The sequence below is a fragment of the Balaenoptera physalus genome, assembly GCF_965194825.1.
Source record: "Balaenoptera physalus genome assembly, chromosome: 21".
Classification (NCBI taxonomy): domain Eukaryota; kingdom Metazoa; phylum Chordata; class Mammalia; order Artiodactyla; family Balaenopteridae; genus Balaenoptera; species Balaenoptera physalus.
This window is the reverse complement of record NC_138902.1, coordinates 9865629-11019061: the sequence shown is the minus strand read 5'-3', so window position 1 is coordinate 11019061 and position 1153433 is coordinate 9865629. Positions and strand designations below refer to the sequence as shown.

The 1153433-nt window shown below is 41.9% G+C and overlaps 7 protein-coding genes, 7 long non-coding RNA genes and 4 pseudogenes across 49 annotated transcripts; 9 read left to right on the top strand and 9 right to left on the bottom strand.

Annotated features, from left to right (window-relative positions):
* Positions 1-4552: 4552 nt before the first annotated feature.
* Positions 4553-13325, bottom strand: LOC309651774 (THAP domain-containing protein 1-like). Its single transcript, XM_082444736.1, has 3 exons — positions 13009-13325; positions 7407-7602; positions 4553-6856 (listed from the first exon to the last, which is right to left on the bottom strand). The coding sequence occupies exons 1-3, from the start codon at positions 13044-13046 to the stop codon at positions 6482-6484; spliced, it is 609 nt and encodes a 202-aa protein (XP_082300862.1). The 5' UTR covers positions 13047-13325; the 3' UTR covers positions 4553-6481.
* An 86948-nt stretch (positions 13326-100273) lies between these two features.
* LOC309651777 lies at positions 100274-106946 on the bottom strand. Its single transcript, XR_014258382.1, has 2 exons — positions 102740-106946; positions 100274-101570 (listed from the first exon to the last, which is right to left on the bottom strand). It is a non-coding gene; the product is annotated as an uncharacterized lncRNA (long non-coding RNA).
* A 180-nt stretch (positions 106947-107126) lies between these two features.
* Positions 107127-119846, top strand: LOC309651776 (small integral membrane protein 19). Of its 2 annotated transcripts, none has more exons than XM_082444739.1 (4): positions 107127-107266; positions 111215-111352; positions 112875-112999; positions 118369-119846. In XM_082444739.1, the coding sequence occupies exons 2-4, from the start codon at positions 111219-111221 to the stop codon at positions 118431-118433; spliced, it is 324 nt and encodes a 107-aa protein (XP_082300865.1). In that variant the 5' UTR covers positions 107127-107266; positions 111215-111218; the 3' UTR covers positions 118434-119846. The 2 variants fall into 2 exon arrangements, with proteins under 2 accessions (XP_082300865.1, XP_082300864.1); XM_082444738.1 differs by lacking the exon at positions 107127-107266 and adding an exon at positions 107997-109334.
* A 4457-nt stretch (positions 119847-124303) lies between these two features.
* On the bottom strand, positions 124304-132028 carry LOC309651778. Of its 3 annotated transcripts, none has more exons than XR_014258384.1 (3): positions 130454-132028; positions 127932-128042; positions 124304-126638 (listed from the first exon to the last, which is right to left on the bottom strand). It is a non-coding gene; the product is annotated as an uncharacterized lncRNA (long non-coding RNA). The 3 variants fall into 3 exon arrangements; XR_014258385.1 differs by having other exon boundaries at positions 124304-128042; positions 130454-130550; positions 131168-132028; XR_014258383.1 differs by having other exon boundaries at positions 124304-128042.
* A 19444-nt stretch (positions 132029-151472) lies between these two features.
* Positions 151473-166993, top strand: LOC309651559. Of its 8 annotated transcripts, none has more exons than XR_014258234.1 (6): positions 151473-151572; positions 153022-153252; positions 156635-156715; positions 159650-159768; positions 159866-160079; positions 165840-166992. It is a non-coding gene; the product is annotated as an uncharacterized lncRNA (long non-coding RNA). The 8 variants fall into 8 exon arrangements; XR_014258238.1 differs by lacking the exon at positions 151473-151572 and having other exon boundaries at positions 152662-153252; positions 159866-160006; positions 165840-165930; positions 166085-166991; XR_014258239.1 differs by lacking the exon at positions 151473-151572 and having other exon boundaries at positions 152663-153252; positions 165840-165930; positions 166085-166991.
* Positions 166994-171996: 5003 nt separating this feature from the next.
* Positions 171997-173239, top strand: LOC309651558 (sorting nexin-3 pseudogene; annotated as a pseudogene). The gene has a single exon. The product of its transcript is annotated as a sorting nexin-3 pseudogene (transcript).
* A 67050-nt stretch (positions 173240-240289) lies between these two features.
* On the top strand, positions 240290-258328 carry LOC309651612 (neuronal acetylcholine receptor subunit beta-3-like). 5 transcript variants are annotated; one of them, XM_082444439.1, is made up of 6 exons: positions 240290-243169; positions 243600-243788; positions 244487-244531; positions 253409-253518; positions 253756-254638; positions 256826-258328. In XM_082444439.1, exons 3-6 carry the CDS (start codon positions 244505-244507, stop codon positions 256958-256960), a joined length of 1155 nt encoding a protein of 384 aa, XP_082300565.1. In that variant the 5' UTR covers positions 240290-243169; positions 243600-243788; positions 244487-244504; the 3' UTR covers positions 256961-258328. The 5 variants fall into 5 exon arrangements, with proteins under 5 accessions (XP_082300565.1, XP_082300566.1, XP_082300563.1 ...); XM_082444440.1 differs by lacking the exon at positions 243600-243788; XM_082444437.1 differs by lacking the exon at positions 243600-243788 and having other exon boundaries at positions 240290-243496.
* Positions 258329-266165: 7837 nt separating this feature from the next.
* LOC309651681 (neuronal acetylcholine receptor subunit alpha-6-like) lies at positions 266166-282561 on the bottom strand (annotated as a pseudogene). Its single transcript, XR_014268719.1, has 6 exons — positions 282402-282561; positions 280599-280738; positions 273754-273798; positions 272924-273033; positions 271849-272822; positions 266166-269820 (listed from the first exon to the last, which is right to left on the bottom strand). The product of XR_014268719.1 is annotated as a neuronal acetylcholine receptor subunit alpha-6-like (transcript).
* A 34461-nt stretch (positions 282562-317022) lies between these two features.
* On the bottom strand, positions 317023-324009 carry LOC309651479 (THAP domain-containing protein 1-like). The gene is made up of 3 exons (XM_082444295.1): positions 323702-324009; positions 318104-318299; positions 317023-317553 (listed from the first exon to the last, which is right to left on the bottom strand). The coding sequence occupies exons 1-3, from the start codon at positions 323737-323739 to the stop codon at positions 317179-317181; spliced, it is 609 nt and encodes a 202-aa protein (XP_082300421.1). The 5' UTR covers positions 323740-324009; the 3' UTR covers positions 317023-317178.
* A 55100-nt stretch (positions 324010-379109) lies between these two features.
* LOC309651486 lies at positions 379110-484841 on the top strand. 2 transcript variants are annotated; one of them, XR_014258175.1, is made up of 7 exons: positions 379110-381835; positions 384241-384446; positions 460695-460867; positions 462083-462186; positions 464192-464366; positions 477806-477945; positions 483054-484841. It is a non-coding gene; the product is annotated as an uncharacterized lncRNA (long non-coding RNA). The 2 variants fall into 2 exon arrangements; XR_014258176.1 differs by lacking the exons at positions 379110-381835; positions 384241-384446 and adding an exon at positions 459224-459574.
* On the bottom strand, positions 402360-408988 carry LOC309651491. The gene is made up of 4 exons (XR_014258188.1): positions 408974-408988; positions 405030-405103; positions 404283-404701; positions 402360-403112 (listed from the first exon to the last, which is right to left on the bottom strand). It is a non-coding gene; the product is annotated as an uncharacterized lncRNA (long non-coding RNA).
* Positions 409021-417979, top strand: LOC309651484 (small integral membrane protein 19-like). The gene is made up of 4 exons (XM_082444301.1): positions 409021-409136; positions 413082-413219; positions 414751-414875; positions 417875-417979. Exons 2-3 carry the CDS (start codon positions 413086-413088, stop codon positions 414860-414862), a joined length of 246 nt encoding a protein of 81 aa, XP_082300427.1. The 5' UTR covers positions 409021-409136; positions 413082-413085; the 3' UTR covers positions 414863-414875; positions 417875-417979.
* Positions 423071-430804, top strand: LOC309651488. Its single transcript, XR_014258184.1, has 5 exons — positions 423071-423830; positions 424749-424812; positions 426948-426984; positions 427853-428032; positions 430013-430804. It is a non-coding gene; the product is annotated as an uncharacterized lncRNA (long non-coding RNA).
* On the bottom strand, positions 433843-458962 carry LOC309651570 (thimet oligopeptidase-like; the record flags this gene model as incomplete). The annotated part of the gene is given in 12 exon segments (XM_082444417.1): positions 433843-434291; positions 434294-434605; positions 435232-435360; positions 435466-435616; positions 436508-436727; positions 436784-436818; positions 436820-437109; positions 437112-437153; positions 437355-437490; positions 456973-457421; positions 457515-457650; positions 458951-458962. Coding segments are annotated over 12 exon segments (2079 nt in total). The 3' UTR covers positions 433843-434124.
* LOC309651571 (serine/arginine-rich splicing factor 3 pseudogene) lies at positions 439835-440788 on the top strand (annotated as a pseudogene). Its single transcript has one exon. The product of its transcript is annotated as a serine/arginine-rich splicing factor 3 pseudogene (transcript).
* Positions 448571-456870, bottom strand: LOC309651496. Its single transcript, XR_014258193.1, has 2 exons — positions 456107-456870; positions 448571-449705 (listed from the first exon to the last, which is right to left on the bottom strand). It is a non-coding gene; the product is annotated as an uncharacterized lncRNA (long non-coding RNA).
* A 104620-nt stretch (positions 484842-589461) lies between the features above and the next one.
* PSD3 (pleckstrin and Sec7 domain containing 3) lies at positions 589462-1149601 on the bottom strand. 17 transcript variants are annotated; one of them, XM_082444214.1, is made up of 17 exons: positions 1079517-1080677; positions 1078234-1078296; positions 1013996-1014104; positions 963898-965002; positions 960561-960956; positions 891218-891412; positions 891032-891112; positions 888949-889061; positions 886338-886396; positions 856376-856465; positions 746817-746860; positions 696473-696666; positions 669870-669940; positions 639824-639981; positions 636762-636906; positions 617593-617736; positions 589462-597685 (listed from the first exon to the last, which is right to left on the bottom strand). In XM_082444214.1, exons 1-17 carry the CDS (start codon positions 1080102-1080104, stop codon positions 597467-597469), a joined length of 3774 nt encoding a protein of 1257 aa, XP_082300340.1. In that variant the 5' UTR covers positions 1080105-1080677; the 3' UTR covers positions 589462-597466. The 17 variants fall into 17 exon arrangements, with proteins under 17 accessions (XP_082300340.1, XP_082300331.1, XP_082300341.1 ...); XM_082444205.1 differs by lacking the exons at positions 1078234-1078296; positions 1079517-1080677 and adding an exon at positions 1146529-1147434; XM_082444215.1 differs by lacking the exon at positions 1078234-1078296.
* LOC309651475 (protein phosphatase 1F pseudogene) lies at positions 1088719-1095240 on the top strand (annotated as a pseudogene). Its single transcript has one exon. The product of its transcript is annotated as a protein phosphatase 1F pseudogene (transcript).
* Positions 1149602-1153433: the final 3832 nt, after the last annotated feature.

The following is a 1153433-nucleotide window of genomic DNA, read 5'->3' as shown; positions in this document are numbered from 1 at the left end:
CTACAGAGTTTATTTCTGGTTTCTTTAAAGGTTTTTTACCTATTGATATTTCCATTTTGCTCATACTTAGTTTTCTTGACTTTCTCCATATCTTCCTTTCTAGTTCTTGAGCATCTTTAAGACAGTTGTAAAGTCTTTGTCTAGTAGGTTTGCTTTCTTGTCTTTCTCAGGGACAGTTCCGTAGGTTTACTTTTTCCTTTGATTGGGCCATACTTGCCTATTTTTTGGAATGCTTTATGATTTTTTTGTTGAAAACTGGACGTTTGGATCTAATGATGTGGTAACCAGATTCTACCTCCTCCTCAGGGTTTACTGTTTTTTTCTGGGTTTGGGGTTTTTCTGGTTTTGTTTTTTGGTTTGTTTGTTTGTTATATTTTTATTGTTTTAGGCTGTCTCCTAAGGATCTGCCAAGGATCAACATGAAGTGTAAACTTAAGATCATCTCAGGCCTTTCCTGAGCCTGAGCCTTTCCCTGGGTATGCATGGTGACTTTCTGCTTTCCTTGTATGTGCAGTTGCTTTTGAGTGCCCTAGTCTTTAATGCCTGGTTCTGAAGATGGGAGAAAAAAATGAAGTGGGGAGGAGAAGGCGCCAGTTCTTTAAATCCTTTGAAGTCACTCTAGCCAGAGGCAGAGCAGCTTGCAGTAGTGAGGGGCATGCGCCGATGGCTGCCCACCTCTGTGTCTGTACCTTTGTGATCAGAAGGAGCATCAGCAAACAGAACACAGACTTCTGATATTGGAGGAAAGGACCTGATTGCCCACCATGGCTCTCCCAAGCTGTGTGCAAGGTCTCCTGCAATTCCTCCACTGCCTGCATGGGCTGGAGGTGTGAGATGGGTAGTTGTCACTACGCTAAGAGCTGAAATTGACCAAAATTAACCACTGTTTACCATCCAAGCCTTCGCCTGGAAGTTACAAGCCTTTCATAGATTCCAGAGTTCCAACTACTTATATCAGATAGACTCTGCCAGTACTATTGTTGCTTTGGTTGGGAGACAGATTCTTGGTGCTTCCTACTCTACCATCTTCCCAGAAACCTCTTTCTTCACTTTCATTTTTGAAAGATAGTTTTGTAACATTACGTAGTTACATAATTACATTCTTGGTTAACAGGTTTTTTCTTCAGCACTTTGTCATCCCACTGCCTCCTGGCCTTTATTTTTTCTAATGAGAATTTAGCTGTTAATTGTATTGGTGTTCCTTTGTATATAAATAGTCACGTTTCTCTTGCTGCTTTCTAATTTTTTTCTTTATCTTTGCTTTTGATCATTTTTACTATGATGTGTGTGGGTGTGGATCTCTGTGTTTATCCTATTTGGTATTTGTTGAGCTTCCTGTGTGTGTAGATTAGTGTTTTTCCTCAAATTTGGGAAGTTTTCAGCCATTATTTCTTCAAATATTTTTTTCTGTTCCTCTCTCTGTCTCTTTCTCTCTCTCCCTTCCCCACTCCTTCCCTCCCTCCTCAGCTTCTCTCTCTCATCTTCTTCTTCTTCTGGGACTCCCATTATGTATATATTGGTGTGTCTAATGGTATACTATGTTTCTCTGATGCTTTATTCATTTTTCTTCATTCTTTTTTCTCATTATTCAGCTTGCAATGATCTCTACTTACCTTCAAGTTCACTGAGTTTCTTCTGCCAGTTCAAACCACTATCAAGTTTCTCTAGTGAATTTTTCATTTTGGTTATTGTACTTTACAATTCCAGAATATCCACTTGGTTCCTTTTTATTTGTATCTCCTTATCGATATTTTCTTTTCGATGAGATATTGTCATTATATCTTCCGTTACTTCTTTAAGCATGGTTTCCATTGGTTCCTTGAACAGATTTGCAATGGCTGTTTTGAAGTCTTTGTCTGTTAATTCTGACGTCTGGGCTCTCTCACAGACAGTTTCTATTGCCTACTCTGTCTCTTGTGTATGAGTTATGTTTTCCGGTTTCTTTGCATGTCTCATAACATTTTGTTAAAAACTGGGCATTTTATATATTGTGGGATTTCTGAACACTGATTCCAGTTACTCTCCACCCCCATCTCCGACTTGCTGTGATTGTTTTCTTTTTGAATTAATCACTTGGCTGGACTAATTTAGTGAGGTTTATTTTCCCTTCAGTGTGATGTCTCTGGTTTCAGTCCTTCGAAGGTGCAGCCTTGGGCATGCACACAGTCACTTGGGGTGACGGGTTTTAACAGATCTTCCTTTCTTTTCTTACCTGCCTCTTTCCCTAGTTCTCTCTGGTAAATTAGCTTGTTCTCTCTTGTACAATTAACTTGTTGCTCTTGTGGAGCTACCAGCCTCCTCTTAATTGCTAACCACCGGGTTCTCCATTGTTCTTGAGAGCGCCTTAGGCGTGAACTTCCCCTACACACTTGCAAATAAAATAATTTCCTTTGGGGAGAGCTTCAGAGTTCTCTGTCCTTATAGCCTGCCGCACCCCCGAGGAAAAAAACCTCAGACACCTTCTGGAGCTGGCAGTGGGGCCCACGGTCTGCTTCTCTAGCACTGATATGCCTGCATTATGAGCAGAGCTGTTTGTACTGTAGCCTCTGGTCCCCTTGACTTGCCTCTGCGGGCATGGAAACTTCACCCTTTGAGCATATTAGGGAGAAGGTGATCAGGGTCCCAGTATTCTTGGCCTGCTGCACCTGAGGTAGAGCCTCCATCCTATAGTGGGAGCTGAGTGGAGGAAGGGAGTCCTGACCTCTTGGCTGCACTTGCCTGGAGTTTAGCCTTTGCAACGCAAAGGTGGGGGGCCTGAGAAATATTGGCAGCCTCCCCTCCCTGGGAGATACATACTATAGCCCATGATTGGGAACTGGGAGAAGAAACATATATGCCACACAGTCTTAACTTTCTTATGAGATTTACATGTTCCTGAATGTTCATCTGCTGTATGCCCTTAGGACAACATGAACAGATTTTAAATGTTTTTCTTTTTTTTTTCACCACTTACGGTAGTTATGGTGTGGAGGAGTTCAGAGCTTCTCATGCAGCCATTCCAGAAGTTGTTTACTTACTTATTGTTAATACTGTACAGTTTGTCTCACCAGTTTAAAACAATGAAACTTTATTCATATCCCTTATGACGTTTAAAAAATGAAACTTTTATAATCTCTAAACCCAAACTATGAATTTAGAAATGAATAAAAATTCTGAAGATTGAGAGTTAAAAAAAATACATATCGTTCAGAAAAATATCTCAGTAAAACCACATCCAAGGTAAAAAAAAAATGTATCCAGACATGGAATTGTAAGAGAATATTACTTCAAGCAAACTATTGTTATTTTAAGGCTAAACTTATAATTGCTTTTTTGTGTGTAAATCACTGTTTGCTTGGATATTTTTCTTTCACATCAAGGATTGCATTTTAATACACAACTATATAAAACCGCCATGTCCAGAAACAACGGTTACCATCAGCCAAGAGCAATGTTCTTCACTCACTGCTTATCCAATTCACAGGGTCCCCAATATCAGGAAGAGTAATAACCCAACAAGCAAATTTGTTCTCTTTTTCCTTTAAATGCTATTCATAGTTGGCTATCTTTTTAAAATTCTGGAAAATGCTATTCATAGTTGGCTATCTTTTATAAATTCTGGAACACAGCTGGAGTTTTCTTTTATCGATCACATGGACTTTTAGATATGTCACTTATGACTGACTTTATAAAAGCCATAGGTTGTGGGTATGTGTATGTGTGCATAATTTTTTAAATAACTAAAGATGATCAGAGAATATTACTTCAATCTAAAAAAAAAAAAGTATCAAGTGAAACTTTCAACTGCCTTCACCATTATGGTTATATTTCTAAGAAAGGGATTACACAAATTATAATTAAAAGAAAAAAATCTCCTCATGTATTTGAATTTCCAAGCAAAAATTTTTGCTAATAACTTTAGACACCAATGTTTCTTTACTGTAATGACAGAATTATTTTTAGTACACGTAACAGGTACACAACTAATAAACATTTAGATTTTACAAAATTTTGAAACTTCTTTAATTTGGAATTTGATAGTTCAAACTATGCAGTAGTTTAAAGCAAAGTTTATAGTTGCATTATAAACAAGTATTTTAAAAAGTGGCAACAAATTCTACTCTATTCCAGAAACCCATTTTAAAGAATCTGAACAGAATTGCTTAAACATAAATGGCATACAGAGAACAGATGTCCAGTTGTCAGGAGTATTTCACAAAGGGATTCTGCAGGGTTTGGAGGTTAGGCAAGTGTTCAGTGATTTCTAGGTCCATTCTAATTCTAAAATTCTACAGTTTTCCTAGCAGTTCTATTAAGAAACAGTTATTTCTTCTATTATTGCCAAATTATATCATTCATAGATGGAAACTTTAGGATGTCACTATTGGTGCTTAAAATAAATGTCATCTTTCATACTATGGTGAAACTCACAAGGGTCTCCTCCCCACTTGTTCCAGACTGAGACCTTGTCCTTGCTGTTTCAGACTAAGTTTCACTATGATTGAAGAGGACCTATTTTAGCCTAAATGTTCTCCTTCTCTTGGCAATGTCATAAACGATACAATAGACAAAATGAATTTTAACAAAATGAATTTTTAAAACATTTCAACAAATGTTCCTTTCAAATTCAGAAGTAAGCACCTGTACCTCAAACTCCCTGTGTTAAACATAATAAATGATTTAAATGCAAACAGTTGGTATACATGCTGCTTGCTCAGTTCTCTCCAAATAGGGATTTATGTCTCATGAAAAAAAAGTAGCTTCAGGTTAAATCATAACGCTAAGACATTAAGTAATTATGATGATCACTTTTACAATTCAATGTTGGATTCTTGGTTCTGAGGACATGGACACACACACACACACACAGATTTTTTTTACGTAGATGACAATTTAGATTTAAGATATATACTTTGCAAAATATTTACCCACATATTCTCCAGGAATCGCTAGAGAGATGAAATGTAAAAACAAACTACTTTCAGATTTTGTGGCTTCTAAAAACAGTAATGAGACTCACAAATAACTAGAAAAAAATCCTGATTCCTTAGAGTTAGTTCTAAGTGTTATCAGATGATATAATTTCAAGTAATCATAATTTTCTATTTTTGAAATACTGGTTCATAAAAACTTGAATCTCCATGAATCAAAGTACTGGCATGGCAGTGAATTACACTGAAGACCAGGTCTTCAAAAGACACTCTTGGACATCACCGCTGCGTATCTTTAATACAGCCTTCAAAGGTCTGTGCAGCACTTTGAAATATGAAATAATTACAGTTGGAGCAGTTACTCTAAATCTCAGTAGGTAATTCCTACAGCAGTACTTGTTTACTCAGAACGGTTTTCATTTCAAATATATGTAAACTTTCTCACAATGTCACAACACAACTCACAGTTTGAACAGAAACCTCAGTATTTGAGTCTCGGCATTAAGTAAAATAAACATTACCTATTAGGACGCTTTTGAATGCAAATCACTCCTTAAGGTAAATGGGATGTAATTTCTAACTTGTGGTAAAAGTGAAGAAATCGTTTATTATGTGAAGCCTTGACCAAAATCAATTAGTCAAGTGCAAGATTTCCACCTTATGGAACAAGTCAAACTCTACCCACACAACACATCTGGCAGAGATCTGGATGCAGGTACACCTACAGTTGGGGACTGGATGTCCCTTAGCTCGGGGCAGTGAAAGAAAAAGGCAAGCCACGGATCAGCCCCCATTGGTCATTGGTCATTACCTCACTGATAACAATGCCTACTTTGCTTACTGGAGAGTGTATCTTCCAGTGGAGACACACTTCTAATTCTATAATGCCAGACAGTGGGGGGAAAAGAAGGGTCCACTTTTTAAAAATCCATTCTTTAAAGTCTTTTAACCATTTTGAGTAGGTATGGAATGACTCATTTTCTGCTCTAAAGACAACCAACCTTTTTAAAGTATTGACTTGCCAATTTATCTTTGATAAGTGATTAAGAAAGATAAATGAATCTGCTGACTTTACAAATAAGAATATGTGAATAAGATATATATATATATATATATATATATATATATATATATATATATATTCTGAGAAGTTATTGCCCCATGCTTCTGATTTAAAATGTGACTAAGTTCTCTCAATAAACTGTTCATTTAAAATTTTAAACTTTAAACTTAAATCATCCTTACTGCACTGTTATCATTCTCTTTACTTTTTTTCATATCATTTCTATAAATACTCAAATTAAGAAATAAAAATCCCCAATCTTGAAACCAACTTACAATGAAGCTAGTTTATAACTTTAAAAATATTTTGTTAAAATGTAAAAACCCTGAAATTACAAACAAAACATTTACAATTTTACAGTATATATCTAATTTATTCTTTTAAAAAAATATTCTGAATTGTTTTTATACAAGTGACCAAGTGTAATTTTTTTCAAACGAAACTCCCCTACAGGCTAGAAGAGGGCAGGTGGTATTGCCCCATTGAACACCAACACAGATTTCACTCTTCATGCCGGGACTTCAACTATTTCAAAATAGTCATTTGGTAGAATCACATAACCCCGCTCGGAGACGTCGTCTTTCTCCTTCTGGAAGTGCACGACCTCCTTCAGCTTCTCCAGCTGCCGCTCCTGTCTTCTGCACCGCTGCTGTGCCGTCTTGAGCTTCTTTCTGAGCTTCTCTACTTGCTGTTCGAGCTGGTGAATCCTCTTCCTCTGGTGCATGGTGTCCTCCACAGTGCAGTTGTGGTCACAGAACACGGAGAGGTTATCAGGGGTCTGAAGAGGAGGCATGAGTAACCCGATAGCAGCATCGACCTGGGAAACGGGGGGTGTTGAAGGAGGTCGGGGAAGCTGTTCTTGGGGCTCCGGAAGATCTTCCTTCTAAAACAAAGATGCAGAGCACATTTCAGTTTCATGACGAAACGGTTCACAAGAACTCGTCTGTGGAATTTAAGAATACTAGACTCATTTCTGTCTCCTCGGTATAGAAACATTCTAAAACGAGAAAACAGTTCAAGTTTTAATTGTACTTTTCCTTCTGAAGTAGAAATGGGGTGCAAGAAACACAGAATGATTATTAAGAGTTAATTAAATACTAAGCACTTAAAACTGAGGGGAAAAATACTTTGAAACTGAACTATCACTGACAAAGAAAAATCAAAACTTATCAACATGTAAGTAGGACTACAGAGTGATCTCAAAGTAAGTTATGAAGCTAGACTGAGTTTCTTAGCGTGAGGATATTTAACTTTAATAAACTGCACTTTGTATTTTTAAAAAGTATTTCACTGTGAACAGTGGTTATTTACAAGTGATGGGTTCCAGGCAACATTTATTCTCTTAACACTACTCTGGATTTTCTAAATTTTCCACAGTGAACACATTAATTTTATAAACAGAAAACCACCCAATATTTTAAAACACTTATTACCTTGTCATGTGGTTCAGTACAAAGAAATATTGTGGGGACAGCGTCCTCTTTCAGTAACTTGCTGTTGCACTCCCTCTTAAAGCAGTCCGGAGTAAAGTGTTCTGAGCAAATGCTGCTGTACTTGGTGGGCTTCAAGTTTTTCCTTCTAACGGCTGCCTCCCATTTTTTACAAAGACTGGGTCGAGTAAGAGGAAACCTAAGAAGACGACATAATTCAGTTTTCTAACCTTATTCAAAAAAAAGGCACACCCAGACTTTCCTGCTTAGAAAAGAACTAGCTTACATCAGTGTTAACACACCAAGGAGGAATTGGATTAAAACACCAGCCCTGCGAATCTTTTTTTTTTTTTTTTTGACAGTGTTTAGTTGTGTCCTTACTACCTTAGTTTGTTGAGAATGTACTTGTTTTGACATAGAAAACAGACTTGTGGTTGCCAAGGGTGGGAGAGGGGGAGGTATGGAGTGGGAGTTTGGGATTAGCAGATGCGAACTATTACATATAGAGAATGGATAAACAACAAGGTCCTACTGTATAGCACAGGGAACTATATTCACTATCCTGAGATAAACCATAATGGAAAAGAATACGAAAAAGAATGTATACATATGCATAACTGAATCACTTTGCTGTACAGCAGAAACTAACACAACATTGTAAATCAAGTAGACTTGAATCAAGTAAATTTTTTTAAAATGTACTTCTTTTAAAATCCTATATCTAAAGTGACCACCACTAATGTGGAATATAAGTCACCCCTCCCAGCATGGTATCTTTGTTCTTCTTAAAAAGCAATATTTCTTACAGGAATCTGATTGATCACAAAGCACTTATAAGAATGTCACATACAATGACATACACAATCTAAACAGGACAGGCTGATTAAGAATTTACATAATATAAAAATATTCTTATTAAAAGGTAGCCATGTGGATAGATGCACGCAGGTGGCAGAGTTAAGTGATGGGAGGCTGGGGTCAAGGCCCATGTGTAGCGATATTGTAAATAACCTTCACTAACAGATACAGGGATTCCACACACATCTAAACACACAAGGGTAAATCGTATAGGTCCACTATCTGTTTATCTCAGTTTTTAATGCTTAACTTTTATACTGAAGACACTAAAAGTTTCACGTAAAAATACATGCTATAGAGTGAATTTGTATTAATTATTTTTTCACCAGTGATTTTCTGTGTATTGTAAAACAAAATTGCACATTTATAACTATGTACTGAGAAAAAGAAGCTTTTGGTTCTCTTAGAATCAGTCTGACAAATATGAATTAATCAAATTAGTCAAATCATAGTGAGAAAGAAATAAAGAAAAGTATTCATTTCGAATTACCTCTTAATCAACTGAAATATGTCCATTAGACCCAGATAAAGGGAGCTAGGAAGAGCTTAAACTTATTGTGATTTTATTCTTCCAGGTCAAGGATTTAGTGAGCTGGGGGGATTGGAAAGAAGCCAAAAAAGGGTGTTTTGAATCTGTGTCCCACAGTTCCTCTTCTAAGTGAGGTACGCCTGAGCCTGAGTCTGCTGTGGTCAGGAAGCTCTAACCCACCGTGGGGGCAGTCCCTTTTCTTTGCCCAGCATAGCTGTTCCCACTGCCATCAGGTAGAAAGCGAGAAAAGGACTCCTAGAAGGTTCCTGCTGGGAGTGCCTCTAGAAGTACAAACATGGTACAATCACTGGTAAAACTCAGCACTCAGGGCCTCCAGACTCAAGGACTACAATGCAGGTTCTTTCTGAGGTCAAGATCTTTCCCATTTACTTCCCGAAACTGTTCTTTTAGATAAGGGCTGAGAGGCAGGTTAGCCCTTCTTTTGATTAAATTGACTATTTAACAGCCAGCAGAAACTCAGTACTTCTGATGTGTCAATGTCATCCTTAACGAGTCTGCGGTGCCAATGAAGGGTCTTCCCTATGTCTGGATTCCCTCTGCCATATCATTAGAAATGGGGAGGTGGGAACTGAATGCCTTTGATCACATCTCCATCTCCAGACCTACTCCTTCACTTTGGAAGTCCCTAGGGAACTTAATCTTATATAATTTCATTTAAAAAAGGATATATCCTTGCTCTGCTAACATGAATTCCTTGCTAGCATAGTGTAATTATATGGGCCAAATGGAAGACAGATAAAGAAATAAACAGGATCGTAGAGGAAAAATGATATTGCCAAGTAAGAGGACGAGGTGTGTTGGGCGATGTGGTTAATGTCACGTGTGTGTGGGATGGATACTGGATGCTAACCAGGGCAGGCCCACTCGTAGCTAAATTTAATTGTCTCCCAGAAGAACGGTTTGCACGGTGGCACTTGCAGTTGCTGGGGCGTGATTGTCCCACCAGGACTAAGACCCTGTGGTTGCCTGGGCTGAGGTGGCTACCGTAGTGAGCAAGCTACAACAAGCTAGTTCCTCAAACCTGACCCATTGGCCTTGCAAAACAGAAACTGTGTCAAGTGTAGAAGCAGCAATGGGGTTCTTCAGAGCAGCTCAAAACCACTGATGGAAAACGTCTTCATCTTGGCTGGTGTGAGCACATGCTCAGATACTGTGGCAGGACCTTGGGGGACTGTTTTCAACATTCAGGGTTCTTTGGATCTGCCCCCTTCCACCCTAAGTGGTTCGATGTGTGTCTGTGTGTGTTTGCATTTTCACACCTCCTTTCCTTGTTGGCATTAGCCTTGGTCTTGGGAGGCAGTAGAAAGTAATGTCACACACTCTGAGTTAAAACCCCAGTGCTGACGCTTACCACCCATGTGAACTTGGAAAACTACTTAACCTCTCTGAGCTCAGCTCCCTGAAATGAGAAACATAGATAATAACAGTGCACATCTCAGCGGAGGACCAGATGAGATAAGGTAAAGCCTTCAACACATTTCTTGGCAAGCGTGAAGCACTCGAGAAACTTAAGTTCCTAATGTTATGGGTAGTGATGTTAGTAACAGCGGAACAGCTGTGGAAAAAGTGAGCAAGAGAAAATGCCCCGGGCCCTGGTTTCAACTGACGGAGCACCGTGTGGGTTTTTTTCTTCCTCCTAATTAGTTCCTGCATCCTGTCCGTATCCTGCCTGTATCCTGGTCCTGCCGTTCACTGGTTGTGACTTAGAGAAGCGTGTTGCTCAGGATGGGTCCTGAGCTAACCCACCTCTCGGCGGACGTGTAGAAGTTTATTTTTCACTCAGGCAAGCTTGGCTGTAGGTCCGAGGAAGCTGTCCTCCCTGCCGTGGCCAAGGTCACCAGGACCTTCCCATTTCACGCCTCCCAAGGAGGAGTCTGCCCAGTCGCCCGGGCGGAGGGGGCGGGTGGCCCCAGAGCCACCCCGTCTTCTGTGCGTCCAGACAGCGCTGCTCCTGGCGGCCCCCAGGCCAGGTCTGGTCCGGTAGCCTCTCCTGTGCCTCACTTTCCTTATCTACGAAATGGAAAGACTGCCTCCCAGGGCTGTGAGGATTAATAGTAGGTACAGAGGATGCATAGTACCTTTGTCAGGGTCCTGGCAGGAAGCAGCTGGCACACTGACAAGAATTTATTGTTCCCAGAAGACAGTGAGTGATGCCACTTGGTACAGCGTGTGAGCAGGTGTTTGAAATCCGACTCCTTCGAAGCAGGTCAAGCCCAACTCTAGAGCAGACAACAAGGGAGCCCCCGGGCATGTAACAGGGCAGATCTGGGGGTGGAGGCACAGCACGTTGCCAGCACAGCACATAATAAACCTTCGTCAAATCTAAAACGCTCAGCCTGCATCCCCATTCAACTGGGCTTGTAGAGTGTTGCTGGCTCCCTGCCACCCCCAAACATGGGTCTGGCTTATTCTCTGGTCTTTCTCTCCCCCTTCACTAAAGCATCGAGAAGAAAGGGTTGTGACTGCAGACCCCAGGTTGTAGCACAAATCCAGAGAAACATATAACACAGGACCACCCACGTGTGTCCTTGGATGCACTGTGGCCACTGTTCCCCTCGGTATGGATGGAGCTGCTGTATCTCCACCTGGACACGCTTGGCTCCCTGAGGCTCCGCTGAGAAGGACGCGGGGTAACTAGGACCCCGAGGATCCCCTCCCCACGGCTCAAGCCCCCCCCCTCCCTCCTGGACTCTCGCAATGGCTCCCGGTGGGCCTCCCCGCTCTGTGCCGACTCCATCCAGACAGCCTTGCTCCCATTTTAAAAAACATTCGCTACATTTGGGATGTCACAAAAGCAGAAGGGCTGGTAAAACGTTTCGTGGGCTGGTAAATATTTTTCACCTATTTGCATGGTTGACTAATACTATTTACTAAATTTGTTTTTAATGTGATTAGCATCCTTTATGACTCACTCAGCAAAAGCTCTTTTTTCCTCTGAATCCATAACTAATAGCTAATTTCCAAATGTTAATCATTATTTCTGAATTATTTCCAACTTGAAACTGTGAATATAAGGCCATGACCTAATCATGTCTTGAATATCACTGAATAAAATAATTCTTCTATAACCAAAAAAAAAAAAAAAAGCGCTGCTCCCTTTCACAGAGAACTGAGTCCAAACCTCAGCCTGTTACCTGATGCTACTCTCTCTCTCCCCCCTCCTACCACACCCTCCATCCAAGGCCAACTCTAACCACACCCAAGTAGTCAGTTTCCTACTGTTCCCCTCCTCCCAGCTTGGGTCCTGATGGAAAGCCTCTCCCACAGCTACGGCCCTACGCTCCTCTGACTGCCAAGTCTGTGCCAACGTGCTCCATCCTCCCAGGAGGAAAAAGTCCCTTTTTATCTTCCATGGTCTTGTATTACTGTTGTCTGCCTGATGCTGGTGACTTATGTATATGTTTGTCTCCTTTACCAGATTACAAGCATCACCAAAATCATCTTCATTTCTGTATCCTTCTCATGATGCTTGGCATGGTGTTTCACATGCATAGGTGCTCAATAAGTAAATCCATTCTGAGTCTTTTTCAAGAGCAATTCCCGTAAGAGCTGGGGAAGGAGAAGTCTCCATTGGCAGCCCTTAATTTATTTTATTTTTTAAATTGAAGTATAGTTGATTTACTATATATATATATATATATATATATATATATATATATAATATTCTTTATCAGAGTCTTTTCCATTATGGTTTATTACAGGTTATTGAATATAGTTCCCTGTGCTACACAGTAGGACCTTGCTTATTTTATATATAGTAGTTTGTATCTGCTAATACCAATCTCCTAATTTATCCCTCACCTCCTTTCTCCTTTGGTAACTAGAAGTTTGATTTCTATGTCTGTGGGTCTGTTTCTGTTTTATAAATAAGTTCATTTGTATCATATTTTAGATTCCACATATAAGTGATATCATATGACATTTGTCTTTCTCTGACTGACTTCACTTAGTATGATCATCTCTAGGTCCCTCCAAGTTGCTGCAAATGACATTATTTCATTCTTTTTTATGGCTGAGTAATATTCTAGTGTATACATGTACCACATCTTCCTTATCCATTCCTCTGTCGAAGGACACTTAGGTTGCTTCCCTGTCTGGGCTATTGTGAATAGTGCAGCTCTTAATTTAGATACATCTCTCTTTGTTAAAAAAAAAAAACCTCTACCAGTGGAGGGATATGGAGCGCAGGACACATACCTGGCGTTACCTGGCGTGCCCCGCCCCATGAGAACCATTCAAAGCACTGCTTTGGTTGCACTGGAGTCAGGGTTCTGGGAGGGGCCCAAAGGCAACAGAGCCAGCATCTCGTGTGGCTTGTGACCTTCCGCTTCAAGATCACTTCGTCTCGCAAGGAGACGAAGGTCTGGCTGTCCTTAAGGTGCCGGTCGAGATGGACTCAGAGACTCTCGTTAGGACATTTGCACACACAGGACTCCCTGCAGAAGAGCACGCACTGCCAAGACCCCTGCTTCCCTCCTGCAAGCCTTCTAGCCCACGGTCTATTTGCAGACAAGTCTTCACCTTTATCACTGAGCTGCCAGCGAGGGTAGGCTTCCCTCCAATACGGTCTGGAAAATGCGGGCAGCCTCCCTTCCTGGGATGGCTCAGAGCCTCAGCCCCCCACTGCTCTGCTCTCTCCCTGGGAAGTTGCTGGTCACTTCCTGTCCCCTGATCTGGCCCTGCCGCTGGCCCAGAACGTGAGGAGGGCTCCCCTCCCCCAGTACCCCGGCCTCTGCAGCAGCTCAGAAGTCACATCCTGTGTTTGTGTTGTGTATTCCAGCCCCAAGGTCCCAAGCCCTGGACACACAGCTCCTCGTTCCTGTTCCCTCCCTTTGCTCACCGTGTCCTGGCAAGGTTGTGACCAGTCTCACGAAAAGGAAAGGAGGAAAAAGCCTCCACACTGGCTTGGTGGTCTTGGGATGAAACGGATGCAGAAGACAGCTTGTCAAACTGGAAACTTTTATTTTCCTTTTCCTCTTCTTTTTATCTTTCCTATCAGGTCTTCTGTCCACTTCCCACTGCCTTCTTTCAAACAGGAAAGACACTGATTAGCTGCTGGATTTTTTTATTAAAACAACTATTGTTTTAGATTTCTTGTTGTTCGCTGAATGTTATTATTTTTACTGCCAAATGAGCTTCGGTGGTTGATGTAGGGGGTCTCTTGGGAACTTAACTTTTTCAAGTTGAAGTGGAAAAGCTTTTTTGTTTGAATTGGCTTTTAATGGGTGCTTCAAGGTTTGCTCTTAGCTCTTTGATGGGGGACTGAATAGCACTATGTTTCCTTTGAGGTCCCAGTAAATAAAGGATCCCATGTCCTCCTGGGCACTTTATCGGGATTTTGCTGTGTGTGCTCTCTAACAGCCAGATGCAGATTCCAGGAAAATGACATATAAGTGAATATAAATAATCTAATATTTTTAGAATTTGCTTTGGCCATACTCCTGGTCTCATTCTACTTCTTGTAGCAGATGGCTTTAAAGAGCATTAGCTATGCATATATTAAATATAATATACATATACCAATATTAAATATTATATTGGTGTATAAATGTAATATATTACTGTTTATATGAATGTATAACAATTATGTATTATATTAACACGTATTTTTGCATAGCATATATTGTACACAAACTATATGACTAATGCAATGTATTTATATGTTTATTATGTTCACAGTATTAATATATCATGTAATATTGATTATAAAACAATTATATCATAATATAGAAATATATCATTATTATCTGATATAATACATTATATTTAATGTATTCTATATAACACAATACATAATGTATTATTATAAGACAAGTGTATTATAATACTTATATAAAAGTATATATATTTTAATTACACACTACACATACAAGTATGTATAACTATTTATAATTTTATTTACGTAGGAATCTGTTCATAACAATTGATGTAAAAATATGCAATATTTTAAATCAAATGGGCCATAATCTCACTACCTACACATAACTTTTAAAATCTTGAACCCTGTCTAAATCATGCTTACATATCTCTCAACCTGTTTTTCTACACATGCACATATACACACATTTATACACAATATATATGTATACTACCACTTTTCAGTTCAATGTATATACATATATGATATATATAATTATATTCCTGTGTATGTAGACAAATATAAATCAAAGGTATGTGTATAGGTATGTATTTCACATATTTATATAAATACATCATATAAATAACGTATGTGTGTATAAATACATGATTATATACATACATACACAGAAATATACTTATTTAAACAAAAGAGACCTAAATAAACATAGTTCTCGAAGAATAAAACTAGTTATGTCTCACCGTTTCAAGAACAGTTTATAGTTTTCTACTGTATGTGCTTCTGTAATTGTTATGAACAATTCCCATTTGTTGAATGTTAAGTTGTTTTAATTTTTTGCCATTATTAATGAGGCTCTGAAGAATATGGTGGGCAAGATTACTTGAAAAACTCTCCTAAAAGAAAAGAGTTCGGTATGCTAGGTGAAATGGAAACAACTTATTTTTAAGTGCATGTCTGATTTTTGAAGTGTGCAGTAGAAATTTCCAGGACCCCTGAAAGAAGGGGGGTACATGTGTGAGAGTTATAGCTATATTAAGAGTGGACTGAAGATCTTGATAGCTTAGAACAGAAGCTGGCAATCCTGTTTTTATGGAGCGAAATAGCAAATATTTTCGGCTTTGTGGACCAAAGAGGCAAAATTGAGGATATTATTTAGGTACTTAAGTAACCATTTAAAATATTACCAGTTAAAATGTGAACATTATTCATCGCTCATAGGCCATAAAAAATAGGCAGCTGTCTGGATTTGGAATACAGGCCATAGTTTAATGACACACCTGACCTGACACAGAGACTTGTTGTTAAAATGGCCATGACCACATGGGAGGCAGGAGATAAGACTCCATCCCTCCTAGATGGGAAGTTAGAACTAAACCTATCTATCCCTAGGTTCACCTTTAATGAAAGGATGTGCCAGTAAGAAAAATATCTGCTGGCAAAGGGAGACTAAGACCAAATTCTCTTGGCCTCTGCTCTGGGTAGGAAACAGGTAGGAAATCTTGAGAATTCTGAACCCCAGATCTGTGTTCAGTGTTTGGGTTGCAAATTTATTTGCGGTCTTGCAAACAGAAGGGAAGAAATTACCTTAAAATGCTCCCAGATGGGTGGTATTCCAAACACAGAACTAAACACTCTCTGGAGAGGTAGACCTTCAACCCAGGCCTATAGCGTTCCCACAGATAAAGTTTAGCTAAACATGAGCTCATGATCTAAATTTACACAATAATGAAGAAATCAGCTACAATGGGAGAGAATCAGCAAAAACAATCAATACCAGAATTAGATTCCCAAGGCCATCCATTGAATGTTGGAATTATCAGGTGCAAGGCAGAAAATAGACATAAAACTAGAACTGAAACAAGGAACAGGATATTTTAAAAGAGTGGGTAGGCTCTTTAAAAAATTTCTAAAGTACATGTCATTGATAAAGCTAAAAACTCAAAGGTTGTGTAAAACAGCAGATTAATTATGGAGAAGAGTGAAATTATGCTGTTTTTAAAAATACGGCAAATCAGATTTTCTGCCTCATTATATAAGTAGATTTATCTTTAAAAAAATACACATATTTTAAAGACTTATTGGCTGTAAAATAACTAAAGGATATGTCAGAGGGCTTCTCTCCAAAGAAAAGTGAGAAGTAGCAAAACACAGAGAGTCGAGGGGAAAAAATGTCAATATATACATTGCTATAGGGTGCACTAAGGCTTAGGCCAGCAACAATGTGGAGGTGCTGACCCTTAGATACTTACAACTAAGCTGGCATCTTCAAAAAGTGCAACTATTTATAACTAAAAAGATTTATTAAAATTAATAACCAAGTGTTTTAATTGACATCAGAAGAGCAAAACAATAAACCCTGAGAACATAGAAAAAACAGATAATAAAGATATGAGCAGAACTTAATAAAACAGAAAAAAGTATAAAATTGAGGTGATTTAGTAAGTCAAAAGAAAATTCTTTGAAAAGATTTTAAAAACACACTTTGATTAAGCAAAACAAAAACATAAGTAAATAATACACAGAAAGAATCAGGACAATGTTATAGCAGAGAGTACAAACAGAGAATATATGAAATGCCAGTAAATTTGAACATTTATGTAAAATGGACAATTTCCTAGCTCCTAAAGTTTACCAAAACTGACACAAGAGGAAATATATAGCTGGAGTTCTTTCACCAGTAAAGGAATTAAGTCAATAGTTTACAATCTTTCACCAAGAAAATACCAGACCCACCCAGAACGTTTGGGTGGGGAATTCTATCAAACTTCTATTAAACAGATAACATCAGTATTAATAAAGAAAAACTTCTAGAGAGTAGCAAAGGAAGAATGCTCCTTTATTCATTTTAGGAAGTCTATATAATCCTAATACTGAAAATAGATTAGGACTGTAAGGAAAAAGGAATTTACAGGTCAAATTTACTTGTAAATATAAAAGCAAACATTTTAAGCTATGATATTAGCTACTCAGGTTCACTACAGTAAGAAAAAGCATGAGCAAGTTAGGTCATCCAATGAATGAAAAGGTAGTTTAATGTCAAGAATATATATCAATAGATTGAAATCACCACATTTTATTTCTTTCATCTGTCTCTTTAAAAAATTGATAAGTACTTATATTGATCTCTCTTGTACTAGGCACTGTCCTAAGTCATTTACATATTTACTCCTTTAAACCTTCTATTATCCCTGGGTGAAGGTTCTATTTTGCTTCCATTTCTTAGCTAAGACTCTAACCCCCAGGAAAGTAAAGCAACATTTGCAAGTTTCTGTGGATGGTCAGTGATGGGACCAGTACAGGAACATCCAAAGTCTGTGCTTGGAAACAGTGCCCCATGTTGACACTCACATTACAGATGAAAGGAAAGGAACCATGCACTTACCATACAGATGAAATCTCACGTTACAGGTTAAAGGAAAGGAACCATGCACTTACCATACAGATGAAATCTCACGTTAGAGGTTAAAGGAAAGGAACCATGCACTTACATTATAGGTTAATACCCACATAACAGGTTAAAGGAAAAAGAAACATGTGCTTCTCTCAAAAGTTGTAAAGAGAGCATATCTACTTCTAAATATATTTCCCAATTTCTTTTGCTTGTTTTCTGACCTTTGTAGTGCATTTTGCCATGAGGAGAATTTTAATTCTTATATAATTAAATGTATCCTTTTTTCTTTGTATCTTAGAAAGGTGTTCCTTATGAATAATTTATTTCAAGTCTCCCAGGTTTCTGATACCTTTACAGTTTCATGATGTTTTTACTTTTAACTAGTTGCTCTATCTAGAATTTATTAATGATAGCCATATTTTCCCACTTTTTTTGAATAAGTTTGGCTACTGATCCAAAATGTCAATTTTATTTTAATCTCAAATCCCTTATGCTCTTGCATCTAATTTTAAGATGCTTCCTATTCCACTGGTTGTTTTGTCTATCTGAAACAAAATGCTACCTTAATTATAATGTAATTCTAATATAATAAGTGTAATTAGTAAACATAATACCATATATAATAAATGGCATAATATAAAATAACCAAATATAATTTACCATATAACAAGGTCAAAAGAGAACAAAACTATACAATCAGTTGAAATATCCCCCAAAGACATTTTATAAAATTCAATATTCATTTCTAATTTAAAAGAAATAGTAAAATAGGGATTGATGAATGCTTCCACAGTAAGAAGAAATTATATATCTAAAAGAGAAAGAGGTAAATGATAACCTTTAGTAACACTGGCAATAAATACAGGACAAGATGAAGATGGCTGATACAATGTTAAAGAAAAACTATTATGTAACATTGTCTTTGCAGCACTGACGAGTTCAGTGAAAAGAGAATCTCATAGAAAAGAGTATCTCGTTCTTCTTAATGTCTGTACACTTGTCCATTGCATGAACAGAACAGCTTATTTAACCAATATGTTACTGATCTGCATCTGGATTTCTAGGTTTTCATGGAATTTTATTATGCACAATTGTTACAAACTCTAGGACTTCCTCTTATGTTTATATCTTTTGAAAGACACAATATCTCCACAGATGATTTATCTGGGCTGGCTGCTAGCCGACTATGGCTACGTCTCAGTTCTTCCCTTTACATTCCTAGTCAATATGAAAACGGAAGGCAAGAAGGTCTTCTGTTTAGAGACTGTAAAGATAGGTCTTGGTGATAAAGTCTTGGTGGTAAAGGCTAAACATATCAACCCAGAACAAGTGTTTTTCCAGCTGTAACTATGTGTGATTCCCTTGGCTTGATGCTGTAGAGGATGTACGACAGGACTGTAGGATCTGCCCTCAAAGTGCTTCCAGTAAGATGAGCTAAGTCAAGTATGGTGGCATATCTAATTCAAGACAAAATATAATGGCTCCTTTTCTCTCATAGCAAAACTTCGTGGAGTGAATGTACAAGTCACTGTAGGCTCTTAATTAAAGGAACACAATAAATCTTGTATTGGAAGGTGATTATTCTGGTCTCTTTGTAGAGATGAATTGGAAATTGTCTAGAAGCAGGAAAATTAGCTTAACCAAAGTTAAACTCATAAATAATTGAGCATTAATTAAACATCTGTGGCCTATGTTTCTCTTTGATCATAATTTCTCCCAATTTATACACCTCTTTGATACCCAATTAATCATTGTCAAAGATGCAATTGACAATGATTATTACTGTGTATTAGGTTTTGCCTGGGCCCTGAAGAAACCATCCTAAATTACGAGCTATGATTGTCACTTGATTTTCTCACAAAGAACAATCAGAACTCCTGGTCTTAAGTGCCTTGGAATGTGAAACTAATGAGTCTCTTACATATTATTAGAGGACCCTACAGAGCCCATTGGTGAAAGTTTGGAAAACATTGGGCTTCTTAAAATTAATTATTGTAGTGTGTTACGAAAGATGACTGAACCAAAAGGATAACGGTGTTTCTGGTTCTGTTGTTAGCGTTCTCCATGGAAACATCGTGGAAGCTTCTGGACTCAATTTCCTTCCCCATGTGTGAATGTCACTGAAAATATCCAACTCCATTCTATCCCCATAGAACTTCAGAAACTAAGCAAAATGAAGACTCAAAATTCATTTCAAATAATGAAATGAAAATATAATGTAGAATGGAACTGGGAAAATACCTGGTTTAAATTCTGGAAAGTACTAACTATACAACTCTGGGTAAGCTGCTTAATCTTGTTTAGTCGAATTTCATGCGGATCTCACAGGATGTTATGATGATTAATTTAATACCTTTGTATAACGTACAGTGTTATGTAATTTCTTCTTGCTCTTCTTGAGTCAATTCATATCTTTAAGCAACTCACTTTAAAAAAGTTACTTACTTGCTTAAATTACTCTTACCTTCTATTATCAGCTGAATTGTGTCCTGCTCAGGTTAATATGTGGAAGTCTTAACCCCCAATACCTCGTAATATGACTGTATTTGGAGATAAGGCCCTTAAATAGGTAACTGAGGTCAAATGAGGTCAAATGGGTAGGCTCTAGTCCAATATGACTGGGGTCCTTATAAAAAGAAAATATTAGGACACAGACATGCACAGAGAGAACAAAGTGATTATTAGTAACCACGATCATGTCCTGAAAGCATGGAACACGTCACCATTTGCCAACCACCGTGTCAAGTCAGCAGGAACTACAGAAATTGAGAGCTCTCCGCAGAAATTCACACACCCGTGCACCAGGTAACAGACCACAGGCAGACGTTCACTTAGCCTTTCACATGTCCCTCATGGAGCGCACGCTCTCTCCTGGGCGGGGCGAGGACAGACACTACTTTGAAAATGCGTTCAGTCTGGAGCCTGTGCTCCGCAACAAGAGAGGCCAGGACGGTGAGAGGCCCGCGCACCGCGATGAAGAGTGGCCCCCCCATTTGCCGCAACAAGAGAAGGCCCTCACACAGAGACGAAGATCCAACACAGCCAAAAATTAATTAATTAAAAATTAAATTATATAAAATTAAATATAAATATATAAAAAATATATAAATTTATATATAAATATATAACATTAAATTAAATTTTAAAAATTAATTAATTAATTAATAATAAAAATTCAACCACTGCAATTAAATATTTAAAAAAAAAAGCGTTTTTACAACCATGTCTCACTTTTGCTTGGATCAGTCAGCAAACGCTTTTTGGAAACCCCATATTATCCACACCTCCTACCTTTCCGGCTGCCCTGCTCCTCAGGCCGGGTCCCCATGGGAGGCGGGGCTGTGTGCGGACGCACGGCGAGTGCACTGACGTCCTCGAGCCCCGCCCCCACGGGGCCGCCTCCCGGTTGGAACGGCAGCCCCCCCGGCGCGGAGGAGATGAGGCCGGCGCCTAAGTGAGCGCGGCACGGAGGGGCCTGCCTAACTGGGGCCCGCCTAACTGGGGCCCGGGGCCCTGCGTCTTCTGGCTGCGACGCGGGTTCTGCGCACGCTGCGGGGCCGCAGCCGCCGGGCGGTTGGCGCCCGAGGGGCCGGGAGGCGAGCCGGGGCCCCCAGGCGGGTGTGGGCATCGTGTCCACAGCCAGCGTCCCCGAGGCCGCGCTCGGGCCGTGATGACTCGGTGAAGCTGCCCTGCGACAGCGCGGCCGACTTCTTACCGCGCTGTGAGGACCTGTGCGCGCTGCAAGACTCGGTGCCTCTGCCCGCCTAAATAAACTAATTTAGTTTATTTCTCTTATTTTTTCTTAAGGGGGAGAAGTGGGATAGTGTAAAGGCACAGAGCTGAAGCCTGCATTTTTTTTTCATTTTACCTTCATTTATTTCTTCCTTTATACAGTTCTGAGTTTCTGATTTATATCCTTTTTTTTCTTGCTAAAGAACTTCTTTTAATATTTCTTGCAAGGCAGGTCTACTGGCAACAAATTTCCTTAGTTTTTGTTTGAGAAAGTTTTTATTTCTCCTTCATGTTTAACAGATAATTGCACTGAATACAGAATTGTAGTTTGCTGGGGTTATTTCTTGCAACACTTTAAACACTTCACTCTCTTCTTGCTTGCATGGTTTCTGACAAGAGATTTGCTTCAGTTCATATCATTGTTACTCTATAGGCAAGCTACTTCTTAATATCTTCTGGTTCCTTTTAAGATATTCTTTGTCTTTGGTTTTCTGCTGTTTGAGTATGATGTGCCCAGGTGTCTAATTTTTGGTATTTATCCTACTTCATGTTCCCTGAGATTCCTGTATCTGTGGATTCCACCCATTATTCAAATAGACTTCTGCTTCTTTCTTTCTTGTTATTCTGGGTTTCCCATTATGCAAGTGTTAACATCTTTTGTAAGTGTCCCAGATTGGGGGGCGTTTTGTTCTTTTTTTCATTCTTTTATTCTTTGCCCTTCAGCTTCAGGAGTTTCTGTTGACAGGTTTTCAAGGTCACTGATTCTTTCCTCAGTCTTGTCCGGTCTATTAATGAGCCCATCAAAGGCATTCTTTTTTTTTTTTTTTTTTTTCACATCTTTATTGGAGTATAATTGCTTTACAATGGTGTGTTAGTTTCTGCTGTATAACAAACTGAATCAGCTATACATATACATATATCCCCATATCCCCTCCCTCTTGCTCTCGCTCTCTGCTTTCTTGTGGAAGTGGAAATCTTACGGCTTAAATCATAAAAGTATTATTTATGGCTTTTACTCCATGACGGAACATGCCAGATTTTCTGGGGCAGGGTCAATTTCAAAGGAACAGCTAAGGTTAATTTCATCCTTGGGGCTTTGTAAGAATTTCACCTAGACAAAGGAAGGAAATAGAAAACAAATACTTTGCTACACCCCTTGTCCCATTTTTTGACTCCTAATAGAGGGTCACTCTCCTTTTAGCCATGCTGATATTTGGAAAGCCACTATGGAAATGACTTAATTTTTTGAGGTATATGTCTCATAAATAAAATGTGTGTCCCTCATCTTCTCATTTCCTTCCAGCGCTCGGGGGAGTAAGAAGACATGGAGTGAAGAGCTGCCTCATTTTCCACAGAGAATAGGGGCACTGAGAGCTTGGAGGGACGTCGGTAGCTGTCACAGTATTTTGTCCTGAATTTTTACCTCCTGGAATCCAGGATGGGCCCCTTCCCCACCCCGCCAGCTGGATGAGTGATCACAGTGGAATAATGATGCCAGGAGGCTCAGAGGTACGCTCTACGTTTTGAATTGGGTTTTATTAGTCAGCCCACTTATTGAGTGCTACGTGCTGTCACTGGAGTTATAAAGATATACATGATACCGGCTCTGCCCCTACAGAGCTTGCAGTGTGTTTAGGGAAGCCAGGCATATCCCCATGAAGCAGAAGCTCACTGAACAAGGCAGGAAGAACTTTTGCCTCCAAGGATGCAGATGGTGATAAAGATTGCAATTGTCTGAGGCTACGGGGGACGAACTGGAACCATAGCCTGCACTCAGAGACATGCGGATCCCAGAAGGAAAAGGGTGAAAGGCGAGTTCTAACTAATCTGAAATTTGATATTCCATGAGCTTCCTTTAAAAGGCCCTTTTAAAATTCTTTTTCTTCCTCTTAAAAAATTCAGCTATCAAATGATGTCCGCTATCAAATGATGTCCTTTCTATACACTGAAAAATATACACTAAGGAAAGAAAAAGGGCAAGACTCATGCTCTATGATTCCTTGTTGAACAAGGAAAAGCATTTGGACTGTTCTCACCCCGTGATGAGTTCCTTTTCCTCTCCTTCCTTGCTTTGGTTGATGATGTGAGTCTAAACAATTCCCTGAAGCCACGTGGGAACAAGCAAAATTCAGGGTCCAAGCAGAATTACTAGCTTGGGGAATGCCTGTCTCTCTGGACCTCCCTGTGAGGCCAGTGAGGATATCCAGACTTTCGCAGACTTTAAAATCAGCTCTCCTGAGACTGAATGAGGTGCAAAAGGAAACTGTCTTCTCAGGTTGGGTGGACCATGAGGGAAAGAACGGATGGATAAATCCAGGGAAGGTGCATAATCTGTCCTCCCAAACAATCTAAAATGACCTTCACATGCCCTCCAGGGTGGCCCCGGGAAATACATCACTAGATTCCTCCAGCCTTTACCTTGCTCTGCTTCCCAGAGCCTGTGTTACACAGGCAGAAACACCACCGTCATATTTCTCCCTGCCCTCAGGAACATTCACCAGTTGGGGGAAAAATAAGGCCAGAAAATTGTTGCTATGGGCTCTGTTTTGTGGAAGTTAAAATGCTGGTGCAGGAATCTGATTGCTTGATAGCTCCCTCTCTCTCTACATCTCTCTCTCTCTCTCTCCCTTCCTCCCTCTCTCCCTCCCTCTCTCTCGCTCACCCTCCACCCTTTCTCGGCTCTCCCTCTCTCCCACCCCCACTTTTTCTACTCTCCCCTCTTCCCTCCACTGGACTCCCAGGGCCGCTCCCACACCGGGTTGGAGGAGAGCTTTACAGGTTGTCAATGAAACCTGGAATTATTTCCTTTGATGGCTCAGGTAATAGTAGGAGCCAAGGCAATGAGTGAGGTCGTCTGAAACCAATGCAGTCCTGCCCGGGACCCGGGAGCCAATCGCAGGAGCAGAGGGCGGGGCGTCAGCGCCAGCAGACAATTGCTAAGTGCCTCGCTCGCACAGTTGGTCGGAGCCGCCGAAAGGTCTGGTCGCAGAGACGGGGACGCTTAATCCTCAGCGTGCTCCATCCCGACAGCAGCCCTCCACGGCTCGGCAGGGCAGCGAGCCTCTGGGCACCGGCCCCTCTGCTCCACGGAAAAGGTACTCCTGCTGCATCCCGGCGGGGCTGCTCTTGCGTTTCCGTCCTCAGCGGCTTGCAGTTTAGCCTCTGTAGAGGGGTTGCAGAAAGAAAAGTTTAGGGGAGGAAATGTGACAACGGAGGGAAGTCACCGTGTTTTGTTGGGAGGAAAACAAGCTGACGGTTTGGGAAACTTCTGTGCTGTCTAGAACTGGATTGGTTTACTACTCTCTCAATTCGCCGCTCTCAGGTCTGTGGAAATAGGTCTGGTCTTGGGCTAGGGTGCCTGCCTGTTGGGGTGTAGATTTGGATTTGTTGGGTGAAGGGGGTTGAACCCTGGATGTGCTGCTTCCTGGCGGACCCATTGCTGGGAGGCTGATTCTGGGAAGCGTGATGGGTTGGTTGGGTTTTCCACCATAGGGTCTGCCCCCTTGACTTTCTCCTGACCTGCTGTCCCCCAACTCTTGTGACCTTCAGTTTGAGTCCTTCCTCAAACTTCTGTCTCCTTCCTCACCCCTCCCGCTTGCCGACTCTGTCTCCGCTCATTTAATGTGGTGGAAGGAGACATTTCCTGGGGTGTGGGCGACTGTCCTGTTTGACCTGATGGGCGTCTGATGGGCGTCTGCCTGTCACATAACTTTTCCCAGAGGAAAAGCCATCACTCCACTGATTAGCTCCCGAAAACTCTGGAAGACTGTCTGGGCTTGGTGTATACTGAAATAGAGGGGATGGAGTGAAATTGCAGCCCGTGTGAAGGTTACACCCTCACCAGGGGCAGGCCGTAGGGTGCTAAGGAAGCCCGAGGCTCTGGGTGCATGGGCGGCTGAGGGGCTGCTGGCACCACCATCCCTGCTGCCTGTGATGACTGTTCTTCTAGTGAAGGGCTGGCCACGGCAGGAGGCTGGGCCAGGCTTGTAGCATCCTTGTTCATTTCTGAACAGTTAGGACCACAAGGGCCCTGCTTGCTCTGAGTCCCACCTGTGGTCCTGAGGAGAAGTCCTTCTCCCCACGTTCTGCCACCCGGGAGGTATTAGGTCAGTGGGCCTCCTAGGAAGCAGGGTCCCCATGGGAGAAGGTGATGTGCTTGGTCTTAAACTTCCTTCCTGCTTTGGTGCAGGCAGCTCCTATCTGAATGTTCCACAGCACTTGGCCAGGTGTGTCCTCCCACCTGCTGGGTCCTCAGAAGCAGCTGGTCCAGGACTGATCTTCCACATCCCTGAGTCCCTCTGAATTCTAGCCTAGACCGGAAGCTGGGAAGTTCGGTTCCCTGTCCTGGCAGGATGGGGATGTGCTGGGAGGACTCGTCCAGGACACCTGGTCCCCAGGACACCCTTCCCGCCGAGGTGTAGATGCCTCCATTCTCCGGCTCCACAAATCACATTCGCTCTTTAATTCTTGTTTTCTTTAACCTCCACAAGGGCTTCTCCTCCGCCTCCTTTACACAGCTATTTCGGGTGGGAGATGTTATTGCCGAAGCTCTACTCACAATGCTTAAAAAAAAACCGGCTGCCCGACTTTTGTTTTTCTTGGTCAGGATACAGTCAGCTTTCTCCTCTGCACATGTTGCCTGGCAGTCAACAAAACAAGCTTGCAACCCCGCAGAGGAGAATTCCTTTGTGTTTGGGAGGCTGGAGTGGAGGCTGAACTTGTCTTGCCTGTTGGGGCATCTTTGGCCCAAGACCTTCTCCTCTGTGGTCTGTCTGGGGCAGGTGACCCCCAGAGAGCCCACGAGAGAAGACATCCAGCAGGTGGGAGATTTTGAAAAGAGGCACCTTGGTTTTCATGAAGGCAGTGATAACACGGGAACATGCTTTGGAGTTGGAGGGGTATCTAGAACCGGGGACAGGTAGCAAAATCGTGGGTCCCTCTCCACCGATGCTGATCTGCTAGATTTCTATCGTGATAGAGGACGTTCAAAGTAACGCTTTGAAACCGGCTCTATTTTGAAACCGGCTTTATTTTTAACATGGACATTCTTTACTTTGGTCCCTGTGCCCTTTTCTTTAATAATTAAAGCAGATGTACAGTGTAGGTTTGATAGGCCACAAACAGGATGTTTTAGTTATCATAAAATTCAAGTTAACTCCTGTGTAAGCCAGAATGACTTTCCCATACCTCAGTATGTGAAAATTTCTTTTCTCACTACCATCTGGGCACAGGGGAGGGGTCCCCGATCTCTCCTGGCAGGACGGGGCAGGACAGTGTTTCCTGGAGAAAGGGACCCTGAGCTGATTCTTGAAGGGTGGGATGTGGATGATGCCAGTGAAGAAGGGTGGGAAAGGCCTCTCCTGAGTGTGGCCTCGACATGAGTGATGTCTTCAGGGAAACAAAATTCAAAGGTATTTCTAGATGCAAAGTGCTAGCGGGTGGCTGTGTTCGTCTCCTTGGGCTGCTGTAACAAATGACCACACACTGCTTGGCTTACAACAATAGACATTTATTCTCTCACAGTTCTGGAGGCTACAAATCTGAAGTCAAGGTGTAGGCAGGACCTCCCTCTGGAGGCTCTGATTGACAGTCAGGTCCCCGCTTCTCTCCTCGCTGCTGGTGGCTGCTGAGAACGCTTGTTGCTCCCTGGCTTGCAGCTGAGTCACACCAGCCTGCTCGCTTCCCCGTGTGTATCTCTGGGCGTCCTCTCCTCGTCGAAAAAAGACCCCAGTCATCCGATTTAGCACTCATTATAATCCAGTGTGACATCATCGTAATTACATCTGAAAAGACCCTATTTCCAAATAAGGTCACATGTCCGAGGTGGACCTCAATTTGGGGGGACAGTATTCTCCCAGCACAGGGTAGAGACAAAAGTGGGGATTGGATGGTAGACAAAGGTACAGACCCATACTGTGCATAATATTGACGTTTACTTTGTCAACATTTTCCATTTTCTCGACTGGTCTGCTGCCGAATGCGTGGGGAATTCTCAAAGAGGGTTGCATCTACTGAGGATGCTGTGCCTTGGCTTCCAGTTGCACATTTAGAGCTAGAAGCGGGGATTCTGTCCCTGGCTCAGCTGCCTAGTAGTTGTACAGCATTGCTTTGAACTCTCTAAACCTTCACTGCCATGGTTTTATAATCAGGGATTACAATGACTGCGCTGATTGTTTAGAAGCTTCCTGTTTGCGAAGCTGTGTAATAAACGGTAAAGTGTGTGTAAAATGTTCCTTCATGGGATTTAAAAAAATTGTCTATTAGTTCCATTCTTTCATCTCTGCAGTGCAATATACAACTTCTACCTTCCAGTTAGGGGCAGGCCTGCTGTGCACATCCGGAAGACTCGAAGAGCAATTAGGAAATCCATAGGTGTGACTTAATATTTATTTATGTGTCTTAAGCCGGGGTCAGAACATAGCCACCGGCCAAATGCAGCCACTGCTTATTTTGTAAGGTCTGCAAGCGAAGAATGGTTTTTACGTTTTTAAATGTTTGGAAAAAATCAAAAGAAGAATAATACATCGTGACATGAAAATTACATGGAGTTCAAAAATTAAGGCTCATAAATAAAGCCTTATTGGAACACAGCCATACTCAATCCTCTCCATACTGTCTAGAGCTCTCCTCACATCACACAGCAGAATTGAGTAGTTGCAGTGGAGGACTCTTGTCCCACAAAGCCTGCAATGTTTACTCTCTGGCCACCACACAGGAAATGTTTGCCCACCCCTGTGTGAAGTGGATGATTCTGGTGAAGGAGGAGGTGAGTTATCATCCCTCTTGGTGGCTGTCTCCCTACTCATAGGAAAGATCCCTTTGGAACATTCCAGCCTCTAAAGCTGCCTTGTCTTCTGTTCATTTCCAGAGTTTCGTTTTCTTAGGGCCCAGCAGGTTGAAGGTTGTAAGGCATAAGAAGTATCATTCCCAACCCCTGAACAGGAACTTTGTTGCTATTTTGCTTTGTTTCTTTCAATAAGATAGATTGAAATTTACGAACAGTTTATGTTGTAAGAATCAGTTTGAAGTCCGCCACACTGTGGAAACAATGAGGATGCTTTGTTTCTTCTGCCATCTTCCCACCAAACTGAATTTCTGGTAACCAGGACTCCTGAGTTTTCTGAGACAGCCCTGATATAGAATATTTTTTCTTGTCACTACAGATCAATGATATGTCCTGAAAAATCTAGTATTTCCTCTCCAAACTGTACCCAACAGGGGAGTAACACTTTTGTTATACAAACACACAGATGATAATTTAAATGAAAAAACAGATGTGAATGTGTAGTATGGCACTTGAGCTGTATACAACTTCCTAGGCCTGCGACAAGATCTGTAGCTTGGGAGTCTGGTTCTGAAGCTTATTTATACTAAAAAATATATATCATAGTCATTACTTCCATCTAGAATCTGATTCAGAGGAGAGGAAAGAATTCCCCAAAATGACAGCTATGAAAGTAATTTTTTTAAGGTGGAGGTAGTATCATAGGTGTTTGATTACTGTAAGCCTTGTGGCCTCCTCCTGTACTCTGTAGTCCCATTATTATATTGTTATCATTGGATATATCCTCTCCGTAGCAGAAGATTTATTAAGCCCTTTTTATGTGTCAGGCCCTTTACTAAATACTTGGTATTTATTTCATTTGAACTTTACAAGTGCAAGTAGGAATCTTCATTGCCTCCATCTTAAAAAGATGTGAAAGCTGAAGCTTAGGTCAAGTATCTCATCCAAAATCATACACCTTGTAAGTGATACAGCCAAGGTTCAAACACAGTACAGTTTCGCTCTCGAATCTGAGCTCTGAATTACTATATAGTCTTCATTTACTTAATCTTTCATATTAATTGGCTGTCTACCAAGAGTCAGGTGCTGTGTTAATTATGGAGAATTTAATAGCAAATGAAACAGATACAGTTTCTGTTTATAGTGTTTACAGAATAGTGTGGGAAATGGACACTAATTTAAAAGATCATACAAATATCTAAATGAAGGAATGTAATGGAATAGTAGAGAATGGGGAAATCACAAGGTCTTTGGCAACAGGGAAGTCTTCTCTGAGTAAGGATTAGTCAGAGCAGTGAGGGGAGACAGGAGAATCCCAGACAGATGGAACAGCATATGCAAAGCGTCTGCAGTCAGAGAAATCACAGCGTTTAAGGAATAACAAGAAAGCCAGCATGGCTAGAAGCCGTGCGGTGAGGTGCAGAGAATGGACTGATGGAAAGAAGAGTCTCATCTACTTTGAACTGTCAAGTGTCAGACTTTCAGTTGTTTCCTGTGTCGATGAAAATCATCCATAAACAGTCTATAATAGGAGTAGAAAAGAGTTTTATTTGAGCCAAACTGAGGGCTGTAGCCCAGAAGACAGCTTCTTAGATTACTCTGAGAAACTGCTCTGGAGAAGCATGGATTTCAGCACAGTTTTATGTCTTGTCAGAACAAAGAACATCAAACAAGTCAGGGATACATTCCTTTAGGTTTTCATAAAACCAGATCAGCACGCACACAGCGAGTCAGTATGACCTTGGCACCTGGGAAGGGGGTCTTATCATGGAAGGAACACCAGCAGTGGCGTCCCAGGAAGGGGGGGGGCATTTCATCTTTATTTTTAACATGGACATTCTTTACTTCTGGTCAGTGCACCCTTTTCTTTAATAACTAAAGCAGATGTATAAAGTAGGTTTGATAGCCACAAACGGGCTGTTCCAGTCAGCATAAAATTCAAATTAAGCCAGAATGACTGCCCCATACCTCAGTATGTGAACATTTCTTTTATCAACTGAAAGAGTATGGCCTTGGATGAGGGTGACGGCAGTGGAGAAAAATGAGCGATAAATAGATCTGAGGGACAATGAAGTAGGTAAAAATGGATGAAGTGGATAATGGGTGTGAAAGAGAAGGTGGTTTCTGAATGACTTCCAAGCTTCCAAATACAGTATGCTAACACATATATATGGAATCTAAGGGGAAAAAAAGGTCATGAAGAACCTAGTGGCAAGACAGGAATAAAGACACAGACCTACTAGAGAATGGACTTGAGGATATGGGGAGGGGGAGAGGTGAGATGTGACAGGGTGAGAGAGTGGCATGGACATATATACACTACCAAACGTAAAATAGATAGCTAGTGGGAAGCAGCCGCATAGCACAGGGAGATCAGCTCGGTGCTTTGTGACCACCTAGAGGGGTGGGATAGGGAGGGTGGGAGGGAGGGAGATGCAAGAGGGAAGACATATGGGAACATATGTATATGTATAACTGATTCACTTTGTTATAAAGCAGAAACTAACCATTGTAAAGCAATTATACTCCAATAAAGATGTTAAAAAAAAAAACAAAACAAAATGTGTTACCTATTTGGCTTATGCCCATATACTTAAGAGTGTCTGAGGGAAGAACTGTCATGCCTAATAGATTTGAGGAGCCCACTCAGCCTCCCTGCTTTCTTTTGGCTTTGCTTGTAAATATAGTTCCGTTTCATCATCTTAGCAATCTTCTTTAAGCAAACACTGAGGTTGCTGTAGGGCCAGGATCTCAGTAATGCATTTGCTGAACCTTTGAAGGGGGGCCAGGCATATTCTAAAGGTGTGATCACCATTAAATATCACCGTTGTCATGCATTTTCAAAGTTATGAAGCATCATTTGGATTTTTGTAGTGCTTCTTTTAGAGAAAAGGAATGAACAAAGCTATGTCTCTGAGACATACATATCTTGAGATGTTTTAGATTTGGTATCATTTTCAGGCTGTCTCAGTAATGGAAATTTGCTCTTGCTTTCTTCACGTGCTTTCTGCCTGTTTTGCTAGTACTTTTTACCAAAAGGTAGTTAAAGATAAGGAGAGTGAAAAAAGAAATTGCTACTTAAGCTTCTCTTTGGCAGCTCTCTTTTAAGTCTGGTGTAGGAGGAGGGTTGAAATGTATTTTCATCATTCAGTTTAGAGTTACTCTTGGTTTTCACAAATCTTAGTCCCAATTCTCTTATTGTTTCAAATAATTTAGGTTTTGTCACATTGGCTAGAAAAACAACTCCGCTAAATCAGGACATTTGTCTTGTATTCCACTGTGCTACATTCACAACGAAAATGATCATTTATGCTGAGGATGATTTTAAAAAAGAAAATAATATACAATTTCGCTGCATTTCCTATGAGCAGCCTAGAAAAATACCATAGCAAGACTCAAGAAAGCAAATTTGGAATTCTGCATGAAGAGAGGGATTGAAGAAACTTTAAGTCATCCTTCCCTCAGTTTGTGTCCTGTAGGAGGACTCTGTATGGGAGAAAGAGGGAGTCAATTAGGGGAGAAAAGAGATAGTATCAGATATTACCAACACATGCTCTTTTGACACTATAATTTACAGGTATAATTTACATACAATAAAATACAGTTATTCAGTAAGTTTTGACAGATTATACACTTGTGAACACACCCTCCATTAAGATACAGACCAATTCCATCACTCCAGAAAATTCCTCCGGCCCCTCACACTTCTTCCTCGTATCCCACTTAGTTGCAACCACTGATCCGTGTCACTGTCACTTAGTGTTGCCTAGTCTTGAATTTCACATAAATGGAATCGTCAAGTAGGTACTGTTTTGTGCCTAGATTCTTTAGCTCAACATAATGCTCTTGAGATTAGTCTAAATTGTTGCGTGTATGAGTAGTTCATTTCTCTTTGTGTTCTACAGTATGGATGTGTCACACAATGGATATTGGGTTGTTTCCAGTTTGGGAATATTATGAATGAAGATGCTGTGAACATTCATATTCAATTGTTTTGGTCAACCTCTGCTGTAATTTCTCTTGGGACAGTACTTAGGAATGGGATTGCTGGATCTTAAGCCATGTGCATATTTAACTTTATCAGAAGTGTCCAGTTTTCTACACTGGTTGTACCATTTTGCAATATCCCTTTCCCAGTGAATGAGAGTTCCGGCTGTTCTGTATCCTAGCCAATGGTTTGATATGATTAGTCTTTTTAGTAGAGGGGATGTAGTAGTAACTCAGAGTGGTTTTAATTTGCATTTCTCTGATGCCTAATGATGTTGAGCATCGTTGTCTCTGCTTATTGGCCACTCATATCTTCTTTTATGAAGTGTCTGTTCAAGTCTTTCATGCACTTTCTGTTAGTTTGTCTTCTTGTTATTAATTCATAGTTCTTTATGTGCTATGGATATGAGTCTAATATATGTGTTGCAAATATATTCTCCCAGAATGTAGCTTGCCCTTTCAGTTTCTTAAAGGTTGTTGATTGAAGAGCAGAAGTTTTAAATATTGATGAATGCCATTTTATCAATATTTTCTTTTATGGGTAGTGCTTTTTGCATTCTGTCTAAGAAGTCTTTGCCTACCCCGAGGTTATGAACATAATCTCCTACTTTTTTTCTTGGATCTTTAAAGTTTTAACATACATTTAAGTTTGCAATATGTCTTTAGTTAATTTTCATGTATATTATGAGGTATGGGTCAAGATTACTTTTTCTCCATACAAATGTCCACTAAGCACATTTAGTTTAGTGAAAATGTTTCTCTACCCATTTTTAAAAAATATTTATTTATTTATTTTTGGCTGTGTTGGGTCTTCATTGCTGCATGCGTGGGTTCTCTAGTTGCGGCAAGTGGGGTCTGCTCTTTGTTGCGGTGCGTGGGCTTCTCATTGCAGTGGCTTCGCTTGTTGCGGAGCACGGGCTGTAGGTGCGCAGGCTTCAGTAGTTGTGGCACGTGGGCTCAGTAGTTGTGGCTCACCGGCTTAGTTGCTCCGCAGCGTGTGGGATCTTCCTGGACCAGGGCTCGAACCTGTGTCCCCTGCATTGGCAGGTGGATTCTTAACCACTGTGCCACCAGGGAAGTCCCTGATTCTCTACCCAATGAATTGCATTTGTGTCTTTGTAAAAATTCAAATGTCCATGTAAGCAGGAGTCTATTTCTGGATCTCTATTTTGTGGTTTATTTGTGTATGCTTATGCCAATACCACACTCTTAATTAAATCAAGAAATCAAATAGTTTAAGTTCTCCAACCTTGTTGTTCTTTTTCAAGATGTTTTAGCAATTTCAGGTCCTTTAAATCCCCATATAAATTTTAACATCAGTTTATTAGGTTTTCACAAAGCCTGCTGACATTTTGATGGAATCACTTTGATTCTTTAGATAAATTTAGGCAAAATTAATATCTTTACAATACTGAGTTTTCCAACCCATAAATATATCTCTCATTTTATTTAGAGCTAGTTGGTCCTTGTACATTTCTTAGGAATTTCTTTGTATACAATTATATCCTTTGTGAATAAAGACAGTTTTGTTTCTTCTTTGACAATTTTTAATGCCTTTACTTTTTATCTCGGCTAATTGCTCTGGCTAGAACTTCTAATTACAATATTGGATGGAAGTGATGATATCACATATTGTAGTGATTATCAAAACTTTGTCCCAGAGAAAATTCTTGGGCCAGATAACTTCACTAGTTAATTCTCTAAAATTTTAAGAAAGAAAATGATACCAATCTTAATTTCTTTAAGGAAATAACAGGAGGGAACACTTCCCAACTTATTGTATGAAGCTAGTATTACCTGATACCAAGACGTGAAAAGGACAATATAAGAAAATAAAATGAGAAACCAATAACCTTATGAGCATGGGTACAACAATTCTTAATAAAACTTTAGAAAATTGAACCCAACAATATGTATAAAGAATAACATGTCTTTACCAAGGAATGAAAGGTTGGTTTAATATCTGAAAATCAGTCAGTGCAGTCTATCATATTTGACAGAACAGAGGAGAAAGTTAATATTATTACCTCAGGAGATGCTGAAAAACATTTGAAAAAACTGTAATATAGGTTCATGATTAAATCTCTCAGCAAACTTGAAATATAAAGGTAGTTCCTCATTTGATAAAGAGAATCTGTAAAAGAAAATCTATGGCTAACATCATACTTAGTGATGAAATAATAAAATATTTCCCTTTATAAGATCAGGTATTGCTCTTACTTGTATATGCTATTAATAAAAGTAGAACGTTTTGCAAGCATCCTGGAAGCCATTATTATATTATGACCTCATTTTAGTTAGGAAAAATCACTTTCCCGAAACCCAGCATTTTGGCAATGTGGCTTATGTTTTTGTGACCGTTTACCTGTTGCATCCACAAGCTGGATCCACACTAAATTGGGAGCACGCTCTGAGGCACAGCAGCCCTTTGTAGCTGCCCTCACTCCATGCTGAGAAACTTTATTCTAGAAGCAAAATAGAGGGAAAGGAATAGTAGTATGGAAACCTACTAAAGGCTTTTCATATTAACCCAAGTAATTCTGTGTTTAACTTTAATGATTTTTCTACCTTGAGCAATACTCTAGACTTTCTCAAGTTGAGTTTTTTTTCAGTTAACTAAATAATTCAGATAAATTCTTATTTGAAGGGAGGATTACTGGTTATTAAATTACCACTTGTTATCATTTTGTCCCTTGGAGTAGGACATAACATCTCATATGTTCTTACTTCCCTTTGGTGAAAGCATCATACTTTGCTCTAAACAGTCATCTGATACCCAATGGAGCACTTACATCCTACCGGGAAGTTTTATTTCTCGTTTCCATGGACCAAGAAGGACTGTTCCATAAATGTTTTCAAACACTTATTAGATTTGTATCCTAAAGGGAGAAAGTAGCAGGTCTTTCTTTTTATTTCAGGGGCTTGCTCTAAGTTGGACTTCAGATGGAGAAAAGAAAAATTTTCAGTAGCCTTCATAGCAGGCTTTGGCTTGGTTTAGAGAGTCCAGGAACAGAATGTTTGATCAAAGTTAGTTGATTTCTCTTACTAGAACAAACAGTGAATACTTTTTGTTGATTAGTTTGTTAAAATTTGTGGCAAATTGTTTAGGTACCAAGCACCCATTATGAGGAAACCAGAATCCTGTGCTTTTGTACCATGGGAATTTCAGATTTTCTGTGCCTTTTTTTTTTTTTTTTAATGCCCCAGTGTTTTATTTCTGTTCACTTATGCTCTTGGTTTAACAGAAATCATTGAACATTCCCCCACTTTGGATATATCCTATATTCTTCATGTTTGTGCAATTTCATGAAGGTAAGTGGCAATAAAAGAAAGCCTTTAAGGAATCTTTGTAAGTAAGTGGTGTAAGCTGAAATACAAATTATTGTACTTAGAAATTTTCTATATTTGTCCAACGTGGGCCAAATTCCCCAATTCTTATTCAAAAATAATACAACAATAACAACAACTGAAACAAAACAGAGGTCCACCCTTATCTTCCCTATCATATTAAAATATGGCAGGGCTGGAGTGTATCTTCCTGGAATACATTTTTATCACATCAGGTAACCCACTGCATCAGAAATTGAAAGCAACGGAGGAGGCGAAAACAGTTACTTCTTTACCCCATCTGATGTCTTCATCTCAATAAGCTGGTGGGAATTTCCGTGCTTGAAATGAATGCACCTTGTAAAATTACTCACTTTAATAACCACTTTAGGTAGCTGACTTTGCTCATGCATAAGGTATTAATTTAGCTTATTTATAGTCTTGAAAAGAGCATATCTGTGCTTATAGTGAAGCAGACCTGCAGTTAACACACGGTTTAGAATAATTTTGTTTACCAAGCTCTTCAGGTGAATAGAAAAATATCCACCTTATCTTGAGTTGCTATGGTGACCAGCTGAATTACTTTACCGTTTAAGCACTCCGGATGGTGATTGGAGCATTATCCATTAGCATTAACACTGGAGTGTTAGCCCACTGCAGTGGTGACTTGCTGAACATTGTTCACGGGACAAAAGAGTGAATAAATGATCCACTGGTGCTCAGTCCTTAGGGAGCAGTTTAAACTTCTGGAAAATCTGACCCAACACATATTAACCGTAGATTCTCATATTATGCTTTCTTTTTCTTTCTTTTTTTTATCCTGTTATGCTTTCTCATGGGAGTCCTTGAGGGTTAGAATACTCTTCAAGATATTGCATTTTGGGAAACTGAAGTGCAATTTCTCCTTCTTACTTAGAGCCTTGATGATCTAGTCTGGTAATGATAGTGAACTTGTGTTCTTCAGTAGAATTAGCTCCTTTCCTGAGCACAGATAGTATCTCAGTGAAGAGAAAGACGCTGGCATGAGAAGACTCAACATGTATGGAATATCCTGGAATCCACATAGTTATCTATAGACTTTCTGTTTTACTTCCTCTGGACTCCAGCTACCTTCAGTAGCTCCAGACGGAGGACTGTGCTTCAGTGTCTAAGCATGGGATGTGTTCCACAGTTAGACTGATGGAGATCGCTACAATTGTATGAAATTTTTAAACTTCATATTATAAAATATTTCAACTATGCAAAAATTAGAAAAAATTAGTATTCACCATCTTCTTTAACAGTTTTTGGTACTTTGCTAATTTTGTTTCATCTACTCTCTCATTCATAATATTTTTTGTTGAAAAATTTTAAAGTATTCCCAGACGTCATGTCATTTCACCTATGAATATTTAAAGAATTTATATAAGTTTTTAACTACTAGTTGATTCTTTTGAGGGTTTTTTTTTTTAATTAATTAATTTATTTATTTTTGGCTGTCCTGGGTCTTCGTTTCTGCGCGAGGGCTTTCTCCAGTTGCGGCAAGTGGGGGCCACTCTTCATCGCGGCGTGCGGGCCTCTCACTAGCGCGGCCTCTCTTGTTGCGGAGCAGAGGCTCCAGACGCTCAGGCTCAGTAGTTGTGGCTCACGGGCCCAGTTGCTCCGCGGCATGTGGGATCTTCCCAGAGCAGGGCTCGAACCCGTGTCCCCTGCATTGGCAGGCGGATCCTCAACCACTGCACCACCAGGGAAGCCCCCCCCCCACCCCGATAGTTTTAAAACCAGCCTCAGTCATGCTTGCTTCAAGACTTATCCTGGCATCATGGAGCACTGGATACTTTGGCTAGGTGTTAAACTCTCTTGTCCTGTGCCCGAGTCCCATCGTGGTGACTTAGTTGCCATCTAGGGCACTCTTGGCATGAGTCCTAGACATGAATCCAGCTCAATGGCTTGGGCCCTGCTCCCTGCTGGCTGACTGTCCTAATGCCCAGTGCCTCCTTTCTGCTTGGATTTCTGAGGGCCGCAGCCGCAGGACCCTCACTCTGTGTTGCCGTCTCTATTCGATGCCAACTGTATGTCCTTTGCTTGTTGTATGTCCCCTGCCCCAGTACCTCCTACTGGCTTTGACCTTCCTGTTTCAGGTCCTCTTATTGCGACCCTTTGTGTATAAGCCAGATCTGTTTGCCCTTCCTTCAAGGGGAGCTATTTCCCTGGTGTTTCCCTAGATGCTTATGATGAGACCCCTGCCAGAAGTACACCAATCAGACCCTCCATGTACACACTTGGGTCTGAACCCTTTCAGCGAGAGCAGGTTGGAAACCCATATATACATAAATATACAATGTGTACAAATCAAGTATTTTAAAGATTGTAAAGAATTCTTGTGAACGTATTAGGTTAGGGAAGTCAAGCAGGATCATCAGATGATGGCATAATCATGCACAAGTATATACAATTTTCTATTTTTATATGATGCCACTTTAATAGATGTGCCCATCTTTTCAAAGTTCTAATCTGTGGCAGTGGGCAGTAGGGGGACGGGGTGGGTCACAGCAGGAAGAGGCATTCGCTGCCTTAGGCAGTTAAACCATTGCTCTCTCTTCAGAATGGCTCAGCCAGCAGGATTCTGTGGGGTCTACCTCCTGGCACCGTGCTCCAATCGCCGGATTTTGGGTCAGGGGCAACCCAGATCTTTGTGCGACTTTTCCGGAGAGTGCTTTCTCTTGGCAGCACGTCTGGGGACTGGCTTCTCTGCTTCCACCTTTGCTGGCGTGGCCAAAGGAACTGCTGCTGCAAAGAAAATCAGAACTGATCAGTCACTTCTGCTGTACACAGCCTCCTGCCAGAATTTCCCTCTCTCATGTCTCTCCCAGTTTCTGGCTGAAGACCTTTAATCTACTTGACATCCAAAACACAGCCTTGGCCCATCACCTCTATGAGTCCCTAGAGAAGGGACACTGGCTGCAAAAGCAATTCCTAGAGCCTACGGCTGCAGCACATGAGGAAGTCTCTTCACCGTTTCCAGGGAAAACAGTAGAACCCGAAAGTCATTGCAATCATGAGCCACTCCATCTCTCCCTTCCACAACAGAGAAAACATTTCTTGCAGTCTGTCACTTCTGAGGCTTTAATGGAAATGTCTTTCAAGTTTTGGAAAAAACTAATCTAATATAAATTGGTTAAGAACCCCTCCAACCTTGGCAACCACTCTTGGGCCCCATTTATACTGCCTGTTTCAACCACACTGAACTCTAGCCCTCTGATACTTTTATGTAGATTAGAACAAGGCCAAATACTGAGGCAGAGTGATCAGGAGACTGAGAACCGCGTTCTGGGTACCAAGTCTAGGCTCACATCAACCCAGCCTCCTGGGACACCATCTCCTCAGCCCTCCAGTCTCATTAGCCCTTCAACACCCCTCTTGGTTCTTCCGGTCTTCCCACCAATATGGCACCACCCTCTCCCCGAGAAGTAAAAATCATTATAATCCTCTCTCTCTCCACCATGAAAGGATGAGATAAAGGCTCAGCAGCAGCCCCCGTGAAACACATGGTCAACACTGTGAAGAGGTGTTACTAAGGCGATTTGGTCCGACTCAGAGAAGGAAAGAGACAACTCTGCCCTTAGCCTGATCAGGCCCACAGGAAGGAAGCACACTGGGGGCAGCCTTTGAGAGTGTGGCAATGCGAGAGAACCTTCTTTAGGAGGGGACTCCTTGTTGCCGACCTTGAAAAAGCAAGGATGGGACATTCGTTTACTGGGGCTGTTACAGACGGGATGTGCCCAGAGGTTGGGCTACCCTGCTTGAGAATCAAAGCACCTTCTAGTCCGAAATGGCTTGAATGCTCCAATCGCCGGATTTTGGGTCTGGGGCAACCCAGATCTTTGTGCGACATTTCCGGAGAGTGCTTTCTCTTGGGAGCACGTCTGGGGACTGGCTTCTCTGCTTCCACCTTTGCTGGCGTGGCCAAAGGAACATCCCCGTAGGCCCGGTAGCCACCAACCAGGCAGTATGTCTCCCCATGCCAGCCCAACTGCGTTTCTCCACACCCTCGGTACACGACATGGTAGTGACCAGGGGTAGGGGGAGAAACGGGAGCCACTGCTGCTGCAAAGAAAATCAGAACTGATCAGTCACTTCTGCTGTACACAGCCTCCTGCCAGAATTTCCCTCTCTCATGTCTCTCCCAGTTTCTGGCTGAAGACCTTTAATCTACTTGACATCCAAAACACAGCCTTGGCCCATCACCTCTATGAGTCCCTAGAGAAGGGACACTGGCTGCCAAAGCAATTCCTAGAGCCTACGGCTCCAGCACATGAGGAAGTCTCTTCACCCTTTCCAGGGAAAACAGTAGAACCCGAAAGTCATTGCAATCATGAGCCTCTCCATCTCTCCCTTCCACAACAGAGAAAACATTTCTTGCAGTCTGTCACTTCTGAGGCTTTAATGGAAATGTCTTTCAAGTTTTGGAAAAAACTAATCTAATATAAATTGGTTAAGGACCCCTCCCACCTTGACAACCCCTCTTGGGCCCCATTTATACTGCCTGTTTCAACCACACTGAACTCTAGCCCTCTGATACTTTTATGTAGATTAGAACAAGGCCAAATACTGAGGCAGAGTGATCAGGAGACTGAGAACCGCGTTCTGGGTACCAAGTCTAGGCTCACATCAACCCAGCCTCCTGGGACACCATCTCCTCAGCCCTCCAGTCTCATTAGCCCTTCACCACCCCTCTTGGTTCTTCCGGTCTTCCCATCAATATGGCACCACCCTCTCCCCTAGTACTCGGCAGCTGAGGAAGGGATGTGTCTGAGGGCACCGATGTAGATGTCTACATGACAGCACAGAGGTGCCTGGGTTTGAAGGTGTGTTTCAAGAGTGGCCCTCTTCCTCAAACTGCTCCATTTACCATTTGCCAACAAAAATGCACTTGTCTTTTGCTAAGAGGCCAATCAGGAAAGGGTCTGAATGGAAGCATCCTGTAGCCCAAAGGGGAAGCTAGATTTATAAAGATCAGGACCATCCTGCACACTTGTCCAGGGATGACCTTTCACTTGTCCTCAGCAGTGAGCACTGTGGGTCCCTGAAGGTGTCCCAGGTCACTGGTATTACTTACAGCTGGGAACGCGCTCAGGTATCCGTAGTGGGCAAGCCCCACAGGAACATGAGGCAGCCAGGTGAGGTGGTGTGTACACCATGGCTCCTGTAGAGATGCCCGGTCTCGGTGTACCTGCCGCACTGCCCACCCACGGAACAGAGCACAGGTTCGAGTAAAGATAGAGGATCCGGTCACACATTCTCCCTCAGACAGCCAAAGAGGTTGGAGAACTTCTGGTGGAGAACTGTCAGGGAAGTTTCTCTGAGGGCAGCACGTTGGCAGTTACGCTGCCATGGAAACTGTGAGAAGGCCGGTGAGGTCATCACTACCCAGTGAGGTCATAATAAGGAACCTGTGACTTGGGGGTCAGGCCTCAGGAGGAGGGGCAGTTTTGTGGAGGAGAGCAGGGGGAGGGCAGAGGTACTCTGCCTGGCCCCTCACACCTGGGCCTCCCCACCCATGCCCTAGTCTAGCAGACACCCCACGTGGGGCGTGCCGGTGGGCTGGCACAGCCCCAGGGGCCCCAGGAGGGCAAGAGAGACCCACATTCTGAGATTGGCTTGAGAGGCAAGATTAACGTAAGAGAGAGCTAGGTTGTATGGCACTGACCCTAAGAGGCAGAGATTTGTGTGGACTGGGGAATCAGGGAAGGCTCCTTGGCAGTGGGCCTGAAGGACAAGTGAGATTTGGACCCATGGGGAAGAGAGGGAAGACATTCCAGTTTGGAAGAATAAAAGCAAAGACACACTCTCCTCGCCCTTGTCCTGCCCCAAATATAAATTCATAGAACCCTCACATTTTCACAACTGAGGACTGAAGAAAAGCAAGAGGTGAAGGGGCCTACCCAGTGTTACACAGGTAGTGGAGAGGTGTTCTGCTCAATGGTTAGGTTCATGTTGGGGCTCCGGATTTACAGCTGATAGGAATGTGAGGACAAGCTCATGCCATTTCAAACATTTCCAAGTGATACTGAGAGAGATGTTAAAGGTGCAAAATGAGGGTGCTGAATGACCTCACAAAGTGGGAATGGTGGGCCCATTTTCATATGAGATTCCAAACAAGTTCATGACCAAAGGACATAATACAAAATGACAACATAATCATTACACTCCCCTCTCCCCTAGAAGTAAAAATCAGTATAATCCTCCCTCTCTCCACCATGAAAGGATGAGGTAAAGGCTCAGCAGCAGCCCCCGTGAACCACACGGTCACCACTGTGAAGAGGTGTTACTAAGACGATTTGGTCCGACTCAGAGAAGGAAAGAGACAACTCTCCCCTTAGCCTGATCAGGCCCACAGGAAGGAAGCACACTGGGGGCAGCCTTTGAGAGTGTGGCAATGCGAGAGAACCTTCTTGAGGAGGGGACTCCCTGTTGCCGACCTTGAAAAAGCAAGGATGGGACATTCGTTTACTGGGGCTGTTGCAGAGGGGATGTGCCCAGGAGGTAGAGACTGCTTGGACTACTATGTTAGAGGTTGGGCCCCCCTGGTTGAGAACCACAGCACTTTGTATTCCTAAACTGCTTGAATGAGCGGGTGCACGTTAGGACAGACGAAGTCAGGCCTCATTGGAGCCGACTGCCTTTGGGAGTGGTAGAAGGTAAAATGGCAAGGGGAATGCTCTGGAGGAGGTTTGCCATGGCAGGTGGGCCAGCACGAGACCATCCAGATTCTCCAAGGCTCCAGAGATGACTTGGCTGGGAGCATCCCTCTGATGTGGTGCGGGGACTCCTACCTTAACAGGACCTGGCTGGGCATCTGCGGGAGGCAGAATCAATGGTTTATTAACTTAAGAGAGCGAGAGACTCACCTGGGGGGTTCCACAAAACCACTTCAAAAGACTTGTACCTGGATTCTTGAGCCAACCCTCAGAAAACTTATCTAGATCTGGAGTAGGGCTCTGGAAGCTGCACTTTCAATAAGCTTCCTGGGCAGTCCCACCACAGTGGTCCATGGATAGAGTGACCAAAGTATTGTGTATTCTCGGTTGCCTTTGGGAGTCAAAGTGGGCAATGTGCAAAACTGCAGCAGGCATACGTATATACAGGGAATATTCAAGGCAAACAGAGGGGTAGAGTTATTCTATGCATGAATCAGATTTGAGGAAAGCTAGCCTGGTGGTTAAAGAACACAACCCTTGGGAGAGACAGACAGACCAGATTCTGTCCTACTTACTTGTGTGATTTTGACAAAGCTCTTTTATCCTTCTGACTGTTTCTTCATATGGAAAAGAGCTATGGCTGTACATTTAGCACAATATTCTCTTTTGGCAAAGGTTGCTCTGGGTCCATTTGTGTTCTCTGCAACTTCATCCTTTCCGGTGCGCAAGCATTTTTAAGTTGTTTGGTGAAGTGTTACATTTGACTTTCAACTGTTCATTACTTTGGGCAAAGCTTATCTAATGCTGCAGAGACTAGAACCTATGCAGAGATAGTGAGAGGATGTGATAAGCTTTTCTGCCGGTTTATCAAAAAGTTTAACCTTTTCTCCTCTTCCTCCGCCTGCCACCAAGAGATGAGAAAGAAGGCAGAGCCTGGAAATGCACACCAAGCAGTACTTCTGTGTCAGTTTGCCTTTTATTCCTCTGCCAGTACTTCCCAGAGAGATTTCACCAAAAGTGCCTAAGCTTGCCATGGCCATTGTTGTGAAGAACATTTCTCTCTATTGCTAGTCACATCCCCTTTTCCTTCTCCTGGGCGCTTAATGGATGTTTGGGGGCAGGAAATAAAATTTAAACTAAAACATCAAAAAAAAAAAAAAAAAAAAAAGAAAGATGAGCTCAAGTAGGCGTTATTGTGGTCCAGATAAGGTTTGGTTCATTCATTCCCTCGATTCGCATTTATCCCCCTTTGTGCCAGGCATGCGGGGAGAGAGAGAAATGTCTTCAAAGAGTCTGTGGTTGTATGGGGGAGGGAGCTGTGGAAATCTGTCATTTAGAAACAGCATGGAAGTGCTAGGGAAAAATTGTTTTGTTCATTTATCTCTCACTCATCCGTTCACCCATAGCAACTACAAAGGGTTTCACGCGGAGGAACTGGATGCCCTGAACTTGACATTCTCGTGGGGGAAACAACAATGTAAAGCACCAGCAGTGGTAAGTCACCAGTAGTGATTTCAAGCCAGAAGGAACCCCTCACCAATGGAGAGAGGCACAGGGTGAGCAGTGACTTGCAGAAAGGAGGGGTTATTTATTCATTCCAACTGCTGAGTTCAAGTTCATCTGGGTGGTTGTGTGGTTCGTGCTTACTGCATCTGCTTTTGGAACGTGGCTCCACCCTGCAAGAAGGATGAGGATGATCAACCTTCTTTCCTCCTGCTGTGCCCCGGGGACACCCAGCGAGTGTCTGCAGGGATGATCTGCTCTGTACTGGCTTTTCAGTCCCACTCCCGGGAGAAGAGAGACGAAGCTGTGTCTCCACCGCAGCTTGGCCTGATTCAGTCACTGGGTGAAAAGGTGGGAAGAAGGTCAGGTTCATGAGAACTGATGCACTGCAGAGTCATTTAGTCCTGAAGTACCAGTTCTGGTTGCTGGTGAGTTGCTAAATCCAGGGACCTGAATGTAATTCCTCCAGAGCCACTGAGACATCACTTCCAGGCCCATGGCGGGCTGTAGGGGTGCTGGCTTTTCTCAGTGCTAAGGAGCAGCCATCTTCCACTGAGAGAGGACTCTGTGCCAGCAGGAGCAGAACCACACCAGGCACCGAAGGAGGTTCTGCATCCCAGCATCTCCCAACACAGTGATAGATAAACGGGTAGAAGATGCGACAGGGCATTCACCATAGAACAGAAGCTTATCCCCAATAGATATGGAAAGATGTTCAACTTCACTACCTAACAAAGAAACGCAACTTATAAATCTATTTCTTTTTTGCTCATCTAATTGGTAGAAAGTTTTAAGAATGCACAAAATTTGCTGCTAAGGATGTAAGGAAAAGGCCGTTTTCGTCTCTTGCTGCTGATGGGGATGGAAATTGGTGCGAACCTTCCGGAGGGTAATTTGGCAATTTGTGTATCAACAGCCTTAAAATGTTCATACACTTTGAGCCAGTAGTTTTGCTTTTAGCATCTTATCCTAAGGTGAAAGTCAAATTTATGTACAAGACTTATGTTCAAGAATATTCATCTCAGCCAGTAGTGTAATAGAAAAAATATTAGAAGCTACCTAAAAATCCCACAATAGGGGGTTGGTTAAATAACGGATGGCCCAACTTAAGAATGGAAAATAAAGACGCAGACGTAGAAAATGGACTTGAGGACACGGGGAAGGGGAAGGGGAAGCTGGGACGAAGTGAGAGAGTGGCATGGACTTATATATACTACCAAATGTAAAATAGCTAGCTAGTGGGAAGCAGCCGCGTAGCACAGGGAGATCAGCTCGGTGCTTTGTGACCACCTAGAGGGGTGGGATAGGGAGGGTGGGAGGGAGACGCAAGAGGGACTAGATATGGGGATATATGTGTATGTATAGCTGATTCACTTTGTTATAAAGCAGAAACTAACACACCATTGTAAAGCAATTATACTCCAAAAAAGATGTTTTTTTAAAAAAAGGATGGAAAACAGTTCATTCATTAAAAATGATTTTCTCCAAGAATATTTAATGGTGGGCAGATGTAGTGTAAAAGCAGGGTACAAAATACTAGATGGAGTATTTCATTTTGTTAAAATTTAATAATACAAGTGCAGAAAAAGTGATTAAAATAACAGTACTGATTTGACTACGGGACATTTTTTTCTTTAACTTTTTCTGTATTTGGTGTTATAAAGCATCATATATCCTCTCTGAGTCTCAGCTTATGTTCTGTGAAGTGGGACTCATCACATCTACACTGCAGTGCGCTCGGGCAGAGCAGCACAATATTTGAAAGTGCCCTTGACGATGACCAGCCCATTGTAATACTCCAGGAATGGTTATAATATCATTGCCAATGACACACCCATAGTCCGGATATTATCCGTAACGATTACTAAGGTTGTTTATCTCCCTCCACTTTTACTAAGACAAAAAAAGGTTTAATTGAAGACTCTTAAGTCATTTTTACTGAGGTTCTTTGTTTTTTTTTTTTTTTTTTTTCAAAATACTAATTGTAGGGCTTCCCTGGTGGCGCAGTGGTTGAGAATCTGCCTGCTAACGCACGGGACACGGGTTCGAGCCCTGCTCTGGGAAGATCCCACATGCCATGGAGCAACTGGGCCCGTGAGCCACAACTACTGAGCCTGCGCGTCTGGAGCCTGTGCTCCGCAACAAGAGAGGCCGCGATAGTGAGCGGCCCGCGCACCGCAATGAAGAGTGGCCCCCGCTCCCCACAACTGGAGAAAGCCCTCACACAGAAACGAAGACCCAACACAGCTAAAAATAAATAAATCAATAAATAAATTTATTAAAAAGAAAAATACTAATTGTAAAGTCTGCAGTGGGTATATAGGTGTTCAACTTTTTTCCACATTTTACGTTTTTGGTTTTTAAATTTTTTACTTATTATTTATTTATTATTTTTATTTTTGGCTGTGTTGGGTCTTCGTTTCTGCGCGAGGGCTTTCTCCAGTTGCGGCAAGTGGGGGCCACTCTTCATCGCGGCGTGCGGGCCTCTCACTAGCGCGGCCTCTCTTGTTGCGGAGCAGAGGCTCCAGACGCTCAGGCTCAGTAGTTGTGGCTCACGGGCCCAGTTGCTCCGCGGCATGTGGGATCTTCCCAGAGCAGGGCTCGAACCCGTGTCCCCTGCATTGGCAGGCGGATCCTCAACCACTGCACCACCAGGGAAGCCCCCCCCCACCCCGATAGTTTTAAAACCAGCCTCAGTCATGCTTGCTTCAAGACTTATCCTGGCATCATGGAGCACTGGATACTTTGGCTAGGTGTTAAACTCTCTTGTCCTGTGCCCGAGTCCCATCGTGGTGACTTAGTTGCCATCTAGGGCACTCTTGGCATGAGTCCTAGACATGAATCCAGCTCAATGGCTTGGGCCCTGCTCCCTGCTGGCTGACTGTCCTAATGTCCAGTGCCTCCTTTCTGCTTGGACTTCTGAGGGCCGCAGCCGCAGGACCCTCACTCTGTGTTGCCGTCTCTATTCGATGCCAACTGTATGTCCTTTGCTTGTTGTATGTCCCCTGCCCCAGTACCTCCTACTGGCTTTGACCTTCCTGTTTCAGGTCCTCTTATTGCGACCCTTTGTGTATAAGCCAGATCTGTTTGCCCTTCCTTCAAGGGGAGCTATTTCCCTGGTGTTTCCCTAGATGCTTATGATGAGACCCCTGCCAGAAGTACACCAATCAGACCCTCCATGTACACACTTGGGTCTGAACCCTTTCAGCGAGAGCAGGTTGGAAACCCATATATACATAAATATACAATGTGTACAAATCAAGTATTTTAAAGATTGTAAAGAATTCTTGTGAACGTATTAGGTTAGGGAAGTCAAGCAGGATCATCAGATGATGGCATAATCATGCACAAGTATATACAATTTTCTATTTTTATATGATGCCACTTTAATAGATGTGCCCATCTTTTCAAAGTTCTAATCTGTGGCAGTGGGCAGTAGGGGGACGGGGTGGGTCACAGCAGGAAGAGGCATTCGCTGCCTTAGGCAGTTAAACCATTGCTCTCTCTTCAGAATGGCTCAGCCAGCAGGATTCTGTGGGGTCTACCTCCTGGCACCGTGCTCCAATCGCCGGATTTTGGGTCAGGGGCAACCCAGATCTTTGTGCGACTTTTCCGGAGAGTGCTTTCTCTTGGGAGCACGTCTGGGGACTGGCTTCTCTGCTTCCACCTTTGCTGGCGTGGCCAAAGGAACTGCTGCTGCAAAGAAAATCAGAACTGATCAGTCACTTCTGTTGTACACAGCCTACTGCCAGAATTTCCCTCTCTCATGTCTCTCCCAGTTTCTGGCTGAAGACCTTTAATCTACTTGACATCCAAAACACAGCCTTGGCCCATCACCTCTATGAGTCCCTAGAGAAGGGACACTGGCTGCAAAAGCAATTCCTAGAGCCTACGGCTGCAGCACATGAGGAAGTCTCTTCACCGTTTCCAGGGAAAACAGTAGAACCCGAAAGTCATTGCAATCATGAGCCACTCCATCTCTCCCTTCCACAACAGAGAAAACATTTCTTGCAGTCTGTCACTTCTGAGGCTTAAATGGAAATGTCTTTCAAGTTTCGGAAAAAACTAATCTAATATAAATTGGTTAAGAACCCCTCCAACCTTGGCAACCACTCTTGGGCCCCATTTATACTGCCTGTTTCAACCACACTGAACTCTAGCCCTCTGATACTTTTATGTAGATTAGAACAAGGCCAAATACTGAGGCAGAGTGATCAGGAGACTGAGAACCGCGTTCTGGGTACCAAGTCTAGGCTCACATCAACCCAGCCTCCTGGGACACCATCTCCTCAGCCCTCCAGTCTCATTAGCCCTTCAACACCCCTCTTGGTTCTTCCGGTCTTCCCACCAATATGGCACCACCCTCTCCCCGAGAAGTAAAAATCATTATAATCCTCTCTCTCTCCACCATGAAAGGATGAGATAAAGGCTCAGCAGCAGCCCCCGTGAAACACATGGTCAACACTGTGAAGAGGTGTTACTAAGGCGATTTGGTCCGACTCAGAGAAGGAAAGAGACAACTCTGCCCTTAGCCTGATCAGGCCCACAGGAAGGAAGCACACTGGGGGCAGCCTTTGAGAGTGTGGCAATGCGAGAGAACCTTCTTTAGGAGGGGACTCCTTGTTGCCGACCTTGAAAAAGCAAGGATGGGACATTCGTTTACTGGGGCTGTTACAGACGGGATGTGCCCAGAGGTTGGGCTACCCTGCTTGAGAATCAAAGCACCTTCTAGTCCGAAATGGCTTGAATGCTCCAATCGCCGGATTTTGGGTCTGGGGCAACCCAGATCTTTGTGCGACATTTCCGGAGAGTGCTTTCTCTTGGGAGCACGTCTGGGGACTGGCTTCTCTGCTTCCACCTTTGCTGGCGTGGCCAAAGGAACATCCCCGTAGGCCCGGTAGCCACCAACCAGGCAGTATGTCTCCCCATGCCAGCCCAACTGCGTTTCTCCACACCCTCGGTACACGACATGGTAGTGACCAGGGGTAGGGGGAGAAACGGGAGCCACTGCTGCTGCAAAGAAAATCAGAACTGATCAGTCACTTCTGCTGTACACAGCCTCCTGCCAGAATTTCCCTCTCTCATGTCTCTCCCAGTTTCTGGCTGAAGACCTTTAATCTACTTGACATCCAAAACACAGCCTTGGCCCATCACCTCTATGAGTCCCTAGAGAAGGGACACTGGCTGCCAAAGCAATTCCTAGAGCCTACGGCTCCAGCACATGAGGAAGTCTCTTCACCCTTTCCAGGGAAAACAGTAGAACCCGAAAGTCATTGCAATCATGAGCCTCTCCATCTCTCCCTTCCACAACAGAGAAAACATTTCTTGCAGTCTGTCACTTCTGAGGCTTTAATGGAAATGTCTTTCAAGTTTTGGAAAAAACTAATCTAATATAAATTGGTTAAGGACCCCTCCCACCTTGACAACCCCTCTTGGGCCCCATTTATACTGCCTGTTTCAACCACACTGAACTCTAGCTCTCTGATACTTTTATGTAGATTAGAACAAGGCCAAATACTGAGGCAGAGTGATCAGGAGACTGAGAACCGCGTTCTGGGTACCAAGTCTAGGCTCACATCAACCCAGCCTCCTGGGACACCATCTCCTCAGCCCTCCAGTCTCATTAGCCCTTCACCACCCCTCTTGGTTCTTCCGGTCTTCCCATCAATATGGCACCACCCTCTCCCCTAGTACTCGGCAGCTGAGGAAGGGATGTGTCTGAGGGCACCGATGTAGATGTCTACATGACAGCACAGAGGTGCCTGGGTTTGAAGGTGTGTTTCAAGAGTGGCCCTCTTCCTCAAACTGCTCCATTTACCATTTGCCAACAAAAATGCACTTGTCTTTTGCTAAGAGGCCAATCAGGAAAGGGTCTGAATGGAAGCATCCTGTAGCCCAAAGGGGAAGCTAGATTTATAAAGATCAGGACCATCCTGCACACTTGTCCAGGGATGACCTTTCACTTGTCCTCAGCAGTGAGCACTGTGGGTCCCTGAAGGTGTCCCAGGTCACTGGTATTACTTACAGCTGGGAACGCGCTCAGGTATCCGTAGTGGGCAAGCCCCACAGGAACATGAGGCAGCCAGGTGAGGTGGTGTGTACACCATGGCTCCTGTAGAGATGCCCGGTCTCGGTGTACCTGCCGCACTGCCCACCCACGGAACAGAGCACAGGTTCGAGTAAAGATAGAGGATCCGGTCACACATTCTCCCTCAGACAGCCAAAGAGGTTGGAGAACTTCTGGTGGAGAACTGTCAGGGAAGTTTCTCTGAGGGCAGCACGTTGGCAGTTACGCTGCCATGGAAACTGTGAGAAGGCCGGTGAGGTCATCACTACCCAGTGAGGTCATAATAAGGAACCTGTGACTTGGGGGTCAGGCCTCAGGAGGAGGGGCAGTTTTGTGGAGGAGAGCAGGGGGAGGGCAGAGGTACTCTGCCTGGCCCCTCACACCTGGGCCTCCCCACCCATGCCCTAGTCTAGCAGACACCCCACGTGGGGCGTGCCGGTGGGCTGGCACAGCCCCAGGGGCCCCAGGAGGGCAAGAGAGACCCACATTCTGAGATTGGCTTGAGAGGCAAGATTAACGTAAGAGAGAGCTAGGTTGTATGGCACTGACCCTAAGAGGCAGAGATTTGTGTGGACTGGGGAATCAGGGAAGGCTCCTTGGCAGTGGGCCTGAAGGACAAGTGAGATTTGGACCCATGGGGAAGAGAGGGAAGACATTCCAGTTTGGAAGAATAAAAGCAAAGACACACTCTCCTCGCCCTTGTCCTGCCCCAAATATAAATTCATAGAACCCTCACATTTTCACAACTGAGGACTGAAGAAAAGCAAGAGGTGAAGGGGCCTACCCAGTGTTACACAGGTAGTGGAGAGGTGTTCTGCTCAATGGTTAGGTTCATGTTGGGGCTCCGGATTTACAGCTGATAGGAATGTGAGGACAAGCTCATGCCATTTCAAACATTTCCAAGTGATACTGAGAGAGATGTTAAAGGTGCAAAATGAGGGTGCTGAATGACCTCACAAAGTGGGAATGGTGGGCCCATTTTCATATGAGATTCCAAACAAGTTCATGACCAAAGGACATAATACAAAATGACAACATAATCATTACACTCCCCTCTCCCCTAGAAGTAAAAATCAGTATAATCCTCCCTCTCTCCACCATGAAAGGATGAGGTAAAGGCTCAGCAGCAGCCCCCGTGAACCACACGGTCACCACTGTGAAGAGGTGTTACTAAGACGATTTGGTCCGACTCAGAGAAGGAAAGAGACAACTCTCCCCTTAGCCTGATCAGGCCCACAGGAAGGAAGCACATTGGGGGCAGCCTTTGAGAGTGTGGCAATGCGAGAGAACCTTCTTGAGGAGGGGACTCCCTGTTGCCGACCTTGAAAAAGCAAGGATGGGACATTCGTTTACTGGGGCTGTTGCAGAGGGGATGTGCCCAGGAGGTAGAGACTGCTTGGACTACTATGTTAGAGGTTGGGCCCCCCTGGTTGAGAACCACAGCACTTTGTATTCCTAAACTGCTTGAATGAGCGGGTGCACGTTAGGACAGACGAAGTCAGGCCTCATTGGAGCCGACTGCCTTTGGGAGTGGTAGAAGGTAAAATGGCAAGGGGAATGCTCTGGAGGAGGTTTGCCATGGCAGGTGGGCCAGCACGAGACCATCCAGATTCTCCAAGGCTCCAGAGATGACTTGGCTGGGAGCATCCCTCTGATGTGGTGCGGGGACTCCTACCTTAACAGGACCTGGCTGGGCATCTGCGGGAGGCAGAATCAATGGTTTATTAACTTCAGAGAGCGAGAGACTCACCTGGGGGGTTCCACAAAACCACTTCAAAAGACTTGTACCTGGATTCTTGAGCCAACCCTCAGAAAACTTATCTAGATCTGGAGTAGGGCTCTGGAAGCTGCACTTTCAATAAGCTTCCTGGGCAGTCCCACCACAGTGGTCCATGGATAGAGTGACCAAAGTATTGTGTATTCTCGGTTGCCTTTGGGAGTCAAAGTGGGCAATGTGCAAAACTGCAGCAGGCATACGTATATACAGGGAATATTCAAGGCAAACAGAGGGGTAGAGTTATTCTATGCATGAATCAGATTTGAGGAAAGCTAGCCTGGTGGTTAAAGAACACAACCCTTGGGAGAGACAGACAGACCAGATTCTGTCCTACTTACTTGTGTGATTTTGACAAAGCTCTTTTATCCTTCTGACTGTTTCTTCATATGGAAAAGAGCTATGGCTGTACATTTAGCACAATATTCTCTTTTGGCAAAGGTTGCTCTGGGTCCATTTGTGTTCTCTGCAACTTCATCCTTTCCGGTGCGCAAGCATTTTTAAGTTGTTTGGTGAAGTGTTACATTTGACTTTCAACTGTTCATTACTTTGGGCAAAGCTTATCTAATGCTGCAGAGACTAGAACCTATGCAGAGATAGTGAGAGGATGTGATAAGCTTTTCTGCCGGTTTATCAAAAAGTTTAACCTTTTCTCCTCTTCCTCCGCCTGCCACCAAGAGATGAGAAAGAAGGCAGAGCCTGGAAATGCACACCAAGCAGTACTTCTGTGTCAGTTTGCCTTTTATTCCTCTGCCAGTACTTCCCAGAGAGATTTCACCAAAAGTGCCTAAGCTTGCCATGGCCATTGTTGTGAAGAACATTTCTCTCTATTGCTAGTCACATCCCCTTTTCCTTCTCCTGGGCGCTTAATGGATGTTTGGGGGCAGGAAATAAAATTTAAACTAAAACATCAAAAAAAAAAAAAAAAAAAAAAGAAAGATGAGCTCAAGTAGGCGTTATTGTGGTCCAGATAAGGTTTGGTTCATTCATTCCCTCGATTCGCATTTATCCCCCTTTGTGCCAGGCATGCGGGGAGAGAGAGAAATGTCTTCAAAGAGTCTGTGGTTGTATGGGGGAGGGAGCTGTGGAAATCTGTCATTTAGAAACAGCATGGAAGTGCTAGGGAAAAATTGTTTTGTTCATTTATCTCTCACTCATCCGTTCACCCATAGCAACTACAAAGGGTTTCACGCGGAGGAACTGGATGCCCTGAACTTGACATTCTCGTGGGGGAAACAACAATGTAAAGCACCAGCAGTGGTAAGTCACCAGTAGTGATTTCAAGCCAGAAGGAACCCCTCACCAATGGAGAGAGGCACAGGGTGAGCAGTGACTTGCAGAAAGGAGGGGTTATTTATTCATTCCAACTGCTGAGTTCAAGTTCATCTGGGTGGTTGTGTGGTTCGTGCTTACTGCATCTGCTTTTGGAACGTGGCTCCACCCTGCAAGAAGGATGAGGATGATCAACCTTCTTTCCTCCTGCTGTGCCCCGGGGACACCCAGCGAGTGTCTGCAGGGATGATCTGCTCTGTACTGGCTTTTCAGTCCCACTCCCGGGAGAAGAGAGACGAAGCTGTGTCTCCACCGCAGCTTGGCCTGATTCAGTCACTGGGTGAAAAGGTGGGAAGAAGGTCAGGTTCATGAGAACTGATGCACTGCAGAGTCATTTAGTCCTGAAGTACCAGTTCTGGTTGCTGGTGAGTTGCTAAATCCAGGGACCTGAATGTAATTCCTCCAGAGCCACTGAGACATCACTTCCAGGCCCATGGCGGGCTGTAGGGGTGCTGGCTTTTCTCAGTGCTAAGGAGCAGCCATCTTCCACTGAGAGAGGACTCTGTGTCAGCAGGAGCAGAACCACACCAGGCACCGAAGGAGGTTCTGCATCCCAGCATCTCCCAACACAGTGATAGATAAACGGGTAGAAGATGCGACAGGGCATTCACAATAGAACAGAAGCTTGTCCCCAATAGATATGGAAAGATGTTCAACTTCACTACCTAACAAAGAAACGCAACTTATAAATCTATTTCTTTTTTGCTCATCTAATTGGTAGAAAGTTTTAAGAATGCACAAAATTTGCTGCTAAGGATGTAAGGAAAAGGCCGTTTTCGTCTCTTGCTGCTGATGGGGATGGAAATTGGTGCGAACCTTCCGGAGGGTAATTTGGCAATTTGTGTATCAACAGCCTTAAAATGTTCATACACTTTGAGCCAGTAGTTTTGCTTTTAGCATCTTATCCTAAGGTGAAAGTCAAATTTATGTACAAGACTTATGTTCAAGAATATTCATCTCAGCCAGTAGTGTAATAGAAAAAATATTAGAAGCTACCTAAAAATCCCACAATAGGGGGTTGGTTAAATAACGGATGGCCCAACTTAAGAATGGAAAATAAAGACGCAGACGTAGAAAATGGACTTGAGGACACGGGGAAGGGGAAGGGGAAGCTGGGACGAAGTGAGAGAGTGGCATGGACTTATATATACTACCAAATGTAAAATAGCTAGCTAGTGGGAAGCAGCCGCGTAGCACAGGGAGATCAGCTCGGTGCTTTGTGACCACCTAGAGGGGTGGGATAGGGAGGGTGGGAGGGAGACGCAAGAGGGACTAGATATGGGGATATATGTGTATGTATAGCTGATTCACTTTGTTATAAAGCAGAAACTAACACACCATTGTAAAGCAATTATACTCCAAAAAAGATGTTTTTTTAAAAAAAGGATGGAAAACAGTTCATTCATTAAAAATGATTTTCTCCAAGAATATTTAATGGTGGGCAGATGTAGTGTAAAAGCAGGGTACAAAATACTAGATGGAGTATTTCATTTTGTTAAAATTTAATAATACAAGTGCAGAAAAAGTGATTAAAATAACAGTACTGATTTGACTACGGGACATTTTTTTCTTTAACTTTTTCTGTATTTGGTGTTATAAAGCATCATATATCCTCTCTGAGTCTCAGCTTATGTTCTGTGAAGTGGGACTCATCACATCTACACTGCAGTGCGCTCGGGCAGAGCAGCACAATATTTGAAAGTGCCCTTGACGATGACCAGCCCATTGTAATACTCCAGGAATGGTTATAATATCATTGCCAATGACACACCCAGAGTCCGGATATTATCCGTAACGATTACTAAGGTTGTTTATCTCCCTCCACTTTTACTAAGACAAAAAAAGGTTTAATTGAAGACTCTTAAGTCATTTTTACTGAGGTTCTTTGTTTTTTTTTTTTTTTTTTTTTCAAAATACTAATTGTAGGGCTTCCCTGGTGGCGCAGTGGTTGAGAATCTGCCTGCTAACGCACGGGACACGGGTTCGAGCCCTGCTCTGGGAAGATCCCACATGCCATGGAGCAACTGGGCCCGTGAGCCACAACTACTGAGCCTGCGCGTCTGGAGCCTGTGCTCCGCAACAAGAGAGGCCGCGATAGTGAGCGGCCCGCGCACCGCAATGAAGAGTGGCCCCCGCTCCCCACAACTGGAGAAAGCCCTCACACAGAAACGAAGACCCAACACAGCTAAAAATAAATAAATCAATAAATAAATTTATTAAAAAGAAAAATACTAATTGTAAAGTCTGCAGTGGGTATATAGGTGTTCAACTTTTTTCCACATTTTACGTTTTTGGTTTTGTTTTTAAATTTTTTACTTATTATTTATTTATTATTTTTATTTTTGGCTGTGTTGGGTCTTCGTTTCTGCGCGAGGGCTTTCTCCAGTTGCGGCAAGTGGGGGCCACTCTTCATCGCGGCGTGCGGGCCTCTCACTAGCGCGGCCTCTCTTGTTGCGGAGCAGAGGCTCCAGACGCTCAGGCTCAGTAGTTGTGGCTCACGGGCCCAGTTGCTCCGCGGCATGTGGGATCTTCCCAGACCAGGGCTCGAACCCGTGTCCCCTGCATTGGCAGGCGGATCCTCAACCACTGCACCACCAGGGAAGCCCCCCCCACCCCGATAGTTTTAAAACCAGCCTCAGTCATGCTTGCTTCAAGACTTATCCTGGCATCATGGAGCACTGGATACTTTGGCTAGGTGTTAAACTCTCTTGTCCTGTGCCCGAGTCCCATCGTGGTGACTTAGTTGCCATCTAGGGCACTCTTGGCATGAGTCCTAGACATGAATCCAGCTCAATGGCTTGGGCCCTGCTCCCTGCTGGCTGACTGTCCTAATGCCCAGTGCCTCCTTTCTGCTTGGACTTCTGAGGGCCGCAGCCGCAGGACCCTCACTCTGTGTTGCCGTCTCTATTCGATGCCAACTGTATGTCCTTTGCTTGTTGTATGTCCCCTGCCCCAGTACCTCCTACTGGCTTTGACCTTCCTGTTTCAGGTCCTCTTATTGCGACCCTTTGTGTATAAGCCAGATCTGTTTGCCCTTCCTTCAAGGGGAGCTATTTCCCTGGTGTTTCCCTAGATGCTTATGATGAGACCCCTGCCAGAAGTACACCAATCAGACCCTCCATGTACACACTTGGGTCTGAACCCTTTCAGCGAGAGCAGGTTGGAAACCCATATATACATAAATATACAATGTGTACAAATCAAGTATTTTAAAGATTGTAAAGAATTCTTGTGAACGTATTAGGTTAGGGAAGTCAAGCAGGATCATCAGATGATGGCATAATCATGCACAAGTATATACAATTTTCTATTTTTATATGATGCCACTTTAATAGATGTGCCCATCTTTTCAAAGTTCTAATCTGTGGCAGTGGGCAGTAGGGGGACGGGGTGGGTCACAGCAGGAAGAGGCATTCGCTGCCTTAGGCAGTTAAACCATTGCTCTCTCTTCAGAATGGCTCAGCCAGCAGGATTCTGTGGGGTCTACCTCCTGGCACCGTGCTCCAATCGCCGGATTTTGGGTCAGGGGCAACCCAGATCTTTGTGCGACTTTTCCGGAGAGTGCTTTCTCTTGGGAGCACGTCTGGGGACTGGCTTCTCTGCTTCCACCTTTGCTGGCGTGGCCAAAGGAACTGCTGCTGCAAAGAAAATCAGAACTGATCAGTCACTTCTGCTGTACACAGCCTCCTGCCAGAATTTCCCTCTCTCATGTCTCTCCCAGTTTCTGGCTGAAGACCTTTAATCTACTTGACATCCAAAACACAGCCTTGGCCCATCACCTCTATGAGTCCCTAGAGAAGGGACACTGGCTGCAAAAGCAATTCCTAGAGCCTACGGCTGCAGCACATGAGGAAGTCTCTTCACCGTTTCCAGGGAAAACAGTAGAACCCGAAAGTCATTGCAATCATGAGCCACTCCATCTCTCCCTTCCACAACAGAGAAAACATTTCTTGCAGTCTGTCACTTCTGAGGCTTTAATGGAAATGTCTTTCAAGTTTTGGAAAAAACTAATCTAATATAAATTGGTTAAGAACCCCTCCAACCTTGGCAACCACTCTTGGGCCCCATTTATACTGCCTGTTTCAACCACACTGAACTCTAGCCCTCTGATACTTTTATGTAGATTAGAACAAGGCCAAATACTGAGGCAGAGTGATCAGGAGACTGAGAACCGCGTTCTGGGTACCAAGTCTAGGCTCACATCAACCCAGCCTCCTGGGACACCATCTCCTCAGCCCTCCAGTCTCATTAGCCCTTCAACACCCCTCTTGGTTCTTCCGGTCTTCCCACCAATATGGCACCACCCTCTCCCCGAGAAGTAAAAATCATTATAATCCTCTCTCTCTCCACCATGAAAGGATGAGATAAAGGCTCAGCAGCAGCCCCCGTGAAACACATGGTCAACACTGTGAAGAGGTGTTACTAAGGCGATTTGGTCCGACTCAGAGAAGGAAAGAGACAACTCTGCCCTTAGCCTGATCAGGCCCACAGGAAGGAAGCACACTGGGGGCAGCCTTTGAGAGTGTGGCAATGCGAGAGAACCTTCTTTAGGAGGGGACTCCTTGTTGCCGACCTTGAAAAAGCAAGGATGGGACATTCGTTTACTGGGGCTGTTACAGACGGGATGTGCCCAGAGGTTGGGCTACCCTGCTTGAGAATCAAAGCACCTTCTAGTCCGAAATGGCTTGAATGCTCCAATCGCCGGATTTTGGGTCTGGGGCAACCCAGATCTTTGTGCGACATTTCCGGAGAGTGCTTTCTCTTGGGAGCACGTCTGGGGACTGGCTTCTCTGCTTCCACCTTTGCTGGCGTGGCCAAAGGAACATCCCCGTAGGCCCGGTAGCCACCAACCAGGCAGTATGTCTCCCCATGCCAGCCCAACTGCGTTTCTCCACACCCTCGGTACACGACATGGTAGTGACCAGGGGTAGGGGTAGAAACGGGAGCCACTGCTGCTGCAAAGAAAATCAGAACTGATCAGTCACTTCTGCTGTACACAGCCTCCTGCCAGAATTTCCCTCTCTCATGTCTCTCCCAGTTTCTGGCTGAAGACCTTTAATCTACTTGACATCCAGAACACAGCCTTGGCCCATCACCTCTATGAGTCCCTAGAGAAGGGACACTGGCTGCCAAAGCAATTCCTAGAGCCTACGGCTGCAGCACATGAGGAAGTCTCTTCACCCTTTCCAGGGAAAACAGTAGAACCCGAAAGTCATTGCAATCATGAGCCTCTCCATCTCTCCCTTCCACAACAGAGAAAACATTTCTTGCAGTCTGTCACTTCTGAGGCTTTAATGGAAATGTCTTTCAAGTTTTGGAAAAAACTAATCTAATATAAATTGGTTAAGGACCCCTCCCACCTTGACAACCCCTCTTGGGCCCCATTTATACTGCCTGTTTCAACCACACTGAACTCTAGCCCTCTGATACTTTTATGTAGATTAGAACAAGGCCAAATACTGAGGCAGAGTGATCAGGAGACTGAGAACCGCGTTCTGGGTACCAAGTCTAGGCTCACATCAACCCAGCCTCCTGGGACACCATCTCCTCAGCCCTCCAGTCTCATTAGCCCTTCACCACCCCTCTTGGTTCTTCCGGTCTTCCCATCAATATGGCACCACCCTCTCCCCTAGTACTCGGCAGCTGAGGAAGGGATGTGTCTGAGGGCACCGATGTAGATGTCTACATGACAGCACAGAGGTGCCTGGGTTTGAAGGTGTGTTTCAAGAGTGGCCCTCTTCCTCAAACTGCTCCATTTACCATTTGCCAACAAAAATGCACTTGTCTTTTGCTAAGAGGCCAATCAGGAAAGGGTCTGAATGGAAGCATCCTGTAGCCCAAAGGGGAAGCTAGATTTATAAAGATCAGGACCATCCTGCACACTTGTCCAGGGATGACCTTTCACTTGTCCTCAGCAGTGAGCACTGTGGGTCCCTGAAGGTGTCCCAGGTCACTGGTATTACTTACAGCTGGGAACGCGCTCAGGTATCCGTAGTGGGCAAGCCCCACAGGAACATGAGGCAGCCAGGTGAGGTGGTGTGTACACCATGGCTCCTGTAGAGATGCCCGGTCTCGGTGTACCTGCCGCACTGCCCACCCACGGAACAGAGCACAGGTTCGAGTAAAGATAGAGGATCCGGTCACACATTCTCCCTCAGACAGCCAAAGAGGTTGGAGAACTTCTGGTGGAGAACTGTCAGGGAAGTTTCTCTGAGGGCAGCACGTTGGCAGTTACGCTGCCATGGAAACTGTGAGAAGGCCGGTGAGGTCATCACTACCCAGTGAGGTCATAATAAGGAACCTGTGACTTGGGGGTCAGGCCTCAGGAGGAGGGGCAGTTTTGTGGAGGAGAGCAGGGGGAGGGCAGAGGTACTCTGCCTGGCCCCTCACACCTGGGCCTCCCCACCCATGCCCTAGTCTAGCAGACACCCCACGTGGGGCGTGCCGGTGGGCTGGCACAGCCCCAGGGGCCCCAGGAGGGCAAGAGAGACCCACATTCTGAGATTGGCTTGAGAGGCAAGATTAACGTAAGAGAGAGCTAGGTTGTATGGCACTGACCCTAAGAGGCAGAGATTTGTGTGGACTGGGGAATCAGGGAAGGCTCCTTGGCAGTGGGCCTGAAGGACAAGTGAGATTTGGACCCATGGGGAAGAGAGGGAAGACATTCCAGTTTGGAAGAATAAAAGCAAAGACACACTCTCCTCGCCCTTGTCCTGCCCCAAATATAAATTCATAGAACCCTCACATTTTCACAACTGAGGACTGAAGAAAAGCAAGAGGTGAAGGGGCCTACCCAGTGTTACACAGGTAGTGGAGAGGTGTTCTGCTCAATGGTTAGGTTCATGTTGGGGCTCCGGATTTACAGCTGATAGGAATGTGAGGACAAGCTCATGCCATTTCAAACATTTCCAAGTGATACTGAGAGAGATGTTAAAGGTGCAAAATGAGGGTGCTGAATGACCTCACAAAGTGGGAATGGTGGGCCCATTTTCATATGAGATTCCAAACAAGTTCATGACCAAAGGACATAATACAAAATGACAACATAAACATTACACTCCCCTCTCCCCTAGAAGTAAAAATCAGTATAATCCTCCCTCTCTCCACCATGAAAGGATGAGGTAAAGGCTCAGCAGCAGCCCCCGTGAACCACACGGTCACCACTGTGAAGAGGTGTTACTAAGACGATTTGGTCCGACTCAGAGAAGGAAAGAGACAACTCTCCCCTTAGCCTGATCAGGCCCACAGGAAGGAAGCACACTGGGGGCAGCCTTTGAGAGTGTGGCAATGCGAGAGAACCTTCTTGAGGAGGGGACTCCCTGTTGCCGACCTTGAAAAAGCAAGGATGGGACATTCGTTTACTGGGGCTGTTGCAGAGGGGATGTGCCCAGGAGGTAGAGACTGCTTGGACTACTATGTTAGAGGTTGGGCCCCCCTGGTTGAGAACCACAGCACTTTGTATTCCTAAACTGCTTGAATGAGCGGGTGCACGTTAGGACAGACGAAGTCAGGCCTCATTGGAGCCGACTGCCTTTGGGAGTGGTAGAAGGTAAAATGGCAAGGGGAATGCTCTGGAGGAGGTTTGTCATGGCAGGTGGGCCAGCACGAGACCATCCAGATTCTCCAAGGCTCCAGAGATGACTTGGCTGGGAGCATCCCTCTGATGTGGTGCGGGGACTCCTACCTTAACAGGAGCTGGCTGGGCATCTGCGGGAGGCAGAATCAATGGTTTATTAACTTCAGAGAGCGAGAGACTCACCTGGGGGGTTCCACAAAACCACTTCAAAAGACTTGTACCTGGATTCTTGAGCCAACCCTCAGAAAACTTATCTAGATCTGGAGTAGGGCTCTGGAAGCTGCACTTTCAATAAGCTTCCTGGGCAGTCCCACCACAGTGGTCCATGGATAGAGTGACCAAAGTATTGTGTATTCTCGGTTGCCTTTGGGAGTCAAAGTGGGCAATGTGCAAAACTGCAGCAGGCATACGTATATACAGGGAATATTCAAGGCAAACAGAGGGGTAGAGTTATTCTATGCATGAATCAGATTTGAGGAAAGCTAGCCTGGTGGTTAAAGAACACAACCCTTGGGAGAGACAGACAGACCAGATTCTGTCCTACTTACTTGTGTGATTTTGACAAAGCTCTTTTATCCTTCTGACTGTTTCTTCATATGGAAAAGAGCTATGGCTGTACATTTAGCACAATATTCTCTTTTGGCAAAGGTTGCTCTGGGTCCATTTGTGTTCTCTGCAACTTCATCCTTTCCGGTGCGCAAGCATTTTTAAGTTGTTTGGTGAAGTGTTACATTTGACTTTCAACTGTTCATTACTTTGGGCAAAGCTTATCTAATGCTGCAGAGACTAGAACCTATGCAGAGATAGTGAGAGGATGTGATAAGCTTTTCTGCCGGTTTATCAAAAAGTTTAACCTTTTCTCCTCTTCCTCCGCCTGCCACCAAGAGATGAGAAAGAAGGCAGAGCCTGGAAATGCACACCAAGCAATACTTCTGTGTCAGTTTGCCTTTTATTCCTCTGCCAGTACTTCCCAGAGAGATTTCACCAAAAGTGCCTAAGCTTGCCATGGCCATTGTTGTGAAGAACATTTCTCTCTATTGCTAGTCACATCCCCTTTTCCTTCTCCTGGGCGCTTAATGGATGTTTGGGGGCAGGAAATAAAATTTAAACTAAAACATCAAAAAAAAAAAAAAAAAAAAGAAAGATGAGCTCAAGTAGGCGTTATTGTGGTCCAGATAAGGTTTGGTTCATTCATTCCCTCGATTTGCATTTATCCCCCTTTGTGCCAGGCATGGGGGGAGAGAGAGAAATGTCTTTAAAGAGTCTGTGGTTGTATGGGGGAGGGAGCTGTGGAAATCTGTCATTTAGAAACAGCATGGAAGTGCTAGGGAAAAATTGTTTTGTTCATTTATCTCTCACTCATCCGTTCACCCAGAGCAACTACAAAGGGTTTCACGCGGAGGAACTGGATGCCCTGAACTTGACATTCTCGTGGGGGAAACAACAATGTAAAGCACCAGCAGTGGTAAGTCACCAGTAGTGAGTTCAAGCCAGAAGGAACCCCTCACCAATGGAGAGAGGCACAGGGTGAGCAGTGACTTGCAGAAAGGAGGGGTTATTTATTCGTTCCAACTGCTGAGTTCAAGTTCATCTGGGTGGTTGTGTGGTTCGTGCTTACTGCATCTGCTTTTGGAACGTGGCTCCACCCTCCAAGAAGGGTGAGGCTGATCACCCCTCTTTCCTCCTGCTGTGCCCCGGGGTCACCCAGCGAGTGTCTGCAGGGCTGATCTGCTCTGTACTGGCTTTTCAGTCCCACTCCCGGGAGAAGAGAGACGAAGCTGTGTCTCCACCGCAGCTTGGCCTGATTCAGTCACTGGGTGAAAAGGTGGGAAGAAGGTCAGGTTCATGAGAACTGATACACTGCAGAGTCATTTAGTCCTGAAGTACCAGTTCTGGTTGCTGGTGAGTTGCTAAATCCAGGGACCTGAATGTCATTCCTCCAGAGCCACTGAGACATCACTTCCAGGCCCATGGCGGGCTGTAGGGGTGCTGACTTTTCTCAGTGCTAAGGAGCAGCCATCTTCCACTGAGAGAGGACTCTGTGTCAGCAGGAGCAGAACCACACCAGGCACCGAAGGAGGTTCTGCATCCCAGCATCTCCCAACACAGTGATAGATAAACGGGTAGAAGATGCGACAGGGCATTCACAATAGAACAGAAGCTTGTCCCCAATAGATATGGAAAGATGTTCAACTTCACTACCTAACAAAGAAACGCAACTTATAAATCTATTTCTTTTTTGCTCATCTAATTGGTAGAAAGTTTTAAGAATGCACAAAATTTGCTGCTAAGGATGTAAGGAAAAGGCCGTTTTCGTCTCTTGCTGCTGATGGGGATGGAAATTGGTGCGAACCTTCCGGAGGGTAATTTGGCAATTTGTGTATCAACAGCCTTAAAATGTTCATACACTTTGAGCCAGTAGTTTTGCTTTTAGCATCTTATCCTAAGGTGAAAGTCAAATTTATGTACAAGACTTATGTTCAAGAATATTCATCTCAGCCAGTAGTGTAATAGAAAAAATATTAGAAGCTACCTAAAAATCCCACAATAGGGGGTTGGTTAAATAACGGATGGCCCAACTTAAGAATGGAAAATAAAGACGCAGACGTAGAAAATGGACTTGAGGACACGGGGAAGGGGAAGGGGAAGCTGGGACGAAGTGAGAGAGTGGCATGGACTTATATATACTACCAAATGTAAAATAGCTAGCTAGTGGGAAGCAGCCGCGTAGCACAGGGAGATCAGCTCGGTGCTTTGTGACCACCTAGAGGGGTGGGATAGGGAGGGTGGGAGGGAGACGCAAGAGGGACTAGATATGGGGATATATGTGTATGTATAGCTGATTCACTTTGTTATAAAGCAGAAACTAACACACCATTGTAAAGCAATTATACTCCAAAAAAGATGTTTTTTTAAAAAAAGGATGGAAAACAGTTCATTCATTAAAAATGATTTTCTCCAAGAATATTTAATGGTGGGCAGATGTAGTGTAAAAGCAGGGTACAAAATACTAGATGGAGTATTTCATTTTGTTAAAATTTAATAATACAAGTGCAGAAAAAGTGATTAAAATAACAGTACTGATTTGACTACGGGACATTTTTTTCTTTAACTTTTTCTGTATTTGGTGTTATAAAGCATCATATATCCTCTCTGAGTCTCAGCTTATGTTCTGTGAAGTGGGACTCATCACATCTACACTGCAGTGCGCTCGGGCAGAGCAGCACAATATTTGAAAGTGCCCTTGACGATGACCAGCCCATTGTAATACTCCAGGAATGGTTATAATATCATTGCCAATGACACACCCAGAGTCCGGATATTATCCGTAACGATTACTAAGGTTGTTTATCTCCCTCCACTTTTACTAAGACAAAAAAAGGTTTAATTGAAGACTCTTAAGTCATTTTTACTGAGGTTCTTTGTTTTTTTTTTTTTTTTTTTTTCAAAATACTAATTGTAGGGCTTCCCTGGTGGCGCAGTGGTTGAGAATCTGCCTGCTAACGCACGGGACACGGGTTCGAGCCCTGCTCTGGGAAGATCCCACATGCCATGGAGCAACTGGGCCCGTGAGCCACAACTACTGAGCCTGCGCGTCTGGAGCCTGTGCTCCGCAACAAGAGAGGCCGCGATAGTGAGCGGCCCGCGCACCGCAATGAAGAGTGGCCCCCGCTCCCCACAACTGGAGAAAGCCCTCACACAGAAACGAAGACCCAACACAGCTAAAAATAAATAAATCAATAAATAAATTTATTAAAAAGAAAAATACTAATTGTAAAGTCTGCAGTGGGTATATAGGTGTTCAACTTTTTTCCACATTTTACGTTTTTGGTTTTGTTTTTAAATTTTTTACTTATTATTTATTTATTATTTTTATTTTTGGCTGTGTTGGGTCTTCGTTTCTGCGCGAGGGCTTTCTCCAGTTGCGGCAAGTGGGGGCCACTCTTCATCGCGGCGTGCGGGCCTCTCACTAGCGCGGCCTCTCTTGTTGCGGAGCAGAGGCTCCAGACGCTCAGGCTCAGTAGTTGTGGCTCACGGGCCCAGTTGCTCCGCGGCATGTGGGATCTTCCCAGAGCAGGGCTCGAACCCGTGTCCCCTGCATTGGCAGGCGGATCCTCAACCACTGCACCACCAGGGAAGCCCCCCCCCACCCCGATAGTTTTAAAACCAGCCTCAGTCATGCTTGCTTCAAGACTTATCCTGGCATCATGGAGCACTGGATACTTTGGCTAGGTGTTAAACTCTCTTGTCCTGTGCCCGAGTCCCATCGTGGTGACTTAGTTGCCATCTAGGGCACTCTTGGCATGAGTCCTAGACATGAATCCAGCTCAATGGCTTGGGCCCTGCTCCCTGCTGGCTGACTGTCCTAATGCCCAGTGCCTCCTTTCTGCTTGGACTTCTGAGGGCCGCAGCCGCAGGACCCTCACTCTGTGTTGCCGTCTCTATTCGATGCCAACTGTATGTCCTTTGCTTGTTGTATGTCCCCTGCCCCAGTACCTCCTACTGGCTTTGACCTTCCTGTTTCAGGTCCTCTTATTGCGACCCTTTGTGTATAAGCCAGATCTGTTTGCCCTTCCTTCAAGGGGAGCTATTTCCCTGGTGTTTCCCTAGATGCTTATGATGAGACCCCTGCCAGAAGTACACCAATCAGACCCTCCATGTACACACTTGGGTCTGAACCCTTTCAGCGAGAGCAGGTTGGAAACCCATATATACATAAATATACAATGTGTACAAATCAAGTATTTTAAAGATTGTAAAGAATTCTTGTGAACGTATTAGGTTAGGGAAGTCAAGCAGGATCATCAGATGATGGCATAATCATGCACAAGTATATACAATTTTCTATTTTTATATGATGCCACTTTAATAGATGTGCCCATCTTTTCAAAGTTCTAATCTGTGGCAGTGGGCAGTAGGGGGACGGGGTGGGTCACAGCAGGAAGAGGCATTCGCTGCCTTAGGCAGTTAAACCATTGCTCTCTCTTCAGAATGGCTCAGCCAGCAGGATTCTGTGGGGTCTACCTCCTGGCACCGTGCTCCAATCGCCGGATTTTGGGTCAGGGGCAACCCAGATCTTTGTGCGACTTTTCCGGAGAGTGCTTTCTCTTGGGAGCACGTCTGGGGACTGGCTTCTCTGCTTCCACCTTTGCTGGCGTGGCCAAAGGAACTGCTGCTGCAAAGAAAATCAGAACTGATCAGTCACTTCTGTTGTACACAGCCTACTGCCAGAATTTCCCTCTCTCATGTCTCTCCCAGTTTCTGGCTGAAGACCTTTAATCTACTTGACATCCAAAACACAGCCTTGGCCCATCACCTCTATGAGTCCCTAGAGAAGGGACACTGGCTGCAAAAGCAATTCCTAGAGCCTACGGCTGCAGCACATGAGGAAGTCTCTTCACCGTTTCCAGGGAAAACAGTAGAACCCGAAAGTCATTGCAATCATGAGCCACTCCATCTCTCCCTTCCACAACAGAGAAAACATTTCTTGCAGTCTGTCACTTCTGAGGCTTTAATGGAAATGTCTTTCAAGTTTTGGAAAAAACTAATCTAATATAAATTGGTTAAGAACCCCTCCAACCTTGGCAACCACTCTTGGGCCCCATTTATACTGCCTGTTTCAACCACACTGAACTCTAGCCCTCTGATACTTTTATGTAGATTAGAACAAGGCCAAATACTGAGGCAGAGTGATCAGGAGACTGAGAACCGCGTTCTGGGTACCAAGTCTAGGCTCACATCAACCCAGCCTCCTGGGACACCATCTCCTCAGCCCTCCAGTCTCATTAGCCCTTCAACACCCCTCTTGGTTCTTCCGGTCTTCCCACCAATATGGCACCACCCTCTCCCCGAGAAGTAAAAATCATTATAATCCTCTCTCTCTCCACCATGAAAGGATGAGATAAAGGCTCAGCAGCAGCCCCCGTGAAACACATGGTCAACACTGTGAAGAGGTGTTACTAAGGCGATTTGGTCCGACTCAGAGAAGGAAAGAGACAACTCTGCCCTTAGCCTGATCAGGCCCACAGGAAGGAAGCACACTGGGGGCAGCCTTTGAGAGTGTGGCAATGCGAGAGAACCTTCTTTAGGAGGGGACTCCTTGTTGCCGACCTTGAAAAAGCAAGGATGGGACATTCGTTTACTGGGGCTGTTACAGACGGGATGTGCCCAGAGGTTGGGCCACCCTGCTTGAGAATCAAAGCACCTTCTAGTCCGAAATGGCTTGAATGCTCCAATCGCCGGATTTTGGGTCTGGGGCAACCCAGATCTTTGTGCGACTTTTCCGGAGAGTGCTTTCTCTTGGGAGCACGTCTGGGGACTGGCTTCTCTGCTTCCACCTTTGCTGGCGTGGCCAAAGGAACATCCCCGTAGGCCCGGTAGCCACCAACCAGGCAGTATGTCTCCCCATGCCAGCCCAACTGCGTTTCTCCACACCCTCGGTACACGACATGGTAGTGACCAGGGGTAGGGGTAGAAACGGGAGCCACTGCTGCTGCAAAGAAAATCAGAACTGATCAGTCACTTCTGCTGTACACAGCCTCCTGCCAGAATTTCCCTCTCTCATGTCTCTCCCAGTTTCTGGCTGAAGACCTTTAATCTACTTGACATCCAGAACACAGCCTTGGCCCATCACCTCTATGAGTCCCTAGAGAAGGGACACTGGCTGCCAAAGCAATTCCTAGAGCCTACGGCTGCAGCACATGAGGAAGTCTCTTCACCCTTTCCAGGGAAAACAGTAGAACCCGAAAGTCATTGCAATCATGAGCCTCTCCATCTCTCCCTTCCACAACAGAGAAAACATTTCTTGCAGTCTGTCACTTCTGAGGCTTTAATGGAAATGTCTTTCAAGTTTTGGAAAAAACTAATCTAATATAAATTGGTTAAGGACCCCTCCCACCTTGACAACCCCTCTTGGGCCCCATTTATACTGCCTGTTTCAACCACACTGAACTCTAGCCCTCTGATACTTTTATGTAGATTAGAACAAGGCCAAATACTGAGGCAGAGTGATCAGGAGACTGAGAACCGCGTTCTGGGTACCAAGTCTAGGCTCACATCAACCCAGCCTCCTGGGACACCATCTCCTCAGCCCTCCAGTCTCATTAGCCCTTCACCACCCCTCTTGGTTCTTCCGGTCTTCCCATCAATATGGCACCACCCTCTCCCCTAGTACTCGGCAGCTGAGGAAGGGATGTGTCTGAGGGCACCGATGTAGATGTCTACATGACAGCACAGAGGTGCCTGGGTTTGAAGGTGTGTTTCAAGAGTGGCCCTCTTCCTCAAACTGCTCCATTTACCATTTGCCAACAAAAATGCACTTGTCTTTTGCTAAGAGGCCAATCAGGAAAGGGTCTGAATGGAAGCATCCTGTAGCCCAAAGGGGAAGCTAGATTTATAAAGATCAGGACCATCCTGCACACTTGTCCAGGGATGACCTTTCACTTGTCCTCAGCAGTGAGCACTGTGGGTCCCTGAAGGTGTCCCAGGTCACTGGTATTACTTACAGCTGGGAACGCGCTCAGGTATCCGTAGTGGGCAAGCCCCACAGGAACATGAGGCAGCCAGGTGAGGTGGTGTGTACACCATGGCTCCTGTAGAGATGCCCGGTCTCGGTGTACCTGCCGCACTGCCCACCCACGGAACAGAGCACAGGTTCGAGTAAAGATAGAGGATCCGGTCACACATTCTCCCTCAGACAGCCAAAGAGGTTGGAGAACTTCTGGTGGAGAACTGTCAGGGAAGTTTCTCTGAGGGCAGCACGTTGGCAGTTACGCTGCCATGGAAACTGTGAGAAGGCCGGTGAGGTCATCACTACCCAGTGAGGTCATAATAAGGAACCTGTGACTTGGGGGTCAGGCCTCAGGAGGAGGGGCAGTTTTGTGGAGGAGAGCAGGGGGAGGGCAGAGGTACTCTGCCTGGCCCCTCACACCTGGGCCTCCCCACCCATGCCCTAGTCTAGCAGACACCCCACGTGGGGCGTGCCGGTGGGCTGGCACAGCCCCAGGGCCCCAGGAGGGCAAGAGAGACCCACATTCTGAGATTGGCTTGAGAGGCAAGATTAACGTAAGAGAGAGCTAGGTTGTATGGCACTGACCCTAAGAGGCAGAGATTTGTGTGGACTGGGGAATCAGGGAAGGCTCCTTGGCAGTGGGCCTGAAGGACAAGTGAGATTTGGACCCATGGGGAAGAGAGGGAAGACATTCCAGTTTGGAAGAATAAAAGCAAAGACACACTCTCCTCGCCCTTGTCCTGCCCCAAATATAAATTCATAGAACCCTCACATTTTCACAACTGAGGACTGAAGAAAAGCAAGAGGTGAAGGGGCCTACCCAGTGTTACACAGGTAGTGGAGAGGTGTTCTGCTCAATGGTTAGGTTCATGTTGGGGCTCCGGATTTACAGCTGATAGGAATGTGAGGACAAGCTCATGCCATTTCAAACATTTCCAAGTGATACTGAGAGAGATGTTAAAGGTGCAAAATGAGGGTGCTGAATGACCTCACAAAGTGGGAATGGTGGGCCCATTTTCATATGAGATTCCAAACAAGTTCATGACCAAAGGACATAATACAAAATGACAACATAAACATTACACTCCCCTCTCCCCTAGAAGTAAAAATCAGTATAATCCTCCCTCTCTCCACCATGAAAGGATGAGGTAAAGGCTCAGCAGCAGCCCCCGTGAACCACACGGTCACCACTGTGAAGAGGTGTTACTAAGACGATTTGGTCCGACTCAGAGAAGGAAAGAGACAACTCTCCCCTTAGCCTGATCAGGCCCACAGGAAGGAAGCACACTGGGGGCAGCCTTTGAGAGTGTGGCAATGCGAGAGAACCTTCTTGAGGAGGGGACTCCCTGTTGCCGACCTTGAAAAAGCAAGGATGGGACATTCGTTTACTGGGGCTGTTGCAGAGGGGATGTGCCCAGGAGGTAGAGACTGCTTGGACTACTATGTTAGAGGTTGGGCCCCCCTGGTTGAGAACCACAGCACCTTGTATTCCTAAACTGCTTGAATGAGCGGGTGCACGTTAGGACAGACGAAGTCAGGCCTCATTGGAGCCGACTGCCTTTGGGAGTGGTAGAAGGTAAAATGGCAAGGGGAATGCTCTGGAGGAGGTTTGCCATGGCAGGTGGGCCAGCACGAGACCATCCAGATTCTCCAAGGCTCCAGAGATGACTTGGCTGGGAGCATCCCTCTGATGTGGTGTGGGGACTCCTACCTTAACAGGAGCTGGCTGGGCATCTGCGGGAGGCAGAATCAATGGTTTATTAACTTCAGAGAGCGAGAGACTCACCTGGGGGGTTCCACAAAACCACTTCAAAAGACTTGTACCTGGATTCTTGAGCCAACCCTCAGAAAACTTATCTAGATCTGGAGTAGGGCTCTGGAAGCTGCACTTTCAATAAGCTTCCTGGGCAGTCCCACCACAGTGGTCCATGGATAGAGTGACCAAAGTATTGTGTATTCTCGGTTGCCTTTGGGAGTCAAAGTGGGCAATGTGCAAAACTGCAGCAGGCATACGTATATACAGGGAATATTCAAGGCAAACAGAGGGGTAGAGTTATTCTATGCATGAATCAGATTTGAGGAAAGCTAGCCTGGTGGTTAAAGAACACAACCCTTGGGAGAGACAGACAGACCAGATTCTGTCCTACTTACTTGTGTGATTTTGACAAAGCTCTTTTATCCTTCTGACTGTTTCTTCATATGGAAAAGAGCTATGGCTGTACATTTAGCACAATATTCTCTTTTGGCAAAGGTTGCTCTGGGTCCATTTGTGTTCTCTGCAACTTCATCCTTTCCGGTGCGCAAGCATTTTTAAGTTGTTTGGTGAAGTGTTACATTTGACTTTCAACTGTTCATTACTTTGGGCAAAGCTTATCTAATGCTGCAGAGACTAGAACCTATGCAGAGATAGTGAGAGGATGTGATAAGCTTTTCTGCCGGTTTATCAAAAAGTTTAACCTTTTCTCCTCTTCCTCCGCCTGCCACCAAGAGATGAGAAAGAAGGCAGAGCCTGGAAATGCACACCAAGCAATACTTCTGTGTCAGTTTGCCTTTTATTCCTCTGCCAGTACTTCCCAGAGAGATTTCACCAAAAGTGCCTAAGCTTGCCATGGCCATTGTTGTGAAGAACATTTCTCTCTATTGCTAGTCACATCCCCTTTTCCTTCTCCTGGGCGCTTAATGGATGTTTGGGGGCAGGAAATAAAATTTAAACTAAAACATCAAAAGAAAAAAAAAAAAAAAAAAGAAAGATGAGCTCAAGTAGGCGTTATTGTGGTCCAGATAAGGTTTGGTTCATTCATTCCCTCGATTCGCATTTATCCCCCTTTGTGCCAGGCATGCGGGGAGAGAGAGAAATGTCTTCAAAGAGTCTGTGGTTGTATGGGGGAGGGAGCTGTGGAAATCTGTCATTTAGAAACAGCATGGAAGTGCTAGGGAAAAATTGTTTTGTTCATTTATCTCTCACTCATCCGTTCACCCAGAGCAACTACAAAGGGTTTCACGCGGAGGAACTGGATGCCCTGAACTTGACATTCTCGTGGGGGAAACAACAATGTAAAGCACCAGCAGTGGTAAGTCACCAGTAGTGATTTCAAGCCAGAAGGAACCCCTCACCAATGGAGAGAGGCACAGGGTGAGCAGTGACTTGCAGAAAGGAGGGGTTATTTATTCATTCCAACTGCTGAGTTCAAGTTCATCTGGGTGGTTGTGTGGTTCGTGCTTACTGCATCTGCTTTTGGAACGTGGCTCCACCCTGCAAGAAGGATGAGGATGATCAACCTTCTTTCCTCCTGCTGTGCCCCGGGGACACCCAGCGAGTGTCTGCAGGGATGATCTGCTCTGTACTGGCTTTTCAGTCCCACTCCCGGGAGAAGAGAGACGAAGCTGTGTCTCCACCGCAGCTTGGCCTGATTCAGTCACTGGGTGAAAAGGTGGGAAGAAGGTCAGGTTCATGAGAACTGATACACTGCAGAGTCATTTAGTCCTGAAGTACCAGTTCTGGTTGCTGGTGAGTTGCTAAATCCAGGGACCTGAATGTAATTCCTCCAGAGCCACTGAGACATCACTTCCAGGCCCATGGCGGGCTGTAGGGGTGCTGACTTTTCTCAGTGCTAAGGAGCAGCCATCTTCCACTGAGAGAGGACTCTGTGCCAGCAGGAGCAGAACCACACCAGGCACCGAAGGAGGTTCTGCATCCCAGCATCTCCCAACACAGTGATAGATAAACGGGTAGAAGATGCGACAGGGCATTCACCATAGAACAGAAGCTTATCCCCAATAGATATGGAAAGATGTTCAACTTCACTACCTAACAAAGAAACGCAACTTATAAATCTATTTCTTTTTTGCTCATCTAATTGGTAGAAAGTTTTAAGAATGCACAAAATTTGCTGCTAAGGATGTAAGGAAAAGGCCGTTTTCGTCTCTTGCTGCTGATGGGGATGGAAATTGGTGCGAACCTTCCGGAGGGTAATTTGGCAATTTGTGTATCAACAGCCTTAAAATGTTCATACACTTTGAGCCAGTAGTTTTGCTTTTAGCATCTTATCCTAAGGTGAAAGTCAAATTTATGTACAAGACTTATGTTCAAGAATATTCATCTCAGCCAGTAGTGTAATAGAAAAAATATTAGAAGCTACCTAAAAATCCCACAATAGGGGGTTGGTTAAATAACGGATGGCCCAACTTAAGAATGGAAAATAAAGACGCAGACGTAGAAAATGGACTTGAGGACACGGGGAAGGGGAAGGGTAAGCTGGGACGAAGTGAGAGAGTGGCATGGACTTATATATACTACCAAATGTAAAATAGCTAGCTAGTGGGAAGCAGCCGCGTAGCACAGGGAGATCAGCTCGGTGCTTTGTGACCACCTAGAGGGGTGGGATAGGGAGGGTGGGAGGGAGACGCAAGAGGGACTAGATATGGGGATATATGTGTATGTATAGCTGATTCACTTTGTTATAAAGCAGAAACTAACACACCATTGTAAAGCAATTATACTCCAAAAAAGATGTTTTTTTAAAAAAAGGATGGAAAACAGTTCATTCATTAAAAATGATTTTCTCCAAGAATATTTAATGGTGGGCAGATGTAGTGTAAAAGCAGGGTACAAAATACTAGATGGAGTATTTCATTTTGTTAAAATTTAATAATACAAGTGCAGAAAAAGTGATTAAAATAACAGTACTGATTTGACTACGGGACATTTTTTTCTTTAACTTTTTCTGTATTTGGTGTTATAAAGCATCATATATCCTCTCTGAGTCTCAGCTTATGTTCTGTGAAGTGGGACTCATCACATCTACACTGCAGTGCGCTCGGGCAGAGCAGCACAATATTTGAAAGTGCCCTTGACGATGACCAGCCCATTGTAATACTCCAGGAATGGTTATAATATCATTGCCAATGACACACCCAGAGTCCGGATATTATCCGTAACGATTACTAAGGTTGTTTATCTCCCTCCACTTTTACTAAGACAAAAAAAGGTTTAATTGAAGACTCTTAAGTCATTTTTACTGAGGTTCTTTGTTTTTTGTTTTTTTTTTTTTCAAAATACTAATTGTAGGGCTTCCCTGGTGGCGCAGTGGTTGAGAATCTGCCTGCTAACGCACGGGACACGGGTTCGAGCCCTGCTCTGGGAAGATCCCACATGCCATGGAGCAACTGGGCCCGTGAGCCACAACTACTGAGCCTGCGCGTCTGGAGCCTGTGCTCCGCAACAAGAGAGGCCGCGATAGTGAGCGGCCCGCGCACCGCGATGAAGAGTGGCCCCCGCTCCCCACAACTGGAGAAAGCCCTCACACAGAAACGAAGACCCAACACAGCTAAAAATAAATAAATCAATAAATAAATTTATTAAAAAGAAAAATACTAATTGTAAAGTCTGCAGTGGGTATATAGGTGTTCAACTTTTTTCCACATTTTACGTTTTTGGTTTTGTTTTTAAATTTTTTACTTATTATTTATTTATTATTTTTATTTTTGGCTGTGTTGGGTCTTCGTTTCTGCGCGAGGGCTTTCTCCAGTTGCGGCAAGTGGGGGCCACTCTTCATCGCGGCGCGCGGGCCTCTCACTATCGCGGCCTGTCTTGTTGCGGAGCAGAGGCTCCAGACGCTCAGGCTCAGTAGTTGTGGCTCACGGGCCCAGTTGCTCTGCGGCATGTGGGATCTTCCCAGAGCAGGGCTCGAACCCGTGTCCCCTGCATTGGCAGGCGGATCCTCAACCACTGCACCACCAGGGAAGCCCCCCCCCACCCCGATAGTTTTAAAACCAGCCTCAGTCATGCTTGCTTCAAGACTTATCCTGGCATCATGGAGCACTGGATACTTTGGCTAGGTGTTAAACTCTCTTGTCCTGTGCCCGAGTCCCATCGTGGTGACTTAGTTGCCATCTAGGGCACTCTTGGCATGAGTCCTAGACATGAATCCAGCTCAATGGCTTGGGCCCTGCTCCCTGCTGGCTGACTGTCCTAATGCCCAGTGCCTCCTTTCTGCTTGGACTTCTGAGGGCCGCAGCCGCAGGACCCTCACTCTGTGTTGCCGTCTCTATTCGATGCCAACTGTATGTCCTTTGCTTGTTGTATGTCCCCTGCCCCAGTACCTCCTACTGGCTTTGACCTTCCTGTTTCAGGTCCTCTTATTGCGACCCTTTGTGTATAAGCCAGATCTGTTTGCCCTTCCTTCAAGGGGAGCTATTTCCCTGGTGTTTCCCTAGATGCTTATGATGAGACCCCTGCCAGAAGTACACCAATCAGACCCTCCATGTACACACTTGGGTCTGAACCCTTTCAGCGAGAGCAGGTTGGAAACCCATATATACATAAATATACAATGTGTACAAATCAAGTATTTTAAAGATTGTAAAGAATTCTTGTGAACGTATTAGGTTAGGGAAGTCAAGCAGGATCATCAGATGATGGCATAATCATGCACAAGTATATACAATTTTCTATTTTTATATGATGCCACTTTAATAGATGTGCCCATCTTTTCAAAGTTCTAATCTGTGGCAGTGGGCAGTAGGGGGACGGGGTGGGTCACAGCAGGAAGAGGCATTCGCTGCCTTAGGCAGTTAAACCATTGCTCTCTCTTCAGAATGGCTCAGCCAGCAGGATTCTGTGGGGTCTACCTCCTGGCACCGTGCTCCAATCGCCGGATTTTGGGTCAGGGGCAACCCAGATCTTTGTGCGACTTTTCCGGAGAGTGCTTTCTCTTGGGAGCACGTCTGGGGACTGGCTTCTCTGCTTCCACCTTTGCTGGCGTGGCCAAAGGAACTGCTGCTGCAAAGAAAATCAGAACTGATCAGTCACTTCTGTTGTACACAGCCTACTGCCAGAATTTCCCTCTCTCATGTCTCTCCCAGTTTCTGGCTGAAGACCTTTAATCTACTTGACATCCAAAACACAGCCTTGGCCCATCACCTCTATGAGTCCCTAGAGAAGGGACACTGGCTGCAAAAGCAATTCCTAGAGCCTACGGCTGCAGCACATGAGGAAGTCTCTTCACCGTTTCCAGGGAAAACAGTAGAACCCGAAAGTCATTGCAATCATGAGCCACTCCATCTCTCCCTTCCACAACAGAGAAAACATTTCTTGCAGTCTGTCACTTCTGAGGCTTTAATGGAAATGTCTTTCAAGTTTTGGAAAAAACTAATCTAATATAAATTGGTTAAGAACCCCTCCAACCTTGGCAACCACTCTTGGGCCCCATTTATACTGCCTGTTTCAACCACACTGAACTCTAGCCCTCTGATACTTTTATGTAGATTAGAACAAGGCCAAATACTGAGGCAGAGTGATCAGGAGACTGAGAACCGCGTTCTGGGTACCAAGTCTAGGCTCACATCAACCCAGCCTCCTGGGACACCATCTCCTCAGCCCTCCAGTCTCATTAGCCCTTCAACACCCCTCTTGGTTCTTCCGGTCTTCCCACCAATATGGCACCACCCTCTCCCCGAGAAGTAAAAATCATTATAATCCTCTCTCTCTCCACCATGAAAGGATGAGATAAAGGCTCAGCAGCAGCCCCCGTGAAACACATGGTCAACACTGTGAAGAGGTGTTACTAAGGCGATTTGGTCCGACTCAGAGAAGGAAAGAGACAACTCTCCCCTTAGCCTGATCAGGCCCACAGGAAGGAAGCACACTGGAGGCAGCCTTTGAGAGGGTGGCAATGCGAGAGAACCTTCTTTAGGAGGGGACTCCTTGTTGCCGACCTTGAAAAAGCAAGGATGGGACATTCGTTTACTGGGGCTGTTACAGACGGGATGTGCCCAGAGGTTGGGCTACCCTGCTTGAGAATCAAAGCACCTTCTAGTCCGAAATGGCTTGAATGCTCCAATCGCCGGATTTTGGGTCTGGGGCAACCCAGATCTTTGTGCGACTTTTCCAGAGAGTGCTTTCTCTTGGGAGCACGTCTGGGGACTGGCTTCTCTGCTTCCACCTTTGCTGGCGTGGCCAAAGGAACATCCCCGTAGGCCCGGTAGCCACCAACCAGGCAGTATGTCTCCCCATGCCAGCCCAACTGCGTTTCTCCACACCCTCGGTACACGACATGGTAGTTACCAGGGGTAGGGGGAGAAACGGGAGCCACTGCTGCTGCAAAGAAAATCAGAACTGATCAGTCACTTCTGCTGTACACAGCCTCCTGCCAGAATTTCCCTCTCTCATGTCTCTCCCAGTTTCTGGCTGAAGACATTTAATCTACTTGACATCCAGAACACAGCCTTGGCCCATCACCTCTATGAGTCCCTAGAGAAGGGACACTGGCTGCCAAAGCAATTCCTAGAGCCTACGGCTGCAGCACATGAGGAAGTCTCTTCACCGTTTCCAGGGAAAACAGTAGAACCCGAAAGTCATTGCAATCATGAGCCTCTCCATCTCTCCCTTCCACAACAGAGAAAACATTTCTTGCAGTCTGTCACTTCTGAGGCTTTAATGGAAATGTCTTTCAAGTTTTGGAAAAAACTAATCTAATATAAATTGGTTAAGGACCCCTCGCACCTTGACAACCCCTCTTGGGCCCCATTTATACTTCCTGTTTCAACCACACTGAACTCTAGCCCTCTGATACTTTTATGTAGATTAGAACAAGGCCAAATACTGAGGCACAGTGATCAGGAGACTGAGAACCGCGTTCTGGGTACCAAGTCTAGGCTCACATCAACCCAGTCTCCTGGGACACCATCTCCTCAGCCCTCCAGTCTCATTAGCACTTCGACACCCCTCTTGGTTCTTCCGGTCTTCCCATCAATATGGCACCACCCTCTCCCCTAGTACTCGGCAGCTGAGGAAGGGATGTGTCTGAGGGCACCGATGTAGATGTCTACATGACAGCACAGACGTGCCTGGGTTTGAAGGTGTATTTCAAGAGTGGCCCTCTTCCTCAAACTGCTCCATTTACCATTTGCCAACAAAAATGCACTTGTCTTTTGCTAAGAGGCCAATCAGGAAAGGGTCTGAATGGAAGCATCCTGTAGCCCAAAGGGGAAGCTACATTTATAAAGATCAGAACCATCCTGCACACTTGTCCAGGGATGACCTTTCACTTGTCCTCAGCAGTGAGCACTGTGGGTCCCTGAAGGTGTCCCAGGTCACTGGTATTACTTACAGCTGGGAACGCGCTCAGGTATCCGTAGTGGGCAAGCCCCACAGGAACATGAGGCAGCCAGGTGAGGTGGTGTGTACACCATGGCTCCTGTAGAGATGCCCGGTCTCGGTGTACCTGCCGCACTGCCCACCCACGGAACAGAGCACAGGTTCGAGTAAAGATAGAGGATCCGGTCACACATTCTCCCTCAGACAGCCAAAGACTGTGACTAGCGGGACGCTGAGGGTATCTTATTGGCTCCCCTTTGAAAAAAGCTGTCCAGAGCCTTTGTCAAGACCGAGGATAAAAGGCTCAGAGCTCTACCAGCAGACCAACGGGGGTCCTGGTGGGGAGAAACCAAGGGAAATTGGTATTTTGGGAGTTTTTGCAAAGGAAATGAACACCCATCTTCTGGAGAGTAGCTCAGAATAGATGTCCAGGTGATGGGGAGAAACCCTCCAGCAGTCTGAGCATGAGGGGATTCAAGAGTCTTTATTTAAGTCTAAAGAACACTAGACACTTAGTTAACCAAAGCCCACAATTGTTATGTGTAATTCATTTCTATTTACATTTTTTATCTCAGACTTTGAGATAACACAGCTTATTACGGGGACTTCTAATACAGAAAGGGAAGATGACTAGTATACAGTAACCCTTGGAGAATAAGTTTCCCTTGGGAGCTGCCTTTTCTAGACACGTGATGCTCTCCTAAGAGAGAGTACTGACGAACATAATTCCTTAACAATTTGGGGGGATCGCTATACCAGCTCTTTACTTCTGTGGCATTGCAGTGGAAACTGCTGGTTATGTCACAGCAATTGGAAAGGTGTGTAGCCCAAGTCCAGCCTGAAGACATTCTTAGTACCAGCCAATCCCAAACATAGAATGCAGAGGATTGTGCAAAAACACTAATTTGCTTTTTCCATCAGACACCTTTCAGTGCTAACGGTGACCATGTTGGATGAGAGTCCAGGAGTTCCATCCCTCATCTTCCTCTTCAGTTCCAACTCCCCGCAGTTTTTCTGCCCCTGCCTTCCCCCCAGGATCTTCTCTTCATTTCAAAGGAGGCAAATATGCTTGATAGAAAGTTCTCCCTTCAAATACGTCTTCATGACAGACCAGTGTTTCCTTGTTAATGTTTATCACTTTTCCTCGGTAACTTAAATGCATTCTTTGGCTAAAAGAAACCTCTCTGGCCTTACCCAGGCTCCCTTCTTGCTGGAGGAAGAACAAGGGAGTAGAAGGAGGGAAAATCCGGTCCTGATGTCACTGTGATGCTTTCAGCTCTTTGCTTTCCCCTGATGCTGAGTGCGATATGCATTTGGATGGCCAAAGAGGCCGAGATGGGATGCTACACTCTCCCCTGAACGTTTTGAACAGGTCGGGATGACCTTGTGCTAGATGTTACCAGATGTCCATTTCTTCCAGCTGTGAAAGAAGTTGATCTGTCCACGTTGTCATCAACTGTTCATTGTTGGGATTTCTAAGTGTTTGGCCTGCACTGTCCTAACTGCTGTGGGTATCACTGTGGATTTGGGGGTGACATGGGAGTGGTGTTAAGGCTACCAAATAAACATAACATGTAGTAGCAGATATGAAAATGGCCATATGGAAACAATAATGAAAATACAAACAGGAATGTAACTAATTTTAACTTGTGTGGTGCAGGGTAAAATTGAAGCGTCCTGGCAGACAGGAGAAGTGACGGAAGGAGAGATGCGTCTGGACCTTGGAGGATGGCTGTGATCTCACAGGAGAAGGCAGGTGCGAGGGAGACACTGGCGCAGCCACCGGGAGGCCAGGAGGCTGGATTGAGCATGCTCAGAGAGGCTGTGCTGGGATCGTGGTCCGTGAGGATGAGGGTGGAGGAAGTTACACAGGTGGGATGGGGCCAGGTTTCACCTGACTCTGACAGCCAGGCAGAAGGCAGACTAGAAACTTGAGGCTTGTGTTTCTCAAACCCCAGGCTACCCATAAATATGCAGAATCTTCCTGGAAACTCAGTGTTATACAAATATTTGGGGCAACTCATTCTTTAACTCATGTACTAAAACAAACGTTTTGGAGTAGAATACAAAATTGGCGTGACTTTCGTAATAAAATATGCATTTTTGAAGCCATTTTGGTTTATGGCAGGTCCCTTGCATGACACTGTCACACCCCCAGGGACTCTCCTCCGTATGGAGTGTATCACGGGACAGTTTGAGAATTTCCTTAAGCAATAGGAAATGAAACCTCACTGCCCCAGGCTTTGCTCTGTGCCTGGAGCATCCTTTCTGCCCCTGTGAGCATCTTCTGGTCCCACTCCAAGAGCTGACCTGACATCTGGGCTAGTAGAGCAGAGTGACTGTGTGTCCCACGAATATTCGCCAATGCCAAGATGTGGTCCCTCAATATCAAGTGCTAGGACACCTGTACGGTCCTTTGTAGGTCGATTTGCCATCATACTCTCCACAGCCCTAGAAATAATAATATTACCCTGATTTACAAATGAGGGAATGATGTGCGGCAGGTTTTGTAAACAAGTTGGATGGGTACTTTCGAGAAGACTGTATGTCAGGACATGGGTCCTGGCAGGCAGGGGGCCCCATAGTCATATTCACGTGTGCAGCCCTTTAATCTGGAAGGTGCCTTCTGTCGCGGTCATCAGCCAGCTTCGTGGAAGGCAGCCGCCCTTCCTCATTCAGTTCTCCAGCGTCTGTCAACTGGTGCATTGCCAGACAAGAATTCATGACAGCGTTCAGCCCCATGTTTCTTATGAAGTATTTAACTGAAGCAAACAGAATTTAGGCGGGCAATTTAGTCTTGCAGATTGCTGTGTGTCCATCTGTCTGTTTCTGTCTTTTTCTCTCTCTCTTTCAGGTTATTGACAATATCATCATGATTTGAAACCCCCAGAATCACCTGCTTTTATTTAGCAGGGTATTTTAAATAGTAAACTACTGTCTTCAAAGCTCAGGAAGCCCTGTCTATTTTAATACCAACTTTCTGAAGGCTCATTAGTAATTAATGAAATCATTAAGAATGGTTCACAGTGACTGACACCTTCCTGGCAACCACAATCTCCTCTTGTACTTAGAGGAAATGTCACTGGCTCCACAGGTTTGATTTGGGGAGTGGAGTGGGTGGGTGTAGGGGGCAGGAATCAGATTACATAAAGTTTCACAACAGCCATCAGCCAGAACGGAAAGCTGTGCGTGTGTTCCTCCAAGTTTCTCTACTTCGGAAGCTGTGCCTTCATCCATCCAATGCTGGTTTTCAGAAATCTTGCTAATATCATGTTTTCCAAGACAGTACCGTGTGGCTCAACTCAATTAGCAAAGATGTAAGGTTGAAAGTCACCCTCTCTTTTTTCTGTTGTTGTTTTTTCTCCCATTTTCACACATTTCCTTTTTTCTTGGCATTGCCTAGACTTATTCTCCTCTTTTCCCTTTTAGGAACAGAATTTGGCATAAATAAATGATAACTGACAAAATGGTATAAGCAGGAGGGTAAACACAGGGTTTCTCCAGCCTCCGCTGCGGGTCAGGGTAATTTGTTGTAGCAGGTGGTTACCCACAAGGAGGACGGGAGCTCCAACGGCTGCTGTTTAATTTGTATTTTAATAAAGCAACCCACAGCCTTCCCTTAATTGCTGAAAATGGAACGCGAACCCCCTCCAAAGCCTTTCAGATCACTAATGCACTGAAATTGTTGAATCGAAATGGACTGCTTTAGCCAGGGCACTGGCCACAAGATGGAATTCGGTACATTTCATACCTCAGTGCATTTAAATGGTATGGAGCTGATATTTAATACAAATGCAAGCACCAGTGGAATCCGCATACTTCGTCTGCGTTCTCCAACTCTCAGAATTAAGCAGTTGATCTATGGGACACAAAGGGATCATCCTTCTCTCAAAGAGAATGTTTTATGACCAGGCAGTTTATTTGTTTATTTGAATTTTATTTATTTATTTTTTATACAGCTGGTTCTTATTAGTTATCTATTTTATACATACTAGTGTACATATGTCAATCCCAATCTCCCAATTTATCCCACCACCACCAGGCAGTTTAAAAGGCATTGACATAAACAACTGTTTACAGCTCGCTCTCTCTCTCTTTCATCTTCAAAAGGCAAAAAGTACATGTAAGGACTTGCTGTTTGGCAGACAAAGCATTTTAGAAAATCACTTGAAATGTTTCCTTTTCCTTTGAGGATGACTGAACCTTTGATAGGTGCTCAAGAGAGTTCTTATAATTTAGTTTATTTCTCCTATTTTTTCTTAAGGGGGAGAAGTGGGATAGTGTGAAGGCACAGAGCTGAAGCCTGCGTTTTTTTATTTTTTCATTTTACCTTCATTTATTTCTTCCTTTATACAGCTCTGAGTTTCTGATTTATATCCTTTTTTTTCTTGCTAAAGAACTTCTTTTAATATTTCTTGCAAGGCAGGTCTACTGGCAACAAATTTCCTTAGTTTTTGTTTGTCTGAGAAAGTTTTTATTTCTCCTTCATGTTTAACAGATAATTGCACTGAATACAGAATTCTAGTTTGCTGGGGTTATTTCTTGCAACACTTTAAACACTTCACTCTCTTCTTGCTTGCATGGTTTCTGACAAGAGATTTGCTTCAGTTCATATCATTGTTACTCTATAGGCAAGCCGCTTCCAGATATCTTCTGGTTCCTTTTAAGATATTCTTTGTCTTTGGTTTTCTGCTGTTTGAGTATGATGTGCCCAGGTGTCTAATTTTTGGTATTTATCCTGCTTCATGTTCCCTGAGATTCCTGTATGTGTGGATTTCACCCATTATTCAAATAGACTTCTGCTTCTTTCTTTCTTGTTATTCTGGGTTTCCCATTATGCAAGTGTTAACATCTTTTTAATTGTCCCAGATTGGGGGGCGTTTTGTTCTTTTTTTCATTGTGTTATTCTTTGCCCTTCAGCTTCAAGAGTTTCTGTTGACAGGTTTTCAAGGTCACTGATTCTTTCCTCAGTCTTGTCCAGTCTATTAATGAGCCCATCAAAGGCATTCTTTTTTTTTTTAACATCTTTATTGGAGTATAATTGCTTTACAATGGTGTGTTAGTTTCTGCTGTATAACAAACTGAATCAGCTATACATATACATACATCCCCATATCCCCTCCCTCTTGCTCTCGCTCTCTGCTTTCTTGTGGAAGTGGAAATCTTACGGCTTAAATCATAAAAGTATTATTTATGGCTTTTACTCCATGACGGAACATGCCAGATTTTCTGGGACAGGGTCAATTTCAAAGGAACAGGTAAGGTTAATTTCATCCTTGGGGCTTTGTAAGAATTTCCCCTAGACAAAGGAAGGAAATAGAAAACAAATACTTTGCTACACCCCTTGTCCTATTTTTTGACTCCTAATAGAGGGTCACTCTCCTTTTACCCATGCACTGATATTTGGAAAGCCACTATGGAAATGACTTAATTTTTGAGGTATATGTCTCATAAATAAAATGTGTGTCCCTCATCTTCTCATTTCCTTCCAGCGCTCGAGGGAGTAAGAAGACATGGAGTGAAGAGCTGCCTCATTTTCCACAGAGAATAGGGGCACTGAGAGCTTGGAGGGACGTCGGTAGCTGTCACAGTATTTTGTCCTGAATTTTTACCTCCTGGAATCCAGGATGGGCCCTTTCCCCACCCCGCCAGCTGGATGAGTGATCACAGTGGAATAATGATGCCAGGAGGCTCAGAGGTACGCTCTACGTTTTGAATTGGGTTTTATTAGTCAGCCCACTTATTGAGTGCTACGTGCTGTCACTGGAGTTATAAAGATATACATGATACCGGCTCTGCCCCTACAGAGCTTGCAATGTGTTTAGGGAAGCCAGGCATATCCCCATGAAGCAGAAGCTCACTGAACAAGGCAGCAGGAACTTTTGCCTCCAAGGATGCAGATGGTGATAAAGATTGCAATTGTCTGAGGCTACGGGGGACGAACTGGAACCATAGCCTGCGCTCAGAGACATGCGGATCCCAGAAGGAAAAGGGTGAAAGGCGAGTTCTAACTAATCTGAAATTTGATATTCCAAGAGCTTCCTTTAAAAGGCCCTTTTAAAATTCTTTTCCTTCCTCTTAAAAAATTCAGCTATCAAATGTTGTCCGCTATCAAATGATGTCCTTTCCATACAGTGAAAACTCTACACTAAGGAAAGAAAAAGGGCAAGACTCATGCTCTATGATTCCTTGTTGAACAAGGAAAAGCACTTGGACTGTTCTCACCCCGTCATGAGTTCCTTTTCCTCTCCTTCCTTGCTTTGGTTGATGATGTGAGTCTAAGCAATTCCCTGAAGCCACGTGGGAACAAGCAAAATTCAGGGTCCAAGCAGAATTACTAGCTTGGGGAATGCCTGTCTCTCTGGACCTCCCTGTGAGGCCAGTGAGGATATCCAGACTTTCGCAGACTTTAAAATCAGCTCTCCTGAGACTGAATGAGGTGCAAAAGGAAACTGTCTTCTCAGGTTGGGTGGACCATGAGGGAAAGAACGGATGGATAAATCCAGGGAAGGTGCATAATCTGTCCTCCCAAACAATCTAAAATGACCTTCACATGCCCTCCAGGGTGGCCCCGGGAAATACATCACTAGATTCCTCCAGCCTTTACCTTGCTCTGCTTCCCAGAGCCTGTGTTACACAGGCAGAAACACCACCGTCATATTTCTCCCTGCCCTCAGGAACATTCACCAGTTGGGGGAAAAATAAGGCCAGAAAATTGTTGCTATGGGCTCTGTTTTGTGGAAGTTAAAATGCTGGTGCAGGAATCTGATTGCTTGATAGCTCCCTCTCTCTCTCCATCTCTCTCTCTCTCTCTCCCTTCCTCCCTCTCTCCCTCCCTCTCTCTCGCTCACCCTCCACCCTTTCTCGGCTCTCCCTCTCTCCCACCCCCACTTTTTCTACTCTCCCCTCTTCCCTCCACTGGACTCCCAGGGCCGCTCCCACACCGGGTTGGAGGAGAGCTTTACAGGTTGTCAATGAAACCTGGAATTATTTCCTTTGATGGCTCAGGTAATAGTAGGAGCCAAGGCAATGAGTGAGGTCGTCTGAAACCAATGCAGTCCTGCCCGGGACCCGGGAGCCAATCGCAGGAGCAGAGGGCGGGGCGTCAGCGCCAGCAGACAATTGCTAAGTGCCTCGCTCGCACAGTTGGTCGGAGCCGCCGAAAGGTCTGGTCGCAGAGACGGGGACGCTTAATCCTCAGCGTGCTCCATCCCGACAGCAGCCCTCCACGGCTCGGCAGGGCAGCGAGCCTCTGGGCACCGGCCCCTCTGCTCCACGGAAAAGGTACTCCTGCTGCATCCCGGCGGGGCTGCTCTTGCGTTTCCGTCCTCAGCAGCTTGCAGTTTAGCCTCTGTAGAGGGGTTGCAGAAAGAAAAGTTTAGGGGAGGAAATGTGACAACGGAGGGAAGTCACCGTGTTTTGTTGGGAGGAAAACAAGCTGACGGTTTGGGAAACTTCTGTGCTGTCTAGAACTGGATTGGTTTACTACTCTCTCAATTCGCCGCTCTCAGGTCTGTGGAAATAGGTCTGGTCTTGGGCTAGGGTGCCTGCCTGTTGGGGTGTAGATTTGGATTTGTTGGGTGAAGGGGGTTGAACCCTGGATGTGCTGCTTCCTGGCGGACCCATTGCTGGGAGGCTGATTCTGGGAAGCGTGATGGGTTGGTTGGGTTTTCCACCATAGGGTCTGCCCCCTTGACTTTCTCCTGACCTGCTGTCCCCCAACTCTTGTGACCTTCAGTTTGAGTCCTTCCTCAAACTTCTGTCTCCTTCCTCACCCCTCCCGCTTGCCGACTCTGTCTCCGCTCATTTAATGTGGTGGAAGGAGACATTTCCTGGGGTGTGGGCGACTGTCCTGTTTGACCTGATGGGCGTCTGCCTGTCACATAACTTGGTGAGAAAGCAACAAAACGGTTCCCAGAGGAAAAGCCGTCACTCCACTGATTAGCTCCCGAAAACTCTGGAAGACTGTCTGGGCTTGGTGTGTACTGAAATAGAGGGGATGGAGTGAAATTGCAGCCCGTGTGAAGGTTACACCCTCACCAGGGGCAGGCCGTAGGGTGCTAAGGAAGCCCGAGGCTCTGGGTGCATGGGGGGCTGAGGGGCTGCTGGCACCACCATCCCTGCTGCCTGTGATGACTGTTCTTCAAGGGAAGGGCTGGCCACGGCAGGAGGCTGGGCCAGGCTTGTAGCATCCTTGTTCATTTCTGAACAGTTAGGACCACAAGGGCCCTGCTTGCTCTGAGTCCCACCTGTGGTCCTGAGGAGAAGTCCTTCTCCCCACGTTCTGCCACCCGGGAGGTATTAGGTCAGTGGGCCTTCTAGGAAGCAGGGTGCCCATGGGAGAAGGTGATGTGCTTGGTCTTAAACTTCCTTCCTGCTTTGGTGCAGGCAGCTCCTATTTGAATGTTCCACAGCACTTGGCCAGGTGTGTCCTCCCACCTGCTGGGTCCTCAGAAGCAGCTGGTCCAGGACTGATCTTCCACATCCCTGAGTCCCTCTGAATTCTAGCCTAGACCCGAAGCTGGGAAGTTCGGTTCCCAGTCCTGGCAGGATGGGGATGTGCTGGGAGGACTCGTCCAGGACACCTGGTCCCCAGGACACCCTTCCCGCCGAGGTGTAGATGCCTCCATTCTCCGGCTCCACAAATCACATTCGCTCTTTAATTCTTGTTTTCTTTAACCTCCACAAGGGCTTCTCCTCTGCCTCCTTTACACAGCTATTTTGGATGGGAGATGTTATTGCCGAAGCTCTACTCACAATGCTTAAAAAAAACCCGGCTGCCCGACTTTTGTTTTTCTTGGTCAGGATGCAGTCAGCTTTCTCCTCTGCACATGTTGCCTGGCAGTAAAGAAGACAAGCTTGCAACCCCGCAGAGGAGAATGCCTTTGTGTTTGGGAGGCTGGAGTGGAGGCTGAACTTTTCTTGCCTGTTGGGGCATCTTTGGCCCAAGACCTTCTCCTCTGTGGTCTGTCTGAGGCAGGTGACCCCCAGAGAGCCCACGAGAGAAGACATCCAGCAGGTGGGAGATTTTGAAAAGGGGCACCTTGGTTTTCATGAAGGCAGTGATAACATGAGAACATGCTTTGGAGTTGGAGGGGTATCTAGAACCGGGGACAGGTAGCAAAATCGTGGGTCCCTCCCACCGATGCCGATCTGCTAGATTTCTATCGTGATAGAGGACATTCAAAGTAAGGCTTTGAAACCGGCTCCGGAGTGGTGACTCATGCGGAGCTAGAAGGCTGGGTGGGGGCGGGAGCAGAGGGAGCTGCAAAGTGCAAGTGGGACCCGCTGGAGACGCTAGCTTTCCTCCCTCCCTCTCCTCCTCCTCCGGCTTCCTTGTAGCTCCCTATTTGGAACAAAGATCATTAAAATAACAACTTTAGGCTAAAAAAAGCATAATGGGAGCTGAAGAATAATTGAAGAGTCTCAAAACACCATCACTGCAACTTCACCTTGGATGGGGTGTGAAACCCAGGGTCCAACCATTGCGTGATCCAGTTTGGAGAATTTCATTGCTGGCTAGTGTTGGGCTGACTGGTTCCTTGTGAAGCCAGGCATCTGTTTGTGTCTGAAGGGACTGATTAGTGTTGAGGAAATTAAATTTGTCACTTGTCATTTCATCAAACGTGGTAGCTTGAGCCTGGACCCCGGATAAGCACTTCCAGCTGGCCAAACAGGGTCTCCTTTAGCCCCTGTGCTGTGGAGGGGTTGCCTCTTTCTGCTTTCACAAGCCCTGGGTGATTTACCTGGCCAAAGTCACTTCCTTACTTTCCTGCTCCTCTTTCCCATTCTTCCTTTCATCATCAACACATCAGTAAATAATCTGTTTGCCAACCTGCTTTGATCTTGTCATTGTGTGCCAATCACGCTATTAATGAAAACTGTCCCCTGAAGTAGGGTAGAAAACATGTTAAGATTTTGATCAGAGACCAGCCTTTGAGTCTTCTATCTTTAGATTTAGTGTTGCGGTTTGGGGGAAATCAAATCAGCACGTTTATTGTGTTAAGTGTTTTTGTAAATGCCGTTGAAGCATCTTCTTTTTCTCTGGTAGATGTGTGAACTCCCAGTTATCCTGGGGGCTGGGGTGTGTCTGGGGGTCGGAAGTAAGTCTGGAGTGGCCTCTGAAAGGTGGAGCGGTTGGAGTGTGACGCTTCTGTTTATTCAAGATGCGGTGAAGGCTGTTCTGAAATGCGTTCACTCTACTCTGTTATTTTCCCTCTTCGTTCTTTGCTTAGGACCATTTCGTAGCCCAGATTATCAGTAGCTAATTCGCTTGTCTCCCTTTTCCGTACACTCACGTGGTCCCTTCCTCCCTCCTCACTTGGGAGCGATTTCACACTGAAGCTGGGACCTGAACCATCTTACTTCATCCCAATAGATGCCTGTCTTTTCTTCCTTCCCTTCTGGTTCTTCCTTGCCGTCACTTAAGGGCACCCTAGAGGTTGAGATTTAATATTAGACACCATGCTTACCTTACTTGTGAAACAGTGAACTGGGGGTGTCAGGAATTCTGGAATGCACCTGGCGTTGGCCCTGGGGGAGCACTGTCTTCAGTCCTAGACCTCACCGGGCACCGGGGGTGGTGCAGCCGCCCTGTGTGAGGCCGGTGGCCACAGACCTGCTAGATGCACACGGATGCCCACCAGGCACGGGGTCACGCCCCCTCCTCCCACCGGCTGTGCTGAGCCCCACCCTCCCGTAGCCGCCATGCGCAGGACTGACCTTGGAAACCAGCACGCGGTGGCGTTTGTTTGGTCAGTCTCCCATTCTTGGTTTTGTGTTCTCTCCTCACCCCTAAATCTCTCTACCAAGAGTTAGGATCAATTGACTTATTCGTACTAAAGTGTGAATAGTTAACAGTGTTGTCACTTTCGGAGGTGTCTGAGTTCTTAATGGGATTCAAAGTGGAGTTTCATTTGTCTGCTAATGGGATTGGGGAGGTGAGTTTGGATCTGGAGTGTCTGTGCGATTGTGGCTCTTTGCTTTTCCGTTAAGGCTCGTTCTGCTCTTACCCATGGACACGCTGCAGTTACTCAGGGCGTAGTGCTGGCAGGATCTGGGGTCTAGCAGCTGAAGCTTGATTCCTCAGATTTGACCTTGGGTGCTGCATCTATTTTCCTTTTCTGACCTTCATGTAAAGCCCAGGGCTTGGACTGTGTTCTCATCCATCCTTTTCTGCTCTGACCTTCTCTCTGCATTTTGCCACCGGAGTCCTAAATCCAGCTGGGGATGTATCAGCTCCAGAAGGACTCGGGTTTACAGAGCTGCTCTGGCACAGGCCACAGCGCTCAGCGGTGCTTCCAGAGCCGGAATCCCGTGCAGGCAGGTCGGAAGGAATGGTGGATGCTGTACCAGAAGGAAAACGGGCTGAGGGGTGATGTAATAACTGATTTTGGTTTAGGAGGGGATGTTATATGGAGGATGGCAACCAGCTGTTCTCCATCTCCAGTAAGGACTGAACGAGAGAAAATAGACAGAAATTGCAGCAGATGGACTCAGATTAGGTATGAGGAAGAATTTTCCATCAGCAAGAGTTGTTAAAAAGGGAAGGTTCGGAGCCTCCGTGATGATCTTTAGGAAACGGATGAGCAGGAGATTCAGCTGGAGGACGAGGCAGGGGACCGTGGGAGGCGACAGGCGGGGACCGTCTGGTGCAGGGGTCCCGGCCCATTCCTGATGAGGGTCCTTGTTTATTTCTCTGAGACCTCACCTGTGCTCTGGGGCATCAAAGACACCGAGAATCAGTCCGAGGGACGGAGCCGACCAATCCGAGCTGCCCTCCTGCCGCTGCCTGAGGGCCAGACCCTGTCTGTGGCTTGAGGACCTCTCCTCAAGCCTAACCTTTCATTTCCAATGTGGCGAGCGAGGCCCAGAGAGGTGAGAGGCCTGGCGTTGTCACACGGTAACCCGATGGCAGAGCCGGGATCAGAATCAAGGTCCTCCATCCCAAGTCAGTGTTATGTGTTTTGTAGCTCATTTATTTCCTTGTTTCCAAATTGAAGGACCATTTCCTTTTTCTGGGCTGCTGTCTCTATCCATCCAAATGGCAGAGACAGGGAGCCCTGCAGTCTGCAGTGGTCATTGAGTGCCCATTACTGACACCGTGTAACCAACTCCAGCTTCCCTGGTTTACATGGCAGACACTTTGGTCCCTGTCATTGGATGGGAAGGGGCTTCTGCAAGGCCAGGGTTGGCAGGACGCACGTCAGACACTGGGGAGGAAAGGAGGGGATGAGGTGGAACTGCAGGGACCAGGAAGAGAGAGAGGCGAAAAATAAAGGATGACTTAATCTGCAGCTTACGAAGGCAAGAGCCTTTAGATGTCTAGTTCCAACTCCTCATCGGATAAATGAAATAAAAGTGGTCCACAGCATGCGTGGGCTCTGGACAAGACACTTCACCAGTTACCTTTACCCAACAAAACAGAATTTTGAATTTCACTTGGATTCTCATTTCTAAGAGAAGCTTCTACAACGTGGGGCTGAAATTCTACCTTACTTCTGGCCAGACTTGATTCACTTTTGGGCAGACGCACCTCCTGAATGCTCGGAGGCCCAGGACAGTGTGCACACTTCTGCAGAGGGGGGCTGTCTCAGGGCCCAGAGGCTGGCTCCCTGGGGGCCCAGGGACGGGAGTGGAGGGGTGCTGTCTAGCCAGCAGCCTGGGGATGAACACAGAGGCTGGCCCTCTGGAGAGCCAGGCAGAGGCTGGGGACTGCTTTGCCCTGTGGTGCTTTGAGCCATGTAGGCAGCAAGATGAATTGGTGAAATGAGCATCACCAAATGAATACATATTTTATTTGAAAAATAAAGGGATAAAACACTGAGGTTTGTGCTGGGCTAGCTAGGGGTGAGTGCCCGGCGGGCAGGGCACGACCCTTGCATACCCACAGCCCGTGGGTGTGTCTTTGGGCTGATGAAGGCTTCCTGAGCACTGAGGCAGGCACCGGGGGTCAGGGTGGGGTTCTTCCAGGAACAAGGTAGGTGTGATTCTTCCGAGGGAACCTCTGTGGAAGGACCGTCAGCCCCAGAGGCAGCCAAGTGGGATGTCTGTCCAAGGAACGGCCAGGAGAGAAGATGCAGAGAAGCCAAAGCGGGAGAGGACACGGTGAGCACCAGGGGCTGGGCTACCCTGGATGTGAGACAGCCTTGAGGGATGGCGAGAGCTTGGGAAGATGAGGAAGAGAGAGGAGGGGTGGGTAGCCGGGGGAAGACAGGAAACCCAGGGGCTGCGGAGCTCGTCCGCAGAAGGAGAGGGAGCCCCTGGGCCCTGAGACAGCCCCGCTCTGCGGAAGTGTGCAGCCTACCCTGGGCCTCCAAGCACCCAGGAGGTGCGTCTGCCCAGAAGTGAATCAAGTCCGGCCAGAAGGAAGGTAGAATTTCAGCCCCACGTTGTAGAAGCTTCTCTTAGAAATGAGAATCCAAGTGAAATTCAAAATCCTGTTTTGTTGGGTAAAGGTGACTGGTGAAGTGCCTTGTCCAGAGCCCACGCATGCTGTGGACCAGTGCGTGGAACCTGGGTCACCAGTCCCAGCCCAGGGTGTTCTCGTCCAGCCCTGCGTCCACCATGTCCTTTTCATTCAGAAGGACGTTCAGCTGACTTGTCACTTCTGCCCTCAGTGTGGGTGCCGTGCGCTACAGACACAAGGCGGTGTAGTAAGCCTGACAGTGGGGGGGCCCGGATGCAGGCCGCACTGGGTGCCCTTACTTGGCGTGGTCAGAGGAGGCCTCCTGCAGAGAGGATCTCGGGGGGCGGGGTGACCTGAGAAATAAACCGGGTCCCCCAGGTGGCTGGGGGAGACAGGGCAGCCACAGGTCAAGACCCAGAAGCATGAAGCGGCGGGGGGCCAGCGCGCCGTGGGTAACGCTTGGAGTGGCTCCATCTGAGCACACGAGGGATGTTTGGGGGCGTGGGAGGAGGAGACACCGGTGCCCCAGGTGGGGAGGGACCAGCGGGCCAAACTCAGGGGCGGAAGGGCTTGAGGCAGGAAAAGACAGTCACGTTTGCATTTAGGGAAAATGAGGTGGGAATGGAGAGCGGGGGTGAGGTTGGGGAGGGGCAAGCCTGGGATGCAGAGGCCGGTTCCCAAGTCATTTGCTGCTGTTCAGGGGAGAAAGGATGAGGGCCTGGAGGAAGAAGTCTAAGAAGATGAGGGACGGTCAAAGGGTGATTCTCTGGCTTCATGAGTTACACTAGATCAGGCAAAAATGAAGAGGAATTATTCATCCCTGGAGAAGGGGCTGACAGGTGAGAAGGAAAGTTGCACTATTAGATGAAAGAGAGGGGTGCCCCCCACTGAAGACAGGATGAGAGCAAATGGGTTTAAACAACAGGAAAAGGGTATAAGGTAGCATTAGCATTAATGCCTTAATGGAGGGGATTTTTAAACACAGGGGCAGAATCATCAAAGGCGGCTGTGGACTAATTCTCTTCTCCATAGAGTATTAACAAATCAGCCTGTCCCCTGATAGAAAAGTGGGCAGAGGATGTAAAGAGATCATTCACATGCAAAGAAGGAGAAATGTCCAGAAAACTATGCAAAAGTGTCCGACCTCACTAATCACTAGAATACAAAATTAAAAACAAGATATTATTGCCCACCTAGCAGATGAGCAAAAAGGAAAATGGGTATCAGTGCTGTTAAGATTACTGGCAAATGGATGTTTTCAGACTTAGCTTGTGGGAAGATAATTTGCAAACGTAAGCGTCATGTCTTAAAAACATACCCATTGAACCAGTTAGCAATTCCGCTTCTAGGAATTTATCCTAAGGAAATCATCAGAGCTGTGCAAAGTAGTTCTAATCAAGGATATTCCTTTTAGCATTACTCATTATAACAAAACATTGTATGAGGGGGGATTAATTAAATCTCATAGGGCGCATACATAAAAGGGAAATCAAGGAAGCTATTAAAATGACATTCAATAATATATAAGGATATGGGAAAATGCTAACCATATATATTAAGTAAAGAAAAGTTTAAAAACGAATAGGGTATAAATGCAATTTTGTAAAAACAAAAAGATGTGTACAGTCAAGAAAAAATAGAATGGATTACAAATATGTCTCAGTGATAACAGTGGTCCTCTTCGGGTTTTAGGAGGCACCGTTTTTTATTTTGTTCAACTTTTCTTTATTTCCCAAATTTCCCACAGTAAATGTGCTATTTTACAGATTAGAAAAACACGCTAAGTCAGTTCCTCAAACCATGACTGTTCAAGCAGAGACTCCACATGTAGCAATGGATCCGGTCCTCTGTTCTCACTAAAAAGCATCCCACGGGGTGGGGGGGGACCCCCCATCCACTTGGTGAGGTCAGACCAATGTGCACAGGCCACTCAGCGTGTGCTTCCCCGCATCAGTCAGGGCGAGTGTCGAGGGTGCGGCACCTCCGGGCAGGACACGGGGACCCTGGGCGGTGGCATCCTGCTCCTTTCTCCCCACCTCAACCCCAGGCCCCGTCTGTAGGGGTCAGACCCATCCTAGCATTTCAGGTGGTGTGTTGACAGGCATCGTGGATACCTGCTGATTTCCCCAGTCGAGACGTTGAGGCTCAGACAGGCTGAGGCTCGTCCCGGGTCACAAAGCCAGCGAGTGGCAGAGCCGGGTCGCAGGGAACGGGGATGTCAGAGCCTGTCCAGGTGGCCAGTGGCGCAGGGCTTCGGGTGCCGTGGAGTCAGCTGGCAGATTTCCACCAGGAAGGTGTGGCGCTGTCCTCCCCGCCTTCCCAGAAGCCATGCCTTGTGCTTCACTCCCTTATTAATTAAGACTGAGTGCGTGCACTGCAGCTGTTACGCTTAGGGAAGGGACTTCAGGTGCTGAAGGCTCTCCAGAGGCCACCTCCTGCTTCTGTCTCCCGGGGTCTCATTTCGGTTGCTGCCTTTCTGAAACGCCTTCGCTTCCCGCTGTGGTTTCCTTTGTTGCATCCGCTCCGGGCCGCCTGAGCATCCGATCCCGGTGGAAGTCACAGCTGGGCAGCTCCGTGATGTGTGCCCGGCCACGTGGAGGCTCTGGGGTGTCTTCCCTCAGTGGGGCAGGTGGCAGCTCTGATAGGCACATCCTTGGGGCTTCCTCGGGCTTAACTGGAAAAGCGGCTGTGCTGCCAGATGGTCGGGCGGGGTGAGGAGGGGTGTGGGCCGCGTGGCCGATTTGCCGCCCTATTTATTTTAATAGTAACGCGCGCGTGTATGGTGTTCTGTGTTCACAAGCCTCGGAGGTGGGTGGGGAAGAAACTGATACCCGGAAAGGCAAAGCCACTCTCCCCAGGTGGTACGGGCAGCAGGCAGAAGGGTCAGCATGGGAAGAGCCAGATATTCGTCCTGCAAATAAATACCGCCTGACCTCGTAACCAGCAGGGCTCCTTCTGGCCTGTGTGTCCTGGGCCGCAGAGGGGCGGGCAGGGTGTCCTGTGTCCCTGGCGGCCACTGGAGGGTTAGCAGCGGCACAGGGGAGATGACTTCCGGTCCGAGGTGTATTCACCCGAGACCCCACTCAAGGCTGGGCGGAGGTGCTGAGAAAGTGGGTGTCCGTGGGCGTGTGAGTGGTCACAGAGGGCTGGGGAGGTCCTGAATACCGAGCTCTGAAGTGTGAGGATGATTTGGACAGAAGGAGGGACATCCTTGGTGTGAGTGGTGGTCTTGAGCCCAGAGCCAGCGTGGGTGTCAGGGCTGCTGAGAAGCCCGGGGGTTCCAGGCTTTGCTCGGTTCCCAGAAAGCCGTTCTGTTTAATCAGCTGGGGACAGTGTGCTCTGTGAGGAGGGGGGGAGGGGGGAGGGAGGGGAGGGAGGGGGGAGGGGGGAGGGCAGGGGAAATGGGTTGGAGGTTCTCATATGGATTTGCTCCCTTGCACCACCTCTCTCCCTTCTTCTGTCTCCCTCTCTCTCTCCCTCTCTCTCCCTCCTTCTCTCTGTCTCCCTCTCTCTCTCCCTCTCTCTCCCTCCTTCTCTCTGTCTCCCTCTCTCTCTCCCTCTCTCTCTCTCTCTCTCCCTCCCCCCCCACCTCGGTTTTCTTCCTGCTGATGTGAAATTGCCGTGTGGGTTTCCAGGAGGAGAGGGAGGCGGGTTAGGACGGCTCCGATTCTGCCCGGTCTCCCCGCCTGCCTGGACCTCAGGGTTTTCAGAATGTGGGAAGAGGAAGGAAAAGTTGTGAGACAAAAAGACAAAGAAAAAGAAATGGGAGCGGATGGGCAATAGGTGGGAAAGCAAGAGGGATGTTTGGAAATGAGGGAGCAGCTTACAGCACACAGAAAGACCTAAGCACAACCTCTTTTTACACAGTGGACCTTTAAGTGTGATAAACACACAAATAAGAAGTAAACAGAGTCTGAGACCACCCTTTACAGTCGTCCCTTCCACAGGGGATGGGTTCCAGGACCCTCGTGGATACCAAACTTCACAGATGCTCAAGTCCCTGTAGTCTCCCCCCACCACCCCCGTATCCAGGGGTGAGGAACCCGTGGACGCGAAGGGCTGACTGTACTGTCACATTTAGAAGCGTTTGCGCATCGCCTTCCTTTTACAGAGAGGAAAGTGAGACTGGGACTGGTTAAGCCTCGCAAGGTAACACGGCTGGTGACTGGCGGATCCCACGCCTGGTGCATTGTCTGCCATGACCCCCCATCCGGCTCACCCCTTCTGGGTCAGGGTAGCCTGGGGGCCTGCAGGGGGGACGGAGGAGGTGGTGCTGCCCCGTGTGTCTCCAGAGCGGCCTCCTGGCTTCCGGGAGGCTTGCAGAGAGGGATTTGGAAAGCAGCTGGCGGGCAGTCCCCTCGTCCGTGGGGACTGGCTTGTCTCAGTCCGGTCCCTGGGGCAGGTCAGTGAGGGATGCCGCTGGCTCAGGGCTGGGAGAGCTCTGCGCTGTGGTCCTCTCTGACTTCTCCACGACGGAAGCCACCTGCTTCTCTTCCCCATCCTTTTGCTTCCTCAAGAGGGGAGGGGGCGTCTGAAATGTCTGTGTCCACTTGTTCATTGCTCAAAATGCTGAGGATTGACAAGCACAGTTCTCAACGTTGAGAAGACAGAGGGAACAAAACCGATGCAGTGCCTGTCCTCTCAGAGCTTCTGCTCTAGCGGAGGGACAGATGCAAACAAGTGAGAAAGTACGTAGGAAGGTCAGGCAGTGCAGTGGGAAAAAGGAAGCAGAACAAGGGGATGGGGGGTGTGGGGAGGGTGTGCCCGGGGGCCCTCGGTTGTAAAATGACCCTGGAGCAGAGACCCAGTGCAGCGGAGGAGGGTCCATGTGGCTGTCTGGGGGGAAGCCGTCCACCCAGGAGGGGCCCTGAAGCTGGAGACATTTTGAGGTGTCAGGGGTAGCCCTGAGGCCAGGCTGCCCTTCTTCAAACCACTGGAAAGTGTTGAGCAGAGGACTGACATAGTTTCAATGGAAACGGATCACTCTGGCCGCCGTGTGTGCAGCAGTGTTGAGAACACCTCCAGGAGGTCTGCCTGGAGGCAGTGACCCTGGCGAGAGAGGGGGCGCCTTGGATTAGGGCGGGAGCAATGGAGGGGTTAGTGGGCAAATTCTGCACATATTTTGAAGGTGGAACCAGCAGGATTTGCTGATGAGTTGAAAAAGGGTTTGAGAGAAAAAGAGGTTCTAGAATGACTTACAAGGTTTTTAGCGTGAGATGGGAAGGCTTGTGGGGGGAGCAAACTGGGGGAAAACAGGAAGGGAGGCGTTTGTCTGGGGAGATGCCAAGCATCTAAATGCAATCCACCAGTCAGCAGGATGATGGGTCTGGGGTTGAGAGAAGAGTTTTCTATGCTGGAGAAAAATCTTGGGAGTTGTCAGTGTCCTGATAATACTGAAAGTGTGGGACCAGATGGGATCACCTGGAGAGTGAGTGTGGATAGAGAAGCTCTAAAGACTGGGTTCTGGAACTCCCGTATTTAGGGGTCTGGGATAGGAATTGGCCACGTTTTTCTTAAAGGGCCAGATCGTAAATATTTCAGACTTTGCTGCAATGACTCAATTCTGCCCTTGTAGCACAAAAGCAGCCACAGATGACACATGAACGTGTGTGTCTGTGTTCAATAAAACTTTATTTATAACAGCAGACAGCTGCCCGAGGGCCACGTTTGCTGACCCTGGATCTAGGCCATGAAGATGAACCAGCAGGGAGCAGCCCAGGAGAGAAGAGGGGAACCCGGAGGACATGTTTCCCAAGGGGAGCAATTTTCAGGGAGGGAGTGATCAGCGCGGTCAGATGCTGCTGGTGTAAGAGGAGGATGGAGAGTTGACGCTGGCCACGTGGAGGCCATGGGGGAGCTGATGGGAGCACGCTGGATGGGGCAGGTTGGAGGAGAGGCATGGCGGAGGACGGGGGGGAGTGCGGCTTGCTCGGTCTGGTAGCGACTTTGTGGAGGAGTGTGGTTGTAAAGGGTGCAAAGAAGTGAATGGTTAAGTGTAGGGCTGTTTGGTCAAAGTCAGTATTTCTCCCTTAAAATGGGAAAAATATCAGGGTGTCTGTGTGCCGATGGAGATGGTCCAGTGGAGAGAGCACAGAGGTGATGCAGGGAAGGAGGCGAGCACTGCTGGGCGATGGCCTGTGGGGGAGGGGACGGGATGAAGGGATGCAGTGCGCAGGGCCAGGCGTGGCCTTCGCTGGCAGCTGAGGGAGGATGGGTAGCCGTGGTCAGAGGCACTGGCGGGGTGGGGTGGGGGAATCGTCGAGGGCACTCTCTCCTGTAGCTTCATTTCCTCTGTGGCTAGGATCAAGAGCTGTGACAGAGGCAGGGAGGACCTCAGCCCGTGGTCCATGGAGAGAGATGCCCCCGGAGCCCCGAGGGAGGGGACGGGAGACAGTGACAGAGAGAGTTTGAGTCTCTAAATCAAAGTTAAAAGGTTTCTGCCCAAGCTCTCCCTGTAAAAGGGGCCTTGTAAATTCTCAAGAGTTATGACTGAATTAATAAGGCCAAGAGGAGGGTGTGGATTGAGAGTCCTCAAAACTTAGTCTCAGATTCCAACAGGCCTGGAGCTGTCTGCCCAGGTGGCTCTTGTATGACTGTATTCTTCAAAACTCGAGATGTAATTGACATATAAAATTATATGTTTCAGGCATACAACATAATAATTCAGTATTTCTATATATTGTGAAATGACCACCACAATAAGTCTAGATAACATCCATCACCACTCATAGTTACTTTTTTTTTTTTTTGCTACAATTGCATTTTGAAGAAATGGAATGGCTTGCCCGGAGTAATGACAATCCTCAGAAATCAGACAGTTAGGTGAGGCGCCGAGAGCCCCTTGGCCAGAGATGGAGGAGAGCTGGGGGTTGCTCACTGCACTTCCTGCTCTCTCCTCCTAAAGCTTGTTTTTTTTTTTTTTTTTTTGAGACTTCTTGTTTTGTTTTTTTTTTACATCTTCCTATAAGGCAGGAGGGAGGCAGGAATGAGAGGAAGATTCCTCTCTCTAGTTTTTTTTAAGATGTTCTGGGGAAAGAAGGGGGGACCCAGGTCACATGATCTGGACATGGGGTGGGGCTCAGGGTGGGCTGAGCACGCGGTATCTCCCGTTAGGAAAGGAGGCCTTGGGAAGAGTGAAATGCAAATATAAACTGTGAAGACACAGAATATCTTCTTCGTTCTCCTTAGATGTCCGTCGGGAAAGAGACAGGAAAGCAGCCCAGGCAACGGGTGGGATTACACGGTGACCTGGGGCTTTGGCAAAGAGAACAGTCCAAGGTCACAAATCACCAGAAAAGCCGGGCAGATGAACTTGACCCAGGCTGTGCTGAGGGGACCGAGGACGGTCACAGCAGTGGGGGTGGCAGTGTTTGCTCAGGGAGCTTCAGAAGAGGTGCCTTGTGTACTGTCAGTGCAGCCAAGAAGGGGGGTGGCCTCGGACGGGACACGTGACTGGCCCTGGGTCCGTCGGTTTTTCTGAGGGGCCACTCTTCTTGGATGGCAAAGGGTCCAAAACGTCGTGCTCACCTAGGGGACAAAGTCCTTTGTGGGAGCGATAAAGGCAGTAAGGAATTTGTGGTTCAGGGCTGATCCAGGAAGAGGGATCGCCCATCTTTTCTCCAAATCTTGTTCCTGGAGGTTCTGTTTGAGATAAAATAGAGGATCTGGAAGCACAGAGGTGTAGGGACCCCGAGTTTATCTAACGCAAGGCATCTCTGCAGACACAGCTCACATCGTCCCTGTGGCTCTGCTCCAAACCTCAGTTTCCCCAGCTCTGCATGACCTCCTGGTACCCACCTCGGAGGTGTGTTGTAGGGATTAAGTGAGTATTAGCTGTAGAGTGTCCAACACAGCACTGTAATGCAGCGAGGGCTCAATGAGGCCTGGGAAGTTATACAAGGTGATGATGGTAGTAGGGAGGTAGTTTCTCTCTAAGGATGGCTCAGGGAGAGCCAGGGTAGTGGGCTGGGGTCAGGAGAAGCCAGGCGATGGATTCTGTGTGGTTCCACTACCGAGATCCCAGAGTGCTTAATAAAAAGTTTGGAATACCTGTTTTGGGGTTTCAGAGCTCAAGCCCTTTCTCCCAAATATTGCTGGTCAAGGTACCAGAGAAGAACACTGTAGCATTGCCAAATAGTGCAGTGCCTTCAAAAAATAATCCTGGGCAGGAAACTCTGAAAAGCTGCAAGAACCATAATATTGAGAGAGATTTAGCGGAACCAAAAATCCCTGCAATGCTTAGAACAGCAGGAGCATAGATTTCTCATACAAATCAAGTGATGTGTGTGAAAATCCTATCCATCTCCCTAACCTGAGCTGAATCAAGCAAATGATCGCTGTGAATTGCAGAGTGAGCTCTGAGGCAGGCGCAAGGCTGGTTTATGATCCTGCAGAACTTTTCTGCAGCATGAATTCCTGGGTCAGCAGGTGACTTCGAAGGAACGAAGCTCCCCCATCCCGGCTGGCCTCCCTTCCAGCTGCTTTGGTGCAGGGCTCTTTTTTTCGGTGGAGGAATGTCCTCTGACTGCCTAGGGCAGAGCTTCCTGGCTTCCATCCTTTGAGGGGATTCAGCCCATGGAGGGGGACTGGCACACGTTTCCCTGGGCCTCTGAGGAGTGGCCGTGGTGGGCAGGTGCTGGCCTGGCTGTGAACTTGAGCATCACGGGAGCTGTCTGGCCAGGAGATACTCCTACCTCTGTGTGGAGAGACACATTGATATCTCGCCTTGCCTCCGCAAGGAAAGGAATGGATGGTCCAGTAGAATGGGCCCTTGTGAGTGCTGTGCTTTCAAGCTGCTCTATGTTATGTGTCCTGTAGAGTTGATCCTTCTTTGACTGTGAAAGGTATCTCCCACTCGAGGTTAAGTTCCATTCCAGGGCATTCTGACTAACCTCACGAGGGCTCAGGTGAAGCCAGTTTAAATTCTTTTCTTTCTTTCTTTTTTTTTTTTTTAACATCTTTATTGGAGTATAATTGCTTTACAATGGTGTGTTAGTTTCTGCTGTATAACAAAGTGAATCAGCTATACGTATACATATATCCCCATATCCCCTCCCTCTTGCGTCTCCCTCCCACCCCTCTAGGTGGTCACAAAGCAGGAGCTGATCTCCCTGTACTATGCAGCTGCTTCCCACTATCTATTTTACATTTGGTAGTGTATATATGTCCATGCCACTCTCTCACTTCGTCCCAGCTTACCCTTCCCCCTCCCCGTGTCCTCAAGTCCATTTTCTATGTCTGCGTCTTTATTCCTGTCCTGCCCCTAGGTTCTTCATAACCTTCTTTTTTTTAGATTCCATATATATGTGTTAGCATACGGTATTTTTCTCTTTCTGACTTACTTCACTCTGTATGACAGACTTTACGTCCATCCACCTCACTACAAATAACTCAATTTCATTTCTTTTATGGCTGAGTAATATTCCATTGTGTATATGTACCACATCTTCTATATCCATTCATCTGTCGATGGACACTTAGGTTGCTTCCATGTCCTGGCTATTGTAAATAGAGCTGCAATGAACATTGTGGTACATGACTCTTTTTGAATTATGGTTTTCTCAGGGTATATGCCCAGTAGTGAGATTGCTGGGTCATATGGTAGTTCTACTTTTACTTTTTTAAGGAACCTCCATACTGTTCTCCATAGTGGCTGTATCAATTTACATTCCCACCAACAGTGCAAGAGGGTTCCCTTTTCTCCACACCCTCTCCAGCATTTATTGTTCCACAAACTAATTTTCACACTGACACATACACATCAATGACCTTAGTGACCAACTGCTTCATTTACTAATCACAAAAGCTTTCTCTCTCTCTCACTTTTTCTCTCTCTGTGCTTATCAGTATTTGGAGAAATCCCTGCTTCTTACTACTGCCCTAAAAAAGAAAGGGCAGAGTAAGAAGGTGACATTTACATCAATACTGCTTAAAAAAAAAAAAAAAAAAAAGTCTGATGGAAGCTTAACACAAGGTTAAAACAATAACAGTGAAAAGATGCAAATTTCCTATAAATCTCTACGACCCACCTTATTCTGGACTCCTAGATAACTGAAAACAGAACACAGAGATCATCCTTCATTTCCATCTAGAAACAACAGAGAAAACAAAACACTTAACAAGAACATAAAAACAATAAGGAAGAGCCATTCTGAAAAAGAAGGGAAATTATTCTACTCTTAATCCTAGGAAATAACCAAGGGTAGAAGAGCTACCATACCAAAGGTCTATTTATGAAGCTGTAATTCATATAACTCTTTATTTTTAAGCTGAAAAAATACAGTCATCAGATTTTCGGTCCAAAAAACTCTGCAAGAAAAAAAGCAGGCACACACAGAGGCTGAGAGGAAGATAAAGGAAGATGAACCTAAAGCCCCAAAGCTTTGACAATCCCTGAGAAGAAGCAGTTTCTCAACATCCTGTGCCTTGAGGAATTCTTCAGTGAAAGTCAATTTCTGAGGGCCAACATCCTGTTATAAGCTCCCATTTCTCCTATTGTATCTACTATTTCTCTATCCACACAGATTGAAACTCTGATCGTACGCAGATTACCAGCTTTAGCAGCAGGGGAAAATAACTCAAATATTATACACAAAAGCAATGGGTTAACAAAGACAATGTAAGAAACATGTAAAGAAATATGCTAGAGTCTTGTTGCTCATACTTGCAGAACTATCTTCTTTCAGCTGCTCAAACATCCTAAATGGCATTGGGCCGATTCTTGAAATTTGCCTTTTCTTCAGTTTTGTTTTGTTTTTTTAAACCATTCTTCCATGAATACCGCGACGGGGCACTTGGCCATACAGTCCATTCACAGGCATCTGACATGATTATTTACTTCTGGAAACAGCTGCTGAATTCCAAGGCACTGGGACACTTCTTGAATGAACAAACCTGGTTCTCTGGTCTCTACTGAGGACACGGTAAAACTAGGATTCTCTGAACTCAACGATGACACGGAAGCCAAGCTGTGCTGTTTCCAAGGTAAGATGCCTTGAAAAAAAAAAAGCTAAAAATCAATCAGATTTTAAAAACAAAAAGACTCTAATAAAGTAGAGAAAATTCTCACAGTGTTACATTTTCGCTAAGACCGAAAAATAAGTAACTCAGATAAAAAATTTCAATCCTTCACTTCAACTTTAAATATATTTTCAAAAAAATTTTATAGGGCATCACAGGTTATACAATAAAAAATACTGCAAATAATTGACTGTTCCTGAAATTAACAAAAAATATCCATTAAAATTGTAAAGAAATTCTGGTGACTGACGTTTTGATGTTTACCATGGCCAGGATAGAAGATGGGCTTTGAGAAAACGCTATTTCTCTGCGTTCATATCTTATTTGGAAATGGTATGAACAAGCATGATTTACACTGACCTATAAAGTGAGCTACAGAACTGATGACCTGGAAAATTTCTTCTAGCCATAAAATTCTGAAATTGCATACTATCTGGTGATAAAATCTTGACACTACTGAACCAGCTGTAGGCAAGCCATTTGACTTTGCCCTGATTTTCTCATCTATAAAATACAGGGCTGGTTCTTCTTACATGGGGAGATGGGTACTAGGATCACCTGAGGATGGCTTAAAATACAGATGCCTGCCCAGCTCCAGCTCTAAAGAGCTCTAACCTCTGGGATTAGGCTAAGGCATCTGTTCCTGTTACTGTATAACGAACCCTGGGTCATTCTGTCTACACTCATACTTAAAGAACCACCACACTAGGTCACGTTCAGGATGCAGCTCTACAGCCCTAAGAGTCATAAAACAGGGCAGTAGGGATGCCATTACTCCAGCTTGATAGGTTTAAGACAAACGAATCCCTGTGTCACTTTCTCCTTCCCTAAAAATCCCCCGTTCAGAGAAGATGCCAAAACTAAGATTAAGGCTAACGTGCCAATTGGTTAAACACTTCAATGGAGATTATTTTTACCCCAAATTGTCCCAACTATATCCTCGGATACTTAAATAGAACACAACTGCAGGACGATATTCACAGTCATAAGCTGCTGCTCTGACAGGCCATCCCAAAATACGAGCTGACGTTAAAATGACAGCAGCAACATGCCATTTCTTACTCAAATTATAAAGCTGCCCCCAAGACAAAGGGCACACCCCCCGCCCCAGCAGAAGCGACATGTCACGCAGAACACCGTACCTGCAGAGCTGCTACCCGGGGCTGTGGCCCAGGCTTCACCCCAGGGCACCTCCTCCTCTGACTCCTGGACGGCGGGTATGGTGACGTGTGTGCTCCCCTGTCGGCCGAGTCATGTGGATTCAATGGGCTCTGTTGGTGCCCAACACCCCCAAAATAATATTGTCAGCTCCCGACTAAAGGGACACAAAACTGGGCTTTCAGAGTATACCACTTTCCTTCATCTTGCTGGATTTTGTTTGCAGGCCCTCATCCAAGTCCACATGGCTTCAAAGTGACCTCGCTCCAGGTTTGTCACCAAACCAACAGTGCCGTTAAGTTTTTTTCCACCAAAGAAATATTACTTGGTTGGAAGAGGCCTCCGGGCCCCAAGAGTGTGCTCTACTGTCCAAGACAAGCTGAAAAAGTGGGTCAAGATTTCACAAAAGGACAAGGCAAACGGACAGATGGGCACCAGAAGCCTTCAGTAATGCTCCCATCCTGGTAAATTGCATTCACTAGGGGTTTAAAAGTGTTGAAAAAAGAAGAGCTCTTTCACATGAGTTATTTGACACTGAATTAGTACCTTAAGCAGTCACTGCCCTTTGTCCTGGTGAATCACTGCCCTAGAATTCAACACCTACCAAGGGTCCTAGTCCCCCTCAGCTTTGAGGTTCAAAATTTGGTTTTTCTCCTCTTGCCTTCAGTCATTTCAAAATACAGTCCCCTCAACCATTTCATTATCAACCTCTTCTGCCTGGAAAATCCAGCACTGTTTCTGCAGCTCAGAGTCACTGCCACCATGTATGCTACTTTGAAATTTTTAAAGAGCTTCCTTTACAGCTGAGAAACTAGGGTCAACTTTTAGCTCTCTTTTCTGTCTTTGATAAAGTACAACTCCCCAGAGAACCCACACTGATTCAAGAGCCAAGCTGCCTGGGTTCATATCCCACCTCCCTGCTTACTACTCACATTGTGGTCTCGGGCAGGTGACTTAATTACCTCCCTGTGCCTCAGTTTCCTCATGTGAAAAATGGGATTATAACTGTACCTACGTCAAAGGACTGTTGTGAGAGTCGAATACATTTACATGTAAAAGCACATTTTAAGCACTACATCCATGTTAGCTATCATTATTTGCTTTATGTAACTCCAAATTCTCGTATTGTTCCACGTGTGTACACAATGTTTGCCCAACTGAAATACTACCTACGCGAGGACTGGGACCACAGTTTGAATATTTCTGATGTTCCCCCCATGGCACCTAATATTCACTCAATAGGTACAAATAAACCTACTCGGTACAAATTATTATACTGGATGAACAAGGAAGTTCTCAAACACAGACCTGGGTAAACATGTATCCCCTGCCCTCGAGTAGCCTGTATTTTGGGTGGGGAAACAAAACACAGGAAACGCTCATGCAACAATACAAAGCCATAAAAGATTAAATGCCAAAGTATGTGGTTTAGACAGCTACCATTCAAAGGACTCACTGTGAGCTGGGACTCTGGAGAGGGCAAGCCTGCAGTGGCCCTGCCCCTAGAGGGGACTTGGATTTCCACGACAGGTGGGAACAGAGAGAGGATTCCAGGGTATCTGCTCATTCCACAAATATTTACCGCACACCTTCCGTAGGCCGGCCTCTGTCCTTGGCTCTTGGAATACGGCCATGAGGGACCCAGAAACGGCCCCTGCACCCCGGGACCTAAAAGGGCACTCACTCCACGTGAGAGCCAAGTTCTGAAGTAAGGAAGAAGGGCCTGTCCTCCAACCCGATGAAACACAACATCCCTTAAATGTCTCGTGAACAGAAGCCAATGCTGGCATTACAGTCACTCCGGCTTCCAACAATGGCAAACATACAGAAATTAATAACTTTTCATGTACTGTATTCTAAATATCTTCCACTGTTTATGAAGCACATTAAAGAGATATTCTCCATATTTTGGATACAACTAACATATAAGAGATTTACAGATACACACAGTCAGTATTACTGGAACAGTTTTCGTAATAGAGGCTGTGGAGGCCCAGCTGCTCAATTTTGCCCAAATGAAAGCCTATTCATTAAAGCCCTGTGCTTTGTCTCCTCCCGCCCTTTTCCCTTCTTCTTCTACCAGTGGCTGCTCACAGATATCAAATATCTACTAGAAAAGTGCCTGAAGATTCATGTGTTGGCAGCAATCAGTTAGTCACGATGGGTGGAAGTATTAACACATGCATCTTTTTCTTCCTACATCCGTCCACTCATCTCCTCCCAAAAGAGAACGCCTTCAGGGAAAGGAACCCTCTTATAAATACCGACTGGCAAAGTATTCTCACTCCTTTCTTCTCCGATGACGGACCACTATCTGAAGATGCGTTAAGTTCAATACACTCTAATCACAAATATGACACATTTCCAAGCGCTTCACTCATCCTCTGCAGGCCTCTCACCCGATCCTACTCTCCCAAGATGCAAACTGCTGGATCCCACCATCATTCTCATCATTGTTACGCCTACACAAATTATTACATTGTAGCTTTGGAAACACAGAATCAACTTCTTGATTAAGGAAGTCAAAACTACTCAATTAAATCCAGTCAAAAACTTAACTTCTTCATGCACAAAGTACTGGACTCAAATACGTTTAAGACATGTAAAGGCAAACTGAAAAGTAAGGTAGAACCCCTACAATGTAGATTACTTAACATTCTCAACATTTACATACCCATGAAAGTTAGACTCATCAACAAAGTAATAGCCAACCCAGTTTTTTATTTCCTTGGTTTGGTACTGGAAAATCACGTTCCTGTTTGACTGTCATTCGTTAACCCTTAATTAGGAACGTTGCTTAGAAACTATATATGGAAAAAGGGCACCTTTCAGAAGGGACCATTAAGGCTTTCCCAACTTTTACTTTTTTCCAACATCCAAGCATAGCCTGTTCATTGGGTGACAATGACATGTAATGGGAACTCTGATAAAGAAGAGACACAGGGCTTTGGAAACTATTGAATACCCCAATAAAGGGACACCCCAATAAAGGGATACCCCAATAAAGGGACTAATTGCAGTTCTGTGCAAATGTAAAGCCTTCTTCCAACTTGAAAAACACATTAAATTACTCTATGAGTCATTTTATATTGCCCACAGCCTTATTTTACAAAAAACAGAAACAGAAGCAATTAATGTACATGTTCCACATTTGGACACGTTCAAATCAAACTCGTGTACTCGAGTATTTCTAAGCAACCTATGTTTATGCAAAAAGTTATCCGGAAGATTAAATGAGATAAAGCATGTAGACCATTTGGCAAAGGCCTGGCAAGCAATCAGTACTCAACATTGCACATTATTATCGTTCCTAATTTTCCAACTCTGTAATCATACTAAACAGTTATAAAGTTATGCACATGATTATGTATATATAATATATATAAACTAATATGTGTTACTACTAGAAATAAAGCTTTTATGTTATGTACCAAGCAATGCTCTTCATCCAGACAGAGGTGAGTTTAACAGAATGATCCACAAAGAAGCAGAGAAAGCTGGCTAAGGGGTAGGATGTTAAATGTTACCTCGAATCTCTGCTTATCAATTAAGGATACAACCTCTACATGGTCTAGTATGAATTATAATCAGCAGTCAGCTGATCCTAGAGAACTCGCTCAAAATGAATAGTTAAGACCTCAAGCACGCGGACAAGTGGCCATTTATTTGCAAGGCTGCGCCAACCACTGAAATCTGATTACTTCAATACTCATGCTGAAATCCTACATAAATTCATTACCTGTCTCATGCTAGAATTTTACAAGTCCTTACACACAAAAATTTTAAATATCCAAAAGTCACTTAAACTGACAAGACTACAGCATCCTGGGCACATCCAGTTTTTAGAACACTTCAATAGCCTCGGCCACGCATCATTTATTATGACAGGGAAAATGCAAAGCCAGTGAGAGCACGTGCTTTCCTAAGCAAATATTAAAAATAACCCTATGCCCTCATTACGAAAAAGGAAAATCTTCGCGTTTCCAGCTTAATCTCGACCCGGGGCCAATGCACACTCCCACCTCCCACGCCGAGACGGCGCCCGGGCGCGCCGAGGTGGGGCTGGAAGCTGCTCGCGCTCTCCGGACGACCCGTCCCCTCTCCCCGCGCGCTCGGACGCGGCGCGGCCAGACCCACGTGGACTCCAGGAGGGAGCGGCCGGACCCACCGCCAGGGTCGCTGCCCGGGGTCGCGGGGAGGGGCCGGGGGCGGGGCCAGCGCCGCGCCGCGAGGCCGGGGAAGGGAGCCGGGCTGCACTCACGCGCCCGGGGGGCGGCACCGGGGCCGTCGCGGCCTCCCTCCGGTTCCCACACTGAGAGGGGGGCGGGGGGGCGGTGGGGGAAAAGACCTGGCTCCTCGTTCCATCCGGAAGCCGCCGGGCCGGCAGGAAATGACGAAGCAGAGGTCGTCCGGTCCGTGCGGTAACCGGCTCCGCGCGTCCGGCCGCGACTGCGGGGGAAAGAGCGCCGAGCGGAGCAGCCGGGCCGCCTGCCGCCTGCAGAGCGAGCGGCGTGAGTGGCCCCGCCCCGCCCCGCCCCGCCCCTCCATGCGCGGGGAGGGTGAGAGGGAGGGGAGGGAGCCCGAGGGCGCCCCCAGCCCCGCGCCCGGCCGTCCCAGCTCCTCTGCCGCCGCGCCCCAGGCCGGAGGGAACAGTGAGGCCCGCAGCTCCAGAATCGCGGATCGAAAGGCGGAAGCTGCCGCCTGCGCAGCGCAGGGCACCCGGGATGGGAGGATGGGGGGATGGGGGGATGGGGGAGATAGGGGGATGAGGGGGATGGGGGAGATGGGGGGATGAGGGGGATGGGGGGGTGGAGCGGGCGCGCTTCAGGATCGCACCGCGCGCAGCCCGCGGAGGCCGAGCCCTGGCGGCTCCGGCCCCCGCCGCTTGCCGGGGTGGGGGTTACATTGTCTGCCCGCTAGACTGCTCCTCTTTCCGGGACTGGCAGGTCTCACGAGTCTGGGCAGGGCCGGAAGCGCCCACGTTTGGGAGTCCAGCGTGCGACTCGCTAGCCTGGGTGGTTTTGGGCGAGTTGTGTACCCAGCCCCCCACCCCGCGTCGTCTGCCAGGTGGAGCTTTCGTGCCTCCCAGCAGGGTGATGGTGACAATGAAATGCATATGTCGACTGCCCAGCCCAGGCCCCTCAGATGTTAATTGCCTTCGTCTTGCTGGTTGAAGGCCTGTGACCTTGTACCCTCCCGCTTCAGCAACCCAAGCCTTAGCGTTTCAGAGGACTGAGGGAAAACCATATTGATGCGATGGGTTGTGTTGTAAGGAGCTCGTAGACCTGTATGAGTGACTCCAATCTGAACTTGTTTCAAAATAGCAAAGCTCTAAGTGGGAGACGAAATGGATAACATTCAAGACATGATGACAAGTGATCCTCAAAACTGAACCACCTAGACATGGCATCGGGAACCCCAAATAGGGGAAAAATTTTAAAACTTAATGATACAGCCGCTTGATCCCAGGAAGAGTACTCGTTCTCTACTTAAAAGTTTGTCAAACTGAAATCAAGCCCCGGTTGTCACATTTTGCCAACTTTATCTCTGGATAGTTACGTGCAGCTCATCCTAGCAACTCCTTACTGAAATAGTTCAAGCATTAATTTACAGGAAAAATATGTGAAAAAGGTGCAGTTTTCTCAGAAAAGCCCTGAATGACAATTCAAGCACATGATGGTCTTGCTGAAACATCCATTAACTTGCCAGGAAGGAACCACTGTAACGCCCCTGGGTGCTTTAGACTTAGAGGGAGGCTGTGAGGTGTGCAGTAGCCGCTCAGCAGGTGTGCGTGTGTACACTTGGTTAGACTGGCGAGCTGGGAGGGCACGGGTCATAGTTCAGGCCACATGGGAGCCGTGGTCTGTACTGTGGCTTTGTACAGGACCATTCCTTATTCCTGGCAGTCTTACAAAGGCATGCCATTGGTCATGATGGAGGACCAGGCAGGAAAGGCCTACCCTCGGTACAAGTCTTTCACAACTGTACTACTAAAAATAATTCAAGTGCATGTCCCCAGAACGGTAGTGTCATTGCGTACCAATCAAGTTGTATAATTCACAGTAAGATTTCACCATTCTTGGTCAGCAGAATTTCAGAGTCCTTCTCTAAGTATAATGAAAAACTGGCATATTTGTAGGAGGAGGAAGACAGCTCTGTAGGAATACACCATTTATCGAGTGGCACATGAACAGAATTTTGTGGAACACAGAAGCAAGAAATTCACCTGGCTCAGATCCAGTCAGGTGTTAGAAAACAGGTAGGAAACACTTTCATAGTGTGTCAGATAAAGGGCACCTGCAAAATGTTTCAGTAGCCATTGTTAAGTCTGCTCCCCTTTTCTTCTCCAATTTGTTAGTAACTCCCAATCCTGAAACCTGCCACCGTCACTGCATGCATGGCCGTGCCGGCCCTTCCGCAGCACCTCAAATCAGACCTCTGAAGTCATCTCTTATGGCCAAAAACAGTCATCGTTATTTTATGTTTTGGCACCAACGAAAATCTAGAAAAAAATTCTAGATTCCATAAATCGTAAAGACAATTATAGTCTCTGATGTTCCAAAAGTTTCCATTCCTAAGGTAGGCTGATTACTTACTATGAATAATGTTACATCCAGAGAAACTCTGGAGTTCAATTTTAAGGAATAAGAATTGAAACTCTGAATAATGCCAAATCCCCCTGTGCCTCCCACTCTCTTAAAAAAAATCCATAGCCAATCTTTAATATCTAGGAATTGGATATGTTTAATGATTTAATAATATTTAGATCTTGCATCTATAAAGTTTTAAGTTCTGTTTTTATTATTCTCTGGCTAATTTTTAAAAGACCAATCTTAATGCTCATCAGACACCAATAGATGTTTCAGAGGAACGACTCTTGCCCTCAGTGTCTAGAATTTAAGTTAAATGGCCATTCACGATACTCACTTTAATGCAGTCTGTCCGCAAACGTCTGACAGAGACTTCAGGTGTCAGAACGGGACCAACATGCCACCTGGCCTGGGAGCAGACCCCAAGGAAATTTCATTCATTTTATGCAGAGGCAAACTGTAAGAAAGAAAACAGACTCTGCCCTTAATATACACTTATTAACTTACTGAGCCAAATCTACACTAAAGAACATTTTGGGGACTTCCCTGGTGGCACAGTGGATAAGACTCTGTGCTCCCAGAGCAGGGGGCCTGGGTTCGATCCCTGGTCAGAGAACTAGATCCCACATGCATGCTGCAACTAAGAGTTCGCATGCCACAGCTAAGGAGCCAGCGAGCCGCAACTAAGGAGCCCTGGAGAGGCAACTAAGGAGCCCACCTACTGCAAGTAAGACCCAGTGCAACCAAATAAATAAATAAATATTTAACAAAAAAGAGACCATCACTCTCCTTTAAAAAAAAAAAAAAAAAGAACATTTTGGAGGCTCACAGGACAGATTGCAAGATATTTCAGTGGATGAATTTCTGCAATGCCATCACTGTTGTAGGATGTCTAGAAAAAATTGCAAAACAGTTTCATGGACATTCCAGGTACTTTTTTTCTTGGTATTAGAAAATGGCTATCTTAGTAGAAACTACAGTACAGTTATCACCTGTCATTTGTTCAGTTTTTCTCCTTTTGATAGAGTATCTAAAACAACACTTCTGAATTTCTTTCACATATTAGGTCATTTTACTTAGACTTCCCTAGTTTAGATTTAACACAAGAGCAGAACGTTCTCTTTAAGGAAAAATTCAATGAACTTCCCAAATGCAAATAAGAAACCAGTACTCTGTCCCTTGCTACTTGATACACTTGCTGTTACCATTCATTTTCTGTGGGAATGTCCAAAGAAATGTCCAAAGAATGCATTTCCTTGAATAGAAGTCACAGCTGTGTAAATAGCAAAAAGTAACTTTTTATCCCATAGCTTCCACAGTGGGCCAGGAGGCCAAAACTAGATAAAGCTCCAGACATTTTTGTTTTCCAGGTGTGTCAGGGGCCTGTGGAAGAGCGTGGTCCTGGCTGGCGCCAGTTGTGTGGACCTCTGTTTTAAGCATTCAGTTGCTTTCGTCTGGGTGATAGTTACAGTTTGGAAACCGTGCAGTGACATTTCAACCCATATCCTTTTAGAAATATGATTTTTTAATCCCGAGTTTGAACCTTTATGTAGGAGCTGTGGTGTTTCAAAGTCAGAAATAGGCGAAAATGTGTTCCATGCCTTAGTGATCTAGACCAGGGTTGGCCAACATTTTCGTAACGGGCCAGATGGTAAACATTTTAGGCTTTGAGGGCTGTGAGGCAAAAATGGAAGATGCTCCGTTTAAAATGCATCCGTTTAGAAATGTAAAACCACTCTTGGCTCCTGGGCCGCACAAAGACAGGCAGGGGGCTGGAGCTGGCCAGCGGGCCCTCTGTTTGGCAGCCCTTGTCCAGCCGTCACACCATCACTAACTGAAAGAAACCCTGCCCTCTTTGCTGCCTTACAGTCCCATGCCTGGCGGTTACGGAGTGATGGGTGACGAGGGCTCCATCGATTACAGCGTTCACGAGGCCTGGAATGAAGCCACCAACGTGTACCTGGTAGTGATCCTTGTCAGCTTTGGGCTCTTCATGTATGCCAAGAGGTAAAGGCTTTAGATTCTCAGGGTTGATAAGAACCTGGGCATTTATAAGTTTTGCAGGTTTGTTTGTTTGATCTAAGTTAAATGCACAAAAATAATTTCATCAGCATTTTTGTTCCTGCTATGAAATCACTGTCTAGTCGGGTCAGCCCTCACATACTGGACACCAGGATTTGGCTTGGAAAACCCAGTTGCTCTGAGAGATGGGGATTTAAGTGCAGCTCTTGGCACCCAGACCAGCTGCTCTATACTCCTATCATTTCTGGTACAGCTCAGTTTTCTCATTCAGCCAGCTTCACTGTCACCCTTGGATGAGCATGTATTTTGGGCCAATGTCCCTGAAATGCACAAACTCTTAACTCCTATGTGTTCAGCAATTCTGTCTTTGCAAACTTCAAGCCCTCCCTTCTGTTTCTTGTGCATAATATTGGTATGATCCAATTACTTGTCTGTCCATCCCCCAAAACTCAGTCCTCTGAGAACAAGGACTTTTATTTAACCTTTGTGTCCCTGATGTGCCACATGGTGTAAATCCTCAATAAATATTTCTTGCTGTGATTCCAGATGCTGTAGCGTAATTCAGCTGTTCTTTTCCACACTCCCTGGCTCCTTTCCTTCAAGTACAAGTTAAAAAAAATGCACAGTGAGGGGCGTGCTTTGAAGAGGAAAAACAGCAGTAGTTGGATTGAGCTGCTCCTGCCCCTAGCCATGTGCTTCGTGGCGTCCTCTGCCAAGGTCAAAGGCATTAGACGGTTCAGGATAATTAGTCAACCAAGAATAATTGATGCTCGGCCCGGGGAACAGTTCAGACCCACACTTGCCACGGGACCTGCAGGCTCGCCCTTCCCGACCCTGAGACCCCTGAGCCGCTGGCCCACTGGCCGCCTGGACCCTGGGGGGAGCGGGTGGGGCGGGGGGGGAGGCGAGAGGAGGCCTCCACAGAGCACGGGGGAGCCACTGGCAGGTAACAGCCTTCCCCTAAAAATAGCCACCGTCTCCTCCCCACCCCACTGTTTTAAAGGCAGAGACAGGCTGTTGTTAATTTTAGCTAGATGACCCCACTAAGGCCATGCTACTCTATTTAAGAAATCGTTTATTCATTGTTTTTCAAAATTAAGGTCTGCTCACATTCTGTTTATTCTCTGCCCGCAATAACGTAGCTTTATTTGCATGACATGAGAGGGAGGGAAAAAAAAAATCATACTTTTTTTGTCTGAGCATTTTTCCGTACAACAGGGCTCTTTTGCGGGGATTGAGGGGAGACACTTTGTTGTATGAAGTGGGGGTGTTCAGCTACTGCCTTTTCTTTCTTATAACCCTGTGACTGTACACGGACAGCTTCATACTTCTAGTGAAAGAAGGAATACTTGAGCCCAAGAAGCATCTCACGGGGAAAAAATAGAAGATGGACTCATGGCCACTTAATGTCCTTTTAATGCAGCTTCTGGTTACTACGATCGTGTGAATGTTACAGTCCTACAGCTATGAACACAAATCTCTTCTCTGCATTGGTTTTGTGTTTTAGAAATAAAAGGAAAATTATGAGGATATTCAGTGTGCCACCTCCAACAGACACTCTGTCAGAGCCCAACTTTTATGACACAATAAGCAAAATTCGTTTAAGACAGCAACTGGAAATGTACTCCATTTGTAAGTATATTCTGTGCTTAATTACATACATAAGCATATTTAAAATAGACTCTTTGGGGTTGAGTCTCATTGGCAAAGGTTATCAGAAATAGCTGATAATGACACAGGGAACTATATTCAATATCCTGTAATAAACCATAATGGAAAAGAATATGAAAAAGAATATATGTATGTATATCTGAATCACTTTGCTGTACACCAGAAACTAACACAACATTGTAAATCAACTATACTTCAATTAAAAAAAAATTTTTTTTTACTTTAAGAAAGAAATAGCTGGTAATGAAAACATAGGGCCTTTTTAGATGCTCAACACAGTATCAGCAAACCCGGTTTGCATGAAGTTAGTGTTTCAGGACACTTCACTCATTTGGGACCCTTCCAAGACCCTGAGAAGAGCCCTAGCAACATGTTTCACGTTTTGAAAATTTGGCAGAAATTAGATGCCTTAACAATCGGTGAGGCTGTCTCATCCTTCTCTGATTTCCCTCCTTTGCACTTCCCTCGTGTGCAGTGGCGTCGAGGTGGCCAAGAACATTTTGGAGATCTGGCTGAGGGGACGTTGAGTTGAACCTACTTTAGTTTGGGTTTGAAATTTTGTGTTTATAGAGTTTGCAGTCACTTCTATTACAATTAAATTACTATGTGCTGCAGCCATAGCAGTATAGGAACGGCTTCCAGGCCAGAGGTTATTAACATGTCCTGTGGTACTAAACCCTGTGAGTAAGTGGTGGAGAAGAAACAAAGGTTAAAGGGCAAGGAGCCAGGATGAATTGTACATCCAAGCCACAGCCTTTGATGCCACCATTTAAAAAAATGAGGTGTGGTTTCCATGGTGTATCATTAAATGAGAAAAGGCAAGATGTAATTATATATATGCTAGGGTACTGCTCCTTTAAAATCAAATGACCAAAACATCCCTATCTACGTGTAATAAAAATGTTCTATAGAATTTTCTTTTTTACTGAAGTATAGTTGATTTACAATGTTGTATTAGTTTCAGATATACAGCACAGTGATTCAGATATATATATATATATATATATATATATATATATATATATGTTCTTTTTCAGATTCTTTTCCCTATAGGTCACCACAAAATATTGAGTATGGTTCCCCGTGCTATACAGTAGGTCCTCGTTAGTGATCCACTTTATATACAGTAGTACGCATATGTTAATCCCAACCTCCCAATTCATTCCTTCCCAACTCCTTTCCCCTTTGGCAGCCACAAGTCTGTCCTCTATGTCTGTGGGTCTATTTCTGTTTTGTAAGTAAGTTCATTTGTGTCTTTTTTTTTTTAGATTCCACATGTAAGTGATAGCATATGATATTTGTCTTTCTCTTTCTGACTTACTTCACTTAGTACAATGATCTCTAGGTCCATCCATGTTGCTGCAAATGGCATTATTTCATTCTTTCTTATGGCTGAGTAACAGTTCATTGTGTGTATATGTATATATATGTATATATATATATATATATATACACACACACATACCAACAGTGTAGGAGGGTTCCCTTTTCTCCGCACCCTCTCCAGCATTTATTATTTATAGACTTTTTGATGATGGCCATTCTGACCGGTGTGAGGTGATACCTCATTGTAGTTTTGATTTGCATTTCTCTAATAAATAACAATGTTGAGCATCTTTTCACGTGCCTGTATGTCTTCTTTGGAGAAATGTCTATTTAGATCATCTGCCCATCTTTTGATTGGGTTGTTTCTAAAAATGTTCTGTATAATTACACAAGCCTGGAGGAAGGCTTGGAAAGATACACATCAGATTATTAACATTCATTACCTTGATGGGAACACTGTGGGACTCGAGGGAAAAGACTGGATATTTTTAAAAGAAAGATGTCTGTGTGTTTGCGCGCACACATAAAAAGAAGCAAGAAAGAGTGATCAGGGATTCCCTGGTGCCGCAGTCATTGAGAATCTGCCTGCCAACGCAGGGCACATGGGTTCGAGCCCTGGTCTGGGAAGATCCCACATGCTGCGGAGCAACCGGGCCCGTGAGCCACAATTGCTGAGCCTGCGCGTCTGGAGCCTGTTCTCCGCAACAACAGAGGCCGCGATAGTGAGAGGCCCGCGCACCGCGATGAAGAGTGGCCTCCGCTCGCCGCAACTTGAGAAAGCCCTCGCACAGAAACGAAGACCCAACACCGCAAAAATAAATAAATAAATTTAAAAAAAAAAAAAAAAGAGTGATCAGCAAGATGTTACTGGTATATGTCTCGGGTGGAGTGGAATTTCAGGTGAAAAGTAGAGAAACCATATATATATTTTTTACACAAGTAGACCCTCTAGAAACTTCTTCAGCATAAATTTTATCCTGAGAAGTAGTAACAGCAGTTCCTTTGGGGAAAGGAGCTGCAGGACTAATCAGGTGGCAGGAAGGTACACCTTCCCTGTTTCCTCTGTTGTCCCTTTTGCATTCATGTGTTACTAGTTCAGAATAAGAAGTAAAACTGAATGTAACAGAGCAGCATTATTCACAGTAGCCAAAAGATGGAAACAACCCAAGTGTCCTTGACTGATGGATCCACAGAATGTGGTCTATACGTGCATAGGATGTTATTCAGCCTTTAAGAGGAAGGAAATTCTTTTTTTTTTTTTTTTTTTTGGCTGCACTGAGTCTTCTTTGCTGTACACGGGCTTTCTCTAGTTGCAGTGAGTGGGGGCTACTCTTCGTTGCGGTGCATGGGCTTCTCATTGCGGTGGCTTCTCTTGTTGTGGAGCACAGGCTCAGTAGTTGCAGCACGTGGGCTCAGTAGTTGTGGCTCACGGGCTCTAGAGCACAGGCTCAGTAGTTGTGGCGCACGGACTTAGTTGCTCCACGGCATGTGGGATCTTCCCAGACCAGAGCTCGAACCCATGTCCCCTGCATTGGCAGGCGGATTCTTAACCACTGCGCCACCAGGGAAGTCCCAAGAGGAAGGAAATTCTGACACATGCTACAACACGGATGCACCTTGAAGACATTATGCTTCATAATTATTTTTATTGTGAAGTGAAAGAAACCAGTCACAAAAGAACAAATATTGTGTGATTTCTCTTCTGTGTAGCAAATTCACAGAGATAGAAAGCAGAATCGTCACCAGCAGTGGGAGAGGAAGGAGTGGGGAGTTACTGTGTTATGAGGACAGAGGTCAGTGTGGGGTGATCAAAAGAAGGGTGCTGGTGGTGGCAGCACAACAGTGTGAATGCAGTTAATGTCCCTGAACTGTGCACTTAAAAACGGTTAAAATGGCAAGTTTCATGTTGTTGTATTTCACCTCAAAAAAAAATTTCCTTAAGAAAATTTAAGTATTTAAAAAACAAAAACAGGGAACCAGAAGCTCTGTATAGAAAATTGTAAGTAAAGAGTTAGGTTTTCATTGATGCCTAGTCAAAACAGAAGGTTGTGGGAGTTCCCTGGTGGCCTAGTGGTTAGGATTCGGTGTTTTCACTGCAGAGGCCCAGGTTCGATCCCTGGTCAGGGAACTAAGATTCCCACATGCCTGGCGGCACAGCCAAATACAAAAAGCAAACAAACAAAAATCAGAAGTTAGATCCTATCAAAAAATATTCAGTAGTATAGCATATACAATTATAAAGCCAGTGTACAGCTGTTTTTCTTCTTTGATGAGAATGGCATAAAATGAAATTTATCAGAACACGTGTGTTTGTAAGGCATGTTAGTTTCCTGTTGCTGCTGTATTACCACAAATTCAGTGGCTTAACACAGCACAGATCTTACAATTAGAGATTAAAAGTTCTACAGCAGATTCACTGGCTAAAATCAAGGTGTCGGCAGAGTTCTGTTTCTTTCTGGATGCTCTAAAGGAGAAGCTGTTTCTTTGCCTTTTCCAGCTTCTAGAAGCCACCCATGTTGCTTGCTTTGTGGCTTCATTCCCCATCCTCAAAGCCAGTAGCACTGCATCTTTCTGATCATTCTTCCATTTATATAGTTCCTTCTCTCTCTGAACTCTGCCAGGAAAGGTTCTCTGATTTTCAGGGCCCCTGTGATCAGGTTGGGCCAGATAATCCAGGGTAATCCCCCTTCTCAAGGTCCTTACCTTAAACACATCTTTAAAGTCCCTTCTGCCGCAGAAGGTAACATATTCACAGATTATGGGAATTAGGATGTGGACATCTTTGGAAGCCATTGTTCTTGTAAATAGTGAGTATTTGCACATTTAAAGAGTCCCATCGCAGGGACTTCCCTCGTGACACAGTGATTAAGAATCCGCCTGCCAATGCAGGGGACACGGGTTCGAGCCCTGGTCCGGGAAGATCCCACATACCGTGGAGCAACTAAGCCCATGCGCCACAACTACTGAGCCTGCGCTCTAGAGCCCGTGAGCCACAACTACTGAGCCCGCGTGCCATAACTTCTGAAGCTGCGTGCCTAGAGCCCAAGCGCTGCAACAAGAGAAGCCACCGCAGTGAAAAGCCCATGCATCGCAACAAAGAGTAGCCCCCGCTTGCCGCAACTAGAGAAAGCCCGCGCCCAGCAACTAAGACCCAACAACGAAGACCCAATGCAGCCATAAATAAATAAATAAATTTATTTTAAAAATAAAGAGTCCCATCACATTGCATCATTCTTAGTGCTGATGGCATATCTAGTCCTGACTTAGTCTGGAGGTTCAAGAGGAAATAGCAAACAAAATTCTTTTCCTTAAAGAGGACTCCCAAAATTGTAAAGCTTTCGGCCACAATAATCTGGATCCACCCTGCGTATATAAACAAATAGTATTTCTTCCTTGGCTGGTAAAAACTTAATGAAGAGACTGAAAGTTTGAAAGCCAAGCAGTGAATGACATTTGCAAAGACTTTAGCCCTGCACACTCTCTAGTTTCAGGTTAAGACCTTCAATAAATATTTCTCAGAAGCACAAAAAGAACAGAATTGCAAGTCTGTTTTTTCTTCTAGTTTATATTAATGACAATATTCAGTAAATCTCTTAGGCTTGTCATTTAAAATATAGTCAAATTCCTTATGATGTGGACAAAAGCATTCTTATTAACTTACCTTGAGGTGGAGATGAGGAATAAGAAAGAAGGACATTACAAAATGTTAATTTAAGTTTAGTAGCTTAATTAGTGTTTACCCTATATTTCAATGCTCTGAATAATCCTGATGTACAAAACAATAATAATAAACATCCTAAAATGGATATCAGCACTGCTGAGAAATTAGAGGATCATGAAGTATAATAAATTTCCTCTAATGAATAAAAAATTGTTTAATTCTAAGCTAATTCTTTACTGAGAATCATGACTGTGATTTAATGATGTGAGCTCATAATTATTTTGTGATTTTATTAATCGTATCTCCTTTTTTCTTGCTTATTGTTTTGTTTGTTTTTCAATAGCCAGAAAGTATGATTATCAGCAGCCACAGAGCCAAGCTGACAGTGTACAGCTCTCATTGGAATGAAATCTCAGAAAATGAGCAGCAGAAATGATTGTTGTTCAAGAGTGCAGTATCCTCACGCTGCTAAATCACGAGCAGCATTTTTTTAAAACTTCTGTCTCCATAAAATCATTTTATTTGTGACTTTTCCCTAATTTTTTGGTGTGTTTTGTTTCACTTTTTAAAACCTCATCTCCAAATCATTTGTTCCACAAATTAGAAATTCCTCAAAAAGCCTGAACACAGAGAGTCTGCGTGTACCTAGGAAGATAGACGATCACCAGAGACGGTGAGTTTACCTTGTGAAGACTTTGATCCCTTCAGGATACAATCAGGAAATAAAAACACATCTTTGGAAGCAAGAGTCTGGAGCTGATGCCACTTTGGAACTTTTTTGCCAACTTAAAAAATAAAAATCTAATCATTGGAATAACTTCCTCTTCGACTGTGTTCTGGGATAAATATAATATGGATAACGGACTAACGTGTGTTCTTACGGCTGTTGTTACCTCTAACCTAATTAACCGTCTTTGCTACTTCAGAATTTGCACAGTAAACTGTCTTTTCTGCATTGTGAAATTGTGATACGCACCCCCCTGCTAACTGTAGAAGTTTTCTGTGACTGGAGTTTGTTCCCTTTAATTGTATTCCCAGGAGTTTCTTCCACCAGAAGAGTCTTCTTTCGGCCGTGCTGGGGCTACACTGTGGCATACATGGGCACCTCTGACTGGTGTCAGCGGCTTGCTTTTGGGTCATGTGACCATCAGTCTTTAATGTAACTGTATGGTTTCTTAGGCTTTTTTAGCTTAATAAGCTTCCCTGCAGACTCTATCTTGTACCATTTTTGTACTGTACTTTGAAATGTTTTCACCCAATTTTTCATATTTATTTAAATAAAAGCCGGTTGGAGATAGTGGCAGGGAAGTTCAACTGTCCATAAATTCGTTTTTGAATCAAAACTATAATTTTAAGAGTTAGAGTTAATATTTCAAGCATTATTGCCTTTTCCTTTATAATTATGTAGTAAAGAATATAAATCTTAAATGAAAAGGTTTAGACCAAATAAAATCATTTCAGGGAAGTTGCATTTACTTTTAAAATTTAAATCTTTCAAATATATATATTATGTTGTACAAGGTGAATTGTTGACCAAATGGAATAATTCTTTCTTAACTCACAGATGAGTTTGAACGCACCGCCTGTATGTAGAATGAATACTCGGACTGAAGGATTGTAAACAGTTACAATTATGGCCTGGGGATAGCAGAGCAGCAAGGGGACAATCTTCTTAAACTTTGCTTTGCTCTCATGTAATCAGGAGCGGGAACGCTTTACCTGCTGTCCCTGATGTGTGGCACAAATCTGGACGAATTACGAAAACTGGCTATCTCAGCTGATTTGTACAGTGTACCTAAATAAATATCAGTCACAACGAAACGGACTGTGATGGTTTTTTATTTGCATCCACTAGACAGAGACAGTCACGACTAAAACCTGACAGGTCATTTGGTGAGCGTGGAACTCTGGCAAGTGAGAGAGGAAGATTCCTCCTCATTTCCTCTCTAAAGCCCGCCGATGGGAGTCACGCCTCCACCAGCGGGATCAACAGCAAGTCCGCCTTTGAAGTTTCCTCTCTGCTTCCACAGCTGAGCTGGGAAAGCGGGGGATGCCCTGCAGCCACACTTCAAAGGGACACCAGTTGATTGTCCTGCTTCTGCCCCTGAATCCACCAAGGGTTCAATGGAACTATTTTCTTTGGAAGAAAAAAGGCATGACTAATAAACAGGTCAGGAACACTTGTGTTCTCTGCTTCCTCTTTTCTCTCTCTTACTGCGTGAGACGCTCCGCTGTAAGCACGGAGGGGCAGGCTCCCTGGGTGCACAGCTGGGCCCAGCCCACCGCTCCACGGGGCACAGATGCTTGCTAACGACCCCACACCGTTTCAGGTGGAGTTCCTGATAGGATTCATCAGAAAACGAGAGGCAGAGTTTAGGGTGAAATTGCTGTAACGTCGGAAATATATTTAAGTATTGAGTAAAAATAAGAGAGAAAGTGGTAATAAAAATAATTTCAGATATTAAGAATAAATGTATCTTAGTACTATATATAAAATAATCAACAAATTTCATATATCACTTATATGTGGAATCTAAAAAAATGATACAAGTGAACTTATTTACAAAACAAACTTACGGTTACCAAAGGGGAAAGGGGTGGGGGAAGGATAAGTTAGGAGTTTGGAGTTAACATATACACACTATTATATATGAAATAGATAACCAACAAGGACCTAGTGTATCGCACAGGGAACTCTACTCAATATTCTGTAATAACCTATATGGGAAAAGAATCTGAAAAAGAATGGATATATGTATATGTAAAACTGAACCACTTTGCTGTACACCTGAAACGAATACAACATTGTAAATCAACTATACTCCAATATAAAATAAAAACTTTTTAAAAAGAATAAATGTATCTTAGAAAATATAATTAAAGAGCGAAGGGGGCTTCCCTGATGGCACAGTGGTTAAGAATCCACCTGCCAATGCAGGGGACACGGGTTCAAGCCCTGGTCCGGGAAGATCCCACATGCCACGGAGCAACTAAGCCCGTGCGCCACAACTACTGAGCCTGCGCTCTAGAGCCCGCGAGCCACAACTACTGAAGCCCACGCACCTAGAGCCTGTGCTCCACAGCAAGAGAAGCCACCGCAATGAGAAGCCCGTGCACCACAACGAAGAGCCCTGCTCGCCACAACTAGAGAAAGCCCGCGCGCAGCAACAAAGACCCAACACAGCCAATAAATAAATAAATAAATACATTTATTTTTTAATAAAAGAGAGAGAGAAGGGACCAAAGCATATTACAGGGAGCCAGGTGATTCATTCAACACACAGGTATGGAGGACAAACTCTGTGCTAGCCATATGTCATCCTCTAAAGGCTATTTGATTCTAAAGACAGAATCAGAATAGGAATAGGTGCTGGAGAACCGGAAGTAAAAAGGACACCTGGCTTATATCCAACCTGTATGCAAAATAGTGAGGCTCATAGAAGAGGGACTGGAGCTTAGTCTTAAACTATTTCCCACTTGACACCCTAATAAATCCAGAGCCAGACTCACACAAAACTACAAAGCAAGAAACATTTCCCGCCTGTCTTTTTGTCCCTCTTCAGCCTCCTATCAGTCAGTCTCTTTGGGCGAGACAGGTCTTGACAGGATTTAAGAGTGGGGATGAGGAATTAAGCCAAGAACCAAGGAGGTGGAAGAACATGGAAACTTCCAGCAGCAGGTCGTCTTTCTTCTATCCTGGACCTCTCGCCCCAAAATAAACAAGTGACCTTTAGCACTGGAGTCTATGCTGACCTTTATTTTATTTAGATATAGTGAAAAGCTAAAGCCATTTATGCAGCATTCCACACCCGAGGTAGGATGGTGATAAGTCAAAGGGGAAGCCAATCACTGGGGTTATTGGTAGCCGTTCAGCACCAAATTTGATACTGAAGGACCACTGTGCTGTTCACGTCTTTTATTTTTGATGTTTCTAGTTGCAAAGTTTCTTTCTTCTCTTCCAAATCAAGAAATGACAGAGGTCTCACTGTTACGAAAGAGTGGCTCCATCCCAGGGAGTGGTATGAAAAAAATATTTTGACAAATTGCAAGCTAGCTGAAGAAAGTTGGGGCTTTTTAACTGCAACAAATATTGATGTTATTAAACTCAACTGCAAATGCCTTTGGCCTCAGAAATCGTAAAAAAAAATACACCACATAAATGTAAAGTATTTATGACATAACAGGTTAATGTATGTTTATTATATTCATTTTGGGGGGAAGGGATTGCAAGTGTCTCTGAATAACATTTTATCTTGAGGTTTTAAAAAAAGGCCCATTTAAGTTGACTACAAGCTAATATAAATCTTATGTCTGAAATGCTTTCTAGCACCCAGTACTAGAACGGTAACTAGCCCAAAGTAAATACTTGGTAGGTAGTTGCTGAAATAATTAATTTACTGGCAACAATTTACAGAATTGATGTTTATTTTTTATATTTTTAAAAAGTGTTTGTAGGTTCTGTTTCTGGTAATGGAGGAATAATTGTGTCAGACTAACTCTCTTACAGATAATGAGTTCAGAACAAAACATAAAAACAACTATCTGAAGGAAACCATAAGCAGACAAACCAGGAAGAAGATGACGCTTGAAAGAAGGAACGGCACTGGCTGAGATCTGTGTTTATATGGGTTTTTTGCCTGAAGGTATTTCTTAGTCCACCCGTTGAGAATAGCTAGAACTCAAGGAGAAAGCTACAGTGAAATTGGTTTGAGGAACAGGGCAGTGTTCAGAGCTTCTAAGCTGAAAAGTGAGGGGAACATCACAGAAGGAAGTGAACCCCAGAAGGGGGCACCCCAAAATATACATGTAAATTCTGCCAAGTCCTTGGCTGATCCCTGAATTATGAATCTACATGAGAGACCCTAAGGAGACTGGCAGAAAACAAACAGCTGAAAGGCTGAAAGAACTAAGCTGGGTGTTCAGCTGTTGCCTACCACTGGAGATACAATTTGAATCCTGCCAAATTAATTACCTGCTAGAACAAAACTCAACACTTTTCAGAGAAGATAAAAGAATCTAGGGTCTCTAACACTGTATCATCCACAATGCCCAACATACAATCAAAAATTACAGGAATGAGAAGAGCAGGAAAATGTGATCCACAGTCAAGAGAAGAAATGGGACAACGTGGTCCATCAAGAGAAAAAACAGTCAATGTAAAGTGACTCCAAGATGACCCAGATGTTGAATTATCAGACAAGGACTTCAAAGTAGCTGTTACAAATATGTTTAGATAAATGAAATACTTTCAGGTAAATGATAATTGAAAGGCTTTATCATCAGCAGATCTGCTGTAAAAGAAATACTAAAGGAAGTTCTTTGGGGGGGAAAAAAAAAGAGAAGTGATAGCAGCTGGAAACTCAAATCTAAGCCAAGTCTAGGCATAATGAATGACCAGTTGGGGAAAGACAATGATGGAGCAAGTAGGGGCTCTTATCAAGTGGGAATAAAGAGTATATAGGACTTTTTGTACTATTTTAACATTTCTATAAGCTTGAAATTCCTTTTTTAAGTTATAGAAAAAGTATTTGTCCGTCAATTTCTTAGTCAACCAGAATCTATTTTTTGTGTCACACCAATCATTGGCAAAACTGAAAAACAGGCAGTGTGTCTGAAGGTGTCTTGGACAACATTATGCTTCTTTCTTCTCTACTTCTTCACACAGTATCCAATATCCTTCTGTCTATCAAAATCTATTCCAAGAAAGAATCTAAAGCACGGTTCCACAAAAGTATAAATGACTGATAAAACAGGGTGTTTATTCTGCATTTTAACAGAGAGAGCCTTCAGCTGGAAAGGAATGAAGTTTTCAGGCATTACAGAGAAGTTTAATTTTTAGGCATAAGAGAGCCTTTACGGCCTCTGAAATCATTATGTAAGCAATTAACTAAACTCCACCTATTCATTTGGCTACCACATCCAATTCTGCCCTTCTCCATCATCTTAGTTCAAACTCTAGCAATCAGAATGTCACCTCTTCCCCACCAAAATGATTAAATGCATTGGAATCCCTAAATAAAGAGAGTGATTCTACAGTTTTGTATCTGTTAGAACAGTCAACTCTGTCTCATCCCAGTGAGGTAGGAAGAGAGATGAGCTTTTGGTTACCATTTTACAAATGAGGAAAAGAGAACAACGGGATTGACTCTTCCAGTCCTGAACTTCTGCAATACTGAGAAATGTAAAGATTAAATGGGAAGAAATGTCTCCACGGGCAAACAGAGAGAGGTACGAAGGCAGGTATATAAAAAGGCAGTTTCTGACAAACATATAGCTTATATCCACTACAGTGGATACTTTAAAAATTCTAGGTGTTTAATAAATAATCACTTAATTAAATCATCCAAGAAGGCAGCCAGGCCTATGGAATAAAGCTGTCTTAATAGTTTTCTATTTTTTCCCAGTGCAAGATAGTAATAGTGTTTCTACCATCCTTGCAGCCCTTGCTAGAAGTCCTGTATACTTTGTGACAGTGATTAAACTCCAACAACATATAGTAGTTTATTTTATTTTATTTTTTAGTGGCTTACAATAACAAACATTTATTTTATCACAGGTGAAGAATTTGAGAACAGGGTCTCTGGGTGGCTCAGGGTCTCTCGAGGTAGCAGTGAGTGTGTCAGCCTTCAGGTGGGGTCACCTTCAGCTGAAAGCTTCCAAGGTGGCTCCCTCACATGCTGATGGCGGGAGACCTCACTTCTTCACCATGTGAGCTGTATCATGTTAATACCCTCCCAAAAGCAAAAAAAAAAAGGATGGATTTATTTTCCTTAAAATATCCCAGAGCACAGTAAGTATACTATATATTTTTAAGGTGTTACAATTTTAAATATATATATAATTATTCTTCAAAAAACATTGGTAGCTAAATCTCAGTTCATCATACCAATGAAAATGGTCACATGGAAAGTCAAAAAAAGCAAACAGTCCCAAAACATGAACCTTTTGTGTGTGTGGTTACACATTTGCCTTTCCAAATTCGTTTTGCTACACCAGTATTTTAATTGGTTTGTGATTTCTTTAAAACTCATTCACCCTAACAGTAAAGGCCAGCAAATGCAAAGCTCTTTGAATTACAAAGGGAACAAAGCTGGCCTGGGGCTGTGAAGGGATTGCAGGTAATCTACAGGTTCCCCGGTTGGTTTCAGACAATCTTTAGTGGACCAATTCCATCGTTTGAAAGAGTAGTCATGGTGCAGGTTTTTACAAATTAATTTCTCTGTTGTTACATTCAGGTTTAGTAGATTACCACAGCATAACATTTTGAATTTACTTAAGTCACCATCTCCCACAATTTATAATTCTTAAGCAAAATCTAATGGATCTAGAGATTATCATACTAAGTGAAGTAAGTCAGACAAAGACAAATATATGATGTCACTTATATGTGGAATCTAAAAAAATGATACAAATGAACGTATTTGCAAAACAGTAACAGATTCACAAAAATTGAAAACAAACTTATGGTTACCAAAGGGGAAAGGAGGGGGGGATAAATTAGTAGGTTGGGATTAACATATACACACAACAGTGCTATGTATGAAATAGATAATCAACAAGGACCTACTGTATGGCACAGGGTACTCTACTCAATATTCTGTAATATCCTATATGGGAAAAGAATCTGAAAAAAGAATGGATATATGTATATGTATAACTGAATCACTTTGCTGTACACCTGAAAATAGCACACATTGTAAATCAACTCTACTCCAATATAAAATAAACATTTTTAAAAAATCTAATGACATTACTGTCTTATATATCAGCAAAATATCAATCAATAAAGCATTGTTGATTGGAAACCAACTAAGGCTGAGGAAATATGTCAACAGTGCAGAACACAGGAAGGGACATTGGCCTGGCTAATTGCAGACAAACTTCAAGCACCTGTTTTGAGCTATCAAGGCCTTTATCAGCAAATCTTTTTGGGAAAGGGGTCGCTCCCTTTCTTCCTTGAGACTTTTGATCATCCGAGTTAGTTTTCTCTTTTCATCTTCAAGACCCGTGATGTTTTCTGCAGACGACTGGAGATTGGGTTTTAGAAATGCCAGTTCCAAGGGCAGATTTTCATTTATCTACAGATGATGAGTGAATCAAAGTGGTTGGAAAAGTGGTTACTTACTCAAAATTTGCTTATTTAGTTGCATTCTAATTTACTTACGGTTCTGGATGTTTTTGGCTACTTCTTAGGTGCCTTACTTAATAGCCTGTGACCTGTTGCCATGGTGAAATAGAATTAATAACAACTTTTAGTTATGCTAACTTAATATTTGTAAAATATATGCTTTGTTTGTTTATTAAAAGGAAAAAAGATGCCAGAAAATCAAGTATGCTTCAAAAGAGTTACAAAATTTTTAAAAACACTAGTCCTTAATTACTGTTGTGGAGAACTTCGAGCTGAATATATTAACCATACACTTACTGTTCTGCTAGCTGACAGCTTTGACTGAGCTTGACGTTTGCTTTTTCAAGCTATTTGAGGGTAAATTTCGCTTGAAACAGTTCTGAATAGAGGGAAGCCACCTCATGGTCCAAACAATCCATTTCCTTTTGAACTCTATTATAACTTGTGATTTTTGTCCAATCAGAAGGATCTAGTTCATCTTTCTCCTAAGAAGTTAAAATGTAATTTGAATTTGATTTAGTTTGTATCAAGCCACATTTAATACAATCAAAGACACTTCTTCATTTCTGTATGTTTCAGGACAATTTTGAAAGCACCAATAGAGATACAAAATGAACTAGGTAATGGTTTAGTTAATAGAACACAGAATTTGAAACCTGAGTTCCAGCCTATTTCTATCTGTGTGGTATGTATTTGAATTTGAGCGTAGCTCACTAACCTCACCAGGCCTCAATTTGTTCACCTGTTAAATGGAAATAAGACTGCCTTTACTCCAGGGATGTTCACATCCTAAATGTTATACCACCTGATCCCCTGGGAAGGCAATGGAATGATCCTTGGTGATGTTCAGTATTTTTTTACTGTGTAATCAATGTCTATATTTAAGAGCTCTAAAGAGCAGAATCAGACAAGGATGGAGTCCCTAAAGCCTCCTGGCCACTACAGCATGTATTCTTCAGCTTTCTCTGCAGTCCCAGGAAAAGCAGCCAGCTCATGAAAACGTATAAAGTACAGGAATCAAGCATCAAACAAAACTGCCACATGTGAACACACAGCTAGGTATCTCACGACATCTAAACACCTTTGGTCTCTGTGTCATCCTTCAAGTAATGAAAATACCTCCATTTTTTCCAGATGGAAATAGGGGCACAGAGAGGCCCAACGTTAAAAACCAGAATTATGTTGTCTCCTGAGATCCTTGTCACTCTGTGCTTCTTATGATTCTCATAGAAACAGAATGGTTTGGAGGTTCAAGCATTGTTTCCAGTAGAAAATAATGCAGATGTTACTGCTGGGGAATAAATTAGCACACCTAATTTATCAACCTTATTCAAGTCCCTTGGAGATTAAAGAAAAGTCAAGCGAATTGCAGCAAGTTTTCCTTACAGTATTTTTAGAGTATCATTCCCAAATACTCAAATATAGAGGATTCTTTCCTTTTCTTTGTATTCATTTGATTACCCCATAGTTTATAAATCACACGTCTGTTTTGTACACTTTGTACCAGACAAGTCAGGGCATGCAAAGCTTGTAGCCAGTTCACAAAAGCCACTTAACATATTTGTTTGTCATTTAAGTTATGACTTTGAAAACAAAAGAAGACAAGGGCTTTCACAGTGACAGGCAGGTTTACATAAGCTGCTGCACAAACTGAATTCGAAATAACTCTAGTTCATATTGAAAAAGTTATTCTTTCATTGCCGCTCTGTCATAACACTCTTTGATATTTTTTAAAATATCCGTAGTAATTAATAAGTATGACACAAAGCTTTCCCTACCTCTTCTCCTGTGTATCCTTTTTGTAAGTCACAGAAACTGCAGCCACCAAGGCTTTCTACTGACGATTGGATGAAGTCTTGCTTTTCCTCCAAAGCACTTATCCTGACACGCTGTAAATCAGGAAAAGAGCCAAGAGACATAGGCTTAGGAGCACATATAGGATGTGGGGTTGGTTCCTTTGCTTCTTTCTAGTATCTCTTTCTGCTCCAGTTTCAGTTCAGTTACTCAAGAATATGCAAGTAAAAAAAGAAGACTCCTACAGTGCAGGTACCATCAGTGACCCAGTGAGCACAAAGTCAGTAGGTGTGTGTGGCGGACGTGCATCCGAGGGGCTAGCAGTGTGAGCTGTGGCCCGAGAAAGACCTGATTTCCATCCCAGCTCTTTTTCTACTGGCAGCGCTCTGTGTCCTTACCTATAAAATGGAGATAATAACTCGCACCTCAAAGAACTACTTTCAGGGTTAAATGAAATTCCCCATGTTAACTGCTCAGCATAGTGTCTGACAGTATGTGTTCCGTAAGAATTGTTGTTACTCGCTTTGAGCCAGCCTATTTATTTTATGCTAAAAATAAAGTAAAGCGTTGCTAGGATGAATCAAGAAAAAAGACCATTCTCAGGAGTGAAATAGTTGTATGATATAATTTTTAAAGTAATGGAGTTTCTTACTTTCAGTAACATACAGTAACAGAACATGCATAGATATGGCAAACCTGTTTAATGAACAAATAAGAACCACTTAGAATTATCATAGCAGGATATCATGGAAAGGGGGTTAGATCTGCTTGATTTCAATTCTACCTTTATTCCTTGAGCAAATTTCTTTATCCTTGATCTTTAGCTTCATTGTTTGTTAAATAAACTCCTGGAAGGGGTGTAGTGAGGATAAGATATTAAAACAAAATATATGTCTGTCCATCGGTCTAGGATAATATATTAAAGCTATATACATATCTATCCATCTATCTATCTGCCTTTCTATCTATAGAGAGAGAGAGACCACACAATAAACTATATAGAGTAGTGATTATTCCAATATTATGATAAATTTTTTTTACTGCAAGTAAGATTTTTAAATTAAGTGCTAAAAATTAATATGATATATGTAAACATTCTCTCTCTTTGCAAAATTATTTGCATAATTGCCTACCTAATCCTTTTGTCATTTGTATAATTAAAACTTAACCTGAAGGGAGGTGTGACTGTGATGGGCACATGGGGTGGGGGGGAGCGAGTTTCTATTTCTTGACCTGAGTGGTAATAACAAGGGTGTATCCGCCTTATCATTACTAATTAAGCTATACATTTGTTTAGTGTGGGTTTTGGTGTCTGTGTTGTATTATACAATAACATTTTTTTTAAATAAAAAATTCACTCAGTACAATAGCCAAGACATGTAAGCAACCTAAGTGTCCATCAACAGAGGAATAAAGAAGATATATATATGTATATGTGTATATATATATATTTTCATTCCCCCAATGGAATATTACTCAGCCATAAAAAAGAATGAAATAATGCCATTTGCAGCAACATCAACGGACCTAGAGATGATCATACTAAGAGAAGTATAAAGACAAGTGACAGAGAAAGACAAGTATCATATGATATCGCTTATTTGTGGAATCTAAAAAGATGATCCAAATGAATGTATTTACAAAACAGAAACAGACTCACAGACATAGAAAACAATCTTATGTCACCAAAGTGGGCGGGGGCGACAGCTAAATTAGGAGTTGGAGATTAACATATACACACTACTATATATAAAATAGATAGACAACAAGGACTGACTGTATAGCACAGGGAACTAAATTCAATACCTTGTAATAACCTATAATGGAAAAGAATATACATATATACATATATAGCACTTTGCTGTACACCTGAAACTGCAAAACATTGTAAATGGGGCTTCCCTGGTGACGCAGTGGTTAAGAATCTGCCTGCCAGTGCGGGGGGACAGGGGTTCAATCCCTGGTCTGGGAAGATCCCACATGCCGCGGAGCAACAAAGCCCGTGCGCCACAACTACTGAGCCTGCGCTCTAGAGCCTGCGAGCCACAACTGCTGAAGCCCGTGCGCCTAGAGCCCGTGCTCTGCAACAAGAGAAGCCCCCGCTCACCACAACTAGAGAAAGCCCGCGCAGCAACAAAGACCCAGTGCAGCCAAAAATAAATAAAATAAAATAAATACATTTATGAAAAAACAAAAAACATTGTAAATCAACTATATTTCAATTAAAAATTCTTTTTTAAATTCACTCAACCTGGGAAATCCCTGGCGGTCCAATGGTTAAGACTCTGCACTTTCACTTCTGAGGGCGTGGGTTCAATCCCGGGTTGGGGAGCTAAGACCCCACAAGCCACAAGTCGTGGCCAAAAAAAAAAAATTCACCCAACCTAGTTACCGTATGAACTACCACAAACGTGAAATCATAGAAGACTGATCCAGGTTTAATTATGTTTTAAAAACATATAAAATGGAATTAACACACAAATAAATGAGTGCTATTGATTCCTACCTTTTTATTGGGTCCTTCCACCAACACACCAAATTGCTATCGGAGTTTTCCACTTTCATGTGAAAAATTTTGGATGCAATAAGCATGGTATGCCCAACTAAAGAACAAAAAGTGTAGCCAGTTAAAAAGAGATCACTGAGACAAGTTGAATGTGAGTTCACTTCTGTATGGTTATTAAAAGACTAAAAAGATGACTTAGCACTCTCTCACTTCGGGTGGATAGGGAGGGTGGGAGGGAGACGCAAGAGGGAGGAGATATGGGGATACATGTATGCATATAGCTGATTCACTTTGTTATACGGCAGAAACTAACCATTGTAAAGCAATTATACTCCAATAAAGATATTGAAAAAAAAATGCCTTAGCCATAATATTGAATAAGTTACTATTACCGCTAATGAAAATGTGAAAGTTGCAATTATTCTGTTACTAAGTAGAAAACATGTAACTAGGTATCTTTGGGATACTTACTAGAGCTTTCTCAAGGTAAAGGAATAGAGAGGGACCTTATGACCAAAGCTTCATGAGGGATCAGAAGCAGAAAACCTGGCAAGAACCAAGGAAAACCTGATCTCCCTCCCTTGGCCCCTTGGACTTTTGCTCTCTTCTCCCTGCAGATCACCTCTCCTCCTTGAAGAGCAGCACACATGCCCCGAAGGGCTGCCCTGCTTCAAGATCTCTTGGGACCAGCATCTGACGCTGTCTTTTACTCACTCTGTCTGAGTTCCAATTCCAAGTAACTGTAGACAAAAGAGACCATGGGAGCGGAAGGTTCTCTGCTAATGCATTGTAGGGGCGAGAGGAAATGACTTGCTGGAATTCCACATAGATAACGACACGGCCACTACCATGGGTCATTTATTCATTCCACCAACATGGAACTACCATGAGTCAGAATGCACTGGGGATTCAGAGATGAACAACACTCAGTCCTTACCCTTGAGGAGGTCAGACTTCAGAAAGCAAAACAGAACATCACAAGAAATTCCTTAAAGCAGATAAAATAAAGGAAGTATAAATAAAGTCTTTCAAGATCCTAGAGGAGGTGATGACTAATTTCATGGAGCAGATTATAGTAGAATAGTCTTGAAGAATGAGTATTAAAACTCACAAACAGACTCCAGCAAAAGATATGTTAATTTATTTTCATCAAAATTGGGAATATCTCTTCAGTGAAGGACACTATGGATTAAGTCTTGACGGGTCCAAGAGGAGAATTTTTAAAAAAATTGGAGTATATTTGCTTTACAATGTTAGTTTCTGCTGTACAGCAAAGTGAATCAGCCACACGTATACATATATCCCCTCTTCCTTGGATTTCCTTCGCATTTAAGTCACCACAGAGCATTGAGTAACGTTCCCTGTGCTATACAGTCTATTCTCATTAGTTATCTATTTTATACATAGTGTATATATGTCAATCCCTATCTCCCAATCCATCCCACCCCCTCTTCCCCCACTTGGTATCCATACGTTTGTTCTCTATGTCTGTCTCTATTTCTGCTTTGCAAATAGGTTCATCTATACCATTTTTCTAGATTCCACATATATGCATTAATATATTTGTTTTTCTCTTTCTGACTTACACTTCACTCTGTATAACAGTTTCTAGGTCCATCTATGTGTCTGCAAATGGCACAACTTCATTCTTTTATATGGCTGAGTAATATTCCATTGTATATATGTACCACATCTTCTTTATCCATTCATCCGTCGATGGACATTTAGGTTGCTTCCATGTCCTGGTTATTGTAAATAGTGCTGCAATGAACATTGGGGTGCATGTATCTTTTTGAATTATGGTTTTCTCTGGGTATATGCCCAGGAGTGGGATTTCTGGGTCACATGGTAGTTCTATTTTTAGTTTTCTAAGGAGCCTCCATACTGTTCTCCATAGTGGCTGTATCAATTTACATTCCCACCAACAGTGTGGGTTCCCTTTACTCCACACCCTCTCCAGCATGTATTTGTAGACTTTTTGATGATGGCCATTCTGACCGGTGTGAGATGATACCTCACTGTGGTTTTGATTTGCATCTCTCTAATAATTAAGTGATGTTGAGCGTTTTTTCATGTGTTTGTTGGCCATCTGTGTGTCTTCTTTGTATAAACATCTATTTAGGTCTTCTGCCCATTTTTTGATTGGGTTGTTTGTTTTTTTGAGATAGAGCTGCATGAGCTGTTTGGATATTTTGGAGATTAATCCCTTGAGAAGATTTTTGCCATATCTAAAACTGACAAGGATCTAAGGCAACTCAGGAAGAAAATGATGGGTGCTCCAAGTGAAGATGGTAAAGTCTGTAAGCAAGCAATGACCAGAGCAGGAAACCATAAGCATTAAGCATCACTCATCCCTAAACATTTTATACCAGTTAGACCAGCAAAATCAGCAAGCTGGATAGCGCCAGGTGTGGGCAGGGGCTGTGGGCTGTCAGCTCTGGCGTGGGAGTACTAATCAGGGTATCCATCCTGGAGAGAACTCAGCAGTGCTTATCAAGTCTGCATTAATGCTCTGCATCCAGTGCGGGGGGAGGGGGCCAAAGCAGAGAGGCCAGCTCAGAAGGTGTTCTGTGAGCTTGGCTTTGATTTTAAAGACAATGGAGAACCAAGAGAAGATTCTAAGCAGGCCAGGGACATGGCCAGAACAAAGCTGATGGAGTGTGAAGTTAAAAACGGAGGGGGGTGGGGGAATGGCAGCTTAGAAAATGAGTCAGGGGCATGGATACGTAAAATGACACAGTGAGTAAAGCAGAATGCGAAATAGTACTACATAAGAATGCAGAGTACATTTACTAAAAATCAGGAGTGAATCCGGAATAGAGCGTGTCATATTTAACATTCATAGGTTTCTCTTTTCCCATGCAGCAGCTTGTTTATGATTTTTTTAATTGTACAGAATATTGTTTAGAATTCTGTAGTCTAAATTAAAAGCATTACTTTAAAAAAAGTACATAGGGCTTCCCTGGTGGCGCAGTGGTTAAGAATCTGCCTGCCAATGCAGGGGACACGGGTTTGAGACCTGGTCTGGGAAGATCCCACATGCCGTGGAGCGGCTAGGCCCGTGAGCCACAACTACTGAGCCCGCGCATCTGGAGACTGTGCTCCGCAACAAGAGAGGCCACGACAGTGAGAGGCCCGCGCACCGCGATGAAGAGTGGCCCCGCTCGCCACAACTGGAGAAAGCCCTCGCACAGAAATGAAGACCCAACACAGCCAAAAATAAATAAATAAATAAATAAATAAATTTAAAAGTACATAGAGATTTAAGAACAGAGTCATTTCCCTCCAATCCTGTCTGGAAGGTGAGGTCTTGGCAGCCTTGCGGCAGTTTCAGACAGTTACTTTTTATAAGTCTATTATGAAAATTTAGAACCTAGTTGTACATAAATTACTCTTTAAAGAATGTAACTACTCTGAATTTACAGGATTGTGAATTTTTTTCAAAATATGTTTTACATTTTTTACGGTTTCTACAATGAGGTTGTACCTCCTTAATCTACTATTTTTCCAAACTAAATTCTGATTTTTAAGGTAGATGAATGTGGGATTTGTTTTATATAGAGGTGCAGTGGAATCGTAAACCTTGACGCTGAACCTAGTTCCTCTTGGGAAATGAGCTGAGTGGTCCAGCTCGTCACTGATGTCACTGTGGCCTCAGCCAGTGGGCGAAGCAGCCCAGGCCCCAGGGCATGTGGGAAGGTCAGGCCTGGCCACCGGCAGGTTCCCTTCAGTGATGAGACCTACAGAGTCCGTGCCACTCACCAGGGCAACCTGTAGACAGTCAGGAAGGGCTGCTTAGCTTCTCTTTTGTGTGCGCAGAGAGTTAATTGCCTCTACTCTTAGAAACTGTCCATTTTGGCTTCTGCAACCTGAATATTAATTAACATCCTTTTCTCTTTCTGTGCACCTAACCATCTCAGGGCAACGCCAATGTCGAGGATACACAAAGTCTTTTTTCTTCTTTGCGTCTAGTTTTCTGACTTTGCTTTCTCCCTCTGCCTCTCTCCCTGCTTTCTCTCAGCCCCAATCTGCTGTCTTTCCTTTTGTACCCTGTGTCCTAGGCTTGCTGGCTGTTTTCCTCATTAATCCAGAAGGAGGCTGCATTGAGGCCTGGACATGATCTAGACCAGTGGGCCCTCTGGGTAGAACAACTGTGTGGTCTTCTGCAACAGGACTGCACAGAGAGCTGGTTGGAGGATTTATGCCCCTTCCGCAGTGATGTATTCTAAGGCCAAAGAGCCATGTAAACATTGTGTTACCTGCTGGAATGTTTTTTAAAAAGTAAATACTTAGGATGCAGGCAAGCTCTTCATTTTATTGAAAATATCATCCAACTACTAGAAATGGTATTCAGTGGCACCAGGGATTATGATATGTCAGGCCCAATTTCCTTACTGGTTTTAACTTAAACACCTTTAAAGAATTACTTCAGGGTTTCCCTGCTGGCGCAGTGGTAAAGAATCTTCCTGCCAATGCAGGAGACACGGGTTCAGGCCCTGGTCCGGGAAGATCCCACATGCCGTGGAGCGACTAAGCCCGCGCGCCACAACTACTGAGCCTGCACTCTAGAGCCTGCGAGCCACAACTACTGAGCCCGTGTGCCACAACTACTGAAGCCTGCGCGCCTAGAGCCTGTGCACAAGAGAAGCCACTGCAATGAGAAGCCCGCTCACCGCAAGGAAGAGTAGCCCCCGCTCGCCACAACTAGAGAAAGCCCGCGCAGAGCAACGAAGACCCAACGCAGCCAAAAATAAATAAATAAATAAATAAATTTATTAAAAAAAAAAGAATTGCTTCATATTTTTTGGCCTTTGTGGTATGATTTACTATATTAAAGTAATAAATGAATAATAAATAATTGACATTATTTACTTATTATTATCTACTTAATGCAATAGGTGAGCTCCTGAAAAGTAGTATATAAATAAAATTAAGAATAGAAAGAATAGAATTTGAAATGACTGAGCTCTGTGAAGAAATTCTATTGTTAACTGCCAATAATTAAAGAATCTTCTTGCAAATAAGGTGGCAGCATTAGAGTGTGGGAAAATAATAGAATCTGGAGTAATAAAACCTGGGTTTCAGTTCTGATTCTGCAGAGTATGAGCTGTATGATACCCAAATGCTCTCAGCCACAGTCTTCCTCTGTAGAACAGGTAGGGATTATTTCACAATATTGTTGCACTTTGCAAATTGTAAAGGACTATACCGGTGTGAGCTGCTGCTATGATTACCGCAGAGCCTTTTAATATACAGGTTCTCGTGTGATCCTCCTGCATCCGGTGGTGGTGACAGAGCTGATTTTATTATACTTTCCTATACAGATGAGGAAAGTAAGGGTCAGGAAAGTCTAGGGATTGACCCAAGGTAACATCTCACCAAAGGTGGCAGAGGCAAGAACCCAAATCCAACCTTTTTGGCTCCTGAGTCAGTACTTCGCACTATACCACACTGCCTCAGACTTTAGGAGTACGGAGGGGAAGTGGAGGGAAAGGGGAGATGAATTCTTACACATCGATATGCTTTCCCTGCTACAGTGGAGAGTGGGCGGGTACGGGAACCAGTAGTGGCTGAAATTCTAGGTCTACCTCTTATTAGCTGTGTCAACCTGGATATAATACGTAATCTCACTGAGGCTCCCTTTAGTCAACTATAAAATAAAGATAATAATATTTAATTTGTAAGGTGGCTAATATTAAATAAAATGATGTGCGTCTTACACACGGTACATAAAAAGCATTCATCAAGGCACATATTAGTGTCAAATTCAGGCCCACAAAGGTATGGGAGAAAAGAAACCCAGTATGTCTAAAGTAGCATGTGGAAAGGCAGTAGCTCTGCCTGCCCTGCTCTCCTACTGGGCTGCTGGGGGACCAGGAGAAGGGAAACATTCTCACCTTCCATGAATTTCCTCCATGCAGTCATTCTAGCCATTGACATTGCCTGCAATTCAGAACACCCTTCCCACTTCTTCCTGAGAAGCAACAATGGAATTCTTTCTTTCTTTTTTTTTTTGTTTATAGAAGCATAGTTGATTTACAATGTTGTGTTAATTACTGCTGTACAGCAAAGTGATTCAGTTATACACATGTATACATTCTTTTTTTAATATTCTTTTCCATTATGGTTTATCATAGGACATTGAATATAGCTCTCTGTGCTATACAGTAGGACCTTGTTGTTTATCCTTTCTCTCTATTATAGATTACATCTGCTAAGCCCAACCTCCCACTCCATCCCTCCCCCAGCCCCCTCCCCCTTGGCAACCACCAGTCTGTTCTCTATGTCTGTGATTCCGTTTCTGTTTCATAGATAGGTTCATTTGTGTCATCTTTTAGATTCCACATACAAGTGATATCATATGATATTTGCCCATCTCTTTCTGACTTACTTCTCTTAGTGTGATAATCTCTAGTTGCATCCACGTTGCTGCAAGTGGCATTATTTTGTTCTTTTTTATGGCTGAGTAGTATTAACAATGGATTTATTTCTTGATTACTAAAGGAAATGGAAGTTTTCAGTCTCAGATGGCAGACTGAGTACATAAAATTATAAACTCTGCATTAAGATGCTAATAAATAATATCTTTAAAACCTTAACAATAAAGAGGCTAGGAAGGTGTGTCATCAACAAACAAGGGAGTTTAACAAACTTCTGTAAAACAAAAAGTGTGTAGCGAGCTGAGTGATGAAGCAGACCCTCTGGAGCCCAGATTATGGGACTGCGTTGTAGGCACTGGGGTGAGAGTGGACCTATAGACAGCCCTGAAGAGCCTTCAGATCCCATGGTGGGCACGAAGTGAGGGTGAACACAGGGACTGGTTAGAGACTTACACGTGACAATCACTCCTCCCCCATAATTCTCCCCTATTTCTCTATGCATAATGCCTTATAGCCAGGTATTTAAACCCCAAGCAAAGAAAAAACATCTTTTCTAAAGACATCAGAAGAATTCTCCAGGGAGAACTACAGAGACTAGACTGATGGTGACCCAAGTGAAACTCCCCTCGTCTCGGTTCTCTGCAGAGCACGGCCTCCGCCCGCCTGTCTGCCTAAGTCTAAAGCAAAGTGTGTCCAGAGGAAAACTCCCACCTCTGTACCCAGTACTCGCAGTCAGTCTTTGAATTTCCACATTTCCAAATATAAGCAGATACCCAAAGCTAATCAGACATTTGAGTCAGACCTGCAAAGTGGACGAGAAAGAACAAGTACACAAAAAGAAAAACTGTCCCTAGAAGACATAGAACTCATTAATGAAACGGAAGATAACATTTTAAATACTGTAGTTAGTACCAACAGAGATATGAGTAAAAGAATATATTTATGAAACAAGGAAAGGAATCCGTGGAAAAGAAACAGAAAATTAGAAAGAGCTCTTAGAAAGAAAAAAAGAAAAAGAGACAGATTTTTGAAATTACAAATTCAATGGAAGGGTCAGAAGACGAAATCAGAGAAATCCCTCAGAAAGTAAACCAAAATGACATACAGAAAACTTAACCAGAATATAAGAGGCATAGAGCCTTAATCTGGGAGGCCTGACTTATAACTAGTAAGTTTTCCAGAAGCAGAGAACAAAGAAAACAGAAGGAATGAGTTTATCCGAAAAACTATCATAAGTTCCAGAAGTTGTAGGGAAAGAGACTACAGGATGTCCAGAAAGATAAGTGAAAAAAGAGCCATACCTAGAAATCTCACTGTGAAGTTTGAGAACTCCAGAGATTTAAAAAATTCGAAAAGCCTCCAAACAGCAAACAGGAAGGAAGAGGTTTATAAGACACTTGTGCCACCAGAGTGATGGCAGGATAATGGCCCTTTCACATGGGCAAGTCTGTAGAAAATTTACTTCCCACCCACTCCTTTACTGGAAACACTTGGGAAGGTTTTCTGGTAAAACGAGGAGTAGGGTCTAGGCTACGGTGCTTGTGAGCCAGGGGAGTACTGATGGTTGCTGTGTAGTGGGCCCAGAAATCGACCAGGTCCAGATCAGAGCGTGGGGGTACTGGAGGGGAGGACCCAGGGAGAAAGATGGTGCAACCATTTATTTAGACCAAATAGAATGACACACTCAGAAAATATAAACGAAGATATTGGGTTGGCCAAAAGTTCGTTCGGGTTTTTCTGTAACATCTTACGGAAAAACCGAATGAACTTTTTGGCTAACCCAATATAATAAAAGCATTGGATCCAAGAAAGTAACCAGAGACACCAGGAAAAGCAAAAAGCTGTGTGAGAAAACCACAGTCTACACACGAAAAAACTGGAGTTTCAAAAAGAAAAATGGAATAGTTTCCAAGCAATGGATAACATATAAGAACCTGGAAGAGTGGGGATCTGGTCAAGAAGACATCTCATGTTAACGCATCTGTTCCTTCTTACAACAACGAAAGAGTAATTAGAAACTCATGAGAAAAAGTATAAGAAAGACATTTTCCAAATACAAGGCAAACTGCAATGTGGCCTGTTTGAATCCCACGTTAGAACCTTCGTACCTGAGGGACACAGGTGCTTGGGAGAAAGCATTGTGTTTAAAGACACTATTTGACAGTCATGATAATGTCAATGCTGCTAATTATCTTTAACATTTAGAATCGATTTATAGACAAACAGCAGAAAAGAGCATTAGGACTGCAACGCAGGTTATGATTGTAACCACCTTTGATATTTTAAAATAAGGGTTCAGCCCCCAAAGTTGAGATGGAGAGGAAGAGGCTGGTCACTAACATTCATAACACAACATGGGGAGTTGGGGGGAAAGAGTCCATCTCGATGGAGCCAGAAATGGAGGCTGAAGTGTCCTGTGAGAGCTGCAGTGGCGTCAGGGCACCAAATCCTTAACTGTTAGAGCAGGAATTGAATAGATAGCATTTAAAGCTGATGAATCAATAGCGGTACAGATACACAATGGTGTAGATGTGTAATTTACTGATAGGGAGAAAACTCCTAGAATAAATAACAATAGAACGAGGCTAAAAGTGACGGCTGTGGTAGGAGGAGAGGAACTACAGAGGAGTGAGGGCGGGGGACAGTTTGCTTTCCTTGTAGCCCCTTTACAACGTGATTTTTAGTATTTTTTTTTGGCCGCACCGCGGAGCATGTGGGATCTTAGTTCCCCGACCAGGGATCGAACCCGTGCCCCCTGCAGTGGAAGCCCAGAGTCTTAACCACTGGACCGCCAGGGAAGTCCCTACAATATGTTTTTTTAATCTGATAAAAGTTCTAATTTTTTTTTTCAGTTTAATTAAAGTCTAGTACGCATTGCATATTATGTTGACACTTTTTACATACTTCCATTTGGACACACTGATCAAGTAGTACTATTATTATTCCCATTTTACAGAAGGGACACTGAGGCTTAGAGATGCTGTATACATCCCTTGAAGCACAGCTCCTAAGAGCAGCACCCAAATGCCAGCCCAGGTGACAGGAGCTCTTATTCTCTTTTTTTTAAAAAATTTATTTATTTAATTAATTTATTTTTGGCTGCATTGGGTCTTCGTTGCTGCGCGCGGACTTTCTCTAGTTGTGGCGAGCGGGGGCTACTCTTCGTTGCGGTGCGCGGGCTTCTCATTGGGGTGGCTTCTCTTGTTGCGGAGCACGGCCTCTAGGCTCCTGGGCTCAGTAGTTGTGGCACGTGGGCTCAGTAGTTGTGGCTCACGGGCTCTAGAACACAGGCTCAGTAGTTGTGGCGCACGGGCTTAGCTGCTCCGTGGCATGTGGGATCTTCCCGGACCAGGGCTCGAACCCGTGTCCCTGCATTGGCAGGCGGATTCCTAACCACTGCGCCACCAGGGAAGCCTAGGAGCTCCTATTCTTGATGCGATATCATCATTCAGGTGATTCCCAGCCGGATTCTCCAGTGCTCAGATGAAGGGTGCAGACTGACTTAGGAAGAAGCGTGCTACAAGCGTGGAGGCTTTTCCTCCACAGCCCCGCAGGGCACAAGGAGGTTACACATTCCAGCATCAGTAGAGAAGAATCAAGCTGAGTATTTATTTATGGGACTGTTTTAAAGAAGGCAATATCTGTGACGAGATGAATTCCTGAAGACCATTCTCAATGTGTACTTACAGAATTTTAGGGAAATCATCTACACACACCATTGGTTTAGCTCTGAGGTGGTCTCCCCCCCACTCCCAGCACATGCGCCCACGTACACCCAGGCCCACGTAGTAGCTTAAAACCACCAGCTCTTGGGTCTTGGACTTTCCTTTTTGTCACTAAGTCAGTATGGCTTCAGCATAGTTGTCTCACCCCAGCCTCTAATTTTCTTGGAGGAAGCACACAGTATATTGCCCCATTTAATTTTAATAGGGTCTTTTTTATTTGTGAAAAATTTTAATGGATAAAAAAGAGCAAGTCCTAAAAAAAAGCACTTTTTTTTAAAAAAAACGAGGTACCTCTTGTCTTAATTTCAGTTCTTCTACCATCATCCTGCTCCTGGCAACTTCCTCCTGTTTCAGCAGATGGTTTCTTTGACGCGTCAAAGCGTGGTGTGCATTTCTAAGGCTATCTGGAAGTGCATGCCTTTTTTTTCTGGCTGTACTGTGTGGCTTGTGGCATCTTAGTTCCCCCGACCAGGGACCGAGCCTGGGCCCACGGCAGTGGAAGTGCGGAGTCCGAGCCACTGGACCACCAGGGAATTCCCATGAAAGTATCTTACTATCACTGATTTATTTATTTATTTATTTTGGCTGTTTTGGGCCTTTGTTACTGCGCGTGGGCTTTCTCTAGTTGCGGCGAGCGGGAGCTGCTCTTCTTTTGCGGTGCGCAGGCTTCTCATCGCGGTGGCTTCTCTTTGCTGCGGAGCACAGGCTCTAGGTGCGCGGGCTCAGTAATTGTGGCTCACGGGCTTCGTTGCTCCGCGGCATGTGGGATCTTCCCGGACCAGGGCTCGAACCCGTGTCCCCTGCATTGGCAGGCGGATTCTTAACCACTGCGCCACCAGGGAAGACCAATTACCTCTGATTTAAATAAGTGATTTTTCAAATCATATTTGGGATCCGGGTGGTCCAGGTCCTCACTCCTGATGCTGGCCCTGGAGTCCATTCTTAAATCTGAACGGGTTTGAGTTCTGATGGTCTGAACTGTAAAGCAAGCACACAAAGCATTTTCTTCAACAGACATACAGGCAATTTGACAAAGGAACCTGTGGTTTTTATTTCACTTTCTCCTGAATCCTTCAGATTCTTACTCTTTCCGTTTTTCCCGTTCTCTCCATCCTATTATCCACCGACTTCCTGAACGATTAGTCTTCACTTCCTGTCTCTACATTCTTACTTTCCTAGTCCTGCTCAACCTCCTGAAATCCGGCTTCCTGTCCTTTCCCCAGGAGTCCTGTCCTGCTGGGCAGGGTCCTCGTGGGGTCTCTTCCGGTCACGCACCAGAGCTCAGGATGACGTCTGTTACATCACATGGCAGAAATTTTAAAAATACATGTTGTTGGGAAAACTTACGTAGGCCACGGATAATTAAGAGAAGGTTAGACATGGATTTCCTGATCCTTCCGTCATCTCATAGAGAGATATATTGGGGTTGTATCCCAGGTGAGGCACTCTCCCTCCATCTGTCTTTCTTTTGAGGACAAATGAGGGAAAACTGTGTTGCTTAAGGACAGTTTGGGTGCCTGCTGTTTAAGGAGTTATCTGGGAACTCCGGGCGCCCAGCCTGCGGAGACTGGGGTTCATAAAATATCCAGGAAGCTACACATCCGGTGAGAAGCTGAGCTTGGGTTCAGGGATTCGAGCTCTCAGTCCTCACCTGTGCCCTCCTCTCTCCCCATCCCAGGTCATTGTCCAGACAACCCAGAATGAGTTCCCTTTGCCACTTTCAACCAGTTCTGTTCATTTCACAGCAATCACTGGCCCTCTTGAAGCTGTTACAGCTGGAAGTGTAAGTCAACAACTTGATAGCCAAACAGAGTGGACATTACTTGGTCCTCACCTCCTTATCAGCTTTAGGGCCCTTGACACCATTGAGCCCTCTGGTCCTGAAATCCACACTTCTCTTGGCTTTTCTAATATTACTTTCTGGATTCTCCTTCTACTGGTCTGACCTCCAACTCATTCGCTAGCTCCTTTCATCCCATCTAAATGTGGGAGTGGTGAAAAGATAATGCGTAATGTTTAAAACGGAAAACACAATCCAAGATTTTGAATATTTTGTATAATATTTAGAAATATGAGAAATAGATCCATGAAGAAATAATGAAAAGAGTTGAATGTGGTTTCCTCTAGGAAGATTAGGAATTAGTGGCAAGGAGAGCTATTATATTCTGTAATAACCCCTTTGTGCTATTTGACTTTTTTAAATGAAGTTTAACTATTTATTTGATGAAAATTTAAAATCTACTTTAAAAATCTCAGTAGAAAGGCTGAAAGATAAATAAATCTATACATGTACTGATATATGGAAATATCTCTAAGATTTGTTAAGAGACGAAAATCACGAAGGAAAAAAGTGGTTAGTATGTAGCTATGTGTGTGTATAAATATGTGTATACAATGCTCACATATGTATAGAATATCTCTGGAAACACGTAAAATAATTTCACAGGAGTCAGTTCCCTGACTCTGGGAAGGGAAACCAGGTAGTTGGAGGTCTGGGATATGACTAATATGTTTCATGGTATATATACCCTTTTTATTTTTTGAATTTTGTATTATGTGCACTTTTTTTTTTTTGAAAATAAAATTCTACTCATCCAAATCTGGTTTAAAGTAACATTTGACAAGTAGCTCTTGAAAGCATCACCTCCCAAGCTTTTATTAAAATATCCATAAAGGTAAAAGTTCATACCCTCGCCAGAAACTAAGACTGATGGACATCAATGAATAGGATTCTTAGGGGACTTATTCCTAATTAATTATAAGTCAAATGAAGGCGAGTTGAAAACACGTACCCAACTTTCTCACGGCATGCCACTCTTAATTTACAAAACAGACACTGTCTTAAAATGGTGGGAAATGCTTTAAAACCTAAACCCCACTCGCAGCTCAGAGGTTTGGGTCCATTTATTGGTTCATTCTTATGAGAAACATTACAGACTAAGTGCCTAAGTATCGTGTGAGATGCTGTCCTTGTGCTGGGGCTAAACCCAAAGGCAAGACAATCACGGGCGTGGCCATGCTGCAGTTGTAACCTGGCCAGAAAACTGGGAAAGCTGTCTCCATCACGCTGGGACTGTTTTTTTTGGGGGGGGGGTGGTTTGAGACCGCCAGAGCACAGCTGCCACCACCTTGCCCCCCTCCAGCCCACCCACACCCCTTTGTCATCCGTCTACACACATTAAGAGACAGGAACTCTCGGGTGGCAGCTGGAAGGGGTGCAGAATATTCCTCACAAGTACAGAATTGCTGTCAGAGGTAGCTGGGAAGAATCCTGGTAGCTGGGCAGCCCCAGCTGTATTTCCTTTGTTTAGAATATTACAGAACCAGGCAGAGGGAGACTAAGTACACTGGTGAGTACTGGCCTCAAACTTAGATTTGGACTGAGAGCTGGACTCACCACCTCCTCTCCACAGGTGGATCTGTGATGGGGCTTTTTTGTTTGTTTTTGTTTGTTTTGCTCCTACAATTTTTTTTTTGGAATATAGTTGATTTACAGTGTTGTGTTAGTTTCAGGTGTACAGCAAAGTGATTCAGTTATACATACATATATATCTATTCTTTTTCAGATTCTTATCCATTATAGGTTATTACAAGATATTGAATATAATTCCCTGTGCCATACAGTAGGTCCTTGTTATTTATCTATGTTATATATAGTTGTGTGTATATGTTAATTCCAAACTCCTGATTTATCCCTACCCCCTTTCCCCTTTGGTAACTATAAGTTTAATTTCTGTGTCTGTGTGTCTGTTTTTGTTTTGTAAGTAAGTTCATTTGTATCATTTTTTTTTTTTAGATTCCACATATAAGTGATATCATGTGATATTTGTCTTTGTCTGTCTGGCTTACTTCATTTAGAATGATCATCTCTAGGTCCATGTGATGGGATTTTTTTATCATCACTCAAATAGACAGAGTGAGGCCAAAGCAACCCATATACTGTAAATATTGATAAATGTTGTCTTAGAATTCATTCAAAAGATATCAAATGAGGCCTATAAACATATATCACAACAAAGAGAAGGAAGCAGCATACTGAAGACTTCGAGAAGTCCAAAAACCAGAAGAAACTTTCAGAAACTGTGCTGTCCTTAACAGAATATAGGAAGATATGGTCAGTATGAAATACAACAGAAATATCATAAAGAATAAATAGAGGAAGATGAAAAGACATCAGAATGAATTAAAAGGGTCAGGGATGAGATAAAAAGGGAAAACATGGAAACTAAAAACAAAATAGCAAAATATAATCTATAGACCAGAATTGATTGTGTAGAAAATTGAATAGGTAATACGAATGAAGCATATGGTAGACTGATCACGTTAATGACCCTAATTTAGAGTCTCCCTCTGCCTATGCCCTTTACCCTATAACTTTGGAGTTCCTTCCACTTTGACTTTGGGCTCAGCCGCGTGACTTGACAAAGAGACAGCAGCAAACTTGACCCATATAGAAGCTAGAAAAGTGCTTGAGCATTCTGTCTCCTCACCCTCTCCTCTGCCTTCGCCCTGAGTGTGTGCCTAGGCTAGCCTTCTGGAGGATGAGTGACCACATGGGGCAGAACCAAGCCATTCCCGCTAAAGATAGCCTCACCCAATGGCTATCATCCCTCCCACTGACCACAGACACTTGAGCAAACCAAGCTATTAGCTGAATCCAGCTCAGATGGGCAGAACCACCCAGCTGACCTATAGATTCTTGAGAAATAATAATACATGGTTATTGTTTTAAGTCATTTTGTTTTGAGGTGGTTTGTCATATAGCAGTAAATAACACAAGCTTGAGAAAGTATCCCAGAATTTAGGGGAAATAACAAAGAAACAGAGAATGTGGGTTTAGACAATAGAGGACATCCAATACATGGATAACTGGTATTCCTGCAGAAGACATCCGAATAAATCAAACAGAAGGAATTATCAAAAGCAAAGTAAAAAAAAAAAAAAAAATTCCTGGGCTGAAGAAATCCTATGTAGTCAGATTAAAAGTGTTCATCAAGTTTAAGATAAAATTTATTTTTAAAAGCTTATACCAAGACATCATCTAGCACATTCTGAATTACATGAATATTTTCTTCTGTAGTCTATTAATATGATAAATTACATTGATTGATTTTCAAATGTTAAAATACCTTTGCATTCCTGGATAAACCCCATTTGGTTGTGATGTATTACAATTTTTATATATTTCCAGGCTCAATTTGCTAGTATTTTGCCCACAATTTTTGTATTACATGTTCATGAGAGATACGGGTCTGTAGTTTTCTTGTAATATCTTTGCCTAGTTTTGGTATTAGAGTAATGCTGGCCTCATAAAACAAGTTGGGAAGTATTCCTCTTCTGTTTTCTGGAAGAGAATGTGTAGAGTTTGTATTATTTCTTTCTCAAGCATTTGGTAGAATTTGCCAGTGAAATCATTTGGGTCTGAAGTTTTATTTATGAGAAAGTTTTTATTTTATTTTATTTTACTACGAATTCAATGTATTCAATAGATATAGGACTATTTCAGGTCATCTATTTTCTTCTTGAGTGATTTTTCGTTTTTCTCTTTCAAGGAATTGGTTGATTTTATCTAAATTGTCACATATATGAGCATAGAAGTTTTCATAGTGTTTCCTTATTATCCTTTTAATATCTGCAGGTTCTGTAGTGATAATGGTAACTTGTGACTTCTCTTTTTTTTTTCCCCCTTGGTCAGTGTGGCTAAAGGTATTTCAAGTTTTTCCTTTCTCTTTCTTTCTTTCTTTTTTTTTTAATTGTATCAAAGAACCAGCTTTTGGTTTCATTGATTTCTCTATTGTTTTTGTTTCTGATTTTATTGCACTCAGGATTTATCTTTGTTATTCCCATCTTCCTGATTGCTTTGGGTTTAATTTGATCTTCTTTTTCTAGTTTCATAGGGTGGAAGCTTACATTATTGTGTGCCATGGACTGAACATGTCCCTACACCAAATTCGTGTGTTGACACCCTAAGCTCCAGTGTGATGGGATTTGCAGCTAGGGAGTAGGGTTAGATGAGATCATGAGGGTGAGGCCCTTATAAAAAGAAAGGGAGACATGGGATCCCTCTCTGAGAGCCATTGCCAAGAACCTGACCACGCTGGCCCCCTGATCTCAGACTTCCTGCCTCCAGAACTGTGAGAACTAAATGTTGTTGAAGCCATCCAGTCTATGGATATTTGTTATAGGCCAGCTGACTGAGACTGTGGGAAACCTTTTTTTTTCCCACCCTAATATAAGCATTTAGTGCTATAAATTTCCCCCAAGCTGTTTTAGGTGCATTCTACAGATTTTGGTATGTTAACTTTTTATTTTCATGCAGTTCAAAATATTTTCTAATTACCTTTTAGACTTCTTCTTTGACCCATGTTTTATATATGTGTTGTTTAACATTTTGAGATTTTTCAGGTACCTATTATTGACTTTTGTTTTATTTTGTTATGGTCAAGGAACATGTTTAATATGATTTCAAATTTTAAAAATGTGCTAAAATTTGTTTTATGGCCAGAATATGGCATATATTGATAAGGTTGTTTAAGAAAGAATAGGTTACAAAAAATATTTTAAAAATTTAAAAAATTAAAGAAAGAAAGAATAGGTTATTACTTGCAGGCAAAAGCAACGTGGCTGAAATACCATTTCACCCTTAACTGACTAACAGCAAAAACAAGGTGTAAGGAGTGGTCCCAAACAAATTACAACAAGAAATGCATATACTTTAAGCTGTTATTATATTCTTTCTTATAAGTCAAAGATTTCCAGATTGAACAAAAAATAAGGTCAGTCTATATTTTTTAAAATAAAAGACAGCTTCAAACAATGTGACCAAAGAATTTTTCAGATAAAGGATAGGCAAACGTAGCAGGCTAATACAAACAAAAATATAGCAAGGATTACAATAAGTTATTTTTCAAAATAGAATCCAAGCATTTAACGGGACTGAGAAAATATGCTCATCATAAACTTTTACGTGTTGACTAGTAGAGCAGCACAATGTGTAAACTGACGAAAGCTTAGTAGAAGTGTGACTGTTTCATAAACCTCTGAATATTTGACAGACCAAAGAGATGAGAAATACGAAGGGTAGGGAGCAGGGGGTGGCAAACTTTTTCTGTAAAGGGCCACATAATAAATATTTTTAGGTATTGTGGGCCACAAGCTGTCTCTGTCACAGATTCTACTCTTTTTTTTTTTTTAACAACCCTTTAAAAATGTAAAAATCCTTCTTAGTTTGTAGGCTATTCAAAAACAAGCCACAGGCTGGATTTAACTTGTAGACCATAGTGGGCCAACCCCTGAAATGGAAAATTCAAATAATATATTTAATAAGGCAATTTATAATGAATTTTTAAAGTATGCATCAAACTTTGTACCTTCGAGATGCTTTCTATGCTTGTACAACGAGAGCTTTGGTTGCAAGTTTAGAAACTCTCTCGAATTAGCTTAACGTGGTGAAGGAGCCATGATGAGCATCTAAGGAGCCATAATCCACCTGGCTGCAGGCTCCAGCCCTAGTCTGAGTGGCCATGACCAAGGGAACAGGTCTCACCCCCATGATGGAAAAAGGCATTATCCGAGAGGGGATTGCGAGTTGAGCAGATACTCAAAACATATCTGTGACACGACAGCCTTCGGAGAACAAGTGTGTGTCACACACACACGAACACAGGCACACACGTACACAAATGCTCATTCCTCCAAGGATGGCACTTCCTAAGGGGATCCCAGTTTCTCAGGTGTTTTTCAAATTGTGGGTTGTCACCTATTAATGGTAGAAGATTCATTTAGTGTGTTGTTTGGCACTTGCAAAAATGAAATAGAATAACAGAAAATATCAGCATATCTTTACCTGTAAGGTTAGGTGTTGTTTTGAGATTTTCAGCTTCTGTTTTATATAAAAATATATATTTGTCTAAAAAGTTTACAAAACACTAAATTCTTGGTACAACCACAACTGTAGTCAGCCCCCGTCCTGAAGGAGGGAACCAACCCCATGTGGACTAAATTCTCAATTCACCCACCTCCCAGCACACATGCCAAAAAAGGGGGCTGTCTCGAAGTGTGAAACACTCACCCTGGGCTTCATCGTCTAACTGTATGAAGTTGAACATGGTCCCAGTGAATGGGAGATCATTCATCTTTTTCTGTGTTCTCCATGATTTTAAGTAATATTTACGCTATCTACTCCTAGAAAGTTTGAAGAGACTCAGCTGTTGGGCTGGCTGGAATATGTACCTGTTTCACTGACAGTTTTTAAATTTTTACTTGTTTTTTTATTTATTTGGTTGCACTGGGTCTTAGTTGCGGCATGCATGTGGGATCTAGTTCCCTGACCAGAGGTCGAACCTGGGCCCCCTGCGTTGGGAGCATGGAGTCTTATCCACTGTGCCCCCAGGGAAGTCCCTGTCAGTTTTTAAAATAAATTTATTTATTTTACTTTTGACTGTGTTGGGTCTTTGTTGCTACGCGCGGGCTTCCTCTAGTTGCAGCGAGCGGGGGTTACTCTTCGTTGCGGTGCACGAGCTTCTCATTGTGGTGGCTTCTATTGCTGCGGAGCTCTAGGCGCGCGGGCTTCAGTAGTTGTGGCACACGGGCTCAGTAGTTGTGGCTCGCGGGCTCCAGAGCACAGGCTCAGTAGTTGTGGTGCATGGGCTCTGTTGCTCTGTGGCATGTGGGATCTTCCCGGACCAGGGCTCGAACCCATGTCCCCTGCATTGGCAGGCAGATTCTTAATCCCTGGCAGTTTTTTTAAATGACAGTTTCATCTCTTTCAAAGTTACTGCTCTGTTCAGTTCTACTACTCCTTTTTGCATTAATTTTGGTCATTTATGTAAAAATCATTTATTTTCTTCAACTTTTCAAATATATTAATGTTAATTTGTAGAAGGCCTTCTCTTATACTTATCAAATCTCTTCTACATGTCTCCTTTCTAATACTTAATGTTATATGTTTATTTTTCAGAACTGTACTTGCTAGAGGTATGTCTATTTTATTGTTGTTTGTTGTTGTCAGAGAAATGGCTCTTGAATTTAATTCTATCATTTTTGCATTTTTAAATTCATTATTTTAGCTCTTATCTTTCTCAATTTCTTCCTTCTGCTTTCCTCAGATTTAAAAAATACATATTTTTTTTGCTATTTCTTCACTAATTTCTTGAGGAGAATTCTTGATGTATTTATTTTAACTTTTTCCTAATTAATAACGAAGTCATTTCAAGTAATGAATTTTCTTAAATACCGTTTTGGCCTGATTCCATAATTGGAGTGTTTTAAATGATTTTTGACTGTTTTTCACTGAAACTTCCATTTTAATTTTTAACATTATTGTATTGTGACAACAGAAAGTGGCCTATATGATTCTGGCTTTTGAAAATTAATGGAGTTTTCATATGTGGAATTTAATTTTTAAAAAAATAATATAAATGAGGGCTTCCCTGGTGGCGCAGTGGTTAAGAATCCGGTGCCAATGGAGGGGCCACAGGTTCGAGCCCTGGTCCAGGAAGATCCCGCATGTGGGGAGCAACTAAGCCCGTGCACTGCAGCTACTGAGCCTGCACCCTAGAGCCCGCGAGCCACAACTACTGAGCCCCCATGCTACAACTACTGAAGCCCGTGCCCCTAGAGCCCATGCTCCACAGCAAAAGAAGCCGTGGTGATGAGAAGCCCGCGCACCGCAACGAAGAGTAGCCCCTGCTCACCCCAACTAGAGAAAGCCCCCGTGCAGCAATGAAGACCCAACACAGCCAAAAATAGATAAATAAATTTATATTTAAAAAAATATATAAATGAACTTATTTACAAAACAGAAACAGACTCACAGATTTCGGAAACAAACTTATGGTTACCAAAGGGAAAACGTGAGGGGGAGGGATAAATTAGGAGTTTGGGATTGACATATACAAAACTACTATATGTAAAATAGATAACGAACAAGGACCTACTGTATAGCACAGGGAACCCTACTCCATATTCTGTAACAACCTATATGGGAAAATAATCTGAAAAGGACTGAATATATGTATATGCATAACTGAATCACTTTTCTGTACACCTGAAACTAACACACTATTGAAAATCAACTAGGCTCCAATAAAAATTTTTTAAAAATTAAATGGAGTTTTTATTTCTGATTAATACATGATAGATTTCTATAAACATTTCAGTAGACTCCTTCTGGAGCTGTCTGGCCAACTTGAACCCCTTCTTTGAGAATTGTCATCTCCCCCCCAGGGTGGGTTTTCGTAGTATGTGACTTTGCTTTCCACTCCCATGCCACACCTGCTCCCACCTCCCCAAGAGCTAAATGAACACGATCCAAGTTGGTCCAAACAAGTTTTTCCTCCCAGGAACTGGGTATTGAGGCTCAGTGACATATGGAGCTCTGCTCTCTGCTGGTTGCTCCGACTGTGGGGAAACCTATGTCCCACCTTGTGCATGAAAAAGTAAAGTGGGGAGAAAGAGAGGGAAGGAGGGGGGAGAGAGAGGTATGGGGGAAGGGCAAAAGACTGAATCCTTGACTCCTGGCAACTCTCCAGCTTCCTGTTTTATTTTCTTCTTGAAGTGTGACTACATTTCAACCTCTGAGTTCCAAGAGATGCTCCTGTACACTAGAGTAAACTCCTTTTCTTGGCCTAGGGCAGTTTGAGTGGATCTCTATTCCGTGCGTAAGCAGGTATGAAGGATGTTTGGATGGAGAACTGAACTCAGTGTCTCTGTTCCCTTGGAAACGGTTTGTCCCACGAAGAAGTAAACATTCGCTTCCCTTCCAGGCAAGGGAGACCAGAGAATTATGATATCTCAATGCTGAGTCACTCCTCTTTGTCCACGAGGAAGGAAAACTGCTCAATGTTTCTTGACAATCAGGGCTTTTCCTAATCTAGAATCAAGAGCTCTTATGAAAGAAAAGGAGAGACTGGGCTTTCTTGGTGTGGAAAGGAGCTTGGCCTCAACACTGGAGGAGGCTGGGAAAGAAGTGGATGTGCATTCTGAAGATGAGCTGTTTTCCAGGAGGTGCCGGGTGAGTGGGCAAGAGGAGGCCCTCTGTGGAGGCTGGCCTTGGGGTCCCCCAGCTGTGCTGGGCCAGAGTCCTCACTGACCCGCCACCCGGCTTTTTAACCATTGACTGCACAAAGCTTTGTTCTTTTTAAAAAAATATTTTTAAAAATATTCATTTTATTTTTTAATTTTCCTTATTCCTTTGGCTGCGTCGGGTCTTAGTTGCGGCACGCGGGATCTTCGTGGAGGCGCGCGGCATCTTTTTGTTATAACGCACGGTCTCTGTTGCGGTGCTCGGGCTTCTCTATAGTTTCGGCCTTCAGGTTTTCTCTCTCTAGTTGTGGCGTACGGGCTCTCTCATTGAGGCACGCGAGCTCAATAGTTGTGGCGCGCAGGCTTAGTTGCCCCGTGGCATGTGGGGTCTCAATTCCCCGACCAGGGCTGGAACCCAGGTCCCCTGCATTGGCAGGCAGATTCTTTACCACTGGACCACCAGGGAAGCCGCAAGCTTTACTCTTTTATTCACTTTTGCCCCCGTTTTTACTCCCTCTTTCCTAACCTGCATAGGCAAGCATCCTAATGTGTTTGAAATGCTAAGTATTTTTTTTATTTGCTCGTATGAAAACATTTACTGTTGTTTATGTGCATGTGTATTTTGAGATATAATTCACATGTCATATAATTCACCATTTTAGCATGTACAGTTCAGTGGTTTTTAGCATAGTCACTGTGTTGTGTAAGCATTACCACTACTGTGCATGTATAATTAATTTACATAAGAGTATTCTGTATTGTCATTCTGTTTCTTACTATTTTTGTAAGGCATCCACGCTGCTGCATGCACATCTGGTTCATTGCTTCTCACTGCTGCAGAGAAGTCCCTAGTGTAATCTACCACATTTTTCTTATCCACTCCCTCTGCTATGGACACCTAGGTTAACTCCAAATCCCCCCTCCAACCAGTGCTTCAGTGAACATCCTCGTACCTGCCCCCTTGTGGGCGGGCCTGAGAATTGCTCTTCTGGAGGGGACTGGGTACAGGCTGAGCGACCACGGGATTCCACCAAGTACCACCGCATGGTTCTCTAGAATCACTGCAGCAATCCACACTTCCATTGCTGTTCCCATAACCCCACAGGCTCCCAGCATCGTCAGCTTTCTGCTTTCTGCCCTTCTAGCCAGTATAAAGGGACATATTCTTGTTTTGTCTCACTTCTCAGTACCACTGACATTGTATCTTCATATGCTGATTAGCCTTCTGGGTTCTTCTTCTTGAATTGCCTGTTTTTTGTTGTTACTGTTGTTTGGATTTGCTTCTCTCTTTTTTTCCCAATTGGACTTCCTTTTTTTTTCTTTCCCTGTATCCTCTAGATAAGAGACCATGTTTGGTTTATATTCTGCAAATATCTTCTCCCAGTCTGATCCTGCTGTTATTTTTTTCCCCGTGGTCTCTCATTTTCCATGTGGTTAGAAAATTCAAGCCGCCTACACCCAGAGCCAGTGCCAGTGAAGTGAAGTCCACACCAGTTCATACCAGTTCACACCAGTGGAAACCTGACTCTGCCACAGACGCCCTCACCTGCGACCACAGGGGTAGAGGGGCCCGGCCCCTGCCACAGGTGTGCTCTGCTGTCCCCTGGCTCCACTGTGACAGCTTCTGGAATATTCCCTCACCCGCCTCCCAGCAACCGTAAAACCAAAGGTGACTTGGGCACCCTATGAGGCAGTGAGGGTGGGGACCCCTCCCAAGGAGGATGGGGGAGTGGGATGGGGAAGGGGCAGAGGGCTAAGCCCGAGGGGAATTTTAAGGGAGGAACAGTAGGTTTTCTTTTTTTAAGTGCTTTTAAAATTTATTTACATTTATATTTATATTTATATTTATTTTTTGGCCGCACGGCATGCAGTATCTTAGTTCCCCCGACCAGGGATCGAACCTGTGCCCCCTGCAGTGTAAGTTCCGAATCTTAACAACTGGACCACCAGGGAAGTCCTGGAACAGTAGGTTTTCAAATACAAAAAGGCTTTATCAGGGTAGAAATTGGTTTGGAGAGTTGGTCTGTAAGTAAAAGACCCTCAGGGAAAATGTGAAGTTGGGGCTCCTGAGTGTTACCCCATCCCAGGCAGGGAAGCTGGTCATCTACGTAGTCAGGGAAGGAGGCCCTTGGGTCTCAGGCTCCCTGAAGTTAAGGCTTAAATCAGACTCAAAGTCTTGCATAAAATGTACCAGAAAAGTGACAAATTCCAGACCAATGTGGCTTGGCTGGAAACAAAACAAAGAAAGCCAAACGTTTGAAAATACTGAAATCCAGTCTAGTAATCACGCCGAATTGCAACAACTGAGTTCTGTACTTTGCTCTCACCTCTAGTGCTGAGGGTTAAGCCCGTTGAGTTGGAGTCTGGTGATTGCAGTGGGGTGTGTGGGAGGATCCTGAACTGGGAGGAAACCCAAACTCCTGGGCTGCGCTGGGCGCTTCCCTCCAGGCACCGCTGCTGCACCAGGGCGGACAGGTCTCCCTTTGCAGCCATTCTGGATGACAGGCTTGAAATGCAGCATCAGTGGATGCTGATGCCATGGAAACCTCCCCAGTCCATTTTTCCTCTCCATAAGCCGAGACTAAGACGTTTAAAATGAGACAAGAAGGTGTGGTCCAGCTCCAGCTGTTTAGCTAACTGGTAGTTATTCATAGAACTGCCTGGCCCAGCACGACAAGATGCTAACCTCTGTATTGGGTTTTGGCAAGTCAAGCAATTAAAAATAACATTAAAAAAAAAAAAAGGTCATGAAGAACCTAGTGGCAAGATGGGAATAAAAACACAGACCTACTAGAGAATGGACTTGAGGATATGGGGCGGGGGAAGGGTAAGATGTGACAAAGTGAGAGAGTGGCATGGACATATATACACTACCAAATAAAATAGATAGCTAGTGGGAAGCAGCCGCATAGCACAGGGAGATCAGCTCGGTGCTTTGTGACCACCTAGAGGGGTGGGATAGGGAGGGTGGGAGGGAGGGAAATGCAAGAGGGAAGAGATATGGGAACATATGTATATGCGTAACTGATTCACTTTGTTATAAAGCAGAAACTAACACACCATTGTAAAGCAATTATACTCCAATAAAGATGTTAAAATAAATAAATAAATAAATAAAAATTAAAAAAAAAACATTGTCAGGCAGCCTACTAAGGCTCCGTGTAGTTATGTCACCAGGCCAAGAAAAGTGTGTTAAGTGAGGGCCCATGGGTGACTCAGCACCCTGCCTCTGCTCTAGTGCACCCATCTGAAGATGAGAACCACACAGAAAGAAGAAGAGCGGAGGGCCAGAGAGACAAATTAAGACATCATACGTATCCCCAAATTCAACCATGACGGAAGCAACTTCTGTCCATTCTGGTACTTTCATTTCTTGCTTAAGAAAGTTTCAGGAGGATTTCTCTTGTGGGTCACCAAAACATTCTGACTAATACAGGTGGTGTAAATGTAAGAAAGGAGAGAAAAATTTTCACTCGTTACATTAACTACCTGGAAAACCCCAGAGAATCAGCTGAAAACTGATTCAAGCAAATAAGAGTAAGGATGAATTTTTTAATTCAATAAGTGGTGTTGGGATGTTAGATCCCTACTTCACACCAAAATACATTTCAGAAAGAAAAAAAAGATGTAATTAACCCATAAAAGAAATAGAAGAAAATATGGATACATTTTTATCTGATATGGGAATAGAAAAGCCTTTCTTACCATTCAAACCAAAGCAGAAGACGAAAAAGACAAACTTGTAAAAATTAACTCTTCTGTTTTAATAACAATAAAGCACAGAATGAAAAATCAATTAAGATAGGGAATTTGGCAGGAGGATCAGGGTTAGGGCTTCCAGGGGCTGTCTTTGGGGGAGGGGAAGATGATTGATTTGATTTGGGGAGTGTTGGTATTTGTAGGACCCACTCTGTCAAAATGAACTAGAAATAGACACACGCGTCTAAAACTGAGGGTGACCCCAAGGTTAGAGACATGTGTTTGGGACAATTCAGCATACAGATGATAGTTAAATCTACTAGAGTGGCTGGGATTACCCCAGAGTGAGAAAAGAAGTGGTCCCCAGAACCTGGCAGGACACTGACATTTAAAACCCAGGAGGATTCTTAGGTCCTTCAGGGCAGGAGATGCTCCGGGTCTGAGTTATCCTTGTGGCCCGGATATTCCCTAGCACCGTGCCAGGTACATACTGGATATTCTATACACACCCTTTTTTTTCTTTTTTTAAAACATCTTTATTGGAGTACAATTGCTTTGCAATTGTGTGTTAGTTTCTGTTTTATAACAAAGTGAATCAGCTATACATATACATGTATCCCCATATGTATCTATCTCCTCCCACTTGCGTCTCCCTCCCATCCTCCCTATCCCACCCCTCTAGGTGGTCACAAAGCACTGAGCTGATCTCCCTGTGCTATGCGGCTGCTTCCCACTAGCTATCTATTTTACATTTGGTAGTGTATATATGTCCATGCCACTCTCTCACTTCTATACACACCCTTTTGACTGTTTCCGTTTGTTTCTTAAATTTAATTCATTTAAAAATAGGTCAATTCATATGATTCAAAATTCAATGAGTGTGAAAGGATATCTTCTTGGTATCCCTGTCCCTCAGCCACTATTTTTCCTCCCTGGAATCAGTGAAAATCAACACCTTCTTGCATATCATTTCAGAGATAGTTTATGCGTATGCGAGCAAAAAATATATATATATATATGCACACACACACATATGTATATAAACTCTCTGGTCTCAACTCCTGTTTTCAATTGACACAATATTTCAGAGATTGTGTCATGTCAGTAAATCAAGAGTTTTTTCATTCTTTTTATGACTGTACAGTATTTCCATCTCTAGATTACCATAATTTGTTTAACCAGACCCTTTGTGATAGCTATAAACGTTATTTACAATATTTTGCTTTCACTAACAATGCCGGAATAGAGAATTTTGATTGCATGTCATCCGACGGTGGTGGTTTTGAAATGTGTCACCTTGATTAGGCTGAACCGCGGGCTTCACAATTCCCTGTCATGTATGTTTCCTGCAGGGTGGATCACAGAAGACATTTTGGTCACATGAGATTGGAGGACAGATGTAAAGATGCAAATGCTTGTTTTGACCTTGGAAGGTGAGGGCAGGACCACCGTGTGGTTTTGTAGCTCACAAGACTTGTGGCTCATCTGTGGGCTGACCTCCTTGGAGTGAAGAGGTGGGCTGTAGCCACTCTCAGCTTAGAAAAAATTCTGTCATGTTTTCCCATCTGCTTTTACAGCTTGCTTTTCTGTATTTAAATATGTAGCCCCTTTGGAATTTGTCCATTTGTTTACCCAGTAATTCCAAGGCCATTTATTGAATACTCTGTATTTTCCCCATTGATTTTAATGCCATCTTCACCGTATTATACATATTATATTATACTATACATTCCTATATGTATTTGGGTCTGTTTCTAAACTTTCTCATCCTTTCTACTGATTTGTGTATAACAATTTATTTATTGAAATTTACAACATTAAAAAATATCTAATTGGTCCAATCCCCCTTAATTACTTGTTTTTCAAAATGTTAGTGGCAAATCTTGTTTTTTCCTTCCCGTTTTATTGGGATGTAATTGACATGCAGCTGTATATTTATGTACAGCATAACGATTCCACTCATATACATCATGCAATGATGACCACAGTAAGTTTAGTGAGCATCTATCATCTCATATAGATACAAAATAAAAGAAAAAGAAAAAAATTTTTTCCTTGTGATGAGAACTCTTAGGATTTACTTTCCTAATGACTTTCATATATAACATACAGCAGTGCTAATTATATTTATCATGTGTTTCATTACACCCCTAGTACTTATTTATCTTATAACTGGAAGTCTGTACTTTTGACTGCCTTCATCCAATTTCCCCTCCCCCAACTAGTAGCCAGAAATCTGATCTCTTTTTCTCTGAGTCTGTTTGTTTTGATGTGTAATTGACCTATGACACTATGTTAGTTCCTGTTGTACAACATAGTGATTCAATATTTCTATACATTTCAGATGATCACCATGATAAGTCTAGTTACCATCTGTCACCACACAAAGATATCACATAATTGTTGGCTATATTCCCCATACTGTACACTTCATACCCTTCACTCCTTTACTTTGTAACTGAAGTTTGAACCCTCATCGATTTCTTTCCTCCCCCTTCCCCTCTGGCAACCACCTGTTTGTTCTCTGTTATCTATTACTCTGCTTCTGTTTGTTCATTTGTTTTGCTTTTTAGATGCCACATATAGGTGAAATCATAATGGTATTTGTTTTTCTCTGTCTTTTATACAAGGTTTAGACTCAACTTCTCGAATTTAAAAATTCATTTAAAAATTTTATTGGAATTATGTTAAATTTATAGAGACTTGATATCTTTATGATATTGAGTCTTCCCAGCTAAGAACAGTACACTTTTCACTTGGTCAGCTTTTCCTTTGTGTCCAAAAGTAAATTTAAAAATTTTCTTTGTAGAAACTGCACATTTATTGGTAAGTTTATTTCTAGCTATTTTATCTTTTTGTGGGACAATTGAAATGTCTGTCTTTTCTTTCATTATATTTTCCTCCAATGGGCTATAATTTATACATTTTTTTCCCCCAGTTGGGCTCTTAGGCAGGACCCACCTGAAGTGTTCCAGCCTAGTAATCATTGCTTTTTTTTTTTTCTTGGTAAGTTTCCTAGGCAGCCTTGAGAACAGTAAGTTAATACTACAGCTCTCTTGCAAATTTCTCTCTTAGCCACTCAGTTTCAAAATTCCTCAGTAAGGTCACAGATGGTGTCCCTCTTTGCTGGTATTTTAGTCAAATCAAGGTTTTTGTTTATGCTTTTTTTCTTCAAGCCAAATAGTGGAGATATTTTTGGTAAAACTGGAGTTTGATCTCATCAAGTCTGCAGGCCAAGCACTCAGGAAGCAGGCCAGCAGCGCTGTTATCTGTTCCGAGGACCCCACTGGTGTGGATGATTGTATGTCTGTAGAAATTGCTAAGGCCATGTTTTCATGCCCTCTTGTGAACTGATACAACTCTGCAGTGCTGGGAGTATAAAAATCACTATGCTTTCAGCATATTAATTCATTAGAAATGGTTAGAACAGCAAGGGAGTTTTGAGATCAGGCATCTAGTCTAAAGCTTTCATCTTATAGATGAAGAAGGCCAAGGTAGTTGAAAAGTGATGAATTAAAATTGCAGACTTTGGATGCCAGAGTGGGTGCCATCTCTTCCAACTTACACTGTCTTTTCTCCTTGAACTTAAAATGTCTCAACACTTCAGAGGAGCACCTACAATAGTCACTGTTTCCACCATAAGCACCAGAATGAAAACACCTGGTCAACACATCCCACCTTCACTGATATTCAGGCCAGGAGCTGTGTTTGACCCTGTTTGTCCATCTCCAGACCTTTGTGCTAATCCAGCAGTTCTCAGAATGTGGTCTGGGGACCCCTGTGAGATCGCAAGACCCTTTCAGGAAGTTTTCAAGGTTGAAACTATTCTTATAATAATATTACAACATTATTTGCCATTTGCTCAGGAATGTTTTCCAGAATTTTCCAAGAAAGCATACTTAGGATCTAAATATGTGCATTTTCAGACATTAACTAAGTTTGTTCTCAGTACTTTTGCTGAGCTCTTACTACTTCAGTTATACTTGCTATAATGTCTTTAATCTCATTATTGTCAAAACACTTGTTATTTTGAAATCCTGAAGTTTGTCTCCAGCCTACGTGGAAACGAAGTAAGCACATTTTGTTGTCTTGATTTGCAATCATTTTCTTTTTGAGATTTTTAAAAATCGAAGTATAATTAATGTACAATATTACAAAAGTTACAGGTGAACAATGTAGTGATTCATAACTTTTAAAGGTTAGACTCCATTTATAGTTACTGTAAAATATTGGCTATATTGCAATCATATTTTTAAATATTAAAAACTTTTCTAAAATTTTAAACATTTTGTAGAACTATTTTGAAATTTAATAAAATTGTATTCTAAAATAAAATTTATTTATAATATATCTTTCTTATTTTAAAGGTGAATGGTTACTTTCTCAGCCCACAGCTTCACCATCTGCATATAGTCATCTCTCTGCCTCAGAAGGCAGGAACTTTCAAAGAAGAAGGGTGAAATTGTGAATAAGAAATAAAAATATGGTGACTATTACCTTTTCCTTGGTTGTATACATGTTAATAATTTATTATTATTTCTGAAAGTATTACGGTGAGTGACTTCTGGTTTCTGGTCCAGCAGGATCTTAGAAGTGATCACGCCATCCTAACAACAAGAACAAAGCTGAACAAACTGAAAAATCAGCAACTCTTCTTAGATCTGTCGTCAGAGCAGTGAAGTCACAGGGCAAACGGCTGTCCAGAAATTTAAAGAGACAAACAGGTAAATGGAGAGAATCACGATTTACCAGATCTGAAACCCCCTGGCAGAAAACTCCGTGGGAACCAGTGCCCAGGTAGGGAAACCTGAACTGTAATTGATGAATTGCTGGAGACTCCGAGGGGACAGTCTGAGAGTTAAAAACTGCAGGAGGATCCAGTCGTAGGGGGTCCCCACGATTTTGTGAGTTTTACCTCTAGGAGCTCACAGGGAATATCAGAAAAAAATTCCCTTGTGCTTCCACCAGGGGGAAGGGAAAAGTAACCATTTTGAAAAACCCAGAGAATTCTGTTCTTCTTAACATGGGGAGAAACTATTTATCCAGAGCCTAACCTGCTAGGCCCTTGGGAGAAACTATTTATCCAGAGCCTAACCTGCTAGGGCTTTATCAGAGCCTAGCTGACCGTGGGGAAGGGAAATACCCAACTGCAGCCCCCTCTAGCTTTCCACATGGGGAAGAAAAACTTCCAACTCCAGCCCCCTCTACCCATCCTCTCCCACCAAAGACGAGGAGAGGAACTGAGAAGCACCAGGGTTGTTCACAGAGGCTCAAAAGACTGAGACCTAATCATAGGGCTATAGAATGCTACCCCGCCGCCACACTTACCGTTCCTTTACTAAAGCCCTGTTTACCGCGATACCTTTTATTCAGTACATCATGTCCACCTTTCAACAAAAAATTACAATGTGTACTAAAAGGCAAAAAACACAGTTTGAAGGGACCAGAACCAGAGTCAGATATGGGAGGAATGTTGGAATTACCAAGAATTTTCTTAAACTGTGATTAAAATGCTAGGCACTTTAATGGAAAAAGCAGACAACATGCAAGACATGGTGGATAATGTAAAAAGAGAGATGAAAATTCTAAAAAAAAAAAAAAAAGCCCAAGATCAAAACCACTGTAATAGACGTGCAGGATGCCATTGATAGGCTCTTTAATAGACCAGACACGGCTAGGAAAGAATCTCTACACTTGAGGATATTACAACAGAAACTTCCAAAAATGAACAACAAAGAGAAAAAAGACTGAAAAAAACAGAATATCCAAGAACTGTGAGACAACTACAAAAGGCATAACATATGTATGTATCGTGGGAATGCCAGAAGGAGAAGAAAGAGAGAAAGGAACAGAACCAATATTTGAAGTAATAATGACTGAGAATTACTTCAAATTAATGTCAGACACCAAAACACAAATCCAGGAAGCTCAGAGAACACCAAGCGGAATAAATGCCCCCAAACTACACATAGGCATATCATATTCAAACTGCAGAAAACCAAAGATAACGAAAAAATCTTGAAAGAAGGTAGAAGATAAAAAAGCTTACTTATAGAGGAACAAAAATAAGAATTACATCTGGCTTCACCTCAGGAACCATGCAAACAAGAAGAGAGTGGAGTAAAATATTAAAGTGTTGACAGAAAAGAAAACCCACCAACCAAGAATACTGTACCCTGTGAAATTATCCTACAAAAGTAAGAGAGAAATAAAGACTTTCTCAGATAAAAATTGGGGAAATTTGTTTCCAGTAGACCTGCCTTGCAAGAAATGTTAAAAGAAGTTCTTAATGTAGAAGGAAATTGATATAGATGAAAAACTCAGATCTAGATAAAGACGAGCATTGGAGAAGGAATAAGTGAAAGCACAATTAAAACTTTATTTTTCTTAATTGATCTAACAGATGACAGTTTGTTCAAAATAACACTACCAAAATGTATTCAGTTATGTATGCTTATATGCATAATATAACACTCCTTTGTAAGAAATGGACTCCAGTAGGGAGAAAATCACTAAGGATACAGTTGAACTCAGCACCATCAATCAAATGGATATAACTGACATCTATAGACTGCTTCACCCAACAACAGCAAGTTACACATTTTTCTCAAGTTCACATGAAACATTCAGCAAGATAAACCACATTCTGGGCCATAAAACACACCTTAACAAATTTAAAAGAACAGAAATCATACAATGTGTACTCTCAGACCACAGTGGAATTAAGCTAGAAATCAGTAGCAGGAAGATAGATGAAAAAATCCCCAAACTCTTGGAGATTAAACAACACACGGGTCAAAGACGAAATCTCAAGAGAAAATTTTAAATTTTGAACTCAGTAAAAAATAAAACATTAAAATTTTAATATACCGTGAAAGCAGTGCTTAAAGGGAACATTATAGCATTGAACACATATTAGAAAAGAAGAAATGTCTAAAACCAATCATTTAAGCTTCTCTTTTAGGAAACTAGAAAAAGAAGAGCAAATTAAATCCAAGGTAAGCAGAAGAAAAGAAATAATAAAAATTAGAACAGAAATTAATGAAATTCAAAACAGGAAATCAGGGGAGAAAAATCAATAAAACCCAAAGCTGGTTCTTTGGAAAGATCAATAAAGTGGATAAACTTCTTGCCAAGCTAACTAAGAAAAAAAGTGAGGACACAAATTATTAATAACTGAAAGAAAAGAGACATTACTAAAGATTTCATGGACATTAAAAAGAATAATAAAGGAATATTATGAATAAATCTGTGCCTACAAATTTGATAACCTAGATGAAATGGACCAATTCCTTGAAAGACACAATCTGCCAAAACTCATGCAGAAGAAATAGGCCACCTGATAGGCCTATGTCTATTAAGGAAATCAAATCAATAATTAATGATCTTTCAAAACAGAAAGCACCAGGTCCAGATGGGTTCACTGGTGAATTCTACCACACATTTAAGGAATAAATTATACTAATTGCTTACAATCTCTTTCAGAGGACAGAAGCAGAGGAAATATTTCCTAATGTATTCTATGAGGCCAGAATTACCCTAATACCAAAACCATCACATGGCTAAAAAAGAAAAATCACAAGATCATATCAATAAATGCAAAAAGCATTTAACAAAATCCATTCCCATTCATGATAAAAAAAAACTCTCAGTAAACTAGGAATAGAGGGGAACTGCCTTGGCTTGATAAAAGAATATCTACAAAGAACCTACAGCTAACATCATACTTGATGGTGAGAAACTCAAAGCTTTCCCACCAAGATCAGGAATAAGGCAAAGACATCGCCTCTTATCACTGCTTTTTAAACATCATACTGGAAATCCTAGCTAAGCAATAAGACAAGAAATGGAAAATAAAAGGTATGCAGATTGAGAAGGAAGAAATTAAAGTGTCTTTGTTCACATATGACATGATCGTCTACATAAACAATGTGAAAGAATCAACAAAAAACTCCTGGAACTAATAAGTGATTATAGTAAGGTTGCAGGATACAGGGTAACTGTACAAAAGCCAAGTGCTTTCCTACATACCAACAACGAAGAAGTGGAATTTGAAATTAAAGCACATTACCATTTACATTAGCACCCCAAAAATAAAATTTTAGGTATAAATCTAACAAAATATATTCAAGATCTATTTGAGGAAAACTACAAAACTCTGATGAAAGATATCAAAAATGAACTAGAAAAAAACAGAGATATTCTGTGTTCATGGATAGGAAAACTCAATGTTGTCAAGATATCTTCCCAATTTGATCTACAGATTCAGTACAACCCCAATCAAAGTTCCAGCAAGTTATTTTGTGGATATTGACAAACTGATTCTAAAGTTTATATAGAGAGACAAAAGTCCCAGAAGAGCCAACTCAATATTGAAGAAGAACAAGAAAGTCAGACTGACATTACATTATTTTAAGTTTTACTGTAAAGCTTCAGTATTCAAGACCGTGTGATTATTGGTGAAAGAATAAGCAAATAAATCAATAGCATAGAACAGCAGCCCAGAAGTAGACTCGCATAAATATGGTCAACTGGTCTGGTGAAGAAGCAAGGCATTACAATGAAGCAAATATAGTCTCTTCAACAAATGATGCTGGAACAAATGGACACCCACATGCAAAAAAAAAAAAAGAATCTAGATACAGACCTCACACCCTTCACAAAAATTAACTCATAATGGAGCATAGTCCTAAATGTATCATACAAAACTGTAAAACTTGTAGACATACCATAGGAGAAAACCCAATGACCTTGGGTATGGTGATGACTTTTTAGAGACAACACCAAAGACATGATTTATGAAAGAACTAATTGATAAGCTGGACTTCATTAAAGTTTAAATCTGCTCTGTGAAAGACACTGTTAAGAGAATAAGACAGGCCACAAACTAAAAGAAAATATATGCAAATGACACATCTGATAAAGGACTGTTCTCCAAAATATACAAAGAAATCTTAACACTCAACAATAAGAAAACAAACAACCCGATTTAAAAATGGGCAAAAGACCTGAACAGACACCTCCACTAAAGAAGATATACAGATGGCAAGTAAGCACATAAAAAGATGTTCAACATCATATGTTATTAGGGAATTACAAATTAAAACAACAGTGAGTTACCACTATAAACCTGTTATAATGGCCAAAATCCAAAAAAGACAACAAATGCTGGCAAAGACGTTGAGCAACAGGAACTCCCGTTCACTGCTGGTGGAAATGCAACATGGCACAGCCACTTTGGAGGACAGTTTGGCAGTTTCTTATAAAACTAAACATACTCTTACCAAATAATCCAACAGTGGCACCCCTTGGTATTTATCCTAATGGATTGAAAACTTATGTCCACATGAAAACCTTCACATGGATGTTTATAGCAGCTTTATTCATAAGTGCCAAAACTTGGAAGCAACCAAGATGTCCTTCAGTAGAGGACTGGATAAACAAACTGTGGTACACCCAGACAATGGAGTATTATTCAGGGCTAAGAAGAAATGAGCTGTCAAGTCATGAAAAGACATGCAGGAAACTTAAATGCATATTACTAAGTGAAAGAAGCCAATCTGAAAAGTCTACAAACTGTATGATTCCAACTATATGACATTCTGGAAAAGGCAAAACTATGGAGACAGTAAAAAGATCAGTGGTTGCCAGGAGTGAAGGGGAGCAGAGAAATGAATTAGCAGAGCACAGAGGATTTTTAGGACAGAGAAACTATTCTGAATGTTACTACAATGGTGGATGCCTGTCATTTACATTTATCAAGATCCATACGATGTACAGCACCAAGAGTAAACCCTAATGTAAATTATGGACCTTGGGTGATAATGACGTGTCTACATAGGTTCATTGGTTGTAACGCACATCCACTCTAGTTCAAGATGTAGATAGTGGAGGAGGTTGAGTGTGTGTGGATGTGGTGTATATAGGAACTCTCTATAATTTCTGCTCAAGTTTGCTGTGGACCTAAAATCGCTCTAAAAAATAAAGTTTATTAATTAAAGGAAAGAGTATTATGATGCCAATTAAGTTGTAGTATCACTTGGAGACCAGTCACTCAGCATTTACAGAAAAAGGAATTGAACATTTTAAATGTAGGTGTGATGAGCTCTTTAAAAGTGAAAAGTTATTTGTTACAGATTTTCACATTAGAAATGAGAAAACCTCCAAAACAACCTACAGGGTAAGTTATCTTACTATGTTGGCTGAAGAAGTGCACACCATAGCTGAAAGGCTTACAAAAGGTTTACAGTTGACAATGCTGAATGCCTGCAGAATGAAGTCCATAGAGAAATCATGGTAGTGCCACTTTCCAATGACACAGTAACTAGTTATATGAAAGTTTGGGCTACCGATGTGATAAATGAATTCTCATGTGCAGAAATTGTACTTTTGCTTTATCAATGGGACAAATCTATAGATGTGGCTGGGTTTGCTGCTTTGCATGTTTTAATCCATTATCAGCCCCAGCTAATAAACACTGAAGATCTTTCATGAACACGTGGCAACAAACACAAAGAGCTGAAGAACCTTTCTGACAACAAACTTGTTGCTTGGCAGGAAACACGAAACGTTGAATACCTTTTTTGAGGCTCATGGTTTATCCCGGAACAAGTCTGTTGACATTTGCACAGATGACACAAAAGCCAAGGTGAGTAAAACTACTGGCACCTTAGCACGAATTGAGGCAGTGGCATTAAATTGTACTGTCTTTGTATTCTTCACCACGCAGTTAAAAAACAAAACAAAACAGTTTCACTTAGGAAAGTCCTTGATAAACCTGTAAAACTTGTTAATCTCATCAGACCTCAACTCCTTGAATACACATCGTTTTCGTATTTCTCCCCAACAAAATGGGGAGCACTTGTGTTGCAAAGTGAAGTATGACGTTTGTCTCAAAGAAAAGCTCCTGTCAGCTGCTTCATTTGTGATCTGAGCAAGCTACTTTTGTCATGGAACACCATTTTTACTTGAAAGAACAGCAGGAGGACAAATCATGATTATTCAGACTTGGGTATTTGGCTGACATTGTGTTGGAAATAAAGAGTGAGCCCTTTATTTCAAGGAAAACATTGACACTTCTTTTCTTGCCAATGATAAGACTGAACGTTTAGGGGAAAATTAGAATACTGTAAAACTTGAATTCACCACCATATGTTTGACAGCTTCCGGATACTTTCTTTATATGTTATGTGATGACATTAATGAATTATTTTGTATTGTTTGAAGTATGTCAACATTGAGAAGATCTGCATAACTCAGTAAGCCAATATTTTCCAAATGAAAAAAATGTGTGAAGTTACAAAGATATTCATGAGTAAAATATCCATTCAAAGTGTCAAATAGACTGATGGATTTTAATGTAACCATTAAGATGGTATGGTGTGATGAATTGGGAGACTGGGATTGACATATATACACTAATATGTATAAAATGGATAACTAATAAGAACCTGCTGTATAAAAAAATAAAATAAAATTCAGAAATTAAAAAAAAAAGATGGTATAAAAGTTTCATTAGTTTAGTTTCTGATTCCACATTGTAAGTAACCTTTAAATGCTATCACTTGTTGAGTTTTGGTGTAGCATCAAAGAATATCCATAATTATCTGAAAAAACTATTAAAATACTCCTCCCTTTCTTGTTTATCTGTATGAAGCTAGATTTTCTTCATATACTTCAACCAACACAACACAACAGATTGAATTGCAGAAGCAGATATGAGAGCTGTCTTTTATTAACTCAGACATTAAAGAGATTTGTAAAAAATGTAAAACAACTAAATTTTCTTTTGTTTTGGAAAATATAAAGTATAGCTTAAGAAATGTCCTTGTCTTATAATATAATGGGTTTATTATTTTATTAAGGAATAAATACATACCAAACATGGGAGAATTACTGTGCTACTCTATTCCTCTGCACAGCACTTATCACATACCTACCAATCCAATAAAATTGGTTATGAATACTCAAGGCTGTTTGAATTGCCTAAGCTTTCCTCATTTACTCACACTAGTCCTTATTCTGGCTCCACCTCTAGCCGATTCCAAACTTTTGGCCCCATTTTCTACCGCCCAACTCTGGACACACCTGTGGCAGCCACCCCCCACCTCCCTCCATCTAACAGAACCCAGTTTTGTTTCCCCCTCCTCTGAGTGGCCTTGACCTTCAGAGCAGTCCAGGGCCCTCTCCAGCCCCAAGGGGGCACCTTAGTTTCGTCTAACCCAATATGGCTGTCTCATTCCCTTTGCAAAATCATTGGTTTCAGCGTGGCTGTGAGACCATGAGATATGAGAAATCTTCTGAGGACCCTGGGAAGGTTTCCTCAGTCTTAAAATGGGACATAAGACAGGGTTGATTCCCTCCTTCTGCCTGGATATTGTTGATATATGAAGCCCAGAACCACTGCAGCCATTTGGGGCCCATGAGGAGAATCAGCCTAGCAAACAAGCCCGTGTGTGGAGGATGACTGAGCATAAAGATAGAGGCGATTTGGCCCCTGATGACGTTGCTGTTCTATAAACGAGCCCTGCCGCTGCCCAGTCTCGAGAGCTCCAACTAGGAGCTCTTATATTTCCTATTGAGAATTTACCTTTTCTTTAGCTGAAAATATCCAAACCCCTCTGGACATTCATGCAAATTATTTCTCCTTGCCTCTGCCCACTCCCATCAGCTCTCCACTCTCCGGTTTCCTTCGGTGAGAAGACATTCTAGAAGAGCAAAAGACACAAGCTTTAGACCCAGACTGCCCAGGCCCAAAGCTGGCTTGGTCACATCCTAACTGGTGAGAGAAGGCAATTTATTGAATCTGCTGGGCCTTGGTTTCCTCATTTGTGAAAGGTTGGTAATAAGACGGCTATATTCCATGAGTTTAAGCAGGGGGGACTAAAAGAGCTAATACTTTTAAAGCATCTGGAACAGTTTTCACTTTCTTGAAATCCATCAAAGGAGGATTCAAACAAGGTGAACTTTTAGTGAATGGCATGCATTTTTGCTCACAGATTTCATTTAGACCAAAATATTAGGTTGGACCATATGAAGTTACCAGTAACCCACTGTTTCTGACTTACAAAAATGGCAGTTTCACATGGTTCAATCTACTACCCCTGGAAACTATGCTTCAGAGCTGTGAAAGAAAGCTCTCTTCTCTTTTGGAAAAGAAGAGCAGCTCCAGAAGCAGGTCCACAAAGGACAGGACATTGGAGATTAAACTAGGGGCTGCCAGGGAGTTCCCTTCTATTATAAGCAGGCAGCAGAGGCCGAAAATCAAAACAAGTAAATGGATTACGTGTATTTAATTTGAAAACAGTACAGTGCTATCTAAAATTATTATAAAAATATTGTTTATCATATAAGCAATCTTTAGTGCCTCATCCATGAAAAAGATACATTTTAATAGTAATATATTTTACATTTCAGTTTTTCACTTGAAAAGACCAAAATGTAAAGGAATTCATTGGCCGCCCCATAGGCATTGTGACTTTTATTCATCTCATGATCCTGGGCAAGTCACATGGTCTGGAGTAAAATATGGGTTCTTAAGCTTTGGAGAGTCTGAGGCTTCAGGTGTCTTTCTCACTAAACTGGTTTAAATTTTAATTAGAGGATAATTCCATACTAAGAAATGTGGCCTTTTGACACCCTCCCCGGGGGATAATAACATACCAGCTGCCAGCTACAAGGAACTTGATTTTTTTCAAAACACCGGGCATTTGGCAAAGGCAGTGCTGAGCCACTCACCACGGCGCTCCGCGGAGGCCGAGTGCGGGGGCTGCTCTGCCCTATTTCATAAGAGGAAGCGTCACAAATTGGAGCCGGACAAGACGGCCCAGAAAAAGAATGCGGTGGCCCCATGGTCCCTCACAGTCTGTTTCCTCTAAGAAGGAGCAGGCGCCACCAGGTTTCCAGGCAACGCCCCTCCCCTCTGATGCCTGCAGGAGAGACCAGGCTCCCAGGTGCGCCCCCCATCAGGGAGCAAGGTGATGGAGTCAGGGAGGAGCGTCCATGCGGCAGGGGATGGGGGAAGACGTGGGAACGCCCACACAGAAGTGGACACGCTCTGTTCAGAAGGTCACTTTCTGCTCGGGGGATCGCGTCTCTGCTCTGGAATTCTGATGTGGGCCTATTGAGGCCCATGGAAACCACCCCACAGAGACCTGGCGTGGGTCCTGGATGCGAGCTACCCTTGAACCAGGAGCAGAGCCAGCTCGGGAGCTCCCTGGTGGTCCGAGCCCTGACCCAAATCTCCCTTTTGTTCCCCAAATGGCTTGTATCCCAAGCTCTGGGAGACAAACGTAAGCACTGCTAAATGGGAAATGGAAATCCACACTTTGACTCAAGGCCTGGCCTTCAGGACGGACACCCTGAGCCCCGTGTCAAGGTACCTGGGCTCCTTTTGGAGCAGCCTTGGCTGAGTGGGCTGCCAAGAGGCTGCCCAAAGCTTGGCTTCCTCGTTGGCTGTCTGTGTAGGACTCCTGTGCTTACCTTTCTCCTTCTGTCCTCCCTCCCCACCCCTCCCCTGGCCCCATGAGAGTAGTTACCTCTGGGGAGGGCCGGGAACATGACCTGGGAAGGAAAAAAGCCACCTCAACTTTATTTGCCATCTTCCATTTCTTTTATAAAATTAAAGGTCCCTGCAAACTTTTTATGACAAAATATTAACGTGATATTTTAGGGAGTGACTTAATTACTCCATATTTTTCTGAATCTTTAAACTTAATACAGTATTTCAACTGTTAACGGTGGTGAAATGAATAGTGATACCCTTTTTCTCCTTTTATGTATTTCTCACATTTCTTCTAATGAGCATGTTTTTCTTTTCTGATTGAAAAAATCTTTTTTAACTGTGTTGAGCAGTTGTTTACATAGGCGCTGTGAGATTGGTGCTCTGTGGAGAATTACTGGGACATGGGCTTGTGCTTTATTAGGAGATGATGCTGTAGGACACAGCCTTTGTACAGTGTCATCGGGGAGCAGAATAAAGACATTTAACCATAGAACGACACTATAGTGTGTTGGACTCCGACCAGGTCAAAGGTGAGTACATAGGGGGCATGAGGGGAGGGCACTACTTTCAGCTTGCATTTCACTCAGAAAGTTAGTCCATCATCCAAAAGAAGGTTGCAATAGTCCCTCCTCTGGGGAGGAGCAGAGCTATGGTCCTGCACAGAGGGAGGAGCCCTTCCCAGGACAGGCAATCAGGAGCCACATTAGCAGCAGATGGACAGTGTGGGAAGCTGAGAATCAGGTCAAAGTGGAACCAGGGCTCTTTGCTTAAGGACTAAGGCTCTCACCATTCGCTCAGTGAGGAGGCCTGGAAGGTCACAGCAAAGCTTCGTGGCATACTCTTTTTATCTCGTATATGAGAATACCTGAGTGTGTGCAGGGAAATCCACGCGGTGCATTCGATAGCAGAGTGTGTGGAAGTTCACTTTCAGCAATACTTTTGTTACTTTAAGGCAGTTTCAAAGAATCTGGCCAGGTTCTGTTGAAGCTTTGACTTCCCCCGTCAGAATGCAGCTTCTGAAGGGAGGATTCTGGGAAGATGGTGGAGGAGGAAGCACCAGGAATCTGTCTCTCCACCCAGACAACAACTACAATGGCAGAATCAACCTGATGTAGCTATTTTGGAACTCTGGAGTCTATTGAAGGCTTGCAACTTCTGGCAGAAGGCTTGGAGGCAAATTGCAGTCAATTGCAGCCAGCTTCAGCTCCTGACTCATTAGCAGTTACCCATCCCCACTGCCAGACACATGGCAAGAGGCTGTGCAGCTCGCACACAACTTGTGGGAGCTAGAGTGGGCAAAAGCACCCTGTCCCCCAAATACTGGGGACCTGTGCTCTGACTGCTGACGACAGAGGTGCAGACAAAGAGGGTGAAGCCATTGCTGTTGCACCTCCCCTCATTGGTTCATGTCCCTCCCCCTTCAGGTTGAAGTGAATGCCAGAAGATTTAAAGGGCCAGTGCGCTTTCCCCCTCCCATCATTTTTTGCTTTTCCTCTTTTGGGAGCCTGAACTTAAAGACTAGGACATTCAAAAAAGGCTGAATATACAGAGAAAATTTAAAAGTGACTGTGCATGCTCAGGGAAATGCTCAGAAAAGACCTGAGAAGACATTAAGTTTACAACTCAGGCTGATCCTTGGCACAGAGACAGCTTATAACAGTCAAAAAACGACAACAAAAAACATCAAACCCTGGGGGAGGGGGAGAATCTGAGAGTTTCCAGAGTTACCACATCATTAGATTAAAATGTCCAGTGTTTAATACAAAATCACAAGGCCCATTCAAACAAAGGGGAAAAAAATCAACAGAAACTGTCCTTGAAAAAGACCTAATGGCAGATATACTAGACAAAGACTTTAAAACAACCATCTTAAAGATGCTCAAAGAACTAAAGGAAGATGTGGAGAAAGTCAAGAAAATAATGTGTGAACAAAATGAAAACATCAATAAAGAGATAGGAAACACAAAAAGAAACCAAAAAGAAATTCTGGAGCTGAAAAGTACAATAACTGAAGTGAAAAATTCACTAGAGAGGTTCAAAGGCAGATCTGAGCAGGCAGAAGGAAGAATCAGTGAACTTGAAGATAAGACAATGGAAATTATCAAGGCTGAAGAACAGAAAGAAAGAAGATTAAAGAAAAGTGTGACACGACACCATCAAGAGGACCAACATACACATTGCAAGAATCCCAGTAAAAGGAGAGAGGCGAGCCCGGCGTCCCCGCGGCGGGCAGCAGCGGTGGCAGCGGGGTCGGTGGAACGCCGAGGGGGTGGAGGGAGCCTGCGGTGGCGGTGGCGGCGGCTGCAGCAGCGAAATGGCGGAGACCGTGGCGGACACCCGGCGGCTGATCACTAAGCCGCAGAACCTGAATGACGCCTACGGGCCTCCCAGCAACTTCCTCGAGATTGATGTGAGCAACCCGCAGACAGTGGGAGTCGGCCGGGGCCGGTTCACCACCTACGAAATCAGGGTCAAGACAAATCTGCCTATTTTCAAGCTGAAGGAATCTACCGTTAGAAGAAGATACAGTGACTTTGAATGGCTGAGAAGTGAATTAGAAAGAGAGAGCAAGGTTGTAGTTCCCCCACTCCCTGGGAAAGCATTTTTGCGTCAGCTTCCTTTTAGAGGAGATGATGGAATATTTGATGACAATTTTATTGAAGAAAGGAAGCAAGGGCTGGAGCAGTTTATAAACAAGGTCGCTGGTCATCCTCTGGCACAGAATGAACGTTGTCTTCATATGTTTTTACAGGATGAAATTATAGATAAAAGCTATACTCTATCTAAAATAAGACATGCCTGAAATTTGGCAAGAAGGGGCAAGAAAAACTTTCCGTGACTATTAATGATTCATATGCACCAGTGAAGAAGTTCTAACTAACTTTAGCATGCTGCACAAAAACTGGTATAATATGCCTTCAGTATACTAACACTCATAATGCTCAGTTTTGTTCTGTTTTGTTTTGGCAGTTTACAAGAAGTTAATTTGCTTTCGTGAAAAAAATCCCTCATTCCAGCCTTTCTATATAAATAGTTCTTTCTTGCTGTTTTAATGTGGTACATGCTCTAGCTTCACAAACCTGTTACTCTAGGATAACCTGCAGTGTCCTATCTAAAGTTACTCATTTGGTCTTACCTGCAGTTTTTGTGTCATGTTTGCTTCTTGAATCTGATTAATAGAATTTTTCTCTTATCCCCTTTTTAATATGTGGTGTTACTTGACCTAATTTATGTGTGGAAACACTACACATTGGTTTCCAGTACCCTACACGTAAGATATACACACTTGTGTGCAGAAAGTATCTCCCTTCAGGCTTGTAATCCCCTTCACATGGAAGATCAATGAGGGAAATCTTTATATTCTGTATAAAAACAAAATCAAATTTATATACTAAAATCATTTGTCTAAAAATTTAAGTTGTTTTCAAATAAAAATAAAAATGCATTTCTGATATGCAAAAAAAAAAAAAAAGAAGAGAAAGAGAAAGGGGCAGAGAGAATATCTGAAGAAATAATGACTTAAAATTTCCCAAATTTGATAAAAGACATGAATATAAACATCCAAAAAGCTCAATGAATTCCAAGTAAGATGAAGTCAAAGAGACCCGCACAGTCTCATTATAATCAAACTTTCAAAAGACAAAGGGAAAATCTGGAAAGCAGCAAGGTAAGTGAATAGTCACATACAAGGGGATCCTCAATAAGATTATCTGCAGATTTCTCATCAAAAAATTTGGAGGCCAGAAGACTGTGGGAAGATTTATTCAAAGTGCTCAAAGAAAAAAACTGTCAACCAAGAATCTTATATCTGGCAAAACTGTCCTTTAGAGTGAAGAAGAAATCAAGGCATTCCCAGATTAAAAAAAGCTGAAGGAGTTCATGACCACTAGACCTTCCCTACAAGAAATGCTCAAGAGAGTCCTGTGGAGTGAAATGAAAGAATACTAGACAGTAAACTGAAGCCATATGGAGAAATAGAGATCTCATTAAAGGCAACTACATGGGCAATTGTAGAAGCTAGTATCATTGTAACACTGGTTTGTAACTGTACTTTTTGTCTTCTACATGATTTAAGAGACTAATATATTTAAAGAAAACAATTATTCGTGTAATAGCTAGTATTACTGTAACTTTGGTTTGTAACTCCAAATCTTGTTTTCTGCATAATTTAGGAGGCCAGTACATTTAAAAGAATTATTAGTTTATGTTTTTCGGCATACAATGTATACAGATGTAATTTTGTGATAACAATAACCAAAAGGGGTGGGGACAGAGTTGTAAAAGAACAGTTTTTGTATGTTATTGAAATTAAGCTGTAATAAATTCAAATTAGAATGTTATAACTTTAGGATGTTAAATGTAATCTCCATGATAACCACAAATAAAATAGTTTATAGAGTATACACAAAAGGAAATTAAGAAGGAATTTAAACATTTCACTACAAAAAGTCAACAGAACACAGAAGAAGACAGTAATGCAGGAAATGAGGGAAAAAATGGCTATAGGGCATATAGAAAACAAACAGCACAATGACAAAAGTAAGTCCCTTATTATCAACAAAGACAGAGATTGGTAGAATGGATAAAAACACATGACCCAGCTATATGCTGTCTATAAGAGTCTCATCTGAAACCCCAAAACACAAATAGGTTGAAATGGGAAGGATGGAAAAACATATTCCATGCAAATAGTAACCAAAAGAGAACAGGACTGGCTATACTAATATCAGACAAAGTAGACATTAAATCACATAAGGTTACAAAAGACAAAGAAGGACATTATATATTAATATAAGGCTCAGTAGAGCAAGAAGATATAACAATTATAAACATTTGCACACCCAATGACAGACTATCAAAATACATGAAGCAAAAATGGGCAGAATTTGAAGGGAGAAATAGAGAGTTCTACAATAACAGAGACTTCAATGCCTCACTCCCAATAAACCAACTAGATTTAACAAGACTATACAGAACATTCCACCCAATGACAACAGCATATACATTTTTCTCAAGTGCACGTGGAACATTTTCCAGGTAGACCATATGTTAGGACACAAATTAAGTCTCAACAGACTTAAAACATGATATCATACAAAGTTATGACAGATATCTTCTCTGATCACAACAGGATGAAGTTAGAAATTAAAAAAAAACACACAAAGAAAGCTGAAAAATTCACAATACTGTGGAAAATAAACAACACACTTTTAAACAACCAATAGATCAAAGAAGAAATCACAAGGAAAATGAGAAACTACTTAGAGTTGTGTAAAAATGAAAATATAACATACCAAAACTTACATGACACAGCAAACATGATGCGAAGGTGGAAATTTATAGCTATAACAAGAAAGAACTCAAATCAACAACCTAACTCTACAACTTAAGGAATAAGAAAAAGAAGAACAAACTAAACCCAAAGCTAGCAGAAGGAAGAAAATAACAAACATTAGAGTAGAGGTAGATAAAATAGAGAGTAGAAAAACATTAGAGGGGCTCAATTCGGCAGCATATATACTAAAATTGGAACGATACAGAGAAGATTAGCATGGCCCCTGTGTGAGGATGACACGCAAATTCGTGAAGCGTTCCATATTTTTGAAATTAGAACACTTCCTAACACCATACACAAAAATAAACTAAAAATGGATTAAAGACCTAAATGTAAGGCCAGACACTATAAAACTCTTAGAGAAAAACATAGGCAGAACACTCTGACATAAATCACAGCAAGATCCTTTTTGACCCACCTCCTAGAGAAAGGGAAATAAAAACAAACATAAACAAATGGAACCTAATGAAACTTAAAAGCTTTTGCACAGCAAAGGAAACCATAAACAAGACGAAAAGACAACCCTCAGAATGGGAGAAAATATTTGCAAACGAAGCAACTGACAAAGGATTAATCTCCAAAATACACAAGCACCTCATGCAGCTCAATATCAAAAAAAACAAACAACCCAACCCCAAAATGGGCAGAAGACCTAAATAGACATTTCTCCAAAGAAGATATACAGATTGCCAACAAACACATGAAAAGATGCTCAACATGACTAATCATTAGAGAAATGCAAATCAAAACTACAATGAGGTATCACCTCACACTGGTCAGAATGGCCATCATCAAAAAATCCACAAACAATAAATGCTGGAGAGGGTGTGGAGAAAAGAGAACCCTTTTGCACTGTTGAGGGGAATGTAAATTGATACAGCCACTATAGAGAACAGTATGGAGGTTCCTTAAAAAACTAAAAACAGAACTACCATATGACACAGCAATCCCACTACTGGGCATATACCCTGAGAAAACCATAATTCAAAAAGAGTCATGTACCACAATGTTCATTGCAGCTCTATTTACAATAATCAGGACATGGAAGCAACCTAAGCATCCATCGACAGACGAATGGATAAAGAAGATGGGGCACATATATGCAATGGAATATTACTCAGCCATAAAAAGAAATGAAATTGAGTTATTTGTAGTGAGGTGGATGGATCTAGAGTCTGTCATACAGAGTGAAGTCAGAAAGAAAAACAAATACTGTATGCTTACATATATATGGAATAAAAAAAACATGGTTCTGATGAACCCAGGGGTAGGACAGGAGTAAAGATGCAGGTGTAGAGAATGGAGTTGAGGACACGGGGAGGCAGAAGGGTAAACTGGGACAAAGTGAGAGAGTGGTGTGGACATATATACACTACCAAATGTAAAATAGATAGCTAGTGGGAAGCAGCCACATAGCACAGGGAGATCAACTTGGTGCTTTGTGACCACCTAGAGGGGTGGGATAGGGAGGGTGGGAGGAATACGCAAGGCAGGGGGGATATGTGGATATATGTATACATATAGCTGATTCACTTTGTTATACAGCAGAAACTAACACAACATTGTAAAGCAATTATACTCCAATAAAGATGTTTTAAAAAAAAAAAGAAAAACAATAGAGAAAAATCAATGAAACCAAAAGTTGGTTCTTTGAAAAGATCAACAAAATTGACAAACCTTTAGCTAGATGGACTAAGAGAAAAAGAGAGAAGACTCAAAGGACTAAAATAAGAAATGGAAGTGGAGACATTACTACTGATCCCAGAGAAATAAAAAGGACTATAAGAGAGTACTATAAACAATTGTTTGCCAGCACATTTGATAACTTAGATGAAATGAACAAATTTCTAGAAACAGAAAACCTACCAAGACTAAATCTGAGACTAAGAAATAGACAATCTGAGTAGACTTATATTTAGTAATGAGATTGAATCAGTAATAAAAAAAAAAAATCTCCCAACCAAAAAAAGCCCTGGACCTGATGGCTTCACTTGTGAATTCTACCAAAACATTAAAATAAACAACTAATACCAATCCTTCTCAAATTTTTCCAAAAAGTTACATAGGAAGGAATACTTCCTAACTCATGAGGCCAGCATAACCCTCATACCAAAGCCAGACAAAGACAATAGAAGAAAATAAAACTACAGACCAATATCCCTAATGAATATTGATGCAAAAATTCTCAATAAAATACTAGCAAACAAATTTCATCAGCATATTAGGAGTATTATAATCCCATCATGGCCAAGTGGGATTTATTCCTTGAATTTAAGGATCGTTCAACATATGAAAATCAGTCAATGTAATATACTACATCAACAAAACAAGGGAAAAACCCTACATGATCATTCAATTGATGCAGAAAAATCATTTGACAAAACTTAACACCCTTTCATGATAAAAACATTCAAGAAAATAGGAATAGAAAAAACTACCTCCACGTAATAAAAGTCGTATATGAAAAACCCACAGCAAAAATAATGTTCAATGGTGAAAGACTGAAAGCTTTTCCTCTAAGATCAGGAGCAAGGCAAGGATGCCTGATTTCACCACTTCTATTCAACATAGTACTGAGAGTTCTAGCCAGAGCAATTAGGCAAGAAATGAAAATAAATAAAAGGCATTCAAGTTGGAAAGGAAGAAGTAAAATTATCTGTTTGCAGATGATATAATCTTATACATAGAAAATCCTAGACTCTACACACAAAATAAGCTGTTAGAACTAATAAATGAATTCAGCAAAGTAGCAGAATACAAAGTCAGCACACAAAAATTGGTTGCATTTCTATACACAAACAATGAACAATCTGCAAAGTAAATTACAAAATAATTACATTTACAATAGCATTAAAAAGAATAAAATACTTACGAATTAACTAAGAAGGTGAAAAACTTGTACAATGAAAACTACAAAATATTGCTGAAAGAAATTTTTTAAAAACATAAATAAGTGGAAACACATCCCATGTTCATGAACTGAAAGACTTTAAATTGTTAAAACGTCAATATTACCCAAAGTAAGCTACAGATTCACTGCAATCCCTATTGAAATCCTAATGACTTTGTTTTTCAAAAATAGAAAAACACATCCTAAAATTGATATGGACTCTCAAGGAACCTTGAATAGCCAAAATAATCCTGAAAAAGGACAAAACTGAAGGACTCACATTTCCTGATTTCAAACCTTACTACAAAATCAACTTTACTTCAATTAAAAAAAAACCTTACTATGAAGCTACAGTAATCAAAACAGTGTGATATTGGCATAAAGACAGACATATAGACCAGTGGAATAGAATACAGCACAGAAATAAACTCTTGCATCTACAGTCAAATGACGTTTGACAGGGGGGCCAAGATCATTCAATGGGGGAAGGGCAGTCTTTTCAACAAATGGTGCTGGGAAAATTGGATATCCACATGCAAAAGAAGGAAATTGGACCCTTACCTAACACCATATACAAAAATTAACTCAAAATGGATCAAGGACCTAAATATAAGTTCTAAAACAAACTACTGGAATAAAACATAGACAAAAGTTTGGCAACACTGGTAATGATTTCTTGCATGTGACATCAAAAGCGTGGATAACAAATGAAACAATAGACCAATGGGGTTCATGAAAACAAAACAATTTTGTGCATCAAAAGACACTATCCACAGAGTAAAAAAGACAACCCACGGAGTGGGAGAAAATATTTGCGAATCATATATTTGATAAGGGATTAATATCCAGAATATATAGAGAACTACTAAAACTCAACAACAACAACAAGAAAAAACCCGATTCAAAAATGAGCAAAGGACTTAAATAGATATTCTTCAAAGAAGATATACCAATGGCCAATAAACACATGAAAAGATGCTCAAAGTCACTAATCATTAGGAGAATGCAAATCAAAACTTCAATGAGATACCACCTCACACTCATTAGGATGAGTACTATTAAAGTATAGAAAACAACAAGTACTGGTGAGGGAGTGGAGAACTGGAACCCTTGGACATTGTTGGTGGGAGTGTAAAATGGTGCAGCAATTATGGAAAACAGTGTGGAGGTTCCTCAAAAAATTAAAAACAGAATTACCATATGACCCAGCAATTCCACTTCTGGGTGCATACCAAAAAGAATTGAAAGCAGGGTCTTGAAGAGATATTTGTACACCCATGTTCATAGCAGCATTATTCACAGTTGCTAAAATACGGGAGCAACCAGTGTCCATCAACTGATGGGTGGATTACTAAAATGTGGTATATTTATGCAACAGAACATTTTTCAGCTTTAAAAAGGAAGGAAATTCTGATAAATGCCACAGCATGTATGAAACTTGAGGACGTTATGCTAAGTGAAATGTCAGTCACAAAAAAAGACAAATACTATACTATTCCACTTATAGAAGCGTCTTAGACTAGCCAAAATCATAAAGACAAAGTATAGTTATGGTTGCCAGAGGCTGTGGGGAGGGGAGATGGGGAGTTATTTTTTAATAAGTACAAGCTTCAGATTTACAAGATGAAAAGAGTTCTGGGATGGACGGTGGTAATGGTTGCATAAAAAGGTGAATGTATTTTATACCACTAAACCGTACACTTTAAAATAGCTAAGATGGTAAATTTTATGTTATGTTTATTTTAACAAAGTAAAGAAAAGGTATTTTTAAAAATTCAGCTTCTAAGAATGAATAAAACCAGGTCCCACCTTCCTGACTTATAGAATATTACTTCAGTAAAGTTTATTTCTCCCAGCTGTGGTTCCCATTACAAAAAGGTCTTGTATATCTTCTAATTCCATCAGTTAACAGATACAGATAGAACATAAGTTGTGCACAGCAGGCACTGGATTAGACCCTAGAATGCTGTAATAAACAAAACAGGTATAGGTCCTGTCGTCTGGGAGGCATTCCTAAATGGGCATTGCTGTTTTTGCCTTTTATACAGTTGATCCTTGAACAATGCAAGGTTAGGAACTCCCCCACACCCAGTCAGAAACCACAATAATTTTACAGTCGGTCCTCCATATCCGAGGTTCCACGTCCATAGATTCAACCAACTGTGGATCATGCAGTGCTGTAGGAAGCATTTAGTGAAAAAAATCCAAGTGTAAGTGGACCCACAACAGTTCAAACCGATGTTGTCCAAGGGTCAACTGTACATTCTACCTGGCCTGTATCTAAGAGCTCAGAAGAATCTTGACGTTGTTGAGAACAAACTCTTTTCTCCATTATAGTTTATTTCTAGGTGAATCCAGCTGATATGTGTTGTGATGGTTAATTCTGTATGTCAATTTCCCTAGGCCATGGTACCCAAGTATTTGGTCAAACATTATTCTAGATGTTTCTGTGAAGGTGTGTTTTGGATGACTAACATTTAATACTGTTAGAGAAATGCAAATCAAAACTATTGATACAATGTGGTACCACCTCACACCAGTCACAATGGCTATCATTGAAAAGTCTCCAAATAACAAATGCTGGAGAGGGTGTGGAGAAAATGGAACCCTCGTGCACTGTTGGTGGGAATGTAAATTGGTGCAGCTACTATGGAGAGAAGTGTGGAGGTTCCTCAAAAAACTAAAAATAGAGTTGCCATACGATCCACCAATCCCACTCCTGGGCATATCCCCAGAGAAAACGATAATTTGAAAAGACACAGCCAGCCCTATGTTCACAGCAGCACTATTTACAACAGTCAAGACATGGAAGCAACCTAAATGTCCATGGACAGATGAATGGATAAAGAAGATGTGGCACATATATACAATGGAATACTACTCAGCCATAAAAAAGAATGAAATAATGCCATTTGCAGCAATATGGATGGACCTAGAGATTATCATACTAAGCAAAGTAAGTCAGAAAGAGAAAGATAAATACTATATGATATCACCTATATGTGGAATCTAAAATATGATGCAAATCAACATATCTACAAAACAAAAACTTATTTACAGATATAGAGAACAGACTTGTAATTGCCAAGGGAATGGTGGGGGAAAGAAGGATTGGGAGTTTGGGGTTAGCAGAGACAAATTATTATATATAAGATGGATAAACAACAAGGTCCTACTGTATAGCACAGGGAACTATATTCAGCATCCTGTGACAAACCATAATGGAAAAGAACATGAAAAATATATATATCTATATATCTATATATATAGATATATATATCTGAGTCACTTTGCTGTATAGGAGAAATTAACACAACATTTTAAATCAACTATACTTCAATAAAATTAAAAAGAAAACAATTTAATACTGTGAATTTTGAACAAAGTAGATTTTCCCCTGTAATTCGGTTGGGCCTCACGCAAACAGTTGGTGGCCATTATAGAACAAAGACTGAGTTCCCCCGAGCAGGAAGGAATTCTGCCAGCAAACAGTCATCAGACTTCAGCTGCAACATGAGCTCTCCTTGGGTTTCTAGCCTGCTGGTCTACCCTGCAGATTTTGGACATGTACCTTCATAAGCATGTGGGCTGTTAGAATAAATCTCTCTCTCTCTCTTTCTCCTGTGTATATACATATACACATCCATTTTGGTTGTGGGCATGGGAAAGGGTCCAAAGCTACCAATAATTTCCATTGTCAGGGAAAATAAATGGGTTTTGGTTGCTAAAGCTGAAAGGACTCAGAAATAATCTAGACCTGTGGTATCCAAACTCCTTTTGTCCAAATCAAATCTTACGCAGTATTCCACTATACTGAAATGGGGTAAAGGAACCTACTTATTTCAACTGCCTTATTCTTCTCCCCTCTCCTCTCCCCAAGGTACTCTTGGAGGCACAGCTCCTGAACTTGAACCTTCCAGCTCATTATTTACGAACAGGATGAATGTGTATGTGTCCCAGGAACATATTCTTGCATGCTCCCAGTTTTATTTTTACAGTAGTGCTACTCAAGTCTGCACCAACGTTATTATAGATATAAATTCCTTACGCTCGTAGCTCTGGAAGAACTATAATACAACAGGTTTACCAATTCAATAAAAATATTCCAAACCAATACAATTTAACTTAATAACATTCATTTGCCAGACGATGTTGTTTTGCTCAACTGAATTGCTACTGGTGGTGTGAATATGCTAATGACTCTATGGAGAGCATTTTCTTGTGTTTGACAGGTCCACTCCTTTTTTGCGGGGGGACTATGTCTTATTCCTCTTTCTTTTTCTTTTTTTAAAATTTTTATTTTATATTGGAGTATAGTTGATTAACAATGTTGTGTTGGTTTCAGGTGTACAGCAAAGTGATCCAGTTATACATATGCATGTATCTATTCTTCTCACTCCTTTCTTTTAAAATTACTGGACAACCTTCATGTATAGGGGGCTCTATGGTATCATTTGGCCTTTACTCAATGTGGATATGGTTAAGACCTCTTCAGTTCTTTTCTGGGTACCCCCTGGAAATGAGAGCAGTCCTGCCTGATGCCAAAGGGAAGATAAACACGGACAGACACCCAGGCTCGGGGCTGGGCAGCCCTTGGTTAGAAGGGGGCAGTGGAAGGATCCAGGTAAAAACTTACATGAGTTTTCATCAACATGAAAAATTAATAGCAGATCAAAGGCTAATAAATAGTGAGTTGAAGTGAAAGGTGTGTTCTTATCTTATTCTTGTGACTTTTCTGTAGGTTTGCATTTTTTTTTTTTTAAGTTGGGGAAAAAAGAAATTCTCACAGAGAACTCAGAGCTCCCAAGAATATGTCTATATCCCCCAGTGTGAGAAGCACTGATCTCCTTCAACCCTTTTTAGATTGGAAAATTGAGGTTCAGAGAGCAGAAGTAACTTATGGGGGTGCTACCGGGCTAATTAGTGGAGAATTAGAGTTAGAATCTGTCTCCTTATCCAGACCCTTCCCCATACTACTATGAATTGTAGGGCTTAGCACTCTGACATTCTCACACGGTTATATTTTGCTGCAAGAATTTGGTGAGGATTTCACTATACATAGACCTGGGTTTCCAGAACCCTACTAAGCTGACCTTTGAGAAACACCAGCTGGTATACCCCTCATATCACAGGCATAACTGTCCGGCAGGAGGGGCTGTGGAGTGTTTTATTCTTAAGCAGAACAAAAATCTCTTTGTTCTCATACTCCAGTGACTAAATCCTCCTCCAGTGAGTAAGTACCACCTGAGGCCGGGCAGGGCCAAGGGACAGGACCTGGGGCCACGCCCACACCCAGACCCACCTGAAGGCACCTTCGAGGCTCTAAGTCCTGCCTTCAGCTCTGCACTTTAGTTTTTCATCAGTAAAAAGAGAAAATATAAAGCTTAGGAAAGAAGCAAAAATTATTCTATGTAAAAGCACTTTGAAAATAGGAGTATGACAGATGGCCAAGAGGCACATGAAAAGATGCTCAACATCGCTAATGATTAGAGAAATGCAAATCAAACCCACAATGAGGTACCACCTCACACGGGTCAGAATGGCCATCATCAAAAAGTCTACAAATAATAAATGTGGGAGAGGGTGTGGAGAAAAGGGAACCCTCTTACACTGTTGGTGGGAATGTAAATTGATACAACCACTATGGAGAACAGTATGGAGGTTCCTCAAAAAACTAAAAATAGAACTACCATATGATCCAGGAATCCCACTCCTGGGAGTATATCTGGACAAAACTATTCGAGAAGGTACAGTCACCCCTATGTTCATAGCAGCAATATTCACAATAGCCTGGACATGAAAGCCACCTAGATGTCCATGGACAGATGAATGGATAAAGAAGATGTGGTACATATATACAATGGAACACTACTCAGCCATAAAAAAAGAATGAAACAATGCCATTTGCAGCAACATGGATGGACCTAGAGATTATCATACTAAGTGCAGTGAGTCAGAAAGACAAATACCATATGGTATCACTTATATGTGGAATCTAAAATATGAAACAAATGAACTTATCTACAAAACAGAAACAGACTCAAAGATATAGAGAACAGACTTGTGGTTGCCAGGGGGGAGGGGGGTGGGAGAGGGATGGACGGGGAGTTTGGGATTAGCAGATACAAAGTATTATATAGAGAATGGATGAACAACAAGGTCCTACTGTATAGCACAGAGAACTATATTCAATATCCTATGATAAACCATAATGGAAAAGAATATGAAAAAGAATGTATATATGTATAACTGAATCACTTTTCTCTACAGCAGAAATTAACATTGTAAATCATCTATACTTCGATAAAATAAATTTTAAAAAGACATCCAAAAAAAAAAAAGAATATAGGAACATGAAACAAAGCACAAATGTTTTAAGGAAAGCTCATCATTTAAACCATCATCAGGGTTAAATAGCTGAATGACTGAAAGATGTGGTTAGTGCTAAAAGGAGTGAAATGGCTGAGGAGCTGAGAAGAATTTGTGAAGGGTTCCAGCCAGTACTACTGTCTCCATCATACCAAGAGGGCCAAGTTCATGGGAAACAGCCAGGGGGAAACACCAAGTCATGTGTCACGTGAAACACAGACACTATAGGTATTCATCAGAGAAAATTACATGCAGAGAGGGCGATTCAAAGAAAACCTCCTTCCCCCACTGCAAATATACAGAACTGCAAATACATCGCAAAAGGGAACTCTCCTTTGGTTTTCAGTAAACAGTCAACAACTTCTGGAAGCTATAATCTAGTTCTTAAGGGTCTGCACTGACAATTAAGCTGGGGATGAACCCGTTTGACCACAAACCTTAGAAGTTGCACAATGCTTTCCACAAATGTTAGGTTCACAGTCCATTAGAAGGATCCTGGGACCCTGGCCAGCGTGCCAGCCAGCCTTCTGGTGCCTCTTGGAGAGTCTGGCGGTGGGAAATAAAAGTCTGTAAATGGTCTGGGCAACTGAGAAACAAAGTTTATAAGTTGCCTGGGCAAGTCTACTCACTGTTCCTATTTCACAAAGGAAACTAGCATGGCTGGTCCAGCCAGGGGCGGATGACCGTCAGTAGAATGGCTGGACTGGCCAAGAAGGTGGTTTCTGGAGAGAAGTGCTTCCGTTAGATTTGCTGGTGCCTAAAAGTGCCACCCCCCTGCACCCCTTCCTCAGACCCACACGCCCCTGGTGATGTCACCCAATCCCACGGTTGCATCCAGCCTCCACCTGCTCCCAATGCACTTTTACCAACCCGGTTCTCTAAGCCGGATGTGCCCCCCACCCCACATTTGGACGGCTGCACCTGGAGTCCCTCAGGCACTCCGGGGCTCCCATCCCCAGCCCTGCTTCTCCTGTGTTCGCGGTCTCCTTGGACGGCACTCCTAGACACTGAGTGTCGTTCTTGCCCGCCCTGACATCCTCATGTCTATTTCATGAGCCTCCCCTCTTCCTCAGTGGCTGGCTGTGCCATCCGCCCTCCCCACACTGCGGCACCATCCCAGCTTGGTCCTCCTGCCTTGAACTTGTTCTCCTAGACTCTGTCCTCCGTGTCGCCCACAGAAGTAAATTCAAGTTCTTCAGGACAGCGGTGAAGGCCGCCGTTCAGTCTGCCTCCCACCTCTCCCCCCCTCAACTCTCACGTTCCACCAAGGCCAGATCGCTGGTGCTCTCCACACTCACTGCACTGTTTCCAGCCCATGGGCTCCTCCACGCTTCCCCTTTGCCCGAAACACTCTTGTGCAGCCTCACCTCCTGACCGTTAGCTCATCCCCTCCGACTTAGTTCCGGGGTCTGCTCTTCCTGGAAGTGGTCCTTGCCTCCCCGTGGGGTTGGGTGTGGCCCCCCGTGCAGCTCAGCCCCACGAGGTGCTCTGTCATTTCGGGCGAGTCCTAATTTTATAACGATCCCCATGTGTCCCTTATAACTTCATCTGTGAGCTCCAAGACAAGCAGAGACTGTATCCTCAATATGCAACAAAAGTGCTTTGAGGATATTTGCCGGACGAATGAATAAATGATCTGAGTTTACTTTTCTGGGCCTCGAGGAACTATTTCCAACACAAAATCCACAATCTGATAACCCATCCCCAACAAGGGCCTACTGGGGACCCTCGGTGGGGGATGGGCTCCTAGCTCTACTTCTTACCACGTGGTAAACGGCGGCCCTGGGAGGGCTGGCTGCCTGGGTGATCGGCCAAAGATCTGAGTAGCCGTGCAATGAAGGTGTTGGGCTCGTGGACCAGGGTTGTTATCGAGGTCTACCACCCCACGAGCTGAGCTCCCTTCCGGGCCTTAGTCTCTAAAGGAGAGCCTGGACTCAGACCAACTCTAAATTCCCTTCTGGTTTCAAGAAAAACCATCAGCTGAGGCAAAGTGGCTTCGCCCAGGGATTCAGAAGTGATGAATGATGAGAAGGGGACAGCCACGTGGCATCCTCTTCCCTAGAGCCGAGGGGGATGGCTGGCAAGGCTAGAGACACATTTCGTTGTTCTACTGGGGGATGGGGGAGGGCAGGTGCTACGAGCACCTGGGCAGAGGCCAGGGCTGCTGCTAACCATCCTGCAGGGCGAGGGACAGACCCCACAGCAGAGAGGACCTGGCCCCAACGTCAGGGCCGAGGTGGAGAAACCCTGCCCAGAGGTTTAGCCCTTCACCTTTGCGTCCTAATTCACCAATAGGCCCGCGACTCAGGTACAGTGGATCTGTCTTCTATGCACAACAGATAGGCAAGCAGACAAGGAAAGGTCACCGTCACTGGACCTCCAAAGAACTGAAGTTGTGTGTGTTTAAGGCAAAAAGTTTAGGGTACTTACCTGTTCAGGATTCACCCAGGCAAATTTGTCCAGACTGCCACCTTCCAGTCGTAACTAAATCAGGTGGAGGTAGGCAAGGTAGATTCTGGACAAATGTATAATATCCCACCTACTCCCAGTGACCTGTCCATTGCCCTACTGGTTCCCACCCTCCAGTCTAGTGGAAGGTGTGACACTTTAGTGTCTTGGAAACATTTCCTTGAAGATGTCCCAGGATCCTGGGAAGCCCCCTTTGATCTCTTTCTCTTTAATTCCATATTTCCTGGGGTTTCTATTGCACAGCCTATTGCTTTGTTGTATGTGGTTTGGGGTTATCCACTGAAGGAACCTGTAACATAGTCACACCCCTAACTGGATTGCAGGCCCTTCCAAGGGTTTCTGTGGCCCCTCAGTGCCCACCACAGCACTGAGTCTGTAGCAGAAATTCATTAAAAACTTGTTTGATTAATTTCCACCTTCTAAGGAGAAAATTAGCAAATTACAACAACTAACTCCTGCTTATGAGGAGACTCTGCCCCTATCAAGTTTATTCTCATGATTCCTTTTCTCTGCACCTCCCCTTACCCCTTGCGACCCTAGCATATTTTAGTAACTCTGCTAGTAGGAGTTTCAGACGGGGTAGGGAGAGGTTGTGTTGCAAAAAGGGGAGGATGCTTGGGTCAATGGAAGTTGGAAGGTGCCTTTCCTTTGTACCTGGCTAGGGTGGGAAGGTGCCTTTCCTCTGTACCTGGCTAGGGTGGGAAGGTGACACAGGAACACTGTCCTAGACCCCTCTCCCAGTCCCAGGGGAGGTGGCTGGCCTTTTTGCCTCTTTTCCAAACTTCTAGCAGAAGCAGAAGCCAGTAGTGTACATGGACATGGAGAGGTAAGAACCAAGTGTTAGGAAAAGAGTTTGTGGTACTGGTTCCTTCTTTCTGTATCTTTCCATCCTACTCTTACCTTTCCAAGCTCACATCTGCTTAGGCTGAGACTTGGGCCTATAACAACTGGGGATTTTCAGGGTTGTAACGTATGATGCTCCTACATTTGTGATGATACTGGCCACACTTGTTACTGTCAGGTACTCTTGCATCAGCAGAATGGATGACATTTTGAGGACCACTACCCACTTTCCAAGTCTGTGCACACAGAATGGGACATGCTTTCAGAAACCGCCTGGTTAGAGCTTTAGGACCAAACTAGTCAAGATGAGGACGTTAAAGTGACTCTTTTCTATCAACGCTTGGATTAGGTGGTCACTTGTGAACACTGCCTTATCAAAGCAGAGTTAAGGGGGTAGCGGTTAATGCCAGATCCCTGCCTTCAAAGCTTCATTAAATCACCTGTGCTGATTAAGATGCTTCTAATTCTAAGACTCGATGGAATTTCTCCTTGACTAAGAGTCAGGACACCTGCAATCTGTCCCCTGCTTTGCCGCTGACCTTCAGTAACTGACTTCATCTCTCCAGTCCCTTTTGCTAAAATGTGGATAATCACACCTGCTCTACCTGCCTCCCAGGTTTGCTGCGAGGACAAGCGGAATATATGGCAGTGCCCCTGTCCCCACCCTCCACGTTAGAAAGGCCTCTTGGAACCTTCTGGCTCTTTTCATCGTGCCGATAGAGCCCCTCGCATTACCGCTGTCTGTGCTGTTACCGTGTGAACAGCCAGAGGGGGGCCCCGGGGGAAAGGAGGAAGCCAAGGCTGGGCTGCCCCCGGCACTGCTTCCAGCCTGAGTGCCTCCTTCAGCAGCCACGGGTCCCCAGCGTCCCCTGGCGAGCTGGGGACTCAGCCCGTCACAGATGCTGTGAGCAGCCACCGTCCTGTGTTCTCAGGGCAGCAGAGAGAGGAGCGATGCCCCCCTGAGCGTCTCCGCCCAGCACCCCACACCTTCCGAGGCAGCTGGGCACTTCCATTCCCGCCGGGCAGCCAGGCGGCTCGCACGACTCCCGGCTCCCCCAAGGTCAAGTCTCCTCCCCACCGCGGCTCTCCCATAGCATCGCCCGCCAGCCTGGCTGGGATCCTGCACTGTGCTGACGAGCAGGGAACCAAGTGCTGGTGGGAAATACTGTGCAATTCCGAGGGATTACTGTGATGTGGATTCCACCTCCATTTAATCCTAAATAGAGACAGCTAAACACTAGATTATAGGCGTCAGAAGTTGTCGATTGTTTACTAAAATCAGGAGAGCAGTCCAATGGGATTCAATGGTACATATTCATTAAGGGAGAAAAAGGCAGTGCCTTTAAACTTCCCCATTGCGTATAATTTACTCTGATGAATACCCACAGAGTATGTGCTTCATGTCAAATACAAGTTAATTTTCCCTCTGGCTCTTTCCCATGAACTTGCCACGGGGCCATAACTACTTAATCCCACTAGCACTGGAGTTCAGAAATCTCTTACTAAATTATAGTCCTGGGCTCCCTCCCTCTCACGCCATCCCTTACCTCATCTGTCAGCCTCAGATGAATGTACGTTCGGCTCAGTTTTATTTTTATTACGTCTTTCCTGGGGTCCTGACATCCTCAGAATCACCTCTCTGTGCTGTCACCTCCTTAACAAACTTCTTCCTTGGTCTGACCTCCAGAGAACCCATCCTCATGTCTACATCATAACAAAGCAAGAAAACATCACCAGCGATGAACCCACATATATTTGCTTAAATGTTTTAACATACAATTTGGGGGATTACCATCAAACCTTAGTCTTCAACATTTTCCTGTTGCATGGCATCCCTCTGATTCACATCTTAAACAAGAATCACCATCCTTCATCAACTCGGGAAAATTTCTTGCCTCTTCATGTTTGATCATTCTTTTTTTTATGGAATTCCAATTCACTGAGGTTTGAACCTTCTCATTCTGTCCTACATCATGTTTCTTTCTTTCTCTTACATACTTTTCATTTCTTTGTCTCTCTGAGCTGCATTCTGGGGAAGATCTTTGGGTATTTTTCTGTTCATAATTCTTTCTGTCTCATGTTTACAACAAAATTAAGTATCTTAATAAAGCACAGTAAAGTCTTATTTAAAAAGTTTACACACACACACACACACACTCATATCCTTGAGCAGATTTCAGCATTAAACAGTTGCACACATCAAGTTTCAGCTGTTTATTTATTAATAAGGTAAATCCCCAAAGATACAACTGACTTTGCACAGTTAGGGAGAAAATATCATCTCCTCCATAAGCAGAAAAGTGTGCGGATGGCTTCTGAAAACCTTCATTCTCAGTAGCTTTACGAAAGGAAACTTGCATTTAAAAGTCCGAGCCTTCCTTCCTCACTTTGCTGTCACCTACAAGCACTGAGTGGTCAGTGGGGATTCCAGGTTAGGAGTTGTTCTTTCTGACTCTGACGGAAGGACTGAGCATCCCTCTGTCCCACGTGACATCAGGCCACTCTAGGACTCCAGCCCCAAGAGGAGACAGATCAGGTTGGATGCTTATGGCCTGGACCTACACAAAGACAGAAGACTGTATATACATATATAACTGAGTCACTCTGCTGTACAGCAGTAATTTACACATATTGTAATTCAGCTATACTTCAATAACAAATAAATTTCTTAAAAAAGAAGACTGACGTTTCCAGGCCCAGGAAAAGATTATACAGTCTTTTGCAGAAGAATCTTCCAATCCTTCCAGCTATGTCTGAGATACCTTTTAACCTATCCACTGAGTTTTAATTTCCATTATTATCATGATTTTTAAAAGTGCTATGTTTCTTCTTTCAAATCTGTCTGGTCTGTTTGGCAGTATCGTATTTCTTGCGTCTGTTTTTGGTCCCTCTTTTATTTCTTTAAACCCTGTGAAGTGCCCACTTTAGATTCTCTAGGGGATATGCCAGTATCTGATGCCCTGAGCATCTGACCTTTCGTTGCTGGTCCTTCTGATTCTTCCTCAGAGGCTTGTTTCCTCCTATGTTTTGTAACTGGGGCTATGAGCTCATGTCTTACTTACCGAGCTGTATTTGTGGAATCATACGAAGCTTTGGCTGAGCGTGCCGACCTCCAAAAAGGTTTACCTTTAATTCCTCCAGGTGCCCTCAACCCAAGACCACTGAAAGTTAAGTTCTCAGCCCTGAGATTTCTGGACAGCCCAGGTGATTCAAGTTCATTCCTCAAACCCATGTGAGGGAAAGCCGTGGTTATACACTTTCAGGGTACTTTTTTCCCACATCTAGAGTCAAGGTCAAAGCAGATGAGTTTCTCTGTCGTGGCTTTGCTGGTGCAGGGTTGTTCAGGCCACCTTTGTGCTGACGGTGGCATATATATGTAAGGGGTCTTATCTCCAACTTCCCACCCTGCACGGACCCTTACTCCATGAAGCCACTCAAACCCACGGCTCTTGGAAACTGAGACTGGAAAACTCCTTCCTGGGGTCTTTGTACAGAAGCTGCCAGAACCCGCTTACCACTGTGGTTTCCTGGTATCTCTTCAGTTTGACTCCTGAGAATTTCCCCTGCTTTCTTGAAAGTGCAGTCACTTGCAGGATTATTTATAATAGTCAAGACATGGAAACAATCAAAGTGTCTCTTGACAGATGAATGGGTAAAGAAAATGTGGTATTTAAACAATGGAATACTATTCAGCCTTAAAAAAAGGAAATCCTGCCATTTGTGATAACATGGATGGACCTTGAAGGCATGATGCTCAGTGAAATAAGTCAGACAGAAGTATAGATACTGTATGATCTCACCTGTATGTGGGATCTAAAATGAAAACAAAAACAAAGCAAAACTCAGAAAAAGAGATGATTTGCAGTCACCAGAGGCAGGAGGTTGGGGAGAGGGAGTAGAACTGGGGTAAGGGCGTCAGAAGGCACAAACTCCCAGTTATAAGATAAACAAGGACCAGGGATGTCATGTACAACACGGTTAATATAATTAACACTGTTATATGTTATATTTGGAGCTTGTTAAGAGAGTAAATCCTGAGTCCTCATCACAAGAAAAAAAAAAAACAGTTTTTGCTCTTTTTTTTGGTAAATATATGAGGAAATGGATGTTAGCTAAACTTACTTGGTAATTAATATACAACACATATAAATCAAATCATTATGCTGTACACTTTAAACAGTGTTGTATGTCAATTATATCTCAATAAAACTGAAAGAAAAATAGGCAAAAACTTTTTAAAAGAAGGTACATTTATATATTTAAAAGCAAATTTAAAAAATTATTGCATTCAATATTTTTAGTTGTTTTATTTAGTATTGTTTTTAGAGGATACCTACTCCACCACAATGTTGGAAAAGGAAGTTTCCTTCCATATTCAGAATCCCTTTTCCCTTAGAAAAAAACAAAACAAAACCCGTTAGTAGGAAAAGAAATAGTACCAGAGCCAGAGCCTCCCTACCCTACCCCAAAGAAAAGCCTAGAAGTCAGTGTACCTAGATATGTGAATGTTGCTTATATCTTGGATTGGGCTGCCAACCCAGACATGGGGACAGGGGAATGCCTAAATTAGGCTGCACTCTATTTAGGGAACTTAATCTTTTTTTTTTTTTTTAAAGATTTATTTATTATTTACTTATCTATTTTATTTTTATTTTTGGCTGCATCGGGTCTTCGTTGCGGCACACAAGATCTTTGTTGCGGCGCGTGGGCTTCTCTCTAGTTGTGGCGCGCAGGCTCCAGGACGCATGGGATCTGCAATTGTGGCTCGGGGGTTCCAGGGCACGTGGGCTCTGTAGTTTACGGCACTTGAGCTCTCTAGTTGAGGTGCCGGGGCTAAGCTGCCCCGCGGCATGTGGGATCCCAGTTCCCTGACCAGGGATCGAACCCGCGCCCCCTGCATTGTACGGTGGATTCTTTACCACTGAACCACCAGGGGAGTCCCTAGGGAACTTAATCTTATATAATTTCATTTAAAAAAGGATACATCCTTGCTCTGCTAACATGAATTCCTTGCTAGCATAGTGTAATTATATGGGCCAAATGGAAGACAGATAAAGAAATAAACAGGATCGTAGAGGAAAAATGATATTGCCAAGTAAGAGGACGAGGTGTGTTGGGCGATGTGGTTAATGTCACATGCGTGTGGGATGGGTCCCTGGATACTGGATGCGAACCAGGGCAGGCCCACTCGTAGCTAAATTTAATTGTCTCCCAGGAGAATGGTTTGCACGGTGGCACTTGCAATTGCTGGGGCGTGATTGTCCCACCAGGACTAAGACCCTGTGGTTGCCTGGGCTGAGGTGGCTACCGTAGTGAGCAAGCTACAACAAGCTAGTTCCTCAAACCTGACCCATTGGCCCTGCAAAACAGAAACTGTGTCAAGTATAGGAGCAGCAATGGGGTTCTTCAGAGCAGCTCAAAACCACTGATGGAAAACGTCTTCATCTTGGCTGGTGCGAGCACATGCTCAGATATTGTGGCAGGACCTTGGGGGAATGTTTTCAACATTCAGAATTCTTTGGATCTGCTCCCTTCCATCCTAAGTGGTTCCATGTGTGTCTGTGTGTGTTTGCATTTTCACACCTCCTTTCCTTGTTGGCATTGGCCTTGGTCTTGGGAGGCAGTAGAAAGTAATGTCACACACTCTGAGTTAAAACCCCAGTGCTGACGCTTACCACCCATGTGAACTTGGAAAATTACTTAACCTCTCTGAGCTCAGCTTCCTGAAATGAGAAACATAGATAATAACAGTGCACATCTCAGCGGAGGACCAGATGAGATAAGGTAAAGCCTTCAACACATTTCTTGGCAAGCGTGGAGCACTCGAGAAACTTAAGTTCCTAATGTTATGGGTAGTGATGTTAGTAACAGCAGAACAGCTGTGGAAAAAGTGAGCAAGAGAAAATGCCCCGGGCCCTGGTTTCAACTGACGGAGCACCGTGTGGGGTTTTTTCTTCCTCCTAATTAGTTCCTGCATCCTGTCCATATCCTGCCTGTAACCTGGTCCTGCCGTTCACTGGTTAAGTGACTTAGAGAAGCGTGTTGCTCAGGATGGGTCCTGAGCTAACCCACCTCTCGGCGGACGCGTAGAAGTTTATTTTTCACTCAGGCAAGCTTGGCTGTAGGTCCGAGGAAGCTGTCCTCCCTGCCGTGGCCAAGGTCACCAGGACCTTCCCATTTCACGCCTCCCAAGGAGGAGTCTCCCCAGTCGCCCGGGCAGAGGGGGCGGGTGGCGCCAGAGCCACCCCGTCTTCTGTGCGTCCAGACAGCGCTGCTCCTGGCGGCCCCCAGGCCCGGTCTGGTCCGGTAGCCTCTCCTGTGCCTCACTTTCCTTATCTACGAAATGGAAAGACTGCCTCCCAGGGCTGTGAGGATTAATAGTAGGTACAGAGGATGCATAGTACCTTTGTCAGGGTCCTGGCAGGAAACAGCTGGCACACTGACAAGAATTTATTGTTCCCAGAAGACAGTGAGTGATGCCACTTGGTACAGCGTGTGAGCAGGTGTTTGAAGTCTGACTCCTTCGAAGCAGGTCAAGCCCAACTCTAGAGCAGACAACAAGGGAGCCCCCTGGCATGTAACAGGGCAGATCTGGGGGTGGAGGCACAGCACGTTGCCAGCACAGCACATAATAAACCTTCGTCAAATCTAAAACGCTCAGCCTGCATCCCCATTCAACTGGGCTTGTAGAGTGTTGCTGGCTCCGTCACCCCCAAACATGGGTCTGGCTTATTCTCTGGTCTTTCTCTCCCCCTTCACTAAAGCATCGAGAAGAAAGGGTTGTGACTGCAGACCCCAGGTTGTAGCACAAATCCAGAGAAACATATAACACAGGACCACCCACGTGTGTCCTTGGATGCACTGTGGCCACTGTTCCCCTCGGTATGGACGGAGCTGCTGTATCTCCACCTGGACACGCTTGGCTCCCTGAGGCTCCGCTGAGAAGGACGCGGGGTAACTAAGACCCCGAGGATCCCCTCCCCACGGCTCAAGCCCCCCCCCTCCCTCCTGGACTCTCGCAATGGCTCCCGGTGGGCCTCCCCGCTCTGTGCCGACTCCATCCAGACAGCCTTGCTCCCATTTTAAAAAACATTCGCTACATTTGGGATGTCACAAAAGCAGAAGGGCTGGTAAAACGTTTCGTGGGCTGGTAAATATTTTTCATCTATTTGCATGGTTGACTGATACTATTTACTAAATTTGTTTTTAATGTGATTAGCATCCTTTATGACTCAGCAAAAGCTCTTTTTTCCTCTGAATCCATAACTAATGGCTAATTCCAAATGTTAATCATTATTTCTGAATTATTTCCAACTTGAAACTGTGAATATAAGGCCATGACCTAATAATGTCTTGAATATCACTGAATAAAATAATTCTTCTATAACCAAAAAAAAAAAAACAAAATCACTGCTCCTTCTTTCACAGAGAACTGAGTCCAAACCTCAGCCTGTTACCGGACGCTACTCTCTCTCTCTCCCCCCTCCTACCACACCCTCCATCCAAGGCCAACTCTAACCACACCCAAGTAGTCAGTTTCCTACTGTTCCCCTCCTCCCAGCTTGGGTCCTGATGGAAAGCCTCTCCCACAGCTACGGCCCTACGCTCCTCTGACTGCCAAGTCTGTGCCAATGTGCTCCATCCTCCCAGGAGGAAAAAGTCCCTTTTTATCTTCCATGGTCTTGTATGACTGTTGTCTGCCTGATGCTGGTGATTTATGTATATGTTTGTCTCCTTTACCAGATTACAAGCATCACCAAAATCATCTTCATTTCTGTATCCTTCTCATGATGCTTGGCATGGTGTTTCACATGCATAGGTGCTCAATAAGTAAATCCATTCTGAGTCTTTTTCAAGAGCAATTCCCGTAAGAGCTGGGGAAGGAGAAGTCTCCATTGGCAGCCCTTAATTTATTTTATTTTATTTTTTAAATTGAAGTATAGTTGATTTACTATATATATATATATATATATATATATATATATATAAATATTCTTTATCAGAGTCTTTTCCATTATGGTTTATTACAGGTTATTGAATATAGTTCCCTGTGCTATACAGTAGGACCTTGCTTATTTTATATATAGTAGTTTGTATCTGCTAATACCAATCTCCTAATTTATCCCTCACCTCCTTTCTCCTTTGGTAACTAGAAGTTTGATTTCTATGTCTGTGGGTCTGTTTCTGTTTTATAAATAAGTTCATTTGTATCATACTTTAGATTCCACATATAAGTGATATCATAGGACATTTGTCTTTCTCTGACTGACTTCCCTTAGTATGATCATCTCTAGGTCCCTCCAAGTTGCTGCAAATGACATTATTTCATTCTTTTTTATGGCTGAGTAATATTCTAGCGTATACATGTACCACATCTTCCTTATCCATTCCTCTGTCGAAGGACACTTAGGTTGCTTCCATGTCTGGGCTATTGTGAATAGTGCAGCTCTTAATTTAGATACATCTCTCTTTGTTAAAAAAAAAAAAACCTCCCCAAACCCAAACCTCTACCAGTGGAGGGATATGGAGTGCAGGACACATACCTGGCATTACCTGGCGTGCCCCGCCCCATGAGAACCATTCAAAGCACTGCTTTGGTTGCACTGGAGTCAGGGTTCTGGGAGGGGCCCAAAGGTAACAGAGCCGGCATATCGTGTGGCTTGTGACCTTCTGCTTCAAGATCACTTCGTCTCGCAAGGAGACGAAGGTCTGGCTGTCCTTAAGGTGCCGGTCGAGATGGACTCAAGAGACTCTCGTTAGGACATTTGCACACACAGGACTCCGTGCAGAAGAGCACGCACTGCCAAGACCCCTGCTTCCCTCCTGCAAGCCTTCTAGCCCACGGTCTATTTGCAGACAAGTCTTCACCTTTATCACTGAGCTGCCAGCGAGGGTAGGCTTCCCTCCCATACGGTCTGGAAAATGGGGGCAGCCTCCCTTCCCGGGATGGCTCAGAGCCTCAGCCCCCCACTGCTCTGCTCTCTCCCTGGGAAGTTGCTGGTCACTTCCTGTCCCCTGATCTGGCCCTGCCGCTGGCCCAGGACGTGAGGAGGGCTCCCCTCCCCCAGTACCCCGGCCTCTGCAGCAGCTCAGAAGTCACATCCTGTGTTTGTGTTGTGTATTCCAGCCCCGAGGTCCCAAGCCCTGGGCACACAGCTCCTCGTTCCTGTTCCCTCCCTTTGCTCACCGTGTCCTGGCAAGGAAACTGAGGAAAGGGCACAAGTCTTGGTGGAATGGGGAAGTTAGCACTTGGTATATAAAGCAGGAGGTTAAGGATAGGAAGGGTCAGAAAGGTTTGGGAAAGGTCAGAAAGCCCCAACTCCTGGTTTTGGAATAAAATTCACTCTGGCTCTAAATCAAAATTCACTCTGGTTCTAAGTCAAAGTTTTCTTTCTTTGACGTTCCAGCCACCTGGCTGCTTTCCTGGTGACCTTTCACCATCTGGGGGAGGAGTGGGCACGGGGGGCGGGGCAGGCTCACTGTGCTTTGCTGGCCTGATGATGTCACTGAAGACGTGACCTGACTTTGCCTAGAACAGACTCTATTCATCTATGAAGCATTTTATATACTTTAGAATGTTGATCTTTCTGTGAAACTCTGCATTTTCTGGATGAAATACTGGGGTCTCAGAGATGAGCTAGAACCTTGAATCCACAGCTCCTTCCACTGGCCCACAGCTCCATGTTCTGCTGAATTTGATGGGAGTCTGTGTCTCCTTTCTTTTGGATTCTTCCACGGTGCGGAGTGTGGCGTTCGACACATAATAGATCTAAATAAACGTTTGCCGATTACATGGAAAAGCATTTGCACCGCTAGGGGCTCAATGAATATCTTTCGAAACTGATTTGCCCGTGACCCCCTCCCCTCCCCTCGGGCTGTGACCTCTCCATCCAGGCTCCAGGCTTGCGTTCCAGACGCCTTCAACAAGATCGATGGTAGTTCTTACCTTTACCTGGACACAGCAGGTCAAAAACTGAACTGTTCCCCCACTCCCTACCCTCCAGCCCCAGACCCAGCTTCATCTCTTTTGTCTTTTTGCCTCACAAATCCTCCCAGCTGGTACTTTCATGAGAGTTACCTCACCCGGGGCTCGGTGAGCGTCAGAAGCTTGATGGAGTTGCCAAGTTCCCAGCACCTCACGTCCATGGATTTATCAGTATCACAAGATTATAGGATGTCGGAGCTGGAAGCCACCCCGGTCCAACGCCTTCATTACAGATGAAGAAACCATCCCTCAAAGGGATTTGCAGGAACCAGAGGCAGCACCACGAGCCCCATCTTCACACTCAGCCTGGGTCTCTGTCCTCATCAGACTTGACGCGGCCGCTCTCATCTCTCTGTTCTCCCAGGTGGTTACCTGTCAAGTGGCTGCGTGTTTCAGCATCGCTTTGTCTCTGACTCTCAAGAGACAGTTGACAATACAGCTCTTTAGAATGGGCAGCCCGAGCTTAGACAAAGCTTCTGCCTTTCCCAGAGCCAAGCAGTCTGCTCTCCTGCGAAGCTCATCAATTTGCCCCGGCATCTGATGAGACTGGTTTCTCTAGAAACTTCCTAGCAGTTAGCTGGTAGGAACTTTTCGTTACTGACTAAGCAACACACTCAATCTCTCTTCATTTTATCTAACATCCCCTACGAAGCTAAAGATAACTCAGGATACTTGAGGGCTGTGAATAGCTAATCAATTCAAAAAGAGTTATTTAGAGCATGATTAGAAATGACCAAAGTCCGTGGACTACGGTTTGACCCAGACAATAGGCACCTGGGCTAAATCATCTAAAGGCAGAGACGGCCCTCAGAGGGACACTGATTGGGAATTACTCATGGACATCTGGTCTGCGGAGCTGGGCAGGACCACAGAGCTCTTCCGGCCGGCGCCTCTCTCCTGGCAGGGAGCTGGGAGGGAAGTACCACTTTTGAGCACCAGCTATGTGCTTTCCATACACGAGCTCATTGGATTTGATCCCCTCAATAGGCCTGCGGGGTAGCGTCCTCATTTTACAAATAAGAGAACTGACCCATTAAAGGATGTAGTCATTTACTCAGTCTGACGCAGCTAGAAGTAAAGCCAGCCTTCAAGCCCAGCTCTGTCTCTCGATTCAAAGACTAAGCTTTTTCTGTTTCACCTGTGGGTTCCTTCTTTCCCTCCTTCCCTCCCTTCTACCTCTCTCTTCCTTCCTTCCTTTCTTCCTTCCATCTCCCTTCCTTCCTTTCCTCCCTCCAATCTCTCTCTCCTCCCTTTATCTCTCTCTTCCCTCCCTCCCTCCTTCTTTCCTTCCTTCCTTCCTTCCTTCCTTCCTTCCTTCCTTCCTTCCTTCCTTCCTTCCTTCCTTCCTTCCTTCCTTCCTTCCAAATGCTTTTCCAACTGAAACAACACACAAATCCCAATATACAAAACATATCAGAGTAGAGCTGCTTTGCTTTATTCATAATTGACAAAAACTGGAAATACCCCAAGTGACCATCAACAGATGAGCAAATAAGCAAGCTGGGGGACATGCCTACCATGCAATACACTCAGCTACAAAAAGGAAAGAACGCAGCACTGACACACACAGACCGTGGATGAATCTCAGAATAATTTTGCAGAATGAAAGAAGCCAGACACAAGGGTGCATGCGGTATGATTCCATTGACACAGAAATTTAGAAAAGGTGAAGGCAATCCACGGTGAACGCAAATCAGTGTTTGCCTGGGGCAGGCGCCAAGGGCTCACTGCAAAGTGGCTGGAGGGACACCAGTCCATTTTGGGGGTAATGAAAGTGGCTCTGTGTGTGGAGTGTGGGGTGATGTTTCTACTTGTCACAGCTCATTGAACTCCACACTTAAATGGGTACAATTTATGGTGTGTAAATTATACCTCAATAACATTGGTTTGTCTTCGTTTGTTTTTTTGGTTTGTTTTTAAAGCAGAGCTACTTTAATTGAGGAAGGGATGCCTCACTCCCACCTCCTCCCAGATGCCCTGAGTGACCTGCGACCCCCCAAAGGACCCCGGAATGCTCTGTGGAAATTTACATCTTCAGGAGGCCGTCGACCACACCAAGCTGCCCCGTGCAGCTATAATACTGCCCAGGAGTCGAGGCTTTGTAAAGGGCACGAGGGCTGCTCATTTTCAAGTAAACCGCCTCAGCATACTTACTGCGGGCTGCAGAGTTCCACCCAAATCAGGGACAAGCTCTATCATGGGCAGGAAAGAGGCTTCTGGTCCGGTTTTCTTCTCTGTACTGTAAAACGAACGCTAATGCAGAATGGGGAGGTAATAAATGAAACTAAGGAATTTTACGAGCGCACGCGCTTGTGTGTGTGTGTGTGTGTGTGTGTGTGTGTGCGCGCACGCATGCGCGCGTATGTGATGGGCATAACTTTGCTTCACACCGCTTGGGTGCGGGAAACGTTTCATGTTCCTCAGTCAGATCACCTCCAGCTCCAGTCTCCACTGACCAGAGCAATGGGATGAGAAGTGTCTGTTTTCATTGCCTCGGGGCCATGCGAGTCCTGGGGTGTTTATCAGTCCAGAGGATTTCAGGAAGCAGCTTTGTCCTTGAACTTCCTGGTCCCAGCTGGGCGTCCAGTGCCCAAACTCTAGTATGCATTTCAAAGGCAGGGGCTTTGATCCCCGGCTGGGGCGGGGTGGGGGCGGGGGGGGGGGGAGCGGCCTTGTCCCAGGCCCCCAGTGGACACACCTAGTATTCCGCCCCCCATGGAGCCCTGGGCATAGGAGGGCTGGTCACTGAGGCCTCCAGCGGCCCCCGAGCCTCCTCCCTCCCTGGGGCTGAGGGACCTCCCTCCTCTGATTGCCGCCCCCCCAAGCCCCCCCCCCCAGCCAGGCTGCCTTGATCTCCTCCATCCTGGGAGCCTTCTCCAGGACCGTCCACCCTTGTTCCCTAGCAGGTCTGGCGATGGTTGCTGGGCCACTGGAGTGGAAAGCACTCCCCGGCCTTCCTTCCTCTGATAGGAGCAGGCAAAGGAGGGCTTTACTTTTGCTCAGTGAATCCACAGCAGGAAAAGGAAGCCTGGACGGTAATCAGCTTCTTTATTAATATAAGAGTTTATATTTATATTTGTGTAAGATCCATGTGTTAAAGAACAGGTTTATCTCTTTCACAGTTGTAACCCCTGCCCTCAGCTTGAGACAGTCTAGGTGACCAATAAATATTGAATGAATGAATGAATAGGAAATGCCTGGAGGACACACACACACTAGAACTTGTCACCTCTGGGAAGGGGAATTCCGTGGAGGACTAACCCTTACTATTATTTATACTTCCATATTGTTTGCATTGCCGAAAATTGTGTTTAGTGGCTGTGTAGTGTTTATATAGTCTGTATTAAAAAACTTTTCAGACTGTAAGGAAGAAGCACGTGTAAGAGCTTTATTATAATTGTGCTGTACGAGGGAGGTCATCCTGCAGCCACGGTTCCCATTTGGTAGGATTGTATTACTAGATGAGAAAACGTTAAGATAATGGACTTAGGCCAGACTCAGAAAGGTCAGAGTGTTTGGTTAAATATCTCTAGATGTGTGACTGACAGCCGAGTGGGTGACTTGTCTCTCAAACACGACTTACTCATTCTAAATTTAATGAGAAAATTACTGAAGCATTTTTTCAGGAATAACAATATTCCCAGAAGGTGTGAATTATATCCACATGAATTGCACCTCTTCCAGACCAGTTGAGAACAATCGCTCTTTTATGTTTGTGAGGTTTTAGTCACCCTGTGGGAGTTGAGAGGAGAAAGAAAAAGGACATGCAGACTAAAATCCACACAAGTCAAAGGAGCCCCCGGGAGCTGTGGGTGCTTTGGATGGCAGGTCATGACAGTGTCTTATTCCCTTTTAACTCTTTAGACTGTCATTAGAGGAAGGTCTTTGGTTTCTCTGAAACCCCCAGAGAAAAACCTCTGGGGAACCAGAACCGAGATGCAGCTGATCAAACCTAGACCCGAAGACAGCAGCTCTCCCCCCGGCTGGTACTCACGGAGTTTCCCGAGGACCCTCCTCAATGTTCTCAGACTAAAACTCAGAACCAGTGAAATCGGAATCTCTGGTGGGTCCGAGCATCCTGTGTTTTTTTAAGATCAGTGGTTCTCAAACCCTAGCACGAACCAGAGTCACCTGCAGGGTTTTTCAAACACGGACTGCTGGGCCAGCTCCAGGGTGTCTTGGGTCCGGGGCGGGTCCTGAGAACTGGCCTTTCTCACAAGATCCCAGGTGACGCTGATCTAGAAGATTCTAACACTCACATGAAGTCAGGAACTGGCAGAGAGCGGAGGTGTCTTCCTGGGGCAGGCCCACTGGCATCGCCTGGGCGCTTAAGCCCAGAGCCCCTGACTTACAACTAAGATTGAGAGTGGGATGGGATTGAACACTGCACTTGGGGTGTTTGTTGAAAGACAGAGGTGCCGTCAGGCAAGAGTGTGGAGACAGAGGACAAAGTTGGCAGGGGCGGCAGGGGCAGGGGGGTCTGTGGGCCTTAGTCCCCAGGTCCAGCCCCGGGGGAAAGCCAAGGCCTCTGTGAGTCTCCGGGGTGAGCAGAGCTGCCTAGTTGCTGTTACCACTGTTTTGAAAGCAGGACAAGCAACTAGAGATGATCATACTAAGTGAAGTCAGAAAGAGAAAGACAAATACCATATGATATCACTTATATGTGGAATCTAAAATATGACACAAATGAACCTATCTACAAAACAGAGACAGACTCACAGACATAGAGAACACACCTGTGGTTGCCAAGGGGGAGGGGAAGGGGGGAGGGATGGAGTGGGAATTTGGGATTAGCAGATGCGAACTATTACATATAGGATGGATAAACAAAAAGTTCCTACTGCAGAGCACAGGGAACTATATTCAGTATCCTCTGATAAACCATAATGGAAAAGAATATGAAAAAATGTATACATATGTATAACTGATCACTTTGCTGTACAGCAGAAATTAACACAACATTGTACATCAACTAGACTTCAATTAAAAAAAAAAAAAAGCAGGACAAGCAGGGCCAGGACTGCAGGAGACGAGTGAGACGCTCACTGTGGCCCCAAACGGAAGTGAGCGCCAGAAACATTCACTCATTTATACAAGTCATTGTTATCAAAATTTTAATTCTTAAATAATTATAGAGTCACAGGGAGTTGCAACAATGGGATTCCCCCAACGCTGACGGCTTGTATACCCTACTGTACAACATCCAAATCAGGAGGTTGATATCAGAACATTGCTGCTAGCTGCACTCAAGACGGCGTTTGTTAACCTGTATTCACGTGGATGGCTGCGTGCGCTTTAACGCTAAAGCTCGTCTAAAGCTCAAAATTAATGCCAGAAGTCCATGCTGAGCAAAACATCAAAATTTTAAAAAGTCAGGGTCAGTTAAAGCTCTGTTAACCACCACACCAGAGCCTGGGGCAAAAGGGAAAATTAGTAACATTTTGTTCATCATGGATTTTTCCATTAATTTTGATTTTTTAAAAAACTGCATTAAAAGATTACTTATCTCAACAGCTGAGTTTTTGGGGCCCCCCTTAGGTCTTGGGCCTGCAGTGAGTGCCTCGCTCGCCTCACCCCACCCCTGCCCTTGGAGGGAGGGCGCCATGACCATGACCGTGCTCGGTGCACCCCTGCAGGCAGGAGCGGAGGGAAGGGGTCTCTCCCGCTGCTCTTCTCTGCCGACATCTGCTCTGCTTTTGGGGCCAAACAGGCTGGCGCTGGCACTGCGATTCAGCCCTAATTACAAGCTGCAAGCCATGGGGCTTCCTTCTTGTGGCCAGTGGGGTCACAATAGTCAGCAGCTCTGTCCCCTCCCACCAGCCTCTGGCCTCCTCTGCACCCAACCAAGCCATCACTGACCTGACCACGTGAGGACAGAGGCTGTCCCCCTCCTGCAGCCCTCCTCCTCCTCCCTGATGGCACACACCATCCCCTGAGAGCAGGCTGCCCACCTACGTTGGCATGGAGATGGGAGGAGAGGAGGGGAACTTAACTTTGTAGGAAGGCTAAAGCAGTTAATTAGTTCGTTAGGCTGATCATTCTCACTTCTGAGAACCTATCGTGACCACAGGGCTGACTTTCATCTAAGACTAAGCAGAGAAGTCAGGGTCTGCCTGATTTCCATCCAAGGCCAAGAACGGTTGCCTTCAGTGAGTATGTTTAAAAGGACAGGGACTTCCCTGGTGGCGCAGTGGTTAAGACTCCGTGCTCCCAATGCAGGGGGCCAGAGTTCAATCCCTGGTCAGGGAACTAGATCCCACATGCATGCCACAACTAAGGAGCCCTTGAGCCACAACTAAGGAGCCTGCCTGCCGCAACTAAGACCCAGCACAACCAAATAAATAAATAAATATTTTAAAAAAATGGTACAGCCACTCTGGAAAAAAATAAATAAATAAAAGAATGATCTTCAAATAAAAAATTAAAAATTAAAAAAAATAAAAGGACAATGGAAGAGAAAACCAAGTTTGTTTGGAGGACACCCCTTGTGTCAGCAGTTAACAAAATGTTTTTAATGTAACGGCGTTAAGAGCAAAATACCAAAAAGTAAGGGCAATGAAAGTAACTCTTATTCAACCTAAGGCATTTACCGAGTGTTTGCGGTGGGAAAGGCGCTGTCCTGGGACCACAAATACTTATCCCCTGTAGTCTTCGACCCCGTGGTTGGAAACCTGAAGAAGAAAGATCAACACACACAGGGATAACTCTGACCCCGGAGGACAGGGAGGCACGCACCTCTTGAAAGGAAAGAGCTGACAGCAAGTGTGAGCTGTGATCGGGGCCAGCGCAGCCAGGAAGGAGCTTGCCCGTGCTTCCGTCAGCTGTTTCTTGTCGGTCCTGCTACATGCAAGTGCGCTATACTGTGCTCGTGTTTACTTTATCACTTGCTAGCGTTTCAGAAATAGGAGGCCAAGTTGTTATTCTTATAAACGGGCCGTTTGTACGCTCATGAACAAGAAGAAATCAAAAACTTCTAGAGGCTCAGAGTAATTCTGATGAGATCATTGTTAGTTGGCCTCAATATTTTGGGGACACGATTTATTTTTAAATCCAAAGGACGCAGGAGGGGAGGAAAGGAATCAGAGGGGGAAGAATAGACACTCTGGGGTTATCGTTTTCCTACAAGATTTTGGCTGAGTCTCCTGACCACGTGTGTCTAGTGAAGAAAGACGAATGGTCTTGTCCTGATGCCTCCCAGGCCCCCAGACACTCTCTCCGTGGCCCCTTCTCTCCTGAAGGGCATCCATCTATGCTCACACACCACGCGACCAGTACAAGAGGACACGGGCAGGACCCACCAGGATTCTAAGCTAAATAAAGCGGAATCTAAATGTGATCTGTCGAAGTTCCCGTTTGAGAGACTCGGGAGCCAGTCTGCCCTGGGAAGGCGCCGCGGTGGAGGTTTAGTGAGAGCACATCATTTGTATTGAAGAAGGAAAGAGTTAGCGGGAGGGATGAGTCAGCCTGGAGTCCCCACATGGGGTGAGGCCCCAGCTCCGTGCAAGAGGAAGGCGCCGTCACCAGCCAGCAGGAGCGGACCACAGGCTGAGCACCGGGCTGGTCCGCCCGGCCCAGGCAGTAGCACCCTGTGGTTGCCGTGACAACGACTACCACCAGGGGGCTGAACACAGCAGCAATGTATCCTTTCACAGTCCTGGCAGCCAGAAGTCAGGAGCCCAGGTGTCAGCAGGGCCGTGTTCCTCCGAAGCCTCTTGGGGAGGACCCTTCCTGGCCTCTCCCCGTGTCTGGTGGTTCCAGGGGTCCTTGGCTGGTGGTCGCACACACGCTCTCTGCATCCCCCTCATATGGCATCTCCACCACCTGTCTCTCCTCTGACTCTCCGTGTGATCTCTCCTCTTCTCATAAAGACACACATATGGTGGGACTTCCCTGGCGGTCCAGTAGCTAAGACTCTGCACTCCCAATGCAGGGTGCCTGGGTTCGATCCCTGGTCGGAGAACTAGAATCCTGCCTGCTGCCTGGTGCAGCCAGAAAAAAAAAAAGACACCTATGGGATTTAGGGCCCACCCTCATCTGGTGTGACTTCATTTCTTTTTTATTTTTAATATCTATTTATTTGGTTGCGTTGGGTCTTAGTTATGGCAGGAGGGCTCCTTAGTTGTGGCACGCATGTGGGATCTAGTTCCTGGACCAGGGATCGAACCCCGTCCACCTGCATTGGGAACGTGGAGTCTAAACCACTGTGCCACCCGGGAAGTCCCCTGGTGTGACTTCATTTCAACTGACTATTTACATGTGCAGGACTCCATTTCCAAATAAGGTCACATGCTGAGGCTCTGGGCAGACGTGAGTTTGGGAGGACACTATTTACCTGATTCCACATTTGCTGAGCAAGTTCTGATTTTGTTTTGAGCTGGCCACATTGATCTGTCACTTGATGCCTGCGAGTCTTGATACAAACTGAATGCATCCTTGTGGTTTATACAATAGATGTGTTTACTCAGCCTCCACAGTTAGCAGCCCAGGACAGACCCTGGACTTTCTCAGGTGGGAACTTGCCCCTTGCTGTTTCTGATTCCGTTGGCAGCACTAATAAGAGCTTCACGAAGACAAGGATGCCCTGTTGGTTCTGTGCTGATGCTTGTCCTCACCCAGCACAGCGCCTGCTGTACACGAGCAGTTCAATCATTTTGCTGAGGGAGTAAATTATAATAGTTAACATCTTAGTGAGCACTGTGCTTCATGTGTTACATGAGCTATCAGGTTCCACTGTAACAGCAGCCCTTCAAGATAAATTCCAAATCATTTTGAAATTAGGGAAACTGGGGCTTCCCTGGTGGCTCAAGGGTTAAGAATACGCCTGCTAATGCAGGGGACACGGGTTCGAGCCCTGGTCCAGGAAGATCCCACATGCCGTGGAGCAATGAAGCCCGGGCACCACAACTACTGAACCTGCGCTCTAGAGCCCATGAGCCACAACTACTGAGCCCACGTGCCACAACTACTGAAGCCCATGAGCCACAACTACTGAGCCCGTGCACCACAACTACTGAGCCCGTGAGCCGCAACTACTGAAGCCCGTGTGCCTAGAGCCGGTGCTCCACAACAAGAGAAGCCACCGCAATGAGAAGCCCGCGCACCGCAACGAAGAGTAGCCCCCGCTTGCCGCAACTAGAGAAAGCCCGGACGCAGCAACGAAGACTCAACAAAGCCAAAAATAAAGAAATAAGATAAAATAAAGAAATTTATTTAAAAAAAAATAGGGAAACTGAAGCTTAGGAAGATTGAGGGGCTTGTCAAGCTCTGGGAACAGAGCTGGGTCTCAAGTCCAGAGAGTGACTAACTAGGTTAGTGTAAGAAAATCGTTCTCAGTCTAATCAATTCTGGTCACACTGACAACACTGACTTCTAAAACAGAGGGTTGACGTCGCTCCCTTGACCTTGCAGATCCCACGGGGAGGTGCCATCTCTGGGGCCAGCGGAGACTGGACTCTGTTCAGTCTCTCCAAAACTACAGCACCACTTTCTGAGACTGAGTCAGCAGGGAAAATCCTCTGTTCTTCCTTCCTCTCAACATGTCTCTATACGTTCTCTTCTCTTGGCCTTTTTCCCACAAGAAGAATTACCTCCTCCTGTCTGCTTGGATCTCATGGTCCTTCCTAGCACTCCCATATCGCTCCATCAATCTTGCCCTTCTCCTCTGTCTTCGGTTCCTTCTTCCCTTCAGTCCACAAATATGCTCAACACTTCCTACCCTAAAAGAAATTCTCCCCTTGATCCTGCTACTCTCTCAAGATGCCATTACTACTTCCTTTTCCTGACAAGAAGAGTGCCTGTGACTGCTGGAGCAGGGGCAGCCCTGCTCTGCTGTGAGATGTCATCTGTGTGGTGGGAAGATGGTGCCAAAGAGGAAGCACTCAGAGGTCAGGACACTCATTCAACACTACCTTCTGACTCCACCCATACTTGGCTTTGACCTTCACCCCTCTTTATACTCTTCTGAAGTGGGTGGGCTGTCTCCTAGAAGCTAACATCTACCACCCACTCACTCCTTTAGAGTCTGGCTTCTGCCTACACCAGTCTTTCATTAGTGTCATTACTAGTCTCAGAAACGTCAGCGCAGGTTCTTTGGAACCACTACGCCATGTTGCTTCTCCAAGTAATTCATGGTTTGGTAGGAAAACACACTACATCAGTTGGGAGTTCATCTCACTGCAAGTAATAGAGTATCATCAACAGTGTCTTCAATTTATTGCTGACTTAACAGAGGTGAGCTATTTGGGTCTGGTTTAGCAGTTCAGCAACATCATCAAGGACCCAGGCCCTTTCAGACATGCTCAGTATATTGACGTTTTGTCCTCATGCTTGTTGGTTACTAGTCACAAGATGGCTGCAGTTGAGCCAAGTATCATGGCCTCACACTGCATTCAAAAGCAGGAAGCAGCAAGGAAGGAAGTGGGCAGAAAAGGACTTTCCTTTTAGTAGGGAGAAAAACATTTTCACAGAAGCCCCCCAGTAGTTTCATTAGCCAGAACTGAGATGTGGCTGCTGGTCTCAGCTTCCCTTTTTTCTCTGGTCTCCTAAATCAGAGCATTTCTCTGATCTCTTCAGGCAAACTTAAAAGGTCTTCTGTGTACCCACTGTACCTCTTGGGTACCTTGATGACAAAATTTAATGCTTTCATGTCTTTGTTTAAGTGCCTTTCTTCCTCAATGAACCCCACCTTTCATTTTTTCATCCCCAGGTTCTGATACCTTATAAGTACTTTTCACATGCATTTTTGAATGAATGATTGGGTGAAGGAGGGAAGGAAGAGGCCCTATCTCAAGTCCCTGCTTTTTTCTTTTCTGCTCACTCTTTTTCTACTGTTGCTGTCAGCCCTGATACGTCTTCCAGCCTGGAGTCTTGCATTTTCAACTCCTCCTGGAACTAGGAGTCTCAAATTCAACACATGTAAAATGAAACTTATCATCTTCCATCAAAAATAAATCCTCTGGAATGGAGATAATATTTTGGAAATCTGTCAGCTGCTTTTCTCCATTACAACCCCTCATGTGCGGCTTCTGACCACTCATTTGCCCTCTGGAGGGTTTGGCTTGCTGTGGGAGGAATGCAAAGTGGAGGTGGATAATAGGCAGCTTTAGAGATCCTGAGCAGTCTTTCAAAAACAGTCATTTATTATGGAAAATTCTAAACACATGCAAAAGTAGACAGAAGAGGATAGTAAGTCTTGGCATATTCATCACCCAGCTTCAACAGTTATAAGCTCATGATCAGTTGTGTTCATCTATAACCTACCTACTACCATCCTAAAAAAAAAAATCATTAAATATCCAACCAATATTCAAATTTTCCTGACTGTCCTGTAAGGGAGAATAATTAGCCACCTCAAAATGTGTCTCTTGGACTTGAGAATTATTTTTGGGCTAATTGTTTTTAAGAAACAAAAGGCTCAGGAAGAGCTTTTATCTACTCCCCTTAACTGAGGAATTTTGATAAAGGGTCTGTTCCAGGAGGAAGTATCACCATAGAAAACTAAAGTATAATAAGGATGAGGTGTGGTAGCCTGGGGGAAATCAAAGTCCTCTCTGTGTCCCATTGTCTCTGCGTGGCCCACAAACATTTGTTTGCCAAACGTTTGCTCTTCCTCCTATAAACTGCCTTCCTTCCCTTTGAAGTCCCAAGCCCCTACCCCCTTCTCCTTCTCTCAGATGGCACATAAACCTCAATTGCCTATCTTGTCCTGGAGCCCCATTCTTATGGAGCTCCCACACTTATGTAATTAAGTTTATTTTCTCCTGCTAATGTCTCATGTCGATCTAATTCTAAGACCAGCCAGAAGAACCTAGAAGGGTAGAGGAAAAGTATTCCCCCCTGCCCCCCGCCCGTGATCCTTGATTGTTTTACAGTTTGTATGACTTGTGATGCAATTAAGATCCACACATTGCAATTGGTTGATATGTCTCTTATTTAAAAAAATCTATTGGTTCCTTCTCATCACCCTTTTTCCCCCTTACGGTTTCTTTGTTGAAGAAACATGAAGTTTCTGGTTTTTCTGATCATCCCCCTAAGGGGTGGATTGACATATTCCTCTGTCTTCTGCATTTCCTATAAGTTGGAGGTTAAAGCTATGGCTCGTTCAGATTGAGGTGGACTTTTTGGGCAAAGAGACACACTCGTTCAGTGATGTCAGCAACTGTTGGTGATCATTGCATAGAACCGTTAATTATGAGTTGCCAAATTATGACATCCTATCCTTTCTTCTTCATTCATTTGCTAGATTACTTCTTTAAAGAGCTTTCCCTCATCAACTATTTGCTTACGATGAGTTACAATTTGATCAGGAAAGGCCACATGAATGAACTCCCCTCCTGGTTCCGTTTAGCAGGAAATGGTGTTTAGATGCAAAAACCTGGTGCTAGGAGTGCCCACTCTTTGTGGAATGATCATTGTTCCTAGGTCTTTTCAGTGGATAGAATTAAGAAACACATTTTTAAAAGGCAAAATGCATCATGAATTTGTATTTATACTTCTGAATGAAAATCAGGACGACGTTTTTTTTCCCTTAATCTTGTCAATCTTACATCTGTGTCTTCTCTTTCCCATGCCCAAATCCTGATTCTCAATGACACCACTGTAATTACTGGTTTTGAAATCAAGTAGGACCCTGTGGGGCCCTCCCGGGTGCAAATCCTTTCCATGTTCCTCCGTTTCTTGTTTGTAGCAAAGAGGCTTCATTCAGCTTCCTTGACCTTTTCTGAGTTCCAAAGGGCAGATTCAAACAATTGCTAATCAGGGAAGGGAGGGAATGCAGAAACAAAGGAGGAGCAGCCAAGAAACCACTGTGCAGAAGACGGCAGAGTAGGCAGACGCGGAGTTCATGTCTCCTCACAAATAGGGCATCTACCAGGCACTGGTGGGGGACCTTGGACACCTAAGGGGACAAAGGGACCCCCATGTGACCGGGTAGGATGTGGTGGGGGGAGGAGAACTGGAGGCAGGATGGCACTGGCACCCCTGAGGGGCGGCTGGGGGAGGGGAGGGGTTCCCATGCTTGGAGAGGCCCACCCACAGTGAGGGGATCAGCGGGGACCAGGAGAGACCTTCGTGGAATCAGGAGATAGGAGGGGAATGGGGCCAGTGTTTCCCCAGCCCGCTCAGGCCCTGGTGAGCCTGCTGGGGTCCCAGGCCTAAATCTCTGCCCTCCAAAGCCCCCGTCAGCCGTGCTGAGCCTAAGCCCCTACCCGCCATCCTACTAGGATGTTTTCCAGCTGAGTGGGTCTGGAGCCTAGGCCCCAACCCCTGCCTAAGGCCCACCCTGCCTAAGCCCCACCCTCCCTTCACAGCAGAGGCTTTTCCTGGCCCTTATTATTATTTTTGCTGTTGTGGTTCTGTTTTGCCTTGTTGTTGTTGTTTCATTTATATTTTTATTTTTTTCTAATATAATTTTTACCTATCTAATTTTATTTTATTTTTTATTCTTTGTTATTGTTCTGCTCCTTTTTTTTTTTTTTTTTTTTTTGGTCTCACTGTGCAGCTTGCAGAATCTTGGTTCCCAGGCCAGGGCTCAGGCCTGAGCTCCTGTGGTGGGAACGCGGGGTCCAAACCACTGGACTAACAGAACCTCAAACCCCAGGGAATATTAATCAGAGTGAGGTCTCCCAGAGGTCCTCATTTCGGCACCAATACCTGGCTCTACCCAACCACCTGCAAACTCCAGTGCTGGACACCTCAGGCCAAACAACCAGTAAGACAGGAACACAGCCCCACCCATCAAAAAAAATGAGATGACAAAAAAATATGTTACATGCTGCAGACCGGCTGCAGAAAGCTAGAAGTTCCTGGCGGTGAGGGGTAAGGAACTGAAAAGCACCAGGATGGGGTCAGAAGGGCCAAGACAACTGATGGTTGCAAGGCAAGTTTATTCAAAGAGCATGAATGTATATATAGGTTTAGTACGGAACGAATATTAGACAATAAATCAGTAAACCTTGTATTTCCACACAATTCTGTCGACACTATCTATGCGCCACTATCTATGCGCCACTATCTATGCGTCAGCATGCCTTATGGGCCGTTCTTTGGAGATACAGACTTCCCCCTCAGGGCAGCACGTCCTTCTTCTGGGGAACAACCAGGGGCTCTTAGATCCAGAGCAGGCACCTGGAACGAAACTGGCCGCAAGCCATTTTCCTTTTTTACGCTCAATACCACAGCGTCAGGAGTGCATACCAAGAAAGAGACAAGCAGTTCTCCGGAAAGCAGAAAGCTGAATAAGCTTACAGTTTGGGGGCCACCACAGTTACAGATGAAGGAGCAAGGTAAAAACCTATAGGACCAAATAAATGAAGAGGAAATAGACAATCTACTGAAAAAGAATTCAGAATAGTAAAGATGATCCAAAATCTCGGAAACTGAATGGAGGCATGGATCAAGAAAATATAAGAAATGTTTAACAAGGACCTAGAAGAACTAAAGAACAAACAAACAGTGAAGAACAATGCAATAACTGAAATGAAAAATACACTAGAAGCAACCAATAGCAGAATAACAGAAGCAGAAGAACGAGTAAGTGAGCTGGAAGATAGAATGGTGGAATTAACTTCCAAGGAGCAGAATAAAGAAAAAATAATGAAAAGAATTGAGGACAGTCTCAGAGACCCCTGGGACAACATTATATGCACCAACATTCGAATTATAGGGGTCCCAGAAGAAGATGAGAAAGAGAAAGAGTCAGAAAATATTTGAAGAGATTATAGTTGAAAACTTCCCTAACACGGGAAAGGAAATAGCCACCCAAGTCCAGGAAGCTCAGAGGGCCCATACAGGATAACCACAAGGAGAAACACACCAAGACACATATTAATCAAACTAACGAAAATTAAATACAAGGAGAAAATATTAAAAGCAACAAGGGAAAAGCAACGAATAACATACAAGGGAATCTCCAAAAGGTTGTCCGCTGATTTTTCAGCAGAAAATCTGCAGGCCAGGAGGGAGTGGCAGGACATATTTAAAGTGATGAAAGGGAAAATCTTACAACCAAGATTACTCTACCCAGCAAGGATCTCATTCATATTTGACAGAGAAATCAAAAGCTTTACAGACAAGCAAAAGCTAAGAGAATTCAGCACCACCAAAGCAGCTTTAGGACAAATGATAAAGGAACTTCTCTAGCCAGGAAACACAAGAGAAGAAAAAGACCCACAAAAACAAACCCAAAACAATTAAGAAAATGGTAATAGGAACATACATATCGATAATTACCTTGAATGTAAATGGATTAAATGCCCCAACCAAAAGACACAGACTGGCTGAATGCATACAAAAACAAGACCTGTACATATGCTGACTACAAGAGACCCACTTCAGACCTAGGGACGCATACAGACTGAAAGTGAGGGAATGGAAAAAGATATTCCATGCAAATGAAAATCAAAAGAAAGTTGGAGTAACAATACTCATATCAGTTAAAATAGACTTTAAAATAAAGACTGTTACAAGAGATAAGGAAGGAAACTACATAATGATCAAGGGATCAATCCAAGAAGGAGAGAAAACAATTATAAATATTTATTCACCCAACATAGGAGCACCTCAATACATAAGGCAAATGCTAACAGCCATAAAAGGGGAAATCAACAGTAACACAATAATAGTGAGGGACTTTAACACCCCACTTACACCAATGAACAGATCATCCAGACAGAAAATAAGTAAGGAAACACAAGCTTTAAATGACACAATAGACCAGATAGATTTAATTCATATGTATAGGACAATCCACCTGAAAGATTGAATACAGAATACACTTTCTTATTATGTGTACACAGAACATTCTCCAGGATAGATCACATCTTGGGTCACAAATCAAGCCTTGGATAATTTAAAAAAAGTGAAATCGTATCAAGCAGCCTTTCCGACCACAACACTATGAGATTAGAAATCATTCACAGGAAAAAAAACTGTAAAAAACATAAACACATAGAAGCTAAACAGTGCACCACTGAATAACCAATAGATCACTGAATAAATCAAAGAGGAAAAAAAATACCTAGAAACAAATGACAATGAAAACATGATGACCCAAAACCTGTGGGACGCAGCAAAAACAGTTCTAAGAGGGAAGTTTATAGCAATTCAATCTCACCTCAAGAAACAAGAAAAATCTCAAATAAACAATCTAACCTTACACCTAAAGCAACTAGAGAAAGAAGAAGAAGAACAACAACAACAACAAAAACCCGAAGTTAGTAGAAGGAAAGAAATCATAAAGATTAGAGCAGAAATAAATGAAATAGAAATGAAGAAAACAATAGCAAAGATTAATAAAAGTTGGTTCTTTGAGAAGATAAACAAATTTGATAAACCTTTAGCCAGGCTCATCAGGAAAAAAAGGGAGAGGTTGCAAATCAATAAAAAAGGAGAAATGAAAAGGAGAAATTACAACTGACATCACAGAAATACAAAGGAGTATAACAGACCACTACGAACAGCTATATGCCAATAAAATGGACAACCTGGAAGAAATGGACAACTTCTTGGAAAGGTACAACTTTCCAAGACTGAACCAGGAAGAATAAGAAAATATAAACAGACCAATCACAAGTAATGAAATTGAAACTGTAATTTAAAATCTTCCAACAAACAAAAGTCCAGGACCAGATGGCTTCACAGGTGAATTCTATCAAACGTTTAGAGAAGCGCTAACACCTATCCTTCTCAAACTTTTCCAAAAAATTACAAAGGGAGGAACATTCCCAAACTCATTCTATCAGGCCACCATCACCCTTACACTGAAACCAGACAAAGATATCACAAAAAAAGAAACTTACAGATCTATATCACTGATAAACACAGATGCAAAAATCCTCAACAAAATACTAGCAAACAGAATCCAGCAAAACATTAAAAGGATCATACACCATGATCAAGTGGGATTTATCCCAGGGATGCAAGGATTCTTTGATATATGCAAATCAATCAATGTTATACACCATATTAACAAACTGAAGAATAAAAACCATATGATCATCTCAATAGATGCAGAAAAAGCTTTTGACAAAATTCAACAACGATTTATGATAAAAAGTCTCCAGAAAGTGGGCATAGAGGGAACCTACCTCAGCATAATAATAATATATGACAAACACACAGCAAACATCATTCTCAATGGTGAAAAACTGAAAGCATTTTCTCTAAGATCAGGAACAAGACAAGGATGTCCACTCTCACCACTTTTATTCAACATAGTTTTGGAAGTCCTACCCACGGCAATCAGAGAAGAAAAAGAAACAAAAGGAATACAATTTGGAAAAGAAGACGTAAAACTGTCACTGTTTGCGGTTGGCATGATACTATGCATAGAAAATCCTAAAGATGCCACCAGAAAACTGCTAGAGCTAATCAATGAATTTGGTAAAGTTGCAGGATACAAAATTAATGCACAGAAATCTCTTGCATTCCTATACACTAATGATGAAAAATCTGAAAGAGAAATTAAGGAAACACTCCCATTTACCATTGCAACAAAAAGAATAAAATACCTAGGAATAAACCTACCTAGGGAGACAAAAGACCTGTATGCAGAAAACTATAAGACACTGATGAAAGAAATCAAAGATGACCCAAACAGATGGAGAGATATACCATGTTCTTGGACTGGAAGAATCAACATTGTGAAAATGAGTATACTACCCCAAGCAATCTACAGATTCACTGCAATCCCTATCAAACTACCAATGGCATTTTTCATAGAATCAGAACAAAAGATTTTACAATTTGTATGGAAATACAAAAGACACCAAATAGCCAAAACAATCTTGAGAAAGAAATATGAAGTTGGAGGAATCAGGCTCCTTGAACTCAGACTATACTGCAAAGCTACAGTAATCAAGAGAGTATGGTATTGGCACAAAAACAGAAATATAGATCAATGGTACACGATAGAAAGCCCAGAGATAAACCCACACACTTATGGTCACCTAATCTATGACAAAGGAGGCAAGAACATACAGTGGAGAAAAGATAGTCTCTTCGATAAGTGGTGCTGGGAAAACTGGACAGTTACATGTAAAAGAATGAAATAAGAACACTCCCTAACACCATACATAAAAATAAACTCAAAATGGATTAAGAGCTAAATGTAAGACTGGACACTATAAAACTCTTAGAGGAAAACATAGGAAAAACACTCTTTGACATAAATCACAGCAAGATCTTTTTTGACCCACCTCCTAAAGTAATGAAAATAAAAAAAATAAACAAATGGAACCTAATTAAACTTAAAAGCTTTTGCACAGCAAAGGAAACCATAAACAAGACGAAAAGACAACCCTCAGAATGGGAGAAAATATTTGCGAATGAAGCAATGGACAAAGGATTAATCTCCAAAATATACAAACAGCTCATGCAGCTCAATATCAAAAAAATAAACAACCCAATCAAAAAAATGGGTGGAAGACCTAAATAGACATTTGTCCAAAGAAGACATAAAGATGGCCAAGAGGCACATGAAAAGATCCTCAACATCAGTAATTATTAGAGAAATGCAAATGAAAACTACAATGAGGTATCACCTCACACTGGTCAGAATGGCCATTATCAAAAAGTCTACAAACAATAAATGCTGGAGAGGGTGTGGAGAAAAGGGAACCCTCTTGCACTGTTGGTGGGAATGTAAATGGATACAGCCACTACGGAGAACAGTATGGAGGTTCCTTAAAAAACTAAAAATAGAACTACCATATGACCCAGCAATGCCACTACTGGGCACATACCCTGAGAAAACCATAATTCAAAAAGACACCTGTACCCCACTATTCACTGCAGCACTATTTACAATAGCCTGGATATGGAAACAGCCTAAGTGTCCATCGACAGAGGAATGGATAAAGAAGATGTGGTGCATATATACAATGGAATACTACTCAGCCACAAAAAGGAGTCAAACTGGGTCATTTGTAGAGATGTGGATGGACCTAGAGTCTGTCGTACAGAGTGAAGTAAGCCGGAAAGAGAAAAACAAATATTGTATATTAATGCATGTATGTGGAATCTAGAAAAATGGCACAGATTAACTTATGTCCAGGGCAGGAATAGAGTCACAGACGTAGAGAATGGATGTGTGGACACAGTGGGGGAAGGGGAGGGTGGGATGAATTGGGATATTAGGTTTGACATAAATACACTACCATGTGTAAAATAGATAGCTAGTGGAATCCGATGACCTAGATGGGTGGGATGGGGGGGTGGGAAGGAGGTCCAAGAGGGAGGGGATATATGTATACATATAGCTGATTCACTTTGTTGTACAGCAGAAACTAACACAACATTGTAAAGCAATTATACTCCAATTAAAAAAAAAAAAAGAAACAACTGTGCAGTGACAAAGCAGGGTCCTGGTTCCTCCTCAAGGGCTATAACAATATCTTTGAGTTCTTCTGCAGGAACTAATGTCCCCACCCAGGTGGAGGATGGTAACTTCAGACTGAGCACAGGAGTCCTGGAGCGCCGCCCTGTTACCTCACCACCAATCAATCAGAAGAAAGTTTGCACATAGTGCAAGATAACAAAGACTCTGACCCTCTCCTCAAATGTTACTGTGATTAAGTTTCCCTTTCTCCCTTTAAAAACTTTCATGGTAGAGCACAGTCTTCGGAGTTGGTTCTTGGACATGAGTTCAACTTCTTCCTAGGTTGCTGGCCTCCTAAATAAAGCACCTTTCCTTTCCAACCAACTCCTGTCTCTTGAGTATTGGCTTTTGAACAGCAAGCAGCTGAATCTGAGTTCGGTAACAGTTTGCTTCATCTCACAATTCATTGACAACAATCTCAAAATAATAATACCAACACCATTATCAATAATACGATTACTGGACTTCCCTGGTGGCACAGTGGTTGAGAATCCACCTGCCAATGCAGGGGTCATGAGTTTGATCCCTGGTTTGGGAAGATCCCACATGTCATGGAGCAACTAAGCCCGTGGGCCACAACTACTGAGCCCGCGTGCCACAACTACTGAAGCCCATGCACCTAGAGCCCGTGCACCGCAATGAAGAGTAGCCACCACTCACCCTGACTAGAGAAAGCCCACGTGCAGCAACGAAGACCAACGCAGCCAAAAATAAATAAATAAATTTATTTATTTAAAAAAATAATATGATTACACAATACAGGTTTTGGGTGTGGATTTTTTTGGGGAGTACTTCTCTTTGTCATCAGGATCTATCTGACTACAGATGTACAGTCAAATTACTGTGAATTAAAGTCCCTTGAAATATCTCACCTCTGTGCATATGCCACCAACTCACTATACAGTCAGATTCATTTCTTTCAATTTTTAGAATATTTCTCTTTTCCTTTTTAAATTTAATTTTGTTTTATAATTATACAAAATACTTACTTGGTTTCAAAATCAAATCTACCAGATGAGGTATAGTCAGAGAAGTCTAGCTTCCACACCTGTTCTTTCAACCCCATTCTCTTTTTCTCCCTATCAGTAACCTTTTTTCCCTCTCTTTATGGTTTATCTTTCCATTTTTAAAAACACAAGTTTAGATATATTTATAGAAAGAATATGTGTGTGTACATTCACATCCCTCCCCTTTATCATATAAATGATATATTGTTTCTCCACTTATTGATATAATCCAGAAATAACTATGCAGTAGTAGTATATAGAAACATTTCTTTTTCCTTTTTTTCATTTGAATACTTCTTCATTTTGTAAATGTAAGTAATTCAACCAGATCCCTGTTGACAGACAGTTGCTTTGTTGCCAAACTTTTGTTGATCGGTGCTGCATGAAAGTGAATGCATCTTTTCATATTCATGCTACACTATCTTTGGGACAAACACCTAAAAGCAGGAAAGCCAGTTCAGTGAATAAAAGCATATGTAATTTTCATAGATATTTCCAAGTTTCCCTCCATAGGAATTATACATTGCTGGTGGGAATTTTGCATTCCCACCAGCAATGTATCAGAATGCTTGTTTCCCCACAGCTTGGCCAACAGAATACGTGGTCAAACCTTTTGCCTTTTGTCAACCTGCTAGGTGAGAAATAATATCTCAATGAGTTTTAATTTGCATTTTTCTTATTGTAGGCAAGGTTGAGACTCTTTTCACATGGGTAAGGCCCATTTGGATTTTCTTTTCTCTGACTTCTCCATTTCTCTAGTCCGTGTTTCTATAGATTTTTTGGCCTTTTTCTTTTTTAATTTAGAAGCTATTTTTATATCAGGGATAATAACACTTTGTCTATAGTATTTTGTCCTGGTTTGTTATAATTTGCTTATGGTATTTTTTGCCAACTTTTTTTTATGTAATCAGATTTACTAATCTTTTCTTTCATTGCTTTTGGATTTTAAGCTTTAGGAAAGTTTTCTCATTTTTCAAGTTACAGAGGAATTCACCCATGTTTTCTTCCAGTAGCTGTAGGGCTTAATTTTTCACATTTAAATCTCTGATTCATTTGGAACTTATGTCAGTATACCATGTGAAGAAGGGATCTAATTTTATCTTTTTCCACATGGCCATCCAGGTATCCTTAAACCACCTATTGAAACTTCTATTTCTCCCTCATTGACTTGAAAGGGCTCCTTCATTAGAAACTGTCATAGACCAATGGATCTTTTTCTAGATTTTCTAGTCTGTTCCTTGGTCTGTGTGTCTATTTCTGTGCTGATACCACACTGATCCAGTTACAGAGTTTTATAATATTTTCCTGTTTCCCCCATTGTTCTTTTTCAGGGGCTTCCTGGCTATTTTTGCTTTTATGTTTTAGTGAATAAACAAACTATCCATTCTTTTTATAGTTTATATGGTCATAAACTTTATAATCAGTTTAACTTTCATGAGATTATCAAGACTCCGGGCAATGCAGCCAGTTCCAACACCCTGTACCTACATGCCTCTCAGAGGAAAGGCAGCTGGGGACGGGGTGGGGGGGGTGGAGTGGGGGGAAGCTGAGCATTTGCCCCAGAGAGCGAATCATCCAAAGACACTGAGATTCCACCCGGCAAGCTGGAAGTCCAGGTGTCCTTTCCAGAACTTTCCAGAAGGTGAGGTCTCACGATTGGTTATGGAGAAATAAAGAGGATACATTTTGTGTATGTTTCAGCACAGGAGGGCAGGTAAATGTTGGTGCTGTTCCGCTTCCTATTGATTTTCTTGCTTCTCTTAATAGCATAAGCGTCTTCCTCCTCCTCCAGACTGGAACCTCGGGTTGTCTTTGCCCCCCTCCTTCCCATGCCTCATCCCATCAGTCACCCAGGCCTGGAGGTCCCCCCTTCACAGTGTCTTCACGTTTTCCAGGATAACAGATCAGCAGGACCTCAAGGCTCTAACCGCTGGCACCCAGCTGTCATTGTCAAAAGAAACACATGCTTTCCAGAGCCAGCTCCGTGTACACACATACACACGTGCTTCTAACCAATTAATTTTAACCAATTAACTTTAAGGAACAAAGGACACCACTCCCCTTATGGTCTCATCTGTCCACTATGTGACATAAATGTCGATGTTGTTCATTGTCTGATTTTATTTGTTATTGATTTATTTGTTTTTGGCCGGACCATGCTGGCTTGCGGGATCTTAGTTCCCCCACCAGAGATTGAAGCCAGGCCAGCAGTGAAAGCGCTGAGTCCTAACCACTGGACTGCCAGGGAATTCTCCATCCTATGATTTTAGAGCAAAGCAGTGTGCCTTGTCCAGAGTGGGGTCACTCACAATCGAAAATCCATTTTCTGTGGGCTGCAGATGGCTCTCTCTTTAAGAAACACACGTGCTGTATACACATACATATATACATATACAGATATATAAACATCTGTATACATATTCAGAGATGAAAAACTAGTGTGTTTTATCTAGGAACATTTTTAGAATCTAAAAATACTCTCAGACTCTACTCTTATGTATGTGTCAAGAGTAGTGTGCACCAAAACCCATGTGCGTGCCTTCTTAGTCATAGTACCTCAAACTGCAAACAGCCTAAATGCCCATCAGTGAGAGGGTGGATGAATGAATCGGAGTGAGTTCCTTCAGTGGAATTCTATGGGACAGTAAGGAGATCGGACTAGCGATAAACGCATCGATTTGGACGATGGGCAGACGTGAACATGGACCCAAGAAACAGACTGCCCCCTCCCCAGAAAGAAGAGTACATATGCATAGTTCCCTTTTTGTGAAGTTCAAGACAGGTAAAACCATGTATGATGATAAAATCAGAATAATCCTTGTGGGAGGGGGTGTAGTCTGGGAAGCGGCAGTAGGGAACCTCTGGTGGTTGGAGGTGCTCTGCATCTTCACCTGGGTGGAGGTTACCTGAGTGTGTAGCTGTGCAAAGTTTCACTGAGTTGTGTATTTAGTATTTGTATACCCTCCTTGATGTATGTTACCCTTTAACTTAGAAAATCTCAGAGAACCTTCCCTCCTGAATCCTCCAACACAGCAAACTTCTCTAAAACTCCCTGATCCCCAAATATCTGGCACAGGGAAAGCCGTGTTCTTACTCTGCCTTGAGCCCCCCATCTAAGTGTGTTCGATATGATGGCGCCCCCTGGAGCACAAAACAGATCCAGTTGAAAGGGAATTTCTCAGCCTCTTATTTCCCATGTGAGTGAGGGAAATATAGCTCAGTTTATGAATCATAAGTTGGAATGCGACAGAGTGAGATCAGAACTCCCATTAGGAAAACAGAAGTTCTCACGTCAAAGCACGCGGCCCGCTTCACAGGCAGCTCTAAATTCCTTGAGGGTGGGAGTTAATCATCTAAGCCTTGTTTTATCCTTTGTGCCTTCAGCACTGGCTTCCCTGAACAGAGTAGAAAATCAGAATGAATGAATGAATGAATGATGCGTAGTGGACGGAGGGGTGGAGGAAACCTTACAGCCTCAGTAAAACAGCTTAATGATCCTTCCTAAATGTGTGTTTTCTTTGTGGTAGGTCCTCCTCAGGGCTTCATGATTAGAACAAGCCTCTCTCATCCCCTCCCCTCCAATTCTATTGTGTCTTTGATGAAATATAATTATATCTAAGGGGTATTTTTCTCAGTGCTCCTCCTTGTTGGAATACGTCCTGTTCTCATGATTTGTGTCCCATGGTGAAATTTTCCAGTGATAAGAGCTGGCTTATAATCTCACATTTTCTTCTCATGGGAATTGGCAACATGAAGAGTCAAGATAGTTTGAAATACACATACAAAAAATATGGATACCTGGGTTTTTCACCAAAGGCTTAATATAAAAATCAAACTGTCAAGCTTTTCCACCTGAGAAGAGTGAAGTTCTCTTTGAGAGCCAGCCCTGCCAGCCTGGGACCTGGGCAAGTCAAGGTCCCTCCACCCAGGGGAGGGGTGTGGGATGATGGAGAATATCTTCCAGGCTGGTGAAGGCTCAGCCTGGGACTGTGGAAGGGAATTGTTTGGTGCAAGGCTGCTGCTGTGTCTCTAGAGTTTGTTAGAACAGGAGTTGTTGTTTTAAAATTTTATTTTTTTGAAGAATAGCTGATTTACAATGTTGTGTTAATTTATGCTGTACAGCAAAGTGATTCAGTTATACATAAATATATATATATACATTTTTTTCATATTCTTTTCCATTATGGTTTATCACAGGATATTGAATATAGTTCTCTGTTTATCCATTCTATATATAATAGTTTGCATCTGCTAATCCCAAACTCCCACTCCATCTCTCCCCCACCCGCCTCCCCCTTGGCAACCACAAGTCAGAACAGGCAGTGTTTTTGAAGACACGCTTGTCCACTTAAGTACTGCTGATGTCCTTGGGCCACAGGCTGAGGAAGGAAGACCCACGGGTGCCTACTCTTTGCCACTTCCTAGAACATCTAGAACGTTCTTTCACTTTATCTGACACCTGTCCTTAACCCTCCAGAGAACTGGACTCCTACTGCATGTTCGATCAGAACCAGAACTTGCCCTCAGCACACTGGCTTTTGGGGCAGGACAAGGCTTTGTTGTGGGGTTTCCTGCACACTGTAGGGCGTTTTGTAGCATTCCTGGCTTCTACCCGTTGGATGTCCCAGTACGACAACCGAGATGGCCCCCAGTTGAGAAGCATTGGATTAAACTGACCAGATATGAGGGCCTGTACTCAAAACCCAAGAACTGGCTCCCACTTGTCTCTGCCCCAAACTTCCAACACCCCCTACTGCTAAGCCCCTGGGAAGGGGGCAGTAAAACCTGAACCCCATGACTCCATGATAGCCATTGGGGGGGGTAGCGGTAGAGACTGTCAGATAGAAGGTAACAAAATGCAAATTTTATGACAATGTTTGGTGTCCAGGACCTCTTCTGCCTGGAGCCAGGCCACAGAGGACTCACACAGGATTGCAGAGCTGGTGAGATCAAGGAGTGCATTTGACCAAACTTTCTGAATCAAATCTAAGAGCCGTAGCATCTCCTTTGTGGTCACTCTAATGTAGGAGGAATCGAACGTGAAATCTCCCTAATTAAATGCTTTCTGTGATTCAGTTCCTGGATTCAGAGATGACCCTGCATGTCTGCAATGCCTGGGTAGCCCGAGAGCCACAGTGGGTGTGGCAGCATGGGCTGGGAGATGGTCCTCACCTGTGCCGCTGCCCCTTCCACGGCCACGATGGCAGCTCTCACTGCTGCTCTGTGCCCCCATCTCATCTTGCCACAGTGACTGTGGGGACTTGACTCTGTCTGACCCCAAATCCTTTCTCCCTTTTAGAAAGGACCCTGCTAGTTCCTTAGCTACAGAGGGGGCAAAGGACCAGGCCGGATGCATCATAATACCTCACCCCTGGCCACAGTGACCCTCGGCCAAAATCCTTTTTTGACATCTTCAAAGTTGGGAGAGAAGCCTCCTCTCCCCTCTGGTCAGGGACTGTTGAAAGGCACACGTGAGGCTGAGTGTCCCATGCGCTATATTGTCCATCACGCAGAGAAACCTGTCTCCATCGGGAGAACAAAAGCGTCACCTGGGGAGAGGACGTCCTGCTGACTTTGAGCCCCGGTCCTGGCCTCCACGCTGTGCAGTCCTGATCCCAGCCTTCCTGCATATGCAGAGCCTCATCTGACTCCATAAGACCCCCAGGATCACTCCAGTAAGTGCCCCCCGCTTTTATTCTAAGCAGGTGTGAGCTGGAGTCTCGTCCATTGTAACCGAGAAAGTGCTGGTGATTCTAGACTGGAAACGCCATCAAGGACAGGACCCTGTCTCACCATTTTCGTTATCACTCACGGTTTCTATCCCGGATGGATCTCAAAACTGGTTTTCAAGGGACACTTGTTGATTAATTCTGAATGTTCTAGTCTGAACAGTGGCAATTTGTAAACAACAGTCTTCACGTGGCTGAATGAGCCAGAAATTTACCTGCTTTACTATCCCCAAACCAACACGGCTTCGCCTTGCCCGAGAGGAACTGTGCTCGCAGTTAAGGACAGCCTGTCTGTGGCAGGTCACCCTGCTCATCTCCGAGGTGACTCGGCTGACATCCTGGACATGGTGCCCTTCCTCCCTTCATGAGGGTCATTCTGAGGCTGGTTAGTCTAAGAGGACAATCTTTAAAGCATGGAAGGACTGTTGTATCATGGGTATATCTGCCTATATTCCATGGATAGTATTACTTTTTAACACCTATATTAGTATTTAATTAGCAGTTAATACATACCTTATATATACACATAATTATGTCTAGTTAGATGGCACATGGAAATCGAGAACTCATTCCACGACCCTCAAGTTCCAATTATTTGAATGTTTCTCATATCACTCATGGGGGCCAGAAAGCTTGTGTTGGCAGGTGGTCTCTGTGGTCCAGCTTCTTCATCAGTTGAGACCATTTCTCCACTGTTGGGGTTTTTGCCTCCAGCCCTTTAGGGACAGAAGACTCGACATTTCCAGTCCCATCCTTCAGTGGTCAGTTGGGACCTCTGACCACTCCAGAATCCACAACTCACAAAAAAATAAAACACAAAAAAATATCAACCGTGAAGAAGAAGGACAATCTCTGTTTTCTTTTCTATGAGCCGCCATCTTTGTTTTTCTGATATTTATGTCTTAACTTCTTATTTAATGCAAGGGAGAAGCAATTCTACGATCTGTGCCTCTGAACTGCAAGAAATTATAAATTGTTGTCAGCAGTTGCAAAGAAAAAAAGTAATACCTTAGACTCCCATATTATCATGCCTTATTCCTCCTTTTATAAACCAAAGTACAGTTGCTTTGTCATTTTGGAAAAAGATGGGTGTGGTTTAAGAAGCTCCCAAGGACTCAACCAAACTTCAGGTTTAAAACCTGATTAATTTAGTTCGTTCTGGCTCTTGGGTCAAAAAAGATTTGAGTAGTTTTGAGAGGGACATGGCTGCCTTGTGGGTAAGATGATCATCCTATAAGATGGAGGGTTGGATAGAAGCTATTGAATACTAAGGAATGCACAGATATGGGAACAGAATAGAAGAAGAAAAGTAAGTAGGGAGAGTAAAGGCAAAGGGAGTAGATGAAAGAAGTCTCATCAAAACATAGGTCAGAATGTTTCTGTTTCGAGGTACATTTATCGTCTCTCCTGCATTAATTTCCCATTAAGGATTTTTTTAAATGGCAATTTCTCAAATTTCCTTAATCATGTAGCTTAAGCTCTACAGCCCAGCATGGCTACTATCAAAAAAAAACAGAAAATAACAAGTGTTGGTGAGGATGCGGAGAAATTGGAACCTTTGCGCGCTGCAGATGGGAGTGTAAAATGGCGCGGCCACTGTGAAACACAGTATAAAGGGTTCTCAAAAAATTAAAAATAGAAATACCATATGATCCAGCAATTCCACCTCTGGGTATATACTCAAAAGAACTGAAAGCAGAGACTCCAAGAGATATTTGCACACCCACGTTCATAGCAGCATTATTCACAAAAGGCAGAAACAACCCAAGTGTCCATCAATGGATGGATGGATAAGGAAAACGTTGTCTATACAGTCAGTGGAATATTATTCAGCCTTAAAAAGGAAAGAAATTCTGACACATGCTACAACATGGATGGACCTCGAGAGCTCTGTGTTAAGTGAAATAAGCTAGTCACAAAAAGACAAATGCAAATATAAGCTCTATCATTCTGCCTATCTGAGGTACCTAGAATAATCAGATTCAGAGAGAGCAAGTAGAAGGGTGGTTGGCAAGGCTGGGATGGGGAGAATGGGGAGTTACAGTTTAATGGGTACAGTGTTTCAGTTTTGCAAGACGAAAAAAATTCTGGAGATGGAGGTGGGTGGTGGTGATGATTGCACAGCACTGTGAATGTACTTAACACGACCAAACTGTACACTTAAAAATGGTTATGACAGTAAATTTTATGTTGTGTGTATCTCACCACAATTTTTTTAAAAGCCCACAGCTCACGTCCCCCTTCTGGAGTCCAGGGTCCCACCTGCCAGATCTCCACGCATCACCCTGAAATGCAACAGGTAACACCTGGGACCTTGTTGGAAACACAAATAATCGGTCCCACCCCAGACCTCCTGAATCAGAAACTCGAGCCCTGGCATTATAGTTGTAACAAGCTTGCAGGGTGACTCTGATGTCCCTCAAGTCTGGGAACCGCTGCCCAAGGGTGATAGATGTGGGGCAGTCAGAAGGGATATGTTTGAGATTCAGGATATGTCTTGAAGGTGGAGAAAATACACCTGGGTGGTAGGTTAGACACAGAGTAGAGAAGAGGAATCAACAGGCAGAGGCTGAATAGATTTGAGTGAATGAATGTCTTTTAAAATTGTTCTGCTTTTAATTTTTCTTCATTTTACTAGAGTCAGAAAGAAAAAGTAAAAGCCTCCTTTCTCAAAGCATCAGGTTGGAGAACAGGAAACAAGGTAGGATGGTTGGTGTATAATCTTTAGAAATCCATGCGAGGTAGGCCTTATCCAAATGTGTACTTAACTGCACACACGGCAATTATGTAGCAGGTAAGAAGTGGTCGAGTCATACATTTCCTTACTGACAGGCCTGGTGACGTCACACACAAAACCCACACTCACAACACACCCCAGAGAGCTCTGAGCGTGCCTCTCTTCTTTCTTTTTATACCAACGTCGGAGGGGGAGTGATGTAGACCGTGGCCCGAGACTGAGGGGTTTCTGGGACCGGGGACTTTCAGTTTGAAAACTGGGACAGTCCCGGGAAAATCGGGGTGGTTGGTCACCCTACTTATAACCCAGACTCATAGAATTTCAAACCCAAAAGGAGAGTTCTTCTGGTCTGTGGTTCAACACGCTGGCTATAGATTAGAAACACCTGGAGAGCTTAAAAAATGTATGATTCCTAGGCCTCACAGTAGACCAGTTAAAATCAGTATCCCTGGGCACAATAGCAGGCATCAGTATTTGTGAAAAGCTCCCCAAGGGAGCATTGAGAACAGCTAATCTAATCCAACATCTTGACCCAATAGAGGAGGAATCTGACGCCACAAAAAATTATTTGTCCACGATCACACAATTAATTAGGGGCAAACTCAGGGTTCCTGGCGGTAGGCCAGTGTTCTGCGCCCACACACAGCACTTTTGCAGATACTGACTGATGAGTTACCTGCAATTCACCCCGGCCCAGGGCAATTAACTAGGACAACTCACCCCCACACCCCGTCTGGGCCTCAGTAAAGCTGACCCCGCCGAGCGGCCAGCTGTGTGCTCACGGCTGAGATCCAACACTCTCTTCTCTTGCTTCCTTCCAACTTTCCTCCCTCCCAGCTGCTCCTGAAGGATTCAGACCCAGCCCCTACTCCTGGCCCAGGGATGCCCTCTGCCCCTGGTTGCAGATTTGGCCTCCGCGGTTCTGACCCCGGCATTCTCTCCCTTCAGCCTCCGGAGGTCCCTCAGCGCATCTGCTTTGGGCACCTGGGACCACTCACCTGGGTCCAGGGACCACCTGGCGGCACCTCCACCAGCAGGGGCGAAGATGAAGCTCCTTTAGCTACAGAGCTGACTTTGTAGAACAAGCAAAAGCCACAGCAGCCTGTTTCTCATGCCTGGGGGAGCCTGGCGGGCTGACCACTTGCTCCACAGCCCGAAACAAGCCCCGCTGCTGAGGACGCAGAGCCTAGAAGAAACAACATGCCTCTGACCGGTGAGGCGCTAGCCAACCGGACCAGGAAGGGCTCAGCTGTTACCCCGCCCAGGAAAAGGCCCCGGAAAATGACAACAGTGAAGGAAGTTCGTGTCACTCAAGGAGGATGACGTAAACCCTCAGAAAAGAAACAAGCAAACAAAGAAAAGAACAAGTAAAGAATGAAATTGGCAGTGTTGAAGGAGATTTCTAGGTCCAAGATGGAGCCTCTCCTGCCCGGGGTGCCATGGCACGTAGGTAACTTTCGCGTCCCTGTAAAGGCCCACTTGACCTGGATGTTCAGGGTAAAGGCAGTCAGCTGTCCCCACCCACCACGCCAACTCTGGGCTTCTCATCCCAAACCAGGTTGACGCTGGGGCCCCAGACAACCGGATGTTTTCCATTTTTCTCTTCCTTGTTTTTTATTCTTTATCCTATAAAAGCTTCCTGCCTTCTGCCCAGTTTTCCAAAAGGAGACCGTCCACTTCATGAAGTGTCAAGTGTTTGTATCACCTCAACTGTCTTCTTAAGTCATTTTTTTAGCAGAAGAACAATGAGAAGCCCCCCCGCAGCCCGGGGGTTCCTCCCCCTCCCCGTGTCACAGCCGGCTTCCTGAGGACACGGTGCTTCTAGGGCCGCCAGGGCTTTGGGCCCTCACTGCCCCGCCTCCTCGTTTGCGGTGGTTTAATGTGGTTTGTTCCCCTGTCATCAAGTGTTTTCTCCTGGTCCTTGTGGTGCTTTAACTTGGAAGAGGATGCCGGTCGGTGGTCTGTGGTCTGTAAACCACGCGGGCCCCGTTCCAGACCCACCGAACCAGAACTCCCGGGGAAAGCATCCCGGAATTCGTGTTTCTCGAAAGCTCCCGGAATGGCTGGGATGCACAGATATGTTTGGGAAACGCTGGCGTGATCGATGCGTTTAGAGATGGTTTCTTTCTGTTTAACCCCCTCCTCGCCCCCTTCCTGGACAAACGCCAGGGTTCCGACGGTGGGCGCTTCCCGCTCCAGGGCTTGGCTCACTCCACGGGCGGGCGGGGCACCAACTCACCCCCTGAGCGAGTTCTCCGGGCCGAGTCCGGAGCGCCCTTCTTTTAGAGCCGTGCGTGGGTGGGTGGAGCTGTCGCGCCAACACCCCACTGCCTTCGAGTGCTTAGTTTTGGATTCAGGCAGCCTTTAAAATTTTTTATTTTATTTTTAAAGTTAAATTTTAAGGAACAACGTCTAAAGCATACTTCCTTTTAAAAGGGGCCTGTCGGCCTTAGCTTGCAGTCTGATCGACGGTCCAACAGGGGGCGCCCAAGCCCCGCACCGCCCCGTGCGCGCCGCTGGCTCCCCGCTGGCCCTGGTCTCTGGGCTGTGCCACTTGGGGGACCGCAAAGCTTCCCAGGAGCCCTTGGCTTTCATCCTTCGACCTCAGGAAAAAAATTGACACACGTAAAAACCATGATTTTCAAATCGCTACGGATAATGAGAAATGTTACTACTGGGAGGATGTCATACAGGTGCAGAGGAAGAAACAGGGTTGAGGCTTTGCCCCTCCCAGGGTCTTGGATTTAGTAAGTTTTAAACCAAATTAAAGAATTAATTTATGTTAACTTATTAAAGTTAACGTAAATTAGCTTCTTTATAAGTTTTAAGTCAAATTAGGAATTCCCTTTAGGGTGAATTTTTAGCTCTCAAAGGAGAGGTTATTTTGGAGGGCATGAGATTTTCAAGTTCAGGCACTGAGATTCCAGCCCTTCTGACTCCTATGAGCACTAACACCCATCCCTCCCACACAACATCCCCACTGCTGGCGGTGCGCATCGGAAACTCGAGTGGGGCGGCACTGGCTAGACGTGGGCAGACAGGCTGCAGGAATGACCGAGGGTGGAGGGAGGGCCCAGAGAAGAGGGCTGGGACCTCTTTGATGGATGACGGGGCAGGGATGGCACGGATGGGCCTTCAGAAGGCAGGTTGGGTGTCCTCCCCTCTCCCGTTTCTCCATGAGCTGGTACAGTCTGCCTGGGGGCAGCATACATGATTCTGGCCCAATTCTACCCGTGCGACCCGAGACAATGACTCCACCTCCCTGGGCCTCAGTTTTCTCGCCTGTAAAATGGTGTTGGTGCAGAGGGGTTAGCCATCGAGTGTAAACGTATCATAGCAGAAAGCTTCCTAAGACATTTTTTTCTGATCTAAACTCCTTGCCCTTTAATTTTTCTCATAAAACCTCCTTTCTGGGCCCTGGGTCTCCCAGCTCCCCCTGGATGAACATATTTAACTGTCTTAAAACACATTGCCCTAAACAAAGACAGTGTCCCAGATGCCATTCTCACAGGGACCCACAGACTCAGTGCTGTGTAATTGTATTCTTTGTGATAAAGGCAACTCATTAATTGAACACCTCAGTATAATTTAGTGTTTCTAACTCTGTAAGCTTTTTGGTAGAATAAAATCTTAAATAAGAAAGACATGTAACAGAGAAGAACAAACCTGAAATATACATGATGGCCCATTCTCAAGACTCTGACCTTCAAAGGGTCAGAGACCCTTTGAAGACTTTTTATTCACATAGAGGTAAGAAGTTGCAGAACAGAGAATAACATTTGTCTTGTTAGAGGTTTACAGGAACATCGTGACCTGACTCACAGGGACAGCAGCAAGAACAAAGGATTCCAGCACCAAGAAGTTTACAACAACTAGCCGTACCCCCTCCCCTTTCAGTATAAAAGCAGCCTGAATTCTAGCTGGGGTAAGATGGTTCTTTGGGACACTAGTCCGCCGTCTCCTCTGTCTGCTGGCTCTCCGAGTAAAGTCGCTAGTCCTTGTCCCAGCATCTCATCTCTCAATTTACTGGCTTGTCACGTGGTGAGCAGTGTGAGCTTGAACTCAGTAACAGACATATTTTGTCTCAATTTACAGAAATGTGGTCACTTTCAGCTATTCTGCCTTGTTCGTATGGGCCCAACATCCCAGGCTTTAGAGCTTTTTCTGGCTCTTGATTCTACCACTCACAGTGGATGACAAGCTTGTACGGTTTAGTATTGGAAGGCACCTTGGAAATCAAGCTGATCCTCTTATTTTTGTGTTATTTGCAAAACTGATAAGCATATCTTCCATGCCTTGAAGAAAATACTTGAGAGATTTAAACGTGTCAGAGCCATGCTGCCACAGGGGAGACCACCGCTGGAGACCTCCTTCCAGGCTGGCATCATTTATTAACCAACACTCTTGTTTGTGGTTGCTCAACTAGGCTTGAGGTTACTTATTTGTACTATGGAAGCGTCTACAATTCTTTTTGTCTACATAAAAATCAGGAAATACTTTCTCAAAGTTTCTTCTGTTCTCAAAGTCGATATCAAAATATTCTCCTTTTTAATGGTGTCAAGTTTTATATTATAGTCAATAACAGTTCAGCTGAAGCCTAAACCTGTATACAACCTACATAACAACTATGCGATTGTGTGTGCGTGTGTGTGTGTGTGTGTGCACGCGTGCATACCCACAGGGGCACGTGCACTGGAGGGAAATAGACCAACACCTTGACGGTGGTTAGATTAGGAAGATGGATTATAAATCTTCTTAAAATTTACTGTTAAGATTATACTACTTTTACCATTTAAAAAATACTAATCATAACTTTGTAAACCTTCAAGTGAAAGTACATCTGTTTCGCGGCACCTGCAGTTTTGTTTTGCGGCTCTCAGGATGTCCGTCCTGGAAGTGGTCTGGGCGGTGTTCCCGCGTCATCAGAAGGCGCAGGCTCACTCCCCACGGGGAGCGTGTTTGGTCAGTGATGGAGGAGCAGCGGGTTTGCTCAGGCTCCCAGGATGCAAACGTGTCCCCTGTTGACGATGGAGACCTTCTGATTATTCTGCTTTGGTGGACCCACTCCGGCACCCCAGGCAGTCACCCAGCTGACGTTTATCATTGGTTATAGAGCAGGTGAGGGAAAGAGCACACACTGGCTCAGAACAGGATGATCTGGGGGATATGAACTTGTTTTGTTCTCTGGAATTTTCTTTCCCCTACATTTCCCAAGAATGGAGCTAGGGCTCCTTACGTTTGTAGAGACCAAAGGCAGAAGCCCCTTGAAGACAACCTCTCTCCCTATTTGTTTGATGTCCGCTTTCACCAAGAGTTTGAACTCACTGAAGAGATTATTTGAGGTTTCTAGAGCAGGATGGAGACGAGGGGAGTGTCTTTTCAGGGGGAAAGGGGGCTGTAAAGGGAGATAGGCCAGAAATTTCCAGAGACTGGCCGGTCCCTCCAGCAGCGGGGACCAGCCACTGGGGAATCCTGTCACCCAGACTTCCTGACCAGGAAAGGGTAGCAGAACGTGGCCAGCCACTGACCCTCTGCTGTGGTCAAGACGGACTAGAGGCTACAGGCCTGCTTGTGTTTGGGGGGCCACAAAAGCCTTCCCAATTCTTTTGCTACCCTAGGCAAGGGGCTGGAATTCCTGTAATGACACAGACAGAATTTCCTGCCAGCTCAGTGGAATGGCAAGCTCCATTTTATTTGATTTATTGAAAATAAAGAAAGGTGATACTTCCTGCACCTTGGGTTAGTGGCTAATTGATTCCTGAGACAGTTGTAAGTTCACTGCGGGCCTGGAACGCAATCAGATGGATAGGAAATCAATGTCTAATTGTTTCCTTCCTCCTCGTTCTGAAGCATTCACAAGTGATAGGCGCTGGGGATGTCATGGAGAGAGGGTAAGAGGACGCAGCCCGTCCTCCGGAGCCCGTGGTCTGGGGAGGGGACAGCCGCATGGTGTGAGGGGGTCTCTGAGGGAGGAGCGGAGAGGGGGTTGGAGGAGGGGACGCAGTCCTGCCTCCCCCTCCTTGGCCAGGGCTGTTTTAATTCTGTGCTGGTACCTTGCTGAGCGTCACCTTGGAAGTTGCTAATGCACACGGTGGGGACTTGAATGAGATACAGGGAAATTTTAAATTGGATTAAATCAGTGTAGCTCAGGTCAGTGGTCAGTGCCCAGAGTGTGTTGTTCCAGAACTGGAGCCCCATTGCGTGACTCTGCTCCCACCTGGCCCTCTTCTCTTTCCAGCCCTAACTTTCTCTTGCCAGATTTGCATTGCTTGAGGGCCTCTGCGTGTGGACAGCACTGAGCTAGGTGAGAATCGGACCAACTGTGAACAAGATGAATCCAAAGGTGGTGAACAAGATGACACTCCGACTGTCCTTTCTCCTGTGGAGGGTCCGCTGGACCTGCCGCCTCCAGGAAACCACAGAGGATGCTCTGACCTTAAAGCACGTGAGAACCGCTAGATGACGACCCTAAAGGACTTAGTCATTATTCCTTTTTGAAACTGAGGTGCAATTGACATATAACATTATGTTGGTTTCAGGAGCACAACGTAAGGATTCGATATTTGTATACATTGTGAAATGACCACCACAGTAAGTCTAGTTAACACCCATCACCACACATGGTTACAAAATTTGTTTTCTGTGATGAGAACTTTTAAGATCTACTCTTTTAGCAGCTTTCAAATATGCAATACAGTATTGTTAACTCTAGTCACCATGCTGCACATTATATCCCCAGGGCTTGTTTTTATAACTGGGAGTCTGTACCTTTTGACCCCCTCGTGTTCACTATTCTGAAGCTCCAAGTCCAAAATGAAGGATGATGGAGGAACACTGTGTAGGAGAAACTTCCACTAGCTTCCATGTTGCATGTTTTCATATGTGGTTTTTCCCTTTCACACAGCTCTCCAACCATGAGAAAACTAGCTCAGAACATTCAGAAGTTGTCTGGGTTCATCTTCTCTCCATTGCCCTGCATCTCTTTGTGAGAGAGTGAATTAATAAGTCAGGAGTTAGGACCCAGAGATATTTCTCAGACTTAAACGATCTGACAGCCGACTAGAAATCAATGAGGTGTACTTTCAGAGACATCGCGCTGATGTGAGCTGGTTCGACCCTATTTTACCCTCTCCAGGTGTCCACTTTCCCCGGGTTCCGCTCTGAACTTTGAAGCACTGCATTTTCTTGTTCTTTCCGATGGAAATACCCTGTTGTTAAAAAGGAAGGAATTATCTTTCTCCAGCTGACATCACGATGCTGGCAGACTTCATCCCGGTGCTCAGCGCCCTCAGTGTCACCAGTTCAGGTAAGCTCAAGCTAAAATAAATGAAGACTTGATCATCGTTAGTGCTGATAATGTTAGAATTACAAAATGTAATGTGTAGGTATCTTTAGGATAGCCTTTAAAATGTGGCGCCGATGAGTAAGTCTATGAAATCTGTATATTGCTAAAGAAATCATATCTATGAATTCCATAATGTTTATACTTTTGTCATTTATTGTGTTATTCCTTTTGAATCGTTATCAGCTTGGTACGAAGATATAAAAGCAGGGAAAATCTTACCAAATGCACTGAATGGTACTCAGAGAATTGTTAAAATATTTAGCATAGGAATTGACTATATCAACATTTTAATATCCTATCTATGAACAGTCACTATATCTGTGTGCAGATAATTATCCAAAATATCATGTAGACATAGAAATATTTTCATAAATTTGTGTATGTAGGTATATTCAGTATGTATGTACATCAGAATTAAATGAAATATATATCAAACGTCTATGGACCTGTGTGAGTTTTCTGTGACTATTATCCACCAGAAAATAGAGGAATTCCTAATAAAGAATGAGGGCAAATAAAAGGAGAGAGAGAGAGTGAAAAGGAAAGATGGAGAAAATAACTGAAAAGTTTAGGGGAAAATGGTCATTGTCTCCTGCCAGTTTTCTGGGTTTTGGAATCATTTCACTTTTCCTGTAACTTAAGAACAGAAAGCTCTTCCATGACACAAGAAACCATACAGAGCCAGGAGCCAGATGGTGAGAAAACAGTGTTATGCCTTTAGCAATTTGTATTTATTTGTCACTAGTATTTTTGCCACATCTGATTATTGTAATTTTCAGGTAGAGAACCAGAGGCACTGAGATAGATTTGCCCAAGTCCTGAAATAAATCCTGGAATTAAAAGTCATAAGGCTGTGAGGCACACACACCTGAACGTCATTATATCTTCAAAAATGTAGCCTTTGCTACGTACCTGGGGCTCAGAAACACACAGTCATTTCTAAGTGCAGAGAGTGGCAAACCCACTTTCAAATATCACTAAATGTGGTCTCTGCAAAGCCTTAAGTGCAACTTGCCAATCATAAAAATAATAATCAACTTCTGTGTGTTTTAGCATGCAATTAATCATGAAAATAATAATCAGTTTCTGTACAATTAATGTCTGGTGTTTTTCTGCCTTAATTATGAGAGCATCCTATTTCCTATGAAAGAATTGATTCCTACCATTCCGCCCACAGAGAAACCACCCTCTGGTTCACCTCTGCCCCCTCCTCTGTGTGTTGTAAGTTACACAGAAAGTTGGAATCAGAGGAGGGCCTGGTCCCCGTCTTCCTGTGTGGGCTGCAAGAGTTTGGGAATGTAGACTGAGCTGTATACATCCGTCACTGATCTATAACAAATCCATGTAGTAACCGGCAGTAACTCTGGAATTTGTGAGTAGTTCTAGATCCACTGGAGTCTATTGCTATTTTTAGATCTGCACCACCTTTCCTTAAGTTCTTTAACTTGACTACTCATTGTAAAGAAAATAGTTTCTTTTTGTTACACAAGACTACCTTTTTCAAATTACAAGGGACAAGCCCTCATCTCTGCATTTCTGGTTTTGGTGGCAGGATCACTGTCATGGCCACGCTTTGTGTCTGCTCCCAGAAATAGGGACTGTGTCTTCTTCATCTTCCCATCACTCTTACCACCTGATGACGTGTGTTATTCATTCAAAAAAATATTTATTGAAGATCTACCATATTGTAGTCATCGTTCCAGTATGTGGGATGCAAGGAGGAATAAAACAAGGTTGTTTTAAGAAACTCTCATGCTAGCAGGAAGCCATGAAATATTTATTATTTGAGTCCACCCTGAGGGCTAGCTCTGCGTGTCGGCAGAAGAGGCTATTTGTAGTATGATTTTTTTTTGGACGAGGTGATGATAATGAAAGGCAAACCCCAAATATACCAAAAGGTGTCAAACAAAAAATACGCCTCTCCCAACCATACTTGCTGAGGTTTGATATTCTTCAATTACTTCTTTACTCTTCCAGCTGAGGATAAACAATGGTATTATTTTCAATAAAATCGTAAATAATCATGGGAAGTTTCATCCATTAAGTTTTTTTATTGAAGTAGTGTTGCTTTATAATATTATGTAACTTATAGGTGTACAATATAGTGATTCACAATTTTTAAAGGTTATAATCCATTTATAGCTACTATAAAATGTTGGCTATATTCCCCGTGTTGTACAATATATCCTCGTAGCTTATTTTATACCTAATAGTTTGTTCATCTTAATCCCCTACCCCATGATACCCCTCCCCTGTCCCCACTGGTAACCACTAGTTTGTTCTCTATATCTGTGAGTCTGCTTCTTTTTTGTTATATTCACTAGTTTATTGTATTTTTATCATCTATTAAGTTTTATCAATTATTTATACTTTGGTATAAGAGAGTTTGTCAAAATTTTGCTGAAAGCAGTTGTTGATATGGGGGTGAGGAGAGAGCAGAGGGTCTGAGCACCTGAAGAAAGGTAAGGACACAGGAGCACGAAGAATAAAGAGACCAGAAACTCAAGTCGTGGGTTCCAAAGAAAAATTTGTCTCAAGCTGTTTCTGGGCGCCCCATCCAGATCTGTCGTGGTTCCACTCACTGGGGTCGAGAGAGCCCTAAGCTCCTCCCAGGGAGTGTCTAGTCCCGGGGTAGCTTTGGTCACCGTCACCTGGATGCCTTCTCTGCTGCAGCCAGGTGTGAAGGGCTGTTCTCGAATCAAGGGCACATCTCGATCTTGAGCTCTCTGTGTACCTTTGGAACAGCAGATGTTGGCATTAAGAGGTCACGTTCGTGGCTGTCTCATGGACGTAAAGAGCCCAGAAGCGCTGGGCGTGTGAGTGGCTGGACCTTCTCCATCACCGCTCCCTATTTTCACTGGGAGAGGCTAAAGGTCTTGCTTGAGCTCACACAGCCTGGAATCAGGACCAGACCTCTCGTCTCTGGGTCTGAGTCCAGGGCCTCTCAACGTTGAATAAATATTCATTGGACTCTCGTTCTAACGAGTGATGAGTTTGGCAGGAGACTCGGTGTCCGGAGCCAAGAGCAGCGCACCCTCCTGCAGCTCTGCCCCAGCCCGGTTCCACGTGGAGGAAATCACTGGAATCAGGCAGGGCGCTGCATCTCTGTCTGTCCGTCTGTCCATCTGTCCACATGTGCTGTCTGGTTCTCCCTCTTCTTGCCCTCTGCCTGCGGGGCCGCTTGTCTGCCCAAGGGAAAGATTTTGACAAAGAAAAATGAGACAAAGATTAAGTAGGGACGGGACTGCCCTGGTGGTCCAGTGGTTAGGACTCTGCACTCTCACTGCTGAGGGCGCTGGTTCAATCCCTCTTTGGAGATCTAAGATCCCCCAAGCAGCGCAGCACGGAAGCAAAAAAGGATTAAAAACTTAAGTAGGGAGAAGAGAAGAAAGGGGGAGAAAGATGTTTCAGGAAGAAACGAAAATTCCTTTTTTACCAAAAGAGATGGTGAAAAGCATCTCTAACAGGCAGCACACATCCTCTGAAGATGTGCGTTAGACCTAGTGTGTGTTGTGTGTGTGTGTGTGTGTGTGTGTTTTGCGGAGGGGCTGCAGGGAAATGCGGGGAGACCCTTGTCTGGTCTGAAGCAGGGTGGCTCTGCTCTGTGACTGTAAAGCACTGGACGTCCCCCTCCCCAGAGAGCGACCCCAGAGCAGCGCCCGTTCAAGAGTCCCCCCAACCAACCCCGCAGCAAAGCAGCCTGCCAGGTGCCACCTGCAGCAGAGGGAGGTTCCGGGGAGGCGGGGTGGGCGATTACAGAGAACCCTCAGCAGGGCCGAGTGTGTCCCCTTGACCAAACAAGTCCTCCCCGGGACCTGGTTGTAGAGCACCATGCTTCCCCGCGACAGACAGCTTGAAGCAACAGTTTGGAGAATACAGTGCTGACAACACAACAGCAGAAAGAGCAGCAACAACCAGTATGTGCTCATAGACGTGAACTGTGGGAGCGGGTTTCATGTGGCAGTAAGACCACGGTGGAGGGAACAGTCTTTTGCCTCCTCAGTCCTCAGTGAACTTCAAGGGACGGTGGACAGATGGCAGCTTGGGATTCAGAAGGCCAGCCCGCCCCCCCATTCGCTGGGTGACCACTCTCAGGTCCCCTGGGTCTGCACCCGTAAAATGAGGGGCTCGCATCACCATGAAAGTCCCTTCTGGCTCTGTTGTATTCACGTCTTTATCATTTCTCTTTCCTTCCTCTTTAGTTAATGCTGAAATTATTTACAAGTACAAATGTCCTCCCGTCCCTCCCCTAGGAAGCTGACTTTGGGGACTGCAAACCCCCATGGCAGAGGGGGGTGGGAGACTCACTCATCTTCCAAGAGCAGTTTCCTGACTTGTCAATGAATCACTGAGATGTATCTTAGAATAGTGGTCTTGTCTAATTAAGCTGAAATAGAAGTCCATTTGCAAAAATTTGGTTTACACACAACTTTTCAGGAATCCACTTTTTTCTTAATGTATTTTTAAAATTTTACTGAAGTATAGTTGATTTACAATGTTGTGTTAATTTCTGCTGCACAGCAAAGTGATTCAGTTATACATGTATATATTCTTTTTCATGTTCTTTTCCACTATGGTTTATCCCAGCATATTGAATATAGTTCCCTGTGCTACACAGTAGGACCTTGTTGTTTATCCATCCTCTATATCATAGTTTGCATCTGCTAATCCCAAACTCCCACTCCACCCCTCCCCTACCCACCCACCTTGGCAACCACAAGTCTGTTCTCTATGTCTGTGAGTCTGTTTCTGTTTTGTAGATATGTTCATTTGTGTCGTATTTTAGAAGGAATCCATTTATTTCTTAAGAGACCACTTGTCCTGGAAATCCTGAGAACATCTGTGGTTCCACATCCTCTGGAGCCGTGAGCTGGTCTCCCATGCACAGAAAGTGCCGTTATAGCCTTTTGTGCATTTATTCATTCATTCGCTCATTCACTTAAAGTCATCTAATGTTTACTGAGGCCTTAGCCTCAAAGAGTCAACATGGAAGCCCTTGCCCTTCCTCATACCATTCTATTTTACAAGAAGAACAAACCAGAAACAGTTTTGGGCCTGTCTCTACATCTGCTCCAATAACATCAGTGACTTCAGCTTCTATTTTGGGGAAGATACTAGGCAGAAAACATTCAACCTTTGGCCTTTTTCTTTTCTTTTTTGGTAAGGTCTGTTTTGGGCAATGCAGATTTGTACTAGCCAGCTCAGGCCACCATAACAAAATACCACAGACTGGGTGACTTAACAGAAATTTATTTTCTCACAGTTCTGGAGGTTAGAAGTCCATGGTCAAGGTGCCAGCAAACTCGGTTTCTGGTGAGGGCTCTCTTCCTGGCTTGTAAACTGCCGCCTCCTGGCTGTGTCCTCACGTGGCCTTTCCTCTGTGCTTGCCTGGGGAGAAATCTCTGGTTTCTCTTCCTCTTCTTATGAGGACTGCAATCCTTTCGGACTAGGGCCCCACCCTGCTGACCTGATTGAACCTTAATTGCCTCTCTTGAGGCCCTGTCTGCAAATGCAGTCACACTGGGGGTTAGGGCTTCAACGTATGGATTTGAAGGGACACACATCCAGTCCGTAAGAGCCAGTACGGAGCTACGCCTTTGCCTCCTTGACTCAGATGGCAGCTCACCCTCTGACATGGGCAACAGGGTCAAAACAAACACACAGGTCTCTGAGAGCAGATCTGCTCACTTCCCTCTGGACGCTGGTGAAGAGCAGGGTCCAGCTGTCCTCACAGAGGGGGTGGCTTTGGGAGTGGCAGGGGCTGGGGAGGTCAGGTCATAGTCTTAGGAGATCCTTCCCAACGTGCAACTCCCACTGCCTCCAAACTGACAGTAAAGTTATCCTGCCAGGAAGGAAGGTCCGAGGTGCAGTCTTAGGATCCTTCTCACATGTCCAAAATTATGATAATGCAGGGCTGTCCCAGCTAATAAGCCCATGGTGTGGGTGTGTGTGTGTGTGTGTGTGTGTGTGTGTTATGTGTATGGTGTGTGTGTGAGTGTGTGTATGGTGTGTGTGTGTTATGTGTATGGTGTGTGTGTGAGTGTGTGTATGGTGTGTGTGTGTGTATGTGTGTGTAGTGTGTGGTGTGTGTGTGGTGTGTGGGTGTGTTATGTGTATGGTGTGTGTGTGAGTGTGTGTATGGGGTGTGTGTGTATGTGTATGGGGTGTGTGTGTTATGTGTATGGGGTGTGTGTGTGTTATGTGTATGGTGTGTGTGTGAGTGTGTGTGTGGTATGGTGTGTGTTATGTGTATGGTGTGTGTGTGAGTGTGTGTATGGGGTGTGTGTGAGTGTGTGCATGGTGTGTGTGTGTTATGTGTATGGGGTGTGTAGTGTGTGCTGTGTGTGTTGTATGTGGTGTGTGTGGTGTGTGTGTGAGTGTGTGTATGGGGTGTGTGTGTGTTATGTGTATGGGGTGTGTGTGTGTGGTGTGTGGTGTGTGTGTGTGTTATGTGTATGGTGTGTGTGTGAGTGTGTGTATGGTGTGTGTGTGTGTGTGTTATGTGTATGGTGTGTGTGTGAGTGTGTGTATGGGGTGTGTGTGTGTTATGTGTATGGGGTGTGTGTGTGTTATGTGTATGGTGTGTGTGTGTGCTATGTGTATGGGGTGTGTGTGTGTGGTGTGTAGTGTGTGGTGTGTGTGTGGTGTGGTGTGTGTGGTGTGTGTGTGTTATGTGTATGGTGTGTGTGTGAGTGTGTGTATGGTGTGTGTGTGTGTGTTATGTGTATGGGGTGTGTGTGTGGTGTGTTGTATGTGGTGTGTGTGGCGTGTGTGTGCTGGTTCAGACATCGTGCAGTTGTCCTCCGCCTTCCTGGTGTACCTCCACCATCATGAGATGTTGTCCTCAGTGACTTGCTCTCACGGGCGGAGCTGGGACGCAGGGACTGAGGAAGGTCACGGCGTCCTGGCTGGAGGGGAGCCACGAGCGGGGGGTTGAAGCTGGCGCCGCGGCTCCTGAGTGGAGTTAGCACCTGTACAGGGAAGAAGGCCGAGTAGCTGGCGGGCAGGTACTTGCAGGCCCAGCGCGGAGCCCAGCACACAGCGTTTTCCTCCTTAGGGGAGGGGCTGCCTGCACAGGGAGGGGGACGGCGGGCGTGGGGGACAGCCGCGGCCCCCCTGCTCCTCCTTCTCCTGGGGGGTCCAGCTCCGGCCCAAACTCTCCAAGGCTACTCGGCAAACACATGCCAACTAACTGCGCTGGTATCAGCTCGGCAGCCACGGTGCCGGCACTGTCCTGAGAGCTGGCATGCCGTAGGGGAGCCAGGTGACAAGCAGATGGGCACACAGCACCATCAAGAGCTCCGATGCGGGATGAGGTGCCCACATTTAAAGGTACAGGATATGAAGTGCATACGCAGTGTGGGGAGGGATCCTTAGATCGTGTAACCTCAGTGACCTCTTGAGGAGGAGACGTGAGAAAGGCAGGGCACCGTGAGGAGGGGAGGGTGGGCTCCCTAGGACAGGAGCTTCCCGGGCAAGTTCTGAAGAGTGCAGACGGGCTGAGGCCTGGGGACGAGGGGCAAGGCCAGGGTGGGGGAGGGTGGGCACCCTCTAGGGCCTGGGAGGCCACGGTAAGAACTGGGGGTGTTTTTCTAAGTTTGATGGGAAACCATGGGGAGGGTTTGAGCAGGAAACTGACATAATCCTCTTCTGCTTTTAAGCAATGGTCTAGCTGCTGGAAAATGGACTATAAAAGGGGCAAGAGTGAAGCAATTAGGAGGCAGCACACGAATCCAAGAGGGAGATGATGGAGTCTGAGATCAGGGTGGTGCCCCGGGAGGAGCTGGGAAGCCATGAGAGCTGCCGCGCTGCTTAGGAAGCTAAGCCCAGGTGCGGGTAGGGAACTCGGGAAGTTCAGCCTCTTCCCTCAGAGGCTTCGGGGAATTTCAATTCCCTATCCTCCCACTGCCCGCATTTCCAGGAAGGTTTTAGGGCCAGTACAGAGGGCTGTCCTGGCTGCCACCCGCTGACCTGCTTCTTGATGCCTCTCTGCTGGCTAAGAGTAGTTGACGTGTCGAAGTTTGAGAACCGTTAGGCTTTTGCGTCAATAAGCACAGACGTAAGGTTACACCTCTACCACCCCTCAGCATCTTCATCGTCACCAGCTTTCTAGAGCGGAAGAGAAAGGGCGGGGACAGCCACGGCACGCAGCCCCTCGTATCCGCGCCCTGCTCACCCCAGGAGGAGCATTCCGAATTACATTCTGAATCACGACTCCCCAGTAAAGTGAAGGTCTCATGCACATGTGGAGCATGTGTGCGATTTTGCTTTTCTTCCCACTAAGACTCTCGGTGTTTTCACTGGGTAAACGTGCGGGTGTGTCTTGCATGTGACCTTGCCAGCCACATGCGTCTCTCAGTGGGAAGAAGAGGTTTTCTATGGGAAAGCGGATGGTGCAGAATGAGTCATTGTAGGATTTCAGAGGGTGCTGGACAGAGGAAGAAAGGGGCCATATTTAAAACAACAAAGAGTTTTCTGGTTTGAAATTGGATAGCATAGCACTGAAAAGAAACAAAACTTACCTCTAGACCACGTTCCTAAACCATTTCTTCAACTTGAGTGTTAAAGCTTGAAATTAGGGCGTTTCTTGGGCTTTTGTACACTTGGGGCGGAAAAGAGTTGTTGTTAGAACCTGGTTCTTGGCCAGGGAAGCTCTCCGTAAGGGAGGACTTCCCCAGGAGGAAGGGAGGGAACCGGCGGGGCATGCGGTAGGTGTTCTGTGAACATGTACTGAACGTATGGAAAATGGCCTGGCTCTCCCTTCATTGGTGCATTCATTAAGTAGACATCAAATGAGCTCCTGCTGTGGCCGGTCACTGTGCTAGGTGCTGGATGAACATCACGAAACAGCACAGATACTGTGCCTGCCATCGTGAAACCCGAGGGGAGGACAGACAGGGACAGATGCATGACAAATTGTGATGAGGGATGTGAAGGGGCCAGACCAGGCGCAGTGATGGACAGTGCAAGCAGGCAGAGACCGCCTCCGTCAGGAGGGGGTCACGGGGCAAGACGTGGCTGTGAACGATCCTTCTGGGGTCAAGGTGTCGGCCTCTTGATGAGAAAGCCCTGTAAGAAAGCAAAGCTCTGGGTAAGGTATAGAGTCTACTTTTAATTATTTTTTTCTTCCAGTTTTATTGGGGTGTAATTGACATATAGCCCTGTGGAAGTTTAGGAGGCACAGCATAATGATGTGACTTGCATGCGTCATGAAAGGATGACCACAATAAGTTCAGTGACCATCCATCGCCTCATCCAGATACAACATTAAAGAAATAGAATGAGAGTCTACTTTGAGCGGTGCGTTTGGGGAGGGAGCTGGGGTGGGTAAGGAGAATGTTTACAGAGAGCCCTTGTAGCCTCAACCCTGCCTCTGCTGAATCAGGCTGTTTAGAAATACACGATGTCTGGCTGGAGAATGTGGACCCAGCCGTCCCACCTCCCTGGTTAATTCGGGTCCCCTCATGTCTTACAGTGGCCGCAGGATTCAGGTCCATAGCCGAAGAAGAAGATGCGCTGCTCAGACATTTATTCCAAGGTTACCAGAAATGGGTTCGCCCTGTATTACACTCTAATGACACCATAAAAGTATATTTTGGGTTGAAAATATCTCAGCTGGTAGATGTGGTGAGTAATCTTCGGCCCTCAGCTGCAAAGAACATGCATTCCTTCACCCATTCTCGAGGCTAACATTTGATTTTGTTTTCTTTCCCCACGTCTGCCATTTCAGTTTTAAAAATAAAACCTGCCCCAAGAAGCCAGTGAAATGACCCGCGGAAAGAATGAGAATGTCATTTTCATTGCAACACTGTTGGCGGGGCGTGGGTGGCGTGGAGGAGGGACTTTTTCCCCGGGGGAGGTGGGGGGATGTGCCTGCTAGGAGGGCATCGCCCTTGGCAGTTCTGCTGGAGCCACCAAGGTGAGCATCAGGGTGAGGGGCAGGGCTGCAGAGGGGGTGCTGAGCCAGGGCTGGCAGGGGTGCTTGCGGGGAGGGACAGCAGATGGTGACAGCACCAGAGTGAGTGCCTGGGTGACCCCATCCCCTCCCGGATCCCCTCAGGACCCCATACCCTTCCCTGACACGCCACACCTTAACATTCTCTACTAATTTTCCTGTCGGGCTCACATTTCTGCCATGATGTCCCTGGGGAAATCCATGAACTTCAACAACCCCGATTCTGCAGAATCATTCTGCCGTGGCCCCCAAAGTCACAGAATAATCCTCCGCCATTGCCCAAATCCTCCACCCCACCACAAGTGCACACATGCATCCAACCCAGCTGACTCAACGCCCAGGATTCCTTCTAGAAAATCATGCAAAGCCCATCTCCCATTTAGCTAATACTTCATTCTACTTCACACCCTTACCATGCCTTCGGTTATGCAATTTTATATAAATATCACCACAGTGAACTACTACTTGCTCTAATTATTATTATTCATTTTAAGCAAAACATGCATAATACTTTAGGGTCTCAATGCCATTTAACTGTTCTTCAGTTGAGAATCCTTTTCACTTTGGACCCCTCAAAGGTAAGACTCAGGAAGTCTCGGACAAAAAAAAAAAAATCCAATACACGGTTTCACTTAATTTGAATTTAATTTTCATTCTCTTAGGATGAGAAGAATCAGCTGATGACAACAAACGTGTGGCTCAAGCAGGTACCTGTCAGTCCCAGGCCTGTAGCTCCCCCCTAACTGTTCCCGTTCTTTCTACTGAGAAAGGCTCCCGTTGAGAAATAATGATTTTAAAGAGCATATTGAGTTCTCCAGGGAGATATTTGGGAGAGTTTGGGGAAGGGTTTATTCTTTTGTATTCTCTTCTGCACGAGTCAGAGGTCAGTCTGGAAGCCCGTAGGCACACCTTGCTCTGTCTTCTTGCTCCTGGAGTTGGCAGGTAGGAGGGTGACTCTGACACTGGTCCCTGGGCTACTTGGAGAAAGGGGGGAAAGGTTCCAGGGCGCAACTTATCCCCATGTAAGCTACCACAACTGGATAAGAAAATCAGGGATGTTAAAATCTCCCTCCTCCCCCCTGGTCCTCCCTGGGATGACTCTTCCCCTAATGTTGTTCCCTAGAAACAGAAAACAGGGAATGACAGAGGCCACTCACCACCAACTTCAGAGCAAGGTGAAGCCCAAGTCAAAATGATGAATCTCCGTTTTCCTGACATGACTAGAAAAGCATGTGAATGGTTTTCAGCTCTTAGCTTGGCCATAGCCTGTTTCCTGCTCTTTCTGGAGTTGCCAGGAAATAATTACCATCCAAGTTTGCATATGTCATGTAAAGGAGAAAATATTGGCACTTCCTTGATAGGAGGGGAGAAGGTTGATTTAATTGCTTACTTTTTATTTTTGTTAGCAATTATTTGGTTTTTTACAGGATGTTGCCTCATCTCCCAGAGATTTAAAATCTTCCCAGTGGGGATATGTTAATTACCTCACTTAATTTTAATGTACAAACATAATATTTTTCACTTGTTTATGTTGAAATGAATTAGTTATCTATTCAGGCTTAGTAGACTTGTTCAGGTCTTTCTGCTAACGGTTTGTTTATAAGGAACAATGGATAAAAGAGACTGTAAGGAGATTCCCTAGACTTCATCTGGTGTCATCAAATTTCTCCCACCCAAAAACTTTGATCAGAGTTGGATAATCATTATAAATTTTACTAGTTTCTAGTTCTCCGATTCTTTTCTTGGTAGGTATGTTAACATGTTATGAAATGGATCTGCATATTATTTTACTTGCAAATAAAAATGTCCAGGAGAAAATAATAAGCTAGGAATGTAGATATAAAAATACAATTTAAATAAATGTACTTTTCGATATACCTATCTCATTCCTCAGAACTTATCCCACTTTTGCACTTTCTGAAGTGGAATTTGGAAGTATTTCGAGTTCATAAAAATCAGTAAGAAGTCCTGTATTTGAGCTTTCAGGGAAGAGAAGAAAAGCTTTTCTGTTAAAGTGTAAATAGGCTTGGGAATTTGGCAAAAATAAAACAAACGAACAGACTCTCACTGATTCACACACACCTCCTCCAGCTGCTCCTTGAGGTTAAGCTCTTACACTTAAAACAGTGGTCCAGGACCCTTGGCCTTTGAGATAGCAGGGACTTCTCACTTTTCTTGAGATTTTGGAAATAGGGAGTCATTTCAGCCAAAGAGAACAATGTCAGACACGAAGGGAAGAAACCACTGCTCCTTGGTTTCTAGCTGTACTTTAGAAATGACCTCTCACAAACCTATGCCCCAGAATCACGGTGGCCTGGTGAGAGCCTCCAGGAGAAGACAGAACCAACACCTAAAAACCCCCAACACCCAAAACAGAGCAAGAGAAATCTCCAGGGGGAGGTGGGGGCTTGCTAGCTGACACTTAGAAAAGCCAGCTGGGGACTTTGGTTCCCATGTCATAGAAGTAACGAGAGTAACACGGTTTCATTGCATTAATTTGCAATGGGTTGTCATGGCTCTTATCCATTTACATTTCTCAACCTCTCTGAATTAGCAGAGCAGGTATCATTACCCCCGTTACCAGAGACTGAAGAGTCTGCCTCACCTGGCTGGAACCAGCCTTCCCCAGTTAGGGCCTTGTCTGCACATCCAGCTTCGCACAAAACATCAAGGCCTGTTTCTAAATTAGAGGAGGATTCAAAGTGGGAGAAACCACTGAAAATATCAGGAAACTATTCCACTCACACAGATTGGATTTGGAGCGGGAATGTCACAATAGGTATTAGTCAATAAGGGCTATGTTATGGCACAAACAATGTGGCAACAAAAAAGAAAGGAGAATCTATGGCCTAGGTGGCAGGCAGGGAAGGCTGCCTGGAAGAGGAGGCATTGGAGCTCCACCATAATGTTACTTTTATACTTTTTTTAAAGCTTTTTAAAACTAAAAAGGTAAAAGAAAGGACAGAAGAAAAGGGATGATAAAAAGAAGAAAAATTGATGTTTAAAAAAAACTACCATTAGAGTTTTACACAGACATCAGTTTCAGAGTAGCCAACAATAATACTGAGATTTATTGAGCACCTGCCAAGTGCCCAGTCACTCTGCCGCTTGTGTCACGGGAATGAATGCATTCAATTCTCACAGCCACCTCCTAGGACAGGCCTGTTATTATTCCCACCTTGCAGATGAGAAGACTGAGGATTGGAGGACTGGAGTGACTTGCCTCGGGTTACACACTATTAGGTGCAGCCTGGTTTGTATAAAGAAACATATTCTTCTTCAGACTGGAGGCAGCTGACGGGAGACGTCCGGCCCTCCTCTCAGGGCTGTCCCTGTAGAGTCCGATTCCTAATCCTGGCCTTCTAAGGCTTCGATTCCTCAACCTCTGGGACGTCTCATGGAGTTGGTCTAGAAAGACATGTGGGACAGAATGAGGCTAGGGTTCGCTCCATCTTCCATTCATTCCACAGGGTTTATTGAGAGGCTGCTAAGGGCCAGGCACTCTGCTAGATCCTGGATGTACAGAGCACAAAACAGCCCTGCTTCAAGGAGAGGATCTGGTGTTAATTGTGTAAAAAACAACTACTGTAATATGATAAACACCATAAGGAAAGTATATACATAAGGAACTGGGTCATTACAATAATGACAATGAAACAGGGAGTAAATCAGGGAAGGCTTCCAAGGGGAGGAGACATTTAAACTGGCTCTTGCAGGATCAGTAGAAGTTCTACAAGCCATAAAAGTGGAGAAGTTGTGACCCACCTGAATAGGCTTCCCAATAACATGACTTCCCAAAGCTCTCACACCAGAGCAAATCTACAGGAAACTGTTTCCAATCACCCCTGTCTACCTCAGTCAAAATAAAGACAAAAATGACCAAACCTTCCTCTTTTGTCATTGCCCTCTCAGACACTGAAAAATGCTCCCTAGTTTATTTCCACAGAGGGAATAAAATTCTACCTACTTGGACCAAAAGCATGTCTCCTGATAGCATATGCAACTGAGACGCTTGGTTTTTTTGTTTGTTTGTTTGTTTACCCAATTCCTCTGCTGTATCTTCTATTTCCTTCATTCTCGTCTGATATATCTAGACATTTCTATCCTCTCAACCACAGACCTTTACAAGCACAAGTTTAGTGACATCCTGAAAAAGTCCTCTACGTGGAGCTATTTTTATGTTACTGATTTTATTTTGCAAACTCATTTGTCTTCCTCCTTCGTACTTCCAGAGAGTAATCAAGACCATATAAATCATAAATAGATTATTAACTCACTAAAACTCCGTGAGAAATACTCACTGTCCTAGCCGCTCAGATTCTGCTTCGTCGTTGTCAAGGGTAGGAAAACTGCACCGTAGGTACCCAAAAGGGGATGGAAGATGAAAATATCCCTTCTTTAATGACAGGAGGGTTAGCCCTTTGCCTAGATGTTATCGTGTGAATAATCACTCTGACGACAGATGTCAAGTATATTCACTCAACTAGCACTTCCTGAGCACCTACTACATGCCGGGGATGGTGGAGGGCACTGGGCCTGCACCGCTGGAGGCATACTCCAATGAACCAGTAAGATTCACTGTCGCTGAGAGCCGGCTGCTATCCTAGCCCCATGGCGACCCCAGGGGAAACAAATCTTCCTTAATCTCTGCCCAGGCCAACACCTTAGACTGGTGTTGTTTCTCCAACAGCTGATTCCTGTTTTAGATCAACAAAAAGTTCAGAAACATGATGAAGACCTCATTGGATGAATCCCTGCAGCTGGCTTGCAGCAGAAAACCAAGAAGCTGGTTTATTTCATAACAAACCCAAGGAAAGGACGGCCTTGCCATTAAGGTCTGGGCCATGTCCCCAAAGCCTTCCACAACCTGCAATGGCACTTGTACGTCTAGGAATTTACCTCAGACCTCCCTCACCATCTTATTTTCCTTCCTTTTCTACAGCCTCACTCTGACCTTAGCAGAGGAGACCCGTGTGGTCTTCTGATTCACATGGATTCAAGCAGAGTGAGTCAGGAATCCGAAGTCTCACTGTATAAACTTGAGCAGGTCACTTCACCTCTCTGACCCTCAGTCTCTTCATCTAGGAAATAGAGGCAATGCCTAGCTCACAGTGTCGCTGGGAGGTTGAACGGGATTGTGTGCATGAATGTGACTCCTACATGGTCTGGCACGTAGTGGGGACTCAATAAATGTCATTTCCTGGTGCCACCTTTGTAGGCTTTCTCATCCTTAATGACAAAGCCCATTTCTTGGCCTTGAAAACTCATAGATACTATGGGAATATAAGACATATAATATGTCATGTTGCTGTCTTTAAAGTGAATCAACATTAATTCAGTTTTAGGAATTTCACACCTGACTTTGAGATAACTGAAGATCCCAAGGGTGTCCCAGAGGTTGCCAATCACCAGCAAGGAATATTTGTTCCTTACTATCTTTTGGTCTTGGGATTAAGAATTACTAATTGTTATAATAATATATTTTCTAATTATTAAGAATAATTAGGAGAATTTATTTATTATAAAAAAGTCATGACTTATAGTTTTAAAAAGTCTTATGATTTAGGTTTGAATGAAATTTGGTAATATCTCGACACTTATGGGTGATATTTCAGGTAATATATGTAAGAAAAGACAGTTTTAAGGGAATATATATGATATGCATTTGAAGTTGCACTTTTCAGAATTAAGAGAGCTAGACTGGGAGTATGTTTCCATTTTTTTTCTCAGTCAGAGATTAACTTTGGTATTTGGCCCTGGCCTACCCTGCGCTCCCCTGTTTCCTATGATAACAAGCTCTCAAGCCCGGGACTGATGCAAAGTGAAGCTGATGTTTGTACAGGGCTTTGGGAATCTTGGCCAGGACATGCGCCGTGAACACTGGATATTGTTTCTAATCTACTGCTTTAAGAAAGCAGAGATAGGAGATCAATCTCCAAACGCCTCCACGGTTTCAGAGAGAGCAGGGAAGTGATCAGAAAGCCTCACAGCTCCTTAGAGAGCAGGACCGGGGATTTGGGCTCTGCATCCTCACCTTGACCCAGCTGACCCCAAGACGAGCAGTGGCCCTGGGGTGTGGGGCTCAGCCAGCATCATGGTGGACCACAACCTGCTGGGAATTCTGTGAGCCGCTCTGATGGGCACGTCGGGGGGGAGAGCATCTCTGATTCCCCAGGTCTAGCATCAGAAGGACCCCAAGATGGTGAGGAATGTCTCCCTTAACCCCGCAGAGGAGCACAGCTAGTAAAGAACAGTGCGGGGGTGGAACTCTAATTCAGGGCTGCCTCTCTCTTTCTCTCTCTCTCTCGGGTACCCCCAAGTCAGCGGCAATGACCTCAAGTCCCACCTGCCCCTTTTCCTTTACTGGTCAAGAACACACCCTGAATCCACTGGAGCTGTCTTTATATCCTCCTCGAGGACTGAGACGTGTCCCTCATTCATCCATCCACTCACGTCTGCTGTTCATCCTGGAACAGCGGCCACGGCTGACCTGCCCTCCACAGCACCCACTGCCCCTTCCTACCCTCTGCTTCAGCTGCGATGTCGTCAAATCCGAACCTCCTTCCCTGTCCACTCACCGTCCTGCATCTTTACACCCGAACCGCGCCCTTCATGGCAGTGACCACAGGGTGTGGTGATGGTTTGCCGGTTAGTTTACTCGTTCTTGTCTGAGATGGCCCCAGGCTAGGAGGGCAAGGCAGCCCTGCGCAGTGCTGGTATAAGCCTCGCATATTTGTGGAATGAATTAATTCCCCCCAAATTGTGAGCCTCCTGAAGCACTGTCTCTGTGCTGTCTCTGGCCACAGCTGTTCATCTTGCTGTCCGGTGAGCGAGACAAATCTTTCTGACTGAACAGCCTCTCCCTCTGGGGCTTGGCCCACTTCCCTGAGCACAGTCTGTATGGCCAGTGTGCGTTTGCTGGGATGTGCCCCCAGAATGTGAGCTCCCCACCTTCCTCCTTGGCTGTAGAGCCGGGCTTAGGTAAAGAGGGGTAGTGCCTGTAGAAGAGAGAAGACTGAATTCCAGAAGCAGGCAGTTTGATTTCCAGATCTTTAGGTTCCAAGCGGAGGAACTGTGGGTTTGGACTCACTGACTGTGCTCGCTTAACACTGATTTTTAAAGACGGAGCCAGAGTGTAAGAGCCCAGCTCCAGCCAGTCTGCCCGAGTGCACATCTGTCCCGGGGCTCATCGCCTGTGGGCCTGCAGCTCGCTCCCTGCCCGGGATCTATTTTTATATATAGAAATGTACTTTCCATATCTATAAAGAACTAAAAACTCAGTAAGAAGGAAACAGACAACCCATCTGAACAATGTGCAAAAGATTTAACAACCACTTCACCAAATAAAACGTGAGGATGGCAAGTAAGCACAGGAAGAAATGCTCAACATCATTTAGTCATTAGGAAAATGCATAGTAAAAACCATAATGAGATACTACTTTACAACTATTATAATATAGTTAAACATTTAAATGTGACAATACCGAGTACTGGAGATGGTGCCAAACAGCTGGAATGCTCATGCATTGCTAGTGGGAATGCCAAATGATTCAGCCTCTCCGGTATGTATCATATTAAGTTAAACGTACACTTACTCTATGACCCAGCCATCCCCCTCCTAGGTATTTACCCAAGAGAAAAAAAAGAATGGTTTTCACCCAAAAAACTACAGAATGTTTATAGTGGCTTTATTTATAATCATTAAAAACTGAAAAGAATCCAGATATTTTACCTGGTGAATGGATAAAAAGAATTGTGGTATATTCATACAGTGGAATACTTCTCACTAACATAAAAATGAACAAACTACTAATACAACCTAGAAGAGTCCAAAATGTATTCTGATAAGTAAAAGAAGTCAGGATGGAATGGCTACCTATTGTATGATTCCATTATATGACATTCTGGAAAAGACAAAATTATAGGATCAGAAAATAGATCAGTGGTTGCCAGGGACTGGGGATATGGGAGGGGTTGATTACAAAGGGGCAGCCCGAGGAAAATTCGGGGGCAACAGAGCTATTCTGGTATCTTGATGGCATTAGTGATTATCCAACTGTTTGCCTGTAGAACTGTAGAGTGACTTTTATTGTAAGGAAAATTTTAAAATGTAAAAGTGAAAACAGATCAAAAATGCTGCTCTGAGTTCCCTTCAGCATTTCTGGGATTCAGGCTTGCTGCCGGTAGTAGAAATCTCCTTAGCAGGAGACAAATAATTAATAGGAAGGAAATTACATTTGCTTTTCAAAATGGGCAGAGGAAGAGGAAGGAAGAGAGAAGCTTGTGAGTACCAAGTAAGCATGGTAAATGCTTTATTAGTTTGGGCTCTTAAACTGTCAGTCTTCATATGCATGGTTTTCCATAAGTAGTCATGCAATTTTATTTAATCCTTTACAGCGTAGCTTTTTAAAGACCCATATCTTTTTAAATTTGTTTTTCAAGGATTAAGCCTCACAAATATTGCCTAAGAGAGACGGTGTCTCATCTGGTGCGTATAGTTCCATCCTTTTCCAGGCATCATGCATATTTCAGTATTTTACCATCTAGTGAATCATCTATCTGCTGACTCCTGATTTTTTAATGACAAAGTTGGCATCACGGGGCTCCAAGAAGCCTCACACTGGGCATACCCTCCCAACTTCCTGAAATGTCATTTAATCTTCTCCTGTATCATTCCTCAACTGTCCACATGACAGACAGGGGAATAATTAATTTTCAGGTCAGATTTCATAAGATTCTAGATCCTAAATCTTTTTAAGTCCATTTCTGCTGTAACTGGGTCATCCATACATCATCCTTCATAATTCAATCAATTAATGGTCAGTTTTGTTAATCTGGATCCACCAGCCCCTGTAAAACATGCTAAATGATTTCATTCTATTACAAGGAAAAATATGCAAGCATCTGGAGGCTAACAGCATTAGGAATATAATTTAAAACTGGATTTGGTACTCACAAGATAAATTCAGATTAGAACTTAAAAGGAGATTCCTGGGAAATATTTTTTCATTGGGTAAAAGTTATAATGTCCTCAAGAGTAGTCAGCAGATACTGGAAGTTTCCCATTAACATGCTGCATGCATCTTTGCCCAAGACTCTTGATTGATATTCAAAATCATTTGTCTCAATACCATTATCATGAGATTACAATATCACTGGACCAACTCTCCTAGAATAAACTGAGTTAGAGCTATCTTTGCTTTTCTTTTGTTCCTTAGGAGAAAATAGGCTGAAAACATAGGTCATGAATCAGTGGTGTTTGTTGCTGAGCCTCTAAATTGTGAGGTAGTTACGGCAATTTTGGAAATCCCAGACTGGACAGGTGTGAGAGTCTGGGCACCATCAAAGACCAGACTGGCTTGAACTGTATCTTGACCTGCCCTGAGTCACGGATAGGGTCATAAGGTCTGAAGTGGATGAATTTCCCTTTTAAAATAAAACACTGGATTAGTAAATTAACATAAACTTGAAGATTGTTAGATTGCTAGTGGGAATGCAAAATGATTCAGCCTCTCTAGGTATTCAGCCAAACTCTAATACCTTGAATTTTCAGAACAAAATTACAGTATATTAATTTCACACAGGAATGGACAGACCACAAATTACGCTGGAATCCAGATGAATACGGTGGAATTCATTCAATTAAAGTTCCGTCAGAATCTCTCTGGCTTCCTGACATAGTTCTCTTTGAAAAGTAAGTATCACAGTAGAAAAGTGCACTGGTCGGATTAAGAGGAGAAATAGAAAAGCCTGATTGTGCCAAAATAATTAAGAGAAAGGTACAACTTTAATGAGAAAATTATTCCTTTTGGAAATATTGTTTGACCCTGTGGTAGGAAAGTCATAAAATACAAATAGTACGACGGTGGGAAAAACAAAAAAGCAGTTAATATGTGTTCAACTAACCATCAGGTGAACTGTTTTTCGACAGCGCTGACGGACGGTTCGAAGGCTCGCACATGACCAAGGCCATCGTGAAATCCGACGGGACCGTGGTGTGGACGCCTCCCGCCAGCTACAAAAGCTCCTGCACCATGGACGTCACCTTCTTCCCATTCGACAGGCAGAACTGCTCCATGAAGTTCGGATCCTGGACTTACGACGGGACCATGGTTGACCTCGTCCTGATAGACGAGAACGTGGACAGAAAAGACTTCTTCGACAACGGAGAGTGGGAGATCCTCAACGCCAAGGGCACGGCGGGGAGCAGGAGAGACGGCGCGTACCGGTACCCGTTCATCACCTACTCCTTCGTGCTGCGCCGCCTGCCCCTGTTCTACACCCTCTTCCTCATCATCCCCTGCCTGGGGCTGTCCGTTCTGACAGTGCTTGTCTTCTACTTGCCTTCTGACGAGGGGGAGAAGCTCTCCTTATCCACCTCCGTCTTGGTTTCCCTGACAGTGTTTCTCCTGGTGATTGAAGAAATCATCCCGTCCTCCTCCAAGGTCATCCCGCTCATTGGCGAGTACCTCCTGTTCATCATGGTCTTCGTCACCCTGTCCATCATCGTCACCGTGTTTGTCATCAACGTCCACCACAGATCTCCCTCCACTTACCACCCCATGGCCCCCTGGGTTAAGCGGCTGTTTCTGCAAAAACTTCCTAAATTACTTTGCATGAAGGACCACGTGGATGGCTACTCTTTCCCGGATGAAGAGGAGAGTAAACCGGCAGTGAGAGGTGAAGTCCTCGAAAAAAGGAAACAAAAGCAGATTAGCGATGGAGAAAAAGTTCTGGCCGCTTTCCTGGAAAAGGCTGCAGATTCCATCAGATACATTTCCAGCCACGTGAAGAAAGAGCATTTCATCAGTCAGGTGAGGGGACCGCCACAAGCCAGGACTGAGATTTTAACGTCCGTTTACAGCAAATGCGTCCTTGTTTAAAATGTGACCTTATTAGCTCTCTGCTTGACACACATAAAACTTAAAACAAGCCCTGACACAAAATAGAGACTTCAGTATGGATTTTCAGGGAGAAGTTCACAAAAACAGAATGAGCAAAAGAGGAGCGACTATAGATTAAGCACTATTTCTTATAAGTAGCCTTAATTCTATCTAAAATAATTCAATTCTACATTTTAAGTTGGTTATCCTGGTCTCTGGTCATTTATCTCTCACTTTTAGTGGGATGACGTTTATCTCTATTCAGCATATTTGGAAAAAAGAAAACAGAAAGAATCAATTTTTAAATTTATACAAAAACATGATGTAACAACAGATATTTAGTTCACAGATTTAAACAGATTTATTTTTTGAAATGTGACGAGGGTGTGGATTTCAGACTCAAAACGGTCCTGCATGCAGATGCTACCCATGTTCCATATGACTTGAGAAAAGCTACTTAACCTGAACTTCAGTTTTCTGAAACCTCCCTTGAAGGGTTATTGTGAGGAATTAGTGACGTCAAGTATGAAACATGCACTGTGTGCCCAGCGCACGTGGTCTTATGATTATGTAAGCAGTCAGTAAATGTCAATCCTCATCTTTCTTCTCCCCGTCTTCCCTCCCTCCTCTACATGGTCCCTCCCCCGTGGAAGGAAAATATTATTTGACATATAAATACTCAGCACAAAAACAGGTCTGTTGCTTAAAACGAGTTAATACTTACACCAGTTTATAGGGTTCGATTATTTTACTCTAAAATCAGTGAAAATTAGTGCCAAGATCCTGATCTCATAAACAAACTTATGAAAGAATAAGGTTTTTTAGAAATATCCTCTACTTTTCATGTAGACACTGCCTAGTATCTCTCCTCTCTTACAATTTGTCATTTTTTTCATCCACTGAAAAATGTTTTAAACAGCACTAGAAAAAATGCTGCTATAGAAAAAACATTACAGCTATCCTTAAGGGTTTTTTGTTTGTTTCTTTCTTTATATCTTTTAGAAATTCTTTTTTTAATTTTATTTTGATTGAAGTATAGTTGATTCACAATGTTGTGTTAATTTCTGCTGTACAGCAAAGTGACTCAGTTATACATACATATACATTCTTTTTCATATTCTTTTCCATTATGGTTTATCGCAGTATATTGAATATAGTTCCTGGTGCCTTTTAGAAATTCTAATACAAAGATTTAAATAGCTTTTTTAAAAATTATAAAAATAACACATCATCAGTATAGGGAATTTGGAAAATACAAAACATTTAAGATGATTCACATCATTAATAATCCCCCACTTAAGTTTGAAACTTTTAACATTTTCATCTGTCTTCTTCGTGGTTTTCCCCAAGGTTTTATTTCTAAACCTCTATGTGCACAAAATACATTCAAGTTCTGCATCAGCTTCTATGTTCCTTCTAGAACGGCAGGCATCCTGCTTGGTTCTATCTTTACCAAATCCCCACGTAGTGGAAATGGGACACTTATTTTCCCTTGAAAGATTGCTGGCCCCGTCTCTGAGGCTCCCCCCGACCCCCGCCGACCCTGCAGCTTGTCCTGCTCTGACCTTGCCCTCACTGGCCACTGCCCAGTCTCCCCAGCCTCCCTTCCTCCAGAGGGACTTGGTCTCCTCTCTCCCTCACCAGTTCCTGTCATCTCCTCCAGGAGTGTCCATTGCAGCCCCACCCACCTGGGGAGTGGAGGAAAAGAGGGCCTGAGTCAAGTGACCACAAAAATTCTTAGTTTATAAATTTGTGATTTATTTCCTATGTCATATCAGGAAGCATCACAGTAAGAGATGCTGGCTTTTTATTTGGGTAAAAATCAGGCTTTTCCCATTTCAATCAGTGACGTTTACAAACGCATCAATGATTCTGTTCTTTCAATTTTACATCCTCAACGGTGATGAAAGTGTTTTCCCATGAACTTGAAATATGTGCTGTTTTCTTGGGCACCGTCAGTGAGGTCCCAGGAAGCCTATATTGCAGGGGATGTGTCAGGTGCGTTTGGAAAACTGCAGGGCTGTAAATCTGAATAGGACTCTTCCTGAAGTCCCTTGAAATGAATTCAGAACAGCTGCCCAGCATCCTGAATGGGAGGCGTCTTTTTCTCTTTTGCAGGTGGTGCAGGACTGGAAGTTCGCAGCTCAAGTTCTCGACCGGATCTTCCTCTGGCTCTTTCTGATCGCGTCTGTCATCGGCTCAGTTCTGATTTTCACCCCTGCTTTGAAGATGTGGCTACACAGTTACCATTAGGAACAAGCCTCCAGAGCAATCTGAATCACACACATAAAGACAGAATTACACCCTAGAACTGACATCCAGCCCCCACGTGTATACAGCGTCCAGGCGCACATGCTTATCAGGAGGCCCCGAGTGTAGACGGCATCTTGTGTCATCCTCAGGGAGGTTGAACCTTGGTTGCCGTGAGAGTGAGTTGGGTTTACATCAGACAGACCCTCTTCAGACCCCTGCCTTGGCTTCTGCAGACATTCAGGGAGGAATCGTGTGTCCAGGCCTGAGGTCACGAGCCGAGACACACTAGGACTGTGGCAGTGGCCCATGAAGAGTTCCAGGAGGAGGTGTGGGCAGACCCAGCCTTCTCCTAGAAAACTGAAATTCTGAACATGCTCTGATAATGGTTTTTTATGTCCCTTCATCTAATCTAATCCATTTCAGCTGCACTCTCCAGGCTTTCCATTCTGTTCCTTTCCTCTTCCTCCTTCTCCTTCTCCTTATTCTTATTCTTCTCTTCTTCTTTTTCTGAGAACATTTAAGTTCTACGCTCTTAGCAAATTTCAATTACACAAAGCAGTGTTATCAACTGTAGTCACGTTTTACATGAGGTCCTCTGACCTTATTCATGTTATAACCCAAAATGTATACCCTTTTACCAACCTCTCCCTATTTCCCCGCCCCCTAGCTCCTGGCCACCACTTCTCTACTCTCTGTTTCTATGAGTTCAACTTTTTCTTTTCTTTTTTTTTAGATTTCACTTATAAGTGAGATCATGCAGTATTTGTCTTTCTGTGTCTGGCTTATCTCAGTAAGCATCATGTCCTCTGGGTTCATCTATGTTGTCGCAAATGACAGGACATTTGCTGTCCTGTCAGCAAATGGTTGAATTATATTCGGCTGAATTCATTATAGCTGAATTATATTCCATTGCATATATATCACATTTTCTTTATCCATTTATCTATCGACAGACGCTTAAGTTGTTTCCATGTCTTGGGTATTGTAAATAATACTGCAGTGAACATAGGGATACAGATATCTTGTCAAGAGAATTATTTCGTTTCCAGAAGTGGCATTGCTGGATCGTATGGTAGTTCCAGTTTTCATTTCTTGAGGACTCTCTATACTGATTTCCATAGTAGCTGCACCAATTTCCATTCCCACCAGCAGTGCACAAGGGGTCCCTTCCTCCACACCCTCATCAGCACTTGTTATCTCTTGTCTTTTTTATGACAACCATCTTAATAAGCATGAGGTGATACCTCATTGTGGTTTTGATTTGCATTCCCCTGGTGTTGAGCACCTTTTCATCTACCTGCTGGCCATCTGATTGTCTTCCTTGGAAACATATCTATTCAGATCCTTTGCCCATTTTTTAATTGAGTTATTTGGTTTTTGCTACTGAGTTGTATGAGTTCCTTGCATATTTTGAATAGAAACCTCTTAACGAGTATATGGTTTGCAAATATTTTCTCCCATTCTATAGCTTACCTTTTCATGCTGATGGTTTCCTTTGCTGTGCAATCGTTTTTTAGTTTGATGTAGTCCCACTTGTTTATTGTGCTTTTACTGCCTTTGCTTTTGGTGTCAGATCCAAAGAAACCATCACCAAGACTCTTCCCATTCTGTTTGCATGTGTCTCCCTGCCCTCTGGGAGCACCTCATTCCCCCACCCACCCCGACTCCCTCTCTGAGACTTATGGGGAGAGGCTGACAGTCTTCTCTCTCGATGATGCCAAATCCTGGATTTTAGCTTGAAATAATTGTTCTCCTTTCCCAGTTCTAAATCCAAGCCTTCTCTGGATTATTTTGTGCAAGGCATGTTTCGTATAAACTCTTTGCAGCTGGGACTTTTAAAAACCCAATTTAAGTATTTACCCTTTTCACATAAATTGTTACCACCAATATGTTTAGCCTTATTTATGCCATTTTGTTTGTGTTTTCTGTGTAATGTTTTCTTGTTCTTTCTTATTTTGCTCCTTTTCAGCCTTGACTGAATTTGTCTGTTCCTTCTTCTCTAATGATTTGAAAAGTATGCACCCTTTTCTACTAATTTATTAATAAGCACATACAAACTTCTTTTACCAGTGTTGAGAATTAACACCTGTCCCACTACCCTCTAAACAAAACAAGATGCTAAATCAACTTCACTTCCCCTGTTTCTTTATCACCTTTTATATTTTCTCTAAATCATCCAGAATTTAGCTCCAGATTATTAATTTTTATATTATGTGTCTCTTTCTTCTGAATAATGTCTTGACAATACATTTTGTCTACAACCATATTCTAAACAATTAATCGTTTTATTCATTTCTTGGTTTACCAGTTTTTTTAATCCTAAGTTTTCCAATTTTTTTTATCCTGTTTTTCTCTTTTGCCGATGCGTTTCGTTATTTCAGAGGAATCCATCTCTAAGCCATTCTTTTAGAAAGTTTTGAGTGTGGTAACCTTTCTGAATCCCTGCATTTCTGCAATTGTAGTTCATTCTGCCCTCACAGAATAGGTTGGCTGGGCCTGGAATTCTGAGTTCAAAATCATTTTCCCTCAGAACTCTGAAGACATTATTCTACAATATCCCCCATTATAGATGAGAACTATGGTGAGGGATGATTCGTATTCTCATTGCTACAGATTCCTGTTTTTTCCTTAAGCTTCTTAAGCTTAAGCTTCTCTCTTCATCTTTGGACTTTAGAAATGTCACCTGTATGCTGTATGTGTCTAAGTGTAAGACTTACTCCCTCTCTCCTTGTCTTGGCACGTGGTGACTAATGTCTTTCTTCAACTTGTGCAAATTTTCTTGTCTTCTTTCATTATTTCCTGTCTTCCATTCTTCCTCCCCTTTCTTTTTGAAATTTCTAACAGAAGGGTTTTAGTATTCCTAGATGTCTTCCATATTTATTAACTTATTAACTTTTCTCTCATACTTCTTATTTCTTTAACTCTTTCCATTGTCAGTTTGATGTTACAGCTGACTAATTTGCTTTTCAGTTATTGTTTAGTCTTCTATTCAGCCCACCTACCCAGGTGGGGGATTGGTTTGTCTGTGGATAAATCATGTATTTGATTTCCAACAACTCTAATTCTTCTTTTCAGATGTCATACCCTCTGGAATATATATTAGGGGAATAGTTACTTTAAAGTCTTCTTCTAGGGACTTCCCTGGTGGCACAGTGGTTAAGAGTGCGCCTGCCAATGCAGCTGACACGGGTTCGAGCCCTGGTCCAGGAAGATCCCACATGCTGCAGAGCAACTAAGCCCGTGCGCCACAACTACTGAGCCCATGAGCCACAACTACTGAGGCTGAGTGCTGCAACTACTGAAGCCCGCACGCCTAAAACCCGTGCTCTGCAACAAGAGAAGCCACCTCAGTGAGAAGCCCACGCACCACAACAAAGAGTAGCCCCCATCACCGCAACTAGAGAAAGCCCACGTGCAGCAATGAAGACCCAATGCAGCCAAAAATAAATAAATAAATAAAAAAGTCTTAAAAAAATAAAAGGCTTCTTCTACTGTCTGCAATAAAAATTTTTCTGTAGCGGTTAATTTTTCTGCTGATTTTTTTTTTAATTTATTTATTTATTTATTTATTTATTTATTTTATTTTATTTTTTTTTAATTTGTTAACATTCTGATTTTTTTTTTTTTTTTTTTTAGAAATTCACGTTCTTTTATTTATTTATTTATTTATTTATGACTGTGTTGGGTCTTCGTTTCTGTGCGAGGGCTTTCTCTAGTTGTGGCAAGTGGGGACCACTCTTCATCGCGGTGCGCGGGCCTCTCACCATCGTGGCCTCTCTTGTTGTGGAGCACAGGCTCCAGACGCGCAGGCTCAGTAATTGTGGCTCACGGGCCCAGTTGCTCCGTGGCATGTGGGATCTTCCCAGACCAGGGCTCAAACCCGTGTCCCCTGCATTGGCAGGCAGATTCTCAAGCACTGCGCCACCAGGGAAGCCCCTCTGCTGATTTTTGATGCTTTTTGTGGTCATTTTATTCAAATGTTTGGTGAGTTTTGATATTGTTTACTCTCCTGACAGTGAAAACCATTTCCAATTACAGGAAACCTAGCTTCAGTCACTTTCCTTTACTGTCTTGTGTCCAAGCAAGCATTTCTCTAGGGTGTGCGTGTAGTTCATCTTCTACATTTGGGACACCCCTTCCTTCACGGTAGCTGTAAGTGACCGCGGGCACTGCCCTAATTCTCTGATCTGGTGCCCACTCTAGTTCTCCACGTGTCAGAATGACCGCATCAGTGGGGACAGACTGCAGAAGCCACTGTGAGGGTGGAGAACCCCAGCAGCTGCTCCTCCGCCCTTCACTCATCTCCCCATGTAGAATCTTAGGGTTATTGTGGGGGTTGCTAGAAAAAAATACTTTCTTTGGTGGTCCCAACTCTCCTGCATGGTACCACAAATTCCACTGCTCTGTTAGGTTTTTCCATAAATCTGATCTCATCTGTCCTACCTATTTCAGCCATCCCCACCGATCCAGTCTATGAAGATACCTCAGCCAACTTTCCAGTACTCCTATGGATTCGTTTTCATTTCACATTTCTTCTGAAATATCAGTAGGATTTAGAAGACGAAAAAATAATAAGAAGACGAAGGAAACACATCAGCCAGTCATTTATACTAAACCTTTTTTCTAAATGCCAACCCCTATAGACATGTTCAATTGTCGATGGCAAATGGACACTGAAAAATCACCCAGAGTGGGATCACACCATGAGAAGAGTGAGGTCTATTTTAAGGACTGAATGATCTTGACTTTGCAGCCTGGTAGGTGCTGGACATGGGTGGGGACTAGAAAGATGATTCTGTTGGGAATAGAATTGCGAATTTATTGGCCAAAAAAAAGTGAGGCGTGTCTTGAAGGCAATGATCCCATGTGTTGTCAGACATGGCAGGAGGACCACATCCACTCTCGTGGGGCTCTTCACGCCTGGCTGTTTCAGTCTCCTGGACCTTTGCTGAAGTCTCCAAACTGCCCTTCCTTCTTCCAGGCAGATCACCATCCTGTTCACACCAACCAGACCTTCTCCTTCATACCTATCTCTCCTTCCCTGTGCCCTTGAACCCTCCTCCTGGAAATGCTTCCTTTAATTACCCTCCTGTCTTGTGAGGCTTCCTTTCCTACAAAGTACCCAGATCTGCTCTATTCTTAGAACAAAGCACAGAACCATAGTGAACAGAAATGATAGAATGTTTTCAAATAGCCTGGACTGTTTTTTAGACTTATCCCATTCGAATCACCCTCAAAAGAAATTCTAAATTCAAAAAAAAAAAAAAGAAAAAAGAAAAGAAATCATATTCATATATTTTAGGTGTTTAAATAATATTTAATGTGGTCAATGTATTTGTTTTCAATAGATACCAAATTTTGTTGTATAGAATTGTATTTTTCTGTGCTATGTGCTCACATTATGGAACAATGGGGCCCCTCGTATGATACACATAGTCATCACTTTTCTGCATATTTTGCTGAATTTTTAAAGGGAGGCAACATGGCAAAGCAGAAACCAGGGCACTAGGACTCTTGGGTTCTAGACCAGCCATTACCTAGCTGTGTGAACTGTGGGGTCTTCGGTGAGTCACTTGTCCTCTCTGGGTTTTAGTTTTCTGGTCAATAGCAAGAGGTTATTACTTTGAAGACCTCTCCTGCCCCCAAATTCTATACTTTAGAGATTAAATACTGGAACTTTCACAATTTTAAACCACACAACTTGTAATTGTAACTTTGTTCCTTTGGGAAAACATAATCTGCTTTATTGCTGCTTTAGGACAGGATTTGCTGGACTACACTGTGATGAAAATCAAGGATTCCCTGCCTTAAATCCCTGACGGGATTATGGACTCAAAGGGCAAATCACTGTTCTTCTTTTTATTGAGAACACTGTTGACTTAACTCATTACTTAACTTTGTTTAGCTCATTAGTTTGCTGGGTAAATGACAGTACTAATCTTGGAAAGGTGCATTTAGAGTTGAATTCAGTTTTAAATTATGAAAAATGCCACGTGAAACACTTTCCACGCCAAGCCTCTTTCTGACCAGACACAAATACAGAAAAGGTCAAGCATTTCTATGTGTGCACGAAGCTTAAGCCTCGTCCCAGCTAGACTGGGAGGGGATAACGGTCTCAAGTGTGGGAAAGGATAAACATTTATATAGCACGATAACCCTAAGGAGTAACTACAAAACCTAACTTCAAAGCAAAGCAATTTTACATTCAAATGTTTAGCAAGACAAATCTGCGGGCAAAATGTTCCAGCTAACTCCAACCAGTGGATGTTGGAAGACCCATACAACTTTGCATCCCACATGTGAGCGCGCAGGACACACATGCGGGCACACACACAGGTGTGGAACACACACATGTGGGCACACACAGGTGAGGGCACACAGAGAGCTGCCCTCAATTGTTCTCATCCTTCAGTTCCCTGCTCACACCCCTCTCCTCATGAAGTCCTCACAGAACATGCAGCCCACTCGGAGCCTCCGTCTCTGAGAGCCTGTGGTGCTTTCAGTCTCTGATATATATGTAGTTTAGAACATAATTGTTCTCTATTGCTTTGTTCTGTGAATTTTATTTCCTCAGCTATTCTGTAGCATATCCTCCATTACATCCCTAACAGCATCTAAGAGAGTTGAGTACGTGGTCAAGGCTTAAATCATATTTGTTCATTAATTAACCCAGTATCACAAAGTTTGGATTGGGTTATTTGTCTAAAATGAGGACAAATTTGTATTCTTGCTCAGTTCCACCCAATATTTCCAACTCTCTGTGTGCATGTGTAATTTTCAGTATGCCCCTTAAAGAACCATTTTCTTACATTAAAAGAATTCTAAAATACTATGATCACACTTAGAAGAATCAATAATTCCATATTCAAGTTTCCCCAACTATCTCAAGAGTAACCTAAATTAAGAGATAGCTTGTCTAAAGTAGGATTCAATCCATAGTGCTATGCCTCTTAAATCTATTTTAATTTCTTTCTTGTCACTAACTTGTTGAAAGGAGTAGATCAGTTTTCCCCAAGAATGTCTCATTTTTAGGATTTGTCTTGTTACTTGCTTCTGGTGTCATTTAGCTTGTCCCCTGTGTCCTGTATTTCCTGTAAATTGGAAGTTACAACTATAATCTAGTTCAGTATTGTTGGCAGAATACATCGTCGATGATGGTGTGTGGTTTCTATTTACCACACAAGGGGACATGCTATCGGGCTGTCTCGTCGTTAGCGTTAAGACTAATCCCTGGATTAAGGTGATGTGTCCACCTTAATCCACTGGTAATTTTACAAGTATAGCTTGTGGCCATAACACACAGCAAAGTTACAGAGACTCCTACCTGTGACCTTGGTCCTTTTAAAAATGGTCTCTAACTAGCTACATTAGAACACTGTAGTTTCCAAAGAGTAATATCTTTACGCTGGGATGGATTTTTTTGGTTGTGTCATAATTCTTCCTTGGAAGCACCTACTACTATTATGTATTAATGTGAATTTGTTTACTTAATAGCCATGGTGACTACCATTTATGTTTAACCTGACATATACTCCTTCTTTGTATTAAGACTTTCTGTTCAGTATGTCAATAAAATAGCAGTGAAAATGAAAGTAATGTTATTTCTCCGGTTCATAGACAATCGTAGTTTCAGGCAAACTAGCCGAGAGCAGCAGTATATCCGCTGGTGCGCATTGTCACACCCCTCCGGGCAGGCAGAATAGCGGCGGTAGGGCAGAGCAGCCTGGCCTGCTGCAGGATTAGAGGTGCCCCCGAACACTCAGGGGTGATCTCCGCCAGGCCAGAAGAGTGCAGGATCCACAGGGAGGTCAGAAGGAAGAGTACACGTCGTGAAGATTGACTCAGGCGACCTTCCAAGCAGCGCTGTGTGGAAAGCACTATCAACACCCAGGTTTACAGATGCAGGTCCCCTCCACCTGCAGAACGCTGTCCTCAGGGGAGAACACAGTGGGGGAGGAGCCTTACTGTTTCTCCAGGAGGATGGGTGCTTCTGCACCAAGGACCCAGTGAGGGTGCGACGTGTGGGGTGTGTGGTGGGTGGGATACGTGTGGCGTGGGTGGGGGCTTGGTGTATGTGGTGTGTGTGTAATGTGTGTGGTGTATGGTGTGTGTGGTGTGTGTGTAATGAGTGTGGTGTGTGGTGTGTGTGTGGTGTGTGTGTAATGTGTGTGGTGTGTGGTATGTGCAGAGGGTGTGGTGCGTGCTGGGTGTGGTGTGTGGCTGCCTCAACCAGCCCACAGAGTGCGGGTCTTCACAGGCCTGCGCTCCAAACTGACCACCCGTGAGAGGCTCAGACGTTCCTTTGCGAGTTATGGGTATCTTGTTTGGGACAATTCTACACTGACCTGCCCCTCACACTGCAGGAGGCTTACATCCCTAGCCCCAGACCCTAAGTGACAAAGCACCCCAGTCATTCATTGTGACAACCCAAAATACCCTTTTAGACGTTTCCAAACACCAGCTGGAAATTGTGTGTGTGTGTGTGTGTGTGTGTGTGTGTGTGTGTGTGTGTAAGGGGTACAATAGCAGCTCTGGCTGAAAACTGCTGCTGCTAAAGAGTTCAGATGATAGTTCCCAAGTCAAAAGTGGGGATGGGTGAGGGGAGACGCCCCTGTTCTCATCTCGCTGTCCCCTCACTACACCCAAGAGGCACACCCTAGGCCTCGGGGGAGGTTGGGGCCAGTGGGACAGCCCGTGTAGAACTCTCTAGGCCCTCAGATGGAGCTCCGTGGTCCCGGGGTCCACCTCCTCCCCCTCCCACCCCAGCACTTCCCTGCCCCTGACTCTGCCCCTCCTGCCTGACCTTGCCAGACAGAAGGGATCAAGCCCTGGTTTGTTTAGCCAAAAACTGCCAACTCACAGCCCTGCAGGCAGGTTGTTTTGTTTATCTGACACCGAGACTTTATTTTTGCTTCTTAATTTAGTTGCCACGTTTTAAAACTAGGAGATTCTGTATAAAAAGCTGGATTTTCAGTGTATCTTGAAAAATCAGAAGATCAAGCACCCAGGCCCACATTCAGCATGATGGCAAGGGCCCGGGGCCCAGTGGGCGGCAAATCAGCCTCTCTGCAGAGAGCAGACCCTGCATGATGGGCCCCCCTTTGGTCAGTCTCTTTACGCTTCAGCATCTGCTAACGTCCAGCTTTTCTCCTCTGCCCCCGCACTGCTGCCTCAGCCAAGGGAAGCAGGTGTTCCTGCTTGGGGCAGTGAGGGAGAAAAATGCTTCCACTCTGACCTGGGACTTATATTCCCAAGAATGTCTGCAGTTCAACTCAGCAATGACTGATCTCGTTCTGAAGACTCACATATAGCCCACAAAAGTTATTTGTATCCCCTACCCCGGCTAAAATAAACTTTGACACTAATAGTCCTGACTTTCCTAAACTAAGAGAGCATTTGCTGCTTCATCTCTCTAACCTGGTTTACATTTCTAAGCTTTTTTTCTTTCTGATTACTGACAGTGAAAGGTGCTTTCCCTGGCCTTTGGGAGGACATGGGGATGGGAAGGGAGGAGATGGGCCAAATCAGTTGATCTTCTGTCTTTTTCGATTCCCTTCTCATGAGAGAGACTAAATTATCCAGGGGCAGGGAAATGGTTTAAGAGTCAGGAGATGTGGGTTTCAGAGTTGAATTTGTTAGCTACGTGATCACGGGCAAGCCGCTCTGCCTCTTGAGATTAAAAAAAGAGTTGTGCTACATAATCTATGAGTTCCATTCCATCTCTCATAGTCATTGATTCTACAGACCTGATACACAAAGACATCTCCACGCTGTGATGCCCCTTTTATTCAAATGCTTATTTCTTTAAAATATATGTTGCTAGTTTGTCACTGCCCCTGAGGATCACCAAGCAACTTCTGGAAAGCTGGGCTGGGAGGGCTGATGTCCGTTCATGCACAAAAGAATATGCTAAGAAGTCAGGATCCTGGCTTCCCGCCCCTGGCTGGGAGCACTTTCCTCTCAGCTTCCTGTTTTGCAGTTCTTAAAAGTCTTCTTTTTATATCTGATAAGGGGTTAATATCCAGTATATATAGAACGCCTACAACGCAACAACAAGAAAACAAATAACCCAATCTTAAAAAGGGCAAAGGACTTGAATACACATTTCTCCAAAGAAGACATACAAGTGGCCAATAAGTGCATGAAAAGATGCTCACCCTCACTCATCGTTAGGGAAAAGCAAATCAAAACCACAAGATATTACCTTACACCCATTAGGATGGCCACCGTCAAAAAGCTAACACGTGTTGATGAGGGTGTGGAGAAGATGAAACCCTGCTCGTTGTCAGTGAGGATGTAAAATGGTGCAGCTGCGGTGGGGAACAGTGTGACAGTCCCTCAAAAAAATTAAAAAGTTATTGCTTAATGGGTTCAGAGTTTCAGTTTTGCAAGACGAAAAGAGTTCGGGGGATGGATGGTGCTGATGATTGTACAACAATGCGAATGTACTTAATACCACTGAACCGTACACTTAAAAAGGGTTACGATGGTACATTTTGTTATGTTTATTTACCACCATGAAAACTTTTAAACAGTAACTTGAAATAGTGATTTGGCTTAATAGAAAAAAAAAAGTATCAAGAAACAAACAACCCTCTGTAAAGACAGATAAAATAGAGGTGCTACAATCACATGACATGAAGAGAGTAAAAATACTTTAAAACAGAGTGACTTGTGCCTGGGGTACTACAACCGGCCTTAAGCTCCAGGATGAGGTAGACAAGGAAGAATTAGCACATGGTAATGAGACAGGTTGGGATCGGGGACCTGGGACCCTTTGCTGCAGGGCTTGCACCTGGACAAACGTCTCCTTGAGCAAAAAAATACAAAGAAACTATAAGGGACTAAAAATAACTGTGTATATGTGCAGTTGGGGCAAATTATGGACAACAAGATACAAAAAGACCAAAAAAAACCCAGCTGTCACTTCCGATGAGTTGGGAGCAAAAGCAGGGTACTGCGCATGCCCCCCTGCACACAACCCCACCTAAGGGGTGGGCGGACCACCTAAGCCCCCCTCTGGCCTGACCCCTGGACACACCCCTACCCTCACCCCATGTAAGGAACTAGCTTGCCCCCCTCGGTGAGTGAGCAAGGGAAGCTGTTACTTGTTTTCGTTCCTTTCGCTCCTGCCGCCTCAGGAGCCCCAATAAAGCCTTGCCTGAGTTTCTTGTCTGGCCTCTTGTCAATTTCTATTGATTAAGGGAAGGTCAAGAACCTTGGTCAGTATCAGTAATAGAAGTTGTAGGGTATCAACACAATGGAGGTTATGCAACCACAAAAATTATACTTCAAGACTGCGTAACATCTCGGAGAAATGCTGCTGGCATGATATTGAGAAAAGAGCAAAATACAAAACCGAAAGGTAAAACTGAGGTGTCAGATTATGTGTGCATTTAGACAAGGACTAGAATGGAAAAGGCAAAATGAAATTAGTTCCTGTGTTAGGGTAGATTTTTTTTTCTACTTTAAAATGCATCTTTAAAACTGTTATAATAAGTGTATACAAAAAATAAGAAGATAATAAACGAGGGTAGAATAAAACAGAATACCCAAGGTTCTCCCTCTCAGAAAGGGAATTGCTCTAAAAGGTACAAGATCACCATTTCCTACAGAAGAAACACTTTTCTTTTCAGTCTTAGTTACAAAGAGCAAATGGAAACTGCTGATGAGAAGAGACACCTTTTGGACCCACGGCAAAGGTTGCTTCAGGTCTCTCCGGCCAGACCACGCCATGCTTTATTTTCGTTGCTCTGGTTACATTCCCCACGTGATACCTGGTCCTAGAGATCTCTGTGTTTATGACTTATCCTACAAAGCTCCAAGTGCATGGACAGAACCTATTTCTGGGACTGTGGCAATGTCACCACTCAAGCCTCTTGCCAGATGAATGATAATTAAATACGGGGGGTGGGGGACAGAAGGACGGGGAGTTTGGGATCAGCAGATGCAAACTAGTATATATAGGATGGATAAACAACAAGGTCCTACTGTGCGGCACAGGGAACTATATTCAGTATCCTGCGATAAACCAAAATGGAAAGAATATGAAGAAGAATGTATATATATGTATAACTGAGTCACTTGGCTGTACAGCAGAAATTAACACAACATTGTAAATCAACTACACTTCAATAAGATTTTTTAAAAGGGGAGTAAATACAGCCTGTTGGTTAGACTGACTACCTGCTGATACTTTTTTACCAAATAATGTATCAAACAATGCTGCAGTGTGTGCTCTACATCACAGAGCTGTGCAGGAGAAAGCAAGCATACACAAGTTCACAGGTGCTGCAGAGGTCAGCAAGTCCAAGGTCCAGAGTTTCACGTCTGGTAGGTGTCATTATACTGAGAAGCCCATAAACTGGAGAAGCAAAAGAACCTCTTAGCGTGGCTTGACTTTGATCCCACGGTTTGCTGTTCTGTGGGTGGGTCACGGCCCCGGAAGCCAAACGTGTACAGACAAGAGAAGCCTGCAGGCGCTGCCAGCTCTGGGCTCCAGTGTCAGACCCCAGACACTGGGATCATAAAGTGCTCCTCTGTGCCCCAAGGGAGGGCATCCAGGCTCCTGATTGGCAATAAAGTCCTCTTTTCCCATCTAGATGGGGACTTGGTGCGAAGCTTTCTATCCCTTTCCTTGTGGTGGGGGAAACATGGAGCAAACACAGTGTCTTGTAAGTTTCTGAAGCTAAAGGGAAAATCCATCTTACGAATGTCCTGTGTTCCGCAGGAGTGGCTGGAGAAACAGCCCCGCAGTTCCAAACATGCAGACGATCATAAACACCCACAGGAACAGCCTGTCCACCACCATGGCCACATATTTCCAGTCGTCCTGCACCTGAAAGACAAAAGTCAAGCAGCTGTAAAAAAAATCAGAACCGTGGGAGATAAGCTTTGTCTCATAAGTAAGCTACTTCCTTTTCACAGAAGATTTCCTGGCGATTTTAAAGCAAATATCCCTGTGATTCTGGTTAACCCGTGTCTCCTCTGTAGCACACAGAGAACTTCCGTTTGTCTGCAGAGGGTGGGTGCGTGCGCCCCATCAGTCCTGGGACAGCGGGCTGCAGGGTGAGCAGGCTTATGTGGGCGCACAGGACCTCCTCTGACTGCAGGCAGCGCCCCAGAAAGAGCTGCTCGGAGAGCTCCACTTTTGCGTTGACTGAAAAAAAAATGCACAACCTAACAGTTGAGAATTATGTTTTATTCAGTGGATTTTCTGAGGAATTCAAGCCCGGGAGGCAGCCTCTCAGATCGCTCTGAGGGACTGCCCTGAAGAGGTAAGGGAAAAGTCAGGGCATAGAGGGGGTTTTGCAACAAAGACCAGGTAGCCGGAACATCGAAAGATTACTGTTGCAGAGCATTTTGTTGCATTTGACGGCAACAGTAATCCTTTGATGTTCCGACCACCTGGTTTTTGTTGCAAAACCTCCTACATATCGTGGTTCCTCCCTATCCAATCTCCTGAGATAAACCATAATGGAAAAGAATACCAAAAAAAAATGTATATCTGTGTATAACTGAGTCACTTTGCTAGGCAGCAGAAATTAGTACAACACTGTAAATCAAATATACTTCAATTTAAAAAATGTTTAAAAAAAATTACTGTTAATTAAAGAAAACCAGACATCTCAAGTTAAGGAATTTAGTGCTTTTCTATGTATGGGAAGATGCAGGAGTCTGGGTTCATGGAAATCATTCCTTTGATGTGCAACTTAGCTATCTAGGGCCAGCATCCTTCTTTTCTCCACCCTGAATCCGCTCAGGGTGCACAGTTGGGGGTGACTGCAGTGGTTGATGGCTTGGGGGGGTGCAACATCCTTCGTTTACTGATAGGGCAGGTGACACTTCTCATCCACCCTTGTCGTGGGCACCACGGGACATTCTGACTCCTTGGCAAGTCTGGGAAATGGGTTTGAGGCGGGGGGTGTAGGACGTGCGATGTGATGGGCCCCCCATCAGGCATAGGTGGCCCTCTAGAACTCGGGATCACGCTGGTCAGGGAGAGTTCATTACATCTCTCACGTCCTTCCTGTCCCCGACCTCCAAGAGCCCTACCTGGTGGTGATCAAGTCAGCAGCAACTGTCCCCTAGTTTGACGAAGGTGTCACCACAGAGGGGAGTCCTAGGCTCACCTGCCCCTGATGCACCCCTCCCCGGCCTGTGTGACATGCAGCCCGTGTCCGCCTCAGCACCAATGGGTGGACTTCAGGTCTGCCATGTCCCTTCATTAGGAGATAAGGATGATGGCTACTGCCATCAGGTCAGACCCGGACCCCTGGCGGCAGGAGTTTTCAGAGGCCCCCAGCTAGTCATCCTGATGGTATGGAAAATTGGCATAAAGTTCTTGAGCTCTCTCTCTCTGGAGGATGGGGAGGTCCGAGCTGCTATAGTTAGGCTCTGGGCTGCAGAAGCAGACTGTGTTGACGCTAAAAATATCCCTGAGGTTCATTCAATCAGCACCTGGATCCCCGTCAAGTGGAGTAAGTGGGATTGGAGCTGCCAGAGGCTCACGCCACCTTCCTCCCAGGCTCCCAGACTGTGAGCGGCCCTGCAGGCTTTCCTCCTGCCGCTCAGCCGGCTTTTCCCTCTCCCACCCGTCCTTATGCAGGGGCTCTCAGTTTAATAAACCAAGGTTGCCCTGAGTGTTTATTTTAACCAGATTTTACTTGAGTTGACATTTCTGGAGGCAGAGATTTGCTCTGAGGCTACACCGTACCCCACCCCCTCCCCAGAGCAGTTCACCCATAACTGCATCATCACAGGGCTGGCTCTTAGGGCACCACTCCCTGACCGTCTTGCAAACAGAACTCACACTGAAGATCTGACATGTCTATGCAGGGCCCCCAGGCCTGCTGCGGGTGAACAGGCTAGAAGAGGCATACATTTACCTCGTTTCATTTTGGTTCTTCATGTTTTCTGCTATGAATTGAACACTATCAATTACATCTTCGACTTCAGGTGAGGGCTCCAAATTTTCAGTCATCCATTGTAAAGGCTGATGACTTAATCGTCTCTTGCTGGTGGCGATCTCACCGGACTTACGACAGTGGCAGCATTCTTTAAGAAGTTTGGGCTCTCTGCGATGATCGAACTTGACTTTGGCAGGCCTACCAGAGAAGCCTTTGGGGTTTTTGTCGTATCTTGTCCCCTTCCTCTTGTCCAGAGGCCTCCTCATCATCAGGATCTGGGGTAACAGCCAGAGAAAGACTGCCTTCACCCATGTGGGCATGTGTGTGTGGTCGGGGTGCGATAGTGGGTGTTCAACACAAACACCGTCACCACAATGGACAAGGTGGCGAAGATCATGGTGAACAGCAGGTACTTGCCCACCAAGGGGATCACAAGAGACGTGGATGGGATGGTTTCTGTGATCACCAGCAAAAACACTGTCAGGGAAAGCAGAACTGAAATGCAGAGCATCACTTTTTCACCACAGTCAGAAGGAAGGTAGAAAACCAACACAGTTAGGAATGAAATAAAGAGACAGGGGATGATCAGATTAATGGTGTAAAACATCAGCAATCTTCTAATGTAAAAAGAATAGGTTGTGTCTGTGTATATCTCTTCACAACAGTTGTATTATAGGTCATGCTTGTAGCCAGAAACATCGACAATTTCCCATTCACTGTTTTCCCAAAAATCATTCATGTCCACTTTAGAGCCAATGATTATAAGATCAATTTCAGCTTTGTCATAGGTCCAGGAACCAAATTTCAGGGAACAATTTTGATGATCGAAAGGGAAAAAAGTGATATCCATAGGACAGGAACTCTTAAAAATAGCTGGTGGAGTCCAGGTTATCATGCCATCGTATTTAAGAAGAGCTTTTGTCTTGCCTTTGACTTGGAAGTCGCCGACAGCACTGCAAAGTAAATCAGACACCATTAGTGACACCCCCTGTGCTTTGGGTCAGCCTGTACCAAAGGCAACTTTGGAAAGAGACTGGCAGTCAGATGCCCATACTGGTTGTAGAGAACAATGTCAGGCTTCCAGATCTTCTCTGCAGGAACACGAAGAGTCTCAATGCCATCATATTCCACTGGGTCCCACCGCAATTTATAATCATTCCAGATCTAAAGGGAATAGAAGTCAGTTTAAAAAAATTCTTGACTTTCTTCCAATGTTAATTCTATGTTGGTTCAACCACTTTTTGAAAAATTTCTTATTTAAAGAGTTGGTTTCCTACCAAAAGTTGGAAGATTAAATCCATGGGGAACAAGGTAGCTGAGCTGATTTTGGGCAAACATAGATATTAGATAAGTATCTGTTGATTATTAATTAGCTAGCCAAGTTTATAGGCTCAGCTTCCATATTCCATGGACTGTGCTCGATCTCGAGTAGCAATCCATTGCTCATATTAAAAAGAGAATTCAAGTGTATGATGATGGGTTTGTTACAAAATCTGCATAGAAGGTTGAGACAGGAAGCAAGAACAAGATGGTCTGACTGATAAAACCAGACGGTGGGATGTAACCCAGAGCAGGATCAAAGAGTGGGCAAGCATCTGGCTCTGGAGCTTGAGACTCAGACAAAAATAGGAGGCTTGAGAGCAGAAACCACCGAAGGACAGTCAGAGAGAACTCTGTCACTCAGTTCTGCACCGTGAAGCTTGCACCCAGCCAGCCGTTACCAGATTCAACTTTGGGCTTTGGAGCTAGTTAATATTGTATGCTCGATCATAAGCTGGAGATGCAAAGTGGGAATGCTAGTGGATTTTATCCATTGGACGTTGTTAAACTGACACACGAGTGTGACACAATTCCAAGAGAAGAACGTGTGATGTAGACACGTACGTGACGTAGCCACAGATTGGTTTCCATGATCTGGTTTACTTCATCCTGGGAAGAAGAAACAATATTTTTTAGTCTCAAATGTACTTGCTAATAGAAGTGAATCTTAGAGCAAAAATTACAACTAAAAATAGCCAATCTGAGTTATTCATGCTAACGGAGGGAAAAATAGAAGACTGAAAAGGCAACTTATAAAAAGCCAAAAATACAATATTTCCACACTGGTCCCAACCCTGTTGACTTTGAAATGTGGCTTTATGACTGTCTTTCAAATCTGATTGAAGTCCCACTTCTGTGAAGCCTTTCTGACCACTGCAGCCTATAAAGATTTCTGATCCCATAAAAGGAAAGAAGGGAGAGAAGAGAGAGTGGGAGGGAGGGAGGGGAAGTCCTGCAGATGGTGATGGGTATCATTGTTTCTGCCATCTTCTTCCTCAGCTGTGCCCCAGCACCCTCTAGGTTCTGAGTCCTGAGCCCCACTGCCCCTCAAGGTGTCAGCCTCAGCTCACCATGGAGTTTGCCAGCTGGAACCTGCCACTCCCCAGAGCACTGCTCCCACCCAAACCACTGCCGATTGCTTCAGTCATTCATTAACAAGTATTTATTGAGTACCTACTGTGAGCTCTATAAATGCTGGGGCTACAGAAGTAATCAGGATGGAAAATATCCCTACCTACACGTGCCTAAGCTATTAGCTGGGGAGACAGAAAATCAATAATAGATACATGGTATAATGTAAGATAGTGATAAGTCCTATGAAAGAAAATAAAGAGGGATTGAGTGGTGTGTGTGTGTGTGTGTGTGTGTGTCTGCACACACACGCACACACGTCTCTTTTAGACAGGATGATCCAGGAAGGCTTGTCTGAGGAGGTGGTTTAAGCAGGTACCTAAATGACCTGCAAAGAGTCATGGGTCTCTTGAATAAAAGCGTTCCAGGATGACATCCCAAATACAATGTGTTCCTAATCAGCTACTACCTCTCAGTGGAGCAGCTACTGAAGACACATCCAGAACCTTCAGCAGTCTCACAGCGCAACACTTGGAGGCTATTGATGGTCACCCAGTGGCGGCAGTGGGTTCCCAAAACTTACCAACCTTGTTTCCCCAGACACATGAGCACATTCGAGAGTAAACACCTCACACTGGCTGAGGAAGCTGTGGCCAGGGCTGGACACCAGCCCACTCTGGTTTGCTGCTCTGCAGTTCTCCATGGCCCCCAGAAAACGCTACCTGGAAACCTCACCAGCTTCCTCCTTCAAAGGCATTTGTGTCAAGTCCTGATAAGCCCCAGGGTTTTAAAAGGTCAACAAAAGGAGTTACATTCATGGTTTTCTGTTGGTCAGGGCAAGCAAAGAAATGCACTATTACTTATCCATGACTTTACAATTACCCAAGTCTAAGGACAGTGTCTTCTGCTCATACCTTGTGCCCAGCAGATTCAAGCAGGGGCCATGTCAGTAAATCCATTGGCTGTCAGTCAGGAATGGACTAGCTCTAGCAGTCCAGCAATGTCTCGGAGGGAACAGTCATAAGCGTCTTCCAGCGACTGCTTCCTCTCTGTCCACTAATACACTGGTTAGAGAACTAGTGCACACTGTGAACTAGAACGTTGTATTCTGAGAATTAAAATCAGTTGGCAATATCATCCCGACAGTATTCCTGTCTCCCCGTCTATACTTCCGCAGCCTGGTGAAGCTCCATGTGGTGTGGACCTGCTTCATGGTGGACGGACACCCTCAGAGGCGTCAGCCAAGTTTATGGGTCAGGACCGGGTCTGGAAAGTCCCATTCTCCATCCAATGCCAGGCCGCACCTGTGGCCATGGGAACTGTTCTCAGACAGCCCAGCTGAATTAGGCCAGAGGCCCACAGTACCACTCCACATTCCTGGGACCATCACCCTGCGTCTCCTTCTTGGGAAAATAAATTAGTTGACACGTGGTTCAATGAAAGGATTGGAGTTACAATTTCAAATGGACTAGATTCTGGAGCAGCAGCAACAGACTCAGAGACTGAGACCAGAAAGGCCAGGCGGGCTACATTTTGAGAGCCTTCAGGTCTGTCATGTCAGATATGCCAGGCCATCAAAAACGCTGGGCAGGGGCTTTGCCCTGGCCCCATGAGGGGGACAGTGGAAATACACTTACTCTGAAGATCATCCACTCATTAAACTTTGTGGCCAAGTTCATTCTATGCAGCAGCAAACACCCTTCCATGTAGAGCTCTCTGGTGCTCTAAGGCCAAGCCTGAGGCTCAAACAGCAGCAGACGGCCTATAGTCTTCTAGAAGGGAGTTGGTAATTGTGCATCTGGGCTGTACTGCATCACAGTCACTCCCAGGCCTCACCATGGCTCAGTGACAACAATGAATATGGCCCACAGGGACTTCTGGTGCCCCACATGAGGACAAGTAGACTCTAATACACGAATAAGAATTGCTATATTAATACTGGACAAAGTAGATGCAGAGGAAAAAAATTACTAAAGGCAAAGAGGGACATTACATAATGAAAGAAGGATCGATCCACCAGGAAGACACAATGATCCTGACCATATATGCACCAAACAGCAGAGTCTCAAATTACATGGAACAAAAACTGATAGAGCTGAAAGAAGAAACAGACAAATCCCCAATTACAGTTAGAGACTTCAATATCCCTCTCTCAGAAACCAATAGAACTCAGTAAACTCAACAGAAATCAGCAAAAATAGGGAAAATCTGAACAACATAATCAACCAACAGGATTTAATTGACATATATAGATACTCCACTCAAAAACATCAGAATACACATTTTTTCAAGCATGCATATAATATTAACCAACACAGAGCATATCCTTATCATAGGCCATAAAACAAACCTCAACAAATTTAAAAGAATTGGAATCATAGTGTGTTTCTGACCATAATGGAATCAAACTAGAAATCAATAACCAAAAGACAACAGGAAAATCTCTAAACCCATGGAAACTAAACTTCTAAATAATCCATGGGTCAAAGAGAATGTCTCAAGGGAATTCTTTAAAACACATAGAGCTGAATGGGAACAAAAACACAATATATCAAAATATGAGGGACATAGCTAAAAAAAGTGCTGATAAGAAAATTTATAGCTAAATGCTTATATTAGAAATGAGGAAAAGTCTCAAGTCAATAACACAAGTTTCTACCTCAAGAAATTAGAAAAACAAGCACAAAATAAACCCAAAGCAAGTACAAGGAAGGAAAAATATAGATAAAACAGAAATCAATAAAGTTGAAAAGGAAAACAATAAAGAATATCAATGAAACAAAAAGCTGATTCTTTGAGGGGAAAACAATAAAATTGATAAACCTTTAGCAAGACTGACAAAAATAAAAAGAGAGAAGACACAAATCACCAATATCAGGAATGAAACAGGAGCTATCACTACAGAACCTATAGCCATTAAAAAGTTAGATAATACCATGAGCAACTTTAATTTTATCATAAATTTGGCAACTTAAAAGAAATGAGCCCATTCCTCAAAAACCACAAACTAACAAGGACCTACTGTATAGCACAGGGAAATATACTTAATATTTTGTAATAAACAATAAGGGAAAAGAATCTGAAAAGTGATATAAATAGACAGTCTGACTACCCTATAGCCATTTAAGAATTCAGTTTATAATTAAAAAGCTCCTGGAAGAGAAATCTCCAGGCCCAGTAGGTTTCCCTGAAGAATTCTACCAAATATGTAAAGAAAAATCAATACCAACTTTCCACAATCTCTTCCAGAAAATAGAAGAGGAGGAAACAACTCCAAATCCTTTTTGTGAAGCTAATATTAGCAATGGATCATAGTCTTAAACATAAGACATAAATAAAACTTTCAGAAAAACATAGGAGAAAACCTCTAGGATCTGGGATAAGGCAAAGAATTACTAGGCTTGATGCCAAAAGCACGACATATAAAAGGAAAAATTGATAAATTGGACCGCATCAAAATTAAAAACTTCATGTGAAAGCCCATGTGAAGAGGAAGAAAAGATAAGCTACAAACTGGGATAAAATACGTGCAAACCACAAAACTGGCAAAGCACTTGTATCTAGAATATAGCCAGAACTCTCAACACTAAATAGTAAAAACAAACAATCCAATTAGAAAATGGGCTTAAGGACGTGAGCAAACATTTCACCTTAGAGGATATGCAGATTGCAAATAAGCACATGAAAAGAGGTTTTATATCAATAATCATTAGGGAAATGCAAATTAAAACCACAATGAGATATCGTTTCATACCTAATATAACTCAAATAAAAAACAGTGACAATACCAAATACTGGCAAAGCTGTAGATAAACTGGATCACTCACATATTGCTGGTAGGAATGTAAAAGGGTACAGCCATTCTGGAAAGCATTTTGGCAGTTTCTTTTAAAACTAACACACAACTACCACATGACCCAGGAATTGCACCCCTGGGCATTTATCCCAGAGAAATAACGATTAATGTTCACCCAAAAACCTGTACACAAATGTTCATAGCAGCTTTATTTGTAAAAGACCAAAACTGGAATCAGCCCAAATGTTCTTCAACCAGTGAAAGGTCAATCAAAGTGTGCTCCATCAATACCATGGCATACTACTCACAATAAGAAGAAATGACTCACCAAACTTATTGCGGCAACCACTGCATGATGTATGTAAGTCAAATCACTATTCTGCACACCTTACTTATACAGTGTTGTATGTCAAATATATCTCAATAAAACTGGAAGAAAAAAAAGAAGAAATGAACTACTGATATGGTGAGTGGAAAAGCCAGTCCACAAGGTTACATACTGCGTGATTCCATTTACGTATAGCTTTCTTGAAACGACAGAATTTTAGAAATGAAAGACACAGTAGTTGTTGCCATTGGTCAAAAAAGTATACAAGGGCTCTATTATTTCTTACTGCAAGTGAATCTATGATTATTTCAATAAATAAAATCTCAATTAAAAAACTACATTTCTCAAGACTCTCTTGCAGCTAGGGGTGGTCAATGAGCTAGGAAGCAGAAGCTGTCAGTAGGACTTCTAATAAAACTCCTTAAGGAAGTCACAGATGTCTGGTATGTGCCCCTTTCTCTCTTCCTCCTGCTTCTTGCCAAGAATGTGAATATGATGAGTGAAAATCAGCAGTTATCCTGGACCACAAGGCAACACTGAGGGAAGAAATCACATGCTAAGGATGGTGACATAGAAAGATAGAAGGAACCTTGGTCCCTGTCACAGTTTATGCTTTTAGCATCATAGCTCATGTGATTAACATCCTCAGGAGTTGTGCAGTGCACAACCTGGGCAACCAAACACCGTGATGCAACCACTACCACAAAGCCACCTGGTATTAAACTGGGCTGTTAACCTTTAGGTTTCTATTACATAAGAAAGAAATAAACTTGTTTTATATAAGCTGAGAGAGCATGTGTGTGTTTTTCAATCTCTGATAGCAGCCAAATGCAAATACCAAAATCTGTATTCAGCAATCCTCCACCCACCATCTTCAGAACAATGTCCTGAAAGGGTGTATAGATCATGGATTTGAAGGGATGCTGTATCACAAACTTTAGGGGAAACTCAGTCCAGTTCTCCATTCATAACAGCCCAATTCATACCAAGTGTGGCTTCCAGCCTGGTAGGAGACCAGTAACCAGTGCCAAGCTATTTGAGGGGAGAGGGGAGGTGGGATTAGAATAGGTACGAAATAAATGTTTATTAAAGGAAGGAGTGGGCCCATCTAAGTGAGATAAAACATCTGGCTTACTTTTTTTGAAAATCAGTATTTATCAGCATATACACACTTCCAGCTTGGGCCAGAAGCTAGAGGACCAGGTCAGGGTCAGCCCAGTCCGCTGGGAAGCACGGACCGGAGAAGCATGGTGAGCCCGGACTTCATATCCATAACTGACGTCTTCCCCCAGGTGCACCTGGAGCCACCACTGTTTCTCCAGGCAAAGCTGAGAGGAAGGAGGCCCCACCGGCCCCCGTCCAGGGCCTGGGCTGCTCCCTCGGTCTGTGCACCCTTGTCTCAGAGATGCTCCTGACGTCCTTTACCCCTTATGTCCTGAGCCTGCCTATTCCTGGAGTTTGGTCCGAGTCCAGTGCCTCAGGCCAGCCTGCGCCCTGCCATGCCTTGGAGCCCAGAACCCTGACCTCTGTTAGGGTATCAGGTCCCACACCTCCTCTCCCAGCATCTAGGGTGTGAAGATTGTTCAAAAGAAAGAACTCTAGCCCTCCTTGCCCTTAAACAGGGTAGCAATAAATTAAACTAAGACCTCCAAATTCCCATCAGTTTTTCAGGGCTGGATGGAACCCTGTGTGAAACAAGGTGAATTTTCTCTTTCTTCTATAACAAAGGAGACTTAAAGCAATTCTTCTTATACGGAGTCAGAAGAGCATGAGCTTTGGGGTTGAACAGTGCTGATTGAACCCCAGTGCCACCATCCGTAATTGTCTGACGTTGGGAAAGTTTCTTACCTGAGATTTCCTTTCCCCAGCTGTAAAATGCAGATGACAGCCACTAAGTGCAGACACTGGTGCATAATAGGTGCACAACGAAGTTAGTTCCCTTTGTATTCCCCCTTCAAATGCCCCTTCGCCTCTTCGTTTCATAAACTGGTTCTGAGAGCATTTCCAGAAAAACATCGCCTTAAGGGGAATAATGACAGCAACCCTGGGGACAGTGGATCCCTCCCAACGGGCCGGCTTTGAAGGGCAGCACTCTAGATTTTTGTCTGTTTGTGTTGAAAAATCCCTTTATTTACCCAGTGCAGTGAGTGGGAATTGCTTGGACCCCTCAGAGTTGGGGCCTCTGAGGCCTCGTGGTACCCCCCCTGCGCTTACCACGTTGGCCAGCTGCGTGATGGCCACTTCAAAATGCACAGTGACCGGGTCGGAAACGTTTTCCACGGGCCTGATGAACTGGTTATAACGAGCAAACAGTTTGTGAAAGAGCCTCTCCTCGGACGCACAGCCTGCACATCCTGCGGCACCATACAGAGAGAGGGGTTAGAGAAGCAGAAAGGATGCCAGCTGGTGGGGAGGTTCCAGGGGCTTCCATCCCGGGAAGGCGGGTGTGGGACACCAGCTTTCCCCAGCACCACTGCACCTGCCCCTCCTGGCCAGGCTGCTCACCTTCACCACGGAGATGAAAAGAGTAATACCGGTATCTCAGGACTAGTGCACTAGCAAACAAAATGATGTTGGTAAGAGCACTTCTAAAGTCTATGGCAGCACAGTGTAAAGGGATAGATAGACACAGGCTTGACATGTTCAGTTATGTCACTGAACAGAACTCACCGTCTTACTGATCCGGTGATTAAAGAAAAGTCCTGCCCTTTCTTGTCAAAATACTGATCTGACTGGTCTCTTGTTTCTACAACCAGCAGGGTGTGTAGCTGGGGAAACTTCTTCAATCAAACTTAAATAACTAGTAATTTCTTTAAGGTCTTAAACCCTCCTCCTTTTTAAAATCAACTTTGAATTTCAATTCTTGGAGATGTGTGAGAGTGCAAAGTTTCTAAGGAAAATTTACTTAAAATATTTTTTATAGAATCCCCAAAGTTCTTAAACAATAGCACTTTCAGTCATTAAATTTTAGACAATAATGTAATGCATATCTCTTTGTATTTTCCCAAGAATGCATTAAATATAGGTTACTTGCCTTCATTTGACATAATTCATCTCATTAAGGCCCCCTCTATATTTTTCCTTATAGAATTCAAATTTGATACCTGAAATACTATTCTATAAATTTCCCAAAGGGATTTATACCCTGAAAGAAAAAAAATTTAAGGGGCTGAACAACTCATTAGGCAAAAATAAAGGAAAGGATAGCTGTTATATTACTAAATAAAAAGTGTTGTTTGACAGATGCATTTGGAAACACTGAGATTTCAGCAGAAAAGAACAATTTTAGATGTAAAACATCATTGTCTACCATCATAATTAATAAAGATAGAAATATTTCTACATAAAACAGATAATTAAAAAATCCTCCTGTTACCCATTTTCCTCCTTTGAGGTTTTACTTTTCCTTTGAGACATTTCAGATAAACCCTCCTTGAGTCTTGACAAGCAAGTCCCTGCAAAGACGACAGCACGTGGAAATGTGGCTTTGTGGACATGGACAGAGCAGCAGCTGTCCGTTTCTAAGCCTTAACTTTGAAAATGAATGATCTTACTCTTAGGACACATTTCCTAAAATGAAGATGATTACCTACAAAATGGAAGGGTTCATAGACTGAGGAATAGTATCAGCTAATAAACCACAGTTTTGAAAAAATATTAAATACAGGTAAAGAAGTTGAATACATCCATAGCGGAGATGTATAGAAAACTGTGCCATTGTTATTTTTGCCTATTTTTCATTGGGAAAATAAAATAAAACATGGTTTACAATGTTTCCTTGTCCTCCCCACCCCATCCCCCCGAAATCTCATTTTACATGTTAAGCCGACCAACTAAAAATGAATAGATTAATTAGCAGCTATAAGAGGAGTAATTCCTGTGCCGACACTCTACATATTTATCCATAGCATAGCTCATCTCTGCTCAGCCAAGCACAACTAGAAAAGGAGGAAAATAAAACTGGGAAATACATGTAGCTAAAAAGGGAATATGAGAACAGGCAGAAATAAAACCTACCTCTGAAGCAAAGTGTGAATACATACCACCAGAGACACAGCCCAAAGCGAAGGAATCCCTGACCCTCGCGGGGCAGCATGTTTAAAACACACTCTGATTTCTTTTTCTAGTCAAAGGATTGTGGGAAACAAAGAGCTATCAGGCAGCCACTCACACCGGACCCTTAATCACCAGAGTCCACTGCAGTCCAAGTGTCCTCTGTGAAATGAAAACTTTCACAAACATAACATGGTCGTTCCCAATATCAGAGACTGAGGCCAACCAAAAGGGCAAATAAAAAGGACTCAATCTGATGTCAGATGAGTCAGCCCATTTCCTGACACCCTACATCTCTTCTCGTGCAGGAACGGGAGGAGAAGCAGGACGGGGGTGTTGGGTGGACGGCACCGAGAGGGGACAGAAAACTGTGATGTGCTTAGTGCATCTTTGTGGTGCATCTTTTCCCAGCCCCGGTCCTGAGGGGAGCAAACACACGTCTCCTGAGCTCCAGCTGTAGGTAAAGCGCCTGGCAGGTCCCGATCAGTGTATTCTGATTCACCGAGATCTCTAGCTCGTCAGGGCTTAACCTTGTTACCAGAAAACATTCCAGAATAGGAGTCCTGGTAAAGTGTGCCTCACAGAGAACAGGATTAATTTGGTTTTGTCTGACTTCTAGTGCCTCGTCCTTCTGAGTTTAGGAATCACCCTCCAGGACTAGAGATTAGCTGTCTGAGAATGAGAAGAACGAATACTGAACACAGGGTGCTGTCTAGACAGTTCTATGTTTATTTATACATCCTTGTCACCAACTGGTTTTCTTATCATTTGCTCCTTTCCTCTATAAGTTTAGTGTCAACAACATTCTGATGAGTTAGGCCTTCTGGTCAGATTTTGGTGTTGGTTAAAGGGGAGTTAGCAACAAAATGAAAAGGCAACCTACAGAATGGGGGGAAATATTTGCAAACCATGTATCTCGAAAGGGGTTTATATCCAAAAGATGTAAGAAACTCATAAAGCTCAATAGCAAATAAATAAATACATCCCAGTTGAAAAATAGGACCTGCACAGACATTTTTGCAAAGACACAGATGACCAATGGGTATATGCAAAGGAGCTCAACACCGCTAATCATCAGGGAAATGCAAATCAAACCACAATGAGCTATCACCTGACACCTATTAAGATGGTATTATAAGAAGACAAGAGGTAATAAGTGTTGGTGAGGACGTGGAGAAAAGGGAACCCTTGTGCACTGTTTGGAATGTAAATTGGTGCAGCCACTATGGAGAACAGTATAAAGGTTCCTCAAAAAATTAAAAAATATAACGCTCATATGATCTAACAATCCCACTTCTGGGAATATATCCAAAGGAAATGAAATCAATTTCTCAGAGAGATATCTGAATTCCTACGTTCATTGCAGCATTATTCACAAGATATGGAAACAACCTGGTGTCCATCGATGGATGAATGAATAAAGAAGTTGTGATATACATATACATATATGTAATGGAATATTATTCAGCCATGAGAAAGAAGGAAATCCTGCCGTCTGCGACAACATGGATGAACCTGGAAGACATTATGCTGAGTGAAATAAGCCAGAGAAAGACAAATACTGTATGATCTCACTTTTGTGTGGAATCTAAAAAAGTCAAACTCATAGAAGCAGAGCGCAGAACGGTAGTTGCTAGGAGCTGGGGTGCGGGTAACGGGAAGATGTCGGTTGAAGGGTACAAACTTGCAGTCACCAGATGAACAAGTTCTGGTGATCTAATGTACAGTACGGTGGTGACTACAGTTATCGTATTCTTGACATTTGCTACGAAAAGAGACCTCAAGTATTCTTACCACCTCTGCACCACACACACACACACACACGGTAACTGAGTGATGATGTGTTGAGCTGATTGTGGTGATCATTTCGCAATGTAACATATGTTAAATCATCACATTGTACACCTTAAATATACACACTTTTTATTCATCAACTATACTTCAATAAAGCTGGGGGAAAGGAGTCAGAGCCGAAGATGGTCTCTCAGGGACCTCCTATCAAAACATTCCGTGACATCATCACAGAAACTGTACACTTGGCAATCGTGCAGATTTCAGACTAACGGTTTCCCTCAAAATTCTATTGGCCTCACATCTCTTGAGGGAACGAGAAAGGAACGATCATTTATTTAGCACCAAACTTAGACCAGGCACTGGGCTGGGTGCCTCAGATATGTCACTTTAAGATGTTACTCAAATTGTCCTCTTAGCAGATGGGCTTTTTGTCCTTTGCTGAAGTGTCCTGTGGAGTTGGCAGACAGAAGGCGTCAGGACAACACTTTATCATGATGGATAAAAAGCCACCTCACCCCCGCAAATGGGGCAGTGCCTCCCTAGTTTTTAGGGTAAGACCCAAATCAGGTTGGCTGTTTTCAAAGCACCAACACTTTCTATTGCCCAGACTTTGATCGGTTTGTTCTTCACACTTTCTAATGGATACAGCCTTTCAGGAAAACTGTTGTCTCAGGTCTTTTGTTTTATCCAACCATCCTTCTCTATGGCCATCACCTGTCAGCATAAAGAGCCCCTGTAGAGGAGGGGTTCTCTGGGACGGTCCCCCTTTCCTCCAGGAATCTGCAGGCATCTGTCCTTGTTGCCAAGGTGCAGAGTGGGGAAGGGGGGTCACAGAGGAACCTCACCAGAGGGGAAGAAGGCAGAGGAAAGAACGTGGACTCTGGAGTCAGACCCGGATTTGGATCCTGGCCCTGATCCTCACTTGGCGGATGCTGAGCAAGTTACTGAAGCTCCCTCAGCCCTTCCTCATCAGAAAAATGTGATTAAACTCGGTAACATAAACCGTTTAATCTCTCCCTACCCAATTTTTCATGGAATTTTCACTCCCTCTCTTACCAGTACAAATAGGTAACACAACTATGTCACTTTCAGGCCTGAATATACTTTAAATATATTTTTTAAAATATTTTAAAAATATATTCAGGAAGAATATATTTTAACAGCTTGTAAAGAAAATACATTCTCCCATTCAAAGAAAACATTTAAACTATCCCCTCATCATCAGAAAAATGCTTGAGTTTTGTCATTGAATTATGGGTTTATAGCCTGCTTCAAACCGTTTTGGAAAATTGCAGAGAAAGAGGTTAAAACCAAATATACAGGGAAAAAAAATAAGCACACTTCCAAAGAAAAGAATTTTTTTTAATTCAAGTAACGAAAGATTTAAAGACAATTTGTCTCTCCCTGCGGTTGCTGGATACCGTTTCACATTCACGTCTGTAATCAGTTTTTGTTTAGCCTTGTTGAACCAGTTTTGAGCGCTGATCACGGTTTATGGAGGTGGAAAGGCTCCCGGGAGGTGAGAGGTTAACTGACACGGGACGAGCTGGGCGAGCGTTTTTCCTTCCCCCGCATAACCTGCGCCCTCTCACCCCCTCATTCCTCTCAGCCAGTTCCAAAAGGAAAAAGGAAGAAGCCGTGGATCTTAACTTTCTTCAAAACCATAAACATCTGATTAAAAACTGTGGATCCTATGCTCCCCCCGCCCACCTATGTGCATCGAACACCATGTGCATCAAACACCATGTGCCATATAATACCCGTGGCCCCAGACCCGTGGAGGGCAGCCGGGCAGACAGTAACCGTAGCTGGCTTCGTCGTTTCCCAGGATCTCTCCCCAGTCACTCCACATTTTCCCTTTTTAAAATAACATATTCTAAAGAGCTAATGTGTCTGGAAATTGATAGCCTTCAGAGACTAATCTTTAGGTTCCTTTTTGGTTTTTATTCATAGAAGCGAACTTCAAGGAGGTTTTCTGAGGAAAAAAAAGTGATACTGTTTAATAGGAAACTTTTTATTAATATATTTTAAGCTTTTCCTCCCTAGATGCTAAATTAAAGCCATTGCTTCATTCTGCTCTAAAAATAAAGGAGACTATTTGATATGGTTGCATAAAATTTGTTATGTTTTTATTGGAAGTTTCAGGGGTTTGGGGAATAGAAACTGCACAAATGAACAACATATCGTTGACCTTTTTCCACCTGTCTGTTCTCTTTAAACTCCAAACGAGAAGACACTTTAGTTGTCCCTAAAGAAATATAAAGGAAATAACCCTTTAAACATGTATTATTTATAAATCATTGCAGCAAAACATTATCAATAATTTAATGATCCCATCTGCTTGGCTTTGTCTTTTTATATTAAAAAAACCACTGTCATTAAACTCTCACATATTTAATATCCCTAGTCGGTAGTATTTCAAATCCACCCCACTTGACATTTTCCACCCTAGAAAAATAAAATAGCAAAAGGGGAGTATTCAAATTCAATGATCATTTTAGACCACAAAAAAACATTTAATAAATAGGTCATAAGAGAGGCTCAAATGAACTGTACAACCTTTTGTCCACGTACATTTTAAGAAAAAGAGAAAGCCTTAGAACCTGGGCTGGGGTCCAGCTCGCTGAGATGTTCAGACGTTGAATGATAGTGACGACGCTCACTCAGCACTTCTCGTCCAGTCACCAGGCTAAGCCCTGTACCATCTCTCTTTTCATCCTCACAGCACCCCTAAGAGGTGAGACCCAGTTTTGGAAGTGAGGACGTTGGCCCTCAGGCTGGTTAAGTAACTTGCTTACAGGCCCATCAGAGCGGCTGCATGGCTGAGTTAGGATTCCAATCTAGGTCTGTCTGATTCTAAAGGTAATGCGCTCACCTTAAAGCTATACTCAAGTGCTTTTTAGATCCATGAATACTTTATAAGTTCAATATATTTTTTAGAAGGTTGTTACTGAAAGGGGCCACGGTTAGCACTAACTTCATTATCATTCACGGTGCATCTCTCACGTGAGCTGAGGGGGCCATGGCTAATTTGTACAGGGAGTTGAAATGATGAACACAGTACCAGAGACAAGTGAAAGCCCAGGAGATTGCCCTGCTTAGGGCTCAGGCTGACATCAGGCAAGCTCCCTGCTCCGGGAGAATGGGAGTATAGCCACATCCACGCCTGGGGGTGCCGTTGCCAGCTGTGCCGTGCACATCACTAAGTACCACACTTTTCCAGCCAGAGTGATTCCTACACAGGACTTTGGGGATTTTGTAACTTCCCCAGCCTTTTCACTGCACTAAAGGAGCAGCAATTATCTCTGGGCCCAACAAGGCAGAAAGAAATGTGTTTAAATCATAAATCTCCTCAAAGGAAAAATCAATTCAAGGTTACCGTTGTCCTAGGACCCAGCAGTTATAAAATGTATTCCACTATAGTAGACCCAGCTCTATAGCTGTAAATGGGAATAACAATACCAGTCGGTATTAGTTTCCTATGACTGCTCTAACAAATTTCCCCAAACTTGGTGGCTTAATACAACCTCATAGCTCCAGAGGCCAGCAGTCCAAAATCAAGGTGTGGGCAGGGCCATGCTCCCTCTGAAGGCTTTAGGGGAGGATCCCTCCTCACCTCTTCCAGCTTCTGGGGGCTCCAGGTGTTCCTTGGCTTGTGGCAACATCACTCCAGCCTCTGCCTCTGTCTTCACATGGCCTTCCGCTCTCTGCCTGTGCCTTCTCCTCTTTGTCTCTTGTAAGGAAGCCGCTCATTCAATTTAGATCCTACTGGGTAATCCAGGGTAAACTCATCCCAAGATCCTTAACTTAATCACATCTTGCAAAGACTCTTTTTCAAAGATGGTCGCATTGACAGGTACCAGGGGTTAGGAGACAGACATATCTTTTTAGGGGCCACCATTCACCCCACTACAGCATCCCACAGGATTGTGGTGAGGATCTAATCAGAAAATGTACATAATAGCAGCTACTGAAGTACCATAGGGACAACGCACACTGATTTTCTTCTTCCAGAGAGCAACATTTCCACGTGTACAGCAAACCTTGGGGACCAGTGTGGAGGCCCAGAAAGTAAGACTGATTTTACCTGAAATGATACAGATCTTGTTCTTTCAAAGAAGAAAACCTGAAAGTCACTTAGATGATGGTTTCTGGTGAGTAGCTCTCAAATGTCAGTGTGCAGCAGAATCGAGAGTAAGGAGGCATTTTTAAAAGGTCGGATTCCAGCCCCGTCCTCAGAAATTCCGATTCACAGGCCTGGGGTGGGACCCAGAAGCCGCATCTTTAAAAAACTCCCCAGCTGATCCCAATGCAGCTGGTCCTCTGGAGGGCTGCCGGCAGATCCCCACACAGCCCACCCGTGCAGCTCTGATGTTACAGGGTCAGACGTTTCTGGGACACACGCGTCCCAGCAAATGTGCACATCACAAGATAAAAATGTTAGAGATAGTCTGAAGCTACCATACAGGCACCGTGTTGTGTGTAAAAAAGGCTAATTCAACCTGGGTATTGGCTAAGTCCTGCTATGTTCTGGGCACAGTGATAGATACTGAAATATACTTGTAGAAAATACACATTTATTTTTTTCAAGTACTCATGGCATATTTACAAAAACTAACCTCTTCTTAGGAACCAACAAAGTCTCAACAAATATCAAAGAATATATACCATACAGAAGATTCTCTGTCCATAAAAATGCAAAATGGAACATCAATTCCAAGAGAATTCCCCCAACTTCCCTTTTTTGCATGTCTTAAATGTTATCTCGGCCTTTTATTTTTTAGGGTTGGGAGGAGGTAAAGCTAATGATGAACAGAACTCTTAGGGCTCGGGTTTCACCGGCTGGAGCACAGCTGAGATCTTGTTAATCTCTGGTCCTGATCTGCACCAGCCGTGCAGAGAGCTTCGCTCCCCAAGCCTGTCACTCAGGCTGCTGTCAGGGCCCCCGGGGGAGCTTGGCCACCCCAGGCCTTCTCGATTCTTTGCTGAGCTCGGCTGTCTTCCCGAAACCAGGGCCGTCCTGGGTCTGAGGTCGGGGGAGGGGGATGAGGGATGGGGCCAGAAGGGGTCCGGGCAGGGGGTGCCGGAAAGAACCCCCCCTCCACCAATGCCCCCAGCAACGTGCCAGAGCACGGCTGCTCGTGCCCAAGGCCTCACGCAGACTTTCATAAACCTTCCAACAAGGGTGTCAGCCGTGCCGCCGGCCAGGCACAGTCTCCATCTGCAAACCCCAGCGCCCTCTTTAACGGAGCTCCCACGTCGGAACACCTCCCTCTTCCTCGAATCGAAAAGAGATGTTGCCTGGGAACCCCCATGTCCAGACGCAGCGATGCCAGCTCGTAGATTAACTCATAGAGGAGATCAAACCTGTGGGAAAGGAAGTGGACTCTGGCCTAAAAGGAAACGTCAAGGCGGCGTGCTGGAGGCCACCATGGCAGGGTCGAGAGATCTACTGACACCACCACCGGCCCCCTTCACGGGGAGACCCTAATGGAGTCACCTTACCTGTCCAGGCTGCCGTTTCTTCCTTAAGGTGGGGTGACGCGACCAGATGGATGCAAGGCCCTACCCAGCTCTCTCAGCTGTCCTCAATACAGTGACAAGAGCAGATACGCGGTGGTAGCCCAATGCGCCAGTGTTGTCATTTTAAAAATATTAGGAGGTATCAGAGCATTATTACATAAATTCCACTCCCCTTCTCTAAACTTTACCTGGAGAGGGAATGATACTGGAGATGCACGAAGAATTAGTTATGTGAGTTAGTCGTGCAAGAGAGCTGCCAAGTGTCACGTTTAGAATTAGACCTTCCTAAATGTAAACAAACTAAGTGAGCAATATTAAGAGTGTATTACAATTGCGCTTAACTATTCCCAAGGCCCCCACCCTGGCCTAGCAGGGTGATTCAAGAGAGGAAGCCATCCAAGCATGTTCCAAAAATCACAAGAGCACATATTCTATCAGCTGGTAAAACCCAGCTACACAGAAAAGCTACAAGTAAACACACACACACACACACACACACACACACACACACACATAGTGAAATTAATCAACCACCATGGTGTATCCTTGATCTGGCTCCACCTTTTTTATGTCTTAGAGCGGCCACCTTAAACCCTGAATTTTATCATTTAATTCAGACACTCTCTTGAGACTTTTATTAAATCATGGAAAAGTTAATAACATTTCTTGAGAAAATACATAAGTCTTTTGAGGACATAGGAAAGTTCCACGCAGATTGTAGGAACATGCATTTATCACTTTGTGTAGTTTAAAATTTTAGTTTCAAAGGTTGGAAACATATAGAGGTGCTTCTTCTCTAGAAAATTCACCAACTATCTCTCTTTGATTAAATAACACATAGATGGATATTTTCAACAGGGAAAACCGAGCTTCCTCCAAATTCTCATAAGAAGTTAGTGCTGATATTTGGAGGAAGACTATCTCTTTTGCTAAGGAGAAATATTTTTTCCATCAGAGGCCTGCAATTCCAAACTTGCTAACACAGTTGAATATGCTGTTTAAATGCCTGTGTCTAATACTAATACAAAAATGATTTTTAATGTATTCATATATGGCCTGATGGAAGCAACAGATGTTGGACCTATAATGGGAACTTTGTATTTTTTTAAAGTATCTTCACCAACTTGCATTTGTTGAAGAAAACTGTCATCAAGCCTCTAGGTGTGCACATGTTAATTTGCCTGCTATGTGACCCCGAGGCTACTAGAGCCTTAAATCACCCAACCCATGTAAAATAGACAATCAGCAAGAACCTACTATATAGCACAGGGAACTATACTCAATATTCTGTAATACCAAGGGAAAAGAATCTGGAAAAAATAGATATATCAATATGTATAACTAAATCACTTTGGTATAACCTGAAACTAACACAACATTGTGAATCAGCTATACTCCAATATAAAATTAAAGTTAAAAAAACAAAAAACTCCACCCACCCTAGAGTTCCTTGAGAACTGAGTTCACTCCTATGATGACTGGTTGAGAAGAAGAGTTTGCAACCTGCCTGGTGAGTCAACCAGAGGTCTTATTTGGTGTCCATCCTTCTTCCTGTCCTGTGGTTAGCCATTTCAATCTCTGCTCAGGGAGACTCACTGATCTCATTTGTGTTTCATTGCGTTGTGCTGTGTTTTGGTTGAGTGATGTACTTCTCTCTTGCCCAGGAAGCAATACACTCCACTTTGGTTTTCTTCATCTCTGGTGGTATTTTGATCTGACAGATTCAAAGGAAAAGTTTTTGAAAAATAAACTTGATAACCCCTACATATCTACCATAAAATTAAATATGCAGTGTAAGTTGACAACAAAGTGATAGTGTGTAGATTCTATGGGGTTCCAAAATTTTTATCAATTGAGAAGTATTTTCAGTGAAGTCATACGTCAATCCTCTGTTCAGTTCCCCACTCCACCCAAGAGAAATTTTGAAATTTGTGTTTGTAACATAGTTTTTTAGAATGCTTTTATTTTGTATAAGGCACTGTTTTGCAAGGAAAGGAAACTGTAATATCACCAAATAAGTTATCCATCAGACTTAGTTAGAAGGTACAGAGATTTCTCAACCCCAAATTCTAGTTCTCTCTTTAAAACATTCTTATGCACTTTCATCTCCATGCCAGACTGCTAAGAGAGAATTGTGGCATTCTCTTCATTCCTAGGGCTGGTATAACAAGTCACCATAAACTGAGCAGCTTAAAAGAACAGAAATTTATTCTCCCACAGTTCTGGAGGCTACAAGCGTGAAATCAAGGTGTCAGCAGGGTTGGTTCCTTGTGGGGCTCTGACGGAAAACCTGGTCCTTTCCTCTCTTCTAGCTTCTCATGGCTGTCAGCAATCTTTGGTATCTTTGGCTTGTGGGAGCATCACTCCAATCTCTGCCTCTGTCTTCACATGACCTCTTCCCTCTATTGCTGTATGTCCATGGAATTTAGGGCCCACCCTAAATCTTGGATGCCTAATATATGCATAATTAGGCATATGCATAAGAGGAAAAAATACTGTCAACCTAAAATTCTATTCCCAGCAAAAATATGTTTCACAGGCAAAGGTGAAATAAATGTATCTGCAGACACATAAAAGCAGGGAAGCTGTCATCATCAACAAACCTATGCTACAATAAATGTTAAAGAAAGTTATTCAAGAAGAAGGGAAATAATACCAGTTAAAAATCTGGATCTAGACAGACAAAGAAATTAAGAGTTTGGTAAATGGTAAATATGTGGGTAAATATAAAAGTTTTTTTCTTATTTTAAAAATCTCTTTAGAAGATAGTCACCTTTTTGAAGCAAAAGTTAAAAAAAAATGTATTATGGGAGTTGTAACACATGTGAATGTAAATTGTATGACAACCATAGCACAAAGGTCATGAGAGGAAAAATGAAAATATACCGTTGTAATGTCCTTATACTATGTGTGAAATCATGAAGACAGACTGCTATAAGTTAAAGATGTATACTATAAACCTACAGCAACTACTAGAATAGTACAACAAAAAAGACATAGATAACAAGCCAAGAAAAGAGATAAAATGGAATAATAAACATGTTCAATTAATACAAAACAAGGTAGGAAAAGAGGAGAAAGTAAATAAAAGATAGGACAAACAGAAACAAATAATAGAATGGTAGATTTAAGCCCAACCATTTTGATAAATACATTAAATGTAAATGATCTAAATACACATTTAAAAGGCAGAGATTGGAATACTAGATTAAAAAGTAAAAAAGCAAGACTCACATGTATCTGCAAAAAAAAATCCATTTTAATTGATTTTCGATGTTAAATTAATCTGGCATTCCTGGGATAAGTCCCACTTGGTCATAGTGTCTAATCCTCTTTTTTTTTTTTTAAATTTTTATTTATTAATTTATTTTTATTTTTGGCTGTGTTGGGTCTTCGTTTCTGTGCAAGGGCTTTCTCTAGTTGTGGCAAGCGGGGGCCACTCTTCATCACGGTGCGCGGGCCTTTCACTGTCGCAGCCTCTCTTGTTGCGGGGCACAGGCTCCAGACACGCAGGCTCAGTAGTTGTGGCTCACGGGCCTAGTTCCTCCGCAGCATGTGAGATCTTCCCAGACCAGGGCTTGAACCCGTGTCCCCTGCATTGGCAGGCAGATTCTCAACCACTGCGCCACCAGGGAAGCCCTAATCCTCTTTTTAATGTTTCTGGATTCAGTTTGTTAGTATTTTGTTGAGGATTCTGACATCTATATTTATAAGCAATATTGGACTTCAGTTTCCTTGTAATTTGTTGTCTGATGTTGGTATTAGAGTAATACTGATATCAGAAAATAATTGATAAGGGTTCCCTCCTCTTCTATTTTTTGGAAGAATTTATGAAGGATTGATGTTAATTCTTTAACTCTCTGGTAGAATAAACCAGTGATCCTAGTCTTTCCTTCGTTGGAGATTTAAAGAAAAAATTTTATTACTAACAATCTTTTTACTTCTTATTGCTCTATATGTCTTTCTAGGAAGTTGTCATTTCATCCAAGTTACCTAATTCTTGGCATACAGGTGTTCAAAATATTCCCTTATAATTATTTTTATTTCTGTAAAATTAGTAGTAATCATTCCCCTCATTCATCCCTCATTTTAGTAATTTCATTATTCTCTCTTTTTTTCCTGGTCAGTCTAGTTAAAAGTTTGCCAATTTTGTTGGTTTTTTTCAAAGAGCCAACTTTTGGTTTCATTTATTTTTCCCTATTTTTTTATTCTTTACTTCATTAATTCCACTTTAGTTCTTACTTATTATTTCCTTCCTTCTGCTTGTTTTGGGTTTAGTTTGTTCTCCTTTTCCCAGTTTCTAAAATAGAAGATTAGATTATTGGTTTCGGATCTTTCTTTTTTTTTTTTGTATATATTTTTACTGATGTAAATTCCCCTCTGGGCACTGCCTTAGCTGCATCACATAAATTGTGTTATTGTTTTCTTTTATTTCAAAAAAGTTTCTAATTTCCATTGTGAATTCCTCTTTGACCCGCTGGTTAAGAATGTATTATTTGGGAATTCCCTGGTGGTCCAGTGGTCAGGACTTGGCACTTTCACTGTTTGGTCCCTGGTTGGGGAACTAAGATCCTGAAAGCTGTGTGGTGCAGACGAAAAAAAAAAATGTATTATTTAATTTACACATATTTGCTGAATTTTCCAGATTACTTTCTGTTATTAATTTCTAACTTAATTCCATTGTGATCAAAGAATATACATGGTTACATTGTATGAGTTTAATAGTCTCCAACTATTATTGTTGAATTATATCTTTCTACCTTTGTTTCTGTCAGTTTTTGCTTCATATATTTGGTGCTCTGTTATTAGGTGCACCTATATGTTTTTATCTGTTTGATCTTCCTGATGGATTGGCCAGTTTCTCTTTCTAAAATGTCCTTGTTTATCTCTAGTAACATTTTGTTTTAAAGTCTATTTTGTCTGATATAGCCACTCCAGCTGTGTTTTGGTTGTTGTTTGCATAGTATATCTTTTCCATCTTTTGCTTTCAACCCATTTGTATCTTTGAACCTAAAGTGCATCTCCTATAGACAGCACATAGTTGGATCATTCTTTTTTACCCAGTCTGACACTTTCTGCATTTTAATGGATCACTTAATCCATTTACATCTCATGTTATTATTGGTATTACCTCTGTCACTTCGCTTTTTGTCTCTGTCGTGTCCTTTTTGGTCTCTGGTTCTCCTTCACTGTCGTATTTTGTATGAAGTGAATTTTTCTAATGTAACACTTCATTTCTCCTAATAATATTTAAGCTATATTTTAAATTTATTTTCTTAGTGGTTGATTTAGAGCTTACAATATACATTTTAACTTATCATAATCTACTTCAGATCTTTACTAACTTAATTCTAGTGAGATATAGAAACTTTACACCTATATAGGCCCTATCTTCTTGGCTCCAGCCTTCCGAAGTAGACCTTTTGTTAGGCTGAGCTAGGTGAGGAGCAGACACTCCAAAATTGTCCCGTTCTTGCTTCACATACATCCCTCATTTCGTAAGTGTCCAGTGCTTCCAATTCCTGGCCTTTCTGGGACCCTGCAGAGTCCACTGACTAAGAGCTTTCTCCGCGGCAGGCTTAGGTTTCATTAATTCAGTTATCATCCATCTATCTCTCTTCTAGCTTCCAAAATGTTGTCCTTTTCTCCCATCATCTTTGCCCTTATGAACTTATCCTCTTTTTAATCCCTTTTAGCATTTTAATGGAGTTTCAGTTGGATGAGAGGCATTTTTCCAGCCCACCATATCTGACCAGAAGTCTGTCTCCTGTGACTCTCTAAGGAAAGACCCCTGCCGCCAGCAGACTTCCCCTTCATCTCAACGGTCAGAACCAAGTCACCCACCCAATCCTAAATTAATCACAGGCAAGGAGCATGGAACTGACTAGTGACTTAAAGCCTGACCATCGGGATGGAGTTGGTGTTTGAGATCAACCACAGCATTCACCCTCAGGAACCTTAATTAAGGCATGGAAACGCCAACTCCAAACCACTTACCCAAACCAGAAGACAACCTCTTAAAGGCTGTGGTCATGTTTGATAGCTCCATCTTTAGCAGTGAGCGTGGGTGTTTATTTGACTGAGGGAATGATCTAGTACATAAATACAGTGTATGGAGATTATATTTATGCATAAACCAGTGAGATAGTAAAGGCAAGATGATTATAAAGGTGATCCACCCAGACAAGACCTGGAATCACAGAGGGAGGAAAGCTTTAGAGCCTGTGGTTACACTGCCTGAATCCTGCTGGGCTAGCCAGTGACCCTTTCCTTCTGTGTAAAGAGGCATTTTAAATGTCAAGGAGCTACAGGACAGGCTTATGATAGCTCTCAAGCTGAATACTAAGTCAAATTACTTCAAGGACTCCAATCCTAAGGTCATATATATATAACAGTGGCCAAAATAGACTAGATCGAAAAGTTTGGGCTATTTTGTTTACCATGGCATTCATATATATATATATATATATATATATATATATATATATATGGCACTCATTTGAAAACCCCTAGTTCTATTCTTCAAGACATTTAGAGAACCTCTAACAAATTTAATCAAGTGAATTTTTTGTCTGAAATTAAAATTTGTCTTAAACATAAGCTTTTTTAATATGAAATTTTAAGAGAAAGCCAATTTATTAAACAGAGAATAGAAGGCATGGTCATATTGCCTTATAAAATAAACAAGCAAAAAACATGGAAGGGCAGAGATTCTGAATTGCCTGCTACAAAAACCTTGTAGTTTAGGAAAGAATATAAGAGAATAAAGAGGCTCCTTTTTTTTCATAAGAAAAGTGCACAATGGGTTACATTTAAATTGCACACAAATAGTGCAAACACTTTAGTACTTTTTTTCACACATGTCCTTTATCTTGATGCTAAGATGTACTTTCTTGCAACATCACAGTTTTTATGTGCAATGCACTTGTGAAAAAAATAATAAATTTCTAAATATGATGCCCATCTCCAGCAAACTCATGAGTTTATGACCTCCTCATGAGGGAATTGACTCAAAGTTTCACAGAAGAAAAGGATGTTGGAAATCTTCTAGGCTTTTGAAGCTAATGGGTGATCTGAGAAAAGAAGAAAACTATATTACTCATCTCTCTGATTTTAAAAAATATAATAAAGATCTTTTTAAATAAATAAATAAATAAATTTATTTATTTATTTTTGGCTGTGTTGGGTCTTCGTTGCTGCGCATGGGCTTTGTCTATCTGTGGCGAGCGGGCTACTCTTCGTTGCGGTGCGCGGGCTTCTCAATGTGGTGGCTTCTCATGTTGCAGAGCAGGGGCTTTAGGTGCGAGGGCTTCAGTAGTTGTGGCACGTGGGCTCAGTAGTTGTGGCGCACGAGCTTAGTTGCTTGCGGCATGTGGGATCTTCCCAGACCAGGGCTCGAACCCGTGCCCCCTGCATTGGCAGGCAGATTCTTAGCCACTGTGCCACCAGGGAAGTCCCAAGTTCTTTTTTTTTAAGGCAACAAAACTGGAGACGATTGAAAACCCTGATCTGATATTCTTCAGCTGTTCCTACTGTTGCTAATAGAGAGGGAGACAGGGCAGCGTGTACAGAACCCAGCTTCCCACCACCTGCCACATCCCACAGGGTTCATGAGGGAAACGTAGGGCAGTGGGGAGAAAATATTTTAAAAAGCAAGCAAATATTTACTATTTTATTTTATTATTTTTTAATTTAATTTTTATTTTATATTGGAGTAGAGTTGATTTACAATGTTGTGTTAGTTTCAGGTGTACAGCAAAGTGGTTCAGTTATACATATACATATATCCATTCTTTTTCAGATTCTTTTCCCATACAGGTTATTACAGAATTATGAGTATAGTTCCCTGTGCTATACAATAGGTCCTTGTTGATTATCTATTTTATATATAGTAGTGTGTATATGTTAATCCCAAACTCCTAATTTATCCCTCCCCACCCCTCTTCCCCTTTGGTTACCATAAATTTGTTTTCTATGTCTGTGAGTCTGTTTCTGTTTTGTGAATAATTTCATTTGTATCATTTTTTTTAGATTCCACGTATAAGTGATATCATGTGATATTTGCCTTTCTCTGTCTGACTTACTTCACTTAGCAGGACCATCTCTAGGTCCATCCATGTGCTGCAAATGGCATTATTTCATTCTTGTTATGGCTGATTTAAAATATTTACTATTTTAAAATATTCACTATTTTTAAAAGCAAGTAAAAATATTCACTATTTTTAAGCCTGTGGCTCTAGGCAAGGACTGACACTCAAACACCTTTAGAGCCAAATAAGTAACAGCCAAGAGCAAAAGGGCGGGGGGACTTGACCTGTACTTGCCCCTCCAGGCTGCCCGATGCCCTGCTCAGCCCCTGCCCCTTGGGCCACATGGAATGATGTTGCCAGAATTTCTGATTTTTTAAGAGAAATGCAAAATTTCAATTCTACGTGATCACTCTCGATTTTTAATTTGGACAAAGCTATTTTGCTGGTGGCCTCACAAAATATACCTGCTGGCCAGAATCAGACCATAACCCTCAATTTTCTAACTATGCTCTGGGGGAAAACTGTCTGCTAAGGAGAGGATTGCTGTGTCACTCAGGAAAACACAGCTGGATCTCGTTGCTGAGCTAGGCTACACTGCCTAGTTGCTCTACGTAACAAATAAGATAAATGTTTGATTTCTGTGGAATTTCAGGGCCAAAAAAATTTTAAAAGACAGAAGAAACTCTTGAGAGTGAGTAGGAAAGCAGATTTCAGCAATATGGCTGGTGGTCTGCACCTAAGGAGAGGAAGATGGTGAGAAACTCACAGTGATTTATTCTGCGTGAGTATGTATGGTGTGTGTATGTGGTGTGTGTATGTGGTGTGTGTCGTGTGTGTGTGTGTGGTGTGCAAGTGCTGCAATAACCCTCTGTTATCATGAACTTTCTGTGCAAGTCCATTTCAGCAAAGCATTGCAGTAGTTACACTAGGGAAGTAAAAGCCAGAGTTGCCTCCTCAGAAAGTTAAATAAGTTTTGAAAGAAAGTGTTATTATTAGGGACGATGAATACCAGAATGCAAATGTATACAAAAAGGGAAAATAAAGGTTTCAGTTAATTCACTTTAATTTGGAGAGTGACATGTGATCACAGGCGCTTAAAGGAAGCATTATTCTTCTTTCAGACGCTGCAAATGCCAAGCTTTCCCTGCCACCTACTGGCTGTTGGATGCAATTTTTTTAAAAATCTGGGAACTTCCCTAGTGGTCCAGTGGGTAAGACTCCGCACTCCCAATGCAGGGGGCCGGGGTTCGATCCCTGGTCAGGGAACTAGATTCCGCGTGCATGCCCCAACTAAGAAGTCTTCATGCCACAACTAAAAAAAAGATCCCGCATGCTGCAACTAAAGATCATGCATGCTTCAATGAAGTGCCGCAACTAAGACCTGGCGCAGCTTAAATAAATAAATAAATATATTTTTAAAAAAATCTGAATAAGGTAAAGTATAAAGAACACCACCACAAACATTAATATGCCAGCTTTAGCAGCAAAGTATTATCAATAAAGCTTGAAATCTCCTGTCTCCCCTTCCCTGACTGCATCTCCCTCCTCTTCAGAAATACCCATGATCTTGAATTATATTTGTATCACCTAACACACTTCTTTATAATTTTCCTACATATATATGTATCTCTAAGTAATGCTGGTGTTTTGCATATTTTTGAGGTGCACATAAATGATATCATTTTGTATGGTATCTTGTATGAAATCCTCTGCAGTTTGCTTTTTAAACCTGTGTTACGTTTATGAGATTCTTCCTCGTCAACCAGTGAAGTCATTTTCACAGCTGTGCAGACTTCTATTTAATGGACATGTCACAATTTATTTGCCCATACTCCTTCTGGTGGGTCTTTAGATAGCTTCCAATTTTTTACTACGGCAAACATTGCTTCTCTGACCATTCTAGGATATGTCGCCGTGTGTAAATGTTGAGTCCTTAGATAAAGGTATTGTAATTGTCTTGCCGTAGTCCTTACACATCTTGTCTTTCTTGTCATTGCCAAATTGTTCCTCAGAACGATTCTATCAATGTGTGCTCTGACCAGCAGTGCGTAATGGTTCCCACTGCTCCCCACCCTCATCCGCACTTGACATTGTCAGATTTCTGAATGTTTGCAGTTATGATGGGTGTGCAGTGATACATCTAGAGGGCTTCATTTCATTCCCTTGACGGACTTTTGCACTGAATATATGAATCATCTTGGGGAGAACCCTTGCTATTGATTTTTTCTATTGGCAAATAAGTTTTGTTTAGGTCATCTTGAATAGGGGTTTATAATCTTCTCCAGAAAGATCTTGCATTTCTTTTATTAGATTCAAGATATTTCATATTTTTAGAATACTATAAATGTGTAGTTTTGAAATGAGACTCCCTAACTCACCTTTTTCGGTATTAGGATGGGTATATTAATGTAACTCATTTTTTATATTGATTTTATGTCCAGAAATTATTTCGTTAACAGCAAAGACTTTATTTGTAGATTCTTTTGAATTTTCTAAAAAGGCAATCGTATTTTCTAAGAATTTTGATTATTTGTTTTTCTCCTCTCAAATTCTTATTCCTCTTAACAATTTTTCTGCTCCTATTACACTGTCCTGGGATGTAGCACAGCATTGAATGGGAATGGTGAAAACCACCACCTTTGTTACAGCCCTTGATCTTACCGGGAAGTACTCTTCAGTCCTCGTTTTCTAAGAGTCTGCTTTTTTAAAAAAAATCATGTATGTTAAAATTTATCTTTTGGAGACTTCCCTGGTGGCACAGTGGTTAAGAATCCGCCTGCCAATGCAGGGGACACGGGTTCGAGCCCTGGTCCAGGAAGATCCCACATGTCACGGAGCAACTAAGCCCGTGTGCCGCAACTACTGAGCCTGTGCTCTAGAGCCTGCAGCCACAACCACTGAAGCCCATGCGCTTAGAGCCCGTGCTCCGCAACAGGAGAAGCCACCGCCATGAAAAGCCTGTGCACCACAACGAAGAGTAGCCCTCGCTCGCCACAACTAGAGAAAGCCCACGCGCAGCAACGAAGACCCAACACAGCCAAAAACAAATAAATTAAATTAAATAAATAAATTTATTAAAAAATTTATCTTTTTGGCCCTGCACATATTGATAATTCTATTTGGTTTGTCTCTTGTATTCTGTTAATCTAGTGAATTACATTAATAGATTTTTTTTCCCCAGACTTCAACCATTCTTGCATTTGAGGGATAAACATAACTTGAATTTATGTCAGAGTGAGCTCAGCCTGTAATTTTCCTTCTTACACTCTTTTGTCTGCTTCTGTTATAGGGATCACATAAAATGAATTGGGGCATATTCTCACTGTCTGTTCTCTGCCACAAAAACTAAAGACTTAGTAGAAATATTTGTTCCTGAATTCTGAGGGGCAGTGAGAACATTTAAGTAATACTTCATTTCACTTTACAACTGTATAGTATATGAAATTATATATTAGAGGAGCCTATGAAAGAAGAGAAGGGCTTCCTTATATGCCCGTGAGAAAATAGAACCAGTCTGATTTGTCCAAGGATTAACACTGATTACATGAACCTGGTTTCTTATAGAAAATTGCTTCTGAGCTAGCAGTTTCTGTGAGAAGGGTTTTTCTTAAAAAGCTATTAGGTTTAACATATTAGAAGTTTTGTTTCTTTACTTTCTGGGAATTCTGGAAGCACTAGATTTATGAAAGTGCTTAATTAGTCTCTATAAACCAACCAGAATGGAGCTCCTGTTTTGACACTGTCATCTAATTTCTGAATGCCTTCCAGGGATAAGAAAATATTTCATACACATAAAGAAAAGCAAAGCCTTTTCTCAATTACAGCCACACAAACACCCAGAGAACTTACAGCTTCAATTTTACAGCATCAGTCACTCATCAAAAGTAAACAAACAAAAAAAAACCCTCACCAGTTCAAATAAGAAGATATCCTCCTAATTAATTTGGACTCACAAATAGATTAAAAAAATAAACAAAAGCAGATTATCTCTCATCTCTCACCCAACAGAGACTAAACCCCCACCATCTCAACAGAGATCACCAAATATGTGGACCGTAAAATCAGGTTCCCAAGCACTGCCAAACACAGTTCCCAAAATTACTGCCACCAATGGGGAGCAATTTGTTGGCCACAAACACACCATAGTCCCATATATTGGGTTGGCCAAAAAGTTCGTTCAGGTTTTCCATGATACTGAACCCGAATGAACTTTTTGGCCAACCCAACACATCGGGTGTTCTCTCGCCACTCATCGACGCTGACTTAGCAGTCCGTTACATGCCAGTCCTTGGACCCAGTAACAGAAAAAGACAGAGCCCGAGCCAGGAAAGAACTAACAGACGACCAAGAATCAGAAACAAAATCAAAAACATGGAATCAGAAGAAAAAGAAAGAGAAAGAATCAGAAAGTCAATGACAGGAAAGTTCTGTTTCCACTTGGGATTCATTCTGGTAGCCAAGAAAAGATGTGTGTGGGGTTAAACAGCCCATGAGGCCTACTTCTTGGGCAACACAGTTTAGGCTCAGACAGGTGAGTCCACGTGGACATCCTGCTGGGGTCTCCAAATTGTCAAAGTATAATTTTTTTTTAAATTAAAAGCATGACATCATACAAATAGAAAGTAAGCATATGTCAAAGATTTATTTAACTCCACGAGGGAGCCAGCAGAGCCTGTGAAAGACTGGTGTATAGGTACTGACTACAGATGCTGGAATACGGAGGCTGGATTGGATGCAAAACAGGCTCACATTTGGACAGGCAATAAAACTGCAACCTTCGAGGTGACCTCTTCTACCAGACAGAAATCTCATCAGCCCTACAGGTAAGAGTCTTAGTCCTAATTGTTACCGAGACTGGGCTCCAGCTGCTTGCCGCTCTAAAGCCAACACTCGAGAGGCAAGGTTGGTGGAAAGGAATGTTTGCTTTTTTCAGGAGGCGGGCAACCAGGGGAGAGGGCGAACTCATGCCCAAAGGCCAACTCCCCTCCTGCCGATCAGAGGGCAAGAGCTTTGAAAGGGGAGTTTCAGGGGTGTACAGGAGGAGGGAAGGGGCTACGTGTAGAAACAGCACAGTCAACTCTGACAGTCGTCTTGAAATTGGTCCTGCACTGGTTTGATCAGCGTCATCTTGATTAAGTACAATTAATCTTCAGTTCCAGGGTCAGTTTATTCCCACTTCTTTGAGACCAGTTCTCGGAATTTTGCAAGATGGAGTAGCTTATGTCATGGCTACAGCCTGGTCATCGTGCCGTTAACTTGTCCCACCTGCTGGGGGTTTCAGTATCTACAAAACAGCTCACAGGATGCAGCTCAGAATATTGTGTATAGCTCTTGAAGAGGAGCTAAAGGTCCTTAAATTTACTTAATGACTAAACTACTGTTATTTTGTCATGTTTGACCACTTTCCTTTGCTTCTGCATTTTCTCACTTCTCTGATTAAACGTATTCCTTTTTTTTTTTGGCCGTGTGGCATGTGGGATCCTAGTTCCCAGATCAGAGATAGAACACTGGCCCCCTGCATTAGAAGCACAGAGTCTTAACAACTGGACCACCAGGGAAGTCCCTAAACTTACTCTTTGACTAAAGTTTTTCTATAGACAAAAGGCAGGTGGAGGACATAGGAGGGAAGGACCACAGGGTCCTGCTCTGTTTCACAATCAGTAGTAAATAGTAAATCAAACAAAGTTACAGTTCCTTAGAGAATTATATAGTCTTTGGTGGGCCTATTAGATCACGCTCTATTAGGACACTGGAGGGACTTGCAGTCATTCTTTGCCTTATTTCCTTGTTTTGGATATTCTTTCTTTTCTTTAAAATTTTTTTTCCTTCCAGTTTTATTGACATAATTGACATACTGCACTACGTAAGTTTAAGATGTACAGCACAATGGTTTGACTTACATACGTCGTTAAATGATGACCACAATAAGTTTAGTGAACACCCATCATCTTATATAGATACAAAATAAAAGAAAAAGAAAAAAATATTTCTACCTTGTGGTGAGAACACAACTGAATGCCTGTTGTGTGCTGAATACCTACCAGTGGACTGAGGGGAGGGAGTGGACCCTTGCTCTCAAGGACTGTGCAGTCCAGCAGAGAGAGACAGTCATGGTAACAACTAAGTTCACTACTGTATTATAGGTACTATGATAAAAGGTCTCCTGAGTACCAAGGAGGGTGTAGTCAGGTCTACTGGAACCAGAGGCGTTTATTTCCCAGGTGCTGGGGAGGAGAGACCATTCCAGGGAGGAGGAGAGTCATCAAAGGCAAGAAGTTGTTAAGAGCCAGTCATTTGACTTGTCATAACCACTGATTATGGACTTTAATTACATACCGTCCTGAACTGTCACTTAGCTGCTTTGCGCAATAGCAACATTTCGTGCAATAGCCACATTTCATGCAATAGCGACATTTCATGCTTGAAGCGGGTTAATGCCGGGCAGGGAAAGTATAAGACAAAAAAAAAAAAAAGTAAGAGGCAGTGTGGGCAGTGATGGGATTTGTGAAAATCAGGAAAATTGACATTTGGGACCTGGTTTCCAATCCCAGTTCAACCACCTGTTGCTGGGAGACCTTGGGTAAGTTAATAACCCCCCTCTGTGATTCCTTTGTGCAAAAGGGTCCAGAGTCCAGGTGCCCATCACCAGCACCTGGAGGTTGCAGTGTTTCTTTGGAAGCTCACAGGCAGGAAGGCAGCAGAGCCCAAAGTTCCTGCATTTTTGTTATCCTGCAGGTCGGTGGCTGGTTGGGCTGAGACAGCTGGCAGCACTGTGGAAGCACCAACAGGCCTCCAGTCCCATAATTACTCTCCAGCTATGTGTGTGGGAGAAGGGGGTGGGGTCAAAGGGGACACTGAGGTGAAGCCCTAGCTGTGGGAACTTCCTAGAGGAGGGAATGGCCTTTTAGAATGAGGGACCTCCAGAGGCCAGCCTGTCAGACCTGTGTTCTAAAATTACCCCTGCGGGATTTTAATTTATGAAGGTGATCAAGTGCCAGGACAGAGTCAAAACCACTGAAAGAAGGATTTATTACATTTCCCAAGAGAACGGGACACCATGCCATGCAGGGCAACAGGGGGAAACCCGGGTCTGATCAGGTGGCAGCAGACAAGAGGAGGGTTAGGGTTAGGGTCAGGGTTAAGCAGAGGCCACAGCCTTTACTGGGGTGTCCTTGAGAAAGGCAAGACAGGGCAGAGTATTCACTGAGGACTGGCTAGCTTGAATTATTCCAGTGGCGTGGGCTACAGGGGTGGTCTCCAGTCATCCCGTGCCTGGACCTGGGGTGATTCAGGGCAGGGGAAATGTTCTCAGTGTGTATGAGAGCAGAGAAGGGGATGGGTGGGTGGGCCTTGGATCTGCCAGTCTGTGCAGGAAAGACGTGCTCCAGGCCAGCTGTCCCCACCCCCAGGAATCAGCGGGCCCTGGTGCTGGGGGGAGGGTGTTCCTGGGCTGTGCTTAGTCCCCTACGATACTGTAGCGTTAATATGAACCCATCTCACAAGGATATGGTGAGACTTAGGTGGAATAGCAGACACTTCATAATATGACAGCTGTGTGACCTGTTTCACCAGTCTGGGCTTCAATAATCCACATCACTTTCTATGTGATTGTAGTAAAATACACATAACATAAAATGCACCAGCTTAACCATTTTTAAGTGTGCGGATCAGTGGTACTAAGTACATTCCCATCCCCATCCATCACCAGAACTCTTTTTATCTTGTAAATCTGAAACTTTATGCCTATTAAACAACCCCCCATGCTCCTGTCCACACCAGCCCCTGCCAACCACTATTCTACTTTCTGTCTCTATGAATCTGACAACTCTAGTGAAATTATACTGTATTTGTCTTTTTGTGACTGGTTTATTTCACTTACATAATGCTGTCAAGATTCATCCATGTTGTAGCATGTGTCAGAATTTCCTTCCTTTTTAAGGCTGAATAATATTCCATGGTATGTAGAGACCACATCTTGTTTATCCATTCATCCATTGATGGACACTTGGGTTGCTTCCACCTCTTGGCTATTGTGAACAATGCTGCTATAAACATGGGTGTACAAATATCTCTTCAGGACTCTGTTGTGAATTCTTTTCGTTGTATACCCAGAAGTGGAGTTGCTGGATCATTTGGTAGTTGTATTTTTAATTGTTTGAGGAACCATCATACTGTTTTCCACAGCAGCTGCACCATTTGGCATTCCCAACAGTGCACAAGGGTTGCAATTTCTCCACATCCTTGCCAACACTTGTTGTTTTCTGTTTTTTGATAATAGCCATCCTAATGGGTATCTCGCATTTCCCTAACAATTAGTGATGGTGCACACCTTCTCATGTGCTTATTGGATCCTTGTATATCATCTTTGGAGAAAGGTCTATACAAGTCCTTTGACCATTTTTAAATCAGCTGGTTTCAGACTAAGACATTTTAAAAAAATATTTATTTATTTATTTGGCTGCACCGAGTCTTAGTTGCTGCCCGTGGGGTCTTCGTTGTGGCATGCGGGATCTTTAGTTGTGGCATGTGGGATCTAGTTCCCTGACCAGGGATGGAACCCAGGCCCCCTGCATTGGGAGCGCAGTGTCTTAACCACTGGACCACCAGCGAAGTCCCTTTTTTTAAAAAAAAATTATATGGTCACTCCTTGGTATATTTTTTTAAGATTTTTTTTTGATGTGGACAATTTTTAAAGTCTTTTATTGAATTTGTTACAATATTGCTTCTGTTTTCACATTCTTTGGCTGCGAGGCATGTGAGATCTTAGCTCCCCGACTAGAGATTGAACCCACACCCCCTGCACTGGAAGGTGAAGTCTTAACCACTGGACCACCAGGGACGTCCCTGAGATATTTTAATTAATAAGCTGAAACATGAAATCTGGTAGGTAAAATTTTGTACTTGTATTTATAAATGGAAGGAAGATTTTTTTTTTAATGTTACCTAAGAAGAACAGAGCATGATGGAAGACACAGGATCAGAAAGTAGAATTGCTAAATATAGGACACATTTCACACAGGACTTCAGAGACTGACACTAGAATCCAGTTTCCTGAGTCTTGATCTAGCACAATGGCCGCTAAACTCGTTCTCAAACCAGTGTTTTCTCATGACGATGCTCTTTCTTTCAGTCATGGTCTGACACACACACAGACTAGTCCATGCTTATGTAAAATTTCCGCATTTTCTAAGAATTTACTTTCATTTATTTTATTTTGGCTGCCCCGCATGCATGTGAGATCTTATTTCCCTGACCAGGGATTGAACCCGAGCCCCCTGAAGTGGAAGAATGGAGTCTTAACCACAGGACTGTCAGGGAAGTCCTCATTTATTTTATTTTTAAGCAACCACAAACCACTTTTCTTTGGGAATAATGATTATAGAAAAGGAGTTGTGGTACAAAAATGTCTTTTTCTCTGCAAATGAATGAAATTCTTATGGGATATGCAAGAAATTATTTACAGTGATCTCGGGGAGTGTAGAGGGTATGTCAAAAGGTATCATTTGAATTTTGTACCACCTGTACGTACTATTTATTCAAAAGATTTAAATTTTTCTTTTCAATTAAGATAAAAAAACAGAGACCAATATTTAAGCAACTTACAACTTAAAACAAAATTTTAAGGTAGTGTAGATGTTAAAATCTGACTTTGTCATCCATATACCTTGTGTTTTAGCCTCTAACGCATATTTATTGGTGAATGAAGATCACTGACATTTTCTAGAAATAATCTAAAAACGTTGATTAAATCTGGGGACATGGAAGAGAGGGAAGGGCTATTCTTTGTCCCAGGTTTTGTGAGTGTTCATTTGATTAGGAATGAGGCAAACTCACTCATCTTTCATAGCTGTCAGCCTGTTCTCCAGAGACATTACAAGCAAGTTCAACGGCCTACAACTTGCAGTGCAGACCTTGGGAGACCTCCCTGAGGAAACAGTATAGAAGAAAAAGTCCAGTTCTGTGTCCTCAGATGCATGATTCATTCGCTAGCAGTTTTTAGCTGAAAGGGCCTCGACAGAAGCTTTGGTAGAAAATTACACCAAGAAATAATGAGTGTTTGGAGATCAGGTTCATAGATGTTACTTAATTTTGCTCAAATACTCATAAGCTTCCCACAGGTCCTGAAATTTGTGCAAATAAGTACCTGAGGTCATCTCCAATGTGCTTCTAATATTTAAAACATTTCCTCATGGGAGGCTGGAATTCAGCATGTTCAAAATGTGTAACCATTTCATTTTCTTAAGAATCTGGAACCCTAGTCAGGCTCTGATTTTTCAAATTGTTCACTTTTGTAAAGAATATAGTAACCTGTTTAATAGGTCTGGTTTTCTTCACCATATTCTTCTATTATCTAGAGTTAGGACTATTTTTTTACTTCTTAGGGAGGCAGTGTAACATGATGGTTGAGGGTGCAGGTTTTGGGGTCAGGCTGCCAGAGTTCAAATCCTACGTCAGTGGTCCCAGCTACAACAGGAGGATAATAATAGTACCTCTCTGACTCATTGAGGTGTCCTGAGGATCAAATGGCATGAACTGTTTGGCAAGGTTTTAATGTACATTAACCACTAGTAAATCAGCTATTTGTTGTTATTTTTCTCCTTTTGTTTTTGGAACCTCGGGTGTACAACATTAGATTAATCAGAATGTTTGGTTCACAACCCGCTATCTTTATTGGCCTGTGTATGGTACTGTTTTCTTCATTTTATTTAATTTGTGTTAATTTTTGTATATTAACTTGATTTAATACGATAGCAGACACACACTAGCCCACTCAGTTTTAGGACTAGAATATTACTAATAACTTGCATCTAGTTAAAGGCTCTTATCTTGTCCTATTCTTTAGCCTTCTCCCCTCCCAGAGATAACCACAATCTTGAAGCAATATTGTAAGAAATTCAATAAAGACTTTAAAAAAATTCATTAAAAAAATAAGATTTGCACATTAGTTTGCTACAATGATTTATCCATGTTATTTCATGAGCTCTAAATCATTTATTTTCAATGTTGTATAATGTTGTATCATGTGACTAAACCACAATTTATCTATTCTATCAATGGGAATTGGAACTCTTTCCTTTTTTCTTTTTTTCTTTGACCCTGTTTCTATGTACATGTCTCTGGTGCATTTGTGCAAGAATTTCTCTTGTGAATATAAATATAATGGATGTGCTAATTTATATACACCTGAATATTAAACTTTACAAGATAGTACCAAAGTGTTTCCCAAAATGGGTGTACCAATTTACATTCTCACTAGCAATATATAAAATATCACATTGGTCTATATTCTCTCCAACACTTGGTATTGTCAGACTTCTTCATTTTTAATCATCAAATGGGTATGAAATTATATCTCATTATGGTTTCTGTTTCCATTTCTCTAATTATTGATGGCATTGAACATTTCCTTATATGTTTATTAGCTAAATGTGTCTCCACTTCTGTGAAATTCCTGTTCATATCTTTAGCAGGCAGCCAAACTGGCCTTTAATTGTTGTTGATCAGTCTCCTAAAGTCTGTCCATTGTGCTGATTTTTTCATAGAAGCAACTTTTGGTTTCTTTGATTTTCTTTATTGTTTTTCTATTCTCTCATTAATTTCCTCTTTAATGTTTATTATTTCTTTCTTTCTGCATGCTTTAGGTTCATTTTGCTCTTTTGTTTTCCCAGTGTCTTAAAGTTAGGTTACTGATTTGAGCTCTTTCTTCTTTTTTAAAGTACAGACTATAAATTTCCCTCTAAGCACTGTTTTAACTGCATCCCATAAGTTTTGGTATTTTGTGTGTTCATTTTTATCTATCTCAAAGTATTCTCTAATTTCTCTGGTGATTTCTCCTTTGATCCATTGGTTGTTTAAGAGTGTCTCATACTTTTCACATTCTTGTGAGTTTATCAAATTTATTTCCATTATTGATTTTTGATTTAATTCCACTGTGATCAGAGAATACACACTGTACAATTTCAATACTTTAAAACTTCTTTAGACTTTTTAAAGGCCCAGCATATGATCTATCCTGGAAATGGTCTATGTGATTTAAAAAGAATATGTACTCTACTGTAGTTGGGTACAGTGTTTTATAGATGTCTTCTAGGTCTGGTTAGTTTATATTGTTGTTAAAGTCTTCCATATTCTTGTTGATCTTTCTACTTAGTTCTATTAATTATTGAAGGTAGGATATTAAATCTTCAATTATTAGCATTGAATTGATATTTCTCCTTAATTTCTATTACTTTTAACTTCATGTATTTTGGGGCTCTGTTGTTAGATGCATATATGTTTATAATGGTTATATCTTCCTGATGGATTGACCCTTTTATCATTACAAAGTATTCCTCTATATTCAGTAATTTTTTTTTTCTTTTAAAATCTATTTTGTCTGATGTCAGCAATGCCACTTCAGCTCTGTTTTGGTTACTCTTTGCCTGGTATGTCATTTCTATCCTTTTATTTTCAACCTTTTTTATATTTAATGTAAAGTGTGTCTCCTATAGACAGCATATAGCTGGAGCTTATTTTTCTTATCCACTCTGACAATCTCTGCCTTTTGATTGGATTGTTTAATCCATTCACATTAAAGGCTATTATTCATATAGCTGGATTTGTGTCCAGCATTTTGCTTTTTGTTTTCTACATGTCTCATGTCTTATTTCTCTCTTGTCTCCTTCTGGGCCTCCCACCATGCATATGCTGCTCTATAAATTGTTGTTTCAAAGGTCTCTTAGGCCCTGTTCACTTTTCTTTAATCATTTTTCTTTCTCTTCTTCAGATTTGATCATTTCAATTGTCCTAACTTCATGTTTGCTGAATCTTCCTTTTGCCTGCTTAAATCTGCCTTTGAACCCCTCTAGTGAATTTTTCATTTCTCTTATTGTACTTTTCAGCTACAGAGTTTATTTCTGGTTTCTTTAAAGGTTTTTTACCTATTGATATTTCCATTTTGCTCATACTTAGTTTTCTTGACTTTTTCCATATCTTCCTTTCTAGTTCTTGAGCATCTTTAAGACAGTTGTAAAGTCTTTGTCTAGTAGGTTTGCTTTCTTGTCTTTCTCAGGGACAGTTCCGTAGGTTTACTTTTTCCTTTGATTGGGCCATACTTGCCTATTTTTTGGAATGCTTTATGATTTTTTTGTTGAAAACTGGACGTTTGGATCTAATGATGTGGTAACCAGATTCTACCTCCTCCTCAGGGTTTACTGTTTTTTTCTGGGTTTGGGGTTTTTCTGGTTTTGTTTTTTGGTTTGTTTGTTTGTTATATTTTTATTGTTTTAGGCTGTCTCCTAAGGATCTGCCAAAGATCAACATGAAGTGTAAACTTAAGATCATCTCAGGCCTTTCCTGAGCCTGAGCCTTTCCCTGGGTATGCATGGTGACTTTCTGCTTTCCTTGTATGTGCAGTTGCTTTTGAGTGCCCTAGTCTTTAATGCCTGGTTCTGAAGATGGGAGAAAAAAATGAAGTGGGGAGGAGAAGGCGCCAGTTCTTTAAATCCTTTGAAGTCACTCTAGCCAGAGGCGGAGCAGCTTGCAGTAGTGAGGGGCATGCGCCGATGGCTGCCCACCTCTGTGTCTGTACCTTTGTGATCAGAAGGCGCAATCAGCAAACAGAACACAGACTTCTGATATTGGAGGAAAGGACCTGATTGCCCACCATGGCTCTCCCAAGCTGTGTGCAAGGTCTCCTGCAACTCCTCCACTGCCTGCATGGGCTGGAGGTGTGAGATGGGTAGTTGTCACTACGCTAAGAGCTGAAATTGACCAAAATTAACCACTGTTTACCATCCAAGCCTTCGCCTGGAAGTTACAAGCCTTTCATAGATTCCAGAGTTCCAACTACTTATATCAGATAGACTCTGCCAGTACTATTGTTGCTTTGGTTGGGAGACAGATTCTTGGTGCTTCCTACTCTACCATCTTCCCAGAAACCTCTTTCTTCACTTTCATTTTTGAAAGATAGTTTTGTAACATTACGTAGTTACATAATTACATTCTTGGTTAACAGGTTTTTTCTTCAGCACTTTGTCATCCCACTGCCTCCTGGCCTTTATTTTTTCTAATGAGAATTTAGCTGTTAATTGTATTGGTGTTCCTTTGTATATAAATAGTCACTTTTCTCTTGCTGCTTTCTAATTTTTCTCTTTATCTTTGCTTTTGATCATTTTTACTATGATGTGTGTGGGTGTGGATCTCTGTGTTTATCCTATTTGGTATTTGTTGAGCTTCCTGTGTGTGTAGATTAGTGTTTTTCCTCAAATTTGGTAAGTTTTCAGCCATTATTTCTTCAAATATTTTTTTCTGTTCCTCTCTCTGTCTCTTTCTCTCCCTCCCTTCCCCACTCCTTCCCTCCCTCCTCAGCTTCTCTCTCTCATCTTCTTCTTCTTCTGGGACTCCCATTATGTATATATTGGTGTGTCTAATGGTATACTAGTTTTCTCTGATGCTTTATTCATTTTTCTTCATTCTTTTTTCTCATTATTCAGCTTGCAATGATCTCTACTTACCTTCAAGTTCACTGAGTTTCTTCTGCCAGTTCAAACCACTATCAAGTTTCTCTAGTGAATTTTTCATTTTGGTTATTGTACTTTACAATTCCAGAATATCCACTTGGTTCCTTTTTATTTGTATCTCCTTATCGATATTTTCTTTTTGATGAGATATTGTCATTATATCTTCCGTTACTTCTTTAAGCATGGTTTCCATTGGTTCCTTGAACAGATTTGCAATGGCTGTTTTGAAGTCTTTGTCTGTTAATTCTGACGTCTGGGCTCTCTCACAGACAGTTTCTATTGCCTACTCTGTCTCCTGTGTATGAGTTATGTTTTCCGGTTTCTTTGCATGTCTCATAACATTTTGTTAAAAACTGGGCATTTTATATATTGTGGGATTTCTGAACACTGATTCCAGTTACTCTCCACCCCCACCTCCGGCTTGCTGTGATTGTTTTCTTTTTGAATTAATCACTTGGCTGGACTAATTTAGTGAGGTTTATTTTCCCTTCAGTGTGATGTCTCTGGTTTCATTCCTTCAAAGGTGCAGCCTTGGGCATGCACACAGTCACTTGGGGTGACGGGTTTTAACAGATCTTTCTTTCTTTTCTTACCTGCCTCTTTCCCTGGTTCTCTCTGGTAAGTTAGCTTGTTCTCTCTTGTACAATTAACTTGTTGCTCTTGTGGAGCTACCAGCCTCCTCTTAATTGCTAACCACCGGGTTCTCCATTGTTCTTGAGAGCGTCTTAGGCGTGAACTTCCCCTACACACTTGCAAATAAAATAATTTCCTTTGGGGAGAGGTTCAGAGTTCTCTGTCCTTATAGCCTGCCGCACCCCCGAGAAAAAAACCTCAGACACCTTCTGGAGCTGGCAGTGGGGCCCACGGTCTGCTTCTCTAGCACTGATATGCCTGCATTATGAGCAGAGCTGTTTGTACTGTAGCCTCTGGTCCCCTTGACTTGCCTCTGCGGGCATGGAAACTTCACCCTTTGAGCATATTAGGGAGAAGGTGATCAGGGTCCCAGTATTCTTGGCCTGCTGCACCTGAGGTAGAGCCTCCATCCTATAGTGGGAGCTGAGTGGAGGAAGGGAGTCCTGACCTCTTGGCTGCACTTGCCTGGAGTTTAGCCTTTGCAACGCAAAGGTGGGGGGCCTGAGAAATATTGGCAGCCTCCCCTCCCTGGGAGATACATACTATAGCCCATGATTGGGAACTGGGAGGAGAAGAAACATATATGCCACACAGTCTTAACTTTCTTATGAGATTTACATTTTCCTGAATGTTCATCTGCTGTATGCCCTTAGGACAACATGAACAGATTTTAAATGTTTTTCTTTTTTTTTTCACCACTTACGGTAGTTATGGTGTGGAGGAGTTCAGAGCTTCTCATGCAGCCATTCCAGAAGTTGTTTACTTACTTATTGTTAATACTGTACAGTTTGTCTCACCAGTTTAAAACAATGAAACTTTATTCATATCCCTTATGACGTTTAAAAAATGAAACTTTTATAATCTCTAAACCCAAACTATGAATTTAGAAATGAATAAAAATTCTGAAGATTTTGAGAGTTAAAAAAAATACGTATCATTCAGAAAAATATCTCAGTAAAACCACATCCAAGGTAAAAAAAAAATGTATCCAGACATGGAATTGTAAGAGAATATTACTTCAAGCAAACTATTGTTATTTTAAGGCTAAACTTATAATTGCTTTTTTGTGTGTAAATCACTGTTTGCTTGGATATTTTTCTTTCACATCAAGGATTGCATTTTAATACACAACTATATAAAACCGTCATGTCCAGAAACACCGGTTACCATCAGCCAAGAGCAATGTTCTTCACTCACTGCTTATCCAATTCACAGGGTCCCCAGTATCAGGAAGAGTAATAACCCAACAAGCAAATTTGTTCTCTTTTTCCTTTAAATGCTATTCATAGTTGGCTATCTTTTTAAAATTCTGGAAAATGCTATTCATAGTTGGCTATCTTTTTAAAATTCTGGAACACAGCTGGAGTTTTCTTTTATCGATCACATGGACTTTTAGATATGTCACTTATGACTGACTTTATAAAAGCCATAGGTTGTGGGTATGTGTATGTGTGCATAATTTTTTAAATAACTAAAGATGATCAGAGAATATTACTTCAATCTAAAAAAAAAAAAAGTATCAAGTGAAACTTTCAACTGCCTTCACCATTATGGTTATATTTCTAAGAAAGGGATTACACAAATTATAGTTAAAAGAAAAAAATCTCCTCATGTATTTGAATTTCCAAGCAAAAATTTTTGCTAATAACTTTAGACACCAATGTTTCTTTACTGTAATGACAGAATTATTTTTAGTACACGTAACAGGTACACAACTAATAAACATTTAGATTTTACAAAATTTTGAAACTTCTTTAATTTGGAATTTGATAGTTCAAACTATGCAGTAGTTTAAAGCAAAGTTTATAGTTGCATTATAAACAAGTATTTTAAAAAGTGGCAACAAATTCTACTCTATTCCAGAAACCCATTTTAAAGAATCTGAACAGAATTGCTTAAATGTAAATGGCATACAGAGAACAGATGTCCAGTTGTCAGGAGTATTTCACAAAAGGATTCTGCAGGGTTTGGAGGTTAGGCAAGTGTTCAGTGATTTCTAGGTCCATCCTAATTCTAAAATTCTACAGTTTTCCTAGCAGTTCTATTAAGAAACAGTTATTTCTTCTATTATTGCCAAATTATATCATTCATAGATGGAAACTTTAGGATGTCACTATTGGTGCTTAAAATAAATGTCATCTTTCATACTATGGTGAAACTCACAAGGGTCTCCTCCCCACTTGTTCCAGACTGAGACCTTGTCCTTGCTGTTTCAGACTAAGTTTCACTATGATTGAAGAGGACCTATTTTAGCCTAAATGTTCTCCTTCTCTTGGCAATGTCATAAACGATACAATAGACAAAATGAATTTTAACAAAATGAATTTTTAAAACATTTCGACAAATGTTCCTTTCAAATTCAGAAATAAGCGCTTGTACCTCAAACTCCCTGTGTTAAACATAATAAATGATTTAAATGCAAACAGTTGGTATACATGCTGCTTGCTCAGTTCTCTCCAAATAGGGATTTATGTCTCATGAAAAAAAAGTAGCTTCAGGTTAAATCATAACGCTAAGACATTAAGTAATTATGATGATCACTTTTACAATTCAGTGTTGGATTCTTGGTTCTGAGGACATGGACACACACACACACACAGATTTTTTTTACGTAGATGACAATTTAGATTTAAGATATATATTTTGCAAAATATTTACCCACATATTCTCCAGGAATCGCTAGAGAGATGAAATGTAAAAACAAACTACTTACAGATTTTGTGGCTTCTAAAATCAGTGATGAGACTCATGAATAACTAGAAAAAAATCCTGATTCCTTAGAGTTAGTTCTAAGTGTTATCAGATGATATAATTTCAAGTAATCATAATTTTCTATTTTTGAAATACTGGTTCATAAAAACTTGAATCTCCATGAATCAAAGTACTGGCATGGCAGTGAATTACACTGAAGATCAAGTCTTCAAAAGACACTCTTGGACATCACCGCTGCGTATCTTTAATACAGCCTTCAAAGGTCTGTGCAGCACTTTGAAATATGAAATAATTACAGTTGGAGCAGTTACTCTAAATCTCAGTAGGTAATTCCTGCAGCAGTACTTGTTTACTCAGAACGGTTTTCATTTCAAATATATGTAAACTTTCTCACAATGTCACAACACAACTCACAGTTTGAACAGAAACCTCAGTATTTGAGTCTCGGCATTAAGTAAAATAAACATTACCTATTAGGACGCTTTTGAATGCAAATCACTCCTTAAGGTAAATGGGATGTAATTTCTAACTTGTGGTAAAAGTGAAGAAATCGTTTATTATGTGAAGCCTTGACCAAAATCAATTAGTCAAGTGCAAGATTTCCACCTTATGGAACAAGTCAAACTCTACCCACACAACACATCTGGCAGAGATCTGGATGCAGGTACACCTACAGTTGGGGACTGGATGTCCCTTAGCTCGGGGCAGTGATAGAAAAAGGCAAGCCACGGATCAGCCCCCATTGGTCATTGGTCATTACCTCACTGATAACAATGCCTACTTTGCTTACTGGAGAGTGTATCTTCCAGTGGAGACACACTTCTAATTCTATAATGCCAGACAGCGGGGGGAAAAGAAGGGTCCACTTTTTAAAAATCCATTCTTTAAAGTCTTTTAACCATTTTGATTAGGTATGGAATGACTCATTTTCTGCTCTAAAGACAACCAACGTTTTTAAAGTATTGACTTGCCAATTTATCTTTGATAAGTGATTAAGAAAGATAAATGAATCTGCTGACTTTACAAATAAGAATATGTGAATAAGAATATATATATATATATATATATATATATATATATATATATATATATATATATATATATATATATATATATTCTGAGACGTTATTGCCCCATGCTTCTGATTTAAAATGTGACTAAGTTCTCTCAATAAACTGTTCATTTAAAATTTTAAACTTTAAACTTAAATCATCCTTACTGCACTGTTATCATTCTCTTTATTTTTTATTTTCATATCATTTCTATAAATACTCAAATTAAGAAACAAAAATCCCCAATCTTGAAACCAACTTACAATGAAGCTAGTTTATAACTTTTAAAATATTTTGTTAAAATGTAAAAACCCTGAAATTACAAACAAAACATTTACAATTTTACAGTATATATCTAATTTATTCTTTTAAAAAAATATTCTGAATTGTTTTTATACAAGTGACCAAGTGTAATTTTTTTCAAACGAAACTCCTCTACAGGCTAGAAGAGGGCAGGTGGTATTGCCCCATTGAACACCAACACAGATTTCACTCTTCATGCCGGGACTTCAACTATTTCAAAATAGTCATTTGGTAGAATCACATAACCCCGCTCGGAGACGTCGTCTTTCTCCTTCTGGAAGTGCACGACCTCCTTCAGCTTCTCCAGCTGCCGCTCCTGTCTTCTGCACCGCTGCTGTGCCGTCTTGAGCTTCTTTCTGAGCTTCTCTACTTGCTGTTCGAGCTGGTGAATCCTCTTCCTCTGGTGCATGGTGTCCTCCACAGTGCAGTTGTGGTCACAGAACACGGAGAGGTTATCAGGGGTCTGAAGAGGAGGCATGAGTAACCCGATAGCAGCATCGACCTGGGAAACGGGGGGTGTTGAAGGAGGTCGGGGAAGCTGTTCTTGGGGCTCCGGAAGATCTTCCTTCTAAAACAAAGATGCAGAGCACATTTCAGTTTCATGACGAAACGGTTCACAAGAACTCGTCTGTGGAATTTAAGAATACTAGACTCATTTCTGTCTCCTCGGTATAGAAACATTCTAAAACGAGAAAACAGTTCAAGTTTTAATTGTACTTTTCCTTCTGAAGTAGAAATGGGGTGCAAGAAACACAGAATGATTATTAAGAGTTAATTAAATACTAAGCACTTAAAACTGAGGGGAAAAATACTTTGAAACTGAACTATCACTGACAAAGAAAAATCAAAACTTATCAACATGTAAGTAGGACTACAGAGTGATCTCAAAGTAAGTTATGAAGCTAGATTGAGTTTCTTAGCGTGAGGATATTTAACTTTAATAAACTGCACTTTGTATTTTTAAAAAGTATTTCACTGTGAACAGTGGTTATTTACAAGTGATGGGTTCCAGGCAACATTTATTCTCTTAACACTACTCTGGATTTTCTAAATTTTCCACAGTGAACACATTAATTTTATAAACAGAAAACCACCCAATATTTTAAAACACTTATTACCTTGTCATGTGGTTCAGTACAAAGAAATATTGTGGGGACAGCGTCCTCTTTCAGTAACTTGCTGTTGCACTCCCTCTTAAAGCAGTCCGGAGTAAAGTGTTCTGAGCAAATGCTGCTGTACTTGGTGGGCTTCAAGTTTTTCCTTCTAACGGCTGCCTCCCATTTTTTACAAAGACTGGGTCGAGTAAGAGGAAACCTAAGAAGACGACATAATTCAGTTTTCTAACCTTATTCAAAAAAAAGGCACACCCAGACTTTCCTGCTTAGAAAAGAACTAGCTTACATCAGTGTTAACACACCAAGGAGGAATTGGATTAAAACACCAGCCCTGCGAATCTTTTTTTTTTTTTTTTTTGACAGTGTTTAGTTGTGTCCTTACTACCTTAGTTTGTTGAGAATGTACTTGTTTTGACATAGAAAACAGACTTGTGGTTGCCAAGGGTGGGAGAGGGGGAGGTATGGAGTGGGAGTTTGGGATTAGCAGATGCGAACTATTACATATAGAGAATGGATAAACAACAAGGTCCTACTGTATAGCACAGGGAACTATATTCATTATCCTGAGATAAACCATAATGGAAAAGAATACGAAAAAGAATGTATACATATGCATAACTGAATCACTTTGCTGTACAGCAGAAACTAACACAACATTGTAAATCAAGTAGACTTGAATCAAGTAAATTTTTTTAAAATGTACTTCTTTTAAAATCCTATATCTAAAGTGACCACCACTAATGTGGAATATAAGTCACCCCTCCCAGCATGGTATCTTTGTTCTTCTTAAAAAGCAATATTTCTTACAGGAATCTGATTGATCACAAAGCACTTATAAGAATGTCACATACAATGACATACACAATCTAAACAGGACAGGCTGATTAAGAATTTACATAATATAAAAATATTCTTATTAAAAGGTAGCCATGTGGATAGATGCACGCAGGTGGCAGAGTTAAGTGATGGGAGGCTGGGGTCAAGGCCCATGTGTAGCGATATTGTAAATAACCTTCACTAACAGATACAGGGATTCCACACACATCTAAACACACAAGGGTAAATCGTATAGGTCCACTATCTGTTTATCTCAGTTTTTAATGCTTAACTTTTATACTGAAGACACTAAAAGTTTCACGTAAAAATACATGCTATAGAGTGAATTTGTATTAATTATTTTTTCACCAGTGATTTTCTGTGTATTGTAAAACAAAATTGCACATTTATAACTATGTACTGAGAAAAAGAAGCTTTTGGTTCTCTTAGAATCAGTCTGACAAATATGAATTAATCAAATTAGTCAAATCATAGTGAGAAAGAAATAAAGAAAAGTATTCATTTCGAATTACCTCTTAATCAACTGAAATATGTCCATTAGACCCAGATAAAGGGAGCTAGGAAGAGCTTAAACTTATTGTGATTTTATTCTTCCAGGTCAAGGATTTAGTGAGCTGGGGGGATTGGAAAGAAGCCAAAAAAGGGTGTTTTGAATCTGTGTCCCACAGTTCCTCTTCTAAGTGAGGTACGCCTGAGCCTGAGTCTGCTGTGGTCAGGAAGCTCTAACCCACCGTGGGGGCAGTCCCTTTTCTTTGCCCAGCATAGCTGTTCCCACTGCCATCAGGTAGAAAGCGAGAAAAGGACTCCTAGAAGGTTCCTGCTGGGAGTGCCTCTAGAAGTACAAACATGGTACAATCACTGGTAAAACTCAGCACTCAGGGCCTCCAGACTCAAGGACTACAATGCAGGTTCTTTCTGAGGTCAAGATCTTTCCCATTTACTTCCCGAAACTGTTCTTTTAGATAAGGGCTGAGAGGCAGGTTAGCCCTTCTTTTGATTAAATTGACTATTTAACAGCCAGCAGAAACTCAGTACTTCTGATGTGTCAATGTCATCCTTAACGAGTCTGCGGTGCCAATGAAGGGTCTTCCCTATGTCTGGATTCCCTCTGCCATATCATTAGAAATGGGGAGGTGGGAACTGAATGCCTTTGATCACATCTCCATCTCCAGACCTACTCCTTCACTTTGGAAGTCCCTAGGGAACTTAATCTTATATAATTTCATTTAAAAAAGGATATATCCTTGCTCTGCTAACATGAATTCCTTGCTAGCATAGTGTAATTATATGGGCCAAATGGAAGACAGATAAAGAAATAAACAGGATCGTAGAGGAAAAATGATATTGCCAAGTAAGAGGACGAGGTGTGTTGGGCGATGTGGTTAATGTCACGTGTGTGTGGGATGGATACTGGATGCTAACCAGGGCAGGCCCACTCGTAGCTAAATTTAATTGTCTCCCAGAAGAACGGTTTGCACGGTGGCACTTGCAGTTGCTGGGGCGTGATTGTCCCACCAGGACTAAGACCCTGTGGTTGCCTGGGCTGAGGTGGCTACCGTAGTGAGCAAGCTACAACAAGCTAGTTCCTCAAACCTGACCCATTGGCCTTGCAAAACAGAAACTGTGTCAAGTGTAGAAGCAGCAATGGGGTTCTTCAGAGCAGCTCAAAACCACTGATGGAAAACGTCTTCATCTTGGCTGGTGTGAGCACATGCTCAGATACTGTGGCAGGACCTTGGGGGACTGTTTTCAACATTCAGGGTTCTTTGGATCTGCCCCCTTCCACCCTAAGTGGTTCGATGTGTGTCTGTGTGTGTTTGCATTTTCACACCTCCTTTCCTTGTTGGCATTAGCCTTGGTCTTGGGAGGCAGTAGAAAGTAATGTCACACACTCTGAGTTAAAACCCCAGTGCTGACGCTTACCACCCATGTGAACTTGGAAAACTACTTAACCTCTCTGAGCTCAGCTCCCTGAAATGAGAAACATAGATAATAACAGTGCACATCTCAGCGGAGGACCAGATGAGATAAGGTAAAGCCTTCAACACATTTCTTGGCAAGCGTGAAGCACTCGAGAAACTTAAGTTCCTAATGTTATGGGTAGTGATGTTAGTAACAGCGGAACAGCTGTGGAAAAAGTGAGCAAGAGAAAATGCCCCGGGCCCTGGTTTCAACTGACGGAGCACCGTGTGGGTTTTTTTCTTCCTCCTAATTAGTTCCTGCATCCTGTCCGTATCCTGCCTGTATCCTGGTCCTGCCGTTCACTGGTTGTGACTTAGAGAAGCGTGTTGCTCAGGATGGGTCCTGAGCTAACCCACCTCTCGGCGGACGTGTAGAAGTTTATTTTTCACTCAGGCAAGCTTGGCTGTAGGTCCGAGGAAGCTGTCCTCCCTGCCGTGGCCAAGGTCACCAGGACCTTCCCATTTCACGCCTCCCAAGGAGGAGTCTGCCCAGTCGCCCGGGCGGAGGGGGCGGGTGGCCCCAGAGCCACCCCGTCTTCTGTGCGTCCAGACAGCGCTGCTCCTGGCGGCCCCCAGGCCAGGTCTGGTCCGGTAGCCTCTCCTGTGCCTCACTTTCCTTATCTACGAAATGGAAAGACTGCCTCCCAGGGCTGTGAGGATTAATAGTAGGTACAGAGGATGCATAGTACCTTTGTCAGGGTCCTGGCAGGAAGCAGCTGGCACACTGACAAGAATTTATTGTTCCCAGAAGACAGTGAGTGATGCCACTTGGTACAGCGTGTGAGCAGGTGTTTGAAATCCGACTCCTTCGAAGCAGGTCAAGCCCAACTCTAGAGCAGACAACAAGGGAGCCCCCGGGCATGTAACAGGGCAGATCTGGGGGTGGAGGCACAGCACGTTGCCAGCACAGCACATAATAAACCTTCGTCAAATCTAAAACGCTCAGCCTGCATCCCCATTCAACTGGGCTTGTAGAGTGTTGCTGGCTCCCTGCCACCCCCAAACATGGGTCTGGCTTATTCTCTGGTCTTTCTCTCCCCCTTCACTAAAGCATCGAGAAGAAAGGGTTGTGACTGCAGACCCCAGGTTGTAGCACAAATCCAGAGAAACATATAACACAGGACCACCCACGTGTGTCCTTGGATGCACTGTGGCCACTGTTCCCCTCGGTATGGATGGAGCTGCTGTATCTCCACCTGGACACGCTTGGCTCCCTGAGGCTCCGCTGAGAAGGACGCGGGGTAACTAGGACCCCGAGGATCCCCTCCCCACGGCTCAAGCCCCCCCCCTCCCTCCTGGACTCTCGCAATGGCTCCCGGTGGGCCTCCCCGCTCTGTGCCGACTCCATCCAGACAGCCTTGCTCCCATTTTAAAAAACATTCGCTACATTTGGGATGTCACAAAAGCAGAAGGGCTGGTAAAACGTTTCGTGGGCTGGTAAATATTTTTCACCTATTTGCATGGTTGACTAATACTATTTACTAAATTTGTTTTTAATGTGATTAGCATCCTTTATGACTCACTCAGCAAAAGCTCTTTTTTCCTCTGAATCCATAACTAATAGCTAATTTCCAAATGTTAATCATTATTTCTGAATTATTTCCAACTTGAAACTGTGAATATAAGGCCATGACCTAATCATGTCTTGAATATCACTGAATAAAATAATTCTTCTATAACCAAAAAAAAAAAAAAAAGCGCTGCTCCCTTTCACAGAGAACTGAGTCCAAACCTCAGCCTGTTACCTGATGCTACTCTCTCTCTCCCCCCTCCTACCACACCCTCCATCCAAGGCCAACTCTAACCACACCCAAGTAGTCAGTTTCCTACTGTTCCCCTCCTCCCAGCTTGGGTCCTGATGGAAAGCCTCTCCCACAGCTACGGCCCTACGCTCCTCTGACTGCCAAGTCTGTGCCAACGTGCTCCATCCTCCCAGGAGGAAAAAGTCCCTTTTTATCTTCCATGGTCTTGTATTACTGTTGTCTGCCTGATGCTGGTGACTTATGTATATGTTTGTCTCCTTTACCAGATTACAAGCATCACCAAAATCATCTTCATTTCTGTATCCTTCTCATGATGCTTGGCATGGTGTTTCACATGCATAGGTGCTCAATAAGTAAATCCATTCTGAGTCTTTTTCAAGAGCAATTCCCGTAAGAGCTGGGGAAGGAGAAGTCTCCATTGGCAGCCCTTAATTTATTTTATTTTTTAAATTGAAGTATAGTTGATTTACTATATATATATATATATATATATATATATATAAATATTCTTTATCAGAGTCTTTTCCATTATGGTTTATTACAGGTTATTGAATATAGTTCCCTGTGCTACACAGTAGGACCTTGCTTATTTTATATATAGTAGTTTGTATCTGCTAATACCAATCTCCTAATTTATCCCTCACCTCCTTTCTCCTTTGGTAACTAGAAGTTTGATTTCTATGTCTGTGGGTCTGTTTCTGTTTTATAAATAAGTTCATTTGTATCATATTTTAGATTCCACATATAAGTGATATCATATGACATTTGTCTTTCTCTGACTGACTTCACTTAGTATGATCATCTCTAGGTCCCTCCAAGTTGCTGCAAATGACATTATTTCATTCTTTTTTATGGCTGAGTAATATTCTAGTGTATACATGTACCACATCTTCCTTATCCATTCCTCTGTCGAAGGACACTTAGGTTGCTTCCCTGTCTGGGCTATTGTGAATAGTGCAGCTCTTAATTTAGATACATCTCTCTTTGTTAAAAAAAAAAAACCTCTACCAGTGGAGGGATATGGAGCGCAGGACACATACCTGGCGTTACCTGGCGTGCCCCGCCCCATGAGAACCATTCAAAGCACTGCTTTGGTTGCACTGGAGTCAGGGTTCTGGGAGGGGCCCAAAGGCAACAGAGCCAGCATCTCGTGTGGCTTGTGACCTTCCGCTTCAAGATCACTTCGTCTCGCAAGGAGACGAAGGTCTGGCTGTCCTTAAGGTGCCGGTCGAGATGGACTCAGAGACTCTCGTTAGGACATTTGCACACACAGGACTCCCTGCAGAAGAGCACGCACTGCCAAGACCCCTGCTTCCCTCCTGCAAGCCTTCTAGCCCACGGTCTATTTGCAGACAAGTCTTCACCTTTATCACTGAGCTGCCAGCGAGGGTAGGCTTCCCTCCAATACGGTCTGGAAAATGCGGGCAGCCTCCCTTCCTGGGATGGCTCAGAGCCTCAGCCCCCCACTGCTCTGCTCTCTCCCTGGGAAGTTGCTGGTCACTTCCTGTCCCCTGATCTGGCCCTGCCGCTGGCCCAGAACGTGAGGAGGGCTCCCCTCCCCCAGTACCCCGGCCTCTGCAGCAGCTCAGAAGTCACATCCTGTGTTTGTGTTGTGTATTCCAGCCCCAAGGTCCCAAGCCCTGGACACACAGCTCCTCGTTCCTGTTCCCTCCCTTTGCTCACCGTGTCCTGGCAAGGTTGTGACCAGTCTCACGAAAAGGAAAGGAGGAAAAAGCCTCCACACTGGCTTGGTGGTCTTGGGATGAAACGGATGCAGAAGACAGCTTGTCAAACTGGAAACTTTTATTTTCCTTTTCCTCTTCTTTTTATCTTTCCTATCAGGTCTTCTGTCCACTTCCCACTGCCTTCTTTCAAACAGGAAAGACACTGATTAGCTGCTGGATTTTTTTATTAAAACAACTATTGTTTTAGATTTCTTGTTGTTCGCTGAATGTTATTATTTTTACTGCCAAATGAGCTTCGGTGGTTGATGTAGGGGGTCTCTTGGGAACTTAACTTTTTCAAGTTGAAGTGGAAAAGCTTTTTTGTTTGAATTGGCTTTTAATGGGTGCTTCAAGGTTTGCTCTTAGCTCTTTGATGGGGGACTGAATAGCACTATGTTTCCTTTGAGGTCCCAGTAAATAAAGGATCCCATGTCCTCCTGGGCACTTTATCGGGATTTTGCTGTGTGTGCTCTCTAACAGCCAGATGCAGATTCCAGGAAAATGACATATAAGTGAATATAAATAATCTAATATTTTTAGAATTTGCTTTGGCCATACTCCTGGTCTCATTCTACTTCTTGTAGCAGATGGCTTTAAAGAGCATTAGCTATGCATATATTAAATATAATATACATATACCAATATTAAATATTATATTGGTGTATAAATGTAATATATTACTGTTTATATGAATGTATAACAATTATGTATTATATTAACACGTATTTTTGCATAGCATATATTGTACACAAACTATATGACTAATGCAATGTATTTATATGTTTATTATGTTCACAGTATTAATATATCATGTAATATTGATTATAAAACAATTATATCATAATATAGAAATATATCATTATTATCTGATATAATACATTATATTTAATGTATTCTATATAACACAATACATAATGTATTATTATAAGACAAGTGTATTATAATACTTATATAAAAGTATATATATTTTAATTACACACTACACATACAAGTATGTATAACTATTTATAATTTTATTTACGTAGGAATCTGTTCATAACAATTGATGTAAAAATATGCAATATTTTAAATCAAATGGGCCATAATCTCACTACCTACACATAACTTTTAAAATCTTGAACCCTGTCTAAATCATGCTTACATATCTCTCAACCTGTTTTTCTACACATGCACATATACACACATTTATACACAATATATATGTATACTACCACTTTTCAGTTCAATGTATATACATATATGATATATATAATTATATTCCTGTGTATGTAGACAAATATAAATCAAAGGTATGTGTATAGGTATGTATTTCACATATTTATATAAATACATCATATAAATAACGTATGTGTGTATAAATACATGATTATATACATACATACACAGAAATATACTTATTTAAACAAAAGAGACCTAAATAAACATAGTTCTCGAAGAATAAAACTAGTTATGTCTCACCGTTTCAAGAACAGTTTATAGTTTTCTACTGTATGTGCTTCTGTAATTGTTATGAACAATTCCCATTTGTTGAATGTTAAGTTGTTTTAATTTTTTGCCATTATTAATGAGGCTCTGAAGAATATGGTGGGCAAGATTACTTGAAAAACTCTCCTAAAAGAAAAGAGTTCGGTATGCTAGGTGAAATGGAAACAACTTATTTTTAAGTGCATGTCTGATTTTTGAAGTGTGCAGTAGAAATTTCCAGGACCCCTGAAAGAAGGGGGGTACATGTGTGAGAGTTATAGCTATATTAAGAGTGGACTGAAGATCTTGATAGCTTAGAACAGAAGCTGGCAATCCTGTTTTTATGGAGCGAAATAGCAAATATTTTCGGCTTTGTGGACCAAAGAGGCAAAATTGAGGATATTATTTAGGTACTTAAGTAACCATTTAAAATATTACCAGTTAAAATGTGAACATTATTCATCGCTCATAGGCCATAAAAAATAGGCAGCTGTCTGGATTTGGAATACAGGCCATAGTTTAATGACACACCTGACCTGACACAGAGACTTGTTGTTAAAATGGCCATGACCACATGGGAGGCAGGAGATAAGACTCCATCCCTCCTAGATGGGAAGTTAGAACTAAACCTATCTATCCCTAGGTTCACCTTTAATGAAAGGATGTGCCAGTAAGAAAAATATCTGCTGGCAAAGGGAGACTAAGACCAAATTCTCTTGGCCTCTGCTCTGGGTAGGAAACAGGTAGGAAATCTTGAGAATTCTGAACCCCAGATCTGTGTTCAGTGTTTGGGTTGCAAATTTATTTGCGGTCTTGCAAACAGAAGGGAAGAAATTACCTTAAAATGCTCCCAGATGGGTGGTATTCCAAACACAGAACTAAACACTCTCTGGAGAGGTAGACCTTCAACCCAGGCCTATAGCGTTCCCACAGATAAAGTTTAGCTAAACATGAGCTCATGATCTAAATTTACACAATAATGAAGAAATCAGCTACAATGGGAGAGAATCAGCAAAAACAATCAATACCAGAATTAGATTCCCAAGGCCATCCATTGAATGTTGGAATTATCAGGTGCAAGGCAGAAAATAGACATAAAACTAGAACTGAAACAAGGAACAGGATATTTTAAAAGAGTGGGTAGGCTCTTTAAAAAATTTCTAAAGTACATGTCATTGATAAAGCTAAAAACTCAAAGGTTGTGTAAAACAGCAGATTAATTATGGAGAAGAGTGAAATTATGCTGTTTTTAAAAATACGGCAAATCAGATTTTCTGCCTCATTATATAAGTAGATTTATCTTTAAAAAAATACACATATTTTAAAGACTTATTGGCTGTAAAATAACTAAAGGATATGTCAGAGGGCTTCTCTCCAAAGAAAAGTGAGAAGTAGCAAAACACAGAGAGTCAAGGGGAAAAAATGTCAATATATACATTGCTATAGGGTGCACTAAGGCTTAGGCCAGCAACAATGTGGAGGTGCTGACCCTTAGATACTTACAACTAAGCTGGCATCTTCAAAAAGTGCAACTATTTATAACTAAAAAGATTTATTAAAATTAATAACCAAGTGTTTTAATTGACATCAGAAGAGCAAAACAATAAACCCTGAGAACATAGAAAAAACAGATAATAAAGATATGAGCAGAACTTAATAAAACAGAAAAAAGTATAAAATTGAGGTGATTTAGTAAGTCAAAAGAAAATTCTTTGAAAAGATTTTAAAAACACACTTTGATTAAGCAAAACAAAAACATAAGTAAATAATACACAGAAAGAATCAGGACAATGTTATAGCAGAGAGTACAAACAGAGAATATATGAAATGCCAGTAAATTTGAACATTTATGTAAAATGGACAATTTCCTAGCTCCTAAAGTTTACCAAAACTGACACAAGAGGAAATATATAGCTGGAGTTCTTTCACCAGTAAAGGAATTAAGTCAATAGTTTACAATCTTTCACCAAGAAAATACCAGACCCACCCAGAACGTTTGGGTGGGGAATTCTATCAAACTTCTATTAAACAGATAACATCAGTATTAATAAAGAAAAACTTCTAGAGAGTAGCAAAGGAAGAATGCTCCTTTATTCATTTTAGGAAGTCTATATAATCCTAATACTGAAAATAGATTAGGACTGTAAGGAAAAAGGAATTTACAGGTCAAATTTACTTGTAAATATAAAAGCAAACATTTTAAGCTATGATATTAGCTACTCAGGTTCACTACAGTAAGAAAAAGCATGAGCAAGTTAGGTCATCCAATGAATGAAAAGGTAGTTTAATGTCAAGAATATATATCAATAGATTGAAATCACCACATTTTATTTCTTTCATCTGTCTCTTTAAAAAATTGATAAGTACTTATATTGATCTCTCTTGTACTAGGCACTGTCCTAAGTCATTTACATATTTACTCCTTTAAACCTTCTATTATCCCTGGGTGAAGGTTCTATTTTGCTTCCATTTCTTAGCTAAGACTCTAACCCCCAGGAAAGTAAAGCAACATTTGCAAGTTTCTGTGGATGGTCAGTGATGGGACCAGTACAGGAACATCCAAAGTCTGTGCTTGGAAACAGTGCCCCATGTTGACACTCACATTACAGATGAAAGGAAAGGAACCATGCACTTACCATACAGATGAAATCTCACGTTACAGGTTAAAGGAAAGGAACCATGCACTTACCATACAGATGAAATCTCACGTTAGAGGTTAAAGGAAAGGAACCATGCACTTACATTATAGGTTAATACCCACATAACAGGTTAAAGGAAAAAGAAACATGTGCTTCTCTCAAAAGTTGTAAAGAGAGCATATCTACTTCTAAATATATTTCCCAATTTCTTTTGCTTGTTTTCTGACCTTTGTAGTGCATTTTGCCATGAGGAGAATTTTAATTCTTATATAATTAAATGTATCCTTTTTTCTTTGTATCTTAGAAAGGTGTTCCTTATGAATAATTTATTTCAAGTCTCCCAGGTTTCTGATACCTTTACAGTTTCATGATGTTTTTACTTTTAACTAGTTGCTCTATCTAGAATTTATTAATGATAGCCATATTTTCCCACTTTTTTTGAATAAGTTTGGCTACTGATCCAAAATGTCAATTTTATTTTAATCTCAAATCCCTTATGCTCTTGCATCTAATTTTAAGATGCTTCCTATTCCACTGGTTGTTTTGTCTATCTGAAACAAAATGCTACCTTAATTATAATGTAATTCTAATATAATAAGTGTAATTAGTAAACATAATACCATATATAATAAATGGCATAATATAAAATAACCAAATATAATTTACCATATAACAAGGTCAAAAGAGAACAAAACTATACAATCAGTTGAAATATCCCCCAAAGACATTTTATAAAATTCAATATTCATTTCTAATTTAAAAGAAATAGTAAAATAGGGATTGATGAATGCTTCCACAGTAAGAAGAAATTATATATCTAAAAGAGAAAGAGGTAAATGATAACCTTTAGTAACACTGGCAATAAATACAGGACAAGATGAAGATGGCTGATACAATGTTAAAGAAAAACTATTATGTAACATTGTCTTTGCAGCACTGACGAGTTCAGTGAAAAGAGAATCTCATAGAAAAGAGTATCTCGTTCTTCTTAATGTCTGTACACTTGTCCATTGCATGAACAGAACAGCTTATTTAACCAATATGTTACTGATCTGCATCTGGATTTCTAGGTTTTCATGGAATTTTATTATGCACAATTGTTACAAACTCTAGGACTTCCTCTTATGTTTATATCTTTTGAAAGACACAATATCTCCACAGATGATTTATCTGGGCTGGCTGCTAGCCGACTATGGCTACGTCTCAGTTCTTCCCTTTACATTCCTAGTCAATATGAAAACGGAAGGCAAGAAGGTCTTCTGTTTAGAGACTGTAAAGATAGGTCTTGGTGATAAAGTCTTGGTGGTAAAGGCTAAACATATCAACCCAGAACAAGTGTTTTTCCAGCTGTAACTATGTGTGATTCCCTTGGCTTGATGCTGTAGAGGATGTACGACAGGACTGTAGGATCTGCCCTCAAAGTGCTTCCAGTAAGATGAGCTAAGTCAAGTATGGTGGCATATCTAATTCAAGACAAAATATAATGGCTCCTTTTCTCTCATAGCAAAACTTCGTGGAGTGAATGTACAAGTCACTGTAGGCTCTTAATTAAAGGAACACAATAAATCTTGTATTGGAAGGTGATTATTCTGGTCTCTTTGTAGAGATGAATTGGAAATTGTCTAGAAGCAGGAAAATTAGCTTAACCAAAGTTAAACTCATAAATAATTGAGCATTAATTAAACATCTGTGGCCTATGTTTCTCTTTGATCATAATTTCTCCCAATTTATACACCTCTTTGATACCCAATTAATCATTGTCAAAGATGCAATTGACAATGATTATTACTGTGTATTAGGTTTTGCCTGGGCCCTGAAGAAACCATCCTAAATTACGAGCTATGATTGTCACTTGATTTTCTCACAAAGAACAATCAGAACTCCTGGTCTTAAGTGCCTTGGAATGTGAAACTAATGAGTCTCTTACATATTATTAGAGGACCCTACAGAGCCCATTGGTGAAAGTTTGGAAAACATTGGGCTTCTTAAAATTAATTATTGTAGTGTGTTACGAAAGATGACTGAACCAAAAGGATAACGGTGTTTCTGGTTCTGTTGTTAGCGTTCTCCATGGAAACATCGTGGAAGCTTCTGGACTCAATTTCCTTCCCCATGTGTGAATGTCACTGAAAATATCCAACTCCATTCTATCCCCATAGAACTTCAGAAACTAAGCAAAATGAAGACTCAAAATTCATTTCAAATAATGAAATGAAAATATAATGTAGAATGGAACTGGGAAAATACCTGGTTTAAATTCTGGAAAGTACTAACTATACAACTCTGGGTAAGCTGCTTAATCTTGTTTAGTCGAATTTCATGCGGATCTCACAGGATGTTATGATGATTAATTTAATACCTTTGTATAACGTACAGTGTTATGTAATTTCTTCTTGCTCTTCTTGAGTCAATTCATATCTTTAAGCAACTCACTTTAAAAAAGTTACTTACTTGCTTAAATTACTCTTACCTTCTATTATCAGCTGAATTGTGTCCTGCTCAGGTTAATATGTGGAAGTCTTAACCCCCAATACCTCGTAATATGACTGTATTTGGAGATAAGGCCCTTAAATAGGTAACTGAGGTCAAATGAGGTCAAATGGGTAGGCTCTAGTCCAATATGACTGGGGTCCTTATAAAAAGAAAATATTAGGACACAGACATGCACAGAGAGAACAAAGTGATTATTAGTAACCACGATCATGTCCTGAAAGCATGGAACACGTCACCATTTGCCAACCACCGTGTCAAGTCAGCAGGAACTACAGAAATTGAGAGCTCTCCGCAGAAATTCACACACCCGTGCACCAGGTAACAGACCACAGGCAGACGTTCACTTAGCCTTTCACATGTCCCTCATGGAGCGCACGCTCTCTCCTGGGCGGGGCGAGGACAGACACTACTTTGAAAATGCGTTCAGTCTGGAGCCTGTGCTCCGCAACAAGAGAGGCCAGGACGGTGAGAGGCCCGCGCACCGCGATGAAGAGTGGCCCCCCCATTTGCCGCAACAAGAGAAGGCCCTCACACAGAGACGAAGATCCAACACAGCCAAAAATTAATTAATTAAAAATTAAATTATATAAAATTAAATATAAATATATAAAAAAATATATAAATTTATATATAAATATATAACATTAAATTAAATTTTAAAAATTAATTAATTAATTAATAATAAAAATTCAACCACTGCAATTAAATATTTAAAAAAAAAAGCGTTTTTACAACCATGTCTCACTTTTGCTTGGATCAGTCAGCAAACGCTTTTTGGAAACCCCATATTATCCACACCTCCTACCTTTCCGGCTGCCCTGCTCCTCAGGCCGGGTCCCCATGGGAGGCGGGGCTGTGTGCGGACGCACGGCGAGTGCACTGACGTCCTCGAGCCCCGCCCCCACGGGGCCGCCTCCCGGTTGGAACGGCAGCCCCCCGGCGCGGAGGAGATGAGGCCGGCGCCTAAGTGAGCGCGGCACGGAGGGGCCTGCCTAACTGGGGCCCGCCTAACTGGGGCCCGTGGCCCTGCGTGTTTTGGCTGCGACGCGGGTTCTGCGCACGCTGCGGGGCCGCAGCCGCCGGGCGGTTGGCGCCCGAGGGGCCGGGAGGCGAGCCGGGGCCCCCAGGCGGGTGTGGGCATCGTGTCCGCAGCCAGCGTCCCCGAGGCCGCGCTCGGGCCATGATGCCTCGGTGAAGCTGCCCTGCGACAGCGCGGCCGACTTCTTACCGCGCTGTGAGGACCTGTGCGCGCTGCAAGACTCGGTGCCTCTGCCCGCCTAAATAAACTAATTTAGTTTATTTCTCTTATTTTTTCTTAAGGGGGGAGAAGTGGGATAGTGTAAAGGCACAGAGCTGAAGCCTGCATTTTTTTTTCATTTTACCTTCATTTATTTCTTCCTTTATACAGTTCTGAGTTTCTGATTTATATCCTTTTTTTTCTTGCTAAAGAACTTCTTTTAATATTTCTTGCAAGGCAGGTCTACTGGCAACAAATTTCCTTAGTTTTTGTTTGAGAAAGTTTTTATTTCTCCTTCATGTTTAACAGATAATTGCACTGAATACAGAATTCTAGTTTGCTGGGGTTATTTCTTGCAACACTTTAAACACTTCACTCTCTTCTTGCTTGCATGGTTTCTGACAAGAGATTTGCTTCAGTTCATATCATTGTTACTCTATAGGCAAGCTACTTCTTAATATCTTCTGGTTCCTTTTAAGATATTCTTTGTCTTTGGTTTTCTGCTGTTTGAGTATGATGTGCCCAGGTGTCTAATTTTTGGTATTTATCCTGCTTCATGTTCCCTGAGATTCCTGTATCTGTGGATTCCACCCATTATTCAAATAGACTTCTGCTTCTTTCTTTCTTGTTATTCTGGGTTTCCCATTATGCAAGTGTTAACATCTTTTGTAAGTGTCCCAGATTGGGGGGCGTTTTGTTCTTTTTTTCATTCTTTTATTCTTTGCCCTTCAGCTTCAGGAGTTTCTGTTGACAGGTTTTCAAGGTCACTGATTCTTTCCTCAGTCTTGTCCGGTCTATTAATGAGCCCATCAAAGGCATTCTTTTTTTTTTTTTTTTTTTCACATCTTTATTGGAGTATAATTGCTTTACAATGGTGTGTTAGTTTCTGCTGTATAACAAACTGAATCAGCTATACATATACATATATCCCCATATCCCCTCCCTCTTGCTCTCGCTCTCTGCTTTCTTGTGGAAGTGGAAATCTTACGGCTTAAATCATAAAAGTATTATTTATGGCTTTTACTCCATGACGGAACATGCCAGATTTTCTGGGGCAGGGTCAATTTCAAAGGAACAGCTAAGGTTAATTTCATCCTTGGGGCTTTGTAAGAATTTCACCTAGACAAAGGAAGGAAATAGAAAACAAATACTTTGCTACACCCCTTGTCCCATTTTTTGACTCCTAATAGAGGGTCACTCTCCTTTTAGCCATGCTGATATTTGGAAAGCCACTATGGAAATGACTTAATTTTTTGAGGTATATGTCTCATAAATAAAATGTGTGTCCCTCATCTTCTCATTTCCTTCCAGCGCTCGGGGGAGTAAGAAGACATGGAGTGAAGAGCTGCCTCATTTTCCACAGAGAATAGGGGCACTGAGAGCTTGGAGGGACGTCGGTAGCTGTCACAGTATTTTGTCCTGAATTTTTACCTCCTGGAATCCAGGATGGGCCCCTTCCCCACCCCGCCAGCTGGATGAGTGATCACAGTGGAATAATGATGCCAGGAGGCTCAGAGGTACGCTCTACGTTTTGAATTGGGTTTTATTAGTCAGCCCACTTATTGAGTGCTACGTGCTGTCACTGGAGTTATAAAGATATACATGATACCGGCTCTGCCCCTACAGAGCTTGCAGTGTGTTTAGGGAAGCCAGGCATATCCCCATGAAGCAGAAGCTCACTGAACAAGGCAGGAAGAACTTTTGCCTCCAAGGATGCAGATGGTGATAAAGATTGCAATTGTCTGAGGCTACGGGGGACGAACTGGAACCATAGCCTGCACTCAGAGACATGCGGATCCCAGAAGGAAAAGGGTGAAAGGCGAGTTCTAACTAATCTGAAATTTGATATTCCAAGAGCTTCCTTTAAAAGGCCCTTTTAAAATTCTTTTTCTTCCTCTTAAAAAATTCAGCTATCAAATGATGTCCGCTATCAAATGATGTCCTTTCTATACACTGAAAAATATACACTAAGGAAAGAAAAAGGGCAAGACTCATGCTCTATGATTCCTTGTTGAACAAGGAAAAGCATTTGGACTGTTCTCACCCCGTGATGAGTTCCTTTTCCTCTCCTTCCTTGCTTTGGTTGATGATGTGAGTCTAAGCAATTCCCTGAAGCCACGTGGGAACAAGCAAAATTCAGGGTCCAAGCAGAATTACTAGCTTGGGGAATGCCTGTCTCTCTGGACCTCCCTGTGAGGCCAGTGAGGATATCCAGACTTTCGCAGACTTTAAAATCAGCTCTCCTGAGACTGAATGAGGTGCAAAAGGAAACTGTCTTCTCAGGTTGGGTGGACCATGAGGGAAAGAACGGATGGATAAATCCAGGGAAGGTGCATAATCTGTCCTCCCAAACAATCTAAAATGACCTTCACATGCCCTCCAGGGTGGCCCCGGGAAATACATCACTAGATTCCTCCAGCCTTTACCTTGCTCTGCTTCCCAGAGCCTGTGTTACACAGGCAGAAACACCACCGTCATATTTCTCCCTGCCCTCAGGAACATTCACCAGTTGGGGGAAAAATAAGGCCAGAAAATTGTTGCTATGGGCTCTGTTTTGTGGAAGTTAAAATGCTGGTGCAGGAATCTGATTGCTTGATAGCTCCCTCTCTCTCTCCATCTCTCTCTCTCTCTCTCCCTTCCTCCCTCTCTCCCTCCCTCTCTCTCGCTCACCCTCCACCCTTTCTCGGCTCTCCCTCTCTCCCACCCCCACTTTTTCTACTCTCCCCTCTTCCCTCCACTGGACTCCCAGGGCCGCTCCCACACCGGGTTGGAGGAGAGCTTTACAGGTTGTCAATGAAACCTGGAATTATTTCCTTTGATGGCTCAGGTAATAGTAGGAGCCAAGGCAATGAGTGAGGTCGTCTGAAACCAATGCAGTCCTGCCCGGGACCCGGGAGCCAATCGCAGGAGCAGAGGGCGGGGCGTCAGCGCCAGCAGACAATTGCTAAGTGCCTCGCTCGCACAGTTGGTCGGAGCCGCCGAAAGGTCTGGTCGCAGAGACGGGGACGCTTAATCCTCAGCGTGCTCCATCCCGACAGCAGCCCTCCACGGCTCGGCAGGGCAGCGAGCCTCTGGGCACCGGCCCCTCTGCTCCACGGAAAAGGTACTCCTGCTGCATCCCGGCGGGGCTGCTCTTGCGTTTCCGTCCTCAGCGGCTTGCAGTTTAGCCTCTGTAGAGGGGTTGCAGAAAGAAAAGTTTAGGGGAGGAAATGTGACAACGGAGGGAAGTCACCGTGTTTTGTTGGGAGGAAAACAAGCTGACGGTTTGGGAAACTTCTGTGCTGTCTAGAACTGGATTGGTTTACTACTCTCTCAATTCGCCGCTCTCAGGTCTGTGGAAATAGGTCTGGTCTTGGGCTAGGGTGCCTGCCTGTTGGGGTGTAGATTTGGATTTGTTGGGTGAAGGGGGTTGAACCCTGGATGTGCTGCTTCCTGGCGGACCCATTGCTGGGAGGCTGATTCTGGGAAGCGTGATGGGTTGGTTGGGTTTTCCACCATAGGGTCTGCCCCCTTGACTTTCTCCTGACCTGCTGTCCCCCAACTCTTGTGACCTTCAGTTTGAGTCCTTCCTCAAACTTCTGTCTCCTTCCTCACCCCTCCCGCTTGCCGACTCTGTCTCCGCTCATTTAATGTGGTGGAAGGAGACATTTCCTGGGGTGTGGGCGACTGTCCTGTTTGACCTGATGGGCGTCTGATGGGCGTCTGCCTGTCACATAACTTTTCCCAGAGGAAAAGCCATCACTCCACTGATTAGCTCCCGAAAACTCTGGAAGACTGTCTGGGCTTGGTGTATACTGAAATAGAGGGGATGGAGTGAAATTGCAGCCCGTGTGAAGGTTACACCCTCACCAGGGGCAGGCCGTAGGGTGCTAAGGAAGCCCGAGGCTCTGGGTGCATGGGCGGCTGAGGGGCTGCTGGCACCACCATCCCTGCTGCCTGTGATGACTGTTCTTCTAGTGAAGGGCTGGCCACGGCAGGAGGCTGGGCCAGGCTTGTAGCATCCTTGTTCATTTCTGAACAGTTAGGACCACAAGGGCCCTGCTTGCTCTGAGTCCCACCTGTGGTCCTGAGGAGAAGTCCTTCTCCCCACGTTCTGCCACCCGGGAGGTATTAGGTCAGTGGGCCTCCTAGGAAGCAGGGTCCCCATGGGAGAAGGTGATGTGCTTGGTCTTAAACTTCCTTCCTGCTTTGGTGCAGGCAGCTCCTATCTGAATGTTCCACAGCACTTGGCCAGGTGTGTCCTCCCACCTGCTGGGTCCTCAGAAGCAGCTGGTCCAGGACTGATCTTCCACATCCCTGAGTCCCTCTGAATTCTAGCCTAGACCGGAAGCTGGGAAGTTCGGTTCCCTGTCCTGGCAGGATGGGGATGTGCTGGGAGGACTCGTCCAGGACACCTGGTCCCCAGGACACCCTTCCCGCCGAGGTGTAGATGCCTCCATTCTCCGGCTCCACAAATCACATTCGCTCTTTAATTCTTGTTTTCTTTAACCTCCACAAGGGCTTCTCCTCCGCCTCCTTTACACAGCTATTTCGGGTGGGAGATGTTATTGCCGAAGCTCTACTCACAATGCTTAAAAAAAAACCGGCTGCCCGACTTTTGTTTTTCTTGGTCAGGATACAGTCAGCTTTCTCCTCTGCACATGTTGCCTGGCAGTCAACAAAACAAGCTTGCAACCCCGCAGAGGAGAATTCCTTTGTGTTTGGGAGGCTGGAGTGGAGGCTGAACTTGTCTTGCCTGTTGGGGCATCTTTGGCCCAAGACCTTCTCCTCTGTGGTCTGTCTGGGGCAGGTGACCCCCAGAGAGCCCACGAGAGAAGACATCCAGCAGGTGGGAGATTTTGAAAAGAGGCACCTTGGTTTTCATGAAGGCAGTGATAACACGGGAACATGCTTTGGAGTTGGAGGGGTATCTAGAACCGGGGACAGGTAGCAAAATCGTGGGTCCCTCTCCACCGATGCTGATCTGCTAGATTTCTATCGTGATAGAGGACGTTCAAAGTAACGCTTTGAAACCGGCTCTATTTTGAAACCGGCTTTATTTTTAACATGGACATTCTTTACTTTGGTCCCTGTGCCCTTTTCTTTAATAATTAAAGCAGATGTACAGTGTAGGTTTGATAGGCCACAAACAGGATGTTTTAGTTAGCATAAAATTCAAGTTAACTCCTGTGTAAGCCAGAATGACTTTCCCATACCTCAGTATGTGAAAATTTCTTTTCTCACTACCATCTGGGCACAGGGGAGGGGTCCCCGATCTCTCCTGGCAGGACGGGGCAGGACAGTGTTTCCTGGAGAAAGGGACCCTGAGCTGATTCTTGAAGGGTGGGATGTGGATGATGCCAGTGAAGAAGGGTGGGAAAGGCCTCTCCTGAGTGTGGCCTCGACATGAGTGATGTCTTCAGGGAAACAAAATTCAAAGGTATTTCTAGATGCAAAGTGCTAGCGGGTGGCTGTGTTCGTCTCCTTGGGCTGCTGTAACAAATGACCACACACTGCTTGGCTTACAACAATAGACATTTATTCTCTCACAGTTCTGGAGGCTACAAATCTGAAGTCAAGGTGTAGGCAGGACCTCCCTCTGGAGGCTCTGATTGACAGTCAGGTCCCCGCTTCTCTCCTCGCTGCTGGTGGCTGCTGAGAACGCTTGTTGCTCCCTGGCTTGCAGCTGAGTCACACCAGCCTGCTCGCTTCCCCGTGTGTATCTCTGGGCGTCCTCTCCTCGTCGAAAAAAGACCCCAGTCATCCGATTTAGCACTCATTATAATCCAGTGTGACATCATCGTAATTACATCTGAAAAGACCCTATTTCCAAATAAGGTCACATGTCCGAGGTGGACCTCAATTTGGGGGGACAGTATTCTCCCAGCACAGGGTAGAGACAAAAGTGGGGATTGGATGGTAGACAAAGGTACAGACCCATACTGTGCATAATATTGACGTTTACTTTGTCAACATTTTCCATTTTCTCGACTGGTCTGCTGCCGAATGCGTGGGGAATTCTCAAAGAGGGTTGCATCTACTGAGGATGCTGTGCCTTGGCTTCCAGTTGCACATTTAGAGCTAGAAGCGGGGATTCTGTCCCTGGCTCAGCTGCCTAGTAGTTGTACAGCATTGCTTTGAACTCTCTAAACCTTCACTGCCATGGTTTTATAATCAGGGATTACAATGACTGCGCTGATTGTTTAGAAGCTTCCTGTTTGCGAAGCTGTGTAATAAACGGTAAAGTGTGTGTAAAATGTTCCTTCATGGGATTTAAAAAAATTGTCTATTAGTTCCATTCTTTCATCTCTGCAGTGCAATATACAACTTCTACCTTCCAGTTAGGGGCAGGCCTGCTGTGCACATCCGGAAGACTCGAAGAGCAATTAGGAAATCCATAGGTGTGACTTAATATTTATTTATGTGTCTTAAGCCGGGGTCAGAACATAGCCACCGGCCAAATGCAGCCACTGCTTATTTTGTAAGGTCTGCAAGCGAAGAATGGTTTTTACGTTTTTAAATGTTTGGAAAAAATCAAAAGAAGAATAATACATCGTGACATGAAAATTACATGGAGTTCAAAAATTAAGGCTCATAAATAAAGCCTTATTGGAACACAGCCATACTCAATCCTCTCCATACTGTCTAGAGCTCTCCTCACATCACACAGCAGAATTGAGTAGTTGCAGTGGAGGACTCTTGTCCCACAAAGCCTGCAATGTTTACTCTCTGGCCACCACACAGGAAATGTTTGCCCACCCCTGTGTGAAGTGGATGATTCTGGTGAAGGAGGAGGTGAGTTATCATCCCTCTTGGTGGCTGTCTCCCTACTCATAGGAAAGATCCCTTTGGAACATTCCAGCCTCTAAAGCTGCCTTGTCTTCTGTTCATTTCCAGAGTTTCGTTTTCTTAGGGCCCAGCAGGTTGAAGGTTGTAAGGCATAAGAAGTATCATTCCCAACCCCTGAACAGGAACTTTGTTGCTATTTTGCTTTGTTTCTTTCAATAAGATAGATTGAAATTTACGAACAGTTTATGTTGTAAGAATCAGTTTGAAGTCCGCCACACTGTGGAAACAATGAGGATGCTTTGTTTCTTCTGCCATCTTCCCACCAAACTGAATTTCTGGTAACCAGGACTCCTGAGTTTTCTGAGACAGCCCTGATATAGAATATTTTTTCTTGTCACTACAGATCAATGATATGTCCTGAAAAATCTAGTATTTCCTCTCCAAACTGTACCCAACAGGGGAGTAACACTTTTGTTATACAAACACACAGATGATAATTTAAATGAAAAAACAGATGTGAATGTGTAGTATGGCACTTGAGCTGTATACAACTTCCTAGGCCTGCGACAAGATCTGTAGCTTGGGAGTCTGGTTCTGAAGCTTATTTATACTAAAAAATATATATCATAGTCATTACTTCCATCTAGAATCTGATTCAGAGGAGAGGAAAGAATTCCCCAAAATGACAGCTATGAAAGTAATTTTTTTAAGGTGGAGGTAGTATCATAGGTGTTTGATTACTGTAAGCCTTGTGGCCTCCTCCTGTACTCTGTAGTCCCATTATTATATTGTTATCATTGGATATATCCTCTCCGTAGCAGAAGATTTATTAAGCCCTTTTTATGTGTCAGGCCCTTTACTAAATACTTGGTATTTATTTCATTTGAACTTTACAAGTGCAAGTAGGAATCTTCATTGCCTCCATCTTAAAAAGATGTGAAAGCTGAAGCTTAGGTCAAGTATCTCATCCAAAATCATACACCTTGTAAGTGATACAGCCAAGGTTCAAACACAGTACAGTTTCGCTCTCGAATCTGAGCTCTGAATTACTATATAGTCTTCATTTACTTAATCTTTCATATTAATTGGCTGTCTACCAAGAGTCAGGTGCTGTGTTAATTATGGAGAATTTAATAGCAAATGAAACAGATACAGTTTCTGTTTATAGTGTTTACAGAATAGTGTGGGAAATGGACACTAATTTAAAAGATCATACAAATATCTAAATGAAGGAATGTAATGGAATAGTAGAGAATGGGGAAATCACAAGGTCTTTGGCAACAGGGAAGTCTTCTCTGAGTAAGGATTAGTCAGAGCAGTGAGGGGAGACAGGAGAATCCCAGACAGATGGAACAGCATATGCAAAGCGTCTGCAGTCAGAGAAATCACAGCGTTTAAGGAATAACAAGAAAGCCAGCATGGCTAGAAGCCGTGCGGTGAGGTGCAGAGAATGGACTGATGGAAAGAAGAGTCTCATCTACTTTGAACTGTCAAGTGTCAGACTTTCAGTTGTTTCCTGTGTCGATGAAAATCATCCATAAACAGTCTATAATAGGAGTAGAAAAGAGTTTTATTTGAGCCAAACTGAGGGCTGTAGCCCAGAAGACAGCTTCTTAGATTACTCTGAGAAACTGCTCTGGAGAAGCATGGATTTCAGCACAGTTTTATGTCTTGTCAGAACAAAGAACATCAAACAAGTCAGGGATACATTCCTTTAGGTTTTCATAAAACCAGATCAGCACGCACACAGCGAGTCAGTATGACCTTGGCACCTGGGAAGGGGGTCTTATCATGGAAGGAACACCAGCAGTGGCGTCCCAGGAAGGGGGGGGGCATTTCATCTTTATTTTTAACATGGACATTCTTTACTTCTGGTCAGTGCACCCTTTTCTTTAATAACTAAAGCAGATGTATAAAGTAGGTTTGATAGCCACAAACGGGCTGTTCCAGTCAGCATAAAATTCAAATTAAGCCAGAATGACTGCCCCATACCTCAGTATGTGAACATTTCTTTTATCAACTGAAAGAGTATGGCCTTGGATGAGGGTGACGGCAGTGGAGAAAAATGAGCGATAAATAGATCTGAGGGACAATGAAGTAGGTAAAAATGGATGAAGTGGATAATGGGTGTGAAAGAGAAGGTGGTTTCTGAATGACTTCCAAGCTTCCAAATACAGTATGCTAACACATATATATGGAATCTAAGGGGAAAAAAAGGTCATGAAGAACCTAGTGGCAAGACAGGAATAAAGACACAGACCTACTAGAGAATGGACTTGAGGATATGGGGAGGGGGAGAGGTGAGATGTGACAGGGTGAGAGAGTGGCATGGACATATATACACTACCAAACGTAAAATAGATAGCTAGTGGGAAGCAGCCGCATAGCACAGGGAGATCAGCTCGGTGCTTTGTGACCACCTAGAGGGGTGGGATAGGGAGGGTGGGAGGGAGGGAGATGCAAGAGGGAAGACATATGGGAACATATGTATATGTATAACTGATTCACTTTGTTATAAAGCAGAAACTAACCATTGTAAAGCAATTATACTCCAATAAAGATGTTAAAAAAAAAAACAAAACAAAATGTGTTACCTATTTGGCTTATGCCCATATACTTAAGAGTGTCTGAGGGAAGAACTGTCATGCCTAATAGATTTGAGGAGCCCACTCAGCCTCCCTGCTTTCTTTTGGCTTTGCTTGTAAATATAGTTCCGTTTCATCATCTTAGCAATCTTCTTTAAGCAAACACTGAGGTTGCTGTAGGGCCAGGATCTCAGTAATGCATTTGCTGAACCTTTGAAGGGGGGCCAGGCATATTCTAAAGGTGTGATCACCATTAAATATCACCGTTGTCATGCATTTTCAAAGTTATGAAGCATCATTTGGATTTTTGTAGTGCTTCTTTTAGAGAAAAGGAATGAACAAAGCTATGTCTCTGAGACATACATATCTTGAGATGTTTTAGATTTGGTATCATTTTCAGGCTGTCTCAGTAATGGAAATTTGCTCTTGCTTTCTTCACGTGCTTTCTGCCTGTTTTGCTAGTACTTTTTACCAAAAGGTAGTTAAAGATAAGGAGAGTGAAAAAAGAAATTGCTACTTAAGCTTCTCTTTGGCAGCTCTCTTTTAAGTCTGGTGTAGGAGGAGGGTTGAAATGTATTTTCATCATTCAGTTTAGAGTTACTCTTGGTTTTCACAAATCTTAGTCCCAATTCTCTTATTGTTTCAAATAATTTAGGTTTTGTCACATTGGCTAGAAAAACAACTCCGCTAAATCAGGACATTTGTCTTGTATTCCACTGTGCTACATTCACAACGAAAATGATCATTTATGCTGAGGATGATTTTAAAAAAGAAAATAATATACAATTTCGCTGCATTTCCTATGAGCAGCCTAGAAAAATACCATAGCAAGACTCAAGAAAGCAAATTTGGAATTCTGCATGAAGAGAGGGATTGAAGAAACTTTAAGTCATCCTTCCCTCAGTTTGTGTCCTGTAGGAGGACTCTGTATGGGAGAAAGAGGGAGTCAATTAGGGGAGAAAAGAGATAGTATCAGATATTACCAACACATGCTCTTTTGACACTATAATTTACAGGTATAATTTACATACAATAAAATACAGTTATTCAGTAAGTTTTGACAGATTATACACTTGTGAACACACCCTCCATTAAGATACAGACCAATTCCATCACTCCAGAAAATTCCTCCGGCCCCTCACACTTCTTCCTCGTATCCCACTTAGTTGCAACCACTGATCCGTGTCACTGTCACTTAGTGTTGCCTAGTCTTGAATTTCACATAAATGGAATCGTCAAGTAGGTACTGTTTTGTGCCTAGATTCTTTAGCTCAACATAATGCTCTTGAGATTAGTCTAAATTGTTGCGTGTATGAGTAGTTCATTTCTCTTTGTGTTCTACAGTATGGATGTGTCACACAATGGATATTGGGTTGTTTCCAGTTTGGGAATATTATGAATGAAGATGCTGTGAACATTCATATTCAATTGTTTTGGTCAACCTCTGCTGTAATTTCTCTTGGGACAGTACTTAGGAATGGGATTGCTGGATCTTAAGCCATGTGCATATTTAACTTTATCAGAAGTGTCCAGTTTTCTACACTGGTTGTACCATTTTGCAATATCCCTTTCCCAGTGAATGAGAGTTCCGGCTGTTCTGTATCCTAGCCAATGGTTTGATATGATTAGTCTTTTTAGTAGAGGGGATGTAGTAGTAACTCAGAGTGGTTTTAATTTGCATTTCTCTGATGCCTAATGATGTTGAGCATCGTTGTCTCTGCTTATTGGCCACTCATATCTTCTTTTATGAAGTGTCTGTTCAAGTCTTTCATGCACTTTCTGTTAGTTTGTCTTCTTGTTATTAATTCATAGTTCTTTATGTGCTATGGATATGAGTCTAATATATGTGTTGCAAATATATTCTCCCAGAATGTAGCTTGCCCTTTCAGTTTCTTAAAGGTTGTTGATTGAAGAGCAGAAGTTTTAAATATTGATGAATGCCATTTTATCAATATTTTCTTTTATGGGTAGTGCTTTTTGCATTCTGTCTAAGAAGTCTTTGCCTACCCCGAGGTTATGAACATAATCTCCTACTTTTTTTCTTGGATCTTTAAAGTTTTAACATACATTTAAGTTTGCAATATGTCTTTAGTTAATTTTCATGTATATTATGAGGTATGGGTCAAGATTACTTTTTCTCCATACAAATGTCCACTAAGCACATTTAGTTTAGTGAAAATGTTTCTCTACCCATTTTTAAAAAATATTTATTTATTTATTTTTGGCTGTGTTGGGTCTTCATTGCTGCATGCGTGGGTTCTCTAGTTGCGGCAAGTGGGGTCTGCTCTTTGTTGCGGTGCGTGGGCTTCTCATTGCAGTGGCTTCGCTTGTTGCGGAGCACGGGCTGTAGGTGCGCAGGCTTCAGTAGTTGTGGCACGTGGGCTCAGTAGTTGTGGCTCACCGGCTTAGTTGCTCCGCAGCGTGTGGGATCTTCCTGGACCAGGGCTCGAACCTGTGTCCCCTGCATTGGCAGGTGGATTCTTAACCACTGTGCCACCAGGGAAGTCCCTGATTCTCTACCCAATGAATTGCATTTGTGTCTTTGTAAAAATTCAAATGTCCATGTAAGCAGGAGTCTATTTCTGGATCTCTATTTTGTGGTTTATTTGTGTATGCTTATGCCAATACCACACTCTTAATTAAATCAAGAAATCAAATAGTTTAAGTTCTCCAACCTTGTTGTTCTTTTTCAAGATGTTTTAGCAATTTCAGGTCCTTTAAATCCCCATATAAATTTTAACATCAGTTTATTAGGTTTTCACAAAGCCTGCTGACATTTTGATGGAATCACTTTGATTCTTTAGATAAATTTAGGCAAAATTAATATCTTTACAATACTGAGTTTTCCAACCCATAAATATATCTCTCATTTTATTTAGAGCTAGTTGGTCCTTGTACATTTCTTAGGAATTTCTTTGTATACAATTATATCCTTTGTGAATAAAGACAGTTTTGTTTCTTCTTTGACAATTTTTAATGCCTTTACTTTTTATCTCGGCTAATTGCTCTGGCTAGAACTTCTAATTACAATATTGGATGGAAGTGATGATATCACATATTGTAGTGATTATCAAAACTTTGTCCCAGAGAAAATTCTTGGGCCAGATAACTTCACTAGTTAATTCTCTAAAATTTTAAGAAAGAAAATGATACCAATCTTAATTTCTTTAAGGAAATAACAGGAGGGAACACTTCCCAACTTATTGTATGAAGCTAGTATTACCTGATACCAAGACGTGAAAAGGACAATATAAGAAAATAAAATGAGAAACCAATAACCTTATGAGCATGGGTACAACAATTCTTAATAAAACTTTAGAAAATTGAACCCAACAATATGTATAAAGAATAACATGTCTTTACCAAGGAATGAAAGGTTGGTTTAATATCTGAAAATCAGTCAGTGCAGTCTATCATATTTGACAGAACAGAGGAGAAAGTTAATATTATTACCTCAGGAGATGCTGAAAAACATTTGAAAAAACTGTAATATAGGTTCATGATTAAATCTCTCAGCAAACTTGAAATATAAAGGTAGTTCCTCATTTGATAAAGAGAATCTGTAAAAGAAAATCTATGGCTAACATCATACTTAGTGATGAAATAATAAAATATTTCCCTTTATAAGATCAGGTATTGCTCTTACTTGTATATGCTATTAATAAAAGTAGAACGTTTTGCAAGCATCCTGGAAGCCATTATTATATTATGACCTCATTTTAGTTAGGAAAAATCACTTTCCCGAAACCCAGCATTTTGGCAATGTGGCTTATGTTTTTGTGACCGTTTACCTGTTGCATCCACAAGCTGGATCCACACTAAATTGGGAGCACGCTCTGAGGCACAGCAGCCCTTTGTAGCTGCCCTCACTCCATGCTGAGAAACTTTATTCTAGAAGCAAAATAGAGGGAAAGGAATAGTAGTATGGAAACCTACTAAAGGCTTTTCATATTAACCCAAGTAATTCTGTGTTTAACTTTAATGATTTTTCTACCTTGAGCAATACTCTAGACTTTCTCAAGTTGAGTTTTTTTTCAGTTAACTAAATAATTCAGATAAATTCTTATTTGAAGGGAGGATTACTGGTTATTAAATTACCACTTGTTATCATTTTGTCCCTTGGAGTAGGACATAACATCTCATATGTTCTTACTTCCCTTTGGTGAAAGCATCATACTTTGCTCTAAACAGTCATCTGATACCCAATGGAGCACTTACATCCTACCGGGAAGTTTTATTTCTCGTTTCCATGGACCAAGAAGGACTGTTCCATAAATGTTTTCAAACACTTATTAGATTTGTATCCTAAAGGGAGAAAGTAGCAGGTCTTTCTTTTTATTTCAGGGGCTTGCTCTAAGTTGGACTTCAGATGGAGAAAAGAAAAATTTTCAGTAGCCTTCATAGCAGGCTTTGGCTTGGTTTAGAGAGTCCAGGAACAGAATGTTTGATCAAAGTTAGTTGATTTCTCTTACTAGAACAAACAGTGAATACTTTTTGTTGATTAGTTTGTTAAAATTTGTGGCAAATTGTTTAGGTACCAAGCACCCATTATGAGGAAACCAGAATCCTGTGCTTTTGTACCATGGGAATTTCAGATTTTCTGTGCCTTTTTTTTTTTTTTTTAATGCCCCAGTGTTTTATTTCTGTTCACTTATGCTCTTGGTTTAACAGAAATCATTGAACATTCCCCCACTTTGGATATATCCTATATTCTTCATGTTTGTGCAATTTCATGAAGGTAAGTGGCAATAAAAGAAAGCCTTTAAGGAATCTTTGTAAGTAAGTGGTGTAAGCTGAAATACAAATTATTGTACTTAGAAATTTTCTATATTTGTCCAACGTGGGCCAAATTCCCCAATTCTTATTCAAAAATAATACAACAATAACAACAACTGAAACAAAACAGAGGTCCACCCTTATCTTCCCTATCATATTAAAATATGGCAGGGCTGGAGTGTATCTTCCTGGAATACATTTTTATCACATCAGGTAACCCACTGCATCAGAAATTGAAAGCAACGGAGGAGGCGAAAACAGTTACTTCTTTACCCCATCTGATGTCTTCATCTCAATAAGCTGGTGGGAATTTCCGTGCTTGAAATGAATGCACCTTGTAAAATTACTCACTTTAATAACCACTTTAGGTAGCTGACTTTGCTCATGCATAAGGTATTAATTTAGCTTATTTATAGTCTTGAAAAGAGCATATCTGTGCTTATAGTGAAGCAGACCTGCAGTTAACACACGGTTTAGAATAATTTTGTTTACCAAGCTCTTCAGGTGAATAGAAAAATATCCACCTTATCTTGAGTTGCTATGGTGACCAGCTGAATTACTTTACCGTTTAAGCACTCTGGATGGTGATTGGAGCATTATCCATTAGCATTAACACTGGAGTGTTAGCCCACTGCAGTGGTGACTTGCTGAACATTGTTCACGGGACAAAAGAGTGAATAAATGATCCACTGGTGCTCAGTCCTTAGGGAGCAGTTTAAACTTCTGGAAAATCTGACCCAACACATATTAACCGTAGATTCTCATATTATGCTTTCTTTTTCTTTCTTTTTTTTATCCTGTTATGCTTTCTCATGGGAGTCCTTGAGGGTTAGAATACTCTTCAAGATATTGCATTTTGGGAAACTGAAGTGCAATTTCTCCTTCTTACTTAGAGCCTTGATGATCTAGTCTGGTAATGATAGTGAACTTGTGTTCTTCAGTAGAATTAGCTCCTTTCCTGAGCACAGATAGTATCTCAGTGAAGAGAAAGACGCTGGCATGAGAAGACTCAACATGTATGGAATATCCTGGAATCCACATAGTTATCTATAGACTTTCTGTTTTACTTCCTCTGGACTCCAGCTACCTTCAGTAGCTCCAGACGGAGGACTGTGCTTCAGTGTCTAAGCATGGGATGTGTTCCACAGTTAGACTGATGGAGATCGCTACAATTGTATGAAATTTTTAAACTTCATATTATAAAATATTTCAACTATGCAAAAATTAGAAAAAATTAGTATTCACCATCTTCTTTAACAGTTTTTGGTACTTTGCTAATTTTGTTTCATCTACTCTCTCATTCATAATATTTTTTGTTGAAAAATTTTAAAGTATTCCCAGACGTCATGTCATTTCACCTATGAATATTTAAAGAATTTATATAAGTTTTTAACTACTAGTTGATTCTTTTGAGGGTTTTTTTTTTTAATTAATTAATTTATTTATTTTTGGCTGTCCTGGGTCTTCGTTTCTGCGCGAGGGCTTTCTCCAGTTGCGGCAAGTGGGGGCCACTCTTCATCGCGGCGTGCGGGCCTCTCACTAGCGCGGCCTCTCTTGTTGCGGAGCAGAGGCTCCAGACGCTCAGGCTCAGTAGTTGTGGCTCACGGGCCCAGTTGCTCCGCGGCATGTGGGATCTTCCCAGAGCAGGGCTCGAACCCGTGTCCCCTGCATTGGCAGGCGGATCCTCAACCACTGCACCACCAGGGAAGCCCCCCCCCCACCCCGATAGTTTTAAAACCAGCCTCAGTCATGCTTGCTTCAAGACTTATCCTGGCATCATGGAGCACTGGATACTTTGGCTAGGTGTTAAACTCTCTTGTCCTGTGCCCGAGTCCCATCGTGGTGACTTAGTTGCCATCTAGGGCACTCTTGGCATGAGTCCTAGACATGAATCCAGCTCAATGGCTTGGGCCCTGCTCCCTGCTGGCTGACTGTCCTAATGCCCAGTGCCTCCTTTCTGCTTGGATTTCTGAGGGCCGCAGCCGCAGGACCCTCACTCTGTGTTGCCGTCTCTATTCGATGCCAACTGTATGTCCTTTGCTTGTTGTATGTCCCCTGCCCCAGTACCTCCTACTGGCTTTGACCTTCCTGTTTCAGGTCCTCTTATTGCGACCCTTTGTGTATAAGCCAGATCTGTTTGCCCTTCCTTCAAGGGGAGCTATTTCCCTGGTGTTTCCCTAGATGCTTATGATGAGACCCCTGCCAGAAGTACACCAATCAGACCCTCCATGTACACACTTGGGTCTGAACCCTTTCAGCGAGAGCAGGTTGGAAACCCATATATACATAAATATACAATGTGTACAAATCAAGTATTTTAAAGATTGTAAAGAATTCTTGTGAACGTATTAGGTTAGGGAAGTCAAGCAGGATCATCAGATGATGGCATAATCATGCACAAGTATATACAATTTTCTATTTTTATATGATGCCACTTTAATAGATGTGCCCATCTTTTCAAAGTTCTAATCTGTGGCAGTGGGCAGTAGGGGGACGGGGTGGGTCACAGCAGGAAGAGGCATTCGCTGCCTTAGGCAGTTAAACCATTGCTCTCTCTTCAGAATGGCTCAGCCAGCAGGATTCTGTGGGGTCTACCTCCTGGCACCGTGCTCCAATCGCCGGATTTTGGGTCAGGGGCAACCCAGATCTTTGTGCGACTTTTCCGGAGAGTGCTTTCTCTTGGCAGCACGTCTGGGGACTGGCTTCTCTGCTTCCACCTTTGCTGGCGTGGCCAAAGGAACTGCTGCTGCAAAGAAAATCAGAACTGATCAGTCACTTCTGTTGTACACAGCCTACTGCCAGAATTTCCCTCTCTCATGTCTCTCCCAGTTTCTGGCTGAAGACCTTTAATCTACTTGACATCCAAAACACAGCCTTGGCCCATCACCTCTATGAGTCCCTAGAGAAGGGACACTGGCTGCAAAAGCAATTCCTAGAGCCTACGGCTGCAGCACATGAGGAAGTCTCTTCACCGTTTCCAGGGAAAACAGTAGAACCCGAAAGTCATTGCAATCATGAGCCACTCCATCTCTCCCTTCCACAACAGAGAAAACATTTCTTGCAGTCTGTCACTTCTGAGGCTTTAATGGAAATGTCTTTCAAGTTTTGGAAAAAACTAATCTAATATAAATTGGTTAAGAACCCCTCCAACCTTGGCAACCACTCTTGGGCCCCATTTATACTGCCTGTTTCAACCACACTGAACTCTAGCCCTCTGATACTTTTATGTAGATTAGAACAAGGCCAAATACTGAGGCAGAGTGATCAGGAGACTGAGAACCGCGTTCTGGGTACCAAGTCTAGGCTCACATCAACCCAGCCTCCTGGGACACCATCTCCTCAGCCCTCCAGTCTCATTAGCCCTTCAACACCCCTCTTGGTTCTTCCGGTCTTCCCACCAATATGGCACCACCCTCTCCCTGAGAAGTAAAAATCATTATAATCCTCTCTCTCTCCACCATGAAAGGATGAGATAAAGGCTCAGCAGCAGCCCCCGTGAAACACATGGTCAACACTGTGAAGAGGTGTTACTAAGGCGATTTGGTCCGACTCAGAGAAGGAAAGAGACAACTCTGCCCTTAGCCTGATCAGGCCCACAGGAAGGAAGCACACTGGGGGCAGCCTTTGAGAGTGTGGCAATGCGAGAGAACCTTCTTTAGGAGGGGACTCCTTGTTGCCGACCTTGAAAAAGCAAGGATGGGACATTCGTTTACTGGGGCTGTTACAGACGGGATGTGCCCAGAGGTTGGGCTACCCTGCTTGAGAATCAAAGCACCTTCTAGTCCGAAATGGCTTGAATGCTCCAATCGCCGGATTTTGGGTCTGGGGCAACCCAGATCTTTGTGCGACATTTCCGGAGAGTGCTTTCTCTTGGGAGCACGTCTGGGGACTGGCTTCTCTGCTTCCACCTTTGCTGGCGTGGCCAAAGGAACATCCCCGTAGGCCCGGTAGCCACCAACCAGGCAGTATGTCTCCCCATGCCAGCCCAACTGCGTTTCTCCACACCCTCGGTACACGACATGGTAGTGACCAGGGGTAGGGGGAGAAACGGGAGCCACTGCTGCTGCAAAGAAAATCAGAACTGATCAGTCACTTCTGCTGTACACAGCCTCCTGCCAGAATTTCCCTCTCTCATGTCTCTCCCAGTTTCTGGCTGAAGACCTTTAATCTACTTGACATCCAAAACACAGCCTTGGCCCATCACCTCTATGAGTCCCTAGAGAAGGGACACTGGCTGCCAAAGCAATTCCTAGAGCCTACGGCTCCAGCACATGAGGAAGTCTCTTCACCCTTTCCAGGGAAAACAGTAGAACCCGAAAGTCATTGCAATCATGAGCCTCTCCATCTCTCCCTTCCACAACAGAGAAAACATTTCTTGCAGTCTGTCACTTCTGAGGCTTTAATGGAAATGTCTTTCAAGTTTTGGAAAAAACTAATCTAATATAAATTGGTTAAGGACCCCTCCCACCTTGACAACCCCTCTTGGGCCCCATTTATACTGCCTGTTTCAACCACACTGAACTCTAGCTCTCTGATACTTTTATGTAGATTAGAACAAGGCCAAATACTGAGGCAGAGTGATCAGGAGACTGAGAACCGCGTTCTGGGTACCAAGTCTAGGCTCACATCAACCCAGCCTCCTGGGACACCATCTCCTCAGCCCTCCAGTCTCATTAGCCCTTCACCACCCCTCTTGGTTCTTCCGGTCTTCCCATCAATATGGCACCACCCTCTCCCCTAGTACTCGGCAGCTGAGGAAGGGATGTGTCTGAGGGCACCGATGTAGATGTCTACATGACAGCACAGAGGTGCCTGGGTTTGAAGGTGTGTTTCAAGAGTGGCCCTCTTCCTCAAACTGCTCCATTTACCATTTGCCAACAAAAATGCACTTGTCTTTTGCTAAGAGGCCAATCAGGAAAGGGTCTGAATGGAAGCATCCTGTAGCCCAAAGGGGAAGCTAGATTTATAAAGATCAGGACCATCCTGCACACTTGTCCAGGGATGACCTTTCACTTGTCCTCAGCAGTGAGCACTGTGGGTCCCTGAAGGTGTCCCAGGTCACTGGTATTACTTACAGCTGGGAACGCGCTCAGGTATCCGTAGTGGGCAAGCCCCACAGGAACATGAGGCAGCCAGGTGAGGTGGTGTGTACACCATGGCTCCTGTAGAGATGCCCGGTCTCGGTGTACCTGCCGCACTGCCCACCCACGGAACAGAGCACAGGTTCGAGTAAAGATAGAGGATCCGGTCACACATTCTCCCTCAGACAGCCAAAGAGGTTGGAGAACTTCTGGTGGAGAACTGTCAGGGAAGTTTCTCTGAGGGCAGCACGTTGGCAGTTACGCTGCCATGGAAACTGTGAGAAGGCCGGTGAGGTCATCACTACCCAGTGAGGTCATAATAAGGAACCTGTGACTTGGGGGTCAGGCCTCAGGAGGAGGGGCAGTTTTGTGGAGGAGAGCAGGGGGAGGGCAGAGGTACTCTGCCTGGCCCCTCACACCTGGGCCTCCCCACCCATGCCCTAGTCTAGCAGACACCCCACGTGGGGCGTGCCGGTGGGCTGGCACAGCCCCAGGGGCCCCAGGAGGGCAAGAGAGACCCACATTCTGAGATTGGCTTGAGAGGCAAGATTAACGTAAGAGAGAGCTAGGTTGTATGGCACTGACCCTAAGAGGCAGAGATTTGTGTGGACTGGGGAATCAGGGAAGGCTCCTTGGCAGTGGGCCTGAAGGACAAGTGAGATTTGGACCCATGGGGAAGAGAGGGAAGACATTCCAGTTTGGAAGAATAAAAGCAAAGACACACTCTCCTCGCCCTTGTCCTGCCCCAAATATAAATTCATAGAACCCTCACATTTTCACAACTGAGGACTGAAGAAAAGCAAGAGGTGAAGGGGCCTACCCAGTGTTACACAGGTAGTGGAGAGGTGTTCTGCTCAATGGTTAGGTTCATGTTGGGGCTCCGGATTTACAGCTGATAGGAATGTGAGGACAAGCTCATGCCATTTCAAACATTTCCAAGTGATACTGAGAGAGATGTTAAAGGTGCAAAATGAGGGTGCTGAATGACCTCACAAAGTGGGAATGGTGGGCCCATTTTCATATGAGATTCCAAACAAGTTCATGACCAAAGGACATAATACAAAATGACAACATAATCATTACACTCCCCTCTCCCCTAGAAGTAAAAATCAGTATAATCCTCCCTCTCTCCACCATGAAAGGATGAGGTAAAGGCTCAGCAGCAGCCCCCGTGAACCACACGGTCACCACTGTGAAGAGGTGTTACTAAGACGATTTGGTCCGACTCAGAGAAGGAAAGAGACAACTCTCCCCTTAGCCTGATCAGGCCCACAGGAAGGAAGCACATTGGGGGCAGCCTTTGAGAGTGTGGCAATGCGAGAGAACCTTCTTGAGGAGGGGACTCCCTGTTGCCGACCTTGAAAAAGCAAGGATGGGACATTCGTTTACTGGGGCTGTTGCAGAGGGGATGTGCCCAGGAGGTAGAGACTGCTTGGACTACTATGTTAGAGGTTGGGCCCCCCTGGTTGAGAACCACAGCACTTTGTATTCCTAAACTGCTTGAATGAGCGGGTGCACGTTAGGACAGACGAAGTCAGGCCTCATTGGAGCCGACTGCCTTTGGGAGTGGTAGAAGGTAAAATGGCAAGGGGAATGCTCTGGAGGAGGTTTGCCATGGCAGGTGGGCCAGCACGAGACCATCCAGATTCTCCAAGGCTCCAGAGATGACTTGGCTGGGAGCATCCCTCTGATGTGGTGCGGGGACTCCTACCTTAACAGGAGCTGGCTGGGCATCTGCGGGAGGCAGAATCAATGGTTTATTAACTTCAGAGAGCGAGAGACTCACCTGGGGGGTTCCACAAAACCACTTCAAAAGACTTGTACCTGGATTCTTGAGCCAACCCTCAGAAAACTTATCTAGATCTGGAGTAGGGCTCTGGAAGCTGCACTTTCAATAAGCTTCCTGGGCAGTCCCACCACAGTGGTCCATGGATAGAGTGACCAAAGTATTGTGTATTCTCGGTTGCCTTTGGGAGTCAAAGTGGGCAATGTGCAAAACTGCAGCAGGCATACGTATATACAGGGAATATTCAAGGCAAACAGAGGGGTAGAGTTATTCTATGCATGAATCAGATTTGAGGAAAGCTAGCCTGGTGGTTAAAGAACACAACCCTTGGGAGAGACAGACAGACCAGATTCTGTCCTACTTACTTGTGTGATTTTGACAAAGCTCTTTTATCCTTCTGACTGTTTCTTCATATGGAAAAGAGCTATGGCTGTACATTTAGCACAATATTCTCTTTTGGCAAAGGTTGCTCTGGGTCCATTTGTGTTCTCTGCAACTTCATCCTTTCCGGTGCGCAAGCATTTTTAAGTTGTTTGGTGAAGTGTTACATTTGACTTTCAACTGTTCATTACTTTGGGCAAAGCTTATCTAATGCTGCAGAGACTAGAACCTATGCAGAGATAGTGAGAGGATGTGATAAGCTTTTCTGCCGGTTTATCAAAAAGTTTAACCTTTTCTCCTCTTCCTCCGCCTGCCACCAAGAGATGAGAAAGAAGGCAGAGCCTGGAAATGCACACCAAGCAGTACTTCTGTGTCAGTTTGCCTTTTATTCCTCTGCCAGTACTTCCCAGAGAGATTTCACCAAAAGTGCCTAAGCTTGCCATGGCCATTGTTGTGAAGAACATTTCTCTCTATTGCTAGTCACATCCCCTTTTCCTTCTCCTGGGCGCTTAATGGATGTTTGGGGGCAGGAAATAAAATTTAAACTAAAACATCAAAAAAAAAAAAAAAAAAAAAAGAAAGATGAGCTCAAGTAGGCGTTATTGTGGTCCAGATAAGGTTTGGTTCATTCATTCCCTCGATTCGCATTTATCCCCCTTTGTGCCAGGCATGCGGGGAGAGAGAGAAATGTCTTCAAAGAGTCTGTGGTTGTATGGGGGAGGGAGCTGTGGAAATCTGTCATTTAGAAACAGCATGGAAGTGCTAGGGAAAAATTGTTTTGTTCATTTATCTCTCACTCATCCGTTCACCCATAGCAACTACAAAGGGTTTCACGCGGAGGAACTGGATGCCCTGAACTTGACATTCTCGTGGGGGAAACAACAATGTAAAGCACCAGCAGTGGTAAGTCACCAGTAGTGATTTCAAGCCAGAAGGAACCCCTCACCAATGGAGAGAGGCACAGGGTGAGCAGTGACTTGCAGAAAGGAGGGGTTATTTATTCATTCCAACTGCTGAGTTCAAGTTCATCTGGGTGGTTGTGTGGTTCGTGCTTACTGCATCTGCTTTTGGAACGTGGCTCCACCCTGCAAGAAGGATGAGGATGATCAACCTTCTTTCCTCCTGCTGTGCCCCGGGGACACCCAGCGAGTGTCTGCAGGGATGATCTGCTCTGTACTGGCTTTTCAGTCCCACTCCCGGGAGAAGAGAGACGAAGCTGTGTCTCCACCGCAGCTTGGCCTGATTCAGTCACTGGGTGAAAAGGTGGGAAGAAGGTCAGGTTCATGAGAACTGATGCACTGCAGAGTCATTTAGTCCTGAAGTACCAGTTCTGGTTGCTGGTGAGTTGCTAAATCCAGGGACCTGAATGTAATTCCTCCAGAGCCACTGAGACATCACTTCCAGGCCCATGGCGGGCTGTAGGGGTGCTGACTTTTCTCAGTGCTAAGGAGCAGCCATCTTCCACTGAGAGAGGACTCTGTGTCAGCAGGAGCAGAACCACACCAGGCACCGAAGGAGGTTCTGCATCCCAGCATCTCCCAACACAGTGATAGATAAACGGGCAGAAGATGCGACAGGGCAGTCACAATAGAACAGAAGCTTATCCCCAATAGATATGGAAAGATGTTCAACTTCACTACCTAACAAAGAAACGCAACTTATAAATCTATTTCTTTTTTGCTCATCTAATTGGTAGAAAGTTTTAAGAATGCACAAAATTTGCTGCTAAGGATGTAAGGAAAAGGCCGTTTTCGTCTCTTGCTGCTGATGGGGATGGAAATTGGTGCGAACCTTCCGGAGGGTAATTTGGCAATTTGTGTATCAACAGCCTTAAAATGTTCATACACTTTGAGCCAGTAGTTTTGCTTTTAGCATCTTATCCTAAGGTGAAAGTCAAATTTATGTACAAGACTTATGTTCAAGAATATTCATCTCAGCCAGTAGTGTAATAGAAAAAATATTAGAAGCTACCTAAAAATCCCACAATAGGGGGTTGGTTAAATAACGGATGGCCCAACTTAAGAATGGAAAATAAAGACGCAGACGTAGAAAATGGACTTGAGGACACGGGGAAGGGGAAGGGGAAGCTGGGACGAAGTGAGAGAGTGGCATGGACTTATATATACTACCAAATGTAAAATAGCTAGCTAGTGGGAAGCAGCCGCGTAGCACAGGGAGATCAGCTCGGTGCTTTGTGACCACCTAGAGGGGTGGGATAGGGAGGGTGGGAGGGAGACGCAAGAGGGACTAGATATGGGGATATATGTGTATGTATAGCTGATTCACTTTGTTATAAAGCAGAAACTAACACACCATTGTAAAGCAATTATACTCCAAAAAAGATGTTTTTTTAAAAAAAGGATGGAAAACAGTTCATTCATTAAAAATGATTTTCTCCAAGAATATTTAATGGTGGGCAGATGTAGTGTAAAAGCAGGGTACAAAATACTAGATGGAGTATTTCATTTTGTTAAAATTTAATAATACAAGTGCAGAAAAAGTGATTAAAATAACAGTACTGATTTGACTACGGGACATTTTTTTCTTTAACTTTTTCTGTATTTGGTGTTATAAAGCATCATATATCCTCTCTGAGTCTCAGCTTATGTTCTGTGAAGTGGGACTCATCACATCTACACTGCAGTGCGCTCGGGCAGAGCAGCACAATATTTGAAAGTGCCCTTGACGATGACCAGCCCATTGTAATACTCCAGGAATGGTTATAATATCATTGCCAATGACACACCCATAGTCCGGATATTATCCGTAACGATTACTAAGGTTGTTTATCTCCCTCCACTTTTACTAAGACAAAAAAAGGTTTAATTGAAGACTCTTAAGTCATTTTTACTGAGGTTCTTTGTTTTTTTTTTTTTTTTTTTCAAAATACTAATTGTAGGGCTTCCCTGGTGGCGCAGTGGTTGAGAATCTGCCTGCTAACGCACGGGACACGGGTTCGAGCCCTGCTCTGGGAAGATCCCACATGCCATGGAGCAACTGGGCCCGTGAGCCACAACTACTGAGCCTGCGCGTCTGGAGCCTGTGCTCCGCAACAAGAGAGGCCGCGATAGTGAGCGGCCCGCGCACCGCAATGAAGAGTGGCCCCCGCTCCCCACAACTGGAGAAAGCCCTCACACAGAAACGAAGACCCAACACAGCTAAAAATAAATAAATCAATAAATAAATTTATTAAAAAGAAAAATACTAATTGTAAAGTCTGCAGTGGGTATATAGGTGTTCAACTTTTTTCCACATTTTACGTTTTTGGTTTTTAAATTTTTTACTTATTATTTATTTATTATTTTTATTTTTGGCTGTGTTGGGTCTTCGTTTCTGCGCGAGGGCTTTCTCCAGTTGCAGCAAGTGGGGGCCACTCTTCATCGCGGCGTGCGGGCCTCTCACTAGCGCGGCCTCTCTTGTTGCGGAGCAGAGGCTCCAGACGCTCAGGCTCAGTAGTTGTGGCTCACGGGCCCAGTTGCTCCGCGGCATGTGGGATCTTCCCAGAGCAGGGCTCGAACCCGTGTCCCCTGCATTGGCAGGCGGATCCTCAACCACTGCACCACCAGGGAAGCCCCCCCCCACCCCGATAGTTTTAAAACCAGCCTCAGTCATGCTTGCTTCAAGACTTATCCTGGCATCATGGAGCACTGGATACTTTGGCTAGGTGTTAAACTCTCTTGTCCTGTGCCCGAGTCCCATCGTGGTGACTTAGTTGCCATCTAGGGCACTCTTGGCATGAGTCCTAGACATGAATCCAGCTCAATGGCTTGGGCCCTGCTCCCTGCTGGCTGACTGTCCTAATGTCCAGTGCCTCCTTTCTGCTTGGACTTCTGAGGGCCGCAGCCGCAGGACCCTCACTCTGTGTTGCCGTCTCTATTCGATGCCAACTGTATGTCCTTTGCTTGTTGTATGTCCCCTGCCCCAGTACCTCCTACTGGCTTTGACCTTCCTGTTTCAGGTCCTCTTATTGCGACCCTTTGTGTATAAGCCAGATCTGTTTGCCCTTCCTTCAAGGGGAGCTATTTCCCTGGTGTTTCCCTAGATGCTTATGATGAGACCCCTGCCAGAAGTACACCAATCAGACCCTCCATGTACACACTTGGGTCTGAACCCTTTCAGCGAGAGCAGGTTGGAAACCCATATATACATAAATATACAATGTGTACAAATCAAGTATTTTAAAGATTGTAAAGAATTCTTGTGAACGTATTAGGTTAGGGAAGTCAAGCAGGATCATCAGATGATGGCATAATCATGCACAAGTATATACAATTTTCTATTTTTATATGATGCCACTTTAATAGATGTGCCCATCTTTTCAAAGTTCTAATCTGTGGCAGTGGGCAGTAGGGGGACGGGGTGGGTCACAGCAGGAAGAGGCATTCGCTGCCTTAGGCAGTTAAACCATTGCTCTCTCTTCAGAATGGCTCAGCCAGCAGGATTCTGTGGGGTCTACCTCCTGGCACCGTGCTCCAATCGCCGGATTTTGGGTCAGGGGCAACCCAGATCTTTGTGCGACTTTTCCGGAGAGTGCTTTCTCTTGGGAGCACGTCTGGGGACTGGCTTCTCTGCTTCCACCTTTGCTGGCGTGGCCAAAGGAACTGCTGCTGCAAAGAAAATCAGAACTGATCAGTCACTTCTGTTGTACACAGCCTACTGCCAGAATTTCCCTCTCTCATGTCTCTCCCAGTTTCTGGCTGAAGACCTTTAATCTACTTGACATCCAAAACACAGCCTTGGCCCATCACCTCTATGAGTCCCTAGAGAAGGGACACTGGCTGCAAAAGCAATTCCTAGAGCCTACGGCTGCAGCACATGAGGAAGTCTCTTCACCGTTTCCAGGGAAAACAGTAGAACCCGAAAGTCATTGCAATCATGAGCCACTCCATCTCTCCCTTCCACAACAGAGAAAACATTTCTTGCAGTCTGTCACTTCTGAGGCTTTAATGGAAATGTCTTTCAAGTTTTGGAAAAAACTAATCTAATATAAATTGGTTAAGAACCCCTCCAACCTTGGCAACCACTCTTGGGCCCCATTTATACTGCCTGTTTCAACCACACTGAACTCTAGCCCTCTGATACTTTTATGTAGATTAGAACAAGGCCAAATACTGAGGCAGAGTGATCAGGAGACTGAGAACCGCGTTCTGGGTACCAAGTCTAGGCTCACATCAACCCAGCCTCCTGGGACACCATCTCCTCAGCCCTCCAGTCTCATTAGCCCTTCAACACCCCTCTTGGTTCTTCCGGTCTTCCCACCAATATGGCACCACCCTCTCCCTGAGAAGTAAAAATCATTATAATCCTCTCTCTCTCCACCATGAAAGGATGAGATAAAGGCTCAGCAGCAGCCCCCGTGAAACACATGGTCAACACTGTGAAGAGGTGTTACTAAGGCGATTTGGTCCGACTCAGAGAAGGAAAGAGACAGCTCTGCCCTTAGCCTGATCAGGCCCACAGGAAGGAAGCACACTGGGGGCAGCCTTTGAGAGTGTGGCAATGCGAGAGAACCTTCTTTAGGAGGGGACTCCTTGTTGCCGACCTTGAAAAAGCAAGGATGGGACATTCGTTTACTGGGGCTGTTACAGACGGGATGTGCCCAGAGGTTGGGCTACCCTGCTTGAGAATCAAAGCACCTTCTAGTCCGAAATGGCTTGAATGCTCCAATCGCCGGATTTTGGGTCTGGGGCAACCCAGATCTTTGTGCGACATTTCCGGAGAGTGCTTTCTCTTGGGAGCACGTCTGGGGACTGGCTTCTCTGCTTCCACCTTTGCTGGCGTGGCCAAAGGAACATCCCCGTAGGCCCGGTAGCCACCAACCAGGCAGTATGTCTCCCCATGCCAGCCCAACTGCGTTTCTCCACACCCTCGGTACACGACATGGTAGTGACCAGGGGTAGGGGGAGAAACGGGAGCCACTGCTGCTGCAAAGAAAATCAGAACTGATCAGTCACTTCTGCTGTACACAGCCTCCTGCCAGAATTTCCCTCTCTCATGTCTCTCCCAGTTTCTGGCTGAAGACCTTTAATCTACTTGACATCCAAAACACAGCCTTGGCCCATCACCTCTATGAGTCCCTAGAGAAGGGACACTGGCTGCCAAAGCAATTCCTAGAGCCTACGGCTCCAGCACATGAGGAAGTCTCTTCACCCTTTCCAGGGAAAACAGTAGAACCCGAAAGTCATTGCAATCATGAGCCTCTCCATCTCTCCCTTCCACAACAGAGAAAACATTTCTTGCAGTCTGTCACTTCTGAGGCTTTAATGGAAATGTCTTTCAAGTTTTGGAAAAAACTAATCTAATATAAATTGGTTAAGGACCCCTCCCACCTTGACAACCCCTCTTGGGCCCCATTTATACTGCCTGTTTCAACCACACTGAACTCTAGCTCTCTGATACTTTTATGTAGATTAGAACAAGGCCAAATACTGAGGCAGAGTGATCAGGAGACTGAGAACCGCGTTCTGGGTACCAAGTCTAGGCTCACATCAACCCAGCCTCCTGGGACACCATCTCCTCAGCCCTCCAGTCTCATTAGCCCTTCACCACCCCTCTTGGTTCTTCCGGTCTTCCCATCAATATGGCACCACCCTCTCCCCTAGTACTCGGCAGCTGAGGAAGGGATGTGTCTGAGGGCACCGATGTAGATGTCTACATGACAGCACAGAGGTGCCTGGGTTTGAAGGTGTGTTTCAAGAGTGGCCCTCTTCCTCAAACTGCTCCATTTACCATTTGCCAACAAAAATGCACTTGTCTTTTGCTAAGAGGCCAATCAGGAAAGGGTCTGAATGGAAGCATCCTGTAGCCCAAAGGGGAAGCTAGATTTATAAAGATCAGGACCATCCTGCACACTTGTCCAGGGATGACCTTTCACTTGTCCTCAACAGTGAGCACTGTGGGTCCCTGAAGGTGTCCCAGGTCACTGGTATTACTTACAGCTGGGAACGCGCTCAGGTATCCGTAGTGGGCAAGCCCCACAGGAACATGAGGCAGCCAGGTGAGGTGGTGTGTACACCATGGCTCCTGTAGAGATGCCCGGTCTCGGTGTACCTGCCGCACTGCCCACCCACGGAACAGAGCACAGGTTCGAGTAAAGATAGAGGATCCGGTCACACATTCTCCCTCAGACAGCCAAAGAGGTTGGAGAACTTCTGGTGGAGAACTGTCAGGGAAGTTTCTCTGAGGGCAGCACGTTGGCAGTTACGCTGCCATGGAAACTGTGAGAAGGCCGGTGAGGTCATCACTACCCAGTGAGGTCATAATAAGGAACCTGTGACTTGGGGGTCAGGCCTCAGGAGGAGGGGCAGTTTTGTGGAGGAGAGCAGGGGGAGGGCAGAGGTACTCTGCCTGGCCCCTCACACCTGGGCCTCCCCACCCATGCCCTAGTCTAGCAGACACCCCACGTGGGGCGTGCCGGTGGGCTGGCACAGCCCCAGGGGCCCCAGGAGGGCAAGAGAGACCCACATTCTGAGATTGGCTTGAGAGGCAAGATTAACGTAAGAGAGAGCTAGGTTGTATGGCACTGACCCTAAGAGGCAGAGATTTGTGTGGACTGGGGAATCAGGGAAGGCTCCTTGGCAGTGGGCCTGAAGGACAAGTGAGATTTGGACCCATGGGGAAGAGAGGGAAGACATTCCAGTTTGGAAGAATAAAAGCAAAGACACACTCTCCTCGCCCTTGTCCTGCCCCAAATATAAATTCATAGAACCCTCACATTTTCACAACTGAGGACTGAAGAAAAGCAAGAGGTGAAGGGGCCTACCCAGTGTTACACAGGTAGTGGAGAGGTGTTCTGCTCAATGGTTAGGTTCATGTTGGGGCTCCGGATTTACAGCTGATAGGAATGTGAGGACAAGCTCATGCCATTTCAAACATTTCCAAGTGATACTGAGAGAGATGTTAAAGGTGCAAAATGAGGGTGCTGAATGACCTCACAAAGTGGGAATGGTGGGCCCATTTTCATATGAGATTCCAAACAAGTTCATGACCAAAGGACATAATACAAAATGACAACATAATCATTACACTCCCCTCTCCCCTAGAAGTAAAAATCAGTATAATCCTCCCTCTCTCCACCATGAAAGGATGAGGTAAAGGCTCAGCAGCAGCCCCCGTGAACCACACGGTCACCACTGTGAAGAGGTGTTACTAAGACGATTTGGTCCGACTCAGAGAAGGAAAGAGACAACTCTCCCCTTAGCCTGATCAGGCCCACAGGAAGGAAGCACATTGGGGGCAGCCTTTGAGAGTGTGGCAATGCGAGAGAACCTTCTTGAGGAGGGGACTCCCTGTTGCCGACCTTGAAAAAGCAAGGATGGGACATTCGTTTACTGGGGCTGTTGCAGAGGGGATGTGCCCAGGAGGTAGAGACTGCTTGGACTACTATGTTAGAGGTTGGGCCCCCCTGGTTGAGAACCACAGCACTTTGTATTCCTAAACTGCTTGAATGAGCGGGTGCACGTTAGGACAGACGAAGTCAGGCCTCATTGGAGCCGACTGCCTTTGGGAGTGGTAGAAGGTAAAATGGCAAGGGGAATGCTCTGGAGGAGGTTTGCCATGGCAGGTGGGCCAGCACGAGACCATCCAGATTCTCCAAGGCTCCAGAGATGACTTGGCTGGGAGCATCCCTCTGATGTGGTGCGGGGACTCCTACCTTAACAGGAGCTGGCTGGGCATCTGCGGGAGGCAGAATCAATGGTTTATTAACTTAAGAGAGCGAGAGACTCACCTGGGGGGTTGCACAAAACCACTTCAAAAGACTTGTACCTGGATTCTTGAGCCAACCCTCAGAAAACTTATCTAGATCTGGAGTAGGGCTCTGGAAGCTGCACTTTCAATAAGCTTCCTGGGCAGTCCCACCACAGTGGTCCATGGATAGAGTGACCAAAGTATTGTGTATTCTCGGTTGCCTTTGGGAGTCAAAGTGGGCAATGTGCAAAACTGCAGCAGGCATACGTATATACAGGGAATATTCAAGGCAAACAGAGGGGTAGAGTTATTCTATGCATGAATCAGATTTGAGGAAAGCTAGCCTGGTGGTTAAAGAACACAACCCTTGGGAGAGACAGACAGACCAGATTCTGTCCTACTTACTTGTGTGATTTTGACAAAGCTCTTTTATCCTTCTGACTGTTTCTTCATATGGAAAAGAGCTATGGCTGTACATTTAGCACAATATTCTCTTTTGGCAAAGGTTGCTCTGGGTCCATTTGTGTTCTCTGCAACTTCATCCTTTCCGGTGCGCAAGCATTTTTAAGTTGTTTGGTGAAGTGTTACATTTGACTTTCAACTGTTCATTACTTTGGGCAAAGCTTATCTAATGCTGCAGAGACTAGAACCTATGCAGAGATAGTGAGAGGATGTGATAAGCTTTTCTGCCGGTTTATCAAAAAGTTTAACCTTTTCTCCTCTTCCTCCGCCTGCCACCAAGAGATGAGAAAGAAGGCAGAGCCTGGAAATGCACACCAAGCAGTACTTCTGTGTCAGTTTGCCTTTTATTCCTCTGCCAGTACTTCCCAGAGAGATTTCACCAAAAGTGCCTAAGCTTGCCATGGCCATTGTTGTGAAGAACATTTCTCTCTATTGCTAGTCACATCCCCTTTTCCTTCTCCTGGGCGCTTAATGGATGTTTGGGGGCAGGAAATAAAATTTAAACTAAAACATCAAAAAAAAAAAAAAAAAAAAAAGAAAGATGAGCTCAAGTAGGCGTTATTGTGGTCCAGATAAGGTTTGGTTCATTCATTCCCTCGATTCGCATTTATCCCCCTTTGTGCCAGGCATGCGGGGAGAGAGAGAAATGTCTTCAAAGAGTCTGTGGTTGTATGGGGGAGGGAGCTGTGGAAATCTGTCATTTAGAAACAGCATGGAAGTGCTAGGGAAAAATTGTTTTGTTCATTTATCTCTCACTCATCCGTTCACCCATAGCAACTACAAAGGGTTTCACGCGGAGGAACTGGATGCCCTGAACTTGACATTCTCGTGGGGGAAACAACAATGTAAAGCACCAGCAGTGGTAAGTCACCAGTAGTGATTTCAAGCCAGAAGGAACCCCTCACCAATGGAGAGAGGCACAGGGTGAGCAGTGACTTGCAGAAAGGAGGGGTTATTTATTCATTCCAACTGCTGAGTTCAAGTTCATCTGGGTGGTTGTGTGGTTCGTGCTTACTGCATCTGCTTTTGGAACGTGGCTCCACCCTGCAAGAAGGATGAGGATGATCAACCTTCTTTCCTCCTGCTGTGCCCCGGGGACACCCAGCGAGTGTCTGCAGGGATGATCTGCTCTGTACTGGCTTTTCAGTCCCACTCCCGGGAGAAGAGAGACGAAGCTGTGTCTCCACTGCAGCTTGGCCTGATTCAGTCACTGGGTGAAAAGGTGGGAAGAAGGTCAGGTTCATGAGAACTGATGCACTGCAGAGTCATTTAGTCCTGAAGTACCAGTTCTGGTTGCTGGTGAGTTGCTAAATCCAGGGACCTGAATGTAATTCCTCCAGAGCCACTGAGACATCACTTCCAGGCCCATGGCGGGCTGTAGGGGTGCTGACTTTTCTCAGTGCTAAGGAGCAGCCATCTTCCACTGAGAGAGGACTCTGTGTCAGCAGGAGCAGAACCACACCAGGCACCGAAGGAGGTTCTGCATCCCAGCATCTCCCAACACAGTGATAGATAAACGGGCAGAAGATGCGACAGGGCATTCACAATAGAACAGAAGCTTATCCCCAATAGATATGGAAAGATGTTCAACTTCACTACCTAACAAAGAAATTCAAGTTATAAATCTATTTCTTTTTTGCTCATCTAATTGGTAGAAAGTTTTAAGAATGCACAAAATTTGCTGCTAAGGATGTAAGGAAAAGGCCGTTTTCGTCTCTTGCTGCTGATGGGGATGGAAATTGGTGCGAACCTTCCGGAGGGTAATTTGGCAATTTGTGTATCAACAGCCTTAAAATGTTCATACACTTTGAGCCAGTAGTTTTGCTTTTAGCATCTTATCCTAAGGTGAAAGTCAAATTTATGTACAAGACTTATGTTCAAGAATATTCATCTCAGCCAGTAGTGTAATAGAAAAAATATTAGAAGCTACCTAAAAATCCCACAATAGGGGGTTGGTTAAATAACGGATGGCCCAACTTAAGAATGGAAAATAAAGACGCAGACGTAGAAAATGGACTTGAGGACACGGGGAAGGGGAAGGGGAAGCTGGGACGAAGTGAGAGAGTGGCATGGACTTATATATACTACCAAATGTAAAATAGCTAGCTAGTGGGAAGCAGCCGCATAGCACAGGGAGATCAGCTCGGTGCTTTGTGACCACCTAGAGGGGTGGGATAGGGAGGGTGGGAGGGAGACGCAAGAGGGACTAGATATGGGGATATATGTGTATGTATAGCTGATTCACTTTGTTATAAAGCAGAAACTAACACACCATTGTAAAGCAATTATACTCCAAAAAAGATGTTTTTTTAAAAAAAGGATGGAAAACAGTTCATTCATTAAAAATGATTTTCTCCAAGAATATTTAATGGTGGGCAGATGTAGTGTAAAAGCAGGGTACAAAATACTAGATGGAGTATTTCATTTTGTTAAAATTTAATAATACAAGTGCAGAAAAAGTGATTAAAATAACAGTACTGATTTGACTACGGGACATTTTTTTCTTTAACTTTTTCTGTATTTGGTGTTATAAAGCATCATATATCCTCTCTGAGTCTCAGCTTATGTTCTGTGAAGTGGGACTCATCACATCTACACTGCAGTGCGCTCGGGCAGAGCAGCACAATATTTGAAAGTGCCCTTGACGATGACCAGCCCATTGTAATACTCCAGGAATGGTTATAATATCATTGCCAATGACACACCCATAGTCCGGATATTATCCGTAACGATTACTAAGGTTGTTTATCTCCCTCCACTTTTACTAAGACAAAAAAAGGTTTAATTGAAGACTCTTAAGTCATTTTTACTGAGGTTCTTTGTTTTTTTTTTTTTTTTTTTTCAAAATACTAATTGTAGGGCTTCCCTGGTGGCGCAGTGGTTGAGAATCTGCCTGCTAACGCACGGGACACGGGTTCGAGCCCTGCTCTGGGAAGATCCCACATGCCATGGAGCAACTGGGCCCGTGAGCCACAACTACTGAGCCTGCGCGTCTGGAGCCTGTGCTCCGCAACAAGAGAGGCCGCGATAGTGAGCGGCCCGCGCACCGCAATGAAGAGTGGCCCCCGCTCCCCACAACTGGAGAAAGCCCTCACACAGAAACGAAGACCCAACACAGCTAAAAATAAATAAATCAATAAATAAATTTATTAAAAAGAAAAATACTAATTGTAAAGTCTGCAGTGGGTATATAGGTGTTCAACTTTTTTCCACATTTTACGTTTTTGGTTTTTAAATTTTTTACTTATTATTTATTTATTATTTTTATTTTTGGCTGTGTTGGGTCTTCGTTTCTGCGCGAGGGCTTTCTCCAGTTGCGGCAAGTGGGGGCCACTCTTCATCGCGGCGTGCGGGCCTCTCACTAGCGCGGCCTCTCTTGTTGCGGAGCAGAGGCTCCAGACGCTCAGGCTCAGTAGTTGTGGCTCACGGGCCCAGTTGCTCCGCGGCATGTGGGATCTTCCCAGAGCAGGGCTCGAACCCGTGTCCCCTGCATTGGCAGGCGGATCCTCAACCACTGCACCACCAGGGAAGCCCCCCCCCACCCCGATAGTTTTAAAACCAGCCTCAGTCATGCTTGCTTCAAGACTTATCCTGGCATCATGGAGCACTGGATACTTTGGCTAGGTGTTAAACTCTCTTGTCCTGTGCCCGAGTCCCATCGTGGTGACTTAGTTGCCATCTAGGGCACTCTTGGCATGAGTCCTAGACATGAATCCAGCTCAATGGCTTGGGCCCTGCTCCCTGCTGGCTGACTGTCCTAATGTCCAGTGCCTCCTTTCTGCTTGGACTTCTGAGGGCCGCAGCCGCAGGACCCTCACTCTGTGTTGCCGTCTCTATTCGATGCCAACTGTATGTCCTTTGCTTGTTGTATGTCCCCTGCCCCAGTACCTCCTACTGGCTTTGACCTTCCTGTTTCAGGTCCTCTTATTGCGACCCTTTGTGTATAAGCCAGATCTGTTTGCCCTTCCTTCAAGGGGAGCTATTTCCCTGGTGTTTCCCTAGATGCTTATGATGAGACCCCTGCCAGAAGTACACCAATCAGACCCTCCATGTACACACTTGGGTCTGAACCCTTTCAGCGAGAGCAGGTTGGAAACCCATATATACATAAATATACAATGTGTACAAATCAAGTATTTTAAAGATTGTAAAGAATTCTTGTGAACGTATTAGGTTAGGGAAGTCAAGCAGGATCATCAGATGATGGCATAATCATGCACAAGTATATACAATTTTCTATTTTTATATGATGCCACTTTAATAGATGTGCCCATCTTTTCAAAGTTCTAATCTGTGGCAGTGGGCAGTAGGGGGACGGGGTGGGTCACAGCAGGAAGAGGCATTCGCTGCCTTAGGCAGTTAAACCATTGCTCTCTCTTCAGAATGGCTCAGCCAGCAGGATTCTGTGGGGTCTACCTCCTGGCACCGTGCTCCAATCGCCGGATTTTGGGTCAGGGGCAACCCAGATCTTTGTGCGACTTTTCCGGAGAGTGCTTTCTCTTGGGAGCACGTCTGGGGACTGGCTTCTCTGCTTCCACCTTTGCTGGCGTGGCCAAAGGAACTGCTGCTGCAAAGAAAATCAGAACTGATCAGTCACTTCTGTTGTACACAGCCTACTGCCAGAATTTCCCTCTCTCATGTCTCTCCCAGTTTCTGGCTGAAGACCTTTAATCTACTTGACATCCAAAACACAGCCTTGGCCCATCACCTCTATGAGTCCCTAGAGAAGGGACACTGGCTGCAAAAGCAATTCCTAGAGCCTACGGCTGCAGCACATGAGGAAGTCTCTTCACCGTTTCCAGGGAAAACAGTAGAACCCGAAAGTCATTGCAATCATGAGCCACTCCATCTCTCCCTTCCACAACAGAGAAAACATTTCTTGCAGTCTGTCACTTCTGAGGCTTTAATGGAAATGTCTTTCAAGTTTTGGAAAAAACTAATCTAATATAAATTGGTTAAGAACCCCTCCAACCTTGGCAACCACTCTTGGGCCCCATTTATACTGCCTGTTTCAACCACACTGAACTCTAGCCCTCTGATACTTTTATGTAGATTAGAACAAGGCCAAATACTGAGGCAGAGTGATCAGGAGACTGAGAACCGCGTTCTGGGTACCAAGTCTAGGCTCACATCAACCCAGCCTCCTGGGACACCATCTCCTCAGCCCTCCAGTCTCATTAGCCCTTCAACACCCCTCTTGGTTCTTCCGGTCTTCCCACCAATATGGCACCACCCTCTCCCTGAGAAGTAAAAATCATTATAATCCTCTCTCTCTCCACCATGAAAGGATGAGATAAAGGCTCAGCAGCAGCCCCCGTGAAACACATGGTCAACACTGTGAAGAGGTGTTACTAAGGCGATTTGGTCCGACTCAGAGAAGGAAAGAGACAACTCTGCCCTTAGCCTGATCAGGCCCACAGGAAGGAAGCACACTGGGGGCAGCCTTTGAGAGTGTGGCAATGCGAGAGAACCTTCTTTAGGAGGGGACTCCTTGTTGCCGACCTTGAAAAAGCAAGGATGGGACATTCGTTTACTGGGGCTGTTACAGACGGGATGTGCCCAGAGGTTGGGCTACCCTGCTTGAGAATCAAAGCACCTTCTAGTCCGAAATGGCTTGAATGCTCCAATCGCCGGATTTTGGGTCTGGGGCAACCCAGATCTTTGTGCGACATTTCCGGAGAGTGCTTTCTCTTGGGAGCACGTCTGGGGACTGGCTTCTCTGCTTCCACCTTTGCTGGCGTGGCCAAAGGAACATCCCCGTAGGCCCGGTAGCCACCAACCAGGCAGTATGTCTCCCCATGCCAGCCCAACTGCGTTTCTCCACACCCTCGGTACACGACATGGTAGTGACCAGGGGTAGGGGGAGAAACGGGAGCCACTGCTGCTGCAAAGAAAATCAGAACTGATCAGTCACTTCTGCTGTACACAGCCTCCTGCCAGAATTTCCCTCTCTCATGTCTCTCCCAGTTTCTGGCTGAAGACCTTTAATCTACTTGACATCCAAAACACAGCCTTGGCCCATCACCTCTATGAGTCCCTAGAGAAGGGACACTGGCTGCCAAAGCAATTCCTAGAGCCTACGGCTCCAGCACATGAGGAAGTCTCTTCACCCTTTCCAGGGAAAACAGTAGAACCCGAAAGTCATTGCAATCATGAGCCTCTCCATCTCTCCCTTCCACAACAGAGAAAACATTTCTTGCAGTCTGTCACTTCTGAGGCTTTAATGGAAATGTCTTTCAAGTTTTGGAAAAAACTAATCTAATATAAATTGGTTAAGGACCCCTCCCACCTTGACAACCCCTCTTGGGCCCCATTTATACTGCCTGTTTCAACCACACTGAACTCTAGCTCTCTGATACTTTTATGTAGATTAGAACAAGGCCAAATACTGAGGCAGAGTGATCAGGAGACTGAGAACCGCGTTCTGGGTACCAAGTCTAGGCTCACATCAACCCAGCCTCCTGGGACACCATCTCCTCAGCCCTCCAGTCTCATTAGCCCTTCACCACCCCTCTTGGTTCTTCCGGTCTTCCCATCAATATGGCACCACCCTCTCCCCTAGTACTCGGCAGCTGAGGAAGGGATGTGTCTGAGGGCACCGATGTAGATGTCTACATGACAGCACAGAGGTGCCTGGGTTTGAAGGTGTGTTTCAAGAGTGGCCCTCTTCCTCAAACTGCTCCATTTACCATTTGCCAACAAAAATGCACTTGTCTTTTGCTAAGAGGCCAATCAGGAAAGGGTCTGAATGGAAGCATCCTGTAGCCCAAAGGGGAAGCTAGATTTATAAAGATCAGGACCATCCTGCACACTTGTCCAGGGATGACCTTTCACTTGTCCTCAACAGTGAGCACTGTGGGTCCCTGAAGGTGTCCCAGGTCACTGGTATTACTTACAGCTGGGAACGCGCTCAGGTATCCGTAGTGGGCAAGCCCCACAGGAACATGAGGCAGCCAGGTGAGGTGGTGTGTACACCATGGCTCCTGTAGAGATGCCCGGTCTCGGTGTACCTGCCGCACTGCCCACCCACGGAACAGAGCACAGGTTCGAGTAAAGATAGAGGATCCGGTCACACATTCTCCCTCAGACAGCCAAAGAGGTTGGAGAACTTCTGGTGGAGAACTGTCAGGGAAGTTTCTCTGAGGGCAGCACGTTGGCAGTTACGCTGCCATGGAAACTGTGAGAAGGCCGGTGAGGTCATCACTACCCAGTGAGGTCATAATAAGGAACCTGTGACTTGGGGGTCAGGCCTCAGGAGGAGGGGCAGTTTTGTGGAGGAGAGCAGGGGGAGGGCAGAGGTACTCTGCCTGGCCCCTCACACCTGGGCCTCCCCACCCATGCCCTAGTCTAGCAGACACCCCACGTGGGGCGTGCCGGTGGGCTGGCACAGCCCCAGGGGCCCCAGGAGGGCAAGAGAGACCCACATTCTGAGATTGGCTTGAGAGGCAAGATTAACGTAAGAGAGAGCTAGGTTGTATGGCACTGACCCTAAGAGGCAGAGATTTGTGTGGACTGGGGAATCAGGGAAGGCTCCTTGGCAGTGGGCCTGAAGGACAAGTGAGATTTGGACCCATGGGGAAGAGAGGGAAGACATTCCAGTTTGGAAGAATAAAAGCAAAGACACACTCTCCTCGCCCTTGTCCTGCCCCAAATATAAATTCATAGAACCCTCACATTTTCACAACTGAGGACTGAAGAAAAGCAAGAGGTGAAGGGGCCTACCCAGTGTTACACAGGTAGTGGAGAGGTGTTCTGCTCAATGGTTAGGTTCATGTTGGGGCTCCGGATTTACAGCTGATAGGAATGTGAGGACAAGCTCATGCCATTTCAAACATTTCCAAGTGATACTGAGAGAGATGTTAAAGGTGCAAAATGAGGGTGCTGAATGACCTCACAAAGTGGGAATGGTGGGCCCATTTTCATATGAGATTCCAAACAAGTTCATGACCAAAGGACATAATACAAAATGACAACATAATCATTACACTCCCCTCTCCCCTAGAAGTAAAAATCAGTATAATCCTCCCTCTCTCCACCATGAAAGGATGAGGTAAAGGCTCAGCAGCAGCCCCCGTGAACCACACGGTCACCACTGTGAAGAGGTGTTACTAAGACGATTTGGTCCGACTCAGAGAAGGAAAGAGACAACTCTCCCCTTAGCCTGATCAGGCCCACAGGAAGGAAGCACACTGGGGGCAGCCTTTGAGAGTGTGGCAATGCGAGAGAACCTTCTTGAGGAGGGGACTCCCTGTTGCCGACCTTGAAAAAGCAAGGATGGGACATTCGTTTACTGGGGCTGTTGCAGAGGGGATGTGCCCAGGAGGTAGAGACTGCTTGGACTACTATGTTAGAGGTTGGGCCCCCCTGGTTGAGAACCACAGCACTTTGTATTCCTAAACTGCTTGAATGAGCGGGTGCACGTTAGGACAGACGAAGTCAGGCCTCATTGGAGCCGACTGCCTTTGGGAGTGGTAGAAGGTAAAATGGCAAGGGGAATGCTCTGGAGGAGGTTTGTCATGGCAGGTGGGCCAGCACGAGACCATCCAGATTCTCCAAGGCTCCAGAGATGACTTGGCTGGGAGCATCCCTCTGATGTGGTGCGGGGACTCCTACCTTAACAGGAGCTGGCTGGGCATCTGCGGGAGGCAGAATCAATGGTTTATTAACTTAAGAGAGCGAGAGACTCACCTGGGGGGTTCCACAAAACCACTTCAAAAGACTTGTACCTGGATTCTTGAGCCAACCCTCAGAAAACTTATCTAGATCTGGAGTAGGGCTCTGGAAGCTGCACTTTCAATAAGCTTCCTGGGCAGTCCCACCACAGTGGTCCATGGATAGAGTGACCAAAGTATTGTGTATTCTCGGTTGCCTTTGGGAGTCAAAGTGGGCAATGTGCAAAACTGCAGCAGGCATACGTATATACAGGGAATATTCAAGGCAAACAGAGGGGTAGAGTTATTCTATGCATGAATCAGATTTGAGGAAAGCTAGCCTGGTGGTTAAAGAACACAACCCTTGGGAGAGACAGACAGACCAGATTCTGTCCTACTTACTTGTGTGATTTTGACAAAGCTCTTTTATCCTTCTGACTGTTTCTTCATATGGAAAAGAGCTATGGCTGTACATTTAGCACAATATTCTCTTTTGGCAAAGGTTGCTCTGGGTCCATTTGTGTTCTCTGCAACTTCATCCTTTCCGGTGCGCAAGCATTTTTAAGTTGTTTGGTGAAGTGTTACATTTGACTTTCAACTGTTCATTACTTTGGGCAAAGCTTATCTAATGCTGCAGAGACTAGAACCTATGCAGAGATAGTGAGAGGATGTGATAAGCTTTTCTGCCGGTTTATCAAAAAGTTTAACCTTTTCTCCTCTTCCTCCGCCTGCCACCAAGAGATGAGAAAGAAGGCAGAGCCTGGAAATGCACACCAAGCAGTACTTCTGTGTCAGTTTGCCTTTTATTCCTCTGCCAGTACTTCCCAGAGAGATTTCACCAAAAGTGCCTAAGCTTGCCATGGCCATTGTTGTGAAGAACATTTCTCTCTATTGCTAGTCACATCCCCTTTTCCTTCTCCTGGGCGCTTAATGGATGTTTGGGGGCAGGAAATAAAATTTAAACTAAAACATCAAAAAAAAAAAAAAAAAAAAAAGAAAGATGAGCTCAAGTAGGCGTTATTGTGGTCCAGATAAGGTTTGGTTCATTCATTCCCTCGATTCGCATTTATCCCCCTTTGTGCCAGGCATGCGGGGAGAGAGAGAAATGTCTTCAAAGAGTCTGTGGTTGTATGGGGGAGGGAGCTGTGGAAATCTGTCATTTAGAAACAGCATGGAAGTGCTAGGGAAAAATTGTTTTGTTCATTTATCTCTCACTCATCCGTTCACCCATAGCAACTACAAAGGGTTTCACGCGGAGGAACTGGATGCCCTGAACTTGACATTCTCGTGGGGGAAACAACAATGTAAAGCACCAGCAGTGGTAAGTCACCAGTAGTGATTTCAAGCCAGAAGGAACCCCTCACCAATGGAGAGAGGCACAGGGTGAGCAGTGACTTGCAGAAAGGAGGGGTTATTTATTCATTCCAACTGCTGAGTTCAAGTTCATCTGGGTGGTTGTGTGGTTCGTGCTTACTGCATCTGCTTTTGGAACGTGGCTCCACCCTGCAAGAAGGATGAGGATGATCAACCTTCTTTCCTCCTGCTGTGCCCCGGGGACACCCAGCGAGTGTCTGCAGGGATGATCTGCTCTGTACTGGCTTTTCAGTCCCACTCCCGGGAGAAGAGAGACGAAGCTGTGTCTCCACCGCAGCTTGGCCTGATTCAGTCACTGGGTGAAAAGGTGGGAAGAAGGTCAGGTTCATGAGAACTGATGCACTGCAGAGTCATTTAGTCCTGAAGTACCAGTTCTGGTTGCTGGTGAGTTGCTAAATCCAGGGACCTGAATGTAATTCCTCCAGAGCCACTGAGACATCACTTCCAGGCCCATGGCGGGCTGTAGGGGTGCTGACTTTTCTCAGTGCTAAGGAGCAGCCATCTTCCACTGAGAGAGGACTCTGTGTCAGCAGGAGCAGAACCACACCAGGCACCGAAGGAGGTTCTGCATCCCAGCATCTCCCAACACAGTGATAGATAAACGGGTAGAAGATGCGACAGGGCATTCACCATAGAACCGAAGCTTATCCCCAATAGATATGGAAAGATGTTCAACTTCACTACCTAACAAAGAAACGCAACTTATAAATCTATTTCTTTTTTGCTCATCTAATTGGTAGAAAGTTTTAAGAATGCACAAAATTTGCTGCTAAGGATGTAAGGAAAAGGCCGTTTTCGTCTCTTGCTGCTGATGGGGATGGAAATTGGTGCGAACCTTCCGGAGGGTAATTTGGCAATTTGTGTATCAACAGCCTTAAAATGTTCATACACTTTGAGCCAGTAGTTTTGCTTTTAGCATCTTATCCTAAGGTGAAAGTCAAATTTATGTACAAGACTTATGTTCAAGAATATTCATCTCAGCCAGTAGTGTAATAGAAAAAATATTAGAAGCTACCTAAAAATCCCACAATAGGGGGTTGGTTAAATAACGGATGGCCCAACTTAAGAATGGAAAATAAAGACGCAGACGTAGAAAATGGACTTGAGGACACGGGGAAGGGGAAGGGGAAGCTGGGACGAAGTGAGAGAGTGGCATGGACTTATATATACTACCAAATGTAAAATAGCTAGCTAGTGGGAAGCAGCCGCGTAGCACAGGGAGATCAGCTCGGTGCTTTGTGACCACCTAGAGGGGTGGGATAGGGAGGGTGGGAGGGAGACGCAAGAGGGACTAGATATGGGGATATATGTGTATGTATAGCTGATTCACTTTGTTATAAAGCAGAAACTAACACACCATTGTAAAGCAATTATACTCCAAAAAAGATGTTTTTTTAAAAAAAGGATGGAAAACAGTTCATTCATTAAAAATGATTTTCTCCAAGAATATTTAATGGTGGGCAGATGTAGTGTAAAAGCAGGGTACAAAATACTAGATGGAGTATTTCATTTTGTTAAAATTTAATAATACAAGTGCAGAAAAAGTGATTAAAATAACAGTACTGATTTGACTACGGGACATTTTTTTCTTTAACTTTTTCTGTATTTGGTGTTATAAAGCATCATATATCCTCTCTGAGTCTCAGCTTATGTTCTGTGAAGTGGGACTCATCACATCTACACTGCAGTGCGCTCGGGCAGAGCAGCACAATATTTGAAAGTGCCCTTGACGATGACCAGCCCATTGTAATACTCCAGGAATGGTTATAATATCATTGCCAATGACACACCCATAGTCCGGATATTATCCGTAACGATTACTAAGGTTGTTTATCTCCCTCCACTTTTACTAAGACAAAAAAAGGTTTAATTGAAGACTCTTAAGTCATTTTTACTGAGGTTCTTTGTTTTTTGTTTTTTTTTTCAAAATACTGATTGTAGGGCTTCCCTGGTGGCGCAGTGGTTGAGAATCTGCCTGCTAACGCACGGGACACGGGTTCGAGCCCTGCTCTGGGAAGATCCCACATGCCATGGAGCAACTGGGCCCGTGAGCCACAACTACTGAGCCTGCGCGTCTGGAGCCTGTGCTCCGCAACAAGAGAGGCCGCGATAGTGAGCGGCCCGCGCACCGCGATGAAGAGTGGCCCCCGCTCCCCACAACTGGAGAAAGCCCTCACACAGAAACGAAGACCCAACACAGCTAAAAATAAATAAATCAATAAATAAATTTATTAAAAAGAAAAATACTAATTGTAAAGTCTGCAGTGGGTATATAGGTGTTCAACTTTTTTCCACATTTTACGTTTTTGGTTTTGTTTTTAAATTTTTTACTTATTATTTATTTATTATTTTTATTTTTGGCTGTGTTGGGTCTTCGTTTCTGCGCGAGGGCTTTCTCCAGTTGCGGCAAGTGGGGGCCACTCTTCATCGCGGCGTGCGGGCCTCTCACTAGCGCGGCCTCTCTTGTTGCGGAGCAGAGGCTCCAGACGCTCAGGCTCAGTAGTTGTGGCTCACGGGCCCAGTTGCTCCGCGGCATGTGGGATCTTCCCAGAGCAGGGCTCGAACCCGTGTCCCCTGCATTGGCAGGCGGATCCTCAACCACTGCACCACCAGGGAAGCCCCCCCCCCACCCCGATAGTTTTAAAACCAGCCTCAGTCATGCTTGCTTCAAGACTTATCCTGGCATCATGGAGCACTGGATACTTTGGCTAGGTGTTAAACTCTCTTGTCCTGTGCCCGAGTCCCATCGTGGTGACTTAGTTGCCATCTAGGGCACTCTTGGCATGAGTCCTAGACATGAATCCAGCTCAATGGCTTGGGCCCTGCTCCCTGCTGGCTGACTGTCCTAATGCCCAGTGCCTCCTTTCTGCTTGGACTTCTGAGGGCCGCAGCCGCAGGACCCTCACTCTGTGTTGCCGTCTCTATTCGATGCCAACTGTATGTCCTTTGCTTGTTGTATGTCCCCTGCCCCAGTACCTCCTACTGGCTTTGACCTTCCTGTTTCAGGTCCTCTTATTGCGACCCTTTGTGTATAAGCCAGATCTGTTTGCCCTTCCTTCAAGGGGAGCTATTTCCCTGGTGTTTCCCTAGATGCTTATGATGAGACCCCTGCCAGAAGTACACCAATCAGACCCTCCATGTACACACTTGGGTCTGAACCCTTTCAGCGAGAGCAGGTTGGAAACCCATATATACATAAATATACAATGTGTACAAATCAAGTATTTTAAAGATTGTAAAGAATTCTTGTGAACGTATTAGGTTAGGGAAGTCAAGCAGGATCATCAGATGATGGCATAATCATGCACAAGTATATACAATTTTCTATTTTTATATGATGCCACTTTAATAGATGTGCCCATCTTTTCAAAGTTCTAATCTGTGGCAGTGGGCAGTAGGGGGACGGGGTGGGTCACAGCAGGAAGAGGCATTCGCTGCCTTAGGCAGTTAAACCATTGCTCTCTCTTCAGAATGGCTCAGCCAGCAGGATTCTGTGGGGTCTACCTCCTGGCACCGTGCTCCAATCGCCGGATTTTGGGTCAGGGGCAACCCAGATCTTTGTGCGACTTTTCCGGAGAGTGCTTTCTCTTGGGAGCACGTCTGGGGACTGGCTTCTCTGCTTCCACCTTTGCTGGCGTGGCCAAAGGAACTGCTGCTGCAAAGAAAATCAGAACTGATCAGTCACTTCTGTTGTACACAGCCTACTGCCAGAATTTCCCTCTCTCATGTCTCTCCCAGTTTCTGGCTGAAGACCTTTAATCTACTTGACATCCAAAACACAGCCTTGGCCCATCACCTCTATGAGTCCCTAGAGAAGGGACACTGGCTGCAAAAGCAATTCCTAGAGCCTACGGCTGCAGCACATGAGGAAGTCTCTTCACCGTTTCCAGGGAAAACAGTAGAACCCGAAAGTCATTGCAATCATGAGCCACTCCATCTCTCCCTTCCACAACAGAGAAAACATTTCTTGCAGTCTGTCACTTCTGAGGCTTAAATGGAAATGTCTTTCAAGTTTTGGAAAAAAATAATCTAATATAAATTGGTTAAGAACCCCTCCAACCTTGGCAACCACTCTTGGGCCCCATTTATACTGCCTGTTTCAACCACACTGAACTCTAGCCCTCTGATACTTTTATGTAGATTAGAACAAGGCCAAATACTGAGGCAGAGTGATCAGGAGACTGAGAACCGCGTTCTGGGTGCCAAGTCTAGGCTCACATCAACCCAGCCTCCTGGGACACCATCTCCTCAGCCCTCCAGTCTCATTAGCCCTTCAACACCCCTCTTGGTTCTTCCGGTCTTCCCACCAATATGGCACCACCCTCTCCCTGAGAAGTAAAAATCATTATAATCCTCTCTCTCTCCACCATGAAAGGATGAGATAAAGGCTCAGCAGCAGCCCCCGTGAAACACATGGTCAACACTGTGAAGAGGTGTTACTAAGGCGATTTGGTCCGACTCAGAGAAGGAAAGAGACAACTCTGCCCTTAGCCTGATCAGGCCCACAGGAAGGAAGCACACTGGAGGCAGCCTTTGAGAGGGTGGCAATGCGAGAGAACCTTCTTTAGGAGGGGACTCCTTGTTGCCGACCTTGAAAAAGCAAGGATGGGACATTCGTTTACTGGGGCTGTTACAGACGGGATGTGCCCAGAGGTTGGGCTACCCTGCTTGAGAATCAAAGCACCTTCTAGTCCGAAATGGCTTGAATGCTCCAATCGCCGGATTTTGGGTCTGGGGCAACCCAGATCTTTGTGCGACTTTTCCAGAGAGTGCTTTCTCTTGGGAGCACGTCTGGGGACTGGCTTCTCTGCTTCCACCTTTGCTGGCGTGGCCAAAGGAACATCCCCGTAGGCCCGGTAGCCACCAACCAGGCAGTATGTCTCCCCATGCCAGCCCAACTGCGTTTCTCCACACCCTCGGTACACGACATGGTAGTGACCAGGGGTAGGGGGAGAAACGGGAGCCACTGCTGCTGCAAAGAAAATCAGAACTGATCAGTCACTTCTGCTGTACACAGCCTCCTGCCAGAATTTCCCTCTCTCATGTCTCTCCCAGTTTCTGGCTGAAGACATTTAATCTACTTGACATCCAGAACACAGCCTTGGCCCATCACCTCTATGAGTCCCTAGAGAAGGGACACTGGCTGCCAAAGCAATTCCTAGAGCCTACGGCTGCAGCACATGAGGAAGTCTCTTCACCGTTTCCAGGGAAAACAGTAGAACCCGAAAGTCATTGCAATCATGAGCCTCTCCATCTCTCCCTTCCACAACAGAGAAAACATTTCTTGCAGTCTGTCACTTCTGAGGCTTTAATGGAAATGTCTTTCAAGTTTTGGAAAAAACTAATCTAATATAAATTGGTTAAGGACCCCTCGCACCTTGACAACCCCTCTTGGGCCCCATTTATACTGCCTGTTTCAACCACACTGAACTCTAGCCCTCTGATACTTTTATGTAGATTAGAACAAGGCCAAATACTGAGGCAGGGTGATCAGGAGACTGAGAACCGCGTTCTGGGTACCAAGTCTAGGCTCACATCAACCCAGCCTCCTGGGACACCATCTCCTCAGCCCTCCAGTCTCATTAGCACTTCGACACCCCTCTTGGTTCTTCCGGTCTTCCCATCAATATGGCACCACCCTCTCCCCTAGTACTCGGCAGCTGAGGAAGGGATGTGTCTGAGGGCACCGATGTAGATGTCTACATGACAGCACAGACGTGCCTGGGTTTGAAGGTGTATTTCAAGAGTGGCCCTCTTCCTCAAACTGCTCCATTTACCATTTGCCAACAAAAATGCACTTGTCTTTTGCTAAGAGGCCAATCAGGAAAGGGTCTGAATGGAAGCATCCTGTAGCCCAAAGGGGAAGCTAGATTTATAAAGATCAGGACCATCCTGCACACTTGTCCAGGGATGACCTTTCACTTGTCCTCAGCAGTGAGCACTGTGGGTCCCTGAAGGTGTCCCAGGTCACTGGTGTTACTTACAGCTGGGAACGCGCTCAGGTATCCGTAGTGGGCAAGCCCCACAGGAACATGAGGCAGCCAGGTGAGGTGGTGTGTACACCATGGCTCCTGTAGAGATGCCCGGTCTCGGTGTACCTGCCGCACTGCCCACCCACGGAACAGAGCACAGGTTCGAGTAAAGATAGAGGATCCGGTCACACATTCTCCCTCAGACAGCCAAAGACTGTGACTAGCGGGACGCTGAGGGTATCTTATTGGCTCCCCTTTGAAAAAAGCTGTCCAGAGCCTTTGTCAAGACCGAGGATAAAAGGCTCAGAGCTCTACCAGCAGACCAACGGGGGTCCTGGTGGGGAGAAACCAAGGGAAGTTGGTATTTGGGGAGTTTTTACAAAGGAAATGAACACCCATCTTCTGGAGAGTAGCTCAGAATAGATGTCCAGGTGATGGGGAGAAACCCTCCAGCAGTCTGAGCATGAGGGGATTCAAGAGTCTTTATTTAAGTCTAAAGAACACTAGACACTTAGTTAACCAAAGCCCACAATTGTTATGTGTAATTCATTTCTATTTACATTTTTTATCTCAGACTTTGAGATAACACAGCTTATTACGGGGACTTCTAATACAGAAGGGGAAGATGACTAGTATACAGTAACCCTTGGAGAATAAGTTTCCCTTGGGAGCTGCCTTTTCTAGACACGTGATGCTCTCCTAAGAGAGAGTACTGACGAACATAATTCCTTAACAATTTGGGGGGATCGCTATACCAGCTCTTTACTTCTGTGGCATTGCAGTGGAAACTGCTGGTTATGTCACAGCAATTGGAAAGGTGTGTAGCCCAAGTCCAGCCTGAAGACATTCTTAGTACCAGCCAATCCCAAACATAGAATGCAGAGGATTGTGCAAAAACACTAATTTGCTTTTTCCATCAGACACCTTTCAGTGCTAACGGTGACCATGTTGGATGAGAGTCCAGGAGTTCCATCCCTCATCTTCCTCTTCAGTTCCAACTCCCCGCAGTTTTTCTGCCCCTGCCTTCCCCCCAGGATCTTCTCTTCATTTCAAAGGAGGCAAATATGCTTGATAGAAAGTTCTCCCTTCAAATACGTCTTCATGACAGACCAGTGTTTCCTTGTTAATGTTTATCACTTTTCCTCGGTAACTTAAATGCATTCTTTGGCTAAAAGAAACCTCTCTGGCCTTACCCAGGCTCCCTTCTTGCTGGAGGAAGAACAAGGGAGTAGAAGGAGGGAAAATCCGGTCCTGATGTCACTGTGATGCTTTCAGCTCTTTGCTTTCCCCTGATGCTAAGTGCGATATGCATTTGGATGGCCAAAGAGGCCGAGATGGGATGCTACACTCTCCCCTGAACGTTTTGAACAGGTCGGGATGACCTTGTGCTAGATGTTACCAGATGTCCATTTCTTCCAGCTGTGAAAGAAGTTGATCTGTCCACGTTGTCATCAACTGTTCATTGTTGGGATTTCTAAGTGTTTGGCCTGCACTGTCCTAACTGCTGTGGGTATCACTGTGGATTTGGGGGTGACATGGGAGTGGTGTTAAGGCTACCAAATAAACATAACATGTAGTAGCAGATATGAAAATGGCCATATGGAAACAATAATGAAAATACAAACAGGAATGTAACTAATTTTAACTTGTGTGGTGCAGGGTAAAATTGAAGCGTCCTGGCAGACAGGAGAAGTGACGGAAGGAGAGATGCGTCTGGACCTTGGAGGATGGCTGTGATCTCACAGGAGAAGGCAGGTGCGAGGGAGACACTGGCGCAGCCACCGGGAGGCCAGGAGGCTGGATTGAGCATGCTCAGAGAGGCTGTGCTGGGATCGTGGTCCGTGAGGATGAGGGTGGAGGAAGTTACACAGGTGGGATGGGGCCAGGTTTCACCTGACTCTGACAGCCAGGCAGAAGGCAGACTAGAAACTTGAGGCTTGTGTTTCTCAAACCCCAGGCTACCCATAAATATGCAGAATCTTCCTGGAAACTCAGTGTTATACAAATATTTGGGGCAACTCATTCTTTAACTCATGTACTAAAACAAACGTTTTGGAGTAGAATACAAAATTGGCGTGACTTTCGTAATAAAATATGCATTTTTGAAGCCATTTTGGTTTATGGCAGGTCCCTTGCATGACACTGTCACACCCCCAGGGACTCTCCTCCGTATGGAGTGTATCACGGGACAGTTTGAGAATTTCCTTAAGCAATAGGAAATGAAACCTCACTGCCCCAGGCTTTGCTCTGTGCCTGGAGCATCCTTTCTGCCCCTGTGAGCATCTTCTGGTCCCACTCCAAGAGCTGACCTGACATCTGGGCTAGTAGAGCAGAGTGACTGTGTGTCCCACGAATATTCGCCAATGCCAAGATGTGGTCCCTCAATATCAAGTGCTAGGACACCTGTACGGTCCTTTGTAGGTCGATTTGCCATCATACTCTCCACAGCCCTAGAAATAATAATATTACCCTGATTTACAAATGAGGGAATGATGTGCGGCAGGTTTTGTAAACAAGTTGGATGGGTACTTTCGAGAAGACTGTATGTCAGGACATGGGTCCTGGCAGGCAGGGGGCCCCATAGTCATATTCACGTGTGCAGCCCTTTAATCTGGAAGGTGCCTTCTGTCGCGGTCATCAGCCAGCTTCGTGGAAGGCAGCCGCCCTTCCTCATTCAGTTCTCCAGCGTCTGTCAACTGGTGCATTGCCAGACAAGAATTCATGACAGCGTTCAGCCCCATGTTTCTTATGAAGTATTTAACTGAAGCAAACAGAATTTAGGCGGGCAATTTAGTCTTGCAGATTGCTGTGTGTCCATCTGTCTGTTTCTGTCTTTTTCTCTCTCTCTTTCAGGTTATTGACAATATCATCATGATTTGAAACCCCCAGAATCACCTGCTTTTATTTAGCAGGGTATTTTAAATAGTAAACTACTGTCTTCAAAGCTCAGGAAGCCCTGTCTATTTTAATACCAACTTTCTGAAGGCTCATTAGTAATTAATGAAATCATTAAGAATGGTTCACAGTGACTGACACCTTCCTGGCAACCACAATCTCCTCTTGTACTTAGAGGAAATGTCACTGGCTCCACAGGTTTGATTTGGGGAGTGGAGTGGGTGGGTGTAGGGGGCAGGAATCAGATTACATAAAGTTTCACAACAGCCATCAGCCAGAACGGAAAGCTGTGCGTGTGTTCCTCCAAGTTTCTCTACTTCGGAAGCTGTGCCTTCATCCATCCAATGCTGGTTTTCAGAAATCTTGCTAATATCATGTTTTCCAAGACAGTACCGTGTGGCTCAACTCAATTAGCAAAGATGTAAGGTTGAAAGTCACCCTCTCTTTTTTCTGTTGTTGTTTTTTCTCCCATTTTCACACATTTCCTTTTTTCTTGGCATTGCCTAGACTTATTCTCCTCTTTTCCCTTTTAGGAACAGAATTTGGCATAAATAAATGATAACTGACAAAATGGTATAAGCAGGAGGGTAAACACAGGGTTTCTCCAGCCTCCGCTGCGGGTCAGGGTAATTTGTTGTAGCAGGTGGTTACCCACAAGGAGGACGGGAGCTCCAACGGCTGCTGTTTAATTTGTATTTTAATAAAGCAACCCACAGCCTTCCCTTAATTGCTGAAAATGGAACGCGAACCCCCTCCAAAGCCTTTCAGATCACTAATGCACTGAAATTGTTGAATCGAAATGGACTGCTTTAGCCAGGGCACTGGCCACAAGATGGAATTCGGTACATTTCATACCTCAGTGCATTTAAATGGTATGGAGCTGATATTTAATACAAATGCAAGCACCAGTGGAATCCGCATACTTCGTCTGCGTTCTCCAACTCTCAGAATTAAGCAGTTGATCTATGGGACACAAAGGGATCATCCTTCTCTCAAAGAGAATGTTTTATGACCAGGCAGTTTATTTGTTTATTTGAATTTTATTTATTTATTTTTTATACAGCTGGTTCTTATTAGTTATCTATTTTATACATACTAGTGTACATATGTCAATCCCAATCTCCCAATTTATCCCACCACCACCAGGCAGTTTAAAAGGCATTGACATAAACAACTGTTTACAGCTCGCTCTCTCTCTCTTTCATCTTCAAAAGGCAAAAAGTACATGTAAGGACTTGCTGTTTGGCAGACAAAGCATTTTAGAAAATCACTTGAAATGTTTCCTTTTCCTTTGAGGATGACTGAACCTTTGATAGGTGCTCAAGAGAGTTCTTATAATTTAGTTGATTTCTCTTAGTTTTTCTTAAGGGGGAGAAGTGGGATAGTGTGAAGGCACAGAGCTGAAGCCTGTATTTTTTTATTTTTTCATTTTTTCATTTTACCTTCATTTATTTCTTCCTTTATACAGCTCTGAGTTTCTGATTTATATCCTTTTTTTTCTTGCTAAAGAACTTCTTTTAATATTTCTTGCAAGGCAGGTCTACTGGCAACAAATTTCCTTAGTTTTTGTTTGTCTGAGAAAGTTTTTATTTCTCCTTCATGTTTAACAGATAATTGCACTGAATACAGAATTCTAGTTTGCTGGGGTTATTTCTTGCAACACTTTAAACACTTCACTCTCTTCTTGCTTGCATGGTTTCTGACAAGAGATTTGCTTCAGTTCATATCATTGTTACTCTATAGGCAAGCCGCTTCCAGATATCTTCTGGTTCCTTTTAAGATATTCTTTGTCTTTGGTTTTCTGCTGTTTGAGTATGATGTGCCCAGGTGTCTAATTTTTGGTATTTATCCTGCTTCATGTTCCCTGAGATTCCTGTATGTGTGGATTTCACCCATTATTCAAATAGACTTCTGCTTCTTTCTTTCTTGTTATTCTGGGTTTCCCATTATGCAAGTGTTAACATCTTTTTAATTGTCCCAGATTGGGGGGCGTTTTGTTCTTTTTTTCATTGTGTTATTCTTTGCCCTTCAGCTTCAAGAGTTTCTGTTGACAGGTTTTCAAGGTCACTGATTCTTTCCTCAGTCTTGTCCAGTCTATTAATGAGCCCATCAAAGGCATTCTTTTTTTTTTAACATCTTTATTGGAGTATAATTGCTTTACAATGCTGTGTTAGTTTCTGCTGTATAACAAACTGAATCAGCTATACATATACATACATCCCCATATCCCCTCCCTCTTGCTCTCGCTCTCTGCTTTCTTGTGGAAGTGGAAATCTTACGGCTTAAATCATAAAAGTATTATTTATGGCTTTTACTCCATGACGGAACATGCCAGATTTTCTGGGACAGGGTCAATTTCAAAGGAACAGGTAAGGTTAATTTCATCCTTGGGGCTTTGTAAGAATTTCCCCTAGACAAAGGAAGGAAATAGAAAACAAATACTTTGCTACACCCCTTGTCCTATTTTTTGACTCCTAATAGAGGGTCACTCTCCTTTTACCCATGCACTGATATTTGGAAAGCCACTATGGAAATGACTTAATTTTTGAGGTATATGTCTCATAAATAAAATGTGTGTCCCTCATCTTCTCATTTCCTTCCAGCGCTCGAGGGAGTAAGAAGACATGGAGTGAAGAGCTGCCTCATTTTCCACAGAGAATAGGGGCACTGAGAGCTTGGAGGGACGTCGGTAGCTGTCACAGTGTTTTGTCCTGAATTTTTACCTCCTGGAATCCAGGATGGGCCCTTTCCCCACCCCGCCAGCTGGATGAGTGATCACAGTGGAATAATGATGCCAGGAGGCTCAGAGGTACGCTCTACGTTTTGAATTGGGTTTTATTAGTCAGCCCACTTATTGAGTGCTACGTGCTGTCACTGGAGTTATAAAGATATACATGATACCGGCTCTGCCCCTACAGAGCTTGCAATGTGTTTAGGGAAGCCAGGCATATCCCCATGAAGCAGAAGCTCACTGAACAAGGCAGCAGGAACTTTTGCCTCCAAGGATGCAGATGGTGATAAAGATTGCAATTGTCTGAGGCTACGGGGGACGAACTGGAACCATAGCCTGCGCTCAGAGACATGCGGATCCCAGAAGGAAAAGGGTGAAAGGCGAGTTCTAACTAATCTGAAATTTGATATTCCAAGAGCTTCCTTTAAAAGGCCCTTTTAAAATTCTTTTCCTTCCTCTTAAAAAATTCAGCTATCAAATGTTGTCCGCTATCAAATGATGTCCTTTCCATACAGTGAAAACTCTACACTAAGGAAAGAAAAAGGGCAAGACTCATGCTCTATGATTCCTTGTTGAACAAGGAAAAGCACTTGGACTGTTCTCACCCCGTGATGAGTTCCTTTTCCTCTCCTTCCTTGCTTTGGTTGATGATGTGAGTCTAAGCAATTCCCTGAAGCCACGTGGGAACAAGCAAAATTCAGGGTCCAAGCAGAATTACTAGCTTGGGGAATGCCTGTCTCTCTGGACCTCCCTGTGAGGCCAGTGAGGATATCCAGACTTTCGCAGACTTTAAAATCAGCTCTCCTGAGACTGAATGAGGTGCAAAAGGAAACTGTCTTCTCAGGTTGGGTGGACCATGAGGGAAAGAACGGATGGATAAATCCAGGGAAGGTGCATAATCTGTCCTCCCAAACAATCTAAAATGACCTTCACATGCCCTCCAGGGTGGCCCCGGGAAATACATCACTAGATTCCTCCAGCCTTTACCTTGCTCTGCTTCCCAGAGCCTGTGTTACACAGGCAGAAACACCACCGTCATATTTCTCCCTGCCCTCAGGAACATTCACCAGTTGGGGGAAAAATAAGGCCAGAAAATTGTTGCTATGGGCTCTGTTTTGTGGAAGTTAAAATGCTGGTGCAGGAATCTGATTGCTTGATAGCTCCCTCTCTCTCTCCATCTCTCTCTCTCTCTCTCCCTTCCTCCCTCTCTCCCTCCCTCTCTCTCGCTCACCCTCCACCCTTTCTCGGCTCTCCCTCTCTCCCACCCCCACTTTTTCTACTCTCCCCTCTTCCCTCCACTGGACTCCCAGGGCCGCTCCCACACCGGGTTGGAGGAGAGCTTTACAGGTTGTCAATGAAACCTGGAATTATTTCCTTTGATGGCTCAGGTAATAGTAGGAGCCAAGGCAATGAGTGAGGTCGTCTGAAACCAATGCAGTCCTGCCCGGGACCCGGGAGCCAATCGCAGGAGCAGAGGGCGGGGCGTCAGCGCCAGCAGACAATTGCTAAGTGCCTCGCTCGCACAGTTGGTCGGAGCCGCCGAAAGGTCTGGTCGCAGAGACGGGGACGCGTAATCCTCAGCGTGCTCCATCCCGACAGCAGCCCTCCACGGCTCGGCAGGGCAGCGAGCCTCTGGGCACCGGCCCCTCTGCTCCACGGAAAAGGTACTCCTGCTGCATCCCGGCGGGGCTGCTCTTGCGTTTCCGTCCTCAGCGGCTTGCAGTTTAGCCTCTGTAGAGGGGTTGCAGAAAGAAAAGTTTAGGGGAGGAAATGTGACAACGGAGGGAAGTCACCGTGTTTTGTTGGGAGGAAAACAAGCTGACGGTTTGGGAAACTTCTGTGCTGTCTAGAACTGGATTGGTTTACTACTCTCTCAATTCGCCGCTCTCAGGTCTGTGGAAATAGGTCTGGTCTTGGGCTAGGGTGCCTGCCTGTTGGGGTGTAGATTTGGATTTGTTGGGTGAAGGGGGTTGAACCCTGGATGTGCTGCTTCCTGGCGGACCCATTGCTGGGAGGCTGATTCTGGGAAGCGTGATGGGTTGGTTGGGTTTTCCACCATAGGGTCTGCCCCCTTGACTTTCTCCTGACCTGCTGTCCCCCAACTCTTGTGACCTTCAGTTTGAGTCCTTCCTCAAACTTCTGTCTCCTTCCTCACCCCTCCCGCTTGCCGACTCTGTCTGCGCTCATTTAATGTGGTGGAAGGAGACATTTCCTGGGGTGTGGGCGACTGTCCTGTTTGACCTGATGGGCGTCTGCCTGTCACATAACTTGGTGAGAAAGCAACAAAACGGTTCCCAGAGGAAAAGCCGTCACTCCACTGATTAGCTCCCGAAAACTCTGGAAGACTGTCTGGGCTTGGTGTGTACTGAAATAGAGGGGATGGAGTGAAATTGCAGCCCGTGTGAAGGTTACACCCTCACCAGGGGCAGGCCGTAGGGTGCTAAGGAAGCCCGAGGCTCTGGGTGCATGGGGGGCTGAGGGGCTGCTGGCACCACCATCCCTGCTGCCTGTGATGACTGTTCTTCAAGGGAAGGGCTGGCCACGGCAGGAGGCTGGGCCAGGCTTGTAGCATCCTTGTTCATTTCTGAACAGTTAGGACCACAAGGGCCCTGCTTGCTCTGAGTCCCACCTGTGGTCCTGAGGAGAAGTCCTTCTCCCCACGTTCTGCCACCCGGGAGGTATTAGGTCAGTGGGCCTTCTAGGAAGCAGGGTGCCCATGGGAGAAGGTGATGTGCTTGGTCTTAAACTTCCTTCCTGCTTTGGTGCAGGCAGCTCCTATTTGAATGTTCCACAGCACTTGGCCAGGTGTGTCCTCCCACCTGCTGGGTCCTCAGAAGCAGCTGGTCCAGGACTGATCTTCCACATCCCTGAGTCCCTCTGAATTCTAGCCTAGACCCGAAGCTGGGAAGTTCGGTTCCCAGTCCTGGCAGGATGGGGATGTGCTGGGAGGACTCGTCCAGGACACCTGGTCCCCAGGACACCCTTCCCGCCGAGGTGTAGATGCCTCCATTCTCCGGCTCCACAAATCACATTCGCTCTTTAATTCTTGTTTTCTTTAACCTCCACAAGGGCTTCTCCTCCGCCTCCTTTACACAGCTATTTTGGATGGGAGATGTTATTGCCGAAGCTCTACTCACAATGCTTAAAAAAAACCCGGCTGCCCGACTTTTGTTTTTCTTGGTCAGGATGCAGTCAGCTTTCTCCTCTGCACATGTTGCCTGGCAGTAAAGAAAACAAGCTTGCAACCCCGCAGAGGAGAATGCCTTTGTGTTTGGGAGGCTGGAGTGGAGGCTGAACTTTTCTTGCCTGTTGGGGCATCTTTGGCCCAAGACCTTCTCCTCTGTGGTCTGTCTGAGGCAGGTGACCCCCAGAGAGCCCACGAGAGAAGACATCCAGCAGGTGGGAGATTTTGAAAAGGGGCACCTTGGTTTTCATGAAGGCAGTGATAACATGAGAACATGCTTTGGAGTTGGAGGGGTATCTAGAACCGGGGACAGGTAGCAAAATCGTGGGTCCCTCCCACCGATGCCGATCTGCTAGATTTCTATCGTGATAGAGGACATTCAAAGTAAGGCTTTGAAACCGGCTCCGGAGTGGTGACTCATGCGGAGCTAGAAGGCTGGGTGGGGGCGGGAGCAGAGGGAGCTGCAAAGTGCAAGTGGGACCCGCTGGAGACGCTAGCTTTCCTCCCTCCCTCTCCTCCTCCTCCGGCTTCCTTGTAGCTCCCTATTTGGAACAAAGATCATTAAAATAACAACTTTAGGCTAAAAAAAGCATAATGGGAGCTGAAGAATAATTGAAGAGTCTCAAAACACCATCACTGCAACTTCACCTTGGATGGGGTGTGAAACCCAGGGTCCAACCATTGCGTGATCCAGTTTGGAGAATTTCATTGCTGGCTAGTGTTGGGCTGACTGGTTCCTTGTGAAGCCAGGCATCTGTTTGTGTCTGAAGGGACTGATTAGTGTTGAGGAAATTAAATTTGTCACTTGTCATTTCATCAAACGTGGTAGCTTGAGCCTGGACCCCGGATAAGCACTTCCAGCTGGCCAAACAGGGTCTCCTTTAGCCCCTGTGCTGTGGAGGGGTTGCCTCTTTCTGCTTTCACAAGCCCTGGGTGATTTACCTGGCCAAAGTCACTTCCTTACTTTCCTGCTCCTCTTTCCCATTCTTCTTTTCATCATCAACACATCAGTAAATAATCTGTTTGCCAACCTGCTTTGATCTTGTCATTGTGTGCCAATCACGCTATTAATGAAAACTGTCCCCTGAAGTAGGGTAGAAAACATGTTAAGATTTTGATCAGAGACCAGCCTTTGAGTCTTCTATCTTTAGATTTAGTGTTGCGGTTTGGGGGAAATCAAATCAGCACGTTTATTGTGTTAAGTGTTTTTGTAAATGCCGTTGAAGCATCTTCTTTTTCTCTGGTAGATGTGTGAACTCCCAGTTATCCTGGGGGCTGGGGTGTGTCTGGGGGTCGGAAGTAAGTCTGGAGTGGCCTCTGAAAGGTGGAGCGGTTGGAGTGTGACGCTTCTGTTTATTCAAGATGCGGTGAAGGCTGTTCTGAAATGCGTTCACTCTACTCTGTTATTTTCCCTCTTCGTTCTTTGCTTAGGACCATTTCGTAGCCCAGATTATCAGTAGCTAATTCGCTTGTCTCCCTTTTCCGTACACTCACGTGGTCCCTTCCTCCCTCCTCACTTGGGAGCGATTTCACACTGAAGCTGGGACCTGAACCATCTTACTTCATCCCAATAGATGCCTGTCTTTTCTTCCTTCCCTTCTGGTTCTTCCTTGCCGTCACTTAAGGGCACCCTAGAGGTTGAGATTTAATATTAGACACCATGCTTACCTTACTTGTGAAACAGTGAACTGGGGGTGTCAGGAATTCTGGAATGCACCTGGCGTTGGCCCTGGGGGAGCACTGTCTTCAGTCCTAGACCTCACCGGGCACCGGGGGTGGTGCAGCCGCCCTGTGTGAGGCCGGTGGGCACAGACCTGCTAGATGCACACGGATGCCCACCAGGCACGGGGTCACGCCCCCTCCTCCCACCGGCTGTGCTGAGCCCCACCCTCCCGTAGCCGCCATGCGCAGGACTGACCTTGGAAACCAGCACGCGGTGGCGTTTGTTTGGTCAGTCTCCCATTCTTGGTTTTGTGTTCTCTCCTCACCCCTAAATCTCTCTACCAAGAGTTAGGATCAATTGACTTATTCGTACTAAAGTGTGAATAGTTAACAGTGTTGTCACTTTCGGAGGTGTCTGAGTTCTTAATGGGATTCAAAGTGGAGTTTCATTTGTCTGCTAATGGGATTGGGGAGGTGAGTTTGGATCTGGAGTGTCTGTGCGATTGTGGCTCTTTGCTTTTCCGTAAGGCTCGTTCTGCCCTTACCCATGGACACGCTGCAGTTACTCAGGGCGTAGTGCTGGCAGGATTTGGGGTCTAGCAGCTGAAGCTTGATTCCTCAGATTTGACCTTGGGCACTGCATCTATTTTCCTTTTCTGACCTTCATGTAAAGCCCGGGGCTTGGACTGTGTTCTCATCCATCCTTTTCTGCTCTGACCTTCTCTCTGCATTTTGCCACCGGAGTCCTAAATCCAGCTGGGGATGTATCAGCTCCAGAAGGACTCGGGTTTACAGAGCTGCTCTGGCACAGGCCACAGCGCTCAGCGGTGCTTCCAGAGCCGGAATCCCGTGCAGGCAGGTCGGAAGGAATGGTGGATGCTGTACCAGAAGGAAAACGGGCTTAGGGGTGATGTAATAACTGATTTTGGTTTAGGAGGGGATGTTATATGGAGGATGGCAACCAGCTGTTCTCCATCTCCAGTAAGGACTGAGCGAGAGAAAATAGACAGAAATTGCAGCAGATGGACTCAGATTAGGTATGAGGAAGAATTTTCCATCAGCAAGAGTTGTTAAAAAGGGAAGGTTCGGAGCCTCCGTGATGATCTTTAGGAAACGGATGAGCAGGAGATTCAGCTGGAGGACGAGGCAGGGGACCGTGGGAGGCGACAGGCGGGGACCGTCTGGTGCAGGGGTCCCGGCCCATTCCTGGTGAGGGTCCTTGTTTATTTCTCTGAGACCTCACCTGTGCTCTGGGGCATCAAAGACACCGAGAATCAGTCCGAGGGACGGAGCCGACCAATCCGAGCTGCCCTCCTGCCGCTGCCTGAGGGCCAGACCCTGTCTGTGGCTTGAGGACCTCTCCTCAAGCCTAACCTTTCATTTCCAATGTGGCGAGCGAGGCCCAGAGAGGTGAGAGGCCTGACGTTGTCACACGGTAACCCGATGGCAGAGCCGGGATCAGAATCAAGGTCCTCCATCCCAAGTCAGTGTTATGTGTTTTGTAGCTCATTTATTTCCTTGTTTCCAAATTGAAGGACCATTTCCTTTTTCTGGGCTGCTGTCTCTATCCATCCAAATGGCAGAGACAGGGAGCCCTGCAGTCTGCAGTGGTCATTGAGTGCCCATTACTGACACCGTGTAACCAACTCCAGCTTCCCTGGTTTACATGGCAGACACTTTGGTCCCTGTCATTGGATGGGAAGGGGCTTCTGCAAGGCCAGGGTTGGCAGGACGCACGTCAGACACTGGGGAGGAAAGGAGGGGATGAGGTGGAACTGCAGGGACCAGGAAGAGAGAGAGGCGAAAAATAAAGGATGACTTAATCTGCAGCTTACGAAGGCAAGAGCCTTTAGATGTCTAGTTCCAACTCCTCATCGGATAAATGAAATAAAAGTGGTCCACAGCATGCGTGGGCTCTGGACAAGACACTTCACCAGTTACCTTTACCCAACAAAACAGAATTTTGAATTTCACTTGGATTCTCATTTCTAAGAGAAGCTTCTACAACGTGGGGCTGAAATTCTACCTTCCTTCTGGCCAGACTTGATTCACTTTTGGGCAGACGCACCTCCTGAATGCTCGGAGGCCCAGGACAGTGTGCACACTTCTGCAGAGGGGGGCTGTCTCAGGGCCCAGAGGCTGGCTCCCTGGGGGCCCAGGGACGGGAGTGGAGGGGTGCTGTCTAGCCAGCAGCCTGGGGATGAACACAGAGGCTGGCCCTCTGGAGAGCCAGGCAGAGGCTGGGGACTGCTTTGCCCTGTGGTGCTTTGAGCCATGTAGGCAGCAAGATGAATTGGTGAAATGAGCATCACCAAATGAATACATATTTTATTTGAAAAATAAAGGGATAAAACACTGAGGTTTGTGCTGGGCTAGCTAGGGGTGAGTGCCCGGCGGGCAGGGCACGACCCTTGCATACCCACAGCCCGTGGGTGTGTCTTTGGGCTGATGAAGGCTTCCTGAGCACTGAGGCAGGCACCGGGGGTCAGGGTGGGGTTCTTCCAGGAACAAGGTAGGTGTGATTCTTCCGAGGGAACCTCTGTGGAAGGACCGTCAGCCCCAGAGGCAGCCAAGTGGGATGTCTGTCCAAGGAACGGCCAGGAGAGAAGATGCAGAGAAGCCAAAGCGGGAGAGGACACGGTGAGCACCAGGGGCTGGGCTACCCTGGATGTGAGACAGCCTTGAGGGATGGCGAGAGCTTGGGAAGATGAGGAAGAGAGAGGAGGGGTGGGTAGCCGGGGGAAGACAGGAAACCCAGGGGCTGCGGAGCTCGTCCGCAGAAGGAGAGGGAGCCCCTGGGCCCTGAGACAGCCCCGCTCTGCGGAAGTGTGCAGCCTGCCCTGGGCCTCCGAGCACCCAGGAGGTGCGTCTGCCCAGAAGTGAATCAAGTCCGGCCAGAAGGAAGGTAGAATTTCAGCCCCACGTTGTAGAAGCTTCTCTTAGAAATGAGAATCCAAGTGAAATTCAAACTCCTGTTTTGCTGGGTAAAGGTGACTGGTGAAGTGCCTTGTCCAGAGCCCACGCATGCTGTGGACCAGTGCGTGGAACCTGGGTCACCAGTCCCAGCCCAGGGTGTTCTCGTCCAGCCCTGCGTCCACCATGTCCTTTTCATTCAGAAGGACGTTCAGCTGACTTGTCACTTCTGCCCTCAGTGTGGGTGCCGTGCGCTACAGACACAAGGCGGTGTAGTAAGCCTGACAGTGGGGGGGCCCGGACGCAGGCCGCACTGGGTGCCCTTACTTGGCGTGGTCAGAGGAGGCCTCCTGCAGAGAGGATCTCGGGGGGCGGGGGGACCTGAGAAATAAACCGGGTCCCCCCAGGTGGCTGGGGGAGACAGGGCAGCCACAGGTCAAGACCCAGAAGCATGAAGCGGCGGGGGGCCAGCGCGCCGTGGGTAACGCTTGGAGTGGCTCCATCTGAGCACACGAGGGATGTTTGGGGGCGTGGGAGGAGGAGACACCGGTGCCCCAGGTGGGGAGCGACCAGCGGGCCAAACTCAGGGGCGGAAGGGCTTTAGGCAGGAAAAGACAGTCACGTTTGCATTTAGGGAAAATGAGGTGGGAATGGAGAGCGGGGGTGAGGTTGGGGAGGGGCAAGCCTGGGATGCAGAGGCCGGTTCCCAAGTCATTTGCTGCTGTTCAGGGGAGAAAGGATGAGAGCCTGGAGGAAGAAGTCTAAGAAGATGCGGGACGGTCAAAGGGTGATTCTCTGGCTTCATGAGTTACACTAGATCAGGCAAAAATGAAGAGGAATTATTCATCCCTGGAGAAGGGGCTGACAGGTGAGAAGGAAAGTTGCACTATTAGATGAAAGAGAGGGGTGCCCCCCACTGAAGACAGGATGAGAGCAAATGGGTTTAAACAACAGGAAAAGGGTATAAGGTAGCATTAGCATTAATGCCTTAATGGAGGGGATTTTTAAACACAGGGGCAGAATCATCAAAGGCGGCTGTGGACTAATTCTCTTCTCCATAGAGTATTAACAAATCAGCCTGTCCCCTGATAGAAAAGTGGGCAGAGGATGTAAAGAGATCATTCACATGCAAAGAAGGAGAAATGTCCAGAAAACTATGCAAAAGTGTCCGACCTCACTAATCACTAGAATACAAAATTAAAAACAAGATATTATTGCCCACCTAGCAGATGAGCAAAAAGGAAAATGGGTATCAGTGCTGTTAAGATTACTGGCAAATGGATGTTTTCAGACTTAGCTTGTGGGAAGATAATTTGCAAACGTAAGCGTCATGTCTTAAAAACATACCCATTGAACCAGTTAGCAATTCCGCTTCTAGGAATTTATCCTAAGGAAATCATCAGAGCTGTGCAAAGTAGTTCTAATCAAGGATATTCCTTTTAGCATTACTCATTATAACAAAACATTGTATGAGGGGGGATTAATTAAATCTCATAGGGCGCATACATAAAAGGGAAATCAAGGAAGCTATTAAAATGACATTCAATAATATATAAGGATATGGGAAAATGCTAACCATATATATTAAGTAAAGAAAAGTTTAAAAACGAATAGGGTATAAATGCAATTTTGTAAAAACAAAAAGATGTGTACAGTCAAGAAAAAATAGAATGGATTACAAATATGTCTCAGTGATAACAGTGGTCCTCTTCGGGTTTTAGGAGGCACCGTTTTTTATTTTGTTCAACTTTTCTTTATTTCCCAAATTTCCCACAGTAAATGTGCTATTTTACAGATTAGAAAAACACGCTAAGTCAGTTCCTCAAACCATGACTGTTCAAGCAGAGACTCCACATGTAGCAATGGATCCGGTCCTCTGTTCTCACTAAAAAGCATCCCACGGGGTGGGGGGGGACCCCCCCATCCACTTGGTGAGGTCAGACCAATGTGCACAGGCCACTCAGCGTGTGCTTCCCCGCATCAGTCAGGGCGAGTGTCGAGGGTGCGGCACCTCCGGGCAGGACACGGGGACCCTGGGCGGTGGCATCCTGCTCCTTTCTCCCCACCTCAACCCCAGGCCCCGTCTGTAGGGGTCAGACCCATCCTAGCATTTCAGGTGGTGTGTTGACAGGCATCGTGGATACCTGCTGATTTCCCCAGTCGAGACGTTGAGGCTCAGACAGGCTGAGGCTCGTCCCGGGTCACAAAGCCAGCGAGTGGCAGAGCCGGGTCGCAGGGAACGGGGATGTCAGAGCCTGTCCAGGTGGCCAGTGGCGCAGGGCTTCGGGTGCCGTGGAGTCAGCTGGCAGATTTCCACCAGGAAGGTGTGGCGCTGTCCTCCCCGCCTTCCCAGAAGCCATGCCTTGTGCTTCACTCCCTTATTAATTAAGACTGAGTGCGTGCACTGCAGCTGTTACGCTTAGGGAAGGGACTTCAGGTGCTGAAGGCTCTCCAGAGGCCACCTCCTGCTTCTGTCTCCCGGGGTCTCATTTCGGTTGCTGCCTTTCTGAAACGCCTTCGCTTCCCGCTGTGGTTTCCTTTGTTGCATCCGCTCCGGGCCGCCTGAGCATCCGATCCCGGTGGAAGTCACAGCTGGGCAGCTCCGTGATGTGTGCCCGGCCACGTGGAGGCTCTGGGGTGTCTTCCCTCAGTGGGGCAGGTGGCAGCTCTGATAGGCACATCCTTGGGGCTTCCTCGGGCTTAACTGGAAAAGCGGCTGTGCTGCCAGATGGTCGGGCGGGGTGAGGAGGGGTGTGGGCCGCGTGGCCGATTTGCCGCCCTATTTATTTTAATAGTAACGCGCGCGTGTATGGTGTTCTGTGTTCACAAGCCTCGGAGGTGGGTGGGGAAGAAACTGATACCCGGAAAGGCAAAGCCACTCTCCCCAGGTGGTACGGGCAGCAGGCAGAAGGGTCAGCATGGGAAGAGCCAGATATTCGTCCTGCAAATAAATACCGCCTGACCTCGTAACCAGCAGGGCTCCTTCTGGCCTGTGTGTCCTGGGCCGCAGAGGGGCGGGCAGGGTGTCCTGTGTCCCTGGCGGCCACTGGAGGGTTAGCAGCGGTACAGGGGAGATGACTTCCGGTCCGAGGTGTATTCACCCGAGACCCCACTCAAGGCTGGGCGGAGGTGCTGAGAAAGTGGGTGTCCGTGGGCGTGTGAGTGGTCACAGAGGGCTGGGGAGGTCCTGAATACCGAGCTCTGAAGTGTGAGGATGATTTGGACAGAAGGAGGGACATCCTTGGTGTGAGTGGTGGTCTTGAGCCCAGAGCCAGCGTGGGTGTCAGGGCTGCTGAGAAGCCCGGGGGTTCCAGGCTTTGCTCGGTTCCCAGAAAGCCGTTCTGTTTAATCAGCTGGGGACAGTGTGCTCTGTGAGGAGGGGGGGAGGGGGGAGGGAGGGGAGGGAGGGGGGAGGGGGGAGGGCAGGGGAAATGGGTTGGAGGTTCTCATATGGATTTGCTCCCTTGCACCACCTCTCTCCCTTCTTCTGTCTCCCTCTCTCTCTCCCTCTCTCTCCCTCCTTCTCTCTCTCTCCCTCTCTCTCTCCCTCTCTCTCCCTCCTTCTCTCTGTCTCCCTCTCTCTCTCCCTCTCTCTCTCTCTCTCTCTCCCTCCCCCCCCACCTCGGTTTTCTTCCTGCTGATGTGAAATTGCCGTGTGGGTTTCCAGGAGGAGAGGGAGGCGGGTTAGGACGGCTCCGATTCTGCCCGGTCTCCCCGCCTGCCTGGACCTCAGGGTTTTCAGAATGTGGGAAGAGGAAGGAAAAGTTGTGAGACAAAAAGACAAAGAAAAAGAAATGGGAGCGGATGGGCAATAGGTGGGAAAGCAAGAGGGATGTTTGGAAATGAGGGAGCAGCTTACAGCACACAGAAAGACCTAAGCACAACCTCTTTTTACACAGTGGACCTTTAAGTGTGATAAACACACAAATAAGAAGTAAACAGAGTCTGAGACCACCCTTTACAGTCGTCCCTTCCACAGGGGATGGGTTCCAGGACCCTCGTGGATACCAAACTTCACAGATGCTCAAGTCCCTGTAGTCTCCCCCCACCACCCCCGTATCCAGGGGTGAGGAACCCGTGGACGCGAAGGGCTGACTGTACTGTCACATTTAGAAGCGTTTGCGCATCGCCTTCCTTTTACAGAGATGAAAGTGAGACTGGGACTGGTTAAGCCTCGCAAGGTAACACGGCTGGTGACTGGCGGATCCCACGCCTGGTGCATTGTCTGCCATGACCCCCCATCCGGCTCACCCCTTCTGGGTCAGGGTAGCCTGGGGGCCTGCAGGGGGTACGGAGGAGGTGGTGCTGCCCCGTGTGTCTCCAGAGCGGCCTCCTGGCTTCCGGGAGGCTTGCAGAGAGGGATTTGGAAAGCAGCTGGCAGGCAGTCCCCTCGTCCGTGGGGACTGGCTTGTCTCAGTCCGGTCCCTGGGGCAGGTCAGTGAGGGATGCCGCTGGCTCAGGGCTGGGAGAGCTCTGCGCTGTGGTCCTCTCTGACTTCTCCACGACGGAAGCCACGTGCTTCTCTTCCCCATCCTTTTGCTTCCTCAAGAGGGGAGGGGGCGTCTGAAATGTCTGTGTCCACTTGTTCATTGCTCAAAATGCTGAGGATTGACAAGCACAGTTCTCAACGTTGAGAAGACAGAGGGGACAAAACCGATGCAGTGCCTGTCCTCTCAGAGCTTCTGCTCTAGCGGAGGGACAGATGCAAACAAGTGAGAAAGTACGTAGGAAGGTCAGGCAGTGCAGTGGGAAAAAGGAAGCAGAACAAGGGGATGGGGGGTGTGGGGAGGGTGTGCCCGGGGGCCCTCGGTTGTAAAATGACCCTGGAGCAGAGACCCAGTGCAGCGGAGGAGGGTCCATGTGGCTGTCTGGGGGGAAGCCGTCCACCCAGGAGGGGCCCTGAAGCTGGAGACATTTTGAGGTGTCAGGGGTAGCCCTGAGGCCAGGCTGCCCTTCTTCAAACCACTGGAAAGTGTTGAGCAGAGGACTGACATAGTTTCAATGGAAACGGATCACTCTGGCCGCCGTGTGTGCAGCAGTGTTGAGAACACCTCCAGGAGGTCTGCCTGGAGGCAGTGACCCTGGCGAGAGAGGGGGCGCCTTGGATTAGGGCGGGAGCAATGGAGGGGTTAGTGGGCAAATTCTGCACATATTTTGAAGGTGGAACCAGCAGGATTTGCTGATGAGTTGAAAAAGGGTTTGAGAGAAAAAGAGGTTCTAGAATGACTTCCAAGGTTTTTAGCGTGAGATGGGAAGGCTTGTGGGGGGAGCAAACTGGGGGAAAACAGGAAGGGAGGCGTTTGTCTGGGGAGATGCCAAGCATCTAAATGCAGTCCACCAGTCAGCAGGATGATGGGTCTGGGGTTGAGAGAAGAGTTTTCTATGCTGGAGAAAAATCTTGGGAGTTGTCAGTGTCCTGATAATACTGAAAGTGTGGGACCAGATGGGATCACCTGGAGAGTGAGTGTGGATAGAGAAGCTCTAAAGACTGGGTTCTGGAACTCCCGTATTTAGGGGTCTGGGATAGGAATTGGCCACGTTTTTCTTAAAGGGCCAGATCGTAAATATTTCAGACTTTGCTGCAATGACTCAATTCTGCCCTTGTAGCACAAAAGCAGCCACAGATGACACATGAACGTGTGTGTCTGTGTTCAATAAAACTTTATTTATAACAGCAGGCAGCTGCCCGAGGGCCACGTTTGCTGACCCTGGATCTAGGCCATGAAGATGAACCAGCAGGGAGCAGCCCAGGAGAGAAGAGGGGAACCCGGAGGACATGTTTCCCAAGGGGAGCAATTTTCAGGGAGGGAGTGATCAGCGCGGTCAGATGCTGCTGGTGTAAGAGGAGGATGGAGAGTTGACGCTGGCCACGTGGAGGCCATGGGGGAGCTGATGGGAGCACGCTGGATGGGGCAGGTTGGAGGAGAGGCATGGCGGAGGACGGGGGGGAGTGCGGCTTGCTCGGTCTGGTAGCGACTTTGTGGAGGAGCGTGGTTGTAAAGGGTGCAAAGAAGTGAATGGTTAAGTGTAGGGCTGTTTGGTCAAAGTCAGTATTTCTCCCTTAAAATGGGAAAAATATCAGGGTGTCTGTGTGCCGATGGAGATGGTCCAGTGGAGAGAGCACAGAGGTGATGCAGGGAAGGAGGCGAGCACTGCTGGGCGATGGCCTGTGGGGGAGGGGACGGGATGAAGGGATGCAGTGCGCAGGGCCAGGCGTGGCCTTCGCTGGCAGCTGAGGGAGGATGGGTAGCCGTGGTCAGAGGCACTGGCGGGGTGGGGTGGGGGAATCGTCGAGGGCACTCTCTCCTGTAGCTTCATTTCCTCTGTGGCTAGGATCAAGAGCTGTGACAGAGGCAGGGAGGACCTCAGCCCGTGGTCCATGGAGAGAGATGCCCCCGGAGCCCCGAGGGAGGGGACGGGAGACAGTGACAGAGAGAGTTTGAGTCTCTAAATCAAAGTTAAAAGGTTTCTGCCCATGCTCTCCCTGTAAAAGGGGCCTTGTAAATTCTCAAGAGTTATGACTGAATTAATAAGGCCAAGAGGAGGGTGTGGATTGAGAGTCCTCAAAACTTAGTCTCAGATTCCGACAGGCCTGGAGCTGTCTGCCCAGGTGGCTCTTGTATGACTGTATTCTTCAAAACTCGAGATGTAATTGACATATAAAATTATATGTTTCAGGCATACAACATAATAATTCAGTATTTCTATATATTGTGAAATGACCACCACAATAAGTCTAGATAACATCCATCACCACTCATAGTTACTTTTTTTTTTTTTGCTACAATTGCATTTTGAAGAAATGGAATGGCTTGCCCGGAGTAATGACAATCCTCAGAAATCAGACAGTTGGGTGAGGCGCCGAGAGCCCCTTGGCCAGAGATGGAGGAGAGCTGGGGGTTGCTCACTGCACTTCCTGCTCTCTCCTCCTAAAGCTTGTTTTTTTTTTTTTTTACATCTTCCTATAAGGCAGGAGGGAGGCAGGAATGAGAGGAAGATTCCTCTCTCTAGTTTTTTTTAAGATGTTCTGGGGAAAGAAGGGGGGACCCAGGTCACATGATCTGGACATGGGGTGGGGCTCAGGGTGGGCTGAGCACGCGGTATCTCCCATTAGGAAAGGAGGCCTTGGGAAGAGTGAAATGCAAATATAAACTGTGAAGACACAGAATATCTTCTTCGTTCTCCTTAGATGTCCGTCGGGAAAGAGACAGGAAAGCAGCCCAGGCAACGGGTGGGATTACAGGGTGACCTGGGGCTTTGGCAAAGAGAACAGTCCAAGGTCACAAATCAGCAGAAAAGCCGGGCAGATGAACTTGACCCAGGCTGTGCTGAGGGGACCGAGGACGGTCACAGCAGTGGGGGTGGCAGTGTTTGCTCAGGGAGCTTCAGAAGAGGTGCCTTGGGTACTGTCAGTGCAGCCAAGAAGGGGGGTGGCCTCGGACGGGACACGTGGCTGGCCCTGGGTCCGTCGGTTTTTCTGAGGGGCCACTCTTCTTGGATGGCAAAGGGTCCAAAACGTCGTGCTCACCTAGGGGACAAAGTCCTTTGTGGGAGCGATAAAGGCAGTAAGGAATTTGTGGTTCAGGGCTGATCCAGGAAGAGGGATCGCCCATCTTTTCTCCAAATCTTGTTCCTGGAGGTTCTGTTTGAGATAAAATAGAGGATCTGGAAGCACAGAGGTGTAGGGACCCCGAGTTTATCTAACGCAAGGCATCTCTGCAGACACAGCTCACATTGTCCCTGTGGCTCTGCTCCAAACCTCAGTTTCCCCAGCTCTGCATGACCTCCTGGTACCCACCTCGGAGGTGTGTTGTAGGGATTAAGTGAGTATTAGCTGTAGAGTGTCCAACACAGCACTGTAATGCAGCGAGGGCTCAATGAGGCCTGGGAAGTTATACAAGGTGATGATGGTAGTAGGGAGGTAGTTTCTCTCTAAGGATGGCTCAGGGAGAGCCAGGGTAGTGGGCTGGGGTCAGGAGAAGCCAGGCGATGGATTCTGTGTGGTTCCACTACCGAGATCCCAGAGTGCTTAATAAAAAGTTTGGAATACCTGTTTTGGGGTTTCAGAGCTCAAGCCCTTTCTCCCAAATATTGCTGGTCAAGGTACCAGAGAAGAACACTGTAGCATTGCCAAATAGTGCAGTGCCTTCAAAAAATAATCCTGGGCAGGAAACTCTGAAAAGCTGCAAGAACCATAATATTGAGAGAGATTTAGCGGAACCAAAAATCCCTGCAATGCTTAGAACAGCAGGAGCATAGATTTCTCATACAAATCAAGTGATGTGTGTGAAAATCCTATCCATCTCCCTAACCTGAGCTGAATCAAGCAAATGATCGCTGTGAATTGCAGAGTGAGCTCTGAGGCAGGCGCAAGGCTGGTTTATGATCCTGCAGAACTTTTCTGCAGCATGAATTCCTGGGTCAGCAGGTGACTTCGAAGGAACGAAGCTCCCCCATCCTGGCTGGCCTCCCTTCCAGCTGCTTTGGTGCAGGGCTCTTTTTTTCGGTGGAGGAATGTCCTCTGACTGCCTAGGGCAGAGCTTCCTGGCTTCCATCCTTTGAGGGGATTCAGCCCGTGGAGGGGGACTGGCACACGTTTCCCTGGGCCTCTGAGGAGTGGCCGTGGTGGGCAGGTGCTGGCCTGGCTGTGAACTTGAGCATCACAGGAGCTGTCTGGCCAGGAGATACTCCTACCTCTGTGTGGAGAGACACATTGATATCTCGCCTTGCCTCCGCAAGGAAAGGAATGGATGGTCCAGTAGAATGGGCCCTTGTGAGTGCTGTGCTTTCAAGCTGCTCTATGTTATGTGTCCTGTAGAGTTGATCCTTCTTTGACTGTGAAAGGTATCTCCCACTCGAGGTTAAGTTCCATTCCAGGGCATTCTGACTAACCTCACGAGGGCTCAGGTGAAGCCAGTTTAAATTCTTTTCTTTCTTTCTTTTTTTTTTTTTAACATCTTTATTGGAGTATAATTGCTTTACAATGGTGTGTTAGTTTCTGCTGTATAACAAAGTGAATCAGCTATACGTATACATATATCCCCATATCCCCTCCCTCTTGAGTCTCCCTCCCACCCCTCTAGGTGGTCACAAAGCAGGAGCTGATCTCCCTGTGCTATGGCAGCTGCTTCCCACTATTTTACATTTGGTAGTGTATATATGTCCATGCCACTCTCTCACTTCGTCCCAGCTTACCCTTCCCCCTCCCCGTGTCCTCAAGTCCATTTTCTACGTCTGCGTCTTTATTCCTGTCCTGCCCCTAGGTTCTTCATAACCTTCTTTTTTTTAGATTCCATATATATGTGTTAGCATACGGTATTTTTCTCTTTCTGACTTACTTCACTCTGTATGACAGACTTTACGTCCATCCACCTCACTACAAATAACTCAATTTCATTTCTTTTATGGCTGAGTAATATTCCATTGTGTATATGTACCACATCTTCTATATCCATTCATCTGTCGATGGACACTTAGGTTGCTTCCATGTCCTGGCTATTGTAAATAGAGCTGCAATGAACATTGTGGTACATGACTCTTTTTGAATTATGGTTTTCTCAGGGTATATGCCCAGTAGTGAGATTGCTGGGTCATATGGTAGTTCTATTTTTACTTTTTTAAGGAACATCCATACTGTTCTCCATAGTGGCTGTATCAATTTACATTCCCACCAACAGTGCAAGAGGGTTCCCTTTTCTCCACACCCTCTCCAGCATTTATTGTTCCACAAACTAATTTTCACACTGACACATACACATCAATGACCTTAGTGACCAACTGCTTCATTTACTAATCACAAAAGCTTTCTCTCTCTCTCACTTTTTCTCTCTCTGTGCTTATCAGTATTTGGAGAAATCCCTGCTTCTTACTACTGCCCAAAAAAGAAAGGGCAGAGTAAGAAGGTGACATTTACATCAATACTGCTTAAAAAAAAAAAAAAAAAGTCTGATGGAAGCTTAACACAAGGTTAAAACAATAACAGTGAAAAGATGCAAATTTCCTATAAATCTCTACGACCCACCTTATTCTGGACTCCTAGATAACTAAACACAGAACACAGAGATCATCCTTCATTTCCATCTAGAAACAACAGAGAAAACAAAACACTTAACAAGAACATAAAAACAATAAGGAAGAGCCATTCTGAAAAAGAAGGGAAATTATTCTACTCTTAATCCTAGGAAATAACCAAGGGTAGAAAAGCTACCGTACCAAAGGTCTATTTATGAAGCTGTAATTCGTATAACTCTTTATTTTTAAGCTGAAAAAATACAGTCATCAGATTTTCGGTCCAAAAAACTGTGCAAGAAAAAAAGCAGGCACACACAGAGGCTGAGAGGAAGATAAAGGAAGATGAACCTAAAGCCCCAAAGCTTTGACAATCCCTGAGAAGAAGCAGTTTCTCAACATCCTGTGCCTTGAGGAATTCTTCAGTGAAAGTCAATTTCTGAGGGCCAACATCCTGTTATAAGCTCCCATTTCTCCTATTGTATCTACTATTTCTCTATCCACACAGATTGAAACTCTGATCGTACGCAGATTACCAGCTTTAGCAGCAGGGGAAAATAACTCAAATATTATACACAAAAGCAATGGGTTAACAAAGACAATGTAAGAAACATGTAAAGAAATATGCTAGAGTCTTGTTGCTCATACTTGCAGAACTATCTTCTTTCAGCTGCTCAAACATCCTAAATGGCATTGGGCCGATTCTTGAAATTTGCCTTTTCTTCAGTTTTGTTTTGTTTTTTTAAACCATTCTTCCATGAATACTGCGACGGGGCACTTGGCCATACAGTCCATTCACAGGCATCTGACATGATTATTTACTTCTGGAAACAGCTGCTGAATTCCAAGGCACTGGGACACTTCTTGAACGAACAAACCTGGTTCTCTGGTCTCTACTGAGGACACGGTGAAACTAGGATTCTCTGAACTCAACGATGACACGGAAGCCAAGCTGTGCTGTTTCCAAGGTAAGATGCCTTGAAAAAAAAAAAAGCTAAAAATCAATCAGATTTTAAAAACAAAAAGACTCTAATAAAGTAGAGAAAATTCTCACAGTGTTACATTTTCGCTAAGACCGAAAAATAAGTAACTCAGATAAAAAATTTCAATCCTTCACTTCAACTTTAAATATATTTTCAAAAAAATTTTATAGGGCATCACAGGTTATACAATAAAAAATACTGCAAATAATTGACTGTTCCTGAAATTAACAAAAAATATCCATTAAAATTGTAAAGAAATTCTGGTGACTGACGTTTTGATGTTTACCATGGCCAGGATAGAAGATGGGCTTTGAGAAAACGCTATTTCTCTGCGTTCATATCTTATTTGGAAATGGTATGAACAAGCATGATTTACACTGAGCTATAAAGTGAGCTACAGAACTGATGACCTGGAAAATTTCTTCTAGCCATAAAATTCTGAAATTGCATACTATCTGGTGATAAAATCTTGACACTACTGAACCAGCTGTAGGCAAGCCATTTGACTTTGCCCTGATTTTCTCATCTATAAAATACAGGGCTGGTTCTTCTTACATGGGGAGATGGGTACTAGGATCACCTGAGGATGGCTTAAAATACAGATGCCTGCCCAGCTCCAGCTCTAAAGAGCTCTAACCTCTGGGATTAGGCTAAGGCATCTGTTCCTGTTACTGTATAACGAACCCTGGGTCATTCTGTCTACACTCATACTTAAAGAACCACCACACTAGGTCACGTTCAGGATGCAGCTCTACAGCCCTAAGAGTCATAAAACAGGGCAGTAGGGATGCCATTACTCCAGCTTGATAGGTTTAAGACAAACGAATCCCTGTGTCACTTTCTCCTTCCCTAAAAATCCCCCGTTCAGAGAAGATGCCAAAACTAAGATTAAGGCTAACGTGCCAATTGGTTAAACACTTCAATGGAGATTATTTTTACCCCAAATTGTCCCAACTATATCCTCGGATACTTAAATAGAACACAACTGCAGGACGATATTCACAGTCATAAGCTGCTGCTCTGACAGGCCATCCCAAAATACGAGCTGACGTTAAAATGACAGCAGCAACATGCCATTTCTTACTCAAATTATAAAGCTGCCCCCAAGACAAAGGGCACACCCCCCGCCCCAGCAGAAGCGACATGTCACGCAGAACACCGTACCTGCAGAGCTGCTACCCGGGGCTGTGGCCCAGGCTTCACCCCAGGGCACCTCCTCCTCTGACTCCTGGACGGCGGGTATGGTGACGTGTGTGCTCCCCTGTCGGCCGAGTCATGTGGATTCAATGGGCTCTGTTGGTGCCCAACACCCCCAAAATAATATTGTCAGCTCCCGACTAAAGGGACACAAAACTGGGCTTTCAGAGTATACCACTTTCCTTCATCTTGCTGGATTTTGTTTGCAGGCCCTCATCCAAGTCCACATGGCTTCAAAGTGACCTCGCTCCAGGTTTGTCACCAAACCAACAGTGCCGTTGGTTTTTTTCCACCAAAGAAATATTACTTGGTTGGAAGAGGCCTCCGGGCCCCAAGAGTGTGCTCTACTGTCCAAGACAAGCTGAAAAAGTGGGTCAAAGGGCTTCCTTGGTGGCGCAGTGGTTGAGAATCTGCCTGCCAATGCAGGGGACACGGGTTCGGGCCCTGGTCTGGGAAGATCCCACATGCCATGGAGCAACTAGGCCCGTGAGCCACAACTACTGAGCCTGCACGTCTGGAGCCTGTGCTCCGCAACAAGAGAGGCCGCGACAGTGAGAGGCCCGTGCACCGCGATGAAGAGTGGCCCCTGCTCGCCGCAACTAGAGAAAGCCCTCGCACAGAAACGAAGACCCAACACAGCCAAAAATAAATAAATAAATAAATAATTTTAAAAACTTAAAAAAAAAAAAAAAAAAAAGTGGGTCAAGATTTTACAAAAGGACAAGGCAAACGGACAGATGGGCACCAGAAGCCTTCAGTATTGCTCCCATCCTGGTAAATTGCATTCACTAGGGGTTTAAAAGTGTTGAAAACAGAAGAGCTCTTTCACATGAGTTATTTGACACTGAATTAGTACCTTAAGCAGTCACTGCCCTTTGTCCTGGTGAATCACTGCCCTAGAATTCAACACCTACCAAGGGTCCTAGTCCCCCTCAGCTTTGAGGTTCAAAATTTGGTTTTTCTCCTCTTGCCTTCAGTCATTTCAAAATACAGTCCCCTCAACCATTTCATTATCAACCTCTTCTGCCTGGAAAATCCAGCACTGTTTCTGCAGCTCAGAGTCACTGCCACCATGCATGCTACTTTGAAATTTTTAAAGAGCTTCCTTTACAGCTGAGAAACTAGGGTCAACTTTTAGCTCTCTTTTCTGTCTTTGATAAAGTAAGACTCCCCAGAGAACCCACACTGATTCAAGAGCCAGGCTGCCTGGGTTCATATCCCACCTCCCTGCTTACTACTCACATTGTGGTCTCGGGCAGGTGACTTAATTACCTCCCTGTGCCTCAGTTTCCTCATGTGAAAAATGGGATTATAACTGTACCTACGTCAAAGGACTGTTGTGAGAGTCGAATACATTTACATGTAAAAGCACATTTTAAGCACTACATCAATGTTAGCTATCATTATTTGCTTTATGTAACTCCAAATTCTCGTATTGTTCCACGTGTGTACACAATGTTTGCCCAACTGAAATACTACCTACGCGAGGACTGGGACCACAGTTTGAATATTTCTGATGTTCCCCCCATGGCACCTAATATTCACTCAATAGGTACAAATAAACCTACTCGGTACAAATTATTATACTGGATGAACAAGGAAGTTCTCAAACACAGACCTGTGTAAACATGTATTCCCTGCCCTCGAGTAGCCTGTATTTTGGGTGGAGAAACAAAACACAGGAAACGCTCATGCAACAATATAAAGCCATAAAAGATTAAATGCCAAAGTATGTGGTTTAGACAGCTACCATTCAAAGGGCTCACTGTGAGCTAGGACTCTGGAGAGGGCAAGCCTGCAGTGGTCCTGCCCCTAGAGGGGACTTGGATTTCCACGACAGGTGGGAACAGAGAGAGGATTCCAGGGTATCTGCTCATTCCACAAATATTTACCGCACACCTTCCGTAGGCCGGCCTCTGTCCTTGACTCTTGGTATACGGCCATGAGGGACCCAGAAACGGCCCCTGCACCCCGGGACCTAAAAGGGCACTCACTCCACGTGAGAGCCAAGTTCTGAAGTAAGGAAGAAGGGCCTGTCCTCCAACCCGATGAAACTCAACATCCCTTAAATGTCTTGTGAACAGGAGCCAATGCTGGCATTACAGTCACTCCGGCTTCCAACAATGGCAAACATACAGAAATTAATAACTTTTCATGTACTGTATTCTAAATATCTTCCATTGTTTATGAAGCACATTAAAGAGATATTCTCCATATTTCTGGATACAACTAACGTATAAGAGATTTACAGACACACACAGTCAGTATTACTGGAACAGTTTTCGTAATAGAGGCTGTGGAGGCCCAGCTGCTCAATTTTGCCCAAATGAAAGCCTATTCATTAAAGCCCTGTGCTTTGTCTCCTCCCGCCCTTTTCCCTTCTTCTTCTACCAGTGGCTGCCCACAGATATCAAATATCTACTAGAAAAGTGCCTGAAGATGCATGTGTTGGCAGGAATCAGTTAGTCACGATGGGTGGAAGTATGAACACATGCATCTTTTTCTTCCTACATCCGTCCACTCATCTCCTCCCAGAAGAGAACGCCTTCAGGGAAAGGAACCCTCTTATAAATACCGACTGGCAAAGCATTCTCACTCCTTTCTTCTTTGATGACGGACCACTATCTGAAGATGCGTTAAGTTCAATACACTCTAATCACAAATATGACACATTTCCAAGAGCTTCGCTCATCCTCTGCAGGCCTCTCACCCGATCCTACTCTCCCAAGATGCAAACTGCTGGATCCCACCATCATTCTCATCATTGTTACGCCTACACAAATTATTACATTGTAGCTTTGGAAACACAGAATCAACTTCTTGATTAAGGAAGTCAAAACTACTCAATTAAATCCAGTCAAAAACTTAACTTCTTCATGCACAAAGTACTGGACTCAAATACGTTTAAGACATGTAAAGGCAAACTGAAAAGTAAGGTAGAACCCCTACGATGTAGATTACTTAACATTCTCAACATTTACATATCCATGAAAGTTAGACTCATCAACAAAGTAATAGCCAACCCAGTTTTTTATTTCCTTGGTTTGGTACTGGAAAATCACGTTCCTGTTTGACTGTCATTCGTTAACCCTTAATTAGGAACGTTGCTTAGAAACTATATATGGAAAAAGGGCACCTTTCAGAAGGGACCATTAAGGCTTTCCCAACATTTACTTTTTTCCAACATCCAAGCATAGCCTGTTCATTGGGTGACAATGACATGTAATGGGAACTCTGATAAAGAAGAGACACAGGGCTTTGGAAACTATTGAATACCCCAATAAAGGGATACCCCAATAAAGGGATACCCCAATAAAGGGACTAATTGCAGTTCTGTGCAAATGTAAAGCCTTCTTCCAACTTGAAAAACACATTAAATTACTCTATGAGTCATTTTATATTGCCCACAGCCTTATTTTACAAAAAGCAGAAACAGAAGCAATTAATGTACATATTCCACATTTGGACACGTTCAAATCAAACTCGTGTACTCGAGTATTTCTAAGCAACCTATGCTTATGCAAAAAGTTATCCGGAAGATTAAATGAGATAAAGCATGTAGACCATTTGGCAAAGGCCTGGCAAGCAATCAGTACTCAACATTGCACATTATTATCGTTCCTAATTTTCCAACTCTGTAATCATACTAAACAGTTATAAAGTTATGCACATGATTATGTATATATAATATATATAAACTAATATATGTTACTACTAGAAATAAAGCTTTTATGTTATGTACCAAGCAATGCTCTTCATCCAGACAGAGGTGAGTTTAATTTTAACAGAATGATCCACAAAGAAGCAGAGAAAGCTGGCTAAGGGGTAGGATGTTAAATGTTACCTCGAATCTCTGCTTATCAATTAAGGATACAACCTCTACATGGTCTAGTATGAATTATAATCAGCAGTCAGCTGATCCTAGAGAACTCGCTCAAAATGAATAGTTAAGACCTCAAGCACGTGGACAAGTGGCCATTTATTTGCAAGGCTGCGCCAACCACTGAAATCTGATTACTTCAATACTCATGCTGAAATCCTACATAAATTCATTACCTGTCTCATGCTAGAATTTTGCAAGTCCTTACACACAAAAATTTTAAACATCCAAAAGTCACTTAAACTGACAAGACTACAGCATCCTGGGCACATCCAGTTTTCAGAACACTTCAATAGCCTCGGCCACACATCATTTATTATGACAGGGAAAATGCAAAGCCAGTGAGAGCACGTGCTTTCCTAAGCAAATATTAAAAATAATCCTATGCCTTCATTACTTAAAAGGAAAATCTTCGCGTTTCCAGCTTAATCTCTACCCGGGGCCAATGCACACTCCCACCTCCCACGCCGAGACGGCGCCCGGGCGCGCCGAGGTGGGGCTGGAAGCTGCTTGCGCTCTCGGGAGAACCCGTCCCCTCTCCCCGCGCGCTCGGACGCGGCGCAGCCAGACCCACGTGGACTCTAGGCGGGGGACCGCTGGGGTCGCCGCCCGGGGTCGCCGCCCGGGGTCGCGGGGAGGGGCCAGCGCCGCGCCGCGAGGCCGGGGAAGGGAGCCGGGCTGTACTCACGCGCCCGGGGGGCGGCACCGGGGCCGTCGCGGCGTCCCTCCGGTTCGCACACTGAGAGGAGGGCGGGGCGGGGGGGCGGTGGGGGAAGACCTGGCTCCTCGTTCCATCCGGAAGCCGCCGGGCCGGCAGAAAATGACGAAGCAGAGGTCGTCCGGTCCGTGCGGTAACCGGCTCCGCTCGTCCGGCCGCGACTGCGGGGGAAAGAGCGCCGAGCAGAGCAGCCGGGCCGCCTGCCGCCTGCAGAGCGAGCGGCGTGAGTGGCCCCGCCCCGCCCCGCCCCGCCCCTCCCCGCCCCTCCATGCGCGGGGAGGGTGAGAGGGAGGGGAGGGAGCCCGAGGGCGCCCCCAGCCCCGCGCCCGGCCGTCCCAGCTCCTCTGCCGCCGCGCCCCAGGCCGGAGGGAACAGTGAGGCCCGCAGCTCCAGAATCGCGGATCGAAAGGCGGAAGCCGCCGCCTGCGCAGCGCAGGGCACCCGGGATGGGAGGATGGGGGGATGGGGGGGATGGGGGGGATGGGGGGGATGGGGGGGTGGAGCGGGCGCGCTTCAGGATCGCACCGCGCGCAGCCCGCGGAGGCCGAGCCCTGGCGGCTCCGGCCCCCGCCGCCTGCCGGGGTGGGGGTTACATTGTCTGCCCGGTAGACTGCTCCTCTTTCTGGGACTGGCAGGTCTCACGAGTCTGGGCAGGGCCGGAAGCGCCCACGTTTGGGAGTCCAGGGTGCGACTCGCTAGCCTGGGTGGTTTTGGGCGAGTTGTGTACCCAGCCCCCTACCCCGCGTCGTCTGCCAGGTGGAGCTTTCGTGCCTCCCAGCAGGGTGATGGTGACAATGAAATGCATATGTGGACTGCCCAGCCCAGGCCCCTCAGATGTTAATTGCCTTCGTCTTGCTGGTTGAAGGCCTGTGACCTTGTACCCTCCCGCTTCAGCAACCCAAGCCTTTAGCGTTTCAGAGGACTGAGGGAAAACCATATTGATGCGATGGGTTGTGTTGTAAGGAGCTCGTAGACCTGTATGAGTGACTCCAATCTGAACTTGTTTCAAAATAGCAAAGCTCTAAGTGAGAAACGGAATGGATAACATTCAAGACATGATGACAAGTGATCCTCAAAACTGAACCACCTAGACATGGCATCGGGAACCCCAAATACGGGAAAAATTTTAAAACTTAATGATACAGCCGCTTAATCCCAAGAAGAGTACTCGTTCTCTACTTAAAAGTTTGTCAAACTGAAATCAAGCCCCGGTTGTCACATTTTGCCAACTTTATCTCTGGATAGTTACGTTCAGCTCATCCTAGCAACTCCTTACTGAAATAGTTCAAGCACTAATTAACAGGAAAAATATGTGAAAAAGGTGCAGTTTTCTCAGAAAAGCCCTGAATCCAAGCACATGATGGTCTTGCTGAAACATCCATTAACTTGCCAGGAACGAACCACTGTAACGCCCCTGGGTGCTTTAGACTTAGAGGGAGGCTGTGAGGTGTGCAGTAGCCGCTCAGCAGGTGTGCGTGTGTACACTTGGTTAGACTGGCGAGCTGGGAGGGCACGGGTCATAGTTCAGGCCACATGGGAGCCGTGGTCTGTACTGTGGCTTTGTACAGGACCATTCCTTATTCCTGGCAGTCTTACAAAGGCATGCCATTGGTCACGATGGAGGACCAGGCAAGAAAGGCCTACGCTCGGTGCAAGTCTTTCACAACTGTACTACTAAAAATAATTCAAGTGCATGTCCCCAGAACGGTAGTGTCATTGCATACCAATCAAGTTGTATAATTCACAGTAAGATTTCACCATTCTTGGTCAGCAGAATTTCAGAGTCCTTCTCTAAGTATAATGAAAAACTGGCATATTTGTAGGAGGAGGAAGACAGCTCTGTAGGAATACACCATTTATCGAGTGGCACATGAACAGAATTTTGTGGAACACTGAAGGAAGAAATTCACTTGGCTCAGATCCAGTCAGGTGTTAGAAGACAGGTATGAAACACTTTCATAGTGTGTCAGATAAAGGGCACCTGCAAAATGTTTCAGTAGCCATTGTTAAGTCTGCTCCCCTTTTCTTCTCCAATTTGTTAGTAACTCCCAATCCTGAAACCTGCCACCGTCACTGCATGGCCGTGCCGGCCCTTCCGCAGCACCTCAAATCAGACCTCTGAAGTCATCTCTTATGGCCAAAAACAGTCATCGTTATTTTATGTTTTGGCACCAACGAAAATCTAGAAAAAAATTCTAGATTCCATAAATCGTAAAGACAATTATAGTCTCTGATGTTCCAAAAGTTTCCATTCCTAAAGTAGGTTGATTACTTACTATGAATAATGTTACATCCAGAGAAACTCTGGAGTTCAATTTTAAGGAGTAAGAATTGAAACTCTGAAGAATGCCAAATCCCCCTGCGCCTCCCACTCTCTTAAAACAAAAAAATCCATAGCCAATCTTTAATATCTAGGAATTGGGTATGTTTATTGATTTAATAATATTTAGATCTTGCATCTATAAAGTTTTAAGTTCTGTTTTTATTATTCTCTGGCTACTTTTTAAAAGACCAATCTTAATGCTCATCAGACACCAATAGATGTTTCAGAGGAATGACTCTTGCCCTCAGTGTCTAGAATTTAAGTTAAATGGCCATTCACGATACTCACTTTAATACAGTCTGTCCGCAAACGTCTGACAGAGACTTCAGGTGCCAGAACGGGGCCAACATGCCACCTGGCCTGGGAGCAGACCCCAAGGAAATTTCATTCATTTTATGCAGAGGCGAACTGTAAGAAAGAAAACAGACTCTGCCCTTAATATACACTGATTAACTTTCTGAGCCAAATCTACACTAAAGAACATTTTGGGGACTTCCCTGGTGGCACAGTGGATAAGACTCCGTGCTCCCAGTGCAGGGGGCCTGGGTTCAATCCCTGGTCAGAGAACTAGATCCCACATGCATGCTGCAACTAAGAGTTCGCATGCCACAGCTAAGGAGCCGGCGATCCGTAACTAAGGAGCCCTGGAGAGGCAACTAAGGAGCCCACCTGCCGCAAGTAAGACCCAGTGCAACCAAATAAATAAATAAATATTTAAAAAACAAAAAGAAAAAGACCATCACTCTCCTTTAAAAAAAAAAAAACATTTTGGAGGTCACAGGACAGATTGCAAGATACTTCAGTGGCGGAATTTCTGCAACGCCTTCACTGTTGTAGGATGTCTAGAAAAAGTTGCAAAACAATTTCTTGGACATTCCAGGTACTTTTTTTCCTTGGTATTAGAAAATGACTATCTTAGTAGAAACTACAGTACAGTTATCACCTGTCATTTGTTCAGTGTTTCTCCTTTTGATAGAGTATCTAAAACAACACTTCTGAATTTCTTTCACATATTAGGTCATTTTACTTAGACTTACAAGAGCAGAACTTTCTCTTTAAGGAAAAATTCAATGAACTTCCCAAATGCAAATAAGAAACCAGTACTCTGTCCCTTGCTACTTGATACACTTGCTGTTACCATTAATTTTCTGTGGGAATGTCCAAAGAATGCATTTCCTTGAATGAAGTCACAGCTGTGTAAATAGCAAAAAGTAACTTTTTATCCCATAGCTTCCACAGTGGGCCAGGAGGCCAAAACTAGATAAAGCTCCAGACATTTTCGTTTTCCAGGTGTGTCAGGGGCCCATGGAAGAGCACGGTCCTGGCTGGCGCATCTCATCCAGATGCTGTCACGAGTCTAACGCTGTCCTTCTCTCTCAGCATCCCAGCCAGTTGTGTGCACCTCTGTTTTAAGCGTTCAGTTGCTTTCGTCTGGGTGATAGTTACAGTTTGGAAACCGTGCAGTGACATTTCAACCCATATCCTTTTAGAAATATGATTTTTTAATCCCGAGTTTGAACCTTGATGTAGGAGCTGTGGTGTTTCAAAGTCAGAAATAGGCGAAAATGTGTTCTATGCCTTAGTGATCTAGACCAGGGTTGGCCAACATTTTCGTAACGGGCCAGATGGTAAACATTTTAGGCTTTGAGGGCTGTGAGGCAAAAATAGAAGATGCTCCGTTTAAAATGTATCCGTTTAGAAATGTAAAACCACTCTTGGCTCCTGGGCCGCACAGAGACAGGCAGGGGCTGGAGCTGGCCAGCAGGCCCTCTGTTTGGCAGCCCTTGTCCAGCCGTCACACCATCACTAACTGAAAGAAACCCTGCCCTCTCTGCTGCCTTACAGTCCCATGCCTGGTGGTTACGGAGTGATGGGTGACGAGGGCTCCATCGATTACAGCGTTCACGAGGCCTGGAATGAAGCCACCAACGTGTACCTAGTAGTGATCCTTGTCAGCTTTGGGCTCTTCATGTATGCCAAGAGGTAAAGGCTTTAGATTCTCAGGGTTGATAAGAACCCGGGCATTTATAAGTTTTGCAGGTTTGTTTGTTTGATCTAAGTTAAATGCACAAAAATAATTTCATCAGCATTTTTGTTCCTGCTATGAAATCACTGTCTAATCGGGTCAGCCCTCACATACTGGACACCAGGATTTGGCTTGGAAAACCCAGTTGCTCTGAGAGATGGGGATTTAAGTGCAGCTCTTGGCACCCAGACCAGCTGCTCCATACTCCTATTCTATCATTTCTGGTACAGCTCAGTTTTCTCATTCAGCCAGCTTCACTGTCACCCTTGGATGAGCATGTATTTTGGGCCAATGTCCCTGAAATGCACAAACTCTTAACTCCTATGTGTTCAGCAATTCTGTCTTTGCAAATTTCAAGCCCTCCCTTCTGTTTCTTGTGCATAATATTGGTATGATCCAATTACTTGTCTGTCCATCCCCCAAAACTCAGTCCTCTGAGAACAAGGACTTTTATTTAACCTTTGTGTCCCTGATGTGCCACATGGTGTAAATCCTCAATAAATATTTCTTGCTGTGATTCCAGATGCTGTAGCGTAATTCAGCTGTTCTTTTCCACACTCCCTGGCTCCTTTCCTTCAAGTACAAGTTAAAAAAAATGCACGGTGAGGGGCGTGCTTTGAAGAGGAAAAACAGCAGTAGTTGGATTGAGCTGCTCCTGCCCGTAGCCATGTGCTTCGTGGCGTCCTCTGCCAAGGTCAAAGGCATTAGACGGTTCAGGATAATTAGTCAACCAAGAATAATTGATGCTCGGCCCGGGGAACAGTTCAGACCCACACTTGCCACGGGACCTGCAGGCTCGCCCTTCCCGACCCTGAGACCCCTGAGCCGCTGGCCCACTGGCCACCTGGACCCTCGGGGGAGCGGGTGGGATTGGGGGGGGGGAGGCGAGAGGAGGCCTCCACAGAGCACGGGGGAGCCACTGGCAGGTAACAGCCTTCCCCTAAAAATAGCCACCGTCTCCTCCCCACCCCACTGTTTTAAAGGCAGAGACAGGCTGTTGTTAATTTTAGCTAGATGACCCCACTAAGGCCATGCTACTCTATTTAAGAAATCGTTTATTCATTGTTTTTCAAAATTAAGGTCTGCTCACATTCTGTTTATTCTCTGCCCGCAATAACGTAGCTTTATTTGCATGACATGAGAGGGAGGGGGAAAAAAAAATCATACTTTTTTTGTCTGAGCATTTTTCCGTACAACAGGGCTCTTTTGCGGGGATTGAGGGGAGACACTTGGTTGTATGAAGTGGGGGTGTTCAGCTACTGCCTTTTCTTTCTTATAACCCTGTGACTGTACACGGACAGCTTCATACTTCTAGTGAAAGAAGGAATACTTGAGCCCAGGAAGCATCTCATGGGGACAAAATAGAAGATGGACTCATGGCCACTTAATGTCCTTTTAATGCAGCTTCTGGTTACTACGATCGTGTGAATATTACAGTCCTACAGCTATGAATACAAATCTCTTTTCTGCATTGGTTTTGTGTTTTAGAAATAAAAGGAAAATTATGAGGATATTCAGTGTGCCACCTCCAACAGACACTCTGTCAGAGCCCAACTTTTATGACACAATAAGCAAAATTCGTTTAAGACAGCAACTGTAAATGTACTCCATTTGTAAGTATATTCTGTGCTTAATTACATATGTAAGCGTATTTAAAATAGACTCTTTGGGGTTGGGTCTCGTTGGCAAAGGTTATCAGAAATAGCTGATAATAACACAGGGAACTATATTCAATATCCTGTAATAAACCATAATGGAAAAGAATATGAAAAAGAATATATGTATGTATATCTGAATCACTTTGCTGTACACCAGAAACTAACACAACATTGTAAATCAACTATACTTCAATTAAAAAAAATTTTTTTTTTTATTTTAAGAAAGAAATAGCTGGTAATGAAAACGTAGGGCCTTTTTTAGATGCTCAACACAGTATCAGCAAACCCGGTTTGCATGAAGTTAGTGTTTCAGGACACTTCACTCATTTGGGGCCCTTCCAAGACCCTGAGAAGAGCCCTAGCAACGTGTTGCACCTTTTGAAAATTTGGCAGAAATTAGATGCCTTAACAATCGGTGAGGCTGCTGTCTCATCCTTCTCTGATTTCCCTCTGCACTTCCCTCGTGTGCAGTGGCGTCGAGGTGGCCAAGAACATTTCGGGGATCTGGCTGAGGGGACGTTGAGTTGAACCTACTTTAGTTTGGGTTTGAAATTTTGTGTTTATAGAGTTTGCAGTCACTTCTATTACAATTAAATTACTATGTGCTGCAGCCATAGCAGTATAGGAACGGCTTCCAGGCCAGAGGTTATTAACATGTCCTGTGGTACTAAACCCTGTGAGTAAGTGGTGGAGAAGAAACAAAGGTTAAAGGGCATGGAGCCAGGGTGAATTGTACATCCAAACCACAGCCTTTGATGCCACCATTTAAAAAAATGAGGTGTGGTTTCCATGGTGTATCATTAAATGAGAAAAGGCAAGATGTAATTATATGTATTCTAGGGTACTGCTCCTTTAAAATCAAATGACCAAAACATCCCTATCTACGTGTAATAAAAATGTTCTATAGAATTTGTTTTTACTGAAGTATAGTTGATTTACGATGTTGTATTAGTTTCAGGTATACAGCACAGTGATTCGGCTATATATATGTGTATATATATATATATGTTCTTTTTCAGATTCTTTTCCCTATCGGTCACCACAAAATATTGAGTATGGCTCCCCGTGCTATACAGTAGGTCCTCGTTGGTGATCCACTTTATATACCGTAGTACGCATATGTTAATCCCAACCTCCCAATTCATTCCTCCCCAACTCCTTTCCCCTTTGGCAGCCACAAGTCTGTCCTCTATGTCTGTGGGTCTATTTCTGTTTTGTAAGTAAGTTCATTTGTATCTTTTTTTTTTTTTAGATTCCACATGTAAGTGATATCATATGATATTTGTCTTTCTCTTTCTGACTTACTTCACTTAGTACAATGATCTCTAGGTCCATCCATGTTGCTGCAAATGGCATTATTTCATTCTTTCTTATGGCTGAGTAATAGTTCATTGTATATATATATATATATATATATATATATATATATATATATATATATATATATATATATATATACCACATCTTCTTTATCCAGTCATCTGTGTGTATATGGACATTTAGATTGCTTCCATGTCTTGGCTATTGTAAACAGCACTGTAATGAACATTGGGGTGCATGTATCTTTTCAAATTATAGTTTTCTCTGGATATATGGCCAGGAGTGGGATTGCTGGATCGTATGGTAACTCTATTTTTAATCTTTTAAGGAACCTCCATACTGTTTTCCATAGTGGCTGTATCAATTTACCTTCCCACCAACAGTGTAGGAGGGTTCCCTTTTCTCCACACCCTCTCCAGCATTTATTATTTATAGACTTTTTGATGATGGCCATTCTGACCGGTGTGAGGTGATACCTCATTGTAGTTTTGATTTGCATTTCTCTAATAAATAACAATGTTGAGCATCTTTTCACGTGCCTGTATGTCTTCTTTGGAGAAATGTCTATTTAGATCATCTGCCCATTTTTTGATTGGGTTGTTTCTAAAAATGTTCTGTATAATTACACAAGCCTGGAGGAAGGCTTGGAAAGATACACATCAGATTATTAACATTCATTACCTTGATGGAAACACTGTGGGACTCGAGGGAAAAGACTGGATATTTTTAAAAGAAAGATGTCTGTGTGTTTGCATGCACACATAAAAAGAAGCAAGAAAGAGTGATCAGCAAGATGTTACTGGTATATGTCTTGGATGGAGTGGAATTTCAGGTGAAAAGTAGAAAAACCATATATATTTTTTTTACACAAGTAGAACCTCTAGAAACTTCTTCAGCATAAATTTTATCCTGCGAAGTAGTAACAGCAGTTCCTTTGGGGAAAGGAGCTGCAGGACTAATCAGGTGGCAGGAAGGTACACCTTCCCTGTTTCCTTGTTGTCCCTTATGCATTCATGTGTTACTAGTTCAGAATAAGAAGTAAAACTGAATGTAACAGAGCAGCACTATTCACAGTAGCCAAAAGATGGAAACAACCCAAGTGTCCTTGACTGATGGATCCACAGAATGTGGTCTATACGTGCATAGGATGTTATTCAGCCTTTAAGAGGAAGGAAATTCTTTTTTTTTTTTTTTGGCTGCATTGAGTCTTCTTTGCTGCACGCGGGCTTTCTCTAGTTGCAGTGAGCAGGGGCTACTCTTCGTTGCGGTGCACGGGCTTCTCATTGCAGTGGCTTCTCGTTGTGGAGCACGGGCTCAGTAGTTGCAGCACGTGGGCTCAGTAGTTGTGGCTCGCAGACTCTAGAGCACAGGCTCAGTAGTTGTGGTGCACGGGCTTAGTTGCTCCACGGCATGTGGGATCTTCCCAGACCAGAGCTCGAACCCATGTCCCCTGCATTGGCAGGCGGATTCTTAACCACTGCGCCACCAGGGAAGTCCCAAGAGGAAGGAAATTCTGACACATGCTACAACACGGATGCACCTTGAAAACATTATGCTTCGTAATTATTTTTATTGTGAAGTGAAAGAAGCCAGTCACAAAAGAACAAATATTGTGTGATTTCTCTTCTGTGCAGCAAATTCACAGAGACAGAAAGCAGAATCGTCACCAGCAGTGGGAGAGGAAGGAGTGGGGAGTTACTGTGTCATGAGGACAGAGGTCAGTGTGGGGTGATCAAAAGAAGGGTGCTGGTGGTGGCAGCACAACAGTGTGAATGCAGTTAATGTCCCTGAACTGTACACTTAAAAACGGTTAAAACTGCAAGTTTTATGTTTTTGTATTTCACCTCAAAAAAAAATTTCCTTAAGAAAATTTAAGTATTTAAAAAACAAAAACAGGGAACCAGAAGCTCTGTATAGAAAATTATAAGTAAAGAGTTAGGTTTTCATTGATGCCTAGTCAAAGCAGAAGTTTGTGGGAGTTCCCTGGTGGCCTGGTGGTTAGGATTCAGTGCTTTCACTGCAGAGGCCCAGGTTCGATCCCTGGTCAGGGAACTAAGAGCCCACATGCCTGGCGGCACAGCCAAATACAAAAAACAAACAAACAAAAATCAGAAGTTAGAGCCTATCAAAAAATATTCAGTAGTATAGCATATACAATTATAAAGCCAGTGTACAGCTGTTTTTCTTCTTTGATGAGAATGGCATAAAATGAAATTTATCAGAACACGTGTGTTTGTAAGGCATGTTAGGTTTTCTGTTGCTGCTGTATTACCACAGACTCAGTGGCTTAACTTCCCTCTTAGAACTGCTTTTGCTGCATCCCGTAGGTGTTGGATCATCGTGTTTTCATTGTCATTTGTCTCTAGGTATTTTTTGATTTCCTCTTTGATTTCTTCAGTGATCTCTTGGATATTTAGTAACATATTGTTTAGCCTCCATGTGTTTGTGTTTTTTACGCTTTTTTCCCTGTAATTGATTTCTAATCTCATAGCGTTGTGGTCAGAAAAGATGCTTGATATGATTTCAATTTTCTTAATTTTACTGAGGCTTGATTTGTGACCCAAGATGTGATCTATCCTGGAGAGTGTTCCGTGCACACTTGAGAAGAAAGTGTAATCTGCAGTTTTTGGATGGAATCTCCTATAAATATCAATTACATCTGTCTGGTCTATTGCCTCATTTAGAGCTTCTGTTTCCTTATTTATTTTCATTTTGGATGATCTGTCCATTGGTGTAAGTGAGGTGTTAAAGTCCCCCACTATTATTGTGTTACTGTCGATTTCCTCTTTTATAGCTGTTAGCAGTTGCCTTATGTATTGAGGTGCTCCTATGTTGGGTGCATATATATTTATAATTGTTGTATCTTCTTCTTGGGTTGATCCCTTGATCATTATGTAGTGTCCTTCCTTGTCTCTTGTAACATTCTTTACTTTTTTTATTTTTTAATTTTTTTAATTATTAGCACCTTTAGTTATTATTTATTTATTTATTTATTTTTTTGGCTGTGTTGGGTCTTCGTTTCTGTGCAAGGGCTTCCTCTAGTTGCGGCAAGCGGAGGCCGCTCTTCATTGCGGTGCGCGGGCCTCTCACTATCATGGCCTCTCTTGTTGCGGAGCACAGGCTCCAGACGCGCAGGCTCAGTAGTTGTGGCTCATGGGCCTAGTTGCTCCGCGGCATGTGGAATCTTCCCAGACCAGGGCTCAAACCCGTGTCCCCTGCATTAGCAGGCAGATTCTCAACCACTGTGCCACCAGGGAAGTGCCATTCTTTAAAGTCTATTTTATGTGATATGGAGTATAAAGCTGGAGTATAGCTACTCCAGCTTTCTTTTGATTTCCATTTGCATGGAATATCTTTTTCCATCCCCTCACTCTCAGTCTGTATGTGTCCCTAGGTCTGAAGTGGGTCTCTTGTAGATAGCATATTTGTGTGTCTTGTTTTTGTATCCATTCAGCAAGCCTGTGTCTTTTGGTTGGAGCATTTAATCCATTCACGTTTAAGGTAATTATTGATATGTATGTTCCTATGACCGTTTTCTTAATTGTTTTGGGTTTATTTTTGTAGGTCCTTTTCTTCTCTTGTGTTTCCCACTTAGAGAAGTTCCTTTAACATTTGTTGTAGAGCTGGTTTGGTGGTGCTGAATTCTCTTAGCTTTTGCTTGTCTGTAAAGCTTTTGATTTCTCCATCGAATCTGAATGAGATCCTTGCCGGGTAGAGTAATCTTGGTTGTAGGTTCCTCCCTTTCATCACTTTAAGTATATCATGCCACTCCCTTCTGGCCTGTAGTTTCTGCTGAGAAATCAGCTGTTAACCTTATGGGAGTTCCCTTGTATGTTTTTTGTCGTTTTTCCCTCGCTGCTTTCAGTAATTTTTCTTTGTCTTTAATTTTTGCCAATTTGATTACTATGTGTCTCGGCATGTTTCTCCTTGGGTTTATCCTGTATGGGACTCACTGCACTTCCTGGACTTGGGTGGCTATTTCCTTTCCCATGTTAGGGAAGTTTTCAACTATAATCTCTTCAAATATTTTCTCTGGTCCTTTCTCTCCCTCTTCTCCTTCTGGGACCCCTATAATGCGAATGTTGTTGCATGTAATGTTGTCCCAGAGGTCTCTTAGGCTGTCTTCATTTTTCTTCATTCTTTTTTCTTTATTCTGTTCCACAGCAGTGAATTCCACCATTCTGTCTTCCAGGTCACTTATCCGTTCTTCTGCCTCAGTTATTCTGCTATTGATTCCTTCTAGTGTAGTTTTCATTTCAGTTATTGTATTGTTCATCTCTGTTTGTTTGTTCTTTAATTCTTCTAGGTCTTTGTTAAACATTTCTTGCATCTTCTCGATCTTTGCCTCCATTGTTTTTCCGAGGTCCTGGATCATCTTCACTATCATTATTCTGAATTCTTTTTCTGGAAGGTTGCCTATCTCCACTTCATTGAGTTGTTTTTCTGGGATTTTAGCTTGTTCCTTCATCTGGTACATGGCCCTCTGCCTTTTCATCTTGTCTATCTTTCCGTGAATGTGGTTTTTGTTCCACAGGCTGCAGGATTGTAGTTCTTCACGGTTCCACCTTTTTAAGACTGTTGATACACATTGCCAAATTACCATCCAGAAATGCTATGCCAATTTGTAGTCCACCCCAACAGTGGATGTGAAGCCTGCCTCACACAAACACTGGCTTGTAGCACTTTTTAAAAAGTGTAAAACTACAAAAATGAGTACCTCTCCCTTTTTCATGCAAGTGGATTACTCCAAATTTCATAACTTTTTTCAGTTAATTTAGCAAGTCTGTAAATTTGCATCTACTGCATCATTTTTTGTGACTGTTCAGTGTTCCATTATATGAATATGCCACAGTACACATAGCTTCTCCATTCTTGTATATAAGCTATGTCCAGTTTTTCAGTTCCAAATAGTACTCTGATATGTATCCTTGCCTATATCTCTGACTATTTCTTTTGGTTAAATACTTAGAAAGAGAGTTGTTGGATCAAAAGGGTATACACATTTCAAAGGCTTGGCTTAATCTGATAGGAGAATAACCACATTTTGTTTTATTTTGTATTCCTTTGATTTACTGGTGGGTTTACTGGCTGTTTGTATTAATTTGGCAAGTTGGTTAATTATACCCTGTATCCATTCTTCTGTAGTGAGAGGTTGTAACGGTTGTATCCTATCCTGTCAGATCCATATGTCTGACCTTCTGTTTCTGTGTGTCATGGGCTGTTGAAAGACTCCAGTTATTTTAATGTGATGCTCCACACAGCACTTAAAAAAAATGACTCATGATAGTTGCCTTTCATGTAATATTTTTTAATACCTGCGCTTTTGTGATGATCCCTTTTTAAGTGAGTAGGTTGTTCAGCCCCAGAACTACTAGAATTCATGATCATTTGTTCTAGTTTTTGTCTGAACTTTTACTGAGAGAGTTCTTGACCATCATACTTTCATGATAGGTTTTTAGTATGTACTGTGTCTTCACACATTCTTTGAATTTGTTATTATTTGTATCCTCCTAGACTTGTCTTTTTTGCTCTAAATCTAACAGTTATTACATTTCTTCTCTTTCGTTTTCCCCTTTTAACTAGTTTGAAGTGTGATTTGAAGCTCAAGATCATGATCAAAAGAATGCAGTGCCTTTCTCAGCTCCACCAGTTTTTGCTTCTGAGGTTTACATGCCACTGCTGCCCTTGCTAATTATGAACTGAGATTCATTTTGTGATTTTTTTTCTCATAGGTTATATACAGTTATTCTTCAGTTCTGTAGTTGTAGAATATGTTGGATGATTTATTGGTACTGAAGGCAGGGTTATCATTGCACATCCAAAAAGTGCTTTTTTTTTGTTTTGTTTTGTTTTTGTTTTTTGCTTTATTGGAGTATAATTGCTTTACAATGGTGTGTTAGTTTCTGCTTTGTAACATAGTGAATCAGCTCTACATTTACATATATCCCCATATCTCCTCCCTCTTGCATTTCCCTCCCAGCCTCCCTATCCCACCCCTCTAGGTGGTCACAGAGCACCAAGCTGATCTCCCTGTGCTATGCGGCTGCTTCCCACTAGCTGTTGTACATTTGGTAGTGTATATATGTCCATGCCAGTCTCTCACTTTGTCCCAGCTTACCCTTCCCCCTCCCCGTGTCCTCAAGTCCATTCTCTACACCTGCGTCTTTCTTCCTGTCCTGCCCCTAGGTTCTTCATAACCATTTTTTTTTTAATTCCGTATATATCTGTTAGCTTACGGTATTTCTTTTTCTCTTTCTGACTTACTTCACTCTGTATGACAGTCTCTAGGTCCACCCACCTGACTACAAATAACTCCATTTCGTTTCTTTTTATGGCTGAGTAATATTCCATTGTATATATGTGCCACATCTTCTTTATCCATTCATCTGTCGATGGACACTTAGGTTGCTTCCATGTCCTGGCTATTGTAAATAGAGCTGCAATGAACATTCCAAGAAGAGGTTTTTAAATTGGATTATGCATTATGTATGTGCGTATACGTTTCTGTTTTTTTCCATACCCAAAATTACAAACCTGCCATGGCTGGTCTTGTGCAGGACTCTTCCACACGTGAGAAAATGAGAGTTGTCTATATGTTAAATCTGTATAGACTTCGCAAGTGACCTTTTGTCTTTCATCGAAAGCACTTGACCTGCAGCAGTGTGGCCTCACCAGTGAAGGAGCAAAGGCTTTACTAAAGGCCCTTGAAAGCAACAGAACTCTGGTCGTTTGGGATATAAGAAAAAAATCCACTTGTTGGTATGTGGTCACTTTTTTTTTTAAATTGATTAACACATAGCAAAACAAAGAGTTTGTTCACATTTTGACAGTTTTTAAAACTTAACGTGTTTCACTTTCCTCATCATATACAGTTGGCCCTTGAACAGCTTGGAGGTTAGGGGTGCCGCCCCCCACACAGTTGAAAATCTGGGTATAAGTTTATAGTCAGTGGTTCCGCATCTGTGGATTCAACCAACCTTGGCTCGTGTAGGATGATAGTACATATTTATTGAAAAATACCCGTGTGTCAATGGACCCGTGAGGTTCAAACCCATGTTGTTCAAGTGTCAACTGTACTTTTCTAATGTTGCACTTCCCTTATGTTTTTAGCAGATAATGTACTAATTAAAGTGAGTTATACCTTTAAATTGTTCTTATCTCTACTCTGAATAGAGGTGAACCTAGATAGTAAGCCTGCTTCCACCAAGAGCATTATTTCCTTGTTGTGCAACCTCTGAATTCTTGCAAGGAGTACTTTATTCATTTGTCAGTTTCACAAGTAATTTTTTTAATAGCTTCTGTGTGCCAGATACGGGTCAGGCACTAGGGATAAAGCAGTGAACCAGACAGACAAAAGTCTTGCCCTCGTGGAGCTCACATTCTAGTGAAGGGGTTCAGATAGAAATGAGTAAACAGATAAGTAATATAATTTTAGACAGTAGGAAGTGCAAAAATATCTTAATGTAAGGAGAGTGAGGGGGAGCAGGTAGGACTCCATTGGATAGGTTTGTTAGGGGACAGCTTCACTGGAGAAGTGGCATTTGAACGGAGACCTGAATGAAGAGAGGAGCAAGCCATGGAAGATCTGGGGTAAGCACACTCCAGGACAAGGAGGCAATGCGTATGCAGGCATGTAGGTGGGTGGAGTATTTAAGGAAAAACAAGGAGGCCAATCTGGGCAGAGTACTGAGTGAAGAAGAGTGTGGTATGACATGAGGTCAAGGAACTAGCCAGTGATCTGATCTTGTAAAGTCTTGAAGGCCAGAGTAAAGATGTGGATTATTCTAAACGAGTAGAGGGTTTTGAACTGGAATAAGGCATGATCCAAATAGTATCTGAATAAGATGACTTGGTATAGAGAATAGACTTGGGGGGATAAAGAAGAGAAACAGGGAGACCAGTTAGGAGACTATCACAGTGGTCCAGATAAGAGATGTTTATGGCTTAGCTTAGGTTGGAAGTTTGGAGCAAGTGAAAAGTGGTTGAATTCAGGTTGTGTTTTGAGGGTGTAGCTAACAGGGCTGGCCGATAGATTAGATGTGGGGTATGAAGGAAATAGTAACAAGGAGACAAGTCGTTGATGATTATGTGTGCAACTGGGTGGTATCACTTAGAAAAAGGGGGCTGACGGGAGGAGCAGCTTTTGAGGGAATATCAGGACTTTGGTTTGTTATCTTAGATGCGCTTTAGGTATCTAAGTGTCTGGACAGTGCTCAGACTGTACTTTCTATCCAAAGTTATCCAAAGCTACTTTAGATGCAAAATGTTTAAAGTTGACCTTTGCTGCTGCCAAAATAGTAGCCACTGGGGGCAGTCTGCAAGATGGCATCTTACGTTTTTGAGGAAGAAATTAGAATACACAAAGGGGGAAATAAGTGTATAATTACATAATGTAGATTTCATATTTAATTTTATGGGAAAAACAATAATTAGTTGGCTTTTGGTTTTAAATGGAAATAGCCACTCACTGGGAAATAATTCCTCTAATTTCAATTAATTTTACTTTAGATCATTCTGTGATGAAAGCAGTTATCAAAAAATTTATCCAGATGGAAGGAGTGCCAAGTCAGAGGTATATAACATGTTTTAGTTTTCTCAGAAGAATTTCTCTTTAATGGCTTGTTTTTCTTTCTTTCTTAAAAGAAAATTATCAAGGTAGTTTCTGCCATCTTAAAACTAAGTTTTTAGTCAAATGAAATGGCTTTTCTGTTTTTGAAAATGTTGTGTGATGCCTTAATTTAGGTTCCCAGAAATGCAGATTGAAAACCTTTTATTAACTTAAAGTATCTTAATTTCCAATGAAGATCAAACCCTCCTAAATTACCTGTAACTTAAATGGCATATTTATCATTTCTGTCTCAGTACCAGTGGATAACTTCTCCATCGGTGAAGGAACCATCCAAAACTGCTAGACAGAAAAAGAGAACTATAATTTTGGGAAGTGGTCGAAAAGGAAAAGCTACTATTAGAATTGGTTAACTCTTTCTTGTTTCTAATGCTACTAGAACTTATACCCCTTATGTTTTCCGATGTGCTAAAATTAAAACAGCCAGTATTAACCACATGCATATTAGGAGGCCTATATTAGGAGTCGCCAAGTGTGTCGGGTGCCGTGGACAGCTGAGGCACGTTTAGCCCAAAGGAAAGTTCCAGCGCATTGCAGAGAGCAGACGAAATACCCGGTGGTGAAAATTCACTGTTGCTAAGGGTTGAAACGAGCCAATAATTCCTCCTGTTTCTCAGGGTGTTCCGTTTGGCTGTTAATGAAATGTGTTTCCAAGGAATGCAGGCATGTGGCTGAAAAGGCCAGCGGTGCCTGGGGGTCACAGCGAGACCCTCCCATCTCGCCCCCCTCGGCCATCCTGTGCTCTGGGAGCAGAGCTCTCAGCTACAGGTGAAACATAGTAGCTTCCATATCCGGATTCTAAGATTTTCCAAAGCCCTTTAAAGGCCCCCTTCTCTGAGTGGTGCTTGACCTGCTGGTGTTTGGGGCGGGAGGGTGGGCTGGGTGGAGGGTCTGAGCGCCATCCTGAGGGAAGGGCTTTGGAGGCCTGTGTGCGCCTGAGACCGGGGGCCCAGTGCCCGTGTCCGAGGGGAGGCTAGCGCTGACTCCAGCCGTGCCGAACCAGACGTCGCCCTCCTTCCCGACAAGCCAGCAAAGCCTGTCGCTCACCTTCCTGGCTGTGCTGCTTACACGTGCCCTCTGGGAAGGCCAGCCTGGCAGAGCTCTGTTCCTGCCCTTTGGGCTGCTGGTAACTGAGTACCTAGCCTGGGTGCTGGAGGGGGGATCCATAGATGGTGGAGGCCCAGCGCCTGCCCAGGGTGCTGCCCCTCTGCTGAGGGGCGCTTGCCCAGCTGGTTAGACCTGTTCGCACCCAACTGCCCACAGTCAGCACCCAGGCTAGGAACAGCAGCCTCCCCATTTCCTCGGTGTCTTCTAGTTTTGTTCCTTTCTCCTTTTCGCTGCCTTCCTCCCCAAAGAGGCAAGATACTCATCTTCAAGAACCAAATCAGGCCATGATTTTCCAGCTAAACTCATGACAGTTCTGCACTTCTGAATGACTGGGTACAAACATTTGCAAGGATGCGCTCTTGGGCGAGGCGCCAGCCAACTTTTCTAGCTTCATCTCTCTTGCTCGTGTGTGGGCACCCCCTGCCGCCCCAGATGCCGTGACTCCTCCATTTTCGTATATTCCTCCTCAGAATGCTGCCACCACCCCATCCTGGCCTTTGGGAATGTTAGCTAGCTGTTCCCCACAGCATCCTGTCACCCTGGTCCACTCTTTCTAACCTCTGTATGCCCTTCTATGAAATCTTGTCAGGTCCAACTGGAGGAAGACCACCGTATAGGTCAATTAGCTTGGGAAGGAACCCAACTGTGTGACCTGCTTCCCCTTTCCCAGTGTCTTTAAAATAACGTTAAAAAAAAAAAAAAAGAAAAAATGTTGTTTTAGAGCTCCTCTACCATCTCTTACCACCATCAGAAAACCATCCCCCAAAAGGGGGCCCTCATTCATATTGAAAATAACTTCTTAACGTGTAGCCATTACCTTAGGGCATTCTAGACACTGGGGGAGGGAAAAACCATTGTATTTTTTTCTAACATGCGTGTGAAACTTCTTTCCAAAGTTCTTTAAACTGTGGTATTCTTACAGGTAGACAATGTTGCTGATCAAGCGCTTGTTTCTTCCCTTTTTCTTCCCCCAGGCTCAAAGATTTGGAAAGAGATAGTTTAACAGAAAAGGTAAGGTAATCTCCACCTTAACAAAATTTATGATCAAATGTGACCATTTGACAGACACTATGTAGTTCCTAAAAATAAATTTAAGTGGAATTGGCTCTCTTTTCCCTGAAGTTGAGGATAACGTGGATGTTTTTGTCTAACGTGCTAGACTAATAGGCTATTATTGGTTAGCTTTTGGTAACTCGTCGAGTTTCCCAGTCTGGGTTCCGTACCATCAAGTCTGGATTATAATTTGTCTTGGTCACACTGTTTTTCAAAATCAGGTTTGTTCTAGTATGCTATTATGTGTCTGTTTCACCTATAATCTTTCCATTTTTCACCACTCTGGAGATGGTGTGATATGATCTTAACGAAAACAACAGGAACATGTCTTGTGAATGTCTTGTGAATATTTAGCTTTCTTTTTGGCCGACTCAGCATTGCCTGCCATTCAGTCATTGTTATGTGACCAGGCAGTGTAACTATTTGTGTATTAGTCCATTGGTTCATAGCTTGGGAATGTGGAGACTTCTAAACCCATATCCTTCCCTTAGGAATGCGTGAAGGAGAAATGGAATCTCTTGCCTGAATTTCTGCAGACAGAAATAAAGAATCAGTTATGTGACTTGGAAACCAAATTACATAAAGAAAAATTATCAGAGGTTAAGTCGTCAGCATCCCGGCGGCTAATCGTTTCCTCCCATGTAACTTGTCTGTGACCAGGGAGGCAGGATAATCCCACCTCTCCCTGTTACCTGATAGTTATAAAGGAAGCGCATGTGTTTCCTTATTCTCTCATGGCCACTTGTTTACATTCACTGTTACTTAAATTATCCTTTCCTGCTGTAGGAGGGCTACCTGGCTAAAGTCAAATCCCTTTTAAATACAGATTTGTCCTTGGAGAACGGAGCTCATGCTTTGAGTCGGGAAGTGAATGGATGTCTAGAAAACGGGAGCCAGACAAGTGGTGAGGAGCGCAGAGTGGAAATAGCAGAGAAAAAGAAGTCCCCCAAACCTGTTTCCAAACTTTGCATGCCCAGGAGAAGCAAGTCCGATGGAGAAACAAAATGTAAGAGCACTTGACTCGTTTGACCTCGTTGGAGTCTGGTACTGCCTAGGGGGAGGACAGACTTGGTGCCATAGGGTCTGTCTGCTCCCCCCCCCACACAACCCCTCCACCGGCAGTACTTGCTTTTTGTGTATCTTTTTTTTTCTATTTTTTGGGGGGTGGGGGGTGGGGGGTGGCTGTGTTGCTCGGCTTGTACGATCTTAGTTCTCCAACCAGGGATCGAACCCGGGCCCTCGGCAGTGAGAGTGCCGAGTCTTAACCACTGGACCGCCGTGGAATTCCCTCTTGTGTATACTTCTAACTAGCTTAGATATATACTTTAAATTTTTGTCTTCGACCAAGTTATAGAGCATTAGATCCCCAAATGTGGTTGAATTTATGAGGTATAAGAAAACAGGAGCTGCTGATATTTATGACTTGTAAGTTACATGCCTGTTGAAGCTAAACATTTATTCTTAGACTCCTTCCCCGCTTGTAGTCAGAGTAACTCTTCTGGAATTTTTAAAAATAAGAGCCTGGGACTTGAGCTCAGGTCAGGTGCCTGGCCACTTCATCGTTTGATGAAATAAGCAGAGGCTCTGTTTCCTTGGCCGTCTCAGTGTTGGGCCCTTCATACGAGACCTTGTGTTAAAATGGCCTAGCAAACTGGCAGGTGCTAATTTGATGACTTTATGAAGACGGTGGTTGCTTAGAATAAGAAGAGAAGGATACTTAATCCTCAGAACCTGGTCTCTGCACCAGCTTGCTAATGCTGAAGAACTGTACCTTGGCTGTGAACTCTTTATTCATAGTGGCTTTTTTGTTTCTTTTCTGTAAGCAGCTGAAGTCTCATGTAGCCGCAGGATTACAAGGCAAACTACCAGGCAGACCACCATCACATCTCATTTCACAAGGGGGTCAGTATATAATGAAGCAACAGCCCCCATTTTAGGGGCCAACTGTTTTTGGTAAAACACATATAGAATTAGTAGGATGTAACTTAGTAATTCTGACTTCCACATTCCTTAGGTTTTCCTTTTGATATTCTGTTTTTAGACATTCATGAACAGCATTTCTGAAGACCTCATCCATTTTTACTCTTAGCGTAGGAAACTTCAAATGTACATACACAAAATACCAAGGATAGTAAAATGAACCCCTGTGTACCTATCACCCAGTATCAACAGTTAACAGCTCCTGGCTGTTGTTTCATCTATACCCCCATAGGCTCCAAGTGAAAATTATTCCAAATGGATTACAACTCCATACACACCCATGTCCCCCCAGTTGGATTACTTTGAAACAAATCGGTCATGTCATCTTATCCACAAATAACGATATTTCTAGATGACAAGGTCTCTTTCTCTGACAAGTTTTTTATTCATATTTTGCTATAATTGCTAACATTAGCAAACAGTCTTTTGAAGAAGACAAAACATGCCTTATAAAGTGTAACAGTTCCTTATTAACAAATATATAGCTGTGTTCATACCTCCCCTTGTGTAACAGAGTTTGGTTGATTTGTTCCTTAAGCCTTTCAAGTGATAGATTCCTTATTTTCTTGCCATTTATTTAAAGAAAATAGGTCTTTTGTCTAATAGCTTCTAGGTCTGGCTGACTGCATCGTTTTGGTGGTTAATGTGTTCCCTTGTCTCCAGTTTTCTGTCAACTGGTAGTTAGGTCTAGAGTCCTGATCAGATTCCAGCTTTATTTTGTGCGGCTTCATTGACGGTATGGGGCTGGCCATCAGAGGCATGTAATGTCTCTTCAGTGATCCTAGCAGACGTTGATCAAAGTCTCGATCCATTATTTCTTAGGGTTTGCAAAACGGTGGTATTCTAAACCTGTCATCCAAAGAAACATTAAACTCGAAGCTTGTTTTAATGTCCTGGCAAAAAGGGCTTCTCCTTGGAGGGAAGAGGGTGTCCATGCCCTGAATCTTTCCAAACAGAGGGTACTCTTGGTAGGGAGGAATATACGTTGTTTTGTGCCCACTGCAAGTCTAGGGTCTGGCTGAGCTACCAGTTGGCCTTACTGTGTGTGACAGCCCTGCCAAACAGAAACCTGAGGAAGACCCTGAAAAAGCAAAATCAGGTGATTCTGTCGGTGAAGAAGAAAAAGACCAGGTAGGGCTCGCGTTTAAGTTTCTTAACTCTGCCTTATTTTGGTACACTTGCTGGTAATTGTGAATTTACACTTGGTCTGTCTATGGACCGTAAGTGACTGAGAGGGTGTTAGAACATATCCCTGGACCCAGGGCAGTACGAAGTGTATTATGGTTAGACCCGAGGACTCAGCAGGCCCGTAACTTTGGTGTGTTCTCTCCTGTCTACCTTCCTACCTCTCCAGCTGTCAAGATTTGACAGTCAAACCAGCAGATGTGATGCGTTTAAAGCATTTCCTTCTGATGTCAGATAAGCTCCTTTCCCACATCTAATCTCTCTATAAAAGCAGAGTTGTCGTGTTACTATGTGTATTGTAATAATGCTGCTTCGACTTTTTAGGTTAGAAAACTGGTGGCTTGCCAAATGCCTCCAATATAGAAAATGTCAGTCTCTAGCACTGTCCCATGTGACTTGAGGGGCAAACCTAGATACTACCAGATGGTCACACGCTATCTATTTCATTCCTGCCACAGGATTAGCTGTGTAAGTCGGGAAGTCTGTAGGTTTACAGGTGGGTAGTAAATGCCCTGTTACCTGCTAAAGATGAGTATCCATGGTTTGCTCTAAGGCAGGGTTTCTCAACCAAGGCATTGACTTTTGGGGCCAGATAAACCTTTACTGTGAGTGTGAGTCCTGTGCACCGCAGAGTGTTTAGCAAGGTCCCGACCTCTACTCACTAGATGCCTGTAACATTCCCTCTCTCTCCTCCCAGTTGTGACAACCAAAATCACCTTCAGACTTTCCCAGATGTCCCCTGGGGGGCACAATTGCACTGAGCGAGAAGCAGTGGACTCAAGGCTAGCAATATCATTGAAGTAGACTTGACGTCCTGTTGTAAAAGACATACTCATTCTCCTGTTTTTATTTTGGAAATTAGATGCCACTGTTCATGATCCTTATTCAGATGTCTGTCATTAAGTTGAGTCAGACTACTCACTCACAGGTGGGACACTGAGACAGAGGGAAACAGCTTGTCCAAGTCACATGGCCACATCCCTTGCTTCCTAAGAAAACGTGTCACAAGGGAAAGCAAGCTGGCTCTTGTAATATTGACAAGTGTTTTTTTTAAACAAATGTGCCAGTTTTAGAGTTGTTCTTTGCCCTCTAACCTTTTGGAGGGCTTACATAGCCTTCAAGCTTCTGAAGAAACGAACTGGGGCACTCTTTCCCAAGCAGGAAGCAGTTTCACTGGCAGTGTGTGAGAGGCCTTGGGGACCTGGAGGATGAACACTTGTCGCAACAGGGTTTATCCCGATATGCTAGAGTAAGGCTCAGTGCACCACACCGGTGTCATCAGGTAGTGTTTGTTGGTCAAATAAGTAGTACTACAGAGAGAATCTTACTTTAGTCAATTTAAAGTTCTGAGATCTCACTATGTTTTTTAAAACAGGTATTAAATACATGCATTTGGTAAAACAGTACAAAAGGCTGTTTGGTACATAGCAGCCAAAGAAAAACAATGTGGCTATTCCGTGCTGAGCTATGCTGTGAGCATTATCAAATAGATACTGGATTCTGAGGCCTTTGTTCAGGAACAAAAAAGAATGTAAAATACCCGATTACCACAACTAAGGAGCTGGCCTGTGGCAACTAAGACCCGGCACAATTAACTAAGTAACTAACTGACTAACTATTTTTTAAAATCTCATTAATAGGTTTTTAATATGATTTTTTAAATTTATTTATTTAATTTATTTATTTATTTTATTTATTTTTGGCTGCGTTGGCTCTTCCTTGCTGCGTGCGTGCTTTCTCCAGTTGCGGTGAGCGGGGGCTACTCATTGCGGTGGCTTCTCTTGTTGCGGAGCACGGGCTGTAGGCACGCGGGCATCCGTAGTTGTGGCTCGCGGGCTCTAGAGCGCAGGCTCAGTAGTTGTGGCGCACAGGCTTCGTTACTCTGCAGCGTGTGAGAACTTCCCAGACCAGGGCTGGAACCCTTGTCCCCTGCATTGGCAGGCGGATTCTTAACCACTGCGCCACCAGGGAAGCCCAGGCTCCAACCTTTTAAAAAATGTGTTCCGTCCACCTTCATGGAGCAGGCGTAGGGGATGGAGAGGAGTGAGAACCCGATTGGCAGGGGTCCGGTCGCAACCCCGGAAGGGGACGGGGGAGGATCTAGGAGGTGGCACCGGGCCACAGTCGACCCCCAGTGACAGCTAAGAGCTGCACTGCTGCCCCTTCCTGCCCCAGGACCTGAGCTCAGGTCTCGGGGCGGCTGGAGAAACGCACTGTTTCTGGTGAGATGCTCTTACTTACTGTGTGGAGCTGCTCCGGCTGCCCCGGCGACCACACCCCTGCAGGGCCCTGTGCCTGTCCTCCCTGCCCCCTGCCCAGGGCTCGGGGAACAGCAGTCTCTGTGGGGCAACCTGCTTCCAAGTCTTTCAGTGACCACGGAGGACTGGGAACGGGCTGGGCTGCTGGGGAGCCTGGGCATGCAACACCTGAGCTCAGCCCTGGGGGCTCACGTGAGGGCAGGGGCTGGGGGGTGCGGGCGGTGAGCGGAGGGGCCTCCAGCCGGTGTCAGTCTGGGCCCTGGACCTGGGGAAAGGCCTCACCCTCTCAGTGCTGACCTGCCCCTCAGGAACCCTGTGGCCCACCAGCCCGAGGCCTGTGGTGCCCGCCACAGACTGCCTGGCACACGGCTGGGGTGCCAACGCCACACCTGGATTTTGCACGGGGACCATTGGGGGGCTCGGTGCACGGGAAGACGAGCAGCCCCCAGGCCCCGACACTCCCCTTCCACGTCCATCGAGAAGTGCCGGATGGAAGGCCGGCTGTGCTCCTTTTCGAGCCCCAGGGAATTCGCAGGAACAGCCCTCCCGGCCACGGGGTGCCTGCCCACCGGCTCTGGGCCTGCGACCAGCCCAGAACACAGAAGGCACAGAAGTGGGTGCAGGTTGCTGAGCCGGGTCTGCAGAAGGGCAGACACCACAGCCTCGTCCACAGCCGAGTGGCCCAGGGCGGGTGAGAACGGGCGGGCAGGCTGAGGGGAGGACAGAACGTGGCACAGCCTGCCCGCCTGGGCCCCGGGGAGAAGGTCGGGGCGCTGCCCGCGCCCTCGCTCCGCTGCCTGGCGTCCTTTGTGGGGGCGAAGGGCCGGAGGCAGGGCTCCCGAGGAGCTCAAAGGCCAGGGAAGGACACACGGGACTGTCCAGACCCACCTTAGCACTCCAGTGGGGCAGCACCCTCTCTGAATTCCTACTGCCGCCAAAACACATCCCTAAGGCCTTTGGGAAGAATCGCTAGGACCCAGGAAGGCGGCCCCTTGCTGTGGTCCAGACTTCACCAGCTGCCGATGACCGGAGGGAGCCAGCGGGCCGGCCACGGGGACAGGGACAGCCACAGCAGGGCTTCCCTCAGCTGTGCCCACCGCCAGAACCAGCTGCAGCCAATCACAGCCCCTGACATGCCAAACGGTGCCGGGCAGGCGAGAGGCCGGCAGGAACCTGACACCCTCTCACTGGAGAGCCGGCCCGGCCTGGGTTGGGGGAGCCATCCCCGTCTGAACTCACCCCACAGCTCAGCCATCTCCCAGTGACCCAGACGCTACACCAGCAGAGAGCAGCCTGCAACGGCTGCAGGGCTGATCCCCAACCAAGGTCAGAACTCCCCCCAGTGTGATGGCCCCCATGCCGCTCCTGTGGTGGAAGGGACCGCAGGCAGAGACCAGGAGTGGAGTCTTTTTATTAATGGCTGCGTTTTCAAAGAACCATTTTGTAAGCAGGAAAGCTCCCCAGGAAGGGATTGCATTAGTGCAACAAGGGGGAGCCTTGACGCCAGGCTCTCCAGACACGTCCAGGTGGAGACTTTTGGCCGAGGCTGGCCGCCAGGGACTCAGGGGCTGGGAGGACACGTGGCCCCTCCCCCGCCCCGGCGGGGCACTAAGGCACCGGGCCCTCCTGGGTGGGCAGAACCCCGTGCCGTCAGCAGGCCGGCAGCTTGCAGCCCTCAACCTGCAACCCTTTGCTCAGGAGGAAGGCATCCTGCGTGGGGTCGCAACCCAGGAAGAGCTTCCCCATGCCCTTGGCATCCTTGGAGCCGCCTGGCCTCAGAATGCAGCTTCTGTAGTCCATGGCAACCTGCCGAGAGGGGGCGGGGCTGCAGGAGGGTGGAGCTCCGCCTTCACTGAGGGTGTGGGTGTGGCCACCTCTGCTGTGACTCAACAAAGGGCAGGGGAGCAGGAGGTCCAGGGCAGGGCTCTCAGAGCCTGGCTGGCCCAGGCGGGCGGCACAAGCATCTAGGCCCAGGCCAAGGACCTCCGTGTTGGTCTGCGCGGCAGGACGGCCTCTCACCTTGCCACTCAGGACGCCCTCCTGCTTGAGGCGTGTGTGGAACGTGTCCGCGGAGTACACCTCGCTGCACAGGCAGCCATAGGACTGGGCGGTGTATCTTCCTGCCGGGCGGCCGAAGGTCGCAGGCAGGTGGGTCCCTGGGACACACGCGGAGAGGCTCCTGCCCGGCCCCCTGGCCGCTCCGTGCCCCTTCCCCAGAGCGGGGGCCTCAAACAGCCCTGTCTGAGTCCCCTGCCACTAGAGGGAGGATTGCCCCAACACTTCTAGAAAACAGGGACCTTGCAGGCAACTCAGTGGAGGGACACAAATCAATCTTTGCCGACTTTCTGCTGAAGCTCACGAGGGTTCGCCCCTAAGCCTCTTACAAGGTCAGCTGCCGAGGCTCCGAGGGATGAGTCAGGGCTCGCCCTCCAGCACGGGGAGAGCGCGGGTTAAAGCGCTCACGAGGGAGTGAACCGCGTGTCCGCACCGACACGCACGGGCAAACCTCGTCGACGTGTTCCGTCCGGGCTATGAAGCCCTCTCCTGCCTCTTCCAGGCTCTCCAGAAAGCACGTGCAGATACGCCCACCCCACCCTCGGACTCCGCGGGCCACAGCTGGAGGGACCAGCCAAGGAACCGAGGCAGGAAGAGGCCAGAGATCACCGGGCCTCGGCCAGAGCCTGTCAGTCGGTCCCCTTTCACACACCACCAGATGATCCTCTTGACCTGGGCAGTAGCCGCCAACCGACCGCTAAGGTGGGCCCAGCTCACGCTTGGCTGCCTGGCATGGCTGGGCCCCCGAGGATCTCCTGGCAGAGGCGGGCATTCTCCTGGGCCGGGTCCGCGGGCGTCTGCGTGTGCAGGGCCTGGTCCACCTCTGCCAGGACGATCTGGTGCAGGTTGAAGAGGCCTGGGGGGCGGGAGGAAGGAGACAGGGGGATGGCACTGTGTCCAGGCCGCGCTTTCCAGCCAGGCGGTCCGGGCGCCCCCTTCCCTTCCCTCGGCCCGGCCGCACCTGGGTTGGCCTGCCGGGACTTGATGAGCTTGTCCCGCAGCCCCTGGGGGACGGCGCTGCCCGTGCCCCACCGAGACTGGCAGTAGCGCCAAGGCCTCACAGGGTGCGGTGCCCCCGGCCCCAGAGCCTTCCCTCTGGTTCTCATCACCGGCTGTCACCAGACTCGCAGGCAACGTGTCTTTCTTTTCTTTTTTCTTTTTTCCGGCCCTCAGCCATGCAAAGGGGTGAAGCCCTGACACTCGCTGCCACGTGCATGGACCCTGAGAACACGATGCTCAGCGAGAGAAGTCAGACACAGAAGGACACACAGGGTGTGACCCCACTGAGGGCAAACGTCCAGAACAGGTAGATCCGCAGAGTCAGAGTGGGTTCCTGGTTGTCAGGGGCTGGGGAGGGGAGGGAGTGATAACTAAGGCCGTGAGGGACATTTTTGGGGTGACGGAAATGTTCCAGAACAGGGCAGTAGTGATGGCTGCACAGCTCAGTAAACTGTCCCCACGCGCTCCGGTGCAGCCTGTGAGAGCATCGCTCTCAGGACGAAGGGCTGACCGCAGGAAGACTGAACGAGCACTGGGTCCGGGGCCCAGACGCTAAGCTGGGGTCCCCCCGTGGGGAAGACACTGGGACTTGCTGAGCCTCCACGGAGACTGGCAGCAGCCCCAGGGCCTCACAGGGCGCGGTGCTCCCGGCCCCAGAGCCTTCCCTCTGGTTCTCATCGCCGCCTGTCACCAGACTTGCAGGCAACGTGCCTTTCTTTTCTTTTGTCTTTTTTAAAAGCAACTCTTGAGTACATGTACTTAACATGCAGGGAACCAGTCCTGACTCCTTGATCTGGGGCTTCCAGCCTCCAGAGTCTCGAGGACATCCATTTCTGTTGTTTATGCGCCCAGTGCGTGGGCTTTGATGATGGAAGCTGACACTGAGGGCGTCGCCATGTGCGGGGTGACATCAGCGGAAGAATCCCGTGGCGAGGGCCTGCCTGAGGACAACACGCGCCCGGGCCCTCCCCGGCCCCTGCCTGCAGCCCTGCGCCCGCACCCACCTGGGAGCGGAGCTGGTGCATCGCTTGCCAGAACTCGTGGAAGTAGGTCTCCAGCTCATCGTGCTGCAGCAGGGAGGGCGGGTCGGGCGTGGGCTTGGTGAAGTTGGCCACCATGGCGATCTGGCGGCTCCCATCCTGCTGCAGGCAGCCCGGCTGCAGGCCGAAGCCGTCCGTGTGCCCGTACTTCGCTTTCTGGGGAGGGACGCTGGGTGAGGCCCAGCTTCCGCAGAGGAGCTCCGGCCCACAGCCAACAGGTTCCTGCACGCACGCACGCACCTAGAGTAGAGGTCCAGGTAGAACTTGCCGATGGATGACCTTGCCCGAGGCCGTGTCCCGGACCGTGTAGAGCCTCACGTCTTCGTGACACACGTTGGCGCCCTCCTCCAGGTCGAAGGTCAGCCCCAGCAGCTCCTGGGAGATGCCCAGCCGCCCGCGCGTGACCACCTGCATGGGGAAGGACTCATTGAGCAGGTACTGGTCCACGTGGTAGCGCGTCTCCTCCGCCTGGTTCATGTAGTAGCGCAGGTCCCAGGCGTTGATGGGCCCGTCACAGTGCAGGCCCCGCCTCTGGCACTCGGTCTTCTTTAGCTCCAGGATCACGGCCGCTCCTGCTCCCCGAGGGGCTTCAGCTTCTGGGCCAGCTCAGCTGCGGGCGGAGGGGAGAGGCTCGGCTACGTCCCTGTGGCGGCTCTCCAGCCGCCCCCCGCCCTGCGCCCCTCAAGGCAGAATGAAGGGTCCGGGAAGGTGACCCCCAAGGGCTGACACAGTGGGGTCTCAGGCAGCACCACGCCCAGTTAAGGTCCACCTGACGCCCTCCCCACTGGGACTCAGGTGGAGGCGGGGTTACCTAGGAAAGTGGCCACCACCTGGCTGGTCTTGGCCATGTTCATCTCCAGCACGGAGTTGGCACGCGTGCTGAACCCCAGCAGGCAGGACTTCTGGGCCTGCAGCCTCACCAGCTCCCCGAGGATCGTGCAGTTCTCCTGGAACCCAGAGACGGCCGGCGCTGGGGACCGTGGGCCATGCCCTCCCCGTGGGGCCCTGGGCCAGGTCTCTGCAGGCGGGCAGGGCTCTCAGGCCACTGGCGGGCACAGCCAATCCCCTTCCCTCCTCCTCCTGGCCCGGATTTCTAGACACTTTGGTGCTGTCCTAACACGTGGTCTTTATTAACACAGGTCCTTTTGGAACCAGAAACGGCGTGAACCGTGGTGGGCTCTAAGGCCAAGGGCAGGAAGAAATGCGGCCAGGCTCTCCAGGAGCCACCCAGGGGCCTCCCCGGGCTCAACAATACAAACTCAGCTGCAGTGCAGACAGCAGCTCATCCCCACGGCGCCCGAACACCCAGTCCCTGGACGGCGAGACGCCTGTTGCTGCAGGTGGCCCGTGGCTCGCTGGTGAGGCCCGGCCCCAGGCGTACGCCACCTTCTCTGGGGCCCTCTCCGGTTCTGCGGTGGGATTCTCCTGGGAGCCCCCAGTCACCACAGGACCAGCGTGGCCTGTCTGCAGCCCAAGAAGGTGGGGACACAGGACTGTTCCCCATGCCCCCCGCATCACCCGCGAGGCTCGGCAAGCACCAGTGGTGTCTGCGGGGAAGATGAAGGGCTCGTGCACAGCCCCCATCTACTGAAGATGCTAAACGGCAGAAGCGCAGACTGCAACCACACGCGGTGTGGACCAAACACAAGTGTCCTTGCAGGACCCGATGTCTGAATGTCAAGGCCGTGCCCAGGCCACAGTTAGAAGGCCCAGACCCCACGCAAGGCACAGAGAGGGGATGGGGGGAACATCTGCGAATCTGAGCTCATCGGGCATCACCCCAGAGGGAGAGGGAGAGGGAGAGAGCTAGAAGGAGATACGGAGGGAGAGGGAGAGGGTGAGGGAGAGAGGCAGAAGGAGATACGGAGGGAGAGGGAGAGAGAGAGAGAGGGAGGGAGAGACTTCTCTCCCTTCCCTGGGGGTTCTCTAGTGCAGCCAAGGCTGAAAACCACTGCATTTCGGGAAATGGGTCCTCGTAGAAAAGTTAAATAGTAGCTCATGGCATTATCGACACATATTAAAAAGGCCCAAAATCTTGGGGAGTCAGGGAGGGGAGCTGGCGGCTGCCTCGTAAACGAGGAGAGATTGGGCGTCAGAGAAGGGGCCTGTGCAGCCTGCCGCCCAGGGCCCCGTAGACTTCATCTCCCAGCTGTGGTCCAGGGCTGGAAGTCAGCGGGGAGGTCAGGCCGTCCAAGCATCAACGTTGACTTCAGGGCTGATCTAAAAGGTGCCTGGTGTCTGTTGAAGCAGAAAAAAGAGAAAGCAGTGGGGAGAGCATGGGAGGGGGAGGGAGCCCCCCTCCTCAGCCCTTCTCCCTGTCTTCCTTCCTCCCTCTCCCTCGCTGCCTCTCACTCTCCCTCTCCCTCCATCTCTCCCTCTGCCTCTCTCTGTCCCTTCCTCTCCCTCTCCCTCTCCCTCTCTCCCTCCCTCCCTCTCCCTCCCTCCCTCTCTCCCCCATCTCCCTCTCCCTCCGTCTCTAGGGAGAGGGAGATGGGGGAGAGAGGGAGGGAGGGAGAGGGAGGAGGGAGGGTGATGGAGGGAGGGAGAGGGTGAGGGAGAGAGGGAGAGAAGGAGGAGAGAGGGAGGGAGAAAGAGACCTCCCTCCCTCTCCCTCCCTCCCTCTCCCTCTCCCTCTCTCCCTCTCCCTCTCCTCTCCCTCTCTCCCTCTCCTCTCCCTCCCTCCCTCTCCCTCTTCCCTCTCTCCCTCTCCCTCTCTCCCTCTCCCTCTCTCCCTCTCCCTCTCTCCCTCTCCCTCTTCCCTCTCCCTTTTTCCCTCTCCCTCCCTCTCCCTCTGAGTCTCCCTCTCTCACACTCTGTCTATCCTCTCTCAGGAAGGAGTGGGAGCAGGAGGGAAGGAGAGGCAGAGAGGGAGAGGGAGAGACAGACAGACAGACAGACAGAGACAGAGAGAGGAGAGAAAGCAGGGAGAAAACAGAGAAAGAACACACCATCTACATTTCTGTCAAATGACACCGGGGATCCTTACACAACCAGGAGAAAATTACACAGCGAGGCTCTTTCTCAGCTGCAGCTGGAACTGCAGACGGGGCCAAACACCACCAGGCTGGCCACACATGTCCAGCCGCTGCCCCAGTCCCGTGAGTCCGGTCAGCAGGGCTCTGAGTGTCTGCTCCAGGGAGCTGGGGTTCACCCTCTCACCCGGGAGGCTGGGCCAAGACCGCAGGGCCCCAGGCTGGACACATACGGGGAAAAGCATCCCCACAGGACAGCTTGTGCGAGCAGATTCAGCTGCCAGATTCTAGAAGCCCGGGACCACCCTGTGGCCCGTGAAACCCAGGAGCCACGAGGGTCTTGCATCATGATTCCTGTCCTTTGGACTGTCAAGTTTATGTAGGGAATCTTGGAAACAGTGGTAACAAGACTGAATTGGAACGAGCTTTAGGCTATTATGGACCACTCTGAAGTGTGTGGGTTGCTAAAAACCCTCCGGGCTTCGCTCTTGTTGAACGTGAAGATCCCCGAGATGCAGCCGATGCTGTCCGAGAACTAGATGGGAGGACGCTAGGTGGCTGCCGAGTAAGAGTGGACCTGTCGAATGGGGAAAAGAGAAGTCGAAATCGTGACCGCCTCCTTGGGGTCGTCGCCCTCGAGATGATTATCGGAGGAGGAGTCCTCCACCTCGCCACACATCTCCAAGACGGAGAAGCTTCTCCCTCAGCCAGAGCAGGTCCCTTTCTAGATATAGGAGAAGAGAGAGATCACTGTCCCAGGAGAGAAATCACAAGCCGTCCCGATCTTTCTCTAGGTCTCCTAGCCGATCTAGGTCAAATGAAAGGAAAAAGAAGACCACTTTGCAAGAGGGGTGGTGTACAGGAAATAACTTCATTTGACAGGAGTATGTACAGAAAATTCAAGTTTTGTTTGAGACTTCCAAAGCTTGGTGCACTTTTTAAATGTTTTAGCTGTTCACATTTGTCTCTTGGGACAGTGACACATAAAGGTGTCATTCTCTATGGTTTGAAATGGGTCATATGAGGCATGTAATATGAAGAATTGTTACCTTACAACGTTCCCTTAAGCAAAATTGAATTTGCTTTGAATTTTTGGTCTTGCCTAGACTGATAATAAAACTCTGACTCCTGCCCAGCTAAAGTGTGATGTTTACTATTATGGAAACAACACTGGCAAACATTGAAAAGGCTTTCTGTAGCTGGGATATGGTATGCAGCTGTAGTTAAGCAAGCAGTCTTTAAAAGGTGCTGTGAACACAAGCCAGCAGGTAAAAATTAAACCTGCACCCGTACCCTAGATTAGACGTTTAAAAATTCCACTAGTTTTCACACAGGACAAGAGGTTGTCCAGTGAGTTTAGAATCTTAAGAAGTTTCAAGAAAGTTAGTTTACCTTTGATTTAGGTCATAAGTCCCCTGTGTGATTGCTGTACATGAATACATAGCTCTTTGTAATATTACTTGGGAATTTGAAAGTATTCAAGACACCAATGTCCTGCCAGATTAAGAGTATATTGTAGAGCTGAACTTTGCGTTACTGTGCAATTTTTTTTTCATGCTGTCATTTGTAATATGTTTTGTGACAATCCTTGGGATTAAAGTTTTGGTTCCAAAAGAAAAAAAAAAGAATCCGCCTGCCAATGCAGGGGACGCGGGTTCGAGCACTGGTCCGGGAAGATCCCATGTGCCGCAGATCAACTAAGCCCGTGGGTCACAACTACTGAGCCTGCGCTCTAGATCCTGGGAGCCACAACTACTGAGCCCCCGTGCCACAACTACAGAACCCGGCACGTCTAGAACCCGTGCTCCGAAATGAAAGAAGGCACCGTAATGAGAGGCATGTGCCCGCAACGAAGAGGAGCCCCTGCTCGCCACAACTAGAGAAAGCCCACGTGCAGCAACGAAGACCCAACGCAGCCAAAAATTAATTAATTAATTAATTTTTAAAAGAAGACCGTCATTAGGACGGCTGGGGGACAGCTCCACGCTCTGCTTCCCGAGAGGGGCCTGCACCCGGGGACTCAGGAGGCGCCCTTGCTCCTGGCGATGCGTCCAGAGGCCCCAGCGCAGGAAAAGCACACATGGCATCCACGCAGGGAGGCTGGGCCCAGGGAGCACACGGGGTCTCCCTGGTACTATTCTTGCTACTTCCCTACAGGCGTGAAGTTTTCAAAATAAAGCATTCGGGCAAGAGGGCAGAAGCTGAAAAAGCCGCCCAGGCCCCAGCCCTTCAAGACCCCACCCCGGGTCAGGTGCGGGAGGACCCTGTGAGATTAAAGAAACATCACAGAGAGCAGGGGCGGGGCGGGGTCTCGAGGGACAACCTCCTTTGGGCAGAATCTCGGTAGACAGACCGCCACCTTCCCCTAGGAAGGATCCAGAACCTTGGGACCTAAACACTCTGAGCGCCTCAGGAGAAGAAGGCCCTCCCGGGGGCAGGGCACACGGACGCCTCTCGACCACCCCGCGGGGCCCACACGCACCCAGCTCCTCGCGTGTGAATGGCAGGGAGGTCACGTCCCCGTTCAGGTTCTTGTTGAAATCGATGCACAGGAGACTCAGCTTCTTTTTCTTTATTTTTAAAAAATTTTTTAAAAATTAAAAAATTAATTTACTAATTAATTTATTTGTGGCTGCATTGGGTCGTCGTTGCTGCACATGGGCTTTCTCCAGTTGCGGCGAGCGGGGGACACTCGGGGGACACTCTTCGTTGCGGTGAGCAGGCTTCTCATTGTAGTGGCTTCTCTTGTTGCGGAGCATGGGCTCTAGGTGCACGGGCTTCAGCAGTTGTGGCAAACAGGCTCAGTAATTGTGGCTCACGGGCTCTAGAGCGCTGGATCAATAGTTGTGGCGCACGGGCTTAGCTGCTCCGTGGCATGTGGGATCTTCCCGGACCAGGGCTCAAACCCATGTCTCCCGCATTGGCAGGCGGATTCTTAACCACTGCGCTAACAGGGAAGTCCTCAGCTTCTTGATGCTCTTGATTTTCTGAAGGAAGAAGACGGCTGTAAAATCGGGGGGCGGGGGCACGGAGGGGGGTTCAAGGAGAAGAGGCGGATGAGGCGGACGAGAGGAGGGAGATGGGAAAGAAAGGGCCTCAGGTCCTAACTGTTAGGACCCTCCTCAGGAGTTACCCCAGGGTGACAGCCTAAGCTTCAGCCGTTTCAACGGAGCTAAGTTTCTGTCCCTTCAGGGTCTATCTGGTTTGCAGAAACAGGTAGAAATGGACCAGCCTGGGGGAGGGAGCGACGTGGGGTGCAGAGGAAGGTGCCGGTTCCCTGGGGCCCCTGCCGGGCCAGCAGCAGGCGGGGCGCCTCAAGGACCTGCCCAGGCTGCGCCCCCTGCCCAGCCCAGGACTCAGCGTGTCCGGCCCCGCTCCCGGGCTGAGCAGACGTGCCTGTCCGAGGACAGGAGGGGCGCTGGGGGAGCGTGCCCGCTGGCTCTGCCAGGCGCAGGGGCTCGTCGGGCACGCCTGGCTCAGAAGCAGCCCGAGGGACGCCGGGCCTCTGCGGGCAGCAGGCGCCGTGCCGGGCACTGGCCTCCCTGCGGCCTCAGGACCCCACCGGCCACGACTGGGCAGGAGCACAGAGCGCCCTGGGAGGGCGGGGCGGCACTCAGGACCCCGCCCGGCGCCAGCAGGCCGCCTCTCCTGGGCGCCCGCCTCCACGGGCGTCCCCGTGGTCCCTCGGGCCAGTGGTTCTCAAGTGTCAAGGCGGTCTGCGCAGCCCCACTGTCCACACCCTCACCTCCCCCAGCCTCGAGGCTCCATGTGCCCGCCGCTCCGGAGGACTTCGGGGCCCACGTGCCCCGTCCCCACCCTGGATGCCGGAGTCCCACAGTCCTCTGAGTCCCGGTTTCCTCCACCGCAAGGCACAGCACAGGCCGAAGCGGGACAGCGTTTGTGCTGAGGAACAAGAACTGTCGCTGAGCCCTGGGTCGGGCCTGGTACCCGCGTTAACCGCTTCTGTCACTTTCTGACGCAAACCAGCCAGCGCAGGGCTGCAACCCAGCCCCTTCTGTACGGGGCTCCCACACTCGGGACCACCGTCCCCCTGCCCTCATCACCCCGGAGAGGCCCGGGGCCCCGGGGTCATTCTAGCCAATCCTGAGCCTGCTCCTTCCCGGGGACCCGCACCTCAGGCTCCAGTCCCCAGCCACCCCTCCCCTCATTCCTGCCGAACCCTCGTGCTCCTGGGAGGCCCTAAGTGACAAGGCGTGCTCCTGCCCAGAACCATGAGTGACAAGCTCTTTCCTCATCTGCTGGCCTCACTGTTCTCTGTCCTCCACACAAACCGACTTGGTCAGCCCTCACGACCACCTGTGAGGGGGTCCTCGGGTCACGCACATTGCAGATGGTGAACAGGGACAATGGGGTCCAGTGACCGGCCTCCGGGGACCCAGCCAGTTGGTGGCAGAGCTGGGTGTGATCCCGGCCATCAAGATGCGTGTAGCCACGGCGCCCCACGCCACGCACCGAGGTGATGCGCTCGACCATGGGTGGCTCGCAGTGCCCGCCCCCCTCCCCACCCCACGGGGCTGCCTCCCGGGAGGGGCCGGGCTGCCCATCGCCCGCCTGTCCAGGGTGCCGCAGGGACCCCGTCCTGCTGGACCAGGAGTGGGAAGAGCTGAGGGCTCTGGGGTCCACGCTGGGGGCAGAGGGGTGTCAGGCAGCTGGGAGGACCTGAAGGGACAGGCCCCCCGGGGGGGGCCCACTGGGAACCCGCGCGGCCGCAGGGCTCAGCCAAGAGAGGAGGGAGGGGGTGAAGGCGGACGCCATGCTCTTCAGCCTCCTGTCGTCCCCCAGCCTCCGTGCCCAGCAGGAGCCGCGCTGTGAATTACGGGAGAAAGGGGTCGGGTCTTGGCCCCCAGTCTTGGCACACAGCTCCTAAACCTAAAGCCACAGGCCGGGTTGCATCTTACAGCCCCCCTGCCTGCACACCTCCTGCGAGGGGAGAGGGCCATGGGTTGCAACGTGAATCCATTGCCCATGGCCCCCGCTGTAATCGTGCTCATGGAACAAAATCTCGGTAAACACGGGGTTCAGAGAGCTGCGGGCTGGGTGCCTGCAGGCGGCCTGGAAGCCCCGCGCCCCGTCCCACGCCTCCCCACCTCCTCCTTCCACCTGGCTGTTCCTTTATAATAGCCCGGTGCTCTAGTCCGTGGACTGGGGGCCTGTGTTCTGGGGGCCCGTGTTCTAGGGGCCCGCGCTAGCCAACGAACGGAACTCGGGCTGGGGGCGTGGGAACTCCTGACACAGCCTGTCGGCCACAAGCGCAGAGGACGACGTGGACCTGTGGCTGGCGTGGGCCGAGCCCTGACCTGCGGGCTCTGACTCGGGTAGATGGAGTTCGAACTGAACTGCAGAAACCCGGCAGTCCCAGCGCTGCTGCTGCGGGAGCCCCACGGGCCTGGCGTCGGGACGGAAGCTCTGTGGGAGCGGGGGCTGAGGGTGCAGTAGGCTCGGAGGAGGGGGTCCTTCCTTGAGACCCTCCCACCAAAGCCACGGGGGGCGGGGCCCCGGATGAGGCGGGGGTGTGGCGGGACGCAGGGAGGGGCCCACGCCGCCCGTGCTCTGGGGAAGCCCTGTGACCCTGAGGACCGAGGGCAGAGCAGGTGCAGAGGGAGCGCTGGTCCACGTGGACCTTCCCTCCTGGGGTTGAGGCGGCAGAGAGATGGGCAGAGGCCGGCACGCGGGGCTCAGGCCAGGCGCTCCCCTACTGCGAAACTTCCTAAAAAAGCAGCCATCGCAGGGCTCGGCAACCGCAGTCATGGGCACTTACCCCGGGGAAATGGAGACTGAAGTCCACACAGAAGCTGTACACAAACGCTCGCCTGACTGGGAAGAGCCCCAGACCGAAAGCCGCCGGGGGCCTTCCCAGAGCAACGGATGACAGGGGCAGTCGTGTCAACGTCAGGATCCTGCTGGGACGCTGACTTGACTTTCACAAGAGGTGACATTGGGGAAAAGTGGGCAATGTAGTTTCGCTTTCTAGGAAGCTGGCCAACTCCTTTCCAGAGTGGCTGCACTGTCTTCCGCTCCCTCCAGCGACAACTCCCCTGTTCTGTGCTGCCTCGCCAGCACTGGGCACCGTCTCCATGTTCTGCTGGGAGGAGAACTTAGGTTTTCTTGTTCTAGGAGAAGCTCCAGAGTGACTCGCTAAGGCCATTAGCGAGTAATTATTTCCCAATGAGTAGCTATTTCCAGTTAAAACCAAAAGCCACCTAATTATTGCTTTTCCCATAAAATTAAATATGAAATCTACATTATGTAACTGTACACTTATTTCCCCCTTTGTGTATTCTAATTTCTTCCTGAGAAACCTAAGATGCCATCTTGCAGACTGCCCACAGTGGCTACGATTTAGGCAGCAGCAAAGGTCAACTTTAAACATTTTGCATCTAAAGTGGCTTTGGATACCTTTGGATAGAAAGTACAGTCTGAGCCATTTTACAAAATGTGCGGCCATTTTACAAAACAGCTTGACAGTTCCTGCAAGTGTTAAACATAGAGTTACCCTATGACCCAGCAGTTCCACTACTAAATATATACCTAAGAGAAATAGAAACTTATGTCTGCACAAAAGCTTGTACGTGAATGTTCATAGAAGCATATTTCTAAAAACAAAAGGTGGAAAAAATTCAAATGTCAATCTGACAAATGAATAAACAAGATGTGGAATATCCGTACGATAGAATAGCATTCAGCTATAAAAAGGAATGAAATATTGATCCATGTTACAACATGGATGAACCATGAAAGCATTCTGTGAAGAAAAGCAGCCACTCTCAAAAGATCACATATTGTATGGTCCCATTTATATGAAAGGCCCAGAATAGCGAATCTGTAGAGACAGAAAGGAGATTAGGGGTTGCCTAGAGCTGAGAGGGTTGAGAGAATGAAAAAACATTGTTAATGTGTAATGGGTTTCTTTGTGGGGGGACAGAAATCTAAAATTGGATGGTTGTGATGGTTACACACGTCTTTTAGTGGTTACACTAAGAACCACTGAATTGTATACATTAAAGGGTTAAATTATGGTATGTAAATTACATCCCGATAAAGCTGTTAAAATTACAATTTTATATTTATCAATTTGAAAATTCATCCAAAATTACAAATTCTTAAAACACGCAACCTAACAAGACTAACCCAAGAAAAGAAATATCTAAAAAATCTGTAACTACTCAAAAAGTTGTTTGTATAATTAAGTCCCTTTACAGAAAATGATTTCCAGGGATAAATGGCTTTCCAAGTAAATTCTTCCAAGTATTTAGGGAAGAAATATTGGTAATCTTACATAAAACCCTTCCAGGAAACAGAAAATAATATATTGCTCAAAAGTTTTATAAGGCCAACATAAGCTTCAGATCAAAAGTAAAAAGAATATTACAGGAATAGAATCATAGGCCAGTTTCTCTTTTGAACATGCACGCAAACTTTGTAAATAAAAGCACAAACTGTATCCATGGTATGTAAAACAGTAATATATCACAATCAAAGTGGCTTTATTCTAGTAATGCAAGGTTGGTTTAATGTTCCCACATGAAACTGATCCCAGGAATGAATCAGAGTGGGAAAAAAAGTCATTTAAAAAAGAAGTCTTGGGAATTCCCTGGTGGTCCAGTGGTTAGGACTTGGTGCTTTCACTGCTGGGGGCCTGGGGTTCAATCCCTGGTCAGGGAACTAAGATCCTGCAAGCCATGAGGCAGGGCCCCCCCCCAAAAAAAGAAAAAATTAAGTTTTAACCAGGAGAAGCACAAGAGTGAATAAACATAACAGATAATGCCTTATGAAAAGTAGGTGAAGATTATGAAATATTATAAACTTCTAAAACAAACAGAAATTGCTAAAGATTCAAGAGGATGTGACAAATGTTGTACATATGCAAAAGATAAAATAAAATAAAATATACAAATGAGGGGAGCCCCAAAATCCAGATGCCCAAGTCCCATCTCTGAAAATCCTCATTCAATGGGTTCTGGATTTCCTCTCTGTTTAAAAACCTACAGGTGATTCTGATACGATTCATAGACACAATGTAAAGCTTCTGCTTTACAGGAAATAATACCAGATTATTTTGTTATTTTGTAGTTATATTAACAGGCTGTACTATTGACGGATAAGTCTGATGTCAAAATGCACTCCCCACTAGGGTTAAAAAAGGAACTAGTACTCGCTACTGCTCCTTGGTGGCAGCACGCATATATTGCATTGGCAATTATTGTAGGAAGCCAAATTAATGGAACATTTTAGAATTGCAAGACTACATAGAGGTCACCTAGTCAAACATCCAACTATTATAGTTGTGAAAACTAAGGCCCATATAAATGAAATGATTTATCCTCAAAGAGGGTTAGTGAAAGAGTACGAAATAAAAAATATCTCTGAACTTTTAATTTAGTGCTATTTTTATTAATCTCAATATTAGGTCAAACTTCAGTGTGACAGATTTGGAATTGAATTCTTGCTTGAATTTAGTGGTTGCGTGCCTTTTAGTAAGTTACTAAAACACTTTTAACTTTGCTTTTTACATATGTAAAATGGTGAGCCTTGACTGATATAGAGTATAAGATAGCCTAGTACTGTTTTTAACACAAACAAGTACTTAAAATTTTTTGCCTCTCATCCCTCTTAAACAACCTCTATCCTCTTAACAATAAAAGTGTCTTTCAGCTAGCAAAGCACCGCAGAGCTGACCATGTTCTGGCAAGAGATATAGGATTCCTTTTCTTACTGAGGGCTCTTTATACCTGATATTTGAACTGCACTGAAACATGAACATCTCTTGTTTATACTGTATTAATGGACTTGATAGATGAATTTTAAAAAGTAATATGCAGGAGTTAAGCTGCATTAGTCTCAAGAAATATAATTCGATAGTGGTGGCTAGAATGATAAACAGTGTTTGGACAGGGAGTCCATACTGGATATGAACAACCTGTACTCCCATTCGTCTATTAAGAATAAATAAAATCCTTTCAAAATCTGTTTTAAAGGACAGTTAGTTTCTTCTGCCTCATTTAAGTTACCTGCAAGAAAAAGACAATCTCCTGAATCCTTGTTTAAAAGGCTTTTAATATAAAGCAAATAATTTTTTGCAACATTTCCCAAACTTTTCATTATCAAATTAGCTGAGGCTTCTCAACGATTATCATTTCACAACAATATCTCCATTTTCACCTTCTTTAAATGAATTGGCCTAATAGATGTGCCATTAAAACAGAGCTTCACCCTCAACATATTTTAAAGTTTGTATTCAAACAGTATGAAGAAAACAGGATCAGGGAATTCAGCCATAAAAGTGAATGGATTACTGATACATGCTACATCATGGATGCAACTAAGTGAAAGAAATCAGGCACGAAAGGCCACATATTGTATGGTTCCATTTATACGAAATGTCCAGCAGTGGCAAATCCATACACACGGAAAATATTATACATTAGTGGTTGCCAGGGGTTTGGAAGAGAGGGAAATAGGGAATGACTGCTTAAAATGGGTGTAGGTTTCCTTTTGGGGTGATGAAAATGTTCTGCAACTAGGCAGTGGTGACAGTTGCACAGCATTGTGACAGTACTAAATTCCACTGAATTGTACAGTGAATTGTAAAATGATCAAAATGGTGAATTTTATGTTATGTTCATTTTACTACAATAAAAAGGAGAAAGAAATAGGGGAAAGACTTTGAGTTTGGGAAAGTAAGGTGAACTGGTCAAGAAAAAGACAGCTCTACTATTCAGTTTTCTCTCAGCTCTCCCAGTGCATTAATCGTCAGCAAAAAGTAGCCTGAACTTGTAGATGACAGTCATTCAACAGAGTCCAGGGAAAAGTGAATAAAATAAAACCCAACTATTCTGATTTAGCACATCTATGACAGGCTAACTTCCTGCTCAGCCACATGGACATTCATGAGGACGTTTCAAGTTACGTGTCCTCTACTCCAGTACTTTACTCACAGCTCATTCACACATGTATGCAACAGCATTTCTTCATTTAATGGACTCTGCAGTGCTGGTTGTGATCAGTCTCACGAAAAGGAAAGGAGGAAAAAGCCTCCACCACCACTGGCTTGGTGGTCTTGGGATGAAATGGATGCAGAAGACAGCTTGATTGTCAAACTGGAAACTTTTATTTTCCTTTTCCTCTTCTTTTTATCTTTCCTATCAGGTCTTCTGTCCACTTCCCACTGCCTTCTTTCAAACAGGAAAGACACTGATTAGCTGCTGGATTTTTTTTTTGTTAAAACAACTATTGTTTTAGATTTCTCGTTGTTCGCTGAATGTTATTGTTTTTACTGCCAAATGAGCTTCGGTGGTTGATGTAGGGGGTCTCTTGGGAACTTAACTTTTTCAAGTTGAAGTGGAAAAGCTTTTTTGTTTGAATTGGCTTTTAATGGGTGCTTCAAGGTTTGCTCTTAGCTCTTTGATGGGGGACTGAATAGCACTATGTTTCCTTTGAGGTCCCAGTAAATAAAGGATCCCATGTCCTCCTGGGCACTTTATCGGGATTTTGCTGTGTGTGCTCTCTAACAGCCAGATGCAGATTCCAGGAAAATGACATATAAGTGAATATAAATAATCTAATATTTTTAGAATTTGCTTTGGCCATACTCCTGGTCTCATTCTACTTCTTGTAGCAGATGGCTTTAAAGAGCATTAGCTATGCATATATTAAATATAATATACATATACCAATATTAAATATTATATTGGTGTATAAATATAATATATTACTGTTTATATGAATGTATAACAATTATGTATTATATTAACATGTATTTTTGCATAGCATATATTGTACACAAACTATATGACTAATGCAATGTATTTATATGTTTATTATGTTCACAGTATTAATATGATATATCATGTAATATTGATTATAAAACAATTATATCATAATATAGAAATATATCATTATTATTATCTGATATAATACACTATATTTAATGTATTCTATATAACACAATACATAATGCATTATTATAAGACAAGTATATTATATAATATAAATACTTATATAAAAGTATATATATTTTAATTATACACTACATATGCAAGTATGTATAACTATTTATAATTTTATTTATGAAGGAATCTGTTCGTAACAATTGATGTAAAAATATGCAATATTTTAAATCAAATGGTCCATAATCTCACTACCTACACATAACTACTTTTAAAATCTTGAACCCTGTCTAAATCATGCTTACATACCTCTCAACCTGTTTTTCTACACATGCACATATACACACATTTATACACAATATATATGTATACTACCACTTTTCAGTTCAATGTATATACATATATGATATATATAATTATATTCCTGTGTATGTAGACAAATATAAATCAAAGGTATGTGTATAGGTATGTATTTCACATATTTATATAAATATATCATATAAATAACGTATGTGTGTATAAATACATGATTATATACATACATACACAGAAATATACTTATTTAAACAAAAGAGACCTAAATAAACATAGTTCTCGAAGAATAAAACTAGCTATGTCTCACCGTTTCAAGAACAGTTTATAGTTTTCTACTGTATGTGCTTCTATAATTGTTATGAACAATTCCCATTTGTTGAATGTTAAGTTGTTTTAATTTTTTGCCATTATTAATGAGGCTCTGAAGAATATGGTGGGCAAGATTACTTGAAAAACTCTCCTAAAAGAAAAGAGTTCGGTATGCTAGGTGAAATGGAAACAACTTATTTTTAAGTGCATGTCTGATTTTTGAAGTGTGCAGTAGAAATTTCCAGGACCCCTGAAAGAAGGGGGGTACATGTGTGAGAGTTATAGCTATATTAAGAGTGGACTGAAGATCTTGATAGCTTAGAACAGAAGCTGGCAATCCTGTTTTTATGGAGCGAAATAGCAAATATTTTCGGCTTTGTGGACCAAAGAGGCAAAATTGAGGATATTATTTAGGTACTTAAGTAACCATTTAAAATGTTACCAGTTAAAATGTGAACATTATTCGTAGCTCATAGGCCATAAAAAATAGGCAGCTGTCTGGATTTGGAATACAGGCCATAGTTTAATGACACACCTGACCTGACACAGAGACTTGTTGTTAAAATGGCCATGACCACATGGGAGGAGATAAGACTCCATTCCTCCTATTTGGGAAGTTAGAACTAAACCTATCTATCCCTAGGTTCACCTTTAATGAAAGGGTGTGCCAGTAAAAAAAATATCGCTGGCAAAGGGAGACTAAGACCAAATTCTCTTGGCCTCTGCTCTGGGTAGGAAACAGGTAGGAAATCTTGAGAATTCTGAACCCCAGATCTGTGTTCACAGTGTTTGGGTTGCAAATTTATTTGCGGTCTTGCAAACAGAAGGTAAGAAATTACCTTAAAATGCTCCCAGATGGGTGGTATTCCAAACACAGAACTAAACACTCTCTGGAGAGGTAGACCTTCAACCCAGGCCTATAGCGTTCCCACAGATAAAGTTTAGCTAAACATGAGCTCATGATCTAAATTTACACAATAATGAAGAAATCAGCTACAATGGGAGAGAATCAGCAAAAACAATCAATACCAGAATTAGATTCCCAAGGCCATCCATTGAATGTTGGAATTATCAGGTGCAAGGCAGAAAACAGACATAAAACTAGAACTGAAACAAGGAACAGGATGTTTTAAAAGAGTGGGTAGGCTCTTTAAAAAATTTCTAAAGTACATGTCATTGATAAAGCTAAAAACTCAAAGCTTGTGTAAAACAGCAGATTAATCATGGAGAAAAGTGAAATTATGCTGTTTTTAAAAATATGGCAAATCAGATTTTCTGCCTAATTATATAAGTAGATTTATCTTAAAAAAATACACATATTTTAAAGACTTATTGGCTGTAAAATAACTAAAGGATACTTCAGAGGGCTTCTCTCCAAAGAAAAGTGAGAAGTAGCAAAACACAGAAAGTCGAGGGGAAAAAATGTCAATATATACATTGCTATAGGGTGCACTAAGGCTTAGGCCAGCAACAATGTGGAGGTGCTGACCCTTAGATACTTACAACTAAGCTGGCATCTTCAAAAAGTGCAACTATTTACAACTAAAAAGATTTATTAAAATTAATAACCAAGTGTTTTAATTGACATCAGAAGAGCAGAACAATAAACCCTGAGAACATAGAAAAAATAGATAATAAAGATATGAGCAGAACTTAATAAAACAGAAAAAAGTATAAAATTGAGGTGATTTAGTAAGTCAAAAGAATACTCTTTGAAAAGATTTTAAAAACACACTTTGATTAAGCAAAACAAAAACATAAGTAAATAATACACAGAAAGAATCAGGACAATGTTATAGCAGAGAGTACAAACAGAGAATATATGAAATGCCAGTAAATTTGAACATTTATGTAAAGTGGACAATTTCCTAGCTCCTAAAGTTTACCAAAACTGACACAAGAGGAAATATATAGCTGGAGTTCTTTCACCAGTAAAGGAATTAAGTCAATAGTTTACAATCTTTCACCAAGAAAATACCAGACCCACCCAGAACGTTTGGGTGGGGAATTCTATCAAATTTCTATTAAACAGATAACATCAGTATTAATAAAGAAAAACTTCTAGAGAGTAGCAAAGGAAGAATGCTCCTTTATTCATCTTAGGAAGTCTATATAATCCTAATACTGAAAATAGATTAGGACTGTAAGGAAAAAGAAATTTACAGGTCAAATTTACTTGTAAATATAAAAGCAAACATTTTAAGCTATGATATTAGCTACCCAGGTTCACTAGAGTAAGAAAACGCATGAGCAAGTTAGGTCATCCAATGAATGAAAAGGTAGTTTAATGTCAAGAATATATATCAATAGATTGAAATCACCACATTTTATTTCTTTCATCTGTCTCTTTAAAAAATTGATAAGTACTTCTATTGATCTCTCTTGTACTAGGCACTGTCCTAAGTCATTTACATATTTACTCCTTTAAACCTTCTATTATCCCTGGGCGAAGGTTCTATTTTGCTTCCATTTCTTAGCTACGACTCTAACCCCCAGGAAAGTAAAGCAACATTTGCAAGTTTTTGTGGATGGTCAGTGATGGGACCAGTACAGGAACATCCGAAGTCTGTGCTTGGAAACAGTGCCCCATGTTGACACTCACATTACAGATGAAAGGAAAGGAAAGGAACCATGCACTTACCATACAGATGAAATCTCACGTTACAGGTTAAAGGAAAGGAACCACGCACTTACATTATAGGTTAATACCCACGTAACAGGTTAAAGGAAAAAGAAACATGTGCTTCTCTCAAAAGTTGTAAAGAGAGCATATCTATTTCTAAATATATTTCCCAATTTCTTTTGCTTGTTTTCTGACCTTTGTAGTACATTTTGCCATGAGGAAAATTTTAATTCTTATATAATTAAATGTATCCTTTTTCCTTTGTATCTTAGAAAGGTGTTCCTCATGAATAATTTATTTCAAGTCTCCCAGGTTTCTGATACCTTTACAGTTTCATGATGTTTTTACTTTTAACTACTTGCTCTATCTAGAATTTATTAATGATAGCCATATTTTCCCACTTTTGTTGAATAAGTTTGGCTACTGATCCAAAATGTCAATTTTATTTTAATCTCAAATCCCTTACACTCTTGCATCTAATTTTAAGATGCTTCCTATTCCACTGGTTGTTTTGTCTATCTGAAACAAAATGCTACCTTAATTATAATGTAATTCTAATATCATAAATGTAATTAGTAAACATAATACCATATATAATAAATGGCATAATATAAAATAACCAAATATAATTTACCATATAACAAGGTCAAAAGAGAACAAAACTATACAATCAGTTGAAATATCCCCCAAAGACATTTTATAAAATTCAATATTCATTTCTAATTTAAAAGAAATAGTAAAATAGGGATTGACGAATGCTTCCACAGTAAGAAGAAATTATATATCTAAAAGAGAAAGAGGTAAATGATAACCTTTAGTAACACTGGCAATAAATACAGGACAAGATGAAGATGCCTGAAACAATGTTAAAGAAAAACTATTATGTAACATTGTCTTTGCAGCACTGATGAGTTCAGTGAAAAGAGAATCTCATAGAAAAGAGTATCTCGTTCTTAATGTCTGTACACTTGTCCATTGCATGAACAGAACAGCTTATTTAACCAATATGTTACTGATCTGCATCTGGATTTCTAGGTTTTCATGGAATTTTATTAGGCACAATTGTGACAAACTCTAGGACTTCCTCTTATGTTTATATCTTTGGAAAGAAACAATATCTCCACAGATGATTTATCTGGGCTGGCTGCTAGCCGACTATGGCTACTTCTCAGTTCTTCCCTTTACATTCCTAGTCAATATGAAAACGGAAGGCAAGAAGGTCTTCTGTTTAGAGACTGTAAAGACAGGTCTTGGTGATAAAGTCTTGGTGGTAAAGGCTAAAAATATCAACCCAGAACAAGTGTTTTTCCAGCTGTAACTATGTGTGATTCCCTTGGCTTGATGCTGTAGAGGATGTACGACAGGACTGTAGGATCTGCCCTCAAAGTGCTTCCAGTAAGATGAGCTAAGTCAAGTATGGTGGCATACCTAATTCAAGACAAAATATAATGGCTCCTTTTCTCTCATAGCAAAACTTCGTGGAGTGAATGTACAAGTCACTGTAGGCTCTTAATTAAAGGAACACAATAAATCTTGTATTGGAAGGTGATTATTCTGGTCTCTTTGTAGATATGAATTGGAAATTGTCTAGAAGAAGGAAAATTAGCTTAACCAAAGTTAAACTCATAAATAACTGAGCATTAATTAAACATCTGTGGCCTATGTTTCTCTTTGATCATAATTTCTCCCAATTTATACACCTCTTTGATACCCGATTAATCATTGTCAAAGATGCAATTGACAATGATTTTTACTGTGTATTAGGTTTTGCCTGGGCCCTGTAGAAACCATCCTAAATTACGAGCTATGATTGTCACTTGATTTTCTCACAAAGAACAATCAGAACTCCTGGTCTTAAGTGGCTTGGAATGTGAAACTAATGAGTCTCTTAGATATTATTAGAGGACCCTACAGAGCCCATTGGTGAAAGTTTGGAAAACACTGGGCTTCTTAGAATTAATTCTTGTAGTGTGTTACGAAAGATGACTGAACCAAAAGGATAACGGTGTTTCTGGTACTGTTGTTAGCGTTCTCCATGGAAACATCACGGAAGCTTCTGGACTCAATTTCCTTCCCCATGTGTGAATGTCACTGAAAATATCCAACTCCATTCTATCCCCATAGAACTTCAGAAACTAAGCAAAATGAAGACTCAAAATTCATTTCAAATAATGAAATGAAAATATAATGTAGAATGGAACTGGGAAAATACCTGGTTTAAATTCTGGAAAGTACTAACTATACAACTCTGGGTAAGCTGCTTAATCTTGTTTAGTCTAATTTCATGCAGATCTCACAGGATGTTATGATGATTAATTTAATACCTTTGTATAACGTACAATGTTATGTAATTTCTTCTTGTTCTTCTTGAGTCAATTCATATCTTTAAGCAACTCACTTTAAAAAATAGTTACTTACTTGCTTAAATTACTCTTACCTTCTATTATCAGCTGAATTGTGTCCTGCTCAGGTTAATATGTGGAAGTCTTAACCCCCAATACCTCGTAATATGACTGTATTTGGAGATAAGGCCCTTAAATAGGTAACTGAGGTCAAATGAGGTCAAATGGGTAGGCTCTAGTCCAACATGACTGGGGTCCTTATAAAAAGAAAATATTAGGACACAGACATGCACAGAGAGAACAAAGTGATTATTAGTAACCACGATCATGTCCTGAATGCATGGAACACGTTACCATTTGCCAACCACCGTGTCAAGTCAGCAGAAACTACAGAAATTGAGAGCTCTCCGCAGAAATTCACACACCCGTGCACCAGGTAACAGACCACAGGCAGACGTTCACTCAGCCTTTCACGTGTCCCTCACGGAGGGCATGCTCTCTCCTGGGCGGGGCGAGCACAGACACTTATTGGGAGTTTTACTACTTTTAAAATGCGTTGAGTCTGGAGCCTGTGCTCCGTAACAAGAGAGGCCGGGACGCTGAGAGGCCCGCGCAGCTCGATGAACAGTGGCCCCCCACTTGCCACAACAAGAGAAAGCCCTCACACAGAAACGAAGACCCAACACAGCCAAAAATTAATTAATTAATTAATTAAAAATTAAATTATATAAAATTAAATATAAATATATAAAAAATATATTTATATATATAAATATAAATTTATATATAAATATATAACATTAAATTAAATTTTAAAAATTAATTAATTAATTAATAATAAAAATTCAACCACTGCAATTAAATATTAAAAAAAAAAAGCGTTTTTACAACCATGTCTCACTTTTGCTTGGATCAGTCGGCAAACGCTTTTTGGAAACCCCATATTATCCACACCTCCTACCTTTCCGGCTGCCCTGCTCCTCAGGCCGGGTTCCCATGGGAGGCGGGGCTGCGTGCGGACGCACGGCGAGTGCACTGACGTCCTCGAGCCCCGCCCCCACGGGGCCGCCTGCCGGTTGGAACGGCAGCCCCCCGGCGCGGAGAGCGATGAGGCCGGTGCCGAAGTGAGCGCCGCACGGAGGGGCCTGCCTAACTGGGGCCCCGGGGCCCTGCGTCTTCTGGCTGCGACGCGGGTCCTGAGCACGCTGCGGGGCCGCAGCCGCCGGGCGGTGGGCGCCCGAGGGGCCGGGAGGCGAGCCGGGGCCCCCAGGCGGGTGTGGGCATCGTGTCCGCAGCCAGCGTCCCTGAGGCTGCGCTCGGGCCATGTTGACTCGGTGAAGCTGCCCTGCGACAGCGCGGCCAACTTTTTACCGCGCTGTGAGGACCTGTGCGCGCTGCAGGACTCGGTGCCTCAGCCCGCCTTGCGCGCTTTCCTGCGGGAGGGCCTGCTGGACTTAACGCCGACGGCCTCCGCGGGGTGGAATGGGCGCCGCTCCTGATCACCCTCTGCCCCTGATCTGTATCCAGAGCTTCTTCCAGCCACGGCTTGGCGAGACAGGTTTGTAGTTCCCGCTGCCGGGGGCTCTCGTGTGGGCGCTGCGAAGCGGGGTTTTAGATGGTGCAAGGTGGAGGGTGGGCACTAGAACCGGTGCCCAGTGGCCGGGTGTGCGTGCACTAGACGGGGCGTGCGGCCTAGGACTCCTGCCAGCTCGGTGACCCCGGCCGAGTGCCTTCAGGCTTCTAGGTCTCAGTGTTCTCATCTGGAGCATGGGCTTAACAGGACCTACTCTCTGGCGGTTACAAGGACTCACTCTGTTAATGCCTGTAGACTCTACAGTGTAGAACACTTAGCACAGTTTGGAGCATCTTTAATTGTTCCACAGGTGTTACCTGGTCTGTTGAATGACTTTGCCTGGTACAGACCAAAGCGATTAGGAAATTGATATATCCCAGCTTCATTTCCTTTCCATTAAAACAGGGCTCAGGAAAAAAAAGATCTTTTTTTCAATAGTCATATCATGTAGTGGAAAGAGCACCGGTGTGAAGGCAGCTTAGGGTTTGAATTCCAGGGCTTATGCTCTCTGTGGCCTGCGCAGGTTACTTTTGAACTGCAATCCCCACACTTGTAAAATAACATTGAAAACCACTCTTTCTGTGGGTTCTTACAATTAATTAAGCACGTTATGTGTGTAAAGTATCCTGGCACTTGAATGAGTTGTCAGAACCAAGGGCTGCTGGAGACAATGCTTCTGCCCTAGGTAATCTCCCCTCCTACTGGGCGGTAGGTAAACACAAGCACAGTAGTCAGTGCTCTGGAAGAAGTGAGTTCTGGTGCTGCAGAGCACAGAATCTTTTCTTTTTTTTAATTTATTTTTTTTTATATTGGAGTATGGTTGACTTACAATATTGTGTTAGTTTTAGGTGTACAGCAAAGTTATTCAGTTATACATATATCCATTCTTTTTCAGATTCTTTTCCCGTGCAGGTTATTACAGGATATGGAGTAGAGTTCCCTGTGCTATGCAGTAGGTCCTTGTTGATTACCTGTTTTATATATAGCTGTGTGTATATGTTAATCCCAAACTCCTAATTTATCCCTCCCCCCACCGTTCCCCTTTGCAGAGCACAGAATTTTAAAAGGGAAAGTTCAGGGTAGGCTTCTTGGAGGAGGTGCCATCCTTTCTAAGGATAGTAGAACCTCCTGGGGTGGCAGGAGGGAGCAGTGTGTCAAAGTTTGAGAAATATAAGAAAATATGGCAAAATTAATGTACAGGACTGGACCTCAGGGTTTGGGAAAGAAATGAGAGTTGATACTGGAAACCTAGTGGGGCCCAACAGAAAGGGGCCTTGTTTGTCCTGTCAGAAGTTTGGATGTTTATCCTGAAGGCTGTGGGAAACCCTAAAGAACAGTGAGATGGACTTCTGGTTTAGAGGCTCACTCGGACCTCCATGTGGAAGGCAGTTGATTGGGTGCAGGGTGAATTGTAATCTAAAGGTCCCACTTAAGTTATAAAAGGTTGGACTGGATTTTGGAGATCTGAGAGAGAATGGGTGGGGCCTGGTGACCAGTTAGAAAAGGAAGGGCAGCAAGCGTGGGTGACAGTTTACAACTGCATCTTTTTGTGAGATACAGAGCACAGTAGGAAGGGATTGGGGGTGGGGAGAGGATCTTACTTCAATTTCAGTGCTTTCGAGGGGCCTGGTAGATGGGTCTGGGCCCAAGGCTCAGATCTGGGCTTTTTGGGAGGACAGGTGTTTGAAAGCATGGGAGAGACTTAGGTTACCCACAGGACGATACAAAGAATCATAGGTCTGAGAGTTTTTTAAGTGAGTATATTTGAGGATGTTTATAAGCCGAGAGAAAGTAGCCAGCAGAGGAAGAGTGTGAAGATTTAGGAGAGGAAATGATTGTTCATTTGTTTTCAAAAAGCTGAATACTTATCGTGTGCCTGGCCCTTTTCTAGGATCTGGGGTTCACACCATGTGTTCTCTCTTCTGCAAGGACAGTTCAACTCATCCCCTGGTGAAGAGAAGTCAGATTATTCTTTGCATCCCATTCAGGTGTAAGAACTGTTGTGTACCTCTGAAGGGACTTTACTTAACCAGAGTAATAAGTTAGAAATCAAAAGAAATTATAGCTGGAAGGGACCTGAAAGGCCACGGTACTTAATTTTGCATAATATTTGACATTGAATGTGAGAAAAGTTTATTGCAGAGCCCATTCTCTTCAGATTTCCTTCACTGAACTTTCTTTATGTTTTTCATCCAGTGGGTCTAGCTTGTAGATTTTGGCCTCCTCCTAAATTTGCTTCTTCATCCATATTATATTACATTTTGCCCGGACTATGGCAGAAGCTCCTGGGTGGTTTCACGGCCCCTGGGCTCATCAGTTCCTCTAAGTTCATCTGCCTACTCGGGTTGAGTGATCTTCTAACATAAAAAGATACACTTAAAATAATGCTGCTAATGGCTTGCCCACACAGAGTTAGTGCATACTAGCCGCCCAGCGTGTGCTCTGCCCAGAGGCGTGTAGTCTGAACTGTGCTTGGCCAAGCCTCCTGGGGCTCTTTGACCCTGAGGAAGGGGATCTTTTTGTGATCACTCCCTTTATCTAATCGGTCCTTCAGCAGCGGGGCGCCTTTTTCTAATCAGCGGAGGCACCCTTACTCAGCCAGTGGTAGCCCCAGGCCGCATCACCTGTGGGATACAAGCCATGCTCTCTCCCAGGCTTGCTTAGGCCAGCATCTCTGTTTTCATTTCTGTCTCTTCTCACACTTGGCCCCCTGGCCTTTAGTCATCCCCACCTGCAGTATTTACAGTGCCCAGCAGGTGTCAGGCTTGAGTGTCTTTGCACAGGTGCTCCCTGTGCAGTTAATGCACCTCCTACTCCAACTCTGCATACTCTCATCTTTTCTAGATTCTACTTCAGGGTTATCATGAAGCCGTCACTTAGATATAACTTTTTGCCTCCAAAGGAACCTCTATGCACAAAGGTTATGGTTCTTTATCTCATGTGATTGAAATTTTGAGTTTATACATCTCCCTCCTTAATGAAGGCTTTAAGGGCAGGAGTCGTTGATAATCCTTAGCACAGAGCAGATGCTTTTTTTTTTATTTAGATGCTTTTTAGTGATGATAAAATATATGGTTTAAATCACTCATTTTACAATAATTTTGGTTTAGGTTGTGACAGAAATAAAGTTTACAGAAGTCGTGTTCCTGCGATAAGAAATAAAGATGTGACCTTGCAGTTGTGTAAAGCTCTTAAATGCTGTGTAAGTGTGTCGGGTGCGCTAAGGAACCTGGAGCTAAATGGGCTAGTTCTTAGAGAGAGCGACTTAACTATGTTAACAAAGGTAAGCCTTCATTGTGTCCTGCCAACATTTGATAGTTGCTTTTGGAGCAAACTAAAGCAATAAAATTTTAAACTTGTTCTCCCCATTAAAGGGATGGAATAAATCGGCCACTTTGGTGCACCTGTGTCTTGTGAATTGTCCACTTGGAGATGGAGGTTTAGAAAGTGAGTTTCAGTCTTGTTTAAGTCTCTTCTCATCAGACTGGTCTCGTGATTTCCTACACACCATGCTACTTCCTGTCTACCTTTTCTTGGTGTTGTTCATGCCTGTGTTGTCTCCTGTGCCTGCTCAAACCTTGGTCCATTCTCATTTGTACCGTGGAAGTTTGTCATGCTGGATACTGTCAGAACTAATTTTACTTAAGTTTGTGTTAAGCCACAAACCACACATTTTGTATATTTTCTGTTTTTTTATGTTTGTCTATATTTTAATGTTTCTCTTCAAGAAATATTATGGGAAGGGAAATAGCAAGATGTAAAGACTAAAAAGTCATCATTATCTTTAAATTGTTAGAACATGTATCTGCAATCATAATGCACCGTGGTATGTGTTAAAATAGGAAATATATGTCACGTCCCGTAAGAGCAGCAAACTCAGTGGTGTTAGTGGGGGTGTGTCATGGAAGTAATCACAAAGCAGGTGACTGTTAGTTGGGGTCCTGAAACATTAGTGTGTGTTCCCTGTGTCCAGTAGTGGTCTGGAGGGGTAAGGAAGCCTGCCTTTCAATTTGAGGGAGCAGAGGGTTTGAGGTCCTCTCTCTTCTGTTGCTCTAGTATACTGCATAGCACCTAATAAAATACTGGGTTATAGTTGACATTTAAATCGCTGATTGATCATCAAGATTGGGAAGTATCATTGGAAATGAAAATAGGAAGAGTCTTAAGATTTTTAGGTTTTTCTTTTTTTCCCTATGTCTCAAAATGTATGTAGTATTTTACTGAGTGGTTGGGAATAAAGTTTGCAGTATTCAGTGTATTCAGTTTTAGTATCTAAATAGAATTAAACTGCTGCTGTAAACTGAAATAACACTTTGTTACTGACAAGTTTTCGAATGCATCTGTTTGTCAATTACCTGTTTGGGAAGATTGTAGTTAATGATTTTAAGAATGTGGCTATAAACCTCCAGTTGACTCAAAAAAAGCAAATAAGTCAAGATTGACAAATGTATAGTCTCTTCATCTTATTGTGTGTGTGGTTTTTTTTTCTTTCTTTTAGTTATTTTTCAAGGTGTAAAGAACTCTACCACTCTTAAGACAGTAAACTTCACGCGGTGTAATCTGACATGGCAGGGAGCAGATCACATGGCCAAGATCTTAAAGGTGATTTTTTTTATGTTTGAACTTTCATGAAAACATATGTGATTGAAGCACATTAATATATTGATACAGATGGCAGTTAATTTTTGTCTTTTGATACGTGTGAGTGCAGCTTTCGTTTTGTTGAAAGAATATGACCAGTTTTCAGTTTGGGATTCTGCCATTTAGTAAAGATAGTCCACTTAATTTTAGAAGTAAGAGATTTAATATATAATAATATTTTAATGTATTTTTAGTTACTGAAAACATTGATTGTGATACTGTGAAAAAACTATGCCATTATAATCTTCAAGACTTAAATGAATCAAGTGTTTACTAGCTGCTGTAGTTTATAAACTAATAAAAATCACTACATCAGCAATTTGTAAATATAGTTTTAAAAATAATGCCTTAACAACTTTACAGTGGTTATAATTACTGTATTTAGGCCTAAAGTTATTTAATAATTTGACATGAAGCCTTCTGAATAGTTTGATGGTGCAGATCAAGGGTAGGTAAACTATGGCTGGTGGGCCAGATCCAGCCCGTCGCCTGGTAAAGAAAGTTTTTTTGGAACATAGTCACACCCATTGTTTACATGATAGCTATGACTACTTTCACCCTACGCCAGTGGGGTTGAGTAGTTGCAACAGAAACTGTATAGCCCACAAAGCTGGAAATGTTTAAATTTAGATTTTAAAAATTGAAAAATTCTTTGAGCCTATATAGGGCAAGTCCATTGACCCCTGGGGTTGAAAACAGTCAAGAACTTGGGTGCCTAAGCCAAATGGCCTAGGTTCAAATTCCCTTTCTCCCATTTCATAGCAAGTGACCATGAACAAATCACTTAACCTCTGTGCCTCATTATGAGGTTTAAATGAACTAATTTGTATAAATAGTGCCTGGCACATACTAAGCACTGTGTAAGTGATTGCTGTTATTTCTGCTTGGAGCTTTTATAAGGTATTGTTAATAGAAAAATGACACTAATGATTTTCGTTTTAGAGTGTCAAAGGCACTTTGAGTCTTTTATTTTTTCAAGAATGTAATAAGACTTTTTTCATTTAAAGTCAGTGTTCCCTGTTACCAAACTTTATTTTATGAATGTAAAGAATTGAATGTCTTTAAGACAATACTTGTGGTTAAATGTCAAACCACTATCTTCCCAAGGCGCATCCGACTGGCTGTGCATAGTCCAGGCCTCTAAAGTTGGTGTGCGTACCCTAGGGAGCATGTGAGATCCATTTTGTAAACATAGTTTTTAAAATAATGCCTGGGACTTCCCTGGCGGTCCAGCAGTTAAGGCTCTGTGCTCCCACTGCAGGGGGCCTGGGTTCGATCCCTGCTCAAGGAACTAGATCCCACGTGCCTGTCGTAACTAAGAGCCCACATGCCACAACTAAAATATCCAGCATGCTGCAACTAAAGACCCGGCACAGCCAAACAAACAAACAAACATAAATAAATATTTTTTAAAAATAAATAAAATAATGCCTTAGGAGTTAGGAAAAGAACATATTAGAACCTATTTAGCTTTGTATCGTTTAAACACTATCTGTTTCGTTTATAATGTACATACATTATATGTATAGAACTTCGTGTATATAATTTGTTAAAAAATAAGATGGATATTAAAAAGTTTTCTTATGGGTTGCCCAGTCAGGTGTTTAGAGACCATTGGAGGACAGAATGATGACATTTAGAGCTTCAGCAATGATAGAATTTAGAACCAATTCCCTGACTTAGAAGATAAGGAAAAGAATTCATAGACTGTAATTGAGTTGTCCAACTTTACATAACTGTTCAAAAGCAGGTCATCCAGTGGCTGGAATCTAATCACTGACCAAGTAGAATCTGGGTCACTGGACTCGTAAAGCAGCAGTGACTGTTTAATTTCTCAGGTTGATTCTCCTGGCATATATGCTTGATATGTGTGTGTGTAAATCTCTGACATAGTAAGCCATGCTCAGTAGGCACACCCTGTTTCCTTCTTCAAGCATCGTAATTTCATCCCATTAAATCTTTGAAGTACCAGACTACCAGAAGGCATGAAGCAACCTGGGCTGAGAGTCTTCATTCCAGGAGACCTGAGCTTGACTGTATGGCCGGTTTGAGGCGCATCACTCTGAACTGCAACACGCTCATTGGTGACCTGGGTGCAAGTGCTTTGGCAGAATCTCTTAGTGAGGACTTATGGCTTAGAGGTAAATTCTAAAATTGAAAATATTGAATTTTTAATATGATATATGCTTAGCTTTTGACATGATACTGTTGTGATAGGATTTTTTTAAAAGCCTCATTTTACTGATAACTTTTATTTTGCTTTTAATCTGTCTCTAAGAGTTGCATACATTCTTTATAGAAAATACAGAGTAACAAGAGAACAATTACCTATAATCTTAATACCCAGACATAGTCACTGTTCATTTTGGTGCATACACTTTCAGTCTTTTATCTTTCTATAAATATATTTGTACACTTAGTGATTACAAAAATAGAATTGTAGTATACTTGCTATTTCATATTCCTGCTTTTTTCACTTAATGATGTATCATGTAGTATTCCATCGTATTGATGTCCCAGAGTTTAATCAATTCTTTGCAATTAGATTTACACAGTTTGCTTTTCCCTGTCAGAAACAATGTGAATACGTTGTATATACGTCTCTGTGTCCACTGGGATTACTTCTGTAGAATAAGGTCCTAGAAGTGGAATGACTAAGTGTGACATATTTTTAAGACTTTTTTTTTTTTATACTTCAGGTTCTTATTAGTCATCAGTTTTATACACATCAGTGTATACATGTCAATCCCAATCACCCAATTCAGCACACCACCATCCCCACGCCACCGTGGTTTTCCCCCCTTGGTGTCCATACTTTTGTTCTCTACATCTGTGTCTCAACTTCTGCCCTGCAAACCGGTTCATCTGTACCATTTTTCTAGGTTCCACATACATGCGTGAATATACGATATTTGTTTTTCTCTTTCTGACTTACTTCACTCTAGAATGAAGTCTCTAGATCCAGCCACGTCTCAACAAATGACTCAATTTCGTTCCTTTTTATGGCTGAATAATATTCCATTGTATATACGTACCACAACTTCTTTATCCATTCGTCTGTCGATGGGCATTTAGGTTGCTTCCATGCCCTGGCTCTTGTAAATAGCGCTGCAGTGAACATTGGGGTGCATGTGTCTTTTTGAATTATGGTTTTCTCTGGGTATATGCCCAGTAGTGGGATTGCTGGATCATATGGTAATTTTATTTTTAGTTTTTTACGGAACCTCCATACTGTTCTCCATAGTGGCTGTATCAATTTACATTCCCACCAACAGTGCAAGAGGGTTCCCTTTTCTCCACACCCTCTCCAGCATTTGTTGTTTGTAGATTTTCTGATGATGCCCATTCTAACTGGTGTGAGGTGATACCTCATTGTAGTTTTGATTTGCATTTCTCTAATAATTAGTGATGTTGAGCAGCTTTTCATGTGCTTCTTGGCCATCTGTAGGTCTTCTTTGGAGAAATGTCTGTTTAGGTCTTCTGCCCATTTTTGGATTGGGTTGTTTGTTTCTTTAATATTGAGCTGCATGAGCTGTTTATATATTTTGGAGATTAATCCTTTGTCCGTTGATTCGTTTGCGAATATTTTCTCCCATTCTGAGGGTTGTCTTTTCGTCTTGTTTATGGTTTCCTTTGCAGTTCAAAAGCTTTGAAGTTTCATTAGGTCCCATTTGTGTATTTTTGTCTTTATTTACATTACTCTAGGAGGTGGATCAAAAAAGGTCTTGCTGTGATTTATGTCAAAGAGTGTTCTTCCTATGTTTTCCTCTAAGAGTTTTATAGTGTCCAGTCTTACATTTAGGTCTCAAATCCATTTTGAGTTTATTTTTGTGTCTGGTGTTAGGGAGTGTTCTAATTTCATTCTTTTACATGTAGCTGTCCAGTTTTCCCAGCACCACTTATTGAAGAGACTGTCTTTTCTCCATTGTCTATCTTTACCTCCTTTGTCATAGATTAGTTGACCGTAGGTGCGTGAGTTTATCTCTGGGCTTTCTATCTTGTTCCATTGATCGATGTTTCTGTTTTTGTGCCAGTACCATATTGTCTTGATTACTGTAGCTTTGTAGTATAGTCTGAAGTCAGGGAGTCTGATTCCTCCAGCTCCTTTTTTTTCCCTCAAGACTGCTTTGGCTCTTCGGGGTCTTTTGTGTCTCCATACACATTTTAAGATGATTTGTTCTAGTTCCGTAAAAAATGCCATTGGTAATTTGATAGGGATTGCATTGAATCTGTAGATTGCTTTGGGTAGTATAGTCATTTTCACAGTATTGATTCTTCCAATCCAAGAACATGGTATATCTCTCCATCTGTTGGTATCATCTTTAATTCCTTTCATCAGTGTCTTATAGTTTTCTGCATACAGGTCTTTTGTCTCCCTAGGTAGGTTTATTCCTAGGTATTTTATTCTTTTTGTTGCAATGGTAAATGGGAGTGTTTCCATAATTTCTCTTTCAGATTTTTCATCATTAGTGTATAGGAATGCAAGAGATTTCTGTGCATTAATTTTGTATCCTGCAACTTTACCAAATTCATTGATTAGCTCTAGTAGTTTTCTGGTGGCATTTTTAGGATTCTCTATGTATAGTATCATGTCATCTGCAAACAGTGACAGTTTTACTTCTTCTTTTCCAACTTGTATTCCTTTTATTTCTTTTTCTTCTCTGATTGCCGTGGCTAGGACTTCCAAAACTATGTTGAATAATAGTGGTGAGAGTGGACATCCTTGTCTCGTTCCTGATCTTAGAGGAAACGCTTTCAGTTTTTCACCATTGAGAATGATGTTTGCTGTGGGTTTGTCGTATATGGCCTTTATTATGTTGAGGTAGATTCCCTCTATGCCCACTTTCTGGAGAGTTTTTATCATAAATGGGTGTTGAATTTCGTCAAAAGCTTTTTCTGCCTCTATTGAGATGATCATATGGCTTTTCTTCTTCAGTTTGTTAATATGGTGTATCCCACTGATTGATTTGTGTATATTGAAGAATCCTTGCATCCCTGGGATAAATCCCACTTGATCGTGGTGTATGATCCTTTTAATGTGTTGTTGGATTCTGTTTGCTAGTATTTTGTTGAGGATTTTTGCATCTATATTCATCAGTGATATTGGTCTGTAATTTTCTTTTTTTGTAGTGTCTTTGTCTGGTTTGGGGATCAGGGTGATGGTGGCCTCATAGAATGAGTTTGGGAGTGTTCCTTCCTCTGCCGTTTTTTGGAAGAGTTTAAGAAGGATGGGTGTTAGCTCTTCTCTAAATGTTTGATAGAATTCACCTGTGAAGCCATCTGGTCCTGGACTTTTGTTTGTTGGAAGATTTTTAATCACAGTTTCAATTTCATGACTTGTGATTGGTCTGTTCATATTTTCTGTTTCTTCCTGGTTCAGTCTTGGAAGGTTATACCTTTCTAAGAATTTGTCCATTTTCTCCAGGTTGTCCATTTTATTGGCATAGAGTTGCTTGTAGTAGTCTCTTAGGATGCTTTGTATTTCTGCGGTGTCTGTTGTAACTTCTCCTTTTTCATGTTTAATTTTATTGATTTGAGTCCTCTCCCTCTTTTTCTTGATGAGTCTGGCTAATGGTTTATCAATTTTGTTTATCTTCTCAAAGAACTAGCTTTTAGTTTTATTGATCTTTGCTATTGTTTTCTTTGTTTCTATTTCATTTATTTCTGCTCTGATCTTTATGATTTCTTTCCTTCTGCTAACTTTGGGGGTTTTTTGTTCTTTCTCTATTTCCTTTAGGTGTAAGGTTATATTGTTTACTTGAGATTTTTCTTTTTTCTTGAGGTAGGCTTGTATAGCTATAAACTTCCCACTTAGAACTGCTTTTGCTGCATCTCATAGTTTTGGATCGTCGTGTTTTCATTGTCATTTGTCTCTAGGTATTTTTGATTTCCTCTTTGATTTCTTCAGTGATCTCTTGGTTATTTAGTAACGTAATGCTTAGCCTCCATGTGTTTGTGTTTTTTACGTTTTTTTCCCTGTAATTCATTTCTAATCTCACAGCGTTGGGGTCAGAAAAGATGCTTGATATGATTTCAATTTTCTTAAATTTTCTGAGGCTTGATTTGTGACCCAAGATATGATGTATCCTGGAGAATGTTCCATGCGCACTTGAGAAGAAAGTGTAATCTGCTGTTTTTGGATGGAGTGTCCTGTAAATATCAATTAAATCTATCTGGTCTATTGTGTCATTTAAAGCTTCTGTTTCCTTATTTATTTTCATTTTGGGTGGTCTGTCCATTGGTGTAAGTGAGGTGTTAAAGTCCCCCACTATTATTGTGTTACTGTCGATTTCCTCTTTTATAGCTGTTAGCAGTTGCCTTATGTGTTGAGGTGCTCCTATGTTGGGTGCATATACATTTATAATTGTTCTATTTTCTTCTTGGATTGATCCCTTGATCATTATGTAGTGTCCTTCCTTGTCTCTTGTAACATTCTTTATTTTAAATGTATTTTATCTGATATGAGTATAGCTACTCCAGCTTTCTTTTGATTTCCATTTGCATGGAATATCTTTTTTCATCCCCTCACTTTCAGTCTGTATGTGTCCCTAGGTCTGAAGTGGGTCTCTTTTAGACAGCATATATATGGGTCTTGTTTTTGTATCCATTCAGCAAGCCTGTGTCTTTTGGTTGGAGCATTTAATCCATTCACGGTTAAGGTAATTATTGATATGTATGTTCCTATGACCATTTTCTTAATTGCTTTGGATTTGTTTTTGTAGCTCCTTTTCTTCTCTTGTGTTTCCCACTTAGAGAAGTTCCTTTAACATTTGTTGTAGAGCTGGTTTGGTGGTGCTGAATTCTCTTAGCTTTTGCATGTCTGTAAAGCTTTTGATTTCTCCATCGAATCTGAACGAGATCCTTGCCGGGTAGAGTAATCTTGGTTGTTCATTTTTCCGTTTCATCACTTTAAGTATATCATGCCACTCCCTTCTGGCTTGTAGAGTTTCTGCTGAGAAATCAGCTGTTAACCTTGTGGGAATTCCCTTTTATGTTATTTGTCATTTTTCCCTTGCTGTTTTCAATAATTTTTCTTTGTTTTTAATTTTTGCCAATTTGATTACTATGTGTCTCGGCCTGTTTTTCCTTGGATTTATCCTGTGTGGGACTCGCTGCACTTCCTGGACTTGGGTGGCTATTTCCTTTCCCATGTTAGGGAAGTTTTCGACTATAATCTCTTCAAATATTTTCTCGGGTCCTTTCTCTCTCTCTTCTCCTTCTGGGACCCCTATAATGCGAATGTTGTTGCATGTAATGTTGTCCCAGAGGTCTCTTAGGCTGTCTTCATTTTTCTTCATTCTTTTTTCTTTATTCTGTTCCACAGCAGTGAATTCCACCATTCTGTCTTCCAGGTCACTTATCCGTTCTTCTGCCTCAGTTATTCTGCTATTGATTCCTTCTAGTGTAGTTTTCATTTCAGTTATTGTATTGTTCATCTCTGTTTGTTTGTTCTTTCATTCTTCTAGGTCTTTGTTAATCATTTCTTGCGTCTTCTCGATCTTTGCCTCCATTGTTTTTCCGAGGTCCTGGATCATCTTCACTATCATTATTCTGAATTCTTTTTCTGGAAGGTTGCCTATCTCCACTTCATTGAGTTGTTTTTCTGGGGTTTTGGCTTGTTCCTTCATCTGGTATATAGCCGTCTGCCTTTTCATCTTGTCTATCTTTCTGTGAATGTGGTTTTTGTTCCACAGGCTGCAGGATTGTAGTTTTTCTTGCTTCTGCCTCTGCCCTCTGGTGGATGAGGCTATCTAAGAGGCTTGATGGGAGGGACTGGTGGTGGGTAGAGCTGACTGTTGCTCTGGTGGGCAGAGCTCAGTAAAACTTTAATCCACTTGACTGTTTTTGTGTGGGGCTGGGTTTCCTCCCTGTTGGTTGTTTGGCCTGAGGCAACCCAACACTGGAGCCTACCTGTGTTCTTTGGTGGGGCTAATGACAGACTCTGGAAGGGCTCACACCAAGGAGTACTTCCCTGAACTTCTACTGCCAGTGTCCTTGTCCCCATGGTGAAACAGAGCCACCCCCTGCCTCTGCAGGAGACCCTCCAACACTAGCAGGTAGGTCTGGTTCAATCTCCCCTGGGGTCACTGCTCCTTCCCGTGGGTCCTGATGTGCACACTACTTTGTGTGTGCCCTCCAAGAGTGGAGTGTCTGTTTCCCCCAGTCCTGTTGAAGTCCTGCAATCAATTCCCACTAGCCTTCAAAGTCTGATTCTCTAGGAATTCCTCCTCCCGTTGCCGGACCCCCAGGTTGGGTAGCCTGACGTGGGACTCAGAACCTTCACTCCTGTGGGTGGACTTCTGTGGTATAAGTGTTCGCCAGTCTGTGAGTCACCCACCCACCAGTTATTGGATTTGATTTGATTTTACTGTGATTGTGCCCCTCCTACCGTCTCATTGTGGCTTCTCCTTTGTCTTTGGATGTGGGGTATCCCTTTTGGTGAGTTCCAGTGTCCTCCTGTCGATGATTTCCAGCAACTAGTCTTGATTCCAGTGCTCTCGCAGGAGGGAGTGAGAGCACGTCCTTCTGCTCCACCATCTTGGTTCCTCCCCCTACTTTCCATTTTTTGATTGTATTATTTCTTTTTTTGATATTGAGCTACATGGGCTGTTTGTATATCTTGGATATTAATCCTTTGTTGGTTGCTTTATTTGCAAATATTTTCTCCCATTCTGAGGGTCATCTTTTTGTTTTGTTTATGGCTTCCTTTGCTATGCAAATGCTTTTAAGTTTAATTGGATCCCTTTTGTTTATTTTTGTTTTTATTTTCATTACTCTAGGAGGTGGATCAAAAAATATCTTGCTGCTATTTATGTCAAAGTGTGTTCTGCCTATGTTTTCCTCTAAGATTTTTATAGTGTCCAGCCTTACATTTAGATCTTTAATCCATCACTAATTATTAGAGAAATGCAAATAAAAACTACAGTGAGGTATCACCTCACACTGGTCAGAATGGCCATCATCAAAAAATCTACAAACAATAAATGCTGGAGAGGGTGTGGAGAAAAGGGAACCCTCTTGCGTTCTGTTGGTAGGAATGTAAATTGGTACAACCACTATGGAGAACAGTATGGAGGTTCCTTAGAAAACTAATAATAGAGCTACCATTTGACCCAGCAATCCCACTCCTGGGCATATACCCAGAGAAAACCATAATTCAAAAAGCACATGCACCCCAGTGTTCATTGCAGCACTATTTACAATAGCCAGGACATGAAGCAACCTAAATGTCCATCAAGAGAGTAATGGATAAAGAAGATGTGGTGTATTACTCGGCCATAAAAAAGAACAAAATAATGCCATTTGCAACAACATTTGCAACATAGCAACTGTCATGCTGAGTGAAGTAAGTCAGATACAGAAAGACAAATATCATATGATATCGCTTATATGTGGAATCTAAAAAAAAAAAAAATACAATGAACTTATTTACAAGACAGAAGTAGAACCACGGATGTAGAAAACAAACTTATGGTCACCAGGAGATAAGTCCGGGGGCAGGGGAGGGATAAATTGGGAGATTGGGATTGACATATACACCTAAATCTATATAAAATAGATAACTAATAAAAGCTTGCTGTATAGCACAGGGAACTCTACTCAATACTCTGTAATGACCTATATGGGAAAAGAATCTAAAAAATTAAATTCTAAAAGAAAAAGAGTGGATATATGTATATGTATAACTGGTTCACTCTGCTGTACACCAGAAACTAACACAACATTGTAAATCAACTATACTCCAATAAAAATTTTATTTAAAAAAGGATTACTGTTAATTAAAGAAAACCAGACATCTCAAGTTATAAATTTAGTACTTTTCTGTGTATGGGAAGATGCAAGAGTCTGGGCTCCTTGAAACCATTCCTTTGATATACACCTTAGCTATCTAAGGCCAGTATCCTGTTCTTCCCCATCCTGAGTTCCCTCAGGGTCCACCATTGGGGGCAGCGGTTGCTGATGGCTTGATGGCTGCAGCATCCTTTGTTTGCTGATATGGCAGGCAACAATTTTCATTCACAACCTATAAACCAATTCTTACCAAAGCGTTAACTGGTTATTTAGTAATAATTTAGAAGCTATTGATGGGGAAGGAAAGAGTTTGGGCAACCAACTAAGAAATCATGGAGTCAATTATGCCCTAAATATTTTACTTAAATATTAAAATTATTAGATCATTCAATATTATAATTATAATATTATGCACAAACGTTAAGTATATCTTGTAAGGGGACAAGTGAAGGAAGCCATACTGGTTTGCACTTAAAGAGTGTGACTTGAAAGACCTTAGATGAGAGATTATCTTAGCTGAGAGAGGGAGGAATGAATTTTGAATGACTTAATGACCACGTTGATCAATAACTAAGAACTCTGAGTTCTCCCCTCATGTCAGAACCTCATTGAATCTGGAGCATGAAGTAGAAGAAAGAGTTCTGATTCTGAGGAAGAAATGCCAACAGGGACAATGGATGTCTTTCTCAGTGGTAGCTGTGAGGACAGATGGCCAATGACCAGAGGACTCTCCCCTATCTTGCATAGTTAACACCTTCACCCTGGATGAAACTCTGAAACTGCAGCACAAAACCAAGGGGAAGCCAAGTGCCAAGAATGACTGTGCTCACATTGCTCACTGGCCAGGGTAAATGAGAGTGTAAATGAAGAACTTTCCAGTTGCAGCATCAATCCCCTAGGAGATATTAAAATGAATGTTGTGTATTTTGAGATTTTCTTCTAACTAACCAACATTAATAAGCAACTGTGATCTCTAACCAAAGCTAAAAAACCTGACCTAGCCACTACACCAGAGCCTCATTGGATGTAATCAAAGACCCTTTTTTGACCAATGAACAGTGGGACTTTTTGTAACCAACAAGATAAAAACAAACAAACAAAAAAACTTATGTAATGATTTGGCCCTATCCAACCTGAAAGTGTTAATATTTGATTCATATAGTCACTACTAAACTCTCCTTCCTAGCCATAAGAAAACAAAACAAAACAAAACCTCCTGATTTTTTTCCCCCAGAGAGCCACTTGGCAAATTACTCACGCATGTGAGTTTCTTTGTATAGCAAGTAAATAAGCTCAGTGCTTGCCTGCTTTTTCAATCTTTGGACTTGGTTTTTCCTTTATAGAAAATAAAGAGATGCTATATTTTTGCACAGTGCAGTCTGGGGGCTGAAATTCATTCAACTTATTGCACAGCCCATTAGGCCATGAGGTGCCTGCTGCTACTTTGACCAAATGCTTGTATAAAACTCAAATTCCAAGATGCATGAAACCGCTACTGGTGAAAGGCAGTGCTTGCATTCCTAAAGCAAACTCTTCATTGTTGTTGTCTTTTCTTCCCCACCACCTTCCTAAATGCTGAGATTCCAGTACTCCCATTGGGGTAGCTTTATCCTTTGCTCTGAGAAATCCCCCTACATGGACCTTTTAATTCTGCAAATATGAGGCAAGGCTGTCTTCCAGAAAGGAGGTGTTTATAGAATAGCAGTTCCCGAAGCAGACAGATTTGGAATAGCAATGTGAAAGTGGGAGGCCCACAAAGAAGTACTGAGTCTCCCAAGTGGACATGTGAGGCCCCAGATTAAGGAGAGGTCGTGCTTTTTGCTTTCAAGAGTATTTCTCTGACAATTCAGAGTGGAGCCTATTTAAATGGTAGTTTCCCATTATATTTTCTAACTGGTTGTATCAGTCTGCTAGGGCAAACTACCACAGGCTGAGTGGCTTAAACAATGGAAATTAATGTTCTCACAGTTCTTGAGGCTAAAAGTCCAAGATCAAGGTGTTGACAGGTTTGATTTCTCCTGAGGCCTCTCCACCTGGGTTGCAGATGGCCGTCTTCTCCCTGTGTCCTCATACAGTCTCTGTGTCGTCTGTTTCCTAATCTCTTCTTCTTATAAGAATGCTGTAGCGGATTATTATTATTTATATTATTATTAGTAATATATTTTATTATACTAATAAAATATAATACTACTATATACTTATAAATTATTATTTATATAATTTATTATTATTATTATCATTATTGGCTTATTATGCTGTATTGGATTACACTACTCATATGACCTCTTTTTACCTTAATTGTCTCTTTAAATGCCCTGTCTCCAAATACAGACACATTCTGAGGTACTATTGGTCAGGACTTGAACATACAAATTTTGGGGGAACACAATCCAGCCCATAACGTTGTTCCCTCTGCCCCCTCCCCAAATTCATGTCCTTTTCCCATGCAAAATACTTTCACCTAATCCTATGGCCCTCAAAGATTTAACCTAGTCTAGCATCAACTCTAAGTCCAAAATTTCATGCAAGTAAGATGTGAGTGAGACTTGAGGTATGATTCATCCTGAGTCAAAATTCCCCTCCAGCTGCAAACTTGTGAAATCAGAAAAGTTATCTGCTTTCAAAATACAATGATGGGACAGGCATAGGATAGACATCTACCTTCCAAAAGGGAGAAATCAGAAAAAAAGAAAGGGTCCCAAGCAAGTCCAAAAACTAGCAAGTCAAACTGCATTAAATGTTAAGGCTGGAGAATAATACTTTTAGGCTTCCTTCTCTGTCCCCCAGCCCCACTGACAAAATCCTATGAGTCTGACTGTCTTCTTTCATTTCATGATGTTTCTGTACCCTTCAGTCCAAGCTGGCAGCATATCTGCTGAGATAGCTGTTTAGATCATAATCTCTTTTTGGAGTGATGATCTAGCCATAACCTGGTGTTCTCTCCAGAACACACTTTCTTGTGTTTTGCAATATGGATAGGTTGAGAATTTTCCAGATCTCAAATTCTGGTTCCTTTTTGCTTTTTGCTTAACAATTTCTTCTTCAATTTATCTCTCTCCTCTCACATTCTACTATGAATGCTTAGGAATCTCCTCAACTAAATATCCAAATTCATCACTCACATGTCTTACCTTCTATGAATTAAATATGACATTGCCTGCCGTATCAGTAAACAAAGGATGCTGCAGCCATCAAGCCATCACATTACAGCCACCCCACAATGAGCCCTGAGGGAACTCAGGATGGAGACAGGATGCCCGCCATCTAGCAGTCAGCTGCTGCAAGCTCCCCTGACAGTGCACCCTGAGATGAGAGAACACAGTACACTGGCCTCAGATAGGTGCGGTGCATACGAAAGGAATGATTTCAGACTCTTGCATCTTCCCATACATAGAAAAGTGCTAAATTCCTTAATTTGAGACATCTGGTTTTCTTTAATTAATATTAATTAATTAATTATTAATATATGGAATCTAAAAAAAAAATGGTTCTGAAGAACCTAGGGGCAGGACAGGAATAAAGACGCAGACGTAGAGAATGGACTTGAGGACATGGGGAGGGAGAAGGGTAAGCTGGGACGAAGTGAGAGAGTGGCATGGACATATATACACTACCAAATGTGAGATAGATAGCTAGTGAGAAGCAGCCACATAGCACAGGGAGATCAGCTTGGTGCTTTGTGACCACCTAGAGGGGTGGGATAGGGAAGGTGGAAGGGAGACGCATGAGGGAGGGGATATGGGGATATATGTATACGTGTAGCTGATTCACTTTCTTATACAGCAGAAACTAACACACCATTGTAAAGCAATTATACTCCAATAAAGATGTTAAAAAAAAAAAAACAGTAATCTTTTGATGTTCTGACTACTTGTATATCCTGCCTTCTCTTTATGTCTTTGGATCAGTCCCTTGCAGCTATCTGAGAGGCTGTGTCCCAGGCTTAAGTGCTCAGTTTTGTCCACCAAATAAAACATAACTCTCAACTTTTAGGTTGTGTATTCTTTTTTTTTTTTAACATCTTTATTGGAGTATAATTGCTTTACAATGGTGTGTTAGTTTCTGCTGTATAACAAAGTGAATCAGCTATACGTATACATATATCCCCATATCTCCTCCCTCTTGAGTCTCCCTCCCACCCTCCCTATCCCACCCCTCTAGGTGGTCACAAACCCACGAGCTGATCTCCCTTTGTGATGCGGCTGCTTTGCACTAGCTATCTATATTACATTTGGTAGTGTATATAAGTCCATGTCACTCTCTCACTTCATCCCAGCTTACCCTTCCCCCTCTCCCGTGTCGTCAAGTCCATTCTCTACGTCTGCGTCTTTATTCCTGTCCTGCCCCTAGGTTCTTCAGAACCTTTTTTTTTTTTTTTAGATTCCATATATATGTGTTAGCATATGGTATTTGTTTTTCTCTTTCTGACTTACTTCACTCTGTAGGACAGACTCAAGGTCCATCCACCTCACTACAAATATAGGTTGTGTATTCTTTTTTTCTGTCAACACTTCCACCAAACTATAGAATAGAATTCAGTCAAGTTTTTTGCCACTTTATAAAAAGAATCATCGTCCTTCCAGTGTCAGAGATCTCACCAAAAGCACTTTTAACGCCCATATTTCTATCAAGAGTCTCTTCAAAGCAACCCAGTCTTTTTTAAACATACACCTCAAAACTCTTCTTGCCTCTATCCATTACCCAGTCCCAAAGCCACCTCCACATTTTTAGGTACTGGAGGTTAGCACTTCAACATAAGGATATGGGAGGAACACAGTTCCATCCATAACACTGCTTACTGCTGAATTATAAGAACAATTTTTTTCTTATAATTGTTTGATTTGTGAGATATAGTTTGGATTTGATTGTTTTACTAAACTCACTTATTACTTGTTTTTCTTTAGTGCATTACAGCTGTTCTAGGTATATACCTATATCTGCATCATGTAGTAGTATTTTTCATCCTCTATTCAAGTAACAATAATATGCTCTAGGCACCATTCTAACTGCTTCACATCTATTAACTTAGCTAACCCTCACAGAAACTCTATAAAGATTTACAGAAGGGTCCCTTGTCTGAAAAGAAAAACAAAAACAAAAAAACTTTTTTAGGCTAAGAAGTACTATTAATATCTTCACACGTTACAATGAGGAAACTGAGACACCAATAAGTTAAGTAGCTTGCCCAGTTCACAAGCTAAGTGTAGAACTGGGATACTTTTTTTTTTTTTTTAATATTTATTTATTTGGTTGCACTGGCTCTTAGTTGCAGTAGTTGCAGCACTCAGGCTCCTTAGTTGTGGCATGTGAACTCTTAGTTGTGACGTGCATGTGGGATCTAGTTCCCTGACCAGAGATCGAACCCAGGCCGCCTGCATTGAGAGTGCAGAGTCTTAACCACTGCACCACCAGGGAAGTCCCCAGAACTGGGATTCCAACGTAGTCATTCTGGTGAATACACAATACACTCTTTCTTACCTCTTATTTTCATTTCTTCTTTTTTATGTTGACTCCAATGTAGATCCTTGTACAGTTGAAATGATAAAAATGGCAGTGAGTTTGTAAGGAATTATAAGAAGGATGGGAGAGATTTAGAAGATATTTTTCCTTACCACCTGTCAGTTAGGAAAGTATAATACCTTCCATATCTGGTTCAGTAATTTTATAGAAATATTGTCTCTGAATATTATACATCAATATATAAAAATAGGAAGTAATGTCATAAAACATATATCCATATTAATGCAAATAAGTATGTATTTTCACTGATATAGATTATTTAACTTAGAAGGACAAAAGCTGAAAATGTTCTGAAGTTGGAGCATAAACTGGGGGCTGGAATAACAGACCTGTGAGAGCCCTCCATCATGACAGGATGCTTAGAATACAGAGGAAGTCAGTGGAGTCCCCACAGGACAGATGGAAAAGGTAGGACCCTTCACTGTGAATAGACAGACTAACCTATGGTACCAATAACACAGTCCTCTAGTTATCATTACTCCATAAGACAACTACCTTTCCCCCCCAAAATGTTTAAGACACTTCAAGATGGAGCCACTCCATGGACAACTTGTTCCTTTGAGCTCCACAGAAATTCCCCCTGCTTTCCTCTCACTTGTTAGTGGTGAATTGTGCAGGAGTGATCCTACGAAAGTGAGGACAACTGCTCCTGCCAGGAACCAAGAAGAGAACCCCAAACTCCTTGTCCTCTTCCTTTTCACGTTTGCTGAGCAGACTATGAAAGGGGAAGAGCAGTGAAGATGCTTATAGTATACGAGCACCATGCCTTAGGAAGCTCTGGCCACAGGCACAGACTCTGGCACCACACTGTCTGGATTCAAATCCTGGCTCCCCACTCCAGGTTGTGTGGGTTTGGACAAGTTACTTTTGTGTCAGTTTTGTCATCTATAAAATGGGAATGATAATGGTATATCCATCTCGAAGGTTTTGTTGTTGTTTGTCATTTGGTGGGGAGGGGTGTAAGTTGACGTGTGTTGATATAGTGTGGCATTTCCAGCAGTCATCAGCCTTGGCCCCAACCCCAACATTAGGATGCTGGTGTGGTTCTCATTTAAACAACTTCTTCCTGGAGTCTTCCTTTGTGGGGGGCGGGCGGGCACTTGAAAGAACATTAGCTCTTTCAATCCACTTGAGGATCACTAAATGCTTCTCTAGCTACATAGCCCCAAAGATGAGAGAACCTCAATGATACTATGCTGGGTGACCTCTGTGCTGATTAGGGTGCCCCAAAATCTGAATCAACCTAAAATATGTCTACCTAGAGTGACAGAGTTGTAAACTGTCTGGACCATAATTAACTTTAAACAATTAGTCAAACAAGGTTACATTCCTCAAGGGAATTAGATGACCCTTGGACAAGCTTATGTGATAAGATTTCTCTGCCCCTAGTATAATTTGAAGTGACCTGGACAATCTTGTTGGTTGCCAAGGTAGGAAAACTGAGAGCCATGTGGTAACCCTCAGTTCTGGAGAGGACCTGCTCCTTAAATTCTTCAAAAGTACCCCCAGAGCAGTGGGGAGAGCCTTCCCATGAATTTGTAATTGGGCACAAACATGTGGCCTTGGTCAGAATCTTGTGAGTTTGCATCCAAAACCGCTCTAAAAATTCAAGTGCCTTGAATGGTTGCTCTTCTTTAGGGGGAAAAGAGAAGCAAAACTGGCCAACTTCCCTAAGTAAATTGTGAAGCTGGCAAACCTAGCCTCCTGCAGATACATCCCCTCTGTCCTTTCCCAACTTCATCTTCAGAGGGCCACAGGTTCTTGAGCAGCTCCAATGACTCAATCAGGGAGGAAATTTTAATTTGCAGAAAGGTTTTAGGGACTTAAAGCTGGACCCAGGAGAATTTTCAGGCTCTTGTGACAGGAACAAAAAGATAAGCTACTGATGGAATTATTTCCAATCCTATGCTAGGCCCTAGGGACATTTTTGAGTGGGTTTTCTTTAGTCATCAAATCATACCACCTTGTGTCCTGAATTGGATAGAAAAGGTTTGCAACCAAGGATATCTACTTGTTCAAGAGATTTTTTTGACACCCATCTGGTTTTCTGTATTTCAAATAACAGAACTCTTCCAAGCTTGTTTGTTCCTGGAGAAAACATGAATGTCATAGAAGAAAACAGAATGCATTTGTTTCTTATCAAAAAGATTTATCTGATGTATTAAGAGAGTTAGGATCAACTAAGGTAAATTAATCCTCAAAGCTCTCCCCTTTCCTACCCTAACATTTATTTCCTTCTTCCAGAAGATACATCCCTCCCCTTATCAGAGTCAAGATTCTCAGAATTGCGTCTGAGAATGTTTAAGAGAAGCCATTCAGTTCCTGACTCATCTGGCTTGGAGATGAGGCCTCTAAGAAAGTAATTAAGGATAAAGGAGTTTGTAATGGTAGAACCCTGATCCAATAGGACTAGTGGCCTTATAGAAAGGGACACCAGAGGGCACACTCTGCATGTGCATGCACCAAGGAGAGACCATGTGAGGACATAGTGAGAAGGTGGCTGCCTGTAAGCCAGGAAAAGAGCCCTCACCGGAAACCAACCCTGCCAGATGGACCTTGATCTGAAACTTCCAGCCTCTAGAACTGTGGGGAAATTTCTGTTTCCAGTTCTGGCTCCAACCAACATTCTCACATCAATTCCAATGTGTGGGTTTTTTTTCCCCACACCAAGCTATTCTTCTACACCAGCTGAGTGTCCTACAATTCAACTAATTTCTGACACTATCTACCTGGAAATAGAGTCATATCCCACAGTTTAAGGGCTCAGCCCTTACAAGACTGTTCTCCCCCCTTCAGATGCCAATCGCGAATCCAGGTTATCTCCCATGCTTTTGGCCAACTGGCTATAGATCGTAGGACCCCCTCTTTGGGATTGATTAGTTTGCTAGAGCAGTTCACAGAACTCAGAGAAACACTTTACTTACTGGATTATCAGTTTATTATAAAAGGATATAACTCAGGAACCACCAGGTAGGACACATGTACTGGGCAAAGTATGGAGAAAGAGCAAGGAGATTCCATGCCCCCTCCAGGTGCACCACTCTCCCTGAATCTCCTCATGTTCACCAACCTGGAAGCTCTCTGAACCCTGTATGTTGGGTGTTTATGAAGGCTTCATTACATACACTTGATTGATTAAATCATCAGCTGTTGGCAATTGATTCAACCTCCAGCCCCTCTCCCCTTCCTGGAGAGAAGTTGAAAATTCCAGTCCTCTAATCAGTGGTTGGCTTTCCTGGCAACCAGCCCTCATTCTTAGGTGTTTCCCAAAAGCCACCTCATTAACATAACAAAAGACACCTATTATTGCTCTCATCACAGAAAATTCCAAGTGTTTTAGGAGCTCTGTGCCAGAAATGGGACAGAGACCAAATATATATTTCATATTATAAATCACATTATCACACTGTTATTCAAGTCACTCAGCCTGTGGTATTCTGTTATGGTAGCCCAAACAGTACTGAGAAGTAGGTACAATTAGTTCCTCCATTTCACAGACATGGTAATTAAGCACAAGTGTGGCATAATTGTTAAGTGGCAGGGCTGAGATTTGAAAACCAGACAGTCCAGTTCTTACTGGTGTAATCCCAATCTCTGCAGTATACCACTATTTGTGCTTCAATTAAAAAATGCCACCCAAATGAGCCAAGAAATTCCCACCAATCTACACACAGAAAGCTAAGGTTATATGAAGGTAGCTCATAACATCCACCACACACAATGCAACATTGTCTATAAATATGACACAGGGTGAACCAGCTAGCAGTGAACCACATCACATTAATGTCCCAATACAGCACACATCCTTGGCAAACAACGCAGTTGTTCTCTTGTCATCCAACAGTCATCCTGGGAAGTTCTCTTGTCAACCACAGCCATCCTGACCCTTTCTCCTTTTACCTTCTCTGTAAGATGCCTCTGTGAAGTCTCCCTGAGGCACCAGTGTCATTTGTTCAGTCTTCCCATAACCTAAGCCAATTCTGTTCTTTTTGGTCCTTCCTGCACAAAGAGACTGATGACAGCTCATAATGCCATTTACCTTCAAGGAAGTGAGGAAACCTGGGTTCTCAGCCCAGGTTAATTTTGCCCCCAACTGGACATTTGGTAATGTCTGGAGACAATTTTGAAAACAACTGGGGGAGGGGGTACTACTGGCATGCAGATTGTAGAGCCCAGGAATGTTGCTAAAATCCTACAATGCACAGCGAGGCCCCCAAAAGAACTACTCAGCCCAAAATGTCAATAGTGCCAGGGTTGAGAAAATGCTGAAAAGGGAATCATGTGTTAAGTAAACAGTAGCATTTCAGGCATGGGGTAGGGATGAGAGGAGGGCCATTTACGCTCTACATCTTTCTACCTCTCCTCAAATGCTGCTTTGCACATGACCATAGCCACATACCTGTACTTGGCTCTGTACTTGGCTAAGTGATAAGACAGAAATGCTATCTTGATATCTTTTTTTCTTCTGAGTAACTAGGTTTTTTGGAGAGGACCATCTAAGCTTCTATAGAATCTAAATTCCTGACACAGGTTGAGTTTTTCTTGTACATTCACAAAGGAAGTACGTTTAGAATTTCCAAAAATATCATGAGCCATATAAATACTACTTTTAATGTCATGAGGTAAAAATATTAACTTTGGTACAAATTTTATTTGGTACAAAATTAAGTATGCAGAGTTCTAGTAATTACCCAGGTGTTATTATTATTTTTGAAACCATTGCAGACCTAAGAGAACATATGATTTTAATTTTATGCTGTTCAGATAAAGCCTTCACAAGTACTTCCTTCAGACTACTCTCCCTAGAAATGACTCCCCTGTGCCCTATAACAGACCTGTATTTAACCGCCTCATTCTTTCCCAGAACTTAAACAATTGATTTGAGGCAGATAAACCTCAAATCTACATCTCAAGCTTCAAATGTTCCCCTAAGCTTTGATAGCTCATTTATAACTGTCCACCAGACATTCACACCTGAGCATCTTGCCAAGCATCTCAAACTCAATTATGTTTAAAACCCAGTTCTTCATCATCCTTCCCTCAGCCAGCTCCTCTTCCTAATTTAGTGCTTTTTTCCAGTCACCAATGATCAGAACTCCTATAGGTGCCTTTAAATTCTACGCTTTTCCCCCTTACCTCCTTATCATATCCATCACCAGGTCCTAAAGTTTCAACCACCACAGTGCTTCTGCCATTGCTATTCTCCTTCCAATTCCCACTCCCACCACTCTAGTTCAGGCCCTGTTTTCCGCTCACCTGGACTGTGGTAGGAGAGTCCTCATTGATGTCTCTACTCCAGCATCTTCCTGCAGGCAGGTGCCTCTTCCAGGTCTTATCATGCCATCCCCTACCCCAAAGCCTTCAGTGATGCCTATTGCTAAATGCATCACCCTGCTTCCCAGGGATGTGTATAATAAGATATTAAAATGTCCTTTGAAAATTAAAGAATATTACTTAAATGTAATTTACTGACATAATTTGTTTTTTAAATTGTTTTATTTTTGATAAAAATCCAGATAATCCTTTAGAGAAACAAACCTCAGAGAACTGATGCCTTAAGAGACTTTGGACAGCCTGCTGGCCCTCTGGCAGACCTGGGCACTGAGGATGGAGAATCAGCCTGCGGCTATGAGTTGGGAAAAAAGTTCAGAAAAGGAGAAGAGGAAGGACAACAGCACAACCTGTAATCATGACAATGGTGAAGATGCTTACAAGTGAAATCTTGGCATTGGCTTTTCTGATATTAATTGTATTTTTTTTGAAAACCATTCTTGTAGAAGAGTCTTATTAGAAAGTAATTTCATAACATGAGTTCCTGTTAGTACTGCATTCACAGACCTCAGCATGTTATCTGAGTAGCTTGGGGTCTGCTAAAGTTTAGGTGTTGCTATTCCAGACCAGATAGTCTACATGAGCCCTTAAACTAGGAATTCAGAATGAAGAAATTATTTGAGAATAGTAGAATTATGTAGTTAATAAATTGTGTGTAGCTCTAACTAAACAATTAGAGTTGATACTTCAGCCTTTTACAATGAGCACGTACAGTCATCCCTCATTAGGTTGTTGGAACAATGATTACATAAACCTGTATGTTAGTTATTCTCCATTTGCTGAACACTTCCTAGCCAGCTGTAGAGCTGGAAGCATCAAATAGAAGAAGATGAGATAACCCAGCAATTAGGTGCCACAGGAAATAGGCACCACCCCTAGGGCTGGGAGAACCTAAAGAGGCAAAGAGAGGCTACTGCCTCAGAACAGGAACTTGGAGGAGACTCCTCCAGAACAAGAAGTTAAAAAGACAGAGGTAGAAGGAAGAGAAAAAGAGCAAGAAAGAATTATAGTTTCTCCCCATCTCCCATCTACTAATCATCTACCAGTATCTCCTCTTGGTGAAACTAAATAGAAAACCACTGGTAAAGAATCTGAGAACTACATTTTGTAGATTCCCACAACAGATTACAAAAAAGTATCAAAGGATAATTGGGGAACTGAAAGAGAATAGGTAAATATCCAACACCCCTCACCAAAGGGCCCCAAGAAAGAAGTCACCCTGTCTCTGTGATGTCTCCAATTTCTCTATCTCCATAGTTTCTTCCTTTCACAGATACAAGGCAATGACCAAGGAGGTGTCTTTCCTCACTTACAGCAAATATCACTGTCCCAGAAGAAATCCTTTTAACATTAATAATCCTTTAACCTCCTCCTGCCCACAACATTTGGATTATCTATATATCCTATGTGTAATCAAAAATCATTTTATAAATCATAGAGGGTGTGAGGACTGGGGCACTTTTGTAATAGCATAAAGCATTTAAGCATTTTTTTTAATTTTTCATGTTAATCAAATATATAAGCATGCAAAGGAGATTTACAATAATAAGGTCTGTAGGGGAATTGGAGAAAAAATTCTGACCCTGATTCCTTCCATACTACCGGACCCATTCTTCTATAGTTTTTATCCCAGTTTACAGCATCACCATTGAGCAAGAAAGAAACATGGGAATCATATTTACCTTTACTTTCATATCTTTTCAGGCATCGAATGCTGTGGAATTTTCTTCCTGAATATTTTTCAAACATGTTTCATCACCATATCTACTACACATTAGACATTCATTCTTTCTTGCCTAGACAAATACAACAGTTTTCTCAAGTGGTAAGCAAACAGGAACCCATGTTCAATTGCAAAAACAGACACAGAATGAATTCCTTTAGAGTGAGGACTGCCTTATATACTTATGTGTACTGAACCCATAGGACAGTGTGTGGCACCCAGGAGTTCAATAAAGAATTTTGTGAATGAATGGATCTGTCCTTTCCATTGGTGTGAATAAAATTTAATTAAGGTATTTTTATTACTGGAATAACTGTGTATTTTGCCAGCAAATGCCCTATGTGATAGTTTTCTGCCAATCTAATATCCATTTTTTCTTTGTTCTTCCTAACAGATATTTGACTTTGTTTTCCTACCTTCCTCACTCCCACTTCCAGAAGGGAGCCTGACTCTTTTGATTCAACCAGTTGAAGTAGGCATCTCACCCAGCCACTCTTATTGGTCTAAGGGTGGGCCCCTGCCTAAGATGAACCAGGCTCTCCCCTAGGTTTGGACCACTTCTCTCTTGCTTCTATTGAATGGGAATAAGAAAGCATGTTGACCCATTTACTTCTGGGCATCATTTTAGAACCATGAGGATGCACAACATTAGAAGAAAGTTAATGCTTTGCACAGAAGATTGGAGAGACAGAACAATTGATATTTTTCTTTGAACTAGTGACTCCATCGACCGTGGAGACTTTGCTATGTCTAGCCTTCCTGTTTTATGAGATAGTAAATTTTCTCATTAAATGAATTGGAGCTTTCTCTTACTTATAGCCAAGAGAATCCTAAGTGGTTTGTTTAATTGTCATCTTCTAATATTTTCTAATAATTGTAATCTTCCTAATATTAATTGTCATCTTCTAATAATGTAGATTTATACTTCTAAAGGTCATTTTTACTACTTCTAACCTGAAAGATCCCTGCTGATTAAAAAGTTTTGTCATAGTCAGTGTTTGGAATACCAGTCTGTACTGTATAGGGAAGGGGAAAGTGAGGTGGGAGAGTGAAGGATTTTGTCAAAAGAGTGGGGGAGTGTGGGAGAGAATGACCAATAAATATTTCTCATACATAAGGAAACAGAAACTCAAACAGATGTGAATACTCTAGTTAACATGACCTATTGGGAAAGTTCCTTGGGTTGTTTTCAACCCATAATGTTACCTGGGTCACTAGAAACTATAATGTTTTCAAACAGTTGGCCTGAGGTCAGGACAAATTCTGCAATCATACAGTTGAGTGAAGTTAATGTAATGATGGGAAATCAATATTTATCTCATTAAATTAGCACCATCTCATGAGCTAGTAGGGTAACTTGGCAATAACTAGAATTTCACCATCAAGATAAGATTTACTCTCTGAGCCAGACTGACCTCTGATCATGGAAGAGTATTTTATAGCATGAAACAAATGAGAATATCTTGCCTCTTTTTCACCTAATCTCTACATTCCAGAATTATTTCAACCTAGATTTTTTTCCTGCCTGTGACATCTTCTTCTTCCAACACAGAAAAATATTCTTATTGATATGATTCACCCTGAGAGATTCAGTTTGATCATTTAAGACCTTTCTCTTCCTTGTTTTGAATAAAGACTAGAAAAGCTGACAAGGCTCTCCAGAGATTTTTAATATAGTAATATTTCTTATATGCATTATACCACCTAAATCATTTGATAATCAAAATTTCATCTCTCAATACTCCATGACATTTTTCCTTTCAGAAAGCAATTATTCTAGAATTAAAAAAGGAAAAGATAAGTGAAAGAAATAAAAGAATACATTTGAAATAAGTCAGTATTGTTTTAATTCCAAAACACCCTCAGAAACTTCTAATAGCAAGATGAAAGCTAGGATAACAGGCTGTGATTCAAATAAAAGACAATGATATCCCTACTCAAAGCACTTCAGTAGGCAATCAGAATACACCATCCTTAAGAACCAATCCATACACCACATTAACAAAATGAAGGATAAAAAGCATATGATCATCTCAAATGCAAAAAAAAAAAAGGCTTTGTCAAAGTCAATATCCATTTATGATTAAAAAAAAAAACCTCTCAATAAAATCGGATATAGAAGTAATGTACCTCAACATAATAAAAGACATATATGACAAAGCCACAGCTAATATCATGCTCAACAGTGAAAAGCTGAAAGTGTTTCCTCGAAGATCAGGACCAAGAGAGGGATGCTCACTCTTGCCACTTTTATTCCACATGGTGGTAGAAGTCCTAGCCACAGCAATTGGGCAAGGAAAAGAAATAAAAGGCATCCCAATCAGGAAGGAAGAAGTTAAACTCTCACTGTTTGCAGATAACATGATACTATTGGGAAAATCCTAAATGCTCTACCAAAAATACTGCTAGAAATAATAAATTCAATAAAGTCACAGGATACAAAATCAATATACAGAAATCCCTGGAATTTCCATACACTAATAATAAACTATCAGAAAGAGAAATTAAGAAAATGATCCATTTACAACTGTATCAAAAAGAATAAAATACCTAGAAATTAACTAAGAAACTGAAAACCCTGTACACTGAAAACTATGACAGTGATGAAAAAAATGAAGAAGACACAAATAAATGGAAAATTATTTTGTGCTCATGGATTGGAAAAATTAGTATTGTTAAAATGTCCATTTTAACTGTTTAAATGTCATTTGGGTAGCCCCAAAGACAGATTCTAGCCCCAATCTACAGATTCAGTGCAATCCCTATCAAAATTCTGATAGCATATTTCATGGAAATAGAACAAAAAATTCTAAAATTTGTATGTAACTACAAAAGACCAGAATGGCCAAAACATTCTTGAGAAAGAAAAAGCTAGAGGTATCGTGCTTCCTAATTTCCAACTATATTTGAAATCTACACTAATCAAAACATATGGTACTGGCAGAATAACAGACACACAGATAAATGGAATAGAATTGGGAGCCTAGAAACAAACCCACACATATATGAACAATCAATTTATGACAAAGGAGCAAAGAACATACAATGGAGAAAAGACAGTCTCTTCAATAAATGGTGTTGGGAACACTGGACAGCCACATGCAAAAGAATAAAACTAGGCCACTATCTTACACCAAACACAAAAATTTACTCAAAATGGATGAAAGACTTGAAATGTAAGATCTGAAACCACAAAATCTCTAGGAGAAAACATAGGCACTACACTCTTTGACATTGGTCTTAGTTATGTTTTTGTGGATCTGACTCCAAAGGCAAGGGAAACAAAAACAAACAAAAAGGATTATATCAAACTAAAAAGCATCTACACAGCAAAGGAAACCATCATCAAAATGAAAAGGCAACCTACTGAAGAAGATATTTGTAAGTCATATATCCAATAAGGGGTTAATATCCAAAATATGTAAAGAGTTCATACAACTCAATATTTTAAAAAATAAACCTGATTTTAAAATGGGGGCATTTTTCCAAAGAAGACATACAGGTATCCAACCAGTACATGAAAAGATGTTCAATGTCTCTAATCATGAGGGAAATGCAAATCAAAACCACAGTGAGATATTACCTGACACCTGTCAGAAGGTTATGACTGAAAAGACAAGAAATAACTAATGTTGGCAAGGATGTGGAGAAAAGGGAACACTGTTGTTAGGGATGTAACTAGGTGCAGCCACTATGGAAAACAGTATGGAGATTCCTCAAAATGTTAAAAATAGAACTACCATATGACCCAACTATTCCACTTCTGAGTATTTAACTAAAGAACACAAAAACACTGATTCAAAAAGATATATGCACTTCTGTGTTCATTGCAGCATTATTTACAGTAGCCAAGATACAGAAAAACACCTTAGTGTTCATTGATGGATGAAAGGATAAAGAAGGAGTGGAATACAGTGGAATACCACTTATAGAAAAGAATAATATTCTGCATTTGCATCAACATGGATGGAACTTCAAGGGTATTAGATTAAGTGAAATAAGTCAGATGGAGAAAAATAAATACATATGATTTCACTAATATGTAAAATCTAAAACAAAACAAAACAAACCAACAAACAAAATAAAACAAAAGTTGTTACCAGAGGACAAGGGGGTTGATGTTGGGCAAAATGGTTGAAGGGGGTCAACTGTATGGTGATGGATGGCAACTGGATTGTGGTGGTGATCACTTTGTAGTGTATACAAATGTCAAACTATAAGGCTGAACACCTCAAACTACATAATAAAAACTTAACTAAATAATTTTTTTTAAATAAACTACCCTGAAACTTTCCAAATACCCTGACACTTAACAGTTTCCCAATGTATTTTGTATCATTTGCCCCTAAGATTAGTGGGTATATTGAAATGACTTTTAGACAACAATTTTCCTAATTTAACAATTCAATTATTGAAATTCAATTTTTTTTAATACTATACTGTTTTCACTAGGAACTCATCCTTGAGAGGATACTGAGGTCTAGGAAAGTTGGACAAGCTCCAGACCTCCCAGTTAAATCCTGGTTTCTCCTTTCCCAGTCTATTCTTGTTCCACTACATCATTTTAGGGTCAGATCATAGAAGACTTTGACGTACATGACAAAGAGTTTATCCTCAGTCTTTAGTTGGAAGGCAAGGGTGGGGATTAAATTTTTTTTGAGGAAGGGCACACTATCATTCAATTTTTATGTTAATGTGATTATATATTATATCTACTAAAATTGTGTGGTATTAAAATAATAATTATAGAATATTGAAGCTTGAGAAAACATTGAGATCTTCTAACTCAACTTCCTTATTCCAACCACATACAAATGGAGGCTCAGTGAGGGGATGTGTCTTCTTCAAGGTCATATGGCCGGTTAAGGTCAGCTCTGGAATTTGGTTCTCTACTGAACCCTGTTCTCTTTCCATTCATGCCATGTCACCTCTCAGAAGTACCTAATGTAAACATCTCACTCATATTTTAAGTATCACCTTTTTCAAGAAGTCTTTCCAGATGTGTTGACTTAAATTAATCTTACCTCAACTTTATCTTATGTCTCTAGTACTGCCATACATTCACCCCATACTGGACACCAAGCCCCATTATAAGTGTTGGGAATAAAATAACAAAAAGCTATTTATAGACCCTAGCTCATCCTTTTAAATGCACACAATCCTGGGACATCACCAATTTAATCACTAAGACCTTCAGTTGCCTATAATTATTGCTCAGATATGTCTTTTCCATACCCATTACCACTACCTTGGTTTATGTCCATTTTTTCCCACCTAAATTATTTTAACAACCACCTTACCACTGCCCCTGCCTTTGATTTTGCCAGCACTAATCCACCCTTCATATCAATCCAGATACATCTTGTTGAAATATCAAACTGATTATTCACTTTCTAAGTAGTGGACATCTGTTTGGTTGTCCAGTTTTTCTTTTTACAGTTTTCATCCACAGGAAATATCGTTGTGGGAGGTTGACTCTAGCCCTAGGTTATGTAAGTACCTGATCCAGGCCGGCAAAATTATAGTTTCCCACCCATACACCACTGTGATTGCCGAAAATTTTGAAAGTAAATACCTCAGCATGCATCTCACAAGAACAAGGACATTCTCCTCCTGACCATGCCTAAGAAATTTTACATTAATACACAGCATTATAGTCTTTGTTCAATTTTCCTAATAATGTCTATTATCACTAGGTTTTGTTTTATTTCTTTTCTTTATTTTTTTTATTCCAAGTCCAATTAATAATCACATATTAAACTTGGTTGTCATGTCTTTTTTTTTTGAATTTTTGAATTTTATTTTATTTTTTTATACAGCAGGTTCTTATTAGTTATCAATTTTATACACATCAGTGTATACATGTCAATCCCATCACCCAATTCATCACATCACCACACCCACCCCGCTGCCACTTTCCCCCCTTCGTGTCCATACTTTAGTTCTCTACATCTGTGTCTCAATTTCTGCCCTGTAAACCATTTCATCTGTACCATTTTTCTAGGATCCACATATATGCGTTAATATACGATATTTGTTTTTCTCTTTCTGACTTACTTCACTCTGTATGACGGTCTCTAGATCCATCCACGTCTCAAGAAATGACCAATTTCGATCCTTTTTTGGCTGAGTAATTCCATTGTATATATGTACCACATCTTCTTTATCCATTCGTCTGTTGATGGGCATTTAGGTTGCTTCCATGACCTGGCTATTGTAAATAGTGCTTCAATGAACATTGAGGTTCATGTGTCTTTTTGAATTATGGTTTTCTCTGGATATATGCCCAGTAGTGGGATTGCTGGATCATATGATAATTCTATTTTTAGTTTTTTAAGGAACCTCCATACTGTTCTCCATAGTGGCTGTATCAATTTACATTCCTACCAACTGTGCAAGAGTGTTCCCTTTTCTCCACACCCTCTCCAGCACTGGTTGTTTGTAGATTTTCTGATGATGCCCATTCTAACTGGTGTGAGGTGATACCTCATTGTAGTTTTGATTTGCATTTCTCTAATAATTAGTGATGTTGAGCAGCTTTTCATGTGCTTCTTGGCCATCTGTATGTCTTCTTTGGAGAAATGTCTATTTAGGTCTTCTGCCCATTTTTGGATTGGGTTGTTTGTTTTTTAAATATTGAGCTGCATGAGCTGTTTATATCTTTTGGAGATCAATTCTTTGTCCATTGATTCGTTTGTAAATATTTTCTCCCATTCTGAGGGTTGTCTTTTCATCTTGTCTATGGTTTCCTTTGCTGTGCAAAAGCTTTGAAGCTTCATTTGTTCCCATGTGTTTATTTTTGTCTTTATTTCCATTACTCTAGGAGGTGGATCAAAAAATATCTTGCTGTGATTTATGTCAAACAGTGTTCTTGCTATGTTTTCCTCTAAAAGTTTTATAGTGTCCGGTCTTACATTGAGGTCTCTAATCAATTTGTGAGTTTATTTTTGTGTATGGTGTTAGGAAGTGTTCTAATTTCATTCTTTTACATGTAGCTGTCCAGTTTTCCCAGCACCACTTATTGAAGAGACTGTCTTCTCTCCATTGTATATCCTTGCCTCTTTTCTCTTAGATTAGTTGATCATAGGTGTGTGGGTTTACCTCTGGGCTTTCTATCTTGTTCCATTGATGTATATTTCTGTTTTTGTGCCAGTACCATATTGTCTTGATTACTGTAGCTTTGTAGTATATTCTGAAGTCAGGGAGTCTGATTCCTCCAGCTCCGCTTTTTTCCCTCAAGACTGCTTGGCTATTCGGGGTCTTTTGTGTCTCCAAAAAAATTTTAGGATTTTTTGTTCTAGTTCTGTAAAAAAATGCCATTGGTAATTTGATAGGGATTGCATTGAATCTATAGATTGCTTTGGGTAGTATAGTCATTTTCACAATATTGATGCTTCCAATCCAAGAACATGGTATATCTCTCCATCTGTTGGTATCATCTTTAATTTCTTTCATCAGTGTCTTATAGTTTTCTGCACACAAGTCTTTGGTCTCCCTAGGTAGGTTTATTCCCAGGTATTTTATTCTTTTTGTTGCAATGGTAAAGGGGAGTGTTTCCTTAATTTCTCTTTCAGATTTTTCATGATTAGTATATAAGAATGCAAGAGATTTCTGTGCATTAATTTTCTATCCTGCAACTTTACCAAATTCATTGATTAGCTCTAGTAGTTTTCTGGTGGCATTTTTAGGATTCTCTATGTATAGTATCATGTCGTCTGCAAACAGTGACAGTTTTACTTCTTCTTTTCCAATTTGTATTCCTTTTATTTCTTTTTCTTTTCTGATTGCCATGGCTAAGTCCGAGATGGCTGGTTACAGGGCAGATTTCCGAAGAGGAAGGGATGATACAGGTAAATAACTCCAGCTCCCAGAGGTCACATAGGGCCGGGAATGACTTGAGCTCCCACTGGTCACAGTGGAGAGTCCCTGTGATCTCTCAGAGCATTCAGAATATACAGAGGGTCATGCCTTAAGAGTGAGACTTAACTATCACTAGAGTAAAGGTTTCTGTAGACATGCTCTACTGAAACACAAAAACAAGCCTCAAAGGCTCAAACTAGACTGCCAGAAACTCAACTGCCCAGCAGAATAGAGACTAACACTCTTTAAAGAAAGACAACTAAATCAGATGATCGAACATATAAGTTTCACAATGCACAATCAAAAATTACTAGACATGCCAAGGAGCAGGAAAATGACCCCCAAATGATAGAAGTGATGGAACTACCAGACAAGGCTATTAAAATGGCCGTTACATCTATGTTTTAGTTGTTGAAAGAAAAAACGAACATAATGAGGAGAGGAAAAGGAAGTTATAAATGGAACTTCTAGAGATGAAAGATATAATTCCTTGGTGATTTCATTTTATTTTCTGAATATGTTAAACATATTCAATATTTTAAAATATTACATAGAAAGATATTTTCTGAAAAATCCATGCCCCCTGTTAGTAACCAATTTTCTAGTTTCTGGATTATGCTTTCTATACTTCTCTTTGTAAAATAAACAAATGTGTTCCTCTTTCCCCTTTTCACTTACATAAAAGCTAGTATAATATAGAAGCCAATTTGGCCTTTTTTTTTTTTTAATTTAACAATATACCTTGGGAATTACTCCATATCAGTTTACACAGATCAACTTCATAATTTTTACAGCTGCATGTATTATTCCTCTGTGTGGATGCACTGTAGTTTATTTAAGTCTCTATGGATGGACACAAGTTTTTTCCTCAATATTTTGCTACATAAGAAATACTGCAACTAATAACCTCGTGCATGTGTTTTCCACATTGTTGGTATTGTATCTTCAGGATAAATTTATAGCAATGGGATTGCTGGGTCAAAGGGCAAGTGCATATATAATTTGTTAGATATCACCAACTTCCTCTGCACAGGGACCGCACAATTCTGCACTCCCAGCAGTGCTGTATAAGAGTGTCTGCTTTCCCTATGTAAGCAACTCCTTTGCCCATTTTCTGTTTGTGCATCCCTGCTTTCCTTAGACTCTAATCATAAAGATGAGCTCAGGCAATTTTTAACTTAGCTCCTGATTTCTGCTCTTCTAAATACACACAACACCTTACTTAACCTGTTGATTCCTTTTCTAGATTAGAAGGAATAAGAATGAAGAATTAAGTAGTTAAAGAATGACTGACTCTCTTCCCCTAGCTTCCTCTTAGTAAATTTGCAGGTGGACCATGTGGGCAAGTCAGCATTCCAAGGAAGATTGGGAGAAGTCAGCAGGTCTACATGCAATGGAAAAATGACAAGGAATCTGACCTCCTGCCTTAATGATTAACTGAGATTTTTCCCCCTTTTTCCCTTTAAAAATTGTCGTGGCTGAGCAGAATATCCAGAACTGGTCTCTGGACACAAGTCCATCTTCTCCCCAGATTGCCGGCTTTCTGGAATAAAACATCTTTCTTCTCTGCCAAAGCTTGTCCCTCAATTTATTGGCTGTTGAGTGGTGAGTGGCCAAAGCTACATTCAGTTATACCCACAGCCACACGAACAGGGTGTGGGTCAAGCTGTTAAATGTTTGTCAATCTGAATGAATGGGAAATTATATCTCAATGTAGTCTTAACTTGAATTCAGTTCTTTTCTCAACACCAAGTGAAGAGACGTCTGTCATCCTGGAGACATACATTGATCCTCCCTTATAGACAGTGTCCTGACTGAAGACTGATCCTCTCCTGAAGGATGATATTTCACCAAACCTGAGTGTTGCTGCTCTACAAACCATTTCAGGCGGTAGTAGTATTCCACCATGAGCACTGGATTATAACTAGTTTTCAGTTTACATTCCCCTGCTCAGCCATTATTCCGCAAAGCACAATCACTGTTAGAATAGGTGGATCCACAGGTGCTTTCAATGTCAGCCACGTGTGTACCCAAACCATTCCTCCTCCAGCGACCCAAGCCTTCAGTGTGTTTCTGGATCACCAGCCCGGACTTCCCCTTCTCTTCTTTGAGATATTCGGTGTGCTTTTCTACCAGCAGTCTAGGACAAGACCATGCCACCTAAGAAGATAGCTTTCATTGACTTCAAATTGCTGGGTTTGGGTTCCATGTGCTACTATCACAGAAGAGCCCCAGCCATTAGGTGAATTGACCAACAGAACTCTCAGACTACCTGTGCCTACTAAAAGATTTTATTTGGAACAGTATTTATTAAGACAATTACATAACCATTACATCTTTTCCCAAGGCCTACTTGCCTGACATTTTCATTTCTAAGAAGGGCAATGCAAATGATTCTTCCCAGAACAAAGACCCATTTAAGGATATTTTCTCTTCATTCCTAAATCAAAAGCAGCTTGAAGCTTCTCTCCTTAAAAAAAAAAAATTATTCTCTGCCTTATCATATCTGTTCTTCCCACCAGATTACCCATGTTGAATATGAGCCCACGACCCCAAGAAAAGATGATTAGAACTCTGAAAACTACCCAGCATTCTCAGCACCCAATACTGTATTTCTCATGGGAATGTTCATTAATTAATAAACAAAAAAATTTCCCAGTTTCTTGAAAGCTGCAACCACTTTCAATACACTCACTGTTGTTTCAAAATACTGCCCCAACTAAGTAATAACCCCCTTAAGGATAATAACTATCTCTTTTGATTTCTCTAATACAGGAGAATTTAATAAAGAACTAAAGACAAAAAAGGGCTTCAGGATTTTAAATATTTGTGACTTTTACCCCACCTACGGAACTGTAAATTGATTGGTGGCAAGAACTAGATCATATTTATGTTGGTATTCATGTCTCACCCTTACACCGTCACATTCTCTCTCTGAATTTTCCTCTGCAAGTCTTCTTCTCTTAACTAGCCATAATTTTTTTAAATGATCAATCAATTCATTGCTTTAGTCCACAAATATTTTGTTCCTATTTTTGTATCAAAGAAACACATAGAAATTTTCTTCTCATAGAGAGAATGAGATGGGAATATAGAATGTAAGGTCAATAACTGGGGAAATTTTACTCAGGAAAGTTATCCAGGGGAAAAGTGAACAAAGCAACACACATAATCAGAGAGAGAGAATCTAAGGGAAGAAACTGAGAAGCAGAACTTAACTGGTTAAATATGAAATCTTGAAAAGCCACAAAATGATCATAAAAGGCATTTAGAGCTAGTTTCACTTTCACAAACCTGTGTCCATTGGACCTTTTCGGATAAAGAAGAGCTGATGGTCTTCTTTCAGTGGACCATGCTCTTTTCCTAATTAAAGGACTCAGACAAAGGAAATCATAGAAATAAACCAGGAAGAAACTGGGATGTTATACTTAGATCTGTTACTCACTGTGCCTTGAACAATGCACTTAAACACTCTCTGCCTCAGTTTCCTATCTCTGTAAAAAAAAATGATGAGAGAAGATACATCTATCTACAGGAATATTGTAAAGGTAAAATAAGATCATGTATCTGAAAGTGTTTTGTGGAGTATCAAGTACCTTTCTTTAAGACCCACTGTGCTCACACTTTGCAAACCCATTTATTCCTCAAAATTATCCTGGGAGGTATCATTACGCTTACTGTACAATTGAGGAGACTGAGGTTCAGAGAACTCAGAACCTTAATCTTAAAATTATCTGGTGTGATAGTGTGATTAATAATAAGGAATGTATATTTGGTCTTCATCCCTGTTTCGGACGCAGAGGTCCTAAAACTCCTGGAATTTCCTAAGTGATGAGAGTAATAAAGGTGTCTCAATATTCATAACAAACCCATTTCAACCACATCTGAGTTTACATGAATAAAGTGACTTTTGGAAAACACTAAATATGCGAACTGGTTGCCAGGAGAACCAACCATGTGATTAGAGAGTTGGAACGTTCAGTTCCACTCCCCTGACCTCCAGGGAAGATAGAGGGGCTGGAGGTTGAAACAATTGTCAGTGGCCAGTGATTTAGTCAATTGTGTCTGTGTAATGAAGCCTCCATAAAAACCCCAAAAGACTGGATTTGGAAAGCTTCCAGGCTGGTGAACCGGAATGCTTCTACATGCTACTATGCCGGAACTCAAGCTCCAAGAAGACAAAAGTTCCTTTGTTCAGGACATCACCCCATGTATCTCTTTGATTCATATATTTCAATCCTTTGTAATAAATCAGTTATTTAGTGAGTAAATGGATTTCCTGAGTTCTGTGAGCCACTCCAGCAAAATAATCAAACCCAAAGAGCGGGGTCATGGGATCTTCTGATTTATAGTCAGTTGGTCAGAAACACAAGTGACAACCTGGGCTTGCAATTGACATCTGAAGTGGAGGGTGGCCTTGTAGAACTGAGCCCTTAACCTACGGAGTCTGATACTATTTCCAGGTAGGTAGTGTCAGAATTGCATTGAATTGTAGGGCATCCAGCTGGTGTCAGAGACTTGCTTGATGGTGTGGGAGAAACCACCATACACACGCTGGAACTGGGCGCAGAGTTGGAATTAGTGAACAGAATCTGCACCTGATTAGTACAGCAAAAATTTGAACTGATTGCAAATGCCATCATCCATCTGCTATCCATGTCTCATCAGTGTAAAAAGCAAATGCTTTTTCAAAATCACTAAAATATCTTCTCTGAGAAGTTACTTGCTCACTAACAGAAAAGAAATGAGCTTATACAAGTAATGCATCCTTTTTCTTTAAAGGATTAAGGGAGAGGTGAATGGCTGAATACAAGTGATCTGGGTTAAGACATAGTTGATAAAAATAATTGATTTTGACAAGAATTTTAGGCAAGGCAATTGAGGAAGGAAAAATGTCATAGAACCCACAGGTAATTTGATGGCTCTCAGCTCCTTCTTAAGATCTGGCAGAACTCATAAATCTTTACCCAAAATGAATTTCTTGTTGTTTTCTCATTTAGCCAATTTTTAATCCTGCTCACCCATTTCTCTAACAAACCCAAAGCAATGGGGATGGGGGTTATATTCTAGATTTATATTTTCTTCTTTATAGTCCCCAAATGGTCTGAATAGAAAAGCATTTTAGTATTTCTCCCACAAAGGACCAATGTTTGAAACAGAGAATGTTCCAGGCATTGGCCTGTATTCATCTAAATTTAAATTTCAGGTAGAGTTAATATTATTAAAATGGAAATTGTGCAAGTCTGTATGGTAACTTGTTTTGTGAAATTAAATAGATTTCTAGAAACAGTCAAGTACTGGGGATATGCAGTTATTGTTTAAATCTGAGATAAAAAGACGCCCACTTTCAAAAAGGAAAGAACTATGAAAAAACCTTGTATCTTAAAAGATGAATATGAATCACAGGAATGAGACAATTTTACCCTTGAGGGGGAGGAAAGGGCTTTTCCTTTGGGGGCTGGAGATGAAACACTTAAAAGTAAGAATTTAAAGCTCCAATTCTCTTGAAGGGCTTTGTGACTTAGAATTGCATTTATTGGTCTGACAAATTGGTTTTTACAGATGCCTTCATTTGTAAACCAAATATACTGTTTGGCTGGTAACCTCAAAGAGGCCACACATCTCACTAAAATGCCTGAGAGGAACTTCCACTATGTTTGTTTATACAGGTGGCAGAGAACACAGAAGGGGGCTACCTGCCAGGTAATGCAGTCAATCACAAAATATGATCCTTAACAGTGAGGGTGGGATTGAATTGTCTCTGTTACCCTATACTGGGAACTTCCTTACTGAATTGGCAACTCTTGTTCTATCTGAACCAAAAGGAAGAAGGAAGAGAAACATGACAGCAAGACATGATAGAGATTGTGTGATGGAGTTTAAACTGGGACTGGAAACCAGAACTCAAAGTCTGGATTTATTGGCCATATAATTCTGGAGGTATCACTTCTCTTATGTTTCCTTTTCTCATGAGGCAGAAGAGAAAAGTGGGTAAGTGCCTGGGTTCTGAAGTCAGACACATCTGGACTTGAATCCTCTCTCTACCTCATGCTGTCTGTGTGTCCTCTCTGAGCCTTAGTCTCCATATCTGTGAAATAAGAATAATAATATTACCTCACTGAATTAGTCAAGAGTTCTCCACAGAAACAGAATGAATAAGATGTGTGTGTGTGTGTGTGTGTGTGTGTGTGTGTGTGTGTGTGTACGTGTGTAGGGAGACAGAAAGAGAGTGAGAGAGAGAAATTATAAGGAATTAACTCAGGTGATTATGGAGGCTGACAAGTCCAAAATCTGCAGGATGGGCCGGCAGGCTGGAGATTCAGCAGAGCCAATGTGCTGGGTTGAGCCTGAAGGCTGTCTGCTGCAGAACTAGGAAGAGCTGATGTTGCAGATGAAGTCTGAAGTCAGGCTGCTGGAGAATTCCTTTTTGCTCAGGGGAGGCAAGTGTCTTTTTCTATTCAGGCCTTAAACTGACTGGATGAGGCCCACCCACACTTATGGAGAACAATCTGTTTTATGAAAAGACCACCAATTTAAATGTTGATCTCACCTAAAACATCCTCACAGAAATATCCAGAATAAAGTTTGACCAAATATTTGGGCTCCCTATGGCCAAGCCCAGTTTACACATAAAATTAGCCATCACACTCATGTCATCCTCACAATATTCCTATGAAATGAGTACTATTTGTGAAGCACATTCCCAAACTCAAACAACAAATAGCCAAGTAGTGTGTCAAATAGTGACAAAGCCAGGAGTCACGGTGGCCCCCTCTGCTCTCAAGACATTTCCAAATTAACTGCTTCTCCTCAATATCTCCTCCATATATATTCAGTAGCTTTTTGTTAAGAACTCTAAATATATTCAACCATGTAAATTTATAGTGTATGCTTATTTCCTTTTCTGACAGTTCCACCATGATATCACTACTGAGGTAAATGAAATTGAAAAGCAGTTACCTAATCTCCTGTTATCAAGAATCTTTCTACTTTAATGATTATATTCTCCCGTTTATTCCCTCCTTTGAAAGATCCTACTATGGCTCTTAGAATGAGAAAAAGAGAGGAGAGGGTAAGTTTAGGTGGAAAGAAGGGAGGAAAGAAGGAATCACTTGAAAACATAATAGATATGTATCTAAGATAACCACATCAATAAAACAGGTAGACAAGACCATCAGCTTTCCCTGGCTTAACCCTAAAACCCATAAACCAGGTGTCTGGGGCCCTGGATAACAATTGTAAAAATCTGTTTTGAATACCCAGGCAAATTAACTTGTCTGTAGTTGTAGAAAGATCAGATATTTGTACATCAGAAGAAGAGCTAGCAACAATTACACTCTCTGGTCACTGTGGAAACCATAGCAAGCCTTGCCCTTCACATCCACACAGTGCCCTGCAGCTTTGGCTCTGCAGCCCTGCCAGCTTGCTCCAACCCATGAAGGGTGAGAGCAGTGATTGTCCACAGCCTTTCTGATGACTGTGGCGCTGCTCTCCAGGATTACTAAGGCTGTCATTATGCAAGCCTCATGTATTACTTCTTCCCTAGCATGAAGCCATTTGAGATCAAACTGCCATCTGTAACTACACTTCCACATTCCTTCTCATCTGAGGAAGAATCTCTAGTCTTGGTGAAATGTATTTATAGTCCAGTTTCAGTACATGGCTTTCATTGACTCAATACTGGAAGAGACCTCAAAGGTCTATGCGTCCAACTTTCTGCCTAGTGTCTATGTATATACATACACACAACGGAATATTACTCAGCCATAAAAACTATTGAAATCCTGCCATTTCAGCAATGTGCATGGACCTAGAGAATATTATGCTTAGTGAAATAAGTCAGAGAAAGACAAATACTGCATGATATCACTTATATGTGGAATCTAAAAAATGAAACAAATGAATGTATGTAGCAAAACAGAAGCAAGACTCCCATAAATAGAGAACAGATTAGTGATTACCAAAGGGGAGAGGGAAGGGAGAGAGGGAGATTAGGGGTATGGAATTAAGAGAGACAAACTACTATATATAAAATAGATAAGCAACAAAGATACATTATATAGCACAGGGAATTATAGCCATTATCTTGTAATAACTTTTAATGGAGTATAATCTGTAAAAAGACTGAATCACTATGCTGTATACCTAAAAGTAATATTATAAATCAACTATACTTCAATTTTTTTAAAAAAATTACTACAAATTCCCAGGCAGGTTATCATTTAATCCATCTTTCCTATTGCAATCTGGCAAAACCAAGTAGACCATGTCCACTTGAATGTAGTGACTGGATCTGCTGGTCACCTCAAAGTGAAAAACTATAGTGAAGGGCTTCCCTGGTGGCGCAGTGGTTGAGAGTCTGCCTGCCAATGCAGGGGACACAGGTTCGAGCCCTGGTCTGGGAAGATCCCACATGCCGCCGAGCAACTAAGCCCGTGCACCACAACGACTGAGCCTGTGCTCCAGAGCCCACGAGCCACAACTACTGAGCCTGCATGCCACAACTACTGAAGCCCGTGTGCCTAGAGCCCATGCTCTGCAACAAGAGGAGCCACCACAGTGAGAACCCCGTGCACCGCAACCAAGAGTAGTTGCTCACAGTAACTAGAGAAAGCCCATGCAAAGCAATGAAGACCCAATGCAGCCAAAAGTAAAATAAATTTATAAAAAAATAAAATAAAATAAAATAAAATAAATATATATGTTATTGGCATAGGAGAGGAACAAACGAATTAAAAAAAAAACTATAGTGAGAGACTCAAGGGTGTAAGCAAAAGATTCCCTTCATGCAAATGATGTGATGGTCATTAAAAATTCTAGATTCCCTAGTATTGAAAAGATTAGTAAAAAAAAACTTTTGAAACTAAAATCTTGACTTACTCTGAGTTAGGAAATCTGTTAATTATTTAAAAGAAATTAAGTTCTAGATCCATCAGATTTATCTGAATTTTGGAAACAATGAGAATCTAAATGCTTCTTCTTCATACTGGGCTGAGTAGGCATTAAGTAGTAGAGAGCTAAAAGACTGTTTCTTCTCATGTAAATTGGAGAACTTTGACTAAGTCACAATACATCAGAAGGAATCAACCACTAAGCCAGGATGTAGGAGATACAGGGAAGAGGAAATCACAGGAAACAGTCCATCACATCCTTCACAAAGCTAATTCCAAGCCATTCTCTAACAAGCTTTGTTTGCTAAGGACCCAGAATGACAGGTGGGGCACATAATAAAAAAATAAAACTTATTACACAACAAAATGAAAATAAAGGTTGTCACAATCAAGTTCATTCAAAATAAAACCTTCACTATGCTTTGATCTCAGGATTTAAAAAGTAAAAATCTTCCAGTTACAAATATTGGGTTTTAATGCTTTTCCCATGATATTAGAAACTTTCAATTCAGATAATATTTTATGGGCAATATTTTAGATTTGTTTTTATCCAATGTAAAAATCAGGTCCACAAACACTGAATGTTTTCAGCTACCAACTTTGCTAAAAGGCCAGTTTTAAAAAGAGATGATCAAGGAAAAATGCTGCTTTTGACTTAATTCTGACAGAAAAAAAAAAAGCATTGGGCTATATTGAGAAACTGAAGAGAAAGGGGTCACTCTTGTTTTTTTAATCTTATGTTGAATTCATTGTACTTAGTTCATGATTTTCATCTTTGGTCTGGAGGTGGGATCAAGATGGCAGAATAGGAAGTTGCTAAGCTCACCTCCCCTCATCAAAACTACAACTACATGTCGAATGACTTTCACAGAAATTCACCTGAAGACTAGCAAAATGGCTCTTCTAAAATCACAACTGTAAAGAAAAATACACACAGAGTCTGATAGGAAGAGAGGAGAAGTGATCTGGTTGAGACCCACACACCTAGTGGGGGACCCAGAAGAGGAGGTATATCACAGGTGTGGGGATCCTCCCTGGGGATCAGAAGATTTGAACCGCATATTAGACAACCCAGCCTTGGGGTCAGAAATCCAATGGACAAGCCCATTGACCTCGTTTGAAAACCAGTGGGGTTTACTGGAGGGCTGTAAGAAACTGAGAATTGCTTGCTCCAAGTCACAGCACGGAGGCAGCAGATTGAAAACTGCCTGGTGCTCTGGCCAGCTTGCCAGGACCACCGCAGCACACCCCCAGCCTGCACCGGGCTTCTGTTCCACACCCTCTTATGCTGGTGTTGCTCCCCACTAAGGCAGAGTCTGCATTGCCAACAAGAGTACACACACGTAGAAGGAATGGAATCGCTTGGGCCCCAGCCCTGCCTCTGTCCAGGGTGGAGGTAGCCATTGCCAGTGCATGCTTCCATGTGCACACAGGGATTGAGCAAAACCAGCTTAGTAGTGTGGCTCCAAAGCCTCCAGAGCTGACCAAGCCTCTAACCAAGGTGCTCACACTAGAAGAAAAAGTGAAACCAGCACAAAAATGCAGCCCCAAGCCCTTGGGCTATAGCCACGCCCCCAACCAAAGTAGAGACTACCATCATGTCCCAGGAAAAACACAAATCCTTGAGTGCTCCAGATCCTTGGGACTTGACCTTGCCCCCAATAGGTCTGTGACTGCCATTGAACATAGGAGAAGTCCTTCCTCATACCTGGCTCTGGCTCTAACCCCTCCAACTACAGCCTTACTTACACTAAGGTGGCAGCTGCCAGAACACCCCAGAAGAAGATGCGGCTAATGCTCACTTCAGATCCAACTTTACCACCAAAGCCACTGCACAAACGCAGATAGCATGAGGACACTCCAACACAAGGACATGCCTTCAAGACTGGGATAGGTAACTGTTTTACTTACTATCCTAAAGATAGAGACAGTTAAACAAAGTGAGAAGACAGAGAAATACGTTTAAAAAAAAAAAAAGAATAAGAAATAAAACCCCTGAAAACCCCTAATGGAACAAAAATAATTTACCTTATTTACCTTTGGAAAAATAGTCCAAAGCAATAGTAATAAAAATGCTAACTGAATTTGAGAAAAGAGTAGATGAACACAGTAAAAATTTCAACAAAGAACTAGAACAGATAAAAAAGAACCAGTCAGAGATGAAGAATACAATAATTGAAATGAAAAGTATACTAAAAGGAATTAACCGCAGATTAGGTGATACAGAAGAATGCATAAGTGATCTGGAAGATAGAATAATAATAATTATTAGCAATAATAATAATGTTCTCCCACAATCATAAGAGCAAAGAGAAAAACAAAATTTAAAAAGGATACTTGGGGACTTCCCTGGTGGTGCAGTGGTTAAGAATCCATCTGCCAATGCAGGGGACACGGGTTCAAGCCCTGGTCCATGAAGATCCCACATGCCATGGAGCAACTAAGCCTGTGCACCACAACTACTGAGCCTGTGCTCTACAGCCCATTAGCCACAACTACTGAAGCCTGCATGCCTACAGCCCATGCTCCACAACAAGAGAAGCCACCGCAACGAGAAGCCCATGTATGGCAACAAAGAGTAGCTCCCACTCACTGCAACTAGAGAAAGCCCACATGCAGCAATGCAGACCCAACACAGCCAAAAAGAAATTAATTTTTAATTAACTAATTAATTTTTAATTAATTAATTTTTTAAGAAGGATACTTGAAGGAACTTCAGGAACAAAAACAAACATAGTAACATTTGCATTACAGAGTTCCCAGAAGGAGAAGAGTAAAAGAAAGGGGTAGAAAAAGTATTTGATGAAATTATGGTTGAAAACTTCCCTAACCTGAAGAAGGAAAGAGACATCCAGGTATAGGAAGCACAGAGCATCCCAAACAAGATGAACCCAAAGAGATTCACACCAAAACATATCATAATTAAAATAGCAAAAGTTAAAGAGGGAATTTCAAAGGCAGCAATAGAAAAACAGAGTCACATACAAGGGAACTCCCATAAGGTTATCAGCTGATTTTTCAGCAGAAACTTCACAGGCCACAAGGGAGAAGCATGATATGTTTAAGTGCTGAAAGGGAAAGACCTACAACTTAGGATACTCTACCAGTAAGGTTACCATTCAAAGTTGAAAGAGAGGTAAAGAGCTTTTTATATAAGCAAAACTAAGAGTTCATCAATACTATACTGACCTTACAGGAAGTGTGAGAAGATCTTCTTTAGGTGAAAAAGAAAAGACTACAACAATAAATAAGAGATTATAGAAAGAGAAAAATTCCACTGAAAAAGGCAAATATATGTGGATCAACTACTTAAAGAACCTAGTACAAAGTTCAAAAGACAAAAATTGTAAAATCAACTATAACTACAATAAACAGAATAGGAATAGACATGACAGTGTAAACTATGACATCAAGAACACAAAACATGGGAGGGGGAGTAAAGATGTAGATCTTTTAGAATGTGTTTGAACTTAAATGACTGTCACTTTAAAACAAGTAGACATAATTATAGATCAACATATATGAACTCCATGAAAACCACAAATCAAAAACCTACAATAACAGATACACAAAAACTGGGGCTTCCCTGGTGGCGCAGTCGTTGAGAATCTGCCTGCCAATGCAAGGGACACGGGTTCGAGCCCTGGTCTGGGAAGATCCCACATGCCGCAGAACAACTAGGCCCGTGAGCCACAACTACTGAGCCTGTGCGACTGGAGCCTGTGCTCCGCAACTAGAGAGGCCACGATAGTGAGAGGCTCGCGCACCGTGATGAAGAGTGGCCCCCGCTTGCCACAACTAGAGAAAGCCCTAACACAGAAATGAAGACCTAACACAGCCAAAAAATAAATAAATAAATAAATAATAAAAGCTTTCATCATATTATTAAAAAAAAAAGATACACAAAAACTGAGAGAAAGGCACAAAAACATAACATTAAGAAAATCATTGAACCACAATGGAAGAGACAAAAGAAGGAGAAGAGAGTGACCACCTAGAGGTGTGGGATAGGGAGGGCGGGAGGGAGGGAGATGCAAGAGGGAAGAGATATGAGAACATATGTATAACTGATTCACTTTGTTATAAAGCAGAAACTAACGCACCATTGTAAAGCAATTATACTCCAATAAAGATGTTAAAAAAAACAAAACAAAACCTTAAGCAAGCAACAAAATGGCAGCAAGTACATACATATAAATACTCACTTCAAATATCAATGGAATAAATGCTTCAGTCAAAAGGAGGGGCTTCCCTGGTGGTGCAGTGGTTAAGAATCCACCTGTCAATGCAGGGGACTCGGGTTCGAGCCCTGGCCCAGGAAGATCCCACATGCCATGGAGCAACTAAGCCTGTGCACCACAACTACTGAGCCTGTGCTCTAGAGCTCACAAACCACAACTAGTGAGCCCACGTGCCACAACTACTGAGGCACTTGTGCCCAGAGCCTGTGCTCTGCAACAAGAGAAGTCACGAAAATGAGAAACCTGTGCACTGCAACGAAGAGTAGCCCCCACTCACTGCAGCTAGAGAAAACTCACACACAGCAACAAGGACCCAAAACAGCCATAAATAAATAAATAACTTTATTTATTTAAAAAAAGATATAGGGTGGCTGATTAGATTTAAAAATACCCATCTATAGGCTGCCTATAAGAGACTAACTTCAGAGCTAAAGACACACAGACTGAAAGTGAAGAGATGGAAAAAGATATAACATTCAAATGGAAACAAAATGAAAACTAGAGTAAGAATACTCATATCAGACAAAAGAGAATTTAAAACAAAGTCTATAATAAAATATTTTTTAAAGGCATTATATAGTGTTAAAGGGTTCAACACAAGAAGAAGATATAAAGTTCATAAACATATATGCACTTAACATAGGAGCACCTAAATATACATAGCAAATATTAACAGACATAAAGGGGGAAATTGACAATAATAAAATAATAGAAGACTTTAATACCCCACTTACATCAATGACAGATCAACCAGACAAAATCAATAAGGCAATAGTGCCTTAAATAATACAATAGACCAGTTGGACTTAAAAGATAATTACAGGACATTCCATCCAAGAACAGCAGAATACACAATTTTTTCAAGTGCACATGAAACGTTTTCCAGGATAGATCACATGCTAGGCCACAAAACAATTCTTGTATAATTTTAGAGGGTAGAAGTTATTTCAAGCATCTTTTCCAACCAATGTAGTATGAAAGTAGAAATCAATTACAAGAAGAAAAGTGGGAAAAGGAGAAACACGTGGAGACTAAACAATATGCTACCCAAAAACCAATGGGTCAATGAAGAAATCAAAGAGAAAATCAGAAAATAACTTGAGACAAATGGCAATGGAACCACAACTTTTCAAAATCTATGAGATGCAGCAAGAGCAATTTTAGAGGGAAGCTTATAGGGATACAGGCTTTCCTTAAGAAACAAGAAAAATCTCAAATAAACAACCTAACATACCATCTGAAGGAATTTGAAAAAGAACAAACAAAGTACAAAGTCAGCAGAAGGAAGGAAATAGTAAAGATCAGATAGGAAATATATAAAATGAGGAAAAAAACAATAGAAAAGATGAATAAAACCAAGAGTTTTTTTTGAAAAGGTAAAAAACAAAATTGATAAACCTTTAGCCAGGCTCATTAAGAAGAAAAGGGAGAGGACTCAAATAAACAAAATAAGAGAGGAGAAATAAAAAGCAATACCAAGAAATACAAAAAAAAATCATAAGAGAAAACTATGAACAGTGATATACCAACAAATTGGACAGACTAGAAGAAATGAACAAATTTCTAGAAACATACAACCTGCCAAGACTGAATCAAGAAGAAATAGATCATCTGAACAGACCTGACATTTGCAGTGAAATTGAATTTGTAATTTAAAAACTCCCAGCAAATAAAATTCCAGGGCTGGATGGCTTCACAGGAGAATTCTACCAAGCATATACTAAAAAGCTAATACCTATACTTCTCAAACTATTCCCCAAAATTGAAGAGGATGGACCACTCCAATATTTATTCTATGAGGCCACCATTATCCTGATACCAAAACCAGATGAGACATTACAAAGAAGAAAATTACTTCTGTTTAACATAGTATTGGAGGTCCTAGCCACAGCCATCAGACAAGAAAAAGAAACAAAAAGTAACCAAATTGGAAGGGAAGTAACACTGTCACTCTTTCCAGATACATGATACTATATATAGAAAATCCTAAAGTCTCCACCAAAAATCTACTACAAATAACAAATTAATTCAGTAAAGAGACCCATTTCAGACCTAGGGACACATACAGACTGAAAGTGAGGGGATGGAAAAAGATATTCTATGTAAATGGAAATCAAAAGAAAGCTGGAGTAGCAACACTTGTATCAGATAAAGTAGACTTGAAAATAAAGACTGTTACAAGAGATAAGGAAGGGCACTACATAATGATCAAGGGATGAATCCAAGGAGAAGATACAACAATTATAAATGTTTGTGCACCCAACAGAGGAGCACCTCAATACATAAGGCAAATGTTAACAACTATGAAAGGGGAAATCGAAAGTAACACAATAAGAGCAGGGGACTTTAACACCCCACTTACACCAATGAACAGATCATCCAAATAGAAAATAAATAAGGAAACACAAGCTTTAAATGACACAAGAGACCAGAGAGATTTAATTGATATTTATAGAACATTCCACCCGAAAGTGGCAGAATACACTTTCTTCTCAAGTGCACATGGAACATTCTCCAGGATAGATCACATCTTGGGTCACAAATCAAGCCTCACTAAATTTAAGAAAATTGAAATTGTATCAAACATCTTTTCTGACCACAATACTATGATATTGGAAGTCAATTACAGGAAAAAGACTGTAAAAAACACAAATACATGGAGGCTAAACAGTGTGCTACTAAATAACAAAGAGATCACTGAAGAAATAAAAGAAATTTAAGAAAATACATAGAAACAAATGACAATGAAAACACGATGACCCAAAACCTATGGGTTGCAGCAAAAGCAGTTCTAAGAGGGAAGTTTATAGCACTTCAATCTCACCTCAAGAAACAAGAAAAATCTCAAATAAACGATCTAACCCTACACCTAAAGCAACTAGAGAAAGAAGAACAAAGAAAACCCAAAGTCAGTAGAAGGAAAGAAATCATAAAGATCAGAGAAGAAATAAATGAAATAGAAATGATGAAAACAATAGCAAAGATCAATAAAACTAAAAGCTGGTTCTTTGAGAAGATAAACAAAAATATACCATGTTCTTGGATTGGAAGGATCAATATTGTGAAAATGACTATATTACTCAAAGCAATTTACAGATTCAGTGCAATCCCTATCAAATTACCAATAACATTCTTCACAGAATTAGAACAATAATTTTACAATTCGTATGGAAACACAAAAGACCCTGAATAGCCAAAGCAATCTTGAGAAAGAAAAACGGAGCTGGAGAAATCAGGCTCCCCAACTTCAAACTACACTACAAAGCTACAGTAATCAAGACAGTATGGTACTGGCACAGAAACAGAAATATAGATCAATGGTACAGGATAGAAAGCCCAGAGATAAGCCCACACACATATAGTCACATAATTTACAACAAAGTAGGCAAGAACATACAATGGAGAAAAGACAGCTTCTTCAATAAGTGGTGCTGGGAAAACTGGACAGCTACATGTAAAAGAATGAAATTAGAACACTCCCTAACACCATACACAAAAATAAACTCCAAATGGATTAAAGACCTAAATGTAAGACCAGACACTATAAAACTCTCAGAGGAAAACATAGGAAAACACTCTTTGACACAAACCACAGCAAGATCTTTTTTCACCCACCTCCTAGAATAACAAAAATAAAAACAAAAATAAATGAATGGCACCTAATTAAACTTAAAAGCTTTTGCACAGAAAAGGAAACCATAAGCAAGATAAAAAGACAACTCTCAGAATGGGAGAGAATATTTGCAAACAAATCAATGGACAAAGGATTAATCTCCAAAATATACAAAGAGCTCATGGAGCTCAATATCAAAAAACCCAAACAACCCAATTAAAAAATGGGCAGAAGACCTAAATAGACATTTTACCAAAGAAGACATACAGATGGCCAAGAGGTACATGAAAAGTTGCTCAACTTCACTAATTATTAGAGAAATACAAATCAAAACTACAATGAGGTATCACCTCACACTTGTCAGAATGGCCATTATCAAAAAATCTAGAAACAGTAAATGTTGGAAAGGGTGTGGTGAAAAGGAAACCCTCCTGCACTGTTGGTGGGAATGTGAATTGATACAACCACTATGGAGAACAGTATGGAGGTTCCTTAAAAAACTAAAAATAGTACTACCATATGACCCAGCAATCCCACTACTAGGCATATACCCTGAGAAAACCATAATTCAAAAATAGTCATGTACCACAGTGTTCATTGCAGCACTATTTACAATAGCCAGGACATGGAAGCAACCTAAATGTCCATCGACAGATGCATGGATAAAGAAGATGTGGCACATATATACAATGGAATATTACTCAGCCATAAAAAGAAACGAAATTGAGTTATTTGTAGTGAGGTGGATGGACCTAGAGTCTGTCATATAGAGTGAAGTAAGTCAGAAAGAAAAACAAATATTGTATGCTAACGCATATATATGGAATCTAAAAAAAAATTAAAAATGGTACTGATGAACCTAGTGGCAGGGCAGGAATAAAGACATAGATATAGAGAATGGACCTGAGGATATGGTGGGGGAGGGGGAAGCTGGGGCGAAGTGAGAGTAACATCTACATATATACACTACCAAATGTAAAATAGCTATTGGGAAGCAGCAGCATAGCACAGGGAAATCAGCTCAGTGCTTTGCGATGACCTAGAGGTGTGGGATAAGGAGGCTGGGAGGGAGGCTCAAGAGTGAGGGAATATGGGGATATATGTATGCATATGGCTGATTCACTTTGTTGTACAGCAGAAACTAACACAGTATTGTGAAACAATTATACTCCAATAAAGATGTATTTTTTAAAAAGGGACAGAAGACCTGAATAGATGTTTTTCCAAAGAACACATACAGATGGCCAACAGGCATACAAAAAATGCTCAGTAGTGTTAATCATCAGAGAAATTAAAATCAAAACCACAATGAGTTATTACCTCACACCTCTCAGAATGGTTATCATCAAAAAGACCACGAGCAACAAATGTTGGTGAGGATGTGTAGAAAAGGGATCCTTAGTACACTGTTGGTGCAAATGTAAATTGGTGCAGTCACTATGGAAAACAATACGTCAGTTCTTCAAAAAAACTAAAAATAGAACTACATATGATCCAGTAATTCCACTTCTGGGTGTATATCCTAAAAAAAAAAAAAAAAAAGGAAACACTAATTGGAAAAGATACATGCACCTTAATGTTCATAGCAGCATAATTTACAATATCCAAGACATGGAAATAATCTATGAATTGATAAAGAAGGGTGATATATATATATATATATAAAAATATATATGTGGTACATATATATAGTCCACTGAGTAACAGTCTATTACTCAGTGGACTATTACTCAGTCATAAGAAAAGAATGAAACTTTGCCACTTGTAACAACATGGATGGACCTGGAGGGTATTAAGCTTAGTGAAATAAGTCAGACAGAGAAAGACAAATATTGTATCTTATCACTTATATGTGGAATCTAAAAATGAAACGAATGAATATGACAAAACAGAAACAGACTCATATAGAGAACAAACTAGTGGTTACTAAAGGGGAGAGGGAAGGGGGTATGAGATTAAGGGACACAAACTACTGTATATAAAATAGATAAGCAACGAGTGTATACTGTACAGCACAGGGAAATATAGTCATTACTTTATAATAATTGTAAATGGATTATAATCTATAAAAATATTGAATCACAATGTTGTACACCTGAAACTAATATAATATTGTAAGTCAACTCTACCTCAATTAAAAAATGTCTCACGGAGGGGAGTGGTGTGATCATACTTGTGTTTAAGTTCACCTCGACTAGTGTGAAAGGAAAGGAGGGTTTCCCATTAAGAGGCAATTGTGATGATCCATGTAAGAGAGTCTAGTAGCTTGAAAGAGAGTCTACCAGGTCATGGTGATGAGGTGACATGGCCAGACTTGAGACATATATATGAGGGAAACCTGACAGAATGGGAGAATATTTGATGTCTTCTTATGGGAGAAAGAGAAGGAAGGTACCAAAATTGGCGTGGCACCATTCACTAAGAAGGAATAGAGGAGGACACATAGGTTAATCACTTCTGTGTTGAGCCAGTTTGATGTTGAGAGTAGCTGAGGAAAAGTGTAGTAAGAAGGTAAGTATGTGACTCCTGAGGTTGAGAATATCTTGGCTGGAAACAAAGACATGAGGCCCATAAGCTGATGGTAACTTCAGCAGTGAAAAAGTAGGAAGTCATTTATGGTATTACCTAAGAATTTAAAAAGTCAAGGGCCAAAGGCAATAAAATAAATCGTTAAGGAATGTTCAGATAAAGAGGAGCTTACAAGAGGCTGGCCACACAGGGAGAGCGGTGGGAAAACAGAGCATCAGTGAAGAAGGGGATGGGCAAAAGTATCAAGTCCCACTGGAAAACACAAATTCAGGATTCAGAATTGATAGTTAATTCAAGAACAGAAGGTCATTGGTGACTGCAGCTGGAGCAGTTTCAGTAAAGTCACATAGGTGGGATTCATATTACATTCATTTGAAGAATGAATACAGGGTGAGGAAGCAGAAATAAACTTTTCTTTCAAGAAGTTTCCTGTGAAACAAAGGAAGGAGTAACTAAGGCAGACTTGAGTTTGAAGAGTTTCTTTTTGAAATATAAATATTGAGCATGTTCACAAGTTAACAGGAAGGAGCCAGTAAAAAGGAAAATGTTGGATTTATAAGAAAAAAAGGAGACAATCAATTGACCAAATCCCTAATAAGACAAAGCCAGATGGGACCCAAAGTGCAGAAGGAAGGATGAACGTGGACCAGGAGATGGGATATGTTCTCCCTTATAGAAGGAGGAAGAGAGAACCAATAGGGAAGGAAATGAGTCTGTGGTTTGGGCGATAGGGGACTGAGGACATCTGATGGCTCCTCTTTAAAAAAATGGAGGCAAGCCCGTCAGCTAAGAGGAGTGGGATGAGGAGACAGAGGCTAGTGGAGAAGGCCTGAAATGGTCTCTGTGGAAAAGGAGCAAGAACTGATTAGAGAAACACAGAAGGGGCCACACTGAGGGACTAACTGAAGTTAGGACCATGATTATGAAGAGACACAGAACCTTAAGCTGCAGGATTTTCTGCAGTGGCCCTCACCAGCCTGGGTGCACATGTGAGAAAACATACAAAGTATGGCTGGTGCCTTCTTTAGATTTTCTACTCTTTGGTCAATGTGATAATTTGTCTTTTTCTAAAAACGTAACCATCCATTTCAAGGATATTTTAAAACTTAATTAGCATTAACTTAATTAACATTACCTTAATTAGCATTGTCTACCTAAGGAGAAAAAAGACATTTACTCTGAAAACTATGAGAGACTGATGAAAGAGATCAAAGATGATACAAACAGATGGAAAGATATACCATGTTCCTGGACTGGAAGAATCAATATTGTCAAAATGACTATACTACTCAAGGCAATCTACAGAATCAATTCAATTCCTATCAAATTACCAATGGCATTTTTCACAGAACTAGAACAAAAAATCTTAAAATTTGTATGGTGACACAAAAGACCCCGAATAGCCAAGCAATCTTGAGAAAGAAAAATGGAGCTGGAGGAAACAGGCTCCCTGACATCAGACTATACTACAAAGCCACAGTCATCAAAACAGTATGGTAGATCAGTGGAACAGAATAGAAAGCCCAGAAATAAACCCACACACCTATGGTCAATTAATCTATGACAAAGGAGGCAAGACTATACAATAAAGGAAAGACAGTCTCTCCAATAAATGGTGCTGGGAAAACTGGACAGCTATATGTAAAAAAATGAAATTAGAACATTCTTTAACACCATACACAAAAATAAACTCAAAATGGATTAAAAACCTAAATGTAAGACCGGATACTGTAAAACTCTAAGAGGAAAACATAGACAGAAAACTCTCTGAGATAAATTGCAGCAATATCTTTTCCAAGCCTTCTCCTAGAGTAATGGAAATAAAAACAAAAATAAACAAATGAGACCTAATTAAACTCAAAAGCTTTTGCACAGCAAAGGAAATCATAAACAAAATGAAAAGACAACCCACAGAATGGGAGAAAATATTTGCAAACGATGCGACTGACAAGGGATTAGTCTCCAAAATTTACGAACAGCTCATGCGGCTCAATATAGGGAAAAAAAAAAATCAAAAAATGGGCAGAAGACCTAAATAGACATTTTACCAAAGAAGACGTACAGATGGCTACGAGGCACATGAAAAGATGCTCAACATTGCTAATTATTAGAGAAATGCAAATCAAAACTACAATGAGATATCACCTCACACCAGTCAGAATGGTCATCATCAAAAAAATCTACAAACAATAAATGTTGGAAAGGGTGTGGTGAAAAGGAAACCCTCCTGCGCTGTTGGTGGGAATGTAAATTGATACAACCACTATGGAGAACAGTATGGAGGTTCCTTAAAAAACTAAAAATAGTACTACCATATGACCCAGCAATCCCTCTACTAGGCATATACCCTGAGAAAATCATAATTCAAAACGAGACATGTACCACAGTGGTCATTACAGCACTATTTACAATAGCCAGGACATAGAAGCAACCTAAATGTCCATCGACAGGTGAAAGGGGAAAGAAGATGTTGTGTTTATATATACAATGGAATACTACTCAGCCATAAAAACAAGTGAAATTTTGCTATTTGCAGCAACGTGGATGGACCTGGAGATTATCATACTAAGTGAAGTAAGTCAGAAGTCAGAGAAAGACAAATATCATATCGCTTATATGAGGAATCTTAAAAAAAATGATACAAATATACTTATCTACAAAACAGAAACAGACTCATAGACTTAGAGAACAAACTTATGGTTACCAGGAGGGAAAGGCCGGGTGGGCCGGGTAGATTGGCAGTTAGGGATTGACATGTACACACTGCTATATTTAAAATACATAACAGAAAAGGACATACTGTACAGCACAGGGAACTCTGCTCAATATTCTGTAACAACCCAAATGGGAAAAGAACTTGGAAAAGAATAGTTATGCATGTATATGTATAACTGAATCACTTTGCTATACACCTGAAACTAACACATTGTTAATCAATATATCAATTCTATATGCTCCAATATAAAATAAAATTAAGAAAAAAATTTTTTGATTGTATTTAGGGCCTACCCACATATTCAAGTATAATCTCCCCATTTCAAGAGCCTTCACTTGATCACATCTGCAAAGTCTCTTTTACTATATAAGATAACATATGCAGGTTCCAGGAACTCGGAGCTAGACATTTGGGGGCTACCATTCCGCTACCACATCCTGTGTCCTGTGTTGGAACTGCCAGTCCTCCACAGCACTCAAGCCTGTCTGGAAATACTACAGGCAATAGGAAACAACTACTAATGGCAATACTCCTCTCTCTGAAGTCCATGCCTGGGGTGCAATTGCAGTTCACTCAGATGAGGATGTATGTTCTAAGAAGGGAGGTTAGGTATGAAGCTTGAATCCCATGCACTCATTTTGAGGTGGTTACAGAAATTATGATGTATAATTTTGCAGGTGGGCGAGTGAGCTTGAGAGACTGGGACACAAGAATAAAATAGTTCTCTACATCCAGTAGAGAAAAGTACACCCAACTCTCTACTCCCAGTTATGGTTTATCTGTGCCATACTTGCCAAGGCTTTGCTCATTATCATCTCAAATATGCTTAAGAGATTCATTAACTTTTTTTTTTTTTTTTTTGGCCATGCTGTGCAGCTTGTAGGATCTCAGTTCCCCCACCAGGATTGAACCCAGGTCACAGCAGTGAAAGCCTGGAATCTTAACCACTAGGCCACCAGGAACTCCCAAGATTCATTAACTTTAACAAAAAGATTTTTATACTTCTACATTTCATCCCCATTTGACTTTCCCTTATGAAACTAGCAATTTTCTGCGACAAAGAAGATCCCTGACCAGTATTATCACACAGTGCCTCTAAACCAACTTCAGTTTCTCTTTCGTGTCACAGTGCCCTTAAAGTTACCCAGTTCAGTTCTGTCCCTGTTCATCAAGGGGCATTATGACAGTGCAGTGTAAACTCAAAGCATTAGAAAAAATTCATTCTGGCCTACGAAGGACTAGAAATGAAAATTATTTTGACTTAGGAACCCTGACATCATTCTATAAAACTATCTGTTTTCTGTTGAATGGTTTATGTAGCAGGCAGGACTGGAGAATTACCAGAACTGGGATTTCTTCCCAATGTTCCCATTCTTAGACACAGAAGACCCCAACATCTTGAGTTTATATCCAAAAATTAAATGGAATAATCAAAGAACATTATAATCGAGAAAGTCACTTTCACATCTCAATAAACTGCTTTCCAAAAATTATGAATGACATATGTTTATGTTCTAAATAAATATAAATGTATAAGCATGTATTTTCAGACACATGAGAGTCAAAGGAGCCAGGAAACCTGGGTTCTAGGCTGATTCTAGCCTGGCCCTAGCACTAGATTTATCATTTGACAAACATATTTTCCCCATCAGGACCTCACTTTCTGCTGCTGAAAAATGAGTGAGTTTCACTAAATGATTTCAATGGCTTTCTCTCATAACCCACTATTGTGTGATTTTACCCACAAGTCAAAAGGCATTAGATTAAGGACAATTATTTGAGCCTATAAAATTTTTAGCTGGGTTTATCATAGAAAAAGTATCTATCACTCAGCTACATCTACATAGACACCTGATTCATACATTCTATTTACATTAGTCGAGTTGAGCAAAGTAAACATCTGGTGTCTCTGCAGCAATAGCCAAAGCATATTCCTCTTTTACAAGCCCTTTTATATTGAAAGTCTCTAAGTCTTTGCTACCTATCTTTGGTAGGTTTGCTACCCAGAGTATTTGGGGGAGGTCACACTATTTTGGAAATGCTTAAATGATTAAGACAAGACAACATACCTGTTAAAATAAAGGCAATGTTGTTTTGATAAAAAGGAATTTCACCTCATTAGAATTTTAAGTTATCTTGAAGACCATGGCAAATAGGTACACATAGTATATTTAGCCTCAAAAAGTGTGTTACAGGATTTCACCAAAAAGGGCTATTGAAGCATTTAAATTATTATAGAGCTTGCAAGTTAAGTCAAGGATAAGGAAATGGCTAAAATCAGAGGTTGGAAACTGCAGGTCCGATCTGCCTGCAGATATTTTAGTTTGGTTCACACAGAATCCTAAAGATTCAAAAATTTATTTTAAAAAATTGAATTTGGGTTGGTCTTGAAAAATGGGAAGTTCGGGCCTAGCTGGCCCATGTTCTGCAGTACCCACAACTCCCTGTCACTGCACCCTGTGCATTTCTTTCATTCACATTACTTCATGCCTCTGTAGGAATTCAAGTTCACTCCCCATGTCTTGAACAAATGAATAAGGCATAAAAAATAAACACTTAATATTTATGAACATGGTCTGGAGGAGAGAACACAGGAATTTCTCCTCTTTCATCATTTATGGCTAGTTTTTTTAAATTAGAGAAATGACGAATTGACAGGGACAAATGCAGCAAGACCTCTCAGGATTGCTTTGCTATTTATGGTCTTTTGTGGTTCCATACAAGTTTAGGATTGTTTTTTCTATCTTTGAAAAATGCCATTGGAATTTTGATAGGAATTGCATTGAATCTATACATTGCTTTGAGAATATCTTTTTTTTAAGTCTAGTGATTCCTTGCAATAAATCTAGGAATTCATCCAAGAGGCCTAAATGATGAGCTATCCAAAATTGGAGAATTAAGAACAACTCAAAAAGCTTTGAAATGAAAATGATATGATTGTAAAGATGTTACTTTCAAAAGGAAATACAAGAATTGTTTCAGTTACATTGATTTAAGCATTTGACTGCATATCTAACTTAATAATTGACAAAGTATAAAGTATTAATTAAAATTTTTTCATTCACGAGTAATCCTCAAAAAGATGAAAAATAATGGCTTTCATTTCTGCTCACACATCACTGGAAAAGAATGGATCTTCACAAAAGTTCTTAACATTTCTTTGGAAGAGGAAAAAGGTTTCTGAGAGAAATGCTGCCTTCTAATTAAATTTGGTTAAAAACAAAGCACAGTGCCACTGCATTGGCACTGAGGGAATTAGAAAGATGGACAAGTTATGTTTTCTGCACTCAAAGAACTTTTAGCTTAAAGGGAAGAAGGGTATGTACATGAATAACTCTAATAAATGGTAGAGGGTGACAAGTGCAAAACACTATTGGATCAAGAGTCCCAGGGGACACTGAGCAGGAGAGGGTGACATCTGAGCAGGTATCATATAATAAAGAATTAGTCTAGTTTTTGTCCTGGGTTCCTGGTATGGAGTTTCTAAAACCCTTGGAATTTCCTAAGTGATGTTATTCATGATTAAATTAAATTATTAAATTAAACCCTTGGATTACTCCTGAGTTTATGTTGAAGAGATGACTCAAGATGGGGCTGGTCACCAGAAAGACCAACCATGTGATTAGAGGGATGGGACTTTGAGCCAAATGATATCAACCCAACCTCCAAGAAGGTGGGGTTGGAGATTGAGTTTAGTCATGTGGCCAGTGATTCAGTCATGCCTATGTAATGAAACTCCAATAAACTGTCAGGGCACCAAGGCTCAGTGGAGCTTCTTTGTTGGTGAACACATCAGTGTTCTGGAGGGGGACATACACTGATTCCACAGAGAAAGGACATAGAAGTTCCATGTCTGGGACTCTCTCTTCATTTGGCTTGTTCTGGTTTATATCCTTTAAAATAAAACTGTACTCCTAAGTATAGTGCTTTCCTGACTTCTGAGTCATTTTGGCAAATTACTGAACCTGAGAGGTTTGGGGAACCTCAGATTTTATAGCCCAGTTGGTCAGAAATGTGATGGCCTGGGAACCCCTCAAGTGTAGCTGGTGTCTGATGTAAGGGCAGTCTTGCTGGGGACCATACATTTTACCTTCTGGGGTCTACACTAACCTCAGTGTTTGGTGCCAGAATTGAATTGCACTACAACAGTTGGTGTCAGTATAGCTGGGTATTGATAAGAGGACATTTTCTCAACAGGCAGAGACGGGAAGCACATGCATTCCAGGAACAAATAACATTCAGAGTGTGCCAACAACCACCGCACCACCATGGTTGCTTGTAAGGAGTGGCAAGTTGCTCAGTTTGGCAACACTGTGGAAAACAGTTAAGTTAGTAGTAGGAGAAGAAGCTTCAGATTCACTGGAAAAGCTTGGAGAGAATGTTAAGATGATGAGATTTTATTTTGAAGGCAAGAGAGAATCACTCACCATTATTTCATACTACATTTTCTCGTTATAAAATATATGTTTAGTGTTGAAATTAAACACCCATAATGTTACCATCTTGAGAAAACCACTGTTAACATTTGATGCTTTTCTTTTGAGTCAACTTCCTAAATTAGTACCTATATGTATATACCTCTGTGTGTGTGTGTGTGTGTGTGTGTGTGTGTGTGTGTGTTTGGATCCAACTGTAAATATCTTTCTAATATACTTTCACTAAGCACTTTTTCCCATTTATTTGTTTGTTTGTTTGTTTGTTTGTTTTCAGGTAAAATTGGTATGCAACATTATATTAGTTTCAGGTGTACAACAGAAGAATTTGATATTTGTATACACTACAAAGTGTTCACTACAATAAGTCTAGTTAATGCCCCATCACCATACAATTGACCCCCTTAATCTTTTTACCCCTCCAAACTCCTTCCTCTCTGATAAGCACCAATCTATTTTCTGTATCTATGAGTTTTAGCTTGTTTTCTATCCTTTTGTTTATTCTTGGTTTTGTTTTTTAGATTCCACAAATAAGGAAATCATACAATGTTAGTCTTTCTCTGACTGACTTATTTTAGTTAGCATAATACCCTCAAGTTCCTTCCATCCATCTTGTCACAAATGGCAAGATGTCCTTTATTATGACAGACTAATTTACACTCCCACCAATAGTGCAAGAGGGTTCCCTTTTTTCCACAATCTCTCCAACACTTGTTATTTCTTGTCTTTTTTTATTATAGTCATTCTGACAGTTGTGAGGTAATATCTTATTATGGCTTTGATTTGTATTTCCCTGATGATTAGTGATGTCAAACATCTTTTCATGTACCTGTTGGCCATCTGTATGTCTTCCTTGGAAAAAAATAAATTCTATTCAGAACCTCTGTTCATTTTTAAATCAGATTGATTGGATTTTTCTTACTAAGTTGCATTTGTTCTTTACATATTTTGAATATTAGCCCCTTAGCATATATATGATTTGCAAGTATTTTCTCCCATTCAATAGGTTGCATTTTTATTTTGTTGGTGGTTTCCTTCACCATATAGAAGCTTTTTAGTTGGATGTGATTCCATTTGTTTATTTTTGCTTTCATTACCATTGCCTTTGTAGTCGGATTCAAAAAATATCGCCTAGACCAATGTCAAGGAGATTAACACCTATGTTTTCTTCTAGGACCTTAAGTTTTCTGGTCTGGGTGTGGTATCCTGGGTGTGGTAGTTTGCCCACAAATGTCTCCAATTGTTCCAGTCCCAGAGGAAGCATAAGCCCCTCTGGCCACCAAATCCAGGTGATCAAGTGTGGTTCCCCGTGTGGACTGTGCTTGCCCACTGGCTTTAGCAAGGATGCTGGAGAGTCGTGAGGGTCGGGCACGCCTGAGGCTTTAGCAAGGCCTGCAAATAGCTTTGGTGTTGGGCACGCTTACAGTTTTAGCAGTGCTGCAGAAGGCGGCTGGGGCGTGGACAAGCCCGTGGCTTCCTTGAGGCCAGGAAAGAGTGCTGGGTGGTGCAGACGCCTGCAGTTTTAGGGAGGCTGGAGCAAAGTGCTGAGGGCAGGGCATGCTATGGCTTTAGCAAGGTTGTGTCTGCACATGTCTGTCTGCACTTGCCAGGGAGAAGGGAGCGTAAAAAATGGTGCTCTCCAGCACTTCTATCCCTGAGGAAAACCCCAACTAATCCCTGCCCCTCCCCTCAAAGGCTTTAAGATTAGCAACTGAATCGCCTTCATTCATAATCCAGTCACTCTCAAACTGATGCCTTTGTGCTGGTCCCCAGGAGGAGTGAGTCTGCTTCTGAGCCCCTCAGCAGGAGGACCTGAGAGCCCCCTAACCCTCAGGTTCACTGGACCTAAGCGCTGCCAGTTTCCAAAGCCAGATGTTTTGGGGGCCTCATCTCTCTGGTGCAGGTCCCAAGGATGGGGGTACCCAAAGTGAGGCACAAACCCCTTTCTCCTCAGGAAGAAACTCCAGTCTGTGAGGCCTCTCCCTATGGTGTGTTGTCACACTGGGGGGTGGGGTTTTAGTGAGATCACATCTCTGCCTTTCCTACCCATCTCAATGTGGCCCTTTTATTGCTTGTTGTGGAGGAAGAGGCTGTTTGGCTAGTTTTCAGGTTTTTTTCAGTGGGAATTATGTCATATTCAGTTGTACTCTTGGTGTGTCTGGGTAAGGAGGTGAGTTCTGGGTCTTCTTATGCCACCATTGTGGACCACACCCTCCAACCCCCATGCATTTATTAATTTTAAAGATAATACACATTATTTTTGGAAATACAGATAATAAAAGAAAAAGAAAGGCCAATAGTCCCACCAAGCAGTAATCACCCCAGACAGTATTTTAGAATAATTTCTTCAGACCTTCTATATAACTTTAAATATATAAAGATTTAGATTGTAGTATGTATACATTTTTACTGGCATTGTAAATTTCTGAGCATGCTCAACCGTAGACTTTAATAAGATAAATTACCACTACCCCTCATTCACACACACACACACACAAAACACACACACACACACTTACCTGAAGCAACAGTTAACATCCCATCGTAACAGATCACAACAGACTTGTTGCTTGGGCCTTGATGATGGGCTGGCTCCATCCTATATACTGATGCACATCCACCCCTGGAAGGCTTTGACTCCACTGTGCATTCAAAATATTAGCAGTCATTACACCAGAGCAGCTGCCACATTTCTCCTGGCTGTTCTGCTGCTTTTTGGGGGGCCTGTCTTTTCTGCTATTCGTGTATGTCTCTGCTGGCCTCTCCCTTCACCTCTTTTTCCCCTTCATTCACAGGTTAATTCAGAAATAAAACAAGCAGCCTAAAAAAATTCTATGTGGGAAAAAAGTAATTAATAAAAAACCTCATCACTGTAAAATATAAAAGGAGAAGAACTGGTGCCAGTAAAAATAACTTCAGCAAGACAAAAAAGAAAAGAAAGAAATGTTGGTGCTGACTATGATGCAAAGAAAATGTATTCAGTATTCTAAGTGGATGAATGGAGTTTGTTTCAGAGAATATTTCATTGACCAAAACTTATCAGTACTGCTAATAATGAGTATTTAAAACTTTGTATTCAAAACAATCATGAGGTTAAAGTGTGGGATCAAAACAGTCACCAGGTGGGGACTTCCCTGGTGACGTGGTGGATAGGGCTCTGTGCTTCCAATGCAGGGGACCCAGGTTTGATCCCTGGTCGGGGAACTAGATCCCACATGCATGCTGCAACTAAGAGTTCGCATGCCACAACTGGGGAGCCCAAGTGCCACAACTAAGGAGCCCTGGAGCTGCAACTGAGGAGCCTGCCTGCTGCAACTAAGACCCAGTGCAACCAAATAAATAAATACATATTTTTAAAAAAATGATGTTTTAAAAAAAAACACACAGTCACTGGGTAAAAATCATGAGAGAGTCAAACAGGGAACGGCTTGCCCTCTAGAACAGTTAACATCAATAAGACTGACTATACCCAATGTTGCTGAGGATGTGGAGCAACTGGAACTCCCATAAAACTTCTGTGGGTGATGAGAATGTTCATCATCTTGAATGTAGTTTCCAACTGTATGCTTTAAATATGTACAGAAAATTTATGACAGTTATACTTCAATAAATCTGTTTTTTAGAAAAGGTAAAACATGTAATTGAATTTTTAATTACAGAGGACTTTCGTCTGGGAAATAAGAATATTAAATCTCGGGATAAATACTTTAGAAACTGAACTTTTTCCATAACCTCAGAGATAACCACTGTTAACAGTATGGTGTATTTCATTCATTTCAGGTTATTTTTTATGAATATACTAATTCGCATTGTTATGGTTCTTATTTTACCAATGAAATCCTATTATGTATTTTGTTTTACATTCTTTTAAAATTAACCAATAAAACTAAGGTATCTTAAAAAAAAAAAAAAAACCAGCAGAGTAAAAGTGTCCAGTGCCTTAAAAAATCAGATTTGCTCTCAGGATTTGAAACTAAGGATCCAGAATAACTAAGCCAGCTAGGCACAGAGACAGACGTTGAAATGAAGCCATATGTCAATTTGAAAATAAAATAGAAAAAACAATGTCAATCTCAGCAGCAACAAAAAGTACCTAGAAATAAACCAAACTACAAATTAATAACACCCTTGTGGAGAAAACTGTAAAACTTTATTAGGAACAACAACAAAAAAAGAAAACAAACAGGTGCTAGAACAGTTTTATGGATGAAATGTCTCAATACTGTAGGGTCCATTCTCTGCAAATTAATCCATAGATTTAATAGACTACAAATCTAGATCCTACAATGTTTTTCAAAGAGCTTGACAAGATGACTAAAATTCAAATGGAAGAATAAGCATGAAAGAATAAGTAAGATACAGTTTTGAAAGACAAAATAAAGCATTTTCCCTACCTAATATTAAGAATTGTATAAAGATATAATAATTAAATAATGTGATGTCATCCCAGGAATAAACAAACAGATCAATGGCATAGAGTAAAGGGTCCAGAAAGTAACTCATGTATATGTGGGAATTTAGTAAATAAGAAAGTTGAACCTCAAAACAATGGAGGGATGGACAGATTTTTCAATAAACAAGGTTTACGCAAGTTTCTAGACATTAAGAAAAAATAAATTTATCCTTTCCACAACTTTATTGTCTGAGTAGTTAATAAAGTACAGCTATGTTAAAGGCCCATATTAAAACAAAACTATTAAAGGATGTTTAAAATATATGGGTATATTTATCACCTTTAATTAGAAAAGGACTTCTTATTTACTTCACAGAGAGCAAAAGTCATAAACCTAAAGACTAACTGTATAATGAACACAGATTGGGAAGAATATTTGTAGTATACATAGTAGCAAAAGGTTTTACCCAAAAATATGTAGAAAGGTTCTACCAGAGAAAAAGAGAGACAATCTGTAAAATAATGGGGGAAAATATATAAAGAAAAAGAATCACAGAGATATAACTACAGATGGTTATTAATATGTGAAAAGATACCCAGTCTCACTAGTAATTGAGGCAATGCAAATTAATCAAATAGGTATTTTCATTCATCAGATCATCAGACTGGCAAAATTAGAAGTCTGATAGTACAGTGTTGACAAGATTCAATGTTAGTGCATATGGTGCACTAAACTAGTGCATATTCTTTGGGGGGACACATCTTATTATACTGCTAGACACTGCTGATTATTCAGAATTCTACTTCTTGACTGATAGATGCTTCTTGGTATCACTCATGCATTCAAGGATTCAAGGCTAAAGATGTTCATGGCAGCTTAGTTAGGAGTAGCAAAAATTTAGAAACAGCATAAATATTCACCAATAAGGGGAAACTGTGATATAGTTTACAGATACTGTGCAAAAATAGGCAGCAGTTTAAAAAACAGTAGATCTCAAGGACTCACATGGAAATATGTCAACATGTTATTGTTGAGTAAAATATATAATATGATGCCTTTTCTAGAAAAGAATTAAAGATACTACATACTTCTATAAGTGCATATACGAAATGCATTTAAATGCATAGGAAAAAAGTATGGAAGAACCTATGCTAAACTTATCATGATGGTTTTTTCTGAGTAAGGGGAGGAGCAAACTATTGGAGAAGATAAGTAAAGGTGAATTCAGCTTGATCTAAAGGGTATTAATATTTTGTGAAGAAAAGGGATTTAGGTATTATTTCTGTAATTAAACATTAATTTTTAAAAATCACCTGCAATACATGCCAAGAAATATATGACTGCTTCATCACTCTAATTAGTCCTTATACGTGTAAAAAGGGATACCAAAGCCCACACAGAACCTTCCAAGGGCTCAAAGTGGTGTGGAAGGAAGGCATTAAACCTACCCTCAAGATGACATTTCAATAAAGACTAATTTGGGGGTGGTAATTATTTTCTATTAGAACCTGAAAGCCTCGAGAAGCCCAGTTGGGAATGGGGATGGTTGGGAAGGGGGATGGATGTGGAGGGAAGGGGTGCGGCCACACCAGACATATTAGTTTTATATTACTTCATAACAAATTATCACAAATTTAGTGGCTTAAAAATAATTATCACACAATTTCTTTTCTTTTTTTTTTTAACATCTTTATTGGAGTATAATTGCTTTACAATGGTGTGTTAGTTTCTGCTTTATAACAAAGTGAATCTGTTATACATATACATATGTTCCCATATCTCTTCCCTCTTGCATCTCCCTCCCTCCCACCCTCTCTATCCCACCCCTCTAAGTGGTCACAAAGCACCGAGCTGATCTCCCTGTGCTATGTGGCTGCTTCCCACTAGCTATCTATTTTACATTTGGTAGTGTATATATGTCCATGCCACTCTCTCACTTCGCCCCAGCTTACCCTTCCCCCTCCCCATGTCCTCAAGTCCATTCCCTACATCTGCATTTTTATTCCTGTCCTGCCCCTAGGTTCTTCATGACCTTTTTTTTTTTTTTTAGATTCCATATATATGTGTTAGCATATGGTATTTGTTTTTCTCTTCTGACTTACTTCATTCTGTATGACAGACTCTAGGTCCATCCACCTCAATACAAATAACTCAATTTCGTTTCTTTTTATGGCTGAGTAATATTCCATTGTATATATGTGCCACATCTTCTTTATCCATTCATCTGTGATGGACACTTAGGTTGCTTCCATATCCAGGCTATTGTAAATAGAGCTGCAGTGAACGTTGTGGTACATGACACTTTTTCAATTATGGTTTTCTCAGGGTATATGCCCAGTAGTGGGATTGCTGGGTCGTATGGTAGTTCTATTTTTAGTTTTTCAAGGAACCTCCATACTGTTCTCCATAGTGGCTGTATCCATTTACATTCCCACCAACAATGCAAGAGGGTTCCCTTTTCTCCACACCCTCTCCAGCATTTATTGTTTGTAGATTTTTTGATGATGGCCATTCTGACCAGTGTGAGGTGATATCTCATTGTAGTTTTGATTTGCATTTCTCTAATGATTAATGATGTTGAGCATTCTTTCATGTGTTTGTTGGCAATCTGTATATCTTCTTTGGAGAAATGTTTGTTTAGGTCTTCTGCCCATTTTTGGATTGGGTTGTTTGTTTTTTTGATATTGAGCTGCATGAGCTGCTTGTAAATTTTGGAGATTAACCTTTTGTCAGTTGCTTCATTTGCAAATATTTTCTCCCATTTTGAGGGTTGTCTTTTCATCTTGTTTATGGTTTCCTTTGCTGTGCAAAAGCTTTTAAGTTTAATTAGGTCCCATTTGTTTATTTTTGTTTTTATTTCCATTTCTCTAGGAGGTGGGTCAAAAAGGATCTTGCTGTGATGTATGTCATAGAGTGTTCTGCCTATGTTTTCCTCTAAGAGTTTGATAGTGTCTGGCCTTACATTTAGGTCTTTAATCCATTTTGAGTTTATTTTTGTATCACACAGTTTCTGTGGGTCAGGAGTCTGGGTCCTCTGTAAAGCTGCCACCAAAGAGCAGCTTTGGCTGTGGTCTCATCTGAGACTCAACAGTGGAAGGCTCTGCTTCCAAGCTCTTGTGATTGTTGCCAGAACTCAGCCCTTACGGTTGTAAGACTGAGGGCCCACGTTCTCATCAGCTGCTACCTAGAGGCCATCACAGGCTGTCTGCTGGAGGCGGTCCTCATCTCCTAGAGGTCACTCATGGTTCTTTCTCACTTGGGGTTTCCTAACATGTCCACTGGCTTCCTCCAAGCCAGCAACAGGGAGAGAGGAGACAGACACCAGCAAGATGGGTGCTTCCATATTATGAAACATAATCCCATAATCCCATATATCCCATCATTTTTACTGTATTCTATTGATTAGGAGCAAGTCAGAAATCACATCCACATTCAAGGGAGGAGACATTGCAAGGGCATGAACACCCGAGGAGGGGATCATTGGGAGAGATTTTTAAAGCAGCCTATGACACATGGCTTCTCTTTTGTTCTGATATAAACCCAGGTATTAATCTTAACGTTCAGAGATGTGCCCTCTAAGAAAACTCCAGGAATACACGACATAATTTTTTTTTAAATCTTGTTTCATTAGGAGAAGGGAGAATGGTTGTGGTTCATTCAAGATGATCATGCCTGGGAGAGAAGGGGGACAGTGGAGCAGAGTCAGTATCTTTCAAAGGAGATTGGTTGGATACTAGAGAGGACATCTGTTGTTTTTGCCTGGCCTGCCTACATTTTCAGTTAACAGTTCCCTGATTTCTCTTTGGAAATGATCCTTCCCTATTCTCAACCCGTGTCATTCGAGTGTGTGAAGACCTCAACTCACAGCTCAAGACGGCCCAACTAGAGCTACAGTGATGAGTTTAGTAATGAGCATGGAGCCCAACACAGGATGATCAGAATCAGACCTGGAACTTTTCTAGGTATTACTGAGAAAGAGGCTCTCTGTTCTCTGGGGTAGTTGAGCTGATAGAATGAAATACTAGACCTGCTGGCAGCCGTCTCTCTCACCAGTTGGTGTGAGGGAGCAAAAAAAGAGCTATGAGGTGGAGAGAAGAATAGTCCTGATAACATCATCTGAATACCTGGTTCCACCTGTTTCTGAAATTAGTGTACACCTAGCCTTACAAATTTCATACACCAACAACTCCATTATGACTTTGCTTGAGCTAATTTAATTTGGGTTTCAATCATTTGCAACTGAAATAGCGAAGGGATGACTTTCTCAGATAAAGCGCCAATTGCAGGGGACAAGGAGTTTGTCTTACTGGAAATGGCCACTTCTCATTATTATTGTTTGCTCCTTGTAATCTGAGCCACCTTTTTGTCCACTTTAGGGTAAAATCTAAGTGGCTGGTTCAGGCCTAGGTGATCTTGTCTCTAAGAGTTTATCACTACAGCTAAGTATTAACACTTGGTGGGATAGGGAGGGTGGGAGGGAGACGCAAGAGGGAGGAGATATGGGGATATAGGTATATGTATAGCTGATTCACTTTGTTATAAAGCAGAAACAAACACACCATTGTAAAGCAATTATACTCCAATAAAGATGTTAAAAAAAAAAACCAATCTAGAAGTTAGAAGCGATGGAAAACAAAGTCAGTGAGGTAGGAGAAGATGCAAACACCAGGAAGTCAAAGGAAAAGAGCTACCTAACATACAGTGTAAAGTGCTTCAGACAGAATAAGCAAGAACTGTAACAAAATCACTTCATCAGTGATGATTAAGAGGGTGTTTGGCAACTTTGAGGGAGCATTTCCACTAGAGTGGCATGGAGTCTTTGGCATGAATCCAGGAGTCCATGAGTGGTAGCAAGTGTGTACTCTTTTGCTTTGGCAAAAAGGGAACAACAGAGATGGAACGGTAGCTCAAAGAGAAGCCTGAAGGAGGGAAAGTGTTCTTGCCTGAGAGAGGATGGGAGTGCCAGGAGAGCAGATGGAACCCCTTCTCCGTGGGGTGAGGTCCAGGGAGAGAGTGGAAGGGCTCCCTTCAAACTAGTGTTCTCAAACCTGGCTGCCATAGAATCACCCAGCAAAGCTGTAAAAAATACCAGTGTCCCAGCTTCATTCCAGCCACTGTAATCCGAGTCTCTGTGGGGTGTGACTAAGGCACTGGGATGTTTTCCTGTGCAGCCAGGGTTAAGAACCACTCTCTTGGACAGGTACGTTGTTCCCTGGATCAATGGAATGGATGAAGTTTGGGACATTTACAAACAGAGATTTCAAGACAGATGGCATTGATCCCTTCAATAAGGAAGAAGACAAGGTCATCTGTTAAGAACAAGTGGGGATAATGGCCGGTTTGGAGCCAAAAAGAAAGTGAAAAAGGTTTAGAACAGCCATTAGGTTAAAAATAAATGTCCAAGAAAACAAATGTCTTTGCAGTGCTTCTGCTTATGTGCGATTAGATCATGTAGTGACTAGAGCCCAAAATGAAAAACAGCTACAGCAACTGGAAAACAGTTCAATAACTCATCATGTTTTCAAAATATAAAACTTAAAAGCAGAGAAAGTAAAATGGTTAAATCAACTGTGGAAGATAAATTACACAGAGGGTGACATTAGATGTGATGCTTAAACAGTAGGAACATGTAATGTCTGCTCAAGTGGTCATATATATATGCTTTTTTCTTTTAAGGAGTTCTGTGAATGAAATTATGTTTCTGTGTTACATCCTGATGGGAGGGCTTTAATGATTTCTTTTTCCATTTGCAAAGAGTCTTGAGGGTGGGTAGATGGATGCAGAAAATATTAGTTAATTTTGCCAGACTTGAAAGAAAAACATAATTCTATAATTTAAATTCAAAAATTTTCAGGACTTAAAAAAAGAAGAAAGAGAAAAAGAAGACACAGAACTTGACCACAAAAAGCATTTAATCTAGCAGAGCGTTTAAAATATAACTGTGAAGTGGAGAGGGAGGTGGGGAGGGACAAGTTAGAAGTATGGGATTAATAGATACAGACTACTTTACATAAAATAGATAATCAATAAGGATTTACTGAGCAGCACAGGGAATTATATTCAATATCTTATCATAATATATAATGAAACATAATCAGAAAAAGTAATAATATAATCACTATGCTGTACACCTGAAACTAATACTGTAACTCAACTATACTTCAATTAAAAATAATAAAAAATAAAATATAACTGTAGAACATGATGAAAGCCATGAAACAGGTACAAAGTGCTATGAAACCATAGAAACAAACACCTTGAAAGACATTACTTGCACCTGCCCAGTTTATCAAAAGAAGTTTCATGTGCATGATGAAAATTCAGCTAGGCCTTCACCATGGGTAAGCATGCACGAGGAGGTGTTAGCAGGTACGTGGAGTGTGAAGGGAGGATGGAGAGAGAGTGAGAATCCCGAGTATGTCACTGTGGGGTCAGTGCGAGGAGCACCTAGACGGCCACATCCAGGACTCTGAGCAAGGAGGGTCCCTGAAGACAGAGAAGCAGTGAAGCCTTGAGGGTGGAATTGTGCCTCTCAAAGAAGACACCTGCAGGAGTGCTAATGGGGAAGCTAGTGTGATGTTTGAGTAGAGATAAAGAAAAAAATGTATAACTTTTTAATGTATATTTGGTTTTTATCCTTTTACTATTTTATCGAAGTATAGCTATAAATTGAAGTGCACAGATCCCAAGTGCGTCACTCACCGAACACAACCTTGTACCTGCCACTGAGTTTAAGAAATAAAATATTCACAGCATTTGGAGCATCTTCCCAGCCTTCCGCAGAAGCACCTCCTCCTCAAAGGCAACCGCTACCCTGACTTGAACTCTGGTCTTCAAATTTTACATGAACGGAATCACAGAATATCAGTCTTATGTCTTTGGCATCTCTCACCCCAATATTATCGATATAATAACTTAGGAGTGAAATTGTCAGCCACGGAGTATTTGCATGTTCACCTTCATTAAATACGAACAGTTTACTGGACGGCAGCACCGCTCCACACTCTCAGCAGGACGTGAGAGCTCCGTGATTTCACACGTTTCCCAGGTGGGTGACTTCTGTGAGAGTCATCTTCAACTGTTGCTGTACTGGTAAGTCTGTAGTGGTACGCATAGTGCTTCTAATTTCCATTTCCCTTATTACTAATAAAGGAGAGCATTTCTTCATATATGTATTGGCCATTCAGTTATTTTCTTTTGGACTGTCCGGTTCACATTTCTTGCCCATTTTTACATTAGGTGGTCTCCTACTTATTAATTTGAAATAAATTTCTATATAGTCCAGATATGTGCCTATTGTCAGTTATTTGTGTTGTAAAAATCTCTCCCCACTCTGTGACTTTTCATGGAGTTTTTAAATGAAAACAGGTTCTTGATTTTAAATGCTATTCAATGTATAGATCTTTTCCTTTATGTTAAGCACTCTTTGTGTCTTAAGAAGTTTTTGCCTATCCCAAGGTTAAATTAAATTGTTCTGGAAAACTCTGACACTTTAAAAAATCAAATAATTAACTTTCTGACTAGTGATCCCTCTGGAAAACATCCCAAGCTTGCAGGTTTAGTTTTAAGCAAATGCTGGAACAACGGTCCTAGTGTTGTAGTTTAGTGCTTCATGTTTTAAATAGTAATCAAATATGAGGGGAAAATTCCAACTGAATATAGTGGTCAAGAAAGAAATTTACTTGTATTAGGAAAACAGAGATGGCAAAAGAAAAACAAACAATCAAACAAAATCCTGAAAGAAGCACTGAAGGAGAACACACCTTGACAACAGGATCCACTGAATTTGTATTTGAACTAAAGAAGAGAAGACCATGAGTCTTTTATATGTGCCTTTCTGTTCTTGAGTTAATTTACTTAAGTGGTGTGTGTCTCCAAGTTTTTTTGTTTTTTGTTTTTATAAATTTATTTTTATTTATTTATTTTTGGCTGTGTTGGGTCTTCGTTGCTGTGCGTGGACTTTCTCTAGTTGTGGCGAGCGGGGGCTACTCTTCGTTGCAGTGCTCAGGCTTCTCATTGCAGTGGCTTTTCTTTGCGGAGCACAGGCACTAGGTGTGCGGGCTTCAGTAGTTGTGGCATGCAGGCTCGGTAGTCGTGGCTTGCAGGCTCCAGAGCTCAGGCTCTGCAGTTGTGGTGCACAGGCTTAGTTGCTCTGTGGCATGTGGGATCTTCCCAGACCAGGGCTCGAACCCATGTCCCCTGCACTGGCAGGTGTATTCTTAACCACTGCACCACCAGGGAAGTCCCCAAGTTTTTTTGGTTTTTGTATATTTTCTTATGCTTATCTTTTAATTGTCTTCACACATCACATGACTAAGGAATAAATTCTTGGATAAATATCATTTTTTCTCAAACTATAAATTACTATAATTTTTTCAGGTGCTAAGTGTTGTAAAGATGTCTGAAATTAGTCTGATTTTGATCATATATTGATAAACTATTTTTCCTGCCTGAATGCTTATAGGATTTTCTATTTGACATTAAATTTGAAAGATTTTGCCACAGTATGACCATATTTGGGACATTCTTTGTTGATTTTCACCTGGAACATAGCGGACACTTTTGGTCTGTAAACTGTCTATACTGAAAAGAAAAAAACACACACAATGAGAACTGCGAGTTTCCATTTTATCAGGGGACTCCCTGAGGGCTATGGCCCAGGAGACCGCCTCTCAGAGAGCTCTGAGGAACTGCTGCCATGGGATAAGGGGAGAGGTCAGTGTATATGTAGACCAACTGTAATTCCTGAGACTGAGGGGGGAAAGGGGGAAAAGAGCCTTTTTATTTAAACTCAAGCATGTAAACTTAACTTATTCAAACTGTTATTTATAAACTAGTTTTATAAAGTTTTATATTGTAACACCTGATTCACGACTAAGTTTAAAAATTAAACTGTGAGATCTCTGTCTGTGTCTATATGGACGTATCTATGACTGGGTGTACCTTATGGATAAGATATGTCTCTACCTCCAGATGGTATTATCAAAATTAATTTGTAAATGAGCTATTTAATTTCCTTAAGGGAAAATAAGCACTCATATTTACTCCCAGAAATATAAAAGAAACTAACCCAAATGAATTTCAGGTCCATGTGAACTGAGAAAAACTCAGTATTAAATTAATGTTTGATATTAGAGTTAGTTGAAGTTTGTTGGTTTAATTAATACAGACATGCGTTTAGAGTCATCAACACTGAGTATAATATTTTTATGTACCTAAGTTTACTAGAAGTTAAATAAGATCTTATTATACCTGATGCAAATTTGTCAGCAAGGAAAATAACTTGGTATGATACAATTTTTATATGTAAATCAAATGTAAATGAGGTAAGAGTTTTTAGGCAAACTCTTTAGGAATAATTATGTTTCAAGAATATCTACATAAAAATAGATTCTCCCGATTTGGGTAACTTGAAACTTTAGAGTTTTGCTAAATTAGGTTAAATAATGGAAGTTTATTAAATATCTAGGTCCATTCCCAAATAAAATAAGATACTGAAACACTATTTACTGAACATTGGCTTCCTTTTACAGAGAAACTAAAGAAATTTAGGATGATTAATAAATATATTTGATGCTACATTGAGATGTTTTCTTTAAGAAAGCACATTTTTTAAAAGAAATTATGAATAGTATCTATAAGTTTGCCAATCTGCAAGATGCTAATGTAAAAGACCGTTCAAAATTGCTACTTGTTAGTTTTAACTAGAAATTAAGGTTTTTAAGAGTTGAGGATTCCAACTAGTATATGTAACTAAAACTGGTAAGTTAGTAAGAAAAAACGTGTTTGTATGCAAAAAAAAAACCAAAACCAAAAAACAAGGCATAAGGAATAGAAGTTAATTTTGCTAAGGGAAAAGAAAGTAATTTTGTCCTAAAGAGAGGTTAGAGAGAGAGAGAAAGCATAGGGCAAAATCTCAATGTAAAAAAGGCAGTTACAGAAGTTTTGTGGAAAAGAAACCATGAGGGGGGGAAAAACAGTTCTCTGTGTGGTTAGAACTAAGATTACAATAAATTCAATTGAGGGAATGAATTTTAATATTAAAAGTAAGTTGGCACAAAACTAGAATTTGATTCCTGTTAGGAGGACAAAGTTTTCTTGGAATATTGATCTGCTTTTAATAACAAATTGTAAACTTTCTTTACCTTTAGCTGGCAATCTGTTATTGTTTTCTGTATTTGCCTTTGAACTCTTTTATTGCCACTTTAAGTGAATAAGTATTATTTCACAGTGACCTATGATCTTATTTGACCGAGTGTTTTAAAACCTTTATGATATCTTTGACAAAATTCCCAAAGGTCCAATTCTAAATGAAATTTGTGTGACCTCTAGCCAACTCTGAGGTTTTCCAAATGGGCCCCTGGAACACCACAAGAGATTTGTTTTCTCTCCTTATCAAAGAGATATTAAGTTAACTAGGCTTATTTGGTATGTTAAATCACATGGGAAACATTGTCAAATGAGTGATAAACCTTCCTAGGTTATATTGTATGGGTAAATATTAATAGATATTCTAGAAATTATATGGAACGCCTAAAAATCTGGTATGTCCTGGTAAAATGTTATCAGTTACAATCTTAAATTATCTGTCACAACAGTAACCAAGTTTCTTTGTCAATTGCATTGTAATCAGGTCTTTAATCATGCTTGAACTCTTTTGAACTGTCATTCATAGACAGTTATTATTATTTTTTAAAAATTATTTATTTATTTATTTTTGGCTGTGTTGGTCTTCGTTTCTGTGCGAGGGCTTTCTCTAGTTGCAGCAAGCGGGGGCCACTCTTCATCGCGGCGCGCGGGCCTCTTACTATCGCGGCCTCTCTTGTTGCGGAGCACAGGCTCCAGACGCGCAGGCTCAGTAATTGTGGCTCACGGGCCTAGTCGCTCCGCGGCATGTGGGATCTTCCCAGACCAGGGCTCGAACCCGTGTCCCCCTGCATTGGCAGGCAGATTCTCAAACACTGCGCCACCAGGGAAGCCCGACAGTTATTATTTTACTTTGATGTCTTTGCCAAAATGCTTCATCTTCAAGAGGGTTCATAGAAAGGACTTTTTGACAAATATAGGTTTCTGATAACTTTCTAATCATACCACTGAACTGGGTAAAAATTTAAAGAATTTTAATGGAAACCCTGATGGCTTCTTAAAACAGTTACAAGAGATAAAGAAGTAGTTACATAAGACTGAGTGAACTGGTGACAGTTATAATTTTTATGGTTTCTGTCTGAAATATTACTGCCTTTTAATCTGTGTTTTCCAGATATAAGGAAACTCTTCCCCTCAAGCTAATTTTGACTTACAGCATTTTGGTAAATTATACCTTTGTAAGAAGAATTGAAACATTTATCTTTTCTCTCTACCTGATCCCTCCCAAGATTGGAAACTCTTAGGTTCCCAGCAGCCTTATCAGGTGAATCAAGACGGCCACCTCCTGACAGGTGCAGGAATCTCAAGATATTTTGGGAATCTTGAGAATAGAGAAATTCACCCAAATCTGTAGATATTGCAGGCAGAATCTGATGATAAACCCTTGGCATGGCTTTCCTGGCCTTGAGAGGGCTTTTAAAAATTCAATCTGAGATTCCTTATAAAAAGCTCCAGGATTGGGTTGTTCGTTTTTTTGTTATTGAGCTGCATGAGCTGCTTGTAAATCTTGGAGATTAATCCTTTGTCAGTTGCTTCATTTGCAAATATTTTCTCCCATTCTGATGGTTGTCTTTTGGTCTTGTTTATGGTTTCCTTTGCTGTGCAAAAGCTTTTAAGTTTCATTAGGTCCCATTTGTTTATTTGTGTTCTTATTTCCATTTCTCTGGGAGCTGGGTCAAAAAGAATCTTGCTGTGATGTATGTCATAGAGTGTTCTGCCTATGTTTTCCTCTAAGAGTTTGATAGTGTCTGCCCTTACACTTAGGTCTTTAATCCATTTTGAGTGCAGCTCAATAACAAAAAAACGAACAACCCAATCCAAAAATGGGCCGAAGACCTAAATAGACATTTCTCCAAAGAAGATATACAGATGGCCTACAGACACATGAAAGAATGCTCAACATCATTAATCATTAGAGAAATGCAAATCAAAACTACAATGAGATATCATCTCACACCGGTCAGAATGGCCATCATCAAAAAATCTAGAAACAATAAATGCTGGAGAGGGTGTGGAGGAAAGGGAACACTCTTGCACTGTTGGTGGGAATGTAAATTGATACAGCCACTATGGAGAACAGTATGGAGGTTCCTTAAAAAACTACAAATAGAACTACCATACGACCCAGCAATCCCACTACTGGGCATATACCCTGAGAAAACCATAGGTCAAAAAGAGTCATGTACCAAAATGTTCATTGCAGCTCTATTTACAATAGCCAGGACATGGAAGCAATCTAAATGTCCATCGACAGATGAATGGATAAAGAAGATGTGGCACATATATACAATGGAATATTACTCAGCCATAAAAAGAAATGAAATGGAGGTATTTGTAATGAGGTGGATGGAGTTAGAGTCTGTCATACAGAGTGAAGTAAGTCAGAAAGAGAAAAACAAATACAGTATGCTAACACATATATACGGAATCTAAGGGGAAAAAAAAAAAAAAAAGGCCATGAAGAACCTAGTGGCAAGACGGGAATAAAGACACAGACCTACTAGAGAATGGACTTGAGGATATGGGGAGGGGGTGGGGTGAGATGTGACAGGGTAAGAGAGTGTCATGGACATATATACACTACCAAATGTAAAATAGATAACTAGTGGGAAGCAGCCGCATAGCACAGGGAGATCAGCTCGGTGCTTTGTGACCATCTAGAGGGATGGGATGGGGAGGGTGGGAGGGAGGGAGATGCAAGAGGGAAGAGAAATGGGAACATATTGTATATGTATAACTGATTCACTTTGTTATAAAGCAGAAGCTAACACACCATTGTAAGGCAATTATACTTCAATAAAGATGTTAAAAAAAAAAAAAAAAAAAGCTCCAGGAAAGCCAAATTTAAAAGAGCCTGTATGCTCAATTACACTTATGTAAATAATCAGGCCAACTTTACTGAAGCCAGACTTACTTTCCAAACAAATGTCTTAATTTGGTTATATTTGGTAGAAATCAGGGTAATTTTAGAGAGAAAAAAATATGTTTCAACAGTATATCTTTGTGGATATTAAATTCTAGTGTTGTTTGTCTAAGACTCACTTCCTAGATGGCTACTTGTGGCTAGGTTACATATTGTAAAATTTGATTGAATTATTAAAAGACACTCTAAGTTTGTTTCTTCAGCTTATCACAGTAATCTATCTGTGAATGAAGATCAGATGCCCCATGACCTGTAACGAGGAGATTATGTATACTGAAAAAGACATCATCTAAAGACTGTCTCCAAACTACATGGAAGGACGCTTAACAGGTACTATTAACTAGCTTATGCACAGTGAAACTGAAGGGAATTGACCCTTGGATTCATATTTCCCACTTAGAAAGGGCTCCTGCACCAGACTGGTCTCTAGAGAGGACTACTGACCTCAAAATTACCTTAAAACAATGCTCAAGCAGAATAGAAACTACACCCACACCAGGGCAAAAAGAAGACAACATCAAAGGTAGACAGCAATCCCAAGAAGCTGACCTGACCCCTATGATAATTTATAGTGTTTTCTTAATTTCTTGAACTTTTGCATATAAATCTAATATATTTTTCTATCATGAGCACAATCCCATGCAGAGTTTAAAAATTAATCCAGTTGTGGGTTTATGATCAATTACCTATGTCCAGTACTTCTGGGTTACCTTGGTGGATTTCTCCTCTCCAAGGCTCTAATTGGATAGCCCTTAGGAAATGTATTCTAGAAGAAAGAAGTTATAGTTCTGTTTGGGCCACTATTGATATTACTAGATGGGACTCCCTCACTTGGATAATTAATCACACTTGCTCTGACCATGACCATAAATATGAATTTTCTTTTAAAGTTACTCAATCAGAGTAGTGAGCCAAATTTCAACCAAATAATATAACCTCCCTGAGTAATGGGATGGATTTATATGGTTAACACTAGGCTATGGTCATTTAAATTGAAAGGCCTCCCCCTTATGTTGGGAAGAATTAAACCATAGTAAGGAAACAACACTAGGAAATTGGTCTGGGTGCTTCATGAACAATGCTTACATATCATTTCCCTTAAAGATAGGGATTGGTATGGAAGAGACCAGTTCAGATGACCTGGGAATATACTGGGCCACACCTAGTGGAAGTTCTTGGCTTAAAATCTTACTAATTCTTACCTTACTAATGCTACTAGCTCTATAACTTGTACTCTGCCTATTTTTCAAGACTGTTGTTTCTTACATTACCAAATATATGACAGATTCTCTGATAAAATGATGACTAGGTGACTTGAAATGATTGAACAAATATATAGTTCTATGTAAGACCAGTGATTGTAATAGTGTAACTCTAGATATGGGAAGAAACAACAAGATGGAATCATTTCCTGAACCATAATAGACTAGTAATACAGGTGACCCAGAAACTTTTGGCTACTGATTCACAGGGCCTAGTTCAGCAATAGCACGTTGAGTGGCCTATCAATGAAAACCTGGCCTGACCTGGGAATGAAAATTCCTAACAGCATGGGACAAGTGGTCATGAAATGCCTCCCAAACTATGGTCGAGTTTATGACCATGTGAGAGCACTGCCAGCTAGAAAAATGTCATTCACCATCTGGTCCTACAAGAATGAAGTCACTAGCCACTGCAGTCACTAACTTTTTTTTTTTTTTTTTTTTTTTTAAAATTTATTTATTTCTATTTATGGCTGTGTTGGGTCTTCGTTTCTGTGCGAGGGCTTTCTCTAGTTGTGGCAAGTGGGGGCCGCTCTTCATCGCGGTGCGCGGGCCTCTCACTATCGCGGCCTCTCTTGTTGCGGAGCACAGGCTCCAGACGCGCAGGCTCAGTAGTTGTGGCGCACGGGCCCAGCTGCTCCGCGGCATGTGGGATCTTCCCAGACCAGGGCTCGAACCCGTGTCCCCTGCATTGGCAGGCAGATTCTCAACCACTGCGCCACCAGGGAAGCCCAGTCACTAACTTTTAACACACCCTGAAAGGAGTTCATGGTGGAGATCAGGAAAGAGGCACCCTGTGCTCTGGGAAAAGTGGCAGAATAGGCCTGAGATAGGTATTTTCTGGAGAAAATTTTGTATGAACCCAAATTCTTGCATCTCCCCATACTTAGAAAAGCACTAAAACCATTAACTAAGATATCTGTTCCTCTTGACTAGCAGTAACCTTCTCCTGAGATGTGTGCTTGGTTGCACATACCCCCTTTGCCAAAATCACATATATACTGACCTCTCCCCTTATCCCATGGCAGCAGTTCCTCAGAGCTCTCTGAGAGGCGAGGCGGTCTCCTGGGCCATAGCCCTCAGGGAGTCCCCAGATACAACTGAAACCCACAGCTCTCACGTTGTATGTGTTTATTCCGGTCAGCATTTGACAGAAACAGGAAGCAAAGCAGGAAAACGAGGCAGTGACATTTCCCAGTGGTCCTCACGGGCCCTCCAGAACCCTTAGGCTGGCTGCCTGTCTCCATCAGTGCCCTGTCTACATGCTCCCGAACCAGGCAGAGCATGGCCCGTGCTCTAAGCAGGTACCACCCCGTCCCAGCCAGTTCCTCCCTGGGCTTGCTCCCATGCCTCCTTTACCATCTCCCCAGCCATTTCCTTGCCTTCTGATTTGTGAAAAACTGTGAAAGTGATTTTAGAAAATAATAACCATTTACATTTGTATAGTGCTTCAGGGTTTACAGATTGCTCTCATACACATTATCTGGGGACCTGGGTAAACTCCTTGGACATTAAAGAAAACTCACTAACTGAAAGTGGCATGCTTAGAAAGAATGTCATTATTTGGAAGTGGACAAATATTTTTGGAAACAAATAAAAGACACCTCCTTAACTCTGATCTTGTTGATCCCAAAGTTGTCTGCCAGCCTTTACCTACCCTCCCAGGAGGTATATTTTGCTTTTAACAACAAACTGAGGGAATTTCCTGGCAGTCCAGGGATTAGGGCTCCGCACTTCCACTTCAGGGGGCACAGATTTGATCCCTCATCTGGGAACTAAGATAGCGCAAGCTGTGTGGTGCAACCAAAAAAAAAAAAAAGAAAGAAAGAAAGAAAAAAAATTTGGTGTTTGTCCATTTCTGGCACAGAGCTCCTAAAACCTTTGGAATCTCCTAAGTGATAAGAGCAATAAAGGTGTCTTTTGAAAATAATTTTTTTTAAAACTGAGAGTACTTGAAATGATGTTTATTTGAAATTCCTTTTGACACAGTTTAATTTACACCTGAATTTAGTTTTTGTTTTTCTTGAGGCCCAATGTTTCTTGAGCAAATCTGCAATGTTTACCTCCCTTCTATTAAGAAAAATTTTAGGCATGAAGTGGTTTATTAAATAGAAATATAAATCCAGATAATAATTAGATGTTCCTTTCCCTCAGAAACAAAAATCCAAAGGACCATAGTGTCTAAAGTGATGCTCCTCTTCCCATTGGATACAAACTTTTTATTTCTAGGTTCATTTGCAACATTAAAATTATTATGGGTCCATTTCCATATACCACAAACAAATATACTGGAGTATTTAACCCGTGTCATCACTGGTACACACAGTAAAAATGTTCCAGTGATGAAAATTATGAATGTTCCAGGCTTATAAAACTATATGTTGCCAAACTCTATGTTACTGATTATTTTTCTTTAAATTCACGTCCAACTGATTCCCAATCTCTCCTTCCACTGATAAGAACTTTGAACTATTTGTAGCTTCCAAGGTGTTCACTAAAGTAGTATGTGAAAATAGGATCTTTGCTCCAGGTAATTTCAACCAACTGAATTTCAGTTGGTTGAAAGATATAAATGGTTAGGCTCTGACGGCATAGCAGAAATTCCATTTCCAGGTAACAGAGAGTCTGGCCATATTATTTTAATCACAATCCCAGTGGTGTTGTGTAGAGCACTGGGGTCCAGCTGAAGTGCATAGTCATTCACAAGGGATGGCTGTGAAGGAGATTTAAGTATAGGCAAGGCATTTAAGTAGTCACTAGCTGGCATCTAAAATTGCTTTCAGAGATTATATGATTCCAAGGGCAACAGAGTCTCCTGTGCCCCCAGTACATAGGGGATGCTGACTGTTTTTTATCCTCATTTCTCTCAAGAGTTCCCTGAAGTGAAGTAGAGGCTACAGATGCATAGTTGAACACCTTAGCGCTCTTCCTGGGCTTCTTGATGGGCAGAGGCTAGAACCAAGTGAGATTTCTCCCTATGTTTTTACAGGCAGGTCTCAGTGGAGTACTGAGACAGCGGGAGATTTTTTTGCCCCTTGGAAGAGGCTCCTGGAAGAAGGAAATTGAGGATGAGTGACAGGAGAAAATTGGGGGATTTTGAAATGGAAAAATGAAGAGCTGGGTCTTGTATAATGAGGAACTAAAATAAGGATGTGTGTCACGGCAAATGGAAATGCCCATGTATGTGGGATACTTGGCCAGGCGCTGCTCCTACTCAGGCTTGGAGCTATGCCAGAAAGGAGCATTCATCGCTGTCACCTGATGCCAACTCTGACATTCACTGAGCATCTGCTACAGGCCAGGACCTGTGCTAACCCTTCCCATCAGGATCTCTGCATTCCTCACTTGCCCAAGGTCACCTGGGAAGTGGTGGGTTAGGAATTCAGCACACGTGTATCTGATTCTTCTCTACCTGACTGCTGTGCTTGACCCTCCACTTGGGAGTGCCCTTCCCACAGGCCTGGGTGACAAGTGGACACTTCCTTGGAACTCTGGAATACACACCTCTCTCACGGTGCATATTGTGCTTCCTAGAGTGGGGGTGGTCCACTCAGTCGCCTCTGTATCTGCAACGATGAGAAGAGTCCAGGAAATGTTCAATACACATGTGAGCTGAATTCAACAGAGGAAAAATTAGCAAGAATCTGGGAGGCTGCCAGACCAGGCAGAGGGAAGGAGAGACAAGTGTAGACTTCAGAAGAGGGAAGCAAGGCTGCTTCAAATATGTACAAGCAAATAAAAGCAATGATTTAAAACAGGATCTCACAATTTAAAACAGACAAAAGGAAATCCCTTTACCAAAGAAGGGATACTATGGTCCCTCTGAACCCTGCATATCCTTTCTCAGCCCATGTGGAATATCACATTCACAGCTGCATTTGCTTATTTCATGCTAACCTCATTAGCAGCAAATTTTAAGATCTATTTCAAATTGATATTGGAACTGCATAATTCTTGAAGATTAATTAATAATAAGAGTAATTTTAGGGCTTCCCTGGTGGCGCAGTGGTTGAGAATCTGCCTGCCAATGCAGGGGACGCGGGTTCGAGCCCTGGTCTGGGAGGATCCCACATGCCGCGGAGCGACTAGGCCCGTGAGCCACAATTACTGAGCCTGCGCGTCTGGAGCCTGTGCTCCGCAACAAGAGAGGCCGCGACCGTGAGAGGCCCGCGCACCGCGATGAAGAGTGGCCCCCGCTTGCCGCAACTAGAGAAAGCCCTCGCACAGAAACGAAGACCGAACACAGCCATAAATAAATAAATAAATAAAAATAAAAAAATAAACAGGAGCTGTTGTTTAAAAAAAAAAAAAAGTAATTTTACATCTGCTCAGTTACTTGAGATTCTCTAATATCCTGGCGGGAGAAAACACACACAGTGATGGATGTGATAGCCACACATCCAGTGTCTGTTCCCTGTCGAAATGTGCACACAGGGCTATGGCCCTTCTGCTCTGATGGCTTTCCAACCCTCTCTTAAAAACACTAGGTGTAAAAATAAATAAATAAAATAAAATTCCCATTGCTAACAAAACAAAAAAAACACTAGGTGTCCTTGGGTGAGTTATTTAATCATTTTAACCTTCATTATCCATTCTTTATAATTGCAGAAAATAATAGTATTGCATGATGCAGTTGTTTGACAGGGGTTAAATGAAAGAGTGTATATAAGAGCACCTAGAAAAATGTTTCATGGATAGATTTTTATTAAAGCTAATGTTGGAATTTTGTTTTGATATTGCCCTTTGTTTTTGCTTTGAATTTTATTTTGTTTTTATACAGCAGGTCCTTATTAGTTATCTGTTTTATACATATTAGTGTATACATGTCAATCCCAATCTCCCAACTCATCTGACACACACCCCCTCCACCCCGCTTTCCCCCTTTGGTGTCCATATGCTTGTTCTCTACATCTGTGTCTCTACTTCTGCCTTGCATTAATATACGATATTTGTTTTTCTCTTTCTGACTTATGTCACTCTGTATGATACTCTCTAGGTCCATCCATGTCTCTACAAATGACCCAATTTCGTTCCTTTTTATGGCTGAGTAATATTCCATTGTATATATGTACCACATCTTCTTTATCGATTCGTCTGTTGATGGGCATTTAGGTTGCTTCCATGTCCTGGCTATTGTAATAGTACTGCAATGAATATTGAGGTGCATGGGTCTTTTTGAATTATGGTTTTCTCTGGGTATATGCCCAGTAGTGGGATTGCTGGATCATATGATAATTCTATTTTTAGTTTTTTAAGGAACCTCCATACTGTTCTCCATAGTGGCTGTATCAATTTACACTCCCACCAACAGTGCAAGAGGGTTCCCTTTTCTCCACAACCTCCCCAGCATTTGTTGTTAAAAGATTTTCTGATCATGCCCATTCTAACTTGTGTGGGGTGATACCTCATTGTAGTTTTGATTTGCATTTCTCTAATAATCAGTGATGCTGAGCAGCTTTTCATGTGCTTCTTGGTCATCTGTAGGTCTTCTTTGGAGAAATGTTTATTTAGGTCTTCTGTCCATTTTTTGATTGGGTTGTTTGCTTTTTTAATATTGAGCTGCATGAGCTGTTTATATATTTTGGAGATTAATCCTTTGTCAGTTGCTTCATTTGCAAATATTTTCTCCCATTCTGGGGGTTGTCTTTTCACCTTGTTTATGGTTTCCTTTACTGTGCAAAAGCTTTTAAGTTTCATTAGGTCCCATTTGTTTATTTTTGTTTTTATTTCCATTTTTTGAAAAGGTGGGTCAAAAAGGATCTTGCTGTGATTTATGTCATAGAGTGTTTTGCCTATGTTTTCCTCTAAGAGTTTTTATAGTGTCTGGCCTTACATTTAGGTCTTTAATCCATTTTGAGTTTATTTTTGTGTATGGTGTTAGGGAGTGTTCTAATTTCATTCTTTTACATGTAGCTGTCCAGTTTCCTGAGCACCACTTATTGAACAGGCAGTCTTTGGTCCATTGTATATTCTTGCCTCCTTTATCAACAATAAGGTGACCTTATGTGTGTGGGTTTATCTCTGGGCTTTCTATCCTGTTCCATTGATCTATATTTCTGTTGTTGTGCCAGTACCATGCTGTCTTGATTACTGTAGCTTTGTAGTATAATCTGAAGTCAGGGAGCCTGATTCCTCCAGCTCCAATTTTCTTTCTCAAGATTGCTTTGGGTATTCGGGGTCTTTTGTGTTTCCATACAAATTGTGAAATTTTTTGTTCTAGTTCTTTGAAAAATGCCATTGGTAGTTTGATAGGGTTTGCGTTGGATTTGTAGATTGCTTTGGGTAGTGTAGTCATTTTCATAATGTGGATTCTTCCAATCCAAGAACATGGTATATATCTCCATCTGTTTGTATCATCTTTAATTTCTTTCATCAGTGTCTTACAGTTTTCTGCATACAGGTCCTTTGTCTCCTTAGGTAGGTTAATCCTAGGTATTTTATTCTTTTTGTTGCACTGGTAAATGGGAGTGTTTCCTTAACTTCTCTTTCTGATCATTCATTGTTAGTGTATAGGAATGCAAGAGATTTCTGTGCATTAATTTTGTATACTGCTACTTTACCAAATTCATTGATTAGCTCTAGTATTTTCTGGTAGCATCCTTAGGATTCTCTTTGTATAGTATCATGTCATCCGCAAACAGTGACAGCTTTATTTCTTCTTTTCCGATTTGGATTCCTTTTATTTCTTTTTCTTCTCTGACTGCTGTGGCTAACACTTCCAAAACTATGTTGAATAATAGTGGTGAGAGTGTGCAACCTTGTCTTGTTCCCGATCTTAGTGGAAATGGTTTCAGTTTTTCACCATTGAGAACAATGTTGGCTGTGGGTTTGTTATATATGGCCTTTATTATATTGAGGTAAGTTCCCTCTATGCTGACTTTCTGGAGAGTTTTTTATCATAAATGGGTGTTGAATTTTGTCAAAAGCTTTTTCTTCATCTATTGAGATGATCATATAGTTTTTATCCTTCAATTTGTTAATATGGTGTATTACATTGTTTGATTTGCATATATTGAAGAATCCTTGCATTCCTGGGATAAACCCCACTTGGTCATGGTGTATGAGCCTTTTAATGCGCTGTTGGATTCTGTTTGCTAGTATTTTGTTAAGGATTTTTGCATCTATATTCATCAGTGATATTGGCCTGTAGTTTTCTTTCTTTGTGACATCTTTGTCTGGTTTTGGTATCAGGGTGATGGTGGCCTCATAGAATGAGTTTGGGAGAGTTCCTCTCTCTGCTATATTTTGGAAGAGTTTGAGAAGGGTAGGTGTTAGCTCTTCTCTAAATGTTTGATAGAATTCACCTGTGAAGCCATCTCATCCTGGGCTTTTGTTTGTTGGAAGATTTTTAATCACAGTCTCAATTTCAGTGCTTGTGATTGGTCTGTTTATATTTTCTATTTCTTCCTTGTTCAGACTTGGAAGGTTGTGCTTTTCTAAGAATTTGTCCATTTCTTCCAGGTTGTCCATTTTATTGGCATATAATTGCTTGTAGTAATCTCTCATGATCCTTTGTATTTCTGCAGTGTCAGTTGTTACTTCTCCCTTTTCATTTCTAATTCTATTGATTTGAGTCTTCTCCGTTTTTTTCTTGATGAGGCTGGGTAATGGTTTATCAATTTTGTTTATCTTCTCAAAGAACCACCTTTTAGTTTTTTTGATCTTTGCTATTGTTTCCTTCATTTCTTCTTAATTTATTTCTGATCTGATCTTTATGATTTCTTTCCTTCTGCTAACTTTGGCGTTTTTTGGTTCTTCTTTCTCTAATTGCTTTAGGTGTAAGGTTAGGTTGTTTATTTGAGATGTTTCTTGTTTCTTGAGGTAGGTTTGTATTGCTATAAACTTCCCTCTTAGAACTGCTTTTGTTGTATCCCACAGGTTTTGGATCATCGTGTTTTCCTTGTCATTTGTCTCTAGGTATTTTTTGATTTCCTCTTTGATTTCTTCAGTGATATCTTGGTTACTTAGTAACGTATTGTTTAGCCTACATGTGTTTGTGTTTTTTACTTTTTTTCCCTGTAATTTATTTGTAATCTCATAACGTTGTGGTCAGAAAAGATGTTTGATATGATTTCAATTTTCTTAAATTTTGAGGCTTGCTTTTTGACTGAAGATGTGATCTATACTGGAGAATGTTCCATATGCACTTGAGAAAAAATTGTAATCTGCTGTTTTCGGATGGATGTCCTATAAATATCAATTAAATCTACCTGGTCTATTATGTCATTTAAAGCTTGTGTTTCCTTATTAATTTTCTGTTTGGATGATCTGTCCATTGGTGTAAGTTAGGTGCTAAAGTCCCCCACTATTATTGTGTTACTGTCAATTTCCTCTTTTATAGCTGTTAGCAGTTGCCCTATGTATTGAGGTGCTCCTATGTTGGGTGCATATATATTTATAATTGTTCTATCTTCTTTTTGGATTGATCCCTTGATCATTATGTAGTGTCCTTCCTTGTCTCTTGTAACATTCCTTCTTTTAAAGTCTATTTTATCTGATATGAGAATTGCTACTCCAGCTTTCTTTTGATTTCCATTTGCATGGAATATCTTTTTCCATCCCCTCAATTTTAGTCTGTATGTGTCCCTAGGTCTGAAGTGCATCTCTTGTAGACAGCATATGAATGGGTCTTGGTTCTGTATCCATTCAGCGAGCCTGTGTCTTTTGTTTGGAGCATTTAATCCATTCACGTTTAAGGTAATTATCGATGTATATGTTCCTATTACCATTTTCTTAATTTTTTTTTTTTGTAGGTCCTTTTCTTCTCTATGTTTCCCACTTAGAGAAGTTCCTTTAGCATTCGTTGTAGAGATGGCTTGGTGGTGCTGAATTCTCTTAGCTTTCGCTTGTCTCTAAAACTTTTGATTTCTCCATGAAATCTGAATGAGATCCTCGCTGGATAGAATAATCTTGGTTGTAGGTTCTTCCCTTTCCTCACTTTAAGTATTTCATGCCACTGCCTTCTGGCTTGTAGAGTTTCCACTGAGAAATCAGCTGTTAACCTTATGGGAGTTCTCTTTTATGTTGTCCTTTTTCCCTTGTTGCTTTTAATAATTTTTCTTTGTCTTTAATTTTTGTCAGTTTGATAACTATGTGTCTCGGTGTGTTTCTCCTTGGGTTTAACCTGCCTGGGACTCTCTGTGCTTCCTGGACTTGGGTGGCTATTTCCTTTCCCATGTTTGGGAAGTTTTCGACTATAATCTCTTCAAATATTTTCTCAGGTCCTTTCTCTCTCTTCTTCTTCTTCTGGGACCCCTATAATGCGAATGTTGGTGCGCTTAATGTTGCCCCAGAGGTCTCTTAGGCTGTCTTCATTTCTTTTCATTCTTTTTTCTTTATTCTGTTCCATGGCAGTGAATTCCACCATTCTGTCTTCCAGGCTGCTTATCCATTCTTCTGCCTCAGTTATTCTGCTATTGCTTCCTTCTAGTGCATTTTTCATTTTAGTTATTGTATTTTTCATCTATGTTTGTTTGTTCCTTAGTTCTTCTAGGTGTTTATTCCTTAATTCTTCTAGGTCTTTGTTAAACATTTCTTGCATCGTCTCAATCTTTGCCTCCATTCTTTTTCCGAGTTCCTGGATCATCTTTTCTATCATTATTCTGAATTCTTTTTCTAGAAGGTTGCTTATCTCCACTTCATTTAATTGTTCTTCTGGCGTTTTATCTTGTTCCTTCACCTGGTACATAGTCCTCTGCCTTTTCATTTTGTCTATCTTTCCATGAATGTGGTTTTTGTTCCACAGGCCACAGGACTGTAGTTCTTCTTGCTTCCTCTGTCTGCTCTCTGGTGTATGAGGCTATCTAAGTGTCTTGTGCAGGCTTCCTGATGGGAGGGACTAGTGGTGGGTAGAGCTAGGTGTTGCTCTGGTGGGCAGAGCTCAGTAAAACTTTAATCTGCTTGTCTGTTGAATGGTGGGGCTGGGTTCCCTGCCTGTTAGTTGTTTGGCCTGAGGTAACCCAGCACTGGAGGCTACAGGTTCTTTGGTGGAGGTAATGGCAGACTCCAGGAGGGCTCATGCCAAGGAGCACTTCCCAGAACTTCTGCTGCCAGTGTTCTTGTCCCTGTGGTGAGCCACAGCCACACCCTGCCTCTGCAGGAGACCCTCCAACACTAGCAGGTACGTCTGGTTCAGTCTCCTATGGGGTCACTGCTCCTTCCTCCTAGGTCCTGATGCGCACACTACTTTATGTGTATGCCCTCCAAGAGTGGAGTCTCTGTTTCTGCCAGTCCAGACAAAGTCCTGCAATCAAATCCCGCTAGCCTTCAAAGTCTGATTCTCTGGGAATTCTTCCTTCCATTGCCAGACCCCCAGGTTGGGAAGCCTGACGTGGCACTCAGAACCTTCACTCCAGTGGGTGGACTTCTGTGGTATAAGCGTTCTCCAGTTTGTGAGTCACCCACCCAGTGGTTATCGGATTTGATTTTATTGTGATTGTGCCCCTCCTTCCGTCTCACTGTGGCTTCTCCTTTGTCTTTGGATGTGGGGTATCTTTTTTGGTGAGTTCCAGTGTCTTCCTGTCAATGACTGTTCAGCAGTTAGTTGTGATTCTGGTGCTCTCACAAGAGGGAGTGAGCACACGTCCTTCTACTCTGCCATCTTGAACCAATCTCATTTCAATATTGTCCTTTGAATCCATTCTGTGTAATGGCCCTAGATAAAACTTCTCTATAACAACAGCATTTGGAAAGTAAAGAAATTTTAAAATATTTTCATCTAGTCAATAAAGACTCACCTATTCATAGTTTTATTGACAGCAACATATTGATGCTTCCAGTTTAAAATGATACCTGGCTGGCATTTAAATACCACTAACAAAAGTGAAAATGAGGAAAAAAGAAACATCACAACACAAAAAATAATATAATGTATTTCCAGATTCTTGGAAGGAATTCTATTAATTATGAGTCAGCTAGATATTGACAAGATTCCCACAGGATTTTCATCATAAAATAGAGGTTGGGGAGAGAGTACAGCTAGTAGAGTAGAGAGAAAACAGGGCTAACTGTCCCTCTACTACTTGAGCACTGCTTTTGAGGCAGTCAAAATATGGTTTCCCACTCTCTCCCACATCTATCTACATCTCCAAGAGTGTGACTCCAAGAGTGGGAAGAAAGGGACTGGATAGCCACATACTGCGTACTAGGAAGCTTGGTGACAAAGAACAAAGCCTTGCAGATGGATGGAGAGACAGGAAGTGCTCAGAGGAGGTGCTTGTAGGAAACTGGTCCTTTGGGTCAGAGTATCAGAAAAGCAGAAAGAGAGGCAAAGAGATACCTTCCTTGGCACAGCAGAGACATACTGAATGAAGCCACTAGAAAGGGGGGCAGGAGTAAATTTTAAAAGATCACTGATGTAAAACCATCTTTAAATGCCCATTCAATTGTATTCAAGAATAGCAAAATCCATCAAAATAGTGAAAAACTCCAAAAACATTGCTGCATTGTCAAAGGTGGCAAAGATATTGAAATGGAAGTGTCTGGTTAGCAGGCAGTTAAGCTACATAATATCTTAACTATTTGATTTACTAAAGCTAAAATTCAGAGAATGAAAGGTGGTTTAAGGATATAAAAGCATAAAGCACAAAACAATATGAATTGTTTTTAAAAAGCAGTATAGAAGATGACTTTTTGTACATTTCTTGAAAATGTTACTTGAAGACATACATCAATCAATGAAGTGATAACATAAAGTAAATGAGAAAAGCATGCAATAAATAAGCTGGTAGTGAGGAGTGATAGATAAACATGGAATTGTTTAAATAATTATAAGAAATGTGGCTTCAAAACTGAAAATATCCTTTGAAGGGATGATGTAAATGTACAAAGTGTATTGTTAATACCTGGGGTTTTAATTCCAAAGTCAAGAAATTTGTGGTAGGAGCAGCTGAGGTCCACATAAACAAGGGCAACTCAATTAACACAGTTCCATTCTTTGTTAATTAAAAACATATAAGTTTGAAATGAATTTTTAAAGTAGAAGCATCCATTAGAAAAGTTTTAACCAGGATACACACTTTCCAAACCTTGGAAAAGAGAAATCAGAAAGGACATTGTCCATTTGAAGCAGAGAGAGAAGGAGAGAAGATGGAGAGAGAGAGAGAAAGGGAGAGAAAACAAATCAGCAAGGAAGGATTAATCAAAACAAATAGATAAAAGGAGATGACTATATGGTCAGACCACTCAAGATGGCTGTTCTCTTGCTCTCTGTACATCCCCTGCTTGACCAGTGCCTGCTTCCCCTATACTCCACTCACACGACTGACCTTCCTACCTAATTGCCCCAGGCCCCAGCTAGTGATTGTTCTTATTAAAGGGACAGTGAGGGCATGCCCCTCTGTTGGTTGGTAACTGATGAGCCAACCTGACATCAATTCCTCTTGTAACTGGAAATCTCCCCTTCCTACCCCCAACCCCCCCCAGAGGGAAGACTGCCACCACGTCCTGCCTGCCATCTCCCCGCACATGGTGGGGTGTCGCTCCAGGACCTTGCTTCAGACGTGTAAGCTCCCCCATCCATTAGACCGTTGATGTCCCTGTTGCTGACTCCAGGCTCTTTCTTTGGTCTTAAGGCTGGGCAAGTGCTGGCCTTGTAGGCCTGTGGGTTGCAGCCCAACGATGACCTAAGAGCATCCATAACCATATTAGAAATGAATGAAATACTCTATTAAAAACACAAAGACCTTCTGATTAGGTGAAAAACAAATTCCAAGAGCCATTACAAAAAAAAAAGATGTAAATTAAAAATAAAAGCATGGATGGATACAGATTGAATGAGACTAAAAAGAAAGTAGAAGTGCAATATAAACTAATGAATTCATTTGTTCAAAAATATTTACTGTGAGCCTACTGTGTGTCCAGTCCTACTCAACGTGCTGGTGATACAGACAGAATTCTAGTCCTTGACAGTGAGGATGTAAACATGTTCATAATATAATTTCAAATAATATAACTTCAAATAGTGTGAAGAAAATATTATTTGTGGAAATAGGATTCAAGGCAAATATAATTAAATAGAAAGAAGTCATTTTATATTGATTTTTTTAATATCATAAACATAGAAGATATAATACTCATGGATATTATGCATCAAATTATATTACATTGAAATATATAAAGCAATACCTGTTAGAAATATTTATATATATACGGATCTCTCTCAGACTTTGATGGAGTAAGTGAGCAAAAATAAACATGTAGAATATCTTAACGATAGAGCTAATTAAAAAAATATGTACAGTCTGGTACAAGAGGGCAACTTGAGGGAGGGTCTCACTTCCTTCGTGGACACACCAAATCTACAGCTATATATAGAACAACTTTCTCTGAAAAGAAACCTAAAAACTAGCAGAGCAACCCTTTCACATTGGGGAAAGGAGAAGAAAACCACACTGAAGTGGGCAGGAGAGGCTGAGACACTCTCACCATAAACCCCACCCTGCACAGCGTCCCACAGTCGGGAGGGAACTCAAAACACGGCGCTTCTCCCTGAGGCGAGCAGGGTTCCTACCTCACTTTGTGCACCCCAACTCTTAACACTGGAGCCTGAGAGAAGAGCCCCCAAAACATCCAGGTTTAAAACTCAGTGGGGCTTGTGTCCAGGGGGCCCGCGGGGCTGTGGTGAACTGAGAAATGGCCCCAAGGGCTCACACACAGACTCACACCCCAGGGCCAATGCGGAAGCAGCCCTTTGAAAAGTGTCAGGACTTTATGTGAAAGAGACCCACTGCCTAAGTTTAAAGCATTGATCTGAGGGGCAGGACCTGTGGGGATGCTCTCCAGGGCAGGGGCTGGTGGGTGCCATCTTCCTGTTCTCCCTCTGCCTTGCTACAGCCAGCAGGTGCCATCTCTTTTTTATTTCTTTCTTTAAAATTTCTTTCTTCTTCTTTTTTTTTTTTCTTCCTTTTCTGACAGGTGCAATTTTTGCACACTAACCCCTCTACCCTGGTCCGCCAGTGGCCATCATCTTCATGCTCTCCCTCTGCCACACTCCAGAGCACCAGTGTTTCCCAGAGGGGAGCATCTACATCGCTGCCCCAGTTTTTATGTTTGGTGCCCCAGTTTTTGCAGCTGCCACCCAAAGGATGCTCTTTGAGCATCTAGTTCTGGAGGCCAGGGGGCTTGTAATCATGGGTCCCATGGGACTCCAGCTACCAGAGAGACAGTTCTTGGCAGACTCCCAGCCCAGGGCGCTGCACAGACAGCAGACTGACACATCCCTGGTCTTTCTGAGAAAGAGGCCTGTTAGCTTGTCCAGGAGGTTGGTCTGAGGGAAAGGCTTCTTTGGCACACTCACAGGGGACCTACAGAGCTGCTCTCAGGGAGTGAAGACCAGTGGACTTAATCTGTGCACTCACTTGCCTCATTCCAACTCACCAGTATCTTCCAGAAAGGAGCATATTCCCTTGTCTGGTGCCCTGATTTCTGTGGCTGCTGCCCGTGGACACCTCTACACTGTCTGGCTCTAGTGGCCAGTGGGGCTTTTACTGGTGGATTCCACAAGATTGTAACCAACAGAGAAAGAGTTCTTAATCAGCTAAAGCCCCACCCCTCCTAGGCACAGCAAGAGGCAGCAGACCCAGAGCTCAGTCTTCTGTGAAAGAGGTCTATTAATTTATTGTCACAGTCATAGCTGCAGCCTGAGAGGCAGACTTCTAATTAAACTCACAACTGAAAGCTGACCAAGCCTCTCCTGAGACGTCAGAGGGCAGGCGCTGTCCGCATGCTCTCCCTCTGCTATGATCCAGAGCACCAGTATCTCTCAGAGGGGAGCTCTTGTATGTATCTGGTGCTCCCGTTTCTGTGGCTGCGGCCCAAGGGACACCCCTTGACAACCTGGCTTCGAAAGCCAGAGTATCTTGCATTCCTGGGTCCCATGGGACTGTAATAATTGGAGAGACATTTCCCAGAAGACTACCACTCCCACAACACTGACAGACAGAGGACTAAAGCACACCTCTGGCCTTTCTGTGGAAGAAGCCTACTTGCTTGTCCTGAATCTTTGGTCTTAGAGGCAGGCTTCCTCAGGTTTGCACACATCCAGAAGCCTACAGATGTATGCTCAGGGAACGTGGGCTGGGGAATGCCATCTTTGTGCTCTCCCTCTGCCTCACTACAGCTCAATTGTTTGTCCAGAAAGGAGCTCATACACTCATCTGGAACCCCAATTTTTGTAATTGCCACCAGGGGACACCTCCAGATCATCTAGCTCTAGTGGCCAGCAGGTGTATGCTTGCAGTCCCACAGAACTGTATCTAAATATCTGCATTTTAAAAAATCTGCTGCCTGAGGGTCTGGCTTCCAATCAGCCTGAATCTAGGTGCTGACTGAGATCCTTCCCTTTGGGCAACTGACTGGTTGTGGCACCCCCTCAACTACTTGGAGCTATTAAAAATAAAATAGGCTGCTAAGACAAATACAAATATTTGGAGGACAGCCAAGAGCTAGGGCAGGACTGAATGATAAGTTTCACTGGCTACACAAGTCCACTCCAAGACTGGGAGAGGTGGCTGATTCATCTATTGCATAGACATCAACAGAGAGATTCAAACAAAATAAAGAAACAGAAGAATATGTTCCAAATGAAAGAACAAGATAAAATGTCAGAAGAAAAAAAAAAAACAACCTAAATGAAACAGAGATAAAAAATTTACCTGATAAAGAACTCAAAGTAATGGCCATTATAATGCTCACCAAACTTGGGAGAAGAATGGATGAACACAGTGAAAATTTCAACAAAGAGATAAAAATATTTAAAAGTACCAAACAGAAGTCACAGAGCAGAATAATACAATAATTGAACTGAAAAATACACTACAGGGGTTGTACAGCACAGTAGATGAAATAGAAAAGGATCAGTGAACTCAAAGACAGATCAGAGGAACTCACCCAATTGGAGGAGCAAAAAGAGAAAAAAGAATGAAAAAGGTAAGGATAGCTTATGAGATTTTTGGATCAACATCAAGCAGACTAACAATCACATTATGAGATTTTCAGAAGGAGAAAAGAGCAACAAAGGGGCAAAAAGCTTATTTGAAGAAATAATGGCTGAAAACTTCCCTAACCTCAGAAAGGAAACAGACATACAGATCCAGGAAGCCCAGAGTGTTCCAAATAAGATGAACCCAAAGAGACTCACATAATTAAAATATAAAAAGTTAAAGACAAGGAGAGAATCTTAAAAGCAGAAAGCAAAAAACTACTATTATATACAAGGGAATCCCCATAGGCGTATCATCTGATTTTTCAGCAGAAACTCTGAGGGCAGAGGGAGTGACACAATATATTCAAAGTGTTGAAAGAAAAACAAAAACAAAAGCTTCCAAACAAGAATACTCTACCTAGCAAAGTTATCATTCAGAATTGAAGGAGAGAGAAGAGTTTTTCAGACAAGGAAAAGGCTAAAGAAGTTTATCACCACTAAATTGGCCTTAAAAGAAATGTTAAAGGGACTTCTTTAACTGAAAAGAAAGGGCACTAATTAGTAACAAGAAAACACATGAAAGTATAAATCTCAATGGTAAAGGTAAATATATAGTAGAGTTAGTGGATTAATCACTTATAAACTTAGTGTGAAGGGTAAAAGACAATAGTAATAAAATAACTGTAGTTACAATAATTAGTTAAGGGGTACACAAGATAAATAGATTAGAATGTGACATCAAAACAGAAAATATGGTGAAGAGAGTAAAAATGTACAGCTTTAGAATGCATTCAAACTCAAGTTATTATCAACTTAAAATTGAGTGCTAGAAAGTTGTTATGTGTAAGCCTCATGGTAACAACAGAAAGTTGTTATGTATAAGCCTCATGGTAATCACAAAGCAAAAACCCATAGTAGATACTCAAAAAATAATGAAAAAGGAATCTAAGCACACCACTAAAGAAAGTCATTAAACCACAAAGGAAGAGAGCAAGAGAAGAAGAAAGGAACAGAGGAACTACAAATCAGACGGAAAACAATTAATAAAATGGCAATAAGTACATACCTATCAATAATTACTTTAAATGTAAATGGACTAAATTCTCCAATCAAAAGACATAGAATGGCTGAATGTATTTAAACCAAAAACAACAACAACAACAAAACAAGACCCATCTATGTTGTCTACAAGAGACTCACTTCAGACATGAAGACACACAGACTGAATGTGAAGGGATGGAAAAAGATAGTCCATGCAAATAGAAACCAAAAGAAAGCTGGGGTAAATATAATTACAAGAGACACACTAGACTTTAAAACAAAGTCTGTAATAAGAGACAAAGAAATGTCATAATGGTAAAAGGGTCAATCCAACAAGAGGATAACAATTTGTTATCAACATAGCATTGGAAGGCCTAGCCGTGGCATTAGGCAAGAAAAAGAAATAAAAGACATCCAAACTGGAAAGGAAGAAGTAAAATCATCACTGTTTGCAGATGACATGATCCTATCTATAGAAAACCGTAAATACTCCACCAAAAGACTGTTAGAAATAACTAATGAATTCCGTAAAGTTGCAGGATACAAAATCAGTAGAAATCTGTAGCATTTCTATATACTGATAACAATCTATCAGAAAGAGAAATTGAAAAAAAATCCCATTTATAATTCATCAAAAAGAATAAAAGCAAAAATAAACAAATGGGACTAAGCAACAAAAGAAAAAATAAGTAAGTGGGTCTACATCAAACTAAAACTTCTGCACAGCAAAGAAAACCATCAACAAAAGAAAAGACAACCTGCTGAATGGGAGAAAATATTTGCAAATTAAGTATCTGATAACATATATAGTACTCATACAACTTAATAGCAAAAAAAAAAAAAAAAAAGAATTTAAAAATGGACAGAGGATCTGAATAGACATTTTTCCAAAGAAGACACACAGATGGTCAACAGGTACATGAAAAGTTGTTCAACACTGCTAATCATCAGGGAAATGCAAATCAAAACCACAATAAGGTATCACCTCACAGCTCTCAGAATAGCTATCATCAAAAAGACAAGAAATAGCAAGGGTTGGAGAGGGTGTGGAAAAAGGGAACTCTGGTGCACTGTCGGTGGGAATGTAAATTGGTGCCGCCACTCTGGAAAACAGTATGGAGTTTCCGCAAAAAATAAGAATAGAACTACCATATGATCCAGCAATTCCACTTCTGGGTATTTACCCACAGGAAAGGACAACACTAACTCAAAAAGATAGCTGCACCCCCATGTTCATAGGAGCATTATTCACAATAGCCAAGACATGGAAATAACCTAAGTGTCCATTGATGGAAGAATGGGTAAAGAAAATATTATATATATATATATAACTTTATATATTTTTACATATATATAAAATGTAATATTATTCAGCCATAAAAAAGAATGAAACCTTGCCATTTGTGACAACATGGATGGGCCTTGAGGGCATTATGCTAAGTGAAATAAGTCAGGCAGAGAAAAACAAATACTATATGATCTCACTTACATGTAGAATCTTAAAAAAAAAAAAAAAAAAGACCAAGCTTATAGATACAGAGAAGAGATTGGTGGTTGGCAGAGGTGAGGGGAGAGCGGGTGGGCAAAATGGGTGAAGGGGGTCAAAAGATACAAACTTTCAGTTATAAAATAAGTCCTGGGAATGTAATGTACAGCAGGGCAATTATAGTTAATAATTCTATATTGTGTATTGGAAAGTTTCTATGAGAATAAATCGTAAAAGTTCTCATCACAAGAAAAAGAAAATTTTGCAACTATGTATGTGATGGAACTTATTCTGGTGATCATTTCACCATATATATAAATATCTAATCACGTTGTACAACTGAAACTAATATAATGTTGTATGTCAATTATACCTCAAAAATACACACACACACACACACACACACACACACACACACATATATATGCATTACACACTGAAAATATACCTTTTTGAATGCCTGGAACATTCAAATGTTACTATATCAGGCCACAAGGAAACCCTAAAATACAAAAAAACAAAAGTGGCACAGAACACATTCCCAGATCATGATGGCCTAAAACTCAAAATTACTAACAAAAACTTGTTATAAAATCCCAAACGCCTTTAATTTTATATCACTATTTAACATGAGAGTGGTTTTTTAAGAGAGTAATTCAAAAGTGTAATAAGCTATTTAGAAAATGCCAACCAGTATACTGCTTATGAAAACATAAGGGATGTATTTAAAGTTATACATATGAGACAAACTAATAATAATAATATTAAGAAATAAAAATAGGGCTTCCCTGGTGGCGCAGTGGTTGAGAATCTGCCTGCCAGTGCAGGGGACACGGGTTTGAGCCCTGGTCTGGGAAGATCCCACATGCCACGGAGCAACTAGGCCCGTGAGCCACAACTACTGAGCCTGCGCGACTGGAGCCTGTGCTCCGCAACAAGAGAGGCCGCGATAGTGAGAGGCCCGCGCACCGCGACGAAGAGTGGCCCCCGCTTGCCGCAACTGGAGAAAGCCCTCGCAGAGAAACAAAGACCCAACACAGCCAAAAATAAATAAATTTTTAAAAAAAATTTACCAAGTGGGAAAGTACATTGTATTTGTTGGAAGATTAAACCGTATCAGGGAATTTAACAGACTGGTCTGAGGTTACACTAGCTGTCTTTAAAAAAAAAAAAAAAAAGAAATAGAAATAAATTATCAACTCATACTTTGCTGGTTGGAATTTTAAAAATAGTACAGCCACTTTGAAAAACACTTTGGCAGGTTCTTACAAATTTAAACATACATTCACCATACGACCCAGCAATCCCACTTTGAGATACTTACCCAAGTAAAATGAAAACCTATAGTCACACAAAAATCTATACGTGACTATTTATAAGCAGCTTTACTCACAATAGTTCAAAACAGAAAACAACCCAAATGTCCATCAGCTAGTGAATGGATAAATAAATTGCGGTACCTTCATGCAATGGGATACCATTCAGCACTAGAAAGGAATGAAGTCCTGACACACGCAGCAACGCGATGAATCTCAAAGGCATTACAAGAAAGAGGCCAGACTCAAAGGGCTGTATACTGTTTGCTTCCATCTGTATGGCAAGCTGGAGCAGGCAAAGCCACAGGGACAAACATCACATGCGTGATTGCCAAGGGCCAATGGTTAAGGTTAGGGTTTCAGGGTGACAGAAATCTTCTATCTTGATGGTACTGGTGGTTGCACATGGAGCACACTTTTCTTTAATTACTGGAATTTCACGTTAAACACCTGAATACACCTGAATTTTTAAAAACTTGAAAAATACCTTACCCAAATCAGACTGTTACTGACCAGGGTTCTTGGCCTCCTTAATCAACAGAAATTGCTAAGAGGTCAGACAAGAAATTCAGGCAAGGCTTTACTGGGGCCCCTCCCTTGCTTCCTTGTTCGCTCCCCTAGGTGGGGGGAACTGGTTCCTTATATGGGGTGAGGGTAGGGGCGTGTCCAGGGGGGGCCGGAGGAGGGGCTTAGATGGTCTGCCTACCCCCTTGGTGGCACTGAGTGCTGGGGGCATGCCCAGTACCCTGCTTTTGCTCCCTGCTCTTCAAAAGTGGCAGTTGGGGTTTTTTTGGTCTTTTCGTATCTTGTTGTCCATAATTTGCCCCAACTGCATTCACACGGTTATTTTTAGTCCCTTATAGTTTCTTTGTATTTTGTTTGTCCAGGTGCAAGCACTGCAGCAAAGGGTCCCAGGTCCAAGCCTGTCTCAAAACTAAAAAGTCTGAGAATGAACAAACTAATCATGATGAGGAGAAAAGACCGAAGATGCAACAGAGCGTTTCGCACTATCACCTTCCTGACCCTCAGCAGCACGGGCGGGACAAGCCGCTCTCTGAGGCCACATCGGGTCTCTGGGTCTCAGCTCAACAGCAGAGTGAGTGCCAGAACCTCCCACGCCCAGCAGGCAGTGCTTGGGAAAGACCCAGAATTCAGGCTTCTGCAGGTCACATGTTCTTCTCCCACTGCATTTTCCGCCTTCTTGCTACTGTGCCCACAAACCTTAGGTTGGCCTGAGAACTGGGCTTTCGAGTTCCAGAAGGTACATGACTGACACTTAGAAGGAACAGGGATTTGACCTTGCATAGAAAAGACTCCTCCTAAAACCCTCAATCCAGCTCTGCTTTCTGAACCTTCATTTGTTCAATCTACTGATTGTATAAATTACTGGGAAGGCTTATATGTCCCCTCATCCCTCACTTCAACAGGGATCTGTGTCCTACGAGGGAAGAAACCTTAAACTAACGGGATAGACAAAGGCCAGTGGATGGCTGCATGTTTTTTAGCAGCAAGAAGGAAGAGCTGAGATCCTCCCTGAGCCACGCCATTCAGTAGCAGCAGAGGTGGCAGCTGAACTCGTAAACCCCATGAATGTCAAGGGCACTAACAATCAGACGGGGGCCATCCCTACGGCCCAGCACGGCCAGATCAGTACTGGCCTGCACTTGCTGCAAACATCCTCTGCACAGTAGCCTGAGCTGAGGAAGGGCAAGATGGAAACATGCCCTCTGCCTACACTCACCCCAAACACTCTGCTCTCAGTAACAAATAATCCTAATAAAACTAATTATTAGCAGTGGATGCTAATAATGAAGCATCCCCCTTTAAAAACCACAAGCAAAAGACTCCAAACTCTACAAGCTATCAGCCCCTGCCAATCATAAAAATCAAATTTCGTCACACCTTTCCACCCAAAGACAAAGGAAGAAGCCCCCAGTGCTATTAGATGCAGATTGCTGTTCAGGCCTGACTTGTAGAAGAAAGACCACTAAGGACTGAGTTCAGTAGTTCTAGAAACTGGGGGTGTTATATGGGGCAGACCACCTTGAATCTCAGAAAGAGGAGCTGGAAGGGGCCTCTCCCTCTGTAATCAGACACCTTCTCCGTCTCCTCCTTTTAAGACTGGCTGATCATGTGTGCGCCCCAAGAGGCTGGCGCAGCACCAGGCTCCCAGACTGGCTCTGGGTGTTCTCCAGAAAGGCTCGCATCACGGAAAGGGGGAGAAAGGAGAGGCAGGGCCGGTCCACCCCACCTCTACGCCCACCAAGCACCTTTCTAGTCCCCATCAACACCCAAAGGAAGGAAAATGCAAGGTCAGGGTCCAGAAGTCACTATGAATTCCTGGGAGAAGATGAAAGTCTGAATGAGTAAAGCAGTTTAATTAACCTTCTTTTTTTATAAGCTCTGATCAAGTGTACTGACATTCTGTCGGTTAAACTCCCTCTAATTACAAGGCAGGGAAACAGTGACGGTGCTCATAGAACGCTGCCCTCACGGCCATTTGAGATGTTCCCTCTAGGACTCAGAGGAGTAGAGTCTCCCCGGGCTGTCCAGACTCTGGGGAACAAGCGAGGTTAGAAGGGCTGATGTCCAAAGGGCAGAACTGTGGGCTGGTCATCAGACACAGGACGTGACTGGAACGCGAACGAGGAAGCCAGCGTGTGGGGAGGGCTGTGAACCAGACGGAGCACCGGAGCTGGAAGGGGTTCAGAGGTTAAAGACCAGCAGTGGGGGGGGGGGGGGCGGTGACTGAAGCCCCTGCAGTGGGGCAGCAACCGCAGTGTGAGGCCCCATGTGCCTTTGAGGGGAGGGGCATTGAGGGGAGCTGGGGGTGGGGACCAGTAGGGGAGCTGCTGAGATGGCCCCAGCTGAGGGCGGGGGGCAGAAAGGATGGCAAGGAACGAATCTGAGAGAGATTAGAAGGTAGAATTGCCAGGACCTGGGATGTGGTAGGGAATGAAAGAGAAAGAAAAATTTCATGCAACTCAACACCGCTGGCTTAGATGGCATATTATTTAGCAATAAAAAAGGAAGACACAAAAACCCACAATAACAGGGATGAATTGCAAATATGTTACGGTAAATGACAGATGCCACAGGGAGATCAGCTCGGTGCCTTGCGATCATCTAGAGGGGTGGGATAGTGAGGGTGGGAGGGAGACGCAGGAGGGATGGGATATGGGGATGTATGTATATGTATAGCTGATTCACTTTGTTATACAGCCGAAACTAACACAACATGGTAAAGCAATTATACGCCAATAAAGATGTTAAAAAAAAAAAAATGACAGATGCCAGACTCAAAAGGCTACAGAGTATGTGATTCCATTTACATGATGTTCTGGAAAAGGTGAAATTATAGGGACCGAAAATAGATGAGTGGTTTCCAGGAGCCGGGCTTGGGACACAGTGTGACGACAAAGGTGTGAGAGCAGTTTTAGGGGTGGTGGAACTGCTCTGCACCCTGATTTTAGAAGTGGTTACACCACTGTGCGTTCTTACTAAAACCCATAGAGCAATGTGCTAAAAAGGTGAATTTTACTGTATGTAAATCATAACTCAATAAATTGGACCTAAAATTCATTTCTGTCTTGGGGGCCTGCGCAGGAAATTATGCCATTCCCAGTAGAACTCTGTGGAATGGGCCGGCAGAAGAGGCTCTCTGTTCGGAGAAGCTGAATTTGAGCCGAATGGAGTCCAGTAAGCAGCTGGGCCCCTGCGTGTGGAAGGCGGTGGGGGAGCGGCCAGGAGCCAGGACCGGGGCGGGGGCGGCGTCTGCCCACAGTGGGGCAGGGCCGTGGGTCAAGCTGCCAGGGTGGGAAGCTGGCTCTGGAGGAGGGAGAGGGGCTTGCACGGTTAGGTGGTCTCCTGCAGCATGTGATTTTAGGTGTCTTCCCTCCAAGTCCTTCCCTGAAATACCTCCACCCAGTGCCTGTACATCCTTAGAGGAATCTGACTTTAATTTGCCCCTTAGTATCTTTAAAAGTGAGCGTTCCAGGAAGTGGTAACACAATGAGAAAAAAAACAAGCCTGATGTAGTGATTACCTAATGTCAATGATTGAGGTCAGATCCTCTACAGGAGCTGGGTGAGAATTTAGGGGAGCGCCCTTAAAGACTTCACATATTTCTCACATTTGTCCGTTTATCGTGATGTGTTACTTTCCCCAAACATTCGAAAATAGAACCCCTCTCTCCCCGTAGAATAGCTATTAACCTCCTATGGAGGGTTCTTCCAAAGAGTAGCTTGGAAAATTTTGCCTTAGCCCAAAGGATTGAGACTTGGCAGGCATTCCCAGCTCAAGTGCTGGAAAGGGTGAGAAGCAGTCTGGACCCGAGGTCCTTCCTGGTCCCTGGAACTGTGCCTCTGACTGGAGCCCAGCTAAGCCGCAGGGGGCGGGGCGGGGGAGGCAGCCTCCATCTGGGGCCAGCCCGGGAGTTCCAGCACCAACCTCAAGGGATTACTGTAAGAATTCAAGTCCCAAATTGACAGTGGCTGCTCTTCTCCTCCTTTCCTAGTGGTTTTCTCCTGGGGGCCAGTAACGACATGGGACTGAGCTGGGGACGCTGGTGTGAGGGAGTGGGGACAGGGCACTGAGCTATTCGTGAACGTGAGGCACCCGCTTCATGACCCTTTTTTTTCTTCTTTTTCCTCTTTTTTAAAATATTTATTTATTTATTTATTTATTTTTGGCTGTGTTGGGTCTTAGTTTCTGCGCGAGGGCTTTCTCCAGTTGCGGCAAGCGGGGGCCACTCTTCATCACGGTGCGCAGGCCTCTCACTATCGCGGCCTCTCTTGTTGCGGAGCACAGGCTCCAGACACGCAGGCTCAGTAGTTGTGGCTCACGGGCCCAGTTGCTCTGCGGCATGTGGGATCTTCCCAAACCAGGGCTCGAACCAGTGTCCCCTGCATTGGCAGGCAGATTCTCAACCACTGCGCCACCAGGGAAGCCCTTCCTCTTTTTTTTTTTTTTATTGGAGTATAATTGCTTTACAATGTTGTGTTAGTTTCTGCTGTACAATGAAGTGAATCAGCTCTATGTATCCTTGTACCAACTCACAACTGATACACTCCCGTTGTTAACTCTGCATGTTTTAATTGAAGCATAGTTGATTTACAATGTTGTGTTAGTTTCAGGTGTACAGCAAAATGATTCAGATATATGTATATATATCTGAATATATTCAGGTTCTTTTCCATGATATGTTATTATACGATATTGAGTACAGTTCCCTGTGCCGTGCAGTAGGCCCTGTCGTTTACCTATTTTGTATATAGTAGTGTGTATCTGTTAATCCCATACCCCTAATTTATCCCTCCCCGACCCCCTTTCCCCTTTGGTAACCAAAAGTTTGTTTTTTCTATGTCTATGAGTCTGTTTCTGTTTCATTAATAAGCTCATTTGTATCATTGTTTAGACCCCACAGATATGCGATATCACAGGATATTTGTCTTTCTCTGTCCTAGAGTCACCCGTCCGGGCGGCTGTTCACGAGGCTGCGCTTTGGCGGCAACAGAAACTGACCCAGGAGGAGACTCCCTCGCCTGGGTCACAGAGGACCCAGGAACGAGTTTCCACTAAGACCCAGGATGGCCAGGGCTCTCGCTGGGGCCCCAGTGGCCGTCACATGGGCCACCGCAGAGCAGCAGCTCAGTTGTGAACAACCAGAAACAAGAAAGGCGTGCGAGGACCCTGGACCTCGGGTGGTTTCCTCCCAAAGGAAAGAAAGTGCGCTCGGGGACTTCACCGCCCCGCTCGGCCCCCAGGCAGGGAGAGGAGAGCCGGCGCGGGGCGCTGTGCGGGCCCGGGTTGCTGATGCCTTCGGAGCCTACGGGGGTTTTGAGCCCGGAACCAGTAAAGCTCCTTGCTGCTCCTGTTTGGAGGTTTCATTCATTCGTTCACAGGTACTCGTGGAGTCCACGTGCCCACCGCCCTCACGCTGCACCCCGACCGCAGGTGGCAGGCAGCCCCCGCGACAGGAACTCCCAGTCCAGAGAGCCCGCCAGGAGCACAGTGGGGACCTGGGGGCTGCAGAGAAAGGCAGGGCCTCCCTGAGTCTGCACATCTGAGGGCTGTTGTCCAGCGTCTACTGAACACAGGGAGCAGAATGCCTTCTCATGGGGTCGCACCAATCCTGACGTCCACAGGGTATCTGCAGACCTTTGTCCAAAAGGCAAAGCTTCCACACAATGAGTCAGAGGGGAGGACCGTCAGGACCCCTGCGGATGGGGCAAGCTGACACTGACCATGAACCCGAGCCGTGACCACGGCCCCTCAAGGTGCTCAGAGCGAGGAGAGGAGCAGAAGCAGCTTGTCGGAAAGGCTTCCTATGGAGTTGACATTGAACAAATACCTGGAGGAAGAGTGACAGGTGAAGAGAGAGGGGCTCAGGAGGGATGTTCAGAGGAGCCGGTGGTGAGGGGACAGCCCGGAGAACAGCAGGTTCCCAGCGAGAGTGCCCAAGGAGGACCCCGGGAGACCTGAGGTAGACAGCTGGCAGTGGGGCTGGTCTCTGTCCTCACGCAGCGGGAGGCCGTAGAAAGGGAAGCATCCTAGGAGCTTGAACCATGAAATCAAAAAGTAGCCAACTTGGCAGCCTCATATGAATCAGTATTTCCAAAGGAAATATTTCCACAGGTGTCTTCAGTCTGACCGTTCCAAGTTTTACTACTTGTTATGGATCTTTTAATTCCAAGTTGATTTCCTCATTTCCTTTCATGGGCAAACAAACTTTGGTGCCGAGAGAGAGAGAGAAACAGAGAGACAGAGAGAGAGAGACAGAGAGAGAGAGAGAGAGACAGAGAGAGGGAGAGAGAGAGAGAGAGAGACAGAGAGGGAGAGGCAGAGAGAGGGAGACAGAGAGAGAGAGAGGAAGAGACAGAGAGAGGGAGACAGAGAGAGGGAGAGGGAGAGAGGGAGAGGGAGAGACAGAGAGAGGGAGACAGAGAGAGGGAGAGACAGAGAGAGGGAGAGGGAGACAGAGAGACAGAGAGAGAGACAGAGAGAGGGAGAGAGACAGAGAGAGGGAGAGAGACAGAGAGACAGAGAGAGAGACAGAGACAGAGAGAGGGAGACAGAGAGACAGAGAGAGAGACAGAGAGAGGGAGAGAGAGAGAGACAGAGAGAGACAGAGAGAGGGAGCGACAGAGAGAGGGAGAGACAGAGAGAGGGAGACAGAGAGAGGGAGACAGAGAGAGGGAGAGACAGAGAGAGGGAGACAGAGAGAGAGAGACAGAGAGAGAGAGAGAGAGACAGAGAGAGGGAGAGACAGAGAGAGGGAGAGACAGAGAGAGGGAGAGACAGAGAGAGGGAGACAGAGAGAGAGAGAGACAGAGAGAGGGAGACAGAGCGAGCGAGCTGTGGAGCGACGCTCTCGGGCAGCGGCACTGCTCCCCTCCCCGCAGCCTGCAAGGCCCCCGGCAGAGTGTGGATCACCAGGAAGGCTGCCCCCCCCATGCTCCCCTCACCCCAGGTGCCCGGGGACAGTCGTCCTGCCTGGAGTTGATGAGGACACCGGGAAGAGCAGAAAGACCAAGGAGATCATCTCTTGAGATCCTCAAGAAACGCGCTTCAGCAACACCCCAGCCTCTCACTGTCGAGTTTCAGGCACTCTGTGTATGTGAGACTGGAATCCAGGTCACGACTCAACTGGACATCGCTGCCCTGGAACTCTTCCCTTTTCATTTTGGCAGCACACGTAGAACAATTACAAAGCAAGTGACAGGAAGGTCACATAAACCAAATCCAGCCATTCGGGCACAGCCAGAACTGTGTGGTTCATGTCTGATGAGTGCAGACCAGCACGGCAGGAGCGCCCTTTACAGGGAGCCGTTTGGACGCAGCAGATGGCGCCCGTCAGACCCACGGTGCGCCCAGGCTGGAGAGACTCGGGACAGCAGGGTGCTCACGTCAGACTAACTCCTGCTGCAGACTCCTCTGTGCCTCCTGGTCAGGTGCCGGGGGCAATTTAACCTAGCTCTCCTCCTGCTTGAAGTCACACCCGGCACTAAACCACCTCCTTCCCAAAGCGCCCAACTCCACCAGGCGTTTACAGAGCCCCACCCTCAGTATCTGACCACACTCCATCCTGATTTCTGGCCAGATTTCTCCCCCGCCATCCTCCAGGTGATGTCTGGTCGCCCAGGCCTGCCTTCAGCAAAGATCCTGTTAGGTCAGTTGGAACAGCATTCCCCTCACGCCTGGTGTTTCCCCTTAGGAGTCCTCCATCCACTGGCCCTCTCTGCTCCTTGGCTGTAGATTCCCGCTTGACCACGCCAAATTCCTGGAGCCCAGCCTCTCTCCCCACCATAGAATCCCATTATAGTGATCCCTATATCCATCGCAGTGCTCCCTATATCCATCGCAGTGCTCCCTATATCCATCGCAGTGCTCCCTATATCCATCGCAGTGCTCCCTATATCAATCGCAGTGATCCCTATATCCATCGCAGTGATCCCTATATCAATCGCAGTGATCCCTATATCCATCGCAGTGCTCCCTATATCCATCACAGTGATCCCTATATCCATCGCAGTGATCCCTATATCAATCGCAGTGATCCCTATATCCATCGCAGTGCTCCCTATATCCATCGCAGTGATCCCTATATCCATCGCAGTGATCCCTATATCCATCGCAGTGATCCCTATATCCATCACAGTGCTCCCTATGTCCATCGCAGTGATCCCTATATCCATCGCAGTGCTCCCTATATCCATCGCAGTGATCCCTATATCCATCGCAGTGCTCCCTATATCCATCACAGTGCTCCCTATATCCATCGCAGTGATCCCTATATCCATCGCAGTGATCCCTATATCCATCGCAGTGCTCCCTATATCCATTGCAGTGATCCCTATATCCATCGCAGTGATCCCTATATCCATTGCAGTGATCCCTATATCCATCGCAGTGATCCCTATATCCATCGCAGTGATCCCTATATCCATCGCGATGGCCCTGAGTAAAGTCTGTATTGCCATCTTTAACAAGCGACAGTTTGACTCTGTTTTTAACAATTTAACAATAGACGATTTTTCCTTTAACACCCACACAGTTTCTCAGGTCACCCCCAAAGTAATTCCACTCTGGCTCCAGCTGCTACTTTGCACTCAAAAAGCAAAGGCCAGGCACTTAGCTTGCTCACCTTTCCTCTCCTTGGAAGCCACTTGGGGAGGAATAGAGAGAAATGAAGCGGGGTGGGTGAGGTCTGATTTAGCAAGTATTCATTCTACAGAACTGGCCTCTTCTTAGATGAGAACATCTAAAAATTTCCCCACTTATATTATTAATATCAGCACAAGGGGAACATAATCAGGTAGATAAAGCTACCATGTCTGTGAAGAATAAAAATCACCATGTGCAAACAGAATCAAATAACCATCATGTGGGGATTATTCAAGGTCACAGAGACTTTGAGAACAGCCTCTTCAATGACAGAAGGAAATGAAGTTATCGGGAAAGCTTTGGTGTGTCATGAACTAAGACCCTGTGACTATTAAATTTTAATATGTTCAGTGCAAGGAAAATTGAAATTCATAAAGAAGAGAAAAGCCAAAAGACCAGCGGAAAAGAAGTGACGTGGGCTCGGAGGTGGGTGAGCAGAGGTGAGGTCTGAGGCCCCAGACCCAGGGCTCTTCCCCTGAGACACGTGCTCGGGAGACAAAACTGTCCTCAGCTGCCGTGGGCCAGCTGGGTTTATGCCTTTGAAAAATGACAATAATCACCAAAGGTAAGGGTAAAATATAGAGGTAATGAAGTTAGCTGTCGATTATCCAGGAGCTGACGGTTGGACTTGATGGCCTAGACCTTGCCTCTCATCCTAGTTCTTCCTGCATTTGGGGAAATTTGTTGCTCATAGGCCCTTTACCTGGTTGTGAACACCATGCACAAAACACATCAGCCAAATATCAGCCTCTCTGGTTAAGGGTCTGGAGAGCTGGGGAAGAGTGTTTACATTGTCAGTAGCACCACGAATTTTGACAGTTTGGTGAATTGACTACAACTGTTGTAAACCTGCTGTTCCTCGGAATCCACACAGGAGTTGAAGATCTGCTGAGCGGCTATTAAGGTCTGCTTTAGGGACTTGGAACCATCAGCATGGAAGATGTCCAGACACATGTGGAAGGCAGAGCTGTGCAAGAGTTAAAGGGAAAACACAGATCACATCTAACTAGGGCAGAAACCCCCTTCCCAAACCCTCTTCCCGAGGATGTACCACCTTCCCTGAGACCCAAAGAAAAAGATTTTATGTAAAGAAAAAATTCAGCAGTGCACACACAAAAATGATCATACCAAAGGAACAGATATTTAAAAAGCTAAATGTTTTAACTCATATGATTGAGAACACAGCTGAAATAACCAGTAGGAAAGGGTGGAGCATCTAGTCTGTGACCCATATGGGTATATGGCTGAGCGAGATGCCCCAGCCCTCGGGAGCTTATAATCCCGTTGTTGGCTGTAGAAAGAAAAACATGCAGGAAAGAAAGGGTCGTCTATTAAGGACAGAAGGCCATTGGGAGCTAAATTGTTCAATCCGAACCCGTAAGGTTGTAGCTCAGGAAAACGCATGGTCGAGAGGGCTTTATGAGCAACCAAGGGCTCAGCTCTGACAGGTGAGCAGGGCTGGAGCCAAGTCCCAGGAGGACAAGGCAACCGCGTGGGACTCCAGGTGGGGGATGTACCTCCTCCGCTTCCAGACAAGACGCTGCCTACAGAGGGGAAGCCTGATGCTTCTTCCAAGGACGTATGGAAATTAAACAGCCACAAGAGAGTCACTCTCCAGAGCAATCTTCTTGGAAACGGAGGTTGGCGGCGGGTAGGGAGGGGAGGGTGGAAAAGGAAGAGGTTTTTTGGCTCTTTTTTAGCCTATCCGAGAAAAATAATCTCAGCACTTCAAGTTTCTCTTGCAAAGACGATTATCCAGTTTGTTCATCCATCTTCAAAGAAGGAGCACGACAGGGTTTTGCGCGTGACAGCCTTGCTGGAATCATGACAACGACTCTGACGGAGCTCTGTCGGCCAGGCACTTACGATAACAGCACCTACTTCATGCGGCTAGTGAGAGCTAAATGGAGTCATTCCTCTGAGCTTGGTCTCTTCCTCGGCAAAATGAGGAATATTGCCAGGAAATTTATGAGGCCACACAGCAGGGCAGCCTTACGGATGGAGGTCAGAGGTTAAGCTAGTGTGTTTCCAGGGGCAGCAGAGGCTGCATTGCTCATGTTTCAGTTAGCAGCTGGCTCTGTCTAACCTACTCGGCTCTCTCGGAGGGCGGGCACCTTGAGGGGGACACGGCCCTGTAGCCGCCAGTATCTCTCTGGAATGGCCTCTGGTCTTCCTGGCCTGCTGCCCCTGCCACAGGGATGGTGGCCCACCATGAAGGGTTTAGGATTCCAGGGCCGTCCGAAGTGCTCTGGGTCCTAGAGTTGGCGTGGGTGTAGATTCTTCCCCAGCCACAGCTCAACCCTGGCTGACTGGCCCCCCTCCACTCCCATGAGGCTTCCCCCAGCACGGTGGGGAGCAGGCCAGCTCCGCAGCAGACCCCACGGGGCTCCAGGGGACCCTGTGGGCCTGGTGGTGTGGGCTCCAGAGCTCAGTTCCCCCAACTTCATCAGCTAACAGGGAAAGGGAAATTACAACCACTGTGTCATACCACTCACACCCATTAGGATGGCTGCAATAAAAAGATAGAAGATACCCAGTGTCAGTGGGATGTGGGTCAAACAGAACTCTCACGTGCTGCCTTATGGGTATGACCACCCTGGAAAGCTGTTGGCAGAATCTAATAAAACTGCAGCCACACAGCCCAGATGACCCAGAAGCCCCACTCCGAGGCCTGCACCCACCAGCAATGCACATACATGCTCACCGAAACCATGTAGAAGGAGCTCCCAGCAGCACTATCCTTAACACTCCCCGACTGGAATGCCCATTAACAGAACACAATGAGTCAATATTGTGGTGTGTTTACACAGAGGAATATCCCGAAGGGAAGGGATGCACAGCCTACAGCCACGCACGACCACTGAGCAGGCGAAGCCAGACACAAAAGAGCACGGCCTGCACGACGTCCTGTTAAAGGGTAGAAAACAGACAGAACTCATGTATGGTATAGAAATCAGGAGAGTAGTTAGTTTTGGAGGTGAGGGGAGAGAGCCTGGAAGGAAATAGGAGGGGGCTTCGGGCTCCAGTGATAGTCTGCCTCTCAATCTGAGTGCTGCCTGCCTACAGTGGAGGGTCCACGTGCTTACCATGTCTACACTTTCTGTTTGTAGATTTTACCTTAAGGGGCACAAAAACAAGCATGTGAGGAATGGGTAGGGACGATGGTTTGGCAGGAGACGGGGTGAGACAGAGGGAAGGAAAGAGCTGAGAGGCCCCACACACACGACACTGGGAGGGGTCGGCCCAGCCTGTCCCGGGCCATCACGTCACCTGCACCAACAGATCCTCCGGGGAGGCACTTCTCAGATTTCCTGCCTCAGAGCAGCGAGGAAAAGGCTGCACAAGCAGGCAAGGGACGACTCCAGAGGGGCTGCCAAGCCCAGCAGAGGCCTCTAGACTTAACCAAGGGGGAAGTGAGTGGTGTCCAGAAACCTAATCTGGGAACGTTAAGATGGCACCAGACACGTCAGCTGCTACCAGCTCAATGACCTCCAAGAATGGCCTGCCTGCTGGGAGGTTATTAAAAAGCCACCACACATATATTACGATTTCAAGGTTTCTAAATAAGTTCCCAAATGCCCCAGCTCATGACTTCAAGCCACAGGACAAAAATTTCTAAAGTTGATGGAGAAATTCTCCGTGTTTCAAAAGTACTATATTATTTGAAGGAAAAATAGAGCTTTTTATAAACCAAGCTATAAAACAGGCTTTTGAAATAAGCTTTGAAAACGATGGCAGGATTAGAAAAAAAGGCCAGATTCCCTATAGGTCAGGTCAACAAAAATCTATGCCGAGGTTCAAAGTCTCAGAGGCGAGCTTGCTACATTCATGCTTACAGGAAGAGCTTCGGGTGGGAACTCTATAAATTATTTATATTTATAAAATGTATGGTCGCAGTGTGCACAAGAGCCAAGCTGAGTGCGGCGACCATGGGTATTGACCATGAGACTCTGATGACCATTTGGACATGTGGGGTCCCAGGGGAGAAGAAGACACTCCTTGGTTATAGGGAGAAACGGGAAAACAAATTCTTTATGGGTGTTTACCTGGATACCAGGAAGAGCATTCACGCTAACCTTGGCCTGGACTCAGATTTGAGGTCTGACCTCTGCAAACTTCTGTGGCCTCCCCGCCCCTGGGTCAGCAAAGCAGCATCATACCAGTGTGCAGAGCAAAAAGAGCCTCGGGTTGGAAGTCAGGAGGTAAGGGCCTTAACAGCCTAACACCTGGGACAGCCCTGGTTTATATCCGCTGTCTTGATGTAATTCCTAAAAGCATCCCCTTTTCTTCTCAAAGTGACCCAGTCTTTGAGATGTAAATTATATGAAGATGTACTTTGCAAAAACCCCAACTCCTCCCTGTCCCAACATCCTTTCCAATGTGACTTTTCAGCTTCTCCATCAAAACATGGAATCTTTTTCCCCTTCTGGAATCCAGATTCATCTTACCACCTGGTTTTGGCCAACAAAACACAGAGGGAGTGATGAGTGAGGTGTGCACTCCGAGCCGAGGCCTCAGCCTACCTCGCATGTTTTCACTGTTTCTCTTGGAGCCCCGCCCAGCTGCCATGAGAACAAGGCTGAAGAAGCCCTCCGGAGGCTGAAAGATCCGGTGGTGCAGAGGTAAACCCTCCCGCCTGAGGCCCTGCCAGCACACCAAGCCCCACAGGACCTGGCGCCCGCCGGGAGATGCGTGGTTCAGTCCAGTCAACACCAGAAGCCCCACGCAGCTGAGCCAGCTCACAGTTATGACCTGTAGGGTGGTTAGCTGAATAAATGTGCATTGTTTTAAATCACTAAGTTCCAGGTTATCTGTTATACGTCAAAAGCAACTGATAGAAACAGTCACTCCAGTTCTAATCAGCACTTTGTCTATAGCCGTCCCTGTGAACTTGGACGAGTCCTTAACTGCTGGCATTGAATCTTAAGTGAAGAATAAATGCATTTTGTCAACGGGGAACTAACACTGCCTGTATTCATTTTTAATTGTTGCCGCAATGAATCAGCAAAAATTCAGTGGTATGAAAGAACACAAATGTATCTCTTACAGGTCTGGAGGTCAGAGGTCCCAAGTCAGTCTCTCTGGGCTAAAGTTAAGGTATTGGCAGGGCCCGTTCCTTCTGGAAACCCTTGGGGAGAACCCGTCTCCTTGCTTTTCTGGCTTCTGGAGGCCACTTGTGTTCCTTGGCTTGTGACCCTTCCTCACATCACTGCAACCCTCTTGCTTCTGTCTGAACCCCCCACTTCCTGTCTGAGCTCCTGCCTCCCCCTGACACAGGTCCTTGTGATTGCAGATGGCCCAGGATAATCTCTCCAGATTCTTAACTTATTACACCTGCAAAGTCTCCTTTGACATGTAAGGTAACATCCACAGGTTCCAGCACTGGGACTGGGCGTCTCTGAGGCCATGACTCAGCTACCACGTTGCCCAGGGGCTCAGGGCATGTTCACCACCCACCTGAGTCCTGGGGAAAGAGCACTGCAAAGAGCATCTCCTGCTTTGAAGTCAGCAAGTTGGACTGGAATGATTTCCATGGATTCCTGAGCAATGACAATTGAGTATTCTTTACTTCTGTGCTGCCACAACTGCTCCGTACATAGTACATGTCATTGCCTGAGGGGCGTTACGAGAACCAGCATTGTTCATTAAAGGCTTGAGGTCCAAGGGCAAGTGTTTCCCAGGGCCCCACCTTAAGCCAGTCCTTCAGCCAGGATGTGTCACGTTCTACAGTCTGTACTTGAGGCAGGGATGGTTTAGCCAAGGCAGCTGGAAAGAGAAGTGGAAACTGAATGAGAGGGCACATGTAAACTCCAGTCTGGGAGGAGGAATGTTCTAAATATAAGCTATTTGTTCAAGTGACACACTGTAGAGCAATCACCTATTTGTGGGGGAAGGTGCAAGAGAGGGCAGAGAACGGGAGAGAGAGCAAGAAGAGGATGAGGCATCGGGGAACGGGAGAGACAAAAGCAAAGCGGAAGACAGGAGGAACAGCTCGGTTTAGAAAAGAGAATCTTATAAAATACCAAATGGCAGGGGGACCACAGGCAGGCAGCTCAGGCAGAGGGAGAGGCGGGGCCACCACCCTGGTCGCCCTGCTGGGATCCACAGGCGTTTGTATCCATCACCACCCCATCTGCTTTTATGGTTAATTGCTTTTGAAGAAGCATTTATCCTCAGTAGAAAAATATTGGAACATTAAAAATATATATATTTCTAGAAATGGTAGATGCTTGTCAGACTCGAAGTGGGAAGGAAAACACGTGCTACTAAGAGAGAATCTAGAACTAAAACTCAGATTCTCCTTCCCTGGGGATCCTTGATGCATGAGGACCCTGTGAAACACCCAACGTGCAGAAGACTCACAACGTGAATCGAATAACAAGGGCAATAACAGTAATAATGGCAACTAAAATTGCTGAGCACGTAACATGCTATGTACTAGGCTAGGGATTCTATCTGCATTACCTCATTTGATCCTGAAACAAAACTGAGGGCTAAGTTCTGGACATCCTTCTTTTATGATAAAGGACAAAGAATAAGATAAAGGATAAAGAACAGAGACTTCCTGGTTCTCATGGGATAACTGCAGCTGTCCAGATAAGAGTATATCCACACATCCGACAAAAACATACAAATAACAAAGGAGTTCAAGTGAAACTACCCTTAAAAACATGATACAGCATGTCGTCCTCAAAAGGAGAAAAGTCCTAAAACTATAATTATCATGTAAGTAGGAAAAGAAGTATCAGAAACAAACTTGAGACAGCCCTAGAATCCATGCTGAAGTAGAGAATCAGAGAGAAACTACACAGGAAATAGAAGAGAAGAGCAGGGGACTGCCTAGTTGTGGGAGAACATGGATAAAATCACCCCCAGAGAGATGCATCCACCCTGGTTGAAGAAATTCTGAGAACAGCTCGGAGACCTGGTAGATCTGAGCACTGGCTAAAAGGGACAGGAAAGAAAGGACTTGAAAGTGTTCGGAATTTGAGATGGAAATTTGGGGAAAGCACATTCTAGAAGAGGGGGAAGAACTTGATTGTGAGGGGGAGGGAGGAAGCAAGAGGTAGAAATTAAGGATCCTATAGAAACAAAAAGAAATCACAGAATCAGGTAACATCCCCTCCTCCAGAAGGTAACATTTGTTGAAGAAATTGAACTTCACTACACTAAGAGAAGAAGGTACACTGGAATTAGGAAACTTAGTAAGCCATGCAAATGCCTTACTCCTGACTTAAAAAAAAAATCATCTGTTATTGCTGGTCCAGGAAAATATAATGCATTTCAAATAACAGAAAATGGCAGTTCTTATACAAACATGTAAGAAGAAAACAGAACATGAGAATCTGATAAAAATTGTCCAGTCCTCTCCCAATTCCCCAAAAGAGCAGGGGAAAACTCACCTCTCAACCAACATCAAGTATCATAGATATCCTTGAACAAAATTGTGAAGGTACTAAAAATATCTGAAGATGTGCCAAGAAATTTGGAAATCCAAAAAAACTTCCTCCAAGATAGAAAGAAATATGAGTTGATCAAACTCAGGAAAGAAACTGAAAATCATCTCAAAAATTAAGATTAAATTATAAGGGGCACAAGGGAAAATATTCTATTGAAAATATAATGAGAAGCACTGAGGAGAGGAATAAATATAGCCAAAATGATGAAAATGGAATTAAGAAAAGGTAAAAGGGATCAGAGAGAAAGTGAGATAGATGTAAAGGTAAGAAAAGAAGATCCAACATACTTATAATTGAAGTCCTAGAAAACAGAAAAAACTAAACAGCACTAATCTTTAAAACTATAATCCAAGGAAACTTTCTTGAAATAAAAGAACAAAATATATACCTTGAAAGGACCAACTGCATACCTTAAAATATTGAACCAGAATAGCCAACTATGAGACATACTTCATTAAAACAATCATACTTTAAAGATAAAGGGGGAAATCCTTCAGTTCTCAAGGTTAGAGGCCAAGCTGTTTATAAAGCAGAGGACATCACTTGGATTTAGACTTCTTGGCAGCAATACACAAAGCAAAACAAAAGTAAAGTATATCTTTAAAGTCTCAAGAAAATGTGAGCCAAGGAATTTTATATTAAGCCAAATAGTCTTTCAAATATCAAAGGTATTGAAGAAGTTTTTAAAATGCAAGAATTCTAGAAATACAACATTCAGGAATCCTGACTAAGGAGTCCACTTAAATATGAACTTCATCTAACCAAGAGATAACTAGGGAGATTTTGGCAAAAAATGTGTTGGTGAGCACTGAATTTATTTCTGTATAAAGACCAAGACAAACATAAGGACAAGCATGGAGAAATAATATGAATCTTATATGTTATGACAAAGAAATGACAAAACCAAAAACCTAGGAGGAGGGAGAGAGAAAAGGAAATGTAAAATAAGTTTAGTAATTGCCACATAGACAATGTAGTAAAAAATATCAAATCAAATACAATATACCAAAGTTAGCCAAGGGGAGAGGAGACATTTTTTATTCTTATAAAGAACACTACTGAAATAAAAAAACTTAAATACCATAAATATAAAAACAAATATACATTATCCTGAGAGTGAAAAGATAACCCACTGAATGTGAAAACATTTTTTCCAAATTATATATCTGATAAGGGTTTAATATCCACAATACATAAGAACTCCTACAACTCAATAACAAAAAGACAAACAACAAAATGGGCAAAGGATTTAGACATTTCTCCGAAGAAGATATAGCTGAATGGCCAATAGCACATGTAAAATGCTCAGTGTCATTAGGGAAATGCAAATCAAAACCACAATGAGATGCCACTTCATACCCACCAGGATGACTATAAACAAAAATATGGAAAATGACGCATTAGCAAAGATTTAGAGAAATTGGAACCCTCAATTTCTGCTGAGAAATCTTTAATTGCTTGTGGGAATATAAAACAATGCAGCCTCTGTGGAAACAGTTTGGAAGTTCCTCAAAAAGTTGAACACAGAATTATCATATAACCCAGCAACTCCACCCTTACATATATACCGCAAATAAACTGAAAATGACTAAAACAGATACTTGCATGCAAATGTTCATGCAAGTGTTATTTACCATAGCCCCAAAGTGGAAAAAACCTGTGTCCATCAAGAGATGAATGATAAACAAAATATGGTGCATACATACAATGGAATATTATTCAGCCATAAAAAGGAACGGACTTCTGACACAGACTACAACATGGGTGAACCTTGAAGTCATCGTGCTAGGTGAAATAAATGAGAAGCAAAAGGATGTACACTGTATGACTCCACTCGAAGCATTCAGAATGGGCAAATCATAGAGACAGAGAGTACAATGGAACAGAGGGTAATGGGAGCTGGGGGAGAGGAGAAAGGGGAGTTATTGCTTAAAGGGTATAGAGTTTTCATGTGGGATGTTGAAAAAGCTTTGGAAATACTGGCGATGGTTGCACAACACTGTTAACATAATTAATGCCACTAAATTGTACACCTAAAAGCGATTAAAATGGCAACTTTTCTGTTAATATGCACTTTACCACACACTCACAGAAGCAACTTAAAATCCAGACAGAAAGCAGACTGGAGGTTGCCGGGGACTCGAGGGAGAGCAGGATGGGGAGCAAGCACTTGGTGAGTTTAGGGCTTCCTTTTAGGGGATGAAGCGTCTGGGACTGGGCAGAGGTGGTGGTGGCACAACACTTGAGGTGCACTAAATGCCATCCAACTGTTCACTTTCCAATGGCTGACTTTATATTATGTGAGTTTTACCCCAATTTTATTTCTTTTAATTGGAGTATAGTTGATTTACAATGTTGTGTTAGTTTCTAGTGTACAGCAAAGTGATTCAGTTACATATATATATACACATATGTATATATATACACATATATACACATACATATATATACACAAATATACACATACATATATATATATATATGCTTTTTCTGGTTCTTTTCCATTATGAATTATTACAGGATATTGAACATAGTTCCCTGTCCTATACAGTAGGCCAGTCCTTGTTTATCTATTTTATACATAGTAGTTTGTATCTGTTAATCCTAAACTCTTAATTTATCTCTCCCCTCCTTACCCTTTGGTAACTGTGAGTTAGTTTTTCTATGTCTGTGAGTCTGTTTCTGTTTTGTAAATAAGTTCCTTTGTACCATTTTTTAAGATTCCACATACAAGTGATATCATATGATATTTGTCTTTGTCTGACTTACTTCACTTAGTATGATCATCTCTAGGTCCATCCATGTTACTGCAAATGGCATTATTTCAGTCTTTTTTATGGCTGAGTAATATTCTGTTGTATATATGTACCACATCTTCTTTATCCATTCATCTGTTGATGGACACTTAGGTGGCTTCCATGTCTTGGTTATTGTGAATAATGCTGCTATGAACATTGGGGTGCATGTATCTTTTCAAATTAGAGTTTTCATCTTTTCCAAATATATGCCCAGGAGTGGGACTGCTGGATCATATGGTAACTCAATTTTTAGTTTTTAAAGGAACCTCCATACTGTTTTCCATAGTGGCTGCACCAATTTACATTCCCACCAACAGTATACGAGGGTTCCCTTTTCTCCACACCCTCTCCAGCATTTATTATATGTAGACTTTTTGATGATGGCCATTCTGACTGGTGTGAGGTGACACTTCATTGTAGTTCTGATTTGCATTTCTCTAGCAATTAGTGACGTTGAGCATCTTTTCATATGCCTATTGGCCATCTGTATGTCTTCTTTGGAGAAATGGGTGATTTTATATTATGTGAACTTTACCTCAATTTTTAAAAGCAACTAAAAATTAAATGTAAAAATGATCAAATAAACAGATCACATTGAAACAGAGTACATATATAACACCATAACCACAATAAATATAACCTAAAATAATATGACAGATTTGAGACCAAAGATATTCGTCACATCAATCAATATAAATGGAATGGGCTCACCTATTATAAGAAAAAGTGTTTTCAAGTGTGTCACAAAGCAAACCGAATGCTATGATGTGCACATCATGCTGAAAGCAAAGTGATTTCGAAAGGTTGAATATAAAGGTCCAGGAAAAGGTTATATCAGGCAATTGCAAACGGTAAGGAAGAAGGATTATGATTCCTAGAGCAAACAGTAGAATTCAGGGGGAAATTATTAAACGTTTTTAAATGCTAATGTTCAACATCACAATGACGATTTAATGGTTATGAATAACTATATACCAATAAAACAGCAACCACCTTCACAAAGCAGAAACTGCACTAATAGGAGATTTTAATATGTTACTCATAGTCCAAGACAGATCATGAGTGGGAAATATCTAAAAATTTAGAAGAACTAAAACAAGGAAGACACAATCAAGCAGGTAGAAGGCATAGCTATATATCAAAATTTACACCCTGATAAAAAACGAAAAATAGTGTTACCATATGATCCAGCAATCCCACTCCTGGGCAAAGATGAAAACTCTAATTCAGAAAGATACATGCACCACAACGTTCATAGCAGCACTATTTACAATGGCCAAGACATGGAAGCAACATAAGCGTCCATTGACAGAGGAATGGATAAAGAAGATGTGGTATATATGTACAATGGAATATTGCTGAGCCATTAAAAAGAATGAAATAATGCTATTTGCAGCAACATAAATGGGCCTGGAGATTATCATACTAAGTGAAGTAAGTCAGACAGAGAAAGACAAATACCATACGATATCACTTATATGTGGAATCTAAAATACGACACAAATGAGCATACTTATGAAACAGAAGCAGACTGACAGACATAGAGAACAGACTTGTGGTTAACAAAGGGGAAAGGAGGGTGAGGGATAAATTGTAAGTATAGGATTAACAGATACAAACTACTATATGTAACGTAGACAAACAGCGAGGACCTACTGCATAGCACACAGAACTATATTCAATATCTTGTAATAATCTATAATGGAAAAGAATCTGAAAAAAATACATATATAACTGAATCACTTTGCTGTACACCTGAAACTAACTCAATATTGCAAATCAACTGTATTTCAACTGAAATATTTTTTAAAAATTTACACCTTAAAATAGAGGAGCTCCGTTCTTCTCAGGAGCACATGGAACCATCATGAACGCTGCCCACACTGTGTCACACAGGGGATTCAACAAGGCATGAAGTAGGACATTAGTAACAAACATTTCACAATCATTTAACAGGTCCTTCAACCTGGAAATTTAAAATACCTATAATAAATAAGTCTTTGGTTAGAGCAGAAATGGAAATCTTAACTGCAAAATTTCTTTTAAATTATGATAATGAAAACACTAGGTATCACTGTATTTCACAATTAAAATAGTGATCAGAGGAAAAATTAATAACATTAAATACTTAATAAATAAGGGTAAATACTTGAGAATAAAAGGAATTAGATTCCCAATTCAAAAAGCTAGAAAAGGAAAAATCAACTAATAAAAAGAAAGCAAAAGAAAGATAATAATTTAAAAATTAAAGCAGAAATAAACAGAAAAACATATATCAAAACACAAATCCTTTGAAACAAGCAATGAAATATAAAACCCAGTATCTAACCTAATCAAGGGAAATCTGGAAAAAAGCACAAATATACAAAATAAGAAGTGTCAAGGGGTAAAAAGCCATCAAAGATAGTAAACAAAAACCATAAGAGCTTACCTTGTACAGCTTTATGCGAATAAAATTTTAAATGCAGACAGAATATATAATTTCCTAGGAAAATGCAACTTATCAACATTGACCCCAGCAGACCTGGAACATTGTATGTGACCACTTTCCATAAAAGAAATCGAGGAATTTATCAAAGATCTATTCCACAAAGAAGTATTGGACCAAATAGTTCCATCAGGAATTTTTCAAAGTCCAGATAACTCTAATATTCTAAAATATAGAAAAAGAAGGAACTTCTAAATTCTTCTTACAAACCAAGGATAACACTAATGAATAAACACAAAACAGAGTCAAACCAATTTCACTTATAAACATTGATGTAAAAATTTTTTAAAAATTAGCACAGAAACTAGCAGCTTATTTAAAAATAATGAATTGTGACCAAGTTATCTAGGTTTGACCTAGAAATACAAAAGGATTAAAAATTTGTCTACATAATACAACATGTAAATAAAGCTCAGGAGAAAAATTCTGTGATTGTCTCCACGTGTATGTAAAAGGCTTCAACAAAATTGCTTGCTGATAAAAACACTTAATAAAATAGGAATTGCAGAAACTTCTTTAACATGATAGAAAATACACACGTTGGTATTAAAGTCAACGTCTGCGTTATTGTGGGAACATTTGTGAGGGGAAAGTCAAAGGTGCTCCCAGCCCACATTACTGTGTTCTAGTAAGTAGAGCTGCTAGATAAAATATAAGATACCCAGTTAAATTTGAATTCTCAAATATTGCATGGGACATGCTCATATTGAAAAACTGTTTCTTGTCTGAAATTCAAATGTAACTATGCATCCTGTATTTTTCTTTGCTCAGTCCTGCAACCACAGGTATTAATCAACAAAATAAGGCAAGAGGAAACAATTAGAAGCACAAAAACTGGAGAGAAAGTAAAAGTATTTTTTTGGATTATATGATCATATACTTGGAAAACTGAAGAGAATCACTGATAAAAATAATATAATTCAGTAAAGTAGCAGAATAGGAAATTTGGGGTATAAAATTGTCACACAAAAACCAATAGCTTTCAGAGTCCTGGCTTCTGCATGGAATGGAGAAGTTGCCCAACACACCCCATCGGAGGCACAGCACAAAGGGAAACGGGCAATGAGAAACTCCTCAGGCCCAGAGGTTCCCAGGTCATCCATAAGGCAGAGTTGGAGGCATCGGAAGCCAGTGGTGTCCTGGGGCCACGGCAACACAAAACCCCAAACCAGCTCAACCCCTGACTTGGGTCAACCTGCCTCTTTCTCTTAGAAGAAAGAAAGGCATGACCATTTCCTGGCATAGAAAGTATTTACCTCAATTTCTACAGCCCTGTGTAAGGTTTCTGGCTTTCAACAACAAAAAATTTGAGACATAAGAAAAGGTCAGAAGAAAAACCATACTGTTAGGAGGGAAAGCAATGAGCAGAACCAATCCTAGATGTGACACAGATGTAGGAATTATCAGACAAGAAATTTAAAATAGTGAAAACTAACACGCTATAGCCCCTAAGGAAAAGGGGGGTCAATATGTAAGATTAAATGAGATTTCAGTAAAGAGATGGAAATTCTAAGAATCAAATGGAAGTGCTAGAAATGAAAACTAAAGTTACAGAGATGAACAGTCTTCAGAGGGTTCATCAAACAGACCTGACATCCGAGAAAAGAATCAGTGAACTTGAAGTTGTCAGTAGAAATACCCAAACCAAAACACAAAGGAAAAAGGAGTAAAAAGCCAAAACAAAACCAAAACTCAGAGGAGACAGTCAGAGAACTAGAGGGCAGTATCAAGTATGTCATATGTATAAGCACAATCCCAGAAGGAGAGAGAGGAAAGGGCAGAATAAATACTTGAAAATATAATTGCTTTGACCTTTGATTGATCCTGGCTAGAAGAAAAAAAAAAGCTATAAATGTATAAATATTCTTCTATAAAAATTATAAAAAGCTATAAAGCTATAAATATTTTGGGGACATCTGAGGAATGTTAATATGGACTAGATATCAGGTAATATAATTTTATCAGTGTTATATTTCTTGAGTGTGTAATGGTACAGGGCTATGTAGGAGGATGTGCTTGTCCTTGGGAGATGCATGCTGATGTATTAAGGGGTGATGTTTCATGATGTCTGCAAATGGTTCGGGGGAAAAAATGTCTTTCTAACTGTTCATCTAAAATAAAAAGTGTGAGTGTTGTGTGTGTGAATGAGTGAGTGGTTTTAGAGAGAAAGGTAGAAAGGCAGTCTGGCAAGATGTTAGCCTTTGGTGAATCTGGGAGACACGGTTGTGGACCACTGACACCTCCTCCAGGAAGGACCTGCGGGCTGCAGGGAGCCCCCCACCTTGGCCCCAGTGGTCCTCCTCTTCCCGGTGCTGTGAGGTTAGGGAACAAAGCCCAGCCACTCGGCCCAGCGTGGGGCTTGCTCCACAGGGTGTACAGGGAGGCGTCAGGCTCCACCGCAGGCGGGCTCCTCTTCTGCCCGCCCTTCTTCCTCCTCCCTCCTCCACAGGTATTGATCCCTAATCAAAACCTCGCAAACTGCCTCGGCTTCTGCTTCCAGGGAAGCCAACACGTGGCAGGTGTTCATTGTGCTAATTTTTCAAATTTCCAAAGATTTAAAAGTTTTCAAAGCAAACAAATGCTGGGAGGAAAAAGAACCTGAAGCACATAGAAAAGTCCTCTGCCCAGAGTCACAGAGCAGGAACAGTGAATAGTGAAGGCAGGATTCGGCCTGGGTCCCTCTGGCCTCCGAGCTCAAGCTCTTGGCCGTCATGCCATGTTGCTGCTCTCGGGGAAGTCGGTTTCCAGCTCAGCAGCGAGCCAGCTATCCGTGCTCATCTCCAGTCTGAATTCACCCTCACCGCCTGCTCTGTGAAAACGGGTCTGAGCCCTTGAAATATCTTTCTTTGCCAGGTGGCACACAGCTTTGCCAGGGGAGGTGCCGGAGAAAGTTTCCAGAGGGCGGGGCTTTCCTTTCCGCATCTGAGGTGCTTGTTCCGCAGGCGCCTGCTCACGCGCTGCCCCAGTGCTCACCTCCTGGTGCCTGAATCTCCTCCAGCTCTGGGTTCCCGCGAGCCTGGCTCCTGCAGGAGGGTGGCCTGTCAGTGTCAGGCTCCTGCAGCGCACAGTGGTCACAGCACGCAGCGAGCAGCAGCTTCTTCCTAAATCCCCCTGGGCAGGCAGTTTGTCCCATGAGACGCTCTCCCTGGCACTCCAGAGGACAGATGTCTAGCGCGTTCTAGAGACATACGTCCAGCAGTGTCCACTGGCACAGAGGCACAGCACTGTATCTTCCTCAGGTCTGGATTTCAGCCCTGGGGGAGAGAAGGACTCCTCCCTGGGTGCCCTTTCTCAGCCCTAGGGGTAGTTGCTGCACCTTACATCCGCTACTCCTGTTTTCTTTTGCGGTCTCGTTACTTTTACGTGTTATTTCAATCCTCTGTTACAGTTAGTCATTTTTAAATGTTAAATTCTCCCTGATGAAATTACTGTGCGGTTTCTCTCCTGATTGGACCCTGTCTGATACAAGTAGTTAGCCTTGTGGCTCTGATTTCAGATGCATGCAACTATGAGCGGTAGCTTGCAGTGAACAGCGGCTGGAAGCGAGACCTTAGCTCCCTGACCAGGAATCGAACCCTGGTCGCCTGGGTGGAAACCAGGAATCTTAACCGCTAGACCAGGGGGGCCAGTGTCTAGAACCTAAATCCCCAGTCCTTGTCTACCTTGAAAGGAGGAATGTGACAAGGAGCCAGAAGGTATAGAGGAAAGTAAATCGTTCATTAGAAAAGCAGAGTACATGCAGAAAGACGCACGTGTGAGCTCAGCGACAGAGTTGCGACAGTTGCGCCTTTGGGAAGTTTAAATCCTTTATAAGGTGACAGGCTTCCGGGTCTTTGTCTTCTTTTGGCCAATCGTATTGTTTTGTCCCCCCTGGCTAATCTGCCTCAGAACCCTCCCCTAGGTGCGCACGCACCCCTCAGTCAAGATGGGTTTCATCACAAGGGTGTCTGGGAGGGAAAATAGCAAGACTTTTTATGGTCTGGCATCCCCTGCCTTTTTGACCCTGTGGAGCCTTCCTGTGTATGTGTAATGTCTCCCTTGTCCCAAGGATGGAAAGTGTGTGACCTCTTGATCTTTCAACAGGGTTTAGCCCCTCTCTGTTCCTGCCATAGAAGTGTCCAATGTCCAGTTATTTACCCTATTCCTGTTGTTTATTATATCAAAGTGCAGATCTGGAAATGCAGAGAGGAGACTGGTCATAAATATGTAGCCTGAAGCCCATTTGTCTCTCGCCTCAGGAAATGTAAACAGGAGGCTGGTAGTGAATGTCCGGCCTGGAGCCCATCTTTTTCTCACCCTGGGGAGCGTGAACAGGACGCCTGTTGTAAATGTCTAGACTGGAGCCCATCTATCTGCTGCCTCAACTCTGGGCGTGGAACTTTGGGTTCACATCCTGGCTCCATCACTTACATGTGACCTGGGGCAGGTCATTTGTAAGGGTTAAATGAAATAATACATCTAAGTGCTTAGCACAGATTGTTTCCAATAAGTACTAGTTTTCACCATTATTACCAGAACCATTATTTTTGTCCAACAAGCTTACTGAGCTCCAAAAGTCAAGACTGAAAGTTCCTCTCAGGAAAATGGACTTCCAGGCAGGTACAACTGTCTAGCTTTAGAATTGAGCTGGGCTTTGAGGCGAATATGCTGCCTTGAAGGGGGGCTGAGGATGCTTTCAGGCAGAACCAAAATTCCCAGATCTGAGCTTTCATCTACCCCCGTCCATGGGCATGTCCCTCATTATGGGGGCAGAACCTGTTTGGGAACCGTGGGGTCACCTAAACAGCAAACACAGTGGCGAGCCACAGATTACACTGCCCAACAGCCAGCCTCTTCGGGTTGCAAACTCCACAACGGGGCTGCGAATTGTCTTCATCTCCAGCAGAGGGCAGCCCTGCTTCCAGGTCTCCCAGGGGACAAACGGGAGGAAGGAGACCCAGGTTGTCATCCCATCACCTTGCTCTGGGGGAGCAGCGAGAGGAATCGAGATCCAGATTTCAAAGGTAGAAGCCAAAACAAAAATTCAGAACAGACTTGCTCATTGGGTCAAACCGTACACTCTTTTCCAGTAAGTTTCATTAGTTTTTTAACTTTCAATTAGATCCCTATTATACTTTATATCATTTTTACTGGAATTTTCCTCTGAAGCTATTCGGCAGTATTGTGTCTTGTACATACAGGTGCAAGTAATGCTTGGCTGTATTGTTTGTTGGTATTACTGGCAGAGGAAATACTTGTTGGATGAATGAATCATTTCTGGGTGGTTGGTGTGCCTGAGTCTTGATCCGTAAATGAGTTTTCATTGATACGATATCATGTGCTATGTAAATGTGTGGAAAATCTCAACTTAATATGAATCTAGAGCGGTGCTGTCCAATAGATGATGGAAATGTTGAGACGTATGTCATGCAACTAAGAAACAGAATTTCCAATTGCATTTAACTTGAATTTAAATCGCCACATGTGATTAGTGGCTACCACATCAGTAGCCACTTTTCTAGAGGACTGAGACCATAACACGAGTAGACAGCATAAGTGCTAAATGATATGTGTTGACCTCTACGTGCAGGCTGGAGGTTGTCAAAGCAGCCTTCTCCAAAATTGTTCTAAGAGTTACATTACAAAATCAGCACATAGTGGATGAGCTGAGATATATGCTAAAACGTAATTCTTCCTGGGTCAGAAGCAGGATGAACAAGCTGGCAATTATCATTAATGGAATTAATACTGTAGGTAAGGTAATGTTAGTTAATATTATCTATTATTATTATTACAGGGCTTGCTAAGGGCCAAGTGATGTGCTAGGTATTTTATATGTATTGTTCCATTTAAGCCTCATAAAAAGCCTATGAATTGGGTATTCTTCTTCTTCTTCACATTTTTAAATTGTGGAAACAGGAACAGAGAGGTTAGGTAACTTTCTCAAGGTCACGCAGCCAGTAAGTGGCAGAGTAGGGAGTTAAAGGCAGCTCCTCTGGACTCCAGAATCCCTGTTCTTAAGCATTTAAGAACAGAGGTCTTGCGAGGCCATGTTCATCGAGCACTGCCCAGGGTAGCGCCCACCCCAGACCCTGTGGTTCCCTGTGGTTTTGCTGGCAAGATGGCCCCTCAGTGGGGAGAAGTGCTGCAAATGACCTCGGCCGGAGGCCTCGGCCGAGAACACCTAATGGCACCCGCTGCCTCTCTGAGTCCATCCGACGTGTATTTATTTATTCAACAGCTGCTCGGGCCGCCAGGTACATGGCCAGCACCTGGCACGCAGCTGAGCAAGGTACAGCTTTCCGCCCTAGAGGGGCTAAGTGCAACACAGATTATAATCTGACTCCACCGCAGATCTGCCTGAGCGAGAAAGCGTCTGTCTCCACAACAGCAGCGTTCCAGGCCACGCTGGCACTTGGCTTTACACTTCCCGTCCCTCGTGAGCTTGGTCAGTGTGAATGAGCTTCCACGGGTCTGATTAACTCAAAGATATTGGCAAGATCCTCTTTTGGGCCAAGAAAGGGTAAATTCCACGAGGAAATGCTACCCAGAGGGACCCCCCGGGTAGGGCTGCCGGATAAAATATAGGATGCTCAGTTCTATTTGAATTTCAGGTAAACAATGAATACTTTTTACAGCTTAAGTATGTCCCAAATACTGCATGGGACATACTTACACTTGGAAAGTATTGTTATTTATCTGCAATTCAAATATAATTGGGCATCCTGTATTCGATCCGGCAGTCGCACCCCTGGCGGGCTGCGGGGAAGATTCCCCCGGACGCACTCTTCCAGGCCACAAACGCCTCTCAGGGATGTTGGTGGCACGGCCAGAATGCCGTGGTAGCTGAGGTCGAAGTACCTCTAGTCGGGCAGGAGGAGCAGGGTGTCCTGACAGCGAGGGCGGGAAAGGGGACTGACAGAGGGAGCGGGGGTCAGGCCGGGCCGCGGGCCTCAGGCTGGGTCTGGGGGCCTCAGGGGAGCGAGGCCGCGGGCGCAGAGAACTGTGCGCTGGGCTCCGGGTTCACGTGCACGTACGAGGGGCCCCCTGGCCGCCGCCGCGGCGCCGCCAGCGCACATTTCCCTACGCGGGGGTGGCGGCCCGGCCTCCCTTCTCGGTGGGGACAGGGAGAGGTGCGGGCACAGGGCAGCACTGCACCGAGCCCAGCGACGCAGCAGACGGACGGCTGCCCGTGGCCTCGCGAGTGACCGGAGCAGCGGTCCTCAGGTCCCAGCTTTGCGCACAGCGTCACCCGTGGGCTCAGCCTCCGGGACGGCCGCAAGGCTTCCCAGGCCCCAGCGCGCGCCAAGCCCCGGGCGCGGGGAAGACGCCCAGGCCACCGCCTCCCCGGGTCTGGAGGGTCCGAGGCTGGGCGCGTCCACGCGGGGCCAAGGACGCGCGTCCGGGCCGGCGGGCGGCGGTTCTCAAGCCGGCTGCGCGGCACAATCGGGCGAGCGTGAGCCCGGGTCCTCAGCCGCGCCCCAGACCGGTTCGGTCAGACGTGCCCGGCAGGACCGGGCGTTTGGATCCAGCGCGGGCCGTTTGCTGCCAGTTTCTCCTGCAGGTGGAGATGGACGCTGCTGAGGCGTTAAAATGCCGCGGAGGACCTGAAGACATGGGGCCTGATGCAGGCTTTCCTCCCGTGGAAGTGGGGGGCGGCGGTGCTCGGGCACCCAAGCCCCGTGGAGATGGAAGGAGGGGCGGGCGCGGAGGGGTCAGCAGGGTGCCGCGCACCTGAGCGCCGGGTATTCGGAGTAATGGCATCCCCTACCGTGGTTTCTACAATCCAACCTCCGCAGCAAGTTTCTCTGGGTCCTCAGTGCCCGCCCCCAGCCCCTGCCCCGGCGCCAGCCCACGTCCCAACTCGCCTGTGGGCGGAGGACCTGTCTGTCGTGGCAGCTTTGAGTGGACAGCTCTCTCTTGGGTTCACTGCTGTGTTTCTCCTCGTAGGTTCCACTAACCAATCCTAGGCACCCCTTAGGTTGCTGCAGCACGGCTCTCCTTTCCCTCCTACACGCGACTCGCTTAGACATCCCTGGTCTGTCATGGGCTGGCCGTCCCCAGCTCATGCGTGTCCGGTTCTCCTTGCACGTCACTGTTCTTATTTCTGCCATCCTGGCTGCTGCTTTTACGCCCTCTGCTGTGTTCGCATCCCACGCTTCGGGGCAAGCTCTGCAGGCGCCGTCTCCCTGGTGGAGGGCAGCGTCTTAGGAACCGCACTGTCCTCACACAGGGTGCCCGGGACCCTGGGCGCTGGCGCCCAGCTTGCTGGGATGGAGGCCGCAGCCTTTCTTTTCCAGGTGTTTGCTACACAAGGCAACACCAGGGCCTACCTTGGCCTTGATAATTGTTCTTTTAATAACTGAAGTGTAAGATCCTCACTCTTACAGTTTACATTGTTAATCTGCACCATTTCCCTGCTTGATGAGGTTTTTTTCGAATCCTGATTCTGTCATTTAGTGTAATCATTCTCTCCCAACTTTATGACATACACATTTTTAATAAACTCGCCTTTTGTAGCTTTAGTCAAGTTATTAATTAAAATGTTCAACAGATGGGGCCAAAAGGCAAGCTTCGCAGCAGGATCGCCCAGGTGGACATGTGCCTTTAATTAGCACCGTTCAAGTGGTGACACTCACCAGCTGTACTGATGTCCAGATCAGACTTCTCCATTTTGCCCAGACATATTTCATCAAAGACCCTGTTAAATTCTTTGATATGGCTCAGATATTCTGCCTACTGCATTTTTCTAATCTACCTAATCTTACAGAATTCGAAATGAATGTGTCTGAAATGGTTTGTTCTTGGGAAACCACGTTGGCTTCCAGGAACCGCTGCTTCCTTATCCCTCACGCTAAAGCCACGACCAGAGTTCAAGTCAAGCTCACTGTGCACAGCATCCAGAATTCACACCCTTCTCTAACAGGAGAGAGGTATTTCCTGCTGCTGACAGCCTCTCAATAAAAGCTGACAGTGACTCAGCAGTCACACTGGAAAATCCCACAGTGTATGCAAGGGACTTAGTCTAGAGACAAGATGATTTTAGACTTGCTACTTGTTTCATTATAGTATATTAATTTTCTCTGTGTTTTAGTTTCCTCTCATGAATGTTCATCTTTCAAAAATGATCTCTTTAGTTCCTTTCATTCTAATATTATTAACTGTGCAACAAACAATATGACAAGTTACACAAGACTCCTAGCTCCAGAGGACAGACAACTGGGCAGTGAGGATTCATGGCTTGTTTTGTTTTAGAATTTCTAAAATCGAGGTATAACTGACATATGGCATATTACTTTCCTGTGTGTGACATGATTCAGTATTTGTATAAGGGGATTCACATTTGAGAGATTTTTAAAACCGAGGTGTAACTGACATATGACATATTACTTCCAGGTGTGTGACATGATTCAGTATTTGTATAAGGGGATTCACATTTGAGGGATTTTAAAAATCGAGGTGTAACTGACATATGATATATTACTTCCATGTGTGTGTGACATGATTCAGTATTTGTATAAGGGGATTCACATTTGAGGGATTTTTTAAATCAAGGTGTAACTGACATATGATATATTACTTCCATGTGTGTGTGACATGATTCAGTATTTGTATAAGGGGATTCACATTTGAGGGATTTTGGTGGCAGCCCAGGCCCTCCCCTGCCCCCCAGCCATCCATCCCTGTGGGAGTCACTCCTCAGGGTTTTGGTCTCCAATATCTCCAGTATGCAGAAGTTAAGTGATTGGGGTGGAATTTCATTTTTCTCATTTTCCAAGTTAACAGATGTTATTTTGGGCATCAAGTTAGGTGAGGAGAACCCACATGCACACACGAGGCTCCACAGAGCAGGGGTGAGCATTGCACGTTAGGGCGACAATCACCCCTCGGCCCCTCTGCCTTGGTGAGAAGGCTGGAGTGGGACACGTGTAGATCCTTGAAATTACTTCAAAAAGCTTCATCCTTCCCCCCTCAGAGCCCCTGATGAAGGCAGCAGCAGGCTTCGCACACACACATTCACAGAGCCCAGCCGAGGGAGGCAGGGTTGACAATGTGACTTTCTAACCTCCCCAGCCAACTCTCACTGTGGGGCTTGTGGTTGGCTTTTTATGCGAGGGGGGTTATGTACTGTGTTGTGTTAGTTGTTAATTAATTGGGGTTCAAACTAGCTGCTTAATAAATAAGCAAATAAGAACATTCCCCAAAATGACTGAAATTTGTTGGATTTATTTCTTTCTAAAGTTTGTACATTTACATATATCATATACATATCTTAAACCCTTCACTATTTTGCATGATTTCTATTACATAAAAACCATTTAAATGCAATAAATTTTGTTGCTGTACAACAACAAATTATCCCCAACTTATAAAAACACAGCAACAGTTATATTCATGAGCATTTACACAGTAGAGAAACGTACTCTATACATCACAGCTTCTATACACATCAGGTGACTCACTGGTCTGCACGCTTAGCTTTCCTTCAACAACGGTGAGATAGGGTAATATTTATATACAACCATTTTAATAAAAAATAAAGCGATCGTAAAATGTAAACTTAATTTTCAAAATATTCTTTAAACACTTCAACAATATCCACATAAATTACTGTTCCATTCAAAAGATGACCACCATAAATCCCGTGATCCTCTAGGAGACAGCATTTCTCGAGCCTGGTGGGCGAGGAGGAACAGGTTTCCTAAGGAGTCGGTGCCACGGGCTCACCCAAGTCGGCCAGTGCTGCCAGTCTGGCCACTGAAAAGGAGTAGGCTGCTATCTTGTCACTAATTACTTTCACGATTTCAGGGACGTATGGCACCGGGACTACAATGGAACTGAAGTGACTGGTGGAGAAAGCTCTGAAGGTAAGGGACTGACCCACTCTGCCAATTAGTTTGAACCCCAGTAAACATAACCCAGTTAATAGGTTGGAAAAGTTCGAAGCTCATTTTATATTAAAGGATACAAACGTCTGCCCTCTGCCTGCCCTACAGCAATCAAGGCTGCGGTTCCAGCTCTCCACTGCGTCAACTTCTGCTCTAGAAACAGGCTCCGAAGCCAGTGGGGGGTGGGGGGTGGAGAAGGAATGCAGGGAGGCACCGAGGCCTCTGCCCAGCAGGGCTCATGGGGCCTGGGGAGAACCGCGCGGCAGCGGGCTGCGTCCCTTAACACTTCCGCGGAAGCGAAACCTTATCCATTTCCAGAAATCCAGTGCAAAGGCAAAGAGATCGTCCATCCCCGGTTACAGTTCAACCTGCCATCTTGTTTCTTGCAAAGGCAACATATACGGTCTTGGCTTCAGTCAGAGAATTGTTTAATACCTTTGTCAAGCGTCACTGCAGTGACTCGGTCACCCTCAGCAGGGTCAGCCCATGAGGACAGCTGGATCCCTGCAGCCAGGGAAGGCGCACATGGACCAACCCTGGGCTCCTAGGAGCCCAGGAGGAGGGAGGCTGGGAGGAGCCGCTCTTTGCAGAGAGGTGGATGCTGGCCTCTGAGGTGGCGTCCCAGCGGGAGCCCAGGCCCACAGTGGGTCCTGAACTGAGCTTGTGCCTGGGGCTCCCCGGGGGTCGCTCGGGGAAAGGGTAAGGGGAACTCCAAAATTCTCCCTAGTAACCAGCATTTTCAGGAATTGACAATAAGGTGCTTATTTTTATAGCACTATTCGTGAAAGCTGAGCCTCCACCCTGCGAAGGGAAACCCATCGTGGCCAGGCTCCTCCCCTTTCCAGCCTCACCACCAGCTCAGAGGGGAGGCTGGCGGGGGGCGGGCTGTGCCCCCCCCCCTTCCCCGTACTCCCTTCTCAAAGGAACCAACTAGAGAGCGAGCAGCAGCGCCACTGGGGACGATGGCCACGCCAGCCACTGCGGGACGCCGGGGAGCGAAGGTCCACCAGACAGGAGATGAGCGTCCCCCAACTGCCAGCCACCCGCCTCCCTGCACAGCGTCTCAAGGTCAGATGCGGGGCTCCAGCTCCCGCCCGCCCGGGAGGGGACTGCGGGCCGGTGTCACCTCGGTCCACACCTCTCGGACCACTCGGGTGTTCTGTGTCTCAAGTTTATGTCACTTAGGACACTCGCTGTGTACACGTGTGCAAGTGCATGTACATACTGCCCAGGCTGCACGTGCGCCAGATGTCTCGGAGTGGAGGACAGGCCACAGCACATCTTCCTCAGCGGAAGGCAAGCGGCTCCCACACTCCCCACACCCCCACTTTGACTCTTGTTCCTACAGCTTAAGAAAGGGTCCTAATGGCATTAAAAATCAATGTGCATGCATACTCTCCGCAGAGGAGATGTTATTATCCATGTCAAATGGTTACTTGGCTTTATATTAAAAGTCCAAACATTTCAAATGATTAAGCTCCAAAGTGAAACTTTTAAATTTTGCTACTCCTTTTGTATATGATTTCTGAGTCAAATGGACGCTTCTGCAAATCACTATAGTTCTTAGAAGGAAACACACTCTCGTGGAACAGAGACCCTGCTGCGCAGCCACAGAGCCAGCTCACCGTGCGGTCAAAAACAGATGAGGAAATAGGATACACTGGCAAAAACGGTTTGAGACTGCAGAGTTAATTAAAAAAACGCAAGTGTAACCACCACCACTACTGCAGCCTGGAGCCGGAGCTGAGCCTCCCAGCCCACGACTCCCACCCTCTACACTGGACACGAGGAACGACAGGCAGCGTGCGTAGACGAATACACTGCGCTCAACCACTCACTCACACACACTCAGTTTTGCTTTAAATATACCAACATGCTGGCTAATAAAGTTTTAATCTCTAGTTATCTAATACTTATATACTGTAAGATAGGCAGTAAGCTCAGACAACTAAGGCCAGTGGCTCTTCTTTGGGGAGAGGCCGGAAAAGAGACTTAAGTATAAAAATACTAAAGTTTTAACCTGGCCCCATAGCCTGTCCTAAAATTCTTTTACCTGTGTCTAGATGCTAATTTGTGCAACCGCAGGCCTGGAGGGCAGTCCCAGATCTCCGGAAGCCCTGATCTACTGCAGGGCTGGCGATAGTTCTTTAAGGTGAAGAGGATGAGGACGCAGTGCTAGGAGGGTGGTTTGAGCTGCTGTAAAACAGACACAGGTACATAAATGATACGCTGGGCACTTAGCTAATTCTTCTGAAAGCTCTATTTTTCTGGACTAATTACAACAATAAAGAACGTGTGCTTTAAAGCATCACATTTTGTAATAAGCCCCAAATTGTCAGTTTGACTTTAAGTGCTCTTAATACTGAAGTTGCTAAGACTGCACAGGTTGCCTGTGTGTTTTTTTTTTTTTCCCTTTCTTTCTATATATTTCAAATTATAATGAGCTACAGCCCCACCCCGGGTATTGTACACAGGACACTGAAATAGTTTAACAAAGTTAGTTCAGAGACATTTTTGCTCTGGTGATTCAAAGCTCACAGATGAAACTTTCTAGCATAAAATCTTATCATTAAAAAAATTAATCAAAATATCATTTGAATTTAAGTTTAATAAAACAGTACCACTGTATAGACTCTCAAAAACTGCATTATATATTCAGTCCTATGAGGTTTTTACTTGCTTTTCATATCACACTGGTTAAGGACAAAAATAAATTCAATGTACATATACCGTATACTGATGTACAATCTACACGTTGATACATATAGATACATACAACTATAAATACCCACAACTACGACATTGGCAGGTGACAGAAGGCATACTCTTTGATGCCTGACATACTATCAATATTCTCCAAAAGCCTGCAACACTACAGATACACATGTAAATTACAAAGGATGAGCCGAAGAGACCTAAGAAAACCTACTGTATATACAACTACTTAACTTGCGATATTTTCTTGCTGTTGCAGTCAAGTCCACAGACTGTCATGCAGATTCACATCTTTACTGGCACTCTCTCTCTGAAGACATTCTCTCTGCAGGCACTGGCCACTCACTGTCCTAGGCAGAGGCTGCCCGCTCGGGCTTTGGGTACTCTGGGCACAAAAGGAAAATGGCAATGGCTTTGGACCTTGGTCCTCCTTTTGAGAGTGAGACACTGAAAAGAGAGCAGAAGCGGTGACAAAGCACCTTTCATCACTGTTGGGTTATTCTGTGTGAGCTACTGGTCTCTGAAGTCCTCTGGGTGACTTGGTACTATAAGATGTCCAAGGCCAATGGAGACACCTGTTGCCCGGGGCGGGCAGTTGGCCTGGGAGAAGAGACAGCCAGAAAGCTTTGGAACCAGGAAGGCCCAGAGGCTCAGCTCCTTACAAAAGCCGATCTTCTGTCAGAGTTAACTCAGACGCTCTGCGAGAAAAGCAGGTGCCAGTTAAGCCCAAGTCACACTAGGCATTAACCAGGCTCTCCTGTGAACAAGTCCTGGGAGCCCCTTTGATTCCTGTTTAACAGCGTTAATCTTACAATCGCAAAACTCCTGACAATTGAAAAGTGAAGGGATCAGGAGGTTGTCCATTGTTGCAGCTAAGGAAGGTGGCTCCCGACCTGCTGAACCCGTGGCCCGGTCCACAAGAGCTACACTACAGAGCTTTGGACCACAAGGCTGAGAATGCCCTGTGAACGTGGCCTTAAAAAAGCTTAACGGGTGACTACACGGAAAAGTGCCAAAGAATCAAATTCCAGTGACCACTATCTATACCCAAGAAAGTGTTCAAAGTAAGATAATGGAGAAACTTCTTTAAGGTCAATTTTCTTCCAATTGTCTATGATTAGGGATAAAGGCAGAGAAGAGGTGCAGCTCGAGGCCAAAGCAAGCCCTGCCCTACCTAAGAATGTCTTCCCCGGCTCTTTCTGTGATGGAAGGACAACAGGCCGGGCCGGCAGGAGGCTCCTTCCCTGCTGGGTATGTAAACCCCTCTCCAGCCTCAGGGGTTCTGTGCTTTGGCCACAGGGTGAAACACGAACACAAGAGACCAACCCTAGATTGGCCTTGGAGAGCCAGCCAATTTTTCTCTCCCAGAATTAACTCCCTCACGTCACTTCTGACCAGGAAACACTCATCTTTGGAATAAGGATCACAGCCGCAGAAGCACAGACGGTCCTGCACAGGTGCTCTCCATCCTCTTTACGCAAGAGCAACAGAAAAGGTTCACACGGTCCAGGACTGCAGTCCCCCAGACGACTCTCCACACGAGGCAATTAAAGTGTGCAGAAGTGTTGCTTGGTTTAATCAGGCATTACTAAGAGCAAATGATGTCTGTAAAAGGCAAACTTCAAATAATGTCTATGGCTGGCAATAAAATAAGGACTCTTGCATGCTAGTAATTAGGTTTCGATTGCTAACAAGGAATTCCTGACCCCTCCCTGTAAATGTCAACATGTGAGGTGGGGGAACACACCCTGAGACACTTCGGTTCCGCACACGGCTGCTTCTATGGACAATTCGGCAACAAGACTGTCACCAAGGTATTTTGATGACTCTCAAGATCTTCTATACTAAAAATTAATATTAGGTCTATTTCTGCGAAGAGGAATAATAACTTATTAGATGGAGAGAGATCGCAAGTCTCCCGGTACTGAGGGATGGGTGAGGGATGGGGGGCAGTACCTTCAGAAGGGAAGGAGGGGGCTCCCCTGTACCGTGAACTGGGTGGCAGGCGTGGAGGAACTGTGAAGGGGAAGGTCTTCAGTCATGTCTCCTGACTAGACCCCACGGGAAAGAAATGATCACAAAGGAGACCCTGGTTGGCTATGGGCAAGGCTCTCAGGATCCTGTCACAGGAGGGGCCTTGTCTCCTACAGGATAAGCTCTTGGCCTGCGAGGGGCACTGGCACCAGACAGTCCAGAGGCCTCAGGGGGAGGTGGTCTCAGCCCATCCCCTAACAACGGCAGTCTGGGATCCTGGCTCACAAAGTAACCTTTGCAGTTGTTTTTCAAGATAAACTATGGGAACACAGTATATACCACAGCTTCAAAAGTGCCCTTCTCATCTGTCTCTCTGTTAGCATATCCAGACGTTCTTGGAGAGAACATTACTGAGTCACACAGTGAGCACAATGCCGTCGTGGTGCTGAGGCTGACCGGGCATTTCAGAGCTGCTCGAGTGTCTAAACACTGCAGCAAGGTACCATTCCATGTCTGGTACAGACTCTAAGTGACACACACGGAGACATTCGACATACACAGACACACACATACTGGGAGCACACACATTCAAGCCAGTCAGGGATGTTGATTTTTCTTTAGTTATTGAAGCTCAGAGATGATATGGTCTAGGTACCTCTCTCCCCTCTGCTTAGGATAAAGATCTAGGCAGAAAGCACACACACTGATGATTCAGATTCTAGGAGGAAAGACTATTCCCTTGTAGAAAGCTTGGATTCAGTCAGAAGCTACAAAGAAAGAATCAGGTACATGGGCCATGCTGGTAACTACCCTGTTTGTTTCTAGGCCTTGAAACAAATTTAGTCACTGCCTTTACCTAATAAACAAGATAGAGGGTTAGAGGGAGTTTTTCAAATGTGTGGCAGAAACACCACAAAGCAAGCAGCTACAACCTTAGGGAGGGGTTTCTCTTTTCTGGGCACCAGCAAATATGGGCATTTCTACAGCTGAAGGAAGTGCATGTTAATAAATAGTCCTGTATAAATGCTGGTGCATCAGAACAAAATACCACTAGAAAGCAGCATGGTTCAGGAGCAGGTTTTCTCTAATTCCCCGGAGCCATGCTATCCACGCAGGGTCCCTGAGTCTCTGGCCACACAGCACCTCAACTAGTAAACCGAGCAGAAAAGAGCAAATCTCTGGGGGAGAGAAAAGAGCATTCAAAGTAATTCCATTCGCTCTGAACTTGTGGAGATTCTAGGTTTAAGGATCACGAAGTTTTCAGGTTCCAAAGTCAGAAAGTTCTAACTCACAGTGGGCTCAATTTTCACTCCTTTCTCCTCCTCAGTAAGAGAATGTTCTGTTTATCACCCTGAATTTCAAAGGGACTGTCCCTGGAATAAGCTTATGACTGCTCTGAGCAGATACAAAGAAATGATTGAGAATCAAGGATTTATTTTAGGGGACAGTTCAGTGCAGCAGGGTGAAGCGGCTTCACAGAGACAGAGACAAGAACAGACTAAGGGACTCTGTGTTTGTCACCAGGAGATTCCTCAGTTTTCCAGCCATAATTCCTTCAGATTTTATTCCTTTCAGATTTATTGTAAAGAATCAACATTCTATTGCCAAACAACTATAGGGAAAAACAAGTTTTTCCTTCCTTATTTTGCTTTGTTAAGGAAAGAATGAAAGGGGCTCCATTTTGATATTATTTTGTTAGGAAGACCCCAAATTCTTACAACCAAGAGACAACACCATGCCTATATATATAAAAGAACCTAATTCCCAGATGGCAGGGTATCCACCACAGAGGGCTCTGGATTCCTTGTCTAGACCCTGTGGGAGTGAGGTAACAATTTCCTGCAGATCAAAAACACAGCTCCTTGCTGCAGCCCCCGAGTCCATTGTTGCCACTATCCTTTAGAAAACAAAATGAACTTGGGGCCACCTTGCCTCCGCCTTCAAAAGACGCCACTTCCTCCTTCCTTGCTTGGCTGAAATGGAATCTACACTTCAAGCGACCTAATGTGCTTCTTAAATTCCCCAGTCCTGAGGTCCTTGCCCGCCTCTACCCCCACCAGCAGGGCCGGACTCAACACTAAGCGCTCGGATGCGTGAGGCCTCACAGGGGAGTGGCACCTCCCGTGACTGTAACTCTTAACTGAACTTCTGCGAGTGCGAGAGCTGGATTCCACCTCTGTGACTGGGCAAGATTTCACATGAAAAGGCTTACATTAGCTCCGGCTAGAATTTTCTAAACTACAAAGTTTGTCCAGTTAAGTGTTTCACAATGGATTAAGTCTTTAACCTTTAAAAAAAAGTGTAACAGCTGATTTGAGAACACACAAAACAACTGAGCAGAGTGCAAATGAGAGAACCCTGAGGGAGAAGCGATACGTAATCCGATCTGAAATCATGATCCCCTCCCCTCACAAAAGGTGCATTAGTTATCAGGTAGCAGAAATCATCAAAGCAAAGAAATCAAGAGCAAAGAGACGATCTGTACAGAAACTAACAAAAATATACAATAGGAAAGGTTACTAATGCACCATTTAGTCACAGACTTTTTTTTAAATATATTCACGGATTCACCAGAAAGATCTTGAAAAACTCTATTTTGCTCCACGACCAGCACTTCCTGGCCGCAGATGGATTCTAAGTGACTTTTTGCTTAATGCTTGGAGTTTCAGGTCGGTGGTCTTTCCTCTCCGACACGTTTCTCTTGACCTTGGCGGTGACCGGAGATGCATCTGGGTTCAGCGAGGGGCTGGAGTGCGACTTCTTCAGGCCCGCGGCGCCCCCTCCACCGCTGCTACTCAGCAGCTCCAGGCCCCCCTCTTTCAGAAGGCGGACATACATCTCATAGCGGGTTTTCTGCGGGGAATCAGAGAAGAGGGGTCAGTACACTGTCACAGGCACACGGCGCAAGGCGCCAGTGAGCTCACTTCCCGAAGAGCAGGGCTGGCAGCTCAGGAGGCTGACTGATGGTTCATCGATTCGGTAAGAGATAAAGATAGAATCTGAGTTCTCCTTTGTTCTGCATTCTGCAGGAATGGCTATGAGATGGAGGAAGCCTGCTTCCTGAACACTCAGCACAAGAAAGTGTGAGTTGGAAGAGCTGCGGCCTCTGGTTTTGGGGACCAGATGGCTCTCAGGCTCAGGCCTGCAGCCACTGGGGCCGCCCCACAAGGCTGTGGTCGAGGCCTCCCCTGAACCTGGCTGGGGTGCGGTTCTTTACTCCCAACTTGAGGAAGCAGTTGGTGGTGAACCTATACTCCTGTCCCCTACGGGCCCACTAACACTTCCTACAAGCTGCTCTGGGTTTCCTGCTACGGTTTTTCTGCTAGGATTACCAGCTTCTCAGAGTACTATGGTTTCTTGCAAAGCTTCAAATTATTTCCTGATACTGTTCTTCATTCTACACAATTTTTTTCATCAACTGTTCATTGAGTGTCTACTATGTTTTAAACGGCTCCTTGATTTTCTTGTCTCTGGGTATCTTTTTCTAAGAATAATTGAGAAGAACACTGCAGAGATTTTTTTCTCTAACCTTTATTGGTACTGCTTTTCTTTTCTTAAGTTTGTATCTGAGTCACTATATAGAGCTATTGTGTACATAGTACAAATTACAGAAGGGTCTCAGATTCTCGATTTGATAGATTCTAGTCAAAATAAGTCTCTCATCATACTGCTTCCACACATGAAGGATCTGTAGCAGGCCTAAAGTATTTTCTTTCTAAGCAAAAGAACAGCTCAGTTATAAATTGTCCCAACAAAGGCAGCAAAGTCTTTTATAACTCTAAGTCTTTTAGGGATTTTTCTGGTCAAATTGAGATTTTATATATCTGTTTTAAGTTAATAATTATGAAGCTGAAGCTACTTGAAGCTACTCTTACAAGTTGTTTTGTTCAAAAGTAAAGCTGCTAGTCATTAAGCTTGCTCTGGTTTTGGTCAGTAGCCATGTTGAGGTGCCAAGCTTTGGTTGACAATGATTACATTAATGGGGTGCCCACAGGCTAACTTGAGGGCATTAACACAAGAATCATATACAATTGGTACGTTATTATCCCTGTTTTACAGTAAAGGAAATAGAGGCAGAGATAAGTCCAAGATAGTAAAGAAGTGAAGCTGGGATTTGGACTCTAGAACCCACACTCTTAAGCTGCATTTCCTTCCTGGGTATGAAAATATATGCAGGAATGTGTATTTTAGGATGACAGCTCTGAGAGACTCTGTAGGTTTGGCCATCAAGAGCCATTTTCAACTCCCCTCTTCTCCCATGTCCCTCCCACTGTTGATAAAACCAAATACTTACTTTCCCAGACACTCTTGCAGCTAAGATGGGCTGTGTGACATTTTGGCCACTGAGATATAAGGAGAACTCTCCTGGGGGGCTTCTGCGAAAGCGATTTTGCTTTCTGATGAAAGGGGCAGGCTTGAGAGGAGAAGCCACTGCTGCCAGCCCCTCACTCTTATTCCTTCCTTGACATGGATGTGATTCCTAAAGCTGTAACCCTGTGACATGAGGCAGCAGGCATGAAGGCAAAAGGACAACATGCTAGGCCTGAGGGGAAATGGAAAGACAGAAAGAGCCCGGGTTCTTGATGACACAATGAGCTGCATCCAACTCCCAAAGTCCTTACTACCTCTGACTGTCTTGTTTAGTATGAATAATAAATACCCTTTGGGGTTAAGCCACTGTTAATCAGGTAATGGTTTTTTCTGCCACATTTTTTTCTTCTAGTTTCTTTTGAGATATAATTGACACACAGCACTGTATAAATTTAAGGTATACAGCACAGTGATTTGATTTATATACATCATGAAAGAATGATCACAAAAAGTTTAGTGAACATCCATCATTTCATATAGATACAAAACTAAAGAAATCAAAAAAATTTTTTTTTCCTTGTGATGAGAACTCAGGATTTACTTTCCTAATGACTTTCATATATAACATACAGCAGTGCTAATTATATTTATCATGTGTTTCATTACACCCCTAGTACTTATTTATCTTATAACTGGCCGTTTGTACCTTTTGACTGCCTTCATCCAATTTCCCCCTCCCAACTGGCAGCCAGAATTCTATTCTCTTTTTCTGTGAGTCTGTTTATTCGTTTGTTTCTTTTTGATGTATAATTGACCTACAGCACTATGTTAGTTCCTATTACACAACATAGTGATTCAACATTTCTATACATTTCAAAATGATCACCATGATAAGTCTAGTTACCAACTGTCACCACTCAAAGATATCACATAGTTATTGGCTATATTCCCCATACCCTTGACTCATTTATTTTGCAACTGGAAGTCTGTGTCTCTTAATCTCCCTCACCTATTTCTCTCCTCACCCTACACCTCTCCCCTCTGGCAACCACCTGTTTGTTCTCTGTATCTATGACTCTGTTTCTGTTATTATGTTTGTTCATCTGTCTTGTTTTTAATAGATTACACGTATAAGTGAAGTCATATTGTATTTGTCTTTCTCGGACTTATTTCATGAAACATAACACCCTCTAGGTCCATTCATGTTGTCACACATGGTAAGATTTCATTCTTTTTTATGACTGAGTGGTATTCAATTGTATATATATCACATCTTCTTTATCCATTCATCTGTTGGTGGACACTTATGCTGCTTCCATATCTTGGCAATTGTAAATAATACTGCTATAAACATTGGGTGCATTATCTTTTTGAATTAGTGTCTTCATTTTCTTTGGATATATACACAGAAGGGGAATTGCCGATCACATGGTAGTTCTGTTTTTAGTTTTTTGAGGGACTGCCATACTGTCTTCCACAGTGGCTGCACCAATTTTATTTTTAACTGAAGTAGAGTTGACTTACAATGTTGTGTTAGTTTCAGGTGTATAGCAAAGTGATTCAGTTTTATATAAATCTGAAAAAGAATATATATATTCTTTTATAGGTTATTGCAAGATACTGGATATAGTTCTCTGTGCTATTATACAGTAAGTAGGTCCTTGTTGTTTATCTATTTTATATATAGTAGTGTGTATCTGTTAAACCCAAACTCCTAATTTATCCCTCCCCGGTGGCTGCACCAATTTACAATCCCACCAACACTGTAGGGGGGTTCCCTTTTCTCCACAGTCTCGCCAACATTTGTTATTTGTGTTCTTTTTGATGATAGCCATTCTGATAGGTGTGAGGTGATATCTCACTGTGGTTTCGATTTGCATTTCCCTGATGATTAGCGATGTTGAGCACCTTTTCATGTGCCTCAGGTACTGTTCATTGCAGATGAAAGCATCACTAATTGATACACATTCCAATTTTAGTAAAGAAGTAACAAAGGAATAAAATACTAATCTTTTCTCAGAAAGCTATCAATACATAAGGGTTTAATAAGGGCATATGCTAATAAAAAATATGTCATCAGTATTACACAGTGGTCTATGCATCAGTGAAATCTAAAGTCATATTCATTCTAGGGATTTAGAGACTTAATCTGTCTGTAAACTGCCTTGGTGGCAAGATTAAAATGCAGGAAAGAACTGCATTTTAATATGAATAAGGTTTAGTAAAATGATCTAAAGACAGTTTAAAAATACATTCAGAAAATCAATGTGAGGCATACTATTTCACAAAACTAGGGCATTTATACAATAAAAGGGATATGAAGGACAATTTTTTGAGATGACTTGAAAGGGGACAAAAGGAGAAAAGGTGACTGGGCCATTTTCTACTAGCTTTTGAAGAAACTGACATTATTGGGAAAATTCACCAAAAAAATGCATAAAGCAAAGCTATTTCATCCACTCATTTTACAGCTCCAGCTGCAAAGCTGCTGCCCCCATAAATTACATCAGTGTGTCAATCAACAAACAAAAGGCAGAGTACAGAGGAGTGGCAGTACGTGAATCATCAGATGAGACGAAAAGACAAAGCAAAGCAAAGGGTGAAAGGGGGCTGGCAACCAGGACTGCTCAGATGTTGAGAGAAATAAGGAAAAAAACAACGTGGGTTTGTTTAGGAACTTCCAATGGCTGTGCTCTATTTCTGAGTTAAAAGGGCTTACAGGGACAGAGGCTACTAAACCCAGTAATACAGCTTTGCTTTCTACCATTCTCTGTGGCCAAGCCAAATTCCTCTGTAAAATATTTTAGGAAAGCTTATCTTTCATCTCAGGACTCTTCAGGACTACTGGAAGGACTGCGATCTACATTCTTCCGGGACTACAGACGCACCAAATTTGTAAACCTCTATCCGGAGGCTTTGGGGCCAAAAAAAGATTGCCTCTGAGCAAAGACAGGTGGCTCTGAATGCAGCCCGAGGAGTGGAGGACTGACCGCAAAATCCTTCTCCAAGACCTCTCCTGGCTTCTCCCCGCTGGGGTGGGAAAGTCAGACTTCTTCCTAACAATGCAACCATGTGCCATCTTTGGGAGGGTTTATTTCCTTTTTTCCTTTCAGAGAAGACATGTCTCTTTTTTCTAAGACCAATCCTGAAATTTTTTTTAGGTTAGAGCTGGTGTTTAGGGAAAAGCAGAGCAGCAGCAGGAAGTGTACTTCTCGATCACTTTTTAACCTGATGGGCCAGTTCAGAGACTGAAAACCTGAGGGTCATGTTCCAATGGTCAATCTCAGCCAAAGAAGCTGGTAGAGGACAGAGCAGCAAACACTGTTTGCTGCTTCCCTAGTAGCCTTCTCTTGCAGCTAACGGAGTTGTGCTTTTCACTGACGGTGTCATGTTCTAGCCTAACCCCAGGACAGGAATCGTGGTCTAACCCAGACGGGATAACCCTCATCCCCTTGCCAGTCAACCTTGCAGCCCTGTGACCTAGACCTGGCCAGTGACATGTACGGAGAGCCGACTAGGGTACTTCCATGGAAGCAGTTTTTGGTGCTCTGATAAAAGTTGGGAGATGAAATGTTCGGAGCTACGGCAGGCACTTTGAAACCATGAAACGATAAGCATGAAAACAAAAAAGCCAATGTGCTAAGGATAGCAAATCAGAAATTTAGAAAGATCATACATCTTTGGTGGCAACTCTCAAGCAGCCAGTGACCATCTACTTCGAGTTTTCTTAGGTGAGATAAAGAATGTTTATACTGTTTAAAAACGTAGTCAAGTTTTCTATTATTTGCAGACTAATAAAACGGTCAACACTCAGCTTGGACTTACTCATAAAAACAACATCCCAATTGACTGACAGGGCTTAATTTCCAAAATAGACAAACAGTTCATAAAACTCAATAATAAAAAAACAAACAACTCAATCAAAAAATGGGCAGAAGACCTAAATAGACATTTCTCCAAAGAAGACAGACAGATGGCCAAGAGGCACGTGAAAATATGCCCAACCTCGCTAATTATTAGAGAAATGTAAATTAAAACTACCATGAGGTACCACCCCACACCGGTCAGAATGGCCATCATCAGAAAGTCTACAAATAATAAATGCTGGAGAGGGTGTGGAGAAAAGGGAACCCTCCTACACTGTTGGTAAGAATGTAAATTGGTGCAACCACTATAGAAAACAGTATGACAGTTCCTTAAAAAACTAAAAATAGAATTACCATATGACCCAGCAATCCCACTACCGGGCATATACCCAGAGAAAACCATAATTCAAAAAGAGTCATGTACCACAATGTTCACTGCAGCACTATCTACAATAGCCAAAACATGGAAGCAACCTAAGTGTCCATCAACATAAAGGATAAAGAAGATGTGGGGTACACACACACACACACACACACACTGCAATATTACTCAGCCATACAAAAGAATGAAATAGTGCCATTATATGATATCATTTATATGTGGGATCTAAAATATGATACAAATGAATTTATTTACAAAACAGAAGCAGACTGACAGACACAGAGAACAAACTTATGGTTACCAAAGGGGAAAGGGGGAGGGGATACATTAGGAGTTTGGGATTAGCAAGTATTATATATAACTACTATATATAAAATAGATAAACAAAAAGGACCTACTGCATAGCACAGGGAACTATATTCAATATCCTATAGTAAACCATAATGGAAAAGAATATGAAAGAGAATATATATATACTTATAACTGAATTACATTGCTGTACACCAGAAACTAATGCAACATCAACTGTACTTCAATAAAAAACAGTATCTCAATTGAGGTGTACACGCACTTCCTGTCATAATTTTATTTAGGAAAAGATATGCTTAATTAATAGGCTTTGGTGTAACGTAGTTTTGTTGGGTTTTCTCTGAATATTCAACAAATTATTGATGGATGTTATTCCACTCTAAGCCATACTGTGGTCACATAATAAGTATTAAATCCATTGACTATTTTATTATTTCCATTAATAGTTTTACACCAGTTGCTTGCTCGCCATGGGTGCTAGAGTACAGTTCTCTTGGTCCTCCCCTATAAGCCTACAACACGTAGGATATCAAGATTGTTAAGAGTTAGCCAACAAATTGTCCTACAGCAGTTTCTGGATCTGGGTAATGATTAGTTAGTATACTAGTATTTACTAGGGAGCAGCCTGGAGATACTTCTAAAATCCTGAGGAAGGAAATTTGACAATAAAAACTTTGCTCCTTGATTCTTCTTTCTCCCATATCCCACATCCATCTGTCCCTCTATCTTCAGAATAAATTCAGAAGCACACCACTTCTCTCCGCTGCCACTACTTCCTGTCTGGACCAGGCAACCGTCACCTTCTGCCTGGAGAAATGCGACGGCTGCCTCTCCGGTGCCCCTGCTCCCTCCCTGCCCCCACGCATACTCTTCTAGAAAGAGAGTCACGGGCTAAACGGTAAGTGTCATCTGCTCAAAATGCTCCAATGGCTTCTCATCCTTAAAAATCCTTCCAAACCCCAAATCCTTACCCTGGCCTAGGAAACCCCCATCAGTGCCGCCCCCCGCCCCCCCGTCTGGTGTCTTCCTGCTCCCCCCGGGGCACGCTGTGTGCCAGTCACCCTGCCTCCTGGCTGTCCTTGAACACAGCAGACACACTCCTGCTCCAGACCTCTAGTACCTGCGGCTCTCTCTGCCCAAGAAGCATGGCCCCAGGAACCCACAGGGCATATTCCCTGGCCTCTGTCACCCCTTTCGGTCTTCACCCAAATGTCTCCTTTATGCAGAGGCCTTCCCTGGTCATCCAGACCTAAAACTGCCACACCTGCTCTTCGCGCTGGTCACTGCATTATTTTTCTCCTTGGCATTCTCACCATGAGCCTTAGAGTTTGCTCATGAAACAATCTTGTCTATCTTCCCGCTGCCAATTCTAGAATGCAATCACATGGGGGCAAGGACTTGGCTTTTGTTTGTTAATATATCCCCAGCACAGAGAACACAGAGTACACACTAAGTAAACATTTGATGAGTGTATAAATGGAAAGAAGGAACAAATGAGAAAATAAATTTCTCATATCTAATAGAAAACATATTTTGAACTCTCAATGTGGCAAATTCTAGAAAAATAACACGACAGATATAGATGCAGAGGTAGATGCCTGATGAGCCCCTCTGTCAGTAGCCTCTAGGGGATGCTCTTTCACCTCCAGTGTTCCCCATTCCCATGTTTTCTACAAAAATGCTAAGGTCTGACCCTGAGTGGCACCACTCAGCAAAGACTTGTCTATGCCCCCCACATCCAGACCACGGCTGTCAAGACGCCACCCACGCAAACCCTGCAGAGTGCGCTGAGGCTGCGTACTTGAGACTGGGGCTCTCTCTCTACAGAGAAAGAAAAGTAGTTTATATCATACTTTTGAGGTTCATAAAACAGAGACATATTTTCTGAGCGTCTCTTATGTAGTAGTACATGAAGACCAAATTTTATTACCCACTTAGAGCTTTAAAAAAAAAGTGAAAAACTGGACTTTTGGAGTGTGGGGTGTGGTGGTTCTTCATTTGTTAGTGACTAGATCTCATTCTGACATGAAGGGCAGCCTCTAAATTTACCTGCTAACGAAAGCATCCATTAAAAATACAGTATGCTAACACATATATATGGAATCTAAGGAAAAAAAAAAAAGGTCATGAAGAACCTAGGGGCAAGATGGGAATAAAGACACAGACCTACCAGAGGATGGCTTTGAGGATATGGGGAGGGGGAAGGGTAAGATGTGACAAAGTGAGAGAGTGGCATCGACATATATACACTACCAATTGTAAAATAGATAGCTAGTGGGAAGCAGCCGCATAGCACAGGGAGATCAGCTCGGTGCTTTGTGACCACCTAGAGGGGTGGGATAGGGAGGGTGGGAGGGAGGGAGATGCAAGAGGGAAGAGATATGGGAACATATGTATATGTATAACTGATTCACTTTGTTATAAAGCAGAAACTAACACACCATTGTAAAGCAATTATACTCCAATAAAGATGTTAAAAAAAAAAAAAGATAAGAGTTTGTCAATGGTCATTTATACGTGAATTCCTTTGCCTGATGACTCTTGCACTGACTTATATGTAACACACCAGGATCACATTTACCCTTGGGTAAATATGTCAACACTCACCTAAGATTCTAAGCTCTGTGGGGCAGAGTAGCAACCTCATCAATATTAATATGGGAGGGAACCTGCTGTTGACACTAAACAAGTAAATAATAACAATATGGAGGTTTTACACTTTTGCTCTGACCATAATGTTCATAAGCAGATAGTAAAAAGGGAAGAAGAAACAACAAAAAACCATGAATGTTTTAATTAATATAATTCATGCCACAAAGTAACCACTGTGCAAGCATGAACATCGCTCCAGATCGGGCACGTTAAAGATAAGATGGGCTGCAGAACGCAAGTCTGTGGGAAGCAATGTGACAGTGAAAAGAGCAGTCTTGGGGGGCAGGTGGCCACTAACTATGGCATTGATTCACTTTCCTAAATCCCTGCTAGTTTTCATTACGTGGCCCTTCCAGGGTGTACTTTCATTAGGAAGGACAGAGGGAGCCTGAGAATGCGATGTGCTTTGGGGACAGTTACTACTGTCTTTGGTCACGTTATTAAAGGTCTTTTTTTTTTTTTTTTAATCATTTTCACAGTTGTTCCCTTTTTAAAAAATTTATTTATTTAATTTATTTATTTCTGGCTGTGTTGGGTCTTTGTTGCTATGTGTGGGCTTTCTCTAGCTGTGGTGAGCGGGGGCTACTCTTCATTGCGGTGGCTCCTCTTGTTGCGGAGCGTGGGCTCTAGGCCCACGGGCTTCAGTATCTGTGGCACACGGGCTCAGTAGTTGTGGCTTGCAGGCCCTAGAGCACAGGCTCAGCAGTTGTAGTGCACGGGCTTAGTTGCTCCGTGGCGTGTGGGACCTTCCTGGACCAGGGCTCGAACCCGTGTCCCTTGCATTGGCAGGCGGATTCTTAACCACTGTGCCACCAGGGAAGCCCTGTTATTAAAGGTTTTGTCGTAGTCTCTGTGGATTCATTCTCAGATCAATTCTTAAAAATTTCAGAGCTGTATGCTCAGCTTCCTTGCTCAGAGATTCTCCGACAGTATGAATAGATTCATAGCGGTATAAATGTGTGAGCTGATCCCACTATCAGAAAATTGAGATGGGATTTTACCAAATCCAAGCTCAGTGGCTACTCTCTGCAGAGAAGCATCTGAACACTGCTTTTGTGGCTTTGTCCATTCAGCAAGCTCTCTCCCTTAACTTCCTTCATAAGATTTGTGCTTTCCATAAAACTGCCAAGAGCCAAAGACAATTCAAATGCTTAATGGCTTCTTTTTCTCCTAAAATCAAGTTGTTTCTTCACTCTGTAACCTCCTTACTACATTTTTTTGCAACGTTAATTTATTAAGTTGGTCTTTAATCACCTGTAAGAATACTTCTCAAACATGTAGGAAAAATATCCCTTTCACTAGCAGCAATGCTTATTAGGGAGGAACAAAACAATACGGTATCCAAGGCCAAGTAAGCTGTGGCTTAGGTTGAATGGTAAGTGCTAAAAAAAAAAAATCCTGAGTATTGTTATTATTTGAAAAGAAGTTTAATCACATCCACATCTGATCGAGCAGTTTCTTTTCTCTTGAACTCTGCATACCATTTTTCATTTCATTTAATATAACACTATCTCCTTTTGACCTCTGATACATGAATACAATAGTAACAGCCTAAATGAAAAGAAAATTGCAATGGCAATTCTAACTTAGGGCTGCCATTTGCCTTCAGACCTCACTGCACCAGCAATCAAGTCCTGAATACATTTCCTCCTGACATTTCCTGGGTATGTCAGCTGGCTGGGTAAAAGGCCAGCTTAAAATGAAAGGAGAAGAACAACAATAATGTCATGTACATAGCAAAACACTTTTTGCTCCTAGATCTCTACACTGGAAAACAAACAAACCAAAACAATTAAAACAAGCCAACAAAACAAGGAGCTCTAGAAGAAACTGCTCATCTCCACTCTGCATTCTATAGGACGATGCAGAATTGACTTGCAGACTTTCTCCTTGACCGGCTGGCTCACCCTCCGCTACCTGCTAACTTAAGAAAGCAATACATTAAAAACAGAGCTTTCTATAAGTTCTTATCTGAAAGCTATGCTAGGACTTACATTTTTAAAAGAAAATTTTAATGTTTTTTCCCTATGCCATTCCCCTATCAGGCTTCTGCATGTAATGGTAACCCACTGCCAAAATATAGCAAATACACACATTTTTAGGTTGTATAGTTTGTATTCGTGGCTTTCTGGGAAAATCTGAGGCAGTGTGAATTCTATTGTTTCATTTCAGTCTACCTTTTGGCTCGACTGCTCTCTAAATGAACTTTGTGACTTCAATTAAAAACAAAACTAAAATAAAAAGCTTACTTCTAACAATAATATAAGCAGAAGAGGTCAAAAAACTCTAATACGGACAAAAAGCACTGGGTCTGTAGAAAGTGTTTTGAGCGTGTCTTTGTCTCCGTCCTGTGGTCCTGGTCTGATGCTCCAAAGGCGTCTGGTCTCTGCCCCCAGAGCTCCCACAGGCCCTTCAGAGAGCAGCGAGGGCTCAATGGCCACCCCTGTCGTGCTTGTCCCTCCCAGGGCCCCCCGCTGCCAGGCCCAGGCAGGCAGATCCCCTGCAGTGCTTTTCCCTTTGCAACATCGCAGCCTTTGTGGAGAAGAACAGGACTTGGGTGTCAAGGAGAGCTTTCCCAATTCTGAGAGCTAATTTTTAAAACACTGCTGCCTTTCTCACTCTTCACACTTTGTTTCTCCAGCTCTCGAAACCCTTTCTATAAACCCAGTCTGTATTAGTACCCAGATTTTTTTCTCTTCTTAGAAATTAAACTCGAAATTCTCAATTTAAAAGTCCACATAGCTCACTTAGAAAATAGAACACAGTTTGTTTTCTAGGTGGAAAACTCAAGAATTGTCCAGTTCCCACCCAGCCATGGGTCAGTTCTGCAGACCTGCCATGCACCAGGCTCCTGGCTCTGGGGGCCCTGCCCAGCGTGACCTCGCGTGAAGGTTTTGACAACAGCTGAGTGTAAAATTAACTGGAAAAAGAAAATTAACTCTGGATCAATAGGATTAAAAAGTTTAATGGAAAAAAAATTTGTCCCTTGAAACACAGAGATGTGAAGTCAAGTTTCTACATACCCAAGATAAGTAACCTGAGCTAGAGAAACACTATTTATCTGGATAAGAGGCTAAATTTAACTCCTATGGGATAGAAGTTTGTCTCTCACTAAGTTTTTCCTTAGGGAACTCACATCTAAAACAAAATTTTAGTTTGTTATGACAACATTCTTACACAGGCCACACTCTTAATCCTTGGTTTATATTTAGTTTGTGCTTCTGGGATTCCCTAAAGTCACACACGCTTTCTCTCAGAAGCACGCTCCCGCGACTCTTTGTGGCAGCTGGCCTGTCACGTGCACAGGTCCCAAAACGCCAATGCCTGTCATAAGGGGACAGGTCAGTCTTTCTAGGAAATTTTTAAAGTAGGATTTGAGGAAGCTTTGAAGGTAAACTACCTTCCCCCCTGACTTCCCAGGACACTGCATCCCTAAGATACATTGATTGCTTTTGAGCTCAAAGCACTTTTGCACCTTCTGCAGGCCCAGTTCAAACATCTCTCTTCCATCTCACCAGTTCTGTGTCCAATTCTGAGCCCGTCTTGGTAAAGTATCTTCAACCCGTGGAATCAGAACACTGAGCGACCAGGCCTCAGCAAGTCCCTCGCCCCCCCCAGTCTCAGGCTCCACAAGTGGCAGAATGAGGGGCAGCTATAAACTTCCCAGGACTCTCTAAGGAGGGAAGCATGGCACATGGATGAAGCCACAGTGCTGGTCCGGGGAGGGCAAGGCACATGGGAACCCAGCTGTGGTTGACTCTGTCCACAAACTGGCCAAAGGCCAGACCTGGTCAGGGGGAAACCCCTGGTGAGAGGCCCCGACGTGTCCCTCGTGCACATGAGCCACACCTCCAGGAGCTGTCCAGGCAGACAGGTGCTCCTGCGACAAGTCCGTGACCGGGGGGACTGCTTCCAGCCTTCCGGTGAGGGCTGTACTGAGAAGGCTTGTACAAACATAGGATTTTTGCATATGATTTTTCCCTAATATTTCCAGAAGAACATTTCTGAAAACATTTTAAGTTTTCACTATAAGTCTATTGACTAATTCTGAACTAGATGCACCTAAAGAACTGCAGTAGCCTGCTCCCTCCAAAAAGCCTCTGCATCTCAGAGCAGGGGCTCAAGCACACAGGTTTTTAAAACTCTTACATCAAAAGCATACAGATTCTTATGGAAAGTAGTAGGAAGAAACCTAAAGTAGTTAGACAGAGATAAAGTATTCTGGGTAAAAATAAAAAAAGAGTTAGCACAGGAAAGGGCAGACAGTACCAGCAGTCAGCAAACCAACGGATGGGAGGGTCACTTACCAAAAGGTCCAAGGCAATTGCGAAGGAGGCCGCTCACACTATTTGCATGAGAATAGCTTTGCGGGGAGACTGAAGGGGCACTTCCTTCTCACAAGTCACTGCGGTGACAGCGCTCACACCAGGTGGGCCTCCTCTTTACTGAATCCCCACCCAGAAGTAACAATCAAAACAGTAAACAACAGGCACAGCACAGCAGCTAGACAGAAGCGACACCGTCTGCAAACTACTGTAGAGTCCTACGGTGCACAAGAGCTGCACCTCTTCCATTATGCGTGAAACCTGCACCCCACTTGTGACCAGGCCTCCCAGTCCCGGCTGGCTTTTCGGAGGACTGAGCAGCCCAGGAGCCACTGCCTCAGGCGGTTCCTGAGCACGTGCGATGTGGCCACCTTACACCGAGATGTGCCCTAAGTGTAAAGGTATACTAAAGTTTGAAGACTTAGGAAGAAAAAAGTGTCAAATATCTTAATATTTTATAGTGATTACACGTGGAAATGATAATATTTTGGACATACTGTGTTAAGTTGAAACATCGTATTACAATTAATTCTACCAGTTTCCTTTTTTTTTTAAGTGTAGCTACTAGAAAATTTAAAATTATATATGTGGTTTGCACTATATCTCTATTGGACAGAGCTAGTCCAGATCCCCTGATAGCCCCAAATTGAACTATTCTTGTTTTACGTTTAACAGCACTCTTAGGGGGTCATCGTGAGAGTGAGTTAATCTAATAAACGATTTGCTGTTAGTATGTATCTTGCATCAAAAATACAGAGTTGGAGGTGACCTTATAGGTTAGTTCACCCAATCCCATCTCACCTCCACAGCCAGAAACTGAGGTCCAGCAAGGATAACTGGTACCAAACACACCAAGGATGAGACTAAAGTGGCCTCCTAACTTCCAGTCCATCCCTTTTCCTAATTTTACTATTTTATAACTGCAAGTATTTGCCCTTTTCTGGCAGACAGTACATTCACCCAAAGCAGTGACCCTCCTCAGAGCAGACATTTCAGGTGTAAGGAGGAATTTAGGGACAGAGTCACTGCGGGTCCCGTGACTGGCTGTTTGTTCTGCTTCTCAATTATCTGTTTAAAATGTGATTCAAAGGATCCTGTTGCTAAGCTTCTCCTCCCTTCAGAAGCATGCATCATCTTTTACAGATGAAAATCCAGAGCTCTGCAGCCCTCGCTCATCGTGTCACACGAGATGCAACTCCAAACGGCAAAGCAAGACTCCTGTCTCTGTAGTTAACTGGACTTGTATGCCTGGGCAGCTGCTGAACCTGGGTCTCTAGACTCTAACGCTTAGTCTTCTACTAGAAAAAGAAAATTCCTAAACTTCCCCAAGAATTCTATGAACCTGCCACATCTTAGCTTCTCAGATCCAGACCGGGGATCACCTCTGTGATGTTTTCTATAAAGGAGACAGTGCTGGATTCCAGGCTAGACTCTGTTACTGAGACTGCGACTCCCCTTCAGCTGAGACTCTCCCCTCGCTAGGGAGAAAAACGGTGATCACAGCTACCTCTGTACTTTTACAAACAAGGCCACTCACAAATTAACAGCTAGATCGTCTTGTTTCAGAGGTGGATCAGCCTTGTGGCGGCTGGCAGTACACTGAAATATGCCCTTGCACTGCTCCTGTGAGAGAAAAAGTAGACCGTCACGTGAAAATTATTTATCTGATGTTGACAAAGACTGAGCGATCTGAGGGAGCAGAGCTAAGATCACAAGCAGAGAATCTGTTCAAAAAGAAATACATCAAACCACCACCTACCCACCATGCAACAAATAACCCAACGATAAAACTGAGGGCTTACACCCAGAAATTCATATTACGTGCGCTCCTTGATATGAGCTGCTTTGAATTTCCTGAACGGCGCTGTATGGAATGTGCTCTTATTCTCAAATACATCTATTTCAGAAGGAATCGCGCCATTTTACATGCCACCAAAAATTAGAAATTCAGAAAAAGATGCATCACGCCTCAAGGATGCCCTAGATTGTCTAGATTTAAAATATTCCGTCCCAAGAGACTTACATGTCTTACTAGAATGGACATTTGTTGTTTCTAAAATTGCACTTCCAGCCATGTGGTTCGTGTGGGCCCTGCCTGCCTTAAGCCATAAGCATGTGCTACTCCAGGTCGAAATTCAGGAGTGGGCACGTGGCTGATTTCTAGCCCATTCAGCCAAGGGGACTTATTCTGCATCTGGGCAGAGCCATCAGGAACGTGGACTTCTTTTCCTGCTGGGTTGGAACCTGAGAACACACGTACCTGGAAGTATCCATTTTCTAACCACGAAGAGACAGTTGATTCCAAAGCCCGTGTTCAAAGATCTAAGACACAAAGCATATCCGACCGTCTGCAGCCTCTGTACAGGGATGGCAAACTGAACCGCCCTCAGGGGCCAGGCCAGCAACACAAATGTGGATGCCTGCTAGGCTTGATATACTAAGGGGTGGTGGGGAGGACCCTGCAGGTCTTCCCTAAACGCATTCAAATCTCAGTGAAAACAAATCCAGCACTGCGATGGCCAAAGAAAACATTCTGACCTTAGGTCTGCTGGTCCATGAAATGCACTGGTCTGGTGCTGCCCGCCAGGTCTCCACCGGCTCTGCAGTGAACCCGGGAGCCTCTGTTAGCCTGCCCTCAGGAATCCCTCCCTCCTCAGCAAACTCTTACAGCCCAGTCATGTTTCTCATAGGTTTGGGTTGCTACAGTCTCTCTTTCCCTACTCAGGTCTAAGAATTAATAACTTATGCCACTGAAAACATCTTAAACGTCACATGAAAAACATCCTGGATCAAACAGTATCTTCACTTTAACTGCTAAAGAGACATAAAGACAAATTTCTGGGGCCAAGTACAGTGCTAGCAAGGGCTGTTTCTTAAAGGGCCCAGGAGTATCGGGCACAGCCCAGCCTACTGTGCTTCGAGTGGCTGGAGCTTTGTAAGTTTTTATATGTGACACAAACCACCCACCTGTCCCACATCCTGATAAATTTCCAAATGTACTAGAAAGATGGAGATCAATTAAACATTTTTAAGTGAAAAGGGAACTGAATAAAGTAGAAATAAGTTATAAGGAAGTGAGGCCATTTCTGATATTTATTTTTTGAAACTGGGAAATGATGGTGAGTTTCTTACACAGACTTGTGATGCCTAACAACCCTTTCAAAAGTGAGATCAGACTCCACACGAACTCTTCTAAACAAGTAATAGCCGCAGCTTGGGGAAGCAATTCAATCAACAACAAAGCAATGCCACCCCTCCCCGCCCCCTATGAATAGGCAGTAATGAGAGAGAGGCATGAACTTGGTCACCTAACAGCCATTCTACGTGGAGTTTGCTGCTGACAGTACTAGTGAATATTCTTACAGGCAAAGGCTGAGATTGATGGAAGTGTCCTTGTTCTCTGTAGACTTTTTATAGACTTCAAAACCAAACAAACAAACAAGAGAAAGGACTTGAGGACACGGGGAGAGGGAAGGGTAAGCTGGGACGAAGTGAGAGAGTGGCATGGACATATATACACTACCAAATGTAAAACAGATAGCTAGTGGGAAGCAGCCGCATAGCACAGGGAGATCAGCGCAGTGCTTTGTGACCACCTAGAGGGGTGGGATAGGGAGGGAGACGCAAGAGGGAGGGGATGTGGGGATATATGTATAACTGATTCACTTTGTTATAGAGCAGAAACTAACACACCATTGTAAAGCAATTATACTCCAATAAAGATGTTTAAAAAAAACAAACAAAAAACAAACAAACAAAAACCAACCCCCGAACCCTCTTATTTACCAGAGTTTCTAATCATTTACTGTCAGTCAGGGTTTGGAGAATTTCTAAGTCATAGAACGAGCTGTGAATTTGGCCCGCTATGAAGAACTGTTTGTACTCAAAGCAACTTGGGATATAAATCACTGAAACGCATTAAGTTAGAAACAACCCCAGTGTTACTACCAACAGCTTAATATTCTAACAAAATAAAGGTGTTTTTCTTACCAAGATGTGAAAATTACAAGAACTGCTCTGAAACCACAGGGAGTCCCTTACTACAGGAACAGGTGAGAGAACAGGTTCCCGCCTGTGTTCTTCCCTGGTGACAAGGATGCAGATGGGATTCAAGCTCCCCTTCCTATCACTGCCCATCTGAGGTCACACTGAACTGCAGACACTGCTGCCTGCTTATCACATTCGTTTTCAGGGGAGCTACTAAGCTTTCTCAGGGAACCACTTCCTCTGATGTTATCTTTTATACTCAATAACAAAATTTCATTTATTCACTCAACAAATATGTATCAAGCACTCAGTCCATATTCCAGAAGCTGGGATAGAGCAATGAACAAAGTACATAGGACGGTCAGTAACATTCAGACCTCCTGTTCAGGAAATAAAGCAGCCTGCTAGGGAAGGCTGTAAAAAGCCAAGCACTGAATTCTCTGCAGACTCTCTCTAAGGCACACACACAAGACAAATTCTGGTGGCTGAAATAACAGCCAAGTGGACCCCAAAGGGTACAGTACTTCAATTTTAAATTAGTGAAAAATAATGATTCACTTAAAAAAAAAAGATTACAAAAATTTTTTGAGATAACCTCTATGAAGTGAGGTGCCCATCTGCCTTTCTGGTGACACAGGTCAACACAGTTCGACAGACAATCCAGCATGCCTGACATATTACCATATGAGAAGATTTTAATGAGCCAAAGTCCTGGAATGCAATGTTCAGGCTCCTTGATGTGACAATTTGATGGAAGTAAGACTTAGCTCCACAAAGGCTGGTCTAAGTTCATGTCAGGAAATGAAAACGCTGGCTTTTGCTGGGCTACATTTTCAGAAAAGGGGTACCACAGTGGATGCAAAAGCAGGGAGTGCTTCTAGCAGTGGCATCCCTTCTATGGTCCTGCCACCGCCCCTGCCTCCTGGGAACAGACTTGTAGCCTTTGAGCCAAGGGCTCAGGGCAAGGTGTTGAGAGCTGGCAGCAGGGGCCTGAGGTGCTGGGAAATTTAATTAGCACGTGTGAAACTAAACGGGCCTACAGCTGAAAGCCACTCCAGACGTGTGAAGAATTGTGATTGATTTTTGAGAACTCCCATCTCCCAAGAATGAACAAGTGTGGGGATAGATGAGCTGCTTAGTTTCTTTGTTTTTTAAAAGGTATTTTTTCAAGTCTTTTGCTGGTAAGGCTTCCAAAGTTTTAGCTAATAAACTTTCTCCTTTAATAAAAGAAAGATCTTTCTTCATCTGCCCAGAGCAAGGACCTGCTTAACCATGAAGAAAAGTAGTACATGGATCTGCAGGGGACCAAATGTCACATTTTGTAACAGAAATTTTATAACTGAGGAAAAGACTTTTAAAAGCTTCCATGAAATCCTGTGCAGCCCAAAAGCAAGCACAGAGCAGAGATTAGAAATGGACCTGAGGCCCCTGCACTCCAAGGGCTCACAGCCTTGGCGCGGAAGCCATAGATGCAAAGACTTCCTGAAGTCACCGTAACAGGAGCCACCGTGCAGGACGGTAACCAGCAGGTTTAGAGCAGGCTTTTCATAGGAGGGATTTGGGCTGCATCTTGGAAGATGAACAGCACTTTCAGAAATGAAATAAGGGGAAGAGCATTTGGGGCAGAATAAAGTAGATGAACAAAGGCATAAAAGCGTGTTTGGAGGGAGCAGAGTGGGCAGAAATGTGACTGATATACATGGAGGTCGTGGTGGGAAGACCCGTGCTGTGGAAAGACAGAAGGAACCCGAATCCTCTCAGACGAAGGATTGGACTTTATCTGAAGGTAAATTGTGGGGAAAATCAAGGGCAGCTGTTGCACAGAAGCATGCCTTAGAAAACTGTCAGGAGCATGCAGGATGAACTGATGACAGGAAGCAGCCGCCAGGCTCAGGTGACACATGAAAACCCAGGACTTGGGCAGAGAGGCATACAAGCAACACCGGTGGCAAGCGAGGGACAGGAGGGACGCCGCAGAGGCAGAGCACTGGGATCCGGCTCCTGATCAGACCTGGGATGGCGGGTGCTCAGATGATGCTACGTTTCAAGCCCAAGGAAGAAACATGATCGTAAGATGGGAAAGAAGGAGATGAGTAAGTAGAATAGACTAGAGCTACGATGAAAAAGAATAGCTGAAGATGGATTCAACATACTCAACAGAAAAAGACTATGTAACAAATTTAAAGATAATTGGTCTTCATTTTGGACTACAGGCTACCTACTTAAAAAAAGAGATACTTTAAGTGTCTTAAAGTGGCAGCTGAAGGGGGAGAGTCAGAGGATCCTGCATAACCCTGACGCTAACTTGGGAGAAAATTTAGCCAAAGGTAACATTTACTATTTATACTGCTTTCAACTTGCTTTTAAATTTTCTGTCTTTCCAGAGTTTATGGATCCTTCCCATCCCTTTTAATGACCACACTTGCTATAGTATATGGATGTGCACAACTTAATTTATCAGCCTCCTTGTGAAGGGCAGTGAGTGGTAAGAGGAAAAATGCATGTGTTGCCTAGCAGCAGGAAAAAGCATCATGTCGCCCTGTAGCTCATTTCCTCTGCGGTACTTTTTCTGACTAAGACTCTGCTGGAAGAGGTGCAGGAACAGAGAAAGCAGCTGCCCACCCTGGCATGTCCATCTACTTGTTGTTTTTTTGTCTCGCAGCCAGCACCTGCTATTCCAACAGGCAGGCTATTTGCTTTTAAGTGCATAAACTGGCAATTATTCTTTGATGCTTGTTTGACGCTTAAACAGAACCACGAACATGAGGGGCCACCATGACCTAGACCCTGCACAGAGCTCCCCAGGGAGAGGCAGGGTCAAGGTACATTGCCCACAGTTACAGTAAGTATAAAAAAAACCCTGCCTCATGGAAAAAAATCATAAAATAGCTCAGGTACAGGCAATTATTACATTTAGGCTCAACACACCTCAAACTCCAGATAGTGATCTTTGAGTTTGTACTCATCCACCTCCTTGGCTTTAACCTTCTTATCAGGTGGGTAGGAGCGGTGCTCGGCTAGCTCTGTGGTGATCTGCCTCAGCTTGCTTTCGTGAGATTTCAGCTGTTCCTCCTGCAGGAAAGTATTAAGCCATTTAGCATCCAGAAAAATCAATAAACAACGGTAGCACACTTTAAAAAATCCCTTATGATGAATGACGTTAATTCATCAAAACAGTCCAACATGCCTCTGCTGCCACATCTTACCAACTTTCTCAGGCCAGGGTCCACGTGTACCTTTGAAAAATGGCAACCAAGGCCAAGGCCAGCCTCCCTAACCAGGCCCCTGGTCACAAAACCAAATGCTTTCATAGCCCTGTGTCAGGAGTAACTGCCACGGAGTTGAGACCAGGCCTCCTGAGAGATACTCAAGCAGGCAAGGCACCGGCTGCAGAGTCAAGCACCCATCCTGAGGGCTGCACAATTTGGCTTCTGCATTTCACGTCCTCAGCAGTGCTGTCCTGTCTGTCACTACAGATGAAGACCTACCTGCATATTTTTTTTTCCTTTTTGAGACAAGCAATGCCATCAAGAAATAATTATTCTGAAAGCTGCTATTCTAAAAAATGTAGTGACCTATGCTTTTCCCTCCAAAATAGTAGAGGTTCTGACTTCCCTCAACCTCAAATTTTACTGAAGGATACTTAAGTTGTTTTCAGGTTTCTCTGGGCTGCTATAAATGATGCTACATTCTTATGCATGCTGCCTAGTGAATATGAGAAAGAATTTCCCTATAGCACACAGGCACATCTCATTTCATCACACTTAGCAGATAATGAGTTTTTTACAAACTGAAGGTCTGTGGAAACCCTGTGTCAAGCAAGTCTATCGATGCCATTTTTCTAACATTTGCTCACTTTGTGTCTTTGTGCCACATTTGGTAATTCTCATAATATTTCAAACTTGTTCATTATGATTATATTTGTTATGGTGGTCTGTGATCAGTGATCTTTGATGTTACTACTACAACTCACTGAAGGCTCAGATGATGGTTAGCATTTTTTAGCAATAAAGCATTTCTTCACTAAGGTATATACATTGTTTTTCTAGACAGAATGCTATTGCACACTTAATAGACTGGGGTACAGTGTAAACATAACTTTTACATGCACTGAGAAACCAAAAAAATCTGTGTGACTTGCTTTATTGAGATATTTATTTCATTGCAGTGGTCTGAAACTGAACCCACAATGTCTCTGAAGTTTGTCTGTGATCACCAAGAACTGAAATTTCTGGGTTTTAGAAAATGTACATCTTTAAAATGACGCTAAACTGTTTTCCAAAGTGTTTCCACCAGTTTACATTTCCACAGTAGGCTTGAAACTTCCCATTCTTCTACATCCTTGCCAAAATTTGATATCACACTTGCAAATTTTTGCTAATTTTATGGGTATAAAATGATTTGAATTTACATCATCCTGATTACAAGTGAGGATGAACATCTTTTCGTATGTTTACTGGAATTCCTCTTCTGTGAACTGGCTGCTGAAACACTGGACCCATTTTTCTGTTGAGTCCAGATCTGTAAGTACAGTGACTCACAGTTTATAGTTTATAGTGTACAGTTTATTCACAGTCAAATAAATGTCGGAATTCAACGTGCAGTGCTTTACTCCAGCTTCATCATCTTCATGAAGCAAGAATCAAGGAGATAATCTCAAAATAGAAGCATTTTAAAATCATACCTCTTAAATCTATTTTCACCACTGAAATAAAAATTCCAAGTGGTTCTTACGGGCATAAATGTATACAGACCACGCAAATTATTTCAATGCTAGAATCCCACCATACAGGAGACACACAGACTTTCCTAACAAAAGTGGATGTAAAAATGGAGAAGGAGGAAGGCAGTAGCCACAAGACGCAGCATGTTCTTAGCCTCACACAATTAAATCTGTAATATCCACCGTGAAGAAAGACCAGTCAGGAAGCTTGCTGTTCTCCTCCCTTTTGTCTTTGCCCTTACAATCCATTAGGGAAGCGTGCAGACCATTCTCATGGGACAACGCTAACAAAGGGGATTTCACAGAAGGCAGAGAAATACACCTGACAAAGTTCAAACAAAAGGAACAGAGATAGCAAATGGCATGTACTCGTTGAAACTGTTTTAAATTAGGAAGTCACAGCTTAAGTAGTGGCGTTAAAGTAATAGATGCAAGAAAAACTACTGTTATATGTCAAGTGATGTACATTGGTAGTACCTGTGATAGCACATACAATGAAATTTTACCCAAAAGGCAAGTTTCAGATGATGTCACTTAATATTTAATTTTTTTCCTACTTATATAGTATTTTGACTTTGAAGAAAATTTCATATTTTCCTTTAAAATACCAAACTCTAGAGGAGACCTTCAAGGTGGAGGAGGAGTAAGACATGGAGATCACCTTCCTCCCCACAAATACATCAGAAATACATCTACATGTGGAACAACTCCTACAGAACACCTACTGAATGCTGGCAGAAGACCTCAGACTTCCCAAAAGCTGTGTGGCTGACAGGGTCTTGGTGCTCCAGCCGGGTGTCAGGCCTGTACCTCTGAGATGGGAGAGCCGAGTTCAGGACATTGGTCCACTAGAGACCTCCTGGCTCCACGTAATATCAAACGGTGAAAGCTCTCCCAGAGATCTCCATCTCAATGCTAAGACCCAGCTGCACTCAACGACCAGCAAGCTCCAGTGCTGGACACCCTGTGCCAAACAACTAGCAAGACAGGAACACAACTCCACCCATTAGCAGAGAGGCTGCCTAAAATCATAATAAGGTCACCGACAACCCAAAACACACCACCAGACGTGGTCCTGCCCACCAGAAAGACAAGAACCAGCCTCATCCACCAGAACACAGGCACCAGTCCCCTCCACCAGGAAGCCTACACAACCCACTGAACCAACCTTACCCACTGGGGGCAGACACCAAAAACAACGGGAACTACAAACCTGCAGATGGCAAAAAGGAGACCCCAAACACAGTAACTTAAGAAAAATGAGAAGACAGAAAACACAGAGCAGATGAAGGAGCAAGGAAAAAACCCACCAGTCCAAACAAATGAAGAGGAAATAGGCAGTATACCTGAAAAAGAATTCAGAGTAATGATAGTAAAGATGATCCAAAATCTTGGAAATAGAATGGAGAAAATACAAGAAATGTTTAACAAGGACCTAGAAGGACTAAAGAGCAAAAAAACAATGAAGAACAACACAATAAATGAATTTAAAAATTCTCTAGAAGGAATCAACAGCAGAATAACTGAGGCAGAAGAACGGATAAGTGACCTGGAAGATAAAATAGTGGAAATAACTACCGCAGAGAAGAATAAAGAAAAAAGAATGAAAAGAATTGAGGACAGTCTTAGAGACCTCTGGGACAACATTAAATGCACCACCATTCGAATTATAGGGGTCCCAGAAGAAGAATAGAAAAAGAAAGGGACTGAGAAAATATTTGAAGAGATTATAGTTGAAAACTTCCTGAACATGGGAAAGGAAATAGTCAATCAAGTCCAGGAAGCTCAGAGAGTCCCATACAGGATAAATCCAAGGAGAAACATGCCAAGACACATATTAGTCAAACTATCAAAAATTAACTACAAAGAAAAAATATTAAAGCAGCAAGGGAAAAACAACAAATAACATGCAAGGGAATCCCCATAAGGTTAACAGCTGATCTTTCACCAGAAACTGTGCAAGCCAAAAGAGAGTGGCAGGACATATTTAAAGTGATGAAAGGGAAAAACCTACAACCAAGATTACTCTACCCAGCAAGGATCTCATTCAGATTTGACAGAGAAATCAAAACCTTTATAGACAAGCAAAAGCTAAGAGAATTCAGCACCACCAAAGCAGCTTTACAACAAATGCCAAAGGAACTTTTCTTGGCAGGAAACACAAGAAAAGGAAAAGATCTACAATAACAAACCCAAAACAATTAAGAAAATGGTAATAGGAACATACATATCGATAACTACCTTAAATGTAAATGGATTAAATGCTCCAACCAAAAGACAGAGACTGGCTGAATGGATACAAAAACAAGACCAGCATATATACTGTCTACAAGAGACCCACTTCAGACCTAGGGACACATACAGACTGAAAGTGAGGGGATGGAAAAAGATGTTCCATGCAAATGGAAATCAAAAGAAAGCTGGAGTAGCAATTCTCATATCAGATACAATATACTTTAAAATAAAGAATGTTACAAGAGACAAAGAAGGACACTACATAATGATCAAGGGATCAATCCAAGAAGAAGATATAACAATTTTAAATATTTATGCACCCAACATAGGAGCACCTCAATACATAAGGCAAATGCTAACAGCCATAAAAGAGGAAATCGACAGTAACACAACAGTAGTGGGGGACTTTAATACCCCACTGTCACCAATGGACAGATCATCCAAAATGAAAATAAATAAGGAAACACAAGCTTTAAATGATACATTAAACAAGATGCACTTAATGGATATTTATAGGACATTCCACCCAAAAACAACAGAATACACATTTTTCTCAAGTGCTCATGGAACATTCTCCAGGATAGATCATATCTTGGGTCACAAATCAAGCCTTGGTAAATTTAAGAAAATTGAAATCGTATCAAGTATCTTTTCCGACCACAACGCTATGAGACTAGATATCAATTACAGGAAAAGATCTGTAAAAACTACAAACACATGGAGGCTACACAATACACTACTTAATAACGAAGTGATCACTGAAGAAATCAAAGGGGAAATCAAAAAATACCTAGAAACAAATGACAATGGAGACACGACGACCCAAAACCTATGGGATGCAGCAAAAGCAGTGCTAAGAGGGAAGTTTATAGCAATACAAGCCTACATCAAGAAACAGGAAACATCTCAAATAAACAACCTAACCTTGCACCTAAAGCAATTAGAGAAAGAAGAGCAAAAAAACCCCAAAGCTAGCAGAAGGAAAGAAATCATAAAGATCAGATCAGAAATAAATGAAAAAGAAATGAAGGAAACAATAGCAGAAATCAATGAAACTAAAAGCTGGTTCTTCGAGAAGATAAACAAAATTGATAAACCATTAGCCAGACTCATCAAGAGAAAAAGGGAGAAGACTCAAATCAATAGAATTAGAAATGAAAAAGGAGAAGTAACCACTGACACTGCAGAAATACAAAAGATCATGAGAGATTACTACAAGCAACTCTATGCCAATAAAATGGACAACCTGCAAGAAATGGACAGATTCTTAGAAATGCACAACCTTCCAAGACTGAACCAGGAAGAAATAGAAAATATGAACAGACCAATCACAAGCACTGAAATTGAAACTGTGATTAAAAACCTTCCAACAAACAAAAGCCCAGGACCAGATGGCTTCACAGGCGAATTCTATCAAACATTTAGAGAAGAGCTAACACCTATCCTTCTCAAATTCTTCCAAAATATTGCAGAGGGAGGAACACTCCCCAACTCATTCTACGAGGCCACCATCACCCTGATACCAAAACCAGACAAAGATGTCACAAAGAAAGAAAACTACAGGCCAATATCACTGATGAACATAGATGCAAAAATCCTCAACAAAATACTAGCAAACAGAATCCAACAGCACATTAAAAGGATTATACACCATGATCAAGTAGGGTTTATTCCAGGAATGCAAGGATTCTTCAATATACGCAAATCAATCAACGTGATACATCATATTAACAAATTGAAGGAGAAAAACCATATGATCATCTCAATAGATGCAGAGAAAGCTTTCGACAAAATTCAACACCCATTTATGATAAAAGCACTGCAGAAAGTAGGCATAGAGGGAACATTCCTCAACATAATAAAGGCCATATATGACAAACCCACAGCCAACATTGTCCTCAATGGTGAAAAACTGAAACCATTTTCACTAAGATCAGGAACAAGACAAGGTTGCCCACTCTCACCACTATTATTCAACATAGTTTTGGAAGTGTTAGCCACAGCAATCAGAGAAGAAAAAGAAATAAAAGGAATCCAAATCGGAAAAGAAGAAGTAAAGCTGTCACTGTTTGAAGATGACATGATACTATACATAGAGAATCCTAAAACTGCCACCAGAAAACTACTAGAGCTAATCAATGAATTTGGTAAAGTAGCAGGATACAAAATTAATGCACAGAAATCTCTTGCATTCCTATATACTAATGATGAAAAATCTGAAAGTGAAATTAAGAAAACACTCCCATTTACCATTGCAACAAAAAGAATAAAATATCTAGGAATAAACCTACCTAAGGAGACAAAGGACCTGTATGCAGAAAATAATAGGACACTGATGAAAGAAATAAAAGATGATACAAATAGATGGAGAGATATACCATGTTCTTGGATTGGAAGAATCAACATTGTGAAAATGACTCTACTACCCAAAGCAATCTACAGATTCAATGCAATCCCTATCAAACTACCACTGGCATTTTTCACAGAACTAGAACAAAAAATTTCCCAATTTGTATGGAGACACAAAAGACCCCGAATAGCCAAAGCAATCTTGAGAACGAAAAATGGAGCTGGAGGAATCAGGCTCCCTGACTTCAGACAATATTACAAAGCTACAGTAATCAAGACAGTTTGGTATTGGCACAAAAACAGAAATACAGATCAATGGAACAGGATAGAAAGCCCAGAGATAAACCCACGCACATATGGTCACCTTATCTTTGATAAAGGAGGCAAGCATATACAGTGGAGAAAAGACAGCCTCTTCAATAAGTGGTGCTGGGAAAATTGGACAGGTACATGTAAAAGTATGAAATTAGAACACTCCCTGACACCATACACAAAAATAAACTCAAAATGGATTAAAGACCTAAGTGTAAAGCCAGACACTATCAAACTCTTAGAGGAAAACACAGGCAGAACACTCTATGACATAAATCACAGCAAGATCCTTTTTGACCCAGCTCCTAGAGAAATGGAAATAAAAACACAAATAAACAAATGGGACCTAATGAAACTTAAAAGCTTTTGCACAGCAAAGGAAACCATAAACAAGACCAAAAGACAACCCTCAGAATGGGAGAAAATATTTGCAAATGAAGCAACTGACAAAGGATTAATCTCCAAGATTTACAAGCAGCTCATGCAGCTCTATAACAAAAAAACAAACAACCCAATCCAAAAATGGGCAGAAGACCCAAATAGACATTTCTCCAAAGAAGATATACAGATGGCCAACAGACACATGAAAGAATGCTCAACATCATTAATCATTAGAGAAATGCAAATAAAAACTACAATGAGGTATCATCTCACACCGGTCAGAATGGCCATCATCAAAAAATCTACAAACAATAAATGCTGGAGAGGGTGTGGAGAAAAGGGAACCCTCTTGCACTGCTGGTGGGAATGTAAATTGATACAGCCACTATGGAGAACAGTATGGAGGTTCCTTAAAAAACTACAAATAGAACTACCATACGACCCAGCAATCCCACTACTGGGCATATACCCTGAGAAAACCATAATTCAAAAAGAGTCATGTACCAAAATGTTCATTGCAGCTCTATTTACAATAGCCAGGACATGGAAGCAACCTAAGTGTCCATCATCGGATGAATGGATAAAGAAGATGTGGCACATATATACAATGGAATATTACTCAGCCATAAAAAGAAATGAAATGGAGGTATTTGTAATGAGGTGGATGGAGTTAGAGTCTGTCATACAGAGTGAAGTAAGTCAGAAAGAGAAAAACAAATACAGTATGCTAACACATATATATGGAATCTAAGGAAAAAAAAAAGGTCATGAAGAACCTAGTGGCAAGATGGGAATAAAGACACACACCTACTAAAGAATGGACTTGAGGATATGGGGAGGGGGAGGGGTGAGATGTGACAGGGTGAGAGAGTGTCATGGACATATATACACTACCAAATGTAAAATAGATAGCTAGTGGGAAGCAGCCACATAGCACAGGGAGATCAGCTCAGTGCTTTGTGACCGCCTGGGTGGGTGGGATGGGGAGATGCAGGAGGGAGGAGATATGGGAACGTGTGTATATGTGTAGCTGATTCACTTTGTTATAAAGCAGAAACTAACAACAACAACAACAAAAAACAACAACAACAACCTAACCTTATACCTAAAGCAATTAGAGAAAGAAGAACAAAAAACCCCCAAGGTTAGCAGAAGGAAAGAAATCATAAAGATCAGATCAGATATAAATGAAAAAGAAATGAAGGAAACAATAGCAAAGATCAATAAAACTAAAAGCTGGTTCTTTGAGAAGATAAACACAATTGATAAACCATTAGCCAGACTCATCAAGAGAAAAAGGGAGAAGACTCAAATCAATAGAATTAGAAATGAAAAAGGAGAAGTAACAACTGACACTGCAGAAATACAAAGGATCATGAGAGATTACTACAAGCAACTCTATGCCAATAAAATGGACAACCTGGAAGAAATGGACAAATTCTTAGAAAAGCACAACCTTCCAAGACTGAACCAGGAAGAAATAGAAAATATGAACAGACCAATCACAAGCACTGAAATTGAGACTGTGATTAAAACTCTTCCAACAAACAAAAGCCCAGGATGAGATGGCTTCACAGGCGAATTCTATCAAACATTTACAGAAGAGCTAACACCTGCCCTTCTCAAACTCTTCCAAAATATAGCAGAGAGAAGAACACTCCCAAACTCATTCTACGAGGCCACCATCACCCTGATACCAAAACCAGACAAAGATGTCACAAAGAAAGAAAATTACAGGCCAGTATCACTGATGAACATAGATGCAAAAATCCTCAACAAAATACTAGCAAACAGAATCCAACAGCACATTAAAAGGATCATACACCATGATCAAGTGGGGTTTATCCCAGGAATTCAAGGATTCTTCAATATACGCAAATCAATCAATGTGATATACCACAGTAACAAATTGAAGGATAAAAACCATATGATCATCTCAATAGATGCAGAAAAAGCTTTCGACAAAATTCAACACCCATTGATGATAAAAACCCTCCAAAAAATAGGCATAGAGGGAACTTACCTCAATATAATAAAGGCCATATATGACAAACCCACAGCCAACATCGTTCTCAATGGTGAAAAACTGAAACCATTTCCATTAAGATCAGGAAGAAGACAAGGCTGCCCACTCTCACGACTATTATTCAACATAGTTTTGGAAGTTTCAGCCACAGCAATCAGAGAAGAAAAAGAAATAAAAGGAATCCAAATCGGAAAAGAAGTAAAGCTGTCACTGTTTGCAGATGACATGATACTATACATAGAGAATCCTAAAGATGCCACCGGAAAACTACTAGAGCTATTCAATGAAATTGGTAAAGCAGCAGGATACAAAATTAATGCACAGAAATCTCTTGTATTCCTATACATTAATGATGAAAAATCTGAAAGAGAAATTAAGGAAACACTCCCATTTACCACTGCAACAAAAAGAATAAAATACCTAGGAATAAACCTACCTAAGGAGACAAAAGACCTGTATGCAGAAAACTATAAGACACTGATGAAAGAAATTAAAGATGATACCAACAGATGGAGAGATATACCATGTTCTTGGATTGGAAGAATCAACATTGTGAAAATGACTATACTACCGAAAGCAATCTACAGATTCAATGCAATTCCTATCAAACTACCAACGGCATTTTTCACAGAAATAGAACAAAAAATTTCACAATTTGTATGAAAACACAAAAGACCCCGAGTAGCCAAAGCAATCTTGAGAAAGAAAAACGGAGCTGGAGGAATCAGGCTCCTGGACTTCAGACTATAGTATAAAGCTACAGTAATTAAGACAGTATGGTACTGGCACAAAAACAGAAATATAAATCAGTGGCACAGAATAGAAAGCCTAGAGATAAACCCACGCACATATGGCCACCTTACTTTTGATAAAGGAGGCAAGAATATGCAATGGAGAAAAGACAGCCTCTTCAATAAGTGGTGCTGGGAAAACTGGACAGCTACATGTAAAAGAATGAAATTAGAACACTCCCTAACACCATACACAAAAATAAACTCCAAAGGGATTAAAGACCTAAATGGAAGGCCAGACACTATAAAACTCTTAGAGGAAAACACAGGCAGAACACTGTATGACATAAATCACAGCAAGATCTTTTTTGATCCACCTCCTAGAGAAATGGAAATGAAAACAAAAATAAACAAATGGGACCTAATGAAACTTAAAACCTTTTGCACAGCAAAGGAAACCATAAACAAGACGAAAAGACAACCCTCAGAATGCGAGAAAATATCTGCAAATGAAGCAACTGACAAAGGATTAGTCTCCATAATTTATAAGCAGCTCATGCAGCTCAATAACAAAGAAACAAACAAGCCAATCCAAAAATGGGCAGAAGGCCTAAATAGACATTTCTCCAAAGAAGAGATGCAGATTGGCAACAAACACATGAGAAGATGCTCAACATCACTAATTATTAGAGAAATCCAAATCAAAACTACAATGAGGTATCACCTCACACCGGTCAGAGTGGCCATTATCAAAAAAGCTACAAACAATAAATGCTGGAGAAGGTGTGGAGAAAAGGGAACCCTCTTGCACTGTTGGTGGGAATGTAAATTGTTACAGTCACTATGGAGAACAGTATGGAAGTTCCTTAAAAAACTAAAAATACAACTACCATACGACCCAGCAATCCCACTACTGGGCATATACCTTGAGAAAACCATAATTGAAAAAGTGTCATGTACCACAACGTTCACTGCAGCTCTATTTACAATAGCCAGGACATGGAAGCAAGCTAAGTGTCCATCAACAGATGAATGGATAAAGAAGATGTGGCACATATATACAATGGAATATTACTCAGCCATAAAAAGAAACAAAATTGAGTTATTTGTAGTGAGGTGGATGGACGTAAAGTCTGTCATACAGAGTGAAGTAAGTCAGAAAGAGAAAAACAAATACTGTACGCTAACACATATATATGAAATCTAAAAAAAAAAAAAAAGGTTCTGAAGAACCTAGGGGCAGGACAAGAATAAAGACGGAGAGGTAGAGAATGGACTTGAGGACACGGAGAGGGGGAAGGGGAAACTGGGACGAAGTGAGAGAGTGGCATGGACATATATACACTACCAAATGTAAAATAGATAGCTAGTGGGAAGCAGCCACATAGCACAGGGAGATCAGCTCAGTGCTTTGTGACCACCTAGAGGGTGGGATAGGGAGGGTGGGAGGGAGACGCAAGAGGGAGAAGATATGGGGATATATGTATACGTATAGCTGATGCACTTTGTTATAAAGCAGAAACTAATACACCATTGTAAAGTAATTATACTCCAGTAAAGATGTTAAAAAAAAATAGCAAACTCTAATTTCATGAAGAAAATATTTCTTAGCTGCTGAGGCAATGGGGACAGGCAAGCCGGTGTTCAAGATCTCACAGTGAGTCCAGGGCTGAGACAGTGCAAGAGCCTTCCCTTCTGAAGCACAGCCCAACGGTTCAGCCACCAGCCAGGCCCAGAAGTCAGCTCTCCATCCTTTTATACCAAGCATAAGACTTAGGAAGGGGAGGAAGGAAGAAGGCCAGAGGGAGGGGGCAGAAGGCTGGGGGTGGGTAGGACACAGCTGTCCGCCCGCACTCTAACAGGACACCTACTAGGTTGACAGGTGCTGTGCTGGGTGCTTCTTCCCACTGTGGAATACAGAACCCCAGGAATTCTAAAGTGAAAGAGAACCCGGCCTTCGCCCCTCTAACCTCTTCCTCTTGGAGGCCATGGAGATCCAGAAAGGTCAAGTCCTTGCTTGAGGCCCCAGAGGTAAAGGCAGAGGGGCAGCAGCCCCATTCCCCCAACTCTGAGCCTCCAGACAACTGTATAAAATCCAAAGGGCTGCTGAAAACACAAGCTTCAAAACAGTCTGCTCCCTGCTGGGTCAGTGCTGACCTGAGCCGTCAAGGCTCTTGGGAAACGCATTGGTCCTCAACTGCCTTCTCTCCCGTGGCTCTTAGACACCCGGTTTTAACAACCAGGTCCTTTCTGCAAACCCCACTCAAAGCCAGAGTTCCCCGGATTCACAGCCGATTCCTCTGCTGCGTGTACAGAACTTACAAGTCTACACCACATGCTCAGTACAAAACATACCCTGACCCCTGCGGGAATTTCGTCTCCTCTACTGATTATAAGCTCTCTGGAGGCAGAGCAAGTTCATTTTCCCTTCTCTCAACTCATCCAGTGTCTAGCATGGTGCTGGGCGGGGGAGAGAAGAGAGGCACCATTCTGGCTTGTAGACATGACCTGCTTAACGTCAACTGACCCCTTCAGCTTCCATTAGCTGAGAGCCAAAACCAAGTCTGAGCTATTTTTGTAATGCCCACACACCTCACACAGTACCTGATATATGGGTCTCTCAGGAAACAGGAACTGACTTACTTTTTTAAAATGGAATAAATGGACTTACTTTTTTAAAAAAAGGGAAGGTAAAGAGGGAGACCTCAGACTGTTTCCTTGTGCTGTTTTAAAGTAGACATGATTTAGAACGTAATGGCATTTGTAGGAATCTGCTAGGCAATTAACAAGTCAAATTGCTAAATACTGCAGCTTCATCAAACCCAAGCCGCAGGAATTTAGACTAAAGAACCCCTGCCTTCAAGTCAGCCCGAGGGGGGCTATTGCTGAAAGCACCATCAGAAAGATTTTGTTTCATCATTTCACGTTTAAGACGGTTTTAAAGACCTTAAGCAGTGTTTAGTGAGCTTCAGCATAATAATCTAATTGTTTTATTGAGTACTTAGTATATGTTAACTATTCAATTCAACCCTCTAGTAAATGAATACGAAAGCTGTCTATTCTGAAAAGGTGTAGCAAACAAAGTGTGGTCCAAGCTCATGCCAAGGAGTCCAGACTGCATCTTGTTGGCAATAGTGAGCCAGTTAAGGTTAAGTGACATCAAAGCAATCATGTTTTAGCCAGAACTGTGCAGGTTGGATTGAAGAGAAGCAAGATGAGAGGAAGGGAGATCTCCCGTGGTTCTAGGAAGGGTCTGCCAGAGTTTTCCAAGGCAGGGCATGCGCCCCAGGCAAGGTGATCCACTGGGAAGAATTTTTAAAATCAGCACTGAGATATAATTCACATTTACCACACAAATCACCCATTTGAAATGTACAATTCAGCGTTTTTTTAATATATTCACAGGGCTGTGCAACCATCACCACATTTAATTTTATGACATTTTAGATCCCCTAAAAGAGACCCTTTTGGAATGGAATCACACAACATGTTCCTTTTGTGACTGGCTTCTTTCACTTAGCACGGTTTCCAAGGTTCATCTACACTGTAGGATGTATCAGTGCTTCACTGTTTTATGGCTGAATAAAGTCCCATTGTATGGATATATTACGTTTTATTCATCCATTTATCAGCTGATGGCCATTTCCACCTTTGGCTGTTAGGAATAATGCTGCTGTGAACATTCATGTAAAAGTTTTTATGTGAATGTATGTTTTCATTCTCTTGTTATCAAAGTAGGAGTGAAATTACTGGGTCACATGCTAACTCTATGTTTAATCATTTGATAAACCACCGAAGTGTTCTCCAAAGAAGCTGCTTCATTTTATATTCCTATCAGCAATATATGAGAGTTCTAATTTCTCCATAATCTCACCAATGTATTACTTTTCATAAAAATTTTTAAAAACTTATAGCCATCCTAATGGTATCTCATGGTTCTGATTTGTATTCCCCTAATGACTAATGATGTTCAGCACTTTTTCATGTTATATTGATAGTAAGACATGTAATATATTTTATTTAAAAAATACACATATTGAAGGATATCTGCTCAAATATTTAGTGTTGATAAGGTAAACGACCAAAAAATTAGGACACCAGTGATCTGGGCACAAGATAACAAGAGTCTGAATTAAGAGATGTGGGTAGGATATGAAAGATGTGTAGGAAGTAGAAGCGACAGGACTGAAAGTATGACACTGAGTGGGGTGGGAAGGGTGTGGTTCTGGCCAGTGAGGGACACACTCTGAGAATGGCTTCATCCTCTGAAAGCCCTCTGCTCCTCACGTCTGCCTGTGGAGAAGGGCGTTGAGAGGGCGAGTCGGCCGGTTGACCCTGGAGCCGGACCTGGGCACCCGGAGGCTCCTCACCCAGCCCCCGCCCTCGGAATGCGCGTTCTGCTTGCCTTCCCCGTGCTAGGAGCTGCCCAAGGACGCGGCCTTGAGACAGTAAGGTGTTGTTGGGACCATCTGGACGGCCTACCTGACTGGAACCCAGTTAAGGCTGCTTATAAACTTTAAGATCCTGGAGGCGGGTGCAGAGATCCTCTGTGTCTCAGACGCCCAAGACAAGCCTCGTAAGTTCCCTTGCGTATTAAACCTGCCACCTACCAGTCCGGAGTGACTGCCTCTTTCTTCGGTCTCTCCCTGCCCTCCTCATATGGGGCCAGGTTGTGAACCAACATTGCCCCACTCACCTTGTCCTTAGCACTACTGCCATGCGGTCAAGCACAGGACAGCACGAGGGTGAGAAGCAAACACAGAACCTCCTGTTTGCGACTGGGTTAATCACAAGGCTGGCCCTCAGGAGTTAGCATTTAGTGATCATCCATTGAGTCAAACTTCTACAGAACAGTGGTTGGAATTCAAAGCAGAAAACAGGACAAGATACCTGAGGAAATGACACCGTCATGAGGTACAGGTCTCCAGAGAAGTAGTGAAATGGAGGCAGGTTTTGTCACAGGGCAGGGTCTCTGGTCTGCACTGCGTATGGCAGGACACTGGTGTGTCTCAGAAACACACATATTCCCCGGGACCCTGGCCCAGACCTGATCAATCGAGGCGGGGGGCTGGGGGATGAGAAATGTGCGCTTTAAATAAGTCCCCAGATAATTCTTATGCAAATTAATGTCTGAAAATGACTACTTTGATGAGTAGAAAAGGAGGTCCAGTAGATCTTGAAGATGGCCAACCATGAAATCCTAAGTTTGGAGTGCTATACCAGAAGGAGAAACAAAACTTACATTTTCATACTAGTCTCTCCACCTGCGACAGAGGAAGAAAAATATGCTCTGGCAACATGGTCATGAAAAACAACTAGAAAAAGGCAACTCCTCCCACACAGCGGAGTTGCTCAGAAAGAACCACGCTGCTCTGACAATAATCAATTCCAATAACGATGGCTAATATGGTTTGGAGAGAAGACAAGAATAAATTAAAGAAAAGCCTGCAAATGACAGGGTGATGAACAGTGTGTCTTTAAAAGCACCAAACAATCTTCTAATTGAATGTTTAGTTTTTTCCTAACACTGTTTGACTTTTTCCCAGCAGGGCACTCACACTGTTATACATTATTTTATAAACTGAAATTGTCCAAGGGGTCTGGCGTTTCGGGGCGTGGCAGCCAGGCTGTGGGCATGCGGAGAAAGGAAAGACGGCCGGGCTAGAGCAGTGGCTCCCAACAGCAGGGACGGGCCCCACAGGACATTCGGCCATGTCTGGAGACATTTTTGGTTGTCACAACTGGGGGGATGATACTGCCATCAAGTGCACAGAGGCTGGGGATACTGCCTAACACCCTACAATCCACAACAAAGAACTACCCAGGCCAAAAGGTCAGCGGGGCCGAGACTGAGAATGCCCGGGCTAAAGGAGGGGGCCTCGCCTTCAAGGCACTGGAGGCCCTGTGGGCGCATCCAGACACACCTTCCAGGTTCACTGAAGGTGCACTGTGACTCCAGCAAAGACATGCCCCGGGAGTCTCCATCTGAAACGGAGGGTACCCCAAACACCCGCACCAGGCTGTGTGCCCACCAACGCTCTCTCCCTCTTTCTAACCTGTTCTTTATCATGTGCTTGGTTCTACACATTCGTTTCTAATTGTCCTATTACTCTCAAAGGTAAAGCACACTTTTCATTTTTAGTAAACAAACACGACGACCTGGGCAAAAAATACAGAGCTAGTGATAGAAAGAATCTTAAAAACATTCTAGACAATTTCCTCACCTTCCAGGTGGAAAACTGAGGCCCACAAAGGCTCGGTGACTTACTTGTCTGGGAGGAAGTCATCGTATTTTTTTACAAAGAAATTAAATTCCCAAAAGGGTTTGGTCATCTTATGTGACACAAGAGGATGCTTCTTTCTGGTTACTACTTGCTTATTTAAAATCTTGAACCCGTCATTTTGATCACATTACATATGCATTTTTTGCACCTCCATGTTCAAAATGAGGAAAAATATCAAAAAAGTTATGCATTCCATTTTTAATTCCAATGTAGGACATTTGTTTAAAATAAGAGCTTCTGCCTTGATAAAAGTGGTATGGCCTTGTGGTAAAAATATACAAATAGATAAACACATTCATTTTCACGTATAAGTGACTTATTAAGGTACAGCCCATACATAAATAGGATAGTAACACATTTTTTAAAGTAGAAAATAAACAGAAATGTAGGTTCTACAGTGAGGAAAGAACAAGGAAAAGCTCTCATGTTGCTCTATACTTATTAATGTTCCTCTTTAACTTCAGATCACCTTCCCCCCCCCCCGGATCTTTTATAGGAGTAGTTGCGAGAAAGACCAATCTATTGAAAGGTAATGATTGGAAAATTCCTAGTGAAATTAATAGAATAAAACTCAACTTTTGAAAGTATTTTTTTGCCTCTAGTTATTCAATTGTTTTTCTCTCCTCTTACCTTATGTAATGTGGCTTACTATTTATGTCAAGTACCCAAAATTATAGTGGGGAAATGCATTTGCTTTAAGAGTTTGTATTTTAGTTGGGTAGACGGAGAAGTCTGCCAACATACTTTCTGGCCATCAATAAGAGGTAAAGCCTTCCTTTTCTCTTAGAATATTTATTTTCCTTGAAAGTTAAATGCCATTCTGCCTTGTAAAGTGAGCTGGCTCGGTCCTTTCTATTCCTAACAGCTTTTTCGGTAGTTAGTCTATGAACTAGACAGGAATAGCAATGCTTACGTGGGGAGCATCCAAATCATGTTAATAATAATTACGAATTTACAGAAACAAAAGAATCTCTACTGAAACCATGCCTCCTCTGCTCTCAGCACCAGCTTGTCTTTATGAACTTAGGCAGGACTCACACACGTACCCTCCTCCACATCCTCACTGCCTTCCATCCCCCTTAAGGAGGACCAAAGTGGCCGCTCCACCATCACTCCCGAAACTGCTCTCACTGTATGACCCAGTCACCTCCTGCCACTTCACAGGAGATCTTTTTGTCCTGTTTGTACCTGATCTTTCTGCCCTTCTCTTGGCATAACATTCTCCCTGGGTTTTTTCGTGACTAACTTAAAAACCATTGTTTCTCAAGTGTCTGTTTTGGTCTGCTTCTGAGCACTCATTGCAACATTTGGAGGTAGAAAGAGGAAAAGGACACAGGAAAGGACCCTGGGAAGAAGCACCAGGAGGGAAAGCAGGAGACGATGGGGTCCCAAAAGCCAGATCCGACACCACAGTCCTCAGTGTCCAAGCCCAGGTGACAGCCCTTATTCCTCACTTCAGGGAGCACTAAGGACCATCAACATGCCCCAAACCCTTCCACTTCTGCCACCTCCTCTTTAACTAACTTAGTTTTCCCCTGCATTATGGAAAGCGCCTTCCTGCTTTAGTAGTTTCCTCCTCTAGTACTTTCTTCCTATTGTAACAAGAAAAACTTTTAAAGCACAGATTTGATCACATTAATTTCCTGCTTATACTATTATCCTAAGGATGCTGGGAACCAGTGAAGCAACCAAAATCCTACACCTGACAAACCAGACTGTTCATCATTTGGCACTTGCTTACCTCCACAGAGGAACGTTTCTTGCCTTTCCACAACACTCTGTACTCAAGTCACATCTGATAACTTATGTGTACCTCCTACATCCCAGCGCTTTCTCCTCTGGGCCTTTCGGACCTCTGCTGGATCATTCTCTTTCCCACACCACACCTACCTGCTGCTCATCCTGTGAGCTCCGTATTAGCTACCACACTTCCTCCTTCCTCCAAGGCCAGGCCCTAACTTGCACCCCAACAGTACTCTGGACTTATCCTTCATGTACCTCTAATCAAACTGCGTTACAATTACTTGCTTGTTTATATTTGCCAATTCGATCCCAGAGACCGCCTGGGTTTCACTTGCCTTTTTCCAGTGCCAAAAATAGTCTCTGAGGTACAACAGGCACGTGATACATATTTATTAATAAATGTTCCATTCATGATGTCAGATGTGTAGAGGAGCTAGTTAATATCAAGACTTGGTTGATTAAAGTCAGATGAAACTATTTCTGTTATTGCACCAATAAGAAATTCACAAAGACATCAAAGTAGCTTCCAAAATCCTTAACTAATCAATGGCAATAGCGGCACTGCAGACAGGTTTAAAATTGGCAAACGTGGCTTGTATGCAATGTCTTAGAACAGAGTTTTAAGTAAGAAAGGAACACAATAAAATGTGGTCTTTAGAGAGATCACTCCTACAAACGGAGAGCAGCTCATGTGAATACATCTAAAGAGAGTTCTAGCATGCTTTGTCTGGATTAGCTGGGAAAACCACTAGGGTTCACTTAGATCCTCCCTGAGAGGTAGGGAAGGCTCTGTCCCACTGCACTGTGAATAGTGGATCCCTGGGAATATTTTTATATACTCAGCATCAAACACAGTCTGGGATATGGGAAAAGCTCAATAAAATAAAAAGTTAAATGAATGAATTAATAAAAAGCTTGTTTCCAAGCCAGGATGTCTAACATTAGCCAGTTATTTAAAAAATATGCACTGTTAGTAAAAACAAAAATCAAAATCAAAAATCAAAAATGAGGCTGGTATGACTGATTAGTAAACTAATATAAATTTTTCGAAGTATTTTTCAAGTAATTTTTCAAAGTACTTGAAACTAATTCAAAGTATGTGTCCTACCAACCTTCACTCAATTGTGTCAGCTTCCCACATGAAGTGTAAAAGCCAGCACACTGCATTCTGCCCCACTTGTACAACACTGTCCTCCGGGGCAAGGTCTCATCCCTGCCCCCAAAATATGGAGTATTATTCAAATACAAATATTAAGAAGATTATTTAACAAAGTGCTTTTTTCCAAGGTCAAAGCACGATCAAAATGACTAACCTGAGACAATTTTGTAGTGGTGGCAGGCAGAAGTGGGCGACTAAACTTCTTCTGAGATCCGATGGCTGCTGGAAATGGTGGTGCAGAAAATACAGCTGCAACACAATTAATTTTGTTTATCCACCCTTGCATTTCCTCTGGACTCCTATGAGAAACAGATATATTTATGTTAGGGTATTTCTGTATCTAAGTGCATCACATCTTGCCCATTTCTCATTACTGATCTAAAATGGCATATAAAATCATTTATTCTTCTTGGTACAAATAATCCCTGACAAAACTTCATTGGAGACTAACATTTTCAAAAGCAATCACCATGGTAATAAAAGGCCCTGGAACCTAGGATCATCATAGTGTAAGGCTATGATTATCTCCCAAGGATACAGAAGGAAATAAAGCAAAATCACTTCACAATAAATATTTACTAAACCCCCTACTTTCTATTTGATACTAGCCTAGGTCAAAAATTAATTTAAAAATTAACTCATCTCTTCCAATCACATAATTTGATTTTAAAATGCAACTGAGGGATAAACTGATAGAGGGAATGTAAAAGGGTATATACACCCACTTTGGAAAGTAGTTTGGACAGTTTCTTAAAAACTATAAACTATAAATTTATTATACAACCCAGCAATTCTACTTCTAGGTATACACTCAAGGGAAATAAAAACATATAGGCACTAAAAGATTTGTATGTGAAGTTCATAGCAGCACTATTTATAAGCATCAAAAAGGAGAAACACTCTAAATGCCCATCAACTAGTGAATGAATAAACAAAACGTGGTCTAGGGCTTCCCTGGTGGTGCACTGATTAAGAATCCGCTTGCCAATGCAGGGGACACGGGTTTGAGCTCTGGTCCAGGAAGATCCCACATGCCACGGAGCAGCTAAGCCCGTGCACCACAACTACTGAGCCCGCGCTCTAGATCCCGTGAGCCACAACTACTGAGCCTGTGTGCCACAACTACTGAAGCCCGTGCCCCTAGAGCTGTGCTCTGCAACAAGAGAAGCCACTGCAGTGAGAAGCCCGCGCACCGCAACGAAGAGTAGCCCCCGCTCGCCGCAACTAGAGAAAGCCCGCGTGCAGCAACAAAGACCCAATGCAACCAAAAATAAAAGTAAATAAAATTAAAAACAAAACAAAAACAAAAACACGGTCCATATCTATGTGGTGGAATACCATCCAGCAGCAAAGGTATGGAGTGCTGAGGCAGGTTACAGCGTGGATGACCCCAAAACTTCACACTGAGCTAAAGAGAAGCCCATGTATTCTGTGACTGCGTTTATATGCAAAATCCAGAAAGGGCAATACAAAGAGGAAACTAGTGGTGTCCGGGCTGTGGGTGAGAACGGCACGAGGGATTGGGGTGGGGTGATGAAAGTGTTCCAAAACTGGATTGTGTTGCACAATTCTGCAAATTTGCTAAACATCATTGTACACTTAAAAGTATGTACAGTATATCTCAGTAGGACATAAAAAAATCCACCTGAGAGGGTGTGGAAATCTCCTGATGTCGGTATCATACTTTTAACTTATATGTCATGTTTGCAGAGCCCAGCACTGACAGCACTTGTGAACTCATAAATCAATGGGAGAAATAGTCCTGAACTAGGTGAGAGACCCACCATGTATATAATCAATAAAAAGATGGACAAGAAGTCAGCCCATCTAAAAATCATTTCCTGTACTGATGGCTCTGAAAGCTACCACGCTAACCTGACACCACACCCAGGTGTCACCCTCATCGTGCCCGCATGCCTCTCTGACCCGTGTGCCTCTCCAACCTGTTATTTCAATCGACTGATTTCTGCATCAATCCCACTTGGAGTAATTAGCTCTCTTTAGTTACCGTATCCAGCATTTTAGACATTTAAAAACAATAATGCTGGGGAACAGAATAACGTGGGGGACTTTTATGACTAATGGCTGTGATTACACATCCGGCTGTGGCTCCCTTGTGTTGCTAGTCATCTCCCACACCAAAAACTCCTCTGTGACTTGGGTTTCCTTACAACTTCCTCCTCGCCTGATGTCAGCAATCTCATGCCTTTGTGAGCTCAGCATCCCCAAATCACCAGAGTACCTGTTCTTGTTCTCATTTCCTCTGCTAGTCTTCCACTGTTTTGATCAGTAAGCCTGCAGATACCTGTGTTTACTCTATTGATGTCAAATTTAATGCCAGTGCCTAATGCAGCCAGTTGGTAGTGTTGTGTTGAGAGTGATTCTGAAGTCAAGCTCAGTCTGTAAAAGGCATGCCATGAATAATTAACACTGCCTGCCACGGACACTGATGCTATGTGTGCTATTAAAATTCCTGTTCTAGAGGCTCAGTTCTAAAAATCCAAAGTTTCTCACTTCATAAATCCAGAATTCTCCACTTGGAGTGTTCCATTTTTAATCTAAAGGCTGTCACAGACCCCTTATTAAACTGGCAATCCATCCCATTTCCTTGCCCACAATATGATTTTATCTTTTCCTTCTAGTTTAATCACAAACTATTAGGGCTCAGAAGGAGAGAGAAGAGAGAGAGCAAAATGAAAATCTACACTTCTTGAACAGCCTCTGTGTGCCAGGCACTGTGTGAGGCTCTTTACATGCTTCATCTCATTTGCTTCCAAAAGAACTCTGAGAAATAAACATTATTAACATTATTATTATCATTATCTACACTAGCCACCAGCTGAGGTTCAAAGAGGTTAAATTTACATGCTAGGACAAAGAGTTAGGAAACGGTAATCTGAATCCAGGTCTATTTTACTCACTGTGTGATAGAACTTGCATACTAACACCCTTGTATTTTATTTACGAGGGTATTACAGTCTAGAGGTGGTGAGTGGTTGACAAAGGGTCACAGGCCTATTTTGCAGCAAAAAAACTTGCCCTAGGGTTTCTATTTCGTATTCTAGTTTTCTTAGACAGTTGTCTCTCTACTGCAACCAGTTAATGACTCTGACTCCAACTCAAACAGTTTACCCTGCAGATCCCGATTCTATTTCTCAGTGTAAAGTGGTGCTCTGCAAACTAAAAAACCAAACCAAACCAACCAACGAAACCTACTGGGCTTGAAAAAGCAAGACCCTCCAATCAGCAGTTTTCAGTTTGAGCACATTGGGTTTCTTCTCGTAGTCCGTGGCCCGGGACGCCAGTGCGTGGTGCACACTCACAGCGTTTTTCAGGTCCTCTTCCGACAGGGCCTTCTCTGGCTTATATTCGTCCTGTGGGCAGATACGAAGAAAGCAAAGACATATTCAGACTTCATCTTCTCTTTTTAAAACCTAAGACAATAAGAAAAATTTTAGAGAATCCATGAAGGTGCATGAAAAAAGTAAAATGAATGGTGGGTAGAAACAACTCCTTGCTACTTCATAAATGTCATAAAAAATCCTGTTCTTTGAAAAGTATGCTCAGAATAAGAAAATACACATTTACCAAAGGGGCACTTTTGAAAAAGCTGATATATAATAATTAAAGTAAAGAGCTAAGGAAGGTCAAAGACAAAATATCTATCACACATGTTTTATAGTGATTTGAAATGAAGCTAGGTCTAATAGGGTAATTTGGTTTCAGGAGCAAAAGGACATATGCAAAAGCCCCCAGGACGCATCAGCAGAACTGTACTGATGGTGAAAAACTATGACACTGTGTTTGCTCAAAAGATACTACATTTTCCCGATACTTTCTTTTGAGGCAAATATTATTAAAAGAAAAATGAACAGTAAAATAAAACAATTTCTCCAGCTGTTCTCTGAAAGAAAAGAGGAAAATCAGTATAATCTTAAATCAGGAGAAAGCTTAGCTATATTATCATAAATTTGAAAAATGGGTAAAATTACATAGAAAAGGAGGGTGTCATGGATAGACACAATTTTATCTTTGGGCATGATCCAGACACAATTCATAGAATTTATAAAGGTTCTTTTGTATGGCTTCCCTCCAAACATAACTAAAAAAAAATCCCAACTAGTAGAAAATAAGAATTTAAAACAAATGTGATATTATTATTATTATTATATCTAGTAGTTTCCTTGGGTCCATAAGAATAAAAAAGGTCTGAAAACCAAAGTCAATATAGTAGACATTACACAGTGTTGTAGGAGATGTTTTTTAGTTTTTAGATGTTTAAGTTCCTCTCCCCCCCTTCCCATATTTTATCAGACTTGATGCTAAATAAACTTGCACTTCTTCTGTAAAGAACACACACACACACACACACACACACGTCCTCACCTTCTAATTAGTACTAAAAGCCTAAAGGAAGACACTGTCTATTCTATTATCACAGTCTGGTTTTACAAATTTCCAAAATGATAATTACACTCTCCCATACCTCCTCCTCCCTTCCCCGAGGCCCCAGCACAAATCGAGCTCTTCAGAGGTACTTGTGCCATAGATTCAAAGTGAGTCAGAAATAAACAGCATCTGCTGATCCTCAGTGATCACTGTCAGTGACAGTGCTGAGACAAAGGTGGGAAAGCCTAAGATACTCAGTAAATGCCAACAGCAATATAAAAATTATACAGTTTATAATACTAAATGATAAAATTACTGCTTTAAGATTGCTACAGCTCAATTTTCTTAAGCCTCAGAGATTAAGAACTGCAGTCGACAATAACCATTTTCCAGAGAAGTATGACAAATAAAGGAGAATTATTTTAAAATCTTAAAATAAATACAATATATTTACATGTATCTGTTCTTCGACAATTCCCATTAATGCATAAAACTATAATCTAGCTATGTTTTGAGGTCTTGTCTTTTCTACATGGGATTTTTCTTAGTGATTTAGCATTCTAAAACTTCACAGATCTCCTTCCAGGGGAATTGTTATTAGAGCAGGAGTATCAGCTAGAGGCAGCATGACGACAAATTCCCCCTGGCCTCAGAATTAGACTGCAACAGAGCCCTGCATGGCTGGCCATGCACTCAGCTTACCCACTTAGTTCCAGATAGGAATCTGAGGTGGATGAATTATGGGGAGTGGGGATAAGTGATCAGGGACAAAACTGTCTTCAGAGAGTTTATACACTAAGTCCATTTCCATACATACTGATCTCTAACACACCTGATATTTGAGTTTGCACAGAGATCAGCCTAGAAATTTGTATGCACCGTTTTTTGAATTCTAGGCCCATAATTTGGGTTTTTATCTTAATTCTTTCTCACTAGTTTCTTTTGGTTAATTTTTTGTTGTTTGAATTTAAAACGATTACTTAGTTTTTTATTTTTCATATTTCTTCTTTAATTAAGAATTTAAGACTATAATTTTTCCTCTGCGTACAGGTTACACATAGCTTGGGAATGAAGAGTATTTTTTCATTGTTCTCTAGATGATTTGTAGTTTTATTTTCTTCTCTCTTCTTCAATCTTAGTCATGTCAAAGAATGTTTCTCAAATTTAAAGCACCTAAAGTTTTTCGTTATTTATCATTATATATTTCTAATTTTATTGGTTTGTGACCAGAGAATGAGGTCTGTAAAATCTATTTTATTTACTTAAAATTTGCTAAGGTTAATTTCTCAAGGTTTTCCAACAACTTGTTTAGTTTTTGTTATTGTTCCATGGATATAAAAAAAAGTTATTCTCTGAGGGATGAGTGTGTATTTATATTCAGGTTTATTGATTCAGTTCCTCTATGTTCTTACAGTATTTTTCCACCATGTTCTGTGTGCTATTTATTATTTTAAAATGTTCTTCTTTATCCACGTTAGTGCTTAGTTACATAAGATGGAAACTTAAAAGCCTCTCTTCCCCCACCAAATGCTCTATTTCTCTGTATCAACAAGACTTTTAAAATAGTTTCACTTCCCTCCCTACCCTTCCCATTAATCCTAAATTTTGATAAAAGTTTAGTATGTTTTATTCTGCAATCTTATTAAAATTATCTTGTATTATGTATTTTCTGTTTTAAGAAATCCTATTTTGCACTTATATTACATATTCCCTGAATCTCTCCTTATTCTTTTAGATTTAATTGTGTCCATGTTTCATTGCTCACCTACTTTCTATCTTTTCTCCATCTTGAGGTCTCTTTTCTCATCCCTTTGTTATTTTCTCTTCTTGCAAGTACTTTTCTCAGGTGGGTGATGTCCTCCCGCCCTTACTTTCAAGCGTCTCTTGCTTTCCTTCTCAGGTGGAGAACTGGGTATGGAGCTTTGGGCTGCAGTCTTTTTCCACTCGGTACTCTGCAGATGCTATTCTGTCTTCTAGCTTCCAGTTTTACTTAAGTCTAACACCAGTCTGATTCTCTTTTGCTTTTCTTGTATTTTCTGTCAGGAATCTCATAGGGTTTTATTTTTATCCTTAGAATTTAGGAATTTTTGCTTGGCTATGCCCTAACATTCTCATCTACCTGGTCTGGAACTAAAAAAAATCCCACACTAGTTCTCCCTTATATGATCACTCACTTGCACTGCTGACAGCTGCTAAAGACAACCAACCCAGCTATGCAGATGTGTGCCACCCAGATGTATGGTCTCCAGCTATGGCTGCACCCAGCGCTGACCGACAATGCTTTTACTCCTCCACGATAACCCCTCTGGTCCATTCTGCCAAACGTCCACCATTCTCTTCAACACTCCTATCCCACGACAAAGATGGTTAAGAGCACAGGTGCCTGGGGTTAGATCCATCTCTTCAAATGTCTAGCTCTGATATGGTACTTAACATTTCCATGACTGTAGGCAGGTTAATTAAACTCATTAAACTTCATTTTCTTTGACTGAGGAGTAGTGATAATACTTTCCTCATAGAGCTGTATTATGAAATTCAATGAGATACTATTTTTTTTTAACTCTAAATAATGTTCACAGCAGAAAGTAAGCACTTAGATGTTAGCTAATATAATAATCCCTAATAATAATTTTTAGTAGCATATAGCTTGAACTTGTATTTTATAAGGTCAAACTTGTAAATGTCAAACTTTCTGCTTACATGCCCTGTAAACGCGTATTTTGTGACCACCTTTATCCTCTTTCCTCCTTACACAGAGGAGTCCTGCTCAAGGCTAATCCTGTACTCCAGGATCAACCTCCCTCCACCAACCCTTCCTAGGATCTTACTGTGTTGGTTATTATCCTTCCACTATATTTTAAATCATTCGTATCTACAGGCTTCTTCCCCACAGCCTATAAATACCCTCAAGGTCTCTCTATTATTTGTAAGATAATAGTCCCTCCTGAATATTGCTTTCTCCTAGCTGTCACCTCTAGCTGTCACCTCTCTCTTTTCCTTCATATAAAATGAGTCCACATTAACTACTTTTATACATTAATTTCCAGTTTACCCTTTAACCCACTGGAACCTGGAGTCCATTTCTACACTTCATTGAAACTGCTCTGGCAAAGGTCAGCAATGAACTCCTAACTGCAAAATTTAATAGATTCTTTTAAGTTTTCGTCTTATAGCACCAAAGGAAGTCAACAATACTCTTGAAATTCTTCCATGGCTTCTCCTTACAATTCTCTCCTGGTTTCTCTCCTATACTCTGACCATGACTCTGCTATCTCCTCTTTAGCTTGTTTGTCAGCTGTCAGTTCTGCCACTGGCCTTCATCCTTTCTCATCCCATAAATGCGCCTTGGGATGATTATGACTACAGTTGACGCTTGAACAACGCATGCGTTGGGGCAGGTGAAGATCCACATATAACTTATAGTCGGCCTTCCATTTATGATGTTCCTCCCTAACCTCTGTTCTTCTGTATCCACGGTTCCCCATGAGCTAATTCAACCTCCTATGATTCATGTAGTATGTAGTGCTTTACTGTTGAAGAATCTGCTGACAAGTGAACCTGCGCAGCTCAAACTTGTGTTGTTCAAGGGTCAACTCTACTCTTATCAGTTGAAGTCCCACCTATACCATGATGCCTAACAAACTGCTGCAGATGAATAAGAAACCCAAGACCAATCCTTAGCTATTAATATTGGATGACTTAGACCTTTGGAGCAACTACACATATTCTTGGAGCATATTCTCTCTGCTGATATTTTCCTTTAAAACCAAGCTTAAAGGATGACATTCTTAGACCTCTCTAAAAGTGCGAAGAATTTTAAAATGCAACATTTATCATAGCTCTAAGTAAAAGTGAACAGTAATTATCAACTTGGAAGAATTGCACCATGGTTTCTGAAGAGGACTCTAAGACAGTTTCCTAAACTCTAAGGTACCTAACATTGGAAGGAAAATACTGCACAGGCCAAAAATGGACGGTAAGATCTATTTAATTAGGATAAAACCAAAGTCTAGGAATTTTAAGTCTAACATGGGCTTCCACTCTTTTAGTTGATAGTAATATTATTTTACCATTAAAAAAAAAAGGCAAAATATAAACAAAACATGCTTGGCATTCTGAATTCCTACTAGAAAATGTAGCTCCAAGTCCATTAAAAAAATGAACAAAACTCAGGGTAGATTGGAAAAATTAGAGTTGACAATTGAATAAAAAGAAAAGACTTTATCCTACAGAGTTCATTCTGACATCTTTATTTTTAACCACTTAAAGGTGAAGATGGTGTTTAAATGATGGTATTGGGAAGGAGGAAATAAGGGATAAATTATCGTAATCAAACCATTTCAAACCTAAGACTCGTGGCTGTGCAAACTAAATGAGAAAAGAGAGCAAGGTAAATTCAATCAAGAAATTCTGTAAGAAAAGAAAATGCTCTATGACACCTAATTACTATCTATTTTCTCAAGCAAATGAAGGGTGAAAATGATGCCTAAAAACGTGTTACTCTCCTCTGTGTTCACTGCAATCTACGTCTTTTTATCTAGGATGATTCATTAGAGCACTCTACCGCCCTAATAAGCACCAAGAATTTGATTTCACAATGCTATTTATTTTAAATTCACTTAAAGCATGAAATGAAAAGCTTTCTTCTTTTTCTTAGGAAGCTTGTTAATTATATGTCTTGTGAAGTTGGATCATAACACACAGATCATCTACATATGTACAAATAATTGGTTGGAATCAAGTCGGAAAATCTGTACCCTCAGGTGAATATAAAGTCCAATTTGGAAAGTGACCAAATCTCAACTGAAATTCATCAATGTCAATTAAAAAATGCTCAGATTCCAGTTTTCAAAGTATAAGGCACAATTGCTATATCTAATTAAAACAATTTAAAACAAAGTTGAAATAGTCTTGATTTCCACTGAGAGAATATAGATGGGAGAACTGAGGACATCCTTGAGAGGCTATGAGGATTTAATAAAAATGTCAGTAGTTAAAATAAACTGGATCCTAAACTGTCCATTAATTCTTGATTTTAAAAAAGGCATTAAAAGCATTTTTCATAATTTGATGACGATCTTTTTAAAAAATTCTGAGTATTTCTGGTTAGGTATCTTTCTAAAAATTATTCAGCTTCATTTTTCTTTTACCAGGGAGCTCAGAGTGAGCAGTATTCCCACAAATCTGGGAGCAAGACATAACAGGAAATCCAATGAAGGCATGTTTTAGCCCATCACTCACATAATCACATATTTGAAAATCACTTATTCACAGAATGTTAAAGCTGAAAGGAGCCTAAAGGATCATTTCAACTAATTTTCTCAAGTTAGGTAAACAATTTTAAAGTCAGAAAAATATGTCCTATATTTCTGTAAGGAGAATTAAGAAAGAATAAGCCAGTTAAAGTCAAAGGATTATGATTGTTTATATTAGTTTGTTCGGTTACGGTGGACATGGCGCCGTCTCCATGTTGCGATGATGGGCCACATGGGTGGGTAGCGGAGGACTTTCCTTGTTAGCACAGGAACCCGTCATGGTCCACATACGGAGGGAGCACTTACAGACACAGTAGGACTTGAAGGACTTGAAATGCTTTCTCAGTCAGGCCTCAGACTTCAGTGAGACACAGGACATTTTCTAGGACAAATCTGGTGAGTGAACCAGGAAGCTAGGATCTATCTTTTTAATGATTACACAGCTGAACTGGAAGAGAATTAGGGCAGACAGACAACCATGAGTAGCCCTTAGAAAAAGACTACAGGATTCTATGACTCAGTATCTGAAGAAACTTAAGAGCTCTTAACATTTTTAAGCAGAAAAAACATCTTAGCACCCTTCCATACTTCTTCCATATTTCTAACTAACATAATGATCAGGGTTTTGATTGACAGGAGGCTATTCCTGCTTTCCTCTCAGTTCCAGGCTCACTGACGTTCTGTTAAAGCTGCACTTGGCACTGCCTGGACCACTTGAAGTGTCTGCCCATCACTCACCCACCACCTCTCAGTTCAGAGCCCTGGAGACCAAGTTAGTATCTAATTCATGTTTCCTGCTATGACTTTCACATGATTGGTATGGGTTTAATATTTATTGCAAGGAAGGGAGGGAGAGAGGGAGACAGAGAGGGAGAGAAAGGCACTGCCTAGGGACCCGAGTAGCAAACAGGAAAAGAGGTTTGAGTTCTGGACCTATCTTACACTCAAATAACTTGGAAGAAGCCACAAAACACTGCAGCGCCTCTTCATGTGGGAACAAAACAACGCATAGGAATACACTAGTTTCTGTTTGCTAGACCCTTGAATGAGAATTGTGTTTTTAAACAGAAACCTTCAGAGCACAGTCTATGTGTCTTAAACTCCAGAGACCAGGTGTCTCCAGCTGCAATGTTTTTTTATGAACTGATAGTCTTAAAAAATTATGATTATGTCCTAAATATACCTTGTATAATGGCTACATTGCTCTGCTGAACTGGGTCATTCATTTAACTTATAACTAATGAAAACTTTGATGTGATCATTATTCTCCTAAGGCTTCAAAACCTAGTTAACTTTTGTTTTCTGCACTTTCCATTGTTTCGGAGAATGAGAGAGGGTCCACGTGGTCTCTTCAGCGTGTGACAGGGCACAGAGCCAGCAGTTTCACAAAAGGAAATAAAAGTGCCCTGGGCACACAGGAAAGCTTTCTGCTATCAGGGGCCCAGACCAGGATCAGCCAGCTCCTGGCACTTGGTATTTGACACATCAGCCCAGGCTGCCATCATCACAGTCTGGGAGGCCCGGTCTTCAGTACTTCCTTCTGCCTGGTCCAGGCTCACTCTATTGTTGCCACCTATACTTCAAATGCTGCAACAAACAAACAAACAAACAACTCCCTTTCCAATCCAAAAACCTTATAGGCAGGTGGAACAAATCTCAGTAATCGAAGGAAAGAATGGAAGATTTTGCATCAAGGACACAGAGTTCCCAGTATACTGACAGGAAACTAAATTTTTAGCTAACAAACATTTTTTAACATTTGAAAGACATGGTAAAGGCAAATATATTCATGTCTGAATACCTATTTTCTAGACTCTAGAGATAAAAGACATTAGAATATTCTCCAGAGTCTGGTGTGGAGAATACGATCATCAAGTAATTCACGGCCACGCACTAACCAGCCACCCGCACCCATTTCTCCTAACCATTCCATCATCACCTGACAATTTATTTTAAGGATAACATAGTTAACTTTTGTTACAACCAGACCTGTAACAAAAATACCATCATAAAGCTTACCAAAAAATACTTTCAAGAAAAAGGCAGAGACTAGCAGTGTCAGACACAAAGCCCTTGACTGAAACCGACAGAGAACTTCTGAAGCTGTGTGACAGCAAAGGCTTATCTCAGCATTTGCCAGCAGATGACTCACTCTCGGTTAACAAAAGGATATAAAGCTGATATCTGAATGTCGACAATGATGGAGCTTCACCACCAAAAATTTAATCATTTTATCATCAATCCATAGCAATTTCAAAATTTCAAAGCATATATAAACTGTGTTATATTGAAATGATATTAGACTCCTCTGCCACAAAGGCTTTATATTCCAATAATACTAATTAACTCTCCATCAGGTAACATATTTCCCAAGCCTGGGCTCAGGGGCACTGCAAGTACTGGAACCAAACAAGGACAGGAGTGCTTTCCTGCCCCGCTGGAAAACAGAGCCACTCACTCCACCGCAGGTGCCTCGCAGTGCTCTGCCCAAGAGAGTTCTCAGAGACTGCAGCCCACTACCCGCACAGCGGTATTCCCTTTTCACTGATGCTTTCCCAGCTCACCCATATCCTTGGTTTATATCATGTCACTAGCCATTCACTGCCTAAGACTTGTCTCTCACCCACACCGTAAGCCCAAGCTCTTTTTGGGGGTAGAGACCAAGTTTATTCCTCCCAAGATGACATTTTGTAAATGGTTCTGACATTACTATCGCAATTCTCTATGGATTTCCTTTTTGCTTGAAAGTTAGAGGCAAATGTGATTAAGTAACATTAAGTGAGGGGGCCAGAAAAGGAAATGAGGTGGTCATGAGGAAGGCTGTGTATAACCTGGAGAAGCAAAACGAGAGCTCAGGATAATGTCAGAAACTGTCCAAGGGATGGAAAGAGAGAAAAGGACTTATTTTACTTGAGAGAGAAATCAATAACAGGAAAGAAAAGAGGTTCAGAAGAAATGAGATAGACACAGGGGATCCATTCTTTGCAAAAGTCACAGGAAGGGGGGTATCAGGCAGCGGGTGGGGGGATGATCAGAGTGGAGCCTCCTGAAAGCAGCTGTCTGTGCACTCTCTGCCTGTGTCTTCCAGATCATTCCATCTGGCTTCCATGCCCACCGCTCCACTGGAGCTGCTTTATCAATAATTTCCTTGTTGCTGAATTCAAGTGTGACTTTCCAATTCCTATCTTACTTTTACCTCTTTACAACACGGAACATTTCTGCCATCTCCTGAAGCCTGTAGCAGCTCCCCACTGCCAGCCCCCGCTGTCCCCCTGGGTCTGGTCACACTGCATTCCTCGCAGGGCACATATGAAATGTCTGTGTCCCACTTGTCCTACCCTCTGTCTTCTCCTCACTCTACAGCCTCTGAGTGACATCATTTGCTCTCATGTTTTTTTGATGACTCTCCAGCTCCAGATCTGAATATCTATAATTGTCTGTTGGACACGCCCATTTATTATTCCACAGACACCTTGAATTCAACACCACAAACTGAACTGTCCAGTCAGACTGTGTTTCCCCCTTCCTGTGACCCCTACCATCGTCAAGCTAGTCTGGTCTCTATGTCTCTGACTGACACCGCCCCCAATCCATACTCCATGCTATCGCCAGACTGATCTTTCTAAAATATAAATCTGATTATGTCACACCCTGTTAAAAATGCTTGACAGTCCCACACTGCTCTCAGAGCTCAGCTCCTAAGCCTGGTTTTCTGGGCTCTGCAGTCTGCTCTGGGCACCCTCTATGCTCCCCTGGGCCCACGGCTCCCTGGATGTGCTATGGTCTCTCACAGCTGGCCATCCATACGCGCTCCTCCCTGTCTGAATCCTCCACGCGACTACCTTCCACTTATCTTTTAAGTGTAGGTGTAGACATCACTTCCTTCATGAATTCTTCCACGATCTTCTCTGCTCTTCCTGAGGCTCAGCTAACTGTCCTTCCAAAGTGTTTCCATAGCACACTTCCCTCTTTGTAGCACATACTGAATGGCATTTTATTTGTTGATCTCTTCAGACAGAGCATATGCTCCTTTAGGGACTATAATTTGCTCTCAGTCAGATCTGCAGTGCACAGCATTCTGAAAAACTGCCAGAGTCCTAACCTAGTAGATACATTCAGATAGATAGATACTGATTTGCTTCCCATGATGGTCCTCTGCGTCAGGATGGTAGTTTGTTAACCTAAGTTCAGCTGATAATAGATGCTTGGGTTACTTTTAAGTGCCAATCTGGGAATCATGAAATGATTGAAATGTTGACATTTCCTTTACCACGTTTTCTGGGAACAATAAGGAAGAATATCTGAAAGTGGGTCTGGATTAGAAAATCTTAAAAGGTTAGTTACACTAATTATGGAAGGTGATTAGAGATAGTCCCATATTCCAATAGAGGAGAGGTTGCAGTCAGGAGATGCTATCTGAGAGAGGATAACCATCGGTCCTGACCAAAGCAGGAAGCTCCCTGCAGGAAAGAAGCTATTTCATACTTGCTTCATATTAGACAAAAGTTAATTGAACCTGGTTGAGGGGGTAAAAGAAACATTTCTCCAAAATCACTTGTTTTAAACTTCTAGTATTTAAGAAAGTCATAAAATAGAGCTTTAGTGTTTACAAAAGAATAGGCTAATGGAAAAAACACAAGCATGGCTCCTACCACCCTTCACAATCCTGAGGAGGTTAACCAACCTCTGAGTCTCAGCGTCTTAATTTAAAAAATGGGAACTATATCCTCCTATGAAGTTGTGGAGCTCAAATATAAAAAGTATCCTAAAAACTGTATCACACTAACAAACCCATGTTATTTCCAGCTGAATGATCACTCAAGTAAGTTGGCTCCATAAGTCTGCCAGCCCCCTCCTAACTTTGTGAGGTGGGATGCTCTGATCTGGGATGAGGATTCTCTTAGATATTAGACACAAAGCAATGCCCTGTAAGGATGTGTGTGTGTGTGTGTGTGTGTGTGTGTCTGTGTGTGTGTGTGTGTTCAGCAGGCATGCAACAGAGAGGGTTGTAAGCACACAGGCAGGGTTATGAACTTTAGAGGCATGAGATCTTTATTACCTCTTCAGTTTCCTAGAGCAGTCACTGAAAACCTCAGTGTTAAGCCTCTCTGTGCCTGGGACGAGAGGAGGGAGAAGTCTGGGTGAGTGGGGACTGAGAGGAGTTGGAGCACCTGCCCGGTGCAGCTTCAGCTGTGCCTGGTTTTCTTTCTGGTGACTGTGTACTGTTTTGGAGGTGGCGGTGGTTTTTACTATAATTCTTCACTTTTCACTCTTAATGAGGAAATACTAACTGGGTAAAAATCATTCGGCTATTTCATAATTGAGAAATCTTGATGGAAAGTTTTAAGTAATTGATGAGCAACTGATCATGGAATGAGACCCCAAACAGACTGTTACTCCAATGGCAGAGGGGTTTTGAGATGTGTGTGGCGTGTATGTGTTTAGAGTGAAGGGAGGGTGAGTTCCCAGCCATTACGGTATCTTTAGAAGACTGACTGGATTCCTTTAATCAGGGGAGCAGAGGTCCTGCTCCCTTCTGTCTCAGGGCAACACCGTCTCCCTCTTTTAGGAGCCAAGTTCTGGCAGCCACGGTGGGCGGGGAGCAGACATGCAGCACCTGGCCGCCTGAGGAGAACAAGGGATGCAGGAGGGAGGAGTTCCTGGCAGCCTCTGGACGGGAATCTTCGATGCTGAGAAATTGACATAGGGTGGAAAGGCGTCAAAATCAGGATGGCGGCAGAACGCCTGTGTGCTAGCCAGGCCCGTTAAAGCATGTTTGATCCTATTATCTTTGCACCCCAGACCTGGCACAACCCTGACCCTGACCCCTGCCTGAGCAAGTCCCTGCCAGTCTGAACCAAACCCGTCTCGGGCTAGAGGAAGAGTGTGCCCTTTCTCCTTACGCTTCATCCAAACAACAAAGAAGTGGCAGGAGGTAAGGAGAGGAAGGGGTGACTACCGTTTTCTCTGCTATGTTTGAATCCCAGCAGGTTGCACGGCATTCTCAGGGCACAGAGGAAAGAGCAACACACCCCTCCCGGGAGCACCGCCAGCCAGCAGGTCCTGTGAGAGTGGCTGCCCAGCGCTAGGGATGATGCTGTCTAAATCCTTTGGGGACCTGGGTGTCAGTGGGAGCAGCACCCAACTCACACTCAAAGGGTTTGAAATTCTTCTGGGGAAGAAAACTGCTTCTTTGGTAAAGTGGACAGTTTATGACATTGTGACACCATTTCTTTCATTTTCATGATACACTAGCACTTGAAACATAATTTTTCATCATGTTTCTACTGCTGGCTACCCTCCGTCCATCCTGTAATCCAAATGTAAAAAACTGTTTTGCCATTCTCTGAACACGCCAATTCTCTCAAATCTGTTGTTTCCCCCTCTCCGGTTAAAAGGCTTTTTATTACCCTGCCTGCCTGGCAAATGTCTGGTCATCCTGCAGGCATCAGTTCAAGGCATGTTAATTCCTCAGGTAGGCATTCTCTGACCTTTGCAAGCATGACTAGGGCCTACTCTGTAAGACTTTGCATCCCTCCTTTAGTTAATACCACCGTCTGGTGAAGGTTCAATGTACCTGTTTCCCCTCTGGCTTTGTGGGCTCCATGTGGCAGAGACTGTGTCTTAGTCATCATTGGAAGCCCAGCATTTAGCAGAGTACTTGACATGTGATAAGCTCTAAATGGCTATGTGAAGACATAACCCCCAAATTGTATAAACCCCAAATCACCCTGCAATCATATAACTTACTTTTGGTGTAGCATCTGCCATCATGTGCTGGGAAATCAGGACTCCAGCAAGGTTAAGGATTAGCCAGCAATGGGACATTAGAAGCCCTTTGTAGGATACATGCTGTATCAGTACTGAGCCTCTGATATACACTACAATCCGGAGGTAATTTAAAGGGGAAGATGTCTAAGAACCGATGCCTGCCGATTCTGGTAGGCAGCTCAGTATCCCAGAGGTCCCCTTACAGCAGTGGATAGCAGACAGTGCCCTGTTAACCTTACAGTCCTTGGCATTTTCAGATGTAGAGGCCCATAGGGTCTTCATATTTTTATTGCCTCTCTGCCTTTTTGTTTTTTTAATTTTACAAATCAGGAGGAACCTAATTAAAACACCAGGGCAGACATAGCCGCAGAAGAACCTGGCCTGCTATGACGAAGCTTCCGTTGATTGATGTGCTAGTCTCTAGGATCTGTGCCAAGTTCTGGGAATAGATATTGGCTGACTGCTATGTTGAGATTTTAATCACTTGTCACATTTTTTTCAGCCCCTCCTTTTTCTTTTCTTTTAAAGAGCACTAACAACAATAACAAGGGAGGAGAGCCTGGATACAAAACCCCGCTGCCCCTGCTCAGCCTTACTCTCCATCTAAGTATGAAACAGCAACCTGAGAGATAACCCACAGCTCTACCTGCACTCTCCTAAACAAATGTATCATTTCCTTTGTGTCCCATTTTTCACTTTACAAAAGGAATCTCATCCAATTTTCCCTAAGTGCACATGAGCCACACCCCAGAGGTACCATAAATATGGAGGTGCAATCTAATTTTGTAGCTCTAATCCAAACTGATGTTGACACTTCAGAATTTACAAAGTCATTCCCTTGTCAACATTTAGCCCTTTCTCTTTTGTATCTGGATGAGTCAAACTCAATCCAATTCACTTATCTGAGGGAGAGGACAATGAGAAAGGAAAAGCTGTTGACTTGGAAACAGCATCTCTCTTTGCATCAATCACCTCTGTCAAATGTTGAATGCAAGAGTGTTTTTCTCCCTTCCCAGGCTCACCCTGGGATGGAGTGGGTGGAAATCCTGTGACTAGGTATTCAATGAAATGATTTTGCCAAAGACAACCATGTCCCTCATAGAGCTTTTAGGGAAAATGAAAAAGTAAGCCAAGAGAATAGGATTTATGCTGGGGAAACAGCTGTGATATGTGAAATTTAATTTCAAAGGGCTGCTCCCTGCAGAGACAAATCTAGCTGAAAGGACCAATGTGGGCCCAGCATGAATACAACATGGTGCTTTGGCAGAGGCTAAAGCAGTTGACTTATAAATTAGAAGCTGTGCTGGCTCCATAGGGAAATAAAGATAATACAAGATATCTGGCCACCTAAGAACATGGATGATCTCCTAACATCAACAACAGTCTCCATTTCTCCAGTTGTTTGATCCTTCAAAGTAATGTGTAAATTTTAGAAGGATGCCACAGATCATTTTCCTTATAATCTTTGGGTTTCAGCTATCTCCATACATCTCTGTGCAAAGGTAATTTAGCCACAAAAAGAGCTCTAGTCCAAGGTGAAGCATCCCATACTCTAACATTCCTTACCTAATCTATTCCAAAAGGAAGAAAACAAAAGGGTTTGTTAACATTAGATATAGTTCTCAATCTAGACATTGGAAAAAAGTGCCAATAAAGAAATAGAACAAAAGAGAATTATAATAGTGCTCCTTTTAAAGCTGCTCTGGCAGTATGTAAAATATTGACATACGATAGTCAAGGTCCTTTTAAATATTGATCTGGGTGACTCCTAAGGAAGGGTGGTTTTAAAAAAGAATAATTCTTTCAACTTTATTACATAGGGCATTATTATAACATTTTGAAGTGTTTAAAATAAAAATAAATCAAATATGTTCTTCCTCAATAATCATATTTCCATTCCAAAGCAGTTTATTATCTCAGTAGTGCAAGTGTGGATGCCATCACGCAGGGGCTGCCATCTGATTCAGTACTGTTGATGTTATTTCAAATGTACTTTCTTCCCCAGAGAAACACAAGTGTGGAAAGGTAGCTTTGGAATGTGTAAAGTGTGTAAGGGCATGTGTTTGTGCATTGAAAACAAAAAGCCCAAAACAAATGAGACCTTTATTCTTTAAATATGCAAATATTAGTAATTAGTGCAGTGAGGAAAGGTTGTGGTGAAACAGGTGTTGTCAGAAACTGCTGTAGTGAGTGAAAGTTGGTTCAGCCTTCCCAGAAGTAATTTAGCAATAGGTCTCAATAATTTTAAACAGTTACTACCCTGTCCCTGTGACCCATGATACTTCCAGAAATCTACCTTTAAGAAATAAACAGACGTGCACAATATACCATTATTTATAACTGTAAAAAACTGAAATGAGGGTATGTCTGAAAATGGGAAAAGATTAAATTATGATAAATCTATTTAATGGAAAATATTGTAAGTAATTAAAAATGGGGCTTCCCTGGTGACGCAGTGGTTGAGAGTCTGCCTGCTAATGCAGGGGACATGGGTTCGAGCCCTGGTCTGGGAGGATCCCACATGCGCGGAGCAACTAGGCCCGTGAGCCACAAATACTGAGCCTGTGCGTCTGGAGCCTGTGCTCCGCAACAAGAGAGGCCACGATAGTGAGAGGCCCGTGCACCGCGATGAAGAGTGGCCCCCGCTTGCCGCAACTAGCGGAAGCCCTCGCACAGAAGCGAAGACCCAACACAGCCAAATAAAATAAATAAATAAATAAATAATAATTTTTAAAAAAAATGAATGTTTTTGTAAACCCTATTAAAAGGAAAAATTAAAACCATATTACTTATCATTTCACAGTCACCAGATACTAGACTGGCCAAAAAATATACTTCTGAAGAATTTTTAATTTAAAAATGTTTATGATAATAAGTAGAGTAAAAAAAAAAGGAAATCACTGTCTAAGCAAATTTCAGAATCTTTTCCTAGGCATGACGCGAGCAAGATGGCAGAACAGGAACTCTCAGTTCTTGTTCCTACACAGAAACACCCATTTAACAAGGCTACACGGATTAAAATACCTTTACAAGAATACCAGAATGCAGTCAAGAGCTAGCAGGACTCCAACTGAACAGAAGGCAAGAACAGCTTCACTGAAATAGATAAGAGGGGTATGAGAAGAGCAACTTCACTTTACCCCTGTCAGCCCCTCCCTGAAACAGGTCAGTGTGGGGAATGTGAAGAGTGGAGCATGTTTCCAACGTCTTGGCTTTTTGCAAAGTTGCCTGAGGAATGGGTTCCTGTCTTGCTTCACTCAGACCTCTGAGTGAATCAACATAGACTGGATGCCTGGAGGCTGCTGAGACCAAAGGAAAAAGGTGGGTGGCTTGCTGCAGCTGGCAGGGCTTGTCAAGATTGGGAGAAAGGTACACAACGTAAGGCTTCTCTCTTGGAGGGACAAAGAGGAGTGAAGTACGCATCTCACATTCTGGCTCATCAGAGGGCTGCCCAAGGGAAATGCTATCAGTCTCGCCTGACCTGGGGCATTGATGGGGAGCTGACATACTCTGGATGCCTAGTTGCCACTCAGAATAAGGGAGAGCTGGGTGGCTTGCTGCTGTAGAACCAGAAAACTTGCAGTGCCACAGACAGATATCAGAAAGAACGAGCTCTTGAGAAAGAAACATGCAAGCCTCTCTAATTGAGAAGTTGCATGCACAGGCCCAGAGAAGTTGCACCCCTCAAGAAAAAGGTTACAGAGGCCCCCAGAATCTCTAGCCAAGTAGACTGATGATGGTCTTCCACTGTACAAAAGCAGTCTGTAAACACTGAGAGGTGGCTACCCCTTAAAATGTACAGATCCCAACACAAAGTTACCAGAATAAAGAAGAAACAAGTGGATATAGCCCAATCAAAGGAACAAAATAAATCTCCAGAAACTGACCCTAAAGAAAGAGAGGTATATGATGTATCTGACAAAGAATTAAAAATAACCATCATAAAGATTCTCAATTGGCTTAAGAAAATGATGCATGAACAAAAAGAGAATATCAACGAAGAAAAGATTTAAAAAACTAAAACAGAAATTTTGAAGCTAAAGAATACAATGACAAACTGAAAAATTCACTAGAATCATTCAACAGCAGACTTATAAGCAGAAGAAAGAATCAGCAATGGAAGATAGGAAAATTGAAATTATGCAGTCCGAGGAACAAATGAGAAAAAAGAACATAAAAGAGTAAAGAGAGCCTAAGGACTTACAGGACACCATCAACTGGACAATATACCTATTATCAGAGTCCCAGAAGGAGAAGAGAGAAACAAAGGGGCAGAAAGCTTATTGAAAGAAATAATCGCCACATACTTTCCAAATCTAAGGAGGAAAATGGACATCCAGATCCAAGAAGTCCAATCTTTGAGATCTTTGAGATCTACAAATCTACACAAAGACACATTATAATCAAATTGTCAAGTAAAAAGTGAAGACAGAATTTTGAAATCAGCAAGAGAAGAGTGATTTGTCATATTCAAGGGATTTCCTTATGATTATCATAGGACTTCTCAGCTGAAACCTTCCAGATTAGAAGAAGAGAGTGGGATGACAGATTCAGAATGCTGGCAGGTGGAGGGGGAAAGCCTGTGAACCAAGAATACTATACCCAGCAAATTACTCCTTTAAAAATGAAAGATAGATGAAGAATTTCCCAGATAAGCAAAAACTGAGGGAGTATGTTACCACTAAATCTGTCTTACAAAAAGTGTAATGAAAACAAATCAAGACTTTGAAATGAAAGGAAATGAAACAGCAACATTGGAAATATAAGAGAAAGAAGATGAAATACAAATCTCACTGGGAAGGTAAATATATAGACAAATAAAGGATAATGAAATACTGTAGTAGCAGTTTGCAAATCACATCTAACTAGCACAAAAGTTAAAATAGAAAAGTATCAAGAACAACTGTAAACACAAAACTTGCTATTAGATATACAATATAAAAAGAAATAAATTCTTACATCAAAATAATAAGTTATGTGTGAGGAGGGAAAAGTAAAAATGTAGAGTTTTTGTATGTGATTAAAGTTAAATTGCTATCAGCTTAAAATGGATGATCAGAACTATAACATGTGCTATGTAAGCCTCATAGTAACCACAAAGAAAATACTGATGGATGACACACAAAAGAAGATGAAAAAGAAATTAAAATATGCTTTTACAAAATATCAACAAAACACAAAGGGAGAGAACAACAAAGGAAAAGTGTCAAAAAAACCACAAAAGAGAGAACAATTTACAAAATGCTAAGAGTTAGTACTTCTCCATCAATAATTACTTTAAAAAAATAATTACTTTAAATGTAAATGAACTAAACTCCCCAATCAATATATAGAGTGTCTGAATGGATAAAAAAAATAAGATCCAACTATATGCTGTCTACGAGACTCACTTTATGTTTAAAGGCACATATAGGCTGAAAGTGAAGAAAGGCAAATAGATATTCATGCATAGTGTAACCAAAAGAGAGCTATACTTATTAGAGACAAAACTGACTTTAAGTCAAAAACTGTAAAAAAAGACAAAAAAGGATATTACATAATGATAAAAGGATCAATTCAACAGGAAGATGTAACAATTATAAATACCTATACACCTAACATCAGACCACTCAAATATATGAAGCAAATATGGACAGAACTGAAGGGAGAAATTGATAGCAATACAATAGTATTAGGGGATTTCACTACCATACGCTCAATAATAGGCAGAAAATCCAAACAGAAGATGAACAAGGAAACAAAGAACATGATAAACACTGTAGACAAAATGGATCTCTAAGACATATGCAGAACATTTCATCCAGCAGTAGCAGAATACACATTCTTCTCAAGTGCACATAGAACATTCTCCAGGACAGATGACAAGTTAGGTTACAAAACAAGTCTTAACAAATTTAAGACACCTGAAATCATACCCAGTGTTGTCTAATCACACTGGGATGAAATAAGAAATTAACAGCTGAAAGAAAACTGCAGAATTACAAATATGTGGAAATTAAACAATATATTCTTGAATAATCAGTGGATCAAAAAAGAAACCATAAGAGAAATGAGAAAATACCTTGAGACAAAGGAAAATGAAAACACAACATAACAAAATATGAGATACAGTAGAAGCAAGTTTATAGATAAAAAACAAACAAACAACCTAACTTTACATATCAAGAAATGAAAACAAAGAACAAACTAAGCCCAAATTAGTAGAAGGAAGGAAACATTAAGATCAGAGCAAAAAATAAGGCCACCCAGGTCCCACAGCCAGCCACCCTAGGACCCAGCCCCACCCACCAGCAGGGTGGCATTATCCCTAGGACTCCTCCAGGCCCTGCAGCCAGCTACACTGGGACCTGGCCACACCAACCAGCAGGCTGCCAGCCATACACAAGGCAGGGCTGGACAGCCAAGCAGGCCAGGGGTAGCCCTGCCTTCCAGTTCACCCACAGTACTCGACCCTGCCACAAAAGAAGGGCCCACGCAGCCTACATAGGGGGCACTCCTAGAACATACAGCTCTGTTGACAAGAAAGGAGTGTGCTCCTGGGCCCCAAAGAACAACTCCTAAATAAGGCCACTTCTCCAAGATTAAGAAATGTAACCAACCTACCTAATGCATAGAAATAAACAAAGAATTGGGAAAAATAAGGAGACAGAGGAATATATTCCAAATGAAGGAATAAGACAAAACCCCAGAAGAAGAACTAAGCAAAGTGGAGATGACAATCTACCCAATAAGGAGTTCAAGGTAATGATCATACAGATAATCAATGAACTTGGGAGAAGAATGGATGAACACAGTGAGAAGTTTAACAAAAAGTTAGAAAATACAAAGAAGAGCCAAAGGAGCTGAAGAATACAGTCACTGAAATAAAAAATACACTGGAAGGAATCAACAGTAAATTCAATCACACAGAGAAATGGAGAAGTGAACTGGAAAATAGAGTAGTGGAAACCATTCAAGCTGAACAGAAAAAAGAAAAAAGAATTTTAAAAAATGAAGATAGTTTAAGAGACCTCTGAGACAACATAATGTGTAGTAACATTCTCATTATAGGGGTCTGAGAAGGAGAAGAGAGAGAGAAAGGGATAGAGAACTTATTTGAAGAAATGAGTGAAAACGTCCCTAAACTGGGAAAGGAAGCAGACATTCAGATCCAGGAAGCACAGAAAGTCACAAACAAGGTGAAACTAAAGAGGAACACACCAAGACACATTATAATTAAAATGGCAAAAATTAAAGATAAAGAGAGATTCTTAAAAGCAGAGAGATAAGCAACTAGTTATGTATCAGGGAACTCCTATAAGACCATCGGCTGATTTTACATCAGAAACTTTGCAGGCCAGAAGGGAGTGGCATGATATATTCAAAGTAATGAAAGAGGGAAAAAAAAAAACCCTACAACCAAGAATACTCTACCTGGCAAGGCTATTATTCAGATTTGAAGGAGAAATAAAGAGTTTCACAGACAAGTAAAGTTAAACAGTTCAGCACCACTAAACTGGCTTTACAAGAAATGTTAAAGAGACTTTTCTAAGCAGAAAAGAAAATACCACAACTAGAAATATGAAATTTATGAAAGAAAAATTCAAACATTTATAAAGCTAGTAGGAAGTTTAAAAGAAAAGGTAGTAAAATCATCTATATCCACAATAAGTAGTTAAGGGATACACACACAAAAAGATGTAAAATGATGTCCAAAACATTAAATGTGGTGAGAGGGGAATAAAAGTGCAGAGTTGTTGGAATGTATTCAAACTTAAGTGATCATTAACTTAAAATAATCATAAACACACACACACACACACACACACACACACACATATACACATTTGTTTTATATGACCCTCATGGTAACCACAAGGCAGAAATCTGTAACAGATACACACACACAAAAGAGAAAGGAATCTAAACATAACACTAAAGATAGTCAACAAATCACAAAGGAAGAAAGCAAAAGAAGAAAGGAACAAGAAAGAACTACAAAAACAACCAGAAAACAACTAACAAAATGGCAATAAGTATATACCTATCAATAATTATTTAAATGGAAATAGACTAAATACTCCAATCAAAAGACACAGAGTGGCTGAATGGATTAAAAAAGAGAGAGACCCATGTATATGCTTCCTACAAGACACTCACTTCAGATCTAAAGACACACACAGAGTTAGGTGAGGGGATGAAAAAAGGTATTCCACTCAAATGGAAATAAAAAGAAGAATGCTGGGGTAGTAGAACTTATATCAGACAAAACAGACTTTAAAACAAAGACTGTAACAAGAGACAAAGAAAGGCATTATATAATGATCAAGGGATCAATCCAACAAGAAGATGTAACAATTATAAATATATAGGCACCAAGACAGAAGCACCTAAATATATAAAGCATATAATAGGAACATAAAGGGAGAAATTGCCAGCGACACAATAAAAGTAGGAGTCTTTAACACCCCACTTACATCAATGGATAGATCATCCAGACAGAAAATAATAAGAAAACGCTGGTCTTAAATGATATATTAGACAAGATGGACTTAAAAGATATATATAAACCATTCCATTCAAAAGCAGCAAAATACCCATTGTTTTCAAGTGCACATGAAACATTCTCTAAGACAGATCAAACATTAGGCCACAAACCAAGTCACAATAAACTTAAGTAGACTCAAGCCATATCAAGTCATATCTTTTCACACCACAGTGGTATGCAACTAGAAATTAACTACAAGAAAATAACTGCGAAAATAAAAAACATTTGGAGGCTAAACAATATGCTAACCAATAGGCCACTAAAGAAATCAAAGGGGAAAAAATAAATGAATAAATAAATCAAAGAGGAAGTAAAAAAAATACCTGGGAGGCAAATGAAAATGGAAACACAACAATCCAAAACCTATGGGACACAGGAAAAGCAGTTCTAAGGGGAAGTTTACAGCAATACAAGCCTACCTCAGGAAATAAGAAAAATCTCAAATAAACAATCTAAGCTCATACCTAAATGAAATAGAAAAAGAAAAACAAACAAAACCCAAAGTTAGTAGAAGGAAATAAGTAGTAAAGGTCAGAGCAGAAATAAATAATATGGAGACTAAAAAAACAATAGAAAAGATCAATGGAACTAAGAGCTGGTTCTTTCAAAAGAAACAAAACTGATAAACCTTTAGCTAAACTAATCAAGATAAAAAGATAAAGGACCCAGATAAATAAAATCAGAAATGAAAAAGGACAGAAATACACAGGATCATAAAGATATTACTATGAAAAATTATATGTCAACAAAATGGACAACCTAGAGTAAATGGATAAATTCCTAAAAATGCAGAATCTCTCAAGACTGAATCAGCAAGAAATAGAAAACAGGAACAGACCAATTACCAGAATTGAAACTGAATTAGTAAAAACAAAACAAAACAAAAAAACTCCCAACAGACAAAAGCCCAGGACCAGATGGCTTCACAGGTGAATGCTGCCAAAGATATAAAGAAGAGTTAACACCTATCTTTCTCAACCATTACAAACAACTGAAGATGAAGGAACACTTCTGAACTCATTCTATGATGCCAGCCTCACCTGGATACCAAAACCAGATAAAGACACCACAAAAAAAGAAAACTGTAGGTTACTATCCCCATTGAACATAGATACAAAAATCCTCAACAAAATATTGGCAAATTGAATTCCAAAATACATTAAAAGATCATACACCATGAGGGCTTCCCTGGTGGTGCAGTGGTTGAGAATCTGCCTGCTAATGCAGGGGACACGGGTTCGAGCCCTGGTCTGGGAAGATCCCACATGCCGTGGAGCAACTAGGCCCATGAGCCACAACTACTGAGCCTGCGCGTCTGGAGCCTGTGCTCCGTAGTAAGAGAGGCCACGATAGTGAGAGGCCCGCGCACTGCGATGAAGAGTGGCCCCCGCTTGCTGCAACTAGAGAAAGCCCTTGCACAAAAATGAAGACCCAACACAGCCAAAAATAATAAATAAAATAAATAAATAAATAAAATTAAAAAAAAAGATCATACACCACAATTAAGTGGAATTTATTCTAGGATGCAAGGCTGGTTCAATATCCGCAAAACAATCAATGATACACCACACTAACAAACTGAAGAATAAAACTCATGACCATCTCAATAGATGCAGAAAAAGCTTCTGACAAAATTCAACATCCATTTGTAATAAAAACTTTCAACAAAGTGGGTATAGAGGGAACATACCTCAACCTAATAAAGGCCACATATGACAAACCTACAGCCAATATCATTATCAACTGTGAAAAGCTGAAAGCATTTCTTCCAAAATCAGGAACAAGACAACAATGGCCACTCTTGCCACTTTTATTCAACATAGGACTGGAAGTGCTAGCCACAGCAATCAGGCAAGAAAAAGAAATAAAAGGCATCCAAACTGGAAAGGAGGAAGTAAAAGTCACAGTTTGCAGATGATACTATATTTAGAAAATCCTAAAGATGACAACAAAAAACTATTAGAACTAATAAATTAATTCAGTAAAGTTACAGGATACAAAATCAATTTTGTGTTTCTTTACACTAACAACAAACTAATAGAAAGAGAAATTAAGAAAACAACCATTAACAATTGCAACAAAAAGGATAAATATCTCAGAATAAATCTAGGGAAAAGATGGGAAAAGAGCGCTTCTTCAATAAACGTTGCTGGGAAAACTGGACAGCTACATTCCAAAGAATTAAACTGGACTACTTTCACACAACCTATAAAAAATAAACTCAAAATGGGTTAAAGACTTGAATGGAAGACATCAAATCATAAAATTCCTAGAAGAAAACATAGGCAGTATGCTCTTTGACATTGGTCTAAGCAATATTTTTTGGATACGTCTCCTCAGGCAAGGGAAAGAAATGCAAAAATAAACAAATGGCATGACATCAAACGAAAAAGCTTTTGCACAATTAAGAAAACTATTAATAAAATGAAAAGGCAGTCTACTAAATCAGAGAAGATCTCTGAAGCAATAATATCTGATAAGGGGTTAATATCCTAAATATACAAAGTTTCCATATAATTCAACATCAAAACAAAATAAAACAAGCTGATGAAATTATGGGCAGAGGACTTAAATAGACATTTTCCAAAGAAGACACAAATGGCCAACAGATGGATGAAAACATGCTCAACATCACTAATCATCAGGGAAATGCAAATCAAGACTACAATGAGATATTACATCATACCTGTCAGAATGGCTGTAATCCAAAAGACAATAAACAATGTGTTGGCAAGGATGTGGAGATAGGAATCCTTGTGCACTGTTGGCAGGAATGTAAACTGGTGCAGCCACTATGGAAAACAGTTTGGATATCCCTCAAAATTTAAAAAACAGAACTACCATAAGATCCAGCAATTCCATTTCTGGGTATTTTTCTGAAGAAAACAAAAATGCTATTTTAAAAAGATTCATGCACCCCTATGTTCATCGCAGCATTATTTACAATAGCCAAGATATGGAAGCAACCTAAATGTCCACTGATAGATGAATGTGGCATATATACATTTATAACAGAATATTACTCAGCAATAGAAAAGAATGAAATCTTGCCACTTGCGATAACATGGATGGACCTAGAGGTTATTATGCTAAGTGAAATAAGTCAGAGAAAGACAAACACCACATGATTTCACTTGTATGTACAATCTAAAAAACAAAACAAACATAACAAAACAGAAAGAGTCATAGATACAGAGTACAAACAACTGGTTGCCAGAGAGAGGAGGGTGGAGGGATGAATGAAATAGGTGAGGGAGATTAAGAGGTACAGACTTTTGTTACCAAATAAATGAGTCACAAGGATTAAATGTACAGCATAAGGAATACAGTTAATAATAATATAATAACTTTATATGGTGACAGATGGTAACTAGACTTATTGTGGTGTTCATTTTGTAATACATAAAAAATATCGAATCACTATGTTGTGTACCAGAAACTAAACTTATTGTGGTGTTCATTTTGTAATATATAAAAAATATCAAATCACTATGTTGTGTACCAGAAGCTAACATAGTGTTGTAGGTCAATTATACTTAAATTAAAAAGAAAAAAGAAAAATAATAAATGGGAGAAGAACTGCAAAAAAACAGGATAGCAAACAATATTCGTCAAAGTTGCTCAGAGATCCTTTTTTAAAATGTTGGTGTGCCACATGCTAGGACACAGATCCAATTATTAGGGAGTTTATGTAGCTTCAGTGTAGCCCTTGTTAGCAAGTGGACTTTACATACATAAAGGATTCATATCAACATAACAATAAGAAAAATAATAAACATTTTGCATCAACAGTGTGAAATTCTGAAGACATAAGCTGGGATACTGATCATGATGCTAATTTTTGCTAAATATTTCAAGTTTGGTACAAAGTAGAACTATATTTTTGGGCTTGCCTGGTGGTGCAGTGATTGAGAGCCCGCCTGCCAGTGCAGGGGATGTGGGTTCGAGCCCTGGTCCGGGAAGATCCCACATACCGCGGAGCAGCTGGGCCCGTGTGCCACAGCTGCTGAGCCTGCGCTCTGGAGCCTGCGGGCCAGAGCTGCTGAGCCCACGTGCCACAACTACGGAAGCCTGCATGCCTAGAGCCCATGCTCCGCAACAGGAGAGGCCACCGCAATGAGAAGCCCACGCACCACAACGAAGAGTGGCCCCCGCTTGCTGAAGCTAGAGGAGCCCACGAGCAGCAATGAAGACCCAGTGCAGCCAAAAATAAATAAATAAATAAAATAAATTAAAAAAAAGAACTATATTTTTAAAACAAGCATTTGAGATAATTTGTCCTAAAAACAAAAACCTATCTTTATGTGTTAAAAGAAAAAAAATTTAAATGCAGTAATTTTTTTTTTAAATGCAGTAATTTTGACTGATTTACAAGTAATAATGTCTTAGATGTGAAAACACTGATTTTAGTATCATACCTCAAGGGCGATTATCTTTCCTTAGTTATCTTAAAAACCTATTTGCAATAGAAGAAAAGAGTAAATCTTCAAAACGCCAGCAGCTCAAATAAAATTCACCTCCCTCAAAAAATAAAGATTAGTACAGAAATAAATGAAATAGAGACCAGAAAAACAGTAGGGGAAAAAAAAATCAATGAAATTAAGAGTTGGTTTTTTGAAAATAATAAAATTGACATTCCTTTAACTAGACTACTAAGAAAAACAGAGAGAAGACTCAAATAAATAAAATCAGAAATGAAGGATGAGACATTACAACTAATGTCAGAGAAATAAAAAGATTATAAGAAAGAACTATCAACAATTATACACCAACAAATTGGACAATCTAGAAGAAATGGATAAATCCCTAGAAACATACAATTTGCTAAAGATGAATTATGAAAAAATAAAAATCAGAATAGACCTATAACTAGCATGTAGATTAAATCAGTAATCAAAGACCTCCCAACAATGAAAAGTCAAGGACCCTTCAGCTTCACAAGTAAATTCTACCCAACTCTTAAAAGAATTAATGCCAATCCTTCTCAAATTCTCCTAAAATATTCAAGAGGAGGGAACACTTCTAAAATCATTTCGTGAGGCCAGCATTAGCCTGATACCAAAACCAGAAAAAGATACTACAAGAAAAGAAAACTATAGGTCATATCTCTGATGAATATAGATGCAAAAATCCTCAACAAAATACCAGCAAACCAAATCCAACATCATATTATGAAAGGTGCATACACCATGACCAACTGGGATTTACCCGTGGAATGCAAGAATGCTTCAACTTATGAAAATTAACTAGTATGATAAACCATATTAACATAACAAATGTTACAAATCACATGATCATCTCAATAGATGCAGAAAAAGCATTTAATAAAAATTCAACAACCTTTCACATGATAAAAACATTCTACAAACTAGGAATAAAAAGAAATTACTTCACTAAAATAAAGACCATATATAAAAAGCCCACAGCTAACATCATACTCAATGGTGAAAAACTGAAGGCTTTTCCTTTAAGAAAAGAAACAAGACAAAAATGCCCACTCTTGGCATTTCTGTTCAACATAGTACCGAAGTCCTAGCCCAGCAATCAGAGAAGAAAAAAAAATTAAAGACATCCAAATAGGAAAGGAAAAAGTAAAATTATCTTTGTTTACAAATTCCATGACCTTAAATACAGAAAACTCTAAAGATTCCACAAAAGAACTGTTAGAACTAAGAAATAAATTCAGCAAAGTTGCGGGATACAAAAGTCAATGTGTAAAAATCAGTTGCATTTCTATAAACTAATGATGAACAATCCAAAAAGGAAATTAAGAAAACAATTCCATTTACAACAGAATCAAACACAATAAAATACTTTAGGAATAAACTTAATAAAGGGAGTGAAAAACTTATACAATAAAAAATACAAAACACTGCTGATAGAATTTAAAGACACAAATAAATGGAAAGACATCCCATGTTCATGGATTGGAAGACTTAATATTATCAAAATGCCAATACTATCCAAAGTCATCTACAGATTGAATGTAATCCTTACCAAAATCCCAATGATAGTTTTTGCAGAAATTGAAAAATTCACCATCACATTCATATGGAACTACAAAGGATCCTGAATACTCCAAATGATCTTGAGAAAGAATAACAAATTTAGAATCTTCACACTTCTCCATTTCAAAACATATTTCAAAGCCATAGTAATCAAAAAATTATGGTAGTGGTATAAAGACATACATGTAGTCCAATGTAACAGAATAGACAGCCCAGAAACAATCCCATCAACTGATCTTCCACAGGGTCCCAAAAGAACACAAAGGAGAAAAGATAATCTCCTCAACAAACAGTACTAGGAAAACTGGGTGTCCATGTGAAAAAGAATGTAAGTTCATCCTTACCATACAGCATACACAAAAGTCAACTCATTATGGATTTAAATGTTTAAGCTTTGAAACTATGAAACTCCTAGAAGAAAACACAGAGGAAATGCTTCTTGGCATTGACATTGGCAATGATTTCTTGGGTATGACACCAAAACAACAGGTAACAAAAACAAAAATAGAGAAACGGGATTACGTAAAACTAAAAAGCTTAAGCACAACAAAGGAAACAATCAAGAGAGTGAAAAGACCACCTACGGAATGGGAGAAAATACCTGAAAACCACATACATGATAAGGGATTAATATTCAAAATATGTAAGGAATTCCTACAACTCAATAGCAAAAAACCCAAATAACCTGATTAAAAAATGGTCAAAGGATCAGAATAAACATTTCTCCACAGACAACACACATATGGTCAACAGGGATATGAAAAAATGCTCAGCATCACTAACTGTCAGGAAAATGTAAATCAAAATCACAATGGCGTATCATCTCATGCCTGTTAGTATGGCCATTATTAAAAAATAATTTTTTTAAAACAACCCAGAAAATAACACGTTGACATGCATTTGGAGAAATTGGAACTCCTGTACATTGTTGGTGTGAATTTAAAATGATTCAGCCACTGTGGAAAACAATATAGAGGTTCTTCAAAAAATTTAAAGTAGAACTATCATATGAGCCAGCAATTCCACTTCTGGGAACTGAAATCAGGATCTCAAAGACATATCTGCACACCATGTTCACTGAAGTATTGTTCACAATAACCAAGAGGTAGAAACAATATAAATGTCCATGGGCGAATGAATGGAAAAGGAAAATGAAGTAAACAATGGAATATTGTTCAGTCATAAAAAAGAGGAAAATCCTGTCATATGCTATAACATGGATGAACCTTTAGGACATTACGTTAAGTGAAATCAGCCAGTCACAGAAGGACAAACACTGCTTGATGCCACTTATGTGAAGTACCTGAGAGAGTCAAACTTATAGAAACAGAGAGTAGAAAGGTGGTTGCTAGGGGCTGGGGAGAGGGGGAAATGGGAGAACTGCTGTTCATGGGGTATTGTTTGTCATGCAAGACGGAAAATTTCTACAGATCTACTGTATAACATGGTGCTTATAAAGTTTATAATACTGTACTATTTACTGTACTATTCACTTAAAATTTTATTGAGGGAGATCTCACATTATGTTTTTTATCACATTAAAAAGAAAAAGTATTTCCAAGCTTCGCTTCAAGGCGGGAGCTAGAGTCCTGTTGGGCCCTGGGAGGCGGTGTACTTATTCCAGTCAAGACACAACTTTCCCATCTCCACGCACACAGAGCTAGGGAGGCGGAAGCTCCAGGGACTACCCTTCAAAGGTCAGAATATATAAACTTGATACCAAACTAATAATTTCCAGACTTGGGGATTAGAAGAAAGGACCCTGACAGGAAATGGTATGGTCAAACACTTACCCAGGTAACTGGAATACATTTGCAGTGTTAAATACCAGGACTTGAATGAAAATGTGTTTCTAGATTTAGGTAGGATCTAAATGAAGATAAATAACTAAATAAATGAGGGATAGAACTAATCTATAGTATAAATACCCATTGAAACAAGTGTTACCACAATCTGAACCTGAATAGACAATATGAAGTCTAACTTATCAACTTATATTCAACATTTCTGATTGAATATAATTAGAACACAGCTCATCCACTCCCTCTGATCACATACACTCACATATACATGTATATAATCTTTTATATTTATAAAATGTAATATATATACATATATACATAAATAATTTCCAAAACAATTTTTGCACCAGAAACAAACAAACAAAAATCTAAAAAAGAATTTAGATATCAATTAAACAGTCTTTTGGGTGTTTGATGTGGCCTCTTTGTGCAAAGTGAATATTTTCTAGGTAACCTAATTATCACTTCATAAAATTTTACGGGCTTCATTTTTTATGTATTTACTTTTACCTTTTGCAAGTAAAGAACTGTTCCCTTTAGTACAGCATAAAAGGTCTTCCATCCTCGCTTTCCTCTTGGAGCTAGAAAGGGAAAAAAAATTGAAAAATTTTATTTGATGGAAATTTGCGTTTTTCGAAGGAGAACCTAAAAGGTCAACATGGTGATTATGCTTCAATATTCCCGGTTCATTTGCTACCGAAACTAATAATAATGAGAACTAAAATTTTCTTGAGGCTTACAGTGTAGCAGGCAGTATCATCTCATTTAATCCTCACAATAACACTGTGAGGTAGGTACTATTACTCGTGTCTGTTTATAAAACTGAAGCACAGAGAAGTACTCTGCTCATGGTCACATAACTAGGAAGAGGAGAAGCAGGTCTCTGAGCCCAAGCAGCAAGGCTCTGCGGCCCGTGCTCCGGCAGAGTGACTAAAAGACTGAAAAAGCAAGAGGCATATTGGAAATACACATTAATCTAAGGGCTCACGAACCAGAGCCTTCATGGCTTCGTCAAGGTTTCCAGGAGTCATAAGAAAAAAGTCCCGGAATATAAAAGGACTCCTCTTGGCCTTTCTCCCAAACATCCACCAGCTGGATTGTAACTTTAATTATTATTACTCCTGTGGCAATTTGTGATACCTCTGCGGCAGATCCTGCCGCCCTGCAACATAATATTTTTTTGTCTAAATGTCTCTTTCAGTAGACTGTGGATAACCTGAGAACAGGTATCCTTCATCTTCAGAATTCACAGAACCTAGTATAGTGCAAGGCAGACATTAGGCACCTTTATAAAAATTCTCCAAACTAAGTTTCTTCCGGAAGTCCTTACATTTCCTTTATTTATATTTTCCTGGAGTATAAAGTAGAATTTCTCTATTGACTTATATAAAACTTTACAGATTGTCCTAAAGTAAAAGCGCAGATTAGCAAAACAGTTTACTATTTATTCTTAATCTTGATAAAATTAAAATCTGTAACTGGAAAAGGTTATTACCTGAATACCATTTCTCTAAACATGTCTACCAAATATGTAGGAAGGGCCATTTATTCTTATTCTGTTATCAACTATTCGGCTGCCTTTAGGCTGTCTTTAACCTGGATGCCTGATTAAATTAGGAAGTGCATTATTCTTAAGCAAATCTTTTAAATCTCCTTTGACTGAGGAACCCTTAGGCTTGGAACTGGGAGAACAGCCACCTGCAGAACAAGGCTGCTCCTGCCATACCATACTGAGATGTCCACCTGGCAAAGAACGGACTCAAAACATCCACTCTGTAGGTTTCCCGGGGAAATAAAAAAATTTCCTCCCATCTGTTTCCACCACGTAAGGTTTTAAAGTGTGTACTCAAAAATAAATGATCAAAAAATGTATACCATAATCTTCTTTTTTTAAAAAATTTATTTATTTATTTATTTTTGGCTGTGTTGGGTCTTCGTTGCTGTGCTGCGGGCTTTCTCTAGTTGTGGCGAGCGGGGGCTACTCTTCATTGCGGCGTGGGGGCTTCTCATTGTGGTGGCTTCTCTTGTTGCAGAGCACGGGCTCTAGGCGCGCGGGCTTCAGTAGTTGTGGCTCGTCGGCTCAGTAGTTGTGGCTCGCGGCTCTAGAGCGCAGGCTTAGTAGTTGTAGCACACGGGCTCAGTTGCTCCACGGCATGTGGGATCTTCCCGGACCAGGACTCAAACCCGTGTCCCCTGCGTTGGCAGGTGGATTCTTAACCACTGCGCCACCAGGGAAGCGCCATAACCTTCTTTATAAAGAAAAACAAGTGGCTACTATAAAGAAAGCCATAGATCATCATATATATATATATATATATATATATATATATATATATATATATATATATATATATATGAAATAAATGTTGACTGCCTTTTTCAATAGATGTCAACTTCTGATCCGGGCCATGTGAGAGCAGGGCACACACAAGTGGCCCCGGGCTGCAGGAGCTGCTGCAGAGCAGGACAGAGGCAGCTGGTGTGGTGGAGGTACCTGCTGGAAGGCAGACCAGCTGGTCTCTAGACCTTGTCTCAAACCTCTCCTCTCACCCACTAACCCTAATTCGGTAACTCCCGACCAGTCTCCCAACCTCTCAGGACTTCAGCTGCTTCATTTTAAAATGTGGATAATTCATATAACTTAAGGCAAAGCACTGGCTAATGCTGGAGAAAAACTTAGAGAAACCCTTCTGTTTTCTATAGGAGGAACATAGGTCCTGGATTTGAAAGGCTTTCCCCAAAGCCCTAGAACTAATTTAGTGGCATCTTGAGATTCCTTCAGTTTAAAGATTTACAAATCTAGTTTTCTGTTTTTCAAGTAGAAATCTAGTAATCTGTTACCAAGGTTGTTGCCCCAGAATCATAACCCTGCCCCTCCCTCAAATGCAAACCAATTGCTCTTATCTAAGTTTCAGGAGGAAGCTGCAAGGAGAAAAAGAAGAACTGGTTAGAACCAACTAAGCCCAAGATGGGGGAAGATTTGACTTCCAGTGACCTTGAGCCATATTAGCTAATCAACACACCCACTGGCACCAGGATAGTTAACAACTGCCATGACAACAACTGGAAAAGCCCATACAAGGACTGAAAAGGAGTGTTGCATCAGGTCCGCATCCAAACCACACCTCTATTCATGAATATTCCTCCCTCTCTTTCCAATTCCCTCCCTTTTACCTGGACCCTCCTATGTACATTGTGTCTCTGCCTGAATTGGGTTAAGAAGTTGATTTGGGGGGCTTCCCTGGTGGCGCAGTGGTTGAGAATCTGCCTGCCAATGCAGGGCACACGGGTTCGAGCCCTGGTCTGGGAAGATCCCACATGCCGCAGAGCAGCTGGGCCCGTGAGCCACGGCTACTGAGCCTGCGCGTCTGGAGCCTGTGCTCCGCAACAAGAGAGGCCGCAATAGTGAGAGGCCCGCGCACCGTGATGAAGAGTGGCCCCCGCTTGCCGCAACTGGACAAAGCCCTCGCACAGAAACTAAGACCCAACACAGCCAAAAATAAATAAATAAATAAATAATTAAAAAAAAAAAAAAAAAAAAGAAGTTGATTTGGGAACCAAGTTCTGGCTTCTTTCCATTCTTTGGCCGTTGAATAAAGCCTGTGCTGTCCCAGGCTCTTCACTGGTTTCGTTATTGGCTGTGTGAATCCGAGCAGAAAAAGAACCTCCTTGACGGAGACAAGGAGTCTCCACGCGGGTTAGGACCCCAGTGTGGGTCTAGTCCACCAATTTGGTAACAAATTCGTGCACATGTTCACAAAAACTTTTAACAGATCTTCATCTTTACCACACTAAGCCTCCTAGAAATGGATCCCAGAGACCTCTCCAACCGAACTCTGATCTCAGGTCACCTGTGGGTGACTAATGCTGAGTCAGGGAGCATTAACCCTGTGTGCCATGCTCTATTTTTCCAGCTCCCACAGAAGTGTAAAACTTAGTCTTGTTTTTGGTCAATTATAACTTAGTTGTTTAACGGACACCACAATGCTACAAATAAGACACTAGTATTACCTCCATTTTACAGTGGAACTCAGGGAAGAAAGGAACCACTGTGCACTCAACAGGATGGGAAGGCTGTAGAGGCAGCCTCAGCGGCCCTGATTTTAAAGCCACACACACACAGTGCGGCTAGGGCTTTTGCACCCTTGGTGAGGCTTGCCACGTGAAACACAAGGGCTGGACCCCAGTGAATGAGGAGCATTGTCGCTCATAATGACAACTGTAGAGGGAGTTAAATCTGACATCATAGCACATACATTATTAAGTACAGAAGGCTGGGTAAAGAGCTATAACTGTAGTTACATAATGAACATGGTGGAAGGAATCAGTGAGGATACTGATTGGAAACCAGATGTATCCTACTGCAAGGCTCTAACTACAAGGGTGGTAGCGGGTTGGTAGGTAGATGCATTTTAACAAATATCTGGGTGCCTACTGTGAAAAGGTATTTGCCAAACTTGATCAAAAGATACCGTTTTGTGCACTAGACTACGCTTCCACGGCTATTTTTAACATGCATACCCAGAGTCCAAAGACTGCTTTCCTTCTTGAAAATAAAAGAATCTTGGCGTATTTTAACTCATCAACCGTCTCCAACCTTACATGATAACAGTGTCTATTACTTTTGTCTTGTTTAATACTACTGAAGTAGACATTTTGTATAAATTGCCACTGTCTGCTTAGATTTTTCCCTCATGTTTACTATAATATTGCCTTTATTTGTTACTTCTGTAACTCAGGTTGTTTTTGGAGGCCATTTTCAACTACTTCTTGAAATCTATACTTAGAAGTTCTTTTAGTGAGGGTCTTTTGGTGGCAAATCTTTTTCTGTTTTTCTTCATATGAAAATGTCTTTATTTCATAAAAAATTCTAGGGACTTCCCTGGTGGCGCAGTGGCTGAGAATCTGCCTGCCAACGCAGGGGACATGGGTTCGAGCCCTGGTCTGGGAAGATCCCACATGCCGCAGAGCAACTGAGCCCGTGCACTACAACTACTGAGCCTGCGCTCTAGAGCCCGCGAGCCACAACTACTGAGCCCGTGTGCCACAACTACTGAAGCCCGTGCACCTAGAGCCCATGCTCTGCAACAAGAGAAGCCACCGCAATGAGAAGCCCGAGCACTGCAAAGAATAGTAGCCCTCGCTCGCCACAACTAGAGAAAGCCCGTGCGCAGCAACAAAGACCCAACGCAGCCAAAAATAAATTAATTAATTAATTAAAAAAAATTCTAGGTGGACGATTACTTTTTCTCATGAAGACATTACTTCATGTTATGTTTACGCACAGGTTTCTTCACGTTTATCCAGCTCTGGGCTTCCCAGGTATCATTTCCAAACACTTGCAGTCATCATATGTTTGAATACTGTCTCTCCATTGTCTCCGCTATTGAAACTTCTGATACTCTAACTTCTCAGTCTACCCCACAGGCGTCTTCACTGCTCCTTCATACTCTATCTCTTTGTCCTCTGTGCCAAAAGCTGCTAGTTTTATCTCCAGTACTCCTTGGGCACCCAGATCCCCAGATGCCCTGAGGGCTTAGCAGTCCCAGGGCTAGCTCACTTCCTAGATTTGTACTCATTTCCCTTTCATTGTTACAGGCTCAGCCACTCATTTAAAAGGTGTTTAAAAATATTTTAATCACTTTTAGATGTTTTATAATGTACGAGTTTTGGAATTTGTAGGCCATCGTATTGCCAAAAAAGACTTTCTAGTTCTTTCTTTTCTTTTCAAGAATTCATTCACAAATTTTATAATCTAGAATTCATTTGAAGCAGGATAAGGAGATAGGAGCTGAGGACAGGATGAGAGAAACTAGAACAAGGAAGGAGGCTATTACAATCGCCCACATGAGAGAAAAAGCCCAAAATATGGATAGAGGTGCACAATAAAGACAAAGAACTGGAAAGAAAGGGGAAGGCAGCAGTGCTAACTGAGCACCTACACTACAGTGCTCTGAGCACTGGGCAAGCATTATAAACGTTCTGTTTGATCCAAACGATCCTTTCAGTTACGTATCACTGCCTCTATTTCACATTGATGTCTCTATTATAACTACATCTGCAGCTCTGAGAGGTGGTGTAAGCTACTGAGGGGGCTACCTACATACGGATTTCAAAGCTACTGTCTAGTGCAACGCGGAGGAGGAAACATGTTCTATGGACACATTAAGGGGAAACTCTCCAGGTGACAATCCTTTGCAATAGTCAGGCGTACTATTCCAGTGAGGTAAGCATAGACGGCAGGGAACGAGAAGATGGGACAGCAGGGGAATGCAAGTCAGGTGTGTTCTCTGATCTCGCTGACGCCTTCAGAAGCACCCCTGCTCATGGCGATGCAGCTCAGAACTGAGGCATGATCCTGCGTCTGCCCCCTAGCTCACCTAGCACTTTGCAGAGTAATAAGGCTAATAGCAGTAGTGATAGCATCAGCTAACATTTATCGAGAACATACTGTTTTAAGCACTGTTCCAAAACTGGATGTGTGTTAACTAAAGCCCACAACTCTGTGAGGAGCCACTTCTATATTCTTCATTTTACAGATGTGGACTCTGAGACTTCACTAACCTGCAGCACTAGGTTCCCCATCGCACTGGCCACTTTTACTCTGGTTTGTATGCAGGGAGAGAGCAGTCAAACTAGACTCAGCAACAATGAGTTGGTTAACTCTGAGATACAGGGGTGATATTCAAAGTAAAACAAGAAACAAAAAAGTCAACAGGCCTCTGTGATTATTCTACACCACACACACAACACATTCCTGCAAAAGAGAAATTCGCAGTTGTTCCAAACCTGAGCAGTAGTGAAACTACCATTAAATCTTCAATATTATAAACCAGTTCTTATTAATATTCTGATCTTTATTATACATTTGAAGAAGTCTTCTTGAAAATATGAAGTACACTGAACAATATTTTGGCTTCAGTTACTGCCACTGATCTTTAAAAAATAGTTAAATGCACAACCGAAAATGAAAGCACAGCCTGTCACCCTTCTTTCATAGAGGAAGGTATAAAATATTCCTGAGCAATGAAATATTCAGTAAAGAGTAATGATGGATATATGCCAGAAAATAAAGATATTTATTTTTTTAATTCACCAAAAGGTATAAGCTTCATGCAAAGGTTTTTATTTGCATGCTATACTCTCCAACTTTAATTTCTTCTGAACCAAACTGGGAACAGATTGCGTTTAAGATCTTACTGTTCCAATTTTTCTATTTTCATCAAAATCTTGGCCTGTTTTTGACCACTCCTCACTGTGGGTTCCCTGATTATCTACTTTTTCCTCTTCTTCAAGTTTAATATCAGAAAGACTTAAGAAGCATAGAAAGACATAGTATGGACAGTGTCTATTTTTTCTTTTAATACACAAACCTTTCTTTCTTGTCTCTTGGCTTGAAAAACATTCTTCCATTGCCCCAGTAAAGTGACAAAAATATCATTTTTTCCCCAAATGGTAGAGAAGGTCAGTAAGCCATATCCACACTAATTAGAAACAATTCTTAAGTTATGGCCTGAAGGCTAACAATGGAGGCCCTGCCAGGCTAGGAAACAAGCGAAATGTGAGGATGTAATAAGCTCCATGTAAAATACTTTCAATTTCTCTATGTTAATGGGAGAAAGACATTTAAAATAATGCCATACCACCGAGGGCATTCCAAAATAAATCTAACACCTTGCTGAACTTGGAAACAAAGATGTGCTCAGCAAAAGCCCTTCTACACTGCACAATTGGGACATGTCTGTACGAGATTTGTAAAAGGCACAAGACATTTCTAAAGTTTAATTCCCTAGTGACAGCATCTGAAAACTGGGCAAAATTCTTAAAGTATCTCTATTATAGGATGAAGAGATATGCTACCTTGGTAGGAAGCAAGCTCTTCAATTCTACGTCACTGAGGCAGCTGGAGGTGCACCCCAGGCAGGGGGAGTTTGCTTTCTGTGACTTGTATGCAAAGGAGTTAGATAAATTCATGCATGACAGCTCTCCCTACAAATCATTATGTGAAGTTAACAGTAATCCTTGTATATTTATCCCTAACTTCCTTTCATAAAATATTCTCAGGCACCACCATAAGAAGTACCATTAAATCTTAGTTGAGTAACTGAGACACTCACTCAGATTACTGCTTGAAGCAATGGAATCCCAGCTGCGCACAACAGAAGTTACCTTTGGGAGCAACTCACACAATATTAAGCAACTCATAGTGTTAATTATCTCCAGGTTTATAACAGAGTGGTAGAAATAAAACAGTACTATTACTATCTTATATTTCTAAATCATTTACCTTTGAAACATTTAAGGCAATTTACACATTTAAAAAAAATCAGTTAATCCTTATAATCTTTCTCTTTACGACTGGGAGCTGTTACCTGCAGTCAACTCTATTTTATAAAAGGAAAAACTGGGGCAGCCTTACAGGAACTAGAAGTACAACCTATACCTATTGTTTTTCCCTGAAAAATATTTCCTTCTTTTTATAACAGAAATAGGTTTACATCACTGGTAGAGAACAGAACATGAAACACAAGAGAGAATTGGAAGAATAAGCTCCCCAGGATGCCCCTGGCAGGATAATGTTCACTCTGGATGTGATTCTATTCCTTTAAGAAGTCAAGACTCTTACCCTAAATCGATCTTTCTGGAATGGCAGAAAGTACTCTGGACCAAGAACCAGGAAACTTGGATTTTATTCATACCCTGCTGTCTACTATTTCTCTGACTTTCAACAAGTTGCCTAACATCTCTGGTTATAAATCTATAAAATGACACTACAACATACAATAATTACTTTACAGTATTGTTTCATAAAAGTTATTAGGACACAAACCCTACCCCCAAACAGTTCACATTAACAGTGAAACTTAATACAACATGAGAAGCTGTATAAACCAAATGGTAGCATGGCACTAACCGAAAGCAACCACAGTGGAGGTTTCAAGCAGGTAAAGAGAGAAGGACGTCACTAATTCTACCCATGGGTAGGGTTTACAAGTCAGAGAAGGTTCTAAATGAGGATTTCGTTTTCAGCAGAAAGAAAAGGGGGATTTTTCTTTGGTCCTCTGCCTTCTCTACAGTATATCTGGACTAAGACACTGAATCAAAACATGGATCTCAATTACAGAAGTCTCGTAACACCGATCACCACTATCCTTTATCAGGATGGCCTCTGGACAAAAGCCAACATAGTATTTTCCACAGAGAGCACATGATTTGAAATTCTGGTTTCACCTGAGTGACCTTGGGCAAGTCAGCCTCTCCATGCGTCATTTACTGTCTCTATAAAACAATAATTAAATGCTACCTCCACCTCATAGGGTTATGAAAATCAGATGAGTTAATATATGTGAATCTTTTAAAAGTGTATTTTTTATTGTTAGGGATACTGTCTGCTAAAAGAAAATGCATCCAATTTCCATGCTAAAACACAAAGACTTACTTTTTAAACATCATTCATGCATTCAGAAATTCTTCTTTGTTAAAGTCAATATTTTGAGACGAAACCCCCACCCACCGGCCCCAGACATTCCTGATGCATTTTTAATAGAAAAGGGGTAAACTTTCACCCTTAATTTAATTGGGGGGAGGATGGAGTACAGCACATTCATTAACATATTTATTGTTTCTGTTTTGTCCCAGGTCCTGTCCTGTCTTGACATTGGAGACATCAAACATGAATGCAAACAGTAAAAGTGAACAGTGGGAGGAGGAACAAAAGCTGATGGAGAAATTTCTACTCAAGTAATAAGCTATAAAAATGTACAAACCCAGCTTGGAAACAAATACCTTCCTCCACTCAGCTTGGAGATGGTTTCACAGCTAGCCATTGCTAGAAGCACAGGGAGAATGTAAAGGACTTGTGCTGAGGTTGGAGAAGAGGGCAGGACATAATAAGAACATATCATCATGAGCTAAGGTTATGGGAAAAGTGTGCAGGCAGTGAGAAAGACAAAAATGACCCAGAATATAGTTATTTTTTCAGGAAAAACAAATACTAGAGTCATATAAACTTTTTTAGAATTTTGATAGATTAACTATCCCTCACATTTTCTTGGCTGCTCCTTCCCCAGATACCAGCATGACCTGCCCCTTCACTTCAATCATGTCGCTGCTCAGATGTCACCTCCCCCAGGGCTTCCTCTCCTCACCTTGCCTTATTTTTCTCTGGATCACTTAACAGTCACCTGAAATACCACCTATTTATTATTGAGCTCCCCCTATACTAGAATGGAATCTCCAAGCAAGTACTATTTGTTACTGTGTCCAGAGAGCAGATTAAAAACTCGAAAAAGAAGAAAAGCATCAGATGTCCTAAATAGGCATGTAGATGAGGCAACTCAACAAACATTAAAGATAATTTTTTTAAAAAGTGTCTCCATCATTTATGTGAAATACATTTGAAAACTCAGGTTGGTTAAAGAGCAAAGAGGAGGCAGGATAAAATTTTCACACAGATTATTTCAACAAGAGGATGTTAGATATGGAAATAAGATATCAGTAAAGACCCAGGCTCATAAGGAACAAACACAGTTTGACAAATAACTATGGGTTTTCAATAATTATTAAAGAATGGACATCTGTGGAAAGGGACTTTAAATTCTAGGAAACAAACACCATCCCATAATTCTTTTTTTAAAAAATTGACATATAACTGACATGTAACATTGTGTTAGTTTCAGGTGTACAACATGATTCAATATTTGTCTATATTGCAAAATGGTGACCACTATAAGTGTACTTAACATCTATCACCATACATTGCTGCAGTTTTTTTCTTGTGATGAGGACTTTTAAGATCTATCCTCTTAGCAACTTTCAGTTATGTAATACAGTGTTATTAACCATAGTCACCATGCTCATAATTCTTATAAACTGAAGGAAGACGCTGGAGAACTTGCTATTTTAATAACCACCTTAAAAAGCTGGACAATAGCAAAATGTTACTGAAGTTCAATAACTTCATTATATGTGAAAGGTATGAACACTGAACTCCAAGAAAATCAAGCATACGATGTTTTTTCATAATTTTTTGAGCAATTTACAGGATTCATTATCAAACTAACAGAGAGCAACATACTAAAATAAAATGTAAGGGTAAATTATTACAGTCTATCTGAGGAATGCCGGTAACTGCTAAATCAGATAAGCCTGAATCTGGCTCATGAAGTGACACCAAATCAAGTTTCTTCAACTTCACAAGAACCTTATGACCAATAAACTTTAGAGTCAAAGATGCTTCTGAGCATGCATTTCTACAAATAGAATTCAAATAGGCTACCTTAATTGTAAAATAGCCCAAGCCCCATTGGCACCTTTAAAGCACCCCTGGGCAAAAGCTACTACAGGTCAACAAAAATAATTCCTAGTGGCAAGGAAGAGCAGCCTGCAGACAGTCTGTTCTCAGGGAAGATGACAGCAGTCTGACTGTTTTCCCCCAAACTTAGGAGCTTCAGGAGAGACTGCCAGCTCCTCTTTCTGAAACATGGTTCCCAACCCTTCTTACAAGACCGCTGACACAGATGCCAGAAAACAGCCCACTGCCATGGACTGCATCTGAAGTGATGCCACCATGTGTGCAACTCTTAGCTTTTCCATGTCAGGCCAACCTCTTCCATTTGTTTAGACTGTCAGTGCTTGGAAGAGCTTCACCCCTTCCCACCTTGGGACTTCCCACCTTGTAACCAGGACTGCATTCCTAAGAGGACTGCAACAGGCAGCCTTGATACAAATTACTAAGTGCTGCTAAAACAACATGAAACATTTGTCAACGATCCCCGTCCCCAATTTATTTATGGTAAGAACAGTACCACAACAGCCACTAGCAGATTTTTAAAAGGGAGGTTTAATACCCACCACCTAATAAGTCATCTTAAAAAAGAGACAACAGGCCCCAAATGGAGTCACTTGTGCTCAGCCTACCTCACCAGATCGAGGCTTAATAACTAACCTAATTGCAGTAATTGCAGTACAACCTCCGCTAGGAATGGTCTTAACCAACTAGTCTGGAAGTTTCTTGTCAGCAGCAAGGAGGAAATCTGCTACACAGGCCCTTTCCATACCCCAGAAGAAGATGAGGTGACCACTCTCCCCTTTTCCCTCCCCTCCTGCCTATCAAAGCCTTCCACTTTGTACGGCTCCTCTGAGCTCCTCTCTGCTTGCAAGGTGGGATGCCGCCCAATTGACTGATGGTTTAATAAAGCCAATTATATCTTTTCCATTTATTTTATTGAATTTTTGTTATTTAACAGTCATTAATTTTTATTGGTAATCATGCTAAGTGTTTGTTATACCTTTTTCCATTTGTCTTTATTTTGAAAACATTTTACTATATTTTAGACATCATTATATTTCATTAGGCCTTTAAATAGTCTATTGCATTGATGTTATATTTTAAATAACAAATGTTTAACATAAAATACTGATTTTCCCTGATAATGTAAGTTATATTCGTCCAGTGTCAATGGCAAAAAAAATTTCAAAATAAAAAATATGGAAAATAACAGAAAAAAACCACACATAGAAAAAATATGTAAAATCACCAGCCTAACCACCAGAGAGCATTTCAGTATATAAGCTCCTAATCATTTTACTATGCACACATCTGCCACAAAATTGGGATATCATACTTGTTTCCTTTAAATATTTCTACTTATATATCATATGTCATTTTAAAAATGACTGCAAGAGTGACACTGTATTGCTCTTGCTGGTCATTCAGCTGTTCCCAAGATGCTGATGGCAATAACGCTGCTGCTGCTGCTAATATTCTGTACCTAAAATAACAATTAAGTTCTTAAATAACAATTAGGTTCTTTCTATGTGCCAGACACTGTGCTAATAAGCACCTTAAGGTGGCATTCTCACCTTTAGGCTTTTGCATTACCTATTTCCCTCACTGGAATACTCTTATATATGCCATTTGTATCCAAAGATGTTATGGACCTCCTTTTGCAATTCAGCTTTCAGCTGAATGACACCTGCTCAGGTATATCCCCTCCCTCTCCTTATTTCCCATCAAGAGTGAATGGACTGGCACACAGCTGGTGCTCCAAAGAATTTCTACTTTGCAGCCAGTTAAGCTGACTGTGCTCTTTTCCCCATGGGGGCCTGGTGTGCAGTGGCTGCAAACACAGGCTCCTTGGTAGTGTAGTGTATGAGCCTGTTGCCAGTATGCGTTGCCCTAAGGGATGTTGGATTCAGCCCTTTCCAGTGGACATTCATGACTGGTGTGCTGCCCCCAACCGAGGCTCCAGACAGGTATGTGCGGTGCCTTTGGAAAGCCCCAGGGTGCAGTGGCCAGGGTCCACACTGGCCAAGTCATGATGTCCATCCGCACCAAGCTGCAGAACAAGGAGCATGTGACTGAGGCCCTCCTCAGGGCCAAGTTCAAGTTCCCTGGCCGCCAGAAGATCCACATCTCCAAGAAGGGGGGATTTACTAAGTTTAATGAGGATGAATTTGAAAGCATGGTGGCATAAAAGCGGCCCATCCCGGATGGCTGTGAGGTCAAATACATCCCTAATCGTGGCCCCTGGACACATGGCGGGCCCTGCTCTCGCGAGAGCCTTGGTGCTGTCCCCTCCCTACTTGCCCACCAATAAATTCTACTATCTTGTCCAAAAAAGAAAAAAAATTTCTAAAATGAATCAATGATCTACCTAGTTTCAAAGCTCAAATTCTTAATTCTGTACTATCCAGTGATAAAATTTTGGTACATAAATTTCCATCACCATAAGTATTTCCTTTAGGAAACCAGTATTGCATTTTTAATTTCAAATTTACATCAGGTTACTGAAGATGTTGATAAACTGTAATAAACAAACATAGAGACATCAAGATTATTTTCTTCTTTCTCCTAAATTTTAACTATACTGAAAATATAAATACAATGAGTCAACAGTACAAACAGAATAATTTCTAAAAATCGGATGTAGTGAAAACTGTGCATTCTTCTTTCAGAAAGAAATATTCAGATTCTGAACAGATTTTTTTGGTGCTAAAAGATTATAGTTTCTATTCCACATTCCTTGTCAAAAGTATTGCTTCTGAGGAGAATGGTGGGTGACCTCTTTTAACCAACACTAATGCAGGAAAGGGTGGATTTTAAATGAAAGACAAGAGCCAACAAAATGGAACTTAAAAACCTAAAACTTATTCTTTTAGTCTAAATGTAGAATTGTGAAGAGGCACTCCTCATCGAACACAGATAAAATGCCACCAGAACTAGACCGCCACCAAACTCCTACTTGAGGACTCAAATGGCCACCCTCATGGCACTGCTCTTTGGCCTTGTGTCACAGGGCTTCATTATACAACCCTGCTGCCACAGAACAGCAAAGTGGCAAGGAGGGGGGAACTTAGCCTAGTTTTAAAATAATTGCTTTGCTTTGCCTCCACTTAAAGAGTCTGTCTCTAATAGGAGGAGACACTGTCTTCTGGGAAAAAATGTTCCACTTTTATTATCTCCTAATTACAGTGTCGCTGTTCCCAGTGTTATACAATAACAAAGAATTCTGCCTGCAGTGCCATTATAAACTCTATTTTCAGTAAGTGTGACTCAGAATAACATCTACTCTCTCAAATTTGACATGTGGGACTGAATTTTCAAAACTTTCACTGACAGGCAATGTATAAAACCCTCTAAAGTGAGTGAAACCCCCTAACCTTCTCAAGACACTCAACACTCCTTACAGCCAAAGTGTTTAAAATGACATCTAAAATGTGAAACAAATATGGCTCCCACACCCTTAAAAAGCAATTAACATTTCAACATTTCAAATAGAAACAAATCTCAGGTGGGTAAAATCACTGAAGAATCTATACTGGAAATGTGATTAAAATATTTCAAAATTATTAAAGTGGTATGTCCACATAATTAGCTTCTTTGATTCACTTCTTCCCAACTCCTCCAATACCATTTTCCAAAAGAAACCACCTTTTAACATTTACTGTTTCTCGGGGTAGTTATTTTGCATCATATCCCTAAACAATGTGCTGTGATAATAGATTGTAAAATTCTCTATTGATTTTCTGCTGCGAGAAATGAGGACTTAGCAAATGTGACTGCTCCATTCCACCTGCCCAGTACGTTTGTATGGCTTTTTATCTGCATCTTATTTGTTGCCCCAGTAGTTCTAAGAGCATGCTAACATTATTTCCTGCTTCCTGGGTATTAGGCAGCCCCTTTCCACTTCTCTCTAAGAGCAGCATGATGGCTCTATCCCTGTTTCCCTTGGGCTCTCCCCTCTCCACTTTTATACCCCAAATTCTTTCATCTGTACTCTTACAGGGTCAAGGTGGACAATATTTACACTCCATTGTGTAACCATAATTAAATCTTTTACATTTCTAAATGTGAAAAACAAAAAACCAAAATTTTATTATTGTGGTGAAGGTTTAAAATATTACACTGGTGAATACTAATTTTGGGGTTTTTGGTTTTATAACTATTATTTTTCTTGCACAGACTTCAAGAAAAATACCAACTGCTTCTAAATTTCCCATGCAATCAGGTGTTCTATCAAGTTTTAAAAATTTTATAATGAAACATTAAGAGATCAGAAGGTTATCAAGAGCAAGAAACATACGTGTACCTAATTTTTAAAAATTGTCAATATAGTTGAATTGCTAGGTACTCCTCACTGACTGCATGTTCTTCCCCTTGCCAGAGGTAACCACTAAGCCATATTTAATGATTTCTATATGTGAATGTGTTCCTATTAAAAATAGTGCTGTGTTACATGCTTTAAGATGTTACCATATGTGCACATTCTTCTGCAAGTTGCTTTTTTTCATTAAACATTACTTTGTGTGAGAGTCATTCATGTTAAAAATCGTAACTCTAGTTACTTGCTTTTCACTGTTACATAGTTTTCTACTATATGAATATATGAAACCTTTCCAATCTCTTATTAAGGGCCATTTAGGTTGTTTTATTTTGATCTAATATAATGTTGCTATGAACAATCCCCCCCTTGTAAAATGGAAAGAGTTTCTGTAGATACGTACCTAGGACTGGGTTAACTGAGACACAGGTGTAGGCTCTTCCAACTTTATTGATTATTGCCAACTGTCTTCCAAAGTGGTGATACCACCGACACTCACATTCACAGGGTGGAAGAGTGCTCACTGCTCTAAAATCCTTGCCAGTGTTTGGTATTATCACTCTTTCAAATTCTGGCCAATGTGACATATGTGAAATGATATCTCACTGTGTGTTTAATCTGAATATTCTTGATTACTGGTGAGGCTAAGTATCTCTTCATATATATTTATGGATCACTGCAATTTCTTTTTCTGTGAATGGTCTGTTCCAACTGTTGTCCATTTTTCTGTTATGTCATCTTTCTAATTAATTTAAGATTCCTTTACACACACGATATTAATCCATTATTAGTAATATAATATGCTACAAAGTATCTTCTCCCAAACTGTGGATTACCTTCTAACTTTTTAAGAGGAGTCTTCACATTAATGTAATCATATATAGCAATATATCCTTTCACTGTTTTTGTTTTTCTAAATCTTAAGAAAGCCTTCTCTACCCAAAGGTTATTAAGATGTTTCACATTTTGATCTAAACATTTTAGATTTTATCTCTCAAACGTTTACCTTTAATCTACCTGAAACTGATTTTTCTGGTTGGGCTGAGGTGGGGAACATACACAGACACACACATACCGCCCACCCTACCCTCATCCCATAAGCACACACACTACACCCACCTCACCCCCTCCACAGACACCACATACCTCACCTCACCACACATACCACCGCCCACACCCTGAGCACCATTTACTGAAATAGTTCTGTTGTCTTTAATTATCTGAATCACTTCCTCTGTTGTATAATCAAGTTACCATAAACACTGGACACTGCTGCTTCTGGGCCCTCTTATCTATGCCACTGCCCTTTGGATATCTTGTTATCTCGGAGAATGTCAGCATGGTCCCAACTGTACTTCTCCCACTCAATTTTGAATGTTTTATATGGTACCTTAGCTAACAATATATGTATTTAGAAACTTGTGCTGTGGATTCTAGATGGTAATTACTCTCTGTATGGTACACCTAAATGTAAGCTCCTAAGAGGAGAGAGGCTATATTTAACACAGTCTTTGTACATGTATAGTCTTAGGTACTTGAGGAGTGTTTAATTCATGTAGGGAAAAAATTCATTTCTTGCATCTCAGCTTATATAGGCTGTGGTAGTAAAACTAGATAAGCACTTCATTTTTTGCCACGTTGATACCATTGAAGTACAAATTCAGCACTAGGTATGGTCTTGCCCATCTGTCTGCCCCCATCTCCTTAAGGCTACCTCAGTCTAAATGGGAGGCAGGGGTGAGAGGAGGTGGGTCACAACCTCAAAAGACCCTGGGGCTAGAAAAGTAGCAATTATTGTGTAAGGAGCCCTGGTATAATGATACAGGGGCTTGTGGAAACTACGGTCAACCAGAAAATGCCTAACTAAATTCACACAATTCAGTTTACAAAAAAGTGCTAGGTTGGCCAAGTAAAAGAAATGTTCAGGCCCCACTGGCCCTAGACTGAGACCTCTAGTCATCTAAATACATGCTACATTGTAACAGATAGTACTGATTGCACAAAACATGGAGAACTTAAATGTTTCCTAAACATATTTTCTCATGGGCACTGCTTTTAATAATGTGCCACAATTAGTTTGGTATAATCAGATTTTAGTCCCACCAGATATCCTGATATTCTATATTACAGCTTTGGCTAATAAGTTTAAGATGAATTTCCTCCTCAGTAAAATGGGGATAATAGTAATAATACCTGCTTCATAAGGTGAAGATTAAATGAAGCAATGCATGAAGTGCTTAGGAAAAAGCACTAATATTGAGTAATCACTTAATTACCTCGTTATTCATCATCATTTAGAACATTCATACTTTGAGTACCTTGTTGTTCCCAATCACTTTCTTGATTTCCACAAATATCATGCATCAGGTTAATAAAGCTAAGAGCTTATACTGAACTTTATTTTTCATTCTACTTGACAAAATCCAGAAGATACATTTTGTTTTCTAAATTTGACCGTTCAAAGCTTTCCCTTAATGTCAGATTTAATGGGTTTGGTAAACACCTATACTTCTATGAGATAAAACATTTGCTTTTAATCATGATTTGTCTCCTGGACAAATTTTTGAGCTGACCATATCTTTAAAAGACTAAATAAATAAATAAGAGCAAAGAAAATCTCCAAGTTTTAAAAAATGTTTATATGAGGAATTATGGAAATACTCTGACAAATTTAGTACTTAGAGTTAATTTAAAAAAATGAAATATACAAACCTTGAGCTGGACAAGTGGTCTTCTGGAGACAAGTTAATCAGGATTTCCATAGAGTTTTGACCCAAATCTTCACTTATGAAAAACTTTTAGTACTATCTATCGTCAGAGCACCTCCCCACGTTTACATATACGTGCAAATGCAATACAGCGCTGGCTCTAGTGAACATGATGAATCTGAATAAATTTCTACAGACTTATTAGCAGGATAATATGCCCAAAAGGTATCATTACACAGATTTCTCAAAAATTATTTGGATCTCCTATTCCAGAAAAGCTCCACTGTTGTTTTTTACTTTTTTAATGTATTAGAAATGAAAAGTGATATATTTTAAAGCACATTAGATATCAGTAATATAAAACATATTTCAAATTTGCTTATGGTGACTACCTCTCAAAACAGAAGGATGCATTCAGAAGCAGGTCAGGCGTTGGTGCATTTCCAAGAAGCAGTAGCCATCTAGCAGTGAGATAAACCAGTTCAACCAGATATGATTGGAAGTCCAACATAAGGGATTTGGGAAGCACGGAAAAGATTAGCTGGGAAGAAGACAAATCCTGTTCTGGGACTACAAATACACACCTGGTCGTACTCAAATATCTAGAATTCCTTATCACTTTCATAACTCAGTAAATATTAGGTCTTGAGGTCTGAGGCAACTAGAAAGAAATTTCTTAACAATAGGGATCAATAATCAGTTTAGCTCTAGTTATGCCCATTAAAGATTAATTGCTACAGAAACTGCCCTCCAATCATAACAAGTAGAAAATAGGACAGTATAAAGCAAAAGTTTTCAAACACTGTACAATAGGCAGATCTGAACTGTGATTTAGAAGAGAAAGGAACAAATAAGGTAAGCCCAGATTACTGCTTGGAGGCAGCGTCTAAGATCTAGCAGTAAAAGTAGGTGCCTGGAAGTAGTGCTGAGTTGAGGAGCTGAAGAGGGAGTGTGGTGAGGCTGAGGTGGCTAGAATTTATGGAGCAGAATAAAAGAGAGAGAAAAGCTGCACAAAGCGACAGCTCTGGAGATCTGGCAGAGGAATCTCCAGATCTTGGCTGGAGCACTGATCTGAACACACGTGAAAGGAAATGGTCCGATTCATCAGAAATAAGTACTGGAATGAGTAATTTTAAGAGCTCACAGGGCTAAGAACAGCTTGTGTTCTTATCAGACAGAGTGGAAAGACTTCATAACACCAGGGCATCGAAGAGAGTCTAAAGAAGGGTAATAATGCTTTAGTAATGGAGCTAAATAAGTCCCCAAATAAAGGCTGCTCTGGATCCAGCACGACAAAGGGTAAAGGCAAGCCTCTAAAGGGTTCAGCTAATCTGAAAGTTACTCGTTTGGACAATGGAATAAAATACAACATTCTTTAAAGGAATAAAACCAAATCCACCCCGAAAAATGTCACAAAGTCCGGCATGCAAACAAAAATTACTAGAAATGCAAAGAATGTAACGGTTCCAGAAAAGCACAGAGAGAAAGGAATTTGAAGAGAAGGACCTTAAAACAGCTATTGTAAATATGAGAAATATGCTCAAGGATATTAAGAAAGATACAAACTCGATAAGGAGAGAAATGCAGGATATAAAAGTTTCACATCGAAGTTTCTAAGATAAAAATACTATATATGGAATAAAAATACTGTAGTAAACTTGAATATATAGCAAAAAAAATTATTAAAGTACTGAAAAAAACAAAAAAGAGTAGGAAAAAAATTGAGCAGTCTCAACGAAACTTTTGTGTAATATAGTCCAACATACAGGAAACTAGAGTCCCAGGAAGAGGGGTGGGTGCTATAAAAATGATGGCTGAAAAATTTCCAGACTTGGTAAAAAATATAAACCAATGAATCCAAGAACTTCAAAAAAAAAAAACCAGGCAAGGAAAACATAAAGTAAGGCGCCTCATAATAAAACTGCTTAAAATCAAATATAAAGAGAAAAATCTTGAGAGCGGCCAGAGGGGGAGAAACCCACACTAGGTACAGAGGAACAAAAAATGATAGCAGACCCTTTGTTTGAAACCACGCAGGGCAGAGAACAACGGAACAACATTTTAAAATTACTGAACAAAAAAGAAAACACTGCCAAGGAATTACACACAAGTGAACATAAATTCCTAAAATTAAGGTGCAGCCTTAGTATTATTTTAAACAATAAAACATGAGAACATTTCTCACCAGCAGTTTACTATAAGACATACTGAAAGAAATTGTTCAGGCAAAAAAAAAAGATACTAAATAGAAATGTGAAACTGCAAAAAGGAACCCAGTACACCAGGAATGGTCAATATGTGAGTAAAAGTAAAGAATACCTTTCTGTTTAAAGCAAAAATGTAACAATGGAGTATGAGTTTTATATACATAATTAAAATGTATGACAATAGCACAATCTTAGTAAAGAGAAAGGGAAGTAACCTGTTATAAAGATTCCAAACTACACATGAAGTGGTAAAATTTGAAGGCAGACTGTGACAAGTTAAAGACTATACTGTAAACCCTCCAGCACTCATTAAAATGTTTAAACAAAGAGGTACAGCTAATATGCCAACAGTGAAGAAAGGCCGAACCCCCGACGCCACAAAACACACACAATCCCAAACAAGTCAGGAAAAGAGGAAGAAATAAAAGATGGAGTAAGTAAATATCAAAGAGCAAGATGGCAGAATTAAAGTCAACTATATCAGTAATTACTATAAATGTAAATGGTATAAACACTCCAATCAAAAGACAGATTGTTGGTTGAAAAGACCCACAAGTATGCTGTATAAAACAATTTTAAAGACAAGATCACAGAATAAGGTTAAAAAGCTAGAAAAAATTTCTAGCAAAAACTGAAAGGAAAGCTAGAGTTACTATATTAATATTAGACAAAGTAGATTTCAAAATAAGGAATGTGACCAGGAATGAGGAAGGTCATTTCATGACAAAGGGATCACTTTATCAAGAGGATGTAACATGCGCAGGTGGCAGAAATGCAAAACATTACAGACACTTTAGAAAACAGTTTGGAAGTTTTTTATAAAGTTAAATATATACTTAGTACACATCCCAGCAAGCTCACTCCCTCACTCTTAGGTACCTTCTGAAAAGAGATGAAAACATATGCACATGCAAAGACTTGTTTGAGAATATCCAAAGCAGGTTTATTTATAATAGCCCCAAACTGAAAACAACCCAAATGCCCAGCTGGTGTATGTGTAAACTGTAAGATAGTCAAACAATGGAATGAATATACTACTCAGCAATAAAAGGAGACAAACTACAAACTAACGCAGCACACAATATGGATGAATCTGCAAACAACACCACCAAGTGAAAGAAGCCAAGCACAAAAAAATATGCATGATTCCATTTATTGAAATTATAGAAAAGAAAAAGCTCAGTGCCCCAGGACAGATAAGTGGTTGCCATGGGCTGGGAGTAAAGGTGGAAGGAATTAACTGCAAGACCTTTTTCAGGTAATGGAAATGTTATGTATCTTGATTGTGATGGTAGTCACACAACTGTATTCATTTCTCAGAACTCAAACTATGTACTTTAAATTGGTAAATTTTAGTGTATGTAAATTATCTTTAGAAACTATGCACTTTCTACTGAAAAAGTTGAATTATCTGCCCATACTTACGTGATTTTAAAACCATGAAAAACTGAAATGGGAATATCTAGGAAGAGCCTGAGGAATTAAAGGCTGAAACTTCAAGACTCCTCCCAAAAACCCTCTCTCAAAGGCAGAAGTGAAGAAGCCCTCTGTGATAAAGCAACCGGCTGGAGTGAAGTCTGGAGACTGGGCCCAATTAGCCCCGTCTTACCTGATCCATCTGTTTTCCCACCTATTTTGGGTTCTGAAGCAGGAGCAGAAACAGAGACTGAAGCAGAGGAAGGTAACAGGCAGAACTTCTTAAGCTGCTAAACAGAAAAAAGCCCCGTGACACTTAAAACTGCCCTAACCAGCCAGAAGTTCTCAAAGGAGATAACTAAGGCTTTTAAAGGAGTTTCACTGGCAGGAAAACCTCTAGCCTGGTGCAAGGGGACTGCGATGGTTTGGGCCTGTGCTCCTACTCATAGGGCTGCTAAGCGATCAGAGCTCCCAGCAGGGGGACTCTCTCCAAAAATCCTCAGAGGTGGCCCAGGAAAACATGGGCAAAGCAAATGTCAACAGGTTGAACCTGCGGATGCTCTGGAATAAGTTACCCAGGGAAGTGACTTAGTGAAAAGACGCTCAAGTGCATTAGCTTGGTCAGCCCATCAAGCAGGATGTAGCAACAGACACTGAATCAGCGACAGCTGTTCTGCTGCCTCTTTCGCCTTTTCTAGAACTGGCATTTTAAACTGCAGTTATTCTGTTTTTTGCCTCTAGTACTTTATATGAAGTATGTCAGATATTCTGTATTTTTCAGTTAGCCTGTAGAGTTAAGCTACATCCCTACCTGAGGAGAATGGACACCAACCAGCCTTGGAGACGGGAGCCACAGCTAGACACACGGGACAGAGGTGAGGAGATCTGTGGTTAGAGGTGGGAAACTGTGCCATGTTGGGCAAAAGCACTGTTTGAACTCAATGTATGGAGAAAGAGGGTGTGTGTGTGCTGGGGACAAAGAGATGAACGTCGCCGGCTTTGTCTACCAAGAAGATCACCCTTTCTCCGAGAACTGTATCTCGCCCCTGCTGGAGGGAACTCTCCTCTCGCCAGTGCAACCACGCGGGTGTCAGTCACACAGGTCACAGTCCTGCCCCAGAATACACTACAGTGGAGGTCAGGAGACAGAACTGAACGCATGCTCTGCCATGCCGCTAGTAATCACGCATCCAGCCACGTGAAAGCCTCCCCTTCCAAAGAATAAAGCTGAGCGGGGTTCCCACAAGGGCGGAGCAGGAAGCCCCCGAGCTCACCTCTTCCCACAGACACACAAAATTACAACCACTTACGAAAAAGACCAGAACCTATCAAAAGAGATTTTCTACAACTAAAGACATAAGGAACAGACAACAGTGAGATGGGCTTGAGGGCGGAGTCACGGTACAGCCAAGACCACACCCTGGGGTGGGCAACCCACAAACGGGAGAATAGTTACAACTGCAGAGGTTCTCCGCATGGAGTGAGGGGTCCGTGCCCCACATCTGGCTCCCAAGCTCAGGGGTCCTGCGTCAGGAAGATGAGCCCCCAGAATATTTAGCTTTGAAGGCCAGTGGGGCTGACTTTCAGGAGATTGCCCAGAGGGCTGTGGGAAAGAGACCTCACTCTTAAAGGGCACACACAGAATCTCACACGCTCTGGGGCCCAAGACAGAAGCAGTAATTTGAAAGAAGCCAGGGTTAGACCCACCTGCTGATCTTGGAGAGCCCCTCAGAGAGGCAGGAGGCAACTGCAGCTCACCTTGGGGACACAGACACTGGCAGCAGCTATTTGGGGAGCTCGTTCTACCATGTGGACGCTGGTCTGGCGAGCACCTCTTGGAATTCTCCCTCTAACTTACTAGCCTCAGGACCCAGCCCCGCCTCTACCCACCAACCTGAAGGAACCAGTACGGGGACACCTCAGGCCAAGCAACTAACTAGGTGGGGACACAGTCCCACCCACCAGCAGATAGGCTGCCTTAAGACCCTCGAGCCCACCACTGCCCCTGGACACGGCCTTGTCCACCAGAGGGTCCAGGACCCAGCCACACACACCAGTGCATGGGCACTAGACCCAGGAACCCCAGGGCCCTGCAGCCAGAGACCTCATGCCCCAGGTCCACACACCAGTGAACAGGCACCAGCCCCAGAATCTCCTGGACCTTGACCCCACCCACCAGTGAGCCTGCTCTAGCCTTGGGACCAGCATTACCCACCAGCAGGCAGAGACATGCCCAAGGAAAACCTCAGCCCTGGAGCCTACAGACCCAGCCCACCCACCAGCTGGGCCCTGGCCCTACCTACCTTCAGGCCAACACCAGCTCTGAGACACACTGGGCCCCTCAGCCAGCTGCCCCAGGGTCCAGCCCCACTGACCAGCAGTCTGATACCAGCTCTGGCACCCCTGGGTCCTGCAGCTAGACCCCAGGACCTGGCCCTACCCACCAGTGGGCCAGCACAAGCTCTGGGGCTCACCAGGAGTGAGGCTGCCAGCCACCTTGTGACTCAGGTCTACCAACCAGTGACCAGCAACCTCTACACAAGGAGGGCCTGGCCAGCAACCAGACCAGGGGCCAGCCATGTCTACGAGACTGCCCACACCAGTCGGCCCACCACAAGAGGGGGACCCACAGTCCACAGAGGGGGCACCCCTAGAGCATCCAGCCCTGGTGACCAGAGGGGAGTGCGCTGCCAGGACACACAAGATGTCTCCTACAGAAGGCCACTTCTCCAAGGTCAGGAAATGTAACCAACTTAGATACACAGAAATGAAACCAGAAAATAAGGCAAAATGAGTGACAGAGGAGCATGTTCCAAAGAAAGGAACAAGATAAAACCCCAGAAGGAGAACTAAGCAAAGTGGAGACAGGCAACCTACCTGAGAAAGAGTTCAGGGTAATGATCGTAAAGATGATCAAAGAACTTGGGAGAAGAATGGATGAACAGAGTGAGAAATTAGAAGTTTTTAATAAAGAGTTAGAAACTATAAAGAACAACCAAACAGAGATAAAGAATACAATAACTGAAATGAAAAAATACACTAGAAGGAATCAACAGTAGATTAAATGATACAGAGGAACGGATGAGCGAGCTGGAAGACAGAGCAGTGGGAATCGCTGCTGCTGAGCAAAACAAGAAAAAAGAATAAAAAGAAATGAGGACAGTTCAAGAGACCTCTGGGACAACATCAAATGTGCTAACATTCACCTTATAGGGGTACCAGAAGGAGAAGAGAGAAAGTGGAAAACAACATATTTGAATATATAATAGCTGAAAACTTCCCTAACCTGGGAAAGGAAATAGACTTCTTGGTTGAAAATCCACAGAGAGTCTGAAACCCAAAAAGGACCACACCAACACATTGTAATTAAAATGGCAAAAGTTAAAAATAAAGACAGAATATTAAAAGCAACAAGGGAAAAGCAACAAGTTACTTACAAAGAAGCTCCCATAAGGCTATCAGCTAACTTTTCAGCCAAGATATGGAAGCAACCTAGGTGTCCATCAACAGATAAATGGATAAAGAAGATGTGATATATATAAATGTATACACACACAATGGAATATTACTCAGCCATAAAAAAGAATGAAATTCTGCCATTTGCAGCAACATGAATGAACCTGGAGGGTATTATGCTTAGTGAAATAAGTCAGACAGAGAAAGACAAATACCGTGTTTCATCACTTATACGTGGACTCTAAAAAATAAAACAAATTAATGAATATTACAAAAAAGAAACAGACTCACAGATACAGAGAACAAACTAGTGTTTACTGTGGGGAGAGGGAAGGGGAGAGAGGCAAAATAGGGGTGGGGAATTAAGGGATACAAACTACTATGTATAAAATAAACAAGCTACAAGGATATATTGTACAGCACAGGGAATTACAGCCAATATTTCATAATAACTATTGATATACATGGAGTGTAATCTATAAAATTTCTGAATCATTATGTTGTACACCTGAGACTAATAAAATATTGTAAATCAATTATACCTCAATAAAAAAAAGAATAAATATGATATGCAAAAACAATAAAGAGAAAGAAATGCAGAAAATGTCCTGGAGACAATTCTTCATCTTGAGGCGTCTCCTTGCTCTTTTCTCCTAAGCTGTTAGACTCACTGTCCCTTGCAGCCACTGGAGTGCTGACACAGTTAGAGAAAATGACATAGCCTAGCGGGCTAGTGTACAGAGTGCCCAGAAACACGGTGGGGCGCTCCTACAGAACTGGGGACAGCAAGGCTTGCTCAGCGTTGTAAGTCAGTGTAAAGCTACACTGTTACAACGTTTCTCTTGATTGTACCCTAATAGAATATGCTAATACATTAAGAAAAAATGGCCCAGCACAGGTGGAAACGGCAGGACTGTCCATCCCAGCGCTGCATGTCTGTGTCTGGAGGTAGTTAGAAATAATATAGAGCTATAGCCTAATTCTGCATTAATTCTGCATTAAAGCTGTTAATTCATGCATTAACAGCTATCTTAGTCTATCCAACGATATACAATTGCTATTTCATACTCTGCAAAGGCTATTCTAAACATAGAAACAGACTCCATTCCACTCAAACTTCCAACATCATGTGTCAGTAGATAATCCTGTCACATGGGCCTCCTTCCATTTCCTAGGACTAAGCACACCACACTCACCTACACTGCACCCATCCATCTTCCACAGAGGTCAGCGCTCCACATGTGCTTGGATCTCAATTCTAACCCTCCTTGCTTTGTCTCAAGGACCTCACACTATTTATCATTCTATGTGTTATAAATCCAGCCTTTCCTTCAACCACCAGAAAGTGTAAACTCCATGAAGACAGGGCCCTTGTCCATTCTATACACTACTGTATTTTTGATGCCTAGCACATAGCAGGTACTAAAAATTATTTGTTGAAGGCAAGAATACATAAATGAATAAGAGGTTAGAAATGAATAGTCTGTAAGAAATCTTCCAGTTCTGAAGTTCTATAATTCTACTTGCAGAAGAGCAGGTGCATAATGAATTTCAGATTTAGGGTTAGAGGCTTTACCAAATTTCAATAATACTTTTCTAAATAAACATAATATAATTTTTCTTTATCCTTTCACTTTACTTCAGATAAATTCACTTTAAATTTTGAGCCTATCTTAAAGACAAAATAAATGAAATAGAAAATGTCAACAAATGATGCTTACTCTTCTTTCCATCCATATCTGCATGGATTTTCCGAGCCAAGAATCCACTTTTGTACACAGCAGCATTTGGGTCATGAGGAATGTCCAAGAATGGGTTGGTAGTACTCCCAATACGGCTGATGGTCTTTGGATGTGTTCCATTAGCCTTCTCATCAGTACCTTCTGATGAAGACTTTTTTTTCTCTTCATCATCTCTAAAAGGATAAAACAAAGATTGAACACACAGGTTGAATAACACAGTATTCAGTGTGAACATTGTGAATAACACAATATTCAATGAACAGAGTTATTTGGTGTAATAAACTATCATATTTTCTAATGGTCTATCAGTCTTAATAACAACGACCATGATAAGAACAACCGCGGTTCACTAAACATCTCCTGTGTGCCAGGTATTAATGACCATGACAGTCTTGTAAGACTGACATTAGTATTCTATACCACAGGTAAGGAAATAGACTCAAAGTTTAAATAAATATGCCAAACCACAGACCTAGGAATTAAAGGAAGAAACAGTGAGGATATGACTGTAAAACTCTAAAGCCTCTGGTCTTTACACCTACTACAGAGTCTTCATGTTTGTCTTCTTTCAAACAAGTACAAGTTCTTTGGCAGAGATCATGATTTTGATTTTGATTTCTGCATGACCTAGAATAGTACCAAGCATACAGAATATGACAAGTACAGATTAAGTCCAGTAAACAATATTGGATTATATCTGCCAAATAACCAGGTAATCTCTAATATCAAAACCTCAGGTAAAGCTACCAATTGGTTAGGACGGGGGTGCCACACACAGTGCTTTGGCATCTTACAGCTACTACTTTCCCAATTGCCATTAAAGTTTGGAGCACACTATCACTGACCGAGAAAACCCCTAATTGCCCAGCCCCCCTTTTGAATCCCCGTTCCTTCAAGCAGGGAAAGTTGAACTCTGAGGTTATAATGTACATTAAGTATGAAGGAGGTGGTCACATTCAGCTAATAAAGAGAGGGGAAGATTAGAAGAAAGCTAATAAGCTATGATATACTGCTGGAAAACACATAACCAGAATAAGAGCATTTGTCTTAGTTCTCCTGTTTTAATGTCCTGAATCATCTCTGGTTTCATTGTTTATTAAGCTTTGAATATTGAATCTTTTTATTAAAACTTCAACCAAAATAACCACCACCAAAATATATTTAAAATAAACCACAAGCTTAACAATCATCAAAAGTGTTTATTTGGTTATCAGAGTAAAACAGACGTTTTTCCCCATTGGTATTTTATAAATAATTGTGAGATATATGAAAATAACACTGAACTCAGGCAACTATACCTTACCTTTAATTTTATTTTTAGATAATTTTGGATTTGCAAAGATAGTACAGAGTTCCCTTATGCTCATCATCCAGTTTCCCCAGTGCAAACAACTATTATTTTCTTTTGGCCGCGTCATGTGGCATGTGGGACCTTAGTTCCGATCAAACCCGGGCCCCCTGCAGTGGGAATGCAGAGTCCTAAACACTGGACCGCCAGGGAATTACCCCCAATGTTAACATCTTATAGAACCATAATAACAGTGTCAAAATTAAGAAATTAACAATACAATACTAAGAAGTAAACTTCAGACTTTATTCAGATCTCACCCATTTTTTTTCACTAATGTTTTTTTCTTTTCCAGAATCCTATCCATGACCCCACAGTGCACTTGGCTGTCATGGCTCTTTAGTCGCCTCCAGACAGTGACAACTTTCAAGCCTTTATTTGTCCTTCATGACCTAGAAGGTACTAGCCAGTGATTCTGTAGGTTTGTTTGATGTCTTCTCATCATTAGATTGAGGTTATACATTCTCGGGGAGGATACCATGGGTGATACACCCTCTCAGTACACCGGATCAGGAGGTACGTGTTTTATTATTAGTGAGATGCACCTGGATCACTTGGTTAAGGTGGTTTCTGGCAAGTTTCCACACTGTAAAGTTACTATTTTCCTTTGTAAATGATTTGGGGGAGATATTTTGTGACTATGAAAATATCCTGTTTCTCTTTAAACTTCTGACCACTAATTTTAGCATTCATCTGCGGATTCTGACTAAGACAATTATACTGTAGTGATCTAATGGTGATTTTTTTTATTTCCCTAATTTCTTCTACATTACTCATTGGAATTCTTCTGTAAGTATGGACACATGGATATTTATTTTATTATTTGGATTGTAATCAAACACTACCATTATTTAATTTGTTGTTCAAATTTTTCCAGCTTTGGTCATTGGGAGTTCTATCAAGTAGGCTTCTGTGTCCTTTCATCATGCCTCATCCTTTTTCCTTTTTGTTTTGTAAGTATTTCCTTTCTTTCAGGTACCACAAGATGCTACCTCCAAGCTCATCTTGTATTTTCCTTGTCTCAGCCCTGGAAGCAACTACTCTACAAGGAGTCCCAGTTCTATTATTGGAGAATGCTATTTAGAAACCAAATCCAGGTGCTAGGTGTGCTCACTGCCTCTAGGCCCTCTCAACAGACACACCTAGGGAAATACATAGATATTGCATATATATATATATATATATATGATCCAGCTATCCATCCCTCCCTCCCTTCCCATGAGTTCATACTGTTATCTCCAACCCAAGCCAGGAAGACAAAATTCATTCCAGCCTTTGCCTTTTGCTTATTTGTACTTCTTCAACAGTGAGAAGCCTGGCTTTCTTACCTATAATATATTTATTTATATATATGTTCAACCCGAGTAAACAACGTGTTGTTTGTTATATATAACAACGTTTATGCAATTCATTTGGAAAACAAATTAATTTTGTATAGTCTGAAATATATCTTGCATTCCCCATACCATGGTTAATATTTAAGAAATGTACATACACAAAATGTACTCCTTGTGATGTACAATTCTATGGGAATACATAATGCATCATGTATCTACCACCACAATATCAAACAGAACAGTTCTGTAACCCCCAAATTCCCTCTGCTGCCTTCTTTTAGTCAATTCCTCTCCCTGACCAATTCCTGGAAACTACTTGTCTCCCTTCCTTCCCAATAGTTTTGTCATTCTCAAAATGTCACATAAATGGTTTATTTTACTTGGCAAATCATATTTAAGATTCATCCATATAGTTGTGAGAATCAATAGTTTGTTCACTTTCATTGCTGAGTACTATTTTATTTTATGGACATACTAGTTTATTTATGCATTTACTTTCTCCTACCCGACACCTCCAGCTTTATTGAGGTAAAACTGATTTATTGTAAGGTATTTTAAGTGTACAACCTGATGATTTGATATACACATACATCATGAAAGGTTCCCCAACATCGAGTTAACAAATCCAACACCTCACATATTTATTTATATATTTATTTTTGGTAAGAAATTTAAGCTTTTCTCTCCTAGTAAATTTCAGTTATACAATGCACTGCTATCAACTGTAGTCACCATGTTTTACATTATTTCTTCAGACCTTATTAGTGTTGCAGCTGCAAGTTTGTACCCTCTGAACAACCTCTCCCTATTTCCCCCACATCATATGCCCTGGCAACCACTTTTCTACTCTCTGTTTCAGTAAGTTAGACTTTTTAAAAAAAATCCACATATAAGGGATTCCATATGGTATTTATCTTTATCTGATTTATTTCACTTAGCATAATGCCCTCCAGGTTCATCCATGTTGTCAAAAATGACAGGATTTCTTTCTTATTTTAGGGCTGCATAGTATACCAGTGTGTGTGTGTGTGTGTGTGTCTGTGTGTGTGTGTATATATCATATCTTCTTTATCCATTCATCCACAGACGGACTTTAGGCTGTTTCCGTATTTGGCTATTGTAAATGCTGCTGCTCTGAACATAGGAGTACAGATATCTCTGAAATAATTATTTCTTTCCTTTGGCTATATATCCAAAAGTAGGATCGCTGGAACATATGGTAGCTCTATTTTTAAGTTTTTGAGGACCATCCATAATGTTTTGCATAGCAGCTGTACCACTTTACATTTCCACCAACAGTGCACCAGGGTTCCTTTTTCTTCACATCCTTGCCAGCATTTGTAACCTCTTTTCTCTTTGATAATAGACATCCTAACAGGTATGAGGTGATATCTCAGGTGGTTGTGATTTGCATTTCCATGATTTGTGATGTTGACCACCTTTTCATATACCTGTTGACCTCTTTTACGTCTCTTTAGAAAAAAATGTCTACTTAGGTCCTTTCCAAATTTTTAAACTGAGTTATTTGATTTTATGCTAATGAACTGTGGGAATTCACTGTATATTTTGGATATTAACCTCTTGTCAGATATAGGATTTGCAAAAATTTTCTTACTCCATAGTTGCCTTTTCATTTTGTTGACAGTTTCCTTTGCTGTGCAGAGCTTTTTAGTTTAACATAGACCCACTTGTTTATTTTTGCTTTTGTTGCCGAATCAAAAAAATCACTGTCAAGACCAATGTCAAGAAGTTTCCTCCCTATGTTTTCTCTTAGCTTTATGGTTTCAGGTCTTATGTTCAAGGCTTTAATCCATTTTGAGTTGATTTTTGTGTTTGGTGTAAGATGAGGTCCACTTTTTTTTTTTTTTTTTTGAGGTCCACTTTTGTTCTTTCACATGTAGATATCAATTTTCCTAACACCATTTACTGAAGGGACAATTCTTTCTCTTGTACATTCTTAGCTGCCTTGTGTGAGTTAATTTCTGGGCTATTGGGTTCCATTGACCTATGTGTCTGTTTTTAGGTCAATACCATACTGTTTTGATTATTTTATAGTTTGAAGGGAATTGTGATGCATCCAGCTTTGTTCTTCTTTCTCAAGACTGCTTTGGCTATTTGGGGTCTTTTGTGGTTCCATGCAAATTTTAGCACTGTTCAATTCCTGTGAAAAATGCCATTGGAATTTTGATAAGGATTGCACTGAATCTTTAGATTGCTTTGAGTATTACGAACATTTAACAATACTAATTATTCAAATCCATTAGCACAGAATGTTTTTCATTTGTGTCCTCTTCAATTTCTTAGTCAATGTCTTATAGATTTCAGTGTATAGACCTTTAAAATGTCTTATAGATTTCAGTGTATAGACTTTTGACCTCCTTGGTCAAATTTATTCCTAAGTATTTTGTTGTTTTTGATGTTATTGTAAAAATGATTGTTTTCTTAATTTCTATTTCTGATAGTTCATTGTTGGTATATGGAAATGTAACTGATTTTTGTATATTGATTTTATACTGTGCACTTCATTTATTAATTCTAATAGTTTTTTGGTGGACTATTTAGGGTTTTCTATATATAGTATCATTTCACCTGCAAATAAAGACAATTTTACTTCTTCCTTTTCAATTTGGATGCCTTTTATTTTTCTTGCCTAATTGCCATGTCATCCTTAATACTGTTCTTGATTTTAGAGGGAATGCTTTTCAAGGTTGAGTATATGATGTTTGCTGTGGGCTTGTCACATACGGTCTTTATTATGTTAAGGTACATTTCCTCTATACTCAATTTTTTGAGAGTCTTTATTACAAATGGATGTTGAATTTTGTCAAATGCTTTTTCTGCATCTGTTGAGATTATATGATTTTTATCCTTCATTTTGTTAACGTGGTGTACCACATTTATAGATTTACAGATGTTGAACCACCCCTGCATCCCTGGAATAAATCACACTTGATCTTGACGTATGATGCTTTTAATGTGCTGTTGGACTCTGTTTGCTAGTATGTTGTTGAGGACTGTTTGCATCTATGTTCATCAGTGCTACTGGCCTGTGATGTTCCTTCCTTGAAGCATCCTTGTCTAGGGTTGGCGTTGGGGTGATGGTGGCCTCGCAGAATGAGTTTGGCAGAGTCCCTCCTTTTCATTGTACGGATAGTTTAAGGATTGGCATTCATTCTTCTTTGAATGTTTGCTAGAATTCACCAATGAAGCCCTCTGGTCTTGGATTTTATTTGTTGTTTTATTTGTTTATTTAATCAGTAATCAAATACCTGTCCAAGTAATTACTAGTAATTGGTCTCATCAGTTTTCTTGTTTTTTTTTTTTTTTTAATGATTCGCTCTTGGTAGGTTGTATGTTTCTAGGAATTTATCCTTTTCTTCTACTTTGTCCAATCTGTTGTCATATAACAGTCTCTTATGATCCTTTGTATTTCTGTGGAATCAGTTAAATGTCTCCCATTTCATTTCTAATTTATCTGAGTCCTCTTTATTTGAGTCTCTATACTGGTTTGTTTAAAATGTTCTGCTGAGTTTTGGGGATGAAATTATGATTTTTCTCTATATAAACATCAGGCAAAAGAAGTACAGTTACAGTGTCTAATATGGTAGCCACTGGCTACATATGGCTACTGAGAACTTAAAATGTGGGTAGTCCAAATTGAGATGTACAATAAATAAAAAAAATACACACCATATTTCAAAAGACTTAATACAAAAAAGGAAAATATTCCAATAATTTTTCTACCAAATACATATTGAAATGATAATATTCTGGATACACTGGGATAAGTTAAAAATACTTTATAAAATTAATTTTACCTTTTTTAAACTTTGATGATGTAGCTACTAAAAAATTTTAAATTACATATGTGGCATGCATCACTTTTCTTTTAGAAAGGCTGTTGTTAGAGAGGCTTGTATATTCTAAGACATACTAAAACCAAAGACAAAAACAGAAGAACAATAACTGGAGAAACGTTCAACAAAGTACAGCTCAGTAAAACCCTGACAATAACTGAGGGCTGAAAATATTCAATCCTGCGAAACAAGTATTCTTCCAATTACAAAGGTTAATGAAATGACCATGTCACCTTACACTTAAATTCACTTTATTCTTTATTGTGTCATTAAATAGAATAGTATATTCTACTGAGATTCCAGACATCTTACCATCTTACAACCTACAAAATTCCCCAAAACATTCTTTAATCTGTCCACTGTGTAATCATGTATGAGTCACTGGGTGGTCAAAGTCCACAGCTTAAGATGCAGTTCATTTTGAGAACAACAAAAGCTCTGGTGCTATCAGCAGATAATCTTTCTATTTCTCTGTTCTTTCTAAAGATAAACTGTAAATCACGAATTTCCTATATCCTATGTTACTTATGACAGGTGTGTTTTTATTTCTAAACAAAAAAGATAGATAAGGAACCATACAAGTCCACTGGAGTCTTATATTTCACTGGAACATAAGAACGGAAAACAACTGCTTTTTTTTTTAAATTTTATTTTATTTTATACAGCAGGTTCTTATTACTTATCTATTTTATACATATTAGTGTATATATGTCAATCCCAATCTCCCAATTCATCCCCCCACCCAGTTTCCCCCCTCGGTGTCCATACGTTTGTTCTCTACATCTGTGCCTCTATTTCCACCATGCAAACAAGTTCGTCTGTACCGTTTTTTCAGATTCCACGTATATATGTAAATATACGATATTTGTCTTTTTCTGACTTACTTCACCCTGTATGACAGGCTCTAGGTCCATCCACGTCTATACAAATGACCCAATTTCGTTCCATTTTATGGCTGAGTAATACTCCACTGTATATATGTATCATATCTTCTTTATCCATTCATCTGTCGATGGGCATTTAGGTTGCTTCCATGACCTGGCTATTGTAAACAGTGCTGCAATGAACACTGTGGTACAGGTCTCATTTTGAATAATGGTTTTCTCAGGGTATATGCCTAGTAGTGGGATTGTTGGGTCATATGGTAGTACTATGTTTAGATTTTTAAGGAATCTCCATACTGTTCTCCATAGTGGTTGTATCAATTTACATTCCCACCAACAGTGCAACAGGGTTCCCTTTTCACCACACCCTCTCCAGCATTTGTTGTTTGTAGATTTTCTGATGATGCCCATTCTAAACGGTGTGAGGTGATAACTCACTGTAGTTCTGAATTGCATTTCTTTAATAATTAGTGATGTTGAGCAGCTTTTCATGTGCTTCTTGGCCATCTGTATGTCTTCTTTGGAGAAATGTCTATTTAGGTCTTCTGCCCATTTTTGGATTGGGTTGTTTGTTTGTTTAATGTTGAGCTGCATAAGCTATTTACATATTTTGGAGATTATCCGTTGTCCATTGATTTCTTTGCAAATATTTTCTACCATTCTGATGTTGTCTTTTCATCTTGTTTATAGTTTCCTTTGCTGTGCAAAAGCTTTGAAGTTTCATTAGGTCCCATTTGTTTATTTTTGTTTTTATTTCCACTACTCTAGGAGGTGGGTCAAAAAAGATCTTGCTGTGATATATGTCAAAGAATGTTCTTCCTATATTTTCCTCTAAGAGTTTTATAGTGTCTGGCCTTACATTTAGGTCTTTAATCCATTTGGAGAATATTTTTGTGTATGGAATTAAGGAGTGTTCTAATTTCATTCTTTTACATGTAGCTGTCCAGTTTTCCCAGCACCAGTTATTGAAGACGCTGTCTTTTCTTGACTCTATATCCTTGCCTCCTTTGTCATAGATCAGTTGACCATAGGTGCGTGGGATTATCTCCGGGCTTTCTATCCTGTTCCATTGATCTATATTTCTGTTTCTGTGCCAGTACTATATTGTCTTGATTACTATAGCTTTGTAGTATAGTCTGAAATCAGGGCATCTGCTTCCGCCAACTCTGTTTTTTCCCTCAAGATTGCTTTTGCTATTTGGGGTCTTTTGTGTCTCCATACAAATTTTAAGATTTCTTGTGCTAGTTCTGTATAAAATGCAATAGGTAATTTGATAGAGATTGCACTGAATCTGTAGACTGCTTTGGATAGTATAGTCATTTTCACAATATTGATTCTTCCATTCCAAGAACATGGTATATATCTCCATCTGTTTGTGTCATCTTTGAGTTCTTTCATCAGTGTCTTATAGTTTTCTGAGTGCAGGTCTTTTACCTCCTTAGGTAGGTTTATTCCTAGGCATTTTATTCTTTTTGTTGCAATGGTAAATGGGAGTGTTCACTTAATTTCTCTTTCTGATTTTGCACCATTAGTGTATAGGAATGCAAGAGATTTCGGTGCATTAATTTTGTATCCTGCAACTTTACCAAATTCATTGATTAGCTCTAGTAGTTTTCTGGTGGCATCTTTAGGATTCTCTATGTATAGTATCATGTCATCTGCAAACAGTGACAGTTTTACTTCTTCTTTTCCAATTTGTATTCCTTTTATTTCTTTTTCTTCTCTGATTGCCGTGGCTAGGACTTCCAAAACGATGTTGAATAATAGTGGCAAGGGTGGACATTCTTGTATCGTTCCTGATCTTAGAGGAAATGCTTTCAGTTTTTCACCATTGAGAAGGATGTTTGTTGTGGATTTGTCATATATGGCCTTTATTATGTTGAGGTAGGTTCCCTCTATGCCCACTTTCTGGAGAGTTTTTATCATAAATCAGTGTTGAATTCTGTCAAAAGCTTTTTCGGCATCTATTGAGATGATCATATGCTTTTTATTCTTTAATTTGTTAATATGGTGTATCACATTGATTGATTTCCATATATTGAAGAATCCTTGCATCCCTGGGATAAATCCCACTTGATCATGGTGTATCATCCTTTTAATGTGGTGTTGAATTCTGTTTGCTAGTATCTTGTTGAGGATTTTTGCATCTATATTCATTGATGATATTGCTCTGTTATTTTCTTTTTTTGTAGTATCTTTGTCTGGTTTTGGTAACAGGGCCTCGTAGAAGGAGTTTGGGAGTGTTCCTTCCACTTCCATTTTTTGGAACAGTTTGAGAAAGATGGGTCTCTTCTGTAAATGTTTGATAGAATTCACCTGTGAACCTACCTGGTCCTGGACTTTTGTTTGTTGGAAGATTTTTAATCACAGTTTCAATGTCATTACTTCTGTTTGGTTTGTTCATATTTTCTATTTCTTCCTGATTCAGTCTTGGAAGGTTAAACCTTTCTAAGAATTTGTCCATTTCTTCCAGGTTGTCCATTTTATTGGCATATCGTTGCTTGTAGTAGTCTCTTATGATCCTTTGTATTTCTGCAGTGTCAGTTGTAACTTCTCCTTTTTCATTTCTAATTCTGTTGATTGGAGTCTTCTCCCTTTTTACCTTGATGAGTCTGGCTAAAGGTTTATCAATTTTGTTTATCTCCTAAAAGAACCAGCTTTTAGTTTTATTCATTTTTGCTATTGTTTTCTTCATTTCTATTTCATTTGTTTTATAACATCTTTATTGGAGTATAATTCCCTTACAATGGTGTGTTAGTTTCTGCTTCATAAAAAAGTGAATCAGCTATATGTGTACATATATCCCCATATCTCCTCCCTCTTGCATCTCCCTCCCACCCTTCCTATCTCACCCATCTAGGTGGTCACAAAGCACCGAGCTGATCTCCCTGTGCTATGTGGCTGCTTCCCACTAGCTATCTATTTTCCATTTGGTAGTGTATATATGTCCATGTCACTCTCTCACTTCTTCCCAGCTTACCCTTCCCCCTCCCCATGTCCTAAAGTCCATTCTATACATTTGCGTGTTTATTCCTGTCCTGCCTCTAGGTTCTTCAGAACAATTTTTTAAAGATTCCATATATATGTGTTAGCATACAGTATTTATTTTTCTCTTTCTGAGTTACTTCACTCTGTATGACAGACTCTAGGTCCAGCACCTCACTACAAATAACTAATTTCGTTTCTTTTTATGGCTGAGTAATATTCTGTTGTATATATGTGCCACATCCTCTTTATCCATTCATCTGTCAACAGACAGTTAGCCTGCTTCCATGTCCTGGCTATTGTAAAGAGAGCTGCAATGAACATTGTGGTACATGATTTTTTTTGAATTATGGTCTTCTCAGGGTATATGCCCAGTAGTGGGATTGCTGGGTCGTGCGGTAGTTCTATTTTTAGTTTTTTAAGGAACCTCCATACTGTTCTCCATAGTGGCTGTATCAATTTACATTCCCACCAACAGTGCAAGAGAGTTCCGTTTTTTCCACATCCTCTCCAGCATTTATTATTTGTAGGTTTTTTTATGATGGCCATTCTGACCGGTGTAAGGTGATATCTCATTTTAGTTCTGATTTGCATTTCTCTAATGATTAGTGATGTTGAGCATCCTTTATGTGTTTCTGGCAATCTGTACATCTTCTTTGGAGAAATGTCTATTTAGGTCTTCTGCCCATTTTTGGATTGGGTTGTTTTTTTGATATTGAGCTTCATGAGCTGCTTGTAAATTCTGGAGATTAATCCTTTGTCAGTTGCTTCATTTGCAAATACTTTCTCACATTCTGAGGGTTGCCTTTTTGTCTTGTTTATGTTTTCATTTGCTGTGCAGAAGCTTTTACATTTCATTAGGTCCATTTAGTTTATTTTTGACTTTATTTCCAGTTCTCTAGGAGGTGGGTCAAAAAGGATCTCACTGTGATTTATGTCAAAGAGTGTTCTGCCTATGTTTTCCTCTAAGAGTTTTATAGTGTCTGGCCTTAAATTTAGGTCTTTAATCCATTTTGAGTTTATTTTTGTGTCTGGTGTTAGGGAGTGTTCTAATTTCATTCTTTTACATGTAGCTGTCCAGTTTTCCCAGCACCACTTATTGAAGAGGCTGTCTTTCCTCCATTGTACATTCTTGCCTCCTTTATCAAAAATAAGCTGACCATAAGTGCGTGGATTTATCGCTGGGCTTTCTATCGTGTTCCATTGATCTATATTTCTGATTTTGTGCCAGTACCATACTGTCTTGATTACTGTAGCTTTGTAGTTTAGTCTGAAGTCCAGGAGCCTGATTCCTCCAGCTCCATTTTTCTGTCTCAAGATTGCTTTGACTACTCAGGGTCTTTTGTGTTTCCATTCAAATTGTGAAATTTTTTGTTCTAGTTCTGCGAAAAATGCCATTGGTGGTTTGATAGGGATTGCATTGAATCTGTAGATTGCTTTGGGCGGTATAGTCATTTTCACAATGTTGATTCTTCCAATCCAGGAACATGGTATATCTCTCCATCTGTTTGTATCATCTTTAATTTCTTTCATCAGTGTCTTATAGTTTTCTGCACACAGGTCTTTTGTCTTTTTATGTAGGTTTATTCCTAGGTATTTTATTCTTTTGTTGCAATGGTAAATGGGAGTGTTTCCTTAATTTCTCTTTCAGAATTTTCATCATTAGTGTATTAGAATGCAAAAGATTTCTGTGCATTAATTTTGTATCCTGCTGCTTTAACAACTTCATTGATTACCTCTAGTAGTTTTCTGGGAACATCTTTAGGACTCTCTATGTATAGTATCATGTCATCTGCAAACAGTGACACCTTTACTTCCTCTTTTCCAATTTGGATTCTTTTTATTTCTTTTTCTTCTCTGATTGCTGTGGCTAAAACTTCCAAAACGATGTTGAATAATAGTGGCAAGAATGGACATTCTTGTCTTGTTCCTGATCTTAGTGGAAATAGTTTCAGTTTTCACCACTGAGAACGATGTTTGCTGTGGGTTTTTCATATATGGCCTTTATTATGTTGAGGTAAGTTCCCTCTATGCCTACTTTTTGGAGTGTTTTTTTAAAATCATAAATCGGTGTTGAAATTTGTTGAAAGCTTTTTCTGCATCTATTGAGATGATTATATGGTTTTCTCCTTCAATTTTTAATACGGTTTATCACATTGAATAATCTGTGTATACTGAGTAATCTTTGCATTCCTGGGATAAACCCCACTTGATCATGGTGTATGATCCTTTTAATGTGCTGTTGGATTCTGTTTGCTAGTATTTTGTTGAGGATTTTTTGCATCTATGTTCATCAGTGATATTGGCCTGTAGTTTTCTTTCATTGTGACATCTTTGTCTGGTTTTGGTATCAGGGTGATGGTGGCCTCGGAGATTGAGTTTGGGAGTGTTCCTCCCTCTGCTATATTTTGGAAGAGCTTTAGAAGGGTAGGTGTTAGCTCGTCTCTAAATGTTTGATAGAATTTGCCCATGAAGCCATCTGATCCTGGGCTTTTGTTTGTTGGAAGATCTTGAATCACAGTCTCAATTTCAGTGCTTGTGATTGGTCTGTTATATTTTCTATTTCTTCCTGATTCGGTTTCAGAAGGTTGTCCTTTTCTAAGAATTTGTCCATTTCTTCCAGGTTGTCCAGTTTATTGGGATAGAGTTGATTGTAGTAATCTCTCATGATCCTTTGTATTTGTGGTGTCAGTTGTTACTTCTCCCTTTTCACTTGTAATTCTATTGATTTGTGTCTTCTCCGTTTTTTTCCTGAGGAGTCTAGGTAATGGTTTATCAATTTTGTTTATCTTCTCAAAGAACCAGGTTCTAGTTTTATTGATCTTTACTATTGTTTCCTTCATTTCTTTTTCATTTATTTCTGACCTGGTCTTTATGATTTATTTCCTTCTGCTAACTTTGGGGTTTTTTTGTTCTTCTTTCTGTAAGTGCTTTAGGTGTAAGGTTAGGTGTTTTATTTGAGATTTTTCTTGTTTCTTGAGGTAGGATTGTATTGCTATAAACTTACCTCTTAGAACTACTTTTGCTGCATCCCATAGGTTTTGGGGCATCATGTTTTCATTGTCATTTGTTTCTAAGTATTTTTTGATTTCGTGTTTGATTTCTTCAGGAATCTCTTGGTTAGTTCTTAGTGTACTTTTTAGCCTCCATGTATTTGTATTTTTTACAGATTTTTTTCTGGTAATTGATATCTAGTCTCATAGCATCGTGGTTAAAAAGATATTTGATATAATTTCAGTTTTCTTAAATTTACCAAGACTTGATTTGTGACCCAATATATGATCTATCCTGGAGAATGTTCCTTGAGCAGTTGAGAAGAAAGTGTATTCTGTTGTTTTTCGATGGAATGTCCTATAAATATATATTAATCCATCTTGTTTAGTGTATCATTTAAAGCTTGTGTTTCCTTATTTATTTTCATTTTGGATGATCTGTCCATTGGTGAAAGTGGGGTGATAAAGTTCCCTACTATGTTTGTGTTATTGTCGATTTCCCCTTTTATGGCTGTTAGCATCAGCCTTATGTATTGAGGTGCTCCTTTGTTGGGTGCATAAATATTTACATTGTTGTATCTTCTTCTTGGATTGATCCCTTGATCATTATGTAGTGTCCTTCTTTGCCTCCTGTAATAGTCTTTATTTTAAACTCTATTTTGTCTGATATGAGAATTGCTACTCCAGCTTTCTTTTGATTTCGATTTGCATGGAATATCTTTTTCCTTCCCCTAACTTTCAATCTGTATGTGTCCCCAGGTCTGAAGTGGGTCTCTTGTGGACAGCATATATATGGGTCTTGTTTTTGTATCCATTCAGCCAATCTATGTCTTTTGGTTGGAGCATTTAGTCCATTTACATTTAAGGTAGTTATCGATATGTATGTTCCTATTACCATTTTCTTAATTCTTTTGGAATTGTTATTGTAGGTGTTTTCCTTTTCTTGTGCTTCCTGCCTGAAGAAGTTCCCTTAGCATTTGCTGTAAAGCTGGATTGGTGGGGATGAATTCTCTTACCTTTTGCTTGTCTGTAAAGCTTTTAATTTTTCTGTCGAATCTGAATGAGGTTTTTCCCTTTAATCACTTTAAATATGTCCTGCCACTCCCTTCTGGCTTGCAGAGTTTTTGTTGGAAGATCAGCTGTTAACCTTATGGGGATTCCCTTGTATATTATTTTGTTTTTTTTCCCTTGCTGCTTTTAATATTTTTTATTTGTATTTAATTTTTGATTAGTAAATGCCGTGGTGTGTTTCTCCTTAGATTTATCCTGTATGGGACTCTGCACTTCCTGGACTTGACTGAATATTTCCTTTCCCATATTAGGGAAGTTTTCAACTATAATCTCTACAAATATTTTCTAAGTCCCTTTCTTTATCTCTTCTTTTTCTAGGAGCCCTATAATTCGAATGTTGGTGGGTTTAATGCTGTCCCAGAGGTCTCTGAGACTGTCCTCAATTCTTTTCATTCTTTTTTCTGTATTCTGCTCTGTGGAAATTATTTCCACTATTTTATCTTCCAGGTCACTTATCCGTTCTTCTGCCTCAGTTATTGTGCTATTGATTCCTTCTAGAGAATTTTTAATTTCATTGATTGTGTTGGTCATCATTGTTTATTTGCTCTTTAGTTCTTTTAGGCCCTTGTTAAACGTTTCTTGTATTTTCTCCATTCTATTTCCAAGATTTTGGATCATCTTTACTACCATTACTCTGAATTCTTTTTCAGGTATACTACCTATTTCCTCTTCATTTGTTTGGTCTGGTGAGTTTTTTCCTTGCTCCTTCAACTGCTGTGTGTTTCTCTGTCTTGTCATTTTGCTTACCTTACTGTGTTTGGGGTCTCCTTTTCACAGGCTGCAGGTTTGTACTTCCCAATGTTTTTGGTGTCTGCCCCCAGTGGCTAACGTTGGTTCAGTGCGTTGTGTAGGCTTCCCAGTGGAGGGAACTGGTGCCTGTATTCTGGTGGATGAGGTTGGATCTTGTCTTTCTGGTGGGCAGGACCGCATCTGGCGGTGTGTTTTGCGGTGTCTGTGCCCTTATTTTGATTTTAGGCAGCCTCTCTGCTAATGGGTGGGGTTGTGTTTTTGTTTTGCTAGTTGTTTGGCATATGGTGTCCATCACTGTACCTTGCTGGTGGTAGAGTGCAGCTGGGTCTTAGCATTGAGATGGAGATCTCCAGGAGAGCTCTTGCCGTCTGATATTACGTGCAGCCAGGAGGTATCTGGTGGACCAACGTTCTGAATTTGGATCTCCCACCTCAGAGGCACAGGCCTGACACCCAGCCAGAGCACCAAGACACTGTCAGCCACATGGCTATGAAGGAGAGTGTGCTGCTACCTGGCTGTTGCTGGGTCCAGGGATTTAGACAAGGGGCTCCTGAGGAAGGAGGCACCTCCCAGTAGACTGCTTCTGGAAGTGCTGAAAGAAGGTGGAGGTTGCAACCAGCTGTGGCCAACAGGGTGAGGTGCCCTCGCATCCAGCTATTTCATTTATTTCTGCTCTGATCTTTATGATTTCTTTTCTTCTACTAACTTTGGGTTTTGCTTGTTCTTCTTTCTCTAGTTTCTTTAGGTGTAAGGTCAGATTGTTTGAGATTTTTCTTGTTTCTTGAGGTAGGATTGTATTGCTATAAGCTTGCCTTAGAACTGCTTTTGCTGAATCCCATAAGTTTTGGATCATTGTGTTTTCGTTGTCATTTGTCTCTAGGTATTTTTTGATTTCCTGTTTGATTTCTTCAGTGATCTCTTGGTTATTTAGTAATGTATTGTTTGCCCTCCATGTGTTTGCGATTTTTACGGTTTTTTCAGTGTAATTTATTTCTAAGCTCATAGCGCTGTGGTCAGAAAAGATGCTTGACATGATTTCAATTTTCTTAAATTTACTGAGGCTTGATTTGTGACCCAAGATGTCATCTATCCTGGAGAATGTTCCGTGTGCACTTGAGAAAAAAGTGTAATCTGCTGTTTTTGAATGGAATGTCCTATAAGCATCAATTAAATCTGGTTTATGGTGTCATTTAAAGCTTGTATTTCCTCATTAATTTTCTCTCTGGATGTTCTGTCCATCGGTGTAAATGAGGTGTTAAAGTCCCCCACTATTATTGCGTTACTGTCAATTTCCTCTTTTATAGCTGTTAGCAGCTGCCTTATTTATTGAGGTGCTCCTATGTTGGGTGCATATATATTTATAATTGTTCTATCTTCTTGGATTGATCCCTTGATCATTATGTAGCGTCCTTCTTTGTCTCTTGTAACATTGTTTATTTTAAAGGGTATTTTCTCTGATATGAGTATTGCTACTCCAGCTTTCTTTTGATTTCCATTTGCATGGAATATCTTTTTCCATCCCCTCACTTTCAGTCTGTATGTGTCCCTAGGTTTGAAGTGGGTCTCTTGTAGACAGCATATATATGTGTCTTGTTTTTGTATCCATTCAGCAAGCCTGTGTCTTTTGGTTGGAGAATTTAATCCATTCACATTTAAGGCAGTTATCGATATGTATGTTCCTATTACCATTTTCTTAATTGCTTTGGTTTGTTTTTGTAGGTTCTTTCCTTCTCTTGTATTTAGCACTTAGAGACGTTCCTGTACCATTTGTTGTAGGACTGGTTTGGTGGTGCTGAATTCTCTTAGCTTTTGCTTATCTGTAAAGCTTTTAATTTCTCCGTCGAATCTGAATGAGATGCTTGCTGGGTAGAGTAATCTTGGTTGTAGGTTTTTCCCTTTCAGCCCTTTAAATATGTCCTGCCACTCCCTTCTGGTTTGCAGAGTTCCTGCTGAAAGATCAGCTGTTAACCTTATGGGGATTTCCTTGTATGTTATTTGTCATTTTTCCCTTGCTTTTAATAATTTTTATTTGGCTTTAATTTTTGTCAATTTGATTACTCTGTGTCTTGGCGTGTTTCTCCTTGGGTTTATCCTGCCTGGGATTCTCTGCACTTCCTGGAATTGGGTGGGTATTTCCTTTCCCATGTTAGGGAAGTTTTCGACTATAATCTCTTCAAATATTTTCTCAGGTCCTTTCTCTCTCTCTCTCCTCCTTCTGGGACCCCTATAATGAGAATGTTGGTGCGTTTAATGTTGTCCCAGAGGTCTCTTAGGCTGTCTTCATTTCCTTTCATTCTTTTTTCTTTATTCTGTTCCGCAGCAGTGAATTCCACCATTCTGTCTTCCAGGTCACTTATCCGTTCTTCTGCCTCAGTTATTCTGCTATTGATTCCTTCTAGTGTATTTTTCACTTCAGTTATTGTACTGTTCATCTCTGTTTGTTTGTTCTTTAATTCTTCTAGATGTTTGTTCTTCAATTCTTCTAGATCTTTGTTAAACATTTCTTGCATCTTCTCGATCTTTGCCTCCATTCTTTTTCTGAGGTCTTGGATCATCTTCACTATCATTATTCTGAAGTCTTTTTCTGGAAGGTTGCCTATCTCCACTTCATTTAGTTGTTTTTCTGGGGTTTTATCTTGCTCCTTGGTCTGGTACATAGTCCTCTACCTTTTCCTTATGCCTATCTTTCTGTGAATGTGGTTTTCCTTCCACAGGCTTCAGGATTGTAGTTCTTCTTGCTTCTGCTGTCTGCCCTCTCATGGATGTGGCTATCTAAGAGGATTGTGCAGCCTTCCTGATGCGAGGGACTGGTGGTGGGTAGAGCTGGGTATTGCTCAGGTGGTGGGTAGAGGTGGGTGTTTCTCTGCCCTCTGGTGGATGAGGCTATCTAAGAGGCTTCTGCAGGCTTCCTGATGGGAGGGACTGGTGGTGGGTAGAGCTGACTGTTGCTCTGGTGGGCGGAGCTCAGTAAAACTTTAATCCGATTGACTGCTGATGGGTGGGGCTGAGTTCCCTCCTTGGTTGTTTGGCCTGAGGCAACCCAACACTGGAGCCTACCTGGGCTCTTTGGTGGGGCAAATGGCGGACTCTGGGAGGGCTCACACCAAGGAGTACTTCCCAGAACTTCTGCTGCCAGTGTCCTTGTCCCCGCAGTGAGCCACAGCCACCCCCCGCCTCTGCAGGAGACCCTCCAACAGTAGCAGGTAGGTCTGGTTCAGTCTCCCCTGGGGTCACTGCTCCTTCCCCTGGGTCCTGATGCACACACTACTTTGTGTGTGCCCTCCAAGAGTGGAGTCTCTCTTTCCCCCATCCTGTCAAAGTCCTGCAATCAAATCCCATTAGACTTGAAAGTCTGATTCTCTGGGAATTCCTCCTCCTGTTGCCAGACCCCCAGGCTGGGAAGCCTGACATGGGGCTCCGAACATTCACTCCAGTGGGTGGACTTCTGTGGTATAAGTGTGCTCCAGTTTGTGAGTCACCCACCCACCAGTTATGGGATTTGATTTTATTGTGATTGTGTCTCTCCTACCATCTCATTGAGGCTTCTCCTTTGTTTTTGGATGTGGAGTATCTTTCTTGGTGAGTTCCACTGTCTTCCTGTTGATGACTGTTCAGCAGTTAGTTGTGATTCCGGTGCTCTCGCAAGAGGGAGTGAGCGCACGTCCTCCTACCCCGCCATCTTGAACTAATCCAACAACTGCTTCTTAAGATTGACAAGAGCTGAATATTATTACATTGACCCAGCCACTGAACGGATTTTAAAATACCCCATTTTGGCAAGTCTCAGTATAGTGGTGTTTCAGGTGTACCAAAGTTGTTAAGCTAGCACCAAACTCAAGAATTATGTTATCTTGAAGGGACTCAGTCATATGAAATCCAAATTCTGAATTTAAATATAAATTGGTGGGGCTTTTGTGGATGTGTGTGTGTGTGTGTGTGTTTATGTGTTTGGGGAAGGGAGGGAATAATAGTTGAAAAGAAAAGAAAAACATTTTCCAGAGCAGAACTGGATTATTTACTTATGCTGCATTCAATGAGAAATAATCATGAAGAATGTGATAGTGCAGCAGTCCCCAACCTTTTTGGCACCAGGGACTGGTTTCATGGAAGACAGTTTTTCCACAGACGAGGTGGGGAGGGATGGTTCAGGCAGTAATGCGGGTGAGTGATGGGGGGTATGGTTCAGATGGTAATGTGAGCGATGGGGAGCAGCAGATGAAGCTTCGCTCGCTTGCCCGCTGCTCAACTCCTCCTGTGCGGCCTGGTTCCACGGGTTGGGGACCCCTGTGATAGTGGAGTTGGACAATAAAGGTAAGCTCCAGAAATTTTCAACATCCGAATTGAAATTCTATACTTATTAAATAACAACTTCTCATTCCCTCCTCCCACAAATACTGGCAGCCAGTATTCCACTTTCTGTCTCTATGAATTAGATGACTCTCAGTACACCACATATCAGTGGAAAGCATTTGTCTTTCTGTGACTGCTTTATTTCACTTAGCAGAATGTCCTCAAGGTCCACCTGTGTTATCACAAATGACAGGATTTCCTCATTTTTTGTGGCTGCATAACATCCCATTATATATATTCCACAACTTCTTTATCCATTTATCGATGATGGATACTTAGGTCGTTTCCATGTCTTAACTGTCATAAACAGTAATGCTTCAAACATGGGAGTGCAGATAGTTTTTGAAGTTACTGTTTTCATTTCCTTTGGATATATTCCCAGCATTAAAATTGCTGGATCCTATGGTAGTTCTAGTGTTAATTTTTTGACAGTCCTCCATACTGTTTTCCATAGTGGCTGTACCAGTTTACAATCCCATCAACACGGCATAAGGTTTCCCTTTTCTCCACATTCTTGACAGCATTTATTATCTCTTGCTTTTTTGATGACGACCATCCCTAACAAGCATGAGGTGATATCTCATTGTGGTTTTTTATTTCCCTAATGACTAGTGATGTTGAGCATCTTTTCATGTACCTGTTGGCCTTTTAAGATAACCTCTTTAGGGAAAATGTCTATGCAAGTCTTTTGCTCATTTGTTAATTGGAATGTTTGGTTTTTTGCTACTGGGTTACAGGAGTTCTTTATGTATTTTGGATATTAGTCCCTAATCAGAATATATCGTATGCAATATTTTTTCCCCTTTGTAGGCTGCTTTTTTTTTTTGGTTTATTTTAATCTATTCAGAACAAGTTACTAAATAAAATGGCTGAATCTCTGTTCTTCACCCTAGCATCTTTTATTTTTTAAGTTTATTTATTTTTAATTGAAGTCTAGTTGATTTACCTTATTATATTTGTTTTTTCACTTTATTTCTTTTGCTGTGAAGAAGCTTTTTAGTTTGATGTATTCCCACTTGTTTTTGATTTTGTTGCTTGTCCTTTAGGTGTCATATCCAAAAAATCATTGCCAAGACCCACATCAAGGAGATTTTTCCCTATGTTTTCTTCTAGGAAGTTCATGGTTTCAGGTCTTACATTCAAGTCTTTAATCCACTTGGACTTAATTTTTGTGAGTGGTGTAAGACAAGGGTCTAGTTTCATTGTTTTACACATGAATATCCAATTTTCCCAGCAACACGTATTAAAGAGACTTTTCCCCATTGAGTATTCTTGGATCCTTTGTAAAATACTAGCTGACCATATATGCTTGGGTTATGCTGGGATCTCAGTTCTGTCCCATTGATCTATTTGTCTGTTTTTATGCCATTACCATACTATTTTCATTACAATAGCTTTATAGTATAGCTTGAAATCAGGAAGTGTGATGCTGCCTGCTTTGTTCTTCTTTCTCAGGATTGCTTTGGCTGTTCAGGGTCTTTTGTGAATTCATATAAATTTTTTCTACTTCTGTAAAAATGTCATTTGGAATCTTGACAGGGATTGCAATGAATCTATAGATGCTTTTGGTAGTACTGACATTTTAACAATATTAATTCTTTCAATCCACTGATATGAGATCCTTTCCATTTATTTGTGTCCACTTTGATTCCTTTCATCAGTCTTAGAGATTTCAGAGGAGAGATCTTTAACCTCCTTGGTTAAGTTTATTCCTAAGTATTTTATTGGTTTTGATGCTATTTTAAATGGTATAATTTTAAAAATTTCTTACTCAGATTAATTCACTGTAAGTTTATAGAAATGCCAATGGTTTCTCTATATTAATACTGTATCCTTTACTGAATTCATTGATTAGAATTAACAGTTTCTTGGTGGAGTTTTTAGGATTTTCTAAATATAATATCACATCATCTGCAAAAAGAGACAATTTTACTTCTATCTTTCCAATTCTGATGCCTTTTATTTCCTTTTCTTGCCTGATTGCTCTGGTAAGAACTTCCAGTACTATGCTGAATAGGAATGGTTTGAGTAGCCATCCTTCTCTTATCCTGATTAAAGGAAAACCTTTCAATCTTCAATACTATGATATTAGTTTTGGCTTATATGTCCTTTATTACACTGAGGTACTTTCCTTCTATACCTAAATCGTTATAAGAGTTTTTATCATAAACAAATATTGAATTTTGTCAAATGCTTTTTCTGCACCATCTGTAAGATGATCACATTACATTTTTTCATTCATTCAATGTGATGTAACACATTGAGTGACTTCTGTATGTTGAACCATCCTTGCATCCAAGGTATAAGTTTCACTTGATCATGTTAAATAATCCTTTTAAGGTGTTGTTGAATTTAGTTTGCTAGTACTTTATTGAGAATTTTTGTATCTATATTCATCAGGGATATTAGTCTGTTTTCTTTCCTAGAATTGTCCTTTCCTGGCTTGGGTTCTGAGGAAATACTGGCCTTGTAAAATAAGTTTGGAAGTGTCCCCTTCTCTTTGAATTTTTGGAAGAGTTTGAGAAGAACTGGCATTAATTCTTCTTTAAATGTTTCACAAAATTTGCCAGTGAAACCATTCGGTTCTTGGATTTTCTCTGGAGGTTTTTCATTACTGATTCAATCACCTTACTAGTAACTGATATATTCAGACTTTCTATTTCTTCCTGATTCAGTCATGGTAGTTTGTATGTTTCTACGATTTTTTTTCCCATTTTCTCTAGGTTGTGCAGTTGTTGGCATATAGTTGTTCTTCAATTCATTTTATTTCTGTGGAATCAGCTGTAATGTCACCTTTCTCATTTATAATTTTGTTGATTTGGTCCTTTCTCTTTTTTCCTTGGTTAATTTTGTTTATCTTTTCAAAGAACCAATGCCAAGTTAGGGGCATCTTTTCTATTGTTTTCCTATTCTCTATTTCAATTATTTCTCCTCTAATCTTTACTATTTCCCTCCTCCTACTAACTTGGGGGTCAGTTTGCTGTCCTTTTACTAGTTCATTAGAGCACAGAGTTAGGTTTCTTATTTGGGATCTTCTTTACTTCTTAATGTGGGCATTTATTGCTATGAACTTCCTTCTTAGAACTCCTTTTGCTACATCCCACAAGTTTTTGTATGTTGTGTTTCCATTTTCATTTGTCTCAAGGAACCTTTTTATTTCCCCTCTAATTTCTTCTTTGATCCATTCACTGTTCAGGAGAGTGTTGTTAATTTCCATGTATTGGTGAATTTTCTAATTTCCCTTTTGTTATTGATCTCTCACTTCATATCACTGTGGTCAGAGACGACAGTTGATATGATTTTAATCTTTAAGACTTCTTTTGTGGCCTAACATATGGTCTGTCCTAGAAAATGTTCCATGTGCACTTGAGGAAAACATGTATTCTGCCACTGTAGGAAAGAATATTCTATATATGTCTGTTAGGTCCATCTGATCTATAATGTTCAAATCCACTGTTTTCTTATTGATTCTCTGTCTGGATGATCTAACCATTGTTGACAGGTTGAGTCATTAAAGTCCCCAATTATTATTGTGTTGCTGTTTACCTCTTTTAGCTCTCTTGTTATAGTTTTTGGTTTATGTATTTAGGTGCGCTGATGTTGGGTGCATAAATATTTACAATTGTTATATCTTCTTGAGTTATTATTACTTTATCATTACATAACATTCCTTACATACTTTTACAAGTTTTAGTTTCAACTCTATTTTTTCTGAAAGAAGTATGGACCTAGTCCTGCTTTTTTTGTGGGGAGGGGGTTACCATTTGCTTGAAGTATCTTTTTCCATCCCTTCACTCTCTGTCTATGTGTTTTTAAGGCTAAGATGAGTCTCTTTTAGGCAGCATGTTGTTGGATCTTATTTTTTAATACAGTCAGCCATTCCATGTCTTTTGATTGGAGAATTTAATCAATTTAGGTTTAAATTACTATTGATAAGTAAGGATGTACTATTGGCATTTTGTACTTTGCTTTCTGGTTTTACTGTAGATCCACTGTTCCTTGATTTTTATACTGCTGTCTTTTTTGTGTTTTGATGTGGTATCAGTATGCTTTACTTCTTTATCATGTTCTTTTGTGTAATTACTACAGGTTTTTCTCTTGTGGTTATGTGATTTACATAAAATATCTTAAAATTATAGGAGAAGGAGGATGCGCTCAGCTACCCCAACAAACTCATTAAAACTACAACTGCATACAGAATGACTCTTGCTGAAATCAACCTGGGGACTAGTAGGATGGCACTTCCACAACCAAGCTATAAAGAAAGATCCACATGGAGTCTGGTAAAAGGGAGGAGGAGCGATCTGGTCAGGACCCACACTCCTAGTGGGGTACAGAGAAAAGGAGGGGATATCACAGGCTTAGGGATCTTACCTGGGGACTGAGGGGTTCAAGTCACATATCAGCCACTGCAGCCCTGGGGTCTGACACCAGGAAGACAAGCCCCCTTTGCTGGTTTGAAAACAAGCAGAGCTTACCAGCTTACAGAAATTGAGACTCCACTCTTAAAGACCACATGCGTAGACTTGCTTACTCTCAGACACAGAATGAGGACAGCAGACTGAAAACTGCCTGGAGCTCTGGCTGGCTTTCCAGCACTGCCCCAGTGCACCCACCAATGTGCATCGGGCTCTGGTTCCAGCCCCTCTTGCTCTGGAGCTGCATCCCACAAAGGTGGAGGCCACTGCTGCCAATGACAGAGAACACTTGGAGGGAATGGAGCCAGCATGGTCGCTGGCCCTGCCTCTGACCAGAGCAGAGGTAGCCATTGCCAGAGCATGCACTCGTGCACACACTCAGGAGGGAGCAACACTAGCTCTAGCTCCAAGGCTGAGACTGCCACCACCAGAGCATGTATCACTGTGCATACTTAGAAGTAAGTGAGGTTAGCTCCAGGGCTGAGACTGCCATTGGCAGAGCACGTATCTTTGCACACACTTGGGAGGGAGGATTCAGCTCAGCAGTGTGGCATCAACCTCTCTGGCACTGACCAAGCCTCTAACCAAAGCAAGCACACCATGAGGAAAAAGTGAAACAAGCCCAGAAGTACAGCTTGAAACCCTTGAGACCTGGAAATGACCCCACCCAAGACAGAGACCACCATCATACCCAGGCAAAATCCAAATACCTCAGGGCTCCTGCTCCAGCCCCACAGGCCCTGCCCAGGCTCCAATACAGATGTGACTGCCATGGAATAGAGGAAAAGACCTGGCTCACAACTGGCTCTGTCTCCAGCCCCTCCAACTCCAGTAATACCTCCTACCAAGATGGCAGCTGCCAGAGGACCCCAGAAGAAGATGAGGTCTGAGCTCACTTCAGATCTAGCTCTGTCACCAAAGCCACTGGGTACACTCACACTGCAGAGGGATGCTCCCACACAAGGACATGCCTTCAACACTGGGATAGGTAAACGTTTCACCTAATTTCACAGAGCAGAGAAAGTTAAACAAAATAAGAATAGAGGAATATGTTACAAAAGAAAGAACAAAACAACAAAAGAACCCTAAAAAACCCTAATGAAACAGAGATAAATAATTTACCTGATAAAGAGTTCAGAGAAGTAGCAATAAGAATACTAACTGAACTTGGTAAAAGAACAGATGAATACAATGAGAACTTTAATAAGGAAATAGAAAATATAAAAAAGAACCAATCAGAGCTGAAGATACAATATCTAAAATGAAAAATACACAGGTGGGAATTAACAGGAGATTAGGTGATGGAGAAAAAAACACATAAGCGATCTGGAAGACAGAATAATGGAAATCACCCAATCAGCACAGCAAAAAGAAACACAAATTTTTAAAATGAGGATAGTTTAAGGGGCCTCTGGGACAACATCAAGCAAACTAACATTTGCATTTTAAAGATCACATGCTAGGCCATAAAACAAGTCTCAACAAATTTAAGAGGTTCAAAAAGAAAAATGGAGAATACACAAATACATGGAGACTAAACAACATGCTACTGAAAAACCAATGGCTCAACGAAGAAATCAGAGGAAATTAGAAAATGCCTTGAGACAAATGAAAACAAAAACACAACTTTCCAAAATATATGGGAAACAGCAAAAGCGATTCTAAGAGGGACGTTTACAATGATACAGGCCTACCTCAAGAAACCAGAAAAATCTCAAATAAACAACCTAATCTACCGTCTTGGGAAATTAGAAAAAGAAGAACAAACAAAGCCCAAAGTCAGCAGAAGGAAGGAAACAACAAAAATCAGAGTGGAAATAAATAAAACAAAGACGAAAAACAATAGAAAAAAAAATCATTGAAGCCAAGAGCTAGTTTTTTTGAAAAGATACACAAAATTAATAAGCCTTTAGCTGGACTCTTTAAGAAAAAAAGAGAGTGGACCCAAATAGACAAAATAAGAAGTGAAAGGAAGAAATTATAACCAATATTCAAGAAATACAAACAATCATAAGAGAATACTAAGAACAGTTATATGTAAACAAATTAGACAAATTTCTAGAAGAAATGGATAAATTCCTAGAAACATAAAATCTTCCAGTACCGAATCAGGAAGAAATAGATAATCTGGACAGATTACTAGTATTGAACATGAATTAGTAATCAAAAAACTCACAACAAAGAAAAGTTCAGGACTGAATGGATCCACAGAGGATTTCTATCAAACATATACAGAAGAGTCCTCCAACTATTTCCAAAAAATTAAAGAGGAAACACTCCCAAATTCCTTCTTAGAGGCCACCATTACCCTGATACCAAAACCAGACAAAGACACTACAAAAAAAGAGAAAACTACAAGCCAACATCTTTGATGAACACAGAAGCAAACATCTTCAACAATGTATTAGCAAACCAAATTCAACAATATATTTAAAAGGACCATACACCATGATCAAGTGGAACTTATTCTAGGGATGCTAGGATAGTTCAGTATCCACAAAACAATCAATGTGGTACACCACATTAACAAATCAAAGGATAAAAATCACATGATCATCTCAATAGCTGTAGAAAAAGCATTTGACAAAATTCAACACCCATTCATGACAAAAGCTCTCAACAAAGTTGGTATAGAGACTCTCAGGTTTTCTGTATTTAGCATAATGTCATCTGCAAAGAGTGACAGTTTTACTTCTTCCTTTTCCATTTGGATAACTTTTATTTCTTTTTCTTGTCTTGTTGCTATGATTAGGACTTCTAATACCATGTTAAATAGAAATGACAACAGTGGGCATCCTTGTCTCATTCCTGATTTTAAAGAAGCTTTCAGCTTTTCACCATTGAGTGTGATGTTAGCTATGGTTTTGAAAAAATGGCCTTTACTATGTTGAAATAGGTTCCTTCTACACCAACTTTTTTGAGTGCTTTTACCATGAATTCAATAGAATTCCTAAGCTTTACACTTTTACTTTTCCTCCCCCTCACATTTTACATTATTGATGTTACAGTTTACATATTTTTATGCTGCATAACTATTAACAGATTACTGCAGTTATGATTTTTACTATCTTTGTATTTTAACTTTTAAAATAGAGTTCTAAGTGAATTATACACCACCATTACTGTATTACAGAATCCAAATTTGACTAAATATTTACAATTACCAATGAGTTTTAATGATACTATCCATAAAATTCCATTCTAAGAACGCCCTTTAGCATTTCTTGTAAGGCAGATCTAGCCGTAACAAGTTCTCTCAGCTTCTGTTTGTTTGAGGAAGTCTTAATCCATCCTCAATTGTACGTACAATTTCTCCAGGTACAGTAATCTTGGTTGATCATTTTTCTTTCAATACTTTAAGTACGCCATCCCATTCTCTTCTGACCTGAAAAGTTTCTGTTGAGAAATCCGCCTAAGTACTTTGGGGGTTCTCTTGTATGTAACTTCTCTTTTCTCTCACTGCTTTTAAAATTTTCATTGCCTTTGACTTTTGATAATTTAATTATAATGTGTCTAGGGGTAGCCCTATTTGGGTTTAACCTATTTGGGGTCCTTCGGGCCTCTTAGATCTGGACATCTATTTGTCTTTACAGGTTTGGGAACTTTTCAGCTATTATTGATTTAAATATGCTTTCTGTCCCTTTCTTTTTCTCTTCGCCTTCTGGAATTCCCATAATAAGAATATTGTTTCTTTTCACTGTGTCCCATAAGTCCCAAGGGCTTTCTTGACTCTTTTTCATTTTTTTTTTTTCCTCCTCTGACTGCTTAATTTCAATTTTCCTATCTTCCAGGTCATTGATGCTGTCTTCTGCATTGTGAATTCTGCTTTTGAAGCTCTCTATTGAATTCTTTAGTTCAGTTATTGTGTTTTTCGGCTCTAGGATTTGTTTGGTTTTGACGGTTACTATTTCTTTTTTATTGAAGTATAATTGGCATGCACATTACGTCAGTTTAAGGAGTAGAACTTAGTGATTTGATGTCTATATACATTATACAATTTTCACAATAAGTCTAGTTGCCATCTGTCAATATACAAAATTAATGCAGTATTACTGACTATATTTCCCATGATGTACATTATATCCCATGACCTATTCCTTTCATAAGTGAAAGTCTGTACCTCCTGATCCCCTCTTCCATTTCTCATACCTCCTATCACCCCTCAACTCTGGGAACCATCGATCTGTTCTCTGTATTTATGAGTCTTTGTCCATTTTACTTTTTTAAGATTGCGCATATAAGTGAAATCACACAGTATTTAACATTTTTGGTCTGACTTATTTCACGTAGCAGAATATCCTCAAGATCCACGTTAAGTCAGTACAAATGGCAAAATTTAATTTTTTATTATGGCTGAATAATAGTCTTTTGTAGACACAGATATAGATATAGAGTTATATATACATACCACATCTTCTTTAACCATTCCTCTATCGATGGACACTTAGGTTGCTTCCATATCTTGGCTATTACAAATAATGCTGCAATGAATATGGTGGTACATATATCTTTTCGAGTTAGTGTTTTTGTTTTCCTCAGATAAATACCCCAAAGTGCAATTGCTGGATTGTATGGTGTTTTTAATTTTTTTGAGGAACCACCAGGCTGATTTCCATAGTGGCTGCACCAATTTACAGTCCCACAACAATGCACAAGGGTTCCCTTTTCTCCACATCCTCACTAACACTTACCATTTTTTGACTTTCTGATATTAGCCATTCTGACAGGTGTGAAGTGATATCTCACTGTAGTTTTGATTTGCATTTCTTAAAAATTAGTGATATCGAACATCTTTTCATGTGCTTGTTGATGATCTATATGTCTTCTTTGGAAAAAATGTCTGTTCAGCTATTTCTGCCGTTATTTGCTTGAATCTGTTTTCTGCTCCTTTCTTTCTCCTTCTGCAATTCTACAATGCAGACTTTAGTGCACTTGATGTCATCCCACAGGTGTCTTAAAATGTCCTCATTTTAAAAAATTCTTTTTTCTGTTTTGTTTGGGTGATTTCCACTCCCCTGTCCTCCAGATCCATTCTTCTGTATCACCTTGTCTGCTGTTGATTCCCTCTGGTTTATTTTTCAAGAAAGCTATTATATTCTTCAGCTTTTAAAATTCTGTTTGGAACTTTCTAATATTTTCTTTCTGTTTGTTGAATTTCTTACTGTGTTCATCCATTCTTCTAAGGTCAGTGAGCATTTTTATGACCATTACGTTGAATTCTTCAAGAGGTAAATTACTTAACTTCGTTTCATTGCAGGCTTTTTTCCCCCCAGGGTTTTATCTTGTTCCTTCGTTTAGAACATATTGCTCTATTTCCTGATTTTGCTTGACTCCCTATTTCTTTTAGTCAAAACAGCTATTTCTCCCTGTCATGAAAGACTGGCCCCATGTGGGAGATGAACTCTATTATATAATCTTGCCCTAGTTCTTAGCTGTCTCTCAAACTACGTCTTTGCTTGTTTCAGCTCCATGGGGTTCACAAACACAGCCCCTTGTTGGGCTGAGCCTGTCGTTCAAGGTATGTCTCCTGTGTGGGCTGGGGGTGCCCATCGGCTCTGGTGGGTGGTGTGAATGGTGTGGGGTGGTGGAGCTGTCTGTCCATTGGCTCTGGCTGGGTCACACAAGTGGCAGGAGGCTACTCACTCTCCACATTTGTCAGTGTCACATGCAGGCGGCACAGGGACAGGCTCAGAACTTTCTGCCCACTGGGACTGTTGGTGCCATGGAGGGAGCAGCTTGCCCACCACCTCTCTTGGTGCCGTGCACCTGTGGCTCAGCACTAAGGGGCAGGTTTCCATTTCTTTGTTGAACTTATTTGTTCATGCATTGTTTTCCTAATTTTCTTTAGTTGTCTGTGTTTTCTTGTAGTTCATTAAACTTCTTTAAGAGGACTGTTCTGAATTCTTTGCCTGACAGTTCATAGATCTCCATTTCTTTAGACTCAGTTATTAGAGCCTTATTAGTTTTTTTTGGTGGTATCATGTTTACCTCATTTTTCATGATCCTTGATTCCTCAGGTTGGTATCTGCACATTTGAGTAAGTGGTCTCCTCTTTCAGACTTTGCAGGTTCACTTTGGCAGAGACAGTTCTTCGTTAGTCAGCTCAGTTTGATTTCTGGACATGTCTGCTGGTAACATCCTCAGGCAGGTGGGGGCTGCTATTATGGTCTATTTGGAGGCGAGCCATCTGTCTGAGCTCTGAGATTGGGGATGGGGATGGGTGTCACTGGCTGAGAACAGCTGGATAAGATGGTTGGCTTGGTTCCCTGCCCAAGCAAGGCTATCAGATGGGCTTCACAGTTGCCTGGATTCTCTGGTTAGGCTCACTAGATAGTCAGGTCTGGTTACCATACTCTGTAGTAGGTGGGGCTATGAATTAGCTTCCCTGCTCTGGAGGGGCAGCAGGATGGGACCCAGGGTCTGCAAGCCTCATTGTTTGGGACCCTGAATCAGTCAAGAGTGTGCCCTGAAAATCTTAGTTAGATGAAGTTACCGGTTTTGCTTTGTGGGTGGAGGAAGCCTCGGGCTACGCTCCGTGTTCAGTACCACAGTAGCAGGGCTGTGGATGGGCTGCACAGCTTCCTGGGTGCTCTGGTAAGGTTCCCTGGTTGGGTGGGCTGAAAGCTGTCTTCAGCAGAAAGTGGGGCTATGAATTAGTTTCTCTGCCTGAACTCAGCAGGAAGAGCAGCTCCAAGGCCACTGACGCTCTTTGTGTGTAGCCTTGACTCAAGCTATTGACTCAATTGTGTGTAGCCTGTGCCCCAAGTTCCCTGGCCAAAGAGGGTCAATGGCTTTGCTCTAGGGGGCGATCAGCTCTGCTTGCCCTCCTCCTCTCGGCTTGAGCATTGGTGGATTATGCAGCTTCCAGGTGTCCTCAGCAGCCCTTCCTGTCAGATGGGGCTGGGGGCCACACTCTGCAGCAGGTGCAACTAGGACTCAGCTCTTCTGCCTGGGCTTGAGCAGACCAGGCTCCAGGGCCGCAGAATTCCTCTTCTGGGGACCTCGTTTAGGCAGACCTGCTGAATTGCCCTGGTCAGACTGAGCCACTGACTTGGTTCTGCAGATGATCAAAGCTGCTGGTTGGGATTAATAATTGGCCCTGCAGGTAGGAACTCAGTCTGCCAAGATCCTCGTGATGGTTATTGGAAGCCCCTGCCCCTTTCCCATCTCAATTAGATGCCCAGTATTGAGACCCAAGACTCCCAGGTGATTCCCAGGTGCGAGATCAGAGCAAGCTCCTGAAAAGAAATGCACAATGCTGGGGGGCGGGGGGGTCTGGTTGGCCACTGGTTCTCTTTTCTCACTGGGGGAACCACAGGCTCAGGGGAGACCTTTTTACATGGTGGATGCTGCACTGGCTTGGGGTAAGGGCCATGCAGTCGGCCTGTAGCCTTTCCTCTTACCCTTCTAATGCAGTCTGTCTCGTCTCTGAGGCACAGAGGTGCTTCAGACTCCCCTCTATGTTCCAGGAATCTCTCAGTGGTGTCTTTTTCGAAGAGCTGTTACTTGTTGTTCTTGTGAGGGGGAGTAAAGTCAGGAACAACTTATGCTGCCATCTGGGTGATGTCTTTTTTTAAAATTGAAGTACAGTTAATGTATAATATTATATGTTACAGGTATACAATATAGTGATTCACAATTTTTAAAGGTTATACTCCATTTATAGTTATTATAAAATTTTGGTAATATTCCCTGTGCTGTACAATATATCTATGTAGCTTACTTATTTTATACATAGTAGTTTGTACCTCTTAACCCCCTACCCCTCTGTTGCCCCTCCCTTCTTCCTTCTCCCCACTGGTAAACACTAGGTTGTTCTCTTTGTGAGTCTGTTTTTTTGTTGTTGTTTTTATATTCACTAGTTTATTTTTTAGATTCCACATATAAGTGGTATCACAGAGTATTTTTCTTTCTCTGTATGACTTATGTTACTAAGCATAATACCCTCCAAGTCCATTCACGTTGTTGCCAGTGACAAAATTTCATTCTTTTTCATGGCTGAGTAGTATTTCAGTGTGTATGTTTGTGTACCACATCTTTATCCATTCATCTGTTGATGGACACTTATGATGTTTCCATATCTTGGCTACTGTAAATAATGCTGCTATGAACACTGGGGTGCAGGTATCTTTTTGAATTAGTAATTTTTCAGAATACAGAATTTTAAGTTGGTGAGTTTTTTCTCTCAACACTTTAACTGTGTCACGATACTCTCTTCCTGCTTACTAGTCTGCGAAGTCAGATGTTCTTGTGTTTGTTCTTCCATAGGTAAGGTGCTTTTCTCCTCTAGCTTCTTTCAAGACTTTTTATCTTTGATTTTCTGTGGTATGTGAATGATATGCCTAGGTGTAGTTTTTGTCACACCTCTAATTTTTATCCTGCTCGGTTTTCTCTGAGCTTCCTGGATCGATGGCTTGGTGTATGACATTAACTTGGGGGAAATTCTCAGTCATTGTTGCTTCACATGTTTCCTTTGTCCCCCCCCCCCCACCGCCCCACCCCGTGTCTCTCTCTATCTCTCTCCTCTTCTCTTTCTGGCACTCATTATCTGTATCTGTTTTTAATCGTTGGTAGTCGTCCCACAGTTCTTGGATATTTTGTTCCTTCTCCTCTTCCTAGTGAATTTTCTCTTTGCTTTTCCATTTTTGAAGTTTCTACTGACATATTCTTAAGCTTGCAGAGATTCTTTTCTCAGATGTGACCAGTCTACTAATGAGCCCATCGAAAGCATTCTTTACTTCTGTTATAGTGTTTTTGATCTCTAGCATTTCTTTTTGATTCTTCTTAGATTTCCATTTCTTTGCTCACATGGTCCATCTGTTCTGCATGCTGTGTACTGTACTTATTAGAGCCCTTGGCATATTAATCACTGTTGCTTTATGTTCCTGGTCTGATGATTCCAAATCCCTGCTATATCTGAGTCTGGTTCTGATGCTGGCTCTGTCTCTCCAAACCATGTTTATTACCTTTTAGTATGGCTTGTAATTTTCTCTTGAAAGTCAGAATCAATGCAGTGAGTAAAAGGAACTGCTATAAATAGGGCTTTAGTAATGTAATGGTAAGGTGGGGAAGGGAAGCATTCTACAGTTCTCTGATTTGGTCTCAGTCTTTAGTCAGCCTGCGGCTGTGAACTGTGAACTTCATATGAGCGTCTCAGTACCCACCCCCAGCATCAAACAGAACACCCTCTACCCTCTGCCTAACTGTGTGGCAAACCCAGAGGGTCAGGCTTTCCTCTGCTCCTTTAGTTCTGGTTTCTCTGTCTGTATTCAAGTTAGGTGGGCTGAGCTCAGCAAGCCTGGCAGTCACTCAGGTTCCCACTGCATTTTCCAATCTAACTTTCTAGGGTGCCTTGCACTTTGGGTTACACAGTGGATGACTGACTTCATTTGACTCAGTATTTTGTGTACATACTTCTCTTGCCAGAACATTAAAGACAGGAGTGGGGTATGAATCAGGTCATCCACCTTGAGCATCCAATCAATACCATGAACATCATCCTAACTTAATTTCTTAACCTCACAACCACCCTAAAAAGATAGAGGTTATCAACTCACTGAAAAACCAAGCTTCAGACAGGTCAACCTCACATGGCAGGTAACAGGGGGCCTCCCTGATTAAAAAGATTTGAAAGTCACTGCACCATCCACAGGGTTGCCTGTTGAGCACAGTAGGCTGCAAGTGGCCAAGCCCTTGCTTGTCTCCAGGAGGGAGTCATTGCCAGCTCAGAAATGATTACAAGGAGCCTTTAGCTGCCAGGCAGTGCCCTAGGCGGTGGGAAGATCAAAATGATTAAGACCCTTTGAGGGACTCATAGTCCAGTAGGGAAAAAAAATACAAATAACAATGGGTAATGTCTTTATAAAAAGGAGTATTATAATATGCACCTTAATAGAGTTGAGCACAAAACAGTGTAGGACCAGAGAAGAGGGAAGAGTTCATATCAAATATGCTGAATCACAAGCACAAGGAATCTGTATGGAGACTAATGAATGGGGTGATGGATTGTGATAGTAATTATACAGCTCTGTAAATTTACCAAATAACATGAAATCAGACACTTAAATGGGTGAATTTTATAGTATATAAATTATACCTCAATAAATTTGTTTTTAAAAAAATGAATATAGTGGTTGAGTGCAGGCACAGAATACTAAGTTGAATATCAACCCAATATTGTGAACAGGTGATTGTTGGAAAATAAAGTGAAGAATAAACTTATAAAAAATATGCTGACTTGTCATGGGGCTTCGATTTTACATCATATGGCACAAGGCAGGACGAGTTTAAAATGGATCTGTGTTTGTCACTTAACAAAAATAAAAAATAACAACCATGAAGTTAAATTTTAAAATTTTGATGAAAACAAATTACTTTATTCTGACACAGGCATCTTAACTGTAAAACTTAACTGTAAAAAAGAGAATATGCTTTTATTAAAAATGTCAAGCTTCATCATTAGCCCTTTAATACTAACAAGAATGCTGCCAGCTGGGAGGAGGATGTAGGCTTTCTGGAATAAAGGATCTGACTGCATGTTTGATGACTGTAGCACCCCTTCCAAACTAAGAAAAACTTAACTGTAGATGTTAATATGGTTTTAACAAAAAGTAGTTGGAAATACACTGGGGTCAAGACAGATGTCAGATGTTTCCAGAAGATGTACTACGAAATTTTTAATGGGCAACTAAAAATAACTTCCTTATTACTGATCAGGCTAAATTTTGCAACTATGAAAATGTAGGTTTGTGTGTATATCACAATGCACACATGCAAAATGCTCAATGAAATCCAAACACCTATGGTCTGAAATGTCCCAGGCACTATGTGAGAGCCATTGTATGCATATTATGCTTCATGTAGAAATTATATTTATTGTATTTTCCTCTGTATCATTCTTTAACAAAAATCAAAGGCTTAGCAATTGATATTGATGATATAAAATTCTAAATCATCAGCATATTAGGAAAAAACACTTTCCTTATATCCCAGTCTTTATAACTTTTTGCACCTTAGGGATTTAAAGTTGCTTTGGGATGAGTGGGCTACTAACATTACAGCCACATTCCATTTGCTCTCCAACCTGTCTGCTCAGCATATTCTGCAGTTAAAGATAATATTTGTAAATTACATCACTTTCATCATCATCTTTGTGGATACTAACGCTGTTACAACAATAAAATCCTTAAAAATTCTAAGTATCCATCTCAGTCTCATCATTGAGATGCCACTTACACAGAGGGTGGACTTTTTTTTTTTTTTTTAACTTGCCCTTTTAAAGCTAAACATTGGATGACAAATGTGTACAGTTTCCTATCTACCTGAGTTCAACATATTTGAGATGGCTGAAAAAAATAGGTACTTACAGATTAAATTAAGATTACAGATTACAGATTAAGTGTGAACTATGATTCAGATTCTTAATAAAATTATACTTCACAGAGCTATGTAAGAGACTCTTCCCTAATTCTAAACCTTGAAATCTTCCTTCAAATATCAAAATCCAGGAGATTGATCCATGTTCAGTATCATTTTTAGCCAACAAATTTTTAAGTGAAATCACTTCTTCAGCTCAAAATCTAATTCAAGTTAATGATTACCTTTTTATAACTAAGGCATTGCTTTTCTTTCCTTATCTTCTATTCAAAGTATTTTCAATGAATTTATATATAGAACAATCAAACCAATAACATCCTTTACACGTCCCTTACACATTTACCCTTAGTTAATATACATATAGGTTGTCTTCTAAATTTGTGAATTCCACCTAATATTAACATTAGAATTATTGTTACGCTAAGAGTCCAGCATGATTAGTATTCTCCAGTTTGGAATGTGAGGGTGATCTAACTGAGCAATGATGGTGGACTTGTCAAATCTTATCCTTTCCTAGTATTTCAATGAGCGCAATGTTTAATAGTATGAGCACCCCAAATGGATAACTGAGTTTTAACCCTTCTTTATAGTCAAATATCTCACACAAACAGTTTCATTAATTTTTCCATGGTTAGTTCTCTCTCTACCAATAATTCCTCATGCCAACCCTCCTACCTCTTTCCCCAAATACACACACTCCAATATTTCTTTATATACTTATTATACTCACTGTATGTACAACCACTGTCCAACTTACGGCAACTTCTCTGTCTCAGTTTTCTCACTAGTAATTATGATCAACCTACAGATTGGCTATTTTGAAGTTTAAAACAAGAACTAATCTTGGACATCTTAGATCAAAGTACCGCATAAATGTCTTGATCCAAAATAACTTGTCTGAGTAAGAAAGTTATCCTTTATCTACATCTACTATTAAGAAACACTATCGTGATTAATAATTTCATACATCTAGATTCATTAGGACATTAGGATAATAAAGTTATCTAACAGAATAAGTAACTACAAAAATGAATTACCATGATTTATCCCTTTTACAGAAATAAAACAATTTTACTTCAAGGTAAAAAAAATTTAAAATAAGACAAAGAAATGCCCTTTTCTTTAGGATATAAAGTTCAAATATAAAAGGTATACATAGAAAATTTCAATTTTTCTTCCTGGAGGAGTCTAATGTTGGCAAATAAAAAATCAGGGAGAATTGTAACATGAGAAAATGATAAAACTTAAATGCAAGGTGATAAATTATATTCATCAGCTAAAGGTGCCTTATCTAAATCAGTCTAAGTTTGAAAGACTATCTTGAGAGAAAATAAACTATCCTTTTGAGATGGCCATTTCCTAAAGAGCAAGAATTGAGACTACATTTTAACTGATATGTATTATTAACTAAAATAAAATTAGAATCAACACTGTGTTAAATAAAATACAAAAAGGGACCAGGTAATAAAAATAAAAGAGCTCTAGAAGAGTTCTTTTCTTAGAAAAGGCTTTTATCAGAGGCTACATAGCAAAGAGACTTTGGAAGCAGTTGTCAATGTTGGATTCAGACCTTTGGACTGGACAAAGAATTAAAGCACCACATAAAAGACAAAGCAGTCCCACTGCCTTTATCATTCTCTAACAACACACACAGACATAAACACAGGTACACACACCCACAGGTACTCACAGGCAGTGTCACCCAGGTAAAGAAGAGGGACAAAATCTTTGCAGAGCTTTCTCTACTTCCTAAAATCAACCAATAAATGGGTAGCACTGGTTTCCTGAAAAGACTAGTCATAACTAAAATTCATTTAAAAAATGATAAAGAGGCCAAACAACGAACTATTGGTATTTTAAAAACCACACTTTTGAAAGCTGAGGGCTTCCATAACACATGATCTGAAAGACAGAAAGGCCCCAATGTGCCAGGATATCACCTATCAGAGCCAGGACAATTCGATATAAGAGGGCAAATAGAAAATAATTTAGTTCAGAAGCAAAGACAAAGGTATTAAACTGTTCTGGTAATTTGAGTTATAGAGTAACATAAAATAGCAAAAATTATTCCATGATACAACGTTGTAAAAATGCTTATTCAGAGCTAAAAGAACAACTATGCATAATGATAAGCAAGGTCAATAATGCTGCAACCTACACACTGAGGGAAGAAGCATGAGAGTGGAGGGGTCCAAAAGTATATTATTTAAATCTAATACTGTTGTGTCTGTTAAAAATGAAGCTGGATATGTTAATTTTTAATATTTCTTAAAACTAGGGTAAGGGAGATTTCTTACAATCCTAAATACAATAAAGCAGTACACATGAAAGTCCAAAGTAGAAGACCATTAATTTTCCTAACGAACAATACTGCACTTTTATTTTGCTTTTCTGTTAACTGCTGTATTCTCTAAAAATCCTCGGGTAGCTAAATTTTAAGCAATTCTAACAAGTTATAAGTGCCTGTATCCACTTCAACTCACCTTACCATCCCATCCCAATCAGACAGAGTAAACACTCCTCACTTAAAAATAAATAAATAAACATGTCTATTAGGCTGTAAGATTTCTTAAGGCCAGGGAAAATGTCTTAATGCCTTTTCTTCTCTGCAAATTTCCAGCATACCGCCTAGCACAAAGAAGCTTTATGAATAAAGAATAACTGAGCAAAGGAAGTGGGGAAGAAATGGTGATTCTCCTGCACAAGGGAGCCGAGACCTTCCACAGGCAGTCTGGCTACTTGCACTTCTCACTACAGCTTTTACGTTTTTGTCTTTGTACAGTCTGCTCCCTCCAACCGCCCCCATGTTGTGTTCTTCTTAGGCAGAGAACCTCTGTCTTTTTCATATTTGTATCTAGAGCTCAGCACTGGGCCAGGCGCAGAAGCAGCTGCTTCAAAGGTTGTTTGTGGAATAGTTTAATGATTAGTAATTCTAGGAGCATTTCACGAGACTAAAAATTTAATATAAATCTCTCTTAATACACATTCAGATGTGACCCCTGCCCAGCAAAGACTTGATAAGAGTATGTGGCTACAAAAAAGTGAAGCAGCATGATGCTGCCAAGGGGAGCCAGGTAGCTGGGAAAACTAATCCTCGTTTTGCTCCTACACTGATTGTGTGACTCCGGATCTGTTACTAAGTGCTTCTTGACTTCATTTGCCTAATACATGAAAGAAGAACACTGGACTGGAGTAGTACTTTTCAAAAATTTTTCTTCAGTACAGATTACTTAGGAAAAGCAATAATAAGTAGAACGCCAAATACATATTTCAAAAAGATAAAAATGGGGCTGCTTTGGTCATTTGAAATAGGTGTGACACTTGTGTGAGGTAGAACTGTGTCCCTGTCATCTTCCCCTTTTCCCTCACTCACATCACCTAGGGAGGCCCCCAGACATCTCCCTGAACCCTAAGGCTCTATGGAACCCATTTAGACAACCAATGAACTCTAAGTTCCCTCCAGCTAAAGCATCCCATAATTCTATGATATGATTTCTTCTAAGGCTCTAAAATCAATGTCATATCCCATTTACCACCACATCAAAAAGAATAAGGAGGACTCCCTCTTGTGAGAGGCACCAGGATCACAACTAGCTGCTGGACAATCATCGACAGGAAGACACTGGAACTCACCAAAACAGATACCCCACATCCAAGGACAAAGGAGAAGCCACAATGAGACGGCAGGAGGGGTGCAATCACAGTAAAATCAAGTCCCATAATGGCTGGGTGGGTGACTCACAGACTGGAGAACACTTATACCACAGAAGTTCACCCACTGGAGTGAAGGTTCTGAGCCCCACGTAAGGCTTCCCAACCTGGGGGTCTGGAAACAGGAGGAGGAATTCCTAGAGAATCAGACTTTGAAGCCTACTGGGATTTGACTGCAGGACTTCCGACAGAACTGGGGAAAACAGAGACTCCACTTTTGGAGGGCACACACAAAGTGGTGTGTGCACTGGGACCCAGGGGAAAGAGCAGGGACCCCAGTAGAGACTGAACCAGACCTAGCTGCTATTGTTGGAGGGTCTCCTGCGGAGGCAGAGGGTGGCCGTGGCTCACCGTGGACACAAGAACACTGGCAGCAGAAGTTCTGGGAAGTACTCCTTGGTGTGAGCCCTCCCAGAGTCCGCCATTAGTCCCACCAAAGAGCCCAGGTAGGCTCCAGTGTTGGGTTGCCTCAGGCCAAACAACTAACAGGGAGGGAACCCAGCCCCACCCATCAGCAGTCAATCGGATTAAAGTTTTACTGAGCTCCGCCCACCAGAGCAACAGTAAGCTCTACCCACCACCAGTCCCTCCTATCAGGAAACTTGCAAAAGCCTCTTAGATAGCCTCATCCACCAGAGGGCAGACAGCAGAAGCAAGAAGAACTATAATCCTGCAGCCTGTGGAACAAAAACCACATTTACAGAAAGACAGACAAGATGAAAAGGCAGAGGGATATGTAGCAGATGAAGGAAAAAGATAAAACCCCAGAAAAACAACTAAATGAAGTGGAGATAGGCAACCTTCCAGAAGAAGAATTCAGAATAATGATAGTGAAGATGATCCAGGACCTCGGAAAAAGAATGGAGGCAAAGATCGAGAAGATGCAAGAAATGTTTAACAAAGATCTAGAAGAATTAAAGAACAAACAAACAGAGATGAACAATACAATAACTGAAATGAAAACTACACTAGAAGGAATCAATAGCAGAATAACTGAGGCAGAAGAACGGATAAGTGACCTGGAAGACAGAATGGTGGAATTCACTGCTGTGGAACAGAATAAAGAAAAAAGAATGAAGAAAAATGAAGACAGCCTAAGAGACCTCTGGGACAACATTACATGCAACAACATTCGCATTATAGGGGTCGCAGAAGGAGAAGAGAGAGAGAAAGGACCCGAGAAAATATTTGAAGAGATTATAGTTGAAAACTTCCCTAACATGGGAAAGGAAATAGGCACCCAAGTCCAGGAAGTGCAGAGAGTCCCATACAGGATAAACCCAAGGAGAAACACGCCAAGACACATAGTAATCAAATTGGCAAAAATTAAAGACAAAGAAAAATTATTAAAAGCAGCAAGGGAAAAATGACAAATAACATACAAGGGAACTGCCATAAAGTTAACAGCTGATTTCTCAGCAGAAACTCTACAAGCCAGAAGGGAGTGGCATGATATACTTAAAGTGATGAAAGGGAAGAACCTACAACCAAGATTACTCTAGCCAGTAAGGATCTCATTCAATTCGATGGAGAAATCAAAAGCTTTACAGACAAGCAAAAGCTAAGAGAATTCAGCACCACCAAACCAGCTCTACAACAAATGCTAAAGGAACTTCTCTAAGTGGGAAACACAAGAGAAGAAAAGGACCTACAAAAACAAACCCAAAACAATTAAGAAAATGGTCATAGGAACACACATATCAATAATTACCCTAAACATGAATGGATTAAATGCTCCAACCAAAAGACACAGGCTTGCTGAATGGATACAAAAACAAGACCCATATATATGCTGTTTACAAGAGACCCAATTCAGATCTAGGGACACATTCAGATTGAAAGTGAGGGGATGGAAAAAGATATTCCATGCAAATGGAAATCAAAAGAAAGCTGGAGTAGCAATACTCATATCAGATAAAATAGACTTTAAAATAAAGAATGTTACAGGAGACAAGGAGGGACACTACATAATGATCAGGGGATCAATCCAAGAAGAAGTTATAACAATTATAAATATATATGCACCCAACATAGGAGCACCTCAGTAAATAAGGCAACTGCTAACAGCTATAAAAGAGGAAATCGACAGTAACACAATAATAGTGGGGGACTTTAACACCTCACTTACACCAATGGACAGATCATCCAAAGTGAAAATAAATAAGGAAACAGAAGCTTTAAATGACACAATAGACCAGATAGATTTAATTGATATTTATAGGACATTCCATCCAAAAACTGCAAATTACACTTTCTTCTCAAGTGCGCAAGGAACATTCTCCAGGATGGATCACATCTCGGATCACAAATCAAGCCTCAATAAATTTAAGAAAATTGAAATCATATCAAGCATCTTTTCTGACCACAACGCTATGAGATTAGAAATGAATTACAGGGAAAAAAACGTAAAAAAAAAAAACACATGGAGGGTAAACAATACATTACTGAATAAACAAGAGATCACTGAAGAAATCAAAGAGGAAATCAAAAAATACCTAGAGAAAAAAGACAATGAAAACACGATGATCCAAAACCTATGGGATGCAGCAAAAGCAGTTCTAAGAGGGAAGTTTATAGCTGTACAAGCCTACCTCAAGAAACAAGAAAAATCTCAAATAAACCATCTAACCTTACACCTAAAGGAACTAGAGAAAGAAGAACAAACAAAACCCAAAGTAGGCAGAAGGAAAGAAATCATAAAGATCAGAGCAGAAATAAATGAAATAGAAACAAAGAAAACAATAGCAAAGATCAATAAAACTAAAAGCTGGTTCTTTGAGAAGATAAACAAAATTGATAAACCATTAGCCAGACTCATCAAGAAAAAGAGGGAGAGGACTCAAATCAATAAAATTAAACATGAAAAAGGAGAAGTTACAACAGACACCGCAGAAATACAAAGCATCCTAAGAGATTACTACAAGCAACTCTATGCCAATAAAATGGACAACCTGGAAGAAATGGACAAATTCTTAGAAAGGTATAACCTCCCAAGACAGAACCAGGAAGAAATAGATAATATGAACAGACAATAACAAGTAATGAAATTGAAACTGTGATTAAAAATCTTCCAACAAATAAAATTCCAGGACCAGATGGCTTCACAGGTGAATTCTATCAAACATTTACAGAAGAGCAACACCCATCCTTCTCAAACTCTTCCAAAAAAATTGCAGAGGAAGGAACATTCCCAAACTCATTCTAAGAGGCCACCATCACCCTGTTACCAAAACCAGACAAAGATACTACAAAAAAAGAAAATTACAGACCAATATCACTGATGAATATAGATGCAAAAATCCTCAACAAAATACTAGCAAACAGAATCCAACAACACATTAAAAGGATCATACACCATGACTAAGTGGGATTTATCCCAGGAATGCAAGGATTCTTCAATATACACAAATCAATCAATGTGCTACACCATATTAACAAATTAAAGAATAAAAAGCATATGTTCATCTCAATAGATGCCAAAAAAGCTTTTGACAAAATTCAACACCCATTTATGATAAAAACTCTCCAAAAAGTGGGCAAAGAGGGAACCTACCTCAACATAATAAATGCCATATATGACAAACCCACAGCAAACATCATTCTCAATGGTGAAAAACTGAAAGCATTTCCTCTAAGATCAGGAACAAGACAAGGATGTCCACTCTCGCCAGTATTATTCAACATAGTTTTGGAAGTCCTAGCCACAGCAATCAGAGAAGAAAAAGAAATAAAAGGAATACAAATTGGAAAAGCAGAAGTAAAACTGTCACTGTTGGCAGATGACGTGATACTATACATAGAGAATCCTAAAGATGCCACCAGAAAACTACTAGAGCTAATCAATGAATTTGGTAAAGTTGCAGAATACAAAATTAATGCACAGAAATCTCTTACATTCCTATACACTAATGATGAAAAATCTGAAAGAAAAATTAAGGGAACACTCCCATTTACCATTGCAACAAAAAGAATAAAATACCTAGGTATAAACCTACCTAGTGAGACAAAGACAAAAGACCTGTATGCAGAAAACTATAAGACACTGATGAAAGAAATTAAAGATGATACCAACAAATGGAGAGATATACCATGTATTTGGATTGGAAGAAACAATATTGTGAAAATGACTATACTACCCAAAGCAATCTACAGATTCAATGCAATCCCTATCAAATTACCAATGGCATTTTTTACAGAACTAGAACAAAAATATCTTAAAATTTGTATGGAGACACAAAAGACCCCGAATAGCCAAAGCAGTCTTGAGGGAAAAAAACGAAGCTGGAGGAATCAGACTCCCTGACTTCAGACTATACTATAAAGCTACAGTAATCAAGACAATATGGTACTGGCACAAAAACAGAAACACAGATCAATGGAACAAGATAGAAGCCCAGAGATAAACCCACACACCTATGGTCAACTAATCTATGACAAAGGAGGCAAGGATATACAATGGAGAAAAGACAGTCTCTTCAATAAGTGGTGCTGGGAAAACTGGACAGCTACATGTAAAAGAATGAAATTAGAACACTCCCTAACACCACATACAAAAATAAACTCAAAATGGATTAGAGACCTAAATGTAAGACCGGATACTATAAAACTCTTAGAGGAAAACATAGGAAGAACATTCTTCGACATAAATCACAGCAAGATCTTTTTTGACCCACCTCCTAGAGTAATGGAAATAAAAACAAAAATAAACAAATGGGACCTAATGAAACTTAAAAGCTTTTGCACAGCAAAGGAAACCATAAACAAGTCGAAAAGACAACCCTCAGAATGGGAGAAAATATTTGCAAACGAATCAACGGGCAAAGGATTAATCTCCAAAACATATAAACAGCTCATGCAGCTCAATATTAAAAAAACAAACAACCCAATCCAAAAATGGGCAGAAGACCTAAATAGACATTTCTCCAAAGAAGACATACAGATGGCCAAGAAGCACATGAAAAGCTGCTCAACATCACTAATTATCAGAGAAATGCAAATCAAAACTACAATGGGGTATCACCTCACACCAGTTAGAATGGGCATCATCGGAAAATCTACAAACAACAAATGCTGGAGAGGGTGTGGAGAAAAGGCAACCCTCTTGCACTGTTAGTGGGAATGTTGATGGATACAGCCAGTATGGAGAACAGTATGGTGGTTCCTTAAAAAACTAAAAATAGAATTACCATATGACCCAGCAATCCCACTACTGGGCATATGCCCAGAGAAAACCATAATTCAAAACGACACATGCACCCTAATGTTCATTGCAGCACTATTTACAATAGCCAGGTCATGGAAGCAACGTAAATGCCCATTGACAGACGAATGGATAAAGAAGATGTGGTACATATATACAATGGAATATTAGCCATAAAAAGGAACGAATTTGGGTCATTTGTAGAGACGTGGTTGGATGTAGAGAATGTCATACAGAGTGAAGTAAGTCAGAAAGAGAAAAACAAATATCATATATTAACGCAAATATGTGGAACCTAGAAAAATGGTACAGATGAACCAGTTTGCAGAGCAGAAATTGAGACACAGATGTAGAGAACAAACATATGGACACCAAGCGGGGAAAGTGGCAGTGGGGGGGTGTTGGTGTGATGAATTGGGCGATTGGGATTGACATGTATACACTGATGTGTATAAAACTGATGACTAATAAGAAAGAAATAAAGAAAAAAAAAGCATAAGGAACCTAGGAGGTAAAAGACCTGCATTTGGAAAACCATAAGACATGGATGAAAGGAACTGAAGATGACTCAAACAGATGGAAAGATATACCATGTTCTTGGATTGGAAGAATTAATATTGTTAAAATGACCATACAGATTCAATGCAATCCCTGTCAAAATACTAATGGCATTTTTTTCACAGAACTAGAAAAAATAATTTCAAAATTTATATGGAAACACAAAAGACCCCGAATAGTCAAAACAATCTTGTGAAAGAAGAAGAGAATTGGGGGAATCACACTGCCTGGCTTCAGACTATACTACAAAGCTACAGTAATCGAAACAGTATGGTACTGGCACAAAAACAGATGCACAGATCAATGGAACAGGATAGAGAGCCCAGAAATAAAACCACACACTTATGGTCAATTAATCTATAACAAAGGAGGCAAGACTATATACAATGGAGAAAAGATAGTCCCTTTAATACATGGTGCTGGGAAAACTGGACAGCTACCTGTAAAAGAATGAAGTTAGAACATTCTCTAACACAGCATACAAAAATAAACCAAACATGGATTAAAGGCCTCAATGTAAGACTGGATACTATAAAACTCCTAGAAGGAAACATAGGCAGAACACCCTTTGACATGAATTGTAGCAATATTTTTTTGGATCTGTCTCCTAAAGTAAAGGAAATGAAAACATCATAAACAAATGGGCCCTTTAAACTTAAAAGCTTTTGCACAGCAAAGGAAACCACTGAGAAAATGAAAAGACAATCTACTGAAAGGGAGAAAATATTTGCAAATGATATGGCCAATAAGGGGTTAATACCCAATATATACAGAGAGCTCATGCAACTCAACATCAAAAAAAAAAAAAAAAAACTGGATTAAAAAATGGGCGGAAGACCTGAAGGACATTTTTACAAAGAGGACATGCAGATGGCCAACAGACACATGGAAAAATGCCCAGCATCACTAATCATAAGGGAAATGCAAATCAAAACCATGATGAGATATCACCTCACACCTGTCAGAATGGCTATCATCAAAAAGAACACAAATAACCAATGTTGGTGAGGATGTGGAGAAAAGGGAACCCTCGTACACTGTGTATGGGAATGTAAATTGGTGCAGTCACTGTGGAAAAGAGCATGGAGGTTTCTCATAAAACGAAAAATAGCACTCCCATATGATCCAGCAATTCCACTGCTGGGTAAGTATCTGAAAGAAACAAAAACGCTAATTCGAAAAGATACTTGCATCCCAATGTTCATAGCAGCATTATTTACAATTGCCAAGATATGGAAGCAACCTAAGTGTCCATCAACAGATGAATGGATAAAAACAGATATGGTGTATATATACAATGGAATACTACTCAGCCATAAAAACGAATGAAATTTTGCCATTTGCAGGAACATGGATGGACTTGGAGGGCATTATATTATGCTAAGTGAAATAAGTTAGAGAAAGAAAAATACTGTATGATATCAATTATATGTGGAATCTAAAAAATATAACAAACTAGTGAATATAGCAAGAAAGAAGCAGACTCATAGATGTAGAGAACAAACCAGTGGTTACCAGTGGGGAGAGGGAAGGGGGGAAGGGCAATATAGGGGGAGGGGATTAAGAGGTACAAACTATTAGGTATAAAATAAGCTACAAGGGTATATTGTACAACATAGCTAATATTTTATAACAACTATAAATGGAGTATACCCTTTAAAAACTGTGACTCACTATACTGCACAACTGTAACGTATATAACATTGTACATCAAGTATACTTCAATAAAAATAAAATAAATCAATATCAAGATCTCCCCCATGCAAGTATATACTACGAAATCCTACAAACTTTGAAGCAGCAACCCCTTTCCTGTAACTACTATCTAAACTTACACAACTGTAGAAAATCTTTCAGGAAATGCAGTTCCTCGCACTGTTGCTATTATTCTTTCTGTAGACTTTTATATAGACTTCATTACATATAAGCACTATGCTCCTCAAAGGAGGATATAAAGGGACAACTCCAGACATGTATAATTTCCTTAAGCTTACAGTCTTAATGGAACATTCCTATCAATAACTATAACTGAGAATAGAAATGACTGTGTCATCAGATAAAGTAAAGTGGATGTTTAAGGGCTGAGATTATTTCTGGTTGGTAAGATCAGGAAAGAATTCATGGAGCAGGTTATGAGCTGGGCTGTAAAGAATGGCAGGGATGTAGATTCTAAGCAGAGGTTACTTTATGAGCATTGTCCAAAAAGCTGGAAGCCATGAGGCAAGTGCAGGGAATGGCATCTAGTGGCAGCTTTGTTGACATACAGGGTGTGTGAAGACAAGTACGGGGAATAAAATAGATGACTGGCACAATGTGCAGAGCTTAATGACATTTTAGAGCAGAGGAGGGCTTCAAAACAGGTTAAAGTAGAGGAAAGAGGCTGGAGGCGGAGACAGTCAGGAGGCAGAAGCAGGGATGCCTGAACTCGGAGTGCCGCAGCAGGAATGGTGCGGGGCCACTGGTGGGGCCAGTTCCGCGGGAGCGAACGAGGGGCCAGAGAGGTTCAAGGATGATGGGAGCCCAGAATCTAGGAAATACTGGTGTCATTAATAGAAGTGGAGAACATGTGACGAAGTCTAGAGACAGATGATGAGTGCTGAGTGCAGAGGAAATGTCCTGCAGAAAAATGCAAATGTTGAACTGAAATCTGGGAAAGAGGGCAGAGCTGCATATAAGGTAAGAATTTTTAGATATGGCAGATGAACTCTTAAGACTGAATGAAACTGATGAGAATGGGACTTTAGTGAAAAGACAATTCTAAGTGCTGATCTTTGGGAGATACTAACATTAATGGCTAATAGGAGGAAAATGAGTCAGAGAAGGTGTGACTGGAGAGATACAAGGAAAACTGGGGGAGCACAGTGTTATATACAGTTACACACATGCACATACTTACTTATGAATGAAAAAGCTTAGCTCTTGATCTGAAGGATCACATAAGTTGATATATGGACAGCAGGGTTTTCTAAAGTGTGTTCTAGGGCAGGGGTCCCTAACTCCTGGGGATACTGGTCTGCAGCCTATTAGGAACCGGGCCGCACAGCAGGAGGTGAGTGGCGGGAGAGTGAGGGAAGCTTCATCTGCCGCTCCCCATCACTCCTCATGGCTCCCCACCGCTCACATTGCCACCTGAGCCATCCCTCCCCACCCCCAACCCCCCGCCCCCGTCCATGGAAAAACTGTCTTCCACAAAATGGGTCCCTGGTGCCAAAAAGGTTGGGGACCACTGTTCTAGGGAACACTAGTTTTAGTAGCTGTTGAAAGGTACTCCATGATCAAAACAGGACTCAGGGATCAAAAAGGTTAGGATATTGGCCCTTTATCTACTGAAGAAATTCAAAGAGTCCATCACACTGACCCATAAACCCTTTTTGTTTTATATCCTCTAGATACAGCAGTGTATCTAGACAAGGAGCCAGCTTGAGAAATACTGATACATTGTAACATTTCAAAATTCACAGAATATTAAAACTGAAAAGGACAGCTGTGATCATTTTATCCAATCGCTTCATTTTATACGTGAAGAAAGTTAATTATATGATAAATTACTGTATTGTCTTATTCTTGGTAGGTGATGAATAAATGTGGATAGGAAAGCGTATGAACAAGAGAGAAATAAAAAGGAAAATGACAAATAAAATAGAAATCAGAGCTTCAAAAGCTACAATATTAGTTACCATTTGAGAGATAACTTGCTTTATGCTTATTGTTTTAGAATATTTCACAGTGTCATCCTGAAGAGGAAACTGAGGCCTCAAGGATCACATGGCCAGTGGCCCAGCTGGTACACAACAGAGCTCGAATTCAAACCCAAATCTGTCTTACTCTTGAAATCTGGGCTCTTGAACACAATGCCCTGTTGACCTGACAAAAGGGCCAAAGAAGAATCCAGTTCTTGGGTAAACATCCACCCTCACCCATGGATAGGGCCCAAGATAAAGCTTTCTTATACCAAACTGCCACTATACATAAATGTAAATAAAACCTAATGTAGCAAATTCAATATATCAAAAATCTAGATTTACAAAACAGATCCTCAGGAGTATATTTATTTGCTTTTAAAAATAAATTTATAAAAGAATCATCAAAATATTATCTCTCACAATGTGAATATATTTATAATTATTTCAATCTATTAATTTTTTCTAGAGTAGACATCCTGCATAGGTCAAGATACGTCTTTAATATTTCAGCAAGGGTCTAAGTATATCATTTATGAAATTTTTCTAGGAAACTCACTTTCATTCATGAGAAATAAGTCCAAAAATAATCGCTTTGGACCTCAGGCCATGAATTCATATTAATTTTAATGAGTTTTCCTTGAAATGATACACTATCTTTACTTGAGTCTGGTGATATACATACACAGAAACATAGGCCATCACATATACTTGCAAATATTACAGTCTCAAACTTTTAATCCCCAATTTAAAATAGTACCACATTCCCTTACAATTAGTGAAACAATGTAAGTGGTATTGATATTTTTTAATTCATTCTAGCATGTTATATGTAAGATCTAGTCAACTGGTAAACCATTTTTCCACAGTGTGTGTTATGAAAGAATAAGATTTATTCCCACAAGTTATGATTTGTAAACCTAAGTTCACTGTAGATGGCTATGTTAGGTAACATGTCAGAAAAATATTTATGAAAGCTTAATATCAGTGAAAATCAAAAATAAAATTCACATGTAGTTCTAATTAAAAAACATATTTTGCCCTAATTTCTTGATAACTTGATTAAAAATTTAGTAAAGATTCTGCTCTAACAATTTCTAAAAAATTAAATTCTTAACTGCTATATTGATTAGTGGAAATTTAACAAGAGTGGTGTTCTTGGTCTACATAGAGTTAGTAATAATTTATCTGTAATACTATCTCCCCCAAAGTATGTACCTTGAAACCTTACATTTTACTGTCAAAATAGGTTCAGGAAACATTGCAAATTCTATTTCTCTCTTACAGATTGACAATAAACATCAGCACTGTACAAGCTCCTGGAAGTTCTTCAGTTAAAAAAAAAAAAAGCTTCATTTAATCCATCATTTCTCAAGCTTATCTATCAATATCCTGGTATAATTAGTGTCACAGGAAACAGGATTAGAAAACCTTGATCTATAATGATAAGAAGGAGATAATTAGAATAAGTGTATGGTACCCAAATCATTTGTATTAGATTTTGGAATTTATGTAATTTTATCGTATTTTGTTTTTGAATGCTATTTTTTATAAAAAGATAATTGATTGCATACAGGCACAGCAAACAGCTTAAAATAAGAATAGGAGCATGCTGGGTACCAAGAAAAAGACATGGGATACTCAGGGTTTATGTGTCTTACACAAAGTAGGTAAGACACTGGTGTAAAATGAGAACAGTCAGTGCAATTAACCCTTCTCCAGGGTCATCGCTAAGGCACAAAGAAAGACAGTAAGAAAAGAGCAAGTAGTTCATTTACTAAAAGGCTGACATGCAGCATACTTACACTGCCCATTCAAGCTTCTCATTCTTGATTGAGTTGTACAGAGCCTGTAAAGACAGAAAACAAGATGGAATTATTCTTTTCATCCTGTTTCACATTTTGCGTTCAGCAAATGGCCAAAGCCAAAAGGCTTGAGTGAGTCAGCAAGCAACTCCCAGGGCCCTTGTGGGTCATCCTACTGGTACTGCAGACATGAAGAAAACACAGGTGAGGCTAAGGAGCACAGGGCAGGTAGAGCTCTGTGAAGGAGAGAGACTTTTCATGAAGTAAAAAATGTCATTTGTAAGACACACAACACTGTACTACATTTTACCACAGTAAAATATAGGACATGATTAAAATTAGACCATGTGCTCTATTTTTCTTATTCAAAATATGGTCTTATAGTTTCACTGCTTTGGAAATTTCAATATTCATACCTTTTCATTAATGGAATAAATATAACTGTTTTCATAACAACTTAATGAGTAAGATACATGGAAGGGAGACTGAAGCCCAATTATGGGAGACTATCTTAGAATAATTTGAGAGTTTCTATACCAATGACTTAAACAGCTTTTTGTTTTGTTTTGTTTTTTTGTTTTTTTATTGGGGTAAAGTTGCTTTACAATGGTGTGTTAGTTTCTACTGTACAGTCAAGTGAATCAGCTATATGTACACGTATATGCCCTCTTTGTTGGATTTCCTTCCCAATTAGATCACCACAGAGCATTGAGTTCCCTGTGCTATATAGCAGATTCTCATTAGTTACCTATTTTGTACACAGTAGTGTATATATGTCAATCCCAATCTCCCAATTCATCCCTCCCTCCCTTTCCTGCCCTCGGGGTCCATATGTTTGTTCTCTACATCTGTGTCTCTATTTCTGCTTTGCAAATAGGTTCATCTGTACCACTCTTTTAGATTCCACATATATGCGTTAATATACAATATTTGTTTTTCTCCCTCTGACTTCACTCTGTATGACAGTCTCTAGGTCCATCCACGTCTCTACAAATGACCCAGTTTCATTCCTTTTATGGCTGAGTAATACTCCATTGTATCAGAATGGCCATCATCAAAAAATCTACAAACATTAAATGCTGGAGAGGGTGTGGAGAAAAAGGAACCCTCTTGCACTGTTGGTGGGAATGTAAATTGTTACAGTCACTATGGAGAACAGTATGGAGGTTCCTTAAAAAACTAAAAATAGAACTACCATATGACCCAGCAATCCCACTACTGGGCATATACCCTGAGAAAACCATAATTCAGAAAGAGTCATGTACCACAACGTTCACTGCAGCACTATTTACAATAGCCAGGACATGGAAGCAACCTAAATGTCCACCGACAGATGAATGGATAAAGAAGATGTGGCACATATATACAATGGAATATTACTCAGCCATAAAAAGAAATGAAATTGAGTTATTTGTAGTGAGGTGGATGGACCTAGAGTCTGTCATACAGAGTGAAGTAAGTCAGAAAGAGAAAAACAAATACTGTATGCTAACACATATATATGGAATCTAAAGAAAAAAAGACTGCCCCACCACACCTCCCAGCTCTGGCGTCACGTGTAAGCTCCTTGTAATCACGTTGTTCCACTACAGCTAATCCAAGAAAATGCTACCCACACCTCTAGTTTCTTACTTTTGAGTGAGATGTTATAAAGAAAACACAAGTGCATCTCTAAGAAATAAAACCAAAACAGCAAACTGCGTTGAAGAGAGGACTATGTGCCTAATAACATGATGCACTGGGAACATTTTTCTTTAAAGAAGGATTTGGACTTACAACACTCATCTCATTCACTCTGAGATGGGAAAAGGGGGACCAGATGCCATCCAACCCCTCATCTTCCACACGAGGAAATGGTAAGTTCATAACGTTTCCCAGGCAGCAGAGCAGAGGCAGAACTGCCTTATAGATCTACCTACTAAGCGTGAGAGGCAGTCTACATGTGTGTGATCAGAAAGACTGCACCCAGGTAGTGAACTCCCTTTCTAGCAAAGCACGTCCCAATTCAGGACAAAGATGCTTAGTTACAGATTTTATATTATTTAAGATGCAATACATATATCCTTAGCTAGTGTCTTGACAGACTCCATGGGAGTTCTTCAGTGTGGCTACAGTAGTCCGTTTACCTACTGGATAATTATGGTAGCTAATAAAATTTAGGACACATTTCATCATTATCAGGGTATGGTAAAACGTGTCCTCACATACAGAAATGGTAAAACATCAAAAGAAAATAAGGGGTAAATCAAGGCACAAAGACCATGCTATAAATTGGATGTTCTTTTTGAAGAACTCAAATTCACTCAAGAACTAGGACAACCTACTATATAGCTAATGTCTCTTGAGGCTGCATGTACAAAAGTGCAGAGTCAATGTCTGGCTCCAGCCTCAGGAAACTCTTGCTGATAAGTGTCTTTACATGAATTCTATTACTTGTAGAAGCCATCCTGAACACACAAATAATAGTGGGCTTTACAGAAGAGACAGATCATTAAAGGTTCTTTGTACACTATCACACTCAATACTAACCAGAGTAATTTAACAATATGGTAAAGATAAAAAAACTATCTGTTCATGAAAGTAGAAAGTGATATCTAAGCAACTAGAAATTTTCCAATAAATTCAGTTCTGCCCTAGATCAATTTTTTTTTCAAATTTTTTGCCTGTGAGAATATTTTCTTGAAGAAAGAACTGAGTTTCAAATGAGAAGATTCTTGTTACCCTGTCAGCTGCACATCACACAACAAACTCTATTATAAAGCATCTTGTAAAATTCAACAAACTGAACAGTCAGCTCTACCCACCACCAGAGCCTCCCATCAAGCCTCTTAGATAGCCTCAACCACCAGAGGGCAGACAGCAGAAGCAAGAAAAACTACAATCCTGCAGCCTCTGGACCAAAAACCACAGTTACAGAAAGATAGAGAAGATGAAAAGGCAGAGGGCTATGTACCAGATGAAGGAACAAGAAAAAACCCCAGAAAAACAACTAAATGAAGTGGAGATAGGCAACCTTCCAGAAAAAGAATTCAGAATAATGATAGTGAAGATGATCCAGGACCTCGGAATAAGAATGGAGGCAAAGATCGAGAAGATGCAAGAAATGATTAACAAAGACCTAGAAGAATTAAAGAACAAACAAACAGAGATGACCAATACAATAACTGAAATGAAAACTACACTAGAAGGAATCAATAGCAGAATAACTGAGGCAGAAGAACGGATAAGTGACCTGGAAGACAGAATGGTGGAATTCACTGCTGGGGAACAGACTAAAGAAAAAAGAATGAAAAGAAATGAAGACAGCCTAAGAGACCTCTGGGACAACATTAAACGCAACAACATTCGCATGATAGGGGTCCCAGAAGGAGAAGAGAGAGAGAAAGGACCCTAGAAAATATTTGAAGAGATTATAGTCGAAAACTTCCCTAACATGGGAAAGGAAATAGCCACCCAATCCAGGAAGCGCAGAGAGACCCATACAGAATAAACCCAAGGAGAAACACGCCGAGACACATAGTAATCAAAGTGGCAAAAATTAAAGACAAAGAAAAATTATTGAAAGCAGCAAGGGAAAAACGACAAATAACATACAAGGGAACTCCCATAAGGTTAACAGCTGATTTCTCAGCAGAAACTCTGCAAGCCAGAAGGGAGTGGCATGATATACTTAAAGTGATGAAAGGGAAGAACCTACAACCAAGATTACTCTACCCGGCAAGGATCTCATTTAGATTTGATGGAGAAATCAAAAGCTTTACAGACAAGCAAAAGCTAAGGCAATTCAGCACCACCAAACCAGCTCTACAACAAATGCTAAAGGAACTTCTCTAAGTGGGAAACACAAGAGAAGAAAAGGACCTACAAAAACAAACCCAGAACAATTAAGAAAATGGTCATAGGAACATACATATCGATAATTACCTTAAACGTGAATGGATTAAATGCCCCAACCAAAAGACATAGACTGGCAGAATGGATACAAAAACAAGACCCATATATATGCTGTCTACAAGAGACCCACTTTAGACCTAGGGACACATACAGACTGAAAGTGAGGGGATAGAAAAAGATATTCCATGCAAATGGAAATCAAAAGAAAGCTGGAGTAGCTATACTCATATCACATAAAATAGACTTTAAAATAAAGAATGTTACAAGAGACAAGGAAGGACACTACATAATGATCCAGGGATCAACCCAAGAAGAAGATATAACAATTATAAATATATATGCACCCAACATAAGAGCACCTCAATGCATAAGGCAACTGCTAGCAGCCATAAAAGAGGAAATCGACAGTAACACAATAATAGTGGGGGACTTTAACACCTCACTTACACCAATGGACAGATCATCCAAAATGAAAATAAATAAGGAAACAGAAGCTTTAAATGACACAATAGACCAGATAGATTTAATTGATATATATAGGTCATTCCATCCAAAAACAGCAGATTACACGTTCTTCTCAAGTGCGCACAGAACATTCTCCAGGATAGATCACATCTTGGGTCACAAATCAAGCCTCAGTAAATTTAAGAAAATTGAAATCATACCAAGCATCTTTTCTGACCACAACGCTATGAGATTAGAAATGAATTACAGGGAAAAAAACGTAAAAAAGACAAACACATGTAGGCTAAACAATACGTTACTAAATAACCAAGAGATCACTGAAGAAATCAAAGAGGAAATCAAAAAATACCTAGAGACAAATGACAATGAAAACACGACGACCCAAAACCTATGGGATGCAGCAAAAGCGGTTCTAAGAGGGAAGTTTATAGCTATACAAGCCTACCTAAAGAAACAAGAAAAATCTCAAGTAAACAATCTAATCTTACACCTAAAGAAACTAGAGAAAGAAGAACAAACAAAACCCAAAGTTAGCAGAAGGAAAGAAATCATAAAGATCAGAGCAGAAATAAATGAAATAGAAACAAAGAAAACAATAGCAAAGATCAATAAAACTAAAAGTTGGTTCTTTGAGAAGATAAACAAAATTGATAAGCCATTAGCCAGACTCATCAAGAAAAAGAGGGAGAGGACTCAAATCAATAAAATCAGAAATGAAAAAGGAGAAGTTACAACAGACACTGCAGAAATACAAAGCATCCTAAGAGACTACTACAAGCAACTTTATGCCAATAAAATGGACAACCTGGAAGAAATGGACAAATTCTTAGAAAGGTATAACCTTCCAAGACTGAACCAGGAAGAAACAGAAAATACGAAGAGACCAATCACAAGTAATGAAATTGAAACTGTGATTAAAAATCTTCCAACAAACAAAAGCCCAGGACCAGATGGCTTCACAGGTGAATTCTATCAAACATTTAGAGAAGAGCTAACACCCATCCTTCCCAAACTCTTCCAAAGAATTGCAGAGGAAGGAACACTCCCAAAATCATTCTATGAGGCCACCATCACCCTGATACCAAAACCAGACAAAGACACTACAAAGAAAGAAAATTACAGACCAATATCACTGATGAATATAGATGCAAAAATCCTCAACAAAATACTAGCAAACAGAATCCAACAACACATTAAAAGGATCATACACCACGATCAAGTGGGATTTATCCCAGGGATGCAAGGATTCTTCAATATACGCAAATCAATCAATGTGATACACCATATTAACAAATTGAAGAATCAAAACCATATGATCATCTCAATAGATGCAGAAAAAGCTTTTGACAAAATTCAACACCCATTCATGATAAAAACTCTCCAAAAGTGGGCATAGAGGGAACCTACCTCAACATAATAAAGGCCATATATGACAAACCCACAGCAAACATCATTCTCAATGGTGAAAAACTGAAAGCATTTCCTCTAAGATCGGGAAAGAGACAAGGATGTCCACTCTCACCACTATTATTCAACATAGTTCTGGAAGTCCTAGCCACAGCAATCAGAGAAGAAAAAGAAATAAAAGGAATACAAATTGGAAAAGAAGAAGTAAAACTGTCACTGTTTGCGGATGACATGATACTATACATAGAGAATCCTAAAACTGCCACCAGAAAGCTGCTAGAGCTAATTAATGAATATGGTAAAGTTGCAGGATACAAAATTAATGCACAGAAATCTCTTGCATTCCTATACACTAATGATGAAAAATCTGAAAGAGAAATTATGGAAACACTCCCATTTACCATTGCAACAAAAAGAATAAAATACCTAGGAATAAACCTACCTAGGGAGACAAAAGACCTGTATGTAGAAAACTATAAGACACTGATGAAAGAAATTAAAGATGATACTAACAGATGGAGAGATATACCATGTTCTTGGATTGGAAGAATCAACATTGTGAAAATGAGTATACTACCCAAAGCAATCTACAGATTCAATGCAATCCCTATCAAATTACCAATGGCATTTTTTACGGAGCTAGAACAAATCATCTTAAAATTTGTATGGAGACACAAAAGACCCCGAATAGCCAAAGCAGTCTTGAGGGAAAAAAATGGAGCTGGAGGAATCAGACTCCCTGACTTCAGACTATACTACAAAGCTACAGTAATCAAGACAATATGGTACTGGCACAAAAACAGAAACACAGATCAATGGAACAAGATAGAAGCCCAGAGATAAACCCACACACCTATGGTCAACTAATCTATGACAAAGGAGGCAAGGATATACAATGGAGAAAAGACAGTCTCTTCAATAAGTGGTGCTGGGAAAACTGGACAGCTACATGTAAAAGAATGAAATTAGAACACTCCCTAACACCATACACAAAAATAAACTCAAAATGGATTAGAGACCTAAATATAAGACCGGACACTATAAAACTCTTAGAGGAAAACATAGGAAGAACACTCTTTGACATAAATCACAGCAAGATCTTTTTTGATCCACCTCCTAGAGTAATGGAAATAAAAACAAAAATAAACAAATGGGACCTAATGAAACTTCAAAGCTTTTGCACAGCAAAGGAAACCATAAACAAGTCGAAAAGACAACCCTCAGAATGGCAGGAAATATTTGCAAATGAATCAACGGACAAGGGATTAATCTCCAAAATATATAAACAGCTCATTCAGCTCAATATTAAAGAAACAAACACCCCAATCCAAAAATGGGCAGAAGACCTATATAGACATTTCTCCAAAGAAGACATACAGACGGCCACGAAGCACATGAAAAGATGCTCAACATCACTAATTATTAGAGAAATGCAAATCAAAACTACAATGAGGCATCACCTCACTCCTGTTAGAATGGGCATCATCAGAAAATCTACAAACAACAAATGCTGGAGAGGGTGTGGAGAAAAGGGAAACCTCTTGCACTGTTGGTGGGAATGTAAATTGATACAGCCACTATAGAGAACAATATGGAGGTTCCTTAAAAAACTAAAAATAGAATTACCATATGACCCAGCAATCCCACTACTGGGCATATACCCAGAGAAAACCGTAATTCAAAAAGACACATGCACCCGAATGTTCATTGCAGCACTATTTACAATAGCCAGGTCATGGAAGCAACCTAAATGCCCATCAACAGACGAATGGATAAAGAAGTTGTGGTACATATATACAATGGAATATTACTCAGCCATAAAAAGGAACGAAATTGAGTCATTTGTTGAGACGTGGATGGATCTAGAGACTGTCATACAGAGTGAAGTAAGTCAGAAAGAGAAAAACAAATATCGTATATTAATGCATGTATGTGGAAACTAGAAAAACGGTACAGATGAGCCAGTTTGCAGGGCTGAAGTTGAGACACAGATGTAGAGAATGGACATATGGACACCAAGGGGGGAAAACTGCGGTGGGGTGGGGATGGTGGTGTGCTGAATTGGGCGATTGGGATTGACATGTATACACTGATGTGTATAAAATTGATGCCTAATAAGAACCTGCAGTATAAAAAAACAAACAAAACAACTAATACTAAACTTTCATTGGGTTATTTGTATGGAAATATGTTAATATAAATGTTTCAGACATTACATGAAATTTCTAAAAATCTTATATGTTCTGGTATAATGTTATAAGTAATAATCCTAGTTATTACTTTAAAATGTATATCTCAGAAATAACTAAAAAAAAAAATTCAACAAACTTGCTTTATTGTAGGTCAAGTCCTCTTTGTGTAAATGATAATGCAACAAATCTAAACAGGGGATGTTATCCTTATCCTTTTCAATGAATAAATTACAAAGGGACTTTCCTGAATCTTTTTAGTGCTTTATGATAGTGCATTATTTCTCTTAAAAAAGGAAAATTTGCTTTGCAAATGCATCCAACACTCATATACCCTGATCACAACTGCCTACCCTTGTATCTACTTCACTTCGTTAGGAACTGAAGTCCCTTGATTCCCCCTCATCTCCAGCCAACAGTCCTCACGTCCTTTCCCAGGCAGCCCATCACCTCAAACAGTCTTGATGGTATTTTCCACTTCTTTGTCCCATGGCCTTTCTGTTGTACCTGAAAAGAAACACTGTAACTCTTGACCAATCCTATTCTGACTTCACATTATATTAGTTAAGGTTTCTTTAGCTTCAAATTCAAAAATCTAAACTCTACCTTAAGGGTAAGGGGGACCTAACATTTATGTAGCCAAACCATAAAAAAGATCCAGATGGAGCTGGCCACAGGGACACAGGAATTTAAAACTCTGCCCCCTTGTCAACCATTTCTCAATAAAATTGGAAAAAAAACATAAACTCTGCCCCCTCTCCTCTCAACTCTCCTCTTTCCATCCCAAACATCCCCAATCCCTGTTTCTTTGCTACACAAGAAACAATAAACATGTCCATATCAACAGCACCCATTCACATCTTTGTATCTCTCAATATGAGGAACCCACAGTTCTTTTCTCCCAGCTCCAGTTTGAAAAGATTCCAGTTGGTATGATGTAGGCCACCTGTCCTCCCCACTGATCAATCCACGTGCCTGGGAGATGAGGAGTTATGATTTGGCCCTTCCCTGCAGTCAAGGGGGCTGGGGTATCTATTACAGAGGGGTGGCACTGACTGGCCGCAAGTGCAGTCCTCCTGAGCTCCTGGTAGGCGACTAATTCAACATTAACAGAGAACATTAGACAACAGTACACATGAACATCTCACACTTCCACAGAGCATTCATTCATGAGCCTCCTTTAACTTTTTTGCCATTTTCCCTGAAATGTATCTGCACTGGCATCTGTTCTTTCCTCCTTTCTGACAGGAAGGGAAGGGGTGTTCCATGCCTGCCAAGCTAAGCCTGTAACACAGGTCCTGACCTTCCCTTTCTGGGGTAATAGCTCTTCCTTTACCTGCTCCTCTCTATCAGCTTTCAAACCTGTGCAGGTCTCTCCAAACCCCATCTCTGCAATTTAGTTTCCACCCTTTGTTCCTCAGAACCTCTCCTGAGAGAAGTTTTAGCAATTCTTATCTCCGCTTGATCTGTTCTCTTCAATCTAGTTTCCATCCCTGTTCCTCCATTAAAACTTATCACAACAAATTCATCGGCTTTCCTTGTTCAAGGCCACTCTAGTGTTCTGTATCTCTTCGCCTTCAGCAGCACTGAATACTCTCAAATATTGAATATATTCTTCCTTATTTTCTGTGACACAATACATAGTTTCCTGAATTTTCTCCTATCTCCTTTGACAATCCTTCTCCTTACTCATATCTTCCTCATCTTATCCCTTAAATGTGGCTGAACCTAAGGGTTTATCTTCGGCGCATGTGAACTCCTGTGAAGTTCAGATTCATGTGTCACAAAGCATCACAAACTCCATAAAAAGGAACTAACTAGTACATGAAGGCCTAATAGTGAAAGTGTACTCTCAATCTTAGTAAACCCCGTTGATATAAAACATTTAATTTCTGGAGTACAGAAACACTACACATAAAGCCCAAGGATGGGTAGTTTAGGGTGATATAAAACATGCCCAAGTCAGAATCCTAGGAATGACAACATTTTTCTGTCAATTGTTCCATTCAAAATACTTTAACATATCTTTCTACCACACAATTAAGGAAGCTCCAGGTTAAAATCATCTTTACTACCAATCTTGTACCTGCCTACTAATAGCACAAGAACAAGCCTTTTAGTAATAATGTTTTTAGGACAAATTGTTAAAACTCAAGAAACAACAAAATGGAATTTCAGAGCTGAAAGGGGCCTTAGAGATCATGAAATAAATTCCTCCTTTTGTAGATGGGGAAAATGAAGCCCCGTGTTTTAAAAATTCTCTCAAGGTCCTATAGCTAGTTTTCATAAAGTTTGACTCAGAAATTACATTTCTCTCAGAAATCAAGTGACTACACTCAACTAACTACATTCTATCTTTTCAACTAACTAAATTCTTTCCTATCAGCTAACTTTAGCTAACTACATTCTCTCTCCTAAAACCAAACTTGACAGCATCGTAAATGTCTGGCTTAGGTCAAGTCAAGGCTCACGTGAAAGGGAAGAAGGCTCGTGCCTCTCCTGGAATCGAGTCACGTAATGCTGGTCACTGTGATATTCTCTTCTTAAAGACGAGCTTTAAACAAGAGCCACCGTTGCTGGGACACATGCTTGGGATGCCTTCGTCAGTGAGGATGATGGTTTGCTGCACTGATCTTATACTCCCACTCCACTTATGACCAAAGGTATTTGCCATACGAATGGCTGCAATTGGAGGTGTATTCGACAGCTTAGTAAAATAATTTATTTCTAGCTATGTGAGAGGTTATCTGATATAGGTCCAAGAAAGCAAGATTTGTGGGTAAACACTGTCACAGAAGGCTTCCATTTCCCTGTGGCCATGAATTGGTAGCTGGAGACAAGTGGGGGAAAGGGACCAAATCAATCTCAATGGGCCAGAGCAGCCCATATAAATTATATGTAGTGAGGTGATAGCCAGCTGTCTCAGGCTAAATAATGGACCCCCAAAAGATATCCAAGTCCTAAACCCCAGAACCTGAAAATGTTTCTGCATTCCACAAAAAGTTTGCAAACACAATTAAGTTAATGATCTTGAATGGGAGAGAATATCTGGGCTGAGTGGTGTCTCTATAAGAAGGCAGCAGAGAGAGATTTAACAAAGACAGAAGAGAAGGTAACACGAAGATGGACAGAGAACTTGAAGTGATACAGACACAAACCAAGGAATGCTGGCAACCACCAGAGGTTGGAAGAGCCAGGGAAGAGATTCTCTCCTAGACCCTCTAGAGGAGCGCAGCACTGTCCACACCTTGATTTCAGACGCCTGGCCCGCAAAGTTGTGAGAGAATAAATTCCTGTTGTTTTAGAACACCAAGTTTGTGGTAATTTGTTGCAGCAGCCCTAGGAAATTAACACACGAGGTATAAATGGAAGACAGATATCTGAATAAAGAATGATCATACCCACAGGTTGATTTCCAGAAACTTTTCCAGAGTCAGTCCCCAGGTAAAACACAGTTGTCTACCAGAGTGCTCTCAACTGAAAGTATGAGGGTATGTGCCAGAATCAGCCAATGAACTTTTTAAAATATTGATCACTGAGTCCCATCCCAGATCTACTGAATCAGATTGGCAGATTAGGAACCTAAACATGAATATTTCCAAATGATCCACACATAACTCTGATACAAACCCTTGATTAAAAATCACTGCTTTGTGAGGTTACCTGTCTTCTTCTAACTGAAATTCCTGCAACTTAACCCAGGAGCTAGACAATAATCAAATACCTCCACTGAGACTAAAGAGGACAGAATGATTCCTCAAAGTTGAAGTTCATCATTTTTAAGAATGAGAAAGCAAAGTAACTTGCTTAAATTACAGAGATCAAGGTATCTTGGTCTAAATTTACTTTTAAGTCTTTGTTCTTCAACTTTTAATTGCTTCTCATCGAGATGATAAAATGCAATTTTATTCAAGGCTTAGCACCATCTTTGACAGCCCACACACGGCTCTCTGAAGCTTTCCCTATTACCATGCATCGGGTAACCATGAGTCTCTTTCTCTCCAGAAGCACAATTTGCAATCTATGAAATTCGTGTATTTTAGTTCAAGCATCTCTCAACTCCAATGATTTTCCTTTCTCTGTGCTCCTTGAATTACTATGAAAAGTGTAGGGGATAACACAACTTTTAGTTTCCCTTCGTGAGACTGACAGTGACCACAGTGAAATTTGTACCCAAGAATTATGACACCATCAACACCATGGCTATCTTGTTCAAGCGCAATGCTGCTTCATGCAGATAGTCAGATCAAGCAGACTTCTGAGTATAGAACTAAATATGCAACACTCTGGAAAACGTTATCAGAGAAAGACTGTATTTGAAAAAGACATTGGTTAAAAATTAATAAATCTAGTTACCATATGAATTTCAAATTGGTTAGAAAAACTCAAAATATCTTAAAGCAATGGCCCTCAACTTTTATTTTCTTCCCTATACCTTAAAATAATATTGAGAAACTGCATTACTCCCTCATTAAAGAGGGCTTCCCTAAAACCAATATTTAGAATTGACTCTTTGTTTGCCCCTCTACCCGTGGAAGTTGCTACACCCGTGCAACAGACCAAATAAAGTTATGGGTGAGAACTGTGCCACCTCCTTCTTTTTTTCTTTTCCTTAAGTGGCAGAAGGCGATTGTCAAGCAGAAGTAAAAAAGGATAAACAGCCTGAAACTCTGACCACAAGAGTATTCATAGGTAGATCCATTTTAGGGAGAAGAACATATAAAAGATGAGTTTCTGGAAACTGATTCCCATACCCAGTGGAAAGTTTTCATGTACCCAAGTTTAAAGAACACGACATTAAAGAACACATATTAACAATCAACCTTGCAGGCATTCCTCTATTTAGCTCTCATTCAGGGTGACAAAAGCAAGCTCAATATAAATAACTTATTCTGAGTTTGGCATTTTCCCACATCTATAGTCAGATCTATTTTTTGGATCCAGTCACCATGTAAACAGAGTCAAAATCTATGTCCTGGAGAGTTAACTTACCACATGTTGTGGCGCACTTACAAACCCAGCCAGCAATGGCAGAAACATCTAACCATTAAGTGTCTGACTCTACTGCAGAGATGAGCCAACGCCGAACCGTAAGAGATACCACGACAGTAACATAAAAGCACTCGCCTTACTGAAAGGGAATCTGAAGTACAATTAATATGCATGATTCATCACATAACAAACACTTGTGAGTACATCTATAGGCCATAGTGGCATTATGCTAGGTGTAGAAGAATCCACTCTGCCTTCAGGGGCCTCTTATGTAAGGATAACAAAATGTACTGCTAATCCTGACTGAACTTGACCTAATGGAGAATTAGCTAGCAGAATCAACTTTTTACTTCCTGCCATCAATGTGCAAGACACTTTCACACATAGTATCTAATATGTGACATCATATTACAAGTAATTTTTAGAGAAATATTTAATAGAAGAGAGAACAGATCCAGCCTCAGGATCTAAGAATTTGAGGGGAGGAGGGGGTTCGACAATCACGAACTTGCCCTTTCAAGACAAATAATTTCATTTACCTGGCCTTCATTTTCTAAATATGTGCTATGAGAGGGTTGCATAAGGTTACCTTTTTTGACCCCCTTCCAGATCTACCATTCTATGGTTCCACTTCAAAAGGATCTCAGAAATCACCTGGTCAAACTCTCAAACTAGTTCTTTCCCTAGTCCCTACTCCCTTTTCCTGTGTCCCTCACTTATTTTTCCCCATGGTTATTGGTTAGTAGCATCACTATCTGCTCCCAAATCCCAGGTATGACTCTATAAATTAGGAAATAAAATTGATTTTTAAATTGCATATGAAAAAAATGAAAAAGGGAAAGAGGGAGGAAGACTGATTCCCTAAGAGGGAGGAACGGCAAGTGGGGCTCGCCTGATTGCCTACTGTCAAATGTATCTTTGTGAGCTAAAATAGGAACCACCCTTCCTTATCACCAAAGGGGGGAAGATGCAGCCAAAGATAATACTAAATACGCACACCTACCAAAAGATTTGGTGAGCAGCTCTGGAGGTGCACTCAACCAAACCTGAAAGGGAACAAAAATGTTCCCTTTATTACCATTTATGCTGACACAGTACTCCAAACTATTACATATATATATATATATATATATATATATATATATACACACACACACACACACACACACACACACACACACACACACATATTCTTTCATTTCATTCATTCTGAGGGTAGAATTGGTCAATAAGGTATCATGAGTATTTCTACAGAGCGTATTCCTCCTAAAGTGCCTTTTCTACACCTTATGATTACCTTCCATTTTACTGGCTGCTGTGTCTTAAGGAAAGTTTCTTAACTAGGCTATTTCAAATAACATTATTCAAAATGTAAATGTATTTAAATACAAAATAGCCACTAAGTTCCTTTTTCTAAATTGAGGCATAATTGACATATAACATTATATTAGGTTCAGGTGCACAACATAATGATTTGATATTTGTAGTAAGCTCCTTTTTGAGCAAAAACTTAAGTAGAAAGAATTTCTTTCTCCTTGTTAATACTGTAAACATATCCCTCAACATAATAAAAGCCATATATGACAAGCCCACAGCTAACACCCAAAATGGCTGCATCAATTTACATTAAAAAACTGAAAGCTTCTGCTCTAATGTCAGGAACAAGACAAGGATGCCCATTCTCACTGCTTTTATTCAACATAGTATTGGAAGTCCTGGCCAGAGCAATTAGGCAAGAGGGGGAAATAAAAGGCATTCAAATTGGAAAAGAAGAAGTAAAATTGTCACTATTTGGAGATGACATGATATTATGTATAGAAAAACTTAAAGACTCCACAAAAAAAACTTCTAAAACTAACTTAAAAATTCAATTAAGTTGCAGGATATGAAATCAATATACAGAAATCTGTTGATTTCTATACACTAATAATGAACTATCAGAAAGAGAAATGAAGAAAACAGTCCCATTTATAATTTCATCAACAAGAATAAAATACCTAGGAATAAATTCAATAAAGGAAGTGAAAAACCTATGCACTGAAAATTATAAGACACTGATGAAAAACATTGAAGATGACCAAATAAATGGAAAGATATTCTGTGTTCATGGATTGGACGAATTAATATAATTAAAATGTCCTATATTACCCAAAGCAATCTACAGATTCAATGCACTCCCTATCAAAATCCAGTGGCATTTTTTTCACAGAAATAGAAGAAAACAATCCTAAAATCTGTGTGGAGGCACAAAAGACCCCGGATAGCAAAAGCAATTTTGAGAAAGGACAAAAAAAGCTAGAGGCATTACACTCCCTGATTTCAAAATATATTACAAAACTATAGTAATCAAAACAGTATGATAGTGTCTTTATTCCCATCTTGCCACTAGGTTCTTCATGACCTTTTTTTTTTTTCCCTTAGATTCTATATATATGTGTTAGCATACTGCATTTGTTTTTCTTTCTGACTTACTTCACTCTGTATGACAGACATAGTGACATAAAAACAGACATGTAGATCAATGGAACAGAATAGAGAGCCAGAAATAAGTCCACACATATATGGTCAATTGATTTATGACAAAGGAACCCTGACTATACAACAGGGAAAGGACAGTCTCTTCAATAAATGGTGTTAGGAAAACTGAACAGCCACATGCAAAAGAATGGAACTGGACCACTATCTTACACCATATACAAAATTTAACTCAAAATGGATTAAAGAGTTGAATATAAGACCTGAAACCATAAAACTCCTAGAAGAAAACATAGGCAGTAAACTCCTTGACATTGGTCTTGGTGATGAGTTTTTGGATTTGACACAAAAAGCAAAGGCAACAGAAGCAAAAATAAATAAGTGAGACTGCTCAAACTAAAAAGCTTCTACACAGCAAAGGAAATCATCAACAGAATGAAAAACCAATGAACTGAATGAGAGAAAGTATTTGCAAACATTATGTCTGATAAGGGGTTAATATCCAAAATATACAAAGAACTCACACAACTTGATCACAAAAAAACAAACAAACAACTCAATTAAAATATGGGCAAGGGATCTGAAGAGACATTTTTTCAAAGAAGACATATAGATGGCCAACAGGCAAATGAAAATATACTCAACATCACTAATCATCAAGGAAATGCAAATCAAAACCACAATAAGACATCACCTCACACCTGTCAGAATGGCTGTTATCAAAAAGACAAGAAATACCAAGTGTTGGCCAGGATGTGGAGAAAAGGGACTCCCTGTGCACTGTTGGTGGGAATGTAAATTGGTGCAGCCACTATGGAGAACAGTATGGAGTTTCTCACAGAAATTAAAACTGGAACTGCCATATGATCCTGCAGTCCCACTTCTGGGTATTTATTGAAGGAAACAAAAACGCTAATTTTAACATATACTGAAAAGACATATGGACTCCTACGTGCACTGCATTATTTTATTTATAATATCCAAGATATGGAAACAATGTACGTGTCCATGAATGGATAAACTGCTTCCTCTCTCTCTCTCTCTCCACACACATACACGCACACATACATACATACACACACACACATACACACACACACACACACACAAAGGAAAATTATTCACCCATAAAAAATGAAATCTCGCCATTTGCAATAAGATGGATGAAGCTTCTGAGTGTTATGCGAAGTGAAACAGGTCAGAAGGAAAAGATAAATACCATGTGATCTCATATACGTGGAATCTAAAACAAAAAACACACAAAAACCCCAAGGTCATATAGAGAAAAGATTGGTGGGGTTGCCAGAGGGGTGGGGTAGGGATGGGGGAGTGGGAGAAATGAGCAAAGGGGGTTAAAAGGTACAACCTTCCGATCATAAGATAAATAAGTCATGGGGATGTAATGTGAAGAATGGTGACTATAGTTAACAATACTGTGCTGCATATTTGAAAGCTGTTAACAGAGATCTTAAAAGTCCTCATCAAAAGAAAAAAATTTTTTGTAACTATGTAAGGTGATGGGTGTTAACTAGACTTACAGGGTGATCATTTCACAATGTATGCAAAGATCAAATCATTATGTTGTATGCTGAAACTAACATAATGTTATATGTCAATTATACCTCAATTTAAAAAAAAACCTGTAAACATATCCTAATGAGTTGATCTGAATATCAAGTCTAAATGTTGGTCCAATATCAAAAAACTGACTAAGACTCATCAGCAAGCAGGTAACATAGCTGAGTACAGTAGCCAGGGAGATACTCTTGGGAATTAGAGAAAGCCCGATCTAGAGGGGCGGGTGACACTCAGCTGTAGCCTGATTTCAACCAGGTGGGAATGTGGATTCACTATGGCTAGCTCTTATTATTTTTCAGAAGTAGCTAGAAGTACAAAGTACTCAAGGCTCACAAATTTTCAAGTGTGGCAACAAAAAGAGCAACAAAAACAAACAAAAAACCCCCACTGTGGGCCAGACTAAACACATCTGTTATCCAACAGGACATCAGGGTTGAAATTCTGATTAGAATGAAGTTATCAGAAAACTGTCGGGAAAGAACAATGAGAATCCCAAATAGAGAATAGATACAGCACAACTTCCTGGTTTATGATTTAGAGACTTAACACTTCTGAATATTGGATGTTTCACTTGATGAGATTTCTCTGACTCTGTGATGATGCTCTAGCCATTTCTCAATAGCTGATACTCCACTGATGATAATAATATAGCCATCTATGTGGCCACACTACGTGACACATCGTGCTAAGAGAGTTATTTCCACTTAACCTCACTGAGTCCTCACAGCAACTGTATGAATGAGGTACTATTATCCCTACTTTAGAAATGACATACCTAATGCTCATAAAGGTTAAGTAATCTGCCAAAGGTCATAGAGCAGAGCTGGGGATCTGAAGACAGGTCTGTCTGAAGCCAAAGTCTGTGCTTGTAAAGTCTGCCCTAATCCTGATGCAATACTGACATATATAACATACTATAACATGGTATATATACAGTATATATAAAATGTTTTAACACAGATTGAGCAATAGATTTTACAACTTCAATAAATGCTTTGTTGTTAAAAACTTACTAGATGCTAGTTTACAAATTTAAAAACAAACAATGCTATTCAGACTCCTCCATTTCTTCACCTTTTAATTTCTGTTATATCAGCTCAGGACTTGTTATTTAGTTTATTTAAAAGTAATGTTTCCACAAGGAAAGATATCCACGATCCTGAGTTCTTACCTGAGAAAACAGCGTACCTGTGCTGACGGTCAGTCATTCCATTCTCCTTTAACCTGTCATGCATCTCTGTCACCTGTGTGCTCCAACTGCCTATGTGGCATGCCTGCTTGACTCACTGTATTGCTCTAGCGTACAGTAACCACAACAAATATTTTATCCTAACATATGCTGATAGGTCAGGGGAAAGTATTTTTTATAACTACTAAACAATGATAAGATTGCATTTTTTTTTCTATAATAGTATTGTATACAGTATAAGTACTTATACAGAATAGTATTTTTTCATAACTATTAGAAGACTAGTTCATGTTTGTGACATGAACAGTATAGTATAACATAACAGTTGTAACAACTTTAACAATATTGTAGAACTAAATCTCTTAAAACTATTCACTCATTCATTCATATATTCAGTCAACTGAGTCTCTACTACCTGTCAGGTGGGCAGGTTGTCAGGTACTCATACAGGCATTGAAAGCCCAGTGGTGAACAACACGGGCATAGAACTTAGATTTAGTGGGGGTAGAAACAGACAGTAAAAGAATAAGAAAACAAATAAAGATTATTCTGCCATTTTCTGGTAGGCTGCCAAATAATTATTATAAGGTAATTAAAATAAGGTAACAATAACTCAAAAAGTGGCTTTAGACTGGATGGTTGAAAAAGCCTCTCTGCAAGGAAATTTAGGGTGTAAGCAACAGCCACAGGAAGATAAAGGGAAAGAGCTCCTGGCATAACTGAGCCTGGTGGGTCTGAGAAACAAACAAGGCCAGCGTGGCTAGAGCACGGTGGCCTGAGACGTGGGTCCTGACAAGGACAAAGAGGTAACCATGTCACACAGGGTTTTTGACCAGAAAACAAGGGTTAATTCCGCGTGTGTTGGGCAAGCACTGGAGGATTTTAGCAGTAGAGTGACCACTTAAAGGTCGCCCTGGCCGCCAAGTGGAGAAAGGACTGGAAGAGAGCAAGGGGAGCTGCAGCAAGACTGGCGGTGTCTGGTGAGGGGTGGTGTGACCGGGCTTGGGGGGCAGCAGTGCAGACTGGGGATGTATCAGACCATTTTCCTAAACTGTGGGAGAAGGATGGCCCATTTTCACACACCTCAAGCACAAATAAAAAATTGGGTAAGACAGTTTCAACAGTGGCACCAGAGACAGACTGCTATCCATTAGTATTTAAAGTCATTTAAGCTAAAACTGGGGTAGCTATATTAGAATATACGGTTAAAGGGGAAAAGTAAGGTGCAAAACAGTCTGTTTAGTATGTTCCCACCTTGTGGAAAAAATCTATCTATGTTTGCTCTCACTACATCTCTGAAAGGATACAGAAGAAACCACTGCTGAGATTTCCTTTGTAGAAGGCAACTGGGGGAATGGAGTGGGAGAGAGAATTTTCCATGGATAACCTTCTGTACTATTTGAATGTTTACCACACCATAAATGCTTTACTTCTTCAACTAAAAATCTAGATACTATATTTTAAACTCCTCACACACGTGATCAAGACTCTGCCTCTCTTTAGTCCCCACGATGCCTCGTCAATTGTCTTGACCACGGCATGTGTTTTAAAGAAACAGGTGTTGAGAAGACAAGGGCCTCGGTGATGATGACCCTGACACCATGACTCCCATCAGGGAGGCCACAGCACAGAACAAAGAACAGTGGACTAGAAATCAGTTCACTTGTAGCAAACCTGCCCCTTCCATCAGCTGTGTGACTTTAGGCCACTAACACTAGCCTTTGGTTGCTTCATCGGTAAAGATAAGATAACAACAATCTACCTCATAGAATCGTGAGGATGAAATCAAGCTGTCAATATGAAAACATCTGTACTTTGTAAAGCAACACATGAATGAAAGGTACTATTGTTACATACAGCCCATGCTTGTCCTACTCAAGACTTTACAGGACACGTGAAGTAAACATCCAGAATCCATCCTTTCCATTCCCCATGCCAAGCATGCTGGGCCTGTGGAGAATCACTTATTTTGAACCAAACTGGCAGTTTGGCATCATAGACAAATATGCCAACAACTAACATTTACTGAGTAGTTAACAAGTGCCGGGACCTGTACATGTATGACACTGTTCGCTCTTCACCACCACCCGTGGGTATTATTCCCATTTTACAGATGAGGAAAATGGGGTGCAGAGAGGGTAAAGAGAGTGTTGTTAGGTGGGAGATCGCAAAAAGGAATCATAGGCAGTTTGATTCCAAAGCCTTTTAAATTTTTTCCTTGACTTTTTTTCCCTTGAAAAATCTAGGCTTTCACCTCCTGTCTTCACTTTGGGGCAGAGGAGCTTGAATCTGTTATATAATTCTCCCTCTAAAACCGACAACAATAAGAGTACACGTCTCTGACCACTCAGACTAGTATACTATTCTCCCAAGAGAACTCCAACCTGGACGGCTAAAACTGTTTGCAGCTACAGTCCCGCTTTAGGACATGCCAGGCTGGGTGTCTGACAACTGAGAAGATATGATCCATACAGGTGACATTTATTGAGCTGCTACATGCTGAGCACTTATGTGTACTATTTCATTTAACTCTCTACAACCTATGAAATAAGTATGACTTATTCCATCTCACTGATCTCAAAGCTATAGAGTAGGCAGATTGTTACTTGCTGCAGGTTGTAGGGTACCAGATCAAATGCAGGAGGCCAGTTAAATGTGAGCTTCAGATAAACAATGACTAACTTTTTTCAAGCATAGGTATTACCCTCCAAACTTTGCATGAGGCATACTTATACTAAACATTATTTATTACTTACCTGAAATTCAAGTTTAACTGGGTGTTTTGTATTTTTATTTGCTAAATCTGGCAACTCTCCCCGGTGACAGAGTTCCAGTGGCAAAACTGGAACTCACACATAGGACCATCTGCCTCCAGAGCCCAAGTTTTTATTCACTGCTTTACAACTCTTGTCCTTCCCAAGATAGACTTGCTGTGACTATGTCAAAACCCTCCTGGGAAGAGGATATGTATCTCAAGTAGAAGAGGAATTCACTGAAGTACCAATGGAAAGATTACAACATATATTCTGAAAAGATCTTCATCTTCAAACCAATGTGGGCATTAAAAACTAATGTCCAAAAACATTATGTAGATTGATTTAATGTAGCAATCATCAGAGCCTGATAGCTTGGAAAAAGTTAATGTAATGATAGTCTTAGTAAATCACCACCTTCTTCCATAAGAGTTAAGGTTAACTTCCAAAGTACTCTTCAGCGTATGTAACTATTCTCTGACCTGTATAAGCATCATGATTTTCAAATTCATTGTCTTCATAGACATCTCCTGATTTTGCTTTTAATTCTTATACTCGAGTCCTCTGATTTATTTATCAAAACTTGTCTGGATTTGGATAGCTGCGCCATACTTTTGAAAAATATAACAATAACCAATATTTTCAAAGAAGATTCTGGATTGTACTTGCCATATCTGTTATTAGACCCTCTTGTTGTAAGCCTTACTTGTTGGGAAGTGGCAGGCACATACCATAATAAAGGAAGCTTCATAATTTTAGTACATAAAGAAAACATAAATTCCAAATGACCTTGTAAATTACATGCAGTAAGTTTTTAAACACCTGAGAAAATGATCAATTATATTTAATGATTTTGGACATGATGATAAAGTTAATGTACACAGTTAAAAAACTGCTTGCTGAGTAACATGCAGAGTTCTTTTTATAAATGGCTTATAAAAATGATTCCTGGGGGACTCTGACATTTAGAGAGAACATCAGGCATGGCATTTGTTCTCTGTCATTTCCATGCATTAGACAAAGTAATGAAGACAAACCAAATGGAAACAGATTTCATCCAAAACAATCAATACAGCTAAATTAAATAATCGAATCCAGTGGCTACCAGGCTTTGGGATTTCACGAATAGGAAAATTTTGAAAAGAGGTTTGGGAACCCACCTAGAACTGCCAGATTTTCATTTTGCCAAGTGAGGAAATAAATTAAAACAAAACACTATCTTCTACTGCCATCATTCCATCAAAATAATTAACAAGGACAATCTCAAGACAAAGCACTGTTTCCCAAGAAAGGACCATACCTTCACTAACGTTTTCACTATAGACTGAAAACTTTGACAGCAACCAGCAGCAGAACACGGTCTAGTCCTATAGCTGCTAGAATACAGTGTCTGGGAAAAGACGAAATTTTTAAAAAAGAAGTCCCTATTGTTTGGTATTTGCTAAACACAAAGTTAAGATACACAAACCATTCTAGTCAATGGAAATAATTCCAGTCTCATGTGTACTTATATATGTTGTCCATTTTCCTTGTTCATTTTTAAACTTTTATCAAAGGAATAAGTTTACCATTTTCATAATCAAAATTACTAAAAGGCATGTAATGAATAACAATCCTTTGATTTATTTACTTCAGATTTTTGTTATCCAGAGCTAACCTCTTTCAACTCCTTTTTTTTTTTTTTTTTCTATTTTCAGTATGAACTACTGACTTTCAACTGTGGAGCTCTGGAAAAGAGCACTTATCTCTCTTCCTCTCTCCCCCCCCCTCCATCTCTCTCTCTCTCTCTCTCCTTCTCTCTCCCTCCCTCTCTCCCTCTCTCTCTCCCTCTCCCTCTCTCTCTCCATCTCTCTCTCTCCCTCCCTCTCTCCCTCTCTCTCTCCCTCTCCCTCTCTCTCTCCATCTCTCTCTCTCTCTCTCTCTCTCTCCCTCTCTCTCCATCTCTCCCTCTCTCTCCATCTCTCCCCCTCCCTCTCTCTCTCTCCATCTCTCCCTCTCTCTCTCTCCCTCTCTCCCTCTCTCTCTCTCCATCTCTCCCTCTCTCTCTCTCCATCTCTCTCTTCCTCTCTCTACATCTCTCCCTCTCCCTCTCCCCCTCTCTCTCTCCATCTCTCTCTCTCTCTCCATCTCTCCCTCTCTCTCTCTCCATCTCTCTCTCTCCATCTCTCCCTCTCTCTCTCTCTCTCCCTCTCTCTCTCCCCATCTCTCTCTCTCTCTCTCCCCCTCTCTCTCCATCTCTCTCTCTCCATCTCTCCCTCTCTCTCTCTCTCTCCCTCTCTCTCTCCCCATCTCTCTCTCTCTCTCCCCCTCTCTCTCCATCTCTCTCTCTCTCCCTCTCCAACTCTCCCTCTCTCTCCATCTCTCCCTCCCTCTCTCTCTCTTTCTCTCTCTCTCACACACACACAGAATGCTCTTACTCCCCCCTCCACTCCCGATCCTCCCACTAAAATTATATCACAATCACAATTTAGAGGTACATCAATTTTCACTGCCTACCTTGTTATGACTAGGCAGACGTAATTCACTGCTGAGCTATGTGTGCAGTAGGTCACAGTTGCTTCTTTGTGAACTTTTTGTTTTTCCCGATGTTAATCATGACCTCATTTTGTTGTTGTTGACTTCATTTTCTAAGAGCCTATCTCTAATTCATCACCACACGGGGAATCTCCTCTCCATATGGTCCAACATTTCACGTATTCTCTCAGTGACACTGCTGGAAGTATCCTTGGAATCCTCTATTCTCCCACTCCAATCTGAACTGGTCAGTTTCTCCTGCACACCACAACAGAGCCCGTGTGCTCTGGAGCCTGCACGCTGCAACTAGAGAAGCCTGTGCGCTGCCAACAAAGAGCCCGCACGCCACAACTAAGACCCAAAGCAACCAAAATAATAAACAAACAAACAAACAAACTGGTCCGTTTCTATCTCTTGCAGAGCTGCTGTTCTGGGGCTTCCCCTTTACTATCATCCTGGGGTTCCCCTCTGACTCTCTGCTATTAGATTTCTGTGTACTGGACACCATGCCTTCTCTTCTTCCAGTAACTTTAAGTAATATGGGTGAGGAGAGAAGGAAGAGACTGCCCCTTGTGAAATGTGTGTACTTTTCACTTAACCTGCCTATTTTCAATGTGGGAATCCCACTGCTGGCCTCAACTGAGCCTGCTTTCCTAAGTCCAAAGTCTCTGAGAGGAGCAGCAGAGGATGGGGGATGTGGTCACTAGGCTCTGCAAGGCAGGGGAAGGCGTCTAGAGGGTTCGGTTACCAATTTTAAAGGACCTAAAGGGATTGTTCTGTTTTGACCCACTGTCCTCAGAGGTAGCCAGTGACTCTGATTCCTACGCCTTTCCTCTGTTCTATGGGCTTCCAGGTCTGCAGGCACCTGAGTTTCAGCTCTCTCTGTGGTTAACAAGTCTACGTGCTTTCCATCTTTTGAATTTTGCTGACATCTTGAGGGAATCTGTCTTGTTCTCTGTGTCCTTGAAGATCTATGAGTTCTACTGTCATTTTAGTGGGGTTATGTAGGCATAGGGATAAAAGCACATTTGTTATCTTAAATTTTAATTTTAAGAGTTATGCTTTTGCAGCATATAAATACCACTTAATCATGATCTCAGAGAGCACAGCAGGGGGCTGATGAGGCATACAAAAACCCCCTCAAAACACTGTCCAATCATAATGAAAGCCTTCTGGAGAGCCTTTCTATTTTAACTGCTTTTCAAAAAGTGTTCTGAGGAAGAGAACTGTCATAAATCAGAACAAAGCGGGTACTTTATCAGTGCCTCTAAGTGACAGGAAAGACCTTCTTCGCTCAAAGCGCTCTCCTTGTCTGTCTGACTATTAGGTCTAGCTAGTTAACTAGACCTCAAACCTTCCGGCTTACTTATGCTGCGAAGTCTCAGGAGACAGCTCTAATAAAAAGCTCAGTAGGAAGCGACGCCCTTGTCATGGCTGCTGTGGATGCAGGGTCTGGAAGGGCTCCCCTGCCCGCTGTCAGCCCCTCCAGACTCCCGTCAGCTTCTCAGCTGTGGACCTGAGGCTGACGCCACTAAACCGCACCTGGGTGCAAGGAGGAGACCAGCGATTGGGCCTGGGAGAGCTGCATACTCTCGCCTGATTTACTGGAGTCAAACAGAAACTTGGCTTGCCAGATCTGAATAGAGCGATTACAAGTATACTGATGTCTCCAGCTGCCTTGGGTACCTCACGTTCCAACACTTCACTGCAGGCTGCAACCAGTGTCATGTCAGGGGATGAGCCAGGCTAGGAAGAGGGCCTCACCCAGTACTTTCCTAAAAATTCTGACATGAAGCATTCCGAGTAATCTACGTAGAAAAACAAATCCCACTGAAATCAGATGATCTGTGTGTAAACCAAAATGCTGTACCATCAGAACGTGGTAGACCAGATCTTTTCAAAGAGTGTACTGCTTGGAAGATAAGATAATGCTCAAAAATCTTAATTAAAAGCCAAAGATAGAAGAGAAACCCCATAATAAATTACTGAGGAGGAGCTACTTTGCCCGGCTGCTCATGGTTTCTGTATCACTATGCATGAGTAAATAAAAAACATTCTCCAAAATTTTCCCGTTAGTCCTTAAGTGGAATGCAACCCCTGAAATCTAAACCAGGCAACCAAGCATAATCTAACAACAGGTTTCAATAAAGGAAGGCATCGCCCCGGGAAATGCAGGACATCCGGTCGCCATGCATGTTCCCACACAAGAGCTCCTGATGGTTAACTTCAGGTTATCACCATGCTACTAACCTCCTTGCATCTTCAACAAAGACTATCTTAAAATGCAAGTTGTTTTTTTTTTTTTTTTCCTCCCGTAACTCCCATCTTAACACTATTTCACAGATTTCTCTTCTTCCCTTCCCTTGATTCTGACAAGGCTAAGGTACTAGCTTGCCAGGAATGATGGCACGGACAAGCATCTTCTTTACAATGTTCAAATACTGCCTGGAAGCTCTGAAACACCTGCCTAGTACACCATCCCTGGAAGAACGTGTTCAAATAGAAAGGCATGAGTGCAGCAGAGCTGGATGCAGTGTGACACTGGGATTATTCTAACGACACTCAAACCAAGTACAAAACCACGGGCACCTTAATCAAATGAAAATGGGTAAATAGGAGGATAGTGAAGATCTGCTTTTAATTACATTCAAGGGTCAACAAGTGTCACCCCATCATGAGCATAGTTTGCTGAATATCCCAAATAACCATCCTCTAAAAAGGTACTAATTTACATGAAAGTACTGGCAGGATCTGAAAAATTCAGAAACAACTTGTGGTGCGGGGAGGGGGAGTTAGGGGCTGGAGGAAAATCCAAAAACACAGACCCAACAACAAAAACCAGTATCACTATGCTAGCTTTAGAACTTAAAATAAAACTAAAAGTGGTGAAAGCTTCTATTTGGGGGCAAGGCTGAGTCAAGTCTGAAAAGGGTTAAACAACTATTGATAATTACGTAGTTTGCAGCATTACCTTCCTGAAGGGCCAGGTATCTTAAGGCCTCCTCTGGGTAAAGACTACATTAAAATATCAAAATGTATTAGTTTGTCAGAATCACACCTGAGGGAAAAGCCTAACTTCTTGGATCACAAGAAGTGATTCCAGCGTGAAGACAGTAGAGCCGATATAAGAAAAAGAGAGTCTGGAGATAAAATTGTTTTTACCTTTGCACAACCAGATTTACTTTGTGAAAGACACCTCCTCTCAGACTCTCTCATGTGCCAGGGTCATAACTAGTAATGGGAGATGTTCTTCATATTCTGGCTCTAATAGTTTAGATCTACTGTCCTTCTGCAAGGATCCAACTGAAGGATGAATCTACAAGGTTAAAAGATGTTTTACTTCAATTTAAGAACAAAAAAATATAAAAAGACATTTGCAGGAAATTTTCCAAATTATGACTAAGGATTTTCTCCATATTATATGAGAAATACATATTTTGAATAGGCAGCCATAAATGACCCATTGAACCAGAATCTCCTTCCCAGGCGCTAAGCCTTAGTTTAAAGAACAAAAAGAGATCTGGTGAAGAATGACAACAATCCACAAACCTCTCAAGAAAAGCTTCAGGTCGCAAAGGGGCAGGTAATGATTTCTTCCGGGTTCCTTCATGTATAGGAGGGAGAAATGATTAACATTTACCTAACAATACTACAGCAAAGCCTCTGCAGAAGGGAGAGGACAGAGTTGATGGTGTCTTTCACACCACTGCAGCGAGTTTTGCAAAGCGATGAATTAGGCCCTTCCACTTTCCTTTCATGTGTTCATGGTTAACTCCAAGCACAGGAAGAGGTTTATTCAAAATATATGTAAACTCACCTTCCCTGAATCTAGCTCAGTCTTTAGGTTCCTCATACAGAGGAATAACCATCACCAATCCCCACAAGGTTTCTAAAATTAACATTGCTCAGAACTAGGGTATCATTTCATCAACCCCTGCTCTTTATGGGTGAGTGTCAGGGAGGAGAAGTGACTTGTCTAGGTGCACACTGCTGACTAGTGAGCAAACCCCCGGCCCGCCACAGGGATGCTGCCACAGCACAGAGCAAAAGGCCCTCGTTTTCAGTCGGCACCACCCAAAGTGCCAGGGTTTTGCTCTGCGGTCTCACTGTTGGAGAAGTTGATTTCTTTGCTGTACTATTGAATAGCTTGAAACAGTTCGCTTGAATCCAGATGATAACCAACCAAAGAACTCTTGGTTTAATCTCTAGCCTCATACTATTTCTCAAAAAATGCCTCAGGAGTCAACCATGCGCATCACACTGACCTACAACCACAATATAAAAGCATCCCGTTGAGACCCCCTCATCTATAATGCATAGTGTAGTTGGCAAGAGACAGGGAAGGAGAAAGCGATATTGGCAACATGAGCTTTTACAGGTTTATGTTCTAAACCGATAGTTGGCTTACTCAAGTTGAAAACTGCGCAGTACTGAAATAAGTTATATTTCCAGGGGGATGTGGAAACGTGTGGCAGAACCGAGGCTTAATCGGCATCTTCTTCCACGGCGCACGCCTGACTCAGGAGCGCCTGTCTTTAGACACCGACCCCAAATGCTCCTTGGGTCAGAAGCAGAGCGACCAGCTGGGCTGCCCCCTCACGGCCAGGAGCTCACGGGCACCCTTCCACCAGCAGGCCCTTAGCGGACAAAGAGCCACATCAAAGTCAGACTTCACTAAGACATTTAAATAAAGCGTGCGTTCTCCACAAAACGCGTACATGTTCTTCTAAAGTTTTCAAGGGATACAAAACGTGTTACATAGCTCCAGCTCCTTGACAAGGGACCACAATGACTGCACCTATTCTAGAAAATGCCAGAGTTCCAGAGACACAAAAGTAAGTCCCAGGAGCATACCCCAAGTTAATGGTACCTTACTGGCTTTTTTTCAGGGAGTGGTGATGGTATCTCTTCTAATCATTAGATTAGATATCTTGCATTTTGGATGAAGAGTCAGATAATGAAAATGTGTTATTTACATGATTAGCAGGAAGAAGCACTGATTTGATTTTAAGTGCTAAAAAAGTAAGGTGAATGAGAATTCTGATTATTAACCCCTGGAGTAAAACGTGTACACTGTGGACAGGAATTCATGTTGATATGTATTTATACACGTCTATAATATAGTTTGGTTCAATACATTTAGGGTATAAGCCTATAGTGTTATTCAGTTTACTTCATTTAGGGAACAAAAATGGTTAGTGAAAGATTAAGTTTAATCTATCTAATTTCCCATTCTAATGATTTTCTGTTAGCTACTTCTGGTGCTCAATTTTAAAAGACTACATAATGCTATAAAAATATCTCTTGTGAGATAGTGGGTGAATGCACCCTCCAGAACTTCCTATGCCTCAAAAAATATAATTTAAACAAATTTGACTATAATCTCCAAAGTACCATGTGATGGCCTACTGCCTACAATTCTACCAGAGGTCTTTTATGCTGTTCTCTCTTTGCTATGTTTGTAATACTCCCCCTCCCCCCAAAAATGCTTGGCTTTCTCTTGCATAGAATCAAATCAAACAGGAGAACCTGTACTGTGTGACAAACGGAGAAGATAGTAGAGCGGCCTTCCATTTGGCATGTATGCTAGATTCCTACATTACAGTACACAACCAGAATTCTGGGCAAATAGACTAATATTACAATGCTTAAATTATCATTGGGATTGGTGGTAGATGATGATGGTCTGATACTGTGGGCACAATCCATATTAAAACAAAACCTAAACATGCTTCTTAGCACTCTTAATAGGAGCTAATCAGAGCCATGTTAAGAATCACATACCTGCCCCATACACTTAGCTACTTAACAATATAATAAGCCATCCAGGTCTATCTCAGCAGGAAACAGTAGTCATCACAGCACAGAAAGTCTCCTAACAGTTCCAGTAGAAACCAATACATCCCCAGGCAGGTCACATTAACAGGACGGTGAAGACACATGTTTCTTCCTAAAGCTACAGCTTTAAAAAAAAATACAAGGAGGAAGGAGTTACATCTGAAGACATTCTAGCTAGAAAATCTGCTAATGACTGATGGGGTTAGATCCCACTGTGTCACAGCCTAAGGGAGTGGGTAAGAAGCCAACATGTTTCTTAAAGTCACATGAGGTACGCTGCCCCCTCCCTCTACCCCCACCATATTTCGAGGGCACCCAGTTATTACCAAAGTCTTTCAATAGGTAAATGTCACAGACGGCGGCTGGGAGGGACCTGTGAGGAGATCGGGTGACACTGAGCTCTGCTCCTGAAGCTTCCCCTGCACACATCAAACCTCCGAGTCTCCAGCATAATCATCTACATCTCCAGCCCCAGAGTTCTGTGATCCCATGATTCCATTATTCCATTTTTAAACCTGTGGAGTGGGAGTGTTTCTGAGTCCCCTGCTCACACAGATGGTGGTGGGAAGAATCTCAAGAATATACCGCATGTAGTAAATGCCCATTTCACTACGTAATCACCCCCTTCACATCTCATATGAGCAGAGATGATGTTATCTTACAGACAGCCACAAAAAGACAAGTGAATAATGGCAGCACAGCATCAGCATACATATGTGTAAGGAACACGAAAGAAGACATTCTTCCCAATTACATACACCTGAGGCTCTGAATGAGCTAAGGATGTAGTGTAATAGGACCAGGTCTGCCCTCCACGTATTAGGGGGAAAGCAGGGGAGGGAAGGCAAGAGGACCTATCTGAACGATAAAATCACTCACACTGTCTCTGTATTCCTGATGTTCTAAAAATACACTGCACTGACAAGTCATTTGTCAAGGCAACCTTTCTGAGACTAAAACGCGATCAATGTGCCAACCAACACTTCTCCACTATCATTTCATTTTGAGCCCTGCTTCACCCTTGTCTTCCACAAACTGGCTCTTTAGCAAACTGACCCACGCCACAATCTTAATATCTGGAGTTCAGATACCACCCCTCTCACCTGATTATCTTAGAGCCATTTTATGCACCGTACTTTCTCAGTTTGTCACTGCACATTAGACGCTGGCAAAGACTGTACCAAATTTCATTATCCTAACATACAACTGTCAATACGCTCGAACGTGGTGTCTCTTTACCTTGGTCTCCTTGGCAGAAAACTCTGAGGAGTTGGAAATTTTCATAGACTTTGACCGGTGTGACTGCCGCCGGATGGAATCCTCCCGGGAATATTTCACAGAGCCTGAGGTCCTCACCCGCACCTTGCTGGCACTCTGAACACTGTTCACGCCAATCATTTCGCAGGCTGACTGGGGAAGGGGCTTGGAGAAATACAAAGGCACTTTCCAGCCACTGCAAGGCTCTAATGCTGGAGGAGCTCCGCCGGGCCGCGCCTGAGCAGCTCAGAGCTCCGAGATCGCCTTAGCCCAGGAAACACCAGGCTGCTTCCTCCAGCGTCTTCAACTACCCTGCTCGCAGAGAGTCTGATTGTTCCAGGCACAGCTCACGTCACTGGCTGCGAACAGGAAAAAAAGCAACCCCAGCCCTGCTACTCGTCTCTCTGTTATACACACACACACACACACACACACACACACACACACACACACCCCATATTCACACACTGGAACAAATGGCAATTGGCCAGGCAAGCAATTCATTAACATTCCAAATAGCAACACTATTTCTCTTGTGATTGTGCAGCAAGCTCAGTAATGTCAACAACAAAATAGACCACAAATAAAAGTCTCAAGTAATCTGTTAGGCACTATGTGGGGTGGGAACAGAGATACATTTTCAAAAAGAAAAAAAAAAATACGATGGGCATCAAAAGGCTCAGTCAATTCCAAGCAAGGAAAAGGATGACAGCCACAAAGCCATCCGAATGAGCATTTATTTTCCTCTCCCCTTCCTGTTCCAGGCCACACATCGTTTAACAGTAATTCAAATTGCATTGCCTTCTGAAGAACTAAATGTTTCTTACAGCCTCAGACTACTATAGCCAGACGTTTAACCAGGAATGTGGTCAGCCCGTATGAGAAATCCAGAATAAAGATGGTATGTCACCTCCCTCTCATACTGAAAACTTAAAAAAAAAAAAAAAAATCAATCGGTTAGCACATGTTAGCTTTAAATATGGCTTAGAGTGAGACACATAAAGCCAACTCTGACCAAGAAGGAGCAAGAAGCTTTTCCAAGAGCTAGAAATGCTCTGTCTGCACAAGAATGCATGCAGCGCCCTGAGTGAGAATTACAAATTGGAAGCTAATAGAAGACCCGAGAATTTCAGTTCCTGACATGTGAAGTTCTGAGGATAATACTCAGGATTGCAATACCTCACTTTTCTGGAATCCCGGGGGTACAGAGGGTCAGTCACAGAAGCCTCCAGATAAAGGAGGGCTTAGTGTTAATATAAATACAATTTTAAAATAGTTTGTAAAATGCCAATCCGGAAGACAGTGCTGCCTCAACCGACCCCACTCCTCAAATCTGATCTTTTCCTTGATGACTCAGGATTACAAACTTCGTACAGTACAAGGCACAGCTCCTGAGCATATTCAGGAACGTGGGCCGTCTCCTCTGCTGACAGTGAGCCTGGCAGGTGATGCTTGGACTTGCGCTGGGCTGCACCGCACGTCGGGGGCTCCCTCCTACCTCCTCTGGCCTCTCCACTTCCCATCTCCTACCCTTGAAGCCTGTGACGCTTCAACTCTGCTATGAGCGAAACAAAGACATTAGAGAACTTTGGTAGAGCCTGGTCTAAAATGATAATAGATAATCGCTTCTGGACGATCCTGGAGATCTCCTCTCCTTTAAGAATGCAGGGTTTAGAATCTATGACATCATTTTTGGCTACTTTAAGGTAAACTTTCCTCTCTTCCCAGGTAATCTGAAGCTACTGAACCTTTTAAATTAAAAAAATTCTGCAGTGACTTTATATTTTACAAAGCATGTTCCAAAGACATAAAAAATGATGATAAAGTCGCTCGTTTAGAACATGCATAATTCTAACTTAAGCGAATGGTGATTCTATAGGCCAATATCTCCATTTAATACAAATAAGCCTGAGGTAGAACCCATGAAGGAACTAGCAGCAGAGCCAAGATAAAAATTCAAAAAGTACTAGTGGAAGACACGAGACCCTGCTTCAACGTGTCAGAAACAGGGAACATGCTGTAAAAGCAGCACATCGTTTGGGTATTTGCCAGGCAGAATAATGAGGAGTTAGAACACACCTCCTGATGAACTTAATTTCCTTTTCCCTACCAAAAAGCTTACATAAAAAGAATGAAAATCATGTGCTGCCATGTACAGAAATGGAATCTGATACACAACCTGATTTCTGGGACATTTAGCAGAAATATCCTATCTTTACCCAAATACGTTGTCTTTATCCAAAGACTGCCCAGCTGGTATTATTCCTCCTGTAATGTCATTCCTAATAACAACTTTCACCTGTTTAACACCTTATACTTTACAGCAGTAGCACAGGTTATCTCATTTGGGTTCTCAACTTGACAACTGTGTGAGGGGGTCGAGGTGAGTGGGGATTGTAGAACCCCCTCTTCACAGGCAGGAGAAGTCAGTTCGGGAGGTGACGGCAGAGCCGCGTTCAAATCCTCACTTTGAGTCACACCGCAAACCACGCAGTTTCCTCATACTGTTCCCAGCACTCTCATGTCGGGACAGAGTGAAGAGCACAGAGCCATGCCTCCACAGGGTCAGGATGAACAACACAGGGGGCACGTGAGGAAGCTGGCGGGGACCCCTAGCACTCAGGGCCCCTGGGTGCTCTGACCCAACCCTACCAACCTGAACTCAGTCCCACTTCTTCCCAGCACCACCGTCCCCTTCAGTCAGGCCTGTGTCTTCATTCCCTAGGACTGCAGCTCTCACTCAACCTGCACGCGCAACACATGCTTGCCCGCTTGCCGAGGCTCTCCTGAATGGTCCCCGCTGGTGTCCTCCCGCCAGGCACTCTCTTGCTGCACCCTGATCCTTGCTTTCACCATTCAGGGTTCAGCTGAAATGTTACCTTTTCCAAGGGACCTGCTCTGGCCACCCTCCTAAAACAGCCCCTCCCCCTCCCCCAGTCACTCTCCATCATGACTGCCATCTCCTGTCTGCAGAGCATCCCTGGCTGTCTGAAGTCCTCCGCGTCGCACAGCCTAAACAGCATCTGCAGAGAGCAGGAGCTCAATGACTACTTGTCAAATAAACTCCTTAAATATACAGGAAGTTTCCCTTCTCTATTGTATTTCATGTCATTTTCTTTTTAAGAAAATTCAGCATAATTTTTTTTCTGAAAAATGACTACAGTTAATGCAAAATGAACTTCTTTCCTAAAGGTAAAATACAGCATGCAGTGAATTTTAAGTTTCCTTCCCACACTAGTTTCCCAGTCCCTTTGCCCAGAAACAAGCAATATTGCCAGATTCCTATGCATCCTTCCGGACAGTCCATCCATGGACACTGTGTGTATGTGTGAGTGTGTGTATGTATCCTGTTTCTTCTTATGGGCTATAAATGAAAGCATGATATATATTCTTTCTGTTTCTTGTTTTTCCTTACCATCAAGATCATTCTACTTTAGCACACATAAATCTACCTCACTCTGTTTCATCGCTACACAGTATTCCAGCATACAGATGTATCAGGGTCTTATTACTGGACATGTAGTTTGCAGTCCTTTGCTCCATAAATAAGGATGCGGTGAATATGCCTGTAATGTAGCACACCTTAAATAACATTTAAACAATATGGTTTTCCAATTGTTTTCTGAATATGTCTAATTTTCCTCCCCTTACGTTTACATCACCCACAGTTGTGGTGTTAGGTACATATGCAGTTCACAACTAGATTCAATATTTAATGATGGCCCCGTCCTGCCCCACCCTGCTCTGAGAAGGCTTGACTGTTTTTAGACATCAGCCAGCCTGTGCAGAGGAGCCTGCTTGCTATAAAATAGAGGCAGGCCTCCTGGAGAGCAGCAGCTGTTTAAGGTACAAAATAACTTTTCATAAAAGCTTTAGCAGAAAATAAAGGTGACTTCCATATCAAATAGAAATTGCAGGAGAAATTTAATTACGCAAATTAACTGGAAGGCTGGGAATCCATACTTCACCTTCTGCTGCTTTCTTTTACTGAAGATACTATTTGGTACACAAGCCCTAACAAGTTTCTAAAAAGTGTCCCAGTTAATGGTCAAAAGAAAAACTCTCTAAACCTCTCAAAAGGCAGAGCCCCAGAGAACTGAACCCCATCTAATACATTGCTCACGTGTGCCTACCAGGTGCCAGGTGCCAGGGATACGTACAGCACCAATACCATAAGGCCCTAACATGCAGCTGGCACACAGTTGGGGGTGGGAGGCGGGGTCAGCAGGAAATTCTGCCACAATTACAATGGTGAGTACCTTCTGGATACCCATGAACTAAAGACTTGCAGAACTCCAGTGAGAGAGTTGGGAGGACGACAGTGGCTTCTAGGTAGGTGCATCCTTCCTCTTTATAAAGCTGGGACAAAGTGAGAGAGTGGCATGGACTTATATATACTACCAAATGTAAAATAGCTAGCTAGTGGGAAGCAGCCGCGTAGCACAGGGAGATCAGCTCGGTGCTTCGTGACCACCTAGAGGGGTGGGATAGGGAGGGTAGGAGGGAGATGCAAGAGGGAGGAGATATGGGGATATATGTGTATGTATAGCTGATTCACTTTGTTATACAGCAGAAACTAACACACCATTGTAAAGCAATTATACTCCAAAAAAGATGTTAAAAAAAAAAAAAAACCCACTGTGGAACCATTAGCAGAAAAGGCTGAAGACAGAGTTAAGCACTCTGGAGAGAAGCCAAAACGGTAATGAATTCTAAATATCAACTGTCCAGAGGTACAATTAAAACAGTAGGGGAGGGAAGAGAGGCGTGAGATGCAAGAGGAAACCAGCTTCAGTTTATTTTCAAAACAGAATGATGGCCGTAAAAGGATCTCATGGCTCTCCTAGGTTCTTTAGGTCACACTGGCTTGTATGGAACAGAGTAAAGTGAGCGAATATGACCTGGGGGTCAGAGTCACATGGCCCATCTTCAAGAGGCTGGTGCTACTGTCACAAAGGTGCTAATAAATGATTTCTTTTCTAGGCCGTTCATTTGCACTTAATCTCATTGGGAGAGCTGGAAGGAACCTTAGAAATAATCACCTTCAGTCTCTTCATTTTAGAGATGAAGATTTCTGAGACCCAAGAAACATGACGTGGCTTGTCCAGAGCCTCATAACTAAGTGACAGAACTGAGACTTGCATCCAGGTTTCCTAATTTCCAAAAGAAGCTGTTTTTCTCCTGTGCTATTTGCTTCTTGAAGCTAAACATTCCACAACCACATATCTTTTCACACTGCATTAAGGCTTAAAATGGTTACCTTGAAATCCAATATGAGGAGCCTGACTCCAGAAGTGAATGGAGGCCAGCCACTCATGTAATAACTGCAGAGAGGAGGTTTGAAAAATCAACTCTGCCAACAGCTTAGGAACAGTCTGGGGGGCCAGAAAAATGTGTGGAAGCTTCCTGCCCCTAACATGGCAGGAGTGAGGTAGGTATCGTTCCATTCTCTGGGTACTATTCCTTTCCATATAGCAACATGATCACAAAATTAGTCAACCTTCCAGAGAACAATATCTACTTTACCACAGTCATTGAGAGTACATACAAACAACAAATGGTTTTAAATAATAAAAAGAGATAAATTAGATAAAAAGTAACTCCCTGCTTTTTTCCTGTCTTCTTCCAGGCTTTCCCAGCTGATCCTTTTCTAATCTGAGGACCAATTTTGAACCCCAGCAGAGGGTGGCAGCCATCTAGCGCTCCACGTGGCAGGACTAGATCCTAATCCCCAGGTGGTCCAGCCACATGACACCTCATGCAGGCTCCCCTACCTCTGTTCTGTGATAAGAGTCTGAGCCAGAACCCTGTTGCCACGTGTCACCAATCTACCACCTTAATGGATCAGACACCTCACAGACTACTTCCCAAAACAGAACTCATACAGCTTCTCTCAGAATACATACTGGACCTGCTCTCTGGTCCCTTAACCTTCAATCCCAGCCTGAGGAGCTAGTTTCACAACCCATTCCCTTTGCCCACTAATCCTTTTCATAAAGGTCTGATAAGGCTTATCTTTACCCATCTCAGGTGGACACAAAAGTGAAAAGTTTTGTCTAGCCGTGGGGCTAAAGATTTCCTTCATTCATAAGTCATTATCTGAAATGTAAACTAAGCCCAATTTTAATGAACAATCACTGTCTTTGGTAATTGGCAGTTGAAGGTCAAAGTTGCCTGTGACTGGTTCAACCCACGAGGCTGCGCTGCTTCCCTCCAGCGGCCCTCAGCCTCGCCTGTATATTCGCAGGCTTTAGTTCCATCTGTTCCTTAAACACACAAAGGAACAGGATGGGGAAAAAATCTTTAAATAGAACCTTCTTACATTTAAAATTAAATAACATTCTTGCTGGGGGGAGGGGGGAGCGGGGGGAGAAACCACCCTGTAAGCATGAAATAGTTCCAAACTTGAAAAAAACATTATTTATCCCTCATAAACCAAGTCCAGTCATGTAAGACGTTTAGACAAGAGTCATATATTAGACTTGCTGTTTAGAAGCCCAGAAACACAGAAGGAAAACTGCATCTTTGTGTTCATGAGACATAATTCTGTGTAACTGACACTGCCACATTCAGCTCAGACCTTTTCAAACCATCACATGGAAAAGCAACACAGAACTTTGTCTTGAAGTCACTAGACCTTCTGGAGGGGCAGAAAACCTCTCATGTACCACTAAGACAATAAAACCTTCTTCTGTGCTGGAAGAAGGTCCTCTTCATTCTATCCCAAAGTACATACAAAATGCAGATACAGAAGTGGTATCATTTCAGAGCTCCCAGAGCTGTTCTTCTAGCTGTTGGAGGCGGTCATCAAGAGGACACGTCCACCGGTTGACCCTGGAGCCGGACCTGGGCACCCGGAGGCTCCTCACCCAGCCCCCGCCCTCGGAATGTACATTCCGCTTGCCTTCCCCGTGCTAGGAGCTGCCCAAGGACGCGGCCTTGAGACAGTAAGGTGGTGTTGGGACCATCTGGATGGCCTACCTGACTGGAACCCAGTTAAGGCTGCTTATAAACTTTAAGACCCTGGGGGCGGGTGCAGGGATCCGCTGTGTCTCAGACGCCCAAGACAAGCCTCGTAAATTCTCTCGCGTATTAAACCTGCCACCTACCAGTCCAGAGTGACTGCCTCTTTCTTCGGTCTCTCCTTGCCCTCCTCATATGGGGCCAGGTTGTGAACCAACACCAGTGAGTAAACCAGTAATTACAGATGGGATGGTAAGTGCTGAGAAAATATTTTGTTCCAGAAGCCAATCCAATAAACCCGCCCATAATAATCTCATTTAGTGTCAATTCAACAAATATCCCCTAAGTGCCTAAGTCATGCCAGGCACACTGTCCAGAAGGAAATAAAACGGTCAGATATCGCTGCCCTCGTGGAGCTTCACGCCAAAGACAAATTATTCCCTAAGCAAGAAACGATGCCAATTACAGTACATGACTGTACTTGCATTTTTTCCAAAAAAAGATGATTTGTACAGAGAGAGCACCAGTTTTTGCTGCCTCACTTTCATTTATCAGAAAGTCCTCTAAACCCACAAATTTTCATTTTCCATTTCTTTGATTAGTTCACTTGGTAGTCTGGGTCACTTATCAGTTTCTATCTGTACTTAATAATTTCAAATCATATTTATAATTTCACCAAAAATGGTCACCACTTGGTGTTACGTAACAGTAACTATAAGCTCTATAGTGCAAAAGACAAAACACCTGTTTAATTCTGTTCACCACTATGATTTCCCTCATTTGTCATGTCAGGCACTAAGAACAGAATATTAAATAAAACCAGACAGTTTCCTGCTCCCACTGAGCTTACACTGAGATAGACATCAACTAAAGAACCATTCACTGAAAATAATCAAATAATCATACAAGCAAATGTAAAACAGTAATGTGCCACTATGAGGTACTCTGTGTCTCCATGGGTTCTGACCTAGTCAAAAAAAAAAAAAAAAAAAAAAAAACTAAACAAACAAAACCAATAGATTTCTACTTAATACTCTCTGCCTCATCCAAATTTCAATGTGGCCAAGACTGTAACGGTGGCTTCACCAAGGTTAACAGCATTTAAGGTGGCAGAAGAGTGCAATGGTTCTGAGCCAAACAGACCTGTGTTTACATCTTGGCTTTGTCATTGACTGAATGTATGACTTTGGGTAAGTTACTTAAATTTTCTAAATCTCAATGAAAAATGGGGGAAACATGACTCAATGGACATTTGTTGATTTCACGCTACTCACCAAGAACTTCCTACTTTAGGGGAAACTCCCACTGTGTGCTGGAGTGGGGGACAAATAGTCCCTGTCCCTGTAAGTTAGCAGCGAAGGCCATGTGACCTAAGCCAGCCACTTGATGCTGCCAAGGGAGTGACACAGACACAGGGTCAGAGCATCCCTGTTGCAGGAGTGGTGGCAGCTACAGGGTCCTCACCACACCTTTCCCATGGAAGCCACTTGGCATTTCCTCTGCTGTCAACCTTCCTTGGTGGGAATCTATTTTCCTACTATGATTCTTAAATAGCCTCCCCCTCCAGTTTGTGAGCTACCTGATGACTTTCCAATAAATTCCTTTACCCTTCAGTTATCCAGGGTCAGTTTCCATTTATTTTGTAGCCAAGAATCCTGGCTATAAGGAATGACATTATTGGAGACAGTGGAGAGGAAACACAGATGAAGCACTTAGCATAGCATCTGATATGTAAGTGGCATATTTGTGATAATTGGGTAGTAAAGCTAGATCCCGATATGCTATAAGACTTGTGATTTTGAGATCTGAAAATACTCCTGTCCAAGTTTCATGAAACAAACAATAAGGTAGCTCAAGTTAGAGCTTCACTTCAGTAACAAAGATTAAGAAGATCCTGGTTCCTATTTAAGCCTGAGTGGCCAAATATAAATAATCATCAATAAAACGTTCGTGTTTCCTGTGCCTTACACATCTATCCATCACTCCTACCCCAACCCCACTCCACGCAGTCGTGTCTGCTCATCTGTTCCCACTACCACAGTGCTCCCCAAGTCTCCGGAGAAAACATTCTGCACAATGCAAATTAATTAGAAAGTGAGGTTCCTTCTCTAGATGAACTCTTTCCTTTCTTACTTAGATAATAAATTAAAATTATTCTGATAAATGAAATGGTTTTCAACTTAGCAGTGCTCATTCAAGGTATCCTCAGCGCTGGCCAAGTATGTGCTAGAAATTTATAGTAGCATTTTTACGGGGGATGCTAACGATTAGATGTTAAAAACAGTCCAATACACATTTTTATGCAAGAGGAACCAATAAATGGAAACACAGAATCTCAGGCAAATAGCATGCAACAGGGACCAGAGCTAGGCTTTCAATTCTCAAATTTTCTAGGGACAAAACCACTACTAAGAAGACTAAAAATCTCTAGCAGAAGGAAAAACCTCCTTAGAAAGAAGAGCAACAACCAAGGGCTGATGAGAGCTAGTATGACAGTGAGATTGAGATCCCAACTTGGGTGGACAATCTAAAGTAAATCTTAATGTCTCTTAGAGGAAGCTGCAGACACACAGTCACTGACACCTGACAGCCCCAAATAAGCCTGGCAGACAGGAAAGTGCAAGCGCGAGGTAAAAAAGGAAGCGGTCAACAGCGTCTTTCACGCCTCCTGCTCTAATATGTTAGAAACACAACTGGGTAAGATATCAAATACCTTAAAAACACACTATTAGTCCCCTTCCACGTACTTTAGAAGACCCAGAGGGATTTCACAGAACTAATGGGCAACTTCTGTCTATTCTCTTGTAGGGGGCATTTTTACTAAGTAATCATTGATATGTACAAAATAACATATAAAATACATAAAACACATTTTGTATACATACAAACCACACAAAAACACATAAAAACATAAAAGTAATGTTCATGCAACATATTAAACTAATAATAATGCAAAGTAAACACCCTGCAAACCGCCACCCCCAATATGTGAAATAGAATATAACAGGGCCATTAAAGCTTCTTCGGGTCCCATTCCACCTGTTTTGCTCTTCCTCCATCTAAACGCTCTGGAAAACAATTTGGCATTATCTTGTAAAGTAGAATTTGTCACCTTATGACCTGGCAGTTCTTCTCCCAGGACTATACTCTAGAAAAACTCTTACATATATGCTCCAGGAGATGAGTTCAAAAACTGTCATTGTTTGTATCAGGAAAGCATGGGAAACCCTTCAAATGGTTAAATTAATTATGGTAACTTCGTACAACACAACAGTATATCTTCCTATTGTGAGGGAAAGGGTAAGGAAAATTCCTGGTTGACACTGTGCTGGGCTGCTCAGAGGGCCCCTCAGGAAGGAAGGACCCATCAGCCTCAGCTGTCAGCCCCTTTGAGAGCTGCCCAGAACTGAGGAAAGCCACCTGGCCCGAGTGAACTGCCCCAGGAGACGACCTGCTGGCGAGAATGGGTGGATGGCTCCCTGGTTCCCCTCACGCACTGCAGGACAGCTCTGAAGGGACACCTCTCTGCTTCAGACCTCTGCCGAGGCAGCGGAGGCCTCTGGGGAGACTGAATCACAGCCCAGCTTCTTTTCCTCTCTCCTCCAAAGTGCACCCCACCTCTCCCGGGTACCATCTGGAGACCACTCCCCAACATACTGCCTATGAGTTAATAAGTAACTCAGAGTCTGCTGCCCAGGGATCTTTACTCAGGCCCTCACTTACCTCACTTACCTTACTCTTGTAACCCTTAGGATAAGCCCTAGGTAGATACTGTTAATCTCACTTTAGAGATGGGTTTCAGAGAAGTTAGCTAAATTGCCTAAAGTCATTCAGCTGAAATCAGGACTTGAATCAATGTTGACTCTACTAGTTTCCTAAAAGCTATGCTCTTACTATTACTCTGTGGGGCCTGAGCTTAGCTTGTCTTTGTATACATTCCTAGAAGCAAAGAGAAGTGCATTTCTTTCTTTTTTTTTTTTTTTAATTATTAGGACCTTTAATTATTATTTATTTATTTATTTTTATTTTTTTTGGCTGTGTTGGGTCTTCGTTTTTGCGCGAGGGCTTCCTCTAGCTGCGGCAAGCGGGGGCCACTCTTCATTGCGGTGTGTGGGCCTCTCACTATCATGGCCTCTCTTGTTGTGGAGCACAGGCTCCAGACGCGCAGGCTCAGTAGCTGTGGCTCACAGGCCTAGTTGCTCCACGGCATGTGGGATCTTCCCAGACCAGGGCTCGAACCTGTGTCCCCTGCATTAGCAGGCAGATTCTCAACCACTGCGCCACCAGGGAAGACCCAAGTTCATTTCTTTTAAGGTATTCTTAGATTCAAGTCCTAATTGTAACTTTCTCCCAGAATTATCAAGGTTTTACAATATATCACAGCATATATTTATTTTACTATATATTTATATATTTATTTATCTTACTATATATTTATATTTTACTATATAGTTATGTAAAATACTATATATTTACTATATATTACAGTATAAATATATTTTACTATATATTACAGTAATACAGCATCACAATCGCTCACCAAGTCATGATGAGTCTACTGGTTTACAAACATAAGGTTAAATAAGAAATATTTAATTTTTATTGAGCTAGCTCTGAGAAATCTGGCTCCACCACCTTTAATCATTCTGACCAGGATAAGGGAGAGCTGCTCAGCCTCAAATCACACCATCGTTAGTTATGGGGGAAAGTTTAGGGCAGTACTGTCCAAAAGAAATGTAATGAAAGGCGCATATATAATTTAAATTTTTCTAGTAACCTTATTAAAATGAGTGAAAAGAAAACCGGTGAAATTAACTTTAATAACGTATTTTAGTTAACCCGACATTACCTAAAACATTATCATTTCAACATGTATAAAATTTGTAATAAATAAAAATCCTTTTTGTATACTAGGTCTTTGAAATCTGGTGTGTGTTTTACACTCACAAGCATCTCAGTTTCGACTCATCACGTACTGAGTACTCAGCACAGGTACAGAAGGAAGAGTTGGAAACAAAGGGCTAAGGATGAGGTATGAGAATTTCCAGTATTTCTACTCTCCACTCCTTTCCAGGCAACAATAAAAGTACTTGACATTCAGTAAGACTTGTCATAAAAAATTTTCTCTCAAATATGAAGCCTGTCTCCTTGATGATCTATTTAAACAAGAGAAAATTTTCATTTATTTATATTACTGAGGTCTGAGGTCCATGATGGACCAAGACATCATTTCTTTGCCATCAGCAGACTTGGGAACATTTTGTCATCTCATAGTATTAGCATTATTTAAAAAAAAAAAAAAAAAACCCTCTTAAATGGAGGGTTCCAAGAAAGAAACAAGGTACCTTCTCTCTTCCTTCATCTTAAAATCCCCAGAATGTCCCAAAGCTCTGCCTCTGATGGTCTGAATAACCTCCAGCAAGTCTCAATATTTTAGGGACCTGCATTCCTCATCTATGAAGTATGGGTGTTGAATGAGAAACCTCTATAGTTCCTTCCAGAACCAACATTTTGTGACTACATGGCAGAGTGTGATGAACAAACTGTCTTCTGAAAAGCAACCAAAAATTCATTTCATTGTTGTATTGCTTTTTCCTGAGAAAAAGTTGCACATTATTTACCTATCAGTGTTAAACTAAATATTGGTCCCCGAAGTCTACATCCTAATCCCTGCATTGGGAGATTTTTATGTTCCTCTGTTAAGTATGTTACCTTACGTGGCAAAAGAGAATTAGAAGGTGTGATTACGTTAAGGACTTTGAGGTGGGGAGACTACCCTGGGTTATCCTGGTGGGCACAGTGGGACCACAAGTGTTCTTAGAGAGATGTAGGAGGTCAGAGTCAGAGGACATGTAAAAACAGAAGCAGAGCTTACCACATTTGTGTTTTTTTAAGACACTAAATTTGTGGTAATTTGTTACAGCAGCAACAGGAAGCTAATACACCTAATATATCATGTTAGTATCATCCCAGATGGCGTGTCATGTGCCTTCTTTATTAGGAGTAGATGTACTGATTTCTAACTAATCTTCCTATTTCATTAGGGTTGAAAGGTTTTATGTTGGTTCTTATATGTGAGAACAATAACAGTATATAAGTTTCAATAAAAATAGCACTTCCTCTTTCTGGAAAATATGCAGAAATATTAAAATTTTAAATTACCATTAATGAAGATAGCAAGTCTATATTAAAACCAAGGCATCTAAAAGCATCTGAAGATCCACTCCCCCCACCCCAAAAAAAAATCTCACTCAAACAGGCTCCTCAGGAAATGGACAAAAAGATTATCTGGTACAGCAGAGATATCCTGTTGTCAATCAAAATCCCTTTTCTTCTCCATGGTACAGGGTTGTTGCTGGGAAGATCCAAAGACTGTTCCCAGCCCCATCTGCAGCTAGACGCCTGCCAACAGAGTGTGAGTGATGGAACCTATGCCACCTGCAGTCCAGGTCCTTCAAGAACCACTGCCCCCTCCATGCTCCTTCTCCTTTTACAAGCCAGACACAGAACAATTAAGATGTCTCTGGGGATGATGAAGGCACAGAATGCAAAGAGGCTGCTATGTTTCTGTGGAGAACCTACTCACCAGGAATGTGTGCCTCGGACAACTGGATAGGCAAGAAATACATCTCTATTGTGTCTGAGCCACGATGCAACTTGGGATCATTTACTATAGCAATTTAGCCCACTCAGATTGATACATCTATTTACATTTAAGAAAGGAGACCCAACATTTGGTTGCTGAGTTTACTTCCATGGTGACAAATTCACGGTATGTGGTAAAAATTGTAGCTTTGTGTGTAGTGAACTGACTAATCTTCTACTCACTGGGTCAATTACTCTATATGAAGGACAGTTTCCTCAGAAAATGTTTGCTGAGATGTTTATAATTCCTGGTAAAGATTTAAGGTAGTGTCAGTACTACTGGGCAATATATGATTACAAGAGAAAAATAAAAGGAATTCAAACTGTGAAAGGTAAATTTATCATAAACTTTTGGATAGGCATACTGAGATATAGAATGGTTGTGCGGTAAGACAGGGAAAAAGTGATATGTGGTGTATTTTAATTATTTCCATTACTTAAATCAAAGTTCATTAGGGTTCTTCCCAGTACTACAGATTGCACAAATTGTAAGGAGACCTTAAAAAACAAAAATCAAGCTATAGATTTTGCTCTAGTTCCCTCCTTTCTTTACTAAGCCCATTGGCAAAAGGTTAACTTTTCCTACTTATTTCTAAGAATAAAATTTTCCCCACAGGCAGTTAATCAACAACCAGATTCCTGGAAAACTGTGATAATGTGAGGCTTCCTCACTTGCAAGGGCATTTGATGGAATCTTGCTTGAGTCAAATGTGCTTCATTTTCCTAGGCCAAGAATTAGAGAAATGGGACCTGAAATCAACCACCATCTTTCTGGGCTCTCATATTAACATTAAACATAATATATCTGGGCTTCCCTGGGGGTGCAGTGTTTGAGAATCCACCTGCCAATGCAGGGGACACAGGTTCGCGCCCTGGTCCAGGAAGACCCCACATGCCGCGGAGCAACTAAGCCCGTGCACCACAAATACTGAGCCTGCGCTCTAGAGCCTGCAAGCCACAACTACTGAGCCCAGGTGCCACAACTCCTAAAGCCCACGTGCCTAGAGCCTCTGCTCCTCAACAAGAAAAGCCATCACAATGAGAAGCCTGTGCACTGCAATGAGGAGTAACCCACGCTCGCCACAACTAGAGAAATCCCACGTGCAGCAACAAAGACCCAGCGCAGCCAAACATAAATTAATTAATTTTTTTAAAAAGAAAATTGTACATAATATATCTTCTAAACTCAAAAAACAGGGGGGACCTTCAAGACGGCAGAGGAGTAAGACATAGAGATCACCTTCCTCCCCACAAATACATCAAAAATACATCTACATGGGGAACAACTCCTACAGAACGCCTACTGAATGCTGGCAGAAGACCTCAGACTTCCCAAAAGGCAAGAAACTCCCCACATACCTGGGTAGGGCAAAAGAAAAAAGAACAGAGACAAAAGAATAGTGACGGGACCTGAACCTCTGGGAGGGAGCTGTGAAGGAGGAAAAGTTTCCACGCACTAGGGAGCCCCTTCACTGGTGGAAAAAGGGGAGTGGGCGGGGGGGAAGCTTTGGAGCCACAGAGGAGAGCGCAGCAACAGGGGTGCAGAGGGCAAAGCAGAGAGATTCTCGCACAGAGGATCGGTGCCGACCAGCACTCACCAGCCCGAGAGGCTTGTATGCTCACCCGCCGGGGTGGGCGGGGGCTGGGAGCTGAGGCCTGGGTTTCAGAGGTCAGATCCCAGGGAGAGGACTGGGGTTGGCTGTGGGAACACAGCCTGAAGGGGGCTAGTGCGCCACAGCTAAATGGGAGGGAGTCTGGGAAAAAGTCTGGACCTGCCTAAGAGGCAAGAGACCATTGTTTCTGGGAGCGGGAGGAGAGGGGATTCCTTCCCCGACTGTCCATAGAAGGGAAAGCACCATTTAAACCAGCTCCAGAGACGGGCACGAGCCATGGCTATCAGGTCAGACCCCAGAGACGGGCATGAACCGCTAACACTGCTGCTGCAGCCACCAAGAAGCCTGTGTGCAAGCACACGTCACTATCCATAACCACCCCGGGAGCCTGTACAGCCCGCCACTGCCAGGGTCCCGTGATCCAAGGACAACTTCCCCGGGAGAACGCACGGCGTGCCTCAGGATGTTGCAACGTCACGCCGGCCACTGACACCACAGGCTCTCCCTGCATTCCAATTATAACTACTGTACCCCTCCCTCCCCCTGGCATGAGTGAGCCAGAGCCCCCAGTCAGCCGCTGCTTAAACCCAACCCTGTCTGGGTGGGAACAGAAACCTGAGGGCAACCTACACACAGAGGTCAGGGCAAAACCAAAGTTGAACCCCAAGAGGCATGCAAACAAATAAGAGAAAGGGAAATTTCTCTGTGCAGACTCAGGAGCAGTGGATTAAATCCCCACAATCAACTTGATGTACCCTGCAGCTGTGGAATACCTGAATAGTAAAAGAATCATAACAAACTGAGGCAATGGACTTTGGGAGCAACCGTACACTTAGGGTTTGCTGTCTGTGACTGACTTATTTCTGATTTTTATGTTTATCTTAGTATACTTTTTAGTGCTTCTTATCACTGGTGGATTTGTTTCTTGGTTTGGTTGCTCTCTTCCTTTTTTTCTTGTATTACTTTTTAATTTTTTTATTTAAATAACTTTAAAAATTTTTTTCTTTTAATTATTTTATTTTATTTCATTTTTTAATTGTTTTTTCTTTCTTTTTTTCTCCCTTTTCTTCTGAGCTGTGGGGCTGAGAGGCTCTGGGTGCTCCGGCCTGACGTCAGGTCTGAGACTCTAAGGTGGGAGAGCCGAGTTCAGAACACTGGACCAACAGAGAGCCCCCGGCCCCACGTACTATCAATCGGCAAGAGCTCACCCAGAGATCTCCGTCTCAACACTAAGACCCAACTCCACCCAATGGCCAGAAAGCTCCAGTGCTGGATGTCCCATGCCAAACAACTAGCAAGACAGGAACACAACCCCATCCATTAGCAGAGAGGCTGCCTAAAATCATACTAACTTCACAGACACTCCAAAACACACTACCACATGCAGCCCTGCCAACCAGAAAGACAAGATGCAGCCCCACCCACCAGAACACAGGCACCAGTCCCCTCCACCAGGAAGCCTACACAACCCACTGAACCAACCTTACCCACTGGGGGCAGACACCAAAAAAAAAAAAACGGGAACTACAAACCTGCAGCCTGCGAAACAGAGACCCCAAACACAGTAAGTTAAGCAAAATGAGAAGACAGAGGAATATGAAAGAGATGAAGGAGCAAGGTTAAAACGCACCAGACCAAACAAATGAAGAGGAAATAGGCAGTCTACCTGAAAAAGAATTCAGAGTAATGATAGTAAAGATGATCCAAAATCTTGGAAATAGAATGGAGAAAATACAAGACACGTTTAACAAGGACCTACAAAAATTAAAGAGCAAACAAACAGTGATGAACAACACAATACATGAAATTAAAAATTCTCTAGAAGGAATCAATAGCAGAATAACTGAGGCAGTAGAATGGATAAGTGGCCTGGAAGATAAAATAGTGGAAATAATTACCACAGAGCATAATAAAGAAAAAAGAATGAAAAGAATTAAAGACAGTCTCAGAGACCTCTGGGACAACAATAAACACACCAACAATCGAATTACAGGGGTCCCAGAAGAAGAAGAGAAAAAGAAAGGGGCTGAGAAAATAATTGGAGAGATTATAGTTGAAAACTTCCCTAACATGGGAAAGGAACTAGTCAATCAAGCCCAGGAAGCACAGAGAGTCCCATACAGGACAAATCCAAGGAGAAACACACCAAGACACATAGTAATCAAACTGACAAAAATTTAATACAAAGAAAAAATATTAAAAGCAGCAAGGGAAAAGCAACAAACAACATACAAGGGAATCCCCATAAGGTAAACAGCTGATCCTTCAGCAGAAACTCCACAAGCCAGAAGGGAGTAGCAGGACATATTTAAAGTGATGAAAGGGAAAAACCTACAACCAAGATTACTCTACCCAGCAAGGATCTCATTCAGATTCGACAGAGAAATTAAAACCTTTAAGGACAAGCAAAAGTTAAGAGAATTCAGCACCACCAAACCAGCTGTACAACAAATGCTAAAGGAACTTCTCTAGGCAGGAAACACAAGAGGAGGAAAAGACCCACAATAACAAACCCAAAACAATTAAGAAAATGGTAATAGGAACATACATATTGATCACTACCTGAAATGTAAATGGATGAAATGCTCCCACCAAAAGACATAGACTGGCTGAATGGATACAAAAACAAGACCCGTATATATGCTGTCTAAAAGAGACCCACTTCAGACCTAGGTACACATACAGACTGAAAGTGAGGGGAGGGAAAAAGATATTCCATGCAAATGGAAATCAAAAGAGCTGGAGTAGCAATTCTCATATTAGACAAGATAGACTTTAAAATAAAGAGTATTACAAGAGACAAAGAAGGACACTACATAACGATCAAGGGATCAATCCAAGAAGAAGATAACAATTGTAAATAGTTATGCACCCAACACAGGAGCACCTCAATACATAGGCAAATGCTAACAGCCATAAAAGGGGAAATCGACAGTAACACAGCAATAGTAGGGGACTTAAACACCCCACTTTCACCAATGGACACATCATCCAAAATGAAAATAAATAAGGAAACACAAGCTTTAAATGACACATTAAACAAGATGGACTTAATTGATATTTATAAGACATTACATCCAAAAACAACAGAATACCCTTTCTTCTCAACTGCTCATGGAACATTCTCCAGGATAGAATATATCTTGTGTCACAAATCAAGCCTTGGTAAGTTAGAGAAAATTGGAATCATATCAAGTATCCTTTCCAACCACAATGCTATGAGACTACATATGAATCACAGGAAAAAAATCTGTAAAAAAATACAAACACATGGAGGCTAAACAATACACTACTAAATAACCAAGAGATCACTGAAGAAATCAAAGAGGACATCAAAAAATACCTAGAAACAAATGACAATGAAAACATGACAACCCAAAACCTATGGGATGCAGCAAAAGCAGTTCTAAGAGGGAAGTTTATAGCAATACAGTCCTACCTCAAGAAACAAGAAAAATCTCACATAAACAACCTAAACTTATACCTAAAGCAATTACATAAAAAAGAGCAAAAAACCCCCAAAGTTAGCAGAAGGAAAGAAGTCATAAAGACCAAATCAGAAATAAATGAAAAAGAAATGAAGGAAACAATAGCAAAGATCAATAAAACTAAAAGCTGGTTCTTTGAGAAGATAAACAAAATTAATAAACCACTAGCCAGACACATCAAGAAAGAAAGGGAGAAGACTCAAATCAACAGACGTAGAAATGAACAAGGAGAAGTAACAACTGACACTGCACAAATACAAAGAATCATGAGAGATTACTACAAGCAACTCTATGCCAATAAAATGGACAACCTGGAAGAAATGGACAAATTCTTAGAAAAGCACAACCTTCCAAGACTGAACCAGAAAGAAACAGAAAATATGAACAGACCAATCACAAGCACTGAAACTGAGACTGTAATTAAAAATCTTCCAACAAACAAAGCCCAAGACCAGATGGCTTCACAGGCAAATCTATCAAACATTAAGAAGAGCTAACACCTATCCTTCTCAAACTCTTCCAAAATACAGCAAAGGGAGGAACACCCCCAAACTCATTCTACAAGGCCATCATCACCTTGATACCAAAACCAGACAAAGACGTCACAAGAAAAGAAAACTACAGACCAATATCACTAATGAACATAGATGCAAAAATCCTCAGCAAAATACTAGCAAACAGAATCAAACAGCCCATTAAAAGGATCATACACCATGATCAAGTGGGGTTTATCCCAGGAATGCAAGGATCCTTCAATATATGCAAATCAATCAATGTCATACACAATATTAACAAATTGAAGGAGAAAAATCATATGATCATCTCAATAGATGCAGAAAAAGCTTTCAACAAAATTCAACACTAATTTATGATAGAAACTCTCCAGAAAGTAGGCACAGACGGAACTTACCTCAACATAATAAAGGCCATATATGACAAACCCACAGCAAACATCATTCTCAATGGTGAAAAACTGAAACCATTTCCTCTAAAATCAGGAACAAGATAAGGATGCCCACTCTCACCACTATTATTCAACATAGTTTTGGAAGTTTTAGCCACAGCAATCAGAGAAGAAAAGGAAATAAAAGGAATCCAAATCGGAAAAGAAGAAGTAAAGCTGTCACTGTTTCCAGATGGCATGATACTATACATAGAGAATCTGAAAGATGCTACCAGAAAACTACTAGAGCTAATCAATGAATTTGGTAAAGTAGCAGGATACAAAATTAATGCACAAAAATCTCTTGCACTGCTATACACTAATGGTGAAAAATCAGAAAGAGAAATTAAGGAAACACTCCCATTTACCACTGCAACAAAAAGAATAAAATACCTAGGAATAAACCTACCTAGGGAGACAAAAGACCTGTATGCAGAAAACTATAAGACACTGATGAAAAAATTAAAGATGATACACACAGATGGAGAGACATACCATGTTCTTGGAAAGGAAAAATCAACATTGTGTAAATGACTATACTACCCAAAGCAATCTACAGATTCCATGCAATCCCTATCAAACTACCAACGGCATTCTTCACATAACTAGAACAAAAACTTTCACAATTTGTATGGAAACACAAAAGACCCTGAATAGCCAGAGCAATTTTGAGAAAGAAAAACAGAGCTGGAGGAATCAGGCTCCCTGACTTCAGACTATACTACAAAGCTACAGTAATCAAGACAGTATGGTACTGGCACAAAAACAGAAATATAGATCTATGGAACAGGATAGAAAGCCCAGAGATAAACCCATGCAAATATGGTCACCTTATCTTTGATAAAGGAGGCAAGAATATACAATGGAGAAAAGACAGCCTCTTCAATAAGTGGTGCTGGGAAAACTGGACAGCTACATGTGAAAGAATGAAATTAGAACTCTTCCTAACACCATACACAAAAATAAACTCAAAGTGGATTAAAGACCTAAATGTAAGGCCAGACACTATCAAACTCTTAGAGAAAAACATAGGAAGAACACTCTTTGACATAAATCACAGCAAGATCTTTTTGATCCACCTCCTAGAGTAATGGAAATAAAAACACAAATAAACAAATGGGACCCAATGAAACTTAAAAGCTTTTGCACAGCAAAGGAAAACATAAACAAGACGAAGAGACAACCCTCAGAATGGGAGAAAATATTTGCAAATGAAGCAACTGACAAAGGATTAATCTCCAAAATATACAAGCAGCTCATGAAGCTCAGTATCAAAAAAACAAACAACCCAATCCAAAAATGGGCAGAAGACCTAAATAGACATTTCTCCAAAGAAGATATACAGATTGCCAACAAACACATGAAAGGATGCTCAACATCACTAATCATTAGAGAAATGCAAATCAAAACTACGATGAGGTATCACCTCACACCAGTCAGAATGGCCATCATCAAAAAGAGAGGGTGTGGAGAAAAGGGAACCCTTTCTGGAGAGGGTGTGGAGAGGGTGTGGAGAAAAGGGAACCCTCCTGCACTGTTGGTGGGAATGTAAATTGATACAGCCACTGTGGAGAACAGTATAGAGGTTCCTTAAAAAACTAAAAACAGAACCACCATACAACCCAGCAATCTCACTACTGGGCATATACCCTGAGAAAACCATAATTCAAAAAGAGTCATGTACCACAATGTTCATTGCAGCACTATTTACAATAGTCAGGACATGGAAGCAGGCTAAGTGTCCACTGACAGATGAATGGATAAAGAAGATGTGGCACATATATACAATGGAATATTACTCAGCCATAAAAAGAAATGAAATTGAGTTATTTGTAGTGAGGTGGATGGACCTAGAGTCTGTCATACAGAGTGAAGTAAGTCAGAAAGAGAAAAACAAATACCGTATGTGAACACATATATATGGAATCTAAAAAAAAAAAAAAAGGTTCTGATGAACCTAGGGGCAGGACAGGAATAAAGACACAGACGTAGAGAATGGACTTGAGGACACGGGGAGGGGGAAGGGTAAGCTGGGACGAAGTGAGAGAGTGGCATGGACGTATATACACTACCATATGTAAAATAGATAGCTAGTGGGAAGCAGCCACATAGCACAGGGATATCACCTCGGTGCTCTGTGATCACCTAGAGGGGTGGGATAGGGAGGGTGGGAGGGAGACGCAAGAGGGAGGGGATATGAGGATATATGTATACATATAGCTATTCACTTTGTTATACAGCAGAAACTAACAGAACATTGGAAAGTAATTATACTCCAATAAAGGTGTTAAAAAAATTAAAAATGAAAACATAAAAACAAAAAACAGAATGCAGCAACTCTCCGTGTTTCCCTTTGGAAACAGATTTCTTAATTTGAGCACTTAATTAGATATAATATAAAAGGTACCTAAAATCCAAGAATTCATTATAGGCTGTTAGAAGTATGAATATTTTATAGATTCTCATGGATGAGTCATCAAAAGAGTATATATTTATATTAATAATAGGGAACATGCTGTAGTTTCTAGAGCATGGTTGTTTTCTTTTAGATCAAGCTCTTAAAGATATAAAACACCTCATAAACAGTATGAACATTGCTTAAAGGCTATATCCCACACTTATCACCTTAAACCTTTCTGCTACACTTGTGAAAATCAGCAGTTTGCTTTTGGAAGCTAACCATCAGCAGAAGCACAGCTTGGTCATTTAGCCTTCCCCCTGCAGGCCTGAAAGACGGAATGACAGCTTCTAGGTCTGTAATTATATCAATAGATATAATTATATATATTATATATATATTTATATATATAAATATATATTATACAAATAGTTACCTGTTTATAAACTATCTGAACTCTGGAGCATAAAGACTTAAAGAAACTTCATTGTATAAAAAAGAATGTTTTTTTTAAAAAAATTGGGGTGTAGTTGCTTCACAGTGTTGTGTTAGTTTCTGCTGTAGAGAAAAGCGAATGAGCTATACGTATACATATATCCAAAGGCTCATTTCCCCATCAAAAAACAAACGAAAAAAAAACAAAAACAGACTAGATACATAATACGATGCAGAAAAGGCAGTTTCATTTTTATTTAAGCGGAAAACAAGGCCAAAAAGTTAAATAATTTTCCCGAGACACCAAAACAAGGGCATAAACAGGATCAGAAGCTGCTTGCCTTTTCTGTCTTTCCCTCTGCCTATGTCTGAGGAAACAGTAGAACAGAAAGGGTGCTGGACTGAGACTCAGAACACCTGAGTGAAGCTGCAGCAATGCCACCATCCTGCTGCACAACCTTGCAGAGCCCCTTCATGTCCCCAGGCCTCAGTTTGCTCCCCTGTACAGAAGTAGGAGCTCTAAGGTCCTTGCAGGTTTCAAGTTCTACAATTTCATAAAATTACATTTTATCTTAAATACTGTAACTAAGAAGATTTTTTGCTCAGAGGAAACGATACATACCTTGAGTTGGCATAAGTAATTTCAATAACAAAGCAAGGTTCATTCAGCTTGCTATAAATTTTAAACCCATATACAGTAACTTATTTTAACAAGCTCCTATGTGAAGACCGTAACTTAAAACCTAGCATATAGCAAGTAACCTCCTTCACAGGACAAAACAGAATCATAATGATTATCAGTAGAGTATAGTTGATCATTTATATTACAGTCCAGTTAAACCAAATATATGTGTGCTAATGTCATCACCATGTGAGTTAAGTCCTTTACTGTAGGAAGACCAAAAAAGTGGATTCCAAATAGAGCACAACAAATAAATTTCAAGATGTTTAAAAGGGTATACACATCTATCTGTCAAGGTGAATTTTCTTCAAATGCACTGGGTTTATTTGGCAATGTTTAGTGTTTGTCTTTAAGTGGATATTTACTCTTAGAGTGGAATTATTCACCAGTTGCATGACCTTTTACAATAGCACAGCCAACAGCTTTCCCAAGGGTGTAAAAATCTTCTTACAAAGTAGAAACTTATAAACAATATTTCATCTCAATCTTTTTCCATCTAACCAAAAAACAATCACGAAAATGTCTTGAATGTGAAACACTATGTTCACAGGACCATTTATGGCACGTAGGACTTTCTGCCTACAAATTATAAGAAAATTATGTGAAAGAACTGAAAATAAAAGCAAAAACAAACTCTTTAAGATCCCATTCGTTTTAACATTTTATTTCCCGAGGCAGAATATTTCCCAGGAATCCTGCGGTTGATTTCCAGTACTCGGAGTGGCACGTACCACTGCCAGGCATTGTGCTACCTATCACTCATCCATCTGCAGAGGAAGCTGAGACAACCTACTTGTAACTAACAGTTCTTTCTACTGTTTAAGATCATCTGGAAAAAGATGCAACTACTTGTAAGTCTCTTTCTCTGATCCATATTCTCCCCAGTAACTTCAAAACATGACCTGGAGAGTTCAGTAAACTATCCTGAGCCCACAGAGAACAGCAGTGATGAAAGATGGCGGGGAACTCTCTGGGGAACCTCCGGCCGCTTATGCTCTCTAAGTTTCAGTTTTCAATTCTGTAAAATAGACACATTTTATGTGCCCGTGTATGCATATGTGAGTAACCTACTTACAGGTTCTTCTCAGAGTTACAAGATGGAAATCACTTAAAATGTTAAGGTATATACTCCTATACCTTAAGTGATACTCTTTACAAGAGGCACTCTATTGTTTCATGCACTGCTTCCCAGGGCAATTTTCATGTTCTCCTAAAATGTCTTTCTCTCTTTTCTGAGACTATCTTGATTTTCGTGCTTTTCTGAGGACAAGAACTGTGAGAAATCCTAGCTGGAAAACTCTTTTATTTGCCGGTGTCAAGAGCTGGGTGAAACGTCCTTTAATTCTCTGCTGCTAGCACTGCACCAATCAGAAGGCAATACTACCATAGGGCCTGAGCTCCCTCACTGCTCCTCTGGCTACAGGGTCTTTTCCCCTTGAAGAACGGACCAAGGCAGAGATTTTTCTGGTGCACATTCTGTGGCTTGTAAGACAGAGTGCAGCTCACTGACCAACAAGTGAATGACTCTGCAGCTACACAGACCCGCCCACTCAGGAAGGGCTTACCTAGAATTAGACTGAATTACTGTCCCCTCCAAGGCACCTGAAGATGCTCAATCAGATTTTCAAGACGTTGAAACCAAAATTGCTTTCCTTCAATTCTTCATTATCACTAGAATGTTTGAAATCTGAGGGGATCAAATATTTACATTTCAAGGAAAAGTTTGAAACAAACTTCTAATAATACAAACAATTAATGTGTCTTTTTTGTTGGTGTAAATAATCACCCACAGAAGATAGACTCCCATGTAGAGAATTCCCTTGGAAGTGGAATTCTTGGTTAAAATGAACAACATGAAATGACTGCCACAGAAGAACAGGTGATTATAGTACAATGGATGCTATTTCTAAAAGGCCAGTTGCTAATCTTCCGGTTTTTTTTTTTTTACAAAAAGTAAAAAAACATGAGTGTGTTTCTATTAAGAATATTTAACACTAAGCCTAAAACTTAGTAAGTAAACGTTGCATTTGAAGACTGCATGAATAGAAATGAATGCAATTGAATCTCAAAGCAATCATTTTCAGATTTTGGCCTGAAGTATACTGACAATGAATTTCACATTAATCAAAGTGCTTTTAACCCTGAAAATACTGCAATATCACTAGTCTGTTCTTAAAATTGTGGTGATGATTTCAAAAAGCAGCTGATTCATTAAAAAGGAACTTCCTGGCAGATAAGATCTAAAACAAAGACGCCAAAAAGATGAAAAAGCAAAAAGCAAAGCATAATGTACCAAAATGTTGCTTCCCAATTGAAAACAGATACATTTCTGTCTTCTCTTCAAACACTGACTTTACTGCCACTGAAATAAAGATCATTTGCTTTATTCTGAACATTTTTTTCTCTTACTAGACTATAAACGGAGAATTTCCCTTTAGGAGAGGGCCAGTTCTGGGAAGATGAACTTCAACAGTGGGAAACCTTAAATACTAAGTGTAAAGGAAAATAAGAGTATCTCAATGCTTCCTGCGCTCTTTGCATTTCCATCTCAGTCCTGCCCAGTTACTGAGAGGCCTCCTACCCAGTCCTACTGCTTCCATTGCCTCTATTCTACTGCATTTTGCTTTTGTACAATATACCATCCATAGTATCTCTGTCCTGCTTAATATTTAAAAGCTGAAATTTTTAAAAATAACACACATAAAGTTAGAAGGAAAGCTAGAAAAAATATAAGCAGCATATATGACAGACAAGGGTAAAAAAAAATCCTTAAAATACAAATTTTAGACATCAATTAGAGAAAAGATAAAAATCCCAACTTATAAGTTAAATAACTTATAGCATATATAATGAAGTACAGTGCAAGCATTAACATTCTACTGAAATATATATTGACTTGTGAAGATTTACCATATGACCCAGCAATCCAACTGCTGGGCATATACCCGGAGAAAACCATAATTCAAAAAGACACATGCACCCGAATGTTCACTGCAGCACATGGAAACAACCTAAATGTCTATCAACAGAGGAATGGATAAAGAAGATGTGGTACACATATACAATGGAATATTACTCAGCCATAAAGATGAATGATATTGTGCCATTTGCAGAGACGTGGATGGACTTAGAGGCTGTCATACAGACTGAAGTAAGTTAGAAAGAGAAAAATATCGTATAATATCGCTTATATGTGGAATCTAGGAAAATGTACAGATGAACTTATTTGCAAAGCAGAAATAGAGGCACAGATGTAGAGAACAAACGTATGGATACCAAGGGGGAAGGGGTCGGTGAGATGAATTGGGAGATTGGTATTGACATATATACACTTGATACCTTGTATAAAATAGATAACTAATGAGAACCTGCTGTATACCACAGGGAACTCTACTTGGTGCTCTGTGGTAACCTAAATGGGAAGTCCAAAAAAGAGGGGATATATGTATACGTATAGCTGATTCACTTTGCTGTGCAGCAGAAACTAACACAACGTTGCAAAGCAACTATACTCCAATAAAAATTAATAAAACACACACATACACACGAAAGGGAAAAGCAGACCACAACCACTGAATCCAGGTTCATTACAGCTGTTGTAAAGCCCTAAAGAAGGCGGCATGTGCTGTATCTCTCTGGGGCGGGGCGAGTGCACCCTGCCTGTAGGAGGAGGGAAGTCCTCAGGAAGAGGAAAGAGAAGAATGGTTGCTGTAGTACAGCACAAGAGTATTTTGTGTGGAGAAATTGAGTATCTGTGACCAAAACTATCATAGACTGTATTAGTTTTCACAAAATGCCTACCATGCAACCTACTCCCAAGGTTTCTGAAGAAACCTTCCTACCCCTCCACGGATGTGGCCGTAGCCGTGTAACTTGCACTGGCGAGCAGAATAAGAGTAGATATGCACATTGCAGGGGGAGCGTTCAGTGCATTGTGTGGTTGGTTGGCTCAGCCTCTCCTCTTCTTCCTTCTAACACAGGAACGGGCTTGTCTGCAGAGGGCCCGCTCCTCCAGGCTGGGCCTCTGATGAGAAGACACTGGAACACTCGGCCACATCCATCCCAAAGGGACACAAATACCTAATTTAAGTCACTGAGATTCTGGGGGTGCTTGTTACATAGCAAAGCTATGTAAGGAACACAATACATAATATTATAGTATAATATCATAATGTTTTATATAATGATGTATAATTACATAATATAATGGGATAATATTATATCCCAATATTATATTATATATTCCATAATATATAATAATATAAATACATGATGCAATGCTATTCCGTAAAATGTTATTATGGGAGAATTTTTTCTCTTATTTTGCTTCTGTCATTTCCTAATTTTTCTATCATAACCATGTATAACTTAATCAAATGGTAGTTCAAAGAAAGAAACAGGATAGGTCAACAAGCTAGAAGGATTCACTTTAACTTGACTGGATATGTTATAATAGCTAAAGAAATACTCGTTGTCAGCTATTTGTCAGCCAAGGACAAAGAGCAAAAAAGCCACATGCAGGAGCATTGGCAGTGCCCATATACACACAGTCCAGGTGGGGAGAAGCCTCAGCTAATGGGCTTGGGTATATTTTGGCCCAGCTGGCAATCTCCTGGCAGCTCAGGAACTCTGAGGGTGGTGGTCCATTGGCAAACTCATCTCCATGGGAAATGGCTACACTGAGCTGCCTTAGATCAATGACATGAAACATTCATCTAAATAACTCCCTTTGTCCTGATGCCACCCCGGGTAAATAATGTTCTGAGTACTATATGGTTTCTTCGTAGTTTTACCGAGTGGGAAAGAATGTGCTGATAAAATAGGCTCAGATAAGATGTACCTTGAGTTAATAAATTGGCATAGATTTCTTTTTTAGGAGAGCGACACGAGATCATTCAAAAAAAATTCCTCATACTCCCCGTCCTCCCTTTCCCAGGAAATCTACTCTCCTTCCTAACCCACAGCAGCACCACCGGGTGCACTGCTCTGCTCACGGGTCAAGTTTAAGACTTCCCCACCCAGAGGCACAGAAGCTCCCGGAAACCTTCTCCTGGATTCCCCACAGCAACAAGTGAGTAGCAGATCCTCAAAAAATAGCTGTGCAAGTGACTGCTGACCACAGTAATTTGGCAGTTTCAGGCCAGGGAGGTTTAGGGTTTTTAGGCAGCAGCCCTGCAGCAAACACATTTACTACTACTGCCAGGCAGAGTTATGAGCACTGTTTTATGAATTACCTCATTAAGACAAAATGTACAAGACTGTGAGATAGATAACGATCATCACTCCAAAGTTCCAGATGAGACAGCGAGGCTCAGACGACTGCAACATTCCCAAAGTCAGAAGTGGCACAGCTGGAATTCAGAGCCCACAGGTTTATTGGTCTTATGTGTATTGCCTTCTGCTAATTTTAGATCATGATAATAATGTAAGACTCACTGGAAATGTCCTAAGATAGAGAAGAATTATTACACTCCTCCCCAAAAGAATACAGTGTGAGACTGGAAAATGTGGAACAGGACGTAAGAGCCCCAAAGAGGCATACTTGAATAAACAAAGTCAGTTACCTGCGATGGCCTACAGAGGGCAGGGACTGTGGTTTTTGTCTGGCCAAGCACAACAGGAAAGCTTTGGGCTAGAGCTTAATTTCTAAGGACAGACGGGGCTTTGCCACCAACACCCTCTTCCTCTGCTCTTGGCCCAGGTAACAAACAACCTTGCTGCTGTCGTGACAATTATTTAAAGAATATTTATATACAATCTTGGCAAAGGTGCCCAGCCTCACCCTGGAGGTAGGGGAAGTGGGGAAGAGACCGAGGAATCACGTCTAATTCAGTTTAATGGGCTCACTTTAACCCTCAGACTTACTCTCCTCCTCCCTTACACTTAAGGCAATGAGAAAATAATTATAATAGCAATTCCTCAAAGTTGCAGTGAAAGGCCTGAAGAAAAGAGTGAGAAAATCTCCAGCGAAGCTCAGTATAGGCCTGAGTATACTCATCTGTATAGAAGTAGGGGCTCTAAGGTCCTTGCAGGTTTCAAGTTCTACAATTTCATAAAATTACATTTTATCTTAAATACTGTAACTATAAAGATATTTTGGTCAGAGGACATGACATATATCTTGAGTTGGCATAAACAATTTCAGTGACAAAACAAGGTTCATTCAGCTTGCTATAAAATTTTAAACCCACATACAGTAACCTATTTTAACAAACCCTTATGTGAAGACCACAACTTAAAACCTAGCATATAGCAAGGAACCTCCTACACAGGACAAAACAGAATCATAACGATTATCAGTAGAGTACAGCTGATCATTTATATTACAGTCCAGTTAAACCAAATACACGTGTGCTAATGTCATCACCATGAGTTAAGTCCTTTACTGAAGGAAGACACAAACGAAGCAGCTTCCAAATAGAGCACAACAAGTAAATTCCAAGATGTTTCAAGGCACACACACACCAATCTGTCAAGGTGAGTTTCCTCCAAACGCACTGGGTTGATCTGGCAACGTTTAGTGTTTGTCTTTAAGTGGGTATTTACTCTCAGAGTGGGTAACAGGGGTGCCCACCGCTCTCCCCTCACTTGCCGCTGTGCAAGCACTGAACGTGGCTTCAGGTGTTGGCTCCAGGCCCAGGGTTTTAAAAAACAGTAAGTTAGGTCTCTCCGTAGATAAACTTCTAACTTTCAACCTTAGCAGCACTTCTGGGTAGAGCCATCACTAATGAGTTGTAGATCATCCAGTTGTGTCTCTATGTTTTTCAAGTTTTTACTCCAATCTTCAGTAAGAAATTACATTTTCATCATGACCTGGTATATATAAGATACACACATGTCTCTGAAACAAAAGTTTCAGGAAGCAATACTTACCTGTCCTATGTGGACTACATTTTTTTCTATTCCACTTTAATGAAAGAAATGCTAGCCACAAAGCACTAGATTAACTTAATGGATCATTAATAATGGATATTAACCTGCCATTTGAAAAGCATTGGTCTAGATTAATCAGATCTAAAAAACTCAATTTTAGGGCATTTATTTTATTAATGTATTCATGTATGTGTTTGTTTATTGTCCATCTACAAATTCGAACACTTTAAGGAAAGACAACAATCTGTTATTCTTTGAATCACCTGAATTCAGATTGTTCAAGAAAGGTAAGCGCTCTACAAATTCTAAATTGCCTAGCTTGTAAATTGACAATAATTTTAAAATGCAATTTATTTCTAGAGTCTTAGTCTTATATGCTAAATATAACAATTTTTTTAAAAGGAAAATCACTTGGAAGTGCTTCTGGACACAGGTATCCATCCATGCGCTGCCTCAGTGGTTGTAATCCCGCTTACTAATAACCCTGTTCTTCCACTGAACCCCATGCAGTCAGTCTTCAGTGTCTATCTCATTTCCCTAGGCAGGTACCCCCAAACTGGAGCTGGCACATAAGTTCATTCAACAAGTATGTACTGAGACCCTACTATGTGCAGGCGCTGTTCTAGGCCTGGCTGGGCATGGCTGTAAAAATATAAAGCACCTACCCTCAGGGAACATACATTTTAGTGAGGGAAGCAGCCAGTAAGAGAAGGAGCAAGAACACGCATAATGCCGGGCTGCCGAAGTGCTCTGAAGAACTGCAGCGGGGGAGACGGGGCGGGGAGGGCAGGGGTAAGTGCTGGCTGGGAGGGGACGCACGGCGCCAACGCTGGTCAGAGCGTCAGTGGGGAGAACCGGACCTGCTTTAGCTAGTCCAAGACTGTGATTTATCAGACATTAAATAGTTCACAGATTGCTGGAAAGGCTGAAGGAAAAGTCCAGGCTGTGTGTCCAGGAAATACCCCCAGAGCTCTAGTGCAGAAGTGGACCGCCACGGAGCCACCGGCCCTACCACGATCAGGTCGGAGCTGCCACCAGAACCACCTGGACTGCAACATAACCTGCACCCCACATCCTGCCTCAGAGATGCACGCAGACGCCTGCCACAGAAGCCACAGAAAAATGAACCGCCAGCAGGAACGGCAGCGTCACCGCAAGTGGACTTGGCCTCCTTGTGGCCCAGGTTCACCTGGCACGTTTCACACGGCGTGCCTGACGGTTAAACCTAAATCACAGACTGAAACCGCAGCAGAAGGGGTGAGGGAAGTAGTTTTCACCTTTCTAGGCACTGCAGTGGCACAGATGCAGTGGAATATGTGGGCAGGCCAACGTATTCCTAAGGAGGGGGAGCCAATGAAGGGAGAATGTCCCAGGCGTGTGCAACAATAAGGGGCCCAGGGCAGAAGGCGCTGCGGGTATTCACTCAGCGGCAAGAAGGCCAGGTGGCTCAGCCTGGGCAGTGAGGGAAAAACTGGCAAGAGATGAGGCAGAGCGGGGGACACTGCTGGAACCAGACCTTGCAAGCCCTGTAGGCCTTGATAAGGAGACTAAATTTATTTTCTAAGTGTTGAGGGAAGTTATGGGATGAAGGCTCTTAAGCAGAGGAGCAGCGTGATCAGACGAACCTTTGTGACAGACCAGTCTAGCTATGGAAACTATTCTTCATCTGATTTGAATCAATGGCTTAAAAATACACAGTTTTAGAACAGCTAATTTGATCTTGTACAGAACTAGAATTTTATAAATCACAAGAAAGGCCCCCAAGGTAACATCTCTCCATTTCTGTGTTTGGCGCAGACAGTGTGTGAGCACAGCCGTCTCCGCCTTCTCCAGGACCGAGCTGGAGGCACCGCGGCATTAGGCCAAGCCCCAGGCGCCCCCCCTCCTGCCAGACTCCAAACCGGTGAGGCCGGTCAAGGATGCACCTTCCTCTAGGAACAAAATTCAGACCTCCGGACTTAACCTGAGGTTCTTCAAATGTGAACAAAATGTTGCTAGTCAGAAGAGAAAATGAAAGTTAGCCGACAGCACTGAAATCAGACAGTTTTAAAGGAGTCCCAAGATCTAGGAAGTTCTGTTTTCTTCTCCAATATATAGTTTAAAACCAGAACAACAGGATGAAATAAAAATAAACAAATCACCAAAGGAAACCATGTTTCTCCCTACTATTTTTCAGAGAGTAGGCATTTCACTCCGTGTTGTCCATTTACAACAGGCCTACTTTTTGTAAGGAGCCATTTAAAAGAAAAATTTTAAAAACGCTCCAGAATGGGAGGAAGGGGAGCTGGCGGCGAGTGCACAGTGCAATTCTAGCAACTGCCATCGGCCAGGTTGGAGGTCACGCATCGTAACCGTGGCCTAAAGCACTCTCTAACTGTGCTTTTCTTTTCACAATAATAATGTTTTGAGCTTTTGAGCCAAACATATTTTGCTCCAATTTTAAAAGAAAATATGAAGCGAAACTGCGGAAATATACTGCAATTTCAGTGTTAAATATACTTGATATATTATCTTTTTAAGTATTTGTATATTGGTTATTTACATAATTTTTTAGGTTTTTCTCCAAAGCAGCCACAATACTGGCTTTAATGAATTCCTACCATTATGACTGAGTTTGAAAGATTAAAAAAAAAACATTACTTCCTTTGTTTTCTTTCCATACAGATTGCCTTGGTGATTTTTTTACATGTAAATTAAATCAGAACCAAACCTTCTCTTTCCATTTCACAAACTTTCACCTGCTCCAGCTCCCCTACGAGATCCAGTAAATAAAAGGACACCAAACAATATTCCACAGGGCTGGACTAAGGGCCAAAGACAGCTCAGAAGGGTGTGTGGCAGTCAGCTTCCAAGAGGGCACCCAGGAGTCTTTCCTTGGGGACTCGCAGCCTGGTACGTCACTTCCCACTTTTGTACCCGGCTTTAATAGACTTTGTTCAAGTGCGTCTGGTAGAACGAAGCTTAGCTCCACATCTGCTCCAGTGGCGCTGGTGCACCTTCCCCTGTGAGCTGGCCTGCAGCTGCTCACCCCCTCATCTCCTAACAGAGCACCCCCACAAGGTTCCCGGGCAGCTAACAGCCTTTCACCCTCACACTCCTTACTGCATCTGTTCCTCCACTCACACATGTTCATTTCTCTAGAATCAGAGAGCAGCATTTACTTCTTTCCCATGTTATCCATTCCATGCTCACATTACTTTTCTCCCCCACAAGGAATTATAAAAGAAGATCTTCAGCTTTAGCACACTCTTTATGTGTGTTTTCTTTTTTGTTTTTGTAGGAAGCAGGCAGGGACAGGGATTACAAAGAGGTCAGATCATTTAGCATCACAGACAGATAAAAAGGACTAGAAGAAAATATTCAAAAATTTTAATTTTCTCTGGGATATAGGAAAACTGAAAGCATTTTTAATTTATTTATTTATTTATATTTGGGTGTGTTGGGTCTTCGTTTCTGTGAGAGGGCTTTCTCTAGTTGCAGCGAGCGGGGGCCACTCTTCATCGCGGTGCGCGGGCCTCTCACTGTCGCGGCCTCTCGTTGCGGAGCACAGGCTCCAGACGCGCAGGCTCAGTAGTTGTGGCTCACGGGCCCAGTTGCTCCGTGGCATGTGGGATCTTCCCAGACTGGGGCTCGAACCCATGTCCCCTGCATTGGCAGGCAGATTCTCAACCACTGCGCCACCAGGGAAGCCCTGAAAGCATTTTTAATATTTTATAGATTTTCTATATCAAGTGTTTAATAAATTTTATAATCAGAAAATATATTAACAGAAAGACAGTATGGCTACGGCATGTATTCACGTCTCAGCCTTGTTCTTGGGCACAAGTTCTTCCAGGACCTGAAATGTTAATTCAATTGGAACTAAAATCCCTAAAAGCCCTGAGGAGATGAAATATGATGGTAAGAGGAAAACAGGAAATGATGGTAGAAGAAAGTGGCAAGTCAGAAAAATTTTCTAATTTAGAGATATAATGAGCTTGAAACTAAAGGGGTTTGATGCCAAAAAAAAAAAAAAAAAAAACTAAAATGGGAAAAGCAGGTTAAAAACAAAAAGGCAAGTGAGGAGAGCAGAGTTTAGCACAAATCCTTAGACAATGTGCAAAAACAGATATCACAGAACTTCAGAATCCACCCAACTGCCACAGACATCTGTAAAACTGTCAGGCAGCTGACGTGGAGATCCTGTGAGCATAAAGGATAAAGGAATGTGAGCGATAACAGAGTTATTCTAGGTCAGGAGAATGAGGCTACAAGGGAAGAATGAAGACAGAGATTGAAAATAGGTGGCTGTGACTTCCTATCGTCAGGCAGCCTGCTTCACACCACTCTGCCCTGTTCTCCCTGATCAACCAGTTTCTGGAAGGCACCTGGAAGAGGAGTATGAGTGGGCTCCATGGAGACCGCCAAAGTAATAAGTTCGATTTGTAGCATATATAAAGTTCCTCTGAACCAGACTGTATCAGGGTATTTGACAAAAGACAAAGTCCTCATGAAAAATTAAAAAATCTGAAATCGAGTGTCTGGCCTGAAAAAATGACAAACCCAGGCCTCTGCGTTACTCACTTTTAGAGGACTCCAGAGAAAAGCACCTTCTCAAGTCACATAAGCAACACTGGCAGAAGCAGCAGACATCTTCAAAGGCATCTCCTCCTTTATTATACGCTACTGGTCATCTTAATTTAAAACAACATTCATATTTGTGCTAAACCATAACAAAATATATACCACGGAAGCTCATTTGAGCAAGACTTTAAAAGTCATTTAGTCCAAATATTCTTTTAGCTGAACCTCTTGTTCAATATTCAGACTAACTGCCCAGTTACTGCTTGAACACCTTCAGGACGAGGAAGCACTAGTTAGTGAGGTGGTAGAGCTCATCTATGGGCACCTTCTAGAGAAAGACTGACTTGCTTGTTCTAGGATATTTTATGTCCGTTCCTAAAATTGCCTGCATCTACTATTTTATGGTCAAGTGGTTCCATTTTAACCAAACAGCTTTTCAGGAATATAGCACACATGTGTACAGCAAAACTCAGTATTTTATATTTTGTTTTGCCAAACATTTTTGAGGTAATAGCTAAGAAAGCATTCTGTATACCATAAACACAGGATTAAAAAGTACTACTCATACTTCTTGTGTTCATAGTGATGTAAGTAGTGTATTTCTCTCACTGAAACACAGAAAAGTGAAGATATGTAAGTTTTCTTATCCTCAATGCCCAAAAAGTGTAAAATAAAAACCTACATGTAATTATGACTGTCCATTGTGACACGTCCATTAAAGACTACTGCCATACCCAGTAGACCAGAATTCATTCATACAGAGAAAACCTACAGAGATAGTCCCTGCAAGGAGGGCCAAAGCTCTGGCTTTGGATACAAAAACATAACCTTGTTTTGTTGGACTGGGCATCAAATACCCAGGCACATTCCCACCACTCCTCCCTACCTAAGCCACCAGGTGTTTACTGGATCACACATTTGGGCACAACTGCATTCTATGAGCCTCTTAGGAAGACTCTTTGAATTTCCAGATGTTTAATAAAACATCTGGGAAAAGGAAAACAGTTTTGTTGAGTAAAGGACAAGCAATGCAGGAAGCAAAACTTTAAAAAAAAAAAAAAAAGAAAGAAAAAAACTGTATCCACATCCTCAAACTACCTGGAATTATATATGTTTACAGCTATGTACAATTGGCAAAAAGTAGCAAGAATTAGCAGCTCTTGATTGGGACAAAAATATAAAATATCATATGCAAACTGACCAAAAAAAGAGATGAACAGTGAAAGGCTCTTAAAGAAGTACATATTAAATCTGACAGGAAGATCGAAGGAGAAATCCAGCCTTTAGTACAGAACCCGCCCCCTGCCTGACCACCTCCACAGTGCTCTGCACGTGGCTTACAACCCATCACAGGGATGCAGACACACTCATGTAATGACACTCTAAACACACACATGGCTACAACAACCATCTTCCAGAAAAGAAAAGAAGGTTCAAAGGTCACTTTCAAATACAGTGATTTATTAGTAGTAGTGATGTTTTAAAACCTCTAAAGGTTTTGATTTTTCTTACCTTATATCACTCTTTCCCAGGATCTGGGGAAACCAAAATGAGCCTTTGTTTAAAAAGAAAGCGTGAAGATAGAAATATTCATACTGAGGGGTAAGCCTCATCAGCCAATGTGAACAAAGAGATCAAATCACGAACACTGTACTGGTTTTCTTGGGGAAAGAAGCCTTTGCCCACTGTCCATGTCCCTCTGAGAACAAAGCCCTCCTGGCCCTGGAGCCCTAGTGAATCATGTTACTGCCACCGGCCGGCAGGAGCTCTCTCAGAACACTCACTCTGGCAAAACAAGGTGTATGCAATTTCTGATACGTTTTTCAAGTAATCTTAATGTTTTCCTTTTCAGGATCAATTATTTCTGACTAAAATCTGCCAAAGTCCTATAGAGGCTCCAAAGGGGTTGGGGGAAGAAGCAACAGTGCTATCTGATGTAAGATTCATTTTGAGATATGCCTACAAAGGTCTACCTGGATGAATCAACCGTGCCCCAGGTAACTAGGAGACCAAGGACCACTGTATCTACCCTTTTATACTTCTCCACATTCTGTAGCATAGTTAGGATCATAAAAACCTTAGAAGTTAAAAAACTGACATTTAGTGAGACGGTAATGCAATGTTTCATTTTACACACGAGGAGAGTGAAGCTGTGTGTGACCTGCCCAAGGCCGTGGAGCAGTGCACCAGCGTGGCCAACACAGGGCCTGGATTTCTTGACTCCTGCTCCAGGAATCATTCTGCATAGATAGAAGATCACTCTGGACAACGTGTCCTATCTTAACACAGAATGGGGAGGAGCTATTTAATTACTAGGGTCACTGTTTACAAAGTGGTTCCCTTGGACTAAGACTTATCACACGTCTTCACCCAGTGAACTCCAGCCCACAGAAAATTATAGTCAGTATGTATTTAACCTCTTGGTTGCAATTAAAAGACAGCTTTGAAAAAGGCCTACAGGTCAACAGAGGGCTACACACTTACTGTTCCCACTGCAGGGACAACCATTTTAAGTAGGTCACAAATAGTAACGCCATGTAGATTAAAGCGTGATGACTAACAACACCTTCTAAAACAGAAACCACTTTATTGTTATAATTTCTAAACCAGTGCATAGAGACTGTGATTTTTGAGGCTTTCTTTTTTTTTTTACAGGAGAAATTATATTTCAACCTCCCTTTCTCCCAACTGCAGTACTGAACTTAAATGTCTACTAAATCAGTGGGTGGAAGATCAAAGAACACTTTAAAAATTTTAACTTTACTACCCACAAGGACGTGGGGGTTAGATGCCAGGAGGACTGAGATATATGCGGCAGAGGCTCACAGATGTCCTGACTCCACGAGGAGCAGGCTGTTCCCTCTTTCAAAGAAGCACCACTCGCCCTTCCTTTGCTTGGTCTACTTTATAGAGCCGACAGTTACAAGTAAAAAGGTAATCCGAACTTTAAAATGCACATATTCTCTTTCCAGCACAGTAAAAACACTAGTCACACCTGATAGCCTGAGATTTCTCTTACCGAGAAGTCCCTTAGAAAGTTTCCCCTCAGTTGGGTAATAAGTGAGATACCCTAAAAGTAAACTTAATCTTTAAGAAATGGACAAATATTAAATCTTTCCCTCCATTTCCTCCCTCTTCATCCTCCCTAGCCTCACAGGGAGTACAGATGTGAATAAATGTATCTAAATATAATCAGTGGAGACAGACTCAGCCTCATTCAAGGAGGAGGAGAAAGCAGCAGCAGCAGCTGTGCCGGGGTCAGGACAGCACATCGGCCTCCTCACCCTGGGAGGCTCTCCCAGTGTCCCCACCAGCACCACGTCCCCTCGGTGGCAGCCGTCAACTCACACCCCGCTCCCTCCTACCTCCCCATCCTGCTCTTCTCTAACCTGAGAACGCCCTTCCCTCCTTGCCACAGGTAGCCTTTCCATCTGTCTAAATCTCAGCCAACTCTAAGGCCCTGTCCAAATTCATGCCCCCCCATAGAGCTTCCCTGGAGCGCTATATACACACCAGCCTCTCATTTTCTGAACTCTTAAACATTGCTATGCAAATTCCATAATTTGCACCAATTACAAAATGTCTTGTGTCCTTTGCTAGTTGCCGTATGTATGTTAGCAGTTTTGTTTTCCCACTTAAACTGTAAGATTAAGGGCACACACTAGAACTCATACTTTTAAAATGTTTTCCATTGCACTAGCATGCAAGCAGACAAATAGGCACCTGGGAAAAATCCTGATGCGTTGAACTAACACAGTCAATGCCCTGCGTCTCAGGACTAACCCACAACATCTCTTCCTTTGTGCATGAACTCAGGTCGAGTGGAAGGTGTACGGCTATAAATTATACCTATGCTCCAGCTCCTTTGAAAAGACTAGATGTAATCATCAACACTACTGTGGCTGTTATTCATCTTCATCTTCAGTGCCTAACAGGAACACTTAGGCACGAGTTGTCATGCACATTCTTCAAGTGCCTTTGTGCATATATGGATGTAATTTTTCTTTCTTTTCTGTATTTCATCATCCAGTGCACTTTCTCATTTTACAGCAGGTTGTTAAGAGGATCCTTTAGTTAGCTATTTCAATGTAACGCGAGTTAGTTCCATAGACATTTCTCTGCTGATGATCTATTAAATGCCCAGCACCAAGCAACATCCTGAAAGAAATACAAGACACACAACAGAGTTCCCTTTTTATCTGTTAATTCTCAAATGTAAAAAGCAGGCAGACACACAGAGTTCTCAAGGAAAGGAACAAAGCTCGCTCCTTCGGCATGTCCAACACCACTTCCTCTGGTACTGCACGTACAGTAATAGCTCACAGTGTGTCAGGGCATTGTTTACGAAATAATGAAATCTGTAGGTATAAACATAGCTAAGCACAGGAGCCCTTTATAAATAAACAATCATATGAAAGCTAAGTACATAAAAATAAATTAATATATTTTAAGAACACATTTTTTTCTTCTGACTTAATTTCTGGAGAAGAGTTGATTCTCCCACACACTGTCGCTGAAAAACCATTGATTGATTTTAAATCTCCTCTCATGTTCCCTGAAGCAGAAATTAACTTGAGCGGCAACTTCTGTACCTATACACACCAGAATACCTCTGGAAGCCTGCTGTTCCCACAGCAGTGATTCGCTATCACAGCCATATTAATACAAGTAAAGGACTGAAAGCTACATGGAAAATTATTCTTTTAAAAGTTAATGATAATAGACACAAAAAGAATGGATATACTAAAAGAAGACAAAACACGAGCCTAGGGTTTGGGTCGTATACAAGCAGGGGAGGCTGGAAGCCCACGTGGAGTGGAGATCCTGGCGTCAGGACAAGTGGAGGGGCACATCTATTCTCAAGGACCGTTACAGGGTCTGTTACCAGAAGAAGAAAAATGAGGCAACAATATACTGAGAAGCCAAAACAAAGAGCAATAATGTTAAGGCTAGAAATCTCCTTATAATTCTTTCCAGGGTGGGTATAAAATTTAATGTGAGCATGTAATGGATAGTGTAAGAAAGGTAAATACTGCTTAACAAATGACTCTAGAATGAATGAACATATGAATGAATGGAGAGAGGAATAAATGAATGCATGGATAAAATAAGGAGTGAGGGGACAAACGGCTAGTAGTGTGAGCTCCTGGAAGAAGGAGGAGTAAATGGACAAAGACCAACCCTGACCATTGGACAGGAACACTGGTAAGACCTGGAGGGGCAGGTGGGCTCGGGCAAAGTTACTGGCTTGAGGCGGGGGGAACGTATATTAAAAACTCATAAGAGACACAAAGTGAACTGAATTCTCCCATGTAGGAGGTCATCAAGCAAAACCCAATTTCCTAGTTCTTTTCTGCCAAGTAACCTTTCACTAAGCTCTCAGTATAGAAAACATGTTCTATTTATTGGCTCCCAATCATGTTATTTCTTTTGAAACCATGTCTGGCATAAGCCTCTATGACACCCGAATCCTATCCATCCTTTAAGGTCTAACTCAACACAAGCCCCAAGAACTCTTTCTTCTTTATGAAACTCAGAAAACAGTCAGCTTTGAAAAGAGACACTACAGACAAGGGACAGAAATAGATAAAGGAGGAGATGTAAGTAGGAACAGAGCTTGGAAGAAACTAACATTACAGATTTCCTTGGTTGCGACCTGAAGAAGGATGAAAACCAGGTCTCTCTATCACATGGTGTCCTAAGGGGGTAAAATCCTTTATACTTCCTTCAAGAAGGGTGGCTTTTGATTTCTGGAATCACTCGAGGCAATGGGGTTGGCACTTCTTTCTACCACCCTCCTACCTTATGTTCTATTTCCCCTCCTTTTGGTGACTGGGGCATCTAGTGCATATTCATTTAGGATATGTCCAAAAGTAAAAGACAACCAGAGAGAGAAAGCAGAAGTTCCAGCGAGAGGAACTTTATTTCTTTTATGAATTCCTCTAGTATTTAGCCTGTAAGATGGGACAGATAACAGCTCTGAGGTTATTGCTTGAGAACACTGCCACAACTCCAAAGAAAACATCATGCTGAGACTCTGGGATACTCCCAGAGAAACAAGGGTGAGGGGGAAGTAAAATTAGTGACACCAGTGGCAATGACGCAAAGAGAAAGAAAAAAGGAAGAAATGCCAAGCTGTAGCCAGGCAATGCGATGCAAACCATTGCTTCACGTCCCGCCCACTTCCACACCCACTGAAAGTGCTGTTCTTGGGGACAAAAAAAAACAGCTTGAGATGGCAACAGAAGAGTCGGTGCGAAAGCATCCTTATCTCTGAGCCAAGACACTAACCTCGCAGTTCATGACCGTTACTGAGAGACAAGGATGATAGGGGAAGCTATGATGCAGATCTCTCCTGATTCCAACACCACCTCCCCAAACCCAGAGATGTACTCACATGCTAAATCTGTTTAAAAAGTCATCTGAATTGCTGGCCTCTACTTCTTTCAGGCATTTGTTGGAGACCAGCCTAAATTGACATCGGTGAGTTAGTGAGATGTTGCCAAGTAAAAAGCAGGCAGAAACATTAAGTTACTGAACTTTAATAACATGACAGCTTAGAATTTAAAGACAAAGAAATATGCTTTTTCTTCCACATATGGAAAAGGAATATAGCTGGTTCAAAGATCCACAGTAATTCCCTGATCTTCTCTTATCTCTTTCTTTATTGTGCTATGAATTGCTGTATAACTGATGACAATTATTGCATTATTATACCAAACCCTAGATATAAAGATTTATACACTCAGGATTATCTGCTACATAGACCCAAACCCCCATCCATTCCCATGACTTCAAGTCATGCTGTCACAGAAGATTTCCCAACTCTGCCCTGCAATCCCATCCTCTCCTCTGTGTGCCCATTACAATGTAAACTTCATGACAGCAGATGTCTTGTCTGTCATGTGTCTTTGTGACCCCAGAGCCTGATAAAGAGTTCCCGGGAGCTTAATAAGCATCAACTGAATGAACCTACTCCTACTCTGATGAAATCTCAGATGCAACTTATGCAAAATATCTTAATTCCATCCAAAACTACTGCCCCGTCCTTCTCAGTGTTCCTGCTGCTCGTCTGGGCTCTAAATGTAGGGCGCTAAATAGTCCTAATTTATCTCTCCTTCATCACCTCTATCCAGACAGTCCACCATCTAGGAAATTTTCTTTAGAAACTATATTGCTGAATTTAAAAGAAATCCAAACATACACATACAACATACACACACCCCACAGAAAAATGTCTCTTCTAGGCATCTTTACCTCTCTGCCACTGCCCTATTCCAAGCTGGGTAATGTTTCCCCTATTTTGGCAATCTTGTGTAAACTGGCCTTTTTACTTTCAGTTTCTGCATACTAATTAGAGACTAAAAGTCTCCTTTGCTCGAAAGCTATATATACTTCTCCATTACCCACCTACTTTCCAAAGTAAAATTATGCTCTTAAGGGGAACCATTCAAAGTCTGACTTTGCAACATACCCTACCCACCAAGCTGGCCTCCTCAATGCCCTACCAGCTTATTTCTATACTCATATTTAACCCATTTTTATCCATTTAGTCCATTAAAATGTAAATTCCACAAGGGAAGGGACTTGTCACTGCTTTATCTTCTGCACGTAGAATAATACTGAAACGTATTAGGCCCTCAAAAAATATTCACTGGATGATTAGTTATTATAAGAAAAAGAGAAAAACAGAAGGGAAGGAGGAAGGTAGAGTGTGTGTGTTGAAATGTCCCCATGAAGGAGTTTATCATTCAGGTCAGGTCCCCACTTTCACTGATCATTTCTGTCTTCACTGGTTTCTCTGGTCACACAATTCAGCACATAAAAGTACTCATTCCAAGTGTCCAGTGAGTAGCTGAGGGCCTGCTGTATGCCAAGCTCTCTGTGTCAGGCACTGGTGGTGTGGTAACCACAACAGACAGGGCCTTTGCCTTCTCCAATCCCGCAGTCTAGTGTAAGCATTAGAGTCAATTACAAATCAGATGCTATAGTACACACAAAAAGGACGCTTAATTTGATCTTCAACAACAGGGCAGGCTTCTCAGGAAGGGACATCTAAGGGAGGACATGCAGGAGGAGTCTGAGTTGGCCAGTGAGCAGCAGAGGGGAGTCTTGGAAGCAGAGGGAGCAGCGTGGGTGAAGAGCGGGAAGGGAAAGCGGAAGTGCTGCAGAGCTAAGAAGTCCAGAGCACAGAGCTGCAGGGTCGGCAGGCACAAGAGTCTGAGGGCCTGAAATCACCTTTGGGTGACCCTTTCACGTCCGAAGAAGAAAAAGAAGTATGAGTCATCAAAACGAATATGAAAAGGAAGCTGCGAAGGGGCGCAGGAAAGGGCCTATGTGTCCATTCTGTCTCTCAGTCTAGAGAATAAATTCCTTGTAAGAAAAGGAGAGGATAAATTCCTTGCGTCTCCCTGTTCAAAAAATGCAGTGTTCAAAAAGCTGATTGATTTGGTAATTGCAATCATTGTTGCTTTTGTTGTAGTCATTCATGTACAATGCTTGGTGTCAGTCTATTTATCCCTTGTAAAAATAAAATACAGTGTGTGTGTGTGTGTGTGTGTGTGTGTGTGTGTGTGTGTGTGTGTGTGTGTAAAAAAATAAATAAATAAATTACAAAAAAAAAAAAAAAAGCTGATTGAAAACTTTGATTCTTCCTGCACCTTTTCCATCCCAAAGGAAAAAAAAAAAAAAAAGAGTAATTTTAAAATGTAGCCATTAAACAAAGAGACTAATAAACAGTTTTAAGTGCAGGAGAGTTCATCAGCTATATGAACCTTCAGTTCTTAGCCGGTTTTCCCTTTGCGCCTCTGAACTTCCTCTGCTAGACAGCCCAGATTTCTGAACCGGACCCCGCTCAGAATCCACAGCCCTGTACGTTCTGACAATTGCCCGGCAATTTGTAAAGCTTAAGGGATGAGCTAAAGAAAAAGCCCAAACTGGTTTTGATTTCCCTTCCGCTTTTACTTCAAGTTAATTAGTTTTCTAAGTATGGCTTAGAAAAGGTATGGATTTTCACCGGACAATTTGTAGTAATGGTGCATTAAGAAGAGCTACCCAGCATTTGTCTCATACATTACTTTTAAACACTGTCTTCCTCAAAACAGCTAGCACTCACTCTGGGGCATGAACAAAATCAGGGCACTAAGAAAAACCATACATGCCATTCTGGGGGGAAATCCTTCATATCCCTATCTCTAGCCTACCACACAGGAGAGGGAAATAAATCCCTGCTAAACCTTCCTTGTGAGGAAGTTGGTAACGCAATTTTTCTTAGTAATGTTGCTACCCTGCTTTAAAAGATGTCTCTCCCCAGTAAAAACAACTCTCATTATTTATCTCACTCATTATTCATTTCCTCTTTCATTAAAATAGCAAAACCTGAATTCCATGGAGACTAGAAAAGAAAGCATCATAAAGCAAAGAAACTTCCCCTTTCCTAAAATAGGGGCCTCATCTGGAATTCTAGTCCTTCACTTTCAAAAGTAAGCAATACAATAAGTATTGGGTTTTTTTCTAATTACAAGTAGTACACTGTGTTTTTTTTCCAAGTGTACCACTTCTTTTGAGATGTTCTTAATATGGAATGTTACTTTGGAACAACTCTGCAAACCACATTCATTCCGCAACCACAGGACAACAAAATGAGGACCTGACGTTTTAGGGATAAAGACACATGGCGTGACCATCAACCTCACCGTAATTCTCATCTGTCAATACGTCTCTCTCTCTCAGGCTAAGCGGCAAGTATTCTCCAATATAAACACACACCCCATATCATAACTAAAAACTTACCTAGCTCTGATCTCTGTCACTGTTTGGAAGAAATGCGAAAACCCTGTATATATGCATATTAACAAGACCACCATAGTTTATATCTGAACTATCAATTTGATCTTAACAAAGCCCACCCTCAGTACCTTTGAGGAAAGAGAAGGAAAAAAAGACACCCCATATCTACTGTCACATTCACTGGCCTCTCCTCCACGCACACATAAGCACTTATTGATCACCTCCTGTGTGCCAGACACGACACAGTACAGAAGGCTGAGCAGCGTGCGGCCCAAAGTGCCAACAACCAGAACGCCTCCAAGCAGTGCCCAGTGTCCAGTGGGAACCTCGCTCTCAGCAAGCAGTGCCCAGTGTCCAGTGGGAACCTCGGTCTCAGCAAGCAGTGCCCAGTGTCCAGTGGGAACCTCGCTCTCAGCAAGCAGTGCCCAGTGTCCAGTGGGAACCTCGCTCTCAGCAAGCAGTGCCCAGTGTCCAGTGGGAACCTCGCTCTCAGCAAGCAGTGCCCAGTGTCCAGTGGGAACCTCGCTCTCAGCAAGCAGTGCCCAGTGTCCAGTGGGAACCTCGCTCTCAGAAGCTAAGAGTATGTAGCCACCATTTTTCAGAAATTCAAAACATCCCTGAAAGAAGAGATACACATACTTGAAATATGCTGGAAAAAATACATAAATGGCTTATAATAGCAGTTTTGGTTTGGAGAGGTGACAACCAAGTAGAAATTCCCATGTACCTAGTTAAGGTTGAAAATAATATTCATTTTCAAATGAAACTAAGGAAAAAGAACTTGCTCCTAAAAACCATTCCCCTCTGTCCTCTCTAGAAAATTCTCTCCTCCCCCCGACCCCTCAAAAAGCCTCTTCATTACACAGCAAAACATGTATTCTAACGACTGACTAATGACTTCAGGAATCAGTGTCACTAATAATGACACAAGCTTGGAAACAGTAAACAGAGCTTTAAGGTGGGCTTGATGTGATTCTCGTTAAGTTAAAAAAAGCAACTAGATCCTCTAAACCCAGCAATTTCTATCTGTTTGATACTTAAACTTTACATCCCTGGATGAAACATAATCCCAGTGATTCCTTTATTCAACTGTTCGGAAGAGTTTGAGGAAAGGAACTGTTAGGCAGAAAGACAACAGGAAAAATGATAAACCTTTAATTAAAGTACAAAAACACTAACAACAAAATGAGAAAAATACTACTTTGAGCTTTCAAAGGAAATTGCTTACAGAAGCTGACACAAGGACCTCAGAACAAGCATTCATTCTACTCAGGAAATTAAAAGTCATACATTTAGAAATGGTTTCAGATCCTTCCAGAAATTTAAAATAAAACTAAATAACTACCTTCTAGTGTTTCCTTGGAATACTTACAATTTGAACAGAAAATGTACATTGCAAACTGTCCCTGGATTTTGGCCTTTGCTTTAGTTTTTTATCTCAGAGCCTTCTGTTTTGCTCTTTGTCCACCAGCTACATGTAGAGTCTGAGAAGTGAGAATGCTCTAGTCTGGTAGCAGGAAATTTACTCTTCAGAGGAAATCAGTCAATTTCTTTTTCATTGGTTTTCTTTTGCAAGAGAGGAATAATTTTTTGTTTCCTGAAAACAACTACAAGAAAGTGGTGCCACTGTGTGCCCCAGAGAAATGACATCTAGGGGCATTTCAAAAGACACAGAATCTGCTCCAAGTGAGGACAAATACAAAGCTGGTGAAAACAAAACGAGAAACAGCTGCTAAAGAATGTTTAACAAATTTTTACCACAACAAAAAATACTGATCAGCTAGGAGGTCCCTCAGAAATACAGGGTCATTGGTGTACTTGGGCAGACAGTCACCAGACATAAGGAGAAGAGGAAGACTTGGAAGACATAAAAGTCTTGTACAAGCTGCCCCAAAGTCAGCGGCTTACACCACGTACTACTGTATCTGCCCACGACTCTGTGGGTGTGCAGAATGGGGCCACTCTCAGGAGACCACTCTGCCTGCCCTCATAGCGCTGGCAGGGCTCCCATGGGGCTGGAAGCTCGAGGGCCTTGCTCCCCCATCTGAGAATGGTGCCGGCTGCAGGCTGCAGAGCCTCAGTGCTCCCACGACAGGCTTCCCCCTGCAGCAGGAGAGCCTGCACTTCCTTCCTTACACGGGGGCTCAGAACCGCCCCTTCTTAAGATCTGTAATTGTTACAGCGTCACCTCTGCCACATTCTGTAACACTATGCCAGCCCCGCCTTCAAGGGGGAGGGGGGTGGGGATAATTCCACCCTCTAGATGGGTAGGACAGCATGTGCACACGGGGACGGAAGAACTACAGGTGACCATCTCTGCGGACAATCTACCACAAACCCCAGTACTGGAAACCACAACGACATAGAGGAAGTCAAGAGAAAGAAAAGAAAAGATGATCAGAATTAAGTGCCTTTACTTGCCAATCAATACACTCCATCTTCTGCCCTTGACTCTTCAACCAGTGAAAAACAGAAAAGAAAGAACAGAATGGAAGATGCAGTGAAGACTGTACCTTCGTAGAGAGCAACCTTGATCACAACATCTAATTAGGATATTTAAAAATATATATAGAGAGAACAAAAGAATGAAGTAATAGAACCACCACTGAATCTCTTAGCACCTTTAGCTAAATGTACACTTTACCCAAAAGGATAAAATGATTTGGTACCATGTAAAGAATATATACACTATTAGGAAAAAAAGAAAAGTTGTTGTTAAAAAATGGTAAGTTCTACTTCTTAAGTGTCATGATTTTTAATGGTCAAAGTTTCCAATGTATCTTTCTAGAAGAAATAAACATTGGAATACCCACAGTTGAAAATGAAATAAGAACAAAGCTGGAGGTATCACACTCCTTGATTTCAAACTATACTACAAAGCTGTCATAATCAGGACAGTGTGGTACTGGCACAAAAAGAGACACACAGGTCAATGGAACAGAATTAGGAGCCTAGAAATAAACCCATACATATATGGACAATTAGTTTATGGCAAAGGAGCAAAGAACACACACTGAAGAAATGATAATCTTTTCAGTAAATGGTGATGGAAAAAAAGGACAGCCACATGCAAAAAATGAAAACAAACCACTATCTTACACTATACACAACAATTAACTCAAAATGGATTTAAATACTTGAAGGTAAGATCTGAAACCATAAAAATCCTGAAAGAAAACGTAGACAGTACACTCTTTCACATTGGTCTTAGAAATGTTTCTGTAGATCTGATTCCAAAGGCAAGAAAAACAAAAGCAAACAATAACAACAATAACAAATTGGACTACACCAAAACCAAAAGCTTCCACATAGAGAAGGAAAACATCATAAAAACAAAATGGCAACCTACTGAATGGAAGAAGATATTTGCAAATCATATGTCTGATAAGGGGTTAATATCCAAAATATATAAAGAACTCACATAGTTCAACAAAAACAACCCAGTTAAAACATGGGCAGAGGATCTGAATAGACATTTTTCCAAAGAAGACATAGAGATGGTCAACAGGCACGTGAAAAGATGTGCAACATCACCAATTATCAGGGAAATGCAAATCAAAACCACAATGAGATATTACCTCACACCTGTCACAATGGCTATTATCAAAAAGACAAGAGATAACAAATGTTGGAAAGATGTGGAGGAAGGGAACCCTCATACGCTACTGGTGGGAATATAAATTGGTGAAGTCACTATGGAAAGCAGTATGAAGGGTTTTTAAAAAATTAAGAGTAGAACTACCATATGATCCAGCTGTCCCACTTCTGGGTATTTATCTGACAAACACAAAAACACTAATTTGAGAAGATATATGCACCCCTATATTCATTACAGCATTATTTACCATAGCCAAGATATGGAAACAACCTAAGTGTCCATCAATGGATGAATGGATAAAGAAGATATGGTAGACACATACAATGGAATACTACTCAGCCACAGAAAAGAATGAAATCCAGCTATTTGCGACAACATGGATGGACCTTAAGTTATTATGCTAAGTGAAATATGTCAGATGGAGAAACACAAATACCATATGATTCCACTCAGATGTGGAATCTAAAAAAAACAAAACAAATGAATAAACAGAATAAAACAAAAACAAACTCAGAGATACAAAGAACAGATTAGTGGTGCAGAAAGGAAGGAGGTTGGAGGGTGGGCAAAATGGGTAAAGGGGGTCAACTGTATGGTGATGGATGGTAATTACAGGTTGAATTATGATGCTGTACAACCCAAATATATATATATATGAAAAAAATATATATATATGAAGGAAAGAAGGGAGGGAGGGAGGGAGGGGAGAAAGAGAGAAAGAGAAAACTGAGAAATGGAGGTAGTAACTTGGTATATCCTGCTGTGGACAGGCAGCTGCCTCTTTCCTGCACCGAAGTGCAGTGCTACAGAACACCATCCCCTTTTAAATCTCCACTCTTCATGTATAGGAAACAGTGGTATTACTCATGCATGACTTTTGCCAAAAAGTGGTTGGCAGATGAGTTATATACCAAAGTGGCAATGTGATGGCACTATCCTGAGTCCCAAGAAACTAGTCCAATTGAGCCTGGACAAAAATGTCACTGGGTAAGAGGAGGTTTATTGCTTTCACAGAAGGTGGACAAATGCATCCTGCTTACAGTGGTATCAACCCATTTCCTAGTTTGTCATCGTTCCTCTCTATTCTCCTTAATAGAAACAAAAAAAGGCAGTATCTTTCTTCCAGCTATAGATGTTAATCCTCAACTAAGTCTTAATACATTCCATCTCAGGGGTATCCACTAAAAATTTAGCAGGAAAGCTTTGAAGCCTGAAAATCATTTAGGACCAAACTGAGAAATCCAAGTCCAATTATGGAAAAATGAGAAAAAGGTAAGGGAGCAGAAAAACCCCTCAAATAAGACCTCACAGGGGGCCAAGACCGATCACCGCAGATGAAAGAAAGTGGGAAGTAATGCTTCCTTTGCTGCCTTTTAAATACAGACCTCTAGCTAAGCCAGCACTTACTTACATTCTACAGGCATTAAAGTCTGCAGTACGGAAGGCACTGAGCTAAATAACTGCTACCGTGGGCCTGGGTAATTCTTCATATTGACAAACATCGATCCCCACATAAAAGGCAGAGGTAGAAAGATCACTAAACTTGGAAGCAGAAGAAAGAGATCTGAATCCTGGCTTTAACTCTGCATAACCCCTGGTAAATTAATCTTTCAAGGCCCAAGTTTATTCATCTATAAAAAAATATGGATTAAAAATACCTTCAATCATGAGTTGCAGACTATGTGGGTTCAAAGAAATAAGTAGTTTATACACCTGAAAAACAGTACCCAATAAATGTAAACTGTATATGATTCTCATCTTTTACAGATTAAAGTTCCCAAATAATTAAGATTCCCAAGTAAGTTTTTTTTTTTTTTTTTTTTTTTACATCATGAAAAAGGCACAAAATTTGTAGTCAGCAGATAGTTACTGGGTCAGATTTTGCTCACTGACTGGACCGTCCTGGTTCAGCCTTTTCTCTCCCCACGTCCTAGGTTCTTCAGTGCTTGGTGAACCTGAATGTGTACCTGCTGTGGACACAGCAGCCACCAAGGTAAAGCAAGTACCTGCCCTCATGGAGCTTTCCTTGTCCCGAGGAGACGTAAAAGAAACAAATGCACAGTACTGGGCAGTGTCATCTATAAAAGGAGGTGACTGGGTTAGGTATCTTCAAGCCCCCCCCCTCCTGATTTAAGTGTATGAATCTATGACTGTAACAATGAAAGTCAACAAAAGGAAAGGAAGATCATAATTTCTCATTCTGAAGTTTTGTAAGGTGTTAAATCATTCTTCCTAAAACTAAAAATCAAAGGCTTCCAAAGAAAAGCAGTGTCATTATGAAGTCCTTCTGTACTACAAAAGCAACAGTCCTCATTTGAGATGAAAACTTAAAATTCTGCTGTTAAAGGGGAGCCTTTGCTGTTAACGGGAAAATCTGATCTTCACATCAAAGTCTATGCTTTTCTTTATACCCCTAAAGCCAGTAATTTAGAGAGTAATACTGACCTCCAAGCCTTAGCATACACAATCACAACCGATGGCTGAGCTGCTCACAACACTAGTTCAAGAAAACTATGCTGAGCTGGCGAATGGACCGCAGATGAGCCCGGGCAAATGTACTGCCCTCCAGGCTAAGATTCACAGAGGACAGAAATGCTTCATTTGCAGCCTGTATACTTTATATTCTGTTATAGTCATACAAACATATCTGAAGCTAAAAGCAATCAGATGGAAAGTAGGGTTTACAAGGTCAATTTTTCTCTGAAATTGTTTCTATGCCCCTGCAGCACGGTTTTTACTGGCAAGCTCCCTTGTATAAGCCTTACACAGAAAGATTGACCTTTCAGAATGAATCAGACAAGGACTAAAAAATAATATTCATAAAGAGAATCAGTACAAATTTTTCAGGCTGATGAAACTGTGAGAACACAAAGGATTACTGGATATCAACAAGGGTTCTTCAAATGATTTTTCAATGACGTAGTCAGAAACTTTCTGTTTGAGTCAATTTAAGGAACACCCATCTGAATAATAAAATTATGTTTCAGGAAATTTATTTGGCAAATTAAACAAAGATTGTCTAGCAGAATTCATTAAAAATCTACTTTGAAGAATAAATAAAAATAACAAAATTAGCATATAAATTGTTTTTTATGGAAAGCAGCTTCTGAAATACTCCAGGTTTCTTAAAACAGCATGTAATTATAACAAATTTGAGCACATCTCCTATAATCTAGTTTACCTATTTAAGTATAAGCAGAAACCTTATTCCTCCACATAACTTCTTCAACCCCCGACTTCCACCCATATGAAGCAAGGGTAATTGACTTTATGAGTCACAAGGCTTAAACTCTAGAGTTCTAGAATTCTATGAAATACATCAATGTTCAGACCAGACTCCCTCAGACTTTGAGGTGACAGATGAATGAATAGAACCTAATTCCTTTATTTTATGTACATATGCATGTATGTACCGCTATAAAATAAAAAGACTATTTTCTTGTGAAAATTCAATAGTATTTGTGATTTAGAATAAAATAAATGAGAAACTCCTGGCTTTCTTATTACTTTAGAAATAGGTCTACGGGGCTGAAGACTGTTTTATTTGGATATATTACATTAAAGTGATTGGTATAAATATACTCTTATTAGAATATTTACATAGAATGGTAAGAACTTGGCAGTGGCAAGGTACTTAGAAGTTAACATTCTTATGTTACACATGAGACCTCCACTGAGGGGCTCAAGGAGTACAGGCTCTGCAGTAAGATGCTTCATAGCATTCACATTCTAACTCTGCCACTCACTGTGCGATCAGAGTCAAGATAGATACCTACCTACCCACCCTGCTCCTCGGCTTGTTTCTTCTTTTTACCCTAAAATGAAGATAATGACAGTACCTAGCTCATGGGATTACTGGAAGAATCAAATGTGTTAATATATTTAAACACTAGAACCATGCCTGGTACATAATAAGAATTCAAAAATGCTAGGAATTATGTCATCTACTGTATTTATTAGTGGATGTATCTATAGATCAGTGAGTATCTGTAAATAATTAGCTATTTATCCAAACTAGGGACTCGGTAAGAGCCTGACTAACAGGAGGACAATCACCAAAGCCCTCTAGGCTTCTTACTCTGATCATCAAGGGACTGTGTTCACTTCTGGGGAACACACTTCACAGAGATGATGGCAACCCAGTTTATCCCTAGAGCAGGATAAGCAGGATGCTGGGATATAGAAATAATGTCACATGAACAGAGATGAAAAATTGGGGTATTCTGCCCTAAGAGACAACTTGGCTGAATCATAAGAGTAATCTTCACATATCAGAAAAGTCATCAAATATATAGGGAATTAGATTTATTATCTGTTTCCCCAAGGGCAAATTTGGATGCTTATCTGGAAAAACTTTTAAAGAATAATAAGATTCTGATGATAATGAGTATTCTTTCAACATGAATGTTGACACAAAAACAAGAGGCTGCTTTTCAAATACCCAGGGATGGTTTTGCTGAGTGAGCTGTTGGACTAAATGACATTAAAACTTCTCAAAATTGCAGAATATGAGAACTTTAAAGGGACTTCAAAGTTATCTGGCCTACTGACTCAGTCCATTAGAATCACCCAGGGAGCTTTAAAAACAATACCAGTCCCAACCCAGATCAATTAGAATCAGAGCTTTCTGGGGGTAGGGGCTGGTACTACCTCCTTAAGTTTGCCTTGTGTTGCCTTTATAATTCCCCCAGACGATCCTAACATGCATATAGTTGAGAAACACTGTATTAGTTCAGAAATGAGAAAATTAGGGCTCACTGTTAGAAAATGATGGAACTCTCCTTTGAACTCAGGTATTTTCAATACATTACTCAAAAAGTGTATGGCTTTATGATGTGTGTAAGACTATAAATCAGTCTTGCAGATACAGGTTTGAGAGGGATAAAAAGTATGCATTGATATTTTAAATTTTTTTCCCAGGGTACAGGTCTATTTTGCCTTTTCTAATTTTATAGCCATGATATCACTGAACTTTAGTTAAAAAAAGACACACAAAACTAATCTCATAACATGGGGTTAACTTTTAACTTTGATTTTGATCTGCTTGAATCCGATTTCTTACTGTTCGAGCGTGTGGTCCCCTGCACAGAGCCTTATCACACGTTACTAGTACTGCTCCTTCTACTCAAACTGGTGACCAAGAGAAACTGCTTCTAATTTTTTTCTACCTACAGTTGAGAAATATTAAAAGCTATCTTTGCTTGATTTTAAAAGTCTTAAATCAATGTGATATTGGGAGGAGGGCAACGGCACGGGAATCGGGAAATCTGAACCCCTGACTCCAGGCCACTGGCAAAGCCCAGGAAACCAGGACCTGAGTGCTCATTCCCTGTCTCAGCGTGTGCATCACAGACACTGAACTTGACTTTCTAGTGACCGATTTTGCATGATATGTCTAATTGGAGGTATCCTGGCGTGTGGGAAAACCATGGCAGGGGGAAGGAGAAGGAGCTTTACTCATCTCGATTCTGGCTTCACATGTCCACACTAACCAGAGTCTTGAACAGGTCACTATTGCTCCCGGAAACCTGTTTTCTCATTTGTCAAGTGAGGGGGTTCACCAGGAGCATCTCAAGGCTGACGTCCAACTCTAATGGTCTATGATTAGATAACATGCACATTATCAAGATCAACAGGGCTGGTCTATCATGTTTTACTGGATACAGCTGCTTTTTCTGGGGACACAATCCAGCAGACGATATATCTGAATCCACACAGAAACCCGTATTACAAAGGGTGCCTACTGAACACACTGCACATTAAATTTGGAAAACTCTAATCACTATCGGAAATGTAAATTTCATCACCGATTAAACAACAGCATGAATAGGTTTGAATGCCAAAAGGGCACCTTTCTCTCACCTCCAAAATGAAAACTCACACTAGACACTAGAAGGATGACCCCATGAGAAACGTATGAACATCACATGGGTTAAAGGGCTGATTAGCCTTTAATGAACTGATCATCTTCCAGAAATGGTTTTCTTGGATTGCTAAGAAGCAGACAAGATTAAGCTCTACTCAAAAATAGGAATTCTCTAACCACTCCCCGCAAAGGGTTCTAAAAGAAATGTTAGTCATTTTTTTCTAAAATTGTCTTTTAATATATTTGTAGGATAAAAACTACCCTAAGGATGATTTTTTTCCTTTTAAGAAGATCCTTAGCCACCTAGGTATCACAGATTATTCAGAACAGCTCAAACTAAATGCTGATTTTACCTGGTGATTTAATTAATAAATAAGTTCAATGTTCAAAAATCATTTTGGAAGGCACATAAGGAAAACTAGGAAAAATTCAAATGGATGAAAATTTAGTGATACATATCTTTAAGAAAGAAAATATTAAACAACTGAAAAACTCAGTTAGATTGAAAACTATGCTCAGTTATAAACAGTAACAAGAAGGCACATGACTCTCCAGCAGAAATAAAGGCTTTAGGCAATAAACAAATCTTTGTGGAAGAAAGAAGACTAGGATATATAAGGGGAAAAAAATGGGTGATCCTATGCTTAATTATTAGTTATAGGCTCACTGTTGAAATACCATGAGTATTTAAAGAAACAGAGGGCTGGGCAAACCTGGAAAACATCAAACGTAAATACAGTGCATTTGTGTGAAATCTGTGGTGAACCATAAAATGCCCTAAAACACCTGTGTTTTAATAAACAGGGTTGGAGATGAAGAAGAGGATGATATACTTTGAGATTTATTTTTTAAACTTCCATTTTTCATGTGTCTAATAGTCTACAGATAAGGGGTCCACTTTATAAATACCGTATCTTGCACCATTAATAAACATAGTCATAGAACTCTAAGTTATCCCATTTTTTAGTAGCAAAAGTATAAGCCAAATATTTTTAAAGAATATAAGACATCAGATGAAGTTAACACTATCAGCTAATTTTAGAACACAGGTTCTTTCCAAAAGAAATTTTAAGACACCGCTCATAATGTAACATCAAATCTGGGATAACAGAGTGCTTGGTAACGTTCTTCTTCATGAAAAAGCTCAGAGGAACAAAAGTGCAAGGTGTGAGCTATCAGCCAAGCGTGCAAGAGCAGTGGAGGCCGGCCAGCCCGCAGGAGGGGTCCGACCTCAGGCCACTCCACAGCTGCTGTCCAGGCGATGTCTCTGGGCCGACTCCGCATCCACGCAGTGGCCTCTGCTTACTGTCTTCTGTTCCCGACTCTGATCTCTGACTGGCCCTAAGCCGACAGCTCCTGCTGCGTTCACTCAGCCTGGATCCCCACACTGCTTCTACCAGCACCAGGTTTCGGCAACCCAGTCACTCTCTCCTCAGAATTCTGACCTCAGCTGTACCCTTTTTCCACTTCACTATTCCCCCTCAATTCTGACAGCTTGCAGTGACCTTCTCTTGCTACAGAGACAGAAATGCCTTGCTGTTTCATGTGTAAAATTCTCAAGTAGAACGCAGCACACCTTGAGTCCTATTTTTTAGGGCCTCTTTCAGCAATCAAATCACTGCACTCCTATTAAAGCAGGGAGAGTTGAACTGAGCGACCCTGAACAAGCCTCAGCTCTTCTTTGAGCCAACCCTTACAAGTTCCTCGGTTTTCTCATCTAAAAATTCAGGGGTATCAGACTAGACCACCTTTAACATTACCTCCAGCTCTACTAAAAGTGCTCCTGCATTCCTAATTTCAGAGAAACAGCACTACCAGACACCTAAATCCCAGGAGCCACCCGGAAATCCTCCTTCTCATGCATGCCCAGAGCCAGTGAGCACATTACTCCCTCCATCCCTTCTACTCTGTCTCCGATTCCTCCTGATTTTGCTTAGACATCACTTCCACCTCCCCTGTGAAGCTGGCCGTAATGCACCCACACCTTGTAGCACCCGTGGGGTCCAGCTCTCTCTGCTTTTGGCCTCCCCCAGTGTCTCCTAAGTGTGAACCAGCTTGAGTGCCTCCTTAGGGCAGAGGGCTGATCTCATCCTCCAGAAAGATGTTCTGCACAGTGAACAATGAATAAAGTAATGAAAGGAAGAGTGAAAACTCATAAAAATGTTCAGACCCAAATACATTAAAGAATGTTTTCTGTTGTCTGTTTGTTAAATCTTAGAAAACGCTGAGCAAAAAGTAGACTAGAACAAGTTAGGTGGGGGGAAAGCCTTGTAGATACTAGTTATAAGCCAGAGGACGTGCTTAACATTTTGACATATGCAACCTAATTTAATCCTTATAACAACTGTTCAAGGGAAGTAACGTTACCTCCAGTTTGCACTTGGAGAAAGGAGCCTCAGAAAGCTTCATTAATTGGCCCAATGTCACAAGCCAGTAAATGGCAGGGTCAGAACTTCACCCAAGATGGTGTGACTCCAAGAGTCCACTGCTCTTTCCCTGAAGCTTGTCGCTGCCATGATCCACCTTCAGACCAGTGCCCACTGAGCTCGTCATTTTATCTGATATTAAAATCCTAGAATTTAAGAAACCAAAGTATTTGGGAAAACATGGAAAACTCCACAAACACTGGAACTGTGCTACTCAATGCATAGTCTCTACACTTACAAGCAGGCGCTTGCTATATATAGCAGCACCTTTAAAATGGAATATTCTAAAACCCAATTTTGTGCTAAAATTATCTACCAGTATTCGTGGCACAATAAATTTTGGGATCTCCTCTCTCATCTACTTTAAGCTCTCCAGAGATTACAGTATAACGATATGGGCTTCAATGCACTGCATCTAACTTAATCATAAAAGGAAAATGCTCTGACATCCAGTTACCATAGATCAATCAGTGAAGACTGCAAACAGAAGGAAAAAGCAGGTGCCGTCCCAAAGGAAAATGTGGAACGTAAATGAAATCTAAATGATTTTAAAATAGCAGGTCAACCAGTATTGTATATTTAAACAAAAGTATTACAGGAAAAAAGGATAAAAGATGTGTAAAAACATTACCAAGAGTCAAATGAGGAAAACATGCTTGCAACATTATCACTTTTTTCCTTGGAAAGCTTTGGTGATTCAACTTTGAGAGGCCTATTCATAGGGAAGATATGAAAGAGAATTACAAATGCAAGAGAACAGGAGATCACTTTACCTCTTATTCTCATTTCTTGGAATGGTCTTCCTATATCCCTAGCATACACTTACACTTGACACTTCATCCTAGTTCCACCCATGGTCCTTGCAGAAAAACTGCAGTTCAAAATCACAAAGACAGATGGGCCTTCAATCTGCTGCAGAGACCTCTACACACTTAAATCAGAATGGCCAGGCTTAGAGCTCCAGCACTACAAAGAACCACCGGCACTGAAGCAAGCATCGGGAAAACAAAAACAAAAACAAAAACCTTTATAATCATAAAAAAACTGGTGTCATAGCCCAATTATGAACATAGGCATATCTCTAAAAATATGTGTTACTTACATGTCCATTTCTATATATTCTGTCTATGCTATACATAAATATAGAAGGCTTTTGTTAAGATAGTAGTGAATTCTGGCCCCCACCATAACTCGGGTGGGCTACCACCACCCAGGGGTCAAAAAGCAATTGAAATCTATCCTATTTATAACTATAAGCCTGGAGAGTACATCACTTTGGTGCTCTACTCCAGGGTTTTAATCATTCTAATGAAAATTATCAGAATTACTTATTTCTGGCTCAACTCCACAATTTAGGCCTTTTAGTTTATTTCCCACAAAGACAAAGAGCTTGTTACACCCATTCTCACATTAACCTTTCACAGCCTAGAATTATAGGCTGGAGTCATTAAGTTCTTCGCTTTCCAAATTAAGAATCATGTTCCAGGCGATTATAGATACTGGCCAAGAGCAGAGTCAGGCTCTTGTACTTTCCACTATGAAGATGCCAAGTCATATGCTCTTGGACCCTCACCTAGAATGACTACCCAATTCTGTTAGCCTGAGAGATACCATTTTTGTTTCTTAATAATTTCTATTTAATAGCAGGCTTCTATTAAAAAGCTGCCATGTACACTTCTCTAACTGTGTACTTTATGGAAAACTTTAAATATTTAACTCAGAAAGTGGAATTTCCCTGATTTGTTGCCCGCCTCCAACACCACCACCATTAAACACATTAGTATCTAATCTCCAAGATTCATACATACAAGATTTTTTTTAACAGAAATGGCACCGTTTGATACTTAATGTTATATTGGGGGTTTTCCCCATTTACTCCTAGAAAATAATAAAGTATTAATATTTTATCAATACTAGATGTTAAGTATTATCCTGAGTGCTTTATAGGGGTTTTCACATTTAATCTTCACAGCCAGTCCACAACTTGATACTATTATTATTCCCAATTTATAGATGAGGAAACTGATGAACAGAGAAAAGAGGAATAATTTTCCCAGCGTCACAGAATTCGCGCTAAGTGTTGGAGGTGGGATGAGAGTCCAGGCAGCCAAAGCGGGGCGGGGGCATGCTGGCACGCTCCGCACCCCTCTCCTCACTGTGACATCCGTATCAGGTACACACCATGCTACGTGGTTCTTTTTAATAACTCTTAACTATATGACTATAACATAATTTACCTAATCCCTGAGTATGGACATTTGTGTTATTTTTAATTTCTTGCTATAGTCAACAATAATTAATGTCCTTGAACACACACCTTTGTACATTTAAGTATCCAGCATCCTGTTTATTTTGAAATAATTTTAGACTTACAAAAAAGTTGTACAAATAGTACAGAGTTCCTGTATACCCTTCACCCAGCCTTCCCTTGATGTTAACATCTTATATAACTGTACTATAATTATCTAAACCAGGAAATTAACATTGGTACTGTATTATTAACTAAACTACCGATCTTATTTGAATTTCACCAGGTTTTCCATTAATGCCCTTTTCTATTCCAGGACCCTATCCAGGATCCTACGCTCTATTTAGTAGTTGTGTTTTCTTGGTCTCCCCCAATCTGTGACAGTTGCTCGGTCTTTCATGGTCGTGACACTCCGAGGAGGGCTGATCGGTTATAGTGTGGCATAGTCCTCAGTTTGAGTGTGCTTGGTGTTTTCTCATGTTCACAGTGAGGCAGGACAGCACAGAAGTGATGCTGTGTCCTTCTCAGCATGTCATATCACAGGCTTTGTGACATCCACGTCTTACCACTGGCAGGGTAACCCTGATCACTTGGTTAAGGTGGTATGTGCTGGTGTCTACACTGAAAAATTCCTGTCTTTCCCGTTGTAGTTAATATCTGGGAGAGACAATTTGAGACTATGCAAATATCCTGCTTCTCCTCAGACTTTCACCACAAATTTGAGCACCCATCACTGGACCTTGTGTGCAAGAATTACTGTGGAACCTGCCTAATGGTGATAGTCTATTTCCCTCTTTGCTTTCATAGGTATTAATTGAAATTCTTCTGTAAGAAAAAGCTGTCCCTTCTGTACCATTTATGTCTATATTCAGTGGACATTCCTTTTGCTCCATGGGGCATAATCCAAGACTATCACTCTCTGCTCTAACTGCCCAGCCTTGGCCATTCGCAGCCCCTCGAGATGGCCAGAGTGCCCTTTCGGCAGGTCTCCCCTTTCCTGAGCACTTACGCAGCTTTCTGGCACCACAGATGTTCTGTGCCTCTTGTATTTTCCCTGCCCCAGACCTAGAGCCAAACACTTCTCCAAGGAGCCCTGGTCCTTTTATTGGCGAATGGTATTTAGAAACCCAGGTCTGGATGCTAGACTGGTCATGGCTACTGGGTATCATTGTTTCTAGAAACTCTCAGCAGGCAGAGCTAGGAAACCTCTGTCTGTACACTGACTCACGCCTATCACTCAGTACATCTCTGTATCCGTCTACACATTAGAAACTATGAATACACACTTATAACTCCAATTCCAATCTAACACCACAGGTTCATTTTAACCTTCCTCCTTTTCCTGATTTGTAATTTCTTTCTCCTATAGAGAGAAACCTGGCTCTCATCATGTGCACTTTATTTGCTTATTTGTTAACTCTAGTATATGCATAAAGTTATACAGTCTCAGAATTGCCAGCTCATAGCCTCCTTTGCTCACAGGAAATAATGTGAAGTTTAGAAATCTACTGACTTTTTAAGGTTGAAAAGTTCTCCTCAAATGCAAATATTGCCAAATAATTCTCTACTTTTTAATAATAACATAAAAACAACATAAATCTGAGTTTGACCTTTTCATGAAAATATATGTGGGTACCTATAAGAGTACTGACACCACTTACTGGAAGTTAACAGCACTGGAAGGACCTTTACAGTGAGCTTTTAACTCAGTGTCACAAACAAGGAAAATATAAGAACCTAAGAACCTGAAGAAACTGCCTGAGTTTCTAAAGGTTTGGTTTCACATGTTTTTAATTCAATTTTTCCTAAAGAAAAACATGAAACTGACATGGTAGAGAGGCAAAAAATATATATATATATCCTCAAAGTCAACAGCATTGTGGAAATATGAAGAGGAAAAAATAAGTGAAACAACAGCAATCTCTTACAGCTATCAGAAAATATACTTTAGCATATTAAGGTGGGAAAATGAATGGAAAAAGATGAAATCAGAAACAGTTCCCAGTATCTTTGAATATGAAAGTACAAAGCTTTAACCAGAACACCAGGCAGCAGGGATCATGGCAGGATGGCAGCAGGGATCATGGCAGGATGGCAGCATGGTGAAGAAAGCAGGGCTTCCTGTGCAGGTGCAGACAGCTCAATCAACTGCTGTCGAGTTGCCTGTTCACTACTTACTCAGAACGCACAAAGCAACTCCAAGAAAGGATGGGCTTCCTTTAGCAGGCCTCTGATCATCATGACCAACTCTTCAGGTGTGGGTGCAAGGTGGGAAGAGAAGGAAAGAAAACAAACCCTGGCAAGGGATAGGAAGACAGGTTTGGAAAGACTTTCACAGGTTTGGAATGCTTAGTTGCTCCAGAAGTTTAAAGAGCAAATTGCGAGCCACCAAAGAAAAGCATACTTTGTTGATCCTCATTAAAAGACGCCTCGGCTTTTTGCCACCAGGCCTTCCCTTTTGAACTCTATTTCTCATATCCAGCTTTAGCAAAAAAAAAAAAAAATACCAACTAGCTTGCTGATTTCAGTATTTTAGACCTTATGTACACATCCTTTAGAAGGGTGAATAAAAATGACCACAGGCAGTTAAAACCTTTGTATTTTTAAAAGGTTGGCAGCAAGTATTGTTAAGACTTTTTGTAGAGATGCATGCCTGCCTTTCAAAATAAAAATGTATACACAATCCTTTCTAACAGCTTATATATAAAGTAAAAAAGAAGATAAGTGGTATATAGTAGTTAATGCTTACAAAAAGCATTTTTCCTTTATGTGGATTATTATAAAAATCAGTTGATAAGGGTGCAGTTTTTAGATAGATGCCACAGGGCCACGGCATCTCTCCACAGAAGCTGCAATGGTACTGATGTCATCATCCGCCCAAGCAGGGTACAAAGTCCACTAAAAATGGTCAGAGAGGTACATACTGTGGGGGCGTATAAACGAAGGCCACATTCTCTGGTTTTCATCAGTAGATCTGGAGTTTTAAAAAGCTTGGAAATACTTAAATAAGTTTTTGGACTTTCACATGTAATTCTACTGGGTTCTAACAGCCAGACAGAAGGTGATAGAAAAATCACACTACAAAATTGCCCCAGTCCTTTTAAAAATACTTCTACCCATTAAGTGGGTAACTTTTTGACATTCCTCCTATTTTTCTACTTTGATCTAAAAATATCTGATGTTAATCTGACAGTGGCCTGAATGACTCAGTGTAAATAATAACTAACACACACGGAGTGCGTTTATGGAATAAAGGCTGCTCCGAGGGGATCACACTTTGTCACACTTCTTTTCTCCACACTGGCACTCAAACTATTAGCCCACCTCCAGTTCTTTCTCCTATTCTGGCTCTGCAGCATCCATTAGAACTGCCTTGAGTGACGACTAAACGCCACCTCCTCGAAAGAGGCTCCCTGGAGGCTCTCCTGTTGAAAGTCTTTTCTCTTTATTCTGAAATCCCAGCATTTTCCATGTAACTCTCTACTGTAGGCAGAATGCTAAAGACGCCATCCTGCCAGCATTCTCGTTCCCTGGTTATTTAGCTAAACGTCCATCTAGGTGCTGCTGCGACAGAACTCTGCAGGTAGATTAAGGTTACTAATCAGCTGACCTTAACATAGGATGAGTATTCTGGATTACCCAGGTGGGCTCATGTAATTAAACAAGCTCTTCAAAGCAAAGAAGAAGGCAGAATGGTCACTTAGGAGATGTGCCAAAAGAAGACAACAGAGGAACAATGAGGAGAAAGCTGTGGTCACAGAGATAACGAAGAGTGACTTGACCCATCATTGCTGGGTCTGAAGACGGAGGAAAGAGTCCAGAAGCCAAGGAATGTGGGTGGCCTCTAGAAACTGAGAATGACCCCCAGCCAACAGCCAACATGGAAACTGGGACCTCAGTCCTACGACCACATGGAACTGGTTTCTGCCAACAACCTGAATGAACTTGTAAGTAGATTCACCCTCAGAGTTCCCAGAAAGAAACACAGGCCTACCTGCACTTTGATTTTGTTCTTGTGAAACCCAGAACAGAAGAATCCAGGCCAACCCAAACCTCTGACCTACAAAATGGTAAGATAATCAATCTGTGCTGTTTAAATTTGTGGTAATTTGTTCACAACAGCTTTCCTTTGTACTTTATCCTATTTAACAGTTCAAATCTCAGTGGACATCAGAATCACTGGAGGAGCTTTTAAAATGCATATGGACCCCATTCCCAGATAAAATTTCTGAGGGAGAAGAGGGGAGAGCAGGAAGAAAAACATCAAATTTTTATTTATAGCTCTGCAAGTGACACTTTTCCCAACATTTTTTAATATTAGCATCACCTCAGAAAGTTCCTGCAAGCCCATTTCCAGGTAATTCCCATCCTCACATCCCCAGAGTAAACCATGGTTCTGATTTTTATTTTCCACCGTACGTCAGTTTTGCCTATACTAGGATTCCATATAACAAAATCATGCATTCCCTACACTGGTATACGGTTTCTCCATGATGTTGTGTATATTGGTACTCCACTCCTTTTTACTGAGTATCACACTGTAAGGCTATGCCATAGTTTATCCATTCCCAGCTGATGGATGTTTGGGTTGTTTACAGTTTGGGGCTATTATGAATAAAGCTGCTATGAATATTCTTGTGACGTGCTTTCATTCCTCTTGAACTGCTGGATCATAGGGTAAATGTATGTTTAGTTAAAGACCTTTCTCCGAAGTGTCTATACCATTTTAAGAGTTCCTACCTGAGTGAGAATATGTCAGTCGCCTACTTTTTCACCCCTCATCTCAAACGATCTTAACATGTAGCCAGAGTTGAGAACCACTAGACTAGATTAAGAATTCCTCCGGGCTGGATGCACATCTTACTCATCCTTGCTTCCCCCAATATCTTTATCACAGTCTTTAGCAAAGCAGGAACTCATGAGTCCTATCAGATTTCACCTTTTTTTCTGTTTTTTTTTTGTTTTTTGTGTTTAAGCATTTATTTATCTATGGTATACCATATACCTCTTTCTGTAAGTTGCTTTTTTCCTCAATATTATGTTAATGAACTCTAAATTAATATTACTAATAGCTTTAGTTCATTAATTTCCATCTTTTAGCATTCTGTGTATGTCAATTTGTCCAATAATGTAACTTGTTCATCCACTCTCCTGTAAGTGGATATTTAAATTGTTTCACTAATATAAGCAATGCTGCTATGAACATTCTCGTGCGGGCTCACGATAACTACATATATATATATTCCATAACATGCAGTTTAACAAGAAAGATAATATGTGTGCATGATCTATACAACGAAGGCAGCGATTAGTTTTTATGAAAGGTACAAAAGGTCACAGGTTGTTCTGATCAATACGAGGCTACTTTCGCTAGAAAATATTTGGGGATGGCTCCAACGGCCAAGCGACATTCACTGCTAATTAACAGTACGAGACCACACCTTTTAACCTTTAATTACTCTTTAACTGATACCCAACAGTCACGTGTGTCCATTCAGTTCCGCAACTAGAGTGTGAGCGCCAGGAAGACCGAGCTGGGCACCAACACGCTGAGCCAGTACGAGTGTGACCGTGGAGAGTCCGCGGTGGAAGCTGCAGCCGCCGACCTCCTGGCTGTGCCAGGCTACCGGAAAGTGACAGCACGAGGGCAATGTCGGGGCAACCAGGGCCTAATCTCACTTTTCACTCCTAAAGTCAAGGAAGCTGAGGAAACGGGGACGCACTGGGGGCACAGACGCCTGCCTCAAAGCGTCTCTCCACTTACACTCGCAAGGCCGCCAGGTCAGCAGCTAGAAGCGGAGGCGTGGACGCGGCCCCTGCCCAGAGCGTAGCCCCCCCACCCCACCCCGTCTGGCCTCTTCCAGAGGCGCCTCTTTGCCTTACACCAGCTTCGTGAGGAGACGCTCAGGGCAACCCGGAAGCTCCCCCAGCTCCAGAACCTGACGTGAAACTGCGCGGGGCTGCACCCGCGGCGGCCATCTTTGATTCGGGCAAAACCACCCCAACCCCCGCCGGCCACTTCTTCTCCGCGTCCCCAGGCTTTTCACCCACAAACGTAAGGCGCTGACCGTAGAGGCAGTGCTCAAGAAACACGCACAGGGGCCTGACTGTCCCTGACCCCCGAGGTGCCAAATGCCGCCAATTTCCACATGGCAGCTAAACCCGAGCAGCAAAGGAGCGCTGACGCCAACGAAGTCATCTCAGATTTCACCTTGATCCAGCTTCTGACTTTCGCCATACATGGCAAATCTAGTAAGTCTGCCCTCCGTAACTAAACACAATAAGTGTGTAATTTTGAGTAAAGCATTTCATGATCTGCGTAATCATGGGTTCAATATTTGTTTTCCCTGCCAATTCTAAGCTCCAAGAGGGTACGGCCTGTGTCTGTCTTATTAAGGGCTGCACCCATGAATCCAGCACAGAGACTGGGCGCATATCAGGGCCTCAATGAATGAACAAAGTACAGAGGGGAAAAAAAAATCCTTTTTCCTAAATATTTTGTTTATTTTAATTGAAACAACAAGGTACAAGTCTCCACTCTGGGAGAGTCCTAGGTCTATAGCTATCAATATTTGGGGGGGAACAAAGATCCTTCTGAAAATCTGATTAAAACTATGGATCCCCGCCTCCCCCCCAAAAAAAAACAGACAAAAAAAGATGGTTGTATGTATACATGGACAATTCTGCATACAACATCAAGTTGGTCACATGGTGTTCACATGATCAGAAATCACAGCACCGGGTTTTATATAAAACTGCAATCATTTCTTTCACGAATTATTTGTTGAATATCTGATTTGTCCTGGTATTATACTAGGTATAAGGGCAAGACACAGTCCCCGCCCTTAAGAATAGGGGCAGGAAAAAAAAAAAAAGTATAGGGGCAGGGAGGAGGTCACACACAAATGACAAGCAGTACCATCTAATCCAAAGTCAGGCATCTCAGAATCCATGACCCTTTCCAAAGATGACTTTTTTGCCCAAGTCTACAACATATGACTAACAACCTGAAATGCAAATAACTCTTCAAGATAATATTTTGGGTATAGAGATTTACCTTTTGATTTGTGTTTCTGGAAGTGAAAGAAAAAGAAAGAAAAAGAGGGGAAGAAGAGTAACAACTTATCTATGTTGCACTCTCAAGGAATAAATGCTTCCGGTTGCTTCCAGCATTAAGCGACCCTGTGGTGAAATGACTTGCCCCAGGAGTAGGTGTGGCATCCGTGGTGGTCATCCTCACGTGGCATCGTGTGGGGATAGCCACAGCAGCTCATTCATTTGGGAAAGAGCGGGAAGGGATGGGACCTCCCCACAGGTGGTCTGGTGAGGTGCTGAGGGGGCCTCCCCACAGGTGGTCTGGTGAGGTGCCAAGGACCCACAGGAGCAGGTGCCTCCACTGGTCAGGGGCACAGTGTACTTCACCATCCAGAGATACCTCCTTGCGAGGTCTGGGAAAACGTTTCCTGGTGTTTCTGAAAAAGCAGCGTTACAGCACAAAAACTATGCTGCTATCTGGGGGAACTGTGAGAGGAGGGTAAATGTTAGAACAACTAGAATAAACAAAAAGCTTTAAAATAGCAACAATAAAAATCCAACACTGACCGAGAATGGAGTTCAAGAATGTTTTTCAGTAGAGAAATGAATTATTCTATATTAGTTGATTTTCTGATTGAAGCTAATTTCTTTAAATGGAAAAACCTTTATAAAATAGTTGCTGGCAATCTTTCCAAATCATTTCACACTCCTGTCTCCTTAATCAAACTGAGTAAACATGATGTAACGTTCCTGATGACTCAGTAAGTCCATCCATCACTCCGCTGGGCTGTAACACACTCTGAGAAGCTGCTGACCACTCAGCTCTGCCTGCCCTTCATCAAAACAACTCCAGCTGCTCCATGTGGAGACCCAGGGCTTTTTAAGTTTTCTCTTTCTCGTCACCTCATCATCAAATCACTTCTTGCTAAGGTCCTTCTATCCAACTGACAGCACTCCATGCAACATCATCCTTTGAATTCCTGGCTAAACTGGGAAAACAATTGTTTCTTCAAAATAAGTTCAATTTAAAAATTTAAATAACAACCTGAGTACTGTGTTTTATTAAATTTGTTTTAGAAAAGGTGAGCTGACTCTGAGATGAGCAGTGGCAGGTCCAGCGCGCAGTTTTAGGCAGCTGTCTGTATAATGGCATCTACGTGGCCATTGGCTTAGGATACGCCAGGGAGGAAGATTAGGCCAAAATTTTGAAGAAGTAACAATTCTGGTTATTATTAAAAATAGACCATAAATGAGGGTCTGAGTAAAATTTGTAAGGTTTGTTACACAGACTCTGTATAACACCCATTTATTCTGGCTGTTCAGAGTTATTTTTATTTTAATTTTTTTGTGTTTTCAACTTCTGAGTCTTTTCCAGACAACTGACCTTTACATAAGTGAAGCATTAATACAACCACAAAACAAATTGTTTTCCTTTGTGAAATTTTTTACTGTATAGCTACAAATGTCTTTAAATTAAAATCTGTGTCTCTGTGTCCTCAATGGACAGGTAAACCCTGTGTTTAGGATGGACTATTTGCTGTGATACTTCATTTGCCATTGAATTGCAGGCCTGTTAAAAGAAGCCCATCACTGCTGTCCCCATCTGGTATATCATAAGCAAAAGGAGGACAGTTTAAATTCACAATGTGACCCATTACATTCATATCAATACCACATGTTCATGCCTGAGTGACAGGAGCACCAACCCTGGTGGACTATATTATGAAATTTTAAAATGTTCCAAACACATGACCATTCTAACGTCTATGGATGCATCTGAATATGAAATTCTGTAGCACTTCTTTATGATCAAATTAAAATGGAATCTATCTGGGAATCATTAATACTCCATTACAGGACCCTTAATGACTACCTCCCCTTTCCCCTACTCAAACTCTTTTCTTTTCTTCTTCTTTTTTTTTTTTTGGTTAAAAATCTGTTTGTACTCTTTAAGCAGCATCTGTTCTGTCAAAATGTTCTAAGAGAATTCTTTTTAATAGATTTTTTTAAAGTATGAACACGAGATATAGACCTTTAGCAGCTTCCAAGTATTATCTTCCTCATCGTCACCGTCTTCCATTCAAGGTCTGAACCACACCAGAAGCAGCAGCGTTGTCTGTCCAGGCCAGCACGCGACTGGAAGCAACAGCCTGCAACCAGATCTCCACAGGGAGACCAGAGCAGAAACACACCACGAACCCTGTATCACACCTCAGCTTGATTCGTTTTACTGAACAAAGCTACATTGCATATTTTAAGCCAGAACCTCTAAAGCTTTTCTCTTAAAAGGCTCTCCTGCTTATACCAGAATAAGCATTCAAGCCCGTTTCCTCCATAGAGACTGTTGCTACCAGGTCTCCAGGACCTTCTCTTGGAGAGAGCTCACCTACTCCAGGCAACAGTTGATGCTCTTTTTTTAGCTACACTTAAATACCACCCCTCAGTTCCTATTTTCAACTGCAAACTCCAAATATAACTCAGATCAAGTATTTCTGAGAATTCACTTCAGGCTTTTCATTTATAAAAAATTCAGACTGTTTTCAGACTGTGGCCTGTTTCCTCCTCTCATATAATTCTTTAGGAGTAATCCTTTGAGAATGCTGACACAACAAAGGTAATTTTCTTGAATTTAAATCTGAACTTTCACTATTAAATACATACATGTCTAAACCAATAAATATAACATAAAAGTTAAAACTTGAGTGATGTGATTTGAGTTTACAAAGAAAACAAATGACATTAAGAACACTCCTAATACTTAGACTGAAAGAATCCGTAAAGACCACGTATAGAGTTTTTCCAGCTTACTCTTTGCCACAAAATATTTTGCTCAGAAGACACTGTACATGAGTAAGTTTGAGCACAACAAAAAAACAGAGCAAGGAGGTCTGGTCCCGGTGGGGAGTGGGGACAGGGCAAGGTGACCCCAGATACTGTGGGCTAAAAGGAGCCTGAACTGAAAACCTGAAAATTATGGGCACGGCCCACATATCTCATTTTACAAACCAAGAAACCATGACTGAGGCGCCATCACTCATCATCAGCAGCGAGAGGACAGGTGTGGAGCCCAGGACTCCCACAACCGTGTCACAGAGACGAGAGCCATGTGACAACACGGGGATGCACTTGCCCATCCTCACAATCACTCCCGGAGGAAGGCCTTACTACCCATGTTACACAGGCGAAAACTGAAAAGCCTGCGTGGCCAGGCCGAGGTCTTCACAGAGGCACAAAGCGGCACAAAGATCAAGCATTAACTCAGAAGAAGCAGACAGGTTTTTCCTACTTTTTATTGCTCTTTATTTCATGCAGTTTAGAACACAGGTGATATAGGAAGGGACACAGGGGCAATTTGGAAAATAATTTAGTAACAGAAATGCTAATAACATCTCAAAACAATTTAAAATCATTCCCTTATTACTGTCGCCACCCACGTCCTAGCCAACATCCCTTCTCGCGTGGACAACTGCAACCATTTCTTCACCATCTTCCCCATTTTCACTCCCACTTCCTTTCAAACAATTCTCCACAGATCCCAGAGTAATAATAATAATCTTTTTAAATGGACTCATGTGACTTTCTGGCTTTCAACTCTTTAAAATAATTCCCATTGCCTTTTTCTTAAAAGCACTGTTTTTAATGCTGCTACACCATTATAGCTTAAGCTTAAGCACTGTGACGTTCACTGCTGTGAAAGAGTAATGAAAGAGCAGTAAAGTTTGAAAGAGTAGGAAAACTTCATGAAACTCATCCTTATATGATGCCTAAATCTCTGGCTGAATGGAGAGAAATGGAACTTCCTTCTCACTGAAAGTTTTATTGAAATAATTGTGGATTCACATGCAGTTATAAGAGATAATAGATTTCTTATACCTTTTACCGAGCTTCCCCCAATGGTAACATTTGCAAAACTACAGTACAGTATCACAACCAGAGTACTGACATTGAAAACCCTGATCTTACTCAGATTTCCCCATTTATACTTGTCCTAATTTGATAACACTGGAAGCAAAGATGAAAGAGGAGAGAGCAAAATGGGGCAGAAATGCTGCTTAGGGTCAGCCTTTTGGTAGAAAGAAAAACAGGGCAATTGTCAGTGTTAAATTGTTAATCTTCTCCCTAGCTGAAAGGGTCAAATTAGATAGGTCAATGGAACTCTGAAAGCTGAGCTGGCTTTGCTCTCTCTTTTTGAGAAAAATCTTACAGCTCTTGCTGTCACTATGTGCAAACAGGTACTTCTCAGAGTTCGAGCTTTTAAAAAATGTTTGAATCTTTAATGGCTGGTTAAACCATCTTTAATGGTTTAATCTATTTTTTTTTTTTTTTTGCTTACCCCTATATACAACTGTAATTGATTAAAAAGCCTAATGGTTATGAACCTGCATAGTATAGTTTTTATATTTCCTAATTACGTTTCTTCCTTTTTCCAACAAGATACATTAACCTTTATTTAAAATGTGTTTTTCTCTGTTGATCTTTTGGATCTGTTTGTTTAAATGCTACCCTCCTGGCTAATTTCGCCATCATTTTCACAAGCTACTGTTCCCTAAGAATAGCAAATAAGAAAATTGTATTTAAAACAAAACATACAATGGTTTCAGCCAACTACATATGTTAAGTAATGGATACATGCATTTTCAGAAACTTCTTTTAAATGAACCACATCTAAATTCTGTTTTTTGGGAAAGCAAAGGAAAACAAACACATATGAATAGTAGCATTTATTGGGATTCTAACTAATAGAATATGTAACAATTTTTTTAACTTTCTAAAAAAACTTTTTATACAATTTTTAAGGTTACTTTCCATTGGCAGTTATTACCAAATATTGGCTCTATCCCCCGTATTGTATAATACATCCTTGAGCCTTTCTTACACCCAATAGTTTGTACCTCCCACTCCCCACCCCCATATTGCCACCCACCCCCCTGACCAGTAACCACTCGTTTCTTGTCTGTACCTGTGAATCTGCTTCTTTTTTCACCTTTTTCACTACTTTGCTGTATTTTTTAGATAAAACATACAGTGTTTGGATTTGTCTTTCTCTGTCTGACTTTATTCACTTAACATAACGCTCTCCAAGGCTGTTTGTGTTGCTGCAAATGGCAAAATTTCATTCTTTTTTATGGCTCAGTAGTATTCCATAGTATTTTTTATCCATTTATCTGCTGGTGGACACTTAAGGTGCTTCCATATCTTGGCCATTGTAAATAATGCTGCTATGAACGGTGAGGTACATGTATCTTTTCAAATTAGTGTTTTTGTTTTTTTAAATATATACTCAGGAGTGGATGTGCTGGGTCATATGGTAGTTCTAATTTTAGTTTTTTGAGAAACCTCTCTACTGTTTTCCACAGTGGCTGCACCAATTTACATTCCAACCAACAATGTACAAAGGGTTCCCTTTTCTCCACACACTTGCCAACATTTGTTATTTGTGTTCTTTTTGATGACAGCCATTCTGACAGGTGTGAGGTGTTATCTCATTGTAGTCTGATTTGCATTTCCCTGATGATTAGTGATATCCAGCATCTTTTCATGTGCCTACTGGCCATCTGCATGTCCTCTTTGGAAAAATGTCTATTGGGGTCTTCCACCCATTTTTTAATCAGGTTGTTAGTTTTTTTGATGTTGAGTTGTATGAACTGTTTATATGTGTTGGGTATTAACCCCTTATTGATAATATCATTTGCAAATATTTTCTCCCATTCAGTATACTGCCTTTTTGTTTTCTTAATGGTTTCCCTTGCTATGAAAAAGCTTTTAAGTTTAAAGGTCTCATTTATTTATTTATTTATTTTAATGAAATTTTGGAGAAACTGACTTGAATCTCAAGGGTACATTATTCTTAATCATTAATAAAGGGTTTTTTTGGTTTGTTTGTTAAAATCATGAGTTCATTTCTATTTATTTATTTATTTATTTTTGGCTGTGTTGGGTCTTCGTTTCTGTGCGAGGGCTTTCTCTAGTTGCGGCAAGCGGGGGTCACTCTTCATCGCGGTGCGCGGGCCTCTCACTATCGCGGCCTCTCTTGTTGTGGAGCACAGGCTCCAGACGTGCAGGCTCAGTAATTGTGGCTCACGGGCCTAGTTGCTCCGCGGCATGTGAGATCTTCCCAGACCAGGGCTCGAACCCGTGTCCCCTGCATTGGCAGGCAGATTCTCAACCACTGCGCCACCAGGGAAGCCCCCATTTGTTTATTTTTGCTTTTATTTTCTTTACTTTAGGAGACAGGTCCAAAAACATATTGTTATGATTTATGTCAGAGTGTTCTGCCTAGGTTTTCCTCTAGGAGTTTTATAGTATCCAGTCTTACATTTAGGTCTTTAATCCATTTTGAGTTTATTTTTGTATATGGTGTTAGAGAATGTTCTACTTTCATCCTTTTACATGTAGCTGTACAGTTTTCCCAGCACCACTTATTGAAGAGACTGTCTTTTCTCCATTGTATATTCTTGCCTCCTTTGTCATAGATTAATTGACCATAGGTGTGTGGGTTTATTTCTGGGCTCTCTAATCTGTTCCACTGATCTATGTATCTGTTTTTGCACCAGTACAATACTGTTTTGATTACTGTAGCTTTGTTGTATAGTCTGAAGTCAGGGAATGTGAGTCCCCCAATTCTCTTCTTCTTTCTCAAGATTGTTTTGGCTACTCGGGGTCTTTTGTGTTTCCATATAAATTTTAAAATTATTTCTTCTAGTTCTGTGAAAAAAATGCTGTCATTATTTTGACAGGGATTGCACCGAATCTGTAGATTGCCTCGGGCAGTATGGTTATTTTAACAATATTAATTAAAAAAGAAAATTACAGGCCAATATCACTGATGAACACAGGTGCAAAAATCCTCAACAAAATACTAGCAAACCAGATCCAATAATATATTAAAAGGATCACATACCATGATCAAGTGGCACTTATCCCAGGGATGCAAGGATTTTTCAATCATTCACAAATCCATCAATGTGATACACCACATTAACAAACTGAAGCATAAAAACCATATGATCAACACAATAGATGCAGAAGAAGCTTCTGATAAAATTAAACATCCATTTATGATAAAAACTCTCCAGAAAATGGGCACAGAGGGAACAAACCTCAACATAATAAAGGCCATGCCATATATGACAAACCCACAGCTAACATCATACTCAACAGTGAAAAGCTGAAAGCATTTCCTCTAAGATCAGGAAAAAGACAAAGATGCCCACTCTTGCCATTTTTATTCAACACAGTCCTAGCCACAGCAATCAGACAAGAAAAAGAAATAAAAGGAATCCAAATTGTAAAGGAAGAAGTAAAACTGTCACTGTCTGCAGATGACATGATACTATACATAGAAAATCCTAAAGATGCCACCAGAAAACTACTAGAGCTCATCAATGAATTTGGTAAAGTTGCAGGATACAAAATCAATATACAGAAACCTGTTGCATTTCTATACACTAACAACAAAAGATCAGAAAGAGAAATTAAGGAAACAATCCCATTTAACATCACATCAAAAATAATAAAATACCTAGGAATAAACCTACCTAAGGAGGCAAAAGACCTGTACTCCAAAGACTCTAAGACACTAATGAAAGAAACTGAAGATGACACAAACAGATGGAAAAGTACACCGTGTTCTTGAATTGGAATATGTAACAATTTAATTCACTATTATCATTCCACTAGTGGAATGAAGCATGTGAATTCCACTAAGCCAGGTACACTGATTTACACTCTTTCAATTTAATTACCACTCCCCCTTACCCCACACCCCCTAAGCCCCCAACACACACACTTCACCATTAACTACAAACCTAAGAGAGTGAAAAAACTTTTGGTCTCCCTTAAGAGACTGCAACTAATTTCAGAGTTAATAAATTCCCAAGTAAGAAAGACGGAAGCAAACAATTTCTAAAAAAAAAATTAAATTTCTGAAAAATACTCTAAAGTCAAACATCTAGTCATAAGCAATAGCCTGAAAGGGGGACATGTCATTGACTTACCCAAGCAAGATTATTTACCTTGCTTTATTCTTAAAGCTACTTGTGTATTTAAGCTGATTTAGGAGAAGGTATGTTTTAAAATACTCTGCAAAATGTATTCAGTTTTGTTTTTTAGTTATATTAAAATCATTTTGAAAGACTTGGGTGTTTTCTTGTTTGTCCTCTCTATAATTAAGATGATGTAAAAACTCCTAAATTCGATTTTTTGGCTTATTTTTCTTCTAATTCTTGTTGGCACCTACTGAATTCAACTGCTGCTCAAGGGGAAAAAAATATAAACCTAACCATGACCAGGATAAAAATATTAAGGAGACCACTGTTTGAGTATCAAATGGTAGGGGGCAATAAGGAAGCTCGGATAAACATGGGTTTCGTGTTTCATTGCCAAAAATCTTCAGTCTGGAGCTCTTCAAAATGATATTATTGTGCAGCCAATAACTGACTGACTTTTCACCCAGTGTGTTCCTATGACACTTTTCACTGGCTCCTTTTCTCTTATTTCCGATTGTTTCTTCTCTTCTTTCATGTAAATATATTATGAAATGGCTACTTCCCCTCTAGACATGTAAATAACTGGTAGTCACACCCAAAGTCCCGAAGTCTCTTCCAACATGTAATGTACCATTTCTAACCAAAGTTAGAAATGAAAAGCAAACTGGACTAAAGATTCAAATGTAGCTTTTCTGTTAAAATCAAGAATAGAGGTTCATAGGAAACTCAGAAGAAAAAAACTTGGGAAACAGAAAGGCAAAGAAGCAAGGTGCTACACTTGGAGCGTGAGATAGAGGATGATATAAGAAAATTTTTAAGGATTATTCTACAAAGCGCTTCAGAAACATGCATCTGATTACATGCCAACATTCTCACTAGTTCTTAGAATCTGCCCCTGATGAGACTGGGTGGAAGAGATCCCCAGGATAACACAGTCAAGAATCTATAAAAACTGACGGGCAAGACCGTTAAACCGATGAGCCTTCTGACCCAGGGCTCTCTATTTGGAGAACGCACAGAGCAGGGAAACATATAGCAACACTTCTTCCCCAGGGATTTCAGGTCACTTCAAATAATTCACATCCCCATTAAAATCCCAGGATTTTCTCGGGATCTTTAAGAGGACCAGAACTTATTTGCTTCCTCAAAGGTTCTTCATGATCTCAGGACCAGTTTAAGACCAAACTCTCCTTAGTCCCTCCACTCTTGCAGCATCCAAGACCCAAACCAAACCTGAGATATAAAAATGTTCCAAGAGGGATAAGGTACAAGAGAAAGGCACTGTTGCTAACAAGGTAAAAAGGCAGAAAACATAGGGTTAACCAAGGTTCACTGTCAGGTGCCTACACAATGTCAAGACAGACTTCGCTGAACAATGCCTCCCGTGAAGGATTTCAATGGCCATTCTTTGGAACCAACAAGTCTTTAGAAAGAAAGGAAGCCATAAATGACAAGGATTAAAAATCTTACCACAAAAGGAGGCAATGCTCAAGGTCAAGGTCACAAATGCTTCCTGTTAAAGACCAAGATGATGTGTGTGTTTAGGCTGAAAAGGGATGGGGGATAGAGGTCTTGTCTACTCGCTAATCCCGCTCAGCCGTAGGAAGTGTAAAACACCTTGGGTCCAAATACTCACAGGAAGGGGTGAAGTCCTTGTCCAGTCCACTTTGAGATAGGTAAAGAATAAAGTAATATTAAAAATAAAAAGTTATAATAGCTAACACATGCTAGGTCTCTAAAGGGTTTATATATTATTAACTCATTCAATTATTAAAACAACTAGATGAGGTGGGTGCTAAAAAAACCACCCATTTCATAGATGAGGAAATCAAGAGACAAAGTTTAAGTGAATTTGCTCACAATCACTAGGCCAATCAGAGAGAGGAGCTGGGACTGGAAACCAGTCGTACAGTTCCCAAGACCATAGTCATAATCCTCATGCTTTCATGTCTCTCAGGAAGTTCAGCCTCCAACCCAGAGCTGGCCCACATTTCACATTCTCATCCCCTTCTATTTATGTTCTAAGATTTTTATTAGAGTTTTAGGGATGTCCTATTAAATCTATCAGAACTTTTTCCACCTCATCCCCAATGATGCCTGAAGGCAAACCACATCCAAGCATTGGGATGGGCAGGCCCTGTGGAGCCATAAAACACGCCAGATGGTTTGGCATAGTTTGGTCTTGATTTGGTGAGGAAATAGTCAGGGGTGCTTATGAGAGAGAAAGAAAGAACATTAATGTTTATGGAGAGGAAAGGGGGTGGGAGATGAAGTAGAATATTAACCTAAATAAAAATCAAAATAAGTCTCCTACTAAAACTGTACCTATATTTCAAACGAAGGCCCACCTCAAACAGCACATCCTCCCAGCCAGTTTCAGGTTTAAAGAACCTAAATAATATTCTACCACTGGTTGTCTTTTGGTACCCAACTTCTTCCATTTTATACCATAGATATCTATAACTTATGCTCTAAGCAACTTGTCGGGGGAGAACTCTTATTTGCACAAAGCACTCATATACTCATGTATCTGTTTAGGTCATTTGAGTGAAAAGGGAAACAGCAGTGAATTGTAAATTGTGAAAAAGGGCTCAATATACCATTATCTATCCTTTTCATGTAGCTTAAGGCAAATTTAAAGCAAAATATTAACTCAAGTCTCTGAATTTGAAGGCTTGAAACAAGTTCCTCATTGTGCATACCTTTAAGTATGTTAAGGTCTATTTTTCTGTAACCATTTCCACTGACAACAGCAGAATTCAGTTTATATTTTTATTTTAATATGGAATAACTGTCTATCTGTCTATGTTAAGGGAGAAAGGACCCTCCATCGTTTTTAGTAGTTTATGATCTCTGAGGACAAGGGCCCATTTGGTTCTGACATGTTCTCCAAGTCCACACCTGAACACACAGTGGACCTTCAATAAATATTCCTGACTATGCAACCACACTGAACAGACGTAAGTCGAAATGTTATTTCTGGTCCAAAGAAATCTGAACAACAGACATAAATCCAAATGCTACTTTTGATCCAAAGAAATCTAAAAGTAATAAGGTCAATATGTAGCAATATCCATTTATTGGTTTGATCCATGTAACTTTAAACATCTTACGTCATAAATTAAACTGCATGTAGTACATTCCTGTAATTTTTTAAGTTGGGGAGGGGGTGGCAGAAGAGAGAAAGGGGTTACTCAGAACCTGTAAGATGATACCAAACGTGTTTGTGTTTATCTGTACGTATGTATCTGTCTGTGTGGCATGTGTATAATATTGTCCCCCCAAATGCCAATTAATATTCCACCCAATAATTTATCTCAACAAGGAATGAAGAGATAGCTATCGAAAGAGAGAGAGAGAGAGAGTTTTGGTGGGAGGGGAGGAGAGAAAGAAAGATATGAAAGAGACAAAGAGAAAACAAAGGAGAAAGGAAAAGACAGAAGTAAAGAGAAACAGAGAGGAAGAAAGAGGGAGGCAGAAAGGGAGGGAAAGGGAGAAGGAGCAGGGAAGAGGGCTGGCCACACAGAAGAGTGAAATGAAACCAACGGTTTGAAGAATCTGCAATAAAATCCAGATTCCTACTGAAATGGAAAACTCTCCTCTTGGATGGGTGAGTGGCTGGGGTTTGTTATGAAAAGGAATCAGTATTTTACTTGACAATTTCCATGCTAAATGCCACTGTCATTTTCAGTGTCATTTCACTGTCATCTTCCCACAGTAAATAAAGAACAGTATAACACATATTTTTCCCTGAGATTTGTAAACGTGATCTCAAATTGTACAACTGTGACAAATCATCCAGCAAATTCTTGGCCGACTAAATCAAAGAACATGTTTACCCCAAGGTGAATGGTAGCCACTGCACTGTACATTAGCTACATTTGGTTCAGAAAACTCCATCAAACATGCTCTAAATCTGCCCACTATGTACCCACAGTCACAAACGTTACCATAAGCCTACCACTAAAGTCTAAGAGCTTCACTATAAAAATTATACCTGTCAATTTTCATTTCTGACATAACTTGAGAAAAGCCTCACAAATCCTCTCCTAGAAAGACTGTTATTTTCCATGCAAGTACCACTAGACTGAAAAAAGACCTGTTAACGTGTCTACTATATAACTTCCATGGATGCACAGAACATATTTATTAAGTCTCAATCCAACACCTTTTACTTCCTATTCCCATTTGGAATTGTAGCTTCAGAAATGGCAGCATTTGTTCTATAAAGAAAGGGCTTTAAAAATACCTTCCTTATATAGTAAGCTCAAGATACATTTCTTCCTGCTTTTTTCATAATAAAATTTTTAATGAGCTGCAATTAAAGCCAGTAAGACTTGGAATCTCATAATACCTATGTCTTTCCAAATCTGGCAGAACTTGATTCTACATATTATGTAGTTTAAAAGTCACAAAAAAACATAATAAAGGACTTATCTTTCAACTGGTACAATTCCATATTATACCATGATTCAAATGTGTTGCCCTTCTTAGCAAATTCAGTCAAAAGAACTGATTCCAAAAGAAATATACATGTGTACAAAGTTTTTAAAAAGAAAGTTAGAATCAAATAGAAATCTGTAAAAATCACATTCTCAACATACACATCTTATCCTGAACTTCTAAAATATTCGCATCCATTATCAATCACTTGATCAAATGCACATCTCATTTATACTGCTGCAGGATGCTATGAATTCCAAAGTTGATGTTTCTGTCTCCTAGAAAACAATCTGACTAGAGGAAAAAAGATGCTAATTGTTACCAATAATAAAGCTGAGTGCAAATAATTCAGGAAATCTACAATTACTCAGATTTAATTTAATCTCTTTCCAGAGATGACCTGAGTGGATTTCTGACTAAGGACTGAAGAGTCAGAACTCCTTCCTTTAGTGTCTGCAAATGCTTTTTGTTTCCATAAGGAATATACCTTTGTGATCTTTCTCAAGTTCTGACAGTCAAATAAATAAAAAAATGCCCACTATTTGTATCAGCAATTATTCCAAATCTACTTATTATCTCAGTATTATCAATTACAATGTGGACTTTTAGGAATTATTAATCAAAGGGTACTTTGCAGTCTGACGCATCAAGGACAATGCCCAACAGAAACATCACCAATAAAACTAAAAGAAAAAAACAAAATACTTAAGTGATCTTAGCCTATTTTAGATTAAAAGGTAAGTAGAAAATATAAGCATATTTTAAAAACCAGTATTTAAGGGTAGGGGATTAAGAGGTACAAACTACTAAGCATAAAAAAAATAAGTTATAAGAATATATGGTACAGCAAAGGAAATATAGTCGATATTTTATAATAACTTTAAATAAAGTATAATCTATAAAAATATTGAATCATTATGTTGTATACCTGAAACTAATATAATATTGTAAATCAACTATACTTCAATATAGGAATAAATACATAAATAAATACCAGTATTTCAGTGCTTACTTTCAGTAGATCCTTGGAGAAATCACTGCCCTCATCTACCCCTTGGAGGTTTGCAATGAACTCTTGGCAGGTCATCTTCTTTCCAATATTCTGCAATAGAGGCAAATAATACATCATAATGGCATATGTGGAATTAAGATTATTTCTTGAAAATGTGATAAAGCAAAGGAAGATTGATTTGGTTTTTCAAAACCAAACACACACACCCCAATATATGCATATATATACATATAGACATACAAGTTTATATGCATATGAAAAAACAGATGGCTTATTATGCTTTTAAAACTGTCATTAAATATGAATAGCAAAATTATGTTAAAGCTTTATTTTAGCCTAAGAAAAAATCTGAAAAATCTATGCTACATTTATAAAAATAATATATAATATAGTTTTTAAAGGAAAAACATGAATAAAATGACATTTCTGAACTGAACTCTGATAGCTATTTATTTGCTTCTTTATTTGTATTTCCTATCTATTGCCAAGAATGATGAAGGACCTGAGATTTTAGCCTACTACTTCAAGCTAACAAGTTAGTCTATCACAACCTGCTGAATGCAGTCAGAAGCAGGACCACAGGAATTTATCACAACAACAGAAGTGGACAGAATCCCAGTGTTTTCTTGCTCCAGTTCCCTGAGTCCCAATTCTCACAGAGCAACTTAAGTGGGGCCAGCTGACACCTGCACACACAGCAGGAGTCCTGAGATTTGGGAACCTGAATCCCTGCAGTGGGGCAGTAACCATACCTACCCCTTTGCTCTAAAGTGAGAAACCAGCTCTTATCTTCCAAGGTCGTATGCAGATCTAACCATTGCTCTGGGAGTCGCTAAGTCTTCCAATACTGCTCACTATAGGAATTACATTGAGAAGACAAACCAGATCAAAGGCAACAAAACTTCAGTTCACAAAATATAAAAAAAGCAAGAGACCCATGGAGGACTGTCTACAAACACATTTCCAATCTGACTTAAGGATAATAAGTTTAACCAAAGAAAACCTCATGAATAAACAAAAATTTAAAAATCTGAACTGTAAAAAGAGAAAAGATACAAGTGTGCTGACTGAGAAAACTAATAAAATTGCTATGACAGAGAATCGCCTCCAATGCCAGCTCCAATCAACTAGTATAAGTTGCCAGTTGTAAAAGTATTCTGAGGTTGAATATGGGCACCAACAGAAACCCATCATGTGTGCAGGAGAGGGATGTATTGATAGAACACAAGTGCACAGGCAGGGAGTTTCTGGCAAACATGGTCAAGTGGGGTGGTCAAGTTCACTTGAACACAAAGTTCACCAACATACTAACATACCTGCACACAACACACGTATGAATAAAATGCATGCTCTGCAAGGCTATTTTATTCATAAAAGAATAAGAATAGGGTAGAACAGTATTCTTCAAGTTGGTGGAGAATATTCCTGGAGACAAAGACTTTAAAAGGAATGCAAAACCATAGATAGTTTTAAGGGAGTATTTATACAGAACTTAAAAAATACAAATCTGCCTGAGAACAGATTCACCTGCATGTCTTAAAAGTAATCGCTTCCCAGAGAGACCTTCAAGATGGTGGAGGAGTTAAGATGTGGAGATCACCTTCCTCCCCACAAATACATCAGGAATACATCTACATGTGGAACAACTCCTACAAAACGCCTACTGAATGCTGGCAGAAGACCTCAGACTTCCCAAAAGGCAAGAAAATCCCCACGTACCTGGGTAAGGCAAAAGGAAAAAGAAAAAACAAAGACAAAAGAATAGGGATGGGACCTGCCCCTCTGGGAGGGAGCTGTGAAGGAGGAAAAGTTTCCACACACTAGGGAGCCCCTTCACTGGTGGAGATGGGGGTTGGGCGGGGAGAGGGAAGCTTCAGAGCCACGGAGGAGAGCACAGCAACAGGGGTGCAGAGAGCAAAGTGGAGAGGCGCCCACACAGAGGATTGGTGCCGGCCAGCACTCAGTACCCCAGGAGGCTTGTCTGCTCACCCACCAGACGGGACAGATGGGGGCTGAGGCTCAGGCTTCGGAGGTCAGACCCCAGGGAGAGGACTGGGGCTGGCTGCGTGAACACAGCCTGAAGGGGGCTACTGCACCACAGCTAGCAGGGAGGGAGTCCAGGAAAAAAGTCTGGACCTGCCTAAGAGGCAAGAGATCATTGTTTCGGGATGCGTGAGGAGAGGGGATTCAGAGCACCACCTAAACGAGCTCCAGAGACAGGCGCGAGCCACAGCTATCAGCGCAGACACCAGAGGCGGGCATGAAACACTAAGGCTGCTGCTGCAGCCACCAAGAAGCCTGTGTGCAAGCACAAGTCACTATCCACACCTCCCCTCCTGGGAGCTTGTGCAGCCCACCACTGCCATGATCCCGTGATCCAGGGACAACTTCCCTGGAGAACACACAGCACACCTGAGTCTGGTGCAACGTCACGCTGGCCTCTGCCGCCACAGGCTCACCCCGCATTCCATACCCCTCCCTCCCCCTGGCCTGAGTGAGCCAAAGCCCCCAAATCAGCTGCTCCTTTAACCCCGCCCTGTCTGAGCGAACAACAGATGCCCTCAGGCGACCTACACGAAGAGGTGGGGCCAAATCCAAAGCTGAACCCCAGGAGCTGTGTGAACAAAGAAGAGGAAGGGAAATCTCTCCCAGCAGCCTCAGGAGCAGCGGATGAAATCTCCACAGTCAACTTGATGTACCCTGCATCTGTGGAATACGTGAATAAACAACGAATCATCCCAAATTGAGGGGGTGGACTTTGGGAGCAACTATAGACTTGGGGTTTGCTTCCTACATCTAATTTGTTTCTGGATTGTTTACCTTAGTTTAGTATTTAGACTTTATTATCATTGGTACATTTGTTTATTGATTTAGTTGCTCTCTTCCTTTTTATATATATATATATTTTTTTTCCTTTTTCTCTTTTTGTGAGTGTGTATGTGTATGCTTCTTTGTGCAATTTTGTCTATGTAACATTGCTTTTACCATTTGTCCTAGGGTTCTGTCGGTCTGTTTTTTTTTGTTTTGCTTTTTTTTGTTTTTTTTAGTATAGCTTCTAGCGCTTGTTATCATTGGTGGATTTGTTTTTTGGTTTGGTTGCTCTTTCTTTCTTTTTTTATTATTTTTAATTTTTTAATAATTTTTTTATTTTAATAACTATTTTATTTTATTTTTTCTTTCTTTCTTTTTCTCTCTCTTTTCTTCTGAGCCGTGCGGCTGACAGGGTCTTGGCGCTCCAGCCAGGTGTCAGGCCTGTGCCTCTGAGGAGGGAGAGCCGAGTTCAGGACATTGGTCCACCAGAGACCTCCCGACCACACATACTATCAAACGGCGAAAGCTCTCCCAGAGATCTCCATCTCAATGCTAAGACCCAGCTGCAATCAACGATCAGCAAGCTACAGTGCTGGACACCCTATGCCAAAAAACTAACAAGATGGAACACAACCACACCCATTAGCAGAGAGGCTGCCTAAAATCATAGTAAGGTCACAGACACCCCAAAACACACCGCTGGATGCGGTCCTGTCTACCAGAAAGACAAGATCCAACCTCATCCACCAGAACACAGGCAACAGTGCCCTCCATCAGGAAGGCTACACAACCCACTGAACCAATCTTAGCCACTGGGGGCAGACGCCAAAAACAACGGGAACTATGAACCTGTAGCCTGCGAAAAGGAGACCCCAAACGTGGTAAGTTAAGCAAAATAAGAAAACAGAGAAACACACAGCAGATGATGGAGCAAGGTTAAAAACCCACCAGTACAAACAAATGAAGAGAAAATAGGCAGTCTACCTGAAAAAGAGTTCAGAATAATGATAGCAAAGATGATCCAAAATCTTGGAAATACAATGGAGAAAATAAAAGAAATGCTTAACAAGGACCTAGAAGAACTAAAGAGCAAACAAACAATGATAAACAACACAATAAATGAAACTAAAAATTCTCTAGAAGGAATCAATAGCAGAATAACTGACGTAGAAAAATGGATAAGTGACCTGGAAGATAAAATGGTGGAAATAACTACCACAGAGCAGAATAGAGAAAAAAGAATGAAAAGAATTGAGGACAGTCTCAGAGACCTCTGGGACAATATTAAACGCACTAACATTCGAATTATAGGGGTCCCAGAAGAAGAAGAGAAAAAGAAAGGCACTGAGAACATATTTGAAGAGATTATAGTTGAAAACTTCCCTAATATGGAAAAGGAAATAGTCAATCAAGTCCAGGAAGTACAGAGAGTCCCATACAGGATAAATCTAAGGAGAAACAACCCAAGACAGATATTAATCAAACTATCAAAAATTAAATACAAAGAAAAAATATTAAAAGCAGCAAGGGAAAAACAACAAATAACATACAAGGGAATCCCCATAAGGTTAACAGCTGATCTTTCAGCAGAAACTCTGCAAGCCAGAAGGGAGTGGCAGGACATATTTAAAGTGAGGAAAGGGGAAAACGTACAACCAAGATTACTCTACCCAGCAGGTTCTCATTCAGATTCGACGGAGAAATTAAAACTTTTACAGACAAGCAAAAGCTAAGAGAATTCAGCACAACCAAACCATCTTTACAACAAATGCTAAAGGAACTTCTCTAGGCAGGAAACACAGGAGAATGAAAAGACTTACAATAACAAACCCCTCAAAATTAAGAAAATGGTAATAGGAACATACACATCGATAACTCCCTTAAATGTAAATGGACTAAATGCTCCAACCTAAAGACATAGACTGGCTGAATGGATATAAAAACAAGACCCATATATATGCTGCCTACAAGAGACCCACTTCAGACCTAGGGACACATACAGACTGAAAGTGAGGGGATGGAAAAAGATATTCCATGCAAATAGAAATCAAAAGAAAGCTGGAGTACCAATTCTCATATCAGACAAAATAGACTTTAAAATAAAGACTATTACAGGAGACAAAAAAGGACACTCTATAATGATCAAGGGATCAATCCAAGAAGAAGATATAACAATTGTAAATATTTATGCACCCAACATAGGAGCACCTCGATACATAAGGGGAAACTGACAGTAACACAATCATAGTAGGGGACTTTAACACTCCACTTTCACCAATGGACAGATCATCCAAAATGAAAATAAATAAGGAAACACAAGTTTTAAATGATACATTAAACAAGATGGACTTAATTGATATTTATAGGACATTCCATCCAAAAACAACAGAAAACACTTTCTTTTCAAGTGTTCATGGAACATTCTCCAGGATAGATCATATCTGGAGTCACAAATCAAGTCTTAGTCAATTTACGAAAATTCAAATCTTATCAAGTATCTTTTTCGACCACAACGCTATGAGACTAGATATCAATTACAGGAAAAAATCTGTAAAAAATACAAACACATGGAGGCTAAAGAATACACTACTAAATAACCAAGAGATCACTGAGGAAATCAAAGAGGAAATCAAAAAATACATAGAAACAAATGACAATGAAAACACGACGACCCAAAAACTATGGGATACAGCAAAAGCAGTTCTAAGAGGGAAGTTTACAGCAATACAATCCTACCTCAAGAAACAACAAACATCTCAAATGAACAACCTAACCTTACACCTAAAGCAATTAGAGAAAGAAAAACAAAAAAACCCCAACATTAGCAGAAGGAAAGAACTCATAAAGGTCAGATCAGAAATAAATGAAAAAGAAATAAAGGAAACAATAGCAAAGAACAATAAAACGAAAAGCTGGTTCTTTGAGAAGATAAACAAAATTGATAAACCATTAGCCAGACTCATCAAGAAAAAAAGGGAGAAGACTCAAATCAGTAGAACTAGAAATAAAAAGGAGAAGTAACAACTGACACTGTAGAAATACAAAGGACCATGAGAGATTACAAGCAACTCTATGCCAATAAAATGGACAACCTGGAAGAAATGGACAAATTCTTAGAAAAGCACAACCTTCCGAGATTGAACCAGGAAGAAACAGAAAATGTGAACAGACCAATCACAAGTACTGAAATTGAGACTGTGATTAAAAATCTTCCAAAAAATAAAAGCCCAGGACCAGATGGCTTCACAGGCAAATTCTATCAAACATTTAGAGGAGAGCTAACACCTATCCTTCTCAAACTCTTCCAAAATATAGCAGAGGGAGGAACACACCCAAACTTATACTACGAGGCCACCATCACCCTGATACCAAAACCACAGAAAGATGTCACAAAGAAAGAAAACTACAGGCCAGTATCACTGATGAACACAGATGTAAAAATTCTCAACAAAATACTAGCAAACAGAATCCAACTGCACATTAAAAAGATCATACACCATGATCAACTGGGGTTTATCCCAGGAATGCAAGGATTCTTCAATATACACAAATCAATCAATGTGATAAACCATATTAACAAACTGAAGAATAAAAACCATATGATGATCTCAATAGATGCAAAAAAAGCTTTCGACAAAATTCAACACCCATTTATGATAAAAACTCTCCAGAAAGTAGGCATAGAGGGAAGTTACCTCAACATAATAAAGGCCATATATGACAAACCCACAGCCAACATCGTTCTCAATAGTGAAAAACTGAAATCATTTCCTCTAAGATCAGGAACAGGACAAGGCTGTCCACTCTCACCATTACTATTCAACATAGTTTTGGAAGTATTAGCCACAGCAATCAGAGAAGAAAAGGAAATAAAAGGAATCCAAATCTGAAAAGAGGAAGTAGAGCTGTCATTGTTTGCAGATGACATGATACTATACATAGAGATTCCTAAAGATGACACCAGAAAACTACTAGTGCTAATCAAAGAATTTGGTAAAGTAGCAGGATACAAAATTAATGCACAGAAATCTCTTGCATTCCAATACACTAATGATGAAAAATCTGAATGAGAAATTAAGGAAACACTCCCATTTACCATTGCAACAAAGAGAATAAAATACCTAGGAATAAACCTACATAAAAAGACAAAAGACCTGTATGCAGAAAACTATAAGACACTGATGAAAGAAATTAAAGATGATACAAACAGATGGAGAGATATACCATATTCTTGGATTGGAAGAATCAACATTGTGAAAATGACTATACTACCCAAAGCAATCTACAGATTCAGTGCAATCACTATCAAACTACCAATGGCATTTTTCGCAGAACCAAAACAAAAAATTTCAGTTTGTATGAAAACACAAAAGACCCTGAATAGCCAAAGCAATCTTGAGAAAGAAAAACAGAGCTGGAGGAATCAGGCTCCCTGACTTCAGACTATACTACAAAGCTACAGTAATCAACACAGTATAGTACTGGCACAAAAACAGAAATATAGATCAGTGGAATAGGATAGAAAGCCCAGAGATAAACCCACGCACATATGGTCACCTTATTTTTGATAAAGGAGGCAAGAATATACAATGGAGAAAAGACAGCCTCTTCAATAAGTGGTGCTGGGAAAATGGACAGCTACATGTAAAAGAATGAAATTAGAACACTACGTAACACCATACACAAAAATAAACTCTAAATGGATTAAAGACCTAAATGTAAGGCCAGACGCTATAAAACTCTTAGAGGAAAACGTAGGCAGAAGCCTCTATGACATAAATCAGAGCAAGATCCTTTTTGACCCCCCTTCTAGAGAAATGGAAATAAAAACAAACATAAACAAATGGGACCTAATGAAACTTAAAAGCTTTTGCACAGCAAAGGAAAACATAAACAAGACAAAAAGACAACCCTCAGAATGGGAGAAAATATTTGCAAATGAAGCAATTGACAACGGATTAGTCTCCAAAATTTACAAGCAGCTCATGCATCTCAACATCAAAAAAACAAACAACCCAATCCAGAAATGGGCAGAAGACCTAAATAGATATTTCTCCAAAGAAGATATACAGATTGCCAACAAACACATGAAAGGACGCTCAACATCACTAATCATTAGAGAAATGCAAATCAAAACTACGATGAGGTATCACCTCACACCAGTCAGAATGGCCATCATTAAAAAAATCTGCAAACAATAAGTGCTGGAGATGGTGTGGAGAAAAGGTAACCCTCTTGCACTGTTGGTGGGAATGTAAATTGATACAACCACTGTGGAGAACAGTATGGAGGTTCCTTTAAAACCTAAAAATAGAACTATCATACGACCCAGGAATCCCACTACTGGGCATATACCCTGAGAAAACCATAATTCAAAAAAGGCATGTACCATAATGTTCATTCCAGCACTATTTACAATAGCTAGGATATGGAAGCAACCTAAGTGTCCATCGACAGACAAATGGATAAAGAAGATGTGGCACATATATACAATGGAATACTACTCAGCCATAAAAAGAAATGAATTTGAGTTATTTGTAGTGAGGTGGATGGAGTTAGAGTCTGTCATACAGAGTCAAGTAAGTCAGAAAGAGAAAAACAAATACCGTATGCTAACAAATATATATGGAATCTTAAAAAAAAAAAAGGTTCTGAAGAACCTAGGGGCAGGACAGGAATAAAAATGCAGATGTAGGGAATGGACTTGAGGACATGGGGAGGGGGAAGGGTAAGCTGGGGCGAAGTGAGAGAGTGGCATGGACATATATACACTACCAAATGTAAAACAGATAGCTAGTGGGAAGCAGCCGCATAGCACAGGGCGATCAGCTTGGTGCTTTGAGACCACCTAGAGGGGTGGGATAGGGAGGGTGGGAGGGAGATGCAAGAGGGAGGAGATATGGGGTATATGTATATGTATAGCTCATTCACTTTGTTATAAAGCAGAAACTAACACACCATTGTAAAGCAATTATACTCCAATAAAGATGTTAAAGAAAAAAGTAGTCGCTTCCCACTTCTCCTTTCACAACTGCCCTTCTGCCTTACAACATGGAACAATCTGTCCAACGTGTGCTAGCTAATTAATTATAGTGAAAGTGCTAAATAACTTCTGTTAAAAACTTTGCCTCTTCCATCAGCAAAGAGGGCATATAGTCACACTTACATGAAAGACTGGATGAATGTTTTAACAATGATAACTAGCTTTGCCAATTAATGTACTTGGTAGATATTTCCTATAATTTGAATAAATTGCATCTGCAGTCCTAAGTTTTGATGAAAATTTAAAGCACAGAAAGGAACTTTAATGGAAAATACACTATACTGAAATAGACAAATAACATAATAGAAAATAACATTATATTGAAAAAGACAATGTCTCAATTTTCCCAATCCTTATCTAGTATATCAGATCAAACAACGTGCCCCAAGGTAAAATGTAACAAGTATAATCAATAGTCATTTTGATATGACTTGCAAGGCTTTTTTGGGATATGTTTCAAGGATTTGAGAAAATGAATAATGACTAGGTAAAAAATTATTTTCCACGTCAGGTGATTCCAAGTCTTTGCTTTTAACAAAATTAAAAGAGGACGTAATTTAATCATCAGTTAAGAACAAAAATGTTTTTTAATATATGATTTGGTAAACTCAAATACCTGTAACATTATCTGCTTTTAATCAATTTCGCATTGCTAATAATGATAAAAATTTCTTTTAGAATGATTTATATTTAAACACCTGAGGCCTTTTAGTCATAAGAAATTGAAACTTTCATTTCAATTTACATAATTTTTGTTAAAATAAGTATCAAATAAAACAATATCAATAAAAGACTCTGAAATATAAAAACATAAAAATAAAACGATGGGAAAGTAGGCAAGGAGCAAAAAAGAGGGTTTTTTTTAATATGATGGAGTGTCAACTTACTATAACTTTTAAAAAAATACCAGCTTTATTAAAATATAATTCATATAACATTCACCCTTTTGAAATATATAATTTAATAATTCTTTGTATACTGATAAAGTTGTATCACCACTACCTAAATTCAGAACATGTTCTTCACCCCAAAAAGCTGCCCCATATCCACTAGTAGTCACTCCCCAAATCTCTCTTCCCATCCCCACTACCCATCTCCTGGCAACCACTAACAAACTTTTTATTTACTAAACCCTATGGAGTTGCCTATGCAGGACATTTCACATAAATGGAATCATACAAAATGTGGTCTTTCATGACTGGCTTCTTTCATTTAGCATAACGTTTTCAAGGTTCACCCATACTGTAGCATTAATCAGTATTTAACTTCTTTTTATTGCCAAATAATATTCCATTGTATGAATATACTAAATTTTATCCATTCAGAAGTTGGTAGATACTTGGACTGTTTCCAAATTTTGGTTATTATAATGTAGCTAAAAATATTTGTGTACAAGTTTTTGTGTGGACATGTTTTCATTCCTCCTATGCGTATAACTCAGGAGTGGGATTGCTGGGTCATGTGGTAACTCTATGTTTAATCATTTGAGGAACTGATGGCACCAGTTTACATTCCCACTAGAAGTGTATGAGAGTTTCAATTTCTCTACATCCTTACCAACACTTACCTGTCCTTTTTATCTTAGCCAACCTAGTGGGTGTGAACTGGTATCCTGTGGTTCTGATTTGCATTTCCCTAATGACTAATGATGTTCAGCATCTGTTCATGCGCTTATTGGCCATTTGTATATATTCTTTGGAGAAATGCGTATTCAAATCCTTTGCCCTTTTCTTATTATTTGTGTTTTATTGTTGAGTTGTAAGTGTCCTTTATATACTCTGGATACAAGCTCATTATCATATACACACTTCACAAATACTGTCTCCTGTTATGTGAGTTGTCTTTTCACTTGATGGTGTTCTTTGAAGCAGAGTAAGTTTTTAACCTAGATGATATTCAATTTATCTATTTTTTCTTTCGTTGCTTGTGCTTTTGGTGTCAAATCCAACAAATTATTCTCTATTCCAAAGTCACAAAGATTTACTCCTATGTTTTCTAAGAGATTTTATACTGTTAGCTCTTACATTTAGATATTTGATCCATTTTGCATTAATTTTTGTACAGGGTAGGGAAGACAAATCCAACTTCATTCTTTTGCATGTGCTATACAGTTGTCCCAGCACCATATGTATTCTTTCTCCACTGAATGGCCTTGTCATTCTTGTCAAAAATCAAAAGACTGTAAATGTAAGGGTTTACTTCTGAACTCATAATTCTATTGCACTGATCTAGATGTTTGGTTTGATGCCAGTATAATACTCTCTTGATTCTTGTACCTTTGTAGTAAGTTATTTATGCCTCTGCATTCTTTTTGATATGGTTAAGAAAACCACATAAACTATTTAGCACCTTAATGATTTTTACATGCAGAGTTCAGTAGGGTTATGTATATTCACACTGTTGTGAAACAGATTTCCAGAACTCCTTCATCTTGCAAATCTTAAACTCTATACTCATTTAAAAAACAACTCACCTTTTCCCTCTCCCCCAGGCTTCTGGTAACCATCATTCTACTTTCTGTTCTAATGAATCTGAATATTTAGGTAACTCATGAAAGTGAAACCATAGTGTTTTCAAAGTTTATCCATGTTGTAGCATACATCATAAGTTCTTCCTTTTTTAAGGCTGAATATTTCACTGTATGTATACCACATTTTTGTTCAACAATTCATCCACTGGTAGACATTTGGGGTGTTCCACTTCTGCACTATTGTAAGTGCTGCTATGCACATGGGTGTGCAAACATCTCCTTGAGATCCTGCTTTCAGATCGTTTGGATATATAGCCAGAAATAGGATAGAGGCATCATGTGGTATTTCTAATTTTTTAAGGAACCACCATACTATTTTCCATAGGGTTGCACCATGTTACAATCCCACCAACAGAGTACAAGGGTTCCAATTTCTCCACATACTTGCCATCTCTTGTTATTTTGTTTTTTTTTTTTTAAATAGTAGCCATCCTAATGGGTGTGAGGTAGTTTTGACTGTCATTTCTCTGATGATTAGTGAAAGTTGAGCATCTTTTCATATGCTTCTTGGTTATTTGTATAATATCTTCAGGTAAATGTCTAATTCAAAGCCTTTGCCCTCTTTTTAATTGGGTTATTTGATTTTTTGTTGTTGTTGTAGAGTTGTAGGAGTTCATTACATATTCTGGCTATTAATTCCTCATCAGATATATGATTTGCAAATATTTTATCCCATTCTGTAGGTTGTCATTTCACTTTGTTGATTGTGTCCTTCGGTGTACAAAAGCTTGTAAGTTTGATGTAAGCCCATTTGTCTATTTTAAATTTTGCTACCTGTGTGTTGGGTGTCAGATCCAAGAAATCATTGCCAAGTCCAATGTCATGAAGCTTTTTCTCTATGTTTTCTTCTAGGAGTTTTGTAGTTTTAGGCCTTGTATTTAGGTCTTTAATCTATTTTGAGTTAATTTTTTATATGGTATAAGGGTGCAACTTCATTTTTTTGCTCATGGATATCCTTTATTCCCAGCACCATTTGTTGAAGAGACCGTCCTTTCCCCATTGAGTAGTCTTGGCACCCTTGCTGAAGATTGTTAAAGCATAGATGCAAGAGTTTATCTGGGGGCTCTGTATTCTATTCCATTTGTCTATTGCCTATCTTTATGCCAATATCACACTCTTTAGATTATTGTAGACTTGTAATATGTTTTGAAATCAGGAAGTGTGAGTCCTCCAATTTTGTTGTTTTTCAAATCTGTTTAGGCTATTCACAGTCCCTTGAGATTCCATATGAATTTTAGGATGAATTTTTCTATTTCTGCAAAAAATGTCATCGGGATTTTGATAGGAATTGTAATTGAATTTCAGTATTAGCTTATCAAATTTCTGGAGGGGAAGAAAAGCCAGCTGGGATTTTGACAATGACTGTGTTCAACCTGAAGATCACTTTGGAGAGTATGGCACTTTAACATTTAGCGTTCCAATCCATGACCATGAAATTACTTTCCACTTATTTGGTTTCTTTCAACAATGTTATATAGTTTTCAATGTCAATGTATTGATCTTATATTGTTAAGTTTATTCTTAAGTATCTTAGTATTTCTGACTGATATTGTAAATGAAATGAATTTCATTTTCATATTGTTCATTGTTAGTATCAGCAATACAAATGATCTTTGTATGTTCAACTTTTATTCTACAGCCTTGCTGAACGTGTTTTTTAGATTCTAATCATTTTTGGATTTTTTATTTTTGGTAGATTCCTTAGGATTTTCTATATAAAAGATCAGGTCTTCTGCAAACAGAGAAAATTTGACTTATTTCTTATCTTGATATGTTTTATTTTTTTCCTTGACTAATTACCCTGGATAAAATCTTCAATATGTTACAAAGAAGTGGCAAGTGCAGACATTCTTGCCTTGTTTCTGATCTGGAGACAGCTTTCCATCTTTCCCATAAAGTATGATATTAGCTATGAGTTTTTCATAGAGCTCATTTTCAGGAATTAAATAAATTCCTTTTTATTCCTGGCTTATTAGATGTTTTCTTTTTAGTTATGAAATGGTGTTGGATTTTGGCAATGCTTCTTATGTGTTTACTGAGATAATCATGTGGCTTTTCCCTTTTATTCCATTAATAAGGTGATTAGATTGATTTTCATATGTTGAACCAATCCTGTATGCCCGTAATAAATCTCAAATGGTTATAATGTATAGTCCTTTTTATATATTGCTGGATTAGGTTTCTTTTTTTTGTTTTTTTGTTTTTTTAAGGATTTTGTGTCTATGTTCACAAGGGCTATTCATAAGGGATATTAGTTTTCTTGTGATAGTTTTGACTGGTTTTTGTATCAGGGTAGTACAGTCCTCATAGAATACTTTGAAAAATACTTTGATTTTCTACTTCTTCTTGATTCAGTTTCAACAATATTTATCATTCTAGAAATCTGTCCATTTCACCTGGGTAGTCTAATTTGTTAACATACAATTGCTGACAGTATTCTCTTATAATCCTTTTATTTCTGTAAGGTAATAGTAATGTCCCCTCTTTCATTACTGATTTTAGCAATTTAAATCTTTTTTTTTTTCATGGTCAGGCTAGCTAGACATTTGTCAATGTTGTTGACCTTTCAAAGAAAAACTTCTAGTTTCATTAAAATATTTATTGTTTTTCTATTCTCTATTTATTTCTTCTCTAAATTATTTCCTTCCTTCTGGTTTCTTTGGGTTTAGTTTGCTTTATTTTTGTTTCTTATACTGGAAGGGTAGGTTATTGCTTTGAGATCATTCTTCTTTTTTAATATAAGCAATTACAGCAACAAATATGCCACTTAGCAATGCTTGAGCTGCATCTCATACGTTTTATGCTGCATTTAATTTTCATTTGTCTCAGAGTAGTTTTTAATTTCCCTTGTGAATTTCATCTTTGGCCCATAGTTATTTAGGAATGTATTGTTCAATTTCCACAAATTTCACTCTGTTAATGACATAATTCCATTCCATTGTACTCAGTGAACATACTTTGTATATTTTCACTCCTTTTCAACTTACTGAGACTTACTTTTTGTTCTATCTTGGAAAATATTCCATGTGTACTTGAAAAGAACACGTATTTTGCTGCTGCTGAGCAGAGTGTGCTACAGAGTGTGCTTTGTTGATTTCTGCCTAGTTATTCTAAAGATAATTGTAAGTAGGGTACTGAAGTCTCAAACTATTGTTGTTAAATTGTCTATTTCTCCCTTTAATTCTTCCCCCCCCACCAGCTTTACTGACATATAGCCAACATGTAACATTGTGTGAGTTTAAGGTGTCCAAAGTGATGTTTTTATACACATGTATAGCAAATTGATTACAGTAAGGTTAGTTAACACAGCCATCACCTCACATAGTTACCTTTGGTGTGTGTGTGTGATGAGAACTTTTAAAATCTACTCTCTTAGCAACTTACAAGTACACAATACAGTATCATTAACTGCACCATGCTGCACCATCTCCAGAACACATTCATCTTATAACTGGAGGTTTGCAAGCTTTGACCACCTTTACCTATTTCCTCCACCCTGCAGCCCCTGGCAATCACCAATCTACTCTCTGTTTCTATGACTGTGTTTTCTTTCTTTTCTCCCAGCTTTATTGATATAATTGACATATAACATTCTATAAGTTTAAGGTGTCCAACATAATGATTTAACATATGTACATGTAGCAAAATGATTGCCACAATAAGATTAACACATACAGCTCTCCACATATTTATATGTTTGTGTGTGTGGTGACAACTTTGAAGATCTTTTCTTAACAACTTCCAAATATACAATACGGTGCTGTTAACTGTAGTCATCATGCTGTGCATTATTAGATCCTGAGAACCAATTCATCTTATAAATGAAAGTTTGTACCCTTTGACAACCTTCACCCACTTCCCCCACACATACCTGATCTTGGCAACCACCAATTTGCTCTGTTTCTATATGTGTGCATTTTCTTTCTGGATTCCACATATAAATGAGATCATACAATATTTGTCTTTCTCTGACTTATTTCACTAGAATAATGCCCTCAAGGTTCATCCACGTTGTCACAAACAGTAGGATTTCCTTCTATTTTATGGCTGAATAATATTTCATTGTGTGTGTATCTATCTATCTACTTACTTACCTGTTTATCTAACTCACATTTTCTTTACCCATTCATCTGCAGATGGACACTTAAGTTGTTTTCATGCCTTGGTATTGTAAATAACGCTGCAGTGAACAGAGGAGTGTGGGTATCTTTTAGAGATGGTGATTTCATTTCCTTTGACTATATACCCAGAACTGGGACTGCTGGATTATATGGTAGTTCTATTTTAATTATGAGAAACCGCCATACTGTTTTCCATATATGGCTTGTATCAAGTTACATTCCCACCAAAAGTACACAAGGGCTCCCTTTTCTCCATATCCTTGCCAGCACTTGTTAACTGTTGTTTTTTTGAGAACAGCCATTCTAACAGGTGTGAAGAGATAGCTCATTGTGAGGTGATAACTCACTGCAGTTTTGATTTGTACTTCCCTGATGATTAATAATGATGAGCATCTTTTCATGTACCTGTTGGCCATGTGTATATCTTCCTTGGAAAAATTCAGTTTCTTTGCCCATTTAATCAGATTATTATTATTGTTAGTGAGTTGTATGAGTTCCTTATGTATTTTGATTATTAACCACTTAGCAGACAAACAATTTACAAATACTTTCTCGCATTCCATAGGTTGCCTATTCCTTTTGTTGATGATTTCCTTTGCTGTGCAGAAGGTTTTAAGTTTGATGTTGTCCCATTTATTAATTTTTGTTTTTATTGTTTTTGCTTTTGGTGTCAAGAGTCAAAAAACCACTGCCAAGACCAATGTCAAAGAGCTTACTGCCTATGTTTTCTTCTAAGAGTGTTATAGCTTCAGGTCTTATATTCAAGTCTTTAATCCATTTCAAGCTAATTTTGTGAGTGATATAAGGGTCCGGTTTCATTCTTTAGCATGTGGTTATCCAGTTTTCCCAACACCATTCACTGAAGAGACTATCTTTACACCACTGAGCATTCTTAGCTACCTTTTCAAATATTAATTGATTATATAGATGTGTGGATTCATTTCTGGGATCTTAATTCTGTACAATTGGTCTATGTGTCTGTTTTTATGCCAGTACCATACTGTTTTGATTAGTACAGCTTTGCAGTATAATTTGAAATCTGGGAGGTGTGATGCATATGGCTTTGTTGTTCTTTCTCAAGACTGTTTTGGCCATTTGGGGTCTTTTGAGGTTCCATACAAATTTTAGGGTTGTTTGTTCTATTTCTGTAAAAAAAAAAAAAAGCCATTAAAATTTTGATGGGGATTGCACTGAATCTATAGATGGCTGTGGGTAGTATGGACATTTTAACAATATTAATTCTTCCAATCATGAGCATGGGACATCTTTCCATTCATTTGTGTCTTCAATTTCTTTCTTCAGTGTCTTTTAGTTTTCAGTGTACAGATCTTTCATCTCCTTGGTTAAATTTATTCATAAGTATTTTATTGTTTTTGATGCCATTGTGACTGGGATTGTTTTATTTCTTTTTCAGAGAATTCATCCTTAGTGTATAGAAACACACACTGATTTTTGTATATTGTATTCTAACAGCTTTTTTTCTTTATGTGTGTGAAGTCTTTAGGGTTTTCTATCTTTAAGATCATTATCATTTAAGAAAAGAGATAATTTTACTTCTTCCTTTCCAATTTGGATGCTTTTTATTTCTTTTCTTTGCTTGACTGCTCTGGCTAGGATTTCCATTACTGAGCTGAATAGGAGTGGTGAGAATGGAAACACTTGTTTTGTTCCTGATCTTAGAGGAAAAGCTTTCAACATTTCACCACTGAGTATGATGTTGGCTGTGGGCTTGTCATGTATGGGCTTTATTATGTTGAGGTACATTTCTATATCCAATTTATTGAGAATTTTTGTCATGAAAGGATAATGAATTTTGTCAAATGCTTTTTCTGTATCTATTGAGATGACTGTATGATTTTTAACTTTTCAGTCTATTAATGATTATTGATTTGTGTATGCTGAAACACTTTTGCCTCATAGGGATGAGGCACTTGATCATGGTGTATGATCCTTATAACATGCTGCTGAATTCAGTCTGCTAGTATTTTGTTGAGAATTTTTCCATTTATATTCATCAGTGGCTTGTGATTTTCTTGTAGTGTCTTTATCTGGTTTTGGTACCAAGGTAATGCTGGCCTTGTAAAATGAGTTTGGAAGGAGTCCCTCCTCCTCTTGAATTTTTTGGAAAAGTTTGAGAAGGACTGGCATTAATTATTCTTTAAATATTTGAATTCACCAGTGAAACCATCTGGTGCTAGGCCTCTCTGTGTTGAGAGGTTTTTGATGTTGACTCATTCTCCTTACACATTATTGGTCTGTTCAGGTTTTCTATTTCTTTTTGATTCAGTCTTGATAGGTTATATGTTTCTAAGAATTTATCTATTTCTTCTAGGTTGTCCAATTTATTGGCATATAATTGTTCACAGTAGTCTCTTATCATCCTTTGTATTTCTGTGTTACCTGTTGTAATGTCTCCTCTTTTGTTTATAATTTTATTCATTTGAGTCTTCTTTTTGCCTTGGTTAGTCTAGCTAAAGGTTTGTCAATTTTGTTTCAAAAAGCCAACTCTTAGTATTACTAATCTTTTCTATTGTTTTCCTATTTTCCACTTCATTTATCTCTGCTCTTATCTTAGCTCTACTCTTTATTATTTCCTTCTGCTAACTTTGGCTTACTTTGTTCTTCTTCTAGTTCCTTGAGGTGTATTGTTAGATTGTTTGAGATATTCCTTTTTTCTTATAGCTATAGTTTGTTCTTAGAACTGCTTTTGCTCCATCCCATACACTTTGGTATGTTGTGTTTCCATTTTTGGTTGTCTCAAGATACTTTTTCATTCCTTTTTAATTTCTTCTTTGATCCGTTGGTTGCTCAGAAGTATGTTGTTTAATTTCCATGTGTTTGTGAATTTTCCAGCTTTCCTCCTATTAATGGATATCTAGTTTCATACTTTCGTGGTCTGAAATGATATCTGATATAATTTTTATCATCTTCAATTTGTTGAGACTTGTTTTGTGCATAACATGATCCTAGAAAATGTTTCATGTGTGCTTAAAAAAATATATGTATCATGCTGCTGTTTAATGGAATATTCTATATATGTCTGTCAGATCAAATTGATCTATAGTGTTGTTCAAATCCACTATTTCCTTTTTGATTCTCTGTTGGATGATCTATCCATTGGTGAGAGTGGGGTCTCCAAGCAGTATTATACAGCTGGCCCTTGAACAACATGAGTTTGAACTCCATGGGTTCACTTACACATGGATTTTTTTCAATAAATACACTGGAAAATTTTTTGGAGATTTGCAGCAATTTGTAAAAAACTCACAGACAAACCACATAGCTCACAGCCTATCATCACAGAGAAGTGTTTTTTTTTTAATGTAGCAATGTTTCTAATACTATATTATAAATGACTGTAATGCTGTATGCCATAAAAATTTTATAACAATTTATTCATTAGTGTACAGGCTAGGCTACCATGAAGCAATCTTATTGCTGCTTCTTTGTTATCAATGCATGAATCATTATACCTGTAAATAAATATGAATTTCTTTTTCACATTATCTTTTCATTTTGATGTCTGGCATTATTAATACATGTAACACCTATAGCATTTTGTACCACATAAGACAATATTGATGTAGGTACTGACAGAGGATTCACCTTATAAACAGGTGATAAGCTTAATGATAATAATAAGTTTAACATAAGAAGGAGAAAATACATTTGCTGTACTGTATTTACTGATACCACTAAGTTCATAAACTTACAGTACAGTAAATGTATTTTCTCCTCCTTATGATTTTCTTAATAACATGTTCTTTTCTCTAGCTAACTTTATTGTAAGAATAAAGTATGTAATACATACAACATACAAAATATGTGTTAACTGACTGTTTACGTTATTGGTAAGGCTTCAGGTCAACAGTAGGCTATTAGTAGTTAACTTTCGGGGAAGTTAAACATTATGTGCAGACTTTCAACTGTGCAGGGGGGTCGGTGCCCCAGCTCCCACGTTGTTTCAAGAGTCAGCTGAATCACTCTCTCACCTTTTAGCTCTGTTAGTATTTGCTTTATATGTGTAGGTGCTCTGGTGTTGAGTACATAGTCTCCCTTCCATTTGTCAGCTTTTATCCATGTATTTCAGGGCTGTGTTACTAAGTGCCTATACCTTAGAATTAGAATTGTTATATCCTCTTGGTGGACTGACCCTTTTATCATTATAAAATGTCTGTCTTTGCCTCTAGCAATTCTGGTCTTAACATACATTTTGTTGATATTAATGGAGCCACTCCGCCTGTCTTTCAATTACTGTTAGCCCAGTACTACTTTATCCAGTCTTTTACTTTCAACTTACTTATCTCTGAATCTAAAGTGTGTCTTTTGTAGACACAGTTATATGCTTTTAATCCATTTTTCTAATCTTTCATGTCCAATGCCTGGCTTCTCCCAGAGGCAGTTTCTATTGACTGCTATTCACACTATGTATGGGCCATACTTTCCTACTTCTTTGTGAGTCTCAAAATTATTTGTTGAAAACTAGAAATCTTAAATAACATAATATGGCCACTCTGTAAATCAGATTCCTTCCCCTCCCCAGCTTTTGATGTCACTGTTTGTCTACTTGCTTCTCCTGAACTAATTCTGTAAAGTCTATGTTCTTTGCTGTGTGTGGCCACTGAAGTCTCTGCTCAGTTAGCTCAGCAGTCAACCTATTACTGGACAGAGGTTCCCTAAACGCTCTGAATCAGGAAGTAGTCAGCCTGTGCCGTGGGGTTCTGCATGTGCTGAGGCTCCAGGAGGTGGTTCACAAATCTGTCTGAGGCTTCACTTTCTGCTTGTGCAAAATCTCAAAGTCAGGCAGAAGTGAGAACTTAGGGTCTTCTCAAGTTTTTCCTGGGCATGTAGACACAGATTCCCAAATATATTCAGAGCTTACCAAAGCCCCCTTTATGTATCTTATTTCCCAGCTTTTCCTTTTGAGTTTTTTGGTCAGCCTCTTGTTTGTCAGCCTCTTGTTTACCACCATCCCAGGCAGCAGTAGTGTTGAACAACTGCCACATACTCTGGGGAAAAGACTGTTCAGTGAGTGAGCACAGAGTCAGATCAAAGAAAGACAAGCTATGCAAGTGAGGATTTTCCAGGGAGCTGCCAGACAAGTCACATACACGTAATGACAATTCCCTGGGAATGGGGCTTTGAGGAGAGCTCCAAATTGCCCACTTCAGTGGATGCTAGGCTTTCGGTTTTCAAAGCTACTGTGACTGTGAGGCTATTGGTTTTCAAGATTACTCTGGAGCTGGAGAGAGGGGAATGTTTAACAGGATAAGTGAAAACACCACAAAGCTTTCTGTTCTTATGAAAATTCAGCTGGGTTTTATTTTTTTCCTCCAATAAACAGTCTTTAGATTGTTACAAGCATTCTGGTTAATTTCCAGAGTTCTGAAAATGTTTATTTTGGCCATTTTTTGCTAGTGTTCTCACTGTTTTTTGAAGGAACAGATTTTCAGATGTACTGTCATTTAGAAATCTTTCTCCCTGACTGTGATCTTTAGACCCTAATGACTAAAGACTATTTTTAATATCAATAATTAACATCCACATCAAAAATTATCTCTTTTCATAAGTTTTAATTACTTAACACAATAAAATATTTAGATGACAACTTTAAACTGGATGAGAAGCTACTAGTTTTTTCCAAATTATTTTGGAAGATTCATGAGCAGTATGTGTAAAGATCACTGAGTCAAAAATGCTTCTTTAGGACACCAGGAATTTCTATTATAAGGTGTAAATAAAACTTTCATCATTTAATTAACAATTGTTATGTTTTACAACATTTAAAAATAATGCTAAAGTCCCTGGTGTTATTTTAGTTTATAAAATCACACTCATTCTAAATTGTTTTATTTCATTTACTTGCTTGTTTGGTATTGCCTTTTGTATACTTTCACAGTAACTAAACATTGCCTATATTAGTATAAAGATATCAATTTGACTCACATGGACTTTGAAACAGTGATTAGGAAAATAGCAATTAGGGGGGGAAATGGGTATGTAAAGTCAGACCAACAAAAGATAATTCAAACACTTTGGGTCCTCCACAGTAAGGTAGTGTTCTGGGTGCAATCACCCAGAACACTTTGCCTTGATTTGTCTGACCAATGCAGGGAATAAAGATAACTAAGATACATGGCTTTCTATAGGTCAAAGATGCCCAACAACTTCTGGAATACTTGGTTAGTTGAGGTTCTTTAAATCTGCCATTTATTGTCCTCCTCTGACTCACTGGTAATTCTTCTAGGTAAGGTTTAGGAGCAAAAGCAAAGGGTCAGGTCAGTCCATTTTGTGTGTTACTGACATCAGTGTTTAAACACTCCCCAAGTTTTTATACCATTTTTATCAGGGAATAAAAATAAAATAAAGTCTTTATCATCAAGAAACAGTCCTTATGAGACCTGGATTTTTTTTTTTCTCCTTGTTATACCAAATTGTATCAAGTAATTTGAAAGACTATTATTCAAACAAATACTGTCCACTGAACAAAGCGAACTCTAATCACTGACTTTGTATCTCAACAATTCATAGGTATCAAAGACACAGTATCATGGTTCTATTCTCTTCTTCCTATTCTATTCTGTTTTCTTTTGAAATTGATTCATGACTTTGGAAAATAGTAGGCCTGCTCTGAAACAAATGCTGGCAGTTGCATGCCAAGGCAGCGTTTTCACAGAACTTTCTTATATTCTGAATTCCTTCCCATTAAATGAATAAAACATAGGGATTTGAAAAGGCCTCCTTATGCATTAAGAGGCACAAAAATTATCCTTTGAAATCAATGCAACATTTCCAATCAAATCTGAGATGCTCAATAAGTATAAATCTGTAGATCATTATCTTTAAAATCAGGAGGAATTTTTAACCAAATCTAAAATGGAAAAGCCACAAAAAGAATTCTATTTGAAATCCCAAAATACCAGGTAGGCCCAAATCTTGACTACTTAGCCAATTAAGGTACCATCCTTAATGAGACAAAATATTAATCAAAAAGTAAAAAAAAAAAAACCCAAAACTGGGGGCTCATATTCCCAAACAAATTTAAGGCTATTCTCCCAACATCATTATACTGCCATTTACAAATATATTTTCTTACAAAAGAAAGAGTTGTAAAAAAAAAAAAAAGAAAAAAAAAGAGTTGTTTTATCCATTTGTTTCCTTTTAGAGAGAAATTCTTTGATGAATTTATCATGTCTGAAAAACGTAACTCGGACACGTTTCACATTTAGAACGTTAGGTAAAAAGATCATCCTCAACATAACCCTACTATGTTTGGGGGAGGGAGTAGAAGGTTTCATACACTAAGGGGCAAGAATCTGGAAGAGACAAGTTCTGTAAACTTCTGTAAAGGACCAGATAAGAAATATTTTAGGCTTCACAGGCCATAAGGTCCCTGTGACTACTGAACACCGTCATTTTAGTTTGCAAATGTGTGTGGCCGTGTTCCAATAAAAGTTGGGAAAATCAGCGCGACCATGCTTGTGGGTCACACTTTGCCGGCCCAGTCTATGAGAAAAGGAAAAGGAGCGGCACTGGTACTGAGGACAAACCACGAGTGGGCATGCAAGCAGATTAGGCCTCCTGATGTATTCTGTGCCTTAATTTCAGGTTTTCCCTTCGTTAAAGTTGTGGCATTTTTTCCCACCCCAGCAGATAATCAACTCCCAACTTTAGTGGTAACAGACAGCAAAGGAGGAAAGTTAAGAAGAGTTTCATACTTAACAATGTCACTTAGACACCATACAAACTACAATCTAAAGATGAGCATAAGTGTGACCAAGTCTTTGCTTTGAGCATGCTTCCCTGACAACTAGGAGAATGGAACCTTCTACCAAGCTCTAGCCAAGACCTGACCCACACTCAGCCCTAAGGGGAAGCTGCTGATAGGGTGGCTATCTCAATTGCACATTCATCAGGAAGCAGCCCACAGCATATACTCTGACGGAAAGGTTGAAGAATTAGCAAAATAATCCTAAAATTTTTCATTTTTAATAGCGTAAAACATGCTTTCAGAGAAACTAGAAGCTCCCATGATCCACTGGTAAAATCTGGCTTCATAAATCTTGAGATATTAAAACACAGCAGGCATACCCTCCCACATGACAACTCCCCCTCCTGCAACATGTTACATACAGTAAGTGCTGAAAAAGCATACTACTGAGCTGGTAATTACTTCACTTCTGGAGCTGCTAAAAGCTCCTATTTTGCTTTTGTTTTGTATGCGTCTCTATCAAATAAGCTTAATTGTGCTCTGCTGCCCTCAGGTGTCCATTTTTTAAATTATACATGATTAGTTGGCAAAGCAGGATCCTTTGTAAATTTCCAAACCAGGAAACTATAGCTATAATATTCAAAGTATTCTTTCATAAACCCCAAACACAAGGCTAATGTAAGTGTTAAAAGTTCAACTTTTAGATATATTTGAAATATTACTGGGATTTTTCCTACCACTTGTGTAACACATTGCCATTGAAAAAGGAGCCAGAAATGGCATAAAGAAGAAAAAGATATATGGCAAATGAAAATAATGTTGCAACACAGTGCTTCTCAAAGTGTGGTTCAGGGATCCTGTTCAGGGTGTCCATGAGGTCAAACCTATTTTCATAATAATAAAAACGTTTTTCAGTCTCTCACAAGTTACAGTGGAGTTTTCTAGAAGCTCCATGACTTGTGATATACTGCAAAAGACAAAATGCAGAAGCAGAGAATCTAGCAGTCTACTATTAAACCAAATATTAAAGAGACTGGCAAAAAATTTTAAATGTTATTCTTTTCACTAAATTTTGTTTAAGTATAATTATTGTTCATAAAAAAGTATGTTATTCATTTAATTGGCTTATTAATACTATTTTAAATGATTTAATAAAATGTTTAAATTATCCATTTTAGTTTCTAATACGATAAATCAGATATAAGTAAAAGCTTTTTGGTGGTCCTCGAAATATTTTAAGAGTATAAAGGGATCCTGAGAACGCTGAGAAGTATTTAGTAGCAGCTTCTATCACTGCTTCATAGGAAGTAGTTTCTCTAAAATTTGAGAAGATAAAGGAAAAGACTGCCCTCATTATCAAATTACAAAGACTAACTAACCTCTACATCTAACTTGATTGTCTAGACAGGCATTAAAGAAAATAATGGGATTAGAGGTCAGAGGTTTCAGTCACCTTCCTCATCTTCATTTCCCCCTCCCTCCCCAAACTATTTGCAGGAAGAAAGAGCAAAACCTGACTTAACAGAGTTTCATCTGCTTTCCTTTATCACCATCTATGAATGAGCAGTGCAAATGTGAAAAGCTCATAATGGTCAGAAAAAGAAGGGATGAAGTGAGTGAATAATGTATCAATGAGATAATCCGAGGCCCCTAAATGAGCCCCACTGACTCAACTGATAAAAGCTATCCTTGTTGTATTTTATAAGTATGAACTGATTCTAAGAAAAGTAAAACTACCAAAAAAAAAAAAAAAAAAGTGAAGAAAGAAAGAAGGGGGGAAGGGCAGGGAGAAAGGAATGGAGGAAAGAAAAAAAGTAAAAGCTTTCATTTTGAGGAGTCATGGAAGCCAAGAAAATCCACCAGTGCATGATTAATTCTGACATGCTTAAATAAGGATTCCTATTAAAATCTCGGCAGTTGCCAATTTGACAGTGATGAGAGTCTGGTGGAGTCACTGTGGCTGGGGAGCCCCCACGAGGTGAAAGAAAGACTCCGCACCAGGGAGGTGGAAAAGAGGACTCCAAGGGAAGGAGGCTTATGGAAATAAACACCACCCACGGCTGGAAATCAGAGAGAAAAAGAGTTCAGAGCCAGGGCTGGCTCTCCTGAAGAGGACACTGAGGAAATGGGGTAGCATGGACACGAAGAGGGGTCCACAGAGAAGACAGCTCTGCAGGAGGGAGGGATGGCAGAGGCAAAACGCACTCAGAGCGGATGCCAGTTACAATGATGACGGCCGCAGACATCCATAGAGAGTCCCTGAGTTATTAAATAACTACCTAGCAACCTCATGGAGATCTGTGCTGCTTTTAAGGGTGGAAATATAAGATAGCACAATATGAAAAGTAAAAGCATTAAAAGTCTTTAATCACAATTCTTACAACAGTCATTTTCCACTTCTGATAATAAACCAAATATTTTACCCACCATTTAAAATTCTAGCATCCTAGAAAGCCAATCTACGAATTAGAAACTCACAATTATCAATGCAGTTTACAGATTGAAAAATAATGAATTCCTATGACCTATCTCAAACTGAACTACACACTACACACACCTTCTTAACATTATTCTGTTACAAAACCTATACTTTATTACTTGACTTCTTTCTTCCCCCTACCAGTATGGTATATTTGCCTTGGTTTTACCCCTTATCCAACCTATAACCCAACACCAAAAAGAGCCAGTAAAGTCCTGCCTCATACAACAAAGCCAGACTACTGAAGATGATGCACGCCAAGTATCCCAAGGACAGAGCATCTGCAGGATGCCCAGCCCGAGACAGGAAGCCACCACTCCAGAGGAACCACACCCTACTCGCTACACCCCACTCACAGGGTGCGCTGGCTCTGCCAATGCTAGAAAGCAGAGACACACCGCAGATAAAACTGCTGCTAAAAATCCCAGGCCTCAGTGTTAAAGGGTAGATTCTGTCACAAAATCTTGATTTAAAATAATGCCCTGGCTACTGCCTCTGACCATGGCCTGACCTGGGCAGCACCATCTTGTGGATCTCTTCCAACTTCTAGCTGTGACACTGGCCAACTACTGTGCCCCTATCCACCCCAGTCTCTGCTGCAACTCAGTTCTATTTCTAAAACTTCCTCCCATCTCAGGATCCAGTCCTGGTAAGAAGCTCCTGACTACTGTCTTGGCCCTGCTACCTGTCTTCAGCCTCAGCCTCAGCCTCAGATTCAGGAGGCCGAAGCTCGACTATGACTGAAGTACAAGAGAGCTACTTTTAGTTAACAGAGCACATCTGAAGGTAAGTCCAGAAAAGGAAAAGGTTTGAGTTTATTCTAAAATGATAAGTCATTTTATTCATGCCATTTCCAATAAAATACAAGGCTTTAAAAAAAAGTTTCAACTCTTTCCTTGTTGATAGTTACAATATTCAATACACCTTAGTTCCAACATAGAAAGAGAAAAATAAACCTTAGAGTTTGTTTTGATAGATATTCATCTGTATGTGCAAAAGTCTAATTTACATATAGATTTCAGATATGAAGAGGCATTTTAAAAATAAGAGATTACTTAGCAAATGTGACCACAATTATAAAATACTTATTTAATCTAAGTGAGTAAAGCACTTGCAGAAAAGTAAAAGCAAGTCCATACTATTGCTAAAATAATGATAAATCATTCATATTTTTTAAAGTAGGTTCAGAAGGGAATCACCATTCTTAGCTCCAGTGAAATGACTATAACATCTGAGCCCACTTAGTGAAAGGTGTGTAATTAAGAGACCCCCGGTGCTTTTCCACCACAGCACCTCAGTTACCTACCACCACCGCTGCAGTTAACCTGACTAAGGGAGGTTAGCCTCACCAGCACTACCAGAGTGAGATATGGCCTCTGATCCTAACCCAGATGGCAGGGAACTTGGAATGGAGTGTACATGCTACAAGTGTTTCTTTAATGACAGAATAAATTAGAAAAAAGGAAGCTAGAAAGACATTCCAACATATGACACTGTATTAGACTCACTGTATTAGTATACCTTCTACCATTGTATTACTAAAATTAGCAGGAAGAACAAAGGCCCATTCCAGTGCATTTTCAACACATCGTTCCTAAGCACAGGAAGATTCACAAAGAACAGCTGTAAGAAGTGAACCTCCCAGGTTATACCTCCCCCACTGAAAGCATGAGGATGAGCTTGTCTCAGCACTTCTTAGAAAGGTCATGCTGTTGTACTGCTATTATGACACAATGGTAGGGAAGAAAAGGAAAGTGGTTTATTGGTTCATTTCCCAAGAGGATTACTCTGGCTTTGGACTAAGTAATGAGAGGTGATGACCTAGGCAGTACAGCATAAGGAGAAGGTGAAAAGGGGAAGATGTTAGAAATAATTCACTTTATACTCTTCATGAATGATTCACTTTCAATAAGTCAGACACTAACATAATTCAGGCAATCATAATGCAAGAGAAGTTATATCCAGAATTATGAATTAAAAACTTACCACCTAGAAGGAAAATTTATTTTTAAAATGAATCCAGAGGAGGAAAAGAAGAGAAACACATTTTCACACAGTTAGTTTTTACGATAGCTACTATATATTCAACAGACTTGTAACAGCATGCATTGTATATAAGAAAAGTCTAATATACAAAACTTAAACAACAGACAATCCGAAGTATGTAGCACACATTTTAAAAAACAAACCTGAGAACTAATAATCACTAAAAACATGATTTTGAAGGCGATACAGAGAGATTTACTTGTATTCATAATTTTCTCCCTCATATGTAATTCTGCCACTATAGCCATTTGTTATTATGTAGGATAATATTAAACTGTTCATTTATATAAACTGTCTCTTATATCCTAGTTGCCAAAAAGAAGTGCGATGCATCATTTAATCTCCTTTCAATTCCTCAAATGTGGAAGACAAAAGCAAATCCAAGATCTGTGGTTCTGAACCTGTGTACAAGAGGCCCTGGGGTGCCCATGGCTTGTTTGGACATCAAGCATGCGGAGTTATCTGAATAAATAACAAACCTCACACCTTTATTTACTGTTATGCTTCAAATTATTGTGATTAATAAGACATATGCTTATGTGAAAGTATTATTAAAGCAATATTAGCTTTTTAAAAAGCAATCCAGCTTTTAATAGAAATAAATCCCCACAAATCTAGCAACTTCCATAGAAGTTCTATGACATCCTCAACCTTTAAATAAGAATCGAACTGTTACTGGATTCTTTTTTTCATTGTTACACATTTTCTCAGTCAAAAGAGACTAAATGCACAACTATCATATGTGGACGGGACCTCAAGATATCCAATGTGAAGAAGTTCCTCGTGCTGGGACGCACTGGCTTGGATTAATGTTTATATGTGGACAAGCATAATCAAAAGTGTTTCCTTCAGCTGATAGTTAGGCTAAGAAATTGAGTGGGAGGAAAAGAAGGGGACAGAGTTGCAGCTGTTATCACAAGATGAACAGAGAAGAAAGCAATGAAAACGTGCTTCACTGTTAACAGGAAAACAGAGGTTAGGACAGTACACTGACTGGTCATCCCCATATCAAGTTGAATGAATATTAGACTCTAACACTCATTTCAAGGCTCACACTGTGGGAATCCCAGTACCTCCATTTCCACAAGACATATTATCCACAAATGTCCCCTGAGAACATCTACATTTTCAGTCTATATGATCTCAGGACACATGTTACATATGCCTACAAGTCACTAACATGTTCTAAATTCACCTCCTGCAAACTGCAGAAGCAATTTCCTAGTTGAGTATTGTGAGATTTGTGAAGACGATGTTGAAATTATGATTCTATCACTGTATCTTCTCCTTCACTTTCTTGACAGTAGAACCGTTCTTCCCCCACTCAGTCCATCTTAGTGACCCCATACAGCTCCATTTTGCCTCTCTTAAAGAGGAGCACCATGTTTAAAATAAGGTGTGACCTTTTGGAATAGTAGAACAAATTAGGACCAGTATCTAACTTTTAGTTCTTGTAATGTGGTTTCTTAATTGTAAGATAAATCATATAGCAAATCAAGGGATGATCTAGACTCTTTAATTATAAGAAACATGATTTTCTCTTCAAAATAAGTGGACCTGGGACTATGAAATAATTTTTGTGCTATGTACATGTTGATCTATATTTAACTAAAACATTTTCATTTTCTCTAATATGAACAGTTCAAGTAAATGCTAAAATTCCACTTCTACGAAAGGTGAAAGTTTACATATAATTCTAAATTCTATAATTTCATCCTATACTTTAAATAGAAGATGAGACGGTAGATTACCTTGATATTTCAACTAGCAAAAGACCAGGTAAGTTGAGGAGTGTAAAAAAGTCTGAGTTTTAAGACTTACTACTATATTTAGTGAAAACATAGTCAACACTTTCAGATCTAACTCATATCCTCTTTCCACTATTCTAAATCAACCCTAGTAGCTAACCAAAAAACAAAACAAAACAAAAAACATAAGTAAAAGCTCTGTCTCTGCCATCTAGTGGAGAAAGAAGATACAGAACACACATTATAGCTAGAACAACTCCAGACGTGTAGGCATACGGAATTCACTTAAAATTATGTTCAGTGCTAGCATGTAGAATAAGTTATTTCTTTTTCCAAAGGTTTATGTTTACCTACCTGCCATGTAGAGAATGCGGTAAAGGGAGGCAGAGGATAAACACATATGAACACAAAAGCAAAGATAAGCCCAAAATATTTTGGAGCTCTGTAAGACAGCTTCACACACCTACACTTACATGGCCATGGAGATCTGTGTTAAGAAGCATCATTGCACAGGTGAGGCAATGGACTCCATCTAACAAAAGAGACAAGGACAGAAAGCATTAATTCACTATTTCCTGTTGGACTCCTCAGTATCATTAAAATAGCATACCTATGCTTAATTAAGAACCTATGAAAACGCAATACTGTGGCTAGGCAAAATTAATCATATTCATTTGGGGAAACACAAAATAGATAAAGAAAAAGTTATTAAAAGGATCTCAATGCACAGATTTGTACTCTACTGGTGATGAAGTAAATTATTCCTACCTCTGGAGGACAATGTGATAGTATATATCTAAAGCTTTGAAACAGTGTCCTTTGACACAGCAAACCTACTTCTAGGGCTTTATACTAATGAAATAAGGAGCTACCCAAAACACAAGGATATCTAAAGAAAGACTGCTTACAATGGGGAATGAGTAAATACGACCCACGTAAAACACAATTCTGTTATGTTGAAATCATTAAAAATGTGGTCCAAGTATACATGTTGAAATGGAAAGATATTTTACAATAAAGTATTACATGAAAAACACATTATATGCAGTATGATTCTATTTAAATATAATACATCTAGAATGATATATAATATAATATTAAAAGAGATTATTATCTCTGGATAGTAAAATTATAATTTTTATCTTTTTTATTTAAAGTTTCTCAATTTTCTGTAAGATATAGAAATGAAAATAAATTATTTAATACTTTTACTTTTTTTATTTTCTGGGAAGAAAGTGAATTAGGAAAGAAGCAAAAGTTAAAGAAAACCAAGATTTGCATCTTCCAATGTTTACTCTTTGGGTATTAGTTCTCTGGCTAAAAATATATAGACAGAAATAGTTATCCTTTTTCTTGCCATTCTTTAAAGGCAACAGTTAGGTTGACTGGTCCAGGATGTACAAGAGGCCCAGACAAAAGTGAAATACTGAAATAATCACTGAAGATTTAAAAATTAATATTTAGGGGAAAAACGTTACCCAAACCAGCAAGGTCATTTCACAATTATATGGAAACATCACTTTCTCTTCTTACTTTACAAAGGAAAAGAAAAAGCACTAAGAGTTAAGCTTCTCATTTCCAAACCTTAGGATTAGTTCTCCTTATTCTCTCCCTGCAATTCTCAATCCAAGTAAAGTAGACAATAGCAGTTGCAGATGCAGAAAAATCTTATTAATTTATACTAAATGTACAAAAAAGCTTGTCCAACTACTGAATTCATGAATTAAAGATAGCTTATCTTCCAAAATATGCCTCTGAGTTCAACAGGTGATTTCTCTACGCGGACTATCTCTAAGTAGATGCTACTAAATGCTTAAAAGTGTATGTATTCCAGTATTCTAAATACATATAAAACAAATTCTTGAATGTATTTATAAAACTCAGCAGCTAACTCTCAAATATCCTTATCAACAGCCAATTGAGTACACAAATCCGCAGTCCTTGTTTCACTTAGTAATGTCAACATCTTAGATTTGAAGAAGGTTCTAATAAAAACAATCCACTTCTATACCTTTCATTCTCTAGTCAAGGCCGACAGTGATACAGACAGTGAATAAATGGTCTACATATAGTCAAAGGAATAAAGACAGTTCCTATTTTACGGATAGGAATGTGACTTTAACAGTCAGTTAATTTAGCTACAGCCTGCAGGGCAGAGGCAGCAGGAGCAATCACTTTAGTCAGTATAAAGTACACTGACACAATGTTAATTGGCAATACAGAAGCTAAGAGATAATTATAATTTCTAGTGCATCTAGTCTCAGTGATTTATTCCAGAACTTGTAAGTTTATGAAAGATACTCCAATTGTAAGTGAATATGCTTGACTTCAAACCCTGAAAACTTTGCTTTATTATAAGAATTGAAACGGAGAAATGACCTCTCTTCATAGGGTATATCAAAAATTAAATAGTTTAAAATTGCTTTTTAAAATAGTATACACAAATATAGATCATTAAAATCATAAACCAGAGTCAGTGGTCAGTGCTGTAATAATGAATGTCCAAAAAAAGCACCAGAGACACACCACAAACTCCAGTGAGATTTGCAAATGTTTCCAAAACTAACTATAAAACTATACACACACTTCATCAAGAAGCTTAGAGATCAGGTGTATAGGAAGAAGAAAGAAGAAAACTAGCATTTCACTTATTACAATGCACACTGACATAAAATCTCAGTGACAAACCATGAGCAATTTAAAGAAAGTATACTGTCATACTATGGAACTGGAAAATGGAGTAAAAGTAACTAAAACAAGAGTAAAGAATATCATGCAGTCATTAAACATCATGGCTTTTAAAGAATATTTGATAACATGAGAAAATGCTCACAATGAAAGGGAAAAACAGTAGGAAACAAAACTCTGTAATGATTCCAATTTGACATAAAATATTGTACAAATAGACTAGAAGGAAGTAAATCAAACTGTTAGTAACAGTTATCTCTAGGTAATTAGAGATAACTAGATGATTTTCATTTTCTTCTGTATAAGTTTCCATATTTTCCATAATAAAATGTAACCTTCACATTGAGGAAAACAGCCCTTGTTAAGAAAGAAATTCAAGCATTTCCATCAGATTACCTTGTGAAGCAATGGTATCTGGGTTACAATAAAAATATCTATTGGAGAAGTGTACTAAAACTCTCTCTCGTTCTTGGGTTTCTCCCACAAGAGAAAATGCTTTAAAGAAATACCTAAAAAAGAATTAAGGGGGAAAAGGTGAATTTTTAGAAAATGTTACCATACTCTCTATGTTTGATGGTTAAAGTTAATCCATTTAAACATAAGAAATTAACAATACAAAGTAAGATATCCTATAGTTATTTTTTAAAAATCACTTACTACATGGCCATTCAACATAAATTTATATTGATGTTTATATTATAGGAACTGTCAATATAAAAGATGACAGAGCAATAACATGGTGGCCAATACATCAAAAAAAAGCCTTGGGAAAGTGGGTGATTTCCACATATGTTAAGTGTCAAGTAGCCATTTTAAAAGATCAGTCGGATAAAAACTAAAGAACACAAGTCTGGATGCATAACCATGTAGGCTATGTTTAAACTTTTTTTTTTTTTTTTAATTTTTTGGCCATGCCACACGCGGCATGTGGGATCTTAGTTCCCCAACCAGGGATCGAACCCACAGCCCCTGGCAGTGTGGAGTCTTAACCACTGGACCGCCAGGGAAGTCCCCTGTAGACTATGTTTTAAAACTTGACAAAGATCACAGGTTTTTGTCATTTTGTTACGTGACGGTAAACACCACCGACCCACTATTAAAATTACAATTATATCGTCTTATGCACAGTAGATTTTTTTTTTATTCAAACAGAAAGTCACAAAAATTATAATCATCCTCATCAGTTCACTCAGTCCCATGTAATTAATTTTTTTTTCATCTTGAACTTTTGTTAGCACTTTTATGAATTCATCAGTTTTCCATTAGCACAGTAGATTTCTGTTAATTTTATTTTGCCTATTATCACCACCATATATTATTAACTTGCTACATGAGGAAGAAATAGGAAAATAAAACCCTAATTTATTTCTTAAATTAGGAATACCAATCTAGATCAATCTAGATCAGAGTTACTGAGAGTACTGTCTATTATAGATGTATCCAGGACCCTCACTTGACAAAGTAGATGCATTTACCTAAACATGAGATGGGAAGGAAAAAATCATTTAAAATGCCCTAAGAAATCTTACTTTTGAAAGAAACATACAATAAAACATATTTCAATGATGAAAGTGTTGCTGTCTTCCTTATCTGTAGTTAATCTAAATTATGTTGATCTAACTTTAATTTTTCTTAACTTTTTTTTATAAACCATATGAGAGAGCAAAGCAAAAATACAGATCTCTCCCCCACCCTTACCTGTTTTCATTGACAAACCTATGAGTACCCTTGATTCACACAAAGAGCCAGAGACTAACTCACTGCTGTGCATTCTAACGGAACATCCTCCCTTCACCTCCCAGGCCTCAGTTTCCTGATTTGTAACACTAGAGCATTACACAAGATGATCTCAGAATTCCTCCAGGCTGTGACACGTTATAAAGTTTATAAGATTAAATGCTTACTGGGTTTTACCTTCAGCTGCGCTTAGAAATTTATACTATGGTATCGTGTGAGACGTGAGGGTCAGTGTGTTTCCAACACCTTCACTTGAACAGATCAGCAAAAAGCGCTACCGTCTGAAACAGTTTTACAGATACTTTCTGCTGATTATTATGTTGATATTCATTTTTATCCCATTCATTAGTTAATTCCAAAGTATTGTCTTAAAGGGCTATTTGGCTATTGTAAAAAATGATTAGGGAAAATCTAATTCTACGGTCTGTAAACTGTGCCTTTTTAAGGCATTCAAAAACCAAATTCCCACAGATTCCATTTCTCCAAGACTTACTTTGCCACCATTCTTTACTAGGTCGTCTACTTGGTGCAGGATATGAGTTCATGTGTGATTTCATAAAAACAATATATTTTTCCCACTTTCCACCATGTTTAATATCTGTAATACAATCTGAGCTAAGATCACAAAGTAACTGTGGGTTTAAAAAAATAAAAATCAGATTTTAGCTTCAGCACATTATTTTCTCTTCTCAGAATTAATTATTTAGAAGCAAAGAAGAACAGAAGTGATGTTTAATCATACCTGAGAGACTGATCCAGTGTCATTCCTGTAAAATCAAAAAACTTCAAATATTCTTCCGCAACTAGTTTGCTAAATTCATTGCTATAAGAAAACAGAATAGACTTGGTTATTAAAATTGAAGCCATCAGAACACGCACATACCCCTACAAGGATACACTCAGACACCATCCTTGGAATGGGACGTACTTCTTGCCTAGGTGCTTTGCCACATCCGATCTTTTGAATCTGTCTAGTTGATAAAGACGTTTGGCCAACCTTTTGGCTGCTTCTACGTTGCTGCTGGTACCATTACTGAGACTTCCTGAGGTTTCCTTTTCCAGAATTTCAGTACTCCCCATTTCAGAATGAGCCTCTAGCAGTGTTGTTTTCACCCCAGCGTTGCTGTGAGAATTGATAAAGAAGAAAACAAAAAGAATAGAAAAGATTGTTCTTGTGTGGCAAAAAGGTAAGTAGCTAATGAAATTATCACAATATTGTAGAACAATGAAAAAACTATTTTAAATGATAGCATCTTATGCTTAATTATTCATAAAAATATTTTCAGTTGCTATATTTTAACATACTAGAGAAGTGATTACTTAAACCCTAGATGAGCAGTTCTCAAACCATTTGGTCTCAGGACGTTTATATTCTTGAAAGTATAGAGGACTCCAAAGACCTCTGTGTATGTAGGTTATATCTAGTGATAGTCACTGTATGAGTAATTAAAACAGAAACATTTAAATATTCATTTAAAAATAATAAATCCATTTCATGAATATAAATAATACATTTTTATTAAAAATAACTATATTTTCCAAAACAATAATATAATATTTAATGAGACAAGCAACAGTGATGATTTACATCTTTTACAAATTTCTTTAATGCCTGGCACACTAGCAGATAGCTTGAGTCTCAGAGCCATTTCTACATTCACTTAGCAATAATACATCATTTTGTTTGAAAATATTAAGAAAATCTGGCCACACAGAAATATTTAGTTAGAAAAATAGGGAGTATTTTAATATCCTTAATTGTGGATATTCTTTTTTCATATGATGATGCCAAAATAAAACAAGTGGTAGTCTCTTAAAAGTTAGCTGCAATATAGAATCTATACTTGTATCAATGAACTTTTTGTACTCATATTAAAAACAACTCACACTTTGAATACATCTTACCCAGGCATGATTCTGCCACATGAATTGGTCACTTGCAAAATATCTGTTGACACATCTTATTATTTTAAAAAATAACATTTATTAATGTCACCACTAATATCCTCAGAAAAGTCTTTTAAGTACTGGGAAGCTGCCAAACTTTTGGTGGTAGATACAAGTTTTCCAAAATTCTAATTTTTGATTGAAACTTAAATTTTACTATTGGCAACAAAAATTGATGGTTGTTTTCCTTAAAGTAATTAAGTAACTCTGTTTTCAAGAAAATGTTTGCCAAAACCACAGTTTATCAGTCAGACTTTGAAGGAAAATGGCATTTCCATGAAAAAAGCAACTAGTTTATAGCTTACAACTCAAACTACATGAGTGCTGTTCCTAGACAGCGCTTCATGCATATTTTCCATTTCATTGCATGTGAAATTAAAAAGGCAGGTACCCAAGTGTTGAAAAGCAATTAATTGGTACTGCTTTATCAAGGACATCTTTAGGTGAAACTGCCCTTTATTTTTATTTTGAATGCATGGCAGTGAAGAATGTAACAACTAGAACAGTTTGGTGCTACTACCTTGATTTGTGCTAAGGCCCCCACCATTGTTTTTGTACCATCAGTGCGTATCAACACAGTGAAAAAGGAAAACAATGCTGCACTGTTATTATAAAAATAATTTTGGCCTCACAAACCCACTGAATGGGTCTCAGGAAGCCGCACAACCACACTGTGAGAACCTCTGCTCTAGCCGGGTGCTGCAGCATACATCTGTAACACTAAAACCAAGAACACTGTGATTTCCAGACCTTCCTTTGGACTTCTAACAGAACAAAGCTATGTTCATGGTAAACTACTTGTGCTTAAGTAGTCTTCCAACACACTTACTGTAGACTCTAAAGCAGACATAGAATTTTTCTGCAATGAACCAGAGAGTAAATATTTCAGACTTGCAGGCCACATAAGGACCCTGTCACACATGCTTCTTTGTTTTTGTTGTTTTTTCACAACCTTTAAAAATGTAAAAGCCATTCCAGGCTACACTGAATCCTAGTCTGCAGGCCCTTGCCCTATCCCATAGCTCTTTAACTTGGCCCAAATTATAAGTAGAGAACAATTTATTGTCTAAACCAGGACACTCTGAAAAGGAAACAGGGATGATAAAATCATTAAATATGTAGTTATAATTGTTACAAGGTATAAAAATAAAAAAGCATTACCAATTAAAAAAATTAGTTGTAAACTTATAAAAATCATTACAGCAAAGTGAAGACATTTTTAAACAGAACTACTTAATCTCTATTTTGTCACTTGTTCTACCTAACTTACCATTTCCCATTTCCCACTGACCCAGCAACTAAGTGGTAGCCTGGCAGCTTCACTGTCACTCAGTGCAGCTGGGCTACTGCAAAACCAGCTGGTGCACCAAGGAGCGCCTGGGGGCTGCAGAGTCCCCGGCGCCCCCAACCACTGCCAGACTCTAGCAGCCCCTCTCCAAGCTCACTTATCAGCAAGCACTGCACAAGCTATCTCTGAAAGGAGCTTTAAGGGGAGGGAAAAGGGAGAGAGAGTATCCCACATAGTCTTTTAGACTCAACTATGTGAAATTTCTGTTCAATGCACACGTCAGCTCACACATTCCAGATGAGACTGTGGAGAAGCTGGAAGTACAAAGTGGAAGGTTACAAACCCATGCTGACTTATTTTACTGCAACTATTAATGATAATACTTCATTTTTTTAAAGTCAAAGTCAAATGCTAAACCACAGTCAACACCAAGACAACAGACACAAACCGGAACTGACCCAGGCAAACCAAGATGTTTGGTAACCCTCCCTAAGCAATCAGCCACCTTAAACAATTTTCCAACAGAAATACCCACCAATTAAAATAAATTGCTTCATTATGATGAATTCTTCGTGTAAATACATTTAAATATTTTTTCATCCTAAACTTTCCTTTATAAAGTTCACATTACCAGCCAGTTTTGTGAAATTTATGTTATCAGAAAACTGAATATTTAACTTTTATATACAGCAAACCTGTAATTAAATTCATAGAGGACATTTCTTTTAAAGGTCAGCTCACACTTTGTGTTTTCCTAAATAAGTGGTGAAAATGTAAAATATTTACTCTAAGAACTAGCTGAGTTACAATCAAGTAGTTTTTATAATTATGAAAAGAAAATCCCTGGAGTTGTGCTCCTGTGCATTCTCTTACTCTGCACATTAGCTATTGTGTGGAACAAACAATGTCAAAGAAAGGATTTTCTTCTCAATTAAACTGCTACTTAGTATTGTTCACTTCTCAGGGCAAATTCACGGCATGTATTTAATCACTCCATAAAAAAAAGTAATTATACCACATACATAGTACTGCAAAGATGTTGTTCAAATACAACAGACTTATCCTAAGGACATTGTATTTTTTAAATGCGGTATTGATTCCTATTCCTATGTTTCTCATTCCTCATGTTTGCTGCCTCTTTCTCCTATCCTGCCCAGTCTGCTTCACCTCGTTTTCCTCACATTCACCAGAAGGAGGTAATTTAAAAATGTGTATGAATCAGACTTCTCTGGATCTTCTTGAGAAAACCTTCAGTAAAAAGGAAAATAAGGAATAAAATGAAGATAAATACTTCCATTCCTAGATGGCTTCATTCTGCCCCAATCACAATTTATGAGAGAACATGAACAAGAACAGAGATTGCCCCTTTTAAGTCAGAAAGCCTGGCAATATGATGGCAATACCAACTCACCAGCAGTATGACAGACACCAAGAACGCATATCTTGGAGCCAAGGGTGCGCCTGGGCCATGCTTCCTCTCACAAGCCCCTTCCCAGGCCTCTTCATCCCCCATCTCCACTGTCTGCTGGTCCACTAGGGCTTCCAAGGACCTGGCTCCCTGTGAGGTCATATGACTATGACCTCGCACTCTTGCAAGTGTTTACTGTTGGGGTTTCTGTAATGTTTTTACAGTCCTAATAAAAACAGAAGCCAGAACACAGGGGCCACTGTATACCAAAAGCATACACAACAATGGCAGCCCTGCCTTGTTCACACTTGATAAAGCAAACTGGATGACCCCTCTCAGCGGGAGGGACACTCCCGTTTTGTTTCCTGGAATACACAAGACATTGTCCATCTAGCCTGCTGAGTGCTAGATGTTTTCAATAGTTTGAATTTTCCATTCTTTTCTACAGTTCCGCTTTTCTTCTTGATCAAGTAACTTAAATCTCCTAAGGCGAAATCCTTACCAGTCACTTAAATATAGAAAAGACTTCCCAAAGGTTCTCCCTGTGATATATATAAATGCTTCACTAAGGCCTACACCTCACACCTCCAAACATATGTGGTTACACTCTATCATCAATATCATCAAAAGAAGGATCAGATCACTGAGTCTGACCACCAAGCCTTTTCATAACCTTTTTATCATACTGATTACTGCGTTTTCCAAATAAAATTAATAGGACACCCAGTTAAATCATAATTTCAGATAAACAAAAAACAATTTTTACTGAAAGTATGTCTCAAAAATTGCATGGGGCATACTGACACTAAAAAAATTATTCATTATTTATCTGAAATTCAAATTTAATTTAAATTTAATTTATGGTATCCTGACTTTATCTGGTAACCCTATCTCCTGAATGCTTGTTCTAAATCAGACTCCTTCTGGGTTTGTTTCGACTTGCTTCTGTGATTTAACTTTTAGTCCTACTATTTTTCTATTGTCTTATCAAGACCTTCTCTCAATTGACTATGATCTGCTGATTCTTCCCTAATGTCCTTCAAATACAAAGGAAAACCCTCTTTTCTCTGTATTTTCACCCTTCCTTCCCAGCCTGCATACTGCCACCATGGATGTGATAAAACGTCTCCTTCACAAATATCCTACACAAGGTAAAAGCCCATGCTCTGCGGCATGTCATTAAGGCCCTTCACAAGCCAACCCCAACTGCCCGTTTAGATTGGTCACCTCCATCGTCTTCATGCTTGGGCCGCACAGAGATGTGAGCTGTGCTCTTACACTCCCTTCCCACGTCCTTCCCTTTGCCACTCCTGTCACCCCCACCCTAAAATCCTGGGGTTCCCAAAATTCTGCAAACTCAATGATCCTACAAGAACCCAAGTGAAATAACAGCTTTTCTAAGACTCATACTCCAACCCCTCGGCTGCATTCTCAGAGCACCTGGATATTACAGCTCTGCTTTTTTAAAGTCCCCCCTCTCTCACCTACCACTATCTTAAATTTAACTTTGTATCCACATCAGAAGAGTAGGCTGAGTTAATCAACAGCCATCTTTTAAAAGAACGCAGAGCTGAGCAAGCAGCTGTGTCCACATCCTTCGAGGTCTTCTGCATTCTGCCAGCAATGACATGGGGCACTAACTTTCTAGTTCAGTATAACCGATCCTGAAAAGTTCTAAGGAGACTGACATCAGCAGAGAGTACCAGATACACCGTCTTAGTTCATATTTTCTTTGAGTTTAAATTTTATAAATGTCTTTAAATTTTTATTTAATTGTGGTAATAAAACTGGGATAAAAAAATAAACTAGGCTAAGGTGTGCGCCCCCTGAATTTAGAAAACAACAACAGTCACCTAGTTCAATTTCATACATAATCTAGTCAGAGGCAAGTCTGAAGAATCTCAAAGAGTGAGAGGAAACAACTCCAGTCACAAGTGGAATAAAAGGACCGGAAGGGAGCACTATGACCCGGCTGCCATTCTGCAAGCTGAGGATGCAGTCACAGAGGCCTGAAACCAGCAGACTCAGGGAAGCCAGAATGAAGTCGGTCAAGAAGAGTTCTAAGTACAACACTGTAAGTGAGATACACTTAAAACCCAGAAGCATAAATCACCTCCAAGAAAGGAAAGGAAATTTTCTTGGCCACCATTATCTATGGCCTTTATTTCTCAGGCAGAGCAGAGATAGCACCTAATCTAATCTTTTAAAAACATATTCCTTTTAACAAAACTTTTTAAAAATTATTTTATTTTGTTTTTTATTGAAGCATAGTTGTATTAGTTTCAGGTGTATGGCAAAGTGATTCAGTAATACATACATACATATCTATCCTTTTTCAGATTCTTTTCCCTTATCGGTTATTAAAAAATATTGAGTATAGTTCCTTGTGCTATACAGTAGGTCCTTGTTGGTTATCTTTTTTATATATAGTAGTGTGTATACGTTAACCCCAAACTCCTAATTTGTCCCTCTCCACCTCTTCCCCTTTGGTAACCATAAGTTTGTTTTCTATGGCTGTGAGTCTATTTCTGCTTTGTATATTAAGTTCATTTGTACCACTTTTTTTTTTTTAGATTCCACATATAAGCGATATCATACGATACTTGTCTTTGTCTGGCTTACTTTACTTAGTATGATAATCTCTAGGTCCATCCATGTTGGTGCAAATGGCATTATTTCATTCTTTTTTATGGCTCAGTAATATTCCATTGTTTGTATACACCACATCTTCTTTATCCACTGCTCTGTCAATGGGCATTTAGGTTGCTTCCATGTCTTGGCTATTGTAAACAGTGCTGCAATGAACACTGGGGTGCATGTGGCTTTTTGAATTATGGTTTTCTCTGGATATATGTCCCTGAATGGGACTGCAGGATTACATGGTAGTTCTATTTTTAGTTTTTTAAGGAACCGCCATACTGTTCTCCATACTGGCTGTACCAATTTACATTCCCACCAACAATGTAAGAGGGTTCCTTTTTCTCCACACCCTCTCCAGCATTTATTATTTGTAGACTTTTTGATGATGGCCATTCTGATCAGTGTGGAGTGATACCTCATTGCAGTTTTGATTTGCATTTCTCTGATAATTAGCAATGCTGAGCACCTTTTTATGTGCCTCTGGGCCATCTGTATGTCTCCTTGGGAGAAATGTCTATTTAGATCTTCTGCCCATTTTTGGATTGGGTTGTTTGTTTTTTGATATTGAGCTGCATGAGCTGCTTGTATATGCTGGAGATTAAGCCCTTGTTGGTCACATTGTTTGCAAATATTTTCTCCCATTCCGTAGGTTGTTTTTTTGTTTTGTTTATGGTTTCCTTTGCTGTGCAAAAGCTTCTAAGTTTAATTAGGTCCCATTTGTTTACTTCTGTTTTTATTTCCGTTACTCTAGGAGATGGATCCAAAAAGATATTGCTGCGATTTACGTCAAAGAGTGTTCTGCGTACTTTTTCCACTAGGAGCTTTATAGCATCAAGTCTTACATTTAGATCTTTAATCCATTTTGAGTTTATTGTTGTGTATGGTGTTAGGAAGTGTTCTAATTTCCTTCTTTTACATGTAGCTGTCCAGTTTTCCCAGCACCACTTACTGAAGAGACTGTCTTTTCTCCATTGTATATTCTTGCCTCCTTTGTCATTGATTAATTGACCATAGATGTGTGGGTTTATTTCTGAGCTCTCTAATCTGTTCCATTGATATATGTTTGTTTTTGTGCCAGTACCATACTGTCTTGATTACTGTAGCTTTGTAGTATAGTCTGAAGTCAGAGACCCTGATTCTTCCAGCTCTGTTTTTCTTTCTCAAGATTGCTTTGGTTATTTGAGATCTTTTGTGTTTCCATACAAATTTTTAAATTTTTTGCTCTAGTTCTGTGAAAAATGCCATTGGTAATTTGTAGGGATTGCACTGAATCTGTAGATTGCCTTGGGTAGTATAGTCATTTTGACAATATTGATTCTTCCAATCCAAGAACACAGTATATCTTTCCATCTGTTTGTATCATCTTCGATTTCTTTCATCAGTGTCTTATAGTTTTCAGAGTACAGGTGTTTTGCCTCCTTAGGTAGTTTATTCCTAGGTATTTTATTCTTTTTGATGTGAAGGTAAATGGGATTGTTTCCTTAATTTCTCTTTCTGATCTTTCATTGTTAGTGTATAGAAATGCAACAGATTTCTGCGTATTAATTTTGTATCCTGCAACTTTACTGAATTCATTGATGAGCTCTAGCAGTTTTCTACACCTAATCTTGAGGGAAACAAAAATGAGGTTATTCAGAACAGCTACAGCACCTCCAGTGGTACCATTTACCTAATAGCATCTAATACTGGTTAAGCCTGGGAGTAGTACTTTCTAGAGATTGTCTCAGGCAGAGTGTTGGCCTGAGATAGGCCTCAGCACTCTTCTTACCTCAGGAAGAAGAAGGAATGTTTACCAGGGGGAGGGGGAGGGGGAGGGAGAGAGGGGGTGGGAGAGGAGGGAGAGGGAGGGGGTGAGAGGGATAAGAAGAGAGGAAGGGAGCTAGAGAAGGAGAGAGCAGAGAGTGTGCAAGCATATGGAGAAAAACAGGAGACAGAGGAGAAAAGACCCTGAGTTTGATTCAAAGACTTGAAGACATGATAAGTATAAAGTGCCCACAGTATATCCAGGCAGAGCTACCTGTGGGAACTCAGTACAGGCACAGCAGTTGCCCACACACTGATGGGTGCCATCACAGGGTGAGAGTCTATATGACCAAGGAACTCCGAAATGTGCCATCCTAAAAATATCTAGCAGAGTATTCATCTGAATACAACTCCATTACAGTGAAAGACTTAGGAAGTCCCCTTAATTTATTAATGAGATTCTCCATGCAAGCACTCAGTTTGCCAGTAAGGAACAACTATAAATTTAGAAGATGCTAAAAGCGAGTATCTGTTGAAGAGCTCCAGTTAGACTGCCAAGTTCAAACATGGGTTCCATCAGCCACCAGTTGTGGGTAAGTTCATTATTCTCCGTGAGCCTCAGTTTGTTCATCTACAGAATGGAAAGAACGAGGTGCTATGACGATTAAATGAGAAGATTTGTGTAAATGCTTAGGGCAGAGTCTGGCACACAGTAAACCATAAATGTCAGCTGCCATCACCAGACCCATTTTCATCACTACAACCACCCCTTACATCACTAAGATTACTACTTGGTTATTTGGATGATCAGGCGAGATCAGTATTTTATTAAATGTAAACTGCTATTTGTAATCATATACAAATGTTAGCTCTCAGTATCAATGAATACTTGATTTTTCTAAAGAAAATTGCCTCAAATGAACCCATTTTTGACGTTTATATAGAATACATTTCTCTAGATGAGACTGCATCTTACCTACAAATGATTTCAGGGCCCTTATAAGAGAACCATAAACAAAACCTAATAATCAAAACTCAGCACAGAGGCCAAAATTCAGTCTTTACCAATGATGAATTTTAGTAAGCGTCACCTAGAAGGTCTGCCTCCTCAGGGAACCTTTCACCTCACTCATTTTCCTCAGTCCTGCCTTCGGTGTTCCAGAAGAGGGCACCCATGTGCGAGGCAGTGTACAGAGACTGACCAAGCTCACCAACGGAATGAGACAGGCTGAACGTGCCTTAGTAGCACTAATTTACAGGAAAAAATTGGACTCGTCACCCTTCTACAGGTTCAGACTCCTCTGGGGCATGATGCAGAAGATGGAGGTTTTCACTTTTTTGCTTTTTGGGGTTATCTGTTTTGTTTTTCTATACTAGGCTGCAGCTTTTCTGGGCCAGCTCTCAAATAAGCATGTAATACCTGCAATACTATCAACTTTAATACAACCACATTATAAAAATTTGAAATGAATCATTTGCAAAGCAACTATTTCTAAATGTTGAGCATGAAAACTAAGGAGAAAAAAAATGATGCAAAAACATTTACATGTTCACTCTTTGCACAGAAGCTTCTTTGTGCACAGTGGGATCAATGAATCCCAATTCCAGTGGGCAGGAAAGGAAGAGTGGATCATTTGCAGATAGACTAACTTGTTTTCATGGGATACTCTTAAAATGCCATTGGAATTCTGAGTTTACAACTTTCATGAGAAACAGCTTTTGGCTATGTTGCTTCACTGCCTTGATATGATATTAAAAATTTCTAATAACACCATATCATTCTCCACCCTGACAAAAGAAAATAAAGGGGCAATTGCATTCCATTCCCTTGTAAATTATTAAGTAGATGGTCTGAAGCTGATCCTCTCCTTTAATAATGTGATTAAAATACACTGCACAGGGAGGCGGAGCCAAGATGGCAGTGTGGGAAGACATGGCACTGGAGTCTCCCCACAACTAGGGCACCTGCCAGCCACTGGGGGGGACTCTGATGACCAAGGAGACAGGAGGAACCCCTAAGTGAACCGGTAGGAGGTAGGGGGGACTGAGTGGGGAGGAGAAGTGGAGGCCAGACAGGATCGGCACCCTTGAGGCTGGGGAGATCAGGAGAGGTGGGGGGAGGGACCCTCCGGGAGGAGTGGGAGAGGAGTGGAGGGCGATCTTCTGGCCCAGTGGGGCCAGGGAGCCTGCTGAGCTCCCAGGCTGATCCCCGGTCCTCCAAAGCCCCTTCAGGCCGCATGGGTCCCTGGGGGCACAGGAGGGAGGCTAGGGAGATCAGGAGAGGCAGGGGGGAAGAACCATCCAGGATGGGAGGAGCAGGAGAGGAGGGCATTTGCCCCGCCCACTCGAGCCCAGGAGGCCTGCTGGGCTCCCAGGTGAGGTCCCCTGCCCTGTAAGACCAGGGGTGGGGGGCACACCTGGGCCCCTTCAGTTCCTTGAGCCTAAGCCACACCCCCCCACAGCCCCCAGGGCCTTTTCCAGCCCTGTGGGTCCTGAGCATAGGCCCTGCCCACCACCCAAACCTCACCCTTGCTTAGGCACCGCCCTCCACAGCCAAGGCCTTTTCCCATTTTTTTTCTTTTCCCTCCCCCTCTTTTTTACTATTGTGGTACTGATGTACCTTCCAGTTGTTGGTTCATCTATATTTTTAATTTTATATTCTTTTCAATATATCTGTTAGTTTCCTAGTCTAATTTTATTTTCTACTTTGTTATTGTTCTCTTTTTTGCCTCCCCACGTGGCTTGCAGGATCTTGGTTCATGAACTGGGCCTGGGCCAAAGCTCCTGCAGTGGGAGCTCCAAGTCTGAACCACTGGACTAACAGAGAACCTCAGACCCCAGGGAATATTCATCAGAGTGAGGTCTCCAGGAGATCCTGATCTTAGCACCAAGACCCAGTTCTACCCAATAGCCTACAAACTCCAGCGTTGGAAGCCTCAGGCCAAGCAACCAGTAAGACAGGAACGCAATACCATTCATTAAAAAAAAAAAAAAAAAAAAGAGAGACAGCAGAAAAATGTGTAACAGATGAAGGAGCAAGGTAAGAACCTACAAGACCAAATAAATGAAGAGGAAATAGGCAATCTACCTGAAAAAGAATTCAGAGTAATGATAGTAAAAATGATCCACAATCTCAGAAATAGAATGGAGGCATGGACTGAGAAAATACAAGAAATGTTTAACATTCACAAGAACTAAACAACAAACAAACAGAGATGAACAACACAATAACTGAAATGAAAAATACATTAGAAGGAATCAATAACAGAATAAATGAAGCAAAAGAAGAAATAAGTGAGCTGCAAGACAAAATGGTGGAAATAACTGCCAAGGAGCAGCATAAAGAAAAAAGAATTGAAGACAACCTCAGAGACCTCTGGGACAACACTAAACACACCAACATTCAAATTATACAGGTCCCAGAAGAAGAAGAGTAAAAGAAAGGGTCTGAGAAAATATTTGAAGAGATTATAGTCGAAAACTTCCCTAACATGGGAAAGGAAATAGTCACCCAAGTCCAGGAAGCACAGACAGTCCCATACAGGATAAACTCTAGGAAAAACACACCAAGACACATATTAATCAAACTAACAAAAATTAAATTCAAAGAAAAAATGTTAAAAGCAGCAAAGGAAAAACACAAAATAACACACAAAGAAATCCCTATAAGGTTATCAGCTGATTTTTCAGTGGAAACACTGCAGGCCAGAAGGCAGCAGCAGGATATACTTAAAGTGATGAAAGAGAAAAACCCACAACCAAGATTACTCTGCCTAGCAAAGATCTCATTCAGATTACATAGAGAAGTCAAAAGCTTTTCAGACAAGCAAAAGCTAAGAGAAATCAGCACCACCAAACCAGCTTTACAACAAATGCTAAAGAAACTTCTCCAAGCGGGAAACACAAGAGAAGAAAAAGACCTGCAAAAACAAACCCAAACAGTTAAGAAAATGGTAATAGGAACATACATATCAATAACAACCTTGAACGTAAATGGATTAAATGCTCCAACCGAAAGACACAGACTGGTTGAATGGATACAAAAACAAGACCCACATATATGCTGTCTACAAGAGACCCACTTCAGACCTAAAAGTGACACATACAGACTGAAAGTGAAGGGATGGAAAAAGATATTCTATGCAAATGGAAATCAAAAGAAAGCTGGAGTAGCAATACTTGTATCAGATAAAATAGATTTTAAAATAAAGACTGTTACAAGACATAGGGAGGGACACTACATAATGATCAAATGATCAGTCCAAGAAGAAGATATGACAATTATAAATGTTTATGCACCCAACAGAGGAGCACCTCAATACATAAGGCAAATGCTAACAACCATGAAAGGAGAAATCAACAGTAACACAATAACAGTAGGGGACTTTATCACCCCACTTACACCAATGGACAAATCATCCAAACAGAAAATAAATAAGGAAACACAAGCTTTAAATGACACAATAGACCAGATAGATTTAATTGATATTTATAGAACATTCCACCCAAAAGTGGCAGAATATACGTTCTTCTCGAGTGCACGTGGAACATTCTCCAGAATGGATCACATCTTGGGTCACAAATCAAGCCTCACTAAATTTAAGAAAATTGAAATCATATCAAGCACCTTTTCTGACCACAACGCTATGAGGTTGGAAATCAATTACAGGAAAAAAAACTGTAAAAAACACAAATACATGGAGGCTAAACAGTGCACTACTAAATAACCAAGAGATCACTGAAGAAATCAAAGAAGAAATTTAAAAATACAAAGAAACAAATGACAATGAAAATATGACAACCCAAAACCCATGGGACACAGCAAAAGCAGTTCTAAGAGGGCAGTTCATAGCAATTCAATCTCACCTCAAGAAACAAGAAAAATCTCAAATAAACAATCTAACTCTACACTTAAAACAACAAGGGAAAGAAGAACAAAGAAAACCCAAAGTCAGTAGAAGGAAGAAAATCATAAAGATCAGAGTAGAAATGAATGAAATAGAAATGAAGAAAACAGGGACTTCCCTGGTGGCGCAGTGGTTGGGGGTCCGCCTGCCGATGCAGGGGACACGGGTTCGAGCCCTGGCCCGGGAGGATCGCACATGCCGCGGAGCGGCTAGGCCCGTGCGCCACAGCTACTGGGCTTGCGCTCCAGAGCCCATGTGCCACAACTGCTGAAGCCCGCGTGCCACGGCTACTGAAGCCCGCGCGACTAGGGCCCGTGCTCCGTGACGGGGGAGGCCGCCGCAGTGAGAGGCCCACGCACTGCAGCGAAGAGTGGCCTCCGCTTGCCGCAACTAGAGAAAGCCCGTGCGCAGCGGTGAAACCCAATGCAGTCTAAATAAATTAATTAAAAAAAAAAAAAGAAATGAAGAAAACAACAGCAAAGATCAATAAAACTAAAAGCTGGTTCTTTGAGAAGATAAACAAAATTGATAAACCCTTAGCGAGACGGATCACGAAAAAAAGGGAGGGGATGCAAATCAATAAAATTAGAAATGAAAAAGGAGAAATCACAACTGACACTGCAGAAATACAAAGGATTATAAGAGACTACTACAAACAACTATATGTCAATAAACTGGACAACCAAGAAGAAATGGACAAATTCTTGGAAAGGCACAATTTTCCAAGACTGAACCTGGAAGAATTAGAAAACATAAACAGACCTATCACAAATAATGAAATTCTAACTGTAATTAAAAGTCTTCCAACAAACAAAAGTCCAGGACCAGAGGGCTTCACAGGCGAATTCTATCAAACATTTACAGAAGAGCTGACACCAATTCTTCTCAAACCCTTCCAAAAAACTGCAAAGGGAGAAACACTCCCAAATTCATTCTACAAAGCCACCATCACCCTGATACCAAAACCAGAAAAAGATATCACAAAAAAAGAAAATTATAGACCAATATCACTGATGAACACAGATGCAAAAATCCTCAACAAAATACTACAAACAGAATCCAACAGCACATTAAAGGGATCATACAGCATGATCAAGTGGGGTTTATCCCAGGGATGCAAGGATTCTTCAACATACGCAAATCAATCAATGTGGTACACCACATTAACAAATTAAGGAGTAAAAATCATATAATCATCTCAATAGATGCAGAAAAAGCTTTTGACAAAATTCAACACTCATTTATGACAAAAACTCTCCAGAAAATGGGCATACAGGGAACTTATCTCAACATAATGAAGGCCATATATGACAAACCCACAGGAAGCATCATACTCAATGGTGAAAAACTGAAAGCATTTCCACTAAGATCAGGAACAGGCCAAGGATGTCCACTCTCACCACTCTTATTCAATATAGTTTTGGAAGTCCTAGCCACAGCAATCAAAGAAGAAAAAGAAATAAAAGGAATACAAATTGGAAAAGAAGAAGTAAAACTGTCACTGTTTGCCGATGACATGAAAATCCTAAAGATGCCACCAGAAAACTACTATAACTACTCAATGAATTCGGTAAGGTTGCAGGATACAAAATTAATGCACAGAAGTCTCTGGCATTCCTATACACCAGCAACGAAAAATCAGAAAGAGAAATTAAGGAAACACTTGCATTTACCACTGCAACAAAAAGAATAAAATACCTAGAAATAAACCTGCCTAAGGAGGCAAAAGACTTGTACTCAGAAAACTATAAAACACTGATGAAAGAAATCAAAGATGACATAAACAGATGGAGAAATATATCATGTTCTTGGATTGGAAGAATCAACATTGTGAAAATGACTATACTACCCAAAGCAATCTACAGATTCAGTGCAATCTCTCTCAAACTACCAATGGCATTCTTCACAGAATTAGAACAAAAAGTTTTACAATTCGTATGGAAACACAAAAGACCCTGAATAGCCAAAGCAATCTTGAGAAAGAAAAACGGAGCTGGAGGAATCAGGCTCCCCAACTTCAAACTATACCACAAAGCTACAGTAATCAAGACTGTATGGTACTGGCACAAAAAGAGAAATAGAGATCAATGGTACAGGATACAATGCCCAGAGATAAACCCACGCACATATGGGCACCTAATTTACAACAAAGGAGGCAAGAACACACAGTGGAGAAAAGACAGCCTCTTCAATAAGCGGTGCTGGGAAAATGGACAGTTACATGTAAAAGAATGAAATTAGAACACTCCCTAACACCATACACAAAAATAAACTCCAAATGGATTAAAGACCTAAATGTAAGACCAGACACTATAAAACTCTTAGAGGAAAACACAGGTAAAACACTCTTCGACACAAACCACAGCAAGATCTTTTTTCACCCACCTCCTAGAATAACAAAAATAAAAACAAAAATAAACAAATGGGACCTAATTAAACTTAAAAGCTTTTGCACAGCAAAGGAAACCATAAGCAAGATGAAAAGACAACTCTCAGAATGGCAGAAAATATTTGCAAACAAATCAATGGACAAAGGATTAATCTCCAAAATATACAAAGAGCTCATGGAGCTCAATACCAAAAAAAACAAACAACCCAATTAAAAAATGGGCAGAAGACTTAAACAGACATTTTACCAAAGAAGACATACAAATGGCCAAGAGGTACATGAAAAGTTGCTCAACTTCACTAATTATTAGAGAAATGCAAATCAAAACTACAATGAGGTATCACCTCACACTGGTCAGAATGGCATTATCAAAAAATCTAGAAACAATAAATGCTGGAAAGGGTGTGGTGAAAAGGGAACCCTCCTGCACTGTTGGTGGGAATGTAAATTGATACAACCACTATGGAAAACAGTATGGAGGTTCCTTAAAAAATTAAAAATAAAACTACCATACGACCCAGCAATCCCACTACTGGGCATATACCCTGAGAAAACCATAATTCAAAACGAGTCATGTACCACACTGTTCACTGCAGCACTATTTACAATAGCCAGGACATGGAACCAACCTAAGTGTCCATCGACAGATAAATGGATAAAGAAGATGTGGCACATATATACAATGGAATATTCCTCAGTCATGAAAAGAAGCGAAATTGAGTTATTTGTAGTGAGGTGGAAGGACCTAGGGTCTGTCATACAGAGTGAAGTAAGTCAGAAAGAGATAAACAAATACCGTATGCTAGCACATATATATGGAATCTAAAAAAAAAGAAAATGGTACTGATGAACCTAGCTGTAGGGCAGGAATAAAGAGGCAGACATAGAGAATGGACCTGAGGACATGGGGTGGGAGGGGGAAGCTGGGGCGAAGTGAGAGTAGCATCGACATATACACACTACTGAATGTAAAATAGTTAGCTGGTGGGCAGCAGCAACATAGCACAGGGAGATCGGCTCAGTGCTTTGCGATGACCTAGAGGGGTGGGAGGGAGGCTCAAGAGGGTGGGGATATGGGGACATGTGTATGCATATGGCTGATTTGCTTTGTTGTGCAACAGAAACTAACACAGTACTGTGAAGCAATTATACTCCAATAAATATCTATTGAAAAAAATACACTGCACACTCTTCAGGAAACAAAACAGTCTGAATTTAGACAACACACCCATATCTCTACACAGAAAAACACTTGCTTATCCAGGCCAAGATATCAAATCCCTTCCTGTCTCTCCAAATTCAAGTTATCTAATTTTAAAATATTTTATTTAAAGGAAGGTATAATTTATTATTCATAAGTAAATAATAAACCAATCAGTCAATCAATCAAGCATAACCTCGCCAAAAACCTCCCTCCTCTGAATGAGGAGGAAGAAAGGAGGTGCTACTTGGCCTCACAACACATGAAGAAGGACATTTTGTAAAAGGCTCAAACTGCCAGAGCTCAGCAATCTCCCTGCTGGGGTTCAGAAAGGACGCTCTTATTGCCTAATTCAATACAACTATTATCAAGAAAGTTTAATACCCTTAGGCAGAATACTCACTATAACACAGAATGAGATCAAGTCTACCTTCCAAAGAAAATTTATAGAAAGAAACATCAGATTTTTAAAAGTTTATTTTATTGAAGTATAGTTGATTTACAATGCTGTGTTAATTCCTACTGTACAGCAAAGTGATTCAGTTACATATATATACATTCTGTTTCATATTATTTTCCATTATGGTTTATCACGGGTTTTTAAAGTTAAAAAGTTGCCTGGGCTAGCTCCTCTTTGCTTTTTCTCTCTGAAATTCCTACCAAATAAAAAGAGAGGAACAGACAGATAAATAATAGTCACATACAATTCCTATATAAGAAAACTAATGACAATGTCTGTTTTGGTGTAATGCTTATAACATTATTCCTTAGAGATTCACATTTTAATCTATCATTCAAAAAGTCATTCAAAAAGAATAAATTCCCAAACAGCCATCTGAAGACTCAATACACGCCTTATTATTACTGGTTAAATCCTAATTATCTAGTTTTTTTCTGGTTTCTTACCGGTTTTTTTTTGCATATGTGATTATCTGATACTTGAAAATAATCAGTTTTCTATCAGTAGGGTTATATTATTGAGGAAAAGTTATGGCTAAAAAATAATGGTTTTAAAGTACCATATTCTGGCCCTTCCTACCCCTAAGGGAAAAAAATGCTTAATTTCAACTTAAAAAATATGAAGCACTGAATTACCTTTAATCAGATCTCAAACCATCTTCCAATTATTTATATTAATGGATGTTCCATACATTTTAGAATGCAATGAATAATTTTTATGCAAAAATTTCTCTTCTGTCCACATTTGTGCTGAGTTGAATTAGTATTAGTATATGTTCACTGGGCATCAGAAGCTGGGCAACAGAAGGTGGTCCAGGACTGGCCAGCGAGGGAATGTTTGAACTCTGACCAACATAATTGTCAACAGATACTCTACAAAGTAGATAATCCTTCCATAGATAATGACTACTAAGTTAATATTGTGAGCAGTTTGCTACATAGTGTCATATCAAGAGTTGGTGTACCTACTCCATTCCTGTGAATCACTGTTTCCTCTAGAACACACATCAAGATGCACCCAAGCCAGTCTGGGATAGCTGGCCTCTTCTGCCTCACAAGCAGTAGCCAAAGAGTTAGAAGACAGATCCTAATTCAAGTTGAGTGTGTGTGTGTGTTGTTTTTTTTAAATCTACCCCTGCTAGAGGTCTCAACTTAGAACTTACTTCTTTTTAATTTAATTTGCTTGAGAATAGCGATCATTAGGGATAAACAAGTAAAAATTAGCTCATTAAACTTAAGTATTCTACCCCTAAACTAAACATTACAAGTGCTCAGAAGTATACTTGTAAACATGAAGTTAGTTTGGCCACATACCTCTGCCCCTCACATGTCAAGGTTCTCAATAACATTATCCAGCCAGAGAACCATATGGGTTCCACTCTCCTCTGTTCTCTCTTGTAACTGTTCCATCTTGTGATTAACAAGAGGCTTTATGTATATTTTCTGTGGTTAGATATCGTCCAGTTTTTACCATCTCTATTAGTGCTTTCTGCCCTCTCTTCAAATCGTTACAAATACCTGTTTCCACTGCCCCATCTGTGCCCAGCTTGGCTGCACCTCTCTGGTGCACTCAGAACTGCACATCAGCCCCCAGGCCCCTGTCCTGCTGGCACGTCCGCCTCGTGGCTTACAGTAAAATAATGATGGCACGAAATTCTTTGGTTTTTATTCCCTCTGTTTTAGACAAGACTAGAGTTTTTTTGAAGTCCTGGTTTCTACAGTTAATTCTAGAAGTTTATGGCCAACTCCTCAAACATCACCATTCAAAAGGTCACAGACATACTCTCTAACCAATGCCTTTTACAATTATATTTTTAAGTTTATCTAATATTTTTAAAGCTTTGCTATATCCCAGTGCACCAAGAAAACATTTAAGATAATTAGTATTAAAATTTTGCTTCTCCAATTTCAAGAAAACATAATCATACAAAGTTCCAAAATGCTAAACTTTAAAATTATGGGTAAATATTCCTTGTGAGAAAAATTACAAAGTAAAGGGAGGTTACATGAATTTAAGACCAGTATTTATAATCAATACCTAACAAAATCGAATGAAAACTCTTGATTTTTCTCTAACAAAACTGAATGTTAATCTGGAGGGCTGCGTGTAAATTAATGAAGTTAGAACACTCCTTCACACCATACACAAAAACAAACTCAAAATGGCTTAAAGACTTAAATAAAAGACATGACAACATGTCTTCTTGTCCTAGAAGAGAACACAGGCAAAACATTCTCTGACATAAATCATACCAATGTTTTCTTAGGTCAGTCTCCCAACACAAAAAAAACCCAAAAATAAACAAATAGGACCTAATTGGATTTATAAGCTTTTAAACAGCAAAGGAAAGCATCAACAAAATGAAAAAACAACATACGGTGCGGGAGAAAATATTTACAAACAATGCAACCAACAAGGCTTAATTTCCAAAATATACAAACAGCTCGTACAGCTCAATATCAAAAAAAAAAAAAAAAAGCTACCAATTCAATCAAAACGTGAGCAGGACATCTAAATAGACATTTCTCCAAAGAAGACATACAAATGGCCAAGAGGAGCATGAAAAGATGCTCAACATCGCTAATTATTAGAGAAATGCAAATCAAAACTACAATGAGGTATCACCTCACACCAAACAGAATGGCCATCATCAAAAAACTACAAATAATAAATGCTGGAGAGGGTGTGGAGAAAAAGAAACCCTCCTACACTGTTGGTGGGAATGTAAATTGGTGCAGCCACTGTGGAGAACAATATGGAGGTTCCTTAAAAAACTAAAAATTGAGTTACCATATGATCCAGCAGTCCCACTCCTGGGCATACATATGGAAAAGATGAAAACTCTAATTTGAAAAGATACATGCACCCCAACGTTCATAGCAGCACTATTTACAATAACCAAGACATGGAAGCCACCTAAGCGTCCATCAACAGATGAATGGATAAAGAAGATGTGGTATATATATACAATGGAATATTACTGAGCCATAAAAAAGAATGAAATAATGCCATTTGCAGCAACATGGATGGACCTAGAGATTATCATACTAAGTGAAGTAAGTCAGACAAAGACAAATATCACAATATCACTTACATGTGGAATCTAAAAAAGTGATATAAATGAACCTATTTACAAAACAGAAAGAGACTCACAGACACAGAAAACAAACGGTTACCAAAGGGGAAAGGGGAGGAGGGATAATTTAGGAGTTTGGAATTAACAAATTCACACTACTATATATGAAACAGATAAACAAGAAGGTCCTACTGTATAGCACAGGGAACTATATTCAATATCTTGTAATACCCTATAATGGAAAATAATCTGAAAAAATATATGTAACTTATATATGTATAACTGAATCACTCTGCTGTACACCAGAAACTAATACAACATTGTAAATCAACTTCACTTCAATTAAAAAGAAAAAAACTGAATATTAATAATTTCTCTCACTTGTTGACCAGTTTCTGTGGAAATTAAGAATATTTCCCCCGGGTAATTCAAAGACTGCTCCATGTTGCTTTAATACCAAAATTTTGGACTTTTACACACACATACACAAGTAACCCCCCTACACACACACACACACACACACACACACACACACACACACATAAAGCTTACTCCATATGGCTTATGAACTTCTATACCCATGGCTTCAAATAATTTTTTGAACCATAATCTATTCCGTCACTTCAAACTTCATTTTGAAGAAGGGATAGCAGGAAAAGAAAATTTTCCTCGAGGACAAATACACTCCATACTATACAAAATAGGGATGGCCCGTAAGCTGAGTATTCTTTAACTTCTAAATCCACCCCTTGCAGATTCACAATGCAGGTGAGTACTCTTCATACAAAAGACTTAGAAGTTCTTCAGAAAAGAGTTTTACTTTGTTTAACCTTGATAAAATCACTTTTGTTGTTTTGTTTTGTTTACTACCCTTTTACTTTCTATCCTACATGGAACACACACTCTGTGAAACATGCATTCAAACTTTCATTAAGCTATTCAATTTACAAAATGAGATGCTTTTTTACCAGAGAAACTTAGGTTTGGGAGGGGCCATGAGAGGGTCTTCAGTGGCCTGAAACCACTAGATGGCCCAGGCTGAGTGAGCATCAGACTTCAAAGAAGAAAAGCAAACACAGGGAGAAGATTTGGTCATATGTACGCCTTCTTAAAAAGGAATCACCACGCAGAGCCCCAGACAGCACCTGTCTATCCAGCCCAGTTCCTCGAAGGGTGTCACTTGGGCATCACTTGAGAGGAGGGGGGCAAACCTGTGTCCCTTCTTCAGTACTATAATCCATCCCCCAGAGTGTGTTCCTAATACCCTTTCACCCCACCACACTCTTAAGAGCAATACCCCATGTCACAGTGCAAGAAAAAAAGCAGAAACATCCTCAAACTCAACTTTTAAAATGCAAGAGGGAATGACCTAGCTGTGATGTCCTGGGCCAATATCCCCCTAGTGGCAATCCCTCTGCTTCCTTACCTAAATACCGTAAGGTGCGGATGTGATGAACTTAGCAATTCCCAACTATCTGCTGCAAGAAGCTGCACATCAGAGATGAACCCAGAAGGCAGCATGCACTTACATTTTGTGACTTTTAGAGAACACAGCCATTTCAGAATGAAATTCACCATAGAAATATAAAATGTACTGTCCTCACTAGTACATTAACTTCATATAGATCTTGTCTTTTTTATAAAATAAAAAATACATTATCAGGGACTTCCCAGGTGGTCCACTGGTAAACAATCCGCCTTACAATGCAGGGGCTGCAGGTTCGATCCCTGGTCAGGGAACTAAGATCCCACATGCCACCACAACTACTGAGTTCACGCACCTCGGCTAGAGCCCACGTGCCACAACTACAGAGCCCACGCGCTCTGGAACCTGCATGCCAGAACTACAGAGCCCATGTGCCCTGGAGCCCACGCGCCACAACTATAGAGAAGCCCACGCGCCACAACAAAAGTTCCTGCATGCTGCAACGAAGGTCCCACGTGCTGCAACTAAGATCCGACACAGCCAAAAATAAATTAAATAAATAAATAATAAGTGAATCTAAAAAAAAAAAAAAATACATGTCAGATGACCCAGTTCAGATATTTTAAAGTTTAGAGAACAAGAGCACGTGCTTGCCCACCCTTCTCCTGAGTCCTGGCACCTCTTAGCTCCTATCTCAGCATATACACTCACTCAAAGATGATCATTCAACCCAGTCATTCAGCTCAATGAAGTTTTTATTTATGCTTTATTCTTTAATTTTATTTCTGAAGTATATGATAAGTATTATCACTCTGGTTTTATGTAGCAGTAAGAAAAAGAGGGAGGGAGGGAAAGAAGGAAGGAGGGAGGGAGGGAAGGAGGACAAAGAAAAGAAAAAACTAAGCCAAGAGCCAGAAAAACTCCCAAGAAGCCAAAAAGAAAAAAAATCCTATCCGTCTGGAACTTCCATTTGGAGGACACACTCCTTCCTTTGGGGTCTGAAGAAAACAGAATGCCCTTTGGCACCACTCCCAAAATTCTTTTTAAATTTCTCCTTCAACTACACAGTCAAATAACCTAGACAGTTTTACTTTCACATTCTGAATTCCTATCCTTGGAACTAGGGCTCATAAAATAAAACCTAAATATACTTTAAGTCAATCTCGCCAGTCCTCTCAAAAGATCTTTACCCCCAATCACTTAAAATAAGAAAATACCAGTCAAGTAGCAAAAATAGAAAAGGTGTGATTTCTCCCCTACCCTTTACGCACCAGAGGTGTTAAACGTCCTGCCCTACTGGAGATCAGGCTGGCTTTTTGGTCCTGCCACGGGAGATCCTAAATTCTGCAATTTGCTGCAATGCCACCAGCCCCAAGTCACCGAACAGCTGATGTTTCTGCACCTTGTCACAGTGCTGTCACATGTTAGTCACTTCATAGCAACCAAAAGACTAGCAGAAGTAATTCCCATTGATACCACTTAAAACTTGCCAAAGTTTGGGGAAAACTCATTATTAAAAATGAGGATACCACTACCTGCTCTCTCCCCTTACAATTACAGATGGTGCTTTACACTATAAACACCCATGTTCATAAATGTTTACTAATATCTGGGGATAAGGTCTGGAAAGCACTACATATCAATTTAATGCAGGGAAAAAAAGTGAGGCTCAGAGAGACTAAATGACTTTCCCAAAGACACAAAGCTGCTTAGATACAAAACTGGAATTGAACCCACATTCGTCTTCAATCCTCAAGTACTTTCCACAGTAAACAATCCACTGCACTAATATAAACCTTGAATAAAACTGAAAGGCAAAGCCACTAAGGAAAAAAATTACAGATCTGGAGACTCAAACAGACCTAGGCTCAGGTCTCAGCCCCAGCAAGTTGTGTCACCTCTCTCAGCCTCAGTTTCCTCATCTGCAAATAATGAGGATCATAATACCTGCCTTAAAAATCAGTCACTCAAAAATAGTGTTTACTATTAAAAATTTTTAAAGATTTCAGTGGTTTCTCTTTCTCAGAATTCTTAACTTTACAAAATAGAAATAGAAAAAAAGTTCCCCACAACTCACCAGAATAAATCTAAGAGCCATGTACCAATGCCTAAAGCACACACTTCATTATCCATGATAAACGTTGCCAAAGAAATTTGCAGTGTTTGGAGGGAGCAGTTCATAAAAGAAGAACGAGATAGGTGCTTTGTTCAACACATACCTGACTGTGATACGGACACTGGAGAGCAGCAAACCAGCCCCAAGTCAGAGCACCAGTAACTACAGTGTACCCTGACTTACACCAATCCAGCGCCACCTCTTTAACCAAGACTTTCAACAAACAAGGGCCAAGAGTCACCCTCTTTCCACGTGTCCCCCAAAACAGTATTCCATAAAACCCTAGTGCTTCAGGATCTGAAAATTAGAGTTGTACAAAAACCAAAAACACTTTTTACCTTTCCAGCATTTCTCAAAGTTATCTGGCCATGAATCCTTTTGTGCCAAGAACATCTATTAACACCTAGAGAAATACAATTCGGAAAACCCTGACTTACTGCTATGCTGTCATATACTAGCACAGTTTCTCAAATGTATGTGTGCATTAGAATCACCCAGGAAAATGTTATAAAGGCAACTTCTCCAGCCCTACCCCAGACCTAAAGTTTGAGAACCAAAGGGTTACCTATATTTCAAATAAGCATCACAGGCTACAACAAATTTAAAACTGCTGTACCAGTAGTTTGAGCATGATCAGTTATCTCTCATTGTAAAGACCACCAGTAGCTCTCAAAATTCAATACCTGTTAGAGTCACCTGGGAAGCTCATTTAAAAACACATATCACTGGGCATCACCCCTAAAAATTCAGACTGACAGGCTCTGGGCTGCAGTCCAGTTTGAGAATCACACCTATAGAAAGTTTAACTGAAAGTTCAATGTCTGCTGGCTATAAGCATCCTCACCCTAACCTTTATATTCTGTGAGGGTAAGTAACAATTAGGGATATGAGTGCTGAGGGAAATGGAGCCCTGTTCATGGGGATAGAGTATCAATAACTTAAAGAGTTTCAATATTATTCTGAATGAAGATGATTTCAGTATTTGCTTGAGGATAAGAAATGATGATTCATACTTTGAACATTACGCTTTAACTGATCAGTATTTTTGATGGACTGAGAATGACCTGTGGAAATCTGATCTCGTTCCTAGCCTCCATGGGCAGCTCATTGCTGGCTTTAAAACTACTGGCAGAATCAGAATATCAGACAGGATCTGTGTAGCTGATATACAGCCACTTCGTCTGGCCAGATGCCTTGGTGCTTCTGTATTTTCTCCCATTATAGCAAAAGATACTGTGTGATTATTTAATTTTATGTATCTTGACTGCGCCCCAGGATGCCCATATACATGGTTAAACATTATTTCTAGGGGTGCCTGTGAGGGTGTTTCTGGAAGAGATTAACACTTGAATTAGTGGAATGAGTAAAGCAGACTTCCCTCCTCAATATGAGGCAGAGGAGATTATCCAATCCACTGAGGGCCTCAATAAAACCAAAAGGGGGAAGAAGGCAGAGTTTGATCCACCCCTGCCTGACTGCTGAACTGGGACATCAATATTCTCCTGCCCTCATCACTCCTGGCCTTCAAACTCAGATTAGAATGTACAGTATCAGCGCTCCAGCTCCAAGGTCTTTAAACTCCACCACCAGCATGCCCAGGTCTCCAGAGGGCAGATCGTGGAACTTCTCAGCAGGCCAATTCGTTATAATAAATCTCGTTCTTTACATGAGATTCTATTGATTCTCTTTCTCTGAAGAACCCTGATTAGTAAAGGTACACTACACTCAACATGAATTGGTACAACTGTTGGATCCAAACAGAATAATATCAGCAGCAATTTTCCTTCTAACTTAAGTCAGACTTCTTGTAGGACTCACCAAATGGTATAATGTCTTATTATTTTATATTCCTTGTGATGTAAATGAGTTCCTTCTCTACCTTTCCCTTAGAGAAATAAAAATGTTACTGTTAAGGAGGAATAGAGTTATATTACACAAAACTGATTCCAGTAACACGTACTGTGTTATCAATGAAGTTTGAGAATGAATGTCAGCCTGGGCAAAGGCCCTTTGGAAAATTTTTGAAGGTTTTGGTTTGTATTTTTTAAAAATCCTATTCTGGCTATACATAACCGAGGGTCAAGTTCCAATTTATACTCACAACTCTGACATGAATATTTCTATTCAGAGAGAGTATGTCTTCTATCTTTCAGATGTACTGTAAGTTCTAAGCTATAAGCACTGTAATACAATTAACATCAGCTCACACTAAAGTGACAGAAAGAGTATGATGGCTGTGACACTGTTTATACAATGTTAACAACACGGTTAAGAGCAGAGGCTTAAGGCCTTGCAGAGATCAAGACGGTGGAATAAAAGGACGTGGAGCTCACCGCCTCCCACAAATACATCAGAAATATACATCTACCTGTGGAGCAATTCTCACAGAACACCTACTGACACTGGCAGAAGACCTCACAAAACCAAAGCTGCAAGAAAGAAAACCACCTAACTAGGCAGGAAGAAATGAACAGGGATGGGACCTATGACTCTGGGAGGGAACTGTGAGAGAAGAAAGGTTCCCTCGCCCTCTGAACCCCCTTCATGGCTGGGAGATCAGCTGGGACAGACAGAGCCTCAGAGGCTCGGAGGAGAGTGCGGCAGCTGGCTTGCAGCAGGCAGGACAAAGAGAGACCAGCACAGACGGTCCTGGCCACCTTGCTGCACTCCCCAGCCCGAGACACGTGCCTGCTGCACAGCAGCTAGGGACCGAAACTCCGGCTTCAGCGAACAGACCCAGGGACAGGACTGGGGTTGGCTGTGCAGAGACAACCCAAAGGGCCTGGAGTGTGGTCCAGGCTGCAGGTGGGGGTGTGTGCTGGACAGAGCCTAGGTGCACCACAGGAGCTCCACTGTCAATGCACGCAGGAAGGGGTGGAGCGTGGTACAGTCACAGCAGCCTCATTCTTCGTGTGCTCATGGGCAGGCACGGCTCCACCTCTACAAGCTCTGGGAGCACACAAGCACAGGCGGGTTGCCCACACGCGAAGGCAGCGCTGAAATCTGAGCCAACTCCTGCAGTTGCGCAACTTCAGAGGATTTATGCCACCAGGAGGTTTGTGAGCTCAGTGCCTGCAGGACGTGCAAGCATATGACAGGCACCCCCCTGGCTGGAGCAGGACCAGTGTAGGCAGTGGTGGGCTTTATGGGCAGGCACACGCAAAGGCGGAGCTGGGGTTTGGGCTGATTCCCTGCACTACCACAGCAGGTCCAGGTGCGCCACTACACTGTGTCCAGGCGCCGGACTTCGGCAGATCTGCGTCTGCAGCTTTCTGAGCGCAGCACCTGAGGGACATTAGGGCCGACTGCCAGCATTCTCACAACTGAGGTGGAGCCGAGGGCAAAGGCAAGAACAGTGTACTTTGTGAGCACACACAAGACGTAACAGGTGACATCACAGAGTACACTTTCCGACGGACAACTCCTGCAGAGGAATACTCAGTGGCTCCTCTCCCAGCAGGAGTGCTCCAGTCCTGCCTACCTCACACCGCAGCTCAGAACCAGATCTAGGGACATCTACTCCAGCAGTTGGGAAGCAGACCCTGCTGCTGACAGGGCTGTGACAACCACAGAGGAAAGAGGAGGACCCACCCAAAATCCAGGGCAGGCTCTGGTGACCACAACACTAATCACACCCACTATCAAGGAGATAAGAGCCAGCACACCCTGAGGAAAGATGTGGCAGGCATCCATACTAAAAACGGCCCTCACACCAAAAATATTAGACTCACGCAGGCTACCCAGAGAAGCTCCCACATAAAAACAGTAGATGACTGTTCAAGACCACAGTAGTTAACTGTTTCTCCTAAATTTATAGAGTCAGAGAAAAATGAGTAAAATGAAGAAGCAGAGGAACCAACCCAATTAAAAGATCAAGAGAATGTCCCTGAAATAACAATGAAATTGACCACTCCAGACTACTAGACCCAAAGTCCAAAAAGGAGATAATAAAAGTGCTGAAGGAATTGCTGAAGGTCTGCTGAAATGCAGACCACTGTAACCAGGAACTAGAAACTATAAGGAGGAGCTAATCAAAAATAGACAGCTCAACTGCCGAGATGAAAATAAAGATAAAGGCAATAAATAGCAAGCTAAGTAATAAAGAAGAACGAATAAGTAATCCGGAAAATAGAATAATGGAAACCACTCAATCAGAACAGCAGACAGAAAGACAAATGGAGTGGGGGGGGGGGAATTGGTTCAAGATGGTGGAGTAGAAGGATGTGCTCTCACTCCCTCTTGTGAGAGCACCGGAATCACAACTAACTGCTGAAAAATCATCGACAGGAAGACACTGGAACTCACCAAAAAAGATACCTCACATCCAAAGACAAAGGAAAAGCCACAATGAGATGGTAGGAGGGGCGCAATCACAATAAATCAAATCCCATAACCACTGGGTGGGTGACTCACAAACTGGAGAATACTTATACCACAGAAGTCCACCCACTGGAGTGAAGGTTCTGAGCCCCACGTCAGGCTTCCCAACCTGGGGGTCCAGCAAGGGGAGGAGGAATTCCTAGAGAATCAGACTTTGAAGGCTAGCGGGATTTGACTAGAGGACTTTGACAGGACTGGGGGAAACAGAGACTCCACTCTTGGAGGGCACACACAAAGTAGTGTGTGCATCGGGACACAGGAGAAGGAGCAGTGACCACGTAGGAGACTGAACCAGACCTACCTGCTAGTGTTGGAGGGTCTCCTGCAGAGGCAGGGGGTGGCTGTGTCTCAACGAGAGGACAAGGACACTGGCAGCAGAAGTTGTGGGAAGTACTCCTTGGCGTGAGCACTTCCAGAGTCCGCCATTAGCCCCAACAAAGAGCCCAGGTAGGCTCCAGTGATGGGTCGCCTCAGGCCAAACAACCAACAGGGAGGAAACTCAACCCCACCCATCAGCAGACAAGCGGATTAAAGTTTTACTGAGCTCTGCCCACCAGAACAACAGCCAGCTCTACCCACCACCAGTCCCTCCCAACAGGAAACTTGCACAACCCTCTTAGATAGCCTCATCCACCAGAGGGCAGACAGCAGAAGCAAGAAGAACTACAATCTTGCAGCCTGTGGAACAGATATGACATTCACAGAAAGACAGACAAGATGAAAAGGCAGAGGACTATGTACCAGATGAAGGAACAAGATAAACTCCCAAAAAACAACAAAATGAAGTGGAGATAGGCAACCTTCCAGAAAAAAGATTCAGAATATTGATAGTGAAGATGATCCAGGACCTCGGAAAAACAATGAAGGCAAAGATCGAGAAGATGCAAGAAATGTTTAACAAAGACCTAGAAGAATTAAAGAACAAACAAACAGAGATGAACAATAAAATAACTGAAGTGAAAAATACACTAGAAGGAATCAATAGTAGAATAACTGAGGCAGAAGAACAGATAAGTGACCTGGAAGACAGAATGGTGGAATTCACTGCCGCGGAACAGAATAAAGAAAAAAGAATGAAAGGAAATGAAAACAACCTAAGAGACCTCTGGGACAACATTAAACGCAACAACGTTCACATTACAGGGATCCCAGTAGGAGAAGAGAGAGAGAAAGGACCTGAGAAAATATTTGAAGAGATTATAGTCGAAAACTTCCCTAACATGGGAAAGGAAATAGCCACCCAAGTCCAGGAAGCGCAGCGAGTCCCATACAGGATAAACCCAAGGAGAAGCACACCGAGACACACAGTAATCAAATTGGCAAAAATTACAGACAAAGAAAAATTATTGAAAGCAGCAAGGGAAAAATGACAAATAACATACAAAGGAACTCCCATAAGGTTAACAGCTGATTTCTCAGCAGAAACTCTACAGGCCAGAAGGGAGTGGCACGATATACTTAAAGCGATGAAACGGAAGAACCTACAACCAAGATTACTCTACCCAGCAAGGATCTCATTCAGTTTCAATGGAGAAATCAAAAGCTTTACAGACAAGCAAAAGCTAAGGCAATTCAGCACCACCAAAACAGCTCTACAACAAATGCTAAAGGAACTTGTCTAAGTGGGAAACACAAGAGAAGAAAAGGACCTACAAAAACAAACCCAGAACAATTAAGAAAATGGTCATAGGAACATACATATCAATAATTACCTTAAACATGACTGGATTAAATGCTCCAACCAAAAGACACAGGCTTGCTGAATGGATACAAAAACAAGACCCATATATATGCTGTCTACAAGAGACCCACTTCAGATCTAGGGACACATTCAGACTGAAAGTGAGGGAATGGAAAAAGATATTCCATGCAAATGGAAATCAAAAGAAAGCTGGAGTAGCTATACTCATATCAGATAAAATAGACTTTAAAGAATGTTACAAGAGACAAGGAAGGACACTACATAATGATCAAGGGATCAATCCAAGAAGAAGATATAACAATTATAAATACATATGCACCCAACATAAGAGCACCTCAATACATAAGGCAACTGCTAACAGCTATAAAAGAGGAAATCGACAGTAACACAATAATAGTGGGGGACTTTAACACCTCACTTACACCAATGGACAGATCATCCAAAATGAAAATAAATAAGGAAACAGAAGCTTTAAATGACACAATAGACTAGATAGATTTAATTGATATTTATAGGACATTCCATCCAAAAACAGCAGATTACACGTTCTTCTCAAGTGCGCACGGAACATTCTCCAGGATAGATCACATCTTGGGTCACAAATCAAGCCACAGTAAAGTTAAGAATATTGAAATCATATCAAGCATCTTTTCTGACCACAACGCTATGAGATTAGAAATGAATTACAGGGAAAAAAACGTAAAAAACACAAACACATGGAGGCTAAACAATACGTTACTAAATAACCAAGAGATCACTGAAGAAATCAAAGAGGAAATCCAAAAATATCTAGAGACAAATGACAATGAAAACACGACGATCCAAAACCTATGGGATGCAGCAAAAGCAGTTCTAAGAGGGAAGTTTATAGCTATACAAGCCTACCTAAAGAAACAAGAAAAATCTCAAGTAAACAATCTAACCTTACACCTAAAGAAACTAGAGAAAGAAGAACAAACAAAACCCAAAGTTAGCAGAAGGAAAGAAATCATAAAGATCAGAGCGGAAATAAATGAAATAGAAACAAAGAAAACAATAGCAAAGATCAATAAAACTAAAAGCTAGTTCTTTGAGAAGATAAACAAAATTGATAAGCCATTAGCCAGACTCATCAAGAAAAAGAGGGAGAGGACTCAAATCAATAAAATCAGAAATGAAAAAGGAGAAGTTACAACAGACACCACAGAAATACAAAGCATCCTAAGAGACTACTACAAGCAACTTTATGCCAATAAAATGGACAACCTGGAAGAAATGGACAAATTCTTAGAAAGGTATAACCTTCCAAGACTGAACGAGGAAGAAGCAGAAAATATGAACAGACCAATCACAAGTAATGAAATTGAAACTGTGATTAAAAATCTTCCAACAAACAAAAGTCCAGGACCAGAAGGCTTCACAGGTGAATTCTATCAAACATTTAGAGAAGAGCTAACACCTATCCTTCTCAAACTCTTCCAAAAAATTGCAGAGGAAGGAACACTCCCAAAATCATTCTATGAGGCCACCATCACCCTGATACCAAAACCAGACAAAGACACTACAAAAAAAGAAAATTACAGACCAATATCACTGATGAATATAGATGCAAAAATGCTCAACAAAATACTAGCAAAGAGAATCAAACAACACATTAAAAGGATCATACACCACGATCAAGTGGGATTTATCCCAGGGATGCAAGGATTCTTCAATATATGCAAATCAATCAATGTGATACACCATATTAACAAATTGAAGAATAAAAACCATATGATCATCTCAATAGATGCAGAAAAAGCTTTTGACAAAATTCAACACCCATTTATGATAAAAACTCTCCAAAAGTGGGCATAGAGGGAACCTACCTCAACATAATAAAGGCCATATATGACAAACCCACAGCAAACATCATTCTCAACAGTGAAAAACTGAAAGCATTTTCTCTAAGATCAGGAACGAGACAAGGATGTCCACTCTCACCACTATTATCCAACATAGTTCTGGAAGTCCTAGCCACGGCAATCAGAGAAGAAAAAGAAATAAAAGGAATACAAATTGGAAAAGAAGAAGTAAAACTGTCACTGTTTGCGGATGACATGATACTATACATAGAGAAGCCTAAAACTGCCACCAGAAAACTGCTAGAGCTAATTAATGAATATGGTAAAGTTGCAGGATACAAAATTAATGCACAGAAATCTCTTGCATTCCTATACACTAATGATGAAAAATCTGAAAGAGAAATTATGGAAACACTCCCATTTACCATTGCAACAAAAAGAATAAAATACCTAGGAATAAACCTACCTAGGGAGACAAAAGACCTGTATGCAGAAAACTATAAGACACTGATGAAAGAAATTAAAGATGATACCAACAGATGGAGAGATATACCATGTTCTTGGATTGGAAGAATCAACATTGTGAAAATGAGTATACTACCCAAAGCAATCTACAGATTCAATGCAATCCCTATCAAATTACCAATGGCATTTTTTACGGAGCTAGAACAAATCATCTTAAAATTTGTATGGAGACACAAAAGACCCCGAATAGCCAAAGCAGTCTTGAGGGAAAAAACGGAGCTGGAGGAATCAGACTCCCTGACTTCAGACTATACTACAAATCTACAGTAATCAAGACAATATGGTACTGGCATAAAAACAGAAACATAGGTCAATGGAACAAGATAGAAAGCCCAGAGATAAACTCACGCACCTATGGCCAACTAATCTATGACAAAGGAGGCAAAGATATACAATGGAGAAAAGACAGTGTCTTCAATAAGTGGTGCTGGGAAAACTGGACAGCTGCATAGAAAAGAATGAAATTAGAATACTCCCTAACACCATACACAAAAATAAACTAAAAATGGATTTGAGACCTAAATGTAAGACTGGACACTATAAAACTCTCAGAGGAAAACATAGGAAGAACACTCTTTGACATAAATCACAGCAAGATCTTTTTTGATCCACCTCCTAGAGTAATGGAAATAAAAACAAAAATAAACAAATGGGACCTAATGAAACTTCAAAGCTTTTGCACAGCAAAGGAAACCGTAAACAAGACGAAAAGACAACCCTCAGAATGGGAGAAAATATTTGCAAACGAATCAACGGACAAAGGATTAATCTCCAAAATATATAAACAGCTCATTCAGCTCAACATTAAAGAAACAAACACCCCAATCCAAAAATGGGCAGAAGACCTAAATAGACATTTCTCCAAGGAAGACATACAGACAGCCACGAAGCACATGAAAAGATGCTCAACATCACTAATTATTAGAGAAATGCAAATCAAAACTACAATGAGGTATCACCTCACACCAGTTAGAATGGGCATCATCAGAAAATCTGCAAACAACAAATGCTGGAGAGGGTGTGGAGAAAAGGGAACCCTCTTGTACTGTTGGTGGGAATGTAAATTGATACAGCCACTATGGAGAACAATATGGAGTTTCCTTAAAAAACTAAAAATAGAATTACCATATGACCCAGCAATCCCACTACTGGGCATATACCCAGAGAAAACCGTAATTCAAAAAGACACATGCACCCGAATGTTCATTGCAGCACTATTTACAATAGCCAGGTCATGGAAGCAACCTAAATGCCCATCAACAGACGAATGGATAAAGAAGTTGTGGTACATATATACAATGGAATATTACTCAGCCATAAAAAGGAATGAAATTGAGTCATTTGTTGAGACGTGGATGGATCTAGAGACTGTCATACAGAGTGAAGTAAGTCAGAAAAAGAAAAACAAATATCGTATATTAACGCATGTATGTGGAACCTAGAAAAATGGTACAGATGAGCTGGTTTGCAGGGCAGAAATTGAGACACAGATGTAGAGAACAGACATATGGACACCAAGGGGGGAAAGCTGCAGCGGGGTGGGGATGGTGGTGTGCTGAATTGGGCGATTGGGATTGACATGTATACACTGATGTGTATAAAATTGATGACTAATAAGAACCTGCAGTATAAAAAAACAAACAAACAAAACAACTAATACTAAACTTTCATTGGGTTATTTGTATGGAAATATGTTAATATAAATGTTTCAGACATTACATGAAATTTCTAAAAATCTTATATGTTCTGGTATAATGTTATAAGTCATAATCCTAGTTATTACTTTAAAATGTATATCTCAGAAATAACTAATTTTCTTGTCAACTGCATTATTATGAACTTTCATCAAATCTTTAACCGTGGTCATTTTTAAGTTTTTTGTCATTTACAGACAGTTCTGTGTGTACTCTGATGCTTTTGTAAATATGTTCCTATAAAAGGGTTTCATCTTCAGGAAATTCTTGGAAAAGACTGACAAGTACAGGTTTCTGGTAACTGACTGTACTGCTGAACTGAATGAATAAGCATTTTCAGAACTCTAATGAAAAACTGATGAACTCATAAAAGTGCTAACAAAAGATCAAGATGAAAAAAGAAAAATTAATTACATGGGACTGAGTGAACTGATGAGGATGAGTATAATTTTTGTGACTTTCTGTTTGAATTTAAAAAAAGAAAAAATCCCACAAGGACTCAGAGGCAAAGAATATACAAATCAATTTTCACTGCAAAGTAAAGGAGCTGTTACAGTGGAGGATTACTGGACTGAATGTCAATATTATGACATAGTATGAGTGTGTTTCATGTTTGGTAATTGCAATCATTGTTGCTTTTGTTGTGGTCATCCATGTACAATGCTTGGTGTCAGTCTATTTATCTCTTGTAAAAAAAAAAAAAAAAAAAAAAGCTATTTAGGACAAACCCACAACCAACATAATACTCAATGGTGAAAAGCTGAAAGGCTTCCCACTAAAATCTGAAAGAAGACAAGGATGCCCACTCTCACCACTTCCTTTCAACATACCGTTGGAAGTCCTAGCCACAGCAATCAGACAAGAAAAAGAAATAAAAGGTACCCAAATTGGAAGGGAAGAGGTAAAACTGTCATTATATGCAGGTGACATGATACTACATATAGAAAACTCTAAAGACTCCACACAAAAACTACTAGAACTGATAAACAAATTCAGCAAGGTAGCAGGATACAAGATTAACATACAGAAATCTGTTGCATTTCTTTACACCAACAATGAAATATCAGAAAGAGAAAGTTAAAAAAAAATCCCTTTTAAAATTGCATCAATAAATAAAATCCTTAGGAATAAACCTGACCAAGGAGGTGAAAGACTTATATGCTGAGAACTATAAAGCACTGATAAAGGAAATTATTGATGACTCAAAGAAACAGAAAGATAACCCATGCTCTTGGATTGGAAGAATATTGTTAAAATGGCCATACTATCCAAAGCAATTTATAGATTTAATGTGATCCCTATCAAATTACCCATGATATTTTTCACAGAACTAGAACAAATAATCCTAAAATTTACGTGGAACCATAAAAGTCCCAGAATTGCCAAAGCAATCCTGAGGAAAAAGAACAAAGCTGGAGGCATAACCCTCCCAGATTTCAGACAATACTACAAAGCTACAGTAATCAAAACACTGTGTTTTGGGCACAGAAACAGACATATGGATCAATGGAACAGAATAGATAGCACAGAAATAAATCCACACACTCACGGTCAATTAATCTTCAACAAATGAGGCAAGAATATTCAATGGAAAAAAGACAGTCTCTTCAGCAAGCGGTGTTGGGAAAGCTGGACACCACATGTAAATCAATGAAGTTAGAACACTCCCTCACACCATACACAAAATAAAGTCAAAATGGCTTAAGACTTAAATATAAGACATGACACCATAAAACTCCCAGAAGAGAACACAGGCAAAACATTCTGACATAAATCGTACCAATGTTTTCTTAGGTCAGTCTTCCAACACAAAAGAAATAAAAGCAAAAATAAACAAATGGCACCTAATCATACTTATAAGCTTCTGCACAGCAAAGGAAACCGTCAACAAAATGAAAAGACAATCTACAGGATGGGAGAAAACACTTACAAATGATGTGACCAACACGCAATTAATCTCCAAAATATACAAACAGCTCATACAGCTCAATATTGAAAAACTAAACAACCCAATCAAAAAATGGGCAGAAGACCTAAGTAGACAACTCTCCAAAGAAGACACACAGATGGCCAACAGGCACATGAAAAGATGCTCAACATCACTAATTATTACAGAAATGCAAATCAAAACTACAATGAAGTATCACCTCACACCAGTCAGAATGGCCATCATCAAAAAGACCACAAATAATATATGCTGCAGAGGGTGCGGAGAAATGGGAACCCTCCTGCACTGTTGGTGGGAATGTAAATTGGTGCAGCCACTACAGAGAACAGTAAAGAGATTCCTTACAAAAAACTAAAAATTGAGTTACCATATAATTCAGCAATCCCCCTTTCGGGCACATATTCGGAGAAAACTATAATTTGAAAAGATACATGCAGCCCAATGTTCATAGTAGCACTATTCACAATAGCCAAGACATGGAAGCAACCTAAATGTCCATCAACAGATGAATGGATAGAGAAGATGTGGTACATATATACAATAGAATACTACTCAGCCATAAAAAAAAGAATGAAATAATGCCATTTGCAGCAATACGGATGGACATAGAGATGATCATACTAATCAGTCAGAGAAAGACAAATGTCATATGCTATCACTTATATGTGGAATCTAAAAATTGATACAAATGAACTTATTTACAGAACAGAAACAGATTCACAGACATAGAAAACAAACTTATGGTTACCAAAGGGAAAGGGGGGAGGGATAAATTAGGAGTTTGGGGTTAGCAGATACACACTACTGTATATAAAATAGATAAACAACAAGGGCCTACTGTATAGCACAGGGAACTATATTCAATATCTTATAATAACCTATGATGGAAAGTAATCTGAAAAAGAATATATATCTATATATGTAAACACATATATGTAAAACAGAATCACTTTGCTGTACACCAGAAACTAACACAACACTGTAAACCAACTATATGTCAATTAAATAAATAAAGAGCAGAGGCTTAAGAGGAGGACAGAGGTGCCTAACCACCTACAAAGTTCCCTCACTGACATCAATTACTGAGCACCCAGACTTCACAGTAGGTACAGTGTGAACAAAGATGAATAAAGAGCAAAGCACAGCTCCCAACATCATGGATTTTAAAGTCTAGGTAGTGCAGACAAACTTTGTAGAAATAACTACAAACAAGACAGAACTCACGGAGCAACCGGTGTTGCAACTGTGAAAGATGACATCCTGCACAATCCTGAACCGAAAGGAGGCGTACGCCAGGTGGACAGTGGTGAAGGGAAGGCTCTCCCGGCACAGGCAGTGCACAGCTAGTCGCAGGGGTGCTAAGACCCCAGGGCTTGTTCAAAGCATGAGGCCAGTGGCATCGTACAGGGTACAGGGAAAAGGGCAGCAGTGTGAGTACTTAGGCAAGGGAGCCAGAGGAAGACTTCAAGTGGATATGAAAAATGGCCAGATTACTCTAAACTTAAATGCAGTATCACTACAACCCAACCTACCAAAATTAGCACCTCAACTTGCTTAATTTTATTAGTCATACAGTAATCTCATGAAAAATCAGCTCAATTGACATGGATTTGTTTTTAATACTCCAAGTATTAATACTCAAAGTTCAACCCTCAGTTCAACATTATGTCAAAGAGCAGTTTTCCTCAGGAATACAAAGTTTGAATAAATGAGATAAAGAAAATAATAGTAATAAATGTATTTGGTCTCCTATTTACATTTGGCTCTGAGTTCACTGTTTATAATTTATAATAGAATGATAATATAAAAAACAGAAGTATAGGAATACAAGTTTACTCTAACTTGAGAAACAGTGAAACTGTATGGTAATTCTTTATTCACTGATGGAAATATTTTTATAAACTGGTGCCATCCAGGCTCACAAAAGCAAACTTTCCTTGCTTTTGTCAACGAAAAAGCACCAAGTCCTGCTTTTTTGTACAGACTCCTGTTTTTTCCTCCTACTGCCTTTTTTCACTCTAGCTTTTTAAATATGGTCTTCATTGTAGGTGGGGTCCTAAACTTTATGAGCCAGTCTGCCAGTTTAGATGTTGTAAAATCCTAGTGGCTGTACTACTTCAACCCTGAAAAGCAAAGAAATTAAAGGGTAAAAGCATGAAGTATAGGGTTGTATTCTCCTCCATGTCCAAGGGTACACTGAGTTCACCTGTATATGAAACTGCATTTCAAATCCCTCAAAACTCTGCTCAAATTCAGTAACGGAAGGCAGGCCTTCCCTTCAGTTCTACACAGGTTCAGAAACTAAGTGTTTCTGGCACAGGCATACACCATACCTTCCCTTCCAACTCCTCCAGCTCCTTCTTGCTACCACTTTCTCTAATCAAGGCAGCTCCCTGCAGTCTCTCACCCATGCTCACTGTCCTCCATTCCCCTGTGCATCATTAATTTTGGAAGCATTTACTGAGTGACTACTTAGGTGTCAGACACAATGATCAATAAGGGAGACACGCTCTCTGGCATTGCAATTTGAGGTTATAGTTAAATAGCTGTAACATTTTTAAAAGAGATTATTTTTAAAAGCAATTATAGTAATGTCATTTTAAAGAAAATACAGGGTATATTCAGAGTACATGGTAGGACCATAACCTACTCTAAGGAAATCAGTCTCCTAGAGAAGAGTGACACTGAAGTTGACCCTGAGGACGAGGATGCTAAGAGTGGGGGCTAAGAACAGGAAAGCTCAAGACAAGAGAATAAAACATATTTAAGAAAGCAAAAGAAGTTCACTGTGGTTGAGTTTGTGGGGTAGAGGTGGGAGGTACACAGAACACAAAGCAGAGAAAAGATGAAGCTGAAGTAAGCAGCTGCTAACTACAAGGGCTCATGCTGCCATCACCACCTAAACACTTTCTATCCTATCTGTTTAAGGTCCATTTCTCATTTTCCATAATAGTAGACCAGTATCAATTACCAGAAAATCAGAGAACCACATCAGTGACATGCTATATTAGCAAGTCTGTGTTAATGGGAGGATCACACAGGCATTTTAACAGGGACTTTCTGGAGGCAATGATTTGGTCAGAAAGAGAGTAACAAGTGAAACATTCAGGCTCCAAGACGAGTCAATGTAGATAATCTTTTGGGTCAAGACCAGTTTTCCACTAGTTTCATTTACCTCTACATTCCCAAATACTCTGACTATCTAAAAGTTGTTAAACAACTACTGCTTTTTAAAAAAATTAATTTAGTTATTTGGTTGCACCGGGTCTTAGTTGAGACAGGCGGGCTCCTCAGTTTTGGCTTCTGGGCTCCTTAGTTGAGGCACGTGGGCTCCTTAGTTGCAGCAGATGGGCTCCTTAGTTGCGGCTCCAGGGCTCCTTAGTTGTGGCATGCGAACTCTTAGTTGCAGCATGCATGTGCGATCTAGTTCCCTGACCAGGGATCAAACCCAGGCCCCCTGCATTGGAAGCACAGAGTCTTATCCACTGCGCCACCAGGGAAGTCCCTATTCTGACTATCTAATCAGAACAATTATTCCTAACAAAACACAACAGTATAAGACATTGTTTTACATTCCATTACAATCACCATAATCCTCATTCTAAAAGATCTACTACAGTAAAATGAGAAAAAAAATGAAGAGATAGAAAAAGGCAGAAATAAAATAACTATTTGCAGATGTTGTAACTGTCTACATACAAAGCCCAAAAGTATTAGGTAAAAAAGTTATTAGAACTAGTAAAGTGGTCAGTTACAAAATAAAAATATGAAACCAATAGCTTCAATAAACCATGAAGGACCAGTTAGAAAACATAATTGAGAAAAATTCTACTCATAATAAGAATAAAATTTATATAGTAGCTAGGACTAAACTTAAGAAAGGTACAGAACTAGAATAAAGAAAGCTATAAAACTTTGCTGAGAGAAAGAAATTAATACTAAATAAACACTATGCTCCTAGAATGAATTAGGCAAATATACTATTTCTCTCCCAAATTCCCCTAAAATTTAATGTAATTCAAGGGGCACATAAAAAAATAAAACCATAAAGAACTAGAAGAAGGTATAGCTGAATATATAATTTCCTCATAAAGAAGGTATTTCTTAACTTTACAGTAGCAAAAATCATGATTTAATTGACTGGTTTAATTAAATGGCAAAAACACCAAGCAAAATTAAAATGGTAATCAGAGAGAAAAATACCCATGAGACAAAAGATAAAACTAGTCTTCGTATGTAATGGGCTTCTGTGTACCCATAAGAGAAAGATGAACACATCATATGAAAAAAATGGGCAAAAGACATGGTACTGAACATTCCAGTCACTGCGTCCTTCCTAGAGAAGCTATTTCACCCACAGCCCCTGGACAGAACAGGCCCCAAGTGCCTCAACACCCCCCCACCCTAATCTCAGCTAGCTGGACCAGAAGCAACCACCTAATGAAATGGAGCCAACTGACTCCTCACTCCTAGAAATCTGGGACACAGATGCCCACAGCACCTGGATGATGATGGGTATCTGAACTGAAAGGTCCTGCTAAGAGTCAGGGCTGAACTGAGTGACATGGCAAACCAAAGCCAGGTGGTATAAACAGTTATGGAGAAGCAGAGGCCCTGAGGAGAGGGAGAAAAGGGAAACCCAGTAGGGAAAGAAAAGCAGGAGTGGACATGATAGGAAGCAGGAACCCTCCCGTTCCTGTCTCTGAGAGGTCTGCCTGTCCTTCGTATTCTTTCCTTGGACATAAACCAGAGTGCCTGTGACATCCATCCAATAAAACCAGCTCATGTAGGTTTTCAGTCCCTTGCAATCAGAGCCCAGCCCAAATAGACAAGAGCAAGCAAGTCACAAAAAAAGATAAAAAGATCAGAATTAAACAGGTGGGAAAATGCTCATACATATAAGTTATCGATGAAGCACAAGCTCAGGCACTCAGCGTTTTCAGCTATCAAACTGGCAAAGATAAAAAGGCACTGAGATAGTGCACCGCAAGGTTTAGGAAGAATTATAAGCACTCATAGATTGGAGAGGGGTATGAACCGATAAGCTGTCTAGCTTCAGTAAGTCTTAAAAATATGTATATCCTAAGAATCAGCAAAGAGACTCAAGCGTTTATTTTAAAGAAATAATCATAAGTATATACAAGAAAATTACTAAAAGGTATTTACTGCAGTGCTATTTATAATAACACGAAAGAAACAGACTCAAAGATTATTTAAATCAGTGTTTCTCAAACATTATTCATTCATCACTTTCATGACTTTTGCATATCCCTGTACTAGAGGTACTGATTTATTTAATATTGTTCATTAAGTCAGCCCATGACTTTTATTTAAGCTATTCTTTCAACAAGTTTTACTAAATGCCTACTATATGCCAGGAACTATACTAGGTGCTGTAGATTCAGTAATGACTAAAATAGACAAAAACCCCTGCCCTGGTAGAGCTTACGTTTAAGTGGGGAAACATAATAAGATAAGATAACCATATTAGAGACATGGTTAGGGAGAAAAAATAAAACAAGCAAGAGGAACATGAGGCTTTGTGGGGGAAGGAGTTAGAATTTTAAAGAAGGTAGCCAGGTAAATGCTTGCTAGAAAGGAAACTTTGAAGACCTGAAGTTGGGGGGCTGGTCGTGGGAGTACCTGGGGGATAAGCATTCCAGGAAGATGGAATAGCAAGGGCAAAGGGCCCAAGGTGGAAGCATGCTTGGTATGTTCAAAGATGTGACAGAAGCAGGTGAGCAAGAAGAATAGGAGGAGATGAGGTCACAGCGGTAGGGGACGGGGACAAGGCAGACCATGCAGGGATTTGAGGGTTGGTGGTAAGGACTCGGGCTTTTACTCTGAGATGGGAAGCCAACAGAGATTGACAAAAGACTGAAGTGGGACACTAGTTAAAAGGATATTGTCATATCCCTGGTCAGGGAACTAAATCCCACATGCATGCCGCAACTAAGAGTTTGCATGCCACAACTAAGGAGCCGGTGAGCCACAACTAAGGAGCCCGCCTGCCACAAGTAAGACCCAGCGCAACCAAACAAATAAATTTTTTTTTTAAAAAAAGGATATTGTCATAAACCATGGTGACCTGGATCATTTGAATCCTGGTGGCACTGGGAGTGGTGAAGAGTTGAATTAGGAACAGATTTTGATGGTAGAGCTGACCAGATCACTGATGTGCTGGATACTGAAGACCTAGTGAAATCACCTAATGAGTGAGGTGCTGAAGAGGGGCTGAGGACTCCCAACAACTAAAGGTCATCCAGAGTAACCGTAACCATGAAATCATAGGTTTGATGTGTTGTTATAATTTTATAATACATATTAGAATATATAACCATTAACAAAACATGCTCATTCATATATTTCCTAAATTATTTCATGTGCCACCAATAGTGTCTGCACCAGACTTTTGGAAGCACTCATTTAAATAAACCTGAAGTGCGCGCACGCGCGCACACACACACACACACGTACGTTGAAAATACATATACCAAAATGGCAACAGTAACTGATTTCTCAGTGGTGGTTCCTAGATTATTTACTTCTTTGTGCTTTTCAAATTGTCTTTAATGAACATATACTTTAATTCTATAATGAGACTCCTTTTTAAGTGGATGGGATTTTTTAATATACGGTTGACTCATGACAGCGTATTTTAATAAACTGCTCAAATTCTTCTACATAAATGTCATCTAAAACATTACCCAGGTGAAATAAACAAAAGTATGCATACACAGACCTCAAGAGGTGTAGAGCAAGTTCAATAAAAATCAGAGTGGGCTCTAAAAGAAATTGATTGTGCCTCCCCTCTCTGTCCTAATGGTATATTGGCATAGGTAACTAGGATTCAGTGGAGGTTTTTAGGTCAAACCACTTAGTTGGGTTATCAAAGTGTCATTGTTCCTGACTCTCTATTATTAACTAGCAAAAGACCACAGATGTACACAGTAAATGAAATGAGACTAAACTTAAAAAGTGCTCCGGTAAGCTCTGAGGTTTTCAAGTAATCCTCCTCCTTGCTTAAGAGCTAGGATGACTCTCCTCTAACCTAATCAGACCCACAGCTCTGTCTGCAAGACACTGTGCTGTACATCAGGCAGAGAGCTGCTGGGGATGGGAGAGCCACTCTGGGAAAGACACAGTAGAGGACTGTTATAAATGCCTGTCGTGTTTAGACACAGCTCTCCCATCTCTCTAATAAAGAGCATAATTATGAATGGGTTTAAGTTGGCTCATGTACTGAATGAATCATATGGCTCAGCTAGTTAATCCTGTAATGCCATCTGACAAAGCTCACACATGGAATCACCTCGCAGCCCTGAACAGGGCTTTTATTTCTGAAACAATATTTTGTTAATAACACTAGAGATTTGGTTTTGATTTCATGTAAAGCTATAGCTTCATGGTATGATCGAGAAACATTAAGTATAAAAAATTACCTAAAGGTCTGCATTGTTTTACCACTCTGGACAAGAGAGAGAATGTGGGTTTCCAGGAAAGGAAATGGTCTGACCCTCCCTTCCTCAGTTCTTCTGCTTTCCATAAGCACTTCTGTATATTCGTTAAGTCTAATTATTCGATAAATGTGTCCTGGCCTCTTTAAAAAAACAAAAAACAAAAAAGAAACTGCATGGACTTGGGGAAACTTTAAGAAAGTGCAAACCAAAGTTCAGTTTTTTTAAATAATAATGTTCAGTAAAACAAATGTAAGCCTTCAGTGGCTGACAACCTATTTCAGTTAACTGAATTTCAAAAATGTTTTGACTCTAGGCCCTATTTGTTTCTCAGTAATTTCAATCTGTGTCTGAATATTCTACAAATGACCCAGAGGAAATGGGCTTATCATAGAAATGGAAAACTCAAAACCCACTTTAAAACAAACAGAAGGGAGAGGTCCTTGAAAAGGCAACTAAATCTCAAAACACCACTTCCTGCGCTCAGCTCTCTCAACAATATTCTAACCAGAAGAAAACACAAATTCCGAAGGTTAGTCCATCAGTTTCTGGCATTGTTATTTCATCAGAGCATAGGCAGAAAAGACACCCCTAGTCCAAATACATTTTCTCCACTGAACTTTTATACACAAATCTAACTGTACTTTTAAGGGAAAATATTTTCTTAAGCGCGAAAGAGAAAAAAGACCAAAAACAGTAGAGCAAAAGCTTTCCTCTTAAAAGATCCTTTGTCAAAAAGCAAGTTTCCCTGGCTTCTCGATCAACCCTCCAGCCCCCAGCATTAGCTCTCCACCCCAGGACCCTGAGCTTGCCTTTCCTCATACAGCTCCTGGCCCTTAAAGCTGGAGCCTCTGTTTCGTACAGAAAAGCAATTTGAGTGACAGGCTATGGCCAGCCCCAGAGGGGGCCTGCTGCAAGGAGTCACTTCTGCAAATGGTGTGGGAACCAGAATTACTCACCTGGAGAAAAACAGTTTCCTAAGAAGGTTCTGCAGTTCCAATGGTTCTGGAACACATCACTTTCCACAGCCATCACCCGCTGTAAATCAACTCAACACTGAGCCCAAAGTAGCGACGGGTTGTCTCCAAGTGTCTTACTCAAAGCAAGGCTTGAGCCTGGCTGTGGCCCCCGTGACGCGGTGATGGCACAGCCAACGCACGCGGTGCCTCCCCAGCTCCCACACTGCCTATGGCACTGGACTGACAGGCGCGGTAGTTACTTACAACGCCCGGTGGCCACCTCCCCCAACATCACTCACAGACAACGCCGTGCCATCGCTCCGTAAAAGCTTTTCTCTCTCTCCGCCCACACACTGTTAAACTCCACATGATAATTTACATTATTACTCTGAGGAACAAAACACTGGCTTGAGGTCAGCAGAAAATAATCATCCCATGGGCCTTCAGGAATCCTACTGCTGATCCCTTTGTCCTCTAGATCTTGAACAAAATGAGCCTGCATTATTTCAAAGGAATGTGACTACCAAATGAATAAACCGGAAGAACTTAGTGAGAACTACCTTTTGCCTGGAAATGTCCCCCGATATCATGCTAACAGCTAAGTCACATGCCCCCCAATCACTCCCCCTGGGAGGGGTTGCTGGAGGAGAAGCTAAGCCAAAATGTCTTGGAACACTTGTGACAAACACAGTGGCCTCCCAGAGATGACCTGGGCGGTTGGTGTATATTTTGCTACTAAATGAACTAAATGAACCCTAGTTGGTCTGCCAGGCTGAGGTAAACACTTCAGTGTTCAGGCCATAATGGTCTCTACTTAATTCCTCTCCATTGCCATTCAAAGCATTCAGGCAAAAATGACAGTTATTATGTATTAAGCACTTTCAATGTTCCAGGCATGGTTCTGAGAAGTTTACAGGCATTAATTAGCACATTTAATCTTCATATCAACCCTACGAAGTAGGTATTATTAACAAGTCCTCTTGACAGATGGGGAAACTGAGGTACGCGTGAGCAGGATGGCAGAGCTGGGATGTGTATCCAGGCAGTGTGGTTCCATACACCACACTGTGCGCCACTGCTGTCTCGTCTCCCTGGGAGAGGTCTGTGGCGCCAGTGCAGTACCGCAGACTCACCAACAGTGGTTAGACGGGAGGCACGTGGCAAAGACGCTCCGGAAGAGCACAATATATACGGAAGCCAAGAGGGGTGAATTCCTGTTTCAGTGTCATCATTAACCATGAGACTCGGAGCAAGTACCTCACTTCCTTGGCCTCAGTATATTCATTCATCTGCACAGCTCTGGGGGGTGCAGGGCTGGATGAACGTCCCTTCTACTTCTAAAATTCCACAACAGCCTACTACACCTGATAAGGTTATTATATTACTGTGTGACATTTAAAAAGTAATAAACAAGAACCAAAGGAGGGAAGAGAAAGGAAAACAAGTCTCGTGATTTCTGTTGGATAAAAATCAAGTTCACAACCTAACCTGCCTGGTGAACCCCTGGCCATGCCCAAGGCAGTAGGTAGGAGGCACACTAACTGGACGTCCTACTCGTCGGTACCTGTCTCTGTGCATGCTCAGGGCACAGCACGGAAACAGAGTGTGCTTAGTGAGGACAACCCACTACAGCAGCCCCTTGGGGGTGCCCAGGGTAGAGCTCAGTATCGCCCCCAGTCAAGCTTCTGACAAAGCAGGTCCACTTCCAACCATGTGATAAAACTGGGAGTTCTTTGTAATCCCTTAGTGAAAAAAAAAATGTCTATTTACACACACACAAGCACACGAGTTTTAACACCCACTAGCATGGAGACAGTGCCCTTACTCGCTCTAAAGAGAAAGGGCTCCCTGGATGCCACGTGTTAGGAAGAGAGGAAGTGCGGGCGTTGTCTGAACTGGGTAGGAGGAAGGATGCTGGTGAGTGGGTGGGCTTTTCTGGGTTGCACCCAGCCAGCTGGTATCAACCAGTCATGCCTGGATGACTCAACTATGATGAAGAAGGCCAAAATTCTTTGAGTTTTTCGAGAGACCCTTGTCTGCTGCTACCCTCAGGAAGTCTAAGAGCAGGGCAGGCAGTCTGCCGCACTGAGCCACACCACTGGGAGAGAAGCTCTGCCTAACTCAGTGCAGGAGGATAACAGAATGAATTTAAAAGCATAAACCAACAAAGGGTACCTGTCCCTTCCTTTGTTTAATCAGAACCTGCTCTATCTGTAAGCAGAGGACTTGAGACCATTGCAGGGGTAGAAAAGGTAGAGCTGATAAAGAAACCTACCTACAAGTCACAGGAGCAGAAGGGCAACTGAGGGACCCCTCCTCTGCTGTTTCCAACAATACAATGGACTTCCCCATTCTTCTCCCATTTTAGCCAGTACTTCAAATTCTTAAGACTCTCAGGAAGGGAGAAGTACCTAGAGTCCACTGCTGGATACACAAGGAGACTAGAACTGGCTGACTGAGGATCACCCCAGCTAGCGTTTAGCCCACAGCCAGGGTTCCTTTACCTAAACCACAGCTACTCTCTGCAGCATCACTGTGTGAATCCCCATAAACCCACAGCAGCTCAAGGCCACACAATGCCAAAGTTACATGCCTTTTTGTAATCCCTCTGTGTTGCAGAGACTGCTTAGAGGCCATCTATCAAAGGTAGTTTATTTTTGACATAAAAATGCTCCCACCAGGGGCTTAAGTGGAAAAAACTTTTTTGGTTCTTCTTCACGGCAAGCAGATGTTTTGTTTAGTCTTATTTTAAGATGAGTTAGATCTCACAAAAATTGTGTGGTGTTACTGATACAAAGACTTTGTTAATATTCAGTCAATGAGAGCTCTTCAGCAAAGGTTTTAGATATAACATGTATCAGAGAAGGAGGACATTCACTAAAGGAAGTCTGGTACAATGTGAAGGCACAGAAGCCTTCCTCTGATGTTCCTTTTTGCCAGAACATATGGAACCAGGCACGGATTTCACTTGAGCAGAGAACCATAAATTTTCCTATTATTCTAACTTTTATCAGGAGATATTCAGTTTCCATGTTGGTTTTTCCAATGTCAATGCATCTCTCTAGAAGACTATGTCTCTGCTACAGTTGTTAATAAAAAATAAAATCATCAGAAGGATTATAGGGACCCATTACTGAAAGTTAATTTTCTACACAGCCAACTTCCAGCATGAGGAATCAGAATCACCGTACCTAAAACTCTGAGCAAGAGAGTCAGACATTATTTGAATTTCTTTTCTTTTATTCCCTTTGTACAATAAAGAGGCATTAGGAAGTTTCTTCTTCCTGGAGGGACACCTGCAGACATTCCGTATTCTGGATCTGTAGTTCTTTCTCCTCTTCTAATAATGGCTTTGAGATATAACCTCAGTCCTCACCTAGCACCCCTGACAGAAGGGCACCAAAAAAGGCAGAAGGTAGAGAGGAGAAGTAGAAAAGGGATGAGCATGGGACACTGTCGCTTGTTGCTAACTGAGCTTTGAGCTTGATGGGGTTAACATAAAAGGCGTGATAAAAGCAGAGGCACATGCGCCTCTGTGGAAGGACCTGGCTGTGAGGGTGACAGCGAAGACACTGATGACAGCCAACATCTCCTGCACACTTACTAGCTCCAGGCACTGTGTCAAGCACTTCATAAGCATTATATCTCAACTGATCCTGGTAATGCCTCTAGAAAGTAGGTATTACTGCGACCTCCTCAAAAAGGACAGAAAGGAGGGTTTTTTGCCCAAGGTAACACTATCAGGAAATGGCCAGGTTAGGCTGTGAAGACAAATCCGTTGGTAAAGAACCAGGTTCTTAACCCTACACACAATTCTATCCATTGCATAGATAGAGTTCTGGCCCTAAAAGAGGTCCAGCAGTTAGCTTGATGGGATTACAAATGTTAACATAATCATAGGAAGACTTGCATTAATACCCTTTGAATCATACAAATTACCCATAATTATCTAAGATCTAAATCTACACAGGGAAAAACTACAAGAGTAATTATTCTTAAAATATGAAGATACCATAGAAAGAAAGTAAAGGAATGGCCCTACTTCAGGCCCTTGAGAATTCTAGAGAGGATGGAATTTTCTACAGGTTGATCTCTCCCCTATTCTTTTTCATGCACATACAAAAAATCTGAGGTAGATACACTTCTGTCTTCCCTCAGAAACTTGAAAATTCTACGAATGACTCCCTGGGGCTCTAGCACTTTTCCTCTCTCTAATTCAAGACCTTACACGTAAACAACTTAAAGTATGCTTTATCTTGGCTAAATATAATAACAATTAAGACTGAATCACTTCCACTGAAAAGGCACTCTGAAGTTAGAAAATCAAAACAGAACACTGGATGCGTCTGCAATTTCAGCCACAACCCCTACTCCCCCCTCAACCAGGATGGGCTGCTTTCTCACAGAAAAATAAGATTTATTACCAGAAAAGTTAGAGGCACAAAAACAATAACGTATAAGGACCTGTGCACTAGCAGGGCTCCTCTGCAAGAGAAGAGTTTAATCTGGAGAAAAACAGGGAGGTCAAATTCCAGAATCATCTAGTCTGCACAGCATTTACTTTGGGTATAAAGAAAATGATGTCATTACAGGGTTGGGATCTGAAACAACTGTTCCATACAAAACCAGCTACAATGCCCAGTTCATTCCAAATCGGTGGGGAAAGCTTTGCACTCAAATCTAAGAATGTATAGCCATGGAAGGCTCAAAGCATGTCATATGAGTTCACAAACTAACCTAGATTTTCTAAAATCTTGTTGCTTAAATAAAGTTTTAACTTGAGGGTAAGTTTGTTCTAAAGGGAAAAAAAGCATGAGGTAAGAATATGATATTTAGTAAACTACAACATTTCCTCAGAAGTAAACAGCATATTACACTAGTACCATTCTGATCTGAGACTATACTACTTGTACGTCCTTGGCACATGGAGGCAGACACCACCTTGGCGGGGACGGGACGGGAGGGGAGAGGCCGTCACAGCAGGAGCAAGCCGGGCTCTCACAGTCTCCTGGAGCGGACACCCGGGGCCTTCGGCAGCTGCGCCATCCCACCAACACAGTCCTGCCTGTGGTCCCAAAGTTAGTGATGTAAGCGGGGTGGCAACTCTCTCCTCAGTCATCACTTCCAGGGGCACAGGAAAGGGTTTCAGGGGACAAGTACTCCAAGCTGAGAGGGCTCTGGAATCACCACATCAGCACCCCGTCAGCTGTGTCCGTGCGATGGCTGGGGGCTCCGTGAGCCCTCTGACTCTCTCCTCTCCCTCCCTGTTGCCCACAGGTGAAAGTTCCGAGGTCTCATTACTACATCAATTAGGAAATGTCAGAAGAGAGAAACTCAGATGAATCAAACTATCTCCTTGTCTAAAAATCTGACAGGAGAGAATACTAAAACTATTGTTTTGAATAAAATAAATATATATAAATGAAATCCTTTATAACTCTGTTGACCAACAGCACAGATAACTAAATGCAGTTGTAATGACCTCCACTCGTACTGATCTCCTTCAGTTAAGTCAGTGGGATGAGCCTCAATAAAAGAATTCTCCAGGACTGGGAAGAGTGGGATCCTTCACCGAGTTGGGATGTATTCTAAACAAGGTAATTTGCCAACTCTAAAGTTGCCCTGTGGTACTGAAAGAATCAGGATAGGAAAAGGAGATTTTCAGATCCCATCGTGACCAGAAAATATGCTCAGTAAGCCATTCAGTGCATGTGCTGGGCCTTACGGATGGAATACAAGTGTTCTGACTGGCACTACCATTAAGACAAGAAGGCAAAGGCAGACAGTTCCCTGGAGAAGCACGGCTGTCCCTGCTAAACCTCCCCTCGAGGTTCAAAGGCACCAGCAGCTCTTCAACCTGAATGTGAACAGGCAGTTTACACAGGCTGGGGGACGAGTGTCCTTGAGGCTTATGTTGAAGGTAAAACAAAGAAACAGAAAGAGGGAGATGGACAGAAACGTTTCTGCCACCCCTGGAGGGAGACACTCCTTGTGAAGGGACAGACAGCTCAAGAGTTCCATGGCCACAAAGGAACAGCTCAGACTGGGAGGGCTCTCCTGCTCCCGGGTGGCTGTGCTCCTAACGGGCACCTCAGGCTGTGACACCTTGATAAATAAACACCAACATCCGCAAACTGACCAAAGGCACCATCAACTGTAAGACGCTCTGCGGTAACTGGGAGTTAGTGCTGCACAAAAATTATGAGACAGCCTCTGCCCAGGGAGGTTGCAGGCTGGACACAAGGCGTCCGCACAAGCTAGCTGCTCCTCTCCTTTTCCCGCACGGCCACTCCCCTCCCACATCCTGCAAATGAAGAGGGGGATCTCAAGTTCCTGGCACATTGGCTCAGAAAAAAACCCTAAATACTGCCCTGCCTAGCCCAACTCCCTCATTTTAAACATGAGACCAGCTCAGAAAAGAGCGAGGGACATGCCCGGAGTCACAGAGCTAACGTGAGGCACAAGAGAAAGCCCAGGCTCCAGATGGTCACCTCCAAGCTTCTTCAGTTCCAAAGGGAGAGAATATGTCCCCTAAGAGTAGGCCTGCAACATACACGCACTGGACACTGAGACTCAAGAGAGGATTACGTGGACATTTACCTCCTCCGTCCTGGTTTCATTTTAGCCACTGGGGCCCACACTTCTGCCTTCATGTGAGAAACAAGGCCCCTCTGATAAGGGGTGGAGAAGACACAACCTTTAGTCCCTTACTTCAGCCAAGAGAAGAAGAATTAGAGTCTCCTACCATCTCTGCACTCACCTTCCTAGAAGAGGGGCATTTGGGCTTCAGAATAAGTATTTCTTCCCAATCAGTTCAGACGGAGGAAGGGTAACCAGTGGTTGCTGCTTTCATGGAAGAACATGCAGAAAGTCAGGCTGTGCAAAGCCGTCCAAGAAAGTCGGGGAAGAGTGGACCCTGCGCCCTCGTGCGCCTGCTTTCCAGCCTCCCAGCCGGCCAGTGACACATGTGGTGCTCAGCCCTGGAGTTCTTCTACCCGCTCCAATTCCAGTCTCCTAGCTACTTTTCAATCTGTTCTTGTGTAGAAGATCCTAACTGGTCACAAAGAGCTAATCTCAGAAGCCAGAATTAGTACGATTTCATAGAGCCAAATAATGAATTTTTTGAGTTGAGAATATGCTTCGTGAATTGCTGAATCTAATCTCATTTCCCAGATGAGTAAAGGAAGGCCTCGGAGGGAGGTTAAGAATCTGGATATGAACAGAACTAGGGCCAGAGCCCACGCCTCCCAACTCCCAGCACGACGCTCTTCCTACAGCCCCCCGGCATCACCAGCAGACACGGGACAACCTCAGAGGCCCACCCTGCACAGACGGGTTGGGAGGCACCCCCTGGGCTCATCAGAGTCAGGCTGGCCTCACGTGTGCAATGGCCATGGCAACGTGGCAGCTTAAAGGCCTTGTCCATCAGTGCCTGTGGAGGCTCAGCAAGATGGAACGGGCCTGAAGACACAGGGAAAGGAAGCAGGAAAAGAAGATGCGCCGTCAAGAAAACAGGTGAAAAGAATGGCATCCGAGCACAGAAAGGACAACTACTGGTCACATAACATATACAGTACTGTGAGAAAAAAATATCCCTAAATCCTGTTACTTCCTTTATAATGACACTTACTTTTAACCAAGTTGGTGTACAGTTACAGCAGACTGCCATCCTCAGCTGTTTTCATAAAACTGAGTGCAACACAAGATAAATATTACTTGTACACCGGCCAACCCTGGCTGGATCGGGACCCTTACCACACCCTGGGCAGGGCAAGCCGACCCTGGGCGCCCGGCCCAGCTCCTGCAGATGGACCTCGCAGCCTCCCAAGGAGACCCAGCGCTACAGGAAGGGCTTGGCTGACTCGGGAGGGGCAGCTCCGCAGGAGGAGCGGCAGGGCAAGACGACACTTCACACGCTGCACCGAGGCTGCCTGAGGGTGTGTGTGTGTGTGTGTGTGTGTGTGTGTGTGTGTGTGTGTGTGTGTGTGTGTGGTGGATATCTGTTTAGTTCAACCTAAATTTCCCAGTAAAATATTTTGTTAGTAAAAATGTTTTTCTCCTTTAAAAAGAAGAGGTTACTTTCCAAGGAATGGGTTGTGAAATCCACACTGCTTACCAACTGAGGAGCCCAGGATGACAGAATCCCACAGAGAAGGTGGGGCCGTGGACTCGGCAGTCTGTCGTTACGTTAAATGCGACAAGTGACATTCTTCGGCTGTGTTTCAGGTGGAGACTTTTGAGTTCCCTCATTTTTAAACTTCAGAAAATGCTCAGCTATGCAATTTCCATGGTGAATTCAAAGTCAGAGCCAAGGGTGGGACACACCAGCTTCTCAAGGTCAAGATGCCAGAAAATTCAAGGCAAAATCCAACTTACACCAATTTCCTCCTTAGGTTTACTCTCCATTACCTTTTGTTTTTTTGAATTTTTGAATTTTATTTTATTTACTTTTTTATACAGCAGGTTCTTATTAGTTATCCATTTTATACATTAGTGTATATATGTCAATCATACATACACTAATATGTCAGTTAGTGTATATATGTCATATATTAGTGTATATATGTCAATCCCAATCTCCCAACTCATCCCACCACCACCACCCCCGCCGCTTTCCCCCCTTGGTGTCCATACGTTTGTTCTCTACATCTATGTCTCTATTTCTGCCCTGCAAACTGGTTCATCTGTACCATTTTTCTAGGTTCCACATATATGCGTTAATATACGATATTTGTTTTCTCTTTCTGACCTACTTCACTCTGTATGACAGTCTCTAGATCCATCCACATCTCTACAAATGACCCAATTTCGTTCCTTTTTATGGCTGAGTAATATTCCATTGTATATATGTACCACATCTTCTTTATCCATTCGTCTGTCGATGGGCATTTAGGTTGCTTCCATGACCTGGCTATTGTAATAGTGCTGCAATGAACATTGGGGTGCATGTGTCATTTTGAATTATGCTTTTCTCTGGGTATATGCCCAGTAGTGGGATTGCTGGATCATATCATATGGTAATTCTACTTTTAGTTTTTAAGGAACCTCCATACTGTTCTCCATAGTGGCTGTATCCATTTACATTCCCACCAACAGTGCAGAAGGGTTCCCTTTTCTCCACACCCTCTCCAGCATTTGTTGTTTGCAGATTTTCTGATGATGCCCATTCTAACTGGTGTGAGGTGATACCTCACTTTAGTTTTGATTTGCATTTCCCTAATAATTAGTGATGTTGAGCAGCTTTTCATGTGCTTCTTGGCCATCTGTATGTCTTCTTTGGAGAAATGTCTATTTAGGTCTTCTGCCCATTTTTGGATTGGGTTGTCTGATTTTTTAATATTGAGCTGTTTATATAGTTTGGAGATTAACCCTTTGTCGATCGATTCGTTTGCAAATATTTTCTCCCATTCTGAGGGTTGTCTTTTTGTCTTGTTTGTAGTTTCCTTTGCCTTGCAAAAGCTTTTAAGTTTCATTAGGTCCCATTTGTTTATTTTTGTTTTAATTTCCATTACTTTTGGTACTCTCCATTACCTTCTAAACCTGTTGGCCATGTCCCCACCTCCAATCCTGAAGCAGCACTTATAACACCTGGCACTTAAATAGATATTGATCTGCTTGTTACAAAGTTTATGCTAGGTCAGTATCTGAGACCCCACCCTTCAGAATTTAGCAAGAAGTATCAAGTCTTGAGCAACAGTATCTTCACTCACATTGCAACTGGAAGGGTCTCGAGCAGAGATAATTCCTGTAACACACAGTTACACATTCGGATCATTCAGCCAATCACAGACAAATCTGTGTTCCTCCTACCAACCACTGCCTTAAAAGCCAGGAGTGCTGGAATTCTCTAGGTGACCTACTCCAACCAGAAGGACAACTCATGAGTCTCTAACAGCTGGCTCATCTGATGGGTCCCCCAAGGGACTCACTAGAGATACAAGTTCCAGTGGTCAGAGACTGTCTCCCCCTACCTGGGCCAGTCCTGAGCCTTCTGATTTGTAAGCTGCAGAGATAGTTTTTAACTGTCTTTTTGTTTATCTTTTAGCAGCAAAACACTGCAGAAATACAAATGTTTCCCTGTCATTCTGTCACCCAGAAACGCAGTCTTGTCCTGAGAAAGCCAGACTAAAATGTCCACACCTGCTAGATGTGCTCCTCTATTCAACAAGATTTAGACAAAGAACTTAGGAAACCAGGAAGGATGAACAGCACTGAGAACCAAACCACAGCAACGCAAACATCTCACACACACAGCCTGGCCAAAGGCCCTCCCTGCCCCAGAGGGATCACTGTCTCCAGCTCCAAAAAATTCATTCTCCATTTCTTCTCCTGGTGGCATCTCCATTTGAGCTGCCAGGGCATCCTTCTCTTCCCCTTCAGGTTCTCACAGCTCCCATAACAACAGGTCTGAGACACGGAAGCCCTAATCAAAGGTGACCAGTTCTGGATGAATACAAAACAAACCAATGTCAAGGTCAGTGGCTTACGGGCAGGACAATTTGATACTTACCCTGAACACCCCGTCACCCTTTCCACATTTAGGGCTCAAAAGTCAACACAGCATTCCTCAACTTGCTGTTCACAGCCTCATTACTCACCTGTCTTATCTTTTTGAAGATAACTATCCCAAGGTGTTTAAAAGGGGAAGCAGAAATTGTTCAGTAAGATGATGGATACAGCAAGGTAGAGGAAAGACAGAAAAAGGAAGAGAATCATCATTTCCACATCAAAAACAAATGTCTTAAAGATGAGGACATGGAGGGATCAAGAGAGGAAGTGACTGGGTCTCAGGATCAGTAGCAGAGCTGGGCCATGGAGGTGCTCTGGGCCTCAGTCCCCAGTGTCTCCCTGGCTGAAAAGCAGGGCCTCCACAGAGGACCAGCTGAATCAACAAAAGGGAGTGGCTTGTTGAAGAACATTCTGAGCGCAGAAACTCTGTTGCCCGCCCTGCTTCTGAAGACAGGCTGTAGGCATGCCCGGACCACTCAGGAGCAGATGGGACACATGATACTCACAAAGAGGTTGGGTAAGGTCAAGGACACCAAACACTTAAGAAACTTAAAGAATCCACAGAGCACTTTGTAGTCTACCTAGCACTGTCACGTGCATTATTTTACTTCACACCTCACAATGGTCCCATTTTCCAAGTAAAGAAACTGAGGACCAAAGAAGCTCTGCCCCGGCTCACAGCTGGTAAGCAGCCGGGCTGGCAGCTGAGCCCATATCTTCCAAGCCCACACTCAGCACACCTCTCTGACGCTCCCTCAACCCAACATTACTAATGACAAAAAGCCAAACACAACCGCAGTGGCGTGACTGAACCACACCCTCAGGCCAGCTACGTAATCACTAATATCCCTGCTAGAACCCAACACAGGCTCTGCCTCCCTAGAATGTCAGGACTGGGCATTGTCAGAGCAGGGTCAGCCCCGGTGTCTGCTGAGAGAGGCCCATGGCTCACTCTTCTGCAGGAACTCCGGCCTGATGGCAGGAACCACGGTGTGGCTACAGCTGGCCCTGTCGAATGCACTCAGCTCTGGTGACACAGCCCAGCTGTGCAGGCGGGCGCCCTCCAAGGGGCTGCTAAACACTCCAGCGCTGCGTGGTAGAGCTGTAGGGAGGAACCACGCTTCAGGGGGCTGGCAATTCCGAAAGAACTTTCCATCGTTTGTGCTTTCACACTGTAAGGCAGTTTAAAATTGGTCCCCAAAGAGCTGCACAGACCATGCCTTGCAAGGGCACCCTAGGAAGCATCAGGAGGTCCCTTCGGCAAAGTGGGGCCACAGGGACTTCAGTTTGAATTGTTACCATCAGCACATATTCTTTTTGTATTTTTGAAAACTAGTTCAAAATTAAATTTAAAAGCTATAAGGATTAGCTGCACTGGAAAGTCATGCAGGCAAACAGAAACTGACTATTTAAACTATTTTAAATTAAACAAAAGCTTTAGAAACACTAATCTAGACATGAAACCTTTATAAAAGCAAAACAGGGGAGAAGAGACTCATTTACAAATTGTATGATTTTTCCCCTCATAGTAACAGAAAAAAATAGAGCAATCCTTAAAGGAGCAAACAAATTGTTAGGCATTTTCACATATTTTATCTCATTTAATGTCTTCAATAACCATGGAAAAAAGACATCATCCACAAGCTATAGTCCAGGAAATAGGAGCTAAGGAGCTTCACCCAGCCACTAACTCCTGGAGCATGAAGACAGAACTGGCCAACCTGGGAACATAGAAAAACCCGGTAAGAGCGGCCACCGCCGCAGGCAGAGCACGACCTGCACCCACAGGAAGAACCAGAAGGAGCGGCCAGGTCCCGACAACGTTTCCACTGCACTCCCAGTGCGGGCTGCGTGGCCCCTGTGCGGCACGTGAGCGCACAGCGCTGTTCTCCCCGTTCAAAGACGATGAAACTAACCCTCACTGAAAGGACTTGAGCATAAAGGCGTTTTCACAGTGTTGATGGTTTTGTACCAATCTACCCATCTTCCTCCCTCCCTTTGTGGAGCCTTCCACAAAGGCTCCATCTGAGAGATGACTGGGGGAGGGGGGCAGGGAGGGGCAAGGGGCCACAGGCGCTGAGGAGGCACCGCCTGGAACCCTGGCACAAAGAAGCCCTGACGCGTTTACTGTGTGAGCGTACCCACAAGTCCATGTGACCACAAGTTTGTGACCACCAGTCTACAGGCCCAGGCCCTCTCACGCCTGATATAAGGGAGAACGATTTAAACACAGTAATAGCCGTGCTTTATTCACACTTGCTGAGCTCTAAGGCAGGAGAAAGGCTGCTGAACTCGCCCACACACTGCACCTCTGTTAACCCTCACAACCGCCACCCCGTGTTCGCTCCGGTCACCGTCCCTACTTCACATGTGAAGAGACTGAGGGTCGGGGTAGTGAAGTAACTCACTAGAGGTCAAACGGTAAGAAACGGAGGTAAAACTTAAACCGCCGAGACTATGACTCCTCAGTCCAGGCTCATACATACTCACCAACACACCAATTACACTCAGCTGACTACCCCAGACATCCAAGCCCTGGGGTTCTCACCGGCCTCGGGGTGTCCATGAATCTTTTAACTCCAAGCATCTCAAGAATGGAAGTAATATCAACGCACTGGCTCTGGCCCTTTACCATCTAACCCTAGAGCTGCCCTGCATATGCCCTGGCCTGAACGTGAAGAGAGACCTTCCCAGAGAGAACTGTGGAGCTCGTCCCCTCAGCTCCAGATAAACACTCCCTTTACCTTTTTTCTTTAGATAACTGACTATCTTTGAAGTTTCAAAACCAACGCCAAATTCTAAGACAGATCATGTCTCTACACTAACAGCACAGCCAACTTCCCTTTAGAGCAGTGACACACCAAAATAAGAGTGGCAGCCTTGCGCAGCAGTCAGAATGGACTCCACTGAAATGACACAGCTCAAGCTGGTGACCTCCCGACGCCTGAGGTTTAGTAGAAGGCGGCTGGCAGCGCCCGGGGTGCAGGAGCGCAGAGCAACACCTGCTGGCCTCAAGGGGCAGCACAGCTCCACCAAGGGAGCATCGCACTGCCCAGACATCACAGCCCCGTACAAACACACCCCCCGCACTTCGGACATCTGCCCAGACATCACAGCCCCGTACAAACACACCCTCCGCACTTCGGACATCTGCCCAAACATCACAGCCCCGTACAAACACACCCTCCGCGCTTCGGACATCCTTGTTTAGAAAACAATATACAGGAATTATCATTCTCCTAAGTTTCTTCTAAGACTTTCTTACAATGTTTTTCACTTGAAATAGAAGTTTAAAATCCAAGGAATTTTCTGTAAGTACAATCACACATAATCCAGCACTGCCTGGGACCAGACAAAGAACATAAAGTCAATTCCAGTTACCTTTGTCAGCAAACAGCTTGCCCGTAATTTTGTCACGAATACAAAGAACATCCTCTGGTCCCATCTGTTTAGCAGAACTTCATCATCGGCAAGGGCTCTTTCAATGCACTTCTACAGCTGCTTCCTTTGGGAGCGCAGACTGCTGCACCCTGACTCGGCAGCGACATTCTCCCAGAACGCCACTGTCCCCTCAGGGCTGCGGGGTAAGAACTTGAAGTTGCTGAAGGAGTACTTCCCCTCGCCCCGCCTCCCCTCTCCGCAGGCAGCCCCCCTCCAAGAGAGCTTCAGAAGTCCAGATCCTGGGAAGCCACGCATGACCTCACAAACCTCCAGCTTAACTCTTTAGAAGCCAGGAGGCCAGCTGACTACAGGGAGAAAGGACAACTGTGCTAGCTTATCTGGAGTGGCTGCTGCTTATGTGAGAAAGAGAGTTTGTCCAACATCATTTGAAAAAGAAGAAAAAAAGTGCTAATCTCAGCATTGTTTTTCTTCAGTAGCACTACGGTTTTTGAGGTACTGTTTTTAAAGACCATCATTTCCTACAGCACACACATTCTGGCTATAAAGGAATGGCTGAAATAGGCAATAAATAGATCTGATTCATTTATATTATATAAAATTCACCTGTGTTAAATTCACACCTAATTTTATGTGATTTGTGTTTTCCTATTTTCTAGCTTTGTTTCTGTTTTTCTGCTGTCGTTAAATGAAAAGTCTCATTTGGCCTTTTGTTCAAACCCTGCTTTAGACAGCCAGAAGTTAAGACAGACAGGCAACACTCACAGCTGTCAGACGCAGGCAACAACTGCCACCAAGGCATCTGAGAAACTGGGACCTACAGGACTTGGGGGGGGTGGGGGGGGGTGCGGACGGAATGGACGCGCACCAGGCCTAACTAATGGATAACAGAGTCCGCATCAGAGCTCCTGAAGGGAAAGGAGACTGGTTTCGCTTCATTTTTTCCCCATGCTTTCTCTTTAAGCTCCTGCTATTTTTGTTGGGATTTGGGAATTATAAGGATCAGGAGGTAAAATAACTAAAAATTACTTTATAATCAGAAGTAGATAAAATTACATACTCTCAAAGAAAATGTAATATGCCCTTTCAAGAATGCCTTGGTTCACCCAGAAAATGATTATAATTTACTCTCCAGCAATTTTATTCCTAAATATATACCTAGCCTACAAGACAGCCAAAATGTTAATAACTAGGCAAATGGGAAAATTAGTTACAGTGTATATTCACGCAATGAATATTATTCAGCAAATAATTAATACACTAGGGCTTTATGAATCAGTAAGAATGAATTTGAAATGTTGAGCAAATAAGTGAGTTACAAAAGGAAACCAGATAGCACGTATATAAAGTTCAGAAACATGTGAAAGAATACCATATATTGTTTATGGATTCACACCTATACAGGCACAATTACATGCCCACAGGTCATGGTGACCTTTAGGAAGAGAACAAGAGGGATGGGACCACAGAGGCAGTGACTGCAACATTTTATTTCTCAAATTGGCTGGCGATATGGAAGGTGTTTATTAACTTTTACACTTCTGGGTGTGCCTAGGACGTGCAGAAGTTGTAAAAGTCAACTGCGTGATGACTGCCTTTCAAGTGGATTCAGTGGCCTCAATCTAGAAAATTAACACAACAGGAGGCAAAGAGATTAATAAGCCCTCAACTCTCCACTCTCAAGCCCCCAATCCAGGCAGCTGTTCCTAACTCTGCCTCCACCTGGAAAGTCTCCCCCAGCCCACAATCATGTCCACACGCCCACCCAGTCCTCCAAAGCCCACGCTGGAGTAGTCCTGGCCTTGGAACCTTAGCGCCCCGCCCACTAGGCCCTGTTCCAGAGTGATCTGTGAAGTTATCTGCCCCCTCTTTGGGAGACACCTAGTACCTAGTATAGAGCAGCTGCTAACTGAGTTCCTCATTCAACAAAAACTGGGCAACCAGCATGTGCTGGATGCTATAACAGAGGTTCTCTGAGTCTTAAATCTAAAGACTTGTGAAGTTCACTGCCTAATAGGAGGGACAGGCTCAGACCTAAGTATAATATTATATGATGAACCCTAGAATAGTTGCTAAGTGAATGGAGTGTGAATAATGAAGATTTATAATTTTGTTTCACAATAATAATTATTCAATACCTCTTAATTTCTCTATACTAAAGATTTCATATTACTACTCTTGACTAGAAAATGTCACCTTTGTGTCAAGGTGCAGCTGCTAGATACAGCAATTATGGAGAAAATAAACTATCATTAAAACTCCTCACCTTCAAGTAATCTAAGGCTCTTAGAATTATTATTACAGATAAACAACACCCTAAGTTGATCTGACCATGGTACACTCACAGCAGGTGACTTTGAGGAAGTTTTAAAGAGAACAGTTCAAGCAGTGTTATTACTTATAATAAGAGCCAACATTTTTTGAGTAATCATCAAGTGACAGTAAATTATTATCCCTTTTCCCAGATAAGTAAGCTGAGGTTTAGTAGAGATAATTCACAAAATATGAGCCAAAACAGTCTGACTTAACCCACACTCTTCACTAAGAAACCATACTGCTTCCTAGCAGGAAAATGGGTCAACCTCTATATTTCTAGAGCAGGGATGGGCACACTGTGATCACTACACCAAAGGTGACACAAGAAATCATTTCAAAGTTCACAGCCAGGGCCACTCACTTTTATGAACCTCTGTTAAGAGATTTCTCCCTGCCAGTAGCACAGTGACATATAACAGGCCTGCCCGCCCCTGAGAACAGGGACTGTCTTACTCAGCTTTGTATTCTGCCTTTAACGGTTTCCCGTGCTTCTCAAACTTTAAAGTACTCATGAATCACCTGGGAATTTGTTAAAATACACATTTTGACTGAGTAGGTCAGGGGTGAGGTCTGCATTACACATTTCTAACAAGCTCCAAAATGAGAGGTTGACAACTTAGGCTGAACATGAGCGTCTTTCCATGAAAAGCTTCTGAAGCTGTCACTGCCTGGGTACCACCCTCAACCAGCAGAGTCATAATCTGTGGTGGCAAAGCATGGAGAGTGCCTCCTAATTCCAGCTTCAGAGAAAAGTGCCTGGGGACGGAGGCCCAAGCACAAGGGCGTGAGACGCTGCTGTCAAGGCATTTCTCTTAACATTTAGACGCTAGATGGTTTAGAGGGAGTTTACATTAATCCTCATTAGCATGCATGAGAAAGATTATGTTCAACTCGCCTGGCACAATGGCCCTATGGTACTGAATAGCAGGGCTCTGCTAGGAGCTTGTGCCAATTTAAGACAGTTTACAGAAAGCGTCTAAGACACAGGGGAGAAAAAGAAAAACAAGATTAAAGCACTGGAAACATACCCATTTGGGGCTCTGATAAATTGGTACTTCTATGTAAAAGACTTTCAGAGAACTTTATTTGGAGAAGGTCTCTGTCTTTTTTTCTTCCGCAGCGGATCAAGTCTTGCGTTAAGTGACCTCTGCTGAGAGAAAACGCTATTGCTTCCTTTAAAAGTTAAATATCGCACTGATATATGAATAGAAAGATTGCTGCATCACCCTGACCAGTTAAAATAACCGCCAATCCAGTTTTTATTTAGAGCTATGATTTTCCTTGTAATAACATGTAACTCCAACGTCCTCTATCATTTGAAGTCTTTCAATACAGTCTCGGATGAAAGATCACCCACTTAGCCAGTACCCCACAGCACTCTTCACACCAACATCCAGGGCACTACTTTGTATGTCTTAAGGTTTAAACTACAGAATTAGAATGTTTCTGGGAAGCCCTGTTTCAAATCCAGGACCATTTCCTGAAGTCATCACCAAGTTATACAAGAGACTCCAGCAAACAGAGAGAGGCCAAACCCCCAGAGCCAGGGCCAGGCCTGCCTGAGAGGACAGCCACACCGGCTCCCTGACAGTCAGACACTGCTGGGGACTGAAGGCGAGCACCGAAGAGCCGCCCAGAAACTCCCGTCAGAGGCATACGTCCTACCCAGGTGGCATCAGAAAGCCGCACGGGCAGCAGCCAAGGGCTCCCATGTGCACCTCTCTCCAGCCCGGCCTCACCGCGAGCCTCCCCTCCAAATGGTGACTCCGAGTCTCTGCATACGAAGGGTCCTCCCTCTCCTCAAATTCAATCTGTATAAACAGACCCCACGGGGAGGCGCCCTCCTACAAACCCTGCTGCTCCCCCCAACTCCCGCTGATTGCTTCCTGACTTGGTACGTCATCCACACTGGAAATCTCACCATCACTTTGATGCAGCCCCCATGTCCTAGGTTCAAACACTCACCAAATCCTTGCGTCTTTCCTTCTTTATCAGGCTTTTTCTTATTTATTTTCTTATATTCCTTAGACTATTACTCAGACTACTGCAAAACTCGTGATAAAAATGAATATCCACAAACTAGAACTTAGCAAATTCTTACAACAGAACTGTAAACTGGGTGATAAGGTCATTTCCATTTTACGAGTAAGGAATGGGAGGTTCCTAGAAGTGAAATAACCTACCCAGGACCAAGCAGCCAGTAGAGAGGATGATCTGACCTCCTGTCTTCTGATCCCAAATCCCCATATTTATGCCACCCCACCACAGCACATTGAATTTTATTCAGGACGTCCAGTACCAGGTGTTTCAGACAGCTCAGAGGCTGACCCAGGGCCTGAGCAGGCGGCAGACTGGCATAACAACTCTTCTCCAGGTTACCACTGTGGTTAGTATTATCATTATTTTACAGTTATCTCCTACTACATGCTAGGCATTGTGAAACCACTTGATTTTCTATTCTTGATTTTTTTTCACTTAATCTCATTTGCTTTTGAATAGGTGTTATTCATTCCATTTTACACTTGGAAAGGTTCCCAGATTTTCTGTAACTTACTCAAGATCACACCCCCAGTAAGTACCTGAGGCAGGATCTGAACCCAGATATGACTGGCTCTGAAGCTAGGAGAGCCCCTGCCCTCAGCAATGAGCAGGGGCTCCTTGGCAGTTAAAAAAAAAAAAAAAAATCATCATCACAACTGCTTCAGGAAGCTAGAAAGAGAAAAATGAGAACCTATTTTCTACAGAACAACTTTTAAAACATGAGAGAAAAGGCCTGAAGAGATCACCAGAGCAGCAGGAATGAACCTGAGAGGCAGGAGCTCCCCACCTGGAGGACAGAGGAGGTCAGCCAGATCCCCCAAAACAAGTTCACAAGATCAAGGTCTTTTCCTGTCACCAGCTTAACTAATGTCACATGATTTTAGTATTTTACATTATACTAAAATACCTGCAGGGCATTCCCTGGCGGTCCAGTGGTTAGGACTCGGCACTCTCACTGCCGGGGCTCAGGTTCAATCCCTGGTTGGGGAACTAAGACACCACAAGCTGCGTGGCACGGCCAAAAAATAATAATTAATTAATTAGTTAATTACTTAATTAATTAAATACCTGCAGGCTTTAAGTTGGGATGTCAAAAAATATTTGAAATCGCAGTTCAACAAATTTCTCTAAGTACTAATCTTGTTTCATGTGACTTTTCCTAGACAGAAAGACACTAAAGAAAAAGAAAAACAGGAAGAAAAAAGATACTTCCAATGTCTGCACTTCATTTGAGAAAGGCGAGAAGGCAAGAGGAAGGCAGAACACCCGCAACTACCAGCTGGAGTGGACCTGACTGAGCGGAGCACTCCCCAGGCGTAAGAGCTGCACACAGACGTAATCCACCCGCTCTGCGGGGCTCCTCGGGATCCTGAGCGCTCTCCGAAAGAAAAACTGGGAAGCCGAGACGTGGAGTATATATATCTGTTACACCAAAAATGTAATTTTAAAAGGCAGTTGTGTGTATTTCAGAGAATCAAAAGAGAAACTCCTGTCATATGGCTGTATTTGCTGTCCCTTTTCCCATCTGTCCAAACCCAAGCTCCACAGAAATAAATAATATTCCGCCCTACTAATGGTCACAGTGACCACATTTGTGCCCTGCAGGCTTCAGGTCAGGACTTACTGACTGGAGCCGCAGTCTTCAGCTGATGGGCCGGAGAGGGAGAAGCACCCAGACACGAAGGAACCCATTGGCCCTGGGTAACTGTAAGTCTCTAATTATCCTTTCTAATTTTGGAGCCACGTGACTGGATTCCACACAGCACTACTGAACCCGCCAGCTAGCCTGAGTACTCTGCAGCTGGACCACAAAGGGAGGGGATGCTACTCTTTTCTCCTTCATTAAACTATTGTGTTATATTCACAGGGTGAGCTATTTCCGGATTGGCATGCGGCTCTCTGGTCAACATCAGTGTTCACAGCACCTGAGAGAATTTAACTATTCCTGCCAAATTGATTCCAGGATCTTAAGAGGTGTTTTCAGCTTATAATGAGTTATCTATTTGATACTGCAAAGGTACATAACCCTTTAAAAGACAAAGAGTCAGCACACATACTCTCTACAGACGTCCTTTCCAACCCTATTCTAGAATATTACAGATTTGAAGTATTTTCTTCTTTGACTTAAGTGGAGCTCAGTCCCGCTCTGGCCACAAAGCCTGGCTAAATCCAGGCCTGGGAGGTGTTCCTGAGAGGGAACTAAGGTGTGCTGAAGTGCCACAGGTCCCCATCACCCTCCCCGACCACTCCACCTTTCTTACGGGAAGCAACACAATTGAGAACAGTGTCATCCTGTGTTCAAAAGAAATCACTGTCAGATACCACCACTGAAATAATCTTTAATGATGTAAAAGCATATACTGATATAGAAAAGTATTTAAAAATATACCTAGGCAATGTCAAGTAAAAATATTTTTGTTTTGGGATCAAAAATAAACGGTCTCTGGAGCCTGACTGCCTGGGTTCAAATCCTGGGTGTGGCACTTACCATTTGTGTGACTTTGAGCAAGTTACTCAACTGCTCTGAGCCTCAGTTTCCTTATCTGGAAAATCAGAACATTAATGTTCCTTTCTCTTAGCTTATTATGCGAATTAAGCACCATGTCTTTACTAAAGAAAGAAAACTTATGGAATACATATGATGCATAGGACATAAGATGGTGTTTAGAGACAACCTAAAGTAATCTTATAACACTGTCTAACACTTTATACATCAAAAGCAGTACCTCAACAGGAATGGGCTTAATTTTCTTGGTTCAAGTCCAGCTAGAATCAAAGCAGCATTATCAGCGCAGATTAGTCTTACATTCCCTTTCCTTTGTGCTTTCCTCAGAGTTCACTTTATCCAACACACTCAGACTCCCCAGTCCACTGCCAAGGAAACAGGAGAGACCAGTGAGTAGAGATGGAATGCTAAGCACGTGCACTTGTTTTATTTATCACTTCTGCTGTGTTGTTTTATCACAACATTTATTAATAAATGAATTTTTTTCTCCTTGAAGCCTAACACTTTGGCCTTGAGTGCCTAACAGAAGGGAGTCAATCGGGGTGACAGTTGTGCAGTCAGCGTCCTAGTCCAGACTTCCTTAACAGACTCAGTACCTCTATCTACTCCTTACCTCTGCAGAGGGATGTTTTAATGCAGAAGAAATTTTTAAAAGCCTAATCATTGATTACATTAAAAAATTTATGGAGACAGGTTTATTAACAATTTGGGAATTTTTTCTCTCTCTCTTTTTTTAACATCTATATTTATTGGAGTATAATTGCTTTACAATGGTGTGTTAGTTTCTGCTGTATAACAAACTGAATCAGCTATATGTATACATATATCCCCATACCTCTTCCCTCTTGCATCTCCCTCCCGCCCTCCCTATCCCACCCCTCTAGGTGGTCACAAAGCACAGAGCTGATCTCCCTGTGCTATGCGGCTGCTTCCCACTAGCTATCTGTTTTACATTTGGTAGTGTATATATGTCCACACCACTCACACTTCGTCCCAGCTTACCCTTCCCCCTCCCCATGTCCTCAAGTCCATTCTCTACGTCTGCGTCTTTATTCCCCTCCTGCCCCTAGGTTCTTCAGAACCTTTTTTTTTTTTTTAGATAACAATTTGGAAATTTTTTTCTAAAACTGAACACACACACCACCACCACCACCACCCACCAGCTCTACAATTACCAACTCAGACTTACAGCTCCATAAATATATGGCATGAGAGAAATTAGATCAAAACAGAGAATACAGATATGAAACCAGGCAGTCTAGAACAGTCAATGTACCTGGTCTAGGAGTCACGCAATTTGAATTCTGGGGCAAGATCTGTCACCAGGTAATTCTATCCCACCCAACTGGGACTCAGATTCTTTACTGTAAAACAGGGTTAGGCCCCCTTTAAGCTGGAAAATATCATTATTCTTCAACCCACGATTCCTCTGGTGCTACAACTTCTCCAAAGCACCAAGAAGGCAGAGAAGGTAGAGAAAAATATGAAAATTATTCCAGATTCCCTAAAGTTTCTTAGAATGATTGAGCCCATCCTAATTTTTAACCCTGAATCACCACACAAAAAACCTCCTCCACCTATACCTGCTTATTATCTTATGCCAAGTCCAAGAACACAAATGGCGTGCCCTTGCCAAGCTGGTCTGTCCACATCACTAGCAGTGCTCAAGGAAGGGTGAATGACCACCGGTCAATCATGTGGACAGTGCCAGAGCCCATCTCTAACATGCTTCTCATTCAGTACTGGAATTTGGTCTCATGGCTGGGCAAGATCTCACGGTTTGACAATGCAGGTGACACAGCTGAAACCTTATCTCAAGTTGGCCTGAAGTATACCACTGTCCACATCTGAGATGCTAAAATACTATAACCTACCCCAATACTGTCTCTTAACTACCCAGCTTTGCCCTACTAATGACTGGCACTCACGCTGGCCCCAACAATGGCTGCTTCCTATTCTGAGTCTGCAAACTACACCTTTGATAAACCTTTCACCTCCCTGTTCTGACTTGCTGATGTTTACCTCTTGTCTTTACTTACTTACCCTCCCTGTGGCTTCTGCAGCAAAGCCTCTCAGCCAAAAACACCTCAGGTCTCCAACAACTTCAACTCACTCCAGAAAGTTGGATTGGAATTTCAATGAAATTATCTGCATTTTACCACAACTTACAGTTACCCGAGATGATGGTGAAACTAAACGACTAAAATGGCACCATCCACCCAGGGACACCCCCCTCTCAAGGATGTCCCCTCAGAGACACCCCTCTCTCTGGCCCCTTCTAGAAACACCCCCTTCTCAGGGATGCCCCCCTTCCCTCAGGGACACCACCTCTTAGAGATCAGGTATAAATGCGGGTTTATCAGCCAGTTCTGATTCACACATTTGCTCCAGCTTCTACTTGGTACCAGGTACTGTGCTAGGTGCTTTAATCTATATTAACTCTTTAAATCTCATGGCCACACAGCATACCAAGTATCATTAACCCCACTATGCAAATAAACAAAGGGGGTTTCAGAAAGAATAAGTGGCTTGTCCAAGAAATTCAGACCAAGGTCTTCTGCTTCTGAGAGTTGTGTGACCCAAGAAGACAACCAACATCCATGGTCTATTTCACATGGAAATTCATAGCGGCAACGTTACCATGTGCCAGTCTTGAATGTGCTCATCCAATGAACTATAAACCTATAAACTGCTTATAGGAAATACTTAACATAGAACAGACTGATCATAAAAACAGGCTCGTTAGAAAACTGTAATATGGGGACTTCCCTGGTGGCGCATTGATTAAGAATCCGCCTGCCAATGCAGGGGACGTGGGTTCAAGCCCTGGTCTGGGAAGATCCCACATGCCGGGGAGCAACTAAGCCCCTGCCCCACAACTACTGAGCCCGCGGCTCTAGAGCCTGCGAGCCACAGCTACTGAGCCCATGTGCCACAACTACTGAAGCCCGCGCGCCTAGAGCCCGTGCTCTGCAACAGGAGAGGCCACCGCAATGAGAAGCACGCGCACCACAACGAAGAGTAGCCCCTGCTCGCCGCAACTACAGAAAACCCACGCGCAGCAACGAAGACCCAACGCAGCCAAAAATAAATAAATAAATTTATATATTTAAAAAAAAAAGAAATCTGTAATATGTATACTGACTTTTTAAAAAAAACACCACTGACATTTTTTCATACAACTTTAAAATAGTTTATCCCCATTTAACCTCCCCTTCACCTCCCCAAACATGTGAATTAACACACTTTAATTCAGGAAAAACATATTAAAACTAAATTCATCAAATGATTAAGAAGTTTAGCATTCTCTGCCCACTTACGGAGATGCTGAAGGACAGGTAAATGACCCTAGAACGATGAATGACAAGAGATGAAATGCTGGATAATCCATAAAGAGACAGGGAATCACTAAATGACAGGTACAGCACATAAAACCTACATAATTTGTGATTTTGTGTTCTAGGGAGACTTAAATCCTCAAGTAGAGAGAGAAAATAAGTATTTATGGCGTTGACCAAGGGATCAGCTCTACCAAGCACCCATATAATTAGATCTTCCCCCACCATCTCAGGAACACAAAGACTTCCCAGCAGAATGGGACCTCACAGAGCAAAGGGCCAAAAGAGATTATAGTGACCATCTAATCCAACACCCTCAACTTACAATCAAGGAATCTCTGGCCTAATCAAACAACCTGCCCCAAGTAATCAACCAATGCCAGTGGCAGAATGAAAGCCAAGATCTCCCAGTGTCCCTTTCCCAGCACCAGGCCACTGCTACCAAAGCTGCATCATGCGAGCTAATACATACTCATCACCCACAAGTATTTGTTCAGGATCCAATTTACATATGGTAATACAAGAAATACTGCCAAATAGAATGTCCACAGGTTGCCAATTTGGCAAACCACTAAATTGTACTCTACCTGCCCCAAAAACCCAAATTACTTTTCACTCACATCATTCACTTATATCCACAGAAACCAGCCAAATGCTTTTCAAATATGTTCCATGCTCAGATTTCCCAAAGAAAAACTGCTACAAAAACCACCAGCCCAGGGCTTCCCTGGTGGCGCAGTGGTTGAGAGTCTGCCTGCCAGTGCAGGGGACATGGGTTCGAGCCCCGGTCTGGGAGGATCCCACATGCCGCGGAGCAACTGGGCCTGTGAGCCACAATTGCTGAGCCTGCGCGTCTGGAGCCTGTGCTCCTCAACAAGAGAGGCCGCGATGGTGAGAGGCCCGCGCACCGCGATGAAGAGTGGTCCCCACTTGCCGCAACTAGAGAAAGCCCTCGCACAGAAGACCCAACACAGCCATAAATAAATAAATTAATTAAATTAAAAGTTCTTCTATTAAAAAAAAAAAAAAAAAAAAAAAACCACCAGCACAAAATTAAGAGAATGGGACCAGTACCTTCCCCAGAAAGCAATCTCTGAGGTGCCTTTCGCGTAGGTGCAGTTACTGGAGCCACTCAGCCCATTGGCGATCCCACCAGAATAGCCCATCACTATTCCACCATCTGCGGAGATGCTCAGGACGTCCTGCTGTCCTCCCACTGATGTCCTCTCCAGGAACTGACCGCCTTCTTTAATGCGCTGTTGTATCATTGGAGTGAGGGGCACTTCAAAGCTAAAATAGCTATCAGGCTCTGAATATAAAGTCTCCAAGGACTCAGCACTGTAGTATAAAGAAGTGTTGTCCAAAATGGTTTCAAACTGGGAGCTGTACACATCAGTGGAGTCCTCTGCACAACCGGACCCAAGGATATCATCATCTCTGGCCCGAAAGTGTTCCTCTTGCTCAAGAATCCTGGAAAGCACATAAAACGGACGAATTTCAATATTAGGTTATTTTTTCCCCTCCAACCATATAAAAAAGGGAACATTCTGTAGAGCTAACACCTGTATTCAGTGGGCTTACGTCAATACATTTGGGAAGGAAGATATCATAGAAACATATTCAGGCTGAAAAAACTCTTTACCATACATGTGCTATGCTACCCTCTACATAATTTAATATAGTTTTGAACTAGTTCCTAATATGTGAATCAGGTCCAATGAATATTTGAATAAAATGTTAAAATATTAAATTTTCATTTAGCCAACTAAACTCCACAAATCCAAATTAACAGCTACTATCATTCTTAATTTTAACAGAAAGAGGTCATTAACAGGTAAATGACCTGTTAGAAGATAAATATATTGTGTAAACTTAATGGACTAAAAATACACTAAACTTTCATCAATCTGTTAATATTTTCTGATTTAAATACGACCAAATGCCCTCAAGAAGATAAATATTCTATAATCCAAGGGCTGTCCCCTGGTGACAATAAGACAGCACTGCAGAGAGAGTTCAGATCCAGAAACAGCCAGCCAGTAAACAACCTTTAAAAAAAAAAAAAAAAAAAGAGCCAACAAACGTGTTTACTACAAGGCTAACCAAAACAGTGACAACCTAGAAAAAACCTACAAGTTAATATACGTGGGGCGTTAATTAATTAATATGCAGCATGTTCTTCAAATATTAAAAATGAACATTAGAATAACTAAATAAAATTTTAAAACTCAGTAAGAGAAAGAAGACAAGAGACAGAAAAACGTGGAGCTGAATCTGGATGTGCCAATTACTAGCTGAGCCTCAGGAACAAAACAGAAATAGGAATAAAACTACCTGGTAGGTAACCCACATTTCTAGGTATTACCAGGATTCACATTCAACAGTACAGTCGTCTCTGCTGTTTTTAAATTTCTGAAGGCCTACCCCACACCAAGTACTATTCTGGGTTCTACCTCTAAATGGCTCCTCAGGGCACTTGCAGTGAAACAGGAAGCTCGGGATGAGGCCCCTCCCTACCTCTGCTCACCTACTTCCCACCCTCACCCAGCCCCCAGGCTCCAGCCACAGGGGCGGGAAGGCGGGGCGGAGGGTCACATCTTAAAAGCGCCTGGAGGCTTCTGCTTCGCAGCGTCCAGGAAGCACGCTCCATTAGCGACAGCAGTCTTCCTTTGCCCAGGTGGTTCCCTCTGCCTGGAATATCCTCCTCCCCATTCTCTGCTGGGCAAACCTGTATTCATTCCTGAAGTCTCAGCGTAACTATCACTTCCACAGAAAGGCCTTCCCCAAGCCATCAACCGAACCAGCCTCTCTCCTGCATTCAGACTATTCTTTCTAGGGACATCCCTGGCGGTCCAGTGGTTGGGACTTCGCCTTCCAATGCGGGGGTGAGGGTCTGAACCCTGGCTGGGCAGCTGGGATCCCACGTGCCTCGGGGCCAAGGGGCCAAAAGGTGAAGCAGAAGCAATACTGTAACAAATTCAATAAAGACGTTAAAAATGGTCCACATCAAAAAAAAACTTTAAAAAAAACCAAAACTATTCTTTCTAGTATGTCTCCCTTCTTCTCCTTTACGGAACCCAGCACAATTAGAGGTCCTATCATTATTAATGTGTTGATCTTCAGAAGTAAACACCATGAGGTCAGTGACCTCAGGCCATGGCTATTTTCCACTGTTTTTTTTTTTTGCCCTCGCAGCACAGCTTGCATGATCTTAGTCTCCCAACCAGGAATGGAACCCATGCCCCCTGCAGTGGAAGCACAGAGTCCTAACCACTGGACTGCCAGGGAATTCCCAGGGCCATGTCTATTTTGAACATTCCTTTCTGCCCAGCATCTCTAGCCGTATCAAGGACAGAGCAGACAACTGAAAACCATTTGTGGAAGGACAGGAAGGGAAGGAGGGCGGGAGGAAAGGAGGAATGAATTAATAATCTGCACAAGCACAGAAGTGCATACCCCAGTGGGAATATAATTACTGAGCCGGTGCCACATATCAGGGCTCCTTTTGAGGGGAGTCTGGAGAGTTTCTGTGTAGTGGGGATGGGGAGGGGAGGGAGAGGAGTCCTGACAGCCATCCTAAAGGAGCACCTCTCCGTGGCTCTGTTAGTTAACTGTGGAGAAAACGGCATCTCCTTACACCAAACAAACAAACAAAACCCTTCAGGCTTGACACAGATGTTTTCCCATGTGAACTACCACAGGTGGAGGACTGACGAGACGGCACACATTTGAAATGACTTTGCCAAGAGGAACACTCTACAGTCAGACTACAAGCAAAGGAAGTGAAGACAGATGGGTATGGCTTCCATTTTTCTAGGCTCTCAGCTGGTACGGATGCCAGAAATGTAGGGAAAGACCAGGAAATACCCTATGATGCCAAGTTTACTCATCAGGGCTGTAATCAAAACATGCTGCTTGTGAGAAGGGAGACCCATGTGAGTGCCATGGAAGAACTGAATTCTGACCTCCTGATCTCCTCTTTCAACCTAGAAAATTGAGCCAGCCCAAACCAGAGCCTCTGTGTTCCTACATGTGTAAGGCTGTACGCAGGCAATGGTGCTGCACCCAGAAGAAATGCCTGAGTTAGGATGTAATGACTACAGGATGTGTCAAAGAGTTCAAACCTTTCCACATTGTTAAAGATAATCATGGGGTATTTAGTTACCTTGATGCTGGAGAAGTTGCAACCTGTCAAATACAATAAAACATCAGAAATGGATTCACCTAGTTTAGAGTTCACAGTCTCCCCATATGGACAACTTTATAACAAGACCACTTTAACATGTCGGAACCTTAGAAGCAACACAGATTACAGTCACTTCTCTTCCATCCTGTGGTAAACAAGGACCCAGGATATCGTGACTCGAGCTCTCACTGGCCTCACAGACAGCAGGACACTAGGCGAGCTCACCTTTCCCTGTCTCCTTCCAATTCAGGTGTCGTCGCAAGATGTTCCTTGTTTTCCCTTAGGAAGACTTCATCCTCTCCACTCTCAAGAAGAGGCTCAGGCAGAAATGGCCCTGGGCCAGTGGCCAGCCTCTCTGAAGGAGCTCTCCGGGTGTCATCCCAAACACTCTCAGTTAAACCAGCTGAATCACACAAACCAGCAGATGAGACGAGATGGCTTGGCACTTTAGAAAACTCTTTGCTTTCAGGAAGGGCTGTCCTTTCCAATGATGTCCGGAAATCCACAGGTTGCCATGTCTCTCTTTTCTCCCCTCCTGTCCACAATATCCCCACCCCGTGAAATCCCACATGCTTGACCTGGCCTGGGCGTCCCGAGGAGCTGCCTTTACCGCACCGCTCTGGGTGCTCTCTCCCCTGATCAGAGCTCCTCTCTCTCAATAAACCAGCACTGCCCACTGCGCTGTGGGTCACAGGGCTCCCCACGGAGGATGCTGGACAAGCTGGCTCCTGCACATGGACAGCCCCCTTTCTCCCATTATTAGCTCTTAGGGAAATCTCTGCTTGAGTTTCTCCAGTTAATAGTGCAGTCAGGTCCTCCTGGATGCTCAAATAAAAATTTTCCTCAGTCGTAACTTCAGCTGAAAGAGGTATATCGGGTGACTTTTCTCGGCCAGCAGGGAACGGTGTGTTGGCTTTCTGTGTTTTATGACTGGCAGTGTCTGGCTCTTGGTCCACCTGCTGAACTAAAAAAGTAGAAACCGCATCTCCATCCAGTACCTTTGTAGCCTGCAATGTTCCTGAAACTATTCTGGCTTCTGTGGCTTTCAGAGCTGAAATCAAAGAGTCAATGGGTTGTAAACTCTGTTCCTTGAGATGACTCTGAGAGGGGACCTCTCTGACATCTTTTGGTCCTCCGGTAACACTGAGACGCCCAGAGGGATGGCCAGCAAGAGGCTGGACCCTCTGCTGCGCCTGAGGGCAGCACGGCAGAGATTCAGCATCAAACTCGAGAGAGGCTCTTAGGCCTTCTCCACTTTCCTCCATGGTCCCATATTCTGGAAATTCATTTGTGACATTCGGGGGGAGTAAAGTGCTTCCTCCATGATCACCTACAAAGAGAACAGAATGGACACATGACTTGTTCTGAACAACAGATTCCAACGTGTGTTAATAAATCTCCATATGTATTAGGCACTCAGTCATCCTTATGTGATCCTTTCACCGTCTCCTGCTCCCACCCTCTGCAACACTTGCTTCTCATAACCCTGCCAGTCGTCCCTACCACTTAGCTTACACGAGAGTACCCACAAAGGTTTTGGCACAGACAGAGGCGATCTAATGACACATGCCCTATTCAACCCTGCTTCTGATGAAGTCCCACACACGCAACTCGGTTGCCGCATATGCAAGAACAGATAAAAATAAGGATACGTATCATTTTCCAAATACCACTCATGAAATAGCAACTAAAGTATTTATATTGGGCACAACAACAAATAGTCGTACGATCCAGCCAACAATATCTGTGCAGTGCAATCTCTGAGATGGAAGCCTCAGAAAAAAATCTATTAAAAGATATTTAAATAGTAAAATACTTTACTATTTAAAGTCAGTAAATATTTTCTCGGCTGGAAGCTTCCCCTTCACTGTTGGATTTCTGTGGGGGGGGGGGTGGGAAAGGCTTTCAGAACATCCCTGGAGAATGAGACTGAAGTCAGAATGGAATAGGAAACTTAATGTGTTAAGAAAGATCTCCGGGATCCCAACTGCATAAAATTTAAATGGTATCGTACGCAGAACCCCAATATATGAAGCAGTAAAGACAATTAGTATATATTTACTATGTAGGATCAAATTTACATCCTTGTCTTATTAAAATGGCAGTCAATGAGAAAAATGAAGACATTCTGATAAACAATTTTAAATTGAGGGTTTATGGGTAACAGTTACAGTCCTATCACCCCAGGATCCAATTTCCTTCTGAACTTGGTTTTGGTTACTTTGTATCGAGAATATCCTCATCTACCCTGGAAATGTAGGGTCCTCACTTGGACAACTTTATGACAGAGGACACCTGCTGTTTTTGTTACTGCTTTTAAAGCACTGCAAGCTACCACCTTCCTATTCAGTGAAATATCTGATGACTGTCTGAATATATACAATGAAATGACTTGAAAGACCTGATTCCAAGGCATGTACAAAATGAGGTAACTTGGAAACATAAGTTAATGTATAGTATCCCACAGTGTGGAAAATCTGATAAATAATAATACATCTAAGAGTGTATTCAGTTTCATATTTCATTTTTGAAATGATTTTAAATATATTTTTAAAATTAAATATGAATCAGTATTGATGGAATCCAAGAAGCACTTCTCTGTGACTGTAGTATTGATAATACCTTCACAAGACAGAAGAGGATGTGGCTTGCTTGAAATCTGAGGAGGAAGCAACTTTCAAACCCTGATTTTGAAAAGGAAGACAGTTAAAAGCAATAAAGATTCCTCTTCCTGTGGCACACTGACATTTTAAATTTTTCAATAAAGACTGTGATAGGACTTTTAAGATTCAGTTGTCTTTAATATATTCACAAAATTGTGCGACCATCACCGCCACCTAATTCCAGAACATTTTGATCACCTCCTACCACCACCAAAAAACCTATATCCAACCCATTAGCCACCATTCCTCAGCCCCTGGTAACTACCAACCTACCTTCTGTCTCTATGGATTCGCGTGTTCTATTTCATATCAATAGAATCACACAATATGTGGCATTTTTTGTCTTTTTTTCCACATAGCACAATGTTTTCAAGGTTTATCCACACTGTACCATGTATCAGAACTTCTTTTCTTTTTATTGACAAATAATATTCCATTGTATAGGTATACCACAGTTTCTTTCCATTCATCTGCTGATGGACATTTGTGTTATTTCCACATTTTAGCTATTATAAATAATGAATATTTGTGTACAAGTTTTTGTGTCTACATTTATTTTCAGTTCTCTTGGGTATATATCTATGAGTGGATTCTGGGTCACATGGTAACTCTCTCTGTTTAATGTTTGGAGAAACTGCCAGTTTTCCAAAGCAACTACACCATTTTACATTCCTACCAGCAAAGTCTGAGGGTTCTAGTACTGCCCATATTTTTTATTATAGCTGTCTTAGTAGATGTGAAATGCTGTCTCACTGTGATTCTGATTTTGCTCAATATCATTAATCACTGTGGTAGTGATTGATATTGAGCATCTTGTCACATGCTTGTTGGCCATTTGTATGTCTTCTTCAGAGACATATCCATTCAAATCCTTTGCCCATTTTATAATTGGGTTACTTGTCTTTTTATTATTGAGTTGTAAGAGTCCTTTATATATTCTGAACAGAAGTTCCTTATCATATATACACTCTGCAAACATTTTCTCCCATTCTGTGGGTTGTCTTTTGCCTTAGTTGATGGTGTTTTTCTGAAGCACAATTTTTAAAAATTTTGATAAAATCCAACTTATCTATTTTTTATTTTGTTGCTTGTGTCTTTGGTGTCATATGCAACAAATTATTGTCTAATCCAAGGTCACAAAGATTTATTCCTTTTTTTTTTTTCAGAGTTTTACAGTATTAGCTATTACATATAGACCTTTGATCCATTTTGAGTTAATTTTTGTATATGGGGTAAAGTAGAGCTCCAACGTTCATTCTGTTGCATGTGGATATCCACTGTCCCAGCACTACTGTTGAAAAAAACTATTATTTCCCCCACTGAACTGCATTAATACCTTTGTAGAAAATCAACTGACCATAAACGTAAAGGTTTATGCCTGTACTCTAAATTCTATTCCTTTGAGCTAGCAGCAAGTATAACACCATCTTGATTACTGTAGCTTTGCAGAAGTAAAATCAGGAAGTGTGAGTCCTCCTACTTTGTCCTTCCTTTTCCAGGTTGTTTTGGCTACTCTGGGACCCTGGCATTTTCCATATGAATTTTAGGATCAGCTTGCCAGATAGCTGAAATGTTCATAGAGGCTGGGATGAATCTGTAGAGCACTGCATCTTAACAATATTACTATTAAGTCTTTTGATCCATGACTATAGGATGTCTTTCCATTTATTTAATTTTCTTTAATTTCTTTTAACATGTTTTTGTTTTAAATGTACAAGTTTTACATTACTTTTGTTAAACTTACTCCCCTAAGTATTTTCTTTTTGATACTATAACACGCAGAAATTTTTTCATTTTCAGATTATTCACTGCTAGCATATAGAAATACAACTGGTTGCCGAACTTACTATTTAGGTTTAGTTCTAATAGCTTTTTTGTGGATTCCTTAGGATTCCCTATATATAAGATCATGTTGTCTGTGAACAGAGATAGTTTTATTTTTTTTCTTTCTTATCTGGATGCCTTTTATTTCTATTTCTTGCCTAACTGCACTGGCCAGAACCTCTAGTACAATGTTGACTAGAAGTGGTAAGAGGTAGACATCCTTGTCTTGTTCTGGATCTTAAGAGAAAGGCTTCAGTCTTTTACCATTAAGTATGATGTTAGCTGTGGGTTTTTCACAAATGCCCTATATCAGGATAAGGAAGATCCCTTCTACTCCCAGTTTGTCAAGTGTTTCTATCATGAAAGGGTGCCAAGTTTTGTCAAATGTTTTTTCTCTGTCAATTGAGATTTCCATGTGGGTTTTGTCTTTTAATCTAGTAACAGTGCATTATATTAACTGACTTTTATATACTGAACCAAGCTTGCATTCCTGGAATAAATGCCACTTGGTCATGGTGCACAATCCTTTTTTATATGTTGCTAGATTCAGCTTTCTAGTATTTTTGCACCTATATTCATAAACAATATTGGTCTGTAGTTGTCTTGTGCTATCTCTGGTTTGGGTAGTAATGTGGGCTTCACAAAATGAATTGGGAAATATTCTATATTGGCATTTGTTTACACCTTTTTACACTTTTTTAAAAAACATTTTTCATATTCTACACTTTTTAGGCTTTTGTTTTCTCTTCCTTAATAATTCAGGCGACTTTAATTTCCTCCGTAGTTTAAAAGCTATAAATTGTTAAAATGCAATGAAAGAAAAAAGTATACAATCCAAAAGCATGGGCTTTTTTCTTTAACTTAGTAAAAGAGCTTAAAATTGTTAGAGAAGTACTTAGGTCACAGTGGGAAATATTTCCTATAGTTGTTATAATGCTTTTATCTAAGTTAGAGTATGCCTTTACAAAAACATGAGGATCATAGAATATAAAACTGCAAAAGTCAAAGGAATCAAAGAATTAATTTGGCTACCTAACATAATTAGCAAGAAAACAGGCTCAAAGGAATGATGTACTTGCCAACATGACACAACAAATAAAAACCAGAGCTTATCTATTCTACCTCTACTAAGCTTTACATCCCTCCCCTGCCCTCCACCTTTATTGGTAGTGAGATACCCTAGTATGTGTCTTCAATCTTTTCCCTGAAATTTAAAAAATCTTCTGAAATGGTTATCCAATGTCCAGCCTCATTTCCTACTTCATTTTATATACAGTAATCTTCCTAAAACAAAAACTTCTGTTGCTCTCAGTAGTTCTGCACTGCCTACAGAATAAAGTCTAAAGTTCAAGCCCCTTCATCCAGGAGTTAGGAGCCATAATCCAGTCCCAATCTATCTTTCCCATCTACTCTCTCCTTCTGTCACTCAACTCCCTTTTCAAATGTGTTATACCATTGCTTCTCTAACTGAAGGATGGAGCAGCACATGAATACTCTAAAAAGGTTCTCTCTAATAAATACCAGAAATTAAGTTAACACTCTGAGCTTTTTACTCCTTTGCCTACGCTCCATCTCTTTCCTGCATATGACATACTTTTTCTTCTCACCTCTACATAATCAGATTACTTTCATCTTTCAAGATCTAACTCAAATCTCCTCTCCTTAATTAAGTCTTCCCTTAATCACCAGCCCTTGCAAGAAGACACCTCCTTACTAATGTCAAGAGAATTTTATCTCTGTATTACATCTAGCACACACACATGAAATAAATTAACATGATTTTTAGCTCATATTTTAAAGCCTCAAAAGGCTACAATTTTTAACCTATCATGAAGTGCTCTAAGAAAACTGTCCAAAGTAACCACTGAAGCCAAATATATATTTAACATCACAACATACTACCATGAAACCCATTCAACAAAAGGAAGAAAAGTTAAACTTTATCATTTAAGAACCCACTTTGTTCTAACAGTTTAAATTGCCATCTATAAAACAACCACTAAAATAAACACCAGCACACTGGCCCAAAGAAAAGTGAACACAAAGAAATCAAGAAAAGGGACATGAAAGAAATCAAATAATTTCTCCACCCCAGGCCTAATACTTTTCATTAAGATGTACCAGCATTAACTGTGGGCAAAGGCCTGTGATGTCTTGATACAACAACTTGGCATCTGGTCAAAGACAGAGAGATAAAGGGAGAGGGCAGAGCGCAACCCCACGTGGCAGGTAGCTTTACTATTCCAACCAGTTCTCCTGCTCTGAGTTGACTGTTCCAGTAAGTACTAGTCTAATCAGTTTTATTTACTGTTTAACTAAATAAGGAGTGGCATCAACCAGGGGAAGTAAATGTTCTAAGAGGCTAAGTGACATGACCAAGGTAAATGAAATGATGTTCAGCAAGGTATTTTAGAAGAATTAAAAGTCAGAACTAGATTCCTGGTCTTTTTGTTTCTCAGGAGTAAATTCCTAAGGAAAACTAAGAGGCACCTGAATTGTCAGACTGTCATTTCTAATAGCATAATAAAGAACAAAAAAATCTTCTAGTTGTAGGTTCAGGGTAGAAATAGCCTTAAATGTCATGTGGCTCTTGATCAGAGCACTTGTCACAGAACTCAGCATAACATCAAATCTTTCCTTTCAAATAAGGCACCCCTTTGTTAAATACACCGCGGTTTATTTTTGCTGTTTGCATTTGTCACCACGTGAACTGTCTTTAACAACAAATAAAACTTCATAAAATATTAATCTTGACCTTATTTGGAATTTCTGATTTCTTCCTTATGTTTAAAAATTAGAGCTATTTAGGCTAGGGTGATTTAAAGAAAGACCAAATTCCTCTTTTACGTTAAGACTTTTTTCTGCTCCCTTTTAAAACAAGGCCATTGATACTTCCCACTGAATGACCATCATTTCCAAAATTCATTCAGCAAACATTTATTAATTACCTGTTATGTACTTAACCTATGGGATTCAAAACTAAACACTGCTAGAGCATGAAAAGTCTATTTAGCATGTTAGAAAGCTCACACTGGCCATGTTTGAAGGATGTACAGGGAGAAAGTACGAGCACAAACAGAGCCTACAACAGGCGACAGCGCAGGCGAGGTGAGTGCTTGAGGCAGGACAAAGGCAAATGGAGAGAACAAAGGTGCCAAAGGCTACTCCCTCTCAGACTCCACACCCATTACCACCTCCTGCCTCATCCTGCCCGCCCTCTCTAATTTCAACATGCTGTCCCAAGGGCCTTGCTCAGCCTGTGCCAGCTGCTGTGGGCTCTTAGAGCTCACTTGTTAAAGCTTTTCCTTTGCCTTCTGTCAGTCTACATCTATTACTAATGTAAGAATCCAGCTGAAAACTGAAACAGCTATTTCTCCTCTAGAAAGTCTTACTGAATTAGGGGACTTCCCTGGTGGCACAGTGGTTAAGAATCTGCCTGCCAGTGCAGGGGACACAGGTTCGCTCCCTGGTCCGGGAAGATCCCACATGCCGCGGAGCAACTAAGCCCACGTGCTGCAACTAGTGAAGCCCACGAGCCTACCGCCCGTGCTCCGCAACAAGAGAAGCCACTGCAATGAGAAGCCCGCGCGCGCCACAAAAAAGAGTAGTCCCTGCTCGCCACAACTAGAGAAAGCCCCCGCACAGCAACGAAGACCCAACGCAGTCAAAGAAAAAAAAAAAAAAAGTCTTACTGAATTAGTCCTGCCCAAATCTGGTCTCATATCTGTGACAATGGGATTTGCTAAGTATTAAAAAAAGAACTTTAGCACTTACCTAAATATAAACCACACACTAGTAGAATCTGAATTAATAAGAGTTTTTATAGCTTTCCTGCATTTATTTTTCCCCCTTAAAGAAATTAAAATGTAGCGTAAAGTGTATAGGAGGGAAGCAGGGGGAGAGAGAAGAAGAGCTTTTTCACACTCATGTGAAATATATATACTTTGGGGGTGGGGTATCTATTTACATTCCCTTTTCTACCAGGAGTCATATCTGCTGCTTTGTGTATTTGGTCAGATTCGTAACAAATTATTTCCTCTTGTTTAGTAAAGATGCTTTTCCTGTGATGCACAAAACCCACTGATTATTTTTTAAAGACTTTTTCCTTTTGATTTAATATATTGAGAAAGAAATGGGATACTTTTTTTTTTTTTAGAAATTTTTTTTTTAATTATTTATTTATTTATTATTTTTGGCTGTGTTGGGTCCTCGTTTCTGCGCGAGGGCTTTCTCCAGTTGCGGCAAGTGGGGACCACTCCTCATCGCGGTGCGCGGGCCTCTCATTATCGCGGCCTCTCTTGTTGCGGAGCACAGGCTCCAGACGCGCAGGCTCAGTAATTGTGGCTCACGGGCCCAGTTGCTCCGCAGCATGTGGGATCCTCGCAGACCAGGGCTCGAACCCATGTCCCCTGCATTGGCTGGCAGATTCTCAACCACTGCGCCACCAGGGAAGCCCCGAATGGGATACTTTTGAAAGTTAACAAGACCAATTTCAGGAGTGCTTTGGGTTGTGTATTAAATAGCCATCCATTTCTGGAACACAGATATGGGACTGTAATAAAATGAAATGCAACAGAAAAAATTTCTTCTACATCAAACTAAAAAGCTTCTGCACAGGAAAGGAAATCATCAAGAAAATGAAAAGGTAACCTACTGAATGGGAATAAATATTTGCAAATCACATATCTGATAAGGAGTTCATATCCAAAATATATAAAGAACTCACATGACTTAGTAGCAAAAAAAAATCTGATTTAAAAATGAGCAGGAAAAAAAATAAAATAAAAAATAAGTAAAATTGAGCAGGAGATCGGAATGGACAGTTTTCCAAAGAAGACATACAACGGCCAACAGCTACATGCAAAGATGCTCAACATCACTAATCATCAGGGAAATGCACACAATAATCATGATTTGAACCAACTCCAGATAGCCTTATGGTCCCAGTCTCCCCATGTTTTCCTGTCACAAATGATTCTTATTTGCCCTGGCTTAATCCAAACCTCTGCTTTTTACTATTCCTGATATAAATGAATAAAGATCACCCCAAAAAGCCAAAAAAATAAAAATAAAAAAATAAAACCACAGTAAGATATCACCTCACACCTGTTAGGATGGTTATTAGCAAAATGATAAGAAATAAAAAGTATTGGTAAGGATGTGAAGAAAAGAGAACCCTAGTACACTGTTGATGGAACGTAAATTAGTGCAACCTCCAGCATGTGGAGGTTCCTCAAAAAATTAAAAATAGAACTACCATACGATGCAGCAATTCCACTTATGTGTATTTACCTGAAGAAAACAAAAACACTAATTTGAAAAGATATCTGCACCCCTATGTTCACTGCAGCATTATTTACAATAGTCAAGATATGGAAACAACCTAAGTGCCCACTGATGGATGAACGGATAAAGAAACTGTGGTATATATATACATTATATATAGTATATATAATGGGATATTATTCAGCCATAGAAAAGAATGAAATCTTGCCATTTGCAACAATATGATTGGACCTTGAGGACATTATGCTAAATGAAGTAAGTCAGAGGAAGACACATACTGAATGGTCCCACTTACATGTGGAATCTTACAAAAACAAAAACAAGCTCACAGATACAGAGGAGAGACTGGAAGTTGTCAGAAGGATGGGGTGGGGGGGTGAAACGGGTAAAGTGGTTCAAAAGGTACACACTTCCAGCTATAAAATAATCATGGGGATGTAATATACAGCACGGGGACCACAGTTAATAATACTGTCTTGCATATTTGAAAGTTGATAAGAGAGTAGATCTTAAAAGTCCTCATCACAAGAAAAAAAATTTTTGTAACTATGTATGGTGATGGACTTACTGTGGTGATCATTTCACAACATATACAATAATGAATCATTATATTGTACACCTGAAACTAATATAATATTGTATGTCAATTATACCTCAAAAAAAAATTCTCAAAATCATGGAGAAACAAGCCTGCTCCAAAAGATGAGCTTCAGAAAAACCGTGGCCCTTCTAAGACTGACCCTGACCCTTCTAAGACTGACCCATTTCAATCAAAATGAAATGGATTTCTTTCTACTCTGGGTAGCAAACTCCTTAAAAGAAAATGGCTGAAGGAAAAAAAAAAAAAAGAAGAAGAAGAAGAAAAAGAACTATTTGGCAAGTCTTCTGCAGACTTGGTCCCAGCTTCACAGTAGAAATGTGAAGTAAAGAAGTTTATCATGAGGGATTCTGAGCAACTGGATGTAGGTTTCCCAAAAGACTATGGGGGCCATGTCCATGAAAGCACAATTACAAATCATACACACATTCCCTAGGAACTAGGCCCAGTCATTTTTAGGAAAAGATTCTTTGTTTGTTTTGTCTTATTTTGTGTTGTTGCCACTAGAATATAAACTCCAAAAGAAAATCACTTTGTCTGATTTCTTTACCATTATATCCCCAGAGCCTAGAATAACAGTACCGAGCAAAATGGATATATCTGTTGAATCAATGAATGAATGAAGAATGTCCTATAACCAACAGGATGCCATTTAATAGAACCTCAAAAGAGAAACAGAAAGAAGCCTCCCAAAACCCAAGCAAAATACTACACGTCAATGCCACCTAAGTTCTGTCCCCTACTCCCAAGTACAGGCTGAACAGAATGCTGGAAACACTGGGGGGCGGGGGAGCGGGGTCGTCCTTCCTAACAAGGAGCTTGCAATCCAGCAACTCCATCTGCATATATTGTCTCTTGCAGACAAAGTTTAAGCAGCGATAAAGTTAAGTGGGGACAATCTTGGCCACAGTTCTAGAATTCACCATGACCCTACATGGGCTAGTACCACTAAACATAAATTTCTCAATTGTTTATCTTACCCTCTAAATGCTATGTTGCCCTATATGGTAGCCACAGCCACATATAACTACTTAAATTTAAATTAATTAAAATTAAATAAAACTGAAAATCCAGTGCTCAATACCATATGTAGCTAGTGGCTACCATATTGCACCACAGAGATAGAGAACATTTTTCCATGCTCACAGAGAAGTCTATTTGAAAGCACTGCCGTAGAACCTTCCTACTCAAAATGTGGCCAGGGGACAGCAGCATAGGTATCACCCAGGAGTCTGTTCAAAATGCAGACTCAAGTACCATCTCAGACCTTCCTAATCAGAATCTGTATTTCTAAAAAGAACCCCAGGTAATCTGTATACACTTTAAAATATGGAAGTACTTCTCCAGAGAACTACAACAATATATAGAAGTTGTTCTGACTACATTTAAATGGTTACTTTTTTATTCTGAAAGATAATCTTAAGAGTTCCTACCTCCTAACTGAAAGGTCCAAGTGTTCAATCAAGTAAACAACAGGTAAAGAAAACATGCAGCCTCTCCTTCCAATCAAGAGAAAGCCTTGTGCATTCTGGTGTGGGTTTGCCATCTAGCTGATCCAGGATCCTTTCAGCAGAGGAAGAGAACCACCTCGACTGTGATGGGACCTGTCTTTAGTTTATAGCTCACAGTGAATTTCTCTCACAGTGAATGGTCAATGACTCTACCTTTATGCAAAAGACCATAAAGTCCTAAAAAAAAAACTACGAATGTAAAACTGAGCATTAGTAAATGCCTGTACATTAACATCTGTACATAGCCTTAAAGAAATTACATTGTAGCTTAAAAGAAAGAAGCTGAGGGAAAGGTAAGGTTTTTCTGTTTTTAAAAACTGGGATATTTTCCCAGACTTTCAAGGTTCATGTCATTGGATATACCACTTGTAAAATAAAAATGCACGGGCAAATTCACTCTCTTGTGGCACTTTCAAGACAGCACTGTTTTTTATAAGTACAGTTGAGCACATTTTCAATCCTTTATGAATCATGGCTAACCCAGCCACTCGAAGTCGGTTTCTCTCCTTTCCTTGTAGGTTGTTTGTAAATGCAGTAAGGTCCTTGGTGCTCTCTGTTCCCTAATGAATATCAGTTACCAAACATATTAAAACTTATATAATCAGTTAGTGTGATAAAAGAACTATAAATTCTTAAGTTATTTCAACACTGGAAAACTTACAGAAACAACCTTAAAGACACACTGCCCCTGACCTGTCAGGAAGGAATTCAATCCCATTGACAGAAAGGTGCCTGATAGTCCCCTTTAGTCTGAAATTTCATAAATCAATAAAAAAAAATTGAAGACAAAGGTCCAATTTACAAGGCAACATAAAATGTAAGCCTTGCAGAGTAAAAAATCTCAAATACATTTTATCTATAAGTAATCATAATCCTTAACTGTGAATAACAAAGATCAATGTTTCTAAGTCTAATAATCAATAAACCCCTCCAGTATCACAGTGATGCATGCATGGTTTCGATTTGCAGTGCAGTAGAAAAAGTCTTATTAAAAAAAAAAAAACCAAACAGGAGAATAATACATTTTTACTAAGCAATAGAAAATATATTTAGCATGATAAAAGTGACATAAAATGAGTATGAGTAATGATAATTTGCTAAATGAGTAATCTAAGTACATTATATTTTGGTACACACTCTTCACTCTAGTAACAGTCCCACTCTGCAGACGGCTACAGTATGTAGTTGAGGATGCTGGCTGTTACCTGGTCACTAATAACTCTCTAAAAGCACAGATGTTTAAGGTATTCGTATGCTACAAAACCCAGGAAAAGGTCTGCCAACCACTACACAAGCTATTAGCATGTGCACACGAGTAGAGACAGTTCTATTAATTGGACACTCTTTCCCCAAGTGATTAATAGTTACAGCTGTGCTCATCACAAACTAAATTTCACATGCTAATGATTCAGAACCCAATTCTTCTCCTTCAATTATAGTCCCTGGGGAAATGAGACTAGCTTTCCATTCCAGTCAACTGCAGAGGAGCTCTGTGAGCTGGGCGCAGCAGTGCACAACACACGGAAGGTAAGACAAGCGTGCTAAAGAGCAGCCCAGCGACCTTAACCCCAGGTCTCTGCTGGCGTGCAGAGACCTGGCACTCGTCAGAAGGAGAAATTCTAAGCTGCAAGAGCTGAATTTAGACCTATCTTTAAAATCACTGTTTTTAAAAGCTGGATGACTTTTCTCAATCAGAAGGATTCTCCACTTTGATCTATCATCCACTCTCATTTGTTTCTTATTATATCCACACTTTGTGCTTCTCCTTCCGGTCTTAGCGCTTCTGATCATCACTGCTCCTCTGATTTCATCCATTCTATCCTTTTTCTATTTCTTCCTGTTAGGAATCCACACTTTTAAAAACCCAATTTTATGTTTTAATTTTTTCCAGCTTTATTGAGATGTAATCGATATATAACATTGTGTAGGTTCAGGGTATACAACGTGTTGATTTGATAAACTTACAGATTGAAAAATGATCACCACTATAGCTTTAGCTAACATCTCCGTCACATCACACAATCACCACTTCTTTTTTGTGGTGAAAACATTTAAGATCTACTCTCTTAGCAGCTTCAAAGTACATCATACAATATTATTACCTATAATCACGATGCTTTACATCAGAGCCCCAGAACTTATTCATCTTGTAACTGTAAGTTTGTACCCTTGACCAGCATCTCCCCATTTTCCCCACCCTGACAGCCCCTTGTCACCACTTTACTCTCTGAAAACCCAGTTTTTAAATTTCTCTGATCTTCACTGATTTTTTTTGTTTTCACTTTATTTTTAAAAGCAAAAGTTTAAGCTTTTAAAGAACTCCATAGTCTTGTTTATAGCAGGCTCTCTTCTGCTAAAGTTAACACAGATGTGGTAGTATTAATATAAATTCTTATATATTTTATTAAATATTTTAATATTTTAAAATTGAAATATTAAAGAAACTTAATACTTAAGAAGTTGAAATTCAAAATACTATACAACTCTTTTTTAAAAAATCACAAATGCCAAGCGGCTGGAGTGCCTAGCAGTGATGACCCACTACAGCTGTGGACTTCCCTAAACCGCTGTGAGCCAAGACAGATGTCAAGTGCAGTGGAAAACAACAGCTCCACTCAGCCTCCAGCCTGTCACAAGCCTCAGCTGATCCATATTTGCATTCAGTAGTTTTCATGCTCAATAAGTGACCCACAGTTTTGCTAAGGATTGATTCAGGCTGCAAATTGGCATGAGCAATAATTCCAAGCATCTCTGAAAATGCAAATTTCACCGAAGTCAAGTTCCCTGGTGAGAGAGAAATAAATCTTGAATTACTCTAAAAGTGACACTTTCAACAGATAAGAAAAACACACCCCCATGTGTAAACTGAGGAAAAATAAACCTCCAGCAGAGACCACCTCAGCCTCAAGGACAGCGCTCATGGAGCGGCTGTGGTGCTGCCTGGGGCTAGCCAAGCTCTCCTCCAGAGACTCTGGCAGAGCAGGGGGGAAAGCAGTCTGAGCTCTTTAAGAGAAACTCCTCCCCATTCCCATCCAGTGCCACAATATGATGTCTTTCTAAAACTACAGGGGTAGCTGGTTTCCTCTTTCTTTCTATATAATACATCAGAAACAGGGAGAAACAGGATGATAGAATTCTGTGTTCCCAGGAAAGCCGTTTGAACAACAACAACAAAAAACAATGAAAGGAAATAAAATTACAGGTAAGAATAATATTCTGTTTTCTATTTAAAAATAAAAATTTTGAAAAATCCAATGTCAGATGCTAAAATAAACATTCCACGTTAAAGCCAGGGGAGGTTCTGGGCAACAGCACTCGGAGGGCAGGTGGTGTCTTTCTGGTGGCTGGGGAATTAAAGAACGGCTGGCGTGGGCACCCCGGATAAATGCAGTATGTGCTTCTCTAGTCAGGATTCAGCAAAACCTCATCCAGCCCCAGCAGTCTACTACTGGGATGGTCAAAAGACAAGACTAGTAAGCAAAAGCAGTCAATAATACAGACGGATCATTTTACAGCAGCATTTTACAAAAGATAGATATATAAAAATATATTTGCCTGCATAGACCTACAAATAGAGGTTACTCACAGAGATTACTGTAGCTCCAGCAGTTACCCATTGATCATAGAAAATGCCCAGTTCATCAGCTTAACGCTTGAGAAAAGTTAGCTAGAAAAGAAGCTGGCTAATTCAAAATCTGCCGTGCTAGTAACTGGAAGCAAATGAGTTTCAGATTTCCTGGCAGCCCCTGTGGCCCTGCAATGCACAGGGTGATGTCCACGGAAGCGCTCTGAGCACCAGGAGCCCGGCTGAGCGAGCTGCCGCCTCTCCCTGTGTCACAAAGGCACAGCAGCCTGCCCTCACGCTCCCGTCTGCCTCTGCGCTCTCCACCTTGGTAGCTTACCGAAAACAACCACGGTAGGGCCTTTCTATATTTGTGAAAACTACTTCCAAGGAGATAATGGAGATGACGGGAGTGAGCTTTAATGTAACCATTTCCCCAGTGCAGCAGCAGGAACCCCAGCAAAGCCTCGGAGAGGACTGTACCATCCCGGGTGACATCAGAGGTGGGGCTGTCATCTCAGAATTATGCAGCATTTTCTCTGATGCAAGAAGGACACACGTGAAAGGAGATGGATGGGCTCCCTTTTAAAGGATTTAATTCTTGTGTTATTTAAACAGAAAAGGCAAAAGCAAATGTAACGTTGAACAACTCCTGTGGGAGGATCTCAATCCTGCTTTCCCGGTCCTCATCTCGTGGCTAAATGACGCTGCCAACTAAAGTCATTTTACTGACGACTGCATTACCATTCCTGCAATTAAATTCTTATTTAATGGGTAGTTGATATTACTTGGAAAATGTGACATGAAAAAATTCAAAGACATTAACATTTAGTTTTAAATATGATGACATAAACTTTTACATCACTAATGGTACCTCAGATGTATACAACACCTTTCTACACAATCTCAATAAAAATACTAAATGTAAAAACTAATAGTTTTGTAGATGAGAAAAGTGAAGTGAAAAATAGCACAAGATGAAGAGCATAATGTAATATTGGTCATTAGTCTTAGTAATGGAGGTTAATACAAACATTGAAAATATCTCGTCTTCTATAACCTTAATCTTCCAACCAGTATAAAAAGCAAAGGCCAATACAAAGCAATTGATGATTATTTTTATTCATTCCATATGCATTTACTGAGTACCTAATAGGTGTGAGATAATGTGCTGAGTTTAATTTGGAGTATATATTTCTCATAAATAATATAGCCAGAATAGAAAATATTTATAAAATGCTTACTATGTGCCAGGCACCACACTAAGCAGCTTTATTGTATTAACTTATCTATTCCTACCAGCAGCCCTGTGGGACAGCTACCATAATTAACCCATTTTACAGATAAAACTACTGAAACACAAAAAGTATCTGACTTGTATGAGTTCACATGGCTAAAACTGGCACAGGCAGGATTCAAATACAGGCACTAAGGCTGCAAAGTCCACCCTCTCAGTCCGTAAAGCTACACTGACTCCTGGGGGCTTCCTTGTCAAGTAAAACAATTCCAAAGGAAGAATATAATTTTCAGAATTTGGAACCACAGCAAGTCAAAAATAGCAAGAAGATTCGCCCAAATATAAGAGGATAAAGGCAGAGAGTACACCTAGAGAAAGCATACAGAGATAGTGAAAATGACACCCAGGAGAGGAATTTCAGTGCTGACTGCTCCAGGGACCTTGGGCCAATGGCTTTAAATCTTTCAGCTTTAGTTTCCTTACTTCTGAGCTATAGATTTTTAAGTTATAAAAGCATGGTTAAAGCGCACAATCTAGACTTGTAGTCTGGGCTCCATCTATTTCCAATTATGTCCCTCAAGCAAGATTTAACCTCTGAGGGGCTCAATTTTCTCACCCAAAAAAAAATGAGGAAAACAATGAGGTTGTTCTGAGAATTAAATTAACTATTCATATAAATATATAAAGCACTCATACTAGCAACTAGTATACAATAAAAGCTCGAGATTATTATTATCGTTACTATAATCATCATTACTTTTAGCATTATTACGGCATTTTTAAACTACAACTGCCAGCTTCCTCCCTTTTCAAAAACTTCTCCAAGAAGAGCTGTGATTTTTCCAGAGTTGGTAGGAAAAGCAGAAAGGACAACCTTTGCTGGTGTCATACAAACATTAACCAACCCATGAATCACCAACTCCCTGTGAGATATAAGCTGAAGTTGTTGGGTGTGCTTTCCAAGAAAGCTCCTTACAAGGGGAAGAAACTCAAATACATGAATGAGGGTGCTGAATAAAGTTACTGCGATTATAAAAAGGCTACATAACTAAGATGATCCCCTTAAATGTGTCTACCAGTGACTGTGAGGAAATGAAACTGTCTCAACCACACAACTGTCTCATTTCCAAATGTCTAGCATTTCACATCAGGCTTTAATTAACAATATCTTTGACTGACATCCTAAAACTCACCATTTTAAAAAGTAAAGCTTGAAAATAAATTTGTTACATATTCTCTAGTCTCTCATGTACACTATCTCTAAAAAATATACATACGGAAACAGCACCTGAGTCTACGACTGGGTTGGCAGTGCCATCCTGAAGTCTTTGACTGTCTGGTTTTGTTTTGTTTCTGAAATGTAATCTAATAAAGCTGCTATTACCCTTGAAAGACAGATAATATCAATAATATTCAGACGAGAGAACCATTAAAAAATTTACCAACCAATATTCTGTTTATATCTCTTCTGTAAAAGATAGTTTGTTTTTCTAGAAATATCACTGACAGATTGTACCAACCAAAAAAGCTACATTTATAAATTGTACTTTTTCATTAAAATTTAAGATCTTATAAACAAAAGTATACAACAGCCAACTGCAACCAATGTTTTTTAATGAAGAAAGTATGAAATTTAAATTATAAAGTATTTTGAGTGTTAACATAAAGTTTGTATTGACTGTATCTTCTTATTTTCTGTGTTGATGCTCTGGCATTTGGGGCCTTGATCTTGGAGAGGCAGCCCCTCCCAGGGCTAGCTATTTCCTAAAGAGAGCAAAGGACTCCCCTGGGAGTACACTTCTGATGCACAAAACAACCAATCCAGAGCCACACCCCATGCATCTCCTTCCTCAACCTCTCCCACCTAAGCCAATATTCCCCGGCTCTAAATCACCCAAGGGCCTGGCATGGGACAACTAGGAACTACCCCTATAGACTTTAACCCTTGAAATTATTCAAACTATTCAATCCTAAGCTTACGCAGGTTTCTACCCTGCCTTACCCATTCCTTCCAGCAAAAAACCCATTAAAGGCTGGGCTGTGCTCTTCCCCACCCCCCTCCATCCCCATGTGGCCCTGCAGGTGTTTCTAGAGCTCTGTGAGTACAAACTTCTTTCTTCATGACAATTATTCCCACGTCTGTGTGACTTACCATATCTGATTAAAACAAATCCTAAATACAAATCTTGTAAGAAAGTTTTAAGAGAAATGAATAATTAATTATTCTTGAATAACAAAATTTCAAATCAGTAATGTATTTCTATACTTTACTGTCACTAGCACTGACAAGCTGTAGGTAATAAATTGCTATCTGATATAATGTGTTACTTCTCAAAAATTTCCAACAAAGTAATACAAACAGGCAAGCAAACTACTGTTATCCAATTTAGTACGAGATTTTAGAATTAAAAATATTTTACAAATAAAGACTATATAATGCCAATTTTATCACAACATATGACATTTTATTATTTGCCTTTATTAATTACTAAATCCATGAGGAGACAACAAGATTATCACAAGAACTGGTAACAATAGTTCCTTATTTGAAATTTCTTTTATTGAGCAAATTTCAACAAAGAAGAAGCCAGTTTTCCTATCTCAAGTTATTTATTTTTTAATTCTGGTTCTTAGATGTTAAAAAACATACTCAGTGCCAATTTCAGGCTTATAAAAATTTAGTTTTTACATATTAGTCTACTGTCTCTATTATAAGGTACATCTGAATGTTTAAGATTAACATTGAAAACAGAATCCAGGAAGACATAACATGAAAATAAATCCAAGTGAGCGGAGAGGACAGGTGTGCACACCAAGACTAGAAATAATGACAGTTATGCCAGAGCTTTATACTCTGAACATCGTTTTAAAAAAAAACAAAAATTCACTTGTAACTTATAATATATACATAGCCCTCCTAGTAAGCTTGTAGGGAAACATACCTTATAAAAAGTGTGTATGTCTGAAACCTCCTGTTCAGTAAAGATATAATTAAAAATCACCTACAAACTCTCCAACTCCCCCAGGACTGCTTGGCAGGACGACCACAGTCGGGGGACCTGAGAGTCTGCATTGGTGAGGAGAGGGTGAGCCCTCTCAGAGGGCAGGACCACTGCACCTTCTCTGCGCTACAAACTGTGTGGGGAGGGCGGCGTGGAGACCTGGAGGAGGAGAGGCTGGACAAGATGCTACTTACCTACCAGGCCTCCCTGTCACCCTCCAAGTCACTCCCCTCTGTGTTCCTGCTCCCCCACCAGCTGTGCTGACAAGGAAAGAGCAGGAAACAGACCTGCGGCAGGTCTTGTTGTCAGTCCCTGTTTACCCAGTGCTTACTACACAGCAGACACCCAATTAACTGTTTCATTTAACCCTTAAAATCTCCTAAGAAGTAAAGACCAGGTATACCTAAATATAAGGCAATGGACAAAAAGTCGTTGGCTACACTTTAAGGATGTAGATTAAATAATCAAATAGCTTCTCATAATATTTTATGTTAATTGTGTACATATATAAAAACAAATACTACATAAAACTATAAAAATACTTGCTCTTATTGACTTAATTTCAGGGAATTATCTGAGTCAAGCTTTTCACATGCAATTGTCGTTAGAATCTTTGCTACCACTACAGTCTCATTTTCAGTTATATTACATCTTGGGTTCTGCTTTAAGTTGAGATACAGCAATTTTTAAATCTGTGTGATGCTGTAGCTGGAAATTCTATCCTAATGCACAGAATCCATGCAGGGCTACACTCACTGTCTGACCTTTAAAAGTCACCTTTAAAAGCCAGTTTACAGTGACATCCAACACCTACAACTCCAGGATCATTTCTTCAGGTATAATTACTAAATGTGTGTTAAATTTGTTTTCTCCTCTTTTTTTAAACCTGTTTTAGTGATCTCTGTAAGCATCCCAACTAGAATTATCTGTAGTTATTTCAAGCTAATACGTATTCTCCAAAAGTTCTTTGTTATTCAAAAACAACCAAAGCATCCCTAATTCAGAAATGGTAAAAACTTGAATATAAAGCCACTCTTCCTTTTCTGATAATTTGGGGGTGTAGAGGATTTTTTTAAATTTTTTAAAATTTTACTGAAGTATATAGTTGATTTACAATGCTGTGTTTAATTTCTGCTGTACAGCAAATTAACTCAGTTATATGTGTATGTATTCTTTTTCACATTCTTTTCCTTTATGGTTTAACACAGGCCACTGAATATAGTTCCCTGTGCTATACAGTAGGACCTTGTTGTTTATCCATCCTATTAGCAGTTTGCATCTGCTAATCCCAAACTCCCAGTCCTTCCCTCCCCCACTCCCCTCCCCCTTGGCAACCACAAGTCTGTTCTCTACACCTGTCTGTTTTTGTTTCATAGATATGTTCATTTGTGTCGTTTTTTAGATTTCACATATAAGTAATATCATATGGTATTTGTTTTTCTCTTTCTGACTTAACTTCGTTTAGTATGATAATCTCTAGGTCCATCCATGCTGCTGCAAATGGCATTATTTCATTCCTTCTTATGGCTGAGTAATATTCCATTCCACATCTTCTTTATCCATTCACCTGTCGATGGACATTTAGGTTGTTTCCATGTCTTAGCTATTGTAAATAGTGCTGCTATGAACATAGGAGTGCATGTATCTTTACAAATTATAGTTTTGTCTGGGTATATGCCCAGGAGTGGGATTGCTGGATCTACAGTAGCTCTGCTTTTAGTTTTCTGAGGAACCTCCATACTATTCTCCACAGTGGCTGCACCAATTCACATTCCCACCAACAGTGTAAGAGGGTTCTCGGGGTATAGAGAATATTAACTCTTTTTTTTACAGATAAGAGCATAGAGAGAGTTTAAGCCACCTGGCCAACATACAATTAGAAGATAAGAAGGGCAAGAAACATCCCTCAGATCAAATTAAAAAAAAAAAAATAGAAGGAAAGGAATTTAGTTGGCAGCCCAAATGTGAGTGTAAGAAGAGCAGAAGGAGGGGCTTCCCTGGTGGCGCAGTGGTTGAGAATCCGCCTGCCAATGCAGGGGACACGGGTTCAAGCCCTGGTCTGGGAAGATCCCACATGCCGCGGAGCAACTGGGCCCGTGAGCCACAACTGCTGAGCCTGCGTGTCTGGAGCCTGTGCTCCACAACAAGAGAGGCCACGATAGTGAGAGGCCCACGCATTGCGATGAAGAGTGGCCCCCGCTCGCCGCAACTAGAGAAAGCCCTCGCACAGAAACAAAGACCCAACACAGCCAAAAATAAATAATAAATAAATAATAAATAAATTTAAAAAAAAAAAAAAAAAAGAAGAGCAGAAGGAAACAAAGCTTCTACTTCACACTGGGCTGTACTTCATTCCTGTCTTTTATTCTACCACAGTTTGGGAATTTAAACATTTTTCCCTTGTTGTGCATATTAACTTATTTACAATAATACTTATGTTATTTTTATTATATAAACCATGTAAACATCATTTATAATGAACATACAACATGCCATTTAGTAATATAATTCAGTTACTGTTGACTACTCTGGTTATTCCCAATATTATCTTAGGTAGATTCTTATATTGACAACTGGCTAATTAATATTATTCAGAATGTAATCAATCTATAAGCCCCACTGACCCAAAGGAAACCTCCACGAAGTAAATGATTTGTATCTGTTTTGTTCACTGCTGTACCCCCATATCATTGAGATACCCAGGAAGCACAAATGTCAAACTGCAAAGTCAGGTTAAGATGGCATAAAACTCAGGTTGCATGTAACAGGCAAGGAGAATTTCTATGGTCAGTCGGGGAACTGCCATCCTCATGTATGGGGCCTGGGATGGAATCAGAACCCAAGGGTGCAAGGATAGCACTGGAGGAGAAAGAATGCTCCAGAGTCTTGGGCTAAAGGGGAGATCATACGCAAAGGTAAAACTTGAAAGCAAATTCTAGGAGGAACTGAACCTTCCCCAAAGTAGAAAAGTCAATAATTATCCAAACGACATTTAAGTGGGCAACTGAAGTAGCCAGAGGGCCCTAGGATCTGTACTCATCAAGCCGATTTCTGGCTAGCCTTTAGTTAAATTAGGATTATAATTCTCTCTCCTATAAACTCCTTTATTTATTTGCTGTTTCTTTTTATTTTCTTTCTTTCAGTAAGAGATTCTGTTCATAAATTCTCACCTTGTATCAATCTATGCTACAGTAAAATGTAATGTTCCACCCCTTGGCAGGGAAGCAGGACCACATGGACTCTAGATCCAGCCCTAAGAGCAGAGCGCAGGCCCGTCAGTCAAGGGATGGAAGGGTAGGAATTTCTTCTACAATCCCTCTCGTCCACTGGCTCGTGTGGCAATATGCTACCCTAGTCGTTGTTCTATCACTTCTGCCATTCTGCTGTTTCCCCGGCTTCTTGCATTTCTTCTGCCCTTAAATTATAGGTTGTCCCAAAAATTGATTAGTTCTCACCTCACTGCTATTCCCACTCTGTATTCTTCACCTTCTAAAATGCAAGAGCTTGGAAGAAACATCTATCACCCAACAGACAAACTGGTGTTGTGGCAAATGTATTCTAAATGAGTTAATACACATAAAATACTTAAAACAGTGCCCAGCACTTAGGGAACAGTCAGTAAGATCTAGCTGATGTCACTACTACTACTACTGGGAATCGGCCTTTGTTCCATTACTTACCATGTGATTGGGACAAGTAATTTTGCCTTCCTGAGCCTCAGCTTTCACCTATTACTTTAAAAAATCTCACTAAAAGTCAACTTTTCCAGCCTTTTGTACTCACTAAAATAAAAATTTACAATTAATTTTCAACATAATTTGAACAATTAATTATTGTAGGCAAACAAGATGTTTACCTCACAGGGTTGTTGTAAGATTAAACTGAGAACATTGCCTGAAAAGTTAACTGAAAACTACAAAATTGTATTTGAAAGGAAGGCTCTACCCTGATCATTCCAGGTGCCCAGATGTGACATCTGCCCTGAGCTTCAGTCAACCTCACACTTCCATTGACTGGAAGTGCTCATCAGATGGAGACTACAATACAGGAAAAGGGAAAGATGTCAAGAATTTAGTTAAATCAGAAGAAAATGTAATTGGCCAGACCAGACCTCTGAGGCAAGGGTCTAGAGTTGGACTGGGATGACAGAACAAGGAGAAAAAACAAAGTAACTCTAGACCAGTTTGTATCCTTTAATTAGAAGCCTGAAGAAAGCCAAACAAAAAATAAATCTTACCAAGTTAAAGGTGTCAAGGCTACATTCCGATCTGTGCTGGCAAAAGAACCACCCAACTTATGATAATGACAACATAGTAAGAAAAAAATACAAAGTAAACCACAGCCAGAAGCAGCTCACATACAGTCTAATTAGCTCACCTCTGGTGGAGGTCTCAGGAGTCTAGAAGGGATGTGTGTCTCAGGCTAAGAGTGGAAGGGAAGATTCTGAGTTTTGTCTGAAGAACTAACTTGAGCCAACATGCTCAAGAGAGCCTCTGGGAACTGCCCCGTGCTTCTCCCACAGACAGTGATCAAGTCGCTGGCATTTACAAGCCATGTGCTACACATCCACATTATTTCACCATGCAACCCACCGCCGTCACTCTTGGAAGGCACTACCAGGAAGAAGAAAAACTGGACTAAGGAAACAGATTCTCTCTTTCCTGGGACCCTGTAGGGGGTGGTTCTCAGCAATTAAGGGCAGCCTATTCTCTGAACTGTGCCTACCATTCCCGGAAAGTTGGGTCTGGCCAGAGAAGCAGAAAAAAGCAAAGAGTCAATAACTTCTAACTACCTGACAGATGTACCGTGTTACACACTCAACATGCCAAAACCACAGTGATGAACTTCCCTATAAAACTAGCTCCTATTTCAGATGCACCACTAACCCCTCGGGTCACTTCAGTGCCATACTTTAGATCCTCATATATTCCCTCGTATCTCCCCATATCGTCTCCAAGACTATTATTATTTTCTTAGAGTCTCATGCATCTATCCCTCCATTTACATTCTTCTTATTACTATCTCTTCCTACAGTGGATACCATCTCTTCTCTAGCGTGCTTCAGGAATTAACTACTGGTCCTAAACAGCCTACCCACCTCAACACGAATTCATACCCTCCAATGCACTCTAGGCAACTTCACTAGATTAATCTTCCTAACACACTTTTCCGGTGGCATTGTTGTTACTACTGTCTACTATATGCCTTTTCTTCCCCCAAACAAAACAAAACAGAAATTTTAAATGGATCCCCAATGCAACTAAATTAAAGCTTAATTCTTTAACTCAGGAGTCAACAGACTTTTTCTGTAAAGGACCAAACAGTAAATATTTTAAGCTTCATGGGCCATAAAGTCGTGATGCAAACACTCAACTCTGCCACTGAAGCAAAAACCGTCAGAGACGATGATAAATTAACCCATGGCTGTGTCCCAATAAAACACCATCTACAAAGACAAGAGACGAGAACAAGGGCCAGTTTGCCAACTCCTGCTTAACCCTGTCACTCAAGACCCTTAGCAATCTGGCCACTAACTACTCTCACCTTATTCCCATACTGCCATCTTGATGGCTCTCTATATTAGGTTTTTCTTTTCAAATATAACACTTACCAATTAAATTGAGAATGCTATAAGAAAAGTACTAGTTTTACAAATTAAAATACTGAGAGCAGAGTGGTTAAGCAGCTTGCAGCCAGGACTAGAACCAGGGAAAGAGCCACTACCCACGGCTGCCTCTCCACTGGTCAACTCAGTGTCCCCTTAAGGGGCAAAATCGCCTGTGGACCTTGCTTCAACCAGTTATTCCCTCCTCCCCGGACTCTGTCTTACCCATCTTTCACGTCCCCGCTCAAATCCCCCTTCTCACTGAAGGCCTGTATGCTTGACCCAACTCACAGTGACCGTTCCCTCCTTTCTACTCTTAAAACATGTATTGCCTGTACTTTTCTTTGGGTCCTTATATATTCATGATTTCATACTGGCTTCCCAACCTACTTCTTATGTTACATTTTCTATAGACTAGACAAGTACCATAGTGTTCAGAAGTTAAAAGATATTCATTAATTCTTTACTAGGATGATGATGTTAACTTACAAGGTAATCCATGGATATATGAACCTAAAATAATTTTCATCACACCCCATATTTATAAAGATTATATCAAGTGGTCTCTGTACAGTAAATACGTCAATTTAACGGGGAAAGGAACTAAAAGCGTAAATTGATCCCTTTGACCTTTCTGGTATGGGGTACATCTTACAAAAACAATTATGACAATATATCAATAGATTCACTAATTCAAGTACTTAAAAGAGCTTACTTTATGGTAAACACCTCATTAATGTAGTTGATTTAGGGTAATAGTTGAATCTGTAGGACTAGGAAAATATAATCCTCAGAGAAGTGGTTCTTAACTTTTTTGGCATCATGGACCTCTTTGAGAAAGCTATGGATCCTCTCCCAATAAAAACATCCAGATAGGGGCTTCCCTGATGGCACAGTGGTTTAGAATCTGCCTGCCAATGCAGGGGACATGGGTTCGATCACTGGCCCGGGAACATCCCACATGCCATGGAGCAACTAAGCCCGTGTGCCACAACTACTGAAGCTCGCATGCCTAGAGCCTGTGCTCTACATCAAGAGAAGCCACAGGAATAAGAAGCCTGCGCACCGCAATGAAGAGTAGCCCCCGCTCGCCACAACTAGAGAAAGCCCGCGTGCAGCAGCAAGGACCCAACACAGCCAAAAAAAAAAAAAAAATCCAGATAAATATTTATACAAACTTTGCATTAAATGTCTGGGGGCTCAGAGACGCTCTGAAGTTAAGAAACCCTCTCAGAGGGTCTCATGTTAAGCACTCACAGCCCTCACCTCACCTAAGAAATTTTCCTTCTAATTCAAGTTATTCAAATAAATTTCAATGCACCAAAAGGATCTGGCAGCAATTTTTTTATTTTTACATTTTTATAGAGCAAACTCACACCCAAGTTAGAAGATGTCAAAGATCATAAACAGCGGAAATGGGGAAATTTATGGTTAAGAGCAGATGGGTGGGAGGGGAGAGGGGAAATATCAGCAATGACAGAGATTTCAATTTCACTTCACTGCCTGCAAGGAAAACTTGGTGGCCTGGACACACGTCCACGCTGGAGGAGCATCAGCCCGGGCTCCTAGGGCAGCACACGTCACCACGAGACCTCGCACAGCAGAAGTGGCAATTTCACATCCTAAAACACTCACGCTAAGAAAATCAGCATGAGCAACTAATTATAAAATGTCCTTTAAAACTCAAATTCAGGGGACTTCCCCGGTGGCGCAGTGGTTAAGAATCTGCCTGCCAATGCAGGGGACACGGGTTTGATCCCTGGTCCGGGAAGATCCCACATGCCGTGGAACAACTAAGCCCGTGTGCCACAGGTACTGAGCCTGCACTCTAGGGCCCACGAGCCACAACTACTGAGCCCACGCACCACAGCTGCTGAGGCCCACACGCCTAGAGCCTGTGCTCAGCAACAAGAGAAGCCACTGCAACGAGAAGCCCGGGCACCGCAACAAAGAATAGCCCCCGCTCGCCGCAACTCAAGAAAGCCCACGCACAGCAACGAAGACCCAACACAGCCATAAATAAATAAATTTTTTAAAATAAATAAAACTCAAATTAGGAAATAAAAATGAGTTCCTAAAATAAATACCAGTGGAGTAACACACACACACTGTGAATGCAACAGTACATAAGTGACAAACACAATAATATTAATGATACATACATAGTTGCTGAATTCTAATTCCCTTTCATTTAATCTTTTTATTTAAAACAAATTTGTTAAATGTATTGCTAAATTGGATTTAATTTTTATGTCTTTTGTGCTCAGTACATGACAATGAAAGCAAGATGTTACAAAAATCTAAATTTTAAGATTGAAAATAAAATGGTTAAAATCAAACTATCTATAGAAATAACCCACTCTGATAGGTAAATTTATGAATATGGAATTTCAAAAACAGCCAAATTCCAATCAAGGTAACCAGGTATAGTCTCAGTCACATTTAGTGAAAGAAAAACCTGTAAATAAATTTGAGCCTTTCAGAATGACTGGTTCAATAACAGAGGCAGACTCTAAGGTACAGTGGGGACCCCCCAAAGAAAGGGGTCATCAATCAAACTGATAGGGATTAAATAAAGCTTCTCAGGACATACACTTCCAATGGCAACTTGCTGAACTGATTTAAGGCCTTCCACGATCACATCTCAATCCATTTCTCTACCTAAGCCAGTTTTCTGCCGTCCTCCACAACACCACTCTCATCTCCTCCTAGAACAGAACAGCCTCCCTGTTCTTCCCATATATTCAAATACTACCTACCCTGCCAGGCACAGAACAAACGAGCATCCCTCCTAGAAGCCTCTGAGTGTGCCTTCATACCCTGCTGTGCTCTCCCTCTACTGTACCTAATATGATGACCACACACCCCTGACCTCCCAGGCTGCTTCTGGTCTCAACAGTCTGTCTCCTGGTAAGAACATATGTCTATCTCCATGCAGGATCATTAGCATGGAATTAGTCATCTGTTCATGAGACTTACACCAATTACCCGGCACTCAATCACACATCATCTTCTATTTAATGGCTCCTAGTATGAATGTTATCTTGCCTATACGTTCATTAGTGTCTCATAAGCAGTGATTAGCAGAATCAGGTACATAGCAAATACTCAGTAACTATCTATAGAAATTAATTAAATGTATTAAACAAGAAAAACTTATTTCCTGCCCCTCTTCTTCTCCCCCACTATACCTAGATATAAGAACCAAACCTATACAAATCTCAGTTCCCAAAAAATTCTGGGGAACCTCCCACCACAAAAAAAAAAAAAAAAAAAGAATCTCTAATCATTTTTCCTTTAACCAGAAAATTAAAACACGTTCTTAATCTTCTTTCTTTCATTCTATTCATTTTGACCAGGACTAACTCAGAGTTCCCCATGCAGTTGTTCCAAGGACAGCTAAGGGGCCCAATTTAAGATATTTAACAATCTGTCATTGGAAGGGTGAGCTCTCTAAATTGCTTTTCCTGGTACAGCTGGATAGTGCACTAAGTGGTCCCTACTCATTTGCTAGACCCCCTTTTAACCAACAGAAACATTTTTAAAACTAGTTTGCAATGTTCCTGCTGTACTGAAATAAAAGTTAAGATTTGACCCTGTCCTCAGTGACACCACTGTTTTTATCAGTGAAGTAAGGCTGGCTGCATACTTCAATATATGAACAGCCTAAGTACAACAAGGAACAGAAATTTTCAGGGAAGGCAGAGACAACGTAGCTATGTATGAAAGAGTGCTGGGTCTTGCTCACTGTTATTTTGCATCTTGCCAAGAAATCCTCTCTAATTCTACGATGTTGAATGCAAATAGAAATTTTAATTTATGTTTCAGTGTTTTATGTATTTTTTACTTCTGTCATCTTCCTCGCATTATAATTTCCCTCTGCTCGGATGTGGGAAGTGGGTTGTTGAAAGTTTCACTGCAAAGTAAAGGGGCAGCTGGGTGTTCTGATTACAGTGGGTAAAGAATTTAAATGCTTCAGTATTCTGAGACTCGGAGGACTGCCCATCTAGAGCCTGCTTTCCTCCTAATTTAATGGCCCTGTCGTCAGCACCCTAATGCTGTCAAGTGAAAGGAGCAGGTACTAAATAAGCCGGTGCCTCAGGCCACACCTGCTTTCCCTGCCAAAGGAAAAATAACAAGGAGCTGCTGTGCTGATCAACACCCCTCAAGAAAGAATGAGCTGGATAAGACCTGGGAAATCAGATTGACCAACAGTTTAATTTTTTTTTTTAAGCAGAGAAATTGTGCCTTCAAATGATGTCTGACATAGAAGCCCAATATGTAAAACAGATAAAAGAGGGGGAGCCTTTAGTTGACTGAAGTGGGGCATGCATTCATACCACCATCTCCTCATTCCCCAACCCTCAGGGAGACACAAAGACCTTGGTTTAAGATTTTTTTAAAAAGTGGAGCTAGGAAAGTCAAACAATTACTCAATATCATACTACCGATTAATGACCAAGTCAGAATTACAGCCCACTTTCATCTGAAGTTAGTAGGCTGGCAATTGGGGTACAGTGGCATCTCACCCTAATTCTTTGCGATGCTGTAGGATGTGGTGGGAAGACTTGGGCTCTGAAGTCACACTCGAGTGGACATGCCAGTTCCACGACTTACTTGCTATGTAACCTGAGGTTAAATTATTTAAACCTTACTGGTGACCTAGCATCAGAGGACTCTTCTGAGGTCTAAAGAATAGCTAACATAAAAATTTCCGAGCAGAGTATCTGTTATGTAATAAGTGTGTGTGTATACACATATAAAATAAACAGAGAACTCAGGATTGAACCAAAAAATTAATAAAAATATCCCACTCACTTTGTCAGCCATAATTTAACACAGGACAAACAAATGCAACAACTAAAAAACTATCAGTTAAGAAACAGCCAATTTAGGACCTTCCACATTAGTCTTTCAATTATTACAACAGTAGTGACTTCTTCAGAAGTTTCTGCAAAATTTACGTATGAGAAAAAAGAACACTCCAGACTAGCTTTCATATATTATTTTAATGCATCTTATATTCAAGCATTGTAATTATCAGAGGCATACCAAAATGTCCATCTGAGAGTACAGAACATATGTCTGTTAACATTTCTAAAATAAATACCAGTGACAAATAACTGGTATGGTTAACATTAACCATACCAGTTAACTGGTTAACTGGTGTGGTTAACATTTCTATTTCAACAACATGAATGTTTTTGCCATGAAAATTCCAAATCTTTAATTTCGTAACATCATAATGAGATTAAAGTATCACAGATTTAAGGCATACTTGTACACCACTGGAATTTTTATAAACCTTCAGATTAGATTAAGCAGAAAGAACAAAAGTATATTAATTGACCTCCAAAACAAATGTAAAAGAAATGTGTAGCAGGAAAAGGAAACAGCACTTGACAATTTGAGAACCGCTACTAAAAAAGTGTTGCACACTCCGTCCACCAGAGGGAAGTGTTGTCTAACTATCAGCAGAACCTAAACAGAATTTTGTACAAAAAAAATTCGATTTGGCCAACCCAATAATTTCTTTCCAAGCTTTCAGGAAAAAAACATATATATACTTACTGAAGGAAAACGCAGAAATCTGTCATTAGGTATCTGTAAATCAGGTTAAAATGATATCATAAAAAGCAGTACACCTTTCAAAATCACTTGTGCCTGTGAACTTGTCATACCTTTAGACATAGGACTGTCCTAAAAGGAACAAAAAAATCATCATGTTGGGACTTCCCTGGTGGCGCAGTAGTTCGGAATCCGCCTGCCAATTCAGGGGACACGGGTTCGAGCCCTGGTCCGGGAAGATCCCACTTGCCACGGAGCAACTAAGCCTGTGCGCCACGACTACTGAGCCTGCGCTCTAGAGCCCGCGAGCCACAACTACTGAACCCGCATGCCATAACTACTGAAGCCCACGCGCCTAGAGCCCGTGCTCCGCAACAAGAGAAGCCACCGCAATGAGAAGCCCGCGCACCGCAAAGAAGAGTAGCCCCCGCTCGCCGCAACTAGAAAAAGCCCATGCGCAGCAACAAAGACCCAACACAGCCAAAAATAAATTAAAAAAAAAAAAAAGAAATCATCATGTCCAGCTCCACCTGACCAAGGCCGCTGCAGTCCTAAGCAGTCCCCCATCCTCACTCACAGCCTGATGCTAAAACTCAAAGAAGGGGATGAACAGTGGCAGCTGGGACCCTAATTTCATCACATTTTTAAAACCATTTCATGTTTCTCAAGGCACACTAGCCCTTGTATTAAATATCTACCCCTCTCTGCCCATAAAAAACATTCTCACTTAGCAATAAATATATACAGAATTTTGGGCTTCCCTGGTGGTGCAGTGGTTGAGAATCTGCCTGCCAATGCAGGTGACACGGGTTCGAGCCCTGGTCTGGGAAGATCCCACATGCCACGGAGCAACTAGGCCCGTGCACCACAACTACTGAGCCTGTGCTCTAGAGCCCGTGAGCCACAACTACTGAGCCTGCGCGTCTGGAGCCTGTGCTCTGCAACGGGAGAGGCCCGCGCACCGCGATGAAGAGTGGCCCCCACTTGCCGCAACTGGAGAAAGCCCTCACACAGAAACAAAGACCCAACACAGCCATAAATAAATAAATAAATAAATAAAATTAAAAAAAAATATATATATATATACAGAATTTTAGCTTGAGAGGCCTAGTTACTGTCCTATCACAGTGACAAAAACCCAAAGTGGGCTGCCAAGGGGGAAGAGGGGGCACAGGATATGCAGACTCCACTCCTAGAGACCAGCTCAGCAGCCATCTACCCTGAGTGATTTTGACAGTCAATATCATTCTGGATCATGCTGTTGATCTAAACAACTTTACACATATACACACACCCATATCTGATACATAAAGACAGAGATACCTAAACACGCAAACATCTATTTCTCTATTTTACTGCATTCAATCACCTCTTAATTGCTAGACACTTCAGCCTTTATTTACTGGGCCCAATTATTCCCTTCTTATTACAATCTTTTCCCTCTTATTTCCCAATATCTTTCTGTTCTGCTTTTCCTTCTATCTCCCTGGCTGATCCTGCTGAATTCCTTTTAAACACCCTTTAAATATTTATCTTCTTCAAGGTGCCACTTGCAGTCTTCCCGTGGTGCACATGTTCCCTGGGCAATGCATCCACTTCCAAAGTCTCTTCTCCCTGGAGGAGCCCCACACACCCCCTGCCCACTGGACATCCCCACATGAATGTGCCAGTGTCCCAAACCCAGCATACTGGGCTGTCACCATTCTCCTTACCACCCCCAAACCTGCTCCTCCTTCCAACCTGTACCTTGTTGAAAGGCACCACCAGCCAACTAGCTGCCCAAAGCAGAACCACCCTCAGTGCCTCCCTCTTTCCTCCTTTCCACACCCAATCAGGTGCCGAGAGCAGCACCTCCCTCTCTGCACTCTGCCTTCTTCCCTGTTGCCGCTGCCTCAGCCCCATCATCATGATGAGCCCCTTGCATCCCTGTACTACTCTCTGTGGCAATCACACAGGTGGTCTGAGCCCACTGCCCACCTCCCCTTCCTTACAAACAGAACTCCCAATTTTTAGCTGGGCACATGGCTAAAGATTACATTTTCTGCATTTTCCATGGCACCACACTATAAGCAATGAGCTGTAACTGAAAATGTTCTGTGGTAAGGATATTCTCCAAAATATCCTTAAAGTACAGATGGCACATGCCCCTTTGCCCTTCTGATTGCCCTCTTCCTCCTCTGTGCTCTGGGGAATTGGCTGGAACTCAACCAACCACATTAGAAGATGAGAAATGTTTAAAGGATGGCAGACCAAATAGCCCACAGGAGTGTGGCTCATTTGACACTGTAGAACCACCGTCCGAGCTCTCTATCATCTGTCTGGATTCCTTTCACGGAAGAGAAGAGTAAACTTGTATTTTCTTTAAGCCACAGGGGTGTGTGTGCACGCGCATGTGAGCGTGTGTGCGCTGCGTGTGCGTGTGTTGCGTGTGTGTGTGCCCATGTGCATGTGTGCGCTGTGTGTGTGTGCGTGCGTGTGTGCATGTGTGTGCGCACGCGCACCTTCCTAACAAGGCACACTGCTTCCAATCTCACCTCTCCATAACTGCAATGCAATCTCCACACCGCTTTCAGACTGATTCCCTAAATCCCAAATATAAAGAATCAATCCATTATTTTAAAAAATCCAATGAAACACATACTCCTTAGCAGGGCACATAACACTGTGCACAGCCTGTCCCTTGCCTGTCCCGAGCCTTCTCCCTCACACCCACCCTCTACCCCCATTGACACCATCTGCTCTGAACAATCCATGGTTTTCACAGCACCACAGCTTTACATATACTTCTTCCACTGTCTGAAACATCTGTCTTGCCAGCACCCATTCCACCTGAACCTCAAAAACTCTGCTCAGATAATCACCTCTCCTGGGAAGCTGTCCCAGCCTCCCAAAGCTCCCTGTTTTTATTTCTACTGTAGCAGGAATCACATAATGTTAGAACCATCACATTACTTGTCTGTTTCCCCAACCAGCCTTCGCAGTCACACTGTACACTGTTATCTCCACACCTCCAACCTAGCAACTACAGGTATTCGCTGTATACTGAAAAAGTAAATACCCTCAGGAGTACCTTCACTCATCTTGAAGCAAGTTGTGGCATCTGCTACCTGACATAAATGAAAACCCAGGCCTCTAGATTGTTTGCCCAGGCCTGTTGCTAGTACATCAGCATTTCCCTAACTGTGTTCCAATAACATCCATTTAGGGAATGTTAATAACATTAATAACATGTGGGTTTCCAGCTTCCCTCCACAACTTTCAGTTCCACCAACCCACCCAAGTCCCTCCCCCTCAGAAGGCCTATCACCTCAGCGCCCTACCCCTGCCCCCATTCCCACCTCTCATCCTTTCCACCCCAGCGCCAGCTCTCACCTGGGGAGGACTCTTACTCTCCTGTACTTCTAATAATCCTCTAAAATTTGGCTAAAGATCATCCTTAAACTCACCAGTCTCTACAATCTTCTCCATTCTCCTTTCTAAGAATAGAGGTTTTAGCTCTCAAAATATGTTAGCATCTGCCCCTTTCTTCCCGACATCTGAAGAGTACCTAGAGTGGGTCTGTTCTTCACCTGTCAATGTGCTCAGCTCCCTCAGAGCTCCCTCATGAGAAAGGAGCACCGGGGAGTTCTCCCTGGGCTTCTCAGCAGTGTTTGCTCCACTGTTTCCAACAAGGCGACCGCTCTCATGATGCAGCAGGGGTCTCACTTCCCCACTTTCTCTCAGAAATCTCTGACCATCACCTCACACGTCCTCAGAAAGGAGCCTAGCCTCTCCTGTGCTGTGTCCATCAGACAGCGCATGGCTACTGCACCTACCCCTACAAGCAGACTGCTGGTCTGAATCACCTGGGGAGCTCATCACAGTCGATTTCTGGGTCACACACCAAAATCAGAATTACTGGGGTGAGGTTCAAGAAGCCAAATTGTTTTTTCAGCTTTACTGAGGTATAACTGACAAATAAAACTCTAAGAATTTAAAGTGTATGAGGTGATGATTTGATATACATATACATTGTGAAAAGAAAAATCTGAATTTTTAATAAGCATCCCAAGCTTCCAAAGTGTCAATACATCTCTGCTGGCAGGGCAGGGGGGGAGCTGCCAGGATCCCCAGATGGTCACCTGCAGCCTGAAGCAGCTGCTTTCATTCACCCTAGTGTGCGATATGAAGAATATCATTTTCTAAGTATGCCATGAACTGGAAAAGGTTTGTAGAGTTCCTAGAATTTCCTAGAAAACCATTAAATTAGTACTTCCAGGGGAGGTTCACAATGATCATTTTCAAAACGTCCACAGGTCAATGTGATGTGCACTGTTGGTTAAGAGCCATTGCTTTAAAATAGCAATTCTCAACTTTTTATGAGCAAAAATACCTTTTCACAACAAATATTTGGCAATGCCTCCTTTATTATCCTGAAGTGAAATTCAAAGCTAAATATAAAAATCAAAACAATCAATATCAAAAAAAAAAAAAAAAGCAATATCATGACTTACTAAAGGTGTACCTTCAGTGGTTTACTAAACGTAACACAAAGGAGAAACAGAATTAAAATGCTCCTCATGATGTACGTGCTCAGGTTGTACTTACATGCAGCCTCACCCTGAAAGCTAGGCTCAAGCACAGACTGCAGGTGTGTTGAACTGACAACTCAACAGCACAGTCATTACCTTGTGGTAATGACTTTTGAAATGGTGAACAATTTTTCGTAAATTTCCAAACAAAAAGAAGGAGAATCTTCCCTTGATTCACATGGTAGTTATAGTTCTAGAAAATTCACTGATATTTAAAATGACATGAAAAACCTTTTGGTTACATATCCTATGTCCAGATCGTTAGAAACATGTTCTTCCCCTACGAGAATGTCCAACAGGACACTCGAAGTCATGAGCACTGGGGACAATTCTTCCTTGTGCAGTACTATCCCATGCCCTACAGGATGCCTTGCATCCCTGGCACTTACCCATTAAAGGCCAGTAGCCAGGCCTCACCCCCAGTCACTGTAACAATTAAAATCATCTCCACAAATTTCCAAAACCACTGCTTTAAAACAAGCATTCAACCTGCCCAAGCAATAAGAGCAGAGGCACTTGTATCAGGCTGCAATATCATATCCCCTTGTCTGCTGTATCTTCATTATAATGACTCCAGAATCTCTGCCTGATTCTACCTATACAATAACGTTTCCCAAAGCAAATATTTACGTGACTACTAGCATAACAGAAATTGCCGGTGAAATTCCACATGAGTGGACAAACATCACAGATATAGGAACCTCATAAATTCCTGAAAAACTAATAATGCACACTATTTTTTTAACAATCAAATCATGTTTTCGTACTGACATCACAATTTTAATTTCAGAGATGTCCTCTTAACTTATCTGATTGATCTTCAGTTGGGAGTGGTTCCTAAGCATTTCAGTTTCGAATGTCAGTAAAATACATCAACTATAGTTCAAATGTATTAAAGGATCCCACAATGAATCTTGTTAGTATTAAAATAGTTTACAAATAGCTCAGGTAATTACCTTTTTAAATACAGAAGTTCTTAAGCCTGTATGTGCATCATAATCATCCCCTGGGGAGCTGCCTAAAAACTGAGAGATGCTTGGGTCCCTTGCCCACAGATTCTGATTGCATAGGCCTGGAGAAGGTGGGCCCAAGAATCTTTTTTATTTTAAAAGGTCTACAGGTGGTTCTCATGCTGGCAGGGGCAGATCCAGTTTTGTGGCTCCTGAAACTTACAAAATTTGGGATGCTCTCTTTAAGCGAAAGAAGAAAAAATTGCTAGGCCTCAGAAGGCCTTGGAAAGGTCCCAGGCATACTTCATGATATATCCACCTTTGGATGCTAGTCAGGGTTGCAAAGCAGGACATAATGAGAATCATTACTGGAAAACATGTCAAAATAACAAGCCATACACTAGTACGACTTTAAAGCAGAGACCTTAAGCCCAAATGCCTACAAGCTTCAGGAGGTAACACAAACGGAAAGCAGGCAAAGTAGGAGCCTGCAGCACTTGAGTTCTATCTAGGGCCAGCTGCAACACGCACACGGTGGTGCACCCCAGATTTCCCCACAGAAGCTTGAAGTCTGGATTTTTACATGAAATCCCCCAATGTTTTTTTCAGGTTAGCTCAATTTTTCATTAAAACATTGGCCAGGTCAAATAAAACATGCATGCAAGATGCCAGTATATGACCTCTCCTTTACAAAATAAAAGGGAAAAGATATCTCCTACCTAAAAATAAAAGGAAACTTAAGACTGGATAGTTGATTTAGGAATGGTGAAAGGAGGCTCTGCTAAAAGCAGACTTTCTAAAGTAGTTCTGGGAGCTCCCTGGTGGCCTAGTGGTGAGGATTCTGGTCTTTTCACTGATGTGGCCAGGGTTCAATCCCTGGTCAGGGAAATAAGACCCTGCAAGCCACGCGGCGCCGCCAATGAAAGGAAAGGGGAAAAATAAAAAAAATTTAAAAAACAGGAAAAAAAAAGTAGTTCTTACACCTGAAAATGAAAAATTCTTCTCAGGGACCCATCTTGAGGACCCAAATTTACTCTAAAACACCCTCACGGCACTCAAAGAGTTCTGTACGTCAAGGAAAGACTAGCTCTCCAATAAAAAACACATGAAGAAGAAAATCTTAAACAAAGCCTTGATAGCTGATATGTACATTAAAAAGTTTGACCTCAATTACATTTGGTGCCACAAGTTTCTGGAGATAAAAGCTCTCTATTCTAATTGAGATGCACTGTTGCAGTGCTGTTCCAAAGTTGATCTCAAAAAAGTCAAATCCTGCTCCTCAGCTTTCAACAGCTGCTTTAAAAAAAAAAAAAAAGAACAGGAATTTTAGAAGTAAAAAGCATTTTTTTTAAATGGAGGGGAAATAATAATAAAAAAAAAAAAGAACATATATTTCCAGAGCTAAGGTATGACCCAAAGGGCTCACCAAGTGCACAGAAAGAACAATTAACGATGTGTCCCTCCTGATAGTTCAGAGGGCTGAGGTGAGGAGACCTCAAAAGTGTCTAGAGAGAGCAGGTCCCGCACAAGGAAGCAAGCCTCAGAGTCACATCAGGATCAGTGGATGCCAGGGAAAGCGGGTCGCCTTCAGAATTCTGAAGGGAACTGAGCTGGATCTAGACTCAGTTGCAGGGGAGTGAGCAATGAAGCATAAAAACAAAATGGTCGTTTCCAGACATACAAAGCTTTAGGAATGTTACCAACCCCAGAACCTCTCAGGAAGTATTACTAAAGGATAGATATACTCTAGAAAAAAAAAATTTTCCAAGAATGAGGCATGTAATCCAAGATACAGTACATCTAATCAAGAATGCAGTTAAAATTTCTGTCAAAGTCAAAGGGGAACAGCTGTACAGAGGCCTAGAAACTTACGGCACAACTGAGAACAGGTTGTCAGAAGGCTCTAAGAAAGCCTTCAAGATGAAAACAAACTGCCTGTTACAAATAATACAGTTAACCTCACTCCCTCTCCTCTCTGCTCTCCTTGACTGTATCACCCCTTGAGCAGCAGAGGTCATGGACATAGGACTCGCTTCTCTTTCACTTCAGCTCCAACTACACCACCTGGATTCTGCACTCTGTAAATGCTGATGCCAGGTTTTGAATTTTCAGAATCAATCTGTAGTAAAAGCACAAAAGATTTTGCTATCCTGTAGTTACAGAACAGTATATAAATGCCTCCAGCCTTGTAAAAGTAAAGGTGAGACGCAAGGAGGCCAAGTCAGGGGAAGGAGAGCTAGGCGGGCTGCAGGGGTGCTGCATTCTCATCTTACACAAGAGTGTCCTGAGATTTAACAACCATAATGTAACCAAATAAAAAACTAAAAGTAAGAATACAACCTGTGGACCTGGTGGGGGGGGGGGGCGGTGAAAGTGAGCCAAATTTCTCATTTTTATTATAGAATACTTTTCTTGAATAAGTAAGAAATACAGGTGCAAGCATATTATCTATAAGGCAACTACCATTAAAGCTTAAAAAAAAAAGCTAAAGTAGAAGGAAAAAGAGTAGAAGAAAACAGCAACAGTCAAAAGTCACCGTCACTAGGGGAAGAAAGCGAGGAGGGGGACCCGCACATGGGCCGTGCATACTTTAGTAACGGTTATATTTCTCAGATTATACACTCATATTATTTTGATAATAAAAACTTAAAATTCATATTTAAAATAAAAAATAAATGCCTACATCTGGGGGAATAAAACCTAACCAGTGCATTTTCCCCTATTAAATGCGGTGCGGTGCTTTGTCTCAGACAGTAATATGAGGAAGAGGAGGTGACACCTGTACCATAGAGGAGACTTGGAATTGGAACAATCTTTGTTAAGCAATTTGTCAAACCAGGATTTTAGTTTTGTTCAACACTCCACCCTGAGACCTAGAACAATGCCTGGCAAAGAGTAACCGCCTGTATGTTTACAGAATAACGAAGAAACGTGCCTTTGGGGGATGGAACAGACAAACAAAAAAATCGGAAGTAAGCTTTGCCAAGATGAGAACATATTGCTTGGAATTACGAATGCTCCTTTTTTTCCTTCTTTTCACTTTTCTGCAGATAACATTTGAAAAGCAGGAAAAAAAAAAAAAAAAGCAGGGATCAGAAAAAAGTTCATCAGCCCCCACCAAAAGTAAAATTAACCCAACCATTGTGCTTTTCTAAATTTCCCTATTTATATTTTTCATTTTCTTTAAGTTATTTTTTTGTCCAGATATGCATGTTCTCTACTTCATACTTTCCTCTTTTATCATAATGGTTCCCTCTTTTATCTTTTAAACAAACCTATTATAGTTTCAGAATATTCTACTGTCTCTGGCTCTGTGGGTCTTGGTTTCCCTGCTTGCTGTGTATGCTGACCTTCCCTCCCATGGAAGCTCCTTCCTTTTTGCAGTTTATACCACTTTATTGTGACCTTGTCCATTTTAGGGTCACTGATTTATTCATTAATATGAGAGTTTTCTATGTCCTGGGCTGTGAAAGGGCCCCTCTGGGCGGTTTTGCATGTACTTCAGCAGTAACTTGTGGCGTTTCACCAACCCAGCACGTTTGTGTCAGTTTCCAGGTGTCACGAGACGATACACTTGGACATCTACCCCATCTGGGTTGCAGGCTGGGGCTTTAATTCCACACGAGTGACTCTGCCCATCAGAGCTCTGGAAAACCAGTTCATCAACCGCCAACCCCTCACCTCTTCCCCGGCCTCCACCTGACTTGAAAGCATCTAAACTACATGCCCTTGGACAATTTCTTCAATACTGCTGAAGCGTATTTCCTTACCTACTTATCTCAAAGTTTAAAAATCAGTAGAGAAGGTAGGAGTGAGATTCTGTAAACTTCCGAGAGCTAATACGAGAAGTCAGTTCCCCTTCTCAGGATACCACGGGCCCTTCGCTCCCTCACACGCTTCCACAAGTCACGTGTCCTCCCCACAAGCCAAGGAACAGTCTCACTCTTCTTCAAAGACTTTCTCAAGCATTTCTTCCCTCTGGATTTTCCCCCCAAAGACATACCAACCTCAGCCATCTGATACTGCCTTAGGGACACTTCAAAGAATGTACTTCCCCAAAATGAAGCCTCCTCCTGTTAGAGTAGACGCCATCTGACTAGCTGAGAGAAGCCAGCAGCCTCAGTGCAACAGCCAGGAGAGAAAACGAGGGGCAAGGGGTAAGTCTGGGAGGTGTTGCTTCACAGGTGGCCCCAGGTGGGCTCCTGTGGCACCTCTTTTTTATCTCTTTGTAGTTCAATGCAGCTCCACAAATATTCCAACGGCTGATAAGAATGGAAGAGGGGAACCTCTGGTAACTCGCCTCCCCGCTCCTCATTAAGTCACAGCACAATTGATGCCACACTAGCTCAAAGCTTCTCAGCAATTACCAACTACGGACTTGCCCTTGAAGAGCTCCTGAAAGCTGCAACAGCTCCCAGAAAGCAGCAGGGAATAGAGAGAAGCAAGGTCACCTCTTTCACTATACTGATGAACAGATCACAGAATCTAGATCTTAATTCCCAGTCAAGGGACTCTTTCCTCTGTTCTCATGTTCTCCCATACCCCATCCAACACCCCCAAACTCTGTCACAGATTCAAAACCCCTGCAATAAGCAACACTTTGCAAACCATCTTGAATTGTCTTCCCTAGAACCTCCCAGCCGCAGCCCATGTTAAGTCCCCACTGAGTGGCAAAGCCTAAGCCTCCTGTCCCTAGAGCAGCGACACTTTCCTTGGGCGTAACTGGGGTCATGAGTCAACTGACCTCCACTGACTTGGCTGCATTACTAAGAGGCTACCACCTGAATATTACTGGGGACGCATTCAAAACTCAATGTCAGCATTTCCATTTCTCCAGCAGGCTGTTTCTGGAGCACTTAGACAGTTTCAGTCACGTATTTAATCCACTTGGAAAAACAAAAACAAGTGGAAAGAGGTATGCCTATCAATCAAATTCAAATAAAAACACTGTCCTAGTCTCTCTACTACCTTTCTCTATGGTCTTCTGAGTTTGGGCAGTGTTTTGACGATAGATGAATGGTCAATATAAAGAAACTTCAAGAGTATTTTTGAAATGATAAAAATGTGCCATCATTTCTTTGTAAAGATTTAAAAAAAAAAAGTACTTTCCAAAAATCAATATAAACTTGCATCTCACACCCCTCTTATGATAAGCAACAACTTCTGTTGCCCCTTCCAATTTCCAGATCAACCCATCTTGATTTATCTCTCTAAAATGGTACCTGGAGAAATACAGTTACTCCAGGCTGGAGCGTTAGAAAAACAACAAGAACGGTGGAGACAAGATGGCGGAGTAGGAAGACAGAGTTCGCATCTCCTCACAAAAAGGGCACCAACTCGGCGCTGGTGGGGGACCTTGGACCCCTAAGAGGATGGGAGAAATCCCCACTCGACCAGGTAGGACGTGGGAGGGAAGGAGGGGGGGAAGAAAAGTGGAGGTGGGACGAGACTGGCACCCCTGGGGGGGAGCTGGGGGAGGGGAGAGGTTCCCATGCTCGGAGGCACCCACTCATAGCAAGAGGATCAGCAGGGAAGGAGAGGGACCTTCACAGAATCAGGGGACTGGAGGGTAATGCGGCCAGCACCTCCCCCAGCCCCTCGGGCCCCCATGAGCCTGCTGGGACCCCGGGCCTGAACCCCTGCCCCCGCCAAGGCCTCTCCTGGTGGCACAGTTCCTGGGCCTGAATTCCTCCTCCCCACCAAGGCCTCTTCCAGCTGCACGTGTCCTGGGCCTGAGCCCCCAACACAAGGCCTCTTCCGGCTGCATGAGTTGCGGACCTGAGTGGCCCCGGCCAAAGCCTCTGCCGACTGCGTGGATCCCAGGTCTGAGGCCCGCCCCGACAAAGCCTCCTCTGGCCGCGTGGGTCCAGGTGGGCCAAACGCTGCCCCCCTCCAAGGCCTCCTCCAGCCCCTGTGGGTGTGCCTGTGAACACCTGTGCCCCAGCTGGCCTGCATGGGCACATGTGCTCCAGGCCAGCTCCAGGAACAGATGCTGGTGAGAGGAGCACACGCAGACGTAGGGCTGACATAGTGAGTCCAGAGACCTACCTAGAGGTCTTGGAGGGCCCACTGGGGAGGTGGGGGTTGGCTGTAGTTCACAATCGGGAGAAGGACACTGATAGAGGAGGCACCAGGGAATATTTTATTTTTTTACTTTTTTTATCTCTTTTTTTCTTTATTTTCTTTTTTCTTTTTTTTTGCTTTTGCTGTTGTGGTTCTGTTTTGTTGTTTCATTTTTATTATTTTTTCCAATATATTTTTAATTTTTCTAATTCTATTTTTTATTGTTATTGTTCTGCTCTTTTCTGTTTGTTGTTTTTTTGTTTTGTTTTGTTTTGTTTTTGCTGCACTGTACAGCTTACAGGGTCTTGGTTCTCAGGCCAGGCGTCTGGCCTGAGCTCCTGTGGTGGGAGCACCAAGTCTAAGCCAGTGTACTAACAGAGAACTTCAGGTCCCAGGGAATATTAATCAGTGTGAGGTCTCCCAGAGGTCCTCATCTCGGCACCAAGACCCAGCTCCACACAACTGCCTGCAAACTCCAGTGCTGGACACATCAAGCCAAACAACCAGCAAGACAGGAAAACAGCCCCACCAATCAAAAGAAAAATAAGATGACAAAAAAATATGTTACAGCCAAAGAAGCAAGGTAAAAACCTACAAGACCAAATAAATGAAGAGGAAATAGGCAACCTACCTGAAAAAGAATTCACAGTAATGATAGTAAAGATGATCCAAAATCTCAAAAATAGAATGGAGGCACGGATCAAGAAAATACAAGAAATGTTTAACAAGGACGTAGAAGAACTAAAGAACAAACAATGATGAACAACACAGTAACTAAAATGAAAAATGTACTACACAGAATCAATAGCAGAATAACTGAGGGAGAAGAACGAATAAGTGAGCTGGAAGATAGAATGGTGGAAATAACTGCCGAGGAGCAGAATAAAGAAAAAAGAATGAAAAGAAATGAGGACATTCTCACAGACATCCGGGACAACATTAAACACACCAACACTCAAATTATAGGGGTCCCAGAAGAAGAAGAGAAAGAGAAAGGGTCTGAAAAAATATTTGATGAGATTATAGTCAAAAACTTCCCTAACATGGGAAATAGTCACCCAAGTCAAGGAAGTGCAGAGAGTCCCATACATGATAAGCCCTAGGGGAAACACGGCGAGACACATATTAATCAAACTAACAAAAATTAAATTCAAAGAAAAAATATTAAAAGCTGCAAGGGAAAAACAAAAAATAACATATAAAGGAATCCCCATAAGGTTATCAGCTGATTTTTCACCAGAAACTCTGCAGGCTAGAAGGCAGTGGCAGGATATACCTAAAGTGATGAAAGACAAGAACCTACAGCCAAGATTACTCTACCCAGCAAGGATCTCATTCAGATTTGACAGAGAAATCCAAAGCTTTACAGACAAGGAAAAGCTAAGAGAATTCAACACCAACAAACCAGCTTTACAACAAATGCTAAAGGAACTTCTCTAGGCAGGAAACACAAGAAAAGAAAAAGACCTACAAGAACAAACCCAAAACAATAAAGAAAATGGCAATAGTAACATAGATATCGATAATTACATTAAATGTAAATGGATTAAATGCTCCAATCAAAAGATACAAATTGGCTGAATGAATACAAAAACAAGACCCATATATACAAGACAGTATATATGCTGTCTACAAGAGACCCACTTCAGACCTAGAGACACATACACAGACTGAAACTGAGAAGACGGAAAAAGATATTCCATGCAAATGGAAATCAAGAGAAAGCTGGAGTACCAATACTCATATCAGATAAAATAGACTTTAAAATAAAGAATGTTTTACAAGAGACAAGGAAGAACACTACATAATGATCAAGGGATCAATCCAAGAAGAAGACATAATAATTATAAATATTTATGCACCCAACATAGGAGTGCCTCAATACATAAGGCTTAAAAGGGGAAATTGACAGTAACACAGTAATAGTGGGGGACTTTTAACCCCCCACTTACACCAATGAATAGATCATCCAGATAGAAATTCAACAAGGAAACACAAGCTTTAAATGACACAACAGACCAGACAGACTTAATTGATATTTATAGGACGTTCCATCCGAAAGCAGCAGAGTACACTTTCTTCTCAAGTGCATACAGAATATTCTCCAGGATAGATCACATCTTGGGTCACAAATCAAGCCTCAGTAAATTTAAGAAAACTGAAATCATATCAAGCATCTTTTCTGACCACAAAGCTATGTGATTAGAAATCAATTACAGGGACTTCCCTGGTGACGCAGTGGTTAAGAATCTACCTGCCAATGCAGGGGTCATGGGTTTGATCCCTGATCCAGGAAGATCCCACTTGCCGCAGAGTAATTAAGCCTGTCTGCCACAGCTACTGAGCCTGCGCTCTAGAGCCGGCGAACCACAACTACTGAGCCCACGTGCCACAACTACTGAAGTCCACGAGCCTAGAACCTGTGCTCCACAGTAAGAGAAGGCACTGCAATGAGACACCCGTGCAGAGTAGCTCGCAACAAAGAGTAGCTCCTGCTCACTGCATCAAGAGAAAGCCCACATGCAGCAATGAAGACCCAGCGCAACCAAAAATAAATAAATAGATAAATTTTTTTTTAAAAGAAATCAATTACAGGGAAAAACTGTAAAAAACACAAACACATGGAGTCTAAACAAATGTTACTAACGAAGAGATCACTGAAGGAATCAAAGAGGAAATAAAACAACACACAGAAACAAATGACAACGACAACACAATGACCCAAAACCTATGGGATGCAGCAAAAGCAGTTCTAAGAGGGAACTTTATAGCAATTCAATCTCACCTCAAGAAACAAGAAGAATCTCAAATAAACAATCTAACCTAACACCTAAAGCAACTAGAGAAAGAAGAACAAAGAAAACCCAAAATTAGTAGAAGGAAAGAAATAATAAGGATCAGAGCAGAAATAAATGAAATAGAAATGAAGAAAACAATACCAAAGATCAATAAAACTAAACTGGTTCTTTGAGAAGATACACAAAACTGATAAACCTTTAGCCAGACTCATCAAGTAGAAAAAGGAAGACTCAAATCCATAAAATTAGAAATGAAAAAGGAGAAACTACAAATGACACCACAGAAATACAAACGATCATAACAGACTACTACAAACAACTATATGCCAATAAAATGGACAACCTGGAAGAAATGAAAAAATTCTTGGACAGGTACAACTTCTAAGACTGAACCAGGAAGAAATAGAAAATATAAACAGACCAATCACAAGTAATGAAATTGAAACTGTAATTTAAAATCTTCCAAGAAACAGAAGTCCAGGACCAGGTGGCTTCACAGGTGAATTCTATCAAACATTTAGAGAAGAGCTAACACCCATCCTTCTCAAACTCTTCCCAAAATTTGCAGAGGGAGGAACACTCCTAAACTTGGTTCTACGAGACCACCATCACCCTGCTACCAAAAGCAGACAAAGATATCACAAAAAACGAAAATTACACACCAATATCACTGATAAACATAGATGCCAAAATCGTCAAAAAATTACTAGCAAACAGAATCCAACAACACATTAAAGGATCATATACCACAATCAAGTGGGATTTATCCTAGGAATGCAAGGATTGCAAGGATTCTTCAATATAAGCAAATCAATCAATGTGATACACCATATTAACAAATTAAAGAAAAAAACCACATGATCATCTCAATAGATGCAGAAAAAAGCTTTAAGACAAAATTCAACACCCATTTATGATAAAAACTCTCCAGAAGTGGGCACAGAGGGAACCTACTTCAACATAATAAAGGCCATATATGACAAACCCATAGCAAATATCAATCTCAATGGTGAAAAACTGAGAGCATTTCCTCTAAGATCAGGAACAAGGATGTCCACTCTCACCACTATTATTTAACATAGTTTTGCAAGTCCTAGCCACAGCAATCAGAGAAGAAAAAGAAATGAAAGGAATACAAATTGGAAAAGAAGAAGTAAAACTCTCACTGTTTGCAGATGACATGATACTATACAGAGAAAATCCTAAAGATGCCACCAGAAAACTACTAGAGCTAATCAGTTAATGTTGAAGGATACAAATTTAATGCACAAAAATCTCTTGCAGTCCTATACACTAACAACAAAAAATCAGTAAGAAAACAATCCCATCTACCATGGCAACAAAAAGAATAAAATACCTAAGAATAAACCTACCTAGGGAGACAAAAGATCTGTATGCAGAAAACTATAAGACACTGATGAAAGAAATTAAAGGTGATACAAACAGATGGAGAGATATACCATGTTCTTGGATTGGAAGAATCAATATTGTGAAAATGACTATACTACCCAAAGCAATCTACAGATTCAATGCAATCCCTATCAAATTACCAATGGCATTTTTCATAGAATTAGAACAAAAGATTTTACAATTTGTGTGGAAACACAAAAGACTCCAAACAGCCAAGCAATCTTGAGAAAGAAAAACAGAGCTAGAGGAATCAGGCTCCCTGACTTCAGACTACACTACAAAGCTACAGTAATCAAGACAGTACTGGCACAAAAACGGAAATATAGATCAATGGGACAGGATAGAAAGCCCAGAGATAAACCCACACACCTACGGTCAACTAATCTATGACAAAGGAGGCAAAGATAGACAATGGAGAAAAGACAGTCTCTTCAATAAGTGGTGCTGGGAAAGCTGGACAGCTACATGTAAAAGAATGAAATTAGAACACTTCCTAACACCATACACAAAAATAAACTCAAAATTGATTAAAGACCTAAATGTAAGGCCAGACAGTATAAAACTCTTAGAGGAAAACATAGGCAGAACACCCTTTGACATAAATCACAGCAGGATCTTTTTTGACCCACCTCCTAGAGTAATGGAAATAAAAACAAAAATAAACAAATGGGACCTAATTAAACTTAAAAGCTTTTGTACAGCAAAGAAGACCATAAACGAGGTGAAAAAACAACCCTTAGAATGGGAGAAAATATTTGCAAACAAAGCAACTGACAAGGGATTAATCTCCAAAATATACCAACAGCTCCTGCAGCTCAATATCAAAAAAACAAAAAACTCAATCAAAAAATGGGCAGAAGACCTAAAGAGACATTTCTCAAAAAAGACATACAGATGGCCAAGAGGCATGTGAAAAGATGCTCAACACTGCTAATTATTAGCAATTATTATTAGCAATTATTAGAGAAATGCAAATCAAAACTACAATGAGGTATCACCTCACACGGGTCAGAATGGCCACCACCAAAAAATCTACAAAGAATAAATGTTGGAGGGGGTGTGCAGAAAAGGAACCCTCTTGCACTGTTGGTGGGAATGTAAATTGATACAGCCACTATGGAGAACAGTATGGAGGTTCCTTAAAAAACTAAAAATAGAATTACCATATGACCCAGCAATCCCACTACTGGGCATATACCCTGAGAAAACCATAATTCAGAAAGACACATGCACCCCAATATTCATTGCAGCACTATTTACAATACTCAGGTCATGGAAGCAACCTAAATGTCCATCGACAGACGAATGGATAAAGAAGATGTGGTACATATATACAATGGAATATTACTCAGTCATAAAAAGGAATGAAACTGAGTCATTTGCAGAGACGTGGATGGACCCAGAGACTGTCATACAGAGTGAAGTAAGTCATAAAGAGAAAAACAATTATTGTATATTAATGCATACATGTGGAATCTAGAAAAATGGTACAGATGAACCTATCTGCAGGGCAGGAATAGAGACACAGACGTAGAGAACAAACGTATGGACACAGGCGGGAGGGGCGGTGGGGGAGAGAAGTGGGGGTGGGATGAATTGGGAGATTAGGATTGACATGTATACACTAGCATGTGTAAAACAGATAGCTAGTGGGAACCTGCTGTATGGCGCAGGGAGCTCCACTTAGTGCTCTGTGCTGATCTAGATGGGTGGGATTGGGGGTTGTTGAGGGAGGTCCAAGAGGGAGGGGATATATATATATATACATATAGTTGATTCACTTCGTTTTACAGCAGAAACTAACACAACATTGTAAAGCAACTATACCCCAATAAAAAAATAAAAATAAAAAATAAATTAAAAACAAAAAACAAAAACAGTACCTGGCACTTCATCTCTGCATACCTAAATTAAAATGCACACTCTTCACCCTCCATGATTCTGCCCCTTTCTAAATGGTTATCTTTCTAAACCTATCTCTCACAGATATGCTTTGCAAACCAACCTGAGCAGTTCCTCCCTGTTCTCCAAACAATTTGTATTTTCTGCCACCACACCCTTGCTCATACCCTTCCCTCAGTCTGAAATGCCCTCCCCAAAACTCGATTAATCAGAATACTAGTCATTCTTTAAGAACAGTGCAATTTTCACCTCCTCCATGAAGCCATCACCAGCACAGCTGGAAGTGATCATTCCCTCTCTCTGACCAAAGAATTAGCCCCCAGGTGGCAAGGACTGTCTTCTACTCCTTTGTACCATGACAGTGCCCAGCACAGGTGACTAGCACATAATAAGTGTTCATCAAATTGATTTGTTTAATAAATGCATGCACACTTACACACCTGCAGAATAACATCACACTAGAAATAAATAATACCAACCATTTTTACCAAGGCAAATAAGGAACAGGAGGTTTAAAATGTCATTCTGATTTGCCTCAGGTACACTTTGGAAAACTACAAAACCTATGAGTAAGGTAGACCCAAACTCACCCACCAATAAGTCAAAGGACTGTGTAGACATTTGATAGTATCTCTATATAGTGAAGTAAAATTCATGTTTTATCAAAGTTAAAAACAGCTTAATTAGCACAAAATCACAAAGTTAAGGCTATACCAAGGAGGAGTTTTACACAGTCTTGGGGTGATGACAGTCAGTACTCCCTGCGACAAAGTGAATAAATGACTAAGTGCCCCAAATCTCAAGCCTAGAATGTTAGGTATTTATGCTACATAATAAAAGCAGAATGATTTTTTTAAAATAATTTAGCTGTTTTATACTTCATTAAGAGTCCCCAACTACTGAAATATCTAATAAATATTCATTATTAAGGTAAAAGGAATTATTGATATACACTGCATTCTTGCTAGCCCCAGGTATTAGGGAGCCCATTATATAATCCCATCTAACACGTAAAGCAAAATGAATAGTTAGCATTTGACTTCTTCAACTGAACAACAGCTATCAATACATTAGGTCAGATTCCTTGTCTACCCAAAACAGAAATCAGTGTCAGAAATCAGCGATGGAGCTGAGGAGAGTCAGGATTGTACTTTTTCTAAATGTCAGCTTCAAAGGTCAGGAATATGATGATGATGATGATCACAATAAATAATAATGGCAGCAAACACTTCCATAGCATTTATTACATGCCAAGTACGGTTTTGAGATCCTTACATATGTCAATCTACCTAATCCTCAAAAGATTTCTGAGACATGTATCACTATAAGCCCATTTTACAGATGAGAAAACTGAGGCAAAAATAGCTTGGACAACTTACTCAAGGTCACGCATCTCATAAGTTACAAGGCCAGAATTGACGCTCAAGAAGCCTAGCTAAAGAGCCAAGGCTCTTAACCACATTCAGTACCCTTCTCTTGGGAGCCTGACTCCCAAGACTCCTATGGCCTTTATCTCCTGCTGATTGAGTACCTTTTCTCCATCTGCACCACTGCCTTCCTACCTCTGTGAAACCTGTTTGCTTTAATTATTCACTAATAATTCTACACCTTCCTAAGGTGTAGAACTCAGAAATACAGGATGTGATTCTAATAGCCTGTTTTAGGTAATTTCAAGTCACTTCTTGATTTGAAGAATTCTCAGCTTCTGAGAGTTGAAATTTCAATAGCACTTCCTATCTGTTACCTGAAAGAGGAAGGTAGGGAAACACTTACTAGTATCTGGAGTTTTCTCTTCAGATCTGCCAAATAAAAATTCATATTTGGCCTTGGCAACACTCTGGGAATGTGCTGATGTACTGTTAACCCAAACAAATGTCTCTGCCTGCAAAATTAGAGCAAAACAAAGACATCATTAAAAGTACATCATAAAAAATACATCATAAAGCAAATCAACCAACAAGAGAATGGTTATGACATTTCTACTTGATAGAATGCTATACAGCCATTAAAAATGAAACATAAAAATCATAACATAACATAAATCAGAATACAAGATGATCACAGCAAGATTACAACTATATAGAAAGATAAACATATAAACATCTATGGGGAACATGAAAAATATGAAAAGTTTGGCTTGATTGGAGGGCAGAATTATGGTAGAATTTCTAAAAATTAAGTATATGTTATTTTGCAATAAGAAAACTGTATTTTATTTTTAGACACATCATTTTCCAAATGATTATCATTACCCACAGCCCATAGCAGGAATATTTCTGTGCATGGGTTCTGCTAAAGTATGTCAACAAAAAGTAGTCTTTCCCCAAAAGAGACCACATTTTTATTTAATCAGGAACACCATTTAGCCAAACAGGAGTACCAGGCATTTATACTTATTATCCTAAATTCAAGCATCTGTCCCAGTGTCCTTTGGAATTCCTAAATGTCCCTTATTTGAAAGAAAAACTACAAAGGTCACTGAAGTGGTTCACAACATGATTCTCAATTCCTATCACCCTTTTCCTGGCTGCTTTAGGCAACTGCCAAAAATCAGGAGTGTCTCCTTTCTCTGGCCTAGGATTAATTAAAAATAAGTAACAAGGCAGAAATTTCAAAACACAAAGAAATTTGACCGAGTCCAATCAGGGAGTCATTATTCTGCCTCTTCACTTCGAACTCAAAAATTAAAACCAGGATCCAGATATTACCACACTGGTTTCTACCATCTAATCATGAGACATCTTTCTCATGTCTGAGCAGCAACTGACCATTCACTTTAGGAGAGAGGAGCATGAAGGGTTCTATCAGCAACCAGGCAGCTACTTCAAGGAGGGAAATTTTATGACGTCTGCTTTACCCTTTGGAGCAGAAATGATTGACAGCAGTGAGGAGGCCCATGGCTGGGTTATGAGTACCTCCATCACCCTCTGCAGACAGGTTCAGTGGGCAGGCCTCTCTTTGTTCTTGAATAACAATATCAAAGACCTTCTTGAACAATTTCAAGATAGCAATTTCTTAAAATAGCTCTACAATCACTTAATGTTCACAATGTGTAAAATTATTCTTTCTGGAAAAGGTGCACACTCCTCTTGGAGTTGCATGCTTCATAATCACAGGCTGTTAATTATCCTTTTCCCTGATGGAGAGGCAATATTCACTTGTTGATGTGTTTAGGGAGCCTCAGGCTGATAAAGGAGGAACTTGGTGCCCTAATTTAGGTAGGGGGTGGTTAGGAAAGGCTCTCTAAGGAACCAATACCTGAAGAGATGAGAAGGACGGGAGCTGAGGAAGGGCAGAAACATGCAGCTGAGCAGAGGGTCACACACAATGGCCTCAAAGTATGAAAGGACCAGGCTACCCAAATAACTGAGGGAAAGCCAACGTGGCCACAGAATAGTGGGTACACGGGCAAGTTTAGAGGCGGACCAGAGAAACAGCACAGCACAAACACTGGAAAGGAGGCAGGGGCCAAAAACACAGGCTGCAGGTCAGGGAAAGGCTTGATGGGAAGCCACCGGACGGTTCTAAACGTACGGTGGTCACTAACATTTTTAGAAGATCATTCACTGACACTTTAAAAAAATCATACGGTTCTTATAGGGGAAACTGATTGGAGTAAGTCAAGAGGAAGGAGAGACACCAGTCAGAAGTGCCAATGAGAATGCATGAAAGTTTCAAGTAGGATGATGGCAATGGAAACAGACAGAAGTAGATAAATGTGAAATGTACCTGTAGGGAGACTCTACATAAATTTTCTGACAAACTGGGTTTAAGGAATAAGGGAAAGGAAGAAATCAAGCATAACTGTAATGGATAACATTTACTAACCACTTAACTCCAGGCCAGGCTGTTCCAGTGCAATACCTGGGATGTCTCATGTAATACTCAGAACAGTCCTATGAGGTGGGCACTGCTGCCATCCCAGTCTCACAGGCAGAGAAAGGGAGGCTTGTCGCTTGTCCAAGGTGACACAGCTAGTAAACCGTGGACCCCAGATTCAGATCCTGAATCCAGAACCCATGGCCCAGAGAATGATCCCAGGAATCTGGTTTGAGCAGCTGGGTGGTGTGTTGAGATGGGGGAGACTAGAGAAGAAACACTGTCATTAGATTGCATTTGGGCCTGAGGTGACCTCAGGAAAACAATAGAGAAGAAGATTTTAAAGGAAAACTCCATTACTTGGGAAAAGAATCTGAAAAAGACTGGATATATGGGGAATTCCCCGGTGGTCGTTAGGACTCTGCGCTCTCACTACTGAGGGCAGCATCGATGAAGCAGCAGTTTTAAGAAATTCCAGGAAGGTAATTTTTGACACACAGTCTTAAAGCCTGGGAACTATTCTCCAAAGAAAGGTTCCTCTTGAGCAAGAGTGCTTAACCTCAGAATTTTGGAGGTCTGAAGTTAGACAGGGAAAAAAATTACATCTTTATTTTCACTTACCTTAAACTGAAATGTAGCTTTTTTTTCAAATATGCATATACTCTACAAACCACAGTATTATTATCAGTAACCGTAACTTTGTCACCAGTTGAAATCACAGCCATTTTCACTTCATGTAACAATTACTGCAAATACCTTGAACTATCATTTATACCCATCCCTACTTTGAAATGATAGTAGTTACAAGACCCACCACTAAATCTTACTATGAATAAGAAAATACAATATATCACCATATCACACATTTGTTTAATATTTTGGTACCCTATATAATTGGTTTCTTTTGCAGCTCCGTGTATATTACTGTATACACTTAAAAAGCATTATTCTGACAAGAGATCAAGAGCTTTACCAGACTGCCAAAAGGGGCCACAGCACAGAAGAAGGTTAAGAGACCCTGTTCAAGAGCATCCATCCTTAAACTGCAGTGCATGGTCTATTAGTGGCTTTGTAATCAGCTGTGTGGGTCATGGCCAGATTTTCTTTATAAATAAGTTTATACACACACATATATATTTAACAGAATAAAACGGAAAATATCAAAGTAGATATAGCACTTGGTAAGATAACCATTGTTTTATGAAACTTCTAAGAGTGTGTGTGTGTGTGTGTGTGTGTGTGTGTGTGTGTGTGTGTGTGTGTTTTGGGTCATGACGTAAAATATATTTTTCACCATGAGTCCAGATCAAAACTGTGGCAACACAGTGCTCCAGAGCGGTTCTCAAACTTAAGCATGAATTAGCATTACCTACAGGGCTTGTTAAAGCACATATTGGGGTTTCACCCAGAGTTTCTGGTTCAGGGGGTCTGGGATTTGGGGCCTGAGAATGTGCGTTTTCTCGCACCTTTGCCAGCGATGTTGATGCTGCTGGTCCAGGGACCACATTTTGTGAACCACTGCTCTAGACCAGCGTTTCCCATGCTTTACTGTATATATGAACTGCCTGGGAGTCTTGTTAAAACACAGATCAAGCAGGCCTGGGGTAGGGCTTGAGACTCTGCATTCCTAAGAAGTTCCCAGGGGATGCTGATGCTGGTCCACAGAGCACACCTATGCTAAGGTTTGGAAGTGAAGCGGTGTTCAAAGCACACTCAGACTCTCACAGAAGAGAAACACCTGTTAAAAGGATGCTCCAACCAAGAGTAAAAGATACTACAGGGCTCCACTCTAATAAAACACTCCATACTCTGAAAATTGTGGGGAACCCCAAAACCCAACATTCAGGCCCAGTCAAAGCACCACCATTCCCCTGACTTGCCCAGCGAAATAAAATTCACTCCGCTTATAATAATTACTTATTCTTAAAGCTAGATGCCCCACTGCCCTTCCCATGCCAAGGGTTACAAATCTTCACCCACCTACCTCCACAACAATTTTTGCAGGTCAAAAAAATTTTACTTGAAATACTCAGCACTACTTTTTCTTCTGTATTACTAACTGAAAAATATATATTCTTTTTTATCACAGCCACTGTGATAAAGTATGGGATATGAAGTAACATTAGCAAATGGACTGTCGGCTGATCCAGACTTGAATCCCAGGTGAGACTCCCACTCAATCACACTAACGTTCAGTCCTGGACTTCAGCTTCAGTCTTAGACTTCAGCTTCTTTTTATTGACAAAAAGAGTTATTCAAATTCATCTCTAAGGTCCCTTCTAATTCTGAAGCACAGAGATTCTTCACACTTCTGAGCCACCTTCACAGATATTACATTAAGGAGGAATAACACAAGTCTTTTCCTTGTGATAAAGTTACAGTGACATGGTCACCATAATATGTAAGTCAGCAGTCCATCTTTAAATGGACAGGACAAGTAAAATCTCAACCTTACATTTTACATGGCTTTTCAAATTTACAAAGAATTTTCACCGAATATCATCCAAGTCTCAAGATGTTGCTGATTATAATTACCAATTTCAGATACAAGAGAAACACTACTGACATAAAATAATTCTTTTAATTCCCTAGCTATAAAAAATCAAGAGGAGAAAGCAGAAAGCTGCAAGCAAATTTTAGAAGTAATTTTCAGTTGATTTGGGAGGGGAAGTAAGGGGTCGGGGTGGGAGAGGTGGAGACAGGGCTTGAGGGTAGTCTGAGGAGGGTGGCGTGCTCCTTCACATCCTTATCATTTCAATTTCAGGATCATGTTCAGAGGATATGAGACCTCTAAAGTCAGTCAGGGCTGAATATTATAAAGTGCTTTAGGCCAGAGAATATTAAAAGCTAAACTAATGACTATAAAAGTAATGTTTCACAACTCACTCAAAACTAATACGATTCCAACATTCACACTCCATGCCTGATCCCACTCAATCCCATCTGATTCCATCACCCAGAAGTCAGGCCCACAGAATCAGGGCGCCGAGCGCGGCAACTCAAGTGCAGGCAGCACTAGAACCTTAGTGCCGATGCTGCCAAAGGCAATGGTTGGGTGTTACGGGCAGAACTGTGTCCCCCAAAATTCATATGTTGAGTCCTAGCTCCAGCACCTTACATGTGACTGCATTTGGAAACAGGGTCTATAAGGTCATTAGAGTGGGCCCTAATCCAGTGCGACCAGTGCCTTATAAGAAGAGATTAGGACACAGACACACATAGAAGGAAGCCCATACAAAGACACGGGGAGAAGGCAGCCAGCCATCTGCAGGCCAAGGAAAGAGGCCTCCGAAGAAACCAACCCTACTGACACCTTGAGCCTGGACTTCTTAGATTACAGACCTGTGAGAGGATAATTTTCCCTCTGGCTAAGCTACCCAGTCTGTGGTACCTTATTATAGCAGCCTATCATCAGGGAAGGCTGAAAGAGTTAAGAGCAAATGGGAAGTTGTTTAAGATGACAGGTAACTTAGGTCTGTTAAAAGGGAACAGAACCAACCAAGCCACACCAAAGAATACTCAAAGGCAAAGGAAAGGGGGCAGGGGGAAGGTGGAAGGAGGAGGGGTTAACACAAGCAGGACTGGTGAAAAGGAAAGGTTATCAAGCAGTTAGATCCCCAGATCTGCTTCACTGGAAAGTTTGCCGCCCCCCACTTCATTCAAGCAAAAGACTGGAATTTTATTCATGGGTGAGATTTTTCACAGAACATCTCTGGCCTGGGGGACACCAAGCACAACTGATACGAGGACACCAGAGTAGAAAGGGGACTTGCTTGCTGGATGCTAAGATGCTTAGACTTCTTCTCCAGCTCTGTTCCCTGAGCTGGTCTACGAGCAGGTACCCCCAGTAGCAATGAGCACACCCAGCCATTCAACATCCAGTTCTTTTATTTCACCCAGCCTATGGAGTGCTGCACCCTGGACTTTACCCTGCAAGGCAAGAGATCTGAAGAGCTTTCTCTGCAGAAAGCAACCACCTCAAGAAGAAAGACCTAAATAGTTACGTCAGGGGTCCACTGATGAATGGCCTAACCAGCTCCTCCCCACAGTGAAGCTCAGAACTTCCAATTGGCTATTTAGACCCACTATTACATGACATTAGATTCCTTAACTTCCATGACTATGAGTTATTTGAAAACTACAGGCCCATTATTTTGCAGAGTGTTCTTCAACGTGGGTTTGTCTTTACATTTCCTCATGATTACAGTCATATACTTTTTTTTTAAATTTTTATTTTATATTGAGTATAGTCGATTTACAATGTTGTGTTAGTTTCAGGTGTACAGCAAAGTGGTTCAGTTATACATATATCCATTCTTTTTCAGATTCTTTTCCCATATAGGTTATTACGGAATATTGAGTAGAGTTCCCTGTGCTATACAGTAGGTCCCTGTTGACTATTTTATACAGAGTAGTGTATATGTTAATCCCAAACTCTTAATTTATCCCTCCCCGACACCTTTCCCTTTGGTGACCATAAATTTGTTTTCTATGTCTGTGAGTCTGTTTCTGTTTTGTAAATAAGTTCATTTGTATCGTTTTTTTAGATTCCACATATAAGTGATATCATATGATATTTGTCTTTGTCTGACTTACTTCACTTAGTACGATCATCTCTAGGTTGATCCATGCTGCTGCAAATGGCATTATTTCATTCTTTTTTATGGCTGAGTAGTATTCTATTGTATATATGTACCACATCTTCTTTATCCATTCATCTGTCAATGAGCATTTAGGTTGCTTCCATGTCTTGGCTATTGTAAACAGTGCTGCAATGAACACTGGGGTGCATGTATCTTTTCGAAGTATGGTTTTCTCTGGATACATGCCCAGGCGTGGGATTGCTGGATCACATGGTAGTTCTATTTTTAACTTTTTAAGGAACCTCCATACTGTCCTTCAGAGTGGCTGTTATCAGTTTACATTCCCACCAACAGTGTAGGAGGGTTCCCTTTTCTCCACACCCTCTCCAGCATTTACTGTTTGTAGACTTTTTTTTTAACTTTTTATTTTATATTGAAGTATAGCCAATTAACAGTGTTGTGATAGTTTCAGGTGCACAGCAAAGGAACTCAGCCATACATACACATGTATCCATTCTCCCCCAAACTCCCCTCCCATCCAGGCTGCCACATAACACTGAGCAGAGTTCCCTGTGCTATACAGTAGGTCCTTGTTGGTTATCTATTTTAAATACAGCAGTGTGTACATGTCGATCCCAAACTCCCTGACTATCCCTTTCCCCCATCCTTCCCTCCTGGTAACCATAAGTTCATTCTCCACAGTGGCTGTATCAATTTACATTCCCACCAACAGTGCAAGAGGGTTCCCTTTTCTCCACACCCTCTCCAGCATTTATTGTTTCTAGACTTTTTGATGATGGCCATTCTGACCAGTGTGAGATGATACCTCATTGTAGTTTTGATTTGCATTTCTCTAATACTTTGCAATACTGAGCAACTGTTCATGTGCTTTTTGGCCACCTGTATGTCTTCTTTGGATAAATGTCTATTTAGATCTTCTGCCCAATTTTTAAAAATATTTTACTATACTTCATTATTTATCCTTCCATCTACGTATAGTTCAATCCTTCCTTTTATATCAGTATACTTCAAAAAATATTTGTAGACATCAAGTACACTTCCTCCTAAAAACTTTAATATGCATATAACCACCTAAAGGTCAATATTTATTTTTTAACATCCTTATTGGAGTATAATTGCTTTACATTGTTGTGTTAGTTTCTGCTGTATAACAAAGTGAATCAGCTCTACGCATACATACATCCCCATATCCCCTCCCTCTTGCGTCTCCCTCCCACCCTCCTTATCCCACCCCTCTAGGTGGTCACAAAGTACGAGCTGATCTACCTGTGCTTTGCGGCTGCTCCCCACTAGCTATCTATTTTACATTTGGTAGTGTATATATGTCAATGCCACTCTCTCACTTCGTCTCAGCTGACCCTTCCCCCTCCCCGTATCCTCAAGTCCATTCTCTACATCTGCATCTTTATTCCTGTCCTGCCCCTAGGCTCTTCAGGACTTTTTTTTTTTTTAGATCCCATATATATGTGTTAGCATACGGTATTTGTTTTTCTCTTTCTAATTTACTTCACTCTGTATGACAGACTCTAGGTCCATCCATCTCACTACAAATAACTCAATTTCATTTCTTTTCATGGTTGAGGAATATTCCATTGTATATATGTGCCACATCTTCTTTATCCATTCATCTGTCGATGGACACTTAGGTTGCGTCCATGTCCTGGCTATTGTAAATAGTGCTGCAATGAACATTGTGGTACATGACTCTTTTTGAATTATGGTTTTCTCAGGGTATATGCCCAGTAGTGGGATTGCTGGGTCATATGATAGTTGTATTTTTAGTTTTTTAAGGAACCTCCATACTGTCCTCCATAGTGGCTGTATCAATTTACATTCCCACCAACAGTGCAAGAGGGTTCCCTTTTCTCCACACCCTCTCTAGCATTTACTGTTTATAGATATTTTGATGATGGCCATTCTGACCGGTGTGAGGTGATACCTCACTGTAGTTTGGATTTGCATTTCTCTAATGATTAGTGCTGTTGAGCATCCTTTCATGTGTTTGCTGGCCATCTGTATATCTTCTTTGAAGAAATGTCTATTTAGGTCTTCTGCCCATTCTGCCCATTTTTTGATTGGGTTGTTTGTTTTGTTTGTTTTTTTTTTTGATATTGAGCTGCATGAGCTTTTTGTATATTTTGGAGATTAATCCCTTATTGGTCACATCATTTGCACATATTTTCTCCCATTTTGTAGGTTGTCTTTTCATTCTGTTTGTGGTTTCCTTTGCTGCGCAAAAGCTTTTAAGTTTTATCAGGTCTCATGTGTTTATTTTTGTTTTTATTTTCCTTACTCTAGGAGGTGGGTCCAAAAAGATATTGCTGCAATTTACGTCAAAAAGTGTTCTGTCTATGTTTTCTTCTAAGAGTTTTATAGTATCCAGCCTTACATTTAGGTCTTTAGTCCATTTTGAGTTTACTTTTGTGTATGGTGTTAGAGAATGTTCTAATTTCATTCTTTTACATTTTTTCCCAGCACCACTTATTGAAGAGACTCTCTTTTCTCCACTGTATATTCTTGCCTCCTTTGTTGTAGATTAACTGACCATAGATGCATGGGTTTATCTCTGGGCTTTCTATCCTGTTCCATTGATCTATAAGTCTGTCTTTGTGCCAGTACCATACTGTTTTGATTACTGTAGCTTTGTAGTATAGTCTGAAGTCAGGAAGCCTGATTCCTCCAGCTGTTTTTCTTTCTCAAGACTGCTTTGGCTATTTGAGGTCTTTTGTGTTTCCATACAAATTTTAAGGTGTTTTGGTGCATTTCCTCATGATTACATTCAGATTATGCATCTTTGACAGGAATGTCACATAAGTGATGTTATCCACTCTGCATCCTATTTAGAGGCACAGGATTTCAATTTGTCCCATTCCTGATCATATTCACTTTGATCTGCCAGGCCTCTCTACTGTCAACTGAGAACTTTCTCTCTGTAATTAATCAGTATTCTGTGGAAAGACTTAGAAACTATGTACAGTAAGTCCCCTACATATGAACGAGTTCCATTCTGAGAGCACATTTGTAAGTCCAATGTGTTCGTAAGTCCAACAAAGTTAGCGGAGGTACCCAACTAACACAATCGGCTACATAGTACTGTACTGTAATAGGTTTATAATACTTTTCACACAAATAATACATAAAAAACAAACAAACAAAACAAAAAGTAAAGAAAACATTTTTAATCTTATGGTACAGTACCTTAAAAGTACAGTAGTACAGTACAACAGCTGGCATACAGGGGCTGCCATCAAGTGAACAGGCAAGAAGAGCTACTGACTGGAGGAGGGAGAGGAGATGGGAGATGGTAGAGCTGAAGGATCGTCAGCAATAGGAGACAGAGGGCAAGCTGCAATTTCACTTACTCCTGCCGTTGATGGAATGCACGTTCGCATCTCTGAAAGTTCACATGTAGGGGACTTACTATAAATATTCTGTTCCTCATCAAACCTGCAAATTATAAATTTATTTTTATCAGTAAGGACTGAATTTACTATTTCATCCAATGAGCTGTGATCCACTACTTTCGTTATTCATTTCAATGTTCAAGCTGCCTGATTTTGGCTAGTGGAAGCTCTTTCCAGCCGGCTTCTGTTCTCCTTGACACACCCCCAGTATTCTCTGAGCACCTCTTCACTTTCTGGTACAACAGGACATTCCAGGCCTCTCCCTGGAATCAGCCATTTCTCTAAGAACAAAAACCAACCCAAAAACCTGGTCCCTTTCAATGAAGAATATTGTTTAGTATGATATATAAGAAATGGACATTGAGCAGCTGGGTGTGCTCACTGCTACTGGGGGTACCTGCTCGTCGACCAGCTCAGGGGACAGACCTAATACATTTTAAATAGGACCCCGCACATGCGTGCGCACGCACACACACACTGCAGTGGGCTAAATAAGGGCCCCCCAAGATGTCCACATCCTAATCCTCAAAACCTGTGAGTGCTGCACCATATGGCAAAGACTTTCAAAATGTGATTAAGTTCTTTCATACCTGGATTACCCAGGTGGGCCAAGATTTGTGGCAGGAGAGAAGAAAGTCAGAGGAAAGCAGAGTAAGAGAAAGGACGCCATGCTATTGGATGGAGGAAGGAGCTAAGAGCCCAGGAATGCAAGGAATGGAACTCCAGGCTGTAAATGCCAGGAAACGAACTCTCCCTACAGTCTCCAGAAAAACCACTGCCCTCCTGACACCTTGATTTTAGCCCATACAATTCATTTCAAGCTTCTGGCCTCCAGAACTATGAGAGAATAAATTTCTGTTGTTTTAATCCACCAAGTTAGTGGTACTTTGCTTTAACAGCCATAGGAAATTAATGCAGACACACAGAAAATATGCATATACAAATACATACTTTTATATGTTTATTTCTGTATCTATCTAATAAAAAAACCCGTGAGTTCACACTGACACGTTTACCGTAAGTATATCTCTAATGCTTTCAAGCACAAATGAGTTATTAATGAAATAATCAAAGACTTAATGAGTAATTGTTATTCCACCTATATTGTTCCCTGTTATTGAAGTTCATCCAAATATACTTTGCTCTTCCACTATAATTAAGAAATTTGTATAGCTGAAAGACAAAGAAGCAAAATCATCCACTCCTTCAGCTTGCCTGGCTATAAAGAGAGAGATTCAAATCCTGTCATGTGCAGCATTTTTCCCTTTAAAAATATATTTGACATACGCTTGCACATAAACAAGTGGAAAAAACACCAGTGTTTGAGAATAAGGGGATGGCCCACGTAATCTGCAATTCCCTACAACCAGCTCCTACTCCCTTGAAAGGCTAATTGGATAGATTGTCCAAAAGCCAGTAACAGTAACCAAGTAAAACTGGGACTGAGAGCCTCTCAAGAGCAGAAAGAGTCCAAAAACAGCCAGGGGACAAATGGGATGACAGAGCATCCAAACCCTGACTTCTAAAGGTTAGAAACAGCATCCAAAGCAAAGGGCAAAGCAGGAATGGACTACCAGGCTACGGAGAAGACTGTGGGGAAAGGCAGGACTCACCTCATCACTAGCCAGACCTGCTGCCAGCCCGCTTTAACTGTGTGAGCGCAGAGACAGGGCTGAATTCACGGCCTTTTTAAAAGCCCCTGGAGGTCCATTCTCATCTTCCCACCAGCTGCCATCCATCTACTCAGCCCATTTCCCGAAAGCACACTCCCCTGGGAAGGGCAAGTGGGGGCTCTGTTGCTCCTCCAGACACAGAAGCCAGTCTGGCGGGAGGGGAAGGGGAAGGGGGTGCAGGAGGCTCCAGAGCAGAGACACAGAGTCCCCACCCCGCCTGCCACTGACATGCGTGTAAAGGCAGAGGGAGGGGTATGACAGCAAGCCTTCGGCCAACGCAAAGGCTCTTTCTTTGATACTCTGCATCTTGGACCCATTTTATAGTTGTCTTCCGACCAAACGGAAAGATTATACGCCCTTCTAGGGACTGCGCCTTCCCTGGCTTATTCACAATATATTATGGCTTATTACAAATGGTGATAGTGCTTTTTTTTTTTTTTTTTGGAGTGTGATGTAGAAAGTTAGGGGCTAAGAAACTAGGATGATAAACATTCATTTGTAACAAAGCCTCCCATAAAACTAATGTAAGACACAGGGATCAAGTTTTCCTGACGGCTCCTTCACTAAGGCACCAAGTGACTAAAGTGTTGGAGAGCTTCAAAGAAAGAATTTAAAAGAAAACTAGCAATCAAATATTATGCACTCACAATACATCCTCTGCCTTTCCCACCATTTCATAACCCATAATGACAGAGGGTGAGACCCTTGATGGCAAGTGTGCAGACCCAGTGATCTAAGTCTTCCTCCTGCCCTTCTCATTTCTCTGCCTACTACTACCTACCTTTTTGCCTTCCTCAGGCGCTGGATCTGTGTGATTCTGATAATGTTTAAAACTAATAAACGAAACAGACAATATAAAGGTCCAGGTTTTAAAAAGAAAAACACACATCTGTAAGCCTCAGAACACATGTCCTTACTTGCTACAGCTCTCACCCAGGAGGCTGGGGCCTTCCACATGCTGAGAGCAAGTCAGGACTTAAGTTGGGTAACAAGGGGGAATGATGGAAAGCCACAGAGAACTTTAAAAGTCAGCCCAGCATAACCAGGATCGCTGGGAGGAAATCAACCAGACTTTGAATAACAACATTCACAAATGTTCCTCTGTGTACTCAAAAAACAACAGAGGAAGGCTAGGTACTGAGAACAATCAGAACAAGGGGTAGCAAAGCTGACACAGACTACAGGCTCACAGTGAGTGTTCATAAATATTTTTCCTGAGTCCTTATAAACTCAGCAACCTAAAAAAGCCTTGAAACTTTGGCAGAAATACCACAAATTACATAAATGAAAACTAAGTATCAGCCTATTCACCAAAATCTAAGCTTCACAAATATGGAAGTAACTTCAGTTTTTTCAAATTTTCTACTAACTTCTGAAACAAAATCAAATCCACTCTAATTTTTTAAAAACATGTCATTTGGTACTTTGACAAGAAGGAAAAATAGGTGCTAACTGTGAATTCAGGGTGGGAATCATGAAAAGTAAGTATCTTCTCACCTGGTTTGCTACATCTTTATTTTCCTGAACTTGAAAGTCACCCCTGGATGGCAGCTCTGTGTTTTAGTGGAACATGTAATACCTAGAACTGGATCTTGCAGTAAGACATGTTAAAGACTATTCTTGATTAAGGTAAGAAAACCAGCCATAATTTTCTTCTCAAAGAAGGTATGTGAGTGATCAAATAAATTAGTTTCTACATGCAAAGTATAAGTCGTTCACCCAATATATATATTTATGTTTGTATGTATACAGAAAATTACTGCATGTATGGAGAAAAAAGTGTCTCAGGACAAACACAAACATTCTGAAAGTCATAAAATCCAGGCTGTAATTTAAGCTAAACCAGCACATGAAATATTAGAAATAATATAATCATTGCATTAATTTCTACAAGAAAATATACAATCCACTGAAATTTTACCAAAGTAAACTATCTCCAAGTACGGGCCCCTCTTGAAAAACACCAAATGACCACGAGTTTGATATCACAAAGAAGATCAGAAGAGTCAGGTCATCCCCCTGGGAAGCATCTGGTTCTGCCTGCAGGACATAAACCCTGACCAGATGATACAAGCATCTCATCCTGGTGTTAACAGATGCCTATTATGAAGAAATGTGCATGCACTAAGGTAAAAGGATCTATAAAACACGTATCTGTCACGTCAAGGTAAAGAAGAACACCAAAGAGAACATAGCATAAGGTCCTAAAAATAAAAATTTAACAAAAATTCCAAGTCAATTTTCAGATAAATAATACTAGTTATCTATAGTCTTGATGAAATTTTTAAATTTTTAAATATTTATTTATTTATTTATTTATTATTTCGCTGCATCAGGTCTTAGTTGCAGCACACGGGATCTTCACTGTGGCATGCGGGCTCTCTACTTGTGAGCGTGCAGGCTTAGTTTCCCCGCGGCAGGTGGGATCTTAGTTCCCCGACCAGGGATAGAACCCGTGTCCCCTGCGTTGGAAGGCAGATTCTTAACCACTGAACTATCAGAGAAGTCCCAAAATTTTTAATTTTAATTTAAAATGATACAGAAAGTGAAATATATTATGTGGGTGCCTAATAGCCCTGTTAATTACCAGTAAAGCCATTTCTTCAAAGTGACCTGTCAAGGCATTTGCCTGATTTTCCACTGATGATTTCTCAGCATCCCAGCTTCAGGCAAGTCTGATGGGAAGTCAATAGGTAAAAGGCACAAACTGACAAGGTGACCTGGATTTTGATTTCAGAAGATCTCCATTCTTTAAACTTAAATATTGTCAGGATACCCACACTACCTGCAATACTAAAATGTGCCCATTTTACATATTTAGCTTTAATAAAGACACAAACTGGGACTTCCCTGGTGGCGCAGTGGTTAAGGATCCTCCTGCCAATGCAGGGGACACGGGTTCGAGCCCTGGTCCTGGAAGATCCCACATGCCGCGGAGCAACTAAGCCCATGCATCACAACTACTGAGTCTGTGCTCTACAGCCCGTGAGCCACAACTACTGAGCCCGGGCGCCGCAACTACTGAAGCCTGCACACCTAGAGCCCGTGCTCTGCAACAAGAGAAGCCACCGCAATGAGAAGCCCGTGCACTGCAACAAAGAGTAGCCCCCGCTTACCGCAACTAGAGAAAGCCAGCGCGCAGCAATGAAGAAGCAACACAGCCATAAATAAATAAATACATTTATTTAAAAAAAAAAAAAAGACACAAACAATTCATCATAAGCCAAAATGAGTAAATTTCTCGGAAACAAACTGCTTACGTAAACATGATAAAAGTAAATAATTCTTCCAGGACATTAGGACTTCTAGGTCCCATTTGGTCAATTACCTCTTTGGAGACATCAAGCTATGCTTGGTGCCCTGACAGAGTTCATCAGCCTCACTCACAGAAGCAAGGGATCTGAGAATTGTCTTGTTCTGACTCATACTTGAGAGAGAGAACACAGGAGGAATGAAACACTCTAGAGCAGTATTTCTGCTGGCCCAGGGTCGGCTGGCAACATAGTCCCCGGGGTGCTTGTGGATAAACCACAGGCTGCTGAACTCCTCAGGCCCACTGAATCAGACTCCTGAAGGGGTCGCAGGAGAAGCTGACTTTGTACCTAACTCCTCTAGCTGATTCTCAGGTGTGCTAAAGTTTGAGCACTACTATTCTGGAGCTCTGTGGCGTATACAAGTGAGCCCTCAAAAAGACTAAGGAACAGCAGGACAGCTGAGAGCAAGGAATGAAGAAGCCCATTCCTCTTAGGTCACCTCCACCATCCCTACAACACAAACCACAACCACAAAATACCTGGGAAAATGTACTAGCAGTCTTCCTGGCTTACTGTGGGCATTTTACAACTGATGTTAAAGCTGTTTACCAATGGCTTTAAACTTGTGCAGTGAGTGAGAAGAGTGCTATCAGTCATAAAGTTGCTTTCGGACCCAAGCAATGCAAGGAATACAGCATGGGGAAATGCTCCTGCTACAGTAACCAGGCCAAGTCACCCTCACAAACGCTGGCTTTTCAACAGACAGTGCATGAGCTAAAGAATAATGAGTAAATGCAAATTACCTTTGTTCTTGTTCCTAAATGCAGAACACTGGAGAATAAATGATTCACCAAAGTTTTCTGCACTTTATAGTTTTAAAGGCATTTACCCTACTCCCCACACACCCACCCACACATCCCACAGTCTGGTCACCACAGCGTCTGAAGATGAGAGGTTTGTTCTATTTTTACATCTATAAGTGGAATATAAAATTAATGTGATAAACTATATTTTTTATGTTAAGTTCGAATAACAAAGTGCTTTATTAAATATTATTGAGTTAATTTTAATAATGCTCGTTTGGGCTTGCTGGAAACCTAGAAACTGACTTGTTTCTGTGGAAAAATAAAAGTAGAGTTCCAATTAATTAAACTATAAACTTTTGAAATTCACATATGAAAGTTAGAGATTACCTACACATTTTATTTACCTATACATTTAACTGAGGCTGACAGCTCACATCAATTTATGAACAAAGACTACTGATGTGACTCTGATTACAGATCCCTAATTTTGCTTGGGGGAGCTGAGAACAGTCATCTTCTGTACAAGAGCAAATTAATTAAAAACATAAGGAATGGTAGTATTATTAACACTTCCTTTATTTGGAATACCATAAACCAGCAAACATATATTCAGAACATAGAAGGTAGATTTTTCAGAATGGTCAAAGTACACATGCTTAAAAATCCATGCAATTAAATATATATATATATAATTCAGGAGAGCCCCAAGGTTCTCCCCTTGGGGGGGTCCTTAAAAATGGACAATTTGGGGAAATTTCATTATTTTCTAACTCTTAAAAGACTCCAAACAGTTTATTAGTGAGAAGGACCAACAGCAAGCTGACACTATCAAAAATAAAAAATGACAACCACAAGTCTGACAGAAAAGACAAATAATAAAAGACAACATAAACAAAGATAAAAGACTAGCATGGACTGGGGAGTAAATATTTGCAACATATATTTAAATATCCAAAATATAACAAATTCCAACATATCAATAAGAAAAAGACAAACACAATAGAAAAACAGGCAGAATATAAAAACAGACTATTTGAGAAATGTAAATACAAATGACTAATATACATTAAAAGATGTTGAACCTTGCTAATAATCAGTGAAATACAAATTAAAACAAAAGTTACCAAACTTTACCCATCATATTGGCAAAGATTAAAATATATGAAAATAACATAATTTCCTCATATGGAATTAACAGTAGTCTGACTTTATAAGGTTTTTGAAAGGATAAAGGAAGATAACATGTGAAGCACTTAGAAGTGTCTGGAACATTTCAAGTGTCCAAGAGATGTTAGTTGCTACTGTTATCATTATCATTATTACTACATTTGTATTTCTGTATTATTTGGTTTATACATCTCTCTTACTTATTCAACTATAAGCCCTTGGACCACAGGAATTAAGTGTGTATTTTTTAATAACATAATTGTTACTCAAGAACATTGTTGATATATTCTCATTTCAGTACTATATATCTTACTTTCTTGAATATGTAAGTCTACCATGTGACTAACAGAATTTATTAATTTATCTATATCTTACTATTATAAATAATATTGTAGTGACTAACTTTCTACACATTTCTTTACATTCTTTTCTGATGATTAGTTCAGGAAACTCTCCTAGAAGTGGAATTTTGGGGTCAAAGGAGCTGTCCTCCAGGGAGCCTGTACAAGCAGTGGGGGGAACTGTGTGTCCAGTCATGTCTGAAACCCGATCCAAATCACAGTTCTTGGCACATTTAGACACCTAGTAAATCGGATGAATGGAAGGAAAGACAGGAAGTTGACAGAAAGGGACATTTCTGGGAAAATGGTATCATTTGAAGCAAGGCAGGCCACTGGAGAAGTGCAGAACGTGTTCAGAAAACGACAGCTAGTCCAGGCAAGCTGACTGCAGGACCTAAAGGGAGGCTGAGAAGAATGAGGCAGCTCAGTGCTTCTCACCCTGCAGGGCTTCCACACACTTGGGGATCTGCTAAACTTCTGGTTCTGACTCCACAGATCCAAGGAGGGGCTGAGACTCCGCACTTCTAACAGCTCCCAGGTAACGCCGATGCTGCTGGTCCACGGACTGTACTTCAAATAGGAGAGCAGCAGTGAAGAGGCAGATCAGCACTAAGGAGTTTCAAACGTCAGCTTAAACAGCTTGGGCTTTGGTATTCAATTATTTGGTCGTCAGTTTAAGGGAGGGGTTATATTAGAAGCTTCTGAGCAAGAGAGATCTAATCACCAGACAAAAATCAAGTTAAGAAAAATCCTTATACCAAATTACCTACCGAGTCTTTCTTAGGAGATGGCTTGTTTTGTTTGTCACTTTAATATTTTCTCAGTTTTGCTTACTGTTGTATACAAAGTGGAGGCTATTTTGGCAAAGTATCAGTGCTTTACATATATCCCTCTCTAGATTAATTTTTTTTAATAATGGAAGAGACAATCAACAAATAAAAGCAAAAGGATGAAGGGTTTTGCTCTTTCTTACCTCCCCACCCCTATCTTCTCTGGCCCATTCAGCACAGGCCATACCCCAAAGCTCCTGGTCACTGCTTTATGACTGTTTCTGGCGGCAACCAGGGGTCCTGTTTATAAAAATGACACAGGGGTAAACCAACAGTCAAGTCTCCCCTACCACGTCCCCACCCCCCAACCATGACTACAACTACAACTACTTCAAATTCAGTAAGAGATGAGTGCCAATTCTTGGAGCACATATCAATCACCTCAACATGCCTAAGCCTCAGAGTGAGTAATAACTCAGGAAAGAAGGGTGACTGACTGCACACAACCGAAGAAATTAATCTAACTCAGGGAAACACAAAGATAAGAACGGCCTCAACAGTCCAAATCGCCAAGAGCTCGTTCCATGCCATCCCATCCACCTCTGTCCTCTCCATCCATCACTAGCACTGGAGAGACAACAGGGACAGAAGCCAGCACTTGCTGAATTTCTCTCCACTACTCCATTACGGCCTGGAAAGGGGGTGCAGGGGGGACGTAAAGGAGAGACAGAACTAGGTAGTTAGGCTGAACTCAACACCTGATCTCAGCATTTTGCTGGACTTCCTCTCATCCTCACAGTAATACTTCGGAACACACAGCAGTTTCCAAGGCTCTCGTGAGGCTCTCTAGCAGGAAATCCCTGCCTGTCAAAGCTCATGAGATCACAAAGTTAATAATGAATGCGCTGGCACATGGGCAGAAGTGTAGGTGCAGCCAGCATGACCAAGAAACCGAGTGACCTGTGCAGTGGTAAAGGAGTCTTAGGCCACGACACTTGAGACGTTTGCCATGGCAAGCTCATACAGTGTTGGAGTATAAAGAGATGTAACCCATTTGTAAGATAATTTGGCTATTTCTATCAAAATTTGAAAAGTGCATATCCTTTCAGCAACTCTACTTGTAGGAATTTATTCCACAAAATAATCTACATGCTAAATAAGATGGTGAAATGATGTTCATTTCAGCAAAATGAGAAATGACTTAAATGTCTATCAACAGGGCCGAATTAACTCTACTGGGATATAATGAAACACAATAGAGATATTAAGAAAAGAATGAGGAAGACTTCATGTACTGTACAAGAACTATCTCCAAGATATATTAGTAAGTTGCTGTACACCTGAAACACAATATTGTAAATCAACTATACTTCAATTTTTTAAAAATTTTAGTAAAAAAATGAAACATATAAAAGATATATTAGTAAGTAAAAAGAGTAAAGTGGAAAACCGTATCTAGAATATGCAACATTTATGGGATAGGAGGTGTGTACATACACACATACACACACAAAATCTCTGGTAACAGATTGTCAGGGGAACTGGGTGTCCGGAGTTAGAGAAAGACTTTCATTTTATAGCTCCTACCTTTTTGTATTTATTGATTATTTACTTACTTACTTACTTATCATGCACCATGTATTATTATTTCCAATTTTGGAGGTTCTTTGGTTTGTTTGGTTTTTTCCCCTAAGCATGGAGCCCTTCTGAGCATTCAGGAGTTACAGAAAACATTTACACATTTTCATGTGAAGAAAAACTGCAGGTCAGTCTCACAAAACTAAATGTAAAAATCCTAAACAAGAAATTAGCAAAGTGAATTCAACAATATATTAAAAAAATAATCCATTACCACCAAGTTGGCTTTATCCCAAGAATGCAAAGCTGTTTTACTTTTAAAGCTCAATTAATATAATTCACCACATTGACAAATCAAAGGAGAAAAACCTGCATGATTATCAGAATATGCAGAAAACTGTCTGATGCAATGCAACATCAATTCATTATTTTTAAAAGAAGCTTTAGCAAACTAGGTATTAAAAGGAACTTCTATAATCTGATAAAGGCCCTACAACACAATCCAGAATAAACATCATACTTACTGGTGAAGTTCCCTTCCTAGATGTCCTATAAGTAAACAATACAAAAGTGTTTACTGGTAGCTCTTAACCCGTTTTTGGCAGATAAACCTTTAAAAGACCCTACATGTGATTTCATGGCATCTTACTTCAGAACTTCCAAAGCCAGAAGTTTCATGTATCCCAACTGAAGAAGCCTTAATGTAAAGGTTTTAAAAAAAGGTTTTTTTAAGTGTAAAAAGAGGAACCCATTCCACGGCACTATCAGATTCATGTTACTAAAACAAAACTATACACCAAAAGTGTTCAAAAAACTGGAATGGGTCCTCAGCCTACAAAATAAAGGACACACTCTGCAGCCCTGCACAATCTGGCTCCAATCTCCATTCCAACCTGTAGTGAGAGCTACAGCACTGCCCCTACACTGACAACAGTGTTCATGCATTCAAGGGTTTACTGTGTGTAACTCCACCAAACCTGTCCTTCCAACCCCCTCCAAGCTCTCATCCAACCAAAAGCGAAATGGGAGTCAAGACACCATCCTTATCACTGATGAAGCAGACAAGAGAAAACAGCTACAGACCTGTGGCAAGAATCAACCTGACTTCCCCAGACAGTCACTGGCACAGCTAGACAACCCCAGGCCACCCCAGCAGGGCCAAGTCTGTTAATGCAGAAAAAGCCAAGTGCCAGCTGACTATGAACAGAGAGGGCCGGCAGGCAATGTGCTGCAGATCTTCACTTTTTCCCCCAATTCCCCAATCAGACAAGCAACTCCTCTTCCATGGAGATCCTTCTGCCTGGAAACACCAGGCCAGGCAAACGAAGCCTGCCTCACTAATTACTCAACTGTTTTTTTTTTCTTTTTTTCTTTTTTTTTTTTTTAAGTATATAGCTTTTCTTTTCCTTCTTCTATTTTATTTTTATTTTTTTTTACAACTTTATTGGCGTATAATTGCTTTACAATGTTGTGTTAGTTTCTGTTGTATAACAAAGTGCATCAGCTATACGCATACATATATCCCCAAATCCCTTCCCTATCCCACCACTCTAGGCGGTCACAAAGCACAGAGCTGATCTCCCCGTGTTATGCAGCTGCTTCCCACTAGCTACCTATTTTACATTTGGTAGTGTATATAGGTCAATGTTACTCTCTCATTTTGTCCCAGCTTACCCTTCCCCCTCCCCAGGTCCTCAAGTCCATTCTCTATGTCTGCGTCTTTATTCCTGTCCTGCCCCTTGGTTCATCAGAACCATTTTTTTTTTTTTAGATCCCATATATATGTGTTAGTATACGGTATTTATTTTCCTCTTTCTGACTTACTTCACTCTGTATGACAGACTCTAGGCCCATCCACCTCACTACAAATAACTCAATTTCATTTCTTTTTATGGCTGAGTAATATTCCATTGTATATATGTGCAACATCTTTATCCATTCATCTGTCGATGGACATTTAGGTTGCTTCCATGTCCTGGCTATTGTAAATAGTGCTGCAATGAACATTGTGGTACGTGACTTTTTTTTTTAATTTATTTATTTTTGGCTATGTTGGGTCTTTGTTGCTGAGCACGGGCTTTCTCTGGTTGCAGCAAGTGGGGGCTACTCTTCGTTGCGGTGTGCGGGCGTCTCATTGCGGTGGCTTCTCTAGTTGCGGAGCACGGGCTCTAGGCGCGATGGCTTCAGTAGTTGTGGCTCACGGGCTTAGTTGCTCTGCGGCATGTGGGATCTTCCCGGACCAGGGATCAAACTCATGTCCCCTACATTGGCAGGTGGATTCTTAACTGCTGCGCCACCAGGGAAGTCCCATGTGTGACTCTTTTTGAATTATGGTTTTCTCAGGGTATATGCCCAGTAGTGGGATTGCTGGGTCATATGGTAGTTCTATTTTTAAAGGAACCTCCATACTGTTCTCCATAGTGGCTGTATCAATTTACATTCCCACCAACAGTGCAAGAGGGTTCCCTTTTCTCCACACCCTCTCTAGTATTTACTGTTTGTAGACTTTTTGATGATGGCCATTCTGACCGGTGTAAGGTGATGCCTCATTGTGGTTTTGATTTGCATTTCTCTTAATGGTTAGTGATGTTGAGCATCCTTTCATGTGCTTCTTGGCCATCTGTATGTCTTCTTTGGAGAAATGTCTATTTAGGTCTTCTGCCCATTTTTGGATTGGGTTGTTTGTTTTTTTAACTATTGAGCTGCATGAGCTGTTTATATATTTTGGAGATTAATCCTTTGTCCGTTGATTCATTTGCAAATATTTTCTCCCATTCTGAGGATTGTCTTTTCGTCTTGTTTATAGTTTCCTTTGCTGTGCAAAAGCTTTTAAGTTTCATTAGGTCCCATTTGTTTATTTTTGTTTTTATTTCTGTTACTCTAGGAAGTGGGTCAAAAAGGATCTTGCTGTGATTTATGTCACAGAGTGTTCCGCTTACGTCTTCCTCTAAGAGTTTTATAGTGTCTGGTCTTACATTTAGGTCTTTAATCCATTTTGAGTTTATTTTTGCATATGGTGTTAGAAAGTGTTCTAATTTCATTCTTTTACATGTAGCTGTCCAGTTTTCCCAGCACCACTTATTGAAGAGGTTGTCTTTTCTCCGTTGTATATTCTTGCCTCCTTTGTCAAAGATAAGGTGATCATCTGTACCTGGGTTTACCCCTGGGCTTTCTATCCTGTTCCATTGATCTATATTTCTGTTTTTGTGCCAGTACCATACTGTCTTGATTACTGTAGCTTTGTTGTATAGTCTGAAGTCGGGGAGCCTGATTCCTCCAGCTCTGTTTTTCTTTCTCAAGATTTCTTTCTCAAGATTCGGGGTCTTTTGTGTTTCCATACAAATTGTGAAATTTTTTATTCTAGTTCTATGAAAAATGCCACTGGTAGTTTGATAGGGATTGCATTGAAAATGTAGATTGCTTTGGGTAGTACAGTCACTTTCACAATGTTGATTCTTCCAATCCAAGAACATGGTATATCTCTCCTTCTGTTTGTATCATCTTTGATTTCTTTCATCAATGTCTTATAGTTTTCTGCAAACAGGTCTTTTGTCTCCCTAGGTAGGTTTATTCCTAGGTATTTTATTCTTTTTGTTGCAATGGTAAATGAGAGTATTTCCTTAATTTCTCTTTCAGATTTTTCGTTGTTAGTATATTGGAGTACAAGGGATTTCTGTGCATTAATTTTGTATCCTGCAACTTTACCAAATTCATTGATTAGCTCTAGTGTCAACTGCTTTTTTTTCAAGGCACAGTACACGTCCCACCCTGACCTGAAAACCATCCCATCCCACACAACATTTACCGTGTTATCCTTTCCTTGGATTTCCTATAGCACTTAATGCCTGTGCTACTCTTTTGTTTCTACATTTACAATAATATCTCTTGTACTGATGAGAAGTCTATTAAGATAAAATAAACAATAAGTCCCCTGATCTGGAGACTCTATTTTATCTCTCTTTGAATTCTCATCTCCACTGAACAAAGATGACACTCAGCTATCCACTGATTTTGAAAAATTATTAATGTCAGAATGTGGAGTGCAGTCTTTCATAGGTAAGAAGGAATCCCAGTTAAGGGGGAAACATAATCAAGAAGTGTTTTCTAAAAATTAATATTCAATGGCAGATCTGGCTAGAATACAAGACACAAAGAAGCAGCAAGAGGGAAACTACAGCTATTTACATGTGATCTGGAAAAGGGTCTTCAGATATCAGAGTAATAAATTAAAGCAGAAATCATAAAATAATGGAAAGCTGTCCAATAAAGAACAACTGAATAAAGGTAAATCATGAAAACAGATTAGGAAATACATATATACACTAAGGATTGCCATGGGTCACTAGCTGACAATAAAATGCTGCTTCCGTGACGTTGCTAACATAACAGGGCTGTTAAAAATGGAGGGTAGTAAGTCATTGTTATACTCTTTCTAAGTATATATCTAACAGATCCCAATTAGATCCTTATTAGAGTTCCAAGCCTAATTGAAAAGAATAATGAAGATGATTTAAGGCAGGGGTCCCTAACCCCTGGGCCGCAGACCAGTACCTGTCCTTGGCCTGTTAGGAACTGGGCTGCAGAGCAGGTGGTGAGCGGTGGGCAAGCGAGTGAAGCTTCATCTGCCGTTCCCCATCGCTCGCTATCACTCACATTACCGCCTGAACCATCCCCCCTCGCATCCTGTAATGGGAAGATAAGTGTGATGTGTTTGGTTATCAGTTTGAAATACAAAAGAATTCTGCATCTCTCAAGGCTCGTCACTGAAGAGTTGTGGAGAGGCCTCCAGACTCGCCCGACAGGGTGCTTCATGCGCACAAGCTTGTGCTCATCGGTCAGCACCCAGGTGGCCTACATCTGTGCTGCCTTCCTGTTCTGTTCACACGTGTTCCCACCTTGATTTTAGGGCTTTCTAGAACTCCACAGCAACCATCTAATGATATCAATAGTGAATTTCATTCAAGTTGTTCAGGGTTTGTTGCGAATACTACAATTTAGAATAGTGAGGATGTTTAGGATTTGTGTATTTTCTTTAAAAGGCAAAAGTTTACTAGACTTTTTATCAGTATGCTAAATCTAGAAAAGTGTCCCTTTTCAGTGACTGCTGATTTAAGAATAGCCAGGTTTTATTGAAGCCAGATCCAACTTATCCCTGAAGAGTGAGTGTGACTTGATTGTGTGTCCCGCTTTGTCATCATCCCGAGTACTTGGCAGACAGAAGCATGGGTGGTCCCTGCCCCCAGTGTGTGTAAGGTGTGTGTTTGCTCTGCAGGTCTCTAGCCCTCCCTCTCAGGGACCCCAAGATGACGGGCCAGGCCATGGTGTCAGCTGTCCCATCCTTTCAGTGTTAGGAATTCAGACAGATGCCCATCTTGCTCATCTCTGTAAGAAACGACCACTGCCTCATCCTGGCACAGGGGGAGGTCCCTACGTGGAGGGCGAAGGACTGCAACTTCCCCTCCCCTGGGGGCTGTACCTAGTGCACACATGCCGAGGAGGTGCTGGCAGGTCCGTGGACCCACAGCCACCGCTCCACAGGCCTCTCCTGGTGTTCCCCTGAGGCCGGCCCAGAGCTTAGTGAAGGTCACTCTCAGGCCGGCTTATGCTAGTCTGGGACCGGCAGCTGCTGAGGCCAGCGCTCCGGTTCTGCTCTTCTCTTGCAATGTTGGGCCTGGACCTGAGGCAGAACGCCGGACCCGTGTCAGCCCAGGGCTGCTGGACGCAGGACCTGAGCCTCCTGGTCGGTGTGCTCCGCCCCCCGCCATAGGGCTTGAGGACAACACTGCCCTCCCACGAGATGTTTGGTGAACAGTCCAGGAGCAAACCCTGAACCTCTGTAAAGCAGTCCTGCAAATGGAGATACTGGATTTGTATTAAATAAACCTTGGTGTGTTCAAATTAAATGCTTGTTTAATGCACTCGCATCCCCCCCATTGCTTACATTACCGCCTGAACCATCTCCCCTCTTCCGCCCCTCCCCCCACCCCATCTGTGGAAAAACTGTCTTCCACAAAACCAGTTACTGGTGCCAAAAAGGTCAGGGACCGCTGATTTAAGGAGCTGAAAATGAGGCTTCTGGAGGGAGTAAAAAGGTTTAGCAAATATAAAAAAATTTCTGAGAAGTAATCATACTACTGAAGACTAGCAGTTAAAACACAGTAATTAGACATTTTACAACTGCACTGAAAACTGGGGAAATTCAGCAACAGAGAAATTTTAGCTAAATATGAAGGAGGAACTCTCTAAGTGTAAGCACTGTTAATGAAGCAGTGATAGAAAGAACACTATCTCCTTTAATTAGTCAACTCAGTAATGGAGTCTACATAGTGGTCAACATAACGGAACAGCAACATAAGATAGAGAAGGTTACAATTTAAGCTATCTAAAGACAAAAGACAAAAACACAACAATAGAAAAGTCATAAAAATTAAATATATACAGAAGGTATCTGTAGATATAAACAGTCCTCTAGAGATCTCGGTCTTCAAAATTGCCGTAAAGGTATTTTATTTGTCCTGAGTCAAATAGCATGATAAATCAGATATCTGCCTAACAAAACAATTTCTAAGTCCTAGTCAATGGGTATGTGCTTCCTCCACTGCCCGGAGCTCATGCCTTCAAGCCCCAAACTTCGCCTGCTTTCCTGATGAAATCGCGTAAAATCTAGGACACTGAGTTTCATTTTGCAAAAATTTTATGTTAGTTTCAAAACGAAGATAGGTCAACTTCCATCATCACCATCATACCTATCAGAAATTCCCTTTTAAAACTCTCCAAGGGACTTCCCTGGTGGTCCAGTGGTTAACACTCCGTGCTTCCAATATGCAGGGGGCACGGGTTTGATCCCTGGATGGGGACGTTCCGCATGCTGGGTGAGGCGGCCAAAAATAAAACCTCTCCAAGATTAAAAAACTTAGAAATCTTTGGTCTGCTTTCAAATTGGGAATCTATGAAAATACAGACATACAGCAAAAGGGATTTTTTTCCAGGTGGGGGGGGGGGAATAATATTGTTATAGAAAAAAATGGCAAATCATATTGCTAATGTATCCCCAGTGAGAGGTCTCTTTTTTTAACAGGGTAATGTAGTTATTCCGGTCTATCAAGCTGGTGCTTGAATCCTCCCACAGCATCCCAAAGTTCAAATATCTCCAAATGCTGAAGAACTGACTAGTCTAGACAGCTTTTATTAGTTAAAAAATATTTTTTAATTAAAAAAATTTATGTACGATTGCAGACTATGAGCCAGGCACTGTCTAATAACTTTACACGTCTTATCTTCTTAACCCTCATAAACCCTTGAGTTCTACTGTCACACCTGTCTCGAAGACAAGGAGACATAGAAAGGTTAAAGGCCAGAGCAGGCCCAGTGGAGCCAAGATCTGCCATGATCTTTGGAAGTTATGCTTAGATACCGTATGTATTCCCATACATTACAATCCACAGAGAACTTGACCCCCCTAATTTCTGCTTCTGAAACTAAAAATTTCCTTCAAAACTTTTCTTAGGCACATACCACATTCTCTATGGGTTCCCAATTTATGAACCTTAGTTGTTTTCTCTTCTTATTTTATACATACCTGACTAGCAACAAACAAAATGCAAAGCATCAACAAGACAAATTCAATTCTCTTTTTTCAAAATTATTCAGAAAGTAAAGACCATCAAAACATTTAAAAATCAGAATCAATGATTAGTTCCTTACATTCATCTTGCCCAGGAATTTCTGCTACATAACATAGCTTGGAACAAATAAGAAATACGGGGTGGGGGAAATGAATAGGCAGTAGCCATGTTTCAGGTATAAATAACTTATTAATAGCACTCCAAACTTAATGAAATAGCAGTGTTTTTAAGGCTTTGCTTATGGCTAAAATATAAGGGCCACATTATTGCAATATGAAGTTCATATGTCACTGGAAAGAGCAGGGGGTATCAAGCTTGTAGGGTACCTTCCAGCACCAAAATACTATGAAGAGTTCAGATAAAGATTTAATGCTTACCATACTAAACAGAGAAGAAAGGTATGAATCATACCGATTCAAATAATAAAGAATGAATAGCCTATTTCCTCAATCTATTTTCATAGAGAATGATCTAATGGAAGCTACTCATTAAAACAAATGAAATACAGTACTCCTCTGTCAATTAGGCTCCTCCTTTATTTATGTGTTTATAGATTCATTTATCTATCTAACTCAGGCATGTGAAGACCAAGCAGAATTGATTTTCCCCAATGATACTGAAGTAAAATATTGTTATAATATTTAGAGCAAATAACAGGAGAGAAGGGGGGAATCTATATAAGAAACTGTCATGTGCAGGCAGAACAGACATTTTCTGATACTCCAGAGAACAAAGGTGTGATCAAAGAATAGAAGCTACAGAGTCAGATTTTGACTCAACATTCATAATTCCTCCAAATACTCGAAGGAACCCAACAATGGAATGAATAAGTTCCATAGCAAAGAAGCAAGCTCCCAACCACTGGAAGTATAGGAGCAGATTAGGCAGCTACTGTTAGAAACACAGTGCAATGTGTCTGTGTCCTCCCAAAATTCATAGGTTGAAACCCTAATCCCAGTGGGATGGTATTAGGAGGTGGGGCCTTTGGGAGGTAATTAGGTCATGAGGGTAGAGCCCTCAAGAATGGAATTAGTGCCCTTATAAGAAGATGCCACAAAGCTGGGTAGCTCCCTTTCCACCATGTGAAGACACAGCAAGAGACGGCCCCTGTAAACCAGTTAAAGGGCCCTCACTAGAACCTGACCATGCCAGCACCTTGCTCTGGGACTTGCAACCTCCAGGATGGTGAGAAATAAATGTTTATTGTTTAAGCCACCCAGTAGACGGTAATTTGTTATAGCAGCCCAAACTGACTAAAACAGCATGAAAACTGCCAGCATTAAGTGGGTGGGCTGGTTGGTCCAGACTTCTAAAGTCCTATCCAACTTGGGTTCTAAACAACTGATTCCTATAGTCTGGGGGCGGGGGGGGGGGGGGGGGTGGGGGGGTGGGGTTGGAGAGTTGGAGTGAACAAGATAAAATTCTGAATTTGTACTAAAATATCAGACCAAGTACAGCATGGGGTAGACATGAGTGTTAAAGGCTTGTTCAGGTGACTACCTAACCCAATCTTAGATTTCATTAGAAGGGTAGAGTCCAGTACCCAAACTGTTGAGGCCACATGGGAGTCCTGAGTTCATCTTGGGGTTCCCCACTTTAAAAAGGACATGTGCACACATGAAAGTATCTAGACAGTAGTGACCAGGATGGTAAGACGTAAAAACTGTCGCAGGAGGAGAACTAAGAGAAGATAGGGATGATGACGCAAGAAAAGAAAAAGGATCTGCATAAGTCTGCTCAAGCTGCTATAACAAGATACCACAGACTGGGTGTCTTAAGAACCAGCCTTCAGAACTTTCTCATAGGTCTGGAGGCTGGAAGTCCAAGATCAAGGTGCCATCAGGGTTGGTTTCTGGTGAAGTCTCTATCCCTGGCTTGTTGCCTTCTGGCCATGTCCTCATAAGGCCCTTGCAGAAAGAAATCTCTGGTGTCTGTCCCTCTTCTTTAAGAACACCAGTCTTATAGGGCTAGGGCCCCACCCTCATGACCTCATTCGACCTTAATCACCTCCCTAAAGGCTCTGTCTCCAAACAGAATCATGTAAGGAGTTAGGGCTTCAACATGAATCTGGGGGGACAAAATTCAGTCCATAGCATATCCAATCTTAAGTATATGAAAGACTAACTGAAAATGATACTGATTTATTCTTTATTACTCTATAAGGCAAAATTAGAAACAGGGTAAGAGTGCTAGACATGGATACAATGAAATCTAAGCTTCTTTCAACTCTAACAACTATTAGAGCAACTGTCATTTATAGGCTGTAAGTTACCGGGTGCTCCCTATGGGCCAAACTTTGTGTTAAGTACTATCTCACTGAATCCTTCCACCCACTCAGAGGTAAATACTACTATTATGGCCATTTGTTGTTGTTTATAAATTAGGCTCACTCTTGCCCAGTGTCACAGTGCTGGCAAGTGGAAGAAAGAGCACAGATCCTAGGCAGTCAAATGCCAAAGTCACCCACCCACTTTTGAACGTTAAATTGAACAGTTTCCCTAAATTAGTAAAAGACAGTAAACACAACTGAGGAAATAACTCCAATTATCAATAGAAAATCACACAGAAGAAAACTATAACATTAACAACCACACCACCACCAATGCTTATTTTTCTTCCTAGATACCTGTTGTTTCCATACATTGTCAGAGTTCATCTCACCACACACCAAGGAGGCAGGTATTATGCCCATTTCACAGATGAGGAAACAGACTCAGAAAGCCTTCCTCAAACTCATACACTGACTAAAAACATCTGGGGTCAGAACTCAAACCAAAGTCGGAGCTATTCCACGTGCAAATTATTTATGTCAACTGTAATCCTCCACTCCTACTGGGCTCTCACTTAGCTCAGGCTCTGGGACCTGACAGGGTGGACCAAATGTCACAGGGAGGGCCAAATATACTCCAAACCTGCCTTCAAGGGCAGGAGAGCCAAGGAGAGCAAACCCTAGGGAACAAAATCAGGCTTTTCTCCACCAAGTCCTGTGGCCCATTTGACAAATACTAACAGAGCCCCTGCTATGTGCTAGTCCCAGGGAACATGCAGAGAGCAGTGAGCAGATTAAATCTCACTCACCCAGACCCTCATTCTAGTGGGGGGAGACCAAACAAACTTCTAATATAGAACACGACAAGTATAAAACAAAAAGACAGAGAGTGAAGGGGCATGGGAGCAGGGTCAGAGGATGCAGTAGGTGCTGTTTTACAACCAGTTGTTGGAGGGGGGAAGGGAGTTAAACAGCTGCACAGAAGTGCAGTAGGCCTGCTAGCTATTACATCCATCAGGCCCTGTAGTCTTGACTACAGTTCAGTACTTCCTTGCTTTTCACTGGAGGAAAGGGTGGACCACAGTGCTAATTGCAAACACCGGGTCACAGAGAAAGAAACGTGTGAAGCCTTTTTCCTTAAAGGCAAGGAAAGTAGTTATCCGTGTACTGTTGCCATGGCACTGAGGAAACAGAGAGAGAAGCATTCCACCACCAGAGCATGAAGAGAAATGCAGCAGTGAGGAGAGGACAAAAGGCATAGAGGTTTCACTCCCAGGGTGGGCGGCAGGCAGGAAGGAAAGCTTTCAAAAGTGGCAGGAGCTGGAAGCATGGGGAAGGGGAAGAGGTCAGAGCCACTAAGGAAAAGGTTTTTGCCTAATCCCTACTCATTTTCTACACCCCTAGTAGATCAGGGTTCTTATGGAATAGTCAGCAGAAAAATAAAAATAAAAACACATCAAGTTTCTGAAGTACTCTATATCACATTAGAATATTTCTAAACAGATATTTTCTGAAAATTTTGTCTTTTTGGTCAAAATGTACCTTAGGTTTCAACCAGCTAATTTACCACCTGAAGTAAGTATGTCTTCTTATAAACAAGATATGGCCCAGGAGTGGAAGAAACCTGTACTATGAGGTCAGGCAGAACAGAGCTTAAGTCCTCTTTCTGCCACTTACAACTAGGGGACCCTGGATAAGTTACTTGGCCTATCTAAACTTCTTATTCTTTATCTGTAAGATTAAAACAGAAAGATTAAAGAGATAACAGGCCTAAAGGCTGACTTTTAATTGTAAGTTAATAAATATTCATTCCCCAGCCTTAAACAGTTCTAATATCTTTAACATCAGCTTTAACACCATCAGTGATAGGAAGGGAAGGCAATTTGCTCCACTGGTAGATAACTGGAATTATAGAATTGAAAAAATTGTACATGATCTAAATCTTCCTTAAGGCATGAAGAGGCAATTCACAAAAGAAGAAATACCAACGCTGAATAATCATACAGAAATATCTCAACTTTAACTCATAATCAAAGGAGTACACTTTAGCCAAGTTTTTTATAATAACACCAAGTACTATCATCAGTTATTGGGACAGAGACACTCTATCATATACTGCCAGTCAATGTGCACACGATCTTTCTAGAGAGAAACAGAACAAGATGAATCAAAGCCTTAAAAATGTGGATTCCCTTCCATTCACCATTTACAATTCTAAGAAATTTCCTAAGAAACTATTAAGTGAATGTTCTTGACAGCACTGTAATGAAAAACTGGAAGCAAAAGGCCCACCATTCAAATAAATCACAATATTTCCATATAATGGAAAATATACAGCCATCGAAAATGCTTATGTTGGAAAAATATTTGCAAAGCATAGGAAAGCTGAAGGGCTAATTTCCTTATTTTACAGAGAGTTCATAAAAATCATTTAAAAAAAAAAACTATCCATGAAATTGGATCCTTATCTTACACCATACACAAAAATCAACTCAAAATGGATTAAAGACTGGACCATAAAACTACTAGAAAAATACATAAAGGGTAAGCTCCCTGACATAATCTTGGTGATGATTTTTTGGATTTGACATCAAAAGCAAAGACAACAAAAACAAAAATAAACAACACAGGAAATTTTCCACACAGGAAAGGAAACCATCAATGAAGATACAACGTATGGAATGGGAGAAACTATTTGCAAATCATGTATCTATTAAGGGATTAGTATCGAAAAGATATAAGAACTCATACAACTCAATAGCAAAAAAACCCAAACAATCCAATTTAAAAATGCAAAGGAACCAAATAGACATTTTTCTGAAAAAGACATACAAATGGCCAACAGATCTGTGAAAAGATGTTCAGCATCACTAGTATTCAGGGAAATGCAAACCAAAACTATTGAGATATCAGCTCACACCTGTCAGAATGGCTATCATCAAAAAGACAAGAGTGGGATAGGGAGTGTGGGAGAGAGGCTCAAGAGGGAGGGGATATGGGGATATATGTATGCATACGGCTGATTCATTTTGTTGTACAACAGAAACTAACGCAGTATTGTGAAGCAATTATACTCCAATAAAGAGCTATTAAAAGAAAAAAAAGACTATCCTTTCCCCATTAAATTGCCTCAATGCCTTTTTCAAAAATCAATTAACCCGGTATGTATGGGTCTATATCTGGAATTTCTACTGTGTTCCACTGATGTGTACATCTATTCTTATTCTAAACACATTCTTGACAAATGTAGCTGTATAATAAAATCTGACATTATGGGGAAAAAAAAAAAGACAAGAAAAACAAGTGCTGGAGAGGGTGTGGAGAAAAGGGAACCCTCCTGCACTGCTGGTGGGAATGTAAATTGGTGCAGCCACTACAGAGAACAGTATGGAGGTTCCTCAAAAAATTGAAAATAGAACTACCATGTGCTCCAGCAATTCCACTTCTGTGTATTTATCCAAAGAAAATGAAAACACTAATTCAAAGATAAACTCATCCCTGTTCACTGCAGCATTACTTACAATAGCCAAGATACGGAAGCAACCTAAGTGCCCATCGACAGATGAAGATGTGGTATGTATTAATATGTGTGTGTGTGGGTGTGTGTAACACACCCACACACACACACATATATATATAATGGAATATTATTCAGCCATAAAAAATAATGAAATCTTGCCATCTGCAACAACATGGATGGACCTAGTAGGTATTATGCTAAGTGACATAAGTCAGATAGAAAGCCAAATACCGTATGATTTCACTTATCTGTGGAATCTAAAAAAACAAAACAAATGAACAAACATAACAAAACAGAAACAGAGTCATAGATATAGAGAACAAACAGATGATTGCCAGAGGGGAGGAGGGGAGGAGGATGAGTGAAACCAGTGAGGAGATTAAGAGGTACTAAATTCAGTTACAAAATAAATGAGTTGGGGATAAAATGTACAGCATGGGGAATACAGCAAATAATTACGTTATATCTTTGTATGGTGACAGATGGTAACTAGACTTACCATGGTGATCATTTTGTAAAGTACAGAAACATCAAATCACTATGTTGTGCACTTGGAACTAATAGTGTTGTAGGTCGATTACACTTAAAAAAAAAAAAAAAGACAAGAGATAACAGGTGTTGCTAAGAGTGTGGAGAAATGGGCTCTGGAGCAAGACTGCCTGGGTCCTAATCCAAGCTCATTTCTTACCAGCTCTACAGCTTGGGGAGGGTACTTACACACTTAGCCTCAGTATCCTCATCTGTAAATCAGGATTAAAAATTGTATCTACTTCATAGCTTTTGTGAGGATTAAAGGAGCTAACTGATAAAACAGTCCCTGGCATACAGTAAGCAACCACTTAATGTTAGTTGTCTTATTACTAACCATTTGAACATGTCAACAAAGGTTGTGAGATTATGTGCCTTTTTTGGGGTTTTTGTACTTATCTGTATCTTAAAAGGTAGAGACAAAGAGATTTATCTTTTGAAAATTCAAAATTATATTTATTGATATGGGAAATGTAGAGAACATGTCAAATGAGAAATTCCAGCACAAAACAGTATGTACAGCTCAAACTCATTTTTATTAAAATATATTTAATATTATGCAAATAAATGTACATAGAAAAGCATTTTGATATGCACTAAAATGTTACCAAGCAGTGGTTTCTCTAAGAGGTAGATTATAGATTATTTATATTTTCTTCTTTTTGCTTTCCCTATTTTCTAATTTTCCTAAAATGAACATACATTACTTGTATAATAATAAAATTTTAACTGTCATAATTTATTTCCAACTATAGAACCTACAAAGAAAGAGATGGAACTGAGAGACTTCTAATGGTGTAACGAAAGATGGGCTTTAGAGTAAAAACAAGTGAACAGAACATGTCTTCCTGAGGACCGTAAGTCAGATACCACGTTAATTAATACCAAGGAACACAATTGATAATCAGTATCTAGGACTGCGGACCTCGATCAGGCCAAGCTCCCACCTGACTTCAGGGAGGTGTGCTGGGATTTAAGAACCTGAATCCGGCCCCAGTGAAATGCACAAGCTTGGTGAAAGTCCAAGGGGCACTGTGGGCCACACGCCCACACACTGGTGTTTCAACACCTGTTTTACACCAGCAAATCCATAATAGACCCTGAGTGAACTGGGAAAGGATAACTGAAACATTCCAAATACCTTTTGAAAATCAGTTTGCATTTTGACTTCTCTTAAAAAGTCAAACCCCAACTAACTAAGCAAGAAGTGTCATAGGATTTTGCTCAGACTTGAAAGTAGAAAGGGAAATGTGAGATTATACCCCCTTGCTAAGAAAAACCTGAAAACTGACAAATTATCAGCCACACAAATTTCATTTGCCTCTTCTCTCCCCAACATCTCTATGTAACCTGAGAGGTTGGCTCTACTGGTTGGACTGAGATACACCAACAAGCCTACAGACACAGACGCTCAGAATGGCGTTTATACTGCAGGTACAGGACATTCCTAGGTCCCACCTCAGCCAGTCTCCCCTCGCTTCATGTATGCAGCAGACCCTGCTTCAGACCGTTGCTTTTACTGGTTCCACTGCTGAGAAAGAAGCAAAGCAGGCATACTTCTTTCTCCATGGTCTTCCGTCTCTCCTTCCCTCAATTCCAGTCTCTCATTTCCCTCACTGATGTTGACTCTCTCCCTTCCTTCCCCCACCTCCCACCCCTCTTATCACTACACTAAGGCCGGCAACCACAGCAGAACTGCTGGGCAGCAACACACAATGCAGTCTCAAAGCAAGCAAGCCAGATGGGGTCCTAGTGCCTAGTTCCTTCCAGAATTAGCCGTATGACTCCTGTCTCGTCCCTTCACCACTGTGGGCCTATTTTCTCATCTGGAGGATGAGAGGGTGAGAAGAGATTTCTGAGATCCTTTTCCTGCTTCAAAATTCTGTGATTCCACCACAGCTAACTAAGGTCACTAAACAAGAGAACCACCAGGATATGCTGGGGGGAAGCAGCATACAGCACCTTTATTTCTCAGTTTCCAAAATATCTACTGCAAAGAAATATATCCAACTAGACCCTAGCTCCATGTTTTAATTTTTATACATTGTAAGTAAAAACTGAATTCTGTCATTCTTTCCATTCATAATGAGAAGCTCTTACATGAGATCAACTGAGTCTTTTCTTCGGCAGCACATTCTTCCTCAACAAGAGAACTTCAGGCATTTGTACTAATAGAATCAAGAGTATCTTTCACTCCAAAAAAAGGAACTGCTGTTTTGGTATGCTCTGACCAATTTTTCCTCCAAATAATAGAAAAATATTTGTATTATTTTACTACTAATATTTTATTACAGCTTTTATACGAGTAAAGCATTTTTTTGATATTAAATAAATCATGCTTTTCAAAGTACAAAAGAATTTTCTTCTACTTGTAAAATGTATTTATGAAAAAGTAGGTCATTTGGTCCTTAATTGTATAAAGACATGCTTTTTTTTTTCCTTTGTTGTGAAAACAAATCTCCAAAGCACTGAAAGGTAAAATAGTATCCTTATGCAGAAGTCAGATTTAACCTTGACTGAACTAATTAAACAAGAAATATTTATTATTTACTCACATACGTTTTAGCAGGTATTATGGAAAAGTCAGAAGTATAACAGGTTCCCTGCCTGCAGAGAGTTTACAATCTCACGTGGAAATCAATGTATATACAAAATAAAGTCAAGGTCTATTTATACTTATGTTTGCCGAACACTACATAATTCACTAGGGATGTGAATAAGACTCCACCTCTGCCATAAAGCTCTCACAAGCTGGTGGGAGGCAGTACTGCGTAACCCAGGCACAGCTAACCTGCCAGCTCCCAGTGTGACCTCCACTGCACTTGCAGGGGGACGTCTAGTGCCCTTCCCAGGAAGGTAGTGGCTTCAGGATAAAGGGAGAGGTGAGGAGATGGGGGTATATTATCTCATGGTCACTTCTGGTCATTTCCTGTATTGTGGTATTCTCTGTCAAGTATATCTGTTTATTTGTTTGGTTGGTTTTTATCAGTCTGAAAATCCTTGTCTTTTTTTGGTGCATTTAGTCCATATACACTTAAAGTAATTACAAACACATTTGGGTTTATATCTATCATCTTATTTTGTGCTACCTGTCCCATCTATTTTAATCTCCCTTCTTGCTTCGTTTTGAAGTGATTTATTATCCCATGCCCCCACAAGTTTGGAAGCTATACACTTGGTTTCTATGCTTTTACTGTCAGAAATTACAATAAAGTATAAAGTTAATCAATCCTTTCAGTTTTCTGTCTGATCTTAGAACACTTTTAACACTATCTACACCCTTCTTCACTCCATTTCCAATTCAAAACAGTGGACTTCAGCCACAATGGATTTGTCTGAAGTTCTCTAAACTACTTACACAGCCTCTGGCCTTTGCACATGGCTGCTCCCTTTACCTAGAATGTCCCCCTCTTCTCCTCACACCTGCTTTCCAATCTGGCCTACTCCTGCTCACCTCTCAGGTCCTTGTCTCCCAGTAACACAGTAAGCTTCACTCTGCTCCATCTGCCCTCCCTCCTAGACATTAAGCTGCAACATCAGGCCCGCGGGTCACCAGAGTCCCGCAGGTCAGGGCCCACCTGGATCACCGCTGCGCCACACGATGGGTGCTCAGTAAATATTTGCTGAATGAACAAATGAGTGAACGAAAGCTTCAAAACGTACAAAAATCAGGATGAAAGCAAAACAGGCCACAGACGGAAAACAGTCCACTCCTTGTAGAACAAAAAGACTACCATGGTGATAAAGAGGCAGGCTCTGGTGCCAGATGGAAAGAATTCAAATCCTGACTTGTCCACTTACTAGTAGGTGACCTTGCACAAGTACTTAACATCCCTGTGACTCTGGAAAATGGGGATAACAAGAAAACAACCTCATGAGGTTGTTGTAAGGAATAAATAAGCTAATACGTGAAAAGTACTTAAAATACCTTTTGTTAAGATTCTGTCTGCATGTCTGCTGAATGTCTAGTTGTTAAAGAGCATAATGTAACTACAACGGTTATTAGGCTCTTATTTAAAACCTGGTTATTCATACATTATAATAATTTACTATAACACCTTGATATGATTAGGTACAGACCTATAGCCCATGAGGAGAACATCACTGTAATTCAATACTGGAAATCACCATGGATCACTAAAAAAAGTTAAACAGCATTAAGTACATGCATTAAAAATACAGAAAAGGGAGTAATAGTACACCTTTTAAAGAATTCTATCAAAATATGATCTAAAAGAACCATTTGAGCATTTGAAGGAACAAGTTTCAATTTTTTTATTGAGGTAATAATATGTTTGTGAATTTTGCAGTCTTACTAAATTTTATTATAATTCCTTAACTGTAGCTATAAAAAATGCTGAGTTTTAAATTTCCACATTATCCAAAAATATATCCAAATAGTGAAATCAATTATTCATTATTATCCCATAAGACAGATGACAAATTTTTTTTTAAACTTCTAACATTACTTTTTTTTTTAATTTTAGAATTTTATTTATTTTTTTATACAGCAGGTTCTTATTAGTTATCCATTTTATACATATTAGTGTATATATGTCAATCCCAACCTCCCAATTCATCACACCACCACCCTCCCCCCACCACTTTCCGCCCTTGGTGTCCATACATTTGTTCTCTGTATCTGTGTCTCTATTTCTGCCCTGCAAACCAGTTCATCTATACCATTTTCCTAGGTTCCACATATATGCGTTAATATACGATATTTGTTTTTCTCTTTCTGACTTACTTCACTCTGTATGACAGTCTCTACATCCATCCACGTCTCTACAAATGACTCAATTTCGTTCCTTTTTATGGCTAATATTCCATTGTATATATGTACCACATCTTCTTTATCCATTCGTCTGTCGACGGGCATTTAGGTTGCTTCCACGACCTGGCTATTGTGAATAGTGCTGCAATGAACATTGCGGTGCATGTGTCTTTTTGAATTATGGTTTTCTCTGGGTATATGCCCAGTAGTGGGATTGCTGGGTCATATGGTAGTTCTATTTTTAGTTTTTTAAGGAACCTCCATACTGTTCTCCATAGTGGCTGTATCCATTTACATTCCCACCAACTGTGCAAGAGGGTTCCCTTTTCTCCACACCCTCTCTAGCATCTGTTGTTTGTAGATTTTCTGATGATGCCCATTCTAACTGGTGTGAGGTGATACCTCATTGTAGTTTTGATTTGCATTTCTCTAATAATTAGTGATGTTGAGCAGCTTTTCATGTGCTTCTTGGCCATCTGTATGTCTCCTTTGGAGAAATGTCTATTTAGGTCTTCTGCCCATTTTTGGATTGGGTTGTTCGTTTCTTTAATATTGAACTGAATGAGCTGTTTATATATTTTAGAGATTAATCCTTTGTCCGTTGATTCGTTTGCAAATATTTTCTCCCATTCTGAGGGTTGTCTTTTCATCTTGTTTATGGTTTCCTTTGCTGTGCAAAAGCTTTTAAGTTTCATTAGGTCCCATTTGTTTATTTTTGTTTTTATTTCCATTACTCTAGGAGGTGGATCAAAAAAGATCTTGCTGTGATTTATGTCAAAGAGTGTTCTTCCTATGTTTTCCTCTAAGAGTTTTATAGTGTCCGGTCTTACATTTAGGTCTCGAATCCATTTTGAGTTTATTTTTGTGTATGGTGTTAGGGAGTATTCTAATTTCATTCTTTTACATGCAGCTGTCCAGTTTCCCCAGCACCACTTATTGAAGAGACTGTCTTTTCTCCATTGTCTATCTTTGCCTCCTTTGTCATAGATTAGTTGACCATAGGTGCGTGGGTTTATCTCTGGGCTTTCTATCCTGTTCCACTGATCTATATTTCTGTTTTGGTGCCAGTACCGTACTGTCTTGATTACTGTAGCTTTGTAGTGTAGTCTGAAGTCAGGAAGTCTGATTCCTCCAGCTCCGTTTTTTTTCCCCTCAAGACTGCTTTGGCTATTTGGGGTCTTTTGTGTCTCCATACAAATTTTAAGATTTTTTGTTCTAGTTCCGTAAAAACTGCCATTGGTAATTTGATAGGGATTACACTGAAAATGTAGATTGCTTTGGGTAGTATAGTCATTTTCATAATATTGATTCTTCCAATCCAAGAACATGGTATATCTCTCCATCTGTTGGTATCATCTTTAATTTCTTTCATCAGTGTCTTATAGTTTTCCACATACAGGTCTTTTGTCTCCCTAGGTAGGTTTATTCCTAGGTATTTTATTCTCTTTGTTGCAACGGTAAATGGGAGTGTTTCCTTAATTTCTCTTTCAGATTTTTCATCATTAGTGTATAGAAATGCAAGAGATTTCTGTGCATTAATTTTGTATCCTGCAACTTTACCAAATTCATTGATTAGCTCTAGTAGTTTTCTGGTGGCATCTTTAGAATTCTCTATGTATAGTATCATGTCACAGATGATAAATTTTAAACAACTGTTCTGGAATTCTTTTCTCTCTAAAATAATAAAATATTAGAATGATGTATTTTAGTAGCATGAAAAGGTCTCAGAATCAATTCTATTTCTCTGTTCCTGATTCTGGGTGGCAATTCACTCTATAGCATTTTCAATTTTTTCCTAGAAGCCAATTAAATATTTCCTAATTAGTTTGATTTAATGAATATCTTGTAACTCTATTAATAAATAAATTAATTAATTAATTAATAATCACATTTATCAAGCTTTGTTCTGATAATCTACCTCATTTTATTACCCAGCGTTCTATTTTAAAGACTAAGAAATTCCAGTTGTGTCTTAAACCTCTAACCCATGATATGTAGGGCAGGTAAAGCAATAGGTCTTTAAAATACTCAACTGGCAATGATGTAATAAAGGCTAATTAACTGTGAAAGGTCACACACAATTGGGAGTTTTTATTTTAAAAAGAAAATTATTTTGATCCTTCACATACATGGAATAATTGAAATTAGGTTAACAGTAGAGGTCCTTGGAGAAACTGCATTAATAGATAAGTTATTGTAATTAAAATTTTAACTATAAAGTATACAAAGGCACATGAAAATAGTTTTATTTTACCCTTTGGTATTTAGGGGTTTTTTTCTTGTTTTTGTCTTATTTTGTTTTTGCTATCAAATATTGAGTGCTTCATACGGTAGTGCTATGCTTACATAGATTTCCTCATTTAATACTCAGAACACTTCTGCAAGGTTGGTATTATTACCCCATTATACATTATAAAATATACTCAGGGATCAAAGGGTTCAAAAAGGTCTGTCTGGCTCATTTCCTCACTACAAGGCCATCAGTTCTTATCTGAGGTAAGGAGAATGGTCAAATCATCACAAAATGTTCAATGTTGTAAAAAGTCTCACAAGCATCTTTAAATATTCTGTTTATCTGATTAGCGTGTGTGTGTATATACACTATATACAATATATATATATATACATATAGTATATATATATAACTAATGCTGTTTTTGAAGAGTCAGACACTACTTATTCCTGAATGCCCGCCCTTAAAGGGTTCATTAACCCCAGTGGGGCTGATCCAGCCATCTGGGAGCTGGTACACAATAGGCTGTCCCTTGAAGGGAAGACTAACATGGGCCAGGAGTGAGAAGAGGAGGGGCTGTACTGTCTCTGTCATGTTCTGGCTGCGGACACTTGAGGAAGCCAGCTAACTCTTCTAACCCACACAACACGCCCACTACATGAGTGCTGTGGCAGGGATGGTAATGCTCGCCCTGCCTACCTCAGAGATGACGTCAGGATCAAACAACACAGCATGTGCAAAAAGTATTGTACCATATTAAAATTTGGCAAAACATTTTTCACTTCATATTTTTATGTTTAAGGGTCTACAGTATTCCTACTCTTACTTATTATTTTTAGAAGCAAATTCCTTGAAGAGATTTAGCTTAAATTTTAAAACTACAGGGAAAGGAGATTAAGTGCACAGAAATTTGTTTTCTTTTTTAAAAAAAAATCCGTTTTGCAAAATGAGCTACAACTGCATGAGCTAAATCTGAGCATACACACAAAACACAAAACAAGGGCCAACCCTTTAACCCCCTCATTCTTTCAAAAATTATTTACATAGTACCTACCATGCACCAAGCAGCTGGGGAAGTAACACTGAATAAAACAAACTCTTTTAACTGCTAGATATCCCTGTACCTTTTGCATGGAACAGTGCCTGACACACAGTAGGCAACAAGGAATGTTAGATAAATACACTTGACTAAAGGTGCTCAGTTAAATCTGCTCCACTAGAAGAGTGTGTGAAGGAGAGGAAAACAAAAAGCAGAGAAGCCCTGTCCTAAAACTCCCAAGATACGCCTGCCTCTCTGTTACCAGAGAAACAAAATTTAAAAAGATGAAAACCAGGCAAAAAGATCTCTAATTTTTAAAACAAGAAAATTCCCAAGTGTAAAACCTGCTTTCCATCAATCAAATAAATCAGGAAAGGCAGCATTTCTAGGCCATTACCCCTGGGTCGACATGGCACTTACAAAATGGCTTAACTAATTAGTCTAATCACCACTTCTGTTCCACATGGTTGTAGCCGCCTAATTACCCAAGTTAAAAATGTTCACCCAACCCCCATATGCCAAGTCCCTCCACATCTCTATTTCCTTAAACAATGCTTCCACAGGAACATTTAATGACACGACCACATGTAAAAAGCAAGGATTGATTTGGAGGTGTAAAAGTGACCCCAACGTTTGGGGACTTTTTTCCTTAGAAACTTAAGGAACTAAAAGTTCTAATAGTCCTTCAGAAGTATGCAAATAAGAGTATGGAAAATAACTTTGGTTTCTGAGACTCTCCTAATCATCGTTTTTAAAATCTGTAGTAAATGGAGAAATGACAGAACAAAAAGCACACTGTTGCCCCAGGTGGTTAGTACCTGCTGGGCTGGAGCCCACCATTTGGCCTGCAGAACCGCCTGCCAGTCTGGGCCAAGCAAACCACAGCAGTCGCTAAGTTTGAGAAACCAGCATCGCTGAGCGTCTCCTGAGCCTAGCGAAGCACTGGGCTTCCAGGCCAGGAGCACGTTCTGTGAAGAGGTTTTGTTTGCCTATAACCTCAGGGAGCTGGGCCACTGGACTGATTTCTTCCAGTCTTGACCTCTTTTCACAGGCACTTCAGAATGAGCTTTTTAGTAAAGGAGAAAAAAAAGAGACCAAGGAACTGAGAGAATCAAAGCAGCATTGAAGGGGCAGAGACCACCCAGAGATGACATGGCTAGGTATTGGATGTTTTGTTTTACTTTTCACTATGTGGAATAACACCAAAGAAAAAAGCAACACTAATTTTGGGCAGAAAAAAATTACCTGGAAGCACAAAAATAGGGCAGATGATTTAATGAGAATACCAGGGATTAGAAAATGTTAAAGCACTATCAAAAGATTATCTAGGGCAGATTTCTTTATTTTCTATGAAATGCAGTTCATGCACCTCTTCCCACATAATTTATACCATTTTAAACAAGTTTAAAAACCATCAACAAAAAATATCCTAACAAATGGGATTTGTTCTCATTCCTTTCAGCCTCCGCTCAAGGTCCACCCTGAGAGTGGGGTTTAGGATCAGCTCCCCCTGATCTATGTCCAACCAAGTGCCTATTATACACCTCAGCACTGTGCTAGAATCAACAAAGAAAAACGAGACATGTCTAACCCTTGTTCTCAAGAAGTTTACAGTCTGGGTGGGAAGAACTGAGTAACACAAAGCAGTATCCAATGAGATACGGCCTTCTCCTCTCTGTGTCTGTGTGTCTCTTTTTCTCTTCTTATAAGGACACCAGTCACTGGATTAGGGCTCGCTACTCCACTATGACCTCATCTTAACTAACTACACTCACAAAGATCCTTTTTCCAAATAAAGTCACATTCAGGAGTTCCAGGTGGACATGAATTTGGGGGGACACTATTCAACCCAGTACATACACTCTATGACCTGATACATATACCTACTGAAATGCACATATATGTGCACCATATACCTAAGTGTTGGCAGCACCACTAGCCGTGTTAGCTCAAGTGGGAAACCACTCAAATGTCCCTCAACAGAAGGGCTCAATGACTGGCAGAATATCTATCCAGGGTAATAGCAGTGGTGTCGCTATTATGCAATGACTCACATCAACCTCCCAATTTTGAGCACAGAATCTAGACACAAAATATAATACTGAATAATTCCATTTATATAAAAGAGCTGAGTCTCAACAATGGCAGCTCCATCCACTGTGCTAATCAAGCTGGAAATCTGTCATTCCTCCTCTCCTTACAACCCATCACTCAACAGGTTCTGTTGATCTACACAAACTGTGGCTCACTTATCTTTCCACTTGTTTGTATTCCCATCCAAGAAATCTTCATCTCTCTCCTACAAAGCCTCCTAACCGCTCTCCCTCTTCCTTTCTGCCTAGGAGAAAGGAACGGAGCATGATTTTTTTAAAAGCTAAACTGCTTAAACCCCTTCAATGACTTGAATTCCCATTTTCATAGGACAAAATCCAAGCATCCTACTTCACTGCCCAATCTGTCTTCAGCTTACCTTTCCAATTCCCTTCCCTCCCTCCCCATCTCCCCCTCCCAACACCTCCTCACTTGGCCAGGCTCCAGGCCTTCTTCAGTTCCTCCTGTGCTAAGCTCTTGCCTGCCCCTGTCTTCTGCACTGTTATCCCTCTATAAGGCATACGCTTCCTCTGGCCAGCCCCATTTCATCAGCCACGGACAGCTGCTGTTTCTGCCTGCCCAGCACTCTTTCTTCTTATAACAGAATACCTCTTTTCTTCTTTAAATAATCTCTCCGCTAGTCTCACTCCATGTGTTAGGCTTAAATTGGCATCTTCCCCTCATCTTCACCCAGGGCCATGCATCTGGGCATGTGACTCAGGCCGAGCCAAGACACTGGCCACAGGGACAGCCACATAAGTCAAGCCAGGCCTATCAAAATTAAGCCGAGATTCTGGGGGAGATATAGGGAAGAGGCATGTCCTGGGCCAGATGATGGGTAATGAATGGTTCTATACACCTAGCAGAGGTTATGTCATGGCAAAAAAATGTTTGGTGACAGGCTCTATTCCCCTCTAATTCAGTCCTGGGGGACAACTATCTCTGGTGCATCAGGATCTAGATGAAAAAGAAAAAATGCAGGACAAGGAGTCAAAGTCTCTAATCCTGGCTCAGCCAATTACCAACCACATGAACTTGGGTAAATCAATTAAACAACTGTTGTAGTTCTCAGTATCCTCATCTGTAAAATATCAAAGTAGGACTAATCTGTACTAGATGTAGATCTAAAGATTTCAGCTCTGTGGTTCCACAACCTCCTTTTAAAGATGTGAACTTAGATAATAGCTAAAACAAAGCCAGCCCTAACCTGTATCACTCAAAAATCACAAAAGTTTCTTTCTGACTCTATAGTATGGTGAGTAAAATATAAATGTAAATGGTGCCACCTTTCCAGAAAGAAATACAGATGTGGAGGACTTAAAAAGTTCACACCTATAACTCTCAGACTCCTCTTATAGGAAAATATTCTATGGCAATAATCAGAGATACAGACAAAAGTTTATATATAAAGTATGTGTGTATATGTTCAATATATGTAGAAATAAAATCACAATGAGATCCTGGAAACATCCTAGGTATCCAACAATAGAGAACTGGTTTAATAAGTTATAGAAGGGCCCTAACAGTAAATAGTAGGTGGCCATTTAAAAAACCATATTTGCAAATAGTTTTAATAACATGGGGAAATGTCCATAATACAATATTAAGCAAAGTAAAACATGTAAAACCATATATACTGTATGAACACAAACACACACGCTCAGAATAAGAGAAGAAATAGAAATACCTCAAAAAAGGTTAACAGTGTTTTATCTCTAAGTAGAGGAATTATAGTTGATTTTTGTTTTCTTCTTTAAATATTTCTGTATATCCCAACCTGTTTACAATTACCAGGCCTTTTTTCATAATCAGAAAAACATTTCAAATTTAAAATTTTATATTTTAAAATGGAATTTTAACAATTAATTACACAATCCAAGAAAAAAAGCTGCACATGCCCACATCTTCACCGGAGGCCTGCCATGTACCCACCTTTTCCATGATCTAGAATTCTCGTAATGATCACACTCACTCATGGGCCAACTGAAAATAATGCTGAAATATTACATTAAGACAGTGGCCTTATTTTTGCCAAAGTACTGTCAAATAATTAAGAGGAGAGGGAGACAAAATATTGCCTCCAAAGACAGTTAAAATGTCCACATGGTCCTCTATCCCTCTCCCAATAACCCAGATGTATTTCTCAAGTCAGCTAGGTGACACATAAAGACCCAGGAAAATGAGACGCAGAAATGAGCAGGCCATCACCCAAGAATAGTAGGGCAACATAAAGACAAGTTTTACAGAGGTCCAATCCAATTACACATAGGACTCTCTCCTAGTACCACTTGCAGACTGGCAAATCAAATTTGTAATGCTTTTAACCAGACACTGCTATTAGATACAACACTGAAGTAAAAGTCAAACTGAATTTCCAGGTGTAAAACATATGTAAACAAAAAAACATCAGAGGTAAACTCGTCCATAGAATCATAAGGTGCTGTGTTTACACTCTGGGAGGACAAAGATCCTGCGTAACAGAGTACACACACACTCACACACACACACACACACACATACACACGTGCACGTGCGCCCCTAAAACCCAGGGAGGCTTCACAGTGAACCACTTCCCTGAGTGTCCTTTGGCTAGAGGTCAACTGTGACCCACAGTCAGGACCTTCTCTGCCTGCTTTAATCAACAGCCAAATTTCCAGAATTGTCCAAAACTGATAATGCCTGTGGAATGGGAAGAGAGTTCTAGAATGTGCCAAATTGTGACACCACAAAAAAAGCTAGTGACATTTAAAAGAATTAATTCATACCCATGTAAAAGAAACAGTGCTAAGACAGAGGTATTATTTTAAGTACTGTTTCAATGTTAGGACTTTTAGACAAAGGCAAATGCCTTAGTCTAAACTAAACATAAAGACTGAGTTAGCACCCTAAATCTATCTTTAAAATAACTTTTACCCATTCTTAAAATTCCCTTTTCTAAATTATCATAGTAATTGCTGTGCTTTTATTGAATGTTTACAACATTCCAGGCACTGAGCTGAGCACTTCATAAGCATGTTCTTCTTTTAATAATTTAATCATCAAAAAAGCCCCATGAAACGGCTTTAACCCCATTTCACCAATGACAAAACTGAAGCTCACAATTAATACACGTGCTCAGAATCAGATCACCATTGAAAGGTGGGATTCAAACGCAGGTCTGTCAGATTCCATCATGAAGTTATAATGTTTTTCAAATCAGTAAATGGTAGAATAACTTGCTTATGTAACTAAGAAGGATCAAAGCTCTAACTGCAGTAATTCCAATGTGTGCCAACTGGACAAAAGGTGTTTTACTAAATCAAAGCAGACTACAGCTGGCTGAAACTCTCAGAGATCCTTTTAGATTGTTAGTGATACTTTAAAAAAAAAAAAAGCAGATCCCCTCATCCTCTGTTCTAGACTATCTAATGGCTTCCCAACTCAGAGTAAAACCCCACAACTGTGTTTGGAAAAGCATGTGGCACACAGGAAGCCCTCAATAAATATATGTTGAAGGGAACGATAAATTATCAGAGCCACTGTATGCTTTCTTTCTGCCTTCAATGTGAAGATGCTTATGTTTTCAGTGAAATAAAACACTGTGGCATTAAATAAGTTGAAGAAACAGAAAGCCTGTCTTTAGGAAAATCACTGAGCTTCAAGTTCAGATGAGGTAACACAAAAAGGACTCAAGTGTGCCCCAATTAGAACAAAATGAACTTAAGGCTGCTTCATTCTGTTAGCTCTAGAGAACATTAAAAAGGACCTTTAAAAATGTGCTACAGGGGGCTTCCCTGGTGGCACAGTGGTTGAGGGTCTGCCTGCCAATGCAGGGGACACGGGTTCGAGCCCTGGTCTGGGAAGATCCCACATGCCGTGGAGCGGCTAGGCCCGTGCGCCACAACTACTGAGCCTGCGCGTCTGGAGCCTGTGCTCCGCAACAAGAGAGGCCGCGATAGTGAGAGGCCCGCGCACCGCGATGAAGAGTGGCCCCGGCTTGCCGCAACTGGAGAAAGCCCTTGCACAGAAACGAAGACCCAACACAGCCAAAAATTTATAAATTAATTAATTAATTTTTAAAAATGTGCTAGAGATGATTTAGTCTGTTCCACCTATACATTAGTAATTGTAGTGAGAAAAAAACAGTGCAGCTGAAGTCAATACGAGCTGAGTACCTGTCCAACTGGGTCTTTATTTTCTCTAACTTTCTCAGTTTCCTCATTTGCAAAATGAGGTTAGACCACAAGATTTCTAAGGTCCTTCTTTGCTCTGACATTCTATTATTAAATCACAATCTCCAACTTAATTTCCAATCTCCAACTTAATTTCCAAAACTGAGGTAGTAATTATTTACATTACAAAAAATCTGATTTGAGAACACAATTTATAACAAAATCACAAACCCCCAAGACTGGAAAGAACTTAAAGGGTCTTTCATTTGACCAACTGGACAACTCACCCAATAGCCAATTCCTATAATCCGAATCTTCCAAATGCAAGCATTTAATCTAAATATCCAGGTAGGGACCTATTCTCTGTCCAAACACATGTAAACAGAAAGTGGTTTAGTTTTTCAAACAGCTCTGTGAAAAAGTTCTTTATTATTTCGAAGTAAAAATCTGCTATTCTGTAAATTTATCTCATAATTCTTTGGAGAAAGATGGAGTAAGTGTACATATTCCTTTTCTGTAGTCAGGTTTCTCTTTAGACCACAGTCCTTGTTCCAAATACTTAAAAACAACTATTCTGCCACTAAGTCTTCTTTCCTTAAGCTAAAGATTACAGTTTCTACAGCCTCTCCTAATATCACATGATTTTCTAACCACTCACCCACCACTCACATACCTAGCTGTCCTTTCATTGCTAATGTCTCTCTTGAAAGGTGACACCCAGAATTGAATACATGGAGTCTGTTTCAGATACAATGCACTGTTTTGGGCACTTATTTATTGAGGAAGATAAAACCAACCCTACAGCATCATTTTAATGATTAAAAAAAGATAATGAGTATAAAGTCTTCGCACAATGCTTAGCATATAGTAATCACTCAATAAATGACTGCTGCTGTGATTGCACTTAACAGTAAGTTATAATAATCTTTTACTAGTATTAGAGCCGTATCCTCCCAATCAAGCTGTAAGCTCTAATCCTCTACTACAAGGAAGGTTTCCCTTATATATCATTAGCTGTTCTTTCCCCAAGTCAGGGTTGGGCAGAGAAATTAAGTGCTGAGGCACAACTTAAATTGAAGATCAGTCAGAAGTCAAGATAAAGCAATTCTGAAATTAAGACAAATTAATGGCAAAAGATTTATTTAAAGAGTTAATTTATACTCAAGTTTCAGAACACAACGATTTCATAAATCAAGCAATTCCCACTCTTTACCCCTGAATCACACAATTTTACAAGGCATCACTGGGACATGCTGAGGAAGCCATCTGGCACAGACTTGAAAAAAGTAAGCTCTGGAATCAGACTGTCTAGAGTTCAAATCCTAGATCCACAGTCTACCCACTTGGTGACCTGGGGCAAATTACTACACCTTTCTGGTCTCAGGTTCCCCATCTGCAAAATGCAACTCATCACAGTACCTACCTACCTTATAGGGATTTGTGGGAATCAAATGAAAATGGACATGAAGTGTGTTCAGAATGGTGCTTCTCACCTTTCAAAACTCTTACTGATGTTGCTGTTGTAACTACTTCTCAGAAATCATCTGAAGAAGCAAATTATCCTAAATAATTTTGCTAAAACTTATTATCTTAAAGTCTCAGCCATTTTTAATTTATATAGATCCTCACCTCTGTTAGCCATTGCTGAAGTCAGTTGGCAGCTTAGCATTTTTTTGCATATTTATAATTTTCTATTTTCCATACATTCATCTATTCATTTTAGGGTAGATTTTTTCATTAATATAAAAAATTCCATCCTAATTTTAATATTTAGCTAGCCATAAATGCTATCACTATAGCAAATAGTATGTTGAGATTCACAGAGAATGATGAAATAAAGGTACAAACAAAACTGTATTTATTACACCTGCAACTGCTCTGCACATAGATCAGCACTGTCCAATATGGCACCACATGGAGGCATTTGGTACCTGAAATATGGCAGAAGTGCTGTGAATAAAAAATACATATCAGATCGCTAACACTTAGGGTGAGAAGAAGAAGAAAACAGATTATCTCATTAATAATTTTTATACCTATTACATATTGAAATGACAGTATTTTGGATACACTGGGTTAAATATGATATATTATCTAAATTAATTTCATCTGTTTCTTTTTACTTTTTTAGGGTGATTACTAGAAAATTTAACATTATATATATAACTCACATCATATTTCTATTGGACAGCACTGACACAGATGATCCTAAAGAATATGCCTCATGAAAATTAAATTCAGGACAAGATATATGATCTAAATTACAGCAGAAACGAAACATAGAACTTAAATAAATTTTCAGTTTACATATAATTAATTTCAAACTCTTCCCCACTCCCCCCAAAAATGACCTTTGATGAGTGACTCTTCAATTCTAGAGCCGTCTGAGAAGCTTTTATCAGCATGTGCTGAATTTAAGAGATTTCCTCTACTTTCCACAAGCTAACAGAATTTACTTTTATAACACAACTCAGCAACTAACCTCCATCAGGAGAGCTACACTTAGCACAGAAGTGTCCAGAGCATCAGACAGCTGACCACACTTGAACACACCTGAACTGGCAATTTGGCCCCAGTGCTGGACCCTGCCTCTGGGTCTTCAAAGCACATAAGCATATGTTCAGATGCCCAGGAGGAAAAGGGCCTGGGGATTTACATGAGCCTGAGAGTCTGGCCTTCCACAGATAATACAAATGACACTTGCCTCATTACTACCTACTTACTAAACAAACACCCAGAAGCCAGTAGCCTTTTTGCAGAGATCAATAAAAATGCAAAGTTAGAAGGCAGAAAATACTGAAATGCTGTATGTTCTGAGAATTCCCACTAGAGAGGACCCAATATGGAAAGAAGAGAAAGTAGGAAGAGAACAAAAGCAAAACCTTAAGGAAAAAACTTAAGCTCAGAAGTAGTACCTCTGATATCTTTCTACTCAAAATGAGGTGCACCAGCATCACTGCCATCACTTGGGAGTTTATTAGAAATGCAGGATCCCAGGCCCCACCCCAAATCTAAAGAGTCAAAATCTGCATTTCGACAGTGTCCCAAGATGATTTGCACAGCATGCACAGAAGCCACTGCTAATCCACACAAGAGACATTTGTATCTTTAAATTCTTCCTGTTTTTTATCAGTCATCTGTTGCCCTGTGGCTGTTATCTGTAAACACAGGACCATATATATATAATGCATGCAATGACTATTTTGTTGACTAAATATGTTCTTGGAAAACCCAGAGGATTCCATACCTGCTTAAAGGATTGTGGGAAATCTGTGCCAGAGATAAGATCAATAAAACAGTAAGATACCACTGCACAGTTATCTGGATGGTCAAAATCCTGAATGCTGACAACACCAAACGCTGATGAGGCTATGGAGCAACAAAAGCTCTCATTCACTGCAGATGGGAATGCAAAACAGTACAGCCACTTTGGAAGACAGTTTGGCAGTTTCTTACAAACCCAAACATTCTCTAACCATACAATCCAGCAATCCATACAATACTCCTTGGTTATTTGCCCAAGCAGTTATGTCCACACAAAAACCTACACATGGATGTTTACAGTAGCTTTGTTCATAAATGTCAAAGCCTGGAAGCAACCATACTGTCCTGGGTGAATGGATAAATAAATTTTGGTACATAAGATAATGGCATATTATTCAGCACTAAAAAGAAATGAGCAATCAAACCATGAAAAGACATGGAGGAACCTTAAATGTATATTACAAAGTGAAAGAAACCAATCTGAAAAAGGCTAAACACTGCATGATTCCAACTGTATGACATTCTGGAAAAGGCAAAACCATGGTGATGGTAAAAAGATCAGTGGTTGCCAGAGGCTGGGGTAGAGAGGAGGGATGAATAGGTAGAGCAGAGGGCTTTTTAGGGCAGTGAAAATATCCTACTATTATGAAGGATACATGTCATTATACATTTTCCAAACCCAAGAGTGCGCAACACCAAGAGTGAACCCTAATGTAAACTGTGGACTTTGGGTGATCATGACGTGTCAATGTGGGTTCACCAATTGCAACAAGTGTACCATATGATGGGGATGTTGGTAATGGGGAGGCTATGCATGCGTGTGGGCTGGAAGTACATGGGAAATCTCTGTACCTTCCTCTCAGTTTTGCTGCGAACCTAAAACTGCTCTTTAAAAAAATGAAGTCTGAAAAAAAAAAAAGTCAGCAGTTACTGAAGTGTATGGACAGAGTATACTTCAGGCCCATGCATACTGGTGCAGAACTAGGGACTCCCTTAGGTTGAAAAAGATGAACAGAAACGATCCATACCAAAAAAAAATATTTATTTAAAGGCTCAGAGAAAAGAAAAAGTTTGATTTTTTTTTTATTGGAGTATAATTGCTTTACAATGTTGTGTTAGTTTCTGCTGTACAACGAAGTGAATCAGTTATATGTATACATATATCCTCTCCAGCTTGGACCTCCCTTGATAGAGATGGGAAGGTAAGAATTTTGTATGTTGAAAATATAGGCTACATTAACAAAAATTGGTGTTCACAATAGTAAGCTAAATGATTTTAGCTGTTTTAAACTAAACCAAAGTTCTTCTGAATGGGAATTATGCTGCTACATGAAGGATCATTCCTTTTTTCCTCTTCACTGTCTTTGCTATCAGCAAACATGCTGCTACTTTCCCCATTTTAAAACCTTTCTTGACCTCATTTTTCCCTTCAGCTGTATTTATTCACCTTCCCTTTACAACAAGAATCCTTGAAATATTTGTCCACGTTTGATGTTCCCACTTCCTACTCCTGTTGTCTCTTGTCCTCACCATCAAGTGTAGGTCCCCACTGCTCCACCACAATTGCTGCTGCCAAGCTCACCAATGACCTCCCCATTGCTAAATCCCTAAGTCAATTCACGACCTTGGCCATCACTGTACTTCCCCTCTTCAGTATCTGACTCATCCTCCTTGAAACAGTGTCTTCACTTACTTGGCTCCCAAGGCATGGCACTCTCCTGGTTTTCCTACCTCATCAGCAGCTTTTTCTCATTCTCCTTTACTGGTTCCATCTCATCTCCCCAACCTCAGTGCACAAGTAGCCCAGGTTCTTGGCCCTGAACCTATTTTCTATCTACACTCACTCCCTTGTGGATTTCTCCAGTCTCTACATTCTGACAGCTCCGAAATGTTTATCTCTAGCCCAGACCTCTCCTCTGAAATCCAAACTAGCATATCCACTGCCCACTGGGAATCTCCAAAACTGAGCTCCTGACCCTTCTCTCCAAATCAGCTTCTCCCTACCCCCTTCAAGCTGCAGAGGTCAAAACCTTGCAATTCACCACTGACTTCTCTCACTCACATCTCACATCCAGTTAATCACGAAATCTTTTGCACTCTAGCTTCAAAACAGACCACCCTGGTCCAAGCCGTCACCATCGCTCACCTAGATTACTACAATAACTTCCTAACTGCTTTCCCTATTTCTGCCCTTCTCCACTTAGGTCTAGTCTCATGAGACACAGCAGCAATGTGTCCTCTTAAAACATAAGCCAGATCATGTCAAATCTTTATGTGGAACTCTCCACCAGCTTCTCTGCTCACTCGAGTACAAGCCAAAGGCCTTGCAACAGCCTATGGGACCAGAGGCCTTACAGGAATTGGTGTCTGCTCTCCTCCCTGCCTGCTCTATGCCAGCCACACCAGTCTTGCAGTTCCCAGAAGGCGGGAAGCATGCCTCGGCCTCAAGACTAGCATTCGCTGGCCCCTATTCCCCCAAGACAGTCACATGACTCCCTTCACCTTCTTCAGGCCTTTCATTACAAGTCACCACAGGGGGGCCATCCTTGACCATCCTAGTTAAAATTTCAACTCCCTCCCAATTCCTAACCTCCCTCCTTTGCTTTATTTTTCCCCAAAGTACTATACACACATATACAGGAGCACGCATGCACATACACACACACACACACACACACACACACACACACACACACACACACACAGTCTGTCTCATCTTGCAAGGGTAAGAATTTTTGGGTCTCTTTTGTTGACCACAGTATCCCCAGTATCTAAAATAATGCCTGGTACATAGGAGGCACTCAATAAATATTTGTTTAATGAATATATGAATGAATGAAAGATGACAGTAATACAGAGCTGCATGTGATCTATGATAGTATATCTTGTAGTCTTATAAAAGGGTTGTATCTTAATATGGCACTTTGTATGCATATACATATTCAGATACTATAGAGACAACAACGGTGCTCCAACTTGATAATTAAATTTATCTCATACAAAACCCAAATAACTGTAAAGAAATAGTTCTCTAAACTGAGAGATACTCTAAAACACTCCAAGGGTACTAGGATTTCTCAAAACCCTAGATCTTACTTCACCAGAGCACAATGAAAAGATGGGTCTCAATAGGTACACGCTTCCTGAAGCAGGTGAAAGTCTCCAGGCGAATATAATGGACTTTAATTTCTTCAAATGATCGAGAAATTATGACACAAAGTACAAAGCACTTAATGTTTTAATGCTGTATAAAATCTGGGTGTAACCAGTGAACGTATGAGACAGAAAAAAAGTTATTTTGTTATACTTTAACAGTGCATTCAGTTAACAGAAAGAAATGGGTGGGTCATATTTTTATAAATCACAGTTTAAAAGAACTTAAAAGTATCTTCCAGGTAAAAGGAAAGCCAACTAATTTCAAAAACATTTAGATGCAGAAATAGATTATTTAGGAGTTTAGTAACTGTGTACACAAATGGAAGTGATATGAGGCAGATAAAAGCTAAAAGTGATTCTACAACAAAATGAAAGTGTCCCGATTTCTCTACCTTATCAATACTCACATAGTCTATCAGGTTTGCTCTTGTTTCTAAAGTTACATATACAGCAGAAGTTCTCACCAGCCTGCAGTTAGCCAGCTCCAGGATGATAAGGCACCCTGTGAAACATCCAAGCTGAAGCCCATTATAACCTGGTGCTCACGGCTAGTAATCAAGGCTCTGGCAAGCCTCTGAAATTCTGCTCCTATCACTGAGCTGATGGTTACCAGAGTCAATTGTGTTTGCTCCCAAACTGATTTATGCCAATATTATGTAATTTAATTAAATATTATGTAGAGCGATTATATATGTGTATAACAAGAAAGAGTTGTTTCCATGAAAGCTAAATGAAATGCTTTAGAAATAAGCCATTAAATGACCATAAGAGAATTCTACCAACAGCGGTTTATTTTTAAATTGTTTTTACTAAATAGAGGCAAAATAAAATTTATAAAATATTTTTCATATATGAAGATTCATAATGCAATTATCCCTACATACACCAAGAAATTACCATGATCCTTTTAACCCCCCTGTGAACTTTTTGATATATAATGATATTATAAATTAAAACATTTTCTCATTAAATAATCACAGATATATTTATTTTAGTAGTGCTTCTAAAATATTGACCTTAATTACTCTGAAGCTATCAAGTTCTTTTAAATATATAAATATCTTTATATACAAATAAAATAAAATTTAAAGTATATAAGTATTTTTTAAGTAAATATATCTTTACTTAAAGCTCCAGCTTTAGAATGTTATGCTATATTTAATTAGATTTTTTTCCCCAGATAGAACCTATCAATAGAAGAGACAATCGACTGACATATAAGCCACACAAGGAAGGTAGGAAGAAATGAATCAAGAATAAACAAAGTGATAAAATCAAAAGAATGAATGAATCAGGTCTCTGAGACCGTTATATCACACCATGCAAACACAGTCCACACCTTTAATCTACTTCTATTAAATGCCTCTGCCAGAATGGAAAGACCTATGTGAGGAAGTTCACAGTTAACACATTACTCTTACCTTTGTGCCCTAGGTTGTCATTTGCAAGAAGGCTGTAATGAAAGTCACACACCTGGAGCACTAAATGCAGCCCATGAACGCCGTCTGCAAAGTGGGGAAAATTCCACTTCCCCAAATCAGGAGATGCAACAAGACCACACACCAAAGCAATGGCAAAAAATGATCAGGCCAGAAACCCTGCTGACTCTGGAAATTCTACTCCACCACAAGACCAGGGTCAGTATCAGAGCACCTATTCTGTCCACGCATGCTTGGAAGGGTTCCTGGGCTTAGCGATTCAATAGCCTGTGGTGTTTAACTCATTGAGTGACTACTATGTGCCAAAGCACCACTCAAAGTGCCAGAATTTTCCTCTTGGCTGCCACACTGCGTATCTACAGGCAATCACAATATAGGGAACAAGAAAAACCAGTTTTACTATTTAACAGCTGTGTGATTTTAAGAATGGAAATAATTCCACCTCCCACCCAGATAAGTATAACCTACCATCCAGGTCACATTTACTGTCCACTTACTGTTTTACTGCAGGCACTAAGCCCCTCTCAAGCATTATTAAGGCCACATTCTAACCATATACTGCACTGCCTCTCACTTGGTGACCCAGGCACAGGAGTCTCCCCATCCCCTGTTAAATGAAGCTGGCCCAACCTCACATTTATCAAATCCTTTAGGAGACCCTGACCACCCACCCAAAACAAGCGAAGTGTAAGTAAGGATTATGTAAAATTCTATCTGTTTTCCTTTCCATGACCTCTTCTCACCACTGGGTCTCAGAGAGATCTGTGTGGCTATGGAAGGCCGCCAGGGATTCAGCAATGGTAAGAAAACAGGGACACATCTTAAAGGGGAAGAAAGGGGAGGGAGGAATACTTTCAAGAGGGTAATGGCAACCTTATGACTTGAAATGTTTGTGAACCTGGTTTAAATTTTTATAGTGGAACCACCTCTACTATATGAGGGGAGGGGAAGAAAATGTGGGTTGTGTTGGATCAAGATCCGTAGCTCCCTAAGCAAAGTAGCCAGACTGGCTTGATCAGCTCTCTGTAATCACCCTCAGGGAGGGATGTTTGCCACCCGGAGACCACACCCACTAAGGAGTCTAATTAAGTTCTAGGGGCAACCGCTAAAAGGTCATGATTATCACCAGTTTAGATCAGAGTTTCTCAAGTGTTCCTGATCTTAATCATGTGGGGTGATTATGAAAAGTGCCGCCTCAGAACTACTGAACCAGACCTTCAGGCAGCCCTAGAAATCTAAAACCAGGTGATTCTTAAGATAAATGAGTTTGGGAACCTCTATTCAGATCATAAAATTACAGAACCTAAGATCAAGAGGGGTCTTCTAGGCAGGGTGTCCTTTTCCTTTCAAGCAGTTCTCTAATCCAAGAGGAAAGCAGCATTTTCTGTACATAAAAGACTCCAAAGAAACGGCTTTGAAAATTTCCTTTCAATACACATAAAGGTCTCAAACCTCAGAGCTTTGCTTTTCTTAAAGTAACTTTTCTTAAGTAACTTAGGCAAAAGTTAAATCCATCCTTTTTTCCAACCAGAAACCCCAAAAGAATGATATTCATTATACAAATTATTTTACAAATTATTGTGGTGACTGACTTCAGCAAATATGTGAGGACCTATAAGTGTGCTATGCCCACCCAAGCTTTGCTTAAGAAAAAGAACCTCACTTACTTCAAAGGACAGGAACAAGAAAGTGAAAAGACAGCCCACAGAATGGGAGAAGATTTTTGCAAAGCATATACCTGACAAGAGACTTGCATACAGAATATAAAGAACTTCTTTACAATTCAATAATAAGAAGACAACCCAATTTTTCATAGGGCAAAGGATCTGAATAGACATTTCTCAAAGGAAGATAAACAAATGGCCAAAAAGCATGTGAAAAGATGCTCAACATTATTAGGGAAACGCAAAACCACAGTGAAATACCACTTAATACCCACTAAGATGGCTAAAATCAAAAAGACAGAAAATAACAAGCGTTGATGAGGATATGGAGAAATGGGAACTCACATAGTCTGCTGATAGAAATGTAAAGTAGTGCAGCCCCTGTGAAAAACAGTTTGGCAATTCATCCAAGTGTCAAACACAGAGTTACAATATGACCCAGCAATTCCACTCCTAGGTACATATCCAAGAGAAATGGAAGCATATGTCCCCACAAAAACTTGTACATGAATGTTCACAGCAACATTATTCCTAAAAGCCAAAAGGGGGGGAGGGGCGGAGGGAACCACTACCTGATGAATAAATAAAGTATGTCCTGGCTATTCAATTGAATATTACTCAGCAATAAAAAGGAATGAAGTACTGGCACATGCTACAGCATGGCTGAGTCTGAAAACATTTTGCTAAATGAAAGAAACCAGTCACAAATGGCCACATACTGTATGATTCCATTTATATGATATGTGCAGAATAGGCAAACCCATAGAGACAGAAAATAGAATAGTGATTCCTGGGTCAGGGGATGGGGGCAATAGTGGGATTAGGGAGGAACAGCTAATGCATCCAAAGTTTGTTTTGGGGTGATGAATATACTGTAAAGTTGATTACGAGTATGAATGCACAACTCTGTGAATGTACTAAAAATCAATGAATATACACTTTAAATGGATGAGTTGTGTGGTATGTGAATTTTATCTCAATGAAGTTGTTTTAAAAAGGAATCCCATTTAACCTCCATGTGCCTCAATTTCATCCTCTGAAAATGGGGATACTACCTAGCTTACAACATTGTAAAGAACATATAAGAATATGTAAATTGAGCTTCCCTGGTGGCGCAGTGGTTAAGAATCCGCCTGCCAATGCAGGGGACACAGGTTCGAGCCCTGGTCCGGGAAGATCCCACATGCTGCAGAGCAACTAAGCCCATGCACCACAACTACTGAGCCTGTGCTCTAGAGCCGTCAAGCCACAACTACTGAGCCTGCACGCCACAACTACTGAAGCCCGCGCACCTAGAGCCCTTGCTGTGCAACAAGAGAAGCCACTGCAATGAGAAGCCCGCACACCACAACGAAGAGTAGCCCCCGCTCGCCGCAACTAGAGAAAGCCCACAGCACGGCAACGAAGAAGCCGAAAAAGCCCACCCAACACAGCCAAAAATAAATAAGTAAATTAAATAATTTATTAAAAAAAAAGAATACGTAAATTCACATACACACACACACACACACACACACACATACACACACTGCTTCAAATGGTGCCTGGCACACAGTAAATACAGAATACATGTTATTCTTTCTTCTCTTCCTATCCCCACATTTTTGCAGTGTTATGCCTTGATATCATTGTGTTTTCACCACAAGTGAGAAAACTCAAAATAGTCATGTATTCCAACAGAAGCCTAACCATGAGAATTCTCTCATGATTTCACACATGCTATTATACTCAAGGCTATTCCTACACGCCTGACACTGGAGAAACCCTGGCGTCTGTAAATGTGGCTGTCTACCTCCCAGACTGAAAAGTATTTGGGGATAAAGAGTAAGATTTTTTTCTCCATTCTGTGGTCTGAAGCACCTCTACTAACATGTAGTTTTAAAACTAGGCATGCTCCTTGCCAAAATTCATGCTATACAGAAATCTTTCCTACTCAGCTTCATCTACTTTGAAAATCTACTGGGCCTCCAAGACAGCTCTGAGGGGTCCCAGGAAAGACCTCAGCCACTTTAATATCCAGCACTACCCACCCAGACTGTGATGCTATGCAGATTCAAGGCGGGCTGGGAGCTATGGAACTATCCACAGCTTGCAACAAAAAAAAAGTCAACGGCAGTGCTCTCACCATCTCTGTAAGTTCTCAAACAACTCACAGCCAGCTCTTGAATTAATATAATAGCGGATCTCAGCCAGACACTCGTTTTTCTATTTTACCAAAAGCTTTTCCTCCATCTTGCTGAGGACTGTCAACTGCATGCTACCTGTTACACAATTTGTTCTTTTTTTTTTTTTAGTATAGTTCTTACTCTTGAATACATTTTTCTTCTTCTCATCACTTTCAATGATTCTATCTCCACTTTCATTTCCATTAAAATCCCATGCCCCCATATACTCTCGCTGCTTTTGTACTTATCAGACACGATGGGGTAAACACATACAAAACTAAAAACTTAGCAAAACCCAGTCAGTAAACATACCATAAGCAACCAGACGGTCAAGTGGGAACTGACTGCCCAGGACAACCAATGCCATCTAGTAGAGCACTTCTGGTCTAGGGCTGTGCTGTCCCAATATATTAGCCATTAGCCATATGAGGCTACTTAAGTTCACTAAAATTAAATAAAATTTAAAATTCAGTTCCTATATCTCACTAGCCATATTTCAAATGCTTTCAGTGGCTACATGCAGCTACTGACTGCCATATTAGACAGCACAGATATAAACTATTTCCATCACAGCAGAAAGTTCTATTGAACATCACTGATTTGGAGGTAACTCATTGATTCTATGAAAGTATTCCATGAAAGGGTTCTTAAATACAGTAGTTTCAGTATTTACAGGGTGTGAGGTTTGACACTCAGAAATATGACCTTAGTGCCTCTAAATGTTTTTTTTTATATAAATTTATTTATTTGTTTGTTTTTTGGCTGCACTGGGTCTTCGTTGCCGTGTGTGGGCTTTCTCTAGTTGCAGCGAGCGGGGGCTACTCTTCGTTGCAGTGCACGGGCTTCTCATTGCGGTGGCTTCTCTTGTTGTGGAGCATGGGCTCTCGGCACACAGGCTTCAGCAGTTGTGGCTCGCGGGCTCTAGAGCGCAGGCTCAGTAGTTGTGGCGCACGGGCTTAGTTGCTCCGCGGCATGTGGGATCTTCCCGGGCCAGGGATCGAACCCGTGTCCCCTGCACTGGCAGGTGGATTCTTAACCACTGCACCACCAGGGAAGCCCAGTGCCTCTAAATGTTCTTGGCAGGTTTTCTTAGTGGTCAGTGGACAAGCCTTTTTGGATCCCAACACAGAGTTTGGTACATAAGTACTTAATATTTGCTGAATGAATGAATGAATGGACAGCATATTAATGTCTATCCTTCAGTGTCTGCCATGAGATACTTACAGATGCTCGTGGAAAGCAATGGGATTTTTTTTCTACATGGAAGATTTTTATGAGGAGAAATAAGCATCAGCAGATGGGGCAGGCAGCTCATGGACCCTTTGGAGACAATAGAAATGAAGCTGAAAAACAAACGTCTGTCCAAAGGGAACTCTGATATTCAAGTGAAAAGTTTCAGACCCAAGGACACATCTTGCTTCTTCAAACACTCATTACTTGTAGCTTTTACAGACACGAAGGTAAGGTCTGGGAACGTGCTCTGGAAGATCACACCGCCTGCTGCCATTTCTCAGTATTTTCCCAATATAATTTTGCTAGAAACGAATATAACCACAAAGGCAGCAATCATCCAATTACACTGTCTGTGCCACTGACTCTTACATCCATATTTCCCCTTCCCTCAGTGTCCTGTGACTCAATCTATATTGCTGTGCCTATCAAGTGACTTCTTGGAAAGAAAGAACTGTTGAAAAACAAAACTCAAAAAAGACTTTAAGTTAACATATACAGAGAAAAGCAGTTCCACTGGTCCTTAACCAATAATCACGTGAAGGCCAAACAAAAGAAACTACAGCTCCTTCTGTTTAAATTTTTCTACTTCCCTTGTCCACAGACTGAAGAGCCATAGGAAGAGCCAAGCTGCTCCATTTCTGTAATTCACTTTTTCTTAGCAAAGGTCTGGGAACAGAAGGCAAGAGAAACAGGGAGCAGCTGCCACCTGATCTTTTTTATTAATGCCCTCGGCTCACCCCCCATTCTCCTCCTATTGTTTCAGACCCCTTTCTCAACAACCTAAGTCCCAGCTCACTAGAAGAAAAAACAAGGAAAAGCAGACTTCTCTGTGTCAACACCCACAGTTACAGAAAAGTCTAGGTCACTTCAATCATGTGAGGTAACTGTAAGTTAATATAGGTGAGCTTTACACTCAATTTTAAATTGTTAATCTGCTTTATTTTGAATCCCAATTAATTACTTGTAACCATATGGAACTCCTTACATAATCCCTTTAGTAATCCCTTTAGACACTACATGTGTTTTTGAAAGAAAAATACACAATTTCCATCTCTTGAGCCAAACAACAATCCTTGTCCCACTATTTAAGCCAACAGACATATAAAATAATGGTTGCTGATGAATTAGTCATCCAATTTCAGATTCCAAGGCCCAGAGAATCTAAACATGAGAGCCAAAAAGCTCAGTTTCTACAACTCACAATGCTAACTTTGAGGACATAGAAGCAGAATGGTGGTTAAGACCACTGGACCACCAAGTTTAAATCTCAGCTCTGCCCCTTATTAGCTGTGTTACTTAACCTCTCCAGACTTCAGACTGGAGATAATGGCAGTACTGACCGCATGGGGCTGTCATGGGGACTAGAGGTAACCTGTGTGAAAACACACAATAAGATCTCAATAAATATTAGCTGTGACTGTAACAATGCAACATGCTTGAACATATCACATGAAATAAGCACTTTCCAAAAGTTAGGCCACAATTTGAAACTTAAAGGAAAATGCTGCTTCTCAGACAACCCACACAAAGCTACTAGGTAAGAAAAGAGCCTCAGGCTCAGGTCAAAATGTCCATTTTCCCTCTTACCCTAACCCCAAGGATAAACTTCCAAAAATGTCCATCGACATGTACAAGTTATTCTGATTCATCTCACTGGCCTGTGACCAGCGAAAAGGGAATTTCAAACTAGATGGTTGTTCACAGTTAAACAGGCCCGGAGAAATGAGTGGTCAGCCGTGGCCAGGGCCTGGCGCTTACACAGAGGATGGGGAGAGAAGCTGGTGACTCCCTCACACCACACGTGTGCCCGAAAGAGAAAATGCCTCGCCACCTCTGTGCCCTGGAGTGTCAACAAAATCCTGCCCACTCAGCACCAACATGGCCCCAGTCTGTTGACCTTCTGGGCACAGCAGTCTAAAGGTGTAAAGCAACTATACTCCAATTTAGAAAAAAAAAAAAAAAGAAACACAGGAAAGGTACAAAGGGACACCCTCTCAAAAAATAATGCCACTGCTAAAATTCTTTCCAGCAAATCTCTGAAACTGCAAACAATACCACAAACGAAAGCTGTCCAGACATGGACACTATGAACAAATGCTCTGGGGAATTTCACCTGGATGGTGCACTACCCTAAACTAAGGTTCGGCTGATTTAACTGTGAAAGAACTTAGGAAGAGCTGAGAGGCAGTACCCTAGGTGGAAATGTCCCCACTCTTAGCAAAGGGAAGCCAAGGACCGCTGCGCCTGGCCACCACTGCATGGGGAGAGTCCCAAATGTTGAGAACCATCAAAGCAGCAGTGACTGGAGGTGAGCCTGGACCCCAAGGTGTCTGTAAGCCTGAGTCACACACTCAGGTAAGGGGGCTTTGGTCACCTACTGATCACCAGATTATTTCTCACAGGCTGCCTAAACATCAATCGTGTCTGAATTCGTTTCTAAAAATTGAGAAGGATCTTCATCCATTACTTACTTCTTAATCCAACCCAAACCCAAAGAAATGCTCTTTTCATAATTGGCAAATGACAACATTACCTCAGGTAAACCTCAAACAAACCAGTCCGGAGGCCAAAGTACATACACATTTTAACATTCACACGTTTTTTGCCTCAGCACTTCTTAACCAAGACTGGGCCTAATCCATTACCACACTGGTGTCTTAGTTTATGAATGATGACAGATGACTCCAGAATTTCTAAAGAAGAAAAATCACCTCTAAAAGGAGTAATGCCTTGGACATGTTTTTTCAGAAAAATGCCAGGCTAAATCCCACTCATATTTTCCACCAGGGTCAGCAAGCAAATACCAAGGTTTTAGAAAGTGAACAGAACCACGGATGGAAAGTATCGCTGAATTTCCCTTTTTCAGGGAACTAATTTGCCGTCTTATATTATTTTTATTTCCAAATTCCCAAGATTTACTAGCCTAAAAGGATTTCCGAGATATCTCACTTTTTTAAGTGCTAGTAGTTAATTAAAAGCAAAATTGAAGCTCTTAACACAACGTACATAGTAAAGCACGTATTATTCTTTGGTCACAAATGAAATGAACAGTGTCAACAAAACCTTTTTTAAAGCCAACACTCATTCAGATTGGCAAATCAAGCTTCTTACACTTGCATTTTTAAAAATAAAATTCAACTGTGGAATTCCACCTTAAAATAAGATTATTTTAGCTTTGCAGCTTCCATCACTCTCCCCCATTCAATGGCCAGGATGTGTTGATCCGTTCACAGAACATATAAACTGAGAGAGATTCAGAAGGTGAAGCTGAGAGTACATCACTGAATAAGGAATGCATGTACACGTTTAGGCGTGAAACCATAAAATGCTGGGGCTGGAAGGCTCCGAGGGAGCACCTCTCCACCCAATCCCCTTATCCCACAGAGGAGGAAATTTCAGCTCCAGAGGCTAAAGGATGTGCCCAAGACAGTGGCAAAAACTCACCCAGTCAGTGATATAACCTACAAGCCAGGTGTCTAAGCACTTTCCATGGTACCCACTCTGCTCCTGTTAGCACAAAAAGTGTGTATTAATGAAATATCAGACAAGACAAACCCACAGAGCTGCCACACGACTTGTGAGACGATATAGAGAGTTGTAGAAGGACATGCATCGAGCCACTAAAAAATTGTTTGGGAAGGTGTTCCTTTATTTTGCTTTGTTTTGCTGGTTTTGTTTAGCATGCCGCATTTATTTTTAAGTGGTGAAGAGGAATTTAACGACTTTTTAAAAGAATATCCCTTGATCTGCAAATACTCTAAGGAAGGACGGTAAAGCCTGTCTTGGAAGAAGCTAGAAAGTGCATTCGCTTTCCTCCAGCGGGGAGCATCCTTTCCCCCCGACGCGACGGCCGCCCCAACCCTCCCCTTCAAGGTCCACCCCAACCTGCCCGCAGAGACCGTCCAGGCCCTCGCTCGCCGGAACCCCGCCCTCCTCTGGGTTCCTCCTTCACAGCTCTGTCCAAGCCGCCCCTCCTAGAAGGCAAGCTCCTTGACAGCACAAAGCCTGTCGCACTCACCTGGCTACGGGGCTCCGCAAAATCCCCTGCAGATACTCAACTATGGCTCATGAATTGGAAGCATCTGCTCCCAGAATCCCGGTGAGCGGAATTTTCCAGACCTCGTCTTCCCTACACCAGCACCTGGACCCACTTAAGAGCTATTCCGGAGTGGAAACCCGGGACCCCAGTGTCTGTGGACAATGACGTCGTCGCATGCGTCGCGTCCTCCGAGGGGAGCGGTAACACTACACATTTGTCATCCAGGCAACCGACAGCATTTTAAACCCACGTCCTCCAAGTGGTGCCTGCTTTTTTTTTTTTAACATCTCACAACATCGCCTGCCAGAACTTGCAGCAGAAACCCGCGGACAAAGTTAAATCCAAGTACCACCGAAGGGCTGCAACGTCTTTCAAGGTGCGGAATCCCCCCCCCACCGCCGGCCGCGCGCCCGCTCGCTGCGCGGGGCTTCCCTGTTCTCCTGACAGAAACCAGAGCGCCGCGCACTCGGCGGCTGAAAAGCGGGGGTCGGGGTGAACCCCCCGAACCGCCACCCCACAGAGCGAGCCTTCCGGCTCCTCACCCGCACAAAGAGGGGGCAGAAAGGAAGCAGTTACCGAACCCGACGTCCAGCGGTCCGGGACCCCGGGGCCGAGCAGCCACAAAGCACCGCCGCCCCGACGGCCGCCCGCGCTCCCGCCCCCGCCCGCCCGCCGGGTAGAGCCTCACCGCGGCGTCGCTTCCTTCCATCTCCCATCGCCCGCCAAGCTGCCGGAGCCTCAGGCGCGACTGCGGGCGGCCGGGCAGCCGGGCGGCCGGCGCGCTCTTTGTCGGGCTCCCGGGACACCGGCGGGCGGCGGGCGCGCTCCCTGGCGGAGGCTGCGGCCGGGCCGCGGCCCACGGACGGCGGGGGCGGGCGCGGGGCCCGAGGGGCGAGGGGAGGGAGGAGAAAGAGCCGGGGAGGGCGGTGGGGCCGAGGGTGGGAGGGGCGCGGGAGATGGGGGCGGGCCCCGCGGGGGAGCGGGAAGGGGGCGGGGCAGCCGGGGAGGTAGGGGGCGGGCAGGAGCGGGGAGGTGGGCGGTGCCCCAGAGGAAGGGAGGGGAGAAACGAGGGGGAGGGGGAAGAAAGGGGGAGGGGCGGGCCCCGCGCCGAGCTCGCAGTCGCCGGTCTCCAGCGGAAGGCTGCCTGTTGCTTCGTTCGTCTGCCTGAGGAAAGTGAGCCGCGCTTCCGACTGAGTTTCCTGTCAGGAAGCGCCGCGAGGGGAGCGGCGTCTCGCGTGCTCCCGGGACTAGCGCCCGACACGCCCACGCGTCCCATTGGGTCGCGGCATCCGGGCGGGGGCCTCTGGAGTCCGTGTAGGAGTTTGCTCGCCAGCGACCCGCCGACCCTTTCCAAGTCCAGTCCCTCGAGGCAGATCCTGCGCTCGCGGCCACCGCGGTCCCGGCTCCGAATGCGCGTGCCGGGGGATCCCGGCGTAAACTTCCAACCGAAGTGCCGCAGACCGATGCCCTTTTTCCTCTTCGCCTCGACCTTGTGCGGCAGAGACCGGGGCTGGGAAGGCGCCCTCCTCTGGCCGAGGGAGGGGGAGACCTAAGCACCCCCCCCGGCCCCCGGAGGTCCGTTACCCGCGGAGAGCGCGCTCAGCACCTGGAGCAGAGCCCCGCGTGGCCGGCTGCACGGTGCTATGGTATGAGGATGTTGCAGCCTTAGAGTCTGGCTTCCGTGACCGCTGGAAGATGTCCAAATAAAGGGAAATGGCTAACAATGGCCAAGCGTTGAGTCGGGGATGGAGGGTCAGGCTCCTTGGTGGCCCGAGGAGCCAGCCCACCAGGTCAGGGTGCAGGAGGCCCCTGAGTCTCCTGCTTTGCCTTGCCCCATTCACAGCTGCCGGTCAGCCAGCGGCGCCCACCAGCGGAACCAGAATGAGGGGGTGGATGCATTTATGCAGATCCAGTCCAGCTTCTGAAAATGGTCGTAGTCCGTGCTCCCCGGCCAGAGCAGAAGTTTGGGCAGATGCGTGGCTTCTAAAGCACCCCAGTTACTTGGGCATATTTCTCTTTTATGGATCCTCCCCTCTTGACAGAATGACGCAAGGAAGACAGTCCCTGTGAGCCTATTCTCAATAAACTCCTACCTTCCTTGAACCGGGAGGTCTGATGACTTTGTTGGCAAAGAATCAGGAGTAAAACCAAGTAGGAAATGCTGTTGCTACCTAGGGCTTGACCGCTGGCCTGGTGGCCTTTACCTGGAAAATCAACCGACAGCTCATACATGGAAGAAGGTCAGGATTTTGAGCTGAATCTAAACCCATACCAACGATGCCCAGACATAACTCTTCATAGAAGAGGCAGAGTAGACGGAGATTTGCATGAGCTTACTAGTTAAGGGACGTGGTAATGGACACCTATAATCTGAGGCTCTGTTTCCTCAATTACTGAAAGAGGATAATAATAGCTTGAAGAACTGTTACTAGCATGACAAGTTATGTAAAGTTCCTGGCCCCTAGTAAATGTTCAATAAAGAGGCATTTCAAAAGTTAGGCAACAGAAACATTTTCATCACAAAGCAAAGGTTTTTTTCTCCCTGAATTCAACAACATGTTTTAAGATTTTACTTACAAAGCTGGTCACAGCTATTAAATAATCATTCATTCTTCCCACCTTAAATAATCAAAGGCATAATTGTAGGAGATTCTGATCGGCATAAATTAGCCAGTGTTGCCACTTCTGATTTGACAAAGCCCAAAGCAAATCAAATAAAGGTTGACATCGCATTTTGCCAGCATGTATTTTGTGGATAAATATTTTGTTAGGTTTCTTGAAATATTGGGAATAGAGTATGAATTTGCATTTCTGCTACTCTAACCCGCAGAGATCCTAGGCACCCAGCTCAAAAGATCACAGTTGTGCTCAAGTTCGGTGTCAGAATACACAGACATCCACCTTGTAAAAGTAGGGAGGAGGCACACCGGCCAGGGAGGAGCAACCACTCCTAAAGAGGTATGGGCTGGTCTGTATTTATCCAGTGCCATATGCCTCCCCGAACTCTGCCATGAGCCCTGTGTTGTGTTGTGGAAAGAGAAAAGATAATTTAGGCAAGACATTAGGTACCAGCGGTCAAAAGAAGAAATGAAAAGGAAATGGAAATTCTCTCATGCATGATTCATGCATACAGTTAATCCCCACTATTTCTGAAGGCCAGTTTGAAGAACCAGATTGTGGAATTTTTTTTTCTTTGTTTTTTTTTTTTTTTTGTACAAGAGTGAATATTTATTTAGAATGGAAAAAAAACTTTAATACAAATTTCTAAAAGTTGACAAGTTACGAACACACCACCAAGTCCAGAAAAATCACATATTTTATTAATTAACTTCCTAAAATACCTTTACAGTACTTTTCCCCCATGTGTTTTGGCTGCATACTTTTGATCATCTCTTTGGAATGACTTTTTTTAACAGCTTTATTGAGATATAACTTATACACCGCACAACTCACCCATCTAAACTGTACAATTCAATGGGTTTTAGTATATTCACAGAGTTGTGCATTTTATAAAAATATTATCACACCAAAAAGAAACACTATATTCTTAGCAGTCACTGCTCTTTTCTTTCTAACCCCCTCAGCCCCAAACAACCACTAATCTACTTTCTGTCTCTATGGACTTGCCTATTCTGGACTTTTCATATAAATGAAATCATACACTATGTGGTCTTCTTGTGACTGATTTCTTTCACTTAGCCTAATGTTTTCAGTGCTCATCTGGGACCAGCATATATCAGAACTTCATTCCTTTTGTTGCCAAATAATATTCCACTACCCATTCATCAGCTGATGCATATTTGTGTTGTTTCTACTTTTTGGCTTTTATGAATACTCCTGCTATAAACACTCCTGTGCGAGTTTTTGTGTGGATGTTATATTCTCATTTCTCTTGGGTAGAATTCGTGGGTCATATGTAACTCTGTTTAATTTTATTGCCAAACTGTGCCTCGCAGTGACTGCACCATCTTGTATTCCCATCAGCAATGTATGAGGGTTCCAATTTCTCCACATCCTAACCAACACTGGTTATTGCCTGTATTTTGATTTTATAGCCGTTCTAATGAGTGTGAAGTGGTAGAATAACTCTGTAACATCATTTCTGATGGGTAGAATAAAAAGTCTTTTCTCCAGCATAGTTGATCAAAAGTTGTTTGGTTTTTTTAATTGACACTTTAGAAAAGTTCCTGTCTCACATTCATTATTGAAAATAACATGTACAATTTTACTGTGCTGTCAAATTTAGGAAGACGTCTCAAGTTTCTTTCATATGTGAGCCGTAGGATATGGGGACATTTCAAGTTATTTAGGCAATGATTAACATTAAGTGCTCTTAAATTCATCTTTATTAATATTGTTGTGAATTTTATCATTTCATAGATGTCAGTTGTTTCATGTCAAAAGAGAAAAAGAAAATTTTTCATTGCATTCTATGGTTCACTCCTCGTTTTTACCTGAATTCTCAAACAATCCAAGAGTCTTAAAACATGCATTTTTTAAGTTTTTATTTGAAATACACAAACAACTCTAACCTCTACAGTATTTTCAATTAGAAGACCTCTTAACACATTAATCATTTATCAGTTGTATACAAATAACTGGTATATTAGAGTGGAGAACGTTAGCTTATTTATTGTCAAATTCCTAGCTTCTAGCACTGTTCTTGGTCCATAGTAAAGACTCAGTGAATAATTGTTGAGTTGAAATTTGCCCTTATCCAAGGTAGAATTATTCAACTTACATACACAACAAATATTCAACTCAAATATACAACAATCTAAAATCACATTGTCCTTGAATTTCAGTAGCCCAAGGTGAAACTGAAAGGACAAAATTCACCTGGCATTTGACTACTGAATACTGAATGGATGCTGGATGGATAAGAGGATTGGGAGACAAGAAGCAAAGAGCAAAAATCTGGTCACTGTGCTGAGGTGATTTCAAAGAGCAGAGAATCAGGGGAAGATCAAGGAGGAAGTGACATTGGCTCCCTGTGCTGCATGCGCAGAAATGTTAGATCACAGGCTGGACCCAGTTCACCTTTTCCCCAGGATCCAAATAAGTTAGGCTATGTCTGGGAAGAAGAAGAAGAGGAAGGAGAAGGAGAAGAAGAAACACAAACAACAAAGGTTTCATTCATTCGTATGACCAATACTTCTTGAACATTTGCTATGTATTGTACTAGGTATAGTTCACTGACTTTAGCAGTAAATGAAACATCCCTGTCCTCATGAAGCTTACAGTCTAATGACCTTGGGAAGACAGAAAATATGCAAGATAAGTTAATATTTATAAGACCTGATATGGTGATAAGCATTTTAGAGAAAAATAAAGCAAGGAAGAGGAACAAGGAGTAAGGAGTGTGGGTGTGGGGAGTGGATGGTTGCAAAGGGTGTTTGGAGAAGGCTGCGCTGAGAAGGGGAAATCTGAGTGAGGACCTGAAGGAGGTGAGGCGCCAGCCTCACAGACAGACAGGTGAGGAACTGTGAGTGCAGAGGCCCCGAGGGCTTGCCTGGCGTGTTCAGGCCACAGCAAAGATGTCAGTGTGTCAGTGTGCAGAGAGCCGAGTGAGGACGGGTGACGGCAGGAGGTGTGGTGTGTGGGGCCTTACAGGCCACTGAGAGGATCTGGGCTTTTAACTGACTTTGGAAGCTTTTGAGCAGAGGAGTAGTGGGATCTGATTTCTCTTTTACCAGGATCACCTTGTATGGGGTGTCGGAAACAGGGAAGTGAATTAGGAAGCTAATGCAACAATCCAAGCAGATGAGGGTGGCATAGACCAGGGTGGAAGCAAAGGAGGTAGTGAGAAGTGTTCAGATTCTGTCGTATTTTGAAGGTTGAGCTGACAGGATTTGCTGATCAATGGATGGTGGAAGAGAAAGAGAGTCAAGGATGACTCCAAGTGTTTGGGGGAGAACCGCTTGAAAGATGGAGTTGGGAAACTGAGCTGGGAAGAATCTGCAGGGGAGCAGGACTAGGCGGGGGACGTCAGCGCTCAGCTGTGGACATGGTGAGTTACAGGCCTCTTTCAGACACCCAACGGTAGTGCTGCATAAGCAGTTGGAGATCAGAATTCAGGGAAGAGGTTGGTGCTGGAGCTATAAATTTGGAAGTTAGAATAGAAGTGGTATTTACACCTGTGAAATGGGATGAGATCACCAAAGGGGTGGAGGAAGAGAAAGAGAAAGTCCAAGGCAACGCTAAGATGTTAGGGGGATGCGTAAGAACCAGCAGAGGAGGTTGAAAAAGTAGGAGGAGAGCAGGTAGATACTCTTAATGGAATATTGTCAGGTTATTTTTACATGAAACTTTTTGCTCTCTAAAGTTTTCAGTTAGCATTTTCTCTACTCTGCTGTCTCCCTACACCCTGCAATCATCACTTCTCTTTTTATCAACACGTTCATTCTATCATTTTCAAGAAGAATGGAAGAGAGTGTTTATACCTATGTTCTAGCAATTTCTCACTTTGTCTCAAGCTAATTTGTTACGCCTGACCTAGTTACTAATATTTGTTTACTATTTTTTGCAAAAATAATTACTTCTAGAATTCACTAAAAAAGATATTTAATTAATATATAGGTTTCCAGGCTGATAGAAATTGTTTATTAATTAATTTGTATTTAATTTCTGTATTTTTTGTTACAAAAGAAAAGAAGTGCCAACCACAGCTTCTTGAAATTATAACAAGAAAAATCGAGTGGAATGACTATACACATTAGAACCAGGATGTTGAATAAGTTCCATTCCTGGTATAACCAAAACTGTCCTCCACAATCATTTCATTCGGTGGGAGAAACTCTTCCCCGTCATTAAATGAAAACTTGGCAGGCCCAGAAATTGTTCAGCTCACTCTAGACACAGGGTCAGTTCAGTAATTAAACTACCCAGTCCTGGAGAGCCCAAACTTGACCTGACATCAGATCTTCTTCCCTGCTTAGCTGGAAGTGTGCTATGGGAAGGAGAGTGTAGGTGACAACGTCTGCTCCTGTTCCACAGCCCTAAGTACCCACTGGGACACCTCCTCTTCTTACTGATACTCTCCAGTCCACCCCAATGGATAGACCACAGGAAGGTAGACCCCAGGCCAACTCTCTTGCACGTGGCCCACGTCTGGTCCACAAGAACACTCATGGCCTTTGCTCAGCAACTCTGAAAGTGCAAGCTAATCCCAACCACACAGCAGGGGATCTCGGGCCCTGCCCCTAGAGCACTCAGCTCTCTCTCACACTGAGTTTCCTGGGAAGCAACAGTCTCCATTAGCTTTCTGGGGCATGAGTGAGGCCACTATCCTCAGTGTTTTCCAGCTACAGGGAACAACTTCAAATTTCTCCAACGACTGTCTTTGAAGTCCCTTTATGAGTCTTGGGGTCATAGAGTAGAACCTCCCACCTTCCCCTAATGGGGAGTAGAACCAGGCGACAGCTCTAGTCACCATGTCCTCCCAATCTCCTTACACTCACTTTTTTTTACAGCTTTGATCTAACTGTGGGATCCAAGATTGTGGAGCAGGATCTCAGGACCATTTCCTTAAAAATCTGTACATGGGGTGGAGGTCTGTTTCACATTCACTTTGTACACTTTCATATCTAATGCATTGACACCTCAGTGGAACCTGAGACAGAAAGAGGCCCATTCTACCTACCATCCTCTTATCTTTCTTGACTTGAAAGAGTCAAAGCATTTTTTTCTTGCTATAAATACATGTGTACATATGTTTACATGGACATTTAAGTATATACATTACATATTGTACATCTGGATATAGCCTTAATCACCTCCATTGTAGATTTATATGTTTGAAGGTGATGACTGAAAGACTGGTACCCTTGTGGACAGAAATCACTGAAAAAATCCTCCATCTACACCTAGCCCAATTCACCACGACCACACTGTGGACATTGGGACACTTCATATTACCTATTCCTCATACCCATCCTGTCCAATTTGATAACTACTAGCCATATGTAGCCATTTAAATGTAAAAGAATTAAATTAAATTAAAACCCAGTTTCTGAGCCTGACTACTATATTTAGACAGTGCAGTCACAGAACCTTTCCGTCATCACAGAGTTCAGCTGGACAGCAAGGCCTCACACGGGCTTTGGCACACAGGAGGCACTGAATGGCAAGTGAAAGTTTGGTCCAAAGATACTGTCACCAGAAGGGGGACCCAGAAGTGGGCTCTTGTCTAACACTCAGAAATGAATTGTCCGAGGAGACACACTTACTGACAAAGCAAAAGATTTTGTTGGGAAAGGACACCCAGGTGGAGAGCAGCAGGGTAGGGGAACCCAGTAGAACTGCTCTGCCATGCGTGCGGCTTGCAGTCTCAGGTTTTATGGTGATGGGGTTAGCTTTGGGGGTTGTCTCTGGCCAATCATCTTGCTTGTGCCCATATTTGGTCTGACTCAGTGTCCTTCCTGATGGTACGTGCATCTCTTAGCCAAGATGGTTTCCAGCATGAGGGTTTCTGGGAGGTCGGTAGGACATATTATGCGCTGGCATCTCCTCCCTCCTTTTGACCCCTCCCGAATTCTCCAGGTTGGTTTTAGGTGGCAGCACCATGTTCCTTATCGGGACCTCCTATTGTGAGACAACTCATGCAAGTGGTTATTATCATGCCTGGCCAAGGTGAGTGGTTTCAGCCAACAGTTCCCTAACAATACCATATGATTGCCCTGGTTTATTTTTCTGAGAATATAAAGCTTTTTAGTACAGCACTAGGTACTGACTCAACCATCAAGAACAAAAACCAAGGTACATAGGTATAGCTGCTTTTCTATTTCACACTTGAAAACCTATCTGCATCCTCCTACTCCACTAGAAAATGCTTTACCGTCCAAATAATTACTGAAAATATTTGGGGAAAAGTCCCTATTTCCCTCAAAAAACAAATTACTTTTTCAGAATTATTCCAGTGAAAAGGAATTGTTTCAAAAGCAGTGTTTGTATTGAAGGGGGATTCCATATAAAAACTACTTTGCTGAAATAAGCATTTCACGTATAATATTTTTCCAGAGTAGAAATGACCTATGAAAATTACCGATGCCTGAGTGCGTTCACACTGTAAAAGTACCCTGGTGTTCAAAAGCAGTCTTTATTGTCACAATCCTCACAATCTTTCTGGCAAGGCTTTAGTGATAATGGCAAATCCCAGAAGCTGAATCTGTAAATGTTCTGAATTGTGACCCCAAGAAAATCAGACCAGACTAGACTTCAGGTGCAGAGATGACCACACCTTCTTTATTTACTTCCTTTTTATCTCCTGCCCAAGGCACATTGCCCAGCACAGAGGAGTTGCCCATCAAATGTTCCCTGAATGCATAGATGAATGAATTCTCTCTCCTTATTTTGGGAGGGACTAGCATGTGGTTTAGGGATTCCTTTGATTTCAGTGGCTCTACAGAGAGAAATGTTGGTGAACACTGTCAACAAAGCAGGTAAGAGAACTTCCGATAGAACTCTCATCTAAAAATATCTGCTTTAGGAACTCTTACATTTGAAAATTTCTGTAACTGTGTTCATGAAAGGAGAGAAATCTACCCATTCTCTCTCCATTTCCCATTAAAGACCCTCATTCTGGACACATCTGCTGAATTACCTGCAAGAGTTGACAAGTTCCTGGGGCTGAATTCTGACCGGGTGGCTCTTTTCGAGTCATCTCACTTCTGAACTCTGTGAGCCCAGCTATTTTGGCCCTATTGATTCATATAAATCCACAGTCAGGAACCCTGGAGAAAAGGGTTTCTTTCCTTCAAAATCAGCTTTATTGATGGATAGTTTACATACTGTAAAACTCACCAATGTTAGTGCTGCGGTACTGTGATTTATAATAAGAAATATACTTGATCTTCCTCCTGCTCCTGACACAGAGCTCCTGAAGATCTCGAAATTCCTAAGTGGTGAGAGCAGAAGCGTCTTTTGTTATGTTGATGGACTGACTTTAGAACCTTACCTGAGGGTGGGGGCTAGTTGCAAGGAGAACCAACCCTGTGATTAAAGGGCTAGAATTTTCAGTCCCACCCCCTTGACCTCTGCGAAGGGGAGAGGGGCTGGAGGTTGAATTGATGCCAATTGCCAGTGACTTAATCAACTGGGCCTATGTAATGAAGCCTCCTTAAAAAAACCAAAAAGATAAGGTTCTGGGTTGGAGAACACAAGGAACACAATCTTGCCTTTCGTTCCTTAAGGATGCGCCCTTAACCTGTCGGCTCTGATGCTATGTCCAGGTAGATAGTGTCAGAATTGACTTGAATTGTAGGACACCCATCTGGCACTGGGGAACTGCCTAGTGGTGTGGGGAGAAACCCACACACGTGGAAACTGGTGATAAGAATTGTTAAGTTCAGAGTTCAGTGAGCTTTGGCAAATGTATCGAGTTCTGTAAATCACCACTGCAATCAAGATATTTCACACCAGGGCTTCCCTGGTGGCACAGTGGTTAAGAATCCGTCTGCCAATGCAGGGGACACAGGTTCGATCCCTGGCCCGGGAAGATCCCACATGCGGCGGAGCAACTAAGCCCGTGTGCCGCAACTACTGAGCCTGCACTCTAGAGCCCGTGAGCCACAACTACTGAAGCCTGCGCGCCTAGAGCCTGTGCTCTGCAACAAGAGAAGCCACTGCAATGAGAAGCCTGCGCACTGCAATGAAGAGTAGCCCCCACTCGTCCCAACTAGAGAAAACCCGCGCGCAGCAACGAAGACCCAACACAGCCAAAAATAAAATAAATTAAAAAAAAAAAAAAAAAAGATATTTCACACCTTCTCTCCCCCAAATTTCCATGCCCCTTTGCAGTCAACCCCTCCCTCCAGACCCTGGATCCTAACAGCTAATAACTCGCTTTTCTCTCCGCTGTAGTTTTCCCTTTTCTAGAATCCCACATAAATGTAATCATGCAGTATGAAATCTTTTGTCGTCTGCCTGCTTTCACATAGATTCATGCATGTTTTTATATGGATCTGTAGTTTTTCCTCTTTGTTGTTTAGTAGTGTTCCATTATATAGATATATCAATATAATTTGTTTATTCACCAGGTGATGGACATTTGGGTTGTGTCCAGTTTTTGGCTATTACAAAGAAAATGTTATGAACATCGATATTCAAGTTTTTGTGTATAGTGCATATGTCTTTTTCTTGGATAAATATCCAGAAGTGATACTTCTGGGTCATATGGTTAATGTATGTTTATTTTTTTTTAAACGCAAAACGGTTTTCCAAGGTGGCCATATTATTTTGCTTTCCCATCTGCAATGTTTGAGAGTTCCAGTATTCTACATTGTTGCCAACACTTGATATTATCAGTTTTTTAAAATTTTTGGCCTTTTGTGTATGTAGAGTGGTATCTCATTGTAGTTTGACTAGCATTTCTTAATGATAAATAATAATTGAGCATCCTGTCATGTGCTTATTTTCAATTTGTATGTCTTCTTTTGTAAAGTGTCTATTTAAATCTTTTGCCCATTTTCTAAAATGGAATCTTTTTGTCTTCTTTTTATTAAGTTGTAAGAATTCTTTATATATCCTGAATCCAAGTTCTATATCAGATAGGTATTTTGTAAATACATATTTATAAATGTATTTGTATTTGTAAATACATATAATTTTCTCCCTGTTTTTGGCTTGTCTTTTCAATTTCTTAAGTGTCTTTGAAGAGCAAGAGTTTTTAATTTAAATGAAGTCCAATCTGCCATTTTTTCTGTTATGGTTTGTGTTTTTTTTGTTTCCTAAGAAATCTTTGCCTAATATAATGTCACAAAGATTTTCTCCTATGTTTGCTTCTAGAAGTTTTATATTTTTAACTCTTATGTCTACATTACAACTGAATTTTTTTATGTGGTATGAGTTAAAGGTCAAGGTTCCTTTCTTCCTACATGGATAGCCAATTGTTCTAAAACCATTCTTGAAAAGATTACCCTTTCCTCATGTAGTTATCTTGTTGAAAATCAACTGAGCATATATGTGTGGGTCTATTTTTGAACTCTCTTCTATTGCATTGATCTTACCAGTTTTTAAAAAATTTTGGCCTTTTGTGTATGCTAACTAAATAAGAGTGGAAGATAAAACCATGAGCAAAAGTCTCAGCGTCATAGAGGGAAATAGGAGGAACACTAGAGATGATGTAACCCGACCTCTTTGCCTTACAGGTGGGGAAACCCTTTACAGATTCTTGGCACAGCTTGAAAGACACTTATTTGAGTACCGTCATCATAATATTTTACTTTATAAATGTCCTAGGTGGACACATCCCATGATCTGCTCTATTTTGGAGCAATGATCACCTTCTAGGGGGGCCTTCCTGCCACTCAGCGTGACTTGGGGATGGATGCTCAGGCCACTGGACCCCTGAGGGGGGGACCACTGGAGGAGGCCAACCTGGGGGCAGTGGGTCCTATCTGGGCCCTTCACTCCAGCCACTGTCTTCACTTGTCAAATGAGTTACAAATAAAATGCTTTTAAGATTTGTAGAGCAATTTAATATTTTTAAAAAATCAACATTTCATCCTCTTACACTAACCCCAAACACACACCCACACACCTCAGAAATGAGACGTGGTTTTATCTATCCCTTATGTTTATTTGTTAAACATAATGTTTAGAAACAAAATTGAAAGCCAAGTTGATTTCTTTCGTAATTTAAGCTATATTAACCTGCTACTGATTTTTTTCAGATGAAAAATATTTCCAAAAAAGGGTTAGTAATTTGTAGTTGATGGATATTCAACATTAATGTCAGACTGTAGAACTTGCCTCTCATTTCGTTGTGAATATAAGTTGAATATGCACATATTACAGTTAAAGAACTTCTGAAACTTTTAACAATAAGAAGGAGGGCTACTTTAATGCTCCAAATTTTGTCATTTGGTTAAAATGTCATGTAGCTGTCACACACACACAAAACAACAGGACATCTTCAAATCCATTTTGTTCAGAAAAAAAGACTTTTTATGTGATTTCTAAAAGTTATTTAATAGCTAGAGATACACAATCATCATATTTTTGGATATGAGATTTTTTTCTCCTTTAATTTTTTTCTCCTTTTTGGTTTACTATAGAAATTGCCCATACTAGTTTATATTGCTGATGCTGTTATGGTGCTTTTATAGTAAATGATTAATTCTAGAATGGTTATCCGTAAAAGGACATTTTTCTTTTCTCTTTTAGAATATTTTTTGTTTTTCAAACCTTAATTTTTATTTCTTCTAAGGAGTGGGGTTTCTATTGCATCTAAAGGATCTATGTAGATGTAGGGCTTAAAAGTGAGAATCAGGACAGATTTTAAACCTCTTCTTTCTTGCTCTCCTTCTCCTTCTGTCTCCTTTCTACCCTGTACTGCTTACACCCAGCCCTGCACCCTTGCCTTGGTGACCTCCCTAGGATTTATTTTCTCTTTCCTTTTCCCTGGGCTCCCTCTCAGCCTCGCTGTAAAGTTCTCAGTCTATCCCTGGTCTTCTCAGCCTGTTGTCATAGTGACAACCACACTCCCCGGAGTAGCAGTCTCATGAGTGGTTGGGATGGACCTGACACGAGGTCCCACAAACAAGCCTGTAACTGTGTGGACTTCAGCGGCTCTGGGCAGACGTTTAGCAGCTGGGCCAGAGCTGTCACCATATGGTGTTGTTGGAGAGAAAGTAAGAAAAACGAGAAAGAAGTCCACACTGTTAAAAACCTAGGCTGGGGGGAGCGGCTAGCGGGCGCCGGGCGGCCGAGTGGCAGAATGAAGACCAACGACCTGGCAGCAGCCCCCGGGGATGCTCTGGGCATGGCCTCGGGAACCCCACAGCAGAACAGCCAGAAGGCAGAGGAGAACCCCAGCCTCCTGGACGCGCTCCTCCGCGACTTCCCAGCCCCGCTGGGCCCGGAGAGCCCTTTGCCATGGAAGGTCCGAGGGACGATGCTGATCCAGGAGGAGGTGGAAGGCGAGCTGGCTGAGCTGGCCGTGGGCTTCCTAAGCAGCAGGAGCGCTCGGCCGCCACTCGCTGCCTGCCTGGCTGCTGCAGACGGACCTTCCTGAGTTCGGGAAGTTGCCGGAGCAGGAGGAGGAGGAGGACGGAGATGAGGAGGAGGAGGCCCCTGTGAGCCTGCTGGACGCTGCGGGCCTGGCGCGGAGCCTCTTTGACCGGCTCTGGGAAGTGTGCAGCCAGTGGCAGAAGCAGGTGCCCGTGGCTTCCTGGGTCCCGCAGCGGCAGTGGCTGGTCTCCGTGCACGCCATCCGGAATGCCCGCTGCAGGATGGAGGACCACACGTGTGCCACCCAGCCTTCAACCTGCTCTTCGGCCTATCGGACTCTGTGGACCGCGCCTACTTTGCCGTGTTCGATGGGCACGGAGGGGTGGACGCCGCGAGGTACGCGTCTGTGTACATGCACGCTGTTGCTGCCCACCAGCCGGAGCTGCCCACTGACCCCGCGGGGGCCCTGCGAGCAGCCTTCCGCTGCACCGATGATATGTTCCTCTTGAAAGCCCCGCGAGAGTGCAGATAAAAGCTACGTTTACACTGTACCCTCATCTATAAGCGTGCAGCAGAATTACGTCTAAAACAACACAAGTACGGTAAAAAACACCTTATTGCTAAAAAATGCTAGCCGTCACCTGAGTCTTCCAGTCGTGATCTTTTTGCAATAGGAACATCAAAGATGACTGCTCACAGGTCACCATGACAGAGAATAATAATAATGAAAAAGTTTGAAATATCGCAGGAGTTACCAAAATGCGGCACAGAGACAGGAAGTGAGCAAATGCTGTTGGAAAAATGGTGCCAATAAACTTGCTCGGCGCAGGGTTGCCACAAACCTTCAATTTGTGAAAAACGCACCATCTATGAAGGGCAATAACGCGAAGCAGCAACACGAGGTCCACCTGACCCTCCCCACCCCCCAAACACCTCCCCCGGGCAGGTCTCCCTAGGCTGCTGGTGTCCGCAGTTAGCGCGATGAGGCGCGTTTGTTTCTGAAAGAAGAAAGGACGCATCCGGTCCCTCTGTGACCTTACCGCCCACTGAACCTCACCTCGGAACCTCGGGGGTCCTCCTAGCAGGGTGGATACTAAGATCGTGTCCATTTCTGAGATCGGGAAACAGGCCCAGAGAGCTGAGGCCTGGCCCAGTCGACAAGGCAGGAGGAGATGTGGGGCGGGGAGGGAGGCACCGTCATCAGATGCTCTGAGCACAGACCTCACCAGAATTAACAAGGCTGCATTTGAATCTGAACAGAAAACCTTCCAGGTCTAAGACTGTGAGCTGGGAGCCCCGCCACCCAGGAGCTCAGGGCTGCCGCTCTAGTCAAGAAAGATTCTCTGAAGCAGAGCTGTTTAGCTTAGGCTGTGTTTATTAAAAACACCTTTCCTGAGACGTTAAAAAAAAAACAAACCTAGGCTGGTTCATTGCCTGCTCACTGATGAGGAGTTAAAGGACAAGGTAAAGATAGGTACAAATATTTAGAGAAATGTGACTATAGACAGATGACATTCTGGATAATAAGGGAAATGACGTGATTTTAGAACATAGTGAGCCACAGACTTAGGGAAACTAGTTGGAAAAAAATCTCCATTTGAAAAGGACCTAAAGGGTCTCGGAGGAAAACTTGGCAGAGACTAAACAGTCAAATTAGTGAGTGTCTTTTCTTAGAATTAAGGCTAGCTCAGGACGAAAATCTGAAAGAGAACAGTTTGCTCCATATAATACCATTTTACCAATAACACTACGTCACAAACCTAGTTCACCCAAGTATTACATTATAGTAAGAATCCAGTAAAGCAAAGGTTGAAGGATGAAAATAAAAGTCCTTCCTCCTTCCCCTCCTCCCCAAATTCATGGAATCATGGACCTGGAAATCGTCTATTTCAACCTTATCCTCAAGGCAGGAAGCCCTTATACAGCAGTTTTAACAGGTGGCCATCCAGGTTCTGCTTCATTACTTCCGGTTGACAGAGAAGTGAGTCATTGCTTCACAAAGCAGCCCATTCTATTTTTAACAAACTTCAGGTAAAAATCCTCCACTAATAAAGAGCTAACACTCATGCTCTATGTACTCTGTGCTAGGCAGAGGCCTCCGTGCATTAGCTGGGAATCCCCACACGACCCCGTGCAGCAGGCCCGTGGCTCAGAGCAGCTAACCCCACCACAGCAAGGACGGGGTCTGGATTTAGGTCCAGCCTGACTCCAGAGCATCCCAGGTAACCCCTGTGCCGTGGGGCCGCAGGTCACACATGCCTCCCTGTAGCTTCAGCCATTCACGCTGGTCTGGACACCAGCGGTCAAGCCACCACTCCCATTCCTCTTCCACTCCAATAGCCTTCAGACACTTGAAGATGGCAACTGTCAGCTCCCCGCCCTGCCCCACAACTCCTCTCCTCACTGTTTATTCAGCGGCAAATTTTTGGAAGCCTCTTTCATCTGGATGACCATCTTCTCAGGATGGGTACTGAAGAGCAAACACAGTAGATAAGGTATAAACAGAGTAATAATTACAGATGAAATTGTCATGTTTTGGCTACCAGATTGAGTGGAGGAAAAGATTTTATAGGTAACAAGCATAAAAATTATCTTTATAAATATTTGCTACTGCATGTATTTATGTGTACTCGCAAATCTTTTCATTACTAACATAGTAATTATCATTCTAAACACATTATAGTGCTGCATAATGATAACTTATTGCCCAAACTGAATTATATTTCAGGAGCTAAGAATGAATTTGATGGATGCAACCATTTCTGTGCATCTCTGCTACCATGGCAACCAGTTAAAATAGGTTTGTTTAATTAATTAGTTGTCGGTAAAGCACTATGAAGATGAAAACTGCTATTAATAGATGCACAGTGTTTGGTATTAACGCTAGTGTGATTAACATAAACATAAAGTGTTTATGGCCGGAGTAGACCAATTCGTTTTCCATTAACAGCCATATTTCATCATTGAATTAAGAAAAGGATTTTTTAAAACTTTTATCACCTTTTTATTTTTAAGAAATTTTCTAGTCTCTCTTTTATGCTTCTCTTGGCCAAATCTTAACCTACTCACATCATACACTCAGGCAGAAGAGAAAATTAGTGATAACCAAAGTTTCCTGATGAAAAAGGATCATCTTCTGATGGTGGTGACAATACTCAAATGCCACTGCTGAGCTTTTCCGTTTCCTAAAGCTGAATGCAGGGTATGGAGATTGCCCCGAGTGAGAGCTGGGGGAATGGCCACATCATCCGCCAGGACCTACTTCCCAAAATGGCACAAGGATTGTTTGCAGGGAGCTTGTCAACCTCCCTTAACTCCCACCAATGCTTATGCAAAGTAAAAACCGCTGCTTGCCATGCAGATGGAACTATGTGACAAGCTCTCCAGATTGTCAAACCTCCAAACAGATGGGCCCCAGGTCTGCCATTGGTTGAAATTCTGGAGCTGCCGTTGCTCCTTTCCTACCTGCCTCCTTGCTGTGATCTCTTGAGTCTCCGGGGAGATCTTGTAGCTGAGCTACTATCATGGAATTTAGAAGTGGGAAGACCCACCCACCCTCTACTCTAGCTCCCTGCATTCTAACAGGTGAGGTATTTCACAGATGAGGAAAAACAAAGTTCAGAGTTAGCCGAACTCAGAGAGTGCTGGGCTGGGCTGGGCTGGGCTCCATTTGGATTGTGGTAGGGTTACGTGGCTGGTTGGAAGTCTTATCCTCAGGTAGACTGAGAATACCCTCCGCTATCCTAGCTTAAACCAGATCCATGAACCTCTGGCTGGGTCCATTTAAATGGATTCAATGGACTACCTCATTGCCAGTAATTGAAATGTCCTCGTTTACATGAGGGCAAGGAGTGAATGCTCAGGCCTGGGCTCCTCTTTAGATGGTGGCACACCCCAGTGCCTACCTGGGGCCAGAATAAGACAAAGGATGAACATGACTTCAATGTTTCCCTTCCTCTGAATACCCTGTGCTTGCACGTGGGCTTCTGTAGCAGTGTCTTACGCTCTTTAACATCCCTTGGTGTTAAGCATGCTCAGATGTTAACATCTGCAGCCCTCCCACCGCACGTTAGATTTACCCCTCCTTGGAGTCAGCCTTTGTGACTGACAAGGACTCTTACAGAAAAGGCATCACCAGCATCTCCATTCCCAGGTTATGTATTTGTTGTTTAAAAGAATCCTTCAGTCTGTTAAGCCTAAGGAGTGATTGAAAATGGCAATTTCAAGTCTATGGAAGATCAGTGGGAGAATTCCTGTGCTGAAGAATCTAACCTGAGAAAGAAAGGTCTGGCTTGCAAGATACCAGATGGGATGCTGTTCAAATGCAGCTTGTATGTAACTGCCTGCTGGAGATGCTGTGGACGGAATGCAGGTGACCTTGGGCCAGATGGCCTTTCAGGTGCCTCCAGCCCCAAGATTCTTAATGATTGTGTTGCATGAATGGCGGCTCGATTCACTGGTGGTCAGTGGCCACTTGGAGAGGCTTTCTTACACCTCTACAGAGCTCTGTCCTTAGCCCTGGCAGTGCTTATCAAACTGTATCAGTTCAGAAAGTTGGAATTATCAGCCCCATGTGGTGTAGTGAGAAAGAGGCACTCACAAGCTCTCAACAAGTGGGGGCCATGGGCTGATCTAACAAGGTGGCACTGGAAGACTTTCTCTTTATCAAAATACCCATCTCTCTTCTCATCCTTATCATCTGTTTTGTGCTCCTATCTCAACATCTACCTTCTCTTCCCTAACACTAAGCCCTGTGTCTAAATATATGATCCTTTTTCCTTTCTTTACAGGATTTTGTTCACTCAAGAGGTCTTCCCTGAACTCTGTTAATCTCCCCAATTTATATCTTACCTTTCTCCTTCCTTTATATTCCAAACTCTTACCAAAAGAAATAATATCTGGGACTTCCCTGGTGGTGCAGCGGTTAAGAATCTGCCTGCCAATGCAGGGGAGACGGGTTCTATCCCTGGTCTGGGAAGATCCCACATGCCACGGAGCAACTAAGACCGTGTGCCACAACTAGTGAGCCTGCGCTCTAGAGCCCGCAACCCACAACTGCTGAGCCCGTGCTCCGCAAAAAGAGAAGCCACCGCAATGAGAAATGTTTTAGTTAGGGTGGTCTGAGGAGATGATGTTGGAGCATTGACCTGACAATGAGGGAACGTACCACAAAGACGGGAGGGGAGCCTGGGGAGAGGGCAAAGGTCATGAAATGAGAGCAGTGAGAGGATCCTTGTGGTTGGTGCAGAGCACTAAGGACCAGGGCTCAGCATGAAGCCTGGAGTCCAGGTCTTTGGGCCTGAAGGCCATGCTCAGAATTTGGATTTAGATTTTAACTGGTGGGGATACCTTAGAGGATTTTAAGCCTGAGAATAACTTGGCCTGATTACATTTTAAAAGATCACCTACTGCTATGTGGAGAATAGATCATGGAGTTTGCAGCAGGACAAGAGTGATGACAGGAAGACCTATAAGATTCAGTTGTCAGGTAAGAGAGTCTTGGGGCTTGGACCAGAATATCCATGCAGGTGACGAGCTTGCTGAAGAAGCTACATGTGAGGGGCTGTGTCCCTTATTACTGGAAGTATCCGGGAAAGGGGGGAAGTCAGGGATGTTGCCCATGAGTCAGGTTTGGACAACATGGTATGGAAGGTTTCGCTACCGCCAACATTCTACACCCTATGAGACTTGATCCCATTTTATGTAGAACCTGCCTTATCTGCTTTCTATATGGCCCCATAACCCTGTAAGTCAGAAGACAAAAGGGACAGGCATTAGCGCAGAGGTCAGAGCTAACTGGAGCTGGTCTAGCTAGTTATCCTACCTTTAGGAGCTGACCGGTCCCCAGTGTAGTAGGGTGATTTGCCATAATGAATGAGCCCCATTGCATGACACCCATTTTACTTATTTGCATGGAGTCAGAATCCCCTGAGCCTTAAATTCATAGTAAAAGGGGTATCAATTTCTGAAGATTAAATGAGGGAATGTATAAAGTTTATAGAAATCTAAGTTACTAAAAAGTATACATTTTTATAGAAATCTGTTACTATTCTTACTTAAATGAAATTCAGTGCAAAAGGTACAATAAAATGTTTTATAATGTGCTCTGTCCCTTTGGAAAGCTGTAACTGCTGGAAATGCTACAATTCTTGAACTTGCTGGGCCAGACCCAAGGACAGCTACGTGTCTTTGTATACAAAGTTAATATGTGTCAGACAAACACGCTGGACTATACGCCCAAGCAAATTTTCAGTAATGAGACAAGGGTAAGAGTAAGAAGTAAGTGTGTCCCAACATGCTCTGAACAACCAGTATTCCTCTGTTTTCATGTCATCAGCACAATTTTTCTGCCATTTTATCTTTTCTCACGAAAAAGAAACCAAAAACTGTGATTTCTAATATTATTTCAAAATCGTGCTTTTCCTATGTGGTTTTAAAAAAAAATCCATTTATTTTTTTAAATTAATTAGTTTATTTATTTATTTAGTTTTGGCTGCGTTGGGTCTTCATTGCTGCACGCAGGCTTTCTCTAGTTGCGGCGAGCGAGGGCTACTCTTCATTGCGGCGCACGGGCTTCTCATCGAGGTGGCTTCTCTTGTTGCGGAGCATGGGCTCTAAGCTCGGGCTTCAGTAGTTGTGGCATGCAGGCTCAGTAGTTGTGACTCTTGGGCTCTAGAGCGCAGACTCAGTAGTTGTGGTGCACGGGCTTAGTTGCTCTGCGGCATGTGGGATCTTCCCGGACCAGGGCTTGAACCCGTGTCCCCTGCATTGGCAGGCGGATCCTTAACCACTGCACCACCAGGGAAGCCCTCCCATGTGGTTTTATAGAGAGCAAAGGAATGAAGAAACATATTTGAAAAAGGGAGACAAGAGATAATCAAAACTGAATTTTGTTCTAATTCTCTTCTGAATTCTTTAACTTGTACATTGTCATAATTCAGACCTTTACATGAATTTCATCATCAAAGAAACTTTAAGAGGAAAAGAGAATTTCTCTTTTCATTAAAATTGTTTTATTTTATGTGTATGTGTTTATATGGAAACAAAACAAACCTGATGAGAAACAGCTGGATGAACATGTGGTTTCAAAACCGTTACATAATAAAAGAGGAAAAGACTCAGATTCCCACATTGCACCCAACATATGGTATTTCATCCCTACAGCACCCCTTCCCCCACTTTTTAAAGGATATCAAATTCTAAAGTGATTTCACAGGTGACCCACCTTCTAGGATTACATTCTGCAAACTTATTTCCCTCCACATGCTTAGTGAAATGAGGGGTGAGGCTCCCAGATAAGTGAGCCCCCAACATGTTCTTCTCCAAGCAAGCCTAGGTGTATGTTTAAAACCAAAATGTCAGGCATGATAAATCTAGGTCTATAATATATAAAGTGAAGAAAATCATACATAACAGCAGAATATCAATGATTGACATATCAAAAACCTTTAATTCTATGCCAGCAAAGTAGGTTGTCTATAAGTTGACCAGGTCCAGACACCAACAGAATTTCTGCAGTTTTCTTTAAAAAAAAGTCTGGGACATAAACAAAAGCACCTCATGAAAGTGCTTTTTTCACGGGTCACTGAAACTCAAAATCACTGAGTTTATGAAGAGTTCAAAGGAATATCATAAATCCACATAATAGGCTTGAGCACTGGCTTGGGTGCTTTAATTTCATTCATAACACTTGATATTGCTGCCAAAAGTTCAATTTTCTCTCTCTTTCTTTTTAATTGAATGAAATACCTATAAAAGAATCATACTTCCTAAAAAGAAAGCACAGCTTTACAAGAGAAGAATGATGACTCTCATCTCCATTTAAATACAACTTCCATCTTGGTAAAATTGAATAAAGGAATATGCTACCAGCGAGTTGGCCAGTAATGCAGGTAGGAGGGAGGGAGCTACAAAACGACCGGGTCCTTACTTATCCTACCGCCTCTCCCCAGGAATCTGGTACATGTCCATAAACTACTTTGACCTTATAGAAAATGGGTGGAACAGAAAAGAGTAGAAAAAAAAAAGAGTAAAGACCCAAGACATGAAGCATGTTAACCAGGAGGCCATTTCTATGTTCAGCATCAGACCACACATTTTGCCAAATATCATAGACTGGCAAACAGCATATTTGGCCAAAATGATTGTGGTAAGAATCCACAGGTGTGGAATCATGCTACATAAACAAGATCTCAAAGCAGTTTTAGTGGTAGCTCAGGGTCAAAAACCTTTCCATTTACTGTGATATTCAGCCAAACAGAGCTCCCACACAATCCTCTCATCTGGTCATGCTTTTGTGGGGCTGTGGACTCTACAATCCCTCCCACCTGGGAGGAGAATGGGATCCAACCTATTACTTTTGCAGGCCATCTTTAGGTTCATAGCTGGGGGGAACTACCGTGACCACATATTGTGTCAGGGCTCAGATACTCACATAGGCATTAACCACATGATGATTTTTCTGCAGGACCTGAGTCTTTTTCGTCTCCTCTCCCCACACTGCTGGCCAGTCTCCCAGCTCAGGGTCTGGAGCAGCTGCGTCTGGGGATCTGTGCTCAGGACTGTGCCCTGCCCCTACTGCAGTCCCCCCACCCCACCCTTCGAACAACCACCTTCAGGACCAAGTAAGATTCTGTGCTGCACCCGGCTCCTCCCTGTCAGGGCCTATCACTTGTATTGATCGCTCTCCGCTTATTACTCTTGCCCAGGCACTCATCACCTCACAGCTGACTAATTCCTGCCATCTCCTAGCTGCCTTCCCCCCTCAAACCCGTGCTGCAAACTAGTGCCAGCCTATACCTTCAATGGTAGCCTCCCTTCTCTGAGCCAGACTGGGGTAACGCAAACAACCTGGACTTTGGAGAAACAGATGGGATTCAAATCTAGGCTCCATGATTAATTAAGTCACTAACCAAGTCACTCTACCCTTAAACCCATTTACTAACCTGTAAGTGTGTTAATCCCCACCTGGTTATCCAATAGATTAAATAAGATTATATCAATTGTATCCTTGAAAGCATCTAGTACCCGGTTTATAGCAGATATTAAATGAATGTAAATTATTATCTGTTCTTTTTCACTGTATTTACTGTTCTTTGTCAACTCATTCCATGGTCTTTAATCTAGTCACCAGGACCAGGTCTTTTTCTCTAGGAGTTTGCAGTCTGGTGCAAACAGTAAAACATTGGTGTATTCCCCCCTTTTTTGGACCAAATTCAAGACGACATTTATTCAACAAACACAGAGTTAGTGTCAACTAGATACTAGATGCTGTAGAAGCCAACTATATCAACATGAAATACAATAAAACATGAAAAATACTGTGAGAGCAAAAGAACTATGAAAGTTCTATGAGAACCTTGCTCTGTGGTGTACCACAAAGCCTCACAGAAGAGATTCTCCAAGGATGAATAGGAGTTTGTTGGAGAGATGGGGAAGGCTATATAGAAAAATGTGAAGGCTTAGGTATGCTCCGGGGAGACAGGCAGATGAGACTTTTGAAGAAGTTAAGGCCCAAATTGTGAAAATCCTTGAATGCTATTATAAAGGGTTTGGACTTTGTTACAGGCAATTGAGAGAACATTATAAGGAGAGAATGATATGAAACCGAGAGATTCACAGTTCCATTGAAAAAGTTCACCAAAGGGCCGGGATATTTCTCTTATATGTCCTTTATTTTGAATATATCACAAGTGTTAAGGGAGTTGAGACTGACAGTAGCCAAACTCCCTTGAACACAGCCAAGTATCTTTCCTGGAAAAATAAGAAGCATTTCTAAGCAAAAGCATAAAGCTCTTGAAAATAGCAGTTCCCAGTAGTTGTTTTCTAGGACTGATTCTACAGAAGTTTACCCAAGTGATTAGAAAACTCTTTGCTCTTGCAAAGATGAGGTCTCTTTACCTAACAAAAGAAAGGTAATAATCCCTTACCTCTGTAACATTTCTCCATTAAGAGGGGAAGGAAATTCTAGAAATGGAAGAAAGTAAAAGAAACCAGCCCTCTGATTCAGCCAAAATCAACTGAGGTTGGCTGTGTTGACAGGAGGCTGCTAACAATTGATGGGCACCTTCTAGGTGTCAGCACTATGCTGGATGCTTTATACACGTGATCTCATTTAATCCTCACAATAACCTACCAAGTAGGCATTTTTACTCCCAGTTGAATTCAGGGCTTTCGTCAGTCTAATTACTGGTTTCTCAAATGTTTTCCTTTAAATCTTCTTTTTGTCCATAACCATCATCCCTGACATCTTGTTCAAGTTTAGTTTGGGTACAAATTTTACTGGAATTATCCAATAGGAAACAAGAAAATATGTGTAGAACAAAGATGAAATAACTAGATCTTACACTTTCGGACCTGACAGGGACTCTGATTTTAGCATTGATCAGTTTCCTTTCTTGGGCTATCACTTATTCATTCAGCAAATATGAGCTAAGTTCCTGGCACCATGCATCTGGCTGAGGTCAGACTTAGCAAAGGGCCATGCCTACTCTTTCTCACTCAGTCCTGGCACTCTACCCCTTATCATTCCCGTCTGCCTCTTAAAACACCCAAGTGTAACTTTGCCTTGAATTTCCAAGGCAAGGTAAACTTCTTTTTTCTTCCAAGTTTGATGCAATATTGGATTACCCGAGTAAAACACCAGGATGCTAATCCTTTTAGTAAGATCTGATGAGGTTTTGTTAAAGCTGACAAAGGAAGTTTCAAAGAAATACTGACACTGCTAAACAGTATTTAATACTGAAGCTTACTATCATTCAAGTCTTGGCAAGTGAAATGGTTGGTTGGTCTTGCAATAGAAGAAAAGGCATTAAACTGGATAGGAACAGGGACAAAGTTCTCAGGTGTGGGCCTCAGGTGAGCACCTGTTTTTGATCAAGAGTGATCTCTATCCAACCTCAGTTCACATAGCACCTGGAGAGTGAGGGGTTAAATCTTAGGGCTGGCAGCCCTGGGACCTACAGCTGCCAGCAATTACATTTGTCAGCATTTCCTCTGCAAACCCCACTACCTCCCTGGGGCTCAGTGCCAGCAGGTCTCTTACTCCTGTGTATGTGGGGACACGAATCTGTTTGCAGGAAGCAGGAACTAAGCTAGGTGCTTGAGTAGATGAAGTACTTAAGAGCCTCAGGCGAGCAATGCAGTGCCACTCAGCTGTTTATTTGCTAATAACAAAATGCATTGCTGATTTGCAAGCACGGAGGTCTCTAACTGCGCTGTCCTTGGCACTCTGGGGTAGCCCTCATGTTCCTCCAGGTTATAGCAGTAAGATGCATTGTGCAGATTTCATTACAAGCAAGGGATTCAGGATCCTGTAATTGGAGAGACCATAAAATGGTCATTTATCGTAAAATATCTCCTAGCCGGATGATATAATCCTGCCATTAGGGACTCAGGTCCTGAGATAAGCATCATTCTTCCTGCAGCGTCTTCCTCCGATACAAGCCTCTGGGAGGTGGAGCGTGCAGGGGACAGATGAATGGAAGAAAGGACAAAGAAGAGGGAGACACAGAGTGCGGTGAGGGAAGGAAACAGCCTATGCTGCGTGCACAAGCACACTGCTGAGCCCAGGGGACAGGGAGCACGTCTGTCTATCAGCCATTCCCCCGCTTCTTGCATAATACAAGGTGGGTATTCAATAAGGACATGCTGAATGATGTGACTTAAAAGGCAGAGGACCAGCTCTCTCCTGCCTAAGAACGGGAACCCATCAGAACAAGGATCCCAAGGTGCCTGTGCTCCTGGCAGAATCTTCCCCAGGGCCGATGCTGTGGCCAGGTGGGCCTCCTGCTCTGAAGTTTCTGCTGTCAGGTGACACCTACACACAGCCTAGTGTCATTGAGTGTCTTGTGGTTGAATATTTTTAGTGAAGTTTCATGCACATTCGCCTTCTATCCTTGCTTATGCATCCTCTCCACTGAACGGCCTGGCAGCACCCTTGGCTTGCCCAAACCTGGAGACAAGTAGCGTTTGCACATCCAGAGTTTCCAAAGAACAGGGCAGACGCCTCTAACTCATTCTCCTGAAGCCTCGGGAGAAGTGGCAGCCAGGGTGAGGCCAGGCTTGATGACCGCCCCCGGGACTAAAATTAACCCAAATGCCAGTGGGCCTGGTGGGACAATGGAGCCAACCTCCTGGCCCTTCACTGAGAAGCGGCCCCGCCCTCTCCTACAGGGCACAGAGTCCTGGCAGACCTATCACCTAGGTGGCAAGAGCAGTTAGAGATGTTTTTTATGGGATCTTTTATGAGGGCAGAGTGTACTTTCTCCCCATCTAAAGCCCACACCTTTGAAAGTCAGGTTTCTGAAGAAATGGTTTATAGCCCTGAGCATGTGAAAACCATTTAGCTCACAAAGATATATGGATAAAATAGTGAAAGGTGCTCAGCTGCTGAATTAATACTTTATGTACTCCGAGCAACTTAACTGCCAGAAGGCTATATATCCTCATATATCCTTGTGGAGAAAGGAGGGAAGAAAGACAGGAGGAGACCCCACATCATCAGCGTGGGAGGTAAACGTGAGACCTGTGAGTTGCTGGGCTGCAAGGTGCTTGTGAATCCGTAAGCAGCTGCGTTCACAAAATAGAGAAAACTCACTGCTAGGGTCCGATCTAGTCTATACGAGCAGGGAAGCAAGGAAACAATCAGGTTTTCTCACTTTACGCAGATTTGGCAGAGCTGCCTTAGGCTCTGTATCAGTTTGCTAGGGCTGCCACAACAAAGTACCACAGACTGGGTGGCTTACATAACAGCAGTGTATTGTCTCACAGTCCTGGAGGCTGGAAGTCCAAGATCAAGGTGTCAGCAGCGTTTGTTCCTTCCGAGGACTTTCTCCTTGTCTTGTAGGGGTCACCTTTCCCTGTGTCCTCTCAGGGTTGCCCTCGTCTGTGTGTCGTCTGGGTCCTAATCTCTTCTTATAAGGACACCTATTAGATTAGGGTCCACCCATATGACCTCATTTCACCTTAATTACTGCTTTAAACGCCCTGTGTCCAAATACAGTCACATTCTCAGGCACTGGGAGTTAGGACTTCAACATGCAAATTTGGGTAGGTGGGTGGAGAAACAGTTCAGGCCCTAGAAGGAGGGGACATTCTCCAAGGAGGAGGGAGGAGAACCTCCCCCATCACTGTACCAGGAATCCCTTACACCTAAATCACACGTATGATGAGCTTCCGGTGCTTCTAAGAGTTTCCTGTGCCTCTAAGATCTGTGACAGAGGATGGTGACAAAGATGGCTTTATTTCCTCATCTAATTAAAAGGTGGAAACCTAGATATTTTCTCTCCTCAGCTCCTGAGCCTGCTTTGAATAGTGGGACAGCAGGGTGTCCTGGCAAAACCCATGGTGTGAAGCCAGACTCCCTGCATTTGAATCCTATGCCTGCCATGTATTAGCTTAACCCATTAGTGAAAAACAATCATGACAAGGGAAGGGATGGAACAATTAAAATCCTCAGTTCCAGCCAGCACCTAGCAGAGAGTTGAAACTCTTAAAGAAGCCCAGATTTTGGAAACATAATACTTTTAAAAAAAGTATTTATTTACCTATTTATTTGGCTGCACCGGGTCTTAGTTGCGGCATTTGGGATCTAATTCCCCAGCCAGGGATAGAACCCGAGTCCCCTGCATTGGGAGTGTGGAGTCTTAACTGCTGAACCACCAGGGAAGTCCCAAAACATAACACTTTTGTTCGAACAAGCCAGCCAATTTGTGATGGAGATTGCAACAATTCTTAGATCAAGAGTTCAGTACTTAGGATGCAGGTCAAGGAGGCCATGTCAACTCTTCCTAGTTAGTCTTTGAGGTCTGCAACTTGCAAATGAGAAAAAAGAAAGCGATCTAATTTAAGTGACCCCGCCACCCCAGGGCCTGCGAGGTGAGCCTGAGTGTGCTCTTTGAACTAGACACAGAAATGCACTGGGTCTACACCCTTCACCTACATCCCCTCCTGGCAGACAAATAATGGCTATGAGGCTTAGGAAACACTGAAAAAGGTATAGGATTAAACAAATGGGCTGAAGGCCTCCTGTGAGCCGGGACTTAGTCACACACATCCTCTCCCAACTGCCTCAGTATCCAGAGGAGGAAACCAAGCCTCAGGAAGAGAAGAGTTTGCCCAAGTTCATTGGCTCATAAGACTTGAATACAACCTGTGATGTCTGATTCTGAGTCCAGTGCTCTTCCAGTTTCACGAGATTTGGTCCCAAGCCCACCATCCTGCTACCCACCCTGCAGCTGGAGTGTTCATTTAAGCCCATGTCTGATCAAGTCTCCTCTTTGCTTCAAGGCCTTCAACAGCTCCATGGCTCTTAGAATAAACACACAGCTTCTTATCCTGACCTGTGAGACCCTCCTCCCTGGTGTCTTTCACCTTCCATGCCTGCACCCCTCCACTTGCTGTCCTCCTTCCAGGCCTGAGTCCTGGTCAAGCCCTCTCCCTGCACAAGAGCTCTCTGCAAGCTGGCCCTCCTCGGGCCTCCATCTTTGCCTTGATGACCAGCACTCATCCTTCAGTTCTTAGTTCCATTGTCCCAGGTCCAGGGAAAACTTCTCTGCTTTCTGGGATTAGACCACACCCTCTATTATGCACTTGCATATGACCCAGCACTGCTCCTTTCCATCACTTTCCACAGCTCATACTTATTTGTGCAATTAAGGCTAGTCTTCAATTATCTACAAACTCCATGTGTGCAGGGACCTTGCTTGTTTTCACTCATTAGGGGGGCCTCCAGCACCCCGGTAGTGCTGACACATAGTAGGCACTTAATAAATATTTTTTGAATGGATTAATGAGTGTATTTGCATGCTTTTTCTCCTTTTCTATTTATTTTGCTGCTGGAATAGGGAGATTGGCTCTGGGGCAGTAGAAGGGCTTGAAGAAATTAAAATCCCCCATCACAATAATAGCTCCTTCCTGGGAATGCCTGTAGAACTATTTGTCATCGTGTCGTGCTGACTTACAATCAGGTGAATAGCACATTACCATCTACCTCTGTTCAACCGAGGGCAGGGGGCCATACTTTATCCTTTATTAGATGCACTGAACCTAGCACAGTGCAGGCACTCACACACTTGTTGAAGGAGGAAAAACACAAAGAGCTAACTGAAAATGACAGCTACATAAGATGCTGGAAAGAGATGGCATGATACAGGAATAAGATCTCTCAGCTCAGATGTCAAGAAATTTAGAGCACATGTAGCTGGATTAACTCCAGGAAGGAATAGGAAAGTCTCTTCCCTTGATACCACAACAAAGGAAGAAGGAACAATTGTAGAAATAAAAATAACGATGATGGGGATGGGGGTATTCGCTCCAGGTGCCTATGTTGCCTCCCTCCAGTCTTTCCTTGGTGAGATCCTCAAGTGGGAGTGAGGGTGGATGGGAAAAAAGACAGACTTGAAGAGAGCAGAGACGGTCTGGGAAAGCTACTGTGTAAGAAAGCCAGAAGGTTCATTAAAAATATAGAGAGTTATGAAAGCAAGTGTCAAGGGCTGAGAATTGGCTTGCTATAAATATGTGTACCATTTCTTGGGATTTCTTCAGCTGTGCTTCAATACCTAAATCCAGAGCTTGATGAACGGGGTGGAGGCTCGGGGTTAATACAGCTCATCAAGGGGTCCCAGTTGGGGAAGGAGACCAGTGACTCCAGCAGGGACAGATGGTCCATGGGAAGTGGGAGGAGCCCACCCATGCACATGCATACACACACACACACACACACACACACACACACACATACACACAGTCCTCTCCTCCTAACAGAGAGAATAGGAGAACATAAGGTCCTCATGGGAGAGAATCCCAGGTCCTGGGACAGAGTTATTTAAAGAAAGGCAAGTTTCTTATAAGATTAAGAGATGAAGTAAGGATATAAAGAGATGTACAGTAAAATGGAAAACACCCAAAGCACAATCAAGAGAGAACATACCCCATGATGAAACCATTCTACTAAGAAGCAGCTTGGACCAAGATCATCTTGGCTGATCCTAGTCTAGGGCTACATGTCTGGAGCTGGAGCTGGTAAATTGGTGTCTGCCCACAAAGTTACCTCGGATCACCTGGCTTGTGCTTGTGTTGTCCTAGGCTCAAGGAGAACAAGGTCACTCTGATGGTGAGCACGGTTATGTAATAGAGATCAGGGAGCCAGACTCGCTTTGCTGATACAAGAGTTAACCTGCAGTCAAGGTGACTGGGGTGGTTTGGCACCTGCCCAGAGAAAAGACAGATATTCCAAGGAGAACAGCCTGGTGACGGGAACCCTTAAAGTCACAATTTGTTGAATCCTTTGAAAATAATAAAATTAATGGGGTCCCTCCCATTAGAAGAGTTATAGAAGCACCCAGGGTGCTGGATTCTGGATGACCTTTTCGCAGCCAGACAGGGGAGGTAAGCTGCCTGACCCTGTTCCCACCTACCCCCTTCACCCCACTTGGAAGTCAAATGCCCTCTCTCCTTCTCTCTCCTCCCTCCTTCTCACTAGTGGCCTCCCTGCACTGCCTCAGATGCACCACCTAAGGGCAAGAAGGGAAAATGTCTCCCCTGGTCAGGACCGGTAGTTGAGACACTAATCAGGGGATACGTAGGATGTTTGGGGAGGGGGCTATTTGGGAAGAGGCTAGGAGGAAATGAGTCTAGTTAAAAGGGTACCAAAAACAGTTCCAATGTAAAAACAAACTACAAACTAGAAAATGACATGCTGAACACTCACATGCTTACCTCCGGCTTTATCCAATCGAAACGTTATGTCATATTGCTTCAGATTTTTCTAAGGGAGATCATACTTTATAGACACACCTAAGGCCCTCTATGTATCTCTTCCTCATCCATTTCCCTCTGTTGCTTCCTCCTCGGAGTAACAGCCACTATCCTGAATTCTGTGTTCATCCTGCTCATGCGTGTTTCTAACTTTTAATATAAATTCACCTCCATAAAGAGCACATGGTATTGTTCTTCAGGGTTTTAAAACTTTTTAAAACGTAACCTGGGTCTATTACTAATCAACTGCAATTTGCTTTTTTTCACACAATATTTTGTTTTTGAAAATTTTTTGAGATAGTTTTTCAGACTTGATTTTGAGATTTTTTGAAATTGTTTTTGAGATGTTGATAGTTGTAGCTCAAATTCTTTCAGTTTATCTGCTTTGTAGTATTATTCTGTTAAATAAACGCATTATAATTTATCCATTTTTCCCATCAATGGACATTTGTTTCCTTTTTTTTTTTTTTTGCTTTTACAAACAATAATGTAATAAACATTTTGTACATGGTTCCTTGCTTACATATACAAGATTTTCTTAAGAGTATAAGACCTAAAAGTAGAATTTGAGGTTAGGAACAGTGGAAAGATTTTTGTCTCTTTTGTTCACTGTAGTAGCCCCTGTACCTAGAGCATTGCCTGGAAAAGAAGAAAGGGAAAGAAGAAAGAAAGAAGGAAAGAAAGAAAAGGAAAGAAAGAAAGAAAGAAAGAAAGAAGAAAGAAAGAAAGAAAGAAAGAAAGAAAGAAAGAAAGAAAGAAAGAAAGAAAGAAAGAAAGAAGAAAGAAAGAAAGAAAAGAAGGAAGGAAGGAAGGAAGGAAGGAAGGAAGGAAGGAAGGAAGGAAGGAAGAAAGGAAGGAGGAAGGAAGAGAGGGAGGGAGGAAGGAGGAAGGAAGGAAGGAAGGAAGGAAGGAGGAAGAAAGGAAGGAGGAAGAAAGGAAGGAAGGAAGGAGGAAGGAAGGGAGGGAGAGAAAGAAAAGAAAAGAAAAAAGAAAAGAAGGCAAATGAGTTTTTGCTGGACTAATGAATAAAATTTTTATTTTTGTTTCCCTAAGCTAAAAGTGGACTCCTTCAGGTTGTGTCTCTCTGGTCCATGAAGTCTCTTCCGCTCTGACCCTCCCACCTGCACTGGGACATGGAGCGGTGTGCAGCCCCACCGGGTCAGGCCTGTAGAAACCTCCCACCTGGAAACATCCACACTCTTCCCCCTTTCTGCTGGCTTGTTGCAGTCACACATCTTGGAAGCTTCATGTACTATTTGTGGAGCCATGTGAATCATATGACTGATAACAGCCTCCCCCTGCCCTGCACATACATTCTGGATTGTACATGAATTAAAAGTAAACATTATTGTGCTGGGCCGCTAGGATTTGGGGATTTATCTGTTAGGCCCCCAGTGTTACCCTAACTCATCCAGGGACGGTGACTACGCGGTGATGACTGTCTCCGTGGTGCCTGGCAGAGCTTGTGGCATGTGACAGAGACTGAAAAATACTTGTCGAAGGAAGGGAGGGAGAAAGGGATGAAGGGAGGAAGGAAAGGAGCGAAGAAGTTGTGTTTCCAGAGCTCTGTAATCATCTTGCATGGAGCCAACTCCTCTGCCCCATGTGCCCCCTTTTGCTTCCTCCCATCTCCTCAACTTCTCTTTACGCTGAAAAATGCAGTGAGGAATCTTCACCTGGGCATTTGCCAGATGTAGTCTGGGGAATTCATATTTTTGGTAAATTTAGTTTTAATAATACCTGTAAGCTGATTAAATGGATCTAAGCCTATTTTATAGAAATAGGATCTTAAAAAGGCCTATTCTCAAACAGGAATCATGATCATAAATTTTCCCCTTAATAACATCTAATAATGCAAACAATTTTTAATCCTGATATATCTGCAGTTCTAGGCTTGAGGGACTTTTGAACTAAATAATTTAGAAAGTAAGAATATTACATACATTATACATTGTAGGTGTATGTGATATTATACACATTGTACACTGTAGATGCATGTGATATTCTATACATTATATATTACAGATGTATGTGATATTATACAGTACATTGTAGATGTATGTGATATTATGTACATTGCACATTGTAGATGTATATATATCATACATTGTAGATGTATGTGATATTATATACATTGTACATGATAGATGTATGTGATATTACATACATTGCCAGCAGAAGGAACATTTGTGTTGAAAGCTTCTCTACCCTGTTTTCTCCTCCTTCCTGGGCATGTGGAAGATGCCATATTCAGCTCCTTGGCAAGTAGGAGGTACCACGTGATTAGCCTCAGCTTGTGTGAGTGGAAGAGATGCGTGTCACTTCTGGGTTTGCGACAGTGAGAATCCTCTGCTTGAACTCTTGATCTCTCTTCTCTTTGCCTATTTGATTTTGCATGAGCAAGAAGGAAATCTTGGCTGTGTTGATCCACTGAGATTCAGGGGTTGCTGTGTTGCCAAGGAACGGTTTAGCCTAGCCTGACTAATACAACCGCTGAAAAGGGAGTTCATACATAACCCACAACACATGTACGTCCTAGACAACTTGTAGCCTTTTTCACTGATCTACATCCCTAGTCCTGGGCTGAAAGAACTAAGCTATGTATTTCAGTCTCGAGACAGCAAGGAAAGGCAAAGGTTCAGAAACGGTAAGTGTAGATGGTGCTCAGGGTAAAGGGTGTTGACAAAGCAAAATTACACAGTTAGGACCAGTATGTTGAAATTTTAGACCCAACAGAATCCACACCCCATTCTGTGACCTGTGGCCACAGAGATTTAATCTTCTCAATGGTCCCTGTTCCTGTGTTCAGATTACACTAAACATGACTGGAAAGCCATTCCACCAAACAAAGGCAGACACAGAATTCAACACAATTCAGCTTTAGTCTCCATGCCAATGATGTGGCAAGAGAACACACTGATTCCCAAGATCATCTGCTCTCATACTAAAAAGGCTGCCACATGAATTATTAAAGATACAGTCTATGAAAGGTAGTTCTATTATCTTGAAAATCTATGTTTCTTGGTCTGATTTTTTTTCTTCCTTGACGTTAAATACTGCCTCTTGTGGCTGTTCTTTGAGTTTTAATCTCATTTAAATGTGATCATTTACAGCAACTTTCTCATGGGAGAACTTCCTTCCCTTTCATCTTTTTCAAATACAGGCCGACAAAAGATGTTATTTCAGAGCAAAATCTAAAACTCAGGAGCCACAGAGGAAACCTGTTCCGGTCTCTGGGTAGTTTGCTATGTTGCAGCTTTGCAAATAAGGAAATCTGACCCTCCTCTACCATAATTAATCAGACCAGGCAGAATCTGCGTGTTTGTATTATTCGGGACATTTGTATTAAAACTAAAATGTGTCTTGGAACTGTTCCTCTCAGTAGAAGAGAAGTAAGCCAGAGTTTTGACTCATTGTACAATTACAAGGTAAAGTGAAGGCTCCTGATGGAAAGATTGGACAGATTCCTCATCTGCAAGCTGACAAGCACAGAGAGATGCTCGGGCAGACCAAGCTACGGCTAAGTGGAGTCCAAGTTAGCAAGGCACTTAGTATCATTTTAAAATTTCAACGGGCAGCAAGCATTCCATTCAGACTCCAAAACACACATTGTGTCCGTGAATGTTTCCCATTACCAGTCATGTTTCCCACCAAGACTGTACATACTACAGGCACAATTTGGAGACTTTATGGGTTAGCGAATCGGTGTCCTGTCCCTGACCTGAGACCAATGTCCAGGAACGCATGAGAGCAGCAGACAGAGCGACAGGAGAGAGAACTGTCACTGTGACCATGCCTGGGTGCAAAGTGGGCATCAGCAGAGGGGAGAGCGACACCCACATGATGGACGGACGGAACATCTTTAGGGAATTGCAACTGAATATGTATAACTGTTGTAGATCTGAAAAGTAAGTCTGTTAGTGCTTTCCCAAATCAGGGGAGAGGTTCTAGGGAATCCTAATATATTCAGCATTTAGAATTGAGTGACTTTTGGATTCTTGCTAAATTGTTCTTCAGAGAAACAGTAAGTTATATATTCATCTAATAAGAAAACTCCTATATGCAGTAAGTTTCAAGGAAAATCATGGTTTGTTTTTATAAATCGGCATCTATAGTAAAGGAAAAACTCCAAATTTTCATTTGTGTTTTAGTTGTTTAACTTTTACATATAAATTTCCTATAAATTTTACATGCTTAACCTTCACACATAAGTACAAAATTGATATTTTGTTTGTCGTACACTTTCCCTACAATCTATATAATTGCTTAAAATTTGTCTTTTTACCTCTCATTGCATATATATTTGAAATATCAAAAATAGATCTCATCTTACAAAAATGATTAATATCTTTTTGATTAATGCTGTATGGTGATGATACCAAGTGCCTGTATGATACTATATTTAAGGCACAGTTCTAAGAGCTACACATACATTACCTCATCTAAACCTTATAACAACTCTGTAAAGTGAGAATTATTATTATTCCCACTTTACAAGAGAAAGCTGAGGCATGGAGAGATTATAGATCTAGTAATTTTTTTCTTCCAGTTGGATCTAGTGATTTATTATTCTGATTCAATAATGATGCCTTATTGACAGTTCTTCTTCGAAACAAAATTGGTTGGGTTAAAAAAAAATTATGTCATGCAAAAAAAACAGCCAGAAGTTCTGGTTCCAGGTGTGATGGAGTAAGTGCATGCCACACTTTCTCTCACTGAATACAACTATAAAACCTAGACAGTGTGCCTGCCTTAGATGTTTGAAGACCTTACAAATGAAGTATATACTAGCAGGCAGATCGGGCAAAAATGCTAGAATTCAAAGTAGTGCTGGACTGGTGGTGAGTTTACAGTTTTGTTTCCCCTCAGTATTCCCCAACCTGAACTTGAGGTAGCTGGAACTGTGGAAGTGAGCACCGTGGTGCAGACAGGGAGCGATCAGGAGAAGCACTCTAGGTCTGGCTTGAGAAGAACTTCAAGACTTACAAGGAGAGGCACCTTTCTGCTCAGTGGGGTTGCAGCTCTAAGAGGTGGAACCAAATCCATTGCTTCCCTGACCCCCACCCCCACTCCTCCTGCCACATGACCCCAGACATGATGCAGTTGTGAAAGTGGAGAGTTTCTGGCTAAGGGACCAAAAGGGGAGACTAGTGAACTGGAAAACATCAGAGAGACAGTGAAGAGGGAACATATTGTTTATGAACTCTTAGACTCAATCCTGACATGCCTATGTACTGGTTTGGTCCTAATTAGCATATCAAAGACTTTGAGAACTAAGTTAAAGCATAGACTCTGCCCAGGTTCCACACTGATATGAATGGTGCACGAATAGGACAGATTCAATCAGTGCTCACTGCAAAAGGTTTGAAAACTGAACTGATGTTTCAGTCACAGACCACAAAAAGAGGGTTGGAATTTGCAGCCTGAACTTAACTAGGTTGCTTATCTGTTAAAACAAAATTAATGTTCTTCATATGATTTAAACAAATCTGAGTCTCATAAAGTAATATGCAAAATATCCAGGATACAAAAAACCCAAATTACTTGGCCTACAAAGAACCAAGTAAATCTCAAGTCATAATCAACAATGACAACAATAAGATGACATAGATCCTGGAATTATTTGACAAAAGACTTTAAAGCAGCTATTATAAAAGTGCTCAAATAAGTAATTGCAAACATTCTTAAAATAAATATTAAACAGAACATATCAGAAAATATAAAGTAGAACCAAGTGGGAATTTAAAAAATGAAAAGTAAAATAATCTAAATTTAAAAACTCATTGGATGGAAAGGAATCAATAAAACTATCTTTCTTTTTAGACTGCATGATTGTCTATGTAGAAAATCCCAAGAAATCTGTAATAAAGCTCATGGAACTAATAAGTGAATTTTGGAAGGTCACAAGATACAAAGTATACACACACATGTCATATTTCTATATAGTAGTAATATACAGTTGGAAACTGAACTATAAAAAACAATACCATTTACTTTTGGGGTAATAAAAATTCTGGAAATAGAGAGTGCTGATGGTTGTATAACACTAAGGATGTACTTGATGCCACTGAACTATACACTTTAAAATGGTTAAAATGAAACAATGGGTCAATGGTGAAATCAAAGAGGAAATTTAAAAATTTCTTGAGACAAATGACAATGAAAACACAACCATACAAAATCTATGGAACACAGCAAAAGCAGTCCTAAGAGGGACATTCATAGTGATACAGGCCTTCCTCAGAAAATAAGAAAAATCTCAAATAAACAACCTAACCTACCACTTAAAAGAATTAGAAAAAGAAGAACAAACAAAACCTAAAATCAGCAGAAGGAAGGAAATAATAAAGATCAGAGAGGAAATAAATATAATAGAGTTTTGGAAAATGATAGAAACAAATCAATAAAACCAAAAGCTGGTTTTTTGAAAGATAAACAAAACTGACAAACCTCTGGTGAGGCTCACCAAGAAGAAAAAAGAGAGGACCCAAATAAACAAAATAAGAAATGAAAGAGGAGAAATAACAAATGATACTGCAGAAATACAAAAAAACATGAGAATACTATGAACAATTACACACCAACAAATTGGACAACCTAGAAGACATGGACAAGTTTCTAGAAACATACAGCCCACCAAAAGTGAATCAAGAATAAATAGATAATTTGAAAAGACCAATCACTAGAAATGAAATAGAATCTGTAATTTAAAAAACTCCCTGCAGACCAAAGTCCAGGACTGGATGGTTTTACTGGGGAATTCTACCAAACATACAAAGAAGAACTTATACCAATCCTTCTCAAACTCTTCCAAAAGATTGAAGAAGATCGAACCCTCCCCAAAGTAATTCTAGGAAGTCACCATCAACCTGATACCAAAACCAGACAAAAACACTACAAAAAAGAAATTTATAGGCCAATAGCTTTGATGAATATAGATGCAAAGGTCCTCAACAAAATATTAGCAAACCGAATCCAATAATACATAAAAAGGATCATACACCATGATCAGGTTAGATTCATGCCAGGTTCACAAGGATGTGTCTACATAAGCAAATCAATCAATGCGATACATCACATCAACAAAAGAGAAGACAAAAACCACATGATCATCTCCATACATGTAGAAAAAGCAACTGATAAATTCAACATCTATTCACAATAAAAACTCTCACTAAAGTGGGTATAGAGAATACATATCTCAACATAATAAAAGCTATTTAGGACAAACCCACAGCCAACATAAAACTCAACAGTGAAAAGCTGAAAGCCTTCCTGCTAAACTCTGGAACAAGACAAAGATGCCCACTCTCACCACTTCCATTCAACATAGTATTGGAAGTCCTAGCCACAGCAATCGGACAAGAAAAAGAAATAAAAGATATCCAAATTGGAAGGGAAGAGGTAAAATTGTCATTATAGGCAGATGACATGATACTATATATAGAAAACCCTAAAGACTCCACACAAAAACTATTAGAACTAATAAACAAATTCAACAAGGTAGAAGGATGCAAGATTAACATACAGAAATTTGTTGCATTTCTTTACAGTAACAATGAAATATAAGAAAGAGAAAGTAAAAAAAAAAAAAATTCTTTTAAAAATAGTATCAAAAAAAAAAAAATAGAAATAAACCTGACCAACAAGGTGAAAGACTTATAAGCTGAGAACTATAAAACATTGATAAAAGAAATTAAAGACAACTGAAAGAAATGGAAAGATATTCCATGTTCTTGGATTGGACGAATTAACATTGTTAAAATGGCCCTACTACTCAAAGCAATCTACAGATTTAATGAGATCTCCATCAAATTACCCATGACATTTTTCACAGAACTAGAACAAAGAATCCCAAAATTTATATGGAAACATAAAAGAACCAGAATTGCCAAAGCAATCCTGAGGAAAAAGAACAAATCTGGAGCCATAACCCAGACTTCAGACAATACTACAAAGCTACGGTAATCAAAATGGTGTGGTATTGGCACAAAAACAAACATATGGATCATTGGAACAGAATAGAGAGCCCAGAAATAAACCCACACACCTATAGTCAATTAATCTTCAACAAAGGGAGCAAGACTATACAATGGAGAAAAGACAGTCTCTACAGCAAGTGGAGTTCAGAAAGCTGGACAGCTACATGTAAATCAATGAAATTATAACATTTCTCACACCATACACAAAAATAAACTCAAAATGGCTTAAAGACTTAAATAAAAGACCTGACACCATAAAACTCCTAGAAGAGAACATAGGCAAAACATTCTCTGATATAAATTGAAGCAATGATTTCTTAGGTCAGTCTCCCAAGGCAAAAGAAATAAAAGCAAAAATAAACAAATGGGACCTAATCAAACTTACAAGTTTTTGCACAGGAAAGGAAACCATTAACAAAATGAAAAGACAACCTACAGGCTAGGAGAAAATATTTGCAAATGCTGCGACCAACAAGGGCTTAATTTCCAAAATATACAAACAGTTCATACAACTCAATATCAAAAAAAATCAATCCAATCAAAAAAATGTGCAGAAGACCTAAATACACATGAAAAGACCTAAATAGGCACATGAAAAGATGCTCAACATTGCTAATTATTAGAGAAATGCAAATCAAAACTATGATGAAGTATCACCTCAGACTGGTCAGAATGGTCATCATCAAGAAGGCTACAAATAATAAATGCTGTAGGGGATGTGGAGAAATGGTAACCCTTCTGCACTGTTGGTGGGAATGTAAGTTGGTGCAGCCACTGTGGAGGACAGTATGGCGGTTCCTTAAAAAACTAAAAATAGAGTTACCATATGATCCAGCAGTCCAACTCCTGGGCATATTATCTGGAAAAGACAAAAGCTCTAATTTGAAAAGATACATGCACCCCAATGTTCATTGCGGCACTGTTTACAATAGCCAAGACATGGAAGCAAACTATGTGTCCATTGACAGATAAAGAGTAGATGGGGTGTGTGTGTGTGTGTGTGTGTGTGTATATATATATATATATATATATATATATATATATATATATATATACACACATATATATATGTACAATGGAATATTATTCAGCCATAAAAAGAATGAAATAATGCCACTTGCAGCAACATGGATGGACCTAGAGATTATCATACTAAGCAAAGTAAATGCATCTTTCAGACAAATACAAATATCGTATGATACCACTTATATGTAGAATGTAAAAAAATGATACAAATGAACTTATTTACAAAACAGAAACAGACTCACAGGCATAGAAAATAAACTTATGTTTACCAAAGGGGAAAGGTGGGGAGGGATAAATTAGGAGTTTGGGATTAGCATATACATACTACTATGTATAAAATAGATAATCAATAAGGACCTACTGTGTAGCACAGGGAACTCTACTCAATATTCTGTCATAACCTATGTGGGAAAAGAATCTGAAAAAAGAATGGATGTATGTATATGCATAACTGAATAACTTTGCTGTACACCTGAAACTAATACAACACTGTAAATCAACTATACTTCAATAAGAATTTTTTAAAAAAGAATAAATGAAAGAGTTGTACAATTAAAGAGTAAGTGAAAAAGTTTTAGACAGTACAGGAAAACAATTAGTTTATTATTATTATTTCATTTAGAACTCCAATAAAAATCCGCTAGTTGAATCAGCAACCCCTCTTACATCCCCACCATGTGCAAACATAAATCCATTAAATATTTAAAAAGCAAAACAAAACCACAACAAACAAAAACTAAACATAAATTTTTAAAAGGTAGAATCTATGAATAAGTTTGACTCAACTCTCCTAATATATATTTTTGTATATTTATTCAAGATATAAATAAAAATAAATAAATTTTAAAAATGATTAAAATGGTAAAATTTATGTTTCATGTATTTTATGACAATTTTAGAAAGGAAAAAACCGGCACTAAAACAAAACATATACTGTTTAAAATAATTTCAATATTTAGGTAAAAGTCTAAAAAAAATGTTTAGAAGCTAGATGCTGAAACCTACAAAATGTCCATAAAAGAAATCAAAGACCAAAAAACATGGAGACATACTGTGTTCATTAATTGGAGGACAGAGTAAAGATGCCAATTCTCCCCAAATTGATCTACAGACTTAATGTAATACCAGTCCAAATCCAAGCAGAAGTTTTTGGAGATTTAGACAAGCTGATTCTAAAGTTTATATGGAAGGCGGAGGAATTAGAAGCTAAAACACTTTTGAAGAAGAATAAAGTTAGAGGAATCACAGTATCCAGTTTTAAGACTTTAAGCTACAGTAATAAGAAGAGAGTGGAATTGTTGAAGAGCTACACTTAGGTCAAAGAAACAGAATAGAACCCAGGAATAGACCCACACAAATATGGCTATTTCCTTTTTGACAAAAATGTAGAAGCAATTCAGTGGAGAAAGTGTAGCTCTTTCAGCAAATGATATTGGAAAAGTAGGTCATCTTTATAAAAAAAAAAAAAACCTCAATTTAAATCTCACACTTAAACAAAAATTAACTAAAAATGGACTTAAATGTAAAACCTACAAATATAAAACTTTTAGAAGAAATCAAGTAAAAATGTCATGACCTAGGATTAGGTAAAGAGTTTTTAGACATGATATTCCATAAGCATGATCTATAAAATTTAAGAGGTGACAAATTGTGGTTCATCAAAAAAATAAAAACTTTCATGCTTGAAAGACAATGTTAAGAAAATGAAAAGACAAGTGGCAGACTGATAAAATATTTACAAGCCACATATCAGACAAAGGTCTTGTATCCAGAATATATAAAGAACACTCAAAGTTCAACAAAAAGAAAAAAAAAAAACTCAATAAATGGACAAAGAAAAAAATGGGTGAAGGACTTGAACAATTATTTCACTAAAGAGGTTATAAGGATAGCCATTAGGGAAGGGCAAACTAAACCATGATGAGATACCATCATGAATGGCAAAAATAAAAAACTGAAAATACCAAATGCTGGCAAAGATGAGGAGAAACTGGATCTCTCATAGATTGCTGATGGGAGTACAAAATGGTAGAGCCATTCTGGAAAGACAGCTTGGCAGTTATTTTTATAAAGTTAAACATACACTTACCATATGACCCAGCAATCTCCCTCCTGATTATTTTCCCCCGAGAAATGAAAACATGTTCACACAAAACCTGTGTGTGAATGTTTACAGCAGCTCTAGTCACACCACCAAAGCTTGGAAATAACCCACATGCCTTTTAAAGGGTAAAAGGATAAACAAACTGGGGAACATCCATGCAATGGAATGCTTAGCAGGAAGAAGGAACAAACTCTTGAACATGCAATAACTAATCACTCGGCTGAATCTCAAAATATTGAGACTTGCTGGGTGAAAGAAGCAAGTCTCAAAAAGTTACATACTTTGTGATTCCATTTTTATGACATTCTTGAAGAGACAAAACTATTGTACTGAAGAACAGATGAATGGTTTCCAGGGACTAGGGGTGGGGGAAGGAGTAAGTATAAAGGGATAGCATGTGTTTTTTGGGTGTGTTTGCATAATTATGTGTGTATGTGTGTGTATTATATATGTATATATGTGTGCGTGTGTTAAAATTCATAGAACTGCACACACACACACGCACACCTGCTAATTTTACTTTATGATAATTTTTTTAAAGTGTTGCCTACTCTAGCAGCGAGGGCCAGCTAAAATACTACCAGTATCCTTTCCCTTTCCCTGAATTGAAGTGTTAAGCACATTGTTATAAAGTCCTCTGAAGTTTGGAGATGTTTCTGGAAATTAGGGAATGGTGCCGGCTCCTTACCTAGATATTTTTGATGGTGAGTGGCTGATCGGTACCTAGGCCAGGAGGGTGAGAGGGGTCCACAGTGCGGAGCAGGTTAGGAAAGGGAAAGTGAGGACGTGGCCATCCCAGTTCTCCAGGGCTTTGGGGATCAAGGCAAAAACCCAGCTGGTTTCTGTGACCCAAGTGAGGTTAACCGAGGGATGGGAGCCCACAGCTTGCCCTTGTGATCACTCTGCAGAGCAGAGTTGCGGGGCCTGAAAGGATATAGCACGTACTGAGGGCAGGAGCCACAGGAAAGTTTGACCACCCTCCAATGGTCTTTTGGTTTAGCTGTATTGGAGCTGAATGCTGACCATGAAAACTCTGTATGCCACCTACGTTGAAATCTCCATTTTAGCAGAGACCATTAAAAACAGAATAATCGAGGTCTAAGTCCTGAGCGCGTCCTCCACCCAGGTGGCATCCAGCTGTGGCCGAGTCTGCATCATTGTGCCGGGAGCTAGACCAGGGAATGGCACCAGAGCAGGGGCCAAGAAAGGAGTGGCCATGCCCAGGCTGCTAGATTCTGTAGACCGCCATCAGCCTCGTAAGAAGATGGTCCCCTGCCCTCCAGCTCTATTGCTGCTTCTGTAGACAGTGCAGCTCAAAGGGAAAACAGGACCAGGTAAGCAGGGCATGCCAAGCTCGGCAACTGTCTATTTCCAACACAGAGCAGCAGCTGCTCCAGAACAGAAACCTAGCCTGAGCAGGATGGCGAGAGACTGAAGCTTCTAGAAAAGTCTAGGGTTTAAACCAGTATCAGATGGGACTGAGGTATTTTATTCGATAAGATGAAACAGACCCCTCCCCACCTGCCCCAGTACCTAGGGAGATTATGAGAGCAAGCTGATGATCAGGTATTCAAAACCATTAAAAATGTTCTGTGTTTGTTTAGTGCTGAGTTGAAACCTTCAATCACTCCCACGACAGAAAGCAGAAAGGTTAGGGAAGAGATTCTGGAGAAAACAAAAAGCGAGAGATGGGAAAGAAATGACAAGTCATGGAAAGTGCCAGGCTTTCCTTTCTGTTGGATCACCTTCCTCTTTTCCAGCCTGCCCAAGTCCCCTGCAGCTCTCTGTGACCGGCCTCCCGTCCAGGGTACCCGCCCAGCTGACTTCTGTCTCCTCTAACCATGGAAACTTCTGACCTTGCTCTGTGCCCAGCGCCGCATCCCAAGCCACTGCCTTGAGAACCGATGGAAGAGCAAGTCTACATGGGCTGCGGTCGCACCTGTGCTTGATGTGAATGCTTTAGACCAGAGGAGCCCTAAATGTAGCTGACTATTAGATGACAGTCTCTATATTGTAGATGATGCTTGGAGGGCCCTGACTCCCTGCAACGTCAGGTTTTGCGGAGGTGGGGTGTGTCTTCCTCCTTATTTGGGAATAATGGCAGCTGAAGGAAGTGCGTGCATTTTGAAGTTTGGGGATTTAAGGAATATGTGTTTCAGGTGACCAGAGGAAAAGTTGTAAAAAACACTGTAAAATTCGAGTTTCCAAGAAGTGTAGGAATACCCATATAGAGATTTTGCTGTCACTACCTCTTACTTATCAATATATGGAAAACTGCAGCTTCACGTGTAGGATTACTAATTCCTTGTGTCTGTCGTCATGGAGACCTGGATCTTCACATGCAGCTCAACATCAGCCTATTAATACAACCAGCAGAGCTTGTCAGTGTCACATACGTGTCCATACTGAAGCCCCACTGACCATCGTCTCATCTCACTGCTAAGATGGAATTCTGCTTTATGATATCCTCAACTATAAAGTCAACTAAAGGAGGGAAGAGGGACATGACATGTGATACACGGAAGCAACAGGCCTGCAAGGACCTGAGGCTGAGGAATGGCAGGTGGCTCAGAGGTGCCCACCCTGGTGTCTAGATGTCTCTTTGGCAAGGTGACAGCTGCCCCTAGCTGAAGGCTCCTGGCTTCTACCTCCTCTGACTGGCCCTTTCTTTGGCCCCTTTCAATCATCCACAGAGCATAGTAGGGCACATTCATCAGCCTGGGTTTCCTCCATAGCCTTGGCAGGCTTCCCAGACATCAGCCAGGTGCGTGCCCCCCACCAGTGGCATCTGCTCATGCCCCGTTTGTCCTCACCGCTTCCCAGTTTCCCATCACAGCAGAGAACTTCCTAAAAGAAATAAGTGAAATCATAGTTGGCAGTCTTTATAAATAAACACACATGACCACACCACACTTACAAAACAAACAAGCCAAAGAGATGATAGAGTAATCTAATTGGTCAAGAGCCTTACAGCTAGAGAATGTTTTAGAAAATAAAAAAAAGAACAAGGCCAATAATTTAATCATTGGCAGCAAGACAAAATTAACAAAATGTCTCAACCAACAAGTATGTTAGATCGTAAATACTGGGCTTCAATCAGGAGGAGAAAGGTATTACTATTGTGTTTGCTTGCTGGTGAATTTGTTAAATATGCATTAAAAACATCACTTTGCAGACTTTACACACATGGCTAACCGAGCTTAGAATGTTCTCCTTCTTCTTTTCCCTTATTTTAAACACCTCTTCCTTCAAAGTCATGTCCCATCTCCTCCCCAAACTTGCCGATAACTGATAACTCCTTCCCCCATCCTGGATAAGATTCGCCACATCCAGTGATATTTGCTGACCTACATGCCTAATTTGCCCTCTAAGTGCCTTTGCAGGGGAACTGCAAACTCCCTGGGGACAGTCACCATTCCTATCACTTCTCTGGTTTCCTTCATTGCACCTTGTACGTCCAGGGCACAAATAAACTCAATCAACTGTTAAATATTCAAGCTTGTGGCTACACGATATATCTCTCTCAGTAGACAACTGAAAAGAAAATGAAAGTGCTGATTCCTCTAGACGTAGAGGGGCCCTCGAATGGCAGAAGTGGAGGGGCCAGTTAATGTACTGAATCTTCCAGTGCTGCCTTGAGCTGCGCTGCGGTGGTCCTCGCACTGTGCTGGTAGTTGGGGGAGGAGGATGAGTAAACTGTGGCCTGTTTCCTCAGATGCAGCAAGAGACCATTGTTTTCCCAGCTTCACCCCTTACGTGCCATCTGCCCAATTTTTGTTGTATAGGAATAATATCTGTTCAATTCCTAATGTTTTTTAACTTAGTTTTTTCTAAAAGATTTATTTATTATTTATTTATTTATTTTTGGCTGTGTCGGGTCTTAGTTGCAGCACGCGGAATCTTTCGTTGCAGTGCACAGGCTTCTCTCTAGTTGTGGCGTAGGGTTTTTCTCTCTCTAGTTGAGGCGTGTGAACTCAGTAGTTGTGGCGTGCAGGCTTAGTTGCTCCGCGGCATGTGGGATCTTAATTCCCGACCAGGAATCGAACCCGTGTCCCCTGCATTGGAAGGTGGATTCTTTATCACTGGACCACCAGGGAAGTCCCTAACTTAAATAGTTTTAAAAGGAATCTTTAGAATTATTATCAATAAATGGCAAACCAGTATCATTTTCTGTAAGTAGAAGGTATATACAAATATTCTTTAAAATACATAACTTTTTAAAATAAAAATGGTAAAATTGTGTTACTACCTAAGGTCCACACTTTTTGGGAAACATGATATTACATCAAAATCCATATTGACCAGTAAGATAGATCAGCCTATATTTCACATAGATATTACGGTATACATATGTTAGGACCCACCTTTGAAAAATCAACCTTTTCAAGAAGTCATATTTGATCTGTTTTGCCCCAAATGCAAGAGAAAAGAAAATTTGCTACCATTCAAAATTAGTCAAGAAAAAAGTCTATTAGCCCTACAAAAGTAAACCTGCTAATAGGTATTCAGCAAAAAAACAAAACTAAGAAATCAAGTAGAAAACATGTGTGAGACAGTTAGACTTGAAGGATTCCAAATTAGCTTTAAAAGGCAGAGAAAAACAGCACTAATTCCTGGCTGGCACTTTATTTAAACTTTGTTAAAATCAGAGCTGACAGTTCTATTAACTCTGAGAGATACTCCTATTTCTCTATAGATAAAACACTGTAGTTTCTGAATACAGGAAAAATCAAGTGTTTATTAATCTGAATATTTTTAAATTGGGCATTCTAGTTAGCTGACTTTAATTATAGCTTACCAAGGGTTAACCAGAAAAATATTTTAATTTTAAAAATATTAAAATTCATTATTAAATGAATTTTAATATGCCTTCATATTTTCAAAAGTCATTATCAAAAATAACTTTTGAAAATATGAAGGCATAATTTCTGTCCGAGTTAGCACAGAATAGCAAACGTAAGTCACGTTTCTTTGATGATTTGTGATGTTGTGGTGGCCCAGGCTAAAACATTTTCAATGATTTCTGTTTCCTGAGCACCTGTTCTGAGTGGCCCTCTGCTTTACCCATGTGATCCCATTCTGCTCTTCCAACACTACAGCGAGACAGGTACTATGACCCCCTTTGTGCAGATGAATGAATTGAACCATGGAGAAATGAAATAACTCGTCTGGAGACAAACAGTGAGCATACGAGGACTCCCAGACACACCCATGTGATTTCCAAGTTCACAATAGCAAGTGTAGCGGAAGTGTAGGTGTGCCCAGAATCCTGGCCTAAGGTGCACCACCAACGTGAGATTCATTCGTCTTAAAACGTTTGAGTTGGGTTTTATTTTTCTTTTAACACGTTATAATCTGGCAATTTCCCATAAGCCTTAGATACAATACAAAAAGAAATTCAAGTTAATTGAGAACTCCAGGTTGCGGAACTCTAGTTAATTAAGTTTTAATAGCATGTAATTCCTAATAATTAAAGATGCTTTTGTGTGCACCCAGATAAAGTAATATTGGACATGGTCATGCTTATGTTGCTTCTTTTGAAGTTAAGGTGGAAACGCTTTAATAACACTGGAGGAATCTAAACGCGGCCCAGCAGACCCTTCTCCTGAATGTTGTGAAGTCATCCTCAGCCAAGACATGTTCAGGTTAACCGCGTAGAACCGCTCACAGTGTCAGGACGAAAAGTCCTCCTCCCACCGTTATAATATTTCCTCATTATTTCTACATTTCCCCTAAGCATGTGATTCCAAGATTGGAGAAAAATAACCTGCTAGAATCAATGCCTTTGTGACTGTGGCTAGAATCATTCTATCATTAAAACAGTGAACATCTACTATTATTGCCACCTGATTGAATACCAGGTGGAACTGCGTTAAAATCATTATAGAGTTTTCTCACTTAAGGCTTATTAGAAAATTAGATTATGCAACCCCTCCCACTTCTGAGGAAATTTTACTTTAAGATTTTACTTCTCACAAACCCTAATAACCTCTGACTGTGTATGAACCATTCCGTCTGCCTCTTTCCTGAATTAGAAAGCAGCTGTTCCTTCAGAAGCACGTTACTATCTGAAGGACCAACGGACAACGCGGCTGTTGGAGCTTCCTTGCAGCTCATGAAGCCCACGAGGTGGCACGGGGCCTGTCCCAGCCTTTGCCCCCGGCTCGTCCAGCTTCCTTCCTACCAGTCGGCCGAGACTGGGGTACAGCTTCCCGCACCCACATCCAGGGCTGTCTCCAACTAGCTGTGAGGGCATAGTTGTCACCGCTTGTGCCTTGATTTCTTTTGTCTGTGAGTAGAAACAATAATAGACCCTACTTGATGGGGTTCTTATGAAGACTGAATGAAATAATGCACATAACATGATGACATATAAAACGGGCTCAATATATGTTAGCTCTTATTATTAACCTGGAGAGTTCCTCCTGGCAGGAAGCTTTTCCTACCCACTTAAACCAGGTAGGTGCTCCCACTACACATTGCTACAGCATCTTAACCTTCCTTGTAACATTTGTTATACTTTTAATCACCTATTCAATGCCTGTCTTCTCAGCTAGATTATACACACCGCAAGGGCAGGTTTGTCTTTTTTTTTTTTTTTTTTTTTTTAATTCCCTGGTGTCTAGCACAGAGCCTGAAATTGAATATTTGCTAAATGAGTGAAAGTTGATTGCTGAAGCTGTAAAACTAATGGGTTTTTTGGGCAGACATTCAATTATCAGTTTTTAAAATTGGTCAATCTGCAGGAACTAGGAATTGAGAGAAATTGGTATTGTGCCACACCTCAGTTTGAGACATAATTCAGAAGAAAAATAATAATAACTGTAGTGGTACCTAAGTTTTCTGTCCCCTCTTTGCTTTATAGTGTATTCATACCTATTACGCCATCTCAGAGGCTCAAAGAATACGAAAGTTGGAAGAAACTCCAGAGCCATCTCATTCAAAGCTTCATGTGAGAGATAAGGAAACAGAAAGCCGTCATTTACCCAGAGTCACAGCATCCTTCAAAACGCCTCCTACAGAAAGAGCACCAGGAAAGCCCTTGGACTCTGACCGTGTGTTCTATGAGCTCAAAAGCTTGAATCATAACTTGTGAGGGGATAAGAAATTGCACAAAAATGGGCAGATGGAACTAGAAGATGGAAATACAATCGGATGGTGGAGACAAGGGGTGATGCTCAAGGCCCAGGGTGGGAGCTTTGTCTTATGCTGAAGTGGACCACAGCCCCCAGGGCCATGCAGGCAAGAGCTGCTCCAGAGGGACCCGCAGCGGTTGCGGCTGGGTGACTGACCTCCCCCTTATGAGCCAACAGGTGATGGTTGGGCTTATCAGCTTGGTGCACTGTGCGTCGTCTAGCTGGCTTGGAGCAGCGTGCCCGGCATTCTGTCTCTTCTGTCCACTGCAGATACCTCCCTTTAGCTTCCCAACGTGGAACACCCAGGGGTCCGAAGGAAAATCCCTCCATCAGTTGGCAAGTGGGAAATGCTTGCTGATTATGATGTGGAAGAGAATGGTCTTCTGCATGCCTGGAAGTTCAGTCCAGTTCATCTGCCCACACACTGGGAACACAGGACTGACTGCCCAGTCTCCTGATTTTGGCTCCTCTGCAGCCTGCATATGGGGGATACCTACCTAGCAGAGGCCTGAGAACACCTGAGCAGAGTGGGTGGCCCAGGGGGATGCTTAGTAATAGCAGAGTTGAAATGGCGGGAGGCTAAGGTCAGGGACTTTTTAAAAATAAAGTCAGACTCAGAGAGTCTTTAATTCTCACTTTAATCTTCCCTCTTGACAGCAAGTGGAAGGCGGGCGAAGTGCCTCAGTGCAGCGACACACAGACGTCGGGAGCTGGCGTGCTGTGACTGTGAGAACTATGCTGGCGCTCTCTCCTGGGCACCCACTTGCTTCCTCTCAGGGGATGGTCTGGATGCGTGAGCATTCCAGGAAGTCTTTCCCACCGTCCCTATCGCTGTCCTGGGTTCCCTCCCCCAAACCCTTGTTATGCTTCATAATTGTATAGAAATGTCTAAGTTTCCATCATGTCCAACCCACAGCTCTGAGGGGGACATTTCACACACCCTGAATTAATATCAAGATAATGTTGGGCAAGTTGTTCTAAACAGTCTAAACTCAGCAAAAGAATAGCCACCCGGCATCCATAATCATTTACTTTCAGCAGCTTGAATGCAAATGTCATTAAATCTTTACAGTGGTTGCAGTGAATGCCATTCATTTTCATCTGTAGTTTCAAAGATTTACACAGGGGAGTTTTTCAATTTGATATGAACGATAAATCTTACACATCCTGTGGGACCTAGTGGCCTATAAAAACTGATTGAAGCAGTTTCCACAAGGGCTTAGCCTGCTTGAAATAACTTGAGAACAAAGCTTCATTCTTCCTACGGGAAGGAAAAGGGAATAGGAGAATAGGAAGAGGGGGCCAGCCAAGAGCCAGTCAACCAGACTCAGTGGAAGTGCTTGGGCAGAAGCAGTACTTATGCAAAATTCAACAAACTGTGCACACGTTAAGTGCAAGTCTGTGCAAATGTGGATCCCACCTTCAAGCAAAGGAGGTAAGATTTGTAGTAAATACTTGAAACTGAGTTGCAAGTAACAGAGCCATCTATCACGATAATACCTATAATTTAGACCTTTATCTCCTTTGTGCAGGAACCATGCTAAGTGCTGATATCCACTGTAAAAAGGATGTTCACAGCAACGGGGGGCACAAAGCAAGTGAGGCCCAGAAGAGCTAAGTCATTTGCCCAAGGTCTCTCGCTAATGCGCCTTCAACACCAGACCCAACTCCTAACAAGTGCTGCTGGATAAAATACAGGATACCGCTTAAGACTGAATTTCGGATAAACAACAAATAAGTGTACTAAAAAGTATGTCCCAAATATTGCTATCTTTATTTGCTAAATTTGGCAACCCTTCTCCAAATCTCATCCTTTAAAGCTGTTTGTATGGAATTCTGGTTAGGAGTGAAATGGTCTATTGCCTATATGTGATATTGTGATTTATAGTAAGAAATATGTCTTTGGTCTTGTCCTGTTTCTGTCCCAGGGCTCCTAAAACCCTTGGAATTTCCTAAGACAAGATCCAAGGAGGTGTCTTTTGTTATGTTATTGAGGTGACTTGGGGGAGGCTCCTAAAGAAGGGGGCTGGTGCCAGAGGAACCTATTCTCCATCAGAGCTGGAATTTTCAGTCCCTCCCCGCCACCCCATCTAGGGAGGGAGAGGGGCTGGTGATTGAGTTCAATCAATGATTAATCAATTACACCTGTGTAATGAAGCCACCGTTAAACCCCTAAAAGGACTGGGTTCAGAGAGCTTCCACGTTGGTGAACACCTGGAGATTCAGGGGAGTGGTGCCCAGAGAGATCATGGAAGCCCCGTGCCCTTTCCCCAGACTGTCCCCTCTGCATCTCTTCCACCTGGGTGTTCCTGAGTTATCTCCTTTATAATAAACTGACGATCTAGTAAGTAGAATGCTTCTCTAAGTTCTGTGACCCACTTGAGCAAGTTAATTGAACCTGAGGAGGGGCCCTCTGGAACCTCCCATCTGTAGCCAGTGGGTCAGAAGCACCAGTGACAGTCTAGACCTGTGACTGATGTCTGAAGAGGGGGAAGGGGCAGTCTTATAGGACCGAGCCCTTAACCTCTGGGATCTGATGCCATCTCCATGTAGGTAGTGTCAGAACTGAATTGAACTGTAGGACACCCAGCTGGTGTCTGAGAATTGCTTGGTGGTGTGGGAAAAACCTCTGCACGGTGGAATTTGGAGCGGAAGTAGGCCAGAGTAAAAGAGGTGCTCCAGCCCTATTTTGGATGAATCGTGGTAGCAGCAAGAGACATGAGACTTAGACAAAACTGTCATGTAGATGATATTTGTTTTGAATATTTGTTCTGTTAAACACAAGGCAACAGGCCCCAAATGGAATTCCTTCTGCTGAGCTTCACATCACCAAACCCAGGCTTAACTTTACTACAGTTTCAGCCTCTCCCAGGAATGGAGTCTTAAACCAGTCCATCAGGATCACCTGGTCAGCACTAGTGAGGTCGTCTGCCCGATAGACCCCTGCAGCCCCTACGGGAAAGGGACCTGACACAAGCACCCCACTGTTGGCTGGTATAACTTCCTTGTTCCCACTCCCTTGGGCCTATAAAAGTCTTTCATTTTGTACAGCACCTTGGAGCCCCTTTCTATCTGCTTAGATGGGATGCTGCCTGATTCACGAATCATTGAAGAAAACCACTAAGATCTTTAAAATTTACTGAGTTGAATTTTGTTTTTTAACAGTTCTGAGTCTGATAAGCCTCACAATGTTTAAACCATTCCCCTCAACACCATCAGCAAAATCATTTGAGCATCTGTCCCCCAAATACACATATTTATTTATGATTGATATATTAATACTCTCATATTAATATATCTTGTACATTTTAAAGCACAAAATAAAAATGTTAAAGATGAGATATAAAAATATAAGAAGAAGTACCACCTCTTTCTTTCTATACCCAATAGACTGTCCTGTGCACCCACTTTGGACACTGCTGGACACTCTGGCCTCATCCTTGTCCTGGGCAAGACTCATAATAACTAAGATTTAGTGAACACCTATGTGTGGTTTTCTCACTTGGTCCTTGTACCAGTTCACGAGCCCCTATTTGCCTTTGGTGAACACTGGGGTGAGGGGCTACCTCAGAGGCTCAGTGACTCACCGAGTCCCACCCTGACCAGCAGAGCTGAGACCTGCAGAGCTGTGCTCTCTCAGCCGGGCTGCCTGTGAGGGAGCTGGGGTGGGAGGGGAGGCAGCTGTACCAGATGCTGGAAGCTGGGGTGATGCTCCCCCCATTTTACCGAAGAAACTGGGGGTAACATTTGCCTGTTGTAACACAGTTAATATGCTTGTTTTGGAATTTGAGATTTGATCCCAGAATCTGTGCTTTTTCCTGCTTTGCTATATATTCTAAGATACCTCTGAACCTGAACCCAAGTATAAATAAAGGTTGGTATTCCCTCCTTAAAAATAAATAAATAAATAAAAAGGACACTGGAACTAACCAAGCAAACTTAAACCCAGAGAACCCCTAGAGTTTTATCCAATATATTTTTGTAAAATCCAAGTTTTCTTTAACTCTAGGTACACCTGGCTTAAGTGTTTTACTTTTAGAATGTGGTCTAACAATGAAAACCTCTTCAAAACATTCTTGAGTGGCAGGATACTTTATTAACACGCACTTGTGCCCAGGGAGGTTTCTGTGTCAGGAGCACAGGTCTCCTCAGGACCCTTCCCTTCGGTTAGACACACTGAAGAGCGGTAACAAGTGTCTGGGGAGAGGAGGAGAGGATGCTGTGCCTGCAAAGGGGCAGAAAGAGAATCCTGTGACTCCTGGGGGGCGCAGGTGAGGGCTGGGGAGTTTTAAGCAGGGGGAAAGGGGCGGGAATTAAGGGGAGGCCGTCGTGGTTATGAAGCGACGCAATGAAGCTGTTGGCCAGGGTTTTTCAGGCTTTGCTATCTTACCTCCCACTTGCTAACCTTGTCTTCAGGACCCTGAGGCACATGGCTTTACTCTTCCAACTACAGAGAGCTCTTTTGCTTTCCTACATTTCTAAGCTTAAACAATTTTCTGTTTCTCAAGGTCCCATCAGTTCTGCATAGTGGGTGATGAAATCATAGTGAATTCAGATATTAAGCATATATATATAACAGAATTTATGATTAAACAAAGAAAATATAGCCCTCATCTTTATGGGTGGAGATGGGGGAGGGTATTCAGGCATTCAGAGGGGAGACCCCACCCCCTACTTCTGTGCTGTCATTCTTCCAGAAGTGCAGAGTCCAGCCCCCAGCCTGGGGCACAGAAGCAGCACAGGGCCTGGGGTGGGACGCAGTTTGGGGAAAGTTCCAGCAGACAGAGAGCTAATCCAAGCAGGGGTCCCCCAGCATTTGCAAACTCCATGCCAGGCATGGTTCCAAGTACTTTAAATGTTAGTACACACTTAATCCTTATTTTCTATCAGGCAGGTCCTCATTTAACCTCTGTTTTACAGCTTAAGAAACTGAGGCACAGAGAGATTAAGTAACTCACCAAGGCCACCCTGGAGGAAGGGGCAGGCAGAGCCGGCCTCTCACCAGAGTCTGGCCCCTGGGGCAGCTCTTCAAGGCTGCGCTCATGCTGACCACGTGCTGAAGGACAGATGTGAGGGCAAGATTTCATTAACTTCTCCTGTCATGACCTTTCTGGATCCTTGGCCCAAAGTGAGCAGACAGGGAGCCCTGAGCATAGCTGAGGTCCAATAGGATGGGGGTTTGCAGCTAGCTTTTAATGTGATTTTAACAAGAGAATGAAATGGTTCTCTCTCTGAGCATGTTGATGGATTTTGATGCCTTCTACAGTCAGAAATAACTTATTTTGTCTTTTTCCTGCCCTTAACAGAAGGCAAAGGCTGCTCCACCAGCAGCATAGGCAGGCCCAGTGAGGCTGTGAAGGGAGGGAAATGAGTGCTTCAAGTTCTTGGGCTGGTCTTCGTGATTAAGAGGCCTAAGAGGTCTTAATAATCATAACGATTCCATCTGGGCGGGAAAGAGGCAGGAAAGCCAATCTACACGTTACTGTTGTGAACCGACATGACGTGTTGTTAGTGTCACAGATTTCTAAACGTCATTTTCGTTCAGGAGTCACAGGGGCCTGCTCCCAGCCTGGATCACCTGCTTCGATTTGCTGTCCAAACAGCAGGATCCTTCGTGTCTACAGCAAGCTACAGTCCCTGCACGTTTGCTCATTCACAGAATCGTCCCAGAGTCAATCCGCCTCCCCTGCCTCCTGCAAGAAATAGCTTCTGATTCACCGACTGGTCCAGCATGCAGGGCCCTTTCCTGCATCTCTGCGTCTCTTAGGAACGTCTCCCAAAGCGGCCCTGTTCAGTTGCCATCATCACCTGCCACCTGGGAAAGGAAACCGGCCAGTTCCGGTGCGGGGCCACCACTCTCTAAGGCACAGACATGGCACTCTGTGTCCAGATTTTCTGGTCTTGGTTTCAAATTCTCCAGTGTTGCATTAAATTATGCTTATTTTTAAATCCTGGAATGTGTGCTTCTCTCATGATATTTTATTCATTTCAGTAAATGTAGTTGACTAATTTAAATTTTTTTTTTTTTGAAGTTTTTAATCTTTTATTTATTTATTTATTTATTTATGGCTGTGTTGGGTCTTCGTTTCTGTGCGAGGGCTTTCTCTAGTTGCGGCAAGCGGGGGCCACTCTTCATCACGGTGCGCGGGCCTCTCACTATCGCGGCCTCTCTTGTTGCGGAGCACAGGCTCCAGATGCACAGGCTCCAGACGTGCAGGCTCAGTAATTGTGGCTCACGGGCCTAGTTGCTCCTCGGCATGTGGGATCTTCCCAGACCAGGGCTCGAACCCGTGTCCCCTGCATTTGGCAGGCAGATTCTCAACCACTGCGCCACCAGGGAAGCCCCTAAATTTATTTTTTATACTTTCGAATAAAAGATATAAACTAACAAGCCAGAAACCTTAATTTTTTTCAGTTTGAAAAACATTCACTCTCTAAATATGTGACCACATAGTTGTTGCGTTCCTTCATAATGAATCATGAAATTCACACATGAACTCAGGAGAAACCACAAACTCAAGCCCTCTCTACATTCTATCAATCCAAGCTTTCCTCCCTTCACTCAGATGGCCCATCTCCATTAAGAATCTTCTCCTGACTAAATCACCCCACTGCAGGCCTACACTGATTATTACACAAAGTAGTAAACCTTTGTCTTTATTCTGCTGATGTTTCTTGTATATATATGTCTAAAAATGCCTCTTTGCATATATGTTTGTCTACCACAAATGTTAAGCTTACAGAAAGCAGAAAAAGAATCTTCTGCCTCCCCAGTGTTCATTGCAGCACTATTTACAATAGCCAGGACATGGAAGCAACCTAAATGCCCATTGACAGACGAATGGATAAAGAAGTTGTGGTACATTTATACAATGGAATATTACTCAGCCATAAAAAGGAACGAAATTGAGTCATTTGTTGAGACGTGGATGGATCTAGAGACTGTCATACAGAGTGAAGTAGGTCAGAAAGAGAAAAACAAATATCGTATATTAACACATGTACGTGGAACCTAGAAAAATGGTACAGATGAGCCGGTTTGCAGGGCAGAAGTTGAGACACAGATGTAGAAAACAGACATATGGACATCAAGGGGCGAAAACTGCGGTGGGGTGGGGATGGTGGTGTGCTGAATTGGGCGATTGGGATTGACATGTATACACTGATGTGTATAAAATTGATGACTAATAAGAACCTGCAGTATAAACAAACGAACAAAACAACTAATACTAAACTTTCATTGGGTTATCTGTATGGAAATATGTTAATATAAATGTTTCAGACATTACGTGAAATTTCTAAAAATCTTATATGTTCTGGTATAATGTTATAAGTCATAATTCTAGTTATTACTTTAAAATGTATATCTCAGAAATAACTAAATTTCCTTGTCAATTGCACTATTATGAACTTTCATCAAATCTTTAACCGTGGTCATTTTTAAGTCTTTTGTCATTTACAAACAGTTCTGGGTGTACTCTGATGCTTTCGCAAATATGTTCCTATAAAAAGGTTTCATCTTCAAGGAATTCATAGAAAAGACTCTGACAAGTACAGGTTTCTGGTAACTGTACTGCTGAACTGAATGAATAAGCATTTTCAGAACTCTAATGAAAAACTGATGAACTCATAAAAGTGCTAACAAAAGATCAAGATGAAAAAAAAATTAATTACATGGGACTGAGTGAACTGATGAGGATAATTATAATTTTTGTGACTTTCTGTTTGAATTAAAAAAAAAAAAATCCCACAAGGACTCAGAGGCAAATAATATACAAATCAATTTTCACTGCAAAGTAAAGGAGCTGTTACAGTGAAGGATTACTGGACTGAATGTCAATATTATGACATAGTATGAGTGTATTTCATGTTTGGTAATTGCAATCATTGTTGCTTTTGTTGTGGTCATCCATTTACAATGCTTGGTGTCAGTCTATTTATCTCTTGTAAAAATAAAATACAGTGTGTGTGCGTGAAAAAAAACCTGGAATAATTAGAAAAAAAAAAATCTTCTGCCTCTGTTTTGTGCTTTATAAAGGACCTACAGAAACATTTAATAATGCTTAAAGTAAATTACAGGTAGTCAACAGTGTAATTCCTGCCATTACTTCTAACTGGATTTATGTGATGCTTTTTTCTCAAAGGGCTCCAGAAGCTGCGAACAAGACGACACAATAAACAAAGGCAGCCGGTCCTCAGTGGCTCACAAAACAGCATAAAGGTGGTAGGAGAGCAGTTTGCAGAGAACTATAAGGAAAAGCTCATTTAGTAAAACAGATCGAGGATGAGAAGGGAAAGAATTTGCCATGAGCTTTCTAAAATGGCATGAAAAGTAGACTGATTTATTTAAATAGAAAATATTTATTTTAGAGGTTGTTTAAAGCATGGAGTAAAGCTGGTTCATTAGGAGAATAGTTACCGCTATTGGGGGTCATTATTCATAAAGATTATTCACAAAGCAGATCCAGAAAACTAGGTCACTAAGCTTAGCCAGAAATATTACTGTAATTCTTTGGCTACGGGGCCACCCAGGAACTCCTTAAATATTAGTCTGAGCCACAAGAGAAATACATTTTCATAGAAACACCACTAGGCTAAGTTTATGACCCCAAAGATAGTTCGAAATTTTATTCTACTTTGGATGGACTCCAAGAGTGCCAACCACCCCTTGCTTGCCGAGTTCCTGGCGTGGATGGCCTCACAGTTCACTGCCTACAGATGTGAACCGGAGGGATGAAAGCACCTGAGGGAAGAACGGAAGGCACTGGTAAAAGAGAAGGTCACTTAGTGTGTTTTTGCCATAATCTAAAGTTGAGAAATATTTATGGAGCACCTATTATGTGCAATGCATTTTGTAATGCTCAAAAAGGGTGGGGGGAGTTTTTCTATTTAAATCATAAATTCTATGCACTGCAATAAGTTTAACTTTTTGAGGTTACAAATATGGAAAAGATCTACTCTATTGTCTATCATCAGAACACAGCTTCTCAAATCCTTGAGTAACTGGAGTTTTCTCCCCCTTCACCTGTCTGTGTCCACAGGACCTCATCAAACCTCTACATTTCAGAACTAAAGGACTCTGAAGAAAATTAGAGCCCCCAGTGTTCAGAGGGAGTTAAGCTGTGTGCCTCAAGGCTTCTTTGACAAGATTAGGAAATGGGAGGCAGATTCAAACCTGTAATCTGCAGAGTAACTGTAGGAAGGTCGCTTCATAAACACACCCACCCTTCCCTTAATTTCTGTGTTTCTCTCCTGCTTAAAACTCTCCAAAGACTCCCCACTGTACTTAGAATAAATTTCAAAATCCTTACCAAAAACTAAGAGGCCCTGTGTGATCTGGCCCTGCCTATAGCTCTGAGTAAGCTTCACAGTAACTTATGCTCCCCAGTGACCCTGCAGGTACAGGGGGCTCTTCTGCTAACCCTGCCTAGAACCTTCCCTCCCTGATCTTCTCGTGGCTGCCTTCTGCCTGTCACTCAAGGCTTAACTCTGAGGTCACCTTCTGTCATCACATAAACTAAACCATTCATTCGAGCACCCTCCCCTCATCACCCCTTGTTTTATTTTCTTCCAAGCTCTTGTGGCCATCTGAAGTCCTATGCCCGTGTGTTGTTTGCTTGTTTATCATTCCCTGTAGGAGCAAGGACTTTGTCAACTCACTGCTGTACCACCCGTGCCTGGAACATTGCTCGTCACATAGCTGGTGGTCAAGAAATACTTACTGAATGAATGAATCCAGAAGTTATTTGTTCAGCAACTTTATTCATCCCTAGCATGGCCATAGTCACAGAAAGCAACAGTATCATCTCTGAACACACAAAATCAGAAGAGGGACTTCCCTGGTGGCGAAGTGGTTAAGAAACCGCCTGCCAATGCAGGGGACATGGGTTCGAGACCTGGTCTGGGAAGATTCCACATGCCGCGGAGCAACTAAGCCCGTGCGCCACAACTGCTGAGCCTGAGCTCTAGAGCCCACAAGCCACAACTACTGAGCCCGCCTGCCACAACTACTGAAGCCCACGCGCCTAGAGCCCGTGCTCCACAACAAGAGAAGCCACCGCAATGAGACGCCCATGCACCGCAACAAAGAGTAGCCCCCGCTCGCCGCAACTAGACAAAGCCCGCACGCAGCAACGAAGATCCAATGCAGTCAAAAATAAATAAATTAATTAATTTTTAAAAAATCAGAGGGAAAAAAGTCCTTTCTAAAACCTGTGAGATATTCTGCTAGATGAGCCACTCTATCCTTCCACTGGATGAGCCCATTCAAAACTTCCACTGGTTGAGCCCACTCAAAACTTCCGCTGGATGAGACCACTCAATCCTTCTGCTGGATGAGCCCACTCAGTCCTTCCACTGGATGAGCCCACTCAGTCCTTCTGCTAGATGAGCCACTCAACTTTTACTTTATGCAATTAACAAACTTGCCTTACAATTTAAATAAATCTGCTGTCTAGTTTCCTGGCCTGTGGTAGATTAAAAGAAGTATATTAGAGGTAGACACACTAATAGCAGCAAGAAGGGATAGGCCAGCATGGAGAAAACTAAAAAGTTACTAAAAAGCAAAAAGAACTGAGAAAACTGAGAGTATTTGGGGCATAGAAGCAAATAGTCTCACAGATCTAAAGTTGCCAGCAAGCAATACTGCAGTTACAGTAATTGCTTAAGTTATCAAGAAAATTAAGTTATGTTGTATATATGTATATGTATCTAAGGAAACAGGGAAATAGTAAATGTTAAGTCCTCCTTTGAAAAGTTTTTATCCAAAATGCTATTTTTACTGTTATTTTAAAGGGCAAGCAAAATTCGGTTTTCTAAGAGAATTGATTTCTGTGGAACATGTTAGAGGACCTCTTCCCCCCTCCCTCCCTCCTTCCCTTGTTTTCTTCCTCCCTCCCTCCCTCCCTCCGTCCCTTCTCACAGTTAGAACTGTGTAGCTAACCATGTCTCTTTTACCTTGAGCATCTAGAAAGCACACAGCCAAATTTGACTTTCAAACAGACCGGCTCTGTTGGCCTTTATGGCATGTTCTTTTGGGTTCTTTTCCTGATCTTGACCTGATCTTTTCTTCATCTTGACACATTTATATTTTCCTAGAACTGATTCTTTATTACTATTTACCTTCATCATTATTTTTATTATTTGTGCTATAGTTGTAGGGTACTTTAAATACTTTATGGAAAAAGATTGAGATCTCTCTGCTTATGGCATGAGATGGATGGAGTGACATTTTAACTGCTACTTCATCATACAATCAGATTGAGAACTCAGTCAAGAGTAACTAAGCTTCTTGCAGATAAAATGGAATTTTCAAATGACAGAACGTTGTAAGTGCTTGAATAGGGTCCTGGAGCTTTTTAGCTCACGATCTGCTGGACTTGGTAATTGAAAGGTTAATACAAAATCACACATCCTGAAAATTGAAAGTTAAATTCCAAAAAGTTAAAATTGACTAAATATAATCACAGGATATGTGCACAACACAAAGGGCAGCCAAAAAAGAGCCACAGCTGCTGATTCCTTTAGAACGAAGGAGAGCGAACTTCCTCACAAAGCAGGCTGCAGTGGCCCAGCAGTGGTGACACTGTAGAGCCAGGGTTCTTTCCTTTGCCCATCTCGTGTTTTCACTGATACGGTTCAGTTCAAGGAACATGGCTTCTCCTCACTGTCCTGACTTCTCGGATACTGTGAGTAGCCCAGGGAGTGGCTGTAATGTTGAACAGATCACACATAGAACCCAAAGGGCTACAGAACCCTGCTTTCACCGAAGGACTTATATTTATGTAAATCATGTAGCATTTTACAGTCTCTAAAAATCTACAAGGAAAAAAGTCTTTGAAAGAGAAAACTTACCATATTATGCCCAGTAGCAGATTCTGGAAGCAAATCTATTTATAAGTCATATCAGGCAATAATTTGATTCTAATACATTGCTTGTTCAGGGATGCTTTTTTAAAAAAATCTCCTTAAGAGCTATAAAAACTGGCTTCCCTAAAATCAGAGAGGGCTCAGATAGGACATTTATACAAAGCAGTGACTTTATAAATTTTAAGTGAAACTCCCTGAAAGTGTCTGTGTCATCTATTGGGTTGGCCGTCCACACCTGCCCCCTTCTCTCCATGTCCCATCAACTCCTAGGACCTGTCCCTCACACAGGGTTACGTGGTTATAACCACCTTTGGGCGCTCAGTAGACCTGATAGCAACATATGAGCTGTCCCCACCATAGTAGGTTGGGTGGGCACCAACCCCCAACCTGCACTGGACCAAGACGCCTCTTCGCAGGGGGATTGCGAAGCAGGTCTGTGGAATCCCAGTCTTTAAGGAGAGGAGATATAAATCTGGGAATTGTGGGTGACCATATTCCTCCCCCTGGAGTAGGGGAAGCAGATGTGAAAAAAGAGAAAGAATGATTTGGAGAAGAGTGCTGGGAAGGGCAGAGGGCAACAGGTGAATTGAAAAGAGAGACCTAGGGCTTCCCTGCTGGCGCAGTGGTTAAGAACCCGCCTGCCAATGCAGGGGACACGGGTTCGAGCCCTAGTCCGGGAAGATCCCATATGCCGCGGAGCAGCTAAGCTCATGTGCCACAACTACTGAGCCTGCGCTCTAGAGCCTGCGAGCCACAACTACTGAGCCTGCGTGCCTATAGAGCCCATGCTCCACAACAAGAGAAGCCACCGCGATGAGAAGCCTGTGCACCGCAACGAAGAATAGCCCCCACTCGCTGCAACTAGACAAAGTCCACGTGCAGCATCGAAGACCCAATGCAGCCAAAAATTAAAAAAAAAAAAGAAAGAAAGAAAAAAGAGAACTGGATGCTCTGGAGCCCTCATGCCAGGTGATCCTGACGCAGCTGCACCCCCGCCCTTGGTTCTACACACCCAACATTACAGGCAAGGGTTCTCCTCATGATGAATCCCCCTCATTGGGGTTAAGTAGCCTTGAGGGTTTCTATCATACACAACCAAGAATCCTAACTAATCTACAAGTGATAGAACACTTTTGTTCAAGGGCACAAAACTTGAAAGTTAAACAGGCAATTGTTGGAACTGATTCCAACTGGCTGAGTGCGGACAAGCCTCTTCTTCATTCTGGGTCTTAATTCTGGAATCGATTTCTAATATTCCCTTTGCTGAGTAATTAATTCACGGGACTAAAAACACAAAACAATCCCTTTCAGCGAATGTATTTCCTTTTAATATGGGAGAATAACAAAACACAACTCCTTTTTGTATAGTTATAAAAAACTCAATTCAGTATTTTGTCCAAATCTCTCAGGGCAAACCTAATACTTAACTCGTGCTACCAATATTTTATAGAGAAATTTAACACTTGAGATTAGAAAATTGGGTATATATTGGCATAAATTGTTTAAAAATGTATTTTGGTTCCTTGTTATCCTCTGGATACTGGAGAGGTATCTAATTTTACCAATAAAGGAGTTTCCCAACAGCAGTGACTTCTAAATATGATGGATTTTTAGAGATTTGTCATCAAAGGTGTAGCTTTGGTAGAGTTTTCACAAACACAGGTGCAAATGGATTGGCAAGAATTTAGAATCTTGAGCTAGTGGGTAGGAAACCACAGTCTGATCTTTTCACATTTCAGATGAGGAGTTTAGACCCAGAGTGAGGAGGTCGCCCTTACTTAGCTAACTTGAACCAAAGAGGGGGCCAGACCTGGGTCCCAGCTCCCACCCCGAATCGTTTCTACAAGTCTCAGGGGCAATGTGTGAAGTGGTCCGTGCGCTCTCCGCCCTCTTCTCCCATTAAGATGTGGAGGTGAGGTGGGGCCATGAGGGCGGCTCCTGCACAATGACCACAGGACGTCTGTGTGAACGTCAAAGGAAAGGGTAAGGAGAGGAAAAGAGTGAGAGATGTTGTCATGGGAACGCCGAGGCAAACCACAAGATGAAAAAGATTTGAAACCCATTCTGCTACCTCAGGTTTTATTTACTCAAATAATAAATCAAGACATCTGTGTCAAAACCAATGCAGTGTAAAACAGACTAAAGATAAGCTTTTGAATCTGATCAACACTGTCTTCTAAATACCAAAATCCTTTAAAAGGGATACCACTGCACGTTTATCTACATCACTGTTCCAATTACTATATGGCATTTGTGCAAGCTCTCCCTTTGTTCTAGCTTCTTTTAAAAATTCTAAATTGCTCACCAAGAATGATTAATATAATGACAGAATTATCTAGAATTTTATCATTCTATGAGCAGAACAGTTTCTAAACTCACAACAGGCCAGGAAAGTCAAATAGGCTTGAGAAATTAAGCATTTACTCCAGATGAGATCAATGACCTCCTCCTGGGGGTTAGGTGTACCTGGGGGTCAGTATTGAACTTCAGAAGAGAACTTCATTCAACTGGAATCTGGCCAGAGAAAGAAATATCAGCCTTTAGGGAATAGACAGCAAACAATTGTGGCCCTAAAGTTTTGTGGTGGGGAATTGTGTTACTGCCCAAAGATGGCACTGACTGGATGTTAACCCCCTTCCAAGGTTCATTCATTCAACTGATTGTTCAGTGCTGGTCCTATAGAGAACATCCCAGCTCCTGCTGAAATCCCATATCCCCTGAGAGATGCAAGCCCACTGAGGGTAGCTTCCCTGCCCTGGAGCCGTTTGACAAAATAATTAATTTTTAGAGACAAGCGGAGGTAGATGAAATTAAATTATTTTCATACTTTTATTTCATTAAACAGTTTCATTCCCTTTCTGGATTCGAAGATTCATACTTATCCTAGAAGGTAGACCTGGAAAGACCTCAGAGGTCAGACGGGGTAACCTCACTTTGCTTAGTGAGTCGTCAGGGCGCTTAGCTAGTTGGCTGGCCGAACCAGAGCTTCATTTCATCTCGTGAATCCCAGCGCCAGTGAGCTTTTCTCTAAATAAAATCTATCAAAAACGGATACACTTTACAGTCATATTTCAGACCCTGGTTTTATTTTAAGGCAAAACAATCCAAGACACAGAGGGTTAAAGCTATTCTCTCTGATCTGCTGTGTACAAATGGACCCCCCCTTCCCCTCAGCACCTCAGGGAATAACTGCGACCCCCCACCACGTCCCTGTGCCCCGCCCCCGCCCCCAGCCTCCAGGGAGGCCTTTTCTACCCTGCTTATTCTCACTCTGCCTTCTAAACCCTGAACATTCCTAGCAGCTGGTGATGAAAACTCAAAAAGCTAATTGTTTTTGAGATGAGAGAGGAAGAGAAGAGCAAGACCAAAATAAAGAGGTAAAATCCTTGGGAAATTTAAAGCTACAGGTGGGGTTTGTAGAAATGGCATTTGGGGGGAATTTTTAATATTACTTACTGCTAATTTTCTTTTCTTTTTTTTTTTTTTAAGTTGCTTTCTTGGGAAGGGAAGCTGTGAATTGGCTCTTTTTTTTTTTTTTTTTCTGGCTGCTTCAGGTCTTAGCTGTGGCACACGGGATCTTCATTGAGGCACGCGGGATCTTTTGTTGCAGCACGTGGGCTTCTCTCTAGTTGTGGCGTGCGGGTTTTCTCTTCTCTAGCTGTGGTGTGTGCATGGGCTCCAGCGCGCATGGGCTCTGTAGTTTGCAGCACATGGGCTCTCTCGTGGAGGCACGCGAGCTCAGTAGTTGTGGCACGTGGGCTTAGTTGCCCCGCGGCATGTGGGATCCTAGCTCCCTGACCGGGGATCGAACCCACGTCCCCTGCATTGGAAGGCGGATTCTTTACCACTAGACCACCAGGGAAGTCTTTCTAATGTCATTTACACACCCAAAGTCATTGTAATTTCAAAACATAAAATATGTAAGATAGGAAGACTTAGTTAAAAAAATGGAAAATTCCCAAAATGATTGTAGAGAAAGCTTTTTTCCCCTCTCATTTGACTTGTGTCTGTTTTCTGTGTCTTTAGCCCCAAACTCAAGTCACATATCAGCAAGGCTAGGTCACTAGACCTGATATTCCTGAAGCCCCTTCTCCCATGTCCCAGGAGTGCTTACAGGACCCCAGTCCCGGGGCTGGTGGGCTGCCTTCTGAGGAAGCCTCGCCCTCTCAGAAGGCAGTGAAAGCAGAGCTCCAGCCTCTGCATGGACCACAGGAGCTCTGTCCAAGCTGCTGCATCCTGGCCTCAGGACGCAGCAAGTCACTGACCGTCCTCAAGCATCTGTCTCCTCATCCACAAAGTGGGCACAATGATAATGTATAACCTCACAGAGTTGTGAGGTTCTGATAAGAGAGAATCATGCTTTGGAAGCTCTCTGTAGGGCACAGAGAGCGGTAGTTTTCACTAAAGCCTAGTCATGGTTTGGATGAAGAACTAAGTGATTATTGCACCCGCTCCTTGTGATACTTGGATACATCAGCAATGTTCACCCTGGACCCCATTTGTTTCAACAATGAGGGAGTAAATTTAGCCATTTGGAGAAGAAAGTCTACACTTAGGATCCAGACTTTTTTGCTTGGAAAGTTGATACAAGGACCTCCATCCTATGATACACATGTAGGAATAGATTTTGCTTCCACGTAAGCAATATTTCACTTTAATAAATGTAGTAAATAATCACATTTGTATGAGTGTATTGAGTCAAAGGCCTCTTCACTGATAGCTCACAGAAGACATTTTTAACCAGTCTGCTGTCACTTTGCGGTGACTCACACAGCTAAGTTCCAGCTCATGCGAGGACAGGGCGGTGCTTGCGCACTAATCTATCAGACCCAGGGAAACCGTCATGTGCCCAGGGCTGGGCGGATGGAAACCTCTCTTTGTTGATTTCTTCCTTTCTCTAACGCCCAAGGCCAGGCAGGGGTCACCTGGCTAATAACAGCCACGAGGCACCTGAGGGACTTGTAGTTCTGAAGGTGCTGATTTCCCAACTCCCTCTTCCCCGTGGCAGAGAGAGTCACACAGTCTGACCAGCATGGTCAAGGTTAAGTTTAGCCCTGCTTCCTCCCCTGACCCCAGAGCCCCCAAACTGACCCCTCTAACTCCATGCTTCCTGGTCCTACCTGCTGTCCCACTGACTTTGCTTCTCTTCTCTCCCCTAAGATAGGGCTACTGAGGGACCCTCACTGGCCCCGTGGCGACTGCCAGGCAGGTGGCATCCTCAGGGCTTTCTGATGAGAAAACAGAGCTCTGGTGGTTTGCTCAAGGTTAGGAGTTGAACCTGGGGTTTCCAGGTTTTTAGCCAGGAATCTTGCCATCCTTGCTTTAGATGGGGCAGATGTCTGGGGACCCATTAGCAAAAGTGGCTAAATGGGGCAGATAGGCAGAAATCTACCCACTTGGAGCAAGTCCCACAGTGCCTCTCCCTAGAGAACTGGCAACAGCTCTGAGGTTTTCTCATACCTGGAAGGCGGAGGAGAAGGGAGGGGAGATGGAGTTTTCAAGTCATCAGAGCAGCATTAAAGAACACAAACAACTATCGTGTGACCCCACATTCAGAGACTGGGCTCTGACGCACGGATATGTCATTCCTCTTAAGTCCCTGTAGGAAATGCAAGATACAAGGACTAGGATGGAATGTAAACCATTTCTTAAGGAAGCATGCTAGCATTTCTCTTTTCCAAGAGTTTCCCTCCAAAGAGAACTTGAGCTCCTCTTTTCTCCCTGATTCTCGACTGTGGCTGTAAGGGCTGCCTGTTACGGGGAAAGGGGCAGGAAGGAGGGTGCAGAATCACGCAGGAGGGAGGCACAGGCTCCAGAGGAAGCAGCATCACGCCCACACCTCTGGGAGGCCCCTCTCCCGATGCTGTGAATTTCATCCATTTCTCTGGTGACTTCCCCAAGCGTCCCTCCATGTGGACCTTCCACACAGTCCAGCAAGAGGCCCCCTCCTCCATCTCATCCCACCAACCCCTCCCTCACTCTCATTGCCTATATATGTACAGAGTATAGCAAGATGTCCGTGCTATCCGGAAAGAGAAAACAAAAGCATAATTTTTAATTTTGTCCACCCATTTTGGGATCAGTACACCTGAGCTGGGTGGAGAGGGGAGGCTGGGCTCAAGCACCAGCCCGGTGAGGAGGCTGAGTGGAGATGCGGAGAATAAAATGCTAAGAGCAAAGAGTAGGCTTGGCCATGACTGGAGCCGGGAGAGGCGCTGGAAACCACCCAGCGCTACCCTTTCCCTTCTGGTGGGAAGGGAAGCAGGGCCTGGAGGCTGACGCCCGGGAAGAACAGCGACCTGCCGGCAGGGGTGGAAGGTGGTCCACTGGGTACAGATGGGGCTGAGTTCCAAGACTGCACTCCAGTTCTGGAAACCTCCACAAAACCCACCGAAGCCTCCCCAAGTCCCCCTCGCCCATTCCGGAGAACAGGTTTTGCTTCTGCCCTTTCCTTTTTGCGAGGAAGAGGAGGATTTTTGCCTAATCACTTCCCAATTCCTTCATCTGAAGTTGGGGATAGGAGTCTTTGTTTTTCGGGTGGCTATGCAGATTAACACCCAGCATAAGGGCTGGCACAGCACAGGGCTCAACAAGTGTCCGTGTACCGCCTCCAACCTCCCTCTCCGCTTTCCCATAAAGGACGCTAGTCTTTGGCAGAAATCTTGGGAAGGAGCGATTCATTCTCTCCTTCCGCACGATAAGCCGCTCGTGCAGGGAAGGTGGCGGAGCACAGAGGAAGGAGCCAGGCCCACAGCGGACAGGAGACCCCAGTGTGAGGAACTGGGGGCCCTGCGGGCACATCGGCCCCCTCTCTCCACTCTCGCTTCTCTGGGAAGAGCTCGGGTCTTAGGGATTCAGCCACGCGCACTTTCTTACCTTGAGAGGCAGGGCGGCAGGCGGGGCCGGGCAGCTCCTGCTGGTCTGGAGGAGCGCACGATGCCTGCCGAGCCTGGCGCTCCTGGGCCGCGTGGAGGTGCCCGAGCCCTCAGCGCTCCGCGGGCGTCCCGGGCAGGGGGCCGGCGCCTCGCCACCTCCCCCGGACCCGGGGCTTTCAGCCGCGGCGGCGGCCTGGGCCTGGGGAAGGGAGCCTCCCACGGCGTCCTGAGCCTGCGGGTCCGTGCCCCACACGTGCCGCGGGGCGGGACCGCCCGGCCAGGGCTTCCAGCCCGCGGAGGGACTGCGGCCACCGTCGCCCATGCCGCGAGCCGGGCTAGGGGGTCTGCATGGCCGGGGCTGCCGCTGTCCACGGGTCCCGGAGGCGGGGGATCTGCGAGCGCGCCCCCTGCTTGCATCCACGTCCCGGGTTTTCTCCTCTCCCTCTTTCCCCTCCTCGGGAGCAGAGCAAATGGGAGCAGCTGGTGCCTCTGTCCCACGGCCCTGCCTCTGCGGGGGAGGAGCAGCCGGGCCCCGCGGGAGCCCGAGGGCCCGGCCTGCCGAGAAGCCGGTCCCGGGGCCCGGGAGAGAGCGTCCCTGCTCCGGGCCCCCTGCGGCCGCAGTCCGGGCGGGAGCCAGGGCGGGGCGGGCGCGCGCCGGGGTGGGCAGCAGCTGCACGGAGAGGAAGGAAGTTTTCATCTGCTGCTGCTCAGCCAAGTCCTCCAGGGGCTCGGCTGCTCCAGCCGGGTCGACTTTCAGACTTCGGGGCCCAGGGATGCGAAGGCCGGCAGCTGTGGGCAGGCGTGACCTGGCCCCATGGCTCAACGACGGCCTGAGGAAGCAAATGATACACCTTCAGCCCAGGGGGAGTCTTCCCCCTGGAGTGGGGAAGGAGTGGGGATGGAGGTGACCCAGCCGTGGGTTGGACTGTGCATGAACAGACAGGCTGGGGGAGCGAGGCTGGGAGGGGACAGTCGGGACTCGCCTGCCCTCTCCCTGGTGTGTCTGACGGATTTCCTTCTGTTATCCGGCCCCCTCCCCATATTTGAATTGAAGACACTAAAGTAACTAGTTTCCATGCTTATCCTAAACTCCATATTAGCGACACCTGTTGTTTGGTGTCTGACCCTGAGATGGGTGCATGTAAAGATGAGCCCCCAGGACACTTCAAAGCTCACTTTCAATCTACCTTGCTTGCATCAGTGACACACAGTTGTAAACAACTTTAATGTTTTAATGAATTTCCACTTGAAATCATGTGGTTAGTCAGGAATTCCCCAGGGGGTAGTCCCATAGTCCCACAGCAAAATACTAGGCATCACACACACGCACACACACACACACACACACACACACACACAAATAGATAAGTAAAAATAAAGAGATAAAGATGAAAAAGAGAAAATAAGAAAGAAAGATGAAATAAGAAAATCTATCCAGGTGACAAATCAAGCAGGAGGTTTTTTGTTAAATTATTTTAAGAAATACTTTAGTTTTCTTAAACTGTGAGAACAATAGGAAATCACCTGAAAATTCATCCAGTAATTCACATTTAGAGGGTTACTACAGGCTCAATATCCCTCACAATGGAAAAGAGCCCTTTGAGTCCTGCTGACCTTGATCTTGGGGAGAGCACAGCAGTGGATGGAAAAGGTCTTTTCTTTATCAATTTGAGCTTGACTGGGAGGGAACCAGGAAATGATGCTCTGAGACAAACTGGCACTCGGCCTGGAGAGCTGGCAGCGAGCTAGCCTAAGCCACGGCCTCTCAACTCCTGGCCGTGACCTCCCACGGGCAGTGTACCTTCAGTGGCCGAGGGCACCGGCCCTGGCTGACCACCGCTGGCTGGGGCGGCTCCTTGGAAATTCTCAGCCTGGGTGGATGGGGCCCTGTGTTTGTTTTCCTTCTTAAACATCTTCACACAGCTTTTCCACCCAAGTTTATGGAGGCTTCTCCTCGTTTCCAGACAGCTGACAAATGACTCAGTCTACATGTGTCCAGAGCTGTCTGGGCCAGGCTCTGGACGCTGTAGCCCCTTTATAACAAACACCATGACAGAGAAAATTGCAGCAAAACATATGTCCAAGTCTCAGACTTATCCATTGAAATAATGACATATTGATCTGATTATATTTATTTTCAACAAAAATCCCATGTGAGTGATGTCTAGGCCTCTTTATGTAACTCACTCTCCTATAAAAGAACTTACTTGGACATTGTAACCACTCAACAAGTTTTGTACTAGTTGGTTAACCGATTAACTGTGAATAAGGGTGGTGGGGGGAGCTCTGTCTTCCTGCAGAACAGGAATTTGGGGAGAAGTACCATTGTCTTGTCTTAGCTTCCAGGGGTTCGAGCATCACACTAGGTGCTCTGCATGTCTGTTATTCACAGTTCAGCCCCATCTTGAGAGGCAGGGGGCAGTGTTTCCACTGCACAGGTGAAGAGGTGGAGCTCGGGGAAGGGAAATGATTGCCTTTTTACCACAACTGCCCCATATGGGCAGGGGCTTAAGGAACCATCAGATGAGAAGTTTCACTTCAACTCTAACCTGCAAAGAAAACAATGTACCACAAAGTCTGTGGTGGTGGTGAGTTCAGGACAATTCTCTCTTCCGACTTGTTATTAGCAAGGCTGCAGCAGAGGTGATTACTGCCAAATGTTTCATGTCTAGGTTGTTTGGGCTGGCCTAGGAGGAGCGTAAACAAATGGCAGGGATGCCACTGGGGGGGTTGACAGGAGGGCAGAGGGACTTACCTGAAGGACACGTGTAAGACACCTCCTTAGTAGTGGGGGGACTTTTAGGGAGCTGGGGTTCTCTGTGAGAAGTAGGGGCAGGTGCCAGAAAAACATGGGTTTCTGCTGTGATGTAAATAGCACAGGGACTGAGAGCACGAGCTTTGGTGCTACACAGACATTTTTCTGAGCCCACTGTGTGGCTTTGTGACCTTGAGCAAGTTACTTAACCTCTCTGATAATCAGTTTCCTCTTCTCTGAGTTAACAATACCCACTTCATAGGGTTGTTGAGAGGATGAAGTGGAAGTGTCTGTCAACGCCTTATTTAGCATAGTATCGGGCACATTTCTTAGAATGCATATGCACACACTTTTCAGGCCTACAAAGATTGGTTGACCCAATGGAACAATGTGAGCTGTTGCATGAAATCTATCTTTTTTTTTTTTTTAACCTGCAATGGCAATCATATGCAAGTTTGTACGCTTCCTATCTGATGGGTAAGCATCCGAGAACTGAAGAAGTCACTGCGATGAGGGAAGGGTTAAGATTAGGGTTAACAGTGAGTTTGGGGTCTGGAGGTCTGACATGATCATTTATTAGTTGTGACTCACAGCAAGTTTCTGACCCTCAGTGGTCTTACCTGAGCAAAATATATTTCTGCCCTTTCTGTCTTACAGAATTGTTTTGAAGGTCAAGGGGGATAATCTGTGTAAGAGTACTCTGTAAACACAAAATTAATATTTATTAAGTCTTTAAATCAGGATGGGTGTTGTTATAATAATATCATTAATAATAACTCTAAACTTAACCATCGTCTGATTTCTCTGAGAACTCAAGATTTCTTTGTCTGAAAGGATTCTAAATTGATCTCATATTTCTCCACCACCACTGACCTTCACGATTCATAAGGTGTGAAGGCAAACAACAGATAATTTAAACTGGACTCTATTTCTGCTAATGACCTCTTCTCATCACTTCTAGAGAGAAAAAGAAGATTCTAGAAACTTAACACGGGTGGAGCGGGGAGTGGGCACTGAGGAGAGATGTCAGGGCTTCTCTCTCTCCAACCTTGCGACAACCTCATGCAGTCGGCAGCTGAGACCCCTTCCAGAGAGACTGAGAGCACCGGGGTCCAGGGCTCGGGAGCAGCAGCGGAGATTTCATCGGGTCTGCCTCCCTCCTCCCCTCTCTATACCGGTGGACGGTGCACACAGCTGGGCCAGCCCGTCTGCTCCTCTCTCCAAACCTGGGCTCCCTGGAAAGGCCCCCCCGCCCACATGAGCTGCCTTGATGCCCAGGGAGCTACTCGCTAAAGTTGTTTCTCTAGCGTTCTTAAGAGCTTAAATGATTTAAGATTGTACAAAATGGTACCTTACAAGATCTGTTGTCTGAATTGAAGAAAAGTAATTCTCCCAAGAGTAGTGATTCCAGAGAAAGAGTGTTAAAGGCCCATGTCCCGGGGGTCCCAAGGGCTCCTGGAAATACTCCATTCAGGAGTGACAGCCTCTCCACACGCACTCATTCTCTCAGGGGAGTTCACGCCACCTGTCCTTGGCAACTAAATTGGGAGCCTTCTGGAGTCCCTGTGCCCAGTTTGGTCGTGACCTTCCGGCATTAGCAGCCTGATAGGAAGAGAAGAAGGTGGTAACTATAGCCCTCTCCTGCCAAAGGATATGTTTTGGCAAATGCATTTTTTAAAAGTAATTTTCCAAGAATTTTCTTCCTTCTTTTTTTAATTTTTCTTTTTTATTTTTGGCTGCGTTGGGTCTTCATTGCTGTGCATGCGTGGGCTTTCTCTAGTTGCAGCGTGTGGGCTTCTCATTGCAGTGGCTTCTCGTGCGTAGCACGGGCTCTAGGCGTGCGGGCTTCAGTAGTTGTGGCTCGCGGGCTTAGACCGCAGACTCAGTAGTTGTGGCGCACGGGCTTAGTTGCTCCGCGGCATGTGGGATCTTCCCAGACCAGGGCTTGAACCCGTGTCCCCTGCACTGGCAGGCGGATTCTTAACCACTGCACCACCAGGGAATTCCCTGAAAATGCATTCTTGATTCAAGAAAGAATGAGAGACAAGGCGGAGGTGGGGGTGGGCCTGAGGGAGAACTTGGCAGAAATGAAGGCTGAATGGTTAGGGAGGCAGAGAGAGTGGAACCGAGCAGAACTCTGTGGGGTCCTCAATTACAAAGGCCCTTCCACGTCCCCTGCCTCTTGTTTGTAGAAAAGCTGAAGTCTCCCAGGCCTCCCTGAGTCCAAAAGAGTGGGCCCAAGCAGCTAATGATCAGGACAATAGAGTCCCAGACTCAATGTCTGATGCACACTCCTGAGCTGTTTTACAGATACTATAACTGCCACCAGAGGGAAAAAGCTCACTGCATGATGACCAGACTGCAGCCATGACATAACTGCCCCACCCTGAGCAGTACTGAGTCTATGGCTAGCACAATTCCAAGAACTGGCCTCAAGAGAATGGGATTAGCACTGCTGCTCATGATCATCTATACCTTTGTGGGCATCAAAGTAATTATAGCTTGCTCTGCCCATATACATAAGCAGGCAACCAAAATTGTCAGCAAAGAGATACTACAGGCACATGTCAACATCTTCCACTCTAAGACCTCAACGCCCTTTCTCAGCATGAAGAAGTTACAGAAGATGTACATTCGTTCCTAATCCCATAGAAAAGAAATGATATCTGATGGGCGCGGGGGGGGGGGGGGTGGAATTTGTAAGCAGCTCTTTGCAGGAAACTGCCCTCAGCAGGAAACCCCCTTTCTTGTCACTTTAGCAAAGCATCTTATGGGAAAACCCGAACAAACTTTTTGGCCAACCCAATACATTGTAACTAACCTTAAACCAGGCACCCCCATGCTCTGCTCATCTCCAGCCCAAGCACACTTTTCAAATCTTCTGATCACACAATACCTTGCCTAACTTGTTGGTTCTTTCCTTAGATCAAAGAAGTAGAAATGAAGAATAAGTAATTAACAGATGATCAGACCTCTTCCCTAGCTTCCCCTTCAGTAATATTGTGAACAGACTGTGTGAACAAGACATCATCTAAAGAAAATCACAAGAAGTTGAGAAACCTGCACGCAGTGGGGGAGGATGATGACTCTGACCCCCTATCTCAATGATTAACTGAGATTATGCCCCCTTTTTTCCCTTTAAAAACTGTCATGGCTGAGTAGAATCTTCAGAGTTGGTCTTGGGACATGAGTCCACCTTCTCCCCAGATTGCAGGCTTTTCTGATGAAAGCATTTTTCCTTTCTACCAACCACTGCCTCTCAGGTATTGATTTTTTGGTTTGTTTGTTTGTTTGTTTTTGTTGAATTTTTGAATTTTATTTTATTTATTTTTTATACAGCAGGTTCTTGTTAGTTATCTACTTTATACATATTAGTGTATACATGTCAATCCCAATCTCCCAATTCATCACACCACCACCACCAGCCCCCTGTTACTTTCCCCCCTTGGTGTCCGTACATTTGTTCCCTACATCTGCGTCTCTATTTCTGCCCTGCAAACCGGTTCATCGGTACCATTTTTCTAGGTTCCACATATATGCATTAATATACAATATTTGTTTTTCTCTTTCTGACTTACTTCACTCTGTATGACAGTCTCTAGATCCATCCACATCTCTACAAATGACCCAATTTCATTCCTTTTTATGGCTGAGTACTATTCCATTGTATATATGTACCACATCTTCTTTATCCACTTGTCTGTCGATGGGCATTTAGGTTGCTTCCATGACCTGGCTATTGTAAATAGTGCTTCAATGAACATTGGAGTGCATGTGTCTTTTTGAATTATGGTTTTCTCTGGGTATATGCCCAGTAGTGGGATTGCTGGGTCATATGGTAATTCTATTTTTAGTTTTTTAAGGAACCTCCATACTCGGGTATTGATTTTTGAGTGGTGAGCAGCCAGACCTGAGATCAGTAACAAGAGGGATGGTAGGAATCAGCACCAAGCATTCCTGCTCAGGCCGTACAAATAAAGCTTCAGGACTTTCTAGGATATTCTGTCTACTGGTTAGAAATGCACCCTCACAGTTGTAGCTTCGTTTCCTCCATTATCGTAAGGAGATTTGCCTAATAGTGAGCTTGATGGTGGTGACAGTGAGAGCTGCCATTTACGGAAAATCTCTTTTATGCCTGACACGACCAAGGG

Excerpts from the sequence above, each read along its gene's own strand:
- LOC309651774 (XM_082444736.1), bottom strand. The coding sequence starts at position 13,046 with ATGGTTCTCATGGGGCGGGGCACGCCAGGTAACGCCAG. Across the intron at positions 7,603-13,008 it reads GGCACGCCAGGTAACGCCAG|GTTTCCTCTTACTCGACCCA; the intron begins GTATGTGTCCTG and ends TCGTCTTCTTAG. Across the intron at positions 6,857-7,406 it reads GTACTGAACCACATGACAAG|AAGGAAGATCTTCCGGAGCC; the intron begins GTAATAAGTGTT and ends TCTTTGTTTTAG.
- LOC309651776 (XM_082444738.1), top strand. The coding sequence starts at position 109,309 with ATGTTCCAAAAGTTTCCATTCCTAAG. Across the intron at positions 109,335-111,214 it reads CAAAAGTTTCCATTCCTAAG|TCCCATGCCTGGCGGTTACG; the intron begins GTAGGCTGATTA and ends GCTGCCTTACAG. Across the intron at positions 113,000-118,368 it reads ACTGGAAATGTACTCCATTT|CCAGAAAGTATGATTATCAG; the intron begins GTAAGTATATTC and ends GTTTTTCAATAG.
- LOC309651484 (XM_082444301.1), top strand. The coding sequence starts at position 413,086 with ATGCCTGGTGGTTACGGAGTGATGGGTGACGAGGGCTCCATCGATTAC. Across the intron at positions 413,220-414,750 it reads CTCTTCATGTATGCCAAGAG|AAATAAAAGGAAAATTATGA; the intron begins GTAAAGGCTTTA and ends TTTGTGTTTTAG.
- LOC309651612 (XM_082444437.1), top strand. The coding sequence starts at position 243,206 with ATGTTTACAGAGAGCCCTTGTAGCCTCAACCCTGCCTCTGCTGAATCA. Across the intron at positions 244,532-253,408 it reads CAAACGTGTGGCTCAAGCAG|GAATGGACAGACCACAAATT; the intron begins GTACCTGTCAGT and ends AATTTCACACAG. Across the intron at positions 254,639-256,825 it reads AAGAGCATTTCATCAGTCAG|GTGGTGCAGGACTGGAAGTT; the intron begins GTGAGGGGACCG and ends TCTCTTTTGCAG.
- LOC309651479 (XM_082444295.1), bottom strand. The coding sequence starts at position 323,739 with ATGGTTCTCATGGGGCGGGGCACGCCAGGTAACGCCAG. Across the intron at positions 318,300-323,701 it reads GGCACGCCAGGTAACGCCAG|GTTTCCTCTTACTCGACCCA; the intron begins GTATGTGTCCTG and ends TCGTCTTCTTAG. Across the intron at positions 317,554-318,103 it reads GTACTGAACCACATGACAAG|AAGGAAGATCTTCCGGAGCC; the intron begins GTAATAAGTGTT and ends TCTTTGTTTTAG.
- PSD3 (XM_082444205.1), bottom strand. The coding sequence starts at position 1,147,224 with ATGAAAACTTCCTTCCTCTCCGTGCAGCTGCTGCCCACCCCGGCGCGC. Across the intron at positions 891,113-891,217 it reads GCAAAGCACCTAGGCAAGAA|CAATGAATTTAGCAAACTAG; the intron begins GTACGTCCCATT and ends GTTTTCTTATAG. Across the intron at positions 617,737-636,761 it reads CCACTACAAAATTGTCTCAG|GAGGAACAGCTGAAATCTCA; the intron begins GTTAGTCATTTT and ends ACTTTCCTGCAG.